The sequence below is a fragment of the Eubalaena glacialis genome, chromosome 14 (assembly GCF_028564815.1).
Source record: "Eubalaena glacialis isolate mEubGla1 chromosome 14, mEubGla1.1.hap2.+ XY, whole genome shotgun sequence".
NCBI classification, from domain to species: Eukaryota; Metazoa; Chordata; class Mammalia; order Artiodactyla; family Balaenidae; genus Eubalaena; species Eubalaena glacialis.
The window spans coordinates 62,458,930-63,501,423 of NC_083729.1; the positions used below are offsets into that span (position 1 = coordinate 62,458,930).

Consider the following 1,042,494-nt stretch of genomic DNA (forward strand, 5'->3'; position numbering starts at 1 on the left):
ATCAGGTCCAAAGGAGGAAGGAGGAGGCCTCCTTTCTAGCCCCCGGCCCCAGCCATAGATGGTTCCACCCTCTCCAGAAATCTCTTCACATATTGTACATTCCTCCACTAGCACAGCATGTCGTCATTAAATACCCTGCGTTCTTCTCTAGACAATGCTGCTTGAGTGCCAGGAGGATGTGCCTGACTCAGAGTGGGTGTCTGGTGTTTGCTGTGGAGATGGATGGATGGATGAATAGACGAATAAGCAGATGGATGGATGGATGAATGGACGGTTGACATATAGATGGATAGATGAATACTACACCCATATCCACCAACACCTCGAGTGGCCACTGTATGATCTGTCTTATTCTTGAGTTAGAATTGTATTAGCCCTTCTCCATTATAGCTCCATGCAACTGATCCAAATGTCCACACAAGTGTCCTCACCCTGCAAAATTTCCTTCTCAGAAGTGAGTTAGAGGCCAAGGCCTATTTCCCCCCACCCTTCTAAAACCCCACTCAGGACTGTGGTTGTATCAAGGAACATCCACTGCCCTGTTGGCACACGAGCAAGGAAGGAGAAGGGTCAGGGTCAGAACTGGTTATGGAATGGAAAGGCTTCCAAGGGAAAGTGAGATGGAGCCCCGCTGGCCCCCCATTCAATCCCAAACTGGTATCCAGACAGGGAGTGAGGGAAGGCCATCCAAGCAGGGGTGGTCCTGGCACTCCCCACCCCCAAACCTCTCTGACCATGAGGTGGAACCTCCAGTACTGGGTAGACTCATGAACTAGAAATCACCCTTACCCTGCAACTAAGCCAGCCCCAACCCCCAGTCTAACCCCAATAACAATAGAATAGCAAACACTTATGTAGCAATCACCATGTTCCAGGCACCAATCCAAGTGCTTTACATATAGTAACTCATTTAAACCCCACAACAACCCTATGAGGTAAGGATTCTTGTTATCCTCATTTTACAAATGAGGAAACTAAGACACAGAGAGGTTACATAACTTGTTCAAGGTCAATATCTATTAAGTGGCAGAGCACAATTTGTACCCAGAAATCCTGAGTTCTGAGTCTTTGCTAACCACTGGATCGTCCTGCCAAATGTAGCTCTGCCCTGAATTCAAACTCCAACCCAACCCAACCCTAATGTCACCCTCTTCAGTACAACCCTAACCTCCATCCCCAACTCTCACCATTCACCTTTCATACCTTGACCCCACTAGTAATAGAATCCTCTAGAAATAAATTCCATTGCCACAAAATATATGATAAATGATACCAGAAGGAGGCAAACAGACAGAATACAGAATGTGGGACATTTCACAGGACAACTGACCTGGTTTCTTCAACAAGTCAGTGGCATGGAAAAAAAAAATTAAAAGGGGAGGGAGAAATGCTCTAGATTCAAAAACTTAAAAATAATAACAACCAAATATGAAATGTGGCTCTTGTTTGGATCCTGCCTAGTTTGAATAAATCAACCATAAAAAGACATTTTTGAGACAGTTGAAGCAGTTCGATAATGGGCTATTAAATGCTACCAAGGAACAAGTGTTAATTTTGTTAGGTGTGATAATGACATTGTGGTCCTGTAAGGAAATGTTCATTATACATTAACAGTTGGTTTTCATTATCTTTGGAAGTTATATAAAGTCACCAAAACACTGAATTATTGAATACTAAACCATTGTTCTCAGGGGATACACAAGGTTAGGTTCCTGTGAGTTTCTGGTCACAGTTTCATCAATTGATCAATACGTAGCCTTGTTTTATGTGTGTTTCTGTTTAAAGACACCTCATTTAATATATATTGTTTATTCATTAACATTAAATTTGGCCAATAGCACTATAATTCATGAAAGTGAATAATTCATAAGCCTAAATAAAGCTTATCTAACACACGTTTTCTCCCCAAGGCACACCATAGCCTTTTTGAGCTCAAAAACACTAGACAGCACTTCAGCACTATGCTTGGGGACCATTTGAAACAGAAAAATCACCAAAAAAAAAGGCACAAAAATGCAAAAAATGTGGCATCAGACAGACCGTGTAAAGGCCGCTTGCTATGGCAGAACAAATTGTTGAGAGTAGATCTTAAATGTTCTCCCCACAAAAAAGAAAATGGTAATTATGTGATGTGATGGAGGTATTAGCTAATGCTATGGCTGTAATCATTTTGCAATATAAGTTTATCAGATCAACACCTTGTACACCTTAAACTTACGCAACGTTATATGTCAATTATATCTCAATAAAGCTGGAACAAACAAAAAACAAAAAGGCAGAACATTGGCTTGTTTGACCTCAGCTGAGGACAGCTGGCAACTCAGATTTTTGACCACTCTGTGAATGACCACAAAAGCACAGCAGTGTTGATTTTGGCCTTACAAATAAAATTTAGCAGTAGGTGAACTTGCAAATTCAGAATTCGTGAATAACGAGCAATAACTCTTCTAAGAGTGAAATGGCATTTTGTCTGGGATTTGCTGTAAATCACTTCATCGGGGGGAGAAAGGATGAGGAAAGAGGAGATGAAGCAAATGTGGGAAAATATTGATAACTGTTGACCTTGGAGGACGGATGTATGCAATATCAGGTCTGTCAGTCCATGTCCTCCAAGATGGGATTAAAAGTTTTTATTTTATTAGAGGAAATACCTGTGAGAAAGAGAATAGAGAAGGGGCAGAAAGGCTGGGAGAGCCGTCATTCTATTGATAAATGCAAGTCTGCCCCTGAATGAAGGAGGGAGGAGAGAGACTGGGGAGGTGCATCTGAGACTTCAGGGCTGACTTGGAGTCTGAGGACAGTTGCACAAAGCTGAAGTCACCAGCACAGGAGCCCACATCTCCCAGGACGGGGTGGCCTTAGTGTACCTGCCATGCTAGCAGGGTCCAGCCCTGGGGAGGTGCAGCCCCTGCCCCACTAGAGCCCAGCAGTTGGACCCCAGGTCAATTAAGGCACCTGCAGTAGAGCACGCTCTCTTGGCCACCACATAAAGAGTTCATTAAGCTATTTACTTCTGAGTATGTTTGGAACTTTTCTCAATGAATATTAAAAGGAAAAAGAATGGAAAGAGTAGAAAATTTTAGGGGAAAGGAACGTATAACCAAGCTACCATATGTAGCAGGGTTTGGAAGCACAGAGTACAGACTGATTGATGGCAGACAGTCTACGCAAGCAATCCTTCTCATTTTAATACTACAAGTTTGTATCATAATGCTCTATGGTTTCCAAATCACTTCCACTTCTCCCTATTGAACATTCACACCTACTACAAGAGATGGCAAAAGCAGATATTGGGGTATAGTTATAGCCACTGGACAGATGAATGCATCTCTCTGAGTACCCAGACCTCACTTTGGTCAAGAGAGTTGCCGAGAGTCATCCAGCTGAGCGGGAGCCGGGCGAGAAAGCTGGGCCCGATTTTCAGTCCAGTGACCTTCCAGACCTGTCCGTGGCCCACTCTCCAGGCATTAAGACTCAGGCTGTGGGCTGAGTCCCTCTGGATCCATATGGAGCCACACTGCTGGAGCAGTCTGCCACACTGCTGTGCCCAATCTCCCTTGGAATAAAGAATGCTTGCTTTGTAAGCTGAATAGGGCTCAAAGTCAGTCTGGAGAGGGAGGAAGATTAAAGCTCTGTCTGAGGCCAGGGTCAAGGGTTAGTCAGGCTAGAACAGGGTCACTCTGAGGTCAAGGTTAAGGACTGGCCTGCGCATGGGGAGTGACACTCAGCCCAGTGCTGACCACCGTGGGCCCGAACCACCCCCTCCCTGGCCCTCAGCCCTCTAACCCTGCTCTCCGAGGCCCCTCTGGACCTGAGGACACGAGGGGTGACCGCACCCACAGCTGAGGCACCCTGTGTCTGTCCCTCAGGCTCATTTGCATCTGGCGCAGCTTGGGCTCACCCGCGATGATTTCTCAGGAGCGTTTCGCAAGCCACCTGTCTGCATTTAAGCCCACTGACAACAAGAACTTTGGGATGAGATCTGTCCTAACCCCTGCCCATTGCTACAGACTTAATTACAGAGCCCAGCCGCAGTAAGTGGCCACCTTCCGCCCCGACACAGGGCACAGGAGGGGGCAGGCTTGTGCTCCTCGAGGAGGTATCAGGGAGAGAAGTCACAGAGCCTTTCCCAATAGTAGGACCTGCCTCAGTCAAAACTGTGGCCGCGGAGGTGACGGCCTCACATTCCCTTTCTGTGTTCCTCCCCCCATTTCAGCAATAGTCTCTCATCCACCATACAGCCCCTCCCCTCATCCGCCCTGAAAGGGAAGGTCTGGCTGTCCCGCCATCCTGTGAAAGGAGTCTGAAGGGGCAACGCTGGAGCCCGAGAGAAGTCGCTCTGCAGTCAGAGCCAAGTGGAGCAACATGGAGACTGTTTCTGGCTTCAGGGCCCTCCTGGTGCCCGGCAGCAGCACGTTCCCCCCCCCCCACCCCGCACAGCACGCCCCCCCCCACCCCGCACAGCACGGCCCCCCACACACAGCACGGCCCCCACAGCACAGCACGGCCGCCCCCGCACACCACGGGCCCCCCCGCACACCACGGTCCCCCCGCACACCACGGGCCCGCCCGCACAGCACGGCCCCCCCCCCCGCACAGCACGGCCCCCCCCGCACAGCACGGCCCCCCCCCGCACAGCACGGCCACCTCCGCCCCCCGCACAGCACGTCCCCACCGCACAGCCCCCTCCCCACCCCTGCACAGCACGGCTCCACTGCGCAGCACGGCCCCCCCGCACTATGGCAGGAGCAATGTCCTAGTCTTCTTTGGTGTACCGGCCCTGAGCCAAGGCTTCCGGATGGGCTCTTCTGAGCCATCTGAGAGAAGGCAGGTGCTAGGGTACTGCTGACGCGGTGGGCAGGACTGTGCTTCCCTGTGCCAGGTCATGCCCACCACCCCACCTTGTCTGTGGGACCCTCTCCCTACAGCTAGTCACCTGGGAGCCCACCTCAGAAGAGTCTAGCAAATCTGTCCTGCCTCCCCACCTACACTGCCCTACCCTGAGATGGACCTCTGGACCACAGCAGTAGCTGGTGCACAGCTCCACAAGGGCATCCATCATTTCTCAATGCAGCTCAGCCCTACAGCAATAGGTCCACACTGAGGTCAGCTGACAACGTGCAAGGCCAAGTCTGTGTTCCTAAGGCTCCACAAGCTGAGAGTGGCTTTTACAGATGAACATTCGCAATCAGTCAGATGACTGGGACCACTAACTTTAAATCCCAGTTGGGGACTTCCCTGGTGGTCCAGTGGTAAAGAATCCACCTTCCAATGCAGGGGACGCAGGTTCGATCCCTGGTCGGGGAACTAAGATCCCACATGCTGCAGGAGACCTAAGCCCTCGCGCCACAACTACTGAGTTCGTGTGCCGCAACTAGAGAAAAACCCGAGCACCGCAACAAGGATCCCGCGTGCCACATCTCAGACCTGATGCAGCCAAGAAAATAAATAAATAAAAATAAATAAATATATATTTTTTAAAAATCCCAATTGAGCAAAATGGTATATCTCTCCAAAAATACTCCATTTTTCACATTTGTAGACCTGTATTATTTTTTTAAATTGTACTCTATTATTATTATTATTATTATTATATATAATTTCATCAATAAAAATTTGTGGGAATTTGTTTTCTCTCTAGTTATATAAGTACCTATAATAGCCTCAGTTTTCCAGCTTGGCCTGCAATGTCTAAATATTTACTATTTGGCCCCTTACAGCAAAAGTTTGCCAACTGCTAGCCAACTGCTGGTCTAAATTCTTCCTTTGAACATTCCAGTCCCTTAGTCTTAAGTAGCTCTGCTTCCCTCCAACCTGACCAGACTTCATGAGTTCCAATCCTGACCCTTCCATACACTATTTTGGGTAAGGTATTTATACTCTTTGGGGCTCAGTTTTCTAATCTATAAAATGGGGATATTAATAGTAAGATAATCATTCTAAATTATTATAAGGATTGAATCAGTTAAAATTTATAAAGCACTAAAACAATGCCTGGCACATGATAATCCTAGGTATGTGTTTGATAAATAAATAAAGCCTCTCTCAGCCCAGTGCAACCTTGAGTAAAGTCCCATCTCCTCCATGTAGCTTCCTTTTCCTTTCACTGAACCCTTATCTGCATATATGAGCAGATGAAAGCAGTGATAACACAAGCTGGTACTCCCTCTCCTCTGTCCCCTGCAAGCTCCTTGGGGGCAGGGATAATGTCATCTCTTCCTTATTTCCCAAATGATTTTAAAGCTGTATGTAAAATGAAGCCACACATACACAAGAAGAAAACAGAAGTGATAATCAACAGCTAGAATAGGCAAGAGCGTTCTTAAAACTGAATGGAGCAGTTCTGAAGAAAAACATTTTAACTTTGATTGCTTAGATTGTATGTCTTCTCTATGTCAAAAAAAAAAAAATAAGCAAAATATAAAATCAAGTAGGAAACATGGAACAATATTTGAAATAAATATGGCCAGTAAGGGAGAGTTATGTCCTTCATATACAGAGTTCTTACAAATCAATGTGAAAAAAAAAAAAAGCTAGGGTCAAAATAGATAAATGGTAAAAGGACCTAAACAGAAAAAAGTGGAAGTATAAATGACTAACAAACATGTAAAAATGTTTGTAATCATTAATAATCCACAAATGCAAACTAAAAGAATGACAAAAAACAATTTTGCACTTGAAATAAATAGTTTTTGAAATAAGAGTATCTAGGCTTGGCAAGGGAGTGAGAAAATGAGCACTGCTAATGGGCATATAAATTGACCATTTCGGTAAATTTGACAACATTTATCAAAGGCCTTTAAAAAAAGTCTTACTTTTATACATCATTTATATCTCAATAAAAATAGGGGGAAAAGTCTTACCCTTTGACAGTATTGTGACTTGTGGGAATTCAGCCCAAGGAAATTGTCTGTTAGGTGGATAGAGATTTATGCACAGTCTTGTGAAAAAACTGAAAACGACTTACTTGTTCAATAATAGGGAATTGGTTTTAATAAATTATGGTCCGCCCATGTGACAGTAGATTATGCAATGATTTAAAGCGATGCTTATAAAAAGTGTTTCATGACATGAGCTACAAAATTGTACAAACAGTTCACCTGTAAGTATGGTTTTTAAGTGCATAGAAAAGACGCTGGAAGGAGATCTGCATGACTACCCACGTTCCCAAACAGGACTGGGGCACTGATCCTGCACGTGGAGACTGGTATACGCATGTACCACTGCACTGAGTCTCTGCACTGGTGCACGGGAGCCTGATTATGTCTGTGGTCGCTCAAGAGCATGTCTTCATTTGTGGATATGTGTGGGAAAGCATATGCTCTGAGTATATGCACATATGTCATGTAAAAGTCTTTGTGTTGAAGCAGATTAACTAGTTAGTGATGTGGACATTCTTCAGCCTGCCCACCCTGAACGTAAGGAGGCCAGCAGCCCCAGCCCGCATAAAAAATTATCCTAAGCACTCAGCCCCCAAGCTGGCCCTGGCCAAGGGTGCTGTTCACACCTCAGGAGACCATAACTGAAGTTGGTCCAAGACTACTGATTAGAGGTGATTTTAGAGAACCCTCCCCCAAGGGCCTAGAAGGAGGCTGCAATTGCTTTCCAAGACCCCAGAAGGCCAAGATCTACACAGCCCAGGACTGAGCCAGTCTGACCACTGCCCACCTGTGTGTCCTGCAGAGAGGAGGCTCACCTGCCTCTAGTTTGAAAGGAGTCTGAGCATCTCCCACAGACCCCCAACACCCGGTGGTGGCCCTCTGTCCCCGTGTCTCCCAGGTTCTTTCTGTTCCCATTCCCAGTAAGGGGCTGTGCAATGAGGTGATTTTCCACTGAGGAGCGCCAGCTGATTACCATCTCCCCAGAGCCCGGCCAGCTCCACCTGCTGGCCTGGTTGGAGATAAGTGGGCCCCACCTGCTGCCCCTGCCCCAGGAGCAGGTGGGGACAGGCCACTGGGGGTGTGCCAGGATCCTATCTGGAGCACCCAGCCCAGATCACAGGGCGTGGAACTCCCCGGGCTCCCCAGCACCTTCCCCTGAGCTGGGCCCCGCCACCTTCCCCTGAATCGAACCCTGAGCTTGGGCACCTGTCCTGTCTGTCCCCTCCTCTGAGGGGCCACCCTCCTCCAACCAGGCCATCCTGCCCAACCCTCTGCCTCCAAGCTTGGCTGACACTCAACTCGGCACACGTCTGCTGAGCACCTCCCTCAGAGCCAGGCCCCGCCCCGCCGGGGCTGAGTCACTGGCAACCCTCCTGCAAGGCGAGTAAGCCATGACCCAGCCGGTGGGCGGGGAAACATTGAGTAAGCCCAGCTGGGAGTGTGCGGGTTCTGAAGAGGCGTCCGCAGGCTCTTCCTGACCACCTGCCAGGAACAGAGGTCAGTAGTAACTGGTGAACTCCACTGTGTGCGGGGCACAGGCGAGGGGCCAGTCACGGACACCGTCTGGGCCTCCTCAGAACTTACAGTCTGGATGGGGAGATGATCTCCAACAAAGAAAAGGAAAATTGCAACTGCATTAGGGGCTTGAGACCAAAGATCACGGTGCAAAGAGAGCCCACACAGTGGGAGTCGCCCATGGGGAGGGCAGCCTTTCTCCCCACTACACCGCAGGTCTATGGGCCCGGGTTCCCAATGCTGCGTTAGCCCCTGAAGTCAGCACAAGCCTCGAGCCAGGGTCCTCCCAGGGCCGCTCAGTCCTCCCAGGTGGTAGGATGCTCCCAGTGCCTCCCTTGTCACGTCCAAGGACCTCCACCCATCCCCCAGGTGAGAGGTAAAATCACTTTATGATAATTTGGCACTGAGCAGAGGAGCCAGTGTGGAACAGGGGCATTGCAGAGAGCAGGAAGTGTTCCTGGAGAAAGTCACGTCTGAGCAAGGAGCACCCCAGGCAGAGGGAGCAGCTAGAGCCAAGGTCAGACGGATGGGCACCCAGCCTGAGTCAAGAAGTGAAAGGGGCCGGTGGGAGATGAGATTGGTGTGGGTGGAGACAGCGGGGCTGGGCCCTGGGAGCCAAGGCCTGCCTCTTTTTCCTACCCTCAGTGTGCTCGGAAGCCGCTGAAGGATTTTAAGCAGAGGGTGACATGATGAACTTTGCATCTTGCCATCCGCCTGGCTGCCATGCAGAGAACCAATGAGAAGCCGGCAGGCCAGGCAGGAGGCCTCAAGGCGGAGGGGACCTGCAGGCAGGCAGATGGGGGCGAAGCAGGGAGCCATGAGTAGCAGCCACCAGGGGAGAGTGTGGGGAGGCGGGACACAGGGGTAGACAAGACACCAGCACAAAGACAGAGTCAGAGGGGAGTTCAGCCCCGGAACCTCACTCTCCAGGATTGTGCCCGGTGGGCTGGGACGGAGGTGGAGCTTCAGAGGCCAGGATCCTTACACTGGGGTCCCTAGACCCCTTGGGAATCCATGGATTGAATGTAGAGGGTTTGGGAATTGGGTGGGGGGGGGGGGAATTACACCTTCACTAACCCCTAACTGAATTCTCTTTTAATTATGCTTATAGGCCACACACCACAGAAGAAAACAAAAGTACCTGTGACTTGGTCACCAATAGAAATCAGGTATTTTCAGATCACACTGGTTGGGAAAATATTCTCAATTATCATAAATGCTCATCATTACGCTGAAACTGCAATAATTCTTAAACATGCTGCTAGATCTTATTATTTAAAGCACTAATAAGGAGCACATGTATTATTATATCACAAATTTGTAGCACCAACATTCCCAAATACCCCATAAGCAGCCTCTATGCCGCCAGCCATTCGCATAAGGGAAGAACAAGGCACTCAGTCAACGCAAGAAAGCTAATAATTTCATGTCCCAATAAACCATTAAACATATTTTTGTTCAGTTTTAGTCAGTGGAACTGAAGATACAGATTTTCAGTTAATGTAAATTACATACTTTTTTATGTTCAAAACAAGGAATCAACTATTTGCGGTAAATGTAATACATTTTAATTTACTTGGAACTGCCTTTATTTCACAATCTTCCTATTATTTATAACTGACCACTATTAAGCACACTCTTAACCTTATAGCTATCATTACTAAGCCTTATTCACAATACATCTAAACATTATTTTTATTCTGGTTCATGGTCATCCACTGGCTACGTTCCTCAAGTTCTCAGACTTCCTTTTCCTAAACCAGACCTGCTTTTGAGGGTCATGTCAAAAGCTTTAACTTTATATAATAAAACAAGTCCCTCCTTCCCAAAAAGCAGTGCCGTATGCACCATACATTGTTTGGTTGCAAGATTTTGGCTGATTGCAGCTTTGACTCTGAGTTTACGCGAGAGGCGTGGCATGTAAATGCATCACGCAACATGTGCATACTTACTGCAGAAATACACTGTCAAGATAGGTTGGCATTAATGTTTTCTTAATTCTGCTCAAGGGCACTGTCCATTTCAGTGGGAGTGGAGCTAATTTGCATCGGGCAGTTATGGATGGGGTCATAGGCGGAAACCTGAGATGGCATCATTTTACAGCTTGACTCTTTTGTGCCCTCTACAGACTGGCTACCTGACGGGTGCTCAGGTTTGCTTTCCCTGAATTAGGCTTTGCCTGCTAAGGGGCACTGGGCTCCAAGAGCCCCCTTCTCAGTCCCCCTAAATCAGCCCCTACACCGACCTATAACAAGGAAGACCAACACCCACCAAGAGTCTTATTGAAGGAGGGCAAAAGTTGACCTAGCTGCCGGGGCATCGGTAAAACGTGGGGATGGATTATTGTGAAGACTCCAAATGGACCCGGTCCTCCCACAGCACAGGTGTGAAGTGGCCCGAGGTGCCTCTACCACCCGGCCTTCCTGTGGGGTTCTCAGGCCGCCCTCCTCCTCTCTGCCCCCCCATCCCACCCTCGCCACCCACCCAGGGAGGAAAGTGTTAAATTGTGGCATTCGTAGTGATGGGAACAATGACACTCTTCTTCAGGAAATCTGCCTATGATAAGGAGGTGTGCCTTTGTCCAAAATGGTGAATCTTCACTGCTTGAATTCCAGGCACCATAACATTTGGTTGGGGCTCTTTGGAGAGAAGACTTCTGGATACAGCTCAACTAAAACACGGTCCACCTGTCCTCCTTTGGAGCTTTGATCCTTCTTGGGAGTGTCTCTGGTTTCTATCAGTAATGTGGGTACCTTGTGAGCTGCCCCATGCCCTGCTTCCTGGGAGAGAGGGCATGACCCAGGAAGCTTCGTGCTTTCCTTCTGCAGTACAGGCTATGCCAGGGAAGGAAGGAGAGCCGGCTGGGGCAGAGGAACCAGAACAGTTTACACAGGAAGACTTCCTGAGAGAAGAGGTGCCTTAGCCCCTCACCAGTACTGCCCAGAGTGTTCCATAGGCATTCAGAAACATCTGCAATTTGACCTTCCCCCCACCCCATACACACACCCTATGATCCTGGCCCCTGAACACAATTCATTCCATTCCTCTGGCTATTTCCCTCCCCAGAATGCCTTCTGTCAGCTGGCTTCTCCTCTGATGTTCTGATTGCTTCCGCAGAGCTGCTGCTAAGCTCCCACCCACCAGGATTTCTCCCACAGCCACTGACCAGCCCCTGCTGCACAGTCATCCAGGAGGCTGTTCCTCACTGGCCCCTGTCTCCTTCTTCCATCACCCGAAGTACAAGGTCAATCGACAGATTTCCCCAAGGTCACAGTGTGCCTCCCAGAGCGGAGAACTGGGGCCAAGACTTGGAAAATGGCAGCCAGGCTTGGCGACAGTAGTGACTGTAAACAGAAAAGCTCATGAAGTCAGACAAGGTGGGGCTGGACCCTGGCTCTCGTACGAACTAGCTGGGCACTCTTGAACCAGCCTTTTCCTTTCTCTGAGCCTTGGTCTTCTCATCTGCAAAACGGGACCATTTGAAAGTGGCTTGTAACGTGCACAATATGGAGTACCTGAACAGAGATGTTTACTCAGGATTCGCTGGCTGGGTGGAGAGCGAGACAAGGGAGTGAATTCCAGGCTGGGGCAGGGATCTGGGGCAGGTGTGGGTGGCTGCCTCCCTCACACAGGACCAGCCTGGGCTCTAGTTCCCGCTGCTCCCCCTGGGATCCAGGCATTTGCCAAACAGGCAGCAGTTCTCACCTGGAAAGAAAGTGACTCAGGCCGCCAGGAGAGCTGGAATGAATCAGGAGGCAGGGATTGAGCGTGAGGCCCCCACCCAGGGGCCCGGCCCTCTCCCAACAGGAAGAGCTTGAGCCGGTCCCCAGAGCTCACTGGGTGAGAGGGCAATCCTGCTGAAAGGCACCCCTGGCTAGCCAATGGGGCAAATGATCAGCACCACACTCACTCCCACATTCCAGACCTGTCAGGGCGCTTCCACGAGTGCTATCAAATCTCTGAACCCTGCGTCAGGGAGGCCTGGGGTCCAGCTCTGCCGCCCGTCCTCGCCGGGCCAGGCAAGGCACGTGGGCCTCAGTTCCATTCTCTGTTCCAGGGCATGGCGGGCTCAGCCAGCCACAGCACTCTCCTGCCCTGGCTGCATCGCTCGGAGGCAGCGGATGCAGGGGCTCCTTTTCCCCAGGGATAGCATGGGGTGCCAATCCCAGCCCTGCTACTTGCCTACTGTGTGGCCTGACCTCCCCCTGCTCCTGGTCCTCAGCAACCCCTAAGCTCTGATGCTGGGACGCCCAGAGACAAGGCCTCAGCCTGGCCTCTCCCTGGACTCCAGACCCATAGGTCCAGCTGCCTGCTCAACAGCTCTGCCTGGGATGCACGATAAGCAGCCCAAACTCAACACACCCAAGACTGAACTCTGGATCATCCCCCAAACCCCAAAAAGAACTTCTCCACCCTGTATCTGGGTAAATGGTAACTCATCCTACCAGTTGTTCAAGCCACACATTTTGATGCCTCTTGTTCCCTCCCATCCACATCCAATTCAGTGGCAAATCCTTTGTCCACCTTCAAAATAGATCCAGAATCCCACTGTTTCTCACCGCACCTCTCCTCCCTTGCCAGACCAGGCCCTGGGGTCTCCCCTGGATGACTGCTGGAGTCCAGCCCTCGAAACCCTGCCATCAGCTCTCCCCTCTGTAGTCAGAGGGCCCTTTGTAAACATGAAGTCAGACTGGGTCCCTCTGTGCTGAGAACTCTTCAAAGGTTGCCCATTATTCTCAAAGTAGAAACAAAAACCCTAATGATGCAGCCATCCTCCTATTCTTATAATAAAACCAATTTGGTTTTGGGAAAAAAAAAAAGCCCTTACAGTGACCATCAGGGACCTGCACACAGGGTCCGGGTCCCCCATTCTCTCTGTCTCCTCATGCCCCTCAACCTCCCTCCGGCCACACTCGACCCCCTGCTGCCAGGCTCACTCGCAGGGCCCACACGTGTCTTTCTCCCAGGGAGCCACAGGGCTCCCTCCCTCACCTCCTTTACATCTTCCCAGAAATGAGGCCTTCCTTGGCCATTCCACTTCAACTGCAACACTCCCTCTCCCCACTCCCTCTCTCCTTAGTCCCCTTTACTCTCCTTTATTTTCCCCATACCACTTGTTACCTTCTAACTATTAGATCATTTACTTGCCTACCGGTGTCTATTGTTTATTGTCTTTCTTCCCCCTCTGGAATGTCACTTCCAGGTGGGCAGGGCTTCCAGTCTGGTTCATTCATTAATGGATCCTTACCACCTGACACGTGGTATGCACTCAGGAAACACTTGTGGAATGAATGACTGAGAGTCTGTAGACTGTAATAGTTAAGAGAACTTTGGTAATTCGCAATTTCCTGTGTGACACAACCTCTTTGTGCCTCGATTTCCCCATTTGTGAAATGAAGCTAATAATGGTACCTGACTCCTAGGATTGTTGTGTGGATTAAAGGAGGTGTTCAGCTCAACAGGTGGCATATGACGTGTGCTCACTAAATGCTGACTGATGATGCCCATGATGCCATCTGCACAGAATCATTGGGAGACAGGTGGCTCAGGGCCCACTCAGTGCATTTCCAGGTTAGAGATGCCCCTGGAAGCTCACGTTGGCTCGCTCAGCAGGCTTCTCCTGTTCAGAGCCTCAGGCGGGCACCCCCAAGCTGAGAAGCCAGCTGCCGCTCCAAGGGAGATGACACATGCGCGGGGTCACCACGGGATGCTGGGAATGTGACACAGAGGGATCCAGGCCGGTGGAAGAGGCAGTGGCCAGGGGCACTAGGCCTCAGGTGGGGAGCAGGTCTTTCTGGCAATGGAAGCAGCCATTCTTATAACACATGGATTCCTCCTCTAGGAGCTAGGAGTAGGGAGCCTTTCTAGCCCTGAAGTCTGAGCAAACCCTCCCCGTTCCTTCTCTGAGCAGCAAGGGCAGTGGGTAAACCAGTCCTGACCAGAGAAATTGTTCAAATCACCCACTGGCCCAGGGGAGCCTTGGAGGAGCCCCATGAAAGCCAAAGTCGGGCCCCCCATCATACCCACTTAACAGCCAGGTAAACAGAGGCCCACTGGGGCAAGAGGAGCTGCCACTGCCAGAGAAAGGTGGAGCTGGGGTCAAAAGTCAGGGCTTGCAGCCCTAAACCTGGACCACTTTCCCTCCACAGGGAGCCGTGGTTTGGGCCAAGGGCCTCCTCACCCCAACCAGAGGCTGTAGCTGAAATTTGTTTCCAGGTCCTCAGGCCCCAGAAAATTCACTTTATCCACACCCTTTAGCTTGAGGTTGCCTCCAACCGAGAAGAAAATATACAGGATGTTCCCACGAGTCCCCCTCAATGGTCTGTGAGCTCCTCTGGAGCCCACTATTTGAGTTTCCATTTATATTCTACTTACTTCCAGAAAGGACACAACATAGCTTACAATAAAATACATGCATTCTACTATGCTGCTACTAACAAATAATAATAATAAATAAAAATTCAAGAGGAAAAAGACACAAATATGTCACACATAGAGGGTGACACAGATCATTGTGATTAAGGATTAAATTAATATCTCAGGTCCCCAACAGCCAAGGTAAAGAGGGAGTCTCCAGGAGTCATAGAACCATTTTTTTAAATCTTCCCCCAAAACCTGCATCTAGAAGACCACTGAAGAATGCTCGTGGCTGATTGAAAAAATGGATGCCCCAGTCTCTGGGGCAACCTGAGTTCACGCCTTGCTTTGGCCAAGTGACCCCACAGGGCATCAATCACATCCTTGTTTTCTTGGTCTTTTCCCCGGAGGTCAGTCATGGGGCATGCATGGGGGTGCCTGCCTTGCTTTTCTCTCTCCTGAGTAATGGTCTGTGGGCAGGACCCCCCAGCCTGCCCACAGGAAGTATGCCCCGAGCTCATGAAGTCATGGCTGACCTTGGCACCTGTCCTGTCGTCTTAATGAATCAGGCTTCACTAAGGAGAAAGCCCCAAGTGGCCAACTGAAGTGATTCAAAATGACTTAATTGATTTGCTTAATTGAAAAGAGAGAGAAAACAACCCCAAACCTTCCCAAGGACAGTTTGGGTACTTATTTGGGTCACAAGTGCTACAGAGATGTCCCCAGTGCAGTGGCTCATGTTTAGACGACTCACCCCACCTCTACCCCTGCCCTGTCCTAGGGTCCATGGTGGGAAGGGCAGGCTTGGCCCCAGATCCTCACTGTCTCTGGAGAATCAGGCAGCCAAGGATTATGGCAAGGCCATCAACAATGGACGATCAGCCCTGGCTTTTGTGACTTAGCCTTAGAGAGTTGGGCCCTGGAAGACACCAACCCAGGAGGCTTCCTGGAGAGACCGGGCTGGGCCAGCAACCCAAAAAGGATGAGTAGATGTAGAGGGGTGAAGCCAAGGAGGAGAAGCCTTCTTAGGGTGAAGGGCAGAGAGGAGCTTTACGGAGAGGCTGGACCAAGCTCTGCAGTCCCAGAGTCCCTGCAGGTAGCAGGGGAGGCCAGCCCAGACACTGCCATCTGATCCCTCCCCAGTGACAAACTGGTTTGAGTGGTGGAGGGCAAAGATCTCAGCTTCGCTGAGCCTACCTGCCTTTGCGGAACCCCTAACAAGATGGCAATACAATATCCATGACTTCTGACATCTGCAGAGCACTTACAAGTGCCAGACACTATGCCCAGAGCTTCCTGAAGCTCATCTCATTTAATCCTCGCAACTCTATGAGGTAAGTAATGTCACTGGCCCCATTCTGCAGGTGAAGAAACTGAGCTCAGACAGGTTAAGCGACTGGTCCAAGGACACATGCTAATGAACGATGTCAAAATTTGAATCCAAGTATATACAACTCCAGCACTCAAGCTGCTCTTATCCTCTTCTTGGGGACCCCCCCTCAGGTGACTGAGACACAACTCCAGCTTTGGGGGATGTCCCAGTCTGATGGAAGAGACATAGTTCTTCCTTAGGAAACCTGGTCCAATTGGGGAGCTCTGTCGCTGCTCTTAGGGAACCCCTGGGCTAACAAGGGGGGGGTGCGTGGGGAAAGGTTGGTCCCTTCCATCTGGGAACTGTAGTCAGAAGGGGCAGGAGGAAGAATGTTCCTTGGTGGGCATCACTGAGAAGTGGACTGAAGTGACAAAGCCAGCTTCTTCTCCTCCCAGGCCAAGGCCCCTTCTCCAGGTGACCACTCCCAGTAAGGGGGGTCAGGCAGGCACTGCCCGCCTTTAGGGAGTCAGACTGCCAGGCAGATGGAGCACCCCAGCCTAGAAACCCGGATCAGAAGGGAAGGACAAGTGGTGACAAGAGAAGGACTTCATCCCAGAAGCCCCCTGACTACCTTCCATGCTTGGGAGATGGGTCAGTCTGTAGCCAGGCCAGAGCTCAGCCAAAGACCAGAACTAGGATTGTCTGAGCCCAGGAGTCAGTTTGTGTCCAGAGTCAGAGGTCAGTCAAAGCTCAGGGTCACACATCAGTCAGAAGCAGGCTTGAGGTATCAGCTAGAGGTCAAAGTCAATGGTGCATTTGAGACTGGGGTTGGCTGCAGAAGGGAGGGGCCGAGGGGTCCCATGCACTGGGTCTGGATGGAGAGGCCACAGTGAGTCGCTGGGGTGACCCCTGGGGACCTGCTGCCTGGGGGTCAACTGCTAGGAGCAGGCACAAGGCGGAGTGGGGAGGGCCCCAAGGGGAGGCAGCCCTATAGACTCCTCATTCCTCCTGGCTGAGGTCATTCCCTGGGCCCAGCCACCCCGGGCTTGGGAGGGGAAGCAGAGGTTCCGAGGCAGCTCCCCCAGAGTCCCTGTGAGTCATGATGCCTAGGACTACAGCTACTGGGCCCAGCAAAGGGTAGGGGTACCCCAGCAGCACGCTGCTCTCAGCCCCAGAACTTCATGCGTCAGCAACAAGTCAGCTAATGGCAAAATCATACTGTGCCAGACACAGTTCTAAAGCTTTATATACATTGTTTCTTTTAATCCAATTATATGTTACTATACCATTTATAGATGAGGAAACTGAGGCACAGAGTGGTTAAAATGTGGCTCCGGCATTTAAATCCAGGCGTTGGTTTTAAACCCAGGTGGTCAGCCTTGCTCTTAACCACTATATGCCTGTAAGGCTGAGACTGACCCCACTCCACCCGACTCAAACAAGCTGCAGCTTTGCCAAAACTCTCCCCGCGCCCCCGCACCCATCACCCCCATTACCCCTCCTACCCCCGCCTCCTGGAAGAAACTGAGAGCCAGCATCCAAGTCTCCAGGAGTGAATTCCAGGGGAACAGGGTGGATGCCAGGCAGCAGCACTTGCCCCATCTCCACACTTCCTGATGCCTGGAATTTCACCATCTCCATTTGTTTCTTTTCTATGGAACACAGGGCCCATCTGCACGCAGTCCTGCCCTGGGAGGGGCAGTCCAATGGAATGTGCTAGCCTCCTGGGGAGATGGGTTAAGAAACACCACATTTTGGTGGATTGGTGGGATGCTTTGGTAACAATCGTTTTTTTTTTTTTTTTTTTGTCTTTCACTTATCTTTTTTTGTATTTTCTTTTTTTATGAATTAATTATTTTTTATTGCCGTATACTTGATTTACAATGCTGTGTTTCTGGTGCACAGCAAAGTGACTCAGTTATACATATATATATATCCTTTTTCATATTCTTTTCCATTATGGTTTATCACAGGATATTGAATATAGTTCCCTGTGCTATACAGTAGGACCTTGTTGTTTATCCGTTCTATATATACTGGTTTACATCTGCTAATCCCAAACTCCCACTCCATCCCTCCCCCATACCCCTCCCCCTTGGCGACCACAAGTTTGTTCTCTATGTCTGGTAACAGGCTTTCTGTTTGTTGTTAGTGGTGTTAATGATTCTGGGGCTAAAATATGGGATTGGGAGGACCTGGGCTCCTGAGGGCATGAACAGGGATCCATAAAGACACAGCGGGGCCCTCCTAGTCAACAGCACTTTGCCCCTCTCCAGGAAAGTTCACAGTTCCCTGCATTAGAGTCTCACAAGGGAGGAGGTGAGCAGAGCTGAAATTAACAACCTATTTCACAGATGAGCAAATTGAGGGCCCCCCGCCACTGTGGGATAAGTGTAACTTCCCACCTGACTTTCTACCCGACCCCACAGAAGGCTCTCTTGCTGGGAACCCCCAATTTTGTCCTGAAGTTTATCATCTCAGGTGCCCAAGGAGGATGCCCCCTCTTGGCCCCAGGGACGAACTCTATTAGCCTAAGGCAGTGGCTCACAACCCTCTCAAACCCTACACCCGCTTTTGATAGCAGACTTTTTGAGCCAGCCCCCTTCCTATCCTGAAGTGAAATCCATAGATAATATAGTTTCAAAGAAAAAAATCAACACAATGCCATACCTAACATAAAGGAGGAATACAAGAAAAGCAATTTCTAATAAGATGATTGTTTTGCTATGTTACATGGTCAAGTAGGACCACCCCAGAGGATGCACTGGGACAGCGGCAAAGGCAGTGACCTGAGGGGCAGCGGTCACTCGTGCCCCATGCAGCCTCACCCGGGCTTTGGGATCTTCCAAAGCGGTGGGCAGCTCTAAACCATGGAGAATTTTCCCTCAGTTTATGTGGTAAGTTTTGGGCAAGAACACTTCTATAACATGGAGTTAGGGCCTATGCTTGTATAATAAAAGTAAGGTTTTTCACCTTCATGAATGGCTTGTATGACAGTCAAAAGTCCTGAAGGATGCAAACCATCCCATGTGTGGCAGGCCATCTCCAGCCACACCCCTCCAAATACCATAGCACCCCCATCACCAGGACAACCACAACGTGCCATGGCCTGCCTCTGAGAGCCAGCGGTGCAGGCTGATGACAGGGCCTCACTCCCCTGGCCTGAGTGTGTCACTCAGTCTTAGTCAATAGGACCTGGGAGGGAGGGGTATAAGGGAAAGTTTTCTCACTGTTGAAAAGCGAGATGCCATTTTACTATTTACCACCCTGAGGGAGACACTGTAACAGCTGCTTTAGGCAGAGGAAGGATGAGAGGTCCCAGATCCCTGAGGGTTGAGGGACAGTTGGGCTGCTAGGTCCGCTGGTCTGGGATCACTCTACATCCGGACTCCCTGCTGTGTGAGAAGATAAACCCTCTTGTTTAAGCTGCTTTGAGGCTGGCCTTCAGTTACTTGTCACCGTGGGTTTGCAGATACAAGATGTGTCTTTTAATGACCTCACAGCCATTCTAGAAATCAGAGCCTGGGTCTCCTGACCCTGCACTCTACCTCATCCCGAGGGACAGAAGCAACCATGACCGGGGCACTGCTAAGGGGTGCTTCTTGGAAAGAGGGTCTCCTGGGACCCTCCCCCTGGGTGCAGACCCTGAAGGGGCAGATCTCCTGAAAATGGAAAGGAGACCGTCCAGAAGCTTCTCGGGACTTTCCCCTCCCCATTTCCTCCTCTGACTCAAGATACACTGAGATTAGAAGCTGCATTCCTCACTGGTGTCATCCTTTATGTTTTCAAGTGCTTTATAAGCACCAGTTAGCAGTCAGACGCCCCACCACGGAGGAGCCAGGGCTCCCTAAGTGTGACACAAGGGCAGGACCAAACCTCATCTGAAGTGGGCAAGGCAGGCCTCCATGTGGAAACCCCTGGCGGGAAGGAGTGGGCTGAGAAACGGTGCGTGGGGAGACAGTCTAAGTATGTGAGAGGACCCCACCATGGGTAGACACTACAGGACACAAGCTCCAGGCCAGGTGGGGCCTGTGACCCCTGCACAGATTCTAAGCTTTATTCTAGGCACCGGGGAAGCCACTGAAGATCATAAGCACAGGGGACACAGCCATCACAACTTTCCCTGACCTGCCTGGGCATATGCCCAGCGGTCCTCATCCCTGCAGACCTGCCACTGGAGACAGATGCTGTGGCCTTGAGTTTGGTCCTCAGTGGAGACCAGGATCTGCACAGCTGCCCTTGTGGACATGGATAATGTCCCTGGTCCAAGCCCTCTGGTGCTTGTGGGTCGAGGGAGGAAGCAGGATGCACACAGCAGCCTGGAGTTGCTTCCTGATGGTCACTTGAGGCCCATCAGCCCTGTGCTCAAGAAGCCACCTTGCCTCCCTACTGCCCAATGGGTCAAGTCCGAGTCCACTATCTGGGCTCAAGTGGCCTCTCAATTTTTCCCCATTTGTTCACAAACACCAACACCAAGGTCTCAGCAGGCTAACCTCCCAGGACCCTGGCCTCATGTACACTTTTACCTCTGCACCATTGTTCACGTTTCCCACCCTGGAATGGCTACCTCACTCCCCACATGCATTCACTTCATCTGTGAATCCCACCCAGCACTCACAAGCTCTGGAAGGATTTGCACAGCTCTCTCAGCCCATGATGACTGCTTAGTCCTCAAAACAGTAGGGGAGATATGCCTGCACGTTCCACTAGAGCCCCCAATTATTGCCTTCAACAATTACTTTCATCTCTGATTGTTATTCCTTTTTTCAGCATTTGCGTTCTTGCCTCCACTGTCACATCTACTCTGTTGTAAACTCTTGGAGGATGAAGACCTGTTTTACTAACACATTCCAGCCCCCAGCAGAGTGCTGGTACGTGCCTGGTAGGAGATCAGAGAACATTCTGTGGTTTTGAATTCCTTAGCTCCAAGAAGTGAGTGGGTGATGAAGTTTCCTATATGGGGATCATTGGGTCAGGGGAGGTTAGGGGAAGGGTCCCTCCCTCAAATTACGATCATCACCAACAGGTATTTGTCATATGTCTCTGTTGCCAAGTAATTAAGGATGAGACTTGCCCCTCCAATCTGTGATGATGGAGTGAAAAGTCTGCAAGCAAGAGATGCAGACAGAAAAGGGGAGGAGTAACAAGATGGGGGCTGGAGGCCAGCCAGGGATGGAGGCAGAGATATGGGACAGGAGCAAGACAGTGACAGGGACAGACAGACAGGTCAGGGAAAGAGGAGAGGGGCAAGCGGAGACAGGAAGAGGCCAGGGCCTGGGTGGGGCAGGGACAAAAAGAGAGCAGACAGAGACAACAGAGAGGAAGGCCAACAGAAGCTGAGAGAGACAGAAGGGCAGCCAGAGCTTGTGCCCCTCCCTCCCTGGCTGCCTCAGTGCCAGGCTGGGCTCTGCACCCTCAAAGCCACTCCTGAAACTCCTGCATGTTGAAGCATGAAGGCCAGGAAGAAGGCAGTCAAATTGGAAGGCAGCCGAGGACCAGATGCCAGGGACGCATACACCCAGGGGGGTGGCAGTGAGTCAAGGAGATATTGCCCTGTCCCATGGCCCCCTCCATCATACCTCCACTCCACCCCGACCTAGCCAAGGGACAGCCCCTCACCCATAGGGCTGAGCTGGGCTGGATGGGGAATCATCCTCCAAGGCCTGACTCGGGTGTCTACTGGGGACAAAGAAAGGGAGTGGCCCGACTGAGACCATGGCAGTTGGGGGAAGGATCAAGAATGAAAGGAAAGCTGGGATAGAAGTTTCAGTAACCTGCCTCGAAAGCACCCAGGCACCATGTGGGCCAGGATTCCTGGGCATTGAGTAAGGTAGACAACCCAGCATGACGAGGGGAGAGGAGCCACTGGCCGCTGGTTGGGGTAAGGTGGGCAGGGGGACAGGGAACCCAGCCACCTCTTGCAGGACACCAAAGCAACACCACCACCTCCCACCATGCAGCGCCTTCCTCACACCACAGGCCAGGCATCCGCTGCCTGAGGGCTTGGACCCCAGCTAATGAGAACAGGGGGAGGTAGTGCGTTGAGACTTAGTGACAGCTGGGCCTGCGGAGGTCTGGGAGAGATGCCTGTATGTGTGGTATAGTAAGAGGGAGACAAAAAGCCAGAAGAAGGGGCAGATGCTGAAAGGCTTTGAAAAGAACAGCTGGCTAAAATTTGCAATTCACCCGTGAAATTAAGCAACATTTATTGACATGGGAAAAAATGGGATCCAGTCAGAAACCAGCATCTGCTGACAAACCCTAACACTGATCACAGACTGAACCCTAGACCTGGCCTCAGACTGACCTTTAACCCTGGCCACAGACACACCACTAAACCTGTCCTCAGACATACCCTAGTCCCAACTCCTCCACCTTCACTGAGCCTAATCTTGGCCACTGGCCGCTTCAAAACTGCATGTTTGATCTCAGAGGTAGAGGAAAAGAGCATGTAGTTGTTTCTGGAGAGACACCACAGAGAACCCCACTGCAGGGCTTGGTGAGAATGACACTTGGCTGCATATGGGAAAAGACTGCACCAGCCATTCACAGCCCTTGTTCTCCAGCGTGGCCTTAATGCCCTACACAACTGAATCTCTTCTCCTCCTCACCATCCCCTCCCCCACCTGCCAAGCAAGTGTGCCCACTCTTCCCTGACCCTGGGCTCCTGCCTTCTTCTGGGCCCTTGATAACCCCCTGCCCCAGTTTCAGAGCTCCCTGAGTCCCATCTTAACAGCCAAACACAGATATCATCTTCCCAAAACCAATCGCAGCCAGAAGGCTCTCTCCCTCTTCTGAAATCCTGCAGCCATGTAACTTAATAATCCACCTGGCCACTAATCACAATCATTCCTTCTATTGTCTTCTTCAACTGTTATTTTCCTTGGCAGAATGATTGCATGTAAGATATACACTCAAATTATCTCCCCAAGTAGATAGTAATTTTTCCACTACCATAAGCAATGCTGAGATGAACATCCTTACAATACATCTTTATGCACTTGTGTACTTGAAAAACATCTCACCAATCAGAGGAATACCCTGACCATAATTTTAAAAGTCAAAAAATCTCATAATGAAAACCAGCAATGCCCTGTCTCACTCCTCCCCCTCCATCAAGACATTCACAGTTCCTTTAGTGGTTTTTAACTGCATACATATAAACAATTTTTTTTATATTCTACGTTCTTAATTAACCAAGTTTAAACATCATCTATTTACTTCCTACTATGGGAGATGAGAAGGGATTGCTTATACTGCCACACACAATTCCCCTCTTCTTGATCTTCCAATAGAGTTAAATTACAACATTCTTAAATCTGAGCCATGTAGTATACTATGATTACATTTTCTTTCCTGTAAAATTTTCAGGTCTTCCTGGAGTTAATAACTGCCTCAATTTTTAATTTACCTCACTTTATCGATACTTTTTGCTAATTCTTCTCAAACTCTCTGACAGAACCATGAAACCTTTCCAAATAAGGTCAACACCTCAAGTAGTTATTTACCTTGTTGTTCTCATCTGGTCTGGCTCTCAAGCACTTCATATCACTGTATGTACTTCTACACCACCTAATACTTCTTTTTTTCTCATATTTCTTTCATCATCATCTTGTGAATTCACTTTGCTTCTCTCTTATGTTGGCCAGCCTAGTTCCTAGTTCCTAGTTCCACTGTTTTCATTTTCTTAGCTTAGTCTCTTATTTTGTTGGAATACAACCTCCTGTAGTTTCTTCAGAAAGAATAGGAGATAAAATTTTTGAGAGGTTACGTGTCTGAATTGCCTTTATTCTACCCTCCAGATTGATGAATAGTTTGGCTGGGTATAAAATTCTAAATTTATATTTTAAAGGTTCCTCCTACTAAAATATAGCCAGATACTAGAAAAATTACCTTAAATACAATTTATATTTTATAACCAAACTCAAAAACATAAGGGAAATAAAAATAAAGTCAGGAAAACATTCTTCCATCATTGAGATCTATAAGTCAGGTCAAATGTCCTCAATACTGGCTTTACATTAGAATCACTGGTAGAGATTTAAAGTATATATATAGTGATACCCCAGAATCTGATTTAATTGGTCTTCAATGGGGATGGGCATAGATTTTTTTTAGTGAGAAATCTCTCCTGGTCCAATGCAAAATACTGTTTTTTTTTATTGTGGTAAAATATGCATAACACAAAACTCACCATGTAACCATCATTAACTGTACAATTCAGTGGCTTTAAGTACAGTCACACTGTTATGCAGTCATAACCACCATCCAACTCCAGAACTGTTTTCATTTCCCAAAACTGAAACTCTGTACCCATTAAACAACAATTCCTGATTCCTTCCTTCCTCCAGCCCTTGGCCACTACCATTCTACTTTCTGTTTCTATGAATTTCACTCCACTGGGTACCTCATATAAGTGGAACCATATAGTATTTGTTCTTTTGTGATTGGCTTTTTTTCACTTAGCATAATGTTTTCAAGATTCATCCATATTGTAGCACATGTCAGAATTGCCTTCCTTTTTAATATTCCATTGTGTGTATATACCACATTTTGTTTATCCATTCATCTGTTGATGGACACTTGGATTGTTTTCACCTTTTGGCAACTGTGAATAATGATGCTATGAACGTAGAGGTATAAATATCTGTTTGAGTTTCTACTTTCAGTTCTTTTGGGTATATACCTCAGAGTGAAATTGCTAGAATATGCTAATTCTATGTACAATTTTTTGAGACACCACATACTGTTTTCCATAGCAACTGCACCATTTTATATCCCACCAGGAATGGACAAATATCCCAGTTTCTCCGCATCATTACCAATGCTTGTAATTTTCTGGATTGTTGTTGTTGTTGCTGTTGTTATTGCTGTTATAGTAGCCATCCTAATGGGTGTGAAGTGATATCTCATTGAGATTTTGTTTTGCATTTCTCTGATGATTAATGATGTTGAGCATCTTCTCATGTGCTTATTGGCCATTTGTATACCTTCTTTGAAGAAATGTCTATTAAAATCTTTTGCCTGTTTTTTAGTAGAATTAATTATTTGTTTTTTATTTTTTGTTTTTTATAAATTTATTTATTTATTTATTTTTGGCTGCATTGGATCTTCATTGCTGTGCATGGGCTTTCTCTAGTTGTGGCAAGTGGGGCTTACTCTTTTTTGTGGTACACAGTCTTCTCACTGTGGTGGCTTCTCTTGTTGTGGAGCACAGGGTCTAGGTGCACAGGCTTCAGTAGTTGTGGCATGCAGGCTCAGTAGTTGTGGCTCACAGGCTTAGTTGCTCCGCAGCATGTGGGATCTTCCTGGGCCAGGGCTCGAACCCATGTCCCCTGCATTGGCAGGTGGACTCTTAACCACTGCACCACCAGGGAAGTCCCTGTTTTTTGTTTTTGAATTATAGAAATTCTTTATATATTTTGAATATTAGTCCCTTATCAGAGATATGATTTGCAAATATTTTCTCCCATTCCACTGGTTGTCTTTTCACTATGCTAATAGTGCCCTTTGATGCATAAAAGTTTTTGATTTTTATTAAGTCCAATTTATCTATTTTTTTCTTCTATTGCCTGTGCTTTTGGTGTCATATTCAAAAAATCATTATCAAATCAATGTCATGTAGATTTTACTCGATGCTTTCTTCTAAGAGTTTTATAGTTTTAGCTCTTACCTTTAGATCTTTGATCCATTTTGAATTAATTTGTGTATACTGTGTAAGGTAAGGGTCCAACTTCATTCTTTTGCATGTGGATATCCAGTTTTCCCAACACCATTTGTTGAAAACACTGACATTTCCCCATTGCATAATCTTGGCATTCTGTTGAAAACCATTTGACCATATATACAAGGGTTTATTTCTGGGCTGTATATTCTATTCCATTGGTGTACATGTCTGTCTTTATAGCAGTACCACACTATTTGGACTACTGTAGCTTTGTAGTAAGTTTTGCAATCACAAAGATGTGAGACCTCCAACTTTGCTCTTCTTTTTCAGAATTGTGGACTACTCAGGGTCGCTTGTGATTTCATATACATTTTAGGATGGTATTTTCTATTTCTGCAGAAAACTTCACTGGGATTTTGATAGGGACCCATTGAGTTTAGAGAACATTTTGGGTAGTGTTGACATCTTGACAATATTAAGTCTTCCAATCCAGGCAAAGATTTTTGTAACTCACATTAAAAAGACTATGGAAACAAAGAACCCAAGTTCTTTCATTTGCCTTTGAATTTACTTTGTCTGCCAAGTCATTCAACTAAAAACCTCAAAACATCTTTATTAGTTGCTTCACATGCTATTCAGTGGTAATTATAATTACTTTTCTTTATATTATTTATCAATAAATAATCCACAGTTCTTCCAGATCAATGGCTTATGCATCAGCTGAAGGATTTTCTGTGTCATATATTAGTTTTAAAAAAACCCTATTAATCCCATCCCTGGGGATTACTGAATCGTACTGAATCATAATTTCCAGGGATTTAAAAATAAAATGAAATCTACAGCTTGGTTTAAAATAAATCCAAGAGCAAACAAAAAGAATCAAAAATAAATAAATAAATAAAACTTGAAAAAGAAAAGGAAGCTAGGAGAGGTGAAACATAAACAAATGTGAAAGAAAAAGTGATCCTGAGGGCAAATGCCAATTTTGGCACTACAATAGAAAAACAAGCAAATCAACCAAAACTCAATATTTTTTTAAAAACGTAAAGAGAAATAAAGTAGCATAGACTTACATCAATAGTTAAAAGATGTATATGGTCAGTTTTGACTTAAAAATTTTATCTATGTGTTGTTTAGAATGACACACATAAAACATGAAGACAGAGAGTCTCAAAGTAAAAGGATAAGAAAAGATACTGTAAGCAAATACTTACAAAGAAAAGATAGGTAGCCAGCTATCTATAAAAGACAAATGTTAAGATGAGAAGCATTATCAAGGATAAAAAGAATCACTTCATAATGAGGAAAAGTTTAATGTACTGGGAAGATACAATAATTATTAACTTGTCTATACTTATTAGAATAGGTACTAGACCCAGGGACAAATTCACCATTATAATGAAAAATTTCAACACAGTTTACTCAAGTACATATGGATAAAGGAAAATAAAATTCAATAATGATACATGGCATTTGAACAATTCACTATGGTAGTTTCGTTTAGTGGATATTCTCACTACAATCAGAAAATACAGGGTGCATAGTCAAGATGGCAGACTAGGAAGACGTGGAATTCACATCTCCACAAAACTAGGGCACCTACAAGACACTGGTGGGGGACCATGGAACCTAAGGGGATGGGAGGAATCCTCAGTGACTGGGTAGGATTGGGGGGGGAGTGAGGGGGGAGGAGAAGTGGAGGTGGGACAGGACCACCCTGAGGGGCAGCTAGGGGAGGGGAAGGGATCCCACGCCCAGAGGGGGAAAGGGAGGACCATTGGGAGGGCAGAGGATCAAAAGGGAGTGTAGCCAGCATTTCCCCTGCTCACTTGGGCCCGCAAGAGCCTGCTGAGATCCCGGGCCTGATTCTCTGCTCACCAAGGCCCCCTCCAGCCACGCAGATCCTGAGGGAGTGGGAGGGAGGGAAGGGGGAGCAAAAGTTAATGACGGACCTATAGGACCAGCACCCTTGAGGGGTGGCTGGGGGAGGGGAGGAGTCCCTACACCTGGCAGAACCCACCCATGGTTAGGGGTCCAGCGGTGACAGGGGAGACCCTTGGGGAGGCGGAGGAATGGACAGGGGAGCTGCCAGTACTTTCCCTGCCCACTTGGGCACCGGGGAGCCTGTTGGGCTCCTGGGCCTAATCCTCGGCCCTTGGAGCCTTCCTCCTGCTGCACAGAGCCCAAGCCCCGCCCCTACACCACACCCAGGGCCCTAACTCTACAGGCGGCACTTAGCACTCAGAGACCCCCTCTGAGACCCCCTTCAACCATGCTGGGCTTAAACTCCACCCACTCACCCTCACCCAGGGCCTTACCTCCAAACTCTGGAACTACACACTCTGAAGACCCCCCGCTGGACATGCTGCCTCTCCCCTTCTGCACAGGTCCTAAGCCTAGGCCCTGCCCCATGCTTGAATGTTGCCTGCATAGGCCTGCCCCCAAAGTCTTTTCTGGCTGTGTGGGTGCTGAGCCTAGGCCCTGCCCCACCCTAAACCCCACCCCTGCCTAAGTTTCACCCCATGCCTAAGATCTGCCCCTCATACCCAAGGGATTTTCCAGCCTTTTTTTTTTTTCTTCTTCTTTTAGGTTGGGGTTCTGGTTTACCTTGTTGTTGTTGATTCACTTATATTTTTATTTTTTCTAATAAATCTTTTATTTTTCTAATTATATTTTATTCTTTATACTTTGTTATTGTTCTTTTCCTTTTGATTTGTTCCTTTTTTTTTCTTTCTTTCTTTCTTTTTCCTGTTGTGGTTTTGTTTTACCTTTTTGCAGTTGTTTCAATTACATTTTTATTTTTTCTAATATAGTTTTTATCTTTCTAATTTTATATTATTTTTTATATTTTGTTATTGTACTGCTCCTTTTTTTCTTTTCTTTTGCCATGCTGCATGGCTTGTGGGACCTTGGTTCCCAGGCCAGGGGTTGGGCCTGAGCTCCTGTGGTGGGAGAGCTGAGTGCAGACTGCTGGACTAACAGAGAACATCAGACCCCAGGGAATATTTATCAGAGTGAGGCCTCCCAGAGGTCCTGATCTTGGCACCAAACCCAGCTCTACCCAACTGCCTGCAAACTCCAGTGCTAGACACCTCAGGCCAAACAACCAGTAAGACAAGAATACATACCCACCCATCAAAAAAAAAAAATTGAAATGACAAAAAAATATGTTACAGAAGAAGGAGCAAGGTAAAAACCTAAAAGACCAAATAAATGAATAAGAAATAGGCAACCTACCTGAAAAAGAATTCAGAGTAATGATAGTAAAGATGATCCAAAATCTCGGAAAAAGAATGGAGAAAATACAAGAAATGTTTAACAAGGACCTAGAAGAACTAAAGAGCAAACAAACAGTGATGAACAACACAATAACTGAAATTAAAAATGCTCTAGAAGGAAGCAATAGCAGAATAACTAAGGCAGAAGAACAGATAAGTGAGCTGGAAGATTAAATAGTGGAAATAACTGCCACAGAGCAGAATAAAGAAAAAGAATGAAAAGAATTGAAGACTGTCTCAGAGACCTCTGGGACAACATTAAAAGCACCAACATTCAAATTATAGGGGTCCCAGAAGAAGTAGAGAAAGAGAAAGAGTCTGAGAAAATATTTGGAGAAATTATAGTTTAAAACTTCCCTAACATGGGAAAGGAAATAGCCATTCAAATCAAGGAAGTGCAGAGAGTCCCATACAGGATAAACCTTAGGAGAAACACACCAAGACACATATTAATCAAACTAACAAAAATTAAATTCAGAGAAAAAATGTTAAAAGCAGCAAGGGAAAAGGAAAAAATAACATAGAAGGGAATCTCCATAAGGTTATCAGCTGTTTCCTCAGCAAAAACTCTACAGGCCAGAAGGGAGTGGCAGGATATATTTTAAGTGATGAAAGGGAAAAACCTACAACCAAGATTACTCTACCCAGCAAGGATCTCATTCATATTCAATGGAGAAATCAAAACATTTACAGACAAGCAAAAGCTACGAGAATTCAGCACCACAAAACCAGCTTTACAACAAATGCTAAAGGAACTTCTCTAAGTGGGAAACACAAGAAGACCCACAAAAACAAACCCATATCAATTAAGAAAATGGTAATAGGAACATACATATTGATAATCACCTTGAATGTAAATGGATTAAATGCTCCAACCAAAAGACACAGATTGGCTGAGTGGATACAAAAACAAGACCCTTATATATGCTATCTACAAGAAACCCACTTCAGACCTAGGGACACATACAGACTAAAGTAAGGGGACGGAAAAAGATATGCCATGCAAATGGAAATCACAAGAAAGCTGGAGTAGCAATACTCATATCAGATAAAATAGACATTAAAATAAAGACTGTTACAAGAGATAAGGATGGACACTACATAATGATCAAGGAATCAATCCAAGAAAATATAACAATTACAAATATTTATGCACCCAATATAGTAGCACCTCAATACATAAGGCAAATGCTAACAGCCATAAAAGGAGAAAACGACAGTAACACAATTAATAGTGGTGGACTTTAGCACCTCACTTACACTGATAGACAGATCATCCAGACAGAAAATAAATAAGGAAACACAAGCTTTAAATGACACAATAGACCAGATAGACTTAATTGATATTTTTAGGACATTCCACCCAAAAGTGGAAGAATACACTTTCTTCTCAGGTGCACATGGAACATTCTCCAGAATAGATCACATCTTGGGTAATGAATAGCCTTGGAAAATTTAAGAAAATTGAAATCGTATCAAGTATCTTTTCCAACCATAATGCTATGAGATTAGAAATCAATTACAGGAAAAAAACTTAAAAAACACAAAAACATGGAGCCTAAATATTGCACTGCTAAATAACCAAGAGATCACTGAAGAAATCAAAGAAGAAATTTAAAAATACCTAGAAACAAATGACAACAAACACACGATGATTCAAAACCTATGGGATGCAGCAAAAGCAATTCTAAGAGGGAAGTTTATAGCAATTCAATCTCACCTCAAGAAACAAGAAACATCTCAAATAAACAATTTAACCTTACACCTAAAGCAACTACAAAAAGAAGAACAAAGAAAACACAAAGTTAGTAGAAGGAAGAAATCCTAAAGATCAGAGCAGAAATAAATGAAATAGAAACAAAGAGAACAATAGCAAAGATCAATAAAACTAAAAGTTGATTCTTTGAGAAGATAAACCAATTGATAAACCTTTAGCCAGACTCATCAAGAAAAAAAGGGAGAGGACTCAAAGCAATAAAATTAGAAATGAAAAAGGAGAAATTACAACTGACACCACAGAAATACAAAGGATCTTAAAATTTAAAATCTTCCAACAAACAAAAGTCCAGGACCAGATGGCTTCACAGGCGAATTCTATCAAACATTTAGAGAAGAGTTAACATCAATGCTTCTCAAACTCTTCCAAAAAATTGCAGATGAAGGAATACTCCCAAACTCGTTCTACAAGACCACCATCACCCTGATACCCAAACCAGACAAAGATATCACAAAAAAAGAAATTTATAGACCAATATCACTGATGAACATAGATGCAAAAATCCTCAACAAAATACTAGCAAACAGAATCCAACAACACATTAAAAGGACCATAAAACATGATCAAGTGGGATTTATCCCAGGGATGCAAGAATTCTTCAATATACGCAAAACAATCAATGTGATATACCATATTAACAAATTAAAGAATAAAAACCACATGATCATCTCAATAGATGCAGAAAAAGCTTTTGACAAAATTCAACACCCTTTTATGATAAAAACTCTCCAGAAAATGGGCATAGAGGGAACCTACCTCAACATAATAAAAGCCATATATGACAAACCCACAGCAAACATCATTCTCAATGGTAAAACTCTGAAAGCACTTCCTCTAAGATCAGGAATGAGACAAGGGTGCCCACTCTTGCCACTATTGTTCAACATAGTATTGGAAGTCCTAGCCACAGCAATCAGAGAAGAAAAAGAAATAAAATGAATACAAATTGGAAAAGAAGAAGTAAATCTGTCACTCTTTGCTGATGACATGATCCTATACATAGAAAGCCCCAAAGATGCCACCAGAAAACTACTAGAACTAATCAATGAATTTGGTAAGGTGGCAGGATACATAATTTTTTTTTTTTTTTTTTTTATAAATTTATTTATTTATTTATTTTCATTTTTTGCTGTGTTGGGTCTTCGTTTCTGTGCGAGGGCTTTCTCTAGTTGCGGCAAGTGGGGGCCACTCTTCATCACGGTGCGCGGGCCTCTCACTATCGTTGCCTCTCTTGTTGTGGAGCACAAGCTCCAGATGCGCAGGCTCAGTAATTGTGGCTCACGGGCCTAGTTGCTCCGCGGCATGTGGGATCCTCCCAGACCAGGGCTCGAACCCGTGTCCCCTGCATTGGCAGGCAGACTCCCAACCACTGCACCACCAGGGAAGCCCCAGGATACATAATTAATGTACAGAAATCTCTTGCATTCCTATATGCTAACAACAAAAGATCAGAAAGAGAAGTTCAGGAAACAATCCCATTTACCATCGCAAAAAAACCAATAAAATACCTAGGAATAAACCTACCTAAGGAAGCAAAAAACCTGTACTCAAGAAATTATAAAACACTGATGAAAGAAATCAAAGATGACATAAACAGATGGAGAGATATACCATGCTACTGGATTGGAGGAATCAACATTGTGAAAATGACAGTACTACTGAAAGCAATCTACAGGTTCAATGCAATCCCTATCAAATTACCAATGGCATTCTTCACAGAATTAGAACAAAAAATTTTACAATTTTTATAGAAACACAAAAGACTCTGAATAGCCAAAGCAATCCTGAGAAAGAAAAACAGAGCTGGAGCAATCAGGCTCCCTGACTTCAGACTATACTACAAAGCTACAGTAATCAAGACAGTATGGTACTGGCACAAAAACAGAAATATCAATCAATGGTACAGGATAGAAAGCCCAGAGATAAACCCACACACATATGGTCACCTAATCTATGACAAAGGAGGCAAGAATATACAATGGAGAAAAGACAGCCTCTTCAATAAGTGGTGCTGGGAAAACTGGACACCTACATGTGAAAGAATGAAATTAGAACACTCCCTCACACCATACAGAAAAATAAACTCAAAATGGATTAAAGACCTAAATGTAAGGCCAGACACTATAAAACTCTTTTAGAGGAAAACATGGACAGAACACTCCATGACATAAATCACAGCAAGATCTTCTATGACCCATCTCCTAGAGTAATGGAAATAAAAATAAACAAATGGGACCTAATGAAACTTAAAAGCTTTTGCACAGCAAAGGAAACTGTAAACAAGATGAAAAGACAACCCGCAGAATGGGAGAAAATATTTGCAAATGAAGCAATGGACAAAGGATTAATCTCCAAAATATACAAGCAGCTCATGCAGCTCAATATCACAAAAACAAACAACTCAATCCAAAAATAGGCAGAAGACCTAAATAGACATTTCTCCATAGAAGACATACAGATGGCCAACAAATACATGAAAAGATGCTCAACATCACTAATCATTAGAGAAATGCAAATCAAAACCACAATGAGGTATCATCTAACACTGGTCAGAATGGCCATCATCAAAAAATCTAGAAAAAAGAAATGCTGGAGAGGGTGTGGAGAAAAGGGAACCCTCTTGCACTGTTGGTGGGAATGTGAATTGATACAAACACTATGGAGAACAGTATGGAGGTTCCTTAAAAAACTAAAAATAGAACTACCATATGACCCAGCAATCCCACTCCTGGGCATATACCCTGAGAAAACCATAATTCAAAAAATATATGTACCACCATTTTCATTGCAGCACTATTTACAATAGCCAGGACATGGAAGCAACCTAAATGTCCATCAACAGATGAATGGATAAAGAAGATGTGGCACATGTATAGAATGGAATATTACTCGGCCATAAAAAGGGAATGAAATTGAATTATTTGTAGTGAGGTGGATGGACCTAGAGTCTGTCACACAGAGTGAAGTAAGTCAGAAAGAGAAAAACACCATATGCTAACGCATATATATGGAAAGTAGAAAATCGGTACTGATGAACCTGTGGCAGGGCAGGAATAAAGATGCAGATGTAGAGAACAGACTTGAGGACACGGGATGGGGTGGAAAGGGGAAGCTGGGATGAAGTGAGAGAGTAGCACTGACATATATACACTACCAAATGTAAAACGGATAGCTAGTGGGAAGCTGCTGCATAGCTCAAGGAGATCAATTCAATGCTTTGTGAGGACCTAAAGGGATGGGATAGGGAGGGTGGGATGGAGGCTCAAGAGAGGGGATATGGGGATATATGTATACATATAGCTGATTCACTTTGAGGTACGGCAGAAATTGACACAACTTTGTGAAGCAATTATACTCCAATAAAGATGTGAAAAAAAGAAGAATGAAAAAAAAAAGAGAGAGAAATCTAAGACACAATCTCTTCAAGATCAGAAGTAAATCAAGAATGTCCCTTGTCACTACTCTGTTGAACATAATCTTGAAAGTCCCAGGAAATGTGCAGGACAAAAAAATGAAGTCAGAGGTGTGAGGATTGGAAAGGAAGAGATAAGACCCTCGTCATTCGTGAATAATGTGACTGTCTTCGTAGAAAGTGTAACCAAATCAACACAGGAACCACTGGAACTAATGGGTCACAAGATAAGCCTACAGAAATCATAATAAGACTCCACACTGGCAATAATAAGCAGAAAGTAAGACACTGCTCACAACAGCAGCCGAAGCCAGGAGTTAAGTACCAAAGAGCAGATGTGCGCGTGACCTTCTTGAGACTCCACGGAAGGACGCAGATGAGCAACAGAATGGAGAAAGTGCTGCAGTCAGGACAGCACAGCTGACAAAAGTCTCCAAGTTAGTGTCTAGGTCAATGTCATGCAAATCCAAAGTGCAGCAGGCTTTTTTTTAAGGAAACTCCTCCTAAATTGGCCCGTGGAGGAATAAAGGCCCAGGAATGGGGACATGAAGTGAAAAAGAGCAAAGAGAAAGCACTCGCTCCCCCAGAATGGAGATAACCCCAAAGCCGTGGTCACTATGATAACATAAGTGACAGGCCAGCTCTGCCCACGAAGGAGCAAGGTCACCCTGAACGGGCCTGGGGACTCGTGGGCTCCAAAGGGGACCAGTGACCAATGACCAGGGGACATGTGCTGGGGACACGGCTCATCACTGGGGAGAGAAGGCTGGTCTTTATAAAAAGCTGGCTCCAGATGGATCGCAGGTGTGGATGTGAAGGCGAGAGTGAGAGAATCATGGGGACCGACCCACATGGGGAATGACTGCCCACAGGCAGCCAACAGGGAGCCCCAGGGTGCTCTGGGCATCAGAGCAACATGCTTGGCGGGGCTGCAGTTCCCACCTACTAGGCTGACGGAGGTGGGGGTGGGGTGCATTGCTGGGGCTCACGTGCATCACCATTTCAGAAAGCCAGACCTACAGAAGGGCAGACAGGAGGGTCCCCACCCCTGAGGTTTATAAAAGGCAGGGAGTTGCAGGATGCCACCGCCATAAGTGGAGTCTGGAGTCTGCTCCTGGAGCCACACGCAGAGAGCCGTTCAGATGGCATTTGTGAATAAACACACACACACACACACACACACACACACACACACCCGCCTGCCCCAGCCTTTGTACAAGGGTGCCAACTTATTCAAGGATTTTCGGAGTGGGAGCTCTGAGTAGGGGCTGGGCAGGGCTGGGGGGAGGAGGCATGTAGTGTGGACAGGTTGACAGAGCAGGGCACTGAGGACCACCAGTTACCAGACCTCCACATCAACACCCAAAACCCGCCAAGGAGGAGACCCTGCCACTGTCCCCTGGAGTCTGCAGGGACAGCTCCAGGGCATAACCAGCCTGCTCGCCCTCTTCTGCCAGACCCTCACGCACCCCTTCCGCCAAATAAACCTCAGTGAGGTGCACACGACTGATCTCGCAGGTAAATCACTCAAGACACGGACTTGGCAGCCAACACAGGAGCCCTGACAACAGGGACACTGCAGGTGTCATGACCAGTCAGCAGCGGCCCCTCTGTGGGGCTTGGCGTGGGAAGGAGGTGCTGACCAGGTGCTGGCTGGGGCCCAGGCACAGAGGGGAGTCACTCCACTGCAAGCCCCCACCCCACCCCACAACTGCTACTGCCCCTCCTTGGAGACATTACTTCCCCCAGCAGCCCCTGCTTCAAACAGGTTCTTTGAGGGGGAGGAGAATCAATCTCCTTCATATAAATGTTTAATTGGGAAAGAAAAAAGAAAGAAAGAAAGAAAGAAAATACACATACTTCTTAAGCACACATGAATAATTTACAAAGTTAACCACACACCAAGACATAAAGCAAGCTTTAACACATTTCAAAAAATTGCTATAATGTCAAACCACAATCTCTCATCACAATGCAATTCAATGAGAACTCAATAACAAAACTATGATTATTGTAGAAACACATTTCTAAATAATGATTCAAAAAGAAATCATAATAGAAACTTAAAAATGATCATAACAGTAGAGTTCAGCTTCTAGCCAACATTTAGTAACAGTGACAAGATTTACTCTCTCACTTTACACAATCGGAAAACCAGAAATATATATATAATAATGGTTTTTCAACATTGGAATAAGTTGCACAGGACTTTAATAACTGAGAGAAGGGAAACAAACAAAATGGGCTCTATGATTTTACCAGCTTACTGACTTCTTATTAGAAGCTATGCAAGACGGAAAACAAAGGTGAGATACAATTAAAGTCCTGAACAAAAGAAAAATCTGTCAACCTAGAATTTTTACTCAAAAATTTTTTTTTCAGGAATTCCCTGGTGGTCCAGTGATTAGGACTCTGCACTTCCACTGCTGGGGCCCAGGTTCAATCCCTGGTGAAGGAACTAAGATCCTGCAAGCCATGTGACACAGCCAAAAAAAAAAAAAAAGGAAGAGAAAAATATTTTCAAAACTGAAAAGAAAATAAAGAAGTTTTTCAGGCAAAAGCTGAGAGAATTTATTACCATCAGACCTGCACTATAAGAAAAGTTAAAGGAAGATCATATGGCAGAAGGAAAATGAATCCAGACAGAAAAATGGGCCCACAGAAAGAATAAAGAGCACTAGAAATGTTAAAAGTCACATTTGAATCTCTTTAGAAGATGATAGACTATTTAAAGTAAAAATAATAACAATCTATTATGCAGTTTACAAATATGTACAAGGAAAATTAATATAAAGGATGGAGAGGGAAATGAAAATATACTATTTTAAGTTTCCTACAACTATATGTGATGTTATATATTATTTTAATTAGACTATAATGTAATTATAATATAAGTTAAAGATGTTTATAGCAAACCATAGAGCAATAACTAAAAAATAAAACAAAGAGGTAGAGTAATAAGCCAAGTGGAGATAAAATTAAAAATTTTAAATTTAATCCAGAGAAGGAAGGAAAGAGGAAAAAAGGAACAAATAGCATTGGAATTAAAAGAAAACAAGGAGGAAGTTGGTATATTTAAGCTGAAAAATATTTAAATGTACACTAAATATAAATGGTCTGTGTACACAAGTTAAAAGGCAGAGACTGTCAGATTTGATTTTTCTTTCAAAGCAAGACCCAACAATATATTCTCTTCAAGAAATCCACTTTAAACACAAAGACACAGATAGGTTAAAAGTAAAATAATGAAAAAGATGTATCTTGCAAACACTATTCCTAAGAATGCTAGAGTAGCTCTCTTAATATCATATACAGTAGACTTCATAACAGGAATATTACCAGGGCTAAAGACAGAATAAAAGAATAAATTCATCAAGAGGACATAACAATCTTAAATGTGTATGCATCTAATAATAGAGATTCAAAATAGATGAAGTAAAAGCTTATAACTGAAAGAAGAAATAATTATAATTTTTCAACAGTCCTCATTCAGTAATTGAATAGAACAAGTAGAAAATTAGTAAGAATATGGAAGACTTGACTTAAGTCAACTAATCTGATTTAACTGACATTTATAAATCACACCATCTAACTATAGCAAAATACAAATTCTTTTCAAGGACATGTGGAGCCTTTACCAAAATAGACTATATTCTGGACCATAGAACAGTCTCAATAAATTTAAGAGTATTGAAATCATGCAAATAAAGTTCTCTTACCACACAGAATTAAACTGTAAATCAGTAACAGAAAAATACTGGGAAATTTCCAAATATTTGGATATTAAATAACAGTTCTAAATAACCTATGCTTCAAAGAATTCACAAGCAAAATAAAAGCATATTTTGAATTAAATAAAAGTGAAAATAAAGTCAGTCAAAATAAATAGGTTACAAGTAAAGCAGTGCTTTGAGAGAAATTTGTAGCATTAAATGCTAATATTTGGGGGGGGCAAAGTGGGAAATGGTTGCAAACTAATGGTTTAAGGTTAAGAAACTAAAAGAAACAAACAAACAGAAAGCAAATTAAACCCAAGTAAAAAAAAGGAAGGAGATAATAAAGAACAGAAATCAATTTTAAAAAGGGAAGTAGAAAAACAATAAAGAAAAATCAGTGAAACCAAAAACTAGTTATTCAAAATACATGAAGTGAAAACTGACATCACAACCATGATATCTAAACCTAACAAGGAGTACAAAAAGTTTTAGACAAATGTCCTTCATGATATTCATTATATTTGACCTAGAAAACATCTATTAAAATTTTTAGTAAATTGAATCCAACAATGTATTTTCAGAAAGGGTAATACAGTATAATCAAAGTAGGGTTTATCCCAGAAGTGGAAAGCTGGTTTAACATTTGAAAATCAATAAATTTTATTTAACATATTTGGCAGGCTGAAAAATGGTCCCCTAAAAGATATTCACATCCTAATTCCTGGAACCTATAAATGTTAACTGATTTGGAAAAAGGGTCTTTGCAGGTGAGATTAACTCAAGGATTTTGAGATGAGGTTATAACCCTGGGTTATTCAAGTGGGCCCCAAATGCCATCATAAGTGTCCTTATGCAGAGAAAGACTGACACAGAAGAGGAGGAGGCAATGTGACCATGCAGGCAGAGACTGGCATGACATGGCCACAGGTCAAGAAATGCAAACAGAGACTTCCCTGGTGGTGCAGTGGTTAAGAATCCACCTGCCACTGCAGGGGACATGGGTTCAATCCCTGGTCCAGGAAGATCCCACATGCCACAGAGCAACTAAGCCCATGTGTCACAACTACTGAGCCTGAGCTCTAGAGCCTGTGAGCCACAACTACTGAGCCTGCGCACCACAACTACTGAAGCCCGCACACCTAGAGCCTGTGTTCTGCGACAAGAGAAGCCATGCACTGAGAAGCCCGTGCACTGCAACAAAGAGTAGCCCCCGCTCGCCACAACTAGAGAAAGCCCGCACACAGAAAAGAAGACCCAACACAGCCAAAAATAAATAAATAAGTAAGTAAATGAACAAACAAATTAATTAATTAAAAAAAAAAAAGGAATGCAAACAACCTTCTCCAGGGAGAATAAACCTCCAGTCACCTGCTGGGGTAGGGAAGAGGCAGGAACTCAGTGACACAGAGTTGAAGAGGGGGGCATAGGGATCTTAAGTAGCTTTCAAACAGTCTTCCCTATGTTAGTCACACACATTCCTTCCCCCACTTCCTTCCAGAGGAACTGGGGCCTCCAATTCGTGTGTCCTTTGAAGATTCTGTGGTATAAACCAGGTGAGTTTTCAGCTTTCTCAGGTTCACCAAGTAAATTATGACTCATCCACCAACTTTCTATCGTACAAAATTGTGTTCCTCCTTTCTCCTCTCCCATTCTCCCCACCGTTGTGGGTTCAAGCCTTTTTAAACAATCCCTTTATTGTAGCTTTAGTGGGATTTTTGGAAGAGAGCAAAATTAAACGCATGTGTTCAATTTGCCATTCTCTGCTCATTCATCCATTTTCATCTTCCAGAGTTATGTTGACAACTCTATCCCACTGTCATCTCCTTGTTACTTTACACTTCTCTTTTAACTTTGTATCAGTCTAGTGGGGTTTCAGGAGAGGGGCAGGGTTAAATCCATTTTTTTTCAATCCACCATGTTTAACTTGAAGCTCTCCTATTATCTGCTTAGAATAAATTCCTTCCCAGAAGTGAAATTACTTTGCTAGAGGGCTTGCTTGCATTTTAAGGCTTTTGGTAGAGATGGTCAAAATGCCCTCCAGGAAAGTCTAATTTATACTCAAACCAGTGGGGTATGAAAGTGACTATTTCTTTATACTCTGATAAGCATTGTGCAGTTTTACTCCTTTTAATCTTTGCCAATCTAATAGGGGGAGAAAGATATCTCATTTTGCATTTTTGAAAGAATATCAACTTTTTCCATATATGTATTGTCTCTTTTGTAAATTGCTTGTGTAATTTGCCATTTTTTACAGTTAGGCTATTCATGTTCTTACTGATTTTTAAGAGTTCTTTACAGAGAGAATATTAGCTCTTCATGTACTTTTGCAAAAAATTCCACTTTGATATCTTTAGTTTTTCATTGTTTCAGAATAATAATTTTTACAGCATGAATTTGTACTTTCTATGTAGTCAAATCTATCCGTATCTTAACTTTATTGCTTTTGCTGTCAAGAGTAGAAAGTCTTCCCCATTCTGAAACAGTAAAAATAATATTCTATATTCTCTTTTTATTTAACATCTTTATTGGCATATAATTGTAAAGCAATGTTGTGCTAGTTTTTGCTGTATAACAAAGTGAATCAGCTATATGTATACATATATTCCCATATCCCCTCCCTCTTGAGTCTCCATCCTACCCTCCCTATCCCACCCCACTAGGTGCTATGCAGCTGCTTCCCACTAGCTATCTATTTTACATTTGGTGATGTATATATGTGAATGCTACTCTCTCACTTCGTCCCAGCTTACCCTTCCCCCTCCCTGTATCCTCAAGTCCTTTTTCTAGGTCTGCGTCTTTATTCCTGTCCTGCCCCTAGGTTCATCAGAACCAGTTGTTTTTTTTTTTAGATTCCGTATATATGTTTTAGCATATGGTATTTGTTTTTCTCTTTCTGACTTACTTTACTCTGTATGACAGACTCTAGGTCCACCCACCTCACTACAAACAACTCAATTTCGTTTCTTTTTATGGCTGAGTAATATTCCATTGTACATATGTGCCACATCTTCTTTATCCATTCATCTGTCGATGGACACTTAGGTTGGTGGGAATGTAAATTGATACAGCCACTATGGAGAACAGTATGGAGGTTCCTTAGAAAACTAAAAATAGAACTATAATATGGTCTATAATCTCTTTTAATTTTTTCATTTAAATGTGTATTCAACATGAAATTTATTTTAAAGTAAGGAATAAGGAAGAGAATCCAACCATATTTTTTTCTTAATAAAAGAAGCCAATTATGCAGGTACCATTTATCAGATAGCCTGTCCTTTCCTTACTGAAATAAATCTCATCTCTACCTTATACTAAATCCCTATAAACACCTGTGTCTGGGTTTGGACTTTCTATTTACTTCCACTTTTATGCTTTAATTTCTTTTAACTGAAGTATAGTTGATGTATAATATTATATAAGTTACAGGGGTGCAATGCAGTGATTCACAATTTTTAAAGGTTGTACTCCATTTTTAGTTATTATAAAATATTGGCTATATTCCCTGTGTTGTACAATATATCCTTGTAGCTTATTTTATACAGAATAGTTTGTACCTCTTAATCCCCTATCCCTATATTGCTCCTCCCCCCTTCTATCTCCCCAAGAATATATTTTATACCTTGTAGGAAAAGTATCTTCTCATTACTCCTCTTCTTTGTAGTGTTCTTGACAGTTCTTTCTTATTGAATCTTTGCATAAACTTTAGAACATTTTTCATGCTGAATCTTTGTGTAAATTTTAGAACTTTGAGTTTTGATGAGACTCATATCAAATTAATAGGTTATTTTGGGGAGAATAGATCTATTTATGATACAGTCTTCCCATTGGCTTTTATGTAAAGATGGTTGCCATCAACTCCTCTCTTCTTCATCCTTCCTGCCTCTCCAGAGGTGAAGGGATATGGAGTCTATTCCTCCCTTTCTCTTGATTTCTGAGGCAACATCACAGGAAGGTTTGCAACTTCCACCTAGTCACTCTAGAGTCCTCAGCCGCCATGTAAGAAGTCCAACTACCTTGGGGCTGCCATGCTATGAGAAAGCCTAGCCCCATGGAGATAAAGAGAGAAATGCCTGGCCAGCCCTTCATTGTTCCAGCCCCCTGCTGTTGGCCTCGTCCCAACAGACCCAGCCATTGTGGAACAAAGACAAGCTCCTCTGTGCACTGTCTAAATTCTCGACACAGAGAATCATGAGGCATGATAATAACAAATGTTCTGTTAAGCCATTAACCTTGGAGTGGCTTGTTATGTAACAATAAATAATTGAAATGGGTAGTAAATTAGTTACTTAGTTGGTTACTTAGTTCTAATAATTAAATAAGCATCTGTGAACCCAACATCCAAAACAAAAGCTTGGAACTTGAGAATAACCTGCATCTAACTGCATGGTCTCCCTCTATCTTATTCCCCTTCCTGTCCCAACTCTAGTTCATCATCATTCATAATCTTGGATTCATCATTTTTTAAACTTTTCTTTTTGTATAATTTTATTGCATATATATTCATTAAAATTGTACATATTTTTATTTTAGTTAAAAAAAGTGTAATCTTTTAGGGCTTACATTTTCACTTAATATTATACTACTAAGATTCATCCATATGGTGGTGTATCATGTTAGTTCATTTGTCTTGTCTGCCATGTACTTCTTTATCATGCAAATATCTCAGTTTAATCATTCACTCTTCCATTGATGGGCACTTCAATTGCCAGATTTTTGCTATTGTGAACATTGCTGCTATGAACATTCTTGTGGATGCTTCTTGTTGTACATGTGCAAATTTCTCTTGAGTATATACCTAAGAGTAGAATTGCTGGCACAAAAGAGATGATAAACTTTAGGAGGTCATCCCAAATTGTGTTCCACCGTGGTTATATCAATTTAAATTCCTACTGGCAATGTATAAGAAAGAGATCATCTGGAATCATATCCACTCCAACTTTTGATATTGTCAGACTTTTTCATTTTTGCCAGTTAGATGGGTATTAAATGCTGTCTCATTGTAGTGCTAATTGGCATTTTCTTATCACTAATGATGTTGAGCATCTCCTCATCTATTTGCGGGTGATATGTGTTTCCTCTTCTGTGAAATGTCTCCTCATATCTCTGGACAATTTTCTGTTGGGTTATATGTGCTTTTCTTACTATTTTGTAAGAGTTCTTTATACATTCTTGATACAAATTCATTATCATCTGTAGATATTGCAAAGATCTTCTCTCAGTTTCTAGATTGACTTTCTACTTTCTTTTAAAAGCCTTTTTTTAAAAGATTTTTTTGATGTGGACCATTTTTAAACTCTTTATTGAATTTGTTACAATATTGCTTTTGTTGTTTGGGTTTGGGTTTTTTGGCCATGAGACATGTGGGATCTTAGCTCCCCAACCAGGGATCGAATCCACACCCCCTGCATTGAAAGGCGAAGTCTTAACCACTGGACTGCCAGGGAAGTCCCTAAAAGTCCTTTAGAGAGCTAAAATTCTTAATTCTTAAAAATTTTGCCATATTGTTTTAATTTCTCTCTTTTTCTAAGACTTTTTTTATCAGCAGTTTTTGGTTTACAGCGAAATTGAGGGGAAGGTACAGGGATTTCCCATATACCCCATCCCCCCACAAATGCATAGCCTCCCCATTATTAGCATTCCCTACCAGAGTGGTCCATTTGTTACAATCGATGAACCTACATTGACATATCATAATCATCCAAAATCCACAGTATACACTAGTGTTTACTCTTGCTATTGCACATTCTATGGGTTTTGATAAACATATAATGGTGTGTATCTACCATTATGGTATCATACGGACTATTTTCACTGCCCTAAAAATCCTCTGTGTTCTGCCTGTTCATCCCTCCTCCCCAACCCCCAACCTCTAGTAACCACTGATCTTTTTACTGTGCCAATAGTTTTGCCTTTGCCAGAATATCATAGAATTGGAACCATATGTCTATAGCCTTTTCAGATTGGCTTTTTTCACTTAGTAATATGCATTTAAATTTCCTCCATGTCTTTTCAGGGCCTGATGGCTATTTCTTTTTAGTGCTGAATAATATTCCATTGTCTGAATGTATCACAGTTTATCCATTCACCTACTGAAAGGCATCTTGGTTGCTTCAAAGTTTTGCATTATTATTAATAAAGCTACCACAAACATTCATGTGCAGATTTTTGTGTAGACATAAGTTTTCAACTCATTTGTACCAAGGAACATGATTGCTGGAATGTTTAGTAAGATTATGTTTAGTTTTGTAAGAAATTACCAAACTGTCTTCCAAAGCGGCTGAACCACTTTGCATTCCCACCAGCAAGGAATGAGAGTTCCTGCTGCTCTACATCCTCACCAATATTTGGTATTGTCAGTGGTATTGGCCATTCTAATAGGTGTGTAGTGGTATCTCATTACTGTTTTAATTTGCATCTCCTCAAAGACATATGATGTGGAGCATCTTTTCATATGCTTATTTGCCATGTGTATATCTTCTTTGGTGAGGTGTCTGTTAAGGTCTTTGGCCTGTTTTTTAATCAGGTTGTTTATTTTCTTATTATTGAGTTTCAAGAGTTTTTGTATATTTTGGATAATAGTTCTTTATCAGATGTGTCTTTTACAAATATTTTCTCTCAGTCTGTGGCCTGTCTTCTCATTCTCTTGACATTGTCTTTCGCAAAGCAGAAGTTTTTAATTTTAATGAAGTCCATCCTATGAATTATTTCTTTCATGGATCATGCCTTTGGTGTTATATCTAAAAGTCATCACCATACCCAACATCATCTAGGTTTTCTCCCATGTTATCTTCTAGGAGTTTTATGGGTTTGCATTATACATTTAGGTCTGTGATCCATTTTGAGTTAATTTTTGTGAAGGATATCTATTTGTTCCAGCACCAAGTTCTTAATTTTAATATATACGAATCTATCAATCTTTCCCTTAGAGTTGACATTTTTGTATCTTGTTTAAAAATATTTTTCTACTAGGAGTCTTAAATTTTGGATATTAAAGCGTAAGTCTTCAATTCACTTAGAGTTGATTTCTGTTCATGGTGAAAAGCAGGATTACAATTTCATCTTCTTCCACATGGATAACCACTATTTTCCAGCTATGTTCACTTTTTTGCTTATGTGATATGCCACCTCTTTCTTGTACTCAAGTTCCACACATGTTAGAATTTTGATTGGAATTGCCTTACATCTGTAAATTAATTTAGGGAGAATTGACAGCTTCACTCTATTGTTTTCTTACCCTTGAATATATCTCTCCATATATTTATACCTTTTAAAATTCTCTTAGTAAAGTGTTATAATTTTCCCTGTAGAAGTCTTATACACCGTTCGTTAGATAATTGACATTCTCTGATGATATTTTAAATGATGTCTTTAACTGTGTTTTCTAGTTTGCTGCTGCTATGTAAAAATGTAACTGATTTGTGTTTATTCTTGTTATGCTCGCTCATCTTGCTAGAATCTTTTCTGTTAATTACATGTCTGTAGACTTCTCTGGTGTTTTTATGTAACTACGTGATCATCTACAAATAATGATGGTTTTAATTTCTCTTTTCCAATCCTTATACATCTAATTTCTATTTCTTGCCTTATTGAACTGACTAGGTCATCCAGTAAAATGAGGAATGGTGGTGATATTGTTGGCATCTTGTTCCTGATTATAAATGAAATCATTTCCCCATTTTGGGGACTTTTCATAAGTACTCTTTACAACGTTTATAAATTTCCATTCTAATCCTGAGTTAATAAGTGATTTAATCATGAATGAGTTTTGTCAAATAACTTCTTTTACAACTTTTAGAATGACTGTGCAGTTTTTTCTTTTAATCTGTTAATGTTTATGAGTTTTAAAATATTAAACCATTTTGCTCATCTAGAATAAACTCATCTTAGTCGTGGTGTGTTAACCTTTTTAAAACACTATTGGATTCTTTTGGACTCTATTTGAAAATATTTTGTTAGGATATTTGCATCTATACCCTTGAGTGAAATGGGCCTATAGTCTTTCTTCCCTTTCTCCCTCCCTCCTTTTTTTTCTTCCTTCTTTCCTTCCTTCCTTCTTTGTTTCCTTCCCTTTTTCTCTTTTTTTTCCTTCCTCAATATGTCTTTGTTTGGCTCTGGTATCAGCGTAGTACAGTCCTCATAGAATAAGTTACATTCCTTCTTTTTCTGCTACATGAATGTTGTATAAAATGGAATGATGAGTTCTTTGAAAGTGTTGTAGAACTCATCTGTAAAACCATCTGGGACTGATGCCTTGTTTTAATTCTTTTTAGGCAGCACTTTCAGTTGTAATTTTCTAGGAATTTGCCTATTTTGTCTACATATTCAAAATTGTTGGCATATAGTTGCTGATAGTATCCTCTTATCTTTAAATCTCTATGTGAAGTTATTCCTCCCTTTACATTCATAGTATGTGTTTATATGTGTCTTTTCCTTTTTTTTTGGTTAGTCTTAATAGAGATTTGTCTATCTTATGAGTCATTCAAAGATCCAACTTTTGGTTTTGTTGATATTCTTTACTGCATTTTTTTTCTTATTTCTTGATTTTTTCTTCTTATGTTTATCTGTTTCTCCTTCCTTTTGTTTTATTCTATTGTTTTTTTCCCCTACCTTCTTAAGGTAGACACACAGCTCATTAACTTTGAGGCTGTCTTGTTTTCTTATATACATATTTAAGGCTATACTTTTTTTAAGTTCCACAAGGTCTGATATTTAGTGTTTTCACAATCTTTAAGATTTAGGTATTTTTACGTTTCTATTATGATTTTTTTCTTGATCCATGGGCTGACTAGCAGTATATTTTTCAAGTTTTCAGATATGTAAGGTTTCTTATTTATCTTTTGATTACTCCCTTCAAAATTAAGTATGCTGTGGTCAGAGATAATGTTCTGAGTTATATCTATTATTTGAAACTGTAAATATTTCTGATGTGCTTGAGAAAAATGTGTACTCTCTAATTTTTGTATTCAGAATTTCATAAATGCCCATTAGGTAAAGCTAATCATTTGTATTATTCATATATTTTATATCCTTGCTGACACAATTGAGAAAGTTGAGATCTCCTAGTATGGTGGTAGATTTATCACCTCTGTGTTATTTATTGGTTTTTGCTTTATATAGATATTTGAGGTTATTTTGTTAGATGCATACATGTTTAAAACTGCTATGTCTCCTTAGCAAAAATGAACACTTTATCATTACATAATGTGGTGCTCTATCCATCCCTAGTCATGCCCTTTGCCTTAAAGTCAATCTTATTTGATAGTAATAGAGCTATAACAATTGTGTTTAGGTTAATATTTGCCAATATATCTTTTTCTTTCCTTTTACTATTAACTTGGGCTTGTACTTAGCTTTTTAAGTATGTCTTGTAAATAACATACATCTGGATTTTTAAATCCCATCTGTCAATATTTGCTTTTTAACTTGTAAGTTAAGTCCATTCACATTTATTATAATTATTTTTATATATTTGGATTAGTTTTTACCATCTTAATTTTTCAGTTGTCTTACTTTTTAATGCTTCTTTTCAATCATTTACCCTCTAATTTGATAAGAATTTTAGCACATTTTTACATTCCCTTAGTTTTTCCTCCATCCTAACCCCAATCATATTGATGTATCTAGACCTGTGTTTCTCAAACTCTCAAGGCATCTAGGATTCTCGTTAAAAGGCAGATTCTGATTCTGGATGTTAAGGGTGGGACTTGAGTTTTTCTAACAAGCTCTCTGGTGATGCCGATGCTGGTTCAAACACCATACTTTGAATAGCAAGGATCTACACTTGTGTTGTTCAATATGGTAGCCAAATCTGGGTTTGCATTTCCTCATTATATACTTCTTCCAAAACAGCTGTCAGTGTGAATGTTTTGTCAGTGTGGTTTGTCAGTGACAAACCTTCTGAAGCTTTATGGGACTAAGAATATTTCTGTCATGCCCTCTTATGTAAATGTCTTGGCTAAATATAAAATTACGGAGTCTAAATTCTTTCCTTCTAATATTTTTTAAATGATACTCATGACTTCCTGTATATAGTGCTTATTTGAAAAATCTCTTATGGTCAATCTAACTCTTGTTCTTTTGTGTGTGAACTATTCTTTCTCTCTGGAAACTTTTAGAATTTTTTCTTAGACGTTGCTATTCTTAAATTGCACGTTCCCATTCTGTCTTCCCTATCTATTCTCTGCAGTATCTTTCAATCAAAAGCCTTTCTTCTCCTCTGCCTCTCTTTCTCTTCTTCTCCCCTTCCCCTTCCTCTTTCTCTTCCTCCTTCTTATCCTCCTCTTTTCCCTCTAGTTAACTCTGGAAACTTTATCATCAATATTTCTTCTAATATGTCTTCCTCTCCATTTTTTTCTCTTTATGGCACCTCTATTACCTGGATGTTAGTACTTCAGCTTTATTTTCTTGCCTTTTCCTTTCATATTTCATATTTTTTATTTCTTTGTCTTTTCCTCTTCCTTAAGATGATCTCAGTTTAGTCTTCCACATTACTAATGCATCCCCTCCACATAGATCCTGTCTGTTATTTATCTGAACTGTTCTATTATTTATTTTAACTACCATATTTTTCATACTAATATTTCTGCTTGGTCTTTGTTTATGTTTCCTTATTCTTATTCTAAGATATTAGATATTGCTAATATCTTCCCCTATCACTTTTAGTTTATTACTCTAATTCTAAATTGTTCATCTGTCTGTTCTAATATTTCTCCTTCTGAAGGAACCTGTACTCCAGTTGTGTGTTATTTTTTGTTTGGAATGGCTATGATTCTAAACTGTATTATTTGGACCTCAGCTCATTTTCTGCTGGGGATGTTGCTGGCTCTGTGAGTCAGTGCAACTGAGAGAAGGCCAGACCTCTGTCTATGTGAGTCCCAAAGAGCTGATGGGGTAAGTGTGGAAGAGACCTGGGGTGAAAAGGGAAGGCACCAGAAATCCATCTCAATCACTACCCACCCCCACAAAACAATTCTTTGGGGCTGGGCTTCATTCACCCTTTGCACCCCAGAAAGAAACAGCAAGCACTGTGAGAAGCTCCCCCCTCCCTTCCCACCAGATAGAAATCATCTGTCCTGGGGACTTGGAGAGAGTGGGGTTGGAAGCAAAACTCCAAAGTTAATCTCTATCTATTTTTTTTAGTTCCTCAAATTTACCATGTATGTCTTGAATGAACTCTAATTTAGTAGTGTTATTCTTCTCACACAGGAATGTACTTGATTTGCTAATGTATTATTAATGTTGTATTCAAGTGCATATTATTTAGTAGCTTTCTGTTTTGTGCTGTTTTATAAGGTTTTGTATTAAGGTTAAACAAATTTCATTAAACAAATGGAAAGCTTTTCCTTCTTTATTTATTCACTAGAGCAATTTAAGTTGCATAGAAATTCTCCCAGGTTTGAAATAAATCACCGGCAAACAGGTCTACCTTCTGTTCCTATGGTACAGTTTAGGGGACATTCCATCCAAAAGCAGAAGAATACACTTTCTTCTCAAGTGCACACGGAACATTCTCCAGGATGGATCACATCTTGGGTCACAAATCAAGCCTTGGAAAATTTAAGAAAATTGAAATTGTATCAAGCATCTTTTCTGACCACAATGCTATGATATTAGAGACCAATTACAGGGAAAAAAAACTGTAAAAAACACAAATGCATGGAGGCTAAACAGTGCACTGCTAAATAATGAAGAGATCACAGGAGAAATCAAAGAGGAAATTTAAAAATACCTAGAAACAAATGACAACAAAAACACCAGAATCTAAAACCTATGGGATGCAGCAAAAGCAGTTCTAAGAGGGAAGTTTATAGCAATTCAATCTCACCTCAAGAAACAAGAAACATCTCAAATAAACAATCTAACACATAAAGCAACTACAAAAAGAAGAACAAAGAAAACACAAAGTTAGTAGAAGGAAAGAAATCATAAAGATCAGAGCAGAAATACATGAAATAGAAATGAAGAAAACAATAGCAAAGTTCAATAAAACTAAAAGTTGGTTCTTTGAGAAGATAAACAAAATTGATAAACCTTTAACCAGACTCATCAAGAAAAAAAGGGAGAGGACTCAAATCAATAAAATTAGAAATGAAAAAGGAGAAATTACAACTGACACCACAGAAATACAAAGGATCCTAAGAGACTACTACAAGCAACTCTATGCCAATAAAATGGACAACCTGGAAGAAAAGGACAAATTCTTGGAAAGGTACAACTTTCCAAGACTGAACCAGGAACAATTAGAAAATATAAACAAACCAATCACAAGTAATGAAATTGAAACTGTAATTAAAAATCTTCCAACAAACAAAAGTCCAGGACCAGATGGCTTCACAGGCGAGTTCTATCAAACATTTAGAGAAGTTAACACCTATCTATCTCAAGCTCTTCCAAAAAATTGTGGAGGGAGGAACACTCCCAAACTCATTCTATGAGGCCACCATCACCCTGATACCAAAACCAGACAAAGATACCACAAAAAACGAAAATTACAGACCAATATCACTGATGAAGATAGATGCAAAAATCCTCAACAAAATACTAGCAAACAGAATCCAACAACACAGGAGAAAAGGGAACCCTCATACACTGTTGGTGGGAATGTAAATTGATACAGCCACTATGGAGAACAGTATGGAGGTTGCTTAAAAAACTAAAAATAGAACTACCATATGACCCAGCAATCCCACTACTGGGCGTATACCCTGAGAAAACCATAATTCAAAAAGAGTCATGTACCACAATGTTCATTGCAGCTCTATTTACAATAGCCAGGACATGGAAGCAACCTAAGTGTCCATCAACAGATGAATGGATAAAGAAGATGTGGCACATATATACAATGGAATATTACTCAGCCATAAAAATAAACGAAATTGAGTTATTTGTAATGAGGTGGATGGACCTAGAGTTTGTCATACAGAGTGAAGTAAGTCAGAAAGAGAAAAACAAATACCATATGCTAACACATATATATGGAATCCAAAAATAAATAAATAAATAAAATGGTCATGAAGAACCTAGGGGCAAGACGGGAATAAAGACGCAGACCTACTAGAGAATGGACTTGAGGACATGGGGAGGGGGAAGGGTAAGCTGGGACAAAGTGAGAGAGTAGTAGTGTATATATGGACATATATACACTACCAAATGTAAAATAGATAGCTAGTGGGAAGCAGTCGCATAGCACAGGGAGATCAGCTCGATGCTTTGCGACCAGCTAGAAAGGTGGGATAGGGAGCGTGGGAGGGAGGGAGACGCAAGAGGCAAGAGATATGGGGATGTATGTATATGTATAACTGATTCACTTTGTTATAATGCAGAAACTAACACACCATTGTAAAGCAATTATACTCCAACAAAAATGTTAAAAAAAAAAAAAAGAATCCAACAACACATTAAAAAGATCATACACTATAATCAAGTGGGATTTATCCCAGGGATACAAGAATTCTTCAATATATGCAAATCAATCAATGTGATACACCATATTAACAAATTAAAAAATAAAAACCATATGGTCATCTCAATAGATGCAGAAAACACTTTTGACAAAATTCAACGACAATTTATGATTAAAACTCTCCTGAAAGTGGGCATAGAGGGAACCTACCTCAACATAATAAAGGCCATATATGACAAACCCACAGCAAACATCCTCCTCAATGGTGAAAAACTGAAAGCATTTCCTCTAAGATTAGGGACAAGACAAGAATGTCCACTCTTGTTACTGTTATTCATCATAGTTTTGGAAGCCCTAGCCATGGTAATCAGAGAAGAAAAACAAATCAAAGGAATCCAAATTGGAAAGAATCCAAATCCAAATCATGTCACTGTTTGCAGATGACATGATCGTATACATAGAAAACCCCAAAGATGCCACCAGAAAACTATTATAACTAATCAATGAATTTGCTAAGGTTGCAGGATACAAAATTAATGCACAGAAATCTCTTACATTCCTATACACTAATAACAAAAGATCAGAAAGAGAAATTAAGGAAAAAATCCCATTTACCATCACAACAAAAAGAATAAAGTACCTAGGAATAAATGTATGTAAGGAGGCAAAAGACCTGTACTCAGAAAACTATAAAACACTAATGAAAGAAATCAAAGATGACATAAACAGATGGAGAAATATCTGTTTCTCCATCAATTGGAGATTGGAAGAATCAATTTTGTGAAAACAGCTATACTACCCAAAGCAATCTACAGGTTCAATGCAATCTCTACCAAATTACCAACTGCATTCTTCACAGAATTAGAACAAAAAAAATTTACGGTTTGTATGGAAACACAAAAGACCCTGAATAGCCAAAGCAATCTTGAGAAAGAAAAACGAAGCTGGAGGAATCAGGCTCCCTGACTTCAAAATATACTACAAAACTACAGTAATCAAGATAATATGGTACTGGCACAAAAATAGAAATATAGGTCAATGGAACAGGATAGAAAGCCCAGAGATAAACCCACACACATATTGTCCCCTAATTTATGACAAAGGAGGCAAGAACATAAAATGGAGAAAAGACAGCCTCTTCAATAAGTTGTGTTGGGAAAACTGGTCAGCTACATGTAAAAGAATGAAATTAGACCACCTAACGCCATACACAAAAAAAACTCAAAATGGATTAAAGACCTAAATGTAAAACCGGACACTATAAAACTCTTAGAGAAAAACAGAGGAAAAACACTCTTTGACGTAAACCACAGCAAGATCCTTTTTGACCCACCTCCTAGAGTAACGAAAGTAAAAACAAATAAACAAATGGGATCTAATTAAACTTAAAATCTTTTGCACAACAAAGGAAACCTTAAACAAGACAAAAAGACAACCCTCAGAATGGGAGAAAATATTTGCAAACAAAGCAATGGACAAAGGATTAATCTCCAAAATATACAAACAGCTCATGCAGCTCAATATCAAAAAACAAACAACCCAATCAAAAAATGGGCAGAAGACCTAAATAGACATTTCACCAAAGAAGACGTACAGATGGCCAAGAGGCACATGAAAAGATGCTCAACATCACAGAGAAATGCAAATCAAAACTACAATGAGGTATCACCTCACACCAGTCAGAATGGCCATCATCAAAAATCTACAAACAATAAATGCTGGAGAGGGTGTGGAGAAAAGGGAACCCTCTTGCACTGTTGGTGGGAATGTAAATTTACACAGCTACTGTGGAGAACAGTATTGAGGTTCCTTAAAAAATGAAAAATAGAACTACCATATGACCCAGCAATCCCACTCCTGGACATATACCCCGAGAAAAACGATTCAAAATGTCACATGTACCCCAGTGTTCACTGCAGCACTATTTACAATAGCCAGGACGTGGAAACAGCTTAAATGTCCATCAACAGATGAATGGATAAAGAAGATGTGGTTCATATATATATGGGCGGGAAGGAGAGGGTGGGATGAATTGGGAGATTAGGTATGACATAAATACACTACCATCTGTAAAATAGATAGCTAGTGGGAACCTGCTATAAAGCACCGGGAGCTCAGCTCAGAGCTCTGTGATGGGTGGGATGGGGGAGGGAGGTCCAAGAGGTAGGGGATATAGGTATACATATAGCTGATTCACTTCATTGTACAGCAGAAACTAACAAAATATTGTCAAGCAGTTATACTCCAATAAAATAAAGACTTCAATAGGTAACAGTGCTCTTAACTTAAAAATTAAACAAGACATTTATTTTTCTTCCTATCATTAATTCGCCAGTCCTAAGCAAGGCGTCTGAGGGGAGAAATGTGTGAGACAACATTTAACTGGACTACAGAACACTACCCTGAGTCTTCCTGGAGTACATATCTCTCTGATTGCTGCTTGTTGCCTTATAGTTGGATGATGGAATATATAGACATTTGTTGAACAAAATTAACCTCCAGGTTTAACTCGATACCTATTTTTTTCACTTTCTAAAAGGAAAACTTTTTCTAGCATTGTACTCAGCACAATGTAAACACAAGAAAACAGCTGATAATGCAATAAAACTGACAGTCAAAAAAAAGAAAAAAAAAAGAAATTCTCTGAGGTTTGAAATAAATCACCAGCAAGCAGGTCTACCTTCTGTTCCTATGGTTCAGCTTAGTTGATATGGCAGAAAGGGGCAAAGTTCTTCACAAACTTCTTGATTTTTTCCATGTTTATTGCTCTATTCAGACTTTCTTTTTCTTCTTGACTCTATTTTAGTTATATTTTCCTTAAAACTCAACCAATTCAACTAGATTTTCAAATTTCTCAGCCTTTTAGTCTTTCCTTTTTAATATTAGCTTTATTGAAGTGTGATTTACATTTAAAAACTCACCCATTTTAAGTGTCCAGTTCAGTGGGTTTTAACAAATGAATGCATTCTTATAACCTCCACCAAAAATACAGAGTATTTCTGTCATGCCAAAAAAGTTCCCTCTTGCCCCTTCACAGTCAATACCCTCTTCCAGCCCCTCCCCCATACAACTACTGGTTTGATTTCTATCACTGTAACTGTGCCTTTCCTAGAATTTTGTAGGAACGGAATCAGATAAAATTTGTGTTTTATATTTGACTTCATTTTCTTAGCATGTTTTTGAGATTCATGCATGCATATATTAGGAGTTTGGCTCTTTTTATTGGTGAATAGTAACCTACTGTATGGATATACCAAAATGTATTTATCCGTTCATCAGTTGATGAAAATTTGGATTATTTCCAGTTTGAGGCTATGGCTGAAAAAATGGCCCTCTAAAAGATATTCACCTACTAATCCCCAGAACCTGTAAACGTTACAAAAGCATCTTTGCAGATGTGATCAAGTAAAGGATCTTGGGATGGGAAGATTATCCTGGATTACCAGGGTGGGCCCTAAATGCAATCCCATGTATCTTTGTAAGAGTGAGGCAGATTTGCAACACACAGCAGAGAGGGTAATGTGCAGACTGAGCAGGGAGAAATTTGAAGATGTTGGAGTGATACAAGCCAAGGAATGCCAGCAGCCTCTAGAAGCTGAAAGAGGCAAGAACTGTGTTCTCCCCTATAGTCTCCAAAATGATTATGGCCATGTTTATACTTTGATTATATTCCAGTGAACTGTTTGGACATCTGGCCTCCAGAACTGTGAGAGAATATATTTATGTTGTCTTAAGGAATCACGTTTGTGGCAATTTGTTAGAGCAGCCTCAGGAAACAAATTCAGAGGCCATTACAAATAAAGCTGCTGTATAAACCTCTGTGTACAAATCTAGGTGTGGGCACATTGTTCATTTCTCTTGGATAAATAAGAATGGGATTGCTGGGATATATTTTAAATTTATAAGAAGTTCACATTCCCATCAGCAATGTATGAGAGTTCCTGTTGTTTCACATCCTTGCCAACACTTGTTATGATCAGTCTTTTTAATTTTAGTAAGTGCATAGAGATATCTCATTGTGGTTTTAATGTATATTATTCCTGAATACTCATGATGTTGAGCATCTTTTCACGTGCTTTTTGCCATTCCATATCTTTAATAGTGAAGTCTTTATTCAAATCTTCTACTCACTTTTTATTCAGTTGTTTGCCTTCTTATTATTAATGTATAGAATTATTTACATAACAGATATGTTTGCAAATATTTTCTCCCAATCTTCCAATTTCTCAGCAGGTCTTTCAAATAGCAAGACCGTTTATTTTGATGAAGTTCATTTTTTAAATTTACACTTTGTGCTTTTTGTGTCCTAAGAAATCTGCCTAACCTAACAACACAAGGGTTTTCTTGTTTTCCTTTAGAAGCTTTATAGTTTTAGCTCTTACATTTAGGTCTATAATCTATTAAATGTTCACTTTTTATGATGTGAGGTAAGGATCAAGTTTCACTTTTTTACATATGGATATCCAATTGTTTCAGTTCCATACGTTGAAGAAAGTATCCCCATTGAATTACCTTAGCACCTGTGTAGAAAATGCCTATATATGTTCCATTGATCTGTCTTCACACCAATGCCACACTATCTTGATTCCTGTTGCTTTACGCTCATGAAATCAAATAATTTACATGAAATCAAATAACTTAAGTCCTATAACTTCATCCTTTTTTACCAAATTGTTTTGGGTATTCTAGACCTTTTGCATTTCTATATAAATTTTAGAATCAGCTTGTTAATTTCTACTCCTCCCCTCCAAAAAATAAAAGCTTTCTGGAATTTTTATTTGGATTGTTTTGAATCTATAGAAAATTGGGGGGACAAGTGAAATCTTAACAATATTAAGTCTTCCAATTCGTGAACATGGTATATCTTTCTTTTTATTTCAGTTGTATTTAATTTCTCAGCAAGGTTTTGTAATTTTCAGTGTACATGTCTTGCTCATAATTTGTTATATTTATCCTTGATTATTTTAAGGTTTTAATGCTCTTGAAACTGGTGTTTTAAGTTTGAATTTCCAATTGTATATTGCTGTACTTTTTTTTATGTCACTCTTTCCAGGGTTTTATGCTATTTCTCATTCATAACATACTGTGTGCTCTTTTTTGTTTTATTAGCACTGTTAAGATTTTCTTATTTTATTAGCCTTTGCACAAATAAACACTTTGGTTTGTTTAATAAATCTATTGAGTCTTCATTTCCTAATTCATGAAGTTTTGCTTTTGTCTTTATTAATTTTTTCCTTTTACTTTCATTAGGTTTGTTTTATTACTCTTCTCTAAGTTTTTGAGTTAACTGTTGAATACATTTTGCTTTCATTTGCTTTTATTTAGTTATGGTGATGGCTTTGTACTCTGACCACTTAGCTAAGCTGGAAGAACTGCATTTCACAGAATTCATTTCCTTATATAATTGTGGGTTAGAATGGGCTCCAAAGGAAATTTACATGGGATTTGGAAGGCAGAAGTGATGGAGCAGTCATTTGTTTTACACCAAAGGTCAGTGTAAGGCCAGGTACTATTGCAGTTCACAAATGCTGCATACCTGCTGGCTGGCTGACCTTGGTGCGGTCAGCAGCCAGGCCCTCAGCTCCACTGGATCTCTTCCTGCTCCTCAGAATTCTGACTCTGTTGCACTTACAGTTGATGCCAGCTTACTAGAGCAGTGAGAGACAGACACATGTTCCTGTCTGTCCTGATGGGTTCAAGTTTGCTCTTATTCTTTCCTACTTCACATCTATCTCCCTTCCTGATTTAACCTAATCTGAGGATATTCATTGGAATAACCAGAGGCTTTTTGGTGTCGATTATTACTACAAATTTCTTTTCACTTTGGTTAGCTCTCGAAAGAATTTTTTCTCATTTTATTAAATTTCTAACTATGTTACTAGCAATAATATATACATTAAGTTTTACAGTTGTATTGCTTGCCACCATTTTTTTATAGTACATCTTCCATATTGGAGTTCTTGTTTTGATTCATTTCTCAGTTATATTTCTTCAAACAACTTTTCAGAAGGGGTGATAGATGAATCCAAGCACATCTAAGAATGTCTCTGTGTTGTCTTCCACATGAACAGTAATTAGGTTGGGTAAGTGAACAATTGTTTCTGGTGGCCGATCACCCATCTCTTCCTTTAAGGAACCTCCTCTTCCTCATTCTCCATTCATGTGGGCTGGATGGAGATGACTCTATCCCCAGATCCCAGGGGTGAACAGATATATGACAATAAAAGCATGGCAATTCCTTGGCCATATAATAGGTACAGTAATGGGCATTGACCAATGCCAGGCCAATGAGATTGGTTTTGCTGGAACTATTATAAAAGCAAAGTCTCAGAGCTACTAATGGCCTTTTGGGCCACCATGCAGACAGCCTACCTGAGAAAGAAGCCAGCCCAAAGTAACTGCAGAGCTGAGGGATGACGGAAGATGGAATCTGCACCCAGATTCTGGATCCTGCCGGAAAAGAAAATGTATTGATTAACAACTAAAAATCCCAAAGAGAGGTTCAGTTACTGCTGGATCCTAATTTCAGACTCCTCCTTCATCTCACTGGAAATGTATAGAAAATTTCTTTTTAAAATAGGGTTCAAAGGAATACATTTGTTTCATATTTTCTTATATATTTTCTTATCTTTCTCAGTGAATCACTTGCTTAGAGCTGCTGAATTTATTCATGTGTCTGGTGACTTTTGTTTGCCCGTACAGAAGATATATATATTTGTCCAGGACTAGGACTTATAATATAGTCTGTCAGCAACAGTTTAGGTATTGGATTCTATTCAAATTTTTAGTCTTGGATAAAAAGATTTTTTTCTTTGCTTTCATTCTGCTAGTTTTTGGTTAAGGGTGGCTTCCAGTTGCCCAGGAGGATGGGGTAGGAGAGGGCCCTGCTCATTCATTTCTCCATAGTCCTTCAGCTGAGATGACAAGGACTAGAACATCCTTGGAAACCAATGCTCAAGTTGGCAGAGCTGCCATCAGCCTGATTCCCTGAAAGACTGGATGGAGCATAGACCTCCACCAACTACCCCAACACAAGAGAAATAAATTGTTTTCAGTCATATAATTTCGGATTCTTTTTTTCCAGAAATTTACCCTTTTACCCTAACTAATACAATGGAATTTTTATTTAGTCAGAATCAATACTTCCCCATTCCCTATCTTCCTGCTACTTCCATGCCATGGAAAGAATACAGAAGAAATAGCTAAATTGTTGTGCAGAATATTATGAGAGAAATTTTGAGTTTTCATGGGTAACTTGAGAAAGGGAGAATGAAGTCACCTGGAATATGGAGAGAAATAGAGAGAGGAAAGAAGACCAGAGTGGGGAGTAGCTTGGGGGCCAAAGGAAAAGAAGTAGTCAGTAATAAATTCCCAGTTGTGGGAAGAACTGAGTATTAAAACATCTAATACTCAATGTTGAGTTATATACCCTGTGATGTAGCCCTCCTTCCATTACCCCCTTGAACGTTCAGCAGATCCTGCTGCACAAAATTGTCTTATGATAAATGATCATTAGAAGAATGACCGAAGGGTGGGTCAAGAAACAGCGCAAGATTTAGAACCTGATCTGGGTTCAAGTCCCTTCACTGTTTTTGTGTCTTTACACAGCTCACGTCCGTTGTGAGCTTGAGTTTTCTCATTATAAAGTGACTAAGTAATGCCTCCTGGGACTTCCAGTTAAACATGGCAGACTGAACCACTCTCTCTGGAAGTCTCACTAAAATAAAAGTGAATAATTTTTAGGTACAACCCCACAAAGACAAATAGAATAGAAAACAGTCACAAAATATTGGAAGGTGAAAAGTGGATAACCAAATGGTAACTGACAATAGGCTCTGGAAAGCTGAAACTCAAACAAATTGTTGAGAAAGACCAATGATAGGCTAACTGGGCTTCTGTGTCCCTGAAAAATCTAAGAATTGGAAGTACCAGGTACCTTTTAAATAGAGGGTGCAGATGAGGCTGAAAATAGGAGGTTTGATTAAAAGTCTTTATGAGGAGTAATTAGACCCCCAGTACTCTCTCCCATCCTGGCAGAAGACTAGAGTTTACCTCTCTAGAGAGACTGAAACGGAGAAGCTCTGAATTCAGAAGCACAGGGAGAAGCCAAGGATCAGGGGGAGGACTCCAAGCTGTAAATAGGGGAATTAAGTGAAGAGGGCATGCAGTCCATTCCCCTAACTCAGCTCCCACACTCCTGCAGCAAGATTTAGGCACCACTCCCACCCTTGGGCAAGAGACGGTGGATCCCTTTTTGATTAAACCAACTAGCCCGGGAGAAAAGACCTGCAGATACTGACATTCAGTGGTACCCTCCAACAAATCAGCCCAGAAAGTTTGCCCTAGACTATAACCTATAGTCAAAACCTTCACCCATGCACATAGTTTTCAAGTAAATTTTTAGTGCCCCATTCTTAAATATGAGCAGACAACCAAGGATCACCAACATATGATGAAGAATGTGGACAAGAATAAAATGGAGTTGATTGATTACCAGTGTTAGTTACAATATGTCTGAACATATTGAGAGGATATTTCACTTCCTTTGGAGAGTTAAGGGATTAATAAGTGATAGGTATAGAAACCAAGCAACCGAAAATGGACAGTTATTGACCCCAGAGAAAACAAAAGTTGCACAAGAAAGGAAATGTAATCATAGTACACTACATGGCTCAACTGTGAAGAATGGATTAAATGGTCAAAATGTCAAGATTAAATATTAGTTCAACCAAAAAGATATAGTAGGTATGAGACTTAAAAATACGGAGACTAATGTCACTGAAAAAGTTAAAAATGACTGTGGGAAGTGGGACTCAGAGGAGGGGAGAGGTGGAACTACTAGACTTTTTCAACCATGTACATATATAACTTTATCAAACTAAAACACAGGTGTAGGTAAGGTGCTGACATTTGTGAAGGCATATTGTAAATGAACTAGTACTGTAGCCATATAAATTGTCATAAATTATTTTCTCTTTATGTGTGTTTTATTTATTTATTTATTTATTTATTTATTTATTTTATTTTTAGCTGTGTTGGGTCTTCGTTTCTGTGCGAGGGCTTTCTCTAGTTGCGGCAAGTGGGGGCCACTCTTCATCGTGGTGCGCGGGCCTCTCACTATCGCGGCCTCTCTAGTTGCGGAGCACAGGCTCCAGACGCGCAGGCTCAGTAATTGTGGCTCACGGGCCCAGTTGCTCTGCGGCATGTGGGATCTTCCCAGACCAGGGCTCAAACCCATGTCCCCTGCATTGGTAGGCAGATTCTCAACCACCGCACCACCGGGGAAGCCCTATGTGTTTTAATTAATGGTTTTTCTCTCTGCAATTATTAATTTTCCTGAAAATTTTCTTTTTCTTCTCCTCCTGGTTGGAACCTAATGATTGAGGACAATACTGACAGTAATGACAGAGGCTAACCTTCATTATCTTATTAAATCCTTGCAACAGCATGATGAGATGGGTGCTATTAACTGTTCTATCTTAAAGAAAAGGAACCTGAGCTTCTGGGAGATGCAGCAACTTCGTCCAGGTGGTAGATCAGGGTTTTGAATGTAGTCATTGTGCTTCCAGAGCCTGTGCACTGACACTTCATGCCTCACAGCTGCATGCTGCGAAGCAGGTGGAAATGACAAGCTTCAGTCTGACTTGAGTCAGCCAGCTTCAAATCTGCAGCAGGCAAGAGCCTGTGTGTGAGAACTGCCATCATCGGGAGAGCACTAGCCCTGCCCACTTTGACCAGGTGGTTGTTGCCTCATCTTCCTGGAGCCCCACATCCCTGCTCCCTGACAAGTCCTCTGAGCTAGGATTTCATGGTTCCATCCTTGTACCTGGTATTTGGAGGGCAGCTCATGGATAATACGTGTCATCGACATGATGCTCGACCTGTACAACTCATCTTCCAGCTCCTGGGGGCCTCTCCTGCTGTCTTTGTTAAACATCTGCTGGGTGTAGCCTCTGCCTGCAGCATCTGGCCAAGACCTCCCCCTCCTCCCTCCCTAGAAGAGTGCACAGCCCAGCTGGGAAAGCCAAGACCATCCAGGACCTAAGAAAGAGTTACAAAGCAACAGCTCACCTGCAAGGGCAAAGTGAGAGGCCTCAGCGCAAGACTTTGAAAGATGTTCTGGTAAATGAAAGATGGCTTGAAAGTCTTCGCTAGTCCCCTCATTGAGAGTGGAGTCTAATCCCTCCTCCTGAACGTGGGCTGGCTCAGCTGAGGCTGTCACCCAGAATGCCTACCCTTGAGACCACCATGCAGGAGACATCACCTGTAAGTGCTCCAGGTGAGAGCCCCAGCTGAACTTCGCCTGGCAGCTTCCATCCAGGCCTCTTGGAACACTCACTCCGGGAAAAGTCAACTGGAAGTACCAGACGTCAGAGTGAAGCATCCTAGATCTTGCAGACCAGCCCTTTCACCATCTAAGGACTGCTGAGTGATTTTAATCGACATCACGAGGAGCAGGATTGTCCAGCTGAGCCCCATCCAAATGCCTGACCCACAAAATTGTGACATGTAATAAAACAGTGGCTGTTTTTCGCCTCTAAAGTTTGGGGGTTGTTCGTTACATGGCGATAATTTACTGGGGCAGACCACTCAGGGCCAGGATAAGTGCAAAAAGCTTTTGTGGACTGGAGCTAATGAAGACAAGGTTTGTGTTGACATTAGTGGGCACAGGGAATTTGCAGGGGAAGAGACAGAATAAATATTTCTGATCTTGAGGGAAAGAAAGTGGGGTAAGGAAAAGGGGCGCTGAGTTGGGAGAAAATAAGCCCTAAAGTGGATGAGAAGGGATGAGGGGGCACAGCTGGTGGAGGAGTCCAGAAGTCATGTGGGCCAAAAGAGGCTCCTTGAATGAGGGGTGAAGGGGCAGGGGACTCAGGGGAAGAAAGCAGGAAGGATGTGGAAGGGGGTGCCAGCCCCTGAGCCCTCGTGGGGTTCTAGGCACCCAGCCTGCTGTGTCCCCTGCCTAAGTCAGCAAGGGAGGAGAAGTGCCATCTTCATTTGCCAGTGAAACCCTCGCAGGGCCAAGAGCCACACGCAGTGGGACCCACGGCTCCCTTCAGAGCCCTTCCACCGTCCCAAGTTCTCTGAGGAGGAAAGGAAGGGCAGGCAGGGCTCCAGCTTCTGGGCGAACATATGCCAGGGTGAACAAGAAACTGCCCAGGGCCACACAACCAGTCCAGTGTGGGAGCCGGATGCAAGGGATCCTGGATTCCCATCCCCGTTCTCTCCACCTGCTTGCACCGAAGTAATCGCCTCAGAGGAAGTGAGGAGCAGAAAGGTGAGGGGAGGTCAGGTGAGGTGGTTCTCATCCCAGCTCAAAGCTGGTTTCCAGGAAAGACCATGGCTATTCAGGGAGGGAGTTTACGGCGCTGGCATGCACATGCGTGCTCGCACACACATGCACACTCTCTCACACACATGCACACTCTCTCACACACATGCACACTCTCTCACACACACACATGTATCAGACTGCAAGGAGCTATGAATCACACACCACATTCTGCTCAGGGGAAATGTGGGCTCTGAAAAGCTTTCCAGAAACACGGGAACACGAGGCAGTCAGACTCCAAACCAGCTCTCTGTCTACCCTCCATAATCAACACTGATGCTGAGAGCCCAGGAAGGAAGGAGTGCCTGGATGGATTCCTAGCAGTGAGGGCCCACACCCAGTGTTCACCTCATGCCTGGACCACCGGTAAGCAGGGCAGTTGCCGGTCCCTCTTTGGATGGGATGAGGAAAGCCAGGGGCCATGGAGCCGTTCTTCAGCCCGCTCTGCAGCCACGGAAGGCACACCCAGCTCATACACCAGTGCACGAGCCGGCCGTCTCCCTGAGATTTGTGGGGCTTCTGACTTGCCTGCAAACCCAAGTGACTCAGAGCTATGGGGTTTCCAGGTCTCTCTCCTTTTAGCTCAGATGGCATCTCCGAGTAATCACAGAGAGGTTACAAGGACCAGAGCCACCAGTTTCCCCACCCTCACGTTGCTCTCTGGAGGGTGGCAGAGACCCTTCGTCCTAAGGGTCATCTTTCTTCACAGCCCGCTCTCAGCCCAGCCCCCAGAGCAAGTGCCTCAGTCCCACCTCTGGGTCCTGTACCCCATCGCCTCCTTGGTCTCCATCTTGGCAAGGTGGCCTGTCCCCACCCGTTAGAATTCTGGGAAAGTCAAAGGGAGGAATGGAACAATGGCCTAAAATTAGAACCCACAGCAGAAGCGTGGGACTCTGAGTCACGCATCGTTCTGTTTCTGTTGCTCTGAGAGCTGCCTATGCCCCCGGTGGCCCTGATGGACTGCTGACAACAGGGTTAGAGCGAGCCAGGCCTCGGGGGAGTGGGGAGGCAGGGAGCGGTGGCCCCGTGGAGCCTGGGCTACTGGATGTCAGAAACCGGTTGGAGGACAGAAGGCCAGCGTCGCCCTCGTGTCAGGCCCGAGTGGCGTGGGGACCACCTCACACCTGCTTGGCTGCAGCCTCCCTTTAGGGTGCAGGGTGCAATGAGGGTGTACAATTACACCTGTTCACACACAATGATGGTTGGCTTGGAGGATGAGTCGGTCACGATCAGGAGCGCCTCAGGAATCACTGGGCAGCTGGTCCCTCCCTCCTGAGACCCCACACTTGTCACCTTCTCAGAAGAAATTGATTCATAGGTGCATCCTCCAGTTTGCACCCCAAGATGGGGACTGTGTCCTTTACCCATCAGGTTGGGGACATCACAAGGGTGGGAGCTCCCAGCATGGACCCTGGCCTGAAAGCCCTCTTGTCCGTCTTCTCCCCTCCCTTTAATAAAGGAAACTGGTATTTTGAGGTTCCCTCCTGTGTAAGGCCCCTCCTCGGTCACTGCTGACATGAGTGTCCCCACCTGCAGGCAGGCCAACCCGTGGAGGGTCAGGCCTCCTATGGAACATGATTTTCCTCAAGTTCCTTTTGTGCTGGGCTTTGTGGGAAGGGTGGAGCCAAGAGAGACAGTCCCTCACCAGGCTTCAGTCTCCCTCAGTGTCCACAGGGCTCCTCAAAGGTCAGCAAGAACCAGAACACCACCAGGGCAGCTGGCCTAAGAGGTGACTCCAGGGGGTCTGAGTCTATGGGGTCTGGGGGCCCTACGGGAACCCTGCAGTCTGCTTGTCTACCGCGTCTCCCTGAAGAGTCCCATGTGAGGATGGGTGTGGCGGGGGGAAGGGCGGGGAGAGGTGCGAGAAGGCCACACTTTGAGAATCATGAGCAGAGGCATGGACATAAAACAGCCAGATTTGGAAGCAGTGACTGCACAGGCCCACTACCTGTCACCCCTTGAGGGTGCTAGGGGAGCTTGATGGTTGGAAGAGGGTGTGTGCTGGGCTCGGAAGGTGGGTGGCATATAGGGAAGCAGGAATTCGAAGTGAAAATTAAGAAAGATTGTGAAGAGTGTCGGACGCCTGCTAAGGACCCTGATTTTCTCCTCTTGGAGATGGGGGCCGCGTGGGGACAGCCATGCAGTCAGAGCTGTTTGGGGAAGGGGGCCGGCGGGGAGAAGAAGCCACGACTTTCCCAGGTACTGCTCAGAGGCTGGCCCTTTGCAGCAGCCAGTAAACGCCAGCGGGTCCAGTGACTCAGTGCCTGAGGAGCCTCCTGCAGCTGTGCGATGTGAGGGGAGACAGGCTGGAGCTGGGATGGGCCAGTGAAGAAGGGTCGGCAGGGACACAAGTGGTGGCACAGGTTGTGAAGGTGGGAGACAGGCCTTGTGAGCCTTGGGGTGGGGAGGCCTGGAGCTGGGAGGTGGGCGGAGGCAACCCGTGTGCCCCAGGGAAGGTGAAAGAAAGGTGACGCCAAGACCAGATGAAAATGCTATCGTTGTTCGTCCATGATGACCTCTGCTTCCGACATGGGTGTTGGCGCGGGGGGAGGGGGAGTGGAGCATGGGAGCCCTCAGCCTCGCGTGTCCTGGGTCGGGGAGAATGTGTCCACTAAACTCAGTCCCTCAAGGGGCAAGGGCCTCATCATCTCCCCTCCCAGCTGGCTGGCACTGTAAGAGAAACCGCGGGAAGAAGTTCCCACAGCTGGAGAGTTCCCGGCACGTGGCTGGGCTGTGGGAGGAGGTGCACCAGCCACCGGGCGTTCAGGCCTGGAGGACAGTCAGGTCTGGGGCTGGGGGGACGGTGTTCGATTTAGATAGAAAACCCAGAGGTTCAGTTCCAGTTCAGACCGGCTCGTTGGTTTGTTCTCCTTTTAAGACGCCGTCTTTGTTTATAGAGAGGCTTTGTATTTGTTTCCATTTGGGATCGGGCAGATGAGTGTAGGGAATTCCAGGCTCCGCTTCACGGATCAGCTGCTCTTGGACACACGCACAGCCTGCCTCAGCCGGAGCTGTCTCCTGTCTGTCCGAGCTGTCTCCTGTCTGTCCGCTCCCCAGGATGGAGGGTTCCTGGAGCAGGCAGGGGGCAGGGCTGCCGCTGACAAGGACACCGAGGAACAAAACACCACAGCGCCAGGCTCGTGGATCATCTCATTTAAATCCTTACGTTAAAGTCATGCAGTGGGTACCATTATCAGCCCCATTTTACAAATGGAAACGGAAGTTCAGAGAGGTTAAAAAACGTGCCCGGAAGTTGTTCTGCTGGCACCTGCACAGCTAGAATTTGAACCCAAGCAGCCTGGCTCCAGGGCCTATCCTGGAGCAGGATTTATTCTGCAAGAGGTACCACTGCCCACAGAGGGAAGTGGCCCCAAGGACTTCCTTCTCCCTTGAAAGAGGATGCAGACTGAGAGGCAGGAGGGGCTGGCAGCCCCAGAGCTGGGTGACCTGTTGTGCCCCACCCAGCAGGGCTGCCCCCTCCAAGGCTTCCCCTAGGCAGGTACCTGGGGGTCTGGAGCAGCAAGGGCTCCCCCAAGCCAGGACAGCTGCAGAGGGGTGGAACTCAGCCAAGCCTCAGGCTTTGGAGGCAGAAGGTGGGACTCAGGAACCCCACAGCCCTGGAAGGACATCTCATCTCCCTCAAGTCCCCTCTTGATACCTCCTCATGGGAACTCTGCCCTGGAGCCCCAGTAAACCCCTGGGGGGTTCCCAGCCCGCCATCCCCCAAGACTGCCTCCCTCCCAGAGTGTGCCTCGGGGAGAAAGGAGGGCCCAGTCTCGGCAGAGAAAGGCATCTTCACAGACAGACACTCGCCCGCTACACAAAGGCCAAGGTAAGAGTGAGCATTAGTGAAAGTGATGACACGAGGCAATCAGGCCAATTACTGGGGAGCGAGGCCACTGGGCAAGCTGTAAGCTGTGTGGGAGCCCACCAGCTCCCCACTAACCTGGGAAGGCTGCCCAGAGGAAGCTGCCCTTTGCCCAGGCTCCATTCCTAACACCACTGTGGGCCGGCTGGCTCCCTCAAGCCCCTGCAGCCCTCACTGACAGGGGCAGGAGGAGGAGAGGGGAGAAGAGGCACAGCGGGGGAGGAGGTGAGAAGATAGTTCATCCCAAGGAACTACACCGCCTCCAAACCTTCGATTCTGCACAACTTCACTCCGCACGGCTTAGCTCCCTGCCTGTGTCAACAGCTCCCAGACCTAGAGCTCCAGCTCTCCTCCCACACGAGAGTTTCTGAGGGCCTGCTGGACCCCCAGTGCTACCTGACAACTCCAAAGTGACACCCCACTTGACAGTTCCCAACCAAATTCCTCTTCCTCCAGAGACCCCTCCTGCCCTGTCACCCCACGACCTCACCATGCACTCAGGAAGTTTCTTCACTCCTTCCTCTCCCTCACTTCCCACACCCAGTGGGGCACCACGGCTGACCGTCTACACCTCAAATGTCTCTCTCATCCATCTTCTCTTCCCATGCCAGAGCCAGTGCCCCCGCTCACCTGACCCTCTCTTCCCTAGACCACAGCAGTGGCTCCTCCAACAGTCAGGATGCCTCCGCCCGTCATTTACAAGGTGCCCAGCTCATAGAGGCTTAGCCAAGTAAGATGCTGAATACTGGTTCCTTTATGCAGTAACTGTTGCATTCTCTGTGCCCAAGTCACTTTGGTCCTCTGTGTATCCATTTCCTCATCTGTAAGGTATGGATAATAACCTACATGTGTTACATGCATAGATTATATATATATATTATATATATAATATATATAACATGTACAGATTATATACATAATATATATATAGCTATATATATAATATATATTATATATAATATACATAACATGTATAGATTGTATACAATATATATAAATATATACAATATATATTATATATAATATATATAACATGTATAGATTTATATATATCATATATATCATATATATATGATATATATATAGTTTCTTTAATTTCCCTATGAAGTTATTATAAGAAATTAAAGAATCAATACATGTAAAGTTCTTGGCAGACCTCTCAAAAAATGTTAGCCTCAACTATTCCACAGCAGGTAGCCAAGAGGCAGGCAACCAGGACTAACTCAGCCACCCAGATGTTAGAGATTGGGGTCAGCCGCGCCTTGATTTCCGTGGCTTTCCCCTGAAGTGTGTAAGACAATAGCCACGGAATCCAACATCACATTCGCACAAGGCAAAGTCTAAAGGCACAGAAGAAGACATTTTCCACCTCAATTTTCTCTTTTTATCAGGGAAGAATTTTCTTCCCCAGAAACCCATCCCCAGGAGTATTCCCTTGGGTTCCATTGGCCAATTCAGGTCACATGCCCACATCTAACTGTAAAGGAGGCTGGGAAAGTGAGTGTCTGACATTTTTAGTCCTTTGCCAGGGGGTGGTTTCTGCCTGCGAGAGAAGGAAGGCTGCCATTCTGGGTAACTGGATTACCTGTCCTCGATCTTTTTCCTCTCTAGACCATCCTCCATCCTGCCACCAGAGAGAGCTTTCTAATCTCAGATTTGGTTGTGTTGTCCCTGCTTTAAAACTCTTAATAATCAACCTCAGGATAAAAGCCACAGTCCTTGAGGCAGCATATATAATGTCTTCCACTGTGGGAATCACAACTTCTCTTCCTCCATTCCCCAACGTCCAGCCAGTTTAAACTTCTCACCATTCTCTCAAATCGGGATGATCTTCCTCCGCCCCCCTACCTGCTCCTAAATCTGCTTGACTAAACGAGACTCCTACTCATTCCTCCAGACACAAGCTTCTCTGTAAAACTTCTTTGGCCTCTTTGTTCTCCTGTGAGGCCAAATACCTACCATGATGCCAGACAAGAGGTGTTCAGTCAGTGTTTGATAAAGGAAGAAGAGAAGGAAGGAAGGGAGGGAGGGAGGGAGGAAGAAAGGGAGGGAAGGAGGAAGGTTTAGAAAGGAAGGGTTAAGAAGGAAGGAAGGATTAAGAAGGAAAGATTAGGGTGATGCCCTGGGCACCATCGGCCCCTTTACCCCTCCCATGGAAAGCTCCACCCACTACTAGAATAGCCCATAGGGCCTCATGACATTTTGTCCCAGCTGGAGGTTGAACAAGAGACCATACTCCCATTATTATAGGATTCAAACATTTTGGTTTCCCTTTGGGGCAACTCCCTCACTCTGGGCTACTTTCCTGCAGCCAGTGAGACATGCCAAGTATTTTTAAAGAGCTGTAGTGCTACAAGGCGGGTGAAGGGAGCAGTTCCTATTTGTCCTTTGAGTGTCATCACATTGGATTTGACCCATCTCTCCAGCCTGACACTAAGTCTCTTTGATCTTTGACCCTGATACCCATTCGCTATCCCTCTCAATCCTGAGTCACACACTCATTTGATAAGCACGTCACCTATGTCTTCATCTCTTTAGCTACTAGAATCAATAACAAGCCAGGACATTCTGCTGAAAACTCCCTCCATCTGACCTCAATCATTTCCTCAATTAACACTCTCTAGGTGTGGCCATTCACTCCTGAAGAGGCTGGGTAAGACCAAAGCTTGGCTCAGGGCAACCTTGGGAGACTGCGAAGTGAGAAAAACCTGCCCTAGCTGGGGCTCAGCCATGTCGGGCTCCCAGGTCAGGGAACCAGACTGATATCTGGTACCCAGGAATGCTCAGCACGGCTGCAGAGTGTGTCTTACCCCATCTCAGAAGCAGGCAGACCTTCTGCCCTTCCTCTGCCTTTGTTTCTCCTTTTCACTGCCTGACTTCTATGAGTTATTTCACTTTCAAAATTCCCAAGAGAGAAGATCTGATGGAGCCAGCTGGTCCCTGTCCAACATGGAACAGCCTTATGTGCAAAATCTTACCACCGGGCTGGGCTAGTTCATGGGATGTTAGTCTCACCGGCAACCGGCCAAAAAATGGCTTCCTTGGGCTCAAGTCCTAATTCCTGGGCCAACTCACTGTGGGCAGAGAGGAGCAAAGTCCCAGACCATAACACCCAGCATTCACTTGCAAGCAGATGCCCAAGGCCACTCTCTTCACAAGGGGGCAGTGGGGATGGCAGGCACCTGGAGTTCCACAGACTAGTGCTTCTGGCTCCAACCTGTGGGAACAGGAGCGGGAGGCTTGCCGGCTGTGGGAATGCTAGGATCAGAAATTAACATGATTGTGGAGCAGTCGATTGCTCGGGACACACAGCTGGCATGGGGGCAGGAAGTGAGCTTGGGCCAGTGGAAAGAGAGCAGACTGGCAGCGGATACTCCCAAGGCAGGGTCAGCCTTGGAGAGGCCTGGCAAGAGGGGCCAGAGGGGCCAGAGAGAGGACTAAGCCTCAGACGGTAATGGCAATCCTGGCAGGCCAGATGGCACAGCCTGTGGTTCTCTGGGAAGAGGGGATGCAGCAGACACAGACACAACACTTGGATAGACTAGAGCTCCTGAAAGGGTTCAGGGACAAGAGGGACCCTCTGTTAGATGGAGTTCAAGGCCATCCCTAATCTCTGGATCTGAGGCTTTAGGTCAGAGCAAGGCTGAAAATAAGAGGTAACTGTACTGACTTAACCAATTCCACACTGAGCTCCTTACATTTCCCAAAACCCTGGTTGGGATTTATTCCTGAATCAACCTTCTAGGTAGCTGGACATCCACCAGGTCTCAGCTGTAAAGGGAGGAAAGAGGCAGGGTCAGAGAAGGGCCAGGTCATCCTAGCCCCTGGATCACCATTTGGCCCACAGGGGTGACCTGAGAATCTTTGGGTAAAATAGACACACCTGCCCCCTCCTTTTAATTCATAATCCATCAATAATGGATGTGAAGGTGTTTCACAGGTTTTTCTAGCAGAGACAGGGCGGTTCCTGGCACTGACCACTTTCTTTTTCACCCATCCAGTCAAGGAGCCAATTTGGGCACGATACCTTCTGCCGTAATCCATCTTCTCTTCAGTTTTTAAATTCAGAATGGCATTGGGCCAGGCTTCCTGATCCCCTCCCAGCTTCCATGACAACTTGGAGTTGTGCAATCGTGCGGCTGTCTCTGGGCCTGCGGTCCTGACCCCCACTTAGAACAGGATATGGGCACATGGATTGATTACCCTGAGGCGATGGTTGGGTATCATTTGAGTCATTGGTTCACAAGGGCAGTGGTGGAATGGAACATTTGCATTCATTCTGGATCATTCACCGAAGGGGAGGAAAGATTCAAGCCAGGGGCAGCAGGAGGAGGCCTGCTTACACCAGGGGGTGGTTAGCATAGGAGCCTATTTCTCACTCATTTTGTAAGGTCAAGTCCAAACTCCTCTACCTCACACGAGGAAACGACTACTATAGGTTTGCAGTGTATTGCCACTGCACATTTTGAAACATGGATGTAAAACAGACGTAATAAATTTCCAGAAAATGATCTCACTTGGAAGGTGGGAGGGAGGCGTTGGGCATTGGAGAAGGATGGTGACTTCCGCTGGCAAGAGCTTGCTTATCCCTCGACCTTAGTTATCTCTTCCTCAAATATGTGGGAAATTAAAGGGGTCCCTGAGTCGGAACAGGATACTTCAAGGTCTTAGGGGAACTGTGAACTTGGAACAGGGCATCTCATTCTCTCTTCCCCTCCACTTCCCCGCAGCATGAAAGTTCCGACCGTCGTAATAAACAAAAATAACTTCACTAAGAGAGAAACAGTTACATAAATTGTAAAATGATTTAATATATACTAAATGTATATGTATTTCATATATCCATAAATTATATTTAGTGTAAAATGATATGATGAACTTAATTTTGTTATTAAAATTTAGAGTTTTAAGTAACATGTATTGCTTTTTTTGTTTCTTTTTTTTTTTAATGATAAAGCAAAAGAATTTATTGGAAAGGGGCGCTCGAGCAGAGAGCAGCAGGGTACGGGAACCCAGGAGACTGCTCTCTGTATTGCTTTTATAATAAGAAAAGATCAGATTACTTAACAAAAGCTAAACATATTGGCTTAAAAGCATTGATTTTTTTTTTTAAAGTTTGTATTAACACTCACTTTTTTTTCCTTCAGTGGAAGTCCTTTATTAATGCAATTTAGCTCACTGTTAACTGTTTTTAATTATTTGGTTTTTAAATTTAATAGAAGCAGTGGTTTTTCTGAATTTTCTGTCTGTCCGATTTTCCCTTCCTCCTGCCACCATCTCCTTTTGCTCCCTTCCCGATCAACCTTCTCCTTAGAGGGGTCTGGATTCACCCCCTCTATCTCCTCACCTCGCATCCTCTCCCCAGGGCTTTGCAATCTGACTTCCGCCGCTATCACTGCAGAAAAACTGGTTCCCAAGGTCGCCAGCAGCCTCCTGGTGCTAAATTCAATAGATGCTTTCAGACCTTATCGTACATGATTTCCTGGTAGTGTCTGATACTTGGTAACTCCCTGCTTCTCCCAAGTGTCTCTCCCTCTCTGATTTTCCTCCTGGGCCTCCCTCAGGCTCTCTCTTTTTCTAGCCCTCCTGAGCTCCAGATCCAAATCCCACAAGGCCCTCAAACCCAACAGATTCAAAACCCAACCTACCATCTCCTCCCCATGCCAGCACCCCAGCCCCTCCTCTGTGCTTCATCTCTGTTGGTGGTTCCATCACCCAACCAGCAGTTGTGGTCAGAAATGTGGGAGATATTCTTGACTACCCCCTTTCCCTTACCTCCTTTATTCATCACATCTCCAGATCCTATAACTGCCTTCTCCTAGGGACTCTCAAACCCATGTCCTCCTCTCCACCTCCTTCTTGGTACCATGTGTCATCTGGCCTCACCCTGGATGCTGCTGTAGTCTCCTAACTGGAGACCATCCTGCCCACCCCATGTCCACCCTCAATCTAACTCTTCCTCCACACAAGGTGTAATTTTTATAAAATGCAAGCCCGGTGATCATTCCCCTTTTTAACGTCTCTCAAGGGATACTTATCATCTTTGGGAGGAGATGGCCATCTCTGGCCGGGCCTGCAGCCCTCATGTTCTGAAGCTGCCCACTTCTACAGCTCCTGCTCTGCCCCAGACCTCATCCCTAGACCTTCCCCCCAACTCAAGCAGGTAATGGTACCCAGGCCTCCAGGTCTTATTCCAAAATCCTACAATTGTGTAACCTGGGCTGGCCAAGATCTCACTAGCCTCTGGGAACAAATGAAGTCAACCTATTGACAATAAGCCTGATTTCTCTGGTCCACATTATACAAGAATTTGGCGTCTTACAATCTCCACTCCAAGTATTTCTGGGAGGCCCCAGGAGTGCCTTACCCATATCAACACACAAGTCCATTTGCCACCTAGAGGTTCATCAGCCCTGGTGGAGGATATCACACTGCCTTCTCAACATCCACTTCATCCATCCTGCGTGTAGCTGCCAGGCAGTTTGAAGGTCCTGACCCCATCTCAACTCTAAAGGGGATCCTGATTGGTCCAAGCCAGTGTTTTTCAACCTCAGCACTGTGGACATTTTGGCCCAGATAATTCTTTGTTTGGAGTGGGGAGTGGGGCTGGCCTATGCATTGTAGGATGTTTAGCAGCATATCTGGCCCTTATCCACTAGATGCCAGTCACATACACACACACCACTTGTGATAAAATGCCTTCAGACATTGCCAAATGTCTTCTGGGGGGCAAAATTGCCCTTGGTTGAGAACTGCTGGTCTAAGCCAATTACATAATGTCATTCCCTTTACATTATTAGTTTGGATAAATGACCTAAACTGGTCCAATTAGAATGAAGATCTAATGGGATTGACTTATATACACTAATATATATATAATAGATAAGTAATAAGAACCTGCTATATAAAAAAAAGAAAGAAAGAAAATTTTAAAAAAAAGAAAGAAAGAAAATTAGAGAGACTTCCCTGGGTCCAGTGGTTAAGACTCTGTGCTCCACTGCAGGGGGCAAAGGTTCGATCCTTGGTCAGGGAACTAATAAGATCCCACGTGCCATGCAGCAACAAAACAACAGCAACAACAACAACAACAAAAGAATGAAGATCGAGGGCTTTCAGTGATTTTGTTTTCCCACCTGCTTGTGTGTGTCAACCGAGAAATTGGAGGTATAGCCATCTTGCAAACACAAGGGGACCCATTTGAAGGATGAAGTTGATCTCATGGAAATAAAACAGAGAGATGGAAAGAAATCAAGTCCTCAGTGACATCCTTAGGCTTCTGGATCAAACTGCCTTCATCTCACTGCATTGCTGGACATTTCCATATACTCAGCCTATGAATTCCCTTTATTGTTTCCATTGTTAGCAATCCTGTTAACTACAACTGAAATCATCATCGCTACATCCTCTGTACAGGCCAGATCCACAATCTAACACCATCCAACACACCCTAACAAACAGTGTACTACTGCCATTTCCCACTGGGCTCTGATCTCCACTCCTGAACATGGTTCCTACATACAGCACTTCCCAGTGGGCACAGCCACCGATGGCCTGGAACCGTCAAGATGCAAAGCCACCAGAGGGTCAGGTCATTGAGACAGACTCTCTCTTCCCCCATCATGTTACAGTGTGGGAGAGAATCTCAAGGCTAATTGTTGAGATCTTTTCAATTTTTAGTGAAACAGATATTTTGCTTTTACTTGCACTGTAGCTCTCTCTCCCCCAAGGATAAGATATGAATTAATGGGATGTGGTCAAGAACGTATTTAAGTAATAGACATCACCCTGTATTAGACTCCCTTAGCCTTTCGAAGACAAACCAAGATCTTTCTAATCCTAGGACATATTCTTTCCCAGAAATCCCCTCAGTCTCTCATTCAAATAAACTCTGGTTCATTAGACCAATATTGGTGTATCAATTAGCTTGTGCTAGTTTAGCCTGCAGTAACAAGCAATCTCAAAATTTCAGTGCCTTACAACAAGAGTTTTTACATTTTCAATATTATATTTATAATATAAACATAATAGTTCTACACATAAATTTATTATTAAAGATTCATCACCCGCCATTTAATATAAGGGTGTCTTCATTCCAGGGTTCTTTATTTAAATTCGTCCTTTGATTAACTGGATTCCATCCCCAGGTAGTTTTTCAAGAAGTACAGGATGCAACGGTCCTGGCATATTTTCAGCTTTGTGAATGACTGTTGTCTGTAGACTTGAGTGACAGTTTGGCTGAGTGAAAACTTGTTGGGTCATATGTCCTTCAGAACTCTAGAGACATTGCTCCACTCTCTTTTGCTACTGAATGGCACTGGGGATAAGGCTCAGGCCAGCTGATATTGTTTCCTCCCTTGAGTGACTTGCTTTTTCTTCCTGGATGCCCATGTGATTCTTTAACTTTAATACCTAATTACTTCACTAGGATATGTTCTTTCTGGAACATAAACATGCCCTTTCAAACTGTACATTCAGGTCTTCCTTTATAGGACAGTTTTCATTTACTTTTGAACTTTTTTCTCCTCCATTTACTCTATCACTTCTAATGGAACAACAATTGCATACATGCTTGAGTTCTTTGGTATATCCTGAACATTTAACCTATTTTTTTCTATTTGTTCTTCCCATTTCATTTTATGAGATTTTTCTCATATTTGTCTACTATGCATCTTACTCTGATTTCAAAAGTATGCTCAATTTTTGTGATTGCCAATAAGGTTTTTATGTTTCTAACACACTTATTATTATCTTACATTTCTATTTTTTTATCTTTATTGGCTCACTTTTTAATCTCTCTCCATTGTCTTCAAGTTGCTTCTTCAATCTCTTTTATCTCTTCTCTTCCTTCCATTTCCCCCTTAAGAGTTCATGTTCTCATTAATTTCTTTGAGATCATGGACAGAGTATTTTTCTGAAATGCTCCTCTGTTTCCTGAAGTAATTTTTTTTTCCAATATGCATTCTTCATCAGCTTTCTACTTTTATGTGTCTTTTCTCCTTTCTCTGTTGTACCAGTTTTCTTGATGATTCCTTTCTGTTTATTATTCACCCTTGAATGGGGAAAATTCTGTCTAGGCCAGCATTTTTCTTGAGAATTACGGTGGTGAGGTATGGCCAAGGCTGACAGCTTTAATTTAAGCATTACTCTTAAGACCTCTTTTCTTACCAAAAACACTGTGTTCTCTGTCTTAGGACACAATATTCCTCAGGTTCCAGTGATCCCCTCCCACTTGAGGATGAGTAGAAGATCTCTTTGCAGTCCCTCTTTTTTGAATGTCCTTCCTATTATTTTTCTACTTTTTTCCCTGTGATTTTTTAAATCAGCCTTTTTAGGTTATAATTTATACACATTAATATTCATTTTAAGTGTAAAGTTTGATGAGTTTGGGAAATTATATACAGTCATGTAACCACTGTCACAATCAAAATATAAAGCATTTTCATCACCCTAAAAAGTTTCCTGGTATCTCTCTGTATTAGTCCCTTCCAATAGCCCCACAGGTTCAGGCAGCCATTGATCTACTTTCTGTCACTATAATCTTGCCTTTTCTAGAACTTCACATAAATGGACTCACATAGTAGGTAGCCTTTTATGCTTTACTTCTTTTACTTAGCATAATGTTTTTGAGATTCATTCGTGCTGTTGTGTGTATATCACTATTTTGTTCTTTTTATTGCTAAGTTCACTATATGGAAATTCCACAATTTTTTACCCATTTTCCAGTCGATGAACACTTGGGCTCTTTCCAGTTTGGGTCATGTATGATTAAAGCTGCTGTGAACATTCACATACAAGTATGTCAGTGGACAAATATTCTTTCCCTTGGGTAACTATCTAGGAGTGGGATTGTTAGGTGGTATGATAAGGTGGACAATACTGTTTTCCAAAGTGGGTGTACCACCTTATATTCCAAAGTAATAAATCAGATTGCTAGTTGATTGTCCTCAACAATGCTTGGTATGGTCAATCTTTTTAATTTAATTCAAACAGGCATCATATAGTGGTCTCTCACTGTGAGATTAATTTGCATCTCACTGAAGACTAGTGATGTCAAGCATATTTTCATGTGCTTATTGGTCATTCATGTGTCTTCTTCGGTGAAATGTCTCTGCAAATATTTTGCTCACTTTTATATTGGGTTATTTGTCTTTTTATTGTGTTGTAAGAGTTCTTTAAATAGTCTGTATACAAGTCCTGGGTCAGACATATGTTTAGTAAATATATTCTTACATTCTGTGGCTTGCCTTTTCATTTTCTTAATGTTGTCTTTGGAAAAGCAAAACTTTGTAATTTTGATAAAATTCATTTTGTCAGTTTTCTTTTATGATTCATGTTTGTTGTGTTCTGTTTCAGAAATCTTGACCTAAGCCAATGTCACATATATTTTCTCCTGTTATTTTCTAGAAACATTATTACTTTACCTCTAACATTTAGGTCCATGACCCATTTAGAGTTAATTTTTATGAGAGGTAAGGATCGAGATTTATTCTTTCCATATAGATATCCAGCTGTCCCAGCAACTCCACTTGTTCTTTAATAACTTTCTAGATCATTACTTAAGTAATATGTGCTCAGTGTAAAACCTTCAAAAATTCATATAAGATAAAGAGAAAAAAAAATACATCCATGATCTCATTACCCAGAAATTAATACACTAACCAGTTCAAACAGCCTTCCTAAAACCAGGTATTTCCATTGTTTTAGTCTTTGCCAGCCTGATAAATGAAACTTATCCTTTTCTATTTTGGATTTATTTGATTGGTGTTAAAGTTTTCACATGTTTACTGGTCTTTGTATTTCTACTTTGTGAACCTTTGTCTTCTTGTCTTTACCTGATTTTCTCTTAGTATGTCCATGTTTTTCTTAATGATATATGCTGGCTCTTTATATTTTAAGGCTTTTTGTTATATATAATATTTAATATACTTTTATAAATTATATTTTTCTAGTTTATCATTTGGTTTGTATTCATCTATTAAATATTTGTTGAGTACCTACTATGTGCCAAGCATCCTATTAGATACAGAAAAATCATCATTGAACAAAATAAGATTAAAAAAAACATGACTTCATGAAGCTTAAGCAAAGTCCATAAACTTTTTGTGTAAAAGGACCAGATAATACTAAATACTTTAGGTCAGTAGGCAAATTCAAGGTAGGTACTTATGTAACAAGAGAGAAAACTCCCACTCCTCCCTGCCCCACCTCAGTTGCTGGGGTGATGGGCACAATTTGCACTGGTGGCCGTCCATTGCAGACATTCTTGGGAAGAGGAGTGACCATCCCAAGGCAGGGGGGTGGGGGGGGCAGGCAGGAGGGAGGTGCAGCTGCAATGGGCAGTTTCACCCTCTGTCCCAGGGACAACCAAACACCAAGGCACTTTGCTTTTCCAGGAAAGCCTGCCATCTCAACCAGAGCAGCTGTTTAGAGAGGAGGCTGCTGGCTGAGTCTCTGTCTCCTGGACTGAGATTCCACCAGTCAGTGCCTGGCAGTTGCCCACAGCACAGAGATGGCAACCAGAGGGTCCTGGGAGCCTGGGAGGTGGGACAGGGAGGCAGTCCCTAGAGACTGAGGGGAAAATGGGTGCAGGTGGGTGCTCTGACTAGGTCTTCATAGCTTACAGTGCTGGCCTGTAAAAACATACGCTCGGCTGAATTTGACCCACATGCTGTAGTTTGCTAACCTCTGCTCTAGAGGAGTGAGATATACAATAAATACATAAATACATACATAAAATGTCAGATTATTGAGGTGCTAAAGAAAAAAACATAAAGCAGGGAAGAGGACAAAGCATGCCGGCAGGGAGATAGGGATGGTAACTCCAAACAAGGAAGAGATCTTCGTGAGAAGGGCGTGTGTTCAAGTCAGGGCAAGACTACAAGGAAATGAGGCAGCCAAGCCATTCAGATGTCTGAGGAAAGAAGTTCCAGGCAGGAGGAAACAGCCTGTGCAAAGGCCCTGAGGTAGGAGCATTCCTGATGTATTCAAGAACAGCGAAAAGGCCAGTTCAGTTGGAATGGAGTGAGTAAAGGGAGAAAGGAGAAGTTGTAGGAGATGAAGACAAAGAGGTAATGGGGCAGATTGTGTAGGGCAGGAGTTCTCCGCTCCATCTGCACATTAGGACCCTGAGGGCTTTCCTACGCTCCCAATGCCCACACCCCACTCTCAGAGATTCTCATTTAATTGGCCCTGCTCCAGGCATCTCTACTTCTTTTAAAGTTTCCAGATGATTCTAACATGCAGCCAGAGTTAAGAACCAATGATGTTGAGCTGTGGAGGCCATTATAAGGACTTGGGCTTCTTTTCCAAGTGTTATGAGAGCTACAGGCGGTGGTGGGCAGGGGGTGGGGGTGGCGGTTCTGATGGAGGGATGATGTGGTATGAGTAAGCTGGGAAGGGGTAGAGACATTTGGGATCCATAGTGGACATCTAAGTGAAGATGCTGAATGTGCAGTTTAGCACACAAGTCTGGGGTCCAGAAGTGAGGTCCAAGCTGGAGATGCAAATTTGCTAAGTATCAGAACATAATAGTCCTTAAAGCCATAACATCAAATGAAATCACCAAGGGAACGAATGTGGAAAGAGAAGAGAAGAAATTCAAGGAATGAGCCTTGGACCTCTCAATATTTTGTTTATGATGATTTCCTAGAGAAGTTCCTATATTTGTACACAGTTAAATCTATGAGTTTTGCCTTTGATACTATATTTAAAAGTTCTTTCTCACCCAAAGATTATATAACTCTTCATCTATGGTTCTTTCATGATTTAACTTTTTACATTTAATTATGCCCAGATCTTTATTTCTCAATACCAGTTCCCAAGAAAAAGAACCAAAGTTCCTTAGAGAAATGGCTGACTCCAAATCTGGAGCAGAGAAAGTACAAAATGAGCCTGGAACATCTTGTTGTGCCAGAAAGCAAAGGAGAGCTTTACAAATGATGGGAATTGTTCACAAAGCCAAAGGACCCACTGGCCAAATATGAGGCAATTTCAGCCTCAAAATGAATAATGACGGTAATGGATGATGGTCCATCGAGTAACATAAGAATCCATGAGTCCATACTGATGGGAAGAAAGAGAGGAGGAAAGAGAGAAGAGAAAAGAGAGGGAGGGAGAAAAGCAGGGAGAGAAAGCTCTTCTGTACAATAAAGGGCCAACTAATAAATACAGAAGGAATAACAGAGTTAGAAAACCACCACCTTACAACAATCCTAGCAGCAACTAATTTAGGCAAAATGGGTAATAGATGTTCACACAGCCTCAAAGGAGCCTCTCATAGATTTTGTATTAATCACAGATGGAAATAGAGTAACTTCACAGTGGAGAAATCCATTAACCACTACTTAACCAAGTGATCAATCCAAGTTGACATCACCAATAATGGAAAAGCCTACATAGTGTGTCTCCCAGAGTGTGGCACCGAGAAGGACACAACATGCCTTGTGTAGTGCTCCCACACAAATGCATAACTTGATTCTAATTATGAAGTACTGGATATACAGAAATGGAGGGAGATTCTTCAAAACTACTGGTCTGTATGTTTCAAAAATATCAGTAACATGAAAGACAAAGAAAGGCTGAGGAATTATTCCAGATTAAAGGGAACTAAAGACATGACAGCTAAATATAATGAATGATTCCAGATTCCAGTCCTGGATAGAGGAAGGGGAATATCTGTCAAGGATATTAACGGGAAACTTAGCAAAATTTGAATGTGGACTAAGCATTAGATATACTATTGTCTCAGTATTAAATATTTTGAATTTGATCATTGTGTTGTGGTTACATAAGAGAACGCCCTTGTTCTTTGGAAAATCTCACTGAAGTATTTAAGGATAAAGTGTACATATTGTCTGAAACTTACTCTCAGTTGTTACAGAAAAAAAATTGTGTGTGTGTATGAGTAAATTCCACAGTCAAGAAGTGGAAAAAAGCCAGGATTTGAATTCATAAGATTTATAAGTTTATTAGCATAAAGTTATAAGCGATTGTAAAATGCTAACAATTGGTGAATCATCTTGAAGGATAATGGAATTTATTGTACTATTCTTGCACCTTTTCTAAAAATTTGAAATCTTTTCAAAACAAAAAGTCAAAAATAAAAATATATATAAGTAGAAGCTGAGATTTGTTTATTGACTGGTCTACGAAATACCTCCATAATCAATAATAAATTCTCATGCACACTTGGATCTGTTCCTGCCTTCCTAGTCTGTCCCATGAATCCATCTGTCTGTTTTTATTTACCAGTGAATCTGTTTTAATTGTTGGAGTCTTTAATTTTATTCAATATCTGGGAGGGCAAGTCCATCCACCTTGCTCTCCTGCAACATTTCCCTCTTCACACTTCTAGTCTTCCAGAGAAAGTTAGAATAATTTTGTCAAGATTTCCCTAAGAAAAAAACCTCGTTGAGATTTTGATTGGAATTTATTTATAGCATCATTGGGACAACTGAAAACTTATATTGTTGATTCTTCTTGGAAAAGAGTGTCTCTCCTTTTGTCTCATTTTGAGTTTCTCTCTAAAATTTTTTTCTTTTCTTTGCATAAATCTTGTCCATTTCTTGTTGAGTTAATTCCCATGACTTTTGTTGCTGCTGTAAATGCAATATATTTCCATGATATGTTCTAAGGGCTTGCTCATTATCATAAAAAAGGTATCGGTTTTACATCTCTATTTCTGTATTTTGTGACTGCTACCCTACTAAACTCATTACTTAGCTCCATGACTTTTTCCATCGATTTTTTTGAGAGGTTCAAATTACAAAAAAAACATATCCCCTGAAAATGAGGATGACAATGCTTCCACCTTGGGAATATTTGTGACTCTTATTTTATCCTCTTTTAAATATCCTCTTATTTTATCCTCTTTTATCCTCGTTTAATCCCATTGCTAGAACTTCCAGAACATTAATAATAGTGGAGAGGTAGAGGCATCCTTATCTTGTTCCTGAGCTTAACTGGATGTCACTAATGTTTTCACAGTTAATTATGCTGTTGCTTTGGTTTGAGAGAGACTATCTTTGTAATATGAAAGGAGTGTTCTTCCATTCTTGTTTTATTTACAAAACATCACCAGGAATGGATGGCAGTCTTGGAATTTTTCTAAAACTCTCATTTACTGAGCCCTGATTATGTGTCCAGCTGTGTGCCAAGAGTTTTATATTCATTATTTAATTTAATCTGTACATGTCCCTGACTTTAGACATTATTTTCCAAACTTGAAGATAGGGAAAGTGCCCAAGGTCCACAGTTAGGAAGTGAAAAAAGGCAGGATTTGTACTCAGTCTTTCTGATTTCAAAACCTAAGCTCTTAAGACAGCGATAATGTGGTCTTTCTCCTTGATCTACTAACATAATTGATCACATTAAGAGATTTCCTGATATTGAATAACATTTGCTTTGCTAATGTTAGCCCTGCTGGTATAATAGTGTATTGTTATTTTACACATTTGGTTGCATTCGATTTTCTAATATTTTGTTTCTGTATTTGTGACATTGGGCTGCAGTTTCTCTTTTACCTTTCTGACTGGTTGGCTTTTGTATTGGGGCAACACTGACTTACTAAAATGACTTGGGAAGCTACCTATTTTTTTCCACATGTTAACCCTATTTAAACAGCACAGAGATGATCTGTTCCTTGATTCACCTCTGAAATGGTCTGGGTTTAATACATTTTTGGACATCTTTTTCAGCTTCTTCCAGGATTATTCATCTATACAGCTTTTCTATCACTTCTGTCAAATTTGATCATTTTTATTTTCCCAGAAAACCATCCACTTCACTGAGATTTTCAAGTTTATTAGCATAAAGTCATAAAACCTGTTCCTCTATATTTTTCGTTTACTACATACCAATTCTCATTTCTGCATGATCACATTTTCCTTTTCTTGATTAACCTTGCCAATGGTTTCTCTAAGTCATTGGTCTTTTAAAAGAGCCAGACTCTGAATGCATTTATCAATTTATGTTTCCCATTTTCTAATTCATTAATTTCTGGGGGGTTTGTTATTAGCTTCTCCTTCTTGTTTCTTTGGGTTGTGGTGGTGATGGTGGTGGTAGTTTGCTTTTCTCTCTTTCTGGCATCTGGAAATAAATGTTTGGCTCATTTATTTCTCTGTGTGGTCATCATGATCATTATGTTCTATACTGCCCGTTATGGATGTCTGTATCTCCCTCTTCGACCCAAGAGTGACTTCGAAAAGTGATGTTTAATTTCCCAAGTGGTTCAGTGCTTTTGTTGTTTGTTTATCGTATGGCTTTTAATTTCTAGTTTTCTTAATTCCAGTCAGAGAGTGAGACCTGTACAATTTGTACATTTTAGAGGTTACTGATAATGTGTTTGCTACCTGGCATAAGAACAATTTTTGAAAATGTTCTCAACAGTGTTTGAAGAGAATGTATATCCTGCTTGTAGGATCCTCTCAGATGACCCCTGAGCAAGCTGGAAGGATGGAGAAAACATGACTTTAAATTCCCCCCCACCCCAGGCCAATCAAACCAGCTCCTTCAGAAAGAGGAAAAGAGACCAAGGGTGTGGATCTGTGGATGGCAAAGGCACAGGAGGGGATGGCAAGATCACGCTACCCTGTCCTCCTTCCCCGCTCGAGGCAGGACCCAGTGTGGCCTGGAAGCTCTCCCTCCGGACACTTGGGGCAGGTGAGGGTGGGAGGTCCCCTCTAGGAGCGTTGTTTGGCTGCTTGGCGTCCCAATTTTGCCTACTTATTGAACGGGAAAAGGCAGAGGGGCCAAGTGGAGCCACAAGGTGTCATTGGAACCAGCCAGACTCGCTGAGAACGGGCCTGTTCCTTACTGACCCTTCTCTCCCAAGTGTGACAGGGGAGGGGAGGGGGCGGGTTGAGGGAAGAGAGGAGTCATTTAATCCTGACACAAACTCAGAGAAAAGAGAACCTAATTACCCTTGGCTTAACGGCTTTGTCTTGTTTAGAAAAAGACAAAGCGCAGTGATACGGCTCTAGACATCCAGACACATGTGTGACCCGCACAGACTCTCAGAGCGGCACATTGGGACGTGCCGGCACTGCAGGGCCCCTGGTCCACATCTCTCGGGGACAAGCCCATGCCCTAGCCTTGCTCTCTGAGTCCCTTCTCCCAGTTCTCTCTCTCTTTGCCCCTCACCCCAAGACCCTTCCTTCTCTTCTTCATTACCCAATTATGTGGAAGGATCTAGCCCTCTTCTATAGCCCGCACACTGGGCCTGGATCATACAGTGGCATCAGAAGGCTCCTTTACTCCTGTCTCCCATCATCAGCCCTTTAAGCTTTATTCAGTGAGCGATGTTATTTTATCCCCAACCCTTGGGTTAAAAATTGGAGCATTATTTGTTTTTTCTCTATCTCACTTTCAGATAATAAAAATTGCTTGAAGTCCCAAATAGTGACTAAATTCGAAGCATCCAGGCCCCTGAGTGAGAATAAAATCCTCAAACCTGATTTTGATTTTCTCCCCTATGGGGGTGAGGGGGGTGTCTATAGGGGGCAACTGGGGGTGGGCATTGGGCATAAGATTTGTTTTCTCTTTCACTACCTGGCACTCCTCTACCTCCCCTGGCCAGTAGCTATGGCATCTGCCCCTCCAGGGCTGGGGGTCTTGGGAGTGGGGAGAGGAAGAAGGAGTAAGGAGATGGGCGTTAGAAGAGTTTCCACCTGACAGGTACTGTTACAAAATGGCTTTACACTCTGTGATTTAAAGATGACTTTCTGAGTGTGCACCTCCGCAGGAACCCCCTGCTGCACTTTCTTTGAAGGGGGAGATGCATTTTCTCCCTTGGCCCATTCCCATTTCACTGTCACTAGAAGGGCCCACAGCCCTTAGGCCAGTTGGTGAGCTCTCAACCACAAGGCTCACTCTGGTCCATGAGAAACGGGCAGCCCCAGACCAACCCTCGGTGGAAGCTACCTCGGTCCCTGTGTGGCCAATGTCCCTCTGCCCTGCCAGCTCAGCCTCTGCTCAGGCAGCTGTCAGACCCCAGTCCACTGCATCCCCACATCCAGGACACGCAGACCAAGTTCTCCCAGGCCCTGAGGTTTGGGGGAGACTGAGGCTCACTCATGGCCACATTCTCCAAGGAGACCCTCCCTCTCAAATCCTCTCTAACCCCAACCACCTGGCCCTTACACAGTGGTTTTACAAAGGGCCCAAGTCACAAAACCAGTTTTTTACTAAGTCTTTTGTCACTTCTGCATATGGTCTCTGCAGTCGTTCACCACTTGGGTGCACACTGAAATCATCTGAGATGTTTTTAAAAATACTAATACCTGGGCCCCAGCCCCCAGCTTCTCATTTAATCGGCGCGGAGTGTGGCCTGGCCATTGGGATTTTTAAAAGCTCTCCAGGTGGTTCCAACGAACAGCCAAGAATGGGAATGGGAGTTCTGGCCCAGTGCTTCTCAAAGTCAAGTGTGCTTGTGCCGGGCCCAGGTTGCGGTTAAATGGCAGGTCCTCGTTCAGCAGGTGTGGCCTGAGGTCCAGAGCCTGCATTTCTAACAAGCTGGTTCCCAGGTAACATCGATGTATCTGATCTGAAGACCAGGATTCGAACATCAAAGAGCTGGAATACCTATGTGCCTTGGTAAAACTCTGCTTTTTTTATATAGGCTTTATTTTTTAGAGCAGTTTTAGATTCACAGCAATATTGAGCAGAAGGTATAGCATTTTCCCATCTACCTCCTGCCCCTGCACATGCACAGCTTCCCCCAGCATCAATATCTCACACAAAAGGTGAATCTACACTGACACATTATAATCACCCAAAGTCCATAATTTACATTAGGGTTCACTCTTGGCATTGTACAGTTTTGACAGAAGTGTAATGATGTGTATTCACGACTATCACACAGAGTAGTTTCACCCCTTAAAAGTCCTCTGCGCTCAGCCTATTCATCTCTCTCTACCCCCTAACCTCTTGCAAACACTTAAAACTGATTTTTAACCTTATTACATATTTACAGTTTTTTAAATCCTAAGAAGGTATCTTCCTGAACAAAGAAGGCAATAATGGCTCTAATAGCTGAGTTTCCCAACCTCCACAGTATTATTTGGGGCCAGGTAATCCTTTGTGGTGGGAGCTTTCCTGTGCATTGTAGGATTTTAGCAGCATCCCCAGTTTTTACCCACTAGCTGCTGGCAGGTAGCAATACCCTTACCAAGTTGTGACAACCAAAAATATCCCCTGGAGTTACCAAATGTTCCCGGGTGGGGTGGGTGCAAAACCACCTCTAGTCAAGAACCACTGATTTATAGCAACACAAAGAACATGCAGAAGTTTAAAATTTTCTATATTTGGAACTTCATTCACTTATGAATTATACTACTGAGCCAATACTATTGTGTGCCAGAGTTCTAGTACTGGGGATATAAAAGTGAACAAACCAAATGCTTATATAATAAAGTAATGTCAAGTAATGATCATTTTATGTGCAGAAAATAAACAAAGAAAGCAGGATGAGAACATAGTGATAGCTTAGAGCCAGCAGGGAAAATCCTATCATAAAGGCACAAGGAAGGCCTCTTTGAGGAGGTGACTTTCTAGCTTTCAAGAAAATGCAGTGAGGATGAGTCAGGTAAGTATGGGTGAGGCAGAGGCCTGGTTATTCCAAACTAAGGGAAAGCTGGTGTAAAGGCACTGAGGCAAGAGTGTGATTTAATCCCAGAATAAAATCTTGGTCTAGGCTGAGGATGAAGCCTAGACTCTGAAGGGAGCAGAGCAGCCTTAGAAGGTGATTCTGCACTATTCAAACAAAACCTCGGGAGTCTCCACTTTTCCCCTTTACTGTTATATACATGGTATTCAATTTCTCTACAACTCTTTTTAGTTCCCTCAATTTGTCAAATACAGGGATTCATATGTTTTAAACTCCCACTAATACAATGGATTTGTGAATTTCTTCTTTTGTAATAGTTTTTGCTTTCTATTTTTTAATGAGATGTTATTTGGTTCATAAAAGTTTTGCCATGTATCTTTATTGTGGATTGACAATTTGATCAATATTAATACTCTCTTATTTGCATTTTCTCTTGAATTTTACCTCATATACTTTCAATGTCGCTACTTCTGCTTTTTTTTGTTGTTTGCATTTCCTGAGTTTAATACTTTCACATTCATTTATTTTTCACTTTTCCATAACATCGTATGTTTCTGATAAACAGAATACTTTAATTTTTTTATACAATCTAAAAGTTTTCAACTATTAATAGTAGAATTTCATACATTCATATTTGAATGAAACTTTTATGTTTGGCATTGGTTTTGTCATATTATTTTGTGCTTGCTTTATTTCCTTGCTGTTTCTTTTTTCTGAATTTTGCTTAGTTGATCAATTTCTCTTGGCTTGCTTTTCTGTAATAATTTGAAAGTTATGTACATATAGAATAAAACAAAATATTTAAAACAAAAAATTCTACCAATTTCAAGAATTAAACAATATCTATAACCACATTGAAATTGGTTGAGAAATTTAGGGCACTTCCTTCTTTGCTTTTCCATCATCTTAAATTGTTGTCAGAATAATTGTATAGTTGGGATTTCCGTTTCTTTCCCTTCAAGAATTATTTTTGACATTTGTATTCGGTTTCATAACCATGTTCCAAACAATGATTTAGACATTAACTATTCTTTACTGGCTTAGTTACTCATGGTTGTTTCTTTTGTACCACCTCTTCCATTCTTGGGTTCTTTATTTTGACTCATTTCTCGGTTGATTGGTGGACCTTTTGGGGCATTATTTTTCAGGCAGATTATGTGAGTCCTTACATGTCTAAGAATGTCTTTCTCTTGACCCATGTATGAATGACATCATAGTTACTTAAAGAATTCTTCACATTTGTTGCTTCTAAAAATTCAGCAAATATTGCTTCATGGTCTTCTAGAATTTAGAGTTAACTTAGTAAAGTCTGGGACAAGCCCATTTTTTCTATGTAGGTAAACTGTTTCTTTCCTAAAAAATGAAAATGTTTTTCCTTTATCCTTGAAACTTGAGATTTTATAAAGATACAAGTATGCATGTGTCACTTTACATTAATTTCAGCCATTAAATCTGATGGCTTACACCTTCCTTCACATCAGAGAAAATTTCTTCTATTATTTCTTTGATTATAGAAATCATAGATTACAGAAAATAATTAAACAAAATCTTTAACTAGAACGATTTTTGGATTTTTTTCTGTTCAGTTTTATTAAGACATAATTAACATACAGCACTCTATAATTTTAAAATGTACATTATAATGACCTGATTTACATATATTGTGAAATGATTACCACAGTAAGTTTAGTGAACAGCCATCACTTCACATAATTGCCAAAAAAAGAGAGAAAGAGAAAATGTTTTTTTCTTGTGATGAGATCTTTTAAGATCTACTCTCTTTGCAACTTTCAAATATACCATACAGCAGTGTTAACTATAGTCATCATGTTCTACATTACATTCCCAGTGATTATTTATCTTATAACAGAAAATTTGTACCTTTTGACCACCCCCACCTCTGGTAACCAAATCGTTTTCTATGAATTTGGTTTGTTGTTGTTGTTGTTGTTGTTTATTTCACATATAAGTGAGATTATATAGTATTTGTTTTTCTCTGTCTTAACTAGAAACTTTAAATGAGTATAAAAAAATCTCCACTATAGCTGGCTCCTAATAGACTCAATAAATATATGTTGAATGAATGACAAATGGATGAAAGAATGAATCTTTTTTTCTCCTTCTTCTTTGTTCTCTTCATCTTCCGATTATACAAATGTTGTATCACCTGTATTCTCTATGTTGCTTATGTTTTCCTTCATCTCTTTAGACTTTTCCTCTGGTATTTAATAGAAATTTTCAAGCTAGTTTTCTAATATTATTTGTTTTTATACTATTCACATCTTATAATTTTATATTAGTGATTTTTCATATAAAAGAAATTTTTGTAATTGTAATTACTCTTTTCTCACAGGTGCAATGAAAATTGTAGAAACTATAAAGAGAGATACAGTATTTTATTTCATTTCATTTTGGGTTTTTTTCTCCTGTTTCTTGCAGTCACTCTGCTCCACAGGAGAATATTTGTTCAGTTTCCTTGGTCTAACCACCCTCCAGAAAGTCTCCCAAAGAGCCCCACCTCCTGCTATTCCTACCCTTCTGTGTTCCCCCTGCACAGTGAACCAGGGTGACCTGTGAGACCAATGGTGTCTCACTACCATGCAGACATTATGGTGTGTGACTTTTGAGGCTAGGTTATAAAGGCATTGTGGTTTCCTCCTTGTGCTCTGGGATCTCTCACTCCAGAGGAAGCCCACCATCATGTCATGAGGACGCCCAAGCAATCCTGGGGAGAGGTCCACCTGGAAAAGAAATAAGGAGTCCTGCCAACAGTAGCCAGTGCCAACTTGTCAGCTGTGTGAGTGAGCTACCTTGGAAGGAGACCATCCCAACCCAACAAGCCTTCAGATGACAGTAGCCCAATCAACATGTTGGAGGACCACCCTCATGACAGTCCCCAGGCCAGAACCACCCCTCCATGTCTCTCCCAAACTCCTGACCCACAGAAATTTTGAGAGATAGTAAGTGTTTATTGTTGTTTGACACTACTAAGTTTTAGGATAATTTGTTAAGCAGCCATACATAACTGATACAGTCCCCTTCTTTTGAACTACTCAGTCATTTCAATAAATGTTACTTTCCCTCCACTTACCCAGTATTGGAGTTTGAGATAGGTTGTGCCAGAAAGCATGTGGGTCTCTGTTCAACACTTTCATCCTACTGGAGGGAGAAGAGAAAGGTTGAGCTCTGCTGGAACTTTACTTTTCCTGTCAAGAGATCTATTTGTTCTTGATGAATACAGAAGTTTCTATGGTTTAGTAAGCCTGGTGCCAGGTGCTTCCTCACTGTGCAGAAGGGCTTTCTGTATGGGCATATTTGAATGCTAGTGTTAGCAAGGGCCTCTCCCACCTCCCAAACATTAGAGCCAGCAAGCTCCCCAGCCCTCCTTTTTATCATCTCTGCCAGCCACGAGGTCACAGTGATGGTCTTCTTTCTTGTTTGTATAGATCTCCCTGGAAACTACGTTGAGTCTCCAAGGGACTGCTACAGGCCCCAGCAAGTTCACATTGCAAGGCATTCAAGAGCCAAATGCCCTCTTTCCTGCCATGAAACCATTAATCTCTATCAAATTAACTCATCAGACCGTAGAGTTTAGACTATGTTCTTGATGGAAGCATTAGGACAGTATCAGGAGTGAACAACCACACAGGAAGAACAAACTTTGGGAAACAGTCTTGACATCATCTTGTAAAGCTGAACACTCCCAGTCATGTATCCTACAACCTATTTCTAAAGAAACTCTGGAATTTGTTCATTGGGCCACATGAACATTCATAGTAGCACTGCCTATGGAGAAAAAAACATGGAAACAATCCACTGTAGAATGGATAGATAAATCAAAAAGTATGTTTAAATATATAATGGAATATTATACAGTAGTGAAAGAAATTAACCACAACTCCACATATCAACATAATTTTGTGGAATCTCAAAATTCATAACATGGAGCAAAAGAAACGAGTAAAAGAAAAATGATTCTATTTACAAGATGGTAGGCAAGACGAGATATTGTTTTGCTTAAGGCTACATTCCAAGGTAGGAAACAGAATAATAAGCTCAAAATTGAAGAGGATGGAAAGGGAATAGTGTGCAATTGAGGTGAGTTTCACTGGGTTGGTACCAGACCTGGCAGAGTTCATTTTCTCATCCTGAGTGGTGGTTCCACAGTATTTGCTTTGTTGTTATTCTTTAATGCTCTTCAATATGTAAGAAATACTTCACAATGTAACAAATCAAAAAGAAAAGATTCTCACAGCTTCATGACCCAGGACTTCACACTGAGGGCTCCTTCTAGACTCAGCAACTGAGCATTCACTCTCTTCGCCCCCCACCTCCCACTACAAGTCTCACAGGCTGCAGCCCCTCCCTCTGCCAGGAATCCCCACCCCCTTCCCCAGGAGGAGCTGCATTAGCTGGTCCTCAGTCTCAGGCAGCCCCTCTGTCCATCCAAATTGGCACCAGCCTGACACCTCTTGGTTAGCACCTCCCTGGACTGCCTTGAACAGGCGGCAATAAATTCCTTCTTGTGTGTAAGCGAGTTTGAGTGGGGATTCTGTCACTTGCAACTGAAAGAATCCTGAATAATACATGTTTGCTTATTGAGTATTTCTCAAAATGGCCTGTTCTGACATGCACAAGAAAGTCTGAGAATTTTTTTTGATCCCTTCAAGTGGCTGGTTCCGAGGGGACTCATTCACTGAATCTACCCTGGGCGGCACTGGCGGGTGGATAGACACTGGCCTGAGAGCCAAGACAGTCACGTCTCACAAGCAGTTCCAGCCTCAGCTGCTGGCTGGTTAAGGGCACGTCGCTTTTCCTCCCTGGACCTCAGTTACTTCATCTGTCAAGTGGAAAGTTTGGACCAAATGAAGCTCACATCTATTTTAACCTCATGGTCTCTACTTGTTAGACATTTACAGAGTGCCAGGGTCACTGACAAGTGACAAAGTGACTTTAGTGACCAGGGTCACTAAAGAGACCTTGTTCTCCTTGAGAAGACAGGGCCACACACAGCACTCAGACAGCAGTACCAGCGGAGGCCGACTCGAGGGCAGATTCCCATATGGGCACTGAAAGAAGTCACAGGGGAGGGGGCGGAGCAGGGGACGTCCCCTGGAGCTAAGTGTCCTGTTAGTTCAGAAAAGGCTGAAAAGGTCAGAACCAAGGGTGGGTTGGGGGAGAGGTGAAAGTCACGAGTTCAGGTCTGTAGACCACGGGGTGAGTGCAGCATCAGGCCAACCCGGAACGGAAATGTGGGGAGCCGTGGTGTGGAGGAGTTTTTGAAGCTTTCTGGAGGGGGTGCCGTGTCCACTCCTCAGGCGTGAGGCCTTCTCCACGGCTGCAGGATGCAGTGTCACCATCAGACACTCCCCAGTGTCAAGTGTTCAGTCTGTAGGAAAGCTTCAGGATGTTCTAACGCCAGGCCTCCAGCAGCTGTGCTGGGTTTGACCCCATTCGGTGGCTGACAGAGCCCGTGGCATCCCTGCCACACCAACTGCACTCTATCTGCAACTGGCGGGTGTTCGGAAGATGATTGTGCAGGACCTGGTTGTTTGTGGCCGGGCCAAGGGAGGGAGGTGAGAGGTGAGAGTTATCTTATTGGAAACGAATTCTGTGGCCTGGTCTCCCAGAAAGGGAGCTGGCCTCCTACAGGGCCCCCAAAACTAGCCTCAGCCCAGGGCTGAGAGGTTAGTTCCACAAGAAGGTGGATGGGGCAGAGAGCTGCATTACCCAGTGGGGACGGAATCCTGACCACGCAGCCTAGGAGCCCCACAACTGTAGTCCTTCTCCCAGACACCACATCTGGCCCTGCAGCCCCCAAATGAGGTGAGTGACAAGGACCCAAATACCCTGCTGGTCCCGGGGCTGGAAGTTCCCCACAATCACCTCCTCCAGAAGACCCAGCAAATGTGTGCGGCCTGATCACAGGTCTCTGTTTGCTGGTCACAGGGGAAAAGTTTTCCCTGTGGGACGTTGTCTGCCTGGGATTGGCTTGAAATTCTCTTTGTTACTGAGACAGCAGTTCTGCTACAGTCTCCCACGAAGTCCCCTCAGGTCTATTATCTCCCTGAACCGTTAGCCTCGCAACAGGTCAGGACTCACTCAGTCACACAGCTAGAAAGGGTCAGAGCTGCAAATGCCCATGTGCACCGCAGGCCAAGCATCCCAGAGGGGCTGGAGGAGGCATGCTTCCCACCCTCCTCGTGGTCATCTGGGAAGCTCCTCTCTCCCTCCAGGCACTCACGGCAGGACTGACAATCACACTCCCACCATCACCCCACAGGGGCAAGCATGTGACCCCAACCGTGTACTCAGACCCTGCCCACATCCGGAGCCTTCCTTGGCATTGTCATATGAACAGAGAGAGAGCTCTCCTTCCACCGGGGTTGCATGGACGGGGCAGTCCATGGCCAACCTGCCCCCTGCTCACTCAGAATGGAGCCAGACACAGACAATCAGATGGGGGATTGCATTTGAACCCCAGCACCAGTGTGCCTGAGCTGGACTTGGCAACTCTGGGAGCCAGTGGGTCCTATTTCTTGTTGCTTGTAAATGAAAGAGGCCTTAACAAACAGGATGCTGTGTGTCTGGACCTTCACTCGTCAGCTGTCACTGCAGCCCTCACCCACCTCAGTCCACCATGCAGCACCTGTGGCCCTGCAGCCTCAGCTTCAACATGATGAGGACCTTGGTCCTAGACAGGCCCTTTCTGAAGCTCAGAGCATAGGTGCAGGGCCAGGGCACGGTGCCCACGCATCCCAGGGACCAGATGGCGTTTGAGCACAGCTGGCGGGCCTCAGCCGGGAGCCCCAGGCCCCCACTGCAGAAATGCAGCCTGCTCTGCAGAGCTGCTCCATAGCACGTACGCTCCAGGCTCACTCCCTGCCCAGACCCTTCATTTGATTTGTGTCCTTAGCTTGAAACTTAGTGAGCTATTTCTCATTTAAATAAAATGCGAAATCAGAACTAATGATGGGACTAAGTAGCATGTTAGGAAAATGTCTTTTTGGACCACGGCACACAAACGAGCATTTCCCATCTTGTGGAACTGAGGAAGCCGGGGGTCTACACGATCCTGTGTGGACTGGGGAGGGCTTGAGTGTCATTTGCAGCCAGCAGTGAAGAGGGCATCACTCTTCCGGTCACCAGGGGTGTTCTGAGCATGTGTGCGATCTGTGTCAGGCTCAGGAGTGGGCAGAAGGCCACGCGGGAGGGCCTTGCCAGCAGTTTGGGGTCCCGGTGGCAGGGGATGGCCCTGTGCGGGACAGAAGCCCAGTGCCCCTTGTTGTCGTAGGAGCCGCCTGGGAGAGAGATGCGGTGCTCTCCCCCGGCCCTCACCCCTCGGCGTGTTGGGACAGGGAGACGCAGAGGTGGGGAAATCAGTCAGCCATCCTCAGTGAGTCAGGCCTTTGGCAGGCGGCCCCCACCCCCAGAGCATCTCTGACTCAGCCTGCTAACTGACAGACAGGGGACTGACGGACAGGAGTCAGTGAAAGTGTCGGGAAAGGGCGGCACCAAGGGCAGGCTCCTGACACAGGGCACCCTCCAGACCCAGCCCCGTGGGACCCTCCGCGTCCCTCCTTACTCACTCCTTCTCCCGCACCCCTCCTCAGTCTGAGAGGCTGAGCGTGTGAGTGAAGTCTGAGGGACAGAGAAGGCCACCCCCTTTCCACGCACGGGCATTAGACCCACCCAGTGGTCCCCCAACTCCAGGCCAAACATCAGCCTGCCCTTCAGAGGACGGGATACTCCAGGGAGGGTGGGGTTGATGCTGAGCGCTGAGGAAAGATCACTTCCTGGCTCTCAACACTTCCACACCCTGTCATGGGCCCCACCCCACAACCAGCTCTCTCTAAGTGCTGCTCACTGCCAGCTTGGGGCCAGCCCTGACCCCCAGGTCGTTTTCTTAAGAATGTGTGCCTCATCAGCTTCTCCCACCCTGTATTAATGCTGTCGGTTTGGCCCCTCAGGACAAACCTTATGCTATTTCTCCTGTTTGAGCTCACACATGCCCTGACTCTTCTCTGTGTTCACACCACCCTTCCCAACCTCCCAGGTGCAGATCCCAGCCTGCCACTCTGAGGAGTCCCCCAGGGTCACCCCCTGCCCCAGAGCCCCTTAAAGGCCAGAGAAGGAGCTGCATGGAGCTGTTCTTCCCCACGCTATCTCAGAGCCCTCAGAGGGGCCTACTTGTCCCTTCGTTCAGCCCCTTCTCTGCCACCATACGGAGGGCAGGGAGGAGGCCAAGCCTGACAGCTTTTGCACCGACGTGGAGCCTCTGCACGAGCACCCCAGGCCCATCAGGCAGCCATCCCAACTTCTGCGTTGGCACGCTGAGCAGGGAGAGGCCCCGGCCTTCCTGCGAGCTGCACACTGGGGCCCACCCCGCTCCTCCCCTCGTCAGCAGAAAACCCCAAGAAATAGCCTCTGTCTGAGGACTCCAACTTTCCAGCTGTGGGAACCTGGACACATTGCGTAGCACTCTAAGCCTCAGTTTCCTCATCTGAGAAAAGAGAGAATGGGGCCTGGGGCACAGAAGAAAATGAATAAAGATAGTCTCTTCTTGTTTTACTCTTCCTGACGTCAATGTAGAGCACTAATTCTTAACCTCTCTCTAGATCTGGAGCACCTTGAGAAGCTCTGGAAGCTATGACCTCTCACCTCTAAGAAGGCACATCATACAAACATTGTAACTATAATACCAGGGTTGGAAAGGCCTCTGCAGCCATCCATGAACCCCGGGTTAGAAATCTGTTCCGCAAATGCAGTGTGGGGTGGGGCTCGGAGCTCAGGTCTGTCTGAGGCCATTGTTCCTGGTCACTCTGGGCCTGCAACACAGCGCTTTTTCTGCTCCAGTTTGCCCATCCAGGAGCACGCTCTCAGGGTCATGCAAGGCAGAAAGGAGTTGCATGCGGCTTCGTCCTCCATTCTAACCAGGGCCTGGAGATGGCAGCAGCTATCCTGGCAGAGCGGTGGGGAAGCCTGCGGGACCTGCAGGGTCTCTCTCCCACCAGGCTGTCTGCCACCCCACAGCATCTTGGCCCAGGTGCCTCCAAGCAGGGTGGCCGTCCTCAGAAGGACGTGGTCCCATGCCCTGCTCCTCACTTTCCTTGTATCTCTTACCTGGGACAAATCTCATGCTCTTTTGAATTTTAAGTTTTGTGTGTGTGAACTACACCAGACCAACGGAAATAGCACACAGAAATATATAAATGTATAGAGTAGAAAACATTAATAAATGAAACACCAGTGTAGCTACTGTTCAACCTCCTCCAGCACCCAGCACAGGGAGAGGCTGGGGGAGGCTCCCCTGGAACAGACCCTGAGTTCTCTCACTGTCGGGGCTCTCCAGTTCAAACCCCTAAGGCATGGCCCCCAGTGGTTATGTTAGATGTGGCTTATAGCTCTGCGTCCTTGATGCAGAGAAGACACCTGTGCATCTGCCCAGATGAGGGACAACGGGGACTCCATGGAAAGCCAAGGATGCAGCATCCTGGATGGTAATTCCAGTGCTAACTGTTAAGTGACTTTGGCATTGAATTCCTTACAGGCAAAAGGGAGGGAGGAAACACACTTCACTGGTCTGCGAGGTCTCTTGGAACCCTTGACATTTTGCCTGTGAGGACATCAGAGAGCCATTCTGCAGCTGCCAGATTTTAGCCAGCCCTCTTGCCTGGGTGACCTCAGCACGTCCCAGCATGGAAGTTCAGGAGGAGTGGTGTCAGGAGGTACAGAGGCAGGGAGGTGAAACCAGCAGTAGCTGCGTCCCGAGGAAAACCCGTGAGGCTGTGGAAGAGGGCACCTGGATTCCTGGTGTCCTGGTGACAGGTGGGCAGGATCTGCCTGCCTTTCCAGGAGATGGGACGTTGGGTTAGAATGGGTGCAGACTGGGTGTGGATTCCCCAGGAATGTGTCCCAGGTGGGGATGCTCTGACCCCTGCCTTAGAAGGCAGCTGATTGGAAGGGGCACTTTCCATCACGCTCAATACCCTTCCTCCTCCAGAAGTCCTCTAAGTTGCACTCAGCCAACCTCTGTGCGCCAGACAGGGTGTTCAGGGCTGCCCCCCAAGTGGGTTAGAAATGACTTTCACAGCCGCTCACAGAAATCAGGTAAAAAAAACTGTCCCCATTTGCCCAGGACTGAAGGGTTTCCTGGGACACAGGACTTTCAGTGCTAAATCCAGGAATGTCCTGGGCACACGGGGGTGGCTGCTCACCTACACAGCAGCCAGGAGCACTGGGGGATCCTGCCAGAAAGCTGGGCTTTCTTGGTGTGCCCAGGGAGCTACGCCACACCTCCTCAGTCCAAGGGTGGCAGGAGCGACCCCTCCTGTGGCACTGATTCGCTCAGTCTTTTGCAATGCAGGGGAGGGGGTGTCCTGTGTCAAATGCCCCCGGAAGCCAGGAAGGATCAGGTAGGCTGGTGACCTCCACTGAGCTCCCTGTCGTTAGGGCTCCCTGCCTGCTCATCTCCACTTCTGGGCCTTTCTATACTCGGCAAATATTTGTTCAGCCTCTCTCCACACTACGTCAATCTTCCCAGGACTGCCTGCCTAGAATCAGAGTGCCCAGGTGCCCGTGGATGGGGCCAGGTTTCTGCACATTCTCCACTCCCCACAGGCCACCTGTTCTGGACTTGCCCTGAAGGTTGACAGGGAGACGGGGAGAAGGAAGCAGAAGGGAGAGTTCTGGGCAGTGTTGTCTGGACCCTGCTCTCCTCTGAGCCAGCACTGTTTCTACCTATGGGCCCTGAAGTCATATTGGCTGGCTGAAGAGCATATATTTGCATTTAGAAATTTGTAATGTTTTTTATAACCAACCCCTGTGCTAACTGGGGTATTGAGTTATTCATGAGTTATTATTTGAATGATGAAATTACTAAAGAGACACCTGGCTCATGGCAGGCAAAGGTGTGTGGGTTATGTCTCAAGTCCATGGGACAAGCTTGGCATCTGTTGGCCTGAATACCTTGGGAGGGGTTGCCAGGTGACAGCCCTCACAGAGGGGGTTGATGCATCTTCTAACCCCCAAGCAGGGTGGAAACAGCAGACGATGCTCAAACTTGAGGATGATTTTTTATTCTTGCAACCAGCTCCAAAAGATATCCCAATTTTTTAATGAAATTAAGATCTGGCCTCGTGGGGCTTTACTTGGGATGTAGGTGCCTTTGGGTAGGACAGGTGGTCTGGAAGTTTAGTTGGGAGTGGTGGTAGAGATGGGCCTGGGTTGGTTCAAACTCCTCCTCTTTTTTCTCTAATCTCTCATCCCTTCAAGGAGATGGGAAACTGGTTCTAAATCCTGAAGTGGAGAGTGAAAAAGTGAACATGGCAACGAGAAAGCATTTGCGGAGGCAACTTCTAAGGTAAATTCTCGCTATAGGAAGGGTTGACCTTGCCTCTCTGAGAAGAGGTGAGGAGACCAGGGCTTTTTCACAATCCACACTCATCCATGGGCCCTTTCTGTCCCTAATAGAAATCATTCTGCCACATCTGACTTAATTTCACCCTCTTTTTCCCCATTCACTCTTTAAACTGGTAAAGGACTATTGGGGGGATTTCCAATTCTGGTTGTTTTTAGAGCAGAATGGGAGCAAACCAAAGATGTCAGCTAGGCTCCTCTGTTCTTAAGGGATAGGGAAAAATAACTCAGCATCTCCCATCCCCACTGACTGTACAAGTGACAAGCCCTGGGATCTCCAGGGGCATACATTCTGCCTACCCTCTGGCCTTGGACGCTGGACTCCTGTCTCTATGCATCTTAACACCTCTGTATTCAGGGACCCAGATGTGAAACTCAGTCCTGCTTTAATTTTTAAAAATACACACACACACACAGAGCCACACAAAACCCTTGGCATGTGGTAGACTTAATTTTGAAGGAGGAAAATTTAACATCATAATAACTCAACAACTTCACATGGTGCAACAGCAGCTTCATCTTAGAGCTTCTCTACCCTTAAAATGTCATTTCTTATTCCCAGCCCACTCGCTGTCTTGCTAGCTCCTTCTTCTTCCTCTGGGATAACATTAGTTTCCATCTGTCCCTTCCCCCATTCCTCCCCATCTTGACCTTGGACTGCCAAGATGTCAATTATCCTTACATTGATGTACAAATTTAATGAAATTCCTATCAAAATCCCAGCAAGAATTTTTGTAGATATATATAAGATTATTCTAAATTTTGTATCAAAAGGCAAAAGAATTGGAATAGCTAAAACAATGTTGAAAAGGAAGAATAATGTGGAAGAAATCATTCTACCCAAGTTTAAGGCTCATATAGCTACAATAAGAAAGACAAGCACCCAACCTGGGAAGTACCCTCATCTTGCAAGTCTGATGCTCCCCACTCCCTCACAGCTGACACCTAGCCTGGGAAATGCTCTCCTTTGCTCAAGGCAGGGACTATCCTGTCACAAGTGCCCAGCCCTGGAAGAGCAATTTATCCCTGCAGGCTGGAGACTCCCTTCTCCCAAATAGAAGCAACAGGCAACACAGTCTGCCCTCTCAAGCAGCACCAGAAAGACCAGTGGTAACCTCACTAGTACTAGATAAACTAAGTAGACCACAATAAGTCTGAAAATTAAATTTTCATTGAAACTACAGCTCATAAAAGTAAGCCAAGACCTTTGTGCTAAACCTAAACAGGGTGACTGAGCACTGAAATTAAAAATTTGTATAAAACCCAGAGTCTCCTAACATAATAGTCAAAACATACAGGATAGAATTAAAAAAAAAAAATCACCCATCATACCAAGAGTCAGGGAAATCACAATTTGAATGAGGAAAAACAATCAACTGATGCCCACAATAAGATAAATTATTTGGCAAAAGTTTTAAAGCATTAGTTGCTTCAACAAACAATTATAAATTATCTTGAAACAAATGAAAAAATAGAAAATTTCAGCCAATAAATAGACACTATAACAAAGAAGCAAACAGAAATTATAGAACTGAAAAATAATAATAACAGAAGTTTTTTTAAAAAAAACCTTACTGGATAGGCAAAATAGTAGAATGGAGATGAGAGAGGAAAGAATCAGTGAACTTGAGGACAGAATAATAGAATTTACTCAGTCTGAACAACAGATAGAAAAAAGACTAAAGAAAATAAATAAATAAATGAACAGAGCTTCAAGGATCTATGTGAAAATGACAAAAGACCCAACATTCATACAATTGTCATCCAAGAAGCAGAAGAGGAGGGGAAATGCTGAAAAAGTTCTCAAATAAATAATGGCTGAAACCCCAAATTTGGCAAAAGCCCACAGATCAAAAAAGCTGAATGAACACCAAAGGATAAATTCAAAAGAAATCCATGCCAAGATACATCATAATTAAATTTGTGAAAACTAAAGATGAGGGGAGAATCTTGAAATTGGCAAATAGAAATGACACATTAACTGTAAGGGAACACCAACTTGAAGAACAAATTTCTCATCTGAAACCATTGAGAGCAGAATGAAGTGGCATAATATGTTTCAAATGCAAAAATAAGAGAAATATCAACTGTGAATTCTGCATTGGGTAAAACTATCCTTCAGGAATGAAGGAGAAATACACATTCTCATATGAATAAAAAAGAGAATTTTAGGTTAGCCTTAAAGCATGGCAAAAGGAATTTGTGCAAATGGAAAGGAAATGATATAAGGAAGAATCTTGGAGCATCAGGAAGGAAAATAAAACAATAGAAAGAAAATAAATATGTGTATATACAACAAACTATTCTCTCCTTATAAGCTTTATAAACCATATTTTATGACTGAAACAAAAATTATAACACCATCTGAAACCCAAGACAGTAATATTTAAAAGTGAGCTAGGTAAAAGGACTTAAATAGACTTAAATAGAATTAATCCATGCTTCACTCAAAGTATTAAAATGTTGATATCAGCAGACTTTGATAAGTGGCATATATATTATAATACCCAGAGCAACCAAAAGAAATGCCAACCATAAAGAAATACAGTCAAAAACACTATACATAAATCGAGATGGAATTCTTTTAAAATGTCCAAGTCCCTACAGGAAGGCAGCAAAAGAGAAACAAAGAAATGAGAAACAGAGTAAACAAACAGAAAACAAATAATAAAATGGCAGACTTACGCCCCAACATATCAATAATTACCTTTAATGTAAATGATCTAAATACACCAATTAAAAGACAGAGCTTGGAAGAGTGAATGAAAAAAAAAACAACCCAACTATATATTGTTTACAAGGTGCTGACTTCAAATTCCATGACATAATTAGATTGAATGTAAAATAATTGAAAAAGTAAAATACTACACAAACATTAATTTTTTTGAGATTAATAATTTATTTAGCTTTTGGCTGTGTGTTAAGCACTTTATGTCTATTTTATCATTATGAAACAAGTATTAGCATCATATCCCACAATATAGATAAGAAAACTGAAACTCTGGGAGGTTTATTAACTTGCTCCAAATCACAGAACTAGGGAGGGATGGGTCTGGGAATTGAACAAAAACCACCATCTGACATCAAAACTACTATTGGATGTTAAGGAGAAAACAGCACATCACAGATTCACGTATATAGAGACAACTGGTGATGCACATTTCAGTATAGGTAAAGGAAATTTTCCACCTTCTCAACTCTTTTTCACATGAACCAAATCTGAAGGATATGGAAAATTTCAGAAAATATTCATTCACTCAACACATCACTGAGCAGGAGAACATTTCTGAGATAAGAAAGAAGAACCGTTAATAATGACCTACTAAAATAAAAAGTATTTTTCTAGAGGCAGTTCCCTGAGCTGACACAGGATTGAGTGGCTCTGATTCCACAGCTTGAGTGAAGTCATCAAATCAGGTTCTCTGCCTAGACGAGGATGAGGTTTTGTGGCAGGAGTGGCTCTCTATCACCATGGAAACCATGCCAGCCACTTGCCCTTAACGGTGGCCTCTGCAGAATGCCCCTGAGGTTTTCTTTGCTTCCTCTCCCTACTCGCCACTTCCCACCCCCAATTAATAAATCCCCTGCTGAATCACTCTATGTTCTGTTTCCTGGGGTCACTCTTCAAAAGAAAGCAAGGTTGTTCCACTGTTGGCAGAAGGCCACTTCTGTTGTCCTTAGACAAGTTACTCAGCCTTTCCAGGTATCAATTTCTTCATTTGTGAAAGAAGAATAACCCACTTCTTTGGATTGTTGTGGGGGATACATTCATTATATACACAAGTACATTGTGTGTGTGTGCGAGCCTAGGACAAAACATTTCTGAATACATTCAGATACCTTTCCTACCCCTCACCCTGACATATATACACTACCATGTGTAAAATATATAACTAGTGCGAAGCTGCTGTATAGCACAGGGAGCTCAGCTCTGTGTTCTGTGATGATCTAGAGGGGTGGGATGGGGGTTGTGGGAGGGAGGCTCAAGAGGGAGGGGCTATATACGCTATATGCTACACAAACATTAATTTTTTAAAATGCAGGAGTGGTTATATTAACATCAGATAAAGTACACTTTAGAGTAAAGAAAATTATTAGAAAAAAAAGACATTACATAATAATTAAAGGATCAATATACCAGAAGCAATAATAATCTTAAATGTGTATGCACCAAACAACAAAGCTTCAAATTCGATAAAGCAAAAATGTATAGAACTGAAAAGAGAAATAAACAAGTCCATGATGATAGTTGGGGACTTTTAAAAAACCCCTCAGCAACTATTAGAACTACTAGAGAGAAAATCAACAAAGATATAGAAGATCTGAACAACCCAATCACTCAACAAGTTCTGTTTGAGATGTATAAAATACTCCACTCAAAAACAGCAAAATACACATACTTTTCACCAAAAAGGCCATACCCTAGGCCATGAAACAAACTTCAACAAATTTAAAAGAATTGAAATCATACAGAATATGTTCTCTAACCATAATGGAATCAAAGCAGAAATCAGTAACAAAAACCAATAGAAAAAAGTCTAAGCACTTGGTAAGTAAACAATACACTTCTAAATAATCCAAGGGTCAAAGAGAAAATCTTAAGGAAATAAAAAATAGATAGGACTGAATGCAAATAAAAATATGACGTATCAAAATATGTAGGATGCAGCTAAAGCAGTGCTGAGAGGGAAAATTATACCACTAAAGAATACATTAGAAAAGAAGACAGGCCTCAAATCAACAATCTAAATTCCTATTCAAGAAACTAGAAAAAGAAGAGCAAAAGATATCCAAAGCAAGCAGAAGGAAAGAAATAATAAAGAGAAAAGTAGAGAAAGAGTGGCCAAGATGGTGGAGTAGGAAGACCCTGAGCTCACTTCCTCCCACAGGTACACCAAAATTACAACTCCTTACAGAGCAACTATTGATGAGGAAAAATAGAAAACTAGAAGAAAAGATCTTCTACAACTAAATATATAAAGAAGGAACCAGAATGAGATGGGCAAGAGGGGCAGAGACATGGTATAGTCAAGACCAATAGCCCTGGGTGGGTCACCCAAAAAAGTGAGGATAATTACAATTGCAGAGGTTCTCCCCCAAGGAGTGAGTGGTCAAGCTCAATATCAGGCTCCCCAGCCCGGGGATCCTGCACTGGGAAGACAAGACCCCACTCTTTTTTTTTTTTAATTATTTATTTATTTATTTATTTTTGGCTGTGTTGGGTCTTCGCCTCTGTGCGAGGGCTTTCTCCAGTTGCGGCAAGCGGGGGCCACTCTTCATCGCAGTGCGCGGGCCTCTCACTATCGCGGCCTCTCTTGTTGCGGAGCACAGGCTCCAGACGCGCAGGTTCAGTGATTGTGGCTCACGGGCCCAGTTGCTCCGCGGCATGTGGGATCCTCCCAGACCAGGGCTTGAACCCGTGTCCCCTGCATTGGCAGGCAGATTCTCAACCACTGCGCCACCAGGGAAGCCCAAGACCCCACTCTTAAAGAGCACACACAAAATCTCACAAGCTCTAGGACCCAGGATAGAAGGGGTAATTTGAAAGGAGCCGGGGTAAGCCTCACCTGCTGATCTTAGCCTTCCAGAGAGGCAGAAGGCAACTGGAGCTCACCCTGGGGACAGAGACACTGGCAACAACCATTTTGGGGAGCTCGTTCCGCCACATGGACACTGGTGCTGGCAAGTACCACTTTGGAATCCTCCTTCTGGCTTATTAGCACTGGAACCTGGCCCCACCCAACAGCCTTTTGGCGCCAGAACTGGGACACCTCAGGCCAAGCAATTAGCCAGGCAGAGACACAGATCCACCCACCAGCAGGCTGGCTGCCTTAGGACCTCCTGAGTCCCCAGCTGCCCCAGGATCGCACCACCCACAAGTGCACTGGCACTAGCCCCAGGAGCTGGCCCTGCCCACCACAGGGCCCAGAATTCAGCTCCAAAAACCAGTGCCTCAGCATAAGCCCCAGGATCCAGCCCATTCACCAGCAGGACAACACCAGCTTTGGGGCACCCTGGATCCCACAGCCAGCTGAGTCAGGAACCAGACCAACCCACCAGCAGGCCAAGACTAGATCCAGGATCTCTGACCCTGCAACCATGCACTCCAGAACCAGGCTCAACCCACCAGTGGGCCATCACTAGCCCCAGGACTTGCTGGGGTTCTGTAGTCAGCTGCCTAGTGACACAGCCCTAATAACCAGAGGCCAGCAGCCTCCACACAAGGTGGGGCCTGGCAACCAACCAGACCAGGGGCCAGCTATGCCTACAGATTACCAACAGTAGTCAACCTGCCACAACAGAAGGACCCATGGAACCCACATAGGGTCACCATAGAGCATATAGCTCTGATGACCAGAGAGGAGTGTGCTGCTGGGATGCATATGGTGTCTCCTACACAAGGCCACTACTCCAAGGTCGGAAAACATAACCAACCTAACAAATACATAGAAATAAAAGCATCAAATGAGGCAAAAGGAGGCAACAGAGGAATATGTTCCAAATGAAGGAATAAGATAAAACCCCAGAACAACCCTCCTACACTGTTGGTGGGACAGTAAATTGGTGCACCCACTATAGAGAACAATATGGAGGTTCCTTAAAAAAACTAAAAATAGAGTTACCATATAATCGAGCAATCCCACTCCTGGGCATGTATCTGGAGAAAAACTCTAATTTGAAAAGATACATCACCCCAATATTCATAGCAGCACTATTTACAATAGCCAAAACATGGAAGCAACCTAAATAAATGGATAAAGAAGATGTGGCATATATATATATATATATATGCAATGGAATACTACTCAGCCATAAAATAAAAATGAAATAATGCCATTTGAAACAACATGAATGGACTTAGAGATTATCATATTAAGTGAAATAAGTCAAACAAAGACAAATATCATATGATATCACTTATATGTTGAATCTAAAGTATGATACAAATGAACTTATTTACAAAACAGAAACACACTCACAGACATAGAAAACAAACTTATGGTTACCAAAGGGGAAAAATGGGGGGAGGGGTAAATTAGGAGTTTGGGATTAGCAGATACAAACTACTATATATAAAATAGATAAACAACAAGGTCCTACTGTATAGCACAGGGAACTATATTCAATATCTTGTAATAAAATATAATGGAAAATATGAAAAAGAATATAAATAGATATGTATAGATAAAGATATATATCTGAATCAGTTTGCTGTATACCAGAAACTAACACAACATTGTAAATTAACTATACTTCAATTAAAAAAAAAAAAAAAGATAAGACCCCAGAAGAAAAACTAAGTGAAGTGGAGATAGGCTATCTGCAGGATAAAGAGTTCAAGGTACTGATCATAAAGATATTCAAAGAACTTGAGAGAAGATTGGATGAACAGTGAGAGTTAGACATTTTAAAAGAGTTACAAAATATAAAGAACCAAACAGAGATGAAGTACTGTATACAATCACTGAAATGAAAAACACACTAGAAGGAGTTAACAGCAGACTAGATGATACAGAGGAACAGAACAGCAAGCTGGAAGACAGAGTAGTGGAAATCACTGAAGCTGAACAGAAAAAAATTTTTTTAATAAAAAGAAATGAGGACAGTTTAAAAGACCTCTGGGACAACATCAAGCCTATTAACATTAACATTATGGGAGTCCCAGAAGGAGAAAAGAGAGAGAAGGGGCAGAGAACGTTTTGAGGAAATAATAGCTGAAAACATCCCTAAACGGGGAAAGGAAAAAGACTTCCATGTCCAGGAAGTATAGAGAGTACCAAACAGGATCAACCCAAAGAGGACCACACCAAGACACATTGTAATTAACATGGAAAAAATTAAAGATAAATAGAGAACGTTAAAAGCAGCAATGAAAAAGCAACAAGTTCCATACAAAGGAAATCCCATAAGGCTTACAGCTGACATTTCAGCAGAAACTCTGTAGGCCAGAGAGAGTGGCACAATAAAGTGTTGAAAGGGAAAAACCTACAACCAAGAATACTCTATCCAGCAAGGCTTTCACTCAGATTTGATGGAGAGATCAAAAGTTTTACAGAGAAGCAAAAGCTCAAAGAGTTCAGTACCACCCAATCAGCTTTACAAGAATTGTTAAAGGGGCTTCTCTAAGTGAAAAATAAAAGAAGCATGAAAATAATGACAGGAAAAAGCTCATTGGTAAAGGCAAACATATAGTAAAGGTAGGAAATCAACCACATATATGGCTAGTAGGAAGGTTAAAAACAAAAGTAGTAAAATCATCTATATCAGCAATAAGCAGTTAAGGGATGCACAAAACAAAAGGATGCAAAATATAATATCAAAAACAGTAAATGTGGGAGGAGGGAGTAAAAATGCAGAGGTGAAAGCATTTGAACTTTAAAGATCAGCAACATAAAATAATCATAGATAGATGATAGATAGATAGATAGATAGATAGATAGATAGATGTAAGCCTCACAGTAACCACAAACCAAAAAATCTATAATAGTTACACACACAGGAAAGAGAAAGGAATACAAACATAACACTAAAAATAGTCAGCAGATCACAAGGGAAGACAACAAAAGATAAAGAAAAGAACAAAATAGACATACAAAAACAACCAGAAAACAATGAACAAAATGTCGATAAATACATACCTAACAATAATTACTTTAAATTTAAATAACTAAATGCTCCAATCAAAAGGCATAGAGTGGCTGAATGGATACAAAAACAAGACCAGATATATACTGTCTACAAGAGACTCACTTCAGGTCTAAAGACACGCACACACACACACTGAAAGTGAAGGAATGGAAAAAGGTATTCCATGCAAATGGAAATGAAAAAAAAGCCAGGGTAGCAATACTTATATCAGGCAAAATAGACTTTAAAAGAAAGACTGTAACAAAAGACAAAGTAGGACATTACATAATGATTAAGGGATCAATCCCAGAAGGAAATATAAATATATAAACTGTAAATATACATGCCCCCAACATAGGAACACCTCAATATATAAGGCAAATGTTATCAGGCATAAAGGAAGAAATCAACAGTAACACATAATAGTAGGGGACTTTAACACCCCACTTACATCAATGGACACATCATTCAGACAGAAAATCAGTAGGGAAACAGGGGCCTTAAATGACACATTAGATCAGTTCAACCTAACAGATATGTATAGAACATTCCATCCCAAAGTAGCAGAATACACATTCTTTTCAAGTGCACGTGGAACATTCTCCAGGATAGATCACAGGCTAGGCCACAAAACAAGTCTCAGTAAATTTAAGAAAACTGAAAAATCAAATCAAGCATCATTTCTGACCACAATGCTATGAGAATAGAAATCATCTGTAAGAAAAATAACTGCAAAAAACACAAACACATGGAGGCTAAACAATATGCTACTAAACAGCCAATGGATCACTGAGGGAATCAAAGAGGAATTTTTAAAAAATACCTGGAGAGAAATGAAAATAAAAAGTCAGTGATCCAAAATCTATGGGATGCAGCAAAAGCAATTCTAAGAGGGAAGTTTACAGCGATACAAGCCTCCCTCAAAAAGTAAGAAAAATCTCAAATAAACAACCTAGTCTTACACCTAAAGGAACTAGAAAAACAAGAACAAACATAACCCAAAGTTATCAGAAGGAAAGAAATCCTAAAGATCAGAGCAGAAATAAATGAAATAGAGACTAAAGAAACAATGAAAATTATCAATGAAACTAAGAGCTGGTCCTCTGAAAAGATAAACAAAATTGATAAGCTTTTAGCCAGACTCATCAAGAAAAAAAGAGAAAGGTCCCAAATCAAAAAAAAAAAAATCAGAAATGAAAAAGGAGAAGTTTACAAAGAATCATAATAGATTACTATGTACAAATATATGCCAATAAAATGGACAACCTAGAAGAAATGGACAAATTCCTAGCCATGTACCATCTTCCAAGTCTGAACCAGGAAGAAATAGAGAATATGAACAGACCAATTACAAGGCATGAAGTTGAATCAGTAATAAAGCAACTCCCAAAAGACAAAAGTCCAGGACCAGATGACTTCACAGGTGAATTCTACCAAACATTTAGAGAAGAGTCAACACCTATCCTTCTCAAACTATTCCAAAAAATCACAGAGGAAGGAATGCTTCTGAACTCATTCTGCAACACCAACATCACTCTGATACCAAAATCAGACAAAGATATCACAAAAAAAGAAAAACAGGCCAATATCACTGATAACATAGATGCAAAAATCCTCAACAAAATATTAGCAAATCAAATTCAATAACACACTAACAGGATCATACACCATGATAAAGTGGTATAAGGATGGTTCAATATCCACAAATCAATCAATGTGATAAATCACATTAACAAATTGAGAATAAAAATCATAAGATCATCTCAGTAGATGCAGAAAAACTTTTGCCAAAATTCAGCATTCATTTATGATAAAAACTCTCCACAAAGTAGGTATAGAGAGAACATATATCAACATAATAAAGGTCATATATGATAAGCCCCCAGATAATATCATACTCAATGGTGGAAGGCTGCAAGCATTTCCTCTAAGATCAGGAACAAGACAAGGATGCCCACTCTGGCCACTTTTATTCAATATATTATTGGACTTCCTAGCCACAGCAATCTGACAATAAAAAGAATAAAGGGAAACCAGATTGGAAAGGAAGAAGTAAAACTGTCACTGGTTGCAGATGACATGATACTATACATAGAAAATTCTCAGCATGCCACCAAAAAACTACTAGAGCTCATCAATGAATTCTGTAAAGTTGGAGGATAAAAAATTAATATACAGAAATCTTTTGCATTTGTATACACTAACAACAAACTATCAGAAAAAGAAATTAAGAAACAGTCCCTTTTACTATCAAATCACAAAGAATAAAATACCTAGGAATAAATCTAAGTAAGGAGGTAAAAGACCTGTACTCAGAAAACTATAAGACACTGATGAAAGGAATTGAAGACAACACAAACAGATGGAAAGATGTACTGTGTTCATGAATTGAAAGAATTAGTATTGTTAAAATGACCACACTACCCAAGGCAATCTACAGAGTCCATGCAATTTCTATCAATGTACCAGTGGCATTTTTAACAGAACTAGAACAAATAATTCTAAAATTTGTGTGAAAACACAGAAGACCCCCAATAGCCAAAACAATCTTGAGAAAGCAAAACAAAGACGGAGGTATCACGCTCCTTGATTTCAAACTATACTATAAAGCTACAGTCATCAAAACAATGTGGTACTGGCACAAAAGCAGACACAAAATTCAATGGTACAGAATAGAAAAACAGGAAATGAACCAACACTTATATGGTCAATGAATCTATGACAAAGAATGCAAGAATATACAATGAGGAAAAGACAGCCTTTTCAATAAATGGCATCAGGAAAACTGGACAGGTACACGTAAAAGCATCAAACTGGGCTACTTTCTCACACCATGCACAAAAATAAATTCAATATGGGTTAAAAACAAATATAAAACCTGAAACCATAAAACTTCTGGAAGAAAACATAGACAATATGCTCTTTGACATGACTCTTAGTAATAGTCTTTTGGATATGTCTCCTCAGGCAAGGGAGACTAAAGCAAAAATAAACCAATGGGACTAGATCAAACTAAAAAGCTTTTGCACAGTGAAGGAAACCATCAACAAAATTAAAAGCCCAGGGACTTCCCTGGTGGCGCAGTGGATAAGACTCTGTGCTCCCAATGCAAGGGGTCTGGGTTCGATCCCTGGTCAGACAACTAGATCCCACGTGCATGCCGCAACTAAGAGTTCGCATGCCACAACTAAGGATCCCACGTGCCGCAACTAAGGAGCTGGTGAGCCACAACTAAGGAGCCCGCCTGCCACAACTAAGACCCCGTGCAACCAAATAAATAATGAAATAAATATTAAAGAAAAAATTTAAAGGCCATCTACTAAATGGGGAAGATATTTGCAAATGATATACCTTATAAGGGGTTAATACCCAAAATACACAAAGAACTCAAAGAGCTCAATTCAAAACAAACAAACAAACAAACAAAAAAACAAAAACAAAAATGAATAAAAAATGGGTAGAGGACCTGAATGGGCATTTTTCCAAAGAAGACATACTGATGGCCAACAGGCACATGAAAAGATGCTCAACATCACTAATCATCCAGGAAATGCAAATCAAAACCACAATGATATATTACCTCACACCTCTCAGAATGACTATTATCAAGAACACAACAAATAAAAAGGGTTAGTGAGGATGTGGAGAAAAGGGAACCCCCATACATTTTTTGTGGAAATATAAATTTGTGCAGCCACTATTGAACACAGCATGGAGATTCCTCAAAAAATTAAAACTAGAACTACCATATGATCCAGCAATTCCACTCCTGGGCATTTATGTGAGGAAAACAAAAACACTAAATAGAAAAGATATATGCACCCCAATGATCATTGTAGCATTATTTACAAGAGCCAAGATACAGAAGCAACCCAAGTTCCCATCAATGGAGGAATGAATAAAGAAGATGTGTTTTATATATATATATATATATACATATATATACACATATATATTTTATATACAATATTATGTATGCATATATAATGGAATATTACTCAGCCATAAATAAGAATGAAATCTTGCATTTGCAACAACATGGATGGACCTAGAGGGTATTATGCTAAGCGAAATATGTCAGACAAAGACAAATACTGTATATTTTCACTTATATATAGAATCTAAAAACAAAACAAATGAACAAACATCACAAAACAGAAACAGAGTTATAGATACAGAGAAGAAACAGGTGATTGCCAGAGGGGAGGGGAGTACGGGGAGGAAAGAAATAGGTGAGGGAGATTAAGAGGTACAAACTTTCAGTTGCAAAATAAAGATCATGGGTATAAAATGTAAAGTGTGGGGAATATAGTCAATAACTTTGTAGTACCTTTTTATAATGACATAGTGCAACTAGACTTACTGTGGTGATCATTTTGAAATGTATAAAAACACCAAATCACTATATTGTTTAAACAGGAACTAACATAGTGTTGTAAATCAGTTATACTTCAAAATGAACCAAACAAACAAACTCATATTAAAAGACATCAGATATGTGGTTACCAGAGGCAGGGGATGGGGGGAGGGGGAATTGATGAAGGCAGTCAAAAGGTACAAACTTCCAATTCCAAAATAAATAAGTACTAGGGATGCAACGTACAACATGATTAATATAATTAACACTGTTGTATGTTATATAGGAAAGTTAAGAGAGTAAATCGTAAGACTTCCATTATAAGAAAAAAATTTTTTTCTATTTCTTTAATTTTGTGTCTGTATGAGAAGGTGGATGTTCACTAAACTTATTGTAATAGTAACTTCATGTTTTATATAAGTCAATTATTATTTTGTACACCTTAAACTTATACAGTGCTGTATGTCAATTATCCCTCAATAAAATTGGAAGAAAGAAGTATTAAAAAATATCTTAAAAATATGAGAAAAGTAGAAATCAATGAAATTGAAACAGGAAAATAATAAAGAAAATCAATGAAACCAAAAGCCTCTTCTTTGAAAAAATCAATAAAATTGACAAACTTCTATAAAAACTTACAAAAATAAAAAGAGAGAAGTCACAAATCACCAATATTGGGGATGAAACAGCGGATATCACTACAAATCCTGAAGCCATTTTAAAGATAATAAGGGAATGCTATAAATAACTTTACACCCACAAATTCAACAACTTGGAAGAAATGGGCCAATTTCTCAAACCATAAACTACTAAAACTCAACTAAAATGAAATCGATCATCTAAAATAGTCCTATAACCATTAAAGAAATTGAATTCACTATTTCTTCCAAAACAGAAATGCCTAGGCCCAGATGATTTCACTGGAAAACTCTACCAAACAGTTAAAGATGAATCAAACAATTAAGAAAAAGGTAATAGGAATATACATATTGATAATAACCTTGAATGTAAATGGATTAAATAAATGCCCCAACCAAAAGACACAGACTGGCTGAATGGATACAAAAACAAGACCCATATATATGCTGTCTGCAAGAGACCCACTTCAGACCTAGGAACACATACAGACTGAAAGTGAAGGGATGGAAAAAGTTATTCCATGCAAATGGAAATCAAAAGAAAGCTGGAGTAGAAATACTTGTATCAGATAAAATAGACTTTAAAATAAAGACTGTTACAAGAGATAAGGAGGGACTAATCCAACAGCACATTAAAGGATCATACACCATGATCAAGTGGGATTTATCCCAGGGATGCAGGAATTCTTCAATATACACAAATCAATCAATGTGATACACCACATTAACAAATTAAGGAATAAAAACCATATGATCATCTCAATAGATGCAGAAAAAGCTTTTGGTAAAATTCAACACCCATTTATGATTAAAACTCCCCAGAAAATGGGCATAGAGGGAACCTACCTCAACATAATAAAGACCATATATCACAAACCCATAGCAAGCATCATACTCAATGGTGGAAAAACCAAAAGCATTTCCACTAGGATCAGGAACAAGACAAGGATGTCCACCCTCACCACTCTTATTCAACATAGTTTTGGAAGACCTAGCCAAGCAATCAGAGAAGAAAAAGAAATAAAAGGAATACAAATTGGAAAAGAAGAAGTGAAACTGTCACTATATGCCGATGACATGATACTATACATAGAAAATCCTAAAGATGCCACCAGAAAACTACTAGAACTAATCAATGAATTTGGTAAGGTTGCAGGATACAAAATTAATGCACAGAAATCTCTGGCATTCCTATACACCAACAATGAAAAATCGGAAAGAGAAATTAAGGAAACACTCCCATTTACCATTGCAACAAAAAGAATAAAATACCTAGGAATAAACCTGACTATGGAAGCAAAAGACTTGTACTCAGAAAACTATAAAACACTGATGAAAGAAATCAAAGATGACATAAACAGATGGAGAAATATACCATGTTCTTGGATTGGAAGAATCAATATTGTGAAAACGACTATACTACCCAAAGCAATCTACAGATTCAATGCAATCCCTATCAAACTACCAATGGCATTCGTCACAGAATTAGAACAAAAAATCTTACAATTCGTATGGAAACACAAAAGACCCCGAATAGGCAAAGCAATCTTGAGAAAGAAAAACGGGGTTGGAGGAATCAGGCTCCCCGACTTCAAACTATACCACAAAGCTACAGTAATCAAGACAGTATGGTACTGGCACAAAAACAGAAATATAGATCAATGGTACAGGATAGAAAGCCCAGAGATAAACCCATGCACATATGGGCACCTAATTTACTCCAAAGGAGGCAAGAATATACAATGGAGAAAAGACAGCCTCTTCAATAAGTGGTGCTGGGAAAACTGGACAGCTACATGTAAAAGAATGAAATTAGAACACTCCCTAACACCATACACAAAAATAAACTACAAATGGATTAAAGAATTAAATGTAAGACCAGACACTATAAAACTTTTAGAGGAAAAACACTCTTTGACTTAAACCACAGCAAGATCTTTTTTGACCCACCTCCTAGAGTAACAGAAATAAAAACAAAAATAAGCAAATGGGACTTAATTAAACTTAAAAGCTTTTGCACAGCAAAGGAAACCATAAACAAGACAAAAAGACAACCCTCAGAGTGGGAGAAAATATTTGCGAATGAAACAACAGACAAAGGATTAATCTCTAAAATATACAAACAGTTTATGGAGCTCAATATCAAAAAAACAAACAATCCAGTTAAAAAATGGGTGGAAGACCTAAACAGACATTTCACAAATGAAGACATACAGATGGCCAAGAGGCACATGAAAAGATGCTCAACATCACTAATTATTAGAGAAATGCGAATCAAAACTACAATGAGGTATCACCTCACATCAGTCAGAATGGCCATTATCAAAAAAGCTAGAAACAATAAATGCTGGAAAGGGTGTGGTGAAAAGTGAACCCTCCTGCACTGTTGGTGGGAATGTAAATTGATAAAACCACTATGGAAAACAATATGGAGGCTCCTTAAAAAATTTAAACTAGAACTACCATATGACCCAACAATCCCACTACTGGGCATATACCCTGAGAAAACCATAATTCAAAAAGAGACATGCACCACATTGTTCATTGCAGCACTATTTACAATAGGCAGGACGTGGAACCAACTTAAATGTCCATTGACAGATGAATGGATAAAGAAGATATGACACATATATACAATGGAATATTACTCAGCCATAAAAAGAAACGAAATTGAGTTATTTGTAATGAGGTGGATGGACTTAGAGTCTGTACTTTACTACAGAGTGAAGTAAGTCAGAAAGAGAAAAACAAATACCGTATGCTAACACATATATATGGAAACTAAAAAAAAAAAAAAAAATGGTACTGATGAACCTAGAGGCAGGGCAGGAATAAAGAGGTAGGCATAGAGAATGGACTTGAGGACACGGGGTGGGAGGGGGAAGCTGGGGTGAAGTGGGAGTGGTGTGGACATGTGTACACTACCAGATGTGGGGTGGTTGGCTGGTAGGAGGCAGCAGCGAGGCATGGGGGGATGGGCTCAGTGCTTTGCAATGGCCTGGAGGGGTGGGAGGGGGAGGATGAGGTAGGCTCGGGACGGGGTGGGTGGGGACAAGTGTGTACATGTGGCTGACTCGCTCTGTTCTGCAATGGGGACTGGCACAGTATTGTGGAGCAATTGTGCTTCAATAAAGATCTATTAAAAGAAAAAAGATGAATCAACACCAATTTTACACAATCTCTTCCAAAAAATAGGAGAGAATACCTCCTAAAAAAATTTATTAGGCCATTATCCTGAAACTAAAATCAGACAGAGACAATACAAAAAAAGAAAACTACGAAATATTATCATAAACATAGATGCAAAAATCCCCCATAAAATATTAGTAAATCACCTCCCAACAAAGAAAAGTCCAGGACTACATGACTTCATTGATAAATTCTACCACATGTTTAGAGAATAACTAACACCAATACTCTTCAAACCTTTCCCCAAAATTAAAGAGATGAGAACATTTCTAAACTCATTTGATGAGGCCAGCATAACCCTGATACTACAGTCAGACAAAGACACTACAAGGAAAGAAAACTACAGATCAATATCCCTGATGAATATGGAAGTAAAAATCATAACAAAATACTAGCAAACAGAATTCAATAGCACATTAAGAGGATTATACACTATGATCAAGTGGGGGTTATTCCTAGAATGCAAGGATGGTTCAACATATAAAATTCAATCAATGTAATACATCTCGTCAACAGAATGACTGTGGGGAAATGACAGTATCATCTCAACTGATGCTGAAAAAGCATTTAACAAAATTCAACACCCTTTCATTGTAAAAACACTCAACAAACTAGGAATAGAAGGTAGTTACCTCAACATAATATTTGTAATAGCCCCAAACTGGAAACAACCCAAATATCCTTCAATGAGTGAATTTTTAAATAAACTGTGGTACATCTATACAATGGAATACTACTCAGCAACAAAAAGAAACAAACTACTGATGTATGCAATAACTCAGATGGCTCTTCAGGGCATTATGCTATGTGAAAAAAAATCCCCAAAGACCACACACTGAATGATTACACTTATATAACCTTCTTGAAATGACAAAATTATAGACATGGAAAATTAGTGGTTGCCAGGGGTTAGGAAGAGTAGGGAGTGGCGGGGAGGTAGCAAGTGACTATAAAGCATAAGTGAGATCTTTGTGGTGATGGAATAATTCTGTATCTTGATTTCAGTGATGATTATACAAATCTACAGGTGTGATAAAATGGCATCAAACTATACATAAACATTGTGCCAGTGTCAATTTTCTTGTTTTGATATTGTACTATAATTATGTAAGAAGCCATTGGGAGAAATTGGATGAAGGGTACATGGGACCTCTCTTGTACTATCTTTGCAACTTCCTGTGACTCTATAATTATTTCAAAATAAAGCACACACATGCACAGTCACACAAAGCCCTTGGAAGCATGGCAGATATTATTCTGATGGAGGAGGAGTTGACATCATAGTAATGCAAACATCCTCACCAGAAGTGGCCACGTCTTCCACTTAAGACCTTCTCTTCTCTTGAAATATCATTCATCATCCATCCTCCTTCTACCCTCCTGGCACATCACTTCAGCAGCCCCAATCTTCTCCCATATTGCTAGTTCCTTTCCCTCCCTCCTTGGCTGGTTCTAGGGTAAACTTCACTTCCATCTGTCCCCTCCAACAATTCTCTCACATCTCCTCCTTGGGCTGCCAATCATATGCCACCTCTCTGCCCCCACCCCAGGGCAACCAATCAGAGGTAGCCATCCTCCTTCCCACGTGTGATTCAAATTGGACCAATCAGAGTCCTTGCAGGGGGTTGCCATGTGACTGCTGCAGTTATGGGCTCAGAGTGATGCATTCTCGGCTGCATACCTCTGGGGGCACCACTCACAATGTGTTTTACAAAACATTACACTCAGAGGGAATCTAAGCCTGAGTTCCAGAAGAAGAAGCTGTGGGAAGGAAGGACGTACCAAAATGACAAGTCTAAAAAACAAAAGTCAAGTCTACATCAGGCAAGGCAAGAAGGGCTTTTCTGGGTGCCAACAAGCCAGGAAGGAGGGGACTGTAGCCAAGTAGGTGGGCCCTGCCCAGGCACATCTGCTTCCCAGACTACCTACGTTCACTCCCAGGGAGCCTGATGCCCTCACGTGGGCCAGCAATCCGGCCACATGGCTACCGCCAGCCAAGGAACCTCCACTGTGCCTGCGACAGCCCCCAGGGCAGGCCCAGCTGCTTCCAAGGGTGGTGTCACTGTGCCACACTCCCATGGAAGTCTTAGTGGGCTCACCTGTCACTCGCCTGCTGTGCAGAATGGGGTATCAGTTGGAGGGGACCGAAGTCCTAGACACCAGGGCTTGGGGGGTTGAGGGGAGGCATTCTCCTTATGGGAAGGCCAAGGTTGCTGGGCCTGGAATAAGTGTGTCCTGGGAGGCCACAGTCCCTGGGGGTGGGTGAGGCCAGTGGAGGCCAAACCTTGGAGCAGACCGATCTGGTGAAAGGGAAGTGGGGAGGGAGATGAGTAGCTGAAGCCGAGTCCCAGCCTGCTGCTTCGCCATCACCGCCTCCCCACCATGCTCAGTGCTCCAGAGCCTCTGTGAGGAACGGAGCCCGGCTGGCTCAGCCTGAGGACTCAGGCAAGTCAGGTTTGTTTTCCTTTAGCCCCCAACACAGATACACGCAGCCCTCCTCCCTCTCTCTCTTTCCCCACCAAGGCCCATCAGAGTTGGGCAGCTGGCTCTGGCAGAGTGCTGTCTCTGCTCTCACCTGGTCACCTCACTCTGCTGGCCCTGAGGCCCTGCTTTCCCCTGCCCTGTTCCTGGCTCCCAGCCCCCAACCACCCCAGGAAGCCAGGCCCAACCAAGGCCAGGCTGTTTTGGAAAAGCGTTGGGAGGTGGCAGAATGTGCGGTCTGTGAGTTCCCTCCAAACTGGCGCCCCAGCCCCTGGGCAAACAGCGGCCGTGTAGGCCTGTCCACAGCGGCCTGTGTTCTCCTTCCAGGCCAGGAGATCCCGAGGGCAGGCAGCCGTGTGGGGGACGTCACCGACCCGCTGGGCCTACGGGGGAGAGGCAAGGACAGACTGGGTGATGACAAGCCAGCCACCCGCCCGGCTGGGCCCTCCCACCCCGTGGCAGGGCGGTCAGACCAAGGGCAGCCCAAGGACCATGCTTCCTTCACCTCTGCTGCCACACAGGACATTCCACTGGGAGAGATGGAATTTACACTCTGAAAAACTACTACCTTCCACTGGCACATTTCCCAGTGGAAGCTGGGGGTGTCCGTTGCTGCTTCTCGCTGACCCTGGAGACCTCCATCGGAGGGATCCGCCTTGGTGGGGCATGTGCTGTGCAGGGCAGGTGGCCCCCGTTCTGGCCCAGGACCAACCTCTGCTTCTGTGTGGCTGTGAGAAGGTCCCTGCTACACTGAGACTCTGCTTCAACTGATGCAAAACAGGAGATCATCTTGCCCTCCCCTCCCCAGGGTGGAGATTAAGGCTCAGGGAGCAGAGACCTGCGCTGGGGAGGGTAAGGTGAGGCAGAAAGATGGCACAGGGAAAAGGACAGGTTGAGCAGACCACCCAGTGGCACGGTTCAGGAGATGCTGGTGATGCCCCTCTGGGTGCCAGGCTCTTTGAGAGAGGCCCTGTGTCCTGGGATATATCAGGGCCGAGGTTGGGTCTGACTGAGTGTATCAAAAAGAAACACTGGAGGGGCTTCCCTGGTGGCGCAGTGGTTAAGAATCTGCCTGCCAATGCAGGGGACACGGGTTCGAGCCCTGGTCTGGGAAGATCCCACATGCCGCAGAGCGGCTAGGCCCGTGAGCCACAACTACTGAGCCTGCGCGTCTGGAGCCTGTGCTCTGCAACAAGAGAGGCCGCGACAGTGAGAGGCCTGCGCACCGCGATGAAGAGTGGCCCCAGCTCACCGGAACTGGAGAAAGCCCTCGCACAGAAACGAAGACCCAACACAGCCAAAAATAAATTAATTAATTAATTAAAAAAAAAAAAAAAGAAAGAAAGAAACACTGAAGCCACAAAATGGCCTTTTTCAGGCTGGCTCAGTGGGGGCTTGGGGAGGGGACCTGGCAAGACAGGGGCTGGGACCGGCCTGGGCATTGTGAGGCCTTGCCCTTGCCAGGGCCGGGCCCCCCAGTTCCTGGTGCAGCTCCAGGAGCCACGGCCCTGCCACTCACTGCCCTCCCTCCCCACCCTAGGTTCTGGGCACCGCCCTGGACGTTCCTTGTCTGGCAGTGGACGACGTCCTTTGCTGGGTCACCTATGGGCTTCTGGGACAGTCAGGCTGCAGAGCGGCTTTTCACAGAGTGTGAGAATGGGCAAAGAGGACATGGATTCCATCGTCAAGTGGGCTCGGGGAGCCCTGCAACCTTTGAGCTCTGCACCGTTCAGTCCCTCAGCATGCCCAACCCCAGGCTCAAGGTCCTGAGCAGTCCCGCAGTGAAGGAATCTGCCCAGCGCTGTTTAAGCCCTTCCCCAGACTGATTCGATCCCGGAATCCATTTGCTCCTGCAGCACCCATGAAACAGGCTCTGAGAAGTGCCTCACGGCGCATGAGGCTGGGAGTCGGGAGAACTGAATTCTGCTCTCCTGTGTGCCACGTGGCTGTGGACGTGTCCTCACTCGTGTCAACAAATGGACTCTGCAGTGCTCTGCTTGCCGTGTCCAGGACCGAGACACCTGGCCCAGCCAGGCCCAGCCACATGGCCAGGGACCCGGCCCCCAGCTGCCCTGTGCTGCAACAGGCCTCTGGGGACGGTGGCCCTCCAGGTACATCCTCCCCTCCCCAGGGAACCTACTGCTCCCGGGATACAGTCACGGACCTCTGTGTGCTTTCATGCAGGGAATGGGGGCTGGCCCCGCAGGGCAAACACTGCGGGGAAGGACTTCCTGCCTGACAGGTGGGACTGGGTGTTGTTGAAGGGAAGGTGGGTGGACGGGAGGACCCTTTCAGGAAGCTGGGAAGGCAGAGACCAGAGAGCCAAACGAGGGTGAGTCCTCAAGGTTTATTATAGAAGCCTATAAAAGAGCCACATTGAGTATTTCCAAAATCACAAAATGCACAACTTTTTTTAATATGCAACATGGAATATTATATACAGATTAAAACCACGACAGCAAAAACACTCACACGGCACCAGTTTCATATCAAAACAAAACACACAAGTGCTTTTTCAATATTAAAACAACTGTGATAAAAACATATTAACATTTTGAACCATGTTTACAATAGAGGAAAAAATTCATATTTTACTAAATAACAAATATTTAACAGCAAAAACTTTATACTAAATATCTATTTTGAATTATAACAAAAATAGTACTTATAATAGTTTATAAAGACAGACACAAAATTATAACATTTATGAAAAAACAAGTTTTGTGTATAAAATTATATTATAGCGATCTGGGCAGGGTCAGGATGGTGACCAGAACACAAATGCCAGCGCCCAACATTGAAAGTGCTTCAATCTGCAAGCCCATGGCGGGAAGAGTTTTGTGGGGTTTTGTCTTTTTAATGTCAAGTTACAATAGTAGGAATGGTAAGTGAGAACACACCACCCATCTAATGCTACCTCTATAAAACCTACACACTAGCACACAGACACGGATGGATGTAAAGAGGAGACATGGGTGAGTCTCAACATTGGAACCCTCCTGTCAGCCAGTCAAGAGCTTTCTTCAGTTCTCTTCTTATTGCCTTTGAGACCCAGCGGGGCAAATGATCCTTCTTCCCTCCGTCACAGGGATCCCCTCAGCCTTGCCTTCTCTGCCCCTCCCAGGCTGGTCACCCAAACCAAAGGTCACTGAGGTGTCCCGCAGCCCTCCAGCTCCCTGCCCCTCGCCGGGGCCAGGCCTGGCAGGCTTCCTGTCCGAAGCTGCACTTACAGCAATCCTCGATATTTAGTCAAAGACATTTGGTTCAGGGCAAGCTGGCTCAGCTTAGAGGAGCATGAACCTTCCAGACACCGGGCTTTTTTGTAGGTAACAGATTCTGGTGCACCATGCAGCTATTTTCAAGCTTTGATGAGTCTTTACACATTTTTGCCTGTTTTTCAGAATGGGGCGGTGGGGTGCGGGAGGTTGAGAGATATTACTCATTTTTTTAATGTCAATTTTTGCCAATAACGTCTGTGCCACACTTGCCTTTTAACAGTGAAAAGGTAGGAACCAAATGAAACACTTGAGAATGGGGGTGACAGGACAGTCCGCAGGCACGAGCCATTCCTGTAAAGCCCACCACAAGGCAGGTGTGCATGGGGGCGGCAGTGGGGGGGCTGCCGCCTGCCCACTGAACACCACTGGGGGCGCCACTGAGCTGCTCACAGTGGTCACTGCTACGGAGAGGCAACCGGGGAATCGACGTCCCGCATTCTTTTTCTGTGTGTTTTTGATTTTCTCCTAAAGGGGATTCACCGCTTTTATAACATCAAAAGCCAACAGAGAAACACGAAAAGCAAAGAAAAACTTGAAAACAGACAAAATCACTTAGAGACTCACCAAAGGCCCCAAACCATCCCCGGGAGGCATCCCTAATTGCCAACACTCAAAATGGCAGTGGCAGGAGCTGCTCTTCTTTCATCCCCTGGCCAGCCGGTTTTCAACCAAATCACTTCTGACAAATCACACGTACCCTCCTCCTCAGCTCTCCCTGCAGCGCCCTCCTCGGCTGCCTCAAGACCAAGCAGAGGGCCCGAGTCAGCTCTGAGGAAGGGCTGCCTTCTGCACTCACCTCCCCTTGCTTTCACCTGGTCCCCGCACCCCTGAGAAGGGCTAAGCAGACAGTGGCATAGAGGGGGGAAGGGACTTCAAGGACACCTTTCCAAGGGCAAAGGGCAAAGGGTGAGGGTTGAGGGAGGGACGACGGAGGCCCTGGCTCCCTGTCAGAAGAAAGAACCCGTATCCTTCCCTATACTCACTAGCCAGAGTGGGGGGCACTGGGGTGAACAGTGACCGAGTGGGACACGGCAGCAGCCTCCAAATCCCCGGTGATCAAGGTTTCTGACAGAGCAGGGAGGCAGGGAGGCGGTGGGCCGTTTCCCCATCCCCACCAGGGGACAAAGGCAGATCTGCTGGATTTCACCTCGGGAGTGAGGCTCTGAGGTTGAACCCACAGAAGGTCCGGCGCCTGCGGGAGCTGCTCGACCCTAGGCCGGCAGGGGGAGGTGGGGGGGGGGGCGGTGGCTGGGTCACTTGCAGAAGTCCTGCCGGGGACAGCTGGGATGGAGGCCAGGGGACAGAGGAGATACTTGTTCCAGTCCCAGTAACACCAAGATTCGGTTATATTGTGAATAAATATGGGGGTGGGGGGAAGGCCATCCATGAGCCGAGGGCCTTGGGTGTATGTGTAATCGGGAGCAGGGCGGGATCCAGGCCGCCTGGCAGAAAGGTGCGGGTGTCAGTGCGCGCGCCCAGGGCCACCAGGAGGGAGGACAGGGCCTGGGGCTCCTTTGCCCTAAGGTCAGAAGAGAGAAAAAGTAGCAGCAATAGGTAATTTCAAATGTCCAAAACGGCAAGGGGTGGGCCTCCAGGCTGGTTACAGCCTGGCCCCACCCTGCCAAGGGTGACGGGTGTTCTACTACCCAGGATGCTGTTCCCCGCGGGCGCTGGTGACCACACCGGGAGGGGCACTCATCCCATCTGAGCCGAGGCAGGAGGGGAAGGGGTGTTGAAGAGAGGGCCAAAGGGGGCACCTCTTTTCCTCCCTCCCCCCATGTCAACCACCTGACCTCACACGAAAAGAATCCAAAAGAAAAGGGAGGGGAGAGACCAGTTCAGAACATCACAAGCAAAGGCTGCAGCACAGCCGACATCTAACACTGTGATGGGCATGCGGGGCGGGGGGCCAGACCCTTTCCCGGGGGAGCTAAGCTGTTGGGAACTGGAGAGACTAGAGAGAAGCAGGGGCCAGGGGGAGAGCCCGACCCCGGTGAGCCCTTTTGACTTGGGGCAGGTTTGCCAGGGAGGGGAAGAGGGGAGGGCAAGGCCTGGGGGGCCCTCCCTCTTCCCCGGGCTCCAGCCCCGTCCCACACACAGGTTTCTGCCCTTCCGTCGCCTCCCGCCCCGAGGCCCGGCGCCCTAGACCGTGGCGCTCAGCATGGCCTCCGTCTCCGGCAGGATCTTGTTCTGGTTGGAGTCTAGGCCAAAGAACTTGACACTGAGGCCATCCACAGGGTGCAGGACGGGGACCAAGGTGATGCGGGGGAAGGTCCGGGTGGCCAGCTCGAAGCGGCTGGTGCTGGCCAGCTCCACCGCCAGCACCTTCAGGAACAGCTTGGCCAGGTGCTTGCCCAGGCAGGTCCGGACACCACCACCGAAAGGGAGGTAATGGAAGCGGCCGTCCTTGTCCTCGCTCCGCGCCTGACCGAAGCGATCAGGGTCGAAGACATTCACGTCCTTGAACACGGGCGCCGTGTCATGCGTGTCCCGGATGCTGTACATGACACTCCAGCCTTTGGGGATCTGAAAACCCTGGAGGCAAGGTGGGGGCAGGGGTGGGATGCGGTGGTGAGAACCAGAGGAGGTCTGAGAGGACCCAGGACCTTCTGACTGCCAGCCCCCACCCAGATGTTCCTGGAGGCACCCCACTGTGGTCCCCGGGGTCCTGGCCAGCCTCGCCTTTTGGCATGTCAGTCCACCTACTTATAGAAGTCCCCATGCAGCTTCACAGCACGCCCAGCTGGGCTGCACCTGACCCAGCATCTGGGGCAGGGTCCCTGCGGGGTCCCTCCCATCAGCCTGAAAGCTCCTTGAAAGCAAGCACCGTCTCCCCACGAGGCTGAGGGACCCCACGGGGAGCTGGTCTTTCCCGTCGGCCAACCCCCCACCCCACAGCGCACGGGCCCAGCCTCACGTCGAGCTCGAAGGTCTGCAGCACGGTGCGGTAGCCCCCGGAGACGGGCGTGAACAGGCGCATGACCTCCTTGATGACGCAGTCCAGGTAATGCAGCCCACTGAGCGTGCTGAGGCGCAGCGTGCCCTCGCAGGGGCAGCCGCCACTGTGCAGGATGCCCTGGGCCCGCAGCTCCTCCCGCAGCTTCTCCAGCACGGCCGGGTGCTTCAGCAGCTGCATGATGAGCGAGGTACTGGCGCTGGCGGTGGTGGCGTAGGCGGCGAAGATGAGCTCCAGCGTCCCGTCCTGCAGCAGCAAAGAGGCACCACTTGCAACCTGGGTTCGGCCTGGTGGCCCCAGCCTGGGGGCAGCCCCTCTCTGCCGGTGTCCCCCAGGCCCCGGGGTCATCTAGCTGGGCCCTGCTGCTTCCTCTGAGCCTCACGTTGCTGAGGCATTTGGGCCACGAGGGACACAGGTCACGGGTCCAGTCCCCTAGCTGGGCCGAAGCACGAGCCTAAAAGTCCCTTGGGGTAGGGCTGCTTCTCACTCACTGCCGGATTCCAGGGCCGGCCTCAGCAGCCCTAACGAGTGCAGTGAGCTCACAGCAGAAAGAGAGCAAATCCCAAGGAGCAGGCACTGTGTGGGCGAGTGGGGGTGAGGTGCAGGGTCTCAACCTGGGCCTCCGGACTGGCAGCCCCAGCTCCTTCCTCCCTCCCCAGGAGAAGGACATCTGGTAGGTGGTCAAGAGAGCTGAGGGGTTGGGAAAGCAGTCTGGGGTCATACCCACGGGGACCTGGGATGGGACTGCAGTGAGAAGGCTGAGGGAAGGTGGTCCCCAGAAGACTTAGAGCCCCTCCAGGGTCCTCTGGGGAGCAGTGGTGCCCCACAGAAAGGCCCCACCAAGTTATCTTGTTCCAAGCCCTGCATTTTACAAATGTGGATGCTGAGCCCAGAAAGGGGAGTGAAAGAACAGGTCCTTTACTTGCCATGGCACCACCTACAAGTCACAAAACTTCTTATGAAATGGGAAAGTCTTTGGGGCTCCTTCCTGGCTCATGAGGAAAAAAAAAAAACTGGAGCTAGAACACAGGGAAGCAGAGACAGTAGGGACAGAGCAGTCAGCAGTGAAGTGTCCACGGGCACCTGGCAAGCACGTGGGTGGCAGAGTCTAGATGAGGACGAACTAATGCTCCCTCCTCAGGTGGAACAGCCACCCTAAGAAAGGGCAGGCAGGAAGCCCTTCTTGGAGCCCAGTGTGGACAGTCTTGGGGCACAGCCAGTGCCAGGCAGGCTGGGAGAGTGTCAAGTGCCACCCACTTGAAAAGGCTGCTCTTCCCCAAGGGCTGAGGCTGCCCTCCTGCAAGTGGTTTCTCCTTCTGGGCCCGCATTTCCCTAGGTGAGCTCCTAGGGCTACTGTGACCACGAAATACACTGAAATAGTGAATACTGGGGTGGGGGGCTGGCTGGGGAGAGTGAGGGGGTCAACGACGCTGCGGACGCCGAGTCTGTTCAGGGTTTCTAAGAACCAGTTTTCGGTATCTTTTCCAACATGGTGGATGGGACTGTGGGTGGGATGGAGACAGTGGGGCCCAGCTGCTGTGAGGACCGCTCACCATCAGGACTGGGTGCAGAGCAAGCCACGGGGAGGGCAGGGGCGGCCCCATCCGTGTGGGTGCTCCCACCCTGAGCAGCCCCAGCACGGAGCGCAGGCGTCTGTGCTGCCTGAGGTGGGTGGGGAGGGGTGCCCCACCTTCAGCTCCTGCATGGTCATCTCCTCCCCGTGCTCCTTGCTGCTCTCGATGAGGATGTCCAGTGCGTCTGAGTAGTCCTTGCCCTGTGTGCACTGCAGCTTCTCCCGGATCGCCTTTTCCAGGCCCTTCTGTAGGGTCTGTCGTGCCTGAATGCCCTGAGGCGGGGAGGAGGCCATCTGGTTACCCAAGGGGAAGGGCAGGGTCACTGAGGGCCTCCTCCCAAGGCCAGGCAGGGTGGGGTGGGGACTCTTCTGAGAGTTTCCCATCTAAGCAGCAGAGACCCTGTGTGAAGCCTCCACCTCCCCCTCCCGCTGAAACCTCCCCTCTGTGTGACCAGTGACCATCTTAGCAGTCAGCTGCCCCTCCCTCAGGGTGGGCTCACGGATGCCCATCTCCTCTCCTCCCAGGCCCTGGGTGCTCACCCGCCGGTAGCCACTAAAGGGCAAGTCGACAGGCAGGGAGAAGACGTTCTCCACAAACTGCTGGTAGACCTCAAAGAGGTGCCCGAGGTCCTCTTCGGGGATGCTGAAGCCCAGCAGCACTCGGATGGCCATGCGGAAGGTGAGCTTCTGTGCCTCCTGGTACACGTTGATGGCCTCGGGGTGGCTGCTCCAGGCACGTAGTGTGTCCTGGATCACCAGCTGGATCTTGGGCAGGTAGCTCTCCAGGGCCTCGTGGCTGAAGATCTTGGAGAAGACCTGGAAGGCAGAGGGTCAGATGGACTCTGGCCTGCCCGCTCGGCCCAACTGAAGCACCGTTCCCACGACCGTGATCAGGGAGAACTCCAGGTCCTTACCCTGACCAAGCTCAAGCCTTTCCGTCTCCAGACACAGTCCCTCTGCTGGCTCCTCTACTCTGAACCCCCCTCCTACTGCCCACGTCTTGGAGGGGAGGCAGGGGAAGGACAGGATTAAAACGCAGTTCATAAAGTCGGGACATTCAACATCACTCACAGGGTGACCTGAGCTGTCATTCCTTTCTGAAACCCCAGAAGATCATGTGCTCCAAATAATGGCAAAGCCCGGGGACTGGGCAGTCCAGCTGCCAACAGGTCTGCAGGCGATGTGGCCATACCAGAGTGGGGGGGCGACACAAGAGGGCGCTGGGCAGGGCTGGAGGGGAGGCTGCCCCTCCACTGCAGGGGCCATTCCCGAATGCCCAGGCCACGGGGCAGACGTGCCCAGGAGGAACAGAACACAGGTGAATGGACTGGACAAGGAAGAGGCGGAAAGCAGTAGGTGGCTCTTTTACTCCACTGATGGGAGAACAAGAGAGTCCAAGGCTAGACTGCAAGCAGGACTTCCTGAGACCCAAGACTGCTCTCACTCCCTGGGAAATACCTACTGGGCAGAGATCGTGGGGAGTTTGTTAACTGGGCCATCCAAATGTCTTCAGTGTGGCCGGGTCTGGAGGCACGGGGATGGGGGCAAGGCTTCCCACCTCAAAAGATCAGAAAGCCAAACAGAAGGCCTTTTAATTTCCTGCATCTTCCCGATCCATTTTAAGCAGCCAGTGAGTCCCTGTTTCCACCTCCCTTGCTTGCTGTCCTCCTGATTCCTGAGCAAGTTCCTCAGCCTCCCTGCCCCCTCCTCACCCAGATGCCCCTGCGCGCAGTTTCACGCTGCTGCCCGGGGTGTACAGGAGAGGGTAAGATGTTAGTTTATTTACTGTTGGCCGGTGGGTCACACGGGCAGCCAACAATTTCTAGCCCCGACCCCCAGAGTCCAGAGCAGAAGGGGGTGCTCCCACCGGGGCCAAGGGAAAGTTCACCGGGGAAGGCAGAGGAGGGGGGGCAGCGCAGAGGAAGGAGACAAGTATTCCTCTAGCCGCACCCCCATCAGCCCCACGCAAACCACACACACGCGCCCACCCTCCCCTCCTGCCCCCAAACACGACCACCGCACAAACTGTAAATGTGAGAATTTCCCCTGCAGTCAGCTCAAGGAGGAAAAGGTAACATTTTCCTGGCCTCAGCCCTGCATGGCTAATGGGAGGGCTGGTTTGCAGAAATAACAGTGCTGGCCCTTCAGTGGCCCAGCCAGGCGTTCACAATAGCACTTTCATTCCGAAATTCCCGGTGGGCAGAGGGAGGGAGGGGAGGAGGCCGGTGAGGGGCAGAAAAGCCAGCACTGTTTGGGGCTGCTCCTGCTGCTAATGGACAGCTGAAATGTAGAAGGATGAAGGGAGGTGGCCAGGGGCAGCCCAGGCCTGGCCAGGTCACTCACACCTTGCTCAGTTGTGAGGGCCCGGGGAATTTCCAGGGCCACCTCCCGCCAGGGGTGCTCTCTGCCTCAGCCCCGCCCCCCTGGACCCTAGTGTCCTTAGGATGCCAGGTTCCACTCTTGGTCTAGGAGTTTTATGGGTAGGAGTGGGGCCCTGCCCCTGAGCCCATCACTGGCCTACTAGGGGCCCTTACGAAACAGCAAAGAGCCCACAGAAGGAGCAGTAAGTGGTCTGTAGGAGCCAAGCAGGCTCATGAGGGATGCAGGAATGATAACTCCGTGGCTGCCAGGCGTCGGTGGGGAGGCTGGAGGTAGGGGGGCCAGGGGCAGGGGGGCCACGTCTGGCCAGAGCCAGACAACCCAGGGCACAGTCAAGGGCACTGCCCTGGAGGGAACGTAGCAGGGGCTGGTCAGGGCCCCCAGCACACAGGAGACCTGGGCCCAAAGGTGGGCATGTGGAGGGGGAATCAAGCAGAGGCCCATGCCGACCAGGACCAGCCGAAGTCAAAGCCAGCTAGGCTCCTAAGATGCAGTGGGTGGTGAGAAAAGGCAGGCTGGGCACCCAGAAACCTGAGTTTTATTCCCAGATCATCCACCAACTTACTGTGGGATCATGGCCAAGTCACCTCGCGGCCTCACGGTTTCCTCATCTGTAAAGTGGTAAGGTTGAACCAGGTGATCTCTGTGGTTCCTTTCAATGTACAGATCACACGAACACCAATATCCATGTGTCCCTAAGTAGACGCTATCCCCTCGAAGAAGCCCAGAATCTGGCACCGCATCAGTCACCTGGTGTAAGTGCCTGCCAGGCCCCCACTCACACACCTCGTATGGGCTACAGTGGCTCAGGAGGGGCCATCCCAAGGTTACCAAAGGGGGAGCTCTGAGGGACCCCACTGCACCCCGAGGAGTGGCCAGACAGGACCCAGGGACAAGCCTTGCCCTGTCTGTCCCAAAGGTTACATTCCCTGCGCCCTCTAGCGATGGCCGGCTGAATCGCTCCTTCTCCAGCCTTGGGGGCCACGGAGAGCAGGAAGGACCCAAGGGGACCTGGGACTGGGCAGAGCGACTCCAAGAGCAGGGGGTCCACACCTGACCTTTAGGTGGGAGGGGGCCCTGAGCAAGGCCAGGAGCTGAAATGACCCCAGGAAGCCTGCACCTGCAGGCCCCCCGGGGTGGGGCTTCTGAAAGAATTGCAGCCACGACCAGGGCTCTTATCTTGACCCAAACAGGAGTCTCACTGGATGCTCTGGGGTCCCTTTCCTCCTGGCTGTCCCATGATTCTCCTCAGAGGCCCCCAGAGGTGGAGAAACTACCCAATTGAGAAGCCGAGCAAAGGCAGATTGAGGGCACTCTAGGCTCAAGGGGCTTTGCTCGGTGGTCACCAAGTCCATGCCCCTGCCTCCCGCCCAGCTGTTCCACAGGCATCAGAGCCTCCCAGGCGCCGGGAAACTCCAGGGCCTCATCCCTGGGACTGTGCCCAGGGTTAACAACGCGGGCACTTCCCAAAGCCAGGGCAGCCCAGAAACCACCGCCCACCACAAAGGCCAGGAGGAGGCGGAGGTGCTGCCCAGGGCACAGGAAGGCCTGGGCACGTGGGGGCGGTCAGGGTCGGGACTTGGGCACAGGGGAAGGCACTGGCGGAGCAGCTCATTGTGAAGAGGGGAAGGGTTCCCAGCGGCCCCAGAGCCCACGGCCTGACCGCAGTTGCAGCATGAGCCAGGGCTGCTTTGTTTCCCTCTGGGGCTTCCCTCGGAATTCCCACAAGTGAGCCAAGAATGCTGGACAAAGGTCACCGGGAACCAGCCTGGCTCGGGCAGAGCCCTGCACAGGGAGCTGCAGGTATGGACATCCCATCAGGGTTGGCACTGGGGAGAGCAGGGCGGAAGTGCACGGGAGACCTGGGAACTCCAGGCACAGACACGGAGCAGGATGGGCTCTGGCCTTGAAGGATGTGCTTGGAAACCCTCCCCCAACCTCTACGGGTTTTCCCAACAATGCAGTTGGCTCAAGAGGCCACATCCCGGGTTCTCGCTCTCCCTGTAATAAAAGCTGAATCCACAACCAGGGTCTGGGGGAACCACCAGGGGGCTTGTCAAGGCTCAAATTCCGTATAATTGTTCCTACAAATGTCTCCCCCACACCCCCAGGCCTCCCTCCCCACTCCTGCCTCTTACCCAGCGCCCCTGGGAGGGGAGTCGCTCACTGGACCCCCATGACCCTGCACGCTGACCCGCTCAGCCAGATAACCTCCCCTTCTCAACTGGCGGCTGTGGACGGATGGAGAGAAGGAAGGCAGCCTCAGAAGCGGGAAGAGCCGGAGAGGGGTCCCACTCCCCGGTCCAGTGACTCAGACTGGGAGGAATGGAGGCGGCTGCCCGGGAGGGTGGGGGCCTAGGCGGGCCACCCCGCCAAGCCACCGGAGCCGCGGCCCTGCGGAGTGGAAAGAATAACAGAGGGCGGGCAGCCGCCGAGGCAGCTGTCCGAACAGCACAGGGGTGAGGCCAAGGTGCGTACTTTATGCTCAAGTAGGGGGAGGACAAGAAAGGACGTCATCCCTCAGCTGCCTGGCATTTCCACTGGACCTCCACTGCACCCTGGCCGCCTCCGGAGCCAGTGCCCACTCGGCCCCTCTGACTGGGAGGGGCTGGCCAGACCCCCCCACCCCGGCCTGGGTATGCCCCTTCTGGGTCCCCAGCATCTGCGGGCACAGAGTATCTGTCCCCCACTCAAGTCCAGCTCTGACTGTGCCCCCAACCCTTCTACACGCGACAAAAGCACACTGTGGATGAGGGGAGAGCAGCACTTGGCACATACCTGCCGGGCTCTGAGTTCTGTCCAGACCCTCCTATCCCTCCTCCAACCACAGAAAAACCCCCTTAGAAAGCTGAGGCCCAAAGAAGGAAGGGCTTTCCCAAGGTCACAGTCCGGGGCGCAACTGGCCACACTCACCAGGGTCCCTGAACACCCTGCCTCCCACCAATCCAAACCCCACTGAGCCACCCTCTACAAGTCCTGGGGGCTCTGGATGTATCTAAGAGCTAGAAGGGGACGCTCCTCTAGGGCCCAGATTTATTCTAAGGGTAAGGCCAGCTGTTTCGGCTACTCTGTCAGCCCCTGGAGGCACAGCCCCCCCGCCCTTCAGCCCCAGGAACCTGGAACAGATACGACAACTGGCTTAGAGGGATCAGGGCCAGAGCAGACCCCAGCCAAGCCTCCCCACTTCCAGCCAAGGCCACAACTGTCTCCCAAGGCTGCGAGAGCGAGCATCACAGCATCACAGCCTTGGACCCCACCCTGCCTGGGAGAAGGAGGGAGGGAGGTGAAAGGGAGGGCCCACACCACTCACCCCTGCCTGACACAAGGGCACGCAGAGGGAGGAGCCCACTCCCAGGCGCCCTGGTGGCTGGCCGTGGGCACCCTCCCCCGCTGACCTTCAGAGACATCCGCTCCTGCCACCTGCCCCCTCAGCGGCCCCTGATGCTACAGTAACGTTTGGTGAAGGACCTCCGCTGGCAGCACAAAGGCTCCGTGCCTCTGCCAGGGGGCGGGGACAGAGCTCCCAGTAGCAGGGCTGCCTGGCCATGCCACCGCCTTCCCATCCCACACAGGTGGAAACTTCTGCCCTGAGCTGAGCCTGGCAGACATGACTTCGAGGCCAGAGGCTGTGCAGTGGTTCAAAGGCAGCCTGGAGCCAGTCTGAGCTGGCCTCCCCCGGGACCCCACGACCATGGGCCCTCTTGGCTCTGCCCTCCTGCTGAGGCACCTCCTGGCCTCTCCATCCCGACATAAACCCCAGCATACAGAGGATTTCTGAGGCGAGTGCGGTAACCCTGAGCCTGAGCTCCACCCCGACCCAGGATGGGGCCCAAAGGCCAAGTCAGTGAGGATCGGTGGCTGGGCAGGCCGGGCTTCTTAATTGCTATCCCCAAAACGTCTGGAGCTGTTCCCCCACCTCAGCCACGGGCACAGAAGTCCCTGAAGCCAGGGGTCAGGGTAGGAGGGGCAAGAAGACCACTCCTAGGGTCTCTCCAGTCCAGAGTTCCAAAGCTAAGTTCATCCTTGGGATGCACTCCAAGTTCTCTGACAGAATCTCAAGGCCACTGCCTGAAATGCCCTGAAGATGCTGGCCCTTTGGTGCAAAGAGGCCCAGCCCTGTCTCCAAAGGAAAAGAGGAAATGTCTGATCCTGGTGTGTGGGGTTGGGCACTGGATGCTTCCAGAACTACCCACGACAACCCCCCCCCCCCACCTTCTCTGGTAACCCTCCCCCCCCATCTTCCCTATCAGACTCCATCCACCCTTCCAGGGCAATACTCAGCTTCTTTGCATACAAAGAGAGATGCAGTCCCTCCCCCATGAACCAGAGACCTCCCAGCCCCAGGTAGGAAAGGGGTAACAAAGGAGGAGGGACAGAATCTGAGGTCGCAGCTATAGGGACACAGGCCTGGCTTCCAGAGAGGATTCTGTTAAGATTGGGCAAGGTATTCTGGACGTTCTCCCTGGCAACCCTACCCCTCTTGGCCCTAGACCACCAGGGCAGCCTGGACAAACACCTGGAGTGCAGTGATGGCTGTGAGGAACCCCTTCCCAGCACATCTGGTCAGACCTCCAGAGAAGGGGTGGGGTACCAGTCCCAGTGGAAATAGTGACGGTCCTAGTTCCCCGCCAGCAGGGCCTCAGCACACCTGGCCCCCACTTCCTGCAAGTACATCCTAACCAGGCTGGGCCTGGCCCAGCAGCCCGCTCTCCAGCCAGGTCCCTGCTTGCAGTGTGGGCTGGCTAAGACAGCGTGCATGGCACAGGGCAGTCCCCGCCCTGGCGAAGTTGGGTCCACCAGGCATTGGGTCCAGCAGACTGGCCATTCTCTCCAGGACCAACATGTGTGCCTCTGGGTATTCTCTTCTCATCCCTCCAGCTAGATTCTACTTCTTAAGGGCAAGGACCAAGTTTCCAGCTTCTATGCTTGTATCTAACCTAAGGCCTGCTACTTAACTCAGTAAACTTAAGTTTATGGAACATCGATTAGAGATTTGGCAGGGGAAGGACGTTTTCATCTGCCCATTTAACATAGGACCCACACACATGCCACATAGCAAGCACACAGCTAGTTCACAGAGAGATGGCCTTGCTTTGGGTTCCCAAACCTCTGCAGGATGAGTTGGTTTCTGGCTGCTCCCTTACCCGCAAGGTGCTAGAGGGCAAGGGTGCCTGGAAGAGGGACACTATCTATGTCTCATCTGTGGTCCTCCTTTCTGGCCCCACCCAGGTCCCACCCCCCCCACCCTGTCCATCACTCCAGCTTCCTTCCCTGTGTATTCCTCCAGCAGCATTCATCTGTGCTCCCCCCCTCCTCCCTGCCTCCTCCCAAATGGATGATGTAAGCCAAAACCTTGGGGCTTTCCAGGAGGGCCCTCCCCACCTGGAGGCCCAAAGCCAAGTCAGGCAGAGGGTGCATGGAACTGCAGGGCAACAGCCTCTCCCCAAAGCCCTCTGCACCCCCAGGGTCTCACACTCAGGTCCTGACCAAGCCTTCTTCCTCCCAGCACTCCCTCCCCACCTCCACCCTGACCGTCAGCTTCTGGCAGCCCCAGGTGGGCAGGGCTGAGGAGGGCTCTACCTGGTGGCTTAGAAACAACTCTTCCCACGGATGCCTGTCCTGCCTTTTCTTCCTTTCCCGACCTGGTTCAAGTCCCTGAATCTCTCCAAGCCTCGGGCTCCTCTTCTCTGAGAAGGGAACAGTAATTGCTTTCTTGTCAAAGTCTTTATAAAGATAAAATGAGGAAGCAGCCACATTCTTTGGAGCTGGGTTTCTGAGGCTCAGGCTCTCTCCTAACTCTTTGAAATACGCTTTTGGTGGAGTCACAAAGACTAAGAAAAAAAGGAGTGTTCGGCAAATTTGAAGAGCCCCCATTCCTGAGCCTACGGCCCCCTCCCAGCCACTCCCAAGAACCCTCCCCATCTGCCCCCGGGCTCTGTTAGCTGCTTCCTGCTCTAGTGAAGCAGATGGGAAGACTGCTTCAGGAGCCCCTTTCCCAGCCCCTGAAATACGTGCTTTAGTGGGGGGGGGGGAGGCGGGGGTGGTGTACGTGCTGACCAGTCCCCTCTGATTTTTCCTCCTTTTGTCTGTTACGGAGAACTACTCTTCGCAGGCAGTTCGGAAGACGACAGATTCTACAGGATGAACTCCTCTGTTCACACACAGACGTCCGGAGGAGGGGGCTGCCCCACCATGGCCCTCTCCTGTCTCCCAGGCTCTGCCACTTCTCCCGGAGATCAGAGGCTGCCTCTCCCTTTCCTTTAGGTTTCAAACCGGGTGAGTCCTCTGACCCAATGGAAAAAGTGAAGGGAGGGGAGGTCGTGCAGCGCTGCCCCTCCCCACCCCCCCACCCCAGTCGCGGCCGCCCCGCCCGCCGACGGCTCAGCTTTCGGGTTACTGCAGTTCAAACAGCACGTGCCGCCCGCGCTCTGAGCCACAGCGGCAGCGCTGCCCTGGGAGGGGGCGGGGAGGCTTGCCCCTTGCGCGCTGGCTCGCCTCCTCCGCGCCTCTTCCAGGCGCTCGGGAAATCCACAGGATAAACACCCACTTTCTCTTCTTCTTTATGGGAGGGGGTAGGTGCGCTTTGATCCCCCGCCGCGCCTCGGCTCGCCGAAGTTCTCCCACCCCTCGCCCTTCCCCCTCTGTCCAGACCGGTGCGCGCAGTGGCCCAAATTTCACCTCACCCCTCCCAGGCAAGGCCCAGCAACCGCTGCCCACAAGGTGCCCCCAGCCCCCGCGCCTGCCCGCGTCGCCCTTAAGCAACCTGTGGCCGGGAAGCTAGGTGTGATTTTCGAACGATCCGTTTCCAGTCCTCGGAATTCCAGGGGACGAAAAGGAGGAGCGCTGGCCACCGTCCGCCCTCTTTTTTCCAGGTTTGTGGAACACGACGATGACAGGCGTTGGACGCCCCTGTCGCCGCATGTTCAAGTTGTCCAAACCAACCCCCAATTAGCCACCCGTTGGGCCTGGTAGTGCGCACGGCGCGGTGGCTCAGCAAGAGGGCAGACCCGGAAGAGGCCTGTACAGGCCCTGGATCTGGGATCGCAGCCGTCTAGGCAGGGAGCTTCGGGATCCTCCCACATGGTGTGCAAATGGGGGCGCGGATTCTGGTAGGGACGTCCCCGGGTCTCCGAGAACTCCTTACCCCGAGGGTGGTGCACGGGAGAAGAGGATCAGAGCACGGTTGCGGGGCTCTTGGCCTAGAGTTCTTACCTTGCGCTTGTTGCGGTGGATATCGCCGATGGAGTTGGCCACCGTGTTCGGGCCCAGCAGCATGCGTGTGCTACGTGGCCACTCGGTGCTCACGAGGTGGTGCTCGCCCATGAGGATCTTGCGTACATTCTCCGCGCCCGTCACGCGGATTAGCGGCCGCCCGAGCAAGTGCGTCTTGAACACGTTGCCATACTTCTCCCTCCGCGACGACTGGAAGCCAGAACCCTGCGGGTGCCACGCAAAAACTTTCTCAGGGCCCACATCTCCAGATGGGACACTCGGGAGGCCCAGCCTCGAGGGCCCGCGGGGGAGGGGCGGAGGATCCCAGCCGGGGCACCAGTCCCCTAACCCCACATACACACACGCATGCACGCACGTAGGTTTTATTTTTCACAGCATGCCTAAGAACTGGGGCCTAGAGGATAATAAATAAAGCAAGGGGGCGAGAGGCCCAGGGCAACCCCCCCGGGAGGTTGTTTTTTAGTAATGACTTGCGGGAGGGAAAAGATATCCTGGACTGCGGGACCAGAAGCTAGAACCTCCGCCTCCCCCCTCCCCCGCCTCGCGCTCGGGAGACTCTCGGAATAAATATTTCCAGGCTCCCGGCCACGGGCTGGCGAGACCCCGCGGGGTGGCCGCAGGCCAAAGATTATTTATAGCGGCGAGCGGTCGGTGCCCGGAGGCAATCACTACAGATGGGGGTTGGGGTTTCCTCCGTTCGCTGGTGTGGGCCGCGAAGGGACCCGGCGGCCCTCTGAGGGCTCCGCAGGGTAGAGTCACGGGCCGGGAGCCGCGATTTTCCTAATGCAATATGCCCTGGAAATAACTGAGAAGGACTTTCGTCGCCGCCCTGGAGTTTGGGAGGCGAGAGCGGAGGAAGGCGCTTCCCGCGGGGCGGGGTAGGGCTGGGCGGGGCCGCCGTCGCAGGTAACCGGATCCCCGGCGGCGGCGGCGCGAGCGGAGCTGAGCCAGGCCCTGGCCCGGGCCCGGCGCTCGGAGGAGCTGGCTGTGTCGGCCCCACGCGGGTACCGGAAACAGAGGGGACCTCCGAAGGGCGGGAGCAGGGGCGTCCCGCTCACCTTTGACGTCGTAGCTCGCCACCCCACCCCGCATTAACCCTTCTCCGGCCGGGGCAACAGCCGGTGAGAAGGGGAGGGGCGCCACCTGTCAGGCTGTCCCGCCTGCCTGCCTGCAGACGTGCGGATGCCGGCTCGAGACCTGCGGGGTCATGCACTCCCCGAAGGGACACTCCGCTTCCTCTTTTCCCGGGTTGGTCCCCCTCCTCACTTTCCCTTCTTCCACGGAAAAGCATTCGCCAGTTAGATGGGTACACACCCCAGCCCTGCCGAAAAGTGACTCTGCAGAACCCGGAGCCCTAATCACTTTTCCACGTGTGCCTCCGGCCCGGGCGCGCGACAGGGAGCGAGCCCGGAGCGCCCGCGCCTCCAGGAGGGGGTCTGGGCCGCGGGGGACACCGCCCCACTCCCAAGTTGGCGGGTCGGGGAGAACTCCCGCCACCCTGCCGCGGTTCTAGACGGCGTCTACCCCTTTAAGAGAAATCAAGGCGAGGGTGGAGGTGCGACAAAAGGGGGCAGAGAGCGGGGTTCCCTCCCTCGGTCTGCTGTACCGGTCTCTCTCACTACGTCTGACTCTCCTCTCCTGCGTTTCCTCTGTTTTTCTTTTCTTTCGACACAAAAGTTGGGTTGTGAATTTTCCGAAGTCGCCGCCGCCTTTCTCCCGCGGCACCCCCTCCCCCGCCTCTGATCTGCCTAACTATAATTAAAGTGCGTTTTTTGTGGCATTAATAAAGAGTTATTTGTCCGCCGTTTCCACGGTCTTCACAAAGAGGACTTTCATAGGGGCGGCCGCTCGAGCCGCGAGTCCAATTTATACAAAAATGTTGTATTTTTAGCCCTGGGCTCTGTTTAGATGGCGCACGGTGGAAACGGAGAGCCCTTGGAGGTCCCCCCGTAAAATCTGATAAATGACTCCGAAAAAATAAAGCTGGGATTCAGAGGGCTCCCATTAACCCCTTCAGTGCTTCTCTACACGCGTCTCCCATTTCCTTCTCACCTCAGAGTCAAGGGCCCCGGGGGCGAACGGATGGGGCGGCGTAGGCCTGCTTCCCCCTCCCCATCTTACGTGCGGGTCGGACGCGGAGCCCCAGAGGCCCTTGTGGGATTCGGAGAAAAGGTCAGGGGACGTAGGTGGCGGGGGTGGGGTGGGGGCGGTGAGGAAGGGGGGGCGGTGACAGACCGCGAATTCTGCAGATTGGCTCTAATACGGCAGGGGCCGACGCCCCTGTGAATATATTTTATTTCCTAAATTCTCGGCCAAAAGCCTAGACCACCGCTGCAGTTAACCCTTTAAGTGTGTTGGCACGGGAGAGGCTCTGGGGATTTCTTTACGGCAGCGGGGAGGGGGGAGGTCCCATTGGTTGAAGTGAACCCCACCTTGTTGCACGAACAGGCCCCCAAAGAGATGGGCTGATTCCGGGACTTGGGAAGACCGCAGGGCAGAGGAACCTCGCGTGCCCCTCCCGCCCCAGCTCTGCTGTCAATTGGCGCGGGGCGGGGCGGGGCTGCGCAGGGTGTATGTGTGTGTGCACGCGGATTACACGCGTCTGTTAATTTCAAGCCAAGCTTTCGCACTTCTAAACTCACAGGTCTCTGCGTTTACCTCCCGCCTCCGCTTTCCCGGGCCGAGGCTGTCTGTTTCAGTACAGCCAACCTTCTGCTAACTCCTAACAGCATCTGCCGGACAAACACGCGTGCACACGCCCACACAACACACCTTCCGCGGTTCACCCAGAGGACCCCCTCCCCAAAGAAAAACCTGCTGTGTATCGAATTGCAAAAGCGATTATCTAGCACTTGAGGATGTTAATTCCAGGTTAATCTCCCCATTACCTACCTGGGTCTGGTCCCCGACGCGCCCACCCCCATTATCACCAGCAGTGCGGGTTGTGTGGCGTCTCACAACAAACACAAACGCACTCTATGGGTCTCACACACACCTCTCCCAAGTTACTCTCCCCTGCTAAACTGTCCCCACCCAGTAAGTAAATAGACCCTTTTCTCCGAAAGCCGAGAAACCTCGGGTCTCAGGCTTCTCATTTTCCTTGGGTTACCTCCTTCCTCCCCCACCACAAAACACACACACTTTCTCAGACCGTAGAACGGGGCTATAGTACCTGGCGTGGCCGGTGACGCGGCGGGAACACAGCCCGGGTCTGAAAGGGGCAATCCTGGCTGCCACTGGCCCACTCTCTTTCCCTGACTCAGTTTTCGGGTCCCAGTGACACCGCCAAAGCCCGGGAAGTCGACGGTGACTGGGGCCTGGAGCGCGAATGGGAGGCGAAAGCGGCTCACGACTGGATGCCCCCTCCGGCTCGCGCTGCGCGGGGAGCCCCCAGGACGCTCGACGCACCCCTGTTGAGTCGCTCGCGACTGGAAAAAGTCGGTCTTGGGAGCCCTCTCGGATTCGGGAACCTCTCTTACCAGCCCCTTGAACCTGCGCACCCGGCGCCAGCGGGCTCGGAACCACTCCGCAGGCGGGCAGGGGAAGCCCGAGCGGCTCAGGCAGAGAGGAGGGAAGGGGCGGGGCGGGGACCCGTGCCTTCAGGCTCCCGGCGCCCCCTGGCCGGCCCGCGGCTCCATCCGCCTGGTGCTCGCCGCTAGCGGACCCTGGAGAGCAACGGAGCGAGAGCGCCCTTACCTGTAGCAGCCAGTGGCCGGTCTCTCCGATGAGCGGGAAGCCCATGGAGCCCTTAGGGATGGGCAGCTTGCAGCTTTTGTCGCGGGTGGCAGCCCAGCGCAGCTGCCACAGCTGCTGCGACACGGCCAGCAGCAGCGTCACCGACACCAGGCACGCGGCGAGGGTGGCCAGCGCCGACACCAGCTCCAAGCCTTCAAAGAGCATGTTGGCGGCCGCTCGGGGGATTGGCTGTGCTGGCCGCGGCGGGGGAGGGGAGGGCCAGACGAGAAGGGACGGGAGCGGCGGGGGAGGGGAGGCTGCCGCCGGGGGTCCTGGCACCTCCGGCCGAAACAGAAAAGGAGCAAGGGGCCGAGGGAAGGGAAGTGGAGGCTGCGAAGGGAGCGGAGACAGTGGGGGGAAATCGCCTAAAAGAAGAGAGAGAGGAGACACGAGGCGACTCGGAGTGTAACTTTGTTTGTTTGTTTGTTTGTTTGTTCCCTTATAGCGGGCTTAGGGGCTGCTGGAGGGGTGGTGAGACGAAGCCGTGAATCAAGCTGGTGGATTAGCTCTCCCCGCAACCATCACACTCGGAAAACTTTGGAAAACTTTATCCAGCGGGAGCCTCTCTCGTAAGCCCCTTCCCCTGCTTGGGGGAAAAAAAGGGGGGGGGGGACAGAGAACTAGCGGAGAGAAAGTGCGATCGATTTGTCAAAAGTTTTCCCCTCAAATTCCTAGGTTAAAAAACAAGGAAAAAATCCTGAATCCCCAAATTCCAACGAACCCAGAAACTTTGGGTGCGAGAGGGAAGGCTCCCCGGCTGAGGCGAGTGGAGAGGCCGAGCCCAGCGCCCCTGTGCTGCCCCGTGCGGCGCGCCGGAGCCCCAGAGCCGCCGCTGCACCCACGAGGCGGGCGCGGCGGGCGAGGCGGCGCGGCGGGCGCGGGTGCGGAGCCGGCGGACCGCGGCCCGGACGGGACGCAGCCGGCGACAGAGCCCCGGGCGGGCGCTGGGGCGGCGGAGGCGGCGGCGGGCGGGAGGGGTGAGGCGGGGTGGGGTTGGGGGAGGAGGTGAAAACCCGAGCTGGGCTATTGTATCAATTAAGAAAAGGCAGTCCGTCCCGGGACGCAGTCTCTCGGCTCAGGAGTTGCTGCTGGGAGAAGAAAGGGTTGGGGGGGGGGGGCAAAGAAAGGAAGGCAAAAGGAATGAAAGAAGGGGAAAAGCAGGAGGCAGGATTTCAGGGCTGATGGTTTTAAAAGCTTCTCTCAATGTGAATTTGTGCCTCTGAGAGCCAGGCGATGCGTGTGTTTATATAGAGCCGGGAGGCTGCGCCGTGGGCGCTCCGCCAGCACCCCCCACTCCCACCCCCACCCCCACCTCCGCCGCGCTCTCGAAGCCGGAGGCGTGGTGAGAGGCCGGCGGCCGGAGCGTGTGAGCGCCCGCCGGCCTCCAGCCCCGCCCAGGCCGCCCGCAGCCCGCAGCCCGCCGCCCGCCCCGGACCCACTTGTAGCCGCCGCAGGATCAAACTCAGTTCACCTCTCGCCTCCTCTTCCTTCTCGCCGGCGTCTCGCTGAGCCCGGCACCTACAGACGGACGAGATGAGACACACACACACACACACACACACACACACACACACACACACACACGGTGTGCGCTCGCACGGTGCCCGCTTGGCTGCTAGGCTACTTCCCTCCCTCTTTTCCTCCCTGTCAGGCCCCGGCCCCCTTCTCGCATCCCAGGCAGTCCCGCGTGGGCCGTCGCCCCAGCAGCTGAGGTCTCAGGCGGACTGCCCCTCGACTGAGAGGCGCCAAAAGCCCCTGAACCTGTGCTTAGGGTCTCCAGCTCCTATCCCGCGGGACCCCGCTGGTTCCTATCTCCCGGAACCCCTCAATCCTCTCATTTGCCACTCCCAATCTCTCCTAGCCGGGGGTCCCCCATCCCGGATCTGGACATCCTCAAACCTCGGAGGCCAAGGTCCCTTCACACCCCCCCCATACGTCTCTTACCCTACAGGACCCCGAAGTTCCCCTCTCCCCGTCCGCGTCCCGGGCAGCTGACGCTGCAGCCTTCCTTTCGGGCACCTCGAGACCCCCTAATTTGTAGTCCCCTCCGCCCCCCCCCCCCCCCCCGCTGCGTCGGAAGAACCCCGATGCTGGTCCGGTGAATGTCCCGAGAAGAGGACAAATGCTGCGGCTCCGGCACCCGGAGGCGGGAGGAGTCGGGTACACGCGTTCATTGATAAATCAGTAAATAAACACGCCAGGTGAGCGCGGCCACCTTCTCCCAGGCGGCCGCTGAGGGCCCAGCGCGCGTGCCTGTGCGAGGTGTGCGTGTGGCCCGGGGCCGCAACTGTGTGCGCGCGCGAGTGTGTCCCCGGGTCGGCCCGACGTCTGTGGAGCTGTGTGGCGTGTGTGCGGGTTTGTGTGTTCTCTCTGGTGCTGTATGTGTGTCTGTGCGTCGTGCATCCGTCTGTCATCTGGCCTCTCCTCCTGCGTGTCTGTGATACATGGAGCTATGCGTGCCAACCCCGACACGGTCTAGCTGGTGCCTGGCTCGCCCTCTCCCGCGCGTCCTGTTTCCCCCCAGCCCCCTTTTCTCCGTCGTTCACTCTTGCACTCCCAGAACAGAAGACCTAACCTTCAGTTAGGATGGCGTGTGTGTAAACGAAATTAGATTCCTCTTTTAACACCTCCCCTGCATCCAATACGAGTTCTATTTTAGAGTTCACCAGAAGAGAACGTGTGTGTGTCTAAGGGGCGAGCATCTGTGCTGTCCCTCCCCGTGTGAGCCCTTCCGAGGTTGATGTGGCGGGCAGAGATTTAAAAGCTCTCTTGCTTCTAGCGCTGGGTCATCTCGACTCTCACTCTCTGCCCTGGGACCCCACCTGGTGGACAGTCGTAGCACTACAGATTCAGGGGGAGGCAATTCCTGCTCCCCCCCTCCCTCTGTCTCCATTCACAGGGAAGATCAGCCCTAAAGGGCCTGCTGGCAGGCTCCTAAGTGGCTCCACTCCTGCCTCAGTGCCCTCAGACTTCCACCTCAGGCGGCTTGGGGCCCAGACCCTCACAAAGTCCCTGTCAGGACCACTGTGACCCCAGAAATAGAGAGCTGGGGCACATCATCACAACAGGGAGGTTTCCAGGACAGTCAACTCTGGATTGGGTACCCAGGAGCCACGAGACCAAAACCACACCGTTCCCTTTGTCGGGGGGTGGTGGGTGAAACTGCGCAAGAGTGGAGCTGGGGGAGATTGTTGAGGCTCTGCTGTTTTGAAGAGCCCTAAGAATATAGCCTGACCCCCAGACACAGCACTCCTCCGGGATGGCAGAATAGGCAAGGTGACCCTGGGGAACCCATGTGTGGAGACATCAACCTCTGAAAGGATGGACACACAGCCTTATAGAGATGCAACTAGATGCACAGGCAAATACTGAGAGAGCACGGGCACGCACGAGCACGCACACACACACACACACACACACACACACAGAGGAAGACGCAGGCACGTACACTTAGAGAATCATTGTCAACAAATTCACACAACACCTGCCTCCAACCTCAAGAGACCACAGGAGGTGTCTGCTCTGCAGGGATCACAGCCCCAGAAGCCTCCACGAACCATTGTCTTCCCCTCCCCCTCTCCTACTTCACTGTTGGCTTTTGGGCACTTTCATCCTCTCTTCCTGTTCAGGTGGGAGTTGGGAGGGGCCCTGGGGGAGTCATTCTGAGTTCTTATGGCCCAGCCACCAAGTGGAGTCCTGGGGAATGTCCATAGGGACAGCATGGCTTCGCAGCAGTAGTCGCTGGATTTCCTGATTGGAACCATCTCTCTTCTCAAATCCCAAAGAGTACTTAAGAAAAAAAAGAAAAGAAGCCATGGTATTGTAATTCTCTACATTGCCGGAGGTGCTGGGGAGAGTAGGAAGCTTAGGGCTGTGGAGCAGCCTTGTTAAGAGCGGGGCTAGGACAGAGAAGAGTCAGCAACCAACTTCACCAGTGAGATTCCATCCGAGGACATTCCTTCATCCGCTTCACTTGGACTTCTGACTTTGGTCCCAGACCAAGCCCTGATCCAGACCTCAGTCTGACCCATAACCCTGACCTAAAACAGACCCCTGAGCCTACTCCCAGGTTGACCCTTAATCCTGGTCATAGAGTGACCCTGTCCCTGACCCCAGACTGAACCCTAGTCTTCTCAAGCATCATCCAACCCTGCCTTTGGCGAGAGGAGTATGGCTGGCCCCTTGTGGACTCCCCAGAGATGGGGCACAGCTCAACCTGTGAGGCTCTGGGAGCAGGACTGGACTGTAGGACAGAATATCTCCCTCCCACCCCCTCTCCAACTACAACCTTTTTCCATGAGGCTTCAGCTATTGCCTGAAGTGCCCTGAAGCCTTGGTTCACAGCTTGCCTCCCATGTCCCTGTAGCCTTACAGGTACCTTTAAATCAGTCAGAACAGACTGGGGGATCAGTCATGGGAATGCTGGTTCAAATGGAGCTCTGCCTGGATGAACTTTGCAATGCTTGGCAGAGGGGCTGGGAGAATACAGAGGGCAGGCATCAGACACTCTTGGAATATGTAGCCAATGGGGCAAGGCACAGCCTCTGTGCCCTCTTCCCGGGCTCAGGAAACACCCATCAACGGGGAAAAATCTGCTCCTCATAGAGGCACAGAGCTCCCCAGGAGTATCCCAGCCTTTCTATGCCCAACGGAATAAAGACATTGCACTTTCCAAATCCCTTACATGTGTGCAGCCCTGTAGGGCCAACAAATCTCTTCTACAGCTACTATTTTATTTCATCTCCACACAGCCCTGTGAGGTAACACTATTTTTAGACATTAGATTTACATACTATTTTTTGTACTGATGAAAAAACTGAGGCCCAGAGTCCCCCTCCCCATCCACATTGCATTGTCCTATTCCCTCTCCCCCATCAAGCACGCAGCCCCATGAGACGTGAGATCCTGTCCCACGTGGCAGCTGCCCCTTTGTTTAACGTCCGTGCTTCTGACCATTAAAGCTGACAACGGAGGGAGCTATTAGTTTTACACTTAATTTTGCATAGTTGGGGCCCTGAATTTTTTAAATTGATGCTTATTTACTTCCTTCCCCCTAAAACTACCTCTGCTTCCTCCAACCATAGCCCAATGGAAAGGAGCAAAAGCCCAGGATAAAAGTAGGGGTGGCCAGTGGCCAGCGCAGAGACCAGGAAGCTGCGGGCAGGAAACAGGGCTGGTGTTCAGGGGTCTAACAGAGGTTGCAGGGTCTCGCCGGCCTCCCGTTGGGCCCATGGTAGTCTAGCCTGAGGGATGAAGCTGCCCTGTCCTGCCTTGCTGGTACCAAAGAACCCTTGGAAATCAGCTCTCAGCTCCTCTTCATCCTCCCCAGGGCCTCAGGCTGGTCCCCATTTCATTCTGAGGCCTCTCCATACACACCTGCCAGTGGCGGGACCCCTTGCCTGAAAAATTTCAAGTCCAGTGGGGAAGCAACGTTCTGTTTCTTCCTGAGGGGCAGTGGGGGAGAGGGCTTACCCTGTGCCACCAGGTCCCGCTCAGACATGCTCCGCCACTGCTTCTCCAGAACTCGAGCAGAAACTGCTACCCCAGCAGATTAGCAGAGCCCCTTTGGCCCTGGATCCCAGCCGTGGCCCCAGATATTCATCCCGAGGCCTGTTTGCCCTTCTCCCACGCTGTGCCCTCCCTCCAGATCGGGCACTGCAAGGCTGGCAGTGCCCCTCTGGTGACCAATCTTCAAGGACAGTTTAGAGGACAGTCCCTGACTGTGCCTTGGCGATTCTGAGAGGGGCTGGGTCCCCCGCTGTCCATGCCGGTCGAGGGGTGAGGACTTAAACCAACTCAGCTTGGAAATAACCACAGTGCCACGGATGCTGCCTTTCTAGAGCCCCCAGAGGCTAAGCTCTCCTCCAGCCCCCGCCTTGCAGCTTCGAGGGTTCCGTGGCTGTTGTCTGGAACACCTTCTGGCCCCTTCAAAGCCACCACCTGCCGCGTCCCAGCCCGCCTGCCCATTTGGAGCCGCCATCCTGCTATCGGTGGTGCTTCGGAAGCAGAGCTCGATTCTGGATGCTAGTTATTTATTTCTTAAAGGTTTCCTTCTTCTTCTTCTTTGTCCCCTAGTGGGACTTGCTCCCACCCCACCCCCAGTATCCTCTCATCATTGGCTCTTTAGACTTTTTTTGTTTCCGTTTGGCTCTATCCATGACAGCCCCCATCCAAGCGTCTGTACCTGGCAGGGCCAGATGCAGGAACAGCCCGGCTCCTCACTCCCAGCTGCTCAGAGACCCACAGCCGGGGCCGAGCCCCTCACCCACCCACTCCCTTGCGGCCCTGGGAAGGGGGAGGCCCTCAGGAAAGAACTCTGGGCTTTCTCCTTTGCCTGAATATGGAACAAGCCTCACCCCGTACCTCCATCTCAGAAATCGCAGCTTCAGACACTTGCCCCAGAAGGAATTTTTTCAGAGAAATGAAAATACCCGCACCCTTCCCTGTCAGAGCTCCCACACCCAGTCCCCTTCCTCCCATCCCACACCCAACCCACACGAAAGCAACCCCAAAAGGGACTTGCCGATGGAGAGAACGAGGTAGGGACGAGGAACGCAGCTGGCAGTGTCCAAGTCGGCACTGCCTGGAAAAGAGTAGGCTGCCCAGTGGCGATGGGACACCGGCAGTGCCCCAAGCTGGCTCTGGCTGGCAGGGACACTGCCGCAGCGACTGCGTTCCCTCAGGCCCGGGGAGCCAAGAGCCCTTTATAGCCTGAAACCTGCCCTGGCACCGCCCACTGGGCGGTTGCAACCAGGCCTGCAACTAGGGGAGTCGCTAGGAGCTGGGAGGGCATCCGCCCCAGGACCCCAGGGCCAGGCCCCACGCACAGGAATCTGGGATGCCACCTCCTCCCATCCCAGGCAACTCCATGTCCTGGTATGTGCATGAGACTCTGTGTGTGTGTGTGTGTGTGTGTGTGTGTGTGTGTGTGTGTGTCTGCGCGCGCACGCGCTCACGCGTGCGCTCGTGCTTAAACTTCCATTCAAAGACCTCAGATCTCTTTCCCTCATCCTCTTTCTCTGGCGGTAACAGTTTTTGAAAGGATGGGGAGAGCAATGTGTTTCTGCTCAGTTTATCAAATTACACTCAGTGACAAAGGACTGAAGTGCATTTTCTTGAAGGCTTGACAATTAGAGATCCAGGAAGAAAAAAGAAAGGCATGACAGAGAACCCAGGGCTTTTGTGGAAGGTAAAACACCGACGTCAAAGGCGGGGATGTGGTCGGGTAGCTCTGAGTGAATTTGCCTTCATGTTCTTTGGTGTTGTAAACTGTTTCCCCCACCCCTCAACCTCAGCTGCAAAAATCCCAGGGAGCCTAGAAATTGCAAGATTGTTGATTTTTAAAAGGAACGCTGTTCATTTTCACATGGGCTGAGTCAGACAAGCTGGAGCACTGCTTCCTCCCTCCAGGGCTGCCCTTCCCAGCCCCCATGCCAGGGAAGCCTTCTCAGAGAAGTCGCTCAAAGAGGTACAGTGCCCTCTGTCCCCCCCCCACCCCCCACCAATCTCAGCCTGTGCAGCCAGCTTCTCTGCTGGGGTCTGGTTGGGACAGGGATGGGGCAGGCTTTTCCTTGCCAAAGTTCTGCCCTGCACCTGAGCTCTGAAGATTGCTAGATGGAGAAGGATGAACTGTCAAGGCAGTTTGGGGCCTGAAGCAAAGTACATGGGGTCATTGGACTGCTTTCCCAAAGGTTTTCATTCTTTGGGGGTAGAGGGGAGGGCAGCAGCCCAAGTTCCCAGCCACAGATGCAGACGAACGAGTCAGGAAGAATATCCCCTTATCCAGAGTTCTGAGACAGTGCCTGAAACAAGTCCACCCCTACCCAGCCTTCCATTCCCAGCTGGCTTTGGTCCAGAAGCCACCCAGCAGGCAGGCTGGCTGGCTGACTGGCAGCCCTGCTCAGAAAGCTCAGAGAGCAGAGCTAACCTGAGAAGCTAGTTGGCAGAGCTCCCCACCCCCGAGTCCAAATCCCTTCCTCTTGCATGAGACCGTGGCTCCTGCTGACTCTCTCAGGAGAAGGAGACGGAGGAGTTGCAGAGCAGGGAGGCTGTGGGGCTGCCCACCTGAACGCCCCCCACCTCTCTTCTCACACCTATTCACCACCATCCACCCCAGCTCCAAGCTAACTCAGTTCCAGATGCTGCAGCTTTCATCGGTTTCCTCCCCAGACACTCCTGGGGTGGCCAAAGATCAGAGGAGGAACTCCCAGTAAGATGCCCTGTGGTCCAGATTGTTCTGACGGCCAAGGCTATTCTAGCACGTGCCTGTGATCCCTTCAGGATTTCACCTGGTCCTCACTGCCTGAGCCTGACCACTCTGAGGTACCAGGAGATTCTTGGGAGGAACTGGGCCCCTCCTACACATTATTTCCATCAGCAAAGCTCTATGCTTCCTCTTCAAAGCAAGCTTCAATACAAGTCCCCTGGTCTCCCACCCCCTGCAACTAGATTGCCACCCTGAAATCCCTTCTGTATGGAAAATCTGTAGCTCGTCTGACGCTCTCTTTAGTTTTTCCTCCATTGGTTTCATTCCTTCCTCGATGTCCTGCTATTCCAAATCCAGTCATTCATCATACAGCAAATAGGCAGAGTGGCTTATAGCGAAGACAATGGCTCTGGAATCTATGAGACCTGGGCCCCAAATCTGCGCCACCACTCATTACCGTGAGCACTGCGTTTTCCCTGTTTGAGCCTCGGATACTTCTTCAGTGTGGTGAATGGATTAGAAGGGAATGAGGGTTGAGGCAGGGATTCCTGTTAGGAGACTGGTGATAACTCAGGAACAATAACAGTAGTAACAATAGTGATAACAATATCACAGTAATAATAGCACTTCCTATGTGTCTGGCACTTTTGAAAGCACTTCACATATATTATTTCATTTAATCCTCACATCAACCCCAGGAGGTAGATACTATATTCCCACTCTACAGAGGAAGAATCTGAGGCTCCAAGTGATTTGACAACTTGCCCAAGTGAATCCTGCTGCATTTTGAGTGTTAGATTTAATCTCCTCTAGAATTCAAACCCAGGGAATCCGGATTAGTCTGAGCTCTTAGCCAGTACACTAAGGACAAAACCAAGCTAGCAGCAGTGAGGATGGAGAAAAGTGGACATATTTTAGAAGTGCTTAGAGTTCCAGTAAAAAAAGGTGACATATTTGGCAACTGATTTGGTGGGGAGGGAGGAGGGGGGGTTAGGATTTCAGGCTGGGTAGCTGGGAGCATGGCGGGATTATCTATTGAGTAGAAGCTCAGGAGAAGAGTGAGGCTTAGGGGACAAGGTGATGAGTTTGGTTTTACCCTGGAAGGTCCTGGATAACTAAGGGATATTCAAATGGAGCTTTCTGGTGGGCTGTTAGAGGCGATTTAAACATCATCGGCATTCAGGTGCTAAAGGAAGACAGGAGAGTAGAGAAGCCTACACAGAAAGAGAAGTGGGCCTAGGATAGAGCCCCAAGGAACACCAACATTTAAGGCACAAGAGGAGGAAAAGGAGTCTGGGAAATAGGGACCTCTTTTCTTTGGCCAAAACTCATGTCTTAGTTAACCTCACCTGAGACTGATTATCCTATTTGTTTGTTTCCCCTCAGCACTTAGAATCTCAGGGTTACCAAGGAACTCAGGTTAGTAATTTCACCCCTGCCTAGCCCAGGGACACACACACACACACAGCTTCCTGACCTATGAACTCCCATCGGTAGGATTCTTTATCCAACTGCTGAGTTCATTTTGGCATCTTACACTTGTATATAAAACCATCTATTTCACAGAGCTTTTCACCATGTCATATGGTGACATAACACTTTTAGGGGCACCTCCTAAGCAGGTCTGGGTCTTGCCTGCCCCAGACTGAGACTCCGCCTGGGCTGCATGTCCAAGTAGAACTCCGTCACTGCACTGTGTGCTCCAGCAGACTGTGGGTTCCTGGAGAACACAACCTGACTCTGTAACCTTCTGCTCTGTGCTCAGGGCTGAGACAGGAAGGGGGCCACTGTGGGATCTGGGAGTGTGAGGATCCAGTGAGGTCAGAAGGAGGACCAAACCTAATCGATGGACTGGTCACGCTGAAACCCCATGTGGGAATGGGGAATGGAGAAAGCATGGGAAGAAAACCAGGCAATGAAGAGAGAGGGATGGACTCTCTTCCCACGCACTCTCCTGACCCATCCAGGAGAGTCCACGTGCTGGAGGAGCAAGCAGGGGTGCAGAGCTGGCCTGGAGGCGCCTGGGCTGGGGGAACCCAGGAGAGAAGGGTGAGAGACTGCTGAGGGAAGGGGAGGAGGATGGAGGTACTTAGGTAAGGTCTCCACACGCTAGTTAAGAAAGCGGCAGGGGCTTCCCTGGTGGCGCAGTGGTTGAGAATCCGCCTGCCAATGCAGGGAACACGGGTTCGAGCCCTGGTCTGGGAAGATCCCACATGCCGCGGAGCAACTGGGCCCGTGAGCCACAACTACTGAGCCTGCGCGTCTGGAGCCTGTGCTCCGCAACAAGAGAGGCCGCGATAGTGAGAGGCCCGCGCACCGCGATGAAGAGTGGCCCCCGCTCACCACAACTAGAGGAAGCCCTTGCACAGAAAGGAAGACCCAACACAGCCATAAATAAATAAATAAATAAATAATTAATTAAAAAAAAAAAAAAAAGCGGCAGCTCAGACAGCCCTAGGCTAGGCCGGCCCTCTGAGGGGAGACAAGGCATGGCGTTGCCCTCAGGGTCAAGTGGCAGCTGTGGGGAAGTTACCAGCACAGTCATCACATGGAGAGCAAATGAGCAGGGAAACGTTTGCAGTGCTTCCTCTCTTGGGTGGACACACACATTCTTATCCTCACAGATGCTCCTTGTGCATTCATGCGTGCTCATGGAGACTCGCACATTCCACGCCTCCCCCCGACCCCAAGCATGCCCAGACCCCTCCCCATTCTCCACAAGCTGGTTCAGGGTGGAGCTTCAGGGCCTTGGAGCCTCTGGCCCGGCAGGAGGAGGGCCACCCAGTCTTCTCAGCACCTTAGTACCCAGATGAGCAGTGACTGGCTTGGCCTGCTGGATAAGGGGCAGCTCACCGGAGCCCGGGTGGAGTGAGGACGGCCTGGGGGATGAGACTGGGGGTGGGGGGGGCAGGCTTCTCAGAGAAGGCTACGTGAACATAAAAAGGACCCTTCGTGGCCCTCTGCCTGGGCCCAAGATCCAGGCTTCCAGTGCTGTTCAGCCCCCTGAGCTCCCTCTACCAGGACCCAGCTCCGATGGCACCCTGGTCAATTTAGGGGAAGCAAGAATAGCTACTGTAGGACAGGGGCAGCCCCGAGCTCAGAGCACCCATCACTGATCCCTCAGGGCTCAACGATACGAGGATTTCTTCCACCCCCCTGTCCCTGTGACTGGTGCCTCGTCAGGATCCCCAGGGCAGCTGCAGCACTGGGGTAGAGAGCAGCCGAAGGCAGAGGGCACACCCCGTCTACAGCTTGACGATGGCCTGGAAGGGAGGCCCCGCCCCACCCACCATAGGACCAGCCAACGCTAGCACAGGTCAGGGAGTCAGTCCTGCCATTCATCAGCTGTATAGTCTTGGCCAAGTCACTTCACGTCTCAGGCTCAATTTTCTTATAAGAATGGGGAGAAGAAGTCTTGCCTTACTGGGCAATTGGCAGTTGTGACATTTTGGGCTCAGAGCTGGGACAGATTCAAGGTAAAGCCAAGGAAGCCAAAACTTTGGGATTTCTCACTTGTACAGTCTCCTTCCAAAGCCCTGGCAATTCATACTTTGCATTATTTTCCTCAAGAGGCTCCACTAAGTCATACAAGCTTCAGGTTTCACAAATCCTGGGACCTGAAAGGCAGTTGTTCCCCTTCCTGGTCCACTCCATCCTCAATCCTCTCAGTCACTTCCGCGCCCAGGAGAGTGGCCCGGTCTGGCCGGGCAGAGCTGACATGAGCCCCGAGCAAGGCCTTGTCCCAGATGGAAGGCCTGGGTGCAATCACCTTCCCTGAGATGTTGACCCTGGGCCTGGCCCCATCCCTGAGCTGGGCTTAGTGCCTACGGCTCCCCATCCTTCGCTCACAGCAGTTAACCCAACCCGGGACCGCCTTGAATGAATTCCCTGGATTCTCAGAATTTGGGCTGACTCTGGGCACTGTGTCCCAGTCCTGGCGGGGCCTTTGCTCCAAAAATTATGAACTCCTCGAGAAGCTAGTTCTAGGGCAGTGCTAGGCAACCCTGGCGCTCAGGAATGGGCCTTCAGGAAGACAAAAGCAACTTGGCTGGGCTTCTCCATTAGTACCCGTTTCCCTAAGGAGCCTTGGAGGGAGTGGGGACACAGGACTCCCTCCTCAGTGTCTGGGAGATGGATGGGGCTGATTTTTTCCACGATTCCTCCCCATAAATCTGATTCGGCCCCTCATCTGTCTAGGCCGGTCTCCATGGAGGTGCGTGGTAGTGATGAATGGGCTGCCTGACTAATGTGACTGGGGATGGCAGGGACTTGGGGAGGGGCTCTGCTCTGATGGATGGTCCTCACGAGGGCATATTGCATTAGACACCCATAATGCGATCAGCAGGGCCATTGTAATACCAATTTGTAGCTCCTCCTCACCAGGGCGGGGCAGAGGAGCTGGGAGATTAAGGAGGATGTCAGGACTTTTGAGACACCTGGGGGGGAATTTCAAGAGGAGGCAAGATTTCCTTGTTGAGGGCTATTACTAGGGAAATAATATGGAACCAAAGAAAATGCAGACTGGAAAAGGGAGAGGGGAAGTGAGGCCCAGAGAGAAGCTGTGACCTGTCCAAGGTCACTTCTGGAACCAGAGGGAAGAGCTGGACTTGGCACTTGAGCCTCCGGCTTTCTGTGTCAGGGTAGACAGAGATGCAGGAGGGAATGGGACTAGGAGAGGAGATACAATGTTAACTCTGGCCTCCCAGCTGCTCTCCTGAAAGGAGGGAAGCCAATGGCTGCTTCCTTTCAAAAAGGAGGTGGTCTGGCGTGGGTTCCCACAGGGGCCCCGAGACGGCACTCACTCCAGGCCACCCACGGTCTTGCTACCCCACCTACCCACATTAGTTCTGATCTCTGTGTCTTTCTCCTGTCATTCTAAAGTGGTCTTCTAAACACTGCACTGTCTCCAATCTTTCCTCTAGGTCACCAGAGGGGACCTTTTAAAGCAAAATGTTCTTTTCTCCTTAAAAGCTGTCGGCAGCTCCCTGTTGCCCTCAGGATGGGGCCCGGGCTGGCACTCTGACTCCAGCCCTTCCCCCAGCCTCAGCTCTGGGGCTCCCTCCAACTCACCCAGCCTCTTCTGTGGCAAAAGCGTGACATACACTTTTACACTTCTGGGTCCTTTATTTGGACTTTAGGGGCAGGAAACTGATCATCATACCCATCAGTTCCTGTAAATTTCAGTCAGTGCAGGCTTCACTCATTTCCTTTTCCCCTTTGACCCCCAGCCCTAGTCTTGATCCCCCGCCCTCACCTCCAGACCCGCAATCCATCGTGGTGGTATATGCGCAGGTGATGTGTGTGCATCTTTGAAAATAGTGCTATCTTTTGTATGTATGCATTTTTAACTAACATAAAAGATCTTGCAGTATAGATCTTGTTTGTTTTGGGTTTTTAAAAATGTAGCACTGTCTTTGATATCTGTTTATGTTGCTTTATGTACTTCTAGTTTGTCACTCTGACTGCTGTAAAATATTCCAAAATATGTATCTACCACATTTTACCCCGGACACCTAGATTTCCTCCAACTCCCTATTTCTACAAACATTATGCAGTGAATGTCATTTTCTCTGGGCGTTTAACCAGGAATGAGCCTACAGGGTCCTACGGGATGTGCATTTTTAAGTTAAGTTCTGCTGTGTGACTCCAGAAAGGCTGCACTGGTCCACATTCATCAGCTGTGAACAAAGATGCCTGGTTCCCCTCATCGTAAACAACACTTGCATTATTCCACTTTCTAATTTTGCCAGTCTGATCGGTATAAAGTAACCTAAGCCTGTACACATACCAGTTACCACTGTTTTGAATATCCTTCTGCTTTAAATATCCTCCTCTCATTGACTGGTAAACTCCTACTTATCTTTTTCTTTTTTTTTTTTTAATGAATTTATTTATTTATTTATTTATGGTTGTGTTGGGTCTTCGTTGCTGCACGTGGGCTTTCTCTAGTTGTGGTGAATAGGGTCATTGTGGTGTGCGGGCTTCTATTGCAGTGGCTTCTCTTGTTTCAGAGCACGGGCTCTAGGCATGTGGGCTTCCGTAGTTGTGGCACGTGGGCTCTAGAGCACAGGCTCAGTAGTTGTGGTGCACGGGCTTAGTTGCTCTGCAGCATGTGGGATCTTCTCGGACCAGGGCTCGAACCCATGTCCCCTGCATTGGCAGGCGGATTCTTAACCACTGCGCCACCAGGGATGTCCCTCCTACTTATCTTTTAAAACCCAATTCAAGTATCATATTATTTGTTTGGAGTTTTCCAGTTTGTTACCCTTTCCTTGGTGCTCCAGAACATTCTGTACATTGTACCCTAACGTTTATCATCTCACTGTAATCCTTTCTCTCTTTCTCATTCACACACCACCCTCTACCTTGGCCATCAAGGCAGATATGGTTCCTGCCTTTTGGAACCATTGGAAAGAGGGAGGAAGAAGAGTGAAGGAGGGGTGGGCTATATCAGTGGGAACTGGGAAATCAGGCAATTCATGACATGCTCGTTTTTCTTGATAGATTAAAATTATATTAAGTACAGAAACTGTGCACTCTTGCTCTTCATGGTCCCAGTGTCTGTGCTTCAAAAAGTGTTTTCCTGAATAAGTCCTGTCTTATGTACTCCAGGACCTCACTCACTTCAAGCAACTTTATTCTAGCCATTTCTAAACGTTTCTTTCTTTCTGCCTGTGACCAAGCCAATATCTCTCTTAGCCTGAAAAGACTTTCCCTTGATGCCAATGAACTCTGGGCTGATACCTTATAAAGCATGCATTGGAAAGAACATGATTGTCAGAATTAAAAGACCTTGAAGACTCAATCTTTCCAGGTCTCCAGTTTACTGATCTGTACATCAGAGGTAAATTAGTTGTGAGGATTACATTCACCATTGGACAGCACTCTGTGCCCAATCTCTTTCCTTCATCAAGCTTCTGAAGGGGCTTCCCTGGTGGCGCAGTGGTTAAGAATCCACCTGCCAATGCAGTGGGCCCGGGTTCGATCCCTGGTCCGGGAAGATCCCACATGCCGCGAAACAACTAAGCCCGTGTGCCACAACTACTGAGCCTGCACTCTAGAGCCCGTGAGCCACAACTACTGAGCCCACGCGCCTAGAACCCGTGCTCCACAACAAGAGAAGCCACCGCAGTGAGAAGCCCGCACACCACAAAGAAGAGTAGCTCCCACTCGCCGCAAGTAGAGAAAGCCTGCATGCAGCAACGAAGACCCAAAGCAGCCAAAAATAAATAACATAAATAAATAAATTTATAAAAAAAAAAAAAAAAAGCTTCTGAAGGATATGTCCCAAACTGAATTCCTCATCTTCCCTAAAACCAACCCTCCTCTGAAACCTCTTGTTTCCAGCAACCCTGTCATTTTTTTACAATAAATCAAGGAGACATTAACTTGACATCTCCCACCTCCCTGGCTGTTTAGTCAACCAAAGTCAATTTGTTCACCTTCCATGTGGGTTCCTGAATCTACCCCTCATCTCTGTCCCCATTTCCACTGTCCTCGGAGTAGAGGAATCTTCAGGATGGTTAAGAGTTTGTTTAGAGACAATATATACAAACTAAGTCTGCTGGTAACCTATTTTCTCAGGTTACTTCCCACCCTAACTGCTTCTCCCCGTCCACACTCATCTGATGGCTCATAGGAATCACAAACCTCAATGACCAGCACTCTAGCTACTTCCACCTACCCCAGATGAAGTTAATTTTACAAGTTATGTCAAGGAACAGATAACCCTTGATACACCAAAGCAAAAAAAAAAAAAAAGATCTCTCTCAAAAAAAATTCTTCCTGAGTACCAAAACAAACATTTTGAAGGCAGCACAAACACAGTGTTAGTACAGACGAATCTTACTTATGAATATTTATACAAAAATCCTAAATTAGATACTACTAAATAAAATTCAGAAGTTCACCAAAATAATAATACATCATGACCAATTTATGGTTGAACCCATAAATGAACCAAAAAGATGTTCCAACATTAGGACTTCACTACATGAATAGGTGAAGGAAAATGCTGAAAAAAGCATTTAGTAAAGTTCAACACTAATTTCTTGTAAAAGCTAATAGTAAGCTAAGAATAGAAGAAAACTCCCTCAACTTTATAAGCCTATAGCAAACCTCATATTTAATAACTAAACATTAGAAGCATTTTGATTAAAGAAAAGAGACAAATTCTTACCATTACCACTAATATTCAACACTGTCTGGTTGTCTTAGCTAATTAAATGAAGAAAAAAATCAGACATGCAAGGGTAAATAAAAATTATGAGTATAAATACTCTTATAAATACTCTCGCTTCCTGGGTCAATCTTGGTAATATATATTTTTCTAGAAGCATCAGCCATCTTTCTTTAGGTTTATGGACTTATTTCCACAAAATTACATAGATTATTCTCAACGTTACCTATATTTAAACTATTATTTAAACTTCCTTTTCTGTGGTAGTTTCCATTTTCTGATTCCTAATTTTGTTTAGAAATCAAGATAGTATCTGTACTTTTTTACATTGTTTTTCCTTGATTAGGTTTGCTTAGTGATTTGTGTGTTTCATTCCCCCACCAATAAACAGTTTTTGATTTACAAAAGAATGGGAAATTGTCATTATCTACAGATATTAGGACTGCCTACAATAGCATATCCCAGAGAATCAACTGAAAACCTATTTGATCTAATATAAGCATGCAGTAACTTGTTCAGACACATGACAAATATATAATCAATAGCTTTCTTGAATGTTAGCATTAATAAAATTGAAAATTTAATTTAAAATATGTAATGAATAATATGAATATTCATGTGGATTTATGTGAGTAATGCAAATAATGTGAATTCATGAATAATGCAATAGTTACGGGAAGAAAACCTAAAACTTTATGTAAGACATAAAAGAAGACTTAAACAGAGACTCACCATGTTGGGAGTCAGTGTCTCCAAAATTGAATAAATTCAGTGTAATCCCAATCAAAATTCCCATGGGATTTTAAAAATAAAACTTCACAAAATAATTCTAAAGCTCATCTGTGAGAATAAACATACAAGAAGAGACAAGAAATTTTTGGAGAAGGTCAATGATGGAAGACTTTCCCTACTAGATATCAGAACATATTTTAAGGTTACAAAAACTAAAATGTTTCCTATTGGCACAGAAATATAGACAAATAGACCAGTAGAATATTGAGTCTAGGAATAGACCCATGCATTGCAAATTGGTGAGAAAAGGATTGACCAATAATATGTGTTTAGGACCTTCAGATAGCCATTTGAGGAAAAAAAAAAAAAAGTAAGATCAGCATCTTATATAACCACAAAATAAAATCCAGAAAGGTTGAATATCTAAATGTAAAACAAAACTATTTTTATAATATGGGGGTGGGTGGTGGGTAGGAAAGCCTTCCTAGGTTAAAGGAAAGGACTGACAAACTATATCAAATTTCAAAATTCTGTATGAGGAAAGCTAGTATAAACAATTAAAAATAGATGAAAGTGAGCGTATGGGTTAACAATTCTGAAACTGTGTACTGGGGTTGAATAAATAAGTAAATGGCTGGTAGATGGCGGGAGCCAGGTTCTCACTGAACCTTTGTCCAGTGATATATGTATCATACCATACACACATATACACATAGATGTATAGATACAGAAACAGTTATAGATATGTGTGTATATATGGGTTATCATACATAATAAAGTATCTAGCTGTGAATGCTGAGAGCCAAAAAGATGACATCTCAATAGCAATGAGCACACCAAGCACCCAGATCTTGGTTTCTAAATATCATTCTCTCATAAAAGGAACCAGGGCTCCATGAAGAACTGGTTAATTCTAGGGCTGGAACATGGAAAGGACAAGATAATCTTAAAACATCGTGTAGTTTTATAAAGGAAGGAAATGTTTTTAACAAAAGAATGGGGGTTTATCAAAGGTACGCTGGAGCCAACCTGAAAGAGCTCCCAATTAACAAACGTGGAATAATCTGAGCAATAAAAGAAATAATATAGCACTGGATTATAACACAAAAGATAAAATAAATATATAAATCCAAAGGATAGATATATAATCAATGGAACAGAACTGAGAGTCTAGAAATAAACTCATGCATCTACAGTCAATTGATTTTAACAAGGGTGCCAAGACTATTCCATGGGAAAAGAATAGTCTTTTCAACAAATGTGATGGGACAACTGGATATTCACATGTAGAAGAATGAACTTGGACCCCCTAACTTATACCACATAAAAAAATCCAAATCAAAATGGATCATCAAAAACCTAAATATAAGAGCTAAAATTAAAACATTCTTGGAATAAAGGCATAAATTTTCATGACTTTGGACTAAGCAACAGTTTCTTTTTTTTTCCAATGTATAAGAATCAATTTTCTTTTCTTTTTTTAAAAACTTTTTATTTTATATTGGAGTATAGTTGATTAACAATGTTGTGATAGTTTCAGGTATACAGCAAAGTGATTCAGTTATACATATACATGTATCCATTCTTTTTCAAATTCCTTTCCCATTCAGGTTGTTACATAATATTGAGCAGGGTTCCCTGTGCTATACAGTAGGTCCTTATTGGTTATCCGTTTTAAACATAGCAGTGTGTACATGTCAATCCCAAACTCCCTTACTTCCCCCCTACCCACCCTTCCCCCCAGTAACCATAAGTTCATTCTCTAAGTTTGTGGGTCTGTTTCTATTTTGTAAATAAGTTCATTTGTTTCATTTCTTTTTGGATTCCGCATATAAGTGATATCATACGATATTTCTCTTTCTCAGTCTGAGAAAGAGAAATACTTTCTCTTCACTCAGTATGACAATCTCTCGGTCCATGCATGTTGCTGCAAATGGCATTATTTCATTCTTTTTAGTGGCCATTGTATTTATGTACCATGTCTTCTTTATCCAGTCCTCTGTCAAAGGACATTTAGGTTGCTTCCATGTCTTGGCTATTGTAAACAGTGCTGCAATGAACATTGATGTGCATGTATCCTTTTAGACCATGTTTTTATCCAGATATATGCCCAGGAGTGAGGTTGCAGGATCAGACTTCGAATAACCAAAGCAATCTCGAGAAAGAAAAACAGAGCTGGAAGAATCAGGCTCCCTTACTTCAGCCTATACCTACAAAGCTATAGTCATCAAAACAGTATGGTACTGGCACAAAAATAGAAATACAGATCAATGGAACAGGATAGAAAGCCCAGAAATAAACCCAAGCACCTATGGTCAATTAATCTACGACAAAGGAGGAGGCAAGAATGTACAATGGGGGAAAGACATTCTCTTCAATAAATGGTGCTGGGAAAACTGGACAGCTACATGTAAAAAAATGAAATTAGAACATTCTTTAACACCATACACAAAGATAAGCTCAAAATGGATTAAAGACCTAAATGTCAGACTGGACACTATAAAACTCTTAGATGAAAACATAGGCAGAACACTTTCTGACATAAATCACAGCAATATCTTTTTTGATCTGTCTCAGAGTAATGGAAATGAAATCAAAAACAAATGGAACCTAATTAAACTCCAAAGCTTTTGCACAGCGAAGGAAACCATAAACAAAACGAAAAGACAACCCACAGATTGGGAGAAAATATTTGCAAATGATGTGACCAACAGTGGATTAGTCTCCAAAATTTACAAACATCTCATGTGGCTTAATATCATCAAAACAACCAACCCAATCAAAAAATGGGCGGAAGATCTAAATAGACATTTCTCCAAAGAAGACATACAGATGGCAAAGAGGCACATGAAAAGATGTTCAACATTGCTAATTATTAGAGAAATGCAGATCAAAACTACAATGAGATATCACCTCACATCAGTCAAAATGGCTATCATCAAAAAATCCACAAAAAATAAATGCTGGAGAGGGTGTGGAGAGAAGGGAACCCTCCTGCACTGTTGGTGGGAATGTAAATGGGTACAGCCACTATGGAGAACAGTATGGAGGTTCCTTTAAAAACTAAAAATAAGCAACAGTTTCTTAGACTGTTAGCTATCACACAAAAAGCACAAGCAAAAACAAAAGATAAATTTGGACTTCATCAAAATTTAAAACTTTTTTGCATCAAATGATTTTTTCCATTGAATGATTTGCAATATGATAAGGGTCTAGTACCCAGAATATATGAAAAACTCTTATAACTCAAAAACAAAAGACAAATGACCCAATTTTAAAAGGAACAAAGAAATAGACATTTCTCCAAAGATAATATACAAATGACTAATAAGCACATGGAAAGATTCTCAACGTCGTTAGTCATTAGGGAAATGAACATTAAAACTGCAATGAGATAGCACTTCATACCCACCAGGATGGCAATTATTTAAAAAAAAAAAAAAGCAAACCAGAAAATAGCAAGTGTTGGCAAAGATGTGATGACATTTGAACCCTCATACATTCCTGGTGGGACTGTAAATAATGCTGCCACTTTGGAAAACAGTTTGGCAGTTCCTCAAAAAATTAAACATAGAGACTTAGCAGTTCCTCTAGGTATGGACCTAGAGAATTAAAAACACATGTTCAAACAAAATTGTACACTAATGATCATAACGGCATTGTTCATAATAACCCCAAAGTGGAAACAAGTTATTTGTTCATTTTTTGGACTTATCTGTCCATTCTTTGATGCACAAAGGTCCATCAACAGATGAATGGATAAACAAAATGTGGTATATCTATACAATGGAATATTATTTAGTCATAAAGGGAATGAAGTATTGATGCATGCTACAACATGGATAAACCTTGAAAACATTATGCTAAGTGAAAGAAGCCAGACACAAAAGGACACATATTACTATTCCATTTATATGAAATGTCCAGAATGGGCAAATTAATAGAGAAAGAAAGTAGATTCAGGGGATAGGGAAAGAGGGGAATTGGAAGTGATTGTTAATAAATGCAGCGTTTCTTTTGGGGTGATGGAAATATTCTGAAACTAGACAGTGATGGCTGCACAACATTGGGAGAATACAAACATACATTGAATTGTACACTTTGAAATGATGAATTTTATGTTGTGTGAGTTATATCACAACAAGAAGTTACAAAAAATTAAAAAAAGCCTAAAACTGGTGCAAAAACATGTACATGAGTTCACACTGATATAAATAAATGATTTAAATTAATACATGAGGATGAAGAGACAAAAATTCCTTTTAGAAGAATTCCAAAGAATTTATTTAGATACCCTTTCTAGAAGGTAAAGCTTAACACCCCACCTCTCCCTGTCACCATCTTAAGTGTGGGCTGTAATTAGTGACTTGCTTCTAATAAACAGAATATGGAAATGGATGAATAGTAACTTTACTGTGGGGAAACCTAGCAGGCGCTGCCTTACCCAAGTGATCAAGGTTCACATCATTAGTGATGTCACATGGACATCATGTAACCTCTGATATATAATGGGAAGAACACTTCAGCTGTGTGGTTTTCGCTCAAAAGACCCATAACTCCAGTCTAATCAAGAGAAAAACATCAGAGGAATGCAAACTGAAGGATGTTCTAACAAAATACTTGACCAGTACTCCTCAAAGCGGTTAAGGACATGAAAGACAAGACTGAGAAACTGTCACAGACCAGAGGAGACTAAGGAACTCTCTTGGTTTTTAAAATTTTCACAAATGCACATGGTAATACGTTAATGGAGGAATCTGGGTGAGGGATATAGAACTCTGTACCACTTTGCAACTTTTCTGTAAACTTAAAAAGATTCAAAAATTAAGTTTAAAAAATGAGTGAAAGTCTGGGAGAAAATATTTGCTCATATATAACAAACAAAAAGGTAATTAGCATCAATTGGATCAGTGGGTTGAGGATATTATGACAGACCCCCTCTCCTGACAGCATTCATTCCCCATGACTTCCCTGCTATCGGGACTCAGATTGGCTCAAATAGTGGTCCAGATCCCTTGATCTCCCGCCCCTATCCCAGCTTCATTTATCTTTTCATTCATGCATACAGTTAGTTGATTCAGCAAAATTTATTGAACATATTCTATGTGGTAGAAAGTCTTCTAGGCAGTGAGGATAAAGCTGTGAACAGAACCCCTTGCTCTCATGGAGCTTACAGGGAATGAACCCTCATTGCTCTAAATCAGACATCATAGTCTGGCCATGATTGGTTTGGCCATGATTGGTTTAGGGGTGGCCATGTGATTCAGTTCTGGCCAGTAAGATGTAACTGGAGGTTGGGACTTCCCTCGTGGTCCAGTTGTTAAGACTCTGCGCTCCCAATGCAGGGGGCCTGGGTTCGATCCCTGGTCAGGGAACTAGACCCTGCATGCTGCAACTAAGACTCAGCACAGCCAAATTAAAAAAAAAAAAAAAGATGTAAGTGGAGGTAATATAAAGGGATAGTGTTAAATAGCAATTTAAATTTAAATAATTCTGAGAATACATAATTTTAGGGTAATAAATATTCAAACCTAAAGAAAGATGAAAATCACAGGCTTCTAAGAAAGGGACAGATTCGACCTGCACAGGCCTTTATCTCTTGGTTTTTCCTTCTTCCTCCTGCCTGGAAAGTGGATGTGATGTCTGGAGGTGATGCAGCTGCCCTGTGCCTGTGAAGTGATAAGCATGCTAAGGAGGACAGAACAGGAAGACAGAAGGTGCCTGGGTCTCTGCTCCTCAGATGCTCTAGTCCTGTATTGCTTGTGCTTAAACCTCCAGAATTCTTCTTATGTCAAAACAAAACAAAACACCAAACCAAATAAAGAACAACAAAAAAACCCTACCTTATTCTTTACCGTACTTATAGTCCATTTTCAATTACTTGTAGCTGAACATACTTCAAACTGATAAAAGTATCAACAGGCAATTTCTTGAGAATACTATAAATGGCTAATGAGACATGAAAAGATGATTCAGCCTAATAGATATTGGCAATTGCAAATTAATAAACCATTTCTCCCAACTCCGGTTTGACAGTCTCACTGAGGGTGCTGGGAAATAGGCAATCTCCTATGTTGTTGGTGAGACTATAAATTAGTACAGCCTTTTTGAGAGACAGTTGGCATCGTCTAGCAAAATATAAAATGTATACCCTTTACCTAATAATTCCTCTCCTAGGAATTACTAGGAATCTTATAGAAATGTTTGTACATATGCAAAAAGATATCAAAGGTGCTTGATTCAGCAGTTTTGGTTATAATTAGTAAGTGAAAGCAAGTTAAATAAATAATAAGGAAATGGCTAAATTAAGGGGTAGTCCCACCATGGAATACTATGCAGCCACTAAAAAGGTTGAGGCCATTATGTAGACTACAAATCTATTTGTAAAAACATTTCAACATTTTGCCATGTTCATTTCAGATTTTTAAAAAAGAAATTAGACTTTATAAAGTAAAAAAAAAAAAAAACCCTCTGTACCCCAGTGAACCTTATTTTGTTCTCTCTGCAGAGGGAACTTGGTGTTTATCATTCTCCTGCATGTTTTCAAAGTTTAAATTGTATTGCACTGCTATCATTCTTCAACTTGCTTTTTTACTCAACAACTTTTTAAAGATGTATTCATGTTGACACATGTAGCTATAGTTCATTTTAACTGCTGTATAGTATTCTATTAGATGAATATATCACAATTTATCTATTCTCTCCTTGGTGGACATTTAGGTTATTTCTAACTTTTCATCGTTACAAACAATGATAGAGTGAACAATCTTATACATGTCTCCTTGTGCACACGTGGATAGATTTCTAGAGAGTAAGACAATTTTCATTAATATTTATAATATTTATAGGCTTCAACCAATCAATTCCACTCCTGAAATTTTATGCTATAGAAATACCTAAGCAAGAAGGCAAAGATGTATACAAATGTCTTGACATATTGTTTGTAATTGTGAAATACTGGAAACATCCTAAATATCCATCAATTCACAATTAAATAAACTCAAGGTATATACAATGCAATGGAAATACTTATGGGCTTCACAAAGGATAAGATGTCCTATATGTTGCTATGAAAGATGTTTAAGATACATTAAGTGTGGAAAAAACCCTGTAATTTAATACACTATAATTATAATTCTTTTAATGAAAAAAGTCAGTATATATGTAGTAAGGTGATCTGAAAGAACATCACCATCCTGTTAGCAGTGATTATATGTGGAAAATGGGATTAGGGCTCAGCGGGGAAATCCTCCAGTAGTTCTGTCAGATACCTGCATACACACGTACATATACATGTACACACACATTCACCACCACCACCAGGACCACATTCTGCCCATCAGGAATTAAACTGCTACTTTGATTTCTCACCTCACTCAATCTGTTTTCAACCTGTTCCTTATTCCATGGCATACCAAGAGTGGAGTGGTACATATTTGCAGAGAATTTTACACGATAATAAAACTGGCTTAACGTTGGTTTGCCTTTTATTACCACCATATGCTTTCTAAAGAACGTCAGTGACAAAATATTCCTCCTAGCAAGGAGTGCTGCTTGCACAGTCCCCTCCCTTGGTAGCAAATCACTACCAAGTGTGGTCAATGTGGTCCTGAGTACCCATGTGCCATTGGCTGGGCAAGGTGCTGCAGGGGTTTCAGACAGGCGTGTGATGTCTTTCCTGCCTTTGCAGAGCAGGGGCACCAGACAGGTACTCAGACACTAGAAACCATCAGTCTCTCTGTGGTTCAACTTACCGCCTGTAGGACCTGCGTCCCCAAAGCAGCTTCTCTGCCAGCTGCCCTGGATGGGCCCTATCTTCACCCTTCCTAACTTGATGCCCTCAAGCTGCCCTGCACTTGAAGCCTTACTGTTTTTCCTCATCCTGGGAAAAAAAGAGACTCTGACCCTTTGGTCTTTTACTTTCTCCCATGCCCATCTTTGCCTCCCTTTGTCTCCAGTGTCCAGATCACCACTTAACCCCTCCGCTTTGCTCCTGAGTGGTACCTGAAAATGCCTTCCCTAAAACCTTGGAAACATACCTGGGGGAAAAAGAGTGAAATGGTTGCTCAGAACTGGCTATCTGAAAAACCTATAGCTGGGCAGTCTGAGGCCCCTTTCCTGTGCCCATGGAAGTGGTGTTTCCCCAGCAGTCTTCTCTGGAAAAAAGGTTCACTGGAGAGGGCAGGGCGTTACTCCATCAGCTTTAAAAATATGCACTCCGTGGAATAGAAAAGAAAAGCCATCCACCCAGCTTAACCTGAGCCTTGTAACAGAGAGGGGAGTGTGTGAGGAGAACAAGAGGGAGATACAATTAATTACCCTTAGAAGCAAAGGTAAAAGTTGAAGATTACGAGACCCATTTATAGGAGGAAATAGACCCATCATTGAGCCTAGAGAATGGAAGGATTGTTTAGGGCCAGAAAAGCGTCTCAATGTTCAGATTTCATTCCTTTTCTGGAGCTTTGGAGAGAGGAAGGTCACAGCTTGGGCTTGGAAGGTACACTTAGCAGTGGGCCCAGACTGGGAGGGGGGCTGTTGTCTTGGGCTCGGTTCTGGGCCCACAGACTGCCCCCTCCCTGAGGGAATAGGAGCTGGAATCCAGGACCGATGTGGGCTGGCTGGTGAAGGGGTAACCCTGTGTGAGGCCCCTGCATTAACATCACAACAGCTGATGTCACAGACCCCACAGAGCAGCTGGGGCCCCAAATGCAGGGTAACCCTAACCCCAGCAGCGATGGAAGCAGATAGAGGGGTGGTGCCCCCCGCACAATGCCTGGCCCCCACCGCTCCCCTCCTCCTCCCTGCACTTCCTCAAGAGCCTTTGTCTTCTGGTCTCTTGGGCCTGGAGTCTCTCTCATTCCCAGCAAATATTGTCCATTAAATTCAAAGCTGAGGCCTCCGGGGAAAGGGTCTGGCACTTTTTCTCCTCCCTCCCCTTATCTCCCACTAGCCATTCCCCATCCTCATCTGCCTGGTGAGCAGATGAGACAAGGGGCAAGCTGGTGACGGCTTCACATCTGTCCCTGGTTTGGTTTGGTTCCCCGCAGAGCCCTCTCTGGACAAGGCCTTGGGCAAGACATTGTACTCGTCAGTGCTGACTCAGAAGCTGTGGGAAACATTCGGGGGTGAGTTGGGTTCAGTTTGGCTTTGACAGCCCAAGCCTCTATACTGGACCCTCTGGTCTGCGATCCCCTCAACCAGGCGGAAGTCTGTGTATTCTTAGAAGTAGAGGGTCCTCGTGCCTCCCTCAGTACCTTGAACTGGTTTGGGGAGATCAAGCTTAGGAACGGTGGTTGTACTGGTCTTTAGGTGTGACCTGGGGATCATGTGAGGGCTCCCGGAAAGGGTGGGGGGCGGCAGGGCTGCAGGTCTTGAAAAATCTCCTGCCAGAACTCTACGAGGCAGGGAGAGGGGGTAACTGCTCAGAGCGTCTGGCTTTTCCTCACAGGGAGATCTATACTTCCAAAGGGATTTGGTTATTATTCAGGATTTCAGTCCTGAATCTTCCTTAGACATTGATGAAAGCCATGTACCTTCTAGCCAGAAAAATGAGTGGATGCAAGCCTGCGCGCCTGTACATGTATTCACACACACACACACACACACACACACACACTCCAAGTGTTCATGGACTTCTGATCAAGAACTCCTGAATTCTAAAAGGAGGAATACATTTTGGCAGAGAAGGTTCCAGGTGGAATTGAGGGGCAGATTCTACCGGAAGGACTGGCTCTACTCTGAGCCAGGCAACTGGCTGTCTGATGTGAAGGGCTTGTTCCTCTGTGTCTACACAGGTGCTCGAGTGGCCTCAGTACCATTAAGCCTGTGATGGGCTTGGAGAGTGGAAGCCAGGAGGCAGAGAAGCTCTGGACACTTCTGTCTAATGTTCAGCCACAGCATGTTGTGGAATTTGAGGGGAGGGAGGGAAAGGCCTGAAAGAGTTCATGTGCTGTGGCTAGGAACTGGCTAGGCATATCGACCATGCATAGGTCATTTACACTTCACAGCAAGCCTGTAAATTAGGCACTAGGTTCTGCTTTCACTGAGGATTATGAGATTTAGGGAGTTAATTGTTCAGGGTCATCCAGCTAGTAAGTGGCACAGCAGGAACTGAAGCCCAGCTCTCTCAGGCACCAAAGCCCAGTTGCAGTAGTCAGACTTGTTAACTGAAGAAACTCTCTCCAGCCTATTCCCATGGCTTCCATGCCAGCCTCGGGGCCAAGAAGGCTGGGTGCTGTTACACAGACGTTTCAGGCCTTACTCACCATGGTTTCAGATATGCCTACCAGGTCCCCACTCTCCTCCCAGTACACACCAGACTTGTGCCAACTTTTCACTCTAATGTGGTCGGCACCATATTGAATTTAATTCCTTCAAGGCCCAGCTAATTAACATCCTGATTTCCCTGTGCTGTCTTCCCTGACCAGACCCGTTCCTACACCAGACTGTGATGCCCGTCCCTCTCCGCCACCGAGCTCTAAGGCGGCCTCATTTCGCTCCTTCCTCTAGATAATCCCTCCTGGCTCCATCTTAACCAGGAGCCTTTCCACGGCAGGGCTGGTGTTTAAAACACACTGAGCCCCCAGTTGCCTAGCCCGGTACTCCCCACAAACCAGGCACGTCGAGGGTTATTCCTCTTGATGATGATGACGATGCCAGTCTAAACTGTATAGACAGGAAAGCCTATAGCCCAGTAGTTTGGAATGTTTCCAAGGCCACAATTCGACTCCTTGCCTTGTCTGGCAGGCAGGCTTTCCCCTCCCCACTAGGCTTCTGCCTGCTCTAGTCGTCGGTCCGGCTCAAGGGGTGCAATGGCCATCATCCAGATCACCAACCATGGCTGCAGTGTGCAAAAGGGGCGGGAGAACAAAAAACCATGAGACAACACCGTGGCTTCTGAACAGGTACATAGGCTCTCTTATTTAATAGCGGTTAAAAGAGGAAAACGTACAGGAGGAATAAACATGCTCTTTCCACATAAGAGGTTTTCTACTAACCATGAGGCCCATCTGTATCAGTAGCTTTACTGGTTTTAAAGAAAAAAGTTCCCTTTAGAGTTAAAAATGGACTTTCCTAAATTTCCCCCATAAATGTGCAAAATAAAAAGGCCACTTCCAACACATTAGTGAAAAGTAACTGCAAACTCAGGCAAAAGGAGAAAAAAAGAAAAAGAGGCAATGGAAGCAGCCAGGTGCAGAGTCTTGGGAGAAGTGAGGCTACGGTGAGGGGGATTTCTGCAGCAGGCCCCAGGGAGTGTACTTGGAGGCCTCATGGGGAAAGCAATGGGCAACGCCAATCTTGGGGATAAAGGGCCCTGGGTCTGGGATTTGCTGAGCAAGCACTTGTCAAGTGTGCAGGCTGACTTGGAGGCCTGGGAGACAATGAAAATACTGGGGACTGCTCCCTGTAAGCCTGTATATTCCCTTTACCAGTGGGGACTCTGTTGTTTCCAATTTCCAGGTCCTGTTCTTCCCCACCCCCAACAGCTTCATTTACAGTCTACTCAAAGAGATTTTGCTATGAGATATGTTAAAACTATACCAGCTGCCTAAATTACTACTGAAACCCACTAGGGTCCCAAATCTGACTGTCCCTTCAGGAATATGGACCTGGTTTTCCCAAGAACTCAGCCAGCTAGAAGACGGAAAGACCTCCAGGCACCCATGTTCTCGCCTCTTACTGAGGCCTCCAGGGCACGTCTACATCTCTGGGCATTTGAGCCCAGATGTCAGGAGTCTGAGGGGCATGGACACCCATGCTCCGCACAAGTCCTCGCAAGGGCGGGCGCAGCTAGAGGCCTATAGACAAAACTGAAAACTCCTACTTCACCAGTTCAAACAGCTTGGACATTGCTGGTCCCTGTTTTTTTACCTTTCCCTGCTCACCAAGAGTGTGTCGCCACAGACAACTCAGTAGCTGCATGTTGGTTTCGTTAGGGAAGGCTGAGGCAGACCGAGAGGGAAGAAGGGATCTAGCAAAGGATCCACCCTATGAGTCTTGGGCTTGAATAAGCGTTTTCTGTAGAGGGACCTCTGTGTGCCAGGGGCAGAGTAACCCCCGTTCCTCCACGCTGTTCACTTTCTCTTCAATAGCACTGTTTCTCCAGGGTACAGGTTTGCGACCAGGCCAGCAATGATAGCAGTTGAAAAATATTGTGATATGCTTAAGGTTCTCTCCATTCCACTTCAAAAAGTCTCAGCACTCAAAGTGGAAGAGATCTTGCTGTAAACTGGCATGTAGTGAAGGAGGGTGTTTGGGGCCCTTCTGAAGCAATGGGATTAGTGTGGTCATTTCTCGTTCTTTTCTAATAAAGTCCAGAGCCTGAGAGATGGCATTTGGGGTCTCATTCCCATGGACCCCTGCCTTTCCTTGGCTATGGAAGTTCTGGGTGGCAGCACTCATGTCTGAGCCTCATTCTGAGACCCCGGGCAAGCTGCCCAGCCCCTAGGATGAGCCTCAGAAGCCTTCTGCAGAGCCCACACGCGGCCTGGTCTCCAGCTTTGAGGAAGCCTGCGTGTCGGTGTGCATATTTTCTTCCCCATGGTTTTTAAGTTGTGATACAATATTTGGGGGCGGGGGAGTGAAAAAGGAAGCACTGCCTTCCCTAGAAGCAACTCAGCAGCTGACAAAGGGAGTGAAGAATTCTGTCTGATGAGTCTTTCCTTCCACTAACCCAAGCTGGAAATGACTGTGTGGCTTATTTGTCGTTGTTTGGTGATGCACAATTATACTCTTGCCAGTAGCCTTAGTAGCATCTTCCTGAAGTGTCTTAAAGGGCAGATTCCTCTGACTGACCTCATAGTGAAGCCCTTGCATTAAGTCTCGGGAGCCCATTTGGGACAGAGGACACAGCCTCCAAGCTAGCTGGTCCAGGCTCCTTTGCAAACTCCAGAGCTTGAGGGATAGGACTGTAGGCAATCTTGCTCAGATGAAGCCACAAGATAGCTATGGGGACCTCAAAAGGGGATGGAAGCTTTGGGCTTGAGCAAGAAGAGCTTCTTACCCAGGACATGACTTAGTAAGGGACAGCTGTGCCATGGGTAACAAACCACTAGCCATGGCTGACCCGCTCTGCTTCATGGTGACAGTGGTTCCATCACTAAAGGCAACCAGTCCAGCTAGAGCTGTCCCCACAGTACAGAGCTGATGACATTTCCTTTAAAGATGGTGGCCAGAAAGTTGGCTTTAAAACACAAAGGAATGATTCCAAGGTTTTACCTAAGGGTAAAGTAAGGGCCATTTTCAGGCTTCTGGAATCTGACTATCCCAATGACACTGTTGGAAGAGGCCAAGTCTGAGACTCTCTGTCTATGGAATAACTGTTGACCTATGCCCTGAACCAAGTACCCTGACCCTGAAAGAAGGCAATGAGAGGAATGCGGAAGGGCTGGGGCTCTGATTCCATTTGCACTGGCTTTCAAGATCTCCTCCTGGTGTGGGGCAACCTATAGTTAGTCATGAGGTCCAGTTCTTCCCGCTGCACACTCAGCTCTACCATGCCCCAGAAAACTTAGAAGTATAAGCATTGGGTCAGATCTAGGCTAAAAAATGCCATCCTTGAGGGGACTGGAGCGAAGCCGTCATCTTGCCACACAGCACGCTTGTTCACCGGTCAGTGAAAGTCAGTGGACTGAAGAGATGAACCTCCAGAACTGTGTGCTGGTCTTTGATAGACTAAGTAGTAATGTTTTCCAGGCCCTTTCCTTGCATCAGGAAGAATCGGCCTCACCTACACGGTGAATGGGGCACCTAGGAGTGAACAGGATGTACTTTATTATCCTTCTGCCTACTCACCTTACCTCCCAGTGCCAAGTACCCATTTTGTTTGTGTAGTTTCTGAGCCCCAGATCTAAGCTCTAGAGCCACGGATGAAAGGTGGTTTATCATACTGGACTGATGACACCGCCATCTCTAGGAAAATACAGACAGTGTAGTACGACTTCCCCTGAAGCCCAGCCTAGCAACAGCTCGTGGACTTGCTTACCCTTGTGCCTCTTTTACTATAGGGAAAGGTTATGCGAATACTGTACATAGGTTATTAAAAAAATACATTTGCTCTCCTTGAAGAAGAATGCACAAATGCAGGGCCAGCCAGCGCTGGGGCCCGGACTCTGGGGCTGCAGCCAGCAGCCTCTGTGGGCCCGAGGCCCGCCTTCATGAGTGGTGGCTGCTGATGAGTCCCCGGAGTTGCTTGGCCACAGTGTCAATCAATTTCTGCTTGTCTCGCTCATTTTTCCGAAACTGTGCAAACATGTTGTTCTTGCGGCTAGTGTCCTTCATCCTAAACAGAGAAGGGAAGAAAGAGAGCAAAGTGTTTGAGGCGGCAATGGTGGCTAGTGTGCCTTAACCAGCACCCGGAGTTGAGAGAGTCCAGAACACTTCCATTGTCAGGCGCACACTCACCTACTGTTCACGAAGCTGCCCTCCTGGCACCCAAAGCCCTCCCCACTTCAGTCACCTTTGGAGAACGGTCAAGAGCCAGCCATGGCCAATCACCTCCTCATCCATACCCACCCTACCTACTTCCTTCCCTTCTACGCCCAGGTATGCCTCTGTTGTAGGTATCTGGCACCTGCTGCAGCCCTGATGGTCAACAGGACCTCAGAGAATGTCTAAGGTCTTCTCATCACCTCATAAACCTACTAAATCCTGCTGGGACCTTACAGCTGGTATTTGAAAGGTAAAGCAGAACGATGCTCTTAACTAGCAATTCCAAAAGAACATGAGTAACTGAAAGCCACTGTGCATTTCCAAACCCTACTCTATCTGGTTAGTCTATCCTACCGCTAACAAAACCAAGGGCTTGACTGATCTCTTTTCCTTTGCCTCGGGGTAGGGGCCCAGGGGCAGTGAGATGGTAAGAGGGCATGGTGCTGAGGAAAGCAGGTGCCAAAAGGCTGAGCCAACCGGGGCTTTAGGCAAGAGAAGCCCCTAAGTTCTCAACGGCTGCTATGTCTTCAGATCCTGACCTTTGGAAAACTTTCTAACTGGCTCATGCTAAAACTCCAGAGATGGCATATTCCTAGAGCACAAACCATGGGCAGTTCTGGCCACCAATTCCACCAGATGGAGAGACCTAACTGGGAAGCATGGATGGAGAAAGTCAAGGCCAGGCTGAGGTTGCCAGAGCAGCCCCCAAGCCCGACTAAGCCACTGTGATAGATCCCAGAAATCTGTTATTCCCCAAAAAGGGCCCACAGCCCCTGACATCTGTTGGTGATGGTTAACTCTGTCCCCAGCCTCTGCACACTGGACCTCCAGCCCACGGATAGTTCTAATGGTAGAGAATTAAGGACACTGCCCAGACTCATTTCTCCTTGGGCTAGGCGGCTCCTCTCCACCATCCCCCGGGAACTTGGCCAGCTCTCTGACTTCACAGTCCCCTGGCCTGCACGGAGATAGGCTAGGAGAGGGGACGGAAGGAACCTGGCACTTGGGAGTAAACTGCTCTCAGGCAGACTTCCCAGGGCCTTTGGCCAATCCTGCCCCATTTTTTTTTTCCTGTGGGGTGGCCCTGTGCAGAGGGACAGACTAGAGGCCAGTGGGTCAAAAGGCCAGAGAGCCCATAAGGACATTTATATCCATATGGTAGGGAGGTTCTAATGAGCACCATTGCTTTATGGCTCTGGCTGACAGTGACAGCCACAAATGAATTGAGACTTCTCTCTCTGACCTAAGCTTTAGGGCCTTCAGCCTGGAGTTACTCATCAAGCATGCTTAGACACTGTGTATAAGGTACAACCACCCACATGTGGAGGCCTGTGCTTGGACGGGCGGAAGAAGGAGAGATGACAGAGGTTTAGAGGTTTAGGTTGTAAAGAAAGTGCAAAGGTCCCCAAGGCTATGATGATTATTGTATTTGGTCCCTTAAACATTAACTGCACAATTATGTTTGTGGAACTGGCTTGATTTAGGGTTATTTACCCCAGAGAACAGCTCCTTTACCTTTTCTGGATATACTATAAATCTAAAGAAAACCAACACAAAGCAAAACAAAAAGAAATAATAAGCGAATAAAAACACTTCCTACCTTTATAGGACATTTAATTTAACATCCTATGTGATCATTAGTTTCATGACTCCTCAAAGCAGCCCAGAGACAGGCAGCCAGAGCTGGCTTTCAGCTCCCATAGGGAAGTTCCAGAAATAAGGTAGGAGAAAGGGAAAAAGAGGGTGGTCTCTAGGCCCCAGAGGCCAGGATGTTTTAGCCATTAAGACCTGGAGTTGGGATTACTTGAAAGAGAAACTCAAGTGCCCTGAGGGCTGATGGTGGCATGCTGGTTTGTACCCTGGAATGCTCTAAAACCAAAGGAGAGCCCTCCCCATGCCCCACTGCATTCTGTAAGCCTAGGATCTGGATCTACTTTGGCTACGGCCGCCTCTCAATGAACGGGGGCCCCTTCTCTTTCCTGAATTGTCCTCATCAGGTCTTTGGGCCTTTCCATGTCTCACCCTGCTAAGACGTGTCAGGTTGCAAAGGAGAGAGTGTCAAGGGGAAAGCAGGAATGGGTCAGGTAAAGGGATTGATTCCTATGAGGCTGGGAAATACAGATTTTAGTGATCTGGGTGGCCTTTGGCCCTGTTGTGTTTGGAAGGGAGCTTTTAAACCCCGCTGATCGCTCGGGCTAAGCACATGGCTTTATTACTGGCTAGGCCTCCAGAATGCTACCGAGAGGCTGATTATTTTAGCCTGTTGTTGATCCATAGGAAGTAGATGAGACAGTACTTCTTGGATCTAGAGATTCTCAGGAACAGAGGAGTAAAGAACGGTTGAGAGGCAACTGGCCAAAGGAATCCTAGAGCCCATTTAGACACATAATGAATATGACATCTAAGCACCAACTCAAAAGCCATTTCAGCTGGGTACTGAGAACTCTGGGATGAAGCCTTGCTTCTAATAAAGAGTCTTCGATGACATCTAAGCACCAACTCAAAAGCCATTTCAGCTGGGTACTGAGAACTCTGGGATGAGGCCTTGCCTCTAATAAAGAGTCTTCGATGGGAGATCTTAAAGCCATGGGCCTCACCACTGGGAGGGAGGGGAGACTGCTGAGGAGCTCCCTTGTGTCAGGGCTGAATTGCCAGGGCTAGTCCGGGCTAGGCCCTGGGCCAGCAAGAGTACTGAGTGTGCCAGGAAGCTGGGTGGGAACAACCCTTCACCTGGCACCGATGGGGGAAAATCCCTGTTACCACTCCCAGCCCCAAAGGAATTGGTAAGCCAAGGGTCACTCTAAGGACCAAGGAGAGAGGAGGCGGCCAGCCAGTTGGCATCAGACTGGTTTAGTAGATTAGTATGTCAGGGTGGGGACAACTCACAGGGTAGGGATATTAGTGTAGTCATTAGTGTCAATGAGGAGACCAGAAGGACTTGCCTCAAAGCGATGGAAAAGGCCCAAGTGAATAATATACTTACTCTCTAGATATCCTAGGGAAGAAGGTCATTGGGAGAGAGAACCATGGGAAACAAAGTCAAAATGGAAACATCAGTCTCTGTCTTGATCTGGAGAAAGTCAGCTCTGGGCTCTTAGTTTCTTGGCTCCAAACACACACCTCTGCCTCCTCCCCTTCTCTCCCCTGTTATGTTGCACAGTGGAAGGTACACCTCAGCCTCTGCTTCTGTCTAAGGCTCCACTCTGGCCTCCTGGACTCTGATCCTTGCCTTGCTAGGATTTGAGACCTGCTTGGCTGGCTATATACGCAGACTTGCTACACTGTCGAGATGCAAGGCACTCTCCTAGGAAGCTTCTAAGAAGCCAGCGGTTATCTAGTTCAATGACAAGAAAAAGCTTCCCTTTTACATGGGGTCTTAGTCTCTGGTCTGCCAGCTCTCAACTAGGTAAGCTAAAGCCAGAGCCAGGCTACAATGAATAGCAGATTCCAGCATCTGGGTGACGTATTGGTTAGTGAGATGTTCCAGGGCTGGCTAACTCAATCTCAGTGGAATCATCTCTCCGTCAGAGATGCTACAGCCCTGTAGCAGGACTTTTGCGGGCCAGTGACTGCCTAAGGCAAGAATTAGGCACCTCCAACACAGCTTTCTTGGGACAGTCAGCACAGTAAAGCTCAATCTGGCAGGGGCGGGGCTTGGAGGGGCAGGTGAAGGTTTCAGTAATTTCAGAAGTTTCTCTGCTAGGAACCAGAAGCCATCTGTTCTGTGGGGCTGTTCTCCATCCATCATCATACCCCAGATGGCTGGGGCCAGGCTCACTCTGTTCACCAGGCTGAACTGAGCCCCAAACTAAGGCATCTTCCTTTCTCCTCTTGTCATCTCTAGGTAAGCTCTGAGGTAATGTCAGAGCCCAACTGACCCATACTTGCCCTAGCTTGTCAAGGCTCAGGAATTAAGAGGCTACAAGAGGAAGACTGGCCTGCCAAATCCAATGATGGAGACCGCTGAGAGCACCTATGGCGACTTTAAGAATGGGGCCTCTTTGCGGTCTTTTCAAGGTATTGGCAAAGAGAAAATTATCCTCTATACCAACCCGCCATCCCCATTTCCCCACCCCCCAACACAGACCACTGGATGGGTACTCACTTCTCAAGCAGGGTCAGAGCTGTCACAGGGTTTACCCGGAGGTACTTGCAGGTGGGCTGACCATAGTCAGCAAGGTAGGTTGACCAATCCCACTGGAGGAAGAGATCTAAAAGCTGTAAAATATCCAAACCCCCACCCCAGTTATTCATCAGACAGATAAGACAAATCAGGATCGCAGAAACCCCTAGCATCCTTCACTACCATCTATAGTAGACTTGAAAAATAAAATTAAAAATATAGTAAGAGAAAGAATGGCTATAGACTGTATTGCAATTAAGGAAATAAACGAGTAATCACTATAAGGCAGAGTCATCTCTTCCATAAGCAGTGTAATGTTGCTAAGAGTACATGCCGTTAGCAGACAGCTCTCAGAGGCAGGCCTGTAATGAAACTAACATTGGACTGAATCAAAACACAAGACTATCATAATGATCACTTATTCGCTTAATAAATACTTGTGAAATGCCTTCCATGTGCCAAGCACCATTCTAGGAGCTCAGAATTCAACAGTGAACAAATAAAGGTGGATGTGTCCAGTGCCACATATGCAACTATATGAGCTTTCAGGTTGGAAGCTCTGGGTTCAAGTACTAGTTTCATGACTTGCTGCGTTGACTTTGCCCAAGTTACTCCGTTGATATAGACACGTGCACATGCCAGAAACAAACCAGACACACAGACAACACAGAAACACTGAACCAAGGCATAAATGGGCCATGTAATATTTACATGAGGCAACATACTACACCTATGTGGACACTGGCTGAACAGATGGAAATCTGTTAACTAAATACATTTTGTCAAAGGCTTTCTTTCCCAGCCAGCTTTAGTCTCAGGCATCACTCTAATAAATATTTAAAAATTGTAACTGAATAAAGCTAAAAAAGAAAAATGGAATCAGTGCCTTTCAAAGGTAGGGGTGATGAAAGGGGAGGTGTTAGCTTCCCTCTATAAACTTCTAGAGGGGTCACCGTCCCAGACTCACATCATTACATAGAAGAAGGGCCTTCAAGCTGGCTTTCTAGCAATGAGATACATATAAGTGCTTTTGGACTCAAGACATTTCTCTACCTCTCCCTTTCCAAGAGATAACAGTTGATGAAGATTGTAGATGGCTATCACTCTGTGCAGAACAAAGAGAGGCTTAGAGTCAATCCAATGCCGGAGCCTGGGCTCTTAGGCACACCTTCTTCCCTTGTCTGTCTTCACTGCCCAGCTGGGCAAATGGGCAGTGTGGGCCTTGCCCTACTTGGCCAAGCTTCCTCTTCTATCCACTCTCTTAGAATGGCTGTTAGGAACTTCCTCAGACAGGATGGGAATTGGCTGAAGTCCCCCAAATTTTGCTAAAACAGAGAAAAGCCCCTACACCCTCAGCCAAGAAAGGGATGCTAAAGATGAGAGGAGGCGGGGAGAGAGACAGACACGTTGGTTGGCCTGGGTCAGCACAGCCCCAAAAGGCCCTCTCAGGTCTCTTTTAGGTCATGCCTATTTTAGTTGGCAAGTAAAAGGGCTTCTACCACTTCCTTTTGCTGTCCCCAGGCCTTGCAGAGCTCTCCTTTAGAAGAAATATTTCCTTGACTTCCTATTCTAATCTTAGTATTTCTATCCCATAGTGTCCAAAGACCCATCAAGACAGTTCCTCCTAGGAAGCATGACAGACACTTGGCATGTCCCTTGTTCTAAAGGTCTTCTACAAATATGATTACACTTTCCCCCAAATCCCAAGGAAAAAAATATGAAAAAGATAGCACTTTCTTAATTAAAATTTTTTCTCAGAAAATTTAAAAATCCTTTTACTGTTTGCATGCTAGGGAGCTAACAAAAGAAGGGTGAAAGAAAAACAAATAAGTTTAATTGGAAAAACATGAAAACATGATTTCTTAAAGCTATTTCAGGTATTACTTTTCAGATGTGGACATATATATGCATTTAATAAAACTACCTTCTCTACTCTCGAATTCCTAATTTCAGTGATGGAATTAATGGTATCAGTATTTTCTGATTTACTGCAAAGAACACCATGTCTTTTGGGCTAATGAAACCTGGGTAAATCACTAGTGGGGTGTGGAGGGCAGTTCATAACTTAGCTCTAAGGTTTTCTATTTTTAAATTCTTGCCATAGTCTCTCAATGCCAGTACTGAGACTAAGCTCTGGGATGACAAGCTACCTAATTTATCCCACTCCGGGCATGGAAGCTACACAAACTCTATTAAGCTCAACCAGTATAAGCCTGTAGCTTACACTCTGGGTCTGTGCTGCTTTCTACAGTTCTTTTCAGTGGCCTGTACCTAGGTCTGATGGCCTCCTCTGAGACAGACGGACACATACTAGAGTCTGGGTGGGACTTAACTAAGTTAACTGCCTTGGGGTGCAGTTCTACTGGATTCCTTAGAAACAGTGTTAGAATAAGAGAACAAGAAAACCGGCAGGCCTGTTTATCAATACAGCACTTTGGTCTCCAGACTATGATTTTCAAAGGTGAACCAGGCCCTCTCAGCCTAGCTCTCTGCATGCAATGGCCTTGTTAAATCTCGATAAAGTCTCTCTCAAGGATGCAGAACATTCAGTCATCACTAACGATCACATTCTTTTTTATTTAAAAAATTTTTCATTTGGAAATAATTTTCAATTTATCAGAAAGTTCTAAGAATAGACGTAGTATAAGGAGCACCATATACCCTCCTCCCAGATCCATGCATTGTCAACATTTTACCCCATACGCTCCATCATTTGTGTTCTCTCTCTCTTTCTTTCTTTGCACACACAGTATTTCTTTTTGGAGTCTCTTGAGAGTAAATTACATATATCATGGCCCTTTATCACCCAATATTTCAGTGTTCCTAAGAATTAGGGCTATTCTCATAATCACGGTATGGTTTTTAACTTTAATAAATTTAATATTGGTACTGTCTATACCTTAATTTTATAAATTGACCCAATAATATCCTGCATAGCCTTTTTGTTTATTTAGGATTAGGTATTACATTTAGTTATCTACTGAGCCTACTTTAATCTGGACTATTTCCACAGTCTGTTTCTTTCTTATACGATATTGACATGTTTGAAGGATGTCAACTCTTCAAAAGTTCCCTGCCTCCTTTTTCCCACCTTAGTTTTGGTTTTTCTAATGCTTATAATAAGATATAAGACATGCATTTCTGGCCAGAATATTACATGTGATGTTATGTCCTCCTCGGGGCATCACATCTGGAGGTATACAATATACAGTGTTCATTTGTCTCTCATTGGTGATATTAATTTGGATCACCCAGTCAAGACGTTGTCTGATTTCTCCACCGTCTAGGTATTACGTTTTCTTTTGCAACTAGGAAGCAATTGAGGAGACAATTTAAGACCATGTGAATATACTGCTCCTGGTTAAAATTTCCCCTTAGATTTAGCAACTATTGAGGATTCTTCTTCGATTTGGTCTTTACTATGATGGTCTCACACTGATGACATTCCAATTCAATCCTTCCCTCCACGTTTATCAGTTGTCACTCAGCATTCTACCATAAGCAAGTGCTCTCTCCTTCTCCCCCATTAATTTATCTATTTTATTATTGGTATGGATTCATGGGTTTCCATTTTTTCAATGGTTTATATTCATTACTATACCTAATTACTTTGATGTTCTAATTGTCCCAGGTTTGGCAAGTGGGAGATCTGTCAAGCTAGAGCCTGTGCCCTTGTGACATGCCCCCATGATTTTTTTTTTTCAGGACTTCCTTACTTTCTGGCATAACAAGGTGTTGCAGGTTCATCTTGTATCTACCATGCCCAGCTCTGAAATCAGCCATTTCTCTGAACAGCCCTGGTTTCTTTTAGTGGGAAAGTTATTAGAGATCAAGATTTGGGTGCTAGGTGTGCTCATTGCTACTTGGGGACAATCTATGGGGAGTTAAGCCCTCTCAGCGGACAGAGCTAGGAAATATATGCATGTAATCCACATATACACACGCACACATATACATACATACATACATGTGTACTTATATAAGCATGTATGCACACACATTTTAGAAATCATGAGTTTACACCAATACCTCCAATTCTAATCATTCTCACAGAGTTCTTTTTTGCCTTCCTCTATTCCATATATGCATGTGCTTTCTTCCACAGTGAGAATCCTGGCTCTCAACGAATCATCTCATTCACTAATTTGCTCAATCCTATAATATATCTAAAATCAGTTCAGAATTGTTTGTATATACCACTACAAAAAAAAAAAAAGCCTGCTAAAAAGAGTTTGAGATTTGTTTGCAATTTCCTCTCCCAACCTGATTGTGTATAATCAAAGCCTATGCTAATAAGCCACTTGGATTAGTCCTTTTTTAATTTTCCCTTCAGTTTGGTTATGGTATTCATCTAAATACAACTGGGTTCATTTGTTTCCATTTGCTTTTAGTTTTAGGCTCCTCCCTCCCATCCTTCTTAACTTAATTTTTTACATATGTAGGACATTAACATGCTTCCAAAAGTCAAAACAATACAAAAATGTTAACTCAGAAAAGTGTCACTCTTTCCCTTGTTGTATCCCTTTCACCCCAATTCCTACCATGCCTTATAGGTACCCAACTCCATTGTTTTTGGATTTGTCCTTCCTGTTTCTATTTGTAAAGATAAGCAGATACACGTATGCTTTCTTATTCCCTCCTCTTTCTTTCACAGAAAGTAGCATACTATATATGCATTTTAAGGCATCTTACTTCTTGATGTTTATAAGTAGGTGGTGGATGGAGAAGAAGAAAAAAGAGGAGCCTCAAAGGTGGGAGACTGAACTTAAGATCACTATTCCTCAAACTTTATTGAGTATCACTTTTGCAGTTTTTACCACATCCTCATGCCACATGTGTTATTATTAACTTAACGTTTTTGTTTGTATTGATTCATATTTTGGTCATAAAAATTTTTTAAACGATACTTTACATCATTTTCACAAATGGGAAACCATTCATACTTGTCAGAAATAGAAGATAACTCACATACTAGCACCACAATGAGACGTTCCCTTTGTCATCACAAAGACTGTAACATGATTTAGTGTTTAATGGTGCATCTGGGTACTGTCTAAACCTGTATCTCAAGTACCACTTCATATGGCCTTCTGTACCTCCAGTATTCCATCCACACTATGTCTTGGGATTAGTTTGTGACTTCAGTCAAGAGTTAAGTGATGACAGTGTGCCTGGAATAGTGTTAAGTGGTGTATGTGCACAAGGAAGCACCTATAACATTAGTCTCATTATAAGAGAAGATCAGTGTACACATGGGCCCTGTGTCCTGGTCTGGTCAGGAGAGTCCATAGCCAAGGGTCTGGTTTGGCTGGTAAGGCCTGGTGAGCCTGTATGAGCTGGAGCAACTTGCGAACACAACCACAAGGACAGTTCATTTTTCTCATCACCACGTATCCTCATTAGTTAGTGGGTTTCCATGTAGTTGGCTTTTGATAAGCTCTTACTTCTGTGTCAGGACAGTGTTAAAATTCTTGATTCTCCATGTGATGACTTCTGATTGAATTTACAGAACCACACTGTGGGCCTGCACTATGTTCATTCTATTTATATTTCTTAAGAGTTGCATAAAAATTATAACCTTCTTAAATTTAAAAAGATCAAGTGAAGTGACCTCTTCTATTTACTCATAGGATTTGAAACATGAATAATAAAACATATTTGCTTATATTGGATGTTCTTAATGAAGATATAAACCCACTGAATTCAGCAAATGTTTTTAAAAGCATCTAATATATGCAAGGACAGGGGTTGGCCTTTCAAGTGATATTAAAATATGTGGTTCTCCCTCACATAGAATATTGTAAAAGAAAAACATAAATAACTGTAATCCAAGGCAAATAAGTTAAATGCTATTAAGTGACATATTCTTCTTCTTTTTGAACTATCAACCAAACATTTTGCAAGTTTTTCCACTTATAACAAAATTTAAAGAGCAAATATAAATTGTGGTTCAAAACACACACACACGTGCATTGGGTTTAAGTTTACTTTGATTATCAGACAATGTCTTAAAGGTGATGACAATCATCTCAGCAATAACAAATACGTTACAATTATATCTCTGTCATAGAGTCAAATATGGAAATTTGCCTGCATTTTATTAACATCAGTGGCAGATTTTGTTTTTTAAAAAATTTTTATTTTGAAATAATTTTAGACTTACATACAAGTTGCAAAAATAGTTTAGACAGTTCCTCTATACCCTTCACCCAGCTTCTCTAATGTCCACATATTATATTACAATGATCAGAACCAAGAAATCAACATTGGTACAATACTATTAACTAAACTATGATTTCATTCCATTTTCACCAGATTTTCTACTAATGTCTTTTTTCTGATCCAATCCAGTATCCCACATTTCATTTAATCATCATGCCTCCTGAGACTCTTCCAATGGGCTATAGTTCCTCATTCTTATCTTTCAAGACCTTGATACTTACACTTTACTTTCAGTCATTTAAATTTTTTTTTTTTCTTTGGCTGTGCCACGCAGCATGCGGGATCTTAGTTCTCCAACCAGGGATCAAACCTGTGTTCCCTGCAGTGGAAGTGCGGAGTCTTAACCACTGGACCACTGCGGAAGTCCCCAGTCATTTATTTTGCAGAATGTCCCTTAATTTGGGTCTGCCCAATATTTGTTTATGGTTAGATTGAGGCAGTAGTTCTCAACTAGGGGAGATCTTGCCTCCCATGGGACATCTGACAATGTCTGAGACATTCTGGGTTGTAACAAGGCTGGGTGATGGTAGTGGTGGTGATGCTGCTGGCATTGAGTCAGTAGAAGCCAGGAATGCTGCTAAACATCCTACAGTTCTCAAGACAGCCCCACGACAAAGGATTACCAACCCCAAATGGCAATAGTGTCGAGGTTAAGAAACTCTGGATTGCGGCTTCCCTGGTGGCGCAGTGGTTGGGAGCCCGCCTGCCAATGCAGGGGACACGGGTTCGTGCCCCGGTCCGGGAGGATCCCACATGCCGCGGAGCGGCTGGGCCCGTGAGCCACAACTACTGAGCCTGCGCGTCTGGAGCCTGTGCTCCGCAACGGGAGAGGCCGCAACAGTGAGGGGCCCGCGCACTGCGATGAGGAGTGGCCCCCGCTCTCCGCAACTGGAGAAAGCCCTCGCACAGAAACAAAGACCCAACACAGCCAAAAATAAAAAATAAATAAATAAATAAATTTATAAAAAAAAAAAAAAAAAGAAACTCTGGATTGAGGTTATGCATTTTTTTTTTTTTTTGCAAAAATACTATAGAAAAGGAGTGATACTGCCCCGTGCTCAGTGCATCATATCAGGTATATATGATGCCCACATATCTCATTATTGATCACTTGGTTAAGGTGGTGAGTTTCTCTACTGCAAAGTTATTACTTTTACCTTTGTAAATAATTAATACATTTCTTATGGGAGATATACTTTAATACTATGCAAATATCCTGTTTCTCCTCAAACTTTTGTCCACTAACTTTAACATCCATTGGTGGATCCTGCCTACAACAATATTTATTATTAATATTGATAATATTAATAATTTTAATATATGTAGGCATTAAATGGAATTCTCCTGTGAGGAAAAGTGCTGTCCCTTTTCCTCCATTTATTTGTTTGTCCAATTATTTATATCAGTATGACCTCACAGATATTTATTTTATTTCATGGGTTATAATCTAATACAATCATTATTCACGTTGTTTTTCAAATTATTCTGGCTTTGGCCATTAAGGACGCCTTCAGACTGGCTCTCCTGTGTATTTTCCACCTGTCCCTATCCTTTCTTGAACAATTCCTTACTTGCTGGCACTATAAAATGTTCCAAGCTCATCTTGCACTTTCCCTGCCCTTGCTTTGGAACCAGTTACTTCTCCAAGGAGCTCTAGTTCCTTGTTTTGGGGAATGGTTTTTAGAAACCAAGATCTGAGCACTTAGCATGCTCATTTCTTTTTCTTTTTCTTTTTTTTTTAAACATTTTTATTGGAGTATAATTGCCTTACAATGGTGTGTTAGTTTCTGCTTTATAACAAAGTGAATCAGTTATACATATACATATGTTCCCATATCTCTTCCCTCTTGCATCTCCCTCCCACCCTCCCTATCCCACCCCTCTAGGTGGTCACAAAGCACTGAAGCATGCTCATTTCTATTGAGGTGTTATTGCCTCTAGGCCCTCTCAGTGGACAGAGCTAGGAAATATATGTATGTTTATTAACACATCTATATCTTTTGTGAATATATTTTAAAATCATGAGTTCATATTTGATGTCTATGATTCCAGTCAAACACCAGAGGATTCATTCTCTCCTTCCCTCTTTCCTTATTTATCACTTCTTTCTCTGACAATCAGAAACCTGGCTCTCATTATATTTTACTTATTGGTTCAATCCTAGTGCAGTATAAAGTAGTTTCAGAATTGCTAATCCACACCCATGTGAGAAAAACAAGTTTACTAACTAGAGGATAGTATTTTCATACAGTTGTTTTTTGTCTTTAGCCTTACAATTTCTAGTCAGAATACTGGTTTTATTTTTTTAATTTTATTTATTTATTTATTTATATCTTTATTGGAGTATACTTGGTTTACAATGGTGTGTTAGTTCCTGCTGCATAACAGAGTGAATCAGCTATACATATACATATATCCCCATATCTCCTCCCTCTGGCATTTCCCTCCCACCGTCCCTATCCCACCCCTCTAGGTGGACACAAAGCACCGAGCTGATCTCCCTGTGCTATGCGGCTGCTTCCCACTAGCTATCTATTTTACATTTGGTAGTGTATATATGTCCATGCCACTCTCTCACTTCATCCCAGCTTACCCTTCCCCCTCTCCGTGTCCTCAATTCCACTCTCTATGTCTGGGTCTATATTCCTGTCCTGCCCCCAGGTTCTTCAGAACAATTGTTTTCTTTAAGATTCCATATATATGTGTTAGCATACAGTATTTGTTCTTCTCTTTCTGACTTACTTCACTCTGTATGCCAGTCTCTAGGTCCATCCACCTCACTACAAATAATTCAATTTTGTTTCTTTTTATGGCTGAGTAATATTCCATTGTATATATGTGTCACATCTTCTTTATCCATTCATCTGTTGATGGACACTTAGGTTGCTTCCATGTCCTGGCTATTGGAAATAGAGCTGCATTGTGGTACATGACTGTTTTTGAATTATGGTTTTTTCATAGGGTATATGCCCAGTAGTGGGATTGCTGGGTTGTATAGCAGTTCTATTTTTAGTTCTTTGAGGAACCTCCATACTGTTCTCCATAGTGGCAGTATCAATTTACATTCCCACCAACAGTGCAAGAGGGTTCCCTTTTCTCCACACCCTCTCCAGCATTTGTTGTTTGTAGATTTTCTGATGATGCCCATTCTGACCAGTGTGAGGTGATACCTCACTGTAGTTTTGAGTTGCATTTCTCTAATGATCAGTGATGTTGAGCAGCTTTTCATGTGCTTCTTGGCCATCTGTATATCTTCTTTGGAAAAAATGTCTATTTAGGTCTTCTGCCCATTTTCTGATTGGGTTGTTTGTTTTTTTGATATTGAGCTGCATGAGCTGTTTATATATTTTGGAGATTAATCCTTTGTCCGCTGATTCGTTCGCAAATATTTTCTCCCATTCTAAGGTTTGTCTTTTCCTCTTGTTTGTGGTTTCCTTTGCTTTGCAAAAGCTTTTAAGTTTCATTAGGTCCCATTTGTTTATTTTTGTTTTTATTTCCATTACTCTAGGAGGTGGATCAAAAAAGATCTTGCTGTGATTTATATCAAAGAGAGTTCTTCCTATGTTTTCCACTAAGAGTATTATAGTGCCCAGTCTTCCATTTAGGTGTCTAATACATTTTGAGTTTATTTTCGTGTATGGTGTTAGGGAGTGTTCTAATTTCATTCTTTTACATGTAGCTGTCCAGTTTTCTCAGCACCACTTATTGAAGAGACTGCCTTTTCTCCATTGTATATCCTTGCCTACTTTGTCATAGATGAGTTGACCATAGGTGCATGGGATTATCTCTGGGCTTTCTATCCTGTTTCATTGATCTATATTTCTGTTTTTGTGCCAGTACCATACTGTCTTGATTACTGTAGCTTTGTAGTATAGTCTGAAGTCAGGGAGCCTGATTCCTCCAGCTCTGTTTTTTTCCCTCAAGACTGCTTTGGCTATTTGGGGTCTTTTGTGTCCCCATACAAATTTTAAGATTTTTTGTTCTAGTTCTGTAAAAAATGCCATTGGTAATTAGATAGGGATTGCATTGAATCTGTAGATTGCTTTGGGTAGTATAGTCATTTTCACAATACTGATTCTTCCAATCCAAGAACATGGTATATCTCTCCATCTGTTTGTATCATCTTTAATTTCTTTCATCAGTGCCTTATAGTTTTCTGCATACAGGTCTTTTGTCTCCTTAGGTAGGTTTATTCCTAGGTATTTTATTCTTTCTGTTGCAGTGGTAAATTGGAGTGTTTCCTTAATTTCTCTTTCAGGTTTTTCATCATTAGTGTATAGGAATGCAAGAGATTTCTGTGCATTAATTTTGTATACTGCTTCTTTACCAAATTCATTGATTAGCTCTAGTAGTTTTCTGGTGGCATCTTTAGGATTCCCTATGTATAGTATAGAGCTGTCATCTGCAAACAGTGACAGTTTTACTTCTTCTTTTCCAATTTGTATTCCTTTATTTCTTTTTCTTCTCTGAATGCCGTGGCTAGGACTTCCAAATCTATGTTGAATAATAGTGGTGAGAGTGGACATCCTTGTCTCGTTCCTGATTTTAGAGGAAATGCTTTCAGTTTTTCACCATTGAGAATGATGTTGGTTGTGGGTTTGTCGTATATGGCCTCTATTATGTTGAGGTAGGTTCCCTCTATGCCCACTTTCTGGAGAGTGTTTTCATAAATCAGTGTTGAATTTTTTCAAAAGCTTTTTCTTCATCTATTGAGATGATCATATGGTTTTTATTCTTCAGTTTGTTAATATGGTGTATATCACATTGATTGATTTGCATATATTGAAGAATCCTTGCATCCCCGGGATAAATCCCACTTGATCATGGTGTATGATCCTTTTAATGTGTTGTTGGATTCTGTTGGCTAGTATTTTGTTGAGGATTTTTCCATCTCTATTCATCAGTGATATTGGTCTGTAGTTTTCTTTTTCTGTAGTACCTTTGTCTTGTTTTGGTACCAGGGTGATGGTGGCCTCATAGAATGAGTTTGGGAGAGTTCCTTCCTCTGCAATTTTTTGGAAGAGTTTGAGAAGGATGGGTGTTAGCTCTTCTCTAAATGTTTGATAGAATTCACCTGTGAAGCCATCTGGTCCTGGACTTTTGTTTGTTGGAAGATTTTTAATCACAGTTTCAATTTCATTACTTGTGATTGGTCTGTTCATATTTTCTATTTCTTCCTGGTTCAGTCTTGGAAGGTTATACCTTTCTAAGAATTTGTCCATTTCTTCCAGGTTGTCCATTTTATTGGCATAGAGTTGCTTGTAGTAGTCTCTTAGGATGCTCTGTATTTCTGCAGTGTCTGTTGTAACTTCTCCTTTTTCATTTCTAATTTTATTGATTTGAGTCCTCTCCCTCTTTTTCTTGATGAGTCTGGCTAATGGTTTATCAATTTAGTTTATCTTCTCAAAGAACCAGCTTTTAGTTTTACTGATCTTTGCCATTGTTTTCTTTGTTTCTATTTCATTTATTTCTGCTCTGATCTTTATTATTTGTTTCCTTCTACTAACTTTGGGTTTTGTTTGTTCTTCTTTCTCTAGTTCCTTTAGGTGTAAGGTTAGATTGTTTATTTGAGATTTTTCTTGTTTCTTCAGGTAGGCTTGTATTGCTATAAACTTCCCTCTTAGAACTGCTTTTGCTGCATCCCATAAGTTTTGGATCATCGTGTTTTTGTTGTCATTTGTCTCTAGGTATTTCTTGATTTCCTCTTTGATTTCTTCAGTGATCTCTTGGTTATTTAGTACCGTATTGTTTAGCCTCCATGTGTTTGTGTTTTTTACATTTTTTCCCCTGTAATTGATTTCTAATCTCATAGCGTTGTGGTCAGAAAAGATGCTTGATATGATTTCAATTTTCTTAAATTTACTGAGGATTGATTTGTGACACAAGATGTGATCTATCTTGGAGAATGTTCTGTGTGCACTTGAGAAGAAAGTGTAATCTGCTGTTTTTGGATGGAATGTCCTGTAAATAGCAATTAAGTCCATCTTGTTTAATGTGTCATTTAAAGCTTGTGTTTCCTTATTTTCATTTTGGATGATCTGCCCATTGGTGTAAGTGAGGTGTTAAAGTCCCCCACTATTACTGTGTTACTGTCAATTTCCTCTTTTATAGCTGTTAGCAGTTGCCTTATGTACTGAGGTGCTCCTGTGTTGGGTGCATATATATTTATAATTGTTATATCTTCTTCTTGGATTGATCCCTTGATCATTTTGTAGTGTCCTTCCTTGCCTCTTGTAACATTCTTTATTTTAAAGTGTATTTTATCTGGTATGAGTATTGCTACTCCAGCTTTCTTTTGATTTCCATTTGCATGGAATATCTTTTTCCATCACCTCACTTTCAGTCTGTATGTGTCCCTAGGTCTGAAGTGGGTCTCTTGTAGACAGCATATATATGGGTCTTGTTTGTGTATCCATTCAGGGAGCCTGTGTCTTTTGGTTGGAGTATTTAATCCATTCACGTTTAAGGTAATTAACCATATGTATGTTCCTATTACCATTTTCTTAATTGTTATGGGTTTGTTTTTGTAGGTCCTTTTCTCCTCTTGTGTTTCCCACTTAGAGTACTTCTTTTAGCATTTGTCGTAGACCTGGTTTGGTGGTGCTGAATTCTCTTAGCTTTTGATTGTCTGTAAAGCTTTTGATTTCTGTCGAATCTGAATGAGATCCTTGCCGGGTAGAGTAATCTTAGTTGTAGGTTCTTCCCTTTCATCATTTTAAATACATCATGCCACTCCCTTCTGGCTTGTAGCATTTCTGCTGAGAAATCAGCTGTTAACCTTATAGGAGTTCCCTTGTATGTTATTTGCCATTTTTCCCTTGTTGCTTTAAATAATTTTTCTCTGTCTTTAATTTTTGCCAATTTGATTACTATGTGTCTCAGTGTGTTTCTCCTTGGGTTTATCCTGCCTGGGACTCTCTGCAGTTCCTGGACTTGGGTGGCTATTTCCCTTCCTATGTTAGGGAAATTTTCAACTATAATCTCTTCAAATATTTTCTCGGGTCTTTTCTCTCTCTCTTCTCCTTCTGGGACCCCTATAATGCGAATGTTGTTGCATTTAATGTTGTCCCAGAGGTTTCTTAGGCTGTCTTCATTTCTTTTCATTCTTTTTTCTTTATTCTGTTCCGTGGCAGTGAATTCCACCATTCTGTCTTCCAGGTCACTTATCCGTTCTTCTGCCTCAGTTATTCTGCTATTGATTCCTTCTAGTGTATTTTTCATTTCAGTTATCGTATTGTTCATCTCAGTTTGTCCTTTAATTCTTCTAGGTGTTTTTGTTCTTTAATTGTTCTAGGTCTTTGTTAAAGATTTCTTGCATCTTCTCGATCTTTACCTCCATTCTTTTTCCGAGGTCCTGGATCATCTTCACTATCATTATTCTGAATTCTTTTTCTGGAAGGTTGCCTATCTCCACTTCATTTAGTTGTTTTTCTGGGGTTTTATCTTGTTCCTTCATCTGGTACATAGCCCTCTGCCTTTTCATCTTCTCTATCTTTCTGTGAATGTGGTTTTTGTTCCACAGGCTGCAGGATTGTAGTTCTTCTTGCTTCTGCTGTCTGCCTCTGGTGGATGAGGCTATGTAGGAGGCTTGTGCAAGTCTCCTGATGGGAGGGACTGGTGGTGGGTAGAGCTGGGTGTTGCTCTGGTGGGCGGAGCTCAGTAATACTTTAATCTGCTTGTCTGCTGATGGGTGGGGCTGGGTTCTCTCCCTGTTGGTTGTTTGGCCTGAGGCAACCCAACACTGGAGCCTACCTGGCTCTTTGGTGCGGCTATTGGCAGACTCTGGGAGGGCTCACACCAAGGAGTACTTCCCAGAACTTCTGCTGCCAGTGTCCTTGTCCTCACGGTGAGCCACAGCCATCCCCCGCCTCTGCAGAAGACGCTCTAACACTAGCAGGTAGGTCTGGTTCAGTCTCCTATGGGGTCACTGCTCCTTCCCCTGGGTTCTGATGTGCACACTACTTTGTGTGTGCCCTCTAAGAGTGGAGTCTCTGTTTCCCCCAGTCCTGTCCAAGTCCTGCAAGCAAATCCCGCTAGCCTTCAAAGTCTGATTCTCTAGGAATTCCTCCTCCCGTTGCTGGACCCCCAGGTTGGGAAGCCTGACATGGGGCTCAGAACCTTCATTCCAGTGGGTGGATTTCTGTGGTATAAGTGTTCTCCAGTTTGTGAGTCACCCACCCAGCAGTTATGGGATTTGATTTTATTGTGATTGCGCCCCTCCTACCGTCTCATTGTGGCTTCTCCTTTGTCTTTGGATGTGGGGTATCTTTTTTGCTGAGTTACAGTGTCTTCCTGTCAATGATTGTTCAGCAGTTAGTTGTGATTCTGGTGCTCTCGCAAGAGGGAGTGAGCACACGTCCTTCTACTCCGCCATCTTGAACCAATCTCATCATCTTTAATTTCTTTTATCAATGTCTCATAGTTTTCTGCATACAGGTCTTTTGTCTCCCTAGGGAGGTTTATTTCTAGGTATTTTATTCTTTTTGTTGCAATGGTAAATGGGAGTGTTTTCTTAATTTCTCTTTCAGATTTTTCATCATTATTTTATAGGAATGCAAGAGATTTCAGTGCATTAATTTTGTATCCTGCTACTTTACCAAATTCATCGATTAGCTCTAGTAGGTTTCTGGTAGCATCTTTAGGATTCTTTATGTCAGTCAGAATACTGGTCTTTAAATTACTTAGGTTAGTTCTTTTCTTCCTCACTCCTTTCAGTGTGATTATGCTATCCTTTCATAATTTAGTTAGATTTATTTTTCACTGCTTGTGTTCAATTTGGACCCCCACCCCACCACATTCTGGTTGGTTTAAATCATTTATTTTGGGGAATGAGTCAGAGCTACATAAAAAAGTATACTCAGAAGTATCATTCCCTCCTCATCCCAACTAAGCTGTTCTATTCTCCCCATTTCTTTCTACATCTTTCCTATCGACCCTTTGCAGGGTTCTGGTTTATCCTTCTTTTACTTCTTTTGTACAAATGAGAAGATACTTGTGAATTTTCTTATATCCTCTTCTTTCTCACCTGAAGGGTAGCATGCAATAGATACTCTTTTGCACTTCTGCTTTTCTCACTTAACCGTAATCCTAGAACTCACTCCAAAAGATGCTAATTCCTTATTAATGATCGTATTCTTGATTTATTCATATACATGCGGTTTTTGTAAACTAGATAAGTCATTTTCAAGGGACACATCAGACATTATGTTTGGGGGCATTGTATCATTTAACTGGTGGAAGAGGAGTGTTAGATATTTTCAGAGTAGAACATACTGATAAATGTTATGGCTACTTACTTCAATCAAAAGCAAACTCAACCAATCATTAATGATGCTTTGACCTCAAACACAGAGTTATTTGTTTATGGTATTTATCAGAACAGGAGAATTAAACTCATGTAGTAGTTGATGTGACATCTTATAAACTACATAGGTTAATAAAAATTTTAAATTATGTGATTATTGGTTATGATACAAAAATGTGTACAAGTGGGAAAGGATAGGACAAGGAAAGACATTTGAATCAGGTTATACTAAACAAGCTACTATGATGGAATATCTGTTTTCTTTTTTTTTTTTTTTTGTCTCCTCTATGACTTTTATCTATATGACTTCTAACTAGGGCTTTGGCAGTTCTAAAGTTGTCTCTAATATATTTCTGCTATTTCAGAACATGCTCATGGCTTAATAGGACTCAAATTACAATTCTGATTTCATGCGGGTGGGGGAGTGGGAAGGACAAAGACCCAGAAAGGATGAGCAAATTGCTGAAAATCACAAAGTAGACAAGTGGTAGAGATGGCTTGATGGTTTACATTCCCCAAGACGCCATAGCTGTTTATTTTTCAAAATCTTCATTGATTCAGCTTTTGGGTAAGGTACTTGCCTAAGGCTAGGTCAAACTTCTGAACAGACTTTCTTTTTTGCAATGGTAGCTAAGAAAGACTAGCAAAATCCAAATGAGTCAAAATGAAAACTAGTCCAAGACCAGAGAGTGAGTTAACTGGACAGAGTGCAGATAGCATTAGAATAGCAGAACAATTGCAAACTTCTAGGAAATACCTTCGAAAGGAGATACTAAGATAAAGTAGGACTCCGTTGATCCTTGTTCATGTATATCAACATACATACTTCTCCAACAGAAGATGTGAAAGTGATTTCAAATGGATGAGTTGTTCACAGGTAAAGGAGAATTATAGGTTAATATGCAAGCAAATGATCCTGAGGGTGCCCCTGTGTTCTCATAGGCAGAAAGGATTACCCACAGAACTCAGAAAGTAAAAATGAAAAGACGGTGAAGAATGCCCAGCTTGTTCCCACTACTAGACTAGTATTTGTTACCAAAACAGTTCATATCATGCTTACTTTTGGTGAGGAGAATTGTTTTATATATTCTCGCCTTTACCGCTAATTCCTGAGATGTGAGCCTCATCACCCATGTAGACTGGGAGCTTCCCAAGGATGGGGATCATGTTTTCTCCTTCGACTACTCTACAGCATGGGCCAGCATAGGGCTAGATTACTAGCAGGTGGTCAGTAAAAACATGTTACATAGAATTAAAGTAGGTAAACTGACAATGTTATAGGAACAACATTGGATAGATGGTGGGATGGACTTATAATTTGTGTTTCTCGCAACAAACTTTCCAAATAGACCAAACCTAGGGTCCTTCTGACCAGCACTAGAAGGAAGGTTGTCTGAGGAAGAAGGAAACATCAAACAAGAGTGATAATAGCCATGACAGACGAGTGGGAACCCAGCCCTGGATATTTGGTTCTAAGGTCCCAGGGGAAGATCCTATGACTAGTGAATGGGAATTCAGCAGATGTTTGGCTTCAAGGAGTCATCTGGGCTGGCTCCTAGCGGGCAGCATGGGGCCTACCTCATGTTAGGGAGAGCCACCTCTTAAAGATTCCATGGGAAGCAAAGGACCATAGGAGCGAAGGTACACACAGACAGACACAAAGACTCATGACAATAGCCATACCTTTTTCCCCCAGGGGTGATTTTCTTTACATGTTTTCTTTTGAACAGGCACACTGAGTCCTGTAGAGAATTGTGTTCCCAAAGTAGGTATGTCCTTGAAGTAAACTTGATTTACGGAAATCTGAATTTGCACGTTATATACATTCCAGAAGAAATCTTCATGTTAAACAGGTTAGACGGCAAAACGATTTCAAATAAAATGCTCCTCTGGAACACTTAACATATAATCTAAATGACAAAATTCTAAATATGCTACCTCTTCAGAACACAGCTACCATATAAAGTACAGTCTACTTACTTACTTAAGAGAACAGTAAACATACAGAACACTAAGCCAGGAGATCGTTTTTTTTTTTGGTCCACTCCCAGTCTTTGACAGGATGAAACCAATCGCATCATTATAAAGTATTTTTCATAAACACTAATGCACAGGTGCCTTTTAAGAGGCAGTTTAGCACAGCAAAAAGACCCTCAGGCTGGGGGTCCCCTGACTGACAGCGTCTGTTTTTCTCATTCGGATATGGAAACATAACAGCTCCTATCAATAGCTGAGGACAGATCAAGAGGACAATTGTGGGAAGTCCACCAAAAGGCATGGACTTGACTAATGACTCATTTGTGTTTATTGCCCAAGGTTCCTCCAACGCCTTGTCCCTGGTGCTGGGTCACTCTCATTCAGAGAAGACCATCTGTCTGCCTCCCACATATCCTCAGGAGCACTTCCTGACACAGAAATCTGGGCAAACACAGGAAAGAGAAAGCAGCAATTATTTTAACAAACACAAACTGAGTACCAACAATGTATCAGGCATTCTTCTAGGCACATGAAAGGATGAATAAGACATCTCTAGTCTTGAGGAACTCAGTCTAGTAAATAACAGATACAGAGTGATGTGAGCGCTCTGAGATGTACTCTAACAGGGTGCAAAGAAAGTTCAGAAGAAGGGCATCTAAGCTTGAGTCAGGTAGGTGGGGACTGCCTTAAGAATAAGCAGTACAAATGAAGCAAATGATAAATGGCCTCATATGCTAACAAGCTAAGGAGATTGAATTTTAGCCTGGAGGCTTCTCCACTTGTTTTCATCAAAGCTGCTATGTGCTTTCTTCTAGATCATGGGCAGGAAAACTACAGCCACCACTTGTTTTTGTAAATAAAGTATTGGAACACAGCCATGCTCATTGGTTGACGTATCGTCTATGACTGTTTATGTGCCATAACAGCTGAGTTAAGTAGTTGTGACAGAGACCATTATAGCCTGAAAAACCTAAAATATTCACTATCTAGTCCTTTACAGAAAAAGTTTGCCTCTAGATCCAGGCCAGGGAGGGCAGTGTAGTCTGAAACTCTCTCAGATGTAAAATGTCTAATAGCCACTAAATTAAAGAAAAGAAGGAAAGAAAATGGTTTCAAGGAGACCATTCTGATTATAATGAGATGGCAAAAACTTCATTATCTTAACATCAGGCATCGGAATTCTTTTAGAATAGAGAAACGTGTTTGGGGGAAATATCTTGCTCTGTAAGATCCCCAAGGTGCCAAGACATATGGTAGAGAAGGGGGATGGAATTTGTTACTCTGGTTCTTGAGAGGCAGGGAGCTAATCTAAAGAGAGGAGACTTAACTAACATGTATGAGAAGGGTTAAGAAGGGAATTCCTATTGCTATTATGGCCCCAAACATCTTTGGAGATCTGGGATGTCTGATAAGTGACTTTTAAAAAAAATAAATTTATTTATTTATTTATTTTTGGCTGCGTTGGGTCTTCGTTGCTGTGCGCGGGCTTTCTCTAGTTGCGGCGAGCAGGGGCTACTGTTCGTTGCGGTGCGCGGGCTTCTCATTGCGGTGGCTTCTCTTGTTGCGGAGCACGGGCTCTAGGCATGTGGCCTTCAGGAGTTGTGGCACGTGGGCTCAGCAGTTGTGGCTTGCGGGCTCCAGAGCGCAGGCTCAGTAGCTGTGGTATACGGGCTTTGTTGCTCCGTGGCATGTGGGATTTTCCCGGACCAGGGCTCGAACCCGTGTCCCCTGCATTGGCAGGTGGATTCTTAACCACTGCGCCACCACGGAAGTCCTGATAAGTGACTTTTTCAAAGCTGTTTGCTGTGTAGTATGTGATATAAATCCCTAGACATCCATGCCCTCAATCCCATTCTTTAGATAAATCTACTGTGCTCTTAACTGCTTGGGTGAATGATTTTTCTCCCCCTCTGAACTCAGAAAGGCTGAGTTTCACATCTAGAAAGCTGAAAAACTACACTGTGGAAAGGGGAGCCCAGGAAACAAGAAGACTGGAGGTCTAGGTATTCACAGAAATCTGAAAGAGGCCTTTGGATGTTCCACAGGCTGTGAAACTGGGGTGGGGAGAGGTTCCAAGTTTCTCTGGATCTCTATAGGTTAAAGGGATCTGGCTTATCCCTGAGTTTGGCAACAATGGCCACTCCATAGGCTGGCACCGGGGCCTCCCAGAAAGCTCTGCCCTCCTCCTCTTTTTCCCCCCGGCTGAGTACAGGCAGGCAAAGGGTAAGCAGTGGCTGTGCTGTTCCCTGATTTCCCTCCAGCCCAGCTGCCAGGTGGGTGGAAGCTTCATTCAGCTCTTTATCAGAGACCAATTGCACATCGGCAGCTCCGCCTGAAAGGGGATGTCGCTCTGAAAAATATTTATTTGCCTCATAAATGTGGGTTTATAGGTTTGCTATCTAAACTTTTCACCTCTGAGACTACTCTGGTAAAGAGAAAAAGAAAAATAGGGAGGCTTAAGGCTCTCCCACTGTCATCAGTTGGTGTCTGAGGGAAGATTTCCAAAATTTAAAAAATCGAACACCAAGCATTCCATTGTGTCACAGACTGTCCTATAAGGCCATTTCTCATTGATGACAGCATCTATCCTGCTGCAGGGTGATAATAACCATACTGTACATACATGTTCAAGGGGAGGATGGGAGACCTCTGCCCTGGGCTGACTGAGTTGTCCCTTGTTGGGGTGGGGAAGCAGGGAGGCAGGCAGGTGTCGGTTTGGGATGGAGCTGCTGCCATAGATGTGGTAGGAGAAGGAGGTGGGAGCCGTGGGCCAGTTTCCTTTCGGGATATTGTGATTTGCTAAAGGTTGCTAGGTAAGCGGACTAGGGACTATACTACTGAGTTTTAACTAAACTACCCTCCCTCCCTCTCTGGCCAAAATAAATAAGTGGTTTAAAAATACCCCTGCAATTAAAGCAATTATACTCCAATAAAAAAAATAAATAAATAAAATAAAAATACCCCTGCGGGCTTCCCTGGTGGCGCAGTGGTTGAGAGTCTGCCTGCTAATGCAGGGGACGCGGGTTTGAGCCCTGGTCTGGGAAGATCCCACATGCCACGGAGCAACTGGGCCCGTGAGCCACAACTACTGAGACTGTGCGTCTGGAGCCTGTGCTCCGCAACAAGGGAGGCCACGATAGTGAGAGGCCCGCGCACCGCGATGAAGAGTGGCCCCCACTTGCCGCAACTAGAGAAAGCCCTAGCGCAGAAACGAAGACCCAACATAGCAATCAATCAATCAATAAATCTTAAAAAAAAAAAACAAAAACAAAAAACTACATACTCAACTTCATATTAAAAAAAAAAAAACCCCTGCAAAGACACCATTAATTGCAGACAATATTAACAATGTAAGTATGAGCAAACATTAAGAAAATGGCAGAACTTACAAGTCTCCATATCATGTGCAAGCTCTTTGTCATCCACATTACAAAGTAAAAACAATGATGACTAATTAGATTTGATAAAGTAGTCCTCCAAACTTGAAATTATAAAAAGGCTATTTAAAACATGATTTGCATCCACTACTGTGAACAATGAACTTTACTTAGCTTAACTACATATTGTGCCTTGAAATATTAATGATAGTAACATGAGTATGTACATGCACATGGGCATACACACAAGCAGACTTCCAAAGGTAATAATAATGTTCTGTTTCTTAAACTGAGGTGGGGAGAAGGGTGTGTGTAGGACTATTCTTTCATAGCTGTTCAGTATCTAATACGGCGTTATATAGTTATGGTACCTGGTTGGTGACTGTTACTGGTTGGTCGCTGCTTATTGGTGTGGTGGTTATTATGGAGATTACTCGTGGTAATTAAATAAAAGCACACTAAAGGTGAGAGTAACAAGGAATGATAGGAAGTATAGTCTGATAAGGCCTTTTTCGCTTGAGATTAGTTTGGGGAACTTAAGTTGAATAAGGGATGTGGTTTTTGATAAAATGTTTTCTAGTCGGATTAAGTCCAAAAGGGAGGATGCTGATTTTTGGCTCATTGATAGGTTTAGGTAAGGAGGTAGGCGATGCATGATGGTGGGGAAATATCCTGAGACTAGAGAATTGAAGGGTATTTGAAGGGTAGATAAATTTCAAGTTTTGTGTGTTCAGGTTAATGTTGAGTGCCAATATGAAGCCTAGGATGATTACTGCAAGGGCAGTTAGTTCCAGATGTAAGGGTATGGTTATTAGGGGGACTGTGGTTGGGGGGATGTTGTTGGAGATAATGAATCCGGCAAAGACACTTCCAATTAGTAGGCGTTTGATGGAGTTAATTAAGAGGCGGTTGTTTTCATTGATAGAGGTTAGGGGAGAGAAGCGAGGTTGTCCTAATAGTGTGAAGAAGACAATTCAGGTACTATAGACAGCTGTGAGGGAGGTGGCAATTAGAGTTATTAACAGGGCTCAGGTGTTAGTATAAGACATGTTAGCGGCTTCAATGATCAAGTCTTTAGAATAGAAGCCGGTGAGGAAAGGCATTCCTGTCAATGCCAGACACCCGATAATAAGGGCTGTTGTGGTGAAAGGTATACATAGCCTTGAATAGGCCTCCTATTTTTCGAATATCTTGTTTGTCGTTCAGGCTGTGAATAACGGATCCAGATCATATGAATAGAATGGTCTTAAAAAAAGCATTTGTGCAGATGTGTAAGAATGCTAGATAGGGTTGGTTGATGGCGATTGTTACCATTATTAGGCCTAATTGGCTTGAAGTGGAGAAAGCAACACTTTTTTTAATGTCATTTTGGGTGAGAGTGCATACAGGTGTGAATAGGGTGGTAAGGGCTCCTAAGCACAGCGCTATTGCTTGAATAAGTTTGTTGTTTTCTGTTAAAGGGTAAAATCGAATAAGTAGGAAGACTCCTGCCACAACTATTGTGCTTGAGTGGAGCAGGGCTGATACAGGGGTGAGGCCCTCTATTGCTGAGGGGAGTCAAGGGTGAAGTCCAAATTGGGCTGATTTTCTGGCTTCAGCTAGTGTGAGTCCTATAAGGGGGAGGGTTTGAGGGATTTAGGTCGAGTATAAAAATTTGTTGCAGGTCTCATGTGTTTGAGTTAAACAGGAATCATGCTATTGATATAATGAACCTGATATCCCCAATGCAGTTATATAGGATTGCTTGGAGAGCAGCTGTGTTTGCGTCTGCTCGCCCATATCACCACCCAATAAGCAGGAAGGATATAATTCCAACCCCCTCCCAACCAATAAAAAGTTGGAAGAGGTTATTGGCAGTAACAGGGATTAACATGGTGATGAGGAAGAGGAGCAGGTACTTGAAGAACCGATTAATGTAAGGGTCTAAGTGTATGTACCATAGTGAGAACTCCATAATGGACCATGTAACAAATAATGCTACTGGTACGAATATTATTGAGAAGTAATCTATTTTGAAGCTAAGTGTTAATTTAAGGGTTTGGACAGTGATTCAATGTCAGTTTGAAATAATTATTTCTTGGCCTGTGTGGCAGAATATTATTGTTGGAACTAGGCTGGTAATAAAAGCATATGAGACAGTATTTTTTACATATGATGGATATTTGTTGCTTTTGTAGAAATCTGTGTTAGTTATTATAATTGGGATGATTAGTATAAGCAGTGTGACCAGAGCAAAAGAGGAAAATAGGTTTATTACTTTTACTTGGAGTTGCACTAATTTTTTGGCTCCTAAGACCAATGGATAACTACTATCCTTTAAAAGCCTGAAAAAGCCATACTGTTAGGCATGGGGGCATGAATTAGCAGTTCTTGCAATACTTTCTCGGTAAATAAGAAGTCTCAGTCTTCTGTTACTAGATTCACAATCTAGTGTTTTTTTAAAACTATATTTACAATACAGGGGGCCTAGGATGATTTTGGGATTTAGTGACAAGAGTAGGAGGGGTAGAATGTGGAGGGTTGTAAGGGCATTTTCTCATGTGCAAGAGGGTGTAATATTATTAATATGGTGTGTGTATTTACTGAGTTGTGTCGGAATTAGTATATATATAGAATATAGGGCTGAACTATTTACAATAGCCAGGATATGAAAGCAACCTAAGTGTCCATTGACAGATGAATGGATAAAGAAGATGTGGCACATATATACAATGGAATATTACTCAGCCATAAAAAGAAATGAAATTGAGTTATTTGTAGTGAGGTGGATGGACCTAGAGTCTGTCATACAGAGTGAAGTAAGTCAGAAAGAGAAAAACAAATACTGTATGCTAACACATATATATGGAATCTAAAAAAAAAAAAAAAAAATGGTCATGAAGAACCTAGGGGCAAGACGGGAATAAAGACGCAGACCTACTAGGGAATGGACTTGAGGATATGGGGAGGGGGAAGGGTAAGCTAGGACAAAGTGAGAGAGTGGCATGGACATATATACACTACCAAACGTAAAATAGATAGCTAGTGGGAAGCAGCCGCATAGCACAGGGAGATCAGCTCGGTGCTTTGTGACCACCTCGAGGGGTGGGATAGGGAGGGTGGGAGGGAGATGCAAGAGGGAGGGGATATGGGGATATATGTATACGTATAGCTGATTCACTTTGTTATACAGCAGAAACTAACGCAACACTGTAATGCAATTACACTCCAATAAATATGTTAAAAAAAAAAAAGAATACAGGGCTGTAATTACGTCAGTTCCTATTAAGATAATGGTAAAATTTGATCATGAGAAGGTTGATATAACTACGAACAGTTCTCTGATTAGATTAATAGTTGGGGGTAAGGCTAAGTTTGTCAGGTTTGCCAGTAGTCATCGAGTGGCTATTAGTGGGAGGAGAGTTTGTAGGTCTCAGGCTAAGATTATAGTTTGGCTATGGACTCGCTCGTAGTTTGACTTTGCTAGGCAGAATAATATAGATGATGTGAGGCCATGGGCGATTATTAAAGCGGTGGCTCCTATGTACTTCAAGGAGTCTGGATGAGAATAGCTGCAATAACAAGTGCTATGTAGCTGACAGAAGAATATGCGATAAGTGATTTTAGGTCTGTCTGGCGTAGACAAATTGAACTGGTTATGATTATTCCTCATAAGGAAAGCATAAGAAAAGGGTATGCTACGAATTCTGTCAGGGGGTTGAGTATCGCTGTAATTCGTAGTATGCTGTAGCCCCCGCGTTTTAGTAATACGGCTTCAAGGACTATAGAGCCTGCGATAGGGGCTTCTACGTGTGCTTTGGGTAGTCAAAGGTGGAGGCCATAGAAGGGTAATTTTACCGTAAAGGCTATTATGCAGGCTAGTCATATAAAGACGTTGGATCAGGAGTTGGGTAATGCTTGGGTTCAGTATTGGAGTACTAGGAAATTCAGAGAGCCCGTGGTGTTTTGGATATATACTAATGCCACTAGCAGTGGAAGTGATCCGACTAGTGTATAGAATAGAAAATAGAGCCCTGAATTGAGGCGTTCTGTTTGATTACCACATCGAGTGATGATGATGAGTGTAGGAACTAGTGTGGCCTCGAATATAATGTAAAATAGAATTACTTCTGTGGTGGTAAATGTTATGATTAAAAATGTTTGTAATATGATTAGTATAGTGATGTATGGTTTTTTTCAGCTCAGTGATTCTTTGAGCAGGTGAGACTGACTGGATATTAATATCAGAGGTAGGAGTACATTGTCAAGAGCAGTAGTGGTGAAGATAGGGAGTCGGAAAAGAATATTAATGAGAAATTAAGGCTATTAAACTGGTTAAGAAGAAGGAGGCTTGTGAGGCTAATCAGCAGGCTATGGGTTGTAGCATTAATTCAAATTATATTATTTTTTGATAATCAAGTCAGGGGTATTAGTATAATCGTAGGGATAATAAATTTTAGCATTGGAGGAGATAAAGGTTTTGTACGTAGTCAGTGCCATACGTATTTGATACTATTACTAGCAAGGATAATCTGAGTGTGGCTTCGCAGCCTGTGAACACCAATAAGATGATTGCTATTATGCTGGCTAAGGTGAAGTGTGAGTTTAGGATTATTAGGGTTGCCATGATGAACAGTGATAATATTATGCCTTCTAGACATAGTAGTGAGGGCATTAAGTGGGATCGATATATTAGCAGTCCTACAAGGGATATTGTGAAAGCTATAATAATATTTGTGTACACTAAAGACACTTGGTAGTTATGAGTTTAGTCATAATCTAATGAGTCGAAATCATTTGTTTTGTTTGAAACTAAATACCATATTCAGTTCATTCTAGTCCCTTTTGAGTTCATTCATAGGCTAGGCTAATTGCCAATAATGAGATTAGAAGTAGAGCTACGGTGAGTATTGTTTTTAGATTATTTGTTTGAGTTGCCCAGGGGAGGGGCAGAGGAGGGCAATTTTATTTGTTAACAATTTGTTAATAAATTGTTATATATATACATATATTAGGGGTGAGTCCTCAAGATTTCTTTGTCATCAGTAGTGGCCAATCAAAAAAGTTTGGAGACACTGGTTAGATAATCTGCAGGAAAAACGATCACAAATTCATAATGAAAATGGTTTGGGTTCTCTTTTGTAAATGGATAAATTAGAAACATTAGTTGTCTTGTCTTATATGAGTCATTACAAATTACAGTCCAGGAACTTCATGATCGGCATAAGAAAAAATATCTGACATCAAAAGGATAGTTAAGCAGGGAACATCCTTATACCCTGGATAAGTTTAGAAAAAGCTAGAATCTCCACGGCCTGGGAAATGAGCGTGCATCTGGACAAAAGGCTCAGCACTAGATGGCTAACTTCTTAAGACCCTTAGCCCAGTCAGATATGCATTTAAAATCTATTTTGTTCTGTGCGTGAGGGGTTGGAGACTGAGTAAAATTGCAACTCAGATTCCGCTGTCAAATTTTGGAGCTAATCAATAGACCAGTTAAAGAGGTATTCGATGATAAATAGTTCTCAACCACCAAGGGTTGCTTTTTGTTTGTTTGTTTACCCTCTATAAGCTCCAAACTTCAAAAGGTTTCCGCCTCCCAAAGACTGTGTTAAGTAAACACTAGCTCCTAGGAAGGCTAGAGACTCAGCCCCATGGGGTTGGTGTAAATATTTGCTGGTTCCCCTTTCATTAAATTTCTTTCCTTCCTTTCAATTCTATTTTCCTAATTATATTTTATGTACCATTTTAATGAGTCACCTCAAGGCCATTTTGGAAATAGGTGGAATTAAACACATTCGATAAAAAGTGCTTTGAGCACGGGACTTGCCCTTAAGAGCCAAATGAAGGGCCGTGGGGAAGTGAGTGCAGGATGCATCCAGGACAAGGAAAGATGGGAGAGGCCCAAAAGATTTCAAGTTCTAGTCTTTCAAAAGGATGGGCACAATTTAGATGAAACAGAGAAGAGGACGGAAGGAAACAGAGACTAGTGGAAGCCAAGGTGCAGAAAGAGGGGTAGCTGAGATGTGCTCAAGGGAAGAAGGAATGGGACCTTTCTTGAACACCTACTACGTGACAGATACTCTGCTGGGCCAGGCAACTTACTCATCTATTTCATTTAATTTCCAGGAAAATCGACAGCCTAAGAGGTTAGTATCTCTGTTTTACAGTTGAAGAAATGAGGGCCCCGAAAGGTTAAAAGAATGGACCAAAAGGAACATATTCAGTAAATGATAGAGTCAAGACTTAGACCCAGGATAGTCTGACCCCCAAGATGGGCCCTTTCCCTCTTTTCCCTTTTGGGCTTCTCTCAAAGGCCTGTTGGTATACAACTTGGACGAGCAGAGGTGGCATATAGAGGGCCAGGAGTGGGAAGACTGAAGGGGCAGTAGCTGAGTTAGACTACGAAGAGTGCTGATTGCCCTTATGAGGGTTTTTTAAAAAATTTATATGCCATGGGGAGTGGTAACATTTCAGTAGCAATTTGTTAGTAAGCTAAATGGACTTGAGGAGAAAATTTTCAGGCAGGAAGATCTGAGGTAATGAGGATCTAGACTAAGATGGCAGTAATAGCACGACAGGATGGCTACTGACTTTATGGGGTCCAACTGAAGGACTGAAGGCTGGCTGAGTGTTGGAGGGGGACAGGGAAGACGAAATGGTGATCACAAAGCAGAGTTTTCAAAATCGGTTTCCTCCAGGGACCAGGCAAGTAATACAAATGAATGAATCAAGCAGGTGCTTCCTATAACCATTCTCATTCCAAACAAAAGCAGACGAATCAATATGTCTCTGAGTTCTCACACCTGCCTTTTGCTTAAGCTATGGAGGAGGGAAATAACACGCCCTGCTTTTCCCTTCGTCCTTGCTCACTGTGAGTTTTACAGGTAAGAGGGTCAGGCTGGCCAGGGGCCTGTGGCAGGTTTCAATGTGACTAAAGTCAGTTAAGGCTGAGAGAGACAGGGGAATCTTAGAAATTATCTAAACCCTAGAGAGCCTCTTCTCCACCTCCATTTCCGCCCCCATCCCCAACAACCATGAATGGCCTTCCTTTTTCTAACAGAATCTCCTTCTAAAACTGTCCTCATGTCAGAAACTGTCACAAAGTTACTTCTCAGAATTTTCCTCTGAAGGAGGAACAATTTTTGCCTGAATTATGCCTGGCATTTTAAAAACACTCAGGATCCCAAACCTTTTTGGTTTGTTCTATATTATCTGCCTCTTGGTTAGTAAACATACCTTTAGCCACCCTGCTTTCCTTTGCCAGCTTTAGATGTATTCCTTTGGCTTTTGAAGGGTTTTCACACTGCCAAAATAAGAGATGGACGCCTGGCACTGTAGCCCTGGATCTACCACTAGCAGACAGTCCTACTACTAAGTAGGATTCCTCTAAAAATCACACTTACTGATGACCAACGACATTAATGTCCCTTCCAGCTCTGAGATTCTAAATCTAGATAATTCCTTATCAGGAAGTGAACAGCTACAGGACAGAGAGAGTAATTCTCATCACTTAGCAGGAATGCGCCTGCTAAAATGGCAAACTGCGAGGAATCGCAGAGAATAGGACCGTCCTTTCATCTTACAGAGGAGGAAGCTGAGGTCCAGAAAGATTTCATGATTACACGCAAAGCTACTATGAATGGATGTGGGATTAGAACATAAGCCCTTGACTCCCAGACCACTTTGCTTTCTACTATGTGGTGCAATTTAACCAGCTGGTGAAGAACCAAAATCTTTGAGAACAGAATGCAAGTCAGATGCCTAGAGAGGTGAAGGAGAAGGAAAGAGAGGCTTTTTTTTTTTTTTTAAATTAAAAAAGTAAAAAAGAATATAGGGCTTCTCTGGTGGCGCAGTGGTTGAGAGTCTGCCTGCCGATGCAGGGGACGCGGGTTCGAGCCCTGGTCTGGGGGGATCCCACATGCCGCGGAGCAACTAGGCCCGTGAGCCACAACTACTGAGCCTGTGCGTCTGGAGCCTGTGCTCCGCAACAAGAGAGGCCGCGATAGTGAGAGGCCCGCGCACCGCGATGAAGAGTGGCCCCCACTTGCCACAACTAGAGAAAGCCCTTGCACAGAAACGAAGACCCAACACAGCCAAAAATAAATAAATAAATTAATTAATTTAAAAAAAAAGTTACTTTAAAAAAAAAAAGAATATAAAGTCCATCTTAGCCCTAGTGAACAAATGTTAACAATTTGTTAGCATTTAATTCATTTTAGATCCTCCCTTTGTTTTTAAGAAATAAAACATTATAAATAAAGGTGAAATCCCCCTCCCTTCTGCCTTCTTGGAGGAGACAGACCACTATCGTGATTTGGTTATGCATCTCCTACATGTTTTTATGCTTTTACTAGAGAAATGGTAATGTTTTCTGTTTTATTTTACATATATATTATAATATTGTACACAACATTCTGCAACTTGCTTTTTTCATTCAATATTATGTTTTCAAGATCTATCCACGTTGATCCATGTAAACCTAGTTCATTGATTTTGACTGCTAAACAGTATTCTCCACTGTATAAGTGTACTTAAATATACTACACTGTATTTATCAAATTCATTAAATGATGAGAATTTGCACAATTGTGTTTCTGGCTGATAGGGAATCCCTGCAGTGGCTTGCCTGTACCCAGGGAATAGGCAGCATTCTAGGCGAGTATAGTGAGAAAGGAGTATCAGTCCATCCATACCACCACCATACATATCTGAAATGATGTAAAAATGTCAGGTCACGTAATGGGCCGACTTAAATACCCCCTGAATCTGATACCACGGCAAGTGGCACAGAAGAAACTCAGTCCAGGCCAAGACTTTTAAAGAGATAACGAAAAGGATCTCCATCTCTCCTTGAGAAAAAACATGCAGAGGAATAAAGAAAGAAGCACGCCCACTCTGACTAGAATTAAGATAAACACAAAATATTTCTTCTCTGAATAGTAATGTCAGGAAGTTACATCCCTTTCTGAGCCTTTGGGAATGGATCAGGAAGTCTCCACAGGATTTTCAAAGATATTTGAGGTTGACCTGGGATGGTAGAGAATGGCAAACTCTGCTTCCATAGCCATTATCCTCTATCTCCTTGAACTTGGAGCATCTGAATGCCCATTAGCTAGTGTTTGAGTTGGGTGGGAAGGAGAAATTAGGAGAAGAAAGAAGCCTCCTTGTCGGAGAGTTTGGTGTCATTCTCAGAGATCCTCAAATGGAAAAATTTCTTCTTTTATTTTTGTAAAGATAAACTCAGTCTTCTGATTCCTTGTATGGCCAGAGTAATAACGTCTTTAGTCCTTGATGGCATGGGAGCCTTTATCCAACACTAGATCTTTGTGTTTATCATCTCTGGGTTATAGTATGGCTTGTTGTGAGGTCTCAAACAAATCATTATGGTTTTTTGACTCAGTGACTCAATCATTGATGTGAATTTGTTAAAAAAACACCTTCTTCAATTTATTGCATAAAGGTATGAAAAGAGATATAGTATGTGAAACCACTTGAAAATTTCACATTGTTAGAGTTAATAACACTCTTATCACTAATAGGGTATCATTACTATTCAAAGACATTTTTAAAAAGCAACTAAACGTTACCCTTCATGAACTTTAAAGCAACAGCAATTGTCTGACTTCTGCTTCAATGTAACATTGGCCGGAGCCCCTGGCTTTCATTCAAGCTGCAACTCTCTTCTCCTGACCCCAGGGCCATCATGTCCATATTCTCTGTGAACCAGGGGCAGATGGACATTCTCCAGATTAGCATTTGTCCATGTAGCTTGTTCCCTGGGAGCAGAGTTCCTTCAAGGGCCAGATCATAAGCAATGGTTTTTAGGAGGGGACCACCCACATTTTAAACACCCTGGGCAAGCTGTGGGAAAAACAATCTACTCTTTTACCTGAGATCTTTCCCATGTCTATAAGAAAATAACCCCAAAAGAGATACCACAGTGCACTGGCAAATCACCATCATCTTGTCACCCCTTAACTAGTCCTCTCCATGGACTAACCCCTTTCCTGACTTGAAAGTGTCCCCTTTAACAGCTAAAGTTTCTCAACACCTTCTCCTGTCCCCTTTGTGGATCTCAAAAACAAACACTTTACAACACTGGGCTGGGGGCAGAGGGAAGGGGGTTAGGAAATCTTCAGAGTTATAAAGATGAGTGGTGTTAAGGCAAATCCAAGTCATTCTGCCTAGGAGCTATAGTTCAGAATTTTCACTGTTTCTCACTTCTATGGCCCCGGGGAAGATACCAGCCTCTCATTAAAGTGGAAATAATAATACCTACCTTGGTAAAGTACTCAGCATAGCGCCTGGCACATAGTAAATGCTCAGCAAATGTTAGTTATGATGATGACAATGATGAAAGAAGGAGAAGAAGAAAATGACAATGAAGCTGACCAACTCATTTCTGCCCTCACAATGCCTTCATGCTGTTCTCTGATTTGGAATACCTCCCCTTTTCTCTTTGTCCTATCCAGATCCTTCCCTTTCTAAAGAGACCCTTAAGAAGGCTTCATCACAATATTTCATTTGGTAGTATCATAGCCCATCTTAAACTCCTAATTATTATTAGGTGCTCCAGGTATAATATCTCACTTGATAGTACCAAAGCCTATCTTAAACTCCTAATTATTATTATTATTATTTTTGTCTTGCTTCCTCAAGGAGGTTATAAGTTCCTTAAGGACAGGATCTTTCTCTCTGCTTCTACCTGGCACAGGTCTGGGCCCATGTTAGCTATGAAATACTCAGCATCAAGTGTAGTTAAAGAGGTTTCTATTTCCCGGTCACAGAGTGGTACCAAGCACAGTACAAAGGGAATTTCACAGCTGAAGACTGTATCTTCTTGGCGGCTCAGGACCTCCTTACTACCTCATACTACTAAAATGGTCCTATGTTGGCTGAAAGCTGGGAAAGTCCACATTCCCTAAATACTCCTCAAATGAGTAAGGGGTTCTAAAAGCTGGTTTGAGGTTTAACACTTGCCACAGATAATTCACTAATTATTAATTCCTGCTCTGGATACTGGAATACTAATTACACTCCCACATTCCAAGAGGGTACAGCAGAGGTATGTTCCTCAAGCACATTTGCACTGGCCCAGAGGCTCTGGACTCCCAGGGAATTGGGCTTATGGCAAATGAGAGTTGGTCACAAATCATCAAGCAGCCACTGCTCTACCAAAAGCTGTTGATACTCAGACTATGGGGCCCCATACTGCCCACATATACTGCCTCTGTAAGCTTCTGGAATTCTCTGGCCTGGAGACATGTCTGCAAATGGGATGGAAACCAAACACAGTCCTACAATGGAGGGGAACTTCTGACAGGGTTCTATCCAGAAACTGTCATCAGCTTTCTCTGGATACCAGCAAAGTCCCCTCCTTCATCCTCCTACCTCTAGGGCCAGATCATAGGTACTCTCACCTTTCAGCCTGAAAGCACCTTAGGGCTCATCCGTGTTTGTCTTCTTAGTGTTTAGCACTGTGTAGTGGGGCAGAAAAGAAGCTCAATAAATGCATGCTGACTGATGGTTGTCAGAAAGCATCACAAGAGGCCAGAGTGCTGGAGGCCCTGCATGCATCACAGCAAACACCTTGGTCTGCGGTCTTGTCCAGGGCCTCCCCTGGGCCCCTGGTGGCTCTCTGGGGGCACCGGACGCTGCCTCCACTAGGTGCTAGTGTCTGCTTTCTGTTGGTGTTTCTTCATGCTCTCCAAAAGGCGGAGAATGGGTGGAAAGACTCAGCTACAGGATATTGGACTGTTTACAGTTGGCCAGGCCAAGATTAGCGTGAGCACAACATATGCCAAGTTCATTGGGAGTTACATTTTCCCTTTGTTTACACATTAAACGGGAGAAGACCAGAAGAAAAAAAAAGCAGGTGACCTCCTGTTAACCTCACCAGTCTGCAAGAGGCTGCTGCCCTCACCTCTGAATGAACTTTCAGATTATCTCAGACAAGATTCACCTTGCGCTGAACTTGTACGCCTGCTCTGAAGCCCCCAGTCACGTAGCTGTGATTAAACATTACAGAGTGGCCATAAATTTACAGAAGTATTATTGTGGCTTGCTTTCCTCTTTCTTCTTTGGGAGAGGAAGAGAGCTATGGGTTTAGGGTGGAGGGAGTTAAAAAAAGGGAAACTCATAGTCAAACAAACAGTTCCTTTTCACAGCTCTGAACAAAGGAGAAAGCATTGCATAGGTGTCCCAGAAAGAAGGGGAAAGAAATGTGGCCATGTGAGAGAAATTAAAGCTCTAGAAGACTCAAAAGCCCCCAACTCAACAGAATAGATGATTTGCTCTTGGTCCCATTTCCAGGCAATCTGCAAGTTTGCAGGTGAACACGAACCTGTTGTACCCTTGCTCTGGCTCGTCGTGAAGGGTATCCCTGAAGTCATACTTCTGCCTGTGAGACAGAGATGCTCTTCCTCGGGTTTGCTATAAAGTATGGGGCAAGCTGACAGGGCAGCAGGCAGGAGAAAGAAGCCTGCAAGAGAACACTGCTTGTTTTGTTCTTTGAGCTGCTATGAGAGATGAGGATGCCCTAACATCTAGGATGTTTAAACGGCGACGGTACAAAGACTAGATCGTACTCTAGAGGAAACACCCTGTAGCTGTACCCGGGAGGCTGACCAGATGACCCAAGAACATTTGTTTCTATGATTCACTGTTTCATGCTTAAAGTAAGAACAAAATGGATATTCCACTGAAGTAAAGTTTGGCCTCTAGGATTCCAAAGCCAAGATATGCTTGCAAAAGGCTTGTACTAACCATCAAACAATGAGACCTCTATAATCAGAAAAGGCCATGGAGTACTCTATTTGATCCAAAAGAATCGTAAAAAGTGGTCAGGAAGCCCAGACTGAGGCGATAGGCTCTGGCCAGCAAATTCACCTTTGGAAAGGAGCTGTTCTGTCTCTGGTTACCCTACAGCAGAGACAGGGGTGCTAAAGAGGCTCATTGTTTCTACGGTTGGCAAGGCCTTGACCATAAAAGCAGCAAAGCGCAGGGTCCATCACATGAGAAAGGCAGCTGACGGCTTAGCTCAACTTCTACTCTAGGCAAGATCTCTCTCTGCTCGTAAGAAGAATGAGGCCTTCGGAAATGCTTCGGCATTGCCTCTGACACACAGAGCTGAGTGGGGAAGTGAAACGGGCCATGGAGCCAGGACAGTATTGGGGATATTTAAGTTTGGCATGGGAGTTCTGAAGTCATCATCTGTTCCCAGGGGGAAACTGGTGGCCAAAGCTTTAGGCTGGACTTGGAGAAGAAAGAAAATAGGTTCCTGCCTCTCAATTCAAGTTCTGTGTTTGGTGGTGAGTCCAGGAGTCTGAACATATGGAGGCTGGGATATGAGAATCACAGGGAAGTGGAGTGAGCAAGCAGGGGGCTGTACTGAAGCCGACAGTCTGAAATCAGGCAAACAGTTGCACAACACATAAATACCAGCCAAGGGCAATGAGACAGACTCAACAGGGCAGCTAGGAACTGAAAAGGCAAACCTGAGAGGAAGAAAGGCAAATAAATCTGTGCCAAGAGATAGAAAATATGAAATTAGACCGTTGGGTGGAAACTGGGGGATGAGGGGGCGGGAAGCATAATAAAAGTTACATTTGTTGAGAGCTGAAAGTGGGCCAGGCACTATATTAAATGCTTTTTGGGCATTGTCTCATTTAATGTTATGCTAAGAGGAAGATACTCTTACCATGCCCATTTTAAAGATAAGGAAATTGAGGCATAGAGCAATTAAGCAACTGCTCAAAAGCCCACTGCTAATGAAGAAGTCAGAATTTGAACCCAGGTTTATTTGATTCAATGCATCTTTAAATATGAGAGTAGAATCTTAGAACCAGGAAGGAAACATACAAAAGTTCACGCCGGTAAGATTGAGTAAAATGTCCTCCTCCTTTTCCTACCATCCTTTAAGATCCTGCTTAAGTCCTTATCTCCTTTAGGAAAGCTTGAATACTGCTATCGGCTTCTTAGATTTATCCTTTCTCTGAACTCCACTTGTACGTATTGTTTATGGTGTACAGGAAGCACTGTATCACATATTTTTCTATTCTTCCAACTGTTTGTCCCTCACAACTGAACAGTTGATTATGTCGGTAAACCAGATGTTGATATAGAGAGAAACCCAAACCTAAGGGAGATAAAATCTCCCAGAATAGAAAGTCAATTCTTTACAGTCTGAGATCCACAATGCCTAATACATCAAGGGACACACAGTGGGGCCTCAATACATTTGTGACTAAGCCCCCAGAAACCAACAAAAAACTCAATGTACAAAATGAGGAAACACTTTATAAGGAAGAGAGTTGTTCGTCAGTGGAATGTGCTGGAGAGGAGGGTGTAAGGGATGTGTATGTGAGAGTAGAATGAGACCTACTTCTTTTGAGTATAATTTTTTCCGCAAATGATGTAGCTTTACTGTGTATTTCTTCATAAAAACAAAAAATGCTCTCTGCAAAAAAATTGAAGAAAAACTTCTTTAACTCAAAAAAGCATACTGGAAAAACTATCATCCATAATCTCATCTCTGAGGGATAATAATTGTCAATGATCTGGTATCTAGCCTTAAAGACTTTTTTCTCACCAAAATAGAGCAAATTATACGTACTTTCAAAAGCTGATTTTTTTTACTAATACAGCACAGACATCTTTTACATGTAAGAGAACTTATATAGATGAACGCAATCATTTTAAAGACACCAAAGTATCTGTTTTTAATGGCCATACACCATACTAAGTTGAACAAATGCCTTGCTGGTAGCTATTTTGGGTTCCCCCCAATCCTTTCCTATATTACTCAATGCCTTGATGAAATACTTGAATACACATCTTTGTGCATTTCTTCAATTGTTTCCTTAGGAAAAAACACAAGTTACAATATAGTACAGTGGTTAAAAGTGTTGACTCTGGATCTAGACAGCCTAACTTAGATTGCTAGCTCTTCCACTTACCAGCTTTGTGACCTTGGGCAAGTTATATAACTTCTCTATAATCCAGTTTCATTATCTATGTAACAGGGATAATAATAACACATATCATAGCATTGCTGTGAGGACTGAATGAGTTAATTCATGCAAAGCACTTAGAACAGTGCCTTTCACACAGTAAATGCATGACAAACGTTAGCCATAATGATGTTGATGATGATACTTGATGATAAATTCCTGGGAGCAGAATTCTCAGTCACAGCTTTTGATATCCATTGATAAACTGCCCTCCAGAATGGTGTATCAATTTACTCTCCCATTAACATGTATCAGAGTGTTTTTGAATGGAAATACCTGAATAGAGCCTAGATGAATGAAAAGCTTTAGGGACCTCAATGATTCTTATCTACCATAAGATCCCATGCTTCCTTGCTCTAATTCCTAAATCATATAAATGTACTGAAAATCCAGAGAACCCATTGAAAGTACCTGGAACATTTTGGAAGGAGAATACTAACTTGCATTTATATAGTGCTTTATAATTTGTAAAATATTTTCAAATATATTCTCATTTTGTAGTAAAAACAATAAGTTTCCACAGTAATAAGTTATTGGCTACGAAAACTCATACTTTCCAACTGGGACAATTGAGGGATGATTAAGTTACAAAATAAAATGGATGCCAAGTCTCCTCAGTTTAACTCAGTTTTCTAGATCTTAAGACCCAGCCCTGCACCTCATAATGCTACAGGCTCGGGGTGCCTGCGCCCTTCACCTCACATCAAAAGCTCTCTAGGGTTCTCTTACCTTTCACTGCCACTAATCAGGCATTCAGAATCGTCTTCTCTTTGGATCTTATCTTACAACCACAGCTATTTCTCTCTGTTCCACAGTAACTCATATATCAAAGGGACACACAGGCAAGGAGTTAAAAAAGATACGATCTTGTTTCCTGAAGTTGCTTGAAATATTTTAGCTTACTTAGTTGTCTCTCCCTTCATCAAGGGTGAGCATTTACTAGAATTTAACAAGTGAAAGTTCCTCAGTTGCTTCTCTCCTGCTGCTCCCTGCTCCTCCCAAAGCCCTTCTTTCTTAATTTTTCAGGTTCTAAAGAAGCAAAGCTCAGCCTGGTGTCTTCAGGACCTCTCGAAATATCTCCATCTTAGCACCCTCCCCTGCTAATAGCTATATGTGTTGCAGCCAAAGACCCAATGCAGACTTAAGCTCGTAGCAGAAAAGAACAAGTGGCTCGTTTAAAAACTGGGCTCTAGTTACATTTCTGATCATTACAGTATTTGCTGAAGTAAAGACTTAGGTCTACATTAGAGCATGAGTGCTATAACCTGTGTCCTGAGTGTTGAAATCAAGACAAGTGCACTGAAAATATGATTGGGAGCACCTGAATACAATGGCCATAATCAAGGCAATCCTTCTTTCTTAAAATATATGGTATTGGGCTTCCCTGGTGGCGCAGTGGTTGAGAATCTGCCTGCCAATGCAGGGGACACGGGTTCTAACCCCTGGTCTGGGAAGATCCCACATGCCGCGGAGCAACTGGGCCCGTGAGCCACAATTACTGAGCCTGCGCGTCTGGAGCCTGTGCTCCGCAACGGGAGAGGCCGCGATAGTGAGAGGCCCGCGCACCGCGATGAAGAGTGGCCCCCACTTGCCACAACTAGAGAAAGCCCGTTCACAGAAACGAAGACCCAACACAGCCAAAAATAAATTAATTAATTAATTTAAAAATATATATATATATGGTATTTAATTTTGGTCTTCAATGGTAACGTATTTTATGACTGCTCTTCACATTCAAATATGATGCACCTCATGATGCTGTTATGCATGGATTATGCAGACTTACATTTTAAAAAACTACTGTAAATAGTAAAGCTTTCTTTTGGTGGGTATCTGGAGGTGCCATCTCTTTTGGGTCCTCAACTTTTGCTTGCTATCAGCCTCCTCCCTAATTCTCTTTGGTTGTCTACAGATATTATTTTTTAGGGATCTAGTTAATCACCCTTTGAATATTTTCTCTGCACTTAACCATCATGTGAAATGCTATGAGGACTACATAGGAAAAAGATGATACTACCTCTGCCCTCAAGGAGGCTACAATTCAATTGGGGATCCAGACCAACATATTGAAGTCAATAAAAATACTATTTTTATGGATGGCATATTGTTAATTTTCCATTGATGCTGAATACAATGAGCATATTGGTGTGCAGGAAGGTATGGATCACCACAGGTTTAGAAGAAAGAGCAGTGGACAGTACCACTATTTGGTTCATACCACATACCCATTTCCTAGAACAGTGCCTGACACGTGGTAGACATCCAATAACTATTTATAGAATGAATTCCCCTCTCTCCTGACCTACCATCTATTTCAAAGCTAAGGGACCAGATGTTTCCCAGGACATCTACCTTCCCCAAAGGGCCCCTGAGTCATTACAATTTCCATAAGCTTGTGCAGTTTTCTGGCAGCCATCCCAGAGGGGGTATGCCTCATGTAGCAAGTCAGTGTATGCTGCTTCTCTGGGGACAGTGCCCACGGGAGCTTGGTTTGCACTTCTAATGAGACTGGGATTTTTGGTGGGTGGTGATACAGGTCTGCAGTGGTGAGGCTTGTTTCCTCAGCAAAGCATGCACACATCCCCATAGAAACCCTGTGGCTTGTACCCCTATCAGCCATTTGCTGACCGAGAGAGGGCATTCAGCCATGAAATCTTTGATACTATAGCTGAGTTACAAGATAGCAACACTAGTTTACAAGGGCTTTTTCTCCAAGTGTTTTCACTGAGCACTCATTTGAGGGTGCTGATGAAGCAAGAGAGCAGCAGGCCGAGTCAAATTGTCTCTGCAGAAGGCAAATACACCACCTCTCACCCTCCCGAGGCAGCCACAGTATCCTCTTGCCGGAGCTGATCCAGGAAAGGGTTAGCAGTTTTACTCTCCTCCCTCTCTACCTGAAACGTGTCCTGTCTGCACCAAATGCCCGGGCACCTGCGACCTCTAAGACTCAGTCCTCTGTGGACCAGTTTACATGCCCCCCTTGCAGAGATTCAGTTACAGATGTACTGACAGGTGATGCTGGGAAAAGTCATAATATTTCTGGACTCTATTTCCCCATCTGTAAAATGAAGTTTGGGGGCTCATTGATTTCTAAGGGCCTTTAAATATGCCGTATTCACCAATGAGAGATTGAGGTGGGAAATTGAGCCTTCCTCTTCTGCTAAAGCTGTACTGCCAGGGAAAGTAAAGCCTTCAGAGAAGTCAGGTACAAGGTCAGGACTAAGGTTGGCAGAGTTATTTCCACACATGCATTCATTTTCTCATCTACTCGTTAATGAAGACCTATAATGAATGCCTACCATATGCCCCAAAGAGTGCAAAGCCATAACAGAAACAAAAACCTGGTCGCTGCTTAAGATGGAACATTACACCACACCCACCATAGGTCAGGTTTTATGGAGATTTGAATGAGGCATCATGCATCACAAGGTTACTAGAAGGTGATGTGCAGACTTATGGATGATTTTTGATTACCCAACTCCCCACTTCTCACTGTAAATTTATCATGTGGTCAGGTAGCATAATCAGGGATTACTATGAAACCAGTGTGATTTTGGATAAAAGTATTTTTTGTTTTGTTAACCTCAGAGGCTGTGTGAAGGATTTAGGAGGTTGTATATCAGTTTGGTTGACCTGTTCCTTTGGTTTGGCTTTCTCTGCCATCCAGTGTTACCTTAAACTGTTTAAAGTTTTATCTCAGTGATTCTCAATGGTGGACTTTTCCCAAACCACAAAGCCCTTCACTGCCCTAATGAGTATCTACCACTGATAGGAGCGTGTGGAATTCCTTAGGTGTGTTGAGGTGGAAAAAAAAAAAAGGCTCCATTGCTTTGGAATATGTTTCTCCCTTTGGCCCAAGAATGCTGAGTCAAACGAGTGCTGTTTCAAAGGTAGTTGTCTGGCCTAGGTTGGTGCCTCTCTTTGTAGAAAGGTGGCATTTTTGCCCACAGGGGGACCTGAAGCATGTCTAGATGTAGGGAGCAGAAACTGTTTCAAAGGGTGTAATGGGGTGGATGTATCAGCTACCAACACAGCTTTTTATCTTTGTCTGATTCAGCTCTTAGTCTCCTCCATAGTTCCAGTTTCTTGGGGCAGGGCAGGCCGTTTTATGGCTTGTTGTAGAGATTTGCTTTAATTACTAACATATCATAGAGATAAACCCAATTTCTAACACACACAGGAATAGAATAGCCCTAGAAAATAATAGCCCTATAAAAGAGGACTTGGAGTCGCTGGTCCTGAGAAGGGATAAAAGAATAGGGTAATAAAATAATTAAATGTCAGTATCAAGCATATTAACTGAACTGAAAATCCCTGTGTGGATAATAAAACACCTTTAACTTAATAATAATAAAAATGCATTTGACTTAAATAATGGGGAAAATGAACCAAGAATTTGCATCTAGTTTCCTTCCAAGATTTTCCTCACAACTCCTAATCTTACTTAAGCAGAGTTCAAGCCTATGGGATAATCGGCCTTTCAGGGACGTATGAAGGGATAATGACTCCTATATTCTCCATCTCCAGTATAAAGTGAACAAAAAAGCATGAATGCCAATTGCAGTACACAATGCTTTGGTTAAATACAAAACAGTTCTTGCCAGAGCAGAACCTGAGGCACTGGAAGGAGAGCGTTAGGTGGTGTAGTAGATTGTGTTTCAAAAGATGGTTGCAACAATATCTCCCATGCCATGTGCTCTTTTGCATAGTAACCTTTCCACTCCCGCATGAAGAAGTGGAGTCTATTCTTCTCCCTTTGAATACGGGTTAGCCCTAGGACTTGTTTTCATCAAAATACTACCATAAGTGATGCTATATATGTACCTTCTGTAGTTGGGCCTTAAGAGATCATAGCTTCCCCTTCACCACTTGGAATACTCATTCTTGGAATCCAGTTGCCATGTAAAGAAGGTTAAGCTATCCATGTGAAGAAGTAGAGAGACATCCTAGCCTCCTAGCCAGCTCTCCCAAGGTGCCACACTTGTGAGTGAAGCCATCCCGGTACTCCAACCCCAGCTGCCATCTGATTGCAACCTCATGAAAGACACTAGCTAATACCATGTAAAGAAGAAGAACTGCCCAGCTGAGCCCTGGCCAAATCTTTGACCTACAGAATGGTGAACAAATAAAATGATTGTTTACTGAAGTCACTAAATTTGGGGTAGCTGGTTAACATTAGCAAAAGATAATCAAAACAGGTGGAAATCTCCCTCCTAGATAAATTCTAGGAACAGGTTAGATAGTCACAGTTTTGGGAACTCAGACAGAGGGAGTTTGAAGCCTCAAATTCACCCTTCTGGTTTTAACAATCCACTGAACATGGGGAAAAAGGAGGAATGAACTCCCTTAGATTCTCTATAGTAAGTCTTGTTAGCATTTCTGAATGGCACTTACTGAAAGGAAGCCTTCAAGGGAAAATTGACTTTTCTCTGTAGGCTGATAGCTCTTGAAACAGAAACTCTTCATTCTTGCTCAAAAAGGGGCTCCAATAATGCTCTTTTGCCCACTACCCACTAGAGCCTCTTCCTTCTGTGGAAAACTTAAGTCAAGAATGAGTCATTTCTGTTGATCTTGTCATTTGCTATTATTGAGAATTGTTACTGGTGCCCGGGGCACAGGATGTGCTCACAAGTACCAACCCTGATGACCATTTGTTACCACATACCACTGTGGTAGCCCAAGCCCCTTTCCAGTGTCTGTTTCTGACTAAGCTTCCCTAGCCAATCAACCCCGCTTCCATGGAATCATCTCTTCTATTTCCTTCCTGCTAGCCATACTTTCCACTCATCACCTGATGTGCAGTTAGACTGCATCAGGCACATGGAGAGGAGGCCACTTGCAGGCTTCCTTCTTTAAAATCATACCAATGCCATAGGTGGAAGAGTCCCACCTACTATAAAGGGTTGATTTGATTTAATGAACAGAAGCACAGGCTGAGGGCTCAGGAGAAGCTTTCCCAAAGGGTTCGGTTCATGCTATGTTTTTGTATGTGAAAATTTTGCTTTGGGGTTGTGAACTCTTTAAAACAAACAGTTGAGGTCATTGTTAATGGGAGACAGGATGACTCGCATAGCTTCTGTCAAGACTGACTGCTTTTAGGGAGGAAATGCAGCAAACAGGGTTGGGCCTTTTCACAATGATCCATCTTTTAAAAGCATTAGTGAATGCCCTATCACATTAATCACAGGAGTCTGGCTTACATTGGAAATGGGGAGCAAGAGCTACTCATGAGGACATCACATATCTCCTCTTGCTGAATGGTGAGAGAAGGCCAAATAATCTCATCTCCTTCCCACTTGTGTACTCAAGAACATCTCTCTGGCCTGGCTGGGCACAGAAAGAAGGCACAGATGTTCAAGTTAATAAGTCTTATAGTATCATGTTTCTCCTGTGAGGTAAGATGTTATGGAGGAGAAATCTTGTTTCACTCTGGGATTGCCCTGGGCTGGGCACAGGTTCCATCATGTCTCTTTGATTTACCACCCTACCATCACCCAGTAACCAAGAAGGCCAAAGCAGATGTATCTTCTGCCTCACATTACCTATGCAACACATCTTACTCCCCTACTAAACACAGTGCTTATTAACTAAACTTAACTTCCAAGAAAGAAACCCTTATACTACATAAAAATGACCAAGAAAATAGAAGCAGAGTAAAAACTTCAAAGGAAGGAACAACTCTTGAACCTATCAGACAGCTGAGGTTGCAGAACCAACTCACCTGAAACCTAAAGAAAGACAGGCACCTTCAAGCAGATGGGGGACATGGACATGAGCATTTACTTACCTGGAGCAGATGCTGGGTGCCAGGCAAGCTGTGGTGAGAAGTCAGCTAAAATTGTTAACACATTCTTAAAGGCTGAGTGTGTACTAGCAGGAGAGTATAGAACCTCTGGGAGCAATATACACAAGAGGAATTTAGGAGACTCTTTCTCACAGACCTCACCACTCAAGGGAGATTGGGAACAGAACAGGAGAGACTAGAAAAGGCTTCTTTCATGGTGGAGGCCTGGGGAAGATGTGTAGTAGCCACTTCAAGAAAGGAACTAAGCCCTGCCCTAGGTGCTTCTACCCTTTCTCCACTACAAAGCAAAAGCCTTAAGCTGTTTAGGAAAGAAAGGGCAGCATTCAGGGCACAGGAGATCTAGTACAGCTGGGAGAAGGGAACAGAAAAAAAAACAACCCCACCCTGTATCCATGGGGGAGAGACAGAAAAAGGATCTTGTGTCCAAGATCATTAGAGATCCCTTACTGCTGAGGGAGGGACAGGATTACTGAGAACAGAAAATGTGAACACCTCCACCCCTCATCACCAAGCTAGCAAACAACGAATAACCAATGCCTGCACAATGCCTGCAGTAAACTGCTGGAGGAGAGACACTCTGAGATGAAGCACAAAACGAAGACCTAGAATAAGGACGGCCACTCTGGATGGCCACTCCTACAGTTCTCTTCGACACTGTAGTGGAGGTTTCTGGCAAGGCAATAGGGGAAAGAAAGGAAGGAAGGAAGGAAGGAAGAAAGAGAGAGAGAGAAAGAGAGAGAGAGAGAGAAAGAGAGAGAGAGAGAAAGAGAGAGAGAAAGAGAGAAAAGGGAGAGAAAGAGAGAGAGAAAGAGAAGAGAGAGAGAGAGAAAGAGAGAGAGAGAAAGAGAGAGAGAGAAAGAGAGAGAGAGAGAAAGAGAGAGAAAGAAAGGAAGGAAGAAAGAGAGAAAGAAAGGAAGGAAGGAAGAAAGGAAGAAAGGAAGAAAGGAAGAAAGAAAGGAAGAAAGAAAAAGAAAGAAAGAAAAGAAAGAAAGAGAGAGAGAGAAAGAGAGAAAGAGAGAGAGAGAAAGAAAGGGAGAAATAGCACTACTCACATATGATAAGATTATCTACATAGAAAATCTCCCCAAAATCTACAAAAAAGTTACTAGTACTAATAACTAAGTTCAGTAAGATCACAGGATACAGGATCACTATACAAAAAGATCCACCCTACTGCTGTATACTAGCAATAAACAATTGGAAATTGAAGTAAATTTATTAAAAAACAACACCAAAAACCATGAAATACTTAGGTGCCAGATCTGTATGATGAAAACTACAAAATGATGAAAGAAATCAAAGAAGACCCAGAAAAATGTAGAGATATATTGTGCTCATGGATTGGAGGACTCAAGGTTGGTAAGATGTCAAATTTTCCCAAACTGTAGATTAAACACATTTCCAATTAACATTCCAGCAGGAACTTTTCAGTAGAAATTGACAAGCTGATTCTAAAATTTATATAGCAAAGAAACTAGAAAAGCCAAAACTATTTTGAAAAAGAACAAAATTGGAAGATTCACGCTACCTATTTTCAAAACTTACTATAAAGCTACAGTGATCATGACAAAGTAGTATTAGTAGTATTAGTGAAATTACAGACATACAGGTCAGTAGACCAGAATAGAAAGTCCAGAAATAGACCCAACACATATGTGTGGTCATTGGTTTTTGATAAAAGTGCAAAGGCAATTCAATAGAGAAAGGAAAGCTTTCTCAACAAACACTGCTGGAAGAATTGGAGAGTCATTATATTAGTTTCCTATGACTACTGTAATAAATTACCAAAAACTGAGTGGCTTAAAACAACAAAAATTTATTCCTTCTCAGTTCTGTAGACCAGAAGTCCAAAATCAAGTTGTTGGCAGGGCTGTATTCCCTCTGAAGGTTCTAGAAGAGAATCTGTTCCTTGCCTCTTCCAGCTTCTGGTGGCTCCAGGTATTCATTGGCCTATGGGCACATCACTTCAATCTCTGCTGCTGTGGTCAAAATACCTCCTCCTCTTTGTGTGTTTCAAAAATCCCTCTGCCCCTCTCTTAATAAGGATACATGTGATTGCATTTAGGGCCCACCTGGATAATACAGGATAAACACTTCCTCTCGAAATTCTTAACCTAAACACATCTTTTGCCTCATAAAGTAACTTTCACAGTTCTGGGGGTTAGGACATGGACATATCTTTTTGGGGACCACCATTCAGCCCACCACAGATGCATACATAAAAAAAGAGAGAAAATTCCAATCTATACATTACACCATGCACAAAAATTAACTCAAAATGGATCATAATGCCTAAACATAAAATCTAAAACAATAAAACTTTTAGAAGAAAATCTTTGTGACCTTGGCTTAGACAAAGATTTCTTAGATATAATACAAAGTGCATAATCCATAAAATTAAAAAATTGGGACTTCCCTGACGGCGCAGTGGTTAAGAATCCGCCTTCCAATGCAGGGTACACGGGTTTGAGCCCTGGTCCGGGAAGATCCCACATGCCTCGGAGAAACTAAGCCCATGTGCCACAACTACTAAGCCGCGAACTGCAACTACTGAGCCCGCATGTCACAACTACTGAAGCCCGTGCTCCGCAACAAGAGAAGCCACCACAACAAGACGTCTGTGCACCGCAACGAAGAGTAGCCCCCACTCACTGCAACCACAGAAAGCCCGCGTGCAGCAATGAAGACCCAATGTAGCCAAAAATAAATAAATAAATAAATAAAATTTTTTAAAAAAATTGATAAATTACACTTCATCAAAATTAAGAACCTCTGCTCTTCAAAGGAGAATGAAAAAACAGCCACTGACTGGGAGAAAGTATTTTCAAATCATATGTATGATAAAGGACTTGTATCTAGAATAAAAAAAAGACCTTTCAAAACTCAATAATAAGAAAAACAACCCGATTTTTAAAATGAGAAAAAGATTTAGACGGACATTTCACCTAAGAAGGTACACAGATGACAATAAGCACATGAAAAGATGCTCAGCATCATTAGTCATTCGGGAAATATAAATTAAAGCCACAGTAAGATCACTACACACCTATTAGAACAGCTCAAATTAAAAACAAAATTGTACATCCATTTCGGAAAACACCTTTGCAATTTCCCATTAAGGCTTAACATACAATTCATACATACAAATCCTACTCTTAGGTATTTATAAAAGCTAAATGAAAACTTATTTTCAGAGCAAAACCTGTACATGAATGCTTAAAATGGCTTTATTCATAATTGCAAAAAACTGGACACAATCCAGATTTCCTTTAACTGATGAGTGGATAAACAGACAGTGGTACACCCATACAATGGAATACTGCCCAGCAACAAAAGGCATGAACTACAGATACATGTTACAATATGGATGAATTTCAAATGCATATGCAAGTGAAAGAAGCCAGACTGAAAAAGCTCCATAGTGTATAATTCCTTTCTGTTCTTTTCCATTATGGTTTATTATAGGATATTGAATATAGTTCCCCATGCTATACAGTAGGACCTTGTTGTTTATCCATTCTATATATAATAGTTTGCATATGCTAACCCCAAACTCCCAATCCATCCCTCCACCACCCCTCCTCCCCCTTGGCAACCACAAGTCTGTTCACTATATCTGTGGGTCTGTTTCTGTTTCGTAAATAAGTTCATTTGTGTCATAATTTAAATTCCACATATAAGTGATATCATATGGTATTTGTCTTTCTCTTCTGACTTACTTTACTTAGTATGATAATCTCTAGCTCCATCCATGTTGCTGCAAAATGGCATTATTTCATTCTTTTTTTATGGCTGAGTAGTATTGCATTGTGTATGTATGTATATATACATATATATACACACATATACACATACACACACATATATATATGTGTATATATGCTCGTGTGTGTATATATATACATACCACATTTTCTTTATCCATTCATCTATTGATGGACATTTAGGTTGCTTCCATGCTATGGCTATTGTAAACAGTGCTGCTATGAACATAGGAGTGCATGTATCTTTTTGAATTATAATATTGTCCACACATAGGCCCAGGAGTGGGACTCCTGGATCATATGGCAACTCTATTTTTAGTTTTTGAGGAACCTCCATACTGTTTTCCATAGTGGCTGCATGTATAATTCCATTTATATAACATTCTGGAAAAGGTACAAATACAAGGACAGAAAACAGAGCAGTGATTTTTCAGAAGCTAGGTGTTGGAAGTGGGGGCGGGAAGAGAAAGGGTTTGACTACAAAGCAGATGAAATAATTCTTTAGGGTGATGGAACTGTTCTATATCTTGATTATGGTGGTTGTTACATGACCCTAAGTTCTTGTCAGAACTGTATGGTACAAAGATTAAATTTTGCTGTATGTAAAATATACCTCAATAATAATTTTAAAAAAGGACAACATAAAAGTTGTGCCAATTTACACTCCAAGTAGTAGCGAATGTGAAAGCCAGTCTCTGTATCTTTTCCAGGATTAAATATTATTTGTTTTTTAAAAAATTTGCTAATTTGATAGAGAGAAATGTTATCATTGTTTTTATTTTTACTTTCTCGATTATGAGGGACCTCATATACTTCTTGGCTTCTTATTTTGTGACTTTCCTGTTCACATCTGTTGCACATTTTTCTGTGGACTTTTTCCTATTGATTAGTGAGAGCTCTTTATATATTCTGGATATTAACCTTCTGTCAATTACAGATATTGAACACATTTTCTTCTAGTCTGTTACTTGTATTTCAACTCTGCTTTATAAGCTCTCATCAAACTTCAATTAGTTTTCAATTTATTCTTATGTTTTATTAGCAGACAATTATATTGTTTATAATTGAGGACAATTTTGTTTTCTTTTCCTTGCCTCTTATTTCTGCTTGTCATTGTTTTCTTTTCCTTGTCTCTTATTTCTGCTTGTCACATTCATTAACCAGAATATATAGTACCATGATACTGGTGACAGTGGGCATTCTTGTTTGCTTACTTAGTGAAGAAGTAAGTATCAGTATCATCTACTGATAATGTGATAATGTGAAATATCCTTGTGTTTCTCAGATAAATCTCATTTGGTCAAAATAGATTATTCTTTTAAAATGCTGTTGAAGTCAGTAGTATTTTATTTGAGATTAAAAGAAATCCATGTTCTAATTAAAAATGATAGATAGTTTGCTTTTTTGTGTGTGTGCTTGGAAATGTAACTTTTAGAATTAGGCTAATTTCATAAAGTGAACTGGGAAAATGTTCTATTTTTCTTAAGTTCTGATATAATTTAAATAGTGTTGTACAGGAATACATTAAATAGGATTATTCACTAAATATGTATGAAAAAAACCTCATCAGAGCACCGTTCAGCCCTCAAGTCTCTATTACTTATTTTAAATTAGTTTCTTTCTTTTAGTAAAAATCTTTGTTCCTAATAACATTAATCTATTAAGTTGTTTACCTATAATATACATAAAATTGATTCAAAGTATAACATCAGTATTACCAACTATAATGAACTTATGAGTAAAATTTAAAAGATTTTTTGCAGTCCTTTTGTGGAAAGAACAGAACTGTTTTCAAAAGTAATTTGAAATTATTATTTGTTCTACATGGTTATGTAAATCAATTTAAGATACAATTAGGTTAATTTATTTTGGTTTTCATATAATTTTTGAATTTGCTTTATTTTTTCCCTTTTTGAATTAATTAAATATTTTACACTTTGAAATAATCACAAGCTTACAGAAAAGTTGGAAGTACAGTACAAAAAATTTTTTTTTAATTTCCTGAACGATTTGAGAGTAAAATGCCAATCTGATGCCCTATCTCTAGCAAATACTTTAACATATATTTCCTATAAACAAGGACATTATTCTACATAAGCACAAAACAACTATCAAATTCAGAAAATTACAATGATAGGTTACTATCATCTAATCCTCAAATCCCACCCAAGTTTCACCAGTTGTCTCACTGTCTTTTAGAATGGAAGCATCCAGCTGAGAATTACAAGTTGCATTTAATTGTCATTTATTTAGACTCCTTGAATTTGGAACTGTTAGTTCCTTGACTTTACTTGACTTTCATGACCATGACACTTTTGAAGATTACAGATAAGTTACTTTATAGAATGTCTCTCAATTTGGATTTGTCTGATGTTCTCCTATGATTAGATTCAGAAGATTCATTTTTGGCAATAACATACCAGTGATCTTGCTTTTTTCCTCAGTGCATCCTATCTAGCGGCACCTGATTTCAAACTGCCCTGTTACTGATGATGGCATAGTTTCTCCCTCTTAACTAATAAGTATTTTGTGGGGAGATACATACTTTGAAATTACAGAAATATCCCATTCCTCATCAAACTTTCAATGTATTCAATTTTTTATTTGTGTCTGTATTGACTTGTGATTTCTTATCTTTTCAATATAATTTGTTACTCTAATAATTTATTTTGGTGGTCAAATTATCCCCAATTTAGCCAGTGGTGGCCCATTCAGGCTGGCTTCTGTATCATTCTGACATATCCCCATCATTCTTTGAGCACTTGATTTCTGGTACAAAAAGGTGTTCTAGGCTCATCTTGTACTCTCCCAGGAAACAGTCATTTGTCCAAAATGCGCTGGTTTCTTTTAGTAAATTATATTGAGAAGCCAAGATATAGCACTAGACATGCTTGCTCATTGCCATGGGGGTATTACTGTTCCCAGACCAACTTAGGGAACATACGTATTATATATGTTCCTATGTACATATACATCACACATATACTTATTTACTTCTATATTTATCTATAATAAAAAACCATGAGTTCACACCATAGGGTTCATTTGACTTTTTTCCCTTTCCATATCTGTAAACCCCTTCTCTGACAGTTAGAAACTGGCTTTCATTACCCTTAATGTATTCACTTATTTAATCAATTTCCCTTTATATAATGAGTTTCTACCTTCTCCCTCACGTGGATACCCTCCTTTTTGTGTTTGGCTCGGACTCCCTTATGCTGCCCCTGTGCTCTGATTGCCCATGCCACGCCACTCCTCCAAGTTTGTGCTTTCCCCTGCTCACATGGGTTCTGACACCTGGAGCCAGACTGCCCCCATGCACACACTCCTGCCTCACCCTGTGTGGGCTCCGATAGCCCACCCCAGGCCACCTCTCTGGGGAGGCCTTCCTCACCCTCCTGTGCCCCGGGTCCTTGCGCCAGGCCACCCTCCAAACAGACAGCCTTCTCATCCTGCTCAGACTGACATGCCTGCCAGGCCAGTCCTCTGCAGACGCCTCCTCACCTTTAATTTTATTTTTTGAATATACAGATGCTTAAGGACTACTGGAAAATAAGAAGCATGGAGTTGACCAAATGTTGTCTCAACTTTTTTCAAAAAAGGGAAGAAAATGGATGCTGAAAACTAAAATTGACATTTCATATACTGTCACTGATATTCTCTGACGCCATCATTTTATTCTTGACAGCTTATAGTACTAAATCACCTGACATGCTTTTAAAAAAGCATTATATACCAAAATGATCATTACAGATTTTATTCATTATAACTTAAAATTGGCAACATTCAACAATAAGGGAATGTTAATGTAATTTACAGTACAACCATGACAATTTTAGTTATGTTTGTAAAAATATAGGAGAAAATGTTCTTAAAATAGTCGGTATATAAAAACCAGCATATAAAATTATATATATAGAATGAGCTCAATTCTACATATTACATATTAGTGAGGAAAGAAGATACACCGAAATATTTACAGGGATTATCTCTGTGTGGTAAAACAATGGGTAATATTTTTTCTTTCTGAATCATACCTTACATTTTCTAAGTTTATTTAATGAGTATTAATTAGCTTTAAAATTGGAAAAATAAATCTTAAGACATTAATTAGCATCTATTTCCACAGCATTGTAAAGAATACAGAGTTAAGTAAGGACAGATTCTGCTTTTTCAGAGCTGGTACCGTAGCGGGCACTCTCACCCATGACCAAGAATGAGTCTTCTTTACGGGAAGGTCGTCACCTTAGAAGCAAGCACAGAACCTCAGAAGCCCTGAAGAAAAACACTGTCATCTGACTAGTAGTAGTAGTAGTAGTAGTAGTAGTAGTAGTAGTAGTAGTAGAAGAGTAGTAGTAGCAGCAGCTTACATTTATAGACTATTAACTATATGCCAGGTATTGTTCATGGATCTCCTTATTTGATCTTTAGTAGCTCTACAAGAGTCTATTATCATCTTCTTCTTATAAATGAGGAAACTGAGGCACTGAAAAGTTAACTTACTCATGATCAGACAGCTAGCATGTGGCAGGGCCAGGATTTAAATAGAGGCAATTGATTCCATAGACTACTATGGACCGCACAGCTCATAAATGAAAGAACCCTGATAATCAAAGGAGGGAAAGATATTGCAGCACAGTGACCTTATAACCTTCTAATCTGGCGAAGACAGGATACTCACACACAGTTCTACATACAAGGTAGAAAGCAATAACTGTCGGAAGAGAGAACTATGGTTATGGGATCTTCGAGCAGCAAGAGGTGACTCCCATCTGACAGCAACATGGAAAATATCATGCAGCGGACAGTAAGGCTGGCAGCAGGGAGACCATGAAGAAAAGTTGTAGCAAATGAGGTAAGGGAAGAAGGTGGCCTGAACTGAGGTGTCTCTCTCTGCTCCTATAGGCCTAGCTTTGGGGATTAAAGGTGTACATTGTGTGCCTCCGTAGAATCCCACTATTACACCCTGTTTTCCCACCGCAGGCACGCCTTGGATAATACCAATATTTGCAGGTCATGAGAAGTTAAGGATTAAAAACATGATGCAGTTCTGGTACCTAAACCTCAGTCCCTCCCTCTTGGCTACTTTCTCTTTCTTTACTCAGATTAGGATAAGGAACGAGCATACAACAAACACACAGGAAGATCAAGAAGTTGGTATAGCATGGCTGCCCGAGTTGGACTTCCAAACTCAGTGGCGTGGAATGAAGGTATTGATCATCTCCGCTGCATACAGTCCCTCAGCTACGAAATGGAGCTGGTGTAAAAGGAGTGGGTGAGCTCCTTTTACATTCAGAGAGCTCACTGTGTGCAAGACTCACGATGTACCAAGTGCCTGCAGGGAGGAAGGAAAAGTCCCCCAACCGGGGAGATTCTGACCTAGTGGCCAAGACACAGTCTTCCACCGTAGGGGTATTCCTTGTTCAAAGCAGGATAGAGGGAACTTGACTTCAAGAGGCCAGACAGAAGAGTGGAAGATGGGGAAAGAGATACGAGACAATCACAGTGTGAGCGTGGGTGCCTGAGTGCTTAGGCACATTGGGTCTGCTTCAAGGGACTGATATCAGGCATTTTTAGTTAGGAATTGCCAGGAATTGAAGAGAGGATGAGCATCTTGAAGGCTCCTTGGTTATGCTTTATTTTCTTTGTGCCTCAGCTGCCTTGAAGAGGACCTAGCAGACAGCAGGCATTCAGCAAGTGCTAAGTGTTAATACGGTTACTACGTGCCAGACACTGTGCTAAGCACCTTTATATATCATTTTAATTATCCTCAAAACAACCCTATGAGGCAGGGTTTATTAATAAGCCCACTTTACAGATGAAGAGAATGAGGCCAGAGAGGTTAAGTAACTTGTTCTAAATCACTGAAGGACTCTTTGGAAAAGGAAAATGCATGCTACTAGGAACAATGAAGGTAGAAACTTTTGCCATTAACAAGTCGGTGTGTACTCAGAGGAAAAATATTGTGTGCCTTGCGTCAACCAAGAAAACACCTCATAAATGTGTTTGTTATTTGTGGATGTGCGCAGTGAGGCTTATAGAAGGGCTACTTAGTGTTCAGCTCCTCGGCAAGGTGAATTTTTCAGGTTGCTTCCTGCTCTAGTAGCTATAGAGCTTTAATCCTAAGCATAAAGACATTTTACACTTTAGCTTTTATGGATATGAATGAATTCTTCGATCCTATCTTAATTTCTAGGGACTTAACCTAGAATAAGGAGGCCACCTAACAAAGGTCTCATAACATGGCGTATGTGTGAGTGTGCGTGCACAAATGCATGTGTGTATGCATTTTCATCCAAAACAAATTAACCCGATCAGTAATGATTTATTTGTCCACTGTCCTCCAACACCGTTCATCACCTTGCTGAGTTTTTATTTGTTCCCAGGACCTCTTCTTTTGCATTTATCCCTCACCACTTACTCCAGTTTTTATATTTCCTTAAACCTTCAATTCTACTCTTATATGGCCCAACTTTAAAACAAACAAACAAACAAAAAACCCAGAGGGGATGAAAAGAAGGCTGTTTTAGCAACTTGACTGTACCTGCAATTGCTTGTATCTGGGGGCCTTGCTTTATACCGGCAACAAGAGGCACTGGCATTCGCTAGTGATGATACTGAAAGAAAGGGCTGGTCTGGAATTCTCAAGGCCAGACTAGAGAGGGCTGAAGGGAACGCCAGCTGCAATCATCAAGTGGTCAGCCAGTGCGTGGATACTGACAACCCAGTAATGGTCTCATTTTCTAAAGCTTGGCTTGGGCAGTTGCAGGAGGGAGTGGGGTGGGGAGCGGGTTGGGAGGGAGAGAGTGCAGGACTACATGATCTTGAAAGATCATTACCAGATCTGGGACACAGACCAATGGTTTGGACAGCAGAATCCAGCTAGCATCCTCTGCTCTGGAATTTGAAGCTTCTCCCTGTATGCTGCAATACTGCTTGAATTCAGATAATGATTCTTAGGTCGAGATTAGCGGTTTATTGCTAATCTTGGGAAGACTCGCAATTTTACCTCCTTCATTTCTCTCCTCCTAACATTACTCACTCTTTTAATCTTTAGTATACTACTTTTTGTTTTTCTTCTCTTCCCTACTCTAATCTAAGCTGAGTCAAACAAGCAGAAGGACTCCGTTTTGTTAAAGGGTCAGCGATAGGTTATCTCTTTTTCTATTTTTTCCACTCTGGCCCCAAACAAGTAGCACTCCCTAAATATTAAATAATGAGGTTGCTGATTCCTTCTGCCTTAATCCATTACCTCCTTATAACGAGCATTATAGCACTTTCAGTTTGCCTCGTTTTATTTTCACAGTCATTCTTTGGAATGGGTAGGACGAAGATCATTAGTATCTCATACATACATGAAAAACTAAGGCTCAGAGAGGTTAAGTGATTTGTGCTGGTGGGGCCATGGTTGAATACTGGCTCACGTACTGTGGAATTACTGGGGACCTGACTCACGGTACAGCCTCAGGTAAGCCACTTAACCTATTCGTGTCTAATCTCTAAAATGGGGATGAAAGTACCAACTTGCTTCCCAGGGAAGCTGCAGGGCTTAATTAGCCAATAAATAATTGTAAAGGGTTTTGGAGATTCCAAGTGTTACATATATGTTTTAATAAACTCTGATGAATGTTAAGGCTCCATTAGGTACCCAAGCGTGGAAATGAGATGAATTTATCTGTGAGTGCTCATACTTTCCAGGGTCTACAAAGTATATAAACTGGACTGAGCTTAGGGAATACACCCAGCTCTTTCTAAACTGCTCCTAGGTGATGGCCCTGCTCCTTGCAAGTCCTCTCTCTGCTGGCCTTCCTCACTTGAACCAAAGCAGATGGCTGCTCGCTAACCAGCCAAGACGGTGAGAAAATACCAGAGGAGGGCTGGCTCTTCATGCCCCCTGGGGCAGCAGAGATGATCACAAGCAGATTCCCTACAGACCTTCCAGATGGGCACTCTGACCTCTAAGAAAACATCCTAATAATTTCCAGGGCATTCAAAGCATGTACCGTGTGGCAATGCTGCTAAGAAATGACCAGACTTATGTCTAGGGTCTCCATGCTATAGTTTCCCCCTCTTCATTGAAGTTCATTTAACTTGCTTTATAACAAGTGTAAGTACATCATATCACATAGGGAAACTGAGGACAATTTAATATATCAAAGAAAATATCTGAAATCAATTTACAAGGAAAGAAATCTCTAAGCCCCAAGGAAGACAAACCCTGTGATGACATATTAGCGCAGTGCTAATCTAAAAGATTGTGGCCTGTTCCATGTTGCTCAGTTTCATGACTCTAAGGAATTTAGTTCTCCTTTCCTTTATGTGTTTTACTTTTCCCAATCTGTAAAACCAAGACAATGGCCTCTGTCTAAAATCTACCTCAACTGACGGTTGCTTTAAGCCAGAGCTGATATTCAGCTGGTATATCCAGTTTCTTCATTTGAAAAAGAAGAATAAAACAATCGACAACAAATTGCTAAATTTAAAAATGCCTGCAAATTTTAAATGATAAATCATGGCTCTCCCGTCACCTGGAACACTGCTCTTCTCTCAGGTACCTGCTTGGCTAATTATATCACCTCCCTCAAGGTGTTGCTCAAATCTCACCCTCAAGGAGGCTTACCCTTTCTTATTTAATACTGTGACCTGTCTCTCCAAATCTCCATAGTCTCAACCCCCTTTCCCTTGTTCTACTTTCTTATTCTTTCTACAATCTTTATTACTCACCTGCAAGTATACAGTTGATTAATTATTCTCCTTATTTATTTCCTCACTCCTCTATCCTAAATTGTAAGCTCCATGAGGTCAGAAATCTTGGTCTGTTTTGTTCACTGATATATCTCAAGTGCCTGGCACACAGCAGAGGCTCAGCAAATACTTATTGAATAAATGAACGAATGAACCTCTAAGAATAACTTACTTTTAAAGTACTTAAGGGCAGAGGCTACCTTCTTTTGAGTGTCACTGTAATCAACTCAGAGTTTTGGCCCAGAAGATATCTGAAAACACATCCTATTTGACATATGTATCTGAAACCCATAAATACTCTGTGACTGCCTTCTTTTATCTGTCTTCTCCTTGGTTTTGCGAAACCCTTATGAACTAACCAGCTGGTAAGAGGGTCAAGCTGGGGAGGTGAGGCTGGGCAAAGGCAAGGGATATGAAGGAAAAGGCAAGGGATAACTGAGCAGAGATCCAGAATAACTGAGAAACAGCCAGTATTCTCACAATAATGAGACAAGTCATTAAGAGCTTCTCAGAACCTGGGAGATCCACTAATGAAATAGCCAAAGAAGATGGTATTTCTTTTAAACATTTACAACTTCTGTCCTTTTGTCATCTGGACCCCACTACCTGGTGTGTTCTGGGCACTTGAATAACAAGTCCTATAAGACACAGAGAATTCTGTGATTGCACTGGAAAACAGAGTCAGACCTAAAAAAAGAGAGGCAAGTGCTATATCCCAAGCTGACAAACACCTACTCACTGCAGTAGGGAAATGCCGTATATGAGAAAAGTTCAAAAGGCCATCTTTGTGTCCAGAATTTATCAGAGAAACCTTTCTACAGGAAAGGTAGGCCTTAAAGTATGGAAGGAAATATTTCTGTGTAGACATGAGAACAACTATGTAATAATTATATTTTTAAGGCATTGGACAATTTATTCAAGAAGCCTCTTAATCATTTTTAATATAAAAACTTTACGATATATTTGAGTAGCACTGTACCTAGTTATAGAATCTCAAAAACAAACAAACAAACAGCCCTAGGCTAGAAACTGAGCTGATTATCAGCTGGGGAGGCACGCAGAGCACACAGCCTTTCTTCTTGTGATAGAGTATTTTGTAACTGAGTCCTTCTGGGCGCACCTAGTAGCTTTCTCAGAAGTATCTGATTCTGGCCTATGTCAGAGAGAGGTCATGGGGTTCCCTGGGCTACATGAGTAATTCTCTTGGAAAATGCTATTATTGCACAATGAGTTGTGTATATTACTGAACATATGTACAACACTTCAAATATCTCATCACAAGCTACTCTGAACCCTAATTGGGCAGAGGGGACTTTCATGCTAGGGGTCCCCTCACGTATTTACCATTCCTTAATAACCAATAAGATGAGGCTGGTGGCTAAGACACTAAGAGGAGAAGAGACACTTACTTTCATGTGAGACCTTGCAGTACACTCACTCTCTCTTCAGAGACTAGCTGCTTTCTGTGTGAGTCACCAGCACAGAAAATGTGTGGTGGCAGCAGCATCTGTGTTCAGTATGTCTAAGGTCCATCTCCTCTGCCCTGCATCCCTCCTGGCAAAGAACACCGCTGTCTTTTCCTTGGTCACCAGGCACCACTCTAATTTGGTGAGAAGATAGAAAGAGCCCCATAGGCAGATAAAGTTATGAGGGTTAACGGATTGCAATAGCTAATAGCCACTGAGAAACCACTATTCAGAAAATGCAGTGGGGGAAAAAAAAAACCCAAAACAAAGAGATGCCTTCAACTTGTTTTAAATCATTGGACCAAACATTTAGACTTTGGGAAAGTGAGTAAAGCACCAAGTTATGAGTGCAGTTTATAAAAGATAAAGATCTGAGTCATCCCTTTGCGGTTACAGATTATGAAACCATTTCAGGCTCTCCCTAGACAGTACTCCCCATGAATGTCAGATTGCAAACAGAGCAAGCAGAAGGGATAGCATCTTTGATTACTGCCGCTGTTAAGGTCTTCTCCTAAGCATCCTTGTATAGTTTACAATTTAATTTTTTTCCTTTGTAATCTTTAGCCCTTGTGTATATATCATCTAATGAAAAGGCCTTTTTTGAATTAACATGGTATTTGGAAAAAGAACATGTGTTTCTATTTTATTATTAAATACATTTATAAAGAGAGAAAATGTTCTCAGATCTAGTAGATGCCTGTTTTTTGTTTTTTGTTTTTCGTTTTTTTTTAAGAGCCAGAATCCTGTAACACTTCAGGATAACAGAATCCTTAATGTAAACATTTAGATGGTGAGGGCCATGGTAAGTTTCTGGGTAGAGAGTAATTGTGGAGCTTGCTTAGGAATTCAGATTTGCCCCATCTGACCACCTTGGGGGTAAACACAGTGCTCTGCCTTTTCCCAGCTAGTTGGTGAGCTTTGCATCTATTAAGCAGGACATTCTGGGATACAGACCATTCCAATTACCACAATGGTCTTGTGTTTCAAGACTGCTTGTTTATAAACACAGCCACTTTCTAGTTTAATTTCTCTCCTTTTTTCAGTTTGTTTAAGCTCCAAATCTTTTCAGAGTGCAAAAGCCTAAATAAGGATTTTTTTAGATTAATGTCTGGTGATCCGCATTATCAATCTAAATAGCAATAGCAAGTCTGACAGCACACAGAAAACTAGAAAAAGCAACTCAACAACAATAGTTAATGTTTATTGGGTACTTTGGGTCAGGTATTGAGCTAAATTCTTTGCATATATTATTCTTTATTTAATTTTCATATTCCTAGGTGATAGAGTAGTTTTTTACATTGATGTAAAAAGTCATTATCAAAAACAGGGAGTAATGAAAAATTCACTTGGTTGTCCTAGCAGGCAGGGAAGTGCCTGAAGCTTGGGTTTTCAAGCCCACATGGGGACTGGAGACAATAACTTGGACCTGTCTATGCAGCCTGGTTAGAACTGAGATTGCTGTGAAAAGACAAGACTCCTCACGGGCTGAACCTTAATGAAAGGGCAGGCCAGAAAACAAATCTAGTAGGAATAAGGAAACCTTTTATCAAAGCATATTAAATACACTGGTCTGAATTTTGCTTCCCCGTCCCCACTTAACAATATATTGGGTATCATTTCCTATCAGTATATAAAACTTCTTCATTAGTATCCTATTAAACAATTATAAATAATGATGTAGTAAATAACCTAGTACATGTGCACAAGTATATAAATCTGTAGGACTGAGTCATTGGAGGGGAACTGCTGGATTAAAAGATACACACACTAAATTCCCTCCTTATAAGTTGTACCAATTTATACCACCACAGCAACATATGTGACAGTCTCTCCATATCCCAGGAAACATGGTGTGTTGGTAAGTTCTAAAAGAACAGAAATAGAATGCAAAACCATCAAACTAAAGGGAAAAAGAGGGAAAGGAGATTTAAAAAAACAATCAAATAGAAGGCAGAGAGTCTAAGGAGATAGGATGACTAAATGCAATGTAGTATCCTGGATTGGATCCTGAAATAGAAAAAGGACATTGGTGGAAAGACTGATGAAATTTGAATAAAGTCTATAGTTAGTTAATAATAATGTGCCATTGTTGATTTCTTAGTTGTGACAAATGTACAATGGTAAGAGAAAAGATGTTAACATTAGGGGAAACTGGGTGAAAGGCATACAGGAACTCTCTGTATTATCTTTGCAACTTTTCTATAAATCTAAAATATTTCCCCCAAAATTTTACATAAAAAACAGGGGAAAGGTGAAGGACATCCCAGCAGGGGAAGAGGGTAGTATAAGCAAAGACATGGAGGGGGAAACAGCACTATCCATGCAAGGAACTAGAGGTAGCCTGGTGTTGCTGGAGAGTAAAGGTGCATCTCTGAATGTGTGAGTTACTGAATTATTCCTTTTTCTATAACATCCCTTTAAAATATCTTGATCTTGGGACTTCCCTGGTGGCGCAGTGGTTAAGAATCCACCTGCCAATGCAGGGGACACGGGTTTGAGCCCTGGTCCTGGAAGATCCCACATGTCGCGGAGCAACCAAGCCCGTGTGCCACAACTACTGAGCCCGCGCTCTAGAGCCCGTGAGCCAAAACTACTGAGCCCACGTGCCACAACTACTGAAGCCCGTGCACCGCAATAAGAGAAGCCACCGCAATGAGACGCCTGAGTGCCGCAACAAAGAGCAGCCCCGCTCGCCACAACTAGAGAAAGCCCGCGCACAGCAACAAAGACCCAATGTGGCCAAAAGTAAATAAATAAATAAATAAATTTATATAAAGTAAATAAATAATATAAATATCTTTTTTTTGACATCTTTATTGGGGTATAATTGCCTTACAATGGTGTGTTAGTTTCTGCTTTATAACAAAGTGAATCAGCTATACATATACATATATCCCCATATCTCTTCCCTCTTGCATCTCCCTCCCTCCCACCCTCCCTATCCCACCCCTCGAGGTGGTCACAAAGCACCAAGCTGATCTCCCTGTGCTATGCGGCTGCTTCCCACTAGCTATTGGCTTTACATTTGGTCGTGTATATATGTACATGCCACTCTCTCACTTTGTCCCAGCTTACCCTTCCCCCTCCCCGTGTCCTCAAGTCCATTCTCTAGTAGGTCTGTGTCTTTATTCCCGTCCTACCCCTAGATTCTTCATGACCATTTTTTTTTTTTTTAGATTTCATATATGTGTGTTAGCATACGGTATTTTTCTCTTTCTGACTTACTTCACTCTGTATGACAGACTCTAGGTCCATCCACCTCACTACAAATAACTCAATTTCTTTTCTTTTTATGGCTGAGTAATATTCCATTGTATATATGTGCCACATCTTCTTTATCCATTCATCTGTCAATGGACACTTAGGTTGCTTCCATGTCCTGGCTATTGTAAATAGAGCTGCAATGAACATTTTGGTACATGACTCTTTTTGAATTATGGTTTTCTCAGGGTATATGCCCAGCAGTGGGAGTGCTGCATCATATGGTAGTTCTATTTTTAGTTTTTTAGGGAACCTCCATACTGTTCTCCATAGTGGCTGTATCAATTTACATTCCCACCAACAGTGCAAGAGGGTTCCCATTTCTCCACACCCTCTCCAGCATTTATTGTTTGTAGATTTTTTGATGATGGCCATTCTGACCAGTGTGAGATGATATCTCATCGTAGTTTTGATTTGCATTTCTCTAATGATTAATGACGTTGAGCATTCTTTCATGTGTTTGTTGGCAATCTGTATATCTTCTTTGGAGAAATGCCTATTTAGGTCTTCTGCCCATTTTTGGATTGGGTTTTTTGTTTTTCTGATATTGAGCTGCATGAGCTGCTTGTAAATTTTCGAGATTAATCCTTTGTCAGTTAGTTCTCACATTTTAAATTTTTATTTATTTATTTATTTATGGCTGTGCTGGGTCTTCGTTTCTGTGCGAGGGCTTTCTCTAGTTGCAGCGAGCGGGGGCCACTCTTCATCGCGGTGCGCGGGCCTCTCACTGTCGCGGCCTCTCTTGTTGCGGAGCACAGGCTCCAGATGCGCAGGCTCAGCAGTTGTGGCTCACGGGCCCAGCCACTACGCGGCATGTGGGATCTTCCCAGACTAGGGCTCGAACCCGTGTCCCCTGCATTGGCCGGCAGATTCTCAACCACTGCGCCACCAGGGAAGCCACCGGCTCTCACATTTTAAAGAAAAAATATGAATTTAGGTTTTATGTTCACTTTGATTAGCTCTTAATACCATCACCAAAGCACTGTCATTCTGGTAGCAACTGCAAAGGGACTAACTTCATTCAATAAGTCAGCAGACTAGGTACATCAGTGAATTGGTATTCAAATTATGTAAATAGCCAAGTGGTGTTGATTATATTAAATTTGACATCTCTGTCATTCAAATAAATAATGGCAAAAGGAAAAACGAATATCTTGAAATTAGGGATTTTTCTGCCTTCTTAACTAGAAGCAAATTGTCAGTGTATTTGTCAAGTAAATACGAAGCAGTAGAGTTGACAGCCATTACATAAAAGCAAAAAAAAGATATAATCCTTGATATGTGTGTCAAAGACTGAAAGTGATTCCAGGTGTAAAATAGTTTAAAAAATATCTGCATTCTATAAATTCATATTTGTAATGCTAACATTTTAAAACCAAAATATAAAAAATAGAAAGCAGGAAAAGATAAAAACAAAAAGAAACAAAGCAAAGGCACGGTAAATAGCACAAATAAGATGTTAGAAACAAAAATGTGATTGCAATGATCTAAATTAATCAGTTAAAAGATAGAAGTTTTCATGTATTAATAAGCAAATACAACTGTATGCTGCCTATAAGAGATAAATCTAAAAATAACTATGAGGACACAGAAAGTTCAAAGTCAAGCAATGGAAAAAGACACACTGAGCAGATACTAAAAACAAAAGAGAAAGTAGATGCAGTATAGACTATAAGACAAAAAAGCAATATTTAGGAATAAAGAGGGTCACTATATACTGGTAAAAGAATAATTCACCAAGACATAAAATTTCTAAACTTTTATATACCCAGAGCACAGTCTCAGAATATACAACAAAATATACAAAATAAAAACTGACACTATCATTAAGAATAAAATGATACACCACAATAATAGAGGGAGGTTTTAACACTCTTCTGTTGGTAATTGGATAAAGCAGGTTTTATACAAATTAGTAAAGATGAAGATGATTTGAATAGCACAATTATTAAGTTGGATTCACTGGATATGTAACCCTGCATTTATTTATTAGAAAATACACATTCTTTTCAAGCACGTGTGGGGTGTTTACAAAAACAGATCACAAAGACGCTCTTAAGCAAACCTCAAAAACTACCATATTCTTGGAATCAGTGCAATAAAATCATAAATAACTTGAAGCTGCCTGTATTTATTTTTTAAACAAGACAATCTTTCATCAGGAAGCTAATAATTTTACTCAACTTAGAAAAACAACTTGGTCATTTCAGCATTACATAAGTAATGTTGCTCACTAATAGTATTCATCACGCCAACAAAAAGAGTCTTGCTGGTGGAGGAACATTGTTTGTAAAGGTAAAAAGATATGAACGAGCAAGACATTCAGGGTGAAAGTCTGATTGAAGCATACATAGGATGAGAGGGAAAAGGTAGAAAAGAGGCTGTGAAGGTAGACTAGAGTCAGCAAGTTTGGATTTTATACAGGAGAAGGAAGTTTGGATTTTATCATTTAGACAAAGGGAAGTGATCAAAGGTAGATCTAAGTGTGGAGTTGATAACTTTGGTCATTCTACTCCATTGTGGAGGATGGACTACACTGAAGAAATAATGAAGAAAGTGATAAGTTGAAAGAGCTTTAATTGGGGTTAGAAGTAATAGAGATACAGAGTAAACAATTGGTTTGAGATGTGGTAAGGGCATAGCGTTGACATCACTTGAAAATTTACCCTATACCCAGGAGAATGAGTAGTAAGTGGGAGAAACAGAGGAATCAAGGATAAATTTAAGATTTTTTAGTTTGAGTGATGGATTGGGTAGTGATGCCATTAAAGGGGAGAAGGAATGGAGAAAAAAGGAAAAATAAAGCATGAAATTTAGGCTGTACTGCATTTGAAGTACTATTGGGACATCCTGAAGAAGATCGAACTCTGACAGTGATGGGAGAGTTTAGAGGAAGCAGCATCAAGCAAAGGGGGAAGCAAGTGGAGATTACAGGTTAGAAAGATTCAAGTTGGCAGAAACGGAGCAACCAGAATCAGCCTGCCATTTGCAATCTTTATTACAACAGGACAAGTTTAGTCCAACAATTTATGGTCTATAATGATAAGCACGCCATCTCTTTCCAGGCCTGGAAGAAATCAGGTATTTATCGGAGGGGTCAAGACAGGGAGTTCCCCAATGGAGGCTGCAGAGCATCACACAAAGGGAAGAAAGGAGGAGAGAGACAATTCACAAATTCAAATATCTGTTCCATTCTCATTCTTCTATAGTTAATACTGCATGAAAATGTATATTATAGAGTCACTTGCAATAGCAAAAATGATAAATCATCTAAATTCCCAACAAAGATTCAAACTGGTAAATTTTGGCACACTAACTCAAAACATTTCTTTTAGAAAAGCTGTCTGTTTCAAAGCAATAGATACCACATGCCACTTAATAACATTCCTTAAAATGATAAAGCTTTGGCTATTTTTGTGGTAGTACATGTAATTATATCAAGACAAGAGATTCTTTCTGACAGGCATCCCCATCTCAAAGCATCTTATAACGGCAGGATCACCTTACTGTACAACATACCCTAGACAGAAAACCAAAAAAGGAATATAAGAAGCAGGAAAGAAAGGGGTGAGTGCAGAGAGAAAGGAATAGAACAGCACTATTTCCCAAAGTATGTTCACAGATTCTTTGTGAAAAAAAAAGAGTTCTGCAGGCAGTAAGTTTGACTCACTATGTTAAGTACCATATTAAGGATTCTGAGAATTTCTGCTGTAAAGAAGCCCATTTGAAATTTATTTAACTCAGCATGTCCCAAATTTATTTACTATGGAACTCTTTCATTGCAAGACACTTATTAGCATGCTATGGAACTATGGTTCTGTTTAACATACTTTGAGAAATACAAGCTAAATTTTAAAAATTATTTGGCAACAAAGTAGCTTTGGAAAGGTAGCTAGTAGCTAGCAGAAACACAAAAGCAGCTAGTAGAAAGACAAAAGGACGGAATTTGGGAGGTCTTACTTCTGAGTGATGTCTTTAAGTAACCGATGGTACTTTTTTGCATTACAATTCTTTCTTTCTCGTGTCAAGTGGGGAAAGTAATTTATTTTGCCTTGGTCTTATAGAGACCCTGATACTAGGTGTGTGAGATGCTGGCAGAGAGGGTGGCAAATACATAACAATGGATTCTCTGCATTCTAATATTTTAGCTGTTGACCTGATCCATATATTTAAGTGAGATTAAAAGAAAATCTCAGCGCTAGGTATTAAGGAAGATAAGAAATAGTCTCTGCAAGAAGCTTACAATATCTGGTAAAACAAGATTTACATATGGGATAAAATGAATGAAAGGGTTCAATTGTTACGTATAGATTATCAGTGCTACTGGAGTTCAGAGGACCAAACAAACGTAGCTGGAAGAATTAGGATCTGATCTGGGTATTGAGGTACTACTGGGAGACGACTAGAAAGAGGGCCTTTCAGGCAAAAAGCACTACGAATGAAAGCAGGAATAAAAATGACATATTCCTAAGAATGAAGACACAGGCCTTACAGGTATGTGCCAGAGAATAAAGGTGAAAAAAAAGGAGTCAATACAGAAACAGTTAAAATCTTTTCCCATCAATGAGAACAGCTGGAGATAAAGAATAACATTGATTTGACAAAATCAAACCCACTGAGAATGTTTGATTTAAAAGTTCCCACCAAAAATAGAACCTAGTTCTGGTTTAACATGGTGGAAGATTTTCCCAACTTCCTATCTTCCATGAAAACAGCACACACACACACACACACACACACACACACTCTTTAAGTAGACAGCACTGTAAATTTAAAAGACAGGATTGCCAAATCTGGGGAAATGGATTAATCAACAATGGTGCTGGGAAAATTAACCACATGAAACAAAAATAAATTAAATCCTAATTTCAGACCTTTCCCCAAAATAAATTCTAGATGCATTTACAATATCATTTTTAAAAAATGGAACAATAAAGAAGAAATGGAGGTATTAGTCTTACTTCTGATCGTGGAAGGACTTGTGAAGAATAAAATAAGAGAAATTACATATTACTACATACAACTTTACAGCTTTAATATACGTATATAAAAAACAAAAATAAAAGGCAAAGAAACCATGGAAAATGTCTTCAGTATATATGACAAAGAAGTAATTACTATATGAAGAGCTACAACTGATAAGAATGTAATGCTCCTATGAAACATCGGTAAACATACTTTTCAAACTTTCTATAATAAACATGTATTACTTTTATACTCAGGGAAATAAACCTTACTAAATATGATACCCTTAAAAAAGGACAATGGAACCAAGAACCTCAAAAGATCAAATGACTGTGGAATCATATTTTGTTTATTAAACAAAAGGGGCTAGGAAATTTAGGCAGAATTGATAACTATGGCTTCTAAATGGTGCTATCTAGGATAATCTCACTTCACAGGTGTATGGGGCTTTCGGTTTATAACTTCCTTTACTCCAGCCCTCTTTCCCAACCATGCTTTTTGGATATGTTGTCCTCCTTTCTACAGCGCAGTCCTTCTCCTCCCCCTTGCTGCATGGTTAAGGCCCTTGGTCTCTCCAGGCAGTCTTTCTACACCATTGCAGCCTTTGCTATCACCTCTTCTTCCCAATGCCTGTACCACTTACTTGGCATTTATCACACACCACCTTGTATTGTGGCTTATCTTTTTACAGGTATATTTTGCCTCCCTCATCAAGAGGACTGTAAACACAGCCATACAAAAGTGCTTAACAGATATCAGTTGATGACACAGCTTAAAACATCTAAGAAATGCTGTATTAACCATTTCTGACCATTCCTGAGAAGAAAGGATTCCTACTTACATTTTATGGAAATGAAAATTAACATCTAGAAGAGTTAACTTAACTTCCCTTAGATTCTCGAGCTGAACCCAAATGAACTAAGAATGCTTCTCTCCTGACCAGATCAGGCAACCTCTTGGCAAATCAAAGTATCTGATCCCTTCAGTACCATTGCTTGCTTACCAGCATAGCTGGTATTGACTTATGTTTGCAGGCACATGGCAGTTGGAGAATAGGTCTGTAATATTAGGCTACTCCATACACAAGAGGAGATGAAATGGTTTGAAATATTCAGAATCCTGGTTTTCTCTGAGCTTGGAAAATAACTCTCTGTATACACTATTTTGAGGGCAAGGGGAAGTAAATCACATCCTGGCACTGACTTGTCAGTACTGTCTTGAACTTAGACTTCTAAAATCACTAAACATTTGGCTTTCAAATACAATGTAACTTTCAACACACTTTCCTGCAAGACAGCTACCAACAAATTCAGGTATTCTTAGGTTCTTCAGAATGCCCTGGAAACTTCATACCAGCATTGTCCCTGTCTTTGAATTGTTTTGACATGTTTGGCCCATGATGACTCAATCAGTTAGTGATGCTATTCCACAGGCAAAGTGGCTGGTATTTCTGTGACTCAGCAGAAGAGTCTTGTAAGATGTAGTTACTTTCCTGGCAACTTTTGACTTAACTGTCATTTAGCCAGATCTAGTGCAAACAGATATACACTGGAATTGCCAGCAAAGAGTGACATCAAAATTCAGGAGACCACAAGGGTCTCCATTTCTCCTATACAATTTCAGGTGATTCCACTGCTCTTTGGCAAAGTCAATGCTGTCTCTGGTCACTATCAACAGCAGATGACTAGTCTCATATTTAGACACAGAAGAGTAGAAATCATGTTTTTCTTTTCTTCCAGAATGATTTTCTACTTGCAGGGTAGACAGATGACATGGCTATAAACTCTAAAGAGAGTCAATATTTCCTGAGACTTCAAGGCAGAAAGGTGGGCTTGGAAATGAAAAAGGCATAGTGGCCCAGAGAAAAGAAGACAGTGGAAGCATCAGTACTAGGTAGAGGCTATCCAGGTAGCTCATTCACTAATTCATTAATTCATAAATATTTATGGAGCACATTAAGAGGTGTTAGGCATTTTGTTAAGTAGTGGAAATGGAAACTGTTAAGCTCCTAAAGTTAAATATATCACTAAGATGAGTAAATGCCAAGACCAAACTAGGAAAGCATGTGTGCTGTGTGACAGACAGCTGGTAATTGAGACTCTATCTCCTTTACTTCTGATCAATATTTTTATCATTGGCCAAATACACTTCGCTCTCCGAGAATACAATCATGAAGTTGAAAATATAAGCACGCAAATTTCAATCATACATGTTTCCTAGAAAAAGAGGGCAAATACTACAGGGGCACAAAGAGTCAATAGATATGCATAATAAAAATATGCAAAGAACTCAACTTGTAGATTATGAACAAAACACACAAAAACTGGAAACTTGAGTATAAATGAAGTAAAGCCTCTAGCAGACAATATAAAACAAGCTACATGGCAAAGAGAATTTAAACACGTTCCAGAGTCAGCTTGTCCTTCTTCTTACCTTCGCCCCCTGCCTAACCTCTAAGTGTCTGTGCAATTGCCAGTTTGTGTCGGACTTCACATACTATGACTTTTTGATTTCTGCTCTGCATAACATATTTCTACAGAGTTTGACATTGTGGCAGCAGGGGCTGTAAACTGAGTGCTCCTTGGAGGCTACTGGCTTGAAGTGTGGGTGGAGAAGAGGCAGGAGAAAGCCAAGGCCAAAGAAAGAAGGAAACAAAAATTTCTCTCACTTTTAGACTTGAGGAAACATTTATTTTTAACAGTTTAGCTAAGATAAAACTCACACACCATAAAATTCCCCCACTTAAAGTGTACAACTCAATGGTCTTTAGGATGTTCACATAACTGTGCACCAAGCACCACAATCACTTTTAGAACATTTTCATCAGTCCAGAAAGAAACCCTGTAGCTATTTTCAGTAGTCATTTTGAAATACTCCTAGAGCATTCTGTTCTTAGCAAGGCTTGCTCTCAAGAAAAACTATTTTGTAAGAACCTAACTGGGGTTTTCTCAAAGCCTAACAATCCTGGGGAAAGGAAATGCTCCAGACTGTTCCAAACTTTTCCTTCCAGCCTAGGGGAAGGAAAACACTGGACTCCAGCCCTCTCTAGCCTTCCTGTTCCATCAAAGTGGGTGGGGAGAGTTGAGATGTGCTTGTGAAGGTAATATCCCAAGAGCAAAGGCTCACTAAAAGATTAAGACCAAACTCCATGACTATAGAACACTTCCCCTCTCCCCACACTTTATGACCATATCAATAGAGCTCCTGCATAATAAAAGAGGAATATAACTGAATGAACAACATATCTCAGGTGTTATTTAAAAAAAAAGTTTCTAGGAAAAACCAAAGACAAGGGAGACAAAAACAAGGACACCAGAGAAAATTTTAGCCTCTGACACACCTAAAGCAAATAGTAAACACAACCTAACTCCTATCCAGATATTCATAAAACCGACACTAAAGGCATATTACCTCAGTTTATTTTGCCCTGTACATAATGTCTGGCTTACAACAAAAAAATTACAAGGCATACTGAAAGGCATACCACACAGACAGATGAAGAGACAGAACAAGCACCAGAAACAGACTCATATGACAGAAATGTTGAAATTATCAGACAGGGAATAAAACTACTATGATTAGGATGCTAAAAGCTCTAGTGAGGAAAGTAGACAACATGTACGAGTAGATGGGTAATGTAAGCAGAGAGATAAGAACTCTGAGAAAAAATCAAAAGGAAATGCTAGAAATCAAAAGCCCTTTGGAGCAGAAATGAAGAATGACTTTGATGTGCTCATCCCTATACTGGATATGCTGAGGAATCAGTGAGCTTGAAGAAATGTCAGTAGAAACTTTCAAAATTGAAATGTAAAGAGAAAAAAATGAAAAAGAACAGAATACAGGTCTCTCCCACTATCTGAAAGCAGAGCATTCCTATGAAAACTTTTATAAGCCAAAATGGCATAAAGTGAAGACTTGTCCCATGCTTGCCAAAAGTTCACATCATGCCACTTTACTTTTATGAAAGACCTATGTTAGTATGGTAACAGTTTTTTAATTTGTAAAACCAAAAATTCCCTTTGGATTCATTTTGGTTAGCGAAAACAGGTTCTAATGTAGGTCTTTTGTAAAAGCAAAGTGGTGTAACATGAACTTTCAGAAAGTGGGGTGGGGGTTCCGGTATCACAGAACTGTGGGACAATTACAAAAGGTGTAACATATGTGTAATGGGACCACCAGAAGGAAAAGGAAGAAGGAAGAGAAGAAATATTTGAAGTAACAGTGATGAGAATTTTCCACAATTAAAGACAGACATCAAACCACAGATACAGGAAGCTCAGAGAACACCTGCAGGATAAATATCTAAAAACCACACTTAGGCATATACTGAAACTGCAAACAATCAAAGACAAAGAGAAAATCTTGAAAAAAGTCAGAGGAAAAAACATCTTACCTATAGAGGAACATGGACAAGAAATATTTTGAACTTCTTAAAAAAAAAAAAACCATGCAAGCAAGAAGAGAGTAGAATGAAATATTTAAAGCATTGAAAGAAAAAACCCACCAACCTAGAAACCTGTACACAGTTCAACTGGCCTTCAAAAAATGAAGGAGATATAAAGACTTTCTCAGAAAGATAAAAATGGAAGGAATTTGTTGCCCTTAGTCCTGCTTTGCAAGATATTTTAAAAGAAGTTCTTAAAAGGAAGAAAATTATATACATCAGAAAATCAGCTCTAAATAAAGAGCATTAGAGAATGAATAAATTAAGGTAATATAAAATCTATTTTCTTAACCTTAACTGATCTAACAGTTTGTTCAAAACAGTAATAGCAACATCATATACCTTATGGGTAAGTGAAATAAATTGACAGAAATGTTACAAGAAACAGGTGGGGAAAATTGAGAATACTTTGTTATGATGTACTTGCACTACCCATGAAGGGACACTTATTTGAAAATGGACTTGGAGTCATAGTAAATTTATATTTCAAACTCTAGGGCAACCACTAAAAAAAAGTAGTATAATTGATATGATAAGACAGGAGAAAAAAAAGAATCTTTAAAATGTTCAATTACAACCACAGAAGGCAGAAAGAGAGGAAAAAAACCACAAAAAATAAAAATAAAAAACAAACATAGAACAAGGGCAATGAGTAGAAAACACCAACAGATATGGCAGATATTACTCTATCAATAATCATTTCAAATGTAAATGACCTAAATATCGATTAAAAGGTAGAGATTAACAGAGTGTATGAATTTAAAAGATGCAAACATATATTACCTATAAGAAACTCACTTTAAATATAGACACAGACAGATTAAAAGTAAAGAGATGGAATAAAACATATTAATTTCAGACAAAGTAGACTTCAGAGTCAAGGAAAATTATCAAGAATGAAGAGGTCATTCAAAGCAATCTACAGATTTAACACAATCCTTATCAAATTACCCAGGGCATTTTTCACAGAACTAGAAAAATAATCCTAAAATTTATATGGAACCACAAAAGACCCAGTATTGCCAAAGCAAACCTGAGGAAAAAGAACAAAGCTGGAGTCATAACCCTTCCAGACTTCAGACAATACTACAAAGCTACAGTAATCAAAACAGCATGGTATTGGCACAAAAACAGACATATGCATTAATGAAACAGAGTAGAGTGCCCAGAAATAAATCCACACACCTACGGTCAATTAATCTTCAATAAAGGAGGCAAGAATATACAATGGAGAAAAGACAGTCTCTTCAGCAAATGGTGTTGGCAAAGTTAGACAGCCACATGTAAATCAACAAAGTTAGACCACTCTCTCACACCATACACAAAAATAAATTCAAAATGGATTAAAGACTTAAATATAAGACACAACACCATAAAACTCCTAGAAGAGAACATAGGCAAAATATTCTCTGACAGAAATTGTAGAAATGTTTTCTTAGGTCAGTCTCCCAAAGCAAAAGAAATAAAAGCAAAAATAAACAAGTAAGACCTAATCAAACTTAAAACCTTTTGCACAGCAAAGTAAACCATAAACAAAATGAAAAGACAACCTACGGAATGGGAGAAAATATTTGCAAATGACTGACAAGGGCTTAATTTCCAAAATATACAAACAGGTCATACAACTCAATATAAAAAAACAAACAACCCAATCAAAAAATGGGTAGAAGACCTAAACAGACATTTCTCCAAAGAAGACATACAGATGGCCAACACACATGAAAAGATGCTCAACATCGCTAATTATTAGAGAAATGCAAATCAAAACTACAATGAGGTATCACCTCACACTGGTCAGAAGGGCCATCATCAAAACGTCTACAAGTAATAAATGCTGGAGAAGGTGTGGAGAAGATGAACCCTGCTACACTGTTGGTGGGAATGTAAGTTGGTACAGACACTATGGAAAACTGTATGGAGGTTCCTCAGAAAACTAAAAATAGAGTTGCCATATGATCCAGCAATCCCATTCCTGGGCATATATCTGAAAAAGATGAAAACTCTAATTCAAAAAGATTCATGCACCCCAATGTTCACAGCAGCACTATTTACAATAGTCAAGACATGGAAGCAACCTAAGTGTCCCTGGACAGATGACTGGATAGAGAAGATGTGATACACACACACACACACACACACACACACACACACAATGGAATATTACTCAGCCATAAAAAGAATGAAATAATGTCATTTGCAGCAACATGGCTGGAACTAGAGATTATCATACTAAGTGAAGTAAGTCAGCATGATATCATTTATTTGTGGAATCTAAAAAGATGATACAAATGAACTTATTTTGTGAAATCAACTATACTTCATACTTCAATTAAAAAAAAAAGAATAAAGAGGGCATTGCATAATGATAAAGAGGTCAATTCTCCAAAAGACATAGCAATCCTTAGTACATATGTGTCAAATAACAGAGCATAAAATATGTTTGCCAAAAACTGATATAACTACAAGAAGAAACAGACAAATCCACTATTATAACTGGAAACTTCAACATACCTCTATTGGTATTGACAGATCCAGCAGCCAGAAAATCAGTAAGAAAATAGTTGAATTGAACAGCACCGTCAATCAAGTGGATCTAATTTGTATTTACAGAAAAATTCGTCCAACAAGAGCAGAACAGATTATCTTCTCAAGGTCATATAGAACACTCACTGACATTGACCACAGTCTGGGCCATAAAACATATATCTTAACAAATTTAGAAAAATAGAAATCATACAAAGAGTGCTTCAAGACCATACTAGATATCAAAAACAACATACCCAAAACAGAAAGATGGCCGAAAAATCCCCAAATACTTGGAGATTAAATAACACATTTCTAAATAACACTACTCAAAGAAGAGGTCTCAAGAGAAATTTAATATTTTGAATTAAAGGAAAATACAACTTTTAAAAATTTGTGGGATTCAGTGACAGCAGTTCTCAGAGGGAAATTTATAGCACTGAATGAGGATATTAGAAAAGAAGAAACAACTAAAATTAATAATCAAACCTTCCACCAAAGGAAACTGGAAAAACAAGAGCAAATTAAATCTGAAATAAGCAGAAAAAAGAAATAATAAAATTTAGGAAAAGAAACCAATAAAATTGAAAACAATAGATAAAGTAATGAAAATTGGGTTCTTTAAAAAGATCAATAAAATTGATAAACATCTAGCCAGGCAAGAAAAAAAGATTGAAGACACAAATTGCTATTATCAGACATGAAAGACATACAGGGGGCCAAGAGGCACATGACAAGCTGCTCAACATCACTAATTATTAAAGAAATACAATTCAAAACTACAATGAGATATCAGCTCGCACCAGTCAGAATGGCCATCATCAGAAAGTCTACAAACAAGAAACACTGGAGAGGGTGTGGAGAAAAGGGAACCCTCCTACACTGTTGGTGGGAATGTAAATTGGTACAGCCACTATGGAGAATGGTACAGAAGTTCCTTAAAAAACTAAAAATATAGCTACCATATGATCCAGCAATCCTACTTCTGGGCATATATCCAGAGAAAACCATGGTTCAAAAGGACTCATGCACTCCATTGTTCATTGCAGTGCTGTTTACAATAGCCAAGGCATGGAAGCAACCTAAATGTCTATAGACAGATGAATGGATAAAGAAGACATGGTACATATATACAATGGAGTATTACTCAGTCATTAAAAAGAATGAAATAATGCCATTTGCAGCAACATGGATGGACCTGGAGATTATCCTACTAAATGAAGTAAGTCAGACAGAGAAAGACAAATATCATATGATATTGCTTATATGCAGAATCTAAAAAAAGTGATACAAACAAGCTTATTCATAAAACAGAAACAGACTCAGACTTGGAAAACAAACTTATGGTTTCCAAAGGGGAAAGGTGAGGGGGAGGGATAATTTGGGAGTTTGGGATTATATACACACACTACTATATTTAAATAGATAACCAACAAGGACCTACTGTATAGCACAGAGAACTCTGCTCAGTATTCTGTAATAACCTATTAATAATAATGGGAAAAGAATTTGAAAAAGAATAGATATATGTATATGTATAACTGAATCACATTGCTGTACACCTGAAACTAACTCAACATTGTAAATCAACTATAGTCCAATATAAAATAAAAATTAAAAAAAAAATGAAATTGAGGTTACCACTACTGATACCATTGACATTAAGAGAATAATAAAAGGTCAGCAAAATGGCAGAATAGGTGGTCTCTGACTTTAGCTCCCTCACGTAAAGACAAGTGGCAAATATGCAAAGACAAGACACCTTTGTGAAAATCCCAGAACCCAAGGTAAGGCTGAAGAACCCCTTGGACACAGAGACAAAGAAGGACTGCAGTAAAAGAGTAAGGGGAGTGGTCTCAGTTTGACTGCATCACCCTCCCGCCACAGGCTGGCACAGTGCCACCCTGAGAGGGCCTGCCTGGACCTTTGGTTTCCCCAGTGGGAAAAAGAGAGCCCAAGATGGACATCCAGTTTCCCCAGCATTGATGGACGATTCCCACAAGACCCCCCTTGGGTGTTACCCCACCTGGGGAATCTGGGAGGGGGGACTATGGGGGAATCAGATATAGAGGAAGAAGAGGGTGCAGCTTAAAGCAGCCAGCAGTTTGATCTTGGCAGATCATGTTCCTATTGGCAGTGGCAGCACTCAGCAGAGATTCCAGCCAGTGACTCTGCCTATTTGCATAGCTGTGCTGGTGGCTCTGTCTGGCCAGGGAGCTCAACTGGCATTTCTGCCTGGTTTTAGTCCCCAGTAAATGAATCGTACAGGCTGTGGAGCCCTTTAGACAGCACTGCCTGGACAGGAAAGCAAGTCAACAGCTCCACCCAAGTTCTGAGTATAGTCTCAGCCCTGCCCAAACAGGAAGCCTTGCCAGAGATCCCAGGCAGCCAAAGAGCAAATCCTACAGCTCCTCTTGGGGAAAGAGGAAAACCAGCTGTCCTTTGGCCTACCTGACCAGGGACGCTGAAGAGTGATCCTGGGGAGCCTTGAAGGCCAGCCTATGGCCCCACCCAATTGCTGAGCAGACTGCAGCCTTACTCAGGCAGGGAGATGAGCCAGTGATTCACCCAGTCGTGCACAGCCTGCAGTTCTACCTGATCAGAGAACCTGGACAGCAACACTGCTTGACCATGGAGCACAGCCTCTATCCTCACCCAACTGCAATGTATAGCTGGAGTCCTTGCCTGACCAGCGGGTGCAGCCTTAACCTCATCCAACAGTGGAGCACAGTCAACAGCCCTTCCAATAATGGAACCCAGCCTGCAGCTCTGCCCAATTTTAGTGCACAGACTGCAACCTCACCTGATCACGGACCACAGCCTGAAGCAATGCTCTATTGTGAAGCCCTCCCTGTGGCCCTTCAGCCTGTGACACCACCTGGACAGGGAGCACAGCCTGAGGCCAGGAATGACTGCAGAGCACAGAATGCAGCCCTGCCTAATCACAGTGTCTGGCTAGTGGTGCTGCCCTGCCAGGGAGCACAGCCTGCTTCCCTGTCCAACCACAGTTAACTACAAGTCTAGCTACTGGCTCCATCTGACCACAGAGCACAGCTCCTCCCAACCAGTGAGCACAGATAGTGGCTTTGATTGAATGTGGAGCACAGCCAGAAGACCCTCTCAATCATGGATCCCAGGCAGTGGCTCACCTCCCTTGAAATCATAGAGCATGGGTAGAGGCTTCACCCAACTGTAGACCTCAAAATCAAGCCTAGCCTGCTCACAAATGCTATCAGACGACCTGTCCAGAACGCCAAGCTGAGCTGATTGGTGAAGGCCTTTTCACGGAAAAGTGAACACGTAAAGTATGGAGAAGGAGACCACTTCCTCAAATGTACGTATACCAACACAAGGATACAAGGATCACCAAGAATCAGGTAAACATGACATCACCAAAGAAAAATAATAAGCTCCAATAAATGACCCTAAAGAAATGAGGGTCTATGAACTGTCTAACAAAGAATTCAGAATAATCTTCTAAAAAATTCAGTGAACTATAAGAACAAACAGATAGACAACTAAAAAATTAGGAAAACACTGTATGAACAAAATGAAAAGTTCAACAAAGAAAAAGAAGCCATAAAAAAGAAACAAAACAGAAATCAGTGAAGAATGCAATGACTGAACTGAAGAATTTAGTAGAGCTTCACTAGCACACTGGACCAAGCTAGTGTGGACCAAGAAGAAAGAATCAGTGAACTCAAAGCCAGATCATTTAAAATTAAATAGTCAAAGGAGCAAGAAAAAAAAACCCGAAAATTGTAAAGAAGGCCTACAGGACTTACAGAATACCATTAAAACAAACAACAGGGACTTCCCTGGTGGTCCAGAGGTTAAGACTCTGTGCTTCCACAGCAGGGGGAAAAGGTTCGATCTCTGGTTGGGGAACTAAGATTCCACATGCACGGCCAAAAAAAACCCACCAAACAATATATGCATTATGGGGATACTGGGAGAGGAGAAAGAGAAAGGGTCAGAAAGTCTATTTTAAAAAAATAATGGCTGAAAATATCCAAAACTTGGGGAAAGAAATGGGCATCTAGATTCATAAGGCCCAAGAGTCCCCAAATAGGTTGAACCAGAAAAGGATATAATGAGACACATAATTAAATTGTCAGAAGTTATGACCAAAAAAAGAAATTTGAAGGCAGCAAGAGAAAAGCAACTTGTCTCATATAAGCGAGACTCCAGGGACTTCCCTGGTGGTGCAGTGGTTAAGAATCTGCCTGCCAACGCAGGGGACATGGGTTCGAGCCCTGGTCTGGGAAGATCCCATGTGCCACGGAGGAACTAAGCCTGTGTGCCACAACTACTGAGCCTGCGCTCTAGAGCCTGTGAGCCACAACTACTGAGCCCGTGTGCCACAACTACTGAAGCCCACGTGCCTAGAGCCCGTGATCTGCAACAAGGGAAGCCACAGCAGTAAGAAACCTGTCCACCGCAATGAAGAGTAGCCCCCACTCACTGCAACTAGAGAAAGCCCGTGTGCAGCAACAAAGACCCAATGCAGCCAAAAAAATAAATGAATAAATAAATAAATTTTTTTAAAAAAAGGGAGACTCCATAAGACTATGAGTGGATTCCTTCAGCAGAAATCTGGCAGCCATGGAGACAGTGTGATGATGTATTCAAAATATGAAAGAAAAAATTGTCAAGCAACAGCACTATCCTTGACAAAACTGTCTTTCAGAAATGAAGAAGAGATAAAGACTTTCCCAAACAACAAAAGCTAAGGGAGTTCATTACCACTAGATCACCTTTATAAGAAATAGGAAATTCTTCAAGCTAAAATGAAAAGACTCTAATCAACAACAACAAAACATAGGAATGTTTAAATTCACTGATAAAGGTAAATACATAGTCAAAGTCGACTCTCTGATATTGTAATTATGGTGTGTAAATAGCATTTAACTCTAGTTTAAAAAGTACTAAAATAACTATTACTCTAATAATTTGTTATTGGATAAATAATATAAACAAGATGTAAATGGTAACATCAATAACCTAAAATATAAGGGGTGGAGAAGCAAAACTACAGAGTTTCTGTATGCTATCAAATGTAAGTTGTTATCAGCTTAAATTGGGACATTATAACTATAAGATAATTTATATAACCACAAAGGAAAAACCTGCATTATATACATAAAAATTAAGATAAAAGAATCAAAGTATACCGCGACAAAAAGTCATCAAATCACAAAGGAAAAATGTAGTAAGGAAAAAAGGAGCAAAGGAACTACAAAAACAGTTGGGAAACGATTGACAAAATGGCAATAGTAAGTCCTTATCTACTAATAATTATTTTAAATGTAAATGGATTAAAGTAGCCAATCAAAAGACACAGAATGGCCATATGAATTACAAAACAAGATCCAACAATACACTGCCTACAAGACATTCACTTTATCTTGAAAGACCCACATGGGCTGTAAGTGAAGGGATGAAAAAAGATATCCCAAGTAAAAGGTAACCAAAAGAGACCAGAGGTACTTAGATAAAACAGACAAATAGGCTTTAAGCTAAAAATGGTCACAGGTGACAGATAAGGTCATTATATATGATAAAGGAGTCGATTCATCAATAAGATATAACAATTGTAAATTTTATTCACCCAACACTGGAGCAGCTAAATATATATATATAAAGCAAATACTAACAGACTTAAAAGGGGAAATAAACAGCAATACAATAAGAGTAGGGGATTTTAATACTCTACTCTCAACAACGGATATCATCCAGATAGAAAATCCATAAGGAAAGAGTGGATTTGAAGAACACTACAGACCAAATGAAACTAACAGACATATACAGAACATTTTTCCAATAGGAGCAGAGTACACATTTTTCTCAAGTGCACATGGAACATTCTCCAGGTTAGATCATATGTTAGGCCATAAGCCAAGTCTCAGAAAATTTAAGAAGACAGAAATTATATCAAGTATCTTTTCCAATCACAATGGTAAAACTAAAATTCAATAACAGAAGGAAAGTTGGAAAATTCACAAATACATAGAAACTAAGCAACACACTCCTCAACAACCAATGGATCAAAGAAAAAAATCAAAAGTGAAATCAGAAAATATCTTGAGACAAATGATAATGGAAACAACATACAAAGATTTATGATATGTAGCAAAAGCAGTTCTAAGAGGAAAGTTTATAGCTATAAGTGCTTACATTAAGAAAAGAGAAAGATTTCAAATAAATAATTTAACATGGCATAATAAGGAACCAGAAAATGAAGAAAAATCAAGCTCAAAGTTAGCAGAAGGAAGAAAATAATAAAGATTAGAGCAGAAATAAGTGAAATAAATAATAGGAAAATACTAGAAAAGATCAATGAAACTAAGAGTTGGTTTTCTGAAAAGATAACCAAAACTGACAAACCTTTAGCTAGACTAATGAAGAAAAAAAGCAAATTCAAATAAATAAAATTATAAACGAAAGAGGAGATATTAAAACTGATACCACACAAATACAAAGGATCATAAGGACTACTATGTTATATGCCATTAAATTGGACAACATAGAAAAATGAATAAGTTCCTAGACACATACAATATATCAAGACTGAATCATGAAAAATAGAAAATCTGAACAGACCAGTAACAAATAAGGAGACTGTATCAGTACTCAAGATCTCCTAACAAGCCCAGGACCAGATGGTTTCACTGGTAAAATAGAAAATCCTAGAGTCCATCAAAAGACTTAGAACAAGAAAATGAATTCAGTAAAGTTGCAGCATACAAAATCAACATACAAAAGTCAGTTGTGTTTCTATAAAGGAACAACAAAGTATCTGAAAAAGATATAAAGAAAACAATCCCATTTACAAGAGCATTAAAACTATAAGACATTGATGAAAGAAACTGAAGAAGACACAAATAAATGGAAAGCCAACCCATGTGCATTAATCAGAAAAATTAATATTGTTAAAATGTCTGTACTACCCAAAGCCATCTATAGATTCAGTGAGATCCCTATCAAAATTCCAATGGCATTTTGTCAGAGGAAAAAAAAAATCCCCAAATCTGCATGAGTATAAAAGACCTGAATAGCCAAAGTCATCTTTAGAAAGAAGAAAAAAGCTGGAGGTATCACACTTCCTGATTCAAGCTATATTACAGAACTACAGTAATCAAAACAGTATGGTACTGGCATTAAAACAGATACACAGACTAATGGAACAGAATCGAGAGTCCAGAAATAAACCCATGCACATGTGGTCAACTAATATTAGACAAAGGTGCCAAGAATACTCAATGAGGAAAGGGAAGTCTTTTCATAACCAGTGCCGGGTAAACTGGATATTTACATGCAGAAGAATGAAATTGGACTCCTATCTTACACCACTCACAAAAATTAACTTGAGTTGATTAAAGACGTAAATGTAAGACCTGAAACCATAAAACTAGAAAGGACCTAGGGAAAAAACTCCTTGACAGGGGTTGTGGCAATGCTTTTTTGGATATGACACCAAAACCACAAGCAACAAAAGTGAAAATAAACAAGTGGGACAACAGCAAATTAAAAAGCTTCTGTACAACACAGAAACAATCAATAAAATGAAAAGGCAACTTATGGAATGGGAGAAAATATTTGCATACCATCTATATGATAAGGGGTTAATTTCTGACATACATAAGGAACTCATACAACTCAATAGCAAAAACAAAAACAAACAAACAAAATACTCATTAAAAAATGGGCAAAAGACCTGAATAGACATTTTTCTAAAGAAGATTTATAAATAGCAAACAGGTACATGAAAAGGTGCTCAACATCACTAATCATCTGGAAATGCAAATCAAAACCACAGTGAGATATCATCTCACACCTGCTAGAATGGCTATTATCCAAAAGATAAGTGATAACAAGTACTGGCAAAGACATGGAGAAAAGAGAACCCTTGTGTACTTTTGGTGGCAATGTAAATTGGTACAGTCACTATGGAAAAGAGTATGGAGGTTCTTCAAAAAAATAAAAATAGAACTACCATACAATCTAGTAACCCCACTCTGGGTATATATCCACAGGAAATGAAACCACTATCTTGAAAAAATATCTGCATCCCAATGTTCACTGAAGCATCATTTCCTATGGTCAAGACATGGAAATAACCTAAGTGTCTGTCAATTGATGACTGGATAAAGAAAATGTGGTGTATATATATATATATACACAATGGAATATCATTCAGCCATAAACAAGAAGGAAATACTACCACTTGTGACAATATGGATGAACCTTAAGGGCTTCATGCTAAAGGAAGTGAGTCAGACAGAGAAAGACAAATAATGTATGACCTCACCTACATGTGGAATCTAAAAAAGCCTAACTCATAGAAACAGAGAGTAGATTGGTGGTTACCAGGGGTTGGAGGGTGAGGGAAATGGGAAGATGTTGGTCATGGGTACAAACTTCCAGTTATAGCATGAAAGAATTCTGGATAAGTAATGTACAGCATGGTACTTATAGTAAACAATATTGTATTGTATACTTGAAAGTTGCTTACAGGGTAGATCTTAAGTGTTCTCACCACACTCACAAAAAAATAGTAACTATGCGAGGTGATATATGTGTTAACTAACCTTATTGTGGTAATCATTTCACAATATATATGCATATCAAATCATCATATCACACATCTTAAACTTATACAATGTTTTACGTCAATTATATCTCAATAAAGCTGGGAATAAAGGAATAATAAATCAGTATTATAGGAACTAATAAACAATTGTATAGCAAGGTTGTAGGTACAGGGCTAATTAAAAGTCAATTTTTTTCCCTAATATACCAGAAATGATGAATTAAAATTTGAAAGTAAAAATACAATACATTACACTTACAATTACATTAGCACTCCAAAAGTGAAATACGTACATATGAATGTAACAAAACATGTACAAGATTTGAATAAGAAAAACTATAAAACTCTGATGAAAGAAAGCAAAGAAGATATAAATAATGTAGAGATATTCCGTGTTCATGGACAGAAAGACTCAATATTGCCAAGATGTCAGTTCTTCCCAAGTTGATCTATAGATTCAGTGTAATCCCAGTCAAATTCTTGCAAGTTATTTTGTGGATATCAACCAACTGATTCTAAAGTGTATAGGAGACGGAAAAGCCCCAGAATACCCAACATAATAGTAAAGAAGAACAAAGTCAGAGGATTGACATTACCTGACTTCAAAACTTATTTTAACACTATAATAAACAAGACAGTGTGGTATCAGAAAGGAATACCCAAGTATAATAGATCAATGCAACGAAATAAAGAGCCCAGAAATAAACCCACATAAATATAGTCATCTGATCTTTGAGAAAGAAGCAAAGACAATTTAACAAAGAAAGGTTAGTCTTTTTAACAAATGTTGCTAGAATAACTTGATATCCACATGAAAGAGAATTAATCTAGACACAAATTTTACACCCTCTATAAAAATTAATTTGAATAGATTATAGACCGAAGTGTAAAATGCAAAACTATAAAATTCCTAGAAGATATAACATAGTAGAAAATCTAAGTGACTTTGGGTTTGCCAGTGTCTTTTTAGATAATGGCAAAAGCATGATTGATAAGCCTCACTTCATTAAAATTAAATGCTTCAGCCCTGCAAAAGACGTTTTTAAGAGAATGAAAATATAAACCACATATTGGGGTAAATATTTGCAAAACACGTATCTGATAAAGGACTTATATCTAAAGTATATGAAAAAATAAATAAATAAAAGAAAAAAGAAAAAAAAGAAAGTATATGAAGAGCTCTTAAAACTCAACAATAAGAAAACCATCAACCTAATTTAAAAATGGACAAAAGAAATGAACAGACACCTAACCAAAGAAGATAAACAGATGGAAAATTAGCATATAAAATGATGCTATACATCATATGTCATCAGAGAATTGCAAATTAAAACAATAATGAGACACCAATACAGGCATACTTCGGAGATATGTGGGGTTGGTTCTAGACTACTGCAATAAAGCAAATATCACAATAAAGTGAGTCACAAAAATTTTTTGGTTTCCCAGTGCATATAAAAATTATGTTTATACTATACTGTAGTCTGTTAAGTGTGCAATAGCATTATGTCTAAAAACCCCAATGTACATACCTTAATTTAAAAGTACTCTATTGCTAAAAAATGCTAACCATCATCTGAACCTTTAGTAAGTTATAGTAGTAACATCAAAGATCACTGATCACAGATCACCATAAAAAAAAATAATAATGCGAAAGTTTGAAATATTGCTAGAATTACCAAAATATGACAGAGACATGAAATGAACAAATGCCGTGCAAAATGGCAGTGACAGACCTGCTCGACGCAGGTTGCCACAAACTTTCAAAATACAAAAAGGTCAGTGTTTGTGAAGCACAATAAATCAGAGCACAATAAAACAAGGTATGTTTCTATACACCTATTACAATGGCTAAAATCCAAAACTCTGACAAGATGTAGAGCAATAAGGACTCTCATTTATGGCTGCTGCGAATGCTAAATCATATAGCCACTTTAGAAAAGTTTGTTTCTCGCAAAACAAAACATAATCTTAGGATACAATACAGCAGTTTTGCTCCTTGGTGTTTACTCAAATGAGTTGAAAACTTACGTCTATACAAAAGCCTATACATGAATGTTTATAGGAGTTTTATTCATAATTGCCAAAACTCGGAAGCAACCTAGGTGTCCTTCAATAGGTGAATGGACAAACATACAGTGGTACATCCATACAGTGGAATATTATTCAATGATACAAATAAATGGGGTATCAAGCCACAAAAAGACATGGAGCAACTTTGAAAGCATATTGCTAAGCGAAGAAATCCAATCTGGAAAGTCCACATGCTGTATGAATCCAACTGTATGACACTCTGGAAAAAGCAAAACTATGGAGACAGTTAACAAATCAGTGGTTGCCAGGGGTTCGGATGGAGGGAGGAAAGGAAAAAACAGGTGGAGCACAGGAGATTTTTAGGGCAGGAAAACTATTCTGTATAACATATAATGACACATACATGTCATTATACATTTGTCAAAACCCATAGAATGTACAATACAAAGAGAACCCTAACGTAAACTAGGTTAATCATAATGTATTCATATTCGTCCATCAATTTTAACAAACGTACCATACTAACACAAGATGTAAATAATAGAGGAAGCTATGGCAGGGAGAGGAGAGAAGGAGGCACGTGGGAACTCTGTACTTTCTAATCAATTTTTCTGTAAAAATAAAACTCTAAAAAATGGCCTTCATTTTTTAAAAGGTGAAATATTTGTTTTATATCTACCATATCTCTTTTTAATAATGATATGAACAATCAAGGAATCAAACTTGCATTCTCCTTAAATATTTTCCTCCTTTTCTGTTCCTTATCTGAATAAATAGCATCACCCTTAATCCAATTGCTCAAATTAGAATCCTGGATGTATGATCATGTGTTCATTTATTCATTCAAACATTATTTAAATACCTCATATATGCTACATACTAAGGATACAACAAAAACTAAACACATCTTAACAAACAAAACAGAGCCTTCTCAGAACTCATGGTTTATACACTATACATCATCCTTGATTCTTTCTTCTTCCCTGTTTCTCAATCTTTCACCAAATATTGTCAGTTCTACTTCTTTCTAATCCACCCACTTTTCTTTACCTCTATTGCTATTATAGCAATTGAAGCTTTCCTTCCTTCCTCCCTTCCTCCCTTTCTTTCTTTCCTTCCCTTCCCCCTCCCCTCCCCTCCCTTTCCTTCCTTCCCTCCCTCCCTCCTTCTCTCCCTTCCTTCCTCCTTCTTTCCTTCCTTCCTCCCTCCCTTCCTTCCTTCTTTTATTTCTTTCTTGCTTTCTTTCACATTTGACCTACTGCAAAAACCTCCAGATTGGTGTCTTACATTTATTCCTTTTGTTTTGTTTTTTTATTTATTTTTTTAAAATTTTATTTATTTATTTATACAGCAGGTTATTAGTTATCTATTTAATACATATTAGTGTATATATGTCAATCCCAATCTCCCAATTCATCCCACCACCACCCCACATTTATTCTTTATTTCCCCAATTTGTAGTTATAGTGATTTTTTTTTTAATCGTATTACATCAGTGCCTTGCTTAAAACTCATCAAGGGCTTATTGCTTTTTTGATAAAATTTTTAAAATTTTAAAAATTTAACATGGTCTACAAAGCCATGACCCATACGCCGTCTATAAACTCATCATCCATCCATCTCACTGAGCTCTAAAGATACTGCATTATTTTAGCTCCTCATATGCACCAGTCTATGTCACCCTTCCTTCTGAAGACTCAGTTTAGATGTCTCTTTTTCATAAAGGCCATTTCCAACTCCTCCAGACTAGGCTAGGTAATTATAAATTATACTTCTATAATTTACACTTCTGCTTTTATAGCGTTTGTCATATTCATCACATATTGGCTCTTTTATTTTCTAGAATGTAAGCTCCATGAAGGCAGTGCCTGTAGCTCTCATTGTTATATCTGTAGTGGCTAGCAGTAGGTACTCAGGACTAGTTGACTGACTGACTGACTGATTTGACGTTCTGCAATAGGTTAATTTAGGAAGCAGTTGATACCCTATTCCTGGAGACAGAGCTAAACGGATCTGAAATACTGGGTAAGAGACTGAACAACATTTCTCTGAGATCATTTTCCATTGTAAATCTATGAAAGCAGGGAGCTGAAAGATATGACCTTCTAAAAACCTGTTTTGTTGAGGTTTTTGAGTTTCCACAACATAGTTCCCCATGGGAACAATTTAACAGTTATTTACCTACAAAGGAAAGTGGCCCACATGGTACCAAACACACATTTCTAGAAGAGGGTAGCAAAAACTGCTACCTAAAAACGCAGAAGGTAAGACTCTGGGCTGTAAGGCAAACATCAAGAAGATGTCATCAAGAAGATGAAGAGAATGTGTCTGATAAATATTTTTTAATTAACGAAACAGATTCTGTTCTGTGGGGTGGTTATTTGGTCAATCTTATCCCTGTCTCAGGAATGAAGTGGAAAGGCAAGACATGGGCAGATACCAGGAGTTGTACTACTGATAGCACCATGTGTACAAGATAGGGAATTATGACCCCTCCTGTGAGAAGCCAGAAGTCTTTGAAGGATTCCCCTGAAGTAGTAGCGGAAAAAATTCAGCAGAGGCTACTGTCTGAGAGAACAAGGACACTTGAGGATGCTATCACTATCATACAAATGCTGTTGTTTGCTTAGTGCATTTTAAAAGTTTCTAATCTTCCTCTAGCTCTTCTTCCAGGGTTTCCCAAGGATAATATACTGTGCTGACCTGATGGTGTGCCTCTGGCCTTTCCAGCTCCATCCAGATGTCAAAGTCCTCCCTCTTAGATCTGCTATGAAATTGAGATACTTTTTGGCAGGCTGAAGTTTGTGACTGTAACTACTCATGTCAACTCCCATCTCCTTTTCTACAGCTGTCTTGGAAGGCAAATATGGGAAATTTGCAAATTTATCAGAACATGATGATTGGCTCATAGATGAGATTCTTTTTGGGGGGAGAGAGGGGAAGGATGGCTAGTAGTTTTGTCGAAGTTGATACTTTTGGTCAATGATTTGTTTTGATTCATCTTATGAAAAAGTTTGGAATGCATATTAAGATGCTTTGAATCTAAACTTGGATCTCTTTCTTAAGAATCTTGGGGATTTAGAAAGGTTGTCATCTATCTTTTTTATGGTGTAGGTAGAGGATGGCTGGAGAATGGGAGATGGACTAATTTTTCCTGAAGAGTCTTTCACCAAAGATTCTATAATAATACATAATCAAATCAGAGAGTGAGTCTATTGGTGGCTATGCTTGCAACTGGCCCTGGGATACTGGCCTGTTCTCTAAACCTCTTGGAAGCATTTCTCCATATTGCCTGACCCCCTCTGTCAGACTCTGAACTACTTAGATAACACAAAAACAATGACAACAACTAAAAATGTGTTAGAACTTTTTTATTATTATAATTCTATATCCCATGGCAGATATTGGTACTATACTTTCAGTTACTTTAATCTTAGATTTCTGTTCTTATTTACCAACCAGATTGACCATCTTTGAAGGTAGGATCTAGGTTTGATAAATCATCATTTTATTGTAAACAGCACTTAGAGACACTTAAGAAATAACAGTTATATCTAGATTTGCTGAATTTTAAGCTCTTTGTAGGCAGAGGCATTTTAGCTTAAAGTTGGCTCAATTTATACCATGTGCCATATGCAGTGTAGGTTCATCTAAGGGTATTTATAGAATAAATGAAAAAGTGTTGTGTATTAAGAGCTAGTTAAATTATTATTCATACCTTACCTACTACCAAAAAGGACATAAGGTTGCCTGCAATATTAAAACATATACAGATTACAAAATAAGATGATTTAAAAAAGCAAGAGAAAATAAGAAAAAGTAGAAATAAGAAAGGTAATAGTACAAATAATAAAAATATATTATGAATATATATAGTAAATATAAATAATAGAATAACAGAAATAATAAAAATATAATAAAATTTTAAAATAGATATAAGATAAATAGAAAAGAGTTAGATTAAAAACATTTAAAAATAGGAGAGAAAGAGAGATGAACTGGGAATCTGGGTAAATTTATCACTGTAATGGAGAATTAAACAGCTTCACTGGCTTCTTAGTTGCCAGACAAAAAGAGAAACACACTAAATTTCTAGTTTCAGTAGAGTTCATCTGAACAGTCAAACATTTTCATGGTATTGAATTCTAGGAGAGAAATTTTTTTGCATGGTGGACAAAAAAGTATACAGGGTTTCTGACTTTAATTTTATAAAAGATTTGTAAAATTTTTTCCAAATGGATATTTCTTGTATCAGCATCAAAAGTCAAATGTATATGGTTTATTTTCACCATAAAACTTATCACTACCTGATAATTTATTGTTTATTTGTATGGTCATTTGTTTGTCTCTTTCCATCAGCCTGTAAACAGAGTGGGGATTGTCTGTCTTGTTCAGCATTGTATTCCTGCCTCATGAAAGAATGCCTGGCACAGAGAAGGTGCTCAATAAATGCTCGCTGAAAATACAAATACATTTAAGTGGGTCAACTATTAGCCAATGGCTTTACTTGTTTCTTAGAATCATTTCTAGTTTATAGAAATAATGCTATTTAAATAAATAAATAAAGCTTAAATAAGTTTAAATAAACAAAAGTTTAAATAAATAAAGCTATGTTAATGGCACAGAAAAAATGCATACCTTCGTTGGTACGGTAGGTAGGCATTCACCCAATTAATAGCTGGTTAAGCTGCATGAAATTGGTGTTTTCACTGACCATTGGTGGTTTTATATGGTTCAACCTAATATAATAGCTGTAGCAAGTTATTTAGGTTAAACATCAAGAGTGAGTAAGATCAATTTTGATTGATATTATTTAGAATGTAAGCTTCCTGAAAATAATGATTTGACTTAGCCTGTTTACCGCCAAATCCTTACTGTCTGGCATATAGTAAGTATCCAAAAATGCTTTGTTGAATTAATGAATGTTCTACTCCTTGAGTTATTTCAAGAAAATCTTTCATTCACAAAGTAACATAAAGCTTAAATGACAGAGTAAAAAGATTGATGATCAAGCTTCAATCAGTTTTTATAATTCTGGGGATAAAAGCAGTCTCTAAATTCTTGTATAAACATGGCAATCAAAGTCAGAATGTGTTGCCCCTATACAGTCTCTATTTTGTTGGACCAAACAGATTGGTACCTTTCTGATCTTGACAACACTGTCTAGATATGCGCATACTCTGCAAAAGTCAGATTTTTGTAAGCGAATACATTTATTTGGTTTTAATTCTATTATGATTTGGGGGAAATTTTATGGTTCCTTTTCCTCTTATCACTTATTAAAAACGCAATTTCAATTTGTTTTCTGAAGATGAAAGAAGCATGGGTCTTCATTATTTCACATGCTTACTTTCTATTTGATATTGCCAGTGTCTTCATACTTGCCTTCCCCCTCCACCTCGCCCATCTACTTAATCCGTAGCATGCTTGTTCCTGATCTTATTCTTTGATGAACTTTTCCTACTTGGATTCCAAGCTTTTCATCATAAACTAACCTCTTAGAATAGGTTTTCTAGGCACAAAGAATGGTTCAAAGTGTACATGGGAATTTATGTTTAGGTAACAAAATTTGTTCTTCACCAGAGTCTAATAATCTAAAGAAGTAGTTAATTTAAATGCCTTATACGAAAGGAGTAAGTATGACGATGACATACCTGCTGTCAAATGTGAACTGGGTTATTTCTCCAGTGGTAAGCATAGATATGAACCAAATCCATTCCCACTGTTATTCATTTGAAACTAAAGGTATGCATGTGCAAGACAGTTAGAAGTGTCAAGAGGTTAGTTAATGAGATATATGTGTAAGTTTGAGGATAGCATTTTAATTTTAATTTTTCTAAGTAGGACAAATGACGTGGATGAGGTTTGAAACCACAACTTCAAAATCACTTGAGATAACTGGGTCTTATGAAAATATACTTTACCCATATTGTGATACTCCCTACAGAGAAATGTATAAATATACTGGTCATTGGGTGTGACGAACACTTGACTTAGCATTTCCTCAGTTCTACTCTTTTGTAACTTTATTCATTAAGCATAGTCATGATTAACACAGCTATAACTGAAATAAAATCTGACTTTTCATTTAACATTTAGCAAATGTAAAGCTTACATAATTTCACACCTGATCAACATCAACATTAGACAACTATTTTTGTTTATACCATTTTATCACCACCAAATCTATTAGCACTTCCATCCGTATCCATACCTTCTGCTTCTTCCTCTGTTATAATGAATGAACTATCCTTGCTCCTTCACTTGCACACTAATCCCACTCTTTTTTGTCTACTAAAAAGCTTTGTTCCTGCAATTATCCCCTTTCTCTCTAGAATCAACTCTTCCCTCTTTATTAATCCCATTACCATGTAAACTATTGTATTATCTCTCAATCTGATAACTCCTGAGTAAAATTAGGGCACAGGAAAGGGGAGAAGGGCATTGGAGCCACAGAAGGGGTTTTAGCTATTTTTGGAAGTCATACAGTTTTATTTAATTGCATTTATATAAACAAGGATGAAATGTCTGTCACTGTTGCCTTATGTAGACATTCTTTCTTCTTGCTCAATCCTGTGGGCGTGCGCACGTGTGTGTGTGTGTGTGTGTGTGTGTGTTTTGGTTATGGGGGACTGGTGGGGAGAGATTATTTTCACAAAAAAACATGCAACTCATCTACTCTTGATTACCACTGGCTCAATCTAGATTTATACCCACTAGCCAGAGGCGAAATACCATTAAAAAAGAGGGCCCACCATAGATCTTTCCTGGTTAACCCATTTCTATTTCTGGCTTCTGCTGAGATGGTTGAATGGATCAATGAATCACATACAGAATCTCTTCAGCAAAAGGTTATCCAGGCACACCCTTGTCTTTTTGCCAAGAGCACACTTTCCTAACAGTAAATTTCCTAATTTTGGTATTCTTTTTGGAATGGAAATGTTTATCGTGTGCCTGTCCCACCATAGTATTTTGGAAACAACTTATTTTCTAGGTTCATAGAGCCATAGACAGGAGTTTTGCTCCAGTATGTCTCATACCCAGATTCTCACCCACATCTGATACAGATGATTTAGATGATGAAATTTGGGACTTTTGAGCTGATAATATTTAAATGAGATTTCAGACCTAGAGTAAATGTTGTAATGGGTTGAACTTTTGGAGATGTTGGAGTAGGGTGAATGTGTTTTACATATGGGATGGATTTGAAGTTTTTAAAGCCAGAAGGTGAAATTTAGTGGGTTAAATGATGATCCACAAAAAGATATGTCCAGGTCCTAATCTCTAGTGCCTGTGAATGTGACCATAATTGGAAAAAGGATCTTGGCAGATGTAACTTAGTTAAAGGTCTTAAGAAAACATCATTCCTGGATTAAACAGATGAGCCTTAAATCCAATGGCAATTATCCTTATGAGAGACAAAAGAGGAGAAGACATGGGGAGAAGAAGAGAGGCCATGTTAACACAGAGGCAAAAATCGGAGTAATGCAAGCCACAAGCTAAGGAACCCCTGGAACTACCAGAAGCTGGAAGAGGCAAGGAAGGATTCTCCCCTATAGGCTTTGGAGAGAGCATGAACCTTCTGACATTTGATTTTGGAATTCTGGCCTCCAGAAATGTTAAAAAATAAATTTCTGTTGCTTTAAGCCACCAAGTTTGTGGTAATTTGTTAGAGCAGCCACAGGAAACTAATACAGCAAATAAGATAACATTCTGCAGATAAGGTAACTAAAGTTTAAAGAACTTAAGTGATTTCAATTTAAAGAAAAAGCATGAAACAGATGGTCTCTGCAACTGTTGCTTCAAGGTAGAGTGAAAAGGCACTGGAATGAAAATTAGGAGACTGGAGTTCTAGTTCTGGCTTTAGCTGTGGGACTCTGGACAAGTCATAACTTCTCTGGGCATTAGTTGCCTATTTGAAAAACTGAGAATGAGGATGATGAGTACTGGTGAATACAGTTCAAAACTGGCTGATCAACTGAATCACATGCAAAGCTTACATAAAACTATAGATTCCCAGCCCTTATCACACCACCCCTGTCCAACCTGCTAACTCAGAATCACTGCAGCTCTGAAATCTATCTATCTTTTAAAAGTTCCCATAATTAAAGACCACCAAGTTTGGGAATCACAGGGAGAGATGATTATTAAATCCCTTCTAGTGCTAAATTTTATATTGGAGTAGAGACCTATTCTCATCGTTTTCAACACTGAAATATACGGATGGTGTGGACTGTGTGTATCTGTGAACATAAAGAGGCTGAATGTAAAAGCGAGTATCTGGAACCTATTTATTCCAGGTTCCAGGGGCGTGGAATTTGGGCCTAAAGTAACCCTTAGTATCCTTTGCTCTGCATAAGTCGTCACTGTCCCTAGGCTGACTCCCTCCTGTCCCATCTCATCATGTTCTGTGAACAAAATGACCATGTATTTTCTCTCCAAAAAGGCAAAGCACATATGTGACACACACGGGCCAAGTGAAACAGGTATTGTTCAAAGTGTCTGTATATAAGCTAGTACTGCCAACATGGATTTGTTGCATCTGAGAAAAATATTCACAAAATCTTTTCCATCTTTCAGAAGTCACATGGCTTTAAAAAAAGAAAATAAAACACATCTTCCTTCTTAGAAAAAAGGCCGAGTTTGACTAAATACGGTTTTGTTTGTTTGTTTTCAAACCCAGGCTTGAGTTATCTTCTTGGCTCTCAAGTTTAACATTTTTTTTTTTTCTCCTGAACTTAATGTCTAACTGCAGTAGTAGGTATGGAAAAATTACATTTGTATTAGAGCCTAAATTTAATCATTAAAACTCGTTGATCCTGAGTGAACCCAATCTTAGCAGAATGAAAAATCACTATGAATCCCTGGTCATTAAGTCAACAAGGAAGGAAATGTATTATTCTGATGTTTACCATTTGCTGAATACCATGTGTTAACAAGGCCTGTTAACATACAGAGCCTGAATTACGTGTCTGTCAGCTACGGAAGATCACAGGATTTGTGAATTCTGCAGAATTAGGAAGACCTAGAAAGATCAATGAAACACGGATGCCTCCTTATCTTGAGGAAGATCAAAGCAGGAGTTACTTCTGTTTGTTCCAACCACCCCATTTTCCAGGGCTGGGCTAGTCACCAAAACCTACACAGTCACAGGACAGTATGAGGCTGATGGGGAGGAATCACATCATCCCAGACAGCATTCTGATTCCTACAACTCCAGTCTCTTTGAAGAGTTAAAGTTAAATGGGCACAGAAATATCTCATTCAGGCAACTGGGACTCTTCCCATGATCCTGTGTTAAGTCCTACAAAATGGACACCCTCTGGGAACTTCTATCCTGAGATTTTCAGGAGGAGGCTGGTTCACTCACTAGATTTCACCTTTAGAGTCTTTAAGTACTTTACAACTAAAATCCTACTTTGATTAGATTCTCATGCATTCTTTTTTTTTTTAATACATCTTTACTGGAGTATAATTGCTTCACAATACTGTTAGTTTCTGTTGTACAACAAAGTGAATCAGCCATATGCATACATATATCTCCATATTCCCCTCGCCCCCGCCTTGAGCCTCCCTCCCACCCTCCCTATCCTACCCCTCTGGGTCGTCGAAAAGCACCAAGCTGATCTCCCTGTGCTTTGCACTAGCTAACTATTTTACATTTGGTAGTGTATATATATCCATGCCACATATATGTCACTTTGCTCCAGCTTCCCCTTCCCACCCCCCCCAACTCCGTGTTCTCAAGTCCATTCTCTATGTCTACGTCTTGGAATCTAAAAAAAAAAAATGGTACTTATGCATTCTTTAAACCTAAATGGCCTAGCATTCTTTCAATTATTTATTTTTAAATTCTCAGACTACTAAGACAAAGAAGCAAGGAAACAAAGATGTTTTTCTTCTAGAAAGTTAAGTATGAACAGCATGGAAGCATCTCTTATCTCCCCTATTAGACTGTGAGCTCTTTAAGGGCAGGGTTTATGTTTCTTTTATTCTGGTGTTACCAGCAATTAGACCAGGGCTTGATGCAGAGTGGGTACTCTATGAATGCTTGTTGAATAAGTGAATGAGTGAATATAATAATAATAATAATAATAATAATAATAATAATAATAATAATAATAATAATAGTATTAGAAGGCCCTAATATATACAGACTGAGACAGTAATTACTCCACTGAAAATTTTAAGCTAGGCTTTTCTTGTCATTGTGTCTATTAATGTTTCTCAACTATCCCTACCAACATTTTATAAAAATTTTCAAACATACAGAAAAGTTGAAACAATTTAACAATGAACAACTATATGCCCATCCCCTAAATTTTACAATTTACATTTTATTACAGTTGTTTCATCATACACATATTCATCAATTATTCTTTTTTTGGTGTGTTTCAAAGTAAGTTGTAGACAATTTCATCATGCATGTCATTAATTAGAGTTTGATATTTGTTTACAATTCTACTTTTTTTATGAGATAAAATTTACAAATAATGAAATGCACAAATCTTAAGTGTACAGTTTAGATGAGTTCTGACAAATACAAACACCTGTGTAACCCCAATCCCTATTAAGGTAGAATATATCCATCACTCAGTCCTTACCTCTCAGAGGCAACCACTGTTTTGATTTTTTTCCCACCTTATTAGTATTGCTTGATCCATGAATATTGTAAAGTAGATAGTCACCTGTTGTGAAATTTCACATAAACAACAGCATGCAAATATGTTCTCTTTTGCATAAGATTTCTTTCAGTCAGTATCATCTTTTGGAAGTGCACCCATGTTGTTGTATGTATCAGCAGTTCCTTTTTACTGAAGAATGATATTCCATCGCATGAATATACTACAGTTTATTCATTCTCCTATTGATGGATACTTGGGATGTTTCAAGTTTTTACAATTACGAATACAGTTGCTATGAGCATTCTTTTTAAAGTCTTTTTGTGGACATACGTTTTCATCTTGGATAAATACCTGGGGGGTTGGAATTGCTGGGTTATAAGGTAGGTACGTGTTTACTTTCATAAGAAAGTGCCAAACCATTTTCCAAAGTGAATATCATTTTACATTCCCATCAACAATGTAGGAGCATTCTGGTTGCTCTAATCAGCCCATTTTTTACTGAACAATTTAGCTCCAGCTAGTGTCACCCCAGTATGACATTTTGGATTCCTCTGTCTTAGAAGAGTAGCAGTGGTTGAGATCCCCCTTAAGTTTATAGCTAATAAAGTTTATAGATAATAATAAAGCAGTATCTTTAATTATACCTTAAAGAAATGTAGACATATGAAGGGAAATTGAACTATGTGTGCATATCCAAGGGGAATGCTGGGGTCCATGGAGACTGTCAGGCTTTCATCGATATCATAGGGTGAGGTAAGCCTGATTGGGGCATTATGAAAGAATGGCAATCTACTTTTGAAAATTTGCTTTGGAGCAAGTCTGTAGGATAACAGAAATCATATCCAGTTTTGATTACGTGAAGCAACAATTGTGAGCAGAGGGTCACTAGCACAACCTCTGTGAAGTTGGAAGAGATTGTTTTAAAATATGTTGCCACAGAGATCAAGTTCAAAGATTCCCTTTCCCTGCCCCATGGCCAATAATCTAGACAGGATTTCAAACACCCGGAAAGTGTAATGGGAAAGAATCTCATATAAAATGTGGGCTCCAGCAGATTTCAGAAAGGGGAGTGGGGGAAGTAAAAAAAAAAAAAGAAAAACCCAGCCATCCAGATAATTTGATAAGAGAACAGAGAAGATCTTGGCAATTTCCTTGTAATAGCTGCAATTCTCGGTAATTTAATCCTTGGGGGGATGGTGAGGTGAAGATATTCCCACATGCAAGAGCATATTCCAACAAATTTCCTATTAGAGACGCTGTCCACCAAAACCGAAGTCTTATTTTCTATCTCGTGATAATCTATAGATTTTTTTCCCCTAAAACACTGACTTAAAAATATAAGTTACTAAATTTATCCAGTTTAGAGACTACTACAGTTCTGCTTGACTCTGTGTCTGCTGCATGACATCTGTGATATCATGAACCTCCTGTCTGTTCTTCAGAGAGATGTGAAGATGAATAAAGAGTTTATGTTGACAAGGACTATAAACTAACACAGCTCCAAATACACTCCCCCAGGCTCCCAGCATACAAAGAAAAAAGTAATCACTCCAAATGACCCCCAACTATTTAGAATTTCATACCATCAAGTCAGATGAACCAAAATTGCTACCACCTGTAAAGATTCAAAGAAATACAAAAATCACTAAGAAGAAGAAGAAGAAAAAAAAAACGTGGCAGATGTGCTTGGAGGGAGGGAGAACAAGCAGAGGAAGAACAAGCTTGGAGCACCCCCTCCAGGGAACATGTGATCATATCAGAGACTGAGAAGTTCTGCCAGATTCAAAAGTAATAAAACAACATGCCTTATCTATTCTTCTCATGATTTCAAGAAAAGTTTGTTAAAACATATGGATCTTTTAGGATGATAGAAATGAAGGGTGGAAGGAGTTTGACTTTGTCTACTCACAAAATCATAGACTTTTAGCTTGGGAAGGGACCTTGGCAATCATTTAGTATAATTTGCTACCCAATATAAAACAGCCCTTATAAATGTGAATCTGTTTTCTGCTTGCATGCCTCAAGTTATAGGAAATGTGGTCTGCTACAATTTTTGAGCTCTCTAGCTGTTGACAAGTTTTTCTCTGAGAGGAAATCTGCTTCCCTTTAACTTCCAATCATGGGTCCTAGTTAGCAAAACAGAAGTAAGTCTACTCATAGTTCTCTTCAAGTTAGGTCCTCATATATTTGAAACTGGGTATCATAAATTTCCTGAGTCTTCTCTTTTCCAGGTTGAAATATCCACAGTTCTTTAAACAGGTTTTCCAGATCTCTTGATAACCTGATTAATTTTTTCTTCTAAATGTACTTTACCAGTGTCCTGCTTAAAATGTGGTACTCCAAATCAAATGCAATGCCTTAGGTATGGGCTTATTATCACAGCTAACTGCCTCCAATGACAATTGACAAGAAAGGTTAGATTACTTGTTCCCATTTACTCAAGAGGTAGTGGCAGAGATAGAAATAGGAAATGAATCTATTTATTCTTAGGTCAGAATTCTTTCCATATATCACATTGAAAATAACCTGTTGGACAGAAAAAATATGTTTCTTCAACATGGATAACAGAGTTTTTGTGATGACAAAAGGAATGAATGGAAAACAATGAGTCTTAGGATCAGGAACTTCCTTCTTCTAGGCCAGTTTAATTTCCTTACTTGGGTCTCCACTCCTGTCCACAAAGGAAAAGAAAATGTAGTCTTACTTAACCTCTCTGGATAGAGGTCTTAAAGGATCTAGTAGCAGAGGATCAAAGCATCTGAGTGAGCATCCCCTGGTGTTTGTTTCAGAGGTCCAGTGCAGCCCAGATGGGTTTCCTGCACCTCCCAACTGAAATCCCAACACTTACCCCCCGACGTTAAAGACAAATCATAAAGAAATTCAAGACAATTAAATATTGGCCCAGGTGGTAATAGGTGAAGTCCTGGGATATAAACTATACTCACTTTTTAATCAGAATTTTGAATATAAAATATATATAGCAAAGGTGCAGAATGAAATGATGTATATTACCTCTGGGGTAGTAGTTAAAATTAAGTTTGAGAGCATTGGGCAAAATAGCATTCTGTTGCATACTGGTTGGGTTTTGGCTTATGTGCTTTCTTTTTATCTTTCCTACCTCCCATAAGTTCTGAATTCATCCCTCAAAATACATATGGAATTAATTCAATATATACTTACTGCAAATCAACAAGACAAAAGGCATTGAGAATTGAAACTCACAAAAAAGAGAATGAGGCCTGCCTTAAAGGAACTCAGCAACTAATGTTAAAATGACAAACATGCAGACAATAAACAAGCTATGCTGATATGAGAAAAAAATGGATGCATAAAATATAAACACACCTATACTGAAGCTTTTCCTCTGAAAGCAAGATCCAAAGTTGGGGGATAATCTAAAATTGGCATTAATTTACATATGACATCAGATTGAAAATTACATGAAAGCCTCTGAACACAAAAGATCCAGAAACTGCTCTTCTTCTATCAGTGGAATAAACTTGCCTTATGAAATTAACTGGTCCCTAGGACGAGCAGGTATGTAGAACAGGCTGCCAGAGCCGGTTAACAGGAGGAGAGCAGCCAGTGTCAGAGTTGGCCTGCATATCCCAGCATGGTCAGTTCTGCAGTACTTTGACTCTGATATACCTGAACTTCCTATGACTGAAGATGGGCTGCTGTGAAGAGACTATGCTCCATGGTCAAAAGTGACACTCAATCCTTGTTCATTTGGGAGTGGGGCACTGCTATGGTTGAGGTCGAATATGAAAAGAACAATAGAGACAGGGCCAGGGCAAGCCCTGTTGTGCCTCCCCTCCTGTCACCAGGTAGACTAGTAAGCAAAAAGCTATTATGCTGGACACAAGCCATTCTCATCCCCAAAGTGATGGATTTTACAAGCTGAATAACAAATAGAAACCAAATCTAGGAATGCTGAATTCACTTTGAGAAATCCAAAAGAGAAACATCAATCGTCAATTGTTTACCAAAGGGGTTGGAAGGAGAGCAGAATAAAGCAATTCTATAAAATGCAATCCAAAAGCCCTCATTGTTTACTGCATGGTAAATCATAATGGCAGGAGTGGTCTTATCATGTTACGCTGGAAAATGAGCTAGAAGAAGATAAAGTCATAGCCACAGCCACTAAATAAAGTAAATAAATACTTTATAAATGCAGCAGAATGCCCAGACAATGCACAATCTTGCCTTTCTCAGCCCCTCCTGCAAAGGGGAATTCTCTCTTTCAGGTTCTGTTGCAGGCACCACAATAAAGCATTCTGATGGACAGCTGGAATATTATGAAGATCCTGAAAGCAGTTTGCTTAGAACACCACAGAGCTGGCTGATGTTTGAATTTGGGGCATAAAACATTTTATTTCCTTTTTCTGAATTAAGGAATGGGCCTATCCCCAAGTGTATAAAAAAGGGATAATGTACCAATAAAGATGACATACATAATCCACTGAACCACGTTGATCTCTCCTGCCTATAGAGCTGAAGACTGACATTACGTGTTGAATGGGAACAATGCTATAGACAGCCATAGGAGCGAGAGTCTCTCGTTTCTACACTCTACATTGACACTATCCCCACCTTTCTTCTCTTACTGTAAACACACACTGATGGTTTCACTTGGGTTCATCTCAACATATAAAAATCTCATGTGCATCAAGACAAGACAACTCAATGAGCCAGTCATTTTACTTCTAGGTATGCTTTTAGGTATAAACTCTCAAGAAACACACATATGTATGCACAAGGAAACAAATAAGAATGTTCCATGAAATACTATTTGGAAAAAAATAAAATAAAATGGAAACAATTCAAATGTTCATCAATAGCAGAATGGAAAATAAAATATGGCATAGCAATTAATGGAATACTACATAACAGATAAAAGGAACAAATTAGATCTCACTATTAGCATGAAGAAATTCTGAAAATACTATTGAATGAAAAAAATGTTGCAGAATCATACACAGCATGATCTACATACATTAACTTAGAAAACACAGAAAGCAACATTACATATAATACACAGATACTCATAAATGGCTTAAAAATATTTAAAAAAAACTGAAAGGATAAATGCCAAATTCATGGCAGGAATGGGTTTGCCTCGGTATCAGGTAGGATGTTATCTATGCTACAATGTTTTGCTTTCTTTTATTTATTTTCATTTAACTATTTTTCCTTTCTTTTTCTATTTCTTACCAATTGTATAAATTTTTAAATAAAAATAAAGATGAAACAAATAAACAAAAATGATAATTTTCAAGTCTGGATAGTGGGGATATAGTATTTGTTATATTTAAATTTATTTTAAAAATTAGGTCTCAAAGGGGCCAATCACTTGACTGTATTTAATTTGAGGTATGGAAAAATGCACCTGTGGGATGTCAGGAATTCTAAACATAAGTAAAAACTTAACACCGTTTAATGTTTCCTCTGAAACTTAAAGGTGGAGAGTTCATGGATATCTGAATGAACATTTGCTACTTCAGACATGGGCCAGCCATTCAGCTATACTAGTTCTAGGCAAGGTCATTGGCAAGAGGAGGCAGAATAGCATAACAATTAAGTAGCTTTGGCATCAGACAGATCTGGGCTCAACTCCCAGTTCGGCCACGAAGTGTGACTTTAGCTACGCCGCTTAACCTTTTTGAGCTTCAGTTTCCTCATCTATAAAATGGAAATAATAATTCTTATCTCACATAGTTTTTGGAAAATTTTCTGAGCTAATGTATGAATACACTGCTTAGTTTTTGCCTAGCACATAGGAAATATTCAAAGAATGGTCAGTGAAAATGAAGGGGATGAGGGACCATTTATTGTTATATATGGGCTTTTTAAAGTTAACCATTCTTTTATTAATTTTACATACATGATGAATATGAGAGGTTTCCATCATAATAGTGGGAGGTATGAAGGGGTGAATAAGTAAGTATAGGATGGGAGGTGATGACCAGAGACAGGAAGTCTTCTAGATGTGCCCCAACCCCCAACACCCACCGATCATCCCTGAGAGTCACTATTCTAGTTTAGCAGAATCCAGGCCTGGGAATTTTAGGCTACTAGAACAACAGAGGTATAGCTGGTAGCTAGCTACTCTGGATCATTGCTCCCTCTGGGAACCTGGATTCCAGAGATCACAGAAATGTGATACTTTCTGTTGGCAGCAGCTGAGTCCCCTGGGTGGACAAAATTCTGGGGCACTGGAAGGTGATGGCGGCTGGTACTCTTTCTAAGCAGCCTAGTGGTCTCAGGGGATCCCACCCTGAATTACAGGGGAGGAATCCCAAATGAAGGCCAACAGATTGTCCTAAGATATCTGCCCGCTCCAAGTCTCGCTTTTGTCCTGAAAAGGGACAATACTCTACACCTCTTTCCTCCAAATATCAATAAAGGTTCAGAATAAAAACCTAAAAAAACTTGAGCTCTTCAAACATATTAAATCACAGAATTTGAAGAAACCTCCAAAGGAGTCCATCTGTCTACCTATCCTTCCTTTTCCACCTTCCCGCCCGCGCTATCCAGAACACATCACAAGCCACTGTCGAAAACATAATAAAACTGCTTTTCTTAGCTGTTTACATTTCTCAACAACATTTTCTGTCAATGAATCCAACTTTGCCCAAAAAGTATCAGTAGCAGGTACCTATTTTCCTCTAGTTATTAATCTTCAAAAGTCTCAGTGATCAGAAAATGAATAAAAGTTACTTTCTTGGTATTAAGCCTCACCTAAATGGCTCCTTCCCTAAACAAATAGGTGGCAGGGCATTTCTAGGCTAATCTTAAGTATTTCTTGCTGAAATTTAAACCTCTGCTCTCTTAATCGTCTTTGTGTGTACAGAATACTTTGGAAGGAAGAAATCAGCAACCCAGCAATGTTTTTTAGTAATTCTCAAGTACAAAATTGCTCGAGCAATACTCTCCAGATTTTCCTCTTCATCCAGAGACAGTGCCTATCATTTTAGCAGCCAGGTGCTTTGACATGTTTCCTATTACGTTTAGAAAATGAGGAAACAGATGGTGGGAGGGATTAAGTGACATGATTGAGGCCAAGAGTAAGGGTTTTAAAACTCTCTTCCTTTCATTCGTTGGGATATGTTCTTTCTGCACACTGGCGTGCATACTCTCAAGAGTCTAAATTAAGTAGGCAAAGATCATGGTGAATGCTGACTGTTTGGGAGTAAGAGTTAAAATCCCAGCCTTCTGAATATCTTGCCTGTCACTGAATCTTTGAGTGGGTCTGCCTACATTAATCAGTATCTCCTGAGGAGGGAACCTTGAGAGTCAAGAGTTGGTTTGTCAAATGAGGTTTTTCACAACAGAGAAGCATAGTCTATCAAAGGAGGGGGTGAAGGAAGGAGGGAGTGAGAGAAGGTGAGAGAGGTAGAGAGACAGATTGAGGGAGGAAGGGAGGGAGGGAGAGAAAAAGGGAGGGAGAGGGGCAGGGGGAGGGAAGGAGAGAATGCCACTTTATCCTTCCATTTTGGGGGGAAAAACCCACTTATGTTGTTGGTGTTATTACAATGTAAAGTGGTCTGTGTACCTATGAGGAAAAGCTTCATTTTCATCTTGATAAATACTTCTGGGTTTGCACATATACTGCAACAGAGTATAGTTCAAGATCAAAACTGCACCTGCAGTTCACAATGACCTATTTTTTGCCCCAGTCCCCCAAAGTTGCTCTGTAGCAAAGCCAAGTCAAAACAATGCTCAACAAAAGACTGCAAGTTCCTGGCAATTTCCCTTCTACTCCACATGCTGCCAAGGTCACCTAGAGGTGAAGCTGAACTCTCCATTTGCCTTTTGTGCTTTTTCCTCTCCATTTCCCCTCCCTCTACTTACGTACATACTGATATGGTTTATAGCCTGTACCTCAATAGCATTATCACCCTGGATTTCTAACAGACCTGGGGTCAGGGGAAGCAGGGAAGGAGACTGGATGTGAGTATGGGTGTGGCAAGGTCCTGCTGCCTTATCAGGGAGGTAAGAATGGGAATCCACCTGGTATGCTTCTGGCTATGAAGTATGGTGAGGTGAGCCAAGGTGCCAGGGGGTCACTAGGAGTTCACTTTGGATAAGTGCCCAATGTTTGCAGGACTTAGCGCATCAACTTTTTCTAATTTGCAAAGATATATTTCCTGTTGGGTTTCTTCTTCCCTGTCATCTAGGCAAAACAATCCAGTATGCAGCTTGTTTGGTGTGTACAGGAAACATCCCCCTCCTGAATTAAATCCAATTACGGTAATTCATTCAGAAAATCCGTGGGATCACTGGCACAAGTTAAACTGCCCAGGATGGAAGTGTTGGGTGTGCAGCCAAGGTATCTGTCAAGGATACCTGGGTGCTTTCCTCAGCACTGCACTGACCTGTACCTGAACCTTCCCAACATCATTTCACAAACTACATGACCTTGGCATGCCTTGTTTTACTCTTCTGTAAAATGGCAGTTCTCACTATTTATTCCTAAGCTGCTTCTCTTACCTGTTTAGAGAGCCCTGGCGGGTAGAACTAAGTCTCAGTGACATAAAAAGAAACACAAGATCAAATTTCAAGTTTGTGCTTTCAGATCTGGGGCTGAGGGTTGGCTGATGGGGAAGCCCTGTGGTTGGCCCTGAATAGGATGTTAGTGGCATTGTTCTTTTATGCTAATTTTGGATAGAATTGGCCATTGCTTGGGTCTTACTGGAGAATAATTACAAAGCAGGTGGGAATATTGACTAATTCCCTCCTGTTAAGGCCTCGGCTGAAAATATTGCAAAACACTAAGGAACAGTGTTCATTTTCTGAAGCTCACATTGCATTAAACATAAGGTAAAAGATGAGACTAAAGACTCTACCCTTCTCGTTACAGTCAAATTGTCCTTACACCTATCTGACCTACTTTGCAATCTAAGTGTGATCAACAACAATGGCAATAATCACTTCCACTCAAACTAGAAGACTTTCTCCAATCAAAGTATTCATGGTCAAGACACATTTCAAGGGACTGGATTCTCTGCTGAAATACAATAGAGCGTGTGTACCCAGGCCCCTTAGCAAGTAGTTCATATATTGACATAAAAGAAGGACATTTATAGATATAAAATACTTTAATTTAAAGCATCTCTCTCATTGGAGATTACTTGGCTTTTTAAAAATTTTCATTTAAAAAAGTTCATTTGTTCGTTCATTCATTCATTCATTCATTTGACAAACATCTACTGAACAGCTGCTATGTGCCAGGAACCGAGGTAAGGATATAAAAACGAGGAAGGCAACAGTTTCTCTCTTAATTAAACAGTGCACAGCTAGTAGAGGAGACATATAGGAAAATAAATACAGTAGAGTAAGATACGCTGTATCAGAGCATTGTGTAAGGTGTTAAGGAGGTGCAGAGAGCAGGCCAGTCTCTGCCTGGGAGAGTCAGGGAAAGTTTCCAAGGGGAGGAAACATCTGAGTCTTAAAAGTTGAGTAAATGTTTGCCAGGGGTATAAGTGCCTAGCTAAAAGGAAGACACTTTGCTATGTCATGTTGGGTGAATGGCAACAAATTTTGTGTGGGTATACCAAGGGAATGGTAGAAGACACAGCTGGAAAGGCAGGTAGGAGCTGGCCTAAAAAGACAGTTATATGCAAGGGCTTTCTCTGGGCTTTCTCTTTCTTCCCTGCAGGTGATGGGCAGATCCAGAAGAATGATCAATCAAATTGTATTTTAGAAAGGTCACTTTGGCAATAATTGGAAGGGAGGGGCTACCACGCAAAAGCAGAGGAGTCATTGAGACAAATATGTAAAATAACTATGATAAAGTTTACAAGTGCTGATATTAGTGTGGATACTTGCGTAAGTTTTGTCATGTATCTGCCACCATTATGAGTGCTATAGAAAATCAATATAAGCGTTCAGAGGTTGGAATGGGATGATAAGGGAAGGCTTCACGGAGAAGGCAGGCAGACAGATACAGTTGAAGCTAGGATAGGGTGAGCATCCCAGATTGCAGAAATAGCACAAATAAAGTGTGATGCTTCTAAGTACAGGATAGAAACATGACGTACCTGTGAACTGGAGAACACCTATCAGACTGCTGGGGAAAACAAGAGGAATACAATTATCTGAGGCCTTATACATTTAGGCAGGTATTTCAAGTTACACTGAAGTCCATCAAAATCTATATGGCACCCCAAAGTGGGACTAGGCAGTCAAGCACTGTGGACAGTGAGGCAGTCAACCTCTGTTCACACTGAGCTGACATGATCATACCTAAAACTATGGTAGAGGGTTTAGTCTATTTCTAAATTTGTGCACTGGATTGAGATTAAACACGCCGGGCAAATACAAAGCATTTTCTTTCAAAAAGATAGATCCCTCTGGTCTGTTAGCCATGTTGAACCTTAATCACCAACCAAGTAAAATGCATTAAGTTGAGATGAGCCTGGATTACTGGTTTGTACCTTGTGAAGTTTCTTCTTCATTTAAGTATTCTATAAGAAATACAAGAGTATATAACATAGGCTCCTACTAAAAAAAAAGTTGGGAAGGCCAAGAGTGTTTTTATATGTGTCCTAACTGAAACTTCTTTTGAAATAGGAAAACCTCCATGTTACCTATACTTTATTGCTTAAACTAGGCAGAGATGTGAACAATTGGATCATTCCATGAATGAGTAATCCCACCCAGTAATAAAACCCCATTTTGGATTATTACTCTTTGTTTAATAAACCAACAAGAGCATTCATTCTAGCCAGTCTGTCAAAAGCACAAAATGAACCAAACACTTTGTTTAGTCTAACAATAGGTACTCTCAGCCAAAACAAGGGGGATCCCCCAATTTTTGCTTTTATAAAATGTGACTTTACCATGCACTGATATTGTATAATGAGAGGGAAGAGATGTGAAGACAGAAGTAACAGAATAATGCAGTTCATTTTTACTCAGTGTGACAAGGGATGAAATGGATTTCTTGCCAGTTTAAAGGCATGACAAGGTATACCTTATAACCAACTCTGTCAATAAATCAATTGTTTACGGTATTCCCTTAACCTAGGACATACTTGACAACTGCAGTACCATTATTCAATTTTGTTGATTATATAAGGCAGTAAGCTGCACACTTCCTTTAAAATAATATTTCATGGACAAGAGAGAGTTAAAGTTTATCTCTGACTCATTCATTCAACACCATAAATGACCTCACCATCCCTCCTTGTCATTAACAATGCTAAGTTACTGCTGTATAATTTTACCTACCTCATTTTGAATAGTTCCATAAAGTTGTCCAGACCATGTGTCAACAGGCCACTTGGACTTCGAGCAACACTTCATAGCTCTCAGCTGGTAATTACAATGTTTTCCTAAACATGTAGATAATATATGATTTCCAAATTGCAATAACCTTCCTAGGCCACTATCAGGCTTAGTAATCTTTCATCACTTCAGGAATCAATTCACCAAGTGGGCAAGTCATTTTCCTCAGCAGTTGTAACCAATTTTACGTTTCACATAGACATGGATGGTCAAAACTCATTTTTATTTTCTGATTAGTGCTGCTCAATTAATCCTCAACTCTCTTACAACAGGCACTAAAAGAGACATAACCTTCTTTCTAAAAGCACAATTGGCCCTGGACATATCCTGATTTCACCTGTTCAGGTCTCTGGGTATTCAATAAAGCAAGTTCAGCCGCTGTGCCAAGAGGCCACACAGAGTTCAAGGTAACACCTCACAGCCATCAGCAGGTTAATTATAATTTCATTTTCAAACACACCGACTGCATGTTTGTTTCAACTCCAAATGACCTTACCTGCTTAATTTTTTTTTTTGGGGGGTGGGGGGTTGTCTACATGGAGTAAATTTCTGTCAGCAAAGCTGAAAGGCCACTTAGAGTTCATGGTAACAATTCATATTTTTAACAGGTTGCCCAAACCTAAATCTTCACCTTCAAACATTCCAGAGGGAGCACTTAGTAGCTATGAAAGTAGAAGGGAGTGGGGGATAAGGAAGGGAGAGGGTAGAAAAGGGAAGCAGAGCTATGGCTCCTGCCTTCTGGAGTTTTGAGACGTTTGCTACCAATGGCCATCTTAGCTGATTCTGGCTCGTTGGGGAAGGCCCTGCACTTTTGGGGTGGAGCCTTACAGGAGTTTCTAGATATTTCCTTAATGATTACATCACTGCCAGAAACAAAACTGGCTCAAAAGCAGCCTTGTATTTTCATTCTTAAGTGATCACAACAGTGGAAGCTTGATTCTGCATTGAAGGCAACTGGGACAGACGCTGATTTCCTTTTGCTTCCTCAGTGAGTAGGAACAGAAAAGGAAGTTTTCAGAGGGATAAATGTTTTCTACAGACAAGCGCTCTTTTTCTTACAAATCAGGTTGAAGGAGCCCAGGTAACATCAATGAGAGGAGTCATTTCAGATGTGATTTTTCTTATCTCTGCTGCCTATATTGTACCACATGTCAGAATGACAAGTTTTGTGGGAATGTTTTATAAGACCAACTGACCCATTTTCCCACTTAAAAACCAAACCAAACCAAACCAAAAACAAGTGGCCCCAAAGCTTTTGCTCAGGAATGCTTTATGCATAACTCATCGGTCATCTGCATGGAAATCTCATTTTCCATTTCACAGAACTTAGCCATTTTTTGTTTGTTTTGTTTTAATTCTTTTATTTTTTCAAACTATCTAAATGACTGAACTGCTTAGTGTTTATTGTTCGTACTCTGAACTGTCTTGGAGAGACAAAAAATAAGTAGAGACCCCACTAGCATATTTCATTCTTGGCCATTTATTCCCCTTGAAACAATTATTAGTTGCATGGTACTTTGCCTCAAATTGTTTAAGAGAAGTCTTCCCTGGCATTTAGATCCCACTTGGCTGGGCTGCATCTGCTTTCTTACAGCTTGATCTATCTTGTCAATCCCTTTTGACAAAATGAAAGGACAATTTCTATAATGTTCACTCATTCCCTCTTCAGAGGATCCTTTCTTGGCAAATAAGTGGGTGGTGAAACAACCCTTTTCACTCTCAAAACTTAACCGCAGATTATCTCAATACTGCTTTTCAAATGAGGGAGGTAATTTCTGGTTGCTGCAGGACCACAAAGAATTTAGACGAGTGCCCCACCAGAGGGCCTGAATGTTTTGTTATTGTTGCATAGCAATATGATTTAAATTTTTTAGTTGCAGAGCCTGTTTACTTCTCCCAAATGAATCTTACGAAGAAGCCCAAAATACGAAACATATATCAAAGCTGCTTAGGCAAATTTAGGATAAACCACCCAGGAACCTATCAGCTCAGCCTGTCTACCTCCCCCCATTTCCCCAACTTCTACCATCACAGCACAGAATCACACCCAAGGGAGCTCAACAGAACCATTAGCTGCCACGCAATACAGCTTAAAAGCTACTAAGACTTGGTGTTGGTAGGAATTAGAAAGTAGGTATTTGTAAGTGGCAAATCATTTCCTCAAACTTAATTAACTCAGAACTATATGAATGATCATGTTAGAACTTATTTTCCCTATAAATGACTATCTCTTGAAGACCAGAGCTTTGGCTTGTTTATATTATACCCCCCACAATACCTAGCTCATCCTAAATGTTTAATAAATGTTGCATTACAATGCCTTGCCTCAGATTGGAAAAAATTATTTTCTGTGCAGAACATGTTTTAAGGGGGCAGAAATGATATCTCCCGCCTCCCTCACTCTGTATTCACCCAGAAATCCTAGTCATCATATCAGACTCTCTTCATCACTGAAACACTCCATCTCACCTTCAAACAAGGTGACAACCGCCACACATCTCAGCTTTCCTTAGTGAGAAATGTAGAATGACAGCTGAAAGTTGAGGCCTTCAATAAAGCTTATTTGGTCTCAACTTTCCCATTTATAAATGGCAATAATCAAACTAATCATCGCCCTTGCCTGGCATTCAAAAGGAGGTAATGAGTGTTAAACTGAAGCAAGGAAGTCATTTGAAGTCTGCCTTTTATTTTAGGAAAATTGTTCCTTCTCAGTCAACAATCAATCAAGTATTTACTGATATCCTTTGCGTTTCTAAAAAGAGCACTGAACTTGAAGTTAGAACACTGGAGCCCGAATTTAAGATTGTTACTTCATAGCAGTAAGATACTGCTTGAGAGCACCTTGAGTATTTGTTTTCTCACCTCTGTAAGTAGAATAATAATTGCTACCTCACAAGATTATTTTCAAGATATAAAACATAATATTTATGACAATATCAAGCACTGTTCCTGGTATATAACTGGTTCAGGATCCTGTGCGGGATCCTAAGTACATCAAGAGTAAAAAGAGAGAGATACGAAAGAAATGTATTGTGACTTTGTAAATCAACTGCCATAAGGTGAACATCCAGGCAATTTGTATTTTAATACCCAAGGGGCTCAGGAGTACAAGTTTAGCTTTAGGGGATTAAAGTTGTGTGATGGGGGTGGGAGGGACCCAGAGCTCTGGGTTTGTTCCAAAGTAAGTCTCAGGATATATCAAATTGAACTGGATTCAGAATATTACTAAGATTAAAGGCAGAAGCAGAGCCACATTTACTTTGTAGGGAAATGATACTAATAGTTGCTCCATGATATGAAAAGGACTTTCATTTCAATCCCCACATCTTTCCCATCCCGACCAGGGATCGAACCCGTGCCCCCTGCAGTGGAAGCACAGAGTCTTAACCACTGGACTGCCAGGGAAATCCCTCCCTTTCCTTCTTTTATACCTGAATCAGGACTGACCTGGAAGTAGAACAGAGTCTAGATATTCTCAGAAGTGAAGAAGTCATAGGCCTATTACCAGTGTTAAGATCTGTTCCTTTAGTTAATTATTCCTCTGCCAAACTTTCTGGAGCCACAAAGTCACATTTTTAGATTCCCCTCAGGGATAATCTGACCAGTCCTTTAGATCAGAGTCAAGACGGCTAGGGTAAGGGACCTGGTGGCTTAGAAAATCTGGACCTTGATACACTCAAAAATTATATAAGGGTTCAAATGCTAAAGAATTGCTTTTTGTATGTGATAAAATATAATTCTGAGCTGGAAGCCATTTTTTATTCCTCTTAAAGTTCTGATGACAAAGGAACTTTAGCTAAGCTAAACTTACCCTTTCCCTCTGGATCAACATTAGTGAACTAGCAAAATAGATAATTTTTCTAAAGGTACTAAGTCATCGAGAAACAGTCAGATGACTGGGGAACAACATCATTATCAACAATAATGATGACAACAACAACAACAAAATTCTGCTTTACTGAACCAAGCAATGCTTCCTAAAAGTACATTTTTCATTTGTCTCATAGCAAGCATGTATCAAGTACTTAATCTGCATAGGGTCCTAGTCATTACAACCTCTGGTCACCATTAATTTCATCTTGTCATTCTAGTTCAATTTTGCTATTTTCTTCTTTCTGTACTTTAAAAAAATGGCATTAGAACACAGCAATTTTTTATGAGATAGATTCAAAGAACATATCCTGACATTCCTTTTTGTACTTTTATTTCCCTATTACATCCCATAATTTTTTGGGGGGAGCCTTCATTGCCTATGACTAGTTCACAAATTAATTCAAATATGTTTCAACCATGGAAGCTCACTATTTTTTCTTTCTATTCACATTTCTTGTGCTCATAACCCTTTTTCTAATAAAGTACCCCAAGATAAAACAGATGTTAGAATTAAGCAAAAAGAAATGACCATTTCCCATACACCATTAAAGTCCATGACGTTTACATGAAAGAATCACTGGAAGTTAAAATTAAATATACCTCAGAGATCATTTAGTCATAGACATGGCTGGGAACCCCTGAGGCTTCAAAGTGTTCAAGGTGGTAATGGCATCACTAAGAATTTCTATTTTAAATCAATAAACAGGTTTTTGAGTATAATGAAGTAACTTGAAGCAGACCAACACTTCTGCCAAAAACAATTAGAAAAGCCAGAAGCTAAATTTTTTAAAAAAGCATCAGCTAACTACTGAGGCATCCAGACGACAAGATTTGGAAGAAAAAGAAGTTCTTTGAGATAAATCAAAAATTCTGTATACCAGGTTCTTGGTGTTGGGAGAAAGGCAGAGAAGCCAGGAGAACTTCCGGCAAACTCACAGTGCTGGAAAGATGAAAACTGAAGTCTGGTGCTACCAAGGGAGAAAGAATTTAAGTAATCAAGATGGCAGAGGGAAGCGAGGGACAGAAAAGTGAACCTACTGGCATGTGCTGATGCTAAGCTGTAGAAGGCAGGGGGCTGAGAAGCCAAACAGATAACGGCTGAGAAGTAGAAAAGAGTTTTCTACAGACTCTTGGTGCTGAGGAAATAAAAATTAGAGTTTAGGTCCCGCCTAGGAGGGGCCTGACTAAAATGTCCTAGGCTCTCAGTTGGGACACAAAGAGCAATACCTATAATGGTAGATATGAACAAAGCGTAGGCTGAACCTCATAAAAACTGCATCCCAGACACAAGTCTGCAAAGTTTGTGAATGGATCATGGTGATGTCCCTCACACTCTAGATACCTGCCAAAAGACAAGATGAATCTCTGGAGTAGAATATCATCATCCAGAACCACTAACATTTTTTCATTCACAATGACTGGGATTCAATAAAAATTTAGATTTGCCAAAAACAGGAGTAAGAGAAAACTAGACAATAGAAACAGTCCTACAGGTGAACAAAATCAGAAATGGGCTTTAAAATAACTGTCACTAACATGTACAATAAAATAGAGGAGAAAATGCAGAATTTCACCATACAATTGAAATATTTAAAAAAGAAGAAATTCTAGCATTGAAAAATAACTAAAATTAAGAATATAGTAGTGGATTGAAGAACAGATTGTACATAGATGAAGAGAAGATTAATAAATTGGAATAGTAGTGAGTACAAAATATCTAGATTGAAGCAAATTCATAGATTGAAGCTAAAAGATAGAACATATGGGACATAGTGATAAGAGCCAAAAAATATGAGTCTCTGGAGTCCTAAAAAGCAGGAGCTAGAGAATAGGGGAAGGAAAATTTGAAGAGATAACAGCTGCAAAATTTCTAAACTTATAAAAGACACCTAGTTACAGATTCAAGAGGAATTTTAAACTCCATAGAGGAAAAACACAAAGGAAACCCCACCACGCACGTTAGAGTAAAATTGTCAAAACCAAAGACAAATCTTCAAAGGAGTAGCTACATGACTTACACTTGACTCCATCAAGAAACATGATGGAAATCAGCAAACAATGGAACTGCACACTGCCGTTTTAAAAGAAAATAACCGGCAACTTAAAATTCATTACCCAGTAAAAATATTCTTGAGTAATGAAGGCAAAAAAACCCCCCAAAAAACAAAAAAAGAACATTTCAAGACAAACGAAAACTGAGATAATTTATTATCAGCAGACCTACACTAAAAGATATATTGAAAAGAATGTGCAAAGAAACAAAAGGTTAAATATGTAGATACATATAAACAAATGTTATCAGTAATAATACTAATGTTCCTTTGGATTTAAAATATTTGTGAAGTTAAAATGATAGCAAAAATAGGGGGGTCTGGGCACAATGGCGGAAGAGTAAGACGCGGAGATCACCTTCCTTCCCACAGATACATTAGAAATACATCTACACGTGGAACTGCTCCTACAGAGCACCCACTGAACGCTGGCAGAAGACGTCAGACCTCCCAAAAGGCAAGAAACTCCCCACGTACTTGGGTAGGGCAAAAGAAAAAAGAAATAACAGAGACAAAAGAATAGGGACAGGACCTGCACCAGTGGGAGGGAGCTGTGAAGGAGGAAAGGTTTCCACACACTAGGAAGCCCCTTCTCAGGCGGAGACTGCGGGAGGCGGATGGGGGAAGCTTCAGAGCCACGGAGGAGAGCGCAGCCACAGTGGTGCGGAGGGCAAAGCGGAGATTCCCGCACAGAGGAGCGGTGCCGACCAGCACTCACCAGCCCGAGAGGCTTGTCTGCTCACCCGCCGGGGCGGGCGGGGACTGGGAGCTGAGGCTCGGGCTTCGGTCGGATCGCAGGGAGAGGACTGGGGTTGGCGGCGTGAACACAGCCTGGAGGGGGCTAGTGCGCCACAGCTAGCCGGGAGGGAGTCCGGGAAAAAGTCTGCAGCTGCCGAAGAGGCAAGAGACTTTTTCTTGCCTCTTTGTTTCGTGGTGCACGAGGAGAGGGGATTCAGAGTGCCGCCTAAACGAGCTCCAGAGACGGGCGCGAGCCGCGGCTATCAGCGCGGACCCCAGAGAAGGGCATGAGACGCTAAGGCTGCTGCTGCCGCCACCAAGAAGCCTGTGTGCGAGCACAGGTCACTATCCACACCCCCCCTCCCGGGAGCCTGTGCAGCCCGCCACCGCCAGGCTCCCGTGATCCAGGGACAACTTCCCCGGGAGAACGCACGGCGCGCCTCAGGCTGCTGCAACTTCCTGCCGGCCTCTGCCCACCGCAGGCTCGCCCCGCATCCGTACTCCTCCCTCCCCCCGGCCTGAGTGAGCCAGAGGCCCCGAAGCAGCTGCTCCTTTAACCCCGTTCTGTCTGGGCAGGAAACAGACGCCCTCAGGCGACCTACACGCAGAGGCGGGTCCAAACCCAAAGCTGAACCCCAGGAGCTGTACGAACAAAGAAGAGAAAGGGAAATCTCTCCCAGCAGCCTCAGAAGCAGCGGATTAAAACTCCACAAACAACGTGATGTGCCTGCATCTGTTGAATACCTGAATAGACAACGAATCATCCCAAATTCAGGAGGTGGACTTTGGGAGCAGGATATATTAATTTTTCCCAATTTCCTTTTTTTGTGAGTGTATATGCGTATGCTTCTGGGTGAGATTTTGACAGGGTGAGAGAGTGTCATGGACATATATACACTACCAAATGTAAAATAGATAACTAGTGGGAAGCAGCCGCATAGCACAGGGAGATCAGCTCGGTGCTTTGTGACCACCTAGAGGGGTGGGATAGGGAGGGTGGGAGGGAGGGAGATGCAAGAGGGAAGAGATATGGCAACATATGTATATGTGTAACTGATTCACTTTGTTGTAAAGCAGAAGCTAGCACACCATTGTAAAGCAATTATACTTCAATAAAGATGTTTAAAAAAAAAATTTTTTTCTTAATAACTTTTTATTTTTATTATAAAAAATTAATAAATCTATTTTTAAAAATTAAAAAAAAATTTTTCTTAATAATTTTTTTCTTATTTTTTATTATAATAGCTTTATTTTATTTTATTTTATTTTATTTTATCCTCTTTCTTTCTTTCTTTCTATTTTTTCTCCCTTTTATTCTGAGCCGTGTGGATGAAAGGCTCTTGGTGCTCCAGCCAGGCATCAGGGCTGGGCCTCTGAGGTGGGAGAGCCAACTTCAGGACACTGGTCCACAAGAGACCTCCCAGCTCCACGTAATACCAAATGGCGAAAATCTCTCAGAGATCTCCATCTCAACATCAAGACCCAGCTTCACTCAACGACCAGCAAGCTACAGTGCTGGACACCCTATGCCAAACAACTAGCAAGACAGGAACACAGCCCCATCCATTAGCAGAGAGGCTGCCTAAAATCATAATAAGGTCACAGACACCCCAAAACACACCACCAGACGTGGACGTGCCCACCAGAAAGCCAAGATCCAGCTTCATCCGCCAGAACACAGGCACTAGTCCCCTCCACAAGGAAGCCTACACAACCCACTGAACCAACCTTAGCCACTGGGGACAGATACCAAAAACAACGGGAACTACGAACCTGCAGCCTGTGAAAAGGAGACCCCAAACACAGTAAGATAAGCAAAATGAGAAGACAAAAAAACACACAGCAGATTAAGGAGCAGGGTCAAAACACACCAGACCTAACAAATGAAGAGGAAATAGGCAGTCTACCTGAAAAAGAATTCAGAATAATGATAGTAAAGATGATCCAAAATCTTGGAAATAGAATAGACAAAATGCAAGAAACATTTAACAAGGACGTAGAAAAACTAAAGAGGAACCAAGCAACGATGAAAAACACAATAAATGAAATTTAAAATACTCTAGACGGGATCAATAGCAGAATAACTGAGGCAGAAGAACGGATAAGTGACCTGGAAGATAAAATAGTGGAAATAACTACTGCAGAGCAGAATAAAGAAAAAAGAATGAAAAGAACTGAGGACAGTCTCAGAGACCTCTGGGACAACATTAAACACACCAACATTCGAATTATAGGGGTCCCAGAAGAAGAAGAGAAAAAGAAAGGGACTGGGAAAATATTTGAAGAGATTATAGTTGAAAACTTCCCTAATATGGGAAAGGAAATAGTTAATCAAGTCCTGGAAGCACAGAGAGTCCCATACAGGATAAATCCAAGGAGAAAGACGCCAAGACACATATTAATCAAACTATCAAAAATTAAATATAAAGAAAACATATTAAAAGCAGCAAGGGAAAAACAACAAATAACACACAAGGGCATCCCCATAAGGTTAACAGCTGATCTTTCAGCAGAAACTCTGCAAGCCAGAAGGGAGTGGCAGGATATACTTAAAGTGATGAAGGAGAAAAACCTACAACCAAGGTTACTCTACCCAGCAAGGATCTCATTCAGATTTGATGGAGAAATTAAAACCTTTACAGACAAGCAAAAGCTGAGAGAGTTCAGCACCACCAAACCAGCTTTACAACAAATGCTAAAGGAACTTCTCTAGGCAAGAAACACAAGAGAAGGAAAACACCTACAATAACAAACCCAAAACATTTAAGAAAATGGGAATAGGAACATACATATCGATAATTACCTTAAATGTAAATGGATTAAATGCTCCCACCAAAAGACACAGACTGGCTGAATGGATACAAAAACAAGACCCATATATATGCTGTCTACAAGAGACCCACTTCAGACCTAGGGACACATACAGACTGAAAGTGAGGGGATGGAAAAAGATATTCCATGCAAATGGAAATCAAAAGAAAGCTGGAGTAGCAATTCTCATATCAGACAAAATAGACGTTAAAATAAAGACTATTACAAGAGACAAAGAAGGACACTATATAATGATCAAGGGATCGATCCAAGAGGAAGGTATAACAATTGTAAATATTTATGCACCCAACATAGGAGCACCTCAATACATAAGGCAAATACTAACAGCCATAAAAGGGGAAATCGACAGTAACACAATCATAGTAGGGGACTTTAACACCCCACTTTCACCAATGGACAGATCATCCAAAATGAAAATAAATAAGGAAACACAAGCTTTAAATGATACATTAAACCAGATGGACTTAATTGATATTTATAGGACATTCCACCCAAAAACAACAGAATACACATTTTTCTCAAGTGCTCAGGGAACGTTCTCCAGGAGAGATCATATCTTGGGTCACAAATCAAGCCTTGGTAAATTTAAGAAAATTGAAATCGTATCAATTATCTTTTCCGACCACAATGCTATGAGACTAGATATCAATTACAGGAAAAGATCTGTAAAAAATACAAACACATGGAGGCTACACAATACACTACTTAATAACGAAGTGATCACTGAAGAAATCAAAGGGGAAATCAAAAAATACCTAGAAACAAATGACAATGGAGACACGACGACCCAAAACCTATGGGATGCAGCAAAAGCAGTTCTAAGAGGGAAGTTTATAGCAATAGAAGCCTACCTCAAGAAACAGGAAACATCTCGAATAAACAACCTAACCTTGCACCTAAAGCAATTAGAGAAAGAAGAACAAAAAAACCCCAAAGCTAGCAGAAGGAAAGAAATCATAAAGATCAGATCAGAAATAAATGAAAAAGAAATGAAGGAAACAATAGCAAAGATCAATGAAACTAAAAGCTGGTTCTTTGAGAAGATAAAGAAAATTGATAAACCATTACCCAGACTCATCAAGAGAAAAAGGGAGAAGACTCAAATCAATAGAATTAGAAATGAAAAAGGAGAAGTAACCACTGACACTGCAGAAATACAAACGATCATGAGAGATTACTACAAGCAACTCTATGCCAATAAAATGGACAACCTGGAAGAAATGGACAGAATTTTAGAAATGCACAACCTGCCGAGGCTGAACCAGGAAGAAATAGAAAATATGAACAGACCAATCACAAGCACTGAAATTGAAACTGTGATTAAAAACCTTCCAACACACAAAAGCCCAGGACCAGATGGCTTCACAGGCGAATTCTATCAAACATTTAGAGAAGAGCTAACACCTATCCTTCTCAAACGCTTCCAAAATATTGCAGAGGGAGGAACACTCCCCAACTCATTCTACGAGGCCACCATCACCCTGATACCAAAACCAGACAAAGATGTCACAAAGAAAGAAAACTACAGGCCAATATCACTGATGAACATAGATGCAAAAATCCTCAACAAAATACTAGCAAACAGAATCCAACAGCACATTAAAAGGATCATACACCATGATCAAGTGGGGTTTATACCAGGAATGCAAGGATTCTTCAATATATGCAAATCAATCAACGTGATACATCATATTAACAAATTGAAGGAGAAAAACCATATGATCATCTCAATAGATGCAGAGAAAGCTTTTGACAAAATTCAACACCCATTTATGATAAAAGCCCTGCAGAAAGTAGGCATAGAGGGAACTTTCCTCAACATAATAAAGGCCATATATGACAAACCCACAGCCAACATTGTCCTCAATGGTGAAAAACTGAAACCATTTCCACTAAGATCAGGAACAAGACAAGGTTGCCCACTCTCACCACTATTATTCAACATAGTTTTGGAAGTGTTAGCCACAGCAATCAGAGAAGAAAAAGAAATTAAAGGAATCCAAATCGGAAAAGAAGAAGTAAAGCTGTCACTGTTTGCAGATGACATGATACTATACATAGAGAATCCTAAAGATGCTACCAGAAAACTACTAGAGCTAATCAATGAATTTGGTAAAGTAGCAGGATACAAAATTAATGCACAGAAATCTCTTGCATTCCTATATACTAATGAAAAATCTGAACGTGAAATTAAGAAAACACTCCCGTTTACCATTGCAACAAAAAGAATAAAATATCTAGGAATAAACCTACCTAAGGAGACAAAAGACCTGTATGCAGAAAATTATAGGACACTGATGAAAGAAATTAAAGATGATACAAATAGATGGAGAGATATACCATGTTCTTGGATTGGAAGAATCAACATTGTGAAAATGACTCTACTACCCAAAGCAATCTACAGATTCAATGCAATCCCTATCAAACTACCACTGGCATTTTTCACAGAACTAGAACAAAAAATTTCACAATTTGTATGGAAACACAAAAGACCCCGAATAGCCAAAGCAATCTTGAGAACGAAAAATGGAGCTGGAGGAATCAGGCTCCCTGACTTCAGACTATATTACAAAGCTACAGTAATCAAGACAGTTTGGTACTGGCACAAAAACAGAAATATAGATCAATGGAACAGGATAGAAAGCCCAGAGATAAACCCACGCACATATGGTCACCTTATCTTCGATAAAGGAGGCAAGCATATACAGTGGATAAAAGACAGCCTCTTCAATAAGTGGTGCTGGGAAAATTGGACAGGTACATGTAAAAGTATGAAATTAGAACACTCCCTAACACCATACACAAAAATAAACTCAAAATGGATTAAAGACCTAAGTGTAAGGCCAGACACTATCAAACTCTTAGAGGAAAACATAGGCAGAACACTCTATGACATAAATCACAGCAAGATCCTTTTTGACCCAGCTCCTAGAGAAATGGAAATAAAGACACAAATAAACAAATGGGACCTAACGAAACTTAAAAACTTTTGCACAGCAAAGGAAACCATAAACAAGACCAAAAGACAACCCTCAGAATGGGAGATAATATTTGCAAATCAAGCAACTGACAAAGGATTAATCTCCAAGATTTACAAGCAGCTCATGCAGCTCAATAACAAAAAAACAAACAACCCAATCCAAAAATGGGCAGAAGACCTAAATAGACATTTCTCCAAAGAAGATATACCGATTGCCAACAGACACATGAAAGAATGCTCAACATCATTAATCATTAGAGAAATGCAAATCAAAACTACAATGAGATATCATCTCACACCGGTCAGAATGGCCATCATCAAAAAATCTAGAAACAATAAATGCTGGAGAGGGTGTGGAGAAAAGGGAACCCTCTTGCACTGTTGGTGGGAATGTAAATTGATATAGCCACTATGGAGAACAGTATGGAGGTTCCTTAAAAAACTAAAAATAGAACTACCATACGACCCAGCAATCCCACTACTGGGCATATACCCTGAGAAAACCATAATTCAAAAAGAGTCATGTACCAAAATGTTCATTGCAGCTCTATTTACAATAGCCAGGACTTGGAAGCAACCTAAGCGTCCATCATTGGATGAATGGATAAAGAAGATGTGGCACATATATACAATGGAATATTACTCAGCCATAAAAAGAAATGAAATGGAGGTATTTGTAGTGAGGTGGCTGGAGTTAGAGTCTGTCATACAGAGTGAAGTAAGTCAGAAAGAGAAAAAGAAATACAGTATGCTAACACATATATATGGACTCTAAGGAAAACAAAAAAAAAGGTCATGAAGAACCTAGTGGCAAGATGGGAATAAAGACACAGACCTACTAGAGAATGGACTTGAGGATATGGGGAGGGGGAGGGGGTGAGATGTGACAGGGTGAGAGAGTGGCATGGACATATATACACTACCAAATGTAAAATAGATAGCTAGTGGGAAGCAGCCGCATAGCACAGGGAGATCAGCTCGGTGCTTTGTGACCACCTAGGGGGGGGGATAGGGAGGGTGGGAGGGAGGGAGATGCAAGAGGGAAGAGATATGGGAACATATGTATATGTATAACTGATTCACTTTGTTATAAAGCAGAAACTAACACACCATTGTAAAGCAATTATACTGCAATAAAGATGTTTAAAAAAAAAATGATAGCAAAAATAAAAAAGTAGGAATGGAGTAAATTAAAGTTGTTTTAAGTTCTAGCATTTTTGTGGGATTTAAGTTATATCAGACTCTTAATAAGTCAAAGGTACCTGTTGTAGTGTTTAGAGGAACCACTTAGAGACTATAAAAAACAAGCTAATAGAGAAAAAAAGTAGAATAATAAAATATAATTAATTTTTAAAAGGCAAGAAAGAAGGAAAACATGAAAAAAAAAACCCAAGAGAGGGCAAAAAGAGAAAACAAGAAGTAAAATGCTATGCATAAATCCCAATATATCACTAATTAATTGAAATGCAAATTAAAGAAATACTCCAATTAAAAAGCAAAATTTGTTAGAACAGACATTCTACATGCCACTTATTAAAGCACACCTTAAACACAATCTTGAAAAGTTGAAAGTAAACTGATGAAAAAATATGTACCATGCAAATACTAGCCAAAAAGAAAGCTGATGTGCCTATGTTAATATCAGACAAAGTAGACTTTAAGGCAAAGAGCATTTTATTAGAGATACAGGGGGACATATTACAATGTTAAAAGTCAATCTAACAAGAAGATGCAACAATCTTAAATTTATATGTCCCCAGTAATATATGCTTCAATATACTTGAAGGAAAAATGGACAGGACTAAAAGAAATAAATCCACAATAATAATTGGAGAGGTGCACAAAACTCTCAAGAACTGACAGAACAATTAGAATAAAATTAAAAAATCAGTAGAAATATAGAAGATTTACCCATCATGATGAACAAATTTGATCTAATTGATGTTTATAGAACACTGCAGCCAGTAACTGTAAACACACACACATTTTTTAAAGGGCATGTAGAATATTTACCAACATTGATCAAACACTGAACCAAATGTCAGGTCTCAACAAATGTCATAGGACTAGAAGTCATTCTATTATGTTCTCTGACCACAGTAGAATCAAGGTAGAAATCAACAACAAAAAGACAGCTAGGAAATCTAAAAATGGAAAATAATGCCCTATTAAATAACTCATGTGTCAAAGAAGCAATAAAAATGGAAATTAGAAAATATTTTGGGCTAAATGTTAATGAAAATATTATGATAAGAAGATAAAAATATTATGAAAGAAGATAGATCTAAATATGCATCTCAAGAAGTTAAAGAATAGCAAACTGCTGCTGCTTGTACTGCTCATAGCAGAATAAGAGAAGTAGAATACATATGAAAAGTGGAATCAATAAAGTCAAAAATGGCTCTTTGAAAAGACTACTAAAAATGACAAAACTCTGCATCAACAATTATCAAGAAGAATAGACAGAAGGCACAAATTACCAGTACTCAGAATGAAAAGGGGCATATAACTAGAGATCCTACAGATATTAAAAATATAATGAGAGAATATTATGAACAACCTTATGCCAATATATTAGGAAATTTAGATGAAACAGACAAATTCCTAGAAAAACACAATTTTCCAAAATTGACATAAGAATAAATAGAAGATCTGACTAGTCACTTGTGTATTAAAGAAGTTGAGTCTATAATAAGTTTCTCAGAAAGAAATTTCCTGGTCCATATGATCTCACTGGTGAAATCTTTATAACACTGAAGGAAAAAAATAAATAATACTAATCTTACACAAATTCTTCTTAGGAAAGAAAATGAGGGAAAATTTCCCAACTATTTTTAGTAGATTGGCATAACCTTGATATCAAAACCCCAAAAGGCCATTATAAGAAAGGAAATCCAACAGAAAATTGGGCAAAATAGTTGAACTAGCCCTCCACAAAAGAAGATATCAAAATGGCTAATTAACATATGAAGAGGTTGCTCGATATCATTAGTATTAGGGAAACAATACAAATTATCATGTTATACAATATACTATAATATTATACAAAATAAACTCACAATGAAATAGCAGTACACACCCACCAGAATGGCTAAAATTAGAAAGAATACAATACCATGTGTTGTTGAAGATGTGGGAGCAAGTTGAACTATCATCACTCTTAGTGTAAACTGATTACAATCACTTTGCAAAACTAGTGGTATCTACTAAAGCTGACATATATAGCCTAACATATGACCAGCAATTCCAACCCTAGGTATATTTCTAACAGAAATGGGAACATCAAAATGCACCTACAAGACTGTTCAAGGCAGCACTCTTTGTAAAAACCCCAACCAAGAAATATCCCTAATGTTCATCAACAATCAAACAGGAATGAATAAATTGTGGCATATTTGTATAATGGAATGCTTTACAGCAATGAGAAAGAATAAACTATTGCTTCACGCAACAGTTTAGATGAATCTCATAAACAGGTCAGACTCTTCAATGCTGATAGAAATAAGCAGAGCGATTACTATCGGATGGGAGGTATTAGGGACTGGGAGCAGGTATAATGGGAACTTCAGGGTATGTTAGTAATGTTTTATTTTTTTATTTGGGTTTCATGGGCGCATTCACTTTACAAAAACACATCAAGTTGCATAATTATGATTTATAGCTTTTTGTGTTCTACAATAACCTTTACTTTAAAATGTCAATAAAAGGAAGACTTAAACTTTCCTCCTTTATTTTTTTTCTTCACAGGTAGAATTTATTAAGAAGTAGATGTGAATTGTTTGTCTTTTTAAAAAATTTTTATTGGAGTATAGTTGATTTATAATGTTGTGTTAGTTTCTGCCGTACAGCAAAGTGTATCAGTTATACACATACATATATCCACTCTTTTTTAGATTCTTTTCCCATATAGGTCATTATAGAGTATTGAGGAGAGTTCCCTGTGCTATACAGTAGGTCCTTATTAGTTATCTATTTCAGATATAGCAGTGTGTATTTGTCAATCTCAGTCTCCCAGTTTATCCCTTCCCCACCACCCCACTCTCCCCTCTGGTAACCATAAGTTTGTTTTCTACATCTGTAACTCTATTTCTCTTTGGTAAATAAGTTCATCTGTAAACTTTCTTCCTTTAAATCTGTATTGCTTGAGATCCTCTAAGTGGGTGTAGAGTAAGTCATGAGTAGCAGCCGAAGGAATTCAGAAGACTGTGTTCATGATCCAGTCACTTGGCTGGTTTTCCCCTCAGCTGAACACAGCTAGGTTCTGTGATATCTGAGTGTGTATGTGTGTGTGCGTGTATTTTTACCATCATAAAATTTGAGAATGTCTTCATTTTTACTCATTGTGATGGTTAATTTTATGTGTCAACTTGACTGCGTCAGACATACGGTCAAACATTACTCTGGCTTTGTCTGTGGGAGTATTTCTGGATAAATATCAACATTTAATCGACAGACTTAGTAAAGCAGATTGCTCTCCCTAATGTGAGTGGGCCCTATCCAGTCAGGTGAGGAACTGAATAGAACAAAAAAGGCTGACCCTCCTGCAAATAAGAGGAAACTCCTGTCTACGTGCCTTGAGCTGGGACATCAGTCTTTTCTGGCCTTTGGACTGAAATGAAAACATCAGCTTTTTGGGTCTCAAGCCTGTTAGCATCTTTATGGAATTATACCTGTGTCTCCAGCCTGCTGACTGCAGATCTTGGGACACATGCCAGCTTGCATAATCACATGAGCTAATTCATTATAATAAGTAAGTAAATAAGTATATACACATACATACACATACACCTTACTGGTTCTGTTTCTCTGGAGAAGTCTGACTAATACACTCATATAATTGCTTAATTTTTGCCCATAATAGATTGTTTGTTAAAGGCAGAAAACATGAGAAATACTGAAAAAATAAAAATATATAGACTATAAAAATGATTATAATTTTGCAAATAAGTCTGAAATATGATCTTAAACTTGTAGTTGCATTCATTGATCAAACTCCTTATAATGTACCTAAAAATATTCTTAGTCTTTTAAAAACTGATATTTAAAAAGAGGAAATGTGTTTAATTCAATTTGACTCTGTATTTATTAGGATTTAAGGTTATCATGGTGACACTTATTTTTGAGAAATACTTGCACTTACTAGCATGAAACAGCTTTTCTTATTTTATTTAGAAACACAACTTGAAATTTTAAAAAATCGGTTTTTAATATTCAAAATTAAAAATTTCAAACAACACATCATATAAGTAGATTTGGATCTAATGTCTACCCCCAAATTTTACAGATAAGGAAATCAAGACCCAGAGCAGTTAAGCAATCAACTAAGAATACAGTTTTAGTTAGTGGCAGAGTCAGGGTAAACACTCAAGTGTCCTGACTATTGGGCCAGAATTCTTTGCACCACAGTATATCTGTCCCTTCTAGCACTATGGGTCATATTATAGCTCCTCAAATGATTTTTTTTTTACATGCACAAAAAGAATCTGGTCAACTCTAGCTATTAAAAGGTTGCCATGTCTGACTGAGAAATTCACAAATATAATGGTTCTTTACATTTTCCTCCTCCTTCAGTAAATTTGGCTTTCACCAGCTAATGTCTGAAAACATCTTTGGATAATTTTCAGTGAAGAAACAATAAATCAGGGATGTCAGTGGCTGAGAGGGGAGAGCTTTTCCAATTTTCATAAACAAAAACTTCAGTGACAGCCGCTTTCAGGTTTTGGATGTAATGTTCCTAACTGATGTCTTCACTGTGGTGTGCCTTGGCTGTCTTCCACTCACTAGCCAATCTTGGGGGAAACATGATTTATGCTGATGCCACATCAATGTGAAAATCTGATCAAGTAAAGTAGAACTCTGTAGCCTAACGGGGGAAAGCTGGAAGCAAGTCACCATTCACATGTGGATAAGGCAAAGACAGGGACCATCTATAAAAGTACTACTGCCCTGCTTCTGGTTTAAACTGCCAACTGATTAGTAGCTAAAGACACAGCCTCAAGACACTTCCCATTGAAATGGTTATAAAAACTCTGAAAAAAGTAAAAACTCTTAACAATGTTAAAATCTAAAATGAATGGTTAAACTATTGCCAAAATTCAGAAGGACTTTCAAACTAACAAGACTAGAGCAGAATTGAGAATCACAATCCAGGGCTCATACAGAACAGACCTACCCCTGGCTCAGAAACCAGGCTCTATAACACTGTTTTCCAACACTGGCCAATTTTCTGCAAATACAGATTCCTTGGCTCCATTTCTAGAGATCCTGATTCATAGGTCTGGTGTTGGGGATGGGGGCAGGGGGAGTTGTCCAGAAGTGAATATTTTTTTTATAAAGCACTTTACATGAATCTGATGATCTCCCAGGTTTGAAAACTACTGGTCTATACCAATTATGAAAATTGGGTGGACATCGCTCTGTTGCATACTTGTTGCTTTTTTTAAAACATAATTTTAAAATTTTGTAATAGACTCATGAAAAGTTTCAAAAATAATACAAAGGGTTTCCATAAACCTTTCAACAAGCTTACCCCAATGATAATACCGTATATAACCAGAATACTTTGTCAAACCCGGGAAACTGACTCTGGTATAATACCATGAATTCAGGTGTAGACCTTATTTGGATTTCACCAGTTTTTACACACATTCTCATATACATGTGTTTTATATGCACTTGTATGTGTGTATGTTGTATACAGTTGCATAAAAATTTATCACATGGAGATTTGTGTAAAGAATGCAAAACTGTTCCATCACCATTAAGGAACTCCTTTGTTTTACTTCTCACAAGTCAAACCTTACCCTATTCCCAGCCCCAACCTCTGGCAACCACTGATTTGTTCTCCATCACTGTAACTTTGTCACTTAGGGAATGTTATGTAAATGGAATTCTACAGTATATAACCTTTTGAGATTGGCTTTTATTTTTTACTTGGCATAATGCCCTCAAGAGCCATCCTAGCTTTTGAATATATATTAATAGATCAGTCCTTTTTACTGTCAAGTAGTATTCCATTGTATAGATGTATCACAGATTGCTTATCTATTCATTCTTTGAAGTACATTTGGATTGTACATTGGAAGTACATTTCCAGATTTTGGTTATTACAAATAAAGCTGCTATGAACATTCATGTACAGGTTTTTTTGTAAACATGTTTTCACTTCTTTAGGACAAATGCCCAGGAGTGTGATTGCTGGTTTCTATGGTAAGTATATATTTAATTTTATAAGAAACTGCCAGGCTGTTTTCCAGAGTGACAGTACCATTTTATATTCCCACCAGTAACGTATACATGAGAGATCCAATTGTGCTGCATGCTTCCCAGCAGTTCGTTTACCAGTTGCTGCCTCCTGAGGTGCGCAAAGCTGGATATCCTTTTTTCTCAGCCCCTACCTAGTACTTGTGCTTTTATAACATGGCAGAAGGCAATAGGACTTGAGTGATGCAAAGCATTATGGAGTCACAATGTGGGTACAGATTAAAGATCCCAGTAAGAGGACATATTGAGGCAATGCATTTTCCTTCATCTTCTGATTAATGTCAGAGAAAGAGACAATGTGGGTATAGGCTTATGATAAACCATTCATGTTGCATTTGATGAATAATTGCTAATGGTGAGGTACTTGGATAGGAACTGTGTATATCAATGTGTTCTCCAGCTATGGATCTGAGATGAGGCTAATCACACTCAAGAACAAGGTAAACACGTGTCTGATTTTTAAAACTGAAAGTCTGGTATTTGAGCTTTTGGCCTAGAAATGACTTATGGTGATGTGGCCTATGAGCCAACATTTTTTTTTCCTCTAGACTTAAAATACATGCTACTGTGCTGACTCCTAACTTAGATACAAGAGCATGAACTTTCTTTCCTGATATTTCTTGGGATACTATATGCCAAACAAACCCAAGTAAACAGGACCATGGTGAACTACGTATCTTGTCTGTTGATATACAGAATGCATCTAAATATTCCTTCCATGATGGATAATCAGGGGGAAAAAAAAACTATGGAAGAATACTCTAGGATCACAGAAGGGACTATCATTCTGAAGTTCAAGAGAAAAGGCATATTTCTAAAAAAGATTTAATATAGAAACCAGAAAGAAATTTTAAAAACTAATTTGCATTCTTAATATAATGCAAGGAAGCAGAAGTCCACAATGAAAGTAGTCATGATAAGGGAGATAGTGGAAACAATGCAAAAAAAATGCAATAGTAGAATTTCAATAAATATTAAAGGTAGTAATGATCATAACTTCAGCAATTTAAATAATAGATATGAAGGACAAGCCTGAATAACTTTCGTAAGAGTGCTGAGATGAAAAAAAGAGATAAATAGAAAGAGAAAATTATTTGTATGGGGAGACAAGACCTAAAAATTGAATGATTTATTGTTTACTCTCCAAAGTTAACATTAGAGTCATTCTCTTCTCCTGTCCTCAGTTTGACTCTTCACAATAGAAACAGACCATTGAGAATCTGTTAACAATTGCTTAGCTCTAGAATTCTGACCAATGTGGCTCTCATTTCAAGGCATTCAGAATTAGGAAGGCACATGTTGAGGATAGGCAATAATCACCTGTGTCTGACTTTCTTTCCTCAGAAACTTGGGTATATTCTGCTGCTCTTTACTAGACTTTCTTATTCCTTCACACATTTATGCACTAACCCAAAAGCTAATATACTATAACCTCCAGAGAGTATTTACATGTTTACTACAATGATAGGCCTGAACAATTTTGCTTCATCAATAACTCAGTAACAATGTTCAGTGAAATTAAATGCAGTTGCACTTAAATTTCTTCAAGTAAAAATCAATATACTAACTCCTAACAAGTTAAACAATTTTAATACTACAACTTACACTTTCTGTTCAATTGTATTTGTTTGAATTTTTGCCTTTTATTTGTCTTTTAACATCTCCAAGTTACTTTTTGATATCTGGATATTTTAAAAAAGCCAGTCTGAGCCTTTTAGTAGGGACATTTAATCTATTTACATTTATTATCATAATGAGTATGTTTGGTCTTGTATTATCTGTTTTTGTGCTCTCTGCTTTGTTTTCTTCTTTGTTGTTTCCTTGCTACACAGAAATTTTCTTTGATTAGTTTTCGCTAATGATTTAGAGTGTATACAGTCTCAATTCAATTTTTTAAATGTAAACATAATTATCAGTGTCAAGAATAAAAGAGCATTTATTAACCCTACTCTTATTCTCCCAGTATGATTGATATTATTAGGGATTCCAGACCCAGTTTCTTAAAGTATTTTTAAGTATTTACATATAAAAATATCTTAAATATTAAAAATGTCTCTCAAAATTTATTCAGACTTCATGCTTAAAAATACTTCAATGTTCCCTACCAGTCCTTCTACACAATCACATCCTCTTACTTAAAAAAAAACACACATATTTCTATTGATCAAAAACATGAACATGAGGACACGGGGAGTGGGAAGGGTAAGCTGGGATGAAGTGAGAGAGTGGCATGGACATATATACACTACCAAATGTAAAATAGATAGCTAGTGGGAAGCAGCCGCATAGCACAGGGAGATCAGCTCGGTGCTCTGTGACCACCTAGAGGGGTGGGATAGGGAGGGTGGGAGGGAGACGCAAGAGGGAGGAGATATGGGGATATATGTATATGTATAGCTGATTCACTTTGTTATAAAGCAGAAACAAACACACCATTGTAAAGCAATTATACTCCAATAAAGACGTTAAAAAAAAAAAAAACATGAACTTGATTATTATTATAGAGACTTTTTTCCTTTACCAGTTTGTAAAGATTTTCACTTTCTTGCATTTAATACTGTAGAGCAAGAGGTGGCAAACCTTTTTTGTAAAGGGCCAGATAGTAAATGTTTTAGATTTTGTGGGCCATATATTTAGTCTCTGTATCAAGTCCTCAATTCTGCCATTGTAGTGTGAAAGCAGCCACAGACAGTAGGCAAATGAGTGAGTATGGCTATGTTCCCATAAAACTTTATTTCTAAAAACAGGCAGTGGGCCACAGATTGCCAACTCTTGCTACAGAGAAAAGGTGTGGGACCAGTCTAGTTGAGTTCAACCTTCCTCTAATGTCAGATGATAGTACGTGAAATGAGAGGCACAGCTCTATGCTCTCCACTCTCCTGTTTCTCTTATAATAGAGACTGGACCATAAGTCTAGTAGATGTTGTCATTATTTACTGTGATTTTTTAAAAAAGTAAAACCATAGCTTCAATGAGTATTTTAAAACCTGAATGACCAAATATGCTCTCTTTAAAGCACATAATCTCTGAGAGTCTGCTTAATTTCTTTTGACATGCTCATTTTATCACTAGAAAACTTGGTTTTTCTGTAAAATAAAAGCAGGCCTAAGAGTCTGTCCCATGTCCCATTCTGATGACTGTAGAAACAACAGGGCTTTACTTTAGGGTGAATCCTAAAGGTTCTGTGATTCTTTATGAGTATGACAAACCCAGACTGGTATACAGAATGAAGAGTAATAACTTCAATCCCATCTGCTTCCTGAACTTGACTGGAAAAGGAATACAGAAAGATTTGCACGCATCTTGCAGTATAGTGATACGTATGAAGCTTTCAGTGATTCTAATGGGTGGTGTTCTCATTTTCACCAAATCGGAACTGTAAGAAAGAAATTGGAATTGAAATTATATCAGGAGATGTATGTCTTCCAGATGGTAGGAGGAGAAAGGGGGAGAGATAAGGAGTCAGTTACCAGGAAAGTAGAGCTTTGGGACTCCTAATAAATCCAGAGAAAGATGCATCACAATCTAGTGGGACCAGTGTTCACTGCAACTGGATGCACAGCCAGGACAACTCCTCTGAGTTTCAAAATACCATTTAAAAAAAGTACAAGGAAACTCTCTTGCTTTTCAGAGCAGATATCCTTGGTTTGCCTCTTTTTTCATCTCTCCTAAATTTATAGCAGATCTGCCAGAATAAAATTCTTATTCGGTGTTTATATCTATGTACATATTTCTCTATATGTATTTGTACTACCTATCTATTAATAAATTTGAGGGGATGTCTAGGACCTATATTATAAAAATGTAATCCTGTAATCCTTCTCTATTAACCAAAAAAAAAAAAAAAAAGAGATTAGAGTGAGAGACTGGATAAAATGGATCTCAAACAAAAAACAAAACTAACTTTTATATGAAATATCTGTAAAAATACCTGAAATTAAGGCTGTCAGAACCACAGAGGTAGAAAAAGACTACACTAAAAATTCAAAGAATGCCTTAAGCCACAAGGTTTAAGAGATAGAACACAGATTCTAGGAGAGGCTAATGAAGTTGGGGAGAATTGAACCTTGAGAAGAAAGGATGAGAGGAAAATTCCCTAAGTGTATGTACCTGTTTAGGTATATACAGTGGTATGTGTGTCCATTTCCAATTGTGATCCAAAATTAATGCAATAATAGTTTTGAATGGCTTGTGAGCTCAATCAAGGCCAGAATAACAAGAAACAGGTTTCAAGTGAAGGGTTGAAAATACTGGAATAAAGTTACCATGAGACTGCAGCATCTCTTTTCTCAAAGACAGTGAAAACCATTCCCTCCCACCTAATAAACTGCCACCCTAATTTTCTAAGATAGGTAAACTTCAGTATGACCGAGAGAGAAAGAGATTCCCTTGCTTTGTTCCTCAAGAAGCCCCCTTCCTTACCAAAACTGATCTGATTTGCTTTCTTGTTTCATATGTACATCTTCCAATGCTAACAGTGTTCCAATGGTAACAGTGCTCCAATGGTGACTGCCTGGCTCATTACAGGTGGTCATTACAGGTGATAACTTTCTGTAGGAGAGAAAGAAGCCTAGCTTTCAATGTGTTTTGATCTAGTTTGAAAGTGAAGATGTTTCATCATCTACATGAGTTTCTGTATTACTTTCAGACACGTGTGCCTCGGTTTATCTTTTATCCAACCTTTTAGGTCTAGAGGAAAGAGGAAGACATGAGGAATATTTGGTTTCAAGGTTCTGTCAGGTGATTTGCTGAATCAATCCCTAGTTTGAATCCTGGCCCTAGGTGTGAATTCGGCTGACTACAAATTGGTATAGTTCTTAAATCTCTACATCTAGAGGTGAAATTTTTTGTTTTTGATAAGAAACAACTGGATATTTGCTGTCATGTGTCTGGTCATGTCAGCAGGTAGGTTATTAGTACTTCCTTAAACCCAGACTAGAATAAAAAAGTAGAATATGGGAAAAGTGAGGGGATTCTGTGATTAGGTTCCAAAAGACTGACTTCCGTCTTGCTATCATACTCTCTTACCCATTCACTTGCTTGCTCTGATGAAGCAAGCTGCCATGTTGTGAGATGCTCTAGGGAGAGGACCATGTGGCAAGGAACTAAAGAAGGTCTGTGGCCAACAGCTCTTGAGGAACTGAGGTCTCAGTCCAACAACCTATAAGGAAATGGATCCTCCGATAACCAACTACTAAGTAAGCAAGGAAGTAAGTCTTTCCCAACAGAGCTTCGAAATGACTGCAGCTTTGTGGGAGATCCTGAGCCAGAGCACCCAGATAAGCCACACTCATTCCTGACCCCCAGAAACTGTAAGACAAAAAATGTGTTATTTCATGTCACTAAGTTTGGAGTAATTTGTTATGCAGCAGAAGATAACTAATAGAAATGATTAAGGGGTACTTTAAAATTGTCCATTAAGTCTAAGGAGTGTTCATATGAGTAGATACTGAGCTGTTCTCTATGGTCAAGGAGCACCACAGTAAGTGTTTATTAAAACAGTAAGAACTAGGACAGGGCTTAAAGAACTACTTCCTCAATCTCAGGGGTCTCATGCTAAATGACTGAAAAAGGAAAGATGTGAAGTTTGCATCTTCCTAGGTTTTTCAAAAAGAGAAAAGATGACTGTCCTGGGTTTTTGAAGCATCTGCTTACCCAATTATTAGAGCAGATGACATTTTGAAGTCACTTCTAGTATATTTATTTTAAAAGATTAGATGCCTGAACATAAAACAAATTAAGAAGAGAAAAGCAGACTTACAGTATGTATTTTTTCTAGAATATAGCGAAAGATATTGTATAAAGGAGAAGGTAGAAGTTAAATCTTTATAAGGAGTCTTCGTAATAAGAATTATGCTTCATAATTTCTCTGCAAAATAAATACAAAGATATCCTCTTAAAGATGAAGAACTGGGCTTCCCTGGTGGCGCAGTGGTTGAGAGTCTGCCTGCCAATGCAGGGGACACGGGTTCGAGCCCTGGTCTGGGAAGATCCCACATACCGCGGAGCAACTAGGCCCGTGAGCCACAATTACTGAGCCTGCGCGTCTGGAGCCTGTGCTCCGCAACAAGAGAGGCCGCGACAGTGAGAGGCCCGCGCACCGCGATGAAGAGTGGCCCCCGCTTGCCGCAACTGGAGAAAGCCCTCACACAGAAACGAAGACCCTTTCTGGCATGGACATATATACACTACCAAACGTAAAATAGATAGCCAGTGGGAAGCAACCGCATAGCACAGCAAGATCAGCTCTGTGCTTTGTGACCACCTAGGGGGGGGGATAGGGAGGGTAGGAGGGAGGGAGATGCAAGAGGGAAGAGATATGGGAACATATATATATGTATAACTGATTCACTTTGTTATAAAGCAGAAACAAACACACCATTGTAAAGCAATTATACTCCAATAAAGATGTTAAAAAAAAAAAAAGAAACGAAGATCCAACACAGCCATAAATAAATAAACAAAATTAAAAAAAAAAAAAAGATGAAGAACTGAAGGATTAGAGTAGTTACGGGTTTGTCCAAGGGTACACAGAAAGAGAATCATAACAGAATCCTGAACATGTATGTCTCAATTTTACATGATATTAAATAAAAATATATTAAATAAAATAGATTTGCTCCAGAATAAATGAGTATGTACCACTGAAGTGCTGAATATAAGATTATATTCATTCTGGCAGTTTCTAATATAAAACGGGAAGTTTCTAATGTAATATAGCTTGAGCTAGCTGAAATGATACCTTGATATGCTTGGGGGAGAAGAAACATGTTTCTTTCAGATTTTTCCAGTGGAAAAGCTTTCTGAGTTGCCAAAACCATAAGGTCAAATTTCCTTGACCTTCCTAATAACAATATCACTGTTCTCTTTATAGCACACATGGACAGGGAAGAAGGGGAGTTCAAGACAGTCCCCTAAATATTTAAAGATGATTCATTCAGTGTTTACTGAGGGCCTCTTTAAATAGTAGATGAGAGTAGAGCAGACAGATGAAGATATCATGATTTATTATGGTTATTTACCTATTTTGTCTGTTCCCAAAAAGTGCTCTAGGTATTTCATGATAAAAGATATGTGTACACTATACTACAAAGCTACAGTAATCAAGACAATATGGTACTGGCACAAAAACAGAAATACAGATCAACGGAACAGGATAGAAAGCCCAGAGATAAACCCACGCACCTATGGTCAACTAATCTATGACAGAGGAGGCAAGGATATACAATAGAGAAAAGACAGTCTCTTCAGTAAGTGGTGCTGGGAAAACTGGACAGCTACATGTAAAAGAATGAAATTAGAACACTCCTTAACACCATACACAGAAATAAACTCAAAATGGATTCGAGACCTAAATGTAAGACCGGACACTATAAAACTCTTAGAGGAAAACAGAGGAAGAACACTCTTTGACATAAATCACAGCAAGATCTTTTTTGATCCACCTCCTAGAGTAATGGAAATAAAAACAAAAATAAACAAATGGGACCTAATGAAACTTAAAAGCTTTTGCACAGCAAAGGAAACTACAAACAAGACGAAAAGACAACCCTCAAAATGGGAGAAAATATTTGCAAATGAATCAATGGACAAAGGATTAATCTCCAAAATATATAAACAGCTCGTGCAGCTCATAATTAAAAAAACAAACAACCCAATCAAGAAATGGGCAGAAGACCTAAATAGACATTTCTCCAACGAAGACATACAGATGGTCAAGAGGCACATAAAAAGATGCTCAGCATCACTAATTATTACAGAAATGCAAATCAAAACTACAATGAGGTATCACCTCACACCGGTTAGAATGGGCATCATCAGAAAATCTACAAACAACAAATGCTGGAGAGGGTGTGGAGAAAAGGAACCCTCTTGCACTGTTGGTGGGAATATAAATTGATACAGCCACTATGGAGAACAGTATGGAGGTTCCTTAAAAAACCAAAAATAGAATTACCATATGACCCAGCAATCTCACTACTGGGCACATACCCAGAGAAAACCATAATTCAAAAAGACACATGCACCCCAATGTTCATTGCAGCACTATTTACAATAGCCAGGTCATGGAAGCAACCTAAATGCCCATCGACAGATGAACGGATAAAGAAGATGTGGTACATATATACAATGGAATATTACTCAGCCATAAAAAAGAACGAAATTGGGTCATTTGTAGAGACGTGGATGTATCTAGAGACTGTCATACAGAGTGAAGTAAGTCAGAAAGAGAAAAACAAATATCGTATATTAACGCATATATGTGGAATCTAGAAAAATGGTACAGATGAACCGATTTGCAAGGCAGAAATAGAGACACAGATATAGAGAACAAACGTATGGACACCAAGGGTGGAAGGTGGCGGGGAGGGTGGGGGGTGGGATGAATTGGGAGGTTGGGATTGACATGTATACACTAATATGTATAAAATAGATAACTAATAAGAACGTGCTGTATAGAAAATAAATAAGTAAAATTCAAAATTAAAAAAAAAAGATATGTGTACAGTAATGCTTTTAAAATGGAAATAGAAATGACATGATCATATGACGATTCTCCAGGTATTTAAAACGTGACTATCAAGGAGGAGAGAAGAGTAAAACGTCTCAAGAGACTTTAACTACGTGTAATGGGATGAAATTAGGCAAAGGAAAAGGCAGGATAAACAGAATGTTTATTTTTCCTAAGTTTTTTCCTAAGTTCCTACTTGTGAACTAAATTCCCTGAGGAACACGGTTTGCAGTCATGTGAAAGACTGTTCTTTTCGTACTATTCTACAGAGAATACACCTGCAGAAAAAAGAAAGAAAAGAGATGAACAAAATTATTCTACAGAAATTTTCCACCTCTAAATTTATCCTCTATACTTAATTGCATTTTGAAAAAGTATGCAAGGAATATGTGAACAAATTCTCCAAAGTTTAAAGAAGGATATCAAGTAAAAGTTGAAATTCTCCCTTCCTCAAGATGAAAGGATAATTTAACTGTTAACATATATAAATATGCACAATATAAACAGATTTTTAGGTGTAGATGGGATTTTACTATAAGTATTGTTTGGTGACTTATCTTTTTAAACTTGGTTATGTCTTGGAGATCTTTTCATGCCAGTATATATATGACTGCCTCAACTTTTTCAAGGGATGTATAATATCCCAATTAGAAATGGCTCATAATTTAACCATTCTTCTACTAATGGATATTTGTTCTAATTTCTCACTCTTACACAGAATACTTTAATGAATAATTTATACTTATATTCTTGGATACATGACAGTATCTCTTTAGAATAGATTCTTAGAGGTAAAATTACTAGAGACCAAATGGAAGGTGTAATTTAAAATACTGATAGTTGGGACTTGGTGGTCCAGCGGTAAAGAATCCACATTGCAATGCAGGGGACGCAGGTTCCATCCCTGGTCAGGGAACTAAGATCCCACACACCGCGGGGCTACTAAGCCCGCGTGCCACAACTATTGAGCCCGTGTGCCTCAACCAAAGAGCCTGCGTGCTGCAAACTACAGAGCCCACACACTCTGGAGCCTGCACCACAACTAGAGAAGAGAAAACCTGCACGCCACAGCTAGAGAGAAGCCCACCTGCCACAACGAAAGATCCTGTGGGCCTCAACGAAGATCCCGAGTGCTGCAACTAAGACCCGACACAGCCAAAAAAAAGAAATTAATTAAATAAAATTTTTTTAAAAATGGGAGCTTGAAAAGTGTTTAAAAAAATAAATAAGATGAAATAAAATACTGATAGTTACTTCCAAAACTGTTCTCAAACATGCGGCACCAATTTATACCCTAATTTACAGCTTCAAATAGGATCAGTTTCTTCACTCCTTTCTGAAATGCTAGATATTATAAATTAAATCTTTTTTCTAATCTGATAATCAAAAAATGATACTTCATTATTTAGTTTCCATTAATAATGAAGGTAAGTATCTTCATTTGGGGTGGGGGGACTTTTAGTTCTTATTTTAAGTACTGCCTGTTGATTATCCTTTGATCATTTTTACTAGGTTGTTAGCATTTTTTTCTAATTGAGTCCACAGAGTTTTAAATATATTCTGGATATTAATCATTGTTTCATTATAGATATTGCCATTATTCTCTCAGATTGTGATTGAACTTTGTTTACACTGTCTTCTGCCATATTAGTCTTAAATCTTGTCAATCTTTTATTTTATGGCTTTAGATTTTGTATTTCAGTTAGAAAGTCTTTTCCCACCTTGAGCATATAAAAATATTCTCCCATTTTTCTTAAATACCTTTTACGTTTAGGTCTTTAATACATTTGGGATTTATTTTTGGGAATGGTATGAAGCAGGGATTTAACTTAAGGTTTTCCCCAAAGAGATAGTGAGTTGTCTCAGTACCATTTACCAACATTTTTCTGATTGATTTTAAATTGCCCCTTTATCATAAATAAGTTAAATTCCCATGGACCTATTTTATTCTATGTGCTAACTTTATTCTTGCACAAAATCATAATTTTTAATTTATAGCTTTATATGATGTTTTGATATCAAGTAGTGAAAGTATTCCCTTAGTATACAAGCAGTAGTGTGGTGGTCGAACAGGGGCTAGAATCAGACTATTGAAATCTCAGCTCTGACCTTGGGCAAGTTACTCAATCTCTCTGTACTTTTCTGGTAGATATGATCTGAAAAATGGTGATACTAATAGTTCCTACATTTTATTACTAGTAGGATTAAAAAAGGAAAGATATATAAAGTACTTAAATCAGTACCTAACACATAGTAAGAATTCAAAGATGATAAGCTATTATTCCAAATTTTTTGGCTATTCTCACACATTTTATCTTCAGGATAAGGTTGAGAATCAGTCTATCAAGTTTCATAAAAAAATTCCACAGGGTCTTTGCTTAATATTCCACTGAAATTATCTCCTGATTAGTTTCAAGGAGAAAGTACTGACAAACATATTGACAAAATTCCTAGATCTTCCAATCCAGGAACACGCTGTGTCTCTCCATTTATTCTTCTTTTTTGTCCTTCAGCAAAGTTTTATAATATTTTCCCTACAGATGCTGTACATTTCTAATTAGGTTTATTCCTCAGGATTTTTATGGATTCTGTTTTTTAAAAATATATCTTCATTGGAGTATAATTGCTTTACAATGTTGTGTTAGTTTCTGCTGTACAACAAAGTGAATCAGCTATACGTATACATATATCCCCATATCCCCTGGATTCTGTTCTTATTATAAATGGGATTTTTTTCCCCTCTACTGGTATTTTCTATTATATAGGAAAGCTATTTGTCTTAGTATATTAATTTTATGTCTGACCATCTTGCTGACCATTTTTTATTAGCATATTATTTTTCAATCAATTCACTTGAAATGTTTAGGCTGATGATGATATACTCTGTTAATAAGGACACCTTTGTTTCCTCCTTTCAAATATATATATACATATTTATATTTAGTCAAAAATGCTGAGAAAAAACCATCATTTCTTCCTGTCTTTTGGTTGAGTGACAGTAGTCATAGGGTGACAGACACTTCACTAGAACTTCTGCTCCATTTAAATACTGCATGGCTCAAAAAAAACCACACAAGCATCAAGAAATATATATAGTGCTTACTATATGCTAGGTATTCTTCTAAGTGCTTTAAATATATTAATTCATTTAATCCTCACAACAACCCCATGAGGGATAACTGGAATTAGTCTCCCCAGATAGCATTCTCATAGAAAGGAGATTCTGACAGTTTCCCCTTTAAGGAAATCTGTTAGTTATATCTGAACACGCCCACCTAAGGTGAGTTAAGCAAGTTGCCACTTGTCCTCTAACCCCAAGGCTCCTTAATTCCAAGTAAGCAGGCCTAATCAGTTTGAGCTCTCGACTCTCATCACTCTTACTCAATCAGAATAAAAACAAGGCCCATAAGAATCTACTTTGACAGCCACATGGACTCAGAGGAGCTGAGGTAAAATCCTTAAAACTCATCACCATTAAATAAATCTCCCAAGGTCATATCTAACCCAATTCTGACTTATTGCCAAGGAAGTCGGGCGTTAGAAAAATCAGGCTGTATTTCTGGCTCTGCACTTTTTAACAAATATTTTTACTATACCTCTCCAGACCTTTTAAAGTGACATCATAGATAATTGTGTTATGACCTATTTTCTGTCTTAACAATATACTGTGACCAATTTGAATATAAATAAAAGTAGATTTAAAAAAATCATTTTTAACAAGTGCATCACATTCTGTGATTTCAATTTACCATTTTATAAAAGCATAGTGATTACTATGTACCAAACACTGTTCTAAGTGCTTTATAAATATCAACTCACTTAATCATTACATCTGAGGTATGTACCATACCATACCATATGGTATATATGTATCATAATTTATTTAATCAGATTAAAGAAATCAAATTTTGATTCAATAATTTAATCCAAACTTGGATTTAATAAATCAAATTTTAATTTAACTAAATTAAAATTTAATCAAATTACTCCAAATGTTTGTCATTATAAACAATACTGTGACAAACTTCTTGGTACATACAGCTTTGTGCAGTTGTGTGATTATTTCCTTAGTCTAAATTAAATGGGTGCCTTTTCAATGGATTGAGATTAGTGGCAAAGAGAGAAGAGAGAGTAGAGACATGAAACCAGAAAGGCACAAAGTGTGTCTGGGAAACCACAACTGCAGAAAAGGGAAAAAATAAACAGTTAATGAACATTTACTATTTACCAGACACTATGCTAGACGCTTTGACGTACATTGACACGCTCAATCCTCACAAGAACTATTTGCAGTAAGGTACAATGCCCTTTTTATAAATGAGGAAATTGAAAAATAAAGAGGTTAGTCACTTGAGAAGGTTACACAGCCAGTAAGTAGTTGAGGTTCTGCAATTATCAGCTAAATTATGTTAAACAAGTTGCTTAATCTCTTTGGCCACATTTTAGTTTAATCGTAAAATGTGACTCAGAAGAGTAACATGGAGATATAAATTAAGGTAATGTGTGTAAATTATAAACTAAATACTAGAAATGATTCAACACTTTAAATGATTAAAAAAGGACTGAGCCCAATCTCTCTAAGAAGGTCAAAATCTTAAAGTAAAACAGTATTTATAGTTAAACACTGTAAGATGTATGCCTTTACACATTTTCACTTGATTCCATGTTAGGGAGAGGTATATAAACTGGACGACATGCAACAAAAGGACCACCAAATGATAATATGTTTGGGTGGGAGGATGCCTCAAAGTCACCCATGCAATCGTCCATCAGTGAGGAATTCTCCATACAGCATTCTCAAAAATGGCCATCTGGCTCCTGCATTTTTATAGTGAGGACTCCTCAGACAACAATGGGAATGTTAACAATGCCCTATTTGCCCTTCCTCAGCTTCACGTTAAAATTCTCATGAAACTACAGTAAGTGATGACAAGTTTCAACCTGATTAGAAATTAAGACACTTATTTGTCAGGAAGAATTCACAGTATTCAAAGCATGGATACGGCCTTAAAGCATGGACAAGGGCATTTCAAGACTATGATTCCCAATGAAGGGGATCAGAATATGCCATTCCAAAATATGCCACTTTAGTATTATTTAGGATTGTTTTGAGCTGAAGGCAAATGAGAAACAGCTTACACAGGAAGAACACTCTGCCCTCCCACTTTCAGCCTAAGAGCAGGGCATAAATTTTCCTTTGTAAAGATGACATAAATTTCCATTTGTAAAGGTGTCCCCCCTCTCCCATACCCAGAAGACCAGATAGGACACCAGATGAGTCTGCATAACAAACCTTGCTAAACAACCCTTAACAATCATACATTTCCCAATCATTGTCCCTCAATTCACCACCCCTAGGATCCCAAACCCAAAGGGGTTTCCTTTATCTAGTCACTTCTCCACAACTTATCACCCTTTGTTAAAATGGTATATAAGACACTGAATCTAGCTGCTTCTTTGGGTTTTCAATTCTTTTCTGTGAAGCCTCCACGTATGTAAAAATATTAAAAGTTAATGCCTTTTCTCCTGTTAGTCTGTCTTTTGTCAGTTTAATTTGTAGGCCCCCAAACAGAACCTGAGGGTATAAAATAAAAGAATTTCCTCTTCTACACCAGGAATACAACATAGTTTGAGGCTGAAAGAGCAAAGGGGTACAGCTTTACCTCTGAGTGAAAAGTTGTCAACAAGAAGGAGATGAGCCTGGAAAGCCCATGAGAGTAGTGTATTCTGTAGGTTATTGATTCCTGCTCCTCCCCCAATTTTTATAGCAAAAGGAGAACTACAGATTGCTTCCCTATATAAAAATAATCAAGCAGTTAATCAAATGGGTCTAGGTGATGCTTCTATCAATCATCCCTGAAACTTGAGATTATATGTATTCTAATAGCATTAATGTAGATTGGTGCTTTTTAAACTTTAATATGTGTATCAATCACCTGAGTATCTTGTTTAAGTAAGTCCAGAGTAGGGCAAGAGATTCTACATTTCTAACAATTCCTGGATGAGAAGTGTGCAGACCATGCTTTGGTAATTATGTGACAACCTGTTCACAAGCAAATAATAGATCCAAACAGACCTTTCTTTTCAGAGTTAGGTACATAGTTTTAAGGAAAAGGAAGAAAATAAACATGCAAGACATGGAAAAATTTGGTAACTTAACAGAATACACATGGAGTTTATAATAAAAAGAAAGTAAACAATAGAAATAAACTTTAGCACAGAAGAAAATTTTAATATTTTCAATAGATTTCAAGGAATGATAGATTCTCTGTGGGAAAGAGTTGAAAAATAAAAATACAGAACACAACAGAAAGAGTATTAGTTTCATGGAATTCTAAAATGAGGTAGATGATACAAGAGATGGTAAAGAAATTAAAATGCAAGTAAAACTACAATCTGCCCTACAAAGTGAAGTGTAGAATCAATATTGAAAATAGAAAAACCCGATAGATTTAACCATTTGGTTGGAGACGTTTCCTCTGAAAGCAGAGGAAAGGACAGAAAGAAGAACATAATAGTGAATATAAAGTTTTGATGACATATAGATTATTCAAATCTATGAAGAAGACAAGAGCATAGAAAATAAATTAATAAAATAGAAAAAAAAATTGAGCAGTGCAAAGACCTAAGCATACAGAGTAGAAAGATTCACCATATAACTAGCAAACTTAATGAAAAGAGATCAATACCTGGATATATATCCTGGGGAATCTGTTAAACTTCAAGGATAAGGAAATAAGCTTATAAATATGTGGGCAGCAAAAGAGGTAAATTACCAAGTAACAAAAATCAGGCTGGCCACAAAGCAATGTCCAAGAGGAAAAAAGGATATGACCCAAGAAATTTATCCTCTTCAAGTTGTTATTTCCATGTGACATTAAAAAAGAGAGATTTTCAAGTAAATAAATACATACAAAATCTACTTCAATCTACTCCTGAAAACATTACGCAAAGACACCCGCTAGTCTACCAAGAATTCATGAATGGAAAAATCATGTTGTCAATGTGGTCTGTGTTCTGATAATGAACACAGAAATCAGTCAAACATATTAAATCTAAAAATTGTTATAAATATAACTATAAAACAGGACACGAATGCCAACACTAATTCCTGAAAGGACTCCCATCCCTAATTCAGGTTAGGTGTGTACTGTGTGCCCTGATTTCCTTTTATAGCATTTGTCATGCTGTATTGTCATCTCCCGTTTAAACTTTCTAGTTCTCTCACTAAGCAATTGTCACTTACCTACCCCTCCTCTCTCCAGGTTTCTTACTGACAATATATATATTTTATATATCGGGATACTACTATATGTATACTACTGTAGTATATATACAAGTATCAATAGCAAAAGCAAGGTTGAGGGAAACGACTAGGAGAAGAAAAATCATGCTTATTTATTCAGATGGGAGAGGAACAGGAATAAATAGATAATGTCTCATACATGAATGAGAAAATAAAATTAAGTATGGTAAAACTAAAAATTAGTAGAAATAAAAGTATAACACATATCTTCTGTTTACTAGAGAAAATAAAAAACAATGAAAACGTAGTAGGCCAAAGAGCAGAAGAGAGGAAACAAGCAAAATAGCAAGAAAATATAAAAATATGAATATAAAACAAGATAACAACAGCTATTCATTCATGTACTTTCCTTCCACTAAGGAGAGGGCAACAAAGACAAAGTCACTGCCTCCTCACCCAGAAAGTTTTCTTTGTGATTCGGGTCCAAAACTGAGTACTGGGCAAGGGTGGGGGTGGGAAGCAGTTCCGAGCAATAATTTTGGGGAAATATTTATGATCAAATATGTAGTGGAAATATCAGGTTCAGTAACCAAGAAATTGATCCTTTATCTCCAAATTAAAAATATCCAGATTAAAATAAAATACCAAAACAAAGAATAAAATACCTACCATACCTCTAGAACAGTTACGCCTCACTTCATCGTGGGCAAAGAGTGTATCTCATTCCCTAGTTTGCCAAAGCACTCCTTGAGTTCTAGACTGCTGCTTCTGAGAGATGCAGAAGACATAAATCCAGCTGATCCAAACTAGGACAAATTAGGTAACTTCTCACTTTTCTAATGCAGTAAAATTAAAACAAACACATACCTTTCAGTGTTATGTGATGATCTGTCTGTTGCCTACCACCCACCTCTTTCTAGCCTGTCAGTAAGTAGGGCTCTCAAAAGTCATGCTAAACTAAATAGAATGGAGTAGATGGAGTGAACTTTACAAAGCAGAAAGTCAACTTGAAGATGAACCCTCTAATACAAAATCCTTTTTGTGATATGAAAAGGTTAGTCAGCTCTGCACTCAACAGGACCCTCACTTTTGGTCACATCAGTTCTATTATAATTAACCTCCTTTCCCCAAAATGGGAAACTACTGTTTTGGAACCTGACAGCTTTTAAGTTGCAAGGGCCCCTAGACAACAAGGAACAAATTCAGTAAGACTGGGGCTAGGTTATTTGGGTCAATATCAGGCAGCTGAGATTGAGAACAAGGTTTCTTAAGAAAAGTAGGCGTTCAGAGGCACCTGGTAGAGAGGCTGGGAGCAGATGCATCATACATTTTTTTCTTTCAATAAACCCAATGTGTGCATATATCTAAAGGATGAAGGAGTTTCTGAACAGAACAACTACAAATTACAAACATTTATTGAATGTTTATCATATGACAAGTAGTATGCTAAGCATTCTGCATGGATTAGCTTATTTAATCATGACAACAAGCATATGAGGTAGCTACTGTTATTATGTGTATTTTACAAGTGAAGAAATTGAAGCACAGAAAGGTTATGAACTTGTTCAGAGTTATACTGCTAAGTTTATGTAGGAGAATGCCAGGTTAGCTTCGGCTCTGAGGCTAGTGGGGGAATGATTTCATGGGAATGCCTAAAACAATTAAGTTGAAAAAATATATGGTGTAAGAGTGAGTGTCTGAGTGCGTGTTTGTAGGTACGTGTATGATTTTTTTTGTTCCTCTCCAATGTTTGATCAAGTTATATGCTTTATATAGTTGTTCCTTTTGAACCCTATGAAGAAAGGTTAGGGGATTTGTCTTCATGGAATGTTAACTGTGTTCATGTGAATACTAAAATTATATAGTCAAATTATCCACCTAAGACTGCAGCGTTAAGTGGATTACAGTGCTAAGATAGATAGATTCTGTGTTCAACATGAAGGATCTATAAGAAGATACTTCCAGCATATAGTTACACAAAGCTTCCCTCTAATGTATTCCACCAAATTACTTGTCTGCTCTAATAAATAGCAAGTTTCAATATATTATTATGCTCCTAATTTTTAGGAAACTAATTTCTACTGATTCTTCAAATTAATTTAGGTTTGTTAAAACTCTGAACACTAGCTGATTAGATTCAAACTATCCCAAGAAGCCAGTGAAATAAAAAGATTATATTTCTAGGGCTCAGAAATCTGTTCTAATTTATATATATATAGCACATGACTGGGGTCTCCTGTCTTGTTCTTCTATTCCAAAAGGTGGAGCAAGCAGCATGGTCCCAAAGACCTAAAAATTCTGAATGTTTTTCCTCTTGGGAAGAGCAGGCCCAGCTGAAGGAAAGGAAGAACTTTTCCTACCCCAAATAGGCTGACTCATATTAAGACATATCTCAAGATATATTCATTTATATCGCCCACAAATATATTTACAAAAAAGGGGGTAAATAATTCATAGATCAGAATTAAAAAGAAAATGTATACCTTTATAATCCAATATCCTCATTTCACAGTTAACAGAACTGAGTCTAAGAAACATAAATGACATAAATGTTTCCTATGTTTACTATTAAAAAATACATTTTATATAATTGTATCATTATGGATGTGCCATTTTCTGATTTTTTAAACATTACTTTGTTGTACATTTTACGTGCACTAACACAGTCCATAATTTTGTGATTTTAGTTACAATATTCAATTTTGATTAACACATAACAGTTTAACTCCTCAACTGTTAGATATTTACACTGTTTCTCATTTTTCTTTACTAAAAATATTGATGGTGCAGCTACAAATATCTTATGTATAACAGTACTTCTCTTTTACCCCCTTTGTGTAATTTTATGAAAATAAAGAGTATTTTTAGGTCAAAAATAGTGGTCATTTTATGATCTTCATTGTATACTGCTAAATTCCTCTCCAAAAAGACTGGCAATTTACTCAATTACGTCTAAGCCTACATCTCCAAAAATCCTAGTCTTCTCTTGTAACTGGTAGTGAGTTTCCATATGCTCTCAATCTCTATAATTCTGGGAAAATGTGGTAATGGTTCCTAATTACTAGTTATGAATTTCTAGATAATGCTATTAAAACTGAATTTGATTTTATTTAAGATATTTACATCTATGTTTATAAATGAGATTCCTCTCATGTTGCTTTTTTAGGTGCTCACTTTAGCACACATTTTAGGATCAAATTTATCTCACATAATAAACTAAGGAACCTCCTAGTTTGTTTTCCCAAGTCTGTCAAGCCCTCCTTCAATTCCTCCACATTGCAATCAGAACAACCTTTTAAAAACTCAAGTCTCGCAGACCTACTAGAGAATGGACTTGAGGATACGGGGAGGGGGAAGGGTAAGCTGGGACAAAGTGAGAGAGTGGCATGGACATATATACACTACCAAACGTAAAATAGATAGCTAGTGGGAAGCAGACTCATAGCACAGGGAGATCAGCTTGGTGCTTTGTGACCACCTAGAGGGGTGGGATAGGGAGGGTGGGAGGGAGGGAGACACAAGAGGGAAGAGATATGGGGACATATGTATATGTATAACTGATTCACTTTGTTATAAAGGAGAAACTAACACACCATTGTAAAGCAATTATACTCCAATAAAGATGTTTAAAAAAAAAAAACAAAACTCAAGTCTCATTATATCCCTTTCTTAACATCTTTAATGGTCTCCCATTACTTTTATGATACAGTCCAAAAATCCTAACTTGCTCTATATGGTTCTGGAACATCTGGCCATGTACATCTCATTCTCTCCTACTTTGGGGTCTTCAAATGCATGCACCTTGGGACTGCCACTCCCTCTCCCAGCTAAATTTTATGGAGCTACTCTTAAATGTCACTGAAGTCCACCACTAATTTAGAGCTCCCTCACTATCCAGCTCACCTTATTCAAAATTACTTATTGAATGTCTGATCCCTCTGGTAAACTGCAGAAAACTCTAGAAGAGCAAAGACCCTTTTTTCAGGTGAGCAGTAAGCAGGCATTCTTTACCTCAGGAGTTTGAGAACTTGATACTGTATATACTGTCTCCCTACTAGAGTATAAACCAAAGATAAGGACCAGTTCTTATGCATCTCTTCCACCCAAAGTTTAGCATAGCATCTTACACTCAATTAAGAGTTCAGTGGATTTATATCAACATGTAATACAAAGAGCAAACTTAGTAAAGTCTGTGTCTGGCAAATACTCCTTAATATTATAACATAAAACATTATAAATATGTTTATACGATAGAATATAAATTAGAAGAGGCAATCACACATCACAAAAACATAGTCATACGGACTTCTAGAGTCCATTGTTGAAAATTCATCAGAAATGCTGAGTTAAAATAGTTGACTCATTGGAAAGACTTATAAAATAGAATAAGTTAAGTCCTTTAAATACTTTGAAGTGAAGAAATCTCCTCTGCAGAGACTTCAAAGAAGGAAAACCCAGCAAAGATCACAACACCTAAATATTTTCTGCTTTTTCCACTTGCTTTATTATGTCCAAATAATCCTAAAGTCTCCAGGAAATGCCCATGTGTCCACTGGCATACGCCCAACCAGAACTATCAACCCCAAACACTACCTCCTTTCCACGACAGTGGAGCATCTCTTTAAACATCTCATCCCTGGATTCTCATGTTTTATGGCATTATTAACTTTCAAAATCAACTCTCATTTATTGTAGATACACTGAAAGCCTAAACAAAGAGATCTAAAAAGGTAAAAGAGGGACAGCTATGGAATAAATAAGTAATGCGATGGCTATGGAACAGGTAAGTAACAAGGAACACATTAAAGTAAAACAATGTTTCTAACTGATCAACTTCTGCTACCAAAAGCACATCTGTACAGTGAGAATAACAGGAGTATCCACCTCACAGAGGTATTATAAGAAATAAATGAGTTAATGCACATGAAATGCTTAGTGTCTGGCACTACTATCATGTTATTTTTTTATTTCTCATTAGGCAACCAGAAGTTATAAAGTAAGTTAAGTAAATAAAAACCTGGGCCAGCATTCTGGGCCAAGAAGAGACCTCCTAGTTTATTCATGGCTGACGACAGCCTCTATATATGTACATTTCTAGGGAAGTTCCTGATATCCCAACATTATTACTTTCCCCATCCTAATAGGCAGGAAGTTCTTCATAACATCTAAAACTATTTTAGTTAAAAATTTTTGTCTACTTCTTTTATTTTTTATTAGTAGGAAAAGAAAGGTGGTTTCTGTCATTTAAATGAAAATGATGACTTTAAATGTATAAGGGAAGTACGTAAATCAAATTGCTTTTATTGTCATTAGAAAAAATAATTTCTACTAACATAAAAAGATGGCAAATCTGATAGAAAGAAAAGTAATAAAAAACCTTAGGAAATAAGTCACCTCAAGCAGAATCATGGGGAATCAAAGAATAACCTTACATTATAGACTGAATGTTTTGCGTCTCCCTGTCAATTCATCCTAACCCCTGATGTGATGGTACTGGGAAATGGGGCCTTTGGAAAACAATTAGGTCACGATGGTGGAGGCCTCATTAAATGGGATTAGTGCCCTTATAGACAGCTCCCTCATTCCTTCTGCCATGTGAGGACACACCAAGAAGACGACCATCTATGAACTAGGAAGCAGGCTCTCACCAGACACCAAATCTGCCAATGCCTTGATACTGGACTTCCCAGACTTCAGAACTGTAAGAAATAAATGTTTGGGAACTCTACCTAAGGCACTGTGGTAACCTAAATGGGAGGGAAGTCCAAAAGGGAGGGGATATCTGTATGTGCATGGCTGATTCCTTTTGTTGTGCAGTGGAGGCTAACACAACACTGTAAAGCAACCACACTACAATGAAAATTAATAATAAAAAAAGACATTATGTTAGCCTTGTTAAGAAACCGAAACTTGATTTTAAGTGCAATGGGAAACCACTGGAGGATTCTGATCAAGAAAGTGACATAAAATGTTTTTAAAAAAGGAGAGAGAAAATTGGTCATAAATTAGATATAACCAAAGGAAAAAACACTTGAAGTTCATTTTCTAAAAACACAAGTAATTTGTGTTTTAAGACTGCAGAACCTATTGTACAATAATCTAATCTACTAAAGTTGTCACTTAAAACAGGTTGAAATAATTTCAATTTGAAGTTAGATGAATTGCACTGATTAAGCTCTTACTAGTATAAATATATTACAACCCAGGAGGGCCCTGAGTGAGAACAAGCAATTGGCATCAACCTAAGGAAAATACCTCTTACTCAAGAAATTTAATACCAATTGAAAATACTTATAAGATACGTACTGGTAAGAAAGCAACTGAGATAAATTTGAAAGCGCTCAACTAGCCTGTTTTGAGCACTGACTGATGTTGGACAAGTTGCTTAATCTCTGTATGCTGTTTCCTATAAGATGAGACATACTAACGGCCTGTAGAGGAGGCAATGTATATAAGGTACTCAAGAGTATTTGGCACAAAGCAAATGCTCAATAAGTATTAGCTGCTGCAATTTAAAAAAAAAAAAAACAAAGAAATTGTTGTTTAAGTGATCCGTCTGTGATATTTTTGTTATGACAGCCCTAACAGACCGAGACTCCCTCTGACCAAGAGGCGATGTTGCTTTCTACAGCAACACAAAACTGCCCTGAAGTTTTCCTGCTTTCATTTTTCTCTACTTCTGTGATTGATCCTAAATGGCCACCTAATGATTTTTATAGGAGAAAAGAGGGACGAAAAACAGGTAGATGGGAAAGAGAAGTTGGAAGAAGGAGAAGATGATTTGGCTACTATAGGGGATTCATTTGGCTCCCACCATTTGGTGCCAACTTGATGATAATCTTCTAATCTCTTCAGAAACTTTGCCTTCAAGTGAACCTCTCATTATATACCCCTCACTAAAATGTGGAGTTATTGAAAATTAGTCTGAACATGCATCCTTACATTTTTGGTTCCTGCCTAGTTCCTTTTGCTGTCTGTCTCTATGAATTTGGCTATTTTGGATATTTCATATAAATGGAATCATACACTTTGTGACCTATTGCATCTGACTTCTTTCACTTAGCATAATGTTTTCAAAGCCCCTCCATGTTGTACCGGTATCAGTACTTCATTCCTTTTCATGGCCGAATAATATTCCATTGTATATATAATACATTTGTTTATCCATTCATCAGTTGATGGGCATTTGGGTTGTTTCCCCTTTTGGCTATGGTGATATTGCTGCTATGCATAATCAGTACAAGTTTTTGTTTAAACACCTGTTTTCAATTATTTTGGGTATGTACTCAGGAATGGAATTGCTGGGTCATATGGTAATTCTTTTTAACTTTTTAAAAATCCTGACCTCAGGTTTTCAAAAGGAGAAACTAAGCAGGGAATCTCCTGGTGTCAATACTTTTTCCCCCCAACTGAGTCAATAAGTTCTATGAGATACAGACTTGTGGATTGGTAAGTATTAATTTAACTAAAATATTTCAGGAACCACCAAACTGTTTTCCACAGAGGTAGCACCATTTTACATTCCCACCAGCAATGTACAAGGTTCTAATTTCTCTATATCCTCACCAACATTTGTTATTTTCCATTTTATTGATTAAAGTTATCCAGTGGGTACAGAGTAACATTGCATTGTGGTTTTTAATTTACATTTCCCTAATGGTTAATGATGTTGAACATCTTCTCAGGTGCTTATTGGTCATTTGTATACCTTCTTTGGAGAAATATCTATTTAAATCCTTTGCCCATTCTAAAATTGGGGGTTTTTTTTATTGTTAAGTTGTAAATTCTTTGATATATTCTGGATACTAGTCCCTTAGCAGATATATGATTTGCACATATTATCTTCCATTGTATAGGTTGTCTTTTACTTTCTTGATAGTGTCTTTTGAAACAAAAAAGTTTTAATTCTGATGAAGTCTAATTTACCTATTTTTCTTTTGTTGCTTGTTTCTTTGATATCATATTTAACTATGGTGCTTCTTTTGATAGCTAAAATATGTCAATGTTGGCTTTAATTTTTATTATTTTAATCACTATAATTATCAACTTACTACCATATGCCAGGCATTGTATGTGTGCTCTTTCAGTTCCTTCTCCCCCTCTCTCTCTCTTGCTCTTACTCTCATTCTCCCTCTCTCTGACCTAGTTGGTATTGGGCCATTTTCTAGAGAAGAAAAAAAAAAGTTCAAAAGGGCAATTTTCTCAAAGTCATTCATTAGGATATGATAGAGGCAAGATTCAAATCCAGCTTTATTTAATTGTACAGGCCATACTCTTTTTTCTCTACTGCACTGCATTTCATTATTAAATAGCATAATATAAAGTTTTTGATTTTGGCAACGAAAGAGGGAAAGCATGTTATATTAGTTTTCTATTGCCTCTATAATAGAGTGCCACAAATTTAGTGGTCTAAGCAACACAAATTTAGTATCTTATAGTTCTATAGGTCAGAAGTACAACACGGGTTTCCACCAACAAAAATCAAGGTGTTGGCAGGGCTGCATTCCTTTCTGGAGCCTCGAGGGGAGGACTGGTTTCCTTGCCCATTTAGGTTGTTGACAGAATTCAGTTTCTTGTGGTTATGGGACTGAGATCCCCATTTCCTTGCTGGCTGTCAGCTATTCCTAGTCATTCCTAGCCTCTGGAGGCCACCTGTACTCCTTTGCTCATGGCCTCATTCTTCCACCTTCTAAATCAACAAGGTTGGTCAAATCCCTCTCACACTTTGAATTTCTCTTTTTTCTTCCATCTTGTCTCTCTGACCCACTCTTCCGCCTCTCTCTTCTGCTTTTAAGGACTCACAGGATTAGATTCGACTCACCCACATAATTCCAGGATAATCTGCTCAAGGTCCTTAACATCACAACATCTGTGAAATCTCTTTTGTCCTAAAGGTAGCATGGACAGGTCACAGGGATTAATATGTGGACATCTTTGGGGGAACAGGGCATTTATTCTGCTGTACACACACACACACACACACACACACCCTTATGTTTTTTCCTCAGCTAGGTAAATATACAGAGTAAGGAGAACAGAGGACTAACAGAACTGATAGAACAGAAGACTGGTAGAGCCCTTGAAGTACGATATTAAGGGATAGGCAGAAGAAAAGAAACCCCCCCACTCCCGCCCCCTGAAAAAAAGAGCCTGAGAAGAAGCAATCGAAGAGGAAGATCCAGAGGTATCTTAAAGATTCTTGTGTGAAGTTTTGTCTGCTCTTGACTTACTGATTTCCTCTTTTAACTTGGAAACAATTCTCTCAAAGCTCTTTTGCCCAGTCTTTTACCTCCTAATCCAGCCATCGTTAATAGTGCTGATTCTTGGGCAGTGACCAGACAAATTTCAATTCTGCACATAATATCCTGAAATATCTCAGAACACTGAGCCAATGAATTGCTAAATTGGCTGAACATTCAGAGACCTCTTTTCCAGGAACATCTTGCTCCAGGCAATAGAATAATAGATCATGCTAAAACTCCCTAAAGCAAGGTAGCTGTGGAAAACTGCAATACCTTGATGGCAGATTCCACTGCTGGCAAGTAAGATCCTGACCTCAGGTTTTCAAAAGGAGAAACTAAGCAGGGAATCTCCTGGTGTCAATACTTTTTCCCCCCAACTGAGTCAATAAGTTCTATGAGATACAGACTTGTGGATTGATAAGTATTAATTTAACTAAAAGATTTCAGTGGATCCTGTGTTATAAGCTGAGGATCATCAGTGACAGTAAAGCCAAAAAGCTTCCTATTAAATACATGCTATCTTCTAAAATTGAAATATAGGCATATAGGAATTCTAAGCAAGTACATATGAGACGTTAAGGAAGAAACCATCTTGAAGAGGATAAGTTTAAAGCTAGTAAGGATGATCCAAAATCACAGGACACAAGAGATCAAACAGAACATGAAGATTAACCTAATCTTTTCATTTTACATTGGGGAAATTAAAATACAAGGAAGGGACTTTTCCAAAATAACCTAGTTGCTGGCAACATCACAGATATCCTGACTTCCCCTTCAATATTCTACATCCTGGGATGGTCCATAGCGGGTGGCCCTACTATCAGTTGCTAAATGGATTCTTTTCTCAGCCACTTTATTCTGGGACCTCAGTGAGGACGACAAAAATGTGGGTGAAGCACTGCCACTCACAATGCTTTAACACTGTGAGCAATTCTAGCCTCGCTCTACTGGAAACTCAGTTCTATGACCTCTGAGGCTAAACAACATCTTTTCAAATGTACTAGGGGATGACTTACGAAAACCAATGAACTCTAGGTCGCTCCCAGGGGCCAGCATGCCTAGAAGACCAGGAGACAGTACACAACTCAAAACTCAATAGCTCTGCATAAGAGATTTTGAGGTGTGTGTATGAATGTAAAATTACCACTAGATTCTAGGGAACGAAAGTGGGAAAGAGGAAGTAGGAAAAAAGGTGAATGGTTTCACCTCTGCCACCTCTGATTTTTGCCAAGACTTTTTTAGTTCTATTACCTCATGAAAAGCGGGAGCCACAATAAAGAAATCTCTGAAACTTATGCTCCCCAGCACGCTACAGGATACAGCTAACACAAAACCACAGCTATTTTCTTCTGTTCCAGACTGGGAAATTAAAAAAAAACAAAAACCCCACATTTTAAGGAGTCAGTTGGCCTATGTAGGCCACCCAACCCGAGCATCTATGCAATTAGCCAGTCACAGATTTAACAATTAAATCCTACCATCCCTGTCCAGGCAACTTGCCACTTAAGAATAGTGAGCTGTTGCCAGTTGCCTTTTGTAAAAGAAGTGGGAGATTTCAGCAGGCTAGATCCTCCACAGATCACCCTCCTTTCTCTGGGTTTCTGTGGGCCCAAAGCCCTCCAGACACGAACAACTATATTGAGAAAGGAGATGAAGAAAAAGGACATGAAGAAAGCCACAAAGGGACTAAATAGCCTTGAATATCTTATTTCAGATTTCTCTGCCACTTCTCAGGATGAGCTACTGAATTTATAGATTCTAATTGTAGGTTACACAGTTAAAATATCTCTTGCTGTTGTTGTTATACAAAGTACTGTATTTGGACTACCACGATGCCTCTCTCTCCTTGGTATATTCACACTCATTATCCAGCGTGTCACATTCACCTGGTATCCTTTGATTTCCCAAACTCTCCATATCTCATCATACTCTACTGTACTCTGCTGGAAAAAGAGGTTACTCTGCCCCTGCGTAACATTAAAAGCCCTCTGTAAAAGTCACAACACGCTTTTGCAATCAGGAGTCAATTTTCCATTTACCAAAACACTGCTCCCCAACATGTTCTGTTGACTTACTTTGACCATTTTTAAGTGACTTCTGCATTTCTTGATAAGCTGGGTTGCCTTAAGTCTCACTGCCAACTTGTGATCAGAAACTGTGTCACCTGGCTCACAGTTTACCTCTCCAGACTTAATATCATCATCATCACCAACATCTGGGTAATATGTGATTAGAGAGAGACATTTATCAGCAGGTATCTATCAGTCTATATTATGAAGCAAAGAAATCCACAACCAAGAACACTTTTAGGAAATATCCTTTTTCTACTTCATTGAAAGGTATAGAGTCCAATATGTACAACATACTTTTAAACCGCTGATTAAAAACTTTCTGAAATCCCTACTTTTAACGGTGTATATCAGGTTGCTTTGTAGAACAATTCATGTCTAAAAGGCTATTAACCTGTAAATACTTAAAACTAAGGCAAACATGTAGAGATTACATTTTTTTCCTTCAACAATACTTCCTGAAGGCCTACCATATGCTAGGAATTGTTCTAGGCACTAAGAATAAAGTTGTTCACAAAATGGGCAAAATCTCTACCCCCATGAAATCATTTTCTAGTGGAGGGAAAACAAATTAAATAGGATACGTAAGATATATAATATACCAGAAGATAATAAATTGTTCAGAGAAAAATGAAACAGGGAAAAGGATAGCATTTTGCTTTGGTTTGGTTTGGTTTGGTGGTGGGGTGGCAGGGGTAGTGGGAGAGTGAAATTACAACCTTAAATAGGAAAGGCCTCTATGAAAAGGTGAACTTTAAATGACTTGCATAAAGACCTGAGGAGGATAAAGGAGCAAGCACTACAGGTATCTGGAAAAGGGCCTTCTAAGAAGAGTCGATATCAAGTGCAAAGGCCTTGAGATGGGCCTGTACCTGGCATATTTGAGAAACAATAAGGAGGCTATCAGAGCAACAGCAGAGTGAGGAGAAAAGAAGTAGGAGATGAGGTCAGACAGTTAAGTGGTATGTGTGTGTGCATAAAAATTCTATGGTATCTTGTAGGTCATTAAAAGGACTTAGGCTTTTACTTAGAGTGAAATGGGAAGTCATTGTGAGGTTGTGGACAGAGGACTGATGTGATCTGACTTCTGTTTTAACTGTTTCATGCTGGTTGCCATATTGAGATCAGTCTATAGAAGGGCAAAGTCACAACCATGGAGACTAGTTAAGAAGCCATTGCAAGAATACAATGAGAAATAATTATTACTTGAATCATGAGAAAAGAAATGATAGTTATAAATGGCTGGTTTCTGGATATATTTTGAAGGGAGAGAAAACACGGCTTGCTGACAGACTGGATGTGGGATGTGAGAGAAAGAAAGGAGTCAAGGATGACTTCAAGATTTCTATTCCTAGAAGAAAGACCAGAATTGCCATTAATTGAGGTGAAGAAGATTGCAGAAGGAACAGGCAGGAACTTAGTTTTAGAACATTTTAAATTATAATAGGATATAACACATTAAGAGTTTTTTTTTATTATTTATACAGGATGAAGATAAGTATATTTCTGGCATGGAGAATAAGGCCATGTTACATTTTCAACGCATTAATCACTTTCATTCAAAATTCCTAACTGCCTCAGCAGGAATTATTTGTAAACTAGAAGTCATTCTAAAAAAGATTTCAACATCTTAAATTGGTTTCAGAGTTCGGACTGACATTCTGGCATAATTTTGGAGCTCAGTTAGGTGGGATACATGCATCTCAGACAGATATAACAAGAATGAAATGCTGGATGAACTCTAAGGGTGCACATGCATTAAGAAAAATGGTCCCCATCTTGGCATAGAAATAAAAAGGGAACACCTGATACTTGAACCCAGGTGCTCACCAGGGTTGGAAGAATATGACCAAGTGTTTCATCTGAGAAGTTATCTCCTGTTGAAGCAGTGAGAATAATTTACCAGGAGAGGAGCTATTTTCCTTTTCAGCATGAACCATCTAGCTGCACGGTGCTGTTCCTAGGTAGGCTTCCCTCATGACTCTCACTATAGAATGTCCTCCCTATGCTAGGGTACAGGGACTACCAGCTAAGTTCCCTTTCCCCATATGTGGTCCTTCCTTTCCTCAGGGTTGTGACCTCTGCACTTCATTTAACAAGATTAAAGTGAAAATGAAGAGCATGGTGTGGGAGGAAAATAATGAACACTATTTATTTAAGGGAGTTTGAGTACAAATATTATTCAGAAATTCAATCTAATTCCATTTACTTCTGAAATGACACAAAACAATATTAAGTCAATGCATTCAGAAAGCAGTTATGAAAGCATAATACCTAACAGGAACTATGTTACCCACCGGAGGAGGGGGAATTTGAGGATAAATGAAACAGGGATCCTGCCCTTGGTGAACTCAGAATCTAATGGGGAAGGCAGATGATTAAACAAGTAATTACAAAGGAATTAGTAATGAAGGGACATATAAAATGTCAGGGATCCAAAGGGGGAACAATTAAATCTGTCTGAGGAGGTTGGGAAGAATTTATAAAGGAGATGACATTTGAGCCAAGCAGTTTAGGAAGGGAAGGAGTTTGTCACTTTATCAAGGGAGAGCACTCTGTGACAGGCAGAGGGGGCCTAAAGCTTGTCCAGTTTTTGGATCAGGGAGGTGTAAAGAGTCCTCTTTGGTCCTGGTAGAGGTTACAGGGGGAAAAATGACAGGAAAAGGAGACTAGAGAGACAAGCTGGGACCAGACTTGCTTTGCTAGGAGTTTTTCCTTTGTTCACTGGGCAACAGAGAGCTCTCAGGCTTTTTAAGCAGGTAGATGACATAATCATAATTGTGTTTTTAAAAAACAGTAGGTAGCACAATGAAAGAAAAGAAATAAAAGATTCTCAATGGTAGTAGCATAAGACAGATCAAGAGAAGAAGTAAGAATGAATTAGTTTCATACTTAATAGAAAGAACCATGAACATACCCACTATCCACTTCCATTCGCCTTCCCCATTCCCCAAGCCTATCATTACCTCCTCCAGTGAAATTAACTGTCTTCTTTCACTATCATTTCATCAAACAGACAGGGAAAGAAAAGAGGTTCACACAGATAGATAGAGGTAGGAAGGTGGCATTCCAGAGAAAACACATGTAAAACCACCTTCTCTCTTTTAATGATTTCTATCAGAGGTTATAAGGGAAGGAAAAATTAAGAGCATCATATGGAACTCTAATCACACTTGGATTTAGAACAGGGAAGCACACACACTACAAATGCTGTATTGACAAATGATTAGCAGTATACACTCTAAAAAGAACGATATGTCTCCCCTTGCCTCATAACACACATTCACTTTCAGTGATGTTGCTAATTTACTATTGCCTGAGATAGTCCTTTTTAATATAGCCTTGGTGTATCAGTAGCTTTTGAGAACCACTTTCTCCCCATTGTCTCTCCAAGTCTCCTGTGGTGCCAAGTCACAGAATATTACAGACTATACTAGCAGTAGCTTTTAAGGCAGCCAGAACATTGCTGTAGAGAACCTGCTACTTGTCTTCATCAGGCCCAAAGCATCAGAACTCTGGGAAGAAGTTGGGAGGCCTCTTTCTGATTGATGTTTAGCTTAGGTGAACACCCACACCTCAATCTTCAGATTAAGTCTCTAGAGCATATTTTTTTAGCATACTCTGGAAAATAGAGACCTCACACCTTAGCTCTTCTAGCCAATAGCAGGCTAATTTGCTCTTTCTATAGTAACACTGGAGACAAACAATGGTTTGAACATTTTTTATTTTTAGCAGGGAATTAAATTTCACACACAATTTTAGAGACACCATGAAGAGTGAATCTCAAATGTTTTGGTCACAGAATGCTTTTATAAAACTAAAAACAAAAGAAACAAAATCAGCTCCTACTGACCCATTAACCAGAAAGGCAAGAATCATCACTTCTAATGGCTCAGCAATGTCTCCCTCTTTCAAACTTATGCAATGCTTGCACAATACTTAATTTGTCACTTAAACATATGCTACTTTTTACTAGTAGTTAACTTTTAGAAATATCAGTCTTGTATTTCTTACTGATGGTAATAAGCTGAAGTTAAATTAGAGATGCATCAAATCAGATTGCAAAAAACCTATCACAGGACAGGGCAATGAGAACTGAAAACCAGACATTGATAAATTCATGCCCTTACTGATGTTCATGGGCTACTCAATATTTTTTAATGTGTAGCAAAAACAAGACATGGAATAAAAAGATAAAGGTACCCTCTTATACCTATCGTATTAACCAAACACTTAAAATTTATAATTTATAGACTCAGTGTTGGTGAGGCTGCTGTAAAACTAGTGCACGAATACACTGCTAGGTATACTTTAAGTTGGTATAATAACCCTTTGTTATAGGAGCCAACAATACATTTAAAAGCCATAAAAATGTGTTCATAACTCTTACATAAAGAAGTGACCTTAAGGAAAAATTCAGATTAAAAAAAAGGCTTTAAGTATGAACACATATATTATAATTTAAATATAAAAAGAAAACATTAGAAATAACTTGTAAGTTCAAAAATAATAATGGCTAATTAAATGATGGGATATAAAACTGATGTACCATTCATAATAAAAACTCTAAGCAAATTAAGAATTAAAAGAAGCTTCCTCAACTGATGAAGAGCATAAAAAACTTACACCTATTATTATATTTAATGGTATAAGATCAAATACTTTCCCATTAAGATCAGGAATAAGCAAGGCTATCTGCTCTCAGCACTTCTATTTAACATTGTACTGGAGGTCCTGGTGCAACAAGGCAAGAAACAGAAGGCATCTACTTTGGAAAGGCACAAGTAAAACTGTCTTTATTCACAGATGTCATAACTGTCTACCTAGAAAATCCCAAAGAATGTATAAAATATTACTAGATCTAATAAATGAGTTCAGAAAGTTTGAGATTCAAGATCAACATACAAAAACCAATTGTGTTTCTATACACTAGCAATGAACAATTAAAAACTGACATAAAAACAATAGCATTTAAAATGCACATGAAATACTCTGATTAATTCTAACAAAATATTTGCTGAAGACTAATTCTAACAAAATATTTGCAAGATTTGCTGAAAAACTACAAAGTACTGATAAAAGAAATCAAAGACATAAATAAATGGAGAGATAGACTATGTACATGGATTAGAAGACTCGATATTGTCAGAATGTCAATTCTCTCCAAAGTGATCTATGAATTTGATAAAATCCTAGTCAAAATTCTATCAAGGTTTTTTTGTAGGAATTGACAAGCTGATTCTAAAATATATATGTAAAGGACCTAGAATAAATAAACAATTTTGAAAAAGAAAAAACAGAGGACTCATACCATAGTACCTGATTTCAAGACTTAATATAAAAGTAAGATCAAGACATAGCAAAAGGATAGACACACAGATCAATGGAACAAAGTATAGAATCCAGAAATAGAACAATACATATATAGTCAGTTGATTTTTGATAAAGGTGTCAAAGCAAATCAATAAAAATGCATAATCTTTTTAACAAATGGTGCTGGAACAACTATACATTCTATATAAAATATGAACCTTGACCATATTGTACATTATACTGAAAAATTAACTCAAAATGTGTCAACAGAGATGAAATGTAAAAAAAACCTAACACTATATATAACAGTCCTAGAAGAAAAATAGGAGATAATCTTTGTGACTTTGGGTTAGGCAAAAATTTCTTAACATAGGACACATGGAGCAGGAGCCATGAAAGGAAAAAATGATGTCACTGAGAACTGTATTTTATTAAGATAAAACACTCAAACTTTTAGAGAAATACTATTAAGAAAATTAAAAGCTACAGACTAGGGGGAAAATGTTGCCAAACGCATATCTAATAGTGAACTGTTAATCAGAATATATAAAAATCTTTTACAACTCAATAATAATTATTTTTAAAACTGGATGAAAGATTTGAACAAACACTTCACAAAAGAAGAGATACAGATGTCAAATAAGCACAAAAAATAATGTTCAGCATCAGCAGTCATTACATGAATGCAAATTAAAACCACCACAAGATACTACAACATACCTACTAAAATGGTAAAAATGAAAAGAAAATTGACAACACCAAATATTAGCAAGGGTGCAGAGCGACTGCAACTCTCATATATCGCTGGTGAAAATGTAAAATGGTAAAGCCACTTTGAAAACAGTTTGATAGTTTCTTATAAAGTTAAAAATATACTTACCATATGACTCAGTAATCCCACTCCTAAGTACTCTAGAGAAATGAAAACATATGTCCACATAAAAACCTTTACACAAATCTTTATTGTGGCTTTTTTTTCATGATATCCCCAAACTGGGAACAATCCAAATATTCATCGACTGGTGAATGAGTCAACAAATTATTCCCATAATGGAATATTATTCTGCAATAAAAATGAAGAAACTACTAATATATGCAACAATATGAATGAATCTCTACTAATATATGCAACAATATGAATGAATCTCAAAAGCATCATGCTAAGTGAAAGAGGCCAAAATGAAGAGTATGGTTCCATTTATATGTATTATTCCATTTAAATGACAAAACTGTAGCATCAGAGATCAGAACAGTCATTGCCAGGAGTTGGGAGTAGGAAGAGGAGACTCACTGCAAAGAGGCATAAAGGAATTTTCTGAGTAATGGAAGCATTCTGCATGTTGATTTGGGTGGTAGTTACACAACTGCATAAGTTTGTAAAAATTTACAGAGCTGTATATCTAAGAAGGATGAATTTTAGTATATGTTAATTATGCCTCAACAAACCAACAAACAAATAAGACTGTCACACCAAGTGTTGAAGAGAATGTGGAACAACTGGAACTCTCATTCACTGCTGACAGGTATGGAAAATGGTACAACCACTTTGGAAAATAGTTTGACATTAAAAAAAAAAAAGTTAAATGTATACTTCAACATTTCCACTCCTAGTATTACTCAAGAGAAAGAAAAACATACCAATATATCTACACAAGCACTTGTACATGTATGTTCATTAGCCTTATTCATAATAGTGCAAAATTGGAAACAACAAAATGTTCATAAATATAGCAGGTGAATGACCAAATAAAGTATGATACATCCATATAAAGAATATCACTCATCAATAAAAAGGAATGAACTACTGATACATCCAATACCATGGATGGATCTTTTTTTTTAACCTGTGTATGTTTATTTATTTATTTATTTATTTTCTTATTAGTCATCCATTTTATATACATCAGTGTATACATGTCAATCCCAAACTCCCAATTCATCACACCACCACCCCCACCCCTTGCCGCTTTCCCCCCTTGGTGTCCATGTTTTTTCTCTACTTCTGTGCCTCAATTTCTGCTCTGCAAACTGGTTCATCTGTACCATTTTCTAGGTTCCACATATATGCCTTAATATACGATATTTGTTTTTCTCTTTCTGACTTACTTCACTCTGTATGACAGTCTCTAGATCCATCCATGTCTCTACAAATGACCCAATTCATTCCTTTTTATGGCTGAGTAATATTCCATTGTATATGTGTACCACATCTTCTTTATCCATTCGTCTGTCGATGGGCATTTAGGTTGCTTCCATGACCTGGCTATTGTAAATAGTGCTGCAATGAACAATGGGGTGCATGTGTCTTTCTGAATTATGGTTTTCTTAGGGTATATGCCCAGTAGTGGGATTGCTGGCTCATATGGTAATTCTATTTTTAGTTCTTTAAGGAACCTCCATACTGTTCTCCATAGTGGCTGTATCAATTTACATTCCCACCAACAGTGCAAGAGGGTTCCCTTTTCTCCAGACCCTCTATAGCATTTGTTGTTTGTAGATTTTCTGATGATGCCCATTCTAACTGGTGTGAGGTGATACCTCATTGTAGTTTTGATTTGCATTTCTCTAATAATTAGTGATGTTGAGCAGCTTTTCATGTGCTTCTTGGCCATCTGTATGTCTTCTTTGGAGAAATGTCTATTTAGGTCTTCTGCCCATTTCTTGATTGGGTTGTTTGTTTTTTTAATATTGAGCTGCATGAACTGTTTATATATTTTGGAGATTAATCCTTTTTCCGTTGATTCGTTTGCAAATATTTTCTCCCATTCTGAGGGTTGTCTTTTCGTCTTGTTTATGGTTTCCTTTGCTGTGCAAAAGCTTTGACGTTTCATTAGGTCCCATTTGTTTATTTTTGTTTTTATTTCCATTACTCTAGGAGGTGGATCAAAAAAGATCTTGCTGTGATTTATGTCAAAGAGTGTTCTTCCTCTGTTTTCCTCTAAGAGTTTTATAGTGTCTGGTCTTACATTTAGGTCTCGAATCCATTTTGAGTTTATTTTTATGTATGGTGTTAGGGAGTGTTCTAATTTCATTCTTTTACATGAAAGCTGTCCAGTTTTCCCAGCACCACTTATTGAAGAGACTGTCTTTTCTCCATTGTATATCCTTGCCTCCTTTTTCACAGATTAGTTGACCATAGGTGCGTGGGTTTATCTCTGGGCTTTCTATCCTGTTCCATTGATCTATATTTCTGTTTTTGTGCCAGTACTATATTGTCTTGATTACTATAGCTTTGTAGTATAGTCTGAAGTCAGGGAGTCTGATTCCTCCAGCTCCGTTTTTTTCCCTCAAGACTGCTTTGGCTATTCGGGGTCTTTTGTGTCTCCATACAAATTTTAAGATTTTTTGTTCTAGTTCTGTAAAAAATGCCATTGGTAATTTGATAGGGATTGCATTGAATCTGTCCATGGATGAATCTTAAAACATTATTCTGTATGAAATTCCCTTTCTGGAATTTTACATAAATTTGAGAACTGGATGTATCAATAGTTTATTCTTTTTATTGATGAGTGATATTTCTTTATATGGGTATAGCATAATTTATTTAGTCATTCACCTGTTATATTTATGAACTAACCTACTGGAAACATTTCTCAGGCTATAAAAATAAAGATTTTATAGCTTATAAGACTTATAATCCTGGAGTAAGCATTAAATATTTACTGGAATTTGCAGGTACAGGAGTCCCATTTTCCTGATGTTTAAGGAGCTGAGACAAAGAAGGGAGGCACTAGAAGTTTAATAGGCCAAAAAAGAGTTTTCTTTCTCCATCCTTAAGGGGTTTGGAAAACTGCTTACACAGCAATTAGAAGCGACTCCAAACAGCTCTCTGCTAACCTACTGGGAACAGATCCTAAATCCTTGGATTGATTGGGATCTTGCCTATATAACTAGTCACCAGAGCCAGTTTTTCTTTTCCACTGGATATTCTTAGCAAATGTTACAGTGTAAAATATCAAAAGGCAATATCAGAAGCTATTCTAGGAAAGTGAGCTGTCCTTTGACACCAATGATATCCAGAAGGGCTTCAAGCCCAAGTTTAATTTCATTTCATGTGTAAGAATCCCTTAGTCACATCTTAAAATGCCATATCATCTCTCTCTCTCTCCATATCTGCAATGAGTTATTTTGCTCCTGAAATGAAGAAAGAACAAGAACGAAATAATCCTGGCTAATCAAGGAGGGACTACTTTAAGAGATAAGCATCCCATTGATATAGCTGTGTGATTGTGTATAAAACTGGTTCCTTTGCAGCTCCCTGCTTGCTGATAGGTGTCCTACAGAAAGACTCCTTCCTGGGTATGGCTGCCTCAGAATCAGTCTTTCTGGATTGTCCCTTTGCCTCCTCAACTCACTCACTCTGGCTTGCTTCCCACTGTAGTTCTTTCTTTCACTTGGTTCCTGTTCCATCTTTGCTTGCCCCCTTGGGACTTGACACTTTAGTTCTTTTGGTTCCCTATCTTTACTGATGCTGTCTGGTTCCCCTTTCATAGTTTGTTCTACCTCATTTCTTTACTGGTTTCTGAACTTGCCTAGTAGGAGGGTTTTAACCTTCAGATCAGGGTTCTGGACACTCTTTTTGTTCCTTGCTCCCCAGGCGCCTATGCTTGTAATGGTGGCTCCCAGATAGCTAATTCTCTGAATTATGGTTTATGGGGGGCTTCTTTCTTGGCAAACTGAAATATGCCCCAATTCCCTAAATCTAGCCCTTTGTTGTCACTCTCTGCTGCCCTCCAGCGGCTATCAGTAGGATACACTTGTCAGAAATTAGTTCCAAGGCCTGGCTCTACTGCCCTTTCTTTGGCCTATGAGTGTCCTCTGATAGGACACTAGACAGTGTAGTTAATGCAGATGAGATTTGTGTTCGGAACCCATTAGGCTTTAACTCAGCCAGCACTACCACAACAGCCTCTGATTCCACTGCTACTCCCAGGGAAATTCATTGGTGATGACTTTCCTGTCCTTTCTCTTGAAGATGTGATTATCTAAGAAATTCACAAATTCCAGGTTTATGGGTATGCATATCCATGCTGTGTTGGAAGTAAGAAAGAAATCTCCTGAGTTTCTGAGGCTTGGATTCTTGGGAAAGCAGAGAGCAGTGAAGTGGCTCAGGCTAGCCTAGCAGCTGGCCTCACAGACTACCTAGGTCTTTTATCATTTAGCATGAGGATCACAAATGCTGTCTATGAGCTAAGGTAGAAATAACCAGGTTGCTTACTATGCTACGCTTATTAGCTCTTCACACAAGAGTTGAAATGGAATGCAACTCTAGCCTCTGAACTGAGAGACTTTACTATGAGGCTATCTGGAGTGATGCTGGCACCATGCCCCCACTAAAAGTTACAGCTGTTTTACTGGACCAAAGGGGTAGCAGGGTTGTCACAGACTAGACTCACACTTCTGGAAAAGGTCCTTCTAGCCACTACTGGAAAGGCTGTTCTATACTCTGGTGGAATCTCTAGGCGGCAGATCTCTCTGCCTCCAGTTTAAAGTAGGAAGTGGTGGACAATTCTGTTGACCAAGCTTTAGATTAGATTAGCCATCTAACCCAGGACTGTACCAATGTGGGCTGCCAGTAACAATGGATAGTCTTAGCCTGGGAGGCCCATAAGTGAAAGGCCAAATCCAATGCATTATTCATGGGAAAATACATCAAAAGCCTGGTGTTTTGTCTCCTGCTACCCAAAAGATTGTCCACAACCCCTCTAACTGAAGGTTCTTCACCCATTGCTTATTTCCACATATCTGTTATTAATTCAGTTTAAAGACCCTGTCATTAATGATTCAGCATTTCCAGACACACACCTCCACCCCAGTTAAGAGGCTGGTATAGGTGAGACAAAGTCTCAGCAGTTCTAGAACAAATTCTCCTCCAATCAACCAAAAACACTCAGTAAATCCCAGAATGTGTTACATATTACTGGCAATTCCTTCTATAAATTTTCTATGATGGCTCTAGTTAATAATGTCCCAAGCAAAGTAAGGGGATATATCTGATGTGCAGAAGCTGCAGCCACACCCCATAGCTGAAGACCTTATTCACCTGTGCCCCATCCTTGTGTATGCTGATCTAGTGTTGGCTTATATGAGGTCAAAGGTCTAGCTCAGTGGAATCTATTCTCAGAAATGTTCCCAATTTTCTTCTTCTTCTTATTATTTTACAAAACCAGACCCAAAGGTGTTAGCTCTCTTCTACTTGGCAATAGGAATTATTTGCTGTCAGACCTTCCTTTAAGGTTAGAGGTATCACTGTGAAGGTTATAAGTGTCTGTCAAAACAACTTGGGCAAAACAATTTTGTTAATGCAACCAGAAAAACCTGCTTTCAAAAACCAAAGGACTACCTTTGGAAAGGAAGTATTTCAAGCTGACCATCTTATTTATGCCAGGCTGCCAACCATAGCTAAATGTTCTTTTCTGAAAGCCTGCTTATCAGTATACAGCACATTTGGCCTTGTCCTGGGGATCTTTCCAGAAAATTCTGCAGCTGTCCCTAAAACTGACTAATAGAGCATCAATACAAAAAATAAAAATCTAGACAAAGAAGCATTCCCTCAAAGCACCAGGGCCACCTGAAGAGAGATTTTGGGAAGAGCAGAATGTTAAAAAGGCCTATGTTACAAGCATGGGCAAACTACACCAGAATGTAAGCTCCACAAGGGCAGGGACCATATTTTATTCACTACACTATACCCTCTATACCACTGTACCCACTCTAACAGTGCTAGGCATAGTGTTGAATGAATGAATGAATACTTCCCGATTAAGGAGGTCTATACCTACATTCAAGGGCTTGCTGTGCCTATGTCAAGACATGGCCTATAGTCTGCAGGAACTTTTAGTGGCTCTGTATCAGCAGAGATTTGTGCAGGAGTTCCAATATATTAATATTACTACATCCTCTTCTAATCAACAAATGCCTTTGGGATATGATAACCCCAGATTTCATTTTGGAAATGACATCTACCCACATATACATGTTACATATGCTACCGTATCAGTTGTGCAGATAATCTTTTCCAAGATAATGTGCTTTATGGCTTAAACCATTCCTTCTAACCCCACCATTAACATCAGTTATAGAAATGACATCTTCCAACTTCATGAGTTATCAAACTGTTTGATTACTAACTCTGGTGCAGATGACTCCCAGTTTTATAGGCCATTATTCAAGATCAACAAAATATTTCAGTTGAGCACCTGGAGAGTATTTCTACTGACAACATTACTGATCCACACGCTTCACTACTAGAGGGTTCATATACCACTATATTTTCCTCCACCAAGAATATCCTTTCTTAAAAACTTTCCCCTACTACCTACACCCACACCTACCTTCTTCACCATGACTCACTGACAACTGCTCAGTAAATACCTGGGAAAACTACAGGCCACCACCCCTCCCTACTAAGAAGTCCATGTGGGGGATGGCTTTCTTCCAGTTTAATATAGCTTAAGGGTTGTGATGAAGACTGATCCCTGAGGCCTTTTATGTGGGCCTGCCCTACCCCCACCCCAGCCTCCTATGTAATCGCCTAGTTAGGGGTTGTTTAGTCTGGTTAGGGTGAAATATTATAAAAGAAATTCTGTTGAGCCTCATTTTGATATGTGCCATATCAGACAAAATCAGTTTTTGATATAAATGGATGTTCTACTGAGGCTAAAATATAAGCAAAGTTGAGATTTTTTCCATAAGCGCCAACAGCAGTCATGCAAAGGGGACATGTTCCTCTTAATGGGAATATTGTTCATCAGACTTGAAGGTAGGGCAAAAAGAAGGGAAGGCAATTTTATTCAAAAACCAAAATTTTATTGAATAGGATCAAGATAGGAGGGGAAATAAAAGGGGAGGTCTACATAGTCAGATTCTTGAGTGGTTCTCAGGTTTCCCTACCTGATGTTGACTAACTGAAAATACTGATTTTACCTATATACCTCTAACAGGCATAACATCAGAATTTGTTCAACGTCTCCAAAGAAATATACAATTATTTCTCTTAGGTTCTATAGTTGTTTTTAAGGCAGTTTAAGTGCCTGCAATGGAAATGCACTGCGTTTACTTTAGACTGAAGGTTTAGAAATTGGGGAATAAGTGGCCTAGAGGGAATGTCACCAACTCAATCTAAAAAAAGCCACAGATATCTTGGGATGGCTTTGCTGTATAAGAGTTGTTGCCAACAAGCTCCATTCAGGAGATCTGATGCAATGTCACAACCTAATTCATTCAGCTTTATAAAACCTTACGTATATTGGAAGTAAAAAACAGTTGGTGCCAAGGAACAGAAACGTTTCTAAAGAACATATTCAAACCTCTTCCTGTTGGTCAGACATTGAAGGTGAACAGCTAAAAATTAAATAAATAATGTAATAATTATCTGGGGAAGTTAAGATTCTCTCACAATGAATGGAATAACAGAAATGTGAAGTGTTTCAGGGTAGCCTGTAATAAGCAGCATTTGATGAGGAGATACAGAACATAAAAAAGAAGTCCATGAAGAAGCTGAAAAGTAAAAGCAAAGAACAAAGAAGAGAAATTAAGAAAAGGGGATTTAAAGCAATTCGTTTAATACTTAAAGGTGGCAAAACAGTCTAGATCCTGGTTAAATTAATACACACACACATACACACACACACAGACACATACATACAAACACGCACACACAGTTTTACAAACAAAACTTAAATCCAGCTCTTCTCTATGTTTGAAATACCTTTACCCCTCATCAATACCTAACTTCCTCTCAGTTTAACTCTCCACATTTTCCATGAAATATTTTATAACTACTCAGGCCTACAAAGACCTCTGTACTTCATGGCCATTTTTTGCACTTAGAGATTCAATCTTGCTCCTGAGTTGCACTGTTTATTTCACATGATTATATAAAAGTCTTATATTCCAACTAGAGTGTAAGTTGGAGTCTGTTTTCCCATTCCTTGAATTTGGGCTGGCCTTGTGACTAGCTCTAGCCAACAGAATGTGGAAGAAGTGATATTTCAAGCATAGGCCTCAAGAGGTTTTCACATTTCCTCTTGCTCTCCTGGAACCCTGCCAGGAGGCCATGCGAATAAGCCTGGATTGGGCTGTTGGTTAGTGAGAGGTCACAAGGAGCAGAAGAGAGTCGGCTTAGCTAAGGCATGCTACATCAGGCAGTCCAGAGCCGATCCAGCAGCTGATCTCAAAGTATGAGTGAGCTCAGCTGAACCTATCCAATCTGTAGAAACTTGAACTAAATAAATGGTTCTTGTTTTAAGCCAATATGTTTTGGGGTGATTTGTTATGCAGCAAAAGCTGTTGAAATAGTTGAAACATACACAATTTTTTAGCTTTCCAATGAAATACTTAATCATAGTGTGCCTTATAATAGAATCAAGTATTTGCTGTTCACCTCTTTGTTACTGGAGGGCAGAGACTGTATTGTATTCATTTGTATATTCCCACAACACCTAAGTTGTGCTTTGTTCACAGTAGGCACTCAGAGTTTGATAAACTGAAACGAAAATCATCTGAAGTTCAAATTCTGGTGTTCATCAGCATAATTTACTTAATGTTTAACAATAGAAGAAAATACAAACCATAGTACTGCTTAAGAATCAAATAACTACTGAGGATCTACTATTGGCCTTGTGTTGTTATTCTCAATTATGAACCATTAAGGGCCAGCAATTATTAGTACTTGGAATATAAATGCTACTTCAAGATAGTTAATAAGTGAGCCTTTAAGTTGTCCTTCTCAAGATTTAGCATTGACCCAGATTTGGATTTTCATAGAAATATGCACATATATTTGATACATGAATGTGAAGTTGTACTGCAATCATACTTTTATGAGCTTGGGAATATAGAAATTATAAAGTGGCAGAGAAGAAGATTTTGATTTGCACTAATTCACATTAACAGCTGGCTTTCTAAACCCAGAAACCTGACAAATGAGGTATGTAGGTAAATATACTTTAACTTTGACGTGCTATAAAAGTGTAAAATATCATGAAAGCCTGTGTATTCAAAATGTCATTTCACTTTTTTCCTTAAGAAGTAGAAAAATTAGAATAGACAGGATGGCTCAGAAAGGATGAATAGTTTTGCTATCCACATCTAATTTGCTTCCTAATAAAATTCTATGGCTTTTAAATGACACTCTGCTATTATAGTCTATACAGAGATGAGTTCATCAAATATTCCATGTTTTGAATATTTTAAAAATTATCATTCAATTGATAGAGCCTGAAACACTGTAAAGCAAAAGAACATGAAAGCATGATCAGAATGAATATATTCATAAACGAGTGAAGAAAATACACTCAATGACAGTAAAAGAATATCCTTGCTGCACTGAACTGGGGACAAATCCCCTTTTTGCATGGGTGAGTGTATGTATCCTATAACTTGCCTTAACTTTAACTTCTTCCTTTAACTTCGGCCATTCCTGATTGATATTGTTATCTTTGACTTATAAAGGGCATAATGGTTAAATCAGGTAGTAAGGTGGATAACTGAGTCAGGACCTTAAAAGGTTTAGACAGGCTAAATAAATAAGAATGATTAAAATCTGGTTTGTTAATAGAATGTCTAGAAGGAAAATGCAGACCAAAGAGAGTGAAGTCTTCAATTGTGGTGTATAAAATCAACCACATAAAGACTAGATATGGCATGAGTAACAATGCTACATGTGAAAAAGATTCAATTACTAGCAGATGGAAACTCAATAAATCAGGATAGAAAGGCTGTCCCCCAAATTGGAGTGCATTAATAAAAATACAAAGAGTGAAAGGGTCAAAGTTAAGTGAGACATATTTTAGCCAACTTAAGAAATACCTTGTTTATAATCAGATTGTCTTGAGGTGGACCCTGCTGCTTTGGGGGAAGCAAGTTCTCTTCAAGGAGAATATTCAAGCACAGTCTAGGGTGCTGTACAGGGATTCCAAGTATCAAGCCCAAGGTTATACTACATGATTTTTAAGATTAGCACCCAGCCCCCAAATTCCATAACTCTATTTTAGGATTCCAAAGAGTAGAGGCAAAAGGACACATACTCAAGGACACCTAATCATGTCTCATTTGAGGTCAAGATATCTCCTTTGAAACCACACTTCCAGACTTTCTATTATAATCGGCACATCTCTTATAGTTCATAAGCCGCTCACTTTAAAAATGATGGTCACTTTAAGTTATGAGAATGACTAAGATGAACTGCAAAGAGATAAATATTTTCAGCACGGGATGTGGAAAGATCATTTTTGTCACGCTGATTCAACCTACCTGAGGCCTGCTAATAATGAGCCAGGCAAGTTTTTCAAATGATCTAAGAAAAATTTAAGCTGCTTTAATAGAGACAGACATAAATAGAAATTAAGTGATAGATTCAATAGGAAGAAGCATATTCTTTCATGATTCAGTGAAATTTTGGAGTTTTGGTTTCTACTACTAAAACTTCATAATAGGAACTCTGAGAACAAAAATGTAACAGAAAATAGGAACTTAAGCATAAGCAACAGTGCTCACTGGGAGCTCACAAGTACTTGAGCATTCATCCCCAGCTCAGATCCACCTTATTTCGGCTGTGTTTTCTAACTTACTCCCTTAGTTAACATTTTCTGTGAACACTAGTTGCTTTCCATAGGGACCAAAACCACAAACTCGAGAGAATGACCACACTTCCTTTCCATGAAGAGTGAGAAGGGAAAAATTTTTCCTTGGATGTGTTTTCCCAATGAAATTCAATTTCTGCTTTCCAAGAAATGCCAATTGGCTCAGAAGTCTCTGAGAAGAAACAGTGCTGGGAAAGTCAAGCAGATACCACTCCACAAAACCATAAAGCAAAATCCCAATCTTTCAGGTTTACATCAGCCAAGGGGTTAAAACCTGAACATCTCGGTTGAGTTGCTGAATCCACAGGTGGAAGGTGTTAAGTGTGGAAAGAGATACTCAGCTGCATTTGGGACCATGCTGGGAAAGCCTTTATGTGTAAGAGAACCCCCACCTCAACTCCTAAATATTAAGTTGACACACGTTTCTGGGACGCGGCCTGAATCCTCAAACTTTGGCGGGTCTATAGAGACACAATTTTCTGTTTTCTGTTTAACAGGGCTTTCCAGAATTGTCATCAGATGACAGATTACACCACCCATCCACAAGGATTCAGGGGTAGCTCAGGCCATCCATTATGGGTTAAAAGCTGTTCTAGCATGAATCGAGTCACAGTGGTAAGGAGACTACCAATACAAGGGGTCCTACAGCTTTAAGAAATACCCTGGGCATCTAAAAGTTCTCAGAATGCAAACTTTGTCAGCTCTGAAAACAAGAGGCACTGCATCATTATGGCAGGAGAAACAAAGCCAGCCCCCTTTTAAAAAACAGACAAAAAAAAAAAGATTGTTTTAATAGGAGAGAAGCATCCGTCATTGATTCTTACTTCATTCACACTTTCTATCCAACCCCATCCATCTTCAGAGTGAAGAGATGACAGAGCCCAGTTAACTCTCTCCCTCTTTCGGCCCCCGCCCATACTGCTCCTCTATACCCCATCCACCAAGGCCTACCAACCCACCCTTTTCAATCTGCAAGCAACAGCTCTATAGCACGACTCTTTCTATCTAATGGGCTTGCAAAGCTCAGGTATACCTAAGTACCAGCTTTCATCACATTACTTTAGTAGGGTTGCCTGTCAGGTTAGCATGACTGGTCAGGGCCTTTGCTAATTATCTAAAATGACCACTTAGTCACTCATGGCTGACCGCATTCTACAAAGGAGGGGATGGGAAGACTTAAGGCAACAGAAAAAAGTCAACAAACCAAACCAACAATCCAGAATGTAAAATATTTCATTTTTCTTAAATGCTACTGCCCTCATTATCTGCAAACAAAAGTCCTCTGGGCAGGCAGTCTCTGCATCAGTGCACCTGCTTAGCATTGGTTTGCTGAGCTATCTTTTTGCTGTGTCTGCAGAAGCCAACTATAGCACAATGGGTCACATCACTTGAGGGTCACTTGAGTCCCTCTACATTCTGGGTCCCTCCTCCCACCTCCTGCCTTCCCTTCCACCCACAAAACCTTTAACTCCACCATAGCTAAGGATCCCAGATAGCTAAATAAAAGAGGTGGCCTCAAACACAGGGAAAAACCCTTAGGTCTCCAGTGTGAATCGCCAACGCCAATCCCCCTCCCCTCCCCTTTTCCTTAAGACCTGATGGTCTTCAGTCACACATCTTAAAAGAAAAACAAAAAACAAAAACACAAAGACTTACTTGTCTCAAGTCGATGAAGGCCAACTGCAGCGTGTCCTCCTGGAACCCAGGCACCGGGCCGGATCTGGCAAACTCTGTGGGAAAGAAAAGAGGATAAAAAGCGCCTTTAACTAACCATGGACAGGGAGATTGGCAGACGGATGACAGGGAAGACAAGAGAGGCTGGGGGAGAGGAGGACCAAGCTTCTAAGGAGTCATGTCTCTCTCCCTTCAGCTTCTTTGTTTGCCCTTCAAAATTCGTGTCATCAAAACACCATTAATTCCAGCATCCTGACAGCAAGGAAACTGTACTAATTCGACCTGAAATTTATTCCCATGAGCCGCGCTGGGCTTCAGAGTATTTGTTTTGTGAATGGACAAACAACTTGCAAAGGAGGAGGGAGTGGGGGAGAGAAAAAAGTTTTTCCTCTCAACACAATAAAATCTTCGGCTGTGAAACTCTTTTCAGTTCCGAAAGCTATTTATATTTTAGATCGCTGAAGGAATTTTCTAATTTCACGCCTGTCACCTCATTCCCCAAGCATTTATCAAAAAATATTCCCTGCCACATCATTAATTATTCCCTCACTGATTATTTGTATTATCTCATGAGTGCATTATCGCCAACACACACACAGACACACACTTACACAGACACACACACCAGCAGCAGAGGCTGCCCCAATGTAGCGCTTGGCTCTTCAGTAAAAGAGTATTGCAGATATGAAAAGACCCATCTAAATAAATCTCACTGCAAAAACTTAGGAAACATTTGTACATGTCCATCCTTCTAGTGTATTCTTTGTTCTTGACTTCTACTTCTATTCCACTCTCAAAAATTCTTTTTTCTCTTCCCTCTACCCGAATTTAGTCTTAGGTCGAAGAGACCACATGAATGCTATTTGCAATTTACAGTAGCGCCTTGGGTACATGCTCAGTTTATGACTCTGGCTTCTACATTGTTAATAAGAAGATAACTGCACAGGGCTATAGGGACAAGTACTAGTAACTGTTAAGAATGTCAAATTTTATTGTCCCTAAGCCCTGCTTATTATGCAATCAAAAGGTCTTGTTTAAGCCCCTACATACACACAAAACACACACACGCACACACATACATACAGAGCAAATTCAAAAGTTGGACAGTTACTAACTATGCCTTGAATTCTCTCTGTGAAGCCAAAGCATGATAAACATTTAACATCAATCTACTATTTACCTCAAAAACAACTCAAGTATCTGCTCAAAGCAAATATTAAAAGGAATGTTTTCCTTTCAATTATATTTTTCTTCAGGAATGAATTTAAGAAATTATAGAAAGTTGGTATCATATTATTCTTTTGAAATTAAATAAAATCCATCAAGATATCTGCATATATGTCTGGAAAATTACTTCAAACAACTAGTAGCTGCATAGATTCAAATGATGATTTATGAACAATGACAGGAATTTCTGTTCTTTAAAAATATTTTCCATCTAGGAAATGTCTACTAGGTTTTCATAAAATCCTTGACCTACCTTAAAAAATAATGTTAACAAGGTAAGTTGCAGGGAACACAAAAACATTATGTGAAATGAAATTTAAAACAAGTTATGAAACGAATTGTATAGAGCACAAAGTGTTGTACAACTGTAACACAAAATATTCTTATTCTAGAGATTTTAAATAAAAATGACTCAAATGGAAGGAGATAAACTATATAGAATGATTAGCACATTAAGTTTCTATTTACTTTGGAAAGAAAATTTATATGCCATTTATAAATGAATTCTATCATATGTATAGCCCAAATGATTAAAGTTTTAAAAGAGTAAAGTTCTAAGACTATACAAATACATGATCAGAGCCATGTTAATAAAAGCTTGACAGAATCCATCCTTCATATCCTACAATAGCCATTATCTGTGATAACCTTGTATATGGCCACTGCTCAATTACTAGTACAACTTTCCCATACTATGCTCCTGTAGAAAGCAGTCCTTTGAATTATAGCCACAGCCACTCTTTTTGAGTCTTGATTGTCAGATGGTCAGCTTAAATAAGCTTCCCATGCCTGGGAATTTCATCCAAGGTTGGTAGATTATCACTGTTGCTCCCGTATGACATAACAGCTATGCTGCATCATCTGAAGTCCTCTCTGTCAGTAGGAACCCTACTTGAGTCAAGATGTAGCAACTATCACGGTGTTCTGCTGCCCTACACATGTTCAGTTCAACAGGATTGCCCTATGATACATGGTTTGAATGCTTGAGAGGTGGCTACACATTCTTGAATCTCCTTATTGGGCATGCCCCCTGGGGTTGACATGATGCTGATGAAACCACTCAGGAATCTGGATGTGATACACATTTAGTCAGAGCTGTACTTTATATATCTCATTTTATGACACACTGAATCTTCCAGGATCCCAGAGGACATGGTGGCCTTTTAGATTTGATTTTCCTTTTATAAATCAGGGAATGAAAATTACATCATGTGTGACAGAGTAAAGAGATTAATTTTGGGGTATAGCTTATGGAAATGTTTAATTACTATATATTCAACTTCATATTTACATTTTTTTTCTCATTGTTTTATATACGTAATTCTTGTCTTCCCACGTAGGCAGTAAAGTCCTTAGGGATAAGGACCATATCACAGAACGTAGCAAGTATTAAAAACAGTAGATGTCCAACAAATACTTATATATTAATTTATAGAAATAACAAGATTAACTAATTACACATATTCTTTACTGCCAGTGAAAATCTTTGGATTGCAATAGTAGGGCGCCTTTAACCTGAGTATCAATAAGTAGGCTTTAGGAATTTACGAGCTCCCTAAAATTGGATGCCCAATGATTGAGGAGATGGGCTTTGGGTCATAAAAATCAGTTTGAGCTCCCGTTACTAGCTCTAAGGCCATGTGCAAACTACTTAATCTCCTTAAAGCTTCAATGTCTTCATCTCAAAAATAAGGGTAACAGCATATTCCTTATAGTGCTGCTACGAGGATTAAGTGAAACAACTATGTAAAGCAGTTGGCAGAGTGCCTGGCATATCATCATTGATTATCATTACAATTAGTTTTTTGTGGGAATATGTATTTCTCTGTGAAGAAGGTTCATATCTTTTATTGACTTCTCAGAGGGTTGGTGACCAAACAAACGTCAAGAGACACTATTCTATATCCAGGACAAAACAGTAGAAGAAATTCAGCTACTATTCAGTTATGAGTTAGTGAGTTGGTATTGAAAATTTATAGGCAAATATTTAAGTGCTTCACCTAAAGGAAGCTGATATGACTAATTACTAGTGTATTAGCCACAGCACAGTAATTTTCACTGGTATTATTTGAGAAATCAATAAATGCATGAAATAGATCTCCCATAATTTTGTGATTCAATTATTTCCTTTAAAACATGACTGTTCTTCTAGAGTCAACTTTTTCCATATATGAAAAATGTTAATAGCGTAAGAAAGTGTGAATATTTTTTTAAAGTTTGTATTTAGTCTGACGTCAACTATGTAAAATACAATATGAATAGAAAACACGACAGTAAGCATTTATTTCATAATGTTAACTGAGGCTGTTAGAGAGAGGAAGATTACAAGGGATTTTATTATTCTTTACATTTTATAAACTTTAAAAATGAGACCACTTTTATAATCAGAGAAAAGGAAATAGAAGCACACAGACACACACACACCCCTCAAAATTATTTAGTGCTATTTTCTCTAGTAAAAAGAGATATAACTTGTTCAAGATTTAGAATTATAGGCAACTGGGATTGATCTGCACACCCATGTCATAAGAGGCTGCTTGATAGAGAGAAGGAAAACTACACATGGGAGGGGGACAAGGAGCCCCAAGTCTGCTGACACATATACAAACTGATTATATGTACACACAGAAGTTTTCTTTAGAATCATGAATAAAAACTTTCCTTCTTTTGACATCATAAAAAGGAGTACATGTCTCTACTAGTGGCCAAGTGGAACCAATGGATATATGGGGCACAGTGAAAAAGTCCCTTTCTGGACTTGTCTCTGGATTCCAAGGTCTGTGGTATGTTTTCAGTCTCTAAGTGGCTGAAGCCAGTGCCAAAGTTTCCAAAGGCTGGAGTTCGGCAGAGTGGCCCTCCACTTAACACAGAACCAAATCCTACCTTTGACTATCTTATGTTATGTGGGGACTGAATCAAGGTTCCAGTGAGGCTGGCAAGAGAGCTTCCTCTTGGAAAACTTGCTCAGGTTAGTGGAGCCCCTGACCAGCACCCAGCCATCCTTCAGAGCGCTCGGCTCTCCCCAGCAGCCCTTCCCTGCCCTCGTCCAATCACAGTATGGACAAGAGTTGAAGCTGGGATCGGGGCCTGCCTCCAAGATCCAACGTGCAAATGTGAAAAATCTTTTAATGAGATAAATTTTCATTTTAAAAAAATTAAAAGGAGGTGTACAAAGTTATAGGAAAGAAGGCATATTGTTAAGTGAAGGTATAAAGAGGGAAAGAAAATAAGAGGTATAAAGGTATAAAGAGGGAAAGAAAAAACCCCTCACTTAACAAATATCCAACATTCCTTCACACTCTCATACACACTTAAATCGATGAGGTGTGGCAATTGTTTTTAAAGCAATATTAATTTCTCAAAAGTATCCTATAGTTTTACATTTCTAATAATCTTCATATTATAATGAAATAAAATTGCCAAAGTAGAAAAAGGAGGGATTCCACTAATTTCAAAATGCTTTCTACGCTGCTTGAAGGCTGGTCTTAAAATTAACTGCCGCTTAGATGGGGGGAGGAAAAAAATGTTTAAATCAACTTAAAAATTATCTGGTACATTCATATTTGGCTGAGGAAAACAAAATATAAATTTTATAAAGAGCAGAGAACCCTAATTAGAATAAAACGGGAGAGTCAGAGTTAGAAGGGGCTTTGAGGAATCAAAATGACTGCCTTACAGCCAGAGAAAAGTACTCTAGTTTTTCAGAGTTCAAGGCCTTGAGAGAGAAGAGGGAAGTGAATGAAACTCAGAAAGGTTAAAAGGTTATAGGGAGGGGGAAGGGTAAGCTGGGACGAAGTGAGAGAGTGGCGTGGACATATATACACTACCAAACGTAAAATAGATAGCTAGTGGGAAGCAGCCGCATAGCACAGGGAGATCAGCTCAGTGCTTTGTGACCACCTAGAGGGGTGGGATAGGGAGGGTGGGAGGGAGATGCAAGAAGGAAGGGATATGGGGATATATGTATACATATAGCTGATTCACTTTGTTATACAGCAGCAACTAACACACCATTGTAAAGCAATTATACTCCAATAAAGATGTTAAAAAAATAAGTTAATTAAAAAAATAAAAGGTTATAGGTGAAGTTGGCTGGTGAGGACCTGGAAAAGCTTGACTTATGCGTTCGTCTCACTCTTTTTTTTTTTTTTTTTGCCCCTACTTGCATGTAGGGTTCCCAGGATACAGGACTTTTAAGTTTTAACACTGTTGTGGTAAAAAAACGTTGCCTGCTATTTCAGTAAAGAAGAATGTTGCCTGCCATTCTGGTAAACAATGAATGTTACCCCCCATCAAGCCCCCAACCATTGCATCCACCCTAGACAGTGTGCCTTAAAGAGATTTCAGGATGAAGAAAAACAGGATACTGGCCCTAGATAGTTAAGATGCACATCAAAGGAATAATTTCTATGAGTCCAGACTCTTGCATCTTTCCATACATAGACAAGCACTAAAATCATTAATTTGAGATGTCTGCTTTTTGTGATTAGCTATAATCTATTGATGTTTGACTCCATGTTTGTTTGTTTGTTTCCAGCAAAAACTCCTATATACCCTGACTCCTCCCTTTACCTCTTTGGAACAGTTCTATCTGAGAGGTGTCTCCCGGACTTTAGTTCTCAGTAAGGTCACCAAATAAAACATAACTCTCAAAAAAAAAAATGACTGCCTGAGTCTGTAATCTGTATATCTAGACAGGACATTTGAGAATTTATCAAAAGCGAGCTGTGGGAAACAGAATATAAAAGTAATTCTTCTGAATCTTTGCAAATTGTCCATAGAACAAGAATAATTTTCAAAGGAGATGAGCAAGGTAAAATTTATTTCAGGAAATCAAAGCTAGTACAATATCTGGGAAATAGGTAAAATAGCAATTCTTAGAGGAAAAGCTAATTTGCTCAAATAAGAGAAAGTTGAAAAGGTAGTGGGCAAAATTTTAACCAGAGGTTCCTGGTTAGTATCATATACTATTGCGCCCAGTGAAGTTCCAGGTCAGACAGTGGACAAGATAGCATCACCAGCCTTCACTGAATGGATTAAGGATTTGGTTTTTGGCCAAAATGTCAGGTAAGAAAGAAAAGTCAGTACTCTGGAGCCCAAAGTATGTTGGGTACTTGTTTATATCTTAAGATCATGTCAGGTCACATGTGGTTTTTGTGGGATTAAAAAAATAAGAGCTGCTGTTGCTGTATTAATATAATGGTTTCCTGGTATCTGGGTCCCTGGAGCAACAGATAAGGAATATGCTAGACTACAAAGTGTGCCTCTGGGGAAGCTAAAACCTTCTTGCATCACTTCACAGTGGCTCCACTAAGCTAATTACGGAGAAGAGTCGATGGACTCCACAGTGACTCCACTCGAGGCCCTGCTGGTCAGAGAAAGGTCAGCCAGAACATAAGGAAGTAAGTACTAAGGAGAGAGCTATCAAGGAGACAGAAAAAGGGAGGGAGGACTGGTGGGAGAGAAAAGTTCCTTGGAGATTCAGCTGACTATACTTGTATAAGTGTACTTGTATGAACACGTGATCATAAAAAATAGTTACCTTTAATTATCTAGGGTATAATTCTGTGATGTAAACTTTTCTTTGTTTTTACATATTTTAAATAGGTAACTCACTACATCTCCTACCTCAAGAAGGGCAGAGAAAAGTACAGTCTAACTAACCTATTCTGAGTTTCCGTGTGAGAAATATGATTAAAACTGATAATAACAAAGTCTGATAGCAAATGCCAAACCAGTACTCTAAACAGATTTATAAATTGTTTTCAAAGTTTAATTCTCCTAACTCCTTTTGCTCTAAAAGACAACTGAAAACTAGGACAGATAGACATAGCTTTTTAATTAGTAAGGGATTAATCCCCTATAAGCTACGAAATGGCCACAAGCATGAAGAACTTTCATGATGATGCTGAGTAAATAAGCCAATCAGTCTCCATCTGGCTGTCCCTTGTACTGTACCACTGAGAGGAAATGAGGGTTCAGGTACTGGCAGTGACTGGTGTCAATGACAATATACATTCCCCTGGAGAGAGTAGCTGTCTTATGTGGAATAAACCTAGAAAATTGGAGAAGCTGATTTCTATGCCTTGCCTAACGTATCTAACATATAAGAAAAATCTGTAAACAGTTTAATGAAATTAATTGGTTGAATCTAGCAAAGCAAATTAGAAAACAATTTTATTCGAGGTTTAAAAGAAGGAGATGACATAAATTCCTACCATGTCATGGAGTCCAGGAGGCCACTGGGTACTGTTCTTTGTTTAAGGAAATAATATTTTAAATGGTGGATAAGAATACTTTAGCTGTATTCACCAAATTAAACAGAGTATCTTTTGCATTGCAGAGGAAGAAGGTTAAGGAAAGCCAAGACCATAACAAGTGGCAGAACAATGTCATGCCACATGGCATTGGACTTTCCCTTAATATTCCACAAATAATCACCAAAAACATAGCACAAGATGTCCTAGGACTTGCGTTTACAACCTAGAATCCTAAAGCTGAAAGGAGCATTTGTAATTACTGAGGACTTTTACACAAGAAAAAATTAAAAAGCAAAAAAGGTAAGTCAGTGAACCAGATAGAACCTAATCCCTCTAAATCTGTCTTTCTATTATTTCAATATGCATCCCTGATCTAGAATGTCTAAAAGCAAATATTCACTCTACATGTTCCATATATATATATATATATATACACACACACACACATATGTATATATGTGTGTATCTATGTCTTTTTCATTTAGTTAGAGAATAAAATCATAAAAATATATAGATCTGTGTAAAGCCACAATGTTCCTCTGAAGTTCCCAAATGCTTTGCAATTTTGCAAAATAAGGGTCAATTTCATAATAGATCTTTTAAAACTATAGTGAAAAGAAGCCTCTCCCAATTAGCAATCAGCAGTGCTTCTGTGCATCTCTAAGAAAACTGAGGATCTGCCATGAAAGGCGTGGGTTTCCCGAGAGATGAGAAAGACTTGTGTTCTGAAGTAGTAACTTTGTATCCTTGATATTTTTACTCTGCTTTCAAGGACTTAATCTTATCCATGTGTTTGTTCAGCACTGATTATTCTGCTGTATGAACATAGACTCAGAGCTAAGCTATCTGAAATTTTACATTGAGAAGGATTCGGTAGGGCATTTAACATAACAGTGAAAATCAATTCTCTAGAAAAGCACTGTCCAAATAGAAGTGTGAGCTGCATGTGTAATTTTAGAATTTTTAGTAGACAGGTTAAGAAAACAAAAATTAATTTTAAAATTAATAATAGTATATCTTGTTTTACCCAATATACCTAAAATATATTAATTTCAACATAAAATTAGTATTTTAAAAATTTTTCATGAGGTTTTTTTCAAAATCCAGGATGTATTTTACACTTAGAGCACAACTCATTTCTGAGCTGCATGTCAAATGCTCTAACAGCCACTTGTGGCTGGTAACTATAGTACTGGACAGCACAGCTTTAGATGATGTTGACTGTAAAGAATGAAAACTAAAACGAAATGTGAAAAGAATGATTTCAGACTTTGAAATGACAAGGAAAGAGCACTCCCCCAATTCATAACAATATGAATTCCATTTTTACATTGGCTATGAAATTAGGATTGAAGCAAATGTTCCTGATACCACACAATGTCTTCTATTCAGCCCATATTTTAAAAATAGGTCAACCTCTGAGAGAGCTATATACTTTATATGCTCTTCACTGTGCCTGTCAATAAATTTTTATATTACCTCTCTATTAATTCTTATGCTAGTATTCTTACCTTTCTTCTCTTCATCCCATTTTCTTTTCTTATATCTAATTTATTATTTTTTTCAACTTCCTACTGAAACTGGTCTCAAATCATTTTTGGAATGATTCGGGCATAATTTTTAAAAAATAATAATAGTTGAGCAGCATATGTTTCTGGACAAAGCTCTCTGGCTCTCAATTTCCCCAGCAAGTGATACCAGTAGCAATCCTGATCTATAACTGCAAAATGTTTTGTAAGTATACAATACAAAACAAATGCTGACTCATTAAAAGGAAAAGTATCAAGACACTGTCAGTGCTCTTGAACAGGGGGGAGGTATGTCACACAAAGCTATGAAAAATACTGAAAGAGAAATGATTAAGGTAGGTTCCACATAGGATGTTTCCCAAGCTAAAAGAGCTAGATTTTTTTAAAAGTCAATTATGATTCTTTCTAAACTGAAAGCAGATAGTTAATGCTTCTTTGGTATACATTTCATGGATAGTCTCACAATTTGCCAGGAAAACTGAGTCTCATAGTCTAAGCTGATGGATGTCCACAGAAAATGGATATATCATAAGCTAAGGCAACTGGGATTCCAATCCTTTTTAGAATTTACTTATGTGACCTTGTGCCAATCATATAAGTTTTTAGTGCCAGATGTCTCCTCTGTAAAATGAAATTAAGAATATTTCACTTGCTTAAAGCTATGCGACTGAATCAAATATACTCTTGAGGTCTATTACATAACAAGGAATATATCTGGTCTTTGGTCCCAGCTCCTGACATAGAGGAGCTATGGACTTTTACAGAAGAAAAAATTAAAAAGCAAAAAAGGTAACTCAGTGAACTAGATAGAACCTAATCCCTCTAAATCTGTCTATTATTTCAAGGGTATTTCAAATACCCTTGAAAGGTCCTGAGCAATAGGAAAGTTCCTGAGCAATTCACAATGAGCTCCTTTTGACCATACCTAAGTTTATGCTGACATGACTCCTGTGGGCCCTTAGGTAGTTTTAAGGGAGGGGCTGGACAAGCCAGAAAGACCAAGCCTGTGACTAGAGGTTTGAAACTTTCAGCCCCACCCCCAATCCCCAGGGAGGGGAGGGGGAAGGTGATTGATTTCAATCATGTGGCCAATTATTTATTCAATCATGCCTATGTAAAGAAACCCCCATATAAAAACTCTGGACACTGAAGCTCAGTGGATCAGGAATTCCTGATGGGTGAACATGCTGATGTGCTGGAAGGTTGACATGCCTGGAATCCTTAAGGACAGGCCATGGAAACTCTGTTCTGCCCCCCTCCTCCCCAGGATCCTGTCCTATGCATCTCTTCCATTTGGTTGTTGCTGAGTTACAGCCTTTATAATAAAACTGTAATCATGAGTACAGCATTTTTGGTGAGTTATGTGAGTTTTTCTAGTGAATTACTGAACTGAAAGGGGATGTGATGAGCCCCAAATCTGTAGTCAGCTAGGAAGAAGTGCGAGTGGCTTGAGGTCACCTGTGACTTGTGGCTGATGCCTGAAGAGGGACAGTCTTGCTGGACTGACCCCTTACCCTGTGGAGCCTGCACTAACTCCAGGTAGTTAGTGTTAGAACTGGATTAAATTGTAGAACACCCAGTTGGTGTTGGAAAACTGTTGCTGGAACACAAGGTCCAATCCAGATCAAGCACATTACAACTTGATATTGAGTCCATTTTAATATCTAGGTTATAGCCAGATGTGTCCCAGCATAATTAATGTGAAATTTACTGGAATTGGATACAATAAAATAATAATATGCTTTTTTTTGGCCTACATGGTCACTTCTTAAATGAATCAAAAAATTTAAAGATATTACACTAAAGCAAGTCTTCATTATGAGAGATCATTTTTGATATGGCAAAATAAAAAGTTCTGTACATCTTGCCCAGAGAAAGATATTTTCTATATTCTCTAGCTTTGCTTCATATACTTATTCTAGTATTAGTTGGGAATTCCACCCCCTCAATGGAATTATAATGTAAAGTATTAAAACAATGATCCACATCCATGTTAAATGTTTGTGAAAGATCAATATGAATATAAATACTGGTCTGCCATTATGGTTACACAGACTAATGAATTTATTTTCAGAGGTCAAGATCTAAACTTAGGATCGATCTTACTAGAGAATATAAACTTTGCCACTAAGAGCTCAGTTTGGGGTGTGTTTTCCCTTTTCTTTTTTTCCCCTAAAACAAACAGAAACAAAAGAAGGAGAAAAAGAGAATCTCTGTCAGTGAAACCTGAGACCTTAAGCTGATAGTTACAAGATCAGGGAATTGACTGCAGACACAACAGGAATGCTAGAGGAAGCATTAGGCATTTTTAACTCCTAGGCACTGGTAAGAGAGGGGGAGATTAGTGTTTTAAGAGAATTTAGGTTAGTTGGAGAAAAAGGAAATGAAAATAGTTGTTTCTTAAGGTACCTAAGCAACTTCTTTCCATGATAAACTGGTGCTTTTAAAGGAATATCTTAACTACTAGGAAGTATAGGAGATAAATGAGCATCTCAAGTATTAAAAGCACTCCTGTCTTTAAAATGTTTAAAAGCCCTCAAAAATGCTTTTCTACAGGAGAGTACAGAACCTCATCCTTTTCCCTGGTTAATTGCCTGGGCAGGAGCTGATGCTACACCTTGTTTCCATCCATTGACAGGCAGACAGCTGACAAAGAGATTCCTGTGAGTCAGAGGGGAAGGGCAGGCCTTAAGCCAAGTGACTGCTGGGATGTGGTGAAAAACTGAGGAGTCTTGAATTTCTTCAGAAAGGCACATCATTCAGGAAGAAAGGGCAGAGAAAGACAAAAAGAAGAGAAAGATTACCAGGCAAATTTTACTGATACCCACAAAGAAAATAAAGTGTTATTTTTCTCCTATTCTTGGTTACATTATATAAAATATTTGGTGTTATTTACAGTTAAACAGTCCCAATTATTAGGCTTAAGAGAGGCAATTAAATAAACAAGCTTTTCTTTCCTCTCTTTCCATGTCAATTTCTGAGTCTTTTACAAGCACTGATTCAGCTTCTTTATCTTCCATTCATTCCTCAACTCTCAGCAATCTGGTCTATCACCCTACTTCCATTAAAAGTACTCTCTCTAAAATCTGCTTTGGATCCACTAACAGTGATTATATCTCCACATTTCCTTCTGGCTACCCCACTTCATTTCACCCTATGCTCTAGTCATAATGAACTAGTTTTAGTTCCCTAATATGCCATGTTCTTTATTTCCTCCCAGAATTTATACAAATACTTGCCTTTGTCAGAACACCCTTCCCAACCTACCTCATCCTACTTGAATGGCTAATCCCTAGCCATGTAGTCCAATGAGATGCCCTAGTCCAAACCACTCACATATAACAAATGAGTAAAAAGATTTTGAAAGAGATTAAGTGTGTTGTCCAAATTCACAGCTACTTAGTGATCAAGCAAAGACAAAGACATAGGCCTCAATTCACCCATACAAGTGTACATTATCCCACCAGAGACACCACCATACACCACCTTCTCCTCCCAGGAAAGGAGTAGAAAATAGAAGTAAAATATAGATCAACCATCATTATAGAACATTATAGGTAAGACTTTAAAAATTCTATAAATTGACTCACTAGTTTCTGAACACTTCAGCTTTTCTAAATGCAAGTGTTGGCAATGATATTTTCCTCACATTTTCTAAATTCCAATCTTAGAAACATGAAATTGGGAATGCTAAGGGGATTTTGTGGTCTCTCTCTCTCTCTCTCTCTCTCTCTCTCTCTCTCTCTCTCTCTCTCTCTCGTACACACACACACACACACACGCACATAAAAGGGAGGAAGAGAGAAAGGATAAATTTCTAAAATTTGTAATACAAAAAGTAGACTAGATAGATGATTTAATTAAAACAACAGAACTCAAATCAGAATCTGTTAACTGCTGAAATACTAGAGCAGGTAATAATGGAAAGGACTGAAATTCATTTCTTTTAAAATGTCTCCTAAAAATTAGGACTTCAGTCAGTTTTTTGAGATGTATAAGGTACTGTTCCACCTAAAGGCAGCAGATGGCTAGAATGTTACAGGAATTTCTTGTAGGCCTGAGTAGAAGTCTGTCAACTTTCAACTATTATAATAATTTTTAAATAGACATGGTATTTAATATGATTTCCTGGTTTACACCCTATAAAATGGCCCAGTTAAAATAAATAGTTTACTGGCCTCAGCCTCAAAGACATGAAGTGAGGGCCAAAGAAAATATAAGATGTATAAAATGTCCCAGTGTAAACACTTGGAGACAAGAGCAGTGAATGCATCAGATATTCCTGGGAGAGTCTGGCTTACTACAAACATTAGGATTTTAGCCTATGTGAGTAAAAGGGAGGTGCAAATGGCTTGATGGAATGAGGTAGCGGTGCTAAAGAAATAATTTTCAGCTGACGTGATGTTTGTAGCTAGCTGATATAGCAGAAAGAGATGGCCATACGCTGCTCTGGTGCTAATGGTGAGGCGAGGTCTCTGGTTTGCAATGATTAAGACAAGCTATCGTTTCAATGGGCTCATTTCTCCATGAAAATGCTTCTGGGTGTTTTCAAGCAAATCATGAGGATTAATGAAAATTTTTAAATAATTGTTTTATAAAGTTTCTAATAAAGGAATAGTAAAAAGGCTTTGGAGATTATGAAATTGTTATAACATACTCCTTTAACTTTAGGAAAAGTCTTTTTACCAAGTCTGGAACCAGGGTTAAGTAATAGGAAAACAGCAATAACCACAATATATTTTTAAACTTTTTCTTCTTTGAAATGGCATTTCTTAATCTTTCTAGTCCCTGAAACTTCCAAAGTGTATAAGGTCTCAAAGTTGAGAAAAAATAAGGAATGAAACCTGAAACAGCTAAAATAGAAAATGTAGGAAAAGAGGGAAGGAGCACCAAGTTTGGAATATCACTTAAAAAAAAAAATCTGTTCCTCTCCTTTTCAAAATTATACAGCAGGAAAATGGACTTTTGGAAACTACCAGCTGTTTAAGTTAAATTTCCTGCTACCACCTCCAACCCCCCCCCCACACCAAAATATCCCTTGAAATAAAGCTAGGAAGAAAAATCTAAACAGTTTCTAAGAGGAATCAGTCACTGTCCTTATTTAGAGCTGGGATAAGTACCGCATTTACCAAACAGCCAAACAGAATTTAGGGTATTGGGAGGTTTGCCACAGATAAAGAAGCTTAACTGGGTATTATGATTCTTCACGTAGCAGGTCCTTTGTACTTCCTCATCACTTAAATGCCTCACAAACAGTCCAAGGTAACATTTGCTACCAGAAAAAGTACTTTGTCTCTGTTGGCCAATCTCTGGAAGCCAATAGCAGGGTTTGACAGTGATATATAACAAGGTTAGAGCAGCGTGATCTATCTCCATTCGCTTGACAAGGATGGCATCTTAGGCCATGGTGAGGAAGAGCAGGTTGCCTGCCTTCACTGCTCAGGTTGGCAGCACCTACTATCAAATGACTGGGTGTCTGGCAATGGGTTCAGAGAGACAATGACTGCCTTATCTCCTGGAATTCAAGGAACTTCAGCTCATAAACCAAAATAACTGCTGAGTGGGCACTACTCACTGATCCATGTCTGAGAAAAGTCCTTCCAGAGGGTACAGGGTCCATCATCCACAGTCAAAGAGAAGTGACATGGCCATTTAAATGGCAGGGAAGCCCTCTGTTTGGGCTTTTCATGGCTAAGAAAGGCACATCATAATAACATAGCATAATAGCATAGCGCCTAGCATAGCACCTAGCATGACAACAGCAAACAAAGCAGGGCTTTGTACTGCCTATTTTTGACAGAAGGAAGATAGCTGCAGTTTGTGCTCTTCCCACAGCATTTTAGATCTGAGAATCCAAGCTCAATCCTGCTTTTTTTTTTTTTTTTTAAGTAATTTATTTATTTGTTTTTTGTTTTTTTTTTGGCTGTATTGGGTCTTTGTTGCGGTGCGTGGGCTTCTCATTGTCGTGGCTTCTCTTGTTGCAGAGCACGGGCTCTAGGCGTGAGGGCTTCAGTAGTTGTGGCTCGCGGGCTCTAGAGCGCAGGCTCAGTAGCTGTGGCGCACGGGCTTAGTTGCTCCACGGCATGTGGGATCTTCCTGGAGCAGGGCTCGAACCTGTGTCCCCTGCATTGGCAGGCAGATTCTTAACCACTGCGCCACTAGGGAAGCCCTCAATCCTGCTTTTAAAAAGAACTGGTAAGGGCCTGGGAAGTGGGAGAGAGACAAAGCCATACAATCCATAAGTTTCTGGGGAAGCTTTTGCATAGATTGACTGAGAGCTGTGTGCCTCAGAAAGTACTAGACTATGGCCTCTATTTTCATCCTACAAATTCCCACTGCACTTGAGTTTTAAATCTGGTTTCTTGTATAGAATATCTACAGTGTTCCAGATCTTGCAGAGAAAACAAGGAATGAAGAGAATGAATGAAATGTTGATAACTATAACTATATATAACATATATACATACATAATTGCCAACTTAATGATTCTCCCTTGCAAATTTGTAAGTTTCACTGCAAATATTGAATCAAAATGAGAATTAGAAACAAGAATACAGAACATAACTGAGAAAAGGGGAAAACAAATGATAAAATAAATAAAGAAGGATGTGCTCTAACAAAGACTGGCTACCCAAATCCCTATATCTATTTCCAGTAGAGAATGAAAGCATTTTTGTACAGAAGAAACAAAAAATCTTTTTTCTGATTCCATTAACCAGTCAATCAACCAAAAGACAAAATTCATTAGCCATAGAGCTTGTCTCATAGAACAAGTGATCGTCTCCATCACATTAAAGCAATCATAACTAATTATCCTTAGATTTTCACATGTGCAGAACACTGCAAATTATAGGAAGCAAGTTTATTTTTCTGCATACAAACTCGAAGTCTATCATCAATCTTTTTACCTTAATGTTTCTCAGATGGAAGAAGGCAGAACGGGAAAGCTTGTTTTAAAATTATAATTCAGAAAGATGAGGCTGAGGATAGAAGCTAAGGGATCTGAAATCAATGATACTGAAACACACAAAATGTCCTTCAGTAGTCTACAACAGGAAATTTGCATCTTCAGGCATTACATATCCTCAAACGAAGGAAGCATCTGTTGTTTTGATATAACCTAGGGAGATGAGCTTTAAAATTTTACTGGGCTCAAACTTTTTCCATTTGTCTCTCTTCAAACCCTATATTCTTAAAATGGCTCTCTTTTTAAGACTTGCAGAGGTACAATTAAGATAATTAAGGTATAATTTGAAAAGTGTCGTTCTGATAAAATATAAAATATATACTTTAATGGGAAAGGAAGTATTTAAACTCAAAACTTTTCACAAGAATCCCACAGTATGTAATGATACCAGTTGCTATAACAATTTAACATTTCTAAGATTGAAGTAAATCTCACAGAAAGCCCACGTGTCTTCTTTAAAATCTCTCTGTCATATCAGTACTATATTAGTACTCATGTCCTAATAATGAAGTTTCCAAAAGAAATGTATTCATACTCTTTAGACTCTTCTGAAATTCAGGACTGCTTAAGTAACACATTTCATCATGGCAACCCTGATCTTATCCACAACCACCCTGACATTTCTACAGGATACTGTAGTGCTTTAGGTCTTCACTAGACAGCTTGCTTTCTTCCTAAACTAATATTATCCAAAAGTAAATACCAGAAAGCAGACTCTGAGAACAGTTATATAGAAAGTTTCTTTGAGAAAAAAAATTACTGACCCTATTCCAATGGTCATTAAATTTATGAGCCCCTGATGGCAATCACTCAAAGCCTGCTTTCTGCTTCCATATACTCTAAGTCCCTGATGAACATGTTGTCATACATAACTATAATTAAAACTATAATAAACATATTTAATATTTACTAGTGGTTACAAATATATGTGTATTAGGATCTATAAAGCATTTCATATGCATTATCTCATTTAATTCTTAAAATAACTTTCCATACACATGAAAATATCCACACAATCTTCCCTCCCATGATAAACTGTAATGTCTTAGAACTAAATGGAAACTCAGAAATCATCTAGCCAAGTGTTCCCATATTATAAATGAGAAGCCCAAAGCCCAAACAGGTTTAATGAATTCCCAAGATCACACAGCAAGTTGGTGGCAAAACTGAGGTTATAATACAACTTTCCTTCCAGCTTAGTACTCTTTCTGATGATGATGATAATGACACTTGACAATGAGGATGGCAGCTAGCAGTTACTGAGCATTTGTTATGTGTTACTCACTTAATCATCTCAACAAGTCTGTGAGATAGTATAATTGTAACTTCATTTTATAAATAAAGATACTGAGGTTAAGAAGAGGAATAAAGTATGCCCAAACTACTAAATATATAATAACAAAAATCAGAGATGATAGAAACAGATTGGTTTCAAAGGTCAATCTGTTTTTATTACCTCTGATTTTAATTATTACATATTATACAGATGATATATTGAGAATTGACTGTTGGTGGCAAGAATGGCTTGATAATCCATAGAAGTTGGTGGTAGGATATGTGTACTCAAGTTGCCAATTGTACATCCTCCTAAGAGAGTATTCCTTAGGATTCCAACTACATCCCTGGTTGTCTTGCTATTCATATCACATGACTTCCATCCCAAGCCACTTCCTACTTCTACTCCCTTCCATCTTCAGAGCTGACCAAAAAGATCCAGAAACTTAGGTAGTTGCTAATTGAGTCATTTTTATTCATTCAACAAATATTTATTAAGCAAGTACCATATGTCAGGCACTGTGCTAGAGGCTAAGGAGACAGGAGTGTGCAGACATGATCTGCTGTTTACCTTTTTCTTGGATCCTATGAAATCCATATATTCAAAATAAGCCCTCCTCTTTTCTTGAACTGTTTTGAATAAATTTTTGTTTCTTGCAAATAAACATAATTTAATTAAGACAGATTATTAGGGATTGAGCTGGCCAAACAAAGACTTTAGAGAAAATGTAGAATATTTGGAACTCGTTAGCAGGTGATGGCAGGGAAAAGGGCATTAAGACATCCTTTCATTTCCCAGGATGAGAAGTCAACAGTCTGTGGAATGTGGCAGCCAAGCGCATAATTAAGGTATTATCTTAAGTCACCTGGGAACAAGTTCCCATTGAGGGTGAAGCTTTGGAGGACTAGGTTGTCCTGCCATTGCTCAATTTAAAGAAACTGAAGAATATGGAAAGCTTTCATGTGAAAGCTTTTAATAACACTGGGCAACTTGCAATGAAAATGGGGCACTCTGGTCCTTGCTAGAATGCATAGCTCAAAAATCCAAGAAAACACAGAACCATCGTGAGGCACTACTATAATAATCCCCTTCTGTCTGCAGCTGGATAGCTGGGTGAGCTGAAAATCAAGAGCAAAAACTGATCTATGAACTGATACACCAGCTGTCTTTATACTTTTACCATATTTCCTTGATAAATGCAAGGGTGCTAAGCGAAATTGTGAAACCTTGATCCCTCAGCCTTCTCCAGAATGCTTTCTATTGTATCTCCCTTGCCAGAGAAGGGCAGCACTCTGCCCTGCTCTATCCCTTATTGAATCTTGTCCTGTGACTAGGACCTAAACACAACATGGGCTCAAGGGTGATATGCAAAATAAGAGTAGGGGAGAAAACAATTATACTCAGAAGGGAATGTAAGAGTTTTCTAAGGAATCGCAGGAAAAAAAAAAAAAAAAAAAACCTGTGTGGATACGCATTTTGTACTAGTTATTCAAGGATGACTAAACATAATTTTGAATGACAAATTAATTTCTATTGGGCATCTGATTGGAGAGGCTTGATTTAATGTACGAGCTGGTAGTCACTTTAACAGTTTGTTTGGTAGGCTGATGCAGTTTGGGTTTAGTACTGGCTTAGTTATTAAGGACCAAAACTCCTTTTGCAAAATGTAAACTTCAAAGGCTGCAAGAGAAGAATGATAGTAAGACCTGTCACATTTGTTTCTCTTATGCTTCTGACCAGGGTCCTGAGGACTCACTTCTCTTCTGTCTCCCTCACATCAGGAAGAGATTGGTAAAGGAATGCCTGAAGGCTTAAGACAGACTCTTGTGGGGAGTGACCAATGGTGGATAATTAACTATATGGACGTGGAGAGTCAAGGATAGCTGGGCTCAAGTAATGGAGAAAATAAAAATTAGTGAATACAGTTACCCCAAATGGCGGGTGTTTGGGCCTGGTACTTAAGGTTCAGAGAGATCGCTTTACAAAGATTCCTTAGTTCAGAAGCCCCAGTGCAAATTCATAAGCAAGCCTATTAAGGTTTGCCCGATTAAGATCTGCTAAAACATCTCACACCTGAGTCAGAGGAGAGCCTGCTATACCACACAAGGGAACTTGCAGCCATTTCTTTTAGTGAATATATACTAAGAGATGGAAAATTCAAACTTTTCAGTCCTGGACTATTAGATCCTGACTTTTTTTTTTAGCCTTGAGCTAAAACTACTTTTCTAGGGATGCAGAAAGCAATCTGATCTTTCAGTTAGAGTGGGGTCTATGGAGTTAAGTGACAAATGGTGTTCTGCTAATATTTTATATCATAGTAGGCTCAGTGAGATCATGAATCTACTCTAAAGTTGTTTCATTAAATCCTGAGTTTAGGCAGATTCTCCACATTGGTTTCCTGACCTGTAAAGTAAGGGCTATTATGGTAAGAAGGGTGAAATGGAAAGCTTTGGAGTCTTTGTTCCCAAGCTCAGATTAACTTGACCATCAAAGAACTGAGAATTTGGCAAGATGCATTCTATTACCTTTCTGTACAGGGACTCGGTCTATTCTGTGCAAAAGGCGATGGGCCCTGCGAAAAGATGGATTACACTAAATTTTAAAAGATGCAATTGCTGCTGCATTTCCTCACAACCAAATGTCCCCTGGATTTGGATTAATTATATTATATTTTTAATATGCCAATCTTTTGAATAATATAGGAACCTGAGAAGACAACTAAAAACTGAAATATTTAACATTATAAACCATATAACAATGGAAGTGGGAAAGAAAACAAGACAAAAACACATGAAAGCATATGTATAAAGAAATGATAACTGTAATAAATAAAATTTCCATGGCTGTTTACAAATGATTTTATGCATAGTATCTTATTTGACTTCATAACAATACTGTGAGAAAACTATAGCAGGGATTAATATTTCTAGTTCACTGATGGACTCAGGGAGGGTAGATGAGTTGATTTATTCACTCCAATGGCTTGAATTATGATGCATAAATATGCTGAAGCTTCCAAATCATCTCCATCATGGATTACTGCAACAGCCTTATAACTGATCTCTGAGGCCCCTGATAAATTGCAGAGTTCCTTCCAAAAGCACAAATCTAATCAAGTCACTCTCCTATTTAACATCAGTGGTTTCCCATTTTTTCTCAAGCTTCCAGCATGGTACTTTGCATGTAGTATCATGCAAAGTAGGGGTACGGGCTCCACATATATTTGTGAATAAATGAACAGATTACTGAATTAGCGCTGTTAACAAGTAGGTGAGTTGGAATATGAACCCAGACCTCCTTATTTTTAGAATATACAAAGAAAAAGGTTTGGAAATTCCAAATCCAGACACAGACTGAACATCTTAGTACATGAATGCTACAGTAGCCCAGGTGTGATCAAGGAGGTAAGTATTAGGTCATCAAGACCTGCTAGTATTTAAAATCCAGTTTCTGTGTCGGGATCCAGTGTTCCAATATCCAAAACCAAATATAAGATATACGAACATATGGAGATATAAGATGAAATTCATATAGAGCAGAAATATCCAGAGGTCACTGTCAATTTTTAAAGGGAAAGGAATATTTTCTTCACATCTCCTAAATCCGAATAATCTTCACCATAAAGGTACTTGGTTTGATTAGCCTGTCAGTAAGAATCAACAACACTCCTATTAGATAGTGGTATCCAAAGCAGTAGTTACCATCTCTAGTAAACATCTGAGCTAACTAATTGATTTCTTGCAAAAGCATAGGCTGAGAATTAGAAAATCATCAGTTCTGGATGATAACTTTCAGAACAGCTACAGAAGTTCGACAGATAACTACAAAAAGCAAAACTTACATTGAATAAAAGGGCATCTCCAAACCTAACTGATTCACAAACTACAGACAAAGGTCTGCGTGGTCTGCAAAAGACCTTCTGAGAGTTGCTGGATATTTATTACTGCTGTTGTTGCTGCTGCTGATAATGATAACAACAGGAGAAGCTACTCCTTATTGCATATTTAATGTTTTGCCAGCCATGAAATAAACCCTTTTATGCATTATCTCATTTAATTCTGACCCCATCCCTGTAATATTAGGTTCTATTATTATTCCTATTTCATAAATGGGGCTGTGAGAGGTTAAATAATTTATATATGGTCACACTAAACAGAAATGGTGACTTGAACATCTAATTGAGCTGACTCTCAAATCTGTGTGTGTTCTTAATGACTACACTATACTAGCTGAATATCTCAGGCTTGCATGCATATAATTCCTGTATGTATTTGGGATCTAACAAAGTGGCAGCCCAGGCCTCATAGTCAAACACTCAAGATACATTCACATTCTATCTTGTCCAAAGTTTTATTTCTTTCAGGACCTATACACAGTTCTTCCAATGACTCACAGACAATAGCAAAAATACCTCACGTACACACCACTGGGTAGAAAGATGTAAGTGTTAATTATCTTGTCATTTGGGGCTGCTTTTATACGCCTCTGTATAGTTATGTGAATCTTATGTACCATTTCTTTAAGATTTTTTATAGACCACTGAGCATGTAAAGAAGAAAATGAGGGGGATGGTATAGCAAAAGACATAGAATTCTTTCTTTTAAATTAAAATAAATGTCCATGGAAAGTTTTTTGACAGACAAATTAATGCCAATCAGAAATGAAACATTAAATTCTAAATCAATGAACCTTGGTGGCTATAAATATATGGGGAAAAAATTTCAGTGGTAATATGGTTATTAGAGGCACTGCCATGCCTCACAAATGTTAGCGTCAAGCTGATCCGAAGTCTGAAAGGCTATTATAAATATTGAATGGCTTTTCAGGCAAGACACTGGCTCTCTGGAACCCCTCTGCCATAGTTAACAAACTATTTTCATAGTTTCCATCTTTCCATTAAATAATCTCTCTACCTCTTAGTCTTAACTGAAAGCTGGCTCTCTGCTAAGGATACCAATTCGCCTATAGTTCTCTAAAATAGAAGCTGTTCATTCTTCTACAAAAAATGTACTTCAGGATCCGGCTATAAGATGGGCATTTTCCTTATTCATCGGTGCTTCTCTCAGACCATCTCTTCCTCAAGGCTCATATATTGTAGCTTATTACCCTCCATCCCTCTTTACCTTTCAGCTCTATCAAAAATGCAGTCATTTTGATCGAGTTATTCCCAATCATTCATCAGGCTTTGCTGTTCAACCATTGGTATTGGTTGGTCACCTACCCCAAAGCCTTTTTCTCCCTTTTATTTATATCAGAATGAGGTTCTACTATTCCTCAAGACTCAGAAAATTATGACTTCGTATTCAACATTAAGAATCAATCTTGACTGGTTTAGCCAATCATTATGTTTTCATTCTCCTGGGAAGTAATTGGTTAAGACAGAGCCATGTAAAACAATTCTGGCTAACTAGATGCAAGGAATCCAGTGGATGGCTTCTAGAAACAATTCTGTGGCTGCTGGATGTTATCATGTCTGGATGTAATCCCTGGAATTGTACTTATTTCTTCTTTTTTTTTAAAATCTCAGATCCCAGTTCTTTTTTTTTTTTTTTTTTAATTAATTAATTAATTTATTTTTGGCTGTGTTGGGTTCTGGCTGCTGTGCGCGGGCTCTCTCAAGTTGAGGCGAGCGGGGGCTACTCTTCATTGTGGTGCACAGGCCTCTCACTGCGGTGGCCTCTCTTGCTGCGGATCACAGGCTCCAGGTGCATGGGCTTCAGCAGTTGTGGCACACGGGCCCAGCAGCTGTGGCTCGCCGGCTCTAGAGTGCAGGCTCAGCAGCCGCGGCGCACGGGCCCAGCTGCTCCGCGGCACGTGGGATCTTCCCGGACCAGGGCTCGAACCTGTGTCCCCTTCAATGGCAGGCGGACTCCCAACCACTGCGCCACCAGGGAAGCCCTGGAATTGTACTTATTTCTGAATGATGAGATCATAATTTTTTTGTACTTTTTTCCCCAAAAGTTTCCACAAAGAGCAGGTATTACTTCTATAAAAAATAAAATTAAAAAAGAAAAACCTTGGGCTTCCCTCGTGGCGCAGTGGTTAAGAATCCGCCAGCCAATGCAGGGGACACGGGTTCGAGCGCTGGTCCAGGAAGATTCCCACATACTGCAGAGCAACTAAGCCCGTGCACCACAACTACTGAGCCTGAGCTCTAGAGCCCATGAGCCACAACTACTGAAGCCCGTGTGCCTAAAGCCCGTGCTCTACAACAAGACAAGCCACCTCAATGAGAAGCCCGCGCACCGCAACAAAGAGTAGCCCCCGCTCACCGCAACTATAGAAAGCCCGCGCGCAGCAACGAAGACCCAATGCAGCCAAAAATATATAAATAAAATAAATTTATAAAAAAAGAAAAACCTTGAAAAGATATTCACTTAATTCCATGATGGAATTCACTTAATTTCATGATGGAATTCACTTAATTTCATGATGGAATAATAGGAAGAAGACATCTTCCCACTGGAAAAAAAAAGAAAAACTGGAAAAAGCATCTGAAAGAATGGTTTTAGATATTAGACAACAATCAATGCAGGGCCGTGATCCCTGAAAGAAAGAAAACAAACCAGGTGAGCATATCTAGCAGCAGTTTCTGGGGTGTGATACATAGCAGACAAAGGGAAGGAACACAAACAAAGCATGGCAGTCTGAGTTGAAAAGTCAGAGATTATAGTCCAGAATGCCAAGGCAGCTAGTATTTGCAGGGCCAATGACTAGATGGAGGGAGCTGCAAAAGGAAAACTACAAAAGACTCCCACTGAATATCTGGCTGAGTACTAATCTGTGCATGTATGAGAAGAAACTACCCAAGGCTAGGGAAAGAATCACCAGAGAGGAATAGGCAGAATAATTTGTGGAGCTCTTACAGAGCTGGGCATACTTTGGGTTTCCATCAGCCAGAGTTGAAAGATCTTCAGATACCTGGGGCACGGCCTAGAATCCTTCAAAATGGCATTGCTTTAGATTTGGGATTTAAATATGACCTAGACGAAAATCTGGTCTAGACCCAATATAAACGAAAAAGCAAACCTTGAAAGGATCCAACCAAGTAAAGTAAATCCAGGTCAGAACAAAACCTAGCACTATTTAAAGGAATGCAACAAAATACAGTACCAACAGCATAAAATTTTAAATGTTACGTATCAGAGCTCCTCCATGTGGTCTCTCCAGGTGAGCTGGTTTAGGCTTCCTCACAGCATGGAGGCTTAAGGGTAGTGGGACTTTTTATACAGCAGCTAACTAAGGAGACGGAGGCTGCACTGTCTTTTATGATCCAGCCACAGAAGTTACAAAGGCCACTTCTGCCACATTCTATTGGTTACAATCAAGTCACAAGCTTGCCCAGATTCAAGAGAAGGGAAATTAGAGGTTGATTCTTTTTTTTTTCATTTAAATAATTTTGAATATGCATACAATACTGTGCATTTCCCTCTAATAGATGTCAATTCTTTTTTTTAATTTTTTTTTTTTTAAATTTACTTATTTTTATTATTTATTTATTTTTGGCTGTTTTGGGTCTTCATTTCTGTGCGAGGGCTTTCTCTAGTTGTGGCAAGCGGGGGCCACTATTCATTGCGATGCGCGGGCCTCTCACTATCGCGGCCTCTCTTGTTGCGGAGCACAGGCTCCAGATGCGCAGGCTCAGTAGTTGTGGCTCACGGGCCTAGTTGCTCCGCGGCATGTGGGATCTTCCCAGACCAGGGCTCGAATCCGTGTCCCCTGCATTAGCAGGCAGATTCTCAACCACTGCGCCACCAGGGAAGCCCGATGTCAATTCTTAATAAGGTAGTGTCAAGATTCTAGGAAAAGAGATATTGTGGTAGACATCTTTGAATAATGTAATCTGCACTGTAGAGCTGGGTTGACATCTAGTATAATTTCCTTTCAACTTGAAAAACTACCTTTTAAATGTGTTGTGGTATAGATCTTCTGGTGACAAATTTTCTCAACTTCTGTTTATTTGAAAATGTCTATATTTCACCGTTATGTTTGAAGGATATTTTTCACAAGATAAAGAGTTTTCAGGTTAAGGTTAACAGGCATTTTTTTTTTTTTCTTTCTTTCAGGATTTTAAAGATGTTCCTCTACTGCCTTCTGGTTTGCACTGTTTCTGATAAGAAATTAGCAGTAATTCTTATCATTGCTCTTTATTATGTAATGCGTCTTTTCTTCGGCTATTAAGATTTTCTCTTTTATTGTTGTTATTTTTAGCAATCTGACCATAATGTGCCTGGGTGTGGCTATATGTTTATCTTGCTAAAGATTTGTTGAGCTTTTTGAATCAGTGAGTTAATACTTTTTTTATCAAACCTGGAAAAAATTTCCTCTAGTCATGCATTATATCCATTTTTTCCTTTAAGTTATTGAATATATTTATATTCAGTTTTTTAAAGGCCCTGTCCACTATTTTCAACATTTGTATAATCAGTGGGTTTATTTCTATTGTTCATTTTTTCTTCTGTTATGGGTCATATTTTCCTACTTCTTTGTATGTCGAATTTTAGTTTTTTGATGTGAAATTGTAGATGCTATATGGTTGAGAATCTGAAAACTTTTTCATGTTCCTATTCCTTCAAAGATTGTTGAGTGTTTTGGCAGGCAGTTATTTTACTGGCAGATTACCTTTATCTTGTCAAGTCTTCTTATTAGACTTTATTAGGGTGGCTCAAGGTTAGCTCTTACTCTAGAGCTTGAGTAGCATTCTTAATGTCTAACCTTCTGGGGTATTACTGAATGCACAATATGTTAAGGTGGTCTCTCCACTCTGGTTGGTCAGAATTCCAGTGTTTCCTAGCACTCTGTGACTACTGGCATTCCTATTCAGCTCACAGATCCTCAGCGGCTATTCTCCGCTAAGCCTCCCAGAGTTTCATACCACACATGGCAACTTGGTTTTTGATCAAAGACTCAAGGGCTCTCCAATGCAGATTTCTGGAGCAACTTCTTTCAACAACTCCTTGCTCTCAGGTACCTTTCTCCACAAACCTAAGCTGCCTCAACAGCCCTATAAGCCAATTTCTGGGGGGGTTTTCTGTGAAAAAACACTGCTTTTTATTCGGGCTCTACTTTCCTGTGTTGTGTTTGGATAGTGCCCCCAGACAGAAAACAAGAGTAAATGTCAAGCTTACCTTGTACATTTCCCCTCTGAAGGATCATAGCCTTGTGCTGCTGTCTAATGCATGAAAAAAGTTGTTTCATACAGTTTATCCAGTTTTATAGCTGTTTATGGCAGAAGGGTGACCTTGATACCTGTTACTCTGTGATGGTTGGAACTGGAAGTCTTAATTAATTAATTAATTAATTAAAGATAGCATAGCCAATTAAGCCTTAATTTCCAGCCATCAAAAGTCAACCAAGCGGGAGAATTCCCTGGCAGTCCAGTGGTTAGGACTCCGTGCTTCCACTGCAGGGGGCCCAGGTTCAATTCCTGGTCAGAGAACTAAGATCTTGCAAGCTGTGTGGTGTGGCCAGAAAAAAAAAAAAAAAAAGTCAACCAGGGGAAACCAATAAACAGTAAAAAAAATTAAAAGGTGGGGCAGAAGTATTAGCAGACTCATGTAATTTTCCACTATTTTAATTTTCCTAGAATCAGAAAAAAGTTTCCAGGAGTCATATCATTTTTGTTCATTTTCATTTCTCACTGATGGCACAATGAACACCACAACACTCTTCATTTGTTCCTTCTTCCTTGCTAACCAGAGCCTGATTTTGTGTTTAATTCCAAGTAGACAATTCATGATAAATCAACTATGTCAATAATGACGCTCCTCTTTCTCTTTGCCAGATACTCAATCTCCCAGTCTCCCTGAGAGCTGGAGGCAACCACACAACTATATTTTGACCAATGAGACACACAGGGAAGTTTGTTAGGGGTTTACTGAAAAGATTTTAATTTTTTTAATAAAAAAATAGGTGATGCTGGCACCTCCCTCCTGCACTGAATATGAGTCCCTTCTGACTATAATATATATGAGGAGGAAAATTCTAAGTATGACAGAAGAGAGGGAACAAAAGAGCCTGGGTCCTTGATGACATCACTGAGCAACTAAATTAATACAGCAACTCACTGCCTCTGAGAAAAATAAAACCTATTTAGTTTAACCACTCTGTCTAAGGTTTTCTGTTTCTACCTGTCACAGAAAGCATTTCTGACTGATAAATGCATACTCCATTTGTTCTTTAGACTAAGAAGAGTTTGCAGATAAGATGAAAAAATAGTTTTCAAATACAACATAAAAAGGAAATGGTTGAGAGCTGCATTCTTTTGAAGTCTTTGAACTAATCAGGTTTTCTTCGGTGTGTATTAAATGCATGTCTGCCTTGTATCCCCCTCTAGACTGCAAACTTCCATGCCAGGGATCTTCTTTGTTCTACATATGGGCCTAGGCACTCTTGGGTGTTCAAATTAGCTTGGTGACAGACTCTTATTTCTAGTACTCTTTGACTCCATTAGGACCAAAACCCCACAGACCTAAAACTTTTTTTTCCACAGAAGTGAGTATGCAGGTAAAACAAATAAGCAAAGAGATGGTTTACTGTCTTACGTTCACATTCTCTGACATCCAAGTTGAACTGCTGTAATGCTCCCAAGGTGAGCTGCCTTACTTCAGTTTCCAGCAAAAGTTGCATCAAGGACGTGGCTAAATGCTTGCAAGCTGACATACATGCTGTCTGGGCCACCTTTCCCTGAAATACAAGAATGTAAATCATAAGCCTGATGGATTAAAATGAAATTCCAATGAAAATTAAAATCATTTATTTTTCAATTAGCAATTTCTTTAAAGGTTTTCTCCATCATGATAACCCTTGCATTCAAATAACTTTGAAATTAATAGCACCTCATGGCAAACATCTTAAATATTTAGCTCCATTACCATCAGTCATGTCAGTATAACACTCAGCTAAAATTCATAAAGCCCAGCTATTTATTTAAGAAGTGCTTTCTTCCTTAATCAACAATAGATTAACAATATTCAAAATCTTAATTAAACTGAGAAGGAATGTTTCCACAGAGAATAAATTTCAAAGAGTCCCTTCTAAAAATACCATAATTCTTAAAAAGCGAATGTAAACAATTCCTAACTTGTCTTGAAACCAAAGTGTTTACTACTTTATGATTTAACACATATAAAATGAAAAGAATGGTTTAAAACAAAATGGTTTTCTGAAAAAAATAATTAAAAGGATAAATTTTGTTTTCTTAAAAAATAAACACTGAGGTTTATGAACACACACTCTAAGCTAATTTTTTAAATACTGATATTAAAATTAGTATTTTACCATCTTCTTTAGAAGATTCACTTTACACTAGTGAATTATATCTTAGTTACAGGTCTAAGTTATACATCATGAAAGATATATCCATTTCTTCCCCAGATATATATCCATTTTATTTTTGTTACCATCTAGTCTGAAAAACAGGATAAGTTTGAAAAAGTCTGAGTCCTCATATTAGTCAGTGGATCCTTCTTTTTTGAAATCATGAAATACTTCAGTCATTCAGAAAGATATGTAGAATTATATGATGAACACTTATGTATATACTAAACATTACAAATATAGTTAAAGCCCTTATATGACCTCCTTAAATCATTTTATTCCTTCTCCCCAGAGGTGACCGTTTCTTGTGTTGAGTATACCATTTGTATTATAAAAATACTATATGACAAGTATATAATAAGAAACAATATTTTTATTATTTTACGTATTTGAAACTTTCTGTATTACAAAGGATGTCCTTCTACAACTTGCTTTTTTGGTTCAATGTTATGAATGTGAATGTTTATAAATGAAATACATGTGGTTGTAGTTTATTCCTTTAATTACTCCACAGTATTCCATTTTAGGAGTATATCAGAATTTATTTGTCCATTCTTCTGTTGTTGGAGATTTAGGTTGTTTCTATTTTTTTTTTCTTTTGCTATTATAAACAGAGTAGGTCATAGAGTAATGTCAGTCTTCATGAAAATGCCAGATTCTGACTATAGTTTTTTTTTTTTTTTAATATATATATTTTTCATATGTTTCACTAGGCCAGGGCCTTCCACAAAAGTTAGCAGGCTTTAAATGGAAAAACATATAACAAATAATACCAGAATGAATTTTAAAATTTGCATGACTTTTTATATACTTTGGATAATTCCTTTAAGATTATGTCTCAAATCTACTAGAATGAGGGGTATCAATGTATTGTGATTCGTAATGCACATGTGTATACATGAAGAGGAACACAGGTGGAAGCCAGATTTCCAAATATCTAACTATAAACTGCTTTGCCTACGGTATATTCTGATTTACAATGTCCCTAGATATTTCCTAGAGTATCACTTAATTGCATAATCACCAGCACTGAGTACTATTACAAATTTTTCTACTAATTAAACAAGAGATACTTTATGATTTTTACATCTTTATTTTGTGAGATTGAATATCTTCTAAATTTTTATTTGACTAAAATATCATTTTATAGAATAGAAATAACAGAGTAATAAACAATTACCTATTATATTACACATTCTAAAAATGTTTCTCCTCTATGGTTCTGTTTGTAGGTTCTGAAGACCCACACTCTGTGGGTGATTTAACACAACAAATGGAAATACTTAAGTAGGGAATACCGTAGAGACCAAGTCGGAACGAGGCAATGGAAGCATAAAGAATCCTAAAGAGAAAAGTTACATAAAAGAAATCCATATTAAATGGCATGCTTTCAACTAAACCCACTGGAGACCTGGAACAGGTATCACCAAGGAGCCATAGAGTTCAACATAATTGTCAAGCTATGCCCCCTGAGAAGAATCAGAGGGGGCAGATCAAAGTTGTGAGAAGCCCTATGGCTTTTCAACAATGAGAGTGGGAGTGCAGTGAAGAAATGAGGATAGACTAGAGCAGATGTCCAGAGACAACACTGCAGATCAGAAGGCAGAGAAAAGGGAAAGAAACTACTGTCTCTTCGACACTACTATATGCCCAAGATGTGCTATACTTAGGCAGTTGACATCTTATGTTATTTCACTTAATTCTCACAATCAACCCAAGAAGTTGGTATTATTCCTTTCCTGTAGATGAATAAACTAAGGTTCTCCGCAAGGTTAAGAAATTTAGACAAAGTCATACAGCTATTTGTTACTCCTACCCAATCCTAAATCTGTATCTTTCCAGTAAATCATCATCTAAAAAGCAACACTAAATCTTATACTGTCTTATACTGGAACAGCTGGGCAAAAACAGATCCAGATAATAACAGGGTTAACAGGTTATCCAAGACATAAAAACTAGGTCCAAACAGGTAAGACAGTTGTAGTTCAGGAGCCAACTCTTCAAATACTGAGTATCTGCTGGGGCATGCTTTTTAACTGTGGTCCAGCATAACTATCTAGGCCAAGGCCAAGACTTAAAGGTCCTAACAACCTGAACATGGAGATGTTGTAAAAATCAAAGAGCTAAAAGCCCAATTCAGCTGGAGGCTGAGAAGACAGCATTTGAAAGGCTTGTTTCCAGTGGTCAAAACAGATTGCCAAGAAGAAACGAAGCTGGCCTAATAAAATGAAAATAAGACAGCTCACAGTCAGAAAGTCCCAAGTTTGAATTTTTATCTCTACCACTCATTAGAAGTGTAATTTAGTGTAAGTTAGTTGACACTTCAGACTCATTATTCATCTCAAAATACTAAGCAGCTTATTAACTTTAACATGAAACAAGTTTATATCGATATATATCAATCAATAGAGCCAAAGGCACTTATACATGATCATATGTTATACTACCCTAACATACTGAGTTACTTAACTGTCCTCCAATCACTTTCCACCCTGCTTCCCCTCAAGCTAATTCTTTATTTCCAAACACAGTGATAATTGCAGAAATGTATATTTTCATTGTTAAATATTTTTCTAATTCTAGAAAGCATTTTGGAGCTTTGCTAATTCACAGTCTGCTATCCATTCTCTTTTTCACTTCTGGTTTCCATTACTGCCATGGTATCCATAGATTTTCTAAGAAAGGATAAACAGAGACCCAGGCAATAACAATCAACACACTAAGCAACAAAAATTGGTGGTTTCACACACTTCATGGAGCAGATTCTTTCTAGGAGCAAACTGCCAATCTCTAGGACAGGGTAAGAATTTGGAACAAAACCTAAACTGACCAAAACCTAAATGACCAAAACTGCCTTTGCATATACCTCCAGGAACAGTTTCAAATCAGTGATAATCACAACTAGGTTATATCTTATGAAGCTATGATAGTCTCAGTGTACAGAGGCTACACAAGAAATAGAAACAGAATGCCAGACAAGATGAAAAATGACCTAAGTATTATCATCATATTCTGAATGTATGAGGAACCTGGGATGCAGGGAGATTTGAGTCACAAGATCTTACAACTAGCTCTACAGGCAACATCATACTGCCTCTTAATGCAGCTACAATATTTCTGTATTCCAAGACAGCCAATAAATATCAACTAAATGAACTGAAAGTCAACTACCAAAGCACTTAAGTAATTAATACTACTTCTCAAGCCTGTTAAAATACCTTTTTAAAAAAAGTTTTGGGAAGGGAAGAAGAGTACATTGGTGACTAAATTCATGTTGTTAATTCAAAGTCAGGCTTATGACCACAGTGAGAACCATCACCGGGCATGAGTCAAGATCTATGAAAATATTTTTTGATTTTCACCATGTAGCTCTTTGATAACCAAATCAACTCATTTACTTCAAAAATATACCCAGATTCATATCCTCTAATTTGAATTATTCCATCTACCTCATATTCTCTATTTACTGTCTTAACTTGTACCATAAAACTTTGCACTAGGTGATTTACTGCACTGCCATTTCATGCATTTACGTTTCCTTGAAAAGTACATGATTTGCAAGGAAAGAAACTATGGCATTTTTATTTTGGTATATCTAAATGAAGCATAGCTCTAGACTGCAAAGTAGGTACACACTGCCGCCCAACTTTATGCCTTGGAGGTATCTCATTCTCTTCTTCACAGAGGGAGATATCATCCATTGTTTCTTACACAAAAACACAATTAAACACAATTAAGACAAATAGGAATCTTACAAATTCCTTCTTCAAAGAAATACAGAAAGCTCAGTATCATTACTTTCAATTACTGCGAACTTCAATTACACAATACTAAGTGTTATGTCATAGTACTAAATACAAGTGAGCAGAGGTGAAGAGCTTAGAGAAAGCGTTATCATCCTCAGTATCACCACAAACTCTACCACCATCACCAGAGCAGCTGCTTCCATTTATTGAGCATTGACTATGTGCCAAATGTTTTGAAAATATTTTCTCGCATAATTCTCACAAGAACCCCATGAGGTATTTAACCCTCTATTTATAGATAAGGACAGAGAGGTTAAGCCATCTGAATATACCTTGTAAGTCGTGGACCTAGGATGTGAATCCAGCCTTGTCAAATTCCAAAGGCTCTTAACAATCATTTGATCCTGCCTCCCAGTAAAAGGCCTTGGGGTAGCTGCTACATTGTCCTTCTGTTGCTTTGCGACTTTGGGTAAGGGAATGAAGAGGACAAGAAGAAAACATTTTTTTTTTCTCCCTTCTCCATCTAAGGAAGCATCAAAAGAACACTGGATTCACAGCAGATATTTAGAATGGACTCCAACCACAGCTCTCTGTCAACCTACTGGGATCAGATCTGAGTTCCAGATCGTCAAGAATCTTAACTAAATGACTTCAGTGGTCAAAGCCAAATTTCTCTTTCTCTGGATAATCTTAACAAGTTTCAAAGCAAGGAATGCTTAAAGAGAGCCAGGAAAGACAGCTGTCTTTTCGCACCAAATTTCTCCTCTGCTTTCTGAGTAACACTCCTTTGCTTACATTTTGGTGTGTCAAATTTTATCTTTCTTTAGTTATTTAATGAGTTATTTCACCATGAAATGGAGAAAAGTTCAGACACGGAAACTGATCTAGCAAGGCAAGTAAGAACTACTCAGAGTAAAGTAAAGCCACCCTATAAATTGCTCATTCTTTCTGTGTACCTATACCTCTAATTCCTTAACCTTCTACCCTGACCACTACTGTAGACAGTTTCTTCGGCCTGCCCCTTCCTTTACTGAACAAGGAAGCTGTCTTGTTCCTTTTTCCTCAATATCCCATGGCTATGGGTGAGGCCACTTCATTCCCATAGTACTAAGCCTCCTATTTACTTAGGATGGACATTAAATAAGCCACATTCAGAGGATAGAGTTCTGGATCTTCCCATATGTTCCTGTTATCTGGGACCCATGCTTGGAACTTTGGTTCCCATGTGCTGCAGAAACCCTATGACTTTATCTTTATACCTAAACAACCTTAAAAATCACATATCCTCTCCAAGTTGATTTTCCCGCAACTGTATCCATGTCTTAGGAAGGATTACAATACTACTTAAAGAACATTCTTAAATTCAAATTAGAGAATCTATACAAACATCCACTCATTAAAAGATTCACAAATCCCTATTTTAGACAAACAAATGTTCCCTAACAGCTAAAGAAAATGAAGCCCAAGGATGATAGTTAATATATCCTGGGCAAGATATTTGGTATTATTTGATGACTTTAGTAGAGCCTACAATGAGATGGTGAACCTCTAATAAATCAAAAATAAGAAAAACATAACAAAAAGTAAATAAAGGTAAACAATCCCTACTTAATTTGTCATGAAAAAATTAAGAAGCTCGAAGGAAAAAGCATAGTCAAAAGAAAACTGGAAGTACATACTCAGGATGTAGATGGAAGGAGGTGTCAGAGGAGGGATGTAACAGATGCCATAAACCTGGTTCTCAGACTTAACCACTTGTTTCGCTTTCCTATTCAGTCATTTTTCAAGAAACACAGAAATCTTTTTAAAAACACTTTTTGCTATGCATGCTTTTATTGAGGTATAATTACGAACAGTACATATGGAGCTCTTAAGAATATACAGCTTGATGACCTTTACATATGTAAAAACCTATAAAACTGCCATCAAGATAGGAAATATTTCCATAAACCTGAAAGTTCCTCATGCCCCTTTCAAATCAGTAGATCCACCCACACCATGAGGTAACTTTTCTGACTTATCGCCCCATAGATTTGTTTTGCCTCTTTCTTGAACTTCATATAAAAAGAACCCTACAGTAGTGTCCTCTTTTATGCTTAGCTTCTTTTGCTCAGTATGTTTTTGAGATTCATCCATGTTGCTGCATGTATCCATAGTTTCTTCCTTTCTATTGCTGAGAAGTATGAATAAATCACAATTTGTTTATTCATTTTTCCTATTGATATCTATTTGGGTTATTTCTATTGGGTGCTATTATGAATAGTCTTTAAGTGGAACTATTTATTTTCCTTGGAAAAATACCTAGGATTGAAACTGCTGGATCATAGAGTAGTTCTATGCTTAATTTTATTAGAAACTGCCAAAATTTCAGAGTGATAATACTATTTCATACTCCCACCAGCAATGTATGAGAGTTGTTCCATATCTTCTCCTATACTTGGTATTATAAGTCTTTTTTTTTTTTTAATTTATTTTTGGCTGCGTTGGGTCTTCGTTGCTGTGTGCGTGCTTTCTCTAGTTGCAGTGAGTGAGGGCTACTTTTCGTTGCGTTGTGCGGGCTTCTCATTGTGGTGGCTTCTGTTGCTGTGGAGCATGGGCTCTAGGCTTCTCCTGTTGTAGAGCACAGGCTTCAGTAGTTGCAGCACGCGGGCTCAGTAGTTGCAGCATGCAGGCCCTAGAGCACATGGGCTTCAGTAGTTGTGGCACAAGGGCTCAAGAGCACAGGCTCAGTAGTTGTGGCACGCAGGCCCTAGAGCATGCGGGCTTCAGTAGTTGTGGCACGTGGGCTCAGTAGTTGTGGCTCGTGGGCTCTAGAGTGCAGGCTCAGTAGTTGTGGCACACAGGCTTCGTTGCTCTGTGGCATGTGGGATCTTCCTGGACCAGGGATCAAACCCATGTCCCCTGCATTGGCAGGCGGATTGTTAACCACTGTGCCACCAGGGAAGCCCCTATAAGTCTTTTTAATTCCTGCTATTTTACCAGAGTATAGTGGCATCTTACTGCAGTTTCAATTTATATTCCCTTATGCATAATTCTGTTAAAAGCATATTTTCATGTGCCTATTGGTCAAATGGATATCCTCTTTTGTAAAGTACCTGTTCAAGTTTATTGTCCATGTTGGGAGTAGGTCAAAGTGCAGACTCTCTAACATTTCCTTAGAGATTTGTACAAGATATTTGTCTTTTCTGGATGACTGCTTTGTCACATACATGTATTGCAAATACTCTCACATGTTCTGTGGCTTGCCTTTTTGCTTCCTTAATGGTGTTTTTTGATGATCAGAAATGTATAATTTTGATAAAGTACAATGTATCAACTTTTCTTTTCATGGCTCATGCCCTTTGTGACTTGTGTAAAAAATCTTTGCCTATGTCAAAGTCTTGAAGATATTCTCACACATTTTTTAGACAATTTACTGTGTTAGTTTTCACATTTAGCTCTATAATCCATCTTAATTTATAGTGTAGGGTAGATGTCAAGATTAATTTTCTTTTCAATTCAAATACTGGATTGCTTGAACACATCTATTGAGAAGACTCATCCTTCTCCCACTGCATTGCATAGGCACCTTTGTTGAAAATCAAGTGACCACATAGGTGTGGGTCTATTTTGAGACTCCCCATTCTAGTGCATTGATCTTTTTGTCTAATTTTATGCCAACACTTCACTGTTTTAATAGCCAAAGCTTTAGAGTAGATATAGAAATCAGGCAGCATAAAGTTCTCCAACATTATTCTTCTTTTTCATGATAGTCTTAACTATTTTAAGCCCTTTGAATTTTCATATAGATCTTAAAATCAGCTTGTTAACATCTACATTCATTCCCTCAAGATTGGTATAGATAGTATGATTTTACATGAATATAAGAAATGTTAATTTATTATATATAATGGATGCCTTAGAGCATTAAGGCTTAATTCTCACCCAGAAGCCTGGTGAAGAGCTGCCATAGATTAGTTTTGGGAGAACTGACATTTTAACAATATTGAGTCCATAAATATAGTATACTTTTCCATTTAGTTAGATCTTTAATTTTGTTAACAATGTTTTGTAGTTTTGAATGTACAAGTTTTGCACATATTTTGCTTATTACAAAGTACTTCCTGTTTTTTGATGCTATTTAAATTATATTGATTTTTTAAATGTCAGATTCTAATTATTTCATTATTAGTACATAGAAATAGAATTGCTTGTTTGCATAGTGACTTTGTATTCTTTGATCTTGCTAAACTATTAGTTCTAATATCTTTTTTTTGTAGATCTCTTAGGATTTTCTACATAGACAACAGTGGGGTTTTTTTGTTTTGTTTTGTTTTGTTTGTTGGTTGGCTTTATGTACTGCAAGCCTTCTATGACTTTGTAGCTTGATTTTTTTTTTCACTTTGTGTACTGTGTATTTTGTAATGCAGAAATTTTAATTTTTTATGTAGTCCAATTTGTAAGTCTTTTTCTTGTGGTTTCCTTATTTTTTCAATAAATATTTTGCAAGAATAAAAAAACCCAGTGTTATCTTTTAAAAAAAGAATAAAGTTTAATTCTTCCCCCTTTCAAGTATCATGCTTTTTATTCCTTTTACTTGCCATATTGCACTAACCAGCTCCAACAGGACGCTGAATTGAAATGGTAAGAGCAAACATACTTGCCTTTGGGGTAAAAATTTCAGTCTTTTGCCATTAAGTAAAATATCAGCGGTAGGTTTTTCATAGATACGCTTTATCAGATTAGATAAGACTAGATTAGTCTGCTGATAGTTTTTTTCATGACAATTAAATGCTTCCTCTGCATCTATTGAGTTGATCACATGTACACACAGAAACACACAGACACACAAACATACACATTGAATAAGCTTATTTCTAATAAAGAAATTGAATTTGTATTTTAAAACCTTCCCGCAAAGAAACGCCAGTCCCTGATTATTCCCTAGTAAATTCTATTGAATATTTATGGAAGAAATTAAACCAACTCTAAACAAAATCCTTCACAAAAGAGATGGGGGAGAAAACATTTCTAAACTTATTTTATGAAATCAACATTACCCAGCTAACAAAATAAAAGGCAAAGACAAAACAAGAACAGAAAACTATAGACCAGTATCTCACATAAACGCACACAAAAATTTAACATAATAATAGCAAATCAAATCCAGCATTATATTAAAAAAAGATGATGCACTATGTCTATATAAATGTGTCTATTATTAATTTTCAATTTATTTCTGTTGTGGATGGCAAAATAGTCAATATTATTTTACTACTTTTAAATTTATTGAGACTTGTTTTATGGTCCAGAATATGCTCTAGCTTAGCGAATGTTCTGTTTTTTTTTTTTTATCTATCTTCACCCACAAATGTTCTGTTTACACTGGAAAAAACAAGGCTGCTGTTGGTGGTGGACTGTCCTATAAATGCCAATTAAGACAAATGGTTTGATATTGCTGTTCAAGTCTTCAGTATCCTTACTGGTAGTCTACTTGTTTTATCAGTTACTGAAGGAGTGTTAAAATAGCTAACTGTAATTGTTAATTTGTCTATCTTTGCAGTCCTCAGTTGTTTTTTGTTCATGCATTTTAAAGATCCATTGCTGAGTGCAGACACAGTTAAGATTGTAATATATTCTTGATGAATTGGCCAATTTATCGCTATGAAATGTCAAACTTTATCCCTAGAATATTCCTTCTTCTGAGATTTACTTTACCTGATACTAATACAGAAACTCAACTTTATTATGACTATTGTTTACTTGGTATATCTTTATTCCTTCCTGTTACTTTTAACCTATCTGTGTCATTATAATTTAAAGTGAGTTTCTTATAGGCAGAATATAGTTGAATAATTTCATTCATCCAGAATAATCAATCTCTGCCATTTATTCAGAGTGTTTATACAATATAAATTATAGAAACAATTTATTGTTTTGGTTGGATTTAAGTCTATTACCTTGATCTTAGTTTTGTTTTCATCCAATCTGCTCTCCCATTTTCCTATTTTTCTGCCTTCTTTTGAATTAACTGAATATTTTTATGAATCTATTTAACTCCACTTTTGGCTTATAAGCTACAGCTCCTTGTTTTATACACGTAGTGTTACTCTAGGCTTTATAATATGCATCTTTAACCTATTGCAGTCTCTATCTTGCTGAATTTCCTTAAAGAGTGTTGACTTTTGTTGTGGCAAACAATTCCATTTCTTTTGTTTCAGTTTGAAATTTTGAGGTTTGTTGGCATGCACTTTTATGTAGGGATTAGAATCATCTTTTCTCTAGTTACTTCAGGCCCAGTATAAATGATACTTTAGAACCCTCTACTAGCCACTCTTCTGGCAGCTCTACTGAATGCTTCAGGAGTTCAGTGGGGTCTTTCCTGTCTTACAAGTTGGAACTCGAACATCTCCCTTCCTTCTGTGAATTCTGGCAATTGTGCTCAGCTTCTGTGCCCTGGAAGTTGTTTTTTGCCTGACCTCATGGATTTTTCACCCTAAACATGAACAGTTAGTATTCAGCCAAAGACTCAGTGCTTGTTGAGCTTCCAAAATCTGTGGATTGATGCAATTCTTCAGATATAGAAAATGCTCAAGCATTATTTCTTTAAGTAGTGCTTCTGTAACATTTTCATTCTCTCCTCTCCTTCTGACACTCCAAAGACACATATGTTACACCTTTCAACTACGTTCCATCTCTCTTTTATGCTCTTTGTCATTTTTAAAATTAAAATTTTTATTATTTTTTCTCTCTGTGTTTAAGTTTAGATTTTTTTTATAGATCTTTGAGTTTACTAATCTTGACTTCTGCTTTGTTGAGTCCATTGCTAAACCCATTTAATGCATTTTTAAAACTTCACCTAATGAGTTATTCATTACAGGTTTTGTATTTTGCTATTCTAGAATACACATTTGCTTCTTAATATCTGTACAAATAATTTTTTTTGGTATTTTGTCCATTCTTTCCTCTTTAACATATTAATCATAGTAATTTTGAAATCACTGTTTGCTAGCATAAATATCTGGATTATCTAATGACCTGCTTCTATTAACTGTTTTAACTTTTGATTATAGTTCAGTTTTTTCTGCTTATTATCATGTTAAGAAATTTTGTTTTATATGCCATACATTGTAGATAAGATGCTATAGAGGCTCTAGATTATCTTATCTTCCTCAGTAGTGTTTTGAGTTTTGTTTAGGCGGGCAGTTAAATTATTAGTGGACCATACTGATTTTGTCAGGCTTGTTTTAAAAGTTACAGTGGTTTTGCCCTTACTCTTAGGACCTTGTCCTTAATCCCTGAAAATGGCTTTACTGATATTTAAACTGAAAGGCCACAGTGTTCATCAGGTCTCTCTGTGAGTCCAATCGGCAATGTCTCTGCTGTGCAACTTCTAGAATATTTGTTCAGCTATCAATATCTCAGCAACTGATGTCTTCTAAAGCCCCATAGTGTGCCCTATTCATATGAAGCTTAGAAATTGGCCAAGGACTGAAAGGGAATTTTATAAAGACACTGGCGGCAGGGGGTGTGGGCGGGGGGTTGGTCCTTTTTCTGTGTTTCTTTCTTCTTTGGTATTCTGTTTCTCTACAACCTATTCTTATTGGCATCCCAAGCACTGATTCATTCTTTTGACAATACCTGATTTTATATTTTGTCCAGTTTTTATAACTGTTTATGACTACAGTATAGGTCTGATACTAGCTATGGCATCACAACTAGAGCCCCAAAACAACCTTCATTTAACAATACATATCAAGCAGAAAAAAACTGTAACAGCCATTTAAAGAATTTCTTTTCAGCCAATAATTTTATATGCCCTAGTCTTGATTTCCTTTATCAGCCTGGCAATCATTTTTGCTTTATAAAGAAAATGCATACATATATGTGTCTTTTGAACTCAAATTTACAACAAGGGATAATGGATATAGCCAATAATCAGTACATGCCCATTACAAAACAACAATACCACCACCAGCAAAAATCTTAACTTGTATGTTCTACTGCCATAGATCAAAACAGTGTCAGAGCAAAACAAAGAAAAATATATAAACGTAAATGGAGAAAGTACAGATATGTGGTTTAATGAAAATCAACATACACATTAAATACAATGCCCCAGAACACTAACTTTAACCTTTGTCTCAATTTCATCATCTGTAAAATAGGACTGTTATAATGGTTAAATAAAAATAATTCCTATGTAGTATTTACCACAGTACCTGTCTTATATTAAGTATTCAGTAAATGTCTTATGATTATTATAATTTTTATTCCTATGATCCTGAATACGAAAAACAGTAGAAAAAGACATTGGGTATACTTGCTTAAAATGTAAGTATTTCATGAGGGCATAATATTTTCTAACCATTTATGCATTTTATAGAGTCACATGATTTTCTTCCTTTAAACCAAAAATTCTGTCATGAAAAAAGTGGAAAGTGTATTCCTATTCTATAGCAAATCAAGGAGAACATGCAATTAAGTGCTAAATAGAGCAGAATAAACTCTAACCACTAAATGATTTTAGAAGAAAAGCTTATGAGGCCAAAATAATCAGAGAAGTCTTCACAAAAGTGGTAGGATTTGCTGGGTGACCTTCACTGCCACCCAACAACAACAACATGGAATTATTTAAGTGGCTTCCAATTTGAAATGAGGTAATATACAGTACTCTACAAATAACAACAATTATTACTATGCAAACGTCCATAGAATAAAAAGTCCTCAGAATGAGAAATAAGAACTTTTCCTTTCCCTTTTCTCAATTGCTATTCGGGTTAAAGGTCAACTTCATCAAGCCATCTCATTAACACAGAAATATCTTTAAGGGCATTCAGTCTTTGCCATGCTTGACATTTCACCGGACTGCAACCAAGATGCCAAAGAATCAGATTCAAATATTAATAAGCAAAAGGTCATGATGAGGTAATCTCCAAAGTTCTATTAGTTCCTGTTTTCTGACCCTATCCAATTCCCTCTCCCTTTCCAGAGTCCTCTCTTACTACATACATTTACAGTCACTGGCTTAGTTTCAAGATATACCCTCTAAACTGTAATTTCACTTGAAGTGCATTTTAAGTGGAGGCCTCCCAGATGCTGAATTCCCAATCCAAGGGTGATTTGCAGAGGTATAAAGTTAAACTAAAAAGAAGAGCAGGAATCAGCTAAAAACTATATCCAATTTTGATATTTAACTACTAGAACAAAAAAAGAGAGGGAGAGAAAAAGAAAAATAGGAAAAATAAAAAAGAAACCCTCTTTTTCAAACCTTCCAATAAGCTATTTAACAATGTGACAAAGCAGAACATATTAAAATATTAACCAAAGCTTCCAGGAAAACCTCTATAATCTCAATTGTTTATTCAAGACCTTTACAAACCTCATAAAAAATTAAGTGGGCTTGGAAAAAACACACCACAGCCATAGGAGAAAGTTTACAAAACACAATGCTACAGACGCCTGACTGTCTGCCAGCCAGTCGCTTTTAACTTCCACATACAACTTATTACTCAGTTCTCTAACTGGTCAATACCCTAAATAAGAGCATTTCTCCACCCAAACACCTCATTAGCCTGAGTTTCTTTTTTGCTTTTTTGAGCTAACATATCCTGTAGGTACTCTGGTTCTTTATTTTGTGCCAATAACAAATTGCTTCATTTCAATGCTTCATTTCAGAATATTTAAAACCTTAGGTTTCTCTGAGGAAAATAATTTAAGATCTTCTTTACAAGAATTTAATTAGCTCTGTAATTAACCTCACTATTGGGAGAACAGTGCATGAACCATCATATCCATTATATGGTAAGTGGTAGTGAAAGCAAGATAGGACTAGAGTAGAAGTGAGACATAGATAAAGAACTTTGGTTCATATTAACTTAGGCTCAAATCCTGGCCCTATCACTTAAATGACCATTAGGAAAGTTGTTTAATCTTGGTTAGACTCAGCTTCCTCATCAGTAAAATGAATATAATGGCATCAACTTTGCAGAAAATGTATGCTATAAATAATATAATATAGAGCCCTATACAGTGTCTGGCACATAGTAGAGGCTCAATGAATGGTAGGTACTTTATTATAAAATATTCCTGTCATTTTGAGGAGCACTGCCCATAGTTCAAGGAAAATTTATTTGGGTCCCAGGCAGAATTAAGTGTGCCACATTTCTTGGAGAGTGGTTATATAAAAATTCAACATACAAATTCTAATGTGAGCTGGACTAAATCAACTTTCATACAGCTAGAAATTCACTCTGAGTTACTCATATTGCAGGAAATTGAGCATAAAGTAAGACTATGTCTCAGTTTGGGAGGATAAATGCTCTTAAACCATTTATATCTCAAGGAAACATGCTGCATATTCTTCCCATCCCTGTCTTTTTCCCTTCTGAATGGCCCTACAGGAGCTATAAAAGAGGAAACTTTTCATCACAGTGTATCTGTGTGAAAGCACCAAAATATGTTAACAATTAGAGAAGAGGAAACCTGAAAGACTGCCTTGTTAATTAAGGAACTTGCTATCAAAGAACTCATTAAGAGGTAATGAAACCAAATGGCTATTAAGATAAATACCCACTGAATAAAGGTTGCCTGGCTAACAGCCCCTCAATATAGCTTTTTAAAAACACTTCCAATAGTAAAGACCCAGAAAAAGATGAAAAGCCACAATAATGCTAAAACCAAGACCAACAAACCCAGAGATGAAGTTATCCTAAGTAGAAGGCAGAAGATGACTTAAGAAAAGCCTCTTAGAAATTCAGAATATAAGACATCAAGCATTCTTGTAAAGTCCTCTACCATCTATCCCTTGCTCTCAGAGACCCTGAGCATTGCCTAATACAGAACTAGGCAGCTGTTCCTCTTTATACTTTGCTATGCCTAGCCATTAAGTTAGAATGTGGTTCTCACTATTCCTACTGAGTCCCTCACCTACTACCTGCTGCCTGGTTACTTTCTTATTTAATCAGAAGCTGCAAATCTTGGCAATGGCATAAAGTTTGGTTGGAAAAAAAAAACTAGTGGAATGGAATGTGATCTCAGAGTAAAGTTCCTTGAGCAAAGTAAGAACAAGAACTGAAGGATCTCTATAACAGGACATGCTAGATATTGATCATTCACATTGTATTCCACAAGTTCAGAAAATTTTCAGAGAACCAAACATTGGTGATAGGATGAAGATGCCGCCACTGAAGAAAAAATATAACCGCAGAATATGTTAGTTGCCTACTCATTATCCATGCTCCCTTCTACCTTAACAAAATAATACTTGGCAATATAAACAGTTAGGATAATTAATCGCTCAGCCTCTTGTCAGATGTGGAAGGCAAATGAATTAAAAGTAGAAATGTCTTCAAGAAGCCCTCTGGCCTGATCTTTCCTTCTTTCTGCTGTCTAAATGTGGATGTGATAGCTAGAAATCTAGCAGCTACCTTGGAACCTTGAAGAAAAGGTCAAGAAAAAGGCAAAGACCTTAACCCTGATATTCCTGAGCCTTTAAGCCATTATCATTTCTGGAGTTGTTATTATATGAGGAAATACACTCTTAGGTATTCAAACCACTGAAGTTGGTTAGCTGTTATTATTGATAACTTATAACCAAATGAAAGCCAGTAGAATCAGGAAATTGGATGAGAGATGTGTACATCATTATGCACATAAATAGTCTGGAGAAAAGGATAAAAGGATACCTACTTACCTTGTTTTTTGACAAGTATACAGTGTGTAAAGGACTTCTATATCTGAGGTCAAGTAAGGAGGAAAGTAAAAAATTAGCACACAACCCAAGTAAAAATACTGCAAAACAAAGGAAAGGGCACAAAATCTGCAATGGTTAATTTCATGTGTCAACTTGACTGGGTCATGGGCTGTACAGATATTTGGTCAAACATTATACTGGATGTGTCTGTAAGAGTATTTTTGGGTGAGATTAATATTAAAATCAGCAGACTAAGTAAAACAGATTGCCCTCCCAATTGTGGGTGGGCCTCATCCAATCAGTTGAAGGACTGAATAGGAAAAAAAGGTTATCCACCTGTAAGAGGGAATTCTTTCTGCCTAACTGCCGTGAGCTTGCACATCAGTCTCTCCAGCTTTCAGACTCAAACTGAATCATGGCTCTTATTGGATCTTCAGCATGCCACCTTTCAGTCAGGAACTTATACCGACTTTGAGTCTCGAGCTTGCCATGGCAAATCTTGGGACTCCCCAACCTCCATAACTGCATGAGCATATCCCTCATGATAAATCTCTTAGATATATATACACATATCTTATTGGTTCTATTTCTCTGGAGAACCCTGACTAATACAACATCCAAAAGACTAGGAGAATTATCAAGCCTCAGAAAATTGTATATTAGAGGATTGATAAAAATTTTTTCAAAAAACTCTTTGGCATCATCAGCTAGAGTATAAAATAAACCATTTCCATTAAAAGAGAAGCATTGACCACCTAGAGGGGTGGGATAGGGAGGGTGGGAGGGAGGGAGAGGCAAGAGGGAAGAGATATGGGAACATATGTATATGTATAACTGATTCACTTTGTTATAAAGCAGAAACTAACACACCATTGTAAAGCAATTATACTCCAATAAAGATGTTAAAAATAAATAAATAAATAAAAATGGACAAATCTACATTAAAAAAAAGAGAGAAGCATAAAATAATAAGGAGAAAATAATGTGAGGTGAAATGATAGCATGATAAATCAAAAAGTCAGTTAGAAATATAAAGGGAGATGAATAAGATAAGAGTCATTAAGAAAACCCAAAAGCATAGTAATTAGTTTAAGATCCAAATGAGAGAGAATAAGTTTAGGATTTATGCTGTGAAAAATTACCCAAGTTATTTGAAAAACAAACATGACAAAATTTCCCAGAACTTAGAAAACTAGTATGAAGCTAAAAATCATAATAGAGAAGATGATCAATTCGAAGACAGAAGATTAAGTTAATACCAGGTCAACTGATGTTTGTAAAGGGGAGCCAAGAAAAAAATTAAACACCAAGAATAATCAACATATCAGAGGAAAAAATTTACAAAATAGTACAAATATTCAGGCAGAAAAGTTGGGTTGATAACCAAAGAACAAAATTAGATTGCTCTACTGCAACACTAAAACCTAGATGACAGTGAAACAAAATGTACGGAGTATTGAAAGGAAAAATGTAACATAAAAAATTTTTAATCAAGCTAAAAGGGGAGAAGCATTATGAAATACATAAGAAAGCCCTCATAAAATATAAACAAATATCTTTACTTGAAGGAATACACTGTAAAAGCCATGGTCTAAAGCATGGAAGTTAATTAAAAGTGAGATGAGTTTAATAACTGTCTTAAAACTAAATATAAGTTTCAGGGTTTACTGTTGAAAAAAGACGTATAACAGAGAAAACAATGCTGTAATAATAACACTCTTGATCTAAAACAACTTAATATATTTAAAAATATAGGAGAGGAAGAGTGAGAATAAAAATGTGTTATAAACCACTTATTTACCATGTCACTAATAAAACTTTGCATGCTTAATTCCAATGCTTAGAGAATTATAAGTTGAAGAACACTTTGAAAGAAATTAAAGGACTTACGTCCTTCAAAGCTCTGGGGATTTGCAAAACTAACAAATATGGCATATGAAGCAGAACAAAGGAAACAAAAGAGACATTAAAGAGAGAGAGAGCAAAACAAAATAACACAGTTACAGCCAATAAACAGCACAATAATTGTATATTCTTTAAATTATCTTATTAAAAGACAAAGAAAGACAAGACAAAAAACTGATGAAACTGACAAAATAATGGGTAAGGGCATAAAAGAGAAAAGCAAATACAAAAGAAGAGATAGTAACATATTAATAATAGATAAGCTCAAATTCAAGGCAAAAGTTATTAAACAAAAGAGTCATTTCCTACTAGGATTCTGCAAAGATCTGACTACCACAAGCCCTAAGACAACATATAAATTGTATGAAAATACATAAAGAAAAAAATTGTAGATAAGAGAAAATACCAATAAACATGGGTAGCACAATGATAGTAAAAGGTCTTAACAAAATATACTGAGACTGACAGATCAAGCAGAAAAATTACAATGATAAGTGAGGTCTGAATAATAATGCAACAATATGGATTTTAAAAATATATATATATTGAACTGTGTACATCATGGTCAGGAAATACGCCTTCTAACTGATAATTTCCAATGAAATCCTAAAGGATTTTTCAGAATTAATGCTTGAGCAAGTAGATAACCACATAGCTAAACATAAACCTCAACTGTTTTGTCAATGTTATACAAAAGTAAATATCTAAATGGATCTTATATGTAAACCCAAAAAGTTAGTTATAAATCTTCTAGAAAAAAAATGTAGGAGAAAAATTTCTAGAACTTGGAATAGAAGATTTCTTAGATAGGACACAATAAAAAGGCAAGGACTCACCATATATAAAACTGAAATAGAACTGGTATATATAAAATAGTCTTATAACTTAATAATTAGAAAAATAAATTAATTTAAAATATGGGGAAGGACGGTGGGAGGATAAGAGAAGTAGATGAGGGAAATTAAGAGGTACAAACTTCCAGTTATAAAATAAATGACACACAGGTAAGAAATGTACAGTATGGGGAATATAGTCAATAATTATGTAACGTATGGTGACAGATGGTAACTTGACTTACCGTGGTGGTCATTTTGAAATGTAGAGAAATATCAAATCATTATGTTACATACCACTAACTAACAGAGTACAGTAGGTCAAATACACATCAAAAACAAATAAATTCATAGAAAAAGAGATCAGATTCTTATCCACATAAGGGTTATGGGGAGGGAGAACTGGATGAAGGTTGTCAAAAGGTACAGACTCCTAGTTATAAGATAAATAAGTACAAGGAATATAATGTACATGATAAATATATAATTAACACTGCTATGTTATATATGAAAGTTGTTAGAGTAAATCCTAAGAGTTCGTATCAAAAGGAAAAAACATTTTTTCTTTTTCTTTTATTTTGTAACTATATGAGATGATGGATGTTCATTAAACTTATTGTGGTCATCATTTCATGATTTATGTAAGTCAAATCATTACACTGTATACCTTAAACTTATACAGTGTTGTATGTCAATTATATATCAATAAAACTGGAAGGAAATAAAATAAAATAAAATATGGGGTAAAGATTTGAACAGGGACTTGACAAAAGAAGATATATGAATAGCCACTGAGCACATGAAAAATGCTCAGCATATTAGGTATTAGAGAAATGACAAAACCACAAGGAAATGCCAGTACATATTCATTAGGGTGACTAAAATTAACAACAAAAAAATGACAATACCAAATGCTGATAGGAATTTTGAGCAACTGGAACTCTCATACATTGGTTTGGGGAACATAAAATTGTATAGCTACTTTCAAAAACCACTGTCAGTATCTTAAAAAGTTAAAAACATACATTTACCAAAAGACACAAATGCAAATTAAAATAAAATTGAACCCATGGATTAATTTTAACATTACAAAAACAGAGAAAAACCAGACATGAGTCTCCAAATTCAGTGCAATTAGAAATACACACAAATATCTATAAAGAATTTCTGTCAAAGTTACATCTATATCTAACCATCTGTTTAAAGGAAATACAGAGCACACAGGAACATGTTAAGTGACATGACAGGAATGCATTATTGGAAATCTTATAAAACAAATAACTTAGTTTCTTTAACAAATAATTGGCAAAGCATTAAAAAAAGGTAGGGGCTTCCCTGGTGGCGCAGTGGTTGAGAATCTGCCTGCCGATGCAGGGGACACGGGTTCGAGCCCTGGTCTGGGAAGATCCCACATGCCGCAGAGCAACTAGGCCCGTGAGCCACAACTACTGAGCCTGCACATCTGGAGCCTGTGCTCCACAACAAGAGAGGCCGCGATAGTGAGAGGCCCTCGCACCACGATGAAGAGTGGCCCCCGCTTGCCGCAACTGGAGAAAGCACTCACACAGAAACGAAGACCCAACACAGCCAAAAATAAATAAATAATTTTTTAAAAAAAGGTAGACTACCTACAGACAAAAAGAGACTTAAAGAGCCTTCATTGACAATGCAGCTTATATAAAACAAATCCTCCCACCAAGACCCACTGTAAAACTTGATAAAATAACAGAAACAAAACAAAAGAAAGAGAGCTGTTTGAAAGCATCAAAGAGCAATCAAAAACATAAGAATTTAGGGAAACAAAAGGCAGAAGTTAAACATGAGGTGACCTGGAATTTCTCCAATGTTTCTTCCCCTCAGGGAATTTTCTTATTTCCATCACAGGCCATGGAAGCTGAGAAGAAAATAGAAGCCTTTCAATAATGTGGAATTGAAGAATAATGGAGTTCAGTACTCTCACCCCCAGGTCCTCTCCCCAGCAAAGGCAGTCAAAATTAGGAAATAAAATGATGCTGGAGTACAGTGCATTGTAGAGAAATAAGAATATTCTTTATATTGTTTGCTTTTACTTAATCCTAAATGAAATATGAGGTATGAAACAGAAACAACAGTAAGGAGGCACCTGCTAAGAGTTGAGAAAGCTAAGCAGAGTTTAAGCAGACTCGGAAAGCTGGGCAGAAAATTAGAGATCAGGTTCTACCAAGGAGGAAGGACCATGGTAAAAAGCCCAGGATTCAAGCTGAGATCCCAGCAGAACTATGCCCTATGACTAAGTGTAAACCAGAAATAGATCAATCTTTACAAAGCCTTAAGGATATCTTACTTTGCAGGGAGAGTACATGATCAAGAACTATAAAAAAAAAATTATAGATGATTTTCTGTATTCAATAGACAAAATTATCAGAGATGAGAAAAGAAATATATCATGGAAGGTGGTGAGGTGAAACCAGATAAAAAATATGATTCAGTGGAAATCAACTATAGTTCAATTAAAAAATGTGATTCAGATATTGTAAATATCACACAAAATAATTTAATATGTTTACAAAATTGGTAACAAGATAGAGAATTTCACTAGAGACTTGAGTTCTATAAGTATAAAAACAATGAAATTCTACAACCAAAAACCACAATTTCTGAAATTAAGAACCCAAAAAATGTTTTTAATGACATATTAGACATAGCATAAGAGAGGATTGGAACACTGGAAGATAGGTCCAAAGAAAATATTCAGACTCAAGCACAGATAGAAAATCAGATGTAAAAGACTGAAAATATTGTAAGAACATATAAAACACAGTAAAAGATAAAATATGTGTGTAACTAAAGTCCCTGAAAGAAAGTAAAGAGAGAGAGAAAGGGGCAGAAATAGCTGATGGGATATTGGCTGGGAATTTTCCAAAACTAATGAATAACATTAAGCTCCAGATCCAAGAAGCTCTATGAATGTCAAACAAAATAAATAAGAAGAATCACACATCCAAGCATCTTAATACAAATGCAGAAAAGTAAAGACAAAAAGAAATAATAAAAGTAGCTAGAGGAAAAAAATTATAGCAACAATAATATTGACAGCTGACTTTTCAATAGCAATGACTGATGTAAGAAGATAACTGGATTACCACTTTAAATTGCTGGGGGTGGGATTGGGGGATGAGGTGGGAACAAGTGGCAACCTAAGATTTAAAAAAATCCTTCAATTTAGGTCTTCCACCGATTTTTTGAATAGGTTGTTTGTTTTCTTGATATTGAGTGCATGAGCTGTTTGTATATTTTGGAAATTAGTCCCTTGTCAGTTGCTTCATTTGCAAATATTTTCTCCCATTCTGAAGGTTGGCTTTTTGTCTTGTTTATGGTTCCCTTTGCTGTGAAAAAGCTTTTAAGTTTAATTAGGTCCCATTTGTCTATTTTTGTTTTTATTTTCATTACTATATGCGGTGAATCGATAAAGATCTTGCTATGATTTATGTCAAAGAGTGTTCTGCCTATGTTTTCCTCTAAGGATTTTAGTATCCGGGCTTACATTTAGGTCTTTAATCCATTTCGAGGTTATTTTCATGTATGGTGTTAGGGACTGTTCTAATTTCATTCTTTTACATGTAGCTGTCCAGTTTTCCCAGCACCACTTATTGAAGAGGCTGTCTTTTCTCCATTTTATATTCTTGCCTCCTTTTTCACCGATTAGGTGGCCATAGGTGTGTGGGTTTATCTCTGGACTTTCTATCTTGTTCCACAGATCTATATTTCTGGTTTTTGTGCCAGTACCATACTGCTTTGATGACTGTAGCTTTGCAGTATAGTTTGAAGTCAGGGAGCCTGATTCTTCCAGCTCTGTTCTTCTTTCTCAAGATTGCTTTTGCTATTCAGGGTCTTTTGTGTTTCCATACAAATTGTAAAAATTTTTGCTCTAATTCTGCAAAAAATGCCTTTGGTAATTTGATAGGGATTGCACTGAATCTGTAGACTGCCTTGGGTAGTACAGTCATTTTCACAATATTGATTCTTCCAATCCAAGAACATGGTATATCTCTCCATCTGTTTGTGTCATCTTTGATTTCTTTCATCAATATCTTATAGTTTTTGGAGTACAGGTCTTTTGCCTCCTTAGGTAGTTTATTCCTAGGTATTTTATTCTTTTTGATGCAATGATAAATGGAAGTGTCTCCTTAATCTGTCTTTCTGATCTTTCATTGTTATTGTATAGGAATGCAAGAGATTTCTGTGTATTAATTTCGTATCCTGCAACTTTACCAAATTCATTGATGAGCTCTAGTGGTTTTCTGGTAGCATCTTTAGGATTTTCTATGTATAGTATCATGTCATCTGCAACAGTGACAGTTTTACTTTTTCTTTTCCAATTTGGTTTCTCCAAAGAAGAGATACAGATGGCCAACAAACAAATGAAAAGATGCTCAACATCACTAATTATTAGAGAAATGCAAATCAAAACTACAATGAGGGCTTCCCTGGTGGCACAGTGGTTGAGAATCTGCCTGCCAATGCAGGGGACACGGGTTCGAGCCCTGGTCTGGGAAGATCCCACATGCCACGGAGCAACTAGGCCCGTGAGCCACAACTACTGAGCCTGTGCGTCTGGAGCCTGTGCTCCGCAACAAGAGAGGCCGTGACAGTGAGAGGCCCGCGCACCGCGATGAAGAGTGGCCCCCACTCGCTGCAACTAGAGAAAGCCCTCGCACAGAAACGAAGACCCAACACAGCCAAAAATAAATAAATAAATAAATAAATAAATATATAAAAAAAAAAACTACAATGAGCTATCACCTCACACCGGTCAGAATGGCCACCATTAAAAAATCTACAAACAATAAATGCTAGAGAGGGTGTGGAGAAAACGGAACCCTCCTACACTGTTGGTAGGAATGTAAATTGGTACAGCCACTATGGAGAACAGTATGGAGTTTCCTTAAAAAAAACTAAAAATACAGCTACCATATGATCCAGCAAATTCCACTCCTATCCTAGGCATATATCTGGAGAAAACCAGAATTCAAAAGGATGCATGCACCCTGATGTTCATTGCAGTACTATCTGCAATAGCCAGTATATGGAAGCAACCTAAATGTCCATCAACAGAGGATGGATAAAGAAGATGTGGTACATATATACAATGAAATATTACTCAGCCATAAAAAGGAATGAAATAGTGCCATTTGCAGAGATGTGGATGGACCTAGAGTGAAGTAAGCCAGGAAGAGAAAAACAAATATTGTATACTATTGCTTATATGTGGATCCAGAAAAATGGTACAGATGAACTTATTTGCAAAGCAGAAATGGAGTCACAGATGTAGAGAACAAACTTATGGTTACCAAGGCGGGTGGGGGGTGGGATGAACTGGGAGATTGTGACTGACATATATACACTACTGTGTATGAAACAGATAACTAATGAGAACCTATTGTATAGCACAGGGAACTCTACTCAGTGCTCTGTGATGACCTAAATGGGAAGGAAATCTAAAAAAGAGTGGATGTATGTATACGTATAACCGATTCATTTTGCTGCAAAGCAGAAACTAACAGAACACTGTAAACCAACTATACCCAAACAGAAATTAATTAAAAAGAATCAAGAATGAAGAAAAAATAAAAAAACTCTTGACACACAAAAATAAGAGAATTTGCTACCAGTAAAGCCACACAGACAAAAAATACTAAAGGGAATTCCCTAGGACATAAATAATACCAAGAGGGAAGTAAGATACTACAAAAAGAAATTTAAAATGAGGTTAGTGCATAGACTGTAAAAATAGTAATAATAACATTTTAAAAGTTTTGAAATAAATGTAAAATTAACATACATGACAACAGTAGCACAAAAGGCAGAAGGAAGGTAATGGAATAGTAGTATTACAACATTCTTGCACTATTCAGGCACTGGCAAAATTACTTATTTGTAGTACATTTAAAGAATTATTTATTTATTTATTTTAAAGATTTTTTTAAAGTGTACCATTTTTAAAATCTTTATTGAATTTGTTACAATATTGCTTCTGTTTTATGTTTTGGTTTTTTGGCTGCAATCCATGTAGGAATCTTAGCTCCCTGACCAGGGATTGAACCTGCACCCCCTGCACTGGACAGCGAAGTCTTAACCACTGGACCGCCAGGGAAGTTCCTAAACAATTTTTTAAATGCATGTTGTGATCTCTTGAGAAACAACTAAAAATAATAAACTTATGTGACAAGCTAGTATAGGAGTACAACAGAATAATAAGAATTGATTAAATCAAAAGAAGACAAAGAAGAAAATGTAGAAACAAAAAACAGATGGGACAAATAGAAGCCAAAAAGTAAGGTAGTAAATTTAAACAGAAATGCTACAGTAATCATATTAGAAGTATGTCGAATAAACAGTACAATTTAAAGAAAAATTGTCAAAATAATTTTTTAAAATACATAACAATACACGTATAATATGCTACTTGAAAGAGATACACCTTTAAGTAACGACACAGAGATGGAAAAAGATACACTATGTAAAAATTAAAAGAAAGTTTGTGTACCTTAGCAAACATCAGAAAAAGATTATAAGGTATGAAAATATCCCCAGAGATAAAAGGGTTAATTCAACAAAAAGATATAATAAATCTAAATTTATATGTACTTACAAGCTTCAAAAATATTAAAGAAAAATAACAGAACTAAAAAAAAGATTAATCCAAATAAACCAGAGGAATATAGAATATTCAAATGTCACAATGAAAAAACTTAACCTAATTGTCATATATAAAATAATGCAGCACCTAACAACTGCAGAATATACATGTGTTTCAAGTGCTCATATAAGTAATGGGTCATAGCATAAATCCCTATGAATTTGATAGTATTAAAATTTAATATAGATTTTGGTCACTGGCCATACTGGAATTAAGCTAGAAATGGATTTTTGAAAAAAGACACCAAAAAAAGAAATCCCCTCCCAACAGCAACAACAACAAAAATTGAAAATCAAGCAAATAATCTATTGGCCAAGAAATAAATCACAATGTAAACTAAAAAATACTCTGAGCTAAACTAGGATAAAAATATAATGTATCAAAATTTGAGGAATGTAACTAAAGATATGTTTATAAGATTTACAGCCATAAATATATATAGGTTTTAAAAGGCTGTACGTTGATCATCTAAGAACCCATCTCAAAAAGTTAAGAAAAAATAGGAAATTGTATTTTAAAATATATCAATCGGAAATAATAAAAATAAGAACAAATATAAATGAAATGGAAAAATACACAATAGAGAAAACTGACAAAACCACAAGTTGGCTTTTGAAAGCATATATCAAGTTATAAACAACTTAATGGTTGGCATAAATAATATCAAGAGGATTTAAGGCATCGACAGTATCAGTAATGTTGAAAAACAGGACTTCACTATAAATACTGACATTAAAAAGAGTATATTATTAACAAATAAACACCAATAAAATTAACAAGGTAGATGAAATGAATAAATAACACAACTTACCAAAACTGACACAAGAAGAAAATCTGAATAGCCTTAACATGTAAAATACATTGATACTGTAATTAAAAATTTTACACCTAATCAAACTTTCCTTGAAAGCAAAGGCCCAGGTGGCTTCCCTGAATCTTCCAACAGTAAAGAAACAAATAACACCTATCTTACACAAATACTTCCAGATAATAAAACATTTCCTAACTTGTTCTGTGAGGCAGAATAACTCTAATACCAAAGTCTGATAAAGACATTACAGGGAAGAAGCATAGGGCAATCTCTCACATGAATATAGAAACAAAATTCTAAACAAAATATTAGCAAATGAAACCTAGTTTCAGATAAAAATTTATCACAATCAGTTTATTCCAGGATTGCAAGAGTCATTCATTGTAATTCATCTTATAACAGAATAAAGGGAAAAAAAATCACATACTGTTTTTCAATAAATGTAAGAAAAGAAAGTGAAGAATTCAATAACAACTGATGATAACAACTATTCATAATCTTCGAATATCAGGAAATGTATTAATCTGATAAGTGTACCTACCAAAATTCAAGCAACCAACAGCTGCAGAAATATAGAAAATATCATACTAAGGGTGAAATATTTAAAGACATATTGTAAATGGAATTGCTTTCTTGCTTTCCTTTTTGGATTGTTCACTGTGAGTGTATAGAAACAAAACCGGTTTTTGTGTGTTTATCACGTACCCTAAAACTTTGCTGATTTTGTTGTGAATTCTTTGGTTTTTCTATATAGAGAACCATGTCATCTGCTGATAGAGATACTTTACCTTCTTCCTTTACAATTTGGATGGCTTTTATTTATTTATTTTCTCATCTAGCTGATCTGGCTAGAACTTCCAGTTTAATGTTGAACAGCAAGAGTGAAAGCAGGGATTCTTGTCTTGATCCTGCTCTTAGGAAGAAAGCTTTTAGTCATTCACCATTGAGTATGATGCTAGCTGTGGAATTTTCATAAATGCTCTTTATCATATTGAGGATGTTCCCCTCTATTCCTAGTTTTCTGATTGTTTTTTTTTTCCACAAAAAGGTGTTGTATTTTGTCGAATCACTTTTCTGCAAGAATTGAGATGATCATGTGGTATTTTTGCTTCATTCTATTAATGTAGTGTATTACACTACAATGATTGACCCTCTTACACTGAACCACTATTGCATTCCTAGGTAAGATCCCAGTTGGTCAAGGTGCATGAAACTTTCAATATTCTGTTGGATTCACTCTGCTAGTATTTTGTTGCCCTGATCTCAGGAGGACATAAGGCCAGAATTACCTAACAGCTATATATTGGATTTTAATATCAGCACAGGGATAGGCCTTGGGTTCTGCAGAAGGGACAGGGATATAAACTAGGCTCCTGCTTAGTCGCCTCAGATTGCTACAACAAAGTACCATAGACTGGGTGGCTTGCAATCATCAGAAATTTATTTCTCACAGCTCTGGAGACTGGAAGTCCAAGATCAGGATGCCAGTATGATTGGGTTCTGGTGAGAACCCTTTGCCAAGTTGCAGACTGCCAATTTCATTGTATCCTCAAATGGTGAGCAGAGAGCAAGCTAGCTCTCTGGTCTCTTCTTACAAGGGCACTAATCCATTATTCATGAGGGCTCCACCTTCATTCCTAATTGCCTCCCAAAGGCCCACTTCCAAATACCATCACACTGGAGTTTAGATTTCAACATATGTATTTTACGGGGACACAAATATTCAGTCCATAGTACGTGCATACTTTTGAGACCTCAAAAAGGCTATACTTTCAGTGAAACAGAATCAGATTAAAGTGACATGGAAGCTTCGTTTTACCTGTGCACTTGGTATTGGAAAAAAAATAGTCTCCCATGAGAAATCAAAATCCAAGTGTTGATGTGCTGTTAGAATTTACAATACAAATGTAGTACAGGAAGCCCTAAGCTAAAATATGAACAAAAAAACTGGTCCTAGATCAGTGAAACCTCTGAGAAAACCAGGAAAAACGACTGTAAAAGAGCTCAATATGGACACTTTTATAATCTAAGAAACATTGAGTTCCCACGAAAAAACAATTCATGTTAAAGATAAGCTCACAGTCAAAATTAAAAACTGCATAAAGAACTGATTTTTCATGCGGTAAAGTCTAAAGATCAAAAAGAATAAAAAGCAACAGGCAGAGACCTGAGATAAAAGAACTTTTTGGAAGTTAAAATAAAATACCTATGTTTAAGGTGATAAACAAGACAAAAGAAATTCAAATCATTACAAAATAACAGAACACTATGGAACAGACAGATATGAAAAAGAACAAAATAGGACTACCAGAAAAATACTGTCACTGAAATTTAAAATGACAGATTATACAAACAATAGATTGGACCATAAGACAGATCTGAGGAATTACCCAGGATATGACAGAGATATAAAAAGATAAAAATCTTACAAGTAACAAGAAAGAAAAGACAAACTGCCTACAAAGGAACAGTAAATAAGACTGACAGCAGCAAGAGGCTGGAAGACAGTGAAATAATATCTTCAATAGGCAGAAGAAAAATAAGGTTTAATTCATAATTCTAAGTCTAGCTAGAGATGAACAGAGGTGAAATAATAACATTTTCAGATAAGAGGGGTTCATACATCACTTAAATCTGAGAATACTGCTCTAGGTAATAACCAGAAGCTCACTGAGAATATGGTAACTTAGTGCAAGTCATAGATATATACTAAGCATAGAAAAGACCTTAGTTAGTAGCATCTGATTCAAACCACTTCACAAATGACTACTACAGCACTGCCCTTAAGAGGGTGTGTAGAACTTATACACAAATGCCTCCAGAGAAGTGAAGGTCACTAAATCACAGAGACATCAAATAAAACTTTTGCCATGTTTTTTCAGCTAAGTCTTACCTTCTGGAGCTAAGACAGCCCTTTAGCTAACTGAAGGCCACAATTATGTCTCAAGCCTCTAAGTTATCTTTTCTCTAGGCTAAATAAACAAACATCTTTTTCAAATATCCCTATAGGATTTAGTTTCTAGTCCTTTCTATACCACAGCATTTTCTTTTAGAAGACTCCAGCTGGTCAGCATCTTTTTTAGACTACAAAATAAAAGCAAAATAATTGATCCAGAAATGCTCTGATCAGCATCAGAGAGGATTTTGTTCTAGATCAGTAGTTCTTAAACTTTAGCATACATCAGGATTCCCTGGAGGACTTATTAAAATACCATTGCTAGGGCAAAAGCCAAGTTTCTGATTCCGTATGTCTGGGATGGGGCCTGAGATCATTCATTTTTAACAAAATGCTGACACTGCTGTTCCAGGTACCACATTTTGAAAACTGTTAGATAATATTCTTCTATAACAAAATCTTAGAACGGTTTAGCTTTTTGGTAGATCATCTTGCTTACTAAACCTGAATTTGTAGTCAACTTAAATTCTCAAGCCTTTTTTCACAGGCACAATTGATTTGAATAACCTACTAAACATTCCCATTCCTTGTTTTCTATCTCTATTGAGAAAATCAACAAAATGCATGTTACACATGGTAGACCATTTAATGACATTCATATATGAAGGAGAGTATATTTTTTTTTTATATTTTAGCTTTAGTTCATCAAGCTAAGAGGAGTTCCAGACCTCCATCATCTCTAATTTATAAGCAAGCCAGTTTTTTAAGATCTCTTGGTGTCCTTTCCCTGACATTAAGAGAACTCAAAGGCTCTGGACTGAGCATTCTACAAATTATTTTTTTTAATTCCATAACAGAATTGCTAATGATGTCAAAAAACAATGAATCAACCATATAATGCTTTCCAAAAACCCGTGAAAAATAAATGTTTCCTTTACAACTATATGAATAGTTTAACTAATTATGAGTCGTCCAAAAAACCAGTTTTATAAATACTTACCCAAAACTGAAAAAAAAATTACTTTCAAATTTGAGCGCTTGACCCCAGTTAGCTAATGTGACATGAAGACAAAGAACCCTACCAATTCCACATAATATTGACAGAGGCCCTCTAGGCAGGGATATTAATATACTCAGAGAACAGCCTTTCAAGACCAGATGCACTCAGTGTCAATTTGTTAAACTTTAGAAATTAATGACCTTCACATAGCTTTGCTTAGTTATTTTTTGTGCCAACATCTTGGGCATCAAAGTTCAATTCAAGTCAGTCTGACAGACTTAAGATAAATCCCAAGATAAATCCCAAATCTTCAAGTCTATAAAAATTTACCAGCTCATTGAAATTGCCCAGCTCTGCTCATACTTACCTCAATTCAAGATGCTTTGGTTAGCAGAGGATCAATAGACAATTTATTAGATTACAATCTAAATTTTTTTTTAACTTCTTTATTGGAGTATAATTGCTTTACAATGGTGTGTTAGTTTCAGCTTTATAACAAAGTGAATCAGTTATACATATACTACAATCTAACTTTTATGACAGTCCTTTTTTCCTGGCCTAATTTAAGACTCCATGTCCACAGCCTTGGTGAATTAGCCTGATAATAAACACTCCCCTCTCACTTACTTGGTGAAAATGTTTTTGTAAAGGATATGAACATGCTGTGTTTTTATATATCTTTCTTTTATGAAACATAATCAATGGCTGTAGCAACCCTGAAGATTCTTAAAACTCAGGTATTCATTCATATTTTGAAGTGAGGAAAGATAATGAACCTTAAGGCTCTACAATTCAGCTAAATTAAAGAAAACAAATTTCCTGTCTGCAGCTTTTGCCCCAATCTTCCAAACTCAGCTACGGAGTTCTGAAAGCTTACAAGTCAAAGAGCAAACAAAAAGGAAAAAGATGCTGAGCCTGGGGTCCTCCAAAGAATACACTGATCAAAGGCCAAATCATTGTAGCCGTGGCAAGAAAAAGCAGTGGGGGAAAGTAGCAAAGTCTTCTCAGGGTACAAAAAACAAAAACTATGTGTGAAAAGGATCCTGAAAACTCTTCAAAATGTACTGACACTGTAGTTTGAAAAGTATGGAGACAATTCCGTGTGTTTTTTGACTGTAATCAATCATAGACAGCTTCTACAACTCACTGTCTCTAAGTGTCCAAAGTATGATAAACAAATGTAGATCACAGCTTCTAGAATTAACCATGCCAGTATAAAATCTAATTGAATAAAACTGTTGCAGAACACTGCTTCACTCCACTAATGAGAAGGAATAGGGAGCACAAAGTGAAATTTCTGACCTTATGACAAGTAGCCTTAAAGCCAGGTTAGTCTTCTGACCTTAAGCAAGCAGGAGATTGGAACCATAAAAAAATAACAATTGTATACATGGTATATATGAAACAGTGCCAAATAGCAGTAATAGTTTTTACTCTATATCTTCCGTTAGTAAAGTACAGAGAAAAAGCGATTTCTAGGAGATTTTGGAGTCTTAGCATCTTCAGGATTCTAGCAGTAAACACAAAAACTTCAACCAATACTGATTTGTCAGACAGCTTATACTAGGTTATGCTGCAATAACAAATAACTCCCAAATCTTTGTGGCTGACAACTACAAAGATTTATTTTTTACTCATGTTACATGTCAGCTGGGGATCAGGCTGAAGAAGCAGCCCCTTTCTGGGACATGCTAACTTCATGGCAAAGGGAAGACAGCCATGGCAGAACAAGGTAATGCTTCTAACGGTTCTGCTTGGAGGTGACATCCATCCCTTCTGTTCACATTACAGTGGACACAGGTAGTCATATGCAGTTATTCATATGAATTCTGAAGTTGCGAGGGACGCTTGCCCTGGAAGTAGCAAACATTCCTTACTTGGGCCCTGGTTTTACGTTCTTGGGGTAGCTTCCTAATTCACTGTTTTCTGAGGCTGCTGGCTCTGCCCTCTAGGAGGGCATTCATTTTCCTTGATCCTCATTAGATCTACAGATAAGGTATTGAAGACTATGCTTCACTACTACTACCTTGGTGGTTGAGCAGCTTTCTCAAGCTACTTCCCATTCACAGAAGGTAGGAGGCACACAAGTCATGAACAATCACAATCTTTTAGTAGAACCTACTAGCTCATTTGGCAGTACAACACTCTCAAAATCTTAGTTATTTATTTAATTGCAGTCATCTTGTTAGGCCAATAGCCAGACTCACAAATCTTTTAAGGATATACCTCTTACTCTAGACTTAATTACAAGTTCCTTGAGGTCAGCAAGTTTCTATGGGATAACCACACACCCAGTGCTTTTTTTCCCTTCTGAGCCATTTCAATCAAATGGAACAATTTACTGGGTACCTACTTTAATTGAATCTAAGGTTTTTAAAAAAATATGCTGCTTTTAGCCCTCATGTGGTCTTTGATAGATGGCTGAAATATAATAGGCTTCTGTCCATTCAAATAATTTTTCAATTATATATATTATCACTTGAAAATGAGAAAGTTATGTATTTTGACCCTTCAATTCTTGAAATTTCTAGATTGTCCCCATTCCCTTTACACTCTGATTATAAACAGGCCAATTCTTTCCTGAGTTCATCTCTATTTTGTAATCAGATGAAGCCAATAGCAACCAAAGAATATTGGTCAGAATTCTGTTTCCCAAACTCTTTGCTCAATATTGAGACAGGCTGCAACCCGGGACCATTTGCTGCAGTGCTGCAATGCTTACACCTGGACAAACCTCTCCTCGAGCAAAAAAATACAAAGAAACTATATGGGACTAAAAATAACTGCATGCATGCAGCAGTTGGGGCAAATTCTGGACAAAAGATACAAAGAGACCAAAAACCCAACTGCCACTTCTGAAGAGCCAGGAGCAAAAACAGGGTGTTGGGAACAAAAGCAGGGTACTGTACATGTCCCCTGCACACAACACCACCTAAGGGGTGGGCAAAACACCTAAGCCACCCCTCCAGCCCGACCCCTGGGCACACCCCTACCCTCACCCCATGTAAGGACCAAGCTTCCCCCTCTCAGTGAGCAAGCGAGCAAGGGAACCTGTTGTTTGTTCTCACTCCCCGCTGCTGCAGCAGGGGCCCCAATAAAGCCTTGCCTGAATTTCTTGTCTGGCTTCTAGTCAATTTCTATTGATGGGGGAAGGCCAAGAACCCTGGTCGGTATCAATATTACATACTCATCTGGTACATTATCTGATTTCTAGTTATCTCAAGGGACAACTTCACCAGTTTTATCCTGAGAATCACCTTTTGCCTAGTCCCAAAGTCAGTGTCATTTATTTTAGGTATTTTTGTATGTGTGTTTATTACAGCAGTATCTCATTCAGTTATCAATTTCTGTATCAGTCACCTTATACTCAGTTATGATACAATAACAAAATAACCGCTAAATCTCAGTGTCTTACAACCAAGGTTTAATCCTCCCTCAATTATTGTTGGCCGAGGATCAATTGCTCTGCTTCATGACATTTTTATTCTAGAACAAAGTTGGAAATGAAGCAGCTACTCTTTAGGACATTCTATGCACATAGCAGAGGGAAAAGAGTGATGAAGAACCACAAAATGGCTCTTAAAGCTTCTTCTGAAAAGTAACATAAGGTATTTATTTCACTAGCCAAAGCAAGTCACATGGCCAAGCCTGACACAGGGAAGGGAACTGAATAACTGAAAATAATACAATCTACTAAAACAATGTAACACAACAGACTGAATGTAGAAGTATGTATAAGAATTCAGCTGTCTTCTCTTAAGCCAGAAAGTAAAGGGATTTGCAAAAGTGTAAAATAGTGCTACTCAAGAGTAAATTTTTGCTTAGAAAATAGTAATTTTTCATTTAAGTGTTATTTATGTTAACACGTTGGATTTATTATTGCTCTTTTAAAATAAAATACCACAAAAGATGTCTAAGACAAGTTCTAATATGGCATATATCAATACATACAACAAAAATAATCAAAAGTTCTTTGGGTTCCCTGATAATTTTTAGGAGTATAAATAGTTCCTGAAACCAGAAAGTTTGAGAACTGCTGCTCTAAAGGACAAACAATAGTAATGATCCAAGGATTTGGTAGGATTAAAGTACGTTATATACCTCTTTTATCTAATTTTGAGGTTGTCTGCCTTAAGTTCTATTTTATATAATGCCTTGCAGGACATCTGGTTTTGTCCAAAATGTCCATAAGACATTTGGTCCATGCCAAAAGGTCCTTGAAATAGGATCCTATCCAAAACACCCATAAGCATGCCAAATGATTTTGAATAGGACAAAATATCAAGGACCTTTTGGCATGGACCTGATGTTGTATGAACATTTGGGAAAGGACAAAATGTCTGCTAACCATATAATGTTAATATGCTTTCTTTGTCTTAGCACCAGCCTCGACTATTTCTCACATTTATTTTATATTGTTCTATTTTATTTTATTGGTAGTATCTCTCGTAAACGCAAAGCCAAATTTTTGTATAAAGTAAATCTGACAACCTCTATGTTGAAAGGAAATTTTACTATTTACACATTTAGTGTGATCTTTAATGCATTTTGGACTTATTACTATTATCTTATTTCATACTTTCTCTTTTTTTAAATTTAGTAATGAAGTTTAATTTTTTTAATATTTTAATTTTACTGGAGTATAGTTGATTTACAATGTTGTGTTAGTTTCATGGGTACAGCAATGTGATTCAGTAATACATATACATGTATTCTTTCTTTTTTTTTTTTTTTGTCAGTACATCATTCCTTTTTATGGTTGAGTAATATACCATGGTATGGATGGATCACATTTTTTTTTTTTAACATCGTTATTGGAGTGTAATTGCATTACAGTGTTGTGTTAGTTTCTGCTGTATAACAAAGTGAATCAGCTATACGTATACATATATCCCCATATCTCCTCCCTCTTGCATCTCCCTCCCATCCTCCCTATCCCACCCCTCTAGGTGATCACAAAGCACCGAGCTGATCTCCCTGTGCTATGCGGCTGCTTCCCACTAGCTAGCTATTTTACATTTGGTAGTGTATTTATGTCCATGCCACTCTCTCACTTCGTCCCAGCTTACCCTTCCCCCTCCTCGTGTCCTCAAGTCCATTCTCTACGTCTGCGTCTTTATTCCTGTCCTGCCCCTAGGTTCTTCAGAATCATTGTTTTTTTTTAGATTCCATATATATGTGTTAGCATACGGTATTTGTTTTTCTCTTTCTGACTTACTTCAATCTGTATGACTCTAGGTCCATCCACCTCACTACTATATTCATTCTTTATTAGATTCTTTTCTCATATAGGTAGGTTATCACAGAATATCCGGTAGAGTTCCCTGTGCTATACAGTAAGTCCTTGTTGGTTATCTTTCTTATATATAGTAGTATGTGTGTATTCAACCCAAGTGCCAGATTTATCCTCCTGCCGACGTTTCCTGTTTGGTAACCATACGTTTGTTTTTGGTATCTACAAGTAGGCTTCTGCTTTGTAAATAAGTTCATTTGTATCATTTCTTTTAAATAGATTCCACATATGAGTGAAATCATTATTTGTCTTTGACTTACTTCACATAGTATGATAATTGCTAGGTCCATCCATGTTGCTGCAAATGGCATTATTTCATTCTTTTTCACAGCTGAGTAATATTCCATTGTATATATGTACCACATCTTTATCCAGTCATGTATTGATGGAAACTTAGGTTGCTTCCATGTCTAGGCTACTGTAAACAGTGTTACAATGAACACTGGGGTGCATGTATCCTCCTGGATTATGGTTTTCTCCAGATATACGCCCAGGAGTGGGATTGCTGGATCATATGGTAGCTCTATTTTGTTTTTCAAGGAACCTCCATACTGTTCTCCATAGTGATTGTACCAATTTACATTCCCACCAACAGTGTAGGAAGGTTCCCTTTTCTCCACACCCTCTCCAGCGTTTATTGTTTGTAGACTTTTTGATGATGGCCATTCTGACTGGTGTGAGGTGATACCTCATTGAGGTTTTGATTTGCATTTCTCTGATAATTAGTGATGTTGAGCACCTTTTCATATGCTTTTTGGCCATCTATATGTCATCTTTAGAGAACTATTTAGATCTTCCACCCATTTTGTGATTGGGTTGTTTGTTTTTTTGATATTGAGCTGCATGAGCTGTTTGTATATTTTGGAGATTAATCCGTTGTCAGTCACATCATTTGCAAATATTTTCGCCCATTCTGTGGGCTGTCTTTTCATTTTGTTGATGGTTTTCCTTTGCTTTGTAGAAGCTTTTATGTTTAATTAGGTCCCATTTGTTTACTTTTGTTTTTATTTTCATTTTCACTCTTGGAAGTGGATCATAAAAGATATTGCCACGATTTATGTCAAAGAGTGTTCTGCCTATGTTTACTCCAAGAGTTTTATATTGTCCAGCCTTACATTTAGGTTTTTGACCCATTTCTAGTTTATTTTTGTGTATGGTGTTAGGGACTGTTCTCATTTCATTCTTTTACATGAAAGCTGTCCAGTTGCCCCAGCACCACTTACTGAAGAGACTGTCTTTTCTTCATTTTATATTCTTGCCTCCCTTGTCATAGATTAATTGACCAAAGGGGCGTGAGTTTATTTCTGGGCTTTCTTTCCTATCCATTGATCTATATTTCTGTTTCTGTGCCAGTACCATACTGTTTTGATTACTGTATATCTTCGTAGTATAGTCTGAAGTCAGGAAGCCTGATTCCTCCAGCTCCGTTTTTCTTTCTCAAGATTACTTTCACTATTCAGGGTCTTTTGTGATTCCATATAAATGTTAAACATTTTTTGCTCTAGTTCTGTGAAAAATGCCCTTGGTACTTTGATAGGGATTGCACTGAATCTGTAGATTGCCTTGGGTAGTACAGTCATTTTCACAATATTGATTCTTCCAATCCAAGAACATGGTATATCCTTCCATCTGTTTGTGTCATATCTGATTACTTTCATCAGCGTATAATAGTTTTCTGAGTACAGGTCTTTTGCCTCTTTAGGTAGTTTATTCCTAGGTATTTTATTCTTTTTGATGTGATGATATATGGGATTGTTTCCTTAATCTGTCTTTCTGATCTTTCATTGTTATTGTATAGGAATGCAAGAGATTTCTGTGTATTAATTTTGTATCATCCTGCAACTTTACCAAATTCATTGATGAACTCTAGTAATTTTCTGGTAGCATCTTTAGGATTTTCTATGTATAGTATCCTGTCATCTGCAAACTGTGGCAGTTTTACTTCCTTTCCAATTTGAATTCCTTTTATTTTTTTTTCTTCTCTGATTGCCGTGGCTAGGACTTCTCACACTTACTCTTTTATTATTCTTTCTTTTTATCTTCTCTGAATATACATTGGTCAAGTTTTCCTGTTTCTGGTTTTCCTTCTGCTGTTATACTTGTTTATATTATATGCATATATAATATGTATTACATATGCTGTTATATTTGTTTTAGTATTTTAAATTGCTACCCTGAACGTTTTTAAACATTTTTTTAAAAGGTATTTCAGTTAGTATCTAGAGTTAATCAATATCAACAGTCTCCAGCAGAATAAGACAAAAATCTTAGGATACTTTCTCTGACTTAGGATACTTTCTCCTGCCTGGTATCTGCTGTATGTTGAGATTATTTGACATTTGTCTTTTACTATATACATAAAATATCGTTTAGCTTTAAATATATATTATATTGGTTTCTTTGCTCACTGATCTTACCTGGATTTAAGTTTAATTTTGCTGATATATATTTTTGAGTGATTTCCAAGAAAGATGGAAAGCTTAAGTTCTTCCACATCCAACAGTGTCTTTATTTTGCTATGCCACTGTAATACTATTTCAGATGTAATAGAAGTCTGATTTCAAAATAATTTTTCTTCAGCTGTGCCTATTCTATTTAGCTAGTATAATGAGGTTTTAAAAAATTCACTTAGCATATTTTTAATTTTTAAATTTTCCCTCCTTTTGAATTTCTCTGAAGATTTAGTTAAACTTATTTTTGGAAGTTCTTCTAAGTCAGATGTTAGTTCTTCTCTTTGTCATTTCATGCCTACCTTTCATATTGTTGGTTTCCTCAATTATTGGTTTGATTTGTCTGTTCAGCTTTGTATCTAAGAATCCATTTATCTTTCTGTTAATGTTGGTTATATCTACAGCAATACACCCTCAGTGAGTGTGGTACAGGATGGACATGCTTCTGGGAAGAGTATTGGCAGTTTATCTTGTGGCTGTTAGTGATGCCCATCCCTCTTTAAGGGGCAGTATCTACGTAGGAATTGCCTTGTCAAGTCAGCTGTGGTTGCCACACACACTTTGTTACACACACAGAGCACTTCTCAGTTGCCCACTGGATAGAAGTAAAAAAGGGTTAGGGGTCAATGGGCCAACTGCTCACCAAAAAAAAAAAAAATTACACTGACAATTGTCCCAGAGCTCGTTTCTTACTTGTATTAACTGTGTTGGGTAGAAATAATTAATTTAAGAAAGATATCTATTATGGGAAAAGGGTAAGACATTAAGAAGTCATCAGTAAATTTGGAAGAATTCTGAAGGTGAGACAAACCTTGTGGAAAGAAAACCAGACCCTCTGGAGAGAGTCGAGAGTACGACTACTAGAAAATGCTGTCAGAACCTTGGAATGATTTGAACCCTTTTAACCACATGCATGAGGATAGCTAGGGGAACAGAAATTACACAAAGGGGAGTTAAAAGTGTTAGTAAAAGATGCATGGCATATAATTCCATTCCCAGTTGCCTTGGCAATAGACCCCACACCATGGCAATGAGAAAAAAGCATGAAATAAACTACATGAAAACTGGGCCAAATATGTTCTTTTTAACCATAGTTTGAGAGCAGGGTCATGCCACTGAAAAAAATAAAGACATGAAGGAAAAGAATATGATTTATGTGTAAAAGTGTTAAGCTTATCCTGATAACTCAAGATAGCTTCTGGGAAGTACTACCATGGATGCCATGAAGTTAGATATCCATGTTATCTTGCCAGTTCTACTCACTAACATCAGTGCAGAGGAGGAACCACAGACTTTCTCTCCTAGAGCACTATATAAATAGGCTGGAGTCTGGAGAAATCCAGGGAGCCTTCTGCTTAGATTGTTCTCAGTATCCTTATCCTAATTGCCCTAGAATTGAGCTAGTCAGCAGGAATATAAGAGAATAAAGAGACAACATGCTGGCTCTGAGCTTGGCAGACTGGAACCAGAGTGATTTCCTACCTGACCTTTACAGGATGGTTTACTCCAGTATTCTTTCTCTAAATAATCTCATATATTTTTTATATATTTCAAAAATCCCTTAATATTTGGTATGCCAATAACATTCTTTCTTGTTTCCTTGCACTGTTATTAATTTATTTGCATTAAAATACATATCTGCTTTACTATTTTATGGGATTGGAGGGTAAAAATATTTGGATATGTATACCTGGTATATCTTGATCTTGTACTTTTTTAAAAAATAATATCAGGGTTGAATTGGAACTAACTTTTTGGAATTACACATATTCTGTTAGAAATATTTTTTTAACAAATTTATTTATTTATTTTTGGGTGCATTGGGTCTTCATTGCTGTGCGCGGGCTTTCTCTAGTTGCGGCAAGCCAGGGGCTACTCTTTTTGTCGAGGTGTGCAGGCTTCTCATAGTGGTGGCTTCTCTTGTTGCGGAGCATGGGCTCTAGGCATGCGAGCTTCAGTAGTTGTGGCACGCAGGCTCAGTAGTTGTGGCTCGCGGGCTCTAGAGCGCAGGTTCGGTAGTTGTGGCGCATGGGCTTACTTGCTCTGTGGCATGTGGGATCTTCCCGGACCAGGGCTTGAACCCATGTCCCCTGCATTGGCAGGCGGATTCTTAACCACTACGCCACCACGGAAGCCAATCTTGTACATTTTTATTGGTAATATTTTAATTTAATACGTAAAAGTATCTTATCTGCTCTAAATATTACATGCTCTTAATATATAAGAGCATTTTGTTTTTTAGGAAATTAGCCCTGTCTGTCCCTACCAGACTTCTGACTGATTACGGTAATTTTGACAGAGAAGTACTGAGTTTTCATAATCAAATTTAACAGACATTACTTTATGGCCCCTGAGTTTTGTTCCATGCTGAGAAAATCTCCACTCCATTTTCTTCTAGTACTGTTATGACTTTTTAAAACATATATTTAAATCTATGGTGTAAGGGCAGTGAAAGGAATCAATTTTTCCCCATCTTAACTTGGTTGTTACAACATTTATTCCATAGTCCATCCTTATTCCCAGTGATCTGAGATACCTCTATCATATATTAAATTCCCGAATAGTGTTGGATCTATTTCTGGATTATCTACTCTACTTCAAGGAACTATATATTCATATCCTTGCAAGTGCCTAATGTTTGAATGACTCTAACCTTCCAGATTAGGTACGAAAATTGTGTTCTCCCTAATTTTCTTTCTTAGAATTCTACTGATCATTCCTTTTCTCACATTCTTTCTTCCAAATAAATTTTACATAATTATAAGTTCCAATGCAATTCCCACTAGAATTTTTATTGAACTGTATTGGATTACTGGATAACTGACATTTTTACAAACATCTCACCACATATGAAAAGACTATTTTATGATACTCAGTAGAGTTTTATAAATTCCCTAATATATTATTCACATATTTCATGTTTATTACTAAATGTTCCAATCTTTTTGTCGCCATTTACTAATGCAACCCTTTCACCCTTACATTTTGTAGGTTTTGGTTTATTCATAGGAAAACTACAAATTAATGTATTTATTAATTTATGTAATTTTTTGTTTCTAATGAATTGTTCCTTAGGTAAGCCTCATGGTAGTCCAGATTCTGGACCATATAATCAGCAAGTAGTAATAATTTTACCTCTTCTTTTCTCAATATTTAAATTTCTTGCTGTTACATAATCCCTTTAGCTAGCACCTCCAGAGGAAAAAAAAACATTTAATAATAGTGTTTGTCTTGTATTAAACACACACATTTATTTTAAGGTATTATTTATCCATCCATGGAAATATATAAAATCTAAGGGTTTTATATAGAAACGAATATTCAATTATATCAAGTGTTTTTAGGTATCCAAAAATTTAATCTTTTTTTTCAATATAGTCTGAAAATTATACTGAACTAACCCTGCATCCTAGAATGACTCTTATTCGGCCATGGCCTATGTTGCTTTAATACAGCACTGTATTGCATTTGCTAAATTTTTAAAGATTATTTTCATCAATATTGTGTGAGGTGGACTTGCAGATTCTTTTTGCTTTTCAACATCATGTTTTTGTATCAATATTACATTGTCTCATAAATGTAATTGTTAATTATGCCTTCCATCTCTATAATCAAGGACAGTTTAAACAGCATTAATATTATCTGTTCCTTGATAGTTAAGGACAATTCACCCACAAAGCCATCTAGAAGGCATTTTAATTAAGAGGTATAAGCTGTTCTTTAGAACAGCTTTATTCTTACCATTATGGGTTTTTTTTTTTTCTGTTTAAATATTCTATCTCCTTTTAAATTTGCTTAAAATTTCCCAGAAAATCATCTATTTTCAACTAAAATTTCAAATTTGTAGACAGATTTGTGCAAAGTTGCAGCATTCAATTTTCTCCCAATTCTTACTTTTACAATTTTGAATATTTTGGGCTTTCTTCATTTCCTCAACTTTAGACTAATGACTTTTACATTATCAATGAAAAAGCTATTAAATCTATCAATTCAATTGATATTTAATTAATTAATGGTTTTGTCATTATTAATTAGTTCCTGTTGCTTTCCTTTTGTTTCTGATTTTCTTAAAAAATATTCATTTTGAACTCCTGCTAGATTAAAACTGGAAACAGTCAGGTTATGAATTTTCCTTGAAGAATGCTTCTAATTGTAGCTCATCAGCTATGAGATATTTTGCTTTTATTATCACTAGTTTTAAAATATTCTGAAGTTATATTTTTGATTTCTTTTACAATCATAGAATTGTTTAATAGAAAATTTTCTAATTGTCCATGTTATTATTACACAGATAATTTGACTGACTTTGCAATTTGAACACAAGTCAGTGTGACTCCATAGAAGGAGCTCTCAACTATTATTTTTTTCTGTTGTCTCCTTTATCAGCATTTCTTTTGTTTTCAATCTTTTGTTTTATGGTCTGTATTTTATTTTGTTTTATTTTTAATAAATTTATTTATTTATTTTTGGCTGCGTGGGGTCTTCGTTGCTGCACATGGGCTTTCTCAAGTTGTGGTGAGCAGGGGCTACTCTTCGTTGTGGTGCGAGGGCTTCTAATTGCGGAGGTTTCTCTTGTTGTGGAGCACAGGCTTTAGGCACATGGGCTTCAGTAGTGCAGCACATGGGCTCAGTAGTTGCGGTGCACGGGCTCTAGAGTGCAGGCTCAGTAGTTGTGGCGCATGGGCTTAGTTGCTCCGAGGCATGTGGGATCTTCCCGGACCAGGGCTCGAACCCCATGTCCCCTGCATTGGCAGGCAGATTCTTAACCACTGCGCCACCAGGGAAGCCCTGGTCTGTATTTTATTAATTCTCTTATTCCCCTTATTCCCTTTAATCATTAATTTAAATAGTACAAAAACTTGTCAGTTTTAGTTCCATTAGTGATGACTTTAATGTTTAAAACATATATTTAATGCACTCAAAAATGTCAATAGATATAAGATGCATTGTTATTTTAAAATGACCATGAAAGAAAACATGGTGCCAATTATAACTGTTAAGTCACTATTGATCAGGAGATATAGTCCAATTCCAGAAATGTTAAAGTGTAAAAAAAAAAAAAGTTCTTTACAACTGATGACATACACTAGTATGCTGAAGTCACATTTTTCCATTTATATACTTCAAAAATAAACTCTCCTAGGAATGATGAAGTAATTAGCATGTTAATATGACCTTTGTTTTCAACCCCACGCCCTAAAAAAACTCCATTTTGCTGGCTCTTTCTGAACTTTTAATCCCTGCTAACTATCATCAAATTATTTCTAAATTATATATCTTCTATTTAAGAATTCAAACATTTCATTCCTTTTTTCCAAGTCTGTTTGATTCTGTGTTTAACATGTTCACCACCAGTCTTTCTATATGATAATTTTACCATTTATGGATTTCTTCTTTTGATTTATCTTCCAAGTAAATTTTTAGAAAGGGTTCATAAAGGTTGTAATTTCTTACTTTTTAAATTGTCATTTTTTTTTCCTTCAACATTCTATAGACATTATTACAGTGTCATTTGGGGTATGAGAAAAAAATATGAGGCCAACTTTAAAAAGGTGTCTTTTTTTTTTTTACTATAGTAACATTTAAGGAATTTTCTTAATCTTAAAAGTTACCTGGAGAAGTCTAAATCTTTATTACTTTTTCCTGGTATTTAGTAAACTCTTTCAACCTGTAGGTTGAGGTCCTTTATTTAAGGGATGATTTTTTCCCTTCTGTATCAATAAATTTCCACTAATAGTTTTTAATCTTTCTCACTGTATTTTGTGTGATTTTTCTCAAGCATTTCCTTTAAGTCATTAAGTCCATCTGCTGCATCATTCACTCTACATCTTCCTGTATCTAATGTGGTTTTAATTATTTTTATAGTTTTACCCATCCCCCTCTGCCTGCTCTCTTTTAGTCTAACTTTGGTGTCCTTTTATCTGTATCTTAATCTCTTAAACTCTTCTTTGATCTCTTATCATAGAGTCTATGGTCACTTTTATCCCCTTGAGAATGTTGAAAATTATTTTTTCTTTAAGTGTTCTTTAGCTTCCTGAGGTAATTCTTTCAAAATATATTCCTCATTTGCCTTTTATGTCCCATGTATTTTATTTATTTTTGGTAGCACTCATATACAGGTTCTAAGCTGTGCCTGTCATTTAGCTAAGAAGAGGAGCAATTTGGTTCTATCTGCTATTTATTATAATTAGCGTGGTTGGATTCTTCTGCTTCTCAGTCATTTTTTAAGACATACTTTATACTCTGAGCTGGAAAGCTAGACATTGATTGGCTATAATGTCTGTGTTCACTCCTTTATATGCCCTGGAAAGGGGCGAGAGGTTGGTAGAAAAGAGTGAATCTAGTAGAGATGACCTAACCTGAAATATTTTGTCTCCAAATACTTTCTTATCAAATTGGATAACTCTCTTGTCCTGAATTGATTACTTGTGGGTAGTTCAGATTTTAGCCATTATCTATTTCAGAGCTAGCAGCACAAGTGGAAGGATTTTTCTACAAAAGGAAGTTAGGTTGAGAAGAACATAGTACAGCATGGCATGACCCTCTAACAGCTTCACCCTGCTGTCATCTCATATTCTGAAGTATGAAAATCAGCCCCAATTTGGTATTTGCCACTTGTATCCGTAATGCTCCTATCTCTAAGTTAATATCTAGAAAATAGTCTTTGCAATAAATAGAATGGGGCTAAGGTTACTCCTATAGTTTCATCTATAACTGAAGCTTACATCTCTATTTTTGCTTCTTTATGTCCATTTCAGAGTGTTTCAGGTAGGGCAATCGGCTCAATCAGCCATCTTTCCTAGAACTCTCAAATTTCAATTTTCACATAAATTTCAGATGATTTCACAAAAAAGTTGATGAAGCCAGATTTAAGGATATCAAATAATAGGTCTTTGTAATTAGTGGTAATTATATTTGAATTTTATGCTGATTTAGAGTGTTCTAATACAATTTCATACCTTTAAGAGCACAAGCAAACAACAGGAAGAAAAAGTTATTTTTAGTTTTTGTTTGGTTCCAATGACACTGCCATCATTCTAAGAACTTTTCTAAAAATCATCATGGAGTCACATATCCTGATGTCTTTACATTTGATGCCTAGAAATATTCTGGTACTTTCTGTCAAATGAGCACCCAATTGTTTTCAGTGGACTATTCCTGCCCTTACCCAAAATGGAAAAGGCAGATAAAAAAAAATGAAGATATTGGAAGGTAACTGAAACATTTTTAAAGTTAAAGATTGTTTTAGATGATTAAACAAGTCTGATTAAAAGCAAACAGGCCACATTAGGAGAAATGAATAAAGCATCGAGGACAAATAATGATACAATACAAGCATAAAGTGGTCTAGTTATTTTAATAAACATTTCAGAACTTAGGTAATGACAGGAGGTTATACAATAGTGCTAATCATTCTCCCAGTGTTCCTGAAACTTGTCTTTTAGAACAGTTTTCATGGCCATTGTTTTTATCATCTTCAGTGGTAGCAATTACTCACTGTCTGTGGGGTTTTTTTTTTTCTTTTTAATTTTTAATTCAGACATTAGAGCAGAGATTCCCCTTTGAATGATTTTGCTCTCCAGGGACATTTGGCAACGTCTGGAAACATTTTTGGATATCACAATATTGGCAGGGGGACTACTGGCATCTAATGGGTAGAGGCCAGGGATACTGTAAAACATCCCACAGTGCACAGCCCCCTTAGCAAAGAATTACCCAGCCCAAAATGTCAATAGTGCTGTGGTTTAGAACCAAGACTGAAGAATAAGATGGGAGATCGCTTAAGCATGGTTCCTTGAAATCTATAGGTATTTAACAAATATTTCATGGATGAAGAAATAACTAAATTGAATAACACTCTTTGGGATACTAATTACAAAATGACACGATTCACAAAGTGTCTCTAAATATATTGTTTTGGAGAAAACTGTAATAGCTTTCCAAGAAGACTATAATGAAGGACAAAATTTATTTAGAAGTATGTTATGATATGATTGCTTTAAAAACCACACACACACACACACACACACACACACACACACACACACACACTCCCCTGAGATCAGGTTAAATTTCTTCATCTTATTACCTGTAGAGTTTCATAAGAAAGCAAAAATAAACTGTTGATGTAGTCAACATCTTCTGCTCATCTATAAAGTTGGTCTTTGCTTCCAAGTGTATGGATGGAAGAGACGTTTCTCCCTACAAGTCTTGAATACTCTTTATGATAAAGTCTGAGAAAAAAAGATGTAAATGGAAAATAGAACCTACAGAAACTCCTTAGTCTTGAAAAGTTACACCAGAGGGAAGTTTAACTTTGTAATTCACTTAGATATCATTTCACTAGCAACCAACGTCCACTGAACGAAATGAATAATCTTAATTAAAGGGAAAATTTAAAAAGCAAGAAGAAATCCTGAATTTCTCTTTTGGTAAAACTATTCAAAGAAACTGAACTGCCAATAATGCCAATCCTGCCAATGAGAACTATAATACATTGTGCACTTAAGAGAACAAACTTTAGAGCCAGAGATTTGAGACTGATTTGGGGGCCAACCAATTCACGGCTATGGGAACAAGGTACTTAACCATAAGGGTCCTAAGTTCCTCCATTGTAAAAGAGGGATACTAAAATCTGTCTTGTCAGGTGTCGTGTACTATTATAATCATAAATCATAGTACAGACCAAAAGATCAAATAGTTCAGCCTGACTGATTTAACTTCCTAGAGCATTAAGAAGACCACAGTACCATTTTTCAGTTATTGAGTACTCTTACCTAGTACAGAAACTCTCACTTTGCACATACTTTTCCAGAATTATTATCATGGCTTCAAATAAGTTTCACCAACAATTTCATAATAAATTTTAAATAATTATTTTGATGACTAGCTTAGTCCTTTAAATTTTACTGCACATTACCTCTACCAATACTGGACATGGAATAAAGGAGTTGCTCCTTTCTGATGTGGCTGTAAGAACAGAAGCAGGATCAGGTTGTGGTCTTACCTAGATCTTTAGTGAGGGCAAAGAATTAAACCTCAAGTAAACCTCTTTATTTACTGATATCAGCTTATCTTAGTGATGAATTACTCTTAAAGGGCATCTTTAGGATTACTGGATTTCAAATGCATCCTGTGCAGTTAAATCAGCAATACTCAAATCATTACACTACATTCTTCCTTGGAAAAGAGATTTCGTCTTTATTACCAGGCAGCACAGCATATCACTGAGCACATATCAGGTGTTCAATAAATATTCGTTGCGCTAAATTTCAAATTCTAGGAGCTCATGTTATTCTAAAGTTATGCACATAATAATAAAATAGACTAAACTATGCAAAGGAAAGGGAATTGAATTAGAACTGCATTATTAGTAATTTACCTAAGGCATTAGACTACGAAGATATATTAAAACTTGATTGGAAAAACACCGGAGGGAAGAATATGATAATTCTGAAATTTGGGTCTGTAGTTATCAATATTTAGAAAGATATGTTCTTATAGATCAGTATATATACTTTTTTCCTTACTCTTTTAGAAATCACCTTCAACTCGCATTTAATGCATTCTCTTCTCATTATCACTTCAAATCCAAGCTGTTGTTTTTTTTTATTGAAGTATAGTTGATTTACAATACTGTGTCAGTTTCAGGTGTATGGCAAAGTGATTAAGTTATGTATCGTTTTTAAGAATATTTTCCATTATAGGTTATTACAAGATATTGAATATAATTCCCTGTGCTATACAGTAAATCCTTGTTGCTTATCTACTTTACATATAGTAGTTTTTATTTGTTAATCCCATATTCTTGATTTATCTCCCCCCCTCCCTTTCCCCTCTAGGAACCATAAGTTTGTCTTCTATGCCTGTGAGTATGTTTCTGTCTTGTATATAGATTCATTTGTATTATTTTTTGGATTCCACATATAGGTGATATCATATAATATTTGTCTTTCTCTGTCTGACTTACTTCACTTAGTATGATAGCCTCTAGGTCCATCCATGTTGCTGCAAATGGCAACATTTCATTCTTTTTTATGGCTGAGTAATGTTCCATTTTGTGTGTCTGTGTGTGCGTGTGTGTCTGTGTATATGTGTGTGTAGTTTTTAAGGAACCTACATACTGTTTTCCATAGCGGCTGCACAAATTTACATTCCTACCAACAGTGCAGGATGGTTCCTTTTTCTCCACACTCTCTCCAGCATTTATTATTTGTAGACTTTTTGATGATAGCCATTTTGACTGGTGTGAGGTGATACCTCATTGTAGTCTTGATTTGCATTTCTCTAATAATTAGCAATATTGAGCATCTTTTCATGTGCCTGTTGGCCATCTGTATGTCTTCTTTGAAAAAGATCACAGTTTAGAGTTTTGCTACATGGATATCTGAAGCAAGTATACAAACACAGAGTCAAAGGGCCAGAATTTTCTCTTAAAATGTTTTCTAAAGCCTAATTTTATTTAACTTCCACAATGTTGTCTAGAGAAACAGCAGTTATTAAGAAACACTAGGTTAATTCTGTAAAAGGTTGGTGATGCTTTTACTCAGGAACTAGAGGAGCAAAATCCTACCTCTTCCACTTACCAGCTGTGTGACCTTGGGTAATTTAATTAAGTTCTCTATGCTTTAGTTTCCTCATCCATTAAATGAGTAAAATGCTACCAATCTCACAGGGTTCTAAAACAATTAATATTTGTAAAGTAACTTAGAACAGTTGGTGTATACTGTAGGTGTATATGTTTTTATTAAATAAATAAGATCTGTTTGGGGAGAAACAACCTCAAAAGGCTTATTTCCCAGATATAGCAATGTAAAGATTATTGTAAAATCTATAAATTAAAACATTTTCACTTAACTCTTTCTGTTTTTGCATTTGGCCTCATTTAAGATATTTCTTTTTCTAAAATAAAAATGAGAGCCTTGAGTGCTATTCTGATCTGGAATCCTATTGCACCTCTTGTAAGTGAAAAAAGATCCCTGGAATCATAATGACAAAGGTTAGTAATTCTGGCTATATAACCTACCACCAACAAGATATAAAATATAGATGCTACTCACATCCTGCAGAGTGAACACATTTAAGAAATTTCAATATCAGAAATATGCTTTCATTAAGTACAAGGCAATAACCTCTCCACTAGCTTTTCTGTAAAAGGACAACGTTGAAAGACATAGAATCATATCAGTAAAAGGAACCATTTAGGTCTGTCTATTCCAAATATTTTACAAAATGCCATAAGCATAACACTGCAATCCTAAGAATAAGTACATATTAAACGACCTCACTGTTATGTCCAAATATAAATTCATCACCTAGTCCTAAAACTGCTCTTCTTTATAGGTTATCTATCTTATTGATACTGTCACCATCTCAACTCCTGGATCAAAGCTTTCAGTCATCTATAACTCTCCTCTTGCTCAACACATCCATTCATTATCCACTTATATTAATTCTACCTCCATAATATCTCTGTTACTAATTCTCTCTTCATTTCTGTTCTGTCAAATCAAACATTCTTCAGTCTAAACTAGATGTACTAGGAGGACATTCTGCAACTAACTCTTTTTAAAAATTTTTATTTATTTATTTTTGGCTGTGTTGGGCCTTCGTTGCTATGCAGGCTTTCTCTAGTTGCAGCGAGCGGGGGCTACTCTTCGTTGGGGTGCGCGGGCTTCTCATTGCAGTGGCTTCTCTTGTTGCAGAGCAAGGGCTCTAGGTGCATGGGCTTCAGTAGTTGTGGGGCACGGGCTGAGTTGCTCCGCAGCATGTGGGATCTTCCCGGACCAGGGCTCGAACCTGTGTCACCTGCATTGGCAGGCGGATTCTTAACCACTGCGCCACCAGGGAAGTCCCTGCAACTAACACTTAATTAGTTTTCCTATCCATAATCTGTTCCACCTCCAACCCTATTTCCTGCTATCAAATTAATTTTCCAGAAACAAAGCTATGGTTTTAACACTTTCTTATTCAAAACCTATCAGTGATTCTCCATTTTTCCTTTACTTGCTAGCTGGGGTCTTCCACAGCCTGGACATTGGCTTTTCTGATTTATTTTTCCCTGCTGTTTTCCTTTACATAACCTAAGCTCAGGAAATATCAAAATACTCATTATTTCCCACACAGACCCCAAGCTTTCAGTCATTATTACTTTCTTTATGGGGTTACTTCTATCTTAAAAGACCTTTTCTAAGTATTCTTCAAGACCTACTGCAGATGGCATTTTCTTTATAATTCCCAAACTTCCTCTTTCTCAGCTAAAATCTCCTTGGACTTCCATTGTGCTTTATCTGTATCACTCTTAGGGCACCGATCACATCTTACATTGACCTATCGTTATTAAAATACCTGTGTAGTGCCTTTCACATAGTAGGGGTTCAAAGAACTCATTTGAATGATTGCTGAACATCACATCTATTTTTAATCAGAAAATGGAGGTAAAAGGTTTTGAAGTTACCACTCCAAGCATACATAAAGTGTTTACTTGCAGGGGACTTAACATATCAGTTATTTTCCTTTTACCTAGACCCTATCTATCTATCTATCTATCTATCATATATCTATATACATAAACACACATACATATACTACATATATGCACATATTATATACATATTCTCTTCATGTATACATACATGCACATACATACCCACATATGTGTGAATACACACACATATCACAGCTGAAAAAAATCTTAGAAGCAGTATAATACCTAAAAAGAGTTCTGGGTAACAATCAGGAGATCTGGGTTTTATTTTTTGTTGTTTGCCATTAAGCAATTATGATAGCTTGACTAAGTCACTTAAGGCCTTTGAAATTCATTTTCCTATCTCTGTGAAATGAAATATGCTAAATATCAGGCTAGATACTATAGTAATATGAAAAGACAGAGGCTGCTACATTAAAAAAGACACACTATTTTGCTGTATTCTCAACGTCTAACACACAAGTAAGGTTGCCTTTTCCTTTATCTTCTACAAGATTATACAGTATATGAAACTGTACCTAATTTTTTGGATCCTCATCTTTTTAAAAAATAGTTATGTTTGTCTACCTTTAGCTACAGAAGAATACATCCCATTCTGTATTTTAAAAATTTTTTTATTTTATTTTTATTGAATTTTATTTTATTTATTTTTTTATACAGCAGGTTCTTATTAGTTATCCATTTTAAACATAGTGTACATATGTCAATCCCCATCTCCCAATTCATCACAGCACGACCACCACCACACCCCGCCGCTTTCCCCCTTTGGTGTCCATACATTTGTTCTCTACACGTGTATCAATTTCTGACCTGCAAACCGGTTCATCGGTACCATTTTTCTAGGTTCCACAGATATGCGTTAATATACGATATTTGTTTTTCTCTTTCTGACTTACTTCACTTTGTATGACAGTCTCTAGATGCATCCACGTCTCTACAAATGACCCAATTTTGTTCCTTTTTATGGCTGAGTAATATTCCATTGTATATATGTACCACATCTTCTTTATCCATTCGTCTGTCGATGGGCATTTAGGTTGCTTCCATGACCTGGCTATTGTAAATAGTGCTGCAGTGAACATTGGGGTGCATGTGTCTTTTTGAATTATGGTTTTCTCAGGGTATAGGCCCAGTAGTGGGATTGCTGGGTCATATGGTAGTTCTATTTTTATTTTTTTAAGGAACCTCCAGACTGTTCTCCATACTGGCTGTATCAATTTACATTCCCACCAACAGTGCAAGAGGGTTCCCTTTTCTCCAGACCCTCTCCAGCATTTGTTGTTTGTAGATTTTCTGATGATGCCCATTCTAACTGGTGTGAGGTGAAACCTCATTACAGTTTTGATTTGCATTTCTCTAATAATTAGTGATGTTGAGCAGCTTTTCATGTGCATCTTGGCCATCTGTATGTCTTCTTTGGAAAGATGTCTATTTAGGTCTTCTGACTATTTTTGGATTGGGTTGTTTGTTTTTTTAATATTGAGCTGCATGAGCTGTTTATATATTTTGGAGATTAGTCCTTTGTCCATTGATTCGTTTGCAAATATTTTCTCCCATTCTGAAAGTTGTCTTTTCATCTTGTTTGTAGTTTCCTTTGCTTTGCAAAAGCTTTTAAGCTTCAGTACGTCCCATTTTTTATTTTTGTTTTTATTTCCATTACTCTAGGAGGTGGATCAAAAAAGATCTTGCTGTGATTTATGTCAAAGAGTGTTCTTCCTATGTTTTCCTCTAAGAGTTTTACAGTGTTTTGTCTTGCAGTTAGGTCTCTAATCCATTTCGAGTTTATTTTTGTGTATGGTGTTAGGGAGTGTTCTAATTTCATTCTTTTACATATAGCTGTCCAGTTTTCCCAGCACCACTTATTGAAGAGACTCTCTTTTCTCCATCGTATATCCTTGCCTCCTTTGTCATAGATTACTTGACCATAGGTGCATGGGTTGATCTCTGGGCTTTCTATCCTGTTCCAATGATCTATATCTCTGTTTTTGTGCCAGTATCATATTGTCTTGATTACTGTAGCTTTGTAGTATAGTCTGAAGTCAGGGAGCCTGATTCCTCCAGCTCCGTTTTTGTTTCTCAAGACTGCTTTGGCTATTCGGGGTCTTTTGTGTCCCCATACAAATTTTAAGACTTTTTCTTCTAGTTCTGTAAAAAATGCCATTGGTAATTTAACAGGGATCACATTGAATCTGTAGATTGCTTTGGGTAGTACAGTCATTTTCACAATATTGATTCTTCCAATCCAAGAACATGGTATATCTCTCCATCTGTTTGTATCATCTTTAATTTCTTTCATCAGTGTCTTATAGTTTTCTGCATACAGGTCTTTTGTCTCCCTAAGTAAGTTTATTCATAGGTATTTTATTCTTGTTGTTGCAATGGTAAATGGGAGAGTTTCCTTAATTTCTCTTTCAGATTTTTCATCATTAGTGTATAGAAATGCAAGAGATTTCTGTGCATTAATTTTGTATCCTGCAACTTTACCAAATTCATTGATTAGCTCTAGTAGTTTTCTGGTGGCATCTTTAGGATTCTCTATGTACAGTATCATGTCATCTGCAAACAGTCACAGTTTTATTTCTTCTTTTCCAATTTGTATTCCTTTTATTTCTTTTTCTTCTCTGATTGCCGTGGCTAGGACTTCCAAAACTACGTTGAATAATAGTGGTGACAGTGGACATCCTTGTCTTGTTCCTGATCTTAGACGAAATGCTTTCAGTTTTTCACTAATGAGAATGATGTTTGCTGTGGGTTTGTCATATATGGCCTTTATTATGTTGAGGTAGGTTCCCTCTATGCCCACTTTCCGGAGAGTTTTTATCATAAATGGGTGTTGAATTTTGTCAAAAGCTTTTTCTGCATCTTTTGAGATGATCATATGGTTTTTATTCTTCAATTTGTTAATATGGTGTATCACATTGATTGATTTGCATATATTGAAGAAGGCTTGCATCCCTGGCATAAATCCCACTTGATCATGGTGTATGATCTTTTCAATGTGTTGTTGGATTCTGTTTGCTAGTATTTTGGTGAGGATTTTTGCATCTATATTTATCAGTGATATTGGTCTATAATTTTCTTTTTTTGTAGTATCTTTGTCTGGTTTTGGTATCAGGGCGATGGTGGCCTCATAGAATGAGTTTGGGAGTGTTCCTTCATCTGCTGTTTTTTGGAAGAGTTTGAGAAGGATAGGTGTTAGCTCTTCTCTAAATGTTTGATAGAATTCGCCTGTGAAGCCATCTGGTCCTGGACTTTTGTTTGTTGGAAGATTTTTAATCAGTTTCAATTTCATTACTTGTGATTGGTTTGTTCATATTTTCTATTTCTTCCTGGTTCAGTCTTGGAAGGTTATACCTAAGAATTTGTTCATTTCTTCCAGCTTGTCCATTTTATTGGCATAGAGTTGCTTGTAGTAGTCTCTTAGGATGCTTTGTATTTCTGCGGTGTCTGTTGTAACTTTTCCTTTTTCATTTCTAATTTTATTGATGTGAGTCCTCTCCCTCTTTTTCTTGATGAGTCTGGCTAATGGTTTATCAATTTGGTTTACCTTCTCAAAGAACCAGCTTTTAGTTTTATTGATCTTTGCTATTGTTTTCTTTATTTCTATTTCATTTATTTCTACTCTGATCTTTATCATTTCTTTCCTTCTCATAACTTTGGGTTTTGTTTGTTCTTCTTTCTCTAGATCCTTTAGGTGTAAGGTTAGATTGTTTATTTGAGATTTTTGTTGTGTCTTCAGGTAGGCTTGTATTGCTATAAACTTCCCTCTTAGAACTGCTTTTGCTGCATCTCATAGGTTTTGGATCATCATGTTTTCATTGTCATTTGTCTCTAGGTATTTTTTGATTTCCTCTTTGATTTCTTCAGTGATCTCTTGGTTATTTAGTAACGTATTGTGTAGCCTCCATGTGTTTGTGTTTTTTACATTTTTTTCCCTGTAATTGATTTCTAATCTCATAGCGTTGTGGTCAGAAAAGATGTTTGATATGATTTCGATTTTCTTAAATTTACTGAGGCTTGATTTGTGACCCAGGATGTGATCTATCCTGGAGAATGTTCCATGCGCACTTGAGAAGAAAGTGTAATCTGCTGTTTTTGGATGGAATGTCCTATAAATAGCAATTAAATCTATCTGGTCTATTGTGTCATTTAAAGCTTCTGTTTCCTTATTTATTTTCATTTTGGATGATCTGTCCATTGGTGTAAGTGAGGTGTTAAAATCCCCCACTATTATTGTGTTACTGTTGATTTCCTCATTTATAGCTCTTAGCAGTTGCCTTATGTATTGAGGTGCTCCTATGTTGGGTGCATATATATTTATAATTGTTATATCTTCTTCTTGGATTGATCCCTTGATCATTATGTAGTGTCCTTCCTTGTCTCTTGTAACATTCTTTATTTTAGAGTCTATTTTATCTGATATGATTATTGCTACTCCAGCTTTCTTTTGATTTCCATTTGCATGGAATATCTTTTTCCATCCCCTCACTTTCAGCCTGTATGTGCCCCTAGGTATGAAGTGGGCCTCTTGTAGACAGCATATAGATGGGTCTTGTTTTTGTATCCATTCAGTGAGCCTGTGTCTTTTGGTTGGAGCATTTAATCCATTCATGTTTAAGGTAATTATCGATATGTATATTCCTATTACCATTTGCTTAATTGTTTCGGGTTTGTTTTTGTAGGTCCTTTTCTTCTCTTGTGTTTCCCACTTAGAGAAGATCCTTTAGCATTTGTTGTAGAGCTGGTTTGGTGGTGCTGAATTCTCTTAGCTTTTGCTTGTCTGTAAAGCTTTTGATTTCTCCATCGAATCTGAATGAGATCCTTGCCCAGTAGAGTAATCTTGGTTGTAGGTTCTTCCCTTTCATCACTTTAAATATGTCATGCCACTCCCTTCTGGCTTGTAGAGTTTCTGCTGAGAAATCAGCTGTTAACCTTACGGGAGTTCCCTTGTATGTTATTTGTCGTTTTTCCCTTGCTGCTTTCAATAATTTTTCTTTGTCTTTAATTTTTGCCAATTTGATGACTATGTGTCTCGGCGTGTTTCTCCTTGGGTTTATCCTGTATGGGACTCTCTGTGCTTCCTGGACTTGGGTGGCTATTTCCTTTCCCATGTTAGGAAAGTTTTCAACTATAATGTCTTCAAATATTTTCTCAGATCCTTTCTCTCTCTCTTCTCCTTCTGGGACCCCTATAATGCGAATGTTGTTGTGTTTAATGTTGTCCCAGGGGTCTCTTTGGCTGTCTTCATTTCTTTTCATTCTTTTTTCTTTATTCTGTTCTGTGGCAGTGAATTCCACCATTCTGTCTTCCAGGTCACTTATCCGTTCTTCTGCCTCAGCTATTCTGTTATTGATTCCTTCTAGTGTAGTTTTCATTTCAGTTATTGTATTGTTCATCTGTGTTTGTTTGTTCTTGAATTCTTCTAGGTCTTTGTTAAACATTTCTTGCATCTTCTCGACCTTTGCCTCCATTCTTTTTCCAAGGTCCTGGATCATCTTCACTATCATTATTCTGAATTCTTTTTCTGGAAGGTTGCCTATCTCCACTTCATTGAATTGTTTTTCTGGGGTTTTTATCTTGTTCCTTCAGCTGGTGCATAGCCCTGTGCCTTTTCATCTTGTCTATCTTTCTGTGAATGTGCTTTTTGTTCCACAGGCTGCAGGACTGTAGTTCTTCTTGCTTCTGCTCTCACAGTGTTTATTTTATAATTCTTTGTCTTTCATTCCATTCTTCTGTGCTTTTGTCTGGCTAATATTCCCATACTCTATGTTTGTTCTGCTTTTTGGTCCTTTTTTGAAATTTTAATCAATTAAAAGTATGAACAGGCAGACGTTGGAGACATTATGGGTTCAGTTTAGACTGATGTAGATTCCTGTAGTTTCTCTCTTTTCCTCTTCTTTTTCTTACCCTTTCAAAAGAGAGCAGTGTGTGTGGTGAGCCTGGCCTCCAGCCGCTGGGCCCTACACTGACCCCATTCTCTATTAATTTAACTAACTGGTATTCAAATTGTGATTAGGCAACCGTTTGCAAAATCAACTCATGGTGATATAGGTAACAACTTTCAAAGAGACAACTAATATATTTTCTACATTTTCAACATATTTTCAATATCTGTTTATTTAATGCATTTTCACTTAAGGTTTATTTATCTATCTATTTATTTATTTATTTTTATTTTTTTGACCACGCTGCACAACAGGTAGCATCTTATTTCTCTGACCAGGGATCGAACCTGCGCCCCCTGCAGTGGAAGTGCAGAGTCTTAACCACTGGACTGCCAGGGAAGTCCCCGAGGTATATTTAAAACAAGAACTTGTGGGAGAGAAGTTTAGACATCTATTATCATTGATTCTCAATTAACAAAAGGATTTTTATTTTGGGATCATAGAATAAAAGAACAAAATGTTACACCTAACATATCATCCTAGACAACTAAAATAATGGGGTAAATATAAAATGAAAGTAGAATACAAAAATTAGCAAAATGACAATATGTTGTGCTATAAAAACAATTCCCTTGATTTGGAGCATCTGGCTAAATCAATAATATGTTCACATCTAAACTGCTCAAATATAAGTTCTTTATAAATATTGAATTCACTGCTGTCTTAGAACTTCTGGACAGAAGACTAACCACGGATCAGTTCACTTCAGGATAAGCTCTGCCCAGTACTGGAAGGGAAACTGTGATTGTCAAAACTGCATCTGGGAAGGTGGCTAAGGACTTTGAGGAGAGACTAAGTGTCATCAGCATTCTTTTATATATTCACAAATTTGAAAAGGTCATATGACATTCCATAGTGCCAAAAATGAAATAAGAGAAAAGCATACAATTTCAAGTCTATTGTTTCACTCATACTTAAGTCTAAAAGGAAAATAATCCTCAGCTTACATTATATAGATTTCGGAAATCTTACACCAGAGCAGTAAACTGTAAATTATGTTCTCAGTCCTTTACCTTTGGTGTTTATGTTCCTCACTTCACTTTCCAATTTGTCTTATAGCATTTTTCCATTGCAGTTATTGGAGGATAGAATTATAATGAAGCTTTAGAAGAGATCCCTCCCAATATGAAGTTCTATAACTATGTTGGATCAAATATAAGTATTTAATAACTAAATAAGAGTAATACAAGAAATATAAGGTAAAAGTGACTCCAAATTCAGGTCCATCAAAATTTATCTTTGCTATTAGTATAATTTCTAACATGCTTTTCAAGTTATTGGGTTGGATGACCTCTAAACATTATACAGACACCATGATAAATTATACACCAAGTTAGTCCTCATTTGTGGTTCCAGCACATAGAGGTAGAAGCACAGGAATCTCAGGGTTGGAAGACTCAGAGTCCTAGTCCAGCACTCTGTCCTATGCATGCACTGCCTTTACAGTAAGTGTCCCATAAAAATACTATCCTCTATTTTAATGCTGACCATGAATTAACTAGTTCATGCTCTATTTAACTTACTTCTCTCTAACTTCTACTTTTTAGATCCATTCAAAACAGGTCTAATCTATCTTCCATACAACCACTTTTTCCAGCATTTGGATTTCCCATTTCTAGAAGAGGAAACAGAGGTTATCCAAATTTTATTCTAAAATAAAAAGGCAGCAAATTACTGGTAAGAGTCAGGAACAATATTCACAGCAGCAAGCTATAAACTGCTTTATTTCCAAAACAATGTGAAAGTCTATCCTTTGGAAAAATAATAAACTCCAGAAAATTGTGGCAGGCTCCTCAGTATTCACATACCTTGTTAGTATAGAGAGGGTAAAACGGACTGCAGAGAAATCTGAAGTAAAGAGGAAAAAGAAGCTAAACTCTGGTATTTGGACAAGATCACTTTCTCAGAGTGCCTCCCAGGCTTTTGGATAGAAGCAACTGAGCCAAATATCTGCTCAGGTTCCATGAAATCAGAGAAAGCACGTTTACCAGAGGGCCTTCAAAGGCAGAGATCATATACTGTAGACGGTATAAACATATTAAAAGTTAATCATGGGACTTTCACATGATATTTAAAAAGTAAATGAACTAAACAGTGAGAGAGATTACTTACTAACTCATGGCAAAACAGAGTGAAGGTAAGTCATAAGAAAAGTAAATATTTGTGAGTTATCCATAAAGACATTGTGGTTTGGTAGTTTTGGGTAGTGGTAGTTTTTACTCAAAAGCAGATCAAATACTATGTAAAATAGAGGAATTCATTGAATCAGACAGAAGATTACTAGATGTTCCTCATGACTCTCCACAGTTAGCATCAGTAATAAAATCATGCCAGGTCTAGCAATCTTCCCTCAATATCGTAGAATAGGTATGATTAGGGCTAATCATTGCCATATCATTTGCAGTAGACTGGGGCCATGAACTAAGATCAGAGCTGAACTATTGAAACTCAACATGCTATAAAGCTTATGTTCATTAGACTCAGTCCCTGTCCCACACATGGGAGTCCAGGTTCCATGAGGAAGGTAAAGAGATAAACAAAAACCACTGGATGTATCCCTATGGACCACTGTTAAAGGAAAGGGAAACCCTAAAGAAAGATCACAATTAAATGCCCCCTCAGTAACTGACCTTTCATATTTCCTTTATGACAAGGTAGCATATCAACACTATTCCTTCAATAATCTCAAATTAATGAATGTTTCTTATATATATACTATAGAAGAATTTTAAAGTTTTAATAATAATGTTACATCTATTACATAAGATTTAGTATTATTTATTACAAACTTTATAGTTAATACTTATTAAATGTTTACCACATGTTAAGCAATATTATTATTTACTCCATAAAAGTTTTCATGGTTTTAGGATAATCCTGAATAAATCACTACCTGAAATAAAACTTCTGCAGGCCTACAACTGTTAATGAAAAACTACCTGTGATCTAGAGGAACCTAACTTCACATAAATCTTTGAGATATAATTTTATAATCTTTCCCTTTTCCTCTCCAATCTACCAGTTAATATCATGAATGCTTCAGGTTACCTGTTTGAACCATAAAGTAAAATATAGTAAATACATATAATTAAAGAATGCAGACCTATAAGAAGCAGAGATCACACACATCAACAGTACAAAATGGAAAACTCAATATCACCAAGAAAACAGAGAGACTAGGAATCAGAGATGTGGCACAGAGAAGTAGAATAGGGAAATGATAACGTGAACAACTTGCCATGACCAATACTTCAATCCCTTAGGGAGAAAAAAGGTTTAATTTCGAAAATTATATTTAAAAATAAATGTATACTTCCCAAAGGGCAATATGCACCATCAAAAGACATCATTAAGAGAGTGAAAAGGCAAGCCAAATACTGGAAGAAAATATTTGCAGTACAGGTATAAAAGACTAATAACTAGAATAGTAGTTCTCGAAGTGTAATCTGTAGATGCCTGGGAGTCTTTCAGACTCTCTCAAGGATCCACAAATTCAAAACAATTTTCACAATAACATTAACATGCTATTTGCTTTTTTCACCATGTTAAAATCTGCACTGATGACATTTCCCTTGTGTTGACATTTGCAAAAGTAATGATGGGCAAAACAACTGGTGCCTTAACATGAATTAATGGCATGGCACCAAACTGTACTGGTAATTCTTGTATTCTTCAATGCCAGGCATGCACAATAAAACAAATGCCAGTTTCGTGTAAGAATGTCCTTGAAGAAGCAGTAAAAGTTATTAATTTTATTAAATCCCAACCCTTGAGTACGTACGTCTCTTTTATATTCTGTGACAAACTGGTAAGTATGCATAAAATATTTATGCTGCATACTGAAGTATGATAAAGAAAATCATGTGCATGATAGTTTGAGTTGCAAGCTGAACTAGCTCCCTTTTTCATGGAACATCCTTTTCACTTGAAAAAATAGCTGACAGACAAATTATGGTTATTCAGACTTGGGTTTTTGGTAGGCATTTTCTTGAAAATGATCAGAATGAGTCTGCCACTTAAAAGAAAACAACTGACAGTATTAGTTGCCAATGACACAATTCAAGCTTACAAGCAAAATTTTGAATTTTGAAAAACTAGCATCTGCCATCACAATATAGCTCACCAGTACTTAAAGACTTTTTAAATGAGACGTAGTAATAATATTGAGTGTGATTTTTTTATATTATATACTAAAATATGTCAACATTTGGAAGATCTGGACAACTCAGTGGACCAATATTTTCTAAATGAACAATGCATGATGCTACAAAATCATGCATGGGTAAAAGATCTATTCAAAGTACAAAATAGACCAATGAACTCTAAGGTTACAGAATATGAAAAATTCATTGATAAGGTTTCAGATTCTACATTGCAACTAACCTATAAGAAACTATTATACGTCAAGTTCTGCTATAGTATCAAAAAATATAAAAAATTATCTGAAAAAGGCTGTTAAAGTACTCCTTTATTCAACATATCTACGAGGTTAGATTTTCTCATATATTTCCACCAGAACAATGTATCACAATAGACTGATGAAGAAGTAGATTTGTGATATCCAATTGTTTTCTATTAAGCCAGACATTAAAGTTATATATTAAAAAAAAAAAGCAATGTCATTCCTCTCACTAAATTTCTTTGGTTTTGGAAAACAGAATTATTTTCTTGAAAAATATATTATTCACATTAACAATAATAGGTGTATTGTTGTTATTTTAAAATAAACAGATAAATATTTTTAAATTTCTCAGTATTAATTTCAAATATGATAAATATTGATAGATATGAAGAGCATACACAAAAGCTCTTTGGATTCCTCAATAAAAAGGAGCCTGAGGACCAAAAGTTTGAGTACAGCTGTTTTAGCTTCCTATTGCTCCTGTAGCAAATCAGTACAAATTTAGTGGTTTCTTACAGTTCTGGGGGTCCGAAGTCCAAAATAGGCTTTATAGGGCTAAAATTAAGGCAACTTCCTTCTGGAGGCTCTAGGAAAAAATCTGTTCCTTGCTTTTTTCAGCTTCTAGAAGCTGCCCACGTTTCCCGGCTCCTGGCTATATCACTCTGACCTTTGCTTCCATCATTACATCTCCCTTTCTGACTCTGACACACCTACCTCCCTCTTATAAGGACCCTTGAGATTACACTGGGTCCATCCAGATATTACAAAATAATCTCCCTAACTCAGGAACCTTAGCTTAATCATATCTGCAAAGTTCCTTTTGCCATTAACATACCACAGCTGCTTAACTAAATATATCCTGAACAGAAAATCTTTAATAAAAAGGCAGATAACCCAGTTAAAAAATGGGCAATAGACTTGAACAGACACTTCACAAAGAAGTATATACAAGTATATACAAGTGGCCAATGAGCATGTGAAATGTTGTTCAATTTCAAATGAAATATCAATGCAATACCAATATATATCCAATAGAAAGATTAAAATGATAAAGACAAATAAACCTAAATATAGATCGTATAATTCTTTGGAAAATTGTTTGGCAGGAAACTGAACATTTTCATACACTATGACACAGCAATTTCACTCCTAAGTATGTACTCAAAAGAAATATGTTCACCAAAATACATAAACAAGAGGTTTCAAAGCAACACTATTTCTAATAACCAAAAACTGGAAACAACTCAAATGTCTAAAAACTTTAGAACAGATAACAAATTATGGCATATTCATATAATGTAATATTATATAGGAATAAGAATGAACAAATGCTAGTTATCACAGATTAATTATGGTGAGCCTAAGAAATGACACAAAAGAACACATATGACACAAAAGAATGGAATTTGTATCATTCCACAAATAGGCAAAACCAAGCTATAGTATTAGAAGTACAGATAAAGATTACCCACAGGGAGAAAGGTGAAGATTTGACAGGGAAAAGGCTAGAAGGGTCTTCTGGGAAACTGGTAATATTCTGTTTCTTGGTCTTCGTGCTGATGACACAGGTATGTCTACTTTGTGAAAATTCATCAAACTATGTACTTATGATTTGTTTACTTTTCTATATGTTTGTTATTCTTCAATTAAAAATAAGTAAATAAACTTATTTCCTTTTCTCAAGGATGGAGTATTTTTAAAAAAACACATATCTTCAAGGGCCTCTTACATAAAACAATGAGCTATAGAGTCACTGTGTCTGTTTTACAACAGCAGAAATATAGACATGGTCAACATGGCACCAAAAATACAGTTCTAGAGAACAATCCTTAGATTTTACACAGTTCCAGTTGGATCTATATTCACATATAGAAGAAAACTACCTTCACAAGAAGGGTTCATGTTAGACTCCTTGAGCCTGTAGAGTTGGGGCCTGTTTGTCTATTGAAAGACAGCTTCCCATTTTCAGGTCCTCGTCAGCTCTTGATCCTAAGACTATCTTCCAAAGGAGTTATCAAGATACAAAACAATGAAACTTAAAATAAAAACAAAAACTAGCAATTCACCAAAACAAAACACTCATATTCAAAGACACGACATAAAACTTCCTCACTTTGTTAGTTTGACTGTCACTGTAAGTGTTGAAAAAAGTCTCCATCTTGGAACAAAGGTAGTAAATAATTCTTTTGCAGGAATATTGTAAGGGCAATCAAATTATCCTAAATGAAATGAAAAGAACAAGTAGATATTCTTAACATAATCAAAAATGCATTATGTTATATTTTAAAAATATATTGTAATACATTCAGGGAAGCATTTCAGGGTAGAAAATTCATTTTTTTGGCTTTCTGTGTGTGTATGTATGTCACAAAAATAATTTTTCAAGATGGTAGTTTTTCCCTAAGAAGAGCCTGGACCTCATCTACAACCAGGGAGCTAAAAAGCAACAAGCCTGCAATTCCTAATTCAAAGTAGGAGGAGTCCCCAGGGGCAAGTATGCACTGTGTCTGATTTCCAATAATGTGTGTTATTTGTTTGGAGAAGTTCAAGTACTTACTAAACCATATTAAAACTGTGGCTGTAAACCACCATGAAAGTACTGCAGAACAGTGGCATGTGCCAGATTCCTGTTAATTTAACTGTGAACTCCTCACCCCATAGTATGTGCACTAGATGTGCTAGAGTATCTGGGCACCAAATGGCAGGCTCAAATTTACCATCTTGTCAAAGAAGTAAAAATGTAGTTTATAATGACCTAACTGCAATATTCCTAAGCAGCAGTATTTTCTTCCTTGGGAACTTGGATAAATACATTTTCACTGCTTTCCCAACCTCATTCTTATGAAATGGAATTGTAAAGCAAAATAAATTTGTAATAAAGAGCTGTAATCAGAAAAGATGTCATGTGATGGCGAACAGTCATTTGAGTTGGAGGTCACTGTCGCATACATGATGTCCCTGTTAGACATATCCAATCTCTTCATGATATTCACTGGATACTTACTCAGTGTTCGATATATTAAAAAGTCTAAGACATTTGCTTTCAAAGAACTTGTAATCTGAGTTGATGATAATGGGAATATATAGAAAACATAATAATTAAAGATAATATATCTTAAATTTCAAATAGAGAGTGGACATAATAAGATCTATACATGTTTACAAGAAAGTCAAACCCTTGGGATTTTCCTCCCTCTGGAGAGGAAGGGGACCAGTCCTGAAAGACTTCGTGGGGAAAATAGGCTTTGAATTGTATTTCAAAGGAAGGAAATATTTTAAAGTGAGATGAGAAGGCCTTCCAAGGAGAAAGAAAAGTATAAACAAAAATCTACAGCCAGGAATAAGCATAGTATGTTTAGGAACAATGAACAGATATACTTGGCTGAAGTCAAAGGGTTTAAGTAAAGGAATTATGGGAAATATACGTAGTATGGACAAGGGTTACACTAGAAGGCGTACGAATCACTAAAAATTGATGAAAAGAGGGCATGACAGACACCAGTGTTTCTGGAGTACACATCTGGAAATACATTGGCATAAAGATAAACTCTGCCTTATGCTCTTTCTTTAACAACCACATACCCTCAGTTTTCCTCAGTTATGATTTATTATCCCTGATCTAATCTTGATCATGCTTCTCAGTCCTCTTGCCCAGAACTTTACTAGGATACCTCAACTCTACAGCATCCTTACATATTCCAAACATCTTCTTTAGTCTGAAATTTTAGTAAAAAGCAACTCGTCTACTATAGCAAAAGATCATGGGCTTCAGCATGAGAGGCCTCTCTGTTCTACCATTATTACTTGTATGATCTTGGGCAATGATTTACTGTCTATACCTAAATTTAATCTGTAAAAAGGGGTTAATTTGCAGACTGAAATGAGCTAAATGAAGAAGACCAGAACATAAATAAACTTTAAAATGTGGATTTTTTTTTTCTTTCACTGTTGTATGAGCAAAGGCAAATATGAACTGGAAGAGGAGCTATGATATCTCAGGATTTTTTTTAATATAGTAAATGTTTAAATATTTTTTAAAATACCAATAACAAAAAATTATAAAATACCCACAATTTGAAAAAGATTAGGAAGCCTTGCTACAAACACAAATATTTACATTTAACATAGTTCCTTCTGAATTTTAACATGTTTTTAGAGTTTTACACACTTGTAATCATTATGCTTACAAAATTTTCATTCTGCTTCTTTCATTTAACGTTATATTATAAATATTTTGCAATGTTATTTGATATTCATAAAATTCATTTAATAAATGCATAATAGTTCATTGAGCAACAGTATTATAGTTTATATAACCATTTACCTGTTATACAATTAAGGTTGTTTTTAATTATTTGCTCTTATAAGCAATATAGAAATAATTGTTTTGTCCTCAGAAAATATCCAGTTTCCCATTACCCCAGCACCAATGAGAAAAACCAGAGCAGCCTCCTTTCCATTTTATAAAGGTATCCAAGATATTAAGATGGTCAGATACAGCAGTATCCAAGATGTTCTCACTGGTATCTCTGACTCTTAAACAGCATATCAGATATGGAGCGTTAAAGTTGTAGGATTTTATACTCCTTTAAGCTCTAGATTCTCCTTATTTTCTACTTTATCTCATCACCAAATAAAGAATTAGAAGGATTAGTATTTGGACTCAAACTTTCTTACTCTTTTATTTAATAATTATAAGAGCAGGAGATAATCCAACGATCAATATCATTAAAGGGGCAAAGGACTACTGGCTGAATACTACCGGAAAGAATGGCTGTGGCTATTGCTAATAGTAGTTTTATGGGGGAAAAGTGCTAAGTAATAGCTCATACAAAGATACCTCTGTAGAAATATGAAACTCCTAAGGGATGTAAGTGACTAACTAAACTCACAACTCCAATACCACACTAATAATGAGCTAATTTTTTTATTTCAAAGTACTCTATGCAGCTCAAATAACCAAAATCTTAACAGCACAGAAAAAGGGAACAATTTCTCAGTAGACAGAGAAATCATCAGTAAATCTGTAATTTTTGCTCCAACAGAGGAAAAAAATACATGTCTACACATATATATATATATACACACACACATATGATATATACGTACATTCTCACTTATTCCTTGCAACAAATTCACACGCACAAACACACACACACACAGAAAACATGCTTAATATAGTACCTGGTACATGATACGTACTCAGAAGATAGTAGCTATTATTAAATATTGAGAGACAGTTTTATATGGTGGAAAAGCATGACCCAGAGTAAAAAAACCTAAGATTTACCCCTACTAATGATTCATTTTCTGACCCTCCGCAAGACCACTTTAGGTCTTAGTTTCCATATCTGTCCACAAGGAAAAATAATAACTATTCATACATCATAGAGGTTGTTTAAAAAACCAAATGAGACAATGAGAATATGCAAAAGAAGTTTGAATATTATAAAGTAATACACAAATAAATGCAAGGCATTTTTATAATTAAAATTCTGTCACTTGAAAAACAATTACCTTCTTTATTCTTTATGCGAGAGAGAATATGGAAGGAAAAAGACCAATTTACAATTTTAACCCAAACAAACCTTTGGTCCTTATCTCAGAATAATAGTTTATGACTTTTATTTTTAATAATTAAATGACTACTTTTAATAATGTATATGATCCAAAAATGGTTTTTGATCCCCAGGTAGGAATTCACTTATTTTATAATTCAAAACAAGAACTCTACAAAAACTTACTGTGCACCATTTCATGGGAGATGCTGAACTGTACACAGAGATAGAGGTGAATAAGACAAAGTCTCCATCTATCCAGAGTTCAGCCCTACAGCTGGCAATCAATCTAGTAGGTAAGATGGTAAAACGGAGAAGTTTTAAATTCAAATAAATCTGTTTAAATCCTGACCCTGACCTATATGCTACATCTCTTACAAAGTACATTACTTCCCTGAGTTCATGTTCTCATTACTAAAATGTAAACCTTATCTGATTGAGGCATTTTGAGTCTTCATTAACTGGATGACATATAACACAAGTAAAGCATCTGGCACACATACATCTTAATTACCACCCTCCCATTTCTTGAAGTAAGCACACAAATAAAGGACACAACCCACCTAAGACCGAATTAGGCTAGTGCCATAAAAGAAGTGCCACAAAAAAGGGAGATGTCACATCTGGTTAAGTGAACTTGAGAAGACTTCATGGAAGGTGTGGGATTTGAAATGAGCCTTGAAGGATGGGTAAGATTTCAACAGATACAGGTAAGGGGCAGAAGCAGTAAAAGTAGACAAAAGCACGAAAAAACACCAAGGGTAGAAAACAGTAGAGTGTGCTTGATAAACAGCAATACTTCAGTTTTGGGCTAATAGAAAACTGAGACAAAGACAAAAAGGTAGTTTGGGGGTCATATTATGGAAAGTCTTGATGGTTACAGAGCAGATTTTGTACTTAATGGAAGTCACTGACAGTTTCTAAATAGCAGAATCATTTGGTTAGTCTTGAGATGGCAGCAGTTCACAGAATTAAATGGTGTGCCACCAGAAATGTCTGTTTTTAAAGGGTTTTAGACAGGAAAAATTTCAAGAACTTGTATGTAGAAAATAACCTTCCCTTAAAGATAAGCCATCAAGTAACTGCCCAGGAAGGATGACCAAGGACAGGTATCACTGTATTTTCAGACAAAGAAACTAAGGCAAAACAAGGTGGGTTAAGAGAGATCTTGCCCCAGGTCATATAAATTAACATTAACAGCAGACAAAGAAAACTAACTCAAGATTCCCTCCTCCGGGTCTGTTACTTGAGACAGTACTTCCTCTCTCTCAAGCATTTCTGAAAGATAATTATCAGAATAACAAGGATAAACTCTCAAAAGTATGTTCTTATGCTGAGCATGCAAAATGAATAGCTATGCATGCAACTGTAAATTATACAATTGGAGCCTGATAAAATGCTTGTGTGCTTACCTCATCTGTTAATTCAAAGGATACAGCAACATTTTAGAAGTCTAACTGTGGAAATCTTATTATTACAAAGATTTGTGGGTGCCTCATGAAAAGAGCTAAGCTACTTTGGTCACCAAAACTTCAAGGGGAAAATAGTTACAAATTTCAATAATTTTCCCCTAATCATTCACTGTCTAATAAAGTGTAATCTAGGATATCATCTCTCTCTCACACACACACACACACAAACACACACACACACACACACACACACACACACACACAGAGAGACATTAACATACCCCTTTAGCTTTGTTGCTATTGTGGTGACAAAACATCCCTGAGAAGTAAGAAAAACCGGGGATTTCAAAATGTAAGAGAACGAGACAGTCTTTGCTTTTTTCTTTACAGTTCTTTACATATCCCTATTTCCTATCATTCAATCCTCTTTGACAGAGAGTCACTATTGCTAGGGAATTTTTTAAATGAAAAGAAGTATTTATATTTATTAAAAGACAAATGACTCTGGTTCTTTCTCAGAAATAGCTAGCTCCCTCCTCTCTCATCTTTCGCTAGTAATGTACAAGAGTGAATTTTAGACACAGCTCTGTTTTGCTAATACATTTTACTAAAATGAGGTTCCATGAAGAATTTATCTAGCATGTTGGGGAATGTGAACATAAATGCTGAGTCATCTATTTTGCTCCCTGTGGAAAACCAGAACAAGGGACAGTTTTAGAAATCATACTAATTTGATTCTAATGAATACAATAGTTGGTGAATATGACTACTTTTTGAACGTGTGGCTTCAGAAGGACATCTCTATATTAGACAAGACAAAAACATGGCAATTATGAAAGCCATATTGAGGATTCAGGGCTGTGAATTACCTCCGACTTCAATTCTGAATGGTAAGTGGTAAGGTGATTATGAATGGTAGGATCAACGCAATCTACACTGAGAGGTTACTGTATAGTATTTAGGTAGCAATGGCAGCTTAGAATAAACAAAAAAAGAAAAGAAAAACACCCTCAACTAATTACTTACAATATAACCCTGTAACAAAGATCACATCACTATAGGTGGAAAAAGCATGTATCTGGAGTTAGACAAACATGAGTTTAACTCAGAGTACTACTTCTAAATTACCTGGATGTTAAAGTTAAGTATGGTATTGACATATGATAGCTCCTGTATATATAGGAACCACTATATTATATGACATGTATGAACAGTAACACTTAGTATGAGGGTTGTTTTCATATTTTAAGAATAGAGAAATAAAAAAACAAGAAATTTGAATATTGAGAACACCTATACAGGATGGTTTTGACTTGCAGTATTGCATTTTTACCTTATGATACTCCAAAATCTTACTCACTCAAATAACTGTACAATGCTGGGGGAGACAGAATGACCAAAATACTACTGCCCATTTTCCTTTCAAAATATGAAACACATTTAAAAAAATCTTTCATCAATAAAAGTGGTTTTTTTAATATAAATTAATTATCAAAGACAAAATAATCTTGAGATAGAGAATAATGATTCTAAACATCACCTTCTCCCAACCCAGGATTATAAATATTTCATGACAGGAAAAAATACTTTTAACACAGATAAACAAAAGGGAAAAATTACAGACTAAAGATGAGTACAGTTAAATCAGGGAGTATTTAATTCTAGATTTTTACTATATATAATATAGATGAATAATGCTCCTATATCTATATTAATAAAAATGAGATCATATTGTTACAGTTTTGGGTTGTCATTTTTTTTTTATTTTGGCCACGCCAAGTGGCTTGCAGGATCTTAGTTCCCTGACCAGGGATTGAAACCGGGCCCTGGCAGTGAAAGTGCTGAGTCCTAACAACTGGACAGCCAGGGAATTCCCTTTTTTATTTTCTTAGGTCCCAGGCTTCTTTATTTAAGAACAAGGTGATGGGGACTTCCCTGGTGGTCCACTGGTTAAGAATACATCTTGCAATGCAGGGGACGGTTTGATGCCTGGTCAGGGAACTAAGATCCCACCTGCCGCCGGGCAACTAAGCCCGAGTGCCACAACTAAAGAGCCCACGCACTCTGGAGCCCGAGTGCCACAACTAAGACCCGATACAGCCAATAAATAAATAAATTTAAAAAAAAAAAAGAACAAGGTGATGAGTGATGTGGGGATTAAAATCAAGAGCATCACTGAACTTCACCTTGCCTCCAACCAGTTTGAAAAGCAATCTGCTTTCCAAATTAAGAGATGAATAACATATTTTTAAATGAATAAATATCATCTAAATTAATTTAGTGAATGATTGACATCACATTATGTGATTATATAATACTTTATTTAGCTAATACATCTGTTACTGGACTTTTAATTTATTCCCAACTCTTTACTATACAAAAGATAACACTATGATGAAGATATTTATATCTGAATTTTATAATACACCCATGATTACTTCAGTTAGATTTCTATACATGTGATTGCAGGGTAAAAGGTAAACAAATTTTAAAAGATATATGAGAGATATTGAAAAACTAACCACTAAGAAGACTATACCCATTTACACACCTACCAGCAATGTATCAGGAGAGCTATTTCCTGAAATATTAATCATAAATATTGAATGTTATCGTTTTCTTATTCACTTTCGGCAAGTTTATAGGCAAAAATACCCCACAACATTTATATATATCTTATTACTAGAATTACATGTTTTGTTCATGTTATCACTAGTCTTTTATTTTTCTTGTCTTCTGACTGCCTTAATACAACTTTTGTAAACTTTTTCATCAAGTTGTATCTTCTTCTTATTAAATTTGAAAGAATGTGTGATTTTGTTATACATTATAGATATTAACCTTTGGGAATATTTATCGTAATTGTTTTTACTGATAATCTTACATTCTATTTTCTTAATTAATACCATTTAGGTGCATTAAACCTAAATGATTAAAAATCATTTTTTGTAGCCAAATTATTAACCTTTTCCTTAATGATTTCAGTCTTTGGTGTCATCCTTATGATGGTGAGTCACTTTCAGATTATAGAAATATTTGCTAATATTTTTATTGGTTTCCCCATAATTTCTTCCTTTTAAAAATATGAATACAAATTTGATCTAGAATTCATTTTGATATATGAGATAGAGTTAATATTCTTTTTACCCGAATGAGCAGATAGTACTGGTAACAGCAATTGTTAAATGCCATCTTTATCATATACTAAATTCTTACTTATACTTTGAAATATTTATAGATTTTGTATTTAACTATTCCTTTAATCTACCAGTCTATTCCAGTGTAAGAAGAATATTAAGTTATTTTGGTTAATAATAACATTTCTATATTTGAAAAGACCACACTCATTAATTTTCTTTTTCATATTTTTTTGGCAAATATTTTCCAATTTTGTCTCTGAATGAATTGTAGAATTATTTTGTTAAGATAACCCACCACCATCAAATTCACTTGATATTCATTGCAGTTAGATTAATTTCAGAGAAACTCTCTACAATATGAAATATTCTCATCCTAGAACACATATATTTGAACATAATATGCATATATTTGTAAATAATGAAGTATCTTTTAAATTACTCTGTGACATGTTTTTCACATTTGTGTTATACATTACTTGTTAAGTATACTCACAGAGATCTTATACCTTATGCCTCAATAGCAAAGAGGGCACTTTTAAGGCAATACTTTCCATGAGGGTTTGCTAACATAAGAGAAGGTGATTTGTTTTCTAAGTGTACCATGTAACCAAAAGTCTTATTGGTCCTAATTATTTTTCAGTTGATTTTCTTGAGTTTTCCAACCACACAATAATAATCTATGAATAATGATAAGATACATGGCTCACTGTAATATTTGTAATTTATTCTCTTTTTTACCATAGTTATTTGATAGAACTTCTAAAGCAGTGGTGAGAACAATCTTCACCATTCTTCTGAAGTTGATGCAAATAAATGTTTTTAGTTTCCACTGCTAAGTCTATGGTGGCTGCTGAATTTCACATAGATGCTCTTTATCACGTTACTGAAATATTATATTGCTTGTATTTTAGTAACTTTTTTTAAAAATCAGAAATGCAGGCTGGATGTTATACAATGTCTTTTTAGAATATATAAAGATGTTCATATACTTTATCTCCTTCACCTAGTACTGTGATAAATTATATTATTAGATTGTTAAATATCAAACCATCCTTGTATTTCTAAAATAAATCCTACATACTAATGCTAAATTACTTTCTTATTAAAATATTTTGGAATTGACTTGCTAAATTTGTTTTCATCCATAACTGTGAGATTAGTTTGTAAGTTTTGTCTTTTGTGCTACTTTCTCTGGCTTTGGTATCAAGATGAAGCTTGAGGAAATGACCTAGTTTTCTACAGGCCAATACTCCCACCAAAAACTAGGAAAGGTAGTAAAAAAAAATTAGAGAAAACGTATATTTAAAGACACCAGAAGGCTGGGAAGCAATGAAAACTAAAGGGAATAAAATTGCAAAGAAGGCAGACCTGTTAAAGGTGAGCTGAGGATCTGAAGCTGTCCCTGGAGGCATTTGGCAAACCTAGGAACAGAAACAGACTGAGAATCTGGGTTAGGTCCAGGCAGAGAGTAGCTACCAGGGTGAAAAAAAAAAATCACTGAATTTTTGTTGCTTCCATGGGGCTGAAGTGCCAAAATTAGAGATCTCAGAGCCAGCTTTCTCCTCAAGACATTTTCTGAATTCTAAAGCTACACAGCTGAGGAAAATAAAGGTCTAAGCCAAAACCTTTCAAAAGCAAAGTAAGATTTACTGCAGTCTCACAGTGTTTGAGAAAAAAAGACTCACTAGTGGGAGGATTCATGAGACTCTCAGGTAGAAACTTGAAAGCTCTTCAGGGAGTAATGAATTGATATTGACAGTCTCTAACCACATTTTTTCCTGTGGGGAATGGCTGATATGGGTAAGACTTCTACTCAAAATATTTGCCAAATTCTAAAATTGAAAAAAGCAGGAGGCTGAAGAGATAAGTTTATCTGAAAAGGAGAAATTTCCATAGTCCTCTTGGTACTGAAGAGACAATAATGTGCCAGGCTCACATTAAAAGCTCAGAAGAACAACATCCCAGCAACAAAGGTAAACCAGAAGAGACCTTCAAGATGGCAGAAGAGTAAGAAGTGGAGATCACTTTCCTCCCCACAAATACATCAGAAATACATCTACATGTGGAACAACTCCTACAGAACACCTACTGAATGCTTGCAGAAGAACTCAGACAGCCCAAAAGGCAAGAAACTCCCCACGTACCTGGGTAGGGCAAAAGAAAAAAGAAAAAAAAGAGACAAAAGAATAGGGACGGGACCTGCACCAGTGGGAGGGAGCTGTGAAGGAGGAAAAGTTTCCACCCACTAGGAAGCCCCTTCACTGGCGGAGATGGGGGTGGCGGAGGCGGGGAAGCTTCCGAGCCATGGAGGAGAGCTCAGCAACAGGGGTGCGGAGGGAAAAGTGTTGAGATTCCCACACGGAGGATCGGTGTCGACCAGCACTCACCAGCCCGAGAAGCTCGTCTGCTCACCCGTCGGGGCGGGTGGGTGCTGGGACCTGAGGCTCGGGCTTTGGAGGTCGGATCGCAGGGAAAGGACTGGGGATGGCTGTGTGAACACAGCCTGAAGGGGGATAGTGTGCCACAGCTAGCCGCGAGTGTGTCCGGGAAAAGGTCTGGAACTGCCGAAGAGGCAAGAGACTTTTTCTTGCCACTTTATTTCGCGGTGCGTGAGGAGAGGGTATTAAGAGCACTGCCTAAATGAGCGCCAGAGACAGGCGCAAGCCGCAGCTATCAGCGCAGACACCAGAGACAGGCACGAGATGCTAAGGCTGCTGCTGCAGCCAGGAAAAAGCCTGTGTGCAAACACAGGTCACTCTCCACACCTCCCCTCCCGGGAGCCTGTGCAGCCCGCCACTGCCAGGGTCCCGTGATCCAGGGACAACTTCCCTGGGAGAACGCATGGTGCGCCTCAGGTTGGTGCAACGTCACGCTGGCCTCTGCCGCTGCAGGCTCGCCCCGCACTCCGTACCCCTCCCTCCCCCGGGCCTGAGTGAGCCAGAGCCCCCTAATCAGCTGCTACTTTAACCCCGTCCTGTCTGAGCGAAGAACAGATGCCCTCAGGCGACCTACACACAAAGGCAGGGCCAAATCCAAAGCTGAACCCCAGAAGCTGTGCGAACAAAGAAGAGAAAGGGAAATTTCTCCCAGCAGCCTCAGGAGCAGCAGATTAAATCTCCACAATTAACTTCATGTACCCTGCATCTCTGGAATACCTGAATAGACAACGAATCATCCCAAATTGAGGTGGTGGACGTTGGGAGCAACAATATATATATATTTTTTTCCTTTCTCCCTTTTTGTGAGTGTGTGTGGGTATGCATCTGTGTGTGATTTTGTCTCTATAGCTTTGCTTCTACCATTTGTCATAGGGTTCTGTCTATCCGTACTTTTTTTTTCTTTAGTAAAGTGTTTAGCACTTGTTATCATTGGTGGATTTGTTTTTTGGTTTGGTTGCTCTCTTCGTTTGTTCTTTCTTTTTTTTTATTTTTAATAATTATTTTCCATTTTTTATTTTAATAACTTTATTTTATTTAATTTTTTCTTTCTTTTTTTCTCCCTTTTCTTCTGAGCAATGTGGCTGACAGGGTTTGGTGCTCTGGCCGGGCATCAGGCCTGTGCCTCTGAGATGGAAGAGCCGAGTTCAGGACATTGGTCCACCAGAGACCTCCCAGCTCCACATAATATCAAACGGTGAAAATCTCCCAGAGATCCCCATCTCAACGCCAAGACCCAGCTCCACTCAATCACCAGCAAGCTACAGTGCTGCACACCCCATGCCAAGAAACTAGCAAGAAACAACACAACCCCACCCATTACCACAGAGGCCGCCTAAAATCATAATAAGGTCACAGAAACCCGAAAACACACCACTGGATGTGGACTCGCCCACCAGAAAGACAAGATCCAGCCTCATTCACCAGAACACAGGCACTACTCCCCTCCACCAGGAAGCCTACACAGCCCACTGAACCAACCTTAGCCACTGGGGGCAGACATCAAAACCAAGAGAACTACGAACCTGCAGCCTGAAAAAAGGAGACCCCAAACACAGTAAGATAAGCAAAATAAGAAGACAGAGAAACACACAGCAGATAAAGGAGCAAGGTAAAAACCCACCAGACCAAACAAATGAAGAGGAAATAGGCAGTCTACCTGAAAAAGAATTCAGAATAATGATAGTAAAGATGATCCAAAATCTTGGAAATAGAATACAGAAAATACAAGAAACGTTTAACAAGGACCTAGAAGAACTAGAGAGCAAACAAACAATGATGATCAACACAATAAATGAAATTAAAAATTCTCTACAAGGAATCAAGAGCAGAATAACTGAGGCAGAAGAACGGATAAGTGACCTGGAAGATAAAATAGTGGAAATAACTACTGCAGAGCAGAATAAAGAAAAAAAGAATGAAAAGAATTAAGGACAGTCTCAGAGACCTCTGGGACACATTAAACGAAACAACATTTGAATTATAGGGGTCCCAGAAGATGAGGAGAAAAAGAAAGGGACTGAGAAAATATTTGAAGAGATTATAGTTGAAAACTTCCCTAATATGGGAAAGGAAATAGTTAATCAAGTCCAGGAAGCACAGAGAGTCCCATACAGGATAAATCCAAGGAGAAACATTCCAAGCCACATATTAATCAAACTATCAAAAATTAAATACAAAGAAAAAATATTAAAACCAGCAAGGGAAAAACAACAAATAACACACAAGGGAATCCCCGTAAGGTTAACAGCTGATCTTTCAGCAGAAACTCTGCAAGCCAGAAGGGAGTGGCAGGACATATTTAAGGTGATGACAGGGAAAAACCTACAACCAAGATTACTCTACCCAGCAAGGATCTCATTCAGATTTGATGGAGAAATTAAAACCTTTACAGACAAGCAAAAGCTAAGAGAATTCAGCACCACCAAACCAGCTTTACAACAAATGCTAAAGGAACTTCTCTAGGCAGGAAAAAAAAGAGAAGGAAAAGACCTACAATAACAAACTCAAAACAAATAAGAAAATGGTAATAGGAACATACATATTGATTATTACCTTAAACGCAAATGGATTAAATGCTCCAACCAAAAGACATAGACTGGCTGAATGGATACAAAAACGAGAAGCGTATATATGCTGTCTACAAGAGACCCACCTCAGACCTAGGGACACATACAGACTGAAAGTAAGGGGATGGAAAAAGATATTCCATGCAAATGGAAATCAAAAGAAAGCTGGAGTAGCAAGTCTCCTATCAGACAAAATAGACTTTAAAACAATGACTATTACAAGAGACAAAGGAAACTATATAATGACCAAGGGATCAATCGACAAAGAAAACACAACAATTGTAAATATTTATGCACCCAACATAGGAGCACCTCAATACATAAGGGAAATGCTAATAACCATAAAAGGGGAAATTGACAGTAACACAATCATATTAGGGGAATTTAACACCCCACTTTCACCAATGGACAGATCATCCAAAATGAAAATAAATAAGGAAACACAAACCTTAAATGATACATTAAACAAGCTGGACTTGATATTTATAGGACACTCCATCCAAAAACAACAGAATACACTTTCTTCTAAAGTGCTCATGGAACATTCTCCAGGATAGATCATATCTTGGGTCACAAATCAAGCCTTGGTAAATTTAAGAAATATGAATTCGTATCAAGTATCTTTTCTGACCACAACACTATGAAACTAGATATCAATTACAGGAAAAAATCTGTAAAAGATACAAACACATGGAGGCCAAACAATACACTACTTAATAACCAAGAGATCACTGAAGAAATAAAAGGGAAAATCAAAAAATACCTAGAAACAAATGACAATGAAAACACGACGACCCAAAACCTGTGGGATGCAGCAAAAGCAGTTCTAAGAGGGAAGTTTATAGCAATACAATCCTACCTTAAGAAACAAGAAACATCTCAAATAAACAACCTAAACTTACACCTAAAGCAATTAGAGAAAGAACAAAAAGCCCCCAACGTTAGCAGAAGGAAAGAAATCATAGAGATCAGATCAGAAATAAATTTAAAAGAAATGAAGGAAACAATAGCAAAGATCAATAAAACTAAAAGCTTGTTCTTTGAGAAGATAAACAAAATTGATAAACCATTAGCCAGCCTCATCAAGAAAAAAAGGGAGAAGACTCAAATCAACAGAATTAGAAATGAAAAAGGAGAAGTAACAACTGACACTGCAGAAATACAAAGGATCATGAGAGATTACTACAAGCAACTATATGCCAATAAAATGGACAACCTGGAAGAAATGGACAAATTCTTAGAAAAGCACAACCTTCAGAGACTGAACCAGGAAGAAATAGAAAATATAAACAGACCAATCACAAGCACTGAACTTGAAACTGTGATTAAAACTCTTCTAACAAACAAAAGTCCAGGACCAGATGTCTTCTCAGGTGAATTCTATCAAACATTTAGAGAAGAGCTAACACCTATCCTTCTCAAACTCTTCCAAAATACAGCAGAGGGAGGAACACTCCCAAACTTATCCTACGAGGCCACCATCACCCTGATACCAAAACCAGACAAAGATGTCACAAAGAAAGAAAACTACAGGCCAATATCACTGATGAACATAGATGCAAAAATCCTCAACAAAATACTGGCAAACAGAATCCAACAGCACATTAAAAGGATCATACACCATGTTCAAGTGGGGTTTATCCCAGGAATGCAAGGATTCTTCAATATACGCAAATTAATCAATGTGATACACTATATTAACAAACTGAAGAATAAAAACCATATGATCTTCTCAATAGATGCAGAAAAAGCTTTTGACAAAATTCAACACCCATTTATGATAAAAACCCTCCAGAAAGCAGGCATAGAGGGAACTTTCCTCAACATAATAAAGGCCATATATGACAAACCCACAGCCAAAATCATCCTCAATGGTGAAAACCTGAAACCATTTCCACTAAGATCAGGAACAAGACAAGGTTGCCCACTCTCACCCCTATTATTCAACATTGTTTTGGAAGTTTTAGCCACAGCAATCAGAGAAGAAGAAGAAATAAAAGGAATCCAAATTGGAAAAGAAGAAGTAAAGCTGTCACTGTTTGCAGATGACGTGATACTATACACAGAGAATCCTAAAGATCCTACCAGAAAACTACTAGAGCTAATCAATGAAGTTGCTAAAGTAGCAGGATACAAAATTAATGCACAGAAATCTCTTGCGTTCCAAATACTAATGATGAAAAATCTGAAAGTGAAATTAAGAAAACACTCCCATTTACCATTGCAACAAAAAGAATAAAATACCTAGGAATACACCTACCTAAGGAGACAAAACACCTGTACTCAGCAAACTATAAAACACTGATGAAAGAAATTAAAGATGATACAAACAGATGGAGAGATATACCATGTTCTTGGATTGGAAGAATCAACATTGTGAAAATGACTCTACTACCCAAAGCAATCTACAGATTCAGTGCAATCCTTATCAAACTACCACTGGCATTTTTCACAGAACTAGAACAAAAAATTTCACAATTTGTATGGAAACACAAAAGACCCTGAATAGCCAAAGCAATCTTGAGAAAGAAAAACGGAGCTGGAGCAAACAGGCTCCTGGACTTCAGAGTATACTACAAAGCTACAGTAATCAAGGCAGTATGGTACTGGTGTAAAAACAGAAATATAGATCAATGGAACAGGACAGAAAGCCCAGAGATAAACCCTCACACATATGGTCACCTTATTTTGATAAAGGAGGCAAGGGTATATAATGGAGAAAAGAAAGCCTCTTCAATAAGTAAGTTGTGCTGGGAAAACTGGACAGCTACATGTAAAAAAATGAAATTAGAACACTCCCTAACACCATACACAAAAATAAACTCAAAATGGATTAAAGACCTAAATGTAAGGCCATATGTTATAAAAGTCTTAGAGGAAAACATAGGAAGAACACTCTATGACATAAATCACAGCAAGATCTTTTTTGACCCACCTCCTAGAGAAATGGAAACAAAAATAAACAAATGGGACCTAATGAAACATAAAAGCTCTTGCACAGCAAAGGAAACCATAAACAAGACGAAAAGACAGCCCTTAGAATGGGAGAAAATATTTGCAGATGAAGCAACTGACAAAGGATTAATCTCCAAAATTTACAAGCAGCTCAGGCAGCTCAATATCAAAAAAACAAACAACCCAATCCAAAAATGGGCAGAAGACCTAAATAGACATTTCTCCAAAGAAGATATACATATTCCCAACAAACACATGAAAGAATGCTCAACATCATTAATCATTAGAGAAATGCAAATCAAAACTACAATGAGATATCACCTCACACCAGTTAGAGTGGGCATCACCAGAAAATCTACAAGCAACAAATGCTGGAGAGGGTGTGGAGAAAAGGGAGCCCTCTTGCACTGTTGGTGGGAATGTAAATTGATACAGCCACTATGGAGAACAGTATGGAGGTTCCTTAAAAAACTAAAAATAGAACTACCATACGACCCAGCAATCCCACTGCTGGGCATATACCTGAGAAAACCATAATTCAAAAAGAGTCATGTACCACAATGTTCATTGTAGCTCTATTTACAATAGCCAGGACATGGAAGCAACCTAAGTGTCCATCGACAGATGAATGGATAAAAAAGATGTGGCACATATATACAATGGAATATTACTCAGCCATAAAAAGAAATAAAATGGAGGTATTTGTAGTGAGGTGGATGGACCTAGAGTCTGTCATTCAGAGTGAAGTAAGTCAGAAAGAGGAAAACAAATACCATATGCTAACACATATATATGGAATCTAAAAAAAAAAAAAGGTCATGAAGTACCTAGGGGCAAGACAGGAATAAAGTCGTAGACTTACTAGAGAATGGACTTGAAGACATGGGGAAGGGGAAGGGGAAGCTGGGACAACGTGAGAGAGTGGCATGGATATATATACACTACCAAATGTAAAGCCGATAGCTAGTGGGAAGCAGCTGCATAGCACAGGGAGACCAGCTCGGTGCTTTGTGACCCCCTAGAGGGGTGGGATAGGGAGGGTGGGAGGGAGGGAGACGCAAGAGCGAAGAGATATGGGGATATATGTATATGTATAGCTGATTCACTTTGTTATACAGCAGAAACTAACACACCATTGTAAAGCAATTATACTCCAATAAAGATGTTAAAAAAAAATTAAATTAAATTAAAAAAAGGTAAACCAAAGGTACATTACAACTGCAACCCAAGCTCAACCCAGATCAATCCATGATTGGATTAAGATGATAAGGCTCAAACCACAACCCACCCACTCATTCTAGCTACTTAGTAAGGGAAAGGATGAACTGATTCTGGTGGCAGGTGATATCATTTGGAACCTCTACATATTTTAAAAACAATGTCTAATATATACCAGAAAATGGTAGGAAGAGATAGGACCATATGACTGAAAACAACAACAACAAAAAAACCAAAAAACCAAAACCTCAGAAACAAATCAAACCAATATGTAGGTGAACTACACATAGGCATTAACAAATGTCTTTAAAAGAACTGTAGAGGAGGAGGATCAGGATAGTGGATTAAGAGGACATGGAGCTCACATCTCCCCATGAACACGTCAAAATACATCCACATGTTGAACAATTCTCACTGAAAACTGACTGGAAACTGGCAGAAGGAATCCACTACAAACAAGGCTGTAAGAAAGATACACAGGTGATCAGGCAGGATGGGAAGAAAGTGATTGGGTTGGGCCCTGTGTTCCTGGGAGGTGACTCAGAGTAACAGGAAGAATACATGGGTGGACACCTGCCCTGGGGAGTGAGTGGTGAGAGCCACAGATTGGATGCCCAAGTCTGGGGTCCTGTGCAGGGGAGACAAGCCTCCTTGGCTGGTTGGAGGACCACTGGGACTAACAGGGGGGCAGGGGGAAGCCTGAACGCTGCTCATGAAGAGCACATGAGTGCTGGGTTGCCCTCAAGGCAGAGTGGAAAGAGTTCTGCTCTAGTGGCTGCCAGGTTTCCCACAACCGCCTCAGTGCATGCCTCAGCCTGAGCCGAGCCAATGCACCAGTACTGCTCACTCCATGTCGCAGCAGGGCATTAAATCTGGGGTGGTCATGACCAGGGAGAAAACTCGATCTTGGGACGCAGAGACAACCTGGTCTTCGGGCGGAGCCTGGGTGGGATTGGGGTCATTGTTAATGCTTACTCAAGCAGAACATCACAAGCAGCCCAAATCTCTGATGGCAGCACTCGAGCATAGCTCAACTCCTCATACTGAAAGTCCACATAGACAACAACAGCTCTGTAGTGTGGTTCCACAACAGGGCAGGGGCAGCAGGGACGGGGGCAGTGATCAGCTGTGAGGGAAACAACTGTGGGAACCTATACAGGCAGCGTATCAGAGACAGCTTGAACCTCTGTCTGCAATCAACACAGGCCAAGAGACCCCATGGACCCAACTTACTTCAGCACTTCCCACCACTTGGGCAAGCCTCCCAGTGTGGAAAAAGGGGGAAACACACAGTTAAAGGGAACAGAGCTGGCCCAGGCCAGACCCTCAGGGCTTCTGCTCCAGGAATTTGGGATCAGACCCCACCCCTCATAGGGTGGTCATGGCCACTGAGCAGAGGGGAAGTCCCACTTCACACCTGGTGCCAGCTCTAGCTCCTCCATCTCTAGCCCCACTCCCTACCAAGCTGATAGCTACCAGCACATCCTGAGGAAAGATGTGACTTGTTTCCACACCAAATCCAGCTCTCCCACCAAAGGCACTGGGTACACATAGGGATGTTGCCACATAAGAACACCCCTTCAAGACCACAATAGGTAACTGTTTCACCTAAACTCATAGAAACAGAGAAAGTTAAGCAAAATGCAATGGCAGAAGAACTGTTCTCAATTGAAAGAGCAAGAAAAAACAGCTGAAAAAATAATGATACATAAATAAACAATTTACCTGAAAAAGAATTCAAACCACTGGTTATAAAAAATGTTAAATGAATTAGGGGAAAGAATCTATCTACACGCTAATAACTTTAATAAGAAACTAGAAAATATTTTAAAAGACCCAATCAGAAACGAAGAATTCAACAGCTGAAATTAAAAGCACACTAGGAGGAATGAATAGCAAACTAAGTGATACAGAAGAATGCATAAGTGATCTGGTAGAATAATGTAAATCACCCAATCAGAACAGCAAAAGAAAAGAGCAAATTGTAAAAAATGAAAACATCTAGGAGTTCTCTGGTATATACTACTAAAGAAAATCAACAAAACCACAAGGGAAGAAACAAAGAGAAGAAAAAACGAACAGAGAAGAACTACATGAACAAGCAGAAAACAAGTGACAAAATGGCAGTAAGTACATACCTATTAATAATTAGTTTAAATATCAATGGACAAATGCTCCCTCAAAGGACACAGGGTGGCTGATTAAATGAAAAAACAAGACCCTTCTATATGTTGCCTAAGAAACTCACATACATAAAGAAGGTGAGGAAATGAAAAAAGATATTTTACACAAATGGGAACAATAAGAAAGCCGGGGTAACAATACTCACTTCAGACAAAATAGACTTTCAGACAAAGGCTATCACAAAAGAGAAAGAAGGGCATTATACAATGATAAGGGGATCAATACAAGACAAGGATATTACACTCATTAGTATGTACACCCAATACAGGGGCACCTAAATATATAAAGCAAATATTCACAGACATAAAGGGAGAAATTGACAATAATACCATAACAATAGGGAACTTTCACACCTTACTTACATCAATGAACATAGCATCCAGACAGAAAATCAATCATATAACAGTGGTCTTAAATGACACACTTGAACAGTTAAACTTAAAAGATATCTACAGGACATTTCATCCAAAAACAGCAGAATACACATTCCTTTCAAGTGCACATGGAACATTCTCCAGGACAGATCACATGCTGGGCCACAAAATAAGGCTGAACAAATTTAAGGAGATAGATATTATATCAAGCATTTCCCCCCATTACAATGGTATAAAATTAGAACTCAATTACAGGAAGAAAAATGGGAAAAGCATGAACATGTGGAGACTAAACAACATGCTACTAAAAAACCAATTGGTCAATGAAGAAATCAAAGAGGAAATCAGAAAATACGTTGAGACAAAGGAAAAAGGAAACACAACACCCCAAAATCTATGAGATGCAGCAAAAGCAGTTCTAAGGGGGAAGTTTATAGCAATACAGGCCTTCCTCGAGAAATAAGTAAAGCCTCAAATAAAGTACCTAACCAACCACTTAAAGAAATTAGAAAAAGACAAACAAAGGCCAAAGTCATCAGAAGGAAGGAAATAATAAAGATTAGAGAGGAAATAAATAAAATAGAGATCAAGAAACAATAGAAAAGAGGGAAAGAGGGAGGGGCAAGACAGGAGAAAGGGATTAAGAGATACAAAACTACTATGTATAAAATAGATAAGCAACAAGGATATATCATATAGCACATGGAATTATAGCCATTATCTCATAATAACTTTTAATGGAGTAAAATCTGTAAAAATACTGAATCACTATGCTGTACACCTGAAACTAATATAATATTGTAACTTTTTTTTTTTTTTGGCTGCACCGTGAGGCATTCGGGATTTTAGTTCCCTGACGAGGGATCGAACCCATGTCCCCTGAATTGGGAGCACAGAGTCGTAACCACTGGACTGCCAGGGAAGTCCCTAATATAATATTGTAAATCAACTATACTTCAATTTTTAAAAGTCTGTGATAAATATGCTCAAGAAAATAGAGAAAAGATAGACAAATTGGAAAAATGATGGAGAATTTCACCAGAGAATTTGAGGATATAAAAAACTTTAAATGGACATTCTAGAATTAAAAAATACATATCTAAAATTCTAACTCCTAATTTTCTATTCTACTTCTACCAAGGCATTCAGTATGTTTGTACTAATTACCTTGAAGTTAGGAGGGATATAAGTAGACACAATATTAGGAACCATTTCCAGAATAAACAAAATGCAAATATCAATGAAAAAATGATGAAAGAGGTCTTTAAATCTTGTTAAGGGATGATAATTATAGTGTGAGCTTTTATATCCACAACTTCCTGGCTAGTTAAAGCAGAAACAAACATATTTCACCAATCTAGATTTTAAGAAACCTTTTTTCTATATGATGGACAAAGTAAAAGCAATGGTCACTTACAGGAAGGTGTGTGAAGACAGCAAAGGTGCTACGTAGAAAGGCAATGAGGTCTACTAGGTAATCACTAGCTTTGTTGCCCAAATCTCCTGTCATCCAGTCATAGTCAGCCAGCTGTAGAAACTGGTCAATCTTCTGGTTTAAGTTGGTATAAATCTCTTCTTCAGCTGCATGTCTGGCATCCTGTGAAATATGAAATTTGAATAATCATTCAAAATTCCAGTATAAGCAAAGCAGAAATCTCTGCTTGGAGACATCTCAAACTAAGTAACATAATTGAGAATATCAAGTAATATCACAGTCTCCATTAATTTTTCTTGTTTTCAAAAGCTCAGTAGAGTCCTTTCTATTTTGTATCTGCAAGACAAATTATTATATTGATTCACCAAATAGAGAAACTGCCTTCACTGCCCTCAGCTATCTGCATCCTTTGTACCTTCTTACCTATGTTCCAAACTACACTCATTCTCAGGATCCTATTCTCTTTCTTCTCTTCTGGGATTCCAAGAACCTCCCTTCCTGCAATATCAACCTCTCTTATAGTCACTAGTCTCTTCACTTTGCTTATTTTAAGTATCCTGAAGTTTCTAATTTAATGCTGTATGTTCTCACTAGTTACTATCCTACCTTTCTAGAGTCTTTATAATCAAGTTTCTTCAAAGATTGGCACACATTTCCTAAAATAGGCTCTAATTAACAATAGTCCTGAAAAATGCTTAAATGACAGCAAAAAAGTTCCTAGATCAATTAAGTCTGAGAAACCCAGTTTAAAAGAGTCTTGATTTACACTGGCATATAAAAGGCTCTAAGAAGTGTTATGGGACTAAAGCTCCAAGAAAAACGTTTTTAGGACAAAACAGTCTACGCTGCAATCTAACAACCCACCAACATGGATTGGTCCAGGGTAATCCATGACTGCCAGGCTACCGTATCCAATACCCATTTTTCAGTCTGATCTTACCCTGTTCTCTGTTGGCTTTCAGGACATAGTTTTACTTTTACTTTTCTGGCCTCTAATCCTCTCACTTTCGCTGGATGATTTCATCACCTCCTATGGCTTCCACTATATCTGTCCAAACCCTTTCTTGTTAAAGACCCATATTTCTGATTGTTTCCTGCATTATGGCTCACAGAAACTTTGAATACTGTAAGTCCAGGACGAGAATAATCATAATTCCCACTCATCACCTGCATTTCAGGCCAAGGCAGAGATTTAAGCAACATATTGGATTCCATTCATTCCTTCATAGTCACGGTGTCCTATAAATTCTAACCCCAAAATTTTACTCGAACTCATACCCTCCTCTCCATTTTCACCTTTTTAATGGCTGCATAATTTTACAGGTATTTACATACTATAATATAGGCATTGACTATGTTTACTTATATGAACACAGTTCTAAGAGCATTTCTCTGCTTACATATTTACTTACTTGTATGATAATTTAATACTGTCCTTGAATTCCCATTTTACTAAGTTTTCTTTAAATAAATAAACATTATTTTCTAGAAATCTGGGCTTAAAGAAAAATTGAGCAGAAAGTACAGAGCGTTTGCAGATACTGCCCACCATCCCCCTCCCACTGTTTCCCCTATTTAAAAAACCTTGCATTAGTGTGGAACATTTGTTACAATAGATGAACCGATATTGATATTTTATTATTAACTAAAGTTCACAGTTTGCATCAGGGTTTACTATTTGTGTTGTACAGTTCCATGGGTACTTACAAATGGATAATGTCACGTATTCACTATTACAGAATCGTACAGAATAGTTTTTCTTGCCATAAAAATCCACTCTGCTCTATCCATCCCTCCCTTGCTCATCCCCCAATTCCTGGAAACAAACCATCTTTTTACTTTCTCCAGAACTTTGCCTTTCTACAATGTCTTATACTGGGAACCATGTATGTAGCTGATTGGCTTATTTTACTTAGCAATGTGCAGTTAATTTTCCTCCATGTCTTTCCATGGCTTGATAGTTCATTCCTTTTCATCACTGAATAATATTCCATTGTCAGAATGTATCATAGTTTGTTTATCCATTTACCTATTGAAGGACATCTTGATAGCTTCTGAGTGTAGTCAATTATGAATAATGCTGCTGTAATGATTTATGTGTAAGTTTTTGTGTAGCTTAACATTTCAATTCACTTGGATAGTTACCAAGAAGCATGACTGGTGAATTGCATGGGAAGACTATTTCTGTTTAGCCTTGTAAGAAACTGATAAATTGTCTTTCAAAATAACATTACCATTTTGTATTAGCACCAGCAATGAATGAGAGCTGCTACTGCTCCACCATTTGTTGTCAGTGTTTTCAGTTTTAGCCTTTTTAAGAGTTGTACAATGGTATCTCATTGTTGTTTTAACTTATAACTCCCTCTCCATCCTTTGGTGTGGTATCTATTCGGATCTTTTGCCCATTTTTAAAGTGAACCCACGTTAAACCCACTTTTTAATTTTCTTATTGTTGACTTTTACCCGTTCTTTGTATATTTTGGATATGTCCTTTATTAGACATGCATTTTACAAACATTTTCTCCTTCTTTTCATTCTTTTAACAGTGTCTTTTCTACAGCAGAAGTTTTTCATTTTAATGAAGTCCATCTTATCAGTATTTTCTGTGATGGATCGTGTTCTGGTTGCTGTATCTTAAGTCATAGCCAAGCCCAAGGTCACCAACATTTTCCCTTATGTTATCTTCTAAGAGTTTTATAGTGTAAAACTATAAAATGTTTTATAGTTCACATGTAAGTCTGTGATCCCTTTTGAGTTAATTTTTAACTCAATTAACTCACATTTTTTTGAGTTTAACTCAAACTCAAATTTTTAACTCAATTTTAAAGTGTAACGTCTGTGTCTAGGTTCATTTTTTTTTTCTTTTTTGCAGGTGGATGTCGAGTTGTTTCAACATTTATTGAAAAGACTTTCATTTCTCCATTAAACTGAGTTTACTGCATGTCAACAATCAGTTGACTATATTTGCGAGAGTCTATTTCTGGGCTCCTATGTTGTTCCCTTGACCTAATTATCTTTTTTTTTTTGCCAATACCACACTGTCTTGATTACTGTAGCTTTATAGTAAGTCTTGAAGTCAGGTAGTGTCAGTTCTCCAACATTGTTCTCCGTCAATATTGTGTTGACTATTCTGGGTGTTTTGCCTCTCCATATAAACTTTGGAAACAATATGTCAATATCCACAAAATGAGTTGCTGGAATTTGGACTGGGACTGAATCTTTAGATTAAGTTGAAAAGAACTGATATCTTGATAAAATATTGAATCTTCTTATCCACGAATAAGGAACATATCTCCACTTATTTAGATCTTACTTCTTTGATTACTTTTTATCAGAGTTTTACAGGTTTTCTCACATAGATCTTGTTTATCTTGTTAGATTTATACCTATTTCTCTCTTTTTTCAATGTTAATGTAAATAGCAGTATGTTTTTAATTACAAATTCCAGTTGTTACTGGTATAATGATAAAGCAAATAACTTTTGCATATCAATTTTATATGCTGAACCTTACTACATTCATTTATTACTTCCAGCAGTCTTTTTGTTATTGTTAATTCTTTCATTTTTCTACTTAAGACAATCATGTCGTCTGTAAACTAAGTCAGTTTTATTTCTATCTTCCCAGTCTGTAAATCTTTTATTTCATGGCTTACTGAATGTTGAATAAGAGTGGTATAAAAGGACATCCCGGCCTTTTTCATGATTTTAGCAGCAAAGTTTCCAGTTTCTCACTATCAGGTATGATGTTATTTGTAGGACTTTTGTAGATGTTCTTTACCAAGTTGAGGACGTTCCCCTTCTATTATAGTTAGCTGAGAGGTTTTTATCATGAATAGGTGTTGGATTTTGTCAAATGCATTTTCTATATCTATTAATATGATTCTATAATTGTTCTTCTTTAGCCCATTAATGTGATGAATTACAATACTTGATTTTTGATGTTGAATAAGTCTTGCAGACCCATTTGGTGGTAGTGTATAATTATGATACATTGTTGGATTCAATTTCATAATATTTTGTTGAGGATTCTGTATCTAAGTTCATGAGAAATATTAGTCTGCAGTTTTCCTTTCATGCGATGTCTGGCTGGTATTATGGTAATGCTGGCCTCATAGAGTGAGTTATGTAGTATTCTCTCTGCTTCTATTTCCTGGAAAATATTATAGACAAGTGGTGAAATTTCATCCTTAAATATTAGGTAGAATTTCTTTCAGCTTAATTAGCATATAACTGACAAGTTGTAAGATATTCAAAATGAAAAACATAATGACTAAATATAGGTATACACTGCAAAAGGATTCCCCACATCAAGTTAATTAACACAGCTATCACCTCACATATTTACTTTTTTTTGTTTGTTTTGGTGAGAACACTGAAGTTCTACTCTCTTAGCAATTATCATTTATACAATAGTGTAATCAACTATAGTCACATTGTTATATACTACATGCTCAGACTATTCATCTTACAATTGAAAGTTTGTACCCTTTTATCAACCTCTATTTCTTCACCCCCCAGCCCTGGCAATAATTTTTCTACTCTCTGTTTCTGAGTTCAACTTCTTTTGTTAGATTCCACATATAAATGATACCATGAAGTATTTGCCTGTCTGGTTTATTTCATTTAGCATAATGCCTTCCAGGTTCATCCATGTTTTTGCAACTGATCAGGATTTTCTTCTTTTTTTAATGGCTGAATAATATTCCACTGTGTGTATGGGGTGTGTGTGTGTGTGTGTGTGTGTGTGTGTGTGTGTATGGGTGTGTATAATTTAGCTATTCATCCATTAATAGACACTTAGGTTTTTTCCATATCTTGACTATTTTGATTAATGCTGTAATGAATATGAAAGTATACATAACTCTTCAAGATATTGATTCCTTTGAATATACACCCAGAGTAGAATTGCTGGATCATATGGTAGTTCTATTTTTAATTTCTTGAGGAACCTCCATACTGTTTTCCATAGTGGCTATACCAGCTTACATTCCCACCAACAGTACACAAGGGTTCCCCTTTCTCCACATCCTTGCCAGCATTTGTTATCTCTTGTGTCTTTTTTTTTTAATAGAAGTATAGTCGATTTACAATGTTAAGTTAGTTTCTGGTGTACAGCAAAGTACAGCTATACATATATTTTATATATATATATATATATATATATATATATACACACACACACACACACACACATATATATTCTTTTCAATTATGGTTTATTACAAGATATTGAATATAGTTCCCTGTGCTATACAGTAGGACTTTTTTATTTATCTATTTTATATATAGTAGTTTGTATCTGCTAATCCCAAACTCCTAATTTATCCTTCCCCCATCCCCTTTCCCCCTTGGTAACCATAAGTTTGTTTCCTATGTCTGTGGGTCTACTTCTGTTTTGTAAATAAGTTCATTTGTATCATATTTTGGATTCCACATATAAGTGATATATGGCATTTGTCTTTCTCTGTCTGATTTACTTTACTTAGTATGATAATCTCTAGATCCATCCGTGTTGCTGCAAATGGCATTATTTTGCTCTTTTTTATGGCTGAGTAGTATTCCATTGTATATATATATATACCACATCTTCTTTAACCATTGATCTGTTGATGGACATTTAGGTTGCTTCCATGTCTTGGCTATTGTAAATAGTGCACTATGAACACTGGGGTGCATGTATATTTTTAAATTAGAATTTTCTCTGGATATATACCCTATCTCTTATCTTTTTGATGATACCACTCTAACATGTAAGGTAATATCTCATTGTAGTTTTGATTTGCATTTCCTTAAAGATTTGTGATGTTGAACATCTTTTCATTTACATGTTGCCCATTTGTATGTCTTCTTTGGAAAAATGTCTATTCAGTTCCTCTGCCCATTTTTTAATCAGATTGTTTTTTTGCTATTGAGTTGTATGAGTTCTTTGTATTTTTTGGATATTAACCCCTTACCAGATACATGATTTGCAAATATTTTCTCCCATTCCATTGGTTGCTTTTTCATTCTGTTGATGGTTTCTTTGCTGTACAGAAAGTTTTTAGTTTGCTGAAGTCCCACTTGTTTATTCTTGATTTTATTGCCTTCGCTTTTGGTGTCAACTCCAAAAAAATCACCTCCAAGACCAATGTCAAAGAAGTTACCCTCTATGTTTTCTTCTAGGAGTGTTATGGATTCAGTCTTACATTCAAGTCTCTAATCCATTTTGAGTTGATTTGTGTCTATGGTATAAGACAGAGATCCAGTTTCATTCTTTTGCATGTGGCTGTCCAGTTTCACCAAAACCACTTATTTAAGAAACTATCCTTTCCTCATTGTATATTCTTGGCCCCTTTGTCATAAATTAATCAACCATATATGTATAGGCTTATTTCTGGGATCTCCAATCTATTCCATTTATCTATGTGTCTGTTTGTAGGCCAATACCATACTGTTTTCATTACGATAGCTTTATAATATAATTTGAAATCAGGAAGTGTGTTGTTTCCAGCTTTGTTCTTTCTCAAGATTGTTTTGGATTTTCAGAGTCTTTTGTGGTTCCATACAAATTTTAATATTTTTGTTTTCAATTTCTGTAAAAAAAGTACCATTTTGATAGGGATTGCATTGGATCTGTAGTTCACTTTGGGTAGCTTGGACATTTTAACAATATTAATTCTTCCAATTAATGAACATTGAATATCTTTCCATTTACTTGTGTCTTGTTCAACTTCTTTCAACTGGGCCTGGTGTTTTCTATTTTTGAAAGCCATTAATTATTGATTCAATTTCTTCAACAGATATAAGGGTATTTAGATTATTACTCCTTGTGTGAGTTCTGGTAAATTGTGTCTTTGAAAAAATTGGTTCGATTTATGTAGGTTGTTAATTTGTGGATATAGAGTTGTTCATAATATGCCCTTATTAATCTTTTAATGTCCATGGAATCAGTAGTGATGGCCCCTTTTTCATTTATGATATTAGTAATTTGTGTCTTCTCTCTTTCATTATTGGTCAGTCTAACTCAAAGTTTATCAATTTTATTGATCTTTCTAAAAACCCATGTTTGGTTTCATTGGTTTTCTCCTTTGCTTTTCTGTTTTCAATTATTTCTGCTCTAATTTTTCTTTTCTTTTGATTATTTTGGATTTAATTTGCTCTTCTTTCCCTAGTTTCCTAAGGTAGAAGCTTAGATTACTGATCATGAAATTTCTTCTTTTGGAATTTATGCAATTAATGCTATAAATTTCCCTATAAGCAGTGCTTTCACTGATGCCACAAATTTTAGTAAGTTATACTTTAATTTAGTACTGTTTAATTTCTCTTGAAACTTTTTCTTTGACCCAAGTGTTTTTCTGAAGTGTGCTGGTTAATCTCCAAATATTTGGGTATTTTCTAGCTATCTTTCTGTTATTTATTTCCAGGGTTTAATTCCATTTGGTCTGAGAGCAAGCTTTATATTATTTTTATCCTTTAAAAAATTTTAAGATGTGCTTTAATACCCAAAACATGGTCTGTCTTGGTGAATGTTCTTATGAACTTGAGAAGAATATGTATTACGCTGTTGTTAGATGAAGTATTCTATAAATGTCAATTGGATCTAGCTGATTGATAGCACCATTCAGTTCAACAATATCCTTACTAATTTTCTGCCTCCTGGATCTGTCAATTACTGATAGAGGGGTTTACTAAGAGATTTTATCAGGAAGAGATGTGGCCTTACATAAAATACCTTTTTAGTATCTTTTTAAATACTCATGCATTTTTTCTCACCTGATCTATTACAGTAGTGAATAATTTTAAACAACTTTCTAATACTAATCATCCTTGCATTCTTAACATTACTTTATCCCTGCTTTCTATGCACTTCTGGATTTTGTTTGATATTTTATTATTTATGATTTTTACATCAATATTTGTCTTTAATTGTTCAGGGATTTTATGGTTTCTCTAGTTTTCTTTTTAAACTTAATTTCAGCTACTATATTTTTTTTCCATAGTTTTAACACCTTTATTAAATCTAATAACTTTCATAAAGAGCCTGGCACAGCTGAGGGAATCATGAGCTTATCAAATATTAGCTAACCTCATTTTATGACCAAATCTCTCTTTTTCTGTTGCACTAATACTTATTTTATCAATTGCTATTATCTTTTTTTTTAACATCTTTATTGGAGTATAATTGCTTTACAATGGTGTGTTAGTTTCTGCTTTACAACAAAGTGAATCAGCTGTACATATACATATATCCCCATATCTCCTCCCTCTTGCATCTCCCTCCCACCCTCCCTATCTCACCCCTCTAGGTGGACACAAAGCTCTGAGCTGATCTCCCTGTGCTATGCGGCTGCTTCCCACTAGCTATCTATTTTACATTTGGTAGTGTATATATGTCCGTGCCACTCTCTCACTTCATCCCAGCTTACCCTTCCCCCTGCCCATGTCCTCAAGTCCATTCTCTACGTCTGCGTCTTTATTTCTGTCTTGCCCCTAGGGTCTTCAGAACCGTTTTTTTTTTTTTCCGTTTTTGAATCATTGTTATGTTGACTTCACAAAAATTAACTGAGATATTTTCCATTTTTCTCTATGGTATGGAGTAGTTTAAATTATACAGAAATTATCTGTTTCATGAAAGCCTAAATGAATTCACTGGTAAAATCATGTGAATCTTCCCAGTTTTAAGAAGTCTTTAATAACTTGTTCATAGTTATGTCAATTTTATCTTTTCTTTTTTTAATATTTATTTATTTAGTTGGTTGCACCGGGTCTTAGTTGCAGCACGTGGGCTCCTTAGTTGTGGCTCATGGCTCCTTAGTTGCAGCACACAGGCTCCTTAGTTGTGGCATGCAAACCCTTAGTTGTGGCATGCACCTGGGATCTAGTTCCCTGACCAGGGATTGAACCCGGGCCCTCTGCATTGGGAGTGCCGAGTTTTATCCACTGCACCACCAGGGAAGTCCTCTTTATCTTCTTGAATCACTTTTTTAATCACATATTTTCCTATAGATCATCAAATTTATTAGCACAGAGTTATACAAAGTATTCTGGGTATTTCATTTCCTCTGCTTATGAATTTCAAGTAATTGTGATTTATTTATTCCTTCTTCTTTCTTTTCTCCTTCCTTTCTTGCATTCCATCCTTTTTTCATTCCTTCCTTCCTTCCTTCTAATTAGGCAAAGTAAATGATTATTTTTAAAATTGCAACACACCCTTGCTTGAAGTCTCTCAAAGACTTTAGTAGGATAAAGTCCAAATTATCTATCATTATAAAACAAAGTGCTTCACAAATTGATATTTACCTACTTCTCTATGTCATTGCTACCCTTATTCTACACCGAAGAAGTATGATTTTATTTCATTATTTCATCTTTTTACATGAAGTTGCCTCACCTAAAAATGTCCCTTACTCCCTCCTCATCCTTTCTCCACCTGGACACCTCCTGCTGGTCCCAAGATATTCCTGCTGGACACCTCCTACTGGGCCTTTTCTGATAAGTCCTCCCTGAAGGTCTCACAGCTGAGATAAGTACCACTCACCTCTTCTTCTAGACCTGTCAATGTTGATTTCCCTTGGAGCTCAATCCTCACACCTTTTCTCTATCTATATTAAATTCCCAGAAGAAAGCCAGCTCCATGGCATAAAATACCATCTTTACACTTATGAATTCTAAATTTTTATGTCCAGCTATGACTTTATCCTGTCAATTTAATCTCTGTGATAAATGACTAATAAATACCTCAAGCTTAATACGTGAAAAATGGAAATCTTGATCCTACTACTGCCACTCCACAAAACTGTTATTTTCTCGCTGCTCCCCATCTTAGTTAATCCAGTTTGCTTAGTTTAAGTATCTTGGAATTATCCTTGACTCCATTCTTTCTCTTATAACCTCATACCTAATCTAGCAGTAAAACTTGCCATCTCTATCTTCAAAAATATTTCTTACCAGTTCCAACCCTACCACTGTAGTGCAAGTGACCATTATCTCTTACCTAGACTACTGCAATGACCTTCAAATTGGATTCTCTTCTTCCACTCTTACTGACCTATAGTATATTTTCCACATAGCAACTAGGGTTACCCATCATAAATCAGGTTATCACCACCATTTCCAATCTTCTAATGACCTCACATTTCATTTCAAAATAAAATAGAGAGTATTTACTGGGGCCTACAAGTCCAGAAATCATATGACTCCTGACGTTCTTGTCTCTTACCACCCGAACCAATGATAAATACATCACTGCCAGACTGACCCCCTTGCATACTGATCACCTTGAATACACCAATACCTTCTACCATATTGTTACCTCTGACTGGACTGCTTATCTATCAGAAATCCAAGTGATTCAATTTCTTATTTCATTCAGGTCATTTATTTTTCTTCCTAGCTCTTACCACTACCTGACATTATATTAAATTTTTTGTTTGTGTATCATCTATCACCCTCACTAGAATATATGCTGTGTAAAGTCAGGAGACTGGTTTATTGCCTGGTATGTAGCAGATGCTTTATAAAAACCTGGAGAATCAGTGAGAGATTTAATGTATTTATTATATTATGCCAGCATTTTTTGCACAGTTCTTTATAGAACTTACAGTGTCTGTCTTCCCCATAGATTATAGACTCTAAATCGAAGGACTAAGTAATTTCTCTTCCATATTTTACAGTAGGTACACAAGCAGTATTTCTGATGGGGTAAATTAATAAATACCTTCATTCTATTTTGTAAGTGAGGGAATTCTTATAAACAAGGAAAGCTAAGGCTACCAGCTTGATTAGGTCACATATGGTAGAAACAAGAAGGAACTCTGCAAGAAAATACCTTGAAGACCTTCTGATTGTTTTTGCCCCTTTTTCAGCATTAAGGTTTCCATCTGCAAGTGAAAGTTTTCTGGAAACAGTAGCTTAGGAAAATACACAATATGTAGCTGTTATAATTGCCATGTTTATACTGAGTTCTGGGTTAGCTGGTCTGAAACAGTTCTGGTAAAAATAAACTTTCAATGTGTTTTAAGCAATCAGTGTTTCCAATAAGCACTGTCAACATGACCTTTAGTGGTCTCCAGAACTTCTCCTTTACTAAGTATTTAACTGGCTGCTCAACCTCTATGGCTTCCTGTCTGCCTTTAATTTTCCCTCAGCAATTTTAATGCTGGAACAACAAAATACACAAGCCACCCTTTGGGAGGATTTCTGACCATAATTTGAAAAGCCCTTGAAATAAGAAAATTGAGATGGATTAGGGGAAGAACAGCAGTACATATTACATATTCCCCATAGGATAAACAAGTATAAACGAACATCACATTCTAGCTCTCTAACTCCTATTTTCTATTGAACACTTAACTATAATCATCTCCCTCATTTTCTTTCCTAGAGAAATTTTGGCTTCCACATGTAGAAATCATGTAGAAATATTTTTGATAAAATTATTACCCATGCTCCATAATAATGCTAATATTAAGAGTACTTATAATTCCTATTAAACTATCTAAGGAAGGTCATCCTGAAATTCTTAAAGCTCTTGTCATATTTTCATACTAATAATTGGGGCCTCTTTATGAAATAAGTCTTTCCCTCACTAAAAGTGTATCAGTATTACTACAAGGAGACATCGTTGAAAAGCTTACAAGTAAAGATACCAACATAATATCATGCATAATTAATTCTGTTGTAAGTAATTTCATAGGGAATTTGAAACAACCCATGGTCACATCATGAATGTGTAACTCATCTAGCAGCTAACCTAATCATAAACATAGATAAAGAATATCTTGTTGTTACACATCTCATTTTTTCCATTTTTTCAGCTTCACTGAGGTACAATTGAAAATAAAATTATAAGACATTTAAAATACATATTGTGGTGATTTGATATTCAAATATATTGTGAAAGGATTTCTTTTCTATCATCTAGTTATTTAACACATTCATCACCTCACATATTTATCTTTTTTTTTTTTTTAGTAAGAACATTTAAGTTCTATCCTCTTAGCAAATATTATACAATACAGTATTATCAACTATAGAAACCATGTTTTACATTAGATCCTCAGACCTTATTCCTCTTATAGCTGAAAGTCTGTAGCCCTTTTACCAACTTCTCTCTATTGCCAAACCCACTCTCCCAGTACCTGGCAACCACTTTTCTACTCTCTGTTTCTATGAGTTTGAATTTTTTTTAAGATTCAAATGGCAGGATTTCCTCATTTTTCATGACTGAATAATATTCATATATACATCTATATACACACATACACACATATATATGGATACATACATGGAGAATATGTATGTAACATTTTCTTTATCCATTTATCTGTTGATGGACACTTAGGCTGTTTCCATATCTTGGCTATTATGATTAATTCTGCAGTGAACGTGGAAGTATACATAACTCTTCAAGATAATGATTTCGATTCCTTTCAATACACACTCAGAAGCAGAATTGCCAGATCACACAGTAGTTCTCTTTTTAATTTCTTGAGGAAGCTCCATACTGTTTTCCATAGTGGCTGTACCAGCTTACATTCCCACCAACAGTGTACAAGGTTCCCTTTTCTCCACATGCTTGCCAGTATATGTTATCTCTTATATTTTTGATGATAGCCATTCTAACATGTGTTTATCTCAGATATTATCTCACTGCAGTTTTGACTTGCTTTTATTGAAAAGACTATCCTGTCCTCATTGTATATTCTTGGCCCCTTTGTCATAAATTAATTGACAATATATGCATGGATTTATTACTGGGTTCTCCAATCTGTTCCACTGATCTATGTATCTGTCTGTATGCCAATACCATACCGTTTTGATTACTATAGCTTTATAATATAATTTGAAATCAGGAAGTGTGATGTTTCTAGCTTTGTTCTTCTCTCTCAAGATTGCTTTGGCCAGGATCTTTCATATTTTTTTTCTTGGAACAGAAAAAAGAGCAGATCACACCAACAATTTTTATATGTCATAAAATATAATAAGCAATATGAATCAAATTGGATTTCTTCTCTTAAATCCATTCTCAAGGGAAGGTACCAATAAATAGGGAAAGAGAACAAAATGATCGAAAAAAGAAGATACCATAAACATAAATCATGATTTCAACTCTACCGCTTCATATCTAATTAACAACTTCTAGATTTCAAAAGGGTGACATAGATTTGTTTCAGAACTAAAATAATCAAACAATAACAACAATAACAAACTCCCAAAGCATACATGTTGGTCATTATGTCAGAATCTACCATTTTAGTTTAAGATATTGCCCTGTTACTCTTTCTGCTTAATATTTATTTAAAGCTCACATAGCAATATAAATGAGTTTCTTAAGGCTCTTTACGCTCCAGAAACTCATCTACCATCAATTCTTCTTTTGCTCTATAAGAGTGTCATTTTTTCCATTTAATCCAACACTGCATCAAAACTAGTCCTGTGGCCTTGTAAGATGATTATAAAATTGCTAACTACAATAGCAAGGGGCAGAAATTCCTCGCTAAAATGTAAAGTTAAAAGAAAAAAAAACTGGACCCAGGACACAGAAAAGAAAGGATAGCTAAATTAAAATTTTTAAATTGCTGTTGATTTCAGCTGCAACCACTCTTTTCCAGACCGTATTTAAAAATACTTGACTGTCAGGTGGTCAACTGAGGAAATAGTCATTTTCATGAACGAAATATAAGGAAGATTTAGTGGACACAGCTGTAGACTGTTTTTAGTTTAAACACCCCAAAATTAGCATTGGTATTTGTTTTTCTAAGGAAATCATAAGGACTTATTCTGAAGACCATGTATGACTTATGGGAGAAACAAAGCCGTGTTAGGTAGAATGCCCCAGCACACCAGAAGCACTTCTACAGCAATGTAGGGCTTTCTCACCTTAAAAGTCGTGGTGCCATAGAGCTTGGTAGTGTGGACTGTCTCTGGAAGCACATTAGTGATATTGGTGATGAATTCTTCCAAGTACTTACAGGATTTCTCCAAGTGTGTTGTATTGATAATAATCTGGACAAGCTGGAAAATAACAAGAACATGTAAGAGTAATTTGACTATTCACCCTAGGATGAATGGCTCAATATGAATCTTCTGGTACAAGAAAAACAAAAGGCATAATGGCAGAGGCCATCTGTATTCTATAAAAAGTTAATGTTAGAGCACAGGCTTAGGTATCACTTCCTCTGTGAAGACTCCCCTGACTTCCCAAAGCATCTTGTATTTCCCCCTAATATAGGAGCAATTGTCACTATTTTAAACTTGTTTTCTTCTATTCAAAATAAAGACTAGGCTAAGATCAAAAACTGATAGTGTTTAGCATAGTACCTGGCAATAAATAATTGCCAAATGCATGAATAAATGAACTCCAATTAAAAGAACAAGAATGACTGAAATGTCAAGACGTTTCAAAATTAGGCATGATGAACACAGGAATGTTGGAACAGGTTGCAGTATATTAACAAACTACATTAGTTTGTGAAAGAAAAAAACATGAGCACTGAAGTCAGAGAAACCAGGGAGCAACTACTTACAAAATTATTGATATTGAGAAAGTTACTTAACTTCTCTAAGCCTCTTTCTTTACCCATAAAATGTTAACAATAATTTCTAAACCACAGAATTATTATGAAAATTAAATATTCTTTTGTTAATACTATTTTCCTTTTCTTACAGAGGAGATCCTTAAACAAGGCAGTACTGGTAAGATAAAAAGTCATCTATAAATTACTTTGAGAGGAGGATAAGGAAGAATACTACTGTCTGTATAGAATTAAAGTCTGTAAAGCACTGCACAATTCATTTTCTTAGATCGTCCTCCCAGCAACCTGAAGAAGTAAGTTAAGTGGGCATAATTATTACTTCCATTCTACTATAAGAGAAAAAAGAAAAAATGAACTGATTTACTCTAGATCATGTAACATTAAAACTGGGATTCAAATCCAAGTAATCAACCTTCAAGTTATGGACCTCATTCAGATTCGATGGAGAAATTAAACCCTTTACAGACAAGCAAAAGTTAAGACAATTCAGCACCACCAAACCAGCTTTACAACAAATGCTAAAGGAACTTCTCTAGGCAGGAAACAAAAGAGAAGGAAAAGACCTACAAAAAAACCCCCCAAACAACTAAGAAAATGGTAATAGGAACACACCTATCGATAATTACCTTAAATGTAAATGGATTAAATGCTCCAACCAAGAGACATAGACTGGCTGAATGGATACAAAAACAAAACCTATACATATGCTGCCTACAAGAGACCCACTTCAGACCTAGGGACACATACAGACTGAAAGGGAAGGGATGGAAAAAGATATTCCATGCAAATGGAAATCAAAGGAAAGCTGGAGTAGCAATTCTCATATCAGACAAAATAGACTTTAAAATAAAGACTATTACAAGAGACAAAGAAGGACACTACAAAATGATCAAGGTATGAATCCAAGAAGAAGATATAACATTGTAAATATTAATGCACCCAACATAGGAGCATCTCAATACATAAGGCAAATGCTAACAGCCATAAAAGGGGAAATCAACAGTAACACAGTAATAGCAGGGGGCTTTAACACCCCACTGTCACCAATGGACAGATCATCCAAAATGAAAATAAATAAGGAAACACAAGCTTTAAATAACATTAAACAAGTTGGACTTAATTGATACTTATATGACATTCCATCCAAAAACAACAGAATACACTTTTTTCTCAAGTGCTCATGGAACATTCTCCAGAATAGATCATATCTTGGGTCACAAATCAGGCCTTGGTAAATTTAAGAAAATTGAAATCATATCAGGTATCTTTTCCGACCACAACACTATGAGACTGGATATCAATTACAGGAAAAAACCTGTAAAGAATACAAACACATGGACGCTAAACAATACACTATTTAATAACCAAGAGATCACTGAAGAAATAAAAGAGGAAATCAAAAAAATACCTAGAAACAAATGACAATGATAATACGATGACCCAAAACCTATGGGATGCAGCAAAAGCAGTTCTAAGAGGGAAGTTCATACCAATACAATCCTACCACAAAAAAAAAGAAACATCTCAAATAAACAAGCTAACCTTACACCTAAAGCAATTAGAGAAAGAAGAACAAAAGCACTCCCAAAGTTAGCAGATGGAAAGAAATCATAAAGGTCAGATCAGAAATAAATTAAAAAGAAATGAAGGAAATAGTAGCAAAGATCAATAAAACTAAAACTGGTTCTTTGAGAAGATAAACAAAATTGATAAACCATTAGCCAGCCTCATCAAGAAAAAAAAGAAGACTCAAATCAACAGAATTAGAAATGAAAAAGAACTACTGACACTGCAGAAATACAAAGGATCATGAGAGATTACTGCAAGCAACTATAAGCTAATAAAATGGACAATCTGGAAGAAATGGACAAATTCTTAGAAAAGCACAACATTCCAAGACTGAACCAGGAAGAAATAGAAAATATAAACAGACCAATCATAAGCACTGAAATTGAAACTGTGATGAAAAATCTTCCAACAAACAAAAGCCCAGGACCAGATGGTTTCACAGGCGAATTCTATCAAACATTTAGAGAAGAGCTAACACCTATCCTTCTCAAACTCTTCCAAAATAGAGCAGAGGGAGGAACACGCCGAAACTCATTCTACAAGGCCACCATCACCCTGATACCAAAACCAGACAAAGATGTCACAAAAAAAGAAAACTGCAGGCCAATATCAATGATGAACATACATCCAAAAATCCTCAACAAAATACTAGCAAACAGAATCCAAAAACACATTAAAAGGATCCTACACCATGATCAAGTGGGGTTTATCCCAGGAATGCAAGGATTCTTCAATATACGCAAATTAATCGATGTGATAAAACATATTAACAAACTGGAGGAGAAAAACCATATGATCATCTCAATAGATGCAGAAAAAGCTTTTGACAAAATTCAACACCCATTTATGATAAAAAAAAACTCTCTAGAGAGTGGCATAGAGGGAACCTACCTCAACATAATAAAGACCATATATGACAAACCCACAGCCAACATCGTTCTGAATGGTGAAAAGTTGAAAGCATTTCCTCTAAGACCAGGAACAAGACAAGGTTGCCCGCTCTCACCACTATTATTCAACACAGTTTTGGAAGTGTTAGCCACAGCAATCAGAGAAGAAAAAGAAATAAAAGGAATCCAATTCAGAAAAAAAATAAAACGTCACTGTTTGCAGATGACATGGTACTACACACAGAGAATCCTAAAGATGCAACCAGAAGACCACTAGAGCTAATCAATGAATTTGGTAGAGTAGCAGGATACAAAATTAATGCCCAGAAACCTCTTGCTTTCCTATACACCAATGATGAAAAATCTGAAAGAGAAATTAAGAAAACACTCCCATTTACCACTGCAACAAAAAGAAAAACATACCTAGGAATAAACCTACATAAGGAGACAAAAGACCTGCATGCAGAAAACTATAAGGCACTGATGAAAGAAATTAAAGATGATACAAACAGATGGAGAGATATACCATGTTCTTGGATTGGAAGAATCAACATTGTGAAAATGACTCTACTACCAAAGCAATCAACAGATTCAGTGCATTCCCTATCAAACTACCAATGGCATTTTTCACAGAACTAGAACAAAAAATTTCACAATTTGTATGGAAACACAAAAGACCCCGAATAGCCAAAGCAATCTTGAGAAAGAAAAACGGAGCTGGAGGAATCACGTTCCCTGAGTTCAGACTATATTACAAAGCTACAGTAATCAAGACAGTATGGTACTGGCACAAAAACAGAAATATAGATCAATGGAACAGGATAGAAAGCCCAGAGGTAACCCCACGCACATATGGTCACCTTATACTTGATAAAGGAGGCAAGAAGATACAATAGAGAAAATACAGCCTCTTCAGTAAGTGGTGCTGGGAAAACTGGACAGCTACATGTAAAAGAATGAAATTAGAACACTTCCTAACACCATACACAAAAATAAACTCAAAATGGATTAAAGACCTAAATGTAAGGCCAGATACTATAAAACTCTTAGAGGAAAACATAGGAAGAACACTCTTTGACATAAATCACAGCAAGATCTTTTTAGGCCCACCTCCTAGAGAAATGGATATAAAAACAAAAATAAACAAATGGGACCTAACGAAACTTAAAAGCTTTTGCACAGCAACAGAAACCATAAACAAGACGAAAAGACAGCCCTCAGAATGGGAGAAAATATTTGCAAGCAAAGCAACTGACAAAGGATTAATCTCCAAAATTTACAAGCAGCTCATGCAGCTCAATATCAAAAAAACAAACAACCCAATCCAAAAATGGGCAGAAGACCTAAATAGACATTTCTCTGAAGAAGATATACAGATGGCCAACAAACACATGAAAGAATACTCAACATCACTAATCATTAGACAAATGCAAATCAAAACTACAATGAGGTATCACCTCACACCAGTCAGAATAGCCATCATCAAAAAATCTACAAACAAGAAATGGTGGAGAGGGTGTGGAGAAAAGGGAACCCTCTTGCACTGTTGGTGGGAATGTAAATTGATACAGCCACTATGGAGAACAGTATGGAGGTTCCTTATAAAACTAAAAGTAGAACTACCATATGACCCAGCAATCCCACTCCTGGGCATATACCTGAGAAAACCATAATTCAAAAAGAGTCATGTACCACAATATTCATTGCAGCATTATTTACAATAGCCAGGACATGGAAGCAATTTAAGTGTCCATCGACAGATGAATGGATAAAGAAGATGTGGAGATATGTACAATGGAATATTACTCAGCCATAAAAAGAAATGAAATTGAGTTATTTGGAGTGAGGTGGATGGACCTAGAGTCTGTCATTCAGAGTGAAGTAAGTCAGGAAGAGAAAAACAAATATCATATGCTAACACATATATATGGAATCTAAAATTTTTTAAAAATGGTTCTAATGAACCTAGGGGCAGGACGGGAATAAAGTAGGAGATGTAGAGAATGGACTTGAGGACACAGCGAGGGAGAAGGGTAAGCTGGGATGAAGTGAGAGAATAGTATTTACGTATATACACTACCAAATGTAAAATAGATAGCTCTTGGGAAGCAGCTATATAGCACAGGGAGATCAGCTGGGTGCTTTGTGACCACCTAGCAGGGTGGGATAGGGACGGTGAGAGGGAGACGCAAGAGGGAGGGGATATGGGGATATATGTATACACATAGCTGATTCACTTTGTTATACAGCAGAAACTAACACAACATTGTAAAGCAGTTATACCCCAATAAAGATGTTAAAAAAAAAGTTTGAATTTAGAGACTTTGAGTTTTGGACACAAATTCCATCACCTATAAAATTACCCAAAACATCAGCTTTTTAACTTTAGAGTGCTCTAGGAAAAAACACCCACCAAAATAAGCAATTCCTTTCCTCACCTTCTTCCTTTCAACATGTTTCTCCTTCAGAGGAGGACAAAATTTTTTAAATTAAAATTAAAATTTAAAAATTTAAATTGTCTACATTAAGTCACTCTTCTTCATGAGTGGGAAGGTGGCTAGTGGCAAGGTTGTCATGATAGGGAAGCCAGAAAAGTAAGAGAGTTAATTTGGGGAACTGAAAATTTTCTATTTTAAAATGAGCATTACCTATAGGGAACACATTCTATCTATCAAAAGAAATCCTAATAATAAGGAGGAATCATGTCATGTTATAGAAATAAAAAACAGTGGCAGTCAAAGAGAAAATTGTCGTGTTTTGCAGGATATTGGCAGTTAAAAAAAAAAATAAAGAGGCGGCTTCACTGGGTACAGTAGTAATTTCCCACGACTTTTTAAAGATCTGTCAACACAAAAGATCACCATGAATTACATCAATTGGCTGTCAGTCACTTTTGAAATGTTTCATTGCTGAGCATAGAATAGACTATTAAAACACTCTAGGATTACAGTAGATACCATGTCATTTTCAAAGGGAATATTGTCTGTTAATGAGGTCTAAGTGATCTCTACTCCCGAATGACAGCTAACCAAAACCCTTAAAATGGCATTTACAAATGTGAAGCCAGATGCTTTGGGGGTAATTTTGAACTTAAGGGTGAAATGAAGTAATTTCAAGTATCAACTTCCATCAGAGTTTGAGCTCCTTTGATATTTTTAACCCCTACTTCCCCCTCTCTTACAAAAATATATCACTGTAGCCATCCAAACTGTCCTTATTGTTTCAAGGACATGGAACTAACAATGTATTAAGATGTTGGTTATATCTTATATAAAGTGGAGTTCTGTGAAACCTGTCCAGAAGAAAAGAAAACACTATAAAGCAAACAAACACCTCTCACAGCTAAATGATAGAAGTCACTTAGGCTAAAAACCATTAAGAAGCAGAAATTTTTTCTGTCTTTACTACCTAGTATCAGAGAGAATCTAATAAGGAAGGCACAGATTAGACTGTGGAAGTCACTTCTTTTCCAACCCAGCTCCGATTACCGCAGCAGAGTCTGAACCATGATCACAGAAGATATTCATATTCTTGACCAACTCCAGGGAAAAAAGAGGCTTAATCTTCTTCAGAGTTCAAAACTAAGCCCTAAATTCCATGAATTTAGGTGTCCATTCCCAATTATAAATTACTTCGGGGGTATACACATCTACTTGTAATTAGGATCAATATTATCTTGTTTCCCAAATCAGAGAATTTAGTACATTGAAGCTCCAAATGGACTAATCCAAACCAAGAAAATGACTCCTCTCCACACCATCAATGCCTCTCAAACAGTGATTTGCAGGAAGATGAAGAACTAAATAACAGCCTTGGTTCTCATTCACAAAAATAAGCTATCCATAAGACTTCAAGGAATTTTATCTCCATTTCACCCCAGCAAGGGTATAAAAAGCTGTGTCGGCTACTCATTTTATACCCTCTCCAAGGCAAATACATAAACTGCTAAAATACTTGGAACTCCTGGTTTCAAATTCAAAGGTCTAGTACAGAGCTGATATTTGAAAAGACTTATGTATAAAATGTTTTAACATAATATTAGCAATATCACTGCTGTTAACAATTGGGGATGAAGACAAATGGTATGTGGGAGATAAATAACACAGGACAGAGCCATATGGTCATAAATCCAGACTATAATAAAAACAAAGGGTGAATACAAATCATTGGTCATTTATTCAGGTCTCCTGGGGCATTATTATAATCATAAAAATATAAGTATTCAATATGGTATCACTACCAGGACCTCTAAATTTCTTTAACTTCGCCCTAAGAACCTACCTACCTACTTTCTTTTTTTTTTCTTTCTTCTCTCTTTCATTAATTAATAACTCCTATGTGGCATGGAACTGGGATAGAGCTGTCCACAGTTATACACAAGACAAAGTCCCTGGCTTCATGGATATTACAGTAAACACATACACATATAAACATATAGTATGATGGCAGGTGGTAATAAGCACTGGAAATAGAAGGGAGGATAAAGAGTTACATGGGGATGTTAGATCTGAGCTATTTTGAGATAGGGTGGTCAAGGAGGGCTTCTGAAGGAAATAGCATTTGAGTAGGGACTTAAGTGAAGGTATACTGCTATCATCTGTAATAAATAAATTCTTTCAAATCTAATTTATATTTTAAGCCTTTCTATCAATACATTCTTCCCAAAGAAACAGAGTATCCTTTGATTCATCGTAAACCTTCTTCCAAATTTAACTAATTCTCTGATATTCTGAGATTAATAAACTAGTGGTTTATTTCCTTTCTCTCCATGATATCATTTTTAAATTAGTGTAGTGAAAAAGCAAAGGTTTAGAAAAAAAGAAATCTTATTTTAAAACTTACTTCAAATCTCTTTTTTTAAAATTATAGTTGATATACAATGTTGAATTAGTTTCAGGTGTACAGCAAAGTGATTAAGTTATACATACTTATATATTTTTTTCAGATTCTTTTCCCATATATTGATAGGTTATTACAGAGTATTGAGTAGAGTTCCCTGTGCTATACAGCAGGTCCTTGTTGATTATCTAGTCTATATATAGTAGTGTGTATATGTTAATCCCAATCTCCTAATTTATCCCTCCCCCTCAACTTTCCCCTCTGGTAACCATAAGTTTCTAAGTCTGTGAGTCTGTTTCTATTTTGTAAGTAAGTTCATTTGTATCATTTTTTAGATTCCACATATAAGTGATATCATAAGATATTTGCCTTTGTCTGACTTCCTTCACGTAGTATGATAATCACTAGGTCCGTCCTTGTTGCTGCAAATGGCATTATTTCATTCTTTTTATGGCTGAGTAATATTCCATTGTATAAATATACCACATCTTCTTTATCCATTCATCTGTTGATGGACATCTAGTTTGCTTCCATGTGTGGGCTATTGTAAATAGTGCTGCTATAAACACTGGGGTGCACGTATCCTTTCAAAGTATGGTTTTCTCTGGATGTATGTCCAGGAGTGGGATTGCAGGATCATATGGTAGCTCTATTTTTAGTTTTTTAAGGAACCTCCATACTGTTCTCCATAGTGCTGTACCAATTTATATTCCCACCAACGGTGTAGGAGGGTTCCTTTTTCTCCACACTCTCTCCAGCATTGATTAATTGTAGACTTTTTGATCTTATTTTTAGAAGAAAAGGTATTTCAAAATTTATCTCCAATCTCATTTGCAAACTACTTACTGGTGAGTGGCCTTAAGCAAAGTTACTGTCTTTCATCACCTTAAAATTGAAATAATAATATCAATGTCATATCAAGGAAATGATAAATATTTTATAAATAATTAAATATAAATACTAATATAAGGGATAAAGTATCAAGTGTAAAATATACCAAATTCATGGGAGCTATTATTGATATGGACTTACTACTTATTATAGATCCAGCTAAAAGTGGCTTATATGGCTTAAGAAAATATATAACCATGCTGGCTAGTCTCACTTTAATTTATATCCACTAGCCAAAGGGGGCACTTAATGCTATGAATTAATCACATCATCGGTCATGAACTAATCCTCTTTTCCATACACCCAGAGACACCGTCTCTTCTCCGGAGATACCTTAAACCCAACATTTGTCTCCACTTTTAGCTGAAGACCTTTCTTTCACTGGGAAAGCTGAGCATTTGGAGAGTGACACCATAACATATACACAACCACCACCATCTGCATCCACATACTCTTGATTCTCATCTGTTACCAGAGGTGAACTTTACACTACCTAAAACCAATCTCTTTAATTGTGCATGAGATTCTAAACTCTCTCTCCTACTCAAGCACAGTACTCCAGAGATTTCCCCCTTTCTCCTACATCATCAGCTTTTTGCTTTCTATTGCATCATTCTCATCATAAATAACATGCTTCTCCTATTAAACTTCTCCTATTAAAAAAAAAGCTTTTAATTAACCGACCTCGCCTGCCAGCTACGACCTCATTTCCTTACTTAACCTCTGTAACAAAATTCCCTGAAAGAGTTGTCTTATATACAGTCTCCAATTCCTCTCTCCCCATTCTTTAAAATTTTTAATATAAATAAATGCTTTATTTAAAATAGTTTTATATTTACAAAATAGTTGCAAACAGTTCCCAAACAAACCACACCCAGTTCCCCCTACTGTTTACATCTTACATTACTATGGTATGCTTGCCATAACTAAGGAACAAACATCAGTACATTACTATTAACTGAACAACACACTTTATTCAGGTGTCACTAGTTTCCCCCTGATGTTCTTAACTGTTTTCAGGAGCCCATCTAAGATATTACATTACATTTATTCGTCCTATCTCCTTAGCCTCCTCTGGTCTGTGACAGTTTCTCACACTTTGCTTGTTTATGATGACCATGAAGTTTTGAGGAGTACTGGTTAGGTATTTTGTAGAATGTCCTTCAATTTGGGTTTGTTTAACGTTTTTCTCATGGTTAGACTAAGGTCATGGGTTTGCAAGGAAGACCACAGAGGTGAAATGCCTTCTCATCACATCATATCAAAGGTACATGCCATCAACACAACTTATCACTGATGATGTTAACCTTGATCACCTGACTGAAATAGTGTTTGTCAGGTTTCTTCACTGTAAAGTAACTATCCCTCCTTCCACACTCTGCTTTTGGGAAGTAAGTCACTAAGAACAACATACACACAAGGGGTGGGAAGCTAAGCTCCAACCCTGGAAGGGCTAATATCCATGTAAATTATTTGAAATTCTTCTGTGTAGGACTCATTCTCTTTTAAACCTACTCCATCAGGAGTTTCCTACCATCATTCTATTAAAAATGCTCTTATCAAGGTCACCATCTTACTCCAAGTTGCTAAGTCCAATGGTAATTCTTAATCTTCAGTTTACTTGATGTATCCCCAATATTTATCATAATTGTCCACTCCTTCCTTCTTGATATACTTTCTTCACTTGGCTTCCAGGACACCATACTCTCATGTTTCTGTTTTTATTTTTTGTTGTTGTTGTTGCTATTTCTTACTTCTCTAGTAGCTCCTTCCCAACTCCATTCCAGGTTCCTCTTTTCCCCTGGCTTCTTAATATGAAAGAGCCCAAGGGTTCAATTCTTTTTTTTTTTTTAAAAACAACTTATTTATTTATTTTTGTCTGCATTGGGTCTTAGTTGCAGCATGCAGGATCTTTCATTGCGGCACGCAGGCTTCTCTCTAGTTGTGGCGTGCGGGCTCCAGAGCGCGTGGGCTCATTAGTTGAGGCGTGCAGGCTCTCTAGTTGTGGTGTGCAGGCTCAGTTGCCCTGCAGCATGTGGGATCTTAGTTCCACAACCACAGGAATCGAACCCACGTCCCCTGCATTGGAAGGCGGATTCTTAACCACTGGACCACCAGGGAAGTCTCCCAAGGGTTCAATTCTTTACCCTTTTCTCCACCTTTACAAATTCCCTTAGCAATATTATCCAGTCAGGTGGTTATAAATATCATTTTTATGCTCCCAACTTTTTATCTCCCGGCCGAACCGCCTTCTCAAACTCTAAACCCATATATACAACTGTTAACTCAGTATCTCAAACTGTATGTCTAATAAACACTACAAATTGAATATGTCCAAAACCAAATTCCCAATCTTCCTCCACCCCAAATTTAGCTCTAATTGAAGTTTTTGACATCATAGCACATGGTATATGCAGCCTTCTAGTTGATCAGATAAAAAAAATTGGGGGGTTATCTTTAATTCCTCACTTTCTTGCTTCCTTTACTTTTAACCATTAAGAAACTATGCTGGCTCTACAGTCCAAATAGGACCACTTGTCACCACCTCTATCACCCAAGTTTCCATCAAGTCTTGCTGGATTACTGTCATAGCTTCCTAACTGGTCTCCCTGCTTATACCCTACAGTTTATTCTCAATACCATAGTCAATGTGATCCTTTTTGAATATGTCAGATGATGCCACTAATCAAAATCCTGCCATGGCTCCCATTTCATACAAAATAAAAGCCAAACTCTTTATAATGGCCTACCATGAACCCCTGGTACCTCTCTGATCTAATCTACTGTTTCTCTTCCCCTTACTCCATTCCAGCTACCCCAGCTTCCTTATTATTCCCTAAACTTGCCAATAACTTAACTTAACTTAACTTAACCTTCAGACTTTTGCTCTAGTTCTAACTTCTGTCAAGAATGCTCTTTTCCCTTCAATAATAACTTACTGTCAAGATGTTGCTCTTTTTAATAAGACCAACCTTGAACCTCCACCAGACTGCTGATTTCCTTAACCCAGGTTCTTTCTCTTTCTCCATAGCATTCACGACCTTTCATCATACTAGATGATTTATTTATTTATTTTCTGTACCATTTATTACCTGTTTTCTGCCACTAGAATATAAGCAAGAATCTCTTTTGTTGATGTTCTTGTTGTTTACTTATTTATTCTTAAGACTTAGATCAGTACATGTCACATAGTAGGCACTCAATAAATATTGTAAAGTTAATTAGCAGGACATCTTGTTCTAATCTTCTGACTTCTCTTATTTGAAAAACTCCATTTCTATACTAGCCCTAACTACCACTGTTTACCTGCCCAGACCTCTTTCTTAGTAACAGGCAATATGCACTGAGTATTTGCAATGAACCAGGCACTATTCTAAGCACTTTATATGTTCATTTAATCTTCACAACAATCTTATGAAATACATGCTACTATTGTCCCCATTTTACACATAAAGCCAAGCAATCTGCCCAAGAACACATTTATTAAGGGGAGAACCAGAACTGGAACCTGGGCAGTCTGCTTTAGAACATATACTCTTGACTGACCTTCTTCTCACAGACCTGGAAGAAGCAGCCCTAGGAAAACAGCTGTGTCTGCTGACTGAACTAGAGAGCATCACTTAGGATCTGAGAATACAAGGCATTCAAGTTACAGTAGGTGCTAGAACTGAAAGGTAATGTAGAGTTGGCTTAACATCGGGAAGTAAAGAAGCCATGAGAAAAGCATGAAAGCCAGTATATAGAGAGAAAGAGATAAAAGAATAGAGCATATGGACAGAAAAAATAAGAGATAAGATACCATATAACCTCAAATCAAGACAGGCAGAAAGACATTAGCTTATACAAACTTTTAAATACTAAAAGAATTGTTTATCTGGTAACCAGAAATAGGATTCTGTGAGTTTTGAGTGCTTATAATACTTTTATCATTTGAGTGGATATCTGCTCCCTGTTACAAAATCACCTCTAACTAGAACAATTTCCATGTTACTATGGACCTCCTGTAAAAATCTCTATCTTTGTTATGATGGAATAATTAAATCAATATGGAAAGTAGTACACTATAGTAAAAGTGAGTAAGTTTGGGGAAAAAAATAACCTGAACTTAGGTCTCATTTCTATCATTTTGCTAGCTTGGGCATTCTCCTTGAACTTTAATTACACCTTCTATAAAATGGGAATAATAACACATGCTCAGCCTGCTTCAAATGTTATTGTAATAAATAAGGTGATTATCTGTGAATGGACAATGAAGAATATAAATTGTTCCACAAACGCTGCCTATTACTGATGATGATTCCAGATGTGAAATCACTTTAGTTACCTATAAAGAAGGATATAATGTCCTCCCTTTCATAAAAGGTGAATAATATAGTTAGTCAAAGATTTACTGGTTGGTGATGAAAAAAATCACTGGTTTTGTATGTGTCTATACAGGCACACACCACCATCATAGCCAAAATAAATAAACATGTGTGGATGTTCCTCATTCATATGTAAAGATTTTGATAACAAAAGTATTTTTGCCGAAATAGATCCAATGACTTAGGAATAACATTTAGCATTCACTGAAATGATGTCAAGAACTATGATACAGTACTTCTTGATAAGCTCCTACTGCTTCTTCCTCTTGTTACTTGATCTGTACAGTGCCTTTGAAATGGACAGCGGAGTCAGGAAAACTGAAGAACTGAGGAGTTAGGTCTTCTTTTAAGATGCTACAGTAAATCAATGGCATAGTCACAACTAAATTTCAGAGTCTTCTGTGTCCAAAGCTGTTTCTATCACACCATGTTCCTGCTATGCTACTTGTTTAAAACGGATTTATTTTTGTACACCTGAAACTAACACAATATTGTAAATCAACTATACTTCAATAAAAATAAATTAATTAAATAAAATGGCTTTTAAGAGATTGATAAATCAAATGGCCTAAGAAGAATTATATCAAGAGTTTTAATGTAGAGGTAGTTCACAAAATAAATTTTCTGTCCTACTTGGGATTCAGAAAAGGAGAACAGAATAATCTACAAAAGCATAAGGACTTGCAAATTTTCAATCCAACTTTGCTTTTCTGTAGCACTCCTGATTACAAAAGAAGTTAGCCTATTCTCAGACACATAATGGCAATGCCTAACATTTCTATACCAGGCAAGAGAAACGAAGCTCTGCAAAATGAGGGGATTGTCCAAATAATGTCGAATGTGACTTTAAATTGTAAAAAAAAAAGTTGGTTATAAGTAGAATTCAGTCACTGCCAATGTCCCACATTACAATACAGTATTTATAAATTATAAGTGTTTTTAAATCTTAACACAGGGAAAGAAACAATCATTCCAAAATCAGAAATAGATGTTCACCTGGCTTCCAGCTGTACTTATCTATGGGTCAGTATCGTTAACCACTTACTGACGTTCATCCTTGATAATGTATATCTGAAAATGTCAATTTTTCCTAGACCAACTGACTTTGAAACTATACCACCTCTAAAAACAGATGACCAACAGCCCTTCCCTTCACCTGTGAAGAAAATTCCTCCAAGCTCTCTCACACTTGGCACTCTAATTTCCATAAAATGGGAGGTTGAGGCTCCCATACAAACCTGGGTTTCTAAGAGAAGGGAAATGTCACATCTTTCTAAATTTTAGGACTTACGCCAATGCGTCAAATCTTCAGTTTGCCAAGATACTGTTCTCAACCTATGTACAATAACCCTCCACCCTTTGTGAGATTGTGTAAGCTTCCACAGAAATGTAACGACTGCCTTTCTCTCACATTTCCTCAATCCCAAATCCCCAGACTTACATGCTAATAAAGAGTAATTTACCACTCATACATGTGATGTATCTCAAAAACAAAATCTAACACTAACCAGTGACTATGAATGCCAATATCCCTGGCATCAATGACTTATGTAGGCAAAATGTGATTTCATGCTGTATGTTGTATCTGAACTGCCATTATTTTAAATAGGACACTGATGTTGACTCTATTCTCCAACTTACAATTTTTTTATGTAATCAATGGCAAATAATACAAATTTAACCCAACAACCTCAGAAAGGAAAACCAGTTAAACTACAGAAGACATCGAGAGAGAGAAAAAAAGTGACTTTTCTAAAAAATAATGGATTTCTCCAAGGCACTGAATGAAAAACACAAGGAATTTATTTTGCACTTTCACCGTGAGTCCATCAGAAAGAACATGATAGCGCACATAGAAAATTATAATTAATTCACACACAAGCCCCAGAGCTTAGGACATCTGTTCACAAATTGCCTTGGCTGCCTCCAATAAGAGCAGCTTTACCTCAGTAAGTCCAATATTCTTCCTTTTAATGACATTCTGCAGAGAGCTGCTCAGAGTCCTAGTTAGCAACAGGTTTGTAGATTTACGAATCATGTCATCAACTTCAGTTGAACTGAAAAGGAAATGTCAAGAGTCAATCAAACCAGGTAGGAAAATTATTTTGCAAACAAACAAGGTGCCAGTGGTACTCATAGTAATAATAATAATAATGATAATAATAATAATGGCAACAAGAAATAACATTTATTGTATATCAGAAATTAGATTCCAAGTATTTTAATGTATCAAAATTCATTTAACCTTCATAATAACCATATGAATTAGTTTTAGTATTATCTCTACTTTACAGATGAGGAAATGAAGGTAAAGAGAAGTTAAGTAACTTGCTGAAGGTCATACAGTGAGTAGATAGCAAAAAAGGATTTTAATACAGGCAGTGTAGCTCTAAAGGCTACAGCATTTAAACACTATGCTATACTGCATCTCAGGACAGAGTTCTCTAACATGATTCTGCATTCTGGAACCATTATTTCTCCCATACATTCAAGTTCCTTCGCAGTTAATATTTATAATTTTTCAACCTGATCTCTTTGTAGACTTTCTGCACAATTAGCTGATAAAGGTCCCTAAAAAAAAAAAAAGATATCTCTGCTCCTATGTCATCATCTTTCATATAATGTCTATTTAGCTCTCATTCCAAAATGAATGTTTCAAGCCAATGGTTACTTTTTTGGACTTTTAAAAAATTGATTTACAAGATTTTATAACTTTCAGGTGCACAACATAATGAATCAAAAATTTTAAAGATTATACTCCATTTAAAGTTATAAAATATTGGGCTATATTCCCTGTACTATATAATATATCCTTGTAACTTATTTGTTTTATACATAGTAGTTTGTACTTCTTAATCCTCTACCTCTATCTTGCCCCTCCTCTCTCCCCTCTCCTCACTGGTAACCACTGACTTTGAAACTAAACCAGTAGTTTAATTCTGCATAAATGTTTTATAACCCTTACTATTCCAAAAATGATCAATAATGACATTTTCTATTCAGTAAAGGAAACTAAACATAAAAAAAATGATTCCAAAGCTATCTTTATATGCAAAGTTTAAAAAAGAAAACAACAATCTTGCAACCAACAAATGAAATTCTAGACCTATACATCCTTCATAAGCCCCTGAAAGCATCACCCAAGATAGCTTCCTATAAAAGATACACTTTTGAGACAAATATTTCTTCAATAATAAAGTTAGTATTGTAATGATACTTCTTTATCAAGAAATAAATGTAAATAAAGATTTGTGAGCAGTTCTTTTTCAATAACTTATTGCTTGTGAACAATGGTCACAAATTTTATCTCATTGATTTCTCTTTCTACAGAATAAAATCAGAGGCTTAGTATAGTTCAATTAAAAATCTTAAAATACTAAATATACAGGCTAGCTACATTGTCATACTATGTGGAAGACAAAAATATTAGAAATAAATAAGACTACAGAATGCAAGGAATTCAGTTAGGAAATTCAGTTAGAAAAAAAGATACATCAAAATATTTTTACAGGGTCCATGTAAGGATATATTTAATTGAACAATAACCTCTGGCCTATTGCTACCCTTTCAAAAACTATTACTGAATTTAAAACTTCATTCCAAAAATATATAAGGTGCTGGGCATTGTGTTGATGGAATATTGAAATTACAGTGGTGAAGAAATAGTCATGGTTCCTACATTCATATGTTAAACTCATAATTATATCATATCAATTGTAATATGAGTTAGGAATAAGTACAGGTTGCTATAAAAGTGGTTAACACAGCTGTCCAAAATAATCTGGTGCTCCTGATATTAATCACTCTCCTGGCATCTCTACTTATTACTTATTTCTATTATGCTTTATGAAGATCTAGTAGAAGTTCCATTCTTGGATATGATGTAGAAGATCGAGAAAAACTGTCACTACCTTCAAAAGCACAAGAAAGCTAGATCTAAGCTAAAAGCTGTATATTCCTTTAATGTTAATGAAGTATAATGAACACAAAAAATGTAAAACTGAATTAAATTGCACACTGGGATAAAGCCCTTGAAAGATAAGCAAAGAGTAGCAGCTACTTTCATATCTAAGGCCAATTGCCTAATCTGGGTACACATAGATGAGGGAGTGAAATACTCATAGGCTGAGAGACTTTGGTGGGACAAAATAAAAATCATCCAATCCCTTAACAGTGTGGGCTGCTATTACAGATTGGAATCTTGGAAGAGCCCCCAAACAAAAATAAATATACTGACCCAACAACTCTCCCCTATAAGAATTCTGTTCCATAAGAAATGGTGGGGGTAGTGCTAGAAATCAGAGAGAAGTCTTGCAAATTTTGAAAGGGATTTAGATTCCAAGGCTCTACTCAAATTCAATCCAACGGAGAGTAAAAACTAACTAAAGCTGAAACCCAGCCCAACTCAAATCCTGTTAAAATAAAAGATAAGCCCCTGGATAAAAGCTTTGGAATTTCAGAGTCCTAAAGACAAAAAGACTTCTGCCATAGCATTTGTAGAATTGAAATCAGAAGTAATTTGAAACTAATAAAAACTGAGACTCACATTCAGTTCACTCAAGTAATGATGAAATCTGAATGATACATCAAGTAGCTAGGAATTGCAGAAGAGGAAGAAATGAGAAAAGAGACATATTTAAGGATAGATTGGCAACATCATCTCCAAACCTAATAAAAGATCTCAACCCACAGATCTCAGAAGTTTAGCAAAACCCCACCACAATTAGTGCAAATAAAACTTCACAAAGGAAAATCACAGTCAAATTGCAAAATGCAAAGACAAAGAGAAAACCTTAAAGGCAACCAGAGAAAAAAGGCAATACAGTTAGAGGAACAACAATAAGAATAATGGCTTATTTCTCTTCAGAAACAATGAAAGCAAACAGAGGAATAACATCTTTAAAGTGTGGGGAAAGGGAGGACTGTCAGCCTAGAATTCTACATCTTAAAAAATATATTTTTGAAAACAGATGAAAAAATATTTTTAGACAAACAAAAGCTAAGAAAATCTAAAACCAGCAGATACACACTAAAAGAATAGCTAGAAGAAATTCTTCACACTGAAGGAAAATGATACCAAAGGGTAACACAGATCTGTAAGAAAGAAGGAGAAGGCCTGGAAATAGCAAATATGTGGATAAATATAATGAACTACTTTTCTTTCTTGAATTTTAAAATACTATCAAATGTTCAAACACAAACAATAACATATTTTAGTGTTTAAAAACAAGTGTATAAGTATATACCAACAATATCAGAAAAGGAAGTGAAAAGATAAATTACACTATACTGCTGTAAGATTCTTAAATTACATGTAACTGTGATAAGTTAAGGATACACACTGTAATTCCCAGAGCAAACACACAAACAGATAATAAATAAAACTAAAAGTTATACTCCAGTAAGCCAATAGGGAAACTAAATCATAATACTAAAAAAAACTTAATCGAGAAGAAGGAAGGAAAACAGGAAAAAAAAGAGCAAAAAAAAAATGAATGGAACAAATAGAAAAACAACAGCAAGATGAAAGGCTTAAATCCAACCAAGTCACTAAATACATTAATGTAATGGAATAAACATTCCAATTAGGCAGCATGAATAAAAAATCAATACCCAAGTACTTGTTGAATCAAAATGACACACATTTAAATACAAGGAACATGGCTAGATCTTACTGTCAAGATGCCACTCAGCACTAAAAAGAACTGAGCTCCTTGAAAAAATGAATAATATCGTGGTTAAGTTAGGAAATGTCCCCAAAGTCATAAGAACACATCAACAAGGCACAGGAGTCAGCTTGAAGTGGCTCACACTAGCTACATCTGGGACAATTTGAGTATCAAAATGAATAAGGTCATTAAAGGAATAACCCAACTGAATGAAGTAAAAGAATCCATGAGTCTGATATGATAATAGGAAATGATAGGTAGGTAGGTAGCTAGCTATATAGATAGATAATGGGGAAGGACTCCTTAATGTGGAATGCCAAGTAATACATATAAAAGGAATAAAAAAATCATAAATTAGTTAAAATCATATATTAATGATTATCAGAGAAAAAAACTGATTTCAGGCAAGAATCACTAATGAATACTATAAGAGGGAAAGAAGTGAAGGACATCTGGTAACTAACAAAATAAATACATGGTCTCAATGTGTTTCAACACAAACATTACTTATTACAAAAGGAAAAATTGTAACTATATGGAGAAAACAGACAACATCTTAAATAGTTAATCAAAATTAACATAAACCATAAGGGATTAAAATAGTACACACACACACACACACACACACACACAGATACATACAGAGAGACAGACAAAGAGAGAGGGAGGAAGTAATAAAGCAAACATGGCAAAAAGTCAAAAATCGGAGAATTTTGGGAAAAAGCTTTCAGTTCATCACATTTTCGAAATTCTTCCTTAATGTTGAAATTATTTGAAAATAACATGATAAAAAAAAGAAGAAAAGGTTATAAGTAATAGAACAGACAAACGTATACCATAAAAGAAAGTAATGGTTATATTAATATTAGGCAAAGAAGACACTGACTATTTTAATTTTTAACACAGATAGAGGGACATTTCACAAAATTAAAAGGATGAATACAAGAAGAAGATATAACAATCAAACTGTGTATGAACTTAAAAAGATATATTCAAAATAAATGAAGCAAACTTGAGAGATCACAAAAAAAAATAGACAAATCTACAATCATAGCTGGATAGTTTAACACTCCTCAGTAACTGACAGAAAAAGTAGACCTAAAAAGGGAAGGATACAGAAAATTTGTACAATACTATTAACAAACTTAAATCTGTCATTCAGAGAATACAACACTCAACAACTACAGAATGCACATTCTATTCAAGTGTACATGGAACACTGTTGTAATTGGATTTAAATTTACCATCTTACTAGTTGATTTCTGTTTGTTCCACCTGTTCTATATCCCATTTAACTCTTTTGTTGACTGTTTTTAGATTGAGTGTTCTTTTTATGATTCCTTTTTATCCTCATTATTGGCTTATTACTTTCACCTGTTTCATGTTTTTTTGACCATTTTTTCAGTGGCTGCTATACGTTATACTATATATAGAGAGAGAATATAACAGAATATATTTTCAAATAATATACCACTTCATGTATAATATAAAAACCTTAAACAGTAAATCAAATTCCTCTCTCATATCATTTGTCCTATTATTATCATATATTTACTTTTACATTTACTTTTCCTTTACTAGACACTGTTACTATTTTTCCTTTACACAAGCAATTTTCTTTAAGAGCAATTAAAAATAGAGGTGTGACATGAGAAATGGCAGAACAGGGAGTCCTGCACATATATCCCTTCTCAGCAACAATAATTTGGCAGCCAAGCAGAGACAAAAGTACTCTTGTAGAACTTTGGATTCAAGAAAGAAGATTGTAAAATCCGGCAGAGCCCAAGACCAAGGAGGGTTGCTTTCAGAAGGCAAGCCCAAACTCATTCAGGTGGCATACTTGCTAACCACAGTCCTAGCTACAGACACAGGAACCGACTCTGGCCCCTGACCACCTATGGACATGGCCTGTTTGGCCTTTCCATCATCACCATTTGCCAAAGGATGCGGTAACAGTCATGCCAACCTGTGCCTTGGGTAATAGGCCCACCAAACTCAGTTCTACCTGTAAACACTGAATTGTTCCATGACCCAACTCCAGACCCTATTAGCTGCCAACCCTGCCTGCCTATGACTGGGCAGAGACATGCCTGTGCATGAACCTAGGCAAGTTCTCCAACCTCAGTCTGATTGCAAACACTAAAAAAATCCCTGTAACTTGACCCCATGTTCACATAGCCACAGTCCAGGAGTACTCCAGTCCACTCAGGGACCTCCCAGGCCACATACCCTTCCATGCACCTGGAGGTAGGGCCACCAACCTCAAATCTGACCATAGATGTTGAAGTGCCCCCATGACCTCGCTCCAGCCCCTTGTAGCCATGGATGGGAGGCAGTCCTGCCTGCCCAGGGATCCAGCAGGAGACACGCTCGTATATGCCCCTAGAGATAGGCCCACTGACCTCAGTCTTACTGTGGATCTTGAAGTGTCTCTGGAATCTGGCCCCAGCCACTCCCAACTATGGTCCAAGAGAAACCCTATTTGCCCAGAAACGCAGCAGGAGGAATCCCCATAAGCACCCCCAGATGAATCCCTCAATGCAATTGCAGAGCTGCAATCTATCAGTCATTCTAATTGTGAAACCTGAAGTGGTCCTGTGTTTTCACTCCAGACCCTTTCAGGCACGGTATAGGAATAGTCCTGCCACCCAGGGACCTGGGGGGAGACACATAACTCCATGCCCCCAAAGACAAGCACAAAGGCAGAGCCATCAACACAAAGCTACATGGATCACAAAGACTTGACAAACCACCTGACACCACCAAACAAAACAAATAATGTTCTAGTAATGAATCCCAAAGAAACTGAGACATACAAACTGTCTGACAAAGAATTTGAAATATCATCTTAAGCTCAACAATATGCAAGAAAACACAGAATGTCAAGAAAATTAAATCTGGAACACTATGCATGAACAAAAAGAGAAGGTTAATAAAGATATAGAAACCATAAAAAAGAACCAAACTGAAATCCTGGAGCTGAAGTATACAATGATAGAACTGAAAAATTCAACAGAGAGCTTCAAGAGTAGACTAAGTCACGCAGAAGAAAGAATCAGGGAATTAGAAGACAGGCCATTTGATATCAGAAAGAGGAGCAAAGAAAAAAAATAAGTAAAGAAAGCATAGGGACATATTGATTACCATTAAAAAAACAAATATACACATTATGGGAATCCCAGAAAAAGAAGAAAAAGAAAAAGATTACTTAACGAAATTATAGCTGGGGGAGACCTTCAAGATGGCGGGGGAGTAAGACGTGGAGATCACCTTCCTCCCCACAAATACATCAGAAATACATCTACATGTGGAACAACTCTTACAAAACACCTACTGAATGCTGGCAGAAGACCTCAGACTTCCCAAAAGGCAAGAAACTCCCCACATACCTGGGTAGGGCAAAAGAAAAAAGAAAAAACAGAGACAAAAGGGACGGGAACTGCACCTCTGGGAGGGAGCTGTGAAGGAGGAAAAGTTTCCACACACTAGGAAGCCCCTTCACTGGCGGAGACGGGGGCTGACAGGGGGGAAGCTTCGGAGCCACGGAAGCACAGCAACAGGGGTGCAGAGGACAAAGCAGAGAGATTCCCCCACAGAGTATCAATGCCGACCAGCACTCACCAGACAGAGAGGCTTCTCTGCTCACCTGCCGGGATGGGTGGGGGCTGGGAGCTGAGGCTCTGGCTTTGGAGGTCAGATCCCAAGGAGAGGACTAGGATTGGCTGCATGAACACAGCCTGAAGGGGGCTAGTGCGCCACAGCTAGCCAGGAGGGAGTCCGGGAAAAAGTCTGGACCTGCCTAAGAGCCAAGAGACCATTGTTTCGAGGTGCACAAGGAGAGGTGAGTCAGAGCACTGCCTAAATGAGCTCCAGAGATGGGCGTGAGCCGCGCAGACACCAGAGATGGGCATGAAACGCTAAGGATGCTGCTGCAGCCACCAAGAAGCCTGTGTGCAAGCACAGGTCACTATCCACACCTCCCCTCCCAGGACCCTGTGCAGCTTGCCACTGCCCGGGTCCCATGATCCAGGCACAACTTCCCCGGGAGAACATACGGCGCGCCTCAGGTTGTTGCAACGTCATGCTGGCCTCTGCCGCCGCAGGCTTGCCCCGCATTCTGTACCCCTCCCTTCCCCCGGCCTGAGTGAGCCAGAGCCACCTAATCAGCTTCTCCTTTAACCCCGTCCTGTCTGGGTGAGGAACAGACGCTGTCAGGGGGCCTACAGGCAGAGGCAGGGCCAAATCCAAAGCTGAACTTCAGGAGCGGTGCGAACAAAGAAGAGAAAGGGAAATTTCTCCCAGCAGCCTCAGGAGCAGCAGATTAAATCTCCACGGTCAACTTGATGTAACCTGCCTCTGTGGAATACCTGAATAGACAACATATCATCCCAAAACTGAGGCAGTGGACTTTGGGAGCAACTGTAGACTTGGGGTTTGCTTTCTGTATCTAATTTGTTTCTAGTTTTATGTTTATCTTAGTTTAGTATTTAGAGTTTATTTTCATTTGTATATTTGTTTATTGATTTGGTTGCTCGCTTCTTTTCTTTTTATATATATGGGTATATATATTTTTTTCCTTTTTCCCTTTTTGTGAGTATGTATGTCTGTGCTTCTTTGTTTGACTTTCTCTGTATAGCTTTGCTTTTACCATTTGTCCTAGGGTTCTTTCTGTCCTTTTTTTTTTTTTTTTTTTGGTATACTTTTTAGTGCTTGTTATCATTGGTGGATTTGATTTTTGGTTTCGTTGCTCTCTTCTTTATTTCTTTTTTTTAATTAATTTTTAACTTTTTTTACTTTTAATAATTACTTTCTATTTTAATTACTTTATTTTTGTTTTTTCTTTCTTTCTTTCTTTTTTTCTCTCTTTTCTTCTGAGCCATGTGGCTGACAGGGTCTTGGTGCTCCAGCCAGGTGTCAGGCCTGAGCCTCTGAGGTGGGAGAGCCGAGTTCAGGACATTGGTCCACCAGAGACCTCCCAGCTCCATGTAACATCAAATGGCGAAAGCTCTCCCAGAGATCTCCATCTCAACGTGAAGACCCAGCTCCACTCAACGACCAGCAAGCTAAAGTGCTGCACACCCTATGCCAAACAACTAGGGAGACAGGAACACAACCCCACCCATTAGCACAGAGGCTGCCTAAAATCATAATAAGGTCACAGACACACTAAAACACACCACTGGACATGGTCCTGCCCACCAGAAAGACAAGATCCAGCCCCATGCACCAGAACACAGGCACTAATCCCCTCCACCAGGAAGCCTACACAACCCACTTAACCAACCTTAGCCACTGGGGAAAGACACCAAAAACAAGGGGAAGTACGAACCTGCAGCCTGCAAAAAGAAGACCTCAAACACAGTAAGTTAAGCAAAATGAGAAGACAGAGAAACACACAGCAGATGAAGGGGCAAGGTAAAAACCAACCAGACCAAACAAACGAAGAGGAAATAGGCAGTCTACCTGAAAAAGAACTGAGAGTAATGATACTAAAGATGATCCAAAATCTTCTAAACAAAATGGAGAACAAACAAAAAACTTTTAACAAGGAACTAGAAGAACTAAAGAGCAAACAAACAATGATGAACAACACAATAAATGAAATTAAAAATTCTCTAGAAGGAATCAATAGCAGAATAACTGAGGAAGAAGAATGGATAAGAGACCTGGAAGAAAAAATACTGGAAATAACTACTGCAGAGCAGAATAAAGAAAAAAGAATGAAAAGCATTGAGGACAGTCTTAGAGACCTCTGGGACAACATTAAACGCACCAACATTTGAAGAAGAAGAGAAAAAGAAAGGGACTGAGAAAAAATTTGAAGAGATTATAGTTGAAAACTTCCCTAATATGGGAAAGGAAATAGTCAATCAAGTCCAGGAAGCGCAGAGAGTCCCATACAGGATAACTCCAAGAAGAAACATGCCAAGACACATATTAATCAAAACTTAAATGCAAAGAAAAAATATTAAAAGCAGCAAAGCAAAAAGAACAAATAACATACAAGGGAATCCCCATAAGGTTACCAGCTGATCTTTCAGCAGAAACTCTGCAAGCCAGAAGGGAGTGGCAGTACATATTTAAAGTGATGAAACGGAAAAACCTACAACCAAGATTACTTTGCCCAGCATGGATCTCATTCAGATTCAATGGAGAAATTAAACCTTTACAGACAAAGAAAAGTTAAGAAATTCAGCACCACCAAACCAGCTTTACAACAAAGGCAACAAGAACTTCTCTAGGCAGGAAACACAAAAGAAGGAGAAGACGTACAATAACAAACCCAAAACAATTAAGAAAATGGTAATAGGAACATACATATCAATAATTACCTTAAATGTAAACGGGTTAAATGCTCCAAGCAAAAGACACAAACTGGCTGAATAGATACAAAGACAAGACCTGTATATATGCTGTCTACAAGAGACCCAACTCAGACCTAGGGACACATACAGACTGAAAGTGAGGGGATGGAAAAAGATATTCCATGCAAATGGAAATCAAAAGAAAGCTGGAGTAGCAATTCTCATATCAGACAAAATAGACTTTAAAATAAAGACTGTTACAAGACACAAAGAAGGAAACTACATAATGATCAAGGTATCAATCCAAGAAGAAGATATAACAATTGTAAATATTTATGCACCCAACATAGGAGCACCTCAATACATAAGGGAAATGCTAAGAACCAAAAAATGGGAAATTGACAGTAACACAATCATAGTAGGGGAATTTAACACCACACTTTCACCAATGGACAAAATGAAAATAAGTAAGGAAAATGAAAATAAGTAAGGAAACACAAGCTTTAAATGACACATTAAACAAGATGGACTTAATTGATATTTATAGGACATCCCATCGAAAAACAACAGAATACACTTTTTTCTCAAGTGCTCATGGAACATTCTCCAGGATAGATCATATCTTGGGTCACAAATCAAGCCTTGGTAAAGTTAAAAAAATTGAAATCGTATCAAGTACCTTTTCCAACCACAATGCTATGAGCCTAGATATCAATTACAGGAAAAAGTCTGTAAAAACTACAAACACATGGAGGCTAAATAATATACTACTTTAAAAACAAGAGATCACTGAAGAAATCAAAGAGGAAATCAAAAAATACCTAGAAACAAGTGACAATGAAAACACGACGGCCCAAAACCTATGGGATACAGCAAAAGCTGTTCTAAGAGGGAAGTTTATAGCAATACAATCCTACCTCAAGAAACAAGAAACATCTCAAATAAACAACTTAACCTTACACCTAAAGCAATTAGAGAAAGAAGAACAAAAAACCCCCAAAGTTAGCAGAAGGAAAGAAATCATAAAGTTCAGATCAGAAATAAATGAAAAAGAAATGAAGGAAACAACAGCAAAGATCAGTAAAACTAAAAGCTGGTTCTTTGAGAAGATAAAGAAAATTGATAAAGCATTAGCCAGTCTCATCAAGAAAAAAAGGGGAGAAGACTAAAATCAATAGAATTAGAAATGAAAAAGGAGAAGTAGCAACTGACACTGCAGAAATACAAAGGATCATGAGAGATTACTACAAGCAACTATATGTTAATAAAATGGACAACCTGGAAGAAATTGACAAATTCTTAGAAAAGCACAACCTTCCGAGACTGACCCAGGAAGAAATAGAAAATATACACAGACCTATCACAAGCACTGAAATTGAGGCTGTGATTAAAAATTTTCCAACAAACAAAAGCCCAGGACAAGAGAGCTTCACAGGCCAATTTTACCAAACATTTAAAGAGCTAACACCTATCCTTCTCAAACTCTTCCAAAATACAGCAGAGGGAGGAACACTCCCAAACTCATTCTACGAGTCCACCATTACCTTGATACCAAAACCAGACAAAGATGTCACAAAGAAAGAAAACTACAGGCCAATATCACTGATGAACACAGATGCAAAAATCCTCAACAAAATACTAGCAAACAATCCAACAGCATATTAAAAGGATCATACACCATGACCAAGTGGGGTTTAACCAGGGAATGCAAGGATTCTTCAATATACGCAAATCAGTCAATGTGATACACCATATTAACAAATTGAAGGAGAAATAGCATATGATCTCTCAATAGATGTAGAAAAAGCTTTTGACAAAACTTAACACCCATTTATGATAAAAACCCTCCAGAAAGTAGGCATAGAGGGAACTTACTCAACATAATAAAGGCCATATAAGACAAACCCACAGCCAACATCATCCTCAATGCTGAACACCTGAAACCATTTCTAGTAAAATCAGGAACAAGACAAGGTTGTCCACTCTCACCACTATTATTCAACATATTTTTGGAAGTTTTAGCCACAGCAATCAGAGAAGAAAAAGAAATAAAAGGAATCCAAATCGGAAGAGAAGAAGTAAAGCTGGCACTGTTTGCATATGACATGATATTATACATAGAGAATCTTAAAGATGCTACCAGAAAACTACTAGAGCTAATCAATGAATTTGGTAAAGTAGCAGGATCCAAAATTAATGCACAGAAATCTCTTGCATTCCTATACACTAATGATGAAAAATCTGAAAGTGAAATTTAGGAAACACATTTACCATTGCAAGAAAAAGAATAAAATACCTAGGAATAAACCTACCTAAGGAGACAAAAGACCTGTATGCAGAAAAATATAAGACACTGATGAAAGAAGTTAAAGATGATACAAACAGATGGCGAGATATACCATGTTCCTGGATTGGAAGAATCAACATTGTGAAAATGACTAAACTACCCAAGGCAATCTACAGATTCAATGCAATCCCTATCAAACTACCAATGGCATTTTTCACAGAACTGGAACAAAAAATTTCACAATTTGTATCAAAACACAAAAGACCCCGAATAGCCAAAGCAATCTTGAGAACGAAAAATGGAGCTGGAGGAATCACGCTCCCGGAATTCAGACTATACTACAAACCAACAGTAATGAAGACAGTATGGTACTGGCACAAAAACAGAAATATAGATCAGTGGAACAGGATAGAAAGCCCAGAGATAAACCCACGCACATATGGTCACCTTATCTTTGATAAAGGAGGCAAGAACATACAATGGAGAAAAGACAGCCTCTCCAATAAGTGGTGCTGGGAAAACTGGACAGCTACATGTAAAAGAATGAAATTAGAACACTCCCTAACACCATATACAAAAATAAACTCAAAATGGATTAAAGACCTAAATGGAAGACCAGACACTATAAAACTCTTAGAGGAAACATATGCAGAACACTCTATGACATAAATCACAGCAAGATCCTTTGTGACTTACCTCCTAGAGAAATGGAAATAAAAAGAAAAATAAACAAATGGGACCTGATGAAACTTAAAACCTTTTGCACAGGAAAGGAAACCATAAACAAGACCAAAAGACAACCCTCAGAATGGGAGAAAATATTTGCAAATGAAGCAACTGACAAAGGATTAGTCTCCAAAATTTACAAGCAGCTCATACAGCTCAATATCAAACAACCTAATCCAAAAATGGGCAGAAGACCTAAATAGACATTTCTGCAAAGACATACAGATGGCCAACAAACACATGAAAGGATGCTCAACATCATTAATCATTAGAGAAATGCAAATGAAAACTACAATGAGATATCATCTCACACCGGTCAGAATGGCCATCATCAAAAAATCTAGAAACAATAAATGCTGGAGAGGGTGTGGAGGAAAGGGAACCCTCTTGCACTGTTGGTGGGAATGTAAATTGATACAGCCACTATGGAGAACAGTATGGAGGTTCCTTAAAAAACTACAAATAGAACTACCATACGACCCAGCAATCCCACTACTGGGCATATACCCTGAGAAAACCATAATTCAAAAAGAGTCATGTACCACAATGTTTATTGCAGCATTATCTACAATAGCCAGGACATGGAAGCAACCTAAGTGTCCATCAACAGATGAATGGATAAAGATGTGGCACATATATACAATGGAATATTACTCAGCCATAAAAAGAAACACAATTGAGTTATTTGTAGTGAGGTGGATGGACCCAGAGTCTGTCATAGAGAGTGAAGTCAGTCAGAAAGTGAAAAACAAATACCCTATGGTAACACATATATATGGAATCTAAAAAAAAAAAAAAAAAAAAAAAAGTGGTTCTGAAGAACCTAGGGGCAGGACAGGAATAAAGACAGAGATGTAGAGAATGGACTTGAGGACATGGGGAGTTGGAAGGGTAAGCTGGGACGAAGTGAGAGAGTGGCATGGAGTTATAAATGCTACCAAATGTGAAACGGATAGCTACTGGAAAGCAGCCACATAGCACAGGGAGATCAGCTTGGTGCTTTGTGACCACCTAGAGGGGTGGGGTAGGGAGAGTGAGAGGGAGATGCAAGAGGGAGGAGATATGGGGATATATGTATATGTATAGCTGATTCACTTTGTTATAAAGCAGAAACTAACACACCATTGTAAAGCAGTTATACTCCAATAAAGATGTTAAAAAAAAAAGAAAGAAAGAAATTACAGCTGAAAACCTCCCAAATTTTGGTAGGAATATGGACATACAGATAAATAAAGCTTAAAGGACCTTAAGCAAGATCAACCAAAGGAAGATTACAGCCAAAAGTATTATAATGAAATTATCAAAAGTCAAAGACAAAAAGAGAATACTGAAAGAAGCAAGAGAATACGTGCAACACTGCAGCTAAGGAAGCAGTGGGATGATATACTCAAGGAACTTAAAGAAAAAACAGCCAAACCAAAATGGTATATCCATCAAAGCTGTCCTTAAGAAAAAAACGAAAGCTAATATTTTCCCAAACAGAAGTGGAGGATTTTCAACACCAATACACATACCTTATATGAAATGCTAAAGGGAGTTCTTCAAATTGAAATTTTAAAAGGCAAAGTAACAACATGTAAATGTATGAATGTATAAAACACACTGGTAAAAGCAAATACACAAATTCATAAGAGCATAACACTGTAATGGTGGTACATAAGTCAGTTTGAAATCCACTGTAAAAGTTAAGAGACAAAAATATTAAAAATGATTATATGTAAAATAGTCTGTTAACGGATACATATTACCAAAAAATGTACAGAATGTTATCAATAGCACAAAATGTGTTGGGAGGGAGAAAAGGGGTAGAGTTATTGGATTCAATTGAAGCTAAGTTGTTATCAGCTTAAAAGAGACTTTTAAAGATGCCTCATATAAACCTCACAGTAAAAACAAACAAACAAAAAAACCTCAAGAAGCCAAACTAATGGTAAAGAAAAGGAATCAAAGCATACTTCAAAAAATCAACAAACCTACAAGGAAGACAGCAAGAAAGGAACAAAGAAAATACAAAACAATGAGAAAACAATTAACAAAATGGCAATAATTACTTCTTCTCTATCAATAATTACTTTAAATGTAGGTGGATTAGATTCTCCAACCTAACTACACATCATTGCTAATGGATAAAAAAACAGGATTCAACAATATGCTGCCTACAAAAGACTTTCCTTGTTTTTAACAACACATATAGGCTGAAGTAAAGGGACAGAAAAACATACTCCATGTGAATGGTAACCAAAAGAGAGCAGGAATCACTATACTTATATGGAACAATATACACTTTCACTCACAATCGGTCACAAGAGACAAAGAAGATCACTAATTAATGATAAATGGATTAATTAATCAAGGGGATATAAGAACTGTACATATTTAAGCACCCAACATTGGAGCACCTAATATATAAAGCAAATACTAAAAGAACTGTAGGGAAAAATAAACAGCATTAATTAATGGTACAGGACTTCAATATTCTACTTTAATCAATAGATAATCAAGATAGAAAATCGGTAAGAAAGTAGTTGACATTAATGACACTAAAGATCAAATAAAGTTCACAGACATACACAGAACATTTAAACCAACAGCAGCAGAACATATATTCTCCTAAAGCATAGAAGAAACAATGTCCAGGATATATTATATGTTGGGCCACAAAACAAGTTTTAAGAAATTCAAGAAGACTGAAATCTTAACAAGTCTCTTTTCCAACCACAATGGTATGAAATGAGAAATAACAAAAGGAAAATTGGAAAATTCACATTAAGAGACTTCACTCTTAAATGGCACACACAAAGTCTCTCATGCTCCAAGGCCCAGTGCAGAGGCAGAAATTTGAAAGGAACCTGGTCAGACCCACTTGCTGATCTTGCAGAATCTCCCAAAGAGGAAGGAGGCAACTGGGACTCCCTCTGGGAACTGAGACACTGGCAGGAGCCATATTTGGAAGCATGTTGTACCACAAATACATTGGTACTGGCAAGCACCATTTTGGACTCCTCCCTCTAACCTATTATCCCTGGGGGCTTATGCCCAACATCAAACCAGCACCAGCCCATGGGCCATGGAGTCCTCAAGAGAGCTGCACTGAGACACTACCCCACCCACCAGCCCACCAGTCTAGGGACCCCTGGGGCCGAACAGCCAGCTGCCTCAGGATGCCACTCCACCAACCAGTAGGCTGGCACTAGTCCCAAGACCCCTAAGCTGAGCAGCCACTGACACCAGGAACCAGGCCTGGCTACCAATAGGTCAGCACCAGCTCGGTAAGATCCCAGGCCATACAGCTAGAATTGCCAGAACCTAGCACAGTCCATCACAAGCCAGCAGCCACTAGACAAGGCAGGGCCTAGCAGCCAACTGTGCCAGGGGTCAGCCTTTCCTGACAAAGTACCCACAGCAGTCAGCTGCATGAGAAGGGTCCACTTAGTCCACACAGGGGGCTGCCCTAGAGCATATATCTCAAGTGACCACACGGGAGTGTGCTGCTGGGCCCCATAGGAAGTCCCCTACATGAGGCCACTATAAGATTGGGAATGTAACCAACCCACCTAATGTATAAAAATAAACAGAGATAATAAGACAAATTGAGGAGACCCCATAATGTGTTCCAAAGAAAGGAACAAGACAAAACCTCAGAAGAACAAAAAAAAGCAAAGTGCTTATCTCAAGCAATCTACACAATAAAGAGTGCAAGGTAATGGTCATAAAGATGCTAAACGAACACTGAAGGAGAATGGATGAACACAGTTAGAGATTTAATAAAGAGTTAAAAAAATATATGAAGAACTGAAGAATAAAATAACCGAAATAAAAAATACAATGCAAGGAATCAACAGTAAATTAGATAATACAGAAGAACAAACCAGTGAACTGGAAGACAGTAATAGCACCCAAAATGAACAGGAAAAAAAGAAAATAGAATTCTCAAAAATTGAGTATAAGAGACATCTGGGACAAATAAAGCATACTAACATTTGCATTATAGGGGTCCCAGAGTGGAAAGAGAGATAGAAAAAGGCAGAGAATTTATTTGAAGAAATAATAGGTGAAAATTTCCCTAACTTGGAAAAGGAAACCTAAATCCAGATCCAAGAAACACAGAGAGTCCCAAAAAAGATGAACTTAAAGAGGACCACACCAAGACATATCATAATTAAAATGGGAAAAGTTGAAGAGACAGTATTAAAAGAAGCAAGAGAAAAGCAACTAGTTATTACAAAAGAATTAGTATAAGACCATAAGCTGATGTTTTTAGCAAAAACTTTGCAAGCCAGAAGGGAGTGATGATATATTCAAAGTGCTGAAATGAAAAAACCTACAACAAAGAATACTGTACCTGGCAAGGCTATAAGTCAGATTTGAAGGAGAAATGAAGAGTTTCATAGATAAGCAAGAGCTAAAAGACTTCAGGACCATTAAAATTGCTTTAGGAGAAACAGTAAAGGGACTTCTTTAAGCAGGAAAGAAAAGACCACAATTAGAAACATGAAAATTATTAAAGAAAAACTCTCATTAATAAAGGCATACATACAGTAAATTCAGTAGATCAATCACTTATAAAGCTCATAGGAAGATTAAGAGACAAAAGTAGTAAATATCATCTATATCCACAATAAGTAGTGAATGGATACACAAAACAAAAAGATATGAAATATGATGCCAGAAACATTAAATGTGGAGGAGAGGGAAAATGCAGGGTTAATAGAATGCATTCAAACGTGAGAGATGTTCAACTTAAAATAATCGTGTCTGTGTGTGTGTGTGTGTGTGTGTGTGTAATCACATATGAATCTCATGGAAACTAGAAACCAAAAACCTATGATAGACACACAGGCAAAAAAATATAAAGGAATCCAAACATAACACTAACGCTAGTCATTAAATCACAGGGAATAGAGCAAAAGAAGGAAGAAACAACAACAATAAAAAACTATAAAAACAACCAGAAAACCAAAAAAACTGCAGTGAATACAAACCTACCACTAATTACCATAAATGTAAATGAACTAAACTTACCAATAAAAAAACACAGAGTGAATTAACGGATTAAAAAAAAAGCAAGGTGCATATATATGGCACCTACAAGAGGCTAACTTCAGATCTAAAGACACACACAGAATGAAAATGAGAGAATGGAAAAAATATTCTCTGCAAATGGAAATAAAAACTAGGGTAGCAACACAAATCAGACAAGACAGACTGTAAAATAAAGATGGTAACAAAAAACAAAGAACATTATATAATGACAAAGGGGTCAATCTAGCAAGATTTTAAAATTCTCAATACATATGCATGCAACGTAGGAGCATATAAATACATAAAGCAAATATTAAACAATAATAATAATAGGGGACATGAACACTCCACTTACATCAACGGACAGATCATCAAGACAAAATCAATAAAGAACCACTTAGCTTAAACAACACATTAGATCAGTTGCACTTCATAGATATATTTAGAACATTCCATCCAAAAGGAGAATACACATTCTTTTCAATTGCACATGAAACATTCTCTAAGATAAATCACATGCTAGGCCACAAAACAAGTCTCAATAAATTTAAGAAGACTGAAAGCATGTCAAGAATCTTTTCTTGGGGCTTCCCTGGTGGTGCAGTGGTTGAGAATCTGCCTGCCAATGCAGGGGACACGGGTTCGAGCCCTGGTCTGGGAAGATCCCACATGCCGTGGAGCAACAGGGCCCGTGAGCCACAGCTACTGAGCCTGCACGTCTGGAGCCTGTGCTCCGCAACAAGAGAGGCCGCAATAGTGAGAGGCCCGCGCACCGCGATGAAGAGCGGTCCCCGCTCGCCGCAACTAGAGAGAGCCCTCGCACAGAAACGAAGACCCAACACAGCCAAAAATAAATAAATAAATTTATATTAAAAAAACGAATCTTTTCTGATAACAATGGTATGAGACTAGAAATCAAGTACAAGAAAAAAAACTGCAAAAGAACACAAACACCTAGAGACTAAACCATATGCTACTAAAAATTCAATGGATCACTGAAGAAATGAGGAAAGAGGGCTTCCCTGGTGGCGCAGTGGTTAGGAATCTGCCTGCCAATGCAGGGGACACGGGTTCGAGCCCCGGTCTGGGAAGATCCCACATGCCGCGGAGCAACTAGGCCCGTGAGCCACAACTGCTGAGCCTGTGCGTCTGGAGCCTGTGCTCCGCAACGGGAGAGGCCGCGACAGTGAGAGGCCCGCGCGCCGCGATGAGGAGTGGCCCCCACTCACCGCAACTGGAGAAAGCCCTCGCACAGAAACGAAGACCCAACATAGCCAAAAATAAATCAATAAATAAATTTATTAAAAAAAAAAAAAAGAAATGAGGAAACAAATCAAAAAATGCCTAGAGAGGACTTGGCAAGATGGCGGAAGAGTAAGACGCGGAGATCACCTTCCTTCCCATAGCTACATTAGAAATACATCTACACGTGGAACTGCTCCAACAGAACACCCACTGAACGCTGGCAGAAAACGTCAGACCTCCCAAAAGGCAAGAAACTCCCCACGTACTTGGGTAGGGCAAAAGAAAAAAGAAATAACAGAGACAAAAGAATAGGGATGGGACCTGCACCAGTGGGAGGGAGCCGTGAAGGAGGAAAGGTTTCCACACACTACGAAGCCCCTTCGCGGGCGGAGACTGCGGGTGGCAGGGGGGGGAAGCCTCGGAGCCACGGAGGAGAGCGCAGCCACAGGGGTGCAGAGGGCAAAGCGGAGAGATTCCCGCACAGAGGCTCGGCGCCGACCAGCACTCACCAGCCCGAGAGGCTTGTCTGCTCCCCTGCCAGGGCGGGCGGGGGCTGGGAGCTGAGGCTCGGGCTTCGGTCCGATCGCAGGGAGAGGACTGGGGTTGGCGGCATGAACATAGCCTGAAGGGGTTAGTGCACCACAGCTAGCCGGGAGGGAGTCCGGGAAAAAGTCTGCAGCTGCCGAAGAGGCAAGAGACTATTTCTTGCCTCTTTGTTTCATGGTGCGCGAGGAGAGGGGATTCAGAGCGCCGCCTAAACGAACTCCAGAGACGGGCGCGAGCCGCGGCGATCAGCGCGGACCCCAGAGACGGGCATGAGACGCTAAGGCTGCTGCTGCCGCCACCAAAAAGCCTGTGTGCGAGCACAGGTCAGTCTCCACACCGCCTCTCCCGGGAGCCAGTGCAGCCCGCCACGGCCAGGCTCCCATGATCCGGGGACAACTTCCCCAGGAGAACACACGGCGCACCTCGGGCTGGTGCAACGTCACACTGGCCTCTGCCGCCGCAGGCTCACCCCACATCCGTATCCTTCCCTCCCCCCAGCCTGAGTGAGCCAGAGCCCCCGAAGCAGCTGCTCCTTTAACCCCGTCCTGTCTGGGCGGGAAACAGACGCCCTCAGTCAACCTACACGCAGAGGCGGGTCTAAATCCAAAGCTGAACCCCGGGAGCTGTGCAAACAAAGAAGAGAAAGGGAAATCTCTCCCAGCAGCCTCAGAAGCAGCGGATTAAAACTCCACAAACAACTTGATGTGCCTACATCTGTTGAATACCTGAATAGACAACGAATCATCCCAAATTCAGCAGGTGGACTTTGGGAGCAGGATATATAAATTTTTTCCCTTTTCCTTTTTCTGTGAGTGTATATGTATATTCTTCTGGGTGAGATTTTGTCTCTATAGCTTTGTTTTATAATAGCTTTATTTTACTTCACTATATTTTATCCTCTTTCTTTCTTTCTATTTTTTCTCCCTTTTACTCTGAGCCGTGTGGATGAAAGGCTCTTGGTGCTCCAGCCAGGCAGCAGGGCTGTGCCTCTGAGGTGGGAGAGCCAACTTCAGGACACTGGTCCACAAGAGACCTCCCAGCTCCACGTAATACCAAATGGCGAAAATCTCTCAGAGATCTCCATCTCAACATTAAGACCCAGCTTCACTCAACGACCAGCAAGCTACAGTGCTGGACACCCTATGCCAAACAACTAGCAAAACAGGAACACAGCCTCAGCCATTAGCAGAGAGGCTGCCTAAAATCATAATAAGGCCACAGACACCCCAAAATACACCACCAGATGTGGACATGCCCACCAGAAAGACAAGATCCAGTCTCATCCACCAGAACACAGGCACTAGTTCCCTCCACCAGGAAGCCTACACAACCCACTGAACCAACCTTAGCCACTGGGGACAGATACCGAAAACAACGGGAACTACGAACCTGCAGCCTGTGAAAAGGAGACCCCAAACACAGTAAGATAAGCAAAATGAGAAGACAGAAAAACACAGCAGATGAAGGAGCAGGGTTAAAACACACCAGACCTAACAAATGAAGAGGAAATAGGTAGTTTACCTGAAAAAGAATTCAGAATAATGATAGTAAGGATGATCCAAAATCTTGGAAATAGAATAGACAAAATGAAAGAAACATTTAACAAGGACGTAGAAGAACTAAAGAGGAACCAAGCAACGATGAAAAACACAATAAATGAAATTAAAAATACTCTAGATGGGATCAATAGCAGAATAACCGAGGCAGAAGAATGGATAAGTGACCTGGAAGATAAAAGAGTGGAAATAACTACTGCAGAGCAGAATAAAGAAAAAAGAATGAAAAGAACTGAGGACAGTCTCAGAGACCTCTGGGACAACATTAAACGCACCAACATTCGAATTATAGGGGTCCCAGAAGAAGAAGAGAAAAAGAAAGGGACTGAGAAAATATTTGAAGAGATTATAGTTGAAAACTTCCCTAATATGGGAAAGGAAATAGTTAATCAAGTCCTGGAAGCACAGAGAGTCCCATACAGGATAAATCCAAGGAGAAACACGCCAAGACACATATTAATCAAACTGTCAAAAATTAAATATAAAGAAAACATATTAAAAGCAGCAAGGGAAAAACAACAAATAACACACAAGGGAATCCCCATAAGGTTAACAGCTGATCTTTCAGCAGAAACTCTGCAAGCCAGAAGGGAGTGGCAGGATATACTTAAAGTGATGAAGGAGAAAAACCTACAACCAAGATTACTCTACCCAGCAAGGATCTCATTCAGATTTGATGGAGAAATTAAAACCTTTACAGACAAGCAAAAGCTGAGAGAGTTCAGCACCACCAAACCAGCTTTACAACAAATGCTAAAGGAACTTCTCTAGGCAAGAAACACAAGAGAAGGAAAACACCTACAATAACAAACCCAAAACATTTAAGAAAATGGGAATAGGAACATACATATCGATAATTACCTTAAATGTAAATGGATTAAATGCTCCCACCAAAAGACACAGACTGGCTGAATGGATGCAAAAACAAGACCCATATATATGCTGTCTACAAGAGACCCACTTCAGACCTAGGGACACATACAGACTGAAAGTGAGGGGATGGAAAAGGATATTCCATGCAAATGGAAATCAAAAGAAAGCTGGAGTAGCAATTCTCATATCAGACAAAATAGACTTTAAAATAAAGACTATTACAAGAGACAAAGAAGGACACTACATCATGATCAAAGGATCAATCCAAGAAGAAGATATAACAATTGTAAATATTTATGCACCCAACATAGGAGCACCTCAATACATAAGGCAAATACTAACAGCCATAAAAGGGGAAATCGACAGCAACACAATCATAGTAGGGGACTTTAACACCCCACTTTCACCAATGGACAGATCATCCAAAATGAAAATAAGTAAGGAAACACAAGCTTTAAATGATACATTAAACAAGATGGACTTAATTGATATTTATAGGACATTCCACCTAAAAACAACAGAATACACATTTTTCTCAAGTGCTCATGGAACATTCTCCAGGATAGATCATATCTTGGGCCACAAATCAAGCCTTGGTAAATTTAAGAAAATTGAAATCGTATCAAGTATCTTTTCCGACCACAATGCTATGAGACTAGATATCAATTACAGGAAAAGATCTGTAAAAAATACAAACACATGGAGGCTACACAATACACTACTTAATAACGAAGTGATCACTGAAGAAATCAAAGGGGAAATCAAAAAATACCTAGAAACAAATGACAATGGAGACACGACGACCCAAAACCTATGGGACGCAGCAAAAGCAGTGCTAAGAGGGAAGTTTATAGCAATACAAGCCTACCTCAAGAAACAGGAAACATCTCGAATAAACAACCTAACCTTGCACCTGAAGCAATTAGAGAAAGAAGAACAAAAAAACCCCAAAGCTAGCAGAAGGAAAGAAATCATAAAAATCAGATCAGAAATAAATGAAAAAGAAATGAAGGAAACAATAGCAAAAATCAATGAAACTAAAAGCTGGTTCTTTGAGAAGATAAAGAAAATTGATAAACCATTACCCAGACTCATCAAGAGAAAAAGGGAGAAGACTCAAATCAATAGAGTTAGAAATGAAAAAGGAGAAGCAACCACGGACACTGCAGAAATACAAACGATCATGAGAGATTACTACAAACAACTCTATGCCAATAAAATGGACAACCTGGAAGAAATGGACAGATTGTTAGAAATCCACAACCTGCCGAGACTGAACCAGGAAGAAATGGAAAATATGAACAGACCAATCACAAGCACTGAAATTGAAACTGTGATTAAAAATCTTCCAACAAACAAAAGCCCAGGACCAGATGGCTTCACAGGCGAATTCTATCAAACATTTAGAGAAGAGCTAACACCTATCCTTCTCAAACGCTTCCAAAATATTGCAGAGGGAGGAACACTCCCCAACTCATTCTACGAGGCCACCATCACCCTGATACCAAAACCAGACAAAGATGTCACAAAGAAAGAAAACTACAGGCCAATATCACTGATGAACATAGATGCAAAAATCTCGACAAAATACTAGCAAACAGAATCTAACAGCACATTAAAATGATCATACACCATGATCAAGTGGGGTTTACACCAGGAATGCAAGGATTCTTCAATATATGCAAATCAATCAACATGATACACCATATTAACAAATTGAAGGAGAAAAACCATATGATCATCTCAATAGATGCAGAGAAAGCTTTCGACAAAATTCAACACCCATTTATGATAAAAGCCCTGCAGAAAGTAGGCATAGAGGGAACTTTCCTCAACATAATAAAGGCCATATATGACAAACCCACAGCCAACATTATCCTCAATGGTGAAAAACTGAAACCATTTCCACTAAGATCAGGAACAAGACAAGGTTGCCCACTCTCACCACTATTATTCAACATAGTTTTGGAAGTGTTAGCCACAGCAATCAGAGAAGAAAAAGAAATAAAAGGAATCCAAATCAGAAAAGAAGAAGTAAAGCTGTCACTGTTTGCAGATGACATGATACTATACATAGAGAATCCTAAAGATGCTACCAGAAAACTACTAGAGCTAATCAATGAATTTGGTAAAGTAGCAGGATACAAAATTAATGCACAGAAATCTCTTGCATTTCTATACACTAATGACGAAAAATCTGAAAGTGAAATTAAGAAAACACTCCCGTTTACCATTGCAACAAAAAGAATAAAATATCTAGGAATAAACCTACCTAAGGAGACAAAAGACCTGTATGCAGAAAATTATAAGACACTGATGAAAGAAATTAAAGATGATACAAATAGATGAAGAGATATACCATGTTCTTGGATTGGAAGAATCAACATTGTGAAAATGACTCTACTACCCAAAGCAATCTACAGATTCAATGCAATCCCTATCAAACTACCACTGGCATTTTTCACAGAACTAAAACAAAAAATTTCACAATTTGTATGGAAACACGAAAGACCCCGAATAGCCAAAGCAATCTTGAGAACGAAAAATGGAGCTGGAGGAATCAGGCTTCCTGACTTCAGACTATATTACAAAGCTACAGTAATCAAGACATTTTGGTACTGGCACAAAAACAGAAATATAGATCAATGGAACAGGATAGAAAGCCCAGAGATAAACCCACGCACATATGGTCACCTTATCTTTGATAAAGGAGGCAAGCATATACAGTGGAGAAAAGACAGCCTCTTCAATAAGTGGTGCTGGGAAAATTGGACAGATACATGTAAAAGTATGAAATTAGAACACTCCCTGACACCATACACAAAAATAAACTCAAAATGGATTAAAGACCTAAGTGTAAGGCAAGACACTATCAAACTCTTAGAGGAAAACATAGGCAGAACACTCTATGACATAAATCACAGCAAGATTCTTTTTGACCCAGCTCCTAGAGAAATGGAAATAAAAACACAAATAAACAAATGGGACCTAATGAAACTTAAAAGCTTTTGCACAGCAAAGGAAACCATAAACAAGACCAAAAGAGAACCCTCAGAATGGGAGAAAATATTTGCAAATGAAGCAACTGACAAAGGATTAATCTCCAAGATTTACAAGCAGCTCATGCAGCTCAATAACAAAAAAACAAACAACCCAATCCAAAAATGGGCAGAAGACCTAAATAGACATTTCTCCAAAGAAGATATACAGATTGCCAACAGACACATGAAAGAATGCTCAACATCATTAATCATTAGAGAAATGCAAATGAAAACTACAATGAGATATCATCTCACACCGGTCAGAATGGCCATCATCAAAAAATCTAGAAACAATAAATGCTGGAGAGGGTGTGGAGGAAAGGGAACCCTCTTGCACTGTTGGTGGGAATGTAAATTGATACAGCCACTATGGAGAACAGTATGGAGGTTCCTTAAAAAACTACAAATAGAACTACCATACGACCCAGCAATCCCACTACTGGGCATATACCCTGAGAAAACCATAGTTCAAAAAGAGTCATGTACCAAAATGTTCATTGCAGCTCTATTTACAATAGCCAGGACATGGAAGCAACCTAAGTGTCCATCATTGGATGGATGGATAAAGAAGATGTGGCACATATATATAATGGAATATTACTCAGCCATAAAAAGAAATGAAATGGAGGTATTTGTAATGAGGTGGATGGAGTTAGAGTCTGTCATACAGAGTGAAGTAAGTCAGAAAGAGAAAAACAAATACAGTATGCTAACAAATATATATGGAATCTAAGGGAAAAAAAAAAAAGGCCATGAAGAACCTAGTGGCAAGATGGGAATAAAGACACAGACCTACTAGAGAATGGACTTGAGGATATGGGGAGGGGGAGGGGTGAGATGTGACAGGGTGAGAGAGTGTCATGGACATATATACACTACCAAATGTACAATAGATAGCTAGTGGGAAGCAGCCGCATATCACAGGGAGATCAGCTCGGTGCTTTGTGACCACCTAGAGGGGTGGGATGGGGAGGGTGGGAGGGAGGGAGATGCAAGAGGGAAGAAATATGGGAACATATGTATATGTATAACTGATTCACTTTGTTATAAAGCAGAAACTAACACACCATTGTAAAGCAATTATACTTCAATAAAGATGTTTAAAAAAAATGCCTAGAAACAAAAAGAAACAAAACCAAAACAATCGAAAATCTATTGGATGCAGTAAAAGCAGTTCTAAGAGGGAAGTTTATAGCAATGAAAGCCTATCTCATGAAATAAGAAAAATTTCAAATAAGCAACCTAACCTTACACCTAAAGAAACCAGAAAAAGATGAATAAATAAAACCCAAAGTAAGCAGAAGGAAAGAAATAATAAAGATTAGAGCAGAAATAAATAAAATAGACACTAAAAAACAATCAATAAAACTTAAGAGTTGCTCCTTTGAAAAGACAAAATCAATACACCATCAGCCAGATTCATTAGACTAAAAGGTGAGAAGGCACAAATAAATAAAATCAGAAATGAAAGAGGGAATCTTACAACCAACACCACAGAAATTAAAAGGGTCATAAGAGACTACTACAAAAACTTACACAGCAATAAAATGAACAACTTGCATGAAATGGACAGATTCCTAGAAATGTACAATCTCCCAAGAGTGAATCAAGAATAAATAGAAGTATGAACAGACTGATTACAAATAAAGAAACTGAATCAATAATTTAAAGAAAGCCCCCTACAAACAAAAGTGCAGAACCAGATGGCTTCACAGATAAACTCTAACAAACATTTTAAAAGAATTAACACCTATCCTTCTCTAACTAGTTAAAAAAATTGAAAAGGAAGAAACACTTCTGAAATCATTCTATGAGGACAGCGTAACCCCGATACTGAAACAAGACAAAGACACAAAAAAACCTCCACAAAATTACAGGCTAATTTCACTGATGAACACAGATCCAAAAATATTCACCAAAATATTAGCAAACTGAATTCAATAATATATTAAAACAATCATACTCCATCATCAAGTGATATTTACCCCAGGGATGCAAGGATACCTCAACATCTGCAAATTACTCAGCGTGATATACCACATTAACAAACTGAAGAATAAAAATCATATATGATTGGGAGAGGAGATCAAGATGGTGGAATAAAAGGATGTAGAGCTCACCTCCTCCCATAAATACATCAAAAATACATTGACATGTGGAACAATTCTCACAGAATATCTGCTGAACTCTGGCAAAAGACCTTTTGCAATCAAAACTACAAGAAAGATGACCACATAACGTAACAGGGTAGGAGGAAAGGGAGAAAAGGAATGTGCATCTCTGGAAGGAAGCTGTAAAATGGGAAAGGTTTCCTCACCTGGGGCACCCCCTTCACCAGCTGGGAGATCAGCAGGAACAGAAAGGGCATGGCATAGGCTCAGAGAAGAGTGTAGCAGCCAGCTGGCAGCAGGGAGAACATAGAGAGACCATGACAGGTGGTCCTAGCCACCTCCCTGCACTCCCCAAAAGAGATGTGCACACACCAGCAGGTGTGTGTGATGCCTGGGTGTTGAATATCCAGATTTAACAGAGAGACCCAGGAAGAGGACTGGGGTAGGCTGCGCAGAGATACCCTAAAGGGGCTGGAGTGTGGTCCGAGCCGCAACCACGTGTGTGCACAGGATGAAGCCGAAGTTTGATAATAGAAGCTCCATTGTTAACACACATGAAGGGGGGGTTGGGGGCCCACCAGGGCAACATCATTCTTACTTTATTTTTTATTTTTTATTGTAATATACTTGATTTACAATGTTGTGTTAGTTTCAGGTGTACAGCAAAGTGATTTAGTTATACATATATGTGTATCTATTCTTTTCCGGATTCTTTTACCTTATAGGTTATTACACAGTATTGACTAGAGTTCCCTGTGCTATACAGTAGGTCCTTATTGATTATCTATTTTATATATAGTAGTGTGTATATGTTAATCCCAACCGCCTAATTTCTCCCTCCTGCCCCCACCTTCCCCCTTTGGTAACCATAACTTTGTTTTTTAAGCCTGTGAGTCTTTTTCTGTTTTGTAAATAAGTTCATTTGAATAGTTTTTTAGATTCCACATACAAATGATATCATATGATATTTGCCTTTCTCTGTCTGACTTCATAATCTCTAGGTCCATCCATGTTGCTGCAAACAGCATTATTTCATTATTTTTTTATGGCTGAGTAATATTCCATATGTACCACATCTTCTCTATCCACACCTCTGTAGATGAACATTTAGGTTGCTACTATGTCTTGGCTACTGTAAATAGTGCTGCAATGAACAGTGGGGTATATGAACCTTTTCGAAGTATGGTTTTCTCCGGATATATGCCCAGGAGTGGGATTGCTGGGTCATATGGTAGTTCTATTTTCAGTTTTTTTAGGAACCTCCATACTGTTCTCCACAATGGCTGTATCAATGTACATTCCCACCAACAATGTAGGAGGGTTCCCTTTTCTCCACACCCTCTCTAGCATTTGTTGTTTGTAGACTTTTTGATGATGGTCTTTCTAACCAGTGTGAGGTGATATCTCCTTGTAGATTTGATTTGCATTTCTCTAATAATTAGCTATGTTAAGCATCTTTTCATCTGCTTTTCGGCCATCTGTATGTCTTCTTTGTACGTCTTCTTTGGAGAAATGTCTATTTAGATCTTCTGCCCATTTTTTCATGGGGTTGTTTTTTTGGTATTGAGCTGCATGAACTGTTTGTATATTTTGGAAATTAATCCTATGTTGGTTGCATCATTTGCAAATATTTTCTCCCATTCTGTGGGTTGTCTTTTCGTTTTGTTTATGGTTTATTTGCTATGCAAAAGCCTTTAAGTTTAATTAGGTCCCATTTGTTTATTTTTGTTATTTTCATTACTCTAGGAGGTGAATCCAAAGATATTGCTGTGATTTATGTCAAAGAGTATTCTGCCTACGTTTTCCTCTAAGGGTTTTATAGTATCCAGTCTTACATTTAGGTCTTTTATCCATTTTGAGTTTATTTTTGTGCATGGTATTAAAGAATATTCTAATTTTATTTTTTTTTACATGTAGCTGTCCAGTTTTCCCAGCACCATTTGTTGAAGAGACTGTCTTTCCTCCATTGTATAATCTTGCCACCTCTGTCGTAGATTAATTGGCCATAGGTGTGTGGGTTTATTTCTGGGATTTCTATCCTGTTCCACTGATCTATAAGTCTGCCTTTGTGCCAGTACCATACTGATTCGATTACTGTAGCTTTATAGTATAGTCTAAAGTCAGGGGGCCTCATTCCTCCAGCTCCACTTTTCTTTCTCAAGGTCGTTTTGGCTATTCAGGGTCTTTTGTGTTTCCATACAAATTTTAAGAATTTTTTGTTCTAGATCTGCGAAAAATGCCATAGGTAATTTGATAGGGATTGCATTGAATATGGAGATTACCTTGGATAGTATAGTCATTTGGATAATATTGATTCTTCTAATCCAAGAACATGGTATATCTTTCCAGCTGTTTGTGTCATCTTCTATTTCTTTCATCAGCATATTATAGTTTTTGGAATACAGGTCTTTTGCCTCCTTACGTAGGTTTATTCCTAGGTATTTTATTCTTTCCGATGCGATGGTAAATGGCATTGTTTCCTTAATTTCTCTTTCTGATATTTCATTGTTAACGTATAGAAATGCAACAGACTTATGTCTGTTAATTTTGTATCCTGCAACTTTACCGAATTCACTGATGAGCTCTAGTAGTTTTCTGGTAGCATCTTTAGGATTCTGTATGTATAGTAACATGTCATCTGCAAATAGTGACAGTTTTACTTCTTTTCCAATTTGGATTCTTTTCTTTTTCTTCTCTGATTGCTGTGGCTAAGACTTCCAAAACTATGTTGAATAAAAGTGGTGAGAGTAGACATCCTTGTCTTGTTCCTGATCTTAGAAGAAATGCTTTCCGTTTTTCACCATTGAGTACGATGTTAGCTGTGGGTTTGTCATATATGTCCTTTATTATGTTGAGGTAGGTTCCCTCTATCTCCACTTTCTGGAAAGTTTTTATCATAAATGGGTGATGAATTTTGTCAAAAGCTTTTTCTGCATCTATTGAGATGATCACATGGGTTTTATTCTTCAATTTGTTAATGTGCTATATCACATTGATTGATATGTGGATATTGAGAAATCCTGGCATCCCTGGGATAAGTCCCACTTGATCATGCCGTATGAGTCTTTTAATGTATTGTTGGACTTGGACTGCTAGTATTTTGTTCAGGATTTTTGCATCTATGTTCATCAATGATATTGGCCTGTAATTTTCTCTTCTTTTTGGTGCTGTTTTTGTCTGGTTTTGGTATCAGGGTGACGGTGGACTCATAGAATGAGCTTGGAAGTGTTCCTTCCTCTGCAATTTTCTGAAACAGTTTCAGAAGGACAGATGTTAACTCTTCTCTCAATGATTGATAGAATTCTCCTCTGAAGCCATCCGGTCCTGGACTTTTGTTTGTCAGGAGTTTTTTAATCACAGTTTCAATTTCATTGCTTGGTTGGTCTGTTCTTGTTTTCTATTTCTTCCTGGTTCAGTTTTGGGAGACTGTGCCTTTCTAAGAGTTTGTCTATTTCTTCTAGGTTGTCCGTTTTGTTGGCATACAGTTGACTGTAGTAGTCTCTTATGATCCTTTGTATTTCAGTGGTGGCAGTTGTAACTTCTCCTTTTTTCATTTCTAATTTATTGATTTCATTTCTTATTTATTGATTTCAGCCCTCTCCCTTTTTTTCCTGATGAGTCTGGCTAAAGGTTTATCAATTTTATTTATCTTTTGAAAGAACTGGCTTTTAGTTTCATTGATCTTTTCTATTGTTTCCTTCATTTCTATTTCATTTATTTATGCTCTGATCTTTATGATTTCTTTCCTTCTGCTAACTTTGAGTTTTGTTTGTTCTTCTTTCTGTAGTTGCTTTAGATCTAAGATCAGGTTGTTTATTTGGGATTTGTCTTGTTTTATGAGGTAAGACAGTATTGCTATGAACTTACCTCTTAGAACTGCTTTTGCTGCATCCCATAGGTTTTGGATTGTCTTGTTTACATTTTCATTTGTCTCTAGGTATTTTTTGATTTCCTCTTTGATTTTTCCAGTGATCCACTGGCTACTCAGTAGCATATTGTTTAGGCTTCATGTGTTTGTGTTTTTTACAGTTTTTTTTTTCTTGTAGTTGATTTCTAATCTCATAACATTATGGTCAGAGAATATGCTTGATATGATTTCAATTTTCTTAAATTTCACAAGGCTTGCTTTATGACCCAGCACGTGGTCTATTCTGGAGAATTTTCCATGTGTACTTAAAAAGAATGTGTATTCTGCTGCTTTCAGATGGAATGCTCTATAAATATCAATTAAGTCCATCTAATGTGTCACTTAAGACCTGTTTCCCTATTGATTTTCTGTCTGGATGATCTGTCCATTGATGTAAGTGTGGTGTTGAAGTCCCCCACTACTATTGTGTTACTGTCAATTTCTTCTTTTATGGTTGTTAGCATTTACCTCACATATTGAGGTGCTCCTATATCTCTCTCCTTCTGTTGGGCCATTAGTATAAGTAGTTGAACTGGGTTTGGGTTCTATTGTTGCTATGATTACCTTCAGTGCTTCACAGATTTCAAATTTTTCTAATGATAGCATAGGCCTATGTGTGATTACTGGGGTCCTAGAAGGTTTTTCAAAAAGTTTCTGCATCATCCACATTTTTCAGCTATACCTACATGCCTACAATACAGAATTGATCTCTCTTTCCCTACATTCTTGCCCATCACCTAGTGGTAGATTGCTGCCACTTGTTACTTAGTTCTTACTGGACTATTAGTGGAGATCAAAGGACTTACTCTGCTGTCCTGGCCAGCTGCAGTTTTAGACTGGTCATGTGTCCTGATGCTAAGGGATGGAGCTTGCTCAACATCCTTGCCCTTCCTTCCAGTGGCAGCCAAACTCTGCCTTGTATATGTGGTGGGTCTAGTGCAGAAATTTTCTGCCCTCTCCCAGTATTAGAAGACCTCTAATGGTACTGGTATAAGATCCTGAGCCCAGGACTATTTTCTCTCCTTCTCCCAAGGGTTGAAAGGCTTTTTTTCTTTTACCTTCTCTACGGTTTTACCAATGGGTCTTTACCTGTGTTCTGCAGAAAGACAGAGTTTGCTGACCATCCCCCAGTGTCACAAAGTTTTTGGTCTACATGAGTGAAGGGTCCAAACTAGGGGGTGGGGTGGGGCTTCATGCCTTTCTCAAAACAGTGGTGGATCCCATCCTCTATGCCTGTAACATCATTGATGGCTTTCTCTGATCTCTTACCCAGCTCCCAGTCTTTCTCATGAGCACTCAGTGGAGGTCCATGGAAAAGGACATATGAGTGAGTTAAATTCCTCCTGGATCTTAGCTCCAACTAAGATGTTACCGATCCATTAAGTCTTTAGTTGATTTCCTCTTTCTCACCTGTGTGATAGCTATGCCTTTCTTCTTTGCTCTGCCACAAATGAGGGAGTCAGGGAATCCTGTCACTCTCTCCTGAGAGGGGCTAGTCTCAACTTGGATTTCCAGGTATTTGGTCACTCCATAACTTCAGCTCTCTAATGGGTTCCAGAAAAGTTTTCATTTTGTAGTTTATCTGTTTTGTTTGGGAAGAAGCAATACTCTTTCCAGCTTTCTATACTGTAGACATAAGTAGAAGTATCTCATAGCAATTAGCTTTAAAAAAAAAAAAAAGTGCTGTGCATGTATTCACAAGGAAGAAAGACTGAAAAAAAAAAGAAAAAAGAAAGAAATTCTCATATAGAAAGGGTGGTTATTAATGTGGTAGACTTTTGGGTCATTTACATTTTTCTTCTATGTGCTATTCTATATCTCTCAAGTCCTTTACAGAGATCTAATTTTATAACTTAAAAAAAAGATCTGTGTGTGCATATACATATGTGTATTCTATTTTTTAAGTCAAGTGCAAATGATAGAACACTATTTTACCATAGAAATGCCATTTATTTGCTGTTTTTAAAATAAACTTTCAAATAAAGTTTGTGTCCTCAGAATTCATACAATTACATATGTATTCAATATCTGTAATCTTTCTCAGTATCCTCTGTTCAACGTAAAAGACAAAATTCTTGCTAGGAAAAAAAATTAAAGTTTGATTTAAGAGAATAATTATGCTTAAAGCTTCATAAGAATCTCTCTTTTTCTTATAAATTTATTTATTTATTTTTGGCTGCGTTGGGTCTTTGTTGCTGTGCGTGGGCTTTCTCTATTTGTGGCGAGCGGGGGCTATCCTTCGTTGCGATGCGTGGGCTTCTCATTGCAGTGGCTTCTCTTGTTGTGGAGCACGGGTTCTAGGCACGTGGGCTTCAGTAGTTGTGGCATGTGGGCTCAGTAGTTGTGGCTCGCGCGCTCTAGAGCACAGGCTCAGTAGTTGTGGCACATGGGCTTAGCTGCTCCACGGCATGTGGGATCTTCCCAGACCAGGGCTCGAACCCGTGGCCCCGCGTTGGCAGGCGGATTCTTAACCACTGCACCACCAGGGAAGTCCCCATAAGAATCTCAATACAGCAGTTTTTCTTGTTTTGAGAGCCTTGTGTTTAAGAAAACTAACTGTTTTTATTCATATTATGTCTTACACCTCATATTATAATCTCCCCACAATGACAGTTATGATTGCCAAAGTGATTTCTGTCACTCCAGGTTATAATGTAAATGTAGCTCAGGAAATAAGATAAACAGCAATTGAAGAGTAAAAGGCAGCTGTAAACCAACCCCCGCCAAACTGAATATTTCTTTTAAACTGTCAATGTTAAACATATCAAAGGAGTTTTCAGGCAAAAACTTAATATATTTAAGCAGTAAAAAGACTTCTGAACAATTTACTTAGATTATCCCTTTACCATATTACCTTTCCTCCAAAAAAGGATAGAAAAAGTCATTATGCAATGAACTTGTAATAATTTACATACAGTAACGTACCAAAAAGTACCTTAGAGACCATTCTCTGGTACTAAGTAATTTGATGGTGGTCATTGAAGGGTAAAAAAGTTTTGGTTTATAATTTCCAAAGATAATCTCATTTCCAAAAGAACATTTCTATGAAATCAATCTCATTTTCAGAGAAAAGAACTAATTAATTACACAAACCCCGTGTTTCATTTTTTTACTTAGTAAGAATGGCTATCAAGCAAGTTACCAAAACTGTTTTCCAATTGTCTATTTTCAGAGTTGCGTGGCATACCATACATTCCACTCACTTCCTTCTTTCTTTCCTGTTTCTTCCTTCCTTCCTTCCTCCCTTCCTCCCTCCCTCCCTTCCTTCCTTTAAAATTTACTAAGCTGGGTGCAGAGGATATTGTGCTGAACAAAACTTAAAATGTTTCTACCCTTCAAGAGGCCTTTTCTTACATCCTCAATTTGCCTCTGACTTGGTTCTTATTTTGTTCCTGTATATTTTCATCCCAGCACTTAAAAATAATTGCACAGTTCCTCAATTACAGTAGGTACTCTTCGAAGACATGGATTTTCAGCATCTTAATGTCCTTACTACCAAGCACCATCTCACAAATAATAGATTACTCACAATGCATGATGAATAAAAGAAATAAATAAACAAAGGAGCTTATAGCCTAGCACACACAGAAACGCATAGATACAATAGAGCAATAAAATCTAAGATGAGCTATAATGACAGTATTCAGAGATTACCGAAGTAGCACAAAGGAGTCAGCAGATCAACTCCATTAGGGGTGGAAGTGGTCAAAAAGCTTCATTCAGCACATGATATTTAAATTGAATCTTGAAGGATGGTTAGAAGTGAGTCACGAGCTTCAGAAGAGAAGAAATAATTTCAAGTAGAGAGAAAGTCATGAACAAATTAAGAGAGATAAAAAATAGCATGTTATGATCAGAAAATAGCAAATAGGCTGGTATGACTGAAGCATGGGGTGGCAGGGAAATTACCCTGAGATATGAATCTGGAAAAGGTACAGGGGACTAGGTCAAGGAATGGGGGAGGAGGCAGATAGACAAATATGTCAGGCTAGAGTATGCCGTGAGAACTTTATCCTGTATGCTGTGAGAAATCCCTGCAAAGGTGAGAAGAATAAAGTTAAATGATAAGATTTGATTTTAGAAAACTTACTCTAGGGGACATACAGAATAGAATAAGGAAAACGAAAGGACAGATGGTTGGGAAAGTAAAGTTAGAGGTAAAAGAACAATTAGGAGACTACTTAAATAGTCCAAGACAAATATGACTACAACAAGAATTAAACCAGCCATACTGGGAAGAGAAAACTTTAAAGAAAAAAAAAAAAACTGAAAAAAAGAAATCGATGTAATTTTGTCCTCAATTAGATTTATAGAGGCTCATTTACAAATGAGTACTGCCCTCATTTGTTAAATGGTAATAATTAGTGCTTATCTCAAAGAAATATTATAAATACCTGAGATAATGCATGTAAAATACTTCATAATATGACTGCCAAAGAAAAAGGTTTATAAACATGGCAGTAATTATTTTGTTGATGCTGATGCTGATTGGATTTGAATCCTGGCTTGAATACTTACTCCCTGTGTGACCTTCATGAAGTTACTTAATCTCTCTTTGCCTCACATTCCTCCTCTGTAACAATGGAGTATGCTCCCTAGTACCTCATAGATAAGTATTATTTTGAGTTTTATAGATGTCATAACATATTCATGAAGGGTTTATAAAAATTTAGACCAATATCTGAAACTTTATTTTTAAGAAAAATAGTTATTAATAGAAAATAGGAGTTGAAAATGATTCTCAGATTTCCAATATGGGTGAACGGTGATACTCATTGAGAGGAGGAGGCTCCTTTAAAAAGCCAATCATTGGGCTTCCCTGGTGGCGCAGTGGTTGAGAATCTGCCTGCCAATGCAGGGGACACGGGTTCGAGCCCTGGTCTGGGAAGATCCCACATGCCGCGGAGTAACTAGGCCCGTGAGCCACAATTACTGAGCCTGCGCGTCTGGAGCCTGTGCTCTGCAACAAGAGAGGCCGCGACAGTGAGAGGCCCGCGCACCGCTATGAAGAGTGGCCCCCGCTTGCCACAACTAGAGAAAGCCCTCGCAAAGAAACGAAGACCCAACACAGCCATAAATAAATAAATAAACCCAAAGGTTTAAAAAAAAAAAAAAAACACTTATATAAAAAGCCAATCATTGTCCCTCAAATTCTTTAAGATGAATTAAGTGTTCTTCTCAGTGTTTTGCAAGCACACTATACATATTACAACACTCACCATGGTATATTTTAACTGTCTATTTTCATGTCTATTATCCTCAGTAAATACTGATGATATCTAAGGGCAAAAAACTGTGTCTGTTAATTCTGCACCCCCAAAAAGCAGGATGCATCTGGTATATAAATAGGCTCAATATACGTTAGTGAAATAATTAAACTTAAAGGAGATATGAATTCCTTTAACAAGTCCAGAGAATATTTGGAAAGAATGGTATTTCCAAAGAATTTTACATGCTACTCCCCTATGGGCCTTAAAATTTCATCAAACAGAATGTAAAAACTAGTATATTATACTACTCTTTTCTAGTGAATTCTCACTAGATAGAAAGTGTTGAAGTGCAAATCTGTAAAGAAAATAGCAGAGAATAAAGTAAATAATATAAACAAAAAGAAATTATTCAAGAGTTTCCAACTTTCTCTTTCACCATGACCATATAAATATAGCAGTGCCACACTGTAAAGGGCTAATATTAAGACTTTCAAAATAAGAGCTAAGGGAACATCAAAAGTATTCCAGAATATTTATGTATATGGAGCCATAATCTCACTATCTGTTGTATTTCCATTGTTTCATACTATACCTTAGATGAAGATCTTCTGAAAACTTCAGACAGGCGTAGATAAATTCTTTAATTTGGTTGTAAACTTTTGGCACAAATTCAGAGAATGGAAACTTTTTTGGAAATGGTTGCTGTAAGCAAGAATTAATGAAAGCCAAGTCACAAACCAACATACATTGAAAATACTTATAAATTAATTAAAATGCAAAAGAAATTTTCTTCCACACTGTGAACTGCCTGCTTAACAACCTCAAATTAAAAAAAAATATTTGTGAAAGTTCTCTGATACCAAAAAGAATAAGATTAAATTAAATAAACAATAATTCAAATGTCCTCCAAAACCTGATAAATAAATTGTGATACATATTCAGCAATAAAAAGTAATGAGTTATTGACACATGCAACAACTTAGATGAATCTCAAAAGCATTATGTTCAGTGAAAGAAGCCAGTCTCAAAAGGTTACATACTATATGATTCCATTAATAAGGCATTCTAGAAAAGGCAAAAGTGATGGATAGCAACAAGACTGGTGGTTGGCAAAGGCTGGGGGTTAGAGGAGGAACTGATTAAGAAGGTGTAGCATGAGGGAATTTTTTGGAATCATGGAACCGTTCTGTATCATTATTGTAGTAGTACATACATGACTCAATGCCCTGTCAAAACCAATACAGTTATGTAGCATGGTAAATTCTACTGTATGTTTTGGGGATAAAATGTCCTAAAAGTATAATAAAAGCAAGTATTTGGAAGTGTAAGCCAAAATGGAACACTTCCAGAAATCCCCCAAACACTTCAGAGGTGACAATACCCCAAAGCCATTTACTGATTCCCCAAACAGGAACTTCTGTTCTTCTAAGCCCTTCTAAGCCCAAAAATCATCCTTTGAAGGTGTTTTAGATTTCTAACCCGTTGAGTTAGAAGTTATGCCTTTAATGAGACTGATACAAAGAAAGCTTTAAGGGGATGCCAAATCAGAGAAGTTTATTTTAAAGTGTTCCTTACCTTTTCCAGCTCTGTATCTTGGAATGGGAATTGTCCTACCACCTTTTTATATATCTCTTCACTTGTTACTGGTATAGGACTGTAGTTGTCAGAATCAAGTATGTTTCTATAAAGAAAATAAAAGAAGAAAGGAAGGGAGGAGGGAAAAAGGAAAGAAGGGTTAGTTAATCACTATAGTGATCACAAATAATTTTCAGGTGAGCTCCAAGAGCTGTATATCCACCACAACCCAAAATAAACGTTTCCCAGTCCCTAATCTATTCCTTTTACAATACAGCTATTTGGTCTCAGGTAAGGACATCTTTAAAAAAAAAAAAAAAAAAAAAAAGACAGAAGGAAAATTACATTCTAAAACAAATGGAACACAATTATAAACATGACCTCACAGTATTTGAGATTTACAGGTCAGAGAGAAAATTTTAAGGCAACATGTTGAAGCCTTAAGGCAAGTGAGAAGTAAATAATAAAAGGATGTGAGCTCTGGAGAAGGCAAAGAGGTTTTATTTGCTTTTTTTAAAAAATAAGACATTTTTGATTATGTTCTTTAATTCTGTACTAGATCTAACTTTCAAAACTGGCAGATGAGGAAAAGCAAGTTCTATAATAAATCCAAATTATGTTCATTTACTTCATCTACTGCTCTATGTTAAGAATGACTTTTTCTTCATCCATAGGTTCTGCCTCCTTAACTGGACTGGGGGTTCTCTAAAAGCAGAGACCATACTACCAAAATCAAAAAAGAAATTTACTGAAGGCATCAGATCAGATGCTCTTAAAACCATGGATATATCATGTTACTAATTTTCAAGAGATAATCCTCCTCTAAATAAAACTGTATCATTAATAAACTGGGCTTTTAGAAACACAAATGTTTATATTAATATATAAATGAGTTGCACTACATGATTATCAGAGACATGTTCATAAAATGTGAAGAGTAAGATTAAAGGGACAATGTAATATCTTAAACCTATAAGAACCTGAAAGTAGAGTAAGCTGATCTGGGGAAGAGGTCTTACAGTAAGCAGAAAGATCACTTTAAGGAGTAAAGGTTCAAAAGGAGAAGAAACAAGTGAGCTGACATGAGTTGTGTGCCAGGAAAACAGTGCAAAGAAACATTTGTAAGTGGAGGTGTAATACAATAATTTTCTTATTGTTGTATGCATGTTGCAGTAACTATTTAAATAATATGCTTCAAATACTGGATTGTAATAGATCTCTTCTCTGGGTATAAGAGAAGAAAGAAGATGAGGAATCACATGAGTGAGTCTTCAAAAAGTTCCAAAAAAACTAAATTACTCGAAAGGGCTCAAAAGCCACTACCTTACAAGTGAGACATAGACTGGGCATGATCCTCAAAGAGAAAATCAAAGAGCAGATTAAGAAGACACAAGGTGATCTGGTTGGTATGAACCAAGGTATATGACACTCATTCAAGGAAACAAAAAAGCCAAAATGGGATCTGGGGACTCCTCACATAGTAGGTACTAATATACTGAGACTGGATATCTCGGGAACTTTATTTGGGACACCACTACACTTTACTTGAATTCTTAATCATAACTGGGATCAGAGCTAGAAAAAATAAGCCACATATACTTGTTGCTTATTACATCTGAAAAACTTTATGTATAAAGACGTGTGTACACATATGCATGCACACACGCGCACGCGCACACACACACACACACACACACAACTATAGACAATTTCTCACCTGAAAATACCTGACCACTTCTTTAGCAAAGTTTCACTATATTGATCTCTGATTTCTAACAGCATGTCAAAAAGCTGATTTACAGGAAAACCATACACCTGAAACAAAATAAGAAAATAGCTTCATTTCATAAGGTGATTTTTTTAAGCAACATGAGAGATTAGGCACTGAAAGATATTTTTGTTCTTTGGCCAACAATTTAAATAAAACCATGATAAGAAAAATCTTGCATTCCCTCCTAATATCTAGTGTTCATTCTCAAGAATTAAAAGATATATACCAATATAAGCCAGTCAGAAAAAAATTAAAAGATGAACATTAAAATTAATATATACTGGGTATAAATGTCAGCTAACTTTTCCCTACAACTCCTTCTGTAACTCTTAGCAACCTTCAGGAATAGGGAGAGAAAATGAGAATGCTACCAATCTCACCCACTTCTAATGCTATTCTATTGGATATAATATGTGGTTCATTATTTAAAATAGTAGTTAAGAAACTCCAAAATCACTCAGACATTATATCTGAATTAAGGACATTTTGAAGAACTAAGGTAGTGAGTTCAATTAATTGATTTGCCTTGAGAAAAAAAGGGGGATGAGAACAATTTATGAGAACATAAACGGTCAAGGTGATGACCAGGAAATGCTACAAAGAGATAAAAAGATCTAGCTCTAGGAAAAGAAGAAACACAACTAAAAACTAAAAGTTACTTACTCAAGCTTAGATAGATAATGAAATGATTTAGAGCTGATGAAACACTCATCTAGATAAGTCTGTGTAAACATAAACCACAAACCTGAAGTGTGTCAGCAAAAAGCACAATGAGGTTCTTCAAATCTAACACGAGGTTTGGATCAGAGCAGTAAGACTAAAGGAAATAAAAGACAATGGGGAAAAACACGTTTATTAAAAATAAAAGTAAATTTTGATTTACTCAACTGCTTAATGCTGCACCTGGTAAAGGCTCTCTGGAAAACCTTCCTGGTTTAAAGTAACACCAGATTCAGCCAGGGAAGAGTGAGTAAAGACTCCAATAATCCATGATCTACATTTTTAACACTTGGAAATTTAAAAACACACTTCTAAATAACTGTTTGGTTAAAGAAGAAATCAAAATTGATATTGCAGAGTATTTTAAAATGAACAGCAATGAAATAGTTCATATCAAAACCTATGGAATGCAGCTAACGCCATTTTAAAAACAAATTACATCTTTACATGTGAACATTAGAAAACATAAAAGATTTAAAATAAACTAAGCACTCAACTCATGAAGCTAGGCCAAAAAAGCCAAAATAAACCATAAATAAGTGAGAAAACAAAACTGATAAAATAAAAAGCAGACATTAATGACATAGAGAAGACATGAAAGATTTGATCAATGAAACCAAAAGCTCAAGTTAAACATAAAATCAATAAAATAGACAAATCACAGGTAAGTCCAATTAAACAACAAAGAGAAAACAAAACTATACAAAGAATACAAAAACAAACATAAATACAGAGGAAAATACAAATTACAAATACAAATACAAAAATACAAATACAAATACAGAGGAAAATACAAATACAAATACAAAAATACAAATTACAAATACAAATACAAAAACAAACATAAATACAGAGGAAAATACAAATTACAAATAAAGTCCATGTATAATCTCAAATTTGAAAACTGAAATGACATAGATGATACCTTCTGTGGGCAAGCTACAAAGATGTATATGGCACTATTTTTCAGTGATTTTGATATTCAAATTCTCTTAATTATAGTTTGATTACTTGCCCTCTACTTAATTGCTCAGTTCCTGAAGGAGGAGTGTTGAATTCTCCCACAATGGTGTGGTCCCTCGGTTTCTCTTCCTACTACTTAACAGTTTTTGTTTATATACATACTGATGCTTGCTTGTCCCCAGTAAATGGGTTATTGTCTTTTTGGTGGGTTAAAAATAATATCAAAACAAATGTTCCTCTCTTCTCCCATGGTCTTTAACTTCAATCCAATTTTCTTGAAGAATATTGTCCTTTTTGCTCCCCATTCTTTATTTTCAATCTTTCTGTGTAATCTTAATGTGTGAATCTCTCTTAGTAACCAAACTATAATACTTTCCAACTCTGGCATTTCTCATGAATACTTACATATTTGGACCTATTCTAGCCATCTTATTTTAAGCTTTCTATTTTCAATGATTTCTTCTTTCTTTTTTGTTTCCTTTCCTGTTTTTCATTGGATCAGTTTTTTCAAATTACCTTATACTGGTTATTAATAAGTTATATACTTTCTGCCCACTGTTTTTTTTTTTGTTTTTTTAATAAATTTATTTATTTATTTTTGGCTGTGTTGGGTCTTCGTTTCTGTGCGAAGGCTTTCTCTAGCTGCTGCGAGCAGGGGCCACTCTTCATCGCGGTGCGTGGGCCTCTCACTATCGTGGCCTCTCTTGTTGCAGAGCACAGGCTCCAGACGCGCAGGCTCAGTAGTTGTGGCTCACGGGCCCAGCTGCTCCGCAGCACGTGGGATCTTCCCAGACCAGGGCTCGAACCCGTGTCCCCTGCATTGGCAGGCGGATTCTCAACCACTGCACCAACAGGGAAGCCCTGCCCACTGTTTATTTGAAATAATCTGGGGTTTTCATCTAAAAAATGTTTTAAACATTAAGCCTCTCCTCTTTTAGGGATTCTTAATAGTATAAACTTTACAAATAATCAAACAATCAGTTATTTAAATTTATCTATGAGTTTTACTCTCATTTTTGCACACATTTATTTACTCCCATCCCATCTTGTATTTAGAATTTCTTTTTCATTTTTGGTAAAACACCAGTAAGACAGGATGGGTGAAAAGTAAACTTTGAACCCTCATGTGTTTGGAAATGCTTTTCTTTTGCACTCAAACTAAAATACACAATTTCAGATGCGAGAAAACTGTCTGCCCTAATTTACCCTGCCTGACCAAAAAAAATGCATCCTTTCAACTGTAATAATCTAGTCTTTCTTTAATGCAGAGAAATTTCCCTCTTTTATTTAATTACTTCAGTCCCCTGCTTTGTGATTGTACTTTCTTTTAAATCCCTATTAGATACAACCAAAACTCTACATCAATTATCCATGTTCCTTAACTTTCCATTCACATTTTCCATCTCTTTGTGCCTTCACTCTATATTTTGGGATATATATTTGATTTTGTCTTCTTGATCACAGAATGATATGCAGTTTTATCTATTTAATCTTTGAATTAAATTTCTCTATTATGGTAGTCATAAATTTCCAAGAAAGCAATGTTTATCTTTGATTTCTATCCTTCTGTGGCTTGCTTCCTTCCTTTTCCTCCTTACCACGTTTTTTAAAATTGTGAATATAGTATACATAAAGAAAATAATAAATATAACCTATATGTACAATTTTACCAGGCAAACAAAACTAAATAGCACCAGCATGCCAGAAGCTCCAAAACAACTTCTTTCCTCTCCACTCAGGAAAACATTATCATGACATTTATGATAATCATTTCCATGTCTTTCCTTCATTTTTTGCTTCTTTGTATTTTTTAACTTAATAAACTTTATTTTTTAGAGCAGTTTTGCATTTACAGATAAATTGAGCAGAAAGTACAGAGTTCCCATATAACCCTTCACACAGAAATTCATGCACAGATTCCCTTATTATAACATCTTGCATTAGTGCGGTAACATTTGGTACAGTTGATGAACCAATACTGACTGACACACTGTTAGTAACTGAAGTCCATAGTTTACATTAGAGTTTACTCTTTGTGTTATATAATCTATGGGTTTTAACATATGTATAATGACATATTCCACCATTACAATATCATAGAGAATAGTTTCACTGTTCTAAAAATTCCCTGTCTTCCACTTATTCATCCCTCCATCCCCCTCCCAAATCCTGGCAACCCTGATCTTTTTACTGTCTCCATAATTTTGCCTTGTCCAGAATGTCATATAGTTGGAATCATATAAGTATATAGCCTTCTCAGATTGGGTTCTTTTACTTAGCAATATGCATTTAACTTTCCTCTATGTCTTTTTGTGGATTGATAGACCATTTCTTTTTTGCCACTGAATAAATATTCAATTATAAGAATGCACCAGAGTTTGTTTATCCATTCACCTACTAAAGGACATCTTGGTTGCTTCCAGGTTTTGGCTATTATGAATAAGCTGTTATAAACATGAGTGGGCAGGTTTCTGTGTTAACATAAGTTTTCAACTCATTTGTCAAATACCTAGAGTGTACTTGCTGGATCATATAATAAGAGTATGTTTCATTTTGTAGAAACTGCCAAACTCTCTTCTAAGCTGGCTGTACCATTTTCCAGTCCCATCAACAATGAGAGTTCCTGCTGTTCCACATTCTCTTCAGCATTTGGTGTTGTCAGTATTTTAGCCATTCTAATGGGTGTGTGGTGGTAGCTCATTGTTGTTTTAACTTGTAATTCCCTGAGGACATATGTTGTCGAGCATCTTTTGTATGCTTTCCTGCCATTTGAATATCTTCTTTGGTGAGGTATCTGTTCAGCACTTTTGTCTGTTTTTTAATTGGGCCCGTTTTTTAATTTTTTTCTTACTGTTGAGTGTTAAGAGTTCTCTATATATTTTCAGTACCAGGCCTTTATCGCATATGCCTGCCAGTTCATTCTCTTAATTTCATTGCTTTGTAACCATCTAAATACTCAGTCTTACTCAATATTTTCTTTCTCAATATTATGTAAGTGGAAAAAATCTGTATGTATAATTTTGTCTTGCTTTTATAATTCAACATTATACTTGTGAAATTCATCCATGCTACTGTATATAGCTATAATGTGGGCATTTTCATGCTGTATATTATTCCACGTTAGGAGTTTAACCCAGATTGTTCATTTTATCACCAATGGACATTTAAGTCATTTCTAATTTTGAAAATTCAACAATGCTGGAATGAATATTCTTGCATGTGTATTATGGTGCATTAGGGCAAGTTTCTCAAGGGAATATAGTTAGGAAAAGAATTTCTGGTTCATGAGGATCTTCAATTTTAAAAGATGATGCTAATTTTTTTCAAAGGGGTTCTGAATACTTCATATCCTTATCAACATTTGTGTTATTAATTCTTACATAATGTTATCTCATTTGGTTTTAATTTGCATTTCAATGATGCACTAAAGTTGAGCACCTTTCATCTTTCTCAGCCAAGTGAATTCCTTCCTTAGTGAAGTACCTGTTTAAATCTTTTGCTTGTTTTTTCTATTGAGATGTCTGTCTCTATTGTCATGATGAATAGTGAAATTTTTATATATTTTGTTAGTTCTTTGCTGATTTTGTGTTGAAAACATCATTTCTCATCATATAGCTTATTTTATCTACTATCTTTCATTTTTTTGTTTTTTTCTTACAGTTTTAACGTAGCTTAATATTTAATGTATGAATCTTTTCCTTTATGGTTAGTGCCTTTGGTATTTTAGTTAGGAATTCCTTCCCTATCCTAAATCATAAAGGTATTCTCTTATACTATCTTCTGAAAGATTTATGGCCTTACATTTTACATTTTGATATTTTATCAACCTGAAACTCATTTTTTGGTATATTATTTCCCCCATACTGATAGTCAATTGTCCCAGTACTATTCATTGAAATGTCTGTCCTCTACCCACTGACCTGCAATACTATCTCTTTTATAAACATCAAAGATCTTTTTTGGAGGCCCTATATTCTGTTTCATTATCTATCCAATGACAGTACCGGAGTGTCTGGTGCTCATTTAATAAGATTTCTAAATTAAGTCTTGATATCCAGTAGAGAAAACCCACCTACCTTATCTCAGTCTTAAGGAGTCTCTTAGCTGTTCCTGGCTTTTGTACTGGCTTAAAAATATTATAATCAGATTGCAAAGGTACTCATCCTCCCAAAAATAAGATTATTGAGATTTTGACTGCCACTGAATTAAATTTATAGATCAATTTTAAGAGAACAGATATCTATAATAATAACTCTTTCAATCAATGAACATGCTATTTCAGTTTTATTTAGGTCCTCTTTAATTCCTTTTCATCTCTCAAAAACATTTTAGAACTTTCTCCGTGGAGGTCTTGAACATATTTTGCTAGATATATTTCTACTACTTTTAATGTATGCTATTGTATCAATTTTATCTTTTAAAAATTTTAACTTTTCAACTTTTATTCCTGGTTTATAAAATGACAATTGATTTTGCATAATGATTTTGTATCAGAGAACATGCTAACCTCTTCCATTAATTGTAATAAATTTTCTGTAAATTCTTTGAATTTTCAATGTACAAAAATATATCATCTGCAAAAATGACAACTTTGTTTCTTCCTTTCAAAGGTGTATTTTTTAATTTATTTATGTTTCTATCTTTACAACACTAAGTACGAATTCAAATACAATACAAAATAGGAGTGATGGTAATTAAATATGATACTTATAGGTTTTTGAGGATAGATTTTTATCAGTTTAAAGAAATTTTCTTATGTTTTCAATTTACTAAGAGATCTTACCATGAATCTATGGTGTGTTTTATTAAATGTTTTTCTGTATCTATTGAAATGATTACATAATTTTTGTCCTTTAATCTATTAATTCATTAAATTATATTAACAGACTTTGTAATATTGAACTAAGCTTGCATTTGCTATGATAAACTCAACATATTAATGTTCTTTGTAAACTGCTGAATTCTGTTTTCTAATATTTTATTTAAGATTTCTGATCTATATTTATGAATGAGCCTGTATATTTATGAGTTTATGAGTTCTTGTACTATCCTCATCTGGCTTCATTATCAAGATTACACACACCTCATAAAATGAGCTGGTGTTTCCTCTTTTCTATTCTCCAAGAGTTTATGTAAGATAGGAATTCAAGAAAAAACTCCCTAGACCTGAAGATTTCTTTAAGGGAAGAATTTTGACTGCTTTTTTATTCACTTCTGATTCAATCTTAACCTGAAAAGAATAGTTCTTTCCAGCTTAATGTGGGGGAGGGCACCATATTAGACTCTCCACCCCAGATAGGCCCAAGAGACTATCAAATCTGAGTACAAATTGCCTGGACTAACAAGTAACCTCAAGGCAAATGCAGCTTAAGTGTTTAAGTCTATCCTTCTGGACCTCTGGACTCTCAATCTCCCCTGGATTTGGCCTGGTAATTCCTTAATAACCTTACTAAGCACTCTAGACTTAAACAACATCTTATATGCAGTACACAAAGCAGTACTTTTAGTTGTTTCAAGCTGAACAGCTGCTATGAATGACCTAGCTTCCTATATTCCTAAAATGAGAAATAATTACTTTATAAATTTATCTCCTAGTCCATGAGTTATTTGTATTTGCTAAAGAATAGCTATGCAATTTGTTTATTATTGTCTTCTATTTGATGTAATTGGTTTTCCTCAAATATTCTACAACTCGGCATTTGCTTATGTTTAGAAATGAAGGACTAGATTGATTAGTATGTATAACTGGTATGGGTTTCACCCTCTGCAGCTTTTAAATCTGTTTTCCAAAAACTGACTACAGGCTCTTTGTAGGTGGGTGGGGCAGATGAATCACCTTGCTCAAAAAGTAGTACTAGAGAACTTCACTAATCATGCTATCGTCTCTTTATGTTGATGGTAAGGCTGGCCAAAGGAATTGGGTAACCTGCTGTCTAGCCAAGATTTTTAGAAGGTAGACCTCTAAATAATTTCCCTTAAGATTTCTCCCAGCCTCATTCCTGCTCATAACATTTGTTGACTGAATTTAGAGTGTTCCTAGATTCCATTTGGAACAATGTTTCCTACTTTGACAATACCCTCTACACCATATTTAATGTAATATTTTCTTTTCTCAGGTTGAGTCATTATTCTGATTCCATCCGTTTTCTAAATTCAAAGAAATTTTTCAAAACTTCTGGCCTATAGAGGTACTTTGCAGTGTTTCTCTTTTTAGTTTTTCTTACATGTTATTTCAATAGCAATTTGGTTAGAGAGCTACATGACATATATGCTTAGTACACCCTTTGACTCAAAGAAATTTAAAGTATGTGGGGGGGGCGGGGGGGGTATGGATGTGGATGTGTATAAAACCACTATTACAAAGCACTGAGCTGATCTCCCTGTGCTATGCGGCTGCTTCCCACTAGCTATCTATTTTACATTTGGTAGTGTGTATGTGTCCATGCCACTCTCTCACTTCATCCCAGCTTACCCTTCCCACTCCCCGTGTCCTCAAGTCCATTCTCTACGTCTGTGTCTTTATCCCTGTCCTGCCCCAAGGTTCTTCATAACCTTTTTTTTTTTATATTCCATATATATGTATAGCTGATTCACTTTGTTATAAAGCAGAAACTAACATACCATTGTAAAGCAATTATACTCCAATAAAGATGTTAAAATCAATCAGTCGATCACACACACACACACAAAACCCACTATTACAGTACACACTCTTGTCTGCCTATCACATAATACGAAAAAATGTCCAATATTTAATAGCTACAAAACATGAGGATTTTTGGCCACACAAATTACATTGCTCCATAATTTTAAATCGCAAAAAAATACCTTTCTAGTATTATCAGATGATCTGTTTATCATTTTATTGGCAGTCATACTAGCAATTATATTAACAGATCTTCTAATATTAAACCATTCCTGATATGAATTCTTTGTATTAGCATATTATTCTTTTAATATACAGGTACTGCTAAACTTGAATTCTAAGTGAGATGGATTGTATAAGATTGCATAAGATTTTTATCATGTTTTGACATCAGCATTGAGAATATTATATCTTTCAAAATGTTTCTGATTTATGCAATGACTGATAATTCAATCAGAAAATATAAAAAGTTTTAATTAGTGACACAGAAAGTTAGAAAAATATACAGATTTTTTACAAAAAATAACCACTCAGATATAATGTTTCCTTTTGAGATTTGTTTTGATGTTTAGGTTGTTCATATTATTCTTTCTTGCTGATAATGTAACACAATAAATAGTGTCATAAAATAGAATTGGTATCTGTGGCATCAACTACTTTGTCTCATAATGGATAAAAATGGTTCAGTGAGTAAATGTACGTGATGTTGAGTTCTATTTTAATGGTTCTGTTGAAATACAATTCCCATACCATACTACTCACCCATTTAAAGTATGTAATTCAACAGTTTTTAGTTTTTTTTATATTTTTGCAGATATGTGCAAACATAACCACAGTCAATTTTAGAACATTTTCTTCATCTCAAAGAGAAACCCTGCCCCTTAAGCTATCACCTGCTTATTCCTCGTATCCACTCCCAGCCCTAGGAGACCACTAATTTCTTTCTGCCTCTGTAGACTGATGCTAAACTATTTTTTTTTAAAGGTATTTTTGTCATTTATTCTTCAGTTCAAAAGAATATACAGTAGATCTACAAGGAAACATTCCATTAATTTTCTCCATAGATATACACTTTAATCAGCACATTGTAAAGTGTCCTATTCTTCATGACAATAAGTATGGTTGCATGATGAGGAAAAGAGTATATTTTCCTGCTGAGAGACTCCTATAGATTTGTCACATTCTCAAATGTGAAAAACCACTGCTTTAAAAAAAGAAATTGTTTGGAAGAAATCTAAGTTTTCTAAAAGAAAAACACCTTTTCCCAGGAAAAAAATAAAATTGGTGAAATCAGGGAGATGGACAGATATAAAATAAACAAGCAAAATCAAGGACTTCTCTCCCATAGAATGACAGTAATACTAGTTAATAAATATGAATCAGAAACAAACCTTCCTCAAAATACTACCTGAAATAAACCATAAAATACCAAAAATAGGACTTAGATAGGGAGCACATAAAATATTTTACCAAAAGATATAAAAGCAAATAAGTGAGAAAAATACATATATTCCTGTTGAAAAATACCAAATGCTGAAATATGTCAATTATCTCCATTTAAATTTGCAGATTTACTGCATACTAACACTATAGGTCAGTTTTAGGGGGAGGTAAGAGGTGGAAGGGATGTGACAAAGTGATTCTCAAATTAACCTAGAAGAATAAGAAGGAGATAAATAGTATATTTTAAAAAGAGGATTTTATAGGACATATATGTCGTATAAGAAATTAAAGCATACTATATCAGATGTAATAATCAAAACAATGTTGTACTGGTTCAAGACATATAGAGAGAAGGAAGGGGGCGGGCAGGAATCAGAGCCTAGAAACAGATCTTAGTATTTATATAACATATTATGATAAAGGCGGCCTTCAAAATAGGTTGGGAAAGGACAGACATTTATGAACTGAATGCTGCATTCCTCCCGAAATTCTATGTTGAAGCCCTAGTGCCAGTGTAGCCTTGTTTGGAGAAGAGGCCTTGGAGAGATAATTAAAGTCAAATGAAGTCATATGGGTAAGGTCCTAACCTGATGGGATTGGTGTCCTTATAAAAGGAGAAGACACTAGAATACACGCTGAGGAAGGGCCATGTGAGGACACAATGAGAATGTGATCATCTGAAACCCAGGAGGGTCCTTACCATAAACCAACCATGATGGCACCCTGATCTCAGACTTTCAGCCTCTAGAACTGTGAGAAAATAAATTTCTGTTGTTCAAGCTACCCAATCTATATTTTTCATTATGGTAACCTGAGCTGAATAAAACAACAGATTATCACAATAATGTTATTGGAGGTGATGAGTCATTTTCAAAATAAAGTCCAACCTCACACACAACTCTAAAATAAACTTTTAGTTTGTGAATTATATGTTAAACAAGTAACTACAGAAATACTAAAATTAAATATAGACAAATAATTACATTTATTTGGAATAAGGAAGACATAAATAGTAAGGTTAAAGATCAATAAATTTAACTCCATTAAAAATTTTAAATGTCTGTAAAGCCATGGAAAAGAAAATCAAAGGTTAGAAACACATGAAACTAAGGAAATATTTACAACCTATATCTCAGACTAGAGATTAACATTCAGATTAAAGTTAATGTTAAACATTAACATCCATGTGTTACTAATAAATATAAAATAAAACAATTAAAATACAAAATAAAGGCAATGCATAGGAACAGGAAATTCTAAGAAGATATACAAATAACTAAAAAGATGTGAAGAGATTTTTAATATCAGTATTAAAGAAAAACATTAAATTAATTTCTGACATATAATTGCTGACATTATTATCATATTGGGAATGACTTTTTGTTTTTAAACGTAACTTTCTGCGGAATAAAGGAATAGGGATATAGGAATTCTAACAGATGATGCTTAGTGATGCTAAATGGTTCAATCTTTTTGTATAGCAAATTAGCAATACACATCCAGAGCCTCAGAAATATACAGCTCTTTTAACTCACTAAATTCACATCTAAGAATTTATCCTAAGTATAATTAATGTGCAAGGATATGTTAATAAAAATATTTACTTCAATGTTTATAACAGCCTAAAAAAACTTTTTTAAAAAGTGTATCAAGTGAATTAATTTTTTAAAATGGTACATTCCTAAAAATGGAATATTATACAAATGCACATTAAAACTAATACAAATTCATTAGATATTAAATGAAAAATACAGCATGTTTTACTTAAAATATGTATTGTATATCATGTATTCATACACAGAAAAAGGGGTCTTGAAATTTACATACAAGAAAGCTAATAATAATCATGCCAGGGATCATGGCCAAACTCGTTACTATTAATAATCAATATTTCCTAACTATCTTTTAATAACCATGTTATCTTTGTATAATTTTTTTATGTAAGAGCACGCCATGCAATGGAGGAAAGTAAAGCATTTAAAAAATGATCCTAGGACAATGGATATACTATTGCAAAAAAAAATAAAATGAGATCTTTAATCATACCCTAAATGACAATAAGAATAGGTGGTAGTAACTACATAAATGTGTAAAAATCAAGCCATGAAACAGTTAAGAGACTATTTTTTAGTCTCAGAACAGGCAGAACTTTTTAAAAATATTTTTAAATGTTCCAGACTTTATTATGACACAAGCATATTAATGGTAAAAATGTCAGATCCAGTCCTTGGACACATATAAGCAATGGGAGAAATTTTAAAATAAGATAAATATAATTAGATACATAAACGTTTAACATTTTAAATACTAAAGAAGAAACCACCAACAAAAATAAAAGGAGAAAAATATTTGCAACACATTCAATAATGACATACCCTCTTTGGTTTCAAACTCATACATTAATCAATCTCCTAGACCTACTACTTGAATAGCACAAAAAGTATCTCAAAGTAATCACAGCCAAAGGTAACTTATGACTTCCCCACTCCAAACCATCAAAACCAACACTATCATCCAAGGAAGGAAACTATAAACCTAGGCATTACCTTGATACTTCTTTCAACCTTACCTCTTGTATATTAATCCATCAGAAAGTACAATTAATCTTACTTCCTAAAAATCTCTCAAACTCATCCACATCTCTCTATATCTACTATCACCTTGGTCCAGCAATCATCATCTCTTGTCTGCAATACTAGACTAGCCTACTAACTGTTCTCCCCACATCCATTCTCATCCCTCATCTGTAATTTAGCCAGAACAATCTTTTAAAAATAGAAATCTGACTTTCTCACTCCAATTTACCCTACTCCTGCCCCCAACACACACATACTCACTCAACCCACTGCTTAAAGGGTCAAACAGGTCCTAAATAATATGACACCTACCTACTTCTTTATTCTCACTTCCTACCTTAGTTGCCTAGCTTTCTATGTTTATGTTCTAACACTCAGGACATCTTTCAGTTTCCTAAAATGGCTACACTCCCTTCAATTATAGATTTTACACATGGTATTTACTCTAGAACACTTGCTAATGACTAGATAAAGAGAGTTGAAGGGTTATGAATGACTTTTAAGTTTCTAGCTAGCATAACTAGATGTATACTAGAGCCATTTCTTGAAATTTTTTAAATACCAAATTATCTTCTATTATTAACTCCTCACTATTATTCCTCAAACACTTCAGACATAAGAGTACCTCAAAGTCCTTGTACTACTGTTCCTTTCACCTGGAATGATCTTTTAATTGATCTTTACACAAATAGTTACTCCTTGATATTTAGATCTCAGAATGCCACTTCAGATCAACCAGTCAAAAGCAGGCACCTTGTTGCCCTAATCTATCACTCTATTTTAATTGTCTGCATTGCATTATCATTGTCTGATATTCCTATTTATTTGTTTATTGGGAATCTCCCCAATTAAAATATAACTCTCTGAGAGCAAAGACTTTATTATTATTCATTCTTGTATTCCCATTGCCGACATGTAATCCTTGTTCAAGAAATATTGAATGAATGAATAATTCAGAGCCAGCATTCTCTGCTTGTAATAAAGTAGATTATCATCAACAATTGATGCCATCATAAAATATATCAATAGATCATGGGAACTCATAATTAAGCAACTTACTGAAATGTTGTAGAGTAAGAATAAATCTGTGAACTCCAAATCAGTATTAATAGGCATTATGAAGGCAATACGGAGTAGTGGCTAAGAACATGGGCTCTGCAGTCATACTGTCGAGGTTTGAATCCAAGCTCCACCACTTACTGGGTGACATCAGGCTGGTTACTTAACCTCTCTGAGGTTCAGTTCCCCAGACTATAGGGTAAATATAACAATAGCACCTGCCTTATACAGATGAAGTGAGGATGAAATATATATGCAGTACACAATAACAATATAATAACAATGCCTGAGACATAGACAGCAATCACAAAATGTTAGCTGCTATTTTCTTATTGCAAAGAGCATTCACAAAAGTGGGCTTAGTGTTAGAGAACATGCAGTTTGAAGTGACTACTTCCATATATCTTTGAAGAAGATGACTCCAAATGGGTGATTTCAAACAATACACATATGATGATTTTAAAGCAGTAGAAGACTGAATAGCATATAGATAATTAGCTTGAAGTAAGAACTTCTCTTGTGCTTCTTACATACCGAGTGAGTACGGAGTGCTGCGATGGTTTTTGAAAGTGCCATTTCCCACAGTTCATCAATGTAGGCTCTATTTACTAAGCCCTGGGTTGTATGTAAAATGTGATCTTCAACCACAAAAAAGCTAAGATTGATGAGAAAAGAAAGCACAGCTGTCAGAAATTACAGTTTGACTACTATCATCAGGGGATGACAAACATTACGAGTTGCCATCAAATTGGAAGTTAATACTAGTCATTTTTTCTTAAAGAAAGCTGTTTGGTATCACAAACAAAATCAGATTTCTTAGACTTGGAATTATACCTCTGATCATGATATCATCTTAACAACTTCTACAGAAATTGGAGTTACATTCCTATTAAATGTTAACCATGTTATCTAGAAATTTAAAAGGGAAGAAAAATGTTTATAGGTAAAGAAGGCTAACTTCACTAGATTAAAATCAACAGCCCATTAATACATTTTTAAAAACTAATAGAATCTAAAGAGACAATGAAAGTTAAAGCAGCATTTTTTTTAAGAATCCAACACACAAAATACCGAAATAATTCCCCTTATATAAACTTTCTCATTAAAGTGTTGAAAAGATATCTTACAAAGGTAAAAAAAAAAATACACACATATTTTTTAACATTCTTCTGTGGCTTCTTAATTTTTATGCATCTAAAATGTATCTTCAGCTTTCTTGCCTAAATATTCATACTAATTAAAACAATTCTTTAAATAGGGAATTGTTATGACACATTTTAATCAAAGGTATCAATTACATTGCAACAATCTAAACTTGGAAAAAAAAAGAAATTTCATGGAACAATCCAACTTATTTCCCTTTTTTTTAACTGCAAAGACACTATTTTGCAATTAGAATAAGCTGCCTATATTTAGGATGTTTATTTGGGAACTGCAATTCCATACTAGTATATATACTCCAGATGAGGATGGCAAACTATACAGTCCATGGAACAAATCTGGCCCACTGCTTGTTTTTATAAACAGTGTTTTATTGGAACACAGCCATTGTCTTTCATTTACATATTGTCTATAGCTGCTTTCGTACCAGAACAAAGCTGAATAGTTCTAACAGAAACCGTATGGCCTGTTGAGCCTAAAATACTTTACTATTTGGCCCTTTTAGAAAAAAACTTGCCAACTTTTACTGATTATTTGGTTCCCTCTTAACAATAATGAAAAAACAGAACATCACATATAATAAGACTACAATTCAATATTTTTCTCCCTTTATCCATAAAAAGGATTCCCCAACAATATAGAATTATGTTCCCCAACATAATTCTATGAAACGAATAGACATTCCTTTAAAATCATCAGATATTCAAAACAAATCTTGTCTTAAGAATTTAGAAAAGAAAAGAAAAAAAATTTCCCAAAGAACACTTGATATGCTTTTCCAAGTCTCACAAAAAGTGTATAAACTATTGAAAGTGTATAAATTTAAAACACACACACACACAAACACACATATACCCACCCTACAATTTGATTAAAATACTTCCTGTAGCCATCTAAAGTTTCATGCTGCAACAAAGCAAAGAGAAAAAGTTATTGTTTCTGTTTTGACACATTAAGACAGTTAAAGTTAAAATCAGTTAATTAATTTCTTAAGGCTCAATTCCAAAGACTATAAAGTAAATATAATAATAGTACCTACCTTATAGGATTACAGTGAGGATGAAATGAGACAATACATATCTAGTACTTAGAACAATGTCTGACACATAGCAAGCAACAGATGTTAGTTGCTACTTTCTTAATGCAAGTCACATCCAGTGGTCCCAGTTTGGGGTGGGGGTGGGGGGAAGCCCAAATGGAAAATAATTAAAAGATACCAGAGAAGAAAAGTGAAAAAGGGAGAAAAGTAAAGGTGGTGATCCTACCATGTTAGAAGGAGGCTGGAGCACCAAACGAGCCTGTTTTCGCCTCTGTTTTCGGTAGTAGTTCTCAAATGTTTCCCGGGCACCCTGTAAAACAAACAAAAGGAAATGGGTTGATACATTTGGACCAATTACTCTAGTATTTCATGGTAAATTCCCAGGTCAGGAATTGAGGCAGCCCCACATTTCTCAAAATCTGCTATTTTAACACTGATAATCTTTGGAAAAATAAAAATAACTATTACCACTTATTGAACCTTACTTACAAATACCAATAGAGATGGATACAAAAAATTCTTAAGAGGAAACTACCTGAACTCAGCCTCCAACACACCAAAGCTGGTTTCTAAATCAATTATCACAAATTCACAAGAAAGACAAACCAACATTCTCATAGGTTATAACAACAGTTTAGGAAATGGTTCTTAAAAAAAAAAAACTCACAGAACATTCCAGAATAAAAACTAGTCTCAAATAAATCATGACCAAAAGGCCAAAGGGAGGCAGGAAAAAGGCAGGAGCTGAGAACATTAAGTCAGTCTTCTCAGACAGAATATAATCTAGCACAGGATTAATACCAAAAAGGAAGAAACAAAGCCCTGAAAAGTCTTAGCTCACAGTTTCTACTTTTCATTTAGGGTTTCTGGGCTTAAACTGAAAGGTGCTCTAGAGAACAAGAGCTAACTCATGAGCTCTATAACTAGGGTTGAATAGTGTCCTCTCAAAATTCATGTCCTTCCCAGGACCTCACAACATGAACCTATTTAGAAATAGGGTCATTACAGATGTAATTAGTTAAATTAAGATGCAGTCATACTACAGTAGGGTGACCCTTAATCCAATATAACTGGTGTCTTCATAAGAAAAGGAAAATGCTATATGAAGGCAGAAACACAGGGAGAACACCATATGGTGCCACAAGCAGAGATGGGACTGATGCAGCTGCAAGCCAAGGAACACCAAGGACCGCTGGCCACCACCAGAAGCTACAGAGAGGCAAGGAAGGATTCTACCCAGAATCTGAGAGGGAGGATGGCCTTCTGTTATCCTGATTTTGGATTTCTAGTCTCCAAAACTGTGACAGAACAAATTTCTCTTATTTTAAGCCACCCAGTTTGTGGTACTTGATTATAGCAGCCGTAGGAAACTGATACAAGCTCAAAGCTTTTAAAACATGATGCTCCCCATTATTAAACTCTACTCTCAACCCAAGACTTTTCTAAATAAACAAGAGTAGAAAGGGAGAGACAGCATTACACAGTGGTTAAGAATACTGATTTTAAAACCAAATGATTTTATTCAAACCATGGCTCTGCCCCTTACTAGCTGTATAACTCATATGACTAGCTATATAACTTCCCTTTCATTATTTTAACTTCCACTATTTAACTCTTTACCTTTCACTAATAGATGTGCTATGGTTTACTCATTTGTAGAGATGCCAAACTCACATGGTTGTAATAAGGATTTAGAAGAGTTACAAAGCTTTTAGAATAGTACCTGATAAATAATAACCACTATGCAAGTACTTATTTAAAACATAAATAAGATGAAATCAGTGATGAAACAGAAAGCCCAGCCCATGTGAACATAAACTCCATGAAATACCTGGTTCAGTTTTCTTCACCGTCCCAAAAGTCTGAAGAATTTTACTCAACATGACTTCTTTGTTAGATCCCTAAACCAGGAAAACTGTTTAAGATACTAAATCATGCAGCCTCAATAGTGTAGCTCAGGCGTTGGTAAATGTTTTCCATAATGGGCAGGATAGTAAATAGGCTTTGGTGAGCCATCCAGTCTCTGATGCAACTACTCAACTCTGCTGCTGTAGTGCAAAAGCAGCCATAGACAATACATAAATGAGTGTGGCTGTGTTCCAATAAAACCTTATTTGTGAAAACTGAAATTAGAATTTCGTATCATTTTCACCTGTCATGAAATATTACTCCTCTTATGATTTTTTTAATGAATACCAACCATTTAAAAATGTAAAAGTTCACACAGGTCATACAGAAACAGGCAGTAGGCTGGATTTGGCCCATAAGCCATGGTTTGATGACCCCTGGGGTAGCTTAAAAACAAAGGTTTTAAAACACTAAAGTTATTATAACTGTACACACCTGAATTTTTCTGCCTAAAAAATGAAAACAAACATTAAGACAGCTATTTCAAGGCTTTCTTAGTCTATAAGTTAGTGAGGTAGCAAATAATTCTATTTAAGAAATAAAAAGTGGAAACTGCCTGTTGGTTTGTTAAAGCTGTTTCCCACTTGTCACCATTTCACAGCATAGAGGTATTATTAAATGTCAATTACATTCTATACACACTGAATGGCTTTTCATTTTAAGGTTAACAGCCCTAAAGCCCCTTTATTATTTTAGTGTGACGTTACACTTTCAACATGCTTTCTAGCCAAGATACACTTAGCTGAGAATTTAGGGAAAGCCTTCCAATTAGAACACACTATATTAACTTAATTATTTGTTGTAAATGATAGAAAATAAACAAGATGAAATTCTATATAAAAACCAAATCATGAACCTCCACTTAATTCTAAAGTATATACATTTTGCTTTTTCAATAAAATTAAAACATAAGAAAAGACCAATTTATCTAATAGGTCTGGCTTCCCCATTTACAAAAATGAGCTAGATTTTCCCTAGTGGGTGCTAAATAAATTCACCTCTGATTATTCTATTTCCTTTGCCAATTTTGTCAACTCAATGCTTATAGGAGAAATTTGAGAAATAGAGGTCTGACCAATCCAGTTGAGTAAATGATGAAGTGCCTGCCTATTCACAAATAGGTCAATAGACAATGAACTATAGAGTTCTGCCACTTCAGCCTCAAGCTCCTTTAATCACTCAAATGAAAAAACAACAAAACACAAACCAAAAAAGCCACCTCAAAAGCTACTGAAGGTATAAACAAATAGATATAAAACAATAGGCAGGCAAACGAAAAGTTGTTCTTTCATTTCATGTCATTAGTATGACAGTGCTACAAAGGCTGTATAATAATTAATGAATTAATACACACAATGTCACAGAAAAATTAGTCACAGTGTATATAAAGTGCTCACCATGTGATAGACACTGAGAATCTCCTCACTGAATTTATAGTCTATGGCGGAAGACTAGAAATTAAACAAGCAATTATATTAAAATCCTATTAAAATTATATTAGAATCCTATGGATTGAAGTGGGATGTATGTCTGAGTGCGTGTGTGTATGCGTGTGTGCATGTGCACTTAGGGGGTGGGAGGAATGTTAGAGAAAGATTCTCAGGAAAAAAATGACATTTATACTCATAATTGAAGAATGACTCAGAAGAATAAGCCAGGTAAACAGAAAGGAAAAAAAAATGTTCCTTGTAGAGACAGAGAGGTTCAAAGAAAAAAGGTATCACACATCCCATGAATCGAAAGAAGTTCTTCATGGCTGGAACTTCAGGGTGTAAAGGAGAGGGATGACAAGAGACGAGGCTGGAGGACTTTGTAAATCGTGTTAAGATATTTGGGCTTCAACTCTAGTTTTAGACACCTGGAAGTTGTAATATAGTGAGTAGAATAAAGGAAGGGAAAATTAGCTACAAAAAGATCAGTCAGAATCTGACATATATTTAGGAGGCATAAGCCAATTGGATATATGTGGTAAAGGACATGAAGGAAAGAAGGCTGAGGTGAGGTTTCTAACCTAGTTAACTAGATTGGTCGGTGGTGTCATTTAATGAGACAGGAATCAGAAGGAAATACAGTTGATTATTACCCATGGTTTCCTAATTTGCAAATTTGCCTACCTGCTAAAATTTATGTGTAGCCTCAAAATCAATACTCATGGCACTTTCATAGTCATTCAAGGACATACACAGCGTGGGGAAAATTTTGCGTTGCCCAATGCACATGTTCCTAGCTGAGGCCGAACAAAGCAACACTCTTCTTTCTTATTTCAGTTCACACACTATAAACAATTATTCTTTTCATGGTCTATCTAGTGCCACATTCTTCAAATTTTTGTGCTTTTTTAAAAAAATTTGAGGCATAATTGACATAACATTACATTAGTTTCAGATGTACAACTTAATGATTCAATATTTGTGTATACTGCAAAATGATCACCAAAATAAGTCTAGTTAACATCTATCACCACATAGTTATACATACTTTTTTTCTTGTAATGAGAACTTTCAAGATCTGCTCTCTTAGCAAGTTGCAAATATATAATACAGTATTATTAACTATAGTCACCATGCTGTACTTTCCATCCCCAGGACTTATTTATTTTATAACAAAGTTTGTACCATTTGACCACCTTCATCCAATTCCTCCAACCCCTACTCCCTGCCTCTGGCAACCACCAATCTGTTCTCGGTAACTATGGGTCCAGATGGATTTTGTTCATTTATTTAGATTCCACATATAAGTGAGTTACAACAGAGTATCTGTCTTTCCCTGTCTGACTTATTTCACTTAGTATAATGCCCTCAAGGTCTACTCATTTTGTCACAAATAGAAAGATTTCTTATTTGAAATCTTTATATGACTCAATAATATTCCATTGTGTATATATGTACCACATCTTTATCCATTCATCTATTGATGGATACTTAGGTTGTTTCCACGTCTTGGCTATTGCAGATAATACTGCAACATGGGGATGCATTTATCTTTTCGAGTTAATGTTTTCATTTTCTTTGGATAAATGCCCAGAAGTGGAATTCCTGGATCATATGGTAGTTCTATTTTTAATTTTTTGAGGAACCTCCATACTGTTTTCCAGAGTGGCTGAACCAATTTACATTCCCACCAACAGTGCAAGAGGGTTCCCTTTCTTCCACAACCTCACCAACACTTGTTATTTCTTGTCTTTTAGATAATAGCCATTCTAACAGGTGAGGTGGTATCTCATGGTGATTTTAATTTGCATTTCCCTGATGTAGAGCTCCCTTTCGTGTACCTGTTAGCCACCTGTGTGTCTTGCATTTTTGTGCTTCTTGTTGGTGATTTTGCTATTTAAAATGAACCCCAAACATAGTACTGAAGTGCTATCTCATGTACCTAAGCTCAAGAAGGCAAGATGCACCTTACAGAGAAAATACATTTTAGATGAGCTTCATTCAGGTATGAGTTATAGTGTTGAATTCAATGTTAATGAATCAACAATAGGTATTAAGTAAGGTATCTTTAACGAGAAACACACGTAAAACAAGGTTATGAGCTGATTGGCTGATGAAAATGTTGTGATCAGAAGCTCACAGAAACCTAACCCTGTATTTCTCCTAACAGCAATGGTCCAGTATTCATTAACTAAGTGTTTACAGTTTATATTGGGTTGGCCAAAAACTTCGTTCGGGTTTTTCATAACATCTTACAGAAAAAGCCGAACAAACTTTTAGGCCAACCCAATAGAATACAACTACCATGAATAATAAGAATCGAATGTATTTGGACAGACTGATAATAATGACTTCCATATTGGACATGTCTGGCTCTTTCTTGTAATCAATATATAACTTTTAATGTCAACTACTTAGAGATGATTTTACTACTACTTGATTTAAAAAGGAATGTTCTGCCTAACATATAACCCTCTTTTAATTCTTTGCATAGCACATATCTCCATCTGACATTATGTTGTTTATTTGTTTATTGTCTAACTCCTTTCACTAGGATGCAAGCTCCATGAAAACAAGTTTCTTGTTTGTCTTATTTTTTGTTGTGTTCACAGCCCCTAGAACAATGTCTGGCACATGACTGGCATTCAATATGCATTCGTTTGAAAACTGATTAAAAGTATGAGTAAAATATTAATTAATATTTTAAGATATCATTTTTATGTTATATTTACACTTTGCTATGCAATAATCACTTCTTTATAATTATTCCTATTCATGTCATTCTGTTGTTTTTCTATCTCTATTTATTCTTTTAAAGACTTCTGTTCCTATTTCATAGAGGTTATGTCTTCCTCATATCAAACAATTTTCTAAAATTTCCTTTTGGTTCCTTTATAAAATCATTTTTACAATCATGTTCCCTCTGAATTTTTAGTATACTGTTCCTTGTCCCTTTTTTAAAATAAATTTATTTATTTATTTATTTATTTATGGCTGCGTTGGGTCTTTGCTGCTGCGCGAGGGCTTTCTCTAGTTGCAGTGAACGGGGGTTACTGTTCATTGCGGTGTGCAGGCTTCTCATTGTGGTGGCTTCTCTTGTTGCGGAGCATGGCCTCTTGGGCGCATGGGCTTCAGTAGTTGTGGCATGCAGGCTCAGTAGTTCTGGCTCGCGGACTCTAGAGTGCAGACTCAGTAGTTGCAGCACATGGGTTTAGTTGCTCCACAGCATGTGGGATCTTCCCAGCCCAGGGATCGAACCCGTGTCCCCTGCATTGGCAGGTGGATTCTTAACCACTGCGCCACCAGTGAAGTCCCAGTCCCATTTTATTCAGTATGTTTTCTCAGATCTCATATTTTGTTTTATATTATTTCATTTTCCCAATTGCTCTATCTAGAACATGAGGAGCCCCTTCTAGACTAGTACTTTCTTCTTGGTTTGTGGTTTGCCTTTGGCCAATTCACCATTCATCTGGCTATAGATCTAATATCCTTATGGAAGTGGCAATTTATAACAGGTCCAAAGCTGTTTCAAAGGCCATCCACAAATTAATGCCAGTGTCTAGCAAGCAACAGGCCTACTAAGTTTGCATGAAATATGGCTGAACATTCTCCTACCATACATTTCCCAGTGTTTGAACTCTCTGAACTTCTTAAACTGAATGAAAACCACAATAATGTAGGCTTTTCCTATCTGTGCTCTTGTACAGCACTATTACTTTGAGTATTCTCCAGCACAGAAAGAACTGTGCTGCCAATCAAGGTCCCTCTCTTTCCCCTCATCCCACATTTTGGTAGCACTAAAAAGGAGAATCCACGCAGTAGAGGGGTGAACAACCAATGTATTCATCAATTCAGGATTGTATTTTCAATCCAGAAGGCATATCATGGAAAAGGGATAAACTGTCTTTTGACTTTTAAGGTTTGCTCTGTTGATGACAGCAAAACACACATCACCCAACAGCTGGATTTCTCAATCCATTCTATCAGCTCTAAACGTACAGAAAATTTATTCCAATTCGGACAATGTCGTGAATTATCAGCCTTATTTATCAATGAGTATTGTAAATTTTCAGACTTTAATACATCTAAAGTATATTAGTAAAAGTTAAGAAAGACTTAGGTTTGCAATGAGACCTTCAAGATAGCAGAGGAGTAAGACCTGGAGATCACCATCCTCCCCACAAATACATCGGAAATACATCTACATGTGGAACAACTCCTACAGAACACCTACTGAATGCTGGCAGAAGACCTCAGATTTCTGAAAAGGCAAGAAACTCCCCATGTACCTGGGTAGGGCTAAAGAAGAAAGAAAAAAACAAAGGCAAAAGAACAGGGACAGGACCTGCACCTCTGGCAGGGAGTTGTGAAGGAGGAAAACTTTCCACGCACTAGGGAGCCCCTTCACTGGTGGAGATGGGGGCTGGCGGGGGGGAAGCTTCGGAGCCACGGAGGAGAGCGCAGCAACAGGGGTGCAGAGGGCAGAGCGGAGAGATACCCGCACAGAGGATCGGTGCTGAGCAGCACTCACCAGCCCGAGAGGCTCATCTGCTCACCCGCCGGGGTGGGAGGGGGCTGGGAGCTGAGGCTCGGCTTCAGAGGTCAGATCCCAGGGAGAGGACCGGGGTTGGCTGTGTGAACACAGCCTGAAGGGGGCTAGTGCACCACAGCTAACCAGGAGGGAGTCTGGGAAAAAGCTGGGACCTACCTAAGAGGCAAGAGGCCATTGTTTCAGGGTGCATGAGGAGAGGCAAGTCAGAGCACCGCCTAAACGAGCTCCAGAGATGGGCATGAGCTGTGGCTATCAGTGCAGACACCAGAGACAGGCATGAAATGCTAAGGCTGCTCCTGCAGCCATCAAGAATCCTGTGTGCAAGCACAGGTTACTATTCACACGTCCCCTCCTGAGACCCTGTGCAGCCCGCCACTGCCAGAGTCCCGTGATCCAGGGACAACTTCCCCGGGAGAAAACACAGTGTGCCTCAGGCTGGTGCAACGTCACGCCAGGCTCTACTGTTGCAGGCTCGCACCGCATTCCGTACCCCTCCATCCCCCTGGCCTGACTGTGCCAGAGCCCCCTAATCAGCTGCTCCTTTAACCCTGTCCTGTCTGAGCAAAGAACAGACGCCCTCAGGTGACCTACACACACAGGCGGACCAAATCCAAAGCTGAACACCAGGAGCTGTGCGAACAAAGAAGAGAAAGGGAAATTTCTCCCAGGAGCCTCAGGAGGAGCAGATTAAATCTTCAGAATCAACTTCATGTACCCTGCATCTCTGGAATATCATCCCAACATGAGGCTGCGGACTTTGTGTGATTTTGTCTGCATAGCTTTGACCATTTGTCCTAGGGTTCTGTCTGGTTTTTTTTGGTTTTTTGGGTTTTTTTAGTATAGTTTTTAGTGCTTGTTATCATTGGTGGATTTATTTTCTGGTTTGGTTGTGCTCTTCTTTCTTTCTTTTTTTTATTTTATTTTTTATTTTATTTTTATTACTTTTAAATTTCTTTTATTTTTAATAATTTTTTATTTTTTATTTTAATAACTTTCTTTTCTTTCTTTCTTTTTTTCTTATTTTCTCCCTTTTCTTCTGAGCCATGTGGATGACAGGGTCTTAGTGCTCCAGCCGGGTGTCAGGCCTGTGCCTCTGAGGTGGGAGAGCTGACTTCAGGACATTGGTCTACCAGAGACCTCCCGGCTCCACGTAATATCAAATGGCGAAAGCTTTCCCAGAGATCTCCATTTCAACGCTAAGACCCAGATCCAAACACCAGCAAGCTACACTGCTACACACCCTATGCCAAACAACTAGCAAGACAGGAACACAACCCCACCCATTAGCAGAGAGGTGGCCTAAAATCATAATAAGATAACACATACCCCAAAACACACCACCAGACATGGTCCAGCCCACCAGAAAGACAAATCCAGCCTCATCCACCAAAACACAGGTACCAGTCCCCTCCACCAGGAAGCCTACACAACCCACTGAACCAGCTTTACCCACTGGGGGCAAACACCAAAAACAATGGGAACTACAAACCTGCAGCCTGCGAAAAAGAGACCCCAAAACCAGTATGTTAAGCAAAATGAGAAGACACAGAAACACATAGCAAATGAAGGAGCAAGGTAAAAAACCACCAGAAAAAACAAATGAAGAGGAAATAGGCAGTCTACCTGAAAAAGAACTGAGAGTAATGATAGTAAAGATGATCCAAAATCTTGGAAAAAGAATGGAGAAAATACAAGAAACGTAAAACAAGGAACTAGAAGAACTAAAGAGCAAAAAAACAATGATGAACAACATAATAAATGAAACTGAAAATTCTCTAGAATGAATCAATAGCAGAATAACTGATGCAGAAGAACGGATAAGTGACCTGGAAGATAAAAGAGTGGAAATAACTACCGCAGAGAAGAAAAAAGAATGAAAACCATTGAGGACAGTCTCAGAGACCTCTGGGACAACATGAAACGCACCAACATTCAAATTATAGGGGTCCCAGAAGAACAGAAAAAGAAAGGGACTGAGAAACTATTTGAAGAGATTATAGTTGAAAACATCCCTAATATGGGAAAGGAAACAGTTAATCAAGCCCAGGAAGTACAGGGAGTCCAATACAGGATACACCCAAGGAGAAACATGCCAAGACACATATTAATCAAACTATCAAAAATTAAATACAGAGAAAAAATATTAAAAGCAGCAAGGGAAAAGCAACAAATAACATACAAGGGATTCCCCATAAGGTTAATAGCTGATCTTTCAGCAGAAACTCTGCAAGCCAGAAGGGAGTGGCAGGACGCATTTAAACTGATGAAAGGGAAAAACCTACAACCAAGATTACTCTACCCAGCAAGGATCTCATTCAGATCCGACGGGGAAATCAAAAGCTTTACAGACAAGCAAAAGCTAAGAGAATTCAGCACCACCAAACCAGCTTTACAACAAATGCTAAAGGAACTTCTCTAGGCAGGAAACACAAGAGAAGGAAAACACCTACAATAACAAACCCCAAACAATTAAGAAAATGGTAATAGGAACATACAAATCAATAATTACCTTAAATGTAAATGGATGAAATGCTCCAACCAAAAGACATAGACTGGCTGAATGGATATAAAAACAAGACCCATATATATGCTGTCTACAACAGAACCACTTCAGACCTAGGGGCACATACAGACTGAAAGTGAGGGGATGGAAAAAGATATTCCATGCAAATGGAAATCAAAAGAAAGCTGGAGTAGCAATTCTCATATCAGATAAAATAGACTTTAAAATAAAGACTATTACAAGAGACAAAGAAGGACACTACATAATGATCAAGGGATCAATCCAAGAAGAAGATATAACAATTGTAAATATTTATTCACCCAACAGAGGAGCACCTCAATACATAAGGCAAATACTAACAGCAATAAAAGGGGAAATCGACAGTAGCACAATAATAGTAGGGGACTTTAACACCCCACTTTCACCAATGGACAGATCATCCAAAATGAAAATAAATAAGGAAACACAAACCTTAAATGATACATTAAACAAGCTGGACTTGATATTTATAGGACACTCCATCCAAAAACAACAGAATACACTTTCTTCTAAAGTGCTCATGGAACATTCTCCAGGATAGATCATATCTTGGGTCACAAATCAAGCCTTGGTAAATTTAAGAAAATTGAAATCGTATCAAGTATCTTTTCCGAGCACAATGCTATGAGACTAGATATCAATTACAAGAAAAAATCTGTAAGAAATAGAAACACATGGAGGCTAAACAACACACTACTTAATAACCAAGAGATCACTGAAGAAATCAAAGAGGAAATAAAAAAATACCTAGAAACAAATGACAATGAAAACAGGACGACCCAAAACCTATGGGATGGAGCAAAAGCAGTTCTAAGAGGGAAGTTTAGAGCTATACAAGCCTACCTTAAGAAAGAAGAAACATCTCAAATACACAACCTAACCTTACACCTAAAGCAATTAGAGAAAGAACAAAAAAAACCCAAAGTTAGCAGAAGGAAAGAAATCATAAAGATCAGATCAGAAATAAAAGAAATGAAGGAAACAATAGCAAAGATCAATAAAACTAAAAGCTGGTTCTTTGAGAAGATAAACAAAATTGATAAACCATTAACCAGACTCATCAAGAAAAAAAGGGAGAAGACTCAAATCAATAGAATTAGAAATGAAAAAGGAGAAGTAACAACGGACACTGCAGAAATACAAAGGATCGTGAGAGATTACTACAAGTAACTATATGCCAATAAAATGAACAACATGGAAGAAATGGAGAAATTCTTAGAAAGGCACCACCTTCTGAGAGTGAACCAGAAAGAAACAGAAAATATGAACAGACCAATTACAAGCACTGAAATTGAGACTGTGATTAAAAATCTTCCAACAAACAAAAGCCCAGGACCAGATGGCTTCACAGGTGAATTCTATCAAACATTTAGAGAAGAGCTAACACCTATCCTTCTCAAACTCTTCCAAAATATTGCAGAGAGAGGAACACTCCCCAACTCATTCTACGAGGCCACCATCACCCTGATACCAAAACCAGACAAAGATGTCACAAAGAAAGAAAACTACAGGCCAATATCACTGATGAACATAGATGCAAAAATCCTGAATAAAATACTAGCAAACAGAATCCAACAGCACATTAAAAGGATCATACACCATGACAAAGTGGGGTTTAACCCGGGAATGCAAGGATTCTTCAATATACGCAGATCAATCCATGTGATAAACCATATTAACAAACTGAAGGATAAAAACCATATGATCATCTCAGTAGATCCAGAAAAAGCTTTTGACAAAATTCAACACATATTTATGATAAAAACCCTCCAGAAAGTAGGCATAGAGGGAACTTACCTCAACATAATAAAGGCCACATATTACAAACCCACAGCCAACAACGTTCTCAATGGTAAAAAACTGAAACCATTTCAGTTTTTCAGGAACCAGACAAGGCAGTCCAGAATTACTGTGGCCCTGAACCAAGATGGTGGAGTACACGGGCGTGCTCTCACTCCCTCTTGTGAGAATACCAAAATCACAACTAGCTGCTGGACAATCATCAACAGGAAGACACTAGAACTCACCAAAAAAGATACCCTACATCCAAAGACAAAGGAGAAGCCACAATGAGACGGTAGGAGGGGCGCAATCACAGTAAAATCAAATCCCATAACTGCTGGGTGGGTGACTCACAGACTGGAGAACACTTATACCACAGAAATCCACCCACTGGAGTGAAGCTTCTGAGCCCCACGTCAGACTTCCCAACCTGGGGTCTGGTAACGGGAAAAGAAATTCCTGGAGAATCAGACTTTGAAGGCTAGTGGGATTTGATTGCAGGACTTAGACAGGACTGGGGGAAACAGACACTCCACTCTTGGAGGGCACACACAAAGCAGTGTGCACACTGGGTCCCAGAGGAAGGAGTAGTGACCACAGGGGAGACTGAACCAGACCTACCTGCTAGTGTAGGAGGGTCTCCTGCAGAGGCAGGGGATGGCTGTGTCTCACCGTGAGGACAAGTACCATGGCAGCAGAAGTTATGGGAAGTATTGTTGGTGTGAGCCTTCCCACAGTCTGTCATTAGCCCCACCAAAGAGCCCGGGTAGGCTCCAGTGTTGGGTTGCCTCAGGTCAAACAACCAACAGGGAGAGAACCCAGCCCCACCCATCAGCAGTCAAGCAGATTAAAGTTTTATTGAGCTCTGCCCACCAGAGCAACAGTAAGCTCTACCCACCACCAGTCCCTCCCATCAGGAAACATGCACAGGTCTCTTAGATAGCCTCATCCACCAGAGGGCAGACAGCAGAAGCAAGAAAAACTACAATCCTTTTGTTCCTCTGGAACAAAAACCACATTCACAGAAAGACAGACAAGATGAAAAGGCAGAGGGCTATGTAACAGATGAAGGAACAAGATAAAACCCCTGAAAAACAACTAAATGAAGTGGAGATAGGCAACCTTCCAGAAAAAGAATTCAGAATAATGATAGTGAAGATGATCCAGGACCTCGGAAAAAGAATGGAGGCAAAGATCAAGAAGATGCAAGAAATCTTTAACAAAGAACTAGAACAATTAAAGAACAAACAAACAGAGATGAACAATACAATAACTGAAATGAAAACTACACTAGAAGGAATAAATAGCAGAATAACTGAGGCAGAAGAACGGATAAGTGACCTGGAAGACAGAATGGTGGAATTCACTGCCATGGAACAGAATAAAGAAAAAAGAATGAAAAGAAATGAAGACAGCCTAAGAGACTTCTGGGACAACATTAAATGCAACAACATTCATATTATAGGGATCCCAGAAGGAGAAGAGAGAGAGAAAGGAACAGAGAAAATATTTGAAGAGATTATAGTCAAAAACTTCCCTAACATGGGAAAGGAAATAGCCACCCAAGTCCAGGAAGTACAGCGAGTCCCATACAGGATAAACCCAAGGAGAAACACGCCAAGACACACAGTAATCAAATTGGCAAAAATTAAAGACAAAGAGAAATTATTGAAAGCAGCAAGGAAAACATGACAAATAACATACAAGGGAACTCCCATAAGGTGAACAGCTGATTTCTCAGCAGAAACTCTACAAGCCACAAGGGAGTGGCATGATATACTTAAAGTGATGAAAGGGAAGAACCTACAACCAAGATTACTCTATCTGTCAAGGATCTCATTTAGATTCGATGGAGAAATCAAAAGCTTTACAGACAAGCAAAACCTAACAGAATTCAGCACCACCAAACCAGCTCTACGACAAATGCTAAAGGAACTTCTCTAAGTGGGAAACACAAGAGAAGAAAAGGACCTACAAAAACAAACCCAAAGCAATTAAGCAAATGGTAATAGGAACATACATATCGATAATTACCTTAAACGAGTATGGATTAAATGCTCCAACCTCCAAAAGACACAGGCTTCCTGAATGGATACAAAAACAAGACCCATATATATGCTGTCTACAAGAGAGCCACTTCAGACTGAGGGGATGGAAAAAGATATTCCATGCAAATGGAAATCAAAAGAAAGCTGGAGTAGCAATACTCATATCAGATAAAATAGACTTTAAAATAAAGAATGTTACAAGAGACAAGGAAGGACACTACATAATGATCAAGGGATCAATCCAAGAAGAAGATATAACAATTATAAATATATATGCACCCAACATAGGAGCACCTCATTACATAAGGCAACTGCTAACATCTCTAAAAGAGGAAATCAACAGTAACACAATAATAGTGGGGGACTTTAAAACCTCACTTACACCAATGGACAGATCATCCAAAATGAAAATAAATAAGGAAACAAAAGCTTTAAATGACACAATACACCAGATAGATTTAATTGATATTTATAGGACATTCCATCCAAAAACAGCAGATTACACTTTCTTCTCAAGTGCGCACGGAACATTCTCCAGGATAGATCACATCTTGGGTCACAAATCAAGCCTCAGTAAATTTAAGAAAATTGACATCATATCAAGCATCTTTTCTGACCACAACGGTATGAGATCAGAAATGAATTACAGGGAAAAAAACGTAAAAAACACAAACACATGGAGGCTACACAATACGTTACTAAATAACCAAGAGATTACTGAAGAAATCAAAGAGGAAATCAAAAAATACCTAGAGACAAATGACAATGAAAACACGACGATCCAAAACCTATGGGATGCAGCAAAAGCAGTTCTAAGAGGGAAGTCTATAGCTATACAAGGCTACCTGAAGAAACAAGAAAAATCTCAAATAAACAATCTAACCTTACACCTAAAGGAACTAGAGAATGAAGAATAAACAAAACCCAAAGTTAGCAGAAGGAAAGAAATCATAAAGATCAGAGCAGAAATAAATGAAATAGAAACAAAGAAAACAATAGCAAAGATAAATAAAACTAAAAGCTGGTTCTCTGAGAAGATAAACAAAATTGATAAACTGTTAGCCAGACTCATCAAGAAAAAGAGGGAGAGGACTCAAAACAATAAAATTAGAAATGAAAAATGAGAAGTTACAACAGACACCCCAGAAATACAAAGCATCCTAAGAGACTACTACAAGCAACTCTATGCCAATAAAATGGACAAGCTGGAAGAAATGGACAAATTCTTAGAAAGGTATAACCTTCCAAGACTGAACCAGGAAGAAATAGAAAATATGAACAGACCAATCACAAGTAATGAAATTGAAACTGTGATTAAAAATCTGCCAACAAACAAAAGTCCATGACCAGATGGCTTCACAGGTGAATTCTATCAAACATTTAGAGAAGAGCTAACACCTATCCTTCTCAAACTCTTCCAAAAAATTGCAGAGGAAGGAACACTCCCAAACTCATTCTATGAGGCCACCATCACCCTGATACCAAAACCAGACAAAGATACTACAAAAAAAGAAAATTACAGACCAATATCACTGATGAATATAGATGCAAAAGTCCTCAACAAAATACTAGCCAACAGAATCCAACAACACATTAAAAGGATCATAGACCATGATCAAGGGGGATTTATCCCAGGGATGCAAGGATTCTTCATTATATGCAAATCAATCAATGTGATACACCACATTAACAAATTAAGGAATAACAACCATATGATCACCTCAATAGATGCAGAAAAAGCTTTTGACAAAATTCAACACCCTTTTATGATAAAAACTCTCCAGAAAGTGGGCACAGAGGAAAGGTACCTCAACATAATAAAGGCCATATATGACAAACCCGCAGCAAACATTATTCTCAATGGTGAAAAACTGAAAGCATTTCCTCTAAGATCAGGAACAAGACAAGGATGTCCACTCTCACCACTATTATTCAGCATAGTTTTGGAAGTCCTAGCCACTGCAATCAGAGAAGAAAAAGAAATAAAAGAAACACAAATTGGAAAAGAAGAAGTAAAACTGTCACTGTTTGCAGATGACATGATACTACAGATATAGAATCCAAAAGACGTCACCAGAAAACTACTAGAGCTAATCAATGAATTTGGTAAAACTCAAATTTATGATGATACAAAATTAATGCACAGAAATCTCTTGCATCCCTATACACTAATGATGAAAAATCTGAAAGAGAACTTAAGGAAACACTCCCATTTACCATTGCAACAAAAAGAATAAAATACCTAGGAATAAACCTACATAAGGAGACAAAAGACCTGTATGCACAAAATTATACGACACTAATGAAAGAAATTAAAGATGATACAAACAGATGGAGAGATATACCATGTTCTTGGATTGGAAGAATCAACACTGTGAAAATGACTATACTACCCAAAGCAATCTACAGATTCAATGCAATCCCTATCAAATTACCAATGGCATTTTTCACAGAACTAGAACAAAAAATTTCACAATTTGTATGGAAACACAAAAGACCCCGAATAGCCAAAGCAATCTTGAGAAACAAAAACGGAGCAGGAGGTATCAGGCTCCCTGACTTCAGACTATACTACAAAGCTACAGTAATCAAGACAGTATGGTACTGGCACAAAAACAGAAATATAGATCAATGGAACAGGATAGAAAGCCCAGAGATAAACCCACGCACATATGGTCACCTTATTTTTGATAAAGGAGGCAAGAATATACAATGGAGAAAAGACAGCTTCTTCAATAAATGGTGCTGGGAAAACTGGACAGCTACATGTAAAAGAATGAAATTAGAACACTTCCTAACACCATACACAAAAATAAACTCAAAATGGATTAAAGACCTAAATGTAAGGCCAGACACTATCAAACTCTTAGAGGAAAAAATAGGCAGAACACTCTATGACATAAATCACAGCAAGATCCTTTTTTGCCCACCTCCTAGAGAAATGGGAAGAAAAACAAAAATAAACAAATGGGACCTAATGAAACTTAAAAGCTTTTGCACAGCAAAGGAAATCATAAACAAGATGAAAAGACAACCCTCAGAATGGGAGAAAATATTTGCAAATGAAGCAACTGACAAAGGATTAATCTCCAACATTTACAAGCAGCTCATGCAGCTCAATATGAAAAAAACAAACAACTCAATCTAAAAATGGGCAGAAGATCTAAATAGACATTTCTCCAAAGAAGATATACAGATTGCCAACAAACACATGAAAGGATCCTCAACATCAGTAATCATTAGAGAAATGTAAATCAAAACTACAATGAGGTATCACCTCACACGAGTCAGAATGGCCATCATCAAAAAATCTACAAACAACAAATGCTGGAGAGGGTGTGGAGAAAAGGGAACCCTCTTGCACTGTTGGTGGGAATGTAAATTGATACAGCCACTATGGAGAACATTTTGGAGGTTCCTTAAAAAACTAAAAATAGAACTACCATACAACCCAGCAATCTCACTACTGGGCATATACTGTGAGAAAACCATAATTCAAAAAGAGTCATGTACCACAATGTTCACTGCAGCTCTATTTACAATAGCCAGGACATGGAAGCAACCTAAGTGTCCATCGACAGATGAATGGATAAAGAAGATGTGGCACATATATACAATGGAATGTTACTCAGCCATAAAAAGAAATGAAATTGAATTAATTGTAGTGAGGTGGATGGACCTAGAGTCTGTCATACAGTGTGAAGTAAGTCAGAAAGAGAAAAACAAATACCATACGCTAACACATATATATGGAATCTAAAAAAAAAAAAGGTTGTGAAGAACCTAGGGTCAGGAAAGGAATAAATACGCAGATGTAGAGAATGGACTTGAGGACACAGGGAGGGGGAAGGGTAAGCTGGGACGAAGTGAGAGAGTGGCATGGACATACATACATTACCAAATGTAAACTGGATAGCTAGTGGGAAGCAGCCACATAGCACAGGGAGATCAGCTCGGTGCTTTGTGACCACCTAGAGGGGTGGGATAGGGAGGGTGGGAGGAAGACACAAGGGGGAGGAGATATGGGGATATATGTATATGTATAGCTGATTCACTTTGTTATACAGCAGAAACTAACACACCATTGTAAAGCAATTATACTCCCATAAAGATGTTAAAAAAAAAACTCCACAAAAACAAAAAAAAAACAAAAAGATACATGCATCCCAATGTTCACAGCAGCATTATTTGCAATTGCCAAGATATGGAAGCAACCTAAATGTCCATCAACAGATGAATGGATAAAGAAGATATGGTATATACATACAATATGTATGTATGGTATATACATATATACAATATGTACAATACATACATATTACTCAGCCATAAGAAAGAATGAAATTCTGCCATTTGCAACAACATGAATGGATCTGGAGAGTATTATGCTTAGTGAAATGAATTAGACAAGGGAAGATAAATACTGTATGTTATCACTTATGCGTGAAATCTAAAAAATAAAACGAATGAATATAACAAAACAGAAAAAGACTCACGGATATACAGAATGAACTAGTGGTTACCAGTGGGGAAAGGGAAGGAAGGAGGGGCAAGAGATAGGCGTGGGAATTAAGACGTACAAACTACTACAGTATATATAAAATAAACAAGCTACAAGGATATATTGTACAGCACAGGGAATATAGCCAATATTTTGTAACAACTTTAAATTGAGTATAAGCTATAAAAATTTTTAATCTCTATGTTGTATACCTAAAACTAACACAATATTATAAATCAACCTTCTTCGATTTAAAAAAAAGTCATTCATAATCCCCATCACCTGGAGATAACTACTGCTTACTGTTTGGTGTACTCCTCACAAATGTTTTTCTATTCTAAATAGACAGATATTTTACCTACACACATATGTGCATATACACATATATAAATAGGATCATACCATACATACTCTTTTCACTGACCTTTCCACGCAAAAATCTTTTTTAGAACATCATAATTCAGTATGATCCACTTTTACTGCACAACACTGTTCCAACTCCCTTTCTTCACACACAGGCTATAAACTGTCATACAAATGCTGGAACAAACATGGGCTTTGAATAAATGTTCAAAAATAAAAATAAAAACACAATTGATGACTTTGAAGTCCCCATGTGTCTAGACACTTGTCGGGATATAAACATAGATAACAAACACAGTTGCCACGCAATGTGAGCAAATGAGTGAAGCCTTTTGTTTTTGTATATAAAAGTGATAAAATTCATTGCTAACAAAGCTCAAAGTCAAATTTTAGCTGCTCTAGGTCACAAACATGCCCCAGTAATCAAATAAGTCAGGATCATGTGATCCTTGCTCTTCCTGGGGAAAGAGAAGGCCAGATGAAAGACCTTTCCTGGATTTCTTTCCTTCATAAACGGTAACAATGTATCCTATGTACACAAATATCCTGAACATTTCATACAATTATTGATCCCCATGCCTCCAAACATTAGTGGAATCTACATGTCTAGCTTCATAGAAATAAAAAAAAAAAAAACTTACGCTGGGACACTACTACTTCGTATGGGCAACATGTCTACATAACAGGGAAAGAGGAACAGACCTTGTATATTCTTCATTAAACATTTACTACGCCATTATTTGGCTAAACAGCTCTTCATCTAGTGTATCTTTCCTGGTAGAGATTGATATGAGGTCTGCTGGAAAGTAGGCAGAGACCTTCCCATCTATCACAATAACAGAAAAGTAACCCTTGGATTGAGAAACAGCTAAGGACAAGTACACAAAGACAAGAGGGAAATGGAAGGAGGGAAGCACACACCATTGTTCTTCCGGCTTTGCCTACAGGAAGCAATATTTCCATTTGGTCTTGGGCAAAGCCTGTAATTTCACCACCCTGACTGCAGCTGGAGAACTCCCTTTTAACTGTCCCAGCATCCAAGTGAAGACAGGTTTACTCAGAGTGTTTTAAAAAAAAAAAAAAAAATCTGAAAGGGCCATTTTAATTTGCTTCCATGCAAAAAGGGGAGCACATATCACAGGGCCCCATAACGACATTCAACGGGATATTACACTTCACCATATGGCTAATTTGCACAGCAGGCCCAAAGCAGGACTTTCTTTCATTAGAAGTGCCCTAAAGATCAGACTACAGAAACACATGTAAAGAACAAACCCAAGATGCCCCCTATTGCTTAAATATAGAAACATTCATTTGATTCCCAGATGTAAAAGCCCATTCAGAGAGTTTCCATGGCAAGGTCATTCAAGAGTCATGAAGGTGGTATGTGCCACAGCTCCGCTTACCTACATTAGGGCTTTGAAAAATGTCTAAAATTCAAGAACCACAACACTGTCAAACACCTCAAAAAAAATCTATGTATGAGGAAAGGATAATTGCTCTGGTAGATAATTTATTATGAAAAAAAAAAACCATTACTTTCCAAATGCCCCAATTCTTTATATCACTCAATTAGCCTACAAAGTAAATCTACATAAACTTCTGATCCTTTCTGAAGAGCAAAGGCAGTCTGACGTTCTAACAGAATCCTGTTTATTTTTAAGATGCCCCTTTTAACTTATGTTTGTCTTGGCATTTCCTCTTTCTGCCATACCCCAAGCCTGAGCCATAGAAAAGAACATCCCCTCCGGGAATGACCCAAGTCTGCAGAATTTTAAAAAAGAAAAAGAAAGAAATCTGATGCCTAATGATTATGGAGTAGTTGAGTCTGTGCTTTTGAAGAAAGTAAACATTATGATTAACAGTCTTGGGCTTTGTAATTAGCTTCCCCCCTTCCATGAGAGAGTGTTAATTTATTAAATATTTTAACAAAGAGTCTTTTATTATCAGATTCAGTTTGGCTGGCTCCTTTCATAGCATTACCAATTACAACCAATAAAGCTTTAATTGATGACTACTTTTTATAACCTTTGACCCAAGATGATAAACAGTTGTACCTTAGAAGTGAAAGGGTAAACCTCAAAGGGAACGGTGTCTTAATCATGCTTAGCAAGCTGCTTAAAATTACAACCTACCTACCTGGCTAGAACAAAAACCCAGACTTCCTCTATGATTAAGGTAATTGATCAGGAAAAGACTTGGATTTCACATTTAAGATGTATCCCTGTTGTTAGAAAAACCTTAGCTTGAATAAGCTGCAGATAACTGTGCACATACAATTATATGCACAAATAATATGCTAATTGTATATTATAATATGATTTAATCAATTTGTAGACAATTAGCAAGAGAATTTTTTTCATTTTTTTTTCCAATTTTACTGAGAAATAACTGACTTACATCTCTGTATAAGTTTAAGGCATACAGCATGATGGTTTGATTATGATGGTTAGAAGCCTCTTCTAACTCACACTTGTCAATCTTTTAAACTGCTGAAGTGCTTCACAATTCAGAAGTTTAAACCTCTTAATCTGTTTCATGTTTCCAAAATGAATAGGACCCCTGAACAATTACTAAAGAGCGCACAGAAAAATGTAACATCTAAAAATGTAAATAAAAATAATATCGTGATGTCACAGTTGTTACACACAATCACTTCATGGAGATGAAAGGCAATGAGAACTAATAGTTCTCACTATTAACAATAAGTAAATAGAAAGTGCTGGCTTAACAGAAGATACAATATAAGATTTTATACAAGAAGAACTAGACAAATAGCTTTTAAGTGACTTCCCATGTATATTAAAGGAAGTCAATGCCAGGAAAAGCACAAAATCTGAGGCTCAGTCTAAGTACTTTATAAACTGAAAGAGCTATACACGTTATTTTTATGATATATAAATGTATGTAATGGCTGTTTTATTAAAGACACATGGCTGCTCCTTGCATTTCAAAATCAAATTTGCCACACACACACCCCAAAATAGCCCTTTATATAGTTAAGTGAGGATTGGGGAAATTCTATATAAATAAATCTATGCCTTTTCTCCCCCATTAACAGAAACTGTACAGAAACAGACAACTTTAGAATGTAAGAATAAAAAAAAATTTGTCATACTGAACTTCAGATGTTTAGAAAAACAAGCAGAGTATCTAAAAACAAAAAAATGGACATATATTCAGCTGATATTTGGTAAAAAAGAAAAAGTAAGAATATAGCTTAAGAGAAAAAAAGGAAACTAAAAGTTGAATAAAATTTGCTTCAATACCAATTTTTTAATTAAACTTTTTATAATGAGAGGATTGTAGATTCACATGCAATTATAAAAAATTATAGAGACAGGGACTTCCTTGATGGCGCAGTGGTTGAGAGTCTGCCTGCCAATGCATGGGACATGGGTTCAATCCCTGGGCCGGGAAGATCCCACATGCCGCGGAGAAACTAAGCCTGTGCGCCGGAACTACTGAGCCTGCGCTCTAGAGCCCGCGAGCAACAACTACTGAGCCTGCGTGCCACAACTACTGAAGCCCACGTGCCTAGAGCCCGTGCTCCGCAACAAAAGAAGCCACCGCGATGAGAAGCCCAAGCACCGCAACGAAGAGTAGCGCCTGATGGCCGCAACTAGAGAAAGCCCGCGCACAGCAAAGAAGACCCAACGCAGCCAAAACTAAATAAATAAAATAAATTTATAAAAAGAAATAATAGAGACAGATCCCTTGTTCCTTTACCCAGGTTTTCCAATGGTAAACATCTTCGAAAATTATAGTCCACTATCGCAACTGGGACACTGACAGTACAGTCAGTCAAGGTGCACAATTCCAAAACTACAAGGATCCCACAAGCATCCTTTTTATAGCCATTCCCTCCATCCCTACCTCCTACTGAACTTTTGGTAAGCGCTAATGTGTTCTCCATTTCTATAATTTTTGTCATTTTAAGACTGTTATATAAATGGAATTTTACATTACGTAACCTTTTGAGATGGGCTTATTTCACTCAGTATAAATCTCTGCAGATTCATCCAGGTTGTTGCATATATCAATAGTTCTTTCCTTTGTATTGCTGAGTAATATGCCATGCTGATATGGTACAAATGTACCACAGTTTAACTATTCACCTATTGAAATATATCAGATATAATAGTTTGGTGCTATCATGAATAAAGCTGCTATCAGGTATGTAAAATACCTGAAATAAGTTTTCTTTTCTCTGGGATAAATGACCAGGAGTGCAACTGCTGGGTCACATGGTAGTTGCATGGTTAGTTTTTTAATCTGCCAAACTGTTTGCCAGAGTGACTGCACCATATTATGTTCCCACCAGCAATCATAATGGTATTTGGTGTAGTCATTATCCTGATAGGAGTGTAGTGATAGCTCACTCATGGTGGCTTTAATCTGAATTCTTTTTAATGACTAATGATGCAAAACAAAAGATGTTCCCATGTGCTTATCTGTCATCTGTACATCTGCACTGGTGAATTATTTGTGTCTTCTGTCCATATCCTAACTGGATTATTTTTTATTGTTGAGTTTGGAAAAGTCTTTATACATTCTAGATACCAGCCCTTTGTTGGATATGCAGTTTGCAAACATTTTCTCCCACTCTGTAACTTGGCTTTTCACCCTCTTAATGGGGTCTTTAATTTTGATGAGGTCCAATTTATCAATTTTTTTCTTTTGTGGTAAGTGCTTTTGGAGTAAAGTCTAAGAACTCTTTGCCTATCTCTAGCGTCTGAGAATCTTCTCCTATTTTTCTCAAAAGTCTTACAGTTTTGCATTTTACATTTAAGTCATGATCCATTTTGAGTTACTTTTTGTACAAAATGTGAGAAGTAGCTCAAGGTTCACTTTTTTGGTGTATGAATGTTCAATTGCTCTAGCACCATTTGTTGAATTGCTTCTGCAACTTTGTCAAATATTTTTTTATTTCTGAATTCCCTATTCTGTCCCATTGATCTGTCTAGCCCTTTGCCAATTCCACACATCTTTTTTTTTTTTTTAAAAAGCTTTTTATTGAGCTATAACTGATACATAACATCATGTTGGTTTCAGGTGTACAACATAATGATTAGATATTAGTATACATTGTGAAATGATCACCACAATAAGTCTAGTTACCATCCATCACAATACAAACGTAATTTTTAGGATTTACTCTCCTGGCAACTTTCAAGTATGCTCTACAATATTATTGACTATAGTCACCATGTTGTACATTACATCCCCAGGACTTTTTATGTTATAACTGAAAGTTTGTACCTCTTGACCCTCTTCACCTAATTAAACTTAAAAGCTTTTGCACAGCAAAGGAAACTGAAACAAAGACAGCCTTCGTAATGGGAGAAAATATTTGCAAATGATGTAACCAACAAGGGCTTAATTTTCAAAATATACAAACAGCTCGTATAGCTTAATATCAAAAAAACAAACAACCCAATCAAAATATGGGCTGAAGATCTAAATAGACATTTCTCCAAAGAAGACATACAGATGGCCAATGGGCACATGAAAAGATGTTCAACATCACTAATTATTAGAGATGTGTAAATCAAAACTACAATGAAGTATCACTTCACACCAGTCAGTATGGCCATCATCAAAAAGTCTACACATAATAAATCTTGGAGAAGGTGTGCAGAAAAAGGAACCCTCCTACACTGTTGGTGGGAATGTAAATTGGTGCAGCCACTATGGAGAACAATCTGGAGGTTCCTTAAAATACTAAAAATAGAGCTACCACACAATCCAGCAATTCCACTCTTCGGCATAAATCCAGAGAAAACTCTACTTCAAAAAGATACATGCACCCCAATGTTCACAGGGGCACTATTTACAATAGCCAAGACATGGAAGCAACCTAAATGTCCATCGACAGAGGAATGGATAAAGAAGATGTGATATACATATATACAATGGAATATTATTCATACATAAAAAAGAATGAAATAATGCCATTTGTGGCAACATGGATGGATGTGGAGATAATCATACTAAGTGAAGTAAGTCAGACAGAGAAAGACAAATACTGTATGATATGACTTACATGTGGAGTCTAAAAAAGATACAAATGAACTTATTTACAAAACCAAAACAGACTCACAGACATAGAAAACAAACTTATGGTTACCAAAGGCGAAGGGGGGAGTAAATTGGGAGTTTGGGATTAACAGATATCTAGTGCTATATATAAAATAGATAAACAACAAGGACTTCTGCACAGCACAGAGAACTATACTCAATATCCTATAATAATCTATAATGGAAAAGAATCTAAAAAAGAAAATATATATGTGTATATATCTAGATACATGTATGTATAATGGAATCACTTTGCAGTACATCTGAAACTGTCACAACTTTGTAAATCAACTATACTTCAATTAAAAAAAAATTTTGTAAAAAAAAGAAAAAAGAAAAATGTCCACAATCAATAGTGATTTTTAAAATGCAAATGAAACTCACCAATGTACCCTTTGTTTTCCTGCCACCAAGTTAGCAAAAGAAAAAGGACAAAACTCAATATTATTGAAAATATGGTAAAACTGCACTCTTAAATTCTTTTGTTAAGGAATGCAAATTGTTATGAAGTTTTGAGGGATTAAGTATCAGGAAGCTTAAAATGTGTATGCCCTTTAACTCACTTTAATAATCATCAGACCAGTGATTTTTTTAAAAATGCTTAAAATGCACACAGTTGAAAGAACTTGGGTTCATATTCTTACAGTATGGGTTAGAATCCTGGCTTATTCCTAACTCTGTGATCTTAAGCAATTTATTTAATCTAAGTGTCAATTGCCTCACCTGCAAAATAGGGATATTAATATATATACCTGTCAGGATTGCTATGAGGATTAAATAAGACAGTGTACGTGAATCATATAATATGATGCCTAGCATATACTAAGTTCTCAATAAATGATAGCCATCATTATCATCATCACCGTCATGACTGTCATGATTAATTACAACATTAGATTAAGTAAACCTATATAGTGAAAACAAAAACAATAATGTTGGATCTATATTTATTGACATGTACAGATATTTGTGATATGGTGTATGTTAAGGGGAGGCGGAAGCAAAATATAAAGAAATGCACATAGTATAATCCAATTTATGTAAAAAGTATATCAAATGTGTCCAGAGAATAATGTCTGCAAGAAGTATACCAAAATTGTGGTGAAATTGCAAGTAATTTGGTTTCTTCAAATTTTTCAAGTTTTTTAAACAATGAACAATGACATTTAGGTGAAAAATAAAGATATTTCCTTAGTTCCCTTTTATCAGAGCCATCACAGTGTCCGCTGACTGATCCCACCAGGTCAGGGCAGAAAGAGCCTAGAGCAGACAACAGTGGAATGATAAGTACAGAAACTTTCAGATCCCAAGATAAAGAACACAAGAAGGGAAAAAAATAAGTGCTTTCTCCAAAGTTGATAGGTGAGAATAAAAGTGGCTCCTGTGCTACGCCTAGATTTCGACAGAGTTAGAGTAACAGTGCTGGCACCTGGAAAGGAACTCACTGTCCTGGTACCAATAAGAAAACCATAAAACAGATACTTTATGGACCCTGTCATCTACCACTTGTGACTACAGACAAGGTGCCTGGCTATCTGAAGACTTCTCCCTGTAAATACCAAGCATGCAACTCTACAAAACTGTACAGGATGATTTCAGGCAACGGAAGACATCCTGCACTGTAGAAACTTTCAACAAAAGGTCTTTTGAAATAGCCAAATATCTGAAAGTTTCCCTTAAGAGAGTAATAAAGCTATGCCTGGAAAGAGGGGAAATTTTTGCTCTTTTCTGAATGGGAGGGTCCAAAAGAAGCTTGTTACTGGAACAAACTGCACAATAACCTGGCACTATGAAGGGCTATTTGGCAGCTCAAGGAGGGATGATCTACCCTAAGACTAGTCCAGAGTGAGTTTGGCTTTGCCTAACTTAGGGCTGGCAAAGATCCTTTTAAAACAGCAGTATCATCACCTGACCCTCCCCTCTTGATTTTCCCAAACCAGGTTTAGAGTAAAGAGCAGAGAGAGAGCACAGGATAATTTCTAATTAAAAATAACCCCTTAGGATGAACTGTGGAGAACTACCCCAGCGAGGCTGCAGTTTTACATGACAGTTGCTGAACCCTGACAGGCCCAAAGAGACCTTGTATGACGACATTAACACATTATTAGAGTTCCTCATAAGCCAATACTCCTAATCTAAGGAGCAAAATACTAAACATACTTTGTCCATCTTCTCTCTCCACCCCAGTCATTTTTCTAAGTCAAAACCTATGTGGTTTATATGACTGAGTTTCTCCAGGTCCTTATATCTGATTTCCAGGTCTTTGCCAATATTAGAAGGAAGGGCATAACTATTATTTTCAAAGTAGTTTTTTTCCATAAATTACAAGAGCATGGCTTTCTTAATTAAAATTTTATAAATTTTTCTATCTCCTCAAACTTCAGAGACCAGATATTAATGCAAAACAATGCCAACGTGTTTATTTTTAGTAGTATGTTCAGAATGTATAGTTATGGAAAAAGTCTTTTTACTTACTGCACAAATTTTGCCCCTGAAACAGAAACATTGATAATACAGAAAAGTAATAAGAGGTTTCAAATACAACTCAAAAACAAGCTTGGCTCCTATTTTTGCCAATCACTAGTGCTGTGATCCATTGGGCAGCTAAATTAATCTTGCTGAGCTTCAGTTTCCTCAACTGCCAAGTCAATATAAGATGCTCACTATAAAACTTGCTTATGTCACAGTGGTATGTTGAGGCTCAAATGAGATAGTGTGTGTGAAAGTGCTGTGGAAAAAACACAAAGCTCCTAAACTCAAAAGAACTCAGCAGTTTGGGGTGCTGACTGTAGAACACGTTATGGATACAGCTAATGTTGTCAAATGGAGAAAAAAGACAAAAACTATCCTTCCTTCTAATGAGGATTATAGTTTGATCCTTTTCTATTTTCATACTTGCAAGAACTGTTTGAGGAGAAGACAGATATAGCTCTAAAAGTTAAACTGGATCCTCTGTTCTTGCCATTTTCACAAAGGATATTTCACAGAAGCCACAAGGACACAAATCTTTTTAATTATTTTGAAAAAAAACAATTGAAAACTGAAAAAATCTATGCTTCAGGTTTTAAAAAGCATATGATAAAATTTTCTCTTAAAGATGGTATATTTTAACTATATACTTCGTAAAAATAAACTTCACCTAAGAGTCTTGAAGAGGTAGGGGTTGGATTTAAGACTTGATGAAATGAAAGAGCATGCTTACAGATGCTTTAAGAAATATTTATTACAAAGAATTAATATATACTGAGCAACCACTACACCTATTATATGCTTTATAAGAACAATTTTATTATCTCATTTATTATTCTCAACAACTCTTTAAAGTATATTTTCAGGGGTGAAGTCAAGAAGGCAGAATGGGAGGACACAGAGTTCACGTCTCCCCACAACTAGGGCACCTGCCAGACGCTGGTGGGGGACCTCAACGCCCAAGGAGATGGGAGGAACCCCCAAGCAACTGGGTAGGAACTGGGGGGAGGAGCAAGAGGGGAGGAGAAGTGGAAGCCGGACAGGACCGGTCCCCTGAGGGGTGGCTGTGAGAGGGGAGGAGTTCCCATACCTGGAGGGACCCTCAGGGGCTCAGAGGATCAGGGGGAAGCGTGGCTAGTGCTTCCCCTGTCCAATCGGCCCCAGGGAGCCTGCTGGGCTCTCGGGCCTGGTCCTCCACCCTAGGAGGCCCCCTCCAGTTGCATGGGTCCTAGAGGTGTAGGAGGCAGGGAGGAGAGGCGAAGGGGTGGGGGGGGACCTTCTGCGAACAGAGGACCAGGGGAGGTGCAGCGGGCATTTCCCCCGACAACTAGGGCCCCGGGAAGCCTGCTGGGCTTCTGGTGTGGGTCTTCTGCCCTCCGAGGACCCCTCCAGGCCACATTGGTCCTAGGGGCATAGGAGGGTGGCAGGGAGAAGAGGAGAGGTGGACGGGGTGGGGTCCTCTGGGATCGGAGGATCATGGGAGACGCGGAGGGTGTTTCCCCTACCGACTCGGGCCCTGGGAGGCCTGCTGGGCTCCCGGGCCTGCTCCTCGGCCCTCTGGGGCCCCCTTCGGCCACGTGGGTCTTAAGGGCATGGGAGAGAGGGAGGAGGGGGGGAAGAGGAAGACAGGCGGACCGTGGAGGGGGGACCCTCCAGGACCAGAGGATCAGGGGAGGCGCAGCGGGCATTTCCCCCACCCACTTGGGCCCCGGGAAGCCTGCTGGGGTCTTCCACCTTCCAGAGCCCCTTCCGGCTGCTTGGTCCTAGGGGCATAGAGTGGGGAAGATGAGAAGGGACAGACAGGGAGGGGCCCTTTTGGATCGGAGGATCAGGGGGGAGCATGCCTAGCACTCCCCCTACCCACTCGGGCCCCGGGGAGCCTGCTGGGCTCCCAGGCCTGGTCCTCTGCCCTCCAAGACCCCCTCCAGCCGCATAGGTCCTAGGGGCATAGAAGGGAGGGATGAGAGGGGGAAGAGGAGGAGAGGCAGACAGGGGGGTGACACTCCAGGACTGGAGGATCAGGAGAATTGTTGTGGACGTTTCCCCCTCCAACTTGGGCCCCGGGAAGCCTGTTGGGCTTCTGGGCTTGGTCCCCTGCCTTCTGGGGCCCCCTCTGGCCGCGTGGTCCTAGGGGGACAGGAGGGCAGGGGAAGAAGAAGAGAGGCCAAAGGGTAGGGACCCTCCAAAATCACAGGATGGGGGAAATGTGCCTAACATTTCACCTGCCCACTTGGGCCCAGGGAACCTGCTGGGGTCCCGGACCTGGTCGTCTGCCCTCCAAAGCCAGAGACACTCCTGGGTCCCTCCTGCCAAGCTGAGCCTAAGCCCCACCCCCGACCACCCCCCCAGGGACTTTTCCGGTCCTGTGGGTCCTAAGCATAGGCCCCACCCCCTGTTTAAGCCCCACCCCCTGCCTAAGCCCCACTCCCCACAGCCAAGGCCTTTTCTGGCTTTTTTTTCTTTTCCTTTTTCCTCCTTTTTGCTATAGTGGCTCTGTTTTACCCTTCTGGTTGTTGTTTCATCTATATTTTTATTTTTTATAACATACCTGTTAGTTTTTAATCTTACTTTATTTCTTACTCTTTGTGACTGTTTCTGCTCCTTTTTTTTGGCTGCTCCATGCAGCTTGCAGGATCTTAGTTCACAAGGCAGGGGTCGGGCCTGAGCTTCTGTGGTGGGAGCTCTGAGTCCGAACCACTGGACCAACAGAGAACCTTAGACCCCAGGGAATATTCATCAGAGTGAGGTCTCCCAGAGATCCTCATCTCGGCACCAAGACCCAGCTCTACCCAACACCCTATAAATTCCAATGCTGGAAGCCTTAGGCCAAACAACCAGTAAGACAGGAACACAATCCCACCCATAAAAAGAAAAAGAAAAAAAAACTGAGACAACAAAAAAATATGTCACAGATGAAGGAGCAAGGTAAAAACCTACAAGACCAAATTTATGAAGAGGAAAGAGGCAACCTACCTGAAAAGGAATTCAGAGTAATGATAGTAAAGATGATCCAGAATCTCGGAAATAGAATGGAGGCATGGATCGAGAAAATACAAGAAATGTTTAACAAAGGTCTAGAAGAAATAAAGAACAAACAAACAGAGATGAACAACACAATAACTGAAATGAAAAATACAATAGAAGGAATCAATAACAGAATAACTGAGGCAGAAGAATGAACATGTGAGCTGAAAGACAGAATGGTGGAAATAAACTGCCGAGGAGCAGAATAAAGAAAGAAGAATGAAAAGAATTGAAGACAATCTCACAGACCTCTGGGACAACACTAAATGCACTAACATTCAAATTATAGGGGTCCCAGAAGAAGAAGAGAAAAAGAAAGGGTCTGAGAAAATATTCAAAGAGATTATAATGGATAAATTCCCTAACATGGGAAAGGAAATAGCCACCCAAGTCCAGGAAGCGCAGAGAGTCCCATACAGGATAAACCCGGAGAAACACACCAAAACACATATTAATCAAACTAACAAAAATTAAATTCAAACAAAAAATACTAAAAGCAGCAAAAAATAACTTACAAAGGAATCCCCATAAGGTTATCAGCTGATTTTTCAGCAGAAACTCGGGAGTGGCAGGATATACTTAAAGTGATGCAAAAGAAAAACCTACAACCAAGATTACTCTACCCAGCAAGGATCTCATACAGATTCGATGGAGAAATCAAAAGCTTTACAGACAAGCAAAACCTAAGAGAATTCAGCACCAACAAACCAGCTCTACAACAAATGCTAAAGGAACTTCTCTAAGTGGAAACACAAGAGAAGAAAAGGACCTACAAAAACAAACCCAAAACAATTAAGAAAATGGTAACTGGACCATACGTATCAATAATTACCTTAAACGTGAATGGATTAAATGCTCCAACCAAAAGACACAGGTTTGCTGAATGGATACAAAAACTAGACCCATATATATGCTGTCTATAAGAGACCCACTTCAGACCTAGGGACATATTCAGACTGAAAGTGAGGGGATGGAAAAAGATATTCCATGCAAATGGAAATCAAAAGAAAGCTGGAGTAGCAATACTCATATCGATAAAATAGACTTTAAAACAAAGACTGTTACAAGAGATAAGGAAGGACACTACATGATGATCAAGGGATCAATCCAAAAAGAAGATATAACAACTATAAATATTTATGCACCCAACATAGGAGCACCTCAATACATAAGGGAAATGCTAACAACCATAAAAGGGGAAATCAACAGTAACACAATAATAGTGGGGAACTTTAACACTCCACTTTCACCAATGGACAGATTATCCAAAATGAAAATAAATAAGGAAACACAAGCTTTAAATGAAACAACAGACAAGATAGACTTAATTGACATTTATAGGACATTCCACCTGAAAGTGGCAGAATACACTTTCTTCTCAAGTGCACATGGAACATTCTCCAGGATAGATCACATCTTGGGTCACAAATCAAGCCCTGGAAAATTTAAGAAAATTGAAATCATATCAAGCATCTTTTCTAACCACAACGCTATGAGAGTAGAAATCAATTACAGGAAAAAAAAAAACTCTATAAAACACAAATACATGGAGGCTAAACAGTGCGCTACTAAATAACCAAGAGATCACTGAAGAAATCAAAGAGGAATTAAAAAATACCTAGAAACAAATGACAACAAAAACACGATGACCCAAAACCTATGGGACGCAGCAAAAGCAGTTCTAAGAGGGAAGTTTATGGCAATTCAATCTCACCTCAAGAAACAAGAAAAATCTCAAATAAACAATCTAACGTTACACCTAAAGCAACTAGAGAAAGAACAAAGTAAACCCAAAGTCAGTAGAAGGAAAGAAATCACGGAAGATCAGAGCAGAAATAAATGAAATGGAAATGAAGAAAACAATAGCAAAGATCAATAAAACTAAAAGTTGGTTCTTTGAGAAAATAAACAAAATTGATACACCTTTAGCCAGGCTCATCAAGAAAAAAAGGGAGAGGATACAAATCAATAAAATTAGAAATGAAAAAGGAGAAATCACAACTGACACCACAGAAATACAAAGGATTATAAGACACTACTACAAACAACTATATGCCAATAAAATGGACAACCTCAGAGAAATGGACAAATTCTTGGAAAGGTACAATTTTCCAAGACTGAACCATGAAGAATTAGATAATATAAACAGGCCTGTCACAAGTAATGAAATTGAAACTAATTAAAAATCTTCCAACAAACAAAAGTCCAGGACCAGATGGCTTCACAGCCAAATTCCATCAAACGTTTAGAAAAGAGCTAACACCTATCCTGCTCAAACTCTTCCAAAAAATTGCAGAGGGCGGAACACTCCCAAATCCATTCTACGAAGCCACCATCACCCTGATACCAAAACGTGAAAAAGATATCACAAAAAAAGAAAATTACAGACCGATAACACTGATGAAAATAGATGCAAACCTCCTCAACAAAATACTAGCAAACAGAATCCAACAACACATTAAAAGGATCATACACCATGACCAAGTACGATTTGTCCCAGCAATGCAAGGATTCTTCAATATACACAAATCAATCAATGTGATACACCATATTAACAAATTAAGGAATAAAAACCATATGATCAGGACTTCCCCGATTGCGCAGTGGTTAAGAATCCGTCTGCCAATGCAGGGGACATGGGTTTGAGCCCTGGTCCGGGAAGATCCCACATGCTGTGCAGCAGCTAAGCCTGTGCACCACAACTACTGAGCCTGCACTCTAGAGCCTGCGAGCCACAACTACTGAAGCCCGTGAGCCTAGAGCCCGTGCTCTGCAACAAAAGAATCCACCGCAATGAGAAGCCCACACACCGTAACGAAGACCCAACGCAGCCAAAAATAAATAAATAAAATAAATTTACTAAAAAAAAAAACAACCATATGATCATCTCAATAGATGAGATGCAGAAAAAGCTTTTGACAAAAAAGATAGCAAGAAAGATAGCAGAAAAAGCTTTTGACAAAATTCAACACCTATTTATGATAAAAACCTTCCAGAAAATGGGCATAAAGGGAACCTACCTCAACATAATAAAGGCCATATATGACAAACCCACAGCAAACATCATTCTCAATGGTGAAAAACTGAAAACATTTCCACCAAGATCAGGAACAAGACAAGGATATCCACTCTCACCACTCTCACTCAACATAGTTTTGGAAGTCCTAGCCACCGCATTACAAAGAAGAAAAAGAAATAAAAGGAATCCAAATTGGAAAAAAAGAAGTAAAACTCTCACTGTTTGCAGATGACATGATACTATACATAGAAAATCCTAAAGATGCCACCAGAAAACTACTAGAGCTAATCAATGAATTTGGTAAAGTAGCAGGATACAAAATTAATGCACAGAAATCTCTGGCATTCCTATACACTGACCATGAAAAATCAGAAAGAGAAACTAAGGAAATAATCCCATTTACCATCGTAACAAAAAGAATAAAATACCTAGGAATAAACCTACCTAAGGAGGCAAAAGACCTGTACTCAGAAAACTATAAAATACTTATGAAAGAAATCAAAGATGACATAAACAGATGGAGAAATATACCATGTTTTTGGATTGGAAGAATCAATATTGTGAAAATGACTGTACCACCCAAAGCAATCTACAGATTCAATGCAATCCCTACTAAATTACCAATGGCATTCTTCACAGAATTGGAACAAAAAATCCTACAATTTGTATGGAAACACAGAAGACCCCGAATAGCCAAAGCAATCTTGAGAAAGAAAAATGGAGCTAGAGGAATCAGGCTCCCCAACTTCAAACTATACTATAAAGCTACAGTAATCAAGACAGTATGGTACTGGCACAAAAAGAGAAATATCAATCAATGGTAGAGGATAGAAAGCCCAGAGATAAACCCACACACATATGGTCACCTAATTTATGACAAAGGAGGCAAGAACATACAATGGAAAAAAGGCACCCTCTTCAATAAGTGGTGCTGGGAAAACTGGACAGCTACATGTAAAAAAATGAAATTAGAACACTACCTAACACCATACACAAAAATAAACTCCAAATCAATTAAACACCTAAACATAAGACTGGAAACTATAAAACCCTTAGAGGAAAACATTGGAAAAATACTCTTTGACATAAACCACAGCAATATCTTTTTTGACCCACCTCCTAGAGTAATGAAAATAAAAACAAAAATAAACAAATGGGACCTAATTAAACTTAAAAGCTTTTGCACAGCAAAGGAAACCATAAACAAGATGAAAAGACAGCCCTCAGAATGGGAGAAAATATTTGCAAATGAAGCAACTGACAAAGGATTAATCTCCAAAATATACAAACAGATCATGGAGCTCAATATCAAAAAAACAAACAACCCAATTAAGAAATGGGCAGAAGACCTAAATAGACGTTTCACCAAAGAAGACATACAGACGGCCAAGCGGCACATGAAAAGCTGCTCAACATCACTAATTATTAGAGAAATGCAAATCAAAACTACAATGAGGTATCACCTCACACTGGTCAGAATGACCATCATCAAAAAAATCTACAAAATATAAATGCTGGAGAGGGTGTAGAGAAAAGGGAACCCTGTTGCACTGCTGGTGGGAATGTAAATTGATACAGCCACTATGGAGAACAGTATGGAGGTTCCTTAAAGAACTAAAAATAGAACTACTATTTTTAGTACTACTACAAAATAGAACTAGAATCCCACTACAGGGCATATACCCTGAGAAAACCATAACTCAAAAGGACACATGTACCCCAATGTTCATAGCAGCACTATTTACAGTGGCCAGGACGTGGAAACAACCTAAATGTCCAACAACAGATGAATGGATAAAGAAGATGTGGTGCATATATACAATGGAATATTACTCAGCCATAAAAAGGAACGAAGTTGGGTCATTTGTAGAGATGTGGAGGGACCTAGAGTCTGTCATACAGAGTGAAGTAAGCCAGAAAGAGAAAAACAAATATCGTATATTAACACATGTATGTGAAATCTAGAAAAATGGTACAGATGAACGTATTTGTAGGGCAGGAACAGAGACGCAGATATAGAGAACAGACATGTGAACACAGCGGGGAAGGGGAGCGTGGGACAAATTGCGAGATTAGGATTGACATATATACACTACCATGCATAAAATAGATAGCTAGCGGGAACATGCTATAAAGCACAGGAAGCTCAACTCGGTGCTCTGTGACGACCTAGATGGGTGGGATGGAGGGTGTGGGGTGGGAGAGAGGTCCAAGAGGGAGGGGATATAGTTATACATATAGCTGATTCACTTCATTGTACGGCAGAAACTAACACAACATTGTAAAACAATTATACTCCAGTTTAAAAAAAGTATATTTTCTTTCCCCTATAAGGAAACTAAAAGCCGAAGTTACAAAGTTCATGGATAGCAATACAAATTTGTCTGATACCGGCTCATACTGTTTGCAATATACCCTTTTCTATACAGGTTTTTCTGTCTAGTTCCATAGATTCCACTTGCAGGAACCTAGTAAGGGTAGCTTTTTTTTTTCCCTCCATGAATGGATGAAGATTTTCTTCTGAAACTCTCCCTTCCACCAAATCAAACTTTTCAGACTAAGTCACATTAAAGTTCAGGGGAGGTAGACAGGTCCATTGTGGTTTCAGGGAACTTCCATCAAATTGTTTTAGTGAAAGAATGTTTTACCCATTGGTTAGAGATGAAAAGCTTAAAAAGAAAAAGAAAAACTTGCTAATCATATCATTTACATCTCTTTCCCTCTTTAAGAACAAGGACCTTCTCAATGTCATTTATGTTTAGAAAGGTGCTGAGACTTTCAGCAAGTAACTTTTTTTTTTCAAAGCAAGAAATCCCTGATGTACCTCTTCAGAGTCTGGTGTGTTAATTGGTTTAAAACTCACCCTTAAAGAATAAAATATATTCGAAATAAACATTTGTTGAATGAATAAAGTAGACTGTATTAAAGCATTAGTTACTTATTTTTTTGGTATACTTGTTTTCCTTTGAAAGACTGACCTTTAAAGAATATATGATGACTAAAAATCACTGTAGGAATACATATGTGTACACACTCTTTGCTGTAAGCATCAAAATCTTTTCTATTTTAATTCTACAAAATAGATAAGGAAAACAACTTTGTGTGGTCTGACACGTACATCAATGACCTTAAAAAGAACTACTGGTTTTCAAGCTGCAGAAAAGTAAAAGAAGTATACAAAACCTTCCACCTGCGTTTTGTGGCAATTATGTCAAGATTTTCAGGGTAAAATAGTTCTACAGGAAATTCCCAGCAGCCTTTTGATAAATGCTAGTGGAATGTCTCTGATAATGTGACATTCAGGTAGAAGCAGTTTAGAGCATTTTATTAGGGCATCACTTGCAAAGAACTGACCTTATAATACTCCCCCAGTTCAAGACATACTGTTGAAGTATGCAGTATTACTCATTTTGATTTTTTTTCTTTTATACCCCATTCCTAATTTCATTCCCCTTATCAACACAAGCACCCATCCTACTACATATGACATGTCATTCAAATGAACCTTTTATAGTTATTTACATAAGTGCGTCTTTGAAATAAGTATGTATAGTGTTAGTTTATGGATTAAATTTAATTTATATAAATAATATTAAGCCATCAATTATATTGTTTCTTACTCTGATCCCCAGCACCATATTTCTGAAATCTTTACAATCTATTGTTATATAAAAATATCGTTCATCATTTACAATGCTTGGTATGTGTTTCATATTACATTCAATCATATGTAAATACCAATTTTACTCATCTAGTCCCCTAGTGATGAATACCTAGATTGCCTCCACTATTTGCTACCCTAAACAATGCCAAAATAAACACCCTCATAAATGTATCCTTGTGGAAATAAAGGAGAGCTTTTTGTGGGGTAGAGGCCATCATAATGTGGCCTCAAGTCTTGACAGCAAGCCACTAGTCTATACATATAGCACAGCAACTTCGATGAATTACAAAAAGGACCACAAAGTTACCACAAACTTCCTATATTGTGATTATTATAGGAATTTCATTAATTTTACTAATTAAATTAGGGAGAAATTGACAATTTTACAATGTTCAGACATCCTGTCTATTAAAAGAGTATCTATCTCTTCATTTATTCAGTACTTTCATCATAAAGGCCTTGTACATTTTTCAGGTTAATTTCTATATAACCTATTAAAGGGTTTATTTATTTTCAATTGTAGTTTCTTGATGGATATAATTGATTTAGAGAACTGCTATTGGGTATGTTGTACAAGTTTTTAAATCTATCTTCTTCTCTTTTTTATCTTTTTTCCTTGGCCTAGAACCTTGGGAATAATGATCATGATGGCTGGCAGTCAGCATCTTTCCCCTAGTATTTGCCTTTGTCTTCTTCTTGACTTACTGGGAATCATTGTAAAGTTTAGTCATTATGTATGAACTTTGCTGTGGATTTTTCATAGATGCCTTTTACCAAATTAAAAAACTTCCGTACATACTGGTAGTCATCTCATGTCTTGTCTATATCAATTTTTCTTTTTTTTAAGGAATTTATTTCACTTTATTTTATTTTTGGCTGCACCACACGGCATGTGGGATGCTAGTTCCCCAACCAGGGACTGAACTCATGCCCCCTGCATTTGAAGCGTGGACTCTTAACCACTGGACTGCCAGGGAAGTCCCAGTATATCAATTTTTCTTGAATGTAAGAATATGTCTCATACTTCTTTGTCTCTCCTCAATGTATAAGACATAGTAAAAACAATATTCTCAGACTGACTGGTCTTTTCCCCAGTAAGCTCATTGCAAAGATATGTCAATACCAGGTAACAAAACAAAACAAAAAAAAAAATGAAAGAGAAAAAAAGGACAATAATTCCCATTCTGGCTTCCTACTGTAGAGCTCCAGATGAATATGATTCTTCTTGGCTAAAATCCATGCTTCTACCCTCTGCTTAAGCAATTCTACAGCAGAAGTTTGTTTGTTTCTCCCCTCCCTTAAAGTTGCCCGCAACTTCACTCCTCATCAGAACTGTTCCCTGCTGGGGCCTCAAGTCATAGAAGTCCCTACAGCCCTGAAAAGTATCTATACCACAGTTGAGACTTAGAGAGGTTAAAAACTTTCCCAAATTCATGTATGCCACTAACACCAAATATGACTTACCTAATGAAAGACAAACTAAATCCAAACCATGGGTCTATGATGACAAAAGATGTTAATACTGCCACAATCATTTGCAGAGCTCCAAAACTAGTATATATACATTGTAATGTATACAATGAAGATTTAGCTTCAAGCTTCTAAAAAATAAAGCCATCTGTAGGGCACTGAAATACTTATATCTTGGCAGCCTTCCCAGGCCATGAAAGAACCAACATTTCCAAAGATGCAGCCAGGCAGCCATCAAAAACATTTCCCCAGTCTATTCTCCTCAAAGCAGAATGCACTGTGGATTTCAGCAACAAAAAGTAATCTTTACAAATAAGTATTAAACATGCACTGCATCATTCTGTACTCACTTATAATTTTATAAATTACTAAATGTTCAAGACTAGAGATGAGTTCTTCTTTCTTTCATATTTTACAACTCATGCAACTACCATGACCTTACTTCCCTGTAGCTAGAATAGTTTAAAAAAAAACAAACAAAAACAATGGAGGGGGCTTCCCTGGGCGTAGTGGTTGAGAATCTGCCTGCCAATGCAGGGGATACGGGTTCGAGCCCTGGTCTGGGAGGATCCCACATGCTGCGGAGCAGCTGGGCCCGTGAGCCACAACTACTGAGCCTGCGTGTCTGGAGCCTGTGCTCCGCAACAAGAGAGGCCGCGACAGTGAGAGGCCCGCGCACCGCGATGAAGAGTGGCCCCCGCTCGCCGCAACTGGAGAGGGCCCTCGCACAGAAACGAAGACCCAACACAGCCAAAAATATAAATAAATAAATGAATAAATTTATTAAAAAAAAAAAAACAACAATGGAAACTTTCCTTAAGGTTTTAGTAGCTTATATAAAAGTTCTAGCAGAATTCATGAGAACACTACATTCAAGATTTCTGACCAATAGTTATCATTTTTACAAATGTCAGCTTGTTATTAAGGTATCTAAATGCTCAGAAACATTCATCAAGATTCCAAATTTATTCATAAATGACATACCAATTTGACAATAACTGATGGTATTTTTGAGATGTACTGACCATCATCAAAATTGAAAGAAATAAAATGAGGGTATAGTAATTGTGGCTGATTAGTCTTTTATATAAAAATGTTAAACATACTAATATTAGAAATGACCAGGATCACTTCATGTAAGAGACGGGAGAAAAAAATACTCAGGGTTCATATTTGATGAGCAACAATGTTTGAAGAAATATAATACAAGCCATAAATGTTAGTCATACGCAATTTTTAAATTTTCTATAAGCCGCAGTAAAAAAAAGGTGATATAAAATTTAATAATTTATTGATATATATTATAATTAATATTTAATAATATACTTAACCCAATATATCTAAAATATCATTTCAATATGTAATCAATATAAAAATTATTAATAAACTATTTTGCACTTCTTTTGTACTAAGTCTTTGAAATCGGACGTGTATTTTATACGTATATCTTGATTCAGACTATCATTGTTTCAAGTGCTCAACAGCCACATGTGGCTGGTGGCTACCATATTGAACAGCACAAGTCTAAATCACCCAAAATGAAAATCCTACCCAAAGGCAAAAGGCTGGATCATGTGCTCTGCATACAGTAAGTATGCAATGAATATTTGTTAAATGGATAAATGAACTGAGTAAAGTGAGACAAAACCCTGAAGCAACAAAAAAAGTACAACACAAGCATATAAATGGAAAAATAAGCCATCAAAGAGGACTTGATTCTATGTGGAGTCCTCTGCATCAAGCATCTCTGGCCTGTTATGCTATTACTATAGTTCTTAAGTTATAGGAACCGAGCTCTATGGATAAGCCTCTTGAGCTAGGGGTAGACACTGAATGAAATAATGACTCCCAGGTCATGACCAGAGAAGCCAGTGAAATATAACAATGTCTCACTAAACCTCAAATACCATTTTTCTATTAATAGGATAAACTCAAAGTATCTAATTCACTAGAACACACCACTATCCATAATCACTAGAACACACCACTATCCATAAAACTGAAGCACAAAAGCTGTCCCCAAAGCCCAGAGTAGGGCAAGACCTCCAGCTGACAAAACAGCCTGCCCAAAACTGCTTGATTTACCAGTAAAGCAAAGAAAAGGAAAAAAGGGGTGGGGGGGTATCTAACATACTTCTTCTGCCCTGTTATTTTTACTCCCCATGATGACAAGACCTTTGTGAGCAGGCAAGGGAGTTGAGAAGAGAGAACTCAATCTCTGCAGTCCAGGCTGCTTCACATTTTTCAGAAATTACTGCATATTCAAACAATGGAATATTTGTCAAAGTACAACTTGATCACCAGAATTCATCTGTTTTTCATAACCACATTTGACCTAAACTGTGCTGACTAAACAAGGTAACCTGTGTTTCACAGTCTGGAAAATGTGGCTCCCACCATCATTTTCAGACCACACTAAAGCCTCTGGCCCCTAGACTACAGCCGCTTGGTAACTAAGTGCATTCAGATTAGGCCAAGGATGATGTCTGCTGGCTTCCCTTGTTACATCAACCACAGATTTTCATTTTCAATTCATGTTTTGGTTAATTTCTCTTTTTAGATATCTATCAAGAGAGCATAAAGAAGCTACCAAATCTTTTATATTTTTCTCTCCCTACGGGCTATGTGCATGCATATAAGTTCACATATATAAACACATATACTCTTTTAACTTTTTAATTGGCAATAATTTCGATTTACAGAAAAATTGTAAGAATAGTATTAAAAAACCCATATACTCTACCCAGATTCACCTACTGTTAATATTTTGCCCCATATCCTTGATCATGTGTTCTTTCTACATATATTTTTTTCCTTAGCCATTTGAAAGTATGTAATATACAGCAGATCTCTTTACTCCTAAAATACTTCATTGTGTATTTCCTGAGAATAAGAATAATTTCTAACAATAGAATATTTATCAATTTTGGAAAATATAACATTTTCCTAATCTACTGTCCATGTTCTAATTTTGTCAATGGACACAAAAATGTTCTTTATAGCATGTTTTCCCTCAAGCACAAGATTCAATCTGGGACAGGGGTCAGTAAACCATGGCCCATGGGTCAAATCCCATTACCTGTTATGCAAATAAAGTTTTATTAGAATACAGCCACTCTCACTCACTTACATATTGTGTCTTGGCTGCTTCTGAGCTGCAACAGTAAACTTGAGTTGTTGTGACAGAGACCCTATGGCCCTCAAAGCCTAAAATATTTACTGTCAGGCCCTTTTGAAAAAATGTTTGCCAATCCCAGGTCTAGGACATTTAGTTAGTTGTCATGCCTCTTTAGCTTCCTTTAGTCTGAAAGAGTTTCTCAGCATGTCTTTATCTTTTATGACTGATATTTTTGAAAAATATTCCCTCCTTCCCTCCAACTCTTTCTTTCTTTCATAATAGAATGCTCCTCAGCTTAAGTTTCTGTGATGTTTCCTCATAAGTTAGATTCAGGTTATACACTCCAGGTCAGAATAGTACATAAGTAATGCCATATCCCTCTCAGGGCTTCTCATTCAGAGGCACATAGTATACACTCCAGGTCAGAACAGTACATAAGTAATGCCATATCCCTCTCAGGGCTTCTCATTCAGAGGCACATAGTATACACTCCAGGTCAGAACAGTACATAAGTAATGCCATATCCCTCTCAGGGCTTCTCATTCAGAGGCACATAGTGATCCTGAATTGTGATGTTAATTTTGATCACCTGGTAAAGATGGTGTCCAGTTACAATTTTTGTCTTGTTATTAATAAGCAATCTTGGGAAGACAATTTAAGACCACACAAATAAACTACTTCTTACCAATTTCACCACTAGATTTAGCATCTATTGATGATTCCTGCCTGTATAAGTCTTTATTATAATGACAGCAAAGTGAAAAACCATAAAGAGTCTGAGATTTTACCCACTTGCAAGCCAACAAATTAGCGTGCCACAGTTTCATGGATGCTAGCAGAAGGCAAAAAAAACCCTGGATCCCTGGATCAGAGACAAAGGACTTCATTACTAGTATCAACAGCATTTATACTTGCACCAATTCCCAGAGTCCCAATTTCCACATGGCAATGCAAAGGAGTCCAGGTGACACCTGCACACACAGTGGTTTGCTCTAAAGGTGAGGAACCCTGAGTGTAGAGAATCAAAATATCTTTATTCCATAGAAAAACACTATCTCAATCTTCCAAACATGGAAGCACACCTGCTTTTTCCTCTGGTGAAAGACATTATCCCTACCTTATAAAGCCGCTGACTACACATTCTTGAAAAGATGGTCCAGAACAAAGTCAGTGCCTCTGCTTACAAGATGTAGAGAGATACAAGACACCCATAATTGTCTCCCAAAAGTCGACATGCAGCACCCTACTATGAGTAAGATCACAGCCCTCTTCTCTATTTATGTATGTACTTAATGTATATATGTAATCGTTCATTCATTTATATACCTGTTTACCATTAGTATAGATTCATGGTTTTCTACTTTTTCCCCAATGAAAATACCCTTACTCACAAATTTTCCTATTTTTCTATTTTCCATTAAGATTTTAAAGCCCAACTACACTTTATTGTGTCATTTGATGGAAGAAATTATGCTTGTGAATTTCTGAATAATGTAGGAAAATCTAGAAAGACAATAGGCCAAATGCAACTAAAACTTAGGGTAAGTGTCCTCAAGGCCTTCCTAAAAACCTGAATAATAGCTTAAAAAAACTCACAAGTAGTTGCTGTTGATAGCTTAAGCCCAAAACCAGTTGCAGCCAACTGTGGTCTGGTGTGGACTATTCACTCTATTATAGATACCGGTTTCAATGGCATCTTTTTATATTACAAGAAAAAAAAAAAAAAGAACTAGGAAGCAAACAGACCATTTTTATAGACGAAAAGTAACTGACCTTACTAAGAAAGGAAAATCCTGTTCTTTTCCTTACAACAACTATGGTCATCAGGCCTTCCCAAAAGATGGTTCTAGACAACCAGAGTAAGAATTTTGACAAACACAGTCACATAAAAACTGAGAGTACAGAACTGTTAAAGTATATACCAAAGGCAATGCTGAAAAAGAAAAGTTTTTTTTCTTTTAAAGATAGACTAATAAATATATTGTAGAAAGCTTTCCCATCTCCAACCCTATTTGCAATCATTACTGACAGGAAACCAGGTCTAGTCCATTACTGTAGTGGAATAAGAAAAACCATGGGTTAATTAGGTTTATAAAGTTCATATATCTATTCTATACCATATTTGGGTACAATATCATATACTGATTAACTTAACACTTTTAAGTGCTTAGAATAGGACATCACACAAAGTATGATAAATTTAACTGCTTTAATGATAATGAAAACTGATGGAGTAAAGAACACAAGACAGAATTTTTAGCTCCAATTCTGCTATTTACCACTAGGTGACTTTAGGTGAGTAATTTAACTGCCCTAGGCCAAGGTTTCCCCTTCTGTGAAAAGAGATGACTAAAAGAAAGGGTATACAAAGGCCTTTCTCTCCCTAGTATATCATGGCCTTTAATCTCTAGATCAGAATTTTTATAAATGTAACATTAAATGGGGATGGGCTATGGGAGGAAGTGTACAGGTTTTCTTGTATTGTTTCTTATATCTGCATATGTATGTCTACACATGCATTAGTCTAGTTCCTAGTCCCTTACTCCTTCTGCATTGCATTCTTTAAAAGTCCTTTTCATAATATAAAAATTTGGTGATGGGGGATGGTGAGCAGAACATGTATAAGTTAGAAGGAGAAATATTTCTTTAAGATTTAGCTAGTATGCCAGGTGTTTTTACATATACTCTTTCATTTCATTCTCACAGAAACACTGTGAGATAAACACTATTATTTGCATTTTTAAATGGGGAAATTGAAGCTATGAGAAGTTAAGTAATGTATGTAGATCAAGATCTAGATTCAAGCTTATCTGATTTGTTCCCAGTTTTTAAAAAAACACCATGTTGACTAGAAATCAATAGGCTTTTAATTTTAATTGTTTTTAAAATTACGAAAGAATTCAATATTTTTACAAAACCTTTTATTTTTTGACTGAAGCTACTGTTTTCCTGACAACAGAAATAGACACAGATGGAATGCAGCTTTTGCACTTTGGCCTTCCCACCTGCTTTCTTTCTGAAATATGAAGATGATCCACCTTGCAAGAATGAAGACAAATTAACTACATGCTAAAGAAGGAAGACTGGAACAACTAAAAGAACCTAAGTCTTTGATGACTTAGTGGTGTGCACCCACCACACCAACAATGAACTGCCTACATCTGGACTTCTTGTCATATATAAAGAAACTCTGGGCTTCCCTGGTGGTGCAGTGGTTAAGAATCCGCCTGCCAATGCAGGGGACACGGGTTCGAGCCCTGGTCCAGGAAGATCCCACATGCCGCAGAGCAACTAGGCCCATGCACCACAACTACTGAGCCTGCACTCTAGAGCCCGCGAGCCACAACTACTGAGCCCACGTGCCACAACTCCTGAAGCCCGCGCACCTAGAGCCGGTGCTCCGCAACAAGAGAAGCCACTGCAATGAGAAGCCCGCACACCGCAACGAAGAGTAGCCCCCGCTCGCCACAACTAGAGAAAGCCCGCGTGCAGCAACGAAGACCCAAAGCGGCCATAAATAAATAAATAAATTTATTTTTTTTAAAAAAACCTCTGTATTCATTTAAACCATTATAGCTGGGTTTTAGTAGTTACACGTAACCAAATACAACCTGAACTGCTACAAACATCTCCATTTAACATCATACATGACCTCATTTTTCACATCTAAAAAAATATGTTAACACATCTTACACTTTGTTTCAGGGCAAGAAGAAATCCCAAATCTTAAATAATAACACTCTATATAATAAATCAATTAACTATATTAATCTCAATCAAAACAACTAAATCTTCTTAGACTATGGCATATTTTATAGTCCTTTTATAGGTCTCTATTTTTTACTGTATTTTCTTGAGGTATTTTGACAATTCATTTGTTCATTCATTCATTCCACAATTATTTGTTAAGCTCCTTCTATGAGTGGGAATGACACAGTACTCTGAGATTTCCAGAAGCTCTAGTTAAAGACTCTGAAGAAAGGAACTAAAATGAATTCTGCTTACATTCCCTGAGAAACCCTGAGGTGTGGAGAGGCAAAGAGTTTGAGTTTCTACTCCAGTGTTAAAGTCCTACACTACTTCACCTAAGATTGTGGTCTGAGTTTTGGAATCAGAAAAAGTTAGAGAATCTACTTCAGTTTCAAACTCAGCTTTTCAAATCCCCCACAATTTAAAATAAATCATTTACAGTCATAGGTTAAAAACAAACTCATTACACCTGCTACAACCAACCACAGAAAAACACAAGCTCCAGTATTTGTTTCTGATTAGAAGATCATTTTGGCACATGCAGCTTACATAAATGAATGACCAAATTTCCCCTATAAAACAAAAGGAAATTCCTTCCCTACATGCCCTTTTACTTAGATCACAAGGTTCCGGCAACAGTTATTTATGCCCCCCACAAACATCCAAAACTATTGGGGCAATGTATTAAACTAAGTACCTAGTATAGAAGGCATTTTAGAGAAACAAACAAAAAAAACCCTAAAATTTTAAATTTAAAAACTGAAAACAAACAAAAATCCTGGCAGTCACAACCAAGAAAGAAAGGAAAAGGGAGAAAAAGATGTAAGAGATCTGGATGGATATATGAGATGAGGGAGAGAAGACTGTAAATGCCAAATCCAGAGATCATAGCAATGAAGAAATTTGGCATAATTAATAGGAAGAAACATCAAAAGAAAGAAAGAAAATATGAAGTATGTTTCAGGAAAGAACTGCCTGTGCAAAAGCATCATTATGAAAGAACACTGGGGTTTGTACATCTGGAGCATAGACTATGAGCAGGAAGGAGGGAAGGAGCAACTAGGAATGAGGTAAGAGAGATAAGCCAAGGATACAATATGGAAAACTATATAGACCAAGTTAAGAAGTTTACTTTATTCTGAAAACAGTAAGAAATTAAAGTATTTAAAGCACAGTTTTGACATGATTTAAACTGTTTAGAAAGATTACTGGGCATTATATGGAAAGTGAATTATTTCTTGTTCATTTTGTCAGGGCTTAAAAAATAGTTATATTATTGTGGTATCTAAAGCTGTTTAAGTGAGATATTCTTGTTTAAAAAACAGTAAGCACACTTGAGAAGTTCAATGTTCCCAAAGTAAGCATTTTGAAAAACAAATGCAAGCATGTTTAGAAAAAAAAAATTTTAATCGCTTTTTTTTGCCTCCTGTTTTATTCAAAGCCAAATGATATGTATGCCCATGGGTAATAAGGTCACCAGGTTAAAAGAGCAATATGACAATTATAAAAAGTTAGATTACAGCTACTACAAACCAGGGCCCATTAGCCCATACTACAGGAAAGTTATCACTATAAATGGCTTTTCCTGTGTGCTTATCAATGCAGTGCACAAAGTATCTCACCCTCAGCTTTTCTCTGTGATCTATGTTTATGCCTATCTAACCTCACCAGGCACTGGTAGGTCAGTAAAACTAGGAGGCAGTGAGATATGGCAGGAGAGTGATGAGACAATCTGTTAAGTGTCAAAGATGGACTAGGAGTCACCAAATACTTCAGGGCAAAACTTTCCACATTAAAAAAAAATATCTCTAAAGAAAATACTTAAAATACATTCTTATTGCTCAGAAGTACTCAAGGTCACCATGGAAACAATCAGGAAGGCTTCTAGCTCTGTTCTAACAGCATAAAGATTTGAAAATAGTACCTACTCATTTCAAATTACGGTTCTCAGGAAGGCTTTTTGATTAAAAGCTCAATCTTTCTTTTTGTATTTCCCAAATAAACATGATAGATTTTTTTTTTTAAAAAAACAGGCCTCTTCAGAGTCTCTTACAAAGGAGATTTTCTCTAGATCCATTAAATTATAAACTTTTTGATCATCAAAAAGTTTGATGATCAGGAAACATTCTGATCATCTTTACATCTTTCACTGTATTAGGAAATGCTCGCTTGAATAAAATATAACATGTTCATTTTTTGCAGATCTTCTCAGAATATACTTGAATATACTAGTGTGAACTGTAAAAAACTCAAGACAGAAATAAAGTACACACAGCTTCAATGACATTTGAAGTAGGGCTCCCCTCTTTTTTTTTCAAACAGAAAAAAACAGATCAACTGATGAAAGTGGTGTTCCCCAGAAATACAGCTCCAGAAACAACTTTAAGGAGACCTAGATCATTAAGCTATCTGCCCCTGGCAATGCTGAAATTCTATATCCAAAATATCCAATTTCATGGGACCAGCAAAATCAAGTGATGTTTCCCTCTCTCTGTACCACCATCTTTGGAAATGTCAAATAAGGGGGGGAAAAAAAAAAACACCTTATTCACAAACTCTAAGCATCTAGAATTTTGCATATAGGCCCTACTCATTTGTCTTAATTTCTACTATTGGAGTAGTTAAGTGATCCCACTTGTATTTACACCCAAACCAAAATTTAAATGTTCATTCAAGTGTCCTTGTAAAAAACTGAAAGAGTATAAATAATGGATTTTTACTACAGTTATATAAATTAATAAAAATCAATAGTCTCTGTTTAAAGTAGAATCAGGATAGCTTTAAAAAAAAAAACTAGGTTATGGTAAAAGTACAATTCTAATGAACACTAAAAAAATCAGTCAGAGCTCTATTTATTTATTAGCATTCACTGCCAGATCAATGGTCTGTGAGAAGCATTGTCAAAAGCTATGTGAAGTTGATGTATGAAAATCTTTTTTTTCATTTGCCAATCAACTATCTTAAAATCAAGATGTAGCCGAGATGTTTTGCTGTTTTTTTAAAGGGGGGTCTCATTTTTTAAATCAATAACAATAAAAAAAAAATCTGACCATCAAAAATACACCCAATCCTTCAGATTTGCTTTAAGTCTATGTTCCAATTCTTGCTACTAAATTTACTTGGTTATTAAAGAGCTAAAGTGCCTTTTGATAAAAGTACAGAAATAAGAATCCTAAAACCATACCTCTGGCAGCAATAAAAGAACTAATTTGGAGTGAGGCTAGTCTCTATCAAGTGAGATGCTTTCCTCATTTAATGCAGTCAAATTTGTATAGCACTATGAGACTGCTGGACAAAGTACTATATAAAATCCAAGACAATATTATTATAAATACATGCATAAGAAACAACACTTCAACTACCACTACTCAAAAGGATCTTGAAGTCTAACCTTGAAAATGCCAAAACTAATCATTTTTCTTTAATTGAAAACTTCAGTAGTGTCTTAGACTCTTCAAATATTTATTCCCCAAGTACTTTTATGTAATAGCCAATTGTTACCACAAAGTTCTTTAAGTAATTTCATTAAGTAATTCCCTTAACACCTCAGAAAACTCATGTCACTTAGAACTGCTAATATCTTTTCCTTTTTCCACACTTCAAATCCTTTCCTTGCTATATCTGTAGTTAATGACCATGGATTTTGTAAATTCTCCCAGCTGCCAGTACAGACCATACCAATAGATCGCAAAGGGATTATATCAGATTATAAAGGGAGAAACATGTTCCAGGAATATTCCTGCCCACCCAACCTTCCCCATCCCCTGCCTCAACAATAATCATGAAGGACTGTAAAGAAATTGTGGGTAAATTCTAACTCTTCTGCTTATTCACCTCTCCTAATTATAGCCAAGTACTTAAAAAGAGATATTATTAAATGCAAGTAAGAAGTAAAATATTCTGAAATTTAACACAGTTAGTCATATTCGGGGATATAAACTACTAACTCCAGTTCTCATAATTATTTCTAAATCTCTGCTCTGAACCCTTCTAAGTAGAAGAATTCAGGGGACAAAACTATTAGTTTAGATCCTGAGGCTAACTTACTCTTACCAGAAAAACAGGTCACCAGCTTGCCCATATATAATGGTCCCAGAGAATAAAGATTTATGACAAAGAAATAAGGTCACTTTGAAATAGGCTTTTAAATTTAGATTTTGGCAAGGTTTCCAAATCTAAGAAAAAGACAAGGTGGTAGGGAGTCCCTAGGAGGCTTATAAAAGGGGATACTCAAACAGAATGGGGTAAACTATTCTGGGGCATAGGTCTATAGTCAGTAGATACCTGAAACCTAATTCAGCTTGTAGTTCCCTTTAGACGAGGAATTCTTTCTAGGCCTATGGATAAGATTCAGGAGTTAGGGAAGCCTCTGAAATTCTAAGCAAAATATCAGGTGCATGTATATACGTGCATTTTGTCTGCGGAAAGGGGTCACAGCTCTCATCTAATTCTCAGAGGCCTCTTGCTGAAGAAAGTTTAAAAGAAATACTGTACTTGCAGTATTATATTGTCTTTATAATAATGAATTCACTGAACAACAACATTGTACTTGCAGTATTATATTGTCTTTATAATAATGAATTCACTGAACAACAACATTCTTCTTTCCTTATATCTTAGGCTGTTTTACAGTGTCCTTTAGTGACTGAAGGAGAATTAGATAAAACTAAGGTTCTGATGATTTATATAATACTGAGGGGTTGCTGCCTACTAAGAAAAAATCCATATATTGCTATAATAGCTATCCCTAGACCCAAGTTGTCAGAAATCTTTAAAGTAAACTTTTCATTATAGTATAACACACATGCAGAAAAGTACATAAATCAAAGGTGTACATTTGTCAACATTTTTTAATCTGGGAATTTTTTTTAATTGTTCACGAGCAGATGATCATTAACAACAATATACCACAAGAAGATCATAAATGAGGCACAAACTAGGGGTACAGTTATATTTACAGGTTTGCTCCCCCAATCTCTGAATGATACCCAAGATCCTTGTTAGGGGACATATATACACCCTTTCGGTGATAGAAGGGTGAGTGAGCAGCAAATTTGCAGAAAAGTCAGAAAAATGTTATAATAAATAGAGAAGCTTAAAGTACATACAAATCTTTGTCCAAATTGACTGGAGTTCGAGGCTTGGAGCCCATGAACATGGCTGACATCACTGGGTAGAGTTTTTTAAAAATCTGTAAGACACACTGGTTTCTGTCTTCATTAGACAGATAGTCCATCCATCTTTTTAACTACAACTACACTATGTACAAGAACTTCAGATTATTATTATTCATCATTCCCCTTCCAGTAAAATTTTTACTTTATGTTATTTTCTCCCTTCCTAAAAAAATTATCTTTAATGACTGTAAAATGCTTCATATCCTGTCCCTTACCTGCCCATTTCCAAACTGTACAGGAAGATTTAAACAGTATAAGTTGTTTAAAACAATTCTATAAAACACACCTACCTTTGCCCTGCACACTTCCATTTGCATTACTACATCAAGGACCAAGTCTCAATTAACCACTATCTGACCCTTGTTCACTTTCTTCCCTCCCCTCCTCCTGCCAAAGTTTGCCCTTCCTGCCAAAGTTCAGCACTTCCTAGAAAAGTCTCACAGCCTGTTTGATATTGTACTTCACTTTAGTCACCAAAGGAAGAATTTACAGGTGCTTGGCCCCATCTATAAGACCATGACCGAAATCTGACCTCCTGTTACAATACGTGAACTCCTGCCCTACTGATAAGGCTGGCAGATATAAGTAGGATTTTTCAAATAATCCTTTGGGAATTTATAAGCAGCACAGCCATAAAAGGGGGGTGAATGGAAGGTCGGTTTCACTAAAAATAATAAATATTGCCATGTTTATTCAAAGTGTGCCTTGTTATCCTCCAGGCCAAAAGTTCAGATAAACACTATTGTAAATGACAAATATTAGAACTTTTTGTTACTTCTGTTATGATCCTTCCGTTGGACACCAATAGAACTGTTTTCCCTTGTATAAGTCCCAGCTCTGATATTGTATAACACTGACTGAGACTAGAATGCTGGATTCATTTGCAGGTCAAAAGGAGGGTAGCTATCTTTCAAAATAAAAAACAAACATTTATTTAGTATTATATACTACTAATACTAAGTGCAAAGTGCTAGGACTAAAAAAAATGAATAAAATATGGTACCTGCTCTAAAAAAGCTTGTAGTCTATTGAGGAAAAAGAATGCCTATTTAGAATACAATGATATAATACAGTAAGCACTAATGTAAATATGTACTGAGTCCTATAATAGTGCAAAGAGGAAGAGGGTCCACTGTGCTCAAAGTGAAACATCAGGAAAATTTGCTAGAGGATATAAATAGGAAATAAATATGAATCAGTAAAATAGAAATGGGAATAGTAATTCAGGCAGAAGGACTAGCTTGAAAAAAGGATGAGATGCATGAAATAACATGGTACATTCAAAGAGCTGCAAGCAGTTCAGTATCATTAAAGCAAGGTGGTAAGCAGCAGGAAATATGGCAGACCAGACATGGATATGTACTTCCATATGCTGTATCTTCTTCTATACTTCTATATTTTACTCCACGGATGACCAATTAGAGCATATTGGTCAGATTTGTGTGATAGATAGATTATTAACACTACAGTGAGAAGTAAGTGAGGGGGTTATGATACAAGGTAGGGAGAACATTTAGGAGACTGTTTTCAATAATCCTGATGAAAATCTGCACTAGGATAGGGGAGGATAAAGTAGAACTACATTTAAGAGGTAACATTTGCAAGATTTGGAGATCTGGATATGTTACTGAGAAAAAAGGAAGGGATTAAGAGTTTTAAGTGGTAAACTGTCAACAAAGTCAAAAGCAGCTGAAAAGTCCAGTAAGATACAGATTCAGGGTAGTGGTATGAACAGAAGATAAATATCCTGGGTTGATGAGAGAATGAAGCGTAAAGAAGTACAGACAAGTATAGGAATGGAAAGGAATGAGAGAGAGAAGATTTACTTTCTCCTCAGTCCTCATTTCTCTATTCCTAAATCTCTTCTTAAAGCCTAATGTTAATATTAAGTACATCAGGAAATAAGAAAATATTTATGTTATGAATATTTATATTAAATATCTTTGTCATTAATATTATGAGGAGCTATCTTTCATTATACAATAATACAAATCAGTGATTTGAGAATGGGGAAATAAATACAGAAAAGTTATAAATTACTGCTCCAAAAAAGCTGCAAAAAGTCACCCCTAGAAGTTATACATGCTGTGGCCCTCGCTTTAGCAAATGAGATATTTGAGTTCTTATTTAAAGTCCCTATAGGAATGGAACAGCGACATCTAAAAAATAAACATGTATTCCAGAAAAAATAGAGCTGAGTTCTTATCACCCTAGTTGAGATAGGGTGTTTCTTCAAAACTCAAGAAACGTTATGAATGGGGGAAGAGGCCTGTTTCTGCCATATAAACAATGCTTTAAAATTTATGAACAATAAATATTTCAATATTATTGAATACCAGTGTATAGAATTTATTTTGAAGTGGGCAGTTTAAGGTCTCCCTGTTTTGTCCTCACAATTTAAGATTATATAGGCTTTGTGTATTTAAGAATGTGTGAATTTTAAATAATTGATAAACTCTGCATGGTGATGGCAGAAACTACAACCTCTATCAACATGTCTACACTTTGTCATATACTTTGAAAAATACCAATAACATGTCTAATGACCAGCATCAGAGACACATAATTTTTGCCATATTAACTACCATTTATTAAATGCCAACTATGTGCCAGAGATAGGTACCGTTCATACAATATCTATAACTGCACTAAGTGGTAATTATTACTGCATTTTATACATGAGAAAGCTAAGGTTTGGGTGACTTGCTTAACACCACTAGTGTGCAAATAAATTACCTCAGTACTCTTATGAATCACTACTAGAGTTCTCACTTGAGGAAAATTTGTTATATTTTCTATATCATTAAATCTTAATAAAGCTTAAAAAACTAGCATACACACAGTGATGATATAGTGCTGTCATATTATAGTCATTCAAAGGTTGTAACTTCTTTCCTGATATATTATAGTTTTGTAAAAGCATAAGTCCTTGACTTATCCATCTTTAGGTACCATTTATTTATCTATTCATTCAACTAATATTTATTGAGTACCTACACTAAGTACTGTTGTAAGTACTGAGGATATAGCATTATACTAAACAAACTACCCATTTTCAAGACTTTACACTATTTGAGAGGAAATATTCACTTGATTTTGCAATTATGAGGCTTATAAAACTTTATATGAGCAAATATGGTTCTTTAACCATACATACTACTGAAGAGACTAAACAAAATCATGGAGCATGGAAGCAAGATAATAAGGGAGAAAGGAGAGGGAAGTACGTGGCAAAGGAAAAATGCGTATTACTGCATATGTGATTTCTACTCAACTTTCAATAAATAGATAACTTCTATCTTATACAAATCATTTTATAAAATAGAAAAAAGGGAAGAATGTTCAACAATTCTAATGAGGTTTAAATAACACTGACTTACAAACCACATAAAGACAATGCAAAAAAAAAAAAAAAAAAGAGTTAGAAGAAAAGAAAACTATGGCCATAAACAGAAACAGATTAAAAGATTAAAAATAAAATAAATAAACAAAAAGCAGTTGAATTCCACAGGGTGTTAAAAAAAAAAAGGCAGTAATACATCCTCATCAAGTTGGATTTATCTAAGGAATGCAAGGATTGTTTAATATCAGAAATATCTATCAATGAAATCCATCACCTTCATGAATTAAAGGATAAAAACCATAGCATTATATCAGTATATTTGGAAAACAAATTCAATAAAATTCAGTACTCATTTATGGTTTTATAAAAAATTATAAGAAGTCTAGGAATAACTAGATAAAGAATATTTACCAAAATCCTATTGCAAACATCAAGTTAATGGAGAAAGTTTAGATACTTTCTCTTTGAAATTAGAAAACAGAGAAGGATGTCCACTATCACTTTACTAAACAACAAAGTAATGATGATCCTGGTCAATACAACAGCACAATAAGAACAAAGAGATATATGGCTAGGAAGAAAAGAAACAAAGTCAATATCTGCATATATTATGATCAACTACACAGAAAACCTATCATAAACCAAAAAGACAAACTACAATAACTAGCAAAAGAGTTGAGCAGGTTGCCAGATGTAGGTTAACTTACAAAAATCAAGTGTTTCTCAATATCAGCAATAACACTAGAAAATAAAGTAGGAAATAGCAACAAAAACTATCAGCATTTTGTTGTTAACTTAAAAAAAAATGCCCAAGACTATTAACATAGAAAAAAATCTTAATTAAATAACTTTAAAGTAGATCTTATTCTTCCACAAATGGGATAACTTACCATTACAAAGTGGTCACTTCTTCCCAAAACTTATCTATAAATTCAATTGATTCAAACAAATATTCTAAGAAATTTTTTCTTATAAACTCAAACTGACTATAAAATATATATGGAAAAGTAAAGTTCTATAAATAGTGAAAGCAATTTAAAAGAGGAAAAATGAGAAGGTACTTCTTTTACTCTATATGTAGATATATTACAAAACCAAATATAACAAACTATAGAGCTGAGAAACAGATTCACATAAATATGAATATTTAGTGTATGCCAGATGTACTACCAGGAATTACTGAGTGATGTACAGATTATGTAATAGATGGGATTAATAAAACTGAATTCATCACATAGAAAAGAACTGAGTTGGACCCCTACCTCATCCCTATACATACAGCAGTGAAAACAAGATGGATCAAAATCAAAATGTGAATGATAAAATGTTAAAGGTAATGGAAGAGGAATGCTCTATGACCTTGAAAGAGAGAGGGATTTTTTAAAAACAAGAATCAAAAAGTACAGATTATAAGGTTAATACTGATTGACTTGATTACATTAAAATCAAAGAGTTCTGTTTCACAAAAGATAACACAGACATAGTTTAGAATCTGGTGGCAAACTGGAAAAAAGATATCTGTAATATCTTAAACTGTTAATATCTACAATATTGGAAGAATTTCTGACATGTCTCTTTCCAGCAAACAGAAAAGACAAAAACAAGAAATCCAATAAAAAAAACTGAACAAAGACTAAAAGTAGGCCATTCAGAGAAGAAAAATCTTAAATGATTAGTAAGTCTATAGAGAGAAGCATAACGTTACCAGTAATCAGAGAAATGCAAATTAAAATGATATCAATATCCATCAGGTTAGCAGAAATTAGAAATTGGTGAAATTAAATATTATATTGATACATATACCTTATAACCCAAGAATTTCATGCCTAGGTATAGAAAACATAGAAACTTACACACCAGTCCATAAGAGGGTACTATTTGCTACAGCAAAATATTATAGGCAATTTAAGTGTTATCACTAAAGTAATAGATAATTAAATACAGTAAATACAAACCATCAATTAACTATCACGTTTAAGTGGGAGGCAATGAACTAGATATACAGACTATAAGGAGGACAGATATTAAAAATAGCGCTAAGCAAAAGATATAAGAAATAGAACTAGGTCCATAAGACAATACTATCTGAATAAGTTAAAAACAAATACATATACAAGTCACTATATATTTTTCAAGGACACAAACACAACCATGATCATGTATTAAACATATTAGAGTTAGTATACTTGGGGATGAAAGACAAATGGGCTTATGGACATGGGATGAATGGAAAAAACATGATAAAATAAAATACAACAGGGGCCTTGTATGAAATGATGAAAAGGGTGTGTCACAAACCAAGATGTATATAATTTATTTAATTCTCTGTACGTGATATTGAAAAGAAACTGTGACTTATTTTAGATGCCTTGATACAATTTTATCTATATCTTGCTTCATTTTTATATAGCAAGAATGATAAATGGAGAGAAGGAATAGAGAGTGAGAAAAGAGGGAGAGGGAAAGAGGGAAGCAGAGAGCAAGGAGAAGTGGGAGGAGGAAGGAGAGGAGAGGAGAAGAAACTATCAGTTCTTTTCTCAAACTACTGGAGATCACCAAAAATACTTCAGGCCATAAAGTCCACCCAAATCATCTGGAGTAATGACTAAGTGACACTATGGTAAATATATGAGGAAAGAAAATGGATAACACACTGGGCAATAAGACATATTCAAATATACTAAAAACAACATGATAGAAGTTTCACTGAACTTTGCTATAAAATATATCAATAATGGACTTCTCTCATCAATTTGTCTTTGATGATACTTTAGCTTCATAGTTTAATTTTTTTATTGACTGTATGTATCTGTGTGTCTGCATGTAGGTGTACTACCAAGAAGGAGAAAGAGCCTTTCTTAGAATACCATTAATACCCATAATATTTCTCCCCAGAGAGGTTCCTCTTCCCATATGTGTTATATGACAAAGGAAGAATTATCAGGAATGATAAAGCAAACAGTTTTTACAAATACTATTTTAATATGTAAAGATAGGCTATTGTTATATAAATAACTACATTATTAAATTAAGACTAGAAATCTGAATTTGTGCGTCACTATTTCTAGGTATAATCTAATAATCTGTTGATGACTGATAGAAATTAACATTACTAGCTATAGCGTATCACATGGCAAATATAAATAAAAGATTCAAGAAGAAAAGAAAGAATTATTTTGTTAATAATTGATACTCCTTAAATAACAGTTTCTTATTCCTTACTCTTAATACTAAACAGAAAAACTATCAAATATGAGAATGCAGAGTTTTGAATTCAATATAGATTTTTATCAGGCAGAGCCAGATAAAGACTCACCAGGACAGAATATATGTGTAGACATCGATAAACAGGAGAGAAATCAACCAAATCTTGGGCCCCAGGTGCCTGCAAAACAACCAAGATTGTCATAAAATATTCAAACAAGGCTATTAAGAGCAACTGCACTCATTTTTAATACTCAAGTGTTAAAAAAAAAAAAAAAAGTATGCTTCCAGAAACCTAGTTTTGGCATTTCAGCCATGGCATTAATAAACAATGAGGATATCACCAAGGTTGGGACACAGAACAGAAACAGGTGTCACTGGTCCTGCATCTGCTTTTAGAGACACATTTGGAGGCTGCAGGAAAAAGTAGGAAAAGAAAAAGGTGGAAATGTGACTTTGCTAACTTGACTTTGTCTTCTTAGATACATGGTGCTCTACATAAAAAAACTAAGTTTCAGTGGTCAAAAACAAAACTTGCCACTTGAATGGCCTGCCAGGCAACTTCTGAAGGGCATAAGAATCAGTGAATATTTAAGTCAGCATGCAATCAAAATACAGAAATATGCCAGGAAGAGGGGGAGATGATTTTTTTTTTTAATTTTATTTATTTATTTAGTTAGTTAGTTGCGCCAGGTCTTAGTTGCAGCCGGTGGTCTCCTTAGTTGTGGTTCGTGGACTCCTTAGTTACGGCTCGCTGGCTCCTTAGTTGCGGCATGCATGTGGGATCTAGTTCCCTGGCCAGGGATCGAACCCGGGCCCCCTGCATTGGGAGCTCGGAGTCTTAACCACTGTGCCACCAGGGAAGTCCCTATATTTTTAAAAATAAGATAATGAATGGAAAACCAAACCTAGAGTAATAGCAACAAATTGTAATATGAACAATGCATACAGATTAATCCTAGACATCAAAAGAGAAAGTAAAACAAAAAACATCAGGTAAGAACTGCAGTATAGTCACAGTGCTAAAACTGATTTGTTACAATCGTGGCGATGAATAAGTCACACTTTACTTTGACCTCAATTTCCTCATCTGAAAAAAAAAAACTATCCAGTTGACCCATAGAAATTTAACAAGAATAAAAGGAAACACTGAAAGCAAATATTAAACAAACTAAAACAAAAAAGAAAAGACAAAATTACATAAAGAAATACAGTAGTCAAAATAAAGACATAGCTGAAGTTTTTACTGTAACACTAGTAACTGTATCATTCATCAGAATATAGGCAGCAGGCACATCTAAATTGGGTTGGGCTGATTGATGATTACAAGGTCAGTTTCTTTTACTTCATAAAGTAAGCCTCATATCTTCTTTAGGGAACAGATTCTTCATCAAGATGCTGTTCCTAATGAAACCTACTCATTCTGCAATTCAACAGTACAATACCTACTTTCTTTTCCCTCCAAAACCATCACACCTCTCTATATATTGGTTCAAGTTTATTGACTATTCTGTTCATTTGCTTTGCATCCATGAGAGTAGAGATTAAATCTCTATGTTTGGGAACCTCACTCTATACAGTACACACTCTATAAGCACTCAAAACAAACTTTTTGTGAATCCAAAGATGATAAGGTGCTTAAGATCCTACACCATGGCCAAAGCATAGTTTCCCTTTAAAAAAAAAAAAAGGCATTTAGAAAAGTTAGTAAGCATTGGACTTCCCTGGCGATCCAGTGGTTAAGACTCCACGCTTCCAATGGAGGGGGCGTGGGTTCGATCCCTGGTCGGGGAACTAAGATCCCACATGCCGCATGGTGCGGCCAAAAAGAAAAAAGAGAAAGAAAAAGTTAGTGAGCATTGCCAAATTACTGAGAAAAACATTTTATGGACAGATGGGCACCATGTAGGTAAAGAAAAGTATGACTAAAAAGCATGTAAAATTTCGAACTTTAAGAGTACAATGGATACTCATTTTCATCTTAACACAAAAAGAGGCAGCAGGTGATCATTTCAGGCATTCTTATTTGAAATGACCACAACATTAGAGCACCTTTACAGTCGCTCCTCTTTGAAGTGGAGATTTCAAGGAAATTTATTTTATTTTTCCAGAAAACCAGAGCCTACTAGTGAAAACTAGAGCTAAGTGAAAAACAATCTCAAAAGAAGAAACAATAGAAAATTTCCATAAAATTATATTTACAATAGTATTTAAATTACCTAAAAATTACATGTGCATATGAAAAAAAGACAAGAAAGAAATGCATAAAAAAAATTTTTTTTCATCTGTATAGAAAATGAAACTTTTCCCCTTTATTTAGAATTAACGATTATAAAGTTATTTTTTAGAAATATATACTTTAAAAAAGTTTAAGAAAACTTTACCTAATTTTAAATAACAAATTTCATCACAACTTTGTTTATATGCTCTTCTTCATGCAGTTTATTTATTTTGTTTTGCTTTGAACTCAGAGCCATGGTTTCATTCAAAAGGAAACTGCTTCTAACCATTGCTCAGACAGAGCCTTGGCCCTTTCACAAGTCAGACCCATCCTTACAGAATGAACATCCACATTAGGGGACAGTTTCCCCAGAAATCTGTGACAAATAACCTAATGGGGCCCTTTACTAATGTTCTGAGAAGACTGGTTTATCTGGGCCAAATAAAAAATAAATATAATTAGAGAGGAGACAAAGGCTTTTCCTGTCATCTCCACCAAATATTTATCAAACCTATTCTCTATGAGGCTGTCTTGACATCATCATATTCAGCTTCAAACTGTTTAAAGTACTCTGACCTGGAAGTACTGGCTCTGCTATTTCTTAGCCTCTGAAACCATAATCCAGTTAAGTCCTCCTAAGCACATGCTTTCCTGCTTTGAAAGTGGTACACAGAAATCTAGACAAGAAGGAGCAGAATGGGGCAAACTTTATTTCCACCCTCCAAATAGCCTACTGTTTAGAAATCATTTTTCCTCCATGCTCCCTTCTGTGAGGAACACTAGGAACACTGTGAGGAACCCAGAAGAGTGGTGTGAGAAGAAAGGTATGTAAAGCATGCACTGACTCATGTTGCTTTGAGCTAGACGTGTTTTCTCTGCTTCCACTAATGAAAAAGAATCACTTACATCTTCAGAAAGGTGGAAGGAGGAGAGCAACATACACTGTACGTGAAGGAATGCTACACGTTTGAAAGGATAAGAAATGAACTTTCAAAAACCTAAATAAATGGGAGTGGGGAAGGAGTACTAGAACAAAAGGCAATGTTTCCTGACTCACATAAATAGTCTATTTCAAGGTCCACATTTTGCTCCCTATTTAAAAAATGCTAAATCTCTGTCAGAGCTGTCTTCATTCTTCTTCTCCTCCATTGCCCCTGCCTCCCCTCAAGTTGCAAAGAATGATCCAAGCAGGTTTAGGTTTCAGCTGGGGCAGAGAGGGAGGGGTCCAAGGACACTTTCCTAAGCTAACAATGACTGCCTCTAATGGTTTCTGTCTCCTAACAAAAGCCATGACTCCGTCTTTATCAGCTTCATCTAATTTTTCCTTTCCAAAGTAAATAACACAGCCCTTGCATTTTACACATGTCCAAGTTTGACAAATCATTATCGACTGAGACTATAACTGTTAAGAGATAACTTTGTGGTAGGACGTTGTCATTTCCTCTCATAAGGGCTTTCTTTCTGAGATACAGAAACATGATTAAAATAGTTAAACATTTCCTCTGCATGGCAGTCAGGAACTCAAGACATTAAGATACTGGAGTCTGTATTTTTCTAGTTCAAATAGATCTATCTTCATACCAACAGTAGCCACAAACAATATACTTAAGATTATTCCGCTTTTTAAACTAGTTGTTTTCCTTAAGAATTCACATGAAATGATTTCATCACCAAGGACAGCAGCTGCCTAATTCCCTATATAGTTTCTGAATGGAGCGCCTTCTGCCAGCTCAAACCTCTTTATTTTCAGGGAGGAGCAAATAGTAGGTAAAATTTTAGATTATGTACCTAAGAAATCTATGCCTGAGAGCACATTATAATATTATATAAATTAAAAGAACTTTGATATATTTTAAAATAACAGATAATAATAAGCTGTTAAAAGAATTTACAGGTGACTGTCCTACAACATCCATAGGCAGATGTCATGGAGGCAACAACTACGTTCGACAATTAAACATTCACATACCCACTAGACATCGTGTACTGTTAGATACCAATATATATGGCTAATCTGTCTGTTTCAACCTTATATTCCTATGATAAATATTAACAGCTTCAGTCAAAGAAATGCTCCCTAATTATTGTCTATAGACTATTTGCTGTTAAATAGCATTATATCCATCAATACACTAGCTATCACATGATGCCACTAAATAGATGGCAAAAAGAGTCCGGACAGAGGACGTTGCAAAGTAAGAAAAGTAAATTTATAAATAGAATTAATGAAAAGCACCCTGAAAAAAATAGTCTTTTGAACCTCTGTACACAATATACATTAGAGAAGATATAAAGATTCAGAGGAGAAACGGGAATATTAGATGTCAAGAAGAAAAGAAACATGAGTATTTCTAATTATGAAAATTCTTGCAAAACATCAGGATCTGATTTTTATATGTTTTTCTTCTTTTCTAATACATCTTAGTTCAAGTCAAAGGAAGTTTCTGAAAATGGAAAGGTTAGTGGGTAAGTTCGTCTCATATATGATAAGGAAAATGTTTTTAATGTTTTTAAAAAAAGGAGATTTTGATTTTAAAATAAATAATGACATTCAGGTTTTAACAGATACACTCATTTAATATTTATTTTCCAAAAAAAAGGAGTTAGAAGTTAGTTCTTTCCACTACCTTTAAAGGCTCACTAGTGAAGGGAGGCAGGGAGAAAGAGTATCTGTAGGTAACAACCTGGTAAATCTACCTGCTTTACTACTGGGTAAGCACATCATTAGAAAAGGGGAATAGAGTACAAGAAACCATCGCTTGTCTCCTTCCACTCAAGAAGAGTAGCAAATGTACTAAGAGAGATTTACCTAGGCTGCTGATAAAGACAGTACATGAAAACAGAAATGCATTAGAGTGCTCTAGTTCTGTTGTTCACACAGCTGCCCCAGGAGATACAGACACACAAACACACACACACACACCCAGGCCATTTATTTTTCTCTTACGAACCCTTGTAAAGTAGGTGGATCTTCCAAAAAGAGTATGATAGAAGTTTGCAAGGAATTTAGATATGTTTCTCACTAATTATTTGAATCATTCTCCATCTTGAAAATACTTTTGATTACCACTTAAAACAGTATTTTGGTATTTTGGTTTCTTGGTGTTGGTAAATGAATCTAGGGACTTGGTGCCTATCTCTGAAAATTAGGTGGATCTCAAGTCATTAAAATGCACCAGGCATTTTTCTCAAAGGAGAAAACAACAAATGATTAGCTAAAGGGGCATTGCCTCTGAATTCAGAGGATCAAATTTGACTGCCCATATTATGTTTGGAAGCCAGGAAATACCCGTCAAACATTTTTTACCAGTGTACTTTTCTGAACTACTTGACTTCCAAATTTCAGAGAAAAGAAGGGTAGAATTCATTTGCACATAAGCTTTAATAAAGCTGGACTAAACACCACAGACACACAAAATAGAAGGCATAGGATTCTAAGTGACTATAATTGGCTAAAGTATAAAAAATTTTCTAAGCTTTTAAACATATAAGAACACCCTGACCAGAGCCCTAGCCTAAAAAGTACAGTATTTTTCTATTGAGCTTCTCACAAATTATTAGAATTCTTCCTGAGAAATCCCTCGGTAGATTACCACTTAATTTACTCAAGTACTTGCACTAAACAGAAGAAATCAGGAAAAATATCAGCATTTCTCCTTACTGAGACATTGCAAAAAACCTTGTGGCCAAAATTAAATGAGGGTCCCTCAAGAATTCTCTGCTTGAACCTGAACACTTCGGAAATAAAAATTCAACTGGTCCTTATTTAACAATGGTCTACTATATGCTAAGAAACTCTAAACTATTAGGCAAAAAGGAAATTTAGCACGAATATGGTATTAAATATGAAAGTTCTAAGAGAAGGAAAAGTTAAGGTGGTCAAAAGTAGGTAGAAGAAAATATTATAATATTATAGATAAAGAACTAATATCCCTAATATATAAGGAAATCATAAAAATTGAAGGGAAAAAAACCCAAAATCATTAGGAAAAAATGGGCAAAAAACATGAGCAGATAGTTTATTGGGGAAAAAAGATACAAATAGCCCTCAAACTTATCAGATACTACATTTCACCCACAGTAAAAGGAATGCAAACTCAAACTATACCATTTCTCATTTGTGCAACTGGAAAAATTCAATAACTTAACAAAATGGTCTCTTAAGGAAGCTATAAGAAAATAGGCACCTCATACATTGCTGGTAGGGGGGAGGTATAGAAAATGTTACAACCTCTATGGAGCAGAATTTGACATTATCTAACAAAACTACATATGCATTTACCCCTTGAATCAACAATCTAGAAACCTACCCTGAAGAAACATCTCCAACTATATGGAAAACAATTCTCAGGTTTTGTGGTTTATTAGGAAACTTTTTTTAAGTTTTAAGGTGTTTTACATACAGTAAAATCCATCCTTTCTAGTGAACAACTCTGTATGTTCTAAAAAAATCCATATAGTCCTGTAATCACTATCACAATCTAGATTTTTAAAAAGGGTTCCACCACCCCCAAAATTTCCCTCATGCCCCTTTGTAGTCAAATTGTTCCCTAATGCTCAGCCCTTGACAAACACTGATCCATTTTATGTCCCTGGAGTTTTGCTTTTTCAAGAATGTCATATAAATAGACTCATACCATATGTAGCCTTTGAATCTTGCTTCTTTCATTTAGCATAATGCATTTGAGATTCATTTATGTTGTTTCATGTATCTATAGTTCACTTCTTTTTATTTCAGAGTGATACTCTAATTATGGATACACCACGGTTCATTTATCCCTTCACTCATTGGAGGACACTTGGGTTGCTTCTACTTTCTGGCAATGTATGAATAAAGTTGCTATAAACATTCAGGTAGAGGTTATTGTGTGAATATAATGGGTAAATTCCTAGGAGTGAGACCGCTGGGGTCATATGGTAAGTGTATGTTCACCTTTATAATACACTAACAGGCTGTTTTCCAAACTGACTGTACCATTTTGCATTTTCACAGCAATATTTAAGTTGTTCAGCACCCTGCCAGTACTTGATTTTATCAGTATTTTGTTAAGCTAATTCAAATAGCTATGTAGTAGAAACACTATACTTTCATAGGAAAAGATTGGAAATCATTAAATGCCTACATATAGGAAATTGGCTGAATAAACTATGGTTCATTCAAATAATAGAGTACAATTTGGCAGTAAAAATAGAATGAGAATGATTTCTATGAACTGATATGAAAATTACTATTTTCAGGATATATTTTCAAGTGAAAAAACAAAGTACAAAAAATATATATGTATGATGCTATTAATGTTGTGTAAGGTATGAGCAAGGGTAAGTACACACACCACAAACACACACAAACTCAAAATACTGATTACTTACAAAGGGTGGGTAGGATCAGGAAGGGAGAGATAAAGAGGAAAATGGGATTTCACTGAACATATCTTCTTACATAATTCTGCCTTTTGAACCATGTTCATATTTTACATAGTCAAAAAAATTAAATTAATAAGGATGGGGAACCCCAAAAATAACACAAAAAGAAACAAATGAACCTAAGAATATATAAATTTGGTAACAATCACACACGAGAAAATAAAATAGCCAAGAAACATCTGAACAAAATACTCTGAACTATATAGCTCCACTGTATTGTAAGATGAGAAGAACTGTGAACAAATCTTGAACTTAATAAGTTTACTGCTTTTAGTGGCACATGCATAGAAATTCTGAAACTATTTTGTGTTATATGATTAGGCAAATGAGTAAATATATTAATACTCTGGGAACCAGAATTCTCAGAGACACAAATATGGAATAGAAGAAGAGGAAGAACTATGATATCAGGTTTAAATTAGAAGCATCAGGTTTACCTCACAATTTATAAAAATGCCTATGTTGGTATAGCATGTGTATTTCTTAACTCTGTCCACAAAAAGAGCGTACCTAATGCCCACATCTCAGTTTCTAAATATCACTGTCCAGTAAAAGGAACAAGAACTCTTTGACAAAATAGATAATACTGGGGGCTGGGGCAAAACCTGGAGTAGACCAAGAATATCTTGTGCCAGAAAAAAAAGGAAGTGCTCAAAAATTGATGAAGACAATGGATGAGACTCCCACTAGCCAAATTTGGAACAACTGGAGAATCAGAATGAAAGACAAGAATGGACTGTAACACTTGTATATAAAAAAGAATATATGCGACAACACTGACACATAAAAAAAAGAAAGGGAGAAAAGTAAAGTTCTTTATAGAATAATGTCAACTAATCAATGTGAATGAAATGATAAAGATAGAAAAATCACTATTTTATAATCACCACAGTAACACATGATTCAGGAAAACACCATCAATGAATTCTAAACGAACAGGTGAAAAACAGGGAACAGGATAGCTGCATGATCTAAAAGTATCACTCCTAGATCACTTATTAATTACAAAGGAGGAAAGGCACCTTTACAGTGGAGAAATCTGGTAGACACCACCTTAACCAATTGTGTACATCCTGATATGATGCACTGAAAAGAACATAATACTACTTTTGTTATATTCCTGCCAAAAATGATTAACCTGAATCTAATCATGAGGACGCACCAGAGGTACCTAAATAAAGGGATATTAAAGGAGAATAAATAGACATAAAAATTAAATGCAATGTGTGATACTTGTCTAGATGTGGTTGCAGAATAAAATGAAAGAAAAAAAACTTATGGGGACATTATGGGGACAACTGGGGAAATTTGTATACAAGTTATATATTAAGTGGTAGTATTGTACCAAAATTAAAATTCCTGAGTGTGACCATTGTATTGTGGTTATGTGGAAGGATGTCATTCTCAGAAAACTAGAAGTTTCTGTATTGAGAGTTCAAATATGATGGATGAAATATGCCACTTTCTTTCAAATGATTCAACTTTAGCTGGGGCAGTGGGAGAGGGTGGAGAATAAAATTGACTTTCAAAATCAATTTTTTGAGAGAAAAATTCTCCAAATTTAATAAGTATTTAAGTGAAGGTATATGTATGTTCATCTTACCACTCTGGTAAGTTTTCTAAAGATTTAAAATTTCTTTTAAAAAAGATTTTTAAAAGAGGATATTACTCTAGAGGTGGGAGTTGGGGATGGGCAAGATGAGTGAAAGGGGTCAAAAGGTACAGATTTCCAATTATAAAATAAATGTCATGGCATGTAATGTACAGCATGGCAACTATAGTTAATAATAATGTATTATATACTTGAAAGTTGTTCAGAGAGTAGATCTTAAAAGTTCTCATCACCAAAAAAAAAAAAAAATTGCAGCTATGTATGGCGATAGATTAACTAGACTTACTGTGGTGATCATTTTGCAATACACAGAAATATCAAATCATTACATTGTACACCCAAAACTAATATAATGTTATATGTCACTTATACTGTAATTAAAAATTCTTATAAATAAGTAAGCAGAGGATGTTACAGAAGAGCTGAGATTGACCTAGTCCTGAGGGAAAAGTAGAATTTGGTATTTTAGACAAGGAGTCATGGGGGAGTACATTCCCTAGTTGGGGTTATTAGCAACTTAGCACAGAGTGAAGGTGGTAGTTGAATAAGCAATGAGCACATAAAGGAGAAATTCCAGAAGACCTGAAAAGGCAAGTAGACTTTTATAATTAAGGCAAATAATTTCAAAACAAGAACTTTATACTATCAGAAAATGAAAAAATTTTAAAGATCTTAAATCAATGAGAGCCATAATAAATTTTTGCCAATGGACAGACCCAAAAGATCAAAAACTAGGAATAAGAAAAGCAAAACAGAATATCTAAGCGTGTCATAATGTTTTCATTCAACTTTGTCAATTGTCTTTATTGCCATTTGGTTATAAATATAGGTACCTACTTTTCATTTGACTACATTTATCCTTAATAGACCAGCTTTCACCAAGAATAGAAATGGAAAACTCAAAGGAGACAGGGGTCAGTGGGTCCAGGGAACCAGCAAAGCAGGCCAGCATGTTAAACTGTATTCTTTTAACAGACATACTTTGTATATGAAATATCTAGGACTACTACTTATTTTTACAATGGAGTATATTCTCATCTTTTTTTTCCAAACATGTGGTCCTGCCAGTGTATCTTCCATTTTGCCATTTTTTAATACACACTCAGTAAAAGTAATATTTCCGTCAACAACTGCACAAATATGATAATAAATGGCAATATCCAATGTGCAGACACAACCGGGATCGTGGCTTAGTGGAAAAACCATATCCTTTGTAGCAACCTTGCAGCTCAGGGCTAGTATATTACTACCATGCTTAGAAAGAGACTAGGTTGGAAATATAGATTTTTTTATGTGAATTCAACTAACTTTTAAAAGTTTGAAATTAATTTTAAAACTTTTAAGCACTGTACAAGCCAACAACCATTCTGTAAGCTGTTTCTGGCCCATGGGCTGCCAATATACAACCTCTAATTTAAACTCTAAAGTCCTAACAGCATCTTTTATTTCACTTTAACTTGCTGAGAAATAACCCTCATTTTGTTACCTTCCCGTCAATAGAAAGTTCTGCAATAAACAATTTGAAATTTGGATCAAATATCATAACCACAATTTTACATAAGCAATTTGACATTAATTAATTATTGTCACTATTTTATAGGTGAGAAAAGAGATGCTTAGAGAAATTATAGGACTTCCTCCAACAGCACAAAAGCTGACAGAACTTACACTTTCTATAGACAAATCTTGTGTTTTTTTACAATCACCTTGTTATGGCCTGAATTGTGTCTCCCCCAAAATTCATATATTGAAGCCCTAACCCCCATAGTGACTGCATTTGAAAATAGGGCCTTTAAGGAGGTAATTAAAGTAACATAAAGTCATAAGGGTGGGACCCTAATACAATAGGACTGATGTCCCTATAAGAAGAGGAAGACACACCTGGGGCGTGCAAGCAGAGAAAAAGCCATGTGAGGACACAGCAAGAAGGTAGCCATTTGCAAGCCAAGAGGAAAGGCCTGAGGATAAACCAACCCTGCTGGCAATTTGATCTTGAGAGTATCACCCTCCAGAACTATGAGAAAATAAATGTCTGTTGTTTAAGCCATGCAACCTGTGGTATTCTGGTATGGCAGCTCTAGCAAACAAATACAACTTGTTACCTCAAAATTAGTAAAGTACCATAATCAAAAAGACATCTTGGGGCTTCCCTGGTGGCGCAGTGGTTGAGAATCTGCCTGCCAATGCAGGGGACACAGGTTCGAGCACTGGTCTGGCAAGATCCCACATGCCGCGGAGCAACTAAGCCCGTGAGCCACAATTACTGAGCCTGCGCGTCTGGAGCCTGTGCTCCGCAACAAGAGAGGCCGCGATAGTGAGAGGCCCGCACACCGCGATGAAGAGTGGCCCCCGCTTGCCGCAACTGGAGAAATCCCTCGCACAGAAACGAAGACCCAACACAGCCATAAATAAATAAATAAAATTAAAATATATATATATTAAAAAAAAAAGACATCTCGGAAGGCTTTATATTAAACACATGACATTTGTATTTAAATTAGCACTTCCATCGTGTTAATTACATATTTCAAAAAAGACACCAAAATCTTAAGAGTTAAACCTGACATGGATCATTTGTTCAACAAACATTTATTTGATCCATACTCTATTAAGAGTTTTGTGGATAACATAGTGACCACTGCTCACTAACAGTATGTAAACAAATTAAGAGAGATATGTGCCAGAAATATGACACCAATGAAGTGTTCTAAGAATACAGAAGCTCTGAAGTAACCTAGAAACAAAGAAGAAACCATAGGTACTGTTTCTTCAAGCTATTTCTTACTCAATACTGCTTTATTTCAGTAGATTTTTTGTTTACAGTAGATTGTATTCACCACTCCATGTAAATATACATCATCAAAAACTACATCAAGATATATTTCACCTTTATTCCAAAAAAAGCACACAGTCAGAATGCCATAATAGTAACTATTATATACTGGTAGCATTGTATGTGCCAAGCACTATGACAGAAGCATCATATAAATTACTTCAGTCAATCCTCACAACGACCCTACCCTTAGTAGGTATTATTGTCCCCTTTCTCACAAATAATATGTCACCTTAAATGGTTCTTTGTACTATATCTTCCAACATTTCAAAAATAATATTTTGGATAAATCTAATATATTCTCAAGCTAAAATGTTCACTACTTCTAAAAATATTTTTTAAGTTCTGTCTAGACATTTAGAGAAAAGCAATAACATCTGCATATACCACAGTATGACATAAAGATTCAAAACAGATTTCCAACATCAAAACCAGGCCGGCCAAGTGCACCACTCCCCATCCTCCCCACAAAGCAGCTGAGGTCCCACCACAGCTGGAGGGCAGGTGCAGCCCACATGAGGGACAACCCTTGAGCACCTGGCTCTGGTGGCCAGGGAAGACTGTGCTTCCAGGCCCCAAGGATCATACCTTATACAAGAACACTCCTTTAAGACTGAGAGAGACAGCTGTTTCACCTAATACATATAGACAAACACAGAGAGCCAGGCAAAATGAGGAGACAAAGGAACATATTCCAAATCAAAAAATAAGACCGATGCCCAGAAAAAGACCTTAAAGAAACGGAGATAAACAACCAACCTGATAAACAGTTTAAAGTAATGGTCATAAACATACTCACCAAACTCAGGAGAGGAATGAATGAACACAGTGATATCCTTAACAAAAAGATAGAAAATATAAGAAAGTACCAAACAGCAGTTATAACTCAACTGAAAAATACACTTGAGGGGTTCAACAGCAGATTGGATGAAGAAGAGTGAATCAATGAGCTGGAAGAAAAGCATGGAAATCACCTAGAAAAAGAAAAAAAAATGTTTTAAGTGAATATACCTAAGGGACCTCTGAGACAACATCAAGCAGAATAACATTCACATTATAGAAGTCCCAGAAGGCAAAAAGAAGAGAAAGGGTCAGAAAAATTATTTGAAAAAGTAATAGCTGAAAACTTCCCTAATCTGGGGAAGGAAACAGACATCCAGGTCCAAAAGAGTTCCAAGTAAGGTGAAACCAAAGAGAACCACACCAAGACACATTATAATTAAAATGGTAAAAGTAAGGACTAGGAGAGAATCCTAACAGCAATAAGAGAAAAGCAACTTATTACATAGAAAGAGAACCTCATAAGGCTTTCAGCAGATTTCTCAGAAGAAACTTTGCAGGCCATAAGTGAATGGCATGACATATTCAAATTACGGAAAGGAAAAATTTTCCAACCAATAATTCTCTACCCAGCAAGGTTATCATTCAGAATTAAAGGAGAGAGAAAGATTTTTCCAAATAAGCAAAAGCTAAAGAAGTTTATCACCACTAAAGTGGACTTATAAGAAATGTTACAGGGAATTCCCTAAGTTGAAAAAAAAAGGCACTAATTAATAAGGAGAAAACATAAGAAAATTAAAATCTCACGGGAAAAGGTAAATAAGAAGGTAGCAGATCGATCACTTATAATGCTACCATGAAGTTTAAAAGACAAAAGAAATAAAATTAGCTAAAAATACAATAATTTGCTAAGGGAACATAAAATAAAAAGATGTTAAATGTGACATCAAAAACATAAAATGTAGTGGGATAGTAAAAAATGTAGAATTGTGGAAAGTGCTCAAATTTAAGTTGCTATCAACTTAAAATAGACTGTTATATACATGGGATGACACGTGTGAACCTGATAACTACAAAGAAAAAACTTATAGTAAATACACAAATGAAAATGAGAAAGGAATCTAAACAAAGCACTAAAGAAAATCATCAAACCACAATGGAAGAGAGAAAAAGAAACAGAGAAACTATAAAAATAGCTAGAAAACAAATCACAGAATGGCAATAAGTACCTACCTATCAATAATTACTTTAAACATAAATGGACTAAATTCTCCAATCAAAAGACAGAGTGGCTGAATGGATTAAAAAACAAAAATAAAAAACAAGACCCATCTACATGCTGCCTACAAAAGACTCACTTCATAAGTAAGGACATAAACAGACTGGATGTAAAAGGATGGAAAAACACATTCCGTGCAAATGGAAATGAAAAGAAAGCTGGTATAGCTATACTCATATGAGACAAAATGGACTCTAAAACAAAGACTGTAATAAAAAACAAAGAGAGGCACTACATAACAATAAGGGGGTTAATACAGCACGAATATATAACGTTTATAAATATGTGCGAGGCAAATGTGATAACCACTACACTACGGAAACAACACTTAAAATATGTATGCACCCAACACAGGAGTACCAAAATATATAAAACAAATATTAACGAACTTAAAGAGAAAATTAACAGCAATACAATAATAGTAGGAGACATTGACACCCCACTTATAGCAATAGATACACCATCCAGATAGAAAATCAATAAGAAAACATTGGCCTTAAATGACATATTAGATCTGATGTAATTAATAGATTTATACAGAATACTCCATCTAAAAGCAGCAGAATACACATTCTTCTCAAGTGCACATGGAACATTCTCCAGGATAAATCACTTGTTAGGCCAAAAATCAAGTCTCAATAAATTTAAGATGACCAAAATCATATTAAGCATCTTTTCTGGCCACAAAGCTATGAAAATAGAAATCAATTACAAGAGGAAAACTGAAAAAAAAAAAAACTCCACAAAAATGTGGAAATTAAACAACATGCTACTAAACAACCAGTGGGTCACTGACAAAATCAAAAGTGAAATCAAAAAAATATGTAGAGACAAGTGAAAATAGAAATATTACATACTGGGCTTTCCTGGTGGCGCAGTGGTTGAGAATCTGCCTGCCAATGCAGGGGACACGGGTTCGAGCCCTGGTCTGGGAAGATCCCACATGCCGCGGAGCGACTAGGCCCGTGAGCCACAACTACTGAGCCTGCGCGTCTGGAGCCTGTGCTCCCAACAAGAGAGGCCGCGATAGTGAGAGGCCCGCGCACCGCGATGAAGAGTGGCCCCCACTTGCCGCAACTAGAGAAAGCCCTCGCACAGAAACGAAGACCCAACACAGCCAAAAATAAATAAATAAAATTTAAAAAAAAAAAAAAAAGAAATATTACATACTAAAATCTGTGGGGTGCAGCAAATGTAGTTCTTAGAAGGAAGTCAACAGCAACACAGGACTACTTCAAGAAACAAGAGAAATCTAACTTTACACTTTAAGGAACTAAAAAAAGAAGAACAAACAAAGCCCAAAGTTAGTAGAAGGAAGAAAATAATAAGATCAGTGCAGAAATAATGAAATAGAGACTAAAAAGACAATAGAAAAGATCAATGAAACTAAGAGCTGGTTCTTTAACAAGATAAAAAAAATTGACAAGCTTTTAGACTAAGCAAGAAAAAAAGTGAGAGGGCTCAAATAAAATCAGAAATGAAAGAGAAGTTAAAACTGATACCACAAAAATACAAAGGATGATAAGAGAATACTATGAACAATAATATGCCAACAAATTGGACAACCTAGAAGAAACAGATAAATTCCTTAAAACATACAGTCTACCAAGATTAAATCAAGAGAAAATAGAAATGTTAAATAGACTGCTTACTAGTAAGGAGACTGAATCAGTAATCAAAAACCTCCCAGCAAACAAAAGGCCTAGATCAGATGGCTTCACTGGTGAATCATCCCAAATATTCAAAATAGATTTAATACCTATCCTTCTCAAACTCCTCCAAAAAAATGAATAGGAGGGAATGCTTCCAAACACTTTTTAGGAGGCCAGCATTACCCTGATTCCAAAACTAGACAAGGACAACACCAAAAAGAAAACTACAGGCCAATATCTCTTATGGACATAGAGGTAAAAACCTCAACAGCATATTAGCAAACTGAATTCGACAATACATTAAAAGGATTATACACCACAATCAAGTGGGATTTACTCCAGGGATCAAGGATAGTTCAACATCCACAAATCAATTGATGTGATATACCACATTAACAAAATGAAGGATAAAAATCATATGACTATCTCAGTAGATGCAGAAAAAGCTTTTAAAATTCAAGATTCATTTACGATAAAAACTCTCAAAGTGGGTATAGAGGGAATATACTTCAACATAATAAAGGTGATATATGACAGACCCACAGCTAACACCACAGTCAACAGTGAAAAGCTGAAAGCTTTCCCTCTAAGATCAGAAATAAAACAAGGATGCCCACTCTCACCACTCATACTCAAAAAAGTATTCAAAGCCGTAGCCACAGCAATTAGGCAAGGAAAAGAAATAAAAGGCATCCAAATTAGAAAAAAAAAAAAAAAGAGGTAAGACTGTTACTGTTTGCAGATGACATGATACGATATATAGAAACCCCTAAAGACTCCACCAAAAAAACATTAGAACTAATCAATGAATTCAGCAAAGTTCCAGGATACAAAATCACTATGCAGAAATCTATGGCATTTCTTGTACAATAGTATTGAAATATCAGAAAGAGAAGTTAAGAAAACAATCCAAGTTACAATTACATCAAAAAGAATAAAATACCTAGGAATAAATTTAACCAAGGAGGTAAAAGGCCTATACACTGAAAACTCTAAGACTGATGAAAGAAATTAAAGAAGACACAAATAAGTGAAAAAACATTCCATGCTCACGGATTAGAAGAGTTAATATTGTTAAAATGTTCATAATACCCAAAACAATCTACAGATTCAATGCAATCCCTATCAAAATTCCAATGGAATATTTTACAGAACTAGAACAAATAATTCTAAAATTTGTATGGAACCACAAAAGATCCCAAATAGCCCAAACAATCTTGAAAAACAACAAAGCCAGAGATACCATGATCCTGATTTCAAACTATACTACACAGATATAGTAATCAAAACAGAATGGTACTGGCCCCAAAGCAGACACACAGATCAATGGAACATAATTAAGAGCCCAGAAAAAAATCCACACATATGTGGACAATAAATTTATGATGAAGGAGCAAAGAACATACAATGGAGAAAGGACAGTCTCTTCAATAAGTGGTATTGGGAAAATTGGACAGCTACAGACAAAAGAATGAAACTGAACCATTATCTTATACCATACACAAAAATTAGCTCAAAACGGTTTAAAGACTTGAATATAAGACTTGAAACTATAAAATTCCTGGAAGAAAACATAGGTGGTAATCTCACTGACTTCTGTTTAGTGATGTTTTTGGATCTGACTCCAAAAGCAAGGGGAAAAAAAGCAAAAATAAACAAATGGGACTATATCAAACTAAAAAGCTTCTGCACAGCAAAGGAAATCATCATTAAAACAAAAAAGGCAACCTACTGAATGGGAGAAGATATTTGCAAATCGTATATCCAATAAGGGGTTAATATCTAAAATACATAGAGAACTCATACAGCTCAACACCAAAAATCAAACAGCCCTATTAAAAAATGGGAAAATGATCTGAATAGACAATTTACTAAAGAAGACATACAGATGGCCAAAAATCACATAAAAAGATGTTCACGATCACTAATTACTAGAGAAATGCAAATGAAAACCACAATAAGAAGTGTAACCACCTCACACCTGTTAGAATGGCTTTAACAAAAAGTTAAGAAATAACAAGTGTTGGAGAGGATATGGAGAAAAGGGAACCCTCACATACTGTTAGTGGGATTGTAAATTGGTGTAGCCACTATGGAAAACAGTACAGAGATTCCTCAAAAAGTTAAGAATAGAACTACCATATTATCCAGCTATTCCACTTCTGGGTATATATACAAAGAATATGAAAACACTAATTCAAAAAGATATATGCACCCCTATGTTCACTGGAACATTATTTATAATAGCCAAGACAGGGAAAAAAACTAAGTGTCCATCAATGGATGAATGGATAAAAAAGATGTGGCATATAGGTATAGATAAAGGTATAGATACAGATCTAGAGATACAGATATACCCACAATGATACTATGCAGCTATATAAAAAGAATGAAATCTTGCCATCTGGGATGATATGGATGGAACTGAGGGTATTATGCTAAGTGAAATAAGTCAGAAGTAAAAAGACAAATACTGTATGATTTCATTCATATGTGGAATCTAAAACAAAACAAAACAAATAAATAAAACAAAAACAGTTACAGGGAATAGATTGGTGGTTAACAGAGGGGAAGGGGGCTGGGGGATGGGTGCAAGGCATTAAGGGGGTCAATTGTATGGTGACAGATGTGACCATTTGGTGAGTGATCACTCTGTAGTATATACAGATCTCAAATTATAATGTTGTACACTTGAAACTTATATAATTTTTTAAAATTCCCCAAATCATACATATTTTCACTGAAAACCAATTGAATTAAGTTGTTGATCAAAAACGGTCAAATATCAGCAGTTTATATAGTTCAACTCTAATATAAGACAAGTTAAAAAAAAACTTACCTTAACTAAGGCGACCCTTTCATTAGTTTAGACAAAAATAAAATACAAATAGGAAGAGAATTTACAGGGGAATCGTTTTCCTGCAACACTTCTCAGCAATCAAGAGACTGACTCTGTCAGTCAGCTCAACATGTAGTCAGTTTTTTATCCAAGATGACAATTCACTTCTATGACTTCATCTTCAGTTCCCCAGGCTATTAAGTTTTTCCCATCTCTGGCACAAACTTTATTTCAGTTTAACAATATACTAATTATCTGTTTACTATGTGCAAAGCTACTTTCTAGGTGTTTGGTTTTCCTTACCCATCTCATTCTATGGTCTACTATTAAGTATTATCAAACTAAAAACATAGTAAATAATGTACAAATGTCACTTGGCTCAAAGAATGTATTAAGTACACTTCCATTAAAAGCACAGGAAAGGGCAAAAAGTTCTTTAGAGAATGAAAAAAATACCTAAACTTAAGTATATTAAATCAGAATCATAAAATTTCATAAAAAATAATGCAGGTAATCTATTACAAGCAACAGATTTTAGAAGACAAAATATAACTTTCTCTTCAAGTACTGTATTCATTGCTGGAAAAATGTTAGGACATATTAATGAAAAAGCAATAGGACACCTAAACATTCATGAGTTTGTTTGCTTTATGTACTAAAAATGCTTCCTCATGGTCCACTACAGCCTTGCAACTCAAAGTGTGCCCAGGGTCCAGAAGTACCATCCTTACCTGGGAGCTTGTTAAAAATGTAGATTCTCAGATTCGCCCCCCACCTGCAGAATCAGAATCTGCATTTAAATATGATTCCAAGGTGATTCCTATGCACAATTAAGTTCAAGAAGCACTTCCTCTACAACATGGTTCTTAACTCAGGTCCTAAGGGCAACATGAGTTTCACAAATTCCCTGAAATTTCATGCAGAACTTTTTGTGAGTGAATATACATAGATTTTACTGGGTAAAGTCTCCATATTTTTTATCAAACTCTCACAGGAATATAATGACCTCCAAATAGATTAAGAACTACTAGATTCTATGGCACAGTTTAAAAGTCAAAATATTTCAAAAACTATTCACGCTACTCTCAATGAGGTCTGTTGAAGAATGACAAGAATGAAGGTCAGAACGTCACAGTGGGTCATGGAAGACCTTATCTGAAGAATTTATTCACACCATGCAAGAACTATGCCAAGAAACCAGTTTGGAGACATCTAAATAAATAATTCTCTACATGAGGTTTGAGATTAAGAATGTGCACTTGAAGAAGATTCAAACTGAGAAGTAAATAAATATAAGGTAGGATTTTTTTTTTAAGATAGGATGCCATTAGATGACAGCAAAGTGCTGAATTCTTGTTGTAAGAGCTCAATCAGCAAATCTCTAATACGAATTCTGTTTGATTTGGGATACAGAACCATTTTAAAATGTTAACTTCCAAGTACATTCTTACAATACTTCCTTTATGAAGGATCCCAACACGTTTTACTAGTCGTACTTTCTTCATCCTCTTTGGACCTCAGAAGACAAAACAATGAAGAAATATGGCACAAAAATTAAAAAGGACTTGCCCAGGATCTTCAGTGAGCTAATGATAAACAGTAGCTCATATCCAGAAGGTTCTCACTAATATATGAGAACTGTGTACGTTTCATACTTTCATCTTATCACATAACCATCTCTTTGGGGTGTGTATTATCCAGGGGCACAGACAATGTTTAACTTCTGTTTCCTTAAGCCATAGTGCCTGATAGAATTTAATTTTCTTAATGGGCACCCAAAATGTAAGTTTAAAATGTTAACTGGACTTATCTTGATCCTGATTTTTTCTGTACTATTACTGTAATTTGTCATCTGTGATGGGTCTAATCCCTGACAATCTGATCTCCGGGGTGGATCCATATCCAACCATACCAGTCATTCCAGGCAAGAGAGAATGCTAAAAAAATATTCAGGGGATCAAGATTACCCTAAGATTACAAAGTTAGACAGTGAAAAGTTTGGGGCTGTAGTTTTGGCATGGAGAGGAGAGTAAGAAGGTTAGTAAGGGCATAACAAAGAACAATGATGGAGAAGAAACACTGAACCCAGTTTTATCTGGAGAAATGAAACAATGAAAAGGAGACAAATACTTAAAGATAAAACAGGTTACTGAGAACAGGAGTAAATGGTTCCTTGCACATGTCAGTGAGCATTTGAAAAGTAAATAATATGATCATTAATGACAATTTTTACAGTAAAACAAAATAAAATGGCAAAACCAATATCTGAATGCAGTCTGTAAGTCTGCAAAGCTCATGTGCCTAACCACTATACTCACAAAAAACTGATCCAGTTTATGCAAATGATAAGTAGTTCAAAAATGTTTTAACTGGAAATCTCAAATGTCATAGTAGTTTTATTTTTAAAAACACATTAAATATATTTCCAACAACAAAGAAGGATATAAAAAAATGTACTAGTTAAGCCACTTAATCTTACTCTTTACCTGAAAGTGTCACAGAACTAAGAGGTTAAGGATATATCACAAAATTCCCAGATACCCTAGAATCACTCATACATTTATTTCCTCCAGAAATGTGTTCTCAACTTTCTGGAACCTTTTTACAATTTCAATCTGAACCATTTCTCAAGCCTAAGAAATCTCTGTTTACTCCTACTGTTTAAAGTAACATCTTTTATTTGTCTGAAGTAACTTTGTTCCAGCTTCAGTGGAGATCATCTATCAATAGATCTCTTTCTCTAAGTCAGGTAAACTCTACTCTTCCCTTAATGTAGTACCCAGTCAGTATACAATCAACAAACCCTGAAACTTAAAAAAAAAAAAAAAATGGATGAGTATATTTAAAGTCTAAAGAATTAGAATCTAAGATATCTTAGTACATCTTCGGTTTCCTTAAATCAGGGAACATTTGTATTTAAAATGATATTTAATATCCAGAAGATAACACAAGCTATGTTATATGGATAAATTCTTCATCACATCTCAAACATACCATATTGAAATGTAACAACAGGTTCACTTCCCTGGTTCAAATGTTAGTTACCTCTTCATCATCTTCCTCATCTTCAACATCCAGAATTCCTGAATCCTGTTCAGACTTGGGGCTAGTGCTTCCTATCTCTGTATCAAAAATTGTATATGCATCTTTCTTAGGTTTTCTCTTGCTACCTATTCTGGGTTGTTGCAAGATGATGTTATCCAGGTTTCTTTGTTGTTGGGCCTAGGATAGAAACACATACACGCAAATAAACAAAAAAAGAAACAAAAGAAACAGAACTTAATTAAGCATTCAAAGAACTTCTAATTTTGAACTAATTGGTATCTTAAAAAAAAACAACAAAATGCCTTAATACATAAAGTTTTAGTGCCAGAAATAAAACCAAACATATTAATGTATAGATTTTTAACCCTGGAGCTACCCAATCTTTATTCGTTTTCCCAGTTTCCATAGAAAAAAAGATAATCAGTCAATATTAGCATGAGACTTTTCAAATACAAACACTAAGTCATCACAAAAAAGAAATCTACTGATTTGTACCTAAGTAGCCAAGAGATTAGTGCAAATGACTGAATATTTATCTCTTGAAAGATAAGTGCTATACTAGAACCACTGTGGTTGGGAGAAGAGGGACAGGAGCCTTTAAGCTTAGGGGACTCTTAGAAACACGTACGTGGATACAAGAGACCAATAAATTTTAATCAGGAGAATGAAATATCTTAATAATCTGAACTAATGAATTCAACAGGATTTCATGAGCTTAGTCTGTGGAAAACAGAGTTTTAAGCATTTCTTTTTCTAAACTTTTATAGAAAAGTATAATTCCCTCAACTTAACAAAATAGACTCAAATGATGGTGTGGTTTCCATAGATCCAAAGAGGTAGAAATTGTGACTATACAGACTCAACAAAAGAAGCTAAACCAAAGTATTAGAGCTGGAAGGGACCTTAGTCACCACTCAGGAAATAGGCTAGAAGACGAAGGATTTGTTTAAAGCTACAAGGCTAGTAAGTGATAAATCAGAAGCCCAAAGTGTGATCTCCTAAATTCCATATCAGTGATCTTCCCACTGTACCAACAGTCCCTCAAAGCATGACGAAAATGTTTCCCCAAAAAAAGAGTTCTGTGGTCAAATAAACGGGAAACACTGCATGTTATACAAGCCTTCTTGTAGATATACGATGCACATTAACAGAATAAAAACTGGGAGAAGTCCTATTTTAAGGAAACTTCTTTAATATGGTTTAACCCAGCATGTTCCAAAAGTATTTCACAGTGGAACTTTCCTTTTTAGAAGAAATAATACTAATATTTAGTATCATCCGAAGATACAAAGCTTAAGAAATGTGACCTCCCAGAATATACATTGCTTAATCAATATATGATATTTCTACTCAGGGACAAGTAGAAACTAGTTCAGGAGAAAAATCAGAATCTCCAAATATTCTGAATGAGACTAAGGAATTCTAGATAAATATTCAGTATAAGGTGTTAGTCCAGGTACTGGTTAAATGAGACAATTATAACAAGACAGAGAAAAACTTGAACTATGTGAGCTAGTTTCTGCCAAGAAAATGAAAAGAATCTACATTCCAGAGATTTGAATCAATGGACTAACTTGTTTCTCTGCATAGTACTTGTTGATATTTTGGTTTGACTTACATAAAATACATGGCTTCAGTAACAAAACTGAGAGAGAAGGTATCCAAGCACATTTATGTTTGTACACAAGACATACATATCCTCCAAGCATTTGAGACCCCAAATTAGATAGAACATTTTTTCTACTCCTCTCAAAAGTAAGAAGTTCTCCCCCACTTACTTCCAATGCAAACCACACAAAAAGGGATCCAGGACTCTAGAAATCTAAAGCTTTCATATTTAAAAAAGCAAGCTCTCAACTAGAGAGTAATCACTTGTCTCTTTATCCTCTCTTTCAGTACAGCAAAACCAAAAGCTTTCATAAGTTGGTCTTATTTTATTGAATCCAAAGTTAAATATTTTTCCTTCACAATCACTAAAATACTATCAGTGTACCAAAAGCAATCAAAAGGAGCCACACTTAAGTACTATCATTTATACTTGAAATGATACAAATCTGAAAGTATCCTATGGAAGTAATTTTAGATCATCTATGATTTGTTCTTTTTAGGTGTGTCTGGTTTACCAATCAATTTGATGGAGCGCAAAGCAGTTTAGGCCAAATCAGCAAATTAAAATAGCAAACCCTATGCTAGAAATGAGAGCACGGCAAGTTTTATTCCAAGTCTCTATGAGAACCTGGGGCCTCTGTCAAAATTATCAAGGCTTCTCCAGTCTATAAATGAGCAGTCAGGGCAGATCTGCCAAGAAAGAACTGGCCAAGTTGGAAATACTAAAACAGGTAAAACAACAAAATAAATACTCAGATATTACCCATTAGGAAGCAAATGAAAACGACCATCTATTCAAAATGTATATTATGGGACTGGCAGGAAGTGGAGAAGAGTAAATGTAGATATAAATATGTAAATATATGCAATATATATTAAAATTAACATGCGACTCTAAAAGTCCATAAAAAAAAAATAATAAAAGTTCTTCAGAGCTCTTTTCTAACATGCTAAGCCACCTCACCAGAACCATTTATTCTGTCCCTCCAAAGACAACGTTGGAGCCAAAGAAGCAGCTACTGATTTCTGCTGCCTAGGTTGGAGTAGAGGTAAAAGGGTATCAAGCAAACAAATAGACTTTAGAAAGCATTTAGGTTTTTTTTTTTCTTGGTTGTTCATTCTCTTTGTGAATAATCTTTACACATTTACCCACCTCTTCCTCAAGATTCCTCACATATGTTCTTCTCTGGTTTCCTAATATACAGAAATTAAGCAAGGTTTATTCCTCAGCCCCTACTCTTCTACCACTCTTTCCACTCTCCCAAGATCCAATAGCATATCTCTAGTTTCGTATTACTACTGTGTTCTACCATCACTTCACTTCCAACATACCTAAAATGGAACTCATCACCTTCTCATTACAATTCCCATGCATATTGCGGCCAGGCTCTTCTTAAACCACATCATTCATCACACCAGTTAAACATGAGGTAAACTGGGGGAAACAATTTGAACAAGTACAAATTCAAACTCCATAATCTTATCACTAAGACTCCACCATAATGGAAGCTGAACTTAATTTTCCAATGTATTATCCAATACTCTCCAACATGAATCTTTTACTTGGATCAGAATCTACCTCATAATATACTAAAAATATTTCCACTACTGTATCTTTGCTTATGCCATTTCCCTTCTAGATGACCTCTCCCTGCCTGTATCCAACCTTTCCTCCAAAACCCAAGTAAAATTATTCTTCCTTTAGGAAGCCTCCTCTCACTGTTCTAACTCACAGTGTTTTCTCTCTGTCTCCCTACTTTCAGTCAAACATGTATTGAATATCTACTTGGCACCAGATACTGCGCTGAGTATACAAAGAATTTGGGTATACAAAGAACAAGATGGATTCTCTGACTCTTGAACCTCACATCATTCTATTGTAAGAAGTAGGTAAGCAATTGAGTGGCTGAAATTCAGTGCAAAGAGTATAATGATAGAAATAAATACAGGTGCAGTGATTAGACAAAGGAGAAAGTAATCATATCTGCTTGTAGGGATGTCAGGAACTTCACAGAGGAAGAGGTAGCAAACTGTGCTCTTAAAAGATGAATATGATTTTTCCAAAGGGAAGTACGTAGAAAGGGTAACCATTCCAGAGAAAGAAACCGGATGAGAAAAGACCACCACATGTGAAATAACATTATCCACACAAGGAATAAATAATCTTGTATAAGAACATAGGTTATGAAGGACTAACAAGAGATAAAGTTAAAGATGCCATACAAAGCAGTTTCAAGGTTAGCTAGTAGGCAATGGAGAAACAACAGAAGACTGTGAGCAGGGGAAGAACAGGATCAGCTTTACAATTTAGGCAAATCCCCTAGGAGCGGAGGAATGGTCAACTAGGAGAAGATAAAAAATAGAAACAGGAAAACCAATATAGATCATGAAAGGAGTCCAAATAACAATGATGAGGACTTGAATTAGGGTAGCAGCAGCTACAGAAGAAGCAGAAGCAACAGAATTTACTGATTTAAATGTAGTACATGGAAGAGGGGAAGGAAATAAAAATAACTCCAAGTATTCTGGTCTTTATGACTAGATGGTGGGATCATTCCAAACAATAGGAACCGTGGAAATAATTAGTTGAAGGTAGGATAGAGAAGATGAGTTCAATAAACCTGTCAGATATCCAAGTAAAAAATAACAGTATGGCACTTCAGTATATAACTCTTCTCTTCTTTAGGACACGAAACATACTTCACCATTATTAGAATCCCACAAGCTCAGATACAGTGACACATACACAGTAAATTCAGATAAATATTTACTATATAAAGGCGAAAGGTAACAAAAGAAACTTGTTTAAGAATGAGATTTGGCCCAATAAAAGAGAGGGATATCTGTAAAAGACATGATTTGGATATTCTCCTACCTGTTAGAAGGTGGATGGGGGTGAGGGGGGGGGGCGACCCATAAGAGTTATCTAACCTGAACTATTCACCTAAAAATGTAGCTACTAAAACTTTTACAACTGTCATTACACATGCTATTAAATAAAGTTTTGTTGTGAATACAACTTCCAAGGGTTCCTAGCAATAAGACTCAAAGAGTTAAAATTCTGTGAATCAAAAGCCAAAGGCTCCTTTCTTTATCAGCCCAATACTGACCTCTAGTGGACTAACAGAATACATAAAATTGAGCTTGAAAATCAGAAACCGGTTGAAAAGGGAGAGAGGTGTAGGCTTATAGGTTCAAGACCTGATATAATTAACTACATGGACTTCAATTACAGGGTGCTATAGCAGAAAAGAAAAAAAGAAGAAGAAGAAGCAAAAAAACCTTCTTGGAGTAAGACGGGTCTTTAAATCTAAGCTCTGCAACATATTAATTCCATAACCATGAGCAGGTTCTTTTCAATGCAACATCCCATCTATTAAAAAAAAAAAGGTTAAAAAAATGTATCTCAGAACTGCAACAAGGATTAAATGAGATAATACATGTAAGTTATCTTGAATTAAAAGATAAGTCAAAAGAAAAAAAAAAAGACACTATAAATTTAAGTTCCACCTGTCTTCCCTCTGAATATGAGATAGGAATCTTGTTTCACCGTCTATTCTGGAAGCATTGAAGATCTAGCAATACTTAGATACATAATCATTAATGGCATCTAATACTGCTTCACATTGCCATTCAATTTTGTATTTGTGCTACATGCCAAGTATTAGATATCTGTACTGCACACCTCTTGTGCTCCACTTCAGATCCTCTCAGCCTCAGCTCTTATTCCACGTAGAACATCAGCAACCTGTTCTGGGCAGCCTTGGAAGTGTCATATAGTGTAAACTGAAGCCAGCTCTAGCATTTACACCACACCTCTAGCTTCCCGCCCAGAGGTTTTGCAGACATCACAGTGTGGAATCCCACCAGAACTACTTAGCATTCATGATTCTCAAACCAGAAGTGAGGCAAACCTTGACCAAAAGAGCTGACAGATAAATGCTCCCCATTGCATCCCCCCCATGGTGAGTTTCATATAGCTTCTTCATGGATTAAGGAACCAGACTGCCCTACAATGTACCACTGTACTGACTCTACAATTTTTCTTTTCACTCTTCCTGACCCTTATGCTTGTATACGCCACTCAAGCACCAACTTCTCAGGTTTCTCCAGGGAAATCAAGGCTAAAATAACATCTCATACAAAAATACAATGAAGTAGGATTATGATCCCATATCTGAAGCCCAAAGGATGTCCATGAAAATAACTGGCAAGACCAAGATATAAAGACTCCAAAGCTACCCTCTTCAGTTCTCACCAATCAAAAGAACTACAAGACCTGTAATTTCAAAAAGGTTTCTTCATGTTTATTAGCACTAGCTCTGGCAACTAGTATTCTTTGGCGACTAGCTCCAATATCAGATCTTGTTCAAACAAAATAAAAACAAAACAAGGATAGTGAGTTAAAATGAAGGAAATAGAACATATCAAGACCATATCCAAAAAGTTATTTACATATTAGTGTCCATAGGGGTGTATACATGCATTATATATGTGTATTTTGTGTAATATTTTAAAGGAGGGATAAACAAATAAACAGTTTTTCATACAACTTAATCAGGTTCCAAAGAATTTCCATCAGTAGAATGAGGAATCTAGGATTATGATATTCATAGAAATTTTTTTTAATGGAAAAAGGTGTTCACTATATTGCCTTCAACATTATAGCTGAGATCCTTAGCTGTTTGAAAGTCTCCAGTTCATATTTAAACCTATATTTCATAGAGGGGAAAAAGTCTTCGCACTAACAAAATTCATTTCAACAAGATGTACTAGATATAGTATATTACAATTTGTATAAAGCAATAGTAAAAGTTAAAAGAATTCTCTTGTGAATTAGGATAATCCCAGCTCCTTTTAAATACTATCTTTTACTTTCGTCAACATATATACACCACAAGCACAATGTTAATTGTAGTTAACTGTAAAATAAATTACAAAACAAACATAAAGAAAAAAATGGAAAAAAAAAATCTGAAATCTCTATTCAGTAATAATCAGTTACTTGATGAATTACAACCCAGCCTATTTTCTGTACATATATAAAGATTTCTCGTTTTGCTCATCTGTATTTTCTATTTATCTGCATAATTGCTAATACATTTATATTGGTATGTCAAAAAGTATCATACTTAAGTTTTTAAATCTGCTTTTTGCTCAAAAATATTTCACAAATATCTTTCTCTACAAATAAAAATACTTACAATAATATTTGCATTGTACTACATTTCAAAGAATGGATGTTTATTTGAATATAGTCTACTATAGGACATTTATATTGCTTCTAATATTTTGCTATTTAATAACTGCTGCAAAGACTAACTCCAGAGCTAAAATTATGTGGATATCCTTAATTATTTTATTAGAGGAAGAAAACTACTCCCTCAAATGATTATTCACCCCAACTCAACTTTACAGTACAATTTATCTTTTCCCAATTTGTTTTATTTTAAATGTCTGCAAAATGAATATAATTTCATGGTTTAAAAAATCTAATAATACTGAAAATATTGTAATAAAAAACAGTAGACTCCCCCTTATGCCTTTTTCCATCCCCAATCCTGCTCTGTAGAGTTAATATTTTTATACCCACGTTTCTAATAATACCCTTACTTTCTGTTAAAAACTTAGATCATTTAAAAATATAGACTCCCTTACACTACTGCTTCTTAAATTATATTCCCAACAAAGTATTTTAAGTAAAAGCAATAATCAATATTAATCATCATGTCATGTAACCAAACCGTCTTGCTACAGAGTCAAGTATATATGCAATGATTACATATTTGATTATAGTTCCTTTCTGGCACAGCTCTTTGTTTTTCTTGGAGTTTCAAATTGCCTACATTTTCAAAAAATTCTCTAATATTCTAGCTACAACAATCTTGATTTTTTTCCAAAAAGCTCATCATAATAGACATTCTATCCAAACCTTATTATTCCTAAAGGCATAACCTGGGCTGATTGTCCTATAAGGACTGCTGTCATTCTGAAGGGGACTTACTTTCATTTCAGCTTCAATAATTCCATATCTATATTTCACTTAATCCAGACTCTCATTTTGTTGGCACACATCTTCAGATAGTTCTTAAGAATTAAGAATTAAATTTCTTGAATTCTTCCATTCTCAAAATGACTTTAATCCTTCTCCAAATAAACTATAGAATTCAAGGTTGACAATAATTTTCCCTTAGGTTATTGAAGGCATTGTTCACACTACTGTCCTGTATTACCCCCTATTGCTAGTGGAAAAAGCAATGATATATTGATCTTCATTCCTTTATATATTACTTTTCTCTCTGGAAGCTTTTCAAACCTTTTACTGTATATGTTCTCAGTTTCTCAGGGGATGTACCTTGGTGTAGGTCTTTAACTTGTTCATTATACTCAGTAAGCAATACATGTGGAAGTCCTGAGATTTTCTTATATTAATGCTCTGATGATTTTCTCCCCCTGTCTAGAACTCCTAATGGATACTGAATTCTCATATAATTCCTCCTGATGATCTTTGTTGTTTTTAATTGAAGTATAGCTGATTTACAATGTTGTGTTAGTTTCTGGTGCACAGCAAAGTGATTCAGTTATACATATTTATATATATTTGTTTTCATATTCTTTTCCATTATGGTTTATTATAGGATATTGAATATATTTCCCTGTGCTATACAGTAGGACCTTGTTGTTTATCTATTTTATGTATAGTAGTTTGAATCTGCTAATCCCAAACTCCTAATTTTCCCTCCCCAATCCCCTTTCCCCTTTGCTAACCATAAATTTGTTCTCAATGTCTATGAGTCTGTTTCTGTTTCGTAAATAAGTTCATTTGTGTCACATTTTAGATTCCACATATAAGTGATATTATACAGTATTTGTCTTTCTCTTTCTGACTTACTTCACTTAGTATGATAATCTCTAGGTCCATCCATGTTGCTGCAAATGGCATTATTTCATTCCTTTTTTATGGTTGAGTAGTATTTCATTGTGTATATATACCACATCTTCTTTATCCATTCATCTGTTGATGGACATTTACGTTGCTTCCATGCCTTGGCTATTGTAAATAGTGCTGCTGTGAACATTGGGGTGCATGTACCTTTTCAAAGCAGAGTTTTCGTCTTTTCCAGATATATGCCCAGGAGTGGGATTGCTTGACCATATGGCAACTCTACTTTTAGTTTTTTAAGGAACCTCCATACTGTTTTCCATAGTGGCTGCATCAATTTACATTCCCACCAACAATGTAGGAGGGTTCCCTTTTCTCTACACCCTCTCCAGCATTTGTTGATGGTCATTCTGACTGGTGTGAGGTAGTACCTCATTGTAGTTTTGTTGCATTTCTCTAATAATTAGCAATGTTGAGCATCTTTTCATGTGCCTACTGGCCGTCTATATGTCTTCTTTGGAGAAATGGCTATTTAGGTCTTCTGCCCATTATTTGATTGGGTTGTTTGTTTTTTTGTTATTGAGTTGTATGAGCTGTTTGTATATATGGAAAATTAACCCTTTGTCAGTTGCATCATGTGCAAACATTGTCTCCTAGTCCATAGGATTTTTTGTTTTGTTTATGGCTTCCTTTGCTGTGCCAAAGCCTATAAGTTTGATAAGGTCCTGTTTGTTTATTTTTGCTTTTATTTCTATTGCCTTGGGAGACTGACCTAAGAAAACATTGGTACACCTCCTGATGATCTTTGTAATATTTTTCTATAACAAACCAAATTTTTAATTTTTGAGGATACCAATGAATTTTTCTGACATATTGTTTTCTGCATTATTTGCTCCATCTAGGTACTTTTTACTGTTGTTACTTCTTTTCTCATATTGGTATTTTTATCTCTCTCTTTCTAGTTGGATATTTTCCTCAAATATCTATTGATCCTTGGCCAGTCATTCATATTTAATAATAAATCACTTAAGAGTTTACAGGAAGGTCTATGGGCATAGGAAGACTTGTCAAGTAGCAAGCTTCACTTTAGGGAATTCTATAAAGGAAATCACCTCTTTGATGGGGAAATCCAAATGGCACTTTGTGGCAGTCCTTTATTAATTTCTCTAGAAAAGAATTTTCCAATCTCCCACTTAAGAATATAAGTACAAATATTCCATGCAAGGGAGAGGAGAAGTAGAGGAATTAACTGCTTTATACCCACATCATCTATAATTATTCACACCTCCAAAGATTCAGCTTGTCTGGAGTTGTCTGTATTGAACTGTTTCCCCCATTCCACATGAACCTGTTTATACTTTCAGTTGTGGCTTAATACACCCTGCTATATATAGTGGTAACTATATATATTTACCACTCTTCCCTCCACTTTCTTTTTTTACCTTCCAGCTATATTATTGACATGTAATTAATACAGAAGCTAACATTAAACAATGTGCTGACTTGACACACGTATATATTGCAAAATGACTACCAGAGTAAGTTACCTTGTATCTCCATCCCCTCGTATAATTATCATTTTTGTATGTGGTGATAACATTTATGACCTACTCTCTTAACAACTTTCAAGTATATAATAAAGTATTGTTAATTATAGTGACCATGCTGTATATTAGATCTTCAAAACTTACTCATCTTATAGCTGTAAGTTTGTATCCTTTGACCAACATTTCCTTATTTCCCCCACCTCCCAGTCCCTGGCAACCACCATTCTACTCTCTATTTCTATGAGTTTGGGTTTTATCGATTCAACATCTAAGAGACGCCATGCAGTTTTTGTCTTTCTCTATCTGACTTACTTAACTTAGCATAATGCCCTCAAGGTCATTCCATGTTTTGCAAAAGGCAGGATTTCCTTGTGTCATGGCTGAAACGTAGCTATATAGATATATACATATAGGTATATATAGATATATATTCTTTATCCGGTTATCTGTCAATGAACACTTAGGTTGTTTCTGTATCTTGGCTACTGTGAATAAAGCCTCCAGCTTTGTTCTTTCTTAGAATCACTTTTCTATCCAGGGTCTTTTGTGGTTCAATACAGATTTTAGAATGTTTTTTCCTATTTTTTGGAAAAATGCCATTGGAAATTTGATAGGAATTTCATATAATCTGTAGGTCACTTTGGGTATTATAAACATTTTAACAATATTAATTCTTCTGATCCATAAACATGGGATATCTTTCCATTTATTTGTGCTTCTTCAATTTCTTTCATCAATGTCTTATAATTTTCAGTGTACAGATATTTCACTTCCTTGGATACATTTATTCCAAAGTATTTTTTTATGTTTGATGCTATTATAAATGAGATTGTTTTATTTCTTTTACAGATAGTTCACTGTTAGTGTATAGAAATGCAACTGATTTTGTGTATTGACTTTGTATCCTGCAACATTGTTGTATTTATTTATTAGTTCTGGTTTTTTTATGGAGTCTTTAGGATTTTCTACATATAAGATCATATCATCTGTAAATAGAGAATATTTTACTTATTCTTTTTCAATTTGGATACCTTTTATTTCTTTTTCTTGAATAATTTCTCTTGCTAGGATTTCCATTACTCAGTTGAATAGGAGTGGTGAGAGTGGGTACTCTTGTCTTCTTCCAGATCTTAGTGGGAAAGACTTCAGCCTTCCCCACTGAGTATGACGTTAGCTGGGGATTTGTCATATATGGCCTCTATTATGTTGAGATATATTCATTCTATTCTAATTTGTTGAGAGTTTTACTGATGAAAAGATGATAAATTTTGTTAAGTGCTTTTTCAACATCTATTGAGATGATCATATAATTTGTATCTTTTCTTCTACTAATGTGGTATAGCACATTAATTGATTTGCGTATGTTGAACCATTGTTGCATCCCAGGAATAAATCACACTTGATCATGATGCATGATACTATTAATATACAGTTGATTTCTGCTTGCTGGTACTTTGTTGACAGTTGTTGCACCTCTATTTACCAGGAATACTGGCCTGTAGTTTTCTTTTCTAGTAGTGCCCTTACCTGGCTTTGGTATCAGGGTAAGACTCACCTTGTAAAATAAATCTGGGAGTGTTCCTTCCTCTTCAATTTTTAGAGGAATTTGAGAAGAACTGATGTTAATTCTTCTCTAGATGTTTGGTGAAATCATCCAGTCCAGGGGTTTTCTTTGTTGGAAGGTTTTTGATTACTGTTTCAATCTCCTTACTCATAAATGATCCTTTCAAATTTCCTATTTCTTCCTGATTCATTATGGTTAGGTTGTCCAGGAGTGTGTTGTTTACTTTCCACACATTTATGAATTTTCTAGTTTTCCATCTGTTACTGACTTCTAGTTTCATACCATTGTGACTGGAAAACATATTTAATATAATCTCAATCTTCTTACATTTGCTAAGGCTTCTTTTGTGAACTAATATATAATCTACCCTGGAGAATGTTCTGTGTGCACTTGAGAAGAATGTGTATTCTGCCACTGTTGGGTGGAATAATCTGCATATGTTTTTTTAAGTCCATTTGGTCTAAGGTTTAGTTCAAGTCCTGTGGTTCCTTACTGATTTTCTGTCTAGATGATCTATTCATTGTTCAAAGTGGGGTATTTAAGTCCCCTGTTATTATTGTATTGTTGTCTATTTCTCCCTTCAGAGCTGTGAGCATTGTTTAACATATTTAGGTGCTCTGATATTAGATGCACCTCCACTCTCTTTCTGCCAAAGATTTATTATGCCCTCTTCATTCTCATTATGAATTAATGAAAAGACAGTAAATATCAGCAGAGAAATAAAAACTATGTAGAACAACCAAATGTAGATTCTAGAACTAAAAAATATACTACCTGAAATAAAGAATTCATCATTTAATGCACTTAACAGTCAAATAGAGATAACAAAGGAAAAGAGTCAGTGAACTTGAAGATATATGAACAGAAATTATCCAGTTAGGAAAAAAACAGATTAAAAAAACAAACAAACATGAAAAACAGAGCCTGAGGAATATGGGGGATAATATCAAAAAGTCTAACCTAAGTAGAACTAGAGTCCTAGAAAAAAAGGAGAAATAATATAGTGAAGAAAAAATATCTGAAAGAACAATGGGTGAAAATTTCTCACACTTTATAAAAGACATAAAGTACCAGAGTCAAGAAGCTCAGTGAATCCCAATGGGAACATCATAGTCAAACTATTGAAAATCAAAGATCAAGAGAAAAACTTGAAAGCCATAGGGGAAAGAAAAACACACATTATATACTGTGGAAAAACAATACAAATGACTGTTGATCTCTCATCAGAAACTACAGAGGCCAGAAAGCAATAGAAATGAAAATAAAATTGAAAAATTATCGACCTAGAATTCTAAATCCAGCAAATATCCTTCAGAAATTGTTATGTGCTGAACTGTGTCCCCTAAAAAGAAATGTTGAAGTTCTAAACATCTTAGAATGTGACGTTATTTGGAAATAGGGTCACTGCAGATGTATTCAAAATCAAGTTGTACTGCGGCAGGCTGAGCCTTTAATCCAATATGATTGGTGCCCTTATAAGAAGAGGAGAAGACATACAGGAGAACATCAGGTGATAATGGAGCCATATATTGAAGTGCTGCAACTGCAAGCCAAGGAATGCTAAGATTGCTGGCAAAACACCAGAAGAAAGGAAGACACAAGGAAGGATTCTCTCCTGCAGGTTTCAGAGGGCGCATGATCCTGCTGACACTTTGATTTTGAACTTGTAGCCTCCAGACCTGTGAGATAGATTTTTTTTTTATTAAGCCACCCAGTTTGTGGTGCTTTGTTATGGCAGCCCTAGAAAACTAATACAGGAATGAAAGCAAGAGGAAAACATTTTCAGATAAAAGAAAACTAAGGGAATTTAAGACCAACACACCTGCACTATAAAAGTGCTAAAGGAAGTTCTTCAGGCTGAAGGGAAATGATTCCAGATGGAAACTCAGATTCTCAAGAATGAATGAATAAATGAATGAATGGCATCGAAAACGGAAAATAGTTTAGCAATTATAAAAGAAGAAAAGAGAAGCTGCTTTTTTAATAGAGTGATCAAGAAGAGTATCTTTCATAAAGTGGCATTTGTGTTTCAGACATTAGTGCTTATTTATTTAACACTGGTAGAGGTTTAAGAGACATACATGTAGTCAATATTTTAATCCTGAATTCTTACACAGATTTTATACTATTGTAAACATTATAATATATTCTAATGTCTGGAAGGACAATATCTACCATGTTAATAATATTTCAAGAATCCCTTAGTCATTTTCAAATACAACATTCTTTTAGAATGCCAATAACCTAAGACAGGAGCATTATGGTAGGCTTGCTAAATGTCTAGCACACTAAAAGATCACTCGAGATCATTTATGAATCATTCTAAGATAGGCTGGTCAATGGATAAACTAAATTTCAAGATAATCTTTAACATTATTTTTGAAAATAGCATTAACTTTTCTCCACAATTTTTTACCACATATCAGTTTGAGTTTTACATCCTTTACCAATGTCAATTTTTAGGTGATTATAAAAATGACCCCCAAATATCAAAAATATAAGTAAAGTTGGGAAGAAAAATAATCTAGGGTAGGAAGTAGTATACCTGCTTAATATTTTATTAACCTAGTCTCACAAAAAAGATAAGTCATATATAAGCAAGGTTTCCTCCAAGGACCACCCTATCTCAATTGAAAAGGGCCAGAAATAGTTCTAATTTAAACTACTGGTTCAGTCAATTTTTCAACTGAACCAATAGTTTCAATTATAACTATGGTATCAACAAAGATGCCAATTTTCCATCTGACTTCTAGGCTTTCATTACAACAAAGAATAAAATTATACCAAAAAAATATTACTTTTATGGAACCTATTTTTGGTTCAGAAGACAACTGCTAAAATGGGGGAGAAAATTATAGGCATATATCCCTCTACACCTATTCTGTGGTCAATTTTAACAACTCACATAACTTATAAATAACTCCTCTCAGTCAACCCAAACTAAAGGAGATCTAAAAAGTAAACACTTAATAAATATATTACAGGGAGTCCAACCTGGCAGCATATGAAGATCCTGAACTCACCTCCTCCCGTGGACACACCAAATCTACAGCTACATATGGATCATTTCCCTATGAAAAAGATCTGAAAATGAGATGAACTTTTTCTCCACAATAAAGGATAGAAGAACCACATGAAGATGGATAGGAAAGGCAGAGGCATGGTCTTGGCAAAAACCACAGCTTAGTGCAGCAACACACAAAATGAAGGCATCTCACCAGTCCAGTGCTTCTCCTGGAGGAGGAAGGGATCGGTGCCCCACATCAAGCACCTTAATCCCTGGGATCTGCACCAGAGAGACAAGCACCAGAAACACCTTGCTTAGAAAACCAAAGGGCCACAAGGGACACAAAGTGCTGTAGGAAACCTAGATTCCCCTTTTAAAGGGCTAGCAGATGGTCTTACTCACCAAAGACTCAGCAAAAAAACAGCACTTTGAAAAGCACCTGGACTATATGTGAAGGATACTCATTTACTAATCTAAAAGCACCTGCAGGAGGGGCAGGGGATGCTTGAAACTCTCTCTCTGGAATTAAAGGAACTGGCAGATGCCATTATTGTATTCTCCACCTACCCTGCTAGCACAGGCAGGCAAGTTTGTACAGCACCTTCCCATCACCTTGCTAAGACAGGCAGGGGCAAGTGGTCACAGCACTATTTTGTTGCCTTCCTGAAGCTGAAAAGCATGGGCAGTTGTAGCACACCCCTACTCCCTGGCTCAGATGGGAGAGTAGAAGCAATTGTGGCATTCTCCCACTCCTGGCCTAAAACTGGCACACACCCACAGACAAGGCATTCTCCCACTGCACTGCAGAAACATATGCAAGTACCACACAGTCAAGATATTTTCTCACTGCTTTTCTGAAGCTGGTTAGCATGACTCAGCCCTTTTAGCTCTTAGCTGCCTTTGCTAAAGCCAGCAGGTGTATGCAATCCACACAAGGGACACTACTTGATTACCTGACCTTGGTGGCCAAAGAGACTGGAGCTACAGAGCTCCACAGAACAGTAACAATCAGAAAGACAGTTCTTGGCAGGTCACCACTCTCAGGACACTACACAGACAGCAAGCTGAAATACAACTCCAGTCTTCCTGTGAAAAAGGTCTATTTACTTAGCCTGGAGCTTCAGTCTGAGGGACAAGTTTCAGATTTCACATACATCCAGGAATGAGAAGGCACTCCCAGGTAATGTAAGAAGAAAGACACCAGCCCTGGGCATCCCTCTGGCCATGATATAGCTCAACAAGACCTCCCAGAAAGGAGATTATAAACTCATCTGGAGCCCTGAATTTTGCAACTGTCACCCAGGGGACACGTTCCAGATCTCCTGGACTGGTAGCCAGCAGGGATTACGATTCTGGACCCAAAGGAATGTATACATTTGCATACTTTAAAAGCTGCTGCCTGAAGATTTGGTTGCCAATCAGCCTGAAAATAGGTGCTAAGGGATATTCCTCCCCTGGGCACACACTTACAGGCCTTGGTACACTCTCATCAATGGGGACACATCAAGAATAAATCAGGCAGTTCAGACAATTGCAAAGGTTTGAAAGACAACAAACAGCTAAGGCAAGGTTGAACAAGAAGGTTCATCACATCCACAAGTCCACACCTTCAAGACTGAGAGAGTTATCTGTTTCCCCTAATATAAAGAAACAAATACAGAGAGTCAGGCAAAATGAGGATGCAGAGAAATATGCTCCAAATGAAAGAACAAGACAAAAACCTCAGGAGAAAAACCTTAATGATATAGAAGTAATCTACCTGAAAAATAATTCAAAGTAATGGTCATAGACATGCTCACCTAACTCATGAGAAGAATGGATGAACACAGTGAGAACTTCAAACAAAGAGAGAGAAAATATAAGAAAGTGCCAAACAGAAGTCACAGAGCTGAAGAGTACAATAAATGAACTGAAAAATACACTAAAGGGGTTCAACAGCAGGCTAGATGAAATAGAAGAACAGATCAGTGAACTGGAAGACAAAGCAATAGAACTCACACAGAAAGAGCAGTAAGATGAAAAAAAAAATGTTTTTAAGAAAAATAAGGGACCTGTGGAACATAATCAAGTAAAATAACATAGGCAATATAGGTGTCCCAGAAAAACAAGAGAAAGAGAAAGGGCAAAACTATTTGAAAAAGTAATGGCTGAACACTTCCCTAACTTAGGGAAGGAAACAGACATCCAGGTCCAGGAACCCCAGAGAATTCTAATAAGATAAACCCAAAGAGATCCAACCAAAACATATTATAATAAAAATGTCAAAAGTTAAGGCCATCAGCAGATTTCTGAGAAGAAACTTTGCAGGACAAAAGTGAGTGGCACGACATATTCCAAGTGCTGAAATGAAAAAACTTACAACCGAGAATACTCTATCTGGCAAGGTTATTATTCAGAAATGGAGAAAAGATGAAGAGTTTTCCAGATAAGCAAAAGCTAAAAGAGGCCTCTACTAAACCAGCCTTATAAGAAATGTTACAGACACTTCTCTAAGCTGAAAAAAAAGGCACTAATTAATATCGAGAAAACTTATGAAAGTAAAACTCTCAGGGGAAAGCGTAAATATATAAGATGGTAGACCAATCATTTATAAAGCTACCATGAAGCTTAAAAGATAAAAGAAGTAAAATTAGCTTAAAATACATTAATGTGTTAAGGGAACACAAAATAAAAAGATGTAAAATGTGACATCAAAAACATAAAATGTGGTGGAGGGTAGTAAAAAATGTAGAATTGTGGAATGTACTCAAACCTAAGTTGCTATCAACTTAAAATAGGCTGTTATATACATAGGATATACATGTGAACCTCATGATAGCTACAAAGAAAAGACTTATAGTAAATACACAAATAAAAATCAGAGAGAGAGAAGAGTCAAGATGGTTGTGTGGGACGACCCGGAGTTAGTGTCTCCCCACAACTAGAGAGCCTGCCAGCTACTGGTGGAGGACTCTAACCCCTAAGGAGATGGGAGGAATCTCCAACCCCAAGTGAACCAGTAGGACGAAGAGGGACCGACAGGGGAGGACAAGTGGAGGCCAGACAAGATCGGTGTCCCTGAGGCTGGGGAGATCAGGAGAGGCAAGGGAGATCAGGAGAGGCAGGTGGGAGGGACTCTCCGGAAAGAGCGGGAGAGGAGCAGAGGGTGATCACATGTCCCACAGGGGCCAGGAGGCCTGCTGAGCTCCCAAGCCAGTCCCCCCCCCAACAAAGCCCTATCCAGGCCACATGGGTCCTGGGGGCATAGGAGGGAGGTTGGGGAGATCAGGAGTGGCAGGTGGAAGGGGCCATCCAGGAGGAGCAGGAGAGGAGCGGAGGGCAATTGCCCTGCTCACTGGGGCCCAGGGAGCCTGCTGAGCTCCCAGGCTGGTCCCCTGCAATCCAAAGCCCCCTCCAGGCCATGTGGGTCCTGGGGGCATAGCAGGGGGGCTGGGGAGATCAGGAGAGGCAGGCAGGAGGGGCCCTCCCAGACCCCAGACCAGAGAAGCAGGAGAGGGAAAGAGGGAGTCTACCCTGCCCATTCAAGCCCAGAAAGCCTGCTGGGCTCCCAGGTGAGGTCCCGTGCCCTCTGAGATGGGGGGGAGAGGGGGAGCATGCCTGGGCCCCTTCTGTTCCTTGAGCCTAAGCCCCACCCCCCACAGCCCCCAGAGCCTTTTCCAGCCCTGTGAGTCCTGATCATTGGCCCCGCCCACCACCCAAAACTTGCCCTTGCTTAGGCCCCCACTCTCCACAGCCAAGGTTTTCCCCCCACTCCTTTTCTTTTTTTTCCTTTTCCCTCCTCCTCTTTTTTACTATTGTGGTACTGATGTACCTTCCAATTGTTGATTCATCTATATTTTTATTTTTATATTCTGTCTAATATATCTGTTAGTTTCCTACTCTAATTTTATTTTTTACTTTCTTATTGTTTTTTTTCTTTTTTTTGCCACCCCATGCAGCTTGCAGGATCTTGATTTGCAAGCACGAGGTCGAGTGTAAGTTCCTGCAGTGGGAGCTCCGAGTCCAAACCACTGGACTAACAGAGAACCTCAGACCCCAGGGAACAGTCATTGGAGTAAGGTCTCACAGAGTTCCTCATCTCAGCACCAAGACCCAGCTCTACCCAATAGGCTACAAACTCCAGTGCTGGAAGCCTCAGGCCAAACAAACAGTACAACAGGAACACAATCCCACTCAAAAAAAAAAAAAATGAGACGGCAAAAAAAAAAATATGTCACAGATGAAGGAGCAAGGTAAGAACCTACAAGACCAAATAAATTGAAAGGAAATAGGCAATCTACCTGAAAAAGAATTCAGAGTAATGATAGTAAAGATGATCCAGAATCTCGGAAATAGAATGGAAGCATGGATTGAGAAAACAGAAGAAATGTTTAACAAAGATCTAGAAGAACTAAAGAACAAACAGAAATGAACAACACAATAACTGAAATGAAAAATACACTAGGGGAGGGGCAAGATGGCGGAAGAGTAAGACGCGGAGATCACCTTCCTCCCCACAGATACATGAGAAATACATCTACACGTGGAACTGCTCCTACAGAACACACACTGAATGCTGGCAGAAGACGTCAGACCTCCCAAAAGGCAAGAAAATCCCCACGAACTTGGGTAGGGCAAAAGAAAAAAGAAAAAAGAAATAACAGAGACAAAAGAATAGGGACGGGCCCTGCACCAGCGGGAGGGAGCTGTGAAGGAGGAAAGGTTTCCACACACTAGGAAGCCCCTTCGTGGGCAGAGACTGCGGGTAGCAGAGGGGGGAAGCTTCAGAGCCACGGAGGAGAGCGCAGCCACAGGGGTGCGGAGGGCAAAGCGGAGAGATTCCCGCACAGAGGAGCGGTGCCGACCAGCACTCACCAGCCCGAGAGGCTTGTCTGCTCACCCGCCGGGGCGGGTGGGGGCTGGGAGCTGGGGCTCGGGCTTCGGTGCTGGCCGGGAGGGAGTCCGGGAAAAAGACTGCAGCTGCCGAAGAGGCAAGAGACTTTTTCTTGCCTCTTTGTTTCGCGGCGCGCAAGGAGAGGGGATTCAGAGCGCCGCCTAAACGAGCTCAAGAGACGGGCGCGAGCCGCGGCTATCAGCGCGGATCCCACAGCAACAGGGACGCAGAGGGAAAAACGGAGAGATTCCCGCACAGAGGCTCGGCGCCGAGCAGCACTCACCAGCCCGAGAGGCTTGTCTGCTCACCCGCCGGGGCGGGCGGGGGCTGGGAGCTGAGGCTCAGGCTTCGGTCGGATCCCAGGGAGAGGACTGGGGTTGGCTGCGTGAACACAGCCTGAAGGGGCTAGCGCACCACAACTAGCCGGGAGGGTGCCCGAGAAAAAGTCTGCAGCTGCCGAAGAGGCAGGAGACATTTTCTTGCCTCTTTGTTTCACGGCATGCAAGGAGAGGGGATTCAGAACGCCACTTAAACGAACTCCAGAGACGGGCGCGAGCCGCGACTATCAGCGCGGACCCCAGAGACGGGCATGAGACGCTAAGGCTGCTGCTGCCGCCACCAAAAAGCCTGTGGGCGACCACAGGTTATTCTCCACACTGCCCCTCCCGGGAGCCTGTGCAGCCCGCCACGGCCAGGCTCCCGTAATCTGGGGACAACTTCCCCGGGAGAACGCACGGCGCGCCTCAGGCTGCTGAAACGTCACGCCGGCTTCTGCCGCCGCGGGCTCGCCCCGCCTCCTCCGTACCGCTCCCTCCCCCCAGCCTGACTGAGCCAGAGCCCCCGAATCAGCTGCTCCTTTAACCCCGTTTTGTCTGGGCGGGGAACAGACGCCCTCAGGGGACCTACATGCAGAGGCGGGTCCAAATCCAAAACTGAACCCCGGGAGCTGTATGAACAAAGAAGAGAAAGGGAAATCTCTCCCAGCAGCCTCAGAAGCAGCGGATTAAAGCTCCACAAACAACTTGATGTGCCTGCATCTGTTGAATACCTGAATAGACAACGAATCATCCCAAAATTAGGAGGTGGACTTTGGGAGCAGGATATGTTAACTTTTCCCCTTTTCCTTTTTTTGTGAGTGTATATGTGTATGCTTCTGGGTGAGATTTTGTCTGTATAGCTTTGCTCTCACCGTTAGTCTTAGGATTAGGTCCGTCCGTTTGTTTTTTTTTTTTTTTTGCTTAAAAAAATTTTTTTTTCCCTAATAAATGTTTTCTTAATAATTTTTTCCTTATTTTCTATTTTTAAAAAAATAAAAAAAATTTTTAATAAGTTTTTTTGTATTTTTTATTTTAAAAAATTAAAAAAAAATTTTTTTTCTTAATAAATTTTTTCTTAATAATTTTTTTCTTATTTTTAGTATAAAAAATTAATAAATCTATTTTTAAAAATTAAAAAAAAATTTTTTTCTTAATAAATTTATTCTTAATAATTTTTTCTTATTTTTTATTATAATTGCTTTATTTTATTTTATCCTCTTTTTTTCTTTCTTTCCATTTTTTCTCCCTTTTATTCTGAGCCGTGTGGATGAAAGGCTCTTGGTGCTCCAGCCAGGCATCAGGGCTCTGCCTCTGAGGTGGGAGAGCCAACTTCAGGACACTGGTCCACAAGAGACCTCCCAGCTCCACGTAATACCAAACGGCGAAAATCTCTCAGAGATCTCCATCTCAACATCAAGACCCAGCTTCACTCAATGACCAGCAAGCTACAGTACTGGACACCCTATGCCAAACAACTAGCAAGACAGGAACACAGCCCCATCCATTAGCAGAGAGGCTGCCTAAAATCATAATAAGGCCACAGACACCCCAAAACACACCACCAGACGTGGACGAGCCTACCAGAAAGACAACATCCAGCCTCATCCACCAGAACACAGGCACTAGTTCCCTCCACCAGGAAACCTACACAACCCACTGAACCAACCTTAGCCACTGGGGACAGATACCAAAAACAACGGGAACTACGAACCTGCAGCCTGTGAAAAGGAGACCCCAAACACAGTAAGATAAGCAAAATGAGAAGACAGAAAATCACACAGCAGATGAAGGAGCAGGGTCAAAACACACCAGACCTAACAAATGAAGAGGAAATAGGTAGTCTACCTGAAAAAGAATTCAGAATAATGATAGTAAGGATGATCCAAAATCTTGGAAATAGAATAGACAAAATGCAAGAAACATTTAACAAGGACGTAGAAGAACTAAAGAGGAACCAAGCAACGATGAAAAGCACAATAAATGAAATTAAAAGTACTCTAGATGGGATCAATAGCAGAATAACTGAGGCAGAAGAACGGATAAGTGACCTGGAAGATAAAATGGTGGAAATAACTACTGCAGAGCAGAATAAAGAAAAAAGAATGAAAAGAACTGAGGACAGTCTCAGAGACCTCTGGGACAACATTAAACGCACCAACATTCGAATTATAGGGGTCCCAGAAGAAGAAGAGAAAAAGAAAGGGACTGAGAAAATATTTGAAGAGATTATAGTTGAAAACTTCCCTAATATGGGAAAGGAAATAGTTAATCAAGTCCTGGAAGCACAGAGAGTCCCATACAGGATAAATCCAAGGAGAAACACACCAAGACACATATTAATCAAACTATCAAAAATTAAATATAAAGAAAACATATTAAAAGCAGCAAGGGAAAAACAACAAATAACACACAAGAGCATCCCCATAAGGTTAACAGCTGATCTTTCAGCAGAAACGCTGCAAGCCAGAAGGGAGTGGCAGGATATACTTAAAGTGATGAAGGAGAAAAACCTACAACCAAGATTACTCTACCCAGCAAGGATCTCATTCAGATTTGATGGAGAAATTAAAACCTTTACAGACAAGCAAAAGCTGAGAGAGTTCAGCACCACCAAACCAGCTTTACAACAAATGCTAAAGGAACTTCTCTAGGCAAGAAACACAAGAGAAGGAAAACACCTACAATAACAAACCCAAAACATTTAAGAAAATGGGAATAGGAACATACATATCGATAATTAGCTTAAATGTAAATGGATTAAATGCTCCCACCAAAAGACACAGACTGGCTGAATGGATACAAAAACAAGACCCATATATATGCTGTCTACAAGAGACCCACTTCAGACCTAGAGACACATACAGACTGAAAGTGAGGGGATGGAAAAAGATATTCCATGCAAATGGAAATCAAAAGAAAGCTGGAGTAGCAATTCTCATATCAGACAAAATAGACTTTAAAATAAAGACTATTACAAGAGACAAAGAAGGACACTATATAATGATCAAGGGATCGATCCAAGAGGAAGGTATAACAATTGTAAATATTTATGCACCCAACATAGGAGCACCTCAATACATAAGGCAAATACTAACAGCCATAAAAGGGGAAATCGACAGCAACACAATCATAGTAGGGGACTTTAACACCCCACTTTCACCAATGGACAGATCATCCAAAATGAAAATAAATAAGGAAACACAAGCTTTAAATGATACATTAAACAAGATGGACTTAATTGATATTTATAGGACATTCCACCCAAAAACAACAGAATACACATTTTTCTCAAGTGCTCATGGAACATTCTCCAGGATAGACCATATCTTGGGTCACAAATCAAGCCTTGGTAAATTTAAAAAAATTGAAATCGTATCAAGTATCTTTTCCAACCACAACGCTATGAGACTAGATATCAATTACAGGAAAAGATCTGTAAAAAATACAAACACATGGAGGCTACACAATACACTACTTAATAACGAAGTGATCACTGAAGAAATCAAAGGGGAAATCAAAAAATACCTAGAAACAAATGACAACGGAGACACGACGATCCAAAACCTATGGGATGCAGCAAAAGCAGTTCTAAGAGGGAAGTTTATAGCAATACAAGCCTACCTCAAGAAACAGGAAACATCTCGAATAAACAACCTAACCTTGCACCTAAAGCAATTAGAGAAAGAAGAACAAAAAAACCCCAAAGCTAGCAGAAGGAAAGAAATCATAAAGATCAGATCAGAAATAAATGAAAAAGAAATGAAGGAAACAATAGCAAAAATCAATGAAACTAAAAGCTGGTTCTTTGAGAACATAAACAAAATTGATAAACCATTAGCCAGACTCATCAAGAGAAAAAGGGAGAAGACTCAAATCAATAGAATTAGAAATGAAAAAGGAGAAGTAACCACTGACACTGCAGAAATACAAACGATCATGAGAGATTACTACAAGCAACTCTATGCCAATAAAATGGACAACCTGGAAGAAATGGACAGATTCTTAGATATGCACAACCTGCCAAGACTGAACCAGGAAGAAATAGAAAATATGAACAGACCAATCACAAGCACTGAAATTGAAACTGTGATTAAAAATCTTCCAACACACAAAAGCCCAGGACCAGATGGCTTCACAGGCGAATTCTATCAAACATTTAGAGAAGAGCTAACACCTATCCTTCTCAAACTCTTCCAAAATATTGCAGAGGGAGGAACACTCCCCAACTCATTCTACGAGGCCACCATCACCCTGATACCAAAACCAGACAAAGATGTCACAAAGAAAGAAAACTACAGGCCAATATCACTGATGAACATAGATGCAAAAATCCTCAACAAAATACTAGCAAACAGAATCCAACAGCACATTAAAAGGATTATACACCATGATCAAGTGGGGTTTATTCCAGGAATGCAAGGATTCTTCAATATACGCAAATCAATCAACGTGATACATCATATTAACAAATTGAAGGAGAAAAACCATATGATCATCTCAATAGATGCAGAGAAAGCTTTCGACAAAATTCAACACCCATTTATGATAAAAGTCCTACAGAAAGTAGGCATAGAGGGAACTTTCCTCAACATAATAAAGGCCGTATATGACAAACCCACAGCCAACATTGTCCTCAATGGTGAAAAACTGAAACCATTTCCACTAAGATCAGGAACAAGACAAGGTTGCCCACTCTCACCACTATTATTCAACATAGTTTTGGAAGTGTTAGCCACAGCAATCAGAGAAGAAAAAGAAATAAAAGGAATCCAAATCGGAAAAGAAGAAGTGAAGCTGTCACTGTTTGCAGATGACATGATACTATACATAGAGAATCCAAAAGATGCTACCAGAAAACTACTAGAGCTAATCAATGAATTTGGTAAAGTAGCAGGATACAAAATTAATGCACAGAAATCTCTTGCATTTCTATACACTAATGACGAAAAATCTGAAAGTGAAATTAAGAAAACACTCCCGTTTACCATTGCAACAAAAAGAATAAAATATCTAGGAATAAACCTACCTAAGGAGACAAAAGACCTGTATGCAGAAAATTATAGGACCCTGATGAAAGAAATTAAAGATGATACAAATAGATGGAGAGATATACCATGTTCTTGGATTGGAAGAATCAACATTGTGAAAATGACTCTGCTACCCAAAGCAATCTACAGATTCAATGCAATCCCTATCAAACTACCACTGGCATTTTTCACAGAACTAGAACAAAAAATTTCACAATTTGTATGGAAACACAAAAGACCCCGAATAGCCAAAGCAATCTTGAGAATGAAAAATGGAGCTGGAGGAATCAGGCTCCCTGACTTCAGACTATACTACAAAGCTACAGTAATCAAGACAGTATGGTACTGGCACAAAAACAGAAATATAGATCAATGGAACAGGATAGAAAGCCCAGAGATAAGCCCATGCACATATGGTCACCTTATCTTTGATAAAGGAGGCAAACATATACAGTGGAGAAAAGACAGCCTCTTCAATAAGTGGTGCTGGGAAAATTGGACAGGTACATGTAAAAGTATGAAATTAGAACACTCCCTGACACCATACACAAAAATAAACTCAAAATGGATTAAAGACCTAAGTGTAAGGCCAGACACTATCAAAGTCTTAGAGGAAAACATAGGCAGAACACTCTATGACATAAATCACAGCAAGATCCTTTTTGACCCAGGTCCTAGAGAAATGGAAATAAAAACACAAATAAACAAATGGGACCTAATGAAACTTAAAAGCTTTTGCACAGCAAAGGAAACCATAAACAAGACGAAAAGACAACCCTCAGAATGGGAGAAAATATTTGCAAATGAAGCAACTGACAAAGGATTAATCTCCAAGATTTACAAGCAGCTCATGCAGCTCAATAACAAAAAAACAAACAACCCAATCCAAAAATGGGCAGAAGACCTAAATAGACATTTCTCCAAAGAAGATATACAGATTGCCAATAGACACATGAAAGAATGCTCAACATCATTAATCATTAGAGAAATGCAAATCAAAACTACGATGAGGTATCATCTCACACCGGTCAGAATGGCCATCATCAAAAAATCTAGAAACAATAAATGCTGGAGAGGGTGTGGAGAAAAGGGAACCCTCTTGCACTGTTGGTGGGAATGTAAATTGATACAGCCACTATGGAGAACAGTATGGAGGTTCCTTAAAAAACTAAAAATAGAACTACCATACGACCCAGCAATCCCACTACTGGGCATATACCCTGAGAAAACCATAATTCAGAAAGAGTCATGTACCAAAATATTCATTGCAGCTCTGTTTACAATAGCCAGGACATGGAAGCAACCTAGGTGTCCATCATCGGATGAATGGATAAAGAAGATGTGGCACATATATACAATGGAATATTACTCAGCCATAAAAAGAAATGAAATGGAGGTGTTTGTAATGAGGTGGATGGAGTTAGAGTCTGTCATACAGAGTGAAGTAAGTCAGAAAGAGAAAAACAAATACAGTATGCTAACACATATATATGGAATCTAAGGAAAAAAAAAAAGGTCATGAAGAACCTAGTGGCAAGATGGGAATAAAGACACAGACCTACTAGAGAGTGGACTTGGGGATATGGGGAGGGGGAGGGGTGAGATGTGACAGGGTGAGAGAGTGTCATGGACATATATACACTACCAAATGTAAAATAGATAACTGGTGGGAGGCAGCCGCATAGCACAGGGAGATCAGCTTGGTGCTTTGTGACCACCTAGGGGGTGGGATGGGGAGGGTGGGAGGGAGGGAGATGCAAGAGGGAAGAGATATGGGAACATATGTATGTATATGTACGTATAGCTGATTCACTTTGTTGTAGAGCAGGGGCTAACACACCATTGTAAAGCAATTATACTTCAATAAAGATGTTTAAAAAAAAAAAAAAGAAAAGAAAAATACACTAGAAGGAATCAATAACAGAATAACGGAAGCAGAAGAACGAATAAGTGAGCTGGAAGACAAAATGGTGGAAATAACTGCCAAGGAGCAGAATAAAGAAAAAAAACCGAAAAGAATTGAAGACAATCTCAGAGACCTCTGGGACAACATGAAACGCACCAACATTCGAATTATAGGGGTCCCAGAAGAAGAAGAGAAAAAGAAAGGGTCTGAGCAAATATATAAATTATAGTGGAAAACTTCCCTAACATGGGAAAGGAGATAGTCACCCAAGTCCAGGAAGCACAGAGAGTCACGTACAGGATAAACCCTAGGAAAAACATACCAAGACACATATTAATCAAACTAACAAAAATTAAATTCAAAGAAAAAGCATTAAAAGCAGCAAAGGAAAAACAAAAAATAACATACAAAGGTATACCCATAAGATTATCAGCTGATTTCTCAGTGGAACAACTACAGACTAGAAGGGAGTGGCAGGATATACTTAAAGTGATGAAAGAGAAAAACCTACAATCAAGATTACTCTACCCAGCAAGTATCTCATTCAGATTCGATGGAGAAGTCGAAAGCTGTTCAGACAAACAAAAGCTAAGGGAATTCAGCACCACCAAACCAGCTTTACAACAAATGGTAAAGAAACTTCTCTAGGGGGGAAACACAAGAGAAGAAAAAAACACAAGAGAAGAAAAGGACCTACAAAAACAAACCGAAAACAATTAAGAAAATGGTAATAGGAACAACATATCGATAACCTTGAATGTAAATGGATTAAATGTCCCAACCGAAAGACACAGACTGGCTGAATGGATACAAAAACAAGACCCATATATATGCTATCTGCAAGAGACCCACTTCAGACCTAGGGACACATGCAGACTGAAAGTGAAGGGATGGAAAAATATATTCCATGCAAATGGAAATCAAAAGAAAGCTGGAGTAGCAATACTCGTATCAGATAAAACAGACTTTAAAATAAAGACTGTTACAAGAAATAAGGAGGGACACTACATAATGATCAAAGGATCAATTGAAGAAGAAGATATAACAATTATAAATGTTTATGCACCCAACATAGGAGCACCTCATTACATAAGGCAAATGCTAACAACCATGAAAAGAGAAATCGACAGTAACACAATAATAGTAGGCGACTTTAACACCCCACTTACAACAATGGACAGATCATCCAAACAGAAAATAAATAAGGAAACACAAGCTTTAAATGACACAATAGACCAGATAGTTTAATTGCTATTTACAGAACATTCCACCCTAAAGTGGCAGAATATACTTTCTTTTCAAATGCACGTGGAACATTCTCCAGGATAGATCACATCTTGGGTCACAAATCAAGCCTCGGAAAATTTAAGAAAATTGAAATCATATCAAGCATCTCTTCTGACCACGACGCTATGAGACTGGAAATCAATTACAGGAAAAAAACTGTAAAAAACACAAACACACGGAAGCTAAACAGTGCACTACTAAAATAACCAAGAGATCACTGAAGAAATCAAAGAAAAATAAAAAAATACATAGAAACAAATGACAATGAAAACACAATGACCCAAAACCTATGGGATGCAGCAAAAGCAGTTCTAAGATGGAAGTTTATAGCAATTCAATCTCACCTCTAGAAACAAGAAAAATCTCAAATAAACAATCTAACCCTACACTTAAAACAACCAGAGAGAGAACAAAGAAAACCCAAAGTCAGTAGAAGGAAAGAAATCATAAAGATCAGAGCAGAAATAAATAAAACAGAAACGAAGAGAACAATAACAAAGATCAATAAAACTAAAAGCTAGTTCTTTGAGAGATAAATAAAATTAATAAACCCTTAGCCAGACTCATCAAGAAAAAAAGGGAGAAGACACAAATCAATAAAATTAGAAATGAAAAAGGAGAAATCACAACTGACACTGCAGAAATACAAAAGATTATAAGACACTACCACAAAAAACTATATGCCAGTAAAATGGACAACCACGAACAAATGCACAAATTCTTGGAAAGGTACAATTTTCCAAGACTGAACCAGGAAGAATTAGAAAATACAAACAGACCTTTCACAAGTAATGAAATTGAAACTGTAATTAAAAATCTTCCAACAAACAAAAGTCCAGGACCAGATGCCTTCACAGGCGAATTCTATCAAATACTTAGAGAGAAGCTAACACCAATTCTCCTTAAACTCTTCCGAAAAATTGCAGAGGGAGAAACACTCCCAAATTCATTCTACGAAGATACCAAAACCAGAAAAAGATATCACAAAAAACAGAAAATTATAGACCAATATCACTGATGAAAATAGAAGCAAAAATCCTCAACAAAATACTAGCAAACAGACTCCAACAGCACATTAAAAGGATCATACACCATGATCAAGTGGGATTTATCCCAGGGATGCAAGGATTCTTCAATGTACGCAAATCAATCAATGTGATACACCACATTAACAATTTAAGGAATAAAAACCATATGACCATTTCAATAGATGCAGAAAAAGCTTTTGACAAAATTCAACACCCATTTATGATAAAAACTCTCCAGAAAATGTGAATAGAGGGAACCTACCTCCACATAATGAAGGCCATATATGACAAACCCACAGCAAGCATCATACTCAATGGTGAAAAACTGAAAGCATTTCCACTAGGATCAGGAACAAGACAAGGATATCCACTCTCGCCACTCTTATTCAACATAGTTTTGGAAGTCCTAGCCACAGGAATCAGAGAAGAAAAAGAAATAAAAGGAATCCAAATTGGAAAAGAAGAAGTAAAACTCTCACTGTTTGCTGATGATATGACACTATACATAGAAAATCTTAAAGATGCCACCAGAAAACTACTAGAACTAATCAATGAATTTGGTAAGGTTGCAGGATACAATATTAATGCACAGAAATCTCTTGCATTCCTATACACTAACAATGAAAAATCAGAAACAGAAATTAAGGAAACACTCCCATTTACCATTGCAACAAAAAGGATAAAATACCTAGGAATAAACCTACCTAAGGAGGCGAAAACTTGTACTCAGAAAAACTATAACACACTGATGAAAGAAATCAAAGATGACATAAACAGATGGAGAAATATACCATGTGCTTGGATTGGAAGAGTCAATATTGTGAAAATGACTATACTACCCAAAGCAATCTACAGATTCAATGCAATCCCTACCAAACTACCAATGGCATTCTTCACAGAATTAGAACAAAAAATCTTACAATTCATATGGAAACACAAAAGACACCGAATAGCCAAGGCAATCTTGAGAAAGAAAAATGGAGTTGGAGGAATCAGGCTCCCCGACTTCAAACTATACCACAAAGCTACAATAATCAAGACAGTGTGGTACTGGCACCAACAGAAATATAGACCAATGGTACAGGATAGAATGTTCAGAGATAAACCCACGCACATATGGGCACCTAATTTACGACAAAGGAGGCAAGAACATACAATGGAGAAAACAGAGCCTCTTTAATAAGTGGTGTTGGGAAAACTGGACAGCTACATGTAAAAGAATGAAATTAGAACACTACCTAACACCATACACAAAAATAATCTCCAAATGGATTAAAGACTTCAATGTAAGACTAGACACTATAAAACTTTTAGAGGAAAACATAGGAAAAACACTTTTTTTGACATAAACCACAGCAAGATCTTTTTTGACCCACCTCCTAGAGTAACAGAAATAAAAACAAAAATAAACAAATGGGACCTAATTAAACTTAAAAGCTTTTGCACAGCAAAGGAAACCATAAACAAGACCAAAAGACAACCCTGAGAATGGGAGAAAATATTTGCAAATGAAATGACAAAGAATTAATCTCCAAAATATACAAATAGCTCATGGAGATCAATATCAAAAAAACAAACAATCCAGTTAAAAAATGGGCAGAAGACCTAAATAGACATTTCACAAAGGAAGACATACAGATGGCCAAGAGACACATGAAAAGATGTTCAACATCATTAATTATTAGAGAAATGCGAATCAAAACTACAGTGAGGTATCCCCTCACACTGGTCAGAATGGCCCTTATCAAAAAAGCTAGAAAAAATAAATGTTGGAAAGGGTGTGGAGAAAAGGGAACCCTCCTACACTGTTGGTGGGAATGTAAATTGATACAACCACTATGGAAAACAGTATGGAGGTTCCTTAAAAAACTACAAATAGAACTACCATATGACCCAGCAATCCCATTACTGGGCATATACCCTGAGAAAACCATAAGTCAAAAAGAGACATGCACAACAATGTTCACTGCAGCACTATTTACAATAGCCAGGACATGGAAGCAACCTAAATGTCCATCGACAGATGAATGGATAAAGAAGTGTGGCACATATATACAATGGAATATTACTCAGCCATAAAAAGAAATGAAATTGAGTTATTTGTAGTAAGGTGGATGTCTAGAGTCTGTCATACATAGTGAAGTAAGTTAGAAAGAGCAAAACAAATACTGTATGCTAATGCATATATATGGAATCCAAAAATGAAAAAAAAATGGTACTGATGAACCTAGTTGCAGGGCAGGAAAAAAGAGGTAGACACAGAGAATGGACTTGATGACATGGGGTGGGAGGGGGAAGCTGGGGCGAAGTGAGAGTAGCATCGACATATATACACTACTGGATGTAAAATAGTTGGCTGGTGGGAAGCAGCAGCATAGCACGGGGAGATCAGCTCGGTGCTTTGCGATGACCTAGAGCGGTGGGATAGGGAGGATGGGAGGGAGGTTCAAGAGGGAGGGGATATGGGGACATGTGTATGCATATGGCTGATTCGCTTTGTTGTGCAACAGAAACTAACACGGTATTGTGAAGCAATTACACTCCAATAAAGATCTATTTAAAAAAAAAAAAGAGAAAGGAATCTAAACAAAGCACTAAAGAAAATCACCAACCACAAGGGAAGAGAGAAAAAGAATTGAGAGAAACTATAAAAACAGCCAGAGAACAAATAACAGAATGGCCATAAGTACACACCTATCAATAATTATTTTAAACATAAATTGGACTAAATTCTCCAATCAAAAAAAAAGCCCCATCTATATGCTGCCTACAAAAGACTCACTTCACACGTAAGGACACAAACAGACTGAATGTAAAAGGTTGGAAAAACACATTCATGCAAATGGAAATGAAAAGAAAGCTGGTATAGCTATTCTCATATGAGACAAAATGGACTCTAAAAGACTGTAATAAACGAAAGAGAGGCACTATGTAACAATAAGGGGGTTAATCCAGCAAGAAGATATAATATTTATAAATATGTATGCACCCAACATAGGAGTACCAAAATATATAAAACAAATACTAATGAACTTAAAGAGAAAATTAACAGCAATATAACAATAGTAGGGGACTTTTAACACCTCACTTACAGCAATGGATACATCACCCAGACAGAAAATCAATAAGAAAATATCAGCCTTAAATGACACATTAGATCAGATGGACATAACAGATTTATATAGAACACTCCATCCAAAAGCAGCAAAACACACATTCTTCTCAAGTGCACACGGAACATTTCCCAGGATCAATCACGTTAGGCCAAAAATCAAGTCTCAATAAATTTAAGAAGACTGAAATCATATCAAGTATCTTTTCTGACCTCAATGGTATGAAAATAGAAATTACAAGAAGAAAACTGGAAAAACCACCAAAACGTGGAAATTAAACATGGTACTAAAATACTTGCCTCACAAAATAAAAGCCATATATGACAAACCCACAACTAACATCATATTCAACATTGAAAAGTGAAAGCTTTTCCTCTAAGATCAGGAACAGGACAAAGATGCCCACTCTTCCCACTTTTATTCAACATAGTATTGGAACTCCTAGCCACAGCAATTAGGAAAGAAAAAGAAATAAAAGGCATACAAGTTGGAAAGGAAGAAGCAAAATTGTCACTATTTGCAGATGACATGATATTATATGTAGAAAAACCTAAAGAGTCCACCAAAAAACTATTTGAACTAATAAATGAATTCACTAAAGCTACAGGATACAAAATTAATATTCAAAAATCTGTTGTTTTTATACATAAATAATGAACTATCAGAAAGAGAAATCAGACAATCCCATTTAAAATTGCATCAAAAAGAATAAAATACCTAGAAATGAATTTAACCAAGAAGGTAAAAGATCTGAAAACTAAAAGACATTGATGAAAAAAATTGAAGAAAACACAAATAAGTAAAAATCATTCTATGGTCATGGATTAGAAGAATTAATATTGTTAAAATGTCCATAATCCCCAAAGCAAACTACATATTTAATGCAATACCTATCAAAACTCCAATGACATTTTTCACATAATGAGAACAAATAATTCCAAAATTTGTATGGAACAATAAAATATCCTGGATAGCCAAAGCAATCTTGGGACATAAGAACAAAGCTGGAGGTATCGTGCTCCCTGATTTCAAACTATTCTACACAGCTATAATAATAAAAACAGCATGGTATTTGCAAAAAAACAGACACATAGATCAATGGAACAGAAAAGAGAGCCCAGAAATACACCCATGGATATATGGTCAATTAATTTACACAAAAGAGGCAAGAATATACAATGGGGAAAGGACAGTCCCTTCAATAAAGGGTGTTGGAAAAACTGGACAACTACACACTAAAGAATGAAACTGAACCACTATCTTATACCATATACAAAAAATAACTCAAAATGGATTAAAGACTTAAATGTAACAGCTGAAACTATAAAACCCCTAGGAGAAAACACAGGCAGTACTAAGCTCATTAACACCAGTCTTAGAGATTTTTTTTGCATCTGACTCCAAAGGCAAGGGAAACAAAAGCAAAAATAAATAAATGGGACTACATTTATTAAAAGGCTTCTGCAAAGGAAAGGAAACCATCAACAAAATGAAAAGGCAACCTACTGCATGGGAGAAGATATTTGCAAATCATATATCCAATAGAGGTTAACATCCAAAATACATAAAGAATTCATATATCTCAACAACAACAAAAAGCAGCCCAATAAAAAAATGGGGAGAGAATCTGAATAGACATTTTTCCGAAGAAGACAAAAAGATGGCCAAAAGGTGCATGAAAAAATGCTCAACATCACTAATCATCAGGGAAATGCAAAGCAAAACCACAATGAGATATCACCTCACAACTGTCAGAATGGCTACTATAAAAAAGACAAGAAATAACAAGCATTGGCAAGAATGTGGAGAAAAGGGACCCTCGTGCACTGTTGGTAGGAATGTAAATTGGTGCAGCCACTATGGAAAACAGTATGAAGGTTCTTCATAAATTAAAAAATAGATCTACTGTATGATCTAGCAATTCCACTTCCAGGTATTTATCTAAAGAAAACAAAAATATAATTTGAAATGATATATGCATCTCTATGTTCATTGCACCATTATTTACAATAGTCAAGATGTGGAAACAACCTAAGTGTCCATTGATGGATGACACATCAATGGATAAAGATATGGTGTGTGTGTGTGTGTGTGTGTGTGTGTGTGTGTGTGTGTGTGTGTGTGTGTGTGTGTAATGGAATACTACTCAGCCATGCAAAAGAATAAAATCTTTCCATTTGTGACAATATGGATGGACCTTGAGGATAAAATTATGCTAAGTGGAATAAGTAAAATGGAGAAAAACCAATACCACATGAATTCACTTATATGTGGAATCTAAAAACAAAACAAGCAAAGCAAAACAAAATCCAGACTCATAGCTACAGAGAACACATTGGTGGTTACCATGGCGAGGGAGGGAGGAAGGAAGGACTGGGGATAGGGTTGGGGGGATCATGAAGTACAAACTTCCAGTTATAAAATAAATAAGTCATGGGGATGTAAAGTACAGCATGGGGAATATAGTCACTAATATTGCATTAACTTTCTATGGTGCTGGATTGTAACCAGACTTAACGGTGTTCATTTTGCAATGTATACAAATGTCAAATCACTATGTTGTACACCAGAAACTAATATTGTATGTCAATTATATTTCAGTGAAAGAGTTACTAGGTAGCACAGTCATATTATATCACCAAAGTAGACAATAAGCTATTATTCTCAATGAACCTTTCATTTCTTCTACATTAGACAGTCGAAAGCCACTTAGGGAAAACAAAAACACAAGGATAAAATGAAGAACTGCAGTGGTAGAAAGTAAAATCAATAGTAACTTGAGATCTATTCCTGAACAGGAAGAATTATTCCAAAATTATCTCTTCTACTGATTCACCCTTTCAGCAAAATAAAAATTCTTTATATATCTTTATCAATCTTTATCCACTGTCTTCCTTCTAGGAAACTAGGTAATTCTTGCCCTTTGCCCATACCTTTAAATTCTGGAATGCATTTGTAATAAAATCCAGAGTCTCAAGAGCTCTCAGAAACAGAGGAGATACCAATCTTTCAAAAATGTCTGAGGTACAAGTCATTTATTCAAAGGCAAGTATTGTTACCACATTTCTTCATCCCTTCCAAACTCTAATGATTATTTATTATTTGTTTGAGTACAGGTGAGAGCAAGAAGGGAGCTGAGAAGGGTAGGGAGTAGGAGGAGAGGAAATGTTAGGTAAATCTAAAAAACAAAAAATCTAATATCACTACTAATAGAACCCAAAGGACAAATGCTTCTCATTCTAACAACATTATATTGAAGATTCCAATCCAGTAAAATACCTCCTTTCAAATGTACCATTAGGGTTTTCTCTCTGCAGTAACCTATCATCAAAAGAAGAATCCAATTAGGCCCCAGTTTTGAATTGTCTGTCAGAAAGAATTTTTTTTCATGACAGATTTCTTCACAAGGAAGTTAAAATTAAGGAATTACTAAGACAAAACAACAAAACGGCATGACTAAAAAAAAAACACATACTGGACAGAGTCATGAGATGTAACTTGTAGTTCTAAGCACTACTCATTACTTGTATGACCTAACATGATTTTGGTTTGCTTGCTGAAAAGAAAATGAAAATTTTGAGTCTCTAAAGATAATTCTAGCTTGAAAATTATAAATACATTTATTATTTCAACACCTGAAACAACATAAGCTCATTAAAAAAGGGATAGAACAAATAATTATCCGACTTTGAAAATAAAAAAATTTTAAAAGGGATCAGTTTTTTTAAGTACCATAACTCTTTCTGACAAGGTAGAAGATACAAAGTTAATAACTGCTGCAATAATTAATATCTAAAAAATCTGAATCAAAAATAGTCACCGTAGTTCTAAGTAAATGGCAAATTTTTCTCCCTTCCATCTTCTTCGACAAAATATTACAAAGTGCTCTGAGTTTCTTAAATATTATCAAAATGGAAAATATTCAATAATATACATAGAAAATTTGAAAAACTTAAGCACATTGTCTAGATAAAGAAAACTATTCTTTTGTTTAAAAAGTAAGTTGTAAATTTTGGAAAAGAGCAGGATGTTAAGGTATATCTGTAATTACTTTGTACCCAATAGATCCAGTAAGACATACTGTCTGCCTAAAAATTAATTTTCCCCTAGCAAAATTAAGAGGAGTCTAAAAACAAGTTGCTCTAAGTACGTGCATTGAGTTACCAGAATTACTTCCCCATGTCTACCTACATATGCTCTTCTCCTCATGGCTTTGCATCAAGAAAATGATTTCGCAGATCCAACATAACTTACTTGACATGCTATTGAATGAAAAAAAAAATGATGTGTTAGAAACCCACATTTGGATTTAAACATTCTGTTTCAAATAAAGGCTTCTGTAAGAAGTCCAATGCAAAGAAGAAATTTAAAGACCACATCAAAGTGAAGGGCAATACTCCAAACTGCCCTCTAAAGAGAGGAGAATGATGAAGGAAGCCAATTTTTAGCAGAGGAAACCCATACCTTTAGTGTGGTTTACTAGGAAAGCCAGGGTATGCTTCTCCTATCCTGTAAATTACCTTGACTTTGGGGCACGATCTTGGGACTGCAGTAAAGTTACTGCATATAATTCATTGGCTATGTGGAGTGCTAATGAGACCAAGGATGGGGGGAGGCAAATGTATATAAGACAATTACCCATACAGAAAAACTCCACAGAAGGAAAAACTTGGTTATGGTCCTACTAAAATTTATGCATTGTATTAACAACTGGTAATAAAGCAAATCTGGAAAAATAATACAGATAACATTGTAGTTTATAATATACATAGGAAAGTTATGAAAATACTAAACATAAGTCCATTTTCTAACACAAAGACTGTTTAAAGAAAAGCTACTAAGAGATCCAATCTATGAAGAATGGGAATATTTGCAAAAAATTACATAAGTTACTATTCTGTACTTGATTCACATCTGCTGGAAACAATAAAAATTACAAACAAAATACCACACAAATTAACTTTCCAAAGCTAAGCTTCAACCACTTTGAAAGTTTTCATTAAAATGTCAAAGGTTCTAAGCAAATCATTCTTTTCATTTTATGTGAGAGTCCCTAGCACTGTAACTGGCACACAGTAAAATGTGAAATGACATTTGAAAAATAACAGTTTCTTTCTTCCTTCCATAACATAACATTTCCTTGCTTTATCAATTGCTTTCTATCAACATAGAAGATATGTTTTTCATGAACCACACTACGCAGGTACGAAGAATATCAGGACAGCAAGAGCATATCTCTACTACCCACTTCTTTAAGAAGTGCCATAGGAAAAGGAGCAGCATAATTGCAATTTAGTCACCCTAAGAAAGACTGTTAAACATAACAACCATGAACTAGTTCATAAAAACGAATTAAAAAACTGAACCCAATTTCCCACAGCATTTAGTTTTGATAAACCACAGCAGGCAGAGTGTTATGGAATAGAGAGAACATATCTCTACTTCCTACTCTTAAGAAAGTGCCATAGGAAAAAGAATAGCAATAATTGCAAGTTAGCCAATCTATGAAAGACCAAACATTACAAATATGATCTAGTCTATGAAAATAAATTAAAAGGCTGATACAAATGTCACACAAAAACTGAGTAGTAAACTGTAAGATTTAATCTCAATGACATTATTAAAATTTCCAATTTGGACTGTCCACCTAACAAATGTGATTTTAAATGCCTCATTCTTACCCACAAAAGAAGCTAGAAATGCTAGTTTCAAAAAAAAAAACAAATTAATTTGCTGTTTTGTGATGATCATTGCAAGATGATTTACTATGAATAGCTAGAAGAGGGTTAAGATTAACTCTGTGGTTCTAATTACTGCATATTTTGTGTTACGATGTTTTATTAGTCTTTTTAATGGGCTGAGACACACTATTTTAAGACACCATTTTACAATATAAATGGAATTGTATTTTTTTTTAAATATCAATAGTACAAAAAGCAGGCATTCTATAAGAAGAAAAAGAGAACAAAGTTAATAAAAAATGACAGCAAGAATGGCTCAGGGCCAAAGACCCATTTGAAACTTATGAAATCTTCCTAAGATCAGACCGACATGTGTTCTCTTATTGCTAGGTGTAAAACTATACATTTACACAAGCTTCTGTTTCCAGTTTTAACTTAAAAGCCAGGTGTTTCTCAAGATATTAAAGGTTCCCATGCATCCTCCCAAAAAAATTCAATTTTGTTATCACAGCACATATCACAGCACATCTATCCCAGTAAGGATGACCAAGTTTATATTTATAACGTGTAAAGTAGAGGGTCTGTAAATAATTTTGAATCTAGAAATAGCACTATGTAGCAAATAAAAGAGGAAATATAAAATGTCTACTAATAGGGAATTGGATCAGAAAAACTAATGGGAAATTATACAACACAAATGTGAAGAAATATTATTCAATAAATATTTTAAAGACATGTCTTTAAAGAATATTTAGTTACACAGAGAAATATTCTTTTTTGTTTGTTTGGCCACACCGTGAGGCATGCGGGATCTTAGTTCCCCAACCAGGGACTGAACCTGTGCCCCCTGCATTGAGAGTGTGGAGTCTTAACCACTGGACCGCCAGGGAAGTAACCAAAAAATATTCTTAATATTATGTTAAGTTAAAAAAATCAAAATGTAATTTATATATACAATATCAAAATTTTATAAGACAGATGTGGATATAAACAACTGTAAAGGAATATCCACTTCAGACAATGGTAAACTAGATAATTTAGATAAGAATAACTAAACAAAATATAAAAGCCATCTGCTTAAAGACTTCAGAAAGCTAACATGATGGTGAAAACTTATTAGATAGGCCAGAATCCAGGAAAGGGAAGTGGCATAAGGAAGAGACACCAACATCTGCAGCCATTTTTCCTTTGAGAGCATTTATCAATACTGAAAGGGTAACAGACTGGCTAAATGGCACTTTTTGCAATACCAAAACATTAGAAAACAGGAATAAAAGTCAAGTTCCATCAGGGAGGAATGGCCTTGGGTATACCTTTCTTAATGGCTGAAACCTTGAATGTTGCACCCTTTGACAAGGTTAAGTCAGGATCAGACAGGCCCTTGTAGAGACTCATACTAAGCATTAATTGGATTAAAGTGAACCCAAAGGAAAGACATAAAATCAAAAGATAGGCTAATAATATAATTTTTTAAATAAAAATAATTTTGTTAAAAGAAAATTTTTTCAAAAAATAATTTGATGTAGTAAAAGAAACAATAACAGAGAAATTAAGAAAACATAAGTACTACAAAACAAGTGATCAAAGAAGAGAAACAACATGCCAAAAAAAGGGAAAATGTCAGAAGAATATTTTTTTTTAAGAGTGATGAGTGTTAGTGGAAGAAAGTGAGTAAAATATTAAAAGCATTACAGAACTGAAAGCATATTAGAAGCCAGAAGCAATACACCAAGTTAGGGGGAAGAAGCAGAGAAGTGACATAAATTAAAGGAAAAATACACATATACATAAGATAACAAAGATATGAAAAAATTAGTGAAATGATGATAAATATGAAGAACTAACAATGAAATGCTAACAAACTGGTAAGTACTATTTCAGATTAAGAGAAAAAACAAGTAGAACATAAAAATGTTGAAGGATAAAAAATAATTAAAGTTCTAAATTTCTACGTCAAAGAAAACTACCACGTTCCCCCCAAAATAATCAATACCAAGATACAGCTTAGTAAGATTCCAAAAGTTTAAGTCTAAAGATCTTATCAAGTCAAAAGAAGAAAAGAAGTCAAGTAGATCTCAGGCTTCTTCTCAATAACAAAAGATAAGGGGGTGTTAGGAGAGAGAAAGCCCAGGAAGGACCTGTTCCAAAGATAATATAAAAAGCCAAAATGGAATAGACTTCCAGTTTCAGCTCTGAAGGGTAAAGAGCTTAGAAGTTGTCACTCCTGTCCTCATAACAAGAAAAAAGCTAAAAAACAAGAAAACAAACCTACTCTTCTAAATCCATTAGAGAACTGAGGTCACAAGGCAGACTGCCGCCCAAGAATTAGAGAGGTAGACACAGAGAATCACAGCTTATCAGAAGGAGAAGTGCCTAAGGCCTACCCAGTAACTGGTAGGAAAACTTAAATAATAATGGAATTCCTGGAGGCTGGGTTTGAGATAGCTTAAGAGTTGAAACTCCTGGGGACCCGGTGATAGGAGGGCCCCTACACATCCATGAGTTTTACCTCCAGAAGCCGTCCAAGGTTCTCATGGAGAACATCCAAGAAAAATTCCCTCATACTTACGACAGGGGAAATGGAAAAGTAACCATTTTGAAATATGCCCCCTCTAGCCCTGCTTTATCACAGAAGGGATTAAAAAGAAAGGTTAAGAAACTCTGAAGGTCACAGCTCAGAGGTTTTGTCCAATCTAAAACAAAACAAAACAAAAATGGAGATCTAATCATAAAACTACAAACTACTTCCCTTCCCCAATACCTTACCACCACATCAACAGGGCTCCAGTGTACTTACAGTGAATTACAACTGAGAGAACTACAAGAAAAAGACTCTATTTTAAAAGGAGGAAGTAGGGAAACCCAAAGACAAAAGGTCAAACAAAAGCAAAACAAAAAATTGAAGCCTCTGACAACTACAGTTACAGCAAACATTAAATACAGCCTAACTCCTACCCAGATAAACATAAACACTCACATTAAAATCCCGTTTTCCTTAGTTCCTATTATATGATACATCACATCTGCTAGAGAGAGGGTGAAATGAGGAATAAATGGGTATAGGGTTTCCTTTTGGGATAATGGAAATGTTTTGGAAGTAAACAGAGGTGGTGGTTACACAACACTGTGAATGTACTAAATGCCACTAAATCATTCACTTTAAAATGGTTAATTCTGTTATCTGAATTTCACCTCAACTTTAAAAAAAGATTTTTAAAAATTTTATAATAATAGCTCTAAATGTACTAGGTTATTACAGTTAATGGGTAAGGGAAATGTACAAAAGCAATGATGATATATGGGACAGAAGGAGGACCTAGGAATACTCTGTTTTAAGATATCTGCCCAACCTGTGAAGTGTTATTTGAAAGTGGATTTGATTAATTATAAATGTATATTGAAAGTGCTAGAGCAACCAGTAAAAAAATTTTAAAGAAAGTATAATTATTTGCTGAGAGAAGAGAGAAAATGGAATTATAAAATACTCAAAACTATAGAAAGCAGAATTAGAAAAGGTTTTTCAAAAACAAACAAAGAACAAATGCAATGAATTGAAGAATCACAAATATGATGGATATTAAGCCAACTACATCAATAATCACTTTAAATGTGAATGGTCTAAATATACCAACTAAAATACAGAGACCGAAAAATGGATTAAAAAACAAGACCCAACTATATGTTACCTACAAGAAACCCACTTAAAATATAAAGTCACAGGTTAAAAAAGTAAAGAAATGGAGAAAGATATACCATGCTAACACTAATCCAAAGAAAAATGAAATAACTATATTATGTTCTAAAGCTGACTTCAGAACAAGGAAAAGCATCAAGGATAAAGAGGGTATTACATAATTACATACTTCCTAAACTTAATGAAGAATGTTTATTAAAAACTTACATAGCACATTATAGTTAATGTTGAGAAACTATATGCTTTCCTCCTAAGATCAAGAAGGAGGCAAGGATGTTCCCTCTTATTCAACATTATATTGGAAGTCCTACCTAATGCAATATGGCAAGAAAAGGAAATAAAATGTATACAAATTAAGAATGAAGAAATAAAACTGTCTTTGTTTGAAGATGACGTGATTGTCTATGTAAAAATTTCCAAAGAACCAACAACAACCAAAAAACCTCCTAAAACAGATAAGTGATTACAGAAAAGTTGCAGGATAGAAGTGAATATACAAAAGTTAATTGCTTCATAAATTCCTGAAATGAACAATTGGAATTAGAAATTTAAAACACAACACTACCTACATTAGCACCCAAAAGAAATACTTAGCTATAAATCTAGCTATGTAAAACCTATAGGAGGAAAACTACAAAACTCTGATGAAAGAAATCAAAGATCTAAATAAATGGAGATATATTTATTCCATGTTCATTGATAGGAAGATTCAATATTGTAAAGATATCAGTTCTTTACCACTTGTTCTATAGATTCAATGCAATACCAATAAAAATCCCAGCAAGTTATTTTGTGGATATCACCAAACTGGTTCTAAAATTTGTAGAAAGGCAAAAGACACAGAACAGTCAGCATAATACGGAAGACAAAGAACAGTATAAGAGGACTGATAGTGTCCAACTTCAAGATTTAGTATAAAGCTACTGTGATAAATACAGTGTGGTATGGGCAAAAGAACACACAATATTGGGTTGGCCAAATGGTTCGTTCGTTTTTTTTCCATAAGGTGGCTCTAGTAGCGCTTAAGTTGTCTTTAACTTCATTCGAAACAATTTTGTTAGATTGTACTGCGACAGCTGTCATATCAGTGTGCATTAAAAAAAAAAAACACTTATCAAAATTAGTGAATTTTTGTGTAGCCATTTTAATATTGAAGATGTTAGAAAAAAAGCAACATTTTTGGCATATTATGCTTTATTATTTCAAGAAAGGTAAAAACGCAACTGAAACGCAAAAAAAGATTTGTGCAGTGCATGGAGAAGGTGCTGTGACTGATCGAATGTGTCAAAAGTGGTCTGCAAAGTTTCATGCTGTAGATTTCTTGCTGGACAATGCTCCACAGTCGGGTAGACCAGTTGAAGTTGACAGCGATCAAATCGAGACATTAATTGAGAACAATCAACGTTATACCATGCAGGAGATTGCCAACATACTCAAAATATCCAAATCAAGTGTTGAAAATCATTTGCACCAGCTTGGTTATTTTCATCACTTTGATGTTTGGGTTCCACATAAGCGAAAAAACCTTCTTGACCGTATTTCCACGTGCAATTCTCTACTTAAACTTAACGAAAACGTTCCATTTTTAAAACGAATTGTGACAGGCGATGAAAAGTGGATACTATACAATAATGTGGAACACAAGACATCGTGGGGCAAGCAAAATGAAGCACCACCAACCACACCAAAGTCTGATCTTCATCCAAAGAAGGTGATGTTGTGCATATGTTGGGATTGGAAGGGAGTCCTCTATTATAAGCTCCTACCAGAAAACCAAATGATTAATTCCAACAAGTACTGCTCCCAATTAGACCAACTGAAAGCAGCACTCAACGAAAAGCGTCTGGAATTAGTCAACAGAAAATGTGTGCTCTTCCATTATGGTAACGCAAGAACTCATGTTTCTTTGATGACCAGGAAAAAACTGTTACAGCTTGGCTGGGAAGTTCTGATTCATCCGCCATACTCACCAGAAATTGCACCTTCAGATTTCCATTTATTTAGGTCTTTACAAAATTCTCTTAATGGAAACAATTTCAATTCCTTGGAAGACTGTAAAAGGCACCTAGAACAGCTCTTTGCTCAAAAAGATAAAAAGTTTTGGGAAGATGGAATTATGGGACTTCCCTCGTGGCGCAGTGGTTAAGAATCTGCCTGCCAATGCAGGGGACACGGGTTCGAGCCCTGGTCTGGGAAGGTCCCACATGCCGCGGAGCAACTAAGCCCTTGTGCCACAACTACTCAGCCTGAGCTCTAGAGCCCGTGAGCCATAACTACTGATCCCGCGTGCCACAACTACTGAAGTCCAAGCACCTAGAGCCCGTGCTGCGCAACAAGAGAAGCCACCGCAATGAGAAGCCCACACACCGCAATGAAGACCCAACGCAGTCAAAAATAAATAAATTAATTAATTAATTATAAAAAATTAAAGGTATAATTGATGGTCAGGGAAAAGAGAATATTAAAACAAAAAAAAGATGGAATTACAAAGTTGCCTGAAAAATGGCAGAAGGCAGTGGAACAAAATGGTGAATACATTGTTCAATAAAGTTCTCAGTGAAAATAAAAAACATCTTTTATTTTTACTTAAAAACCAGAGGAACTCTTTGGCCAACCCAACAGATCAACAGAACAGAAAATAAATTCCAGAAATAGCCCCACACAAATACAGTCAACTGATCTTTGACAAGAAAACAAAGGTAATTCAATAGAAAAGGGAGAGTCATTTCAACAAATGGTACTAGAACTACTGGACATCCACATGCATAAAGAATGAATATAGACACAGACTTTAATAACATTCACAAAAAAAAAAAAAAAAAGAAAAATCAAAATGGATCATAGATCTAAATATAAAATGCAAAAATGTAAAACCACTAGATGATGAGAGAAAAATCTAGGTGACCTTGGGCTTGGTAATAACTTTTTAGATAACAATACCAAAAGCATGATCCATGAAAGAAGAATTGGCAAGTTGGAGTTCATTAAAATTAAAACCATCTTCTCTGCGAAAGGCCCTGTTAAGAGAGTAAGAAGACAACTCATAGATTAGGAGAAAATCTTTGCAGAACACATATCTAATAAAAGGATTGGTATCAAAATATATAAAGAACTCTTAGAACTCAACAAAAAAACAACCCAACTTAAAAATGAGCAAATGTTCTGAATAGACACCTCACCAAAGAATATATACAGATAACAAATAACCATATGAAAGGATGCTCAACATCATCTGTTATTAGAGAGCTACTAATTAAAACAACAACAAGATACCACTACAGACCTATTATGGCTAAAATTAAAAAACAAAAACTGACAATACCAAATGCTGGTGAAGATGGGGAGCAATAGGATCTCTCATCTATTGCTGGTGGTAATGTAAAATGGTACAGCCACTCTGGAAAACAGTTTGGTGGTTTCTTACAAAGCTAAATATAGTCTTACCATATGATCCACCCAGAATTTACTCCTAGGTATTTACCCAGAAGAGTTTAAAATTTACATACACACAAATGTTTATAGCAGCTATATTCATAACTGCCCAAACTTGGAAGCAACCAAGATGTCCCTCAATAGGTGAAAGGATAAAAAAACTGTGGTACACCCATACAATGGAATATTATTGTAAAATCAAAAGTAATGAGCTATCATGCCATGAAAAGACACAGAGGAAACTTAAAGGCATACTACCAAGTGAAAAAAGCCAGTCTGAAAGCCCACATATCATATGATTCTAATTATATGACATTCTAGAAAAAACAAGACTATGGAGGCAATAAAAAGATCAGTGGTTGAAGAGATTTGGAGGTGGAGGAAGGGATAAATAGTTGTGAAGCACAGAAAATTTTTAGCCTGGTGAAACTATCTGTATGATCTTACAATTATGAATATGTGACATTACGCATGTCTCAAAACTTATAGAACTGTACAACACAAAGAATAAGCCCTAATTTAAATTATAAATCTCAGTTCATAATACTATATCATGTTGTCACAAATGGTAGGATCTCCTTCTTTCTCATGGCTGAATAATATTCCATTTTATTTATACACACACATACACACACACTCACACACACACACACACACACACACACACATATACATGCATACCACATCTTCTTTATCCATTCATCCACTGACAGACACTTAAGTTGTTTTCATATCTTGGCTACTGTGAATAAATCCTGTAATAAACATGGGAGTACAGTTATCTTTTTGATATCTTGTTTTCATTTCCTTTGGGTAAACCCTTGCTAAGCAAGATAAGTCAGACAAAGACAAATACTGTATAATATTACTTATATATGGAATCTAAAAACTAAAATCTAAATTCATAAAACCAGAGAATAGAATGGTTACCAGGGGCTGGGGGGGTCGGGGAAATTGGGGAGATATTGTTTAAGAGAAGAGTACAAACTTGCAACTAGTAGATAAATAAGTCCTAGAGCATAGCACAGTGATTATGGTCAGCAATACTATATTATAAACTTCAAAATTGCTTAGAGACTAGATCTTAAATGTTATCATCATGGAAAAAGAAATTATAATTATGTGACATGATAGAGGTGTTAGCTAAAGCTATGGTGGTAATCATACTGCAATATTATAAATGGATCAAGTCCACACGTTGTACACCTTAAACTTACACAATTACATCTCAAAAAAATCAATACTGATTCATCAATTGTAACAAATATACCCCACTAATAAAAGATATTAATAACAGGGGAAACTGTAATGGAGAGAGAAGGGGTATATGAGAACATTCTGACTATTTACTCAATTTTTCTATAAACCTAAAACTTACCAAAATAATATAGCCTATCAATTTTTTTTAAAAGCCAAGAAGTTATTTTAAAATAACATATATTAGGGGGACTTATTCATATTTTTTAATCCCTGGGGAAAAATCACATTTTATGAGTCCTTCTTGAAAACCCTACTTGAAGTTAGAAATGCAACTAATCTTGATTTAAAATAAAGTACTTGTGACTGAAGAAGTTGGCTATTAAAGGATTAGTAGAAAGACTAATTCTTTTAAAATTGAATTAGCTCTAAATAATTTACCACACATTGGTAAGACAACATGAAACTGCTATAATTAGAAGCTTTATATTACATAAAGATAATATATTTTAAAACTTCATATTATATAAAAAGAACAATTAATTATAATTATAACCAGAAATCATGCCCTCCAAAACAAAAAAGGTAAGAATAAATGAGATGAAAAGAAAAAGAATATAGTATAAGAGCATTAATTTCTTTATCCTTCATTGGGAGAGTCATCAAATATTCAACAATAAGAGTGTTGTGAAAAGTGAAAAGCCAAGTTGTGGGCACACTGTGAATGCCAGGGTAAACTCCTGTAGCACTGAGTACATATCTCTATTAAAGCATCTATCACTTAATATTATAACTAGACGTACTCTTCTTCACCAACTGAAATATACATAAACTCGTAGAAGACAGAGGCCATAACTCGTTCATCTTTGTGCTGAGCACACAGTATGCAGGCCTCAGTAAATATAGACTTGAACTGAAAAACTTCAAAAGGATCACTGCTAAAGCATTAAAAAGAACTATAAAGCTAAAGTTTCATTCAAGAGGGAAGCATGACTAGAAGAATTTTCTTTTTTTATTCTTTAATTATTATTATTACAAAGTACAACACCAAGTTTGTGGGCAGAGGGAAAAGGGCCAACTAAGGGACTGAAAGTGTAAGGAAGAGGTATATACTATTGAAACAATGTTTTAGAAAAATCAGGAAGAAGCAAGATCAAAAAGCTTGTAGCTATTAGCCTCATTATGGAAGCCAGGCACTTCTTTCTCTGAAACAGAAAAGGGAGGGTGATGACCCAGAGGGAATTTGAAATAGAAAAAAAGAAACTTGAGAAATGGCCTAGATCTCTTTTAAACTTCTACCTAATCATCTCCCTTTTCTAGGTAAAAGATCACCTGCTGAAATACAGGATAGAGGTAAAGTCGTGGGATTGAGTAACATGAGAAAAGTTTAGAATAGTCACCCCAGGAAAAGTAATCAGGACTTATGAGATAATTATAAGTATTTATAAGTAGACATAAATGTCTAGGTGAGTTCAGGTAGCATGATTATAATGGATACAATCTGGATAATTATATTACTTTTTCCAGGAATAAACTCTCAGCAGTAATTTTTTTCTTGTTATGGAACTTCCTGCCTAAATCTCTTGTTTGTTCAATAAAACCATCATACCTCATGTGAGGAAGAGAGGGCAACAATGAACATAGTGGTTAATAGTAAGTAGAACATTCTCTCACCAACAGAACAGACAAAACATGTTGACAGCTCCATATTCTCATGCCTGTCAATTAATTAAAATCTTATCAAATAACTGGTTGTTACTTCAGAACCCATCTGCTATATAAAAGACTGCTTATATAGTACAGCACCCTGATAGGAACTTTAATTCCCACTAACTCTTAGTAAATTCAGGCCCAATGTGTTTTTTTTTTAATGCCCAGTGTGTTTTTTATTATAAATACTACATACAATTCTTGTTGTATATATCATCTTTTTATCACACAGATTACTGACTTCTGCTAACATATCTGAGACATACAAACAGAAATTAGCCCCATATTCAAAAAGAACAGTCTGCAGAGACTAAACACCAACGCAGCCTTAGATCAAAATTAAGCATTCTTCCTCCCCATTCAACATCCATGAATATGGATTAAATTAATCAGAGACATCAATGTATAAAAATGACAGCTTCTAAGAGATGGTGACACATGAATTTTGTGAGAACAAGAATCTGGCTTTAAACTGAGTCTTTGACCAAAAAAGTGGGAGGGGAGGAGAAGAAAAGGAGAAGGAGAGAAAGAGAGAGAGGAAGGAAGGAAGGAAGGAGGGAAGGAAGGAAGGAAGGAGGGGGAGGGAGGGAAGGAAGGAAGGGAGGGAGGGAGGGAGGAAAGAAGGGAGGAAAGAAAAAAGGAGGAAGAATGAGAGAAAGGAAATAATAATAAATAGTCAGGGTTAACTTGTACATGGACAGATGGATTTTTTTTAAGCACTTTCTTTTCCATCAGGGATTATCAATAGCCTTTAAAGCAGTCTCGCATTTATTTAAATGTGTGTTCTGACAGTCATGTCAGAGCCTGGGTAAAAGCTTTTTCATGGAAATCATTAAAATGAAAAGATCCAGACAAGAGGCCTGTTTTTTTCCAGGGAGTGAGTGTGGAACAGAATTATGTCAGTTTTAAAAGATGGAAGTAACTTAAACACCAATGGGATAGATGAAGCACTTCCTTCTCCTCCCATCCCTCCCCTGCCCCCCTCAGTCCCCCCACACCTGAAAAGTTTTACCTGCTGCTGGCTAGAATACTCTGTTATAAATAGTTAAGGAACCTTGGGGGTAGGATTAGGAGTGAGGAGAAAAAGAAGAAAAAGCCTACAACGTACATCAGCCTGTGATTCAAAGCAGAAGGGAATAGAGCAATCCCAGAAGTATTCCAATGGAGCTGACCCTCCTGGGTCCTATGTTTCCAATGTGGTAACTCACAAAGTCTCACAGCTCTCAACTTTAAACTGCTGAATCATTTCAGCAAGTGATGTGTACTTATCTGCTGGTGAGAAATAACAGTCATTCCCTGCTTCAACCATCATTTCCTTGCTTCCCACTGATAAGTGATATGCTGCCCACTGTCAAGCACTGAAGCAATGCTGACTGACTCTCCTAGGAAAACCTGAAGTTGAGCCCGCCAGCCATGGAGGTCAGTTTATATCTTGGCTCAAACACAAGGCCCTCTGCTAAAGATGTTTTTTGTTCCTGAAAGACCACAGAGATGCTGGTATTTCCCTTACCCAAGTTAACAACTTTTCAAGGACTTCCCCACCCACTACATTTTTCCCTTATGGTCTTGGACGTTTTTCCCCCTTAATATCAGGAATGGATTCTTGATATGTTAAAACGTTTTTTTCATTTAAATGTTCCATCAAGATAGTTTCTGAACAATTATTAATTGTGCCAGAAAAAAAAAAAAAATCTTAGACTTATTAGCGTCTGGTCACTTGGTGCTGATGTAAGTTTCTGTCACACTGATCTTCTAGATTCCCCAAATGACTTACTGACTCTAACCTTCTTAGGAAGAAGTATAATACAAAATGCAAAATCAGTGTTACTGAAATAGATCTCATAGATGTCTGGAGATTTTCCCATGAGAGTTAGTGTTATTCATAGTCTTAAATTCACCACAAAAAAACCTGTGAATGAACTCTGGTTTTGGGTCCTTCAAAAATACTTTAAAATTTTCACTCTACCCTTAAAATGAGGAAAATCTCATCATTTTTTGCCTTAAAAAATAATTACAAACAGGAATCTTATAATGATAATAAAAATGTTTATGTACGCTCTTTATACACCAGGCATTATACTAAACACATAATTTGGATAATTTTATTTAAACCACAAACAACTCTATATAAAGTAGATACTTTTGTTATTCCCACTTTAGAGAAGAGGAATCTAAAGTTTAGAAAGGTTCTTTAAGTGACCATGAATTACAAATCCCAGAGAGTGGCACAACCAAGATTTGAAGGCAAACTAACAATAATGGCTGTACACTTAATAATTACAACTATATTCTCATGTGCATAATAATTGGACATCTCTTGCTGATCATATCAGGCTATCTTATATTAAAATTATTTAATTCCAAATCTGGCATATATTATACCAAAGAGTGAGAGACATTATTAAAAAAGAAAAAAGTCTTTCCATTCTGTAAAGATAAGCCTTTACACAAATTATTTTTTCAGAATCACTAATTCATTTACTCAATTTCCCAATCATTGACACCATAAAAAAAGTAGCGGTAGCCCTATGTATTTAATTATTCAGTGGTATGTGTATAAAAACACAAGCATCTCTTAATGCACTTAAGAATCTCATAAAATCTGAAAGCAAAACACTACCTATAAAGGTTACAATTAATCTCCAACTCACAGAGAGGAATACTAAAACCCCAAGATAAGAAAGCGTGTCACTTAATCAATTTATATTGTGAAAAGAAAGTGGGGAGGGCCTCACAACTTCCAGTCCCATCTAATAGTCTCTTCCCATTCTTATTTTGATTATATAGTTGTTCTCTTAGGCCAGAGGAAAAGCATATTGTAAGTTTTTACTAGTTCTCACTATATCATATTAACTTGTCTCAGAAATAAGAAGAACTAAACTGTTTTCTTTGCATTTTAAGTTCACAAAATGTCTGCAATAAGAAAAAACCTTTACTCTTTTTGTTGTTGTTCTTCAGTGGGAAGGATCACTCAGGTGGCATTTCAGGAAAGGTTACACTAGTACACATATGTTAAAAGCCTGATTCATTAACTAACCCATTCCATGCAAACATCTCTTAGAAAGCTTTATTTATATGTTCTCAAAATTCCTTTAAGCCTACTTTTTTCATTTAGCCCTCAGAAAAGATGAAACCACAGTTAATGAAAAACATTACCATACCAAAAATTCATGGTAATTAAATTAATTCACAGTTTCATAATTATCTTTTATCTCAATCCAATATCACTAAAGACAATAATATTGACATTTATGTTATATCGTAGAATATGTGAATAATAACTCAGAACCTATTCACCTTGTACAATGACTTCAGATTAAAACTGAAAACACAAAGCTGTATTTACTATTCATGTAATGCCCTCTACAGGCCATCAGTGGAGTGACCAGAAAAAGAGAACTAAATAAAGATTTTTCAGATTATTATGCATTAATACAATTTTATTTTCTAGATAGGCCAACAGTTATTGCTCTCATTTTTAATCTACATAAATTTCAAACAAAACATTCTATGTGCTTTCAACTCTTTAAACAAAATCTTTCAAGGGTTCAATCAGGTAATTTACCAAGCTTATTTAAATTCAGTGTCCTATTAAGATAAAGGGATTTATATATACTACCAGTGTGTGTGTGTGTGTGTGTGTGTGTGTGTGTCTGTATATACACACACATATATACACACACATTCCACAAATAAATACACACACATACTATTGGACAGGCCTATGGACTAAACATTAAAAATCTACTCCATATTAGTAAAACCTTCCACCCATCCTCCTTCCAAAATAAACCAAATATTAGTGATGATTCTGTAATATAAAGTTTAGAAGATAATCACTTCCCAAAAATATAAATACGGTACATTCACATTCTTTTAACCTAATGTTACCAAGATTTAATCTACCAAATATTCCAAGTATCAAACTTAACAAAATCACCCTCTTGACTAATACATATAACAAAACAAAACAAAAATTTATTTCAGTGAAATTATTTTCTCATGTCATTTTAAACATATTGCCATTCTCAGAACAGCATTAAGGAAAGAGACTGAACACAAATTACAGTATAAAAAAGTTATTTCCCAAATACCATTAGATTTGAACCAAATCTAACTCTAAATCTCAAGTTATTTCCCCAAATAATTAGGACAGTCTTGTGTTTCATAACTTATTGAAAATATGACTATACCCACCCAATTTTTAAAAATCATCTACGTTTTAGAAACTCTCTCAAGACCTAACAACATTTTTACAAATACATTATAATGCTCAATCCAAGTCTTTAGGTGGATGCTTGAAAAATATATGTTATACTTTAGAGTGCAGTCAGTCATTCCCTGGTCCACAGATGGAAAAAAAAAACAGTCTTCCCTTTTAATGAGGTTTACATGGTAATTGGATGATTAATAACATGATAAATTTTTCTAACTTCATAAAACTTTATATATAAATTAACTTTTCTAAGATTCTTCAAACATACTAAGTCAAGTAAATGCCCATGTGTTGGTATCACTTATATGTGTAACTTAAAAAACAAACCAAAAAATCATACTCATAGAAACAGACAGTAGAAATGTGGTTGCCAGGGACTGCACGGTGGGGGTGGGGGAAATAGGAAGAGGTTGTTAAAAGGGTACAAACTTTCAGTTACAAGATGAATAAGGTCTGAAGATCTAATTTATAACATGACTATAGTTGACAACACTGCACTGTATAACTGAAATTGCTAAGAGAGTTGAATTTAAATGTTCTTATGAGAAAAAAAAAAGAAGTAAATATGTGAGGTGATGGATATGTTCATTAACCTGATGGAAGGAATCCTTTCACAATGTGTACGCATATCAAATCATCGTGTTTTACACGTTAAATATCTTACAATTCTGTTTATCAATTATACCTCAATAAAGCTGAAAAAATGTCCATTTGTGAAGAGAGAAATATATATGTTTAAAAAAAGAGCCAACACATGATAAGCCAAATATTTGATTGTATTCAATGTGACAACCTAAGAAAACATGGTTACAATACTGTTAGACAGCCAGCCTGCTAGCTGACAGGTCACATCCAACACATCCAATTTTTAAAGACATCAGATAGAACTATCGTAAGATTTTCTGGTGGGTGGTCAAAAGCCTAAAACTGAAATATTCATAACTGTTGGATGATGGAATGAAAAGACTAAGTATGAAAGTTTTACTATAAAGAAAGAAAAAGATTTCCAATTCAAAGTGAACAAAACACATTAATTACCAGAAAAGAGCCAAAACAAATGGAATATTATTTAAAGAAATGACAGTTTATATAGGTTCAGCAAATATGAAAGAAGGGCATCATCAAAAATAACAAGTTTAAATTAACTAAACAATGCTATTTAGACCTGAAAGCACAGTACTAAATAAATGAAAACAGAACACAATATAAAAGATTCTAAAAATTCTCTCCCTGAAATCTTGAGTTTCATGGATCTCAGAGTAGAGCATTAATATTTAGTACAAAAAGGCCCAGAGCTTTAAGGAACTTTTAAAACCCTTAAGGACTTAATAAGTTACTCAGTACCATCACAAAGAAGATATTAAAGGGAAACAGGTGTAAAAAGCAGAGAATAAGGGACAAACAATAAAGTCTCAAGATTTCTAGATACTAAAGATAATTAAATTCTAGAAAGTCCTTCTTGTAAGGAGTAAAAAATCTTTGATCTTAGAAATCACTGAGTAGTTTTACTGACTAACGAATTTTCATTCATTAGAAACAACTGAGTAAGATCTTTGTATTCCTTAGATTAATGGTTTAGTTCTTCCTGTGAAACCCAGCCTCATACCTTCTCCCCAAAGTAGTCACATATGCTCAAAATCATTATTGAACCAAAAAGCCTTTATAATTTCTTTTTTTTATTGTATATACATAGACATACACACACACACACACACACACACACACACACACACAGAGGAGCCATGAGATTTGGGGCTATTTCCCCTGCACATTAATGTTTTTACAAGCAATGTGAAATCTGAAAGAAATTTTTAAAAACTAGATTCAAAGAAGAAAAAGGAGTTTCAATTCTAGTTATGCTATAGAAGGCCACAAAAGACCACTGCTTTCACCATACCAATAACAAGAGTAAAAACACATACCAAAAAGTTAATATGTACTTTTTTCTTTAAAAACAAACAAGAGATGTGGATGAAAAACATCTAAATGGACAAAGTACCAGAAAGAGACAAGCTCTTCTCAAGGTTAGCAAACAATGGCATCCATTATCCTCAGCAGGGAAAGTTGTCAAGTCTGGGTCACAGGTGAGAAGAGAAATAAGCCTACCACAGATAGAGGCACATTGCTGGAACAAGAAAAAACCACTCAAATTTTTAATATTAACACTTAGGCTGATATGAGGGATTGGAACCTGGAGATGTTCCAAACACAAAGCTAGTTATCCTCACCCATACGATTACCACTTCACACTCTACCTCTGCTCACAGAGTAAGTAAGCAACATGTGGGAAGACATGGATGGTATTGGAAAACACAGGGAAATCTAGAGCTTCACAGTTCTTACATCCTAGAGCCCTGCTAGAACAGCAAAGAATCAAAAATTACGAGACATGGAATAAAGAAAAAGAAAAAAGGACCTCACATTCGGGAGAACTAACGCACATAGAAGACCCACAGATAACTTAATTGCCCAAATTAGGAGACAAAAACTTTAAAATAACTACTATGAATATGTAAAGAATTTAGAAGACTGGAAGAAATTCAGCAGAGAAATGAAAACTCTACAAAGAATCAGACAGAAACCTTTAGCCAGACTCATCAAGAAAAAAAGAGAGAGGACACAAATCAATAAAATTAGACATAAAAAAGGAGAACTCACAACTGACACCACAGAAATACAAAGGATTATAAGAGACTACTACAAACTACTATATGCCAATAAAATGGACAACCATGAAGACATGGAAAAAATCTTGGAAAAGTACAATTTTCCAAGACTGAACCAGGAAGAATTAGAAAATATAAACAGACCTTTCACAAGTAATGAAATTGAAACTGTAATTAAAAATCTTCCAACAAACAAAAGTCCAGGACCAGATGGCTTCACAGGCGAATTCTATCAAACATTTAGAGAAGAGCTAACACCAATACTCCTCAAACTCTTCCAAAAAATTGCAGAGGGAGGAACCCTCCCAAATTTGTTCTAACAAGCCACCATCACCCTGATACCAAAACCAGACAAAGATATCACAAAAAAAGAAAATCACAGACCAGTATCACTGATGAACATAGATGCAAAAATCTTGGACAAAATACTAGCAAACAGACCCCAACAACACATTAAAAGGATCATACACCATGATCAAGTGGGATTTATCCCACGAATGCAAGGATTCTTCAATATATGCAAATCAATCAATGTAATACACAATATTAACAAATTAAGGAATAAAAACCATACGATCATCTCAATAGATGCAGAAAAAGCTTTCGACAAAATCCAACACCCATTTATGATAAAAACTCTCCAGAAAATGGGCACAGAGGGAAGCTACCTCAACATAATAAAGGCCATATATGACAAACCCACAGCTAATATCACAGTCAATGGTGAAAAACTGAAAGCATTTCCACTAAGATCAGGAACAAGACAAGCATGTCCACTCTTGCCACTCTTATTAACATAGTTTTGGAAGTCCTAGCCATGGCAATCAGAGAAGAAAAAGAAATAAAAGGAATACAAATTGGAAAAGAAGTAAAACTGTCACTGTTTGCAGATGACATGACACTATACATAGAAAATCCTAAAGATGCCACCAGAAAACTACTAGAACTAATCAATGAATTTGGTAAGGTTGCAAGGTACAAAATTGATGCACAGAAATCTCTGGCATTCCTATACACTAACAACGAAAAATCAGAAAGAGAAATTAAGGAAACAATCCCATCTACCACTGCAACAAAAAGAATAAAATACCTAGGAATAAACTTACCTAAGGAGGCAAAAGACTTGTACTCAGAAAACTATAAAACACTGATGAAAGAAATCAAAGATGACATAAACAGATGGAGAAATATACCATGTTCTCGGATTGGAAGAATCAATATTGTGAAAATGACTATACTACCCAAAGTAATCTACAGATTCAGTGTAATCCCTATCAAACTAACAATGGCATTCTTCACAGAATTAGAACAAAAAATTTCACAATTTGTATGGAAACACAGAAGACCCCGAATAGCCAAAGCAATCTTGAGAAAGAAAAACAGAGCTGGAGGAATCAGGCTACCCAACTTCAAACTATACTACAAAGCTACAGTAATCAAGACAGTATGGTACTGGCACAAAAACAGATATACAGATCAATGGAACAGGATAGAAAGCCCAGAGATAAACCCATGCACATATGGGCACCTAATTTATGACAAAGGAGGCAAGAGCATACAATGGAGAAAAGGTAGCCTCTTCAATAAGTGGTGCTAGGAAAACTAGACAGCTACATGTAAAAGAACGAAATTAGAACACAACTTAACACCATACACAAAAACAAACTCCAAATGGATTAAAGACCTAAATGTAAGACCAGAAACTATAAAACTCTTAGAGGAAAACACAGGAAAAACACTTTTTGACATGAACCACAGCAAGATCTTTTTTGACCCACCTCCTAGAGTAATGAAAATAAAAATAAAAATAGACAAATGGGACCTAATTAAACTTAAAAGCTTTTGCACAGCAAAGGAAACCATAAACAAGACCAAAAGACAACCCTCAGAATGGGAGAAAATATTTGCAAATGAAGCAACGGACAGAGGATTAATCTCCAAAATATACAAACAGCTCATGGAGCTCAATATCAGAAAACAAACAACCCAATTAAAAAATGCACAGAAGACCTAAATAGACATTTCACCAAAGAAGACATACAGATGGCCAAGAGGCACATGAAAAGATGCTCAACATCACTAATTATTAGATAAATGCAAATCAAAACTACAATGAGGTAGCACCTCACAATGGTCAGAATGGCCATCATCAAAAAAATCTAGAAAAAAGAAGTACTGGAGGATGTGTGGAGAAAAGGGAACCCTCTTGCACTGTTGGTGGGAATGTAAATTGATACAGCCACTGTGGAGAACAGTATGGAGGTTCCTTAAAGAACCAAAAATAGAACTACCATATGACCCAGCAATCCCACTACTGGGCATATACCCTGAGAAAACCATAACTCAAAAGGACACACGTACCCCAATGTTCACTGCAGCACTATTTACAGTGGCCAGGACATGGAAACAACCTAAATGTCCAACAACAGATGAATGGATAAAGAAGATGTGGTACATATACACAATGGAATATTAATCAGCCATAAAAAGGAACAAAGTTGGTTCACTTTTAGAGATGTGGATGGACCTAGAGTCTGTCATACAGAGTGAAGTAAGCCAGAAAGAGAAAAACAAAAAACGCATATATGTGGAATCTAGAAAAATGGTACAGATGAACCTATTTGTAAGGCAGGAATAGAGACGGAGACGTACAGAACGGACACGTGGACACAGCAGGGGAAGGGGAGGGTGGGACAAACTAGGAATTAGGATTAACATATATACACTACCATGCATAAAATAGATAGCTAGCGGGAACATGCTATAAAGCAAAGGAAGCTCAGCTTGGTTCTCTGTGACGACCTAGATGGGTGGGATGGGGGGAGGGAGGTCCAAGAGGGAGGGGATATAGGTATACATACAGCTGATTCACTTCATTGTACAGGAGAAATTAACACAACATTTTAAAGCAATTTTACTCCAATTAAAAAAAAAAAAGAATCAGAAGTTTTAGTGATGAAAAATACAGTATCTGAAATGAGGAATGTATTGGATGGTCTTAAAAGCAGACAGAATGAAACAGAAGAAAGCACTAATGAAATCAAACAAACTATCAGAGGTGAAAAAAAGGATCAGAGACCAATGATCAACATCTAACAGCATGACAGATGTATAACTGGATTCCCAGAAAGAAAAGAGACAAAATATGCAGCAGAAAAAATATGTGAAGAGATGCTGTATAAAAGTTTCCCAAAACTAAGAAAATATTTCAAACCCGAGATCCAAGAAGCTCAGTAAACCCCAAGAATGAAAAAACTGACACACACACACACATACACACACATCCAAAAACCCTCACCTGCACACTGCACAAACTCAACAATAAAAAACATATTAAGAACTGCTAGAAAAACAACACATATTGCATTCAGGGGAGGAATAATTAGAATAGAACTGACTTTTTTAAAATTAATTTTTATTGGAATATAGTTGCTTTACAACATTCTATTAGTTTGTGCTCTGCAACAAAGTGAATCAGTTATACGTATACATATATCCACTCTTTTTTAGATTTCCTTCGCAATTAGGTCACCATAGAGCACTGAGTAGAGTTCCCTGTGCTATACAATCGGTTCTCATTAGTTACCTATATTACACATAGTAGTGTATATATGTCAATCCCTGTCTCCCAATTCATCCCACCCCTCCTTGCTCCCTTGGTAACCATAAGTTTGTTCTCTACACCTGTGACTCTGTTTCTGCTTTTCAAATAACTTCATCTGTATCATTTTTCTAGATCCCACATATAAGCAGTATTATACGATATTTACAACTGACTTCTCATCAAAAACAATGGAAACAGAAAACAATGAAATAACATGATTAAAGTGATGGGGAAAAAAACTAAATTGACCTAGAATTTTATATCTAGTGAAAAATACACTTTTAAATGAAGGTGAAATAAATGCACATTTAGACAAGTAAAAACAGAAAGAAACTTGCCAGAAGACCTGCACAATAATAAATATTAAACTAAGTTCTTCGGGATGAAGAAAAATGATCTTTGACGGAAACCCAGTTATGAAGGACAAAAAAAAGCACCAAACAGTTTAAATAGGTGGATAACTATAAAAGACTTCCTGTAAAATTTATTTAAGAGATTATTGGCTTTAAAAGAAATATAGCAATAACATATTAAGGGATTTGTAAAATACGTAGGAATAAAATACAACTATAGTACAAAAAAATGAGAGTGCAGGTAAGTGGAATTATACTGTTGTAAAGTATAAAAATTGTTAACTAGTACTATATGGGATAGGCTATGATAAGTGAAACATACATATTAAAATTTTAGACTTACCAATAAAAAATTGGTATATAGCTAAAAATTGAGACTACAGCCAAAAAGCCCATTGAGAAGATGAATTGCATTTCTAGAAAATGCTGAAAGGACCCAAAAGAAGTTAAGAAAGGAGGAAAAAATGAATAAAGAACAGATATGACAAGTAAAAAAGAAACAAACTGAAAGTTTTAAACACAACCATATAAGGATTTATGATAAATGCAAATGAACTAAGAATACCATGTAAAAGATAAATACTGTCAAAATGGATTTACCAAAAAAAAAAAAAAAGACTAAATCTTGCTATCTACTAGAAACACACTTTAAAGAACACAGAGAGGCTAAAGTAAAAAGACGGAGAAGAGATCAGCCAAGATGGCAGAGTAGAAACACCCAGAGCTCACCTCCTCTAATGACATACCAAAATTACAACTACTTCCAAAACAACCATTGATGAAAATGATTGGAACCTATCAGATGAGATCTTCTATAATTAAAGATATAAAGAAGGAACCACAACAAAATGGGCAGGAGTGGCAGAGTCACGGTATAGTCAAGTCCCATACCCTGAAGTGGGTGACTCAAAAACGGGAGAATAATTACAATTGCAGATGTTCTCCCCAAAAGTGAGGGATCTAAGCCCCGCAGCAGGCTTCCCAACCCAGGGGTCCTACACCAGGAAGACAAGTTTCCAGAACATTTGGCTTTTAAGGCCAGCAGGGCTTACTTTTGGGAGTCCCAGAAGGCTAGGGAAAGAGACACCACTCTTAAAAGGCACACACAAAATCTCATATGCTCCGGTACCCAAGGCAGAAGCAGTAATTTGAAAGGAGCCTGGGTCAGACCTACCTGCTGATTTTGGAGAGTCTCCCACAGAGGTAGAAGGCAACTGGAGCTTACCCTGGGGAAAAAGAGTGGCAGCAGCCATTTTGTGGAGCTTGTTCTACCATGTGGACATTGGTGCTGGCAAGCACAATTTTAGAATCCTCCCTCGAGCTTATTAGCCTCAGAATCCAGATCCGTGCCCACCCAATGGCCTACAGACACCAGTACTGGGACACCACAGGCCAAGCAACTAACTGAGCAGGTGGGCACATAGCTCCATCCACCAGCAGAGAGGCTGCCTTAAGACTCCCTGAGCCCACAGCCACCCCTGCCCAACAGAAGGGCCCAGGACTGGCCCTGTATACCATTGTACAGACACTAGACCTGGGACCCACAGGAACCTGCTGACAGAGACCACAGAACCCACCTACACACACCAGTGGGCAGGCACTAGCCCCAGAATTCCTGGCCCTACCCACCAGCATGTCTTCTCTAGCCTCAGAAGCAGCCTCACCCATCAGCAAGAGTACACCAGCCACAGGACAACTACAACCCCAAAACCTGAGGACACAGCTGACCAACCATCAGGCCAACACCAGATTCAGGAACCCTGGACGCCACAGCCAGTTATGTCAGGAACCAGTCCCACCCACTAGCAGTCTGACACCAGCTCTGGAACCCCTGGGCCCTGCAGCCAGACCCCAGTACCCAACTCTGCCTGCCAGTAGGCCAGCACTAGCCCCAGTGCCTGGCTTCACCCACCAGTGGGCAGGCACCAGCCCTGGGATCTCCTGGACACCAACTCCACCCACCAGTAAGCCAGTGCTAGCCCTGGGTTGCTCCAGGATTCCTCAGCCAGCTGCAGTATGACCCAGTCCTGCAAATGATCTGCCAGCAGCCTCTGCACAAGGCAGGGCCTGGCAACCAATCAGACCGGGAGCCAACCAAGCCCACCAGACCACTCACAATAGTCAGTCCCACAAAACAGAAGGACCCACACAGCCCACATGGGGGCATCCCTAGAGCATATAACTGTGGTGACCAATGGGGAGTGGGCTGCTGATAAACACAGGATGTCTCCTACAAAAGACCACACCTCCACAGTTGGGAAACATGACCAATCTACCAAATACATAGAAATAAAACTAACACTTGCATTATAGGGGTCCCTGAAAGAAAAGACAAAAAAGGGAGGGCAGAGAACATATTTGAAGACATAATAGCTGAAAACTTCCCTAACCTGGGAAAGGAAACAGACATTCAAGTCCAGGAAGAACACCTAGACACATTTTAATTAAAATGGCAAAAGTAAAAGATAAAGAGATTATTAAAAGCAGCAAGGGAAAAACAACAAGTTATGTATAAGGTAACTCCCATCAGGCTATCAACTGACTTTTCAGCAGAAACTCTGCAGATCAGAAGAGAGTGGCACAATATATTTAAATTGATGAAATGAAAAAACCTACAACCAGGAATACTCTACCCAGCAAGGCTCTCATTCAGATTTCATGGAGAGATCAAAATTTTACAGACCAGGAAAAGCTAAAAGAATTCAGCACCACCAAACCAGCTTTACAAGAAATGTTAAAAGGACTTCTCTAAGCAAAAAAGAAAAGGCCAAAACTAGAAACATGAAAATTGCAAAAGAACAAAGCTCATCAGTACAGGCAAATATACAGTAAGGTAGAAAATCAATCACATACAAAGCTAGTAGGAAGGTAAAAGGAGTAAGATCATCCATATCCACAAAAAGCAGTTAATAAGGGATACACAAAACAATTAGATGGAAAATATGATGTCAAAAAACAGCAATCATGAGGGGAGGAGACTACAAATGCAGGACTGTTAAAATGCATTTGAAATTAAGAGATCAGCAACTTAAAACCTCACAGTAATCAAAAACCAATAATCTATAACAAATACACACACACACACACACACACACACACACACACACAAAGGGAATGGAATCTGAACAAAACACTAAAGACAGTCATCAAATCCCAAGAGAAAAAACAAAAAGAAGAAGAAAAGGAACCAAAAAGAACTACAAAAGCAATTAACAAAATGGCAGTAAAAAGGTACATATCAATAATTACTTTAAATGTAAATGGACTAAATGCTCCAATCAAACGACACAGAGTGGCTGAATGGATACAAAAACAAGGCCCATATATGCTACCCACAACAGACTTATTTCAGATGTAAAGACACACAGACTGAAAGTGAGGGTATGGACAAAGGTTTTATCATGCAAACAGAAAAGAAAGCTGGTGCAGCAATACTTATATCAGACAAAATAGACTTTAACACAAAGACTGTTGCAAGAGACAAAGAAGGCCATTGCATAATAATCAAGGGATCAATTCAAGAAGAAGATATAACAATTGTAAATATATATGCACCCAACATAGGGGCACCTAAATGCATAAAGCAAATATTAACAGACATAAAGGGAGAAATTGACAGTAACACAATAATAGTAGGGGACTTTAACACCCCACTAACATCAATGGACAGATCACGCAAACAGAAAATCAATAAGGAAATACTGCCCTTAAGTGACACACTGGATCAGATAGATTTAATAGATGTATATGGAACACTGCATCCACAAGTAGCAGAATACACATTATTTTCAACATGCATATGGAACATTTTTCCAGAATAGGTCGCATGCTAGGCCACAAAATGAGCCTCCTTAAATTTAAGAAAACTGAAATCATCTCAAGCAACTTTTTCAACCACAATGTTATGAGATGAAACCAACTACGAGAAAAAAAAAAAAGCAAAAAACACAAACATATGGCAGCTAAAAAAATCTGCTACTAAACAATCAATGGATGACTGAAAAAAATCAAAGAGGAAACCAAAAAATACTTTGAGACAAATGAAAATAAAAACATAGTGCTCCAAAATCTACAGGACACAGTAAAAGCAGTTCTAAGAGGGAAGTTTATAGCAATACAAGCTTACCTCAGGAAACAAGAAAAATCTCAAACACACAGTCTAACATCACACCTAAAGTAGCTAGAAAAAGAAGAAGGAACAAAACTCAAAGTTACTAAAAAAAAAAAAAAAAAAAAACCAATAGAAAAGAATCAATGAAACTAAGAGCTGGTTCATTAAAAAGATAAACAAAATCAATAAACCTATAGCCAGGCTAACCAAGAAGAAAAGAGAGAGAGCCTAAATCAATAAAATCAGAAATGAAAAAGAAGTTACAACTGACACCACAGAAATACAAAGGATCATAAGAGATTACTATGAACAACTATATGTCAATAAAATGGACAACCTAGAGAACTGAATGAATTCCTAGAAATGTACAGTCTCCCAAGACAGAAACAGGTAAAAAAAGAAAATATGAACAGACCAGTTACCATCAATGAAACTGAATCAGAAATTTTCAAAAATTCCAACAAACAGAAGTCCAGTACTTCTGAGATGACATCTACCAATCATTTAAAGAAGGGTTAACACCTATCCATCTCAAACTATTCCAGAAAATTGCAGAGGGAGGAATGCTTCTGAACTCATTCTATAAGGCCACCATCACCCTGATACCAAAACCAGACAAAGATATCACCAAAAAAAAAAAATTATAGGCCAATATCACTGATGAACATACATCAAAAATCCTCAACAAAATATTAACAAACCAAATTCAACAATACACTAAAAAGATCATACACCATGATCAAGTGGGATTTATCCCAGGGATGCAAGGATGGTTCAATATCTGCAATGTACTAACACAACATTGTAAATCAACTATACCCAAATAAAAAAAATGTTTTAAATACCTGCAATGTTAATGATATACCACATTAACAATCTGAAAATAAAAATCATATAATCATATCAATAGATGCAGAAAATGCTTTTGACAACATTCAACATCCATTTATGATAAAAACTCTCCAGAAAGTAGGTATAGAGGGAACATATCTCAACATAATATAGGTCATATATGATAAGCCCAGAGCTAACATCATGCTCAATGGTGAAAAGCTGAAAGCATTTCCTCTAACATCAGGAACAAGACAAGGATGCCAACTTTCGCCACTTTTATTCAACATAGTTTTGGAAGCCATAGCAATCAGACAATAAAAAGAAGTAAAAGGAAGTCAAATTGGAAAGGAAGAAGTAAAACTGTCACTGTTTGCAAACTACATGAAACTATACATAGAAAATCCTAAAGACGTTACCAAAAGACTACTAGAGCTCACCAATGAATTCGGTAAAGCTGCAGGATACAAAATTAATATACAGAAATCTGTTGCATTTTTATACACTAACAATGAACTATCAGAAAGATAAATTAAGGACACAATCCCACTTACAATCACATCAGAAAGAATAAAATACCTAGGAATAAACTTCCTAAGGAGGTAAAAGACTTGTACTAGAAAACTGTAAGACACTGATGAAAGAAAACGAAGAGGACAGAAACAGATGCAAAGATATACCATGTTCATGAATTGGAAGAATATTGTTTAAATGACCATACTACCAAAGGCACTCTACAGGTGCAATGCAATCCCTATCAAAATATCAATGGCATTCTTCACAGAACTAGAATAAATAATTTTAATATTTGTATGAAAACACAAAAGACCCTGAAGCCAAAACAATCTTAGGAAAGAACAGAGCTGGAGGTATCACATTCGCTGACTTCAGACTATACTACAAAGCCACAGTAATCAAAGCAGTGCGGTACTGGCACAAAAACAGACACATAGACCAATGGAACAGAATAGAGAGCCCAGAAATAAACCCATGCACTTATGATCAACTAATCTATGACAAAGGAGGCATGAATACATAATGGAGAAAAAACAGTTTCTTCAATAAGTGGTGCTGGGAAAACTGGACAGGTACATATAAAAGAATGAAATTAGAGCATTCTCTTACCCCATATACAAAAATAAACTCAAAATGGATTATAAACCTAAATGTAAGACCAGAAACCATGAAAGACCTAGATGAAAACATAGGCAGAACACTTTTATTTTATTTTTATTGACATAAATCCTAGCAATATTTTTTTTGGATCTTTCTCCTAAGGCAAAGAAAACAAAAGCAAAAATAAACAAATGGGACCTAATTAAATTGAATTAAAGGCCTTTACACACCAAAGGAAACCACCAACAAAATAAAAAGACAACCTATTGAATGGGAGAAAATATTTGTAAATGATATGACTAATAAGGGGTTAATATCCAAAATACAAAAACACCTCATACAACTCAATATCAAAAAAACAACCTGACTGAAAAATGCAGGAGGGCAGGAGACCTGAACAGACATTTTTCCAAAGAAGACACACAAATGGCCAACAGGCACATGAAAAGATGTTCAACATCGTTAATCATCAGAGAAACGCAAATCAAAATCACAATGAGATATCACCTCACATGTGTCAGAACGGCTATCATCAAAAAGACAACAAATAACAAATGCTGGTGAGGCTGTGGAGAAAAGGAAACATTTGTACACTGTTGGTGGAATGTAAACTGGTGCAGCCACTGTGGAAAACAGTATGGAGGTTCCTTAAAAGACTACAAGGGAATTCCCTGGCAGTCCACTGGTTGGGACTCTGCACTTTCACTGCTGAGGGCCCTGGTTCAATCCCTGGTCAGGGGACTGGGATCCCACAAGATGCATGGCATGACCAAAAAACAAACAAAAAAAAAAAAAGAGAGAGAGAGAGAGAGACTACAAACAGAAGTACCAAATGACCCAGCAATTCCACTCCTGGGTATATATCTGAAAAAAACAAAAACACTAATTTGAAAAGACACATGCACCCCAATGTTTGTAGCAGCATTATTTACAATAGCCAAGATGAACAGATAAGAAGATGTGGTAGATATATACAATGTAATACCACTCAGTCATATAAAAGTATGAAATTTCCCCATTTGCAACAACATGGATGGACTTGGAGGGTATTATGCTTGTGAAATAAGTCAGGCAGAGAAAGACAAATACTGTATGTTATCACTTATATGTGGAAACAGACTCACAGATCTATATAGAAAACTAGTGGTTACCAGTGGAAAGAAGGAAGGGGGAAGGGGCAAGATAGGGCTAGAGGATTATGAGATACAAACTACTATGTATAATAAATAAGCTGCAAGGATATATTCTACAGCACAGGGAATATAGCCAATATTTTAAAATAACTGAAACTTATATAATTTTATAAATCAACTATATCTCAATAAAAAAATAAACTAAAAAAAGATGGAAAAAGACAACACACAAACAGTAATCCTAAAAAATAACTAGTGTGTCTATCTCACTATCAGGCAAAATTAATCTCAAGACAAAGCCTACTACCAGAGATAAAGTGGTAGATTTCATAATAATAAAATGGTCAAACCACTTAAAATACATAATAAAACTTAATCTACATGTGTGTATTCATTGGTTCCACACATACACAGTGCAACTCTTTCCACTGAGGGACTAGAAGCAATGATACCCTAGCAGCAATGAGCAACCAGATCTTGGTTTCTAAATGCCATTCTCCAATAAAAAGGAACCAGGGCTACCCAGAGCAATGGATGATTCTAGGAATAAGACAGGAAAAATAAAAGATGAGATTGGAGCATCTTGTGGTACTAAAAGGTAAGAAACTGCTAAAAAAAATTTCTTAATGGGAGTATATCAAAGGGATATAGAAAACAGCCTTTAAAGAATTTACAATGACCTAAACTAGAATGATTTGAAAAACTAAATAAATAATACACCTTTGGATTACAATTCAAAGTATAAAATATACATGAGTCTATGCTGATATAAGTAAAGGATTGAACCAATAAATTAATGATGGGGGAATGAGAGGGACAAATTTTCCTTACAGAAGAATTCCAGATAACTTATGTAGATACTCCTTCCAGAAGGTGAAGCTTAATCTGCTCTTCCCCACCCCACCCCACCCCACAGTACCACCGTAAGTGTAAGCTACACTTAGTGACTCACTTCCAAAGAAGAGGAAGGAAAGGGAAAAACTGTAACTCTTCAATGAAGAAACCTGGCAAACATCACCTTATCCACGTGATGAAAGGTCACATCACCAGTGATGCCATGTGGATACCACACATTCCCCGATATGATGAGATAAAAAGGGAAGTTGACTTGTGTGGTATTCTCTCCACAAACCCACAACCCCAGTCTAATTATAAGAAAAATATCAGACAAACCCAGACTGAGGGACATTCTACAGGATACCTAGTCAGTAACTGTCAAGACTGCCAAGGTCATGAAAAACAAGGAAAGAGTGAGAAATTATCACAGATCAGAGGAATATGGGGAGACAGGACAACTAAACAATGTGCTACCCTCAACTGAATCAATGAACAGAAAGAGGACATTAATGGGAAAACTGGTGAAATACAAATAAACTCTGGGATTTAGTTAACAGTGATGTGTCCATGCTGGTTTCTTAGTTTTGATAAGCGGAAATGTAAGATGCTAACAATGGGGGAACTGGGTGTACTGTATTATCTTTGAAACTTTTCTGTAAATCTAAAACTATTTCCCCAAAATTATAATTACATTAGTAAAAATCAAACTAACTAAATAAATGTTTAATAGCAAGAGAACTGGTAAACAAATTATGGTACACCTATATCACGGGATACTGTGTGTAACCTTCAAAAATGTTTAAAAGGAATTTTAACAATGTGGTAAAAGCTTACTAGATAATGTTTCAAGTGTGAAAATCAAGATTAAAAACTGTATAAGTAATATCTAAATCTTATAAAATGTACACACAACACTGGCAATAATGCATAGAAAAAGGAACAAAGTAAATTAAAGAAATCTATACATTTTCCACATAATAGTTTTTAAAAAATTCTCTTCTTGGGGTACCAAGTATGATGAGCACCACATGCCTGAAGGTAAAATTTTCAATTCTATGACCTCTCCTTTGAGGTTTCTACAAAAGTATCATCCTAAATGAGGCAGATCCGACATTTGCCTATCCATGATCAATTCTCTCCTTCCATTCTAAAAGATTTCCAGGTTTATTAAAAATAGCAGTGTGCTTAGGTAAAAAACTACATTTTGATTGTATACAAAAATCATCTAGGAACTCTCTTTAAAAGGGTAAAGACTCAGCTAAGTTTGTGTTCCCCTTTACCTCTTACCCTTCCTTTTCTTCCTGACATTACACTGGACATAGAACAGTCATTGTGAAATTATGAGAAGAACACATGTGGGTAAAAGCTACATGTTACGGATTTCTGAGCAGAAAGACAGAAGAAGCCTGGGCCCCAACTGCAACAGCCCTGAACTGCCTACCTCCCTACTTTGTGTTACAAGACAAAAATAACCCCCCCACCTTTTTTTAGAGCACCACTATTTCAACTTTTCTCTTCTGAGCACATGTATACAATCCAAACATTAAGGAACTGATTCCTGTACCCAAATTTTTCTTATTATATGTCCTGAAAAGAGAACAAAATCTACTTTTAAGAAATTCATACAGCTCAGTAGCATTTGGTATTTTTCAAGCCACAATAAATACTGGCTTAGGTTCCCTGAGATAGGTAGAAGAGGAACTGTTCCATCCTTGTTTGGGGCAAGGCTAAGGACAAACAACTTGAGTTGTTTTATTATTAAAACAATGACAATAAAATCAGAGTTAAACCTCTCAATTTACTTTAACTTAATGAGTAGTGTTTATATAACAAAACATTTTATTGAGCAGGCATTTGCTGTGCAGAGGTCATTTGGAGTGAAAAAAGAATAAAATAAGATCTTCTCTTCAAGAAGCTCCTCCCTTTAAGTGTTTTAAACTGGTTATCTTAACAAAACGAACCATGATGGGAGACAGAAACTATTTCCACTTTTTTTATTTGCTATACTACTCGGTTACAATCAACAACAAAAACAAATAGCTGAGGGGAAAAAAACCCAATTCCCAAATAAGGAAGTTAATTGAAGAAACTGTAGTACAGTAAGACAAAGAATATTATATATTCATTAAATAATAAGTATGGAGATTGTGAATAATGTAAAATAAGGATCAGACAGGGTCATAAAATCTCAAATAGGGAATGTTTTGCCTTTTTGTTCATATTTCACTATGTATTACTAAATATGAAATGATAAAATAAACATGAATCTGGCCATATATAGATATATATTCTGAAATGTTCCTACTGCAAAACACCTAAAATGCTGGATAAAACAGAAAATGTACTTTTAAATTTTCATATTAAAATGAATATTAAGCTTTCCTGGAAGTGAGAAAAATTCTAAAAGAGCCAGGAATGAGAGCAGCAGGGAGGAAAGCTATCTTAATGGCCTAAAGCAGGGGTTGGAAAACTATGGCCCACAAGCCAAATCCAGCTTATAGTCATAAGCTAAGAATAGTTTTTAAATTTTTTAATAGTTGAAAATAAAAAAGAAGAAATCTTAACAAATGAAAATTTATGAAACTCAAATTTCAGTGTCCATAAATGAAGTTTTTTACAACACACCTATGCTCATTCATTTAAGTATTGTCTACAGCTGCCTTCATATCACAACAGCAGAGACTGTATGACCTACAAAGCCTAAAATATTTTCTATCTGGCCCTTTACAGAAAAAGTTTGCCAACCCTTGGCCAAGAGCTTCATTTTTAATGAATACACAAAGGGGACAGGAAAGAAAGCCTCTGGCTCACACAGGGCAAGGAATTAAACTGGAGATGCAGTAAAAAGGCAGTAACAACAAAGGGCTACACACTTAATCACAAGTGACCTAGAGAAATATATATCCCACAAAATCATATACCACGGACACATGCCTGCTTCCACAATAACTATTCATGGGCAGGGGACCAGGGAATAAGAAGAGGACTTTCCCTGAGCATTTGTGGCCACTACGCAGCCTGCATATAGATCTGGGGCTCAAAAAATACCAAGTTGAAAATTTAATTTACATTGGAATTAAATAATCAATGTCCCTCACCCCACAAGCAGCTGCTAATACAATTTTCTCATAAGGACTATAGCATCTATAAATAAAGTTCCAAAGAAACTGAGTTAGCACTAACAACAGCAACAAATCACAACAGAAATTCTATTTTTAGTACCAGAGAGCTTGGTTACTCAAACCAACATTTCTTCTTAAAACAAGTAAATGTTAGCTAAAACATTTAAAACATCACGTAAAAAAGCAGTGAAGTGTTAATAAGCTACTGTGAAAACACCAGGACAAATTCCAGAAGAAACCTGATACCCAGAGAAGTAAGGAGAATACCAGAGCACCAAACTGATTTTGAACTGAAGACATTTCCCAATTACAATTCTAGAAACTTGAGGTTCATCTTGGGAGCCTGAAAGGGCAAGGAAGGCAGAAAGACTCAAATCCATCCAAGAATCTAAGATTCTCCCCACATAGAGCTTCAAAGGACAACTACACCCTAGAAGTAAGGATAGATCACTAAATCCTTACCATCCAGAGGGGAGTCAAAGGCAAGTTACCTTGGTGCAGAGCAGAACACAATATTAACAACAACAACAAAAAAAAGGCAGGGAGTTAGGTCAGGGAGTAGAGAAGGAAAACAAAAACAAGATGCTGAGGAAGGTGTAGTCATAGCCAAAGCCTCACAAGATTTGAAGCCCATACCTGGATGGATCACATGAGTTTGGTTTAAGAAACTCCCTTATTGGCAGTGCTACTAGGTACCTGACAGACCTCAAGGAATACACATACACACACACACACACACACACACACACACACACACATATATTTTTCCAAGGGTAATAGCCATGACAGAGTCAAAGGAAACTAGGCAAAAAAGAAAATCAAGATCCATGAGTATGAACAAGCAGAAAAATACCCACAAAGACTTCAGGTATTAGAATTAATAGGCACAGATATTACAACTATTCTTTATCTGTTTTAAGAAAATAAAATTGTTGAAAATATAAAAATAGAAAACTATCAAACTGGTATACACAGAATGGATAAATAACAAGGTCCTACTATATAGCACAGGGAACTGTATTCAATATCCTGTGATAAACCATAATGGAAAAGAATATGAAAAAGAATGTACATATATATGTATAACTTTGCTGTACAGCAGTAATTAACAACATGTATAACTGAGTCACTTTGCTATACAGCAGTAATTAACAACATTGTAATTCAACTATACTTCAATTAAAAAAAAAATTTTAAATAGAAAACTGTTAGGAGGGGAGATTCCACATTTGGGGAAACAATAGAAATCCTAGAAATGGGGGAAAAAAACAAATTTTAAATTCAGTGTATATCACTGATAATAAGACACAGCAGAAGAAAGAATTAATTAACTGGAAGAAAGATCAGAAGAAATTATAGACAATCAAGTCAGAGAAAAATGATGAAAAATATAGAGGAGTAAATAACAAACATGGAGTTCAGAGTGAAATTAATCTAATATGTGTTTAATTAAAATTCCAGAAAGAGAAAACAGAGAGATTGAGGCAAGGAAAATATTTTAAAAAAGAACAGCTGAGTATTTTCCAGAACTGATGAAAGACAGTAATCAAACATGCAATAAAATCAAAACAGTATAAATAAAAAGGAATCTACTCACAAACATTTCACAATGAAGCAGCTGAAAACCAAAGACATGAAGAAAATTTTAAAGACGACAAGGGGAAAAAAGATAAATTACATTCAAAGTGGGAGTCAGACTGACAGCTAACTTAAAACCATCAAAAAAAGAAGCTAAAAGACAGTGAGATACTATATGTAAAGTACTAAAGGAAAATAACTGCAATCTCAGAATTACATGCCTACTTTTAAGAATAAGGGTGCCATGATCAGCTCAGTGCTTTGCAACCACCTAGAGGGGTGGGAAAAGGAGGGTGGGAGGGAGATGCAAGAGGGAAGGGATATGCAGATATACATATGCATATAGCTGATTCACTTTGTTATACAGCAGAAACTAACACAACACTGTAAAGCAATTATACTCCAATAAAGATGTTAAAAAAAATTAAGGGTGAAATAAATTTCAAGCCAAACAGCAGAAAACAAAACTAAAACTGTTAGTTGCAGACAGACTTCCATCAATGGAAATTATAAAGGACATTCTTCAGGCAGAAGGTAAGTGATCTCAAATGGAAGGCTAATATAAACTAACATTTATTTTATGAAACTATAATAATGTCAAGCAGGAATAAAAAGAAAATTAAAATATAGAACAATGATACCACAAATCAGGTGGAAGGTAAACGGAATTTAGGTGTTCTAAAGTCCTTACCCAGGAGGAAAGTAAAAGTTTAATTAACTTTAGATTTTCATTAAGGATGTATGTTGTAATTTCTAGGGCAACCACTGAAAGAACAGAAAGTGTGTATAACTTTCAAAGAGGGAGAGATAATTGAGGGACAGTGAATAAACGATTTTTAAAAAACAATCCAAAAAGAGGCAAGAAAAGGTGAGAAAGAAACAGAGAAGAGCCAAAAAACAGAAAACACAAATTAAAATGATAGATAAAATTTTGAATGTACTAGTAGTAGACTAAATGTAAACGGACTGAATGCCCCTGTTAATAAATATAAATAGCACTGATAATAGATCAAACTAGATTGTTTTAAAAGTCCAGCCATATGCTATTCACAGGAAACACACCTAAAAACTTATTTTCAAAAAAGCTGAAAATAATAAAAATACTAACCATACATACATACATACATATATACTAGCATAGTTCTTTTAATATCACACAAAATATTAGGCAAAATCATTACTAGAGATAAAAATAATATTACAATAAGATTCGAACACCTAACAACACAGCTTCAAACTAAATAAAACAAAAAGTGATAGTAAGCACTATAATATAATACACACACACATAACCTTTATATATATAATTTTCTATACCAAACCATACTATACTACTTTGAGGTCATCAAACTTGAACCATCCTCAAATGTCCACCTTCATATGAATGGTGAAGTGCCTCATGATATTTTGATAGAGCAACGAAAATAAATGAGCCACAAAGACACAGACGATTTGTAGCAACATAATGTTGAGTGTAAAATACAAGCCTCAGATGTGTTACCCTTTTCGTAGGGATCAAAAGCAAGGAAAAGTAAATAATACAGTATATATGGTTAGACACATAACTACAAAAAACAGAGGTAAATGATGTGCACAAAATGTAGCATACTAGTTATCTCTTGTAGAGGAAGAAGCAGGGATATGATGAAATTGATCTACTCAGAGGGCTTCAAACTTGCTGATAACATCTATCTTAAGCTGGAGAGCAGGACAAAGATGTTTATCTTATTTTTATGTTTTATAATTTTCATATATTATACATTTATAATATATATTTTTTCATATATTATACACTTTAATGCATTATATATTTTATAACAATGAAAAATATAAATACTAAACTATGTCCAATAGTCTATTTAAAAATATGATGTCAATGTTTTTAATAAATATGTGTCTTTATATATCTCTCAAAAAAGTAAAATCTGTTAAAATGCTAACAATCTCTTTCTGGCTGATACATCATTATTGATGTGTATTTCTTCATTGTACCTTTTAACATTTTCCAAGTTCTCTAGAATGAACATATATTACTTTTATAATCAGAAAAAAAAGTTAGTTTCCATGAAATTAAAAATAGAAACAACAGCTCAAGGCAAATGTTTGGAAAATTTTCTGACTTATTGTTCACTGGAATTGCAACTGATTTTAATAAAAAAAAAAATATGGTTGCAATTTTAAAAACAACAACAATGACACTTTTATGTTCTACATAAGGGAAGTTCCAATAATGTAGCCTTTGGAACACTTTAAAAAATAGTGGAATACTGAAATGGTCACAATGTTCTTAAGCCAAGACCCCATAAAAAACCAAAAGATGTGGGTAGCAAACTATTCCAAATACCCACAACTGAAACTGGATGTAGAAAAAAATTAGATGCAAAATAAATTTTACTTCTGTCTTTTATAAAGCCAAAAACACATGACCCCAAAGAACATATTGTGCAAATTTATAATTAACTGTCTACAGATGTTACATAGCATTTATCATTTCCATGCAAGACCAACAAAGGTCAAAAAACAGGTAGGCAACTTACTAAAACTAAGGTATTCTCAAGAGATAAAAGGTGAAACAGAGGTTGATATCTTCCTGTCTTCCTTCTTTTTATCCCCTGGAGTATGTTATATTCTCATAGTCATGGAAGGGGATAAAATCACAGAAGCAATCATTTTAGTGTCAGTTGTCATAAGAAGAAGACTGGGGCTAAGAAAAATCATGTAAAGAAAATGCAGGTAAGTGTAAAGAATAAGAAGGCAAAATGTAAATAGAATACAAAGTCAAGTGACGGTGAAGACTGAGCCTAAAGGTTTATACTAGAATCTACTGTTAAAAGATCTAAAAGGTCAGGGCTCTCACTCTCAAAGTATTTAGCAAGTATTCTCAGAACTGCTGATCCTGCTGGCAGTTCTCATAATTTTGATCTATTCTAGGAGGTAACCACATTACGTGATGGTTGGGAAAACACATTCAAGAAGTTTAAATGACTTCACTAAAGTCACAAGCAAGACTAGGGCAAAACTAGAACCTAATACACCCACAACATTCTTCTTCTTCACATGTTAGTGCAAACTGCTTAGGATCTACACACAATCTCTATTATATAGTGACTCACACATATTCTCGTGTGAGTAAAATTGGAAATGACTGCAAACAAAAACAGTAAAAATTAATATGGTAAAAATTTCACTCTTGGATAATGCCACTCTCAAAGAAGGCAGAGTAAGCACAGAATGGAAAGCTAAGCACTTTTTTGTCTTCTTACTGACAAATGTGGTAAGCACAAGGCTAATCCTGTCATTTTTTTCATCCTATCCAATATTAATCATAAAGATGTGACAGGGATTAAACTGTCAATGCAAAGCACTTCGAACACTAGTAGATTACAGCTGTGTAACAAATGTGTAGGGTTTTTTTCAGGGTTCTACTTGCCAAGTGTCCAAAAATGCAGGGGGTATATTTGACCAGATTCAAAGAGCTGTAAAACAATTTGGCAGGATATGGTAGGGATATTGTTAGACTACAGGAATAAAGTCTTGACGTCATCAATGTCAAAGGGAGAAAACTGACAACAACAACAACAACAGCAACAACAAAAATACAAGGGCAGGGGCAAGAATTAGCCTGTATAGAAAATAGAAAGAATCACCAAAGAAAACATAGGCTAAATGAATTCCCAAGAAACCTTCATGAAACCCAGTGGTATGAACAGGTGATCATAAGAAAAAGCAAAGTATGAGAGAATACACAAAGAACAGATCAGGACAAAAGGTAAATATTTATAAAAGTATTGATGATGGCCTAGCAATTTCCAATCACATGTATTTACATTGGTCCATGGAGACTATCCACGTTAATTGCCAGCATTTCCAGATGAGAAAACCAAAGTTAAAAGATACGTATTACTGGTCCACTATCACTTAGAAAAGCAGAAACAAGATGTGAACCACCACATCCAATATACCATGCTTCCAGTAAAATACTATAAAAAGTATTTTACTTACCTTAAAATTACTGATTCCATATTTAGAAGAATAAATGAAACATTTCAAAATGGGCTGTTTTAGCAATGAACTTGCCCACATGTACTTCTGTTTAGTGTCATTTCTGTGTGCAATGAAAAAACTCACAGCTTCATACCAACAAATTGAATTCATATAACACCTACCAAGACAGCAACAAGTATATGACACATACAGTGGCTAATACTAGAAATATAAAAATGAATATAACAATTCAGCTCAAACACACAAACGTCTATTAAATACCTATTGTGTGTGAGGCACTCTGCCAATGCTATATGCCAATATCACTGACATGGTCTTACCCTCAAATAGTCCAACTGAGTGGGCAAGACCAACAAAAACAAATCAGTGCACTGAAGACTAAGTGCAATGACAGAGGTATGTACAGGGTACCACACTAGCCCACAAAGGGAGGAAATGGGAGAAAGAATTCAGGGAAGGTTTCTAAGATGAGGTGACCTGGAACTGAATCTTCTAGGTTTGTTCAGCCAAAAGAGAAGAATATACCAAGCACAAGAGAGAATATGAGGAAAGGTACAAAGGAAAGAACACAGAAAAAGAAGATTCATGGGCTAAGGCAGGACACCAAAAGTGGATGACAAAGGAGCCCATGAAGGAATTAAAAAAAGAATGCTCACATAACCAGTTTCTGTCTAAATAACTTCAGAAACCATCAATTTTACAGGTGCTAGAATGAAAAGAGACACAAGAGGTGACAGGAGAAGAACAGGAACTAGACAAGAACCAGATAGTAATGGACAGCCTTGGATACTGGGTTAAGAAGCCTGGATATTATTCCCAAGTGTTGGGAACTACTGCTATTTGAAAAACGTTGCTCTTTAGTGCTGTCATCCTAATGACTATGTAGAGAATGGACCTGAGGGAGGAAACAACCGAAGGCTGTAAAGTTTGTTAACCTAGGATGATGAGAGTCTAAACTGGGGCATTAGTAGTAGAGGTGGATATGAGGTGGAAGATTCAAAAAATATCTTCAAGACTTGGTAAGAGCAGCGGTTTAAAACCTGCCAAGCTCCTCCACTCTCTAGCTGTATGATCTTGGGCAATTTCTTCATCTGTAAAATAGGGATGCACCTACTTCATAGGTGTACTGTGAGTATTAAATGAGTTAACACATGTAAAGAGCTCAGAATAGTACATGCCAAAGCATGAATACTGAAAAATTGTTCGGCAACTGTTGCAGTAGCAGCAGTAGTGATGGTGGGGCAGACTGTAATAATGAAGTGCATGTAAAAAGAGGGAGAGAGAAAGATGAATGTCTAGGTCCCTAACTTGAAAGACTAGTTAGTGCAGCTACCAAATGAGAAAGAAAAGAGAAGTGAAGGCTTTGTTCAGGCTTACAGGATGAATGAATATGAGTTTAATTTCAGACAATTTGAGTCTTAGGCACCATTTTGAGTTTCATCAAGATGAAGTTGTCCTGCAGTCAGAAAACAGGAGTGGAATTCAGGTAAGAGCTCAGAGCAGACAAAGATACTTAGGAGTCAATGATACATAGATAATAGTTGAAGTCCTGAGAGTTTTCATGTTTCCTTAGGCAGAAAGCCTACAGTACAAACCAAAAAAGAGGCCAAGGACAAAACTTGGACATTATTACAAGTGCATCAAACCAGGTTGTAGAGCCCTTTGGGGGACAAATGCCCTATATATTTTTTAAAATGTTCTTAAAATAGCTTAAACCACTAGGAAATCATGGAGAAAATAATGGAAAGATGGGAAAAGCAATGAAAAGGGGGAATAGAAAACATGGCACCAGAGGGGCATAAGGGGGAGAGAGACTAGGAAACCCTAAGCAGTACCTAGCACAAGACTATTAAGAACAATACACAATGCCAAACCAAGCTGGTTATGGAAAGAGAAAGAAAGAGAGAGATAGACAGAGACGAGGAAAAAAGAAAGAAGGAATAGATAGAGATGAAGATAGAGATGGAGATGAAAAGAAGGAAGTCCACTTCTGCCCATAACTCTTTGTTTCCATTCAACTGCCCTTATCAAAAACAGCATTTTAGTCCTTCCATCTTTCCTGCCAACACCTCCTACAAAAGAATCAAAATGTACTACTCACTGACACCGATATAGCCAACCTGAAGCAGTAACATAAGAAGGAGACACAAGCTATTCATTTAATGCAATGTTTTTAGATACTAATTATGATCAAGACATTGTACAAGAAACCAAAGATGAAATGAGGTTCAGGAGGATAATCATTCATTTAAAGAATTTAAAACCTCATTATAGAGTCAAGGCAAATACATAAAGAAATAAGATTCAATTTAAAAAAATCACACGAAGATTACCAAATTAATGATCAGAGAGTAAATGCTATTCTCATTCAAATGAAGGAGGACTGCTATAGACTGGAGTGACGGGGAAGCAAACTAGTAGAGTGGAGGAAAAAGAAATGTAGAACAAGAATTGCTGAGTTTCTAATCTGAGCTCTGTTCCTGAATTTCTTTTTAAACCTCTGAGCCCAAATCTAAATCTATTAAAAGTAGATAATAATACCAACAGCTATACCACATAAAATTCTTATAAGAAATCAAGTGAGATGATACATATAAAAGTATTTTGCCAAAGGCAAGTAATGTACAAAAGTTAACTAATGAAAGATTAAGTTGACCATGCTTTTCCCTATTCCTTCAAATAAGTAGAGCTAAAAATTTTGGATATTATGTATAAAACAAACATGAAGATTCTGAAAGGTACAGAGAAGGAGAAAGACTGCCTAGGGACCTCAGAAACTGAGGAACATCACAGAGGTTAAGTTCCCTGGGGTTTTTTGTTATTGTTATTTTTGTTTTTGTTTTGTTTTGGTCTCATATATCCCAGAGCAGGTATAAGAGAAACTAACAACCAAGAAAAACCTACCAAAGCAGACAAGGTCAAAGAAAAGCCCCTTCTCTCTAGCCAAAGGACTAGGAAAGGGTCAACCTAGCAAGATAGTACACTTTTAGAAAGTAACAATCCCACTCCAGCCAAACACCCTGGGGGAAAAATGCAAACTCCACTCCCACCCCAACAGAAAAGGCCAAGTTGGGAAGAGACTCCAACCCTCATCAGGCAGTAACAAGGCCCCTCCCCATGGTGTCAGTGGAGGCTACGAGGGGATCCTAGACTTCAACCCCAATAAAGTAATAGTGAGGTGTTCCTCTCCTGCACCCCAACAAGGTAGTGTCAAAGGAGGCCCAGTGGGGAAAGTCAGAACTTTTACCATCATCCAGTGGTAACAAATCCTTCTCCCACTGCAGGGTCAGTACAGGCCACATGAGGAACATTAACAAGGTGTCTCTCCCCCTCCCAGCCAAGAAACTGTCAGTGAAAGCCTGGGGGGAACCTGAAATCCTACCTTCTTCTATTAGCAACAAAGCACTCTTCCTCCCAGGGTGTCAAAGGAAGCCAAGTGGGGAACCCAAATTTCCACTACAACTGACAGCAAAATGTAACCAATTTCTCTGTTGAAACAGTCCAGCACAGCTAAAAATATCTGCTAAAATTGAAAATTTAAATAAGATCTAACCTCATAATATGTAAAACACACATAATAAATAAAAAATCATGCATAATATCAAGAACCAGGAAGCTTTGAACTTAAAAAAAAAAAAAAAAGACAACCAATAGACACCAAAAGTAAGATGACACAGATGTTGGAACTAGTAAGATGACACAGATGTTGGAACTATTGGACAAGTATTCTGAAGCAGCCATAAAAATGCTTCAACAAACAATTATAAACATGCTTGAAACAAATGGACTGTCAACTGTAAAGTACTATCCAAAAGCTAACTCATGAAAAGGATGCACTTCTCCTCATTCCTCTCACTACGGAGAGCTAAAAACATTTTTAGAACTAAAAACTACAATAACCAAGAAATTTGAAAGTCTCAATGGATAGGCTCAATGGCTAAATGGAGAAGACAGAGGAAAAAACAATTAGTTAACTTGAGAAGAAAACAATAGAAATTACTCAACCTATACAACAGAGAGAAAATAGACTACAAACAAATAAATAGAGCCCCTGGGACACCTGGAAATATATTCTTAGCATTGGAATCCCAGAGGAAAGGAGAAAGATAGTGGGGCTGAAAAGTATTTAAAGAAATAATGACTAAAAACTTCCCATATTTGGCAGGAGACACAAAATGCAATTCAAATAATACTACTGTATATCAGAAACTATGGAGGACAAAGGAAATGATACAATATTTTCCAAGTGCTGAAAAAAAAGAACAGCCAACCTCAAATTTTATATCCAGTGAAATTATCCTTTAAGAGTAAAGGGGGGAGGGAGGGGCAAGATGGCGGAAGAGTAAGACGCGGAGATCACCTTCCTCCCCACAGATACATGAGAAATACATCTACACGTGGAACTGCTCTTACAGAACACCCACTGAACGCTGGCAGAAGATGTCAGACCTCCCAAAAGGCAAGAAAATCCCCACGTACTTGGGTAGGGCAAAAAAAAAAGAAATAACAGAGACAAAAGAATAGGGACGGGACCTGCACCAGTGGGAGGGAGCTGTGAAGGAGGAAAGGTTTCCACACACTAGGAAGCCCCTTCGTGGGCAGAGACTGCGGGTAGCAGAGGGGGGAAGCTTCAGAGCCACGGAGGAGAGCGCAGCCACAGTGGTGCGGAGGGCAAAGCGGAGAGATTCCCGCACAGAGAAGCGGTGCCGACCAGCACTCACCAGCCCGAGAGGCTTGTCTGCTCACCCGCCGGGGCGGGCGGGGGCTGGGAGCTGAGGCTCGGGCTTCGGTGCTAGCCGGGAGGGAGTCCGGGAAAAAGACTGCAGCTGCCGAAGAGGCAAAAGACTTTTTCTTGCCTCTTTGTTTCGCGGCGCGCAAGGAGAGGGGATTCAGAGCGCCGCCTAAACGAGCTCCAGAGACGGGCGCGAGCCGCGGCTATCAGCGCGGATCCCACAGCAACAGGGACGCAGAGGGAAAAACGGAGAGATTCCCGCACAGAGGATCGGCGCCGAGCAGCACTCACCAGCCCGAGAGGCTTGTCTGCTCACCCGCCGGGGCGGGCGGGGGCTGGGAGCTGAGGCGCGGGCTTCGGTCGGATCCCAGGGAGAGGACTGGGGTTGGCTGCATGAACACAGCCTGAAGGGGCTAGCGCACCACAACTAGCCGGGAGGGTGCCCGAGAAAAAGTCTGCAGCTGCCGAAGAGGCAAGAGACTTTTTCTTGCCTCTTTGTTTCGCGGCGTGCAAGGAGAGGGGATTCAGAGCGCCACTTAAACGAACTCCAGAGACGGGTGCGAGCCGCGACTATCAGCACGGACCCCAGAGACGGGCATGAGACGCTAAGGCTGCTGCTGCCGCCACCAAAAAGCCTGTGGGCGAGCACAGGTCATTCTCCACACCGCCCCTCCGGGGAGCCTGTGCAGCCCGCCACGGCCAGGCTCCCGTAATCTGGGGACAACTTCCCCGGGAGAGCGCACGGCGCGCCTCAGGCTGCTGCAACGTCACGCCGGCTTCTACCGCCGCAGGCTCACCCCGCCTCCTCCGTACCGCTCCCTCCCCCCAGCCTGACTGAGCCAGAGCCCCCGAATCAGCTGCTCCTTTAACCCCGTTCTGTCTGGGTGGGGAACAGACGCCCTCAGGGGACCTACATGCAGAGGCGGGTCCAAATCCAAAGCTGAACCCCGGGAGCTGTACGAACAAAGAAGAGAAAGGGAAATCTCTCCCAGCAGCCTCAGAAGCAGCGGATTAAAGCTCCACAAACAACTTGATGTGCCTGCATCTGTTGAATACCTGAATAGACAACGAATCATCCCAAATTTAGGAGGTGGACTTTGGGAGCAGGATATATTAACTTTTCCCCTTTTCCTTTTTTTCCGTGTGGATGAAAGGCTCTTGGTGCTCCAGCCAGGCATCAGGGCTCTGCCTCTGAGGTGGGAGAGCCAACTTCAGGACACTGGTCCACAAGAGACCTCCCAGCTCCACGTAATACCAAACGGCGAAAATCTCTCAGAGATCTCCATCTCAACATCAAGACCCAGCTTCACTCAACGACCAGCAAGCTACAGTGTTGGACACCCTATGCCAAACAACTAGCAAGACAGGAACACAGCCCCATCCATTAACAGAGAGGCTGCCTAAAATCATAATAAGGCCACAGACACCCCAAAACACACCACCAGACGTGGACGAGCCCACCAGAAAGACAAGATCCAGCCTCATCCACCAGAACACAGGCACTAGTTCCCTCCACCAAGAAACCTACACAACCCACTGAACCAACCTTAGCCACTGGGGACAGATACCAAAAACAACGGGAACTACGAACCTGCAGCCTGTGAAAAGGAGACCCCAAACACAGTAAGATAAGCAAAATGAGAAGACAGAAAAACACACAGCAGATGAAGGAGCAGGGTCAAAACACACCAGACCTAACAAATGAAGAGGAAATAGGTAGTCTACCTGAAAAAGAATTCAGAATAATGATAGTAAGGATGATCCAAAATCTTGGAAATAGAATAGACAAAATGCAAGAAACATTTAACAAGGACGTAGAAGAACTAAAGAGGAACCAAGCAACGATGAAAAGCACAATAAATGAAATTAAAAATACTCTAGATGGGATCAATAGCAGAATAACTGAGGCAGAAGAACGGATAAGTGACCTGGAAGATAAAATGGTGGAAATAACTACTGCAGAGCAGAATAAAGAAAAAAGAATGAAAAGAACTGAGGACAGTCTCAGAGACCTCTGGGACAATATTAAATGCACCAACATTCGAATTATAGGGGTCCCAGAAGAAGAAGAGAAAAAGAAAGGGACTGAGAAAATATTTGAAGAGATTATAGTTGAAAACTTCCCTAATATGGGAAAGGAAATAGTTAATCAAGTCCTGGAAGCACAGAGAGTCCCATACAGGATAAATCCAAGGAGAAACACACCAAGACACGTATTAATCAAACTATCAAAAATTAAATACAAAGAAAACATATTAAAAGCAGCAAGGGAAAAACAACAGATAACACACAAGGGCATCCCCATAAGGTTAACAGCTGATCTTTCAGCAGAAACTCTGCAAGCCAGAAGGGAGTGGCAGGATATACTTAAAGTGATGAAGGAGAAAAACCGACAACCAAGATTACTCTACCCAGCAAGGATCTCATTCAGATTTGATGGAGAAATTAAAACCTTTACAGACAAGCAAAAGCTGAGAGAGTTCAGCACCACCAAACCAGCTTTACAACAAATGCTAAAGGAACTTCTCTAGGCAAGAAACACAAGAGAAGGAAAACACCTACAATAACAAACCCAAAACATTTAAGAAAATGGGAATAGGAACATACATATCGATAATTAGCTTAAATGTAAATGGATTAAATGCTCCCACCAAAAGACACAGACTGGCTGAATGGATACAAAAACAAGACCCATATATGTGCTGTCTACAAGAGACCCACTTCAGACCTAGAGACACATACAGACTGAAAGTGAGGGGATGGAAAAAGATATTCCATGCAAATGGAAATCAAAAGAAAGCTGGAGTAGCAATTCTCATATCAGACAAAATAGACTTTAAAATAAAGACTATTACAAGAGACAAAGAAGGACACTATATAATGATCAAGGGATCGATCCAAGAGGAAGGTATAACAATTGTAAATATTTATGCACCCAACATAGGAGCACCTCAATACATAAGGCAAATACTAACAGCCATAAAAGGGGAAATCGACAGCAACACAATCATAGTAGGGGACTTTAACACCACACTTTCACCAATGGACACATCATCCAAAATGAAAATAAATAAGGAAACACAAGCTTTAAATGATACATTAAACAAGATGGACTTAATTGATATTTATAGGACATTCCACCCAAAAACAACAGAATACACATTTTTCTCAAGTGCTCATGGAACATTCTCCAGGATAGACCATATCTTGGGTCACAAATCAAGCCTTGGTAAATTTAAAAAAATTGAAATCGTATCAAGTATCTTTTCCAACCACAACGCTATGAGACTAGATATCAATTACAGGAAAAGATCTGTAAAAAATACAAACACATGGAGGCTACACAATACACTACTTAATAACGAAGTGATCACTGAAGAAATCAAAGGGGAAATCAAAAAATACCTAGAAACAAATGACAACGGAGACACGACGATCCAAAACCTATGGGATGCAGCAAAAGCAGTTCTAAGAGGGAAGTTTATAGCAATACAAGCCTACCTCAAGAAACAGGAAACATCTCGAATAAACAACCTAACCTTGCACCTAAAGCAATTAGAGAAAGAAGAACAAAAAAACCCCAAAGCTAGCAGAAGGAAAGAAATCATAAAGATCAGATCAGAAATAAATGAAAAAGAAATGAAGGAAACAATAGCAAAAATCAATGAAACTAAAAGCTGGTTCTTTGAGAACATAAACAAAATTGATAAACCATTAGCCAGACTCATCAAGAGAAAAAGGGAGAAGACTCAAATCAATAGAATTAGAAATGAAAAAGGAGAAGTAACCACTGACACTGCAGAAATACAAACGATCATGAGAGATTACTACAAGCAACTCTATGCCAATAAAATGGACAACCTGGAAGAAATGGACAGATTCTTAGATATGCACAACCTGCCAAGACTGAACCAGGAAGAAATAGAAAATATGAACAGACCAATCACAAGCACTGAAATTGAAACTGTGATTAAAAATCTTCCAACACACAAAAGCCCAGGACCAGATGGCTTCACAGGCGAATTCTATCAAACATTTAGAGAAGAGCTAACACCTATCCTTCTCAAACTCTTCCAAAATATTGCAGAGGGAGGAACACTCCCCAACTCATTCTACGAGGCCACCATCACCCTGATACCAAAACCAGACAAAGATGTCACAAAGAAAGAAAACTACAGGCCAATATCACTGATGAACATAGATGCAAAAATCCTCAACAAAATACTAGCAAACAGAATCCAACAGCACATTAAAAGGATCATACACCATGATCAAGTGGGGTTTATTCCAGGAATGCAAGGATTCTTCAATATACGCAAATCAATCAACGTGATACATCATATTAACAAATTGAAGGAGAAAAACCATATGATCATCTCAATAGATGCAGAGAAAGCTTTCGACAAAATTCAACACCCATTTATGATAAAAGTCCTACAGAAAGTAGGCATAGAGGGAACTTTCCTCAACATAATAAAGGCCGTATATGACAAACCCACAGCCAACATTGTCCTCAATGGTGAAAAACTGAAACCATTTCCACTAAGATCAGGAACAAGACAAGGTTGCCCACTCTCACCACTATTATTCAACATAGTTTTGGAAGTGTTAGCCACAGCAATCAGAGAAGAAAAAGAAATAAAAGGAATCCAAATCGGAAAAGAAGAAGTGAAGCTGTCACTGTTTGCAGATGACATGATACTATACATAGAGAATCCAAAAGATGCTACCAGAAAACTACTAGAGCTAATCAATGAATTTGGTAAAGTAGCAGGATACAAAATTAATGCACAGAAATCTCTTGCATTTCTATACACTAATGACGAAAAATCTGAAAGTGAAATTAAGAAAACACTCCCGTTTACCATTGCAACAAAAAGAATAAAATATCTAGGAATAAACCTACCTAAGGAGACAAAAGACCTGTATGCAGAAAATTATAGGACACTGATGAAAGAAATTAAAGATGATACCAATAGATGAAGAGATATACCATGTTCTTGGATTGGAAGAATCAACATTGTGAAAATGACTCTGCTACCCAAAGCAATCTACAGATTCAATGCAATCCCTATCAAACTACCACTGGCATTTTTCACAGAACTAGAACAAAAAATTTCACAATTTGTATGGAAACACAAAAGACCCCGAATAGCCAAAGCAATCTTGAGAACGAAAAATGGAGCTGGAGGAATCAGGCTCCCTGACTTCAGACTATACTACAAAGCTACAGTAATCAAGACAGTATGGTACTGGCACAAAAACAGAAATATAGATCAATGGAACAGGATAGAAAGCCCAGAGATAAGCCCACGCACATATGGTCACCTTATCTTTGATAAAGGAGGCAAACATATACAGTGGAGAAAAGACAGCCTCTTCAATAAGTGGTGCTGGGAAAATTGGACAGGTACATGTAAAAGTATGAAATTAGAACACTCCCTGACACCATACACAAAAATAAACTCAAAATGGATTAAAGACCTAAGTGTAAGGCCAGACACTATCAAACTATTAGAGGAAAACTTAGGCAGAACACTCTATGACATAAATCACAGCAAGATCCTTTTTGACCCAGCTCCTAGAGAAATGGAAATAAAAACACAAATAAACAAATGGGACCTAATGAAACTGAAAAGCTTTTGCACAGCAAAGGAAACCATAAACAAGACCAAAAGACAACCCTCAGAATGGGAGAAAATATTTGCAAATGAAGCAACTGACAAAGGATTAATCTCCAAAATTTACAAGCAGCTCAATAACAAAAAAACAAACAACCCAATCCAAAAATGGGGAAAAGACCTAAATAGACATTTCTCCAAAGAAGATATACAGATTGCCAACAGACACATGAAAGAATGCTCAACATCATTAATCATTAGAGAAATGCAAATCAAAACTACAATGAGGTATCATCTCACACTGGTCAGAATGGCCATCATCAAAAAATCTAGAAACAATAAATGCTGGAGAGGGTGTGGAGAAAAGGGAACCCTCTTGCACTGTTGGTGGGAATGTAAATTGATACAGCCACTATGGAGAACAGTATGGAGGTTCCTTAAAAAACTAAAAATAGAACTACCATACGACCCAGCAATCCCACTACTGGGCATATACCCTGAGAAAACCATTATTCAGAAAGAGTCATGTACCAAAATATTCATTGCAGCTCTGTTTACAATAGCCAGGACATGGAAGCAACCTAGGTGTCCATCATCGGATGAATGGATAAAGAAGATGTGGCACATATATACAATGGAATATTACTCAGCCATAAAAAGAAATGAAATGGAGGTGTTTGTAATGAGGTGGATGGAGTTAGAGTCTGTCATACAGAGTGAAGTAAGTCAGAAAGAGAAAAACAAATACAGTATGCTAACACATATATATGGAATCTAAGGGAAAAAAAAAAAGGTCATGAAGAACCTAGTGGCAAGATGGGAATAAAGACACAGACCTACTAGAGAATGGACTTGAGGATATGGGGAGGGGGAGGGGTGAGATGTGACAGGGGGAGAGAGTGTCATGGACATATATACACTACCAAATGTAAAATTGATAGCTAGTGGGAAGCAGCCGCATAGCACAGGGAGATCAGCTCGGTGCTTTGTGACCACCTAGAGGGGTGGGATAGGGAGGGTGGGAGGGAGGGAGATGCAAGAGGGAAGAGATATGGCAACATATGTATATGTATAACTGATTCACTTTGTTATAAAGCAGAAGCTAACACACCATTGTAAAGCAATTATACTTCAATAAAGATGTTTAAAAAAAAAAAAAAAAGAGTAAAGGGGAAACGAAAAGATATATGCACCCAAATTTCACTGAAGCATTATTTACAATAGCCAAGATATGGAAGCAACCTAAGTGTCCATCAACAGATGAATGGAAAAAGAAGATGTCTCCCTCTCTCTCTCCCTCTCTCTCTCACTCTCTGTCTCTCTCTCCCACACACACACACACACACACATACACACACATACACACACACATACACACACACAGTGGAATACTACTCAGCCATAAAAATGAATGAAATTTTGCTATCTGCAACAACATGGATGAACTTGGAGGGTATTATGTTTAATGAAATAAGTCAGAGAAAGACAAACACTATATGCTAACACTTACATGTGGAATCTAAAAAATAAAACAAACTAGTGAATATAAAAAAGAAAAAAAAAAAAAAACTCACAGATATCAAGAACAATCTAGTGGTTACCAGACGGGAGAGGGAAGGTGGAGAAGGGCAAGATAGGGGAAGGGGATTAAGAGGTACAAACTATTATGTAGAAAATAAGTAAGTTACAGGATATATTGTACAGCACAGGGAATACAGCCAATATTTTATAATAACTAGATGGAATATAACCGTTAAAAATTGTGAATCACTATGTGGTACACCTGAAACCTTATACTGTAAATCAACTACATCTCAATAAAAAATAAATAGATAAATAAATAAATAGCAAAAAAAAAGTTAAGGGAAAATCATGTCAGATATTGTCAGCAGAATGTCTCAAAACATTAAAGATGAAGGAAAACTAAGAGAATCTGTCACCCACAGACCTACCCTAAAGAATGCCTAAAGGATGTTCTTAAATAGAAAGGAAATGATAAATGAATGAATCTTGGAACATCAGGAAAGAAGGAAGGAGAAAAAAGAGAAAGAGAAAAAACATGAATAAGTACAATAGACTTTCCTACTCCTCTTGAGTTTTCTAAATTATATTCAATGATCAAAGCAAAAATATAATATTGTATTGTCTGGTAGGGATTTCAATACATAGAGAGGAAAATTTTAAGACAACTATATTATCTTCAAGGGAGAGTAAAGAGACATGGAGAGGTAAGATTTCTACACTTTAATTGATAAAACACTGATACCAGAAGATCTCTGTGGTGATGGAATAGTTCTACATCCTACACAAATGATAAAATGACACATACTCATCCATACACACACACTGTCAGTTTGCTGGTTTTAATACTGTGCTATAATTATGTCAGATGTGACCAATGGGAGAAAATTGGTAAAGGGTACACAGGACTTCTTCAAACTATCCCTGCAACCTTTGTAATTCTATAATTATTTTAAAATTTAAAAATTTTAAGAAAGTTAACTGAAGATACCAAGAAACCTATATGAAGAAGGTAGCAATTGACTGGGATCTGAATATAGTGCTAGGTTTTACTTACAAGCAAAGGATATAGGAGGCCAACTGAGGTCCTGATATGTTCACAGGACAATCTGGGCAGGAAGAGAATATTTGAGTAAAGGAGAAAAGGACAATGAGATAAGAGAGAGAGGCTGTGAGAAGCTGTGGACAGCCTTGATGGCTGGTCTATGTAATATGTAACTATTCTATAATCAATAGGAATCTTAGGAATAAGTTCAAACACTTATGAACAAAGTTGCATTAACAGCATGGCAAAACTAAGATTCCAAACAAAGCAAAATACCACTAAATATAAATGATGTGGCTAAAAAACATATCAGAGTATCAAATTTTAGGCAAATTTAAGTAAGTACTGAAGAATCTGAGGAACACTCATAATGTGATAAAGCAGTACCCTGTTCTACTATAAAAGCAGTAATATCCCTAGAAAGCAGGTAGCATTAACCTTTTCTTTTCCCTATGTCTCTTCTACATATGTGTCCAAATAATAAGAATCTCAAAAAAGAAAGATCAAAAAACAATAAATATTTTTAAATAATTATAACAATAAAAATACTAGATATTTAGAGAACCTAGTATGATGAAAGAAGTATGGGATATCAGTTTAAGATGGGTCTGAATTCTTGCTGTACTACCAGGTATGTGACTTAGATCAAGTAATGTTTAACTTTCAAAGCCTCAGTTTTCACCTTTATAAAAATGAATAATATCAACCTCCCAGAGTCACTGTGAAGTTAATGAAATTATGTGGAAAGCAATAAACACATAGAAGGAATTAAATAATTCATTGCCTGTATTATTTTTCATCTGCATACTTTATGTTTTTATGACTCAGTTTTTAAAAAATCTAAGGGGCATATGAATATAAACTCCATAAAATTTTTAAAGGACAAAAGAAATAAAGTGAAAATTCTTTGTTAACTAAAAGAAATTAGGGTGATTTTTTTAAATGGTCAAAAAAAGCCAAAGGTCAAAAGAGGTCTAAGCTAGAGCTCAATAAAGATGGCATTATCTGTTGATGTTTAATAAATGTTAATTAATATAAAGATGCAAACATTATTCAGGGTAACCAAATTCTATGGGCTGAGTTTTGTGTACCAAATTATCTTTCGCTTGCACCTAGACTCATAAATAGAAAATCAAAATTTTGGGAAAAGCTCTAATCTTACTGTCTCATTTATAGGAATGGAAACAGTGATAATGTACTATATAAATATGATCTGCTTAAATATTTGGATACAGTCCAGAAAGGAGGCACAACACTACTGTTCCATATATATCCTCTTCATTAGTCTTTGAATCAAAAAAGGTAAAAAAACTTTCCACAGGAAATAACTATAATTTTTTCTTAATTTTGTAATTCATTGGCTCTCTCAAAAACCACAGTTCATTTCTGGGAATAAAGTTCAATAGGATAGAATAAGATAAAATCAGATATTCTTAAGGTTAAAAAAATTGATTTTGTTTACTCAATCTCAATTAAAACCATCAGAGATGCTTTTTAAAATTAATTTTTATTGGAGTATAGTTGCTTTACAATGTTGTGTTAGCTTCTACTGCTCAGCAAAATGAATCAGCCATACATACACATATATCCCCTCCCTTTTGGATTTCCCTCCCTTTTAGGTCACCACAGTGCATTAAGTAGAGTTCCCTGTGCTATACAGTATGTTCCCATCAGTTGTCTATTTTATACACAGTATCAATAGTGTATATGTGTCAATCCCAATCTCCCAATTCCTCCCACCACACCCCTTTTAAATTAAAAGCATATCTGTATGAATATTTAAGTCAGATTAAGATCCTATTTTTTACAACTTTGTAATATATTTATAAGATCTTTGAAAGAGCCATTTGACCCTAATATTTAGATTGGAAATAATTTAAATGCCCAATAGTAGAGAAATGGCTCAATAAACTGTGGCACATCAATACGATGACACAATCACTTAAAAATATACTGTGTTCAGTCCTCAGTAGAAATGGAGAATGAAGATATAAAGAGTAACTCTATATTTTCTCCCCTTAGATCAAGGTCAGAAAATCTTATTTACTGTATTTTACTTTAAAAAGCATTTATATAGTACTGAACATTTGCCAGGCACCATTCTAAGTACTTTACAGTATTACCTTATTTAATTTTCATATCAACCCTATGAAAGAAGAAACAGACACCAAGAGGTTAGGTACCTTCCCCAAGGTCACACATATTGTAAGTGACAGAGTAAGGATTTGAAACAGCTTGTCTGGCTGCAGAGTCCATACAGCATTAACCACTACACTCTTCTACCTCCTAATCAATGATAACAGCCTGGTGGTTTGTCTTTCCATATCTTTTTCCATGCTCAGGAACATATAAAGTTTTTCTTTTCTATAAAAAGAGACATAAAAAAAAAAGACTGTTTTAACATTCGTTCACTTATGAAATTTCAAATGAGACAGTCTTTTCATATTTGTCTGTAATTATATAGTCAAGTACATGTCCAGAACCCTAAATATAGCTCTGCTAGGTTCACTAATTTCAGTTATCTCTCACACAAAACTTATTTCCAGACTCCGAAGAGGGACTGGCCCCCTCTTCTAACCATCAAAGGAGGGCAAGGAAACGTCAGTTTCTTGTTTCTCCTATTGTCCTCATTCCAGCAGCTCATGAAAAACTCTCCCATGTAACGCATCTGGAAAAAGAATTTTTTTTTTCCCATAATTCGCTAACGTATGCCAAGAAAGGCACCAGGCCATACCAATTACCTCCAAATTCCTGCAGTCTTGTTAAAGATCCCAAATGTCATGCATTCTCTTGGGATTCTTAGTCTTACTGAATTGTATAAATATCAGTGGGTATTCCTATTCTCCTTCCGTTGCTTCAAGACCACCACAGCAGATCCATTACAAATCTAACTTCAGGAATACCCTCATCTCCAATTCACATTTGGTCATCATTTACAGTAAACAATGGTTTCAAATGAATTTACTGTGGATTTTACAAAATTATAACTTTTCCATGGTTTCAGAGACTAAACTTACATGTTCTGGCTACTCTCTAAAGTTTCTACTAATCTATCCCTCCCTTCTGAATTCACCTTCATTCAGAATTTAAACAGTAGCCCTTCCTTTCCTATATCAGGACTACTGCATAAATCAAGTAATTTAAAGATATGCTTTTCTCCATCTCCCAGAACACCTCACCAAATCTAGAAAAAAATAACTTAAAATTCCAAAACACATGTTTTTTCACTTTAAAAAAATAAGGCATGATGGAATATGAAAATATCCTAAATTCATTCTTATAGACGAACTCATTCATATTCAACAATAGAAATGTTTGGGTTTTTCAGCATTGATCTAGCTGAGAAGAAGAGAATAAACACGAAATGGTTATAAAAAAGAGAATACCAAAGACTCTTAATAGTATATAGTTCCTCTTAAGATAATAAATAGGCGGCATAATAGCTCCCAAATCTATTTTGAGGAATATTTTATGATTTAGCCTCATCCAAAGAGGTAAGTTTCCAATCTTTAGAGGTATCTGACTGTAGATTAGTCAACCCTTAAGTGGGTTATTAGACAAGATGATTTTGGGGTCCTTTCAAACTATGAGACTCTGTGAATTCTCTGATTTAGCTTTCCTTGACCATTCCACCAACACTGTTAGAGAGATCTAACAGTGATCTCTCCCTGTACTGATAACCTTTACTGCACATTGCCTATAACATTTATTTGCTATTTATATACTACCATTTTAGTTTCTTTCTATGTAAAATAGTTTTGTCTTCCCACGTAGACTATAATAATATTAAAGACAACATCATGACCTTTTAATAACTTTTTTGGCATCTAACTTGCACAATACTTTACACATACTATTAAACGTGCTAAGTATGAGGAGGAGCTTTTTCTCTTCCTGATACCCTATAATCTACTTAAATGGGAGAAACCCTCTTTTTTGCTTTTATATTATTTTTAAATATGTTTATTTTAAATACGTGGGCTAACGTTTGATCCCTTCTGGGCAATGATCTTAATTAAGATGATTCTGATCTATGCCTTATTAATATTCAGAAGCAATTTTAATTTCTATTTAATGAGGCTGATGGAGTATTCTACTGCACAGGGTGGGCTGACTGAAGATTTAAGGAAGAGAGCAGTATCAGATGAATATCATATGTTTTGTAGTTGAGTAAGGAGAGACTGTGCTCTCAGCTATTATGAAGATGGGGTGGGGACAGAATTCATGCACAGGCTTTTAGTAAGCAAAAGGAAAAATTAGAGTCTTATTATTTCTCTTTAGCTGTTCTGCATGCAAAATTGTTCCTTTCTTCATCTCTGCTTCTCAGGTTACTAAAAGTCAGGGCAAACTACAAACTAAATTCCTTCTCTAATTGAGTCTAAGGCCCTACAAATGCACATATTAAAAACACTCTCCTTTTCAGCAGTGCTTCCTTTACTGGTGCCACATTAGAGATCACTGCCCAATTGTATAATAACTTGCCACTCATAGAGCAGAACCTTTGTAATTTAACAGACTATGCTGTACACTCTTATGCAAACAGTGCTCCATCCACAGAAATCATTCCTGAGGTAGAAAAGCTTTTGGATGGAGCTAGCTTCAAGTATTTAGAATATGTTATGTTTTTATATTCAAAGAAAAAAATCATTAAAGTTACTAATAAAAACTCTTACATGAGCTGTTAATGAAAAGCATTGGTTGCTTCTGCTTATGTTATTCAATTGCCATGCATAATTTGGCTACCTTGGAAGCATGTGCTCTGCAAAGGCCTGGCAGAAGTCTTTTTTTTGGAAAGAAAATGATATAGCGTATCCCCGGTGCTTTCGGTCCTTGTAATCAGAAAATGCCAAGATTGGAAAATCTACTCACAAGAAACACAAAGATGTAGTGTATAGAAGGTTGAGGTTCCTCGGTTTCTCATTTTTTGTTGCGGTATTTTTGTGATAAATGTATTCCTGTAGATGCATTTGTTGTTCTTTGCTAGTTTTGTAAAAGCAGGATGTAGAAACCGTTTGATGTAGAGGATTAACTTTTAAATGTAGTTTTATGCAAATGTGGAATTAACAAATTTGTAAAAATATTTTATATTATAAAAATGTTTATACACAAAATTAAATTATTCTTAAAGTAATATTTAACGTATAGGGTGTTACAAGGATTATATGATGTAATACATTTAAAGTATGAAATGTCAGTTCCCATCCTTTTGCTTTCTTCCTGCACCCTAATCGTTCCCCAAACCCAAAGCTTCTATCCATCTGATATAATGCCATTATCGGTGCCAAAACATTACGATTCTAATTAATTTTCCATGATTAACCCTTTCAAAATACAAAGCCATATCAATGGCCCCCAAAGTTTTCTGTTTTCCAAATTAAAAACACCTTTTAGTCCTTTAACTACTCATCATATCCAATAGTGTTTTGTTGGATAGCTACTCTCTTTCCATTTCCCTGAAGATGTTCTGCTTCACTTGTAGCCTATTAAAGTGCTGCACCAAAAGCTGAATATAACATTCCAGGTGTATTCCAAACAGAATACCCTCATTCAGTAATAAACTACTCATGCATCCTTGACTTTTTTGAATGACCAGATTGCTACACACACACACACTGCTTATAAAATTTTCTCATACTTTTCTTAACAGTTAATTATTATAGATTTAAGAGCAGTGCAATGTACTCAAGATAAAATTTCAACTCAAGACAAAATTTTACTCTATTGGATGAAGCCAGATTCATCATCCTATAAAGAGCCTTCAGAATCTTGTTTCTCATATTCATCCTATTCATTATATCTTTATTCTGATGAAAAAGCCAATACTCAACACAAAGGACCCTACTATACAATAGCAGCCATCTTCTATTTGTACAGATTCATTTATCACTGCACTTTTTATTCAACCAGTTATCTATTTATTGGTCTTTTTACTCAACTCATAGTTCTTCACTGTGTATAAACAGTAACTAAACTGCCAATGATATAAAGCAATGTTAAAAATGAGGGATAGTTACAAGAAGTGAATTACTTTCCAGTTTCTAAATGCACCATCTTCTCTAGCCTTCAGGCCTTTGTAAACTCCATCCTCTACACACAACAGGCCCTACCTACCACCCCACCTTCATCAAACTCCTTTGTCTCAGTGAATACATCTCTTTTTATGGGAGGTCTTCCTTGATCACCCAAATCTAGGTTAGTTATCCCTCTTCTGAGATTCAGAAACACCCTGCACTTCCTCTATTACAACATTCACTGTACTTTGTTATAATTGCTTCTTTACTTGTGTTTCAGACTCACCAGACTGCAAGCCTTTATTTGGAAGCACGTTTAGCTATGGTATCATTACATCAGGCCAAGCCTCAAAGAGCCAACAAATTCAGAAAGAAAGATTCCAGACCAGAGCAAGAAATCTAATTACCCACCATCATTTCATAGGCTTCATGGACAAATTCTATAATGCCTCACACATCTATTTACCTCACTAATGAAGCCTAACCTTCTTTAATCATTCATCACCCTCCAGACTGTCATCCCCAAATGCTCTCTAGATCTCCTGAAAGATCACAAATGTATGACCTGCCAATATTTAGAAATTAAGAGAATTCACACAACATCCATGTTTCCAATATCTCTTGGGAAAAAAAAGATTAAGGTCTGGTAACATTGAGCCCCACTGAAACAATCAGCTAGAGCTAATAGTAGCTAATCCCCTTAGAACCACATAATCCTCACCATACTCATTTACACACCTGCTTAATTCCTGGAGTTAACTGAATATGCAATATCTGTCCTAGTACCATCTAGTCCTATCCATGTCCATGACCTCTTCCCCCAACCCTTCCACTGTGACCTCTGAAATCTTATTCTGAGATCACCAAACTCTTACATACTCTTCTGTATTGTACAATAAATGTGTGTATATTTTTCAAAACAGAAAAAATAAATAAAACATTTTACATTTTTGAAAGTAATAATGCTGTCAGAAGTTAGGAAATATAGGATTACTTCTCAAGCTAAATAAGAGAGGAAAGAACTCCCAAGCTAGCTAATTAAACAATTACAGTAGGAGAAATGGCAATCCTAAAGCGTATTAACTGTATTTTTGCGCTGGAAAAAAATTTCTAATGCTCAAGTGAAAATCTCAGGAGGAGGTAGCAATATGAGTAATAATGCTACACTAGTCAACCCTAAAGAAGAAATGCTGGCACCATATCTAATCACCAAACGAAACTAAATAATCCCAAAGTGATGTCCTAACATAGCAAACTGCGTAATAGCACATTCATCATGACTTTGCATTACTATCACTAATCAGAACATCCTACAAAAATTAACTTTTATTTATAATGGAAAATATATCACAGTGTGAATAGGTAATATAGTACGGTTAATATTCCTTCAGAGTTCTAAAGCATAAAATTATGTGTGTGTGTTTATGGATGTATGTGCATATATATATATCTGTGTGTGTATAAAACAATGTAACGTAAATGAGTCAAAGGTGAATTATCCATAATCCCACATCACTATTATATAGAACCCCTACTGCTCTACTCCCCACTACATCCAATTGTAATGTTTAACTCCTGACATCAAACCAGTAAAAGTTAATGCACAAACACATAGGCATGTACAGGAGTCAAATTCATAATAGAATATAAGGATTATCCAATAATTTTTACTGTAACCACACAACAAAATAAATTCCAAATGGATTAAACAGTTAATTTAAGGGAGAAAAACACTCAAAACTATTTTAAAAAATAGGATCAAATATAAATATCCAAACATAAAAACAATAAGAAATCCCAAAGAAAAAAGAATAGAAGATACTATATGGAGTAAACACAAATTGATGATTTTAAAAAAACAAAAACAAAAAACCTAGGTACTATGTCCCAACAGAATAGAAGAATGAGCAAGGGAAATGAATACACAATTCACAAAAGAGAAATATAACTAGTGGATAAACACATGTTAAAATGTTTAGTCTTACTAGTGATTAGAGAAGTGCAAAGTAAAACAATGCCTATTGAATTTTAAAATGCTGAAAAAATAATAATACACTCTACCGACAAGAGTACAAGGAAACAGAAACTCTCTGAAAATATCAATAAAGTGAGAAAAATCAATTTAGAAAACAATTCTTTAATATGTAGCAAGAACCTTGAAGATATTTATATTGTTTAACTCAATAATTCCATTTCTCAGAATCTATCTTAATGAAATGATCTTAATATGGAAAAGGCTATGGGCACATCGTTGATATTTTAATATTAAAAAAACTAAAAATAATCTAAATATCCATCATTTAGTAAAAATAATTAACATATAGCATAATGACTCTCTAGATGAATACAAAACATTCATTGAAAGTGAGTTTTGCATGGAATAAACAACGTGAAATACTTATAAGTAAATGTATAAAATAAGATACACAACTGCATATACAGTATGATTGAGAATATGTTTTTAAAAGCACAGCCATGGAGACAAAAATTCTAGAGGAAAATAAGCAAAAATTCAGTAACAGTAGTCTCTCACATTATTAGTTTACCCCCTACTTCTTAGTACCCAATGTTACATCTAGTAAGAGACTACACTAACCGGCCCCCAGGAAGTAAATCCCAGACACCAGCTTCTTAATTTACACCCTAGTTTCCCAATGAAGGAAATGGGATGTGAACAAACTTCTTTAAACTGTCCAGCTAGAATGAATTGTACCCTCCTCGGTATATCCATTGATATATCCTTTTTTATTTTAGCATTTATTTAACTCTGCCTCATTAGCAAATTATAAAACACAAAATTTGTCTCTCAGACCAAGTATTAAGCCGCTTAACAAAAAGTACTCTGTCTGCCAGCAGGTGGAGGTGCAGGGATTCTAAACACAGGAGCACATTCCTGGCCACCTGTCTTCCTGCCCCCAAACTGGGGAAGGAAATAGTTAGGATCATATAGCATTTGGTTTTGCTGTTGTTGTTATTTTAATATCACTTCTCCACTTCTTATTGCCATCAAGATTCTGAGGCCTCAGTGAGAACCGCTGGTGTAATTAAAAACAAAATAAGTTTGGATTCAGGCTACCACCCAATTCTGCTTGGTTCTACCTCTCCAACCTTAAATGTCTTTAGCTCTTAGAGGTTCAGCATCCTCACTTATAAAAAGGAATAACAATGTTTGCCTTACAGATTTATATAAATAGTAAATTAGCAAACATAGGTAAAACACCTAGAACAATATCTTGGAGCCGAGTCAAATGAAAATTTCAACTTCCCCTTAATAAACTGCTGGAGTGTCAACTACCAGGTTAAGCACTGAAATATTGCTCTAAGGGCAGTGTAAGGTGGTGAATAAAACAGATTGGCGGCGGTGGGTGGAGGGGGGGGTTCAGTTCCACCGAAGAACGTACAATTTTGTAAAAATAAAAACAAGGTTTAAACAAATAGTCACACTTATAAAATTTAGAATAAGATATCATCATAAGCACTATAAAAGAAAAGTTTAGAACACTGTCATAAGCACTATAAAAGAAAAGTTTAGAATAACCATCATAAGCCCTATAAAAGAAAAGTTTTATGAAGTAGTGTAGGGAATCTAACTTAGACTGCTAAGGGTCAAAAAAGATTGCTATTAAAAGATGATATTTAAGCTGAAGTCTAAAGGATAAACAGGAGATATGGAGGGGAACAATGGAGGTAAGAATGAGACCCATTAAGAAAGTGCATGTTTGAAGGTCCAAAGACAGGAAAGAATTGGCAGGTTTAAAAAAAAAATCCAGTGGCTGCAATATACTGAGCAACCAGGAGAAAGACTCAAGATGAGACTTTAAAAACAGAGGCAGCTATCATATTGGCAAACTACAACCCATGACCCAAATTCACTCCATAGTCTTTCATATAGTCCTAGAGCTGAGAATGTTTTTTAACGTTTTTAAGGATTGTACAAAAAAACACGATAAAACAATGAGATACCACTACCCACCTATTAGAATGGCCAAAATCCTGAACACTGGCAACACCAAATATTGAGAAGGGTGTGGAGCAACAGGAACTTTCATTCATTACTGATGGGAATACAAAATGGTACAGCCACTTTGGAAGACAGTGCGGCAGTTTCTTACAAGACTAAACATACCCTTACCATACAATCCAGCAATTGCACTCCTTGGTTTCTATCCAATGGAGCTGAAAACTTATGTCCACACAAAAATGTACATGAGTGTTTACAGCAGCTTTATTTATCACTGCCAAAACATGAAAGCAACCATGATGCCCTTCATTAGGTGAATGGATACATAAACTGTGATACAACCAGACAGTGGAACATTATTCAGCACTAAAAAGAAGTGGGCTATCATGCCATGAAAAATCACGAAGGAAACTTAAATTTATATTATTAAGTGAAAGAAGCCAATCTGAAAAGACTACACACTTTACAATTACACTATATGACATTCTTCTGGAAAAGGCAAAGTTATGAAGTTAATAAAAAGATCAGTGGTTGCCAAGGGTTGCAGGGGTGAGTGGAGAATAGGCAAAGCACAGAGGATTTCCAGGGCAGTGAAAATATCCTGTATGATACTATAATAGTAGATATATATCATTATACATTTGTCCAAATCTACAGAATGTACAATACCAACAGTGAACTATAATGTAATAGTAGTTCAAAGTGATTATTGAACTACTATTGAGTGATTATGATGTGTTAATACATGTCCATCAGTTGAAACAAATGTGCACTCTGGCGGAGGATGCTGATAATGGAGGTGGCTACACATATGTGGTGACAGCGCCATATATGGGGAATCTCTGTAGCTTTCTCTCAGTTTTGCTGTGAACCAAAAACTGCCCCCAAAAAATGTCTTAAAAAGATTAATAAAAAAAAAAAAAAAAAAAAAACAGGCTTCCACTTGCAGTAAGATAGAATAAATGTATTTTTCCTACTCTTGCTACTAAGTACAGCTATAAATTCTAGACATTACATAGAGATTCTGAGAGGAGGAAAGAATGCAGCAGACCATCTAGGGAGCCAACAAACAACATGGCAGTGGGATCCCTGGGTTTTATTTTGACTCATATATACCATACTGGATACTAGGGAAGCCAGCAACCTGGAAAAGCCAATGAAAGCGGATCAAAAGAAGTCCAAAAAGTTCCCTGTCTCTAGCCAAAGGACCAGGAAAGGAGCAGTCTACCAAGACAGAAAAAGAAAACTTACACAGTAACCACTCTACCCTAGCCAAACACCGCAGAAAAAACTGCAGCCCCACTCATCACTGCCTCATCAAAGGCCTAGTGAGGAGCCAAGACTCCCACCCCTCCAGACTATAATGAGGTGCTCTAACTCCTCCCTCATTTAAGGATGCTGTCAGAAAAGGCAGAGTAGGGAGCCAGGGCAGTAATAAGGAACCCCTGCACAGTGCCAATGGAGACCATGTGATAGAACGGAAAAGAGAAACAGACAAATTCACAGTTATAGCTAGAGATTCAACACCCCTATCTCAACAACTGATAGAACAAGTAGACAGGAAATCAGCAAGGATATAGAAGAATTCAAAATGTCATCAACCAACAAGATCTAACTGACATTCATAGAACACTCCTCACAATAACAGCAGAATACCCACTCTTTTCAAGTACTCACAGAACATATACTAAGACAGACCATATTCTGGGCCATAAAACGCATGCCAACAATTTTAAAAGAACTGAAACAGGGTGTGATCTCTGAAAATAATCAATCTCCGACACCTTGGAAACTAAGCAAAACGCTTCTAAACAACACAAGAGTCAAGAGAAAGTCTCAAAGGAAATTCAAAAATATACTGAGCTGAATGAAAATGTAAATAAAGCGCATCAAAATTTGTGGGATACAGCTAAAGTAGTGGGGAAATTCATAGTACTAAATGTATACATTAGAAAAGAGGAAAAATCTCAAATAAATTAAGCTCAAGAAACAACAAGAGCAAAATAAACCCAAAACAAGCAGAACGAAGAAAATAATGATAAATGCACAAATCAACTAAATTGAGAACAGGAAAATAATAGAGAAGAGTCAATGAAACAAAAAGGTGGTTCTTTGAAAATATCAGTAAAACTGACAAACTTCTAACAATATGACAATGAAACAAAGAGAAAAGGCGTAAATCAGGAAGGAACAGGGGGATATCACCACACACTATGCAGGCCATACTACAAACAACTCTACACAACTTAGATGAAATGGACCAATTCCTCAAAAACTACACACAATAAACAAACTGTGGTACATCATAACATGAAACACTATATCTCAAGAACAAGGGAAAAAAGTCAATCCCAAAAAGTCACATGCTATATCATTCTATTCATATAAAATTCTCAAAATGACAAAAATATAAACAGATTAGAGAATTCCAGGGGTTAGGGATAGTGAGATGAGGAGGTGGGCATGACTATAAAGGAGTAGCATGAGGGAGTTCTTTGCAATTGATGAGATAATTCTGTATCTTGATCGCAGATTGAGGTGGTAGGTACAGGAATCTACAGATGTGATAAAATAACACAGAACTCTACACACACATACCAATGTCACCAATATATGAAGTGCTGAATTACAATGTGAAATTAATATAATTATGTAAGATGTAACCACTGTAGAAAGTGTGTGAAAGGTATATGAGACCTCTCTGTATTATCTTTACAACTTTCTATAAATCTATATTTATTTCAAACTAAAAAGTTAGAAATATATATATTTATGGCAGACACTGTGTGGCCCCCAAAGCCTAAAATATTTACTATCAGTATTTACTCTCTTGCCCTTGAAACAAAATATTTGCCCACACCTGATGTAGAGTATTTGGAGAACGCATAGAAGAGTGACAAAAACAGAAACAAGAAAATAATTTAGGAGAGTATTTCATCTTTCTTGAAAATCTTACATATATGCTAAGCAATAAAATCCAGAATCCTTAAATTTAAGAATTAATGTTATCTAGAGACTAGTATTACCCAAGTATTAGTGAATGAATAAAACCAATGATTAAGTAAATGAATAATAACAACAGCAGCCAATTTTTACTCAGTGTTACTATGTACAAGGAATTATACTAAACACTATCTGCTTTAAACCTTCAACTATCCTTTAAATTAGGTTTTTTACCTTAAACTGTGGATCACAGAAGTTAAGTCACTTGCCCAAAGCCTCACTACTAAGAAGTGGGAAAGCCAGGACTCAGAATTCATGTAGTCTGATCACAAAACCTGCAGTTCTGTTCCATGATTCAATACTACCTCTACTATACTACCTTCCACTTTTATCTGGGAGTGAACAATCAAGTAAGATGCAAGAAATTAAATTTAAGACTGAGGTAAAATAGCTGGACCTGAATTGATATAAATTTAGTTGACCTCTGAAAAGGAACTAGAAAGGAAAACCTCTGAAGATACAGTTGTCATAAGTATAACTAACTGGTTAGTAGAAGATGTTACAATAATTTCTTATTTAGTGGGCATTACATTACAGTTTGTAATCAGACGCCTATGCTTATTAAGTCTTAAAAAGTATGATTCCATTCTACTCGAAGACAAAATATAACTATGACACAGTGCTACATAGATCCAGTTGTAATTTGGGCTGCATCTGGCAAGGGTATGAATTAAATACCTTCTAAAAATCTCTCTTCCTAAGCGATCCAAAATCTATAATTAGAATTTGTTAATTTTATAAATAAGTGAATATTTGTTACTTTTGCAAATTTCTATAAAACAAAACCACACATTGCTAGGAAGAGAATTTTCATATACACTTATATTAAATTTCAAATCTGCTCCCCCAAATAAGAAAACAAAACTGAGTGATTATACCTAATAAACACAGTAGTGGGAAAGTCAATCTTTAAAAGAAGAAAAGGGGAGTCGGGGGGTAAAAAAAAAAGTGTAACCATCTGGCAACCATACAATATTTGAGAAAATGTTAATGTTCTAATTGAGATATAATTGAGTTTGATTTACTTGTCAAGATAATTGCTTCAGTATTAATTAAATATGTCTCCTGCAGCTGCAGAGAAAGCTAAACCTTACATTCTGCTGATTATATAGGATACACATCACTCACTCATTCAAGTCAACATTGCTAGGCTCATGTTACCCCCAGAATAGCTCTCAATATATTGATTATTAACATCTCAGATTTTGACAGAATTTTCTCCATAGATTTAAAACTAAAATTTCTTGAATCCTGAGAGGAAATGGGTGAGGCTACCTTAGAGATTAGTCAGAAAACTATTCGGTATCAACAATATTCAAGTCTGAACAGCTTTTTTGGAGGAGAAATTTTAGTTTTAAATTTCCATAGTATCTGAGGCACTATGATTATCTGTATTTTATTGACTGACAAAATAAACACCAGAAACCACCTTTACAAGTATTTTACAATACTTCTCTACTTACAAGGATTTTTACAAATTAAAACAAAAGTTGGCACTTCCCGTTGCTTCACATAGTAAATAATTCCAGGATTTACTGGCAGTCATTAAGTTTTCCCCCATACATTGAATTTAAATTCTGCTACAGAATCAATCAAATTATTCTTCCTCATGAAATGGTGGAGAATAGTTGATCAATATTCTTAGAAAATTAACTGTGCATGCATGTACTTAAATACAGCTTTAGATCATACTGCTAACTTTAGGCTACTCATAATTTTCTAATTCCTTTAAATTTGCCTCATTGGTTCTACTTTCTAGCTCTTTAAACATCAGGGTAATTCTCCTCCAAATTCTTTCCAAGTTCAACTTCTGGTAGCACAAAGAAGTAAAGAGAATTCCAGTCTAACCAGAGCAGGTTACATGAGTTATACTTAATGGCCCATACATCAATGCATCTCTACATCTCATCTTCATGTTTCATTTTTCATCCATTCATTCATTCACTCAGTCATCAACAATTATTTCTGAAGCTCCCACTCTATACCAGGCACTGATCCCTACCCTCTGAAGGTTTATAGTCAAATGGGTAATACAGACAAGAGGCAACTAAAATGCAGTGTGGAAGGTCCTATGATAAGAATCCCATGTAAGTACACAGAAAGAGTGCTTAACGTAGAATTAGGAAGTAGTATGGGGAGGCAGCACCTTAGAAAAAGCTCTCCAGAGGAAACAACATTTATGCTGAAGTCACTAGGAGTTAGTTAAGTCAGGGGTGAAGTGGAAGGATAAGCCCCAAAAATAGTGGGGGGGGGAAAAAGTATTCAGACCTGAATGGTGAAACTAAAATACATCTTACATGATCTAAAATAAAAGGAGCTCAGAATGTTTGGAAATTAGAGGTGGAGAACTATGAAAGACAAGCAAGAGAGGTAAGAGTCTGGATTTTACTCTGGCAGCTAAGGACACATTAAGTGCTTAATGCTTCAATTTTTAATTTTATAAAGATTATTCTGCCTGTTGAGCAAAGAACGGATTGGAAGGGAACCAGATTAGGAGTCTATTCCAGAAACTGAACAGTGAGATTATAACAGACCAAATTGAAGTAATGGCTGAAGGAATGGCAAACAAAGGAAAGATTAAAGAAACATTTAGAAAGTAAAATTGATACATCTTTACAACTGATAGCATGTGGGAGATGACAGAGGAGAAAGGAATCACCTATAGCTTGAGCTTTTAGTTCTCATGTTGAACCTGAAAAGAATTTAAGTCTTCTACCTTATCTTTTTGTTTTTTAAGTTGTTTCAATTTTTTCCTTTATTTAAAAATTTCTTCATTATGTAAAGTTTTAAAAACACATTAACAAAAGCAAGAAGAATAATCACCCATATCTCCGTCATACAAAACAACCATTGCAAACATTTTGCTGTATATTATTCAACAGTTTTACAAATGAATGTTATTTACTTCACTTATAAGAGTGGAATCACATTATAAACACTTTTATAATCCGTATTCTTTCCTTAAATATTTCTCTTAAAAAGTGGTTCTCAAAATATGGTCCCCAGACCAGCAGATGTTGATCAACTGCAAACTCATGGCCCCCACTCCAGACCTGCCAAAACAGAATTTCTGAAGATGGCGTTCTGGGGATCTAGTAATTCTGAAGCACATTCAAGTTTGAAAATCACTGGTCTAGAAAACCATTTCAGCATATTTTTCTACTGTATAAACATACAATAATTTATTTAATGGTGGGACATTTAGGTGGTTTCCAATTTTTACTCACACAGGGCAGAGTATATCCTTATGATCAGATCTTTGCACACACCCTTGATCATTTTAACTGGGATAATCTGTCAACCTTTAAATTCTAGGTAAAGGCTTTAAAGCTTTGATGTATGTCCTCAAATTTTCTTTCACTCACTAATACTGATACTTCCTCCAATCAGAAATATGTAAAAACAGGTTGTTTCTCTATATTTTGGTCACGGTACATTATCACTTTTTGAATATCTCTGCCAATTCCACAGGTGGCAAATAACATCATATTAGAGCTTTAAAGTACATTTCCATTATTTTTACTGAACTTGTCTTCTTTTGTTCATATTCTTTGCCCATTTTATGAGGCTCTTTGTCTATAGAGTTCTCTAAAACTAAAGATATTAACTATTTTTTTTTACATTCCACAATATAAATGTTTTCCAGTTGTTTTGCCTCTCATTTTTTTAGGCATTTTTTAATTGAAGTTAATTGATGTACAATGTTGTGTTAGTTTCAGGTGTACAGCTAAGTGATTCAGTTATACATACATACATATACATCTATTTTTTTCAGATTCTTTTCCCTTATAGGTTATTACAAAATATTATGTATATTTCCTTGTGCTATAGAGTAGGTCCTTGTTGGTTATCTGTTTTACATACAGTAGTGTGTATCTGTTAATCCCAAACTCCTAATTTATCCCTCACCCCCCTTTCCCCTTTGGTAACCATAAATTTGTTTTCTATGTCTGTGGGTTTATTTCTGTTTTGTATATGAGTTAATTTGTGTCTTTTTTTTTTTTTAGATTTCACATATAAGTGATACCATATGATATTTATCTTTCTCTGTCTGGCTTACTTCACTTAGTATAATAATCTCTAGGTCCATCCATATTGCTGCAAATGGCATTATTTCATTCTTTTTTATGGCTGAGTAATATTCCATTGTATATGTGTACCACATCTTCTTTATCCATTCCTCTGTCGATGGACATTTAGGTTGCTTCCACGTCCTGGCTATTGTAAACAGTGCTGCAATGAACACTGAGGTGCATACATCTTTTCAAATTATGATTTTCTCTGGGTATATGCCCAGGAATGGGACTGCTGGATCATATGGCAACTCTACTTTTAGTTTTTTAAGGAACCTCCATACTGTTCTCCATAGTAGCTATACCAATTTAAATTCCCACCACAGTGTAGAAGGGTTCCTTTTTCTCCACACCCTCTCCAGCATTTATTATGTGTAGACTTTTTATAATGGCCATTCTGACCAGTGTGAGGTGATATTTCACTGTAGTTCTGATTTGCATTTCTCTAATAATTAGTGATGTTGAGCATCTTTTCATGTGCCTTTTGGCCATCTGTATGTCTTTGGAGAAATGTCTATTTAGATCTTCTGCCCATTTTTTGATTAGGTTGTTTTTTTGATATTGAACTGTATGAGCTGTTTGTATATTTTGGAGATTAATCCCTTGTCAGTCACATCATTTCCAAATATTTTCTCCCATTCTGTAAGTTGTCTTTTCATTTTGTTTATGGCTTCCTTTGCTGTGCAAAAGTTTTTAAGTTTAATTAGGTCCCATTTGTTTGTTTTTGTTTTTATTTCCATTACTCTAGGAGACGGGTCCAAAAAGATATTGCTGTGATTTATGTCAAAGAGTGTTCTTAGGCATTTTTTTTTAAACTAACATTTTGAGTTGGTGTGGTACACTTGTTACAACTGATGAACCAATAATGATAAATTATTATTAACTAAAGTCCAAAGATTACATTAAGTTTCACTCTGTGTTGTACAGTTCTGTAGGCTTTGACAAATGTATAATGTCATGTATCCATCATTATAGTATCATACAGAATAGTTTCATTATCCTAAAAGTCCCCTATGCTCCACCTATTCATCCTCTCCCCCAGCTCCAACCCCTGATTTTTTTATTGTCCCTCATAGTTTTGCCTTGTCCAGAATATCATATAGTTGGAATCATACCATATGTATGTAGCCTTTTCAGACTGGCTTCATTCCCTTAGCAATATGCATTTAAGGTTCCTCCATGTCTGTTCATGGCTTGACAGTTCATTTGTTTTTGGTGCTAAATAGTTTTCCACTGTCTGGATGTACCACAAGTTTGTTTATCCATTCATCAATTGAAGGACAACTTGGTTGCTTCCAATTTTTGGCAAGGATGAATAAAGCTGCCATAAACATTTGCATGCAGGTTTTTTTGTGTAAACACAAGTTTTCGACTCATTTGGGTAAATACCCAGGAGCATGATTGCTGGATCATATGGTAAGAGTACGTGTAGCTTGATAGGAAACTGCCAAACTGTCTTCCAAAGTGGCTGTACCATTTTGTATTCCTACCAGCAATGAATGAGAACTCCTGTTGCTTCACATCACCAACATCATTTGGTGTCAGTGTTTCGGATGTTGGCCATTCTGTTAGGTGTGTAGTGGTATCTCATTGTTGTCTTACTTTGCAATTCCCTAATGACATATGATGTAGAGGATCTTTTCATATGCTAATTTTCCTGTGTGAATATCTTCTTTGGTGAGGTGTGTCTGTTCAGCTCTTTCTCCAGTTTTTTGAGTTGTTTTACTGTTGAGCTTTAAGAGTTCTTTGTATATTATGGATACAAGTCCTTCATCCGATATGAAACATTCTCTCCTGGTCTGTGTTTTGTCTTTCACTTTTGATTTTAATAAATAAGACACAGGTTTTTAATTTTATAATGAAATTTACTAAATTTTCCCCAAACATTGTTATACTTTCTCTGGTATCAAGTTTAGAAGCCCCTTCTGACCCCAAGACTAATAATAAATCATATTGTCTATTACTTTGATGGATTTCTTTTTATATAAATTTATTTATTTATTTATTTTTTTTGGCCACATTGGGTCTTCATTGCTGGGCGCGGGCCTTCTCTAGTTGCGGCGAGCCGGGGGCTACTCTTCATTGCGGTGCGTGAGCTTCTCATTGCAGTGGCTTCTCTTTGTTGCTGAGCATGGGTTCTAGGCGCGCAGGCTTCAGTAGCTGTGGCACACAGGCTCAGTAGTTGTGGCTTGTGGGCTCCAGAGCGCAGGCTCAGTAGCTGTGGTGCACAGGCTTAGTTGCTCTGCGGCATGTGGGATCTTCCTGGACCAGGGCTCGAACCCATATCCCCTGCATTGGCAGGCAGATTTTTAACCACTGTGCCACCAAGGGAAGTCCACTTTGGTGGATTTTATATTTACTTTTTTAATCCACTTGTAGTGTCTGTGTGCCACAGTGAACTCCTTCAGTCTTCCTACTAGTAATTTAAAATGCTTCCTATCATATATCAACTTCTTACATGTACTAAGGTTTGTTTATATACTTTCTATTCTAGTCTTACGTTCTGTCATTACTGTATGTTACAGCATTATATATTTTCATATGTTAGCACCAAATCACAAATACATACCACAAAAGCCATACACCCTTATTCAGTAATATGATTCCAGTAATATGATTGTAGTTACTCCACCAAGTGAATTCTGAAATCACTTTTTCATTTTATCCAAAAGAATTTCACATTTCACTACAATCTTCATTATAACTATGTTAATTCATGATTTCCCATCCATCAACATGGTCTCTTCATTTATTAAAGTCTTATTTTATGTCCCTTAATAATGTTTTATTCTCTTCTTCACATAGATTCTGCATCTTCTTTGTTAGTTTAATTTGTTTGTCTTATTTTTTTCCAAGGAAATATATACTTGAGTTCACATAGTTCTTGTCAGTGCTCTTGTAAATGGCATCTTTTTTCCCATTTTATTTTTCTGTTATTTCCTGCATATGGTAAAGCATTGAATTTTATATATTTACAGCTAGTTACTACTCTCTATTACTAGTTCAAATCATTTTCCAATTGATTTTCTTGGGTCTATCCAATAAATGGCATTACATTGCAAGTTTAAAAAATCCTGTTCCTTCTTCACTTTTTACACAACTCATTTCATATTATTCTTTTATTGCAGTGATCGAATTTCTATTAAATGTTGAACAGTGGTAATGATAAAGAGTACACTGTCTTATAGAGAATGGACTTGAGGACACGGCGGGGGGAAGGGTAAGCTGGGACAAAGTGAGAGAGCGGCATGGACATATATACACTACCAAATGTAAAATAGCTAGCTAGTGGGAAGTAGCCACATAGCACAGGGAGATCAGCTCGGTGCTTTGTGTCCACCTAGAGGGGTGGGGCAGGGAGGGTGGGAGGGAGACGCAAGAGGGAGGAGATTGGGGATGTATGTATATATATAGTTGATTTGCTTTGTTATACAGCAGAAACTAACACACCATTGTAAAGCAATTATACTCCAATAAAGATGTTAACAACAAAAAAAAGAGTACACAGTCTTATTTCATAAAATTAAGGATTTGTATTCTATAACAAACCCTACGTAGTTATAATAAAATCATCTTTTAATAAACCAATGAATTTGTATATCCCTTATAGCTTATGCCTAGCCTATACACGTTTCCTTTCTCTCTATTCTTATTAAGTTTGCATCTATGTGTCTTTCTAGTTTGTTCTGACTTTATAATAAGTTCAAATCCTATTATCCAGTGATGGACCTGCCAGCCTCTTCAATGTGATATCATACTTATATTTATTTAGTTCAGTAACAAAATTACCCAGCAACCGCACAACCATTACCAACTCCTTGCTACTGCTTGTTCTGCAAATATTAAAGTTAGAAAACTAAGGGAAATTATAACACAGAGTGACAGTTTCTATAGAAAAAGAATTCTTCCTACCTATAATTTTTCCTGATTAATCAAGTGAAACTTTGCAATTATCAGCAACGACCTAATGATAAAATTTTTCTTATTTGTTGCTACACCAAACAAGCTAATTATAATCTCTTGCTTACCTAAGTGAAAAAAATTCCACAAAAATAAGCTATATATATATATGTATGCATATTCTTTAAATTTATAAATTTTTAATTCTTTAAATTTATAGGTTTTTTAAAGATAAGCTAAAAGGAAAAATCAAGCAGACATAAGACTTCTACCATAAATGCAAGAAGACAATGGAGGAAAATAAATACATTATGAGGTGGTAAAAACATGTGACACAAAATTTCTATTTTCAAGAAAGTTGTTTTTTGTGAGAGAAGGAAAAAGGGTAGTGTGTGTGTGTGTGTGTGTGTGTGTGTGTGTGTGTGTGTGTACAGAGAGACGGTGGGGACGGGGGAGGGGAGGGCCCATTTTCCCTAACCAAAAGAAACCGGAAGATTTTCACTTTTATGGAAAAAAGCCATTACCATACTTTCATAAAAGCAAAGTGGTATAATGTGAACTTTCAGAAAGCGGAGTATATATTCTTCACTTTATAACATTTAGGCTTACAAAGGTTTCATAGGAACGCTGTATTTTCAGATAGTAGGGGGAACCTGTATATACATATATTATGTATATATCATATATAATTATAAAACATTTCATATAAGTGTATGTAATTCTATAGAGAAAAGGAAAAATTACTTAGTCTTTTATAATCTGCTTTTTTCTAGAAAGCAATGTGAGAGCAATACCTTTCAACTGACACTGAGTTGAAAGACACTTTAAAAATCATCTGATTTTACTCCCTAATCCTGAATATATAAATACTGTCTAAAGAAGGAATAACGTTAATTGGCTGAGCAAAGTTATTGATTTGATACTTAACATTTGAGCCTAATATTTGGCAGAGGCTTTATCAAATATAAATCTTCCTATATATGTGCTTCAGTGTGATATTCCAAGCTTTTATAAACAATGATCGTAGCATTGCTAGAAATGAATCTAAAAGGATATTAAGTATTAATAACATCCAAAGGATTGTAAGGCTATCTTTGATAACATACCACTGCACAACATCCTGCATTTAATTTTTAAAAAACACTTTTAGACATCAGATTTTCTTCCAGCTTTCAAGCTACATAGAAGTCTTTAACAACTGTCTTCTAACAAGTCTTATCTTATTCCCAAAGGGTTCATATATCGCATATAACTGAAGTCAGTTTCCAAATTTCTCTCATGTTTATAATTAGCTAGGTTAACGAAGAAAAAAACCCAAAGGATTTAACAACACTCATTTGGGTTGAGGGGGAGATAAGATTTTAAAACTGACATATAGAGTTTGTCTGATTTTGTCTTATTATTTTTGACTCCTCCAGGGATGAAAATTAAACAACTAGGTGCTTTTTCTTCCTTTCTGAATACATGAAATATTTACATGCTTAACACAAGGATGAGTAATTTCCTTCCTCTTTCTGTCTTTGTCTTTCTTCCTCTTTCTTTCTTTTTTTTTTTTTTTTTTTTTTTTACCTTTCTGCCAGGATTATTTTAAATTCAAAGGCCTCAAATATAATTCCCAACAGCTGTTATCACCCACATATCAATATAGCCACAAATGCTCCAACCACAAAACTCTCTCAGCAAGTTAGCGGGCTGTGTGATTTTATAGGTTAATTGAGCAGAAAACAGGTTGAACATGTTTTCTTGGGTTTTACTCTACATGAACTACCTTAAACACTTTCCAAAAAAGAACAGGAATATTGATTGAAAACAAATAATACCACATATAAATAGTAAGAAATAGTTACTTCATTTTTTTTACTTACAAGTATATTTATCTTTTGAAAAACAAATCTGGTTTTCTTACTGACTCCGTATCCAGAATTACTGGATCAATGATTCAAACAACTAAGTAGATTTTAGTAACTGCTCTACACAAAGCACTACTAGGAGCAGTGAAGTTTATGCAGGAATAACTGTAACTATGATCACCTCAGTAGCTGGGGAATATGAAGGTCAATAAAAAATTTAGAAGTACATATTACAAATAACTGTATGCTAACTTATTCAAAACTATCCAGGGTCTGTTTTTTTCTTAATTCTTTACATTTATAGATATTTTTAAAGACAAGCTAAAAGGAAAAATCAAGCAGATATAAGCCTTCTACCATAAATGCAGTAAGACAATGGAGGAAAATAAATACCTTCTGAGGTGGAAAAAACATGTGACACAAAAATTCTGTTTTCAAGAAAGTTGTTATGTGTGAGAGAAAGAAAAAGGGGTAAAAAAAATTCTTCAGCTATACAATAGTTCCAAAAGATTTTCATCCATGTAAATTCCATTCCATGTACACTTACTGAAAAAGTATTCAAAGATGCCCTCCCATATATAAAAACTAATCAAAATAAGAACCCCAACGTGGAGAAACTCTAGTATCCAACGTCTGAATATGAACACTGAAATATTTAACAAAATAGATTCCAAAAAATTATTGAAAGCATGATGACCAAAATTACAAATTTCTTTTTTATGTAGAAAGTGCCTCTCTAATTTAGTAATACTGAACTAGTTAACTATCCTTGAGATATTTTGCAAAGGCTCCCAGTTTAAACTTACATATTTTCTGATAATACCTTGGTCTATAAAACTTAATAGACATAAAAAAGTCCAGAATAAATGAAGATACATACCATATTCTTGGATGTGATGCCTCTACTGCAAAATGTCTGTTCATCCACATATTAAATTAGAAATATAAGGTAATTCTTTTCAAAATTTTAACAAAGGCCTAATGAAACGTGACAATGTTTTCTAAGACAATGTTGGAAATGAAGAAATAAATAGATGAAAATGCTCAAAATCATTTTGAACTGAAGAATAGTGAGAGGGAAGCTGAAATATCAGATGTTAGAGTATACGTAAAGCGATAATAGTTAAAATAGTGTGCAATAGACAGGAGAAAAAATGAATAGACTAGAAAGTCCAAAAACAGCCTAAAATTATAAAGGTAGTATCTCAAATCAGTGAAGAAAAGATTATTTAATAAATGGAATAAATGAATAAACGTTGGTGAAAATATACAATGCCAGGTTTCTATCTCATACTAAAACAAACATACCATAAGAAAATAAAGGAGAATAACTTTTTCATCTCATAATGGAGAAAGATTTCACAAGAGAAAACAAAAAGCTCATCAAATATGATTACGTAAAACTAAAACACCTACAAATAAATTTAAGGGACCAAAAAAAGGCAATTCACAAAAGAAGAAATAAAAGTCAAAAAACTGCAAGTCAAAAAATAAGATATCAATTTTTCCTTCTTATATCATAAAAAAGTTTATTTAAAAAAACAAAAACAACCCAATCGAAAAACAGAGGACCTAAATAGACATTTCTCCAAAGAAGACATACAAATGGCCAATAGACACATGAAAAGATGTCCAACATCACTAATTATTAGAGAAATGCAAATCAAAACTATAATGAGATACCACCTCACACCAGTCAGAATGGCCATCATTAAAAAGTCTACAAATAGGGGCTTCCCTGGTAGCGCAGTGGTTAAGAATCCGCCTACCAATGCAGGGGACACGGGTTCAAGCCCTAGTCCAGGAAGATCCCACATGTCGCAGAGCAACTAAGCCCGTGTGCCACAACTATTGAGCCTGCACTCTAGAGCCCGTGAGCCACAACTACTGAAGCCTGTGCACCACAACAACTGAAGCCCATGTGCCTAGAGCCTATGCTCCACAACAAGAGAAGCCACTGCAATGAGAAGCCCGTGCACAGCAACGAAGAGTAGCCCCCCAGCTCACCGCGACTAGAGAAAGCCTGCGCACAGCAACAAAGACCCAACACAGCCAAAAATAAATAAATTAAATAAATAAATTTTTAAAAAAATAGTCAGATCAAAAAAAAAAAGTCTACAAATAACAAATGCTGGAGAGGGTATGGAGAAAAAGGAACCCTCCTACACTGTTGGTAGGGATGTAAGTTGGTGCAACCACTATGGAAAACAGTACAGAGGTTCCTCAGAAAACTAAAAATAGAATTACCATATGCTCCAGCAATCCCACTCCTAGGCATATATCCGGACATAACTCTAATTCAAAAAGATCCATGCACCCCTATGTTCATAGCATGACTATTCACAGTGTGCCACAATATGACTATTCACAATACCCAAAACATGGAAACAACCTAAATGTCCATCGACAGAGGAATGGCTAAAGAAGATGTGGTACATATATACAATGGAATACTACTCAGCCATAAAAAAGAACAAAATAATGCCATTTGCTGCAACATGGATGCAACTAGAGATTATCATACTAAGAGAAGTAAGTCGGAAAGAGAAAGACAAATACCATATGATATCACTTATACGTGGAATCTAAAATATGACACGAACCTGTCTACAAAGCAGAAACAGACTCAAAGACATAGAGAACAGACTTGCGGCTGCCAAGGGGGAGGGAGGGTGGTTGGGGGTGGGGATGGCCTGGGAGTTTGGGGTTACTATTACATATAGAATGGATGGACAACAAAGTCCTACTGTATAGCACAGGGAACTATATTCAATGTCCTGGGATAAACCATAATAGAAAAGAACATTTAAAAATGTATACATATGTATAGCTGAATTACTTTGCTGTACAGCAAAAATTAATACGACACTGTAAATCAACTATAGTTCAACAACAAAAAAAGTCTGCCAACAGTGTAGATAAACAGCCACATTCATTCACTGCTGATGAAACTAAAAAATCTTCATTCAAGGATGTTCATCATAGAACTGTTTTCAAATTTTTTTAATATATAAAACTGCCACCCAGAGATTACTACTATCACTTTGGTGTAGGTCCTTCCAGACCTTTTTAATCTGTGTATGTGTGTGTGTGTGTGTGTGTGTGCACACACAAATACAGTTGCATACATACATATACTAATTTAGTCGTCCCTTGGTATCTGTGAGGAATTGGTTCCAAGACCCCCTACATATACTACAATTCATGGATGCTCAGGTCTCTTATATAAAATGATGTAGTATTTGCATAAAACCTATGTACGTCCTTCCGTATACAGACATACCTCATTTTATTGAGCTATGCCTTTATTGTGCTTCACAGATAATGTGTTTTTTACAAACTCAAGGTTTGTGGCAAACCCTGCGTCAAAGTGAGGTTATGCGTGCCATTTTCCAATAGCATTTGCTCACTTTGTGTCTCTGTATCACATTTTGGTAATTCCAGCAATATTTCAAACTTTTTCATTATTGTTATATTTGTTATGCTGATCTGTGGTCAGTGATCCATAATATTGCTATTGTAACTGTTTGGGGACACCATGGACTGCGCCCATAATAGACAGCAAACTTAATAGTTCTGTGTGTTCTGGCTGCTCTACTGATCAGCCATTCCCTGTCTTTCTCCCTTTTCTTAGGCCTTCCTATTCCCTGGGACGCAACAATATTGAAATTAAGCCAATTAATAACCTTACAGTGACCTCTAAGTGTTCCAGTAAAAGGAAGAGTCGCATGTCTCTCACTTTAAATCAACAGCTAGAAATGATTAAGCTTAGTCAGGAAGGCATCTCACAAGCTGAAACAGGCCAAAAGCTAGGCCTCTTGTGCCAGTTAGCCAAGTTGTGAATGCAAAGGATAAGTTCTTGAAGGAAATTAAAAGTGCTACTCCAGTGAACACACAAATGATAAGGAAGCAAAACAACCTCACTGCTGATATGGAGAAAGTTTTAGTGGTCTGGATAGATATAATTGAAGAAGATGCCATCTAGGATTTTCATAGCTCAAGAGGAGAAGTCAGTGCCTGCTTCAAACTTTCAAAGAACAGGCTGACTCTCTTAGGGGTTAATGCAGTTGGTGACTTTAAGTTGAAGCCAATGCTCATTTACCTAGGATTCTGAAAATCCTAGCATCCTTAAGAATTATGATAAATCTGCTCTGCCTGTGCTCTATAAATGGAACAACACAGCCTGGATGACAGCACCTCTGTTTACAACGTGGTTTACTGAATATTTTTAGCCCACTGTTGAGACCTACTGCTCAGAAAAAAAGATTCCTTCAAAATGTTACTGCTCATTGACAATGCACCTGGTCACCCAGGGGCCTGATGGAGATGGACAACGACATTCACATTATTTTCATGCCTGCTAACATAACATCCATTCTGCAGTCCATGGATCAAGGAGTAATTTCAACTTTCAAGTCTTATTATTTAAGAAACATTTTGTAAGGCTATAGCTGCCATAGATAGTGATTCCTCGAATGGATCTCAGCAAAGTAAACTGAAACTTTCTAGAAAGGGTTCACCATTCTCCATGTCATTAAGAACATTCTTGATTCATGGGAAAAGGTCAAAATATCAACACTAACAGGAATTTAGAAGAAGTTGATTCCAACCCTCATGGATAACTTTGAAGAGAGGAAGGAACTGCACATGTGGTAGAAATAGCAAGAGAACTAAAATGAGAAGTGGAGCCTGAAGATGTGACTGAATTGCTGTAATCTCATGATAAAACTTTAATGGATGAGGAGTTGTTCTTATAGATGAGCAAAGAAAGTAGTTTCTTGAGATAGAATCTACTCCTGGTGAAGATGTTGTGTAAATTGTTGAAATGACCTCAAAGGATTTAGAATATTACATAAACTTAGTTGACTGATAAAGCAACAGCAGCTTTGAGAGAACTGACTCCAATTTTGAAAGAAGTTCTACTGTGGGTAAAATGCTATCAAATAGCACTGCATGCTACAGAGAAATTGTTGGTGAAAGGAAAAGTCAATCAATGCAGCCAACTTCATTGTTGTCTTATATTAAGAAATTGCCAGAGCCACCCCAACATTCAGCAACCACTACCCTGATCAGTCAGCAGCCATCAACATCAAGGCAAGACCCTCCACCAGCACAAAGATTATGACTCACTGAAGGCTCAGATGATAGTTAGCATTTTTAGCAACAAAGTATTTTTTAATTAAGGTATGTACATTTTTTTAGACAGTGCTATTTGCACACTTACTACAGTATAGTGTAAACATAACTTTTATATGCACTGGGAAACCAAGAAATTCGTGTGGCTTGCTTTATTGTGATATTCCCTTTATTGTGGTGATCTGGAACCAAACCCACAATATCTCTGAGATATGCCCATACTTTAAATCACCTCTAGGTTACTTATAATACCTAATACAGTGTAAATGCTATATAAATAGTTGCCAGAGTGCAGCAAATTCAAGGGTTTTTTTTTGAAACTTTCTGGGGCTGCTCCCCCCAAATCTTTCGAACTGCAATTTGGTTGAATCAGAAGGCCGACTGTATATACACGTATTATTTTATAACCTGTTATTTTTTAATTAACAATATACATCAATATCTATTTTATTAACGATTTAGCCATATTACCATGACTGTTCAACATTAGGTCTTTCCTTTTTTCTTTTTTTTTTTTTTATTTTGCCATTTTCAACAATTCTCCTCCTGTCTGGAATATGGCTAAGACAAATGGAATTCAGATAGTCATCTTCAACCTGAGGTAGCACTGACAGATGACAGAGCAGCAAGCTAGAAAAAGACTGGGTCTCTGACGATTTTGTGGGCTAAAGTCATTACATTAGTCTTGTTAAGCCTACCATAAGAATTTTACATGAGAAAAATAAAGCACTCAATAAATATTAGCTATTATTTTTACTGAAGAATATTTTCTTACATTAAAAAATGTTCACAATATACTACTAGATTTTAAAAGGTGGACGTATAAAGAATCACAAGAACACTACGAGAATATTATCAGTGGTAACATCTAAGTATTAATTATATGCAATTTTTATTTTATTTACTTCCCAGATGTCCTGCACTAAACAAGTATTACTTTCATAATTTGAAAAAAATATGTACAATTAAAATAAGGCAGTAAAAAAAAAAAAAAATAAGGCAGTAAGTATTGGAAAATATCTAAAGAGCAGGTTAACTATCCGGTCCCGCTCTTTAGTTCTAACTTTCTCTATAAAACTATACTGAAGGTCACACAAAAACATCTTCCAGGAACCAATATAGATATGTTCTTGACCTTTAAAGAATCAATGTACCCTAAGATAACTGGAGGGAAGGAGCAGCAGACAGATAAAATCAAAGATAATTATACATCACAGTAAAAGCAAAACTAGTTTTTAAAAAAAATACAAAATCAACTGAAAATTTTTAAACCAATAAAGGTTCAACAATATAGGAGGACCAAAAAAATAACTGTTGGCAAAGTGCAACAAATTGTTTCTGTCTGTTAAAATAATTTGTAATTGTTAGTTTCATAGCTGAGCTCTCTTTTTTTCAAATATTATAATGGATTCAGGGAAAAGCAAAGACTCAGTTCCAGTTGCAATGTTCCCTCCCTCCCACTGCCTTTCCCCCATCACCTAATTCCTTGGCCTTCATAGCCCTGACACTGTGGTACTAGAGCCAAGAAAGAGCTTTTGCTTGCCTTTACTATATGAATGGCCATTTGATGGTTACAATTCTGATGGGCAAGAAAGAGAGGGAACAAGAAAATAAAAAAACACTTTCTAATAAGTGTATATATTTTTATTAAGAGTTAGTAATTTTCATTCTTTTCACAAATATACCTTTACTATTTTTAACCACTGTTATTGTGTACCCTTCCCCCAATGATCAAGAGTAATATACAGTTTAAAAACAAACAAACAAAAAAAAACCCTCTCCATTCTCTTAGAAACTTCCAGGGGAAAAAGTTATACTTTTTATCTGATAATGATGAAAATTATGCAGCCCATGTTGACTTTTTTAACCTTAGCTGATCCTGTAGATCAATTTCCTGGTATAATTATTTCCTCTTCCTTTTCATTATGCCCCTTATCCACCAACATTTTCATTACTATATTACTGTTCATTTAACCCCAGTATTTGTAGGTCTATGTCTTTTTCCAAACGTACCTCAAATTTTTTTTGAAAGTAGGCAGAAACATACAATAAATTAATAAACAAACTGGAACATACACAATATGAAAACAATGCAGTCTTCTGACTATAGCCCAAATTCCAAAAAACAACCTAAAATGAGATATTATCTTCCCATCTAAAGAAGATAAAGTCACACAAGAAGCAAATCTCTCCATGGGATCTCTATCCCCTCAATGAAGCGACTGCTAATCTCTTACTCACTGTATAACAAGCAAAATCCTTTCCACCTACCCATGATTCACTTTTCACTGAATTCCTACAATTTTTAATTCCAAATCCTAATTATTTTACCATAAAAAATAAAGTGAAAGAATTGTGAGCACAACTATATTTTATTTCCCTGAGCCTACATAAGGGTTCTTTAACTTGTTACTCAAATGCAAACAGATTCTGTGAAGATTTTTTCTGCATCCAAAATTTCACTATTGCAGTGACCACAATGCTGGCAAAAGCCTCTTGAGCTGGAAGCAGAACAAGATTTCAAATAATTTATAAATAATCATTTCAAGAACATAATCTTTTCTTCTTTTATCCCACAAAAGAAAGTATTTTGTTCAAGACCCGCAAGCTGTCAACTTCTCAGCATACCCAAAATCCCACTTAGTTCTCTATTGTAAACAGTGTAGTATTTCACTACCACATCAATAAATAAAATTCTTGAAAGAATCAATTTTGTGTTTGATTCACATTTGTTCTACATATGCCAATGAACCTAAGGTATTTGTAATGTTAAACTCTTAAAAGCCTCAGCTTACTAAAGGGCAATCTGAAAACAGCAAAAGGTCTATCCCATGTAGATCAGTCTGGACAAACCCCAAAATGAGCAATCACAGCATAAACTGGTACAGTGGTCTCCTTTACTATACACTATCTCACTCTCTCCTTTTAGTAAACGTTTTTTAGAGTAAGAGTGAAGGATTAGCTTTTAAAACTCAGTCTGCCGATAGGCAGTACTATCTTAATTCTTTAAAACTATGACTGGGACTTCCCTGGTGGTCCAGTGGTTAAGAATCTGCCTTCCAATGCAGGGGACACAGGTTAAATCCCTGGTCAGAGAACTAATATCCCACATGCCACAGGGCAACTAAGTCCACAGGCCACAACTCCTGAGCACGTGAGGCACAACTAGAGAGCCCGTGTGCCACAACTACAGAGCCCACATGCGCCACAATTAGAGAGAAGCCCGCGTGCCACAATGAAAGATCCTGCGTGCCACAACTATGACCCGATGCAGCCAAAAATTAAATAAATAAATATTTTTTAACATATACCATGTTCTTGGATTGGAAGAATCAATATTGTGAAAATGACTACACTACCTAGAACAATCTACAGATTCAATGCAATCCCTATCAAATTACCAATGGCATTTTTTACAGAACTAGAATAAAAAAATCTTAAACTTTGCATGGAGACACAAAAGACCCTAAATAGCCAAAGCAGTCTTGAGGGGAAAAAACGGAGCTGGAGGAATCAGGCTCCCGGACTTCAGACTATACTACAAAGCTACAGTAATCAAGACAATATGGTACAGGTACAAAAACAGAAATACAGATCAATGGAACAGGATAGAAAGCCCAGAGATAAACCCACACACCTATGGTCAACTAATCTATGACAAAGGAGGCAAAGATATACAATGGAGAAAAGACAGTCTCTTCAATAAGTGGTGCTGGGAGAACTGGAGAGCTACATGTAAAAGAATGAAATTAGAACACTCCCTAACACCATACACAAAAATAAACTCAAAATGGATTAGAGACCTAAATGTAAGACTGGACACTATAAAACTCTTAGAGGAAAACATAGGAAGAACACTCTTTGACATAAATCACAGCAAGATCTTTTTTGATCCACCTCCTAGAGTAATGAAAATAAAAACAAAAATAAACAAATGGGACCTAATGAAACATAAAAGTTTTTGCACAGCAAAGGAAACTACAACAAGACAAAAGACAACCCTCGGAATGGAAGAAAATATTTGCAAACGAATCAACGGACAAAGGATTAATCTCCAAAATATATAAACAGCTCATGCAGCTCAATATTAAAAAAAAAACCCAATCCAAAAATGGGCAGAAGACCTAAATAGACATTTCTCCAAAGAAGACATACAGATGGCCAAGAGGCACATGAAAAGCTGCTCAACATCACTAATTATTAGAGAAATGCAAATCAAAACTACAATGAGGTATCACCTCTCACTGGTTAGAATGGGCATCATCAGAAAATCTACAGACGATCAATGCCGGAGAGGGTGTGGAGTAAAGGGAACCCTCTTGCACTGCTGGTGGGAATGTAAATTGATACAGCCCCTATGGAGAACAGTATGGAGGTTCCTTAAAAAACTAAAATTAGAATTACCATATGACCCAGCAATCCCACTACTGGGCATATACCCAGAGAAAACCATAATTCAAAAAGACACATGCACCCCAATGTTCATTGCAGCACTATTTACAATAGCCAGGTCATGGAAGCAACCTAAATGCCCATCGACAGATGAATGGATAAAGAAGATGTGGTACATATATACAATGGAATATTACTCAGCCATAAAAAGCAATGAGATTGGGTCATTTGTAGAGACGTGGATGGATCTAGAGACTGTCATACAAAGTGACGTAAGTCAGAAAGAGAAAAACAAATGTCATATATTAATGCATATGTGTGGAACCTAGAAAAATGGTACAGATGAACCAGTCTTCAGGGCAGAAATAGAGACACAGATGTAGAGAACAAACGTATGGACACTAAGGGGGGAAAGTGGTGGGGGGGAGGGTGGGATGAATTGGGAGATTGAGATTGACATATATTCACTAATATGTAAATAATATAAAATGGATAACTAATAAGAACCTGCCATATAAAAAAATAAAATTCTAAAATTCACACACAAAAAAAACCTATGACTAATCTAATCAAAAAGCTGGGAGGAAAAAGTCTGTAATAATTTAATTATCTTGAATATAGTTAACAATACATACTTATTGCACATACTTCCAGGGACATTTGTAGACTGGTATTCAGAAAACATTCTCCTTTCTCAGCCTTATGACAATTAGGCTTTTTCTATTCTCTTTAATTAATAAAAAAAATTATAGGGACTTCCCTGGTGGTCCAGTGGTAAAGAATCCGCCTTACAATGCAGGGGACGCGGGTTCGATCCCTGGTCAGGGAACTAAGATCCCACATGCCGTGGGGCAACTAAGCCCACGCGCCACAACTACAGAGCCCACGTGCACTGGAGCCTGTGCACCACAATTAGAGAAGAACAGAAAACCCGCAAGCCACAACTAGAGAGAAGTCCGCGCACCACAACGAAGAGCCCACATGCCACAGCGAAATATCCCGTGTGCCTCAACGAAGATCCTGCGTGCCACAACTAAGACGCGACGCAGCCAAAAATAAATAAAATAAATAAATAAATCTTTTTAAAAAATTACAGAAACGTAGCTCTTTCTAATGGCACAACAAAGATGAATTATCTACAGTATCCTTGAAATTCCCCTCAGGAGCAATGTACAAATGTTATTCTGATCCAATGTCTTCTAACAACAACTTTGTCTCCATCAATGTATTTGCCTATTAATTGATCTATCACAGAATATTTTGTTATAACTATGGCAACATCATGAGTTTGTTCATTCTTGATTATTTAGTCTATACACAAGAGAGATGGCTTAGCTCAATCTCTGTAAAATTCCATTAATGGAGTCCAGTTCCAGGTAAAATGGAGTAAACATATTCAAACCTATCTCTCCTACTTGAATATAGCTATAAAATATGGACAGAAGGCATGCAGCAGCTATTTGAGGACTCTGAAAAGTAAATAGTAGCAGGCTGACTGGAGAAGACCAGAATTTGAAGTAGCACCAGACTGACAGTAAATTTACTTTTTTTTTTTTTTTTCCTTCTGGTATCTCCTAGCCTGAACTCAATGTACCATAAACTTGGAAATGGGCCATGAAGCTTCAGGACCTGCCCTCTGATTTTGGCCCAAGAAACAGGAAAGGGACTACCTAAAGTTCAGAGAGTACAGAAATATCCCATCTTTTTTCTCTTTCTTTTCTCCATCCCACCATAGCCTGTAAGCAATTTCTAAACAATAGTGGCACTGGTCACTAATGAGATCCAACAGGACCTAAAACTCTTAAGCGAGAAGAACCTTTCCCTCCATACAGTGGAGCTGTGGTTCTTAGAGGGTGGGGCCAAATCCAGTGCTTTTTTCTTTCTCTCTGTCTTCCCACTGTTTGGCTCAGGATGAGCGGGCAGGTGGGGAAGTCCCACAACAAAAGCCCCAGCTTTCTAGCTAGAGGATTAAAAAAAAAAGCCAGGGAACTGAAAAATACCTAGTCAATGCAATAAAACAAGAATGGGAAATTAAAAGCATACAGATTAGAAAGAAAAAAAAAAAACTGTTGCTATTCACAGGTGACATGATAATCTACCTAGAAAACATCAAAGAATCCTTAAAAAAAAAAATCCTACGACAAAAAAGTGAGTTTGGCAAGCTTGGAGAATGTAATATCAACACACAAACATCAACTGTACTTCTATAAACTATCAATAAATAATTGGAGAACAAAAAATTTAATATCACTTACAATAGCTTAAAGGAAATATGAAGTAACTGGTATAAATCTAACAAAATATATACAGGCTCTGCATGTTGAAAACTATAAAATGCTAACAAAAGAAATCAAAGGAGACCTACATAAATGGAGAGACATACCATATCCATGTATTAAAAGAGCCAACAATATAAAGATGTCAATCCTTCCCAGATTGAACCACAGATTTAATGCAATTACAATTAAAATCCCAGTGGGATTTTTTTGTAGCTATTAGATAAGCTGATTCTAAAATTTATGTAGAAAGGCAAACTAGAATTATTATTTTATTTTGGGAAAAGAAGAGTAAAGTGAGAAGAACTATACTACCTGGTTTTTAAGATTTACTTTAAAGCTACAGTAATCAAGACAGTATATTATCGGTGAAGGGATACACACAAACATCAATGGAACAGAAATGACAGAAATAGACTCATATCAATATGGCCATTTGACTTTTGAAAAAGGTGCAAAAACAATTCACTGGAGAAAAACATAGTCTTTTCATCAACTGGTGTTGGAACTCCTGGACATTCATATGCACCCTGCCCCCCCCTAAAAAAAGCTTTGAACTTTTTACCCTATACAAAACTTAAAAATGAATCATAGTCCTAATTGCAAAACCTAAAACTATGAAATGTTTTATAGAAGAAAATATTCACGGCCTAGAGTTCTTAGACATGACACCAAAATCATGATCCATTTGTTTAATCTGAAAAACTGAACTTCATCAATATTAAAAACTTTTGCTGTGTGAAACACACTGTAAAAAAAAAAAAAACTTTTAAACGAGCTACAGACTGGGAGAAGATATCTGCAAGTCACGTATCTGACAAAGAACCTGTATCCAGAATACGTAAAGAACTCCCAAAATCCAAAATAAGAAAACAAACAAACCAATTTAAAAATGGGCAAAATATTTGAGCAGACACTTCACCAAACCAAACAAAACAAAAATCACCTGGATGTCATGAAAAGATATTCAAGATCATTAGCCAGTACAGACAGGCAAATTTAACCATAACGTATCACTATATATCTAAGACTTATGAGGGTGGGGGTGGGGTGCAGGGGGAGCTGACAATACCAAGTGCTGTGGAGGATGTAGAGAAAATGGAATTTTCAGACATTGCTGGTGGGGCATATTCTAAAAACCGTTTGACCATTTCTTAAGCAGTTAAACATACACCTACCCTATAATCCAGCAATCTCATTCTATAGCATTTTTCCTAGATTTACCCTAGAAAATTTATGTTCATATAAAATCCTGTACATAACTGTTTATAGCAACTCTATTTAAAAAATGAAAACAATCCATATTCTTTCAAAAGTTGACTAAACTACTTGTGGTACATCCATACAATTGGGGTAATATTCAACAATAAATAGGAGTGAGCTACTGACACACGCAACAATTTGGATGAATATCAAAGACATTATGCTGAATGAAATATGCTAGTCTCAAAAGTGTACATATGTATGATACCATTTATATGACATTCTCAAAGAGATAAAACTATAGTGCTCTCAGGGGGGAGGACTATAAAAGAACATCACAAGGGAGTTTTAGAAATCAGTAACAGAAAGATAAATGGAAAAATCCCAAAATAATTGGAGATTAAAAAAACACATGTCTAAATAACATATGGGTCAAAGAGGAACTCTCAAGAGAAACTAAAAAATATTTTGTACTAAATGAAAATGAAAATATAACTTATCAAAATTTGTATGCTGCAGAAAAAGTAGTGCTTACAGGGAAGTTTATTGCTATATGATTCCAAATTCATGACATTATGGAAAAGGCAAAATTATGGGGACAGTAAACAGATCAGTGGTTACCAGAGGCTGGAACAGGGAGTGAAGGAGGGATGAACAGGTGGCGCACAAGAGATTGTTAGGGCAGTGAAACTCTTCTGTATGATAGTGAATGATGCATACATGTCATTATATATGTGTTATTTATACTGTTAAAGAAAAAAGCCATAGAATATACAACACAAAGAGTGACACGAATGTAAACTATGGACTTTAGTTAATAATAATATATAAATTTGGCTCATCAATTGTAAAAAAAAAAAAAAAAAAGTACCACACTAATGCATGATGGAATTTACGGAGTATATGGGAACTCTCTGTACTTTCTGTTCAAATTTTCAGTAAACCTAAAACTGCTCTTAAAAATAAAGTCTATTAATTTATTTTAAAAAAGAAAAAAGAGAAGAAGCCACACATTATTCGAATACAGAAAAACAGTTATAAATCCTGGGAACATGAGTGATCAAGAACAATGTAGCAGGCAAAAGTTCCAACCACTGCAAGTGGCCAAGAAATCCTCACAATGCTCAAGAAACAAGTGGGAGGTTCATTGTCAAGCTTCTCTTACCCAAAATGTAACTGTAATCTAAGATAAAGGCCATTCAATTTTTAATAAAATAAGGGATAAAAACTAAGTCAAAGAAATGATTCTGATTTATAAAGGGAGTGGGTACTGTTTTCATCAATTTGTTTTTACATGTTTCAGAGCTCAAAAAAAAATATGAGGAATTAATACTACAATAAATATATCATTAACCCCTGGATCAGAAACTATTTAACTGTATACCTATACAATTACAGAAACACCAAACCAAAGAGTACCATTTCCTGATGACTCATAAAAAGTTCCAACATGACACTATAATTCACCATAACTTTCTCCTCAAAGTTCTTTAACAAGAGGAGCACCAGACACAAAGAAATCAAACATGCTATTATGCCTTAAACTAGGGATCTCCATGCTGTGTGTGTGTGTTGAGGATGAGGCATTTAAGAAATCTGTGGAGGAGGTCTGGTTATCACTATAGCCAGACACTACTGGCCGTCAGTGAGCAGGGTCAGAGATGCTAGACATTCTGAATGTGTCAAATAGTCCTACAAAAGGAATGTCTGCGGTCCCAATCACATTCATGTAAGCAAAAACCGTAATTAGTTATCAGAACCCATAACTTGAAGGTTTTAAACAGCTTTAATACACACTGAAATTTCACAAATGCAATGACCATGTAAATTAAGGGAAAACTGTTCTGTGGTTTGTCCAGAACTTCACAAAGAGTTGTTCTCTAATTCAGAAAATTAAGCATCAATAGTAATGTTGCTTACGGTATTTAAGTTGCACACACAGTGTGCTGGTATGAGTCTGCATTTATAGATATAATATACAAGGTTAACAAGTATCTAACCATTTCATTATGCCTTCAATATATTCCATTATGTCTTCAAGCATTTTTAGACAGAATACATAATTTTTCCCCTATGGAATTTTTTGTGTTTATTCATTAGAAGATCCATAAACAACATTTTATACAAATCTTAAGCAATTCTTTTACAAACATGTCCAGAATCCATAATATTTTATAAAAACAATATATAACAGACCTAAGAAAAGGAAACAGCTTCAGATTGCTGGGATAAAAATAAGACCCTTTTATTTCTCCTTTATATTACAGTTAGGGTATTATATTAGTTTTTGAATTATGTACAGAGATAGATTATGTTATCTACTTATTTTCTTAAGAACTGTAAGGGGGGCATTACAAAATATTACTTATAAAAAGGCAGCATTAGCTCTGACAGAGTTGAACCAGTACATTAAACTATATCACCTCTCCCTTGAAATTCTACAAGTCTCTCCTTTTTCGTTTAACCTGGCCATCACACTGCTTACCAACCAACAAGCCTACCCAAAACACAAAAGTGGTCATGCCCCTCTGATGTTTATAAACATTTTATAGGGCTAAAGGAAAAAGCCCAAATTCCTCAAAATGGCATTCAAGACCCTATATAATATGATACTATTATTTGCCCAACAATATTTCTTTTTAGGAACTTTCTCTCTCTCCCCTCATACTGAAAACTTTCTTCATTATAAAAGAACCTGTAACACCTCTCTCTTCTGGCTCTCCTACTTCTTTATTGAATGCTATAGTTAATCTGTTTTGCTAGCTTCATCTCCTTTCCTCATCCTCTCAGTTTTGGAGAGGTTCCTGTGCTTAGTCCTTAGACGTCTTCTTTATCAACACTTTCCCTTCTAGGTGATTCCATCCAGTTCTGTAATGAGTCTCAAAATTATATTACAAGCTGAGGCCTCTCTCCTGAACAGCAGACTCATAAATCCAATCACCCGACTCAACATGTGTACTCGCAAGTCTTACAGGCATCTCAAACTTAACATACCCAAAATCAAACTCTTGACTCCCTCTCCCAACTCCTCCTCCCCCACCAAAAACCTACTCCAGCCACATTCTTCTCCATCTTGGTGAAGAGCGATTCCATCCTTTGAGCTATTCAAAACAAAAGCCATTCTTGATATCTCTCTATGCTACAACCCTACTTAATCCACCTACTGGTTCTACACTCAAAATATACTAAATCCAGAGTATAAGCCTTCTCCACCACTATAGTCTTATCTAAGCTACAGTCCTCTCATGCCTTCAGTATTGAAATTGCCTCCTACCTGGTCTTCTTATTCTACTTTTACCCTCTCTGTCTATATTCCACACAGCAGTGAGAGTGATGCATCCAAGGGTCAAAAAAGTGATCAATTCTTTCCTGGTCAAAACCCTCCAAGGGCTTCCTTCTCACTCAAAAGTAAGTCTTTATACTAACTTTCAAGGCCTACATCAGCATTAATCAAGACTGGATACTTAGAATCAGTTGAGAAGCTTTTAAAATATACCATTGCCCTGGCCCCATCCTCAGTGATTCAGGTTCAACTGGTCTGGAGTGTAGGGTATTGGTATTTATGGAATGAATGAAGTGACTGTCAGTGATATGCTTGCTCTGTCTTCCCCACCCCAGCGGTGCCCATATGACACTGGCTAGCCAGAGTACCCCATTCTTCTGGTCATAGTTTAAGACTGAGTATATGACTCAAGCTGAGTCATTTTCTGAGCTTTTATTGAAGTTATCTGGAGAAGTATTGGCTGTTTAATATTATATAAGCCTAGAGCTGCTGGCAGCCATCTTTGCCACCTGGTAGAAAAAAATCTCCTTAAGTCATCATAAAGAAAAGCAGATATAATTAGCACATTAGATCCATCTGTGGATCCATTCCTGGAACTTTCAACTATGTACACCAGTAAATTCCTCCCCCTGGTCTTTTTTTTGGTGAAGGTAATTAGAGTTAGTTCTCTATTACTGGAAAGAAAATACTTCTTGGGACTTCCCTGGTGGCGCAGTGGTTAAGAATCCGCCTGCCAATGCAGGGGACAGGGATTCGAGCCCTGGTCTGGGAAGATCCCACATGCCGCGGGGCAACTAAGCCCATGCACCACAACTACTGAGGCTGCGCTCTAGAGCCTGCAAGCCACAACTACTGAACCTGCGTGCCACAACTACTGAAGCCTGTGCACCTACAGCCCGTGCTCTGCAACAAGAGAAGCCACCACAATGAGAAGCCTGCACACCACAATGAAGAGTAACCCTCACTCGCCGCAACTAGAGAAAGCCCGCGTGCAGCAATGAGGACCCAACGCAGCCAAAAGTAAATGAATAAAATAAATAAATTTAAGAAAAAAAGAAAATAACTCTTATCACAAAATTATAAGCATGTATTTAGTTTTTAAGTCCCTAAAGATTATTCTTTCTACACCATCAACACCCAATTAGACAGTAAAATTCATGAGCAGAAGACTGTATTTCCTTCACACCTACATTAATAGTACAGTGTCTGACACATAGCAGACACTCAATGAGTCTTTACTGACTGACCAAAAGAGTTTTTTTTTTTTTAAACATTTAAAACTTCCCTTCAATCATTAGTAATACTGAAGAAGGACTTTTGCATTGGCAGAAAGTTTAGATTATATGACTTAAAAGACATCTTTTACCACTTTGATTTTATGAAACTATGACTTCTTTATTTCAGTGAGTTTCACTAGGAAGTCCCAGTTACCCCAATTCCCTATTTCCCCAGTTTGGTCCTTTGTACCTCTATCAATCAAGCATATTCCCAATCTCCCTTCAACAACATCACCCTTCTTCTGAGATTTCTCTCAGATCTTGCTCTATAATTAGGAAAGTCCTATCTTTTATAGACGATCAAGCTCTCCATCTTCAATATTCTTTCAAATGCAGAGTCCCAAAGCATTTCATTAATTAATAGTCTTGGAACCAGTGTTATCTCAACTTCCAATGTTCTTCACTTACTTTTCACACTCTTGTACACACAAAGATGCATTTCTACAGATGCCCATTTATTTCAATCATCTATATCTATCCAATAGTAATGATTCATGTACCTTTAAAATGGCTGTGCATCTGACTGAAAACCAACATTAAAATGTTTATCTGGCCTAGAAAACAGACAGTGTCAATTTAACTATCTAAATTGCCCAATACACAACAATAAATGTGTTTAATGATGATACTTGAATGCTTCTTAAATATATTCCTTTCATATCTTTAGGTTAATAGCCACTTCAGTTGTATAACCCATCTACAAAATCAGGTTGACCATGTTTCTTTATATACCACTCAAAACAGGCAAAACTAAAATATCTTGCTCTGCCATAATTTATACAGATATGTACAGAGCACAGTCCAATCCTGAGAAGTGTTATTGATAAATGTCATATGATCAGGGCATATCACTAACTGGTTCTTTGAACTTTGTTTTGACTTTCATACCTGGAATTCCATAATGCAAAATATCTATAGCTGATTAAAAAGTTAAATAGATAGAATAGAATAGAATAAAATAAAATAAAATAAAAAGCTGAACATGATCTCTCCCAGTTTAAAGATAGCATTTAAACATTCCACTAGTCTGATGTCCTAAAAAATCCACCATTAAAAGCTGGGATTCTAAAAAAAAGGAAAAAAAAGCTGGTATTCTCTATAAGTAACTGATTTTGCAAAATGAGTCAATTACTTAAATACTTATGTTGTGGAATTTTTATAGCTCATAAGCTCCCCTGAGGCAGTTTCAAGCAGCTAAATGCCTTCAACTCACATGTCAAACACGAGGATCAGAAAAAACAATGTGCAAAACACAAATCTCTCTACGTATACTCTATCTTTGGCTCAATACAGACATCTACATAGTGTTTTCCTCTATGTTCTACTAATATGTCCCTGGTACCTGAATCAAGCTATAACTTCCTCTGCAGTAGAATTTAAACACAAACACACACACACACACACACACACCCTCAATGGCTTTTTCCAAAGAAATTCTCATTGACTAGAAGGTAGACTCTGGAAAACAACCCTTATGAAAGGGCTGACATGAATAAACAAAGCTCTGAATCAATATGTATTCATCTCATTCTAGTTTAAAAAAAAAGTAGGTTTTCTATTTTTGAGGGAAAAAATTAGCTTTGCTTATGATAAGCCATTCTTAGTCTTTAGAGAATGCCCTGGCCATTTTCTGTCTCTCAACTCAACCTTTCAAATAATTTTTTTTAAAAGGTTCAAACACTACAAAGCATCTGATTTAGTGGAAAGCACTTTAAATACCTCTCCAAGTACTCCCCACTGGATCAAAATGTCATAGAAATGTTGTAAACACTATCAGTCATGTTCCAGAGAACAATTTAAACAAACATTGTTTTGCTCTTTTGTCTGGAAAAGTAATTTCTGAAGTGAAGAGTTCAAAACTTTTAGCCCTACATACTATGCAGTAAGAAAAAAAAATACATCTTTTAAGCATCAGAAGCAGAGTACACAATAGGCTTTGTCTTGTTAAACAAAAGAACAGGCTTTTCCTTCCAATCATTTCCAGCTGTATGATCTGGCCTTCATGGAATCAGAAATTAACAGCATATGGCATCTGGCTACCTGCACAGGCTGCACATAAAATCTCAAGTCTTCAATAAGATTAACAGGTCTAGTGGTTGAGAGTAAAAGGGGAACTACCAAATGCTATTTCCAAAACAGAGGCAATAGCTCTAACTAAAGGAAGGCAAGAAAAAGCATCCTTATCTAATCAGATGTCAACTGTATTCTTGAGAAACAATCAGATCACAAGATCTTCTGCCTCCTAGACAACTGAAAAAGATACTACCACCGACTGCAAAACTATCGTGGTTCTCAAACAGGGAAAGAACTATACAAAAAAAAAAAAAAACCCAAAAAAAACAAAACATAACCCCAAAACAAAGAAGTTCTGAGTTAGCCCACATTATGACACATCAGAGTTTTGCTTTGGATCCAAATGAGCCAGAAACAAACAAACCAAAAAAATTCAAATGACTTACTGTTCTTACCATAAGGTCCACTTAGTACCAGAAGTCTTAGTACCAGAATATCAAAATACATAGAATCTTGGACTAAAAGATCTTCAAGGATCTTCTAAAATAAAACCATTCCAGACAAAACATTAAATTTACCTTTCTTATTAATATCCCTGGACCAAAAATCTGCTAACTTTTGGAATATATTCCAGTGTTTCAGAATCCATACAGCCCTAATCTCTAGCCTGATTCTCAACTATCAGAGCACAAACCCTTCACCTTCCTTTCTGTAGTTCAGCAAAGTGGGGACAATGAGTGCACAACAGTAAAGAATAACTAAGTACCTTCAAACTTACAAGAAACAGATCCTTATAACACTGATAACTGATCCTTTCCAGCCCCTCCCCAATTCTTTCTTTTACAGCTTCAGGCACTCAACACCTTCAAGCCTACTCTTCACACTTTTAATCCTGTTTAACAGTTTTATCTGGACCCTCTCCAAAGCATTACACATTGAGCACACATTGAGCTTCAGTGGGCCCAAAAGTCAAACAGTGGTATATTCCTTGACAGTTTACTTCATAATTCCTAGAGGAGAAAGAAAATATAATTTATTAATAAATATTATGAGAAGTGGGCTTAAAGTAATTTCATCAATAAAGTTTCATTCTGCCCTCAAGCATTTGGATCTCATAAAAGAGTTCCTCAACAGTGCCTTAAGTGAAGACAGAGGAGGAAACCCAAACACATTCAAAGGAGAATTAAAATCTCATACAGGCATACAATCCAGAATAGACAAAATTTTTAAATGGGCAATCCATGAGAGAGATAACTACTTTAATATTTTTAAGGCATACATGGTCTGAGAACAATCAACTATTGGAATTTCTATATCAAAAGCTCTTTCACTGACTATGGGAATTGCTAGATTCCAGTAGGTCTATCTAGATTTTAAAAAAATAAAAAATAAAAACTTAAAGCAATAACAAACCTATTTTCATTTCTTAGTTTCTCCCTCTCTCCATACTTCTCACCAGGACCCTGACAGCCTGATGACATCAATGTATTATACACCCTGAGGCACTAGGTCAAATGCAGGAATCTATCTATCACAGCTGCTAATGTTTTATCTTCACTTGAAATTTTAGAAATGCAAATGCAATGCACCAACAGCTGTTCACACTTTCAATTTTTTCTTGTAAAGCTGGTCATGAAATGTGGCTTGCTGAACATTTGTAACACAATTACCAATTTCTGTTTCAATGCCTATAAATGCTGCTGCCACTAGTGTACAATCTGATTTCACTGCCCAGTAGTAAAACAGTGTGGATGGATGGGCACTGGTTCCCTGGAAGAGGTGGCAATGAGAAGGAGACAGGGCTGCTTATTAAGGAACTGAAGCAGGCTAATAGCTAAAACATACACAATAGCAGTCTGTTTAAATTAGGAACATAGATATACTAACATGTGCATGTGTACTTATCAAATTGGCATGCAGTATGAATTCTCAAAAAGTGCACTTGACTAAAATTTGCTAGGTCCTACTGTTTTGTTGTCTACTAGGATTTCGTTAAGACACACACACAAAAAAACCCTAAAGATGTAATTTCTCTCCTCTAGAAGTTAACAAACTAACAGGACAATTCTTAAAATCATTCTGGGCTATCAACTACTTTAAAACCCCAATGAAAGGTAAGATCACTCTGTCCAGAAATTATTTGCAAACACATATAATATTGCAGAGAGTTAATGGACCTACAGATCATGGACCACAGATTAAGATTCCAGTAGGCACATGAAAAGATGCTCAACATCACTAATTTTCAAAGAAATGCAAATCAAAACAACGAGGTACCACCAGTCAGAATGGCCATCATTAAAAAGTCTACAAATAACAAATGCTGGAGAGGGTGTAGAGAAAAGGGAACCCTCCTACACTGTTGGTGGGAATGTAACTTGGTACAGCCACTATGGAAGACAGTACGGAGGTTCCTCAGAAAACTAAAAATAGAATTATCATATGATCCAGCAACCCACTCCTGGGAATATACCCGGACAAAACTATAATTCAAAAAGATACATGCACCTCTATGCTCATAGCAGCACTATTCACAATAGCCAAAACATGGAAACTACCTAAATGTCCATTGACAGATGAACAGATAAAGAAGATGTGGGTGTGTGTGGGGGGGTGTGTGTGTGTGTGTGTGTGTGTGTGTGTGTGTGTGTGTGTGTGTAATGGAATACTACTCAGCCATGAAAAAGAACAACATAATGCCATGTGCAGCAACATGGATGCAACTAGAGATTATCATACTAAGTGAAGTCAGAAAGAGAGATAAATACCGTATGATATCACGTATATGTGGAATCTAAAATACGGCACAAATGAACCTATCTACAAAACAAAAACAGACTCACAGACATAGAGAACAAACTTGTGATTGCCAAGGGTGAGGAGGGGACAGAGAGGGATGGACTGGGAGTCTGGGGTTAGTAGATGCAAGCTATTACATTTAGAATGGATAAACAACAAGGTCCTAATGTATAGCACAGGGAACTATATTCAATATCCTGTGATAAACCATAATGGAAAAGAATATTAAAAAATGTATATAGGCATATAACTTAGTCAATTTGCTGTACAGCAGAGATTGGCAAAACACTGTAAATTAACTATACTTCAATTAAAAAAAAAAAAAGAATTCCAGTTCTAAAAAAAGACATTTTAAGGTAAACAAAGGAAATGTGGGTCTCTTAGTTGTAATCTGTTAAGCTTATGTTTTTAGAAGTTTATTTTCAAGGAGAGAAGAAAGGAAGTTCAGGAGAAAGAATAAAATTTCTAACATTAAAACACTGGTAATTTCATGGGACTTCACTGATGGTATAAAAGCTGTAAAATGTGGGAGAAAGTGACGGAAAAGGTAAAGTTTACATTTATAATTGGAGAAAAAATTCTGAAAAAGAGAAAACCAGAACCTTTAAATTATTTAATCTTTGAATTGATATAAATGGTGGCAGAAGATTTCAAAAGAAAAATGGAATATAATCAATATTTGGCTGGAGACAATGATTCTGATAGTACTAGCAATGGTGAACAGCCCGTGGGAAGGCTGTACAGTATAGAGATTAAGAGCACAAACTCTGAACAGGTGATCGTGGACTGGATTTGGGGCCAAAACAAATGTTTTTCTTTTATAAAATTTTAGAGAGCTCCTGTCTATCTGCTAGACTGGATGCTGCCTGATTCATGAATCGCTGAATAAAGCCAATAAGATCTTTAAAAATTTTTAATTGAATAAGGTTTGTAGATTGGATAATATGAATATTAATTCCCCGATTTTGATAATGTGATTATAAAAGAGAATATATATAAGAGATATATATATTATATAAGAGAATGCATTTTTAGAGGAGGAGTTATGTCTGCAACTAATCGTTTGGAAAAAACTAATAATATGTATAATTATATGTAGAGAGAGATGGGTAGAGCAAATATGGTAAAATGAAAACATTTGGGCAATCTGGATAAAGTGTATATATACTTATTTGTACAACTTCTGTAACTTTTCAAGTCTGAAATTACTTTAAAAAGTATTTAAAAATATGTGCTCTGAGCATGGCTGTCTAGGTTCAAATTCTGGCTCTGCCACTCACTATGTGACATTAGACAAGTAAGTTTTGTAACTTTGTCTCTGCTTCTGTTTCCTCATTTGTAAAGTACAGATTGATATAATACTACCTCAAGTTGTAAAGAATAAAATGATAATGAAATAATTCATGTAAAGTGTTTATTAGAACAGTATCTGACAAATAAGAAGCACTCAAATCTTAATCACTATTGTTGTTATCATTCCTTTCCAAACATCATTCTTATTCCTGCCCCATTTCAGCCCACCACTCTCTGCCTTAGACTAAGCTAATTACAGAAAAAAAGAAACAAACAGTGGGAAAAGTCATGGTTTTTCATCTTTAGCTTCAAGGTTATTGATCCTTTGTGTGGGCTCCCCGTCTCCAGTCTGGTCATTCTTTAACCTATTCTCTGATAGCTGTCAAGCGGGTTTTTTATACATATAATTCTTTATACATACAACTCTGATAAGTTGATACCGTCCTTAATATCTTCAATATTAGCTTTAAATAAAATTGTAACTCCTTTAACTTATTATATAAAGCCCATAATGATTTAGTTACAGCATACCTCTTTGTTCTCATCTCTCAACACACTTCCACAAATATACCCTTCACTCAGGCCTCAACGTAGTTCTCTGAATACAAACCTTCAATCCCTAAAACAGATGATTTTTTTCTGCCTAGAACTGGACCTCACCCTTATTCATCTAACCAACTCATATTCACTCTCAAAACTTATCTCAGTATGATGTAGATGCCTCTCTGAGCACGCAAAACCCTACATGCACACCTCCACCACGGTATCATACTATAATCACTGATTAGTCTATCATGCTCATTAGGTTCTAAGCTTCTTAGGGGTGGGAATTCCCTGGCAGTCCCAAGGTTAGGACTCTGTGCTTCCATTGCAGGGGACCTGGGTTCGATCCCTGGCCAGGGAACTAAGATCCCACAAGCCGTGGCATGGCCAAAAAAAAAAAAAAAAATTTAAGCTTCTTAGGGGCAAGAGCTATGTATTTTAAGTCTTTGAATTCCAAGCACAAAACCTGATATAATATAGGCTTTCAATTAGTGTTGAGTGAATGAATCTCTTGATAAGAATCTTGACAAGAAATTCCAGTATGTCATAGACATAAGATAATCTATTGAGTAGCATATGAAAGCATTTGTCCAAAGCAGAGGGCTAATGTTTAAGTAAAATCTATACTTTTAACCAAGTATATAAAATGTTAGCCACGCAAGTTTCCATCTTTAAAAACCAGCTCCATGCCTCATGATCTCAGAAAAAGTAGACGGCAGTGTAGTTTGGTAAGAAAGGGCATTTCCCCTAAAAACATGTTCACTGATTTCCTAATATACACCAGTAAAACAATATTGAGTTCTTAATTTATTAAAAACAATATTAATAACTGAAAATGCTTTTGCTGCCAGAGGCATACACCATATAAGATGACAACTTTCTAAGTCCCTTCTCTCCACTAGCAATGAAACAGAATGGCCTAATTTCAGTTCATAAAGTTATTTCTAAAACTAGAGTATCTAAAAAAAGAGAACTAACACAATTTGTCTGTGAAGCCTTCTAATCTTGCTAGTCACAATGCCTAGTTAATTCCTATAATCAAAGTCTTGACCAGAGTTCTTTTTGCACAATGAGTTGGGCAAAACACATGGCCAAATAAAAAAGGTGCTGGAAATAGGCCCTTGAGCTGTATTAAGCACAATGGAAATAACATTTGAAAATAGTATTCTTCCCAGCTGGGTAAGAAACACAATGGCTCCAACCATCTGCTCTTTCTTCCTAAGATTCCTTTTTCACAAATGGACAGGCTGACATTATTTATTCCATTCAAGAAACAAGATCCCTGGAGTTGAAGATCACAATTTAAACCAGATAAAATTCAGACAGTAGTAAGATTAGAAGTGCACAAACTCCTAGACATATTTTATTGTTTTTCTATTTATATTATTTTCTCCACCTCCTTTGCTATCCCTTCTGTAAGAAAACTCTGTAAGAAGATTCTTGGAAGAAAACATGTTTTGGAGTACTTTTGAAAGGAGAGATGATGGGCCCGAAAATAAACCACAGGGTAACCATAAGAGATAAGGAGAAAGCACAGGAAAAAACCAACTGTTCACTTACTCAATGATTTTAAAAGACTTATGTGATCTGGTAACAAAGTTACCAAATAGTAATATTTGAACTGGTTTTGTTCTGACTTTATAAACATAACTAAGAAGAAAACTATAAGGAAGAAATCCATCTTGATTCCATATTAGTTAAAGTAGAAAGGCTATGAAGCTATTCTGTGGTATTGTTTTATAACCTAGATCTTCAAATACTATCGTGGGATCACATGTAAACACTGGAAAAGACACACCCTCTAAAATTGTTCTTTCTTTCAATGAACCCCCATAAAGTTCTCATGCAATTCTAGGGTTCTGTGGAACCACATATGAAAACCACAGGAACAGTTTTTTACTCCTAACTGCAACTAGTTTACAATACTTCTTAGAATACCAAACTCTATCAAAATTTGGCAATCTTTCTGCCCAGGTATATCAACAAAGGACTGAAAAGCAATAGTTATATTAAACCTGACTTAAAGAGTTTTTGCACAAACCACCACACACTCAAAGTAAGAAAAACACTTACTTTGAGAGCTTTTAGCATCTGATTCAGTTTCACTGGCTTATGAGTTCCTAGAAGGCAGAACTATGTCTTTTTCATTTTCGATTCTCTGCCTTCCTTAACCTTGCCCACCCAGTGCCTAGTATAAAGCTTTGCACATTAAAAAAAAAAACAAAAAACGCTACTTTAAAAATATTAGAAACAACCCAATGTCCAGAAACAGAGGAAAAGTTATATTATGGTATTTATATAATTATATAATAACTATTTAACTGTATAGTTATTACATAATTATATAAATACTATATAAAATATTTTAAATGATTTGGTATATTTATGGACATTATGTCTAAGATGTGAATGAAAAGGCTATATAGTTTGTATATATAGCTTAGGTTCATTTTTGCAAATATGTGTATACTCACATGTATATGTATTACACAAATGATTCTCATTTATCCATAGATTAAAAATCTAAAATCTTTTCACCAAAAGATTACCTGTGAGTAGTGGGATTTTTGAATGATTCTCACATTCCTGGTCACATACATCATTATAGAGTATATGAAATTTTTAAATAATGAATATTAATCTCTCCCATGGATATCAAAACAATTAAAATGTTTTTATGCTGGAAAAAAAAGTCAACTAAATTTAACTCTCTAAGCTAACTACTATTCTTTTTCCCAAATCCCTGAAGTGACTTCAGCCCTGGTAGCCCTCAGGTCCTTTGTCACCTGCCTTATCACTCTACCTTTCTGTCTTACTGTTCTTTGTGTTTTCTTCACTCACAGCTCCATCCACATCCAACAGCAGGGCAGAAAATTCACTAGGTAAGCTAGTACAATTTGTTACAATTTGGTTTTATGTCCCTTCCATCTCTTATTTATCATTCCCACGTTAAAACAAAAATAAATGTTGAACACAATGAGAACACTATACACCCATCAGAATGACTAAAATTAAAAAGACTGGCAACAACAAATGTTAGCAAGGAGGTAGAGCAATTGAAACTTTCACATATTAATAGAATGTAAAATGGAACAACCACTTTGCAAAAAGGTTTGGCAGTCTCTCATAAAATTGTGACCCAGAATTCCACTCCCAGGTATATTTACCCTGGGAAATGAAACATGTCCACAAAAGACTTATAAGAGTGTTCAGAGTACCTTTATTCATAATAGCCAAAAACAGAAACATCTTGAGCGTCCATCCACAGGAGAATGAATAAACACTGTTCAAATGATGTAAAAGAATAAAATTCAGCAATGAAAAAGAATGAACTACTTAAACATGTAACAATATAAATGCATCTCAAAATCATTATATGTGAAAGAAGCCTTATATAAAAGAGTACATATTGTATGAATCCATTTATATCAAGTTCTACAACAGGCAAAAGTAATCTACAGTGGAAAAAGTGGTTGTCTCTGGGGAGAAAAGAGCAGAGGACCGAACAGAAAGGTGCATGAGAGAACTTTCTAGGGAGATGGTAATGTTCTATATCTTGACAGGGGTTAGGTTAAACAGGTGGATATACTTATCAAAAACTCACTTCAAATTTGTGCATATTATGGTATTTTAAATTTACCTCAAAAAGAATAATCAAATGAATACTGAACTCTAGCTAATGTTATGCATCCTGAAGTATTTAGAGATTAAGTGTACTGATGTCTCAAACTTACTTTGAAATGCATAAAAAAAGATGTGATGGGTTGAGGAATAACAGATAGATGACAAAACAAGTATTGTAGAATGTTAACTGTAGAATCTAGGTGGTGGGTAAATATGGGTGTTAACTGTACAATTCTTCCAGCTTTTCTCCATGTGTGAAATTTTTCAAAATAAAATGTTAAGAAAAAAGTAAACTTTGACCTGCAACTCAAATTACTTTTTGCTCAGTCTCCAGAGATAGACAGCCTTATTTGGGGGCAAGTAAAGTCCAATTTCCCTCTACTGAGACCATTAGACAGGCACACTCAATATGCTACTTAGTAGTGGAGTCAAAGTGGTACATCAGCAAGCCTGCCTGGAGGGAAGACCAGTCCCAAAGGATGAGCCAAACAGGAAACTCACTGGTGCAAAGCAATCAACGAGCTTCTACACTACTACTCACTGTAACAGCACCTTTGGTGACTTCTTTCTTGAGCTAAAAAATCAAGAGCACTTTCAACCAGTACAAATCCTCTTTAGGGGAGTCTGCCACCACCACCCAAATATTCACTAACGTTCTTAGGCAGCTTTTCTTCCCTAAGTACAACCAGAAGTACCTTCTAACAAAAACACACACAGCTTTGAATTGCAGCATGGGACAGATTTATGGAATATGGAAGGCATTAAAGTATTCACTTTCTCTCTGAAAATAAAGAGCACACACTCATAAACAATGCCTGAAAGGCATTTCAGCAGCTTAATCCACACAGGACATGTTTTGCTTTTTGAGACAATCAGGAACTGTTGGGTACAGGAAGCCATAAACAACAAGAATTTGGCTTAAGACGGAGAACAAAATAAATGTTTTTTATAGAGATCACTTAACATTTTTTGAAGGGGTTTATTTATGTGTGACAAGGTCTACAAGACACAACTTGTACATAAGCAGCAGCTCTTACAATACATCTAATATTGATTGACTTCTTACAACAGTGGCACCAAGCAGGACCAGTCTGTCAGCATTTCCATCAACAACTACATTTGCTGGGCTTAATAATTCCCTTTTTCCAATTTTCTCCAGACAGAGAAAACCACTTAGCTGGTTCTCAGCATTCAAACTCAGCCAAGAGTTTTTCTTTAAGTTCCATCATACGTGAAGCTGGAGTTTTGGAAAGTGGGTTTCCTGAGGAAGGCTCAGGCTTTTAAGTCTAAGAGGCAAAAGAGTCATGATAGAAAAACCACCCACAGAATTCTGTAACTTAATATGCCACATACAAAATTCACTGAGTTAATACAGTCTAAAATAGAATAAAACAGACAATACCATGGGTGATGGGAGAAAGATATTCTCTTAGGGAAAAATTACTAGTCAACAGGTATCTTAGAAAGTACAATTATGATCTGATAATCCTACTAAAGTAAAACAATTTATGCATATGGCATAGATTTTTTGCCAAGGAGTAGTATCTGAAAAAGTCCAGGTTTCAGAAATGAAGGATTAGAGACTTCTGTGTAACCTGTTTGGAGACTTCTGTGTAACCAAAGCAAGATTCTGAATTCTTTATTCACCCCATCAATAAAATTAACCAAACTTTCTAAGTTATTTATGTTTAAAGACTTTGAATTTCTCATATACGCAACAGTAAATAAGTACTATTGCTATAGTCATTTCTTCCGACTATAAAAGAGGCCCTGTACAATATACGTAAGTACATTCCAAACAATGAAACTCAGCACAAATATCCTACACAAATAGAGAATACATATCCCATGCCACTAAAATCGTAAGATCTTAGTTTCTTCCCCAACTTTCACTTCTGTGTTTTTCTTACTCAAGAGCATTTTATGAACAGTCCGAAAAGAAATAATCGCTTGGAATGTTTTCCCTCAGATGCTCAGAAATATATAATTTGTTAACTACTGGGGCACTATACACAACCTACCATTTTATTCAATACTGCTGGCTGTACAGCCTTCTTTTATTATATTTTCTTTAGTGAAAACTAACTTCTGTGATGGCAGATTGAGCATGTGCACTGAGCTAAACTCCTTCCTCAAAACTCCACTAAAATAACACTGAACAGCCTTTTTTTAAAAAGGCATAAACCTACAAAAATCAAAGAGTACAGAAGAACCAACAGCAACAAAATGCTGGAAGCTGGAAAGTAGAGGGCCCAGTTGGTAACTAGACAAAGCAAGTAATGGGGAGAACCAAGTGGCAGCCTGACTTGCACCATATCAGTAGCACTAGGTATCTCTGGAAGGGAGAGCAGAAAATGAAGCTTGAATAGGCTTAGTTGAAAGTATGCTTAAGAAGCAATTAGACTCTCAGATTCCCCTTTCTAAATTCATCTGGGCACCACCTATCCTTCCCTCATCACAGCAAAAGGCTAGAAAGTCTCTGGACTGGGGAATAGCTGTCACAATTGAGAACATAAGAATCATTCTGAAAATGGGAGATTAAGCATGAGAGTTTACTTGCTAAATGTTGAGATCCCCAATCTTTTCCTCCCACTTAGACTCCTTAAAATGCTGGCAAGCAAGAAGGATTCTAGAAGCTCCTACTTGGGATAATTTGACCAGCCGCCCCCGGGAAAAAAAAAAAAATCACCAAAAGATACTGACAAAGGAAGTTTCTCCCCAGAGAAACTGTCCATCCAGATCACCCTACAGGTGGGGGGAACAGAAGAGGGAATAACTTCAATGGGAGTTGGAGTTAAGTGGCTATGTAAGTATGCTTTGTCTTGGATCTACTAGAAACTCACATTTATTGCTAAGTACGTATAGAAACAGGGTCCAGACTTCTCATTGCTATTGATTATTGTCTTATTTTAAGATCCCCCAGAGACAAGCTTTTCAGTCCAAGGAATTTATTTGGGAGAAGACCACAGGAAGGATTAGTAGGGACATGAAGAAGTGAGACAATGAAAAGAAAGAAGCCAATAAAGGGTCTATTATCAAGCAAGTTAGGTCAACTGAAACTTAATTCCGTGGAGTACTCGGAAATAGTATAGAATACTTGCCTCAGAAGTATTCTATACCATCCTCCCACCTGATGGGCAAGGGAGCTGAGGTATTTACACACCAACTTCCATCAGTTATTGATTGAGGGATACTGGGACCCGGGACGTTGGGGTGGGGGGAGTGGCATTAATTCCCTGTCTCTGGCATCCAAAGAAAACCCTTAGGCAAAGAAATGCAGGTGCTGGAATTGGAGGTTCAGTAGGCACACACTGAAAGGGTAAGGTCTAAAGGGATATAAACAGGGCACAACTGCATTTGCTACATCCATCATGATAACTGAGCTTATTTGTGTCACTATCTTATCCAATGTAAAACACTGTCTCTTGGAGGTTCACTCTTGAATCCTTTTCTTAACTGTCTTTTAGAAAGCTAATAACTTAGTAGTAAGTGATAGGGGTCCCAAAATTATCAAGCACTTTTACAAAATTATCTAGTCAAAGCTGTACATTATTTTGGTTAATGATACTAACCTCATCACTCTGTATGGTAACCATTAACCACCCCTACTTCACCAACAAGAAAATGAGTCTAAACCAACAATGTGATACATTAGGTCGAAAAGTAAATTAAGGTGAAATTTAAGGTCCAAATTTAAATTAAGGTCCAAAAGTAAATTAAGGTGAAATTAAAAGTTAAACTCATGGCACCCATTTTAAACTTTCAAAACATACTGCCTGCTAACTTTCACATTCACATTATGCCAATTCCCAGCTCTAAGAATTTTAGCCCAGAGCAGCTGGCCAGAAAGGTACATTACTTTATTTCACAATTAAGTAACCAAAACTAAAAAGTATACCTTGGCTGCAACATTAAAACTCTGAAAGGTAAATGCAACCTGAATGTCCCCTAAGCCCATTAACTGAAGTATCCTACTAGGCTACTCTAAAAATATTGTATCTCTACACCCACTGGCTCAAAAACTTCACTTATCAAAGCGGCTAGACTTCAGTGGCCACTCATACTCTCACTCACAGTCCACTTGGTAGGAGTCTCTCTATTCTTTATAGAAATGCCTTCTCTTTTAATATCTAGTTTGTTTAAAGATGGGTACCTCACAGTAGAAGAACTGGGAATCCTAATGATATAATCTTAAAGTTTCATATCCTAAGGTATACAACTGCTTGGCTCTAGAGCGAGGTTAGGAAGAAGACTAGGTCAGAATGGTTGGATCAATGCTCCTTTCTAATATTCAGGTCCTGTGCCGAAGTCTGGCTCACTGTGCCAGGATCCTTATACACATGCTTGTTTCTCCGAGGGGCTCCAATGTCTCTCCTTGCAATCTGATCACCTTATCTCAGTTTAAGTATGCACAATTGTGCACATGTGGTCCATAATGTACCAGACAAATAGGGGACATAGCTAGGTGCTGCTTAAGTGTCCCTGAGATTTCTGGGACAGTCTTAAACAGAATGTCTGCCCAAAACACATATAAGACATCCAAGGGAATATTGCCTAACTTCTCATTCTAGCTCTGACTCTGCCAAGACAACCTGTTATACAAGTTTGAAATCTTCGCGACAGGGGGGCAGAGGTGGTTTATTAAAACCCAGGAATTAAACCTTCAATTCAAATCAGTTTATTATCAAGTTCTATAGCCAGCCTGCCCAGAGAAGTTGCTTTTCCTCACAGCCTAAGGCAAAGAAGGAAAAAACACTGACCTACTTCACAAAAATAGTCAACAGTAACCTCTAAACAGATGTTTCATATCATCAGAAAACTTTTCATCATTTGAGTACCATCTGGGTACATGACAGCCAAGAAGAGCAACATTATAATTAACTAATGACAAATTAACAAATGGCTTTCTTCATATCCCCATGCATATTCCAATAATTTCATTTCCATGAGACAAGAAATAAAGAGGAATATCTTATTTTCTAAATTAAACTAACCTAATCATTCCTTTATTCCCAAGTTGCCTCAACAGTTTTATTAGTTGATCATACATCAATTCACCTTCCCTGAAAAGGTTCTCAAGGGATTCTTTCTTTTGAGTCTTTTGACAATACCTAATATAAGTCCTTGTACTTAATGGTCACACAAAAAATGTCAATGACTAACCACTATTGATTTGTTGACGAACACTAGTAACAAATCATGAATCAGTCTTTTTAATCAATTTGACATCTTTGGGTATACTGTATTAGCCTGAGTTTCTGAATATAGAGCCTGTTATACCTACTTAGTTTTTATCAGTTTTTCATAAAGTACAAAGTTTCTTATGCTAAAAATTTCTGGGGTGTTTAGAGCTCATTTCTACATTTTCCTTGTGGCATGACAATACGGAGAAAGCTGCTAAGAAGGGCATGCCAGGCACTCAATCTACTTAAATTCTACTGTCGTGGGTTAAATTGTGTCCCCACAAAATACATGTCCTAACTCCCAGAACCTGTAAATATGATCTTATTTGGAAAGTGTCTCTTTGCAGACATAATCAAGTTAAGATGAGACCATCAGGGTGGGCCTTAATCCAATATGACTGGTGTCCTTATAAGAAAAGGAAAAGGGACACAGACACACAGGGAGAATGCCATGTGATGAAGGATGCAGAAATTGGAGTTATACTGCCACAAGCCAAGGAATACCAAGGATTTCTGGCAACTACCAAAAACTAGGAGAGGCATGAAACAGATTCTCTAAGTCCCTGAGAAGGAATTAACCAACCCTGCCTACACCTTGATTTCAGACATCTAGCCTCCAGAACTGTGAGAGAAAGAATTTCTGTTTTTTTTAAAGCCACCTTATTTGTGTTACTTTGTTACAACAGCCCTAGGAAACTAATACACCTACCTTAAGAAATTTAACTATAAACTGAGGGATCACATTTAAAAGAAAAATAAAATTAACACACAATACAATTTAGCTATAAAACTTATAGAAAAACTATGATGAATATGCAGTTAAATGTATAGAGCTCTAAAAAGAATGTCAATCGATAATATGTTATAAGTAACTTTTATTCTATTTCTGATTAACATTTCAGACAACTTAAAAATGCAAGGGTAAAGATAAACAAAATTTTAACAGGAATGCTTGCAAAAAGAAAATATAAACTAGCAAGGCTTCCTAGAGATAAATACAATGTTCTAGAGCTTCTGAGAAGTGTTTCTAGATATGAGTCCTCTGGGATCCAAAGAATCTCTTAGTTCCCACAGAATGAGGGTCAGTAAATTTGCTCCTCAAGAGCCAGATAGTAAATAGTTTTTTAGGCTTTGCAGGCCATACAGTGGCTACTGCAACTATTCAACTTTGCCTTGGCAACACAAAAGTAGGCAACATGTAAACAAATTAGCAAGGCTGTGTTCCAATTAAGCTCTACTTAAAAAAACAGGTGGTCCACCCATACGCTGTAGTTCCAACCCCTGCTATAGAGTAATGGTTCTTAATTGTCCTGGAAACAGACACAGTTGTAATGAGTCGACTTGGCTAGGCTGAACTACATGTCCCACAGTTCCCCTCCCTATGTGTTCTAGTTAAGGTGAGGCACAAGAGATATTCCTGTGCAAGATGTAGGGAGTGGAAAGGGAGCAGCAGCCATTTTGTAGCTCCCACATGTTACACTTATCTGCTAGTTAAGCTTGTTGGCACGGGACAGCAGCCAAACCTGCCAGTTATTCCACTTTCCCCCGGACCTGCCTTCGGCTCCTCCTAGGCCAGGTGTGTTTAGCTCCAAGATGAAGGGCACCATCTCTCCTGCAGTATATGCAAATCATCGAAATCAAAAGCAGCAAGAATTAATGGGTTTCAGTCCATTCTCCTGGGTTCCAGCTCGTACCTGTGAGTTCCAGCTTGTCTTTGCTCTCCCCTATTTTATATCTTCTTTCCCTTCCTGACTACCTTCCCTTTGGATTTCAAACTCCAGCATCAGACACAAAGATAACAGCTCTGCTTAGGGACTGATTTATGCAATTGTGGGAACTGGGTAAGTACTCTCCTAGTGGTTCTACTCCTCTGACTAAACCTGACTAAACTGACACATAGACTGCTATGAGAGTACATGAAAGTTAGGAACCAAGATAATGCACATACACACACAAGGACAAAATATTGAAGGCACTTCAAGGGGTTCAACAAATCCATCTCAAAAACCCTATTACAGAGTAAAAAAGTAAAAACTGCAAGTATCAACCAAAAGACTGATTGGTTTGAAACTTTCCAGCCCTGAAATAAAATAGTACAACATAAACGTGTCTACCAACCTATCTAAAAACTACAACAAAAAAAGGAAATACATCCAAATCTACTTTTCACCTAATATGTAAATTTATAATGCATAAAAACTTCTTTAAAGTTTCAAGTCCTTCTTTTTTAAAAATTGGATATTATTATTTGGTGACTTGCTGTTGTATTTGGCTTTACACTAGCCAAAGGTACTATGAAAAACACGGACAAATACAAAATTTTATGCCGATTTACTTAAAAATAGTTGCTTATAGTCAGAATCTGGGCTACTGAAGAAGCAGAAGCATTAAGTGCTACCCCCCAAAGATAGCCTAACCTCTAACAAGATAATGAGTTTTGGCTGATGTGAAGAGGCAATAATCTTGAAAACACAAAAATTAATTTTTAAGTAGCTATAGAACACTAAAGGACAGAACACCTTATCCAATCTCAAAATAAACAGCTAAACCTTCCCCCTTCCCTGCTTGATTTCTCAGCATAGCAAATATCACCATCTGACAAACTAAGCTGACTTGTTTTTAATACACACTCAATAGGTATTTATTGACTGAAATAATAAATGAAGTGTAAAGCTATTAATCTTGACGTTATACAATTGTGGGAACTGGGTAAGAGCTCTTGATATTAATCTTGACTTTTTAAAAACTATTCAAATTCTGAGATATTTCTAAATAAGGATAATCTTTGACACACAAAATAGTGAAATGAATGTGTTATATAAGGAGAATACTATGTGATTACTAACAAGTTCCAAATTCCTTTTCTATTATTCTTCCTTCTGTTTTACAACTTTGACTACACAAAGAAGTGTGTAGAATCTTCCTCTTATGTTTCCATAGAATTCTTTATCAATTAAGATTACTTTACATAAAATGAAGCTTCCATTTAGTAACTGACCCACGAGAAACTCTAAGATGATCCTTGGAAGGAAGTGGCATTCACTAAGATTGGTGGCTAACTACATTCCAGTTGCATTTTTCTCCCTGTGCAAAATATGCTACAAAAGCCCAGGAGAGGAAGCTAAGTGGAATCTTAGGTTTCACACTTCTTTTACATGAAGTCAATACTAATATCCTCAGGGCAAATCCTATTTGACCCTACCAAAACTCTAGCAAAGAGAAAAACAGATTATCAATCTCCCACCCCCAAACCACTCTTAAACAAAAGTTTTGTGGAAAATACTCTTTAGAAATAAGTATCTTCATGACTGAAACACTGAGCTTTAATACCAGAGGAAAACAAAGAAACTGTATGAAATTCAATAAAAGCTCCAAAATAGTAGGCAAACAGCCAGCATTTTCTCTTTCTGTTCCCTGCATATTCTCCACCCTTGTTTCAAAAGAGTACAAAGGAGGAGAAGCATGAGGAGGAGGGGAGGACAAAATTTAACAAAGAAATAGGATACATGATAGAAAACACTTAAAAGCAAAACAGATCTGATGGTCTCACCTGGAAAACTGAAATATATCCATATGTATAGTGTTTGCTTTTTTGTGTTTGTTTTTTATATAGAGTTTATAAAAAGCAAGTTCTGAACAATAAAATGTATTTGTTTTCCCAACCCAGGATCTGCTCTACACAGTGCTTTTCTTTGCCTGTGAAGTTGTTAAACTTATGCTTCCCCACCTCAAATATAACCTGGGTGATAACAAAGTCCTATAGTAAGTCCCCAAAGCCATCTTTTGGGCCATTCTGAAAAGCAAAAGGATACTGCAAAGGATCAAACAATTCTTCATTCTCTAGAGCAGGGAATGAATGTGATGAAATACATCAATGTCTAGTGGGGTTATTTAAATCCATAAATCGATATAATTGTGGCTACTTTTTGTTGATATTTCATACCCACTCCACCTTTTGTAATCCCTAATATTTGTTCCCTCTGATTCACCCATGAATTAGAAGCCTGACTGATCTCTTTATTCACCCTCCTCTTTCCACTGATTTCTTCAATTCTTTCTCCTTCTTCCTTTTTTATTCCTGCATGTGTGCCACTTACCCTTCTTACTCCTCTAAATTCCTTACCTTTCCTAACAAAATGTCTAAATCTCTTTAAAGAACTGATGGTCTCTCTATCCTAACTCATAAAAGTAGGGCAAGATGTCTAAGGAAATGTGACCTGAGATACTAATGTTGTTTATGTTCCCTCTGGGGAAGTGTTGATCTACGCATAAGATAAAAATACATACTTCTTTTTAGAAAGAAATCCTGAGGAGACCTTGAACCTAAAAACCTTTGGACACAAACTTACCTGCTTTGTAAAAGTTTGCTTCCTTCAACAATGACATTCATAGATCTCATCCCAAAGACCCATAAATCTAGCTTCAGAAGGTAGATAGTTCTTCCACCTCTGTCTTTAGTCCAAGTTAGGTTTTTAATAAATGTTCAATGGGAATGGCGAACTGAAGGACATGGTAATGTGAACTATTATTTCCATATGGATTTTGCTGTTGTTGTTTAAAGGAGAAGGAAAATAAAAAGGCTTTCTTTTCTGTTAAAATGCCACAGGAACAAAGGAGTTACTAAAGAAGCCTGGATGCTCCACAGGCTGTGCATGTATTCATGCCCAGAGTCACCTTTCCTCCTGCAGGCTTACATATTGCTGAGATAGAATTCAGCCCTTCCATTTGTAGCAAGACATTTCTCTGTATGTCATTTGGCAGATGCAGTTGTGGGGCTCTGCCAATTCACCCTGGAGCCCTCTATTTTAATCAGTATCACATAAAGTTTAACACATGCTTTGAAATGTGCACCAGATCCAAAGCTTTGCCTGGGGACGGGGGGTGGGGGTGCTTGCTGCAAAAACACATACCATCCCAGCCGCTACTCCACAAGCAATTATCTTTCACCTTTGGCTGAACCAGGAGAACTGTCAACACCAGCACACTGCCAACCAGAAGAGAGGTTATGGGGTCAAAGCAGGAAAGAAGGTTGAATGCTTTAGGTTCAGCTTGGCTATTTGTTAATCCTGCTGGCTGCATGGAAGAAGCATTCTCCATAGTCACCAGGATACAGAAAAGCACACTATAAAAGAAGTAGCTGTGAGTACACCAGAATTTTAACAAGGCTTTTCAAGCAGTAAACTCTTTAGTAAAAGCACAAAACTCCAGCAGTACAATAGGACAATCATATGTCAAAAGCTAAAGAACTCACATCAGCAAACTCTCATACATCAGGAAACTTCAACTGTGAACTGAGTTTTGTAGAAACAAAGGATTAAAACAAACCTCATATATTGGAAATAAACACTTGTTTTCATCTCCTATCTAAACATAAGTTTAAAATATTCAATATATTAAAATATTATTAAAGTTTCTTTGAATATGGAAACCAAAGGAAAGTTACCACTGATGATTAAACAAAAAAGACAATTACTAAAGCAGAGATGGAAGGCCATTATCTCCCCAACTTCCTCATACAAACCCCAAAAACACACACATACTGTTGATAAGATCTTTCCCAAATGCCAACTACAAAATATATGAACATTCTACCTCTTCCACAAGTACAATTAATCTCTTATAACCAGAATAACAAACACATTTTATCTCACGTGCCATCTATGATCCATTTGTGAAAGATGGCCTAGATAACTGCTGGCTTAGTCCACTGAGAAGGACTCTAAGGCTTAGTCTAGTACAGTGGCAAGGCTGCCATGCTGAATCACTGACGTCTATCAGAGTGGACACTAACAGGCAGAGATTTGTGGCACTAACTGTTCCACATCAGTTAGACTGATGGTCTCCAGAGTGGGGTGGTGTCTACCTGGAAGGTTATGCAAAAACAATACATTAGTACTTATATTTGTTTTCATCTTTAAAAAACAAAGAAACTAAGTTACTAATATTTGATTTAAGAAATGACACTGACACCCTCACTCTCTGACAAAGAGTCAAGTACCATATATGGAATTCACGATATATATACTGAGGAAAAACAGTGCAGAGTGGTTGATAGTAATACCCTCATTTGTTGATTTTCTTTCAGTTTATTGTGATGTGTTGCAGACTACATGTGCTCAGTTAAATAAAATTAGACTATATTATCTAGTTTTAGTTAAACTTGTAGAAAATGGGCAAATGGTTTTAACGTTTCCCTAGATATACACTGTGGTTTGAAATAATACTAATAAATAGGGTTAACATCTGTCTTCATCCTGGTGTGGTAAGACCATTATAATATTGGTCCCCAATGAATCAAGCCTCCCTGTGTGCATGCCCCTTAGCAATGTGACTCTGCTGCTTCTATCAAGAGGTAAAGACCATTTCTCCATGCTCTTCAATGTGGACTGGCTTTGTTACTTGCTTTTGGCTAACAGAAGGTGATGGACATTGCCAAATTCTGGACTCTGGGTCCTAAGAGGCCCAGCAGCTTCAGCTCTTTCTCTGTCTGAACCCATGCTATGAGGAATGCTATGAGGAAGACCACCATGCTATGAGGAAGCTCAGTTTAGCCTACTACAGGGTAAGAGTTCAGGTACAGAACCAAGACAACAGCTGGCACCAACTGTCAGCTAACCACGTGAGTGACTTCCAGGTGAGGACAGCAGACAAATGCACAGAATCATAAGAAAAAATACATCAGGGAATTCCCTGGTGGTCCAATGGTTAGGACTCCACACCTTCACTGCCAATGGCGCGAGTTCAATCCCTGGTTGGGGAACTAAGATCCTACCAGCCGCATGGCACAGCCAAAAAAAAAAAAAAAAAAAAAAAAAATCCAAGAATTAACATGAACAAACCTCTTTTCTAAGCCTCAGCTCTACCATGATGCCACTCAATAAATATTTTTAAAAAAGAAAAAAATACATCAGTATTATCTTTAAGCCATTAAGTTTTGAGGTAGTTTGTTAAGAGCAATAGATAACTGATACACCTGGTAAGAGCCCCCTGTCAAATATATCATGTGGCAAATATAAGGATGATCAAAGCAGATCTGACCGAAAATAACACCCCAAATTTGAAATTATAAAAATGACTATTTGAAAGGGGGATTTAAATGCATTATTAACAATGACTCTCTCCCTAAATATACATCCTGCCCAGAGACAGTAGCTAATAAGAGTAGTACATATGTATACCACTTATAAATAAATAACATATACATATATAAGGTATATATACACAAAAATGTTTTACTGAAGGCAGTCCATAATCAAAAAAGTTTAGAACCATATGTGTATTACTACTGAAATTAATATACATATATAATTTATAAATACAAATATACAGCTATTGGGTGTAAATGTTCAATTTCTTTTGAAGATAAGAGTGTCAAATTTTTTGGAAAAGTTTTAGTGAGCTGTCATGCACTAGTACATGTAGTAAAAGTTGAAAGAAGAGCCTCATCAAGCTATTTAGTCCACCTCTATTTCCAGACATTACAAGCTCCAAACTATCCCAGGAAGTAAGAATCTCCATAGTTCTAATATTCTGCTTTTACTAATACAATGCATTTTTACTTTACAACATTATGTATACTCCTCCCCATCCCACAATATTTTACTTACTATGCTACTTACTACACTTAAATTACCACCCAATTATCAAATTCCTTAGCATCGCAGATTTCTATCTTGGATGAACAGTGATATCTTTCAATAAGACAGGAAATACGGAAGAAAAGCGCTGGATGGTTTGGGGACAGGGAGAGGGATTACAGTGGTAAAGCCAATGAAAGGGAGACCTGAGCATGTCAAGTGTAAAGTGGAAGGAGTCAGTGAAAGGGAAAGGCTGAAGAAAAAAGGAAGAGAAAGATGGAACATTTGACAGAACAAAGAAATAAGACTGAGCACAAGTGGAAGAAACAGTCTTAAACAGGAGGAATAGCCTCTTCCTCTGAAACTGGAATTGAAGCAACAAAGAATGGTGGAAACATATAATTAAGCAGTAAGAGTGCTGAAAGCCAAGAAAGTTTCTGCTTAAAAGTCCTGTTTCTCTATGACATCGGTTAAGGTACAGAAAAAAGGAGTATTTTCTCTATGAAGAAAAAGGTGAGTCTTCACCAAAGTATTATAAAATGCCTTTTTATGTCATACTGAATATGACCAATTTTAAGTCATACTGAATATGCCATTTTAAGTTTACTCATATTATGCTATCACTAGCTATTTCAAGTCAAAATTTATTTTCATTGTTATTTTGCCCTTCTCTATTTCTTCTGTATTACCTATACAACAGAAGTAAGAAGAAAAAAAAGTAACAAAAGCACACGAGAAATCACAGGCAAACCAAAGTTTGGAAATACAACCTTATCCAACTTTCACAGTATACAATACAGGTCAACGTATTCTCAGACACCTATCTACTATCTAAACTGGGAAAGTCAGAAAAGTTTACCAACATCTTGAATCTACCTGTCAGTGTGTTAGTAAAAATAGCATCCATTTTCACTAATGATGTAAAATTGAACTGTGAGACTGTTATAATTTTATTCAAGCTTTTCCACTATGTATTCTTCACAAACCATGATGAAACTAGAAAAGGAGCATCTCAGAATACACTACTGAATCTAATACTCATACTGGATCTTAATAGTCCAGATGGCTGCCACAAGGATATATTTCACAGAGTACTCAAATCCTGACATTTTATGAAAAATTTGTGTCCACACAATAATTTTTCTGAGGCGAGGGTTCATGACTTTCATTGGGTTCTCAAAAGGTTTATGTCCCTAAAATGTTTAGGAACTACTGCTATAGATCTCTCTCCTCTCCACTGTTAAAAGACCAGCTCTGCTTTAAAGACTTACCAAGAAAGACAAACATAACACATGCCCAGATAGACCACAGCCTCTTCATCAGGGCAGCTAAGAGATTCATATGTTTAACAAACTGAGGAGAGCTGAAGTCATTCTGTTGGAAAGTAGGCCGTACTATTTTTTGACATTTGCTTGTTTTCTTATATGGGAAGTAAGGGAAAGGTACAAATTAATAACAGACTTCAGCCTAAGTCAAAAAATAAGATTATAGTACCGAAAAAAAGATACTCCTTATCCTTAAATTCTTTGACACCAGAATAAAATCACCATACTCCAGGGCACAATCCTCAAAAGAAGATTAAGACCACCACAGTTCAAGCCAGCAAGTAATTACACTAAAAACAAAACCTAAGGTAAAAATATAGCTTTCTATTTGTCTTGTGAGTTACAAAGACTACAAAAATACACACACACACACACACACACACACAGACCAGAAATACTTTCAGAGAATAAGGGCTACTCCAGTTGTTGCTTCTGAACAAATTTCTTAAGGAAACTGAAGAAGAGAAAAACCTATCTATAAAATTCAAGAACTACAATCTATTTCTTATTAAATTGAAAAGCTATTGTGTGAATTCCGGTTTTGCTTTTTGCCTTTTTTTCTTCCCTGGAAAGAGATCTCAAGTTCCTCAACACATATATAAAAGATTTTATTTGTTCAATCAGTACTGGAGCACAAATCATAAGCTTTTAATTCACTGGTTATAGGGTTTCAGTTTTAGAAGATGAAAAAGTCCTGAAGATGGATGGTGGTGATGGTTGCACAACAGTGTGATTGTACTGATTAATGCCACAAAACTGTACATTTTAAAATGATTTAAGAAGGTAAATTTTATGTTATGAATATTTTACCAGGAAAAAAAAAGCACTGGTATACAAAAGTGAGAAAGGTTCACTGGAGGAGAATCAAGATAAAATCATACCTAAGTGTAAAAATTTCACCTGGTACTTCAAAGATAATTTGCATCTTGAGATATCAAAATTGAACATAACAGTTACAGGTTTCATCAGCAAATTAAGAGCCTAAGATGACCAGGAAAATATTAAAACTCTTACAATATCCATGGAAATTCTCTGTCCTTAAATGCATAAGTGCCCTGCCAAAGGAAAAAAAAGTGTATGTATGTATAATATAACAAAAATTTGCTGAATGCCTAGTTTGTACAAAGCAGTGTGCTAGGTTCTATGGGAACAAAAAGATGAAGCCAATTCAGACATATGCCCTCGAGAAAATGCCAGTAAATGATTATCATCTTAGTTCCACTTCCTGAACTCTATCCTAGCTATGGGTTCCCCTCCTCCAAACAAGTGTCCCAGATCCCTTTTATTACCTAGTATTCTACAAGTGAGTCCTCTGTGATTTATGGTGGTGTGCCACAGAACACATCCTTAAGCATTGGCATTGCAAGACTTTAAAAATAAGGGCTCTTAAATTCCCTACTTCCTTCCCAATCTCATTAACATCTCAACTGGTATAGGATGTAATCATCTCCCCTGACAGCCCACCCTGATTTGTAAAACAGAATTTTCTCAATTTTAAAAATTTCCAAATACTTAAACATTTATATAAAGATCCATTATCACTGTTCTGTTTTAATAGCTAACCACCCTAGAGGGCTCAATGGTTGGCTGACTTCTGAGTTTAAGCAAACACACGTGCAAGTAGGCACTACAACATGACAAGGACTTTTCTTTCCCCCCAGACAACTGCCCCAATCTGCAGAGCATTTTCTCCTCTGCATGCACACACAAAGTAATAATTGAAAGCTGTTCTAAATTTGCTGTAGATGTGCAATTAGAAAATTATGTCAGGAAGGTAAAGTAGCCTGAACTTGTCAACAAAACAACTTTTTTGCAAGCTTTCAAAACAAATAAAATGTAGTCAGTTGAAAACTTCCGGCTCACAGTATAAACTCTTGCCACTGCTTTGTTCAATAGCCTCTCACAAAGAACAAAGAAGAAAAGAATCTATGAGTGAAAAATTCACCTCTAATGATCTAACCACTTCCCATACTTCCCAGTCCAGAGTTTTATTCCCTAGTCATCTTGGTGCAGTCATTTATCCATTCACCTCCTAATGAAGACAGAAAGAATCCATCCCAGTACAGTCAGGTTCAAAGGTCATAAAGCCTCTAAAGCTTAGAATCACATAGACCTAAAAAAGCAACAACTTAGGTGGTCATCTGTCACTATTCAATTGCAAAAATTTAATTTTTCTGCATTTTTAGTTTGGGGTACATTTCTCTGTTGAGATCCTAAACAAGAGGGAAAAAGAGAAATGCCACATTCTCAATCAGTGAGATAATAATTAGCAATAATTAATTAACTGAAGTTTCTGGTAGTCCTCATTACCTGTTCAATGTGCTTCCCAACCTATACTTTTGATAAACTTCATGATCAATGGCCAGGGGTTAGGAATAGAGAGAAGGTTTGACTACAAAGGGGTAGCACAAAGGAATTTGGGGAGGTGATGCAATTGTTCTGTTTGTGGTGGTGTTTACCTGAATCTATGCATGTTTAAAAACTTATGGACACCAAAAAAAAAGATATATTGTATGTAAATATTTTTAATTTTAAAGCTACTCTAGGTTTACTTGCTAAAACTTTTTATCAGGGAGATCTAGAAGAATGTGAGAAAATAGATTCCTCTTGTTCTAGAACATCCTTAGGTCCACATCTCTGGCCCTCCTGAATATGTTTGAATATTTCTTTTTCTTCCTTTCTTTTTATTTCCTCACATACCAGTTCCCTTACCATTATTTTGATGGAGTTTTTTTGCTCAGTAAAGAAAACATCTGGCAGAGGACAAGAATAAAGCACTCACTGAGAGCACAACAATCCTAGGAATTCTCAACTGGATTTCTCCAGGGCCAGTAAGAACTATCCCCCAGGTCAAAGGGCACACCACGGGGATTTGGGGAGGGCTCTAAGTCCAAACCTCAAACTTGGCTCCACTACACTCTGCACACGTGGCAGGCGTCTAGAATTGTCAAAAGGAAAGTACAGCATACCAGTAAACTGACTTGTTCATACCAAGAAGCATCAGCACAGGAGATGAGAAAACACACTGAGCTCAGAGTATAGCTCAATCTAGTAACTGAGAAACACAATCACCACATGCATAGTGAAGTTACTTCAAGAGACTGTAGAAAGACTAAGAACCCAAAATACAATTTCCATCAACAAAATAAAGATATCCATTTAAGTCTCACTAATTTCTATGGTCTGAATTGCCCATTTAAGCAGATGTAAGGTTTGGTTTCTCACTGACATTAAAGCAATTATTGCAATATAGTACAAAAAACAAAACAAACAAACAAAAACCCTGCATTTCTTAACACTGAAGCCTGAAAAAAATAAGGAAAACCTTCAGGTTAAAAAAATTTTTTTCCCTCTAAAAGTAGTGGCTCATGCTTTCCCAAATCAGTTTGTTTAAAACTACTCATGAAAAAAATGTAGTTGCAATCATTTAATAAGAAGATGGAGAGGCAGAAAGACAGCTGGTATTAAGCTATCAATACCCAAGCTACCCCAACTGAAGACTAATTGCCTGATAAAATCACATAGATCTCAAAACAAAAACATCCAAAAATGCCATATTTATTAAGTGCCTACTGTGTGTCTAAGTACTTTACATACATGATCTTATTTGACACATTAATAAAAGAGGAAAATAAGGCTTAGATTAAGTGTTTTGCCCATTATAAGTGAGAAGTTTCAACCCAGCTTTCTTGACTCCAAACCCATGTTCTTTAATATTGAAGACACTACAAAAAAAATTTTCTACAAGAAAGACGTGACTAGGAATGGATATGAGCTAATTTTCTCTAAAAATTATTACAAAGACAGTTGACTGCTGCTCTGTATTCTCTATTATCACTATAACTGCATGACAAAGATAAGGTAAGGCACCACCTCTCCTTGTCTGCAATTAGTGCCAGCCAAGTTGATAATAAGTAAATGCCTATGGTCCTTGAGAGAGTCAGCAATGGATCCAGTCTCCTTTCTCCTATTTAAGGGTCTACATTCTTAGACCACTATCTCGAAGTGTTCTTATAACCAATATAATCAAACTCAATCTTTTTAAAGTAAAAGTAGCTTTGATTGGTGCTAATGCCTCTTTGATTATAACATTTTATAACTCATAATTCTCCTACTTATAAAATGTTACAGTAATTTTTATAGTCAATTACATGAGACCAATTTTCTTGGGTATTAATGATCCCTGCTAGCCCAATGAAAGCCTTAAAAAATAAAAGACAGTTGAAATGACCAGATCTCTATGAGATCTATTTTATAAAATTATATTAAACAGATCTAAACTTAGGGTAAAGAAGCACGAAATGTGAGAAAGCATTCGCCAAATTTAAGATGCAGTTCAAACAGTAGAATAAATTACTATCTGTAGGCAGGGCCCAAGGATTAATCACATTTAAGTAAAAATATGCAAGACTTAACAACCATTTTAAAACATGTCCTTACTGTCCTTGTTTGCTTTGTACATTCACTGTGTTAATATAAGATTAGATATTAGAATCTAATTAGAATTAATAGTGAAAGCATATCAGAACATCAAGAAAATCTGGGATCTGGGAAGAACCAGAACTGATGAGTTCTTATCCTTGAATTTAAACCCTTTAAAAATGTCAAACTTGGAACTGTTCTTTGGACCAAAGAACCATTATCCACACAGCTAAACATATACATAATAGAGAGCAAATACCATGATTCTCAAACCTGATTTAAACTTTATTATGGGTTCAGATCTTATGTCATGGTTGACTTTTTAAAATAAAGATTCCCAGTTGGGGTGGTCAGCATGTAAGGCTGCTCAAGATGAAGCTGAATTCTCAGGTCTTACAAGCAGGATTTCTAGAACTAAGAGAGAAGGAAACAGAGGAAGAGAAAGAGAGAGAGAGAGAGAAAAAGAGAGAAATAAATAGGAAAAAAATAAGAGAAGAAAAAGGAAAGGAAATGGAGGGGGGGACCCCAACCATATAAAGAGATGCAAGTAAAAGAGAATCAAGTCTTTGTTTTAAAATATATATTCCATATTTCAATCATGCAGTTGTTATAGCTGACTTGAGAAAACATCATCCATACACAAGCAGGGTAAGATAGTAACTTTATAATTAGATATAATACAAGAACACTAGTTCAAGAACGCTCCGCGAAAAGGCGGAGGAATGGCGGCTGCCCGAGCTGCGCACAGCAACGCGCTCCTTCCCGCTCCCCCACACCGGCATCGGCCCACTCATCTCACTGGTCATCTCACTGGCTGTAGAAAATGGTGAAAGAAACCACTTATTATGATGTTTTGGGGGTCAAACCCAATGCCACCCAAGAAGAACTGAAAAAGGCTTACAGGAAGCTGGCCTTGAAGTATCCACCCTGATAAGAATCCAAATGAAGGAGAGAAGTTTAAACAGATTTCTCAAGCTTACGAAGTGCTCTCTGATGCAAAGAAAAGGGAATTGTATGACAAAGGAGGAGAGCAGGCAATTAAAGAAGGTGCAGCAGGTGGCGGTTTGGGCTCTCCCATGGACATCTTTGATATGTTTTTTGGAGGAAGAGGCAGGATGCAAAGAGAAAGGAGAGGTAAAAATGTTGTGCATCAACTCACAGTAACCTTAGAAGATTTATATAATGGTGCAACAAGAAAACTAGCTCTGCAAAAGAATGTGATTTGTGACAAATGTGAAGGCCGAGGTGCTAAGAAAGGAGCAGTAAAGTGCTGTCCCAATTGCCGAGGTACTGGAATGCAAATAAGAATTCATCAAATAGGACCTGGAATGGTTCAGCAAATTCAGTCTGTCTGCATGGAATGCCAGGGCCATGGGGAGCAGATCAGTCCTAAAGAGAGATGTAAAAGCTGCAATGGAAGGAAGATAGTTTGAGAGAAGAAAATTCTAGAAGTTCATATTGACAAAGGCATGAAAGATGGCCAGAAGATAACATTCCATGGTGAAGGAGACCAAGAACCAGGACTGGAGCCACGAGATATTATCATCATTTTAGATCAGAAGGACCATGCTGTTTTTACTCGACGAGGAGAAGACCTTTTCATGTGTATGGACATACAGCTGGTTGAGGCACTGTGTGGCTTCCAAAAGCCAATATCTACTCTTGACAACCACACCATAGTCATCACTTCTCATCCAGGTCAGATTGTCGAGCATGGAGATATCAAGTGTGTGCTAAATGAAGGCATGCCAATTTATCGTAGACCATATTAAAAGGGTCGCATAATCAATGAATTTAAGGTAAACTTTCCTGAGAATGGCTTTCTCTCCCCTGATAAACTCTCTTTGCTGGAAAAACTCCAACCTGAGAGGAAGGAAGTGGAAGAGACTGATGAAATGGACCAGGGAGAACTAGTGGACTTTGATCCGAATCAGGAAAGACAGCGCCATTACAATGGAGAAGCATACGAGCATGATGAACATCATCCTCGGGGTGGTGTTCAGTGTCAGACCTCGTAATGGGGCCAGTGAATAACACTCACTGCTGGCATTTTATTTGCAGTAGTGATTGAGTGAAGGACTATAATCATAATATGCTCACTACTTGCTATTGTTTGTTTTAATATTCAACTATAGTAGTGTTTTAAAAGTTAAATGAAGAATAAACTCCAATATAAAAGTGCTGACTTTGCCCTGTATGTATGATGACTTCAGTGTGCAAGATAAGTTTAATACTTGTAAAAACTACTTTAAAATATTTCCCCTAGCATTTGTTAGGCCATACTTTGTAACTGATTTCAGCTATGTACATGGAATAGCTTAGACTGAAATGCCAGGTATATGTATTGACTTCAGTGTATGACCCTTAATTGTTCAGCCATGAAGTTAAAACAGTATTTAACTGGCAGTCAAAGAATTTGTAGAGAAGTGTTGGTCTGTCTAGTGGTATTAAGTGGGATTCATTGTGATGCCTCTGCATTTACTCTATTGCCTCAACTGTTACTGAAGATGGCATGCTATATAATTTAATTTAGCCTGTGGTATCAGTGATAGAAATGATACCTTTCTAAAGAAGGGGTTTATCATATAACATGCTGCTTCTTGAGGGCTTGCATTTGTAGAACTGCATTCCCTTCTGCTGGGCCATCTTTTTTTAATATATCTAGTTATTGGTCCTGGTTACTTCTTTTTTTTCCTTCTCTTTGGACCACAGTAAGCCTTAGAGTAGTGACTTCTGGAGCAGGGTAACTTAGAGGCTGGAGTGATGAGACCTTTACATGAAGAAGTAATTTGCATGTATGAGTTAGGAAGGTGTTTTGCAGGTATATTACAGGCTTACTTTAAACCGTTTAACTTATGCTCCAAAGAAACTGTAATTTAATGTTGGTAGTATAGCAAATTATGAATAGCTTTAATTGTATGTTTAAAGTCATATGCTCACAAGCTTAAATCTGGATATCAGAATTAAGCAATTCTTGAAGTATATGAATGTCTCCTTAATACACTGATTACAAAGCAAAAAAAAAAAAAGAATACTAGTTCATTCAGACCTGTAATGAGAGATCACTACCTATTAAACATAAACTTTAATAGTTCATTCCAATGAGATGAAAATACATCTTGCTTCCATTCATCATTTAGAAAGGCAGAGAGAGGCTGTGTCTGACCAGATCTAAACTTAGTCTGATAATGGGAATTCCCTGGTGGTCCAGTGGTTAGGACTACGCGCTTCTACTGCCAAGGGCCTGGGCAAGCTGCGCTGTGCGGCCAAAAATAAATAAGCAAATAAATAAAGGTTTGGGGCTTCCCTGGTGGTGCAGTGGTTAAGAATCTGCCTGCCAATGCAGGGGACACGGGTTCAAGCCCTGGTCTAGGAAGATCCCACATGCCACGGAACAACTAAGCCCATGCGCCACAACTACTGAGCCTGCACTCTAGAGCCCGCAAACCACAACTGCTGAGCCCACGCACCACAACTACTGAAGCCCACATGCCTGGAGCCCTGCTCCACAACTAGAGAAGCCACCGCAATGAGAAGCACGCTCACCACAACAAAGAGTAGCACCCGCTCACCCCAACTAGAGAAAGCCCGCGCGCAGCAACAAAGACCCAACGCAGAGAAAAATAAATAAATAAATAAATTTTGAAAATAAATAAAGGCTTTTTAAAAAATAGTAATAAACTTAATCTGATAATAAAGACAATAAAGTGGTTGTTCTTGGCCCCCTGTATAGTAATATTTAACAGCACTTAGGCTGTATATTTACATATTATATTTAAGGCATCATTTTAAATAACCTTTCATATCCTTGCACATTTCAGAGGCTAAATTATATAATAAAAAAACAAACAGGTAGCATCTTATTTATGTCAATAAGATCAATTCATTTCCACCTCATAAGTTACATCTAAAGTGCTGGTCTCAAGCTCAAGTCAAAAGTGAGTTCAGTGACCTGAACTTCATTTCTACATTAGTGTGGTACAATTATTCATGATACTTGGAGGCTGTAGGAAATCCCAGGAATATTGTAATGGAATGAAGTTCAGTTATTGTACGAACCACCGAAGAAAAACTTCATAGTGTAGGTCATTTTCCTTTATTGTAAATTTAACAGAAAGTTAACACTGGCTCTCTCCCACAAAACTCTGAGGCCAAGTCAAATTATATGTAGGCTAGCCTATCAGCACTACTTTCCTTCACTGCTCTTTTAACTCCCTCTTTCCCCATCTTCTCCTGCAGCAGCACAGGGACTACTCACTCACCAGAACACATGCCCAAGTGTGAAACGAGTGTGATCCTGCAACAGTGGCAGGGGTGAGGTAGTGTGACATTTTGCAACCAAAGGAAGGTATTGAAGAACTCATATTCTCTTCTGAACAATGGTAAATATTTAACTTAAGAATTCAAGGCAAGGGAAAGAGAACATTCTGGTTATCACAAATTTGCAACCTTTATCATCACTTTCAAGATTTTTATATTATTTTTTTTTAATTTGCTTTGTTACCCATTATATCAAATTTATCTGTTCACTTCTTTAATAAGGCACACAATACAACAGAGATTTGAATGGACCTCAGTTTAACTTACAACTAACACATAATTCCTTTCCCACCTTGTTACAGCTATGAATCTGAAGACTGGAGACTCCTCAATTACCCACATAAAGCAGAAAAGAAAATCAATAATGACATAGATAGGTAAAAACAGTCCCTTAAATAAGGGAACGCTTCCTCTGTACCCTGAGAGTTGGAACATTTACTACCTCATATCCAGTCCACCAACAAATCCCATGTTATACACATACACCTAATCTGACTTAAGTCTCTTTTCTTTTTTTTTTTTTGTTCAATATATCTTCCCTAAGTTATACATGCAAAACTATGCATAGTTAAGTTATACATAAAGAGTTTATTATGAGGGCTTCCCTGGCGGCGCAGTGGTTGAGAATCTGCCTGCCAATGCAGGGACACGGGTTCGAGCCCTGGTCTGGGAAGATCCCACATGCCACGGAGCAACTAGGCCCGTGAGCCACAATTACTGAGCCTGCGCGTCTGGAGCCTGTGCTCCGCAACAAGAGAGGCCGCGATAATGAGAGGCCCGCGCACTGCAATGAAGAGTGGCCCCCGCTTGCCGCAACTAGAGAAAGCCCTCGCACAGAAATGAAGACTCAACACAGCCATAAATAATAACTAAAATAACTAAATAAATAAACCCAAAAAAAAGTTTAAAAAAAAAAAAAAGAGTTTATTATGAGAAACAACTGTTTTCTCCTCTCTTCTTTCTCCCCAAATCCTGCTCCCCAGAAGCAACCACTCTTTTGATGCTTACATCTTTATCTCTACATACCATGCTTATGTGTGCTACTGCTTATTTCTTTAGGTTTTTTTAATTGTGGTAAAATTTATGACATAAAATTTTCCATTTTAACCATTTTTAACTGTACAGTTCTGTGGCATTAGGTACATTCACCTTGTTGTACAACCATCACCACCACCCATCTTCAGAACTTCTTCATCTTCCCCAACTGAAACTCTGTACCCATTAAACACTAACTCCTCATCCCTTTTACCGCTAGCCCCTGGAAACCATCATTCTACCTTCTGTCTTTATGAATTTGACTACTTCAGGAACCTCAGATAAGTGGAACTATACAATATTTGTCCTTTCATGCCTGGCTTATTTCACTTAGCATAATGTCTTCAAGGTTCATCCATGTTGTAGCATGTGTCCAAATTTCCTTTTTTAAGGCTAAATAATATTCCATTATATGTATATACCACATTTTGTTTATCCATCCATCAATGGACACTAGGGTTGTTTCTGCCTTTTGGCTACTGTGGGGTTTTTTAGTTCTAAGCATTATCTATTGACTTTCCACCATGGAAGATGGGGGTTTAAGGTCTCTTTCACATTCTTAACACACCAGCACCAAATATCTGTGCAGTGTCCATTCACGTATCCCTCTACAACAGAGATAAACCAATGGATTAATTACCTATATTAACTTTTAGCATTTAATTATTATAACTGTATAAATGCAACACATAGCCAAGCCATTTAAGATACTGTTTTTAACCTCTAAACACATTTAGGATTTTCACTTTGTCCTCTGGCTTCTGAAAATTCACAATATGCCTTGATATAAGTCTCTTTTCATCCCTTTTGTTGGATACTTGGTGGGTCCTTTAATCTGCATGTTCATGTCTTAGAATTTTGGGAAATTTTCCCATATTCTTTCTATGATGAATTCCTTCCCTTCATTTTTGCTTTATTTTTCTAGAATGCTTAGTATTCAAATGCTGGATCACCTAGACTGCCCCCTAATATTCTTATATCTTTTCTATTTCCCATGTTCTATCTCTTTTTCTTTTTACTCTTCTCTCTGGAATATCTTTTTAACTTTATTTTCCAAACCCTCCTTTAAGTGTTTCCTGCTATCATATTTTTAATTTCTAAACATTCTTTTTGTTCTCTGAACTTCTCCTTTTATGCAGCATTCTGATCTTGCTTTTTACATGTAATTTATTTTCTCTTATCTTTCTAATGCTACTGATGATAGTTTGGTTTGTTTTGCCTTTTAGGTTTTCCTCTTCTTGCATAGTCCCTATCTTCTCCAAGTTGCTTCTTTGTACGTGTTTGTTCTGACTCTACTTTCATGTTAGAATCTTTTCTCAAATATCTGGTGATCCTTAGCCATCTGCTCAAATTTTAAATTGGGAAACTAAAAAGCTGACTGAATGTACATCAGTCTAGTCTACTGTGGCCTTCAAAGTGATCTGACTTGCCCTTTATACTAGGGACTACTCAGTGGACATATCTTTAGGATACTTCTCTTGGGCTAATCATATTATTCAGAGTATTCAGATTATCTTCCAATCTCACACCTGAAGGGTATAAGCCTGGTTCTGGGAACCAAATCAGAAAAGAGGGCTGTGAGATTTAGGATAAACCTCAGTATTTAGTATATAAACTTTCACTGTTTTCAGTTTGTGTCTATTGTTCTCTGATCTTCAGCTAGAGTTGGGATCAGGTAGTTAACTGATAGGAAAAAGCTGGGGAAGGAATCCAGATGTCTAACTGGTTCTGAAATAGACATTCAACCAATCTTTCTGTTTGGGCATCAATTTTACCCCCTTTCCCTGATGCCAGCAATTTCTTAAACATAGGGGTTCTGCAAAACACTAAAAACTGTGTTGTTCTCAGTTTCTTCTACTACTGGTTTAGGACTGAGTTTTCTTGGATATGTCAGGACAATTATCACACATCTTTTTACTTTCCAATTTCCAAAAAATGTTGCTATCACCTGCTCTCCTATAGTCTTTATGTTTGGGAGCTCGTGATTTTTAAAAAAATTCCCTTAGCTGTTGTTTTTATGAGTTTAGAGAGGTGGAAGATAGAAATATATGTGTTCGACCCACTATCTTTAACAAGAAGCTAATTTGATCACTTCTTAGTACCTCCACAGTATTTTCAGATAGTTTCAAAATCCATTCAAAGTGCAATTTTAATACTTTCATATACTTAAGAATATAATTGGAATAAGAGGATATACCTTAGAATATTAAAAAAAGGATGGCTTTTCCTGAAAAATGTGAAGGTGTAGGTACATTAAATTTAATTAAATACACAATTAAGAGTAATTAATTGATTTATTAACTATCTACTATGACCAAGCACTATGCTAGCAAGGTGCTGAAGATATAAAGGTAAAAAACACACCTCTGTCCTTACAAAGACCATAAACTGGTTGGGAAGACAGATAAGTAAAGCAGCAATCATGCTAATGGTGTTCCCTAGTGCCATGAGATGCTACCTTGGAGGGCCCTAGTGGCTCTCTACCTTCCCCATTCTCAAAGCTTAGCAATGAACTGGTTCAGTAGACTGAGTCAGCTCATCTGAAGAATACTAAGTCTCTTTAGCTAATCTAAGAGGCATTGATAGAATTCCCCTAGCCAAGTCATTTCTCTGACCAGCAAGGATCCACCTAGTACATATTGACTAGATGTTCTTGCCCTTCTCCCAGCTTCCCTATCAATATTACAAGAGCAGGGTCCTTCTCCTGAGGCATGTCCCACTGTTTATACAGCAAAGTTGAACCCATCAGGTCCCTCCACAAAATGACAGGAAGATGGTATTCTCATGCACTGTTCTGACCTTTCTGCCTATAAGGTTTACTGAGGAAAAGTTACTTTATACCTACATGGCATAATACTAATTTGTGTGTGTCTATGCCTCTTGTATAACACTACCTTTATCACTTATTAAATTCTTATACTATACATTTGGGTCAATTTCTGTACTTGTATTCTGTTCTACTCAGCAGTTTATTCTTATGATACCATATTGTTTTAAATTAAGTATTACTGCTTTCTAGTACAAGCCAAGGCTCAGCAAAAGGAATATTCTCAAAAGAATTTAATCTTAAAATAACTGAAACATATATATATATATACATATATATATGCATATATGTAGTATATTTGTGAGAGATGGTATAAGTATTGCAATAGCTGCTGTTCCTCTAAAGTAATGGTCTATTTTAGGATGAGCACACTAAAAATCCATGTTCACAAATTATATTGAGAACCCATATGACAATTTTCTCTTAAAATTTAATAACAAGAAAATTTCTCCTGATAAGCTGGTGTGCTTTGCTTCGCCAAAGCAAATAAATAATATGTTTATTATATATACACACACCATATAGTTTCCTTTTTATCCTGAAGAAAACTCAAAAGCAAACTGTAATATTGCCGTCAAATTAGATTTAAGGAATAAATTCTCTTTCTTCTTTCACTCAACATGAATCAAGGGTCATTGATCTTTTCAATTTAATTGTCATCTTTTTAACTGAAATCAGGTTCAAAATATTTTAGAAGTGTATACAATAGAAATAATTTTTATGGTAAGGAGAAAAAAATGATTAAAAATGAGATCTAATTCAAGGCTGAAAATTGTCACAGAAAATTGAATTTTAGGAATAAAATTAAAAGTAGTTCAATCATCAAGTTTAACTCTAATTTTAATCTTCTCCTTCTCCATACTCTTAGAATCTATTTACATTCACCATTCATCTAGGATGGTTCTTTTTTTTTTTTTTTCTTTTAATTTAACATGTATTATAAGCCTGGGACTAAGCTAAGTACTTGATTTCCCTAAATATTTCCACATCTTTGCAAAGAAGATTAAAAATTCCAACTATAGAGTTGTGAAGACTGAATGTGATGTTTAGTAACTTGCCCACTGTCATACAGCTAACAAATGACAAATCTAGGAGTCTAACCCAAACTCCAAAGTCTATTCTGTTAACTATCATATGACTGAACAGTAAACTAAATCCCTACTATCCTCTTCAGATTCTAAAATTGTACTATCTATCATAAGCTCAGATTCTAAAATTGTACTATCATAAGCTACTCTGATTGTTGCCTACTTCAAGAATCCCACATAACACAGCTCTCACATTCCCCCACCTTACCCGCAGGCCATCCATATCATCAAAGAATAAGGCGCAAGAATTAGTACAAACACAAAAATACCAAAATCAAGAAGAAAATAAAAAGTAAATCCAGGAACACCAAAACAAGTGAGCACCAACTTCTTTGACTCCAAAGGCCATATTCTGTGGAAGTTTTGCATAGCATCCAGCACAAAAGAGATTTCAACAGCAATACTGCTTTTACTTGGCAGTCATTACATGGCCTATGTGAACTCAGTTGGTAGTACTATGCCTGATCTAAGTCAAAGATGTTCTACACAATAAATAAAACAGCACATTTTGCTCTAGTCAAGACTTAAAGAAAGTCAAGGGCTGACAGAACCATGGTGAAAGCTAATCTCACCCAAGGAACAGTTTCTTTAAAACTAGTTACTAAAGGAAGAATGCCTGGGGAGCCTTCCATTTCTTTTATAAGCAACCAGTTCCTTTTCTAAGCATCAGTCATATAACCTATATAATTTGGCAAAGCCAAGTTAGAATTTTAAAAGTAAGTAAATCCTGCCCTTTGTTAAAGGGCCCCACATAGAAATCAACTTAGCCAAGAATGTTTACCTTACAAATGTTATTTAGTCCCACAAAGCCTAAGGCAAACTAACCAAAATAACAAATACAGAACTTCCCTGCTGCACAAATCAATTCCATAACAAGTGAATTACAGAAATCAATTTCAAAAAGAGAACTAAAAAACAGCAGACAATTAACAAAGAACTACTTTAGACATTTTTTATAAAACAGTTCAAGCTAAATTGATTATTCCAAAATAAGACATACACAGTATTTTGGAAGCACACTGTAAGAATATCAACACAGAAAATGGGATAGGATAAAAGGGAGGGTTTTTCTACTTGCTTTACCTATGGCTCTACTTCCCATGGCAGACTCATAGGTGGGTCCATTAAATGATTTCATTCCAATACCATGTTAAAAAGACATATACAGGAACATGAAACGTTTTTTTGTAAAATAAGACCGCTTGACTTAAAATTCGATATGGTAATATACAGTAGAATGGACAATTTTTAAATTCCTCCTCAGATTCTGCTATATGATTGAACTTCTATCCTAGTTTTCATACTTATACATTTTTCTTACTTTTCTGCAGCTTCCCAGGTATTGTATACTGGAAGACAAGTGAAAGACTCAGAAACTTCTAGCATGACACCTTTTAAACCAGACTGACTATACCATTGTTTCCTAGACCCAAAGGCAAAATTAAAATAAAAATGTACAGTTTAGTAATAAGTAATTCTATTCAAGACCAAAATAATAGAGTGTATTAGTTTTCTACTGCTGTGTAACATACTACTATAAACTTAGTGACTTGAAACTACACACAATTATTATCTAAGTTTCCATGGGTCAAGAGTTCAACATGTTTTTGCTGGGCCTTCTGCTCAGGGTCTCGCCAGGCTGAAATCATGATGTCAGTCAGGTCTGTGGTTTCATCTGGAGCTCACAGTCTTCTAAGTTCACTCATACTGTTGGCAGAATGCAATTCCTTGTGGTTGTAGGACTCAGGTCCTCATTTTCTTGCTGACTGTCGGCTGGGGATAGCTCTCAGCAACTCAAGGCTGCCTACAGTTCCCTGCCGCGTGGCCCCCTCTAAAACATGGCATTCTGTTTCTTCAAGACCAATAGTAAAGCATCTGCTGCAGTTTTTAATCTCTCTAGCTTTATATCTGACCTCTAGACCCTCTTTTAAAGGTTCTCACCTTACATATTAGGTTCACACGTTCAAGGGAGAGGATTTTATAGGATGCACAGACCAGGGGGCAGGAATCCTGGGGACCATCTTAGAAATCTGCCTACCACATGCAATCAAAGCAAAGAGCTTCCTACAGATAAAGCTTTATCCAGAGACAATATAATACTTGGAATACAGAGAAATGGATAAACTACATATCCTTCAGGTCATCCTCAAATACTATTTTTGCATCATCCTCAAATAGTATTTTTTGCATCATATCTCTTGATAAAATTGGACAACAAACGGTTTGAGATTATAATCTCAGGTAAAAGTTTGGAGCCAAATTTGCTCATGAAACCCTAATTAGGGTGAAGTCCTTCTGGTAGTTTAACTGGTATATCCCAAAGAGAAGCCAATCTACCAACTACCTCCATCATTTCATTGTACAAAGGACAAAGCCCACCCATGGATCAATGCAGCAACTCAGGATAGGGTAAGTGGAAGAAGAAAACGGGAGATGTCCACCAAGAAAAAGCACAATCATTTACATAATTTCCAGAAGGACCCAGACCAACTATCAATATTAAGTGATACTTTCAAATCTGTTTTCTTGTATGATTCTAAAGGCCACTTAGAATTTTTTTTAAGGAAAAGAACACATTTTTAAGGCCAAAACTGCAGTTGCTGAACTAAAACTGATGATGATGATAAAGTTCTGAATAGTGGCATAGACAATGCTAAAACTGGATTAGTAAATTAGAAGGCAAACATATGGGGAAGAAATGTCAAAGAGGTGAAATTGTGAAGAAAAAAAGGCAAGAGACATGGAAATATGTATTTTTCTAAGCTCTGTAATAGCAGGTTGTAGCAGACTAGCTAGGTATTCACCAAACCTATTTCCTCTTTCTCCTGGTCACACAGATAGACTATATTTCCACTCCTCGCTTGCAGTGTATAAGCTTCTGCTGATGTAATGTTGGCAGCAGTCATATGTATCACTTACAAGCCTGGTCAATAAAAAAAAAAAAATCTCCAGGCATTATTTACTTTTTTCTCTACTGCTGTAACACTGAAAGCCACATGTTGAAGTGATAGAGCCACAAGTTGGAAGAGTCCTGGATCCCTTCACAGTCACTTAAAGAAGAGCTACCCAACCAGGAACATCCATTTTGGACTTCACATGAGCGAAAAGTAAAATTTCTATGGTGAGATTTTAGAGCTTAGCTATTACAACAGGCATCGTTATTTAAAGAAACAGGCACTGGCATTGGAAGAACGGTGTTGCCATAACAAAAAAACCTAAAATAAATGACATCAGTTTAGAGGTCAGGCAGTAGGCCGCAAGAATATATATTTAGCAAGTCAAAGGCCTGAAAAGCCCTGTGATATTGTGGCAAAACAACTGGCAAAACTGGAACCTGTAATAAATGAAAAGGCACACCGCATGTCTACTGGGTCTGTAGCTCTATAAGTGAATGTAGATAGAGAGTTATAGTGTATATTGGCATTTGCTTTCTGCTTTTAGCAAGGTTTTACACAAAAACGATGAGCACAGAATTTCCTACTTTGAAAACTGAAATTACAGGGAATAGCACAAGTCCAGAAACTTGGGCCTCAGAGGGTTAGAAAGTTGAACACATATAGATCCCAAATAGTAAAAGAAAAAGATGGTAAAAGTTTGAGCAATTAAGTCCAAAGAAGACCTCCTTGAACAAAGTGACTTAATCCTGAGGCAAAAATTAGATTCAGGTATGGTTTTCTTACCCGTTATTTCATATAGCCTCCAAGTAGGGCCTAAGTAAGAAAGAGACATGAGGCAAGGGTTATGCTCCCCCAACTCTACTACCTCCCCAAACAGGGAAGAAGAAAAAAAATCATTCCTGAAAATTATATTTAGAAAACAACAGTGGGTATCTAAATAGAACCTATTGGAAAGAGACAGATCAGAGGTCTACTAAGTTTTGAGGTAACTATAATGCCAAAACCCCACAAATCTGGACTAAATAAAACTTTGTTCAGAACCTTAAAACAACCCTTGGCCTCCTAAACTTGTAGAAGCAGAAAGGACGCACTGAAAGATATACAGAGATATAAATGTGGTTGTAGATATAAGTGTAGATGTAGATGTATGTGTATATCTACAGAGAGAAAGAGAAAAATCTTCAAATGAAGGTATATTCCCCAGCACACACTTCAGAAATGTACACAGAAAAAAAAAGGGAAAGAAAAACTAAGATGCAGCCAAGAGCCCAGAAGAACAATGGGCAAAGGAGTTCTTTCCACAGAATCAACATCTAGACAAGGAAGTTCCCCTACGACTGAGGCAGAAAGATTTCCCAATGATGGCCCAAAAGGATTACATGATTTGCTATGAAGCAGGTAATACTGTACATCTCCTGTTCTTCCCTCTTCTAAATGGAAGTTTCTGTTGTAGCTATCCTGTTCTAGCTTCTCCATGGTATACTGAGGGTGGGAGGGCCACAGGTGCAGATAACCTATCTTAGTTCCTGGTCATCAGCCCATTGAAGAGCCACATCTGGATCTGATGGAGAGTATTGAGCATCCCTGGAAGATATCATACTTTGAGATGGATGTAGTAACTAGATGGGATATTGGGTTGTATTCCTTAGGGAAGGGACCAGTATGTTCTATGGATGAGAGGAAGAGTGAACTGATATGGAATTCCCTGATGGCACAGTGGTTAAGAATCCCCCTGCCACTGCAGGGGACACGGGCTCGAGCCCTGGTCCGGGAAGATCCCACATGCAATGGAGCAACTAAGCCCGTGTGCCACAACTACTGAGCCTGCGAGCCACAACTACTGAGCCTGTGCGCCTAGAGCCCATGCTCTACAACAAGAGAAGCCACCACAATGAGAAGCCCACGCACCGCAACGAAGAGTAGCCCCCACTTGCCACAACTAGAGAAAGCTCACGCACAGCAACGAAGACCCAACACAGCCATAAATAAATTTATTTTTTAAAAAAAAAGAGTGAAGAGATATTTGATGACCAAAAGGGTAGACTGTGCCAGAGACTAGCTACTATTCACCAAAACTGTGTTCGTCTCTTAGACAGAGTGAGATTATATTCCCCAGCATCCCTTACAGGTTGCTATGGCCATGTTATTAAGTTCTGGCCAGTGAAATCAGAGAAGTGATGATGTGTCACATCCAGGCCTAGCCCTTAAAAACCCCACCACATGCAATACTCTTTGGTCTTTCCCTTTTGCAGCAATCTTCAAAACCATATTAAAAATGACAGAGCCATATAATGGAAACTTTCCTTAAATCACCATTGCAAAGAAAACCATCACAAATCAGAAACATCATTTTGGGCTTGACATAAGTGAGAAATAAACCATATCCTCTCCCTCTTTTCTAACATCCATGAATTCAAACAAATATTTACTGAACACCTACTACGTACAAAGTATATGGTAGTTTCTCTCCCTCCTACTTTCCTTACTTTTTAGGTACTACAGAAGATTTTAAAATGTGTAAGATATCTTTATTCAATGATCTTATATATACCATAGCATAGGATAGTAATACATGCAATAAGAGCTATACTTGAGATGAAAAATGCTATAGGAGGAATAAAGGGTTATCAGTTCATTAAAAAGTCCTGAATTCACGAAAGGTTTCTTCACCATTTCTTTAAATGACAAAAATACAGCCAACAGCTAACAGTTTACACATTTTGAGTGCCATAGCAGACAAATTCATCTCAATCTAATCTGAATTCTACTACAGAATCTGACCTTTACAAGCTGTCTGAACTTGAGCAAATCACTTCCCTGGCCTAGGCCTTAATTTCTTCAGATAATTAGGGGACAGACCAGATAATCTCACATTAAATGAAATAATAATATTCTTCATGGAATCCTCTCTTTCACCAAAAAGGAAGTAATTTCTCAAGCAAAGGCCTAGGAAAAGCAACTTTGTACTATACTCTTCTATATTTTGAAAAATTAGTAAAAATTTGTCAACCACAATAAAGACTTGTCTTACAAGATACCTTCATTCCTGTACTCAAAATATACACAGCAAGGCAAAAGTATATTTTCAATGATTAATTTTGTTTCTTCACCACTAAAAAAAATGACATGATATGATTATTTCCATCAGGGTTTATCATCAACTAGTTTTAAGCTTTCCACTTCGTAAAATATAACAATAAGGAAATTAAAAGAAGAAATGGGAAAAGAATATGTGTATTCCCTTAGGAAAGGGATTTCCAAAGAGGCAGATCTCTTTTGCAGAATCAAAGACATATCTAAAAGATTACCAAGGCTAGCTGAGACCAAAAATATGACCCAAAATATGACCTACTCCCTCATTCCTCACAGAATAAGAACTACAAATGACTTATTCAAGAATACAGTTGTTTATAGAACCAAAAAACACTTTCCATAAACAGCTGAATCTTCTACTTATTGTTATAGGTTACATCATTAGGCATACTGAGAAATTTTAATAAAAGCAATGTGACTTAAATTTCAAAAGAGCAAGTAATACTGCAAATTACTACTGTTCTTTATTCATAACGACAAAGTAATTCTGGATGTTCCTTGTGGCTTTCATAACTTAGAGATGAAGATATTGAAAGAAAAAAATTGAAACACTTTCAACACATTGTTAATTTATAAGCTATAAACAAATTCCTTTCTGTGATCATAATTCCCAGCATTTCCCAAAAGGCCTTTTTTCATTGATACCCATTGATATCAGAAATAACAATTACAGAAATATTCATATATAACATGACATCTTGCTTACATAGTAAATAATCAACCAAAGGTACCTGCAGCACAATTTAGCTCATTAACTAGAAAGAGAACTTTTAAAAATCCTGGGGGAAAAAAAAATCTTGGGCTTCAAATCATACCCAAAGTCAAGAAAAGTATTCAAAAAATAGAAAAGCCTCTTCAAAGCACCAATATAAACCATCACAATCAATCAGTATGTACTGAATATTCACAGAGCAAAACAACATACTAGTAAATAATTCATTGCTCTGTTAAGAAAATAAAAGATATTTTAAAATCATGTGTTCCCATAAAGATGAAGGACTTCCCTAAAATGACAAGAAACAATTAAGACATCTAGCAAAAAGAAATCTGTGTTTAACGGAATACTTGCAAAGTCATTGGCCAACCTATCATAAACCCAAGACCTACTTGCTTCATGGCAGTCTCTCCAATTTTGTCTGAATGTTTGCGGATACTCTCCAGAAAGTCTTTGAGATCAGACATAGAAACATCCTTAATTTCTTCTCGAAGCTTGGGGATATTGTCCACCATCACCTTGCAGAATCGATAGTGGCTTACTTGAGGCAGATAGGTATGCTCTAGATGTTCCAGAGTTTTCAGTGCAGGATAATGCCTATAAAAGGAATTGCATGACCTTTAGCTCAACTCAGTCTTCTTTAGGGCCACAGATATATTCCTAGCCTGAATTAGTTTTCCAGCCTGAATTAGTTTTCTAATTTCTGAATTAGTTTTCTAATTTCTAAATTTCTAGCCTGAATTAGTTTTCACTGTACATTAAGACAAATCCAGGATTAAGTTTCAATAAAAACATCAATGGAAAAATTAATGTCAAATTATTAAAAATCAATATATATATTACAGGACTTAATAAATTATAATCAAAAAAAGATTTTTCCCAAGAATACAGAAAACTTTGAAAATCCACCAATGAAATTCATTACATAAAGAATAAAGGCCATTGCTAGGAAAAAAAAATAAAGGGAAATATAAAATGATCATATCAATGCCACAAAAATCATCCTATAAAATAAAGTACCCAAGGATAGACTTCCAACTATGGCACACAGAAGAGCTTAGCAAATCTTCTACCCAAAAAGCAAATATAAACTAGACAAAACTGACCCAAACAACCATTTCAAGACTCTGGAAATTGGAAAGGACTCTGGAAAGGAGAACAACAAATTAAGAAGGGTTTATTTATGAAAACTGCTAAATAGAGAGGGACTCTGTGGTATTCTTGCCTGGGGCTACCTCCATCACCCTCTCCACCTCCCCTCTCCCCATCATTAGTTATGGCTTGTCAGGAAAATCAGCAGCTTCTCTGCCGTTAGGGGCTGACATGATTTGGAGCAGAGGGTGAAAATCCTATATGGAGTGGTGCTGTTAGGAAAAGTAGCAAACTCATTTTAAAAAAGGAAGAGAGTGGGGGGAACCTCCAGCTCTACTGCCCTGAAGTTCGTCTAGGTTGGAACAAAGAGCAGACTGGAGGACTAACCAAAAACTTAACAGGGAAGTCCTGGAAATAAGAGACCCACAGAATAACCTGATAGCTCTCTGAATATCCCTAGCTGACTGAGAAGCTGTGCACAAATGCAGGGGACACCTAAAAGGGCCTAAGCACTCCACACATCCCTGGCTGACTAGGAGACTGCAGGCCTGCACACAGGAGAAGGCTTGGCAGAATATGAAAGCTCAGCAGACTTGAAAACTTGCCTGAATTTTGAATGCACTCCCTAACCCACATACAAGTCCACTAACAAAGGGTAGACACCTTTCTCAGCTCAAGTTTCTTTGAGCACCCAGGACCAATCATTAGCTGATGACTAGCCTTTAAAAATGAAAATGAAATGAATTATATTCCCAGATAAACAAAGACTAAGACAATTCCTTGCTAGCAGATCTGCCTTACAAGAAACACTAAAGAAAGTCAGAAAGGAAATGATAGCAGATAGTAACTTGAATTCAGAGGAAAAAAAATGAAGAACATAGGAAAGAGTAAATATATGCTAAATATAAAAGACTGAATAAATGTGGTTTTTTTCTCTTTTCTTCTTTTACTATCAGTAAAAGACAATATTTTTTAAAGCAATGATTATAACACTGTATTGTTGGGTTTATAAAATATATAGATATAATATAAATGACAATAATAGCACAAAAGAAGAGGGAAGAAATGGAGCTAAGTTGAAGCAAAACTACTTCTATATATTATATCAAAACTACATGAGCAATGACCTAAAGTAGACTGTGACAAATGAAGAAGCAGATTATAATCCACAGAGTAACCTCTAAAAAAAACCTCAAAAAATACAACATTAAAAGGTTTACGGAAGAATTAAAATAGTATACTACAAAATATTTAATACAAAAAAGGAGTAAAAGATAAATAAGAACAAAAAAGACATGAAAAACATAGAAAATAAAGAGCAAAACCCAACCATATTAATAATTATATTAAATGCAAATGGACTAATAAGCACGCAAGTCAAAAGGCAGACACTGTCAGACAGGATTTAAAAAGCATGATCCAGGGACTTCCCTGGCATTCCAGCGGTTAAGGCTCCATGCTTCCACCGCAGGGGGCATGGGTTCAATCCTTGGTCGGGGAACTAAGATCCCGCATGCCGCACAGTGCGGCTAAAATAAAATAAAAAATAAGTAAATAAAATAAAAAGCATGATCCAACTATATGTTGCTTACAAGAAACCCACTTTAGAGTCACAGATACAAACAGACTGAAGTAAAAGCTAGAATAAGATATACCCCAAAAGTAAGCATAAAAGTGCTTGAATGGCTATATTAATATCAGACACATTAGATTTTAAGACAACAAATATTGCTGGAAACACAGAAGGACATTTCATAATAATAATAGGGACAATATTTATCTGATAGGTAGGAAAGCTTCCATAAGCGTAAGAGAACAAATAAAACTAAGATTGATACAGTTGAACAGGTAAAAACAAAATAAGTTATACATAAAAAGAGAATAAGAATAAAGAGGAAACAACAACCTGGCAAAGATTAGTTGCAACATATAAACTTGAGGGATTTTTTTTTAAGCAATGAACAAAGAAAAGTCACAAAAGAGCCCCCGAAAAGGCAAACACGAAAAAAAAAAAGTTGAACTGATGTGAAGAAATGAAAATAAAAAATATAATTTTGTCACTCAAACTGGCAACGATTTCTTAAAAAATAACGGATATTATTATCAGGGGTTTTAATAAATGAGAATTCACAGCCTGCTGGTAAACATATTTATATTAATAATACACGTTTTCAATGAAAAATTTCACCAAACAAGTATTCTAAACAGTTGTATTCCCCCCCACAAAAAATTACATGTACAAAAATATGTATAAGTCTCTTGAACTGTAGTTATTTATATTAACAAATAAAAAACTAATCTAGAAGTCTATTAACAAGGAATTGGTTAAATGCATTATGATATATCCATGTAGTATATATGTATATGCAAAAAATAATAAAACAGCAAAGTGTTTACAATACTGTTGAGTGAAAATTATTTCAAAAACATTGAAATTACAAGTATGATCATAACATTTTTCAAAATTACAAATACTTATACATGTGTAAATTATGAATATGTATGTATGTATGAGCTACACAGTACTAAATACAAGCACACACACAAACATAAGTACACAGAAAATGACTAAGAAAATATATACAAAAATGTTAACCATGATTTTTCTTTCCTTTGGGTAGAAACATTATGGGTAACAGTTTTCTTCTTCATGTTTTTAACTTCCTAATTTCCACATTTCCCATAATATATTTAGTATAGGAAAAACTCAGTTTTGATCCTGTAAGTAAAAGACTTATAGTTCTATTTTAGGTTTTAAGAATGAATTCCATGGGAGATACTTAAACTCTTCTTACTCCAATGCACGTAATACCACAAACACTAAAGATTAGAGGTTGGATTTACTTGTTTTCTTTGTTTATGTTTTTCCCTCCTGTGTTCCAAAAAACAAAATCTTAGTCCAAATAAATGAAGGGAAGAAAGATTTATTTCCCCTAAATTAAGAAATAAAATTACAAATATAGTTTAATCTGAAATGGTTGCTTTTATTAAAATTTTACAGACTCACAAACAATACAATTCACATGGTTTAGTATAAACAGAATGGTGTTTATACTACAATTAGGTACGAAGAGCTATGTGCAATAAAATGCATTTCCTCTAGAGAGAAACTTTAGAATGGATATAAACCTAGAAATTAAGCCAAAAAGATAAACACACTTTAGGGTTTAGTTATATTTTGGAACATTGTTTATAGAATGAGAAAAATCTAACAATGTTGCCTGCAGACACAAGGCACATTCACTGATGAGACACATGGCTGCATGGTGAAAACATCTGGTCTGTCAAATAACTCCACATTTTTCAAGGCTAATTAGTACAAAGCCCAGTGATTTCTGGCAATAAAGAATGTTACTTTATTTCCCCATTGTCCTTTCCCTAACATACTCATACTCCAACTATAACAGATCAATAAGATTCATTCAAATTTCTAGTGTACTTCAATATCAGTGACAGGTTAAAGAATGACAGCCAATTAAACACCTCTATAGCAGACACCAAAAGAAAAAAATTCTATTTCCAGGGGCCGTGGAAATCTAAAACAAGATTTTGACATTACTTTTGACAACCTCTAAACATTAAAACTGAATCAAAAGCCAAATGTGCTAGCTCTCCCCCTCCCCCCACCACATGCAGGCTCCCTAATAGAGATGTGAGCAGAAAGAAAGTAAATGAATTAAAAGCAAGAAATTTTTTTAAATAAGGCAGGAAGAGACGTCTAAATAATCCTAAAAATTGGATAACTTAAGGTCAGAATAACTTAGACATGGTTGAATGCTGTCCTGAGAAGACGAATGTTGATTCTAGGCAAATTAAATTTTGGTACTTTTTTGTCATGGTATGGAACTCGTTCACAATGATGGTTTTTTAAATTCTAATAAGTAATCTTTCAAAGTGGATTACAACTACCCATGAGAAATTTTTTAAAATTCAGAGTATAATAAGAATATAAAACAAAAGCTTTCCACACAGAAAATATTAGTGTCTTTCCTAATTAAAGAGCATCATTAAGAAATATTTAATCCCTTCTATGTGCTAGAGATAGAAAGATGGTCAGATATCTTTCCTCAGGGAACATAAAACCTAGTAGTATAATGAGTATTTATAGCTTTAAAAAAAAATAACTAGGCTTCCAGCCATTAAGGAATAACAAAGAGCAGACATGAACTCTCACTCTTAAGAAGTAAAATACTGGCTAAAATACATAAAACAACTGCTTTCACGTAGTGAACATCAAGTAACACAGAACTGTGATCTCTGAAAAAAGGGAAACAAACAAGGTGAATTTAATAGTTATCTGGGGGGCTTCCCTGGTGGCACAGTGGTTAAGAATCCGCCTGCCAATGCAGGGGACATGGGTTCAAGCCCTGGTCTGGGAAGATCCCACATGCCTCTGAGCAACAAAACCCGGGCGCCACAACTACTGAGTCAGCGCTCTAGAGCCCGTGAGCCACAACTGCTGAGCCCCCGTGCCACAAATACTGAAGTCCAAGTGTCTAGAGCCCGTGCTCCGCAACAAGAGAAGCCACTGCAATGAGAAGCCCGTGCACCGCAACGTTGAGTAGCCCCCGCTCGCCACAACTAGAAAAAGCCCAGGCACAGCAACAAAGACCCAACGCAGCCAAAAAATAAATAAATAAAATAAAAAATAGTTATCTGGGTTATCTGCCTGAATGTGATTTCTAGATCATGGACACAGTCAGAGGAAACCCAAACAGAGCCCAACAACTTAGCAGACTTAGCATCAGAGACAGGCGTTCAGGAAAGCTTACGCACCTTAAGGTTGTGCAGCAGAATTCCCAAAAAAAAAAAAAAAAAAGGAAGCAATGCAGAAAGTTACATAAGGGTTCCCTTGAGTCTTTGCTAAGTACTAGGCCAGGCATAGGAAAAGTGAAATTCTGCATGAACAGGCATAAAGAAGGGAGGGAAGGAAGAGAAGGAAGAGAAGGGAGGAAGAGAAGGCAAGGAAGGAGAGACAGAAAGACAGCAGCAAGATATAAGATAAACACTTCAAGGAGCTCAGACAAGACAGAGAAACATCTGAACTCTGAACAGCCAAAGTGAAGAGTCCCTGGGGATTTCTGAGTTCTTCAAAGTAGATGAATACTACTCCGAGCAACCCCTGGAATGAAGGAGGGCCTACCAAAGCTTAAAAATGGGGTCTGATGGGATTGGGATCAAGTGGATCTGAAATCAACTAAACTGTTTGCCAAAACAAAGACCAACACCCTCTAAGAAAAACAAGCTCCCCAAAATCCAGACACTCAACAACATAATATAATGACAATTATCCAATCAAAACTTACAAGACATGGTAAGAACCAAAAAAATGACCTGTAACTAGGAAAAGCAAAATAATCTTCAGAGAAATCCAAAATACCAGAAGTGACAGAACTAGCAAAGAAGTACATAAAAACAGAAATTAGAGCTCTGTTACAGGTATTTTTAAAGATGCAAAAATAACAAAAGAAATTAAACATAAAAAACCAAATGGAACTCCTAACAATGAAAAATATATCATCTGAAATGAAAATTTCACTGGATGAGATTAAAAGATTAGACAATGAAAAAGAAAGAACACAGCAATAAAATCTATCCCATATAAAGCACAGAGAAAAAAGACTGGAGAAAAAGAAGATCCTCAAGTCACCTGTGGGATTATGTGAAGTTGTCCAACATAGATATAACTGAAGTCTCAGAATGAGGATGGAAAAAGGACAAAAAAAATGTTCGGAAAAATAATATCTGAACATCTTCCAGATTTATGAAAATTTCAAAAAAAAACAAGCAACTAAACAAACCACAAACAGTATAAATATACACACACATTCATGCATACAAACATATTTACACCAAAGCATATCAAAATCAAATTGCTGAGAACAAATTATACAGACAAAAGTTTTTAAACAGCTGAAGAAAAGACACATTAAGTAGAGTGACAAAAAAGTTAAGGCTGTTCATATACTTCTCCCTCAGAAACTACATAAGTCAAAAGACAAAAAAATGATACCTTAAGAACTAATGAATCTATAAACCTAGAATTATATGCCCATCAAAAATATATTTCAAAATGAAGGTGAACAACGAGATAGCATTTCACACCCACCAAGATGGCCATAATCAAAAGACAGACAGTAATAAGTATTGGCTAGGATGTACAGAAAATCGAATCCTCATATGCTGCTGGGGGGAAGGTAAAATGGCACAGCTGCTTTGGAAGACAGTCTGCCAGTTCCTCAAATGGTTAAACAGAGTTACCATGATCCAGCAAAATTTCATTCCTAGGTGTATATAGCCAAGAGAAATGAAAACGTATGTCCATACAACAACCTGTAAACAAAACTGCATAGCAGCATTATTTGTAAAAACCCAAAATTGTAAATCCAAATGCTCATCAACTAATGAATGGATAAATAAAATGTGGTAAATCCATACAGTGGAATATTCAGCAATTAAAGAGATGGGACTTCCCTGGTGGCGCAGCGGTTAAGAATCCGCCTGCCAGTGCAGGGAACACGGGTTTGAGCCCTGGTCTGGGAAGATCCCACATGCCGCGGAGCAACTAAGCCCGTGCGCCACAACTACTCTGTACTCTAGAGCCCACAAGCCACAACTACTGAGCCCACATGCCACAACTATTGAAGCCCACATTCCTAGAGCCCGTGCTCCACAACCAGAGAAGCCATCGCAACGAGAAGCCCGCACCCCACAACGAAGAGTAGCCCCCGCTCGCCACAACTAGAAAAAGCCCGTGCGCAGCAATGAAGACCCAACGCAGCCAAAAATTAATTAATTAATTAAAAAAAGAAATGAAGTACTGATATATGGTACAACATGTATTAACCTTGGAAACATTATGTTAAATGAAAGAAGCCAATCACAAAGAACGATATATGATTCCATTTATATGAAATGTCCAGAATAGGCAAATCTGAAGAAACAGAAAGTAAATCAGTAGTTCCCAGTAGCTGGCAAGGGGGGCAGGGAGAAAATTGTGTGCTGATGGCCAGGGGGCTCAGAGTTTCTTTTGTGAAGAATAAAAACATTCTACAATTGATTGTGGTGATGGTCACACAACTCTGACTACACTAAAAGCCACTGAATTGTATACATTAAATGAATGAAGTGAAAAGTATGTAAACTGTATCTCAATGAAGCTGTTAAGAATATTTTAGAAAAAAGGATATTAAAAACAGACAATGTAAAAATTAAAAAGAAAGCAGCAGTGGCTGGCTGCATTAATACCGAACAACACATATTTCAGAAAAAAAGAATATTACCAGGGATAAAGAAGAACCTTCCATAATAACAAATGGGTCCTTTCGTCAAGAAGATACAACAATGCTTAATGTATATGCATCTGGAGCTTCAAAATACACATAGCAAAAACTGAAAGAACAGAAAGAAGACATATGCAAATCCAGTTATAATAGGCAACTTCAACACTCCCCTGTCAACAAATAACAAATACAAAATCATAAGGATAGAGAAAACCTGCACAACACCAAGTATATCTAAATGACAGTTAAAGAATGCTCTCCTCAATAACAATATATACTATTTTGAAGTGTATATGTAATTTTCACCAAAACAGACCATATGCTGGGGCGTAAAACAAGTCTCAAAAAATATAAAAGGTTGCAATCATACATTTTACATTTATGAACACAATGAAGTGAAATTATAAATCAATTTTGATAAATCTGGGAAATCCCCTAATATTTAGAAATTAACCAATGAACTTCTAAATAGTCGGTGAAATAAATTCTAAAAATTACAAAAAAAATTAGAAAATATTTGAAATAAATGTAAAAAAAACCCCACAACATCATAAAACATGTAAGATGCAGTCAAAGCACTGCTTAGAGAGAAATGTACAGCTTTATATGGCTACATTAGAAAACAGAACCAAAATCAATGCCCTAGGCCTCCACCTAATAAAGCTAAAAAGAGAGCAAATTATTTACAATAGCCAAGACATGGAAGCAACCCAAGTGTCCATCAAGAGATGAATGGATAAAGAAAATATGAGATATATATTGTGAGATATATATATATATATATATAGAGAGAGAGAGAGAGAGAGAACTGAATCACTTTGATGTACACTTGAAACTAACACAACATTGTATATCAACTATACTTCAATTTGTAAGGGCAAATTAAACCCCAAGTAAGCAGGAGAAAGGAAATACTAAAGATACCAGCGAAAATCAGTAAAATAGAAAAACAAGGAAAAAAGCTCAGTAAAACCTAAATTGCTATTTTCAAAAAAATAATAAAATTGACAAATCTCTAGCCAAAATAATCAGAGAGACAGAGACAGAAACAAAGAGAGAAAAGACAAATTATCAACATAAGCAATGAAAGAGAAAGTATCACTATAGATCCTACACTGTTAAAATAATACAGGAATATCATGAATAACTTTTGTTAAGGAATTCAAAAACTTGGATGAATGGACAAATTATTTGAAAGATACAAATAAGCAAAATTTACTCAAGAAACACAAAATGCAAACAGCCGTGTATTTATTTTTTAAATTAAATTTGTAGTTAACAACTTTCTCACCAAAAACAAACAAATCTCCTGGGCCAAGTGGTTTCACTGTTAGATTCCACCAAATATTTAAGGAAGGTAATTGCCAACACTACACAAATTCTTCTGGAAAACCAAAGAGGGAAAACTTTCCAAGTTATTCACGAGGCCAGCATTAATCTGATACCAAAAACAAAGATATTACAAAAAAGAAAACTACAGACAAGTATTTCTCATGAACATAGATACAAAACTCCTCAACAAAATTTTAGCAAATCAAATACCACATCATATTAAAAAGGATAATTTACCATGACCAAGTGGGATTTATTCCATGAATGCAAGTTTGGTTTAACATTCAATACAATTTATCATATTAATAAACTAAAAAAGAAATTTTAGAAAAACATATGATCATCTCACTGACATAGAAAAAGCATTTGACAAAAACAATATTCATTCCTGATAGAAACTTTCAACAACTAGAAATAGAAGGGAACTTCTTCAGCCTTCTAAATGGCATGTACAAAAAGACTACATCTAACATATATGACTTAATGGTTAAATGCTTTCCCCCTAAGATCAGGAACAGGGCAAAAATATCTACTCTCACTACTTCTATTCAACAAGTTGATACTAAAGTTTTTTTTAATCTCTGTAATTTTCTATAATTTTAGAACTTCACAAAAAGGTTATCAGGGAAATAATATTACTTTCTATCTCACTGAACAGAATTTCTCATACTGTTCAACCTGTGTTCTCTTATATGAATGTATCCTCCCAGGGAGAAGGCAGTCTGGGAAATAATCTATTCAACATAGCCAGTTCAATAAAACAAGAAAAACAAACCAAAAAGAAAGCATCCCAATTGGAAAGAAAGAAATATACCTGTCTTTATTTGTAGACAAGAGATAATCAGCTACATAGAAAATCCAATGGAATACACAAAAATGCTACTAGAATTAGTAAGTGATTTAGTAAGTTTGCAGAATACAAGATAAATATACAAATTTAATAGTATACTAGTAATAAATGACTGAAAATTGAAATTTAAAAAGCAATACCATTTATTTATTTTTTTATTTTTATTGTTTTTTTGGCTGCGCCACTGCAGCATGTGGGATCTTAGTTCCCTGACCAGAATTCAAACACATGCCCCCTGCATTGGAAGGGCAGAGTCTTAACCACTGGGCCACCAGGGAAGCCCCAGCAATACCATTTAAAATAAGCATCAAAAAATACAAAATAATTAGGGATAAATATGACAAAAGATATGTAAGACTTATTCACTAAAAACTAAAAACATTGCTGAAAAATATTAAAGAAGACCTAAATAAATGAGAGCATTCATACTGGTGGGTGAGGGGTAAGATGGACCAGCATGGGATACAAGGGACCTAGTGGGGTAAGACTGTCTGTATAGGAAGGCAGCATTGCATGGAGTGTCAGAGCCAAACAGGGATGAGGAGGGCATTCAGGCAAGACAGAAGCATAACACAGGGTATTAGAGCCCAAGTAGAGTAAGGAGGATACAATATAGGAGGGCAACTCAGTGTGCAGTGTTGATACAGCTCAAAGGAGCCCAAGACATATAAACCTACTCTTTGTGCCAGAAAAAGGTTGAGCTAGAAATACTGGTGAACAGTACTTATGACAGCCACCCAAATTAAGAGGAGAAATGTGGGTTGTTCATATAATGGACTACTATACAGCAATTAAAATAAGTGAACTAGATCTCTATACATAAATTTTAAAAAGCTCTCCACTAGTACGTAAGCCCCACAACAGCAGATATTTTTGTCTATTTTGTTCAGAGCTATATTCCCAGCACTAAGAGCAATGCCTAACAACACAGTAAGTACGCAATTCATTTTTATTGAATGAATGAATCTCAGAAAAACAAGGACTGAGAACTATTCATGTAAATGTTTCTAAAAACACAAAATACAACATATGATTTATGGATATTAAAAACATGGACTAGAAGGACACACCAAATTTATGATACTAGTTTCCCCAACGGAGTTGGGAAAGGGATAGGACTGAGGAAGGGGATATGAGTTTTATCTATAATTTTTTAAAATGTACATCTTTACCTCTTTCTGTCCATACGTGTTTATATATATGTCATAAATATTTACATATATATGAATCAAAACTGGAATTGTTGCTATCTGTTAATTCAGAGAGGTTGATACTGAAGCTTTTTTTTAATCTCTGTAATTTTCTATAATTTTAGAACTTCACAAAAAGGTTATCAGGGAAATAATATTACTCTCTATCTCACTGAACAGAATTTCTCATACTGTTCAACCTATGTTCTCTTATATGAATGTATCCTCCCAGGGAGAAGGCAGTCTGGGAAATAATCTTAAGAAATTCAAAAAATATTGATGCCTCATGCTTTAACTTTAAAATTCTTGAGAATTTACCATTTTTATTCACAGTATTTTTAATCTTATTTCAGTATTAAATACATTTTAATTCCATACTTCTTCCCTCAAAACTAGGTAAAATTAACATTCCAGGAAGATGTGTCCTGTTTATCTTATAGCTTCACATACCCCCATCATACCACAGGGTACTCCAGGGCAGAGAGGGTGGAGGTGCTTACTCTAGTTTGGGAAGAAGAGCCAAAGAGTCACTGTCAAGTTTCCTGTGGAATAAAACCAGATGAAAATAACACACAGGAAAAGACTCCTCTGAACTTAATCTTGACCTTGCCTCTTGTGATGGTTAATTTTATATGTCAACTTGGTTAGGCCATAGTACCCAGAGATTTGGTCAAATATTATTCTGGATATTTCTGTGAAGGTATTTTTTACATGAGATTATTAGCACTTAAATCAGTAGACTGAGTAAAGATGAATATTCTCCATAATGTGGGTGGGCCTCATTAAATCAGTTAAAGGCCTTGATAGGAAAAGACTAAACTCCCCAGAGGAAGACGGAATTCTGCCAACAGACTGCCTTCAGACTCAAGCAACAATATTTACTCTTTCCTGACACTAGCCTATCAGCCTACTATGCAGATTTGGACCTCCATAATCATGTGAACCAATTTGCTAAAAAAATCACTCTCTCTCTCTCTCTCTCTGCACACACACACACACACATACCACTGGTTCTATTTCAATGGAGAACCCTGACTGATCCACCCCAGCAAAACCAGTAACTATTTTTTCTACTATAATACTAAACCAAAGCATGTTTCTCAAATTAACTATCACTAAAACAGTTACATGCTTTTCCCCCTAAAAAGCTGGGTCTTCTAAAAATCAAACTACGTGTAGTGTTTTTTATTAAACATAATACATGACAAAATATATCAGCATATGTAAATAACTCTCAGGATGAATCAATAGATATACAAAAGGCGAGAGAAGATGTTATATGGACTTAATTATTTTTTGAAAAGTTATGCTAAATATGGACTTTTAAAAAAATTCTAAATAACAGAAATTTTAGATAATACAAAGTATTCAACAAAAAAATATCTTACCTTTTAGTTTTCATCTGGTCCCTCAGTTTGCTATACATCTCCAGGACTTGAAAGAGAAGGGGAAAAAGAGCACACAAGCATTATTTAGAGAAAGTGAAAAGACTAATTAAAGCTAAAGGAATTGCATCAAGAATTCTACTCTATTTCCAGTTCCTCACCTGGAAGACACAGCATTAATTTATCAACAGTGGCAGAAATATTTCTCTGTTGTAGTCGACACTGCTTCAGCTCTTCCATTGCTATTACCAGCTTAGCAAGAGGGAAAAAAACTGAATTATGCCAAAAGCTGTAAATAAAAAGCTTTCAGTCACATTTTTCCACCCTATGTTCAATTCATCAGAAAATCCCAGACAGTTTCATACTAAGACCTGCCAAGTGGACTACGAAACTGCCTTTCTCAACCAGTAAAACATCCCTGTATGTTTTCCCACTTTCTCCCCAAGATGCATACATACTACACTAGAAAAGGCTAGGTGAAATGAAATCTTAAAATTCAGGGGCTATCCAGGAGAAAAGAAAAAATGTGCAGATTTGCTCCACACCCTATTCAGACTCTTCATGATTTATGATTTCATCAATCTTCTAAGAAGATCCTATATTTCTGTCATCAGTGCTAGACTCCTAGAGGAAAACAGTCCTTCCTATACAGCTTCAAATGAATCTTGAAAATAATCTGCAACTAAATCTGTATTTCAACAAATAAACCACACAGTCAGAAGTTGTGGCTTTTCCAAGAGTTCCAGTTTAATGAAGAGTATCTCACTTTTCTTCTCACAGCATTTTAAAGTCTTCCATCTGAAGTCATACCACAATAAAACTAGAAGAAACTGCATTCTTTGCAAAAACTTAAAATATGTGAGACAAACTTTTAAAAAGCAATAATCTACATGGCCTCTTATAGTATTTATCCCATACGCTTTCCTAAAAATGTTATCTACTTAGATACTACGCAAAAAAGAAAAAAGGGAATGGTCCTGATTAAGTTACTGATAAGACGATCAAAGGCTAATCTTAAAGATTATTAAAATTAAACACTAAATAAGTATTAGGCAATGAGGAAGGTACATGATACAGAGAACAGTAATAGACTATAAGTCAGAAAACTTGGGTTTTAGTCCCAGCCTTGCCAATTACTATGTAAACTTTAGCAAATCATCTGTTTTAGTTTCCTAATCAATAAAATAGTGATAATACCAGTCCTGACTTTGTCATAGGTCTGCCATGAGGATTAAGTGAGAAAATGGATGTAAAATAATCTTATAAACTATGATGATTTAAATGATGAGTATATCAATTAACAGAATCAGATTCTTTTTTTTTTTTAACAAATACTTATGCATATTCATGTTGTGCCAGTCACTGTTTAGGCAGGTAGAGGGGATATGGCAATGCAGTTAAAAAAAAAAAAAAAATCTTGACCTCATGGAACTTAATTTCTAATGGAAGGAGACACAAAAAACAAACATATAAGGAAAAATGTATAATATCAAAGCATGATAGGTGCAATGGAGAAAAATAAAGCAGGAAAGGTAAAAAGAATACAAGGGGTGAAAGTGAGACTGCAATTCTAAATAAGGTGGTTAGAAAAGGCCTCATGAAGGAGGTAACATGTGAGGAGCAAAGGTCTTAAGTAGGTAAACATTTGGGAAAGAACATTCCAGGCAGAGGAAACAGCATTGGCCATATTATGACTACTTAAGTGATTTAAAAACACAGCTAAGGAAGAAGGCTACATACTCTCATTAAGCTTTCTAGTGCTATATTCATTTACTTCAGCTAAACATTAGGAGAAGCAATGATAATGTCCAAGTTCCTCCAACATGCTGCTTATGGTCTTACAAGCCACTAAATCAAGAACACAGTTATCAAAGAGAATGACAGGAAACAGAAAACATTTTTTCAAAAGGTAAACTGGCCTTACTTCCTTTCCCTCATGTTGTAGTTTTCTATTAGTATCCGTCACTTGATTCTGTGGAGAGAAGACAATTTAAACTCATAAAAAACACTTAGATAATAGTTGGATAAGATCAAAATTTTAAATGAAAAGACTAAGAATAGGTATTCAGATTGTTTCCATATTCCACCACATTTTGGTTTAGTGGTGTTCTCTTGGGATCAAATTATATCAACTTTTCTACTAAACGTTTGTATGACCTTTTGAACAATAAAAAAAATTACTAAAAAATATGTTCAGTTTGAAATATTACAAACTAAAATAACATAACAACTAAAGATCACACTTTCATTTGGAAAGGAAAGAAAAAATATAATAGAAAAAATAACCCACAAAGAACCTTACCATCTCTATGTGTAGTAAGAACAAATTTTATCATAGATAGTCCTCACTTCACCAATGTATTCCTGGAAAACTTGGGTATAAATTGAACTTTTTAACTCAGGTCAAATATTTCTACTTATCTAATTTTAGAAAACCTTTTATCTTAATTTTTTGGATTATTAATTCTTAATAGTTTCTAACACTTCCACATTCCCATTTTTCTAAATTAATCTCTCCATCAGACAGTCAAAATCAGGTGAACAAGCTTTAAAATTATGTACAGTTCATAATTTAAAGGAACTGGCACCACTTATTTTGGTAGCCACTTTTGAAGAATCAACTGATATAAAAAAATTAAGTATATAGAATAGTAATTTCCTCACCTTCTTAAACATTATCAAAACATGAGCAATATTAACTTCTAAAGCTTTCTTTAATAGAGGCTTTCTATACTTCCACCAATAACTGCGACTCCTTTCGCTTTTAAGACACTCCCTTAACCCAGCATTTCCTATTATGTCTCTTGGAACACCAAGAAATGGTAGTTAAAAGGTACTCTGCACTCTGTATACACACACACACACACATACACACACACACACACACATCAATATGTATGGGAAATACCACTAAACAGGTTAGTTTATTCAGGACTTCCTAAAGCCCAAGAAGGAGATATCACACAGTGTTTTCCAACTTATTTTATGTAACATCCTTTCATTGAGGATCATCTCAAGAAACTAGTTTTTCAGGAACACACCTTTGAAAACTTTGCCCTAAACTATACACTATACACTATACCTGGACTATCACTTTCTGAGCAGATTCCCACATGCACTGCCATTGTAGCAAAAATGCAGCCATAAACATAACATAAATGAATGGGCATTGCTGTGTTCCAATAAAACTTTATTACAAAATTAGGAGGCAAGCTGGATTTGGCCTGCAAGATATAGCTTGCTGATCCTTGGTCTAGAATAAGTGAGACTGAAGAGTTTATTATTCAAACCAATAAATGAATGTTATTCAAAAATGGGGTTAATATCAGCTCAATATAAGAAAAAGCTTTTAAGCGATGTGAATAAAAATGGGGTGGGTTGCCTTGAGTGATCATTGTTCAAGAATAATTAATTTTTTTTCGTGTAAACAGATTTCAAACAATTCAACCTTCCATAAATACTACTAAATTCAGCATCACTGTTTCTACTAAAATAACTTGTTTACTTTATAAAGATACCATTTCTGAAATTTTTTTTACCTCAAACTCATTGTAAGAAATATATTTTACATTGCAACCCAGTACACAAGTATAGGGAATGCACATGCGCGCACACACACACACAACACAGAGAGACAAAATTTTCAAGAAACAATGTTTAGACTTACTACATGTAATACACTTTATTGTTTCCTTTTTTATTCTATTTCAATTTTTATTAAAAATACTGATCATGGCCCACTAAATTGATTTCATGCAAACCAGAGTTCTAAAACATCCACAGGAGCCTAACCAAAGCTTCTGATAAGAAAGGTAATTACTATTTCAATACTATTTGAACATAACAATGGGAGGAAATCTATACTGCCTGTCTAGGATGCTACTTGTTGATTCAGAGAACATATATATGTATGTGTGTGTATATATACACACACACACGTACCAACATACATACTGTGAATCAAAAGAAATAATGGACATCCTAGAGAGAGTAGAATTTTTCATTGTTATGTTCAAATAGTATTTACAGTAGGTAATACTTAACCTTTTCCATTTTCTAAACTCTTTTCTCAAGTTCCAGAATTTCTAAGTTTCATAGGCTCTTAACACAGGTTGAATGGATGCCCCCTAGAGCAGAGTCTCCCAGGTGTTAATGGTGAGCATTATGGGCAATATTCAGGTACTTAACCACATGACTACTTCAGTAACCAGACACAGAGCACCCCGTTGCCCATCATGGACAAAGGGCCCAAGGAGCAGAGGGAGAGGTTTTGGAATACAGGCATCCAGAACAGCCCAAGGTGAAGATGGATGGGAAGCTGGGATGGCTGAGTGAGGACAAACAGCACATACAGCTCCTGGCAGAAGCCCCGTATCTTTGTTTTCACATATTTCAGATACTTCTGTCCATCTGACGCTTTTCAGCCCCCCAAAACTCAGTATAACTTTTTAAATAGAATCAAATTGTTCATACTTTTTAATCTGCTTTATACAGTAAGCAAACATTTCTAATGCTTCCCCATGTCAGATATCCTTCTACAATATATTGTAGTTTATTACTCTTTTAAATGGATATACCATGATTTATTTTACTAATCCTCTAGCACATCACTTTCAGGGACATTTTAAAGTTTTAGCCATTAAAAAATAAAAAATCACAGAACATCTCTGTATATGCACCTGTAGCTGTAGAATAAATCTTAAAACTGTGTGTTTTCAGTATTGATAAATAAAATTGCTCTCCTTAAAAGCTGTAACAGTCTACACTCCAACCAGGCATTCCCAGGTTGATAGGTATCATCTCCAATCTTAATATTTGTTTCATCTTTGTCATTTTATTAGGTGGCACTTTATTGTTTAAATTTGCATTCCTTTAATACTAAATTGTAGGGTTCCCTTATATTTCTTATGTAAACTGTATATTAACATGTATTTCTCAGTTTTCTATTAGTGTGTTCATATTTTTCCTATTAATTTGTAGACTTTTTCTATGTTAGGATATCAATCAATTGTCATGTGTATTTGTAAATATTTTTATTTATTATTTACCTTTACACTTTTAACTTCTATGTAGAAAGTTCTTTCATTTTAATGTTTTCGTACCTATCAATATTTTCTTTCTGGCTTAGGAATTGTGTTTAGAAATGTATCCCTCACTCCTAAAAATCACATAAATATTCATCTATATTTTCTACTAGTTCCTTGATGGTTTTTTTACATTTAACTTTTTAGTTCATCTGAAATTAAATTTGGTACATTGACTGAGAAAGGAATCTAAGTTAATTTCAATTAAAATAGTTAAGCATTAAAGAACATTAACAACAAATCAGAAGAGTTGTTACTTTTGGAGGCGAGGGTGGAGAGAGTCACTGAGAAGGATAAAAAAGAGAGATTTAATTTTGTTGGCAATATTATATTTCTTATGATGATTGGATAGTTGTTGTACAGGTCCATAAACTCTTATCTGAAACCTTGGGACCCAATGTGTTTTGGACTTCAAAATTTTGGAAATTTTATAAAGATAATATGGTACATATTGTTTATTATGTAACAATGGGCACTAGGACAGCATCCCATAATCAAATACAGTAATATTTCTGTATCAAAGTCAGTTACCCAAGATACATGAATTTGCTATGCCAGGGACAAAACCAATATAGTTAGCCTCTTTCCTGAACTTAAATCTGTCATATCAAGAAAGAATCTTCATGCTTTGGTAGAAGACACTCCCCAACTAACACTAACTTTTTTTTCCTTTGGCTCAGATTGCCTTGCTGCAAAGACTTCTACAGCCATGCCTTGCAATTCTGTCATCCAACAGTGATGGCTTTCATCTAGCAAGGAAGCAGACAGATGACATGAAGAGTCAACCGAGTTTCTGTTTGAAAGAAACTGATTCTTGTCACTGGTTCTCATCCACACATAGTTATCCCAAATAAATTTTAACTTAAAACAGTATCCTTTCCAGCTAAAAGCCATAATCCCAGTTATCTATGTTGCAGTATAAACTCCTTCCTTACTATTCAAAAATTTTTAGTACAAATATGTAACCTGCAATGTATTCCCCACTCTTTTAATGTTCATCAAAACCCCAATACAGAGAGAAACAAGTCTTAGAGTCTCCTTACTTTGAGTTTCTGGGCTTCTCCTCTTACTTTCAGCAGTTCCGTTATAGAGTCCACAAAGCCCTGGTAATGAAAGTTGCACATTTTCTCAATTTCTCGGTCATGATTGCGGATGCGAGTTTCAAGCTTCTCCATGAATCTTCCATGTTCCTCACCATCATAGACAGACCTTTTAAAAAAAATGGCATGTAAATACCAGATTTACATCTAGGAAAGAGAAACAGAATTACAAACCCAGAAGCAAATTTATTTGGAAATCAGGTATTTAAGTTACATAAACCACAGAGTAATCCAATTGTATTAATGTTGCCCCAATGCTAGATGAGTATTTTTTTTAGGAAAATCCAAAATTTTGTTTCCTTATTTACTGAAAAATATGTAAGTGTTTGACAGTATTTATCACAGAATTCTCATCATAAAATGAAAGGACTGAATTACAATTCCTCCGTACCTTTCTTTCTCAATTAAACTAATCTAGAAAAACTTAATTTTGGATAAACCTAACTATACATTTACTCCAAGATTATACCCAAGAACCTGACGCTGCTGGAGAGAAATAACGTAACTGTGCTGCTAGACTCAGTTTAGCTATCTGACAACAAATTTAAATTGGGCAGCCAGACACCGCTAGTTAAAAATAATGAAATTATCCTGCCAAATACCACTACCAAAAAATCACTTTGTAGTCTCCAAAATGTGTGAAAACCTTACTTCTCCTCTCCTCAAATGTCTACCCTCTCTCTCGCTCTCAGCTGCACTTCACAGGAAAAAAAAAAATTCCTCTCCTCAACCAACCTACTTACATCTGAAACTCCTATTCTGTCCACCCTCCTGTAACAATGGAAAAGGTATTTCAAGCTCTTATCTACAGTCAGTCATTCTTGTTGTCTCTAAGAACTTTACTCCTGCAGTTATTCCCTTTTATCCCTATCCTGTATTATATATTTCTCCCACTCCACTAAGTCATTCTCATGGCTATTTAAACATGACTTTAAGAAACCTGTCCTTACCTACACATGTCCCTCCAGCTACCATCTCATTTCTCTGCTCCCGTTCCCAGCAAAACTTCTCTCTACTTCCTCAGCCCCCATTAGTTAGCATCCATCCTACTGTACCTAAAGGCAGCATTTGCTATGGTTTAAATACACCTTCCTTCTTGAAACACTGTTTTCTCTAGACTTCAATGATACCACACTAAGTGATTTTCATCCTTTTACTGACATGCCTTCTCAATCTCCTTCCTGGGCTCCTCCTCCTCTATTCTTTTTCTAAATATTCGTAAAAGCTCTTCTCTTCCCTACCTATGCTCTCACCAAGAAATGCCAGCTAATCCCATGTCTTTATAATACTATTACAGTGGTAGACTTCCTAATCTATACCTTCAATTCTGAGCACTTCCCTGAGCACTAGACTCAAATACCCAGCTATAATTTAACAACTCCAATTGGATTTTTAAAAGCCATCTCAAATTTTAACACAGAAAAAAAAAAAATCATCTATCACCAAACTATCTCCACTCCCAAACTTGATTCTCCCAAAAGCTCCCCACCACTCAGCTACTCCATCTCAGCTAATGGCACTATCCAGTTGCCCAAGTCAAAAATGCAAATCCAGGAAGAATCACTCCTCATGTACCTCTTTCCATCATACGCCCCATCCAATCCATTAGTAAGTCCTGACAACTCAACCTCCAAAACATATCTTAAAAGTGATCACCATCCCACCATTTCCACTAAAACCCTAGTCTAAACCTGTATCATCGGCACACTGGATCAATGCAATAGCCTCCTAAAAGTCTCCGTTCTGCACTCTTCATCCCCTCTACTCCCTGTCCCAATGCAGATACTCTCCAAACAGCAGTAAAAATGGTCTTTATGAAGCAATAGTTCAGATGTAGCCTCCTGCTTAAATCGCTCCAATTCCTTCTCTTTACAAAAGGAATAAAAATCATAAATCCTTACCATGGCCTATAACATACCACATAATCTAACCTCTGATTATCTCTCTAACCTTGTTTCTCTCTAGGTCCCACCCCCTAGCCTTGCCTTCCTCCATCCTCTATGCTCCTGCTACAGAGGATTTTTTTTTTAGCCTCTTCCTGCCTCAAGAATTTTGTTTTTACTGTTCTTAGACTAGTAACACTCACCCCCTATATCTTCAAGCAACTTTCTCCTTCTCATCATCCATAGTTTGTTATCTATCTTCCCCCCAACCCATCCCAATTAGATTGTAAACTCCGGGGCAAGAACTTTGTCTGCCATATTCACCACTGTACCTCTAAAACAGTGCCAGACAGGTAATAGGCAGTGAGTAAACATTCGTTGAGTAAATGAATAACATTATCTCTAAGAACACTTTGATCTCTGACATTTATTCAACAAATATACATTTGCTCATTACCAACATTTTCTGGTTCTATAATCATTTGTAGGTACCAGATCACCACCCTGGTCCTGTGGATAAGAGAGCACCCACTCCTCAGCAGATCAGTTCCACTACCCAGAACTCAAGCAGTAACCATAGAAAATACATAAACAAGTTTGGATTCCGGTAAGAATTCTGAACACTTACTTCAGAAAAACCAGAGCAATCCAGATTCATTCTCCTTCATTTGAAATAAAGGGACAAGATCTTCAAATAAATTATAAACAATCCCGGCTTTGACAATTAAGACATACTATAGCATAACCACTTGCCTAAAAGAGCTACTGGGAAACACAAGACAGAATCTACTATTGACATTTCAACTAACCTCAAATAAGCATAACTTTTCCCCTTCCAAAGGAAAGGAAAAAAAAGATTTCCATGTAAAGGCACCAGTATTCCTTGCCATTTGAAGAAGAGGAATAACCACGGAAAATTCATCAGTCTAAATGGTATAAGAAGATTATTATTCAATACTGAGACAAGCCTCTTGGTTTCAAATTCAGTTATATCTTGACCCATTAATACTTTTAAGTTAGGTAGTAAGTATACTTCCTTCTACAATGTAAAACTTATTTTTCTCCCTCCAAAGATCTACATTAATATGACAAAAGATAACCTCAAGGAGAAGAAAATCTCATAGTTAAGAAATTCATAATTTATCCTAGCTCCCTGAACTTTCTATAAAAAAAGTATAAATCAAAGAAAGGAAGAGTGGATTTTTGCTGCCTGACTGCGTGGCCTTGGTGTTTAGCAATGTAATTAACTAGCTATGAGTCTTTGGTCAATTCAGTTAATCTCTCTCACCCTCAGCTTTCTCATTAGAAAATAGGAAGCAATCAATTAGAAATCCTCTTTAGCATCAGCCTAGCTCTAAATTTCTGCAATTCACTTCCACTTTCAAGTCCAGTCAGCAATAATGTAAAGATCATACATTTTTCAGAACAGTGTAAAGAGGTAGTTCAAAACAAGTTAATGAATTCTCTACATCCTTATCACTAGGCCCCACCTGTTTCTCCTATTTTAGGGCCTTTATGATTCTAATATTCTCTTCAATTATAATAATGTTGAATAACGTGAAAGATTTATAGTGAATCTCCTGAATATCTTGAGAATTTTAAAAGTTAGAATAAAATGTAAAACCCACACATCTAAAACAGGAGTTTTGGACTATATTTAATTAACCTGTGTTCCATGAGTATGCATCTGGAAAACCACAATTTCCAGATTTTATGTGGACTTTGTGTGTATAAGCAGAAGCACATATGTGTAATTTTTAAGGGACACATCCACAGTTTTCATCTGGTTCTCAAAGGGTTAAAAACCACTGATTTAAAGGTTTTGTTTCAAACTGCCTAACAGGAAAAGGCAATTATAATTATAGATCGGTACCTAACAGTTCAACTCACATCAGCATTTCACGTGTATCTCAGACTTAGTGCTAACCAGCTATCAGATATAAAATGCTAAAAACAAAAATAAACAAGTCTTAAATTCTGGAAAAGTCAGAGATCTCCTGAAATTAACCTAATATTGGTAATCAACATTGCACGTGAACAGAGTATCTCCCTCCCCCACAATAAATGGATTAAACTGGAGAAAGACTGCCATCTAGTGATGGCCCATTTCTAACATGCTTTGAAACTTAAATTTGATGTGACCAAGCAAAGAGGGGCTGCTTAAAAATCTAAAAACTATATTCTATAATACTTGCTAGCCAAAGTCTTATAACTTGTTATTAAATTATATTTTATATAAAGTACTCTAATGTTTAAACATCCGTTTCTAATAGAAAGCAGGATCTTGAAAACAAAGTCATATGCTTTTGACATGTGTGCAATAAGGTATGTCACGGTTAAACAAGACTACAAAATAAACTGCACCACTGGTTTAATTATTTGTGATAATCCAAAGAATATTCTGGTACCTAGTGAAAGGTAAACAGGAAGATATGTTTGGAAACTAGCAACTTTTAATAGCCTAAATTTTTACTCAACTACATAAATGCTGCCTTGTGGAGTCTCATTTCCAAAAAATCCCAAATAAACCACAGGTTTTTGCAAAAAGTAAAATGTTTCACCCTAGTGTCCATATCTGACACATACTTCTGAACATTCCACCTAGATTAACAGAGAGATTTTAATTTATAAAACACTGCAGGAATTCTATTCAACAAAAATATTTATGATTCCCAAGTACTGAATCATTACAGGATTATATCACTTGCAAGAACTTACATCAGCTCCAATCTGTCAAAAGAGAAAATAAATAAATAATGTAATGAGCATGTGTTATCTCATTTAAATCCTAGGCACCTTAAAAATTAGACATTATTCCCATTTTATAACTGAGGAACCTAAAACCCAAGAAGATGAAGTAACTTGCCAAATCCACACAGCTAGAAAGTGTTCTCTGTAGTACATCAGTCTGTCTCCTTTTAGAGCAAAGGAAAGTAAGAAAGTCACATGGACCTCTAAAACGTTAGAGTTGAAAGAGGTCTCGGGGATGGAATACAAAGCTTTTATTGTACAATGGAGGAAACTGAAGCCAAGAAAAGTTAAATGCCTTAATCAAAATTATATTGCTTGTTACTGATACACCTGGGCCTGACTCCCAAAGAAAGCAGGAAAAACTAATGCAATGTGAAGCCTGACACAAAGCTAAGTGGTTTTTAAAAAGACACACACACACACACACACACACACACACACACACACACACACACTTCTACTTTATGATGAGTTAGCTGCCTATTAGTTGTGCCTACACAACAGCTATTCCATTCTTCCTGCTGGAAGAGTTCCAATTTGTTCTGGTATTTCACCTTTCCATCCTACCACAAGGGGTAAATACTAATTTAGACCAATCATGGTAATTCCATTCCCCTTGTCAGTGACCAGTTAACAGATGACACAACTCACTGATGGAAGTAAATGGAAGTTTGGAAGTGAGGATCCAAGGAAAGGTTTCTTTCCTGAAGGATGCAGGAAAAGAAACTGCTTTTCCTACTTTGGACATTGTCCTGTACAATGCTTAGGGATGCAGCAACCATCCTGAAAAGAGAGGAGATATTGCCAATAATTTGAGGATTGCAAAGGGGAAAGATGGAAAACAACTGGGTCCTTGATGATGAACCAATCCTGAAACAGTCCTATCTCCAGCCTTCACGTTATGTGCATTAATAAATTTCCTATTTTAAGGGAAACTTCCTATTTCCACTTTGTCTCAATAGTCTGCTACTTTCAAAGGAAAGTATCCTAAATGCACAACACTGTTCATTCTTCAAAGGTAGCAGGCAAATCAAAGAAACAACCAGCAGCCAGTCAAAGTCTAAACATGGCTAAGGAATCCTGTTTCCAGGACCTAGACTGCTCTTCCTGGTTTTCTTCTTAGTTAAGAGTTAACTCCCAATTCACTCTTCAAATCTCAGCTTGCACCTTACTTTTTCTGGAAACCTTCTCTAATCACATAGACTCTGTTATGTGTTCCTCCTTTGTTATTAATGCCATCACAGAATCTATTTAACTATATTCTGATTACCCATTCACTTGTCAGTTTCCCCATACCAAAATGTTAATCTTCTGTGTGTTGAGACTGTGTCTTACCCACTTTATCTCCAGCTCATAGCACAGAGCCTGGCACAGAGGAGATCCTCCATGTATGCTAAAGATAGAGAAAGAGAAGGAAGGGTAGGAAACTAACATGTGGGTTTCTGACTGCCTCAAAGATGGATGCAAAAGAGTATCATATCAAACAAAGTTTATCTGTTGAGATGTTTTCAGAACCAAGGAGAACTTCAAGACACAAAAGACTGAACGTTTTGCTTTTGTTTTTGATTAGTCCAAGAAAACATTCCAGAATTTTTGTTCTTTTCTTTTTCATATATATGTTCTTTAACTTCTGTCATGGTTTTAGTCCTGAAACATTTTCTTCTTATTAAGCTCCATAAAAGCATCATTAGTATTGCTGTTTATTCCAAAAGTTAAAAATAAAGTGGAAAAACAGATTTGAGCAGGATGTTGAAAGAGAAACTGCAGGAGGTCAAGAGGATTTTAAAGTCCCTTCCCTTCCTTACTTCAGTTTGTCTATCAGTTTAATTCAGACCTTACTATGGTAATTTGGATGCTCTGAGTGCAAAACGTGAAAGTAGATCACTGTATATACCATCCATGATAGGGGAAGCATATGCTAATTGATGAAGTCTAAGCTGAAGACTACACCCAAATGTTTTTGGACTGCCACAGGAGACCGAATACATTCAAATCCTTTTCCCACCTTTGCAAATACCAAGGTATCCAACTGGCTTCACTAAGATAGCCCACGCAACCAAAAGAAGTTGTGATGGAACTCTCCCTCAAGGCAGGAAGGGAACCCCACACTTCCATTATGGCTATTTTCAAAGGGATAAAAACAGGGTAGAGAAGTTTCAAATGGCACCTAGCCAAAGAGCCTACTAAAAACCAGGTATTGGTTAAATAGCACAGGAAAGTGGAGAAGGGGACCTTGTCACAAAACATCAGTCAAATCAACAACAGACTATTAGGAAATAAACTAATGAAAGCAAGAAAACTCCAAATTAAGGATACAGAGACTGCTCTAACTACTACCATGATAATGTCACACTGTTAGAACAATTAATCAGCATAAGCAACTGAAGACACAAAAGCACTACAGGATATGTTAGTGGCTTCATCTTGGCCTCTGTATCAATTTGCATTAAGTGCAATAAGATTTATTTCATTGCAGCTTTCAGTGGTGGTCATAAAATCTGACAGCTAAAAGTTGGGTTTCAGATGCTGCTGCCAAATAAAAGAAATACTCCATCTACAGCCTGGTGATACTGATTGAATCTAATACAGTTGGTATATAGAGGGTTATAATTAACATTGGTAGATTAGCTCCAGTTTCACTGCATGGAATTCAAAGTGTCAAGTTTAACACTTAAACATGTAAAGTTAGAACAAAATGAAACTACTGATTCACTTACTATCTACCACCATCATAATGTGTCTGAATCTAGTGTATGTTAGAAGAACTCTTCAAGATCCTTTACAAAAGATTTAAGTATTTAATTTAAATAATTACTCTGAAGAGCTATGAAAATATTTTAAAAGACTGCCTATTAATTGAAGAAATGCTTCAGATTCTCCACACTTAAAATTATCATTATGGTTCCAATGACAGGGATCATAAAGGTATTCCTACAGAAAAACAAACCAATGGGGTCAGGTATTAGAAACACTTAAGTGAATAGTCCTGGTCTCCTTATGCATGTAGATGTAGATTTAATGTGGGCCTAACAAAATTAGACCAGCCAAGTTTCCCAGAATCACTAAATCAAACTATAATAAATGTGACGGGGCTTCCCTGGTGGCGCAGTGGTTGAGAATCTGCCTGCCAATGCAGGGGACACGGGTTCGAGCCCTGGTCTGGGAAGATCCCACATGCCGCGGAGCAAATGGGCCCGTGAGCCACAACTACTGAGCCTGCGCGTCTGGAGCCTGTGCTCTGCAACAAGAGGCCACGACACCGCGATGAAGAGTGGCCCCCGCTTGCCGCAACTAGAGAAAGCCCTCGCACAGAAACGAAGACCCAACACACCCAAAAATAAATAAATAAATAAATAAATTTAAAAATAAAAAAATGTGACGTCATTTGTAAATGTGTATGTTGTGTATAGTATGTATGTACCTACATAAGTACACATTATATACACATATATGTATGTTATATAGTGTGTATGCTATATGTATGTATCTGTGATACACACACACATGCACAAAACAAACACACACGTACATATTTTTCTGATTTTCTGAGAAAGAACCAGACTTGCCAACATCACATTCAATTCCTGGTCTAATTTCACACCCCATGGCCAAAAATGATCACAATTTGAGACTCCTTAAGTCTATAAGCAATGAAGACCCTGAAAGGAGGATGGATAAAAGGTATCAGAATAGTTTCCATCCTAAAAAATGATGGAGAACTAAGTAGGTAAAACAGAATAAAGTTCCATGAACAATATGTAAGACTGGACATACCATGAAAAACCTTTCTACTACTAAACTTCTAAAACTGCTGCATTAAGTTTCTAAATCTTTTTTAGTGCGTGGCTAAGCAAAAAAGAAAATAAGGAAAATTTCCAGAGGCTAAAACAAAACTGGAACAGGAATCCAGATTCTACCAATCCCTTATAACTAATGCTTCTATTTTATAGCTATATAGAGAACAAGATACAAAACCTAGGGCCCACAAGAGACTGGGAGTCCAATGAGAGGCCTCCAAGTGAATAAAGCCAAGACACCCAAGGGCTATACCCTTAGTGAAAGATGTAGAAAAATTCTTCCCCATAAAAGGAGGCTGAAAGGAAACTTACTTGTTTTGGGTGGGGAAGCGGGGAGACGGACTCCTGGGATAATTTGAAGCCACAACCTGGCCTTCTCACCCAAAGGGAGGGCCCATGTTCATACTTAATATTACCTGTGTGGTCTGAGATATCTCAAATTGAGAATTTATTTTAAAAGTCTGGTTGTTAGTGCCCCCAGAAAACTGACTGAAGAAAAGGAAAAGCTTCTCTAGAGGAATACATCTTAACAATAGTTCTAATTATTTTCACAAATAATAACATTCCTTTGAGCTGAACTCAAGTATCAAAAACCATGAAACACACAAGGAAACAAAGCATATAAACAAGAATCAACAAAAACAACAGAATCAGACTTGCTTGAAAATAAATATGTATAAATTAAAAATAAATGTGTAATATGTTTAAAGAAACATGAGGGAATTACCAAAACAAAAACAGACACACTGGAAAAGATGGAACTTTCTGAATAAAAACTATAATTACTGATATTTAAAAATTTAATAAATGGGAAGGGACAATATTTAACTAGGAAGTATGCGTAAAACTTATACAAAATGCAGCACAGAGACAAAAGATGTAAAATGTCTTAGTCTGTCAGGCTGCCATAACAAAATACCACAGATTGGGTAACATAAACAACAAAAATTTCTCTCTCACAGTTCTGGAGCTGGAAGTCTGAGATCAGGGTGCCAGCATGGTCAGGTGAGGGCCCTCTCCAACTTGTATCCTCACAGGGCAGAAAGGGCAAGCAAACTCTCTGGGGCCTCTTTATAATGGCCCAGAAAACTAATCCTGTCCATGAAGCCTCCACTCTCTTGACAGAATCACCCCCAAAGGTCCCACCTCTTAATCCTCTTAATACCGTCACCTTGGGGGTTAGGATGTCAACATATGAATATTGATGGGACACAAAACACTCAACCTATAGCAGGAAACATTAAAGAAAGGTTAAGAACATGGAGAATAGGATGGGTTTAATGGGAGCGCCAGTAAAAAATAACAAACAGCTTCCCTGGTGGCGCAGTGGTTAAGGATCTGCCTGCCATCTGCCTGCCAATGCAGGGAATACGGGTTCTATCCCTGGTCCAGGAAGATCCCCCATGCCTCGAAGCAACAAAGCCCGTGCGCCACAACTAGTAAGCCTGCACTCTAGAGCCCGCGAGCCACAACTACTGAGTCCGCGCACCTAGAGCCCATGCTCCACAACAAGGAGAAGCCACCGCAATGAGAAGCCCGAGCACCGCAACGAAGAGTAGCCCCGCTCGCCGCAACTAGAGAAAGCCCGCATGCAGCAATGAAGACCCAATACAGCCAAAAATAAAATAAATAAATAAATTTATTAAAACAAACAAACAAACACACACGTAATATTCGGAGAAATAGCTGAGGATTTCCCAGAACTGATAAAAGATACAGGAAGTTGTTATCCTCAAAATAAAAAGACAAACCTATAAGCCTCACCAAAAGAAGTCCCCCAAGAGAGGAAAAGCACTCTTCTCTATTCAGCTCTATCTACCAACATTTAGAACTGGCTGCCATTCTCTTCATGACTCAACTACAGTCGTGTGTAGAACCTTACACTGATGGAGCTAATTATACAAATACATGAACCGTTAGCAGCATCCAAACATTTGGTGTGTCTTTTACCAACTCATTCTTCCACGACTAGAACATTTATTCCAAACTACTGCCATTCTCCTTAAAAGTCCAACCTTGATCCAGCAACTTACTTTTGCCACCTAATTTCGTAAAGAAAATACAAGCTTATTAGGCATGAATCTTCTTAATTTCCTGCATTCCAATATACAAGTCTATCTATATCTCTATCTACCCTTACATTTGTGCATTCCTATCTCAATAAAACAGACATCCTACCTTACTTATAAGACTAATCCTATGTTCTAAAAATCTCCTTTCTCCTGTACCCCATCAATACTTTTTTAAATGTCTGTACTTTTCATGTTTCAGCTCTACTGACTTCTTTTTCTTAACAAAACATGTCCCCTCTTAACAAAATAACTTGGCGCTTTTTTGTGTTTTTTAAATGAAGTACTATTAAATTAAAATCTCTCTTCCAATAATTTTAATCTGGTATCCTTTCTCTTTCCCTCTTTCTCCTTTCACAGTTAAGATTCTTAAAAGAGCAGTCTATACTCACTGCCTCCATTTCCTCAAATTGGATTTGCTCTTCGATCCAGCGTAACCTGTTTCTTACCCACATCCCCTCAATGAACCTATTCTTGCTAAGGTCAATAAAAGCCTACTAATTGTCAAATCAAATATTCATTCTTCTGTTCATCATTTACTTGACTCCTCTTTTGTATATGCCATCGCTAACCACCTCCTCTTTCTTAAATATCTACTCCCAGGGTTTCTATTACATTCCCCTTCTCAGTCTCCAATAATTCTTCGTCCTTCTGGCCCTCAATACTTGCTTGGACTTCATCTCTTCTCATTCTTCATACTCCCTCGGAGATATCACCAATATTTCAGCTTTCACTGTTAATTAAATATCTTTGGTTCCCAAATCAATAACAAAGCATATCCTTCAAATCCTATAAACCTGAATATTCAACCACCATTCATCCTCAAACACATCTCGAACAGTGCATGTCAAAAGTTAAAATCATTAACTTTTCTACCCAAACCTGCACATCCCTCCTATATTCACCATCTCAATTGAAACAACCAGAGCCACCCAGTTACCGACACTAGAAATACATAAGTTAACCTTGACGCCTCACTCCACCTCACACCTCCCTCCACCTAATCAATCACTAAGGCCTCCCAATCTAATTCCATAATAGCTTTTCTATGCTTTTCTTCCTCTCTATCCTCCTCTGCTACTGCCTTGCCCTGCGCCATTATCTCTCCTCCAAGCAATTGTTTTCACCTCCCTCTCCTTATTTCCCTAAAAATCCATGTTCGATACTTCTCTCACAGTAATCTTCTTTAAATGAAATATGATCATGAAACACACACACACCACACACACACACAAACACACGCACACCACAATTTAGGGTTAAGTCCTGCCTCAGGATCAAGTCCAAGGTCCCTAGCATAGTATGTAAGACCCCTCCATGTACAGATTTATCTCTGAATACTCCCCACACTCACTCTACAACTCTACTTGAAGTTCCTTGAGTGTGCTATGTAGTCCCTCTACCTACAATCTCCTTACTATCACTTTTTCTGGGAAATTCCTCCTCATCCTTCAAGATTCAGCTCATAACACACCCCTACTACTAAAACTACTAATACTCCCTTTCTACTACAACTACTATACCCTGATATAGAAACTCCCCTCCTTACAAACTAGGCAGAACCTAAGAAACTGTTCATAAAACCAGCAAGAATTTAAGCTTGCACTCTCTGGAGACATTTACACCAAATAGGATTGTGAGTCCATTCTCTGAATATTCATACTGAAGGTTACTTTTCTCCTATGCTTGAGAAAAGTACTTTTCTCCTTACTGATATGCTGATATTAGGCATCTTTTCCCAAAAGAAGCCAACTTCAACTACATTAAAAACCTGTTACATCAAAAAATCTACAAACAATAAATGCTGGAGAGGGTGTGGAGAAAAGGGAACCCTCTTGCACTGTTGGTGGGAATGTAAATTGATACAGCCACTATAGAGAACAGCATGGACGTTCCTTAAATAACTAAAAATAGAACTACCATGGGATCCAGCAATCCCACTACTGGGCATATACCCTGAGAAAACCATAATTCAAAAAGAGTCATGTACCAAAATGTTCACTGCAGCTCTATTTACAATAGCCAGGACATGGAAACAACCTAAGTGTCCATCAACAGATGAATGGATAAAGAAGATGTGGCACATATATACAATGGAATATTACTCAGCCATAAAAAGAAACGAAATTGAGTTATTTGTAGTGAGGTGGATGGACCCAGAGTCTGTCATACAGAGTGAAGTAAGTCAGAAAGAGAAAAACAAATACTGTATGCTAACACATATATATGGAATCTAAGAGAAAAAAAAATGGTCATGAAGAACCTAGGGGCAAGACAGGAATAAAGACACAGACCTACTAGAGAATGGACTTGAGGACACAGGGAGGGGGAAGGGTAAGCTGTGACAAAGTGAGAGAGTGGCATGGACATATATACACTACCAAACGTAAAATAGATAGCTAGTGGGAAGCAGCCACATAGCACAGGGAGATCAGCTCGGTGCTTTGTGACCACCTAGAGGGGTGGGATAGGGAGGGTGGAAGGGAGGGGGATGCAAGCGGGAAGAGATATGGGAACATAAGTATATGTATAACTGATTCACTTTGTTATAAAGCAGAAACTAACACACCATTGTAAAGCAATTATACTCCAATAAAGATGTTAAAAAAAAAAACCTGTTACAGCATGTAATAGCCTATTTTTAAGAAATATATTTAAAATTCTATTTTAAAAAAATGAAGAAACAAATTCTGTTAAAACACCTAGACCTATCCTTGATAAGAAGTCATATAAGATAAGTGGTACCCCTTTACAGTCACAGTATCCTCATTTACCACCTGGCTCTCATTTTGACACTGTGCAAATCTGAACCATCCTTGAACCTATGAAACGATGTGTGATTTGAGGTAAATTTCACCAGAAGTACTATCATCCTGTTTTGCCCTAAAGTTCTTGAACAAATGCATAATAATATCCTAGAAATTAATGGGCACCACCACTAATGACATTCACTGATGGAAAGCTGAATTGATACTCTTTTGTTTTGAAATGTTTATTTGTTCATATTTTTGAAAGGGTACTACACTGAGCACTCTACACAGTAATGATTTATTTACATGTCTATATCCCCTACAGGACCATGAGTTCCTTGAGGGTTTACACCTGGAACAATGCCCACCTCCCACAGAGAAGACATTATAAAGTGACAAAGGGCCTAAAGCAGTGCCCAAAAATGTTTCAACATTTAGACTTTCTCCAAAGACAAGCACTAGGGTTAATAATAAACATTCTTGCTTCAAAAGTAAATTCAAGTTCTAGCAGTGCAAATAATTTGTACTTCAGCTAAAATGCTAAATAGAAAAGGAAGGAATTAGAGGAAGAAGGAACTTAGAAGGTTCAAGGAAATCTACTGTAGAAGTGTCTGGGAATAATTTATTTCCCTAGCTCTCCTCAAACCTTCTCTGGAAGCTAGGAAAAGGAAGATGATTAAATACAACAAGACCTGGCTCTGAAGGGAACTGGTATTTCTGGCCCTTGTTGCCAATAGAAGGGGAAGGGTGACAGCAGTCCCTAAGGGCTTTTAGAAAAAAATTGCTTCCAGGTGGAAAGTTTTTATGGTACTCTGCAGCCTGGAGCCATTTTTTGCTTTCCTTCTTAACTACTGATGATTAAACCATGGACAATCAGACTGCAACAATGGAAACAGCTCCCAAACATCATGGTTATATGCTCCAAATTACCAAGCTAACTCTCAAAGGAGAGAAAAAAATTTGTTGGCAAAGTCTTTCTTTTTTTAAGGGGGAGGGCAGGGTGGAGTCTGTTAAAGATTTGTATTTGGTAGAACATAAAAGTAGTCAAGAATTCTGTACCATAATGATAAACATTAGTCTCATACCCAGACTAGACACCATAATGTACAGTCACAGAGAGCTGAACAAAGGGCAATGCTAAATGTCCTGCTATTTAGCAACTTTTCATTACTCTATTTTGACCTGGATCAAGTATTCTATTAAATGGTTATCATAGGGGTATGCAGAGAAATCCTACCACACATCATATGGAACAGCCAAGTTGATTTATACCTGATCATGGTTTTGAAAAAACTCTGAGGTGCAAGTCTGAGTTTGTAATGATGGCTCAAGAACATGAGGGGGGAAAGTTACGTATAGTACCAACTCATAAGAAAAGCAAAGAAAATTAGAGGCCAATCATTCAACCACCCAGCAACTCAGTCTAGGAAATCTTACTATACCGATATCACCCGGAACATTAAAGGATAAATCCAGCTCAAAATTACAACAGTAAACATAAGCATTTTAAAAATAACGTACCAAGCCCTCTGCTGAACATTTTACATACACTAACTCACTTATTGCTCAAAAATAACCCTACTGGAGTAGTTACCATTATCATCATTTCACGCATGAAGCAACCTTTCTGACATTGCCAGTACACAAAAACATCTACCTTCCCCAGGTTGCTACAGTTATATCAAGGAAAAGATGAAAGAAAAAGGATGAGAGGGAAGAAAAGGAAAATGGGACAGAGGAAGATGAGCACAAGAGGGAGGAGGCAGAGGAGAAAATCACCAAAATAATACAAATAATACAAATGGCATGTTTGAATAAGGCAATTGTGACTTTCTTCTTTCTACTTTTCTAACTTTTTATTTTCTTAAACATGTATTGCTTTTATAATTGAAAAAAGGAAGTGCATTTTTAAAAGTCTAGAATAGTACCTGGTTCATAGTAGATGCTCAATAAAATACTAATTAAAATTAAACACCAAACAAGAACAAACACTTCAGAGTAACCTGGGGCCTAGTTTTTAATAATTATTCAAAAACAATTATGTAAAAAAATAGAGAAGAATTTCTTCTCACAATCTATCACCTACAAACCCAAGAAGCAATCACCACTGCTTGGAATTTTTTTTTTTTTTTTTTTGGTCACACTGCCGCAGCTTGTGGGATCTAAGTTCCCCAAGCAGGGATCGAACCCATGCCCCTCTGCAATGGAAGCGTGGAGTCCTAACCAATGGACTGCCAGGGAATTCTGGAATTTTTAAAATTCAGAATCTCTTCTATATTCTAACCTTCTCATTACTGATCATAACTTCAAAATGTATTTAAAACATACATATATTTGATACCCCAAAATTTTTTATTTGAAAACTCACATAGCAGTTTCCTACAGCCCTTCCATAGCAACTATGAACCTCACCAATTAATGTTCTTTCATGATCCTTCAAATGGGAGGGGAAGAGGGGAGCCTCAATGGTTATTACCATGGAACCTCGGATCTATTACTCGATTTAAGTAACTTGATTTGTGAATTGGAAAAGTAAGCCACTTTCTGTTGTTTCCTATACCACTAACATGATATGCAAAGAACTCCCTACCAATATCATAAAGCTATTTACAAAAAACCCTTCATGTTTTAGACGAAAATAAATGAGGACCCACCCCTCCTCTCACACCATGTTTCCATTAGGAATCAATACTGTGCCTTTTTTTCACAGAAGCATTTGCTTAAGGACAGTATACACTAGGCCATTTTAAAGATCTCTCTTTAATATGGAAATACAGAAATGTACAGAAAAAAGGAACCTCAGAAATGACTGGCCTTAATTCGCAGATACAAGTTCAATTTTTTTTAAACATCTCTATCACATACTTGTCTAGCTTCCACTGAAACATCTCTAGTAAAGGGAAGTTCATTACAAGGCAACCAATCCCATTTCAATAGCTGTTGCAAAGTTCTTATAAAAAATAAAATTTGCCTTCCTATAATTTTCACCATTTATCTTATTTTTGCCCTTAAAGGACCACCAAAAACGAATTCTTGGTCCCTCCTTTCCCTTCTCCAGACTCAACAATCCAAATTATTCAACTATTCTACATACAGCCTTTCAATTCAGCCTTTTACCCTCTGGACACATTCTAGTAGTCAACATTCTTAAAATGCAACAAAACAGTCAGTGTAGTACAGTAGTCAAGAGCACAGGCTTCAAAGTCAAACTTCCTGGATTCAAGTCTTGGTTATTAATTTTGTGACCTTGGGAAAGTTATTAAACTTCTCTATACTTTAGTTTCCACGTCTATAAAATGTAGATAATAATAACAACCATTTCATACAGTTGCTGTGTAAAGATTAAATGGCATAATGTAAGTAAAGCATTCAAAACAGTACATGGCACACAGAAAGTACGCTATAAATATAAGCAATTTTCAGATCAAACATGGTCAAACTAGGAAAATAAGACTCATCTCATTTAACTTTGTTACTCGGCCTTATTAAAACAGCCTAATGCTTTAGTGTTTCTGGCAGTTACATCATACTGTACATTGAGCTTAAAGTCACATAAAATCTTTTAATTTGTTTTTATAATACATTGCTATACTCATTCAGTTGATATTCTGAATCTACTACTTACTACCTATTACAATTATAATCCTTTTTCCAGTCTTCTGAGATCTTTTGAGACATAATTTTGTCATTAAACCTTCCATGTTCATGTTTTGCTTTTTTAAGTAGGTACATGAATATTTTCACAAAAGAAAACTCAACTATGAGGAAGGGCAGAAACCCAAGCAACTCTAGGACCTAAGAAAGGAGAACCCTGGAAAACACCAGCACATGTGAGATTTTCTGGTTCCATTTTAAGGGGGAAGGAAGAACTGTTAATCACATAAGGTCAAGCAGAAAGGTTGAAAAAGTAAATGTTCAATTTCAAAAAAAAAAAAAAAAATCCAGGATACAAAAGAAATCACCAACCCCACTTTCTTTAGCCAAGATTCAGCCCCCCAACTGTGTCCAACTTGGAGAGAACTTGCTATGAGCCAAAGCTTTTAATGTCCCTCCTTTTTGAAGGCACAGTGGAAACAATTCCCTAGAACAAAGGAGTTGTGTCAGCGAGCTCTCTGCTTTTTCAAGTTGGAAGGACAGTTGATTCACACCACGTGTCAGCAAGGAACACCAGTCAGAACCAAGTGAGATAAATTTTAGGCCTCCTGAGCTGTTTAATATTAAACTGTAATAAACCATCTTTACAGCAAATTATTAACAAAATATTTGTTTACCCTCGCATTTATATGCTTCCTTCCCTTGAAAAGAAATTCTAAGACAATTCATAATTCCAAGGTCACATATGCACCATCAAGAAATCATTTTCAAATGTCAGCATCCAGAACCAATGATCTGGATCATACTCCCAAAACATTGCCCTGGCATATCACAGTCAGCCTTGCTATACAGTCCTTTGTGTTCCAAGATAGGGCTAGTTTAAATGCTGGTCATTGTCTTTGATTAAGACTTTACTTCTGTCATTAACTCTTTCTACATGGAGTCATCTTAGTATCCACTCTAGTCAATAAATTTACTTTATACCTAGACCAAGAAATAAAATATATGTTCAACTACATAAATGACACTAAAATGATCTTATTTTTAATACTTTGAAAGATAAAAAAAGATCTGAAACAACCTTGATCTATATGGACTTACATGGAAAAATGGTTCTAAAACAATCAAAATAAAATTTAACAGAATGAGTGACACCAAAACTCACACCATAAAAAAAAAGACTGGAGACAGACTAGCTTAACATGTTAAGAGACATTTTTCTGAAAACAGAGGTCACTAAAGCCAAATGATTGGTTCAATACAAGGAATTAAGTAATTTACAATGGGTAACTGGGAAAAGTAAATTGCCTGCCTTTCAGAAATGACCCTATGATTAAAGTTTGTTATATAATTCGTTAGATATCTACCTGAGGCCTAATGCATATTTTCATTACTTATCTATCATCAATTATATATTATCAGTTAATCTGGTCTAGATCATATAACTTCTTTGGAGAATCTGACACCCTACACAGGTCAATTCTCAGTCAACAAAATGACAATCTAATATGGCCCCAAACATCACTGAAGAAACAAATATTGCTTACCAGTAAATTACTTCTCCAGAGGGTTATGTTTAGGTCACTCTCCAAAAGCTATGGAATATCACTATCACACTCCAGTTCTCCAATCTAAGGAGTAACTTGATTGTTTACTTAATGAGGGGAAATGGGAGCAATTTTTTAAAATGTTCACGATACACTAAACCAGAAGAAATAAACTTTTAAAAGGCAAGAGAAATTTGACTACTAAGTAATAAAATAACCAAATAATAAAATAAAATGACCACATCAAGTTAAACAGAAACTGTTTTCTCAGAAACTTAAGAAAACTGGCTATACCAGGTGGTTTGGACATTTTACCATCATAGGCTCACTTAGTAAGCATTTATTGAGAATTTACTAAAATGAAGACAAGAATGTTTCCCTTTGAAGAAGCACATACTATAATAAGAAAGGCACAAGGAAACACAATTGAAGGTAATTATAAATTATAAATCTGTATAGAAATTAATATAATGGTTAAATCTGTACACTTAAATCTGTACACCTAAATCTGTACAGCATTATAAAAACATAATGTTCGCTGTGGAATTGGATTAATCAGAAAAGGCTTCTTGGAGTTGCTGAAAACCAGTAAAAAAAAAAAAAGGAGGAAAAAAAAAAAAAACTTAAAAGGATACAGAGAAGGGAAAAAAGAACACAAACAAACAAACAAAATGACTGCAGATTTGTCATCCAAATTATGTAAGCAAGAAGACAATGGAAAGATATCTCCAAAGTGCTGAAGGAAAAATTGTAGACCTAGAATTCTATAGCCAGCAAACGTATTCTCCAAAGCCTAAGGACAAACAAAGATTTTTTTTTCAGACAAAATCTTAGAGAAGTTGTTACCAGCATGCCTGCACTACGAGAAACATTAAAGTAAGTTCCTTAGGTGAAAAGAAATAAAATCAGGTCAAAATATGGATCTATACAAGGGAATACAGAGCATAGGAAATGATAAAATAAAGATTTTTATCATTTTTAAAATTTATCTAAAAGATAACTGAAAGTTTAAAGCAAAAATAATAGCAATGAATTGTGGAATTCATAACATATGTAGAAGTAAAATACATGCTAACTATAACTCAAAGGTCAATGAGGGGAAATGAAAGTATACTGTTACAAGGATCTTATGTTATACATGAATAGGTATAATATCATTTGAAGGCAAACTGTTGTCTTAATCACTTCAGGCTGCTATAACAAATTACATAGACTGAGTGGCTTAATAAAAATATATTTCTCACAGTTCAGCAGGCTGAGAAGTCCAAGATCAAAGCACAGCATATCCAGCGTTTGGTGAGGGCTAGTTTCCTGGTTTACCAGACAGTCACCTTCTCACTGTATCCTCACATTGCAGAGAACAGAGAGAGAGAGAGAGAGCAAGCTCTCATGTCTTTTCTTACAAGGGCACAAATCCCTTTCAAGAGGGCTCCACTCTCATGACTTCCTCATGAATTAATTAACTCCCAAAGGCCCCACCTCCTAATATCATAACATTGGCAGGGGGAGTGGGGGGGGGGTAAGGTATCAACATATGAATTTTGAAGGGACACAAAACATTCAGGCAATAGCAAATGTAATAAGTTAAAGATGCATATTGTAAACCCTACAGCAACCACTAAAATATATATATAACAAAAAGGTATACTGAATAAGACAATAGTGGGGGAAAATTGAATCCTAAAATATATTCAGTTAATCTAATTTAGTTAAGGAGAGTAAGAAAAGAGAAAAAAAGGGACAAAGAACAGATGGGACAAATGAATAATAAATAGCAAGATAACAGACTTAAACCTAGTCAAATAGGTAATCATATTAATGTAAATGATTTCCTCTTTTCCTGCTTTCTTTCTAATTAATTAAGTATACTTCCATTTCCCCCTTCCCATCTTTTGAGCTATTGTTGTGATTCCTTTTGTGGTGCCTTGGTGTAGTTTTGTTGCTTGTGTTTACCCTGCTTGAGGATCTTTAAGCTTCTTGGATTTCCATTTTAATATTCCAGAGAAAACCACTTGGAGCTTTTTAAAATGTTTCTGGTTCTTAATTTTGTGGAGGTAAGCCCATATCTGTAAAACATATAATAATACTGCTTTTTTTTAAATCAGTTTAGATATTGTCTTTCTCCTATAATCAGAGCAGATTTACCTCATCATACCATATCATTCCCCCTCCCTCTCCTCTCAACATACTTATACCACTTTTAGTTTTTCTAAAGGTTATTTTTGTAATTTAATATACTATGCTTAATACTGTACTTTTATTTCTTAATAATATACTTATGCTTTTATTTCTTACATCATTATCTATGACTACCTTGACCCCCTAATTGTGCAAAGTGAGGCATTAGCTCTCCCTTACTTTCTCTTCATTTCTTTTCCTCACTTTCTTCCAACTGCTGAAGTGAATTTTACATTGACTGGGTTGGGTTAATAACATATATATTCTGTTCCAGAATCATAATTGTCTTTTATGGTTTACCAGTACTTTGTCTTTAAAACCAATAAACAACATTTGTATTAGTTCAACTATATAAATATTCTTCACTTTTAAGCCAGGTTGTACACTAAGATTACCATTCCTTTCTTATTGGAATCCCCACCTTTTTCTGGAAAACTCTCTCTTGATGCTCTCATTTCCCCTGCTCCAATCTGAACTGACACCTATCCAGGCTTTCTGCATACCTATTTTTGATGCTCTTTCTTGGTTGACTTACAGAGCTGCTAAGATGATCAGAAATTAAGGGAACAAAATGCTGGAGACCAGGGGAAGAATGAGAAGGGGTGTGCCAACATTCTTTAGTCACTTTTTCCCAAGATATTTGCCAAGTCTGCACAAAAGAGGCTAAGTTTCCAGTATAGGAATCAAGCAGAAGAGGTAGAGAAATCAGCTTTTGACAGTTTTGTGGCACTGAAGTGACATAAATTAGAGACAAGAGGTAAAGATCCTAGAGAGGAAAAATGGTAAAAAACACAACACTCTGCTGTTTTTCCCTCAATACATGCACTGAATTCTTAACCTACAGCAGGCAAGAGGCTAAGACGACAAGCAAAAAGCCTCTGAGAAGCAGAACAGAGTTTCAGGTAGTCTTGAGGTATGGAGTAAAGATTAGAATGCAGTGTCCACCTGAGGAAAGGGGCCCTAATCATCACTCCAAGGCTGTTTGGAAAACGTGAAGGACTATAGCAAAAGGCTGTACTGAACCAGAGATAGCCATAGTTCTGTCCCTGACTGGATTCAGATCACTGCCACTCTATCCACCTTACCGAAAAAGACGGGGTTGGGGGGAGTTTAACCTTCTCTTACGGAAGAGAAGGTTACCCAGAACCTCCATGAGTTTTTTATCTCCATGCAGTCCAAAATTACCAAGCATGCCAAGGGAGAGGACCACATAACTGAAAATCAAGATCCACAGATGATCCAGATATTGAAATTATGAGAAAAGGACTTTGAAATGTCTATGATTAATAAGGAAAAAAAAAAGGAAAAAGATGAACAAAATAGAAAGATGGAAAATTCACCAGAGCCTTGAAATCTATGCTATTTAAAAATTGAGAAAATTCAGAAGTGAAAATGTAATTTTTAAAATTAAGAGTTCCATGGATGGTTTATCAGCAAGAGGAGATTAGTGAAGATAAATTAATAGAAAATATCCAGATTAAAGCATAAAGAGGAAAGTAGCACGTGGTTTCTAAAGCTCGCCGCAGGAATAGGGCGTTCTCTTTGTCGCACAAGTGGCATGGCTCGTTTAAGCCAGTAGTGGAGGCGCTGAGTGAAGCTGTAGTGGGAGTGTTCAAGGATTCGCTCTGGGTCCCCTAAGGTGTTTCAGGCAAAGGTAACAGGCTGAATGACGTGGCACAGTGCCTTCCCCATGCAGGATGTGCTTTGGCCAGTACATTTAAAGTTGAAGTTTGCTGCTGAAGATGGCAGATCCAGATGTCCTCACCGAGGTTCCTGCAGCATTGAAGCAGTTAGCCAAGTATGTGATCCGGGGATTTTATGGCATTGAGCATGCTTTGGTCTTGGACATCTTGATCTGAAACCTCTGTGTGAAAGAGGAGGACATGCTGGAGCTGCTCAAGTTTGATCAGAAGCAACTTCGATTAGTCTTGAATAATTTAAAGGGAGACAAATTCATCAAGTGCAGAATGAGGGTGGAGACTGCTGCAGATGGGAAAACCACTCACCACAACCACTACTTTATCAATTATCGTACTCTTGTTAATGTGGTAAAATATAAATTGGACCACATGAGAAGGAGGATTGAAACTGATGAAAGAGATTCCACCAACTGGGCCTCCTTCAAATGTCCCATCTGCAGTAGTACTTTTACAGATTTAGAAGCTAATCAGCTCTTTGATCCCATGACAGGAACTTTCCGCTGTATTTTCTGCCATACAGAGGTAGAAGAAGATGAATCAGCAATGCCCAAAAAAGATGCGCACACACACTTTTGGCAAGGTTTAATGAACAAACTGAGCCCATTTATGCTTTGCTTTGAGAGACGGAGGATGTGAACTTGGCCTATGAAATACTTGAGCCAGAACCCACAGAAATACCAGCCCTGAAACAGAGCAAGGACCGTGCAGCAACTGCTGCTGCAGCTGCTGGCCTGGCAGGTGGGCACCACCAAGGCCCCTCTTATGAGGATTATATACTCAGAATGTTGTCATTAACATGGATGACCAAGACGATCTTCATCGAGCCTCACTGGAGGGAAAATCTGCCAAAGAGAGAACTATTTGGTTAAGAGAGAGCACTCTCCAAGGAGCATATAGTTCTGAAGAGATGAAGGAAGGTGGCTTAGATACAGACTCGTTTCAGGAGCGTGAGGAAGGCCGTGCGGGGCCAGATGATAACTAGGACGTCACGCGAGCACTGCTCATTCATGAGAAGAAGACCCCCTCTGCCACAGCAGGCTCAGTGGGGGCAGCTGCTCCTGTGACCACTGCCAATGGCAGTGACTCTGTGAGTGAGACCAGTGAGTGAGACAATGACTCTCCACCCCGTGCGGCAGCTGTGGCTGCACATCATGGGGAAGAGGATGAGGAGGAGGATGAATTTGAGGAAGGAGCAGATGACCCCATTGTCATGGTGGCTGGCCGTCCATTCTCCTACAGTGAAGTGAGCCAGAAGCCAGAGCTGGTGGCCCAAATGACACCAGATGAAAAGGAAGCGTATATAGCAATGGGACAACGCATGTTTGAGGACCTCTTTGAGCTTCCCCTACCTTTTCCTCCTTTCGCTAATGCTCATTTCAAAAAGAAATTCCCTACCTTTGAAGAAAGTGTTCAGTGGCTTTCTGCCCCTCTTGATGTAAATCAACTGTTAATCTTGTGCAAAGAGTAATGGGAGAGAAAGTTTGATTTTTATGCCAGAAACTTCCCCACAATGTAGGTTGGCTATAAGCATTCCCTTTCCTGTTACTACAGTATTAATATTTTGCTATATTTCCTTAACTAATCTTTTTCCTTTCCCTTTTAAGACACATTTTCTCCCTTCTGAAATGAGTGCGAGAAATCTAAAGGTAAATTCTTCATGTCTGCCTGTAGAAGCTCACTTTGATAGGTTACAGTAATTCACTGATCACATCCTTCTTATCTATTCTGATCAAGCATTCCAAACAGCTCCTGATATTGCTGCCAACCAAGCAGCTCGGCAACAGGCAAATCACTGATGAAGGAAAAAAAAAAATCTTAAAACTTCATATTGCTTCACAGTTTAGGATGGAGTCAATATGTAAGGGGAGGTGGGAGTGTGTGTGGAAGAAGGATGGTTATGCGTAAATCTCATGATTAATACCTAAACCAAAATTGGTGTCTTTAGAACTGACTTGACTGACAGATATTGTTTTGCTTAATGCCTTTTGGTTTGTATGTTGGATAATAGAAAACAGAAAGTGTGTTTGGTAAGCCCGTAGGAAGAAATTAGAGAAAAAACATGGACTTAGGATGAGGAGTCCATGCAAAGGGTTGAAGAGTGGAGAGTACTGGGAACAGTACCTTTTAACATTGTCTGAGTTTGTGCTGATTTGGAAATCCTTTATATAAAGCTGAGACTGGTCCCCTTATTTTTCAGTTCTTCCACAGTGCTATAAATTGTTTAAAGAGGCCATTCCAGCAGAAATCAGCATATGACAATTGATTACTCCTCTCTCTTTTTTTTTCTCTCAACATTATTGAAGGCCTTGTCTCTTTTGATTCTTGTCAGGCATGGTATCTTAGAGTGCATCCAGTATATCGCTGAGCATAACCTCAAGGAAAATACTCTATTTTTGGTTCTGATATGCAGCATGGTATTATTCCTTAAGGCAGAACTTTAAAGAACTTTCATACAAGGGTCTACAACAATTGTATTTTTATAATATTTTCCCTTGCATTGTCATTTTAAGTATTTATCATTTTATAGTACATGTGTAAAGTTAAGATAGATTTTAAACATCTGAGCCTTGTATAAAGTAATGATTCATTTACCTGGGTTGTATTATGATTGAATATTGATAATAAATCTATTTTATACTGACTGAAATTTGTTAATCTAGCTCTGTAACACCTTGGAGCATAATTAAAATGAATACTTTTCCCATTTAAAAAAAAAGCATAAAGAGGAAAACAAAAATATATAAAATACAGAAGACTATAAAAAAATATGAAATATATGGGATAGAGTCAAAATGCCTACCCCAGCAGTTCTCAAACTGTTTGGCTTAAGGATATTTTCATACTCTTAAAAAATATGGAGTTCCCCAAGAACTTTTGTATATGTGGTTATATTTATTGACATTTATCACATTAAAAATTAAAGCTGAATAAGAATTTAAACATAAGAATACACAAGCATATATTACATTAGCCATTAAAACAATGACTGTCTTCACATATCATATAGCCTCTGGAGTACTTCACTATATTCTCCTGCAAGAATGTGAGTAAAAGAAGAAAACAGTATCTTAGTGTTACTAGGAAAATAGTTCTAAATTTGTGACTCTGCAGAAAGAGGTCTAGTCTTTCTATAATGGGGGAATAGCAATATTTAAAACATCATAGTCAACTATTTCCCGAAACTAATGAAAGACATCAATCCACAGTTTCAAGCTCTACAAACCTGACAGGATAAATACAAAGAAAACTATACCTAAGCACCTCATAGTAAAACTGCAAAAAACCAAAAACATAGTAAAAAATATTAAAGGAACAACATTAAGATTAAGAGCTAACTTTTTAACAGGAAATATATGTCAAACAACAATTGAATTATACAGTAAAGTGCTGAAAAAAATAAACTGCCAGCCTAGAATCTAAAACTAGTTTTAAAAAAAAAAGTCCCTTAAAAATTAAGGCAGGCAATGTAAAATTGTACATCCACTACGGAAAACAGTTTGGCAGTTCCTCAAAAAATTAAAAATAATTTACCATATAATCCAGCAATTCTACTTCTGGGTACATACCCAAAAAAAGTGAAATCAGGGACTCAAAGAAATATTTATACATCTATGTTCATAGCAGGATTATTCACAACAGCCAAAAGGAGGAAGCAATTCAAATGTTCATTGAAGGATGAATGGATAAACAAAATGTGGTACACATACAATGGAATATTATTCAGCCTTAAAAAAAGAAGGAAATTCTGACACATGTTACAACATGGATGAACCCTGAAGACGTTATCCTAAGTGAAATAAGCCAGTCACAAAAGGACAAATACTGTATGACTCCACATATATGAAGTACTCAGAAGGGTCAGATTTATAGAGACAGAAGTAGAATAGTGGTTGCCAGGAGAAGGGAAAGGGGAGAATGAGGAGTTATTGTTTAATGGGCACAGAGTTTCAGTTTGGGAACATTACGAAAATTCTGAAGATGGATGATGGTGATGATTGCACAATAATGTGAATATACTTAATGCCATTAAACTGTACACTTAAAGATGGCTAAAATGGTAAATTTTGTTATGTATGTTTTACCACAATTTCAAAAGAATTAAGGTAAAATAAAGACACTTTTCATACAAACAAGCAAAAAAATGAGAGAATGTGTCAGTATTAGGCTTGCATTCAAAGAAATGCTAAAGAGAGTCCTTCATGCAAAAAGAAAGTAATCTCAGAATAAAGCACAGAAATGTAGGAAACCAAAAAGGGGTAAACATAAATGAATGCTGACTCTACAAAATAATAAATATAATGTCTTGGGGGCACTAAATGACATGTAAAATTAAAATTCATGACAGCAATAGATTAACAGATGGGAAAGGGTAAATGAAAATAAAGTGTTATATGGTCCTAGTAGTGTCAAGGAAGTGATAAAAGAATTAATTTATATTATACTTTAATGAGTCAAAGATGCATGTGGTAATCCTTAGAGTAATTCCTATAGATTAGAAAAAGAAGAACCAAAAGACAGCAAAAGAAAAAAAAAAAAGAAGTCAATAATCAGGAAAAGAAAATCCAGCAGCCATCAGACCTTTCTACAATACTGAACACCAGAAGACAATACTCAGCGAAACAAAATATGAGTCAAAAGTTTTAAGTTCAATGAAGCTGTCCTTTGAATGTACAGTCTACAGAGCAGCCATTCTGAATATACAATAACTCAAAAATTATTGTTTATATAAGTCCTTCTGAAGGTAACTGGTAGAGAAAAACTCCAACCAAACTAAATGACAAGAGAAACTTCAACAAAAAAGACTGGAAGTAATAAGGGAACATATTTAACTGTAACTCTAAGGCAAAAAGATCAGATTAAGAGTGACAAAATATGGTATATAAAAATAGTATGTGATAACACAACACTGTAAATCAACTATACTCTAATAAAAATTTTTTCAATAGTATGTAAAAATTATACAACTAATAAAAAGAAGAGAGAAAAGATAGATAGTAGTATAAGCTGGTGATGTTTCATACCTCATAACTGGGAGTCAAATCTAAGCAAATCAGGTACAAGTCTACAATCCCTAATCTAAAACCCTTGGGGTTTAGTTTAGTAACATTAGTAACTCTGCAGCAAATGTAGGAATATTCACACAAGTGGTAAATATAAAGACTATCACTATCTCACATCAACTCACATCAAGTTTTGTTGCCAAATGAATTCAGACAGCTTTTGACAACAAATGGTTCAGAGCCTTTGGAATTTTCAAATTGCAAATGAGAGATTATGGGCTAGCAGAATTCTAAACATTTTAAGACTATAAAGTAAAACACTAAGATAATATTATTGACTAATATTTGTGGTCACAGAAAAGAGAGGGAAAGAAAATACAGGAAATTCTACTGTTTCTGTCAGAGGAGGAACCAATAAATACTATCTTCAAAAAAGAGGGGGGGGAAGGAGAGACTGAGGATACAATTCAAAGGAACCACAAGAACAAAAACATAATTTTTTAAAAAGTGTAAGAAAAAACAGATCATGAGATCTTCACAGTAGTATCTTCCTCCACCCCCCCAAAACAATTCTTTTACTTGATACTAAATTATTTTTAAACGATGACTACAGTGATCCAAATTCCCAACTTACTGTACTTGCAGAATGAACTGCTGATGAGCATAAAAGTCACTAGGGGGCAGCAGAGCACAAGGAGTGTCCTCTGAAAAGCCGTGAAAACTCCGAAGGACTTACATAGCCACTTATCAACTGCTCAAAACCTCTCAGTCATTCACAAGCACAAAAAGACACTCACCAATTAATCTGTAAAATCTGCTAAGAGATTCATCATATTACTTCATAATTTTTTAACTTTTATTTTGAAATAACTTCACATTGTACAAATAACAGAGAACTCCTATTTAGCCGCTATGCAGAATTCACCAATTTGTAATGTTTTTGCCACATGTTTTATCACTTTCTCTTCTACATATATGTACATGTATGTTTAGAATATGTTGCATGTATTATACCCTTAAAACTACAATGTGGGGCTTCCCTGGTGGTGGAGTGGTTGAGAATCTGCCTGCCAATGCAAGGGACACGGGTTCGAGCCCTGGTCTGGGTAGATCCCACATGCCGCGGAGCAACTGGGCCCGTGAGCCACAACTACTGAGACTGCGCGTCTGGAGCCCGTGCTCCGCAACGGGAGAGGCCGCGACAGTGAGAGGCCCGCGCACCGCGATGAAGAGTGGCCCCCGCTTGCCGCAACTAGAGAAAGCCCTCGCACAGCAACGAAGACCCAACGCAGCCAAAAATAAATAAATAAATTCATAAAAAAAAAAAACTACAATGTGTATTTCCTCTCTTACCTAACTACAATTATCAAATTCAAGAAATTTACATTGATACAATTATAATCTAATCCATAGTCCATATTCCAATCCTGTCAACTGTCCCAATAATGTTCTTTAGAGCGTTTTCATTTCCTCCTGGAGAGTATCCGGCCCAGGACCATGTATTACATTCAACTGTCATGTTTCTTCAGTTTCCTTTCATCCAAACTTTCAGCTCTCCAGCATTTTAAACACAGTTTTTAATTTTTATACTATTAAATATTAAGAACCCTAAAGAACTTAGGGTTCAGTAAATATCAATATTTACTGTATTAGAAATTAAAACTGAAAATTAGAAAATATTAATTAATTAATATTAACAACCAATAATATTTACATGTTAAAGAATACATTTTATGAAAAATAATTTTATATTCTGAAATAAACAAATAAAAAATAGTTGGAAGAGTCTTTTGCATTTGTGCAAATATCTTTAATGTCTGCAGAAGATATTTGGACTCTATAACCACTTCTACATTAAATCTATTAAAATGTGGGGTTTTGGTTACAGTATATAAAGAAAACCCAGTTTTGCACATATGTAGTTGGAAAAGGGAGAAAGTATTTTTAAAGCCTTTTCAGAAAACTTTATATATATATATATATACACACACACACACAAATTTATGACACAACCTCAAAACTTGATGAGTTTTAGATTAAAATTCATTGGTCTACCTTACACTTCGAATGAATCTTTTACCCATGTATGATTTTGTAACATCAGGTATTGTTCCTTTGAAAAATACTGGTTCGCTGGGTTTTGCAGGTCTTGCAAATGTTGATATATTTCATTACACAATTCAAAAAATCACATTCATTATATCACCACTCAGTCCCATAAGAAAAGTTTGTAAGTACTGGCAATCTTTAGGAGGGCGACAGGCTACATCTGAAAATATAAACAGGCAGCAATAGTAAATTCCACACAAGTAGTGCAAATAACAAATCGGCCATTCTGCAGAGCACAATAATAAAAACTGACTTAAAATCTAGTCACAATATGATTCATACTAGTAATGAAAAAACTGTCATTTTATATATTGATAAAGAGTCCCTGGTTGACCTTTTAGTCTGTTTATACCAAAAAGTCATCTTTTCAATTCAGGAAAGGGATATACAAATTTCACTAACCAACACGTTCAAGCATTCATGGGTATTAGTCATCTCCTATTCCTTCTGAACACATCACATCTTTGGGTTAAAGGCTAGCATGCTCAAGCAAAGGTTTTCCAAAAATGCGATGTTTCAGAGGAAAGTTAAGATCACCAATGAACTCCAAAGTTTATTTCCTTTAGGTTTGTGAGTTTTCTAAAAGGTGTTAAAGTTCAAAAATATAATAAAGAAAACAGATTAGTGAAAAAAGCAAGATACAAAATCCATATGTATCTATCCATATATAACACAATATATATATACAGTGCATGTGTACATCAATAATATAATATAAACATTACAGTATTTATAATAACATTTAGTCCATGTTCACTACTTATAAAGGACTGTTCTAAACACTTTGTATGTATTATCTTGCTTAATTTCAAAGCCATCCCATGATATAGAGTAACAGTATTATTTTCATTTTACATACAAAGAAACTGACTCACAGATAAGATAAATTACTTGCCAAGTCACAGAGCCAAGATTAAAGTATAAGTATACTGACACGGAATCCCACACTCATCTATTTCTCTATCTGTCCATAAAAAAAGAATATATAGGAACTTCCCTGGTGGCACAGTGGTTAAGAATCTGCCTGCCAATGCAGAGGACATGGGTTCAAGCCCTGGTCCGGGAAGATCCCACATGCCGCGGAGTAAATAAGCCCGTGCACCACAACTACTGAACCTCCACTCTAGAGCCCACAAGCCACAACTACTGAGCCCACGTGCCACAACTATTGAAGCTCGCACACCTAGAGCCCGTGCTCCACAACAAGAGATGCCACTACAATGAGAAGCCCGCGCACCGCAACGAAGAGTAGCCCCCGCTCACCACAACTAGAGAGAGCCCGCGTGCAGCAACGAAGACCCAACGCAACCAAAGATAAATAAATTTATTTTTTTAAAAAAGAATATATAATATACATATATGAAATGTACATAACTTGCTGCCCCAATACAAAATATACATAACTTTATAAATATACACGTTACATAAACACATTGTATGCATTTTTCAACTACACAGAAAACATTTGCTAAAAATGTAAAACACATTGCCAAGAGAAAAACACAAGAGTCCCATGTTGCAGTCTTACCTAATACCAGCTTCACCCTGTGTCTGCAGATGCCTGATCATAGTAAGCTAATATATTAAACTGTTTTGCTAAAGTTAATTCACATAGTTTCTATAACTTGCAACCAGAGTCCCAAGCACTATATACATGTATTATTTTCATACTCGATAAAAAGGCAAAAAAATATTTCTGTACTGTTTATTTCTTTTAAAGAAATGGTCTATATGTGAGATGTTGTATTATGTTGTATTATTAAAATATAAACTCCAAGAGAAAAGGAATAATTAACAGCTTAATAAACAACAAAACAAGCCTGCAATGCAATGAATTTTCCAAATTTCTAAAGGCCCCTATGCCAGTAAAATCAAAACAAGTGAAAAAAAAACATTCTGGGCTTCCCTGGTGGCGCAGTGGTTGAGAATCTGCCTGCCAATGCAGGGGACACGGGTTCGAGCCCTGGTCTGGGAAGATCCCACATGCCGCGGAGCAACTAGGCCCGTGAGCCACAATTACTGAGCCTGCGCGTCTGGAGACTGTGCTCCGCAACAAGAGAGGCCGCGACGGTGAGAGGCCCGCGCACCGCGATGAAGAGTGGCCCCCACTTGCCGCAAATGGAGAAAGCCCTCGCACAGAAACGAAGACCCAACACAGCCATAAATATAAAAATTAATTAATTAATTAATTAATTAATTAAAAAAAAAAAAACATTCTTTCACTAGAGCCAAAAAGGATTAGAAGAACAAGTTTGTCCATCACTTTACAAAATAACCTGATTATACAGGAATTTTCTACTGCATTTTTCGTTGTTATTATTGTTCTTTTTTTCCTTCTATGTATCTTCAAAACATCATATATGTAGGATGAAACTGCTTTAGGAAACCTGAAGGATTCAGTTCCCTAAAATATTATATTTTAACCTTGAGGAACTGCTATATACTCTCAGCTGCATTCATGTAACTTGGCAAACTGACAAAGGTTTCCTTCAGCAGATGTATAGCAGATGAAGTAACAGGAGATGCAGTAAGACCTAATTCTAAAGTGACCGTTTTTCCACTTTAAACTACCTTAGGCTACCTAACACCAAATTTCACTGAGTTCATGGCAGTGTCTGATGTGTTTGCTTTACCTAAAAAAAGAGGAAATCAAAGAAAAAAAGAAGGAAATAAAAAAACTGGCCCTCAACTATCACAATTCCCTTTACAATGATGCTTCCTCACTTGTATAAACAGCTCAAATTACAAAAAATCTGAGGTTGCTATTAAGCATTAATGGCACAAGAAATTAAGTCACTGCAACTTATTAAAAAAAAAAAAACTCCATTTAAACCACTGTCAGTCCAGTTTCCAGGGACTTTTGTTTTACAGAGATCAAATTCCTGACTCAACGAATGCTCCAGCCTTTCTATAACTATGGGCAGATTAAACTTTTTACCATAAAGCTCCCACCATACTATTCTTCGGTCCCTCGGAAAAAATCGTTAAGTCCTGATTCCATATTGAGGATTCTAAATAAAATCTAAACACCTGAGCTTAACAGTCTCGTACTTTCACAACAGTACCCTAACATTCCTATCCATCTTTGTTCCACACTACTCCTGGCCATAAGGTTTCTTCCTCTGTGAGCAACTGAAATATTTTTCCTATAAAGAGCCTGACTGTCAGGATGGGCTGGATTATACTACTATAACAAACAACCCCAAAATATCAGTGAATAAAGATTTATTTCTTGCTGATGGCATATGCATATGTCCACTGTGGGTCAGCAGGAGTCTCTGCTCTACAAAATCCTCATTCTAAGCAGCCAACATCCAGAGCAGTTGTCTGCAAGACTTTTCTATAAACGGCCAGATAGTAAATATAGTCAGCTTTATGGGACATATGCTCTCTGTAACAACTATTCAACTTTGCTGTTGTAGTGCAAAAGCATCCATAGATAATACATAAACAAATCACGATGGCTATGTTCCAATAAAACTTTATTTACAAATACAGGCAGACCATATTTGGCCCACAGGCTAATCAGAGCACTGCAGATCACTGTGGCAGAGGAAAAGAAAGCATAGTGAATGCATGGATTCTTAAATCTTCTATTTGGAAGTGACTCAGGTCACTTCAGCTCACACATCATTGGTCAAAGCAACTTACATGGCCACACCTAACTTCCAAGGGGCAAGGACATGCAATCGTAACATGTGACTGGGAAGAGAAACAGAAATTTTGGGTGGATAACCCTAATGAATAACACAAATTATATTTTCTTGGTCACTTATTGTTTCCACCTACTAGAATGCCCAATCTCTCCTTTTTTACCAATCAAAATACTAGCCATCTCTCAAGATTCAGTTCAAACGTCACCTTCTCCAGAAGCACCTAAATCTCCAAACCCTATGCCTCCCATCACCTCCCAAAGCCCTCTTGTCTAACCTTTCTTACATCAAGTGTTTTCTACATTAACAAATTCCATTTTCTTGGGATAGGTATTACGTATTATTTATCTCTTAAGACATAGGACTTAGGATTCAATAAGTACTTGGAGGATAAATGAAAGTACCACTGGTTTCTAGGTTTCTGTCTGGTTTTTAGTTAGTTTAAGGATCTAAAGTGGCATATAAAGATATAAACAATACAACATTAAATAAAATTAAAAACAGGAGAGCAATAATCGATACAAAGGGCAGCAACATAAGACCAGAAGTGAAGATGATACACAAGATGCGTATCATATCTTTTCTGAAGGTGAACCACAAATTTACCTCTAAGTATTCTAGTAGACAAACAGAAGAAAGCAAGCAAGATCCATCTTACCAGGCACAGTATCAATGAGCTGTTGCTTAAGATAGGCATATCATAGAAATAAGGCCCCTTTAAATTAAATATTTGGATTTTTTAAATATAGTGAGACATTCTGTAAAACAAGGGACCAATAAATGCTTTTGTAAACAACAGAACTACAATGCAGAAGATACTGAAAGACTAATAATAATCAGTAAATATTTTTTAAGGATGTCCTTTGCATCAGCCTAGATAACAGAAGGAATACAAAGAAATTATAAGACAGTCTGTAACCTAGTAGTTGGAGGAACAAAACATACATACATGACATGATAGAAAGTACTAAGACTATACTATACTTTAAACTTTTATGGAGCACTTACATTCCATAGTCTATATCCGACACTGAGGATAAAACAATAATAAATAAAATACTATCGCTGGTCTCAAGAAATTCACAAACAATTAGAGGAAACTGATACAAACAATTATAATAAAATATAATAAATACTCTGATAAGGATTTTTATAAAGGGCTATGGGAACCAGGATAAGAAAATAATTATTTCTGCTTCTAAGGAGCGATCAAGGATGGCTTCATTGGACAAGTCATTTGAACTGTTATGGTATGCTACAACTTGACTATGAAAAGCCTGAGGTAGGCAAAAGAGAACCAGCAAAAATCAGACCTGAATTTTCGAAAACGTTTATGGCAATGGTATGGAAAATGGAATGACCAATTAGTAGACTATACATTCTGCTAGGGCAAGACAATGTCTGTCTTGTTTACTGCTGATACATTCAGTGCTGAGCACAGCGTCTCACACTTAGCAGACATTATTAAGTATATATTTGTTGAAAAACTAAAAAAGAATGCAGCAGAGAAACAGTAAGGAAACTGTTGTCCAAGAAAAACATAAGGGCCTGAATTAGGCCAATGACAGGGGGAGGTAGGTATGACATCAACACTGAGTTAGTCTTTATTTAAATGCTAAGTTCTATGTCCTATGAACTATAGGAACTTAGAGAAAACAGCTATAGAGACTAAAGAAGCAATCTGGTCACAAAGATACCTCACAAAGAACTCTAGGAACAACTACCTGACAATGTATTACATGTTATTAGAAAGTGATTGTCTCAACTAGCACCGACTGCGAATTCATTTCAGATCTTTAAAATGCCTTCATGCCTCAATCTCTAAGGTTTTCTTCTTTCTTATTTTTCATAACAGTTTTAAGGGCAATTCAAGATTTTAATTTACTTTTAATTATAACACAAACTTCAAGAAGGTTTTAGCTTAGATCCAGAAAGAGACTACTAGTCTAATTTCTAAGATTTGGCACTACAGGTTCAAAAGACTAAAAGGAAGACTCATCAAGCCATCTGAGCTAGATAAGAGAGACATGACTAGGGACTTCCCTGGCGGTCCAGTGGTTAAGACTCCGTGTTTCCAATGCAGGGGAAAAGGGTTCGATCCCTGGTCGGGGAACTAAGATCTCACATGCTGCGCAGCATGCCCAAAAATTTAAAAAAAATAAAAATAAAAAGAGAGAGAGACATGACTAAAAGAATTTCCTAATACTTGATATTCACATTTTTCCTATTCAAGCTTGACCTTAAAAAATAATTTATTAGAAAAATGAGATAATACCTACCTTATAGTGTTTTTCTAATATAGCACAACGGTTTGGATACAGCACAGCAGTCAAAAGCAAAAACACTAGATCTAGGCTCCTTAGATTCAAATTCCCGTTCTTTTGCCTAACCATGATCTCTGCATTACTCTCTGAGCTTGTTTCCTTATCTACCTCGTAGGGTTGTTGTATTAAATGAGTTAATATGTGTAAAACTGCTTAGAATGGGGCCCGCACAAAGTAAGTACTCAATAAATGTTAACTGCTCTTATTATTTAAAATATCTAGTACAAATATAGGTATTAAGATGAATGTGAAGGCTAGTCATTTAGCCTGTGTATGAGCCAAGCAAACTACCTTACATCAACGTTTATATTAGCAGTGTTCTGGAACTGGAGACTCTTAACAACATATATCCTGCAGGAATATCAGGAGTGCCCCATATTACTAATGCTACCACCGGCAAAGCCCTGAGCAAGAACCACATTCTTGGCCTGAGCTTCTTCCTTAGATCACTTTTTTTTTTAAACATCTTTATTGGAGTATAATTGCTTTACAATGGTGTGTTAGTTTCTGCTTTATAACAAAGTGAATCAGATATACATAAACATATATCCCCATATCTCTTCCCTCTTGTGTCTCCCTCCCTCCCACCCTCCCTATCCCACTCCTCTAGGTGGTCACAAAGCACAGAGCTGATCTCCCCCACTAGCTATCTATTTTACGTTTGGTAGTGTATATATGTCCATGCCACTCTCTCACTTTGTCCCAGCTTCCCCTTCCCCTTCCCCATGTCCTCAAGTCCATTCTCGAGTAGGTCTGCGTCTTTATTCCCGTCTTGCCCCTAGGTTCTTCATGACCTTTTTTTTTTTTTTTTTTTTAGATTCCATATACATGTGTTAGCATACGGTATTTGTTTTTCTCTTTCTGACTTACTTCACTCTGTATGACAGACTCTAGGTCCATCCATCTTCCTTAGATCTTAATGTCAGCTTTTTCTCTAGGATCCTGGGATGAGTCACAACCTCTCCACTGAATTCCTGATTTAGACTCTTTAATGGGGTGTGCCGGGCTGATTCTGGGTGTGGTGCCAGGTTTGGCATCATCTCTTCTGAGAATGCTGATGTGGTGGAATTCAGCTGTATTTAGGCTGGTTTACCTTGTAATTTTCCACTGTTATTTTTTTTTGAAAAATTATTGGACTTTATTATAAGCAAAGATTTTAAATTGCATAATATGGTTTACATGTAGGCCCTTATTAATTTTTTTAAATTTTTATTGGAGTATAGTTGCTTTACAATATTGTGTTAGTTTCAACCATACAGCAAATTGATTCAGCTATATGTGTACATACATCCCCTCTTTTTTGGATTTCCTTCCCATTTAGGTCACCACAGAGCACTGAGTAGAGTTCCCTGCGCTATACAGTAGGTCCTCGTTAGTTACCTATTTTATACATAGTATCAACAGTGTATATATGTCAATCCCCATCTCCCAATACATCCCACCCCCCTTTCCCCCTTGGTATCCTCACCTTTGTTCTCTACGTCTGTGTCTCTATTTCTGCTTTGCAAATTAGATCTTCTATACCATTTTTTTAGATTCCACAAATATGCATTAATATACAATATTTGTTTTTCTCTTTCTGACTTACTTCACTCTGTATGACAGACTCTAGGTCCATCCATGTCTCTACAAATGACCCAATTTCGTTCCTTTTTATGGATGAGTAATATTCCATTGTATATATGGAAGTTTTACTATGTTAAATTTACTATGTTAAAGCACATCTTCTTTACTCATTCCTCTGTTGATGGACATTTAGGTTACTTCCACGTTCTGGCTATTGTAAATAGTGCTGCAATGAACACTGGGGTGCATGTGTCTTTTTGAATTACAGTTTTCTCTGGGTATATGCCCAGTTGTCAGATTGCTGGGTCATATGGTAATTCTATTTTTAGTTTTTTAAGGAATCTCCATATTGTTCTCCATAGTGGCTGTATCAATTTACATTCCCAACAACAGTGCAAGAGGGCCCCCTTTTCTCCACACGCTCTCCAGCATTTACTGTTTGTAGATTTTTTGATGATGGCCATTCTGACTGGTGTGAGGTGATTCCTCATTGTACTTTTTGATCCACTGTTTCTTCATCAGGGTGAGGAAAAGCACAAAACATGACTACAAGTTCTTCACTTAGCACTATCAAGTCCCCTGAAATCCCAAAGGAACTAAGACCGTTGTCAACTATCTCCTAAGAAGCAGTATTAACAAGTCCCACCCACACTGCCAATCATGTGAGACAAATAATTTATCCAACTACAAGATGTTAAAAGAACCATTTTTCACCTGAGATCCCTAATTTAAATGTACCTGATATACTGTCATCACAGTGACCTAAAAATAACAGGTGTTTTTTTTTTTTTAATTCAAAAATACTCCTCCTCTACTTACTACCAGTATGTGACTTTGGGCAAATTATTTAACTTATCTGAACCTCAGTCTCCTCAGCTATAAAATGCGGATACTAATATCTATAAGAACATTGCTATTATTATTAAATGAGCTAAGATATATAATATATCTAGCTCCAATCAACAAATGCTAGTTTCTTTCTACCCTTCTCCCTACTTAATCCCCACCTCCAGGGAGTATACAATGAAAAAGTTTGGAGGACAGACTAGCATGGGTGTGCGTGGTTAACTTGCTGAGGCACAGCTTGGAGACACTGGGGTTCTTGACAACAACTCAACATCTTCTGGGCTGAATGTAAATTAATGATATCAATCTCCTACTTCCTCATTTTAGGTGTGCCTCCCAAGCTCCTAAAAGGTAGGTGTGATTATATGTTTAATGTTTGTATCATGATTAATATCAAGAAGAAAACTTCACTTTCTGATTCCATTTTCTGACTCAGAAGTCAAAATGTTCTACATTTCAGGAATAATGTGAAAATCAGAACTACTAACTGGTGGACATCAACCTGAATTTTCTCTCAACTATATAATAAAAAGCCAAAAAGGAAAATGTGTATAGATAAAGTAAAAATGGCAAATGTTAATAATTAATTATTGAATCTAGGTGATTGGCCTATTTTTCTGTAAATTAGGAATTTTTCTGAATAAAAAGCTGGGACAGCAGAGGACAGAGGGGCAGTACTTTACACACTCATACACTAACACTCCCAGAGTTCAGGGGAGAGAAAAAAAAAAATTACTATTTATAGCATCTAATTAATAGAAAGCAAAATCTCTCTGAGTTTTTCCTGATTAACTCTTATACCAACCTACCTAGATGTTCATAGACCCCCTTAAGAGTGCCACACTCAGAGGAACAGCAGAAGGCTAATTAGGGCAAGGAGTTTCCACCTGGCAGCCATAAATCTGCTCTAACACAGTCAGTTAAAATGGACTGGTCTGGTGAGTGTATTCCCAAGCTTCTACCATGAATAACATCTCCACTCCAAGGTAGCACTAGAAACCTTTACTGAGATAATTTTTTTAATTTTTAAATCCAAGAATGAAAATGCTGAGTACAATCAAATAAACCTAAGAAAAAGCAGTTACGTAGAAGCAGTAAGTAGTGAGTTTCTATGGTTGTAGAGTACAAAAAGTAAGTTGTAAGCAGCAAAAGTAAGTAGAAAAAGTAAGTACAAAGTAGGTTGTAAGTAGCAAAAGAGGGATTTTTTTTTCCATTAAACAGAAATAAGAAAAGAACTTTGTATTTAGTACCCATCAACACCTCAACTTCAAAGGAGACCTAATCCACGTTACGCTCTTAAACAGGGAACAAACTAAAAATAATGTGAAAATGGGAACTTTTTTTAAAGCTTGATAATTAGCTCATTAAAAGGTCTCTCATCGGGCTTCCCTGGTGGCGCAGTGGTTAAGAATCCACCTGCCAATGCAGGGGACACAGGTTCGAGCCCTGGTCCGGGAAGATCCCACATGCCACGGAGCAACTAAGCCCGTGTGCCACAACTACTGAAGCCCGCGCGCCTAGAGCCCATGCTCCGCAACAAGAGAAGCTGCCGCAAAGAGAAGGCTGCGCACCGCAACAAAGAGTAGCCCCAGATCGATGCAACTAAAGAAAGCCCGCGCGCGGCAACGAAGACCCAACGCAGGGAGACCTTCAAGATGGCAGAGGAGTGAGACGGGGAGATCGCCCTCCTCCCCACAAATACAACAGAAATACATATACATGTGGAACAACTCCTACAGAACACCTACTGAACGCTGGCAGAAGACCTCAGACTTCCCAAAAGGCAAGAAACTCCCCACGTACCTGGGTAGGGCAAAAGAAAAAAGAAAAAACAGAGACCAAAAAATAGGGACGGGACCTGCACCATTGGGAGGGAGCTGTGAAGGAGGAAAAGTTTCCACACACTAGGAAGCCCCTTCACTGGTGGAGATGGGGTTGGCGGGGGGGAAGCTTCGGAAGCGTGGAGGAGAGTGCAGCAACAGGGGTGCGGAGGGCAAAGCAGAGAGATTCCTGCACAGAGGATTGATGCCGACCAGCACTCAACAGCCCGAGAGGCTTGTCTGCTCACCTGCCAGCTGGGACGGGTGGGGGCTGGGAGCTAAGGCTCTGGCTTCTTTGGAGGTCAGACCCCAGGGAGAGGACTGGGGTTGGCTGCATGAACACAGCCTGAAGGATGCTAGTGCGCCACAGCTAGGTGGGAGGGAGTCCGGGAAAAAGTCTGGAACTGCCTAAGAGGCAAGAGACCATTGTTTTGGGATGCACGAGGAGAGGGGATTCAGAGCACTACCTAAACGAGCTCCAGAGACGGGTGCGAGCCACAGCTGTCAGCGCGGACCTCAGAGATGGGCAAGAAACGCTGAAGCTGCTGCTGCAGCCACCAAAAAGCCTGTGTGCAAGCACAGGTCACTCTCCACACCTCCCCTCCTAGGAGTCTGTGCAGCCCGCCACTGCCAGGGTCCCGTGATCCAGGGACAACTTCCCGGGGAGAACACACAGTGCACCTCAGGCTGTTGCAACGTCACGCTGGCCTCTGCTGCCACAGTCTCACCCCGCATTCCATACCCCTCCCTCCCCCAGGCCTGAGTGAGCCAGAGCCCCCTAATCAGCTGCTACTTTAACCCCGTCCTGTCTCAGCGAAGAACAGATGCCCTCAGGCCACCTACACACAGAGGCGGGGCCAAATCCAAAGCTGAAACCCAGGAGCTGTGCGAACGAAGAAGAGAAACAGAAATTTCTCCCAGCAGCCTCAGGAGCAGCAGATTAAATCTCCACAATCAACTTGATGTACCCTGCATCTGTGGAATACCTGAACAGACAACGAATCATCCCAAAATTGAGGCGGTGGACTTTGGGAGCAGCGATATATATATATTTTTCCTTTTTCTTTTTTTGTGAGTGTGTATGTGTACGCTTCTTTGTGAGATTTTGTCTGTATAGCTTTGCTTTTACCATTTGTCCAGGGTTCTGTCTGTCTGTTGTTTTTGTTTTTTGGGGTTTGTTTGGTTTTTTTAGTATAGTTTTTAGTGCTTGTTATCATTGGTGGATTTGTTTTTTGCTTTGGTTGCTCTCTTCTTTCTGTTTTCTTTTATCTTATTTTTCTTAATTAATTTATTAATTTATTATTTATTTTTGGTTGCATTGGGTCTCCGCTACTGCGCAAGGGCCCTCTCCATTTGAGGCGAGCGGGGGCTACCCCTCGCTGCAGTGCGTGGGCCCCCCACTGCAGTGGCCTCTCCCTTTGCGGAGCACGGGCTCCAGACATGTGGGCCTCAGCAGCCGTGGGTCACGGATTCAGCAGTTGTGGCTCACGGGCTCCAGAGCGCAGGCTCAGTAGTTGTGACGCATGGGCCCAGCTGCTCCGCAGCATGTGGGATCTTCCCGGACCAGGGCTCGGATCCATGTCCCCTGCACTGGCAGGAGGATTCCCAACCACTGCACCACCAGGGAAGTCCTTTTCTTTATTTTTAATAATTATTTTTTATTTTTTAATTTAATAACTTCCTTTTTCTTTCTTTCTTTCTTTCTTTTTTTCTCCCTTTTCTTCTGAGCAGTGTGGTGTTTGGGCCAGGTGTCAGACCTGTGCCTCTGAGATGGGAGAGCCGAGTTCAAGACATTGGTCCACCAGAGACACCCCAGCTCCACGTAATATTAAATGGCGAAAGCTCTCCCAGAGATCTCCATCTCAACACTAAGACCCAGCTCCACTTAACGACCAGCAAGCTACAGTGCTGGACACCCTATGCCAAACAACTAGAAAGACAGAAACACAATCCCACCCATTAGCAGAGAGGCTGCCTAAAATCATAATAAGGTCACAGACACCCCAAAACACACCACCGGATGCAGTCCTGCCCACCAGAAAGATAAGATCCAGCCTCATCCTCCAGAACACAGGCACTAGTCCCCTCCACCAGGAAGCCTACACAACCCACTGAACCAACCTTAGCCACTCGGGGCAGGCAACAAAAACAACGGGAACTACGAACCTGCCGCCTGCGAAAAGGAAACCCCAGACACAGTAAGTGAAGCAAAATGAGAAGACAGAGAAACACACAGCATATGAAGGAGCAAGGTAAAAACCCACCAGACCAAACAAATGAAGAGGACACAGGTAGTCTACCTGAAAAAGAATTCAGAGTAATAATAGTAAAGATAATCCAAAATCTTGTAAATAGAATGGAGAAAATACAAGAAACGTTTAACAAGCACCTAGAAGAACTACAGAGCAAACAAACAATGATGAACAACACAATAAATGAAATTAAAAATTCTCTAGAAGGAATCAATAGCAGAATAACTGCGGCAGAAGAACGGATAAGTGACCTGGAAGATAAAAGAGTGGAAATAACTACTGCAGAGCAGAATAAAGAAAAAAGAATGAAAAGAATTGAGGACAGTCTTAGAGACCTCTGGGACATTAAATGCACCAACATTCGAATTATAGGGGTCCCAAAAGAAGAAGAGAAAAAGAAAGGGACTGAGAAAATATTTGAAGAGATTATAGTTGAAAACTTCCCTAATATGGGAAAGGAAATAGTCAATCAAGTCCAGGAAGCACAGAGAGTCCCATACAGGATAAATCCAAGGAGAAACACGCCAAGACACATATTAATCAAACTTTCAAAAATTAAATACAAAGAACAAATATTAAAAGCAGCAAGGGAAAAACAACAAATAACATACAACGGAATCCCCATAAGGTTAACAGTGGATCTTTCAGCAGAAACTCTGCAAGCCAGAAGGGAGTGGCAGGACATATTTAAAGTGATGAAAGGGAAAAGCCTATAACCAAGATTACTCTATCCAGCAAGGATCTCATTCAGATTCGACAGGGAAATTAAAACCTTTATGCACAAGCAAAAGGTAAGAGAATTCAGCACCACCAAACCAGCTTTGCAACAAATGCTAAAGGAACTTCTCTAGGCAGGAAACACAAGAGAAGGAAAAGACCTACAATAACTAACCCAAAACAATTAAGAAAATGGTAATAGGAACATACATATCGATAATTACCTTAAATGTAAATGGATTCAATGCTCCAACCAAAAGACAGACTGGCTAAATGGATACAAAAACAAGACCCGTATATATGCTGTCTACAAGAGACCCACTTCAGACCTAGGGACACATACAGACTGAAAATGCGGAGATGGAAAAAGATACTCCATGCAAATGGAAATCAAAAGAAAGCTGGAGTAGGAATTCTCATATCAGACAAAACAGACTTTAAAATAAAGACTATTACAAGAGACAAAGAAGGACACTACATAATGATCAAGGGACCAATCCAAGAAGAAGATATAACAATTGTAAGTATTTATGCAACCAGCGTAGGAGCACCTCAATACATAAGTCAAATGCTAACAGCCATAAAAGGGGAAATCGACAGTAACACAATCATAGTAGGGGACTTTAACACCACACTTTCACCAATGGACACATCATCCAAAATGAAAATAAATAAGGAAACAAAAGCTTTAAATGACACATTAACCAAGATGGACTTAATTGATATTTATAGGACATTCCATCCAAAAACAACAGAATACACTTTCTTCTCAAGTGCTCATGGAACATTCTCCAGGATAGATCATATCTTGGGTCACAAATCAAGCCTTGGTAAATTTAAGAACACTGAAATCGTATCAAGTATCTTTTCTGACCAAAACGCTATGAGACTAGATATCAATCACAGGAAAAAATCTGTACAAACTACAAACACATGGAGGTAAACAATACACTACTTAATGACCAAGAGATCACTGAAGAAATCAAAGAGGAAGTCAAAAAAATACCTAGAAACAAATGACAATGAAAACACGACGACCCAAAACCTATGGGATGCAGCAAAAGCAGTTCTAAGAGGGAAGTTTGTAGCAATACAATCCTACCTCAAGAAACAAAAAACATCTCAAATAAACAACCTAACCTTACACCTAAAGCAATTAAAGAAGAACAAAAAAAACCCAAAGGTAGCAGAAGGAAAGAAATCATAAAGATCAGAGCAGAAATAAATGAAACAGAAATGAAAGAAATAGCAAAGATCAATAAAACTAAAAGTTGGTTCTTTGAGAAGATAAACAAAATTGATAAACCACTAGCCAGACTCATCAGGAAAAAAGGGAGAAGACTCAAATCAATAGAATTAGAAATGAAAAAGGAGAAGTAACAACAGACACTGCAGAAATACAAAGGATCATGAGACATTACTACAAGCAACTATATGCCAATAAAATGGACAACCTGGAAGAAATGGACACATTCGTAGAAAAGCACAACCTTCCGAGACTGAACCAGGAAGAAACAGAAAATATAAACAGACCAATCACAAGCACTGAAATTGAGACTGTGATTAAAAATCTTCCAACAAACAAAAGCCCAGGACCAGATGGCTTCACAGGCGAATTCTATTAAACATTTAGAGAAGAGCTAACACCTATCCTTCTCAAACTCTTTCAAAATATAGCAGAGGGAGGAACACTCCCAAACACATTCTACGAAGCCACCATCACCCTGATACCAAAACCAGACAAAGATGTCACAAAGAAAGAAAACTACAGGCCAATATCACTGATGAACATAGATGCAAAAGTCCTCAACAAAATACTAGCAAACAGAATCCAACAGCACATTAAAAGGATCATATACCATGATCAAGTGGGGTTTATCCCAGGAATGCAAGGATTCTTCAATATATCCAAATCAATCAATGTGATACACCATATTAACAAATTAAAGGATAAAAACCATATGATCATCTCAATAGATGCAGAAAAAGCTTTTGACAAAATTCAACACCCATTTATGATAAAAACCCTCCAGAAAGTAGGCACAGAGGGAACTTACCTCCACATAATAAAGGCCATATATGACAAACCCACAGCCAACATCGTCCTCAATGGTGAAAAACTGAAACCATTTCCACTAAGATCAGGAACAAGACAAGGTTGCCCACTCTCACCACTACTATTCAACATAGTTTTGGAAGTCCTAGCCACAGCAATCAGAGAAGAAAAAGAAATAAAAGAAATACAAATTGGAAAAGAAGAAGTAAAACTGTCACTGTTTGCAGATGACATGATACTATACGTAGAGAATCCTAAAGGTGCCACCAGGAAACTACTAGAGCTAATCAATGAATTTGGTAAAGTTGCAGGATACAAAATTAATGCACAGAAATCTCTTGCGTTCCTGTACACTAATGATGAAAAATCTGAAAGAGAAATTAAGGAAACACTCCCATTTACCACTGCAACAAAAAGAATAAAATACCTAGGAATAAACCTACCTAGGGAGACAAAAGACCTGTATGCTGAAAATTATAAGACACTGATTAAAGAAATTAAAGATGATACAAATAGATGGAGAGATATACCATGTTCTTGGATTGGAAGAATCAATATTGTGAAAATGACTATACTACTCAAAGCAATCTACAGATTCAGTGCAATCCCTATCAAATTACCAATGGCAGTTTTTACAGAACTAGAACAAAAAATCTTAAAATTTGTATGGAGGCACAAAAGACCCTGAATAGCCAAAGCAGTCTTGAAGGAAAAAAACGGAGCTGGAGGAATCAGGCTCCCGGACTTCAGACTATACTACAAAGCTACAGTAATCAAGACAATATGGTACTGGCACAAAAACAGAAATATAGATCAGTGGAACAGGATAGAAAGCCCAGAGATAAACCCACACACCTATGGTCAACTAATCTATGATAAAGGAGGCAAAGATATACAATGGAGAAAAGACAGTCTCTTCAGTAAGTGGTGCTGGGAGAACTGGACAGCTACATGTAAAAGAATGAAATTAGAATACTCCCTAACACCATACACAAAAATAAACTCAAAATGGATTAGAGACCTAAATGTAAGACTGGACACTATAAAACTCTTAGAGGAAAACATAGGAAGAACACTCTTTGACATAAATCACAGCAAGATCTTTTTTGATCCACCTCCTAGAGTAATGAAAATAAAAACAAAAATAAACAAATGGGACCTAATGAAACATAAAAGCTTTGCACAGCAAAGGAAACTACAACAAGACAAAAGACAACCCTCGGAATGGAAGAAAATATTTGCAAACGAATCAACGGACAAAGGATTAATCTCCAAAATATATAAACAATTCATGCAGCTCAATATTAAAAAAACAAACAACCCAATCCAAAAATGGGCAGAAGACCTAAATAGACATTTCTCCAAAGAAGACATACAGATGGCCAAGAATCACACGAAAAGCTGCTCAACATCACTAATTATTAGAGAAATGCAAATCAAAACTACAATGAGGTATCACCTCACACCAGTTAGAATGGGCATCATTAGAAAATCTACAAACAACCAATGCTGGAGAGGGTGTGGAGAAAAGGGAACCCTCTTGCACTGTTGGTGGGAATGTAAATTGATACAACCACTATGGCAAACAGTATGGAGGTTCCTTAGAAAACTAAAAATAGAACTACCATACAACCCAGCAATCCCACTACTGGGCATATACCCTGAGAAAACCATAATTCAAAAAGAGTCATGTACCACAATGTTCATTGCAGCTCTATGTACAATAGCCAGGACATGGAAGCAACCTAAGTGTCCATCGACAGATGAATGGATGAAGAAGATGTGGCACAAATATACAATGGAATATTACTGAGCCATAAAAAGGAACGAAATTGGGTCATTTGTAGAGACATGGATGCATCTAGAGATTGTCATACAGAGTGAAGTAAGTCAGAAAGAGAAATACAAATATCGTATATTAACGCATATATGTGGAAGCTAGAAAATGGTACAGATGAACTGGTTTGCAGGGCAGAAATTGCGACACAGATGTAGAGAAAAAAACGTATGGACACCAAGGGGGGAAAGCGGTGGGGGGTGGGGGTGGTGGTGTGATGAACTGGGAGATTGGGATTGACATGTATACACTGATGTGTATAAAATGGATGACTAATAAGAACCTGCTGTATAAAAAAAATAATAAAATTAAATTTAAGAAAAAAAACAGTATTAGGTACCTTAGAGGTAAACCATATGAAAAGTATTTCAAAAACATTTGTTCAGCTTGATTTCCAAATAAAAAGAGAAAATTTGGGGGCCTGTTCACTAAAAAATAAAAAATAAATTAAAAAAAAAAAAGATGTGGCACATACATACAATGGAATATTACTCAGCCATAAAAAGAAACGAAACTGAGTTATTTATAGTGAGGTGGATGGACTTAGAGTCTATCATACAGAGTGAAGTGAGTCAGAAAGAGAAAAACAAATACCGTATGCTAACACATTTATATGGAATCTAAAAAAAAATAAAATGGTTATGAAGAACCTACCGGCAGGACAGGAATAATGACGCAGATGTAGAGAATGGACTTGAGGACACGGGGAGGGAGAAGGGTAAGCTGGGACAAAGTGAGAGAGTGGCATGGACTGATATATACTACCAAATGTAAAATAGATAGTGGGAAGCAGCCGCATAGCGCAGGGAGATCACCTCGGTGCTCTGTGACCACCTAGAGGGGTGGGATAGGGAGGGTGGGAGGGAGACACAAGGGGGAGGAGATATGGGGATATATTTATATGTACAGCTGATTCACTTTGTTATAAAGCAGAAACTAACACACAATTGTAAAGCAATTATACTCCAATAAAGATGTTTAAAAAAAAAAAAAAAGACCCAACACAGCCAAAAATAAATAAAGAAATAAAGAAATTTTTTTTAAGAAGTTCTCTCAAATAGTTTCTGGGACCCAAAGCAGTCCCACCAAAAGCTATGCTTTCAGCTTACTCTGGTCTCCAGAATTTTTTAAGCTGAATATAGGGAACAAACTGTTCATAGCTCCTTTCTTAAGTAATGTAGGAGGCAAGACAAAAGTGGCCCATTTTAATCCAAAACTTCTCAGTAGAAAATAAAATAAGAGTCTAGAAAATCAGAGGATTACTACTGGCACTAAAAGCAATCTGGAGCTGGGGATGTACATATTGATATCACTGCAACCTCTCTGGGTGGTTTTTAAAAGCCAGTTTATCTGTCTGCTTAAATTGAAAGCAATACTAACCATACTTTTTGAACTGAAAATAGGCCAATTAAAAATAAATTTAAAACCAAGGGCTAAATAAATGCTTATTAAGAAATAATAATGATGAGAGAACAAACACAGCTGGGAAGGAGTCAATACCCAAAGGATATGTACCTAGTGGAGGATAAGCAATTCTTGATGAAGTCATCTTTTCAATCCTTGGAGTATACTGTAAATCTGATTGCACACCATCACATCTGGCTTCACTGCAGTAAACACCTAAGACAGTGAGGCACACAATAATTCAACATGAGATGTTCTTCAGCAACCAACCCTGTAAGTTTTTGCTTTGTAATCTTGAACTCACTGAAAATTCCAAATAATTTCCTCAAATCCCAGTTTTGGCATTCCAGAATGGACCCTGTTAAATGAGAATTAATCCTGGAGGTCCAGAATAAACTACAGTAGTTTAACCAGACTCTGCCACATAGCTATAGAAAAATGGAGTCCCTCCCTGGAAATGGATATAATCTAATGTTCTTCAATAGAACTTTCTCAGGATATATCTCCGTTAAATACTTCGGCGAGCATTTACATGTACAATGAATGTAGACTACCAACAATTTTCTGGCAACTTTCAAGTCAAATTTAATCATTAATAACAGCACAGTGGAAAAAAATCTTGATTGAAATCCCAGCTCTACCACTTATTAGTTGTAGAACCCTGGGAAAGTTACCTAACCAATCTGACATAAAATGGTAATAATGACACCTAAGCCACAAGATATGGGTTAACTCTGGCTGTTATAACTGAATCTTTGGTCTCAGGATTATTTTGAAGATTAAATAATGTACCAAACTAGCAAGACATATGACACAAAGCAGTAGTAGCACCTAAATGTAGTTTCCTTGTCCTTATCATTATTTCTAGATTTTCTTCTTATTTCAATTCCATCCACTTTTTTTGAACTTTATCCTCCCTACCAAAAGCCTATAGCATCTACTTCAAATCATGGTGAGAGAAATATAATAAGGAAAATACTATCGTTTATTCACTGTTAACTATTAGCCAGACACTGAGCTGCTTTATATAGTTTATCTCTCTTAATCCTTGCAACTTTCATAAAGTAGTTATATTATTCCAGTTTACAGTTAAAGAAACTGAGGTTAAAAGGTTAGATAATTTGCCCCAATTCACTTGGTCACTAGAATCATTACTTTTGCCCTACCAAGAATCCCTCCCTAATCACTACCTCACATTCCTTGCCCTGAAGGTAACCATTACCCTGAGTTTGTGATAATCATTTCCTTGTTCTCCTTTACATTTTACCATATACATATGCACCTACAAACAATATTGGTTAGTTTTGCTTATTCTTGATTATACAAATGGAATATAAGACTATTCTTTTGTGCCACTTCTTTCAATATTACATAAATAAAGAGCTGAATCCATGTTGTTCTACCTTACCTGTGAGTCATCCATTTTCATTACTATATAATGTTCTACCAAACAACCCTATTGTTTTTCTACATCTGAATCATTTCCATGTTTTAGTTATTATATACATTGATGCTGCAACCATTTCCTTGACATGTAACCTGATGTAAATGCAAAAGATTTTCTTTAGGGCAGTGACCTTCAAACAGACACATACCTACACAAAGGGTACACAAAGAACACACAAAAACATTCCAAACAGTAAATGGGCATACTGTTTCTCAAGAATCCAACTCAGACCCTAACACCCATATATGGTATTTCCTAAAACTGATCTGCCTAAGAACAGGCTACATTTATAATACAGTAACTTTAGAAAATAAAGGCTTACTCCTCACCCATCCCACGTATTACTATGATGCATTGGTTCCAAATATAAAACTCACAGAAGGGTAAAATGTTTAGTCTTGAGGGGAAGAAAGAATTGACAGGTAAGAATAATGTTATAAATTCCACAACAGAGATACGAACAATGTTCTTTAGAAGCAAAGAAAATGAACTACTTAACTACCTAAAGGAGTCAGGAAAAGAGATGACACACCTCAAGTGGGCCTTGAAGAGTAGGAATGGTTTTGAGGTGGAAAATGGTTGAAAGGACAACCCTTACAAACAAGTCAATGAGATGTAAGAGGAAGTCATTAGGTAGAGCATCAGGAAAAACTATTTTAAAGGGGGATAATTCAACTGGGAGATGAGCCCCTTTTGCCACTGGGAAGGTAAAGATGTACTAGAAACAAAAAGGTACACTAGAAAACAAGATGCCTGAATAATTTGTACCTAGAACAACAAATATGACATGGGCAAAAAGTTGGTAGATAGTATGTAAGGCATATTAATAAAATGGAAGAGGAGGAACGCTGAGAAAACTAAATTCAGCCTCAGTCTCTTCAATGGAGCCATGGTGTACCAGCAGGAACTGCTCTAAATCTCACTCCAAAAGGGAGGTGTTCCTTGGTATTATGGATGAGAGATGAATACTAATTTATGAACAACTAATTGCCCTCCCACTAACCACTGCCATGTTGCTCAGTATACTCATTAACCATGATATAAACAGAGAAATCCTGTCTCACGCTATGTAGAGCTGCCCTTGTTAGGAGCGGCTAAATTTTGATAAAACATAGATAACCCATCATTTGACCTTTGATTTGGAGCTCATATTTGAAACTACTGTTTCTCTGTGTATGGCATCTTAAATATGTATGACATGACTCTCCAAACTGGCAGTCACATGGGTCTCTTAACCTAACTCAGTATCAGCTGCTCTGCAATGATTATCTAGTTTTCAGGTGATCCTCCCTCCAGAGCTCCCCAAAGTCAATGTCAAACAATCCCAAAGGTAATTTTGAAATTTGGGGAATGTCACCCAGATACTTTGATGAGATGCGGAGCTACGAACAGAAAAAGAAAGTTTATTCATTTAAAGTACACCAATAATCAAAAACACTTTAATCAGTTCCTACCACTTTATAAATCTCTTTCCTTTATTCACTTCCTAGAGAAGGTACTGCTCTGTTATGACCTAAACATAAGCAGATGAATGAGTTCAGTGACTTTTATTTGACAAATGATCAAAATAAACACTGAGTACCTAACATGACTCATTTACTGTAGTAAGTGCTAGAAACAAGGAATTCATAACCTGCTCAGGAAACAAATGTGAACTAAACATAATGAGCTAATTGCTATAACAAATAATAAAAAGTGTGAAATCTAAGTGAAAAGAAATAACAGAGAAGTCCTAATAGGAATTGAGTAAGGGAAACATCACAGAAGAGGCGCCATCTCACTTGGGCCTCGAAAAAATACTAGGAATTTATCCAGTGGAGGTGAGGGGAATAAAGGAAAAAGATGAAATCCTCCAGGAATAACAATCCAGTGTGGCTGTATCAGTGATTCTCAACCCTGGCTGGAAAGGGACTGAGTCTTGGATACATAATTTTATACCATTTCACAGATGTTTCTGAGGTACAGCCAGGTTTGAGAAGCACTAAGCTAGAAAGATTACTTGGGTTGGGAGATAGGGTCAGAGGAAGGGGAGAGCTAGAGTTAGACTAGGGCTAGACTGAAAAGGCCTTCAAAGCCAGACTAGCCCTCTAAGAGGCCATCCCAAAACTATTACAAAGTTCTATGTGATCATTATTATAGTGAAAGGAATCATACATTTCATCACATTTGGATTCTGCCCCCCCAAAAAAATCTCTTTTGTTAGCAATAGGTTAACCAAGTTTTTAAACAGGGGAATGACATAAAACCTATCCTTTCCTGTGGTAAGCAATGTAATGCCCCCCCCCAAAGAGGCCCATGAATACACTAGGCTATATGGCAAAAGGGAGCTAAGGAGGAATTGAAGTTGCTAGTCAGCTGTGAGATAGGGTGATTAACCTGTATTATCCAGGTGGACCCAATGTAATTATAAGGAAAAGCGGAAGAGGGAGAAAGAAGATGAGACTCTAAGAGGTATGAGGATGGAAGCAGGGTCAGAGAGAGGGGCTCTGTTGCTGACTTTGAATATGGAGGAAGGGGGCCACAAGCCAGGGAATGTAGATGGCCTCCAAAAGAAGGAAAAGGCAAGGAAACGAACTCTCCCTGGAGCCCCCAGAAAGGAACTGCTGACACCTTGATTTTAGCTCAGTGAGACTCATGTCACACTTCTGAACTACAGAACTATAAGATAATAAATGTGTGCTGTTTTAAATTTGTGGTAATTTGTTACAGCAGCCATAGGAAATTAATATGCTTCCTTATTTAAAAATAATTTGAGTTCATTATCTCAGGTGCAGCTCAAAAAGTACCTCTGCTTCAAAGAATTAATTACTATTTTATCTGTCCTCCCTTATAAATACATATACTTATTATATCATAATTAGATGTTTACATAATCCTCTTCCCCACTAGACAATGTGCTCTTCAAGAACAGGGACCTATTTTATTCATCTCTCCATCCTGAACACATATTAGGCACTAAATAATTATTTGTTTAACAAATGAATCTCTCTCTTCACCCCTACTTTCATGTCTCTGTATTCCTCTTCCTTCCCCTACCAGTACATACAGGCCTTCTACCAGGACAATCCCTATGCCACTCTATATGGTCAAGATTTGGAGGAAGAAGTCTCCCAGGCATCCCCACTGGTCTCTTATTGCCAGAGGACACAACTAGCTCAATTTGCAACCAGAAGCAATTTCACTTAGACCACAGGAGGAGAGCACCCATAAAGAGGAGATAATTTACCAAAAGGGAATAAGGCTACATTGCAGAGTAAACTTCCCAAAAAAGCATGTCTAATAATGTACAAATATATCTCAGGCTACAGTACTTCTAAGGAGAAGAGGTATAGAGTAGATAAATTAAGTTTCTGGGAGGATAAATTAATTGTAGGAGGGGACTTTAGATATAAACAATGGGAGGAATGAAGTGAGTCAAAGGAATGGCTTCCTTTGGAAATCCCAAAACTGGTATCATCATGCCTGATGCCAGCAGCACCACTGATCACTCCATCATTTTCTTTGGTTCATCCTTTCCCATACTAATCAAGCAGCATTAGTCTTGTCCTCTTCCTCAGCAAGGGTGGTTTATCTGAAGGGACAAGGGAAGAGCTGTTTATATATCTCAGTTTCTCGCTATACCTGGTCCTGACAAAAATGTCCCTTTTTTCTCTGATTCCCTCATTAAAGGAAGATACTCTAACTAGACATAAAGAACTTCCCAAAATTGTTTAGCTCAATGTGGGTAATAGACAAGAAAAGATAAGAGAAGGTCTCTATATAGAAGAATACAAAAGCAGAGGAAGGGTAAATGGTCTAGAATTTGAATCTTTTATTAGAGGAGGAGGCGGGACTAAGTTTGAGATGAATTTGGAGGGAAAAGACTAAGTTAAAAAACAGAAATTTAAGGACTCTCTCAAGGAGTCATTCCAACATAGCACCACTAGGAAAAATTATCATAAACTCAAGGCTATACAAAGTATAGCTAAAACAATATACTTTGCCAATAGCCAAAGTTAAGAAGAAAAGTCACCAGATTTGGGTTAGAGAAACTAGAAACTTAAATCCAAACTCTCCAGCTAACTAAACTCTGGGACCTTAAGCAATTTACTTCACCTCTTTGGGTCTCAGTTTACTCTCTTACATGAAACGCAGAGTTTAAAATGAGCTTCAAGGATACTACAGTCCACCACTGCCTTTATTAAATGTAAAACTGGCTCTATATAGTGATTTTAAAACTATCATCTTACCTCTTATTATCTATGGATAAGGCCATCAAGTTGATAGCCTGCATTGCCTCCCCTTACATTTGTACAGTCCAGCAAAATTAAGCCAAACCCCCTTCAATCTTCCTTTATTAGCTAAACAGATAAGTATTACACCAGACTCTCTACTTGTTGTGCATGTTTGAAATTTTCCATAATGCAAAATTACCTAGAAAACAACAGAAGAATTCTTAATATATTCTGTGTATTGAAAAGAAAAAGGAAAACATGCTTAATGTTAAGTAATATTATTTCCATGTTCATTTTTAATAATTTTCTCATCTCAATATTCAGTTAATCCAGAACTAAATATTAATTTTACCAAAACACAAACTGAGTCAAATGCTAAATCACAAAGAATAAATTTACCACAAATTAGACCAATACATTTTCTAGAAATAGTAAACTGGATCAAAATACTGTATCTGCCAAAACAATATTTCATTTGATTCAAGTTCTAGATTAACTGAATCTCTCACCATGTACCTATCATCCAGCTTCAGTTAATTTTCAGCATATGGAGAATTTTGTTTCATCCTTATCCCCACCCCAACAGAAAAAAACTAACCACAAAAAGGATGATAAAACTAATTTTACTTCCCATATTTAAAATATTTTGTGAACAGTTGTTTTCCATGAAAAAAAAATTCTGACATTATAAAAAAATTACTCAAATGTAATTTTTCAATTTAAGAATCTGCCAAAGAAATTCCCAATAAACTATGTTCTCTAATTTTTATCTTCATGTCCCTTGGGACTAACAGTAATTGACAGAGTAGACATTTAAGAAACATTTATAAACCAAACAATTAAATTTAAAAGAACACTTCTAGAGATGTAAACTTAGTAAACTTTGCCATTTTCCACCCCAAAAATTTACCTGTTGGAAAAGACAAACATAAAAGATTAGAATCCCATTTTATGTAACTCTATGGAACAAAGAAAAATAAATATATATGATTTTTACAATTCTTAACTTTATCACAAATTTATGAATCAATTCACCTTACATAAATTCAAAAGAAAAAAGCATAGAAAAATTGAATACTTCTAACTTTTAAAAAGTTAAACTCAGATCTGTAGCATGTTGACTTAAAATAACAACGTGCTACAAATAACAAATGTTGGCGAGAATTTGAAGAAAAAGGAACCCTCGTACACTGTTGGTAGGAATGTAAATTGGTTCAGCCACTAGGGAAAACAGTATGGAGGTTGCTCAAAAAACTAAAAATAGAACTACCATATGACCCAACAATTCCACTCCTGAGTATATATCTGAAAAAAACAAAAACACTAATTCGAAAAGATACATGCACCCTAACGTTCATAGCAGCATTACAATAAGTCCCCTACATACGAACCTTCAAGTTGCGAACTTTCAAAGACACGAACGTGTGTTCGCATGTCCAGTCACTAAGTTAGTTCTATTTGAGGAGGCACTGTTAGTTTTTGAGGCACAGGATCTGAACGTAGAACGGTACATGAAGGTTGCAGCAGCCGTTCAGAATGCAATCCAGTGCTACCATGTCATTTATGACAAGAAAAAAAGAGCTACTACCCAGATATCACTAGATCATTTTTCAAGAGGGCAGACAGAACTGAATCCAGCAAGGAACCAGAACCTGTGCCATCAACGTCAGGCGAGAGTGAAATTGCAGCTTGCCCTCCATCTCCTATTGCTGATGATCCTTCAGCTCTACCATCTCCCACCTACTCTCCCTCCTCCAGTCAGTAACTCTTCTTGCCTATTCACTCGATGCCAGCCCCTGTATGCCAGCTGTTGTACTGTACTACTGTACTTTTCAAGGTACTGTGCTGTAAGATTAAAAATGTTTTGTTTATTTTTTGTTTTTTTAATGTATTATTTGTGTGAAAAGTATTATAAACCTATTACAGTACAGTACTATATAGCCTATTGTGTTAGTTGGGTACCTAGGCTAACTTTGTTGGACTTACAAACAAACTGGACTTACGAACACGCTCTCGGAGCAGAACTCATTTGTATGTAGGGGGCTTACTGTATTTACGACTGCCAAGATATGGAAGCAACCTAAGTGTCCATCAACAGATGAATGGATAAAGAAGATGTGGCATATATATACAATAGGATACTACTCAGCCATAAAGAAAGAATGAAATGTTGCCATTTGCAGCAATACTGATGGACAGCAACAGTAACATAAAAGCCTATGCAACTAGGTAAATGAGAAAAAGTTGACAGTAATAAAATAACAGCAATGAATTTATTTCCAAGTATTATTTTATGCAGTCATTTGGCCTAGCATTCAATATCATTTGAAATGTGTTCTAAATTAAGGTTTAAAATTGCATTTTAATGTCAAAATGTACGTAGAAGAAACTTTTTTTGTTGTTTTTTTGGCTGCTTTGGGTCTTCGTTGCTGCGCACAGGCTTCCTCTAGTTGTGGCAAGTGGGAGCTACTCTTCGTTGCAGTGCACGGGCTTCTCATTGCAGTGGCTTCTCTTGTTGCAGAGCATGGGCTCTAGGCATGCGGGCTTCAGTAGTTGCAGCATGCAGGCTCAGTAGTTGCAGCACACGAGCCCCGTAGTTGCAGCACACGAGCCCCAGTGTGCTCGGGCTTCAGTAGTTGTGGTGCGCGGGCTCAGAAGACGTGCCTCACGGGCTCTAGAGCGCAGGCTCAGTAGTTGTGGTGCACGGACTTAGTCGCTCCGTGGCATGTGGGATCTTCCTGGACCAGGGATTGAACCCGTGTCCCCTGCATTGGCAGGCAGATTCTTAACCCCTGCACCACCAGGGAAGTCCAAAAGAAACCATTTTTGAAATGTTTACAAAAAGAATAATCTTGGGAATTCCCTGGTGGTCCAGTGGTTAGAACTCCACGCTTCTGCTGCAGGGGGGCATGGGTTCAATCCCTGGTCAGAGAACTAAGATCCTGCAAGCCACGTGGCACAGCCAAAATAAAAAAGAAGAAGAATTTTTTCTTTTTGAAGAAATGGGACAAGCAAAACAAAACAACTTACTTCTAACAAAGAAGCAAAATAATTATTGTTTAGGGTTCATAGTATCTCAAAACTACAGAATACTACGTAAACATTAAAAATTATAAATGTAACAATATAAAAACATTAAAAGAATTTACAAAACAATTTACTTTAAAAATTAAAATTTACAAATATGCTTTCAAGTAACTGTAAAGAATAAAATATATAGATTTCATTGATTGCTCATCATACCCAGGCATTCTTCTAACCTCTATACATGTAACAGTTCATTTAATTCTTATAACGACTTTAAGGCACTATTATTATCACTCACTTAAATGATGAATAACCAGAGGCAAACACAAGTTGATTTGACCAAGGTGATATAGCTAGTAAGTAATAAAGCCAGGGTTCAAACCCAAGCAGTAGAACTCCAGAAAGATACGCCATTCTGCCTGTCATAAAATACCAAAATATCTGGTGGGAGATTTATAAGTGAATTTGTCAAGTTTTAATTTTAAGTTAAATATTCCTTTTCATATTACTTTGAAGTTAATTTAATAATAATGAATCAATAGTAGTAATAATAGCAAACATTTAATAGAAGCTCTGACTACAAGATAGACATTATTTCTCACAATAGCCCTCATAAGATGAATGCTCTTATAGCCCCATTTTACAGGTAAGGAAAGTAAGGCACAAAAAGGGAAAGTAACTCACCCAAGATCACACAGTGAATAAGCAACAGAGGTAGAAATGGACTCCAACTAGTCTAACTCCAGAGTCTGGGACTGGGTTCTAAACCACCACACTAAAACTTAGGTAATAAAGAGAAATGAGAAGAGATGATTTCAGCAATACTTTTTATAAACTCTATGGTTCTGAATAGAACTGGATCTAAAGTCAAAGTAACATATGCTCTATCAATGATTTTAAATCCATCTACCTAAAGGAACAAATAAAATCCTCTTCCTTCTCATTCTCCACTTGTGGTGATTACAAGTAACTGCAGTTTTTCAGAAGTAGCTAAAGAAACATAAATTGCTTTATAAGGTTCAGGAATAAGATATCAAAATAGGTATTTGGGCTTGGTAGGATTATGATAGGTATAAAAATTCAGTTCAGGTATATGCCTCAAATCAGGAAGCCCCTTGTTCTCTGTAGAAAATGATGCTTAAGAAATAAACCCTGCATAGAGCAGCAGTTTCTATAGAAGTACAGAAAGAAAACATTAGCATCCTTACTATCAATATCCTAATCTCATCCTTTTAAATTTCTATTTTTCTGTGTATGTTTTACAAAATATATACATACAATATTTTAGTACTTGCATATAATTTATAAATAAATACACTTAAAGAGGGTAAGTGTGCTCATTGTTTACTGATAGGAATACATGGTCAAAAAATAGACAACTAGCAAAAAAAAAAAAATTTTTTTTACATCACTGTAAAGATGGTTTGACTTTTATTTTAAAGGTTTCCTTTTACACCCTAAAGTTTCAGGATATTTTTAGTTGTTTAACTGGTCACCAGATGAATTCCTAAAGCACCATGTTGACTGTCCCTACCCTGCAATAAAGGTCCTTCTCAGAAACTTTCAACAAAACTTGAATGAAGGACAAATAATGCAGTTGTCATCCCAGAAGGGGATGAATATAAAGGTATCATGAATATAAAGGTACATCTGGGACAGTGTTTTGCCACTCACCAAGATTAAGTAATCTTATCAGAACTATGATGAAATTTGAAGGGATGGAAAACTAAAGACTCTCAATCCCAGAACTATTAGAATTTTTATTTGCTCCAAGAATAGACATTGTCCATCTTAGAAAAAACATTTTCTACCATACAAAGATTGGAATAAAGTAAGTTACTATCTTTAAAACCATTTCAGTTTCCAGGCAAAACCATTTCAGCTTCCAGGAAGCTTGTTGGAAGTGTTAATTCACTACCTTACTGGAGGGCAATTTGGCAATATGTATCAAAATTTTAAATGTACATCTCCTCTGACCTAGCAATACCATTTCTTATAATTCATAAGATGATTAAACATATGTAGAAAGATGTAATATAAAAACTTATAACTGCTAGAAAATTGGAAACAATCTAAATGTTTACCACTATCATTGATTAAATAAATTGTGCAATCTATATAATGGAATACTAATTTGATGTACATCTGTGTCTATGTATATTGCTGAATTTTAGAAACAGATTACAAGATACCAGGTATAAACTGAATTATTTTAAGTGAGATTATAAATGTATATGAATGGATTGAAAAACATCTGGAATGAAGTATACCAAAATTAGTTTACTGTATTGATAATGGGATTTTAAGTATTTTTTACTTTTATCTTTAAACGTTTCTTTTTAGTTTGAATTTTTTACTATATACATATATTATTTTCAAAATCAGAGAGAAAAATCCCTTTTCATCTTATAAAAAAAGAATTCTAAGATTTGGATAGTTTTCTCAAAGACCTGATCCTATTTCTTTTCATGACAGATGCTAAGTACTATAAATTTAGAGAAGAATAAGACAATTTTATCTTAGAGCAGTGGTTCTCAAAGTGAATTTTATCTTAGAGCGGTGGTTCTCAAAGTGACCAGCAGCTGATCAGCATCACCTAAAACTAGTTAGAAATGCAAAATCTCAGGCCCCACTCCAGACATACTGAACTAGAAAATCTGGGGGTGGAGCCCACATCTGTATCCACTTGGTTCTGATCCATTCTTCAGTTTGAGAACCAGTGTTTAAGATGAACTCAAAACCTGGCGATCTGAAAGGCCAATTTAAACACCTCTTGGTATTGTTAGTGCCACATAAATCCAAACAAATGGAGGTGATGTCTCCACCAGGAGAGCCTCCTTGCTGATAAAATTTGGGAATAAAGGCCTGAAAAATACTCGAAATATCAGAAGTGAAGCAGCAATCCCACCTGAGCTGTGATTAATCCTGTTGCAAACAGAGCAAAACTTCCAAGCCCAACATTAGAAACAACAGCTCCAGATGGTGAATACTATCAAAAGCCTAGTGCTACCCAGGGCAACCTTCTGAAAACTCTAAGCAATAACAAATGGACTTGTAATCCCAACTGACCACACACTGATAGAATCACAACTGAGTAATACCCAGCCCTCTGGCAAAGATGTAAGGTTTATTCAACATACAATGGAGCTATTAACAGGATCCAAGCATTAAGTCATCTCAAAATGTCAAGAACGTCCATAGTAAGGCTTCAGAGTTACTTAATTATGAACAAACTAAACACATCAAAAATAAGTCCGAAACACTTTCACAGCAAATTCACTTAAGAGCTCATTTCTCCAGCAGAAGTGGGGGGAAAAAAAACACCATCAGTATTAAAATAAGGAAAATGTGGGAGAAATAATAAATACAGGAAAGAGGGGTTAAATATATGGACAGTGCACTTAAAATTATTGCATCTATAAATACAACTTTAAAAAAGAGTTCTCATTTACAGTTTTGCAAGAAATTTTTATATACTTAAAAATAGGGTCTACATTTGTCCATATGGTATCTTTCCCCTCTTCAAGATACTTGCCTGCCATCTGCTGGAAAACTGTCCTAATGAATGTATAAACCTACATTATATATGCTATAAATGGCATCATCGTTGATATGGCCCAGCTATGCACTATACAACCTGCACAAGTGTGCAAAGCAAACACTCTTAAGAATTAGCCAAATTTAGACCATATCTGAACCTCCATAGTGAATCATAAATCTTTAAGAGGTCTGACCATAAAGCTGACAGAGGTTAGACTGACAGGAGTCTCCACACTACACACATAATCTATAACCTCATCTTTCCAAGTAACTAATGATAAAACTATATAGCTCTGGGGTTCCAGCCTCAAGCGGATAAAGCACAGCAGGTAGTTCTCTGACGCTTTGCTTTTCCAACAAACAGGATGATGCTGCTTTGACTATGGATTCTAGTACATAGGAAAGCAAAATTATTTTGAGAATTCTTCTGCAGATTCATATTCTTCATTTACTTCTGAGTCTATTTAATTTTTATTTACTTTTTTTTTAATAGGTCTGGCTGCCTATTTTGTCTGTTATATCTCTAAAAACAAGAATACCACAATAGACAAAGGTCTGATACAGCCCATCCTAATGCCGCGGAGAAATGAGTGGTCTGATTACTAGCAACTAATTATTTTAGTGACAACATACTAACTTGAATGAAATATTCTTTAAATTTTTTATTTGATGAACAGAACCTAATGGTGCAAAACCGTAATACCAGAAGTAAATCTGCTCAGGTATACAGCAATTTGCAGTATTCTGCAGCCCCACTTTACTCCTAGACCAGACAGATGACCATTTCTTCTTCATTTAACTCTTAAAAGAGCTATTCCAGAGCCAACTCCATGTATGATGGGCCTTAGAAGACTAGCAAACTGAGGAAAACCAAAAGGATCAAGGGAGTCTTTCAAAGTCTTTCTAGCAACTTGTAATGCAATGTTACTTTTACAACTCTGCCTCAAGTATCTTGAGAAATTTCTCCCTGCTTCTTCGATCAACAAACTGTGGTTATTTAAAACTGATTGAGGGACTTCCCTGGCGGTTCAGTGGTTAAGACTCCACACTCCCAAGGAAGGAGGCGCAGGTTCTATCCCTGGTTGGGGAACTAAGATCTCGCATGCCGCAGGGTGCGGCCAAAAAAAAAAAAAAAAATACTAACTAGAAGTGACATGGAATTTGTCCTCCTACTTTGTCAAAGACTGACAGATAGCAAAATGTAAAACTTCCGACCAAGTTTATGTAATGACATAGGAAATAAAACCACAAAGAGGACACCTGGGAACTTTTTTAAGAATTAATTTATTATAAACTTCTGACTTTTTTTTTAACAAGTCTGGTTAACAAGGGCAAATTCTGGGTCATGCTGTCCAAATTTGATAATGGAGACAATGACAGTTTAAATCTGGTATACCTTTGGGAGGTTGTTTTCCCAGCTTCATAAATTCTCAGAACTTTGTGTATTGAAATGAGGCCACTTCAAAGTACTGGTCACAGGCCCCCATACTGTACAACTAATTTAAAAGTTCAAGCTAAATAAAGCCTTAGAAAGATTTTCTTCCTCCAGAATTATCTAAGAACCACTTTGCCAATTTACCTCCTCCACACGAATGGTCTTTCTGATTGGACAGTAGGGCCTGAGTCACTATTTTAAAGAACAACATTTTGCTCATCCTCAGTAAAGAAAAAAAAAAAAAAGCAGTACATTACTAAATAATCCATTAGTATTATACATACTAAATAATCCATTACAATTACATGCCAGCATCCTCAATGAATGCAATGAATCATAAGAAAGAATATCAATTGCATGAGGCTTTTATGGACCCTTACTTAAGACTTTCGGTAAAAAATTTATGAGCTCAAAAAAAAAAGTCCTTAGAGTCTATTCCTAAAATTTGGCACAGGAGCTGGGAACTACAGGCAAAGTCTTCTGAAACATCAGATGATAATTTTCAGTGAGATAAATAAGGACTTCTTTTATTGTTATTTAGTCTTATACCCTAAAAATTTGAAAACTCTCTTGGTTGAGCTGAATGTATGCCTTTTTCCCCTTTCTTTCCCTCCCCATCCCCACCTCCAAAGAGAATGGAAACAAAAGCTATATCTTATATGATTATACAGTTTTAGGTGTGACCTCAGAAAACTGACCTTGCTGCCTAATTATTGCCAGAAAGGATAATTTCAGACCAACTACAGGCAGTCCCTGATTCACTTAATAAATAAGTTCCTGGGAGCATACGTATGAAGCAAATATTTGTAAATTAAAGCAAAAATTTCCAGAAGTAATACAGCTGATTCTGAATGTTTATGGATGAACTGATATGATGTCTAGGATTTACTTCAAAATTCGCCAAGGTTGCCATGGGGAGAAGGGGTAGGCAGTGACAGAATTAGATGAAACAAGATTGTTGTGTGTTGATAACTGTTAAGACTGTGAGAAGGGTACACAGGAATTTATTGTACTATTGTCTCAATTTTCTTTTAAATTTTCCACAGTAAATTAATTTGGAAAGAAAAAAGAATAGGTCAAGAATTGGCTATACCTATCAAAGTTTTAAATTTACAAAGCTTATATTCAGCAAGCCCACATTTAAGAATCTATCCTACAGAAATACCAGAATCAAAATGTAAATAGATACTTATGAGAATACAAAATTTTCTGTAAGAACAATGTGGGGAGGGAAAAGGAGACCATCTAAATGTCCATCAAGAGAGGAGTATGTAATTCCATACAACAGAATATTCTGCAGTCATTAAAAAGAACAAAAGTAGAGCTAGACGTTTCAATTCATAAAGATACCTGACATATTTATATGTTGTTAAGTAGAAAAAAATAGATGTGCATCAAAATGTATATGGTAATTCCCAGCTAAAAAGAAAAACTATAACACTATGTATGTATATATAAATGTATGTATATACACATGCTTATATAAGCATAGAAAAAAGTCTAGAATACTACTCATCAAACTACTAATAATGCTTTGAAGGGGTAACTTTAAAGTGGGGAAGAGAGGGAAGTTTACTTATATACTTCTAAAATGTTACTTTTTTATAATAAACTTATAAAATTGTGAAATATTTAAAAACCATTACAGGACTTCCCTGGTGGCACGGTGGTTAAGAATGTGCCTGCCAGTGCAGGGGACATAGGTTCGAGCCCTGGTCCGGGAAGATCCCACATGCCGCGGAACAACTAAGCCCGTGCATTACAATTACTGAGCCTGTGCTCTAGAGCCCATGAGCCACAACTACTGAGCCCATGCACCACAACTACTGAAGCCCACACGCTCTAGGGCCCGCATGCCACAACTGCTGAGCCTGCGTGCTGCAACAACTGAAACCCACGCGCCTAGAGCCCGTGCTCCACAACAAGAGAAGCCACTGCAATGAGAAGCCCGCTCACTGCAACAAAGAGTAGCCCCCGCTCACCGCAACTAGAGAAAGCCCGCACGCAGCAACGAAGACCCAATGCAGCCCAAAAAAAGCCATTACAGTTTAACAATAAAGGGCTTCCCTGGTGGCGCAGTGGTTGGGAGTCTGCCTGCCAATGCGGGGGACACAGGTTCGTGCCCCGGTCCGGGAGGATCCCACATGCCGCGGAGCAACTGGGCCCGTGAGCCACAACTGCTGAGCCTGCGCGTCTGGAGCCTGTGCTCCGCAACGGGAGAGGCCGCGACGGTGAGAGGCCCGCGCACCGCGATGAAGAGTGGCCCCTGCTCGCCGCAACTGGAGAAAGCCCTCGCAGAGAAACAAAGACCCAACACAGCCAAAAATAAATAAATAAATAAATAAATAAATTTATTTTTTAAAAAAAGACAACTTTCGCCGAAACCTCCTTGTAAAAAAAGTAATAATAATAAAGTACCTGGAACATAAGGTTACTCAATTAACAAGAGAAAATTTTAAAAGAATTGCCTAGGGACTGTCACACACTCACAGATATGACATAAAATAATTTCACATAAAATATAAATAATAAAGTTTAAAGGAAAACCATTTAAACCAATAAACTTTTGAAAAATTTGTTTCAAAAATATGAAAGAAAAAGAAGAAATGCAAACACTGGGACACATATATGAATAAGACTTCTACAGCATAATCATGGATAGAGAAAACTGAGGTACACTGGATAAGAAATGACTAGCAGTGAAAAACAAAGGAAGAGGGGAAAAAGACAGAAAATATGTGGAAGGAAAATTAGGAGATAGTGAAAGAGTTCCATAAATGGGAGAGGGTCACCACATCGTATGAAAACAGTATTGAAAAATGAGGAATGGGGGACAGGACAGGGCAGTTAGTAGCTACGGAAAATCTTCTTTAGACTTTTCCTTCATTTTTAAAACTCTAGTGAATATCCACTATTTGACGTATACTGGCTCCAGCCTACAGGATAACAACTTGAGCCAGCATGAGTTAACTCTGGCTTCCAGAATTCTATTTCAGTGTGATGAAACAACCACATGCATTTATCTTCCTCCCTTCTGAGACCCCATTAAAGGAAAAGGACAAGAAAAGAACCTGTAGCTAACAAGATATAGTAACAAATTTCTGGAAGAAAAGCTGTCAAAAGGCAGTAAGGATGAAGCAGAATAGTACAAAAAAGAGCCTAGAGTATTTGCCAAGGGAATGAAATCCAAAAGGGAGTCTGGGTACCAGCCATAACCATGGAGAAGGTCAGGATTTAGAATGCCAAGAATAATGGAAGCACTGAAAACAAACAGATTAAATGAAAGACAATACAGAACAGTCAGACCCCTACACATGCACCCCATACATGGGTATTCCAGCAGCCAAACACCTGACAAGGTATCAGGGGATTTTTCTCTGGAGAAATTATGTAGCCTGAGAATACATTTAAAACCACTGAATTGTACAGTTTAAACAAGTAAATTGTATAGTATGTGAACTATATCTCAATAAAGCTTTTGTGAAAAAAGAAAAAGCACTAATTTTCCTTTTCTTCCATAATGGGAAATCAATTAATACTGCCTAAAATTGAATGGAATTTTTTAATCACAAATATAGAAACTGACTTTTTACTCTAAGTTTAAAAGATCTTTTAAAAATGAACATTATTTGTGATGAAAATATTTACCTGAAATTCAGTAATTCTGTTTCATTTCAGTTTCCTTTTCAAGTAAAATTAAATGTAATACTTTTTATTAAAAATAGCATTATAGTATATCCAATTTTCATGAAAATTATTTTCTTCTTCTCATCCTTCTATTTGTATATTTGTGTGATATGATGTTGATCTGGAATGATGATCACCTAAAGTTAATGATGGTTATTTCTCAGAAACAGATTTCCGCCAGATATGTACTTGTGTCTTCTTTATACTCTTCTATACTGCTTGATTTTATTTTTACTAATAAGCATGCACCATATTTATAAAAAGAAAAATGATTTGAAAATTAAAAGGCTTATAATAAGACTTCCACTTCTGGAAAGATGCAGCAGACATAGTTTTGCCTATTCCTCCCAATAAGTATAACTGAAAACTCTAGACATTATATGTAAAACAAAAATTAAAAAATCTGAAAGGTGGAAATAAGGCAGCAAACTGGCTTGGGACCTCAGGACAAAAAGGATGACACAATGGTGAGTTTCCCCTGTTTTCTTTTTGCCTCATATCCCAGACTTGGAACTGAAGAGACTGGCAACCCAGAAACACGAACAGGTGCAAATAAAAAAAAGCCCCAACAAAAGCTTGCTCTCTCTAGTCAAAAGATGACAAAAGAGGCAGCCTAAGACAGAAAATATTTATACAATCACCCTTCCATTCAAGATAAACACCACAGCGGGGTGTGGGGGGGTGGGGGTGCAGCAGGGGGGGACTGTGCCCCGCCCATACCCACATCACCACAGGCAGAAAGAAAACCTAGACTTCCACCCTCACGGATAATAACAAAGCACCCAACACCTCAGTCAGGGTGTCAGAGAAGGCCAAGAAGGGATCTGGGACTTTCATCCCCACCAGATGTTTACAACCCCCTCTCCCACACCACGGTGTCAGCAAAGACCAAGTATGGAGTCAGAACTGCCATCTCCAGCAGTAATGAGGGGCCCCTCTCAGGTGTCAACAGAAGCCAAGTGGACACCTACCTCCGCCGAGCAGTAATGAAGCAGTAACCCACATCTTCTCCTGCCAAAGTGGTGTCAGAGAAAGCCAGCTAAAAGAATAGATTTAAATGAGAGCCAGAGTCGCATAACATAATACAAAAATGTACAGATTTCAATTAAAAATCATTCTTCATACCAAGAACCAAGAAGTTGCCAAACTAATGAAAAAAAGACAATCACTAGGTGCCAAGACCGAGACAACAGAGAAGTTAGAATTATCTGATGAAGATTTTAAAGTGGTCATTATAAAAATGATTATTATGAACATGCTTGAAACAAAAAGAGAGCCTCAGCAAAGAAATTCAGGAAATGACAACCAAATGTAGAGTTCAGAACTGAAAAATACAATAACTGAAATTAAAAACTCAGTGGATGGACTCAAGAACAGAGTGGAAGGGACAGAGGAAAAACTCAGTGAAACGAAAGACAGAACAGGAGAAATTACATTATCAGAACAACATGAGAAAATAAACTGAAAGAAATGAACAGAGCCTCAAGGGCTGTTGGACTATACCAAAAAATCTAACATTCATGTGAACCAAGTCCCAGGAGAGTAGAAAAAGGGTAAGGCAAGAAAGTACTTGAAGAAATAATGGCTAAAAACTTCCCAAATTTGGCAAGGGATATAAACCTACAGATTTTAAAAGATCAGCAAATCCCAAACAGGAAAAACCCAAAGAAATCCAAGCCAAGACACATCATAACTAAATTCCTGAAAACTAAAGACAGAAAAAATCTTGAAAGTAGCCAGAGGAAAATGACATCTTTCCTATAAGGAAAAAGTAATTTGAATGACAGCAAATTTCTCATCAGAAACCATGGAGGCCAAAAAGAAGTAGCACAGCACTTTTCAACCAGAATCCTATACTCAGGAGAAATATCCTTTAGGAATGAAGGGGAAATCAAAACATTCTCATGTGAAGGAAAACTAAGCCATTCCCATGTAAAGAGAGTTTGTTGCCAGTACGCCTACTCTAAAAGAATGGCTGTAGGATGTTTTCTAAATGGAAAGGAAATGATTTTTTTAAAAAAAGGAGACAGAAAGAAAAGCTTGGAACATCAGAAAAGAAAAAAGGACACAGTAAGCAAAAATATGGATAAATAAAGGGAGATAAGGTTTCTTTTTTTTTTACAATTAACATTTTATTTATTTATTTGTTTATTTTTGGCTGCACTGGGTCTTCGTTGCTGCACACAGGCTTTCTCTAGTTGCGGTGAGCGGGGGCTACTCTCCGTTGCAGTGCACAGGCTTCTCATTGTGGTGGCTTCTCTTGTTGTGGAGCACAGGCTCTAGGCACACGAGTTTCAGTAGCTGTGGCACACAGGCTCAGTAGTTGTGGCTCACAGGTTCTAGAGCACAGGCTCAGTAGTTGTGGCACATGGGCTTAGTTGCTCCACGGCATGTGGGATCTTTCTGGACCAGGGCTCAAACCCATGTCCCCTGCACTGGGAGGCGGATTCTTAACCACTGTGCCACCAGGGAAGTCCCAAGGGGGGTAAGGTTTCTATACTTCACTCAAAGTGGAAAATGATGACACTAGTAAAATGCAGGAAGTTAAATAAAAACAACGCTAACGCTAGAGAAACCACCAAAAAGGGTACACTCAAAAACATTAGATAAGTCAAAATGGAATTCTCTAAAAATGTTCAAGTAATTCAAAGAATTACTCTGACAAAATAGAAAAACGAAAGAGAGAATAAACAGAAAACAACAAATGAAACAATAGAGTTAAGACTTAGCATATCAATAATTACATTAAATGCAAATGTTCTAATTGCACCAGAGACTGACAGCATAGATGAAAAAACACACCTGTACGCTATGAGCAAGAAATTCACTTCAAATATAATGATATAGGCAGGTTAAAAATAAAAGAATGGAAAATGATATATCATGTAAACCGTAATCAAAGGAAAACAGGGGTAACTATATTATCATCAGATAAAGTAGATTCCATAGCAAATTACCAGAGACAAAAAAGGTCATTATATAATGAAATGCTCATTCCACTAAGAAGACATAGCAATTCTAAATGCATATGTACCAAACAACAGAGTTGCTAAACATGTGAAGCAAAGGTGGACAGATCTGAAAGGAGAAATAGACAATTCCACAATTATACTTAAGAGACTTCAACACCCCTCTCTCAACAATTGAGACAGACAGAAAGTCAGCAACGATACAGAAAAATACAACACCATCAACCAATGGGAATCTAATCAACAATCATAAAACACTCTACCCAACAGAATATACATTCTTTTCAAGAGTCCACAGAATATATATCAAGAAAGACCATACTGTGGGCCATAACACAAACCTCAACAAATTCAAAAGAACTGAAATCATACACAGTTATGTTCACAACGGAATCAACCTAGAAATTGATAACAGGAAATATTCAAACCCTTGGAAACTAAACAACACACTTCTAAATAATTCATGGGTCAAACAGGAAATCTAAAGGGAAATCCAAAAATACACTAAACTGAATGAATATGAAAATACAACATATCAAAACTTATAGGACACAGGTAAATCAGTGCTGGGAGAGATATTTATAGCACTAGAGATATTTTATAGCATTATAAATATAGAGATATGTAGCATTAGAGATATTTTATAGCATTAGAAAAGAGAAAAAAACCTCAAATCAATCTTTGAAGCCCCCATACACCTCAAGAAACTACAGAGCAAAAACAAACAGCAGGAAGGAAATAATAAAGATGAGGGTAGAATTCAGTATAATAGAAAACAGAAAAACAATACATAAAATCAATGAAAATTGTCTGATTCTTCGAAAACACCAATAAAATTGACAGATATCTAACAAATTTTTAAGATAAGGAATGAAAGCACAGACATCACTACACACACTGTAGCCATCAAAAGGATAATAAAAGAGAACTATAAACTCTTTTGACATAAATTTGACACCTTAGATGAAATAAACCAATTCTTCAAAAATCACAAATTATCACAATTCACCCACTAGAAAATAGTAATTTATATAGCCCTAGAACTATGAAGGAAACTGAATTTGTAAGATCTCCCAAAAAATAAATCTCCAGGCCTAGATGGTTTAATTGGAGAATTCTACAAAATGTTTAAAGCAGAATTAATCTAATTATGAATTAATTCTAAAGTCTCTTCTTGAAAATAGAAGAGGGAAAACAATAGAAAAGGAGGGAGGAAACACCTCCCAATTCATTTTTCTGAAGCAACCCTAACGTCAAAACCAGACAAAGACAGCAAATAAATAAATAAATAAAACTACAGAACAATATCCCTCATAAAAATAAACACAGAAATCCCTAAGAAAATATGGGCAAGGAGAATTCAAGGTATGAAAAGAAATATACACAATGACTAAGTTAGCTTTATTCCAGGAAGGCAGGCTCATTCAATATTCAAAATCAATCAATGTAATCCACATGACTAAAGAAGAAAAATCACATGATCATATCAATCAATGCACTAAAAGCACTGGACAAAATTCAACACTTTTTCATGATAAAAACTCTCAGAAAGTAGGAATATAAGGAAACTTCCTCAACTTGATAAACAGCATTTGCAAAAATCCTATAACTTAACACTATACTTAATGGGGGAAAGACTGAATGCTTTCTCTGGGACTCGGAACAAGGTAAAGATGTCCACATTTGCCAGTCTTTTTCAACATAGTCCTGAACGTTCTAGCCAGTGAAACAAAGTTAAAGAAAAGGCATACAGATTGGAAAAGAAAAACTAAAACTGTCCCTATTGCACGTGACACTATTATCAACATAGAAAAATCTACAAAAAAGTCCTAGACTAATAAAGTTACAAAGATACAAGATAAACATCCAAAAATTAATTGTATTTCTACATATTAGCAATGAACATAATGACACCAAAATTTAAAATACAGTATCATTTACAATCACTTTTTAAAAAAGAAATACTGAGGTATAAATCTAACAAAATATGGACTGAGTTTGTATGCAAAAAACTGCACAGTGCTGATAAAAAGAGATCAAAAGGGAGCTAAACAAATTGATAAACATACCATATTTGTGACTGGAAGACTCATGAAGTAAAGATGTCAATTCTCCACAAATTGATATACAGGTTTAATACAACTCCTATCAAAATCTCAGCAAGATACTTTTGTAGATATAAACAAAATTATTCTAAAATTTATATGGAAAGGCAAAGGAACTAAATGAGCTAAAACTATTTTGATAAAGAAGATTAAAGTGGGAGGAATCAGTCTACCCATTATCAAGACTTATTCTATATAGTTACAGTATTCAAGACTGTGATACTGGCAGAGAGATAGACATATAGATCAACAGAAAAGAGAGACCCCAGAACAGACCAACACAAATATGCCCAAGTGGCTTTTGACGAAGGTGCAAAAGCAGTTCATTAGAGGAAAAACAGCCTTTTCAATAAATGGTGGTGGAACAATTGGATATCCATAGGCCAAAAAAAAAAAAAAGAAGAGAGAAATTTTGAAGTCTCATTGCTTATACAAAAATTACAAAATTACAAAAATCATTTCAAAATGAATCACAGGGGCTTCCCTGGTGGCTCAGTGGTTAAGAATCCACCTGCCAATGCAGGGCACATGGGTTCGAGCCCTGGTCCGGGAAGATCCCACATGCCACGGAGTAACTAAGCCCGTGAGCCACAACTACCAAGCCCGCGTGCTGCAACTATTGAAGCCTGAGTGCCTAGAGCCCGTGCTCCGCAACAAGGGAAGCCACCGCAATGAGAAGCCCGCACACCGCAACGAAGAGTAGCCCCCTCTCGCCACAACTAGAGAAAGCCCGCGCGCAGCAACGAAAACCCAACACAGCCAAAAATAAAATAAATTAAATAAATGATTTTATTTTTTAAATGAATCACAGACTTTTCCTTTTTGTAACACTATGAACTTTTAGGATAAAAAAAATCACCAGGGAAAATCCTCAAGATCTAGGGCTAGGCAAAGAGTTCTTAGAATTGACACCAAAAACATGTTCCATACAAAGAAAAATTGGTAACTTGGACTTCATCAAAATAAAAAACTTCTGATCTGTAACGGACCTCTGTTAAGAGGGTGAAAAGACAAGCCACAGAGTGGGAGAAAATGTCTACAAGCCACACATCCAATAAAGGACTAGTATCTAGAAATATAAAGAATTTTCAAAACTCAACAGTTAAAATAATCCAATTAGAAATTGGGCAAAACACATGAAAAAGCAATTCAACTAAGTAGATATACATATGGCAAGTAAGTACATGCAAAGATATTCAGCATTACTACTACACCTGCATCAGAATAGCTAAAATAAAAAATAGTGATACCAAATGCTAGCAAGGATCTGGAAAAACTGGAACCCGCCTACATTGCTGGTGGGAACGTAAAATGGTACCACCACTTTAGAAAACAAGTTTAGTAGTTCTTCAAAAAGTTAAACACAGAGTTACCATATGACCCAGCAATTCCACCACTAGCTATATACCCAAGAGAAGTGAAAATGTCTGTTCACACAAAAACCTTTACAGAAGTATTTATAGCAGTTTCATTTTAATAGTCAAAAACCGGAAACAAGCCAGATGTCCTTTAATGGGTGAATGATTAAAAAACTGTGGTACAGCTATACCATGGAATACCATTCTGCAATAAAAAGGAACAAACTATTGATACACCACAACAATTTGGATGAATCTCCAGGAAATTACATTGAGTGAAGCCAATTCCAAAATGTTACATACTGTATGATTCCATTTATATAACATTCTTGAGATGATAAAATTATAGAAATGGAGAACAGTTTAGTGGTTTTCAGGGGCTAAAGAGCAGATAGAGACAGAAGGAAAATAGTTGTAGTTATAAGAGGGCAACATGAGGGATGCTTGTGGTGATGAAAATATTCTGTATTTTGACTGTTACAATGTCAATATCTTAGTCCTGATATATTGTACTACAGTTTCTCATGAGGCTACTAGTGGAGGAAACTGTGTAAAGGGTATAGGGGATCTCTGTATAATTTCTTACAAGTGAATCTCCAATTACCTCAAAATGCAAAGTTTCATTTTAAAAAAATCAAATAATAAATGTATAGAGTCAGATCCACATTTACCATTTAAAAATGCTTCCAATAGCCTATTTTTCTATTTCCAGAGCTCTTCTCGTTTCGTTTTCCTCTTTCTTTTGCTATTCCAATGCCAAAAGATCTTTGTTGTACACTTCTCCCTTACAAATGTCAAGTAATTCTTTTACCTCATCAAAAACAAAATGTTTGGCTAGCTCCCTTATTTCTCTCCTTTTTTTTTTTTAATGTGTTATACAAACATGTCTTTCCTAAAATCAAACTCCATACCAAAAATGTTTCATAACATGGATTCAGTCAAGCTCAATGTCTGCTGTTTTTATTCATTCATATTTCTTGGTAAGATCACATTTCATATCAATACCCTTAAAATGTTATTGTTTATTGGCACCAGAGCTTCCCCAGAAAGTGAAAGTTAGTCGCACAGCGATGATTCTTGCTTGCTTAGATGTTTCACAGGAAGCAGAAGGGAGATACAAAAAGCAAGCACAAATATGAGGAAAGAAACAAAGCCACAACTTGCAAAGGAAAAAAACATAAAGAAGCACTTTTCAAATATAGAGATACTGAGAACAATAAGAGCAAAGGTTTTGACATCCAACAAGATGTTAGTGCTCCACTATACAAAATCACAGTGCCAAAAGATACACTTTCGTCCCAGTTTGTCATGTTCCAAGTATATAAAAACACAATCAAAATTGAAAGCCTGTGTTACTCCACAGCTTTTTAATCAAAAACAAATATGCAAAAGAGCCTTATTTTAATCCAAATCATCATTTTTGGCAAATGGCCTTGTCACTTATCTAATATACAACAGAACATTTGTCCAGCTTCCTAAACACTGGAAACATCTAAATACCCAAAAAATGATAGAATTGTTCTTTTAAAAAGTTTGTTATTGTCATTGTTTTTGCTTCTGCTTTTATCAAATCACAGTAGTAACTGAAGGTAAATTCACTACAGTGCAAGATACATGTCAATCTGATGATCTCCAAGACTGTGAATTTGAGGCATGTATTTTAACAGAGTCCTAGTCCATATGTATCATCACAAATCACATTAAGGTAACCTAGTTGGTTGCACTGTGATAGTTCTTGCTCACTTAGATGTTTAACTGGGCGATGCATGTTTTAAAGTTCTAAATTACAGTTATGCAAATATATATTACACGCTTAAATTTATTTTATCAATCACTGTGCTCGAGACTTATACATCTCAATTTTTTTTTAATTATAAATCCAGAACAGGGTAGGTTCCAGACATTCCAGGTAAATAACCTCCTTAATAAGGCATACATTTTCCAGGAAGTATACTCTAAATTACACAGACAAAACATCTATGGTTACTTTATTTGTTGGCAATTTTTTAAATGGCCAAGGTGGGTTGGTCTTTAACATCAAATTTAAGACTGTTAGGAATAAAATTATGGTGGCTTTAACGGCATTTCTTTCTTTCTAGAACACAACCCAAATAACTTCTAAAGAACCTTGGCCCTATCCTTAAGTACTCTCTCTCACTCTACTTCTTTTGAAGGAATAGAGTGGCTTATCCAGGTTCTTCAACTTTCATAAAAAAATAATATTCCAACCCACAGCTGGTTTACCTTTAAAGCACATACAGGTCTTACTTAACCTAGAACACATGCAAGTGATACATTCAGAAAGAAAGGCAAAAAAATATAATCTTGAACTCACTGATACTTGTCAGTTATCAAAAACCTTGACTACTAAAAGCAGTACTTATGAAGAATTAACTAACGTACATGCAAGGCATACACTCTTCTAGACTAGAAATTATGAAGACTGGTCACATGCATTTTACTAAGGAAAGGGTGTATAGCATTCAAAAGATTCTCAAAGTGATCAATAATCAAAAAAAGGGGGTAAGTGGGATAATGCACCATCAACTTCCACTGTAGGTATTATAAAATCTATGCCTTGATTAAGCCAAGACAAGCAGACAACTGCATTCCCTTGACTCCCTGCAGAACTGCTTTTACTAAATTGTGCTTTGGTTATGCCATATGCTTTCACTAAAGGACAATATAAGAAACAGCCTGTCACATATTGCTGCATTTACTATATGGCTATTAAAGTTACATTATACAGGGCCTTCTTGGTGAGGACATATGGGAGAAACAGTTCTCAGAACCAAGAATAGCTGTGCTTCTCCAAAGTAACTACTTTTTAAGTTTACACCATAACTCAAACAACAAAGCATATCTCGTTTTTGCACTAGCTGCCGGAAAGCCTGGAGCCAAACTGATGGCCTACCTTAACAAAACATAATCTTTTAACAGCTCTCACTCTTGACTTCATATTCTCTTTCCTACCTTCGTTTTCCCTCGCCCCAACTTGCTCACCACCTTTGATGTATCTATTACATGTATTTTTTTAAATCATGTAGATTTTTGGAAACCATCTAATTCCTTTCTACAAGGCAAGGGGAAAATCAGAGAAAAAGAGAGAGAAAGAGAAAACAGTCAATTGTCAACCAGAATGAGAGGGGAAGGAGACTGGGAATAACCCCAAAACAGAGTTAAGACAAAATTAACCACCCTTCAAAAAAATCAGTCAAAATGTGAAGGAAATATTAATGCTAAGTTACCCGCAATTTGAAAGAAAACATTTAACATTCCAAGGACGTCTAAGAATGTAAAATATAACATAAATATAACTTACAGATACACATCACAAACTGCTTTCTAAAATAGCCAAAATATTACAATATTTCATTATCATTGTCTATCTCTTAACTGACCGCTCCTTACTTCAAATATTCGAACAAAGTCCATGTAACATCAGCTACTCAGCAAACTGTCTTCTTTGTTTTCTAAATACTCCAGCAGATACTACTACACTGCAAAAAAAGGCTTTACTCTTTTTTCCCACAGCCATAGCAGACATCTCTAAGAAATAAACTATTAGTCACATCAGGTTTCAAGTGTTTAAGCTCAGCTTTATTTTTAACTCAGTTTTTACTAACTCCTCCCCCCCTCATTATTTTTGCTATCTCCCCCAAGCAAATATTAAATGTCATAGTTGCTCAGCATCTCAACCCAGATTCACACATTTCATAGAGAAGCTACTCACTAATTTTATTTCTTCAAGTTGTTTTCAACTGGAAGCTTGATTTTGTATATGATTAAATAAATTATTACATCATTAGCGAATACTAAAAACTATCAAATCCAACGATGTAAAGAATCAAAATATCTTTATTTTCCTCAATGATCTAATCAATATTCATATATATCATATTCCAAACTAAAGCTACGTCATAAATGTCCTCTAAAATTCTAAACTGCTTCCAAAACCATACTAAATAATTGTCCTTATCAATAATTTTTGGCAACTAATTCATATACTAATTAGGTAAATGCTGGAAATTATGTAAACATGTACATACATACCATAACATTTTAAAGTAAAGAATTTATTAAAATGTTGACATCCTCTGATTTGCTAAGAACTGTATTTGTATGTGAAGCAGCATTATCTAATAATGTTACTGCATTCCCCCAAAAAACCTTCTGATTTCAAATTATCATAGCCTCTTGCTCTAAGATTTTTTTTTAATTCTTTTAAAATGTGTTTATTCATGTTCCTTTATAACTAAAACAATAGAAAGGCAGGTTTGAAACTTTCATTCCATAAAAAACAATAGTTTCTTTGTTTTAGTAATCACAACCCATTTTAGTTTGTACGCTCCTGATGCATTTAAGCAAAGCATAATTATCAAAGGTTCTTTACTGGTGCTCCCAAATCAAAGAGAAAAATACCAACCTTATAGAAAAATAATCAAAGAACATGGACAGACAGTACACACACATACACAGCCTTTACACATATGAAGAGATGTTCAGCCTCACTCATACAGTACAAATAAAAACGCTGAAATACCATGTCATTATCATAGTAGCAAAAACTCAAAAGTCTAAAACACACTTTGTTGAAAATGCTATGGAGAAATGAGCAATCTCATAGACGGCTAAGAGAACAAAATGGTACAACCTCTGTAGAAAGTAATACCTACCAAAGTACAGGTACACTCATTATTTTACCCAGCAACCCCACTTCTGGGAATCGATCCTACAGATACAGTATGAAATGTACAATAAGAAATGACAGACATTCAAGGTTATTCACTGCTGCATTATTTTGTCCAACAGAAGACTGGACATAACCCAAGTATACAGAAATAGGGAACTGGTTGAATAAACCATAGTATATTTACACTAAGTAGGTGTAAAATAGAATAAGGGAAATCTCTGCATACTGATATGGACAGATCTCCAAAATACATTGATGAAATAATATAAAACACTAAGCTACAGAACTGCATATACAGTACACTACTTCTTTTGTAAAAGGGGAAGAGAAAATAAAATCATATATGCCTATATTTGCATTAAAAATACAATGAAAGAATAAACAACAAACTAATAAAATGAGGAAATAGAGGGAATGGGAAAAATACTAGATTTATGGTTCATATCATTTTCTTTCCACTTTTTAAATATTTCAAACCCATACAAATAAAGATAATTTACCCATTGATATTTTATTTTCAGAATTATACTAGGTAAAATTTCCAGATGAGTTTCACCAGCACTATATATATGATCTAATGATAACTAATAAATTCTTCAAATTCAACATAGGAATGACTGCCAAATGCTACTCTCCCATTTAATTTCCCTCTGTGACTACTAATTTTTCTATGGCTTGAATCTAATTGATCAGATAACACACCAGAATAACCTTCCACTGGAAGAGCTTCAATGAAAATTTTTGTTTGTTTAGCTCGAATAAAATCAGACTTGGAGCCCATTGCTGATTGAACCAAACCAGCACTGTCTTATCAGCTACAAGAGGGCTTTTTCAGTTTTTCATTTTTCCAATTTGCTTGACAAGTCAATGAAGTTATTAAAATAAAACCTAACTTTTCTTTATCAAACCACAAAAAATTCATTATCCTATTCCATATTGTAATTGAAACTTATTTAACACTATCCACCCCCTTTTTCCCAAATGTACAAAAATTTTAACTTATTACCAAATGTTAAGCTTTATTTATACAATGTGTACTTAGATCATAACATTTTAGTCACTAAAGTTATCATACTTAAATTTGAAAAATTTTAACAATACTGCAAAAATATTTAAGAATGACAGGCATTAGAGGCCAATTATTTTAGATTACGCTTTTGATGAAGAGAAAGAGTAACTCTAAAATCATATGTAATTCCAAAAAATAAACACTTCCAACATGCTGAGGTTTTCAAGATTTTCAGCAGTTTTATTTTTTCCTCAAAAGCCTAGTCATATTTTTTAAGACAGTTAATCTACAAATCAGTAATTAACCCCCAAATAATTAACAGTTCATGGTACAATTATTTTATTCTTCTATTCATTCAATATTTATTGAGTACCAACTGTATGCCAGGCACTCTTTCAGGTTCCCAGGATACAGCAGCAAACAAAAGGAACAAAATTCCTCCCCTCCTGGAATACACATTCTAATGGAGGAGACAATTAAAAATTATATATGTCAGGCAATAGTAAGTGCCACGAAGAAAAATAAAATTCCTCCCCCTTTATTCTCTATTCTAATAAATGGCACCACCATTCACCCATTTACTTAGGCCAAGAGCCTTGGAATCATGCTTGATTCCTCTCTTTTTTTAACCCCTATAACTAATCCAATATTTTTGGCTCTGCTTTCAAAATATATTCTAAATCCAACTACTTCTCATCATCTCCTCCCCAACATCTTACTGCATGCTACAACCATCTCTTAGTTCTTATTACTGCAAATATCCCTTGACTGGTTTTCCTGTTTCTTCTCTTACTCCAATCTTCACACAGCAGCCAGAATGTTCTTTGTTTAACTTAAGTTAGAGCATGTCACTTTCCTGCTCAAAACTCTCTTGTACCTTACCATAACACTTAGAAATAAAATCAGTCTCTTTCTTAGTCTACACTATCTGGACCCTCACTAATTTCCTACCATCACCTCCCATTATGCTTCTCCTGAGTCTTCACACTGTGCCTGCTGTCTGGAAGGTACTTCCCCCAGAGAGCCATACGGCTTGCTCCTTCACTCTTTTCAAACCTTTGCCAGAATAACTTTTTCTAACCACCTAATCAAAAATAATACCCCATCATATGTAACACTAACAACTAAATAGCACTATTATTTTATGTATCTATGTGTTTGTTTATTCTGTGAGTGCTCCACTAGAATGTAAGGTCCAAAAGGGCAGGGACATGTCTATTTTGCTCCCTGTTGTACCCCAGAGCCTGGAAGAGTACCTGGCACATAGAAGTTGTTCCATAAATATTTGTAGAATGAATGAATAAATTAATTCATGAATGAAGCCACCAAAATAATATAAATATATAATATATAACAATGTATAAAACTGTATATAACATGTTAACTGAAAAGGCAAGACACAACATGATAATATTCTTCTAATGTAATAAAATGAATGTGGGAAAAGTTTAAAAGAAATATATAAATATAAGATTGTGACAGGGTGGTAGGATTAAGTTTTTTGTTGTCTGTTTCTTCTATCTTTTTACAAGTCATTACCTTACATTTATAAATTAAAATATAAAAATGTTATTTTTAGAAGGGAGCTACTACTAAAAAATAAGCAATTAGCAATGGGAGATCATTTCTTTCCCCTCATTGATTGTCAAGGAGGGAGTGTATCAGTCACCTAAACTGCCTTTATAAAATTGTTTCCCATCTCCTCCTCCATTCTCCAGTCTATATCAAAGTAAACACTTCCAGGGTCTGATTATTGATGAATATTATATCCCTCAGATGTATGAGTGGAAGGGGAAAAAAAAGTCAAGAACCACTCCAAACACTAAGTTTTATAATTAACATAACTACAAAAACAGAAATACCTAAGTCCACATAGCAAACTCAAGGGTAAAAGGCAGATGACTCACATTATCGGAGTTACTACTACCTAGCAGGTACAGTGAAGAACGCTTCATCTCCTTTTTTTTTTTTTTTTTTGATACTGTTCCTGCAATGTAGGTGCTATAATCCCCATTTTAAAGATGAGAAAAATTTGCCTACTAGGGTGGCAAATTGCTTATAAAAACAATTAATTAATTGTTTAAAGAGGTCCATGTGGTGACCAATAATGAGAGAGTGTCATAAACCAAGGATTATGATTAACTGGTTTCTGTACAACTTAGGTAATGGGGGAGGGCAGAGGATGGAAAACAAAGCCATGTGGCCAAAGGCACAGAATTAGTAAGTGGGGAAGCCAGTTCCCCATATTTAATGATCAAATGACACTGAGCAAAACAGCTTTTGAAAATATTCCCCATATTTCTTTTCTGTAAGAGGCAGCTTTACAAACAATTTAATTAAATAAGCAAGAGAGAAAATTGTTACCACACCAAGAATACAGCTTTTTAACAACAAAATACATAAAGCAAAGGTCTAAAAGGAAATGCACCAAAACAACAGCAGCAGTGTTATAGGAGTGTAAGTAATTCTTAATATAGCTTCCAAAATTTTTATAATGTTGACATAATAGCTTTTTTAATGTTTCAACAGTGAAAAAGATCAAATAGATAAGATTCTATCATTAATACACCTTATGTTAATCTTAAAGCTGAGCAATATAACACAAAACCATTCCATGAGGTAAGACAAGAATCAGTCCCTAAAGTAAAGTGCTTTACCAAGATCAAATATAGCAATCACATCATTCTTATAACACAAGAACCTCAGAAATGGCAGGCAGCAATTAAGCTAAAAAAGAGAAAACCTTTATCTGAAAACATTAGAGCAAACTTCTTCCCAGGTGAGAGCACTCAACAAGGGAGGTCAAGCTGAACAGCAAAGTCAAACAAACACAATGACAGGGTCTTGAAGGTTACATTTCTGCTACAAATAAGGAATATAAATTTAATGGTAAAAAGACCAAGATAAATTAACCAGAAATATATCTGGGTAAGAAAAATGGCAATCAACAAATGATGCTAGAACAACTGCATATCAACATGTAAAAGAATGAAACTGAACACCCTTCCTTACACTAAAGGCAAAAATTAACTCAAAATGGATCACAGACCTTAATGTAAAGATAAAATTATCCAACTCAGGAAAAAAACAGGAGGAAATCATCATAATCTTGGGTAAAGCAAAGGTTTCCTAGATACAACACCAAAAGCACAAGCAAAAAAATAAAAACTAGATACACTGGACTTACATCAAAATTTAAAACTTTTGTGCAACAAGAAAAATGAAAAAACAAACCAAAAGAATGGAAGAAAGTATTTGCAAATCCTATTCCTGGTAAGAGACTTATATCCAGAATATATAAAGAACTCTTACAACTCAATAATAAAAAGACAACCCAAGTAAAAACTGAGCAAAGGATCTCAATAGACATTGCTCGAAAAAAGATAAACAAATAAAAAATAAGTACATGAAAACATTAACCATTAGGGAAATGCAAATCAAAATGACAGTGAGATGCAACTTCATATCCACTAGGATGGCTAAAATAAAAAAGATAATAACAAGTGCTAACAAGGATATGGAGAAACTGGAACACTTACACATTGCTGGCAGGAATACAAAACGGTACAGACATTTTGTTAAACAGTTTGGCAGTTCCTCAAAATGTTGTATGATTCATTTATACAAAGTGAACAGAATAGGCAAACCCATAAAGACAGAAAGTAGTGACTGCCTTGGGAAGGGGGACAGAATGAAGAGTGACTGCTAATGGGTATGGGGTTTCTTTTGGGGGTGAAGAAAATGTTCTAAAATTAGACTGTGTTATGGTACTGGCACAAAAACAGAAATATAGATCAATGGAACAGGATAGAAAGCCCAGAGATAAACCCACGCACATATGGTCACCTTATCTTTGATAAAGGAGGCAAGAATATACAATGGAGAAAAGACAGTCTCTTCAATAAGTGGTGCTGGGAAAACTGGACAGGTACATGTAAAAGTATGAAATTAGAACACTCCCTAACACCATACACAAAAATAAACTCAAAATGGATTAAAGACCTAAATGTAAGGCCAGACACTATCAAACTCTCAGAGAAAAACACAGGCAGAACACTCTATGACATAAATCACAGCAAGATCCTTTTTGACCCACCTCCTAGAGAAATGGAAATAAAAACAAAAATAAACAAATGGGACCTAACGAAACTTAAAAGCTTTTGCACAGCAAAGGAAACCATAAACAAGACCAAAAGACAACCCTCAGAATGGGAGAAAATATTTGCAAATGAAGCAACTGACAAAGGATTAATCTCCAAAATTTACAAGCAGCTCATGCAGCTCAAATCAAAAAAACAAACAACCCAATCCAAAAATGGGCAGAAGACCTAAATAGACATTTCTCCAAAGAAGATATACAGATTGCCAACAAACACATGAAAGAATGCTCAACATCATTAATCATTAGAGAAATGCAAATCAAAACTACAATGAGATATCATCTCACACTTGTCAGAATGGCCATCATCAAAAAATCTACAAACAATAAATGCTGGAGAGGGTGTGGAGAAAAGGGAGCCCTCTTGCACTGTTGGTGGGAATGTAAATTGATACAGCCACTATGGAGAACAGTATGGAGGTTCCTTAAAAAACTAAAAATAGAACTACCATACGACCCAGCAATCCCACTACTGGGCATATACCCTGAGAAAACCATAATTCAAAAAGAGTCATGTACCAAAATGTTCATTGCAGCTCTATTTACAATAGCCAGGACATGGAAGCAACCTAAGTGTCCATCAACAGATGAATGGATAAAGAAGATGTGGCACATATATACAATGGAATATTACTCAACCATAAAAAGAAACGAAATTGAGTTATTTGTAGTGAGGTGGATGGACCTAGAGTCTGTCATACAGAGTGAAGTAAGTCAGAAAGAGAAAAACAAATACTGTATGCTAACACATATATATAGAATCTAAGAAAAAAAAAAAAAAGGTCATGAAGAACCTAAGGGCAGGATGGGAATAAAGACACAGACCTACTAGAGAATGGACTTGAGGATATGGGGAGGGGGAAGGGTAAGCTGTGACAAAGTGAGAGAGTGGCATGGGCATATATACACTACCAAACGTAAAATAGATAGCTAGTGGGAAGCAGCCGCATAGCACAGGGGGATCAGCTCGGTGCTTTGTGACCACCTAGAGGGGTGGGATAGGGAGGGTGGGAGGGAGGGAGACGCAAGAGGGAAGAGATATGGGAACATATGTATATGTATAACTGATTCACTTTGTTATAAAGCAGAAACTAACACACCACTGTAAAGCAATTATACTCCAATAAAGATGTTAAAAAATATAAATAAATAAAATAAAATTAGACTGTGGTGACTGTTACACAACTCTGTGAATACACTAAAAAAAAACACTGAATTGTATAGTTTAAACGGGTGAACTGTACAGTATATGAATTATATCCCAATAAAGCTATTGTTTTAAAGGCAATGTATTTCACTGTTAAATTTAAAAGTCTGTTTTAAAATCTTAAATAGCAATTAAGACTGAATGTTAATTGCTAGCACCCAGAGAGCAAAGTGAGGAAATGGCTTATTCTGAATAACTGATGTGAAAGAAGACTAGAGATATGTAAACGTGATTTGAAAAATGAAAATATGAAGCTATTGTTCATGAGTGATTTGTGATCACTATTTTAGTATTAGCACTACAAGGCAAGAATCAATATTATTTTAAAAACAAGACATGCCCTAACATCTTATGGGCCTCTTTCCTCATCTGCAAAATCAGGGCTTGTAGTTAACAAAATAATTTTTGAGATGAAGACAGAGAAGAAAGAGATGGCTGCTTTCCCAAAAGAATTTGCTAGGCAACAGCCTCTATATGCATGGATAAGCTTGGGACTTTCAGAATTACACTAAGTAAGGAAAGGCACTCCTTATGATACATGGGAATCAACTAACATTGCATTTACTGTTCAAGCTTAAATAAGGTTAGTTATATAATGAAAAAGTCAAGCCACTGTGGCTCCTCAAACAAAAATGGATAAAACTGGAAGAATAATTTGGTACCACAAATCATTATTATCTAGTTCCTCTTCACTTAACAAAACCTTTCTCAGGAACAGCTAAGAACCCAGTGCCTTAAAAATGCTACCTCAAAAGAAATAGGAGGGCTTCCCTGGTGGCGCAGTGGTTTAGAATCTGCCTGCCAATGCAGGGGACACGGGTTCGGGCCCTGGTCTGGGAAGATCCCACATGCCGCGGAGCAACTAGGCCCGTGAGCCACAACTGCTGAGCCTGCGCGTCTGGAGCCTGTGCTCCGCAACAAGAGAGGCCGCGATAGTGAAGAGGCCCGCGCACCGCGATGAAGAGTGGCCCCCGCTTCCCGCAACTGGAGAGGGCCCTCGCACAGAAACGAAGACGCAACACAGCCAAGAATAAAAATATTAAAAAAAAAAAGAAATAGGAAAGACTTTGAAGAGGGATAGAGTTTGAGATTTACAGTTAAGGGTAAAGTTAGGGAAGAGAGCCTACTGCCTTTATCAAACCTGTTTAATAACTGTGATGGCAAACCAGGAGATAATGATTATGCAAGTGCACCCAGGGTAAAGCATGAGATGTGAAACATCAAGTCTGTGCATGCTGCTGCCTCTGAATTGAATAAGGAAGAAAGATGAGATCATCCCCTGTGAATATGGGAAGAACAAGCTAGACTAAAGACAAAGACAGCGGATACTACTTGTATTATAGGATGTTCTAGTGATTGAATCTTGGGTCCGATAGTAAGATTTAGGGTTATCCACCAAAGACCAGACGAGGCCAAAAAAGAAAAGCCCCTAATAATGATAAAAGGGAGTCAGGAAAAGCAACTAAAAGTAGTAGGATAGTGCAGCGGTTTTCAAAACTTTTTTTTTTTTTTACCATGTCCCCTTAGGACAAAAGATCCCTAATCCATCTACCCCAACAAAACCTGACTTTCCAGTGAATAAAGAACTCAGTGATAATAATGAGGCAAATCTGCGGGAGAATGGGTAACATATTTTAAACATAATATATATACTCTTCAGACAAGATAATGGAAAATTACAGGCCAAAATTCAGTTAACAAATATGCATTACTATTCAACTACTATTCAGTGGAGAGCTAACATAATAAATCACAACAAACTAAATTGATAACACTAAATTAAATCATTTATCCTATAAACCAAGAACGACAGCAATTAAAAACCACAACCAACTCAAGACAACATTGATGGTGTTCTGATGAAGAATCCTTCCTAAAAACTCTGGTAATCCCAACTGTTCCAGCAGGAGCTTTGCTTGGCTGCCAACTATATAGCTCAGCAGCCAAATTTCTTAGTAGAATACTGAAACAGCATCCTCAGTAACTCTAATAACATTTTGTTTCATGAAAATCAAATATTAATAACCATTAATAATGCATATAGGATACCAGTAAGTAGTCCTTAGTTTTTATAAAAGTAAAGATAATGAAATGAGGGTCATTCACCCCTAAGAACTTAAGAAAATGTGAAAAGAGAGGAGCATGACGGTCATGATCATAATGCAGTAAGGGACAAAAAGCAAACTACTAAGGATGGTCATGTCCCATGTCCAGGGATGGCACTGGTAGAACTGTGCTAACAATATGCCCTGGAGAAGGAAGCTGTGCAGGTGGAAATGAGGAGTCAAGTCTCCAGCCTGCCCCTCCTTCAAACACTTTCATGAGGCAACTCTCCCCATGAAAAAACAAGCAGTGAGTAATAACTTTTTTGAAGGGAGGAACAGCGACCCAAGACTGTACAAGGTGGGTAAGATAATTCTCTCTGTTGGCTGCATGGAGATCAGAAGGTGCCACAGGAAGGACGAAGATAAGCTAGTTCTAGGGCACTAATAAACTGAGGGGAAAGAAAAAGGTAGTTTGAAATTGCACTTGGTGAGTAATTAACATAAAGTACTGGTAGATGGTGATCCCCAATTGAGGCAGAAAAACAGAGATTAAGAATGCAGACTCTGGATCCAAAATGCATGAGCAGGAATCACGACTCTCCTACTTTATCTTCTCTGTGACCTTGGGCAAGTCACTTAACCTCTCTGTGCTTCATCTGTAAAATGAGGGCAATAATAGTACCTTCCTAATAGGGCTGTTGTGCGGTTTGAATAAGTTATACTTGTAAATCGTTTAATAAATGTCTTGCACTTTACGTAGTAAGTGGTACCTAAGTTTTGTTAAATAAGTTGAGGTGGGTGGCGGCTTGTTTTGACAACTCCAAATAAAATGGGGGTGTGTGGGCAAAGTAATGGTCACAGGGAACGGAGGGGAGATAACGTCTCTTCGGTGAGGAGTACCAGGAGGCTGCACACTTGGGGAGGTCATCCTCCTGACAGGGCTCAGCGAGCACCCGCTCACAGGAGAGGTTGAAGGAAACTTCCCTCCTTCCAGGCCTAGGATTTTCAAGAACTCGATTCTGAGAAGTGGTTGTGATTTTGAGGCAAGAGTTTGATTTCCGAGCAACAGACCGTGGGGTGAATTCTGTTTTGCCGGAAGAGCAGGACTTGGGTCTAGGGCAGGACGGGGTTTGAGTCGGAGGCAGAAGGGTGATGTACTCAGGGGGAAGGTCTGCTAAAAGCCACCACCTGCCGGGCGCGCTCCCGCTGCCCGCGCCGGTCTAGCCTCGGAGGGAGAACGACGGCTGCCCCAGCCCCGAGGGAGGCAGGAGGAGCCTACAGAGTAACGGGGCTGCCGGCGCCGACGGTCGGGAAGGGACCCCACGGCGGGACTGCGGAGGGGGACCCGCCTCGCCGAGGGTGGAGGTCACTCGCCTGGTTCTCCGAAGGGAGGGGCCGGCGCTGGCCCTGCGGGTGGCCGGCCGGGCGCACAGCCCCGAGGGAGCCTGCCCCCGGGTCCCGCCCATGCCCGCCCATCTGTGGCCCCGGTACCCAGGGTACCTGAGCGTGGGCCCGATGCAGGCCGTGTCGGTGCTCTCGATCTCTCGGAGGATCCGCTCGTGCTCCGCCGCTGTCTCCAGGCTCTCCGCCTCCGCCATCTTACCCCGCTCCATAGACTGGGGGTGCCCGGCAGCGCGTGCCCTCCTTCAGCTCGGCTCACCTTTCGCTCGCTCGCGCTCTCTCTCTCTCCCTCTCTCTCTCCCTCTCTCTCGCTCTCTCTCTCTCTCTCTCTTCTCTCTCACCCCAGTCTCCAGAGCCTCCTGAGCCTCCTGCTACCCGCAGGACGACCCCTCCCTCAGATACGGCACGCCCCCTAGAGTCACCACGTCCGCCGACGTTCCGCGCAATGCCCGCTGGGATTGTAGTTCTCTGGGAGATGGGGTTCCACACGTCATTCATTGAATCCGCAAACACGTGTTAAAAGCTCCACTATAAGGCAGGAACAGTTAACGACTTCATACGCAACGGAGATTAAGTCCGGCAATGGCACTAAACCTACAAATTCTTAAGGCCCTTGCCTCAAAGTACAAAAGCCTCTATAGGCACGAATATTAAGAAAGGACTAACTAGGTTTCTGCGGACAGCGATCTTACAAGTTAACAGGGAGGAAAAGCTCAAAACTAAGAAACCCAAAACTAAGAGGTAAGGCATAATGTACCTGTAAGCCAGTTCAGAGAATCGAGCACAGCGATCACTTCTGGCTGCGAAAGATTCATTGAGAGACTAAGCCTGAACATTTTTAAAAGATGTGATTGGAAGGTGTGAGGAGCACCCAGAAAGCCAACAAAAACTTCATTTGCACTGGTGTGTAGAGAAGTAGTAGCAAGAGATGGGGCTGGAAAAGCATCTTGGAAAAGGAATACCGGGAAGAGAAATTTGTACTTTATTCTAATGGCTCCACTGGTCTAACAACCAACTGCATCAAAAGCACCTTGGATCCTTTTTTTTAATACAGACAAAAGGTCCTACATATGGACATTCTTATCCAGGCATCTGCATTTCATAAATTCACCAGATTAGAATTTTTACATCATATTTATTGATCACTGCTTGAGTTTTAAAATATAACACAATGACTGGGAATCCACTGAAGGTTTTTAAGAAGAGTAGCGACACAAACCAAATCCTGGCCTTAGGAAACTTGATCTAAAGCAAGTGTGCGAGGTGGACAGAAATAGAAAATTTGGAGACAGGAAAATGCTATAGAAAATGTTAAGGCCTAAACCAGGGAAGTGGCAATGAGAATGAAAAAGAATGGACAAGTAGGAAAAGCATTGTAAAAGCAGAATTGGCATGATTTACTAGGTATGGGGAAGGAGGATGTTGGGTATTACTACAAGGTTTGGAGCAGGGTAGCCGGGAGAATGGTGTTGCCATCAACAAAAAAAGGCACGTAAGAACCAAACTGGAAGTTGAGGCTAAATAATTTATGCCATGGATAATTATGCAATCATTAAGGAGAACGAGAAAAGACTCTATATTCAGATATGAAACTGTCTTCAAATTGTAGGGTTGAGTGAAAAAAAAATGCATGAAACAGTATATAGAGCATGTTTTCATTTAAAAAAAAATATTCAAGCAACCTAAGTGTCCATCAGCAGATGAGTGGATAAAGAAGATGTAGTATACACACACACACACACACACACACACACACACACACACACACACACACAATGGAATACTACTCAGCCATAAAAAAGAATGAAATGTTGCCATTACCAACAGCATGGATGATGGACCTGGAGGGTATTATGCTAAGTGAAATAAGTCAGACAGAGAAAGACAAATATTGTATGATATCACTTATATGTGGAATCCAAAAAAATAAAATAACTAGTGAATACAAGAAAAAAGAAACAGACTCACAGATATAGAGAACAAACTAGTGGTTACAAGTTGGGAGAGGGAAGTGGGAAGGGGCAAGATAGGGGGAGGGGATTAAGAGGTACAGACTACTATGTATAAAGTGAATAAGATACAAGGATATATTGTACAGCACAGGGAATATAACCAATATTTTATAATAACTATAAATGGGATATAACCTTTAAAAATTGTGAATCACTTTGTTGTACACCTGAAACTTATATAATATTGTACATCAACTATACTTCAAGAAAAAGAGAAAAGGAGATAAACAACAAGGTCATACTGTATAGCACAGAGGACTATATTCAATATCCTATGATAAACCATAATGGAAAAGAATATTAAAAAAAAGAATGTAGGAGCTTCCCTGGTGGCGCAGTGGTTGGGAGTCTGCCTGCCAATTCAGGGGACATGGGTTTGAGCCCTGGCCTGGGAGGATGCCACATGCCGCGGAGCAGCTGAGCCCATGCGCCACAGCTACTGAGCCTCCACTCTAGAGCCCGTGAGCCACAACTGCTGAGCCCACGTGCCACAACTACTGAAGCCTGCACGCCTGGGGTGCGTGCTTCGCAGCAGGAGAGGCCACGGCAGTGAGAGGCCCGCGCACCGCAGTGAAGAGTAGCCCCCACTCACCTCAACTAGAGGAAGCCCATGCACAGCAACGAGTACCCAGCACAGCCATAAATAAATAAATAAATAAATTTATTTTTTTAAAAAAAGAATGTATATATGCTGTACAGCAGTAATTAACACAACATTGTAAATCAACTATATTTCAAGGAAAAAAATGCAAGTGGGATTGATTGTAGAATCTTTTTGTTTGGTTGAATAAAAAACTGAACAGATATATTTGTTGGAAAAAAAAGAAAAAAACCAAAAAGAATACTGTATTGCATAATTGAAAGTAGCTAAGTGACTAGATCTTAAAAATTCTCACCACAAGAAAAAAAAGTTCTGTAACTACGTATGGTGATGGATGTTAACTACACTTATTTCACAACATATACAAATATCAAATCATTATGTTGTACACCAGAAATTACTAATGTTGTATGTCATTTATACCTCAATTAAAAAATCACGGGACTTCCCTGGTGGTCCAGAGGTTAAGACTCCACACTCCCAATGCAAGGGGCCTGGGTTTGATCCCTGGTCAGGGAACTAGATCCCACATGCCTCAACTAAGAGCCCACATGCTGCAACTAAAGATCCTGCATGCCACAACTAAAGATCCCACACACCACAATGAATATCCCAAGTGCCACAACTAAGACCCAGGGCAACCAAATAAATAAATAAATAAATATTTTTTTTAAAATCACAAAGAAAAAATTCATATATATGCTTATATATACATAAAATACTACACAGATAGAATATTTCTGAAAGGATATCCAAGAAACTGTCAACAGTAGTGGCAGCCAGGAGAGAGATTGGGAGGAAGAGACCTGAAGTAGGAGGAGGATAATTTTTACTATGTATGCACTTTTGGAATTCTTTCCCTCATGTATGTACTGCTTTTTTTTAAAAAAAATTGTAGTTATTAATTAAAAACACATTTTAAAAATAAACCAGTAGTGAGGAGAATGGGTTACAAGTCCTGGTTTGCGAGGAACTGAGCAAGTGGCTAAACCTGTCTGTTTCTAGATAATCTCTGGCTGTCCTCACCTTGTTTCATTACTCATGCTTAAACAATTTCAGACAGACTTAGGAGAGGTAGGGAGAGTACGGAGCCTTCCATATTTCTAAAGATCTCTTGAAATATATGAGAGAAGATCCCTTCAATCACCAATTTTAGCGTCTCACTCAGCAAAAAGCTTTTTGTACATCACAGGAAGAAGACGGGTATGTAGACCAGAAATGTATAGTAGTGGTTAAACTAGCTTCTGCCACTGTCAGCAGGGTTTTTTTAGCCCCCTCAGAGGCCAGAGATCTCACATGAGTTCTTACCAGCAAGGATGTGTGAGTTTGGAGTGACTAGTATAGGAAACTCCAATGAAGATGGCCTAACATGAATCCCCTCTAAATAGAACGTCAGGTCAGTGTGGAATGACCAGAAAAGTACTAGACTAAGAGTTGGGGCCCTTTAGTTCAGTTCCAGTTTAGTAGTTAAAATATATTGGGCACTTTCTGGTGCCAAGCACAATACAGAAAGTAAGCACTTCATATTCATCATTAAGTCCTTACAACAATCCTTTGCTATAGATATTATATATCTCATTTTACACATGAGAAAGCTGAGAGATTAGGTAATACCTCAAGCCTCACAGTGTAAGTGATCACACTGATATTCAAACTCAAGTCAATCTCATTCCAAGCTCTATTTCCTGACCATTCAACCATACTGTCCCACCCACCCCCTCCATTGCCACACATTTATTGTGTGAACTTAAGCAAATAATTCTGCTTCTCTGCATCTGCTTCCACATTAGTATAATGGATTGTATCATTTCTCAGACCCTTTCCAAATCACTTTGAAGCCCTCTTCAAAGAACTACCTCTTTCCCCTTATTCACTTTAAATGAACCGATTTTTCATCTCCTGCCTCAGTAGATTTACAGCCTCTCAATACTCTGCACTGCCACGTTTAAACTGTTCTTCTGACCCCCTAATTTCTCAACCCTCCTGATGAAGTAGGGCACCAGGTTGAGCTGTGATCATGTTCCTCAGAAATTTAACCACTTGGCTCACAGATTCCCTATCCACCTCATTCTCTGCCATCATCCTGAGGTACTGCAATATCAACATCGATAACCCACCCAATACCTTGACTTCATGGATCCCAACTATGCCAACCATGTTCCTCATGCCACATAGGCAATGCATTCACAGCCTCACTTTTTCCTTTACATTCTATTAACATTGCTCTATCGGCAAGACTACAAGCTCTGAAATTCCTCTCTGTGCCCCCTTTCCATCCACCTCTTCCTCTGCCTAATTTCCATGGGGCCTACACATTACTCTAATCCTTGTCTTCATTTCTGATTTTTATAAAACCTGTTGGCATTTTCCCCTTCTATCCTGAATTTTCTTCTATCCAAGCTTCCAATTTAGAGAGATCTGAGTTTGATCCCTGGCTTCTCCATTAATCAGCAGGTGAGTTTGAGTAAGTTATGTGGCTTCCGTAAGCTACAGTTTTCTCAGGTATAAAATGGAGTTTATAATATCTACCTTAGGCATTTGTAAGCATTAAGAATACTTAATGTAAGGTGCCCAGCACAGGGCTTGGCAGAATAAATGTTAGAAGCTACTCACCCCATGTTTCCATACTTCCATGTGCCACCAATTTGACTAAACCGTTTCTAAATCTTTAGCTTCCTTTAACATCTTGATCTTCATCATACCAACACTGCCAATTCCTCCCCCTTCTACTGTCATGGGGACAAAAGGTTGTGACCATGGCAACTAGCACCACAGCACATTTGTGTTGCTCAGTATCATTTGGACGCTCAAGGCTGTTCAACCATCCTTTGACTTCTATTTCCGCTCACAGCACCCATTTATAATCCTTTCCTCTCTACTTAAAATCCTAGACCTGCTTCTATCCTTCCTGCTCTTAGAAAAGGCATTTGCCTCCCACTTCACTGAAATGACCACCATTCATTATGAAAACTTCAACTTCCCTACTGTTCACCATCTTTTCATCCAACACCTCCTCATCTCCTGTGTAAGAGAAATGGGGATCACTGTCACCTGCTGAAGTCAACTTCTCCTCTGGGAAAAGTTCCCACAACTATTTACCTTCCCTCTTACAGCTTCAGACATTCCTTCTTTTCTTTACCTTGATCAGTAAACATATGCTTGAGTCTTTCCAAATAAAAATCTCTCCTTTCAAACTGGATAACCAAATGCAGAAGAATGAAATTGGACCCTTATCTTACATCAGACACAAAAATTGACTCAAGATGGATTAAAGACCTAAAGATAAGACTAAAAACTGTAAAACTACTAGAAGAAAACACAGAGTAATTGGTCTTCGTAACAATTTTTTTTGGATGTGATGCCAAAAGTGCAAGCAAAACAAGCAAAAATAAACTAGTGGGACTACATCAAACTAAAAAGTCTCTGCCCAGAAAAAAAAGAAAAAAAAAAAAAAAAAAGCAGAACAAAAACAAAAACAAAACTATCATTGAAATGAAAAGGTAACATACCAAATGGTAGAAAATATTTGCAAATCATATATCTGATAAGGGGTTAATATCCAAAATAAAGAACTCATACAACTCAATAACAAAACAAAACAAACAATTAAAAAATCCAATTGAAAAATGGGCAGATCTGAACAGACATTTTTTCTTTTTTTCTTCCAGTTTTATTGAGATATAATGGACATACAACACTGTATAAGTTGAAGGTGTACAGCATAATGATTTAACTTACATTCATCATGAAATGATTACCACAATAAGATTAGTGAATATCCATCATACCATATAGATACAAAATTAAAGAAATAAGAAAAAAAACTTTTTTCTTATGATGAGAACTCTTGGATTTACTCTCTTAACAACTTTCATATATAACATACAGCAATGTTAATTACATTTATTATGTTTTACATTACATATCTTTTACTTGTTTATCTTATAACTGGAAGCTTGTACTATTTGACAACCTTCATCCAATTCCCCCTCCCCCTATCCCCTGCTTCTGGTAACCACATATCTAATCCCCTTTAATATGAGTTTGTTTGGTTGGTTGGTTTTGAAGTATAATTGATTTACAACACTATTTTAGTTCCTGTTTAACAACATAGTGATTTGCTGTTTTTATACTTCTCAAAATGATCACAGCAGTAAGTCTAGTTGCACTATGTCATTATAAAAACATACTAAAATTATTGGCTATATTCCCTACACTGTACATTTTATACCTGTGACTCATTTATTTTGCAGCTGGAAGTTTGTACCTCTTAATCTCGCTCATCTATTTCTTTCCTCCCTCTTACCCCTCGCCTCTGGCAGCAACATGTTTCTTCTCTGTATCTATGAGTCTGTTTCTGTTTTCTTATGTTTGTTCATTTGTTTTATTTTTCAGATTCCACATATAAGTAAAATCATACAGTATTTGTCTTTGTCTGACCTATGTCATTTAGCATAATACTCTAGGTCCATCCATGTTGTCACAAATAGCAAGATTTCATTCTATTTTATTATATATCTGTGTGTGTTTATTATATATATGTGTATGTCTTTTTTATTATTCATATATATATATATATATATATATATATACCACATCTTCTTTATCCATTCATCCATTCATGGGCACATGGGTTTCTGCCACATCTTGGCTATTGTAAATAACGCTGCAATGAACATAGGTGTGCATATAACTTTTCTAATCACTGTTTTTGTTTTCTTCAGATAAATACCCAGGAGTGAAATTGCTATTTTTTTATTTTTTGAGGAATCTACATACTGTTTTGCACAGTGGCTGTACCAATTTACATTCCCACCAGAGTGTACAATGGTTCTCTTTTCTCCACATCATTGCCAACACATGTTATTTCTTGTCTTTTTGATAATAGCCATTCTGACAAGTGTGAAGTGATATTTCATTTGTGGTTTTGATTTGGATTTCCTTGATGACTAGTGATGTTCACCATTTTTTCATGTGCTTGTTGGTCATGTGCCATCTGTATGTCTTCTTTGGAAAAATGTCTATTCAGATCCTCTGCACATTTTTTAATCCAGTTGTTTGTTCTTTTGATGTTGACTTATATGAGTTTCTCGTATATTTTGGATATTAACCCCTTATTTAATATACCTTTTGCAAATATCTTCTCCCATTCAGTAGGTGGCCTTTTGGTTTTTTTGATAGTTTTCTTTGCTGTGCAAAAGCTTTTTAGTCCCACTTGTTTTTCTTTTTTTTTTTTTTTTTTTGGCTTTGAGTCCCTTGCCTGAAGAGACATATCAAAAAAATATTAGTAAGCTGTCAAAGGGAGTACTGCCTATGTTTTTTCTTCTAGACTTTTTATGGTTTCAGGTCTTACATTTAAGTCTAATCCATTTTGAATTTATTTTTGTTCATGGTATGAGAGAGTAGTCCAGTTTGATTCTTTTGCATGTAGCTGTCCAGTTTTCCCAAAACCATTTATTAAAGAGGATGTCATTTACCCATTGTATATTCTTTCATCCTCGATTGTAGGTTAATTGCCCATATAACTTTGGGCTCATTTCTGGGCTCTCTATTCAGTTCCATTGATCTGTGTGTTTGCTTTTGTGCCAGTAGCATATGGTTTTGATGACTGCAGCTTTGTAGTATAGTTTAAAATCAGGGCGCATGATATCTCCAGCTTTGTTCTTCTTTCTCAAGATTGTTTTGGCTATTTGGGGTCCTTTGTGTTTCCATACAAATTTTAGAATTATTTCTAGTTCTGTGGAAAATGCTGTTGGTATTTTGATAGGGATTGCATTGAATCTGTAGATTGCCTTGGGTAGTACAGTCATTTTAGCATTATTAAATATTCCAATCCATGAACATGATATATCTTTTTATCAGTTTGTATTGTCTTCAATTTCTTTCACCAGTGTCTTACAGTTTTTTGAGTGCAGGTCTTTTACTACCTTAGTTAGATTTATTCCTAGGTATTTTATTCTATGTGATGCAATTGTAAAAGAGACTGCTTTCTTAATTTTCCTTTCTGATAGTTTGTTGTTAGTGTATAGAAACACAACAGATTTCTGTATATTAATTTTCTATCCTGCAACTTTACCAAATTCATAGATGAGCTCTAGTAGTTTGTTGGTACTGTCTTAAGAATGTTCTATGTATAGTATCATGTCATCTGCAAACAGTGATTGCTAAGACTTCCAATACTATGTTGAATAAAAGTAGTGAGACGAGGCCTCCTAGTCTTGTTCCTGATCTTAGAGGAAATGCTTTCAACTTTTCACCATTGAACATGATGTTAGCTGTGGGCTTATCATATATGGCCTTTATTATGTTGAGGTATGTTCCCTCTATACTCACTTTGTTGAGAGTTTTTATCATACATACAAGTTGAATTTTGTCAAAAGCTTTTTCTGCACCTATTGAGATGATACACGATTTTTATTTTCAAATAGTTAATGTGGTATATCACATTAACATTGCAGATATTGAACCATCCTTGCATCCCTGGGATAAATCCCACTGGATCATGGTATGATCCTTTTAATGTATTGTTTAATTTGGTTTGCTAATATTTTGTTGAGGATTTTTGAATGTATGTTCATCAGTGATATTGACCTGTAATTTTCTTTTTTTGTGATATCTTTGTCTGGTTCATTAACCTTTTCTATTTTTTTTTAGTCTCTGTTTCTTTTATTTCTGCTCTGATCTTTATGATTTCTTTCTTGCTACTAACATTAGGTTTTATTTGTTCTTCTCTTTCTAGTTCCTTTAGGTGTAAGGTTAGGTTATTTATCTGAAATTTTTCTTGTTTCCTTTGGTAGGCTTGTATCACTATAAACTTCCCCCTTAGAACTGCTTTTGCTGCATCCCATAGATTTTGGATCATTGCATTTTCATTTTCATTTGTCTCCAGGTATTTTTTTATTTCCTATTTGATTTCCTCAGTGATTCATTGGTTGTAGCATAGTGTTTAGCCTCCACATCTTTGTGTTTTTTTGTGTTTTTCTTTTCTTTTTTTTTAAATAAATAAATTAATTTATTTTTGGCTGCGCTGGGTCTTCATTGCTGTGCATGAGCTTTCTCTAGTTGTGGCCAGCAGGGGCTACTCTTCATTGCAGTGCACAGCCTTCTCATTGCGGTGGCTTCTCCTGTTGTGGAGCACAGGTTCTAGGCACGCGGGCTTCAGTAGTTGTGGCACATGGGCTCAGTAATTGTGGCTTGTGGTCTCTAGAGCGCAGTCTCAGTAGCTGTTGCGCATGGGTTTAGTTGCTCTGCAGCGTGTGGGATCTTCCCAGACCAGGTATTGAACCCATGTCCCCTGCATTGGCCGGCAGATTCTTAGTCACTGCGCCACCAGAGAAGTCCCCTTTTTTTTCTTATGGTTGATTTCTAGTCTCATAGCTTTGTAGTCACAAAAGATGCTTGATATGATTTCAATTTTCTTAAATTTATTGAGACTTGTTTTGTGGCCCAGCATGTGATCTATCCTGGAGAATGTTCCATAGCACTTGAAAAGAATGTGTATTCTGCTGCTTTTGGATGGAATGTTCTATATATATCTACTAAGCAACATGGTCTAATATGTCATTTAAAGCCAGTGCTTCCTTACTGATTTTCCGTCTGGATTATCTGTCCATTGATGTAAGTGAGGTGTTAACATCCCTTGCTATTATTGTATTATGGTCAATTTCTCCTTTTATGTTTCTTAATATTTGCTTTATGTATTTAGGTGCTCCTATGTTTGGTGCATATATGTTTACAATTGTTATGTCTTCTTATTGAATTGATCCCTTGATCATTATGTAATGTCCTTATTTGTCTCTCATTATAGTCTTTGTGCTAAAGTCTATTTTGTCTGGTATAAGTATTGCTACCCCAGCTTTCTTTTGATTTCCATTTTCATGGAATACCTTTTTCCAGCAACTCACTTTCAGTCTGTGTGTCTTTAGATGTGAAGTGAGTCTTTTGTAGGCAACATATATATGGGTCTTGTTTTTATATCTCTTCAGCCACTCTATGTCTTCTGATTGGAGCATTTAATCCATTTACATTTGAAGTAATTATTGATAAGTATGTACTTATTGTCATTTTTTTCACTGTTTTGGGGTTGTTTTTGTAGTTCCTTTTTTGTTCCTTTTGTCTCCTTTGTTCTCTTCCTTGGTGATTTGATGACTATCTTTAGTGCTATGTTTAGATTCCTTTCTTTTATCTGTGTGTGTATCTATTTTTTTTTTAATTTATTTATTTTATTTTTGGCTGCGTTGGGTCTTCGTTGCTGCGCACGGGCTTTCTCTAGCTGCAGCGAGTGGGCTACTCTTTGTTGCGGTGCACAGGCTTCTCATTGCGGTGGCTTCTCTTTGTTATGGAGCATGAGCTCTAGGCACCTGGACTTCAGTAGTTGTGGCTCGGAGGCTTTGTTGCTCCGTGGCATGTGGGATCTTCCCAGACCAGGGCCCGAACCCGTGTCCCCTGCATTGGCAGGCGGATTCCCAGCCACTGTGCCACCAGAGAAGCCCTGTGTGTGTATCTGTTATAGATTTTTAGTTTGTGGTTACCATGAGGTTTATACATAGCTATCTTCCTATCTATTTATCTATATCTATATCCATACCTATTTATCTATCTACATGATTATTTTAAGTTATTGATCTTTTAATTTCAAATACATTTTAACAGCCTTTCATTTTTACCCGCCCCATGTTTATTGTCTTTGACACTGTATTTTACATCTTTTTGTTTTGTATATCCCTTAACTACTTATTGCAGGTATAAATGATTTTACTACTTTTGTCTTTTAACCTACCTACTAGCTTTATACATGGTTGACTTACTACCTTTACTGTGTATTTGCCTTTACAATGAGATTTTAGCTTTCATACTTTTCATTTTTCTAGTTGGTGCCTTTTCTTTTTTGCTTAGAGAAGTCCCTTTAACATTTCTTAAGTCTGGTTTGGTGGTGCTGAACTCTTTTAGATTTTGCTCGTCTGTAAAACTTTTAATCTTTCCATTGAATCTGAATGGAATTCTTGCCAGGTAGAGCATTCTTGATTATAGATTTTTCCCTTTCATCATTTTAAATATATCATACTACTCCCTTCTGACCTGCAGAATTTCTACTGAAAATTTAACTGATAGCCTTATGGGAGTTCCCTAGTACATAACTTGTTGCTTTTCCCTTGCTGCTTTTATCTCTCTTTATCTTTCATTTTTGCCATGTTAATTACAATGTGTCTTGGTTGGTCCTCTTTGGGTTGATTTTTTGGGGACTCTCTGTACTTTCTGGACCTGGATGTCTGTCTCCTTTCTCAGGTTAGGGAATTTTTCAGCTATTATATCTTCAAATATGTTCTCTGCCCCTTTCTCTCTCTCTTCCCCTTCTAGGACCCTGCAATGTGAATGTTAGTAAACTTGATGTTGTCTCAGAGGTCTCTTAAACTGTCTTCATTTCTTTTTAGCCTTTATCTTTTTTCCATTCAGCTTCAGTGATTTCTATGACTCTGTCTTCCAGTTCACTGATCTGTTTCTCTGTATTATCTGATCTACTGTTGATTCTTTCTAGTTGATTCTTTTATCATTTCAGTTATTGTATTCTTCATCTCTGTTTGGTTCTTCTTTATGTTTTCTAACTCTTTGTTTAAAACGTTTAACTTCTCAATCTGTTCATCCAATCTTCTCCCAAGTCCTTTGACCATCTTCACGATCATTACCTTGAACTTTTTATCACATAGATTACATATCTCCACTTCACTTAGTTCTTCTTCTGGGTTTTTTTTTCTTGTTCCTTCATTTGGAACATATTCCTCTGTTGCCTCATTTTGCCTAATTTGCTGTTTTCACTCTACGTTTGTGGTAAGTTGGTTATGTTTCCCAACCTTTGAGCAGTAGTCTTTTGTAGGAAATGTCCTGTGTGTCCCAGCAGTGCACTCTCCTCTGGTCACCATAGCTATATGCTCTAGGGGTGACCCCTACTTGAGTTGTGTGGTTTCTGTTGTGGTAGGCTGACTACTATGAGCAGTCTGGTAGGTGTGGTTAGTTCCCAGTCCAGTTGGTTGCCAAACCTTGTATCATGCTAAAGCTGGTGGCCACTGGTAGGCAGTGCTGGGTCATAAGGCTGCTGGCTGAAGGGCCCCAGGTGTCCCAGCGCTGGTGCTGGTGGCCCACTGATAGGCAGAGCTGGGTTCTGGAGTGGGTAGTTGCATGACTGGTGGTACCAGATCTAGTGTCAGCATGCTGGTAGGCATAGCTGTCATGGTTGGCTGTGGGGTCTGGTATTTCCCAAATCTGATGTTGGCCAGCTGAGTGGTCCAAAGTGTCTCAGAGCTGGTTTCATCAGGCTGGCGGGCAGGGCTTAGGATGGGGGGAGGTCCCAGGGCTGGTGTTGGCCTGCTGGTAGGCACGGCCAGGGACAAGGACATCTGGAGGCTCCAGCCAGCTCACTGGTGGGTAGATCTATGTTTCCAGGTCTCTGGCTGAAGTTCCCTAGAAATCCCAGATCCCCCTGGTGGGCAGGGCCAATTCCTAACAGGGCTGGCTGTGGGGTCTAGTGTGTCCCAAATCTGGTGTCAGCCCCAGTGGTGGGTGGGTGGGGCCGGATCCTGGGGCAGCTGGTTGTGGGACCCAAAATGTCCCAGAGCTGGCATTGGCCTGCTGGTGTGCAGAGCCAGGGCCCAGGGGTCCTGGGGCTTGTGCCTGCACACTGGTGGGTAGGGCTAAGGCCCAGGGGTCCTGAGGCTGGTGGGTGAGGCTGGTCATGGGGCTAGTGCTGGTCCATTGGTGGGTGGAGATGGGTCCCAGGGTCTCTGGCTACAGGGCCCTGGGGGTTCTGGGGCTAGTGCAAGCACACTGTTGTGTGGGGACAGGTCCTGGGCCCTCTGGTGACAGGGCCCAGTCCTGGGGTGGTGGTCAGCTCAGGGAGACTTAAGGCAGCAGGCCTGCTAATGGATGGGGCTGTGTCTCCTGCCTGCTAGTTGCTTGGTCTGAGGCATCCCAATACTGGTGGTGACAGGCTGGTGGGTGGGGCGGGGCCCTTGGAGCTAATAAGCTAGAGGGAGGGTCCGAAAATGGCACTTGCCAGCACCAGTGTCCACGTGATAGAATGAGCTCCCCAAATTGGCTGCCACCAATGTCTATGTCCCCAGAGTGAGTTCCAGTTGCCTCCTACCTCTTCAGGAGGTTCTCTAAGATCAGCAGGTGGGTCTGCCCAGGCTTCTTTCAAATTACTGCTTCTGTCCTGGGTCCTAGAGCATGTGAGATTTTGTGTGCACCCTTTAGGAATGGAGTCTCTGTTTCCTTCAGTTGTATGGCTCTCTGAAAACTAAGCCCCACTGGCCTCCAAAGCCAAACTTTCTGGGTGTTTGTCTTCCTACAGCAGGTCCCCTGTGCTGGAGAGCCCAATGTGGGGCCTGGACCCCTCACTCCTTGGGGAGAACCTCTGCAATTGTAAATATCCTCCCATTTTGGGGTCACCCTCCCAGGAGTATGAGTCTTAAGTAGATCATAACTCTGCCCCTACTACCCATCTCATTGTGGTTCCTTCTTTGTATCTTTTGTTGTACAAGATCTTTTCTGCTGGTCTTCCAGTTTCTCTCTTCAATAGTTGCTCTATAAATAGTTGTAATTTTGGTGTGCTCATCTGGGAGGAGGTGAGCTCAGGGTCTTCCTACTCTGTCATATTGGCCAGTCCACTCTGAATAGACATTTTTTTCAAAGAAGACAGACAAATGGCCAAGAGATACATGAAAAGGCACTCAACATCACTAATCATCAGGAAAATGCAAATCAAAACCATAATGAGATATAACTTCACACTGTTAGAATTTCTATCATTAAAAAGACAATGGATAACAAGTGTTGGCAAGGATGTAGCGAAAAGGGAACATTTGTGCACTGTTAGTTTGTATGGAAATTGGTATGACCTTTAAGGAAAACAGTATAGAGGTTCTTCAAAAAATTAAAAATAAAACTACCATATGATACAGCAATCCCACTTTTGTGTATTTATCCAAAGGAAATAAAAAGAGGATCTCAAAGAGATATCTACACTCCCATGTTCTTTGCAGCATTGTTCACAATAGCCAAGACATGGAAACAACAACCTAAGTGTCTTGAAATAGATGAATGGATAAAGAAGATATATATATATCTATATCTATATATTATTATATATATACCTATATCTATATCTATCTATCTATCTATATATATATAATTCAGCCATGAGAGAGAAAGAACTCCTGCCACTTGCAGCAACATGGATAAAACTTGAGGGCATTATGCTAAGCAAAATAAGTCAGACACAGAAAGACAAATACTATATGATATCACTTATATGTGGAATCTAAAAAGCCAAATTCATAGAAATTCATAGAAACAGAGACGGGATGGGAGATGATGGGGAAAATGAGGTGATGTTGGTGAAAGGGTACAAAGTTGCTGTTTATAAGATGAATAAGTTCTGAGTATGTACAGCATGGTGATTACAATTAATAATGTAATAGGGAAGAACAAATCTGACTCAACACTAGACCTGTTCTTTTTATTCTAACCTTACTTTAAACTTTGTCCTCTGTCACCTGTGTTTAGTCTTGTTGGCTCTGTATCTTTTGCAAAAGAACGCTGCCTATAGCTTGCAATATACAGGATAGCCTATTCTCAAGGCTATGACCTTTAAAAGTATTACACTTTTAGATTAAAAAGTGCAGAACAGAGAATAACATTTATTTTGTTGGAGGTTTACAGGAACATCGTGACCTGACCATGACCTGACCTACATGAACAGTTACAAGAACAAGGATTTCTGCACCAAGAAGTTTGCAACAACCAACCACAACCCCTCCCATCCCTTTTCTTATATTAAAAAAGCCTAAATTCTGACTGGGGGAAGATGGTTCTTTCAGACATTAGTCTGCCATCTTCCCAGTCTGCTGGCTTTTCCGAATAAAGTTGTTATTCATTGTTCCAACACCTTGTCTCCCAATGTATCAGCCTGTCATGTGGCGAGCAGAACGAGCTTGGACTTGATAACAATAGTACTATATTGTATACCTGAAAGTTGCTAAGAGAGTAGATTTTAAATGTTCTCATGGCAAAAAAGAAATGGTAATTACGTGACATGATGCAGTTACTAGTTAAAGCTATGGTGGTAATCATTTTGTAATATACAAGTGTATCAAACCATCACTTTGTACACCTTAAGCTTACACAATGTTATATCTCAATAAAGCTGGAAGAAAAATTAAAATTAAAAAGGAAGTCTCTCCCTTCAGTCCTGCATCCCTGAGCTACTCCAGTTCCTCCATTTCCTTTACTACTTGGAAATGTATTTTATATTCACTCTTTCTCTCCAATTCCCCCTTATCCTTAATGTCCTGAATCATTCCTGGAAAATAACTTTTCAAAGGAAATCATAAACTTTCTAATCGCCAAATCTAAAGGCTTTTTCCAGCCTTCATCTTACCTGGTCTCTATCTGTTATTTGACAATGTTGACCCCAGGTGCTGAGTGGAGCCAGGAAATAGGAAGAGAGGAGAGTAGACTTCCTTTCAAACCCTTATCTCAGGTCTTCACAAAATATTAGGGAGCAGGCCTAGTTGAATACTTGTATGTAGTTCATTGCATTATTCTTCCCAATGCTTCACTTTTCCATGTAACTTTGCAATTCCTCCCACTACAGGTAGAGTGTGTTTCCCTGACCCTTGACTTTGGGCTCAGCCATGGGACTTGATTTGGCCAATGGGATAAACAAGTGATAAGCAGAGGCCTAAAATGTACTTACATGGTTGGCTTACCCTCTTGCCTTTGTGGCATGACTATGAGAAAAGCATGCCTAAAAAGCCCACTGGTCCAGGAAGAAAGAAAGACAGATAGAACAGAGCTACCCAGCTAATCTACACACTGCAGCCTGAAACAGAGCCACTGCAGCTGACCACAAACTCATAAGTGAGAAATAAATACTTTTTGTTGTGTGCCATGCCTTTTGTGTTGGGTGGTTACACAGATTTATTGAGACAATAGCTATATAATACACCCTACCTTCCTTCATAAAAGTGTCTCCTCCGTTAGTTTGTAGGACACTTAACTCTCCTGGCTCACTCTTACTGTCCTTGCATTTTCTTAATCTTCTTCACCAATTTTTTTCTATGTATCTCTTGGTATACCCTTCTCAACCTCCTTTCACACTCTCTCTCTCTGAGTGATCTCATTTAATCCTCAAGGATCAAATATAATCTCTGCTATTGACTCCTAATGCTCTCCTCTGAACTTCAGACCCAGATTTATGGTTACCTTCTGGATATTGCTGCTTAATATCCTCCTACCACTTCAAACTCAATATTTTAAACAAATTTCTAAAGTTCTTGATAAAATCAGCTCTTACTCTTTCCCACCTTCCCTCTGACAGATAACAAAACCACCCACTATTTAATCAGTACCTATAAACTTGTATAGGTCCATCTCACTCCTGACAAAGCCAAGGACACCTGGGGTGAATAGCTGCACCTAAGGTGACCCACAGATTGGATGTCTTCTGCTAGCATGATTGGGTCAGAGATCAGCCTCCAGAAGTTTACCCTCTGAGCTTCATTTAGAGAGTAGAACCAGAACAATTTCTTCCTTGCTTTCGATCCTAATCACTCTTGACTACTATTCAAATTGTATAACCCTCAGACGGTCTCACTCCCTTACTGCTCTAGAATTCTTACCCAGTGCTGACCTCTACTTTAAGCCAGACTCCCTCACGTTTTCCCGGAACAGTCCTGCCAGTTCCTGCCTCAAATAAGCTTTGACTTCCCTCTGAGGACACTACTTTCCTTATAGCCTTCCTGAGGCAAGGTTGACAGTCCTATTCTTCCATCCTATTCTTCCATGCCTGGCTCTCGTCCGTCCACTGTACTACCTTACAAACCCCAACTGTGAATCAATCACCCTTCATTCCTACACCTGAAGTGCCAAGGGCAACTAGAGAAAAGAGTGCAAACATGCAAACTGTTGTTGCCACCAACCCAAAGTACCAATCTCAGCAAAGATCTGTGAGTTGCCTGCCCCCCACCCCGCAATTGCCTTTTACCTATCCTTAGTCAATTCTCACATTTTCCTCAGCAATCATTTGCCACTTCAATAATCTGCTCAATCCTTAAAACTACACTACACACACACACACACACATGTACACACACGATTGCCACAACTCCCCTTCATTAAAAAATATGGTAATAAATGACATTATTAGGTTAGAACTGCTTTGTTCCATTTACTATTGCTATGTTACAAAACAGTATAAAACAACAGTTTTCTTACTCTCACAGATTCCTTGATTCAGTGGTTTTTGGTATATTCAAAGAATTGTGCAACAATCAGCACAATTAATTTTAGAGCATTTTCATCACCTCAAACAGAAACCCTGTGCCCATGAGCAATAATCTGCATTTCACCCAAACCTCCCCTGCCCTGGACAACCACTAATCTACTTTCTCCCTCTACAGATTTGCCTAATGGGACATTTCATATAAATGGAATCATACAGTATGTAATCTTTTGTGGCTGGCTTTTTTTACTTAGCATAATTTTTCCAAGGTTCATCTATGTTGGAGCGTATATCAGCACTTCATCCCTTTTTTTAGCCAAATAATATTCCATTATATAGCCATACCACTTGTGTTTATCCATTCATCAGTTGATAAACATCTGATGTTTTCCATTTTTTAACTATTATGAATAATGCTGCTATGAACATTTATGTAAATGTTTTTGTGCAGACATATGTTTTCAATTCTCTTGGGTATATACCCAGGAACAGGGTTGTTGGGTCATATGGTAACCCTATGTTTAACATTTTTAGGAACTGTCAGTTTATTTTCCAAAGTGTTTGCACCACGTTACATTCCCACCAGCAGTATATGAGAGTTCCAACTTCTCCATATTCTTGCCAACATTTGTTTTTGTATATCTTTTTCATTTTAGCAATCCTAGTCGGCGTGAAGTACCATCTTGTTATGGTTTTGATTTACATTTCCCTAATGACCAGTGATGTTGAATTTCTTTTCATGTGCTTATTGGTCATTTGTACATCTTCTTTAAAGCTATGTCTATTCATGTCCTTTACCCATATTTCCATTAGTTTATTTACATTTTTTTGTTGTTGTTATTGAGTTGTAAAAGTTCTTTATACATTCTGGATATAAATTCTTTATCACATATGATTTGTAAATATTTTCTCCCATTCTGTGGATTGTCTTTTCACTTTCATTATAGTGTTCTTTGAAGAACAAAAGTTTTTAATTTCAAAGATGTCCAATTTATCTATTTCTTCTTTTGTTATTCATGCTTCTGATATCATATTTAACAACCATGCCTAACCCAAGGTAATAAATACTTATCCTATGTTTTCATCTAAGAGTTTTATAGTATTAGCTCTTTTATTTAGGTCTGGATCTAGTTTGAGTTAATTTTTGCAAATGGTGTGAGGTAGGGCTCCAACTCCATTCTTTTGTCTGTGGTTATCCAGTTGTCCCAGAACCATATATAAAAAAGACTATTCTTTCCCTATTGAATTGTATTGGCACTCTTCTTAAAAATCAATTGACCATAAATTATTTCTAGACTCTCAATTATATTCCATTGATCCATAGGTCCAGCCTTATGACACTACAGCATTGTCTTTGTTACTATATCTTTGTAATAAATTTCGATTTTAGGAAGGGTGAGTGAGTCCTCCAACTTTGTTTTTTTCAAGGTTGTTTGGCTATTCCAGTCCCTACATTTCTAACTGAATTTTAGGATAAACTTGTCAACTTCTGCAGAAAAAAAAAAGGCAGCTGGGCTTTTCATTGGAATTTGTGAATCTATAGTTCAGTTTGGGGAGTATTGCCATCTTAACAATTTTAACTTTTCTGACCCATGAACATGGGATATCTTTCCATTTATTTAGGTCTTTCTAAATTTCTTTCAACAACGTCTTGTAGTTTTCATGGACAAGTCTTACACTTCTTTTACTAAATTTATTCTTAAGTATTTTATTCTTTTTTATTTGGGTCTTCTCTTTGTTTTGCGGGTGGGGGAGAGGTCAGTCTAGCTAAAAGTTTTTCAATTTTATTGAACGTTTGAACCAACTTTTGGTTTATTGATTGTCTCAATCATTTTTCTGTTCTCTATTTCATTTATTTCTACTCTAAGTTTTATTTCCTCCCTTCTGCTTGATTTAGATCTAGTCTGCTCTTCTTTTTTCTAGTTTCTTAAGGTGAAAGTTCAACTTATTGATTTGAAAACTTTCTTCATTTCCAATATAGGTATTTATAGCTATAAATTTCCCTCTTAGTGCTGTTTTAGCTGCACCCATAAGTTTTGGTAAGTTGTGTTTTCATTTCTATTCATCTTGAAATATTTTCTAATTTCCTATGAGATTTTTTGACCCACTGGTTATTAAGAATATGCTGTCTAATTTTCACATATTTGTGAATTCCCAAATTGATTTTCTAATTTAATTCCATTACGGTACAGAAAACATACCTTGTATTATTTCCTCTTACATTTATTGATAGTCTATCCTATAGAGTGTTCCATGTGCACTTGAGAAAAATGTGTATTCTGCTGTTGTTCAAGTTTTCTTTTCCCTTATTTCTAGCTGTTCTACCCATTATTGAGAGTAGGGTAATGAAGCCTCCAACTATTATTGTTGAATAGATATTTGATCTTAAATATCTCCCACATGCTTCAAACTCAATTTGTTCAAAACTGATTTTATACTCTCTCCCTTCTCAAATCCATCTCAGTTAATGGCAGTAGGTGCTCACACCAGAAACTAAGGAGTCATTCTAGATTCCTTCTTTCCCCTCATATCTAACATCCAATAGACCACCAAGCCCTGCTAATTTTATTCATCTGTTCACTTCTCTTTATTGCATCTATCCTTGCCCTACATAATTTAGGTCCTTGCACCTCATATCAGGACAATTATTGCCAGTCTAATTGCCCCCATTCTTGCTAATGTTGTTCATTCTACCAGGAACAACACATTCATTCTTTAAGACTTAACTCCAGAGTCACCTTCTCCTATGGGGAGTCTTTGTTATATGATCTCATCCCTCCATTTGGGCGCTCAGCCTCCTGTGTATTTGTCAGTCCCAAGAGTTACCACATGATTTTACCATTTATTCCCCTCAGTCTCTTATAGCAGAGTAATTAGGACACTCTAGAGTCAGACAGTATAGATTAAAATCCTGACTCTACCTGTTTCTAGCTGTGTAATTGGCAAATTATTCATCTTTCTATGCCACAGTTTCCTCATCCATAATGTGGGGAACATAATAGTACCTACCTCATGGAGTTAAAATTAATTAATATATACAAAGCACTTAAAATAAGTATTAATATTCATACTATTATTCACCCCTGGGACTCCAGCAGTTCAGCAAAGCACTTGGATTTATTTTTGTGTATGGTGTTAGGTAGTGTTCTAAATTCATTCTTTTACATGTAGCTGTCCAGTTTTCCCACACCACTTATTGAAGAGACTGTCTTTTCTCCATTGTATATTCTTGCCTCCTTTGTTATAGATTAGGTGACCATAGGTGTGTGGGTTTATCTCTAGACTTTCTATCCGGTTGCATTGATGTACATTTCTGTTTTTGTGCCACTACCATACTGTTTTGATTACTGTAGCTTTGTAGTATAGTCTGAAGTCAGGAAGCCTGATTCCTCCAGCTCCATTTTTCTTTCTCAAGATTTCTTTGGCTATATGTGGTCTTTTGTGTTTCCATACAAATTCTAAAAATTTTTGTTCTAATTCTGTGGAAAATGCCATTGGTAATTTGATAGGGATTGCATTGAATCTGTAGATTAGAACACTCTCTAACACCATATGCAAAAATAAATTAAAAATGGATTAAAGACCTAAATGTAAGGCCAGCTACTATAAAACTCTTAGAGGAAAACATAGGCAGAACACTCTTTGACATAAATTGCAGTGATATCTTTTTCAATCCACCTCCTAGAGTAACAATAATAAAAACAAAAACAAACAAATGGGACTTAATTAAACTTAAAAGCCTTTGCACAGCAGAGAAACCATAAAAAAATGAAAAGACAGTCCTCAGAATGGGAGAAAATATTTGAAAATGAAGCAACTGACAAGAGATTAATCTGCAAAATATACAAACAGCTCATGCAGCTCAATTAAAAAATAATAATAATAAAAAATAACCCAATCAAAAAATGGGCAGGAGATCTAAACAGACATTTCTCCAAAGAAGACAGATGGCTAAAAACACATGAAAAGGTGCCCAACATCATTAATTATTAGAGAAATGCAAATCAAAACTAAAATGAGGTATCCCCTCACACCTGTCAGAATGGCCATCATTTAAAAATCTACAGGGGGAGGAGATTCAAGATGGCGGAGGAGTAAGACGTGGAGATCACCTTCCTCCCCAAAAATATATCACAAATACATCTACATGTGGAACAACCCCTACAGAACACCTACCAAACGCTGGCAGAAGACCTCAGACCTCCCAAAAGGCAAGAAACCCCCCACGTACCTGGGTAGGGCAAAAGAAAACATAAAAAACAGAGACAAAAGAATAGGGACGGGACCTGCACCAGTGGGAGGGAGCTGTGAAGGAGGAAAGGTTTCCACACACTAGGAAGCCCCTTCGCGGGCGGGGACTGTGGGTGGTGGAGGGGGGAAGGTTCGGAGCCACAGAGGAGAGTGTAGCAAAAGGCGTGCAGAGGGCAAAGCAGAGAGATTCCCGCACAGAGGATCGGTGCCAACCAGCACTCGCCAGCCCGAGAGGCTTGTCTGCTGACCCGCAGGGACAGGTCGGGGCTGGGAGCTGAGGCTCCTGCTTCGGTCGGATCCCAGGGAGAGGACTGGGGTTGGCTGCATGAACACAGCCTGAAGGGGGCTAGTGCGCCATGGCTAGCCGGGAGGGAGTCGGGGAAAAGGTCTGGAGCTGCCAAAGAGGCAAGAGACTTTTTCTTCCTTCTTTGTTTCCTGGTGCGCAAGGAGAGGGGATTAAGAGCACTGCAGAAAGGAGTTCCAGAGACGGGCGTGAGCCGCGGCTATCAGCGCAGACTCCAGAGACGGGCATGAGATGCTAAGGCTGCTGCTGCAGCCACCAAGAAGCCTGTGTGCAAGCACAGGTCACTATCCACACCTCCCCTCCCAGGAGCCTGTGCAGCCTGCCACTGCCAGGGTCCCGTGATTCAGGGACAACTTCCCTGAGAGAAAACACAGCACGCCTCAGGCTGGTGAAAGATCACGCCTCAGGCTGGTGAAACATCACGCTGGCCTCTGCCGCCGCAGGCGCGCCCCGCATTCCATACCCCTCCCTCCCCCTGGCCTGAGTGAGCCGGACCCCCTAATCAGCTGCTTCTTTAACCCCGTCCTGTCTGAGCGAAGAACAGACGCCCTCATGGGACCTACACGCAGAGGCAGGACCAAATCCAAAGCTGAACCCCAGGAGCTGTGCGAACAAAGAAGAGAAAGGAAAATTTCTCCCAGCAGCCTCAGGAGCAGCGGATTAAATCTCCACAATCAACTTGATGTACCCTGCATCTGTGGAATACCTGAACAGACAATGAATCATCCCAAAATTGAGGCATTGGATTTTGGGAGCAATGATATATTTTTTTTCCCCTGTTTCTCTTTATGGGAGTGTGTATGTGTATGCTTCTTTGTGTGATTTTGTCTGTATAGTTTTGCTTTTACCATTTGTCCTAGGGTTCTCTCTGTCCGTTTTGGGTTTTTTTTCTCTTTTTTTTAGTATAGTTTTTAGCACTTGTTATCATTGGTGGATTTATTTTTTGGTTTGGTTGCTGTCTTCTTTCTTTCTTTCTTTCTTTACTTAATTTTTAAGTTTTCTTAATAATTACTTTTTATTTTAATAACTTTATTTTACTTTATTTTATTTCATTTTATCTTTTTCTTCCTTTCTTTCTTTTTTGCTCCATTTTATTCTGAGCCGTGTGGATAACAGGCTCTTGGTACTCCGGCCAGGCATCAGGGCTGGGCCTCTGAGGTGGGAGAGCCAAGTTCAGGACATTGGTTCACCAGAGACCTCCCAGCTCCACGTAATAAATGGTGAAAATCTCCCAGAGATCCCAATCTCAACGCCAAGACCCAGCTTCACTCAACAACCAGCAAGTTACAGTGCTGGACACCCTATGCCAAACAACTAGCAAGACAGGAACACAATCCCACCCATTTGCAGAGAGGCTGCTTAAAATCATAATAAGGTCACAGACACCCCAAAACACAACACCAAACGTGGACCTGCCCACCAGAAAGACAAGATCCAGCCTCATTCACCAGAACACAGTCATTAGTCCCCTCCACCAGGAAGCCTACACAACCCACTGAACCAACCTTACCCACTTGGGGCAGACACCAAAAACAACAGGAACTACAAACCTGCAGCCTGCGAAAAGGAGACCCCAAACACAGTAACTTAAGCAAAATGAGAAGACAGAGAAACACACAGCAGATGAAGCAGCAAGGTAAAAACCCACCAGACGTAACAAATGAAGAGGAAATAGGCAGTCTACCTGAAAAAGAATTCAGAATAATGACAGTAAAGATGATCCAAAATCCTGGAAATACAATGGAGAAAATACAAGAAATGTTTAACAAGGAGCTAGAAGATCTAAAGCGCAAACAACAATGATGAACAACACAATAAATGAAATTTAAAATTCTCTAGAAGGGATCAATAGCAGAATAACTGAGGCAGAAGAACGGATAAGTGACCTGGAAGATAAAAGAGTGGAAACAACTTCTACAGAGCAGAATAAAGAAAAAAGAATGAAAAGAATTGAGGATGGTCTCACAGACATCTGGGACAAATCAAATGCACCAGGATTCGAATTATAGGGGTCCCAAAAGAAGAAGAGAAAAAGAAAGGGACTGAGAAAATATTTGAAGAGATTATAGCTAAAAACTTCCTTAATATTGGAAAGGAAACAGTCAATCAAGTCCAGGAAGCACAGAGAGTCCCATACAGGATAAATCCAAGGAGAAACACACCAAGACACATATTAATCAAACTATCAAAAATTAAATACAAAGAAAAATATTAAAAGCAGCAAGGGAAAAACAACAAAAAACACACAAGGGAATCCCCATAAGGTTAACAGCTGATCTTTCAGCAGAAACTCTACAAGCCAGATGGGAGTGGCAGGACATATTTAAAGTGATGAAGGAGAAAAACCTACAACCAGGATTACTCTACCCAGCTACGATCTCATTCAGATTTGACAGAGAAATTAAAAGCTTTACAGACAAGCAAAAGGTAAGAGAATTCAGCACCACCAAACCACCTTTACAACAAACGCTAAAGGAACTTCTCTAGGCAGGAAACACAAGAGAAGGAAAAGACCTACAATAATAAACCCAAAACAATTAAGAAAATGGTAATAGGAACATACATATTGATAAATACCTTAAATGTAAATGGATTAAATGCTCCCACCAAAAGACACAGACTGGCTGAATGGATACAAAAACAAGACCCATATGTATGCTGTCTACAAGAGTCCCACTTCAGATCTAGGGACACATACAGACTGAGAGTGAGGGGATGGAAAAAGATATTCCATGCAAATGGAAATCAAAAGAAAGCTGGAGTAGCAATTCTCATATCAGACAAAATAGACTTTAAAATAAAGACTATTACAAGAGACAAAGAAGGACACTACATAATGATCAAGGGATCAATCCAAGAAGAAGATATAACAATTGTAAATATTTATGAACCCAACACAGGAGCATCTCAATACATAAGGCAAATACTAACAGCCATAAAAGGGGAAATGGACAGTAACACAATAATAGTAGGGGACTTTAACACCCCACTTTCACCAATGGACAGATCATCCAAAATGAAAATAAATAAGGAAACACAAGCTTTAAATGATACATTAAACAAGATGGACTTAATATTTATATGACATTCCACCCAAAAACAACAGAGTACAATTTCTTCTCAAGTGCTCATGGAACATTCTCCAGGATAGATATATCTTGGGTCACAAATCAAACCTTGGTAAATTTAAGAAAATTGAAATCATATCAAGTATCTTTTCTGACCACAATGCTATGAGACTAGATATCAATTACAAGAAAAAATTGTAAAAAATACAAACACATGGAGGCTAAACAATACACTACTAAATAACCAAGAGATCACTGAAGAAATCAAAAAATACCTAGAAAGAAATGACAATGAAAACACAACGACCCCAAACCTATGGGATGCAGCAAAAGCAGTTCTAAGAGGGAAGTTTATAGCAATGTAATCCTACCTTAAGAAACAAGAAACATCTCAAATAAACAACCTAACCTTACACCTAAAATAATTAGAGAAAGAAGAACAAAAAACCCAAAGTTAGCAGAAGGAAAGAAGTCATAAAATCAGATCAGAAATACATGAAAAAGAAATGAAGGAAACGATAGCAAAGATCAATAAAACTAAAAGCTGGTTCTTTGAGAAGATAAAATTGATAAACCATTAGCCAGACTCATCAAGAAAAAAAGGCAGAAGACTCAAATCAATAGAATTAGAAATGAAAAAGGAGAAGTAACAATGGACACTGCAGAAATACAAAGGATTATGAGAGATTACTAAAAGCAACTATATGCCAATAAAATGGACAACCTGGAAGAAATGGACAAATTCTTAGAAACGCACAACCTTCTGAGACTGAACCCAGAAGAAATAGAAAATATGAACAGACCAATCACAGGCACTGGAATTGAAACTGTGATTAAAAATCTTCCAACAAACAAAAGTCCAGGACCAGATGGCTTCACAGGCGAATTCTATCAAACATTTAGAGAAGAGCTAACACCTATCCTTCTCAAACTCTTCCAAAATATAGCAGAGGGAGGAACACTCCCAAACTCATTCTACAAGGCCACCATCACTCTGATACCAAAACCAGACAAAGATGTCACAAAGAAAGAAAACTACAGGCCAATATCACTGATGAACATAGATGCAAAAATCCTCAACAAAATACTAGCAAACAGAATCCTACAGCACATTAAAAGAATCATACACCCTGATCAAGTGGGGTTTATCCCGGGAATGCAAGCATTCTTCAATATATGCAAATCAATCAATGTGATACACCATATTAACAAATTGAAGGAGAAAAACCATATGATCATTTCAATATATGCAGAGAAAGCTTTTGACAAAATTCAACACCCATTTATGATAAAAACCCTCCAGAAAGTAGGCATAGAGGGAACTTACCTCCACTAATAAAGGCCATATATGACAAACCCACAGCCAACATCGTCCTCAATGGTGGAAAACTGAAACCATTTCCACTAAGATCAGGAACAAGACAAGGTTGCCCACTCTCACCACTATTATTCAACATAGTTTTGGAAGTTTTAGCCACAGCAATCAGAGAAGAAAAAGAAATAAAAGGAATACAAATTGGAAGAGAAGAAGTAAAGCTGTCAGTGTTTGCAGATGACATGATACTATACATAGAGAATCCTAAAGATGCTAGCAGAAAACTACCAGAGCTAATCAATGAATTTGGTAAAGTAGCAGGATACGAAATTAATGCACAGAAATCTCTTGCATTCCTATACACTAATGATGAAAAAAATCTGAAAGTGAAATTAAGAAAACACTCCCATTTACCACTTCAACAAAAAGAATAAAATACCTAGGAATAAACCTACCTAAGGAGACAAAAGACCTGTATGCAGAAAATTATAAGACACTGATGAAAGAAATTAAAGATGATACAAATAGATGGAGAGATATACCATGTCTTGGATTGGAAGAATCAACATTGTGAAAATGACTCTACTACCCAAAGCAATCTACAGATTCAATGCAATCCCTATCAAACTACCACTGGCATTTTTCACAGAACTAGAACAAAAAATTTCACAATTTGTATGGAAACACAAAAGACCCTGAATAGCCAAAGAAATCTTGAGAAAGAAAAACGGAGCTGGAGGAACCAGGCTCCCTGACTTCAGACTATACTACAAATCTACAGTAATTAAGACAGTATGGTACTGGCACAAAAACAGAAATATAGATCAATGGAACAGGATAGAAAGCCCAGAGATAAACCCACGCACATATGGTCACCTTATCTTTGATAAAGAAGGCAAGAATATACAATGGAGAAAAGACAGCCTCTTCAATAAGTGGTGCTGGGAAAACTGGACAGGTACATGTAAAAGAATTAAATTAGAACACTTCCTAACACCATACACAAAAATAAACTCAAAATGGATTAAAGACCTAAATGTAAGGCCAGACACTATCAAACTCTTAGAGGAAAACATAGGCAGAACACTCTATGACATAAATCACAGCAAGATCCTTTTTCACCCAGGTCCTAGAGAAATGGAAATAAAAACACAAATAAACAAATGGGACCTAATGACACTTAAAAGCTTTTGCACAGCAAAGGAAACCATAAAGAAGATGAAAAGACGACCCTAGAATGCGAGAAAATATTTGCAAATGAAGCAACTGACAAAGGATTAATCTCCAAAATTTACAAGCAGCTCATGCAGCTCAATATCAAAAAAACAAACAACCCAATCCAAAAATGGGCAGAAGACCTAAATAGACATTTCTCCAAAGAAGATATACAGATGGCAACAAACCCATGAAAGAATGCTCAACATCATTAATCATTAGAGAAATGCAAATCAAAACTACAATGAGATATCATCTCACACTTGTCAGAATGGCCATCATCAAAAAATCTACAAACAATAAATGCTGGAGAGGGTGTGGAGAAAAGGGAGCCCTCTTGCACTGTTGGTGGGAATGTAAATTGATACAGCCACTATGGAGAACAGTATGGAGGTTCCTTAAAAAACTAAAAATAGAACTACCATGCGATCCAGCAATCCCACTACTGGGCATATACCCTGAGAAAACCATAATTCAAAAAGAGTCATGAACCACAATGTTCATTGCAGCTCTATTTACAAGAGCCAGGACATGGAAGCAACCTAAGTGTCCATCAACAGATGAATGGATAAAGAAGATGTGGCACATATATACAATGTAATATTACTCAGCCATAAAAAGAAATGAAACTGAGTTATTTGTAGTGAGGTGGATGGACCTAGAGTCTGTCATACAGAGTGAAGTAAGTCAGAAAGAGAAAAACAAATACCGTATGCTAACACATATATATGGAATCTAAAAAAAAAAAAAAAAATGGTCATGAAGCACCTAGGGGCAAGACAGGAATAAAGACGCAGACCTACTAGAGAATGGACTTGAGGACACGGGGAAGGGGAAACTGCGACAAAGTGAGAGAGTGGCATGGACGTATATACACTACCAAATGTAAAATAAATAGCTAGTGGGAAGTAGCCGCATAGCATCAGCTCGGTGCTTTGTGACCACCTAGAGGGGTGGGATGGGAGGGTGGGAGGGAGACACAAGAGGGAGGAGATATGGGGATATATGTATATGTATATCTGATTCACTTTGTTATAAAGCAGAAACTAACACACCATTGTAAAGCAATTATACTCCAATAAAGATGTTAAAAAAAAATCTACAAACAATAAATGCTGGAGAGGATGTGGAGAAAAGGGAACCCTCCTACACTGTTGGTGGGAATGTAAACTGGTACAGCCACTATGGAGAACAGTACGGAGGTTTCTTAAAAAACTAAAAATAGAGCTACCATATGATCCAGCAGTCTCACTCCTGGGCTTATATCCAGAGAAAACCATAATTTGAAAAGATACATGCACCCCAATGTTCATTGCAACACTATTTACAATAGCCAGAATATGGAAGCAAACTCCATCAACAGAGGAATGGATAAAGAAGATGTGGTACATACATACAATGGAATATTACTCACCCATCAAAAAGAATGAAATAATGCCATTTACAGCAATATGGATGGATCTAGAGATTGTCATACTGAGTGACATAAGTCAGACAGAGAAGGACAAATACCATATGATATTGCTTATATGTGGAATCTTAAAAACAGGTACAAATGAACTTATCTACAAAACAGAAATAGAGTTACGGATGTAGAAAACAAACTTATGGTTACCAGGGGTAAGGGGAGGAGGGATAAACTGGAAGATTGAGATTTACATATACACACTACTTTATATAAAATAGATAACTAATAAGGACCTGCTGTATAGTACAGGGAACTCTACTCAATACTGTGTAATGGCCTGTATGGGACAATAATCTAAAAAAGAGTGGATATATGTATATGTATAACTGATTCACTTTGCTGTACACGTAAAACTAACACAACATTGTAAATCAACTATACTCCAATAAAAAAAATTTTTTTAAGTGCTTGGAACTTGGAATAGAAGACACTTAGCTCATGTAGCTTGAGTGGACCTGAACTGAACTGAACTGAGCTGCTTGTCCTTTTTTTCAGTTTTTGTATATGCAGTTCTGTTCCTTCTATATGAAATACACTTCCCCTTCTTCCTCCTTGCTCACTTGCTGAAATCATTCTTCAAGATCCAGCTTGTGTGACCTTCTTCTGTGAAGAGAAGCCTTCCCTTCCTAACACAGGCAGTCGAACAATGGATCCTTTGTCAACATCTCTGTCTTGTATTAATAGATGACTCTACATTGTCCCTGTCACACGGTGTGACCTTGAGTAGTGGCAGTAATAACAGCTACCATTTATTAATACCTGCTGGGTTCCAGGAACATAATACAATTTCTCTCATTTCATCTTCACAGTTACCCTGCTGTAGGACAAAAATTGTTGTCTCCATTTTATTGATGAAGAAACTGAAGCCCAGTGTGGTTAAATAACTTGCCCAAGGTCAAATGGCTAATCACTAATTGACAGACTGAGGTTAGTAGCCAGGCCTAACCTCAAAGCTCATACACTTTCTTTTATTGCTTTTATTAGTTTTCAAGTCTGTCTCATCACCTATACCATGAGCTCCTTGTGGGCAGGAACCTGTCCCAGCAGATGGCTCTCTTAAAGGAAAAAATACGTCTCCCCATAAGGTCTAAAATTTACAGGGAGCAGAGCATCAATGCTCCTTCCTTCTTTCTCCCTCACCAGTGCTGAGGTAAGCTTCTATACTGGTGGAAGCATGAAGGAAAAGGATAATAATTGCACAGCAGATGAAAGCAGCTCAGTCCCCCGGGTCCCCTTGGTCATGTTTGCTGCTCTAGCATCTTCGGGGACTGTGAGGAGGCCTCCCTGGAGTCTGAGCTCACTGGATCCCCTGGGCGGTGTTGTCAGCCTCCTGCTCTGCCAGGCTCCAAAGGCCATAATCACACTGACGTCACCCTTGGTTCCATGGGGCTTCATAGGAACTCAGACCCACATGTCCCTGCCTAAGACAACTTTTAACCATGATTATGGGGATCCTTTTCTTTGCCCAGAAGTCTCTTTCTATGTATGGACAGCTTTCCTTTTTGTTTTTCACCATAACTTGCCTGCCCCTAAAACTGTAAGCTTCACTCAGCACTTTGCTATACACACACACACACACACACACACACACACACACTCTGCCTGGAATCTCTGACACACCAATGTAAATCAGGAAACACAGTGAATTATCCAAAAAGAACAACAACAACAACAACAACACTCCTCAGTGTTTTTTTCAGACTGGAAAATGGAAAAGTTGAGGAAGAGAAAATAAGAGCAACTTGTCAAATTTTCCAGGCTCTGACTCTCACAGGCTTGGAAACGTAAAAGGGCTTCAACACTGAACTTTTGGGTTTTTAACTTCCCAGTCTTTGCTAGCCATAAGGAAGCCATCTCTGTAAAGAGGTTCTTTCCCTCCATCTACCAACCCCTAGTTTAATTCAATTTGGCAAGGAATCATCAAACAACAAAATAGACAGTCATTTCCCCTAATACTTAGCACTATGTGATATGGTTTAAAAGAAAAATTAGATAGGCACTCGTCAGGTTAAAATCCTCACATTGTTTCCATTGCACTTAGAAAAAAATTCGAACTTAAACCATGGCCCAGGACACCTCCCCCCGACTACCCCAGCTTTATCTTGCCCTGTTCTTCCTGTGTTCAACCCCTCCAGTGCCATCAGCCATCATTCAGTCCCTCAAACACACCAAAACCTTGACCACTTCAGGGTTTGCAATTTATGTTTGAGACCTGCAGGATGAGTCAGAGTTAGTAAGTCTTAGGTTAGTTACCCCTCAGAGAGAGTAGCAAACAGAATGTGACTGATGACTTGGGCATGGTGTTTGAGTATTAAAAGTTCAAATTGAAAATATCTGGCAGGTCTGTCCATTGCAAAAAGCAGCATCAGTCCCGAGGACTTGGAGTTCGGTCGAGGTGCTGCTCCAGCAGAGGAGCTGACGCATGGGCGACATTACTGCATCAAGTTCTTCTCCCTGACCGTGCTGGCTTCGGGGCCAGCTTCTATGTTAGAAACTCTGCTACCAAGGTGATGACCCTGTTCTTTTCCTTCATAGAATTCATCCCAATTTATACTTATATACTTGTTTGTTTGTTTGTTTGTTTATTTTCTTTCTCCCTCACTAGGCTGTAAATCCAAGGGGGCAAGGACCATGTCTGAATTGTTTAATGTATACCCGGTACCTAGATCACTGCCTACCACATAGAAGGTGCTCAATAAATCTTTGTTGACCAAATGAATGATAAAAAGTGATCCTTGCATTTAGAGAGTGTCTCTTCTATTTGGGGAAGCTGACTAGCACACCTAAAGCAGGCATAAATTTTGCTTTACAAACTGGGTATGCAAGAAATAGTGTATTAATTCCCTTCAGTCAAATTAAATCTACTTCCAAATTCTGAACCTTCTGGTTAGTGAAAATTCAATCTCAATCCAGTCTTGAGCAAAGGTCCAGGGGGCCTTCCGGGAGCAGCACTGAGATGCTCATTGTTCCAGCCCTGGGGGACCTGTGAAGTAGCTCCACAGCCTCCAGACCACCTTTCCCCTTAGGAAGCATTGTGGGGCTGGCAACCCTGGAGTCTGGGGTGCACTGTGTGCTATTCCTTTCTACTGTTTCACCACCTCTGCAGGATGCCCCAATGGGACAGGGCTCTTACATGTTTAAGAACCCCTAAGTTAGCCCCCAAATCTTGCAGAACTCTTCCTTCCCCTCTGCCCTCTCCACTTTAGCCTTATCCCTTCAGACACTAACATGCTCCCTCTTTCTGTAGTCTAGTATCAACCATCAAGGATCTTAAACTTCCCTCTGACTACTTTCATTTCTGTCTTGACATACAAATGGCTCTGAGGCAATGGTACCCAAAGCCAGACTGCCCCCTAGGAATGGGAGAAGGAAATCAGAAGAATGAAAGACAAAGTAGAAGCTCAATTATATTATTCTGCTCTACATCAAATAGGAAAATTCACAGAGACAGAATACAACAATGTGGTAAATTGAAAATAACCAAGTACTAAAATGTATGGTGTCGTCAGGAGTGTTTGGGGTTAGTTTTCCCTTCACCTCCTTGAGGTTTGTCTCTAAGCCCCCTCTCACACCTATATGCCTATCCCAGACAATCTAATTTTCTTGTACATTAGAGAGACATTCCTGAATACACATTTACACCATGAAACTTGTCATTTATTCTCCTTCCGCAGTGGCCTGCATCCGCCCACCCTTTGTCTATCACCACTGCTAGTACCAGAAGTCAAGGTTTAACAACTTGTGCCAGGACTTTTACAATAGTCTACCAACTTATTTTCCTAAAATCCTCCTTCCCCATCATTCATTCCTTTACTCTTCTATTCAAAATATATTTTTTGAGCAACTAAAGTGACACTGTGTGACCTTGAGCAAGTTGCTTAATTCCCTGTGCCCCAATTTTTCTATCTGTAAAATAATAATAATAATACCTCTCCTATAGAACTGTTATATTGTTATAAAATAGCACCTGGCACATAATAATGTTGGCTATTTTATTTGTTGTAGCTATTGTCATTATTGTTGTTGTTCATCTTACTTGCCAGGCGCTCTTAGGTGCTGGTAATACAGTGGTAAACAAGATCCCTGTTCTTATGGGGATTACAACATAGTTGGTGGAGGTAAAAATGTATGTGTGTATAGAATCTCAGCTAGTTACAAGGGCTATGTAGAGAACTGAAATGCAATAATATACCACTTCACACACATTAGTATGGTTATTACCAAAAAACAAAAAATAACGAGGGTTGGTGTGGATGCAGAGAAATTGGGACACTTGTGACTGTTGATGGGAATGGAAAATGGTGCAGCCACTGTGGAAGCCAGTATAACAGTTCCTCAAAAAATTAAGCATAGAATTACCATATGACCCAGCAATTCCACTTCTGGGTATATACCCAAAAGAATTGAAACCAAGAACTCAAACAGATACTTGCCATGTTCATAGCCACATTATTAACATTAGCCAAAAGATGGAACCTACCCAAATGTTCATCAACAGACGAATGGATAAGCAAAATGTATCACATTTTATTTTTCCATTTATCTGTTTTACATATACATATATAACATATATACATTATATATATGAATATTATTCAGCCTTAAAAAAGAATGGGATTCTGACACATGCTCTACAACATCGCTGAAACTTGAAGACATGATAACTGAAGTAAGTTGACACAAAAGGACAAATGTTGTATGATTCCACTTATATGAGGTACCTAAAATAGGCAAATTCATAGAGACAAAAATTAAATAGTGGTTGCCAGGGGCTGGGGGTGCAGGAGGTATGGGGACCTTTTGTATGATGGACACAGAGTTTAAGAAGATGAAAAAGTTCTAGAGATGGATGGTGGTGATGGTTACACAACAATGTAAATGTGCTTAATGTCACTGAATTACACACTTAAAAATGGTTAAAATGGTAGATTTTGTGTTATGTATATTTTACTACAATAAAAATAAATAAATATATTTTTAAGTGGAGTGACACAATAGAGGCCACACAGGTAATTTCTACATTGATCGTTAGAGAAGGTATCTCTGAGGAAGTGATGCTTAAGCTGAGCTCTGAATGACAAGAAAAAGCCAGCCATGTAAAGATTGTGGGTGAAGGGGAAGCAGTACACGCAAAGGGCACAGAGAGTGCAAAGTCCTAAGGTACAAACACAATTTGTTACCGAGTCCAAGCTTGCTCTGCTTGCCACATGACAGACCAATAAATTTGGAGACGAGGTGCTGAGGCAAGGAATAGCAACTTTATTTGGAAAGCAGGCAGACCAAGAAGATGGTGGACTAGGGTCCCCATATCAGGGTCTGGATGCCAGTTTCTTTTATAGAACAGAGACAGGGAGGAGGTGAGGAAGTAAAGTAAAAAGGCCATTTATCTTGCAAAATAGGAGGGGATGTGTTAATTTCTTCTTTTCTGCAGCCATTCACAGGTGGGCAGGATCAGAATGTCTCTCTGTAAGCTAAACAAGACTTTTTAGTTTAACAGTCAGGCAGAGGGGCAGGGTTCCCTGCAGCAGGCCATTATGTAAGCTTACAGCTATAGACAGTGATTATAATAACAAAAACAATGAAAAGCAAAGGATAAAGTAAAAGAAACAGATCTAACATGGAGTCAGAATTGGCTCTTCCCTGTTACAGTAAGGCCCCTTATAAGTCACCGGGTTGAACTTGGGTCAAGTCACTGAATTGAACTTAGGTCCACTCACCCACCAGGCAGCAAAGCCAGTTTACTGACACCAGATTGTGGTGAAGGAAAGTACAGTGTTTATTGCAGGCACCAAGTAAGGAGAATGGGAAGCTCATGTTCAAAAGCCCCAAACAACCTGATGGATTTCAGAGAAGCGTTTTTAAAGACAACATTTGGGGTGAGGGCTGCAGGATACATGACTTTCTTCTGGTTGGCTGGTGGTGAGGTAACAGGGTAATGTTTCAAGAATCTTAATCACCAACCTTCTCATTCCAACTAGTCTGGGGTCTAGTGCTTGTGCTCAGCATGATGTCACCATCCTCCACCTGCATGGGTTGGTGGGGGGGGGGGTCTTAATTCCTACAGAACATCTTGAAGATTTGTGTCAGATTGTTATGTATATCCCTTGAGGAGGAACTAGGACTCTGTCTTGTTGCTGAACTATTGTCATTACCTTTCTTGATTAACTGCTTTTCCTTTGTTTCTGCATTCCCTCACTTCCCTAATTAGTAACTGCCTGTGTGCTTGCTCTTTGGAACTCAGAAAAGACCCAGGAAGCTAAAGCCTTTTTCCTACAGACAAGAAATGGGAGACTCAGAGGGGATTTCATACCCAGGAAGGCCCCACAGGATCCTGCTCAGTTTCAGCTTCACATTGGTCCCACCTAGGACATGTTGGGCAATCTCCCATCTAAGATCCTTAATAACATCTACAAAGTCCCTTTTGTCACATAAGATAACATTCACAGATTCTAGGGATTAGGACATGGACATCTTTGGAGGCCACTATTCTGCATACCACACACTATTATAAACCTGTAATATTGTGATTTATAATAAATATACATTTTGGTCTTCCACCATGGTTCCTGGCTCACAGCTCCCAAAATCCTTAGAATTTCCTAAACGATTGGAACAATGGCATCATCTTTTGTGATAATATTTAGTCTTTTGTCCTCAGTTCCTGAAACATAAATGTGAAATTGATGTCTTATTATTCATAACAAGCCCTTTTAACCACACCTGAGTTCATGTTAAAAGGTGACTATTAGAAGGTTCTCCAGGCAACCTAAGGATAAAGTCTGGTAGCCAGAGGAGCCAAGCATGTGATTACAAGGTTAGAACTTTCAGCCCCACCCTCCGACCTCCAGGGAGGACAGAAAGTTTGGAGACAGTTCAATCACCAATGGCCAATGCTTTCATCGATCATACCTAATGAAACCTCCATAAAAATACCTGAACTATGGGGTTTGGAGAGCTTCCAGGTTAGTGAACCAGAATGCATCCATGTGCCAAGAGGGTGGTGCACCCCAAACTCCACTGGGGTGGAAGCTCCTGTGTATCTCTTCATTTATATCCTTTAATATCCCTTACAACAAACTGGTAATCTAGTAAGTAAACTGATTTCCTGAGTTCTGTGAGCTGCCCTAGCAAATTAATTGAGGCGGGGGTTATGGGAACCTCTGATCTATAGCTGGTTTGATTATAACCAATGTTGCGAGGATGTGGGGAAAGAGGCATTTCCTACATTGCTGGCTGGAGTATAAATTGGTTCAACCTCTAGAGAAGGCAATTTCACTGTATTGATCAAAATGACAAGTGCCAACGCTGCCAGTGAATTTAAGGTTCTTTCTTCATCACAAAAGAATTTGGAGACAAAGTGATAGATAAAAATCAGATTTATTTAGAGAGAAGCACACTCCACAGACAGAGTGTGTGCCATCTCGGAAGGTGAGAGAGCTTGGGAGAAACACTCCACAAGCAGAGTGCAGGCCATCTCAGAGGCCTTGAAATATGGCATGGTTAGTTTTTATGGGCTGGATAATTTCATAGGCTAATGAGTGGGAGGATTATTCCAACTATTTGGGGAAAGGGACAGGGATTTCCAGGAATTGGGTCACCGTCCACTTTTTGACCTTTTATGGTTGGCCGTGAAACTGTCATGGAGGCAGAAGCAAGAAAAACTACAATCCTGCAGCCTGTGGAACAAAAACCACATTTACAGAAAGATAGACAAGATGAAAAAGCAGAGGGCTATATACCAGATGAAGGAACAAGAAAAACCCCCAGAAAAACAACTAAATGAAGTGGAGATAGGAAACCTTCCAGAAAAAGAATTCAGAATAATGATAGTGAAGATGATCCAGGACCTCGGAATAAGAATGGAGGCAAAGATCGAGAAGATGCAAGAAATGATTAACAAAGACCTAGAAGAATTAAAGAACAAACAAACAGAGATGACCAATACAATAACTGAAATGAAAACTACACTAGAAGGAATCAAGAGCAGAATAACTGAGGCAGAAGAACGGATAAGTGACCTGGAAGACAGAATGGTGGAATTCACTGCTGCGGAACAGACTAAAGAAAAAAGAATGAAAAGAAATGAAGACAGCCTAAGAGACCTCTGGGACAACATTAAACGCAACAACAGTCGCATTATAGGGGTCCCAGAAGGAGAAGAGAAAGAGAAAGGACCAGAGAAAATATTTGAAGAGATTACAGTCAAAAACTTCCCTAACATGGGAAAGGAAATAGCCACCCAAGTCCAGGAAGTGCAGAGAGTCCCATACAGGATAAACCCAAGGAGAAGCACGCCGAGACACATAGTAATCAAAGTGGCAAAAATTAAAGACAAAGAAAAATTATTGAAAGCAGCAAGGGAAAAACGACAAATAACATACAAGGGAACTCCCATAAGGTTAACAGCTGATTTCTCAGCAGAAACTCTACAAGCCAGAAGGGAGTGGCATGATATACTTAAAGTGATGAAAGGGAAGGACCTACAACCAAGATTACTCTACCCGGCAAGGATCTCATTTAGATTTGATGGAGAAATCAAAAGCTTTACAGACAAGCAAAAGCTAAGAGAATTCAGCACCACCAAACCAGCTCTACAACAAATGCTAAAGGAACTTCTCTAAGTGGGAAACACAAGAGAAGAAAAGGACCTACAAAACAAACCCAAAACAATTAAGAAAATGGTCATAGGAACATACATATCGATAATTACCTTAATGTGAATGGATTAAATGCTCCCACCAAAAGACACAGGCTTGCAGAATGGATACAAAAACAAGACCCATCTACATGCTGTCTACAAGAGACCCACTTTAGACCTAGGGACACATACAGACTGAAAGTGAGGGGATGGAAAAAGATATTCCATGCAAATGGAAATCAAAAGAAAGCTGGAGTAGCTATACTCATATCAGATAAAATAGACTTTAAAATAAAGAATGTTACAAGAGACAAGGAAGGACACTACATAATGATCAAGGGATCAATCCAAGAAGAAGATATAACAATTATAAATATATATGCACCCAACATAGGAGCACCTCAATACATAAGGCAACTGCTAACAGCTATAAAAGAGGAAATTGACAGTAACACAATAATAGTGGGGGACTTTAACACCTCACTTACACCAATGGACAGATCATCCAAAATGAAAATAAATAAGGAAACAGAAGCTTTAAATGACACAATAGACCAGATAGATTTAATTGATATTTATAGGACATTCCACCCAAAAACAGCAGATTACACATTCTTCTCAAGTGCGCACGGAACATTCTCCAGGATAGATCACATCTTGGGTCACAAATCAAGCCTCAGTAAATTTAAGAAAATTGAAGTCATATCAAGCATCTTTTCTGACCACAACACTATGAGATTAGAAATGAATTACAGGGGGAAAAACGTAAAAAACATAAACACATGGAGACTAAACGATACGTTACTAAATAACCAAGAGATCACTGAAGAAATCAAAGAGGAAATCAAAAAATACCTAGAGACAAATGGCAATGAAAACACAACGACCCAAAACCTATGGGATGCAGCAAAAGCAGTTCTAAGAGGGAAGTTTATAGCTATACAAGCCTACCTAAAGAAACAAGAAAAATCTCAAGTAAACAATCTAACCTTACACCTAAAGAAACTAGAGAAAGAAGAACAAACAAAACCCAAAGTTAGCAGAAGGAAAGAAACGATAAAGATCAGAGCAGAAATAAATGAAATAGAAACAAAGAAAACAATAGCAAAAATCAATAAAACTAAAAGCTGGTTCTTTGAGAAGATAAACAAAATTGATAAACCATTAGCCAGACTCATCAAGAAAAAGAGGGAGAGGACTCAAATCAATAAAATCAGAAATGAAAAAGGAGAAGTTACAACAGACACAGCAGAAATACAAAGCATCCTAAGAGACTACTACAAGCAACTTTATGCCAATAAAATGGACAACCTGGAAGAAATGGACAAATTCTTAGAAACGCACAACCTTCTGAGACTGAACCAGGAAGAAATAGAAAATATGAACAGACCAATCACAAGCACTGGAATTGAAACTGTGATTTAAAATCTTCCAACAAACAGAAGTCCAGGACCAGATGGCTTCACAGGTGAATTCTATCAAACATTTAGAGAAGAGCTAACACCCATCCTTCTCAAACTCTTCCAAAAAATTGCAGAGGAAGGAACACTCCCAAACTCATTCTATGAGGCCACGATCACCCTGATACCAAAACCAGACAAAGACACTACCAAAAAAGAAAATTACAGACCAATATCACTGATGAATATAGATGCAAAAATCCTCAACAAAATACTAGCAAACAGAATTGGATTCTGTGTTGTTGGCAACATATTAAAAGGATCATACACCACGATCAAGTGGGATTTATCCCAGGGATGCAAGGATTCTTCAATATACGCAAATCAATCAATGTGATACACCATATTAACAAATTGAAGGAGAAACACCATATGATCCTCTCAATAGATGCAGACAAAGCTTTTGACAAAACTCAACACCGATTTATGATAAAAACTCTCCAGAAAGTGGGCATAGAGGGAAACTACCTCAACATAATAAAGGCCATATATGACAAACCCACAGCAAACATCATTCTCAATGGTGAAAAACTGAAAGCATTTCCTCTAAGATCAGGAACGAGACAAGGATGTCCACTCTCACCACTATTATTCAACATAGTTCTGGAAGTCCTAGCCATGGCAATCAGAGAAGAAAAAGAAATAAAAGGAATACAAATTGGAAAAGAAGAAGTAAAACTGTCAGTGTTTGCAGATGACATGATACTATACATAGAGAATCCTAAAACTGCCACCAGAAAACTGCTAGAGCTAATTAATGAATATGGTAAAGTTGCAGGATACAAAATTAATGCACAGAAATCTCTTGCATTCCTATACACTAATGATGAAAAATCTGAAAGAGAAATTATGGAAACACTCCCATTTACCATTGCAACAAAAAGAATAAAAGACCTAGGAATAAACCTACCTAGGGAGACAAAAGACCTGTATGCAGAAAACTATAAGACACTAATGAAAGAAATTAAAGATGATACCAACAGATGGAGAGATATACCATGTTCTTGGATTGGAAGAATCAACATTGCGAAAATGACTATACTACCCAAAGCAATCTACAGATTCAATGCAATCCCTATCAAATTACCAATGGCATTTTTTACAGAGCTAGAACAAATCATCTTAAAATTTGTATGGAGACACAAAAGACCCCGAATAGCCAAAGCAGTCTTGAGGGGAAAAAACGGAGCTGGAGGAATCAGACTCCCTGACTTCAGACTATACTACAAAGCTACAGTAATCAAGACAGTATGGTACTGGCACAAAAACAGAAACATAGATCAATGGAACAAGATAGAAAGCCCAGAGATAAACCCACGCACCTTTGGTCAACTAATCTATGACAAAGGAAGCAAAGATATACAATGGAGAAAAGACAGTCTCTTCAATAAGTGGTGCTGGGAAAACTGGACAGCTACATGTAAAAGAATGAAATTAGAACACTCCCTAACACCATACACAAAAATAAACTCAAAATGGATTAGAGACCTAAATGTAAGACTGGACACTATAAAACTCTTAGAGGAAAACATAGGAAGAACACTCTTTGACATAAATCACAGCAAGATCTTTTTTGATCCACCTCCTAGAGTAATGGAAATAAAGAGAAAAATAAACAAATGGGACCTAATGAAAGTTCAAAGCTTTTGCACAGCAAAGGAAACCATAAACAAGACGAAAAGACAACCCTCAGAATGGGAGAAAATATTTGCAAACGAATCAACGGACAAAGGATTAATCTCCAAAATATATAAACAGCTCATTCAGCTCAATATTAAAGAAACAAACACCCCAATCCAAAAATGGGCAGAAGACCTAAATAGACATTTCTCCAAAGAAGACATTCAGACGGCCACGAAGCACATGAAAAGATGCTCAACATCACTAATTATTAGAGAAATGCAAATCAAAACTACAATGAGGTATCACCTCACACCAGTTAGAATGGGCATCATCAGAAAATCTACAAACAACAAATGCTGGAGAGGGTGTGGAGAAAAGGGAACCCTCTTGCACTGTTGGTGGGAATGTAAATTGATACAGCCACTATGGAGAACAATATGGAGGTTCCTTAAAAAACTAAAAATAGAATTACCATATGACCCAGCAATCCCACTGGGCATATACCCAGAGAAAACCGTAATTCAAAAAGACACATGCACCCGAATGTTCATTGCAGCACTATTTACAATAGCCAGGTCATGGAGGCAACCTAAATGCCCATCAACAGACAAATGGATAAAGAAGTTGTGGTACATATATACAATGGAATATTACTCAGCCATAAAAAGGAACGAAATTGAGTCATTTGTTGAGACGTGGATGGATCTAGAGACTGTCATACAGAGTGAAGTAAGTCAGAAAGAGAAAAACAAATATCATATATTAACGCATGTATGTGGAACCTAGAAAAATGGTACAGATGAGCCGGTTTGCAGGGCAGAAGTTGAGACACAGATGTAGAGAACAGACCTATGGACACCAAGGGGGGAAAACTGTGGTGGGGTGGGGATGGTGGTGTGCTGAATTGGGTGATTGGGATTGACATGTATACACTGATGTGTATAAAACTGATGACTAATAAGAACCTGCAGTATAAAAAAACAAACAAACAAAACAACTAATACTAAACTTTCATTGAGTTATTTGTATGGAAATATGTTAATATAAATGTTTCAGACATTACATGATATTTCTAAAGATCTTATATGTTCTGGTATAATGTTATAAGTCATAATCCTAGTTAAAAAAAAAAACTGTCATGGAGCATGTGGGTGTGTCATTTAGCATGCCAATGTATTACAATGAGCGTACAATGAATGAGGCTCAAGGTCTACTGGAAGTTGAATATTCCACCTTCTTGGACCTAGTTGGTTCTCACTAATTTTCATCATGTACTGTGGCTATGTCATTCTTTTTTTTTTTTTTTTTTAAATAAATTCATTTATTTATTTATTTATTTTATTTTTGGCTGCACTGGGTCTTCATTGTTGTGCGCAGGATTTCTCTAGTTGCAGCGCGTGGGGTACTCATTGCGATGGCTTCTCTTTGTTTCAGAGCACAGGCTCTGGGCACGGGCTTCAGTAGTTGTGGCTTGTGGGCTCTAGAGCGCAGACTCAGTAGTTGTGGCTCACGGGCTTAGTTGCTCCACAGCATATGGGATCTTCCCAGACCAGGGCTCGAACCAGTGTCTCCTGCATTGGCAGGCGGATTCTTAACCACTGCGCCACCAGGGAAGTCCTATGGCTATGTCATTATTTTAAAGGTTGTGCCCTGCCCCCTTCCCTCCTGTTTCACCAATATTTTTATTCTAACAATAGCACTTCCAGGAATTCATCCTACAGATATTCTTGCACATGTGTAAGTGTGATATCATTCATGTACCGTTGTTTGTAATAGCAAACAGATTGGAAACAACCTAAATGTCCATCAGTAAAGAAATGGGTAAATAAATTACAGTAAATCCATCAATGGAGACTATATAGTAGTAAAAACAAATGAGGAAGCTCTCTATGTACTGAGATACATATTTTTAATAAACTTTTAACTTTATAATAATTTTAGATTTACAGGAAAATTGTGAAAATTGTGCAGAGAGTTCCTGTGTATTCCTCACTCAGTTTCAGTTTCTCCTGATGTTATCATCTTACATTACATAGTACATTGTCAGAACTAAGAAACCAATATTGGGACATTTCTGCTAACTAAACTCCAGACTTCATTTGGATTTCACTGGGTTTTTCCATTAATGACCTCTTTCCGCTCCAGAATCCAATCCAGGACACCACATAGCATTTAGTCATCAGGTCTCTTAGTCTTTTTCAATCTGTGACGGTTTTTCAGGCTTTCCTTGTTTTTCATGACCTTGGTGGTTTTGAGGAGCAATACCGGTCAGGTATTTCATAGGATACCACTCAATTAAGGTTTCGCTGATGTTTTTCTCATGACTAGACCGGGGTTATGAGTTTCTGGAAAGAATACCACAGTGGTGAAGTCGCTTCTCATTGCATCACAGTAGGGGACACATAAATCCACACACCACCCATGATGTTTACTTTGATCACATGATTAAGGCAGTGTTTGCCAGGTTCCTCCACTGATAGTGACGTTACTATTTTTCCCTTTCCAAACTCTATTCTTTGGCATACAGCCAGTGTCAAGTCCACCCTCAGGTGTGGAAGGGGAACTAAGCTCTGCCTCCTAGAGAAGGGACAATTGGCGTATGATAAATGAATTTTCGGGGGGAAGATTTCTCTCCTGCCCACATTTACTTATGTATTCAAACATATATTTTTATCACTATGAACACATGTATGTTTATTTCATGTTTTGGATAGTAATCCAATACTATATTATTTATTTTATTGTTCAAATTGTTCCAGCTTTGACCACTGGGAGCTCCTTCAGGTCAGTTCCTGTGTCCTTTTGATATGCCCCCATCCTGTTGTTTTTTGAGCACTTTCTTACTTTTGACTCTATTGCCTGGAGGCCAGTGGCCAACCTCCCTCTCTTGGCACCTGGCTTCTTCCTCCATGGCCTCCAGCTTTTCCTGTCCTTTGGCCTGTAGCCCCCCTAAACCCTTCCCTCTGGCTGGGCTAGATTAGCCCCTTGTGGAGAGCTAAAGTCAGAAAACACCACACCTCAGCTGTGTCTGTCACCAAGACAATTAAGAGGCCCTGCGTGAGGAAGTTTGGGTCCTGCTCCCAAACCTCCTTCCAACTGTGGTGCACCGGGTCCTTGGGGACATGGAGGTGGGGGCCTATGTGTGTCACATGACCGCTGTTGCCATGGCACTCTGGTGCAGCTTCTCTAGGGACCAGGACTCAGGGAGCTGCTTGGTCTCCTGGGAAGCAGCTGGCTAACTTTTCTCCAGGGTTCTTAGGGAGGGCCTGGATAGATGAAGTTGAATAGATTTGTTGACCTAGAGTGACCCACACCTTGGGATCTCACTCTTCTCATCTCACCTATTGTATGTTTATCTCCTTACCCAAAGCCACCAGGTCCCTGAGTTCTCCCTCTGAGATGAATGACAGAGAAAATCTTCCCTCCAAGGTGGAGAGAAAGTATAAAATGTAGGTGTGAGTGTGTATGGAAGGGTAAGCATGGTCCCAGGAAAATAACCTTATCTTTGTGTTGTAAACACATCTTTCATTCCTCTCCCCCCAGATTCTAAATAGGTCTTCTCTCCATCCAGGCTGCCACCACCCTCATCTCTCACTTAGGCCACAGCTATATCCTTCTAACATGCTTACCCCGCTCCAGATTATTTTGCAGACAGATAATCTTTGAAAACACAAATCAGATTATATCACTAATCTGTTTCAAACTCTTGAATGGCTCTCCATCACTGTCATGATAAAGATCAAAAATTTTAACCCCATCAACCCCTGATCTTATCTTGGCTGCTTGCTCCTCACTGTCCAAGTTCCAGCCATCTCAGCTGTCCCTCACGCTGGCCCCTTACCCTGGGGTGCTTCTCCCTCCACTGCAACACCTATCTCTTCACTCCCCTTCATCCTTCAGACCAACTAAGGGGTCTATTAAATGAATGTAACATTTTTGGGGTCATTTCCCTCAACAGTCAAATTCAGAGGGGAAAAAACCCTAGAGCTTGTCAAGGGCTGGGACCATCAGCTATGGGGAGATGATGGTAGTAGGAGGGGCTGCCACAGTGAGGTCCCCCTCCTTCAAAGTCGGGTCACCCCCTCTCTGTCCAGCCTGCACTGCAAGAGCATAATTTCCCAACTGTTTGTCTGAGATGTCACAAGAGGGTGGTTGCATTGACAGCAAGGACCTTTGTAGGGTGGGGCTTCACCCAGCTGTGGAAGAGCATCGTGGTCAGGAGCAGAGACCCAAAGGAGCCCTGGTCAGAAAGAGCACCATGGGTGAGAAGGGGCCACAAGGAGACTCACCCTCTGCCCTAACCGAAATTAGGAGAAGCAGCAGAATTTTTTTGAAACAGTCTAGATAACCCTTCTGGCTTTTTTTCCTTCTGGGGCTACACTCCTGAGAGTCTTTTCCAGAGCCACAGGCACTTGTATCTAGCCAGAGCTCATTGCCTTCATGAAGATGGTGAGAACTGAGCACAGTGGGAAGGGATGGAGGAGGGGGAACATTCCACTGCCCCGGGTGCCAGCTCCAGGAACCTTCAAATTCAGTATCTCGCTGTTCCACAGGACTGTCAAAGGTTCAGCTTCATTGTGTGTTAAAAGGATGTTCTGACTAGCAGTCCTCAATACGGCTTCTTTTATTTATTTATTTTCTAAATTTTTTGGCCGTGCCATGCAGCGTATGGGATCTTAGTTCCCCGACTAGGGATTGAACCTGTGCCCCCTGCATTGAAAGGCGGATTCTTAACCACTGGACCACCAGGGAAGTCCCAGGGTAAAACCAAGTCCCTTGGTTTTATACAAGTTACATCTTGAATAGGAGTCAAGTACAGAAAATTCACTGTGTGTTAGCAACAGTGGTGTCTATTTTTTTGTTTTGTTTTTTTTGGCTGCGTTGGGTCTTTGTTGCTGCACGCAGGCTTTACTCTTTGATGCAGTGCACAGGCTTCTCATTGCAGTGGCTTCTCTTGTTGCGGAGCACGGGCTTCAGTAGCTGTGGCTCACGGGCTTTAGAGCACAGGCTCTGTAATTGTGGCTCACGGGCTTAGTTGCTCCGCGGCATGTGGGATCTTTCCGGACCAGGGCTCGAACTGGTGTCCCTTGCATTAGCAGGAGGATTGTTAACCACTGCACCACCAGGGAAGTCCAACAGTGGTGTTTTAATGCAAGCCAGTTCTGTGTTTGCTCACTTGTGAGGAGCAGCGCAGTGGGATGATGAAAAGCAAATTTTGAAGCCAGACTAGTGATCAAAGGATAATGAGGGCAAGGAGGGCTCCTCTACCTGGGCAGATTCCTGTAGGGCAAGAAGGGGCTGGACTGCATGTCAGTGAAAAAGCTTCAGATTCTGCTGCCACCTTATGGCGGTCAGACCACAACACGGTGTCCCAGCTCTTGTGCTGGGCCTCCTGATTTTAGGGCCAAAACGTCCGAGGCAGACATACATATTATTTTGTATATGCATACAACAAGAATGGAGAAAAAACACTTTTAAAAGCATGAGAGAAAAATACTTTAAAAGTACTTTTATTATAAAAATACTTATAATACTTTTTGTAGCATAATGATAAGACCAGTATCTTTAGAGCCATACAAACCTCATTTAGGCTTGACATTGGGCTAGCTATGTGATGCAGGGCAAGTCACTTTAACCCATCCGTGAACCCTATGTATTGCATGGTAATAATAATAGTATCTCCTGCATGATAAGAGGTTAGCTGATATAATGATTGTTTGGCACTGAGTCCTTAGTGTATGGTGCTCAGTTGCTACAGATGATTGATTATAGGTAGCCAAGGAAATCAGGGTAGTTCCTTTCTGGGAGTCTTTTTTAAAAAAATTTGGGTGCACAATTTGAATTGATCAAAATCCTTGGTTTATAATGCATGTGCATCACTGGTCATGGGACACATAAAAAATGTACTTTTGTGTTGGGATTGGATGCTTAGAGACTATCTGGATTCAACAATTTAGAATAATTCTAGGATTGAAAGTAAACCACACACACTCATACTTGTACACACACAAAAAGTTGTAAGCACTTTCCAACTGGAAACTCCCATCATCCTGCTGTCATCCTACAGGAGGACTGTTCCCTGTCTCAGCTGGGCTCTGTAGGTGTGGGAACTTTGGGATTTTAAAGATTACTTTAAACCTTGTGGGAGCAAGCTCTAACCTACAAGGAAGGGTGTATTGTGACTCTCCTTCGAGGGGCACAGTGGGCAAATTGGAGGGACGAAAGGGCCCTTGGATGGCTTAGTGTTTTCTGAAGGACAAGGTAAGTAGGAGGTGTGTATTTTGCATTTCTCTTAGTGTAATTTGTCTATTAGTTTTTTTTTTAAACCTAACTCTGTACTTTTTTCTGATTAATTTATTTCTGTAGTTATTTCTTTACTCCTTTTTAAATGACCTTTTGTTTTTCTAAAATTCTAAGTGGAATATTTAGTTGACTCTCTCAGCTAACAAAAGCATTTAAAACTACAAATTTATATGTGAAAACACAACTTTGTCCACATACTTAGACTTATTATGTTGTGCTTTCTTACTTATTCTTTCTCTAAAAAATCTTATATTGTCATCTTGATTTCTCTATGACTCTAGTGCTGTTTAGGGTATTTTCCCCCTTTTACGATGTCCAAGTGGCTGGATTTTCTTGTTTTGTTTTGATGTGTTTATTGGTTACAGTGTGGCTACAGAATTCAGTCTATACAATTTCTGCTTTTGGAATGTATTAAGGTTTTTTTTTAATTAATTAATTTATTTATTTATTTTTGGCTGTGTTGGGTCTTCGTTTCTGTGCGAGGGCTTTCGTTTCTGTGCGAGGGCTTTCTCTAGTTGCGGCAAGCGGGGGCCACTCTTCATCGCGGTGCGCGGGCCTCTCACTATCGCGGCCTCTCTTGTTGCGGAGCACAGGCTCCAGACGCGCAGGCTCAGTAATTGTGGCTCACGGGCCCAGCTGCTCTGTGGCATGTGGGATCTTCCCAGACCAGGGCCCGAACCCGTGTACCCTGCATTGGCAGGCAGATTCTCAACCACTGCGCCACCAGGGAAGCCCAAGGTTTTTTTTATGCAATCAATTTTTATGAATATTTGTAGCTGATATGCATTTCACAGGCAGATTCAGGTTTGGTAAAACAATACGTAACTTTTTATGTTACAGAACTTTTCCTCTATTTTCAGTTATCTATTACTCCTAATGGCCATGAAAAAAAAACAAACCACCAACCACACATAAATATTTGTCATTTCCAGGTAAACTCAGCCATTTCTGCTTTTTCAGGATTTTCCCAATCAATTATAATTTTCCCCTTCCCACCTTCTTACAGGAGGTTGCATCTAAGTCAGGGGGAACTTCTGTAGCATTAAGGGAGGGTCATCTGAATGCTCTGTTCATCACCTGCCCACTTTGGCATCCCTTGAGATGTACATCGACTTCCCTTCCCAAGCCTGTCACCTGCCACAGACTATGCAGACATTAACTTAGTGGCCTGTTTCCCACACTTTGCAGTTTTGGTACATACATTTCTGGCCCAGACCTCAAGGCCACTTCCATTCTGCCAGCCCTCTCCCAGCCACCTTTGTGGAACCTTTGCATTCTCAGGTTCTCTAGTCCTTTGACAACCTTGATACCTTGCCAGGCTGCCTGGACTCATTTATGCAAGACTTGCTGCCTCTCTGTTCTACCCAGAGAATCTCCACTTTTGGATCTCAGATCTCTAACAGGGGGCTGCAAGGGGGGGGGGTGTTCATATCCCCTTAAGGGGAGTTCCGACCCTGGGGGTTGCGGGCAGAGGGCAGGGAGGGCCCTTTCTCAAGAGACCTACAGCAGTGTCTGGTTCTGCTTTACCGACATGTCTAGTCTGAGGCTGCTGGATCCAAATCCACCAGATCTGCTTGCGCTTTGGCACCACCTGGTGGTGGTGTGACAGGCTGGGCTTAAACCCTGCTTGGGATGATGGCGCTGTGGCAAATGATCCTCCACCTGTCTGGGACACCTCAGAGAGCTACGGTCTTCCCAGAATCTGCCCAGTTAGATGGCGCCTGCTTTGTTGGGTGATCTGGGACACTGGGCACCAAGAATACCAAGGACACCACCTTCCACTTCCCAGTTTCCAAAAATAAGGTGGCCTGCGTCTTCACCGCCTGGCCTTTCCCCGACCCTACCAAAAAAGATAACTTTAATCCCCACCTCGGCCCTTAGAGAGTAGCAAACATTCACCACATTGCTCTATATTGTAATTCACACTGTGGTGCGAGCTTGTTACTGTGGGGTTTTCCTCATCATCGCTCTGTTGCAGGAAGGGGGACCCCTTCCAGGGCCTGAGAGTGGGCTCTTGTCTAACACTCGGAAATGAATTGTCCTAGGACACTCGTCCTGACAAAGCAAGAGACTTTATTGGGAAGGGGGGCCCGGGCAGAGAGCAGTAGGGTAAGGGAACCCAGGAGGACTGCTCTGCCACATGGCTCGCAGTCTTGGGTTTTATGGTGACGGGATTAGTTTCCTGGTTGTCTCTGGCCAATCATTCTGACTGGGGGTTCTTCCTGGTGGCGCGTGCAGCACTCAGCCAAGATGGATTTCAGCGAGAAGGATTCTAGGAGGTTGGTAGGACATGTGGACTGGCATCTCCTTTCTCCTTTTTTTTTTTTTTTTAAAAATTTTATTTATTTATTTATTTATTTTGGCTGCACCGGGTCTTAGTTGTGGCACGTGGGATCTTTGTTGTGGCATGCGGATTCCTTAGTTGCGGCATGCATGTGGGATCTAGTTCCCCGACCAGGGATCGAACCCGGGCCCCCTGCATTGGGAGTGCAGAGTCTTACCCACTGGCCCACCAGGGAAGTCCCTCCTTTCTCCTTTTGACCTTTCCGGAATTCTTCCAGTTGGTGGTAGCTTGTTAGTTCTGTGTTCCTTACCAGGACCTCCTGTTGTGAGAGAACTCATGCAAGTGGCTACTATTTTGCTTGTCCAGGGCAGGCGGTTTCAGTCAGTGTTTCCCCTAACAACTCCACATGTGCTGTAGGCACCGGAAAAGTGGTAATAGCCCCTGTTTGTAAATATCTGATTCCTCCTTCCCAGACAGGTGGGGATGGCAGGAACCATGGCAGCAGAGACAGGAGCAAGACCCAACCCCAACCCGTCTACCCAGCCAACCCTAACGCCCAAGGCAAGGAAGTGGAAGGGAGAGAGAAACAGATGCCTGAAGGAGGTGGGAAGACCCTACAAGAGCCCAAGCATTCAAAGCAGCAAACAGGAGACAGGGCTGGAGGGGCTCCCTGAGTCACAGTGGCTAGCATTTTCAAAGGGAATTGCTCCTGCAAATATAGGCACATTTAATTTTTTGGCTTAAAATTTATTTTGTCTGATGTAAAATTTGCTAGCTTTCTTTATACTTACATTTTAAAACAATATAGCTTATTGTGAAAAAAATATGAAAATTTGGGGAAAATATTTTGTATATTTTCTATATCTATCCATCTATCTTTATTTAGTGAGATTACTCTTATTTGTGTGTGTGTATATATATATGTTTCCTATGGCTGTTATAACAAATTACCACAAGCTGGGTGGCTTAAAATAACAGAAATTTATTCTCTCCCAGTTGTGGTAGGCCAAAGTCTAAAATCAAGGTGTCAGCAGTGTGGACAAAAAAATGTTGCCTGCCATTTCAGTAAACAAAGGATGTTGTCCGCCATCAAGCCATCAGTCATCAAGCCATCAGGCACTGCAGCCACCCTGAGGGGAATTCAGGATGGAGAAAAAAACAGGATACTGGCCCTTGATAGTCAAGATGCATATCAAAAGGATAATTTCAATGAGCCTAGACTCTTGCATCTTCCCATACATAAAAAAGCACGAAAATCATTAATTTAAGATTTTTTTTGTGATTAGAAGTAATCTTTTGATGTTCAACAACATTTTTTTTCAGCAAAAACTCCTATACATCATGGCTCCTCCCTTACCTCTTGGGAAAAATTCGTCAGAGCTATTTGAGAGGCTGCATTCCTGCGTTATAGTCCTGAGTAAGGTCCCTGAAAAACAACTTGCAACTTTTAGGTTGTGTATTTTTTCTTTCAGTCTATAGCAGGGCTGCGCTCCCTTCAAGATAAAAGAGAATAGTTTCTTGCTTCTTCCACCTTCTGGTGGCTCCAGGCATTCCTTTGCTTGTGGTTGCATTACTCTAATCTCTGTCTTCACATGGTCATGGCCTTCTCTGTGTCTGTGTCTTTCTTCTGTCTTTTTAAGGACATTGGTCAATGGATTTAAGTGATGAGGATAATCCAAGATGATCTCATCTCAAAATTATTAGTTTAATTATATTTACATCTACAAAGACCCTTTTCCCAAATAAGGTCATATTCACAGGTTCAGGTGTTAGGTTATGGATACACACACACACACACACACACATTTCCCATTTTTCTCAGGTGTTGGTTACATGCATAAATAAAACTTTTAAACTGAATTTAATTCATAGACTCTAAACAGATTTTATTCTATTTTTCCATAGTGAGTTTTTTTATTCTTTAAATATTAATCCAAAACATAGTTATAGTGGATGCATCATAGACCACCTTAAACACACTATATTTCTCTCTTTATTTATTTATTTATTTATTTTTTTGGCTGCACTGGCTCTTAGCTGTGGAATGCAGGATCTTTATGGCAGCATGTGGGATCTTTTAGTTATGGCATGCTGGGTCTTAGTTGTAGCATGTGGGATCTAGTTCCCTGACCAGGGATCAGACCTGAGCCCCCTTCATTGGGAGCACGGAGTCTTAACCACTGGATCACCAGGGAAGTCGCAACACTATATTTCATTTATCCATTCAGTTAATATTGAGAACTCATAACTTTATGGTACTATAAATAAATGCTATAGTGAACATCCTAGCAAAAATCTAGCCTCAAAGGGTGTCTAATGGACAATTTGTTGTTTTGCCACCCCATATTCATTGCCCCTTCCTCTGATAGCACTACTCCAGTTTTTCTTGGGGAACTAACTTTTCCGTATTTGATACTGCTTGGTGAAACTGTCAATGAAGATGCACTGAACTTTTCTAGATTAAGAAATAGACATGAAACCTGATGTAGGGTAATTTTATGCTCTCTCCATGGCAACTAAATCTTAAGCAAAATGATAAGACTGGAAACAGCTGGAGCTGATTCATCTAGTAGCTGCATTCTGTACTGGTTCACTGCTTTCTGTTTCCTGGTTCAGAAAGCAACCCCAGAGCCACCTGGGGTTTCTGCCCTTTATGGACGTGTTTTTTTAGCTTTCTCTTTCAGTGCTGTGAGCTAAACCAAAATTTATTTTTTTCTGTTTTATTTTGTCTGATTTGATTTCTGTTTTTTGCAAACAAAGATCCTTAACTCAATGAACTCACTTCATTCATTTCTCTTTTTTGCTTTCTAATAGAAAATATTTAGTAATATAAAGTTTCCTCTGAGAAGAGTTTGCTAGTATACAAAGTAGTGTTCTCATTGTTATTATTTAATGAACAGATTTTCATTTCTACTTTGAAATGAGTTATCTGGCAAGATGTTTTTAGAAATTCAAGTGAATTTTAAAAAAATCATTTGCTATTTTTTCATTTTGTTACATTGTGGTAAGAGACTTTTAGGGGATTTATAGAGATTACTATGTTCACGATGAATTTTTGTAAATGTTCTTTGGGTAATTAAAAGATTGGTGTTGTTTAGTTGTGGATACAAAATATTCTCTCTCTCTGACTCTCTACACACACACACACACACACACACACACACACACACACGCACACAGTATATATCTTTTAAGTCAAACTTGTAACTGTGTTGTTCAAATCTCCTTTACTATTATCCTGATACCAAAGCCAAAGACACTACAAGAAAACTACAGACTAATATTCCTTTATGAATATAAAAGGATTATTATAATCATGACCAAGTGGGATTTATCCCAAGAATGAAAGGTTGGTTCCACATATAAAATTAATCAGTGTTATATACCTCATTAATAGAATGAAGGGGAAAAACCAACATGATCCTCTCAATTGAGCAGGAAAATTATTTGACAAAATCCAACATTCTTTCAAGATAAAAAACACTCAACAAAATAGGAATAGAAGGGAACTTCTTCAACATGATAATGGCCATAAACAAAAAACCCAATGTGAAAGATTGAAAGTTTTTTCCCTAACATCAGGAAAAAACCAAAGATGTCAATTTTTACCACTTCTCTTCAATATTGTACTGCAAGTTCTAGCTAGAGTAATTAGACAAGAAAATGTTACCAAGCCCAAGCCTCTACTGCCACACAACAGGCCAATAAATTGAGAGAAGAGGTATTGGGGCAAGGAATAGTGACTTTATTTAGAAAGCCAGCAGACTGAGAAGATGGTGGACTATTGTCCCAAAGAACCATCTTACCCAAGTTAGAATTCAGGCTTCTTTTACACTGAAAGGGGATGGAGTGTGGCTGGTTTTTGCAAAATTCTTGGTGCTGGAATTCTTGCAGTTGTCCATGTACATCTGGCCACAATGTTCCTATAAGCCTCCAACAAGACAAATGTTATTTTCTGCATCTATATGAATGGAAAAGTGTTATACCTTTAAAGGTCAAGCCTGCGAAGCAGAGCCTTGAGAATGGGATATCATGTATATTTCAGGCTATAGGCAACAGAGCCAGCATGACTAAGCACAGGCAACAGAGCACAAAGTTTAGAGCTAAAGGAATAGATCCAATATGGAGTCAGGTTCATTCTTCTCTGTTACAAAAATGAAATAAAAGGCACCCAAATTGGAAAAGAAGAAGTGAAGTTATCTCTATACATAGATGGTATAATCTTATCTGTAGAAAACCCTAAGAATACACACACCATACACATACATAACTGTTAGAGCTTAATAAACAAACTCAGCAAAATTGCAGGATACAAAATCTACACATAAAAATCAGTTGTATTTCTATATACCAGCAGTGAAAGTCCAAAAAGGAAATTAAGAAAACAATTTCACTGAAAATAACATCAAAAAGAAAATACTTAGGAATAAAGTTAACTAAGGAGGCATAAGACATATACTGAAAATTACAAAGTGTTGCTGAAAGAAATGAAAGAAAACCTAAATAAATGGAAATATCCCATGTTCATGGGTTGGAAAACTGATATACAGATTCAATGCAATTCCTACCAAAATTCCAATGGCATTTTTTGGTCTTTTTTTTTCAGGAATGGAAAAGCCCATCCTAAAATTCATATGGAATTTCAAAAGACCCTCAATAGCCAAAACAATCTTGAAGGAGAAGAACAAACTTGAAGGACTCACAGTTCCTAATTTCAAAAACTTCCTACAAAGCTACATTTGTTGAAACAGTGTGGTACTGGCATACAGATAGACATATAGACCAATGGAATAAAGTTGAGAGCACAGAAATAAATTCTTGCATCTGCAGTCAATTGATTTTTGACAAGTGTACCAAGACCATTCTGTGGGAGACAGGTCAGTCTCCTCAATAAAGTATTTTGGGAAAACAGGATACCCACAGGCAAAAAAACCAAAGCTGGACCGTCACCTCACACCATACACATAAGTCAATTCCAAACGGATCAAAAACTTAAATTTAAGAACTAAAACTAGAAAACTCTTACAATTGTGCAACCATCATCACAATCCAGTTTTAGAACACTTCAATCACCCCAAAAAGTTCCCTTGTGCCTATTTGCAACTAATTCTTGCTTCTACCTTCAGTTTTAGATAACCATTGATTTGCTTTCTGTCTCTATTGTTTTGCTCTTTCTAGAAGTTTTATATAAATGTAATCATACAATATGTAGTTATTTCTGGCTTCTTTCATGAGGTTCACCTATGTTGTAGCATGTATCAGGACTGTTCCTTTTTATTGCTGAGTGGTATTCCATTGTATGTATATACCACATTTTGTTTACCCATTCACTAGTTGATGGACATTTAAATTGTTTCCGGGTTGGGGCTATTGTGAATAATGCTACTGTGAACATTTGCATGCAAGTCATTGTGGAGACATATGTTTTCATTTCTCTTGGGTAGATACCTAGGAGTGGAATTGCTGCTCAACAACCTAGATTTTATTATTAATAATTTACTAGAGTTGTTTTTATCACATGCCTATTTATCTAGTTAACCCTCTATCCTTCCATTAATCCATATAATTTTTTGGATGCATTACTTGAACCTAAGTTCAAGTAATTTTTTAAAAGAACAGAAGGGTTGATGAGTGGATTTTTTTCTAAGAGTAATTTTAGATTGACAAAATAAATTGTGACAATATACATACATGCAGCTTCCCCTATTATTAATATTTTACATTAGTGTGGTACATTTGTTCACAACTAATGAACCAATATTGATATATTATTATTAGTTAAAATCAACACTTTATTCAGATGTACTTAGTTTTTACCTAATATTCTTTTTTTGTTCCAAGATCCCTTCCAGTATACCATATTACATTTAGTTGTCATGTCTACTTAGTGTCCTTTTGACAATGACAGTTACTCAGACTTTCTTTGTTTTTGATAACCTTGATATTTTTGAGGAGTATTGGCCAAGTATTTTGTAGAATGTCCTTCTATTTAAGTTTGACTGATATACTTCTCATGATTATACTGGGATTATGGGCTTGGGGGAGGAAGACCTCAGTGGTAAAGTGACATTCGCATTACATCATATCAAGGGTACATGCTAGCAACATGACTCATCACTGTTGATGTTGACCTTGATCTCCAGGCTGAGATAGTTTTTGTCAGGTTTCACCACTGTAATGTCTTCTCCCCCCGCCCTTTTCTATACTATACAATTTGTAAGGAATTCACTATGCACAGCCACATTTAAGAAGTAGGGAGTTATGATGCACCTCCTTATGGTGGTAGTATCTACATGAATTGTTTGGAATTCTTCTGTATGAGAAATTTGTCTATTCGCCTCCATTTCTTTATTTACTTAATCATTTATTTATAGCATGTAGATTCATGGAAAATTATTGTATGCTTTGAGTCACAATCCAGTATACTTGGGTTTGTTGCTCAATTTGTTCTACTTTGGCCACTGTGAGCACTTTCAGTTGCCTCCTGTGTCTCTTTGACCTACCCCTATCATTGTGGGTGCTTTTATTTTTTTAAGCACTTTTTTTACTTTCTGGCACTACAAGATGCTCCAGACCATTTTCTGCACAAGTTCTAAAATCAGCCATTCCTCTAAGGAGCCCTGGTTCTTTTTCCTGGAGAATGGTTTTACAAACCAAGATCTGGACACTGGGTGTACTCACTGCTACTGAGGTATCTTTGCTTCTTGACCCTCTCAAAAGACAGAGTTTGGAAATACGTATATGTATACCCACATATCTATAATTATTTGTCTATTTATTCTTCTGTGTCTATATTAAGCTAAATATGAGTTCAAACTGATATCGCCAATGCCAATCCATTATCACATGATTCATTCTAGCCTTCCCCCCTGCTTGTGTTTATTGGTAAATTCCCACTCCAACAGCAGGTTTCAGACAGTGAAAGGAACATTGCCTTCACAAGACAATTGAGTTGATTACTTCGGCAGGTTCCAGCAAATGAACTGCTTTATCTTCAAGCTACCATGAATTGCTGCTGTGTTGCTACTGTTATCTGCAAAGAAAATGTCAAGGCTTTCTTTCAGTCCAACAGCCACTTGATGTGTAATAACTGCTATTTCACCTTGTTTGAACATCTTGCTTAAATACATGACAAAGCAATTCCAAGTATTTGTGTATCACATTGTTTGCTTTAGCTGGAGAAGAGTATGGAAAAGGTCTACTCTGTTTATTTCCAATCCATAATGTTATCTTAATTTTTTAAAGACTTTTGGTTGTTTCTGCGTTTTCAAGTGTCTGATGTACAAGATACAGAAGCAGCACATTTAATAATATCATTAACCTTTTTATACACAGCAGACTTTAATTCTAAAAAATGTTTTTAGTAACATATTTTATAGAAGGAATTTTCTATCTTCATCAATTGTCAAAAATTCTTCATCTTCCAGCACTAAAAATAGTTGGCAGTCTATAGCAATATTTTTGTCAAGCTTTTGTCAAGCTGTTTAAAGTTTTGCATAGACTCAAAAGTAGAAGGACCTATGTTCTTGAAATATTTTTATGAAGTCTGTTGTTTTGAAATTTGATTAGTTAAGAACAGAATGGGCTTGGGATATCACATTTTTCTCTGAAACTTTCTCCTTTTATTCATAGTCTATATTCTTTGTTATATCTGGGTCAAAGTTGTTTCAGCATGGATGTTGCTTTACAAGATTTTAGAGTTTTCCTTCTTATAAAGTTTTGTGGTGGCAAAGCTGATGTTCTCCTTGTAAGTCATTCTCACGTGATGTGAAGAATTCCCAAATAGGCCTTTTTCTTGAAAGACTCAAAGCTAAATAAAATTAAATAACTAAGAATTAAATTTAGTTCTTAAAGATTATTTTGTTTAATGTTATGAATGCTAAAATGCCAATCAAGTCTATAAAGATTCAAATTATGATATAATCTGTCTTTATTCTTTTCTTCTAGTACAGTTTGTTTTCATTCAAGAATCTATTTAATTAATTTAATTCTGAATAGAGAATATGTTTACATGGCTTAAAAAATCAAAATAATTCAAAAAGGTGCACTCTGAGTATATTCACTTCCACCCCAAGTCTCCTCTCCCTCTTCTATAGTTAACCAATTTTATAATTTATTGGGGATCTTTCTAGTATTTAATATGTGAGTGTAAGAAAATCTAAGCATATACTTTTATCCTCCTCTTTTATTGCACAAAAGATAGCATAATATATACTTTTTTTCTGTTCCTTACTTTGCCTTTTTCACTCAGTATATTCTGGAGATACTCTCACATCAGTACATAGAGAAAGTTTCATTCATTTTTACACCTGCATATTATTCCATTTTGCAGATGTACCATAGTGTATCTAACCAGGTCTCTGTTTATAACATTTAGATCTTTTCCAATCTTTTGTTGTTATAAGCAATGCTACCATGCAAAACCTTTAACCTAAGTTATTTAATACATGGGAAGTCTATCTGAGGTAAAATTCCATAAGTGAGATTACTGGTCAAAGAGTAAAAACATTTGTAATTTTGAAAGATATTTCCGAATTGCCTTTCATAGGGTTGTAATATTTTGGGGCCCAATCAGCAATGCTTAAGGGTTCCTTGCCAAAAGTATGTGTTATCAAAATTTGGATTTTTTTTGCTAATCTTATACATGAGAAATGGTATGTCAATTTTGTTTTAATTTCCAGTTCTCATATTATAAGTGAAATTGAGTATCTTTCATGTGTTTAAAGTCATTTATAATTTTTTTCTGATAATCATCTGTTCATATGCTTTGCCTATTTTCATATTGCCTTCTTTTATGTCTTGATATCAAGGAACTCTTCATATATTGAGGAGATTAGCCCTTTGTCAGTTTTCTGAGTTGCAAATATTTCCTATTTCTCTGCCTTGTAGCTTTGTCTATGCTTTTTGCCATCTGATTTTTTTTGGTAATAAAATATATCAATCCCTTCTTATTTGGCTTCCAGACTTTGAATCATAGAAAGGCCTTTCTCACACCAATGTAGAAATTTGTTCATATTTTTTCTACTGCTTTAATAGTTTTATTTTTTTCCACATAAATCTTTGCTCTATTTGGAGCTTGTCTTGATGTATATAGTGTGAGGTATGGATCCAAATTTATCTTTTCCAGAAAGATATCTGGTTGTCCTAACATAACATATTAACATTGAGATATCTTCTTTATTATAGACTAAATTCTCCTATGCTTTTCATCTTTTTCTGGATTGTTCTATTCTACTTCCTCTTCTGTGTCTATTCGGGTGCCCAATGCACACAATTTCAGTAGTGTGTTTGTGGTAGGACCAAGCTCCTTCTATTGATCTTCTTTTCAGAATCTTTCTGTTCATTCTTTTCCTTAAAACAAACAAACAAACAAATAAAACAAAAAAACCTCTATTTGGAAATAATTTCAAAGTTACAAATAATTACAGAAATAAAAATAGTACAAAGAATGAACATATATCCTTTACCCAGAATCTCCTATTGTTAACATTTGCTTTATTATTTCACCTTTTTTCCCTCACACATCTTTTTTGCTGAGCCATTTGAGGGCAAGTTTCACACACCATGGCTCTTTAGCCCTAGATGTCCCTAACTATGCATTTCCCAAGAATAGGGATAATCTCTTAAATAGACACAGTACCATTATCAACTTCATAAATTTACATTGATATAACACTTTTACCCATTTTACCATTCATATTTCAATTTTGCCATTTGACCTAATAATGCCCTTTCCCCCATTTCTCCCACTTCCAGTACAAGATCCAGTCTAGCATCAGGCACACATTTAGTTTCTAACTAGTATTGCTTGTTTCATTCAAAAACATTTTTTCTTTGTATTTTTATCGAGATTCTATTAAAATATTTTATTAGCATAGGGAGAATTAACATCTTTGTAAGGCCGAGTCTTCCTGTTCAAGAACAATTTATACTTTTCTATTCTGGCCTACTTTTGTGTTTGGGGGGAAAGTTTTAGCTTTCTTTATGTATGCTTTCCATATTTCTTGTTCAAGTTTATACCTATGTATTCTCTTTTATGCACCAATCATATATGGTCTCCTATTTATGTCTTCTAACTAATTATCATTTAACTATGAAAACCATTGATTTCAGAAAATTTATTTTGTTCTACTAACCTTACAAAATTTTATTCTTTTAGCAGTTTTCAATTGTAATCTCTATTGTTTTGCCTGTATATACTTACATTTTAAATAAACATTTATTGGACCAAAAAGGATACAATTTTATACCTAAATTGTTTATCTTACACACTTTCTTAATGTTGTATCAACTCAGTCTATTCCCCCTTTTACTTGAAATCTCGTAACAATTGTTTTGATATTTAAAATTAACAGCTTTTACAGTCACTGTTAATTACCTCAGAACTTTACTCCTGCAATAATATTTTAAAGTGTAACAGAATATTAACATATAAAGCATATAATGAATGATATTTCCACTCTAAGTTAAATTTTGCAATAGTTCTAAATGATGTGCTCCATTTGTATTATTGACGTTGTCAAGCTGATTATGTTGACAGTAACCTATATTTTTCAGGGAGGTTAACACTGGCATCTTCTAATCTGGGATGTGGGATCCCTGCAGAAAGTGTAGTAAGTAAGGACAGAGACTCCATAGATTCATAGAATCAGACAGTGAGAGAAGGATATGGTGCCCCATAATCAAACAGATCCGTAAGGAGAAAGCCTGTTACAAACAGGGAAACCCTGGATGATCCTGGGGGCTAAGGACTTTATGTTGCATTTCAGCTATAAATGGAAGATGAAGATTCAACAGTAGTAGAACTGGATGATGAGTAGGTCTTAGACAATCTACATTCTGTCCTCAGCATTTTTCAATTCCTCTCATTCGTTCTCTCTTGAACCTACTTCAATTAAGCCTGTGTACCCATCATTCCACTGAAACTTCTCATGTGAAGGCCACCAATGACTTCCATGTTGTTAAATCCAGTCACCAATTCTTTATCTACTTGACCTATCAGGAGCTTGTGACATGTCGATCACACATTCCTCCTTGAAGTACTTTTTAAACCAGAAGACATCACACTCTGATTTCCCTCCTACCTCGCATGGTCTAGAAATGTCAGATTTAGCAAACAAAATACAGGATCCCCAGTTAAAGATGAATTTCAGATAAACAACAAATAATTTTTATATAAATATTTGCCAAATATTACATGAGATAATAATATACTAAAATTATATGTTCTTTATCTGAAATTAAAATTTAACTGGGTGTCCTTTACTTTATCTGGCAACCCCATCTCTGTTTCCTTTTGCTGTTCCTCCTTATCTCCCCAACTTCTTCTCTTCTCCATCTATACTCACTCTCTATGCGAACTCATTCTGCCTTGAGGCTTTAAAACTATCTGCTGAATACTCTCAAATTTATATCACCAGTGCAGACCTCTCCACTTTACTCCAAACATTATCCATTACTTAATATCTACCTCTTGGATGTCTAGTAGGCATCTAGACTTAGCATATGCAAAACCAAACTCTTGATCTCCCTGCAAAGAATCCTGTTCATCTTGCAGCCTTTGCCATCTCCTGAGATTTTATCCTCCCAGTTGCTCAGGCCCCAAACCTTGGGGTCACTGTTGATTATCCCCTTTTTCATATGCCCCAAATCTACTTCCTCAGCAAATACTTTTTGCCTTTATCTTCAAGATATATCCCCAAATAGATCACATCTCACCACCTTCCTGCTAAATCACCCTGGTCCAAAACTCCACAATCACTCATCTGTATTACAGAAATAATCTCCTAAATGGTCTTCCTGCTTCTCCCTAGAATCTATAGTTTATTCTAAAAATTGAAGCAAGAATGATCCTGAGTCCAAGCAGGTCCCTTCTGCTCAGATCCCTCCAGTGCTTTTCCAATGCTCTCTTAATAAAAGGAAAAGTCTACAAAGCCTACAAGTCCTATACAAATCTGGCCTTCCATGATTCCTCTGATCTCCCCTCCAGATTCTCTCTGCCTTTCTAACACTAATAAAACTGCCCTGACCTTTTCCTGTTCTTCATACAAGCCAGGCACACTCCCACTTCAGAGCCTTTGCACTTAACGTGAAGGAATATTTATGCCTGAAATATTCCTCCTCTGGATGTCTGCACAGATCACTCTATCACCTCCTACAGTTCTCTTCTCAAGTATTGTGCTTTCTGTGTGGCATTCTGGGGTCACTCTGTATTAAATTGCAAGCTCCTTCCAGCCTAGCACTGATGTTTACCATCCTTGTTTTATTTTCCTTTGAAGCTTACCACCATCCAACATACTACAGGTTTTACTTTGCATGAGTGAGTGAGTGTGTGTGTGTGTGTGTTTCTCCCTACCAGCCTACAGGAAGCTTGGGAAGACAGGAATTTTTGCCTTTTTTAAAAAAAATTGAAGTATAGTTGATGTACAGTTGATTTACGTCATATTAGTTTCAGCCTATTTTTTAAACTGATGTATCCCCAGCACCTAAATGCAGTGTGGATGTGGTGTCTTGGAAGGCTGGTGCTTCATAGGCACTCAATAAATAGTTGCTGAATGAATGAAGCCAAAGAATACACATAGAGCAGCTGTCACCAGGTGGCAAACTATTGAAGAATCTCAGGTCAAAGAAAGCAATAAAGAAAAGGTGAGTTTTTAAAAATTTTTTATTTTATATTGGAGTATAGTTGATTTACAACATTGTGTTAGTTTCAGGTGTACAGCAAAGTGATTTAGTTATATGTATACATATATCTATTGTTTTTCAGATTCTTTTCCCATTTAGGTTATTACAGAATATTGAGTAGAGTTCCCTGTGCTATACATCAGGTCCTTGTTGATTATATATTTTATATATAGTAGTGTGTATATGTTAATCCCCAAATCCTAATTTATCCCTCTCCCCCACCTTTCCGGTTTGGTAACCATAAGTTTGTTTTCTATGCCTGTGAGTCTGTTTCTGTTTTGTAAATAAGTTCACTTGTATCATTTTTTTTAGATTCCACATATAAGTAATATCATATGATATTTGTCTAGAAAAGGTGAGTTTTGAGGAGTAATGACAACTATGGTTTGGCAGAGAGGAGGGCAGAGGGACCGGCTCTGATTTCTTTCCCTTTTTCTCAAGCCACTAAAGAGAGGTAGGAGCTGTCTGGCAATGACAGCAATGAAGTTGGAATGTTGCTATAGGGAAGGAAAGTCCACTTCCATAACCCAGCTCAGGAGCATGTGATTTCCATCCTTCCTAGCACATATATCATGTAATCAATTCTGGCTAATGGGATATGAGTGAGAGCTGTTTTCCCTCTTCTTTCTGAAGGCTGGAATGTATACGAAGTGCTGGTGAGCCAGACTGGACCATGTAGATGAGGACAACATCCTATCTTGTTGCCCAAGCAACAGGATAGAAGGATTTGGGCCCCTGGACAATCTTATGGAAGAGAGAGTAACCTACTTTCCCAGGAGAACACACCTACTTCTGACAGAGAGAAATACATTTCCATCTGCCGTCAAGTAATTCAACCATTATCATGGGGGATCCTATTGCCTCTCTCCTGTGTTTCATCTCTTCTTTTCTATATCCTATGTCTTTTTTTGTTGTTGCCGTTTATCTTATTTTAGTGTCATAATCCTCAGGGAACTTTTTTTTTTTTTTTTTTTTATAGAGGAGCTTGTTAATCCAGTGAAATTCTTTATTTTTTAAAGCAGATATTCATTTTTAGTTATTTATTTATTTATTTTTGGCTGTGTTGAGTCTTCGTTTCTGTGCGAGGGCTTTCTCCAGTTGCGGCAAGCGGGGGCCACTCTTCATCGCGGTGTGTGGGCCTCTCACTATTGTGGCCTCTCTTGTTGCGGAACACAGGCTCCAGACGCGCAGACTCAGTAGTTGTGGCTCACGGGCCTAGTTGCTCCGCGGCATGTGGGATCTTCCCAGACCAGGGCTCGAACCCGTGTCCCCTGCATCGGCAGGCAGATTCTCAACCACTGCGCCACCAGGGAAGCCCCGGGAACTTCTTGATAAAGAGTATGTAAGAGAAATACTTTGAGACCTGTGTATCTGGAAAGGCATTTTATTCTACCCTCATGCATAATTAATGGTTTGTGGCGGTATAGAATTCATGTTAGAAATCATTTTCCTTCAGAATTTCTGGTGTGGCTGTCTGAAAGTCCAAAGACTTTCAGATTACCATCCTTTATTTCTATATGATATATTTTTTTGCTTTTACCTCTCTCTCTAGAAGCTTGTAGGATCTTTCCTTTACCTCCATTGTTCAAAATTTATAATGATAAGCCTTGCTGTAGCCTATTTTCATCCCTTGTGCTGGGTACTCAGTGAAAATTTATGTCCTTTTTGATCTGGAAATTCATGTGTTTTAATTCTGGACATTTTTCTTGAATTATTTTATTAATGATTTCCTTTTCTCTTTTCCTTTCTTTCTGTCTCTCTTTATAAAACATCATTCAGATTTTGGATCTCCTGGATTGGTCCACTAACATTCTTGCTTTCTTTTTGCCTTATTTTATCTTTTTTTGCTCTACTATCTGGAAAAATATTCTCAAATTAATCTTCCTACCAGTCTGTTAATTTTTTTTTTAATAGAACTTTTCTTTTGAATTTTATTTTATTTTTTTATACAGCAGGTTCTTATTAGTTATCCATTTTATACATTTTAGTGTATATATGTCAATGCCAATCTTCCAATTCATCACACAGTCTGTTAAACACAGTCTGTTAATTTTTATAACAATTCTGCTATCATATTTTTAATTTCCAACAACTTCTTTGTTCTCTGAATATTCTTTTTTAGTATCTTCTTCTTGTTTCATTCATAGGATATTTTATATTTGGGGCAAGGGAGCTAAAAATTTGTTTGAAAGCCCTGAGTAAGTGAATGGGGCTTGTTGACTTTGAACTTCATCATAAGGTGATCTGGCTAGGCCATTTGATGGTGAACTCCTGATGTTAGGTCTTTCCTCTTGGGGTGGTCAGATTTTTCTAATCTGCATTGTGAAGTATCAAGTTCTGGCTGCCATCATTCTCAGGGCTCAGTGGGGAAAGAAGCCTGGGGGTCCCAGCCTTCAGTCTTATTTGTCCACTTAATCCTGCCTCTTCATTCCCTCCTCCCCATTTATTAGGGTGTTCATGCCCTCAGCTGTACTTGGTATTCTCTAGCCCAGAGATCTTATGTTTTTCCCTTTCCAGAAAATAAACCTTTAGTCTTTGTCTTTGACAGCTCAGGCTGCTATATCAAATTATCATAGCCTGGGTGGCTTAAACAACAAATATTCATTTTTCACAGTTCAGGAGGCTGGGAAACCCAAGATCAAGGTGCCGGCAGATCCAGTGTCTGGTGAGGGTTTGCAAACAGCCATCTTCTCATTGTATCTCACATGGCGGAGAGCAAGAACAAGCTCTGGAGTTTCTTCTTATAAGGGCGCTAATCCCATTCATAAGGGCTCCACCCTCATGACCTAATTAGCTTCCCACCACACATTGGTGTCTAGGATTTCCACATATGAATTTTAGGGGGAAACAAACAGTCCATAAGTGTTCATCTGGGACAAGGGAGGATTAATCAGTTATAGGTGTGGAGTGAGGGAGGGGATTTAGGATCTCACTGGGTTTTACATAGCTTTTACTCACTTGTTATTGTAGCCTGCCTCCTTACATTTAATCTAGAGATAGTTGGTGTTGCCAATTCCTGATCCTTTTTAGAATTCTGCCAGTAGACTAAGTTGGATCTCAGCTCTCCTCACTGCTACCAACAATTTGGCTTCCTTGAGTCTCCTAAGTCCTCCATATTATTTCTAGCCTCCAAAATTTTGTAATTACCTCCTTTCCCATCTCCCAATCCAAGTATGTTTGTATCTTTAAAAAGAACAACAAAACTTTATTATTGTTTTAGTGATGTTTCAGGATGAAGCAAGATTAAATGTGTATGTTTTTTTGTTTTTTGTTTTTAACATCTTTATTGGAGTATAATTGCTTTACAATGGTGTGTTAGTTTCTGCTTTATAACAAAGTGAATCAGTTATATATATACATATGTTCCCATATCTCTTCCCTCTTGCGTCTCCCTCCCACCCACCCTACCTATCCCACCCCTCTAGGCGTTCACAATGCACCGAGTTGATCTCCCTGTGCTATTCAGCTGCTTCCCACTAGCTATCTATTATACGTTTGGTAGTGTATATATGTCCATGCCACTCTCTCACTTCGTCCCAGCTTACCCTTCCCCCTCCCCGTATCCTCAAGTCTACTCTCTAGTAGGTCTATGTCTTTATTCCCATCTTGCCCTTAGGTTCTTCATGACATTTTTTTTTTTTTTTAGATTCCATATATATGTGTTAGCATACGGTATTTGTTTTTCTCTTTCTGACTTACTTCACTCTGTATGACAGACTCTAGGTCCATCCACCTCACTACAAATAACTCAATTCGTTTCTTTTTATGGCTGAGTAATATTCCATTGTATATATGTGCCACATCTTCTTTATCCATTCACCTGTTGATGGACACTTAGGTTGCTTCCATGTCCTGTCTATTGTAAATAGAGCTGCAATGAACATTTTGGTACATGACTCTTTTTGAATTATGGTTTTCTCAGTGTATATGCCCAGTAGTGGGATTGCTGGGTTGTATGGTAGTTCTATTTTTAGATTTTTAAGGAACCTCCATACTGTTCTCCATAGTGGCTGTATCAATTTACATTCCCACCAACAGAGCAAGAGTGTTCCCTTTTCTCCACTCCCTCTCCAGCATTTATTGTTTGTAGATTTTTTAATGATGGCCATTCTGACCGGTGTGAGATGATATCACATTGTAGATTGGATTTGCATTTCTCTAATGATTAATGATGTTGAGCATTCTTTCATGTGTTTGTTGGCAATCTGTATATCTCCTTTGGAGAAATGTCTATTTAGGTCTTCTGCTCATTTTTGGATTGGGTTGTTTGTTTTTTGATACTGAGTTGCATGAGCTGCTTGTAAATTTTGGAGATTAATCCTTTGTCAGTTGCTTCATTTGCAAATATTTTCTCCCATTCTGAGGGTTGTCTTTTCATCTTGTTTATGGTTTCCTTTGCTGTGCAAAAGCTTTTAAGTTTCATTAGGTCCCATTTGTTTATTTGTGTTTTTATTTCCATTACTCTAGGAGGTGGGTCAAAAAGGATCTTGCTGTGATTTATGTCATAGAGTGTTCTGCCTATGTTTTCCTCTAAGAGTTTGATGGTGTCTGGTCTTACATTTAGGTTTTTAATCCATTTTGAGTTTATTTTTGTGTATGGTGTTAGGGAGTGTTCTAATTTCATTCTTTTATATGTAGCTGTCCAGTTTTCCCAGCACCACTTATTGAAGAGGCTGTCTTTTCTCCACTGTATATTCATGCCTCCTTTATCAAAGATAAGCTGACCATATGTGCATGGGTTTATCTCTGGGCTTTCTAGCCTGTTCCATTGATCTATATTTCTGTTTCTGTGCCAGTACCACACTGTCTTGATTACTGTAGCTTTGTAGTATAGTCTGAAGTCAGGGAGTCTGATTCCTCCAGCTCCGTTTTTCTTTCTCAAGATTGCTTTTGCTATTCGGGGTCTTTCATGTTTCCATACAAATTGTGAAATTTTTTGTTCTAGTTCTGTGAAAAATGCCAGTGGTAGTTTGAGAGGGATTGCATTGAATCTGTAGCTTGCTTTGGGTAGTAGAGTCATTTTCACAATGTTGATTCTTCCAATCCAAGAACATGGTATATCTCTCCATCTGCTTGTATCATATTTAATTTCTTTCATCAGTATCTTATAATTTTCTGCATACAGGTCTTTTGTCTCCTTACGTAGCTTTATACCTAGATATTTTATTCTTTTGGTTGCCGTGGTAAATGGGAGTGTTTTCTTAATTTCACTTTCAGGTTTTTCATCATTAGTGTATAGAAATGCAAGAGATTTCTGTGCATTAATTTTGTATCCTGCTACTTTACCAACTTCATTGATTACCTCTAGTAGTTTTCTACTAGCATCTTTAGGATTCTCTATGTATAGTATCATGTCATCTGCAAACACTGACAGCTTTACTTCTTCTTTTCCAATTTGGATTTCTTTTATTTCTTTTTCTTCTCTGACTGCTGTGGCAAAACTTCCAAAACTATGTTGAGTAATAGTGGTGAGAGTGGGCAGCCTTGTCTTGTTCCTGATCTTAGTGGAAATGGTTTCAGGTTTTCACCATTGAGGATGATGTTGGCTGTGGGTTTGTCATATAGGCCTTTATTATGTTGAGGAAAGTTCCCTCTATGCCTACTTTCTGGAGGGTTTTTATCATAAATGGGTGTTGAATTTTGTCAAAAGCTTTCTCTGCATCTATTGAGACGATCATATGGTTTTTCTCCTTCAATTTGTTAATATGGTGTATCACATTGATTGATTTGCGTATATTGAAGAATCCTCGCATTCCTGGGATAAACCTCACTTGATCATGGTGTATGATCCTTCTATTGTGCTGTTGGATTCTGTTTGCTACTATTTTGTTGAGGATTTTTGCATCTATGTTCATCAGTGATATTGGCCTGTAGTTTTCTTTCTTTGTGACGTCTTTGTCTGGTTTTGGTATCAGAGTTATGGTGGCCTCGTAGAATGAGTTTGGGAGTTTTCCTCCCTCTGCTATATTTTGGAAGAGTTTGAGAAGGATAAGTGTTAGCTCTTCTCTAAATGTTTGATAGAATTTGCCTGTGAAGCCATCTGGTCCTGGACTTTTGTTTGTTGGAAGATTTTTAATCACAGTTTCAATTTCAGTGCTTGTGATTGGTCTGTTCATTTTTTGTATTTCTTCCTGGTTCAGTCTCGGAAGGTTGTGCATTTCTAAGAATTTGTCCATTTCTACCAGGTTGTCCATTTTATTGGCATATAGTTGCTTGTAGTAATGTCTCATGATCCTTTGTATTTCTGCAGTGTCTGTTGTTACTTCTCCTTTTTCATTTCTAATTCTATTGATTTGAGTCTTCTCCCTTTTTTTCTTGATGAGTCTGGCTAATGGTTTATCAATTTTGTTTATCTTCTCAAAGAACCAGCTTTTAGTTTTATTGATCTTTGCTATTGTTTCCTTCATTTCTTTTTCATTTATTTCTGCTCTGATCTTTATGATTTCTTTCCTTCTGCTAACTTTGGGGTTTTTTTGTTCTTCTTTCTCTAATTGCTTTAGGTGTAAGGTTAGGTTGTTTATTTGAGATGTTTTTTGTTTCTTGAGGTAGGATTGTATTGCTATAAACTTCCCTCTTAGAACTGCTTTTGCTGCATCCCATTGGTTTTGGGTCATGGTGTTTTCATTGTCATTTGTTTCTAGGTATTTTTTGATTTCCTCTTTGATTTATTCAATGATCTCTTGGTTATTAAGTAGTGTGTTGGGGAGAGAAGCTTCAAGATGGCGGAAGAGTAAGGCACGGAGATCACCTTCCTCCCCACAAATACATCAGAAATACATCTACATGTGGAACAACTCCTACAGAACACCTACTGACCGCTGGCAGAAGAACTCAGACTTCCCCAAAGGCAAGAAACTCCCCACATACCTGAGTAGGGCAAAAAAAAAAAAGAAAAAACAGAGACAAAAGAATAGGGATAGGACCTGCACCAGTGGGAGGGAGCTGTGAAGGAGGAAACGTTTCCACACACTAGGAAGGCTCTTTGCGGGCAGAGACTGCAGGTGGCGGGGGGTGGGGGGGAAGCTTCGGAGCCACGGAGGAGAGCGCAGCAACAGGGGTGTGGAGGGCAAAGCAGAGAGATTCCCACACAGAGGACCAGTGCCGACAAGCACTCACCAGCCCGAGAGGCTTGTCTGCTCACCCGCCGGGATGGGTGGAGGCTGGGAGCTGAAGCTCGGGCTTCGGGCGGAATCAAGAGAAAGGACTGGGGTTGGCTGCGTGAACACAGCCTGAAGGGGGCTAGTGCACCACAGCTAGCCAGGAGGGAGTCCAGGAAAGTCTGGAGCTGCCGAAGAGGCAAGAGACTTTTTCTTGCCTCTTTGTTTCCTGGTGCGCGAGGAGAGGGGCTTAAGAGCGCTGCTTAAAGGAGCTCCAGAGACGGGCACGAGCCGCGGCTAACAGCGCGGACCCCAGATATGGACATGAGACGCTAAGACTGCTGCTGCTGCTGCCACCAAGAAGCCTGTGTGCAAGCACAGGTCACTATTCACACCGCCCCACCCGGGAGCCTGTGTGGCCCGCCACTGCCAGGGTCCCTTGATCCAGGGACAACTTCCCCGGGAGAACACATGGCGCGCCTCAGGCTGGTGCAACGTCACGCCGGCCTCTGCCGCCACAGGCTCGCCCCGCATTCCATACGCCTCCCTCCCCCTGGCCTGAGTGAGCCAGAGCCCCTGAAGCAGCTGCTCCTTTAACCCTGTCCTGTCTGAGTGAAGAACAGACGCCCTCAGGTGACCTACACGCAGAGGCGGGTCCAAATCCAAAGCTGAACCCCGGGAGCTGTGCGAACAGAGAAGAGAAAGGGAAATCTCTCCCAGCAGCCTCAGGAGCAGTGGATTAAATCTCCACAATCAACTAGAGGTACCCTGCATCTGTGGAATACCTGAAGAGACAACAAATCATCCCAAATTGAGGAGGTGGACTTTGGGAGCAATGATATATATATATATATTTTCCCTTTTTCTCTTTTTGTGAGTGTGTATGTGTATGCTTCTGTGTGTGATTTTGTCTCTATAGCTTTGCTTTTACCAATTGTCCTAGGGTTCTGTCTGTCCGTGTTTTTTTTTACTTAAAATTTTTTTTTCTTAATAATTATTTTTTATTTTAATAACTTTATTTTATTTTATCTTCTTCTTTCTTTCTTTCTTTTTTTTCTCGCTTTTATTCTGAGCCATGTGGATGACAGGATCTTGGTGCTCCAGCCAGGCGTCAGAGCTGTGCCTCTGAGGTGGGAGAGCCAAGTTCAGGACACTGGTCCACAAGAGACCTCCCAGCTCCACGTACTATCAAATGGCAACAATCTCCCAGAGACCTCCATCTCAACACCAAGACCCAGCTCCACTCAACGACCAGCAAGCTACAGTGCTGGGCACCCTATGCCAAACAACTAGCAAGACAGGAACACAGCCCCATCCATTAGCAGAGAGGCTGCCTAAAATCATAATAAGGTCACAGACACCCCAAAACACAGCACCAGACGTGGACCTGCCCACCAGAAAGACAAGATCCAGCCTCATCCACCAGAACACAGGCACTAGTCCCCTCCACCAGGAAGCTTACACAACCCACTGAACCAGCCTTAGCCACTGGGGACAGACACCAAAAACAACGGGAACTACGAACCTGCAGCCTGCGAAAAGGAGACCCCAAACACAGTAAGTCAAGCAAAATGAGAAGACAGAGAAACACACAGCTGATGAAGGAGCAAGGCAAAAACCCACCAGACGTAACAAATGAAGAGGAAATAGGCAGTCTACCTGAAAAAGAGTTCAGAATAATGATAGTAAAGATGATCCAAAATCTTGGAAATAGAATGGAGAAAATACAAGAAACGTTTAACAAGGACCTAGAAGAACTAAAGAGCTAACAAACAGTGATGAACAACACAATAAATGAAATTTAAAATTCTCTAGAAGGGATCAATAGCAGAATAACTGAGGCAGAAGAACAGGTAAGAGAGCTGGAAGATAAAATAGTGGAAATAACTACTGCAGAGCACAATAAAGAAAAAAGAATGAAAAGAATTGAGGACAGTCTCAGAGACCTCTGGGACAACATTAAAGGCACCAACATTCGAATTATAGGGGTTCCAGAAGAAGAAGAGAAAAAGAAAGGGACAGAGAAAATAATTGAGTGATTATAGTTGAAAATTTCCCCAATATGGGAAAGGAAATAGTTAATCAAGTCCAGGAAGCACAGACAGTCCCATACAGGATAAATCCAAGGAGAAACACGCCAAGCCACATATTAATCAAACTATCAAAAATTAAATACAAAGAACAAATATTAAAAGCAGCAAGGGAAAAACAATAAATAACACATAAGGGAATCCCAATAAGGTTAACAGCTGATCTTTCAGCAGAAACTCTGCAAGCCAGAAGGGAGTGGCAGGACATATTTAAAGTGATGAAGGAGAAACACCTACAACCAAGATTACTCTACCCAGCAAGGATGTCATTCAGATTTGACAGAGAAATTAAAAGCTTTACAGACAAGCAAAAGGTAAGAGAATTCAGCACCAGCAAACCACCTTTACAACAAACGCTAAAGGAACTTCTTTAGGCAGGAAACACAAGAGAAGGAAAAGACTTACAATATAAACCCAAGACAATTAAGAAAATTGTCATAGGAACATACATATCGACAATTACCTTAAATGTAAATGGATTAAATGCGCCCACCAAAAGACATAGACTGGCTGAATGGATACAAAAACAAGACCCGTATATACGCTGTCTACAAGAGACCCACTTCAGAACTAGGGACACATACAGACTGAAAGTGAGGGGATGGTAAAAGATATTCCATGCAAATGGAAATCAAAAGAAAGCTGGAGTAGCAATTCTCATATCAGACAAAATAGACTTTAAAACAATGACTATTACAAGAGACAAAGAAAGACACTACATAATGATCAAGGGATCAATCCAAGAAGAAGATATAACAATTGTAAATATTTATGCCCCCAACATAGGAGCACCTCAATACATAAGGCAAATACTAACAGCCATAAAAGGGGAAATGGACAGTAACACAATCATAGTAGGGGACTTTAACACCCCATTTTCACGAATGACAGATCATCCAAAATGAAAATAAATAAGGAAACACAAGCTTTAAATGATACATTAAACAAGATGGACTTAATTCATACTTATAGGACATTCCATCCAAAAACAACAGAATACACATTCTTCTCAAGTGCTCACGGACCACTCTCCAGGATAGATCATATCTTGGGTCACAAATCAAGCCTTGGTAAATTTAAGAAAATTGAAATCGTATCAAGTATCTTTTCTGACCACAATGTTATGAGACTAGATATCAATTACAGGAAAAAATCTGTAAGAAATACAAACACATGGAGGCTAAACAACACACTACTTAATAACCAAGAGATCATTGAAGAAATCAAAGAGGAAATTAAAAAATACCTAGAAACAAATGACAATGAAAACACAACGACCCAAAACCTATGGGATGCATCAAAAGCAGTTCTAAGAGGGAAGTTTAGAGCTATATAAGCCTACCTTAAGAAACAAGAAACAGAGTCTCCCATCAAGCCTCTTAGATAGCCTCAACCCCCAGAGGACAGACAGCAGAAGCAAGAAAAACTACAATCCTGCAGCCTATGGAACAAAAACCACATTCACAGAAAGATAGACAAGATGAAAAGGCAGAGGGCTATATACCAGATGAAGGAACAAGAAAAAAACCCAGAAAAACAACTAAATGAAGTGGAGATAGGTAACCTTCCAGAAAAAGAATTCAGAATAATGATAGTGAAGATGATCCAGGACCTCGGAATAAGAATGGAGGCAAAGATTGAGAAGATGCAAGACATGATTAACAAAGACCTAGAAGAATTAAAGAACAAACAAACAGAGATGAACAATACAATAACTGAAATGAAAACTACACTAGAAGGAATCAATAGCAGAATAACTGAGGCAGAAGAACGGATAAGTGACCTGGAAGACAGAATGGTGGAATTCACTGCTGCGGAACAGACTAAAGAAAAAAGAATGAAAAGAAATGAAGACAGCCTAAGAGACCTCTGGGACAACATTAAACGCAACAACAGTCGCATTATAGGGGTCCCAGAAGGAGAAGAGAGAGAGAAAGGACCAGAGAAAATATTTGAAGAGATTATAGTCGAAAACTTCCCTAACATGGGAAAGGAAATAGCCACCCAAGTCCAGGAAGTGCAGAGAGTCCCATACAGGATAAACCCAAGGAGAAACACGCCAAGACACATAGTAATCAAAGTGGCAAAAAGTAAAGACAAAGAAAAATTATTGAAAGCAGCAAGGGAAAAATGACAAATAACATACAAGGGAACTCCCATAAGGTTAACAGCTGATTTCTCAGCAGAAACTCACAAGGCAGAAGGGAGTGGCATGATATACTTAAAGTGATGAAAGGGAAGAACCTACAACCAAGATTACTCTACCCGGCAAGGATCTCATTTAGATTTCATGGAGAAATCAAAAGCTTTACAGACAAGCAAAAGCTAAGAGAATTCAGCACCACCAAACCAGCTCTACAACAAATGCTAAAGGAACTTCTCTAAGTGGGAAACACAAGAGAAGAAAAGGACCTACAAAAACAAACCTGAAACAATTAAGCAAATGGTAATAGGAACATACATATTGATAAATACCTTAAATGTAAATGGATTAAATGCTCCCACCAAAAGACATAGACTGGCTGAATGGATACAAAAACAAGAACCATATGTATGCTGTCTACAAGAGACCCACTTCAGACCTAGGGACACATACAGACTGAGAGTGAGGGGATGGAAAAAGATATTCCATGCAAATGGAAATCAAAAGAAAGCTGGAGTAGCTATACTCATATCAGATAAAATAGACTTTAAAATAAAGAATGTTACAAGAGACAAGGAAGGACACTACATAATGATCAAGGGATCAATCCAAGAAGAAGATATAACAATTATAAATATATATGCACCCAACATAGGAGCACCTCAATACATAAGGCAACTGCTAACAGCTATAAAAGAGGAAATTGACAGTAACACAATAATAGTGGGGGACTTTAACACCTCACTTACACCAATGGACAGATCATCCAAAATGAAAATAAATAAGGAAACAGAAGCTTTAAATGACAATAGACCAGATAGATTTAATTGATATTTATAGGACATTACATCCAAAAACAGCAGATTACACGTTCTTCTCAAGTGTGCACGGAACATTCTCCAGGATAGATCACATCTTGGGTCACAAATCAAGCCTCAGTAAATTTAAGAAAATTGAAATCATATCAAGCATCTTTTCTGACCACAACGCTATGAGATTAGAAATGAATTACAGGGAAAAAAACGTAAAAAACACAAACACATGGAGACTAAACAATACGTTACTAAATAACCAAGAGATCACTGAAGAAATCAAAGAGGAAATCAAAAAATACCTAGAGGGCTTCCCTGGTGGCGCAGTGGTTGAGAATCTGCCTGCCAATGCAGGGGACACGGGTTCGAGCCCTGGTCTGGGAAGATCCCACATGCTGCGGAGCGACTAGGCCCGTGAGCCACAATTGCTGAGCCTGCGCGTCTGGAGCCTGTGCTCCGCAACAAGAGAGGCCGCGATAGTGAGAGGCCCGCGCACCGTGATGAAGAGTGGCCCCCGCTTGCCGCAACTGGAGAAAGCCCTCGTACAGAAACGAAGACCCAACACGGCCATAAATAAATAAATAAATAAAAATTAAAAAAAAAAAAAAACCTAGAGACAAATGGCAATGAAAACACAACGACCCAAAACCTATGGGATGCAGCAAAAGCAGTTCTAAGAGGGAAGTTTATAGCTATACAAGCCTACTTAAAGAAACAAGAAAAATCTCAAGTAAACAATCTAACCTTACACCTAAAGAAACTAGAGAAAGAAGAACAAACAAAACCCAAAGTTAGCAGAAGGCAAGAAATGATAAAGATCAGAGCGGAAATAAATGAAATAGAAACAAAGAAAACAATAGCAAAAATCAATAAAACTAAAAGCTGGTTCTTTGAGAAGATAAACAAAATTGATAAACCATTAGCCAGACTCATCAAGAAAAAGAGGGAGAGGACTCAAATCAATAAAATCAGAAATGAAAAAGGAGAAGTTACAACAGACACTGCAGAAATACAAAGCATCCTAAGAGACTACTACAAGCAACTGTATGCCAACAAAATGGACAACCTGGTAGAAATGGACAAATTCTTAGAAAGGTATAACCTTCCAAGACTGAATCAGGAAGAAACAGAAAATATGAACAGACCAATCACAAGTAATGAAATTGAAACTGTGATTAAAACTCTTCCAACAAACAAAAGTCCAGGACCAGATGGCTTCACAGGTGAATTCTATCAAACATTTAGAGAAGAGCTAACACCCATCCTTCTCAAACTCTTCCAAAAAATTGCAGAGGAAGGACACTCCCAAACTCATTCTATGAGGCCACCATCACCCTGATACCAAAACCAGACAAAGACACTTCCAAAAAAGAAAATTACAGACCAATATCACTGATGAATATAGATGCAAAAATCCTCAACAAAATACTAGCAAACAGAATCCAACAACACATTAAAAGGATCATACACCACGATCAAGTGGGATTATCCCAGGGATGCAAGGATTCTTCAATATATGCAAATCAATCAATGTGATACACCATATTAACAAATTGAAGGAGAAACACCATATGATCCTCTCAATAGATGCAGAAAAAGCTTTTGACAAAACTCAACACCGATTTATGATAAAAACTCTCCAGAAAGTGGGCATAGAGGGAACCTACCTCAACATAATAAAGCCCACATATGACAAACCCACAGCAAACATCATTCTCAACGGTGAAAAACTGAAAGCATCTCCTCTAAGATCAGGAACGAGACAAGGATGTCCACTCTCACCACTATTATTCAACATAGTTCTGGAAGTCCTAGCCATGGCAATCAGAGAAGAAAAAGAAATAAAAGGAATACAAATTGGAAAAGAAGAAGTAAAACTGTCAGTGTTTGCAGATGACATGATACTATACATAGAGAATCCTAAAACTGCCACCAGAAAACTGCTAGAGCTAATTAATGAATATGGTAAAGTTGCAGGATACAAAATTAATGCACAGAAATCTCTTGCATTCCTATACACTAATGATGAAAAATCTGAAAGAGAAGTTATGGAAACACTCCCATTTACCACTGCAACAAAAAGAATAAAAGACCTAGGAATAAACCTACCTAGGGAGACAAAAGACCTGTATGCAGAAAACTATAAGACACGGATGAAAGAAATTAAAGATGATACAAGCAGATGGAGAGATATACCATATTCTTGGATTGGAAGAATCAACATTGTGAAAATGACTATACTACCCAAAGCAATCTACAGATTCAATGCAATCCCTATCAAATTACCAATGGCATTTTTTACGGAGCTAGAACAAATCATCTTAAAATTTGTATGGAGACACAAAAGACCCCGAATAGCCAAAGCAGTCTTGAGGGAAAAAAACGGAGCTGGAGGAATCAGACTCCCTGACATCGGACTATACTACAAAGCTACAGTAATCAAGACAATATGGTACTGGCACAAAAACAGAAACATAGATCAATGGAACAAGATAGAAAGCCCAGAGATAAACCCACGCACCTTTGGTCAACTAATCTATGACAAAGGAGGCAAAGATATACAATGGAGAAAAGAGAGTCTCTTCAATAAGTGGTGCTGGGAAAACTGGACAGCTACATGTAAAAGAATGAAATTAGAATACTCCCTAACACCATACACAAAAATAAACTCAAAATGGATTAGAGACCTAAATGTAAGACTGGACACTAAAAAAAAAAAAAAGAGAAGAAACAAGAAACATCTCAAATAAACAACCTAACCTTACACCTAAAGCAATTAGAGAAAGAAGAACAAAAAACCCCCAAAGTTAGCAGAAGGAAAGAAATCATAAAGATCAGAGCAGAAATAAATGAAAAAGAAATGAAGGAAACAATAGCAAAGATCAATAAAACTAAAAGCTGGTTCTTTGAGAAGATAAACAAAATTGATAAACCACTAGCCAGACTCATCAAGAAAAAAAGGGAGAAGCCTCAAATCAATAGAATTAGAAATGAAAAAGGAGAAGTAACAACGGACACTGCAGAAATACAAAGGATCATGAGACATTACTACAAGCAACTATATGCCAATAAAATGGACAACCTGGTAGAAATGGACAAATTCTTAGAAATGCACAACCTTCCGAGACTGAACCAGGAAGAAATAGAAAATATGAACAGACCAATCACAAGCACTGAAATTGAAACTGTGATTAAAAATCTTCCAACAAACAAAAGCCCAGGACCAGATGGCTTCACAGGCAAATTCCATCAAACATTTAGAGAAGAGCTAACACCTATCCTTCTCAAACTCTTCCAAAATATAGCAGAGGGAGGAAAACTCCCAAACTCATTCTACAAGGCCACCATAACTCTGATACCAAAACCAGACAAAGATGTCACAAAGAAAGAAAACTACAGGCCAATATCACTGATGAACATAGATGCAAAAATCCTCAACAAAATACTAGCAAACAGAATCCAACAGCACATTAAAAGGATCATACACTATGATCAAGAGGGGTTTATCCCGGGAATGCAAGGATTCTTCAATATATGCAAATCAATCAACGTGATACACCATATTAACAAACTGAAGGAGAAAAACCATATGATCATCTCAATAGATGCAGAGAAAGCTTTTGACAAAATTCAACACCCATTTATGATAGAAACCCTCCAGAAAGTAGGCAGAGAGGGAACTTTCCTCCGCATAATAAAGGCCATATATGACAAACCCACAGCCAACATCACCCTCAATGGTGAAAACCTGAAACCATTTCCACTAAGATCAGGAACAAGACAAGGTTGCCCGCTCTCACCACTATTACTCAGCATAGTTTTGGAAGTTTTAGCCACAGCAATCAGAGAAGAAAAAGAAATAAAAGGAATCCAAATTGGAAAAGAAGAAGTAAAGCTGTCACTGTTTGCAGATGACATGATACTATAAGTAGAGAATCCTAAAGATGCTAGGAGAAAACTACTAGAGGTAATCAATGAATTTGGTAAGTAGCAGGATACAAAATTAAGGCACAGAAATCTCTTGCATTCCTATACACTAATGATGAAAAATCTGAAAGTGAAATTAAGAAAACTCTCCCATTTACCACTGCAACAAAAAGAATAAAATATCTAAGAATAAACCTACCTAAGGAGACAAAAGACCTGTATGCAGAAAATTGTAAGACACTGATGAAAGAAATTAAAGATGATACAAATAGATGGAGAGATATACCATGTTCTTGGATTGGAAGAAGCAATATTGTGAAAATGACTCTACTACTCAAAGCAATCTACAGATTCAGTGCAATCCTTATCAAACTACCACTGGCATTTTTCACAGAACTAGAACAAAAAATTTCACAATTTGTATGGAAACACAAAAGACCCTGAATAGCTAAAGCAATCTTGAGAAAGAAAAACGGAGCTGGAGGAACCAGGTTCCCTGACTTCAGACTATACTACAAAGCTACAGTAATCAAGACAGTATGGTACTGGCACAGAAACAGAAATATAGATCAATGGAACAGGATAGAAAGCCCAGAGATAAACCCACGCACATATGGTCACCTTATCTTTGATAAAGGAGGCAAGAATATACAGTGGAGAAAAGACAGCCTCTTCAATAAGTGGTGCTGGGAAAACTGGACAGCTACATGTAAAAGAATGAAATTAGAACACTTCCTAACACCATACACAAAAATAAACTCAAAATGGATTAAAAACCTAAATGTAAGACCAGACACCATCAAACTCTTAGAGGAAAACATAGGCAGAACACTCTATGACATAAATCACAGCAAGATCCTTTTTGACCCACCTCCTAGAGTAATGAAAATAAAAAGATAAATAAACAAATGGGACCTAATGAAACTTAAAACTTTTGCACAGCAAAGGAAACCGTAAACAAGACCAAAAGACAACCCTCAGAATGGGAGAAAATATTTGCAAATGAAGCAATGGACAAAGGATTAATCTCCAAAACATACAAGCAACTCATGCAGCTCAATAACAAATAAACAAACAACCCAATCCAAAAATGAGCAGAAGACCTAAATAGACATTTCTCCAAAGAAGATATACAGATGGCAACAAACCCATGAAAGAATGCTCAACATCATTAATCATTAGAGAAATGCAAATCAAAACTACAATGAGATATCATCTCACACCGGTCAGAATGGTCATCATTAAAAAACCTACAAACCAGAAATGCTGGCGAGGGTGTGGAGAAAAGGAAACACTCTTGCACTGTTGGTGGGAATGTAAATTGATACAGCCACTATGGAGAACAGTATGGAGGTTCCTTAAAAATCTAAAAATAGAACTACCATACAACCCAGCAATCCCACTACTGGGCATATACCCTGAGAAAACCATAATTCAAAAAGAGTCATGTACCAAAATGTTCATTGCAGCTCTATTTACAATAGCCAGGACATGGAAGCAACCTAAGTGTCCATCAACAGATGAATGGATAAAGAAGATGTGGCACATATATACAATGGAATATTACTCAGCCATAAAAAGGAACGAAACTGAGTTATTTGTAGTGAGGTGGATGGACCTCAAGACTGTCATACAGAGTGAAGTAAGTCAGAAAGCGAAAAACAAATACCGTATGCTAACACATATATACGGAATCTAAAAAAAGAGGGAAAAAAGAGGTAGAAGAACCTAGGGGCAAGACGGGAATAAAGATGCAGACCTACTAGAGTGTGGACTTGAGGATACGGGGAGGGGGAAGGGTAAGCTGGGACAAAGTGAGAGAGTGGCATGGACATATGTACACTACTAAATGTAAAATAGATAGCTAGTGGGAAGCAGCCACATTGCACAGGGAGATCAGCTCGGTGCTTTGTGACCACCTAGAGGGGTGGGATAGGGAGGGTGGGAGGGAGGGAGATGCAAGAGGGAAGAGATATGGGGACATATGTATATGTATAACTCATTCACTTTGTTATAAAGCAGAAACTTACACACCATTGTAAAGCAATTATACTCTAATAAAGATGTTAAAAAAAAAAAAGTAGTGTGTTGTTTGGCTTCCATGTGTTTATATTTGTTACAGATTTTTTCCTGTAATTGATATCTAGTCTCATAGCATTGTGGTCAGAAAAGATACTTGATATGATTTCAATTTTCTTAAATTTACCAAGGCTTGATTTGTGACCCAAGATATGATCTATCCTGGACAGTGTTCCATGGGCACTTGGAAAGAATGTGTATTCTGTTGTTTTTGGATGGAATGTCCTATAAATATCAATTAAGTCCATCTTGTTTAATGTATCATTTAAAGCTTGTGTTTCCTTATTTATTTTCACTTTGGATGATCTGTCCATTGGTGAAAGTGGGGTGTTAAAGTCCCCTACTCTGATTGTGTTACTGTCCATTTCCCCTTTTATGGCTGTTAGTATTTGCCTTATGTATTGAGGTGCTCCTATGTTGGGTGCATAAATATTTACAATTGTTATATCTTCTTCTTGGATTGATCCCTTGATCATGATGTAGTGTCCTTCTGTGTCTCTTGTAATAGTCTTTATTTTAAAGTCTATTTTGTCTGATATGAGAATTGCTACTCCAGCTTTCTTTTGATTTCCATTTGCATGGAATATCTTTTTCCATCCCCTCACTCTCAGTCTGTATGTGTCCCTAGGTCTGAAGTGGGTCTCTTGTAGACAGCATACATATGGTTCTTGTTTTTGTATCCATTCAGCCAGTCTATGTCTTTTGGTGGGAGCATTTAATCCATTTACATTTAAGGTATTTATCAATATGTATGTTCCTATTACCATTTTCTTAATTGTTTTGGGTTTATTATTGTAGGTCTTTTCCTTCTCTTGTGTTTCCTGCCTAGAGAAGTTCCTTTAGCATTTGTTGTAAAGGTGGTTTGGTGGTGCTGAATTCTCTTACCTTTTGCTTGTCTGTAAAGCTTTTAATTTCTCTGTCAAATCTGAATGACATCCTTGCTGGGTAGAGTAATCCTGGTTGTAGGTTTTTCTCCTTCATCACTTTAAATATGTCCTGCCACTCCCTTCTGGCTTGCAGAGTTTCTGCTGAAAGATCAGCTGTTAACCTTATGGGGATTCCCTTGTGTGTTATTTGTTGTTTTTCCCTTGCTGCTTTTAATATTTGTTCTTTGTATTTAATTTTTGATAGTTTGATTAATATGTGGCTTGGCGTGTTTCTTCTTGGATTTATCCTGTATGGGACTCTGTGCTTCCTGGACTTGATTAACTATTTCTTTTCCCATATTGGGGAAGTTTTCAACTATAATCACTTCAATTATTTTCTCTGTCCCTTTCTTTTTCTCTTCTTCTTCTGGGACCCCTATAATTCGAATGTTGGTGCCTTTAATGTTGTCCCAGAGGTCTCTGAGACTGTCCTCAGTTCTTTTCATTTTTTTTTCTTTATTGTGCTCTGCAGTAGTTATTTCCACTATTTTATCTTCCAGCTCACTTATCCGTTCTTCTGCCTCAGTTATTCTGCTATTGATCCCTTCTAGAGAATTTTAAATTTCATTTATTGTGTTGTTCATCACTGTTTGTTAGCTCTTTAGTTCTTCTAGGTCCTTGTTAAACGTTTCTTGTATTTTCTCCATTCTATTTCCAAGATTTTGGATCATCTTTACTATCATTCTGAACTCTTTTTCAGGTAGACTGCCTATTTCCTCTTCATTTGTTACGTCTGGTGGGTTTTTGCCTTGCTCCTTCATCAGCTGTGTGTTTCTCTGTCTTCTCATTTTGCTTGACTTACTGTGTTTGGGGTCTCCTTTTCGCAGGCTGCAGGTTCGTAGTTCCCGTTGTTTTTGGTGTCTGTCCCCAGTGGCTAAGGCTGGTTCAGTGGGTTGTGTAAGCTTCCTGGTGGAGGGGACTAGTGCCTGTGTTCTGGTGGATGAGGCTGGATCTTGTCTTTCTGGTGGGCAGGTCCACGTCTGGTGCTGTGTTTTGGGGTGTCTGTGACCTTATTATGATTTTAGGCAGCCTCTCTGCTAATGGATGGGGCTGTGTTCCTGTCTTGCTAGTTGTTTGGCATAGGGTGCCCAGCACTGTAGCTTGCTGGTCGTTGAGTGGAGCTGGGTCTTGGTGTTGAGATGGAGGTCTCTGGGAGATTTTTGCCGTTTGATAGTACGTGGAGCTGGGAGGTCTCTTGTGGACCAGTGTCCTGAACTTGGCTCTCCCACCTCAGAGGCACAGCCCTGATGCCTGGCTGGAGCACCAAGAGCCTTTCATCCACACGGCTCAGAATAAAAGCGAGAAAATAAAGAAGAAAGAAAGAAGAAGATAAAATAAAATAAAATAAAGTTATTAAAATAAAAACTAATTATTAAGAAAAAAAATTTTTTAAGTTAATAAAAAACAGGCAGACAGAACCCTAGGACAACTGGTAAAAGCAAAGCTATACAGACAAAATCACACACAGAAGTATACACATACACACTCACAAAAAGAGAAAAAGGGAAAAAATATATATATATATCATTGCTCCCAAAGTCCACCTCCTCAATTTGGGATGATTTGTTGTCTCTTCAGGTATTCCACAGATGCAGGGTACATCAAGTTGATTGTGGAGCTTTAATCCACTGCTTCTGAGGCTGCTAGGAGAGATTTCCCTTTCTCTTCTCTGTTCACACAGCTCCTGGGGTTCAGCTTTGGATTCGGACCCGCTTCTGCGTGTAGGTCGCCTGAGGGCGTCTGTTCTTCGCTCAGACAGACGGGGTTAAAGGAGCAGCTGCTTCAGGGGCTCTGGCTCACTCAGGCCGGGAGGAGGGTGGCGTATGGAATGCAGGGCAAGCCTGTGGCGGCAGAGGCTGGCATGACATTGCAGCAGCCTGAGGCGCGCTGTGTGTTCTCCCGGGGAAGTTGTCCCCGGATCACGGGAGCCTGGCGGTGGCGGGCTGCACAGGCTCCCGGGAGGGGCGGTGTGGATAGTGACCTGTGCTTGCACACAGGCTTCTTGGTGGCGGCAGCAGCAGCAGCAGCAGCAGCCTTAGCATCTCATGCCCGTCTCTGAGGTCTGCGCTGATAGTCGCGGCTCGTGCCGGTCTCTGGAGCTCCTTTAAGTGGCGCTCTGAATCCCCTCTCCTTGCACACCTGGAAACAAAGAGGCAAGAAAAAGTCTCTTGCCTCTTCAGCAGCTCCAGACCTTTACCCCGGACTCCCTCCTGGCTAGCTGTGGCGCACTAGCCCCTTCAGGCTGTGTTCACGCAGCCAACTCCAGTCCTCTCCCTGGGATCCGACCGAAGCCCGAGCCTCAGCTCCCAGCCCCCGCCCTTCCCGGCGGGTGAGCAGACGAGCCTCAGCTCCCAGCCCCCGCCCTTCCCGGCGGGTGAGCAGACAAGCCTCTCGGGCTGGTGAGTGTTGCTCGGCGCCGAGCCTCTGTGCGGGAATCTCTCCGCTTTGCCCTCTGCACCCCTGTGGCTGCGCTCTCCTCCGTGGCTCCGAAGCTTCCCCCCTCCGCCTCCCGCAGTCTCCGCCCGCGAAGGGGCTTCCTAGTGTGTGGAAACCTTTCCTCCTTCACAGCTCCCTCCCACTGGTGCAGGTCCCGTCCTTATTCTTTTGTCTCTGTTTTTTCTCTTTTCTTTTACCCTACCCAGGTACGTGGGGACTTTCTTGCCTTTTGGGAAGTCTTTCTTCTGCCAGCGTTCAGTAGGTGTTCTGTAGGAGTTGTTCCACATGTAGATGTATTTCTGATGTATTTGTGGGGAGGAAGGTGATCTCCGCATCTTACTCTTCTGCCTCCTTGAAGCTCCTCTCCATGTGTCCTTTTGAATTATGTTTTCCTAAGGGTATATGCCCAGTAGTATGTATATAGTAGTAGTGGGATTGCTGGGTCATATGGTACTTCTATTTTTAGTTTTTTAAGGAAACTCCATACTGTTCTCCATAGTGGCTGTATCAATTTACATTCCCATCAACAGTGCAAGAGGGTTTCCTCTTCTCCACACCCTCTCCAGCATTTATTGTTTGTAGATCATTTGACGGTGGCCATTCTGACCAGTGTGAGGTGCTACCTAATTGTAGTTTTGATTTGCAGTTCTCTAATAATTAGTGATGTTGAGCATCCTTTCATGTGCCCCTTGGCTATCTGTATATCCTCCTTGGAGAAATGTCTACTTAGGTCTTCTGCCCATTTTTTGATTGGGTTGTTTTTTTTTTAATATTGAGCTCCATGAGCTGTTTGTATATTTTGGAGATTAATCCGTTGTCTGTTGCTTCATTTGCAAATATTTTCTCCCATTCTGAGGGTTGTCTTTTCGTCTTGTTTATCGTTTCCTTTGCTGTGCAAAAGCTTTTAAGTTTCATTAGGTCCCATTTGTTTATTTATCTTTTTATTTTCATTACTCTAGGAGGTGGGTCAAAAAAGATCTCACTATGGTTTATATCAAAGAGTATTTTTCCTCTGTTTTTCTCTAAGAGTTTCATAGTGTCTGGTCTTACATTTAGGTCTTTAATGCATTTTGAGTTTATTTTTGTGTATGGTGTTAGATGGTGTTCTAATTTCATTCTTTTACATGTAGCTGTCCAGTTTTCCCACCACAGGAGCTCAGGCCCGACCCCTGGCCCATGAACCAAGATGCTGCAAGCCATGGGGAGGTGGCAAAAAAGAAAAAAAAAGAGAAGAGAAAAAACGAGCAGAACAATAACAAAAAGTAAAAATAAAATAAGGTTAGAAAACTAACATATATGTCAAAAAAAATAAAAATATAGATGAAACAATAACTGGAAGGTAAAACAGAGCCACAAAAGCAAAAAAGAAGGCAAAAAAAAAAGGCCAGAAAAGGCCTTGGCTGTGGGTGGGAGGGACTTGGTTGGGTGGGGGGTTTAGGCGGGGGGGCTGGGTCTAGGCTTAGGACCCTTGTGGCCACCAAAGGCCCTGGGGGTTGGGGGTGGGGCTTAGGCTTAGTGTGGGCAGAGGGGCCCTGGAGTGCCTCCAGCCTCTGAGTTCGGATGGTCAGGCCAGGACCTCAGCACGCTCCCTGGGGGCCGAGTGGGTGGGGAAATGTTCCCCACCCCCCCACCCCGCCATCCTCTGCTCCTGGAGGGTCCTTCCCCTGTTTGCCTCTACTCTTCTTCCCCCATTCCCTCCCACGCCCCTAGGACCCATGCGGCCGGAGGGGGCCTCAGAGGGCGGAGGACCAGGCCCGGGACCCCAGCAAGCTTTCCGGGGCCTGTGGGGGCAGGGAAACGCTAGCTGCAGTTCCCCTGATCCTCTGATTCCAGAGGGTCCCTCCCCGTCCACCTCTCCTCTTCCTCCCCCCACACCACGACCCTAGGACCCACACGGCCGGAGGGGGCCCCGGAAGGCGGAGGACCAGGCCCAGGAGCCCAGCAGGCTTCCCAGGGCCTGCATGGGCGGGGGAAACAGCTGCGTTCCCTCCCTGATCCTCCAATCCCCAAGGATCCCGCCTGGTGCGGGAACCCCTCCCCTCCCCCAGCCACCCCTCAGGGGCACTGGTCCCATCTGGCCTCCTCTTCTCCTCCCCCCTCGCTCCCCCCCCCCCACATCCTACCTGGTCGCTCAGGGTTCCTCCCATCCCCTTGGGTGTCGAGGTCCCCCACCAGCATCTCGTAGGTGCCCTAGTTGTGGGGAGACGGGAACTTTGCATCCTCCTACTCCGCCATCTTGACTCAGCCAGAGTTAGTGTTTAAATACTTTTTTTCCATGCTGATAAAACAGTAAAGATATCAAAAATAATTCCCGAAGAACACATAATGTATGAAATAAAATATTATTAAGTTGAATCTAAAGGCCATATAAATTGTTTTTAAAAAGCTGGTGCATGGGAAGGTGTGGAGGAATTAAAATACGTTAAATCTCTCATAATATGGAGATGTAATAATAATAATATCTATTTATTGTATTATAAAGTGATATGCTAAGTCCTTTATATTTAGCTGCCTTATTCTACCCACTATGAACACTGAGATTGTCTGAGTTGCTCATCATTACATCTCCAGAGCCTAGCCCATTTCCTGGTTCATGTTAGGCACTTAACAAATATTTGTGCAATGTTGAGTAAACAAGCCTATAAAGTAATCAACCTTTAAACATGTCATGTGACCTGGTCAAGTTTGCACAGTAAGAGATAGAGCCGGGATTCCAACCAGGTCTGTTTGCCTCCAAAATTCAGTCACATTGTTTTCCCCAAAGTATAATGTTTTGGTTTTAATACTGATAGAAAAATAAAAGTTCACACTTTTATAATTTTATTTCAAAAGTAACTATTGGTAAACTAAAAACAGAATCTGTAACTTCCAAATCAATAGGGGAAAAAATAGAACAAAGAAAACTTGAGTAAAGAAAAATAAATAAATAAAACAAAACCACAAAGAAGCCCAGAAGTAGAAAGCCTAATAGAAAAATGGGCAAAGAGCATGAGTAATCAACTCACAGAAGAAATAAAAATAAATTTCATCATTTTCTTCATTTTCCAAAAAATGTCATCATTTTCTTATGTAACCACATGCCATTATTACACCTAAAAAATAACAATAAATAATTGACATCATCTAATACCAAGTATATTGAAATGTCCTCAATTATTTAAAATATATATTTTACATTGGTTTGTTTGAATCAGAATCCAAACAAGATCCACATTTTTAATTGAGTTGTCACATCTTTTTAACATAAAGCTGTCCCTCCCACCTTTTTTTCATGCCATTGACTCAAAGAAACTGACTGATATTCTGCAGAAAGTCTCACATTCTGGATTTTTCTGCTTTGTTAATTTATTCTTCAATTTTATTTGTCTTTTTAACATTGAGTTGTAAGTATGGTTAATTTTTTTTTAAGTTTCTATTTAGAAATAATTTCAGACCTTTAAAAATTACAAAAATAGTATTAAGAACCATATACCTTTAACCCAGTTTTCCCAAATGTTAATGGTTTACTACGTTTGCTTTATTCATTCTATTTTTGTTCTGAAACATTTGAGACTAAGTTACAGATAAAGGGCCCTTTACCTCTAAATACTTTAGTATATTTCCGAAAAGAAGGACATTCTCTTACATAACAATAGTTCAATGGTCAAAATCAGGAAATGATACAATATCAGTAACTAACCTACAGATCTTATTCAAATTTCACTAATTTTTCTTCTAAAGGCCTTTATCAGGTTTAGGCTTTTAAATTTATTTTAACATATTTCTTACCTTTCAGGCATTTGTACCCTTAAAAAAATGTTACTGCCAATTGCTATTGCAGTAGTTCCCAAACGTGTTTGCACGTTAGAATCACCTGGAGAGCTTTTAAAAATTTCTAGAGAAAATTCTTGAGAAAAAACAACAAAGCTGGGGCTTCCCTGGTGGCGCAGCGGTTGAGAATCTGCCTGCTGATGCAGGGGACACGGGTTCGAGCCCTGGTCTGGGAAGATCCCACATGCCGCGGAGCAACTAGGCCCGTGAGCCACAATTACTGAGCCTGTGTGTCTGGAGCCTGTGCTCCGCAACAAGAGAGGCCACAATAGTGAGAGGCCCGCGCACCGTGATGAAGAGTGGCCCCCGCTTGCCGCAACCAGAGAAAGCCCTCGCACAGAAACGAAGACCCAACACAGCCATAAATAAATAAATTAAAAAAAAAAAAAAAACAACAACAAGGCTGAAGTCATCATGCTCTCTGATTTCAAACTATATCACAAAGCTATCATCATTGAAACAGTATAGTATTGGCATAAAAACAGACCCACAGATAAATGGAACAGAACAGAAAGCCCAGATATAAACCCATAAATTTGGTTAATTAATTTATGACAAAGGGGCCAAAAATACACAACAGGGAAAGGACAGTCTCTTCAATAATTGGTGTTGGGAAAGTTGGACAGCCACATGCAAAAGAGTGAAACTGAACCACTATCTTACACCATACACAAAAACTGAACTCAAAATGGATTAAAGACTTGAATGTAAGACCTGAAACCATAAGATCTCTAAAAGAAAACATAAGCTGTATGCTCCTTGACATTGGTCTTGGCAATGATTGTTTGAATCTGACACCAAAAGCAAAAGGAACAAAAGCAAAAATAAACAAGTGAGATGGTATCAAACAAAAAAGCTTCTGCACAGCAAAGGAAACCATCAACAAAACAAAAAGGCAAACCCACTGAATGAGAGAAATAATTGCAAATCATATATCTGATAAGGGGCTAAAACAAACTATCATACAACTCAGAAGCAAAAAACCAAACAATCCAATTAAAAAATGGACAGAAGATATGAATAGACATTTTTCCAAAGAAGACATACAGGTGGAAAACAGACACATGACAAGATGCTCAACATCACTAATCATCAGGGAAATGCAAATCAAAACCACAATGAGATATCACTTCATACCTGTTAGAATTGCTATTATCAAAAAGATAAGAAACACGTGTTGGTGATGATGTGGAGAAAAGGGAACACTTGTGCACTGTTCGTGGGAATACAAATTGGTGCAACCACTACAGAAAACAGTATAGAGGTTCCTCAAAAAAATTAAAAATAGAACTACCATATGATCCAGCAATTCCACTTCTGGGTATTTATCCAATGAAAACAAAAATACTAATTTGAAAAGATATATGCACCCCTGTGTTCATTGCAGCATTATTTACAATAGTCAAGATATGGAAACAACCTAAGTGTCCAAGGATGGATTCAAAAATTGTGGCATATATATACAGTGGCATATCATTCAGCTATAAAAAAAAAGAATGAAATCTTGCCATTTTCAACAACATGGACGGACCTCGAGGGCATTATACTAAGTGAAATTAGTCAGACAAAGACAAATACAATATGATCTCTTTTATATGTGGACTCTAATAACAAAACAAAACAAAACCCAAAAACCAAGCTGAGAGATACAGAGAACAGATTGGTGGTTGCAAGAGGCGGGGGGTGGATGTGGGAGAAATGGGTGAACTGGGTTTGTTTTGTTTGTATGTTTGTTTTTTTAGTTTAAATAAATTGAATAAAAAATTCCCAAATCCAGGCCTGTGGGACAGAAGCATCAGTGTTCTGAAGTTCCCCAGTGACTCCAATGTGTAGACAAATCTGGAAACCACTGTGCTACTGTTAAATGAATTCTATGGGCTGTGTTGCCCCTGAAATATGATTCACAAATTACTGAAATATTACTTGAAATAAGACTGACAGTGGGAGGAGGTGTACGGCAGATAATCATCTTTCTCAGAAAAGAAAAATTTTCCAGGCTCTCTCCCAGTCAAGGCAAACCACACTCTCTTCGGGTGCTATTTCCAAATGGTTCCTCCTAGAAGCAGCTAGGCTTAGAAGAGGCTAGGTTTGACTTTTAGCCATCCCTTCACTGTTCCCTCCTTTCTTCAAAGCCTGGCACAAGGTAGAAATTCAATAAATGCCAAATGAATGAACGGATGGGATTGTGCTTTCACCAACCTATATTCTGAGGCCTGAGAGCAGGGAAAAGCTATTAAAATTTATTTAAAGAGTAGGCCATTGGGCCAGTACAGGAGAGTTTAGCTTTGGAGCAATCAAATTTAAAATCTGTATCTTCCATCCTTAATAGATAAGTGAAAAGCAGGAAAGCTTCAAATGATATACAGGTATACATAGTCCTACTTGTGTTAAAACATCAAAAGCCTACTCACCTCTCCTGAGACCCACCTCTCCACAATCCAGCACAATGCCCTGGCTGTTAAATGTTTTGACCATCACCACTGGGTAAGAATTCAGCTATGCATCATTAGTGGGAAACAAAAATGCCTACACCCATGAATGATGAAAATCTTGGCAAACTGGAGCACAGTCTCCTTTCCAAGAGGCACTGTTGCTTACCTCAATCAGAACCCAGTTTGCCAGACATTCCTATTACTCAAAAGAAGCTGGAAATTCTGATACTATGTAAAATCTTCCACTTTAGAAATGTCACCTCAAATTTTAAAAGAAAAAAGAAAGCCCTAATGGCCAAACAAAACACAACAGTAGACTTAATCCGGCACCACTTTAATCTCTACCACTGTTGTGGGGAGAACTCTTAAAAAGGATTGCCATAGTGTTACCGAGTCCAAGCACACGCCGCTCCCTGCGCAAAAGGCCAATGAATTGACAGTAGAGGTGTTGGAGCAAGGAATAGCGACTTTATTCAGAAAGCCAGCAGAGGGCGCTTTCCTGGTGGCGCAGTGGTTAAGAATCCACCTGCCAATGCAGGGAACACGGGTTCAAGCCCTGGTCCGGAAGATTCCCCCATGCTGCAGAGCAACTAAGCCCGTGCTCCACAACTACTGAGCCTGCACTCTAGAGCTGCGAGCCACAACAACTGAACCTGCATGCCACAACTACTGAACCCCGTGTTCTGCAACTACTGAAGCCCACATGCCTAGAGCCCATGCTCCGCAACAAGAGAAGCCACCGCAATGAGAAGCCCACGCACCGCAACGAAGAGTAGCCCCCACTCGCCACAACTAGAGAAAGCCCACGTGCAGCAACGAAGACCCAACACGGCCAAAAATAATAAATAAAAATAAATTAAAAGAAAAAAGGCAGCAGACTGAGAAGATGGTGGACTAGTGTCCCAAAGAACCATCTTACCAGAGTTAGAATTCAGGTTTCATTTATACTAAAAGGGGCGGGGGGGTGTGGCTGGTTGTTGCAAACTTCTTGGGGCTGGAATCCTTTGTCCTTGTAGGTGTCCAGTAGGTCTGGTCTAAATGTTTCTATAAACCTCCAACAAGACAAATGTTATTCTCTGTTCTGCAAGTTTTTATTTCTATATGAATAAGAGTGATATACCTTTAAAGGTCAGAGTCTTGAGAATGGGCAATCCTGTATGTTTCAGGCTATAGGCAACGTTCTTTTACAAAAGGTGCAGAGCCAGCATGACAAAAGCACAGGCAACAAACAGAAGACAAAAGTTAGAGCTAAAGGAAGATTCAATATGGAGTCAGGTTTGTTTTTCTCTGTTACAGTAGGTATTGGAGAACCAACACATCAGGAGAGAAAATGGTAAAAGTAATTGCAGTAAATTCTACAATCTTCTGGCTTCCAATTCAAACAACTTAGAGATTGTTCCCTTAACTTCCCTGAATTCATTCTTGGTCTCTTTTCTCTAACACTGAAAATCTTGGCTCCTAACATCAGTTAGCATAATTACTTGTTTTCTTTGTCGTATTTTACATAAAATAGTTTCAGAATAATGCTATGCTATGTTAACAAATAATCTACTAAATTTTGCAGTTTCATTTGTTCTTAGAATATGTTCCACAGTGATGTACAGTCTGGGCTGTACATTTTACAAAAAGTTTGTGGTAAAGGCCCCTAAGTGGAAAGTGAAGAGCTTCCCCCAAATTGTTCTGGTGTTTACAATGACAGCCCAAAGAACAAGGGAGCAAAATGCATTTTGCTAGGAGCCTTGAAAGGCAATTTTGCTGTCTGTCCCCAGGACAGGGAACAGCACTGGGAGGACTTGGGCTGCGCTATGGAGGTTGCTTGCTGCCCTTGCTAATCTCTTAAGAGACTCCTTTTTTAAGGAGATCTGGGGCTGTCTGCCAACTTTCCCATCTTCCCTCTCTCCTTGAAAAAAGCTGGAAATGTGCGTTTTCTGAAGCACAGGCCTGGACGTACAGACTTAGATGATCATTTGCGAAAATTTGAATGTGGGAGTAGATGGAATTGCCTACTAGGAAGAGTGTAGCATGAGTGGGTGCAGGATCCCTGGGAATACAGACCTTTTAGGGACAGAAGGAGTGAGAAATCTCAGAGAGGCAGGGGAATCAGTGCGAGCACAGAGCCAAGTAGGGAGAAGAGGTTCTTAACATCTGACGGAGGGGAGACTGTGTTCTCCCAAAGGTCGCTCCCGGGGCAGCGAGTTCCCCCAGCCCAGTAGGGACCCCAGTCCCTAAACTGGCATGTGCCACGTGCAGGGATGCCCAGCAAGGAGCAAGATGGCCTGACCTGGAGGAAGTCACTTATGCAAGGAAGTTGGGTCTGGACTTCGGAGGAGAATGCATCCCAGCGGGGGACTGAACGGACTAGCAGGGTAAAGGATGAGGCCCGCGCTCCGCACTGGGCTAGGATTTCCGGTGGGGGCCGCGCCTCCCGCCCTTCCGGTTTAGTGCCTTGGCGCTCTCTCGGAGATTGCAGACACCTCCACTTCCACCGCCAACTGCAAAGAAAAGTAGGGGCGGCTGGTCTCTGCCCGAAGCCTTAGGTTCCCGCCCGCACCGGGCGGGGCCTCCTCCTACTCCCACCGCGGCCCCTCCCACCGCGGCCGCCCCGCCCCGCCCCCTGCCGGGTCTTGGGAAGCGGCTCCAGATTGCCGAGGTAGGAGGCATGGAGGGCTGCGTCGGCGAGGTGGGCGGCCTGGGGCGCGCCTTGTGCGTGCTGACCGGGGCTTCCCGCGGCTTCGGACGGACGCTGGCTCAGCTCCTGGCCCCGCTGCTGTCGCGCGGCTCCGTGCTGGTCCTAAGCGCCCGCAGTGACGAGGCGCTGCGGCAGCTGGAGGCCGAGCTGGGCGCCGAGCGGCCCGGCCTGCGCCTCGTGCGGGTGACCGCCGACCTGAGCACGGAGGCCGGCTTGCAGCAGCTGCTCGGTGCCCTGCGCGAGCTCCCCAGGCCCGAAGGCCTGCAGCGAGTGCTGCTTATCAACAATGCCGGTAAGACGCCCGCCGGCGTGTGAGCGCTTGGAATACTGCTTAGCGTCCAGTTATGTTTTCCCTCCCTTTCACCTCCCCCGCCTCTTAGAACTTTAAAGGTGACTCGTAGAAGTCTGAAAAGACGCCTGAGAGCCCTAGTTTCAGCGGGGTGTGGAGGGAGACCTGGTGCTGTCTGGCGCTCGTTCTCTCCCCTTCTTCCCCCCTTCCTCTTTCAACGCCAAGAACTTTTCTGATCGTCTTGCTCAGCGCTCTCTGGCGGAGGCGTGAGTTAGGGCATGGGGTCTCCCAGCAGAAGTAAATTCCCCCACTTCTCCAAATGGCCCCCAGAGTTCCCCCGAACCCCAGCCCCAGAGAAGGGCATGCGCTTTCTCACTTTGAAGCTTCAGGTGAGTGGGTTCTCCAGGTATGCCTGTCTGCAGAGCTGGGAAGAGAGAGGCGTCTTCAGAAGCACTAGGGAGACTCCTCCTTTAGGTGTGGGTGGGAAGGAGGTGTCTGGAAGAGTTTGAAGAGGGCTGGGAGAAGAGAAAACCCCGCCTGCACTGGGTGATTCCTAAGGTCTGTTTTTTCAGGCAGTCTTGGAGATGTGTCCAAACGCTTCGTAGACCTGGCTGACCCAGCTGAAGTGAACAACTACTGGGCTCTGAACTTGACCTCCATGCTCTGCCTGACTTCCAGCATCCTGAAGGCCTTCCCGGACAGTCCTGGCCTCAGTAGGACTGTGGTTAATATCTCGTCCCTCTGTGCTCTGCAGCCCTTCAAGGGCTGGGCACAGTACTGTGCGGGGAAGGCTGCCCGTAACATGATGTTCCAGGTTCTGGCCGCAGAGGAACCTAGTGTGAGGGTGCTGAGCTATGCCCCAGGTAGGTGAAACATTACTGCCATCCCTGTCCCCAGAACCGGCTGGTTACCCTTTGGAGACTGGGCAAGGAGCCTTCTCTGTCTCCTCCAGGAAAGGACCCACAGAATATTTTGTCCTTGAATCATGACCCATCACTCCTTAAGGGAAATATAGGCTGCAAGAAAGTTAGTGCTGGCAGGGGCAGGGAGCTGTAGTTATCAGGTATGGATTGAGAGTGGGCAGCTGCCTGGACTTGAGGGTGGGGCCAGAAAGTCTGAGATGTTAGAGTTTGAGAGATGATTAGGGTTTGAATTCCAGGCCTGTACCTCATTTCTTCATGTGAAATGGGGAAGATGCTACCTGTCTCACAGGGCAGTTTGTAGGACTGAATGAGGTAAAACATGTAAAAGTGATCCCAAACTGTGAAAGGCTATCTAATTGTTAGCATTTGTAATTGTTAGATAGGACTTATCACACTGTATTATCTTTGTATATATATACTTGTCTACTTCTCTCTCTGCATAGGAAAGCCTTGAAGGCAGGCATTATGCACTATTCATCTTTATATCCCCAGCACCTAGTAAAGCACCCCACTGAGCCAGTCTGCAGTGAACGTTAGCTGAATGAAGAGCAGACAGACATTGTTGAATGCTGACCATCCCATGCTGAACTGTGCTGGAACACTGGGGAATGCTGAGATAAATAAGATAGAGCCCCGTCCTCATGGAAGTTAAAGGGTAGGGGATCTTGTGGTACTTGGTCTGGTTTCTCATCATCCTACCATGATGCCACTGTACACCTTTCTTAAGAGTGAGGCTTCTATTTTCAGCTTGAGGTTGCTGGAATTAGAAGCTGGTGACACAGCTGTTGCATGATGTCTGAGCAACTTAGATAGAGATCCAGTAGTCTATTCCCCTTGGAACCCTAGGGGCAAAGAGGTAGATTAACCTGACCAAAGTCCAGATGCAGCATAGCCAGGATCAAACCTTGCCTCCAAGGTCATGATCAGTGCGGTTTCTACTTCCTCATGCTCTCTAGTACCCAGTCCTCCTTCTGTCCCTCCCTAATGTAATACAGTTATTCTTGCAGCTAATATTCAACTCAGCACCCACTCTGAGCTCAGCCTAGGACTCACTCAGTCAACAGCAAATGGAAACCATAGTCAGGAGCAGAGCAAACTCTAGAGTGCCATGTGACTGGGTTACATTTCAGGGGGCTGCCCTGGACATTGTGAGGAAGTTGACAAGCCCACAACTAATATACTCAATGGTGAAAAGCTAAAAGCTTTTCCTCTAAGATCAGGAACAAGACAAGGAAGCCATTCTTCCCACTTCTATTCAACATAGTATTGGAAGTCCCAGTCAGAGCAATTAGACAAGAAAAGTAAAAGGCATCCAAATTGGAAGGGAAGAGGTAAAACTGTCTCTATTTGCAGATGACATATTATATATAGGAAACCCTAGAGACTTCACCAAAAAATTGTTAGAACTAATAAACAAATTCAGTAAAGTTGCAGGATACAAAACAATGTAAAAACTCAGTTGCATTTCTATACACTAATGACGAAGTATCAGAAAGAGAAATTAACAGTCCCGTTTACAGTTGCATCAAACAGAATAAAATACCTAGGAATAAATTTAACCAAGGAGGTAAAAGACCTGTAAACTGAAAACTATAAGACATTGATGAAAGAGTTTGAAGAAGGTACAAAATGGAAAGATGCCATGCTCATGGATTGGAAGAATTAATATTGTTAAAATGTCCATACTATCCAACCCAATCTACAGATTTAATGCAATCCCTATCAAATTTCCAATGGCATTTTTCACAGAAATAGAACAAACAATTCTAAAATTTGTATGGAACCTCATTAGCCAAAGCAATCTTGAGAAAGAAGAACAAAGCTCTCTAGCATCACTCTCCTTGATTTCAAACTATATTACAAAGCTACAGTAATCAAAATATTATGGTATTGGCATAAAAAACAGACAATTTACCAGTGAAACTATCTAGTCCTGGTGTCGTGGAGAAGATAATTTGGGGTTGAAATATTAGCTTCATAAACTTAGATGTGCAAATCTCTTCTCAGAGATTTGGGAAGTTCTCAACTATTATTTCTTTAAGCTTTCTGTTCCTTTTTTCTCTCTGGGACTCCATAATACATAGATTGTTACATAGATTGTTTCTTTTAATGGTAATCCTTGGTTCATGTAGTGTTTCTTTACTCTTTTACATTCTTTTTCCTTTTTGCTCCTCTGACTAGATAATTTCAAATGCCCTGTTTTCTGGTTCACTAATTTTTCCTGCTTGGTTGAGTCTGCTGTTGAACTCTAACAAATTCTTCAGTCCAGTCATTGTATTCTTCAACTCTAGATTTTGGGTTGTTTTTTTCAAATGGTTTCTGTTTCTTTGTTGAACTTCTCTTTTTGTTCATGCATTGTTTTCCTAATATCATTTAGGTGTCTGTCCGTGTTTTCTTAGAGTTCACAGAATTTCTTTAAGAGGATTATTCTGAATTCTTTGTCAGGCAGTTCATACATCTCATTTCTTTAGGGTCAGTCATTAGAGTTGTATTAGTTTCCTTCAGTGGTGCCATGTTTCCTTGATTATTCATGATCCTTGTGGCCTTGTGTTGGTGTTTGTACATTTGAGGAAGTAGACGCCTCTTCTAGTCTTTATAGACTGAGTTCAGTAGGCAGAGCCCTTCACCAGTCAACTCTTTTAGTGATTCTGGGTGGGCCATCTGGTGATGTCCGTAGCAGTTTTGCCACTAGAGTCCTAAGGCAGCCTGTTGCTGGGGTGGGTACAAAGCCTGGGTCCCCAGTAGTCATCCTGGCACTAGACCAGCTGGGAGTCTGGTTTGAGAGTGCCCACCTAAAGCCTAGGTTCACAGACACTGTGACCTACAGGAGCCATGTAGGGCCACGGGAGTTGGCTAGTGCTGGGGTGTGCCAGAAGCCTGGGTTCACTGGAGCCTGGTGCCGTGGGAACCACCTGAGACCATGGGAGCCAACTGGTGCTGGAGTGGATCAGGGGCCTGGCTTCTCAGGGGCCCTCTAGGAGCCTGGAGTTCCAGGAGCTGCCTGGGGCTGTGGGAACTGCTTGGGGCTGCTGGGACCACTGGAGCTGGGTGTCAGGATGAGCTGGAGGCCTGGGTTCATGGAAACCCACAGGGAGCCACCTAGGGCCATGGGAGTTGGCCTGGTGCTGGAGCAGGCTGACTCTGGAGCCCCCAGGGAAGTTGGGTGTTCACTTCACTCTTCTTCTCCCACAGGGGCGGTGTCTCTCTCTGCACTTGGCTGCTGGGGCTTGGGGAAGGGGTGATAGGGTAGTGTGAATCTGTAGATTTGGTGGTCTAGAGGGACCATGTTCAGTGGACATTGGAATTTGAGTCTGGAGCTCAGTGGTGACAGTGTGGAGCCTTGGTGATACTGACCATGTGTCAGCCAAGATGAGGTGTTGCCTCTGGCCACACCTGACTCCACCCAACTCCACACATACATCAGGGGCCCCTGCCTCATCTTCTTCTCTTCATCCCCTAGGTCCCCTGGACACAGACATGCAGCAGTTAGCCCGGGAGACCTCTGTGGACCCAGACGTGCGAAAAAGGCTGCAGGAGCTGAAGACAAAAGGGGAACTTGTGGATTGCAGGATATCAGCCCAGAAACTTCTGAATTTGCTGCAAAAGGACAAGTTCAAGTCTGGAGCCCATGTCGATTTCTACGATGAATAAGCCCATGTCCTTGGTTCTTAGGGCTTTCTTCCCCCTCTCAGGCATGCCCAGGAGTCCTGTGCCTCCCCACATCCTGCCACAGTGGCACTGCCAACCCTGCCTTACGCAGATAAGCACTCATGCTTACTGTCCTGCCCTCGGATCCAGCCAGCTGTGAGGGCACCAGGTGGCTGGAGTTCCCAGTTCTCAGGAGTCTGTATCGACCACCTTGAGTTAGGAGTAGGCTTAGGAGAGACAAGTTATGGCTGTTGGTGTTCTCTCTCCCCAGGAATAGAATTTTAAGGATGGGGAAAACAGGACAAGAAGCTAAAACACTGAAAAAAGGAGGATGGGTCTCCTGCCCATGGCAGGAGGGAAGAGTCCATGGGGAAGAGGGGATGAGCTAGGGCCAAATAGGAGGGCCTATGTAGATTCACAGATGGCCTGCAGGGAAGGGAGGACAACGCAAGTCTCAGCCCACAGGGAAGCTCCTTGCTCAGGGTAGCAGGACCTTCAGGTGAACTCTGTGTCCTAATTCTGATGCTTCCTCCCTCCAGAACCTACCATGTATCCACCAGATGGGGGAAAGGGCCCCGAGAGTTTATGTACATGTTAAAGGCAGATACAAATAAAACGTGGATTGTCCTTTATTAATGCCTTTCGATTCTGATACGGGTCCCATGACTAAGTCCCTGGTTTGCTGGACCCAAGGGGTGTTCCTGAAGCAGTTAATCCAAACTTGGGGTGCTGCCCTTATGTCCTGCAGTGTTGTCTTGGGGCTATCTGCCTTTTCTCACTGAGCCCCACTGAGCCCAGGTTCAAACAAAGTTGGCCTAGGTGACTTGCCCAGACACCTGTTCCTCCTTTATCCTTTTGCCTATTCTTACCCCAGTCTTTATTACCCTTTCCTCACCCTTGACCTATTCAAAGAGTATCCAGCATTCAGGGCCTGACTCACAGCTACCCCAGCCCTTGGGGAAGGGTGCTTTCCCTGGCTCGCTTGGATTCCCAATTCTGCCCTTTATCCACATGGCAATGCTCTGAGTGGATCCCAGCTCTTAAGGGGGCCTGTCGTGGGCCCTCCTGGTCACGTCCATCTGCCCCACGGTCCTGGTCCTCAGTGGGGTGGACTTAGGACCAAGATGCCTTTGGGGGAGGTGGACAAGATTCTAAGAGGGAGAAGCCCTGAGAAACCAGGGGTGCGACCAAACCCATCCTTCTGCAAATCAGTAGATGTGGGCCAGGCTGGGAGCTCCGCAGTGGTGGTGGTCTACAGCCAGCCAGCCCATTGTCCCTGTTCCTTATTTGGGAAGAGAGACCATGGTCCTTGCCAGCCATCTCAGGACTCAGCCCTGCATCTGATAGCAGGACACAACTCTCTGTTCCTCCTCACGCACGGCAGAGGGCGCACCGAGGCCATGCCTCCTGGAGAACCAGTGGCAGGGCCTATCTCTGGAGGCAGGCCCTGGGCCAGAGCTGGCAGTGCCCTGCTAGGTTCCCTAGGAGAGAGTGAGCAACTCATGTGCTTTCTTCGTCCAGCAGAGACTTTGCCCTCAGTGGAGTCAAAATCACTGTTCTCAGATCCCCGCTTTGCCACCCAGGGCAAGTTGTTCCCCTTGCTTCAGTTTCCTTATCTGAAAAAAGTAGATTATATTGGTGCCTCCCTCAAAGGGGCATTGTGAGTATTAAATGACCTCATGTTTGTAAATGTTTAGCACAGTGCTGGCATTGCAGTAAGTGCCCATAAATGCTAATTTATTTCTTTTTAGTATTAAGATCCAGATCATCCTGGAGCCCCATTTGTAGCCTCACCTCCACATGGCCCAGATGCCCTCCCCCTTGCTGACCTGTGGCAAGAACTCTCACTGCGCCGCCTCTAATCCGGGCCTCAGTGGGACTGGGGTTCAGTGTGGACAGCTAGTCCTGGACTCACCAGACCCTCAGGAAAACGCTTGAGCCTTGGAGTCAAACCCTCAGCCCCACTTCCCTCTATGTCGGAGATACTGTGGGTCTTGGGGAGGTCCTTATCTCTGGGCTTCAGTTTCCCTAGAACAGATGAGCTCTAAGATTCTTTCCTACAAACCTTTCTCTAAGGTGCTTCAAGTGTGGTCAGGCTGCATCTGCTGGCATCAGATTTGCCTCTGCAGGTGGGGCTGGGCAGCCTGGGCTACCCCTTCTATCTGGTGGGTGTGGGACAGATTTCCTCGCCTGGCCCTTGCTCCCATGGGAGTGTAAGGGCGATGTAAGTAAGCACAACCCTACTTGATGTCCCGTGGGGTTGACTCCCATGGGAGTGTAAGAGCGATGTAAGTAAGCACAACCCTACTTGATGTCCCGTGGGGTTGACTCCCTCTCCAGAGGGCTGGTTGGCCAGGACTTCTGAGGAGGTAAGACCAGGACTTCATCAGGAGTACCACATGTCCCCACAAGGTGGCGAGGCCCTCCCACCCCTGACATATCCTCTCTGATCTCAGGGATTTAAGAGCCTTGGAAATGACCTTAGACCTGTCTCTCTTCTGGACTCTCAGGGGCCCCCAGGGAGCTGGGGAGGCAGAAGGAGCTGGGATCACTCTCCCCGGCAGGCCTCCCAGGCCTCCTAAGTTATCCATGGGCTCTGGCCACATGGGCTCTGGCCCAGGTCTTGCTCCTTAGCCTGGACTCAGCCTCCCCAGGTCCTGCACCACTGGGGCAGGGAGACTTTCCTGCCAGCCTCCAGGGACTAGCCATGAGTGTTCTCAGAGTGCACAGCCTGGCCTTGGCCACCACACACAGGAGTGCACGCGAACACACACACAATACATGCCTGCACGTGCCCAGAGCTCAGCTGCTTGCCGTGCAGGGCCTTGGATTAGCCGAAAGACAAACAAGGTTTCTTTGTCTGTGGCGTGAACGAGCTGGTAGTTTTTCGGTTTTGTGTTTAATATCCCTGAGCTGGAGGCCAGCAGCTGGCCTGTGGGAGCAGGAGAGTGAGGGGAATATTCCAGGCCCACCCCAGGGAGCTCCAGCACCTCTGTCTGTGAGCATGACCAGCTGGGACTGGGCTGGTCAGAAGCTCCCTCCCCACCCCCAATTCCTGTCCTTTGTCCCCTGAATAAAATGCAGGCTGGTGCTGGAGTTCACTGTTAGCTGAGGCTGGAGGTGCAGAGATGCTCCTACCTCACCACTCAGGACCACCCCGTGCGGCGGTGCTCCACCCTGCTCTCCCTGTGTCTCACCTCGGAGCTGGGCTCTGGGATACTGCCTTCCGGCCTCCCCTCTCCCAGCCTCTCCCCACGGAACACGGCCCCCTGTGCTGATGCGTGTGCAGTAATTCCCACTCACAGTGCCCAGCCGTGTGCCCTCACCACTGGGGTCCTATGTGGTGACAGGGAGGTGGGCGAAGGGCACTGCCAGTCGCCGGGGTGGGGCCCCCAGAGCAACTCACAGTGATCTGGGGTAGAGGAGCAAAGGGGAGTGGACCTGAAGCCCCTAGGCAGCTTGCAGGGACGTTCGTTAGCTGAGGATTCACTCTGAGCCTCTGGGACCAGCATGGGGAGGGTCAAAGCATGGCTGGAGAGAGGAGGGAGTGAGCCGTCAGAGCTGCCCTGCCCGGATCCCAAGGTCTTCTGCCTGCAGTGCTGGGAGACGGGGCTAATGCTGGACGTTCTCTGGGACTTTTGAAGTAAAGCCCACCTCCCCAGCCCCACCCAAATTATTGTTACTCCCAGCAAGACTCCCCTAGCACCCCCTTTGTCTCCCATTTCACCCATCCCCTCAGCCCTAACTGTCCTTAGTGTGAGCTGGGAGAGCCTTGACCTTTGATTTTCAGGAAGGGGTCAGGAAAAGAAAGGAAGGGAGATGGAAGTTTCCTTTTTCCTTTGGGGGATCCACCTCTCAGGCCCACCCCCAGCTGACTCCATGGGCTCAGATGATTCCTCAGCTGACTGACCTGCAAGCTGTCTAGTGGTCTCTTAGCCCAAGGCCCATGTCCCCCGTCCCCACCCCCAGGGCAAGGGAAGAGAGGGGCCTAGCTCCCACTTTCCAGACCCGGTGCCTCCTCTTGGGGCCACAGGAGTCTGTCTGGCCCATACTCTGGTTCAGGTCTTAGTCCAGCTGCTGCAGAGGTCTTTCCTGCCAGGCCCTGCCCTTCCAAGGCCCAGCTTGACCCTGGGGATCCAAGGCCTCAGGCTCAAGGGGCTGTGTGTATCCCACGGACCTTACCCAGACCTAATCCACTGGGACCTTGTTGAGTGTTTGATGAAAAATGAATGAGAGAGTGAGCAAGTCAGTGCTCTCGTGGCCCACTGCCAGGTGTATAGTGAAGCATTTGAAAGGGCTTGGGTGTGATGACCAGTGCCTGGGAGTCAGGTCCCTGCAGACAAGCCCCCACCCAGCCCAGGCATCCCATGAGGGGGTTCAAGCCCCCCTTGGATTGCCTCTTGGAACCCTTAAAGGAAAGCCCGCATGTATGTATTGTGGACATAGGTAGGACTGGCCTGTGTCAGAATCACCCAGCGAGTTAAAAAAAAAATCACTCTCCCATTGTTTCTCCTTTACCGCAGACTCCAATTCAGTGGATCTAGGTGTGTCCCCACTTGCGCTACAGCATTACAAAGTGAGCTGTGAAAAGTCATTAATTAATTTAAAAAGTGAGCTGTGAACCTTGCAAACCCAGGTGGTATTGGCAGAGATCAAAGGAGCCAGCCCCTCAAAGAAGGGGAAGTTCAAGGGACAGAGTCAGGCTTAAGGGTTGGGGTTAGTCTGAGGTCAGAACTAGTGAGCAACACATGGCCAAGGTCAGGGTCATTGTGAGTCCAGATCTGGGATCAGCACAGGGCCATGGCTAGGCTTAGCTTGTGCTGGGAGTTGGGAATAACAAGAGGGAGATAGACAACTTTGGGAAGCAAAAGAGGCCTGCACGTAAATGATGAATGGCAGGGTAAGCTGGCTCAGTAGGAGAAGGCCAAGCCTGAAGCCCGTGACCAAGGCGGGGAGGGAGGAACTGCTCTCTCGGCCTCGGACTGGCTCCAGATTCCACCACTCCATCCCCCTGGGCAGAAGCCCTGCGCCCAGGGCAGCGACAGCTGCATCATCCTCTGAAACAAAGTGGGCTTTCTCTAAGGGTCTGTGCTTGAGGCTTGCCGGGTGTGGCAGGAAGGGGACCAGGCTAAGAGAGGGAGTGGAGAGGAGGCAGGTCTCCTCTCTGGAGCATCCAGGCCGCACAGCGAGGGTGAAAGACGGAGGCAGAGTGAACAGGACAGTGAGAGAAAGATGGAGAAACACAGGGAGGAAAACACACAGAGACAGAGAGATCTGAAACATAGTGAGACAGATTTAGATGGAGGGAGAGAGAGCAAGAGAAGCCACACACACTCACACACACCCGGGCGTGCGCTCACGCAGCCGCCCTGAGCCTCGCTGGAAATAATCCCACTCCGACACAGGGCCTCAGCTGCACAGGCGGTGGTGCCGAGCTGTTACCTTGCACATCTGTCAGCTCCAAATGTAGAAGCTGTCATAGGGTTGTGTGTGTGAGTGTGAGAGTGTGTGCATGTGCGTGCGCCTGTTCCTCCCAGAGGATGCGGAGGCCTTCGGAGATCCCGAGGGCCCGGAGGCTCTCCAGGAAGTCCACACCCAGGGAAGCAGGCCCACTCCCTCCCGGCCTGCACGGGGAGAGGCCCAGCACCAGACTTGGCGTCTGTGGCCTGATTTGACCTCTTACAGCCACGTAGCCCTGGGCAGTCGGAGCAGCTGGGTGTCCTCACTTTTCAGGTGGGGATGTAAAGTAGCCAAGCTCCCTGGATCCCACAGGGCTGGTGATGAGTGCTGGCCTCATGCGTGTCTGTTACTCCTGGGATCTCAGGGATCCTTTGCAGCCTCTTATTATAGCTGGGGATTCCTCCTGTGGCTGACTCCTGACCTCCGGGGACGCACCCAGCATCCAGCTCCCTCTGCGAACACCGAGGCCATTGCCCTGCTCTGGCCGGCTCTTCTCCCAGCTGATTTCCCTGCTGGGCCTGGGGATGTGCTTGAACACTGACTCTGGGCTACAGAGGTCTGAGAACCTCAGATCCTGAGCAGGGAGAGTGGGCATAAGGCCCAGGGATGCTTACCCCTTTCTGGTAAGGACCCCCGGGTGGAGCTCTGTCTCCCTTCTCTTTGCTGAGCCTTTCCAGGTTTTCATCCCCAGCCCGCTATGTCAGGAAGTTCTTTTTTGTGTTTGCACGCCCTCCTGCTTTCATCTAAACTTATCGTAAAGGGATTTTACAGCAACGAGGAAGAGGCCTCAGAAACTATTCAGAAAGGAGAGCAGCCTTTTCAGCCTAAGAAAACAGGAACCCTGGTCAAAGGGACCCAGCCCCTGGGTCAAAGCTCTTCCCACAGTTCCAGGCCCACTAGTGGAAGCCTCCCCAGACCCACAGAACTGACCCTGTCAACATATGGGGAGTCCAAAGGCCCTGCCACCCATCCCACCCACCGGCAGCCTCACCCGTGACCTGCCTCATCAAAGCCCATCATGACCCCCAGGTCATCTCTCCCTCTTTCCCCAGATCCACCATCCTTTCTGCCCAAAGGTTGGATGGGACGTTCTAGGCAGGCTGTAGGTGCCTGTGTTGCTCAGAGCAGGGCGTTCCGAGAGAGGACACGAGGCCTAAGCCCTTGCGTCTGTGGCTCCAGCCCTGTGTTCTCAGGAGGGTGAGTGGTCGTCATGCAGGGTGTGTTCTTTCCTGGCGCCAGGGTCTCTGTATGCACATATATGGATACATATGAAGCACACATGGGCCTGCCCTGGCCCCCAGCCAAATGTGTGTGTGTCACTGTTTGCCGCCTTAGTATTAATATTGGTCATATGGATGCTTGAATATTTGGCTCTGCTTATGCAAGGAGGGGGAATTTGTGTAATTGTGTGTATACCTGTGTATAAAAGTTTTGATGTAAAACTTGCCAGATAACAGTGTTTGCATGCAAATGGTGGTCTGGGTGTCTGTCTACACATACCTAGAAGGCAATTGTGTGAATTTGAGTGTAAGTGTAAACTACTGTGAGTGCACACCTGCATTTATATTTGCATAACAGTTGGTTTGTATGTTTAAACCACGTATGCATACAGCAGTGTGCAGACGTGATTACTTGTGATTGTGTGTAACCACATGTCCCTGGTTGCTCTCAGCTTATAACTGGGTGTGCATGTGTATACATGAGAGAGGGTATGACCTGGCAAGCCTGAACCTGTGCAAAGCTGTGCATGAGATTTAACCAGCATGTGTGTGTGTGTGATTTTGACAAATGCAGGTGTACTTGAATAAAGTGGTGAGTTCGGGCCTGTGACTGAGGGACAATTGTGTGCTGACAAACTCCAGCCACCCCTTAAGCCATGTCCAGTGAGAAGGAAATGTATAAATGTGTTTGTTAAATACAAAACAGAAAGCAACAAAATGCCAGGTCCTGCAGTGGTAAGAATAAATCAAATAAGTTTCTTTCTCTCTCTCTCTCCCTCTCTCTCTCTCTCTCTCTCTCTCTCTCTCTTTCTCTCCCTTTCTTTCTCTCCCTCCTCTCTCTCCCTCTCTCCAGCATCTCAGCCCCTCTCTGGCGTTGTTCCCTCACACCTAAGCCCAATGGTGTTTTGCAGTCTTTCAGCTGTTACCTCAGTCCCTCCTCGCCTCATTCCCGATTCACTCCGTTGCTATAGGTATGTTTGAAACCCCAGCGTGGTAGATTTTAATTAGTCTTCCTACAGATGGCCAATTAACATTCATTACTTTTGCCTTGAGCGATTAATTATGAGTTTGGATAGAAAAGGAGAGAAGAGGAGAGGAAGATGGGCAGGTGAATGAAAGAAGAAAAGAGATGGGGGTTTGATTGGGAGTTTGGAATTTTTACACAGAGCAGGCTGGTGGGGGAGAGGGTGGGAAAGAGCCGTTTGAATCCCCTCACTCCCAGCAGCCTCCCTCTGCCCACAGCTGCTCCGGGCCCCTAATCGGCTCGGCTGGCCCAGCCCTCCAGGGAAATAGAGCTCACACCCTCCTTTGGGCATCCTTAAGCCTTTGGTGTTCCCTGACCCCAGCTTCTTTCATAATACTGGCCTTCTTCTCTTTCGTGCCAGAGCTGGGTGGGAACTGTGTCAGGAATCGTCCAAAACGCAGCAGATAACCCAGAAATGAAACTCTGCTGACATTCACTCATTCCTCGAAACGTAGCAGCTCATTGTACAGATGAGGAAACTGAGGCTCGGATGGGAAATGACTTCTCCTGCTCGTGCATCTCTGGAGGAGAGTCCAGCTCTATTGACCCCTGGCCCAGCTCCCTTTCCGCTGCCACCAGGGTGTTTATAAAGACTTTGTGCAGCGTTTAACCTTACAGTCTGTAACATATTCATCTGCATCAGACAGAAGTGTTCTTCAGGGTTTCCAACATAATTCACATCCTCCAGTGTGTGCCCGACTGCCTAATGCTCACGTGGCCTCCCAGCTCATTAAAAGGCTCCCTGGGTGATGTTGCGTGGTTTAGGAGCTGCAGCTATGTTCCTAATCCTAAATTCATTCCAGGAATGGAGGATAGATCCTAAATGTAAACAGCAGTCTTTCGGGTGGGAGGATCATAAATGATTTTTGTTTTCCTTGTTACAATCATCTGTATTTTTTACTTTCTCCAACACAAATATATGACTTGATCTATATAAAGTATATTAAGTATGACTGTATGTCACTTGAAATTTCTTCAAAGTATATTTGTAAAAAGAAACAGGAGTCCATATTTGATTACGATCTTTTTTAAAAGACCATAAATATGTACAACAAAAATTTAACACTGCTTATCATTCAAGTTGCTTATCACCTGCCTGGATTCATGTCACAGTTTTGTCTCCTACTTAGACCATGTCTCAGTCTCCTCATCTATCTGCTAGGTTGAGTTACAAAGAGTACTCATCTACTAGTGTCGTGAGGATAATGCATGGAAACTCTTAGAATAGGGCCTTGTATCTAGAAAGAGCTCAATAAATATTAGCTACTATTAATATTAATAACAGTAAGATTTTTACAATAATGATATCTGGTGGAATTTTGAAGAATTTTTATGTAACACTTTTTGCTTTACAATATATTAAAAATTTTCCACAGTGAAAATTCCTTTCCTTGGCAATATGAATTAAATGTAATGAGAGAATAAACAGAGAAAGAGAGAGAAAGAAAGAAGGAAGGAGGGAAGGAAGGATTTATACTGTTCAAAGCAAATGTAGCTCTGCTGTTTTTTCTATCAAATGTCTACTGTTTCGCTCATGCTGCGATGAGTGCAGTTGTAAGACCCCTGGAGGTCTTACACCGTGACAAACACTCTTACCTCCAGGAAACTCCCTCCCTCTCCTCTCCTGGGTGACTAAGTCTTCCTGATCCTTCACAGCCCCAGCAGTCTCCCTTGACCTATCCCACTCCTTGCTTAAGCTTGGCCTAGGGGCCTGTCCTGTTGGGTCTCCCTCATTTTGGGGTTGTATGGCTCACATAGTGCAGAATATGATTGTTTGGACCAAAGTTTCCTCAGATCGGGGTTTGGGTGGAACAAGAAATGGTTGGCATCTTTGATATTGCGCTCCTGCCATGTTGCTCCCAAAACACCTCCTGCCACCCGCTCAACACGGCTCACGCTGTACCACCAATGTCTGGTTGCTTGTTCTGTTTCACCCAACATGCTACGAGTTAAGCTCCAGGACAGGGCAACCATGCTTTGTTTCGCTCACTGCTTTGTCCTCAGCACCAAGGACAATGCTTGGCACACAGTGGGTGATCAGTAAATATCTGTCGAATATTGGGAAAGTGCATAATCACATCATTCTATACATTTATAAAGGTCTTACAGAGATGCAAAAGGTGAACACGTGTTACAGAATCATTTGTGAGCTTCAGACTTCTCTGGAGAGAACTGGTAGATCCAGGCTGAGTTAGATTTAGAGTAATCAGGGAGGCTTCCTGGAGGAAGAGCACATTGCACTGAAAGAAGTGAGATAGGACTTCCACTGCAGCAAGAGAAAGCTTGGCTTAGCATGTCCTGGCCTTTTTCGTGGTTCATGTCTAAGCAACCGGAAATTCCACCAACCACAGTGTCAGCTCTGAGCACATCAGACTGGTCAAGGTCTGGAATCAGCCTCCCAGACTACAGGGAATGGGAGCAGCAATGTTGAGACCTGAGCTGCAGGTGGCAGCAGGGTGGGAAGGGCAATGCAGACCCAGTGGTGTAACTGAGAGGACAAAGTCTGTGATCCCTTGAGAAAGAGAGCGGGTCTCCAGAAGAGCTGCCAGCCGGCTCATTAGGATAACGAGAGGCTCGCCCCAGCCTACTGAGAGTTGTGGGCTCGCCACACCTGAGCACTGATGTGCTCGTTAAAGTGTGGTTGGCTACCGGGTGCTGGGGTGGACCCAGGCTGATGCTGCAGCATCAGGGAGAGACGGGGTGTCCCTGGGGCTGGGTGGAGGTGAGTGGATGGGCTGCAGCCTGGGAGAAGCATCCTGTGCCTTTGCAGAGGCAGAAGGAAAGAGAACAGCTGAAACCACAGGCCCCCTGGACATGGGAGGTGGAGGACCGGAAACCCAGACATGGATGTGGGAGAAAAGAACGTCTTCTGGCTCTCCTTTCTCGTTGGGGGACAGGTCATGGAATGAGGCAAAAAGGGGGTTGAGGAGGGCCTAGATGGCTGGTGTGGGAATCAAGGGCAGTGGCTGCCTTCTTCTTTTCATGCTATGGTCCCGGGGAGTCCCGAGTTTGTGCCACATGCCTTTCCTGAGTTAACAAATTCAAGCTTGAGTGGAGGCCTGAAGACTCCAAAGGGCACCATTTAGGGGAAGGAGGGTGGGGAAGGCTGCCTGGGAGAAGTGAGGTTAGAAGAGGCCTTGAATGTTGAGCAGGGTTCGCATTGATGGGAGGTGGAAGGCAGAAGCACTGAGGGGTATGGTATGTGAGGACAGGGACACCAGCTAGCTGGGTGGCCCGTGGTCTATTAAGAGTGGATGAGGCCACATGGCCGATGTCTTTGAAGCACTGGGGCTGAGGCACTGGGCTCACACGGGGCTGCTCTCCTAGGGATGAGTGTCTACATTAAGAGGCCCCTGTCCTCAGCCCCAGGCTCCTGAGACTTCTCAAGCCTGTCTCACGGTCTTCTTCCAGGCCCCTCCCTGCCACTGATGCCACCAATACTCAAGGCCACCTGCCAGGGGATCCAGTACAAGGTCGAGAGTCCTCTCCTGAAGTATCTATCACACTCATCACATACCTCACCCAGCAAATTTCCTAACTGTCCTCTTATCCTAATTAATCCATTTACCAAGAAGCCTGGTGAACATCTGCAGTAGGAGGACACGAGATAACAAAACATGATGAGTGCTCTCAGAGAATAAAGGAGACAGACACAGGTGGAGCAGTCCCACGATACGGCTGTGCTCCTGACCTTAAGTACAACAGGCCCCCGGCCTGAAGCCAGGATGGCCTTTCTGCATGGGCTGTTGTTACCCTGGGCTCACTCGGAGGCCCAGCCCTCAGGGGCTCCAGGCTCTGTCCCCACCTTCCAGATTGTTGTACTCTCTGCCCCTCTGCCCACTACCAGGTGTCATTTCCCTCTGAGTCACTTAACTCAAATGCCTGAGAGACAGTCTCATTGTTTGAGCCCAGCTCCAAATCAAGGTCACGAGCAAGCTTATGGTGACCACCTCAGTCCAATCAGCTGTGGCCAGCAGGAGGGCCTGTGGTTCACCCAGGACAGTAGGGGTGTATGGAAGGGTGGGCATGGCAGGCACACTGAAAATTCTTGCACATTTTTAGCTTCATTTAATATACTGTTCCACAAGATAGTGTTTCTGAAATTTCTTTCATTTTATTAACCAGCTATTACTGGTTTTAAAAACACAAATTTAGCAATATGACTACTATTTATTAGAAATAAACATTTATTATACTTTTTTATGTAGTAGCAGAAATGTCTTACCTGAATTACCATGAACTTTTTTTTTCTTAAAACAATTTTTCCCAGTTTGAAATCCTTGGGGATTACTTTTTGGCATAATTTCTCCATTCTATCCCAAATAGCTTTGAAATATTTATCACTTCTCTCAGATGATAAACCATAAAATTTTGCTTCTAACTTTGATGGCAAAGAGAAAAATGTCTATAGCTTCATTGGAAGATCTTTAGGAAAAAAAAAAATGCCTGCAGTGCTTATCCCTTTGCTTAAAATTTGTTAAAATTTGTAAACAAAGGTGAATTCAAATTTGGAAACCAAAATCAGCCTCACCGCACCAGCCGCCTGCGCATTTCAAGAATAGCTTGATACAACTTCGCATGTTTGAATAATCTGCAGAAGTCCCTCAATCATAACCAACAATCCAACATGTTTTCAACAACCTTGGAGCTTCCTGTGTGTTATGCCTTCACTCCGCTTACAAATGTTTTGAACATTTGCCAGCTTTTCAGAGATGCATGAAGAGTGTCATGCAAAGAATTGACAGTACTGAGATCACTGCGGACTTCTTTCAATCCCAACAAACCTCAACACCATTAAATCCCCAAGACGTGCATGACAATGTGTGCATAAAGCTCTTGGATCATCCTCCGTAAACGTTGTGGCAACAACATTAAATCTTTCACTGGTGTCAACAGCTTCCATGTAGATACAGCCACGCATTTTATTAAAATCAGCTTCCATAATAATCCCATATAAGAGCCTCCCCGTGATCTCATCCATAGCCATGGCACCCAGGAACATCTGCTTAATTAACATGGCCTGGGACATTTTCTGCAGGAAGCTTGCACAGGTTGAGAGTTTAGTGTTATTATACCATCAGTTGTCTTATTGTATCTCATGAGTAATTTAAGGAAACAATGTCTATATTATTTTCTTAATAATTCTAAATACTTGCTATGTGCTAGACACTATTTTATGTGCTTTGCATTTATATACTCAAGGCAGGTTCTGTGATTTATTCCCATTTTTCAAAAAAGGAAGCTGGCACTGAAAGATTAAGCAACTTGCCTAAGTTTCATATTAAGTGTGCACAGTTTGTAGAAACCAACTTAAATTAGTTGATATTTCTCTTTGATTTCCAATTCAAAACAATTCCTTTTGTTCACAAATTAGATTCCCTATCCCCTTGATACACACAGTTTTCATTTTCAACTGTAGATACCTTCTACTTTCCTCGTTATGCTTCAGTTAATCAAATAAAAGTTTATAAGAGACAATGTCACCAAAAAGTAGATGTTTACTAAAAAACTATACCACATTGTTTCTGGTTGTCTGAAATTTCGAGTAATTTTTTCAGGTTTTTTCATTCCTGAATTCTTGTTAGCAGAATAACAAAAATACCCATTCCATAGAATGGGTAAAAATTAACACATCTTTTACAATGCTCTGTCCCATCTATCAGCAATCCAGATACAAAGGTTTTAAAAGAATATTTTAATTCTCCTTGAAGTTTTTGTACTCTGAAGGTAGTTTCAGATTGAAAAGGCCTATTGCTTTCTTTCATAAATTTCAAACCATGTACAGAACCTTGGCTTGAAAAGTGTTACTCTCTATACCAACCCTCACCTCAACCCTGATTAACTCTTGATGGTGAAATACGTGATTACTCCTCACAGTACTATTGGCATCATAATTTGATGGTGAACTCTTAGAAATTTTTGTGAAATATAGAAACTCAAACTTTTGTTTTGACATCACGTTTTAATTTCCTGTGATTTATTTATTTAGAATTGCTCAGTGATTGTGTTCCATCTCCAAGAAGAGAATGCCAATGACAGATTCTCTAACACTTCTTGTTATGACACTTTCCATGTTTTCTCAGTTATTTTCTAACCAGATTAATGTCCCAGAGCAGGGCTCTTTCAGCCTAGTGGCATTCTACTGCAATAGCCTAGAAACCATGGATTTCAGATTTTCCCACTGACTACAGTTTTTATTAAGAAGACATTTTATTGTTCTTTAATTATCTTTCATCCTAGATTTTGAAAATTCTATTTTTTCCTCTCTTATTAATTTGGAAATAATACCCTGTTTCTGTTCTTTTGGTGGTTACCCTAGACATCTTATCAGGCATATGTAACTTCCAAATATCTAAAGTTAATCACTCTCTTTACCTTTCTTCAGAAAAATACATGATCCAAATATGCTTTAATTGGCTACCACTCCACCCCAACTAATGTGCTATTGTTCAATATTTAGGGTTTTTTTAGTCCTACAAATTATACAGGAGCATTAAGGTTTTATAGTCAATATTTATATTTTAGATTGGTGTGTTGCAAAGTTTTTATTTTGCCAGAAAGACATATTTTAGGATATACACACACTACTTGCTATGCCATCATTTGTTTATTTATTATTTATTTATGTATTTATTTTAAAAATTATTTTTATTATGGTAGAATACACATAACATAACATTTACCACCTTAACCATTTTTAAGTGTACAGGTCAGTGGTATTAAGTACTTTCATACTGTTGTTCAACCACCACCACCATCCATCTCCAAAACTCTTTTCATCTTGCAAAACTAAAATTCTCTACCCATTAAAAAATAACTCCCCATTTTCCCTTCGCCCCAGTCCCTGGCAATCACCATTCTATTTTCTGTCTCTATGATTTTGACTATTCTAAGTATCCTATATAAGTGGAATCATGCAGTATTTAATTTTTGTGATTGGTTTATTTCATTTAGCATATTTTCCTCAAGGTTCATCCATGTCCTAGCATATTGCAAAATTTCCTTCATTTTTAAGGCTTAATGATATTCCATTGTATGTATATACCACATTTTGCTTATTCATTCATCTGTTGATGGATACTTGAATTGCTTCTACATATTAGCTATTGTGAATAATGCTGCAATGAATATGGATGTACAAATATCTCTTCACAACTCTGCTTTCAATTCTTTTGGGTATACACCCAGAAGTAGACTTGCTAGATCGTATAATACTTCTATTTTTAACTTTTTGAGGAACTGCTATGCTGTCCTCCACAGAGGCTACCCCATTTTATATTCTTACCAGCAGTGCACAAGCCTTCCAATTTCTTCACATCTTTGCCAACACTTGTTATTTTCTGTCTTATTGATAGTAGCCGTCTTAATGGGTGTGAGGTACTGTCTCGTTGTAGTTTTGGTTTGCATTTTCCTAATGATTAGTGAAGTTAAGCATTTTTTCATGTGCTCGTTGGCCATTTGTATATCTTCTTTGGAGAAATGTCTGTTCAAATCTTTGCCCATTTTTGAATCAGTCAGTATTTGTTATATTAACTTTACTCACCATTATCCTTTCATCTCAGACTTTCCTTCTGCAATAATTTTCCTTCTCCCTGAAATTCCATCAGTGAAAGTTGATTGGTAGAAATTTTCATTTTTGATTTGCCCCAATATGTCTTTATTTCACTCCTTTTCTTGAAAGACCACTTTTGCTAGCAATAAAATTCTGGATTGCAAATTAATTTCTCTCAGTACTTTGAAGATATATTCCACTCTCTCCTGGCACCCATTGTTGACAGTCGCTTGTCAGCCCTATTGTCATCGCTTTGTAATAATCTGTTTTTTCCCTCTGGCTACTTTTAAGATCTCTTTTCCTTATGTATTCTGCAATTACATTGTCTATGTGTGGATTTCTTTTATTTATCTTGTAGAAATTTAATGGCCTTCCCTAATCCAAGTATTGGTGTCACTCATCGATTTTGAAAAATTCTTAGCCATTAGCTCTTCAAATGATGCCTCTGCCCCATGACCTCTATCCTCTACTTCTAGAATCCTGATTAGATATAATCTTCATGGACCATCCTGCATATCTCTTAACCTCTCAATAATTTTTACATCTTTGCCTCTCTTTGTGGTGTATTTCTTCAACTCTTTAGGTCTTTCAGTTCATGATTTCTCTCTTCTGCTATGTCTAATCTACTAATTTCCTATAAATTGAGTGTCTAATTTCAGTGATTTTAGTTTATATTTCTCCCTTATACTTTTCCAAATTGACTAGGTCCCTTTTGTTTATACCGAGGTATAATTTACACATTGTAAAACGCATAAATCTTAAGTGTACTTCATGATGAATTTTTACATATGTGTGTATCCATGTAAACACCAGCAAATTTATTTACTTATTTATTTATTTTTAAATATTTATTTAGTTTTGGCTGCATTGGGTCTTCGCTGCTGCGCGCTGGCTTTACTCTTCATTGCGGTGCTCAGGCTTCTCGTTGCCGTGGCTTCTCTTGTTGTGGAGCACAGGCTCTAGGCGTGCGGGCTTAAGTAGTTATGGCTCATGGGCTTAGTTGCTCCACAGCATGTGGAATCTTCCCGGACCAGGGCTCGAACCCGTGTCCCCTGCATTGGCAGGCGGATTCTTAACCACCGCGCCACCAAGGAAGTCCCCAAATTTAAATACAGAACATTTCTAGGACCTCAGAATGTTCCACTCTGCTACTTTCCAGGCAGGAATCCCTCAGAGGTAACCATTATTCTGACTTCTATCAACCCAATAATATATCTAAGATCTATCCATGTTGTTACATGATCCATTGTTCATTCTTATTGAATTCCATTGTATGAATCTAATAATTTATTGGTTCACCCTACTGTTGATGGGCATGTAGATTGTTTCAAGGTTTTGATGATTATGAATAATGTCTTTTTGTAGACATATGCACTCCTTTCTCTTGGGTATATACCCAGGAGAAGAATGGCTGAATGAGTATATTTTAATTTTATTTAAAATTGTCAAGGGAATCCCCTGCTGTCCAGTGGTTAGGACTCAGCGCTCTCATTGCCGGGGCCTGGGTTCACTCCCTGGTCAGGGAACTAAGATTCTGCAAGCCACATGGCATGGCCAAAAAAGCCAAAAAAATCAACAAAGAAAACCTGCCAAATAATTTTCCAAAGCTGTACCATTTTCCACACCCATGCTAGGTATTTTTAGTTTCTTTTTAATACTCTTTTATTTTAAAAACATATTAAACATAATTTTTTTATATTCTATATCTGATAGTTCTAACATATGCTGTCTCTGCAGGTCCGATTTGTAGTTTGTAGTATCTGCTAACTCTCATGGTAGTTTATTTCCCTGTGTATTTTGTGATTTTTGACTGTGAGTTTAGCTTCCTTGGAACTTTGTCTGGGGAAGTTATTTAAAGTTTGGCTTTCAAACAGAAAGAGACTCACAGACTTAGAGAATGAACTTAGAGAATGAACTTATGGTTACTGGGGGGAAGGGGAACGGGGAGGGATAGATTGGGAGTTTGGGATTGACATGTACACACTGCTGTATTTAAAATAGATAACCAACAAGGATATAGCACAGGGAACTCTGTGTAAAGCACAGGGAACTCTGCTCAATACTCTGCAATAACCTAAATGGGAAAAGAATTTGAAAAAGAATGGATACATATAAATGTATAACTGAATCACTTTGCTGTACACCTGAAACTAACACAACATTGTTAACCAACTATACTCCAATGTAAAATAAAAATAAAAAAATAAAGTTTGGCTTTCAAGTATATTCCTCCAAAGAAGCTTGTTTGCCTCTGCCAGTGGATACTAAATTTCAGCGTGGAATCTTTTAGGTCCTCCTAAAATTTCTGGCCCCAAATCCAAGTATACCAGGGCTGTGGTTAGGACCTCTCAAGAAAACATGTTTTCTTTTTTTCCCTTCCACACAGAGCCAAAGCTAAGCCATATTCATATGTCTACCACCTCCTTTTGTGGCAGGTGAAATATTTTCTCATTCACTCAGTAAAGATGTCACCTTTCAAAGATCTCTGATCTGACTTCCTGTCCTATTCTTTGTCCCCCTGTCACTTGTGGCCCTTTAAAGCCCAAGTTCTGGACCACCAGTGAACTGGGATTTGTTCCAACAGAAACTCCAGCTTCAGAACTCACTTCCTTGTCTCAATTCAAGTTTCTATAATTTCTGGGCAATTAAGGATTTTTCCTTATTTTTGTGCCAACTCAGCCATCATTCAAAAAGATGTCTTTAAGTCTGGCAAAAGATTGATAATTGAAGTTGAGTGATAAACATGTGGAGATTCATCATACCATTCTCTCTACAAAGTATGTTTGAAATTTCACATAATAAAATGTCTTGGTTTTTCAAAAAGAATTCCCCATAGAGATTCATAGTGAGATATTTAGAGGTGAAATATGATACCTGTAATCTACTCAAAAATACTTCAGAGAAAAAAGGATGAAGCAAAATGGAAAAATGTTAGTAATTGTAAAATCTAAGTGACAGGGAATATGGGTGGGCTATACTATTTCGTCTACTTTGGGGTATGTTTGCAAGTTTTTATAATAAAAAGTCAAAATATTCCTTCTGGATTGATATTCTGAGTGGGTATTCAGCAGAATCAATAGCTCAGGGTGGGCTTTGGCACTTCTGGTCAAGGCCCCTCTATCAGTGGGAGGTGAAGATAGAGATCTCCCTGCCCTTCATTTTCCAGTTCTATGGAACAACTGTTTGAATAAGAACACATCCACACTCCCAAGAAAGAGCTCTAATTTTCAGGGACAGAGCAGCCTAGACCCATATGTTGAAAAGAAACACTTCCCTGAAGTAATAGTAATCTGCAAAGATACCATCCTATTAGAGAGAAGACGTTTATATCATCACGCAGAACACTGAGTCATGGGATCTCTAATTGCTCCATTTAAGAATTAAGTCTTCTGTTTGTCTTTGCAAAAGTAAGGCAGCCATCAAAGTGGTCTTCCCAGAAGAAAGAGATATTTGCTCCAAGTTCACACATTTTACAATATAGAGACACACTGGAAAATTTATAGTCCTCCCCACTCAAGGGTTTAGGCAATTACTGGGCAGGGTTCAAGTTCAAAGTGTCTGGGATTCCTCTCCCATCAGTTGGAAGCTCTGAAGAAGAAATCTTCCAAGAAGAGGCCTAGGTCCAACTCTCCTTTCATCACAGGCCTCACAGAGCATGGATCATCTCTTCATTATGTTCTACGGTGATGAAAATTTACATTTTTAAACTGTCTCAGAACAAACATAATCTTAAATTATGTTTTTCAAATTGATATGCTCAGTCAACAGTCTTGAATGAGCATCTATTATATGCCCGGCAATTATGCTGGGTATTGGGAACACAGCAGTGAACACAATAAATGAAGTTCTCATGAAGTTGGCATTCTATACAGTTGATTTCATGCACTTTTGACAATTTTCCTCCTCTCGGAAGATGGACTGACATATGCTCTAGAGTAACATTTTTGAGCAAGGCTAGCACGGGGAAATGTGTAGGGAGTTCACAGAGAGCAAGAGGTCTCTGGATAAAGGTCTTGGGTGGCAGCAGTATTGCTGCAGTGCGGCTACCCATAGGTGAGCAGAGGACATGATCTAGTAAGGACTTGCTCATGAAGGGCCTTGAATGCCCAGCTAAGGAGTTTGAACTTTATTGGAGATAGTGACATTAATAGTTGATGCTTATTGAGTGCTTACTCTATGTGTTAAAAGCTATACGTGAATCACCTCATTTTAATTCTGTCAACAACTCTCCAGGTACTATTATTATCTGCAGATTGCAGATGAAAAACTGAGTCACAGAGAGGTAAAGAAACTGGCTTGGGTCCCACAGTTGTGTGAAAACATTTTAACGGGATAGAGTTGTGTTGTAGAAATCTGGCAGCCACGTGTAAGATGAATCGTAGAGAGGAGAGACCACAAATGGTTATCATAAGAGGATCACCGGGGACAGGTAACAAGAGCCAGAAGTAGGCCAGTGGCAGGGGGAACTGTAAAGAAGGAATGGATGCAAAGCCTGGATGCTCAGGGTGCTGACCGAGAGGAAGATATCACAGATGCCTCCTAGCTGCTGGGTGTCTTGGAGAAAGGTGGGGTCGATTCAGAAGAGGCTAAGCCAGAGCCGCAAATTTGGTCGGGAAGATGTTGAGCTCAGTTTGAGGGTATTGTGAGTGTCTAAGGAGCCTGTGGGAAGGCATCTCACAAACATTTGAAAAATTAGTGACTTGATCTGGGGAAAAATAAAGAGTTGGTGTTACAAACACATAAAGGGGTCTGTATCAGGTACTGGTTGAAGCTGTGGGAGTAAATAATGTTAGGGAGTTAGATGATAGATAGATAGATAGATAGATGAGAGTTAGATGAGAGCTAGATAATAGATAGATAGATGGATAGCTAGATAGATAGATAGATGAGAGATAGATAGGTAGGTAGATAGATGATAGATAGATAGATAAATAGATGATAGATTGAGAGATAGATGAGAGATAGGTAGGTAGATAGATGATAGATAGATGATAGATAGATAGATGATAAATAGATGATAAATAGATAGATGATAGATAGGTAGATTATACATAGATAGATGATAGAAAAAGAGATGATAGATAGATAGTAGATAGATAGATGATAGATAGATAGATGATAGGTAGATGATAGATAGATGATAGATAGGTAGATGATAGATAGATGATAGATAGATAGTAGATAGATAGATGGATAGCTAGATAGATAGATAGATGAGAGATAGATAGGTAGGTAGATAGATGATAGATAGATAGATAAATAGATGATAGATTGAGAGATAGATGAGAGATAGGTAGGTAGATAGATGATAGATAGATGATAGATAGATAGATGATAAATAGATGATAAATAGATAGATGATAGATAGGTAGATTATACATAGATAGATGATAGAAAAAGAGATGATAGATAGATAGTAGATAGATAGATGATAGATAGATAGATGATAGGTAGATGATAGATAGATGATAGATAGGTAGATGATAGATAGATGATAGATAGATAGTAGATAGATAGATGATAGATACATAGTAGATAGATAATAGACAGATAGATAGTAGATAGATGATAGATAGATGGATAGATAGATGATAGATAGATAGATAGATAGATAGGTAGATGATAGGTAGATAGATGAGAGATAGATGATAGGTAGATGATAGATAGATGATAGAAAAAGATAGATGATAGATAGCAGATAGATGATAGATAGTAGATAGATGATAGATAGATAGATAGATAGATAGATAGTAGATAGATGAGAGATAGATGAGAGATAGATAGGTAGATGATAGGTAGATAGATGATAGATAGATAGATAGGTAGATGATAGATGATAGATAGATAGATAGATAGATAGATGATAGATAGATGGTAGATAGATAGGAAGGCTGGAATAGACAAGGGAGCCTAATGGACACCCACAGTTAGGAGAAGAAAGGGAAGCCCATGAAGGAGCTAGTCCCAGAGGCTGCAGATCTAGGCAGGTACCTTGTTAGGAAAGTGAAGGGAAGAGAGAGTTTCCAAAAGAAAAGGGAGTTGAAGTTAGTCAAATGTGAAGAGCCCACGGACAATTATAACTAGAAAGAGTGGGATTTGGAAATAAGGAGTCCTGATGAGCATTTCAGAGGATGAAGAGAAACCTTTAAACTCTCTCAGAGGAGAATAAATGGGTACAACATTTCCAGAGCCAAACTGGCAATGTGGATCAAAAGAATTAAAATATTGCATATCTGGAAATTACTTTTCTAGAAATTACTTCTAGAAATTTGTATAGAAAAGTAATACTCAGGGATATATAGTGAGATACAGCTATGGAGCTCTTGGTCAAAATTTTGTTTAAAATAGTGAAAATTTGTAAACAGCATAAATGTCAACAATAGAGAATATTTAATGGATACAGAGATGCTTGTGATGCTTATAAAGAAGCAGATTACAAAACTGTGTACAGTATGACTCCCCCCGCCCTGCTTTTAAGGGAGGTGCATATACACAGAACTGGAAGGATATACTATAAGAATTTCATGATGCTGTTTCTGGGTAGGAGGATTTGACAATTATAAGACCTCTGTTTTCCCTTCCCCCACATCCATTTACCATCACTCTCTCTTTTGGATTACTTGTATTTTCTATAGCAACTCTGTCCAATAGAAATATAATGTGAGACACATAAGTAATTTTAAATGTTCTAGTAGCTGCATTTAAAAAGTAAAAAGAGGGGCTTCCCTGGTGGCGCAGTGGTTGAGAATCTGCCTGCCAATGCAGGGGACACGGGTTCGAGCCCTGGTCTGGGAAGATCCCACATGCCACGGAGCGACTAGGCCCGTGAGCCACAATTGCTGAGCCTGTGCGTCTGGAGCCTGTGCTCCGCAACAAGAGAGGCTGCGATAGTGAGAGGCCCGCGCACCGCGATGAAGAGTGGCCCCCCCTTGCCACAACTGGAGAAAGCCCTCGCACAGAAACGAAGACCCAACACAGCCATAAATAAATAAATAAATAAATTAATTAAAAAAAAAAAGTAAAAAGAAACTGATAAAAATAATATATTTTATTTAACCCCCAAATATTATTATTGTAACATGTAATCAACATAGAAAATATTAATGATAAAAATATTGATAACAATGATAATACTTTTCAACACTCAGCCTTCCAAATCTGGTGTGTATTTTACATTTATAGAATATCTCAAAAAAAAAAAGAATATCTCAGTTTGGGCCATCCACATTTCAAGCACTCAACAGCCACATGGCTTCCATATTGGACAGAACAGCTCTATAAAATAATAGCTAACATTTATCAAGTGCTTACTACATGTTAGGCATTGCTCTAAGGCCACTGGGTGGGGATTATAACTCATTCAGTGTGACAATAATGCCACAAGGTTGTGCTTATTATCATCTCCATAAGCACATGTTTCTGTTGTAATAGCACCATAATAAAAATTTTGGAGCTTTTGCAAGCCATTTTCCTAATATGATGGGATGGAAGCCAGGTTGCAAAGGCTTACTGAGTCAAGGGGGAAATAAGGGATCTGGAGAGAGACGAAAGCTACTCAAGAAGCTTGGTGGTGAGGAAGAAAAGTTAACAGAGTGAGGGAAGCATGAGGACAGGGAGACATGAAGATGAAGTAGGCTGAAGAGGAAAGAGAGAGATGGAAGGTAAAAGGGAGATGGCTGGGGATGTTTTGGACCAATCTCTCCACAAGATGCAGACACAGACAGCGCCACCCTGCAGGTGAAAGCTATGACAGAGTGGTGAGAGGTGGTGAGGGTTTCCGGGGTGGTTCTGAGAGGAGCTGAACTGAGTTGTGAAGAATGAAGTTAGCCAGCAAAGAAGCAAAAAGGGAGAGGATACAGATTTGAGAAGTGCTTGACCTCAAGACTTGGTGACTGGAAGGATGAGGAGGATGAGAGAGAATGAGGATTTGAGGATGATTCCCAGGTTTCCTACATGGGCAAAGGCAGAGAGTGTAACATTTACCGAGTGCCTCTCTGGAGTCAGGCACTGGTCCTGCGCATCACAAACTTAGATCTCATTTAATCCCCACAGAGGTCCCATATAAGGCTTGCCATTTCACAAATGTGCAAGCTGAGGCAAGACTGTTGGCTCCAGGTCTCACCCCTAGTAAATGGATGAGTCAGGATTTGAGCCCAGGCTATTCCAGAGACGGAGGGAGGAGAAAAGTTGATGTGGGGCTAGAACCAGGACAGATGGTCCAGGTCTTATACTCTGAGTAAGCATCAGGCTCCTCTGCAGAAAGCCAAAGTGCTGGGTTTGGGGAGATGGGAACCCAGGGAAGGGGCTGGGCTTCAGGCAGGTGCAGAGTGAAAGGTAAGCAGCCTGCAGATGTGTGGGACTTTAGGGCGCTCCAGCATGAGGGAGGCACGATCAACCTGGGGGCTCCGGCAGAACTCAGCAGCCTGAAAGGGAGAACAGGGAGGTGGAGAGGAAGGGCTGGGGAACAGAGGTGGGGGAGGGGTCGCAGGTGTTTGGTTAAGATGGGCGGCTGTCGACTGGTGAGGAGAGGAGGCACGTACACGGTCAGCTATTTCGGGGAGAGATCGAAATGGGAAACGTCTGAGAGCTTGGCAGGGACTGAGCAGGGGATCCAGCACAAGAACAGATTGGGGCGTGGTGGGGGTCATTGATGCTGGATCCAGAACACAGTGGGAGACTTAGAGACCTCCTGAGGCTGACAAATTCTTCTCTTAACCTACTGCAAGGGGAGGGACAATGGGGAAAGAGGCCTTAAGAGGAGCAGAAATAGAGGAAATCAGGTAAAGGATGAATATCTGCAGAGGGGGGGAAGGGGAGGAGAGAAATTATGGAATTACAGGAAAGGAACGTGAGAGAAAGGGGCGTTGGGAGAGGGTAAGGAGAGGAAAAATGGCAGTAGAACTCCCATCACCCAGGGCACCGGGGTACCCCATCACTAATCCTGTGAGAGTATGCTGCAGTGGCAGGCTTGGGGGTAGAATGGGGGCGGAACCTGGGCCAGGCCAGGACCATTGAGCTGTCCCACCTCTACCCAGACCATGACCAACTTCAGTCTTTGGTCCTGTGCAGTCTGTTTCTTCATGTGTAAACAGGGTTAACGACAGACAGCTGATGTCAAAGTATTTGGAAAGCACCACAACAAGGGAAGGAGTTATTATAAAGGTCCATGGATTTAGATAGGGAGATGTATACCCAGAGCCAGACGATGAAAGTAGATGTGGCCAGTGTACATATGTCTAGAAATGGCCCAGTAGATTCCAAGCTCCTCTACCTGCCCAATTTAGTGAGTCAATGTCCAGCCTCGAGGTGGGGTAGGAGGTGGGGGCCTGCAGCTAGACAGGTGAGGTTCACCTCCCGCTAGGGGCACGAGGCCCTGGGGCCGAGTTTAATTAGATCCGGCTCCTGTCTTCTCGGTCACAGGCCCAAGCACTCGGTCTGTCGCCACCAGAGCACAGGCCCAGGCAATGCTTATCCAACTAAACCCGCGCCCCTGTGGGGACCTTGCTCCAACAAAATCCCCGTTGTCTCCTTCCATATAGAACGAAAATCTCGCTCTATGTCTTTGCCCAGCTCCGCACCCTCGCCACCCCAGCGATATGGCCTGGTTAGGTCCCTGTCCCCACTCTGGGGAGCTTCTCCTTATCTAGGACTGAGGATGGGGCAAAGGGAGAGGGGGGAGAAATAGAGGAAAAGTGGGGTGACGGTAGGGAAGCAGGAAAGGGGTAAAGTGACAGAGCCGGAGACAGAAACGGGAGAGAGGGAGAGACCCGCACAGTGAGCCAGAGAGATCCGGAGAGGCCAGCAAAATAGACACAGGCTCTCGCTACGAATTCCTTAATGATTCCTTCCTCAGGCGTTTCTGGGGCGCCTCCGAGGTGCTCGGCCCGGGTCTGCTCAGGTCGCGAACGGCTGCAGGCTGCGGCAGTCTCACCCCCACCCCCTCGCTGTCCCCTCCCCACCTAGCCCAAGGGGGCCGGAACGGTTTCGGCGCGGGGGCTTTTCGGAGCAGTCGAGTGGAAAATAGACTTTAACCCGCTTTGTGGCAACAAGGGCGCCCGGAGCGCTCTCCTGGGCCGGGGCTCCGGGCGCTCAGGCGGGCCACTCCCAAGACCCGGCCTGGAGTTCTTGTAGAGTCTCGCGGAACGAGGACCTCCTGGCCTCGGGGCGCCGGGAGGCCCGGCCCGGATCCGCGCACCCAGGCCGCGGCCAGGCCGCTCTGACTGACCCGGGCAGCGAGGAAGCGGATCGGCCTGCAGTCCCCTTCTCGTAGTGTGCTGTCAGGGTCCTTGTCCCAGCCTCCCTATCACCGCCTAACGCCCTCCTAGGCCTGGATGCGGTGTTTTCCTGCGGCCTGGAAGGCCCGGATGAAAAAGTTTTCTGAGTATTGGTTCTCCTTCCCAACTGCCCTCTTATCCCCGGGGAATTAGTGCACGAAATGGAAACTGGTTGGAGTAGTCCGCTGCTCCGCGGGCGCGGGTGGAAGGTGGGGGTCGGGGGAGGCCAGGCGGCCGCTATGGTCCCGGGACGGCCGGTATGTCTTCTTGGGGATGGCTTTAGACTGCTCGGCTACCTCCAATTTAAGGCAGTGTCTTCAAGGCCCCGGCCTGGCCTGGCCCGCCTGCACCTGAGCCCCACGACCAGAGAAGAGGAGGAAAGCAGATCGCCCTGCGTCCCGATGCGAGCCGGCCGCGGTGTCTGTGGCTGGTCAAGGAGCTCCTTCCAAGCCCTGAGAACTGCAGCTTAATGACTGCAGGGGGACCGCTCCGCTAGCTCCTCCAGCGCTGTCCCCGGCCCGGGCCCTTGCGAAAAAAATTGCGCGACCCCTTTCCGGAGCTGTCACCCATAACACCCAGAAAACGCGAAACCTCACGACCAAGGCCGCGGCTTCAGACTGCGGCCCAGGAGACGGATGGTGGGTGATCCCGAGGGTCCTGGAGGCCAGGGGAGCAGGGAGCTGGTTCTCGGGAGAACCTATTTGTTGGACTCCAAACACCCACATTCCACTCGGATCCAAGTTATCTGAGAACTGAAACGACATCCCGGGACGAACTGGAGAGGGTTCGACTGATTTACACACTGGGGACTGGGGTTGGAGTTTCTCCCAAGCCCCAGGCCCCTTATACGCCACCTTCGGCTCCCGCGTGGGTTGAGACGGTTGCGGCGGCAGCCAGACTCTGCTAAAGGGCGGAGATGCGAGAAGACGCGAGATGGGGAGGAGGCCTAGATCGCCCCGCACAAGCTCCAGTCCGGTTTTTGCCTCCAACTGCTGGCTCCGTCCCCACCCGCTGTCCCTCGCCCCGCCCCGCCCCGCCCCGCCCCGCCCCCCACCTTGGGGCAGGTGAGCCGCGGCCAATGGGCGGGCTCGGGGCAGGTGCCCGCTAACTCTCGCCTCGCATCGCGGTGGCCGAGCCCGGGCTGGACAGTGCTGGGAGGACTGGGGGCGGGGGTCGGTCCTGGCTGGACTCGGGAGGGAGGGGGCCGGGCTCAGCCCCCAGGCCGTAGAGGCAGCTCGCAGCATCGCACGGAGCCCGCGCCAGTGCCGGCGCCGGGAGCTGCCCGCTCGGCCGCAGAGGCCGGCGAGCCTAGCTGCGCGCCGTGGCCCGACTCTCCGTTCACTGGCTCGCACACCCCTCGCCGCTCAGCGCCTGGCTCGTGGGCAGGGGCTGAGCGCGGGCGGGCGGGCGGGGGAGGTGAGGGGTGCTGGTGTGTGTGCATGTGCCTGGCTGGGTGCACACCCCGCACGGCGGCGGCGCCAGGACGCGGAGCGCTCCCCAGCGCCCGGCTGCCTCGCTCGGCTCTGGCGGCCGCGACCATGTTCCAGCCCACAGCCAAGCGCGGCTTTACCATCGAGTCTTTGGTGGCCAAGGACGGCGGCACCGGCGGGGGCACTGGCGGCGGGGGTGCAGGCTCCCATCCCCTGGCGGCGGCCGCCTCGGAGGAGCCGCTCCGGCCCACGGCGCTCAATTACCCTCACCCCGGCGCGGCCGAAGCGGCCTTCGTGAGCGGCTTCCCCGCCGCCGCGGGCGCCGGCCGCTCGCTCTACGGCGGGCCCGAGCTCGTGTTCCCCGAGGCCATGAACCACCCTGCGCTGACCGTGCACCCGGCGCACCAGCTGGGCGCCTCCCCGCTGCAGCCCCCGCACTCCTTCTTCGGCGCCCAGCACCGGGACCCTCTGCACTTCTATCCCTGGGTGCTGCGAAACCGCTTCTTCGGCCACCGCTTTCAGGGTGAGTGCCCACGTTGTGCCCGCCTCGGCGGCCGGCCGGCGCCCGTGCTGAGGTGGCGCGGGGAGGCTCGGGGGCGTGCGGGGCCGTTCAGAAGTTGTTGCTGATGAGGCTGCGGGTCCGCAAAGGCCGATTCTTAAGCAGGGACGAGCCACGCCAGATCCATCCGCGCTTCTGCCGCGTTGGGTTCCCTCCCAGAGAACCAGGTTGGGACCTCTAGGCTTTCCCAGGAACGATGCCGGTCCGGACGCCAAGCCCGGGCTCATCCTTGGAGCCTCTCCTGGTCCTCTCTGCGGCCTGCCTTAATCTCTCCTGGCTGAGCCAGTCCCATCCCAGAGAGCGCAGTGCCCGCCGCCCTGCCTCCGACCCAGATGGACCTGGGACCATACTTCGCTCGCACTTCCACCACCAACTCCCAGGGATCCGCCTTCGCCGGCGCTTGGAGGCAGGGGAAAGTCCACCTGCGTGCCCCGGGTCTGTGGGAAGAAGGGGCAGAGGGGAGGGCAAACTGGAGAGTTAATGTTCAGTGTTGAGTGCTCTGCTGTCTTGGGATGTTTGTCAGCAACCTCGACCCGACTTCTCCAAGTCACACGTGCTTCTCGGACCTAGGGTGGGAAGATTTGCAATAGCAAACTGGCTTCCTCCGCCACTCGCCGACTCCGGGAACGCACCGGCTGCCGGGGGACCAACAGCAGTCCTCCAAGGCAGGGGGCGGGGGCAGAGGGCTTTTAAGGTCCTAGGCAGTCCGAGCCCCCTAGTCTGCACTGGGCAGTGGGTTTGCTAAAGATCCCCCACTGGTCTCGGTCTCTCTCTCTGTCTCTCTCTCACACACACACACACAGGTTTCAGTGATCTGACTTTTCCAAAAGAAAGAGTTCCATTAGTTGGAGTTCGTTTTCTTCTTTGAATTTGTTGGAGTTTTTCTTTCCTTTCTTCTTCTTCTTCTTTTTTTTTTTTTTTTTTTTTTGGAGTGTCCTTAATTTGTGCAGTAATTGGTTTAGTTTCCGGTTTTATTTAGTTAGTGTAGACCGGACCTCAGTCTTATGAGGTTCCATGACTCAGAGCTAGGTAACCCTGATTTTAGCAAAACAAATGAAAAGGATGTGGATAGAGCTTTGGCTCCTGGAGCTAATCCGAGGGTAAACTGGGTGTACACAGTCAAAATAAACTGGATATTGGGTACAATTATCTAGATAACAGAAGAAAAATGATCTCTTGAAGCTTTCACTATAGCTGCTTAACTGTTTCACGGAAAGCCGCTTTCCCGGGCCCCGATTTGTCAGACAATTTTCTCAGTCCCATCTGGCCAAAGGATACTGACCCAACAGATCCCACAAAATAAGATAATGTAATTATTTGAGCAAGAATCTTTGTGGGCAGTTTTGTCTGCCCTGGGGATTTCAAAGATTTGCCCAAATCATTGGGGGTGGGGGTGGGGGGAAGCCTATGGTGTCAGCCGCTATGGGAAAGAAACCTGTCAATTAAAATATATGTTTACGGGTAAAATGAAATATTATTTAAAATTGAGCAAACCACCTCGGTCCTCGGTGGACTGGGTCCCCGGCCTGGGTCTCTAAACCTCGCGACCGCGGGCCAATTAGAGAGTCGCGGCTGTTTGTGAACCTTCGGGCCCGGGGCGACGGAGGGACCAGCGGTTAAGAGGCTAGTAGAGAGACAGGGGCTCGGAGAAGAGGGCAGAGCTGGTCCTGAGCCCTGTGGTCTCTGCTCACTCGGAGATGGCCTCCCGGCGACGCCCTCGGCTTTGGACCCGGCGCTCCACGCCCTCCGCGATACCTTTCCCGCCTCTGGCCTCGCCCGCGCGGGCTTAGGGTGCGAGGGCCGGGGGGCGCCAAGCGTCGGGGGCGCCTTGCGAGAGATCCAGCTCCAGCTCTGAGCATCCCCAGTCAGGCGAGGCCGAATAAATCCTCCGCAAAACCCTCTCGGAATTTGCCGCCGCTCCCTGAGCCGTCAGTCCCGGCGGGCACGTTGTCGAGTTGCAAAAACGGTTGCATTTTTCTCCCAAGAACTGTGTCTGGACGCGGAGATGGAGCCAAATGTGGTCGCATTGTTGAACACGGAATCCGTTGGGCACTGAAGGACTTTTCGAATCCTAAGAAGTTTTGGCTTCAGGGCCGGTCATCGTCGGGGCAGACCCCTGCGGCCCGGGCGCCCTCGAGTGCTGCGATCCCGCGGGCCCTCGGGGCTACGAGCCGAGCCATTTCAGGCCCTCCGGCGCCGCGTTTTCTAGAGAACCGGGTCTCTGCGATGCTCATTTCAGCCCCGTTTTAATGCAAGAAGCGAAACCCTACACGAACGAAAAGGAACACGTCTGCGCTCTGTGCGCAGCGCTCTCCAGCAGCGCGGTCCCGGCGCGCAGGGAAGCGGCTTCTTCGCTGAGCGAGGCGGTGGGAGAGGACAAGCCAGCGCGGGATGGTCGGGACCAGGCGGCGGGACGCCGAAGACGGGGGCGGCTTTCGAGGCCTGAAGGGGAGGAGCTGGCGGAGACAACGAGTTAGCCGCACTTCGGTGCTATTTCCCCCGGACAGCAGGAACTTTCCAGGCCGAGGAGCAGCGTCGGGAGGGGGCCGTGGGAGACCAGGCCCTCTGGGACTGGTGGTGGTAATGGGCCGGTGCTTCAAAGGGCGCCTTTGTTCCGGCAGGAGGAGGGGGAAAGAGGTTATCTCCGTTGCCGGGCGGGCCTCTCCGTCTTGTAGCCCCAGGCCCCTCCGCCCCGCCATCCGGCCCAGAGCCCCCAGTCTGCCTCGGCCTCTCCAGGAGGGGCTGCAGCTCGAGCCCCGGGCCTTCGAATCCCTAGCTCCCACCTCCTGCCGCCTCACTCCTGGGAACCTCCGTTGCTAGGTCCCAGCCAGTGCCTTAAAGGTGCCCGCAGAGAAGGCTGGAGGAAAACGGGGCGGGTGGGGTACAGTTACTAGCTCCAGGGAAGGCTAAGCCAGCCCCTTTCCACTTTTCCACCTATCCTTGTCTGAAACTGACAGCCCACTCTCAGAGCCCAGAGTTACTGCATCTAAACAGGCCACACCGCAACCCAGTCCCAAGCTTGTTCCGCCCTTGTGATCCAATTAAGGGAAACTGAAGCCTTGGTAGGGACGTTTGAGGCCCCCTCTCCATAGGTCAGAGTGAGAGTGGCCCAGGCTCATAGGCACCACCCTAGTTCTTACACAAACATGCAGCTATTGGTGAGTTTCTCAGTTTTGTACTAAACATACTGTTCCTTACAGGAAAGAGCCCTGATTCTTTTGAAATCAAATCTGTCATCACTAATCAACATCTTGAATACTTTTTTCTGGCCTCTGCTTCTTGGTTGGGTCAGAAGGACCCCTGTGTTTCTGCACATGGAACACAGACTACAGGATACATGCTATCTGTCCCTTCAGGGCATTACAATGAACTGGGGCTATTCTCTCTCCAGTTGAGGGAGACCTCAAGCAACCTACCTTTCCCCTAAAATAGCCTGACTTGAAGCAAAGAGACGTGTATGTCAGGAGGAGCTTGTTGCTTCCGTCCTCCACTTTGGGTTTATAAAGACAAACATAGAGAACTCTACCACACAAGTGACCAACACACACCATGAAATTACAAAATAGCCATCAAATCACACACACTGAGGCAGGCTGCAGTCCTGCTTTCTCAGCCCCACACTACTCTTCACACTTCTGCATCCCATTCACTCACAACTCCCCAGTCTCTCCACGCTGCCACTTCACTTCTGACCAATCTGGGCCAGTCAGGCTGCTGAGGCCAAACCCTGTGATCACAGGGGTGGGCTTTCTCTCCCTCTTCAGCTCATTTGTCCAGAGGAAACCACTGTTGGTACTTGACTTGAGCTCAGAATGCTGTTGTTTTTTTGAGGCAATTTATTTTAACATCAGCAAGAAGTGTTTGCTTCCCACCCACCTCTCTCACCTATCTCCGGCCTATCACACTGGCCTTCACTTGAGGCTTTAATCCTTCTTATTCCCACCTGGATCATTCTTCTCCTTTCTCTCCCTCTTACCGCCCTCTGCCAGACCACCTCCCCTGATCATCTGTCCCCTCCACCACCACAAGCTAAACTTCTCTTCCTTCTGTCAGGCCTGAGAGCCCTGGATCTGCCCCCACCTTGAAGGGCCCAATGGACAGGGTGTCCTCCCTCCATCTTCCTATGATGTGATCCCACTCACTTTTATAGCAGCACAGATCCAGCCACTTGAAATGGATAAGGTGACTGGAAGTTAGTGGCTTCTGCCTCTCAGGCAACTCTGTCTCCCTCCAGGCACTAGCCCCTCATTCCTAGGCAATGCTGTTCCACAGAAAACCCCAGCAATAAAGTTTGCCTGTGTAGGTGTCCAAAGCCCATGGACGTGGAGAAAGTCATGTCAGGCAGTTTCCACCAGCAGAGGGATATGAACAGTTACCTGGAGAGTTTTAGCCATAGCATCTCAATTATGTGCCCTTGCTTCACTTACAGAGATATTTCCAGAGATGGGAAATCTCAACCGAATTATCCAAACAATTGTCTTAAAAAATGAAACAACAAATCAAATTGAGTCAAACCAGTGGCCGTTTCTGAAGAAATTAATCGGATCAGTCAATCTCAACAACTAACTGTCTAAACATTTCATCTAGTGCTCTGCATTGTTGGTGGGTCAGGGTACTGTTATGTGCCACTGCATGAGGCTCCGTGGATGATGTTAGGGCCTGTTTCCAGTCTTGCTGGCATGTGCAACCAAGCCAGAGGTGGTGTGAAGGCCTAGTGGGGGGTTCACTGAGACTGGGGCTGTGGGTGGAAGCTAGTTTCACTTTTGTAGTTCCTGACCCCACCACCTCAGCCCCATACAGCCCAATGTCGGCCCCTCCTCCCGCACTTACGAGCTGAGTCCCCATGATGGCCAACATTTGCCAAGGGACAGTTGCACTCTTTGAAAATCCTGTATGGTAGATGGGAGAAGAAGACAGTAGGGAGGCTGGAGCATGTATTTACACACGCCCATGCAGAAACCAATATATCTATATCTACATATATTAGAGAGAAAAATGACATCTAGATATTTATACACGTGTTTCTTCGGCAGGGGATTATTCAGGGATGAAGCAAGGCCTTTTTCCACCAGAGAGCAGTAAGTCTCCTGTGGGAAGAGGATTTTACCTGAAGGCCTGAGGGGAGAGAGGTGGGAAAGCCGGGAAGAAGAAACCTAACTTTAGACCTCCAGGTGCTGCCTGGATGCTGACTTAGCCCATAGCCTATTTTTACCACTTGCAAGGCAGAGCCTTGGCTTGTTGGAAGGAATTTTCTATGCGCTAGTAGCCTGAGCATTTAGTTGCAAGGCTGGTTTAAGCAGGTGTGAAGGGAGAGTTCCTGGGATACCCTCTAGTTCTTGAATCTGTATTTGGTAGGGGGATGCCTAACAACCTGGCTCTTCCCCTTACCACTTTCCTGACACCCAGCCCCGTCTCTGCTCTTGGTCCACTTTGAGGGAGACATGACGGGGCAAGCCGACAAAAAGAGCTTCCCACTCCTTGGCCTCTTAGGTTGCTCCAGGCACTGTGGATTTGGGCCTCACCAGGCCTGGGCCCACCTCCTGGCCTAACAGTGATCCGCAGCGCCGCGATTCCGCGAGGACCCCTCGGCCGGGAGGTGTTGGGAAGGGGAGTGGACTTACGGAAGGGGCGGCAAAAGGGAAAGAGGAGAAGTGCGTGTGTCAAGGGTTGGAGAGGGCATCGGAGCGCTCCGGGGCGTGTGCGAGAGCGCGGTGCGAGGGGTAGCTTGGCCGGCTCCCGCGGGCGGCCCGTTGGCCGGGCTGCGGCTCACGGCGCCCTTCTCTCTGTCTGTATCTGCGTGTGTTGCCGTCGGCGGCGCGGCCGCAGCGAGCGACGTGCCCCAGGACGGGCTGCTTCTGCACGGCCCCTTCGCGCGCAAGCCCAAGCGGATCCGCACGGCCTTCTCGCCCTCGCAGCTTCTGCGACTGGAGCGTGCCTTCGAGAAGAACCACTACGTGGTGGGCGCCGAGCGGAAGCAGCTGGCCGGCAGCCTCAGCCTCTCCGAGACGCAGGTAATGATCCGCGCTGCGCCCGGGGGCCAGGTGGAGGGGGGGCCGGAGCGGCCGGCCTCGCCCCCAGCCTTCCCCAGCTTCTCCCGCTACCCCTGCGGCGTCCCCGTCACGCCTGTCTTCCCTCCGACTGTATGCAGCCTCGAAGAGGCCACAGGACTTTTATTAAGCACTAAGGATCCACCGGGAGGTTGGGATCAAACCTTATCCCGACCCCACTCCCATAGCCCATAGGAGGTGCCAGTTGCCAGGAGGCGGCTGGCGCCCTCGGGAGCCGGCCAAGCGCGGAGCGCCCAAGCCGCGGTCACTCCGCGCCCACCCGGGCCCTCTGGCGCCGTCTCAGCCCTGCGGTTACTGCAGCCCTTCTCCCGCTACTGTTCCGGGGGCGCTCAGGGGTGTGTGGGGTGCCCAGGCCTGTCTCGCACTGGCTTCGCTGCTGTGCAGGGGCAAAGCGGGCGGAGGCCTCGCTGCACCCCCGCGGGTGTGCTGTGGGGAGAAAGCCCACGTGTCCTCAGGCCATAAACATCAGAAGCAGAGGGATTAGGCGGGAGCGCGCAGCCCTGCTGGGGGTCCAAGGGGGGCACTGATCTCTGCCCAGCCCGGCTGGCAGGGCTCTGAAACTGTGGCGTGTGTGCGCGGGCGTTGGCGGGGCCTGGGAACGGTGGGAAAGCAGATTCTGGTACTCAAGACCTGTTTCCAATCACTTGAAGGGCTGTTGAGTTGGGGAGGGAATAAACTGCAATGGAGTTGAAGGGGTTTGAACTGGGTGAAATTACAATCACCACATAGTATTTTTGTAATTGATAATTAGAAAAAAAATTTAAAGACCTAGAAGGGAATTATAGGGAGGCAGATTTGGGTTTATTGTAAGTAAAGACTTTGCCATAAATAAATGCTGTCTGGAAGCACCGCTAAGCTCTTAGTCCGCCCGGAGTCCAACGTGCGGGGGTGGCTGGCTGCTGCCCTGGAGGCGGATTTCAGTATCTGAATGGGCTTCGGGAGACCTTAACTCCCTTCTGTCCCTGACAGAGCCCAGATTTGCAAAGAGAGAGGTCGGCTGGCGCGGCCCAGCAGCTCTCGCCCGCCGGCATTTCATCTTCCGCTCCCCTTTCTGCTCGCCTCGCCCCTCTTACACCATCATCCTCCACCCGAGTCCTGGACAGTGAGAAGGCGTCCGGTTGGAGGTGGGGTGGGGTGTGTGTGCAGCCTGGGGTCTCCCGGGTAGCAGTGAGGATAGATGGAAGGCGTCGTGGGGGAGTCCAAACCCAAACTTCGTCCCCAGCATCTTGCAGCCCCAACCTCACTCTTTGCCGCTCACGTCGCATTTTGGTATCTATTGTCCTATCTGTCTGATGCCCTATTTCATCAATGCATTGCTCCCATCTCCGTGGCAGGACCCGGGCTTTTTCAGATTTGCTAGCTGGGCTGTTCTAACTGCAGAGATAAAGCTTACAAAACAACGGACTTAATTTTTAAAGCGTTTTAAAGAAAGATATGTTTTTTTAAAAAAGAAGTTAATAAAATAATACCCCCTTTTCCCTCTGGGCAAACAGTGTTTTAAAATTGTTGTTTAAAACAAGGTGTCAATTTAAGAATGGTATTTATAGTTAACTTCATTTTAAAAGTATTAGTTATTAAATTTTAATTGCAGAAGTGTAAGAAAACAAAACCGTTTATAAGCCCACCACCCACAGATTAACACTTGTTGAAATAATGTCATTGTTTTTAAACTTTCAATTTTTTAGCTCAGCCAGAGCATTTTTAATTGACTTTCTTTCAACTGAACCTATCTGCCTGTCAATATTTGCTCCTAACAATGCCAGTTAGTAAACCCAATGATTTTCTCTTTCATTTTTATTATAAGGTGCTTAAACATATATTTAAAACAAAACCAGATGAAAATAAAATGTATCCAGCTTCACTAACGATCAAAATGCATGGCTAATCTTGTTCCATCTATAAATGAGCTGGTTAAGCATATGAAACAAACAAACAAAATAATAGAACTGTGGGAGATTTAAGCCTGAGAAACCTCCTTGTAGAGTCCTATCTTTCCAGGTGAGGCCTTTGAGATGGAGAGGTGAACTAGGCAGAGCACCCCATGCGGGCAGATGGGATTTCAGTATCTGCCTCCTTGCTAACTGACTGTGTGACCTTGGGCCAGTTACTCAACCTCTCTGAGTTCTGTTTTCATCATCCATAAAATAGGTTGTTTAAGGATTAAAGGCACCTAATATGAACTCAAATAAGATTAATTCTCATCCCCAGTGCTTCCCTTCCTTTTGTTGAAAGCAATATGTCAAATTAGTGTTGTAATAAGATCCAAACCTGGAATTCCTGGCTCTTAGTTCAGTCTTTTTCATCAGCAGAGCTGTCTTTCTGTCCCTCTCTTAACTATCATTAAGACCTAGGCTATATAACTAACTAATTATCTATTTATCTCTCTGTATTTGCCAGGCAGGCTGACCTGTCATTTCTAGCTATCAGCTATTTGTCAAGCATCAGTCACTCCCATCAGCCCCCTGCCACCTACTTCTACTGTCAATATCTATATTCATCTCTCACAGAGAGCTATTTTATATCTAGCCGTGTACTTCTGTCTGCTTTCATTAAACTGCCTCTGCAAAGCTGGTTAATTTATATTTCCTATTTTTTATTAATTCTATCTTCTTCTTAACAATAATTCCTATTTACCCAACTGTTGATTATCTCTTTATCATCTACTCTGTTTTACCTTCTGTATATCTACCATCCATCTCAAACTTCCATCTCTATAGATCTTTAGCAGCTGACAGTGTATGCATATGTCTGTAATGGTTATCATCTCATCAGCTCTCACTTTGTCTTTTTTTTCTGGGCCTCAGTTGCTGATCTGAAAGATTGAATGAAATGAACTCCAGGGTTCTTTTCAGCCCTGAGCTTCTGGCTCATCTATATTCTACTTCTCTGTATTTCTGTATAACCCCTCCTCCAGGTTCTCAGAACTCACAGCATATCTCCTGCATATCATAATATTTATAGGACTTTGCTATTGTTTAATAATCTTCCATGTCCAAATGTCAGTCTGTACACTGGTTGCATCCATCTCTCAAAGAAATCTTAAAATGCAGATTCCTGGACCCTGCTCAGGAGATTCTCTTAAGAGTTCCAGGATGGGACCCAGGAAATGTTTTTAAAACAGCTCTCTGGGTGATCCTGATAAACAATAGCCTGAGCATAAATAAATAAATAGGCCTGAGCATCTCAGCTCTGGGAGGCAGAGGCCAAGCCTTCCTATTTCTTGCTGTGCTCCAGGGCCCAGCTCAGTGACCAGCAAAAAGTAGATGCTCCATAAATATGTATTGAATGAACGGGCAAGTTTCTCTTGATTGTATACTTATCCATATGTTAACTTTATCAGTCATTTCCCTCACTCTCTGCTGTCACTGCTCCCTTTCTGTCCCTCTCCTTCTATCATTCCCTTACACTTTCATAGCTGATTGTTGATCTAGATGATCGAATTTTATTTACCAGTTCATGGATAAAACTTCTGGGAGGGTTAAGCAGATTGGTGTGGGGGTCTTAGTTCAGATTTCAGGGGTGTCTGTATGCCCAAAGCTCTAGCATGGGATATTGGGGGTGGGCAACCTGAGATGCTTTGTTGGGGTAGGGCTATAGTTTGGTTGCATGTGGGGTATTTGTGCTGGGATGGCCGTGGGTTAATCCAGGAGGTGGAGGGAGGGGCCCTGGGCAAGGGCTAGGTCTTCCTTCTGGCTCTAATTATTTGCTTCTCACTGTTGTGCAGCCCAGGAGTCTCACTGGAGTGAAGCCCATCTAAACTTCAGTCCTGGTGGCTGGTGGGGCAGACTCGGGCCTGGGTCAGATCAGAGCCGAGAGAGTGTGTGTGTGTGTGTGTGTGTGTGTGTGTGTGTGTGTGTGTAATGGGTGTATGTAACATATGTATGCCCATAATGTGGAGCACATGTGGGCTTAGTGTGATCAATGCCCAAAGGTCAGGTGCTATCATATGTACACGGCATGGAGTGCCTCTGTGAGCTTCTGTGCATGTGTGGGGAGGGGCACATTAGTTTTGGGGGGAGTGAGAGAAAGCATTTGGTTGCTTCAGCTGATTGGTTGGTTAGTGTTTCCAGCTGCTCCTCCAGCTCTGAACAGTTCAGGAGGTGTTTCTTGACCTTCCCTGGCTCAGTTCAGCTGAGCTAAACTGTGAGGGAAAAGCATGCAGAAATGTGGTGTCTTGGCCTTGGAGATTCCTCATGCAGTGCCAGGGCATGTGAGGGGTGAGTGACTGGAGTCCCATTGAAGCCACAGCTGTGGACTGAGGGAGTCAGGGGAGAGCTGCATCAGTGGAAGTCTCCTGGGAGGCCACAGACACGCAAGGCTTGGAGGGATGTGTAGGTTGGTGGGAAGAAAGGGGAGGCTTTGAGATTAAGACGGAGCAGGAGCTGTCAAGTCTGGCTACCTTCTTGGGTCCCGAGAGCATGGGTGGTGGGGTCTTAGGAGGCAGGAGTGTGTGGTCACCTGCCTATGGGTTTTTCCCCCCAGGGGCATGGTAAGAAGACTTCCTGCCTGGAATAGCTGCCTTTTGGGAGATGGCTGAGAGGGAGATACCCTAGGGACTTGAATTTTAGGGAAAGGTTACTAGCTCACTGTGTGTTCTGAGATGGACTCATCCCTTCTCTAAGTCTTGGCTCTTCTCCAAGAACTTCTGCACCTCTGAAGCTCCAGGAGGCCAGTGGGAGGCAGGAGATAAGGGAGACTGGAATGGTTCTCTGAGGGTGTGGTCCTGAGCGAGCAGGCAAATCTTGTGATGTCTCCCTGAGAGTGAGGGCAAGCATCCAGGGCGGACTGAGAGAGGAGGAGCCAAGAAAGCTCAGGAAGAGTTAGGACTCTAGTTGATGGGGAGTCAGAGGTAACCTCAGTTTGGTGGGGTGAGGGTTGAGCTTAGCATGGCATTGGGCTTGACACTGAGAGCGGGAGCAGTTCACGTGATCAAATGTTGGGAAGTGGATCCCAGTGGAGAGGGCAGGGAGGTGAGCCGGCTGAGGAGTGGCTTGACTGATGTCGCTAAGCTTCTTTCTAGTATGAGGACTTTCTCTGTGTCTGAGGATGACAGAATAGGAGGACACAGACTTAAATTAAAACAGAAGAGACAACAGTAGGACATAAGGAGGAACTTCTTGTATCAGAGTTACAAGACTCAAATGCCCCTTGATAGAGGTTTTTGAACTCCTTGATGAGAGGACAGGTATTCACCTGGAAGTATGCAGGGGCCAGGAGCCATGGACTTTCCCATTTGGGATGGGCTAAGATGGGGAGTGGTGGAAAAGAAGGGATCCAAACCTGGTTCATTCAAAGGTAAAGTCTGAAACACTGGCTGGAGTTGTAGTTTGCTTGTTTGTAAGTTCATTTGTCCGTTCACTCATGCACGTCTTCATTCATTAATGCGTACAGTGATCAATCTGCTAATGCCTTAATGCCTTCATTCATTCATTCATTCATCCGCAGCAGTTTTACCTTCTTTATCCTACCTGACTCAAGCTGACCCTTGTCCCCTCAACAATGGATCTTCCTCTCCACCTCCCGTCCCAGAAGTGGTTAATCCAATCCACAGCATGAAGAATTAAGAACTGACCCTCTTGTAGAAGTGTCCACTGAACTAAGCCAAAATAGGATCCCATCTCTGCAGCAGTTAGCATTTTCAAAACCCCCTTTCCAATTAGACCTCAATCCCTCTACCATTAATTTTCTCCTGTTTTCCAGGTTGGCCCAAGCGCCTCTTTCCTAGAGCATAGGGCTAGATCACTTCACCTCTGCCCCGCTGGCTGAACATACCTGGAACATGCCCACTGGGCCTCCAAAGCCAGCTAACACACCACTTTCGTTCTCCCGGTTCCCATACCATCTGATGAGGAGACAGAGGTTTGAGCAAATAAATTAATACGTTGCTGGGGTCATTGTTACTGAGGCAGATAAAAGCACTAAGGAGTTACAGACAGGTGATGGGGCACATCCAGTCTAGGAACAAGGGAGCAGGGTTTCGAAGACTAAGTAAGAGTATTCCAGGTGGTGTAACTCAGACAAAAGTGGAGACTCTTGGAAGGATCTCGCTTATCAGAAAAACTGAGAGACATTGAGTGAGGTGGGGACTTGGGCGGCCACAAGGAACCTCTCTCTCCCCAAACCCCGAGGGCTCAGAGATGGGTGAGGGGTTCCTCCAGCCAGCATCCCAAGTGTGCCCTGGACTTGAAAGGTGAGTAGCGTGCCGGTGTTGAGGGGAGGCAGTGAAGAATAAGCAGGCCTCCTAAGGCCACTCCCACTGCACTGGTACCCACGCTATGTGACCTGGTTCCTTTCTAGGTCCTCTGTCCTTTAGGGAAGGGGTTCTGGGGTGACCCCAGCGTTGCCTGGCTGGGGTGTCACTCTTATCTCTTACTACATTCAGAGCCCAGTTCCTTTTCTTTTTCCAAATAAAAAAATTACTGGTAATTGTTATCAGTAATGCATTAAAGAAAAGTCAGAAAAGTGGAAAGAAGAAAGACAAGTCACCCATACTTTGGGTACATTTCCTTCTAGTCTTTTTTCCCCATGCATAGGCTTTGTTTTTCCATGGTTGTGATCACACTGTGCCCAAACTGTGCATCCTGTCATTTTCACTGATATTACTAAGTCATAAGCATCCCCTTGTTATTACAGTCTTTGTAAACAGCATCTGGACACTCAGCCCAAGGCTGTTCTCCGGAAGATAGCCAGGCTGCCTGGGGAGAGAGTTTTCGTCCCTGTTTCTAGAGAGCTGCCTCCTTGACCCTAGTAGTTTTCATGGAGAAAGTATTCAGAATTGCTTTTCATTTGTATGTACCAGGAAGCCAGCCCTGGTGTGAAAACATACCCTGTGCCCTGTGCCCAAGAAGCTTTCCTTCTTTGGACCAGTGATGCTGGGCAAGAGTAGCAGCCTAGGTCCATCCCACTAGAGGCGAGTCTCCTTCTGGAAGGAGACTGGGGAGTGTGTGTGGGAGGGAGAAGGTGCAGAAAGGGGCCCTGTGTCCCTGGTGCTGCCCCAGATCACGCATCACCAGGCTGGCCATGCTTAGCCCTCAGCCAGCCCCTCGGGCTCTCAGGAACACCGCCCCAGGCCTGAGTCACACACAAGCCTTGCACAGGAGGCTGGGCGAGCTCACCCGCCTACGGGCTGGCACAGTCACAGTGGGCTCCAGGGCGGGGGGCAGGGGCCAGGCTGGCTGCCAAATGGTTGTGCCGAGAACCACCCAGGACCCAGCTAGCCCTGTGCCCAAGGAAAGGTGGGCATGGAATCCAGAAGCCCTGCGCCTGGAGCATCTGCCATCCTCCCCATCTATCTGATCTGGGACATGCAGGCAATGGGTTTGAAGCCAGCTCTGGAAATGAGGGAAGAAGGCCTTCCCTCACTGTCCACCAAGGCCAGGTACCTCATCTCTTCCTGTCCCTGGCTGGCTGCTCTGTGTGTCATTGACCACTGGCTGCCCTCACACCTATCCTCGTGCTCGAAAATTAACAGGCATGGCAGATGGTACCACGGAAACCCTGGGGAGGGGTGGGCTGTTGGAGGAGCCCTGGGTTGGGTCGGCTCCATGGAGGGGACAGAGGGGAGTGTCTGGGAAATGTGAGAGTGGGGCATCCTGGGCACGAAGCTACTCCCTGGGCCTGGATGCCAGGCCTGCTTTGGCTGTCACTGCCTGGCTTTATGCCTACGGCCTGTGCTTTTCACCCATTCTCAGGGAGCAGGGGCAGAAGTGGGTAGTGTTTCTGAGGATTGCCTTTAGGCCTGCCCAGGATTCAAGGATCTCCCCTCAGCACTCACTGCTGCTGCCAAACCAAGGTGCTCATCATCATTCCACACACATGACTTACCGCTCACCACCTGCATGGGCACCATGGATCACTCCAACTGCCGTTGGCTAAACCTACCTGCTTTTTAAATGTACTGTCATTTCAGGAAACCATCCATGCCTCATAACCCTGCCCTTCGGCACCACCTGCCCCAGAGACCCTCTGGAATTCCACCTGAGGTTGCTAAGATGGGGTCCTCTGGTGGAACAGACTAACCTAGACAGCATGAGAAGTTAGAGCCTCGAGCAGCAGGGTCCGTGACCCTAGGAGTGCTCTGGCTGTCCTGGGTGCTGCTCTTGGTGTGGACACCACCTCCTGGTTATGCATCCGTGTCCACTCTGCCTCTTTGTGCCACAGAGAGCACAGGGTTGCCCCGGGGGGTGGGGCTCCCTCCAGGCCATCAGAACCCGTGTGATGGCTTCTTGTATATTCCATTTCCTGTTCACATCAACCCTGAGAAGGAGTAATTATTCATCTCTTCTCTAAAAACTGGTAGAGACCCAGGTCTCTCTGTTCCTGTGGTTACAGGAACCAGGATGCTTGGCAGTTCCATGACCCCCTCCCTTCCCTCTGTTGAGGGGACAGGAAAACGGCCGCTCTCTGGCCCCCTGTGCCCTCTCCCTGGCCCCCCTCATTTGCATCTGGAAGGGCCGACCTCCAGATGCATGAGGTGGCACGGACCAAAGGAGGCAACCCTGGCCTCGGTTTCCCCCTCCGGCTCCCAGCTCAGCCTGAGTGCTGAGGCCCTGGTGGCTGCTCTGGGGGCCTCCTGGGTGTTTCTCACCTGTGCCCCTCCCTCCCTGGCCCAGGTGAAGGTGTGGTTCCAGAACCGGAGGACAAAGTACAAGCGGCAGAAGCTGGAGGAAGAGGGGCCCGAGTCGGAGCAGAAGAAGAAGGGCTCCCATCACATCAACCGGTGGCGCATCGCCACGAAGCAGGCCAACGGGGAGGACATCGACGTCACCTCCAATGACTAGGGTGGGCGGTCACAGACCCACGAGGGCGGAGCACTGCTCGCTGCTGGCCAGGCCCCTCGGCGGGCCCAGCAGGACTCTGGCCACTCCTTGGCCAGGCTGCGTGGAGGCCTCAGGTCACGGCCCCAGAGGGCTTGGAGCCTGGGGCCACCACCGACAGAGGGACAAGAAATGGGCTGGCTGAGGCCCGGGACTGCTCGACCTTCTCCTCAGAGAGCCTGCCTGCCTGAGCAGGCTGCAGGCCACTGCAGCCTCCCAGCCACTCTCCATTTCTCTTATCTCCTTTTTGTTTCGATGCGTTTCTGTTTTAATTTATTTTCCAGGCACCCGCTGTAGTTCCTAGTGATCCCCTTGTGTCTCCCTTCCCTATGGGAATAATAAAAGTCTCTCTCTTAATGACACAGGCATCCAGCTCCAGCCCCAGAGCCTGCGAGCCTGGCGTGGTGGATTCTGGCTCTGAGGGCCATTGGCGGGACAGGCAGGGCAAACTTGTTCAGGGCCTGGGAGCCTGGGGTGGGGCCTTGGAGCCTCAATCCATTCACTCTTCTCCTTTCTTGGTGGTTGACCCTGGTCTCTAGCTTCCACTCCACAGCAAGAGAACCTGAGGCTCGATGTAGGGAAGGACCACCCTCTGTCTTGAGGGAGGCTATGCTCAAGTCTCTCCAAACTTAATGAGTAGTGGGAATCAGGCCCAGGTGGGTCGGGGAGGAGAGAGCGTCCGTACTTGCCCATGCGTAGAGCTCTGGTGGCTTCTCCAGTTGAGGGAAAAACAGAGGAAACGGGGAGTGTTGGGGGCTGGGTGGAGGGCGCACCATTCACAGAGGCGGACAGTCCCTGCCGCAGGTCCTGGCCCCACCAGGATGCTCACCTGTCCCTGGAGAGCCCCCCCTCACCCTCCTGGCAGATGAAAGCTTCAGATGAAAGCTTCGGACCCCGGCTTGAGGCCGAGCTCGCAACTGGTTCCCGAGGGCTCAGGGCCTCCCAGCCTGGCAAAGAGCTCAAGGCAGGGCCCACTAATCTCTTTAGTTCATCTGCCTCCAGTTTGTCCACTTGTCTTTCCTGCTTGTCACACATCATGTTTTCCTTCATCCTAAGAAACAAAACCCGTATTCCTAACACCCTTTCCCTTACGATGTCCAGACCTGCCTCTACCTCTTCAGCTCCCATGTGCTACCCAACCCCTTGCTGTCCCTCCTCTGCCTCCCCACTGGGCTGATGCTCATGACCGCCACCAACCACAGTTACTGCCACCCTTGTGGCCAGACTCCACACCTCCTGTCTGGCTTCACTGCTCCGCACCTTTTGGCCATTCCCTCCTGGGCTCCCCCGCCCCTCCCTGCCTTCACTCCGGTACCTCTGACGCCTCTTCCTGCCTTTCTGAGTCCTCCCCAGTCTCATCCCTGTCCCTTCGCCTCTGTCCACCTCGAGGTCAGTCCGTGCTCCTCCCACCTCCCTCACTGTGCCCTCCGCCTGGGCCTTTGCATCCACCTCCAGGACTTCCCTTTGCTTCCCAGCCAACGCCTCCAGCCAACCTCTGCTGAGCTGCAGACCTATGAGCCGGCTGCCTGCTGCCCTCCACGCTCCCCAGCACCTCAAACCCAACGTGTTCACAGCTGACTCATGGCCCCACTTGCTATCTTCCAGGATTGCCCACCTTCGCAAAGAGCCAAGGGTTCTTCTACCTTGGGAAACAGTGTACATGGATCCCGGGGGTTTGCGAGGGGAGGGCAGGGGTGGGAGGCATAATGAGGTTTGTGCAGATGTCAAGGATGAGGCCCACTTCAAAGGAGGACCTGCGTGCTGCGGCTAGAGTTCTCTTCCTCAAGCTGAAATAGGACCACGCCACCCCCTTCCTCAGGCCCCCACTCCGCTCCCTTCTTTCCCACCCTTGGCCTCTCCTCCTTTGCTGCTGGTGCCCTCTGCTTCAGTCTCACCCACGTCATCCCTGTCCCCCAGTGAGCCACGTGTTTGGCCTGTGCTGTGCCTTTACTTATCCTATTCTTGGCGCCTAGAATGTCCTGGGGGCGGGGGGAGTTGATCAATGTTGAAGTCATTGGAAAGATGTCAAAGGCCAAGCCTTGTTGCCTGGGGCACATGCAGGGATCCAAGCACAGAAGGTCCTGCTGCTGGGACTGTCAGTGTCTCTCCTGGGTCCAGTCAATGCTAGAAACCAGCGGGCTGTGTCCCATCCCAACGCCCTCCCCAGACATCAACCAGGAAAGTCCAAGTTGAACCTCACAGTGGACTCTCGCTGCCGGGCAGGTTGGATAGCCTCTGGGGAGCAGGTGTGCACAGGTGGGGTGAAGGTAAGAAGAGGAGGCATCTTTTTGGCACCATCCCGGGGCGGAGGAATGGGTAAATTGTTCCTCTCTCTCACTTGGTGGGGGAGGGAGTACAGGAAGATCACAGCAGAACACCCCTGTCATCCAGATAAAGGGCTGGAAAAGACCCAAAGAAACCTGCCAATCTTCCTAGGCCAGGCCCGCAAGGGGTGGGGCGGGAGTCCCCGCCGCACTCCCATCCATGCCCTCATGTTGTGCCTCTCCCCGCAGACGGTAAATATTGGTGTTGTGACTTCATTAATAAAGGCTTCTGTGAGCCTGAAAAACATGGAATCAGGATGAACTATTTTCTGAGCTGTGGGCTTGCCAGGTTTGCTAATTTGGGAGTCTTTGGGCCCTCTCCAGGGAACAAACCAAAGTCTCTCTCAAAGAGACACAGATGCAGCTGGGAAGGGGAGAAGCAGCCGAGGAATGATGCTCCCTTCCTTCCCCCGACCGTTCCTCCCCCCGGGGATCAGGGCCCTGCAGAGGTGAGGACGAGGATGGGTGGGCAGCACCGCTCAGTAGGCCTGCCCTGAGCAAGCTGGCTCGGTCATAGCCCCTCGCTGGGGCTGGCCTGGGCCCAGCAGAGCCCCACCGGCCGAGCTATTGTTGACAAGCACCTTGAGAACCCCACGTTGCGTGTGGCTGAAGTGGAGGGAACACAGGGAGCTATCCTCAGCTCTGGTGGCCTAAGCTGCGTGCCTTCCTTTCAGGGAATGATCTCTTCATGTCCCCTTGACCATGGGACTTTCTGGGCTTGGTTCCTGTGGGCACTCTGCAGCCATGGCCCTTGCTCTCAGCATCTTGACACTTGGTTTACATCAGCTTCTCCTCACTGGTGCTGGGAGAGCTTCCCGTGCAGCTTTGTTGAACCCTCGCCTCGTGAACTGGGTTCTGCCCAGGAGGGAGCTGGGCCGGGCCCATAGGCCTCTCTGGAGCCCCTGCTCTGGGGCAGCCACCCAGGGGGAGGGGCAGGGGGGGCCAGCAGGCAGAGCGGTGCGGGCCCAGCCAGCTTTCCCGTCAGACAGGCACTGCCAGTGCGGAGCCAGACATCGGGAACAGGTTTAACCAATTACCCAAGCGCCCCATCTGCTGTCTGGGGCGTGTGTGAGGGTGAGTGCGTGTGAGGGTGTCTGGGAGCGTCTGGGAGGGCTGTGGGCGTGCGTATGTGAATGTGACCGTGTGGGCGTGTGTGGGTGTGTGGTTGCAGGTCCCGGTCAGCCCCCTCATTTGTCAAAGACTGTGCCTACCAGCTCCTGGTCCTCCTGTCTCCCCAAGACCTGAGGGTCTACACGGACAACCCACCCAGCACCCCAGCCTCTCACCCCCTTCCTTTCTCATCACCACCCACTCTCAGGGTGTATCAGAGCCCAGGATTGCGCCTTCTTTCCAATCGCACGTTCAGATGTCCTTTCCTCTCAGACCACACGTTCTTTCCTCTCACTCACACAGTTTTCCTCTACAACCACGCCTTGACCTCATGGGCCCCTCTATTTTCTCTATGACATCCCCTTGTCCCGCCGTTCCTTAGTTGCACCTGCCTGAAATCACAGACTTGCTTGAACCCCTTTCCCCATCTGCCCTTGCAGCTGAGTCAGTGAGGACATCAGGCAAGCGGGCTGCACGGCACCCCTCAACTGAGGCCTCACCCCTATTAATAAGTCCACTCCCATTCTCCACAGGAATATCTCAAACCTCTCCCCAAGGTTCTCCCCCACACCTCATTTTCCCCCTTACCCTCAGGAGAGGAACTTACTTCCACCTAGAAGCACTAGAAGGGAACACCTTCATATCAGTCAGGGGCCCAGTAGAAAGAGATGGTCTCGTCAAATGGAAGCGCTTTGAGGAGAGTTGAATAAAGGGCAATCAACAAATTTTGGGAAACCAACAGGAGATGTTGTGGGACCCCAAGACTAGCAACCGTTGGGAATCCATGTGGCCCTTAGGCCTGAAGGGGCCAAGGGCAGGAGCAGGTGCCAGACAGAACCTGAGAGGACAG

At 39.0% G+C, this 1,042,494-nt stretch overlaps 4 protein-coding genes and 3 pseudogenes across 7 annotated transcripts; 4 read left to right on the forward strand and 3 right to left on the reverse strand.

The window, feature by feature from the left end:
- Window positions 1-119,395: 119,395 nt before the first annotated feature.
- On the reverse strand, window positions 119,396-138,721 carry LOC133104805 (cytochrome P450 26B1). Its single transcript, XM_061210632.1, has 6 exons — window positions 137,947-138,721; window positions 134,230-134,454; window positions 125,179-125,454; window positions 124,756-124,911; window positions 123,027-123,311; window positions 119,396-122,644 (listed from the first exon to the last, which is right to left on the reverse strand). The coding sequence occupies exons 1-6, from the start codon at window positions 138,148-138,150 to the stop codon at window positions 122,252-122,254; spliced, it is 1,539 nt and encodes a 512-aa protein (XP_061066615.1). The 5' UTR covers window positions 138,151-138,721; the 3' UTR covers window positions 119,396-122,251.
- Window positions 138,722-166,018: 27,297 nt separating this feature from the next.
- On the reverse strand, window positions 166,019-898,402 carry EXOC6B (exocyst complex component 6B). Of its 4 annotated transcripts, XM_061168665.1 has the most exons (22): window positions 898,103-898,402; window positions 811,798-811,963; window positions 807,595-807,642; window positions 805,832-805,922; window positions 805,674-805,719; window positions 792,931-793,135; window positions 619,055-619,231; window positions 597,482-597,550; window positions 540,151-540,234; window positions 539,745-539,791; window positions 538,259-538,379; window positions 525,063-525,134; window positions 524,264-524,361; window positions 522,547-522,652; window positions 521,564-521,673; window positions 484,419-484,530; window positions 469,265-469,399; window positions 455,386-455,565; window positions 371,227-371,368; window positions 343,406-343,479; window positions 173,638-173,750; window positions 166,019-169,383 (listed from the first exon to the last, which is right to left on the reverse strand). In XM_061168665.1, exons 1-22 carry the CDS (start codon window positions 898,213-898,215, stop codon window positions 169,257-169,259), a joined length of 2,436 nt encoding a protein of 811 aa, XP_061024648.1. In that variant the 5' UTR covers window positions 898,216-898,402; the 3' UTR covers window positions 166,019-169,256. The 4 variants fall into 4 exon arrangements, with proteins under 4 accessions (XP_061024648.1, XP_061024649.1, XP_061024650.1 ...); XM_061168666.1 differs by lacking the exon at window positions 619,055-619,231; XM_061168667.1 differs by lacking the exons at window positions 166,019-169,383; window positions 173,638-173,750 and adding an exon at window positions 278,013-278,092.
- On the reverse strand, window positions 194,966-204,816 carry LOC133074704 (NADH-ubiquinone oxidoreductase chain 5-like; annotated as a pseudogene).
- On the forward strand, window positions 777,387-778,724 carry LOC133074726 (dnaJ homolog subfamily A member 1-like; annotated as a pseudogene).
- LOC133074705 (general transcription factor IIE subunit 1-like) lies at window positions 834,166-835,591 on the forward strand (annotated as a pseudogene).
- Window positions 898,403-990,729: 92,327 nt separating the features above from the next.
- On the forward strand, window positions 990,730-996,439 carry SPR (sepiapterin reductase). Its single transcript, XM_061211097.1, has 3 exons — window positions 990,730-991,239; window positions 991,809-992,099; window positions 995,620-996,439. Exons 1-3 carry the CDS (start codon window positions 990,918-990,920, stop codon window positions 995,808-995,810), a joined length of 804 nt encoding a protein of 267 aa, XP_061067080.1. The 5' UTR covers window positions 990,730-990,917; the 3' UTR covers window positions 995,811-996,439.
- A 25,814-nt stretch (window positions 996,440-1,022,253) lies between these two features.
- Window positions 1,022,254-1,038,570, forward strand: EMX1 (empty spiracles homeobox 1). Its single transcript, XM_061210689.1, is given in 4 exon segments — window positions 1,022,254-1,022,358; window positions 1,022,360-1,023,290; window positions 1,029,153-1,029,337; window positions 1,038,007-1,038,570. Coding segments are annotated over 4 exon segments (1,389 nt in total). The 3' UTR covers window positions 1,038,175-1,038,570.
- The last annotated feature ends 3,924 nt before the right edge of the window (window positions 1,038,571-1,042,494 follow it).

Excerpts from the sequence above, each read along its gene's own strand:
- SPR (XM_061211097.1), top strand. The coding sequence starts at position 990,918 with ATGGAGGGCTGCGTCGGCGAGGTGGGCGGCCTGGGGCGCGCCTTGTGC. Across the intron at positions 991,240-991,808 it reads GCTGCTTATCAACAATGCCG|GCAGTCTTGGAGATGTGTCC; the intron begins GTAAGACGCCCG and ends CTGTTTTTTCAG. Across the intron at positions 992,100-995,619 it reads GGTGCTGAGCTATGCCCCAG|GTCCCCTGGACACAGACATG; the intron begins GTAGGTGAAACA and ends TTCATCCCCTAG.
- EXOC6B (XM_061168665.1), bottom strand. The coding sequence starts at position 898,215 with ATGGAGCGGGGTAAGATGGCGGAGGCGGAGAGCCTGGAGACAGCGGCG. Across the intron at positions 343,480-371,226 it reads GGATGTCAGAGAATGTGAAC|AGTTTGCCAGATCCGGCCCG; the intron begins GTAAGACAGTAA and ends TCTTTCCCACAG. Across the intron at positions 169,384-173,637 it reads GCTCTGACCCTGCTTGAGAA|GATGAAGGACACTAGCCGCA; the intron begins GTGAGTACCCAT and ends TTCTCTGTTTAG.
- LOC133104805 (XM_061210632.1), bottom strand. The coding sequence starts at position 138,150 with ATGCTCTTTGAAGGCTTGGAGCTGGTGTCGGCGCTGGCCACCCTCGCC. Across the intron at positions 125,455-134,229 it reads TCCACCGCAACAAGCGCAAG|GTCTTCTCCAAGATCTTCAG; the intron begins GTAAGAACTCTA and ends TCTGCCTTCCAG. Across the intron at positions 122,645-123,026 it reads TGCAGACCTTCGAGCTCGAC|GGTTTTCAGATCCCCAAAGG; the intron begins GTGAGGCTGGGC and ends CCTTGCCTCCAG.